At 42.1% G+C, this 1,060,098-nt stretch overlaps 14 protein-coding genes and 3 long non-coding RNA genes across 41 annotated transcripts; 8 read left to right on the top strand and 9 right to left on the bottom strand.

Moving 5' to 3' along the window:
• Window positions 1–3,706: 3,706 nt before the first annotated feature.
• On the bottom strand, window positions 3,707–9,183 carry LOC309445089. Its single transcript, XR_014185230.1, has 3 exons — window positions 9,062–9,183; window positions 4,061–4,359; window positions 3,707–3,858 (listed from the first exon to the last, which is right to left on the bottom strand). It is a non-coding gene; the product is annotated as an uncharacterized lncRNA (long non-coding RNA).
• Window positions 9,184–13,856: 4,673 nt separating this feature from the next.
• LOC309445090 lies at window positions 13,857–15,378 on the bottom strand. Its single transcript, XR_014185231.1, has 2 exons — window positions 15,068–15,378; window positions 13,857–14,937 (listed from the first exon to the last, which is right to left on the bottom strand). It is a non-coding gene; the product is annotated as an uncharacterized lncRNA (long non-coding RNA).
• A 445-nt stretch (window positions 15,379–15,823) lies between these two features.
• Window positions 15,824–35,466, top strand: PURA (purine rich element binding protein A). 7 transcript variants are annotated; one of them, XM_082064019.1, is made up of 6 exons: window positions 15,824–17,106; window positions 32,527–32,592; window positions 32,680–32,868; window positions 33,677–33,970; window positions 34,908–34,982; window positions 35,094–35,466. In XM_082064019.1, exon 1 carries the CDS (start codon window positions 15,950–15,952, stop codon window positions 16,892–16,894), a length of 945 nt encoding a protein of 314 aa, XP_081920145.1. In that variant the 5' UTR covers window positions 15,824–15,949; the 3' UTR covers window positions 16,895–17,106; window positions 32,527–32,592; window positions 32,680–32,868; window positions 33,677–33,970; window positions 34,908–34,982; window positions 35,094–35,466. The 7 variants fall into 7 exon arrangements, with proteins under 7 accessions (XP_081920145.1, XP_081920141.1, XP_081920139.1 ...); XM_082064015.1 differs by having other exon boundaries at window positions 32,680–32,736; window positions 34,908–35,466; XM_082064013.1 differs by having other exon boundaries at window positions 34,908–35,466.
• A 23,739-nt stretch (window positions 35,467–59,205) lies between these two features.
• On the top strand, window positions 59,206–85,787 carry CYSTM1 (cysteine rich transmembrane module containing 1). 2 transcript variants are annotated; one of them, XM_082063348.1, is made up of 3 exons: window positions 59,206–59,446; window positions 71,339–71,592; window positions 85,329–85,787. In XM_082063348.1, exons 2-3 carry the CDS (start codon window positions 71,358–71,360, stop codon window positions 85,433–85,435), a joined length of 342 nt encoding a protein of 113 aa, XP_081919474.1. In that variant the 5' UTR covers window positions 59,206–59,446; window positions 71,339–71,357; the 3' UTR covers window positions 85,436–85,787. The 2 variants fall into 2 exon arrangements, with proteins under 2 accessions (XP_081919474.1, XP_081919475.1); XM_082063349.1 differs by lacking the exon at window positions 59,206–59,446 and adding an exon at window positions 70,151–70,498.
• A 3,184-nt stretch (window positions 85,788–88,971) lies between these two features.
• PFDN1 (prefoldin subunit 1) lies at window positions 88,972–119,548 on the bottom strand. Its single transcript, XM_082063291.1, has 4 exons — window positions 119,453–119,548; window positions 119,105–119,271; window positions 105,550–105,634; window positions 88,972–89,192 (listed from the first exon to the last, which is right to left on the bottom strand). The coding sequence occupies exons 1-4, from the start codon at window positions 119,543–119,545 to the stop codon at window positions 89,109–89,111; spliced, it is 429 nt and encodes a 142-aa protein (XP_081919417.1). The 5' UTR covers window positions 119,546–119,548; the 3' UTR covers window positions 88,972–89,108.
• A 4,377-nt stretch (window positions 119,549–123,925) lies between these two features.
• HBEGF (heparin binding EGF like growth factor) lies at window positions 123,926–131,067 on the bottom strand. The gene is made up of 6 exons (XM_082063290.1): window positions 130,943–131,067; window positions 130,423–130,593; window positions 127,836–128,013; window positions 125,671–125,826; window positions 125,469–125,561; window positions 123,926–124,402 (listed from the first exon to the last, which is right to left on the bottom strand). The coding sequence occupies exons 1-5, from the start codon at window positions 130,983–130,985 to the stop codon at window positions 125,489–125,491; spliced, it is 621 nt and encodes a 206-aa protein (XP_081919416.1). The 5' UTR covers window positions 130,986–131,067; the 3' UTR covers window positions 123,926–124,402; window positions 125,469–125,488.
• Window positions 131,068–133,827: 2,760 nt separating this feature from the next.
• SLC4A9 (solute carrier family 4 member 9) lies at window positions 133,828–148,276 on the top strand (the record flags this gene model as incomplete). Its single annotated transcript, XM_082063926.1, has 21 exons — window positions 133,828–134,096; window positions 135,882–136,042; window positions 136,239–136,388; window positions 136,517–136,578; window positions 136,655–136,812; window positions 138,568–138,655; window positions 138,940–139,094; window positions 139,731–139,847; window positions 140,060–140,234; window positions 140,530–140,663; window positions 140,778–141,049; window positions 141,718–141,773; window positions 141,868–142,050; window positions 142,144–142,257; window positions 142,830–142,991; window positions 143,192–143,370; window positions 143,616–143,688; window positions 145,258–145,326; window positions 146,187–146,360; window positions 147,130–147,347; window positions 147,742–148,276. The coding sequence occupies 21 exons, from the start codon at window positions 133,828–133,830 to the stop codon at window positions 148,274–148,276; spliced, it is 3,504 nt and encodes a 1,167-aa protein (XP_081920052.1).
• Window positions 148,277–148,685: 409 nt separating this feature from the next.
• Window positions 148,686–263,870, top strand: LOC309445339 (ankyrin repeat and KH domain-containing protein 1-like). Of its 14 annotated transcripts, none has more exons than XM_082064009.1 (39): window positions 148,686–149,068; window positions 164,012–164,165; window positions 170,503–170,526; window positions 191,535–191,658; window positions 194,248–194,395; window positions 195,257–195,404; window positions 196,410–196,643; window positions 198,110–198,204; window positions 201,015–201,252; window positions 201,458–201,649; window positions 203,085–203,194; window positions 212,319–212,406; window positions 212,992–213,119; window positions 213,286–213,429; window positions 214,148–214,250; window positions 224,718–225,461; window positions 233,121–233,266; window positions 233,403–233,514; window positions 234,807–234,952; window positions 235,917–236,059; window positions 236,783–236,996; window positions 238,183–238,358; window positions 239,005–239,167; window positions 240,276–240,371; window positions 241,121–241,237; window positions 241,931–242,105; window positions 242,459–242,912; window positions 243,349–243,426; window positions 245,589–245,735; window positions 247,195–247,305; window positions 248,794–248,943; window positions 249,240–250,858; window positions 255,775–255,969; window positions 257,032–257,286; window positions 258,597–258,772; window positions 259,861–260,025; window positions 260,477–260,523; window positions 263,301–263,474; window positions 263,654–263,791. In XM_082064009.1, exons 1-38 carry the CDS (start codon window positions 148,793–148,795, stop codon window positions 263,452–263,454), a joined length of 7,989 nt encoding a protein of 2,662 aa, XP_081920135.1. In that variant the 5' UTR covers window positions 148,686–148,792; the 3' UTR covers window positions 263,455–263,474; window positions 263,654–263,791. The 14 variants fall into 14 exon arrangements, with proteins under 14 accessions (XP_081920135.1, XP_081920137.1, XP_081920133.1 ...); XM_082064011.1 differs by having other exon boundaries at window positions 191,502–191,658; window positions 255,823–255,969; XM_082064007.1 differs by having other exon boundaries at window positions 191,502–191,658; window positions 255,775–255,954; window positions 257,035–257,286.
• Window positions 263,871–264,651: 781 nt separating this feature from the next.
• Window positions 264,652–266,809, bottom strand: SRA1 (steroid receptor RNA activator 1). The gene is made up of 5 exons (XM_082063460.1): window positions 266,712–266,809; window positions 266,093–266,218; window positions 265,418–265,647; window positions 265,141–265,249; window positions 264,652–265,034 (listed from the first exon to the last, which is right to left on the bottom strand). Exons 1-5 carry the CDS (start codon window positions 266,734–266,736, stop codon window positions 264,814–264,816), a joined length of 711 nt encoding a protein of 236 aa, XP_081919586.1. The 5' UTR covers window positions 266,737–266,809; the 3' UTR covers window positions 264,652–264,813.
• A 3-nt stretch (window positions 266,810–266,812) lies between these two features.
• APBB3 (amyloid beta precursor protein binding family B member 3) lies at window positions 266,813–272,924 on the bottom strand. Its single transcript, XM_082063459.1, has 12 exons — window positions 272,809–272,924; window positions 271,743–271,933; window positions 271,360–271,436; window positions 271,025–271,100; window positions 270,720–270,860; window positions 270,213–270,340; window positions 269,887–270,001; window positions 269,713–269,800; window positions 269,477–269,560; window positions 269,178–269,293; window positions 268,847–269,029; window positions 266,813–267,106 (listed from the first exon to the last, which is right to left on the bottom strand). The coding sequence occupies exons 1-12, from the start codon at window positions 272,855–272,857 to the stop codon at window positions 266,903–266,905; spliced, it is 1,452 nt and encodes a 483-aa protein (XP_081919585.1). The 5' UTR covers window positions 272,858–272,924; the 3' UTR covers window positions 266,813–266,902.
• An 11,199-nt stretch (window positions 272,925–284,123) lies between these two features.
• Window positions 284,124–309,503, bottom strand: PANK3 (pantothenate kinase 3). Of its 2 annotated transcripts, XM_082063492.1 has the most exons (7): window positions 308,758–309,503; window positions 299,286–299,638; window positions 297,535–297,788; window positions 296,733–296,909; window positions 295,029–295,152; window positions 291,804–291,929; window positions 284,124–290,454 (listed from the first exon to the last, which is right to left on the bottom strand). In XM_082063492.1, the coding sequence occupies exons 1-7, from the start codon at window positions 308,783–308,785 to the stop codon at window positions 290,404–290,406; spliced, it is 1,113 nt and encodes a 370-aa protein (XP_081919618.1). In that variant the 5' UTR covers window positions 308,786–309,503; the 3' UTR covers window positions 284,124–290,403. The 2 variants fall into 2 exon arrangements, with proteins under 2 accessions (XP_081919618.1, XP_081919619.1); XM_082063493.1 differs by lacking the exons at window positions 299,286–299,638; window positions 308,758–309,503 and having other exon boundaries at window positions 296,733–296,904; window positions 297,535–297,672.
• Window positions 309,504–315,822: 6,319 nt separating this feature from the next.
• On the bottom strand, window positions 315,823–797,837 carry SLIT3 (slit guidance ligand 3). Of its 2 annotated transcripts, XM_082064056.1 has the most exons (38): window positions 797,398–797,837; window positions 797,057–797,309; window positions 791,378–791,485; window positions 776,252–776,323; window positions 774,080–774,151; window positions 750,461–750,532; window positions 554,898–554,969; window positions 529,635–529,706; window positions 508,922–508,993; window positions 504,221–504,384; window positions 490,360–490,501; window positions 474,120–474,191; window positions 468,347–468,418; window positions 458,206–458,277; window positions 447,118–447,261; window positions 444,333–444,496; window positions 430,558–430,708; window positions 429,299–429,373; window positions 419,603–419,746; window positions 415,995–416,138; window positions 411,244–411,407; window positions 408,956–409,088; window positions 400,669–400,737; window positions 399,529–399,600; window positions 399,285–399,356; window positions 393,594–393,665; window positions 389,541–389,704; window positions 385,401–385,525; window positions 371,412–371,509; window positions 364,945–365,084; window positions 352,160–352,253; window positions 346,716–346,853; window positions 341,814–342,054; window positions 340,295–340,425; window positions 324,639–324,793; window positions 322,456–322,741; window positions 320,192–320,400; window positions 315,823–319,087 (listed from the first exon to the last, which is right to left on the bottom strand). In XM_082064056.1, exons 2-38 carry the CDS (start codon window positions 797,239–797,241, stop codon window positions 318,849–318,851), a joined length of 4,671 nt encoding a protein of 1,556 aa, XP_081920182.1. In that variant the 5' UTR covers window positions 797,242–797,309; window positions 797,398–797,837; the 3' UTR covers window positions 315,823–318,848. The 2 variants fall into 2 exon arrangements, with proteins under 2 accessions (XP_081920182.1, XP_081920183.1); XM_082064057.1 differs by lacking the exon at window positions 791,378–791,485 and having other exon boundaries at window positions 797,057–797,837.
• On the top strand, window positions 451,229–458,337 carry LOC309445360. Of its 2 annotated transcripts, XR_014185274.1 has the most exons (4): window positions 451,229–451,366; window positions 455,425–455,652; window positions 456,842–456,924; window positions 458,061–458,337. It is a non-coding gene; the product is annotated as an uncharacterized lncRNA (long non-coding RNA). The 2 variants fall into 2 exon arrangements; XR_014185275.1 differs by lacking the exon at window positions 458,061–458,337 and having other exon boundaries at window positions 456,842–457,219.
• Window positions 797,838–853,106: 55,269 nt separating the features above from the next.
• On the top strand, window positions 853,107–871,305 carry SPDL1 (spindle apparatus coiled-coil protein 1). 2 transcript variants are annotated; one of them, XM_082063872.1, is made up of 13 exons: window positions 853,107–853,431; window positions 854,851–854,910; window positions 856,537–856,699; window positions 858,803–858,979; window positions 859,292–859,486; window positions 859,802–859,951; window positions 860,597–860,695; window positions 861,513–861,623; window positions 863,215–863,355; window positions 864,874–864,983; window positions 865,651–865,838; window positions 866,782–867,127; window positions 871,100–871,305. In XM_082063872.1, exons 3-13 carry the CDS (start codon window positions 856,541–856,543, stop codon window positions 871,248–871,250), a joined length of 1,827 nt encoding a protein of 608 aa, XP_081919998.1. In that variant the 5' UTR covers window positions 853,107–853,431; window positions 854,851–854,910; window positions 856,537–856,540; the 3' UTR covers window positions 871,251–871,305. The 2 variants fall into 2 exon arrangements, with proteins under 2 accessions (XP_081919998.1, XP_081919997.1); XM_082063871.1 differs by having other exon boundaries at window positions 853,108–853,431; window positions 854,851–854,898; window positions 856,528–856,699.
• A 4,340-nt stretch (window positions 871,306–875,645) lies between these two features.
• DOCK2 (dedicator of cytokinesis 2) lies at window positions 875,646–1,045,430 on the top strand. Its single transcript, XM_082063591.1, has 52 exons — window positions 875,646–875,850; window positions 883,969–884,052; window positions 887,082–887,122; window positions 888,318–888,373; window positions 888,537–888,633; window positions 890,036–890,184; window positions 892,047–892,182; window positions 892,901–893,055; window positions 893,670–893,751; window positions 894,227–894,362; window positions 894,926–895,001; window positions 895,954–896,030; window positions 896,390–896,515; window positions 897,346–897,470; window positions 899,889–899,987; window positions 901,433–901,505; window positions 901,581–901,684; window positions 903,411–903,594; window positions 903,693–903,790; window positions 904,952–905,041; window positions 905,293–905,393; window positions 908,044–908,178; window positions 912,110–912,218; window positions 919,431–919,501; window positions 920,161–920,267; window positions 928,844–928,992; window positions 935,698–935,793; window positions 980,694–980,792; window positions 982,460–982,554; window positions 997,168–997,246; window positions 1,006,755–1,006,855; window positions 1,006,949–1,007,007; window positions 1,007,132–1,007,280; window positions 1,015,779–1,015,864; window positions 1,018,584–1,018,740; window positions 1,019,831–1,019,871; window positions 1,021,287–1,021,377; window positions 1,021,607–1,021,726; window positions 1,023,496–1,023,585; window positions 1,024,710–1,024,814; window positions 1,025,577–1,025,718; window positions 1,027,218–1,027,299; window positions 1,029,546–1,029,630; window positions 1,031,148–1,031,234; window positions 1,031,567–1,031,743; window positions 1,032,746–1,032,829; window positions 1,036,484–1,036,621; window positions 1,038,038–1,038,165; window positions 1,039,848–1,040,028; window positions 1,041,503–1,041,623; window positions 1,042,607–1,042,749; window positions 1,044,610–1,045,430. Exons 1-52 carry the CDS (start codon window positions 875,811–875,813, stop codon window positions 1,044,682–1,044,684), a joined length of 5,511 nt encoding a protein of 1,836 aa, XP_081919717.1. The 5' UTR covers window positions 875,646–875,810; the 3' UTR covers window positions 1,044,685–1,045,430.
• On the bottom strand, window positions 943,085–951,249 carry INSYN2B (inhibitory synaptic factor family member 2B; the record flags this gene model as incomplete). The annotated part of the gene is made up of 3 exons (XM_082063592.1): window positions 949,913–951,249; window positions 947,313–947,387; window positions 943,085–943,271 (listed from the first exon to the last, which is right to left on the bottom strand). The coding sequence occupies exons 1-3, from the start codon at window positions 951,232–951,234 to the stop codon at window positions 943,085–943,087; spliced, it is 1,584 nt and encodes a 527-aa protein (XP_081919718.1). The 5' UTR covers window positions 951,235–951,249.
• Window positions 1,045,431–1,057,590: 12,160 nt separating the features above from the next.
• FOXI1 (forkhead box I1) lies at window positions 1,057,591–1,059,718 on the top strand (the record flags this gene model as incomplete). Its single annotated transcript, XM_082063601.1, is given in 4 exon segments — window positions 1,057,591–1,058,164; window positions 1,059,165–1,059,580; window positions 1,059,582–1,059,623; window positions 1,059,626–1,059,718. Coding segments are annotated over 4 exon segments (1,125 nt in total).
• Between the last annotated feature and the right edge of the window lie 380 nt (window positions 1,059,719–1,060,098).

Genomic DNA, 1,060,098 nt, shown 5'->3' with positions numbered 1-1,060,098 from the left:
CTGCAGGGCCTGGGGGGTCCCCGGGGATGAAGCCAGATCGTGTTGCCTCCATCTCTGCCATGCAGCCAGCCCCTCGCCAAACCCCCAAGCGTTCACAGATGCACACCCGCCCCCCCCAACATGACACCAGCCATTTGGGGGCAGCTGCAGGTGGCACGGGGCTTCCATGACATGCAGGGCCCAGGGGCAGGGGGTTCCTCTTTGCCCGATTTTTTTATGGAGCTCGGAGATTTGTGCCTGAGATTCCCCTGCACATCTGAAGACAAGGCATTAACATAGCGACAAATGGAGTAAGGTAATAGCTGAGGAGACAAAGCCTCCTTTCATGTCCTTGTCCCTGCTGTCTCTTTTTAATAAACAAGTGCTCTTCCCCTCTTTCCCTGCAGTGGTTTCCAGGAGGAGTCAGTTTAATCTCCAAAAAGTGGCTTATTTGGATTTATTTTCAAACCTGATCCCGAAGCATCTGTACTCCCAAAACCTCACTGCCCAGATGTTACAGTGTGGAAGGGATCTGAGATACTAAATTAGCAGTGGAGGATTTCATGTTTGTTGTTGCACTAAATTCTGCATTGAAGGGGAGCAGCCATGGTCCCATCACGATGGAGGTGACCTGGAGGCAAGGAGGGCTGGGCTCGGCCTTGTCTGAGGCACAGGGTCAGGACATAGGGATGCACAGACCTGCCTGCACTGAAATGGAGACACGGCCCCTGCCCCAGTGTCTCTACAACCTCAAGGGAATCCCTCAGCACAATCCAAAAGATGACAAAAGCCAGGTCTTTGAGCACATCAGTGAGAGGAGCAGAGATGGCAGGATTGAGGTTTGCTCTCCATCTAGTGTGGTGTAGCCAGAATCATCAGGAAAAATGGGAACGGAGCAGGGCTGCTGTTCCCAGACACAGGCACAGAGCGCAGCCTTTCCTCCCGTTGCCCTGGCTCTGCTGGCCGGGGCAGGAGCCATCACGGTTCCTCCGCTGGCACATGGTGATGCAGACACAGACAGAGCTCTGTAGCCATGGAGCGGCTGTGGGTCCATGCTGCCAGCCCGGGACAGCTGCTCTGCCCCACTCCGGGGAGGCTAACAGCTCTCTGAGCAGCTCTGCCATTGCAGGACCGCGATGCATCGGGAGCAGCGCAGCATGTTAGCAGCAGGGCTTGGGGAACATCTCTTGCGTGCATTTTGTCTTGCTAACTGGGATTCTCTGTGGATTTCTGTTTTCAGGTGTTTCTGAAAGCTTTATCTTTTCCCCTGTTTGGTAACTGTGCAAAACTGCAAAGGAACAGAGTCAGAAGGGACCAGAAATGTTTCCCATAGCAGAGGGAAGGACAGTGTTTGGATTCAGGAAGTTTCTTGAAAGAGTAGGGAAGCCACTTGACTTCTCTCTGCTTTTGACATGAATCTCTGTGGAAATTCCCCTTTCCCTAACATTTTGCTCAGACAGAAATACAGGTTCTTTCTGAGAAGGAAGGGGATATCCTATAGCATAAATTGATCTGAAGCTCTCCTGCTCTACCCTGCCCCTCACCAGAAAAGATGGTTTAATGCCCAGTCATCTGAGTAACTAATCCTTGTCTTCTCCCTGTTTACAAGTTGAAATCCCAGTGGCACCACATTGGTTCAACTGCTGGGAGAACTTCAGCACAATATACCTGTGAGACCTCTGGGGCAAGTTTGAAAAGGGAGGTTTTTCTTTGCCTCTGGGGTATTTTGGAGTCCAGGACACCTGACACTCATTCATGGAATAACAGGATAACTGAGGCTGGCAGGGGCCTCGGGAGGTCTCTGGTATCCCTGGCTGGGATAGGTCACTCCAGGTCATGCCAGCTCAGGCTTGAGCCTCCCTAGTGAACCTGTTCCAGTTTTGACCACCTTCATGATGAAAAAAGTGTTTCCTTATCACTAATGGAAATTCCCTGCATTCCAGCTTGTGCCTGTTGTCTCTCACCCCCCCTGCTCTGGGAGGCTTTGCTGCTCTACTCCCTCTCTGAGATCTCCTCTTTCCCCAACTGAAAAGAGGTGGCTCTCTGAGACTCTCCTTGTGCCTCCTGATCTCCAGCCCCTCATTTCCACTCCACTCACTCCAGTCTGCCAATGTCTTTCCAGTGCTGGAAAGTCACAAACTCCAGCTGGGACTTCCAAATGCCACACAGAGGGGAGAGCTCCCTCCCCCAGCCTGCCCACTGCACCCTGCTCATACAGTGGGTTTTGTGGGCTCTAGCAGAGGTTCTGTTTATTAGAGTGAAGACCAGCAAAGGGCCAAAGGACTCCTTCAATGCGCTGGTGTCCGATGGCTGATCCTCACCTGCGAGTCACACTTGAGTTCACTACAGGTCCCAAAGGGCCAGCTGGAGGGAGATGGTCCTAATTCATCCTGCAGGGCTGGAAGGCTTTTCTCCCAGAGGAATGCCAGGGGTGCTCAGGGAGGTGGCCCAAAGTGTACATGGGCAAGGGTGACCACTATCCACTGAGAGCAACAAAGCCAGGCAGGACGTGGTATGGTTTTGCTGATAGGAAAGTGCATGGTTAAAGTGATGGATTAATTCTAGTGTGCCCATGGACTAGTGATACCAAGAGCATCCTTTTCTAACACCTCCCTCCAAGCTTTGCATTGCCTGGTGGCTTAGGTGATGTGTACAGGGTCTTTCTTTGCATCTGGGTTGTATCATGCATCACCATGCGACCTCCTGCCCACAATGCTCTTTTCAAAGCTTTCTGGAAAGAGCTCAGAAGAACAAGTGTGCTGGGGCTCAAGGGTTGTGCCTTGTACGTTAGGGACTTGCATTGGTTTTATCTGCACTCAGAGATGGATGAAAACCTCTGGGTTCCAAAGCCAGTTTGCCAAATTGTACTATTTAAATCTCTTCTACAGCTCCCATGTCTATTCTTAAGCATAGAGACCATATCCCCATTTCACTGGGTCTGCATCACCAAATATCACATCTTTGGAATCTCTTCTGCTACTCATTTTGTCTAAGAAAGAGTTTTCTCCAGCTTTGCCACCATGGGTGTTAGCTGATATCGGTCCTTGCTTAGTCTCAAGGCTTGACATGTATTTTCAAATTTTCACCGTGTTTAAGGATGGTCAAAACTGTGGCAAATTTACTTCCCAGCTTCTTCTCCTGTAAAATCCACTGCACCTTTCAGTGAAGTCTTTGTGTTTGTCATAAACCAGAAGACAGAACTTTCTGCACTGCACCATCTCAATGCAACTGCTCCTGAATGTTAGTGCTTCTGAGCCATCCATACTCCTTCCTTTCTGTGATTTTATTTCTTCATCTTCCATATTTGCCCTTTTTCAACCATCAAAATCAGTTCATTCTGCATTCAGGCACAAGCCAAGATGCCTCATGAAGAACCATTATTTCAGAAAATAAGTGTTTCATCCCCCGGCTGCTTTAATTTATCCAAAGCCTATCTCTCCCCTATCCCTGGTGCCAAACCCATCACATTTGCCACCATGAAAGAGGGATGGAGCATCTGAGCTCAGCCCAGACTCCACTCCGCCTGGAGAACCACAAGAGCTTGGCAGCACTGTCAGAGGTTTTCGCCCCTCAGAGCTGCTTTTTCATTCACCTCATTTAATTTTGCTCCTTCAGTTTCCCAAGGATTCCTGCAAAACAAAGTGCTTCTCAGGTCCATCCCTCTGCCAAGGGAGCTCCTGGTGCCAAGTGCCCTGCCTGGTGACAGATGTCACAAAGGGCAGTGCCCCAGCGTCCCTGCAGCTGTTCTGTGAGGAAAGACACTGACCCCCAACAGCACAACCGGGCAGGTTGTGCATCTTCAGCATCTTCCACAGGTTGCAGATCCTCATCCTCCTCCACACTGAAGACACGTTCCTGCAGATCCGATGTGGGTAAGTCCTGTCAAAAAAATGGGGTTTTTTGTATAATGAGGTACAGAGCATCTGCCTTTCCACCCCAGGGTGTTCTGGATGGGCTGGCGTTATCATCGGTGAGCCTCGGAAGCATGTGTGCATCACAAGCGTGCTCCATCTCCCCCAGCCCTCCCCAGCGCCAGCTCTGTTCTGGCCCCCTGCACATGGCAGACTCAGGAGATACTCACCCATAGCCTAGCCAAGGGAGCACAGTTTGCCTTCCCTGTGGGACATTTATTCCCTCTGACAGTCAGGTGTTTTACAAAGAATCATGCCTGAACACCAACGAATCCACTGCAGACATTTTTTTTCCCTCACTTCAATGTCTTCTCTGCAAGGATTCAGCTTGTTCGGCTTGAGGCTGTCCAGCAAAAGGGGGATACATCGCACATGGAAAACGTCAGTACCTGCCATGCAGGGCAGGAGCCAGCCCTTCACCAGGACACACCAGACTCCTGGCACCAACACAATGCTGCCACAGCCTTGGCTGAAACGAGAAAGGCAGATGATAATTTACCAACGCAGAAATTATACGGAAAAAGCAAACCCCAGCACCCAGTTTGAGACTTCAATCTGGAGACTGACTAAGCAGGACCATGGTCAAAATAAGCCATGTCTGTTAATCCTCCCAGGTAGGGAAGGACTGGGATGAGCATCGTCCTACTGCCTTTCTGTGGGGTGCTCAACGGTCCAGAGGAAAGAAGTTGGGCACATTTGCTTTTGGGAGATAAACCACTACTTTACTAGAGGAATTAAACGCATCCTGAAAAACCTTTTGTTTCCTGGCACATGGTAATCAAAGGGAAGAAAAAATCAAGAATCAAGTGGAAGAGCACATGGAAGAAAAACTATTAGGGTTCCCACAGCCCCTTTGTGGCAGATTAACCTAGGTGCAAGTAAGAAAATTAGCCACTCATCTTTCAAGGAAATGTGTGCATCTTTTACTTACTGCCTCCCCAAGAAACTCATTCACTCCTTGTCCACCCACACAAGCAGGAATTATAAATGAAAATAAAATATAAACAGTTCAGCCTTCCTTTTTTCCTCGCAGCCTTTCAATCAGATGTTTCAGTCTGTGCCTTGGTACCCAAATTTGCATCTTCATGGTTCTGATGGCATGCCTATAGAGCCTTGGCTCACTGTGCCCCTCACACACTCTGTTTCTTAGATACGTGTATCTGTATCCAATACATCTATCAGTAGCTCCAGCTTTGGGAGGGTTTTGCACCACTCAGGGTGGACAAGACAGACGGGAGCTTGTCACTGAAGAGCAACTGCTCTGTCATCACTGCTCACCCTGCCCAGGGCCAGAGGACCCAGCAGAAACTGATGATCCATGAGGCAACACTCCCTGTCCCCCAGGAGGACGGTGTTGGCCAGGCACTGCAAGGTGTCACCAGAAAGATGACACACAGGTGCAAAATGGCACTGGCAGGGCAATGCTCCCCGCACGAGGTTGTATCTTTGGCTCCCTAATCTGTGTGCCCTGTTCTGTGTAATCTCCAGGCTACCAGTGAGAGATGGTCATCCCAGACACTCTCCCCAGGGACTGGATTTCTCTGCCTGCCATTCTGATTTTTTTCTCTCCCTTCTCTCTGCATGAGCTCCTTACACCCCCCTGTGTATAAAATAACTATTACAGTTGTGACAGTGCATCAGGTATGTCCATGCACCTCCAAGTTCCTGTCTTAAATAAAGTCCGTAGCAGTTCTGTGTTGCTACATGCATATCCTGAGCCAGGAGAGCTTCTATTTGAAAGAAGTATAAAGGAGTATTGTGAAGAAGAAAAATGAAGAGCAACATATCCGAATCACCGTGAAAAATGCAACAGTTGAAGCAGGCAGCTGTTGCCAGACAAACCATTGACGTGATATACCATTGCAAAGGTAAAAAACAGTGCTGGTCATAAATACATCGATAGAATTTTGCCTTCTCTAACAATGCTGCTTGTCTAGAGAGCAAACAATGCATCTCTGGAGGGTACAGATGCAAAACTGAGCAATGAGTGCCATCACAGAGATAAAGTCCATCCTAAGCTTTAGCTCTTTAGCTGGTAAGCAGGTTCCAGGTCAGATGCTGCAAGATAGTTTCTTATGGGTTCAAAACCAGTTCAGCCCCTGCTTTTGGAGGTGGCATTTTGAGCATTTGTTTTAATTTTTGCTGTGAAAGCAGACGAAGCAGCCCGAAGGGCTGTGTGACAGCAGGGGACTCCGAAGCTCATAATGGCACCCCAAATTCTTAATGGCAACTGCATCTCACAACAGAGCAGAAACTCTGTGCTACCATAACATCAGCCAAGCATGACAAGGGAGGCTCCTAATGAATTCAAGGTGGCAGTCAGTCCAGTTAATGCAGAGATTTAATGTTATCAATGTTCATACTCAGCACCTCTCCCTCCCACTTCAGTACATCCCAGAGCTTTGTACGGTTGACACACTGCAGAGATTGGAGTGTTGGCGAAGGGGCACAACAAATAAAGCTGATGGCCATGACGCGATGCCAGCAAGTTTGAAACTAGGGGTGTATGTGCATCCAGCGGAAAGCTAATGAAAGCATTTCCATGAACACAACAGCTTCCTGCATTGCAAATACAAGTGTCATTGAGGTGAACTGAGCTGCTCAGACTGAATGCTGAGGCCTGTCTGCAGACTTAGGAAAATATTTCCCCTTCCCACTTTTGCTTGTTTTGTGTATCCTGATGTAAAAATGTGCTGAGTGGGCATGTACCTTATTACATGTGTAGGAAACCTGGACAAGGAGGACTTGAGGTGACACCCCAGTAACAGAGACAGACAAGGCTCCTTGTCTGGCTTTACCCTTGATCCCCTGTTTAAGTACTGTTTGCCACCATTTAGACAAGAGACCTTCTCTGAATGATTTCTGATATTCAGGACACTGTTTCTGCAGCAACAAGTTAATGCTTGCAGGCACCCTGTGGCTGGAGAACGCCCTCGATATTACAGAAGTGGTAACTCATTTAATGGATTCAAATAAATAGGAAAGCCCAAGACCTGAGGTGGCAGCATCTAAGACCTGTACTGAGAGGTGCCTTACGGTGAAATTAAATATAGGTCTCACAAACCAGAACAACAGTGCTTTTACTGAGAAGATAATCACGCTCTGGTAGAAATTACATGATATAAAGCTTAGATTTAAAATAAATGTGAAATGAGTTGGTGGATTCAGGGTCAGTTCCTTATGGAAAAGTTTTCACGTCAGAAAAATCACTCAATGAAACTGGCTTTTTAATTAGCAGTTTCATCAGGAAGCCTGGAGGACCGAAGGGTTGCTAGAGCCTCACCCCCCACCTTGCTATCTTGCCCTTTGCAAGAAGGGCTGGGATCAGAAGAGGGGTGGGCTGGGTACAGGCTGTCCTACAGGACTTAGTTTGAGAACAAGAGGTAACACCCCAACATAGAGTTAATGTTTTTAATTGCTCTGGTCTGAGAGCCAAGGACATTCTGAGCGCTCTGCCCACAGGTGTGAGGCAGCAAGGAAGGGGGACATAGCTTGACTGACATCCAGACTGATCATTAAGAGTATTCCAGCCCATTAGTGTCATGCTAATTATGTAAGGAGAGTCGGGATCTTCTGGTCTCTCTCGCTCTCGGCGCTTTCTCTCTCGGGCATTCTCACTCTTGCTCTCTCCTGGCCGCTCTCTCTCTCCCACGTGTGGTTTTTTGCTCTTTTTGTCAGAGGCGGGGGAGTTCAGTTCAGCATGTTTAGTTCGGTCTTTTGCCATTTTGCAGAGGCCTCTGAGCCTTTCTGCTTTTTTCCTCTTTTCTCTCTTCAGGATTGGCTGTTCAGGACCAGGTGCTGCTTCCTGGGACTGGCTGCTCGGTGTGGATAGAGTTCATGAGGAATTGCCTTGAGTATCTTTTATTTCTGTTTTAGATATATATTTACTAGTAGTGTATTAGTATTCTGTGTTTTTCATTAAACTGTGTTTATCTCGATCCAATTTCCTCTCTTCCCTTTCAATTCTCTCCCCTATTGGGGGGATGAAGGGTGAGGGAGAAGGGGGTGAGTAAGGGGCTATTGTGTTTGCATTGCCATCTCGGGTTAAACCACGACAGCATGTTATGACATGACCAGGGGTGATAGTTTTAAACTGAAAGAGGAAAGGTTCGGACTAGACATGGGGAAGAACTTTTTTACAATGAGGGTGGTGAGAGCCTGGCCCAGGTTACCGAGAGAGGTGGTGGATGAACCATCCCTGGAGACATCCCAGGCCAGGCTGGACGGGGCTCTGAGCAACCTGAGCTGGTGGAGATGTCCCTGCTCATGGCAGGGGTGGCACTGGGGGAGCTGGGAAGGTCCTTCCAACTCAAACTATTCCATGATTCAATGGGCCCCTCCAAGGATCTGAGCCTCAAGTTTCAATTTTCAGCTCCATTTTCAGTACTGTCTCCTCCTTGCGAAATCTGTTCGACAGCAGTGGGAGGTTACAAATAGAGCAAGGCAGCTCATCTGCTGCATCTCGCTTGTGTGATCCGTGGGTACCCACGTGCACACACCAGATCCTCCCTGCAAAGGCACTTCATGACCTTCCCCACTCTATCCGTGGAGAGATGGCCACACTTTCCCGGTCTGAAGCTCCCTCCTCAGTCCTTTGCTGTGCATGTCCTGGCTGGAGCTGAGGATACAGGCAGCAGCACCACATGGGTCTGCACTCAGGTTAACCCTGCAAAGTCAGGGACAACAATTTGTATTTCCTTATCCAAAACTCATGTTCTGGGAAGGCCGGGGTAGAGGCTTCAGTGGGAATCTCTGTTCACTACAGGAGTGATGGGGTACAGATACCACCACTACTGAATTAATGGTGGCCAAAAACTACCTGGATGGCAGGTACAGAGGCAACAGAGACAAAGTCTCCTTGGTGTGGCACGTCACAAGGGGCCTGTAGTGCCGTTTGGGATGCTAAGATCATCCAGATGACTTTCCTTTCCCAGGGGGCAGCGTATCCCTAGGACAGAGGCAGGGCTCCTCCATTGTTAGGGCCCAACGAGGCAGTGGTCACCCTGACCTAGTGCTGGCAACAGTCATGGTGCGAGCAGCCACTGGCCAGAAACATCCCAGGGCTCCCATCCCGCTCCCGCCTCACAGGAGGAGCGGGCTAGGGACGCAGAAGGGGCTATAAATCTGTTAAATCAGGTGCATTTCCACACCTTGAGCACCAAGTCACCTACCATGACCGCAGTCCCGCCGCAGACGTGCTGCTTCTCCAACAGCATCAGCATTTGTGAGAAAACAACGATGCTCAGTATTCATGAGAGACCAGTCACTGCCAACACCGGGACGACTTTATCACATCGAATTCTGTCAAACACACGATTATTATAATTGTTTTTTTTAATCTTACTCAGTATTTTTTAAAGCTACATAAGTTTTAACGACAGCAATATTATTCTGTCGTTGCTGCCTTTCTCCTCCACCCTCATCCCCAGCTACGTACAGCACTACCGCACTCCTTAATTATAAGAGTATCAGTTTTCCTGTGACTTCCATGAACATTTTAACCAACAAAAGGGTGGATACCAAGAGTTTAAAGCTGTGAGTTTATTACATATGTCATGAGTTTGAGGCCACCTGAGCTTGGCAGTGCCAGGGAAAATCCAGAGGCTGCAGAAGGAGGTTGCGAGGGGTCGTCTCCCTCCCAAGGCAGGTCTGGGCTGGGGGAAGATGGTCTCTCTCTGGTCTCAGTGAGAAAGGCCCAACCACAACTGACTTGATAAAGCAGATGTTTTAATAAGGCAGAGTAAAAGGACAAATATCAAGAGCAAGCAAATCTTATGCCCCTTCAGATGCAAGGTACCCTGCATTCAAACAGCACTGGATGGACCCAGGATGGATTCTGCCATGCTGCTGCAGTTATCCTGTCCTGGAGAGAAGTTCTTCCTTTTGGGTCCTTCAAGTTATTACATATCCTTCTTTTTATTCTATCTTATAAAAGCAGCTATTTTGTTAAGCCATTTGTTGTTGGGCCACCCTTGCTGAGACAGAGAAATAACCCTCTCTCCCACCTCACCCTGGCAAAGCCGGTTTGCAAATGCACCTGTTTTGTAAACCCTTCTCCTCTCTAACACAAACCATGTGCTTCACACAGGGCAGACTCTTACCTGCTCCATCCAGACCTTGTGGGATCACAGCACTGCATCTTCCCACCTGTACCACATGGTATTTGCAGAGCAGCTGTAAAACAATTAATGGAATATAATTATGAAGAGGATGTTCATGTTTGCTGCACACTTGCTCGGCACTTTGTCTCAAGCACAACAGGGCTGGTTGCCAAAATATTGCAGTAGCAAAAACCATAAAACAAACCTGCTCCTCTATCTAGACACACTGTGAGAGGTTGAAACCACCCTAATGGTCCCTGGTCGGGGAGAAGAAGGACTTCTTGCTGTGCTGGATGCATTTCTCATTAGCTCTAGGTAATTCCTGCTCCCCCCAGCAGCAGGATTTGGGGCAGCACAGAAGACAGAGGTCCCTCCCGCCAGCACCATCCCCAAGCTTCTCGACCCCACTCTGAGCCCAGGTTGCCAGCATTGCACTTGTCCAAAGGGCCCCAGCGTGCCCTGTGACTGATCTCCAGCCAGAGCCAGCATGCGGCTCCCCAGCTCCCTACCGGGAGCCTCACCGGGAAGAATTTCTGCCTTATATCTAATCTAAATCTACCTTCTTTCAGTTTAAAGCCATTACCCTTGTCCTATCACTACATGCCCTTGTAGGCCCCCTTTAGGTACTGGAAAGCTGCTTTACGGTCTACCTGGAGCCTTCTCTTCTCCAGGCTGAACAATCTCAACTCTCGCAGCCTGTCTTCATAGGACAGGTGCTCCAGCCCTCTGATCATCTTCATGGCCTCTTCTGGACTTGCTCCAACAAGTTTGTGTCCCTCTTACGTTGAGGGCCCAAGAGCTGGATGCAGTACTCCAGGTGGGGTCTCAAGAGAGCAAAGCAGAGGGGGAGAATCCCCTTCCTTGACCTGCTGGTCATGCTTCATTTGACGCAGCTCAGGATACAGTTGGCTTTCTGGGCTGCAAGTACACATTGCTGGGTCATGTTGAGCTTCTCACCAACACCCCCAAGTCCTTCCCCTTGGGGTTGTTCTCAATCCATTCTCTGCCCAGCCTGTATTTGTGCTTGGGATTGTCCCAACCCATGTGCAGGACCTTGCACTTGGCCTTGTTGAACCTGATGAAATTTGCACAGACCCACCTCTCAAGCCTGTCCAGGTCCCTCTGGATGGCATCCCTGCCCTCCAGCAGATTGACCGCACCACACAGCTTGGTGTCGTCGGCAAGCTTGCTGAGGGTGCACTCAATCCCCCTGTCCGTGTTGCCAACAAAGATGTTAAACTGCGTCTGTCCCAACACCAATCCCTGTGAATGCCACTTGTTGCTGGTCTCCACTTGGACATTCAGCCATTGACCGTAACTCTTCAAGTGCAACCATCCAGCCAATTCCCTGTCCACTGAGTGGTCCATCTGTTGAACCCATGTCTCTCTAATTTAGAGAAAAGAATGTCATGTGGGACAGTGTCCTATGCTTTGCACAAGTCCAGGAAGGTGACATCAGCTGCTTTTCCTTTCTCCAACAATGCTGTAACTCCATCACAGAGGGCCACCGAATTTGTCAAGCACCATTTGCCCTTAGAGAAGCCATGTTGGCTGTCACCACTCACCTCCTTATTTTCCACATTAGCAGCTTATCTTTGCAGATACAAGAAGCAAGAACTCATTCTGCCATTGTGCAGTCACCAATTCCTTTCCGTTTTCCACTTTTTTTTTTTTTAATGAGCAACAAAAAGGGGCATCTTTACCTATCACCATGGGAAGTGCAGTTGTGGACAAGGAACGGCTGGTATGTCCTCGGGATGTCAGTCTCTAGCAGGTGGTCAGGATGACACAAACCCTGTACACAGGGACAGCCTGGACGCAGCTGTGCCCCACTCCTGAGCACCTGGAAACCACGTTCCCTGGCAGGGTGACCCGTCGGGAAGTGACCCTCCAGTTCCCTTTGGGGAAATCCTGCCTCGGTGCTCACCCAAAACAGATTATCAAAGGAACCAGAGCCACTTTTTTTGAGAGAAGCGGTTACAACTGGAGGGCTGTAGTTAAATGTGGCCAAGCTTTTCCATTGTTATTTTACAGTTGCTTGATGTTCTGAAAGATATTTAGAAAAATGACTTTAACTGTCCTGTGCCAAACTGGGTGAGGGAGAAAAAAAAAGAAATTTGGCAGACATGTTATTCATTCAGCATGTAGGTTGGATGATGTCCAGGGACTAACACAGGAGTTCTAACTGATCTGGGAGACTAAAAACCATTCACAAATAATTTGATTTAGGGTCACTGTGATTTCTTTTTATAAATAATTTTCATTGAGAAGTATTTTTTTAATTAGGATTGACAGACCTAATAGCAACTCTATTGTTTGCACAGTTCATCATTCCCATCTTTGTAAATGACTTACATATGTGTTGTGCTAGTTTCTTGTTCGCTGCACATGATGGGGGCTTGTTCACGGGGCAAGCAGTGCCTTGCAGACAGTGCACAAGCCATGCTGAACTCCTCTCTCCAAAGGCACGCTCTACCCAAACGGAAAGCAAAGGGAGCTTTCACCGTTCTGCTACACACTCCAGTCCAGGGGTTGTTCTGAGCCTTTGCACAACTTCAGACATCGCCACACGGCTGTAACTGTTTTCTGATTGCTTTGGCTCCAAGAGACGGGAATGGCAAGTTTGCTTTGATTGCTTTGTTGCTCCAAGTCCCATCATAGCTAAGGAAATACTCTGAGCCAGAATAAGCTCCCTTTTCCATGGTGGGAGCACTCAACAAGGACTGGACCAAGGCAAAGATCTGACAGATCCTGGCAAAAAACTGTGTCCAACAGCAAGTCTACACTCAGCGGGTTCTTAATTCAGTGAATCATCCAGCTAAGCCTGAATAGATCCAGGAAGACTGCAGGAGAATTCGGACAGCAGATGGGAGAATGGCTCTGCAACTCAAATGCATCTTTCTTGGCAACATCCTCTGTGGGTGACAGCCCTTTCTTTGACTTGCACAATAACAATCACATCCCAGCCACTTTTGTTACTAATCTTATCTATTGTTTGAGTGGCTCTTAGATTCCCTCATGCGATTATAAATGTTCATGCAAGTTCTCAGAGTCAGCGGAGTTGTAGTTTTGTAGTTGAATAACAAGGCTTGGGGTCCAAACTTTGAGATGTTCAATGGAATTATCAGAGATGTTCTTAAAAGCACTCCAAATTGGATTTTGAATCAAAAGGTCCATTGATTTTAAGCTTGAAATCTCAGCAATAACTCTGAAAACCACCTCCTCTGTTTTTCAGAGGAACTGAAACTGGTGTGATACAGGATGACTACAGCTATCAAAGAAAGGGGGATTTATCTTGTGAGAGGAAACTACCAGAAGGTGGTCTTCTTTAGACTACCAGAACAGGGGCTGAAGGGGCTATAGATGCTACTGAGAGACCTGTGGAAGTGGACAAAACATGAGAAAACCTTGTGAAATCTCCAAGCCAATAGTTGTGGAGCTGTAAAGAAGATGAAAACATTTCTGACTTCCAGAGCAAAAAAGGTCTGGGACAGGTTTCTGCAGAACCCACAGAAGCCAGCACAAAGCCTGATAAACATATGGGACATATTGATACAACTACAACAGCACGGGAGTGCAGTTTGTGACCCAGGAGGTCCCTGCAAGATCCCTATCCCGTCTTAAGCCATCTGGACAAGGTATGGAGAGACTCTCCTGGCTCCTGCATTTGTCCATTGCCTTTGCCTGTCCTCTTTTGCAACTCACCTCATTCAAGCAGTTTTCCCAGGCTTGCCTTGGCAACATCATCTTGTTTTAGTGCTGGGCAGACCAAAGCGGGTCCTTGCAGCATAGCCATGGCCACCCAAGAGGGGCTGCTATGGTAGAGATCCTATTGAAGAAGATTACCTATTGGGAACTAAAAAAATGCATTTTTTGCTTTATTCTGTGCACTTAACAAGAAGATTTAGGTATCCAAACCAAATTCAGACAGAAAACCAGAGTATTAGGTAGTTGCAGTGACTGGCAACACAGAATTATGCTAGGTCAGCAAGGTCCCACCAACACCATCCAAACCAAAGGGGAAATGTTGGCAGGTCTGTTCCCAGGATCACCAGTATCCGCCTGGAGTGCATCCACTCTACAAGCAATAACGCTGGCCTGCATTGGGGAGGAAAAGTAACCTCTGCTGCTGGCTGCACTTGATCAGCATCATCACCACCAGTAATTCTCACCCCACTGCAGAGACAGACTGGCCATGTGCTTCCTGGGTGCCAGGCTCTCACCGAATGCATTTCCTCAGCAGTTATATATTTACAAGCTCTCCCACATGAATAAAGCAGTGGTTCAGACTCCATAAGGAGTCTGGCAAGAGGAGTTATCATTAGGCCTCAGTTGAAATTGTTTAATGTCATTCATCTTTAAGATAAAAAGAGCAAATTGAGGGAGAGGGACCGCCAGAGCGTCAGCCCTCAGCCTGCCACAGGGGTGCAGCGCGGTGATGCTGGTCGGGCCGCACTCTTCCCACACCTGGGACCCACCAGTAAATGTCTCATGTCCAGGTGGGATGAAAATCAAACGTAGCATCCACTTAGCACTGCACATCACAGGCGTTCAGGGCATTTCTGCAAGCCAACATACAGCTGCTGACGGCTTGCAAACTGCAGCTCTGAAACATCGCTTCTATATTAAAAGGAAACTGTTTTCCTCTCTTTTTTTTGTTTGTTATTACCCATGAAGTCACTAATAACTAATGTTTTAATCATAATGATGGGGCAGACTGGAAGTTCCTCCCATGATATCTAAGCAACATCTAAGGTACACAGATGCCTTAGCAATTTAATCTCTTTCTCCTCAATGAACACATATGTTATTTCCCCCTGTGCAGAGCACATCCCGTGGGCCACCGCGGAGTCTGCCTGGTAGCACTGCCTTGTGTAACACTTGCAGGTTTTTTGGGATGCTCAAGGTAGCATTGATGCCCTCCACACAAGCCAGCGCTCGCTGTCCTGGAAGGGAAGGACAGGGTATCACAGAATGTTAGGGATTGGAAGGGACCTCGAAAGATCATCTAGTCCAACCCAAGCACGCAGGGAAGGGACTTTTAGCCAAACCCAGCCTGCCGGTTTGCCTCCTGACCTGCAGCATCCACACTTGTGCTGGAGCCGGCTCGGGATTCGGGATTCAGGGTTGGGTAATAAGGACTGGAAGCAAAGGGATCTCCTAAAAAACCCACCAAAAAGTAGCAGTGTGAAAAGCGAGCCGGTCACCTGCGACAGGGGTGCTGCCCGCCCCCTGCCTGCAGCCGCCCCTTCCACCCCGGTCCCCATCACCGCTCCGTTCCCCGGAGGTCCGGCGCTCCCCGCCGCGCCGTAGATGCGTTAATTAATTTCATTAGCAGCCCCGAATAAATTCACATCCGCGCTCCGTACACCCCACTTGGGTGGGGTTATCCCGTTATCCCGGCACCAGGATGGGATGGGAGGGCGGGCTGGCGGACCCCGCTTCTCATCGGTCACCCGTACGGTTTCCTCCCGGGGAGGACGGCGGCGCTCCCCGGGCCCGCCAGCAGCCCCCGGGGGGCGGGAGACCCGCCCCCCGGGGGCTGCTGGCGGGCCCGGGGAGCGTCGTTGGGAGCAGTTGACGGCGCCGGGGGGCGGCCCCGGTGGCGGCGGGTGGCGGTGCGCGGCGCGGCCGCCCGGCGGCGCGGCGCTGCTGCCCGGCTCGGCGGGGCGGCCGGCGTCGGGGGCCGCTCTCTGCCGCCTTTCCCGCGCCCTCTCTTCGCTCCCGCAGATCTCGCGAGAGCGGCCGGCTGGTGGCCGCGGGGGCTGTTGCAGCAGCGGCGGCGGCGGCGGGCGGAGCGGCGGCGGCGGCGGCGGCGGCCGGGGGCGGCCGAGGAGGAGGCGGCGGCGGCCGAGGAGGAGGCGGCGCGGGCGGCGGCGCAGGGGGGGGCGCCGGGCGAGAAGCGGCGGCGGCGGCGGCGGAGGCCGAGCGGCGGCGGCGGCGGCGGGCGGCGGCATCATGGCGGACAGAGACAGCGGCAGCGAGCAGGGCGGCGGCGGCGGGGGCGCGGCGGGCGCCGGGGGGCCGGGCTCGGGCGGCGGCGGCGGCGGCGGCGGCGGCCCGGGCGGCGGCCTGCAGCATGAGACGCAGGAGCTGGCCTCCAAGCGGGTGGACATCCAGAACAAGCGCTTCTACCTGGACGTCAAGCAGAACGCCAAGGGCCGCTTCCTCAAGATCGCCGAGGTGGGGGCGGGCGGCAACAAGAGCCGCCTGACCCTCTCCATGTCGGTGGCCGTCGAGTTCCGCGACTACCTGGGCGACTTCATCGAGCACTACGCGCAGCTGGGGCCCAGCCAGCCCCCCGAGCTGGCGCAGGCGGCCGACGAGCCCCGGCGGGCGCTCAAGAGCGAGTTCCTGGTGCGGGAGAACCGCAAGTACTACATGGATCTGAAGGAGAACCAGCGCGGGCGCTTCCTCCGCGTCCGCCAGACCGTCAACCGCGGTCCGGGACTGGGCTCCACGCAGGGCCAGACCATCGCCCTGCCGGCCCAGGGCCTGATCGAGTTCCGCGACGCCCTGGCCAAGCTCATCGACGACTACGGGGTGGAGGAGGAGCCGGCCGAGCTGCCCGAGGGCACCTCCTTGACTGTGGACAACAAGCGCTTCTTCTTCGACGTGGGCTCCAACAAGTACGGCGTCTTCATGCGGGTGAGCGAGGTGAAGCCCACCTACCGCAACTCCATCACCGTCCCCTACAAGGTCTGGGCCAAGTTCGGCCACACCTTCTGCAAGTACTCGGACGAGATGAAGAAGATCCAGGAGAAGCAGCGGGACAAGCGCGCCGCCGCCGCCGCCCCCCCCGCGGGCGCCGGGGCCGAGCCGCCCCCCGAGGCCGAGGCCGCCGCCGCCGCCGCCGGGCCGCCCGGCGCCCTGCTGCAGGCCGAGGAGCCCGAGGAGGACTGACCGCCCGCCCCCCGGGACGCGGACTGGCCCCGCCGCCGGCGGGAGGGAGGGCGGGCGGCGGGGCGGGGGGGGCGCGGCGAGATGCCCTCCCCGCTGCCCGGCGCCCCCCCCGGCCGCGCCGCCCGCCCGGCGCCCCCCCGCCGCCCGGCAGCAGCGCCTTCGAACCGCCACCCATCGCTGGATGTTCCTCCACTTTACCCACCTATCAAACAGTAAGCAGCTGCTAAAACAAAACAAAACAAAAAAAAAAACAAAACACACAAAAAAAAAAGTCAAAAAAAGTAATAACATTATATATGAACTGTGTTTCCTACTTGATTAAAAATATAAAGAACTGAGTGTTTATTTCCCTAATTAACCGAGAACTTTTGTACACGTTTAAGCTATTATTATTAAAAGTGTTTGCAAAAATGGTCAAGATTATAATATTGCTGAATTATATAAAAAAGTCCTTTTCATGTTGAGCTAACATTTGACTTTAGCACAAAAAAAAGAGATATTTTAGAACACGTAAAATAATATTTTTAGTTTTTTCTTCTCATTTTGTTACCAAATTTTGAACCTTACATGGAGGTTACTATAGTATATTTGACACCCTATATACCTGTGATTAGAGATGTGTATATATATATGAGGGCTAGGCATGCTGTGTGTCTGAGCTTTGTCTAAATGTTATGCAGAAGTTTGTAGAGTTAAAAGGTACGTAGGTTTAATTCATGCAAGGTAAACAATAAGTGCTCTCTTTTATACAATATGCATTGCATCTGGACCTTAAACATATAAAAATGGTCAGTGAAACTTCTGTGAACATGAAGAAAAATTATTAAAAAAGGCATTTAAATGAAATTTGCTAACTTGTGATTTTTACGTTTGAACCAAAGTTATTCAAATAGTAAAAAAAAGAAAAAAAAAAAGAAAAAAAAAAAAAAGAGAAAAAAGAGAGAGAGAAAAAAAAAAAAGGAAGCATTTCCTCCCGTAATATTTTTTTCTGCACCTGTTTGGTTTACAACTGAGTAGGCGTATTGTAATTATTGTGTATATGAGATGTACTTGTATTGTTCATAATATATTTTTTTTATTCTGTGTACTTAAAGTACTTATCCTGACGTGCAGCGGTTTCCAGTCAACCTGGTTTTGGACAGCAGGTAGTGAGTCTTTCCGTGTTCCCACTGGCAGTAGCGCTGTCTCCTCAACTCCTGAGAGGTCCGAGCCGATGCTTTGGTCCCTGCCAGTGCCGTTAACTTCTGCAGGCCTGTTGGAAATCAGTGCGATGATGCGATGCAGAGGGATCCTACTGAGCCATGGGGTTCGGAGTTTCGGTTAAGAGTGAAATCCAAGCCCGGTGTGTGTCTGTAACGGATTTCCATGTAGCTGTGGTGCTAGTTCTTACTGGCTACATACCTGGTGACAGCCGTGCCCTTCCCTCCCGTCCCAGCCTTCTCGCCGGTGTGCGCGCTCGCGGGCTCTGGTCGAAGCCTAGGGTAGGGAAACGCAGATTTGTCAGAACACTAATCTGTCCAGGTGTGTTCTCCAAATTGGAATTGTCTGTAATAATAATAAGAATAATAATAGACTTTTACAGGTTGTTTTTTGTTGTTTCGTTTGTTGTTTTTTTTTTTCTTTTAAAAAAAAGTCGGTGTGCTTTTAATTGACTAACTTCTTGCTGCTGTATAGTAAAATATTAATATATTTTTATCATTAAACTGCTGCATGACTATCATCATTGCGAGTGAAGAGAAAACGTTATAAAAAAAAAAAAAGATGCCTTAAACAGTGAAAACAAAACTTTTTATTTTCTTGGCCAGAATTCAGTAGACAGTGTTTCAGAGAAACTAGGATCTTGTTCCACTCGGAAGTTCTTTTGGGTTGCAATCATTCTGAACACTCTTGGCGGAGTTGGCCGTCTGGTAGACCTGGCTGCGCTTCTTTACCGATGGTCGAGGATGGAGGTTCGGAAGGGTGGGGAAAAAAAAAACCAAACTTTGTTTTCAAGAGTTTTTATTTCCTGCTGTCTTTTTATTTCCATTTGAAATTATAATTTTTGACTTATTTTTTTTTTCTCGAGATGTACTGTAAGTGTCAAAACAAGCTGTTTCCATTGTACCATGCATTATTTCCCTTTAAAGAAGTTTGCTGTTAGTGTTCACAGAAAGTTAAATACTAGATGCCGGTAGTGAGGTGTTTCTGTTTCTTTTAAACAATCACTGGAAATGTTAAAAATTGCTTTAATGTGCACTTTCGTATTTCCCAGTAGTAAAATAAGCTTTCGGAGTGCGTAATGTGACATTTGAAATGGTTCTCAATTGCATGTAAACATGTGTCTGATAACCTGCTTTTGAATCGGAGGGTCTGGATGGGCAGTTCCATCGATTATTGTACTTCAACTGTGATGTGTGCGGGACTGCATTCTCCATGCTGCTAGACGTAGTTAGGAAATTAATTGCTTTGGTTTTTTTGCTACTTGATCGATTGTCTCGGTCCTGCTGTTCACTGCCCTCCCGAAAGTTGTCGCGCTGCTGACGGACGCGCTCCGGTAGCTCCGGGCTGCTGCCTTGTCTTCCCAGCAATAAGTAGCAGGAGGCGACGGGCGTGCGGCAGCGTGTCCGTCCGTCCCAGCCCCGGGAGCGCGTCCGTCCCAGCCCCGGGAGCGTCGCCGTCCCGCAGGCGCTGCCCGGGGGCTCCCGGGATCCGGCCGATCCAGGAGCGCACGGGCCGCGCGGTCCCAGTCAAACCAGTACAGCCCGTCGCAGGCGCTGGCGGCGCGGTGAACAGTGTCTTGAGAAGTTGTGGTCAGTTTTTGTCTCGTTTTGGGGTTTCTTCCGCGTGTTTTTGTTGTTGGTTTTCTTTTCGTTGTTGTTGTTATTTTGTTTTCTTCTCTTAACACACGTTGTGTATGTTCTAGGACTTTATGAATGATGGTAATGAAAGACTAAAATGACTGTAAAGGTTCATGGGATTTCACTTCTGGTTTTGGTTTTGTTTTGATTTTTTTTGAATTATTTTTTTTCCCCAGAGGTGCCCGGTACTTTACCAAGCTCTAATATCTCAGTATTTAAAACAAAGTACAGAAAACCCAGTTTATGTTAGAAGAAAGGTATATTTGACCATATGTGTTGTTTTAAAAAAGACAGTATGCTCAAATGTGCCAAGATATCTAATTCCTGAGAAGTATGCCTTATATTTTCCTTGATTATATGCTTTTAAATGTGTTGTAGATTAGGTCCAAAAGCATGATAAAAGCTACTTTATAATGACTACGTGCAAGAAAACTTGAAATTCATTGCAATACTGACATTATTTTATTTTTGAGTTAAAGGGACACTGTCAAGTTATTTGCCATTGAAATACAACCACCCTTTAAGAGAAGGGTGAGAGACAAGAGAACTGTTCTCCAAATTCAAAGTCTTTATTATTAATTTTTTAAAAAAAGGTAAAATTGCTCTAAGAAGTTAAATAAGAAAAAGAAATGGAATGATTGGCTGTCGATGCCTCTTTGTGGTCCCACCGCGATGCCGCGGGGGCACTGGCTGGTCCCAGACTCAGACGGGATGCGCAGAGAACTTGATGGAAAAATTCCATTTTAAAAAGAAAGAAAAAAGAACTGAACAACGCAACTTGACAGTGTCACTTTGTGGCACGTCCCTCGCAGGGGGGTTCGCAGCCCGGGCCGGCGTCGCGCGGAGGGGCCGCCCGGCGAGCACAGACCATCCCGTCTAGCGAGTGCTGCCCGTGATTTTAACCCCTGCTCAGAGCCCACCTGTAACTCTTTTGTTTTTGGAAGTTGGGGGGGGGGGAGGGAGCAATTACTTTGTTGCCTTTAAAAATAGCACTGTAACCACCTTTTCTTACGATTAGCTGTAGTATAACCTTTGTCCCTTCAAACTATGCAAGCTATGAAATGTAAATTAGGGATCAGTTAAAGATAGTTGATTATATTCAATCAGATGGCATTCATGCACTAACTGGAGTATATACAGATAAAGCTATTAGAGTGACTTGTATGCTAACAGCGAGATATAACATACCTACCTATTCTAAAAAAATGACTATTAATATTGTATAACAGGACTGTGGGGTTGGGGAGGGGATGTTATCTCTTACCTTCTGAAAAGGGGATTTAAGATTTTTATAACTGTTTTTTCCATCAAACTTTAATATTTTTGTCAAATTTTTAGGTATTTAATTTGTAAAATAGATTTTGCTTTGTACTGACGTACAGAAAATAGGGGTTGATTTAAACTTTTTGAAGCCAAGTGATCAACTACATTTGTAATAAAAAGTCAATGGATGTATATCAGTCGTACTCACTGTTTTCATTTCTTGTACGTTCTAATGCAGTGGCGTTGTATGTCTCCCAAGGAAAAAAAAATTGGGGAGGTGGGTGGAAGGAAAAGGCAAAAAGATCAGCATTGACGCTGCACATTGATGTGACTTTCCATGTGCAAGTGGCCCCTGGTCAGTGGAGATTTGGTAGATATGCATTTTTACTAAAAAACACCTGCACTTTTTGGAGAAGGGTTTACAAAAACCTGACGTCTTTGGCATGTCTTCACTTCATGCTTGTGCCCATAAACTCTAAAGCCGCCCTTTGGGAAGCACATTTCCCTGGCACTTAAACCCAAAACCCGCCAAGGCAAAGCTTTGATTTCTTGTGAGGTGGTGAACCACGGCACGTTACGTTTTTGCACCTGCACACTTTGTCTCCCCCAAAGGTCTGCCCTTTCTTTTCTCTAAGTTCAGCAGGCTAAACTTTTTGGTTCGTTTGTTTGTTTTTAGTAAAATGACCAAGCGTTTTAAAGACTTCAGCAGATCCACTGAGTTTGGATCCAACACCTTGCAGAGCACTGGCATAATGATTTTTTTGTTTGTTTGCTTTAAACCCAGACATCCCATTTCCCGGTCCAGGGCATATACCAAATCTGATTGACTTGTCTGTGGCAGAAGCTGTGGGAGCCAGAAGTGGAGAATCCTGACATTAATGTACAAGAATGCTAAAACAGGTTTACATTTCGGGGGACTCCCATGAAACACAAAAACTCTATAACTAGAACAGACCGATTTCTGGGTTTTGCTAGTCCGAGAGTAGAAAACGTGTCTCTCTTAGGTGTCTTGGAAAGACAGCAGGGAAAGCAAATTCTCCCACAACCGTGCAATTCGCTTATTCGAAAACCTGCTGCTTCTTACCGGCTTGGATTGCTTTTTGAGAGGGAGGGCTCTGCTTTAAGTGCTGGAGAGTTTCTCTGTTAAAACAACACTGTCAGTATCTTTTTAATTGCAAATTTTAAATCCTGCTTTGCACCTTTTATTTTCATTTCCTTTCCACCTTGCTTTTTGTCAGGCTTACCCTAACTTTCCTTTTATTTTCTTACTGTCCTCCCTTGCTGGCTTGTCGACTTGTGTAATTGGAGGGTCACTGTTCGTGTTGGTGGTTGGACTCTTTGGAGGAGGAATCCAGCGTAGTTTTAGGTTCTCGTGCCGAGCTTTGTACTTTTTGCACATGCACTTCTTTCCCTAAAAGTTTGAGTTTTCTTGGCTCTGTTCTCTCACGTGTGAAGATAGGTGAAAGGATCTGAATTTTGGGTAGCAGAACAGAGGAGCGGGCTGCATGCAAAGCGTTGTCAAAATGTTTTGACAAAACCGACGAGGTAAACAAGCGAGTTCCATTTTTATTCTTGATTCCTTCTGCTGTTGCCATCTCCTGTACCACTTGCAACAATGAAAGATAATTTCATCCCAGAGCTCTTTTTCTCAAGCCTCTGGTTCCTTCTACTCTGCTTGCTTGCACATGATTTAGCTCGCTGGCACCACAAAACATTGTGCGTGGGTTGCGAACGTGGCGAGGAGATATGTATATATATATAGGTTAAAGCTAGTTAAGGTTAATCTAAACAGACTTTCAAAAAGAGAACCCTTTTTTAAACACCTGTTTTAACTAGAGCCTTATCTTTGGACCTGAAGTTCATGGCTTTTTATTTCTTGTTCTCATAAGTGGGCTCTTTCACGTTGAGATGACTGATGGCACGGGGAGGATGCTCCTCTCCTCTCCTCTCCTCTCCTCTCCTCTCCTCTCCTCTCCTCTCCTCTCCTCTCCTCTCCTCTCCTCTCCTCTCCTCTCCTCTCCTCTCCTCTCCTCTCCTCTCCTCTCCTCTCCTCTCCTCTCCTCTCCTCTCCTCTCCTCTCCTCTCCTCTCCAGAGCTGGGAGTTTCTCTTAGCCTGCCTATCCTTCTTTTTTTATATTTTATCTTTTCAAAGCATTTCAGTTCCTGGTGGGACTGTGTTTTAGCAGTGTCTGGGGAAAAGTCAGCTTATATAGGGGTTCGTGATGCATCCCTCTTCTTGCGAGTGCAAGCAGGCCATGAGGCTTTACTGGGCCATGCCTTGCTTGTCGTTGATGCGGATCTGGGCAGCTGTAGACAGCAGAGAGAAATAAACACCAAATCATCCATTTTTAGAGGTTCACGGAGTTACTCCTCCAATGTATACTGGATATTTTACTGCAGTTTGGATGGCGCCTCGGTTTGCAGGCGTCTTTCATGCCGTTGTCGATAATGACGACGCTTCCTGAGCTCGCGGACTCGAGTGGGTGCCAATAATCCACCTGGAGGGTGGAAAAAGGCTCTCAGGGCTGGCAGAGGTGGATGGCCGAGGTGCATCTTGGCCATCTCTGCAATTTGGTGTCTGTATGTGGCTGAAGCCAGACGAGCCGTCATGTTTTATGGGAGAGGCGGAGCACGTCACGCCTGCCTCTGTAAAAGTAGCAAACAGTTGCATAGCCTGTTTGAGGCAAAATATCACAGAAGAGGGACAGTTGAATTCATGCAGCGAGGAGTGAGGCGTGTTTTCACAGAAAAATGTCAGCTGGATTAGGTGAAAAAAGATAGAGGACTTCTGGTCCCAGTATCTGTCTTTTGAGTGTTGACTGGTTAAAACAAGATGGAGCGAATGGCTGGATATCCATCTGCGGATCAACACTGCTGGCGCTTCTTTGCCTGGAGAGGTGATCTGGTCCGGAGCCTTTTGCTCTGGAAGGCACCGCGTCCAGGCAGGACGGGGCCCTGCTCAGCCTGGCTCTACGTTTTGCCTGCATGTGGGTATTGTCTCATTTTGGGTGACCAGGACCCAACACTGGATGTCCCCGGGACTATCCGTGACAGCTTTGCAGCTCAGGTTGGGTGTGCGCTTCTGGAGCAAAGTGCTCTGCTGTCCCTGTGCCGCGTACCTTGGTTTTATCATGGAGCACGTGACCTGCTGCGTTTTGGGTTTAAATTAGCCAAGACAAGTTGTGGGCATTAACTAAGCCAAAAGTCAACCAGTGGGCATTAGGTTTGTCAGACCAAGCTAGAGCTCACGGAGAGTAAAATCCCCAAAACACAGATAATGTGACCATCAGGTCCTGAGTAGTGACTCCTTTGCTGTTGAGCTTGCTGTGTTTGCACCTAATTGTCTTGAGGCTCGGGTTCGTGAGACGTGTGTCTGGATCAGCTGTCAGCTGGGAGAGCGCTTGCTTTGAGCGGGCATCTTCTGGACCTCCCCAGCAGGTAACTTGGTCTTAACTCAGATAATTCCTTGGCTTTGCTGGTCATCAGTTGGTTTATTGTCCATCCTAACATTAGCTTTGCAAAAATACATACCTTAGCCTTTTCTTAGGCTTAAGCCCCGTAGGAGACTGAACTGAAAAGAGGACTGGCAGGAACACTGGCAGTGTGAGTTTGCGCTGAGCCTTCCTGTCTGTGGCACAGGAGGGTTTTTTTTATTGAAACACTATCTTGAAATATGCAGGAAGTGAAGAAAAGCTTCATTCTTTCTGCCTCCGATCGGAGAGGTGAGAGGTGTGGAGTTACATCTTTAGCGTGGAAGGACGTGCCCCTCTTGGTGAGCGAGACCTTGGAGGGAGGCGGCTGTTGGAGCTGATCCACTGCCCGCCATTGGGAAGCCAAAGTGCATGCCTTGGAGATATTTTGGCAGCTTTTCAGGGAAAAACCTCTACATGTTGAAATGTCATCCTGATCGGCATGTTGGTTTCTCTGGAAATCTGCTCTTAAAGGTGTCTTGCAAATGGCATCTGAATCCCCGTGACCATGCTGACCCCAGTGGGTTTGGATTTCTCACTGGACATGGCGCAGAGACTGTGCGGCAGCCCCCACGGGTGACTTTTGGTGAAAGAGATCACATCTCCCTGATGCCCATCAGTGGCTGTGACTGTGAGGTGGCACTGTCATGCTTGCAGGAGGGTCTGGGAGCTGAGCCTGGGCTCTTGGCGACATATCAGAGACATCCCATCATCAGCTGGACCAATGCGCAGTTGCTCTAGAGCGGGCAGAGGCACAGGAGGCCTTGGAGCTGGGATGTGAGGACACAGGAGCCGTGGGGCTGACCCCACTGGAGTGTTTTCAGCTCCTCTGTGTCATCAGCTGTGCCGGTGTGGCTGGTGCTGAGGTGGACCTGCCGGCTTCGCACAGGGGCTGGAGGAGGCTGAGTCTATGTAAGATACATGCCTGGGTGATTTATATTGCTGGGAGTTGAGGGTGGACAAAATGAGCAGTGGCACTTTTTTCTGTTGCTGGTGAACGTCTTGATGTGCGAGTCAAGCTCAACTGGCTGAGCGCTCATCACACGTGCAGTGCCCTCCAGCTGGTATTTTAGCCCTGGTCAAAGACTGGAGTGGGTTTGTTCTCCCAGCTCTGGGTAGGAAGCTGTGCTGTTGTGTGCCAGAGTGCAGGCCAGCGTTTGTGCTCCATGGGTGGGACCTGTCTGGACGGGACATCTCGGAGCACTGCTGTCGTTTGAAGGTTAGCTGCACTGCACTGAGTGTCTGTCCCCCAGGTTGGGCTTGCTGTAGTGTCTCACTAGGGAATACGTTTCATTTATCCGTGCTCTGTTCCGGTTGCACAGTAGTTTGTGAGTGCAATGCAAGCTGACTTTATTGCCTCTAGTCTCCTGAAGTTTGGAACTTGCTTTTCCTGGGCTTGCCTTTTGCTCGATCATTTAGTACAGGCAGAAGAGCTCAAAGCAGCAGCTCCTTGGGAGTGTGCATCAGCACACTGGTGTCGGCTGGTCCAGACTCCTCAAGGCTCGCCCCAGGGTCAGGAGCTTTCGATGCCTTCTGCTTCTCCTCCTCTTCTCTTCTCTTCTCTTCTCTTCTCTTCTCTTCTCTTCTCTTCTCTTCTCTTCTCTTCTCTTCTCTTCTCTTCTCTTCTCTTCTCTTCTCTTCTCTTCGCTCCTCTCCTCTCCTCTCCTCTCCCTCTCCCTCTCCCTCTCCCCCTCCCCCTTCCCCTTCCACTTCCCCTTCCCCTTCCCCTTCCCCTTCCCCTTCCTCCTCTCCTCCTCCCCTTCTCCCCTCCTCTCCTCCTCTCTTCTCTTTCTCTTCCCTTCTTCTCCTGCGTCACTCTGGTAGCAGTAGGTCCAGCTTCTCTCCCTTCTAGGCGAGCTGTGAAGGCTTGATGATCTGTCAATGCTTCAAGAAGTGCCGGGGCCAGGGAGAGTGGATAAAGGATTTTGTGAAATCTGGTATTTAAACCTCCCACTCAAGTGATGCTGAGGAGAGCTGGCAATGCAGCATTGGCTTATCAGGAGCTGTGTGGGCAGGTCAACTTAAGAAAAACATTATGTGAGCAGCACCAGAGGTGAAGCAAAGAAGTCAGTGTCTTGTCAGGTACAGAGTTGTAAATGGCGTCAAAATTTATTTTTATTAAAAATATTATTTTATTTAAATAACAGGTGACAGTAGGATCACCGTTGCCTGCAGCTGCTGAAAGGCAACAAGGCAAGTCTGTGAGTGAAACAGGGAATAGAGGCTTTGAATTATTTGCTGGCATTAATAATTCTGAACTAAGCACTGCAAATTCATGTCATTGTCATCTCTGCTTTCATGTCTGCAAACAGTTTGGTTCGTGGATGGGTCTTTTGACATTACGGTGTTCAGAGGCTCGTTCAATCAAAAGTTGGCTTCTGAGCTGCAACTGTCAATAAAAGTCGTGGTAAATGAGTCCTTGCAGGCTTCTGCCAGGCCATGTGAAACTTATCTTGTCCAATGCAAGTATCTAATTGGTGGTTTAAAGTAATTTAAAAAAGAATCCTTTAACTGTCTGTCTATTTTTAGTTTAAGGATGGAGTTTATATGGTCATAAAGTAAAAATTCTAAGCTTAATTATGGGAATTGAAGAACATTGGCTTAATTGCACTGGGAACTGCACGCACGAGTGCAGAGAGGACACACTTGACGAATGATGATCTTCTGATAAAATACTATACAGTGTGACAAGGGGAGGCACCGCAAGCTCCAGAAAGTGTCTTGAGGCCAAAGTTGCTGAGCTGGTGGAGAAGAGATGACATTAGATCATCTGCACATGGTTGTGGTCCGTCCTCACCTCAGCACTGCCTGCCTTGCCTCTTACATGTGGAAACTTGACATGCAACTGGACAGGATTAAAGGGATGGCTTGTATTTTAGTACTGAAGCCTTGGTTGAGGAGTGGTTCTCTTTTCTGGAGTTGCCTGCAGTTGCTGGGAAAGCAGCTCTGGGAGGGTTTTGCTGTGGGTCTAAACAAGAAAGATGTCTGTATACCGGTGTGGAAACATGGAACAAAAAGAGTTGTTGTAGGCTTCTCAGCAGTGTAAAAAGACCCTGGTGTAGTTGGTTTGATTGAAACTTAGCAGGGGTGATGAAAATCAGTAAGATACTGCATTGCCTGCCATCAAATTATACTGAATGGGCATGCTGGGTCATAAAGGTGTGAAGGAACACTAGATCTAAAAAGCTGCCCTAAAATCTGAGAGGATATTGGAGTAGTGATGACCACGTGGCCGAATTTATGTTGGATATAAATCCCATATTTTAATGACATGGAGGTATTAGGAAATTTTCTATTCCAGACAAGAAGGTTTATGGATATCATGGGGCTTGGCAGAAAACCAGGCTCATGTGTCTTCATAAACCTCTAAGAAAAAGTAAATTCATTTATGTCCATGTTATCTAGCCGGATTGTTTGGGAAGGAGCTGGCTAACATTTTGGTGAACAGACATCTTGATTTACTTAAAGGATCATTTCTTGTAACAGCTTGGTATAGAGTTAGCCTTGATTTAGGACTAAAACATAAGAACTGGCTCAAGATACAATTCTTGTTGAGTCATTAAATATCAGTGACCACAGTACAATTACAGGTTCAGCATCCTCAAGGGTGGAAGGCTCTGGACTGAAAATGATTCTTGTGTTATAAAATATTGCAGGGGGGAAGATCAGGAAAAGCCCTTAGACTTGTCGAGGCAGCCCCATAGATACCTGGGAAAGTTACAGATATCCAAGTTAGGCAGAGCTCTGTCATGAAGGAGCTTCAAAGCCCAAGTGAAAATCAGTTACTAAGTAAAATAAAGTTACGAAGTAGAATAGTTATAAAGGAAGGGACTTGGGGAGTCCAGCAGGACTCCATCAAAAGACCGAAGTCTAACTCTTGTAGAGCAGACTGAAAGAGCCGTGTTGTACAGCAGGGACCCCGTGATCTGGGAATGCAGCAGTTTCGCGGGGGCTTTGAAGAGCTGGGGGCCTTGGGGAGCAAACGCTGTCTTAAATATATCAGAGAGAAGGCTGGGGAGAAGGTCTGAGCATGCAGGACTGAAGGCACCGTTAATTTTCTGCACTACTTATGCTACTTAAGTAACTGCATCATTCTGGAGCGCAGGGTGTGTGTGAGAGCCCCCCTGTCCGTCACCTCGTCCTTGGGGGTGGTACCGATAAGGAGCATCCCGCTGAACCTCGAGTGTTTGAGGCAGAGATACTGGAGCAAAGTGCATTCAAGTGGAAGAGCAACAGGTGTACCTAGCAGTGTAAAAAGAGCTTGACACTGAAGTGCTGAAGTTACTAGCAAAAACAGGGTTGTTAAAAAGGAGCTTAGTATTCTTCATGACTAGATAACATTGTAATGTTGGATTATTATTTTTTAATTAGAGTATTGAACAGGGCGCTGGGAATTGCAGATCAGCAACCCTGAATGCCAGTTTGAGAAGGAGAAACCGAAGTGCTGTAACTCTTCAATATGTGGTAGGTTGAAAGCAATATACTTCCTGCGAAGAAAGGGGGTTGGACTACGTGGTCTTTGAAGATCCCTTCCAACCCAAACCATTCTGTGATTCTATGATCAGTCTTGTTTTCTGGGTAATCTACCAGAACCTTTGAAAATGTTGGCAAACAGCAGGAGGTGGAGAATCAATTGATCTTTTTTTTGGATGTTTTAAAAGGTTTTATCAAGTCCTCCCAAGAAGGTGTTTATTAAACGTCATGTTTGTGATGAGGAGAGAAATATCATGGAGTCCTTCCTTGATTGCAGCCAATGTTGATCACTTGGACAGCACGAGGTAGACAAAAGTCTAGTTGGAGATGGTGATCAAAGGTTTCCAGGTCTGAATCTCAAATAGATCTTCAGCCTTTGAGCAAATTAGTTTCCTCTGGAGAACACCGATTAATTAAAACCAAAGTTACCAGATGGAGAAGGGTGAATTTTCATTGAACTTTTCAGGTGAGCACATCTAGGTCCAGACTGCAAAGTCTGGTTGACCAGAGGAGAAACAAGCCCAAAATACGGGGTAGCATGGCATCAATATTTCTCCTGTGACGTGACACCCCCAGTTCAAATTCCTCCTCTGAGTTGACTTGCAGGTTTGCTAGATCCAGGAGCACACCTCAGAAACTAATGTGTTCTGTTTTCCTTTGTTTTTACCAAGAAAAACCTAAAATATTTTGGTTTTGATAATGGGCAAAAAGGGAAGGAGTGGGGAGAGGGGTCTCGTCAGTTTTCCAGGTCTCCTCTAGCTCTGTTCATGAGACCGTGGTACCAAAGAGTAAGTACTTTGATAAATCATCGGATTTTGCAATAGAACAGGTTACCTGCAGGCGCCTCAAGGCTTTCGGGTAGTGTTTAAATATAAGGATCGGCAACTGAAAGAGCAGAGTGGTTGGTTTATAGTAGGGAAGCAACTTCAGTCTGGCCAGAAGAACATGATACGGTCTGGTACTGTGAGTGTGCAACGGTGGGGCTGACCCTGGGAAATTCAATGCAATAGGTAGGGGGAAAAAAAATTAAAAAGAAAAAGCAGTTTTTAATGCTCCAACAATATTGCTGAGCTTTAAGTGATTTGCTCATTCAAGAGTGAGAACATCTGATTCTGAGCAGCAAAAGAAATTAAATGAAAGTGTGTAGACTGCCAAAGAAAATAACTGCGTGTTAGAGATTGAGGTGCTGAGGTCTGAGGGGCTGCTGTGCGTGAACTCTCCTGTAACACAGTTCATTAGACCCCCACGGTGTCCCTGTGCTGTTTTCCCTCGGTAATCTGGTGGTTGTCACTGGCACAACCTTTGTCCCCTCCCCATAGAAACACTAATTTCATTAGATTGCTCACTTCTAGTTAAATTATACCAGCTGACTTTGAAGTACTTAATATAAAAATGTCGTGGTATGCTTGCATGATAGTTATTTGATGTAAGAAAAAAAAAACAATATCTCTTGTGCTCTCTCTTTAGGAATTTGGGGTTTGAGTTTCATTGAGGGCTGTTGTACGTACCCAACTGCAAAGGATCAGGCTCATCTCTCTTAAAAAATGTATTTCCTAGCTGAGATTAGGAATTAGAAGGCAAATCAGAAGTTGTCTGTTACAGGCTCAGATGATAATAGCGACTCGTGCTAAAGGCTGTCCGTCCACATAAAAAACTGCACGGCTGCTTCTGTTTTAACTGCTGTCTGGCATTTGGGTAATAGCATTTTTTTCTAAATGTACTAAGTATATTTGCCTTTAAATCCTGTTAGGTACAGATAATGATCATTGGTATTCTGTAATTTAGCTCTATACTAGCATTCACATTGGACTAGGCTTAATATTGTAAGTGTCAAAGATGACTTGAAAAAGGAAAATTAATTTATACCCTTTTCATGCAGTTCTGCCCCATAGAGGAGGTTGTTTGCAGAAGTACTACAACTGTCTTCCCCCTTTTACTTGCTGTGACTCTCTGCAGGAGAGCATACAGATTTAAGTATGTTTTCCATCCTTTGGAGACCCTGCGATGTAATCATGGTGAGGTCCATGGAAATACCTGGATAAACCGGGCCGGAACGCAGAGTTAATGCATCTTTTCCAGTTGTTTTTTTTTTATTATTATTATTCTGCTGTCAATCAGGCCTCTGAGCTTTTTTTAAAAAAAATAATAAATGTAAAAACATTAAATTGTTTGAGAAAAATCACTTCCCTCATCTGTCCAGTGTGACATCCTCTAATACTGTAGCTCTGTTCAGGCTGGATTATTCGTGATCTTCCAGAAAAGGTAGATGGGACTGGAATTACTAATGCCAAAACTTGCCCACGGCAAGGGAGGGAGGTCCTTGTTTTCAAGATCAAACCCATCCAGACTCTTTTCAGACACCCCGCAGCATAGCACAAGGGTATAAATACCTACTTTTTCTTTTCCAGGTGATCTTTAAGGCCAGGCGGTAGCGGGCAGGGACAGTCTGTCTGGGCGGACGGGCCGGGGGTCCTGCCCTTCACATTCGCCCTGCTCCAGCGTTAAACCCAATAGTTTTTAGGCCGGGCTTTTGTCCTTGAAGCAGAGCTCAGCCCCCGGGTTCCCTTTGGCATCCGCGCTGCTGCGCGCTCCTTCATCTCGGCGGGTACGGGACCCGGCGCCTCCGCGGGTGAGGCCGCCCGCGCGTCGCCAGCCGCTCACTCCATGCATAGGGAGCTCCGTGTGGTTGGTTTTCACCATTGTCCTCAATTTCGATCCCCAGGGCAGAAAAATTAGGACTTTCTCAGTTAAAGAAATAAAAAAGCAAAGCAAAATCTCTGGAGAGTGGTGTTTCCCTGCGATAGTGGCGGCTGTTCACCACCCGCTTCTGTCCAGCCATGACCCCTGGCTCGGTTCCGCTGGGTTTTTAGCCATCTTGACCTCATGTTTGCAAATATTATTGGTAATATAATGCTCTATGTACAAATGTCTGTGTGGCTCATGTGTATGTTTCTGTGGTTCAAGTCAGCCGCAGACTTCTGGAATTTCATTGTACTTTGGTTAAATGTTGGACTTTTAACTCTTCTACTGTATGGCTTCTTGATTTCTCTTGTCCATTGTGGACCAACTCTATTTTTGGAAATAAATAAGCATGTAAATAAAAAGAATGGGTTTATGCCACTTTACAAGAAAATGCTTTATTTAAAATATACACTCAGTGTTGTATATTTTATGGTATCTCAGGGATCGGACGAGGCTCAGGCACCAGCAGCCTTGGTGATGAGATACCTTATTACGTACAAATTCATTTCCAAGTGGTTTCAGAAGACGACTTTCCACCCCCTGAGCCAAACCCCCCATAGGACCAGCCTTGCGGAGGAGTGGGGGGAAATCCAGACAGAAACGCATAGTTGAAGGGGAGTAAAGGAAAGAAACCCAACTTTCCTCTCAACACAAGGCTTCTGGTTTGAGGTGTCCGGGTGCCAAAGATGCCACCGAGTGTAGGGATGCTGTGGGGCAGCTCTCGGCTCCTGCCCAGGAGCGCGTGGAGATCAGGAGCACAATGACTTCTTTTTAATTTTTTTCTAACTTTTCCATATAAACCAATATTTACCAGTAATCCTGTGTTTCTGTTTTTGTTTTTTGGCAGACTTTTACCAGTAAATATCGGTTTATTCCTGAAAGCAGAAGCCCTAAACATACCTTTGTTAATAAGGTCAGTTGTCATTTTGTCTCTCTCGTTCCCCACTCCCCCCCAGCACAACCCAGCAGGTCACTGAAAGGTACCGAGTTTTCTTTCTAGTTTTCCTGCTCTGCATCTCTGGGAACTGGAGCCCGCAGGACCTAGAGCCTTCTGTTGGTAACGTAGACCCGGGTTTACAAACTGTTCTTTACCTGCTTTAAGGACAGAGGTGTTCCCAGCTGCCCGCTACGGGAACTGCTAGAAACCCTTGCAAATGCATTAATTGCCTCACCTCTCCGAAGCCTGCGGGTAGGTCTCTAACAAGCATCTTCAAGCTTGGGGCTGGTAATAATTTATCCAAAAAGATCCAGTAAAAAAAGAAAAATGCCATTTCTGTTTTACAGTGAGCAGGAATGAGGGAGGGGAGGGCGGGAAAGGACTTTGAACATTTGTTTCCGATTTATTGCTAGAAAGCAAGACTTGCTAAACTCCTCCACACCTGGGAGTGAAAGGCCTGATCCTTAAAAGGACATTGCTGGGTGGCCGGGACCCCAAAAGCAGCTGGTGCTTTTGAATGATGGGCATCACTTTAGGTCATTTTTTCCGGAGTTTTGGTTTGTACCGAGACAAATCAACTTGGAGTGTTAAAACCTCCTTATTTTTTCTTTCCACAAGTGTTTGCGACCCAAACACAACAGCGTTATGTTAATACTCAAGAAACGGAGGAACTGGAGGGGAATAGACAATGAGGTGACTGCACAGTCCCGGCCAATTTTTGTTTCTTCCATGCAAACAAAATGAAAAATACAAACCAAAAAACCAGCCCTGACCCCAAAAAACCACAACCTCCCAAAAAAACAAGCCAAAGAGGGTCTCAGATGCCTAATGGTTGTGTCATACGTGGCTGGCAAGAGTGGTTTTGGCATAGGTGCAACCTAACTATGTCCCTTTAAGGAGCAGCAGTAACTAATTTCCTCTTAATGACCCCAAAGCGGAGGGTGTTGCCGCTCTGCGGTGCAGATGGAAGCTCCTGCGGCCTTAGTTGGTGTCCAGAATGCGGGGAGCCTTTCCAGCTGTGCATGTTGAGCTGAAAACTACCTTTCCTCCCCTTTTGCAGCCTGGGTGGTTCTGCTTGCTGGCAGTTCTGTAATACAACTTTAATCTGAGCAATTGAGGCTGGTCCTACATTATCTCCAGACGTCTTGCAGAGGACTCCTGTTACCAGTTTGGTACCCAAAAGCTACACCCCACCATCAGAAGTCACTTATTGATTGTTTTTTTCAAAGGCAGTGATAGATTACCCTCGCTGGCTCTAATGGAAAAATGATAATTGCAATGCAACTTTCTAATAAATTGTTCATATATTCATAATTCCATTGCAATCCCAAATTGGAGAAGAGATCTATTAAAGGTATATATTAGTCTAGATTTTTTTCTTATTGTAAATACTGTAATTTTATAATACTGTCAATATTTTATTAACTTAGAAATATTTAAGAGAGTTTAATCTATGGTAGCTGATTGATTTATAGGTTTATGTTGCAGCAAATATTGCATTACATTCTAATGTAAGATTAACTTTCAGCATGTAAACGTTGATTTAATATATCATTGGAAAGATAAAGAGGGAAAACTCTTAATCTGTAATATTTATCCCCCAATTCCCAGTTTGGAATTATTTAACAAAACATGAGGATCATGAATCAAGCAACTGCAGTTGGATGTGAAAACCTGAGTTTTGAAATGTGAACAAGTTTGCTTCGCTCTATAATCTATATAGACCAGAAGCCTTTGTTTTCAGCAAAGGGACACTGTCAGATCAATTGTAGGTTCTTGTTTTAGGGGAGGGGAAAGGAAAAGCAAAGCAAACCTCACCCCCCGTGCATGTGCGTTAGTTCCTTCTTAATCACAAGGGTGAAATCCCCTTTTCTAGTTGGTAACCTCTCTCTATTCGCCCGATGGTGTCCCTTGCACAGCATAAAGATGTTCACGTTCTCCGAAAACCCATTAGAAGTGATTTTCTGTTAAAGGCAGGGCAGAATTGGTCTGTAATATGTTCGCAACGTGGCTTGCATAGAAATACCAAAACTATATCAAGGATTTTCACGGGAGCTGGTATTTTTTGAGTGTAAAAGTTAATCTTTATTAGAGATGTGCCAATCTATACTGCTTTGTTGTAGTGTTGTTATACCTAGGCATTTCAGTTAACTTACAAATATATACTGTAACAGTATACTTTGTACAGATTTATTTAAAATTTATTTGCAAACTGAAATAAAGTAGGCAGAAAATAAAGATATTTATTTTTCATTTGACTATGTAAGAAGGTATCATTCTTTTGGTTTTAGTGCACTGGTGCACCAAGCCTCAGAACCACCGCTTTCTCCAGCGCATAGGATGCTTTTCCAAGACTGCGGATACGTGTATGTGTACTGCTGTATTGATAAGTAAATGCCAACGATGGAGTTCGTTGCTTTTATACATCCCAAAGAGAAGTTCTCCACCAGTCATTTTCTGTTTTCTGACCGAAAAAGGTGTGTGTTTGTGAACGGTGTTCACGCGAGTTCTGCCGCCCCACTCTCACATCAGCTTATACCAATGCCAGAATGGGAGGATTTGCCTGCGTACCTTCCCCAAAACGCCCCGGTCCGCAGTGGCATCGTCAGGGAGCAGTTCAAACGTGTGTCCTTTGGACTTGGTGTAAAGCAAATGCAGAACGAGAAAAACCGAGATGTTAAATCCATTAGAAAACAAATTCCTTATTGTACAGTAGTATGGAGACCTCTAGTCAACCTGCCATTAATAGTAGATTCTTATTTTTTGAATGATCTATTTAAAAGAACAGCAAGCATTGTATTTGCTAGTAAATCTGACGTGTTTACATGGAATTACTAAATAAATTATTTGATCTAAGACGGCTCTCATCAGTGCTGATTTTTAACGCTGGAAATTAATTTTGGCAGCTGCTTTTTTAGTTTGTGCTGTTCTTTAAAAATCTTCCAACTCGGGTGTTTTCAATGCACCCTCCTGATTTCAATTAGGTTCTGAGGAAGATGCAAAGCATGCCTGGCCCTGCCAGGTCTGACCGGAGTGCTGGCTGATGTTTTCCAGCCCGCTCCACGTCATGAGGCCGCCCCTTCATCCCAAACACCTGAGTGCATCGCTGAGACAGAGCAGGATGCTCTGAGCCGAAAGCCCCGCGGCAAATGGCACCGCTTAGCTGCAGTTTTCACCGGGCTGAGTCCTGCTGTGTGTGTGTATATATATATATATATAGTTAGCAGAAAGCAGTGAGATAGTAGTAAAACATCATCCTTCAAGGCAGCAAGTTGCCAAACTCAGTTCCAGCGTGGCTCGGCCCTACTTCCTGCCGTTAAAAGGCTGCGGGAAAGCCCTTTGCTCCCAGCTCGAGGTCCCCGGGCAGTCACAAGAAGCTGAATCAGACAAGTGCTTTGGGTCATCCTTGAGGCTGAAGGCATATTGGGGGGTTCCCACTCCCTCCAAACACCGGGCTGCTCTGTGACATGGGGGAGCGAGGCTCCCAAAGGCCTCCGGGGCTCCTGGGGCAGCGATGCAGCAGGTGATGCTCTGCCCTGGTGCTCCAAGCACCCGCAGCTCCCGCAGTTTTCTGGCTGCAGGCAGAAAGCAGTGGGAGTGCGGTTAGTGAGCGGCTGGATGGAGAAATCCCTGTAAAAATCCTTGCAAATGCAGAGTCTGGCCACACCGTGTCCCCCTCTCAGCGCTGCATACGCTTGTTCTTTCTTAGGCACTGAAAACTGGGGGGGAAGAAATGAAACCATAAATAATGCAGTCTATACCCGCATTTTTAATCTCCAAGGCTTTCTTGTACAGACTGCTAAGTCACCTAATGTTTAATTTAATGCTCTCAACGCTAGATCCCTGGTTAGAAAAACCCATCAAATGCTTACATTATGCACCATTTTAAATTCTTTGTTTTTAATGGATTTGGTGCTCTGTATTCAAGGCAGGGTTCCCGTCCCCCTTGGACGTGCTCACACCGCCGGAGCCGTGACTCAGCTGGGGAGCGCTGAGCACAGAGCTCGCTCCACACACAGACATATAGCTCCACATACAGATATATAGCTCCACACACAGATATATAGCACCACATACAGATCTATAGCTCCGCACACAGATACATAGCTCCACACACAACCAGCGTCTCCCAGTCCCGCTCCTCTCACCGCGCCGGTTTGCAAAGGTTCGAGGTTTCCTTCCCCGGCCCTGCAGTGCAGTCCCAGCTCTCCCAGGGCCTTTCATCCGCAGCCGCTCACCGATCACAACACACCGCACGCCACGCCGCTTCCATCACAAATAATCCTGCCCTCTGCTTATTCTTCTGAATAATGTATTTATACACATCTTTTTCTCATATGAGAGCTAGCACATGGTTACGGGTAATGTATTCCTAGCAATTTGCTTTCTGGTTTGGGGGAGATTGAGCACACTGATAAAAAGACTACATTTGAGTAACATCAGGAAACTTATTTAGGATGGATGTTTCTCCAAGCCCCCACACTATCTTTTTAGTATGAGGAATTACAAGCATAGCTCAGGAAATTATTCATCCCACTGCTGAGCCTCACAGTTGTAACGATGCTTTAATACAGGCGCCGGGACAGAACAAGGTGGATGGCCTGACCCGCTATGGGGACGTGCCCACAGCCCCACTCCTGCTGCCTCTGGTGGCTCTTAGGATTTTAGTGCTTAAAACAAAACCCAAATTGAAATATCAGGCCAAAAAGATGATCACAAACTTGTGCTTTTAGTAATTGCTAGCATTTGTTTGTGGCTGATGGGGCGACACTCCAGTAACTCGCATATCTTGAACCGGCTTGAACACGTTGGCTTCCAACCAAAGCAATTCTTTCCACGCTGGCTTGTTTGGCATTGCAGAGAACCTGCTGTCTTTTCTGGAAATGTGATAAAGTAGGTTATTCAAGAAAGAAGAGCTGTATGGTGGCATATTCTGATATAGGAAACCAGAGCAGGTACTTTTGCTGTCACCACCACCACTGCTTGCTTGGAAAGGTGACTCAAAAGCCAACTGGTAGCTGCCCAGTGCTGCCATGTCGGTGTTTGGAGTGGAGACTGCTCTTGATTTCAAGAAATGCATAATTGCAGTGAGGAGGCGTAGACATGAACCTGATCATCTCCAAACAGCTTCCCCTTCAACCCAGCAGAGCGTAGTGTCTGTAAAGACATACATTTACTTATTTCACTCCAGGTGTATGTCTCCAAGTTGGCGAGTCGATGCTCTGCGCCTCCCGGCCGAGCTGGTGCGACCGTCCCTGGCTGCTCCGGAGCAGCCGCCCGCGCTGGGAGCTGCCCTGGGACGCTGCCTTTGTGTTGCAGGGCAGCAAAAGCCCGTTAGCACTTGTACCGAGCACTCCATGCCAATGGATGACTGGAAGAGCTTGACCCGCAACAAAGATGCCCTGAGAGAGCAGGAAACACAGGGAAAAAGGAAGGGGCTGGTTGTAAATGTCAAAGCCCAGCCAAGCCCTGCTGCCTGTACAACAGACACTTGGTTTTCCTGTGCCCTCCTTCCCAGAAGTGCCTCCTTGAGCCAGCCTGCACCCAGCACAGCCGGGCTGCCCAGACAGTGGAGAAAACGCCTTTGAGGATTGACCAGAGGAACTGAATTGTGCTAAAAGGGGTAGCCCTGGAAGCAGGAGAGCCTCTGAAGCTCCATCTCCCCAACCCTGCTGGGTGAGACGAACAGTAACTATGGCTGTAGTTCATAGTTCATATGGCTGCAGTTCACATCCCGCAAAGTGTTTCCAGTTGAGGCTGTTCACCTTGGTCATGAAAACGAACCTGCTTCAAGCGTCTCTTCCAGGAAATGCCGTGGAAAAGCACCTAGCGATACCAGCAGAGGGGCAAAACAACCTCCCGATGGTAACCAGAGCAGTCTGTGGCCTGATGTGATTGCCGGGATCCCCATAAGCACAGGAGGAGCCAGTTCACCTGAAGAGCAAGCAGTCTCCGGCATTGGAGGATCTGTGAAGCTCACGGTCCCCATTGCTTTGCCAATCACTAAACCTATTCCAATATAATTCAGCCGGAAGACCACAGAATTGTTTGGATCGGAAAAGACCTTTAAGATTATCAAGTCCAGCTGTTAGCCCAGCACTGCCAAGTCCACCTCTAAATCATGTCACTAAGAACCTTGTCTACATGTCTGTCCAACCCCTCCAGGGATGGTGACTCCAGCACTGCCCTGGGCAGCCCGTTCCAAAGCCTGACAGCCCTTTCCAGGAAGAAATTGTTCCTAATATCCAATGTAAATCTCGCCTGGTGCAACTCGAGGCCATTTCTTCTCATTCTGTCACTTGCTACTTGGGAGAAGAGACCAAAACCCTCCATGCTATAATCCCCTCGACAAAAACCACCTCTAGCAGCAATAGCAATGACTTTCCCTTTGGTTGGTTGTGTCACCCCACCCTGTAAATGTTTGCTGTGGCTCACAGCAGATGCTGATGTCCCTGAAGATGTTGTGATCGACACATTTCTTTGACCAGTGGCCAGAAGAAGGGAGATTGAGAGTTTAATGGAGGGTGAAGCGGAGGGTGCGGAGGACAGATGAGCCCCCCACTGCTGCAGATACGTGTTCAGCCAAACACACTAATGTGTGCAGGACGAGACCAGCAGGGTCTTAGGGAATCCCTCTGCCCAGCTTTGGTGTCCTCTGGCCCCGCTTCTCCTCCCAGCCCTCGTGATGCCCCATGGCACTAAGTGCCTGTAATCCTTGCATTTTCTGCACTGAGCTTCCCTTAGTTCATTTTTAGCGTGCAGCTCAATTTCTCAGCAAGCCTCTGCTTCTCTGTGATAGTAACAGTGGATACAGCAATAGCAAATAATCATTCAATAATCAGTAATTAGTAAACTAAATACCAGCTTAATTTACTTTACAAAGAAAGTTATTTTTATACTTCCTTAACCCCTTGTGCACATACTGGCAGCAGGCTCTGGCACCTGGGAAGAAGTTTCTTCTCATATTTAAGTGGAACCTCCTGTGTTCCAGTTTGTACCCATTGCCCCTTGTCCTGTCACTGGTTGTCACCAAGAAGAGCCTGGCTCCATCCTCCTGACACTCACCCTTTACATATTGATCCCCATGAATGAGTCCCCCCTCAGTCTCCTCCAGCTCCAGAGCCCCAGCTCCCTCAGCCTTTCCTCACACAGGAGATGCTCCACTCCCTTAATCCCCTTAATCCCCACTCCCTTTGTTGTCACAAACCTGGCACCCCCCTTGGCCACAGGAGGAGATGCCAAGAGGAACAGGCAGGAAAGGGACCTTCTTGGCTCCATCTTATAGCCTGCTCTCAGGCCACTCAGCTCAGTGCCATTGAACTGGGAGCATGCTAGGCAGGATCTCCTGAGCTCTGCTGTCCTTCACACAGGCTCATTCCCTACGAGCAACATCATCTTCTACCCTAATTTTGCCGGTAATGGGGAGCACGAGGCGTATGGTTTGAACAGCCAACACCTCCGAGCTGCTCAGGAGAGCCCACACGCTAACCAAACCCCTCTGGGGAGGAGGAATGAACCTCAGGCTGGAGCACTAGTGGCCTATGTGTCTCCCACTTGCCAAGCCCCTACTGAAAGTGTTCCAGGGATGGGTCAGGAAGCCAAATGACGAATAAATCTCCAGTTCTTTTTTCCACTTTACACACCAATGTGTCCAGTGAGGCATCTTGTGCACTCCCTGCTGTGATGGCCCACGTGGCCTTGGTCACCGCTTCTAAGCCTGAGTTTGACGCCAGCCCAGTCCTGGCAGGAACATTTGCGATTCAGGTCACTTGTCAGGCAAATGAACCTGCATCAAATGGCAAATTTCTGTCCGTACCACAGCTCGCTGTGAGCAGAGCGGGTGGCCTGACCCTATGTGCTCACCTCCGACACAAGCTCTCTCTTGCAGGTTATTGGAAAAGATGCAGCCCAAGCCCTGGCAATGGGCAGACAGACAGATAGACACTGCCCATGGGACCAGGATCGCTGGACCTGAATGAAGGCACCCAAATTGCTGTTAGTAGGTGCAGCTGGATGCACTGGGACAGCTCTCAGTCTCTTAGGAGAGCGGTGCCTGAGGAAGACGAGGACGAGGACAATGACAGCCACATTCGCACTGTGGTGCAAAGCTGGGCTGGGACCCTCTGCTTGGTCAGAACAGAACTGGCTTTGGGGCTTTTTTTGCCTTTCAGTCGTGCACCCTAAGGTAATTCTCCCCAGACAGATCCTTGACACAAAACGGGAATCAGTGATTCAGAAGAATGTGAACCATCTGTTGAGCAGCGTAACAGCAGAGACCTCTGGGATCATTCACTGTGTGAGCTCTCAAAAGACCTGCTCATTTGGGCAAAGTAGAGTTAGCTGAAGTTTTCTTTTAATGACACTGCTCTTTTGAAGGGAATAACTCATTGCTTTTTGTGCATGCCCAGCACATGGGCTTTGATCTTAAGTAATTATTTACAGCAGCGAAATGCCGGCACACTGTGCACATTTGGGTGCTGTGGGAGCTGCCGTGTGGGGAAGGGGCACCCACTGCCCTGCTGCCTCCACACACTGTATTTCTCCAGCCAAACCTTTGCCGTTGCCATAGCCTAAGAGGTCTATGGGGCTGTCCCAGGCCCAAGGGGACTGTCCCCCCAGTCTGCACGAAGACCATTTTCCCAAGACGCAGAGTGCAGCCATCCTGCTGCACCCCAGTGTCAAACCAAGAAGGCTGGCTACAAATTTATTCCTTTTCGACTGTAGGAAAGCTGATTTCCTGCTCAAAACAATGTGATGATTTTCACCTAATGTCCAAATAGGAACATTTAGCTTTGAAATGAGGTAAAAGGCTGTTTTTTCCACTCACTTCAATAGCTAATTGTGAGCAAGCTGCATGCAAAACCAGCATTTCTAATGCCATCCACTGGGTGCTCAAGGTGAATTTGAAGAGGAAAAGAAAGGAGACCTGCAAGGTGCTCAGCCCGGGTTGGGAGGTAAGACAAAATACAGGTGACTCGAGGCTTTGGTGCTCCAAAACATCAGAGATGCAAAAGAGATTCCCCGTGAGGCTCAGTGTGTCCTGCTCTCCAAGCCCTGACGACACGCAGGTTTCCCTGCCCTCTGCTCCCAGCTGTGCTCCTGCCAGTGAACAGCTGGATTTGGCTCTCCAGAGGTGCTCACGTCTGGTCTGACTCTGCCTCCTTTTGCCTTTTCTTTAATCCTTTTATCTGCCTTTTAAAACTTCTACTCTGATTTCAGCATCTCTAGAAGATGAGTGACACTGACCACTGTGAGTTCTGATGTTAAACACCCATTTATTGGCACCAAACCGCGCTATTGTGAGCATTGAAAAAAAAATACATATCAAAGCCTTTCAGGCCTCCAATCCAATAGAAGCACAAAGAACTGGGATTTCAGGGCAGTCCTGAGCAATTCATCCAACCAGGCCTACAAAACCAATGCACGTGCATGGAGTTGTGTCTAAACCCAGCAACATCCAAATGAAACTTCGTTACTAGGACATCCCTTGCTTGGCTCCCCAGCACCTCGGAGCAAGAACGGGGCCTCCCTTTTGCTTCCCGGCAGCACAGAGGATTTTGCTGATGCTCAAAGACCACAAATGGTGCAATGTCTTCAGCCCTCACTCCCCCACTGAAATGGCCACATCCCAAATGTGATGGACCTTATTTCTGCCCGGATCTTTCCCCTAGCCCTAACACATTTAACGGTTGTGAGACTAAATAAAATGGTCACCTGTTTAAATAATTTCCAGATAAAAGTACAAATCCATTTACAAGATGCAAGCAGGTTCCAAACCTGGTGAGAAGGAGGTGATAATACTTTCCTATGCAGCCTTTTAGATTGATCAGCTATAAAATATGGTGGATTTAGCAGGCAATTCTTTAGTTCTTTCACTGACAGTCACAAAAATCTTGGGTTCAGCACCTCTTTTTTTGCCAGCAGTCTGATATCAGGAATACTTGATAAAATATAAGAAATCTGCGATTTAGGAGGAGCTGCTCTGGAGGACTCTGCAGCCGAGGCTCTGTTACTGTACTCCACTTTGCAGGCAGGAGAGCCGCCTTCTTACCTCTCGAAGGTGAATTCCTGCAGACAGTGCAGTATCCCAGTGGGGCTGGACGGACCTGTCTGCTCTGCCCAAGCCTTGTCCGAATGGCAGACACCTCGAGCATGGCAGCACATCACGACACGAGGGAGGGAGCGGCTGTGGTGCAGGGTGGAGGTTTCCAATGGCATGTTACTTGTGAATCAGCTTTCCCTGAGGAGTTGCTCAAGTCATCTGAGCATCATTTGAGGGTTTCTTATACTCCCCTTCTCCAAAAAACTCTGCAGAGCCAACACATATATATATATATTATTTGCAAGTTGTTTTCTCACATCCTTCCTCTGTTTCTCCTGGGCTTGCTCACAGAGGGTCTCTCCTGAGACCATCCTGTTCCTCTCACTGCCACCCCATCTCACTCTCCGAGGGCAAGACTGCTTCAGTAAACGTGACCTGCTGCTGAGACCACTCATGCACCGAATCCCAGCATCCTGAGCACCTGCACGGAGCTTCCCCATGGAGCCAGGAGCAGGGGCAGGCAGGTCCAGCCATCCTGCTCCCACCAGCGCTTGGAAAGAGCAGGGATACCGAGCAGTCCTCGTCACGGTCTCATTCTGCCAGCAGCAGCTGAGGAGACCCTGAAATGCTGCTCTTGGTACCCCTGTCCTGGGGAAAATCCAAAACTGCCTGGGCAGGGGGACAGCACACCCCGCACGACAGCTTTGCAGCGCAAAAGAAATCAGGGAGCCTCCAGGAAAGCTAAGATGCAACAGCCCCCCCTCCCAAATTGAAACTGTTATGGGCAGGCCTATCAGGAAAACAGGTTTCAGCCCCAAAATAACCCTCCATTTTTGCTGCTGAGACTGGTGGAGATGCCTCGGGACAAAATGAGGTCCAGCACCCAGCATGATGTGTCAAGGACAAGACACAGGGAAGTAAGGACAAGGCACTGTCAAAAGAGACACTAATTAGTGCTAATTGCAAGTAATCAGCCAGACCTAAGAGCATGAAGGAACCTAGTCCTGGCAAAGCCAGTAGCTCCATCTGGGGTGAGCATGGCATTTGCTTGGCAGGTGGTGGTGGGAGAACCACTCCACACGGGCTCCCCACACCGTCACCCGCTTCACGTGCCGCATCCAGACAGAAGTGCCTGCATGCTGCAGCATGCGTGTGGCTCCTCGCAAGCTGCTGTCCCACATCCTTTGGAAGCAATTCCCTTAGCCAGAAGATGTTATGCATCTTGGGAAATACTACTGCAAATCCTAGGACGGGCTGCTGGTCCTCCCTGGGCTTCTGGCTACTTCAATGGCAGGAATATCACTGGGTGACATGCTGGGAAATGCCACATCCCAAAGCAAACCTTGCTCCTGTCCTCCCAGGCCCATCCAGGTGAGATTCTCAGTGCACATGGGTGCTCCTGTGAGGTCTTGGGATGTCTCCTCTCTCAGCGGTGTTAAACTCATTTTCACCAGATATTTGAAGTCAAATAGCCTTTCCAACACAGCATCTGCTTCCTGTGGCCTGCAGTGTTCTTTTTCTCTCTAGAAACCACACTCCCTTTAGCTCTCCATCACCTCAGCTTCAGCCCCAGGATCCTCATGGAGCTCTTTCTGCTCAGAGCAGATCTCTGAGCATGACACCGAGACCTGCAGCTCCAGTGGGACCCCGGCCAAATCATCGCATCCCACTGCTGAGCCTCAGGGTACTTCCCGAAGACGAACGTGAGTGATGAACAGGGCGCTCTGGCTTGCTCCCAAAATGAGGATGGAAGTTTTTCTCTTTCATCCTTCCTCACATCTGCAAACTTTATTTGGCCCCCCAGATCCTCATGGGTGTTGAGGAGCTCTCAGAACTGTGTTTCAAATCCTACCCAGTTCCTCCCTTACCCATTCACTGTAGTTTCTCCTAGAAGACAGGTAATATTTCTATCCCTGCCCAGCTCTGAAATAAAAAGCAGGACACCGATGCTCCCAGGTGAGCACCACAGCGGGTGCTGAGCCAGGATCTCTGCCAGGGCTGGACTCTTGTCTCTTCAGCACTTATGATAAATAGCAGACAGGATGTATTCATAGCGAGCAAAATGGAGGTGTAAAACAATCTCCTTTCCTCTGTGCCAAGCCCTGTGGATACCACGCAGGTCAAAGCCTAACGATGCACTGCTCACCTTGCTGGACTAGGTAGGGTAGAGACCCACTGGCAGCCCTCTCTGAAAATGTCTGGAAGAAAAGTTCAGTCCTCTGTCTTGCTAGTAAACTCCCATTCATGCGTGATTTCTCAAATGCCTTTTTGAGTGCTTTCCTTTGCTCTCTGTGCCAGCAATGACTCAGGCTTGGATGCATACTGTCAGGCAATCCAGAGCCGGCCTCTTGTTAGGAAACACCATTCAGCAAGAGCAATATTTAAGTGCCCTCTGGTGGCAATTCCCTATGACATTGCTGAGCCTTCCCCCTCTCCTTTCTGCTCAGCCTTCTCCTGGGATATTTGCTGGGATATCTGTGCGCCGGTACCAGCACAGCTCCTGCTCTGCTATTCCCTGTGCGCTCACACGCGCTTCACGTCCTGTTTCCTTGCCAGGTTCTGCAGCAAAATCCTCCGTGTGTCCCTGATTCCCTTCCTGGCAAGGCCAGGACAGCCCCGGGAGCTGAGCACTTGGCCTAGTTTGCTGCCCACGTGTTAGCTCATCATCCTCTGCACCGTCCAACAGCAGAGAGCCGCGCAGCTGAGGATGCTCAGAGTCGGTTCTCACAGCCCCTTGCTTCCCCGCTAATATTTGTATTTCAGACGATTTTAGTAAACATTCAGATGTGTGAGATATCAGGGTAATTATGTTCTCCTATGCTGCATGAAAAGTGGCGGCCGGGCAGGAGAATGAAACCTAAACTTGCTCCTCCAGTATGGAAAGAATGCAGTGAAAGCTCAACTGCAGTACAAGCCCTCAGAGACGCTGCAAGAAACCAGGTTTCATAACACTGCTTTTCCCAAAACTCCTTTTGCAACTCACTGTTCTATTTAATTTCTATAAAATACCTTACAGACCCCTTAATTTTTCTTTAAAAATAACGCATTAGAGATGCCTGCACAGCAGCTTTGACTGCTGTGGGGGAGAAGCGGGATATAACAGAAAATGTGTGCTATGTTCACAACAGGATCAAAATCCAGCCTGACCATGTACTTAAAAATGAAAGAGGCATTTTTAATCACAAGATTGTGCCACCCAGCTCCCCCAGCAAGGGACACGCTTATGCTGGCACTTTCTGCTCTGTTATATAAGTGGAGCAGAAATGGGGAACTGCAAAGTAAAAGCGGGTCTAAGGAGGAATATCCTCCCAGTCTGGGATCCTGCAGAGCCCGGGCAGACACTGGGGCACACCAGTGGGATGTGGCATCCCAGGAGCTCCAGCTTCTCCACTTGCCACTACGTATGGGCTGCACCCACGTGTTTAAACTGCATGTTCCAAACCCTTGTGCGCATCCCTCTTCTCTCACATCAGTCCCCATGGGGACGTGGTCTCCCCACCTGAGCTGATGCTCAGGAACCGCAGAGCTGTCACCTGCGGGTTGCATGTTGCTATGGGTTGGTTTAGCAGCAAAAGGACAAGTGACCCTGCAGGTCTGGCTAAAACTCTGCTTTGCCGAGAGCTTTCATTGTGCAGGAAGCACTTGGCTGGCTGAAAACCTTCTAAATTGGGGGCAAGGCTGACAATGCTTCACTTCTGTGTACGCTGTTCCTGGCGCTCAGATGATACGCTCGCATGAAACATGTCTGTGTTAAATACCAGCCCCAGGCCTGCGAAATAAAGTTGCCTGAAGCTGACCTCTTTGATTTGTACTTCAGCCAGCTCAACAAACAGTCTGTATCTCACAGGAGCAGCTCAGCACACAGCAGTTTTGAAAATTCAACGTAGCTTTTTAAATATAGACTAAAGCAGGTACTTCTGTACTGATAATTTCTCTTGGCCCATACAATAAATCAAACAGCTTTCCTGTGCCCTTCTTCCCTCCAGGGCGTTATCCCATGGGACTCTTCCAAGCAGATCTCTGAAGAGGCCAAAGTCTGCTCTCCTGAAGACCAGGGTTGTGAGCTTGCTTTTCATGCTGCTCCCTCTCCTCAGGATCCTGAAGTCTCTGGTCTCTGTCCTGACCTTCAGGATGAGGCATGTGATATGAGGCATCACCCTCCATCAGTCCTTAGTAGCCAGACAGGGTAATTTTAGTCCAAACCTGTCTAGCCAGCTGTGGACCTTCCATATTTTCTCCTCGTGTTGACCAGGACCGAGTCTTCCCTTGTGCCAATTAACCTGAAAACACCGAGCATCTTTGCTCTGCTCCTCACTCCGCCGTGTCCTGCAGCCCTGTTCACCACTCCTCAGCTGGTGACCATTCACCCACCCAGCAGAGGGGGCAGAGATAAGCCAGGCTCAGCCTCCTCGGCTTAAGTGACATGGTTGTTCCATCACTGCCCAGAGCTACAGGTCTCCTGCACTCCCGGGGCTGAGGACCATGTGTGGCTGCCCACGCGGGGCATGGCCATGACCAGAAAGGGAATGGGCTGGGGACAGTCTGACCAGGCAGCAGCTGGCACTAAGGGGCAGGGGACTGTGACCGCCTCTCAGAAGCCAGGGAGCTGTGGTCCCTGGCCTCTCTGGGGAAGCGAGCTTCTCAAGGGATGGAACAAACTCTTTGGGAGTAGCCACGCTGAGTATTAACCAGAATGAAGGACTCTCCGCACTGGGGTTAAAGCTGCTGCTAGATGCCACCACCAGAACAGTGTCTCCGGTAACAGAGCGGACTAACTTGCATCTGCTTCTTCCTGTGGTCTTAATGACGGAGGTACCAACCATGCTCCAACCAGGGCCCAGGTCTCACGAATCTGGGTGACCCAGGACAGAAAGGACTGAAAGCAGGCAGTAGGTGCCAAGCATCCCATCACATAGTGTCACCAGCACCAAGACCCATGGACACACTGCTTTGGTTTGCCATCAGTGGCATGGGCATGGTGGCTGCCAGACATGAGGAAGGAGTCCCCAGAAGAGGACAGAAATCCAGAGAGAAGAAATGCCAGTACCCCAGGAGCCTCCTGCCAGGATTTCCTAGGGACAGCATGAGCTGGGAAGCCTGTCCTCAGAGGCTGGACCAGACACCTTTCCTGATGGCTGCCTGGAAGCATCAGGGCACAGGAAAATAACCCTTGTGCTGTTGGTCCCCTCCTAGTGTTGTGTCCTGCCACCTTGGGGATGGAGACAGTACAGGAGAGTGATCACAGCAAGCAGGCAAGGCTCTGCTTCCCAATGGCAGCAAGGTCTCACTTTGGAACATCTTCTCTGTGTTTAATTAAAATAATTAAAAAATGGAAATCCAAGAAGATGAACTCAAGGACTGTTTGGAGACCACAGGCTGGAGCTGGCTGATGCCTGGGGGCAGGTGAGGAGCAACTTTCCTCTGGCCTGCGCTTTGTGTGGGTGGCACAGTTGTGTCTCTCCTGGGGTGGAGGTGCTGATTTCGGTCTCCAGAGCCCTGGGTTTTGCAGAGCTTCATATGCAGCTGCCAATCTTTAACCAAAGCCAAGCCCAAGGAATGCACATGTACTCACCACCTCTGAGCCCTTTGGGAGCTGCTGGCCTTTCCTCCCAGCGCTGGGACAGCTTGTTAAAGAGGTGACAGCAACTGCAGGGATCAGAAGTCTTTCTGGCACCATGTGGACTGGAGGGCTGCATTCAGCCTTGTCAGCAGGACCTGCTGAAACCTAGTGCAAGGACAGAAAGATTCTATACGTGCCCATTCACAACAGAGGCTCTTTGCTCAGTGCTTTACAACCCTGCTCATTGCAAAGCAGTGTGTGGCTTTCTAGAAGGATAAAATAAAGCTACTGGAAGAGATCAACTCTTGCTTTCCTGGGCTCCCTGCAGCGCTGTCGCCCACAGGTGATGCATCTTCCTGGGTTGCCACAGAGGGTCTCTCCAGCAAGGTGCTGAGACTTGTGTAGCTGAGGAGGGGGCACTCACGGGACTCCCCTCACTCCTGGGGACTCTCCCCTGAGTGCCCATTCTGCCCGGGTCACCTGCATCACCTTGGACTCCACGTCAGGGCACAACTCCGCTGTCCTACGTTTTGTAATGGTTCATTCTGCCCGCCCCACCTGTCCCTCCTGCACTGCACCTGCACTGTCACTGGAAAAATCAATGGGGTTATTTTCTTCCTCCCTTAATTGTTAAACCACTTTATATCAGCTACCACTTCTTCCATTTCTATGTATTTTTTGACATGGGAAATGTCTCATAAACCAGTCGAAAACAACATTGCAATTCAGGAGAAATGCAACGCTCCTGGAAAGAAGCTTGTAAACCCACTGTTCTTTTCTTCCCTCATTACGATTTCGGTGACTCATCCCTGGTGCCACACTGCAGTGCACATCCATTGTGTGGATTTTTACCCAATCTTGAGCAGTCACAATTCACTGCTCAAGTTTTCAGGCCACCCAAGCCATTAGGAAAATAAATGTAAAATAAAAACCTGCTGGTACAGTTGGCTGGCTGAGCAGCACAGCCCCTTGGGATAACAGAAGAGAAAGGCATTCAGTGCTTTCCAACGCTGCTTGTGTCCGTCATGGCTGAGCTAGTGCGAGCTGCTGTCTGAATGTGTGCTTCTCTGAACGAGAGATGACTTTGTCCTATCCCCTTTCCCATTCTCTTCCTTTCCTCTCTCTCATCTCCATTGCTTCCCCTCCTATCCCCCTCCCTTCCGCTTTCCTCCCCATCTTCATCCCACACCACATTTATCTCATTCCCTTCCCAACCCCACTCCGATCCCCATCCCTATCCCATCCATGTGCAATCTCCATCCCATTCACATCCCACTCATCCCATTTACATCCCTATCCCCACCCCATACCCATTCTCTTCCTATCTAATTTCCATTCCCATCCTATCCCCGTCCTCCTGTTTTTTATGGCATTCCCCAAGGCTTCCCCAACCACAACCATCCACCTCTGCAGGGACAGCTCTCTGGGGACATTTCCTGGGAGGACGATAGTGCTGGGCTGTTGGAGGGTATGTTGGGCCACAGACCAGAGTGTGCTCCTCTGCATCTCTCAGAGCACTTCACCCTGGCCCTGCTCATGCTGTTGCTTCACAGTTCAAGAGGCTTGTAGGGCCCTTTGTAGAGGGATGCACAATCCTGTTTTCCCCAGGGCTATTCCCCAGCTCCTTCCCAGTGGAGACAGGCAGACAAATGCTGACTTTGGCCATGAAACTGGCAGGACAGCACTGGGACATGCCCTGCTAGCCCACATGTCCAAATTCAAACCCAGGGCAACAAAGCCTTCTGTCAACCTAACACAACACCCAGGGAACAGCCAACTGTATTTGTCCACCCCGTGCCAAGAGACCTGCTGTAGGGGCCATGTGGCAGGCTCTGCCAGCAGGTCCTAGCACCTTGCTGAGCATGGCTGAACCAATCTTGCTGAGCAAGGGCAAACTCTGCTGCAGTGGATTTCATGCCACTGGGCTTTCCGAGCCATGCTCTAGGGGCTCAGTGGGGCTGGGACAGCTGGCAGAGGAGCCCAGGCTCCCCCAGTCTGCCATACAGGACACAGCACCCTGCTGAGCTGCTCTGAAGCCTATGCTGGCCACCCAGACCATTGGCCAAAGCACAGTGTTACCCAGCAGCCAGATGTGGTGGCTGATGTGCAGCCCAGTTTCTCAGTCACAGAGTCACACAATGTCAGGGGTTGAAGGGCCCTGGAAAGCTCATCCAGTGCAATCCCCCCATGGAGCAGGAACACCCAGATGAGGTTACACAGGAAGGTGTCCAGGCGGGTTGGAATGTCTGCACAGAAGGAGACTCCACAACCCCCCTGGGCAGCCTGGGCCAGGCTCTGCCACCCTCACCAGGAACAAGTTTCTTCTCAAATTTAACTGGAACTTCTTGTGTTCCAGTTTGAACCCTTTACCCCTCATTAGGTTCATCATCATTTCAGATGAAGTTGAGTGATCTCATTTCAGATGCACACGCTCTGGCTTTGTTGCAAAGTGGGCTGGGAAGCAGAGATTGGAGCCAAGCTGTCAAACTCTCCCAGAGTCTCTATGGCAGGACAAGTTGGAGCAAAGGGGTTTCCTGAGCTACCCTGGGAAGCACGGCCAAAATCTGGGGTTACATGACCTGGCAGCAGGCTCCCCAGCTCCCCCATTCCAGTGGTGCAGGGGCAATCACAGCTGGCTGAGAGGGATGGGAACAGAGTCCTCGCTGACGCTGCAACTAGCAGGAGCAATGCACAAACACAAACCCTTCTTGCTGTCTCGCACGGTCCCTGTTTACGCCCTGGGAAACTGCAGCATGGGGAGCTGAGGCTAAGGATGCGCAGCAGAGCAGGGTGGAGGAAGGGGGAGCCCAGCTTGTCACCCAGCCCCACTGAAACCTCCAAAATACTTGCGAGCAGTGCACCAGTGGGATGGACTGGGGTGAGTGACCCAGGCATCCACCGAAGATACAGAACTCTGTCATTAGAGGGTGCCAGTGCATTGCGCTGCAGAACAAGCCGGTCCCCTCACCTGTCCCGGCTGCGACAAAGGGTTTCTCCAGCAGGAGGGGTCCTGGGGCTGCGCGGTGCTGTGAGGACAGCGGATCTGAATTCCTTCTTCAGAAGCTGACATGCTAGAGCCAGCCTGGCAGTGGAGCCACAGGACTCGAGCAGCAGATGGAAAGGCCAGGGTGTCTGGCAGGGGAACCCAGTACGACACAGGGATGCTACCAGTGGTGGCTACAAGTCTGAGCACTGAGCTGAGCTGTGCCAGTGGCTCCAGCACCTCTTGCAGAGGTCGCTTGGCCTCATCCGTGCTAGGACACCTGCAGCACTGTGGTCACTGGCTCACCCAACAGGGCAGTGAGCTCACAACAGGCACAGAGCAACTGAAAACCAAACTATCCAGCACTGCAGCCCTCCCCAAGCTTCCCCATGGCAGTGCAGGCCTGGTGAGCCTGATAAACCTCAACCAAAAGGCTTAACCTAAGCTGTGCTTGGCTTCAGGGGTCTAGGAACAATCAAAACAGCCCCCTGCATGGTGTCGAGGACTTACACATGTCCCACAACAGAGGAGCCGTGGCTTGCCTTTCTTGTGAGGATGCTCTAATGTCAGGACCCCATTGAGAGACGCCTCCAGAGCTTCCAGCAAACACAAATCTGCATTAATCCCCCTGGAAGGACAGTCCACAGGCTCCAAAACCTGCTCTGATGAGCTGCAGGGCTTCGCTTGCTGAGCAAGGTAGTGAGCAGCACTCAGCCAGGTTTGGGGACTCCAGGGACATGGGTGTCTGTGACAATGACCTCAACACCTGGAAAGCCTTCTGACACCAGAAGAGGAACATTTTGTCTGCACTAACCAAACTACAGCAGGTACCTTGGAGGGACTTGGTACAAACCAACACCTCAGGCCCCTTTGCTGCATAAAGCAGAGGTCTTAGCTGCTACTGTTGGCTTCTGCTGATGGGCCCTCTCTCCCTGCACAAGTTCGAGGACTCAAGAGTCTTCCCATTAATCCAGGGGGGCAAGGGGCTGTACAACAGAGGACAGGCCCTGTGAGGAATAAAGCATCCCAGCAGAGAGAAATGCAGGTGTAAGAACAGGGACCAGAGCTGCACAAGCTAGGCTTTCCACAGGAACCCTCCCAGTCTTGCATAAGAAGTGGAGCCTGGGTGCCCTAAAGGGCCCAGGAACCATGGGGTCCCAATCTGCTCTTTTGGAGAGGCCAGGCACCCAGGCCATGCAGTGGGGCTCAGTGGAGTGTTTGCTGCTCAGGGAGCCACCAATCCATCTGGGACAGCGCCCAGAGCCCCAGCCAGCTCCTCCACACCTAAACAGGCTCAGCTGGCAGTAAAGGTCATTCAGATGGAGCCTTTTCTACAACTGGGATTTTCCCCAGGCTCAGCTGCTTCTCACAGTACTTCCTAGAGTGATTTCAGCCTTGAAATACCTCCATTGCCTTTCTGTGCAAGTATCTTAAGGAGCAGGTTTTCCCAGGCTGAGCTGTGTAGCAACACAGCAGTGATGCTGTTCACACCAGAAACAGGGAGTTCAAGAGCAGAAGTTGCTATGCCACGTCTCTCCAGCACAGACAAGGCTGAAATGACCTGGGTCCCACTGCTGGAAGGTGGAAAGCCAAAGTCAGAAACAAACCAGAACACCCATAAAGACAGACATGAGCTTTGCCTGTGCTATCAACCTGCTAAATTGCTGCTGAGGCATCTGGAAGTAAGGTCAGCCCACAGCAACAGGGGATCTGGCTGAAAAGGGGCTGGCACAGCCCTTTGTTCGTAGAAAGTGGTGCCTACATGCTGTCCCATGGGATATAAACTGCGTGCGAATGAGATTCCCAAGTGCAAGGGAAGAGCCCTGCCAGCAGCCAGGGCACAATTCTGCAAGGGCCTGATGTCGGCAGGTCCTGTGGGTCAGGGATGGCCATGGAGCAGTGTGCTGGCAGAAGGGCTGTAGGCAGATTGCGTGGGTGTCCTGTGAAGTTTGTTATTGCTTGAGTCAAAACCCTTTGATTGGTAGCACGGGAGCTTCCAACAGTGGTCACCGGGCTTGAAGTAACTCACACATGCAACACTGAGAGCCCTTGGACAGAGGAGGTCTGTTCTCCAGGTATGTGCCATGCCCAGTTCTTCCAGGACCAGGGCCAAAACCCATGATCATTCCAGCTACGAACAGAGAAACACTGAACAAAATCAAGGTCCAGAGAGGACTGCTGCTGAGCCACAGCCTCCTACCCTGGTAACGGTTGAGGATCTCACCAAATGTCCATGTAGAATTGGGGGTGTCCTAGGGAAATCCCAGCTCAGTATTTACTCTGAGCCCCCCAGCACATTGAGCTGTGCAGCTTAGGACAATCCTTCCTTTCCTGCCCTGCCCATTGGGTCACAGCACTGCGAGCCACCCGAGACAGATGAATTTTAGGATGGAGGAAGATGCTTCTTTCTTGTGTGGTACAGCTCTGAGGCTTAATTATTTAGGATCTTGCAAAGCACTCAGCATTCTTGGGATAAAATGCTCTGTAGGAAGCACAAGGCACTGTTATGAGAGCGCCAACATTACTGCCTGCTCTGTAATGTTCTTCTGTCCGCCTTCCAGGAGCCAAGGGCTCCTGAATACCACAGGGCACCTGCAGCTGGTCTGCTCTGAAGGCTGCTGGTTTGCCTACTAAACAACATAAAACTGCAGCCATCAAGATATAATTCCGCGTGCAAAATCTCATTTGCTGCCCGGCCTCTCAGCAGCCAGTATGTTCTGCAGAGCATCAACATCGCAGGCACCACATACCCCAGATACAACAGGTCTGCAAATCCTGTGTCCATAAGTGAATTTCCCTAGCTGCTGTGGCACTTTCAGACCATTCCCATGCCTTCTCCACTCATTTGCATCCAAGGTTTGCGGTGCTGCTCGCTGCATCTCCCTGCAGTCCCATGCAGCCCGCAGGGCGCTCTGGCATTGCTCAGGGCTCCTGTGGAAAACCACACAGGGGCCCAGTGCCCTAAATAAAGGTAAGATTTCCACAGCCCACATCTACTCTGCCAAGCCTCCATTCATCTCTTCTGCTGAATCACAGTCAGGCCAGCCCAGAAATGATGTATTGTTCTTGGCTTATTGCTGCTGCTGGCTTGGTTTCCCGTGGCTCAAATGCCTCTGGAGCGGAGTCAGCAGAACTGCAATGTGCCCTGCCTCAGCTGCTGCAGAGGACCCAGTCAAGGAGGTAGCGGGTATTTCCTACAGCCATAAGCTGTAGGAGCAATGGACTAAACCATCCCCTTGAGAGCAACCAGGGTTTGCCTGCCCAAACCCCTTGGCGACAGCCCTTGAGAATGCACCAGCTGGAGAGCAAAGTGATCACGTCTGCCTTTTGAACTCAACCCTGCAGCTCTGCTGCATGCTTTCTCCTGTACAAACAACGTTGTCCTTTCAACAGCACCCAGCCTCGTGTTTCTTCACCTCATTTTCAAATGACGGTGAGTTGAAATCCACACTTTCAGGGCTGGCCTGTGCTCAGACTTTTCTCGCAGACAGGAAAACTGAAGCACAGCAAAGTTATCTACTTCTACCAGCCACACTGCAGTGCAGGGAGCATCCATGAATTTGAGATAGATCCCAAGCCTGTCTTAACCTGGTAGAGCAGGAGCAGAGCGATGGTTTTAGCCTTCCCCGTACCTTCGCATGGGGGTCTTTGAGCCAAGGGCCTTGCCAGATGATCTGCTCTTTTCCATTAGTGATCAACCTGGCTCTTGATGATGTCTGATTTTCACATACACAAACATAACAGCCTTCTTATCTTATCTTCCAGCATAAATCTTACTTTACGGGGTGGGAGTGAGAGATGAGCATGAAGCAGGCAGAGATCAAAAGACACTGAGCGTGATGGAGCACAGAGACACAAGTCTCCGGAGAGACCCAGAACCAGACAGCAGCCTGGGAAGGACGCAGAGCCCTGGGATGTGCAAGCAGAAGAGCAGATCAACTTCAGGACTGTCTTACATGGGATCAGGGCACAGTGAGCAATGTAAGAGCCTTCTTCACTGCTCTAGCATGTGGTGCTTCCCAGCCCTTTGAAGAGAGAGAGAGAGATCCTGCCAGCAATACTGCATTTCACTGCCAGACAGGGCAACTGAGACAAGGAGCAGCTGGAGGGTTTCAGAAGTCAGCAGGAGGTACACCAGAACCCATTCTGAAAAACAAGGAACAAACACCACTTTCCTGTTGCAGAGCCGGTTTTTAGAGTGCAGGGCTTAAATTGACCCAGATGAGGCTGGTAAGATGCAAAGGGACTTCGTGTCTGTTCAACACCATCACACCAGGAGGCTGTGACTCAGGCTGGACCAGCCAACACAGCAGTGACTTGCTCCACACATGGGTTTTGCAGCTTGGGTTGCTGCTGCTCCTCTGCTGACAGAACCACGGTTTGCCATCAGGAGCACCAGCCCCACTCACTCCCAGCCCCAGCAGCACTTACTTGATTTGGATCAGACATCCAGGCACTGGCAAAACAGACAAATATCTTCTTCTGAAGCCATCCATGTTCCTGAGAGAAACTATGGACCCGAACTTTTAAACCACTAATTTTCATCGAGCAAGTCAGAAAAATTTCCAGATAGTACACGTGATGGGTAAGAAGTATTGTCCTAGGCAGGCCTTGGGATTTCAATACGCAGAGTGCAGATCCATTGACTTTATCCTCCCAGGCAGCATTTTCATTCTGAAGTGTTAGACCGATCCTGGATCTGCCCACAAGGTCGTTAATGGTATATTTGCGCGGAGGTGCTGGTATGTGATAGGAACAAACACAGGCTGGTAGGAGTGTGGGGATGGACTGGGATCTCATGAGCTGGCACTGTCACAGACAAAGCAATGAGGACATCTCCTGCAACCTGCAGTCTCCCATAACCATCTTGCAAGATGGTGGGGTATTTCACAAGGCTTTTGCAACAGGTTTAACCAAATGACTGCATGGAAAGCGGTGCAAAAGACGGCAAAAATGGGGGTAAGCAACCGTGGCGAGTCCTCTGGGCAATGTTTTGCAATCTGCTGTTCCCCTTCTTATGGTTCACCTCTTCTCTGCAGCTTGACGTGCTGTGTGGGTCCAGCATTTGTGCTCTGCAAGGTCAAGTCCTTCCCTCTGTTTTGTGTCTTTCAGGCAATCAGAATGACAGAAAGTAAACACCAAAGACAAAAGCTGTGATTGTACAGCCAGAGTTTGCCAGGCATGGAGAGGGCTAGAGGAGATAAATGTTGCTAAACCAGAGTTTCCAGGCAGCACAGGTTTCCCAGTAAACAGGATTCACATCTCCTTTCCCACATCTGCCAGTAACAGTAGCTCGTATTAGAGAACAGGAGAAAGCAAGGGAGAAAATCACCAGTAAAAGCGTGAAGAGGACTAGTTTCATAGGTGCAAAAGCCAGTCTGTCTTCCAGCACCTCAGGCAACAGTTTCAAATGAAATTCGTGTACCTCAGGGGCTTCCTGCCCTCGGCTACAACTCAGTACTGGCCACATTGCACTCACACGCAAATACACCGTGAAGCTCATGTGAACCCATTAATTCTATGTGTGTAACACCTCCTGGATGCTGCCACCACCTCTCGGCTAGCTTCTGCGGATGTGCTAACGCAGCCGACGGAAAATGGCTGAGCGTACCCTCCATCCTTGCTTAGTGGGAGTCCTGCCTCTTCTTGTGCCAGCGGAGAGCTGCCTTGATTCCTCTTTGTAGGATCTAACTCTCAGTTTGTTGTATGGCATTACATCCCCGACTCATTTCCAGGATAAAGATATCTGCACTTAGAAACCAATATATAATTTCTGTTGGAAGGGTAATAAGAGTGATAAAGCCTGGACTGCATTAATATTTGAAGTATGTGCAAACTGGGTAATAAGGATATTTAAGTATCAAGTGTCATGTTAAGATTTTAGTGAAGCCAAGTAACATTTTCCAAGCTGCTTTCTCAGTTAATGTTTAACAAGACAAAGGCGCGTGCACACCAGAGTAAAGGACCAAGACAAGTTTAATGTTAACCAGTGGAACAATGGATATTATGTCTGCTGCAAGGTACCTGGCCAGGCAGGATCATTTACAAATGCATATGTAAATAATATGCTAGCGCAAGGAAAGCTGTGCTCGAGGGAACTGGTCTGCATCTTCCAGTGGAGCAGCAACCCTCCTCATGCCCACTTGTCCTCAACCCCCTGCGCCAGCTCTCCCATACATCACACCCTTGGGCTCACTGGCACGGCACAAAATGATCCAGAGGATTTGTTCTGGTTGTTTTTGGTTTTATTTTGTTTTCTGTTGGTTTTCTCCCATTTTGCAGAGTAAACTGTCTCCTAGGAGGCTCTGCCAGATGCGAGGAGGGCAGTGAGGCTGGGGAATGGTGGATTGGCAATTCACACCCTGTATCCAGGGTCCTACAGCCTTCCCCGAGGCAGCTGTCTGCCTGGGAAGGGCTCTCTGATACCTCCCACACCTCCCTCCAGCCACAAGGTTTCATTACAGTGCACTTAGGGTGCTGGTTTCTTCATACAGAGCAGCAGTAGCTGCATACCTTGTTTTTCTCTTACGCAAGAATATAACATGTCATATAATGAATTCAAATAGCAGCTTCCTGGCTGAGCCTCATTAGGCACCCAGTATCGAACTGGTCTAATTAGATCTACTAATCGATGAATTGGGAAAGGAAGCTGGCTCAGGCATGCATGTCAGTGCAGGAGAAAGATCACCCCCTCCACTCCCACCACCACCACAGCCCCCGGTCCCCTGCAGCCCCCAGCCCCATCTTGATCCCCCAGGCACAGCGTCACTCTGCGGGTGCCAACCACCATCCCATGAGCCAGCACTGGGCCCTTGTGGCCAGGAAGCCAATGGTACCTGGGGTGGGTTAGAAGGGGGGTGGTCAGTAGGTCAGAGAGGTTCTCCTGCCCCTCTGCTCTGCCCTGGAGAGACCACATCTGGAATATTGTGTCCAGTTGTGGCCCCTCAGTCCCAGCAGGACAGGGAACTGCTGGAGAGAGTCCAGCGCAGCCACCAAGATGCTGAAGGGAGTGGAGCATCTCCCATGTGAGGAAAGGCTGAGGGAGCTGGGGCTCTGGAGCTGGACAAGAGGAGACTGAGGGGTGACCTTATTAATGTTTATAAATATATAAAGGGTGAGTGTCAGGAGGACAGAGCCAGGCTCTTCTTGGTGAGAACCAATGGTAGGACAAGGGGTAATGAGTGCAAACTGGAACACAGGAGGTTCCAATTAAATATGAAAAGAAACTTGTTGCCAGTGAGGGTGACAGAGCCTGGCCCAGGCTGCCCAGGGGGGTTGTGGAGTCTCCTTCTCTGCAGACATTCCAACCCGCCTGGACACCTTCCTGTGTAACCTCATCTGGGTGTTCCTGCTCCATGGGGGGATTGCACTGGGTGAGCTTTCCAGGTCCCTTCCAACCCCTGACATTCTGGGATTCTGTGATTCTGTCATCCCCTGGCCAGCAGGCAACCCAGTGAGTCATGGTCATGTGCCAAGGGCAGGAACAGTGATTTAATACTTTGACCTGTGTCCCTGACCTATTTTATCAGGTCGAACCTGAGTAATTGTTTTGCCAGTCTCTGTGCTTGGACCTGCTCCTACGCATATTTCCCGTTATCAGCAGAAGGCGACAAGACACCGTGTGCAGACCCACGTCACGGGCAGCGCGTCCCCGTCACCCCAGCGTCCCCACGAGAGGGGAACGAGGCCGGAGGCGTCTGGGGGCTGCGAGTCCGGGGGCTCCTAGCAGGGACGAGGCATCTCCGCGCCCGCTGCTGCCCGACCCGACCCCGACCGGCCCTTTGCTGCTGACACCGAGCCCTTGTTTGGTTTCGAAGCCCCCTCGTTTCCATCCTGACCCCACCCCTGTGCGGCCGCTTTGCTTCCTCGTCCCTTCTTCTGTTCTTACTCAACTGCACTTTTTTAATTCCCCTTTCGGGAAGTCCCCGCTTCCCGCGGGCAGGGACGGGCAGGGGACGGGAGCCCCGTGTCCCACACGGCCCGTTTCCCACTCACGCCCCCGCGGCCGCTCCCGTTGCCAGCGGCCGGGACAGGCGGGTTCGCGGGCGGGCCGCTGCGGGGCGCTGCCCAGAGGCCCCCCCCTGGCCACGCCCCCCGGGGCGGGATGCGGGCCCGGGGCTTGTGACGCGCTCTCCCCTCAGCGCCGCTCGGCGAGGGGCGGCAGCTCCGCCCCCCTGTGACGTCACCGTCCGCCGCCGAGTGCGCAGCAGGTGCTGCCGGCGGCGGGAGACGGGCGGTGTCTGAGGTACCGCGGCGGGGGGCGAGAGGGGAGCGGGGCTGGGAGCCCCCACCGGTGTGTGTGATGAGCTGTGGGAGCGGGGTGTGGGGCTGGGAGCCCCCACGGGTGTGTGTGTGATGGGGTGTGGGGCTGTGGGAGCGCGGTGTGGGGCTGTAAGAGCGGAGTGTGGGGCCGGGAGCCCCCGCGGGTGTGAATGATGGGCGGTGAGGGGCTGTGGGAGCACTGTGAGGGGGTATGGGGCCGGGACCCCCCACGGGTGTGCGTGGGGGCTGTGGGAGCAGGGTGGGGCCGGGAGCAGCCGGTGCCCCAGCGTGTGCTGGCGGAGCTGTGAGGGGAATGTGCTGGTCAGGGTTGCTGCCCCGAGGAGGATGAGGAGGAAACATCTCGGGGTGAAGTGAGGGACCCGTCCCACCTCTAGGCCAAGCTGTGGGGTCCCCGAGGGGTGGGGTCAGGTGGACGCTGTTCTGGAGCGGGAGGGTCAGTGAAGCCCCCAGGCGAACCTGGGCCGTGGTGCTGCCGACCTGGGGGTGTCTGCCCCTGTCTGCCAGCTCTAATGATGTGTTGGTTTTTGAAAAGTTGCTTTCAAGTCTTTCAAGCTTTTGTGGCAGGGAGTGGGGTGCTGTGGGGTCTTAGAGCCCTGCCCTGTGCACTGAGGAGAACAGGGCTGCTTGGCTGCGGTTGTTTATGCAACATGGGGGGAGAAGAGGAAGGCATCTGTGCTCAGAGCACATGGGCACGGTTCATACTAATACACTTATTTAGTCTAGAGCAAGAGGCATGCTAGCACTCTCTGAGTAAAAATAATAATGCTACACTGTGTGTTTAAAAGCCATTATGATCGTCCTGGATTTGTACTTCCTGTTCCTAAAGCTGTTGGAGACCTCATTTGGATAATTAAATGTCATGGTGAAATAGGAGAATAAAGAAAGGGGAGTACTCACCTCCTGTCCTTTGCCACACGGATCTGACAGCCCCTTCCGATAGCAGCGGGGAGACTGCCCAGTGCAGTGCCAAGATCTGTCCTAGTCATCTCAGATTCGTGTTTGGCTCTATCTGAAAGGAAAGGGGGGGAAAAAAAGTGCTTTTTGCTTTTGATGATTTTACCTTTGCTACAAGACCTGTGTGAGCAGAGGTTTCAACCTGATTGTCTAAATAGGTTAAGTCTCGGTAAGGTAGTGAGTGAGTTAAAATGACTGTATGGAGCAATTGCCCCCTCCTTTGTGCTAAGGTAAATACAGTAATGAGCTGCAAGGTGTGGGAAGTGCTACTGTGCCAGAAAATAGGTGTTTTTCTTTCAACTGCATCAATTGATTTAATAAAAAGACTGACTCTTACTAGAAACATTGGGTGATAAGAATGCTATTGCTGTATCAGACTGAGGAGGAGGCAGAAGACGCTGAGACTTGATACCTCTTAGTGATTATATTTCAGTGCTTTTTGGGGACAGTCAGGAGTTAGTGTGCATGTTGGATAATAATCTTCTGCACTACACGGAACAGTGTTTTTACCAAATACTGAAACTTATTCAACACTAAGTCTGTTACTCTCTGCCCCTTGTTCATGTGCTATAAAGGCCATCTTTGATAAAATACTGATTTGTCATTCCCCTAACGGTCTGAGAGCAGTAACTGATAATCTGCAGAGGCTGGCGGGTGTCTTCACTGCAGAGAATGAAGAGAAGAGAATGTCCTGTAAACAAGTGGCTCCAACATGAGTGGGGGGTCTGACATGGGCTGATCAGACCCTGTGAGGTGGTATCCCAGTGTCAGTTAGAGAAAAGGGCTCCGGTGTTTTGCTGCCATGTGTCCTTCCAGGTCCATGTTATATTTAAAACTGGCAGTGGCTTGCTGCTCGGAAAAGCAGAGTAGTTCCTGTAAGCATAAACGGTGATGTTCCTGCTCATAGCATTGCAGTGGGATGGTGGAGAATTACCTAGAGGGTTGTGTTTCTGGTAAACAGAGGAACTACCTGTTTTCAGGGTAGTTCTGTGCATGATCAGATTAATATGTTACTCTAGGAGGGCAGAGCAAGCTTGTGTAACTCTGGATTTTCAACAAACAGGTCTGCGTTTCTCCCTTTACCTGTTCATGATCTCTCTGTGACGTGGCCATAAGCTTAGCAGAGGGCCGTGAAAACTTGTAGTGAGAGCTGAAGACTTGAATGAGCAGGGCTCAAATGCCTGCCTTCAATATTGATGTTTTCTACTCTCTCAGTTGTGCATTGTCTTTCTCAACTTCCTGTTTCTGAACTGAAACCATATGGCTCAATGAGTAGAAAATAGCACTCTGTCATTTTTGGGAATAGGGGAAGAGAGCAAGAAGCCCGAGTCATTCAAGCAGACGGTATTGCTGGGTCTGGCGTCCTGCCGGCTGCAGCCTGGGAGCCATGGAGGCTGCTTGCCCTGGATGGGAGAGGTCGTCTTTCTCCAGACTTAGGGATGAAGTCCTTGGCTTTGCACCCATGCTGCAGGGCAGGCCCGTGCTGTGTCCTAGGGAGCTGGGACCCGGTTATGTGGGCTCACGCGTGTGTGTTAATGATGCCACTACACTGGTTTCTTGGAGAGGAGGTGGCGCTGTGCTTCGGGTTGCAGGGGGCTTCGAGGAATGCACCTACTTGAAAGTGTCTGGTCTATTGTATTCCTTACACCAGGCACCGCCACTGCTAAACAAAAGCTGCTGTTCCTTCCACTTGCATATCAGAAAGATATATTTCTACGTTAGCATTATACTGCATTGTTGTGGCTTTATTCGATCTCATGAGCAATTGAGGGCAGGGCCCTGAACTGTCACAGCTTCTCGTCAGGCTCTGACAGGGTAGGGCAAAGGCTTTCTTGACAACTGCTATCAGAGGTACTTGCTTGTGCCCCATGACAAGGAGCCATTGAAAGATTCTTGCATATACCCTATGGGCAAACTAAAGCATCCTGTTACAACTGCATGTAGGATGCAGAAAAGTAGAAGAAGTGAGAAAACATGAGGGGAAAAAAAAAATCTCTTAGTCCATTTTCCAGCCTGTCACGAAAGTATCTGTGTCATGAGATCTTAGCTGTAGAAAATGAATGTATTTCTGTCTGTACACTGACTTTACTGTGTCTTAGAAGCTGTATGTTCGCCCTTCAGTGTATTTCCTGCTTGTGATGGTAGAAGATCGTCATGCAGTCTGGGTAGTATCTTCCACTAAATCCATCAGCATATCAGAACTGGGAGGTTATCATGAAAGACTTCTGCTGTTTCATTGCTGGGATGCTGCCAGAACACCATCTGAATAACATATATGAATGTATTAACTGTGCTTATTAATTTTTTTGCCAGTCATACTCTTTGTTTCACATACTCTTCCCAGCTGGACCAACAAAGCTTCTTTCTTCATTATTTGCAGGGTCTAGTTTAACTTGACAATCAGATTTTATCATTGATTTTTGTTTTGGTATTTGATGCACCTAAAACTGTCTTAATACAACCCTTTAAGAACAAAATATATTTATGTATTTCTGGAAGTATGTAATGTAGCACATCATGCAAAGACTTGAATGAGAGCAGTGCATGCAAAAGCATTCAAAATCTGAAACCGTGGTGTTAGTGCCCATATCTGCAGTGATTTTTGTGTAAAGGGCTTTGTTTTTTGTACATTTTTCCACGTTTTCTGTAACTGGGCAGAGTCTCAGCTGGTGTGTCAGCAGTGATTGCCTTGGCTTACAACACTAGAGGGGCTGTACTGGCATTGTAAATGTGAGGCCCTGGTGTTAAATCATATTTTTCTTAAAACTTTGAGTCAGATGTCTGAAAAACTTGAACATTTTTCCCCATAAGACTGCAGTAGCAGAGCACTGGATTTTATTTTTTTCTCACCAACACCTTTATCGTAGGAACTACACAGGCAGCTATTTCAGCTTCATACTTTAATTCTGCCATGCGGAACATGTAAGTGGACAGCATATTGCAAGCAGGAAAACTAGGCAATAAGTTACGAGTAGTATTTCTCAAGAGGATTTGTATGTTCATGACAGTTTGCAAGACATTGAAGCCTGTCTGCAGAAGGAAACTCTTGACATTTAAACCTGTGTGGGCATGAGGCTGCGTTGTTAGAGAGTCCTCTGGAAATGGAGCAGCAAGGACAGATCCTGTGACTGCAAAGCTCTACAAAGGATGCAGTGTCTGTGGCAAATACTGTGAACACCACTACAGGCCCTTTAGAGCTGATCAATATGCAGGTTTTTGAAACCAAAATCACCTGGAAACAGGCATATCAATCCAAGAAGGTGGGGCAGATGATGAGACTGGAGAGGCTGGACAGTTTGTAGGGACACAAGTGTCGCCTCACACATTGAGTGTGCTCTCTGTTTGCACTTGATGGGCAGACTTTAGGCCTCCAGAGGGCTTGGAGGGTGCTGGGAGGAGGCAACAGTTGGCTTAGGGAACTGGGAAGGCCACATGCTTGGTCATCCAAACCACTGCTATTTGCCCTGTGGAGCTGCATGATGTGGTGGCTTCAGCTGCTCGGAACAGCAGCCGAGGTTTTTTGTGCAGGAAATGCCTGGAAGCCACTTGAGTGAAGGTAAGGAAGTGCACATCTTCCTAATGATGCTGGAGTATCCCAAAGCCTCAAAGACATTAAGGAAATGGGTTTGAACAAAGCAGCATTTTCTAGCCTTTCCTTTAATAGCTTTTCACTTCTGCCTAGACTTGGGATGTTGGGAAGTAAAACAGTTTTGGGCTGCTTTTGTCAGAATAGGTGGGTGCAGTTCTTGTGCAGTTCTCTTCCAGCTGTTACTCCAGGCTGGCGTTGCTGCCTGGTGAAGTGGGTGGGTAAACCAGGCTGTTCCTGGAAGTGAACCGAGCAAGAGAGGAATCTCTTAACATTTATCCTTAATCTGCCTTTCATGCAATCACTAAATGGAGCTTGCGAAGAAGCTGGTAAGAGGGAGACACAGAACCAGTGCCATTTAAAAGCCACTTGTGCTTTTTTTCATTGGGATACTGTTCATTTGAAATGTAATTTAAATTCTAGGCTGGTTGCCAGGGGCTGGTTTGTTGATGTTAAATGTACTTTCCATTAGAGTTCTGTATTGGAAAACTGCTTTGTAGTGCTGCAGGCATTGAAAGGGGTGGGTTACATCAGGGCGCCCTGGCTGCCCTTCTCAGGATCCGTGCCTCTCACCGTGCCCTCCATCTTCATCTGTGCAAAGGCCAGCTGAATCAGTATCTGACGTAACCAAAATGTGATTCCTCCTGACTACAGCAGCATGTGAGGTGCAGTAGCTATCCTGAAAACAAACAGCTTATTGCCTTTAAATTCCTGAAATCTCCTAGTTGGGTTTTTCTAGGGGGAGGAGGTTTTCTAGGTGTTCCAGACTGCTCATCTGCTTTGTTTTGTTGTGGGCTTTTTAAAATTTATTATCCTCTATTTATTTTCAGAGGGCTATTTCTTACATTGTTCCCTATGCAACAGAGGGCGTTTAACCCTGTTTCAGTACCCAGACTAGATTGTCATCTCCCTCCAAATACACAACTTGTTATTTAATTCAATCATTTGCATAGGAGATTGCATTTGAAGAATCTTACTTGCAGGCAACTGTCTGTAGGGACTGGTGTTTCTTTGCAGGTGGATTAGCAGCTGTGAACACCTACTGTGTAAAAATGCAGATGGTTCTTCTAGGCAGACTTTTTTCAATTTTGCCAAGATAACAAGGTGTCATCAGTACCAACAGGTAGAGTGGATTCATACTGGTATTCAGTCACTTTGAAGGCCAGACTTATGCTGACTTCAGAAGAGATGCTTGGGAGCCCCAGCCTTGTAAGTAGCTTTTTGGAGGAGAGAAAAGGGTAAAACTGGGTCTTCTTAGCAGACTGTGAAGGCTTCTTGTTTGGGAACCCCTTGTGCTAACAGAAGAGCTTTCCTTCCATCATGCTCTCGCTTGTTTTCTTGATTTTTGGTTGTTTTCCTGCATCACGTTATCTTCTGACCAAATGTCCTACCTGTTCAGGCCCTCATGCTGAGCTGCAGGGCTGCTCTTGCAAAGTGAGATAATGGTCAGATACCTACATGAGGCTACCAATTTCTGTTTTCCTTGATTAGGGGAAAAATAATCCTTCCCATTGATTCTTAAGCATAGATGGGCTAAATGTAGCTCTTGCTTGATTCATAATCCACCATATGCTGGTCTGTAAAAAGGGGTAAATAGGTGGCAGCTGTTGAATTATGAGATTTGAGTGGGCAAGGACATGATGCCTGCTCGCTGCCTCTCAGACAAAGAGTAAAACTAAAGGCACAGCAATGGGTGGCAAGAATGACTGAGGAACAGGACAAGCTTTGTAGAAGCAGAGACTTCTGAGCTCAGGGGAGATGCCTGGAGAAAAAAAAGATAGTAAATTAATGAGTGTGCGGGAAGAGGAGATTCAGGAGCAGTGAGCACTCGGTGTAACAGCTGCACTGGTATGCTGATCTGGTAGGGGCAGTAAGTTTAAAGCAATCAGGAAGAAGTAGGTATTTTCAAAGCTTAATAATAAAATTGGTTTCTCTGAAGTGTGGTGGTTGCCAAAATATACAGGTTTTAAAAACCCTCTATATATATATAGTGTATACGAAGCATCATAAGTCTATATAGATTGTGTATACAAAGCATCACAGTTATGTACTTGGACCTTTTTCTAAGCCTTAGTCAAAGGCTACCGATGCAGAGGAACTTACATTCTCGTATAGGATTGTGGTTCTATATATTGATATCTCTGTATGTGTCTATATATACACACATATAGGGTCATATGTATGCTCTATATGATATATTGTGCGTGTACTCATACTTCAGTGATTTATTTTTTTGCCGACTTTCTGGGAGACATTTCAGCCTTTTGGGGTATGATAAGCTGCTTGTTTAAGAATAAAACCCCTTGCTGTGGTAGTTGAAATGATGTTTGCTCAGCAGTGTGGAACAGGAGTTCAAAGATAGCTTAATGATATATTAACTAACTTACCTCTTAGCAAAAGTACTAATGGGACGGAGAGGAAGGAACAGAAACATGTTTTTTCATTCTCTTCAGGTGGACTAGTAATTTCTCTGTTGTTAACCAGCAACAGATAGGGCAAATGCTTAGTGGCAATCAAGGAAATCTCTTTGTTTGCTGGATTTAGTGCTAAATGAAATTTCATATCAGGTAAGACTGTGCAGTGCTGTACTGGCTCTTCCTGAGGGGCCTGCAGTGCTGTGAAGAACAAAGGGCTTTACTGATGCATTGGCTTCTGGTCCCTTTAAATCCCTAAAATTCTGTGATTCTTTGTTTGGAGCTTTGCCTCTGAGCTTTGTCTCATTGTGAAACCCACAGACATGAGCCCTGATGCGAACTCATAGGAGTTGTCTTGATTGCAGCTCACATGGAATTACTGGTTGAGGTGAGAACCCACAGCAAATCTTAATAATATGTTTGACTAGGAGCTCAAGTATGTATCTGAAAAGTATCTGCGTAATGATTCAAGGCTCTGTCTTGCAAACAGATACCCAGGTGAGTAAATAGGGCTAGAGAGCGTGTAAAATCATGTATGAGAATGAGGAAAATCTAAATATTGTCACACAGTTCAAAAAGGGCAAGTAGGGGAGGGTGGAAGCGAGGAGACAAGGAAAAATTCTTCCTGAGAATGTAAGTGGGGACAAAGACCATTGCAAGAAGGCTGACCCTCACAGCTGGGGCGGAGCTGGGGGGGAGTGGACAGAGGTTGAACCTAGGACCTCTGGAGCACCTGATTTCCACAACCACCTTGTGGGTTTGCTGAATGCTTTGGTAAATTCCTCAGGAGTTTTCTCATTCATCACAGATAAATCTTTGATACAGTTGCTGCTGAAGCTGTTCTTGCTGGCTGCTCTCCTTCAGGCCTAATCTCAGTTGTGTTTCTTTACCCTCAACTTTGAGGGGAAAAAAAAGCTTTTCCCTGGTGAAATATGCCCTTCTTAATCTCATTCTTCATCTTTTTTGCTGTTCTGTTGTTCTTCTGAGGTCTCTGTCCAGGCACCTGTGTAGCTTTTAGTAGTCTCTCTGCAGTTTTCTCCTTGCATTAGCAGTTAGAAGTTCAGTTACTGGCTCCACTCCAAACCTGCCTCTACTTCAAAAACTGTTTTGACATGGCTAACGTGGAGTTGTTAATCGAAGAGCACTGGTATTTCTCTCTTGTTCTTTATACCACCATTTCCCTATTTGCTCAAGCCATTGCCAGACTTGGATTTTTAATTTGTGTCCAGTTTCTCAGACTTTTCTGCAGAGCTGCTAATGTGCAGTTTTCTTTACTCATCCCCTACAGCTGCTGGTTTTAGCCAGACTCTCACATTGCACACTCTTTCAGTGGTTTCCAAGCTTGACCAGGTACAGCCTTCACAGCTGATACCCATCTCAGACCTTCTGCAGAGATTGTTTTCTACGTATGTGGTTCCAGTGGCCATTGTACCAGCTCTCCCAGGGCTTTTGGCCCATGCTGAGCGCTTGTACAGAAACCAGGCAGTGTCGGAACAGTGGGCAGGGAACCAAAGGGAACAGGGAAGGGAGCAAATGGCCAGCCCTGATGACGGAGGATGGGCCCCGGGGGTCATGGCAGGAGTGGTGTGATGTCTGAGTTCAAGTTACTCACTGCCTGAATTTGAGTTCACAGCCGACTGAAGCATTGCAACGTCTTTTAAGCCTTGGTACAGCACTAAAATGAATGTAGATATGTGGATTTATGTGTATGAAGGGACAGACAGGAAGACTGGACTTAACTGATCTCCACTGGAAAGGATGGGGCCAAGCTGACTGTCCTCTTAGGTAGGACAGCTTTAGAAAACCGAAGTAACAAATGTGACCCTTTGGTGGAGCTTGGCAATGATGATGAAGCTGAGTCCTGGGGGTTCTTAAGAAAAGATTTATGAACAAAAAACGTATTCTGTGGTTTGCTGGCTTTGAATGCCTTGTGTGTGTGTACATATATACACATATACATGTATCTAGGATGCCAGCTTACAGCCTAGAACACACCTGGAGGGGCTAAGAAGGGGGAGGTGGGCACAGGGGCTGGCTCCTGCCCAAGGAGCAGGCAGTGGGCTGGGGCTCTTTGGCCTGGAATGGGGGCTCCCACATGCCTCCTCCTTGGTTTGGGGAATCCCCAAACTGAGGAGGGTGACCGCCGATCCCTCCCTCCCGCAGTCACCCTGCTGGGGCAGGGGCCGGTGTTCCACAAGGCCACAGCAGAGCTGGGGATCCTTCGTGCTTAACTGCTGGAGAGAGTCCAGCACAGAGCCATGAAGATGCTGAAGGGAGTGGAGCATCTCCCGTGTGAGGAAAGGCTGAGGGAGCTGGGGCTCTGGAGCTGGAGAAGAGGAGACTGAGGGGTGACTTCATTAATGTTTACAGATATATAAAGGGTGAGTGTCAGGAGGATGGAGCCAGGCTCTTCTCGGTGACAACCAGTGATAGCACAAGGGGTGATGGGTACAAACTGGAGCACAGGAGGTTCCACTTAAATATGAGAAGAAACTTCTTCCCAGTGAGGGTGGCAGAGCCTGGCCCAGGCTGCCCAGGGGGGTTGTGGAGTCTCCTTCTGTGCAGACATTCCAACCCGCCTGGACACCTTCCTGTGTAACCTCATCTGGGTGTTCCTGCTCCATGGGGGGATTGCACTGGATGAGCTTTCCAGGTCCCTTCCAACCCCTGACATCCTCTGATACTGTGATTGTGTGGGAGCGGGTGCTACTGCTGTGCACCAGCTCGAGGAGGCTGAGCAAATGCAGGGAGCTCAGGGGGGTCTGCTGGTTGCCTGGGCCCTGTCTGGTTTGGGCGCCAAATGGTTACCCTGACACCTGCAATGGTGAATAGGTACGCATGCACTTACTCTGGCCCTGTTCTTTCCTGGGAACTTGCTTTTGGCTGCTATTTTGGGATGATTTTCTGGGTTAGATGAACATTAGTGACCCATTATGTCCTAATTGTCTAGTTTGTTGCATTGAAGTGAGTTCTAGGGCTTGCTGCCTGCCTTTCACTGGCTCTCTGGAGGGAGAAATTCCTTGCTGCAGACTTGGTAGAGGAATTGCAATGCAGAAGGGTGGTTAAAGAGCCTCAAGTTAAATGTGTGTTGTGCTTGTCCGTTTTAAAATGAGCAGTTAAGTGGTCTGCCTGGCAATGGGAAAAAAAAAATTCCTCTAATCCCTGGCATTTGTTAAACAGTTAAAAGTTCTTGTCAAAGACATTAAGAAGTATTGTTTGAAAGGTAACAGCACTGCCTTAACAGTTAACTGGAGCTGTGCCTGGCTTGCACAGCAAGAGGAGCATTAAAATGAATTCAGGTGAATGACAACTGCAGGCTGGCGAGGCCTGGGAAGAGACAGCCTGCCAAGGCTGAAGGGCTTCGTGGTGTCATCGTGAGAGGGACATCAGCCCTGTCCCCTTGGAGCCATTTCAGGTTGGCAGTGCCCTCCTGGGCTTGGTGTGTGATCAGTCAGGCTGTTAGTGCGAGAGTGAGACAGTTCTGCGCGTGGGGGAGAGCCCCGTGGTGCCCGGACAGCAGCGAGCATTGCGCTAGTGACGTTCGGGCAGGACTGTTGGGTAAATAAGCAGAGAGCCTAGGGACGGACAGTCCCCTTCCTTGGGGAGGGACAGTCAGCACTCTCTGAGGTGATGAAATAGCAAGCTGTAAACAAACAAAGCTCACTTCAACTCTATCGGGGACTGCAGCAGCTAAACATAGTCCCAGGGGCTTGGCTCAGTTGGCTTCTGCCTGGCAGATGACTGCTCTGGGCTTGCTGTAGAGTTACAAAGGTGCAATTCTTTAATCTGCGTCACACCAGAGCCCAGTCGAGATGTGCTAATCCTCTCCTCTGGACTCAAAATGTGCACAGTACTGAGCATCCAGGTCAGTCAAGCCTGGCTGCTCACACTAACACCATCCAAGGAGGTTCCTGCTCGCCAGCCTCTCTTGCTCTGTGCTGGCAGCAGCAAGCTTCACTGGGGGCAAATTATGCTCCTGGTATTTCTCCCTGAAGTCAATGGCATGTGGGAGGAGGCGTGCAGCAAAGAGGAAATGGTCACCCTTCTGCACCCTGTGATGGTAAGAGATAGCAGAGTACACCTGTTTCAGTTGGGATGGTTCCTGAACACATGGCGTTGACACTTCTCAAACAGGGAGACACTTCAGAAACCTAGTGTAAGAAATGGTTTACTAAGTCATGCTTCTTAAAGGTTAATTAAAGTTATGTTGTTGTGGCAGTCTTGTCTTTTGATGGCTGTGCCATGAGTAATACATTAGGTAGGGTTCATGAACATCAACTCTGTGAGGTGTCTTTAATGTTGCTTTTTGAATGAGACCGAGCCCAAGGTCCTGATTGCTTGTGGCTGCTAAATGATTCAGTTGCATATTACTGGAAGAATATGCCATGTGCTGGGGTACAGTGTCATTAGCAAATTATTCATATACTGTCTTGCTCCAGAGTGCTGGTCTAGATGCTTGTAACAGCAGAAGTGTAATGGACATTTGCGTTTGCTCTTTTTCCTGTCAAGGCTATCAAACATGTCTGGAACAGTCTTGCATTTCTACATGTTTTTCTTTTTTAGTATTGACAGAAACACAAAGTAATCACTTCTAAATATCTCTAAAAAGCAATTTAATCGTGATTGAAAGTAGAGGATTTTGCTTTACAGTTCCAAGACTGTTAAATGTCTTGGGGTGAGTAGCTGATGCATGACTGGAAAGCAGCAAGTTGCTCAGAAGAAATCGCTTCAACTTAGTCTCTGTCCCTGCGATAGGGTTAAAAATAAACTCAGGTATTCGAGGTCTATTTCTCATGCTTAATGCAGGGTCCTCCCAAGAGCAGTCTGAAATGGGAATCACGTGGTCGTGGATGAAGCAGACAAAAGCAAACCAGTTCTTCTGTTTGTTTTCCTTCTGCAGGACAGATTCTGCATCCCACATGAACTACGAAAATCCTCCACCATACCCCGGCCCGGGCCCAACCGCCCCTTACCCACCCTATGCCCAGCAGCCGGGTGGTGCTCCCGGCCCGTACCCCGGCTATCCGCCCGGACCCGCCGGGCCGTACCCGCCACCGCCAGGCCAGCCGGGTTATCAAGGTTATCCCCAGTATGGATGGCAGAATGCACCTCCGCCTCCAGGACCAGTGTATGCAGATGGGCCTAAAAACACAGGTATGCCTAGCAGCCGCAGTGCAACGGAAACGTGACCCTTTCTGGCTTGCAAATCGCATGATTATCTTGAAGTAACGTGGTTACTGGTGTCTGGCCCTAATGGGACTGTGGGAGGTGGAGACTTGTTTGAAGTGGCAATGCTATTTATAGACTGTTTTCCTGCTTTATTTTGCTGTTGTATCTCTGACAGTTCGCTGGCTGTTTGAAGATACTGCTGAACATCCTTAATGCTGATTCCTCAAGGGAATCCTACACTGAGGTTGTTATACAAGCTTTTTGCTGGCTTTAGATTTGCCACAACTCTCATTCTGTCTGTCGTTTGGTTAATAAGTTCCAACTGAAGGTTGCACAGTTAAAGCTTGTAATATCCAAGTGTACAGTTCCTACCAATTAATGTGCTTCAGTTTTCTTGAGCCCATCAATATCTGTCCAAGTGATCTAGTAGTGCCATTGGAGTAATCTCTGGGCTTTTGTTTGCAGCTGTTATCGTTCTGTGGGAAAACACAGATTTCTGGGGAAGGCAAGGAGGACAGTATAACTTAGCTTGGCAGCCAGCTGGTCCATCTGTCCTGCATCCCCTCAATATGGTGTGCCGGTTTACTCTGGCACGCATAGCTCTCATGTGGCTTGCTGCAGTGCGTGGTGCAGGCTCAGATTGTCAGATGAGGGCTGAGAAGATAATTAAGGGACCAGAGCATCTTTATATGAGAAGCTGAGAGAGGTGGGACTCTTCAGCCTGGAGAAGAGAATGCTCGGGGGGGCCTATCCATGTGTATAAAGACCTGATGGGAGGGAATGGAGAAGAGGGAGCTGGACTCTTCTCGGTAGTGTCCAGTCACAGGACAAGAGGCAATAAGCACAAACTGAAATGCAGGGTGTTCCTTTTGAACACGAGAAGACACTTTTCTGCTGTGAGGGTGACCAAACGCTGGCACAGGTTACCCAGAAAGGTTGTGGAGTCTCTGTCTGTGGAGATGCTCAGAACCTGCCTGGACAGTGGTCCTCAGCAGCCTGCTCTAGCTGACCCTGCTTGAGCAGGGGGGTTTGACTAGATGATCTCCAGAGGTCCCTTTCCAACCTCAGCAGCTCTGGGGTTTGGGCAGGGTTGGGTGTGGTCCCTGTCTTCCCCATTGGAAAGAGGAGGATTTAGCTTGGGTTTTTTTAACTCTTTGTCTTGCTGGTAAGGACACGTGCCTAGAGACCAAGTTTATTCTTGTCAATGTTTCACAGGCTTTGGTTGGAAAAATCTCTGCTTGTACATCATGGGGGTGTACTTGCCCCCTCACCATCAGCATGCTGTCATGCCATCTCACATACCTTCTTTCAGGCTTCTTCAGTGATAAAGATATTCATCCAGAAACCATCATCACCTCTCTTCATCTGTTGCAGTGAACATCACAAACTCTTGAGAAGAGTCTGAAGTACCTACAGCTGTTTCAGCTGCCTTGGGGTGGCAGAGGATGTGGCTGGAGCTGCCAAAGGGGTTGTTCTGCAGGAGGGAGTGTGGGGAGCGCTTCTGCTGAGGAGCTGTGTGGCCACTATGCTTTAGGTGGTAGCTGCTCTCAGGAAGGAAGCTGAGGGTTTGCATGTGCTGGGTCTGTGTGGCCTGGTCACAGACAGGCTGACCTGGGGTGGAAGGAAATGACACTAACATGTAGCTCAAACGAAAACCTAATGCTTTACAGTTGTGCAAGGCACTAGCACTTCAGGTACCACCACTGTAAAGAGCAGCTGATAAAGTGGGTATCAATGCTGACATCACTTGAAAAATTGTCATGACCCAGACAATTCCCCCAAGGCCTTTGCCCCCATGCGAAGCTCTCTTTGGCCCTTATCAGCAAGCTCATTTTCCACATACTGTTGTTGCCATGGCTTGGGACAAGGTGCGCTTGTGCCTGGGGCCTGCTCAGAACTGAGGTCTGTGTGCATTTGCTGTATTTTGAGATAACTGCCTGCTGTGCTCCTCTTCTGCCTCGTTGTTATTCTGCCTCAGCAACATGCTATGACAATGGTCTTTCCAAAGCCCTCATTTTTTGGGAAGCTGGAAATTGCAAAGTTCCCAGCAAGAGTTTTTCACTGTGGTGAATCCAAAGGAGATGTGACGTGAGGGGTGGACAGGCTGAACTGTGGAGACAGCATTTTCAGGAACTGTTTTTTTTTCCAGTATTCTTTACTAAAATGGTGGACTACTAGACTAGTGTATATAAAAGCATCCCTGGATTTATAGCTGATGTAAGATGTCAGGAATATTCTGGTGTGGTTCCAGGCAGAGGACCCAAATATAAGCAGTGAATAATTAGTGTGAGTGGATAAGAACCTGAACAAGTGCAAGTTGTGAGTTCAGCTTTCTCTGTGAAAGAGTGAAAACCTCAAGGGTCTGCCTTGGAGAAGGCGGCAGCAGCATGGTGATGCTTCCCACTGCTACCACCACAGGGGCTCGGACCTGTAATCAGGGTTTTCTCTGGGAAACGCACATAGTTGGGGTGGCTAACAGGCATTTTGCAGTACTAGGGGGGAAAAAAAATTTCTCGTCTCCCATGTAGAACGTCTTTGGTTAGTGCAAGTGTCACTTTGCTGCTATAGCCACAGAAAGGGATGTGTCAGGAGAAGCTGAGAGGAGAGTGGGTCTGCTGCTTTGGGCAGTCTGGCTTTGAGCCAGATCTGCTGCCTTGGAGGCCTAAAGGATCTCGTGTCAGACTGGATCAGGGAACCGATGACACTGAATGTCCTCTGCTCAGGTCAGGTCTCTGCTCACACACTTGTGCACGAGCACAAAGGAACAGGCTGGGAAATGGGAGAGGATGAGTAGCCGAGTGTTTGAGCGTGTCGTTCACTGAGAGCCCAGGCTTATGCTTCAGACGGCATGGTTTTGTTGTTAAACCTGAGCTAACCCAGCTGCAGTTTGGCAGAAGCAGCGCCGTAACCTGCAAACCAAAGATCTTCTGGTAAGTCCTGTCTTTGAACTGCCTTTCGCCATGTGCGCTTTCTGGACACACCTCGGGAGCCTCCACTTTGCATTGCTTTTGCTGAAGTGGATGTAATGGGCAAAAACCTTCATTTAATGCATGTAAAGTGAAGTCAGGGTTATAACTTTGTGTTGGTCTGCAAAAGCTTTTCCTTTTTCTTGATTCTCCCTCTGTTAAACATCCTTTTTGCCCCTTGCTCCTTTTTGGCCGGTCTGTCAAACTGGAACCTGATTTTTGCCCTGTGACACCTTAACAGAAGCCTGAGAAGAGTGTTCAATGTTGTTTAATGATCACCTCCAGCAGTGTCTAATATAGAACAGATGTCCCTATAAAAGCTAATATTTAAAAAATCTGTTATACCAATGCTATATATCTGTTAGTGTGGTTGAACCTCTAATATAAAAAATTGAAGGCTAGATTTAATCAAGTCATTACAGCCTGCTTAGCTGGTCTGGCATGATTTAAGCTGGCTTGTCAGTTCTTGTGGTGTTTCCAAGCAGTTATCTGGGAAGAGATGCTCTGTGCATGCATTCAGAGGGGATGTTTTGCTCTCCTGGATGACTTTGCATAATCTAACGAATTAAGGTGCTCCGTGTAATGCATTAGTACTTCTGAACAAATGTGTGTCTGCATCGAAAACCAGGGAATTTGCTATGCTTTAAATGTTATGCTTTAAGTCATTTTAGTGTGTAGGCAAACTGCAAAGTGGGCTCTCCTGTTGCAGATTATAGCCTCTGTGGTAATGTGTGGAAGTAATTATGCATCATGTTTTGGTCTTGAGTGGATCACACAGATGGAAATAATAACTGTTGAGCCGTCAAAATCTGATGGTGAAGGAGCATTTAATGGTGATGATGTTTGTTAATCTAACAATTTGTGGCCCATCTGGAGTAGTAATGGACATAGCCTGTCCAGTTGGCCCTTGGAGAAAAAAATTCCTCATATGGCTCGTTGTCTGTATTAAAAAGGAAGCTGCATTAGCTGTGATGATGGTCTGAATTGCACAAATAAGTGTGTGGTTTATGAGTTAAGACTTCGTGGCGATGACTTTGTTTTTTTGATAACTGGGTTTTGGGCTTGCACAGGCCACCAGTAGCAAAATCTCCAAGGAAACAATGCTTTTTGCATCTTGTGAGGGCTAATAACTGCCTTGGCTGTTGTTCATTAGAAGTAACAACCTGACCTTTACCTTCAAAGCTGATAATTTATTTACTGAACCTGAGAGATGTTATCCTTGATGGTATCTGATTCAGCTTCCTAGCGCTGTGAACTGTCTTGTGCTGATTTCTGTCTGCATCTTCCCTTCTGTATAAACCGAGGGCTTTGTGTCTGTCCACGTGAAGTCTGTCCAGTCAGTATCAACTGGTATAAAGAAACCACTGTATCTGCTGACTGGTCAGCAGGTACTTCCTTGTCTATGTAAATTAGAGGTGAAATGCAATGCTGTTGACAACGTGTGCTTTATAAAGAAGAGGAATGAGCCAAAGTGCAAAGTGACATAGTAATTTTGAAAGCGCTAGCTGGTGTCAGTAGTTTACCCAGCTTCATTTCTCCCTCCCCCCACCCACCGTTGATATATAACAGTGTAATGGATGAGGCTGTTCTGTGCCGTGCCATAGGGAGCCAGGCCCTGTCAGCAGCCTTCCTTCCAACAAGGCAAACAAAGCTCAGTATTGCATTTGACCTATTGTATGCACGGGGTGGAAATCTTACTTCTGGAGTTGATTACTTGTAGCAAAGCCAGCCGTGATAAGAGTAATAGTCACAGTGATGCTACCTGCCTCCTAATGTTTACCCAGCTGCAAGAATAAACAGGTCACCTGGACACCATCCCTGCCTTCTGCCAGAGAGGTGGATTTTTCGTCTTTACAGGTTTCAGTGTGGAAAGGAGGGGAGCCCAGTCACTCTGGTTTGGCCCTCTGGTGCCTTTCAGTTGTTACCCCTTCGCTTTTCAAACCACATTGAGCTGCGCTTTCCCCAGCAGAAGCTGACTTGAAGGGCAGCATGTAGCAACTCCAGCAGGAGTTCTTTCTGTATATTGACCCTTTCCAAGCAGTCTGTCAGAGCATTTAGTTTAACTCTTACTGTACCTTCAGGACTTGCAATTCCAGACAGCTGGTGTCCTGCCAAAAAAACCCCTCACTTGGCAGTTGTTTCTTACCTGCTTCTCATCCTCTAGTGTGCATTAAAACCTGGTGTTCTCTCTCCCCCAAGATTGCTGTATCATACCTCCCTCTGTTGCTGGCAAACAGTGCTAACCTGCAGCTCAGCTCTGACCTCACCGGCACTGCTTCTCACCCCCGAGGAGAAGATCATCTGAGAATCTTTGCCTGATGCAAAGAAAAGGGCTTTCAAATTCAGGTGCTGTATTTGAAAACGGTGCTTCAGACAAACTGGCCGAAGGATGGATGGAATTAGATGAGGCTGCTGTTCTGAGCAGCCCTTGTCGGCTGGGCACCCAGCCTGGGTGAGAAGCGAATTGTGTGAAGCCTTTTTCCAGCACTGCAAGTCCTGCACAGATTGTGGTACCTGCAGCAACTGCTCAAGGAGAGTCTTGCTACCCTGAGTGACTTTGACGTGTTCCCTTTGCTTTAAAACTGGACTTTGTCCCTCCTGTCTGTCACCCAGAACACTCTCCTGCTAAAGACCCTTGTAAACCTGAGCTCGTGCTGTGTAAATCCATCCCAGACAGGTCTCGTTTAAATCTAGGACTGATGCTGATTTTCAGTGAAAACACTGACTCAAGCTGAGGAACATCTCGTTCTTAGCCCTGGAGTTGAGGTGGTGGAAAATGCCTCCTTGCTTGAACAGGAAATTAAGATTTCACTGATTAAAAAAAGTTACAGGAAGATCTCACATTCTGTAGCTTTGGGAGATGTCTCTTCATGTGTTGCAGTCTAGAAGAAAGCTGAGGAGTCTGAAGTGCTGAATTGCTCCACTTTTGAGCTGTTGGGAAACAGGTTTCTTATGCAACGTACACTTTCTAACCTGTGTGATGGGGTTTATGGTGCTTTGGAGAGCTGGCCGATGCCTGCTGACATCCTGCTGAGGCTCAAGACTTACTACATAAGGAATGCTTTTCTGCTATAAGGAGTGACTGCAGCCCTGCTTTTTAGAGATGTTGAATCCTTCCTGGCACATCTCTTCTCCTTAAATGCTGATTAGAATTACTTCCATTATCTTAAAGATCTATGAATCCTATCCCTGTGTGCTCGGGTGAAGAAACTCGCCTCTTTCCCAGCCCTGAGCTTAAGTGCAATGATTTTTTCTGCAGGGTTGATGATCAGACATAACCTGTGCATGGCGCATGTGCAGTGTGTGAGAGGGGAACAGCTTTACCCTTGTGTGAAATGCAGCTCGTGCAGCATTGGGTTTGGAAAGCGCTCACTTGGCACACCTGCACGGTCATTTCCCCGAAATGTGCTGCCTGTTCAGCTCCCTGAAATCTGAAACAGCTCTCTAGGGTGATCGTAAGAGCTTCTCAAACTTGCGGGAACTGAAAGGCAGGAATGTTCCTAACCTGCTGGCTGTAGTCTCACAGGCACGGAAGAGGGCAGGTCTGACACCGCGGTGGGGACTTGTAGATCCGTCGCTTCTGCTTGAGCCCAGGCTGAGCTCTGGGCTGGGTGGCAGAGGGGATTTGCAGGTGAAACCACCCATACTTGCTGCCTTGATACTTGATTTTTGCTCGCTTGGCTGTGGCAGTAGAGTTGTTGGTGTTTGGAGCTAGGAATTGTGAAGTTTGCTCTGGGCATTTTGCAGCTTTGGAATATTTTTCTTTGCTTGGAAGAAAGCTGTTGCATTTTCGTCTGGCTCTGACTGATATCTGTTTCAGGAGTGTGCTGAGGTATTTCCTGAAATCTGAATGTGGTGTCGGTAGGGACTGTGCGTACAGTGAAAGCTTCTGAGCAGGAAGGGGCTGCGGAATGTGACGTGACAGACGTGAAGCTGTTAAGCATGAGCAAATATCCCCAGAGAGGAGAGGAAATAAGTAAATGCCTTTCTTGCCAAGGGAACTTGACCTCATCTGTGCCCAGGCTCTGCCCTGGAGGTCTTTGGGCAAGGGGGGAGGTATGAAAGGTTTAGTTGGAGTCCTACGGTCCCTGATCCTGCAGTGTCTTCTGCTGCACTTGCTGCCCACATGGGATTTCCTGCAGGACACAGGGCTGGGAGGTCAGGGCTGGGTGTGCACACCCCGAAGAGTGGCTCGGAAATACTTGATTTCTAATTGCTGTCGCCTCTGTGTCCCTTGGCTGCCACTAGTGCCCTTGTGCTGACTTTCCCTTCTCTGGTCTCCATCCTGAATGGAAAGACTTTCAAACGACTGGGGTAAGGATGTTTTGAAGGTAGAACCAGATGCACAGATGGGCTTGGCTTAGCAATCTGCTGCAGGCAGCACTTAATGTCGTAAGAATTTATTATTAAAATGGCGTTGTGCGGCTTTAAGCAAGACTTCTTGCGTGCTGACTGGACAGGTAGAAACAAAACTCTTGGTGCAGAAGTGGCTTGTGATAAACCACTTTATTCACATGTTGGAAAAGACTTTTTGGTTCCTTCCCTGCTGTGTGCTTCCTTCCACACAAGACTGTGGTATTAACACATACTTCTGCTCTCAACAGTTGTTACTATGGCAGACAGCCATTCAGATACCATCCAAGTTCTGCAATCCTTGTAAACCCAGGACAGCACTGTGATAAGGAGCACTGCAGTCTAAGGTCACAATTTGATTTTATACCAATCTGGGGGGAAAAGTACTGCTCATGCCTTTCCCTCCTGCAGCTAATGATTAACATGTTAATTAGGCATGAGAAGAAACAAAATGTGTATGCTTAAGATAAAGCAGACGGTACATAAAATAACAAGGTATTGTAGTATTTGTTTTAAAAACAAAGTGGGAGTTATTTGCACTGGATTGTACAGGCTGGTACTGTGTGATTACAGGGAGTGCTACCGTTTTTGGGGCAAGCGTGATTCATTGTGATCTACGCTCTTTTAAGGTTGGTTAGAAGGCGGGAGGTCCTTCTCAGCTTTCACCCTCTCCCATCCTGTTGGACAAAAAACAATGGAAGCGTCAAAACTTGAGCCTAAAACTGAGCGCTGTCTGGTGCCTCTGGGAGAAATGGCCCTTGTTTCTCTCATTGGGCCACCAGCCCCAAAGTGCTAATGGCCAAGGACCCTGGCGTGCCATGGGAGACCTTGGGAGCGCCTGACCTTGGGCAAAAGGGGCACAAAGCAGCTAATGAAGCCTCCTCCACAGCAAATGGGGTGGGTTTAGCGTGGAGGCATTCAGACTTGTGACAAGAAGCCTATGAAACCAGCGTGTCCTTTAATTGACAGATTTTGGGTCGGGGTTTTGTTGGCAAAGCTATTCCAGTAGAAAACCTGATCTCTGTTAGTGGAACGCTGCTGGTTGAAGTGGGCTGGGAAGGTGCTGGGAGGCTTGGATCAGTAATACGCTGTCTCACACTGTGCTGTTTACAGGGGATCCTCTGCTTTTAACGTAGCACTAATGCATAGGCTGAGAAGAGTAAATAAAGGTGCTACCGCACACTCTTGATTTCCTTGAGTACTTCTGTCGCTGCATTTGTGTCAGTGCTTTGAAGCTGATGATCACTTACACAATGTCCATAATGAGAGGATGGGTGTAGGATGAGCCAGGAATCGTTTATCTGCCTTCCTTTGAACCGCTTTTGACCCTTTGGTAGCTGTAGGAGTGTGGTTGACCCACCTTCCCCTGTTTTGCTCTTACCCTCTGCTTTATAGGCCCCGCACCCAACTGGTTGATGAGAAAAGCTTTTTAGCATTAATGCTGTGTGGCTGTGTTAAGTTTCTCTGGCCATTTGGTGACAGCAACAGAGCTACAACTTCTGAAGTGTTGATGAATCTTCGCAGAAAGCAGTCATTAAACTCAACCTGTAAGAGAGAGGTGGTTGGTTTTTGTTTAGTGTTGCCCAGATGCCCACAAAGTCTGAAAACTTCAGTGGCGACTGTATTTCCTCCCAAACCGCAGCAGATCCCATGAGAGATCTGCTCCGCTGTCTCTGGGACAGGAGCTCTGCAGTGGAAGGCAGCGGCTTCTCAGACCTATATTTCAAAAGGTCTTATTTGGGGTTTTCCCTGAAGCTGAAAGGCGAATGGGTTTGGTAAGGTACTGTAACCCCCTGCACGAGGAGTAACACAGCTTTTTTGCGGAGGGTTTCTGCAGAAAGGCACTTGTGCCACAGTGTGCTGCTGGTTTAAATGACTTTCAGCAGAAGAGAGCGAAGGGATGTGGTCTCTTTCCAGCGCTGTTTCTAACAGAAAGGCACACCCCGGAACCCATGGGGAGCTCCAGAAGGGCTTTGATGTGGCTGCCCTCCCTTCTTCTGTCGCAGTCGTGCCCGGAGCTGCCAGTGGGTGGCTGTGCCTGCATCGGCCGGTTCGGTGCAGACCTTTCTGGAACTCGCCGTGGGTTTCGGGTGGTGCCCAGAGGCAGCCGAGCAGCTGTGCGGTAAGTGCTGGTCTCCGCTGCGCAGCCCCACATTTGGAAAACCTGTTTTAATATTTCAGCAAGTGTTTCATAACAGCACTTCGAACACGCTTTCCCACTATGTCCTCGACACTTGGCTGTAGTTTAAAACTTCTAATGGATTAATCATAAATACTTCAGGCAAACTTTTCTTGCATGCCTGCAGTCATGGACAGCTTACTATAAATTGCAGCATCCATTTGAACTTTGCTTTGTGGTGGGGAAGATTATACAGACTCATCCTCCAGCAGAGTACACAGGTAGACTCAATTTCACTGGCTTCTTTGGAAGTTGCCAACTAACCAGCAAAATCCTTTTCTGGTTTGTGTGCTACAATGGAGGACTTGTTAGTGTATCATTTGACAGCTCCGATCTTCAGGATGCTCAAACATTGCTCCTTGGGAGCTTAGCGCTGAGCTACCAGAAAGCGAAGCGGCTTTAGCTCCCGCAGGAAAGGCAGCGGTGTTACCTGTTCCCGGATGGCGCCTCGGCTGCGGATACAGACACGGCCGCGCTCAGCCAGGGTGGAGATGGGCCCGGCCTGAGGTGCTGTCCCTTAGTGCTTGGAGCAGAGGGGACCAGGTGGTCTCAGTCCATCTCAGCTGCTCCAGCTGAGGGTACACGAGACACCCCCAACGCAGTGTAACCTTATGCTGTCTGCCAGGTTTGGGAGCGTCAGATGCTACAGAGCTTTTTCTGGGGCAGGGAGGGGTGTCAGGTTCCCTTGGGCTTCTCGCAGTCCGAAGCTGCAAGGACTTTGCTCTGGAGCAGGTTGTGTGGTATCTGTTTTTGCTGGTGTTTTCCAGAGGTCAGTCATGCTGCTCCCTCCAAACCACCAGGAGCCAGCGCTTTCCTAAACACCCTCCCAGCCCCCTTCTGCTGTGCAGACCTGTATGTCTCAGAGCGCTGTGACCCTCAGTTTTGGGCATGGCGATGCTCTGGCAGCAGCATCCAGCCCTCTGTGACTTCAAAGCAGAACAGCGTGAACAGCACCTGGCAGCCGGTTAGAAACCAGAGCTGCCTCAACTGCATGTCATTGATTATACAGGATTCTTGAAGCATTTAGTATGTGTTTTGCCTTTGTTCATTATAACAGGACCTTTTCAAAGGAAACAAGGGCACCAATGAGTGAGCTCCTTGTCCAGAGCTTCTGGATCCACCAGGGAAAAAAGCCCAAAGGTTTTTTCCCAGTCTGAAACACCAGCATTTCCTTCTGTCCTCGCAAGCTGAACTTGTTCTGCACAGCTCTGCCCTGCTGCTCTTCCTTCCTGCGTTTGCACAAAGGTGTTGCGTGGCTCCAGGGCTCGCTTCTCATATCAGCTGTTAAACCAGACCAAAGGGCACTTCTGTTTGCGGCAGGGGAGAATGACCATGAGCCAGCACTGGGCCCTTGTGGCCAGAAAGGCCAGTGGTACCTGGGGGAATTAGAAGGAGGTGGTCAGAAGGTCAGAGAGGTTCTCCTGCCCCTCTGCTCTGCCCTGGGGAGACCACACCTGGAATATTGTGTCCAGTTGTGGCCCCTCAGTTCCAGCAGGACAGGGAACTGCTGGAGAGAGTCCAGCGCAGCCACCAAGATGCTGGAGGGAGTGGAGCATCTCCCGTGTGAGGAAAGGCTGAGGGAGCTGGGGCTCTGGAGCTGGACAAGAGGAGACTGAGGGGGGACTCATTAATGTTTACAGATATATAAAGGGCGAGTGTCAGGAGGATGGAGCCAGGCTCTTCTCGGTGACAACCAGTGACAGGACAAGGGGTAATGGGTTCAAACTGGAACACAAGAGAACTCCACTTAAAGATGAGAAGAAACTTCTTCATGGTGAGGGTGGCAGAGCCTGGCCCAGGCTGCCCAGGGGGGTTGTGGAGTCTCCTTCTGTGCAGACATTCCAACCCGCCTGGACACCTTCCTGTGTCACCTCATCTGGGTGTTCCTGCTCCATGGGGGGATTGCACTGGATGAGCTTTCCAGGTCTCTTCCAACCCCTGACATGATTCTGTGAATGCCGCTCGGCCAAGGAGGGCAAATGGGTCAAACATCAGGGTGTCCAGCTGCTCTCGGCAGCGCTGGTCGGTGAAGGAAAGCAAAGCAAAGCAGGGGCGCAGGAGGGGTCAGGGTGCTGGGCTCACAAGTCATTGACCTTGTGCTGTGCTCCTTGCTTGTGTGGCAGGGCTGCTGGAAGTCCCATGGCGTGCAAGATAGACACGGAGCTGGAGCAAGGACTGGTCCCTGCCCTGACTTCCAAGGAGAGGAGGCAGTTATGTGCGTGTTGGTGCTGGAGCAGCCCCAGGGAACAGCCAGTAACGCAAACAAGCTGGCTTAGTGATGCCAGTCGAAGCAGACAGCAAGCAGACAAACTGCAAATGCACTTGTAGCTATGGAAGCTGGGATGTCCCAGAAAACTCTGCCTGAGGTGCATGTCCGGTCTCTTCTGCCAGGCCAAGCCAAGCAGGCATGTTCTTGTCATCTTCACTGTGCTAAAACTGCATTTTTTGTTTGTACATGGAAGTGACCCAACAGTGCTCGTTTTCCAAGTCAGCCTGCTGCTGATCCCGGAGCCCTCTAGACACGGGCGCTGTCTGTGTTCCTGGGCCTCAGCCGCGGAGGCTGTGAGAGAGGGAGGCTCTGAAGGTGCCGGATGCGTCCCAGCTCTGCCCCAGCCGCTTCCCCCTTGTTCTCCTCACGGTGGGTTTATAATCGGGCAGGTCAGTCAGCCAGAGCTGGTCCTGCGGTTTCTCTGGGGCCTGCAAGCTCTCCCTGCCGCTGGTGCAACAGCACCCTCTGCCCAGTGCCCAGAATGCAGAGGGAGCTTTGTCCAGCCTCGAGGGGCAGGAGGGACACTGACCTCAGCTGTTCCGGGGCTTGTCTGCACCACCTCGCCATGGCCATCCGCACACAGCTGCTGAGTCTCACGTGGGTCCGTGCCTCCTCGTCCTGCGGTAGGGGGCAAGGCTCTGCAGCAGAGCCACCGCAGAACGCTGCTGAGCACAGCGGCAAAGCTGGAGCTGCTTCTGTGAGAACGTATTTGAGAAAGGGTAGAACATGCCAGAGAGAGGAGGAGACGAGTGAGAAACAGTAGAAGGTTGGAGGAGGAGATGCTCCAGTATTCACTGCAGCCTGTGGAGGACTATGGTGCAGGTGGATCTTTCCAGAAAGACCTGTGACATCTCTCCTGGTCACACAGCCCATCTCTCCTGCTGGAGAGTGGAGGAGCCGCTGTTCCCCCTGTGCTGCAAGGGGGAGGAGAGGGAGGAGGCAGGAGGGAAGATGCTGGTTTAGTCTTTGTCTTTGTTCCTCGCTATCTGAATCTATTTTAATCAGTGATAAATTATTGTAATCTTCCCCAAGTTGAGCTTGTTTTGCCCATGCTGGTGAGAAATCTCCCTGCCTTTACATGACCCACAAGTTTTCTCAGCCTGTTTTCCCACCTTGCGCTGCTGAGGAGTGACAGCAAGCTGTGAGTTTGGCCTGTAGCCATGTCTGACCCACCACCCTCCTTGCACGTGCTCCCCCCCCCAGCACCCCAAGTGCCCCAGGACCCTCCCTGTCTGAGGGGGCTGGGGGGGTGGGAGCGGGCAGTGGGTCCTCATGGGTGCTGCTGTGCTGGGGAAACCGAGCCCGAGTGGCTGCCACAGCCAGCACAGCACCTCACACCCCCCCCGCCCACGCACCAGCTTCTCTCCAGCAAGCGCAGGTGTCCTGGGTTAACCCAGCTGGCAGCCAAGCACCACAGCTGCTCGCTCCCTCCCTGCCCACTGGGATCGGGAGAGAATCAGAAGAGTAAAAGAAAACTCATGGGTTGAGATAAAGAGAGTTTAATAAGCGAAGCGAACGAAGGGATTCATCGCTTCCCATCTGCAGGCAGGTGTTCAGCTGTCTTCAGGAAAGCAGGGCTCCTTCACGGGTAACCGTTACCTGAGAAGACAAGCACCATCGCTCTGAACGCTTTCCCCTTCTTTCTTCTTCCCCTGGCTTTATATACTGAGGATGTGTGGATTATCCCTTTGGGTCAGCTGTGCTGGCTGTGCCCCCCCCGACTTCTTGTGCACTAAACCCTGCCTGTGTTATCAGCGTGGTTTCCAGCACAAGTCCCATGCCAGCTACTAGGAAGCAAATTAGCTCCACCCCAGCACAGTGGGGCAGCCGCAAGCGAGCGCTGGGTGCAGCGGGGCGCCGCGGCCGTGCCGGCGCTGGCCGTGCTGGGGCAGCAGACGTGCTGGGCCGCTGCGGGTGTCGCGCGCGGACTGACCGAGCTCTCCTGTTCCCGCAGTGTATGTCGTGGAGGAGCGGCGGAGGGACGACACGGGCGAGAGCGCCTGCCTGACGGCGTGCTGGACCGCGCTCTGCTGCTGCTGCCTGTGGGACATGCTGACCTGACCGCTGCAGCCGCCCCGGCCCTCTCGCAGGGTGCTCCGCAGGCTCCCCACTCCTGTCCTGACTTCTTTCTGTTACTGTAATCAATGCTCTGCTTTGCACAGCCAAGAGTTCCCATCTGTCCGTCCTAGCGCCTTGTTGGGGTGGGGGTGCACTCCTTTATTTTAGTAAAGGAAAAAAAAATCCCTTTTTAACATTTCTAAGACTTTTGTTGTAACTATGAAGAATGTGCTAATGGTATATTTCAGCCAAAGGCATTCTGATGAAATGTATATTTATCAGTTGAAATTTTCCTAGTCCTAGAAATGAAGACGTACGCAATAATTAAAGCCAACAGTTGATTTTCTTCACTATGTCCCGGCTGTTTGAACAAATCTGTCCCGTAGAGGGTACGTTTCCCCATTGCCGTCTGTTCTCAGCCTCCCACGGGCGCTGACTCTGCAGCAGCAATGACGGACTTGATTCAAGCAGCTTTGCTGCACAGGTTTGTGCCTCCCCCCCTTGCTGGGGACAGGACTGGGGGTGTCTGGCACTGCAGTTACCAGCATCTGGGGGCTTTTCTACAGCAATCCGTGTGTAAGCAGTGAGATCAGCGCCTGTGTCTGACACCACCACCCCCCACAGGGCAGCTCAGTCGGGTTTTCATCTCTCTGCTCACTCAGGGTGGAACATGCAGGTCCCTTCTGGGCCCAGGGGCCTCTCCAGCAGCTCCCGGGATGCAGAGCTGTGGTGGCACATGCTGAGCTGCTGCGTGTGCTCCTGGGCGATGGCTGATCCCGCTTGAGTTCAGCACTGATCCGTCATCCCCCTGCTGCAGAGTACAGGCTCCTGGGAGGTCAATTAATGGGTAAGAAGAAACAAGGCTAGGGATTAATTTAGCTCTGAGGATTTGTAGCTGAAGCTGTTTCATGACATGCCTGGCCAGCAGAGGGATTAAAAAGCTTTTGTTTGCAGAACAGAAGGGAAACTTGCGGCTCATCACCACAGGGGCTGGTTCCTGCTCCCTGCTGTTCTCCCGCCCTTGGGAGCACAACCCGTCCTGATGGGCGGATACATGTTGGCTTTGCTGTGTGCTCCCTGAAGATCACCTGGCGATCCTGCACCCTTTGTAGCAGTGTCCCTTGGTTTGTGTACGCTGCATTCAGCCTCTGCTCCTGCATCAGCCCAGGTCCAGTACCCAGCGCAAGGGACCCGATGCAGGGACAGGGCTGAGCTGTGCCCCGCATGGCAGGGACGTGGCTGCCATGCTGCAAGTCTTTCACAGGCCTCACAAGGCACCTCGATGGGTTCCTCTGTGCTTTTTTGCTGGGAGTTGTGCCCAGCTGGGTGCTTGCTGCTTCTGGTACACCCCTGCAGTTTTGGGGCTCTGTTCTGGGGCAAGATGATCTGGTTTGGCTTGATGAGGGCCCCTGGCAGCAGCCTGTCCCCAGGAGCCCTCAAGCCCCTTGTGTGGGGCTGCCCCCCTGCAGGCTGCAGCCCAAGGTCTGCTCCGGGCACCCATAAGCTCCCTGCCCTGGGAATGGTCACTGTCACCTCTCTGGCAGCTCAGCAGCCGTTGGGGCTCAGGAGGGCGGCCCCGGCTCACCCCGCCTTGGCATGAGGGGAAAGTGGGGCGACTGTTCAGCTGCCCCTGCCTGGCTGCCACCTCTCCGTCCCACCAGTCCCTCGTCCCAGTGTGGGGTCAGCCCACCCAGCCTGGCCTTGGCTGCTCCCAGCAATGGCCATGCTGGCCACCAGGTGAGCCCACAGCCCTGAGCAACAGGCTGGTTCTTGCTCTGCTCAGGTAGGAACAGGAGCTGGTCTAGGGCCATTTGCTCCCAGTGTGGGAAGGGGTGAGGACTTGGGTTTGCTGCTCTCTGTCGTCTGCTCTGGCACCCATCACAAGCAGCACACAGTGCTCCGTGCCACAGTGCCTGCGCCTGGGGACATGGAGGGAATAACACATCTTTCCTGCTCCACCAGAAGGGCTGCCTGGAGTTCTGGCTGCCCGGGTGCCAGCTGCCTGGGGCTGTGGGGGGAATCAGGCTCAGCGCCAGAGAAGAGAGGGCTCCGCCAGTCCAGTGCGCCTGGGCACTGCCTGTCCCGTTCCAGCGCAAGGGCTGGGCGGGGGTGACGCTCAGCCCGGCCCGGTGCACCCCAGCCCCTGCTGCGGGGATGCCCCCCGCTGAGCCCGGCTGTGGGCTGATCCTCACTGCCCAGGACCAGAGTGGGTGGACACCTGGTCCAGGACCCACCTCCTTCCCCACACTTGCACCTTCACGGTGCTGCCAAGCACCAGGGCCAAGGTTGGGAAGCAAATGTGGCCCTTCATGGTCAGTTGTGGGATAAAGCACCTCTGCACACCCACACGGGAGCTCAGGGAGACCCAGCGGGAGGGGAGCCCAAGTAACACCCAGGGTCTGTTAGGCTCTCACAGACCCAAGCACCAGCCTGGAGGAGCACACGGGCACAGGGGTGGGCAGGAACCCGACCCAAGGACGCTGGAGGCACAGACAGCTGTGCGGGGCCTTTTCCCAGGGCTGGCCCTACAGAGCCACAGCCCCGTGTCCCATGGCTGACCACGGCAGCTCTCCAGATCGCCTTTTGGAAGACAGGGTTGATGTCTGGCGGTGAAAGGCTGGAGCAGGGACAAGCTGTTTGGGATTACACAGGAATTGCTATGGGATGTCTAGTGGAGGACCCAAGGCAGAGGTGTAGGTGATTTCGGGAGGAACAACTGTGAAAAAATAGTGATGTAAGGGGATGAAAGGACCATTTGGGTGTAAATGACCAGCTGGTCAGTACATTTGTCCAGCACCCGATCAGCAGAGCGTGTCCAGTCTTACTAAATTCCACTTACACTGTCCTGGGCGAGGACTCTGCACTGAGCGTGCATGTCTGTGCTCAGGGTGTGAGGGGACCAGATCAGATGTGGCAGTGACCGCAGAAGTGCGCACAGGCTCAGCAGGCAAGCTGGAGCAGCCGGTGAGCGGGTGAGGCGGCCTGGAAGCCGGGGGCAGCGGGCGAAGGGCCAGCCCAGAGTGTGACAGTGGCCACATGTCCACCAGGCGAGAGCACAGGGGTGTCAGCAATGGGACCTGCAAACTCCTGCCTGGCTCCAGGATCCCCAGGAGCTGGAGGGAAGAGACAGGGCTGGTGCACTGCGAGCACGAAGCACAGGGTGGCACTGGCCCTCCACAGGCTCTCTGCTGCGCTGGGGCTCTGCCAGGCCCGTGTGCAAGGAGGGAACCAGGGCCTGTCCCTGCTGAGACAGAACAAGTGACCACCCGCATACGCCCAGAGGCGCCAGTGATGGGCTCTGCCCGCCTCCCTGCTGCAGCTTCACCAGCCCGCTCCAGCAGAACAACGCAGCGAGAGCCTCCCCAGCGGCCAGGAGCACACGGGCTCTTTCTGGAGGGCAAGGGCTACAGCTGCTTTAAAGTGAAGCAGAATTCCCTGAACGCCCCCCCACACCAAATCCCACCACCACCTCATTTCTCCATCAAACCCACACAGGGAGAGCAGCTGCTGTGAGACACCGAGGGGGCAGGCACATGAGCTCAGGCCTCGTGGACGAGTTTTATTGAAACTGCTGGAGAATGGAGCTCGTGCAGCTGGGCAGCAGTGAGCAGCGTGCAGGCAGAGCTGCCCAAAACCACCCAGAGGGTGCTGGGGAGGCCTGGGGGGGACCGCACAGCTACTGCGCCCTTCGGGCCATCAGCATTTCCCGGATGTTATCTTCTGCTTCCTTCACGCTCCGCTCCAGGTACGACTTCTTCTGCTGCAAGGCAGAAATGCCAGAGGAGAGTTACGGTCCACGCTGGTGCTGACAGCGCGTGCCGGGCGCTGGGCCAGCGCAGAGCTGCGAGCAGCCCGCTGGGGATCCGCGCGACCCTGCGGGTTTCCCAAGGGAGGACAGCGGGTACTCATTTCCAGAGGCATCCTGGAAGTGTTAAATATTAACACTGGGCAACGTTTAACACAGACTTCAAATTTTGTTCCCTCTGAAACTTCTCCTTGGAACTACCAGGGTTGTTGCAACAGCAGAGCTACAAAAAGTGGGGTACATTAACCACAGAGGGGCAGGAAAATGAAATCAGGTCCCAAAACACTGGGAGCCTAGAGAGGAATTAACATGCTACAGCTTCCTTACAGAGACAACAGCAAAATCCTTTCGCACTTGGGTGAAAAGGGCTCTTCTTCTCAGCTGAGCCAGTTTTCCAAATCCTCCTTTCCATCAGAAATTCCCTGGCATCATCACCACAAACACACGGTGGTGGCTCCTTAAACAGCTTTAATTAGGCTGCGCTTGGCAGGGCAGCAGCCCAAAGCTGTGCATCCCAAGATAGGAATTCTGCATGCAGCATTTTTTCCTTCTAGTCTGGGTGCTCCTAGGTGACTGAAAAAATCAGTGCTTGGCTCTTTGGACTATTTTCTCTGGGTTTCCAAACAACAGACACAACAGTCTCTGGTGGACGCCAGAGCAGCAGAAGGCGTTGCTGTGTGAGCGCAGCAGCCCTCAGCACTGGACGCAGCCTTCCTGAGGGACAGCACCGCTCCAAATGCCTCCTTGTTGTGGGCTCGGGGCACCCCTAGGGAGCCACAGGCAGAGGAGCGTGGCAGGAGTGACCTCCAGAGCCCACCAAACCCAAGGACAGCTAAGGGGGACAGGGCAGGTCCTCGGCACTGCCCAGCTGGGCAGCGGGGCTGGAGGAAAAAGACACCAAGGTGACACTGGAAGCTGTGCTGCCATCCAGAGACCTGGACAGGCTGGAGAGCTGGGCAGGGAAAAATTTAATGAAATAGAACAAGGGCAAGTGTAGAGTCTTGAATCTGGGCAGGAACAACACCAGGTTCCAGTATAAGTTGGGGAATGACTTATTAGAGAGCAGCGTAGGGGAAAGGGACCTGGGGGTTGAGGGGATTGCACTGGATGAGCTTTCCAGGTCCCTTCCAACCCCTGACATCCTGGGATTCTGTGAAAATGCCGCTCTGCGCTGCTCCCCCAGTGCAGAGGGCTGGAGCAGAGCAGCACCCATGGGTGCAGACTGCAGCAGAAATACCCCCTGGCCTGTGCCAAGTAGCACCCTATTGCTATGGGGGGCAGGCAGAGGGGGCTTCTGTGTGGGCCAGAGGACACTGCCCCTGCCAGCCTCCCCTGCCAGGACCCACAACTGAAGGAAAATCCACCCGCGCACAGGACAGTCCTGCTGCCATCACTCCCCATCCATCCGCTCACAGCAGACCTGCAGTGACACTTGTGCACACTCAGCTGAAATGCCCGTGCCATGAGGACATCTCTTCTAGCCTCACTGCTCAGTACTAAAGGGCTTTTGTCTAAACAGTAAAGGTTGCTAGCGACAGCTAGGGCCGTGGGTACACCAAAGGGCTCCTTGTCCCTCTCACGCGGTCCCTCTTGCTTACAAGAGCTGCTTTTCAGGAAACCACTAGGAAAGGAGGCGCAGCGGGGGTTCCCACTGCCGGCAACTCGCTGACGCACGAGCAGCACTCCTGCCACCGCCGCTTCTCACGCTGCCCGCACAGCCAGGGGATGGCACATCTAAGGAACCAACCTGAAGGCTGCACCAGGAGACAGGTCGCATAAAACCTGTGTATGCCTGAGCTCCTCCTCACTCTGTTGAATTCCATGTGTTCATTTATTACTAAAACATTTTTTAATGCAATTACTTTATGAAATGGTTCTGGCTCCCTGCCCCTGACGATGAGGGACCCTGAGCACTAACGTGGCCTGATGCAGCGCAGGTGCATTCACGGCTGTCACAGCCCACGCACAGGGCTGCTGCTGCTGCATGGCAGAGGGACATGGGTTAATGCCATTTCTTAAGCACCACCTGCAGCCCCGGGCAGCTGAGGGTTCAGGGAAATTGTATTTCCTTCAATCACTCTCTGTGGTCATGTAGCTTCTGGGGCAAGAGGATCTGGGATGGTCCTGATGCTTTTAGCCCTTTCTTCCACAAGTCAGCTCCAGGGAGAATGATTTCCAAGCTTAAGGAGCATCCCTTGAGCACCAAGGGAAACCTGCAGCTGGGGGCTGCAAACTTCTGAGCTCTCCTGCAGGCACAGCAGCTGGCTCTCACTCCAAATAACAGCCCGGAGCAAGGGGGGGGAGGAGCAGATGGTCACTGCATTTTCTGAGACAGTGTACGTCTCTGAGGAGCTGTGGCTTCAGTTTTGCTTTGGTAACCACAGGAGAAAGAGCAGGAGCTTGCGTGCAAACCCCTCCTCACCGCTATTACTGGGGTCTAGACAGGAAACTCCGTCTCCCCTGGTCGCGTTCCCGGGGAGCAGCGCTGTGAGCAGGCGGCTGACACACACCGCCAGCCACCCCAGCTCTGCCAGCGATCGGCACAGCGCTGAGCGCACGCCGGAGCCTGCTCTGCTCCAGCCGCATGTGCCAGGCTGGCGGTCCCTGCTCCCCGCGGCCCCAACACCACCGCAGCCACCAACTCACGTGTCCACGACGACTTGCAGCCCTAGATAACCCCATGTGCTCTGACCCCACGTTCTGGCTGTGAGGTTTTACATCATCACCCAGTTAGCTGCATCTATTTTCCTGTGAAGGTGTGTTCGCTGCTTCAAGTGTTAACTCTCTGTTGGCTGTGCCAAGGCAAGTGCAGCTAGCAGGGCATTTCCAGTGCAATGCCAGAACTGTAATGCTGGGTTTGGTCCCTCAGGAAATCAAAGGTGCTGCTCTCTGCAGCATCTGATGTTACTTCCACACCAGTAACTCCAGTCAGGAGCCCAACAGGACAGGGCAGCACACCGTCCCTGCACAGCAGGCCACACAACCTACAAGCTGCAGATCGAGAGCCCCAACCTGCTCCCCACACCAGCAGTGTCGTACACTGCCCCCACCCACCCACCCACCAGTTCCTGGCCAGACAAGGTGGTTACTCAAACCAGCAAGAGATACCATGGCCTGAGTCATGGGCTCTCAGGGCAGGACTGAGAAAGGAGACTTGCTCTGGGAAGGTGACAGGGTAAAGGTGACACAGAAAAGCCTGAACTCCCAGCGCACAATCAGGACCACGCTCTGCAGGGAGGACGGGCAGTGCCACGGGGTGCTGGGGGCTCCCCAGCAGTTGCATGGAGAGCATGGCCAGGCAGGAAGGGGAAAACACAGACAGTGCAGCAGGAAGGGGCTGTTTTGTCAGCAGCTGGGGCAAGTTCAGCCTCCTGGTTCACGGCCACCACATCCACTTGCTAGATATTTATTTACCACACTGCAAAATACACTTTGAGTGTCACAGAATCCCAGAATGTCAGGGGTTGGAAGGGACCTGGAAAGCTCATCCAGTGCAATCCCCCCGTGGAGCAGGAACACCCAGATGAGGTTACACAGGAAGGTGTCCAGGCGGGTTGGAATGTCTGCACAGAAGGAGACTCCACAACCTCCCTGGGCAGCCTGGGCCAGGCTCTGCCACCCTCACCGGGAACAAGTTTCTTCTCATCTTTCAGTGGAACCTCCTGTGTTCCAGTTTGAACCCATTACCCCTTGTCCCATCACTGGTTGTCACCGAGAAGAGCCTGGCTCCATCCTCCTGACACTCACCCTTTATACATCTGTAAACATGAATGAGTCCCCCCTCAGTCTCCTGTTCTCCAGCTCCAGAGCCCCAGCTCCCTCAGCCTTTCCTCACACGGGAGATGCTCCACTCCCTTCAGCATCTTTGTTGCCCTGCGCTGGACTCTCTGCAGCAGTTCCCTGTCCTGCTGGAACTGAGGGGCCACAACTGGACACAATATTCCAGGTGTGGTCTCCCCAGGGCAGAGCAGAGGGGCAGGAGAACCTCTCTGACCTACTGACCACCCCCTTCTAACCCACCCCAGGTACCATTGGCTTCCTGGCCACAAGGGCACAGTGCTGGCTCATGGTCACCCTGCTGTCCCCAGGACCCCCAGGTCCCTTTCCCCTACACTGCTCTCTAATAGGTCATTCCCCAACTTATACTGGAGTCAAAACATAAGAGGCACAGCTTGTGAACACCTGCTTGGCCAGGGCAGTGCATGCACCTCTCCTACAGCCACCCCACAGCTTTCGGAAACGCCACTTTGTTTGCATGACCCATGCACAGTAACTCTCACACAGGGAGGAATGACCCAAGGTTCTAAGAAGCCTCTCCATCACAGACAGGAGGAAGGGGAGACGGGGGACACCTCAGAGGTGGCTGAAGAAATGTGGGAAGGCAGCAGGATTTGCTGGTGCAGAGCTCCAGGCAGGCAAGACGCTTCACACGTGCTCAAATGAAGGCAGCTGCCCTGCTCCAGCACAGGACGAGCTCTTGCACCCTCACTTGTTCCCACCATGCTACAGGTTGAGAAATAAATGGGAAAAAGCCCCAAACAAGTAATTGCGGTTGGTTTTGCTTTCACATTCAACTAGCAAAGTTCTATAAAAACATCATGAAAATTCTGAGACCTAAAGCAGACTATTTTGCTGTTGGGTATTATGACCAAGGATTCCCCACATTTCTAAGGGTAAACCTGTTTTAATTCTTACTTTTCTCATCTATTTTCATGTGCTTCTTAAACTAACCTCAATATTTGATGTTATCTTGTAGAAAAAAGTAATACACCGGTTCTCATCCAACCCCTTATTTGTGGTGACAGCCTCCCTGTCCCCACACAGGAAGGGCACTGACATCTGCACTGGGACACAAGACAAACACACGGATACTGCAACAGGCTAGCGAGGTCTGGACCACATCCAGAACAGCTGGTGGGGTGAAAAACTGCAGAAGATGCCCCCAAAAAGCCAGTGCTGTCAAGGTCTCCCAGCCCGTAGTTTTATAATTCTTTTAAACTAATCCCGCTGCCAACAGCCACCTTCGCCAGCCAGCAAGGGCTGCAGGACAAACCACAGCCCCGATGATCTGTCTGAACTAGCCCAAAAGGAAATGTCCTGACCTAAATCTGCTTTCTGGAAGCCGTTTTGCCATGCTAATGGCTGCCTGGCACCAAGACAGACGGCAACAAGCGATGGCCACAAACTCTTCTTTGGGCAGCAGAGCCAACCCCAGCAGCTGGACCTCCCAGCACTCCTGGGGCTCTGAAGCTGGGCTCTGAGGTTCTCCTGCACCTGACCACAGATGGTGCCACCAAGCCTGGCCCTTTCTATCCCCTCCGAGTTGCCCCATCGTTTCTCCTGTATACAAAGCACAAGCTCTGGGAAGCAGCAGCTTGATGAGCCCCAGCCAGGGGCTATGTAGAGCAGCCACCCCTTACCGCGCACGCTTCTTACTGGTGAGCACAGAGCCCGTGCCCCGGCACTGCTGGTTACGGCAAATCAACACCACAAACGCTCACCCAAGCACTGTCCCTTACCACATCTCTCCCTTGTACTTCACTCCCTGTCATGAGCAAAACTTGTGCCCTGACCCGCTCCGCACTATTTGGTTTTGGCAGCAGCTGCGGAAATACTAGATTTAATGCAAATACAATTACAGTTCACACCCCGAAAAAGAAAAGGGGTTGTGGTTAAGAGAGGTGGCCTGTGGCCTTTTGACACGGCGGGAAGCCACCTCATCCTCAAGCCTTCCACCTCCAGTCCCACCGCATCACAGAGCCAGCGAGACCGGTGCTTTGCTGGGGAAGCACGATGACGCACCCAGACCTCACATTCCTGGCAGATTAAAGAGCCGGCATCGCAGATTCCACAGCAAGAAAAAACTATTAATCAGCTCCTCTCAGACGGGCTTTCGATGATCAGAGCAACATATTTCCCCCAGCACTGTGACTCAGACGCATTTGCCTTCAGAGAGAGCCTGGCAGCCAGAGCCAGGTGTCCCAGAGCCTGTCGGGGGTGGCAGTTCAGCCCGGCGTTGCGCAGGGTGCACGTGTAGCCCAAAGAGCCAGAACTGCACTTCTGCTCTCAGCAGGACACCAATACAGGGCAGCCACAGCTTATTCACGCTGCATTACGCCTTGCACTCACAGGTGAATTTCCCGTTTCAAGTAGCGGTTTCTCATTCAACATCTACTCCTTTTGCTCTTCAAATTCCACTTCTCCCTCTTCACCTCAGCAAGAGAAAAAGAGCTTCAACCCCTGACCTGAAAACACAAATATGCTTAAACCCAAACAAAATTGTTTCCATGGAAATTTAAGGATCTGGTATTGGAACATGCCTTCTCATTTCAACTTTTTTTTTTTGAAAAAACAAAGAACTACAAACTGTTTTTCTACAAACTGGTTTTACATCCAGCTTGTGAGGACAAAACAAGCTGGCAGATTCCCTGGCAGAGAAAACCACCTGCCCCACAGTGCACAACGTGCTTGGCTACCAGCCACCACATGCTGGCATCCCACTACTTGCGCTTAGAAGGTTTTCGTCGAGGAACGCTGCAGAGTCTTCAGGCATGACCCAGTGCCTCAAATAGGAGCCCTGATACAGCTCATCTTGTGACACTGTCTCAATAAATCTGCTAGCCGAGAGTTTCTGTATCTCCCGAAGTTAACCCGGGTCATTTTTGGCATTCCTCAAGGGCTCTGTGTGCGCACTCTTTGGGAAAGTGATCAGCAGAACCTGAGACCGAGCTGGGAGCGCACACTTGTCTGGGGAAGGATCTTCCCCCAGAGGAAAGCAAAAGCGTGAGCTGCTCCTTGCTCCCAAGGCCAACACCCCTGTTTTGGTGGCTGGAATTGCCCGAACCCCCTTGCTGGAGAACAGCACATCAAGCCGTCATCACACACATCGTGGGCAAGGAAAACAGTTTGGTCAGCCTGAGATCACAGGCAATGATGCGCCTAGGGCGTGCGCTCTGTTTAACAGGATTCCGCTCGGAGCCCATCGGGGGAAGGAGGTGACCTGCCGAACAGCCCACGGCTGCTGCTGCTTCGGGAGAGCAGCAGTGGGCAGCCCCACGCCCTGAGGAGTCCACCCAGCACCCGTCCTCACCCAGGGCAACACTGTGGCACACACGCACACATCAGCAATTACCACACTGCAGCAACCACCAAATATTTAGATACACTTCAAGACTTCCCAAGCAGAGTTACTGCTCTCAGGAAGTTGCCCGGAGTTTGCTCAAGAGTGAGTGAACTGCAATAGGAAGGGAGCCCAGCTGGTTTCTGACGACAGCTGCTTACAGAAGCATGATGATACCATTTACCTAAGAGAAGTGATGATTCAGATCCCTGGGTTTTCCCTTAGCCATTCTTTCCAGGAGGTAACGGGGGCTCTTGGTCAGTTCAAAACCATCTGGATTAGAGTGAAAAAAGACATCAAGCATACAAGTGCACTTGCCAACTCAGGAGGATCTTTAGAGGCACCTTCCTAAAGAACTGCTGGTGCAAATCCACTTCCATCATACATCCATCCTACCCAGAACACAACCAGCGGCGCCTCCCCATCATTATCGTACCACCCTGACACTCTGAGAAAGCCAATTTGGAAAAGCACCTGCTGCTTGCATACTTGGTACCAAGGGAGGCTATTTTCAAGAGAAGAAAGGGCAATGTAGATGCTGAACATGATGTTAACTACTAAAGAATCAAACCTGCTGGGAGCCTTTCAGTAGGTGGCAGCAGAAATATATTATCAACTCAGTGGATTCCTTTACAGACACCCCTTCTTGGCAAAATTATCCACTTAGAGTGGTTTTCGGAGGCACATTGCTCCAGGTCAGATGCTGCACCCTATACAGACTTTGGACAGTAGAGGCAGGTCAAACACAGATGCTGGGGAGGGGAAGCTCACCCAGATTCCAAAACCCCCTATGTTTTGCTTTGGCGGAAGTTTCCTGCACCAAAGCGCCTCTTGCAAAATGCGCTAAGTTCCCTAATCCGGTGCTTTGGTTTCTATGGCCCTGCAGAGCCAGTACAGCTCATCAGAACACCTTCTAGCAATGTGGCTTTTGCAAAGCCATCCCACACCTTTCCACTCTCACAGTCCTGGCCAAATGAGGCCATTTTAAAAGAAAAAATTTCAGACTCAACAAATCAGCAATAAAACCATGATGTAAACTCCCAGCTAACCAGCATCCCCCTTAATTCGGCTGCCTGGCAGGCAGAAAGCAGCCACATCCCCGCTGGGAACACATTACGGAGGGAGGGAGCGGCCGTGACAGCCGCCCCGCATACCTGGCGAGCAAGGTGCGGCTTTACAAAGCTGACTCAGGGCTGGGTCAGGTCTACACGCAGGAGCACGCTTTCCAAATAATCGTTTCCTGTTCTCCCCAGGCCAGATGGAGGAGATGGGGCAGGAGGAAGGTTTATCGGGCACGGATAATCCCCCTCCCAGAGCTGCTCAGCATAAAGGGCAGCAACAGCGAGCGCATAGGGCTGGTGACTAAGGCAAGGACAGCGGCACTGGGTTGGTGACTAACCATTACTCATGCAAGGAGGAATTTGGAGAGGGACCCGCGTCCAGCTCGGCTCTCTGCTTTGGATAGTTCCGCAGCCATAAGCACAAAAGAGAGCTTTGTCATGTTATACCAGGGTCTGATTCACTGTCAAAGACTGATTTATCTACCAACTTTGTGTTTAAATGATTTCAGTGTAATCATAAGAGCAGCTTAATGCTAATCGGAGGAAACAAGCAACGTTTTCAGACCCAGACAACTAAATGTAGGCTCCCGGATGGACAAAACCATTTAGATGCAGCAGTAGTGTTTTTTTAATTAACACATAATGTATATCACTTTCACCTGGATTACAAAGGAATATGAGCAACGTTTGCTTGAAAAGCTTTTTCAAATTAGTTTTTTTTAACTGGAGGAATCCTCCCCCTCAAAAGATCCCAACACAAGTTCAGAGGTACATTTATTTTGAAAGCATCTCTATAACTAGATCATAGAGGATTTAAAAGGAAGCAACCAACACCCATGTTAATTATTCTCCTTTTTTTTTTTTTTTTTAAATCTACAATTATCCACCTAAAAATAAAGGTAGGAACAGTGAAAATAAGGAGTCATCAAATTCCATTTCTCCCTTGGTGAAGCCCTTGCTCTCTCAGCTGGTTTGTATGCTTACTCTGCAGTCTGCAGTGCAGGGAAGACTAACAAAGAATTACTAATTAAGCAGCTGCTTGCAAAAATCTGGGATTTTGAAAACTTAGTGGGGTGAATGGCTGCTCCAGCTGAAAGATCCAGCCAAATCAGCATCACTCACAACCGCTCTTCACAAAAATGTGGTGAGATGTTAAAGTTTTCATAAGCCATCCCAGGTCTAAACCAGTGGAAGATCCTTTCAGAGAGCTGGGAATCCCCTCTTAAATGTGATGATTTCTTCTTTCTATGCCTCTAAGATTACATCATGTTTTGCCACCAGTGACTTGTGCACTGCCTAACATAGGACAAGCTTCTTACGCAATTCTCAAAGCGGAACATATTCTTATTTGAGCTTTATCTAACAAGTCTACCACAGGAATCAGAACCAGTCTTTGAAAAATTGTACCTCCTTTCTTGTGATTACTGAAAAGTATTTGTTCCTTTTTAGAGCTGCAAGGTGCTAGTTGCACAGTCAACTTTCATTTATCTGGGATGAGAGACGATGCAGTTTGGATAAAAGAGAAACAGCATAACGTGCATGTTAAGTTAGGCTGTAGGAATGCAATCCTGCTGCTGGCCTCACTTTTGACAAGTGACAATAAGACTGTTAGGCTTGAAACGTGAAGTAGTAAGTTAAGCCAGTGATTCATTACAGCCTCAAAAGCAAGAAATAAGGCCTGTTATTCATGTTACCATCAGCACAGTCGGTTTAGAGGACAGAAAGAATTAGAGCAGCATTAGCTATGCCCCAGTTCCTCCAGTATTTACCTAAAATTTGTATGGCCCCAGTCCAATGACAGAGGTCTCCTCCATAAAGAATTATTCTGTCCTGATAGGGTTAGCTCTGTGTCCATTACATTCTTAAGCTTCTCACCGTTTTATTATTTTAAATCCTACTTTTCCTTGTTGCTCAGAGTACTTTTCATTGAAAAAAAAAAAAAAAAAAAAAAGAGGCATTAGAATGCAGATTTTCCTCCCTGTAAGGCAGCCAGACCCATAGGGAAAAAGAGTTTCAGCTACTCCCTTGTTCAAACAAGCATCACCAGAGAGGGCAGAGCGGTGCTGACAGCTCCGTCGTGCCTGTGGATGCTCCCCAGGTGACAGCGAGCTCGGGCAGGCAGCCAGACCACCCGTGTCCTCAAAAAGCAAGCCAAGACTGCCAAGACTCCAGCTCTGCAGCCTGAAAAGCCGGAGCAAGCCCTTAGTGAAGGCACAGACTCAGGCCTGGGTGACAGAAGCCAACAGAGCCAAGATGAAACACATTTCCCAGGAATGTCACCAAGTCCAGATGTCCACGCCCAGAAGGATCTTCCCAGACACCTGCAGCTGCCTTGGGCACCCAAAGCCATGCAAGATGAAGAAGCTTAAGGCCACTGTGTGGCTGGTTGTCCCAGGGGGCCTGGTGAGGCTCCATGCTCACTTTTACACCAATCTCCATCATTTGTGGAGCTCCCACAGCTTCCTCCTAAAAGCCCCATGCAAGTCCAAATGCTAGCTGTTAAGGTCACTTCCATACTCCACATCGGGCGTCCAGCCTCCCCGCTACAGCGAACAGAGGGAGAAGATCACCTCTAGGAACAAGTGACCCTCCAGATGTATTTATTGTCTCTCTTAAGTTCAGAGAACATCTGGACTCCTGACTCATAGAGGGCAAGGGAGAGTTAATGAAACTCCGATGTGTGATTCAGGGGCAAGAGGAAGAGGAGATACCACCACTCTGAATTCTCAAATATCAGATACTGTGGGGAGAAGGGGAAACAAACGAGGGAAAAACAAACAAACAAACCCCACCGCACATCACACCACCTTCCAGGACAAGCAAATTGAGAAAATAAAAATCAATCTGCTCTCCAGCAACATCCCAAATCTGCAAACAAGCCATGCCAAAGGAGTATTGTACAGGTTGGCAAATCATGATTGCGGCCGAGCCGCCAGGTTGCACGGATGGTTGTGGCTTAGAGCAGAGGCAGCCAGAACACCAGTGGGGCTGACACCAAACCGGGGACTGACTTTGTCCATGCACACGCTTAGAAATAAGGGGCAGCTTCATGACCACATGTGTTTAAAATCATGTCCTCAGTACGTGCGTGTATGCCAGCAATGGAATGAGAGAACAGCACACCCATCCAAAGTAAAATCTGCTCCAGGCTAAAGCACAGAAGACTATTCTTGAGGCTTCCCCTCTCCAAAGCAAATAAGAGCATTCCTTATTTTCCCCTGTTTATTTAAAAAGCCCACCGCACATTCCTGGGCACTGGTCTATCCCAAGCCAACCATGGGATGAGAGCTTCAATGCTGTAAATCCCAGGAAGAAACTGACCTATCTTGGGAACAGCCTAACAATTGTTACCTTCTGATGGTCAATTAGTGGTCTGCAAAGCGCACCACAAATCTCAAGGGACTTGTTTTCCTCTCGTTAAAGTCACCCTCAGAACTGGCCTCCGCGGTGATGATTTCGACATAAAAAACGAAGAGCCGTGCAGAGAGCGGTCGCAGGAGCACACGGCCACACCGAGCAGGTCTATCCCAGCCATTCCCGCTCGGAGAACATCAGCTCCCAGGATCAGGCACTTCTCCCCAGCCACACCTCGCCTGCTTAACATCTTTGTTCCCACAAGGTATGAAAACACTGTTGTGGCAACCAGAGCCGCCCAGTCGACTCATGAAGAAGGGGGCACCACCATTACACCTCAGGGCTGCAGCAAAGCCATTTTAAAGAGAAAGAAGACTGGAGAAATGGAAGCCACAGCATGAGCAAGTTTGCAGTCAGGCAGCACCAGGGAAGAAGTCAGTTGTTACCTCTGACGGCTGGTCACCGTAAGGCATCGCAGCACAGTCACCTTTTAACTTTACCAGGAAGGAGCCCTGCAACACCATCTAAGCCTTTAAACACGAAGCACAGCGGTGTTTGAGAACAGAGAGTTTGTTTCTCTACCACGAACAAGAGCAAAGAAGTTTTATGTGTGCGATAGGGCAATCGGACGTTGCATTTTAGAGATCACACAACGAATTTCTGAATTAGAAATCAAGCACTTAGGTATAGATCTCCCAATTGTTATTTTGTACTCCAGGCAGTCAAAGAAGAAAACAACCAACCCTTTATCTCCGCAGCAGTAAACTTTCAGTCTCCCACAACCGTGTGGAAGAATTGCCTGGGAAACAGGCACACAACAATGTTGTGGTCGGAGTTTCAAACAGAAATCCAGTTCAACAAGAAAGCTGAAGGTTGGTTTTGCCCTTTTCACATAGGAGCTAAATTCAGTGGCACACAGTAGTCAGAGCTGCCCAGCAGAGCCTCCTCCTTATTTGTTATTTTTAGCAATTTAGTCTGACAACGCCTGACAACTAAACATGCTGAATATAGCAGGAGAGAAGGGGACTACCAGATATTATCAGAGAAAACACAGCAATAATCACTTTCTCCACCCCTAACGAAGAATCAATTTTCCATGTCTTTATAACATCATAGAGTTTGTTCTTTTTAAAATGCCACATTTAAAAACAGAATCCATCTAGCCCTACAATGGAAACGGATAACATTTCCTGAAACAAAGCATTGTTCCACCCCTCACATATCATGTTTCCTTACAAACAAGGGAAGAAAAACATTACTTGGTTTTTCTCCTAATACTGCACAAACATTGCTGAGCTAAAAAGAGTCTGTGCTCATCCCTTTAGAATGCTTTCAAAATAGATTTAACACATACCCCTGGTACTGTGAAACACAACAAGAATTTGATAGTATCAGGACTGGAAAAATCCAATTGCTACTACTAAGCAGGACGCTTCCCGTGCCAGTATGTGAGCGAGTCTATGCCATCAATCCCTGCTAGACCCAAGCAGGTTTTTGTAAGCCTCGCTTGCAAAGCCTTTAAGCAGGCATGTGTGTCTTGCCTGCAAGCTTGGGCAGTCTATTTGGATTCCAAATTATTATATACAGCTCGTGAAGTTAGAAATGCTACATATGTACGTATATGTATTCACGTTCACACCTTAGCTGTAACACAAAGGGTAAAGCTCCCTTGCTTTTTCTGCAGAGTAACGGACCGGCTGTGTATTTACCCCTCATCCACATCCATACCCTTAGGTGTTTCCACAGAGTTCTCACTGAGCACATCCAATGCAGATTCCAGCCAAGTCTTATTCTCCCAGCCTTGTACAATGCCAGGTCTGGTTCCCCTTGCTGCTTTGCCGTGTGATGAGCAGCAGGGACGACCAAACTAGCAGTGGTGCTGCCCTGAAAAAGGGAACGCATCGCTTCAGCAGCAGAGGAGCCCAAGAGAGGGGGAAAGGGAATAACTGCAATCATGCATTGCAATAGAGACTATCAGAGCAGGGATAAAAGAAGCTTTCAAACCAGATGCAAAACGCCTCAGTGTTTTCAAAGTTCACTGTGCCAGCTGTGAACCTTGGGAAACCCATCTCCCATCTCTGAAGCAGGTTAAAGCCCACATGTGCACAAATGGTCAGCACTCAGGAGCTCTTCTTGCATCAACACTGGATGGATTTACCGAAGAGCTTAGCAGTGAACCCAGACTGCTGTGCTGTGCTCCTATGCAAACAGCACCAAGCTCGTGCTGAAAGCATCGCTCAAAATCATGCTTGTATCAAAAACATGCATTCCACAATACCTTGGCAACAGTGTCGTAATAGCAAGGCATAACTGACTCAAGCTCATACTACATGAGTACCCAGATCAGCCACACCATGTGAATACTGAAGTATTGCCATGACCAGCTTGACTCAACTATGCAAAGTGAGAAATGTGAATAGGCAATAAAGTAGTTAACAATGTAAAATATAAACCTAAGCTTTAAAATTCTTCCACTTTTAATAACGGATGGAGGGAAGTTCAAACCTATCTTGGTTTGATATTTGTTTTACAATGATGCAGTGGAAGCACAAGGTCACAAAGTTTCACATTCTTTCCTGCCTCTGTCACAACTTGTTTTCAGGACAGCAAAATCCCCTACTCCTGTGATAAGTGCTCTCTGACTTGGACTCAGGTATTTCCCCTGAAATCTCAGTTTCCAGCAGTTGTTAGTCTAAGAGTTTGTCCTCTTCCGCAGGGAATCCCAAGCCTAAGGAAGATCCTTTCCACAAAACTGCCAGCCAGCTGGAAGCAGAGTAGTTAAAAGATCATAGAACTGTTTTGGTTAGAAGAGACCCTCAAGATCAACAAATCCAACCATTAACCCCACACTGGCGCTAAACCAAGGTCCCTGAGAACCTCATCTCCGTGTCTCTGCAACCCCTCCAGGGATGATGATTCCACCACTTCTCTGCTGGACTTGAATGTTCACTCAAAACAAACTGTTGAAAGTTTTGGCAATCTGAGCCCTACTATCCACACTTAAAAAAAAAACCCAACCTTCCCATTCCCAGCGCCTTTTGAGGCAGTCATTATTGCTGGGAACTTCAGTGGTCACAACCAGAGACTCAAGCAACAGGGAGCTACAAAGTAGAAAAACACATTTGCAAAGCAGCCAGCTCTGGGGCTTTGTGTAATAATGGCAAAGGTTATAATTTCGGGGTGAATTCCATCCATTCTGCTGAACTCAGCAACCAGAAAGTTCAGGGGGTAAGATCATTCCCCACCAGGAGCAGGAAGAAACTGAAATGCACAGCTGAAGGGCACAGTAGCCAAAAAGCTGACCATGGTCCCATGGACCCGATGGACAGTTTGTAAACAGGGGCTGCCAACCACACTCCAGTCACTTCCCAGGCCAAACGTGCCACTGTGAAGTTCTCCAACCCCAGCCCCAGGGTTGTCCTTCTGCAAAGCCACTGGCATCTGGGATGGCTCCAGAGTCGCCAGGATACAATGACATTTATCATATAACCATAAAAATGACTGTTCCTTGTCCGAATTAACACTACCATAAATATCTAGCCTATACACGGACTACACGTTTTCCCTGCACAGAAAAACTTCTCATGGCCAGAAACACAAAACCCCTTAGTATCTGGCACAGAAAACACTCCAGGCAACACAACATATGGTGATGTACTTGCCCTACAGCTTCCCAGGTAAGCTGAGTTTTAAGAAGGAATTAGAAAAAATACAAACTCTGTTTGTGCTTTAGTGTAAGTAGGACACAATGGAGACAGAACTGCACAGGTCTGAGTAGGCTGGAGCACTGGCTTCCTACTCCCGCTTGTCCCTACTTAGCTGGTCCGCACGTTCACTTTCTCCAAAACATTAACAGGTGATAAGCAGCTTGACATAACTCAGTCTTTTCTTTTCCTGTCATTCCTCAAAAACCAAGGAAGAGGGTTTTGTATTAATTACATTATTGGGGCATTAAGAAAAAAAAATACACTAACTGCCTTGGAAAAGTACATTTTGAACATCTTCTCCGAAGAACTGTAAGCTGTACACATAGTCACTAGGAGATAGTCAAGATTCACTAGATAACTTGTTGAACATTGGAACTTGCACAGACACTAAATACTACATATTTCCTAGATATTCTTCTGTGCCTTGAATATCCCAGCGAGATAAACATAAGAACACAGAAGTGCTCTGACCACATTGTCGAAACAACGTCCCACCTCCCCCCAGATCCGGTCTGCAACAGCAGCCACGAGCAGATGCCCAGGGCAGAGTGTAAAGACAGGGCAGGCGTACACACAACTTCCTCATCGTACTTTCCCAGCCTCCAGACATTTTTAGCTCAGGACTTCCTGAGCAGGATGCTATTTCTACATATTTGGTAATTCTCAATGGATTTCTCTTCCATGAATTTGTGCAATTGTTCTGAGCCAGTGTAAACTTTTAATAAGCACGGCACTGGCGGAGTTTCACACCACCTATCTGCTGCAAATAACCACACTAGCATCATTTTGCTAGTTTTAAACCCTGTTCCTACTAATATTATTTGAATCCCTCACCCCTAGATTTAATATCAGGACACAGAGCAAACAATCCATCCCTACTGGGGTTGTAGATCTAACAAAGAAACCAAGCGACATGAATTACTTGTAGGTTACTCGTAACAGGCACTATTTTCACCTAGTTACAATCCTTCTGAATGAAAAGTACCAGACAAAAACAAGGGATGTAGCAAACAGCATCTTGTTGACCTTCAATGTTCTACTTTCAGCATCATTACCTGCCAAAAACTTACCTCTAATTCCTTAATTTTCTCTTCAGCTATTCTCTGTTTTTCTAAGAGCTGATTATGAATCACTCCTTTAGACTGAAGAATAAACCTACAAGTGAAAAATAAGAGACAGACAACTGTTGGATATGTTTTACATCTGTTGTACACCGAGCTGCACACCAAGTTAAACTGCAGTGACCTCTGCAAAGCATTTGTCCTCAACCCGCACATTCTGGCCAGAAGCAGAAGTTGCTACGATGGCTCACACTAACCACCCCGCCGGCCTCAAGGGTTTGACCTCACCCATGACAGGGGAGGAAGAAAAGGGATGCACGCAGATCTCCCTCTATCATTCAGTGTCCTTGAATGATTCGAAAGCCGTTCTTGCACACAGCCAGCAAGGAGAGTCTGTCACCACATGCCTTCAAAGGGATCTAAAGCAGTTGATGGCATATAGTCAAGGAAGCTCCTTTCAACAGGTAAAAGCCATTCATCACCATTTTAGTGCTCACAAGCTAAATAAACCCGCACAATAAAAACAAAGCTTCCTACAAAGAAAGGCTGAGAGACCTGGCTCAGAAAAGGCTGCAGAGAGACCTTACTGCAGCCTTTCAATATATAAAAGGAGCTTATAAGAAAGACAGAGAGAGACTTTTTACTAGGGCCTATAGTTACAAGACCGGGAATAATGATTTTAAGTTGAAAGACGGAAGTGTTAGACTGGGCATAAGGAAGAAATGGTTTACAATGAGGGTGGTGAGACACTAGGACAGGTTGCCAGGGAAGCTGTGGTGCCTCATCCCTGGAAGTGTTCAAGGCCAGGCTGGACAGGGCATAGAGCAACCTGACCCAGGAAAGATGTCCCTGTCACGGTATCACGGTATCACGGTATGTTTGGGATTGGAAGGGACCTCAAAAGATCATCTAGTCCAATCCCCCTGCTGGAGCAGGAACACCTAGGTGAGGTCGCACAGGAACATGTCCAGGCGGGTTTTGAATGTCTCCAGAGAAGGAGACTCCACAACTTCCCTGGGCAGCCTGTTCCAGTGCTCTGTCACCCTCACTGAGAAGAAGTTTCTTCTCAAATTTAAGTGGAACCTCTTGTGTTCCAGCTTGATCCATGACAGGGGATTGGACTGGATGGTCTGTGAAGGTCCCTTCTAAACCAAACCCTTCTGTGGTTTGATGATACAGAGCCCGGTGCTTCCACCAGAAACACAGAGCCATGGTACACTTGCCTTTACTTGAGCTTTCACAGCTCCCACTGCTCAGGGCTTGTCTTTAACACACTCTCACTGACCCCCAAATTCCCAGGCTTTCTACATTCAGAGGGTTTTTCTGTGGTGTGGGAAGCAGTTGTTTTTAACTGAAATTGCAGCCATTGGTTTCCACTTGTTCTGGTTTTTAATTGCCAAATGGATTTGAAAGATGCATCCATAGCATCTCAGTCACGGCAATCCTGCTCACCAGCGTGCAAAAAAGCTGCCTGACTTGCTCAGAAGAGCCTCTAAAGGAGCAGCAGCATCCAAAGCAGCTCTCCAGCACGTGGCACTGGCATCCCGCAAAGAGGTAAAGGACAACTAAGTTCAAATGAATTTTAGGAACCCTCCATGGTTGTTTTTCATCCTTCCAGACATAAAGAATGTAAAAGCCGCAGATTCACCCCTTCCCAACTTAGAAAGTCCCTCAGGGGATTTAAAAGGAGCCTCCACGGGTCATACCAATGAGGTCAAGGTCTCTCTCCAGCACCAACTAGGGTCAATGTCTTCCTGCCAGGTGACAAGAGCTCATGCTCGAACAGTTAAAATGGGCAGCTTTAGACAGGGCAGAATCAGGGTGCATTCCCTGTCTGCTACAGACAAATCTGAAATCAGTTTGTAGTGCCATCTCCCATGACAAATGACATTATCGACATGCTTGCTTGAGGCCTGGTAAACACAAATGTGGATCTACCACTTAGCTTTAAACTCAGCATAACCTGCATCAGCAACACAACAGACACAAGGAAAACTACCTGCCACATGCATTCCTGAAACACATGGGAGCAGAACTGCAGTTAACTGTAACAGGTTTCCAATTAAAAGTCTCTTTGGTGCTGCTATTAACTGCACTTAGCAATTGCTTCCTCCTCCCACTTCTCTCCTTGTTCCACTTTACCTCCTCTTTTCTACAGTAACTTCCGCTATGTATTTTATGTTACAAAGTTCTCAAATCTCTCATTTCTTCCCAATCTTAGCTCATGCTTGTTACTGGTGCCAACTTTGTTCTATGCCTGCTCCTGTTCTTCACAACACAGCTCACTCACGCTCACTGTCCCCTCAATCCCCCCTTTCCATTAGGTGCCCCCACATTTACACAGCGATGACGCTTCCAGGTCCCAGCACACAACAGCCCAATGAAATAAAATGTGGGTTTCGCTCAGTTTTGTGAAAATCGAGTCCATGACCACCCTTTTATGACAGCGGAGTTATTTACATTGCTATTAGATGCAGAGCCTGGATCCAGCCAGAGAAGAGCTACTTTTCAGGACCACCAGCAACCATGTCACTCTGACGCTCTTCCCTTGAGCCTGTGATACCAGAAGGAACAAACTTCAGCCTTCACACACACATCCCCTGTAGGTTTTGGGGTGAAGACTAAAATTTTGCCTTGCTTCTGCAGTAGCTGCCATTAGTGAAAAAAAATCAAAGCTGCAAGATGCCCTCGGTAAAAGAAAAAAAGCCCATCGGTCCTTTCCCACGTCCCAGCTTCCCTGCGCCTGTGTGTGCATATGAATGTTTCCTTAATTATTTCCTTTTCTTGTGGGGGCAGCCAAGAAGAATAGAATACCTTCTCATTTGCTTCCCCAAACTGTACAGCGAGACCAACCCTTTTGGTTTCACTGATGCCCTGGTCTAAGAAACAAACAGTATCACTGCTGGAGCGATTTTGCCCATGCTACAGCTGGGAAGGTCCCTGCTGGGCTACAGGTGCTGGCTGAGAGCTGCTACAGGCACGAAAAATCTTCAAACAAACGGCTGACTTCACTTCTATTCTGCAAATGTCAACAGAAGTCCATTGGGGAAAACATCCTCCCTCCCACCACACTCTGGCAGACATGCAACAGCAAATTAAACTTGGATAGTTGAAGTTAGCACTGACAAGGCTTATGCAGACAGCTGGGCACAAATACAACCACATTAGTGTTATTTGCTATAAAATAGTGGGCTGGAACCCATGTCCCTTCACACACTGGCTCAGAAGCAAGTCAAGTGTCCTTGACTTGGCCAGCAGCATGCTTCAGAAGGTCTTCACCAGTATGGGCTTCCAGCCACCCAGTTTAATTCCCTGCCACAAGACCAATTTTCTGAAAGCTGAAGCTATGAATCCACATCCACAGTTAACTACTTAAATCTGTGGCTTCAACGTCCAATATCAGGAGGGCTCAAAAAACTCGATGTTTTAGCTTCTAGCCTGGGAGACACATTATGGAGATCTTGGCCAAAGTTTTTACCTAAGGAAATAACATGGTTTATGGCAGCGCCTGGAAAAAGCAGAAGCTTGTTTTGCGCGTTAAGTAAGAGGTGCTGCAGGGCACTTGTAATAAAACACAGTTTAAATTTAATCTGGATTTCATTCTTCCAATTACCTTAAGTAAAACACCAATTTGATAACTTTTTCTTATCCTCATCAAGCTGAATAAACATGGCTGTGTCATTCTGCTACCTGGTTTTAGTTAAATGTGTTTATCTGATTTATGAATTTTTAAGCTCATGAAAGAACCATGGGAGGTTCCAAGGACAGAGTTCTTCCCTGAGTTGGTGAACAAGCCTGTCAAACATATGAACTTCATTTAGCACCTAGAGGTCCACCACCAGCTGAGAACTGGCCCCACATCAGAGAGTTGAGAAGCCACTTTCTGCTCCGTGACACTGAGCTTGGTACATGACACAACTAACACCAACCCCTTGGTGCAGATGAGCACTGAAGAGCTGCCTCCTCAGATTGCTCTGCTGAAGCCCATCACAGGAGGCTCCACGTTCTGAGAGTTTGTATGTCGAACTGGGATGGCTTAAGTATCAATAGTCCACAGAAGACAAGCAGCAAACCAAATCCTCTTCCAGATGAGTTCACTTGTGTCTGCCTTCTCTCACTGGAGTGTCACAGCACACGCTAATAGATCTGTCAAACACAACACCTACACTGTCAAATGTGAAACAATTCAGAAAAATGTTCAGCACCACAGTGGCAATTACAAAGCTTAGTAACAATCACCTCTTCGCACAGGAACTTCTTCACTGTTGTTAAATAACACCAGAAATATCTGGATCAGAATGGACAAGTTCACCACATCTCAAGTGGCCACGTGTTTCAAAGGGAATGGCTAGACTGTCCAGCTCAACAGAACAGGATTTGCCCTATTCAGGATATTTTGCATTTTTTCCAGTGTTCATAGGCAGAGGTAAAAACTCAAAACAAAGCAAATAAAACTAGAAAGGAAAGCTCCAGAGGAGTGGGGTCCTCAAGGTCGGCAATGTTCAGTCCAACCTGGGCTGCCAACGAGAGCAGCTCTATAACAGTAAAGTGTCTGCGAATCGGCTGTACCTACACGCTTCAGTTTCTCGGTGACTACTGGTTGTCAAGTGTAATATGAGGAACAAAAATAGAGCACAAGGGAACTGAAAGAGAAACCTCGCTCTAAATATTCCCACTTGTTTCTATTTTCCTCCTGCTGCTATCTCCACACTGGGATTTTGTTTCCCTAAGGCAGAGAAAGTGGTTTATATACTCTCTCTGAGAGTCGTTGCTTGTTTTCTCGTGAAGGGATCTCTTACCCCTTCCCAATCGGAAATTTCTAGATATGGTGCCCGTTTGTTCAGTGTTTAGACAGCACTCCCTTATGCCCTGGTCTTGAGGCTGTAGTCAGGCTGGTGGGCAATGCCATCAGCTTCATCATCTGTCTGCTCCCTCGTGTCACACCGACACACCCACCGAGTGATGTTCGTACACTGTAAGTAATTCCATAACTCAGACTGTTTCAACCAAAATGTCCTGTTTACTTGACTTTAAGACGTAATATTAGATACTGAAAGACTCATCTCTTAATGAATGAGGTTATGGAGATGTTTGTTCAGCACACGCCACTCTTCATTATGACATACAAGTCATTAAAGTTATTAAAGGTGGAGTACCAGTGATGCTCATAGTTCAGGTTTTCCCTTAAGAACCCCTGTTTTCAATTACTTGCAATTGAAGCCAACTTCAGTCTTTATGTCTGAAGCTTTTGGTGTCAGGCATCTGTCCCAGACACAAACGCTCTCTCCTCTTCCCCGGCTGGTGAGCGAACGTGGCTCAGGTGTTTCTCTGGCACAGCTTGTACTACAGCGTTCAAACCAGGAGGGAAGGACTCGCACAGCAGGGACTCCCTCCTGCCAGGCTGCAAACAGCTCTTTCCACTTGGGTCCATGTTAATCGCTGCAAGAACCTCTCTAAAAAAATTAAGATACTGAAAAGAAGCCTAACAACTTTGTACAATGCCATAACATCATGTTTACTGTATTTCTAAAAAAACTAACATGCTGTGCTATAATTCATCACAGTCATGTACATGGAATATCCCGCTCCTTGAAACCAAGCGTTTTCATTACACTACTCCATGAGAAAAGTTGGGCTAAGCCCAGTCATGCCCTTATCTATTTAAAGACACTTTTTAATTCTCAACTTGCACTGCTGTTCAAGCTCTGAGCATACTCAGTAGGGGATTACTGCATTTTAAGTACTGTTCAAAGCCAATGGAAGAGAGGCTTCACACGATCTGATCCCAGGCAATCTAGCTTGATTGACCAGGACCCGGCTGTGCACAACTTGGAGCACCCAGGACTCCCCTGGGCTCTGCTTATGCTTCTGTAAATTATTCCCTATGCAGTTCATAACAAGCACTGCTTATGCCCCAGCAAATTCCAGTTTTAACCATCCTAGATGAATTACCCAGGTCCAAACAAGCCGAAGAAGCAACATTAAAAAGAAAACAACCAAAAGTAAAATCATGACTAACTATAGTTTCTGCTGTCACCCTTCACGTCTAAGGGTTTCACATTTTTCAGTCTGATTTTGAATTTCCCATTCAACAGATCATATACTCTAACTAGAGCTTGTTCAGAAACAGATGGAGTTGGAACAGATGAGCTGAAGCTTCTCCTATGTTTGCGTTTATTTTAGTGGTCAGGCTTTAATTGGGTCACTCTCGATATAGCTAAACCTAACTTCCCCCCACCAAAGCAGCACATGCTTTAAAGCAAAACAAATCCTGCAGCTTATATTGGGAGGATTATATATGAATACATTCCAGGAGCGGCAGTTTATAGTTCACATGTGGATATACAACAGGAGCTGTTTGGGAAGGAGAGATGGCTTGAGCAGAACCTGCGCAAACTCAGCCTCGCGGCACCCGAGGAGTGGCACTGGAACCCATCCAAACCCAGCCTGACACAGGCCACAACAAGGGTAACTTTTACTCAGATGAACATTTGTAAGCCATAAACCTATTTACTTTAAGAAGCTAAAGGGAGAGAACAAAAAGCGCCGCAGCAACAGTGCTCCCTCCGACCTGCCCACAGCCCGGCCCTTTGCTCGGCACTTCAGGCCGTGTTTACATCGAGTTCTCACTTTTTTTTTGGATCTGTCAATAGCTGCAGTGTATTACACGACCTCAAGCCAAGATAGTAACACATCTTGCAAACAGCAGTTTCTGCATTGCCAGACACTTAACTAGATGTTAGATTTATACCATTGTTCATGCTTGCTTCTTTAAAAAAGAAAGCAGGAATATACTTCTAAGCGTGCGCTAAATATAGCACAACTCAAAATAATAAAATAGTGCTGTGGTCCGCTTTTAAAGATCATCACATCATCAATTCCTTTTGAAGGCTCAAGCAAAATAAATGGAATTTTCTTTTTTTAAAAAAGAAAAAAGGAAAGCAAATGCCTCCTCTCTACCATACAGGAATTAATAACATTTGAGATTGAAACCAGGCGGGAAAAGCAGCGCAAACATGATTGCAGTTCATGGAGGTGAAATCTTCCTTCCATAGTTTTTCCTCCCTGTATCCCTGGTTTAGTGGTTTTATCTTCTAATTGTGCTTAAATGCTATTTTTCAGTATGTAGCAATGAGGACCTGTAGCTTGTTTAAGCAAAGAAGACTTGAATGACAACAGCATGCCTACTAGAACATGCACTTCAAATCCGTTTTTTGCAGTCTAGGTTGTACCATATTTGAAATTTGCAAGCAGCGGAAAAGGGAAACAATTTTTCTGATAATGGGAAATCAAGGTCCATTTCTAAAGTCTCCTGTATTTTTAAAAGTTCTTCACATATTCCTAAGGAAGAGCATTAAAAAAAAAAAAGCCACAAAACCACCACAACACCAAATGAACACACATCTAGAAAAACGCAAACGAGCAAAATGTTGGTGGGAACACCCTGGTCAATCAATCCTAAAGAAACTTCTACTTTAAAAAAGTTGGGGTGCTTTTTTCTATTGGTAAATCTTCTGTGATGAGAAAAGTGAACTTTGCAGTAGGAAATGAAGTGACATGCAGACACTGCTATATTCTGACAGGCAAATTTATGTTCACCCTACAGCAAGAACCTATACAGGAAAAGCGGCAAAATCAGGATACACCTCTTTTGAAAAGCAAAACCATCCACGGTTGCAAGAAAACAAATGCTTCATGCCTTGCCCAGGAAGAAACCTTTGAACTGCTAAGTGAGAAGGGAGACCCAACTTTCAACCTGTCGTTTATTCAATAGCGCAGCCTCAGCTTCTGCACATGGCAACTCCTTCTACAACAAAGCATCAAAGCAAGCAACACAGCAAACATCACTGAAGTGGATGTACAGATAAGCGATTCAAAGGAATTCAAGCATAACCCTAATAAAGAGATATTTCTGGAGGCCAGAGTTAAATTAGCTAGCGCTAGAACAATCCTGCTGTTGTTTCCTAATCAGTAAGAACAAACTTTAGAATCAGCATTTGTGGACAGAAGAGGCTGGATGTTGTTTTGGAAAATCGTTTCTTCTCAAAAAGTCTGATTATTTTTTTTTTTTTTTAAGCTGTCTGAAACATTCTGTTAGTTCAGCAAATGGTTTTGGAGAAAACAAAAATAAAAATTCAAGACAGCAGTTGTTGCATTCCTGAGTTCAGCACTTTGCTATTTTACACAAATTTAATACAGAGGCATGAGAACCAATCTCATCCCACAGGATTAGCTTTCTCATATTTTCTTTCAGTGTTTTAATGTAGGGGTCACGAATTAAGCTCTCCGCCTTTCAGGCTTCAACCAGGCAGAGGTTAGAGGATGCTCAGACCTAGATTTCTAATTTGTATTAAGACAATTCCACATAAAGTTTATCTATTACATTGACATATGCATATCAGAGCAGAGATGGACTCTAGGCACCTCCACCCCACAGCTGGGGTCCCTGAGCATTGGGGACCCTGTCACCCTGGCCAGACTCCCCTGGACTCCACAACGAGAAGTTCTTTGCTGCTTCTTCAGAATATCAGAGTGACATTTTAAGTGTCTGGAGAACTTCAGAAACGTTCCATAATTTTTTTGCAAAGTCATTTGGCACAGCAAGCCACAAAAGCAGGCGCAGTTCAAGCTCCCTAAAACATTTAATAGTTGTCTAGCATGTGTCCAAAGAGAACTCTGTACCATTGAAGAAACAGGCTGCATTTGCAATAGATCGCAGATTTCCTCTTTCTGGGGATAAGGACAAAATGACGGTGCCTTCCTACGGCCCTCGCTCCCCACACCAGCCTGACCTCCAAACTGCTGCCCTGCAACTGCGAAACTTCTTGAAGGTTCTGGCATTCATGTGCAAGCACGTTGCCTCTGGATCACAGATCAAATTGTCTTTTCCAGCAACAACAGCCTGCACAAGTAGTTTGTCTCTGTTCTGACCCTCACCTTCTCTGTTCAGATTTCATCACCTTTACACTTCCTCAGGTAGCTCCTTCCTCTGTGCAGGGAAAAAGTCAGGGATCCAGATGAATGGAACAGATTTGTTTGAATGTCATGTTCCTAGTCCCAACAAAAAAAATGTTTCTAAAGAGTTAAACACCTGCAGGCAAGGGAGACAAGCATCAAAGAAAAGCTCTATTGCTAATCTTCTATTACAATGCACATGGACTAAGTGGAAGAACTATAACCAAGAGGTTTATTCCAAGTAGGGCTAAATAAAACACCTATTTTTTTAAATTAGCTATTATTGTTATTGGAAGACCCCTTTTTCTGCTGCTTATACATTTGACAAACACTGACTTATCAGATGTGTCCATTCTATACCAGTTCTCCGTCTAAAAGTGTTTTTTTAATGAAATGCAGCTGTTTCCTAGAACTAACACACATCTTGCATACAAGCCATGGAAATTTTCTCTGAAGTTTCAGCATCCCATGGAGAAATTATGTAGAGCAGCAGAGCTATAACAGGACCAAGATATCCAAGAGATGACAAATGAGCAGCCCAAGGCAGCAGAAATATAATCAAGAACCAAGTGGGGGAAGGGCAGGGGGGAATGTGTTTGAGAAATCAGAAGATGTCAAGTTGGAAAGGAGCCTGTGCCCAAGACAACAAGCTCTGTTTCTGACCTGGAACAGAATCCAGGAGTCCAGACTCCCAGGATATGACAGGCAAGAGCTGCCCCTTACTTCATTGCTCACATCAAAGGCACCTGTACAGGCCAACTACTGCATCCCCCATGCATGCACCACTTTGATTTTTGCTTTCTGTGACAGCTCTCTAAAAAGATCTTGCAAACTTTTACAGGTCCACTCACACATAATCCTGTGAAGAACATTGTTCAGGCTTTATTTCAGAAAAACCTGAAATAAAAGCCAGCTGGGTGACAGAAACCCTTACAGCTTACACACATGTATCATGCCACACAGCCTCTGATTCCCCATGCACCATCTACCAGCAACCCTGTCTTGTTCAACACAGAGCACAAACAGTGGTCAAGTAGCTGGACACAAATTGTTTTCTTCACAGTTCAGTGCCTGATTGTACTTACTAGACACACCAGACTTACTGCGGAAAATAAAATCTTCCTGGTTTCGATAGCTAGATAGAGGAGCTTCAAGTTTATGAACTCTGTACTGACCAGAGGCTGAGAGCAACATGCTTGTCTGTGGCATTTATTTAAGTTTTGCAGCACCTGTCAGCTCCTCAGCAGCTGGGCTTCAGCACCCAGCTCCACACAAAGCCTTACCCAAGGAGACTGGTGAGAGAGAAGCCACTCGGATTTCACAGACCAGCCTATAGTTAGTAACTGAACCATAAAGATTAAGCCTTGCATGTCCTTCAGTTCTTTGTGAGCTTTTTGAAATGCGAGCGGGAAGCACAGTACAGCCACTCTGTTCTGAAATGATGCGTGCTGGTAGAATCCAACACCAACCTCTTACACACACACAAAGTCAAAATGCAGCTACTGCAGCTGTATTGAGGGATGTGTGGTAGCACTTGCTGGATTCAGGGGTTCAGGAAAGAGCTCACAATAAATTTATGAGGTCTCATTTTCAAACAAAACCAAGAATCACAGTAAAAGTGGTAATGTGTTTAAATCCCAGGAACATTTCATTTGTGGATGGTCCAGCCACCAAAAATCTGAACCGCTATTAAAAAAAAAAAAAAAGGTCAAAATCATGTTATTACAGCTGTGCCCATAAAACACTATACTCGCACAAAGTCATTTTATAGTGACAGCTGTAATAACACACTATACTTGCAGAAAACCCTGAACATACATTTGTGCTACATCGTTTGCTTGATTTTTTACTATCTTGTATTTTTGTGGGTGTTCTACTATGCGTTGTAGAAGTAAACTCACAATAAAGCAACATCAAACCAAAACTAACCATGTATTTTGTCACGGCATTAAAAACTGCAGTGCCCTCCTCGCTGTGCCTAGCACAAGTGCCAGGCATTTTCCGTCTGTAAATAGGGATCTTGTCCAGGTTACGGGTTAAAAGAATGTAAAGGGAAAGGTCTGAAATATTCAGACAGAATTCTGAAGCTTAAACTTTTAGCATAGTTCTCAAAGAAATATGATGATATCAGTTCACAAATAGCTTAAGCAGAAGTCCAGCATAGTGGGAGTTGTCTCAGGCTACGTAACATGCCTTTCAAAAGAGTATGAAGTAACAGAATTGAAATGTATTTGGCAAGACGCCACCACTCAGATGATATCCCAGCCTCATGGATATGTACAGTACGCAGCAGTCCATCATCTCATACTATGTGGCACTGACATTTCTTCTGTCAAACCAAAAATAGCTATAGCAAAAGTAAACTGAGCCCCACATGTGGAGGCTAGTAAGGGCCTCTGCATGTTATACACACTACAATATATTTAAAAAAAATAAAAATAAAAAAGAGATCAAATAGAGGAACTACAAAGGGACTTTCGCATTTACCAGCAGTGCAGGGAAAGCCTCTCAGAAAGGAAGGAGGCTCAAGATACGGGTTCAGAGAACAAAAACCACACAACTGCTTTCCAAGTAATACAGAAGCAAGTACAGAACAAGGCAGACTTCCTCCCAGGATGCAGCACGTCACCACAGTTCCTCAAGCCTTCAAATTCCATGAAGACCTGGAGTATCTTATCCTACAGAAGTGTACATACTAGTCTCCTGCACATACACCAAACCACCAAAGCTAAAGAGGAAAAAAACCACAAACAAACAAACAAAATACCTACACAATAACAACACACAGAGAAACACACAGGAATGGAAGCACAAAACTTATTTCAAAGAATTTAGCTATTCAAGCAAGCTGTCAGATGAGACTGATTATCAGAGTTAACACTGATGCAGACCTCCACCCTTTATGGATGACCGAAACCCTCTAGAGCTCCAACATTTGCCTGCTAGATTATGCAAAAGAAATTGAGCCATTATAAGTATCCCTTTGGTGGCTTAACTCCCACGTCTGTGCAAGCCAATGAAGCCAAAAAATTACAAAATCTGCAATTCCACTTCAAAGAACATGGCTTATATGTCCAGAAGAACCATTACCAACCAACCACCTCCTTTGGCCTCTAGTGGAACACAAGATGCCAGACTGCCCTTGGATTTTAGCTCCTGTTCAAGGACTGCTTTAGCCTGCTTTGCTAAAAGCCCAGACTTGAGCAATAAATTCTCTACTAGGGGTTGACGTGGGCTTCAGGAAGAGCCTCACGTCCTTGGTGCATGTTCTCCACACTAGGGAGTGACAAAGATCACACCAGAGCATTACTGCCAGTTGGCAAGGCAGCCTCCAGCCCCAAGGCAAGAATGGGCAGAGCTCACAGAAACATCATTATCAAGCTAAGGCAGCAGAAAAAAAATAAATTTAAAAAAATGACTGAGTAGTATTCAGAAGAAGAGCACTCAACCTATATTTGCATAGTGACTAGTACAACAAAGCCCATGAACAGTTCAGTGTTCACATATTATCATAATGTAAATATTTTTCTGATGGCGCCTCTGCTGCCCCTGAGGAACGAGAGCTGCCTGCCATGCCTGAGCCACCCCAGCTGGTCACGGAAAGGTGAGCCAACAAAGATTCCCAAGAAGACTGTTGCTCCTCCGGCTGCTGCACACAGAGAAAGTGTAAATGGTTTAGACACAAATAAGTGTCTCTTACTCCTAAATGGGAGGCAGAAGCAGAAAGCAGGACAATGCATTTCAGCCAGCGCCAAAACAACATCTGCTACCCTATAAAGAAGCATTCTGTGTGTCTTCTGACTGTTCCAAACAAAAGTGTTCACTACACCTACAGCTGCCCAGCTCAAATCAGTCTCCTCTTGCAAGGGACCAAAATCACTCTCCTTTTAAGGTAGCAGTCACTAGTATACCCACAGAAACCAAATATTTCATTTGCCTACATGGAAAAGTTTATCTACTGGGAGCCAAGAAGAGGACTATCATGCTGAATACATCCACTAGCCTGGGTATAACTTCATCTGAAAACTCGCAGCAAAGGGCAAACTACGCACCATCCTGGCTTCCCAGTCCTGCCGCCTCCTTGCAACTCACTCCGAAGATTGCAAGGTCTGATGGATCAGGATACTTGCAGCCTGACCTGCCTTACTGCTCGACTCTGTGATCATCCACTTCAACACGGAGAAGGCGGGTAAACAGGTCAGTACAAACACCCCTTTTAGCAGTAGTCAGAGCAGATTCAGTGTTTCACAACACCACATCCTGAGCTGGGCAGAGTCATCTCTATTACCCAACTCAAGAGACACAAGAGATAAACCATATTACTCTTGAATTAGAAACACTGAAGTCTAGCATGATATTTACCAAGTGAGCACTCTCCAGATTTGAAACCACTTTGTACAGTCTCCTATCAGGGGCTGAAGTCAAACAGAAGAGCGTTGAGGAAATTAATCAAAACACATTGTATTTGCATAGTGACTAGTACAACAAAGCCCATGAACAGTTCAGTGTTTAAAAGTTATCATTTGGACAGGCACCCAACACATGGAAGCACTTCTACCGGCCTGCAGCTAACCCCCAGACACAAACCCCTGTGTCCCCCGGTACTCACATCCTACCCACGCCCTCGTACATGCGGGTCTCATCCACCAGCATCATGACCTCCGTGTCGGTGAGGTGGGCGTGCTTCTTGGTCTTGCTCAGCTGCTCGATCTGGATGTCGGCCAGCTTCACCTTCTGCTGCGTGTCTATCACCTTGGCCTGCAGCTCGGTGAAGGCCTGCGGGACAGCAACGGCCGTGAGGGGCGGCCCTGACAGCCAGCGGCCCTGCGCTGCTACAGCTGAGCGGCGGGGGCCGAACCGGCTCCGCGCTGCAGGGCGGGAAGGGACCGGGCACACACCCTGCGGGACACGGGAGGACACGGACAGCACACACGATCCGCCCCGGGGGAGCTCGTACCTTCTTCAGCTCCAGATCCACGGGCGCCGCCATCTTGTCCCCGCACGGCGCCTGCGCGCTGAGGCAGCGCCGGTCCCGCCTCCTACTGCGCATGCGCAGGGCGGCCGGGCGGGCTGTGCGGGACGGGGTGTTCCCGTTGCCCCGTCCCGCGGGGTCCCTGTCCCGGTGACCTCCGGGAGCCCCCTGAGCCCGGCGGTACCAGCTGGGGGGAGCGCACACCCCTCCCCGCTGGCGGCCTCAGCTCTGCCAGGGCTTGGAGCCCGGCAGCCACCTCTGTGCCGCCCGCCAGCACAGACGCGGGGACCCTCGCCCGGCCCCGGGAGCGGGTCCTGGAGCACCCGCCTGGAATATTGTGTCCAGTTGTGGCCCCTCAGTTCCAGCAGGACAGGGAACTGCTGCAGAGAGTCCAGCGCAGCCACCAAGATGCTGCAGGGAGTGGAGCATCTCCCGTGTGAGGAAAGGCTGAGGGAGCTGGGGCTCTGGAGCTGGACAAGAGGAGACTGAGGGGGGACTCATTAATGTTTACAGATATATAAAGGGTGAGTGCCAGGAGGATGGAGCCAGGCTCTTCTCGGTGACAACCAGTGACAGGACAAGGGGCAATGGGTGCAAACTGGAACACAGGAGGTTCCACTTAAATTTGAGAAGAAACTTGTTCCTGGTGAGGGTGGCAGAGCCTGGCCCAGGCTGCCCAGGGAGGTTGTGGAGTCTCCTTCTGTGCAGACATTCCAACCCGCCTGGACACCTTCCTGTGTAACCTCATCTGGGTGTTCCTGCTCCATGGGGGGATTGCACTGGAGGAGCTTTCCAGGTCCCTTCCAACCCCTGATATTCTGTGACTCTGTGAATGCCCAGGGAGGTTTAAACTGTGCTGTGCTCACCAGGCAGGGTGGTGAGAGGCTGGGGGTTTCCCCATGGAGGGGCTGGCAGTGCTGCGTCTCCTGCTGCCACAGCACCTGGCAGCCTCTGCCCACAAATGAACACCCTTCGCTTCCTCCAGCCCCAGAGCTTCCTTTGGAGCTTTCCCAGATGGGCAAGGGGTGAGATTGTTACGAGGCCATCAGATGCCTTTTGGGCGAAGGCAGCGAAGACTGAAGTGTTTGGTGTGCCACTCTGCAGACAGAGTCAGGCAGGGGGAACCTGCTGAAACACCCCTATTAAAAAATGCAGGATCTGACCTTCAGGGACTCTCAGCTCTTGTTGCCACCTGCTCCCGGAGCACAGCTGCCCTTTTCAGTGACTTTCCCAGCTCTTTCCAGCCACCCATCCACCATCCCCCCGGCACTGCTACTCACCAGTGCGGAGCTGGAGCTGGGGGACAGTCCCCACTGCCTGCACCCCCTGCCTGCGAGGGCAGCTGTGTGCCAGTGTGGGGCCTCTTGCTGTGTCCCCAGGTGACTAGGGGAATTAGTGTCACCTCTCTGTGGTGGCAACGAACCCATGGGAGGTGCCTCATTGTGGCAAAGCCCATCCCAGGCTTGGGGCTCAGGGGCTGGGTGAGGAGCTGGGCAAAGCCACCAACCCCGCTCAGGAGGAAAATCAGCTGAATGGAGCCAGGCACAGGGGTGCCACCGCCCACTTCCAAAGGTCTCTGTTTTCTGACCCCCAAAACACAGGGCTCGGTCACTTTATCTGGGCGCCTTTGGGGTGTCTCTTATGCCGACTCATGCATTGCTGCCTCCTCCATCCAAACCCTGCTTCATTGTGATGACAAAAGGCACTGACGCACGGCTGCCAAGGTGCTGGGGCAGGCAGGGGAGAACTAGTTATTAAATTGACAGATGCAATATATTGCAATTTTTAATTAAATCCGCACCTGGGATTTTGAAGGTCTCCTAGCTTTGACCCTCACTCAAGAGAAGAGACTGAGAAGGCGCAGGGCTCTCCTTCAGGTACGTGGCCTTTGCCCACCACGGAACTAAGTGAGCCCAGGTCAGGGGCTGGGACACACCCCAGGTGTAAGAGTCACAAGATGGTCGTATGATGGTGCAGTATTTGCCTGAAACATCATCATTAGGAACTGAGAGAACTGACACCGTTAAGCTCTTCCCACCAGAGGATCCCAGACCACAACACAAGACCAGCAGGACTCTACGGGACCAGAGGGATGCCTTTGGAACTCGTCTGGTGGTAATCAAATCCTCATTTACACCTTTTTCTTTTCTTTCCCTTTTTCTTTTTCCTTTCTCCTTTTCTCTACTCTATTTCTCTCTATCACGTGCTGCTTTACGGGCAAAATAATAAAGTAACACTGTTTGATTGAATTATAACCCCTTGGCATTTTGGTTGCCTTAATTTTGTGCTTTGAGATCAAGGTAAACGAACTGTCATGAGTCCATCACCAAATGGACACCAGGTGATGGTGTTTATTGGCTGGGTACGTGTTGTGTCATCTGTAGACAAGCCAGGCACAGGCATCAGTAGGATCTGAAAGGAGATGCCAGAGGTCACAGTATGGAGTCAGTGACAGAGGCAGCAAGTGGGCTTGACACGGTGGCAGCCAGCAAACTGGCTGGTGACGCATTTGTGTTCCTGGGTGTGTGCCTGGAGGGGGGTGGAAGGCCAGGCTGCTGGAGGCCACCACTGCCTTCCCCAGGACCCACTAGTGCTCAGCTTGACCAGCTGCCACAGCGGCGCCCTCCCGTCCAGGGGGGATGGTGCGGTGGTGAACACTGCTTTCCTGGCACCCCATTCCTGCAGGCGCAGTCGGGCGAGCAGCCTGGTTCCCCCCGCAGCGTGTGTGCACCCCAAGTAGGACAGAGGCTGTGGGACACCTCCTGTTTCGTGGTCACAAGCACAGCTGGACCAGGGAGCTGCCCTGGGGTTCTTCATCCCTGCCTTAGCCAGGGCAAGAGCATCTGTAGGACTGTCAGCCTTTCCCAGCCCAGGGGGGACAGAGGGACCCAGCCCACAGACCCAGCCAGCCTCCCACTCCCTACGTCTCTAAAATGTTTCCCATCCCTTGGCCTGTTAAGTTACCACCGATGGGCTGCTGGCCTACAGAGGAGCGAAGTGAACAAGAAGACATCCTTGCAGGGAGGGCAGAGGGCAGCTGGGCTCCGGGCAGAAGTTCCAGCTGTCTGCAGAAAAGCCTTCCAGCGGGGCTGCTCCCAGTGCTCGCCAGGGTAGCGCAGAGCCCCAGGCACGCAGAGCTGCCCACCGTGAAAGGCAGAAAGGCGGCATGGCTGGAGCAGCTCTGGGAAGGGAAACAGCAGCAGCACAGCAAGGCAGGGATGCAACCAGGCAACCTGGAGCTGAAGGGCCTCCCACACAGCAGCTGGAGGCATTATTTGCTTAACAGACACTGAAAAAGGCCAGAGTTTGGAGTCTCTGATTAAACTGGCACTCCCACAGCATTAAGGTTCAGGTTTGCACAAAGCAGAGTCAGTAACTTGTTTCCCTGGCTCTGGGACTCAGGACACTGAGCTGTTGGGGTGATAACACAGGAGGGTGCCTGTTGTCACCCACTCGCTTCCCATCTGCTGTAGCCATGTACTTTAGCCCTTCTATCTCAGGAAGCACTGGAAAACCAAAGTATTGCTGTGTTCTCCCTTCCCACAGCACCACAAAACATACTGGCTGCATAAGAGGGAGGAACCTGCATAAACACTTCATAAGCAACCCCTCCTGCAGTGAGCAGGAAGCTTAGTTCATACTTTACCAGAGCTAAATTTTGGCTAAATTAAGCCAAAAAGCTCTGCAGGCTACTCACTGCCTGGCTTCAGTGCAGTGCAGGAACAGGAATGGAAAGCAGTAGCTTAGCACTCCCCTTTGAAAACTGAAGTTTGACATCTGCTGAAGGGAAAGGGACTGGAGGAAAACAGGTTTCCTGCAGAGGTGAAGCATTTTCTCTGCTTCAAGGCTCTCCAGTAGAGCCAGCATCTCACCCTGATCTCAGCTCCCTCTGGGGAAGATCAGGGAAGAGGAAAGAAGCGATTTGTGAGTTATTTTCACTGCAAAGTCAGGAATCAGTCCCAAACCACGATCTGAAACAATGCTCACTGGAATGGCCGCAGCCCCAGAAGCCTGCAGCCACCTCAGGAACTGCTGGAATCCTCTGCAAGGGAGGTACAAGTCCACCACTTGATTTTTTGTTGTCTGGCTTAAAAATCGGGAATCAGCCTCATTTGGATTGATCAACGGCCAGAGTAGTTTCATTCATACCAGAGGCAGCTTTGCTTGATGAGCAGACACCCAAACATCACATCCCTCACGGGGTATCATCTGGCAAAGATGCAGATCTCCAAAGCAGCACAGACAGGGCTGGCCTGGCTGCAGGACGGTCCTGCCACCAGCCCCTTGTACCACATTGCTCTGCCACCCCCCAAGGACAGCACAAGCCAACCCAGCAAACCCAGGATCTCTGCCACTGTCTACAATACTCCACCAGCCAGGGCATGTTGCTACATGAACTCCTCAGAGGTCTGACCCCTTCCCACCTCTGTCATTAAATTAACGACCCCAGCGTTTGTAACAAAGTGTTATTTATTAGAATATGACATTGCACTTAAAAAATAAGGGAGGTCTGACCCTGTCATCTTGACTTAACGTGAAGGATGCAGAGCCAGACCTGCAATAAATATAAATACTATGTACAGTTTATCTAAAATAAATATATAATTTAAAATGAAAAATATCTTGTTAAATAGCTGTTACCCTCCCACCCCTCCTGCGCCTAAGAAAGCCCCGAGCCCGGTCTCCTCGCCTATCACAGTTTGTTCCTGGGCATGCACTGCAGTGGACAGAGAGCTGCTGAAGAGCCTCTTCTGAGGCTCCTCCATCCCGGAGGTGGCCATGAAGTTCCCTGCAGTGATGCCGCTGCCCGACCAGCGCCAGGCTGGTTCTGTCCTCCTGCTCCAGCAAGTTCCTGCCACTGTGGGCTCCCAGAGACAGCGCTGGCTCCCCGGCTCTCGCCTCTTCCAGGAGGTAGAAGTGTGCTAGTGCCAAGCCCTGCAAGACAGCGCCAGAAGAACTCACAACAGGGCCCTGGGCCACTCCACTCACAGAGCCGTTCCTGCGTGGCAGGGCCAAGGTGCCCATCCCATCCCATTCAACCCAGCCCAGCAGGACAACCCTCGTGGCCACTGAAGCCCCAGCAGCACCAGCCACTGCCGGGCTGGACCCCGGAGGCTGGGGCAGCGATGGGTAAGCATTCCCCACACAGGACCAGCAAGCTTCCCTCCCAGGGACCGCAGCACATTTCCCCTGGACACATCCACCCCAATAATCCCCAGCACAGAGTGGACAGCGATGAAAAACCTTGTGCTGAATCACCCTCCCCAAAATTCAACTCCTACAAACAGCTAAAAATCCCACCCCCAACACTATTACTAATGTTACAGAAATTCTTTGAAGGCATTACTTCATCCTCACAAAGAACAAAGAATTTTGTTTTTAAAAGACATCTAATGTCAGGGTTTGGACCAGACCAGAGGAAGCCTGCAAGCTTCCCAGCACCCGGCCACAGCCACCCCTGGGGCAGGGCACACCGCGCCACCCAGCCACAGTAATAGTGCATGGGGCTGGCAGCAAGTTTCCCCCATGCAAGGCATTACACTGCTGCAAGTGAAAAGCAGAGTGGGAGTGAAAAGGATGCAGATATATATACACATAGGCAATATCTAAGGAAGGGAAGTGACTCAGAGGGTCAGAGAGAGAGCAGAATGAGTGGGAAAAAGAAAACAAACAGAAGCAGCTTCTCCACTTCGAAACATCCCCAAAGCACACGGCAATGGGGCAAAGCAGGGACTTAAGGTTAGAAAGGAGGTGGTGGTGGTTGGGGATGTCAAGGGACAGGGGCTTGAGCAGGAAGGGGAGGAAAGAGGGCTGGGGCCACACAGGTCAGCCCAGGCTCTTGGTCCAAATCCAATGAGTTGATTCTCCAGGCCCAAACTGCCTTCAGCTCCTGCCTGGCCCTGGCACAGGACCCACACACCAGTCCCAGCCAGCATGAACAAGCAGAGCCCCCAGCTGCCCACCAGCCCCACTGCTGCCCCATGCCCAGCCAGGGGCTCACCTCACCAGCACCCGGCATCTTCAGTGATTCACAGTGATGCCCAGCTTGATTTTCTCTTCATTTTCTACATCGTAGACACCCCTCTTGTGACACCTGTGAGGCCAAGCAAAGAGATGTTCACAGCATGAAGTCCCTGCCACCCTTCCCTGCACATGGTGTTTCCAGGGACAAGGATCTGACAGCTCAGCCCTGTTGCACTCACCTGAGCATCAGCAGGGCTGCGATGATGATGAGACACAGGGAGGACAGGATGACAGCGACGACAGCCAGTGCCGTGGTGTGGTCGTATGCGCTGGGGGGATGCTCCACAGGCAGGGAGAGACCGTGGCATCTCTCTCCATGATATCCTGGCTGGCATCTGGGCAAGACAAAAAGTCTTAAAGGTTGGTGGTCACCAAGCACAGAAAGTCATTGAGTCCCTCAGACCTTCGTGGAAAGTAGCTGCCTCTTTGCTCAGCCTTAGCCAGCAACCTGCCCATTCCCACTGGTCCCCCTCACCTGAGCTGGGAGGTTTGGTGTCACCATCACCTCCTTGGTACTCGTAAATTAAGTTTCTCCTGCCCCAAGCACCAAGCGAACACTCCTAGAGATAGTGAGCTCTCCCCAGCAGAAGGCACAGGGTCTGTGCTCTTCCTAGTCATCACCAGGCTGCCCAGACCACCTCTGGAAGTGGGAAATCCCACACAAGGGAGCAGAAAGGCAGCTGGACCGGAGCTCAGCCCTCCCCTCGGAGCAGGACATCCCTGCACACCCTGCCAGCCAGAGAGGTGCCACCTCGCTGTAGACTCGGGAGGTTACTCACATAACAGAAATAACGCTCTGCAACAGAGCTGAGAGGCTGCCAACCCTTCCTGTGAGTCAAAGCACACTGATGCAGCCAGATATATATATATCTACCTATTTCCAGCGCCACTGGCCCTCAAGCTTATCTCCAAGACGGGGTCTCAACCCAGTCCTCCTGCCTAGCTTCCAACAATGCCACATGCCAGTGTCACCTCCCAGCCACAAGCAGCAAGGCTGGGCACAAGGCAGAGGTGCAGGACTCAGCCCAGCAGCATCCTCACCCCATTCCACACCCCAAGTACCAGCCCAAGGAAGTGATCCAGGAGACCCTGTGACATGGGCAGCCAGTCACCGAGAGCAGCTACAACCAAGTGAAACCAGCCAACACAAGACGTTGTTATCAGAGGGGACCGGGGGAGATAGCTACTGTTCCTAAAAACCATGATGGCTCTGGGCAGATGTCACCCAGGGATAGGCCACCTGGATGGAGAGGTGCTTGCCTGTGTCCCAGGTCCTCACCCAGCCCCAGGGATTTGGGGAGGACAGGAGGCTGGGCAGGGGACACGGGGCTGTCCCAGTCCCAGGCAGGAGCTGTACCCCACATCACACTGGGCCACCAGCTCCACCAACAGAGATGTCCTCCTGCTGGCAGTCCCGAGCCCCCTGCGCAAGGGCCCAACTTCGAGACAGCTTCCAGGCAGAGAGAAACTAAGCGGTTCAAGGAGCTATGCGGAGCCTGATCCCTGCGGATTGCAGGGCATGAGATCTTGTGGGCACTATAAGCCAGGGAGCTATTATCTTCCCCAGGCTTCAGGCACGGGGCTGGGTGGCTCAGAGGATTGATAGCAAAGAACAAAGCCTCTTATATATCTGCCAGCTCAACCCCTGCCCACGTCAGCAGGGATCAAATGTGCACCCCTGGGTATTTCCTGTGGTAGCAGTGCTGGATCCAGGTGCCCCGGCAGCAGGCAAACCCTTTCTCCTCTGCTTGCCTCGTCCCGTCTCTGGTCTGCAACTGCACCCTGGCGGGTGGCAGAGCGGGATATGCACTGCCCTGTATTTGATTAGGGCCAAGGGATGGCTTGGACATGGCTTTGGCAGACTGTCCCCAAAGGCCAGTCCTCCCTGCCGGTGCCACGGCAGAGATGTTCTCCTGCCTGCAGCAGCACATCCCCACAGCCGTGGGAGCCCCAGACTCTCAGCCAAGGCTGGCAGCAGCCAGGGGACACAGCGCTACAGAGCCAGGATGGGTCTCGCCAACCAGACCCGCAAAAGACCTTGGCTGCGAGACCCCAGCCCCTGCTCACCACCCTCCAAACCCCACCACCACCACGACTCTTCAGGCAGCAGCTCAGCCAGAGCGCACTGCACCGGCAGGGAACGCTGGGTCTAAGTCCATGACAATCTTTGGTGGGGGTTGGACATTGCTCAAGAAGCACAGGGGAGAGGCCAAGTCAGAGCCACCCCAGCACGGACGGGGACATGCACTAAAAATATCTCCTCTGCTCTTCCTCTGCACAGCACGGAGAATTGAAGGAACCATGACTAAGGCTCCCCCGGCACAGGCACACGCCAGCAACTCACATGCAGGAGGGAGCTCCCAGCTCTCGGATGTATTTGCATTCGCCGTGAATACAGAAATCCTTGTACTTCCGCAGGCACGGGTCTCTCTTCTTCCCCAGGCCTTTGCCTTTTCTTCTTTTATTCCCGTTCCCTTTCTTCTTGGGAGTAACCAAGCCTTGAGGCTTTGACAGGAAAGCAACTGCAAAACAATTTAGGAAGAAGAAAACGGGTCAGATCATTTCCGCGTGTCAGCTGAAGAGGAGGCAGAGCAGCAGACGCTGGGCACTCCCGCAGCCTTTTGTGCCGTGATCTGCCCCAAGCAGAGGACTTTTTCCTTTTCTCTTTTCAGCTTCTCACAAATATCATGGCCTTTCCGATTCGTAAGAACAATTCTCAAGGAAAGAAAGGAACCAGGGTGGAGGGGAAACAGAGCTTTATGCATCTCAAATGTTGCTATTATATGCACCAGTTTCCACTGAACACAGAAAACTGTTAATTGCCCCTTTATCTGGCCTTTTTTTTCCCCTGATGAGTGCAGTCTTTTGTAAGACCCTATTCATGGCTCTGATGGACTCTCCTTCCTATGGATACAAGGACACTTTGCACACCCGGAGGAGGATTAAGAGAGCAAGCCTGGCTTAATTTTTGGTTTTGCAGAGCCAAAGAGATGGCAAGGGCCGCATTCCCATGAATTACAAAGGTATGTATTTAATTGCAGTGCAGAGACCCATGGCTTTTGGCACAAAGCCAGCTCCCAGCTGGGTTGGTGGGAACTGGAGCACTGAGCTCCTCACTTGGAGACAGACTGAAACCAGCAACATTATTTGAATAGTTTAAAGACGTGCTGATAGCCCAAAAATCAGCCTCCAGCTTGATCTCGCAAGGTGCTGAGATGCTAGAGAGTGCTCACTGCTCCGAGAGGGACCTTTCGGCTGTCCCGGAACCACAGCGCTTAGTAACTCCAGTGAGCCCAGAGAAATATGAACTAAGCCCTGTGCTACTCAGGAAGGAGAGGATGGCCAAGTCTAACCTGGCAAGTTGTAACCTGCCTAAACTTCCTGACGTAACCAAGCCCATCTCCTCCTCCCCAGCGAGCACCTCTTGTGCTGCATCATGCCGGTTGCACACCTGGCAAAGTTATTTCATGATTTCGACATCATTCACGCTGGAGAAAACTGATACTCCAGGAAATTCTGCAGCTTGGAGAAACTCCCGGATCCAGGTGAGGCGCAGGGCTCTGTCCGCTCCCCTGCAGGTTATCTCCCAGCCACAGCCAGTGGCCACACAGTGGTGCTGACCCTGCCAAGCCACCTCCACTGTCACCACTCCTCCTCCTCCCCAGGGCTCCGTCCCTTAGAACAAACAGAAAATCTGGAAGATCTTGCTGGTAGGAAAACTGGTCCAGCCCAGGTGGGCAGGGGATGCTCAGATACCCTGGGGGCTGTGGCACAGAGGAAGGTGCCTCCAACACAAAAGGCAGATTTTTTTCTGACCATAGCTCAGCTCAAGATATCAAGAAAGTGCTCCAAGAGGCCTCAGTAACCAAATATCCCCCATCCCCACAGACAAAGGTCAGCCCATGCCTGCCAGATCACTTGCTCTAGGACAGGGTGCCCTCCTCACAGGGATGCACAGAGGAGCAAGCTGGAGCATCTCCCTCCCAGCAGGAGGAATAACAGTGCTTCCCGGGGGCTGTGTGCCCTTGAATGCAAGGGGGTCAGCCTGGTTTTGCAAGTTCCTTGTCACGGTCTGATGGCACAGCCAGAAGCAAAGAAAAACATGGCAAAAAACAGAGTGTGAACTGTACAGGGTAGAGTGTGCTCCTCCTGCTGCCAGATTACTGATCTCAGCACGTCACGTGCAAAGCACAGGTACAGGTCACGCTCCTCAACCTGCAATGGGCCCCTTGTCCCACCCTAATGAGAGTCCCCAGGACAGTCTCTGGTCCCAAGCTGGGGGAAAAGAGCCAAGCATGAGTGCCCAGCAAGCCTAACAAATCAACAGTGTCCCCAACGCCCCCATAGCAGGGACTGCCGGCTGACTAACCCTGCCTAGGCATGAGGAGCAGCCATGTGTGGGCAGCGGGTGAGTCACAGCGATCCCCTTGCCGGCGGCCACCCAACCGAGGCCACCACCCGGAATGCACTACAGTCCCACGGGCTGGGCTGTGCACCTGCGGGCAGGGGCTGCCGTGCCGCCCAGAAAGGCTCTGCCTTCCACCTGGCCAAGGAATAGGGGGCCCGGGAACTCGGGACACCCGTGCCAGGGACTTCAGGGACACAGCCCCTGGCATGAGGTGAGGAGCTACCAAAGCCCATTTGCTCTGTGCTAGTGCTCCACGGGCTGGCCCCACTCAGGGCTTCTGCCATGGGCGTTCCGTACCCGGCAACTGGGGGTCCCCCGCAACTCCCCCAGAGCGGGAGTCGGAGCTGCTGGCGGCGAACCCGCGGCGCTGAGCCGAGCCCAGCCTGGCCCCTCCGGCTCCAACCACCGCCAGCCCACCTCGCCGGACCGCACCGGCCCCACTACCCCGAACCCATCGGAGCCCCCGCCTCGATCCACCCCCAGCCATCCCAAGCGCCCGGGCGGCGGCTCCCTCCGCCCGTACCTCTCGGCAGCTCGCTGAGGTCGTCCCCCGACGCCGCTCCGCCGCTCTCCTTCTCCTGGCTGCCGCCGAGCAGCGGGGCCGTGGCCGGGACCGGCGCCCCGCCGCCGCCCTTGTGCAGGACCTCGTTGTGCAGCTCGTCCCGATCCAGCCCGCCCGCCGCCGCCGCACACACTTTGGGGAGGGGGGCACGGTCAGACGGGGCGGTCTGACCCTGTCCAGAACCCCCCACAACATGTCCCACCCGGGACCGGAGCCGCCTAGCCTGTGACCGGGACCTCCCCCACGCGTGACAGGGGACCAATTTTTCTGTCCGCCCCCACTCGTGCCCGGGACCCTTCACCCGGAACCCGGGCTGTGCCCGCGCTGTCAGTGCCCAGGGCTGGGACCCTTCACCCAGGACCGCGCCTGCGTTGCCCGGACCACCCCCCGACACGTGTCTGGGACCCCTCACTTGGGGGACACGTTGTTCAGGATCGAGGCCGCACCGCCCGTGCCCGGGACCCCCCCCGGGTGTCCGTACCTGCCGCCAGCAGTGCGTGGATCAGCACCGCCCGTCCGTCCATGACCCGCGGGCACACGCGTCCCAGCCGCTGCCAAGACCCCGCTCCGCTCAACCCCGCACCGGCACCCGCTCTCCAGCGGCGCGGCCCCGCGGCGGGTAGAAGGCGACGGGGCGGGACGGGGCGGGTCTTCTGGCCGTCCCGCCCCCGGGAAGGGTTTCTCCGGCCGCCGTGGGGGGGTCCCGCCGGCCGGAGCCAGCTGGGGCAGGGGGAAAGGGGCCGTGGCGCGGGGGGCACCCGTCGGTCCGGGGCTGCCGAGGCTGGGCGGGCTCATCAACGGCGCACCGGTACCAGCCCCCTTTCTCCAGCACCGGGAACCCAGCGCTGTGGGCCTGGGCGTCGTGGAGAGCCCAGGGGAGCTCATGATCTCTTTAGGGCTGCGGTAAAGCTGTGGAGGGAAGGAGATGGCTCAGGAAAGCAGAAAGGAAACTATATTGACTGGTCTCAGGCAGGGGCAGAAGAGGGGGCGTCACAGTGGGCACCGTGGGATGCTGCTGGAGGGCATCCGCTGGCTGCTGGGACTAGTGCAAACGTGGCCTGGGAGGTTTTGGGAGGAGCAAGTGCGCCCCACCAGAAGAGCATCAGGCAAGAGGCAGCACCTCATGGTTCAGAGCTAAAACCTCCTCCTGGCCTTGGTGATAGGGTGGCACCCTAATAGAGGACAGGCTTCCAGCCACTTGCCACCCTGTACTGGTGATGGGAGAGGGGTGGCAGTGGCAGCTTGAGATGGTGGCAGAGACCCATTTTGTCCTCAAGTTCACGTTTGAGCCCCGAGGGAGAGCCTGATCAATTCAGTCACAGCTTCAGCTTGAAATCCCCTCCTAGTTGGCTGCTGTCCTTGTCTCCGCCATCCTAGCCTTTTGTGACCATCGTGTTTGGGGACTATCATCACTTCTGGGTCCCCTTCACCACTCTGAGGACTGCTTATTGTGTTTGGCCTTGTCCTCAGCCCAGGTGATGGCCCAGAAAATGCTGCTGACACCAGCACTGGGCGAGCCCAGAGTCTTGTCCCAGCTCACGCTCCGGCTGCAGGACATTGCTGTTTCCTCGAGGTCCTGAGCCACCAGCCTCGCTGCCATTTTGGGTTCAGCAAGGCATGATTAAATATTCCTGCCATTGTTGTCAGCATCTCCAAGGAATACTACCGGATTTGGCAACCCCCCTGCTCACACCCTCCTTCTTGCTCAGACTTGACTTTTGCAATTGTTTGCTGGATGTTTTTCCTTCCGCCTCCTCTGGCCGTCAGAAGCCTGAAAACCTTTGGCAGCAGAGCCAGGAGGGTCAGTGGTGGCCTGGCCAACGGGCTGTGTTCGTGGGGAGCCCCACACGGTGGCTCCCCGGTAGGCCCTTCCATGGGGATAGGGTTTTCCTCCCTGCCAGTTCACCAGGACACCCCCGAGGCTGGGTGTGCGTGGGCAGCGTGCGCAGGCAGTGTTTGCTGGCTGACCTGGCACCTCGGGAGAGGGAGGCATTGGCTCACGTCAGCTGCCAGGGAGGCTGCCGGCACATAATGCTGGCAGTCGGCAAGGGCAGGGGGGCTGCAGGCTACCTTCCTGCCTGCCTCCCTGCCTCTGCCTTGCTGCCTTCTGCTGCCTTCACCCCTCCTGCCTACACTGCAGGGGGCAGAATGAGGCCAACCCCATTGGGCAGCTGATGATGTTGGAGAGAAGCTGGTTGTGCGGCTGGAAGGAGCCCTGGGAGTCAACCATGGGGCAAGGGTTGGACATGGAGGAGGTTCGCTTGTACTTAGGAATAGTGGTGTTGATGGGGAGGGGTGTCCCCCACTGCCTTCCCCAGGGCTGGATCCAGCACCAGCAACTCCCCAGCCTCAGCTCCTGGCCCATTTGCTGTGAGACAGGTACTAGCACCCTGGTGACCAGTATGTGCCCACCCACACTCCCCCGAAACATGACTTTGGCTGTGGTGGTGCCTGGCCCCATGCCAGGCTGCTCCTGGGGCTCAATCCTGCCCAGATCCGGTGGGTTCCAGCACAACCCGCCCATGCTGGCTGCGTGTTTGTGTTGCCTGCCCCCGTGTTTGCACTGCACACAACCTGGCTGTTTGTTTGCACAGAGCCAAGGGAGCCAAGCCCGGTGACAGCGACAGCAGGCATGCTGCAGGCAGAGCAGGCACAGGGCATTGCTCTCCACTGGCAGCACCTTGCTGGCCATTGCATCTCCCTGTGCGTGGCAGGGTGACGAGGCTGTGCCCGCATCCTTCCTTCCCGCATGCTCTGCAACATCCGCTCGCCCGCCGCAGCCCACGCGGTTGCCCTCCACACGCCAGGGAGGCTGCAGCCCCGATGCACTCCTGGTCCTTGCCATGGGTCCCACCACCAGCAGCCCCCTCTTGCCCCACTCTGGATTTCCTCAGCAGTGACACATCCTTCCCCAGCACATGTCCCCACATCCTCTTTCTTGGGAAGAGCTGCCAAGTGCCGTCCCTCCTGCCATGGGCACATACACCCTGGCGCAGGCACCAACACTGCCACTGGCTATCCAGCATTGGCCTTGCCGTCCCCTCACCAAAGCCTTGTGGGGTGCAGGAGGACTTGAGGAGACCCTGCGCCCCAGAGTGCAAGTGCAGCTTTGTCCATGCGAGCCAGTAGAAGGAGGCAGGGGGGTCCCCAAGCTGGCAGCTGGGGATGGTAGGAGCCAGCCACACTGTGACCCGCCGGGCTGACCTGTGTTTTGGGATCGTTGTTTTGGGCTTGGCTCCCGTGTATTTCTTTGTGGCCAGTTTAAACTGGTTTGCAGCTTTTATAAGTTGTGGGATGAGTGGGATCCTGTGAGTGCGGGCAGCTCCAGAAGGGAGCCCACACCTGTGGCTGCTGGAGCTGTTGGCCATGAGAGCCCACGTGCCTGGGGCGGAGGGAGCAGCTCTCCAGGCAGCAGATGCCAGCTCACAGCCCGGACCAGAGGAGAGCAAGCCCGAAGCTGCCTACCATGCTTTTGGCTGCAGCATCTTCCCCTCCAGCATGGCTCCAGCAGCCGAGCGAGCTGGTGCCATCCTGCAGCGGCAGGAATGGGGGGACATCACCTACCCACTGCTCTTCATCCAGCTCAACCAGCTCTTCAGCACCCCAGCTGGGCTGGAGTGGAGAGAGACAGCCAGGTAAGCACAACTGAAATGGCCAAGCTGCCTAGTGATGCTTTGGAAGCCCAGCCTTCAAAAGCCCAGCTCTGATGGAGCCCACGGCATCTCCAAAGGTTGGTGGTTCCTCAGACTCAGCCCCGAAACAGGGCTACTTGCTGCCCTCTGCTCCCATCAGTGCCCACACTGTTTCTGCCTGGCTCAAGTTGACTCATTTCACGGGAGAGGAGAAAGTGTCAGGCAGTGACCCTGCACAGGCAGAGCGTCCTTGCCTTTGCTCCTGCCTCTGCTGCCTCTCCAAGGCTCCAGTGGCTCCACTGGGACTGGGAAAGTGTTCTGATGTTCCCCAGATCCAGCATGTCTCGGGAGGTGACCAGGGAGGCAGGTCAAGGCAGGCTTGGCTGCTGGACAATGGGGCCCAAAAGAGAGGAGCTGGGGCCAGCTGTGTGCTGGTGTGGGGCAGGCTGCGATGTGCCCACACCCCACACCACTCCTCTGAAGCTCCACAGGGGCACAGGAACATGGGTGGTGGGGGTCTGGGGGTAGTGATAGGTCTGCCCCATAGGTCAGAGGGTCTGGGGGGGCAAAGCCACTGGGCTGTGCCTATGACAGGTCTCCCCAGCACCCAACCCTCTTCCCCCCAGCACAGCTGCCTGTCAGCAGGAGCCTGCTCTGCCAGGCACGCTGTCCCCGTGCAGCACGCTGAGCCACCCCGCAGCACTGCGCCCACCCATGGGGACAAAGGGAAGCTCTGTCTGCACCCGGCGTTAAAATATTTGGCACAGGCTGAGCGTGGCAAGCAGCTCAAGACATTTCTGTTCTGACTCCAGCAAGGGCTGCTAACGGCAGGGCAACCCCCAGTCCCGGCACAACCTGGGGACTGGTGGGTTGGGAGCAGCCCGGAGGAAAAGGACTTAGGGTTACCAGTGGTTGACAAATGGGACAGGAGCTGACACTGTGTACTTGCAGCCCAGAAAGCCAAATGTCTCCTGGGCTGCATCCCCAGCAGTGCAGGCAGCAGGTCGAGGAGGGGATGCTCCCTCTGTTCTCTGCTCTGGTGAGACCCCTGCAGTGCTGGTCCAGCTCTGGGGTCCCCAGCACAGGACAGACATGAACCTGCTGGAGAGGGGCCAGAGGAGCCACAGAAATGGTCCAAGGGCTGGAGCAGCTCTGCTGTGGAGAGAGAGCTGGGGTGGTTTAGCCAGGAGAAAAGAAGGAAGACCTTATTGCACCTTTTAGTATATAAAGGAGGCTTGTAAGAAAGATGGAGAGAGACTTTTCTCTCTCCAGGGCCTGTAGTGATGGGATAAGGGGCAACAGTTTTAAACTCAAAAAGGGCAGGTTTAGGTTGGACATAGGAAAGAAATGTTTTACAACAAGGGTGGTGAGGCACAGGAACAGGCTGTCCAGGGAGGCTGTGAATGCCCCATCGCTGGAGTTGTTCAAGGTCAGGTTGGACAGGGCTTTGAACAACATGATGCAACGAAGATGTCCCTTGCCCATGGTTGGACTGGATGGTCTGTGAAGGTCTCTTCCAACACAAACTCTTCTGTGATCCCATGACTGATAAAATCCCCCTGATCAGGAGATCAGACCAAGGTGTGGGTCAGCAGGAATGGAAACGTGACCTCTGAGGCTGCTCACCTTCCCTTGCTCCGCAAACCCACTGCAGCCACCTCTGACCACCCGAAACCCCTCGCTGCCTGTGGCAGCCCCATGCCAAACTCGGAGATGGACCCAAGCTCCAGCTCCTGCTGCCTGGCACGGGACCACCCTGCCACTGACCCCGCACATCTCTCTGGGCAGGTGGATAAAGTTCGAGGAGAAAGTGGAGGATGGCGGGGAGCGCTGGAGTGCGCCCCACGTCCCAGCCCTCCCCCTGCACAGCCTCTTCCAGCTGAGGACATGCCTGCAGAAGGGTACAGTGCTCCTGGATCTGGATGCCCCCAATTTCAAGGAAATAATCGGTACGTGAAGAATGCAAAGGTCACCTGCTGGGACAGGCTGGTCACCAGAGATGGACTAGGCCACCAGGAGGTCCCTATATAAAAGCACTGATGCATGATGGCCAGGTAACTGGGGTGGCTGTCTGCTGCTCCAGCAAAGTGTGGTTTTCACTGGGCAGTCCAGGGGGACTCAGGGCTGTCCCCATCCCTGTTGCAGACAAGGCACTTTCCAGGCAGCCTGAGGAAGCAGAGCTGCAGGCTGAGCTGAGGGAGCGCCTGGCAGCCCTCCTGCTCTGCCAGCCACGGCACCAGCCCACCAAATCCCTGCTGCAGCTCCTCGTTGAGCTTGGCCTCTCTCCCTGCCAAGGTAGGCACGGCACCACGGGTAGTGACATGGCTGTGCCAATGGGCATCCCTGGGCACCAGCCTGGTGCAACACTCATGCTGGCTATTCACTTGCATACATATTTTGCTGCTTGCTTCCTTTATTTGCAGGGAAGACTAAAAGCTGGTCTGAGCCTGGAGCCCAGCTCTCCAAAACACCTCTTAAGGAGCAGGTAAGGCAGGATGGAGCTGGGCTGAGAGCAGCTGCTGCATCCCAAGTGCCCAGCCACTGCATCCCTTTCCTTTCAGCTGAGAAACCGATTTAAGAAGAAGGTCCCACCAGGGGCTGAAGCAGCCCACATTGCCGTCGGTGAAGTTGAATTCTTGGAGAAGCCCTTCACTGCCTTCATCCGCCTCAGGCAAGGGGTGGCCCTCGGCTCGCTGTCTGAAGTCGCTCTCCCCAGCAGGTAAATGGAGCACAGCTGATGGCCCTGCACCCTCCTTTGTCCTGGTCTCCTTGCTCCCTCCCAAACAGGACAAGGCTTTGCTTGGCGAAAGCAAAGGGTATGGGACTCAACGCTACAAGCAGTACCAGAATCCTGGCTTGCTGCTTCTCCTCCTGCTTTTCCCAGCTCCTTAGGAGCATCCCCGGATGTGCTGAGAGTGGAGCAGCTGTTGGGGAGCCTGGGGGAACATCCCCTGGGTTAACCCCACCTTGGCTCTGTGTTCACTCTGCTCCTTAGGAGGGTCTGGATGTTTTCCACTTGCTGCCCAGGAGCATGGCGGCTTGTGGATGGGATGTAACACAGGTTTGCAGCAGCCTCTTGCCCTCCCACTGCCTGAGATGCTCTCTTGGGCGGTGAGGTGGCTCTTGCAGCACTGTTGGTGCAGGGGGAAAGGAGCAAGGCAGGAGTTGTTTCTCCGTGGCTGAGGAACGCACCGTCTGAAGCCACAGGGGGAAATGGTCAGCGTGCCTCTTGAGCTGGGGACTTCCTCAGGCAGCGTGCAGAGGATCAGGAGGGACATTGCCACCTCCTGGTCACTCTGCCCAGAGCACCCATCTTCCAGGAGCTAGGACATCCATCCCCCTTCTGCTCTCTTCTTGGTGGGAGACTGGTGGCAGGTCCCTGGGGAGCCCCTGCCAGTCTTGAGGGTCTCACGACAAGCCCTTGCCCTGTATTTTCCTCCCTCAAACAGGAGGAGAAGGGGAGCTTGTCCCTACCCATCCCTTTGCCCGTGCTGTCATCCTCTCTGCCAGCCACCCCAGGCTGTCCCGCAGGTGCATCCACTGTCTTGGGGCTGTCTCCCACCCAGGTCCATCTCCAGGATCTTAAGGTTTCCCCATTGACTCGGTGAAGATGCCTGGGTGAAAGCAATCCCAGGTGGGTACCTGGAAGCCTCCAGCACCGATGCCCCACGTCAGGGCTGTAGCAGGTTCTGCCAGGCCACCTTCAGCCCCACTCGTGCTGCTGGAGAAGTTTCCCTACCCCCTCTCTGGCGATTTGCTTGGGGTATGATCACTGGAACAGCTGTGCAGACTCAGGGTACCAGGACTGTAACCATTTTTTCCAGTTTTGGAAAGGAGCTGAGGGCTTGGTTAAATATTTGGATGGGCTGTCTTTCCGAACCTTATTGTTTTGCAGCACCCTCTGAGGTGTGGGATGCTAGCCATATTTCTTCAAGGACTTTGAGTGGTCTTTCCAATCTCCTTCCATGTCCCTATAGTGTGCAGCTGGCCAGCTCTGCTTCCCAATGCTAATGCTCCTACATCCCACCTGCGAGCAACATTCCCATGAGCATTATCCCACAGACAGCCCCAGTCAAGACCTTGACCCCAAAGACATCCCCATCCCAGATCCTGATCCCACAGACACCCTCAGCTGAAAGAATGACCTCACAGAGATCCCCAGGCAAGGGTGTCCCTTCTCTGCCCCAAACACCTGTCACCCCTCTGCCCCTGGTTTCTGCAGACTCCATGATCCAGTCAGGATCCTGGTGGCCCATATTCTCCAGTGGGGTTTCCATGCAGTGGGCAGCAGACACGTGTCTTGTCTTCTGTCCCAAACACCCTGCTTAGGGTGGCCGCCCCTCAGGGTGGCAGCAGCTCACCACACCGGCCCAGCCACTGTCCCAGGCATGCCCGTAGCACTGTGGTCCCTCCTGGAAGAAGCATAACCCAGCGAGGAGAGGGCTGCTTGGGACATCTGTGATCTCACCCACAGGTTCCTCTTCATTCTGCTGGGTCCTCGAGCCAAAGCGAAAGCCTACTATGAGGTTGGCAGGGCCATGGCCACACTGCTGACAGATGAGGTGAGCCTGGTGCAGCACCCGTGGGTGGGAAGGGGTTGAGCTGAGCACACTAGGGCTCCTCTCCTTTGCAGGCTGCAGTGGCGGAGGCAGAGGATGGGGCGAGCTGGTGGTATTCCTTGCCCAGGATAAGAAAACAAAGGTTTGGGGTGGGTTTGTGGGATGTAGGTGCATCTGTTGCACCGAAGTGGATGGGTGGTTTCTCAGTGATGGCTGCAGGCTGGGAGGAAGGCTCCGAGCAGCTGAATGCAGAGATGTGATGGCTAAACCACAGCATCTCCCTGCAGGTCTTCCAAAGGGTTGCCTGGCAGGCTGAGCAGTGGGAGGACCTCATCGCAGGGATGGAGGCGTTCCTGGATGAGCTGACTGTGCTTCCTCCTGGGAAATGGGACCCCAGTGCCCGAATTCCTCCGCCAAGCTGTCTGCCATCTCTGCACAGGAGGTAGGCTGGAGGGAGGGCACGCACAGCCTCTGCCAGCCCCTCTGCAGGGTCTCAGGTGGAGAGCCCTGCCTGTGACATTGAAATCTCCATCTCCATGGGGATGAAGGCACTCAGGAGCCTTTGCCAGTGAGGTGGTCCCAGCCGAGCCCCTCTGCAGCTCCAACCAACGACCACAGCTCTGGTCCCCAGTGCTGTTAGTCCTGTTCTCTCACTTGACAAGAGATGGCAAAACCGCCCTGCATGCCCTTTGAGCAGGACCTGCCAGAAGCACCAGGTTTCAGCACTCAGATGTGGAACTCATCCTCTGAGCAGGGCACCTCCAGCTCTGCCTGTCCCCTCCATAAAAAACCAGTCCTGCTAGGGCTGGGTCCAAAGCTTGCTGGAGCAGACCATGGTTGGGTTGGAAGGGACCTTTGAAGATTGTCTAGTCCACCCCCTCCCATCTCTCCTCCTCTTGATCCGTCTTCTCCTTGTCACAGGATATACAAGGTCTGTCCAGCCCTGCTTTCACCCTTGTCCCGCCTCCATTCTCCCTGTCCCCTCATAGCATCTCCTAGATGTAGCTGAGTCCTGAGGGCTCCAGCCTGAAGCTTGTCTCCATCTCTGAAGCCTGTCTCCGTCTCTGCTCTGCCACAGGACCACTGTGCACCAGCCAGATGGGCAGTCTCATGGCAATGGGGACATAGCAGCAGCTGGGGACAGAGCCGGCCCGAGGCATGCACACTCCAGGGAAGAGCTGGAGAGGACGGGCAGGTGGGTGCCTAGAAGGACAAGGGTGGTGGGAGGTGCAGTAGGATGCCAAATTCGGGGCAGGGTGCTGGCTCTCCACAGCACATAGGGCCACTGCGTCCAAACCACCCTGGGCTAGTGTCTTCTGGGTAAGGGACAGTCCCCTGCCTTACAGATCTCTCAAGGGTTGATGGTCAGCTGGGGGGCTGCTCTGAGATCTTGCTTTGCTGCCCCAGGCTTTTTGGGGGGCTGCTGCAAGACATCCGGAGGAAGGCTCGGTGGTATGGCAGTGACTTCTCTGATGGCCTGCACCCTCAGTGCCTCTCGGCAGTGCTGTACATCTACCTGGCGACTGTCACCAACGCTATCACCTTCGGGGGCATGCTGGGGGATGCAACTGCCAACATGCAGGTTGGTGCAACCGTGGGATGCCCCCACCAGCTCACCTCAGCCCAGCCTGCAGGTCTCCACTGTGCCCACCTCTTGCCTCTGCCCAGGGAACCAGCGGTGTCCCCAGGGCATCCTGAGCATCACCCAAATCCTGCGTCCTTTCCCAGCCCCTGTGTTCCCTGAGCCCTGACCCTGCACCCTGCAGTGCAAGGAGGTGTGGGCAGCTGCCAGCTGCTCTGCCACTGGGGGGGGGCAGGCCCAGGACCCCCATCCCCACTGCCTGCCTGGCGCCTGCCACCCCTCCCCTGCATTTCAGGGTGTGCTGGAGAGCTTCCTGGGCACAGCCTTTGCTGGCTTTGTCTTCTGCCTCTTTTCTGGCCAGCCCCTGACCATCCTGAGCAGCACCGGTCCTATGCTGGTCTTTGAGCGCCTCCTCTTCTCCTTCAGCCAGTAAGTATCCTGCCAAGGGCAGTTCCACGAGCTGCCATCCCCTGGCTGGGGCACAGGCCACTGTCACGCCAGGTGGATGTTGTTATTGAGGCTTTGGGTCACTCTTCCCACCAGGGACTATGGCCTGGACTACCTGGAGTTTCGCCTCTGGATTGGGCTCTGGGTGGCCTTCTTTGGCATGGTCTTGGTGGCCACTGAGGCCAGTCACCTGGTACGGTACTTCACTCGCTTCACTGAGGAAGGCTTCTGCGCCCTCATCAGCTTGATATTCATCTACGACTCCCTGAAGAAGATGCTGAGCCTAGCGGACACCTTCCCTATCAACTGGCAGTACCGGCTGGACAATGTCACCTCCTACAGCTGCATCTGCAACTTGTCCAGCCCTGGTGAGCCCAAGCAGCCATGGGGCTGGTGGGGAGCAGGGAACTGCTGACCTGGGACCCCACTTGGACCCTGACACCCAGACAGAGGATGGGGTAGGCACTGGAGGAGGCTGCTCAGTCCCATCTTTGCCTGCCTAACTTCATCAGCACCTCCCTCCATGCCCCTCCATGCTGTCTATCCATCTGTCCCTACATCCTGGCACTGCCCAGATACCACGCAGGGCAGTGCCAGGAGCAGGGAGAGTCTAGAGCCAGTTCCCACAGCTCCAGGATGGGGGATGCTAGGGGCTAGAGGTGGGCACCTGGCTGGGTTTGTGCTGCTGTCTCTAGCCTGGTCTGTAAATCAGAGGGTGTTTCCTGGGGGTGGTGGAAATAGTTCAAATGGGACCCCTACCGTGTACCAAAAGCAACAGTGCTGGGCACAGTCTGGGGCTGATGGTACGTCTGAGCATGCTGGTACTTCAGCCAAGTCCTTCCTGGGAGTGTCCTCTCTTGGTGCTTCCCGGGTATCAGCCAGTGCCAGGGTCTCAGGGATCCCATAGGGCCCCAATCAGCACCCTGAGCACTTGGGGAGAGCCTGGGGAGCTGCCCTGATGGCAGTGTGCTCCCAGCCATCCCTGATGCAGCATTCCCATGGTGCTGGCACCCTCTAACCCCCATCCGCTTTGCAGGTCACAGCTCCACAGGGAATGACACTCCACTCCCCTCGGCCCTGGCACCCTGGCAGGTACAGCCCCTGCTCCCAGTGGGCAGGTGAGGGGCTGGGGGGCTCCAGGGTGTCCGTGCCCAACCTCTCCTTGCTGCCTGCCCTGTCCTCACAGCCTCCTGCCGCCCTGGCCATGCTGAGCAGGACCCAGTGCCTGGATCAAGGCGGGTATCTCCTGGGGACCAGCTGCCAGTATGTGCCCGATGTCACCCTTTTCTCCTTCCTGCTCTTCGGGGGAACCTTCCTCTCCTGTAGTGTGCTCAAACGCTTCAGGAGCAGCCGCTACTTCCCTGTGGGGGTGAGCATCCCTAGTCCAACCCAGCAAACCAGAGGTGCTCCTGGGGCAGCCCCCCACCCTGGCCAGCCCAGGCCAAGCCTTCTCCATCTGCAGGTGCGGAAGGTGGTCAGCGACTTCGCCATCATCTTGGCCATTCTCGCCTCCTGTGCTGTCGACGCTGCCCTGGGACTGGAGACCCCCAAACTGCTTGTCCCCAGCGAGCTGAAGGTCCTGGCGGGGTGGGCACAGCGCTGTTGGAGAGTGGGTCTGTCCCCCATGGTGGCTGTCTTGCTGTGCTGCATCTGCCCTTCCCACCACCAGGTCCAGCCCTAGAGGGATGCAGGCTGATTCCACAGTCTGTAAATAACCTGGCCCGGTCCTGTACTAACCATATCATGGTACAGCTCACACTGGAGCGGGAGCCACAAGCTCAAGTCTGGGCTTGGTCTCCCCGCCCTGGGTGTGGAGCAGGGCTAGCAGCACCTGTACCCACAGCCACCTCCTCAGGCTTGCCATCATCCACGTGTAATGCCACCTCTTCCACTGGCTCCTGGGGCCATGTGCCTGCATCCCAGCTTGGGGTGCCCAGGAACAACTCCCTGCTCTGTCAGAGCCCAGGTGTCCTCATGGGGGGCTGGTAGCTCAGGCTGCCCAGAGGATGCTCTTCCTCTCCCCAGGTGGAGCAACCTTGGGTGCCTGCAGGGCTCCAGCCTGAGCACCCAGGGCTGGTCCTGTCACCCAGCTGTGCCACACAACCCACAGATGGGTGGCAGTTGCTGTGACCCTTCTGTTCTCCACAGCCTACGAACCCAGCGCGAGGCTGGATCATCTTCCCCTTCGGAGCCAACCCATGGTGGGTCTGCCTGGTGTCCACGGTGCCTGCTGTCCTTGTCACCATCCTCATCTTCATGGACCAGCAGATCACAGCTGTCATCCTTAACCGCAGAGAGTACAAGCTGCAGGTGAGAGGGGCACAGGGGATGGGCAGCACCCAGCCAATGTGGAGGACCCAGGTCCTACCTGGACCCTGTGGGCCAGTGGGGACATAAGGGAAGAGCGGCACCCCAAACTGCCTGGCAAGGTGGGCAGACCCCCCCTGCCACCCCTCTCATATTGCTGGGGAGATGGTTTGCTCCCAACCCCACTGTCTCTCCCACTGCAGAAAGGAGCAGGCTTTCACCTGGACCTCCTCTGTGTCTCACTCCTGATGGTCGTCACCTCTGTCACTGGCCTTCCCTGGTATGTATCGGCCACCGTCATCTCCCTGGCGCACATGGAGAGCCTAAGGAAGGAGAGCACGACCTCAGCCCCCGGCGAGCACCCCAGGTTCCTGGGCATCAGGTGCGCAATGGGCATGGACCCTGCTCTGGGAGGCCCCCTGCCAAGGCTGCCAGGGGACAGGGATGTGCCCACGCTGGCCGGCAGGCCTGGCTTTGGGGCTGCTTGTTTCTCCCCAGGGATGCAACCAGCCCCCACGGACAGCAAAGCCGAAAAGAGCAGAGACCCTGGGGGCTGGGAGGGCAGGTGGGGGCTGCAGGCCCCGAGGGACCCCAGGGCATCCATGACACCTGTGCTGCCACCCGCAGGGAGCAGAGGCTGACTGGCCTGGCTGTCTTCGTTCTGACAGGGGTCTCTGTCTTCATGGCACCTGTTCTCAAGGTAAAGAGCCTGGCTGCTGCGTTTGGCCTCTTTTCCAAGGTGGGGGTGGTGGCCATAACCATGCAAGGCTGGGGGGTTCCTAACACAAACGTCCCTAATGCCATCAATCCACCATGGGAAGCCTGACCGGCGGGCAGGGAGCTGCACGCTGCATGGGAAGGGGCTGGCAAAGGATTTGGCTTGGGTGCCACAGGATGGCTGGCCCACCAGGGCACTGCTGCCCCATGTCAGGTGGCCAGCCTCCCTGTGCGCATCAGGGTCCCTTGCAGTCCCCAAACACACCCCACACAACCCTCCGCACAGCCACATGGGCGGCTCAGCCTGGCTGGTGTTGAGTCTCACCTGCCATGGCTGCCACATCAGGCAGAGCCTCCCCAGTGTACCTTGGACAAATCTGGGTTACCTGGGGGCAGACAGGAGGTCCCTTTTCCCCCACTTCCGTCCTCACAACTTACGACGGCCTTGTAAAGCCTTTGATATGGTCCCCCCACAACATTCTTACCTACAAATTGGAGGGATAGATGGATCAGGATTTGGTTGGATGGCCGCGTCCAAAGAACTACAATCGGCACTTCAATGTCCAAGTGGAAAGCAGTAACAAGTGGTGTCAAGGGTGGTCCTTTGTGGGATTTAATACCTTCATCATCAGCACAGTTGAATCAAGTGCACCCTCAGCACATATGCAGATGACACCAACCTGATCGGTGCAGTTGAGGGAAGGGATGTCATCCAGAGGGACCTGGGAGAATGTGGGCCCATGTGAACTTCAAGAAGTTCAACAAGGCCAGGTGCAAAGTCCTGTAGTTGGATGGGGGCAAACCCCAGTGTCAATACAGGCTGGGGGATGAAGGGATTGAGAGCAGCCCTGTGGAGAAGGACTTGGGGGTACTGGTGTGTGACAAACGGGACAGGAGCTGACACTGTGTGCTTGCAGCCCAGAAAGCCAAATGTCTCCTGGGCTGTATCACCGGCAGCGTAGGCAGCAGGTTGAGGAGGGGGTGCTCAGTCTCTGCTCCGCTCTGGTGAGACCCCTCCATGCCACTGCGTCCAGCTCTGAGGTCCCCAGCACAGGACACACGTGGACCTGTGAGAGTGGGGCCAGAGGAGCCACAGAAATGATCTGAGGGCTGGAGCAGCTCTGCTGTGGAGAGAGGCTGAGAGAGCTGGGATTCTTCAGCCGGCAGAAGAGAAGCAGTGTGCCGGGGAGGCAGGATCACCCTGGCACTTATAGATCCTAAGCCATATCTCCAAGGGGCTTGTCATCAAGTTCTCCATCTCCAGCCTGGATTGGTCTCACTATGTGTTGGAAAATGGGGCAAGTTTCCCTTCTCTGAAGATTGCAATGTACTAACATGAGCAGCACAGCGCAGCCAGGAGCACATCCAGGCTTTAAAGACCTCAAAGCCATAAGAAGAGCAAAAAGCCATGAAATTAAACTGGGCTGTTGGAAATGAAGGAGGCAAAGGCTGCAGTGATGTGTGCAGGGTTTTATACAGGAGAGGACACTCAGGGAGTGCAGCCCCCTCAGGCAGTCGCACCCTGCTAACACCTCACCCTGCTGTTTTGCAGCACATCCCGATGCCGGTGCTGTACGGGGTCTTTCTGTACATGGGGGTGGCGGCGCTGAACAGCATTCAGGTGAGCAGGGGCTGCACCCAGGGTGCTGGTGGGAGCTGTTTTGAGGGTGAGGGGGTTCGCTCGAGACCAGCTCTTACAGTGCAGCAGAGCCGGGATTTTAGCTCTGCATGATGCGCAGTGTGGCATGGGTCTGCCTCAGGCTCGGGACAAGAAGAGACAGAGGGACTGTTTTACATCAGAGGAAAGCAAAGGGTGGTGTCTGGGATGCTGAGGAGTACAAGTGACTTCTGCACTGATGGATCAGGTGGTTTGGGAGCAGTAAAGGGACCAGCAGATGACCCAGACCTGATCCTGAAGCTGCACAGACATCCCTGTTTGGGAGCTTCAGGCAGAGCTGGGACCTGCTGGTCCTTTGGTCCTGGTATTGCTGCTGATGTGCCAGCTCCATTCTTTCCTGAGAAACCCACAGAGGGGAAAAAAATCCCACGCTGGAAACATCTATCTATTTTGTTTGTTTGTTTGTTTTTCTCTAAACTGTACATTTTCCTCGCAATTACCCTGCTCTGGATGACAGGCTGGGAAACCCCCTCCTTCTCTCTGCTTGGGGAATCATGTTGTGCTCTGGCAGAGGCAGCAGCAGTTTCCTGCATGCAGGGAGAGAAATCAAGGGGTTGTTATCTTTCAATTAAATCCTTAAGATCAGCTTGAGCCCTTTCTAGACATCTAGAAAGCGCTCTCGGGGCCTGGGCCGACGTTGGTGCCACAGGCATCGTGCTGGTGGCCAGCACAGACAGCAGGAGGGCTGAACTGTAAAAGGGATGGCAAAAGCCCGTTCTGCCACCCTGGTCCCAACAGGGTGGTGAGTGAAATTTGCCTGAAAGCTGGAGGTGTGTGATCCAAATGCTGTCTTCTCGCTACAGCTCACAGACCGCGTGCGGTTGCTCCTGATGCCAGCCAAACACCAGCCAGACCTTGCCTACCTCCGCCACGTGCCCCTGCGCCGGGTGCACCTGTTCACCATCATCCAGCTGCTGTGCCTGGCTCTGCTCTGGGTCCTCAAGTCCACCGTGGCTGCTATTATTTTCCCAGTGATGGTATGACAGGCCTTTTCATTGGGTAGCACTGCTTTGGTGCACGGCTGGGTGCTGCCCACACGTGTGCTGAACATTGCCGGAGCCCCAGTGCTCGCCTTGGGCAAGGGACGTGGGAGCTGCCCTGGATGGGGGTGCATGCCCTGGCAGGTGGTGTACATGGGTGCTCAGACCCCCAAGAGCTGGCAGGACCCCTGCAGGGCCACGACAACTACCTGAAGGGCAGTTCTAGCCAGGTGGGGATTGGTCTCTTCTCCCAGGCAGTCAGCAATAGGACAAGGGGCCATGGGCTTCAACTCTGCCAGGGGAAATTTAGGCTGGATATTAGAAATTCTTTACAGAGAGAGTGGTCAGGCATTGGAATGGCTGCCCAGGGAGGTAATGGACTTGCCGTCCCTGGAGGTTTTTAAACTGAGATTGGACATGGCACTTAGTGCCATGATCTAGTCAATGGACTGGAGTTGGACCAAGGGTTGGACTCGATGATCTCTGAGGTCTTTTACAACCCAGTCGATTCTGTGATTCTGTGATTCTATGACATGGTGTTGCCACCAGCCTCTACCTCCTGGGCTGGGGCTGGTGGGGATGTCACTGCTTTGCAGGTGTTGTGCAAGTATTGTCCCCTGGGACTAAGCCAGGAGAGATTACATGCCACCTCCTGGCATTTACCAGGAGGGTGGAGGGGGTGTGATAGGGATCATGCTGCCCGGCATGCCTGGCTGTCCACGCCAAGAACTGTGTGATGCTGATCTGTGCTTCACTTGGGTCCCAGCTGCTGGCTCTGGTGGGGATCCGGAAGGGGCTGGAGCGCATCTTCACCCTGCACGACCTCAGCTGGCTGGACAGCCTCCTGCCCGAAACAGCCAGGAAGGAGGCAGATGGGAAACAGCCCAGGGAACAAGAGGAGGAAAGCAACAGCGAGGAGGTAGGTGATGTCCTGGCTGCTACGTTCGTGAAAGAGCTGTCCCAGCTGTCCCCGGGAATGCTTGGGTGTGGGGGCTGAGCCTGGCCTGAGCTAAGGCTAAGGCAGGTTGGAACTGAACCCAGGGAGGTTGTGGAATCTCCTTTCCTAGAGACAACTCGAAACCTGCCTGGATGCCTCATCTAGGTGCTCCTGCTCCGTCAGGGAAATTGACTAGATGATCTCCTGAGGTCCCTTCCAATTCCTAACATTCTGTGTGTTTCTGTGAGCTGCCTGGTAGGGCTGCAGCTGCTGGCACAGGCTGGGAGTGCTACCAGCCTTGTCCACTCTTCCTTCTCCTCCCAGTCCGAGCCGATGCACCGCCGAGGACCAGAGATCAACGTCTCGGTGAACTAGGTCGGCAGCGCGGGGCACAGAGAGGGGCGCAGGAGGGCCGGGACCAGCCGTTCCGCTCCCCTCCAGCGCGGCCCACGCGGGTCTGACGGCAGGCGGGCACCATCAAGCCACCGAGTGGTCTGGGCCCGAGGGGACCTTCATGGACCCGCCAGGACAGCCCCGGGTGCGGACATCGCGCTCCAGGCCGGGCTGCCCACGGCCCCGTGCAGCCCAGCCCGGAGCGCCCCCCGGGACGGGGCACGGAGAGCCCCCGGGCGGTCTGTCCCGGGGTCCCCCACCCTCACCCCGCAGCGCATTGTCCCGCTGGCCCCCGCCCTCCAGCAGCTCAGAGCGGCCGCCCCGTGTGCTGTCGCACCGGCCCCGCCCGTCCCTCGGCTGCCCAGGCCCGGCGGCAGCGCGGACAGAGGCCACGTGTCCGCGCCGGTGGCGTCACGGCGAGCGGAGCAGCGCGGCGGCCAGACTGACGGCGGGATCGACCAATGGCGGCCCGCGCTCGGGCCGGGGGGAGCGGAGGAGGGGCCGGGCCGCTCTGCTCGACGGGCAGCGCCCGGTTCCAATCGCCGCCCGGGACAGGCGGGCGTGTGACGATCTCTCGCGCTGACGAAGTCCTTCAGAGCAGTTCGGAGGGGAGACAGGCCCAGGGCACGGCAGGAGCCAATCGAGCGGCGCCAGACTCCTGGCGTTGTGAGTGATGTGCCTTCCGACCAATCGAAATCCACGACTCTCGAATTCTCCTTAACCGACAGCCCGCTCGCCCTATCGGCGCCCGCAGATCTGGCAAGGCGGGTGACTGATGTTCCAGGTGGCAAATCAGTGCCTGGAAAGTTCAGGAAGCGAGGCTGAGGGAACGGGGCGGGGCGGCGGGCTCTAACCGCCTCGGCGTGCGCTCTCAGGGCAGCATGCTGGGAGTGCGTGACGCGCCCGAAGTGGCGGGCGTCGCGCCCAATAGCACGCTGCCTTCTGCCGAGCGCGTCCAATGGGCGCGGCCGGAGCGGCGGGTGGGCGGTGCGGCGCCCGCGGCCGGGTAGGGTGTGAGAAGTTAGTGGCGCTGCTGCGGTGCCGTGAGGGGTCGGAGACGGCTGGGCTGTGTGAGCGGCGGCGGCCCCGGATCAGCGCGATGCTCACGGACGGCACCGCCGCTCCCATCGGCGACGAGGAGATCGACTCGGTCGCTCCCCGCGCGCCGCCCGCCGCCGAGCCGCCCGCCGCGGCCGGGCCCTCCCCACTGGGCTTGCGGGCCGTGCGCCTCTTCGGGGAGGCCGGGCCCGGAGGGCCGGGAGGCCCCGGCGCGCCCGCGGCCGGTGAGGCCGCCCTCGACTTCAAGCTGGCGGCCGCCGTGCTGCGGAGCGGGGGCGGCGGCGGCTCCGCCAGCGACGAGGACGAGGTGTCCGAGGTGAGCGATCCCGCCGGCGGGCCCGGCCCTCCCCTCCCCTCCGCCGCTTCCTGACAGGCCCGCAGGCGGCCGGGGCTGGCGCTCGCCGTCCCGCTCGCCACGCCGGGCCTGCCGCCGCCAGCCGGGCGCTCGGCGCCGCCCTGACCGGGCGCGGGGGTCGCGGGCCGCGCCGCACGGCCCTCGCTTCCCCCCCCACCCCGAGCCGGCCCGGGCCTCCCCGCCGCCATGGGCGTGAGCGGCCGCACCGGAGCCGCGGGGGCGGGGTCCCGGCGGCCCCTCACGGGCAGGTCGGCGCAGGGCCTTCTGCTGAGGCTGGGGAGGAGGGAGGGAGGGGGTCTCGGCACCGCCGCGCCGCCCGGCCGGCCCCGCAGAGAGGGGGCTGGGCGCCCGGCCTGCACCCTCCTGGGACGGCCGGGCCCTCTGCTCCTCTGCTCGCCGCTGCCTCTGCGTGTGGAGGGCGGGGGAAGATGTCTCCGTGCTGCTGCCTCCTGACCTCTAGCAGTGGTTTCCACTTGGAACCAGGTTTGGAGGGGGAGGTGACATCCTCCACCCAGCGGAGAACAAAGTAAAGCCTCCGGTACTGGTGCCGTGCTCTTGGGAGGAAGGGTATGGGCATCCTAGACTCTGCTAAATTCCTGAGATATACGTATACACGCACACACACATATTTATGCAATAGAAATATTTCTTATCCAACAAAATGGTAGACTGTAATGGAGGTGTCTTCCTTTGATCTTCCAAACCTGTGAAGGGTTTTAAGGGAAGGTGTGGGGGAGGGACTGGAGCCTTATCCCAAACCACATGGAGCATTGTTGGGCCTGTAAACTTGCATCTCATAATGCTCTATGTAGCACAGGGAGAGAAGATAAATTATGGCTTTTATCTATTGCTACTGCCCGCTTATCCTACACCAAAAGGTGAAACTTATTTCCTTAGTTACTCCTTTTAGAAAGAAGAATTGAGATCACAACTACTATTGAAGTCCCTATGTAGTCTTAGTGGAAAGCAGGGGAAGGTGTTGCAGGTCCAGTATTTTGTACTTCTGCAGGAGGAGAAAGATGGTAGCCAAGGCAATACATGCCATTTTTTCTTTGAGGGCCAGAAGCAGGCACTTTGGTATGTGTCCACATTTATTCTGAAGAAATGGAAGAAGCGGAGCCTGCATTCATCCTCCCGTGTCTAAATTTTTTGCCTTGCATTAATGATGATCTTTTGCCCAGCCCTCTTGAAACCCAAATGGACAGGTCTTATCTGAATAAAGTCATTAAGCTGATGCCAACACACATTTGCACTTTGCTTGTGACCACCTAACCTAAGTTAAAAATTTCTTTAACAGCAGGTCATTTAACTAAACTAAAAGTCTAATGATCAGGTAGATGAACACTTGTGGATGGACATTCCTTGTGTGATTGGTATCCTGAACATATGATAATATGGGATTATGTGTTCAAATACGTACCTGTTCTGGGAAGCTGGAAGACCTGCTGTAGGTAGAATAGTACACAAGTAATTTACGAGTTTCCACTCTCTAGGCTGTCTTTTATGTCACATTTTAATGTATCTCTGAAGATACAGAGCAGTAGTTACAGAACCTGGAAAATGATGGGAAATGGGCTGTATCAGAGTGTTTGTGGCTATTTACAGAATGAACAGAGTTCTGCTTATCCCTTTTGAACTCACCCCATTATTTAAATTAGGTGAAGATTGAACAGCTAAGGTGTTTACTATTGGTCTTTTGACCAATAGCAAGTATTAAGAAAGCCAGCCTATTATAAATGGGTCTGGGAGGTTGGCATTGAGGTCAAAAATATAAAGGTTCACCAACAGCTTCTAAAGTAAAATTACTCATTTGAAAAACTTAGGAAAAGCTTTATTATTTCAAATATGTAATAAATAAGTTGGAATTAAAACACTTGGAGATTTCCAGAACACATATAGAGGAGTGGGGCTAATCTCAAAGCTGAAATTACCTGGGTTGTTCTGTCTTGCGTTTCTGGTTGTGGGATTAACCTGGGGAAGAGGCATGGGTGGGAAGGATCACCCTGCAAGGCTACAGGGTATGGCTGGGAGGGCCAAGAGGCTTGCCCCTCTCAATTTTTTTCTTCTGTATGTATGAGAACTAAAGCAGCACCTGTTGCCAGTGTGTGGTGTGTGATTTTTTTTTTTTTTTTTTATTTCTTCTTTACCAAAGGAAAAAAAAACTCCTGGGATGGAACATTGCAATTTTTGAACAGCACTGTTTGGACTCTTGTCTTGTGCCATGAGTCACTGATTTGGGTGTATGCCTTCAGCTATTACCAGTGAGTGGAACTAGTGAGAACTAAAACAGAGAATTAAAATAAATAAAATGAGTGCTTGCCATGCTGCCCTGATCTGTATTCTTTTCTCTACTTTTGAAGCCATAAAAATAATGGTACAACATTCTGTAGGCTCTGCTGTGTGTCTGCAGTGTTATTTAGGTTTTGTATCCTTGTATTAGTCTTAAGTTTAATATGCTAAAATAATCACATTAGTCAAAATGGTATATTAGGTAGAAAAGAAAAACATAGGGAAGTGCAGGACAAAGAGTGTAATGAAGGGTTTATATAGAGAATGAAAAGAGCAATGCATTTTAGCGTAACTTTTTCGAAAATATATTGCATTTCTTACATCAGAACTTCAAGTTCTTTACAGTGGGAGTACTGTCCCCATTTTACAGGTGAAGACAGAGCATGCCGCATTTATCCTGCCTTGCAGAACTTGGAGAAAAATCAAAGCTTTCTGGTTTCCTAGCTCACTGCCTGGTTATGGTAGTCACCAGGCTGCTGGTTGGGAAACCAGTGACTGAAATGAACACTGTATAAATCAGTTGTATCAGGTCTGCAAGGTGAAATTTAAATGCAAGTGTATGGAATATTTTCTAGAATTACCAGTTAAAATGATCACATGCAAATAGAAATAATAGCAAGCTGAAGCACGCCTTTGGGCATGGAAGGACGAGGCCAGGAGGCTTTGTGCTGTTTGGGTGTTAAAGAGGGGTAAGCCGTGGTTCTTGCGGCTGTTCAGAGAGACTTCTGTCAGTGGCTGCAGTCTGAGGGACGAGCTGGTTTTGACCTCGGTGTAAATAGTTGCCTGGTTCCCTTCTAAGGTTGATCAGGGTTCGGACACAGCCTGCAGCTTGTTTAGAGTGAGATTTTGGTGTAATTTTAAGTATATTACTACGACTTCTTGTGAATTTTGCCGGCACTTGAAACAGTGCCAAAGGCATGAGTATTAAACAGCCTCCTCCATGCTAGTTGTGAAGCCTGTAGGTCAAGGTGAAGGTGAGCTGGCAGGGCGGTGATTAATAGTGCACGTATGTGAAGTCCCTAGGGTCCTTGGTGGTTGAGGGTTTCTGGCCATAGAGCACACAAGTTCATATCAAAAACCGTCATGGCAGAAAACTGGGCTGTAGAAATAAAGAGTTGAAGGCAGTGATAAATATGGCAGTGTTAGTGCTTGCAGGATTCTGCGGTTTGCTGATCTGTTGTAAATCAAGTAGGAGAAACCAGCTGTGCTTACAAAAGTACCAGAGGATCAGTTCAGTAAGTGGGTTTTGGTGGCAAGCGTATAAATGGAGGAATTCTCTTGTGTTCTGTAATTCAGGGGTTTGGAGGCCTTCAGTGGCAACTGGAGCTCACCCACCCCATGGCCACAGAGTCAACTCAGCTCTTGGCTTCCCTTTCCCAAGCAGGCTGCCTGCCTCCACCAGCTTGCCTTACTTAAGCTTGTACCTATTGCATAAGCCTCTGGGGATATTTACATAAAGCATAATTAAAAATCAAGATATAACCTACATCCTACTATGAGTAGAATTAAGTTGAATGGCGTACACTCTAGATCAGTTCAGCACTAGGAGGTTTTGTCTGGGGTTTAATCCCCTGCCAAATCCAAGGTCTTTTAATTTTTAAACTGTGTTTTGAATTCAGAGTAAATACTTAGTTTGTTTTAAATTGGCAATGTCATCTATTAAAGTCATTGGTGTGTCAGTGAACCTTAACGTGACACTGCTTCCTAAATGGTGGACACAATATATCTTTGAATTCTGATGTTAATTTGATGCTTACACATTTTAGTTTCCTGTATTATATTTGAAATTATGTAAATAGCAGCATTTTCTCGGCCATAAGAATAGAAATTCAAAAAGTTGATGCAAATTAAAGTATATAATATTAGGCAGAAATGCCTTTTCTCTGGAAAAAAATAAGTTTCAGTTTAGCAGTTGATGTTTTTCTTATTTTGACTGGCACTTTTAAAGTTGAGGAAGTACAAGGTGGAAAATTTTATTCAAGAATTATTCACTGCTTAGCAGACATCAAGGGATGATGGGTTCAGGTTTCCAGAAGCATTGCAATGATGCTTAAGGATGCAGAGAGCTCGTTAGTAGGGTGTTCCTTCATGCCCGGCCTGATTAGGCATCTAATTCTTGGGAAAATCTTGGTAGGTATTTCAGTAACTTTGAAAACCTGGCCTCTGGTAGCCATAAACAGTCTGTCTACTTATGGTTAATACTCACTATTCAATAGCACTTAAAATGAACTGATTTCTGAAGGTTCTTGCAGAACTCTGGTTTCCCTTCAGTGCAACTTGACCCAGTTGAGTACATGACCTAAAATAATTGTCAGCAACCGTTTTCTAATGATAGGTGTAGAAAGTAAAGATGTGAAACACTACTATATAATTATATAAATATGCAGTGCAACCCCTTGGTAAACAGAGGTTTACCAAATTTAGCAGAACATCTATATTTAGTTACAAATTTGCACGTAGGTTTCGCTAGTCAAATAGTTAACAATCTGGCAAGGGTTCATTTGGGCATTAACACAAGGCAAGATTGCAGCTGGAGAATCACGAGTTCTTGTGTTCTGATTTAACTTGGGGCTCCCCAGCTGCTCCCCAGTGGGCCTGGCATTGGGATGCTCTCCTCCCACCTTCCCTCAGCCTGGAGGATCCTGAAACACAGCGGTGGGGACAGCTGGATGATGCTCTTGCCACGTGGTCCTGTGCTTGGAGCTCAAACCATCCCTGTGACATTCGCTTCAAAGAAGTTGTGCTGGTTTGACTGAAAATGGGTATTAGAAACCTCTCTTTTTTTTTTTTTTTTTTTTTTTTTTCCATAGCTAACATGCTCATTATTTGGACTTAGTTTAGGAACAAGAAGATAACACCCCAGCACAGAGTTAATGTTTTTAATTGCTCTGGTCTGAGTGCTCTGCCCATAGGTGTGAGGCAGCGAAGAAGCTTGACTGCCATCCAGACTGATCAATGAGAGTATTCCAGCCCATTAGCATCATGCTAATTATTTAAGGAGAGTTGGGCTCTCTGGGACACTCTCTTCTGCTCTTCTCTCTCTTGGGCGCTTTCTCTTGCATGCATTTGTTTTTTTTCCTTTGCTCTTTTTGTCAGAGCCGGGGGAGTTCGGTTCGGGACGTTTAGTTTGTCTTTTTGCCATTTTGCAGAGGCCTCTGAGCCTTTCTGCCTTTTTCCTCCCTTTTCTCTCTCTGGGATCAGCTGTGGGACCAGATGCTGTTTCCTGGAACTGGCTGCTCAGCATGTTCATGAGGAATTGCGTTGAGTATCTTTTATTTCTATTTTATATATCTATTTACTAGTAGTGTATTAGTATTTTGTTATTTTATTAAACTGTGTTTATCTCAATCCAAGTTTCTCCCTTCCCTTTTGATTCTCTCCCCTATTGGAGTGGCTGAGTGAGCAGCTGTTGTGGTTGCATTGCCAGCTCAGGTTAAACCATGACAGAGGGGTAGATGTGGATGGAAGGGGAACATTCTTCCCTGCTCACATGTGGCCTGGCCTTTAAAACTGAAAGCAGCAACATTACTGAACTGGAGTTGAAGGAGTTCAACACTGGTGTTTAGACCCTGCAGGTGAGGAGGCTGCATAGTTTTGATCTTAGTAGGTCATTTTGAGTTCTTGTAAAATCTATGAAGATACCTTAGAAGTATTAAGCTGTTGTTGGGGGGGTAAAAATGAGTTTTGGGTTTAAAACTGAGCCAGGTCTGACTTATATGGAAAAATGAACCTTTCTTGGATTTGTTTCCAACTTAATGAAGCAAGAAAAATAACTTCTGTATCTTGTTTGAGGACTATTTGAAGAACTCAGTGTACAAGTTCAGCTCTGGAACCTCAGTCTTCAGTAGGATGGTTTCATTTTCCTTCTGTGGATACTTCCTTTCCTAATAGCAGTCAGTGTACACCATGCAAGTAACTGGTATAAAGCTTATCTCCCTAATGGGAATGTCCACATGAGGAATGGAATACTGTAAGTAAAACTTCAGCAATCAGTAATTTGTTCAAGTATTTTTGTAAGTTTAGGAAGTTTTTGAACAGTACCTGGCCTCAGGGGTTATCTTAAGCAGAAACTTTCTCACTGATACTTCATATGACCTTGATCTTCTTTGATAAACTGAAGATTAGTTTAACTTTCGAATGATACAAATACTGTTTTTTGTAGCAACCTTGTTACTGTATTAGGTGTTACAAAACCATACTACCTTCTGCATAAGAGGGAAAAAATGGATACAGGTGAATTAATACTTGGATTGAAGTGTTTGTTTAGTTAGGATAATAAGCTATTCTGAGCTCTAACCTTTTGGTATACCTTGTTAATAGATCGTTTCTGTATTGTTTTTTTTCCTAACAACTAGCTCTCCTTGTTTCTTATGAAGGTGCAGAGGTTTCATTTTGCGTATTTTTAGAGGAAAGCTGAGCAAGTGAAATTTATGGAAATACATCAGATCAGAGGATAATGTCTTCCTTTTACTCTTGCAACTCATTACTTAAGAATATTTTCTTAGGTAACCTTGATTAGTTGGAAGTATTACAAAGTACTAGAAATTTTTCTCAATTTTTGCAGGATGGTGCATCTTCTCTTCAAATGCATATAGAAAACACTTTTTGCCATAAAACAGAAATAAAAGAATTGGTCCTGTGCTGGATCTTGTTGCTTCTTAGTTGCTCTTCATGGGATGAGAACACTTAGTAATTTTTGCCTTTTGCTTTTAAGAGGGAGTCATGTGATGTTTTTTCCCAAACTTCTTTTCATCTCTAGCTCTTCCAAAGCATCCCAGAATCTGAAGGAAGAGTGTCCTAGACTGAGAGGGGTTGCTCATGGTTGAATTACTGTATTGTGTTAGTCAGAATGCTGGTGGTGAGAAGGGACACGTGTGGCTGGCTCTTCTGACCAGGGGAGGGTTTAAAAGTTCCCTAACTGCATGGCCATCCTGCAGGAAAAAAATGATTCCCTGTTGATCAAGTTAGAAAATGGATGTTTTACTGGCTGATGAACAGTGGGCCAACTGGAAAGTGCCTCTCTGGTTGTTTTAATGTTTCATGGGCATTAAGTTTCATGTAGGTTCGTAAGTTATTCTCATTTGTGTTCAGCAAAACATAGAGATTACTAGTTGATTTAAGATTTTCTTCTAGGAAGATGCCTAACCGTGTTGAACTCTTCCCTTTCCAAAATCATGAATAAAGCTAATGGTGTCATGTGATGGGTAGGGTAGTAAATCAGTCATATTGCACATCAAGGGAAAAAGAGGAGATCAGCTCAGGGCTGAATGATCTACTTCCGAGCCTTGTTTCTCAATTGTGGTGGCTTCAGAGCATCACCTTTTAGGAGTGCGTGTTCATCTACAGTGTGACAAGGTAGCCTGGGGAAGACGGAGGCTATGGAGAAGATGCTTAGCAGTTAGGATTTGTTAAACTCAATACCTTATGTAAATGTACATATGTTATGTTGCGGTTTAACCCAAGCTAGCAATACAACCACGATAGCTGCTCGCTCACTCCACTCCCTTCTCCCTCCCCAAACAGGAGAGAATCGGAAAGTGAGAAACTTGGATTGAGATGAAAAGAGTTCAATAAAATAACAAAATACTAATACACTACTAGTAAATATATACATAAAATAGAAATAGAATATAAAAGATGCTCAATGCAATTCCTCACAAACTCCGTTCACACGCAGCAGCCGGTCCCAGGAAGCAGCTCCTGGTCTCAACAGCCGATCCCAGAGAGAGAAAAGAGGAAAAAAAAATCAGGCCTAGAGGCCTCTGCAAAACGGGAGGATGGCAAAGGCTGATCTAAAGAAAGTGTCCAACAGAACTCCCCTGAACAGGTCTCTGAGAGCAAAGAGAATGCAAGAGAGGGACCAGAACGTCCTGACTCTCCTTAAATAATTAGCATGATGCTAATGGGCTGGAATACTCTCATTGATCAGTCTGGATGGCAGTCAAGCTCTGCCCCCCTTCTCACACCTGTGGGCAGAGCACTCAGACCAGAGCAATTAAAAGCAGTAACTCTGTGCTGGGATGTTATCATCTCTTGTTCTCAAACTAAGTCCAAATAATGAGCATGTTAGCTATGAAAAAAAAGGTTTATAAATGCATGAAGAAAATTAACAATCTGTGGCATGGAGGAGTAGTCCCATAAGCATTAATTCTGATTTATTGTTTTATCTGCATGTTTCAAATGCTAGCCGTAATTTTGAAAATTGACTCTAGTGACTTGGGGTGCCGGGCCTGAGATCCTTTGGGGCTGGACTGAGCAGGTGTCAGGCCCCTCTCAGGGCTGCTTGTCTTGCCCTTTGTTTTAGTCACCTTAGTGCCAAGATCAGTTTGAGTGTGTGCTAACACATGGAGAAGATACAGCACAGGTTTATACATGATTGTCAGGCTTCTGGACCACACTTTCCTTGTCTCCAGTGACAAAGCATAAAGTTGTGTCTGTCTTTATTTACATTGTATCTATAGCAGCATTTGCAAGATGAATCTTTGTTTTGGAATGAATTTATTGCAGCCTGGATCCTATAGCTGCCTGTTTCATTATCTGATAATTGCTTAATATCTATATTGGAATAAAGGCTGTCCTTTAGATAATCCTGCCTCAAGTTAGCCAACTTCCTATTGTAATTGGAGCTAAATAGATTTGCACCCCTCCTCTCACCCACCCTTCCTATCTAATTTACTGCCTACAAAACTGTTGTAGATTGCCAAGCTGAGACAGCGCGCAGGTACTAACAGCTCTGCATAAAAGTGGGGGCTGTGGGCTTTGTAGCCCAGCAGGGAGCTGAGCTGATCTAAGAAGATGATGTTCCAGCTCATCAGACCCCTTTGTAAGGCCATGAAATTCAGAAAGTGGTAGAAAATTATTTGACACCCCTCCATCCCACCCACCTGAGTTTTATCCTTTTGTGTTAAATCAACTGATGGAAGTGTCTGATAACTGCCTGATTGATGACAAGATGAGTGGTGACTGGAAATGGTGCTTCAGACACTTCATGCTTTCTCCGTTGAGGTGGCAATGTCCCCAAGCATCCTGTGGCTCCCTTGGCTTCCAAGGGTAATTTGTAATCACAAGATCCATTGGGCCGGCACTGGAAGATGATGTCTTGGCAATACACAGATCTTAGCAGCTTCAGTCTTCTTGGGCTGAAACTTCTTTTTAATTAAATAAGCTGTCTTTGGAAATTACAGTTCAAGCCTAACAGAGTGGTGGGTATGGTCTTATGTCTTTATTTATACCTGAGTTGTTATTTACATTGATTATATTGTGTTCCAATATACTAACTGTGAAGAAGAACTCAGAAGTGTTTTTCTTTCTCTAGCTTTGGTGTGGCAAGAAAGGGTAGTGTACTGAGGTGTCACTGAAAGGTTTTGTGAAAATACCAGCATTTGTATGTGTTGTTTCTTCTTCTGTTATGCCATTGAAACTGAAATAGTAATGCCAGAAGGATCCCTGAAGTAGGTACAGAAAGGTTTGCCTGGCTTGGCTGGGTTGGGGTGGGGACAGGACAGTGTTGAAAAGTACATAGAATAATAGAATCATTTCAGTTGGAAGAGACCCTCAGGATCATCGAGTCCAACCATAAGCTAACTGTCACTAAACCATCTCACCTGTACACCTTTTAAACACCTCCAGGGATGGTGACTCTTAAGGTAAAGCAAAGCAAGGCCTTCGGCCACTATCGAGAGGCTACACCAGGGTGTAGTGGTGCACTTGTCACAGGAAGCTCCTGAGAGTGCCATGTCAGTGACAAAGTCCTTTACTTTCTCATCGGAATAATTATTTTTAATAGCTTTAAAACTGACATTCTTCAGACATGGAGTTTGAAGTGGCTTGGTTCTAAATTTGAAATACAAACTAATTTTCAGTCTTGACTTAGTGTCATGGTATCTGACATCCTCTCGGCATTCCCTGAAACTTTCAGAGCAGGATTACAAGTAGTAATCAGATATTGGCCTCCAGTGTAATAAAGGACATGGCAGCATCAACTGTCAGAGGTTGGGTTTATCAGACAAAACCACAATATCTTCCTAGCGTGTCCCTAATGCAGTGTTACACATCTTGTTAATTATGGAATGAAAATAGTTTAAACGTAGATGATCTATTTCAAGTCCATTAGCATGAACTTTCGGTCTGATATACAGGCCTATATTAGCCTTAAGGAAGCCAAAGTCCCTCTGCATATGTTCACATGTATTTAGACATAAGTTGAAATTGAGTGGTTACAGAAAAACATAGGCAGGGTTACCTAACACAAAAGCAAAAATCAGGTAGTTGTTTATTTGCATAATAAAGATGAGTTCAGGAGTCCCAGACGAGGGTTCAGGTCCTCATTTGTAGACACAAGAAGCATTGTAGTGGTGTTACCCCAGAAAAGTGTCACAGCTTGGGGTTATGTGGAAAATGAAAGTTCAAGAAAGTGGCCTAATAGCAGCTCTCTTTTTTCCTATCAACACTTTTTGTAGAGATAGGCTTCCCAGAAATACTAGTGTGGTATAAATGGAAGGACAATGTGGAATGGATGAGCCATCTCTGGCTGCCCCTGCCTGCAGTAGGGGAGGAGGGAAAGGTGCTGTTTGTGAGCAGGTCCAGGCTATTCTGGCAAAAGTACTTTTTTTGCAGCAATGCAATGTAGGAAAGATCAGTTTAGACTTAATATTAGAAATATGTTTCAAATTCTGTATGTCACTGCCCATCTTGCAAGAATTGGTAGTGTTAGTTGTGATGTTAATGCTTGCAAAGTTGCCTTTACATACCCCTGACCTGAGATAAACTCAATCATGCATTAACATACAAATACTGATTTAGTTCAGTCCAAATAGCTCTGAATGTAGCTGCTATGGAGGGAGGAACCAGTGGTGTAACTGGATCTGCAGAGCTGCGAGGCTGCTGCAGTCCTTGGCAGAACTTCAGGAAAGCTCCATCGTTACTGTGGATGAGCGTGAAACACGACGATGTAGTGAAGTGTGCTGATGTTTAGCGCCCTGTCCTCAGGTCCCACGCAGCTAGCAGCTTTTTGGGGATTTTTATTGGGAATTATTCCTAGTTGTGATTGTTTCGGCAGTTAGAATAGTGTCTTGGATCCATGTGTTCCTAATGAGCCTTACCAGCTTATTAACTGCCCAAAGCAGCTCACAAAATAATCCAAAAATAGCTCGGTGACTGGTTACTCTATCACTTTGCTGCAGATCTGATTAAGATAGAGCGGAGTACCTAAATTTTGCAACATGAGCAGTGTATTAAGTCTTCCAGGAATGCTAACGTGAAATATATTTGTGTGGGGTTTTTTTTTAACAAAGTTTATTTTTTATTTATAAATTAACATTTGTTTGATATGTTTGGAGTAGTTCGACTTGTTAAAAATCCTTCTTATTAATATTTTAATATGTGATCATCGCAGGTCACTTCCATTCACAAAAGACATCTGGTTGATGGGGTAATTTCTTACTTTGCTATTGGTGATAAGGTATCCAGCTGTTCATCCTCTCGCGCCGTCTCTTAGTGTGTAAGAAACTGCATCAATTTATGGAAATGTCAGATGTTCTGATTTGAAAATGCATTGAAACTTGTTCTGGGAGACTGGCAATGGTACAGCTATTTTAACATATTGCATAGGGATTTTCAGTATTTTCACACTCAAGTTATATTTGTGTTGTGGGTATGTTATTGAGTTCCTACTAAAAATCCAAACAAACTAAAATTTGATGCTGAACATGCACAGAAATAATGAAAGCAGCTGCCTTTTCTTGCTGTGATAGAAAACTAAGATGAAAACACTGTATTTGAAGCGAGATTTTTGTGTGAGACTTTAAATGTGTGAGGTCTCGGGAAGTACAGTTGCAAACCTAAAGAAGAGCTGAAAGGCAGTGGTGAAAAGAGCAGATTGCACCAGCACTACCCAGCTTGTAGCCTTAGAAAAAGCTGTATCTGCAATTTGCTTTAATAAGTAGTGTTTGCATCATGAATGTTAAAAAGAGAGCCTTGTTTTAGAGACTCGTGAAAGCAAGTTATACCTCCTGTTGTTGGGGGGAGAGATAGAAGTTCCTCCCAAATTGATAGAGTATCTGTGAATGGTGAACTGACGCTGATTTAGGTTCAAGAGCAGGTTGCAGGTGATGTCCTATAAATATGTACCAGTGCGGTTGGGGTGGCAGCAGTCCAGGAGAAAATGGTCCATGTCTTAATTCCTTGTATATACAATTACATATAATGAATAGTCGCTCATGCACAGGGTGGGATTTTCTACCAGTCAACAGATCACACAAACATTGTTGCACTAGGAATGATATTTCTAGCATATTGGTGAGACAAAGTGCCTTATGTAGTCTTGGGGCGGGCGGGGGGGGAATGAAAAACCCTGAAGTTCTCCTGTAGATAGCAGTGATTTTTTTCCAGAAGGCAGTTTTGTGTCTGAGCTTAAGCCAGCAGGGAGTCTTTAAGCTGGCTAGATGGACCTGACCTGCAATTTGAGTTCTGCACAGAAGAATCATAGAATTGTAGAATAGTTTGGGTTGAAGGGACGTTCCCAGTTTCCCCAGTGGCACCCCTGCCATGAGCCGGGACATCTCCACCAGCTCAGGTTGCTCAGAGCCCCGTCCAGCCTGGCCTGGGATGTCTCCAGGGACGGTTCATCCACCACCTCTCTGGGCAACTTCTTCCAGTATTTTACAACCCTCATTGTAGAAAATTTCTTCCTCATGTCTGGCCTGTATCTCCCTTACTTTTCTTTAAAACTATCACCCTTTTTCCTATCGCAGCAGGCCCTGCTAAGAAGTCTGTCCCCATCTTTCTTATAGGCCACTTTTAAGTACAGAAAGACCACAATAAGGTCTCCCCGGAGCTTCTCTTCTCCAGCTGAACACCCCAGCTCTCTCAGCCTGTCCTCCCAGCAGAGCTGGTCCAGCCTTGGATCATTCCTGTGGCTCCTCTGGCCCCTCTCCAGTAGGTCCATGTGTGTCCCGTGCCGGGGACTCAGAGCTGGACCAGCACTGCAGGTGGATTACTGAATCTTACTGCTGAGAAATGTGTTGCTTCGAGTTGTAAATAACTCTTCTTTGCTTGTAGTAAAAATGCGTATCACACATTTGGGTCACTAATTTTCTGCTTGTCTAATGTTCAACTCTTTCTCACAGTAACAGTTCTCTTCTTTTAGGATCATTGTCTGGGCTAACCTAGAAATCTTGCTTCTTTGAGCCTGCTGTCTTAGCTTTCATAAGTTTGCCCAAGTCATGCATGTCCACTGAGATGTGGAACTCATGTTCCGTGTTCCTAAAAGCCACTCCTTCTCCCCCGATGCCCACTGTATTCATATGTTAACACTGCATTTCACTGGGCACCCACGGATTGGCTTGACCACTGGAGGATAATGTTGCAGGAGATTTACATATCAAAAAGGGGAAAAAAATAGCGCAAGTTGCTCTTGAATTGCAGTACTCTATGTAGCTCTCAGCATTAACATTCTTCACACAATGGGGCACTTAATGAGTTTGCAGATGGCCTGATTTGATTATTTTCAAGTATAAACCATGTTTCTTAAGGTGTTGTGGGGTGTTGTGTGATAGGGCTGAATATGATGGTAGTTTACTGCTGGCATAAGAAAGACGGGGAAGTAATAGGGGGGAAAGCAGAGAAAGGAAGATGAGTTTGGGGCATGGTGTGGGAAAGGGCGGCAATGACTGTATGGTGAGCATGTCTCATTTCTGCCGCGTATTTAAGGCACCGATAAGTGTTGAACAGGTAACGTCTAATTATGAAAGTGTTTTTATCTTAAAATATCACTCAACATAGAGGAAACTGTGTCTGAACTTGGGATGGATTCTGAAACATAGTTGTGCTCTCGTTACTGTATGAGTCAGGTATCCTCCTTGTTTACTCTGGCAAGCTGTCCTAAAATTACAGTGTGTTCTGTTGAGTAATTCCATGAGCTTGTATTTGGACGTTGTGTGGGCAACTGGTGGGACGGCATTATTGATGCTCGGTTCAAATACCTGCTTGCTTAATTGTTCTACGTATCTGTTCTTGTGTAGAAGACATAAATGACTGGGTAATACTAAGTGCAAGCTTGGAAACAGAATTTTTAATTGTGCATTTTAGTCAACAATTGTGTTTCTACTCAAAACAAACAAAATCCTTGTCCTACATTAGTTGAAATTACTTCAAAAATAGAACTGAAAGGTATCTTGAGAAATCATTCAGTCCCTCACTGGTGCCCATCTAGGTTCATTTATACTGAAGTCATTACTGACAGCTTTTTGAATAACAAGGTAGACAGACTTGTGATGACAAAGATGCTGCAGCCTCTTGTGACAGTCTGCTTTGGTGGTTCACTTTCCAAACGTGTAACATTTTTTAATATGTGATCCGAGTTGCCCTTGCTATAGTTTAAGGTCCTGTTAATTGTAACTTTTACAGTAAACTGTGTTTCGTGTAGAATTTATTTGTTATTTCAACTACCTTTTCAGCGAGTTGACCAGATGATTTTTACAATTTTGCCCTATCATCTGTACAGTTAAAACATGATTATGATAGCAAGGTTACATTATTTTCTATTTTTTTCTAGTATTTTAGATTAAGTAAAAAACATCCAAAATGTTAAAATTATTTTTCTAACTTGGCTAACAGGTTGAATCATTTATTTTGGACCAAGAGGATCTTGATAACCCAGTACTTAAAACCACGTCGGAGTTATTCTTATCGAGTGCTGCAGAAGGTGCGGATTTGAGAACTGTGGATCCAGAAACACAAGCAAGACTAGAAGCCTTACTGGAGGCAGCAGGTACTTTCTTTGTATAGTTCGTTTGGGTTTTTTTATTGAACATAACTTGCACACGCATCTGGCAACCTATAAATTTTGAGCCTAGTGAAGTATTCACAAGTCTGAAAGTTTACCATGATGATGGTATGTGGAAACGTGGAACATGGAAAACAAGTTCATGATTCTTACAGGTGTTAAGGGTGGCTTGGTCCATTCTTTCTGTACATACAGGGTTAGAAAAGTCAACTTGAATTAAATGGTATTTCATTGGCCAGATGAGATTTCATGTGTTGTCCCTCTGGTAACTAAAGGGGAGAGAATGGAAAGAAGTAAACTTGCTAAAATGACATTCTCTTCTGCTGCTTGGGTCAATATATAATTATTAATTCATTACTCCAGAAATTTGCAGGTGAAATACTGAATTCTCTGGTTTGACTTTCAGAAAAGTATTTTTCTATTCTATAATTCTGAGATATGACAGTTGGAAAATACACTTTTAATGTTCATGTTTTGGAACCAGACTGGATGAAAATAGTGCCACTGCATTTGTTACTTCTATAGTGAAAGCTTCACTAGTTTAAGTCTTTCTAAGGTTTGTGACTCAGGTATTGTAATGGGTTTTAATTGTCAGTTTCAAAATTCCAAGGACAAAGATGTAAAAACCCTGCTTTAAAACAGATCCTGTTGGGTCATTGTGGATGCATACTCAGACTAGTGAGATTGTGCTGAAATGGGAGTTTTCAGACTTTAGCTTTGAACACACTTAAAAGCTAGATAAAATAGCATTTATTTGTAGGTGGTTAGATGTGAAGCTGTGTATAGTCTTAAAGGAGACATTCATTCTGAGGAAGCAAAGGGGCAAGGGCTCCCTTTGCATTTTGATTTTGAAAAAACTCACCTTACAACAGAGCATACTTTTGTCAGGAGAGTGTTGCAGCAGCCTGATTAAAGGTGATCCCCTAAAATTATTCTAAACCTGATACAACTCTTGAGGACCAAACTTTGCTATGTGGCGAAGATAGACTGTTTCTGGGACGCTCCAGACACTAAGAGAATTTGAATAATCTGATCCCTTTTTAAGCATTTTTTAAAAGGAAAATCAGTGGCAGTTTGTTTCATGTACCTGGTCACTGACTAAACCTATTGCTGCCTTTACAAATTGTCAATTGAGATGTCCGATGGCTATAGCGTTAAGAGGGCAGGCAATCTCACAGTGCTTACAAAATGATTTCACGGTGTTTAACAAATCTAGGACGTACCATTGCTTGTGGTAATGCATGTGAGAATGCTTTCTTTAGATTTCTAAGCAGTAGTCGTCCACTTGTCCCCAGAATTAGATGGTTTCTTTTTAATCTGAGGTTTCCATGCTTTGATTCCCTGAGTGCTTGGAGAAGGGATGTAGAAAATGGGCAGAACAAAAGGAATCTGGAAAGAAGAGCAAATCAAAAAGAAGAGTACTTTTGTTTGGGGTCGCCATCACCCTCTCCAAAAAGACTGGACAAAATAAATGCCTCTTGGTGGATGTGTGAGATCGAAAGACTGAAAACACTTGAGAAAGTCCTCCAGTTAAGCAGTACTGGTCTTTCCCACTACAAATTTGAACACTAAAAATATCATTAGACTAACCTAAAGGAGGCACTGAGAATCTGGTAGTTTATTAATAAAAGCCATAATTTGAAAGTGATCGAAAAAGAAACTAGTGTTTCTGGGAGATGTTCTAAAATCTTCACTGGATTTCTCTGGCTGGTTTGGCTGAAAATCCCCTTTCTAACTGTGAGCTTCTAGGTTTCCATCATGGCAACAAACAAAGCAGCCTAGTGTTGGGACTCTGTATGTTTTGCAGTTTGGCAAAAGCAAGTGATTTCTCCTGTTATTTACATTTTAGAACCCGGCATTAAGCTTAGCTTGCAAATTTAGGTGGCAGAACTATTCCTCAAACTCTTCACTGGGTAAAGAACTGGCTGGAGGGCCAGGCCCAAAGAGTTGTGGTGAGCAGAGTCTCATCCAGTTTGTTCCCCAGGGCTCAGTACTGGGGCCAGTTCTGTTTAATCTCTTTATCAATGATCTGGATGAGGGGATCGAGTGCACCCTCAGTAAGTTTGCAGATGACACCAAGCTGGGTGGGAGTGTTGATGGGCTGGAGGGTGGGATGGCCACACAGAGGGATCTGGACCAGCTGGATTGATGGGCTGAGGCCAATTGTCTGAGCTTCAACAAGGCCAAGTGCTGGGTCCTGCAGTTGGTTCACAACAACCCCATGAACGCAACAGACTTGGGGAAAAGCAGCTGAAAAGTGCCTGGTGGAAAAGGACCTGGGGGTGTTGGTGACAGCGGCTGAACATGAGCCAGCGTGTGCCCAGGTGGCCAGGGTGGCCACCAGCATCCTGGCTTGTATCAGGAATAATGTGGCCAGCAGGACCAGGGCAGTGATTGTCCTCCTGTCCTGGGCACTGCTGAGGCCAAAACTCCAATACTGTGTTCAGTTTTGGGCCCCTCACGCCAAGAAAGGCCTTGAGGAGCTGGAGCAAGTTGAGAGAAGGGAACGGAGCTGGTGAGGGGCTGGAGCACAAGTGTGATGGGAGCGGCTGAGGGACCTGGGGGGTTCAGCTGGAGAACAGGAGCTGAGGGGAGACCTTCTGATCTCTGAACTGCCTGAAAGGAGCTTGGAGCCAGGGGGGGTCGGGCTCTGCTCCCCAGGAACAAGCGCCAGGAGCAGAGGAAACGGCCTCAAGTTGCGCCAGGGGAGGTTGAGGTTGGATGTGGGGAACAATTTCTTCCCCAAAGGGCTGTGGGGCATTGGAACAGGCTGCCCAGGGCAGTGCTGGAGTCACCATCCCTGGAGGTGTTTAAAAGACATATAGATGAATTTCTTAGGGACGTGGTTTAGTGCTGGAGTTAGGTTATGGTTGGACTCAATCATCTTAAGGGTCTCTTCCAACCTTTAGTCACGGCTTTGTCTTATGTGGTTTCCAGGGTAGCTTGGCCTTTGCTGTGGTGAGCCGTTCTCCTGTGAGAGACTTGATCCTAACTTACAACCCAGTGGAAAATCAATCTTATGTTTAGTGTCTCAGATGTCTTACGGTTTCTCACGTGCAAGGTTTGTGGTTGTGTCACTAGGATCTTAATGAGTACGACTTGCAAAACTGGTTTTGCTGATTCTTTATGAATCTTTTAAAGCTCAGATCTCACATTGACATACTGCTTATTAATTCTGGAAGGGAGGTTCTAGCAACTGCAGCCAGATGGGATGTTCCTCAAATTACTTATGCAGAAGTAGTTTTCAACCATTGCACTCTTCAGAATTTGTGGGAGATTTGTTTTTAAGTAGCTGTCTTGATTGGAGAACCAGTTAGGCCTGCATATGCAAGTGTAGAGGCCAGAGGTTAGTTGAACTGTTTAAAATACCTCTGTACTTTATATTGACCCATTTTAAGACTACTGGATATTTTTTCACAGTTCAGCTTGTTTATTCTGTTTTCAAGAAGACTTAAAATCTTTTGTGGTTTTGTATGCTGAGGGTGACAGCCTTAAGCAGAATTTCTAGCAAAAGGGTTGTGCCTCACGCCCCTGAAACGAAGCAGCAAGTGTACACGTTGTGAACATATACATGTGTACACAAACAACAGTTCAATTCCTCCTGTTTACTAGGTTCTCTGAAAACCTTGCTGATTTGCTTTAGTTTGGACAAGCATACTTCCTTCTGTACTCTGTTTAAGCAAAGCACAGCCACTTTGTTGATGAAAAACTATCTTTAAACAACTGTCAGTGATTGTATTTCACAAAAAAACTAGTTTTACATTCTGAAGACAGAGCGACTTCACTATTCTATGACCATCATAAGTGTGAGTTGTTTTCATCCTCAGAAACTGAAGATAAACTAAAACAATTGAATCCTGTTCTTTGGAAGTTAACCTTAAAAACCCAAGTCTTTTGTATACGTTCCCTCAGTTTCACTCTTTGTAGCAAGGAAGAGAATTGTAGGTAAAATAACCTATGGAAAGAGAACCATACTGTTTGGAGATACTTATGGTTTTCAGACTGTGCTTAAACAGATTCTCAGTATTCTGACAGTGGATTCATGTTCTGCACTGGAAACATTCAGCTCTACTGTTAATTAGGATGCTGTTGATTTCTTAAAATAATATTCCAGTTCTGAAAAATCATGGGTTTTTTGTGGACCTTCAATTAGGTTGCCTATTAAATTTTCTTTTTAGGGGCAGTAGTTGGCCAGTGGAGGATGAGAGCTCTTTGCTGTGTGAATGAATGGCTATAGTGTTCAGAGCTCTTCTTCTTGGCAGGTTCCTCTGTGGGTCCCTCAGCACATGTTCTTTAAAGGGCAAACTTGCCTCCAAAGAATTGGGGAAAGTTTGACAGGTTAAAGCTGTTTCATTTTTTTGGTCCCACCTTTTGTAGGCATTAGGAAGGGAAAATGTAATGCGGTCCTCTTTCTGGAGTACTGATTGTTTCTTCAAGAGGACAGAAAAAAGTGTTGGTTGAAGCAACCAGTCAAAAATTCCAGATGTACATTTGGTGTATTCTGCACCCAAAAGATGGAATTCCACAGAAAGGTGAAGAATGTCAAAATATTGATTCTTGCAATTAAAATATCCTATTTGTAGTGTTTCAGCATGACTTTGTTGAGTTTTTTACGAAGTGACATAGAACATTACTGATTACCTGTATCCTTACCAGCAGATCTTTTGAGCATGTTCCTTCTCAACCTGCACTTGGCCAATACAACATCAAAAACTAGATGCAGAAGAAAGTGGTAAAGAAACCCTTTGTCTAGCATTGGAGCACTTGGTCTTCCTGTTGAGTATCTACACAGGGAGGAGTTTTGTTAGGAATGAGTTCTTCAGAAGTCCTGCTATTGTTTATAAGAGGTTTGTGAGGAAAATCGGGGTGTTTTGGAGAGGAACCGTGTTCAGCCAAAGCTTTGCTCAGTGAAACAGATGCGAGTAGTCTGTCCTTATATTCAAACAGGGGACAGAGCTATATACATCCTTTACTTTTTCTGTTGAAATACAGGATTAAAGGTGACTAGAGACCCTCTCATGGATGGTTTGGTGTATTTGAGACTTGGGGGGATTAAATGCAGTGTAAATTGTGAGAAAGAAATGTAGTTTTAAGAAGTGTCTGTTAATCTTGAGTGAATTTCAGCAGTTGGTTCAGGCATGAGGACGTGATGCTGCTCTCTGGAAAGCTGGTAGGATGAAGTGGGGAGGGAATGGGTCGTGTATTCTGGGGCTGTGGAAGCCAAAAAGTGCATGTAATCACCTACTTAGTGGAAATACAGAACACAGGTCAAAATACAAATGGGCCCAGATAAAATCTGCCTGCTTTAGGATAAACTGAGAGGATAGAGTGAGATTCAGCAACTTTGGGTGATGTGACCAAACCCATTCATTATTCACTAACAGCAAGGTTGTTGTTCGGGTTTCTGTGTGTGTGGTTTTTGTTGTCGTTGCTGGGGTGGGGTTTGTTTGTTTGTTTTAGTTAAGATAAAGTAAATTATGTTTGTTTCCCCCAACATGAGGCGGCTTGCGTGTGCCGAGATAGACCTGTGATCCAGCACTCCGGGGGTTCTAAAAGAACAGTACAAAAAATGCACGGCTTGCTTTAGCCTACATTGGAGAGACGCCTTGGATGGTGTCAGAGACGGGCTAGATCAATTCTTTGATCATGTTGTCTATAATTGATAAGATTCATGTGTGAACCTGGTGTTGCTTTTCTTAGGGCTGATGGGTAACTTACCTGTGGTTTAAATGGAGGTAGGCATCTAATCCATTAGAAACTTACCCTCTGAAGGGTTATCCAAGCTCTGCTTCAATCTGGAGAAATTGAGGGCTGCGAAAAATGGACGGTTCATGTTTGTCAATTTACTGGCTGCATCTCTGTGCTCGTGGAATATAACGTACGTTTCTATATCTGTATGTATGTTCTTGAATAAAAAAGAAGATAAGTATGAGGGAGGATTGCTGGAATTTGAGCCAAGGTGGAACTTTATTGTAAAAATGTAGCAATATCAAATTTGAAGTGTGTTTAGTTGCCATCAACATGGCAAAAGCCTTACCTTAGTCCGACTATTTTGCCTGATTATTTTTTTTATACCAAGAAAGGCTTTTCACTCTAATTTGATCTGAAATACTTGGTGTTATATGGATGCAGTATACAGATCAAACAAGAGAAAGAGTTTTCATTCAGAAGTTCAAACAGGCTTCATTTTGGGTGTTCCTTTAGAGATCAAAGCTGTAGTGCTACTAAAATTGCCACTGTGTTGTTAACTGGAAAACTTTTGCCTTTTGAGATACTGGCACATTACAGTGACTTGCTCCTTTTCTTTCTTCACCGTCTAAAGATTCAGAGTGGGAAGAAATATATGGTATGTGAAACATACACGTGTTGTGCTTTTGAGTAAGTTGGATAAACTGTCTGAATTTTGTGCATGTAATTGAGTTATTAATATTCTATTTCTCTGAGGTTTTGCATGATTTCAATATACTTTTCTAATCTAGTAGGCTTTTAGATGAGAACAAATCAAGTCTAATCCTGCTCTTATTCAAATTAACTTCCATTCTTTGAAAGTGCATTAAATGTACCAGCTTCATATTTTTTGGCTTTCTTTCAGTTGGATTTCGCTGTGAAGAACAGTTCCATTGTCATAACACTTAAATTGATGCTTTTAGGTATCAGACAGCTAAGTTATCTTACCAGATTTGAACTTTAGTGCTTTTGGAATACTTTAGCAAATAAGATAGTTCTGAGATTTTAACTTTTCCTCTGCAGGGATGGTGAGTGGGAAGAGATGAGTTTTAATTGGTGAAGTATTAAAATTGGCCAGGGTACTCCTCAAGCTCTTGTCTCCATATTTATATGTATCTATATATATATATCTGTCTGTATAGAACTCAGAGGTCATTGTTAATCAGCCAGTGCTTTATGACCATACCGTAAACAACTTGTGCAATTCTCCTTTTAACACAGTTTTTTTTCAAAGTCCTGCATATATATTTTTTCAAATGTACTTCACCTTTCTATTTGCATTCTGCCATCTTTTATTTTTCACGCGAGTTGAATTCTTCTGCAAGATAAAATCCCCTTTGCTCTCCTGTTCCAATCTGAGGATATTCCTGCTTAAAATCTATTTTCCATTCGGATTGTTTTCAGCACTTCTTGTTATGTTAGTGCTTGGAGTAGCCTCAGCCAAAGAAGGAAAGCAGGGAGGGTTTCAACAGGAGAAAGGCAGCGATGCTTTATTGCCAGTGTGACATAACGCCTGAATAGAGATGGAATTTCACCTGTACCAAGAGGAGAGCCTGTTCTTGTGGGTTTGATTTGAGTTTTTTTGTTGTTTTTTTACCACATCCCTCAAAGGCTTTGCGGTGGGTGCAGAAACTTGTGCTGCTTTGTGCTGTCCTGGGGGCTGGGAGCCAGGTTGGGGACAAGGGCTCTTGGTTGGTGACAGTACCTTGAAGGAAGTTTCTGGTTTGGTTGTCTTGAGATTTGTGCTAGAGTTGGTAAATCAGGATCTTGCATGGTAATACTGCAGGAAAGCTGGTTATGTGGGTCTGTGATGTTAATCAGTTACAGAAAAAATAATAGAACACTAGCTCAAACCACAGGTCACCCAAAACTAGTATCTGGTAAATATTGCTGTTGACCCCAGTGTCTTACCACAGAATGTCTCTTATTTGAGCGTGGTACAGTATTTTTTCTGTGTTCTTTTCTTTTATACTTGTGCATGCTTTATCTAAATAGATGGCTACTGGTATGATGCTGGCTTTGTGATGCTTGTGTAAGAGGAGAGCATAGATGTTAACCTTGTGAAACTCCTGTGTAACCTCATCTGGGTGTTCTGCTCTGGCGGGGGGATTGCACTGGATGAGCATTCGAGGTCCTTTCCAATCCCTGACATTCTGTATTTCGTGTGATTCTGTGAAATGAAGCACTTACTATACGAGCTGATCCAAAGGTAACTCTTCTTCCCTAAGCACATCGGCAGAGTGGAGGAGGAGCGAGGAGGTAGGGTAGCCTGTGTCTCTTGCTTGTGTCTCCTGCAAGAAGTCTCTATTAGTAGTTCATTTAAAAAACTCAGTTACACAGACTTAAGTTTTAAGCTTGCATTTTTTTGTATTGTTTTCTGCATTTGTCAGTCATGTAGTTTCCTTAGCACATGCTAAAAGCAGAGTTTAGAAGTGTTTAGAGCAGCGTGCATCAGGTGAATACTTGATGATCTGACCTGAATCTCCTTGCTCAGAGTTCCCTTTTTGGATGTTCTGTAACTTAATGGCAAAGTGTGGTGGCAGTACCCAGTGCCAGCCACTGAGCTCCATACTGGACAGGCTGGTAGGTCAGGTTGGTAATCTGAACGTGTCCACCCCTTTCGGGGCCTGACTGGAGGTATTAACTGGGAGAGTTAACGTAATTATACTGGGAGCAGGGCTCTTGCTACCTGTTTATGTAAGGGCTGTTGAAAGCGTCTGGTTTGCATGGCGTGCTGAGCATCGCTGCACACGTGAGAGGAATTAACTGAGCTCTTGTTGGCAGACCTGCAACACATTGTTCTTGTATCAGCTTTATGGTGCTCTTAGGGTTTGTTTGGTCTTGAGTGTCAGAAACAACAGATTATACTGAGTCATGAATACTTTATATGGTGTAACAGGTAAATCTGTTGCTTTTCTCAGTTAATAGCTTGCTTTTGATAAAATATTACTATTGTGTCCTTAAGAAGTAATTACAATAAACATGTTTCTAGGAAAATAAATGATAATATAATATATGCATAGTGTAAAGGATCCAATTCTGCTTATTTCTGGGAATTCAAGCTAGTTTTCACCACATTAAAGAAAAAATTATGTAAAATATACTGCCACTCATCTTTGATTCTACTTATGGAAGCAAGTAGCTTTTTTTTTTGCAATGGGGCACCTTCATTGCCTGTTATAATTTATTTTCTGCCCTTTTAAATATGTTATTTTGAAAGCTAAGAAATCTGAAGGAACTTAAGTTTGAAAGAACTTAAATATCGTAATGTACTACAGCTTGTTTTAAATAATTTTGCACAAAATGGAGTTCATATTCTTTGTGAATTTGATGTATTAAAATACTTGAGGATTCAACATATACTGGGAAACTTTTTTAAAAAATAAATGATTGTATTACATAAATTTATCCTCATATCCATCAAGAAAATACTTGCTGTGGGAACAAAAGGCACAGTGCAGTTCTGTAATTAATTTTCCCCTGTGTAACAAAGCATTATCTCTAAACCAGCAATTACTAACTTGTCATTTAGCCGTCACCTTTTTCTCAAATTCTCCACAGCTTCTTAAAACCCTTTCAAAACTAGGCCCGAAAGCTCGGTAGATGTAGTTTTCTCTCCTCTCCCTTCTCCCCAGGCAGATCCAGCTGTGCTCGTGCTGTTCCGGACGGGTGGCTTTGAGAACTGGTTAGACAGTGTCTGCGATGCCGGGAGCTCCGCACACTGAGCCACCGCAGCATGAGAACAGGATCAGTCCTCAGTGTTCCGTGCTGAAATGCGAAACTTGGGGGCCAAAGGGGCATCGAGCTGCTTTGGAAGAGCTTCGCCAAGGAAGAGAGTTGTCGCAGTAAAGCAGTTGGTGTTTTTTCAAGTGGAGTTGCTTTGGCTGCTTGTTTTATGCATCAGTCCAGTGTTCCCTTTTTCATTGCAGCCATCCCCAGAACCAGCTTGCAGACTGTTTAGGGCTATGAGGTTGGTAAAGGGTTTGGAGTGAAGCTGTATGAGTAGCGGCTGAAGTCCCTGGGTTTGTTCAGCTGGAGCAGAGCAGACTGAGGGCAGAGCTCGTGGGGCTGCAGGTTCCTCAGCAGGAGCAGGAGGGGCAGGGCTGAGCTCTTCTCTGTGACAGTGACAGAACCAGGGAATGGCAGAAGATGTGCCAGGGGAGGGTCAGTTGGACATGAGGAAAAGGTTCTTCACCCAGAGGTGCTGGACACTGAACAGGCTCCCCAGGGAGGTGTCACGGCCCCATCCTGACAGTGTTCAAGAAGAGACTGGACAACGTCCTCATGGTGTGACCTGTGGGGTGTCCTGTGCAGGAACAGGAGTTGGACTCCATGATCCTTGTGGGTCCCTTCCAACTCAGGACATTTGATGATTCTATGATTCTACTGTTAGCTTCCTTAGTTCTCTTTTTGTTTCGGTTAAATCACATGAAATCTTTCTCTGCTCGTATGTTTAGACTTCAATCTACTCTTGTTCTCCTCTGGAGCTTCTCTGTGACCTCTGTACTTTGTAGCTTCTTACCCCAGATTAAGCATATTACTCAAGTTGAGCTCTATTGATGCACGGAGAGGAGTGGTGTTATTTCATCTGTCCTGCAAGCTTTGCTTTTGTTTATACATCTCAGTTTGTTGTCTGCCTTTTGCAGCAGAAATGTTGGTTTTCAAGTTGAATTTGACTTCAAATCTACCAATACTTTTCTGAAGAACTGTTACCTGAACAAATTCTGTGTTTGTGCAGCTGATTATTCCTGTGTGCATAAATGTATACATCTCTCTCTCTAGATATATCTATATTTACTGACACTCCGGTTTGGATATGTCCTTCAAAAAAACTTCTTGAATCTGGATTGTTATAAAGTCTACAATTCTGTCTTTCCTTTCAAAGAATTACGTAGCTTTGGAGTAACAGAGTAAGGCCACAGTGAGCAAGAATATTCTAAGCAACCTGGCCAATAACCAACCAAAGTTCACTTTGCCTTGTATTGCCAAAACCAAGCAAGCAGCATGTTTAGAAGTCTCCAGAGGGAAAGGAGCATGTAGGAAGATCTAATAATGTAAAGCGGAGCAGCTTGCAGTGTGGCTGTGCTTTTTGGTTGTTAGCCTTCTCTTACCATGGGCACACCCCGTGGCTGATCTTCAGAGACTGTAGAAACAGAATAAGAGGTAGAACAACTTCATGCAGGTAAGAGCAAAGATGTTTTTTAGTAACATCTTAACTGGACTCACTTTTCCATAGTTGTTATTTGAAGCGACTCTATCCAGAAGCTGTCCGTTGGATTAGTACTTGTTAGGATTTCTCTCTGCATTGTGTGCTGAAGAAGCTCAGTACAGCTTGTGCTCTGTGGTGCTACGTGTTGGATTTTGTGACCTCCGAGGGGCTAAAACTCCATCTGACAAAGCGGAGCTTCAGAGGCGTGGACTGATGTGAAAGAGCATCTCCTGTTGCACGTGCATCCTCTTCCCTTTTTGTTTTTGAACTTTAGGAGAGTGCCCCAAAGAATAAAAAAGATGTGATGGTAAGAATCTCCTGGACCGTTCTTGTAGAGGGGTGTTTTTTCTAATGTGTAACAGTAGATGGGTGTGCTCTTTATTCAAGTTGTGTTGTGGTAAAATAAAATCACCTTCTTTCCGAAGACTGTAGCATCCTGATTTTTCATTGTTTTGTACTCCGCAATCTACTCTGGCATTCCCAGAGATCTTATTTTCAGGATACACAGCATGTATGCAATGACAGTACACAGAAACGCTGTGGATCTTAGGCAGAGGAGAGATTTTATGACTAGTTTCTCAAATGTTCAGTTGGAAACATGGATTTACACTAGTCCGTGCTATATACCATTACAGTAGTGATTTCTATTTTGAAGCAGCCGCGTGCTTGGTCAGCCTCTGAAAATACTTCAGTATTTTTGACTTGCTTTGCTGTACATAATTGGCATAAACTTGCGTCTAAAAGTCCGTGTGCTTCTGTGTTAAGTTGGTGACATTACTGGCCCTCAAACTTTACTCTTAGTTCTTTGCTTGAAAATGCAGAAGTATTTTCGATTTTTTTTTTTTCCCATTTTGTGACTCAGGAAGGCACTTGCAGCCCTTTTGGACTCAGTTTCCCACTGAATGCTAGAAATTTGGAGAAAAGAGTTCAAGCATGCTGTTTGCCTATAAATAGCACTCAAAGGTTATTTCAGTTTTCTTCCTGCATCCCTGTTGTGCGCGGGGGTCATATCCTGGTGTTAGTCTCCATAGGGGTATGATGCATCTCCTCCATGATTCTCGGCTTACTCAAAAAGCAGAAAGTAATTCTGCTCTTTTCTCCTTCTACCACCCAATAGGAAAACATGTCTGTGAAATAATGTATCTTCAAAGGTCAGAACCCCTACAGTAGATAAGACTTTAAATATTTCACTCAGAATGCTAAAAGTCAAGACGAGGAATTCTGTGCGTCTTCTTCAGCAGGAAGAGTTGTTTTTTCTTTTCTGCTCTTGCCGTTTCTCGGGGATGTGGGAGGTTTTTCTTTGCTCTCTACCCTCCCACAATGGATGGCACCATTTCCATGTTTCCATGTTCCTCATTTCCACGTTTCAGCAGCAGGCTCAGCTCTGGGGGGTGTATCTGTCACATTCCTGGAGATAAGCAATTCACAGAATCCCAGAATGTCAGGGATTGGAATGGACCTGGAAAGCTCATCCAGTGCAATCCCCCCATGGAGCAGGAACACCCAGATGAGGTTACACAGGAAGGCGTCCAGGAATTGTCAGACTTGAAATGAGGAAATACTACTTTTTATCTGTAAGGCATGAAAGGAAGAACCAGGAATTAAAGAGTAATTGCCTACTGTTAGCCTCAGTATTTTTCTGTAAAATAAGGAAATAAACCGTGTAAATTTTTCCATATTTGGTGTCCTGAAATGATTTATTTGGAAGCTTTCCTTACAAAGCTCACAATTTCTGCTTCTGGTTCGTTTACAAAGTCACAGCCTTTACAGTTATGTGGGTAAATATTGTAAGCACTACAGTCTCAATTTGAATACAATAAATTCCCCAGGAGTGACTTGGAGTTTTGATACTAGTTTGTATAAGCAACCAGAAGCAATCAGTTTCTTTTTTTCTCGGTCTCTAGCCTGGATGCTTCCTTGAAATACAGGAGTGTGAGAGCTGACGTCCAGAACTCTGAATTTGGAGCCTGGCTCCTTTGATTCTTGCTGGGGCACTCAGTAAATGACACCAGTTGCTGCATGTTGCTTTAGCGCTGTCCGCTGCCGTTCCGATCCGGTCGATGTGCTGGTATGTGTGTGTGCTCTCACGCCTCGTTTGCCGAGCAGGTGACTGCTCGTCTCTAGGGGAGATGTGCTGAGTCTGCTGGTTGAGCCTGCGTCGCTTTAAAAGCTAAACAAAGCCAGGCAAACAATTCAGCTTGTGGCTGAAGTTTTCCCTTAGCTAATCACAGTAACACTGGTGAGCCTGATATAACCAGAAGAGCATTTTTTTTAAGTGCATAAATGTACTTGAATAGTTGCTGATGCTGTGGCCCTGGAAAAGATGTTCCAGGAGGAGGTGGCGAGGGAGGGAAGAGAAGGCTGGCAATGGGAAAGGCGTCAGGCAACCAAATACTTTACTGCGATTTTGCTGCCATGGAAAATCTTTCTGGCTGTGTATTGCTGGTTTTTATTTATGGTAAGGGTGAAAAAAACCCCTAAAGAAATCTCTGACTTGGTCGTTCAAAAATGAAGTAATAAGCTCCTATTTAACTGCAATATAAAGTACCTCGCGTTTAATCCTAGAGAAGCATCAAAACAAATTCACGTCTGGAGCAAGAGTGATGGATCCCTATGAGGAGGAATTCAAGTAAAGGGGGTAAGGGGTCAGCATGGATGATTAAGGAGCTCCAGTCAAAACTCAGGTGGAAGAAGGATGTTTATGTAATGTGCATTAAGAAAAAGAGAAAGACCACCTAGGAGGAATATAAGAAGGCTGTTAGAGTATGTAGGGATGCAGTGAGGAAGGCAAAGATCCACCTGCAAGTAAATCTGGCCAGGGTATCAAGGACAAGAAGGACTTCAAGTATATCAGCAGCAAAAGAAAGGTTAGGGAAAATGTAGGTCTGCTGCTGAATGAGGAGCATGTCCTGGTGACAGATGATACAAAGAAGGCAGAGTTACTGAATGCCTTCTTTGCTTCCATGTTTACTGCTAAAACTGGTCCTCAGGTATCCCAGACCCTAGAGACACAAGAGAAAGGCCAAAGGAAGACTTACCCTTGGTCAAAGAAGATCAGATTAGAGATCATTTAGACAAACTGGACATGCACAAATCCCTGGGCCCCAATGGGATGCACCTAGGAGTGCTGAGAGAGTTGGCAAATGTTTTGCTAAGCCACTCTCCATTACCTTTGAAAGGTCTTGGAGAACAGGAGAGGTGCCTAAGGACTGGAAAAAGCCAGCGTCATTCCAGTCTTCCAAAAGGGCAAAAAGGACAACCCAGGAAACTACAGGCCAGTCAGCCTCACCTCCATCCCTGCAAAGGTGATGGAGCAGCTCATTCTGAACGTCATCTCCAAGCATGTGGAGGAAGAGAAGATTATCAGAAGTCAGCATGAGTGCACCAAAGGGAAATCATGTTTGACCAACCTGACAGCCTTCTGTGATGGTATGACTGGCTGGGTAGACGAGGGAAGAGCAGTGGACGTTGTCTACCTTGACTTCTGCAAGGCTGCTGACACCGTCCCTCACAACCTCCTCGTAGGCAAGGCAGGAAGTGCGAGCTGGATGAATGCACGGTGAGATGGGTCATGAACTGGCTGGATGGCAGAGCTCAGAGGGTTGTGATCAATGGTGCAGAGTCTGTTTGGAGGCCTGTAGTTAGTGGGGTTCCCCAGAGGTCAGTACTGGATCCAGTCCTGTTCAACCTGTTCATCAATGACCTGGATGAAGAGACCGAGTTGCACCCTCAGCAAGTTTGCTGATGACACCAAACTGGGAGGAAGGGCTGACACACCAGAGGGCTGTGCTGCCATCCAGCGAGACCTGGACAGGCTGGAGGACTGGGCAGAGAAGAACCTGATAAAGTTTAACAAGGGCAAGTGTAGGGTCCTGCACCTGGGGAGGGATAACCCCCGGCACCAGTACAGGTTGGGGGTGGACCTGCTGGAAAGCAGCTCTGCTGGGAAGGATCTGGGTGTTCTGGTTGACAACAGGTTGACCATGAGTCAACAATGTGCCCTTGTGGCCGAGAGGCCAGCAGTACCTGGGGTGCATGAAGAAGAGTGTGAGCAGCAGGTCAAGGGAGGTGAACCCTCCCCCTCTGCTCTGCCCTGGGGAGGCCACATCTGCAGTTCTGGGTCCAGTTCTGGGCTCCCCAGTTTAAGGACAAGGAATTACTGGAGGGAGTCCAGTGGTGGGACACAAAGATGCTGAGGGGCCTAGACCACCTTTCTTATGAAGAGAGATATAGATGCCTAGTAGACATTAGATCTTTACAGATTGAGCAAATCTGGGAAAAGAGTAGTTTGTGCTGCAGGGATCATCCTCGGCTTGACATGTGATTACAACAGTTGTAGTTACTGGGTTGCACCTGTTCCAGGGTTAGAGCAAATTCTTGACGAGTAATAGCTTTGTCTGACTTTTCCATTGCGGTTCTTGCCTAGCAGTCTCTAAGGATGTCGGTCAGGCTTTTGGTGGTTTGTTTTTTACTTTTGCTCTTAACTCATAATGAGTAAATAGCAGCTTTGTCCTTCTCCAAGGCCATATTCAAATATCTGTGCTTGCATTTGATGTGTCTTGCAAGCCAGAACTCAGATTGTTTGAACGAACCTCTTTTGCAGGAATCTCTGTTGGCACACATTGAAAAGATCTAGTTTAGCTTAATCTCTTTTGCCCTACAGTTTTTTATTTTCTTTTTTTTTAAAAAAAAAAACTAGGTTCCTTGAAGAAACGAAACTCACGAGATTTTGGACCAAGGCTTAATTCTTCCAAAGATACTTGAAAACCCCCCAAAAAACAAACCAAACCAAAAAACCCCAATAACCCAAAACCCGAAGAAAAAGGAGAGAATGAGTGAACACTCCAGACCAACCTAGACAACTTCAACATTAGTGCCTGTTCATAATTGTGTTAAATTTTTACTTCTCTGCTAGAGGAAATATGGCCGCTTTCTTAATTATAATTCTTCAGGCTTTGTGTTGAACTACAAGCTCTCTTGTATTATCCCCTGAGCTTTAGTTGGCTTTATTTAAAGCAATTCAGCCATTGAATTGCTGTTTAAATGATGGCTGTGACAGAACTGGTAGGTTTTTTAACTGCATTATTGTATTTAATTGTAGCTGCTGCTTTAAAGCATGTGGTAATCCAAGAGACAGATACCTTTTCCAGACACTTACCTGCAGTGAGATGGGTGAAAAAGCTGTTGATGATGAAGTGCCTCTACAGCTATGACACAGGAGTAATTAATGATGCTTCCATTTTAGCTACATTTAATATGTATGGGATCAAAGTCCATTTGATTGATTGATCAGCATCACTTTATGCACGTATAGGATGAATGTGATGTGTCTGCAGGTCCTGGCTCCTGTAAGGGATCAGCAGAGTTGAGGGTTGTATCTGGGAACTTGTCACCTTGTAGTAAGCAAATGTTTCTTTGCTACAGATTTATTTAGAACAAAATCTTGAAAAACAGAAAGGCTGGGTTTCTTTATAAAGACACTTGATTAGGAAACATAAAGATTTGCACATTCTGTATGAGTGGGCAAGGGGAAGGTGTGTAAGGTGGATGAGGTATTTTAGTGGCTATTTGCTGTTGCCATCAGGCAGGAATCTTCTGTTATCGCAGTTATCTCTCATCTTGCCAGTTCTGGTGGTGGCTAGAAAGACCCTTTGCTGGTCAAATGAGTCCTGCTGTGCTGGTACAAAGCTCCCTCTTCTTCACCTGTGAGTGGATGGGGTTGCTTGGAGCACCTGGGGAAACCCGCGAAGTGGCCAAATATTAGATCAGCACACAAGAACTCATGTTATTTCAGCTTTAGAAAAGGTAACTCAGTTTTCATACAATGGGAGAAAAGCAATGCCTAGTGAAAGCTTGAAAAAATCGAACTGTTTTTTTTTGTTGTTTTTTTTTTTTTCCAAAAAATAGAGTTATGCTGTAGCAAAGTCTGTCATGGTCAGGAATTTAAATAAGGTGTAAAGTATGAGGGGATAGTTATAGATAACTTTCCTGGTCCCTTCCAGCTCGGGACATTCTATGATTCTGTGATTATACAAGAAAGGCCTTGAGGTGCTGGAACGAGTTGAGAGAAGGGAACGGAGCTGGCGAGGAGCTGGAGCACAAGTGTGATGGGAGCGGCTGAGGGACCTGGGGGGTTCAGCTGGAGAACAGGAGCTGAGGGGAGACCTTCTGATCTCTGAACTGCCTGAAAGGAGCTTGGAGCCAGGGGGGTCGGGCTCTGCTCCCCAGGAACAAGCACCAGGAGCAGAGGAAATGGCCTCAAGTTGTGCCAGGGGAGGCTGAGGTTGGATGTGGGGAACAATTTCTTCCCCAAAGGGCTGTGGGGCATTGGAACAGGCTGCCCAGGGCAGTGCTGGAGTCACCATCCCTGGAGGGGTTTAAAAGATGCGTATATGAGGTTCTCAGGGACATGGTTTAGAGTTGAACTTGGCAATGTTGGGTTAACAATTGGACTCAATGATCTTGAGGGTCTCTTCCAACCAAAATGTTTCTATGATTCTATGATTTTGAAATATCTGAGCACACTGATATAAAAGCACATGATCCCAAAAAGGAACCCTTGTCATCAGAATGTTACCAAAATAACAATAAGAACTAATTGTAGCCGGAGAAGTACTTCCTAGCTATTGATTCTGAAAAAAATCTCACTGCTACTTTTGCCATACTGGAAAGCAGAGAGAAATTTCATTGAGATTTCTGGCTTTTCATCTAGTAACTACATTGCAGTATATGTAAATGTGAATGTAATACTAAGAGTTTGCAGTGTCAAAATCAGAAGCTGGGTTTAGCAGCAGTTTTCTCCAAAGGCATGTGTATGTTACAATGACCTTTTAGGTTTTTTCAGACATCCCCTTTCACTTGGGGTTCTTGCTCAAGTAGGTGAGTTCCTATTATTTGCAGGAGTGGGGATTTGTGAAAGAAGGGATATTTTAAGGTTAAGACCATTAAATACATCCCAGGAAAAAAAAAAAAAAATCATATTTCTTCCTTGTCCAGAAAATGCTTAGCAGATGAACATTGAACATTGTTTTTCAGATAACACTGAAAATGTCATTTTGGAGTGTGATAGTTTGCTGTCACAAATCTGATTTGTAGAAACTGAAAACTCGGCTGCTCTGGAAATATGTGAGGAACTGTGATGGTGACATATGAAGTATTGTAAAATGCTAATTACTCAGAAAACCCACCAAACACCCAAGCTGTAGCTCTTAATTTCATGCTAGATGAGTCTTATTTAGCATGCCCAAAAATCAGTTGAGAAGAATAAAGATAAAAATTGCAGCCAGTGAATTCCATTTGTAGTATTTACTAAGAAATGCTGCTGCTCCTCTGTGGATATATTGGGGTAAAGGATGGCAGCATTAGGAAGCTGGGGAATGACCCATTAGAGAGCAGTGTAGGGGAAAGGGACCTGGGGGTCCTGGGGACAGCAGGGTGACCATGAGCCAGCACTGGGCCCTTGTGGCCAGGAAGCCAATGGGACCTGGGGTGGGTTAGAAGGGGGTGGTCAGAAGGTCAGAGAGGTTCTCCTGCCCCTCTGCTCTGCCCTGGGGAGACCACACCTGGAATATTGTGTCCAGTTGTGGCCCCTCAGTTCCAGCAGGACAGGGAACTGCTGGAGAGAGTCCAGCGCAGCCACCAAGATGCTGAAGGGAGTGGAGCATCTCCCGTGTGAGGAAAGGCTGAGGGAGCTGGGGCTCTGGAGCTGGACAAGAGGAGACTGAGGGGTGACCTCATTAATGTTTACAGATATCTAAAGGGTGAGTGTCAGGAGGATGAAGCCAGGCTCTTCTCGGTGACAACCAATGATAGGACAAGGGGCAATGGGTGCAAACTGGAACACAGGAGGTTCCATTTGAAGATGAGAAGAAACTTCTTCCTGGTGAGGGTGGCAGAGCCTGGCCCAGGCTGCCCAGGGAGGTTGTGGAGTCTCCTTCTGTGCAGACATTCCAACCCGCCTGGACACCTTCCTGTGTAACCTCATCTGGGTGTTCCTGCTCCATGGGGGGATTGCACTGGGTGAGCTTTCCAGGTCCCTTCCAACCCCTGACATTCTGTGATGCTGTGATTCTGTGAAGGTTTATGGCTTGTGTTGGCTGCACATGAGGTGATCAGGTCGGACGTCTGCAGGATTTTTTGCCCATATGTTTGTTTGGAGGAATCCCATGAGACAGCAACAACTGAGTCTGTTCTAAAGGTTTCTAGAGTGAGATTTTGTTTGAGCCTAACAGTGGTGATCTGCTCACCAATCATGTCACAAAGATGCTTCATTTACCTTATTGCATCATTTGTTTCCAGCGAAAGTGCTGAACTTTTTTTTAATCTGAAGAAGGTGGTGGGAAAACTTCAAACTTCAAATCTAGTTCTGTATGAAAGAATCCTGTCTAGGTGATACATTTTGTAGTGAGGAAACAAACATGACATTTTGCTGAAGACTTAGAGTTTTGAGTTCCCCTCAAAATCTGGCACTTGCAGGTGGGGAGTAGCCAACAGAAAACTCGGTGCCGGTCTGAAGATTTTTATATTTTAACTAGAAGCTGGCATCTTACTGAGGCATGATTTTGAACTATTTTGGCTTTGGGGTAGGGGTGTGTTTGTGTTTAAATATTCATTGGGGTTTATCTTAGTGCTTTTGGGGCAGAAGACAACCAGTATTTTTGATATATTACATTGGCTTTGTAATACCCTCAACTTTCACAGGCTGATAGGTTTACTACTAAAACCAACGGAAAACAGCCAAGGAGCTGAATCTCTTTGGCAACGTGTAAACTTCGGGCTTCCCATTTTGATCTGGGAATATCACTGTGTTGAAATCTGGTAAACACAGAATACAATTAAAAGGGACGTTCTCCTATTCTGGGCTTTCCATTTGGTTTTATAAGGCGATAAATCATCTGCTGAGCTCGCTGTGCAAGAGGAGTTCCTTGCTTTGTGAAAATGGAGGAGCGAGCCAGGGCAGCAGGTGTGGGACTGCGGAGATCTCGGGTCCTGCTCCCCGGAGAACGGCACTGCCTTGACACAGCTTGATTTGTAATCAGTGTGGTAATAAAGAATGAGACTAGCTTTCCAGAAGTATTACCAGGTGATACTAGTTGAGGTTCAAAAACTTTGGAAGGTGCTTTTGTAGAACCCTCTGTATTTGTTGGAAAGGAGAAATCTTTTGGTTATGTTATGGCTCATTGTAAGACAAATCAATCAGGCACTGTACTTTGCCCTAGTAAAGACGAGGCTATAGGAGCACAAAAATTAGATCTGTAAAGCCTATGTGCCATTTAATTTACTTGAATAATCCAGCCCTGCCTTATTTGAGAGAGTGTTGTGAATTCCAACAAGAAGTTTAGTTATGGTCAGCTGAGTCACAGTTTAAGCATATAGACAATATATAGACTCAATCACAGAGAGCACGTATATAATTGTACTTCTTTCCTGCTGCTGCCTGACGAAGATGGGCTGGGGAACTACTTTAGTCTGAATGAGGACTGAGCAGGCCTTTGAAAACATGATCAATATGTGTCACCGCAACTTTGATTTGCATTCACTTCTGTCTTTTGGGAAGAGCCCTTTCTGCTGAATTGCGATGAAGGTTTCCTCTCTTGGAGTATTACACAGTTCAGAAAGATTTGGGAAGAATCGGGATCAGGAGGGTGGGACCTAAGCAATTTAGTTCATGATATTTTCTTCTTCAAAATAATTATTGGTGTTTAAAGAGATTCTTATTATCTATGAAGCTGCATGCTGATTTAAGCATTAATGGGTAATCTCGTACATAAAGGCACTGGAGTGTGTGATAATCTGTTACGGAGTGATCAGAAAGGGTGTTGCCAAGTGGTTTAGGTATCTTTTCGAGGATGTGCCAGGCGATAATGGAAGTGTTCTTGGACTGGGATGACAGGGTAAGATGATAAGCAAATTTGTTGCAACACAGAAGTATGTGGCATTTTAAATGTGTGAGAATTCAAGAACTTTGAAAGTGTTTCCTTTCAAAGTTCATTTTTATTCTGAATAAAGTGAAAGATGAGGTAAAAAGAATTATGGTAAGAGGGTATTTGCTACCAGTGTATTTATTAAGGGCAGGTATGTCAGGAGGACGCTGGTGTGGTATGAAATTGGTGTCAAAATATGAGGTTTTTAAAGGCAAAGAAGAACCAGCTATTCCTGAATCTGGTTTATGTCATTATACAAATAATGGTAGCAATGAAATGTAGGCAGTTAAGGCAAAATACAGTGTCTGAAGTAATTAGTTGGGGGTGTGGTGGGTGTTTGTTGTGTTGTGTCATGCTTTAGGTTTTTTGTTTGTGTTTTTTAAAGATGTGGGTAGTCCAGATGCAAAATCTTAACAGATTTCAGTGCAACTCTTCTTTGTGCATCCTCAGATTTAACTCCCGAAGGTTTCCCTTCACACGTGGTCCTTGGTGCTGCATTAGATGTGATTAGGGTCTGTAAATATTGTGTGAATTCTTCAGCCTTACCAGAATCATAAGGAAATTTAAGTATGGCATGCTTAATAAAGAGAACTTGAACCTTTAACTGCTTTAATGAAGAAATTTGTTTTTAAAGCCAAATGTTTTACCCCAAATGCCAATGGCATAGCTCCATCTGTACTCTTGACGTAAAACAGTTTTCCTTACACAGCAAGTAAACCTTCCTTGTAACTAATATTCTTTAGCTTAGTGTGAATTACCTTTTTTTTTAGCAACACATTGTCTTAAACTTTTCAAAAGCATATGAATTTTGGCAAGATTACTACACTGAATGAGGTATTAGTATTTTCCCTAATGACTATATACAAAGAGCACTACTCAACGTGTGTTTTCTTCCTTGAGGACTTTAGTCTGAGTGATCAGCATACAATAAAACACCTTTTAATATTTAAGATATATTTAAAAAATTGTAAATGTATTATGTCCCTCATTCTGATGTTGGAAATTAGATGTCTTGATGCAGAAACAGTGAAACTTGAAAATGGTTATTCCTTTTAATTTGTTTGGCTTTGGGCTTCTTTTTTACAAGAAAACATAGAGCCAGCACGACTCATTCTCACTTTAGATGGGCTGAAATAATTTGTCGCATCCTTGCTGAAATCTCTTTTGCAAGACTCAAATCTGTCTGTCTTTCTGTTGCTGCGCGATCACATAATCAGCAGGACCCAGGTTTGTTTTGTGGTGTGGGAGGGTGGTTTTGGTTTTGTTTTTCTTTGTAGCTGGGCTGTACTAGAAAACTGGGGAGACAAAACTGGCAGTGAGGGTGCTCTTGGCACCTTCTATCATTGCCAATCCCAGTTGCTTCCCAGCCTGGCTCCTAATTTAAGCTACTTGTTCAGGGCAACTCAAATTTTGCAAGCCTTGCTTAGGCATTAAACATGGGCAGCAGGTTGGAGCTGACATGGTGTTTTCCTGGGTTTGCTGGACGATCAGTGTGGATCTTGGTGAGTGTGCTGACAGCACTATAATTGGGTGTACTGGCTCTCAAAATGATATAGTATGAATCTAATGTTTGGGAAAATATTTGGATGTCATGGGAGGGGAGCAAAGTGCACACTTTTTTTGTTAGTTATATGGGAAATTAGAAATCATTTTATGTGAACATCCCCAAAGCAGGAGGGTCCATGGTGGCAGAGCTGAGCAGCCTGCCGTTCAGTAGGTGACGGATACCATCTGTGATTGCTTTTGCCATTGCTGGAATTTACAGAAAATAGTACGTGGTAATTTTATGCAGATGCTGCGCTGCTCCTAAGCATTACCAGAAATAAACTCATAACGTGCGGATCAAAAGGTCCTGAGAAATCTCTTTTCTTTAGGAAAACTTCCCTTAGGTTCTACTCTTAACATGTCTGAACTGGATTCCTGTGATGTGCTGTTCAGGGAGCCATACCTGTGTTGAGAATTTGAGTTAAGCCACCTGAGACTTTACAGAACAGGGTGTGCTCAGTCCTGCTTGCTGTCTTTTTGCCTTGTGGTAGCACCCATGATGTGCCAGAGCTAATACTTTTCTAGTAGAGTTACTGCTTGTTGCAACAAGGCTGTTAGCAGTTGCTTTTGACAGTCTAGAACGTCTCAGTTCTCTGAATGGGGATTCTAATAAAGAAGCTAAAACAAAGTCTCCTCTCACCTTTCCTGAACCCTCTTCACCTTGTTTGAGGCGCCACTTGTACACCATGCTGATTAAAGCAGGTTCTTGACATATGATTGGAGACAGACATATTTCTGGGCCACAATTCTAATGTCATTCTTCTTTTGGGCTTTTAAAGCTGTCCACATTCCTATCAAAACCTGCCTTTTTGGGGAAAAGGGATGTAAGACCTTAAGGAGGATCCCTCTAAGCTTCTGGGACCAGCAGATGATTCCATGTGAGCTGAAGTTGAGATGGACTTTGTCATGAACGTGAGGCCATAAATTGGACATGCTAGCAGGTGAATGGCCTCAAGTGTGTGTTAGAACATATGGTGTGGTGGAACTGACCGTGAAGGAACATAATCGCCACCAAATCTGCAGTTTTTGTGAGGATTATTGGATGTTACGTCTTACGCTTAGATGTGTTGATCCCTTTGGAACAATCTCCTTTGATGTTCAAAACATATATATGTTGACGCTAGTGTATGGTATGAGGAACTTAACTGTGGGTTCCATACCAGAATAATTTCCTTTTAAATTATTTTAAATTGTGATAATTATGAGCTACTAGCTAGAAACTACATTTAAGTATTTTCTTTATCCTTGACATTATTTTTTTCTGGTTAGGGAAGGCAGAGCAACTGATACTTCTGTGAGAATGTTCCTTTTCTTGAAATGGAAGGGAAGGTAGTGGTTGCTCTAGTGTGGATGTCTGACCTTTTCCTTTACTGCGGTGAACTTGAAACAACTTTGGCCTTGGTTATTTGTGTTGCTTCTTTAAGATTTATTCATGGCTTTCAACTTCTGTGCTCAGACTGTGAAAATATACAGACAGTTTTCAGAGAATGTAGGTTCTAATTCCTCATGGCAAAATCCCACCAGTGGTGTAAAGTTCTGCCCTTTGGGGTTTTCCAGAGACACAAACCCGGTTGCGTTCCAGTTTTTCTGAGCTGGTACAGGTATCTATGACTGGTTAAACTGAGGCAGATCACACTGAGAGGTTATCAGCTCATTTCAGTTTACCTTAAAACTCTAACCTTTGTAGTTAACGTGGTAGGAATATAAGTCAACAAGGAAGCCCATGCTTCAAATTGGAGCGTTGATTATAGGTGTGTAGTGTCTGATGAGCAAGCTTTTCCCTTGAAAGGTGAGCTTCTTGTTCTAACATACCTCTCTAATCAACTTCAGGCTAATTAAAATAGTTCAGTGGTTCAGTAGTACGGCACTAACTTGTGGAACATCTGGCATTATCTGCCACTGAGTTCAGTCGTGCTGTGTGCTGCACACTAAACCTAGTCACATAGTAGGCAGTTGTACTGGACATTTCATCTCTCTTAAACTGGTGAATTGTTGACTTGTGTAAATTCATGGAAATACGCTTTTCAGATGCAAGCCCCAATCTGTGGACCATAGAACTGGTGGTTCGTGGGCCAGCAGAAGGACTGATCTGCTTGCAGATCCGGGAAATCAGAACTGTTTTCTTGGTGTACTTTTCTCTCTGATTTAGAGATGTTACTGTGTGTTACTGTGTTGGGTGGGGAGGAGCTGGGTCATCTGTTTCCAGTCAGGGAAGACTATAGTATCATCGAATGGTTTTGGGTTGGAAGGAACCTTCACAAACCATCCAGTAGAACAGCAGGGATATCTTCCACTAGATCAGGTTGCTCGGGGCCCGTCCAGCCTGACCTTGAGCACTGCCAGCCGTGGGCCCCCCAGGCTCTGCGAGCACACTGGCACGTGGCTTCAGGAGAAGGTGCTGGGCTAAAGAACTGCTCCACAAAGACAAACCAAAGGTGTGTCCAGCTCCCTGTGCCCTGCAGGTGTTTGTTTTGTTTTGATGGGACTCTATGTCCCAATTCTTTTACCAGCAGTAAAACTGTTTACCAGCTCCTTCATGAGACGCTTCTAAGTGGAGGGTAATTGCCGTTGTGCTGCTCCTTGTTAGCTAAATCTGCTACTTCTTTCAGCCTTTGCTCAGGAGTCGTTTTTCTAAATCCTGTGGCTTTCTCTTGGGTACTTTTCCACCTTGCTTACTGCAGTGTTCAGCTTTGGTTGCAGTGGGCTTAGCTGAAGCCTCACTGCTGACTTGTGAAGACTTAATTCCCCTTCTTTCCTGAGGCAGTACTTTTATGTACACTGCAAGCTAGTGTAAGCCAGCACTGCCACCAGAAATAGCTAGTGTAAACATTAGTGTAGCTGCTCCATGAGCAGTCCCGGGGAAGCAGATCTGTGTAAAAACTATCACTTTCGCTGTGCGTTAGGTACTAAATTGATGCCGCAGTTCAGTTTCACAGTGACTATCCTCTGCTGTCCCACCTGCCGCAACTGCGGAGCTGACATCCCCTTTTAAACCAACAACAAATTCAGTTGATGTTGATATGTGAGGTGTAAGCTGTGGTGTTTGAGGCTTGTTATTTATAGCCTCACTATATTTAACAGCAGTGGCTACAAAGGTTATGGCCTCAACAGCTTGGAGGTGGAAGGGGGCATGTGGATGGTAGTATATGGAGTCAAGAGCCTGTGACCTGACATTTCTCTGTCCTAATTGCTCTGCAGTGCACTAAACAATCTCAAAAACCAGATGGGTGTGGTGTGGACACATCTAGTTGTAATTTCTCATTTTATCATCGAGTGGGTAATTTATTATAAACTGCTTTTCATAACCTGCTGACAGTTCTGAATTCAGCCAGAGGAGGATGCTGGAGCCAGGTCGGTGGTGCCCTTGGAGCTGACCAAGTGTGTTGGGCAGCTCAGCTCAACCGTCAGAGTCCACGCTTGGTTTCAAGTGGCCAAGTAACCTCCTGCAGCCCATCGAGGTGTCTGCCTTGGTGACAGGATAGGGGCTCTGCATCATTTCCAGCAACACTGAGTTTGAATACTATAAGCCAACACTTACCAACAGTGCTTGTAGGATAATGTAACAGAGCATGCCTGGCGTATGCTGGCCTAAATTGTTTTCAGGATGGAGAAATATGGTATGTATTGATTCTTACATTAACAACAAACAAACTAGGTGCTCTCAAACTGGGGAAATAAATTATCTGAGGACAGTGTTGGAAAATTTCAAAGTATGATTTCAGTATTCTGTAGTACCTACAAGCTGGGTTGTGGGAGAGATGGTGTAAATCAAACTCGGAGAGATATGTGCATGCCAAATAGCAAATCTGAGGTGTAAGATTTATGTCTAATTTGACCCTGTTTAACAGCTAAGGAATTGAAAAGTGACTGATTCATCACTGGTGAAGGTAGCTAGTCTATAAACCAGTAACCCTTTACTTTTTGGAGCGTGTGATTTGGGGGGTGGAGACGGGGGGATACTGTTCATCAGTGCATTTCTTTAGACTATTTGCACATTTGCATATGCAAATATAAGCCCTGCCTACACTGCAGAGCCAGCTGTGCAGTGCTGTTTGCATATGTAAAATAGGTTGTTCTCAAGTTTGTGATGAACTATATAGGGTAAAACCCATGTGGAGTAAAACAGCTGTACCATAACTTTGTATCAACCATATAAATGAGTGGGATAGGTATCTGCTTCTGGTGCTGTTCTGTATTGGCCTTCAGCTTTAGTCTTGCAGCAAAAAACCTGTTTTTTAAAAAAAGAAGCTGTTAGAAAAGTTCTTTGGATAAGTATTTCTACTGTGCAATGTTAGTGTAGAGGAGGCATTGGTTATAAGTATACTTAAAATAGTTGAAATTTTGTTTCATAATGTTTGTAGCTAGAGCTGTGCAGTTTAGAATGTTAAATTATTGAGAATTGAAGCTCATAGCTTTTTAATTTTTATTCAAACTCTTAGAAAAGGTATATTAGAGATTAGTCAACTTCGTTTTGATTGGACCTGGGTGGGAAAAAGGTAATAACTATACATTTTAAATGTATACAATTTAAATTGAAAAATTCTTCACCTTCAGAAAATATGAAACCAAGACTGGAATAATATCTGTGTCCCCACCTTCTGTTTTTGGGGCTTGACCTCTGGACTTTTTCTTATTCCACAGACACTTTTATTTTTAAGTCTTTGAAAGTGTGAGTTGGGAATTTGGGACATGATGAAGCTGCCAGTTGAAAAATAGTTTTCTTACTGCCATAGTGTAGTTAATTAAATGTTCATGTCTTAGGCAAATGTTAACAGTTACTTTTGAGTAGCTAATTTTCTGGCATGTTTGCAAATTATTTTTAACTAATAGTGCATGTGGCTGAAATCTAAAATAGTGTCTTTGCATTTCTTTTGTGTGACTTTCGTACTAACCCGACTGAACGAACGTGCACTGAAGGAATTGGTAAATTGTCCACTGCCGATGGTAAAGCCTTCGCAGATCCCGAGGTTCTCCGGAGACTGACGTCCTCTGTCAGCTGCGCGCTGGATGAAGCTGCGGCCGCTTTGACGCGGATGAGAGCAGAGAACAATCACAACGCAGGACAAGTGGACAAGTATGTATTGGTTGCTCCCCGCCCCCCCATTTTCCCAACTAGAGGATGCGAGTTTGTATTTTGAATTTCGTTTTGTAGTTAGTACTCAGTAATGTATCTGCTCTACTTCTAGTAGAAGCGAAGTTATTGAATCTGAAGGTGTGACTACTGTCCCATAGGGTTATTGGCTTCCAAGTGTACGAGAAGAGTATATAAAAAAGTTACTTTCTAACCTGCTGCTCTTTTTATGTACTAGACAGTTGATTTCTTTTTAAAAAATGGGCTGAATTCTTATCTGTAGAGGAGTTGGAGATATGCCTCTGCATCCTTTGGAAACTAAGGAATCTAGTTCATGATATTAAAAGTCAGAAGAGAATACTAATACTTAGAAGGCAGCAATTTTCCCCAGGATCTTGCTCAGGAATGTGGGGTAGAACAAAACTATATTATCAGGTAACTTTTTGTAACTGATAATTAATGAGGAAGACAGTTAACGTCCGTCATGACAGAACTGAGAGTTTATCCTACATCGTCAAAAGCTTTCTGCCATGTCACTAACTTCAAAGCATCTTTAGAGGTCCTGAAACAAGTGATGCAAATAGTTCCTAAAATGTTGGGATAGTGTCACTACATAAACTGTTGAACTTCAGATCTAGGATCAAAAACGTTAAGTCTTTAAATTTCCTTTCATATGGATAACCTCTTGAAATTCAGACTTAGGATTTGCAAAACAAAATGCTCACGGTAAAGGCAGTAATCTTGAGTCATTGTTTAAAATGTGAATACAAATATAGGACAAATAGAGTTTTATTTCCTAAGTGAAGGCAGAGAAATTACTTGGGGTTCAAAACATATGAAAATCTGCTGGGGAAGCGTGCTTGAATGTAAAAAGGGAGCTTACAAGGGGTGGAAACGAACCAGGTGGCCCATGGTGAATATAGAGACAATATGCAAGCATATAGGGATGTGACGTGGAAAGCCAAAGCCCACCTGGAGTTGAATGTCAGATGGCATGAAATGCAGCAAGATAAAGGAGTGTATCAGCTGCAAAAGGAAGATGTGGGAAGATGTGGGTCTGCCTCAATATATGGCAGCAGACCTGGTGATGGGGACACAGAAAAGGGGGAGGTAGTGAATGCTGCCTTCGCCTTGACTTCATTGGTGAGATTTGCTGTTAGGAATCCCAAACCCTGAGAGGGGCGGGAAGGTCTGGAGCAAGGAGGGCTTGTCGTTGGTTGGCGTCAGGTCAAGGGACATTTAAACAGGTTGTAAACAGTCCAGTGAACAAGTTCATGGTACCTTATAGGACATACCTATGAGTACTGCAGGAGCTGGCCGATGTCACTGTGAGGCCAGTGTCTATTTATTTGGAAAGTTATGCGCAGTGAGGGAGGTTCCTGAAGACTGGAAGAAAGCAAATGTCACCCCTGTTCTCAAGAAGGGCAAGAAAGAGAATCCAAGGCACTTGGTCTCTGAAAAGATGATGGAGCAAATCCTCCTAGAAGCCATTTCCTAACATAGTCAGTACAAAATCATGATGGGAGGTAGTCAGCATGTTTTTACAGAGGGGAGATTGAGCCTGGCCCGAGAGCCTTCCACAATGAGATAGCTGTGTTGGTACAGCAGAGGAGAGCAGTGGATGCTGTTTACTTTGAACTCGAGCAAGTCTTTTCACACCGTACCCCACAGCATCAGTGGGACTGATGAAGTACAGACCAGGTAGGTGGAGAGTGATGTGGATTGACACCTGTCTGAGCTGCTAGGCTCAGAGTTGTTAGTAGCACAAAGTCCATGCAAAGGCAGGTTGCTAGTGCTGTACTCCAGGGGATGGTCCTGGGACTAGTACTGATTACTGTCTCCATCAGTGGCCCATGGGATGGTACAGAGTGCATCCTCAGCAAGTTTGCAGATGATACAAAACTGAAAGGAGTGGTTGATGGACCAGGTGCTGCCATTCAGAGGGACCTTGACAAGCTGGAGAAAGGGGCCAGCAGGAACCTCATGAAATACAGCAAAGGGAAATGCAGAGTCTTGCACCTGCGGAGGAATATCTGTGCATTGGAACAGATGGGAGGTGCTGAATGGTTGGAAATCAACATTGGAGAAAGAGACCTGAGTTTCATGGTGGACAAGGAGTGGAACATGAGCCAGCAATGCACCCTTGGAGCAAAGGTCAACAGCATCCTGTGCTTCATTGAGAAGAGCATCCCAATGTCACTCATGTCACTTTTACAAAACGTCTTGGGAATATCTCAAAGGGAACCTGGGCAGGGAGCAAACTGGGAGACGTCTTGAGGTGCCTGGGTTGACTTTTTTTGCTTAAGGATGAGTTAGTGATGTTCCAGATCTCTACTAGAAATTTGCCTTGGTAGTCAGTAGTAATTTAGACATAAGCAAGGTCTTTGTCTCCATTCCACCTATGGAAATAATGTGTGTGTGTGTGTATATATATATATATATGTATAAATACTTTAAAATCTGTAAGGTGTCTTTTCTAGTCAGGCTTAGTACTATTGTCATGAGTCTTAAAGACTTCTTTGTTGCATAGGAAAGCTACCCATCTATTGCAGGTTTCTTTTGCGCTTATTGTGTGGTAACTGACTTTTGCAGTCGCAGTTTGGCAGAAGCATGCTCAGATGGGGATGTAAATGCTGTCCGGAAGCTGCTGGATGAAGGAAGAAGCGTAAATGAACATACTGAAGAAGGGGAGAGTCTCCTTTGCTTGGCCTGTTCAGCAGGATATTATGAATTGGCGCAAGTAAGTAACAAAATAATCCCAACTAAATGTTTGTGAAGCATTGTCTAAGGGGCTTCTTTCATAGGCAAACATTTTAGCTATTCTGATTATAATAATATTTTATAATCTAACCAGTGTATCAGTTAATATTTCCTATTGAGGGCTTCCAGTTGTTGTTTGTATTTTTAATGGAAAATGCTGTCATATATGCCTTTAGGTTTAATGGGCTTATCTGAGGAAACGTATCTTATGTTTTATGATGTATGTACTTTTCTGGCATTGTTCTAGATGCAGTCAAGCCATTCTGCCAAGCAGACATTGCAAAAGGATCTCAAATAGCAGCAAAATCAAACATTACAAGTGGTTACCTTCTAAAAACTCACATCTCAGTCACATAATCATATCTGTATCAACAATGCATTAATTTTGTTAATTTTTGGCTTTTATACTTGCATATCAAAAGGCGGAATTTGTGCTTCATGGAAGATGTTAAGGTGATAATTCTCAAACTGGCCAGCTTGGAGTTTTGGTGCAGGGCAAGAGTACAGGGGGAAAACTGGAAGCTTGACCCAATGTGTGCTGTGGTCATTAATGCAAGTTTATAGTTTATCTGCTGTCATTCTGGTTCGTGAATTGCCCTGTGACTTCTGGAAATGTCAGTGTTGCACTGGAACTTAATGTTGTTTTTTAGTAGATATGAACAAATGTTAAAAAAAAAAGATTTCCTGAAGCGGGGCACGGTGCGGGCAGTAATTCTCAATGGTCCCCAATGCTTCCCCACTGGGGGAATTACTGCAAGGGTGTAGCATGGCTGGCCCCGCTGAACTGAAAGCAAAATATTGGTGTTCCAAATTACTCATTAAAGTTAATTTATTTCTCTAGGTGCTACTAGCGATGCACGCCAACGTTGAAGATCGAGGGAATAAAGGAGACATAACTCCCTTAATGGCAGCCGCCAGTGGAGGCTATGTAGATATTGTTAAACTTCTCATTGTTCACTGTGCAGATGTCAACGCACAGTCTTCAACAGGTAACTGGAATGTGAAGATTAGCACATGAGACATGCAGCTGTTCTGAACATCTGGGTTTCATTCACAAGAAAACATGACAGAAGCTATTAAGAGTCGGCCAGATACATGGTAGATGTGTTCAGAGTCTTACCTGGCCGATATTAAAGATTGTTTTCAACAGAAGCTCTAACACTGTTCCTGTGAAAAACACTGTGGTGTTAGTTGACCAGAAAAATACACTAAATTTAGTTTTTCTCATCTGTATAATCCAAAGTTACGCAGTGAGACAACCGTGGGATACATCTGGCCAAGACCAGTTCTTTTGGTCTATTGCTTTTTACTGAAGAGGAGCTACAATTCTTTGAGCATTCAGTGTTGTCTACATTGCTGATGCTTGACCACAGCTTAACTGAGAGTATTAATCTGCAGTTACATTCTGCTAATATTAAGATAGAATTTAAAATTGGTTCAAATGTTTTGAAAGTCTGAACTATGAAATGTTCTTTTTATCTTGATGTTTAGCCATGTTAAGCAGAACTCAACTTAAAATTGACTGTAACATTTAAAGCATGAGCCATATGTGATTGTCAGTCACTTACAGTACCAGAGTTTTACATTATAAATTGATTTTCCTCCAGCCAGTAGAAGTTTTTCAAGGGATGACAGGATGCAGTTTGAGGCAAAAGAAACCCAACCTCCCCATCGCCCCTCTGCCCAGCTCTACAATGAGCATGAAGATTATTTGTTGATCTTTTTGTGTATTTGATCTCTCTTTGCGTGCTGAGTAGGAAACATAGTAATCAAATAATTGCTGATTTGTAATATTAGCATCTAAACTCCTTCTCGTTATAGCTGTGTTGCATTTTATACCCAGCCTGAAATGATTGGCTGGAGTAACATCACTGTGGGGTAAAAGGCTCCAGCTCGTGATGTACTTGGGTTTGTTCAGAGCTGCTCAAACTCATTTTGTTTCCTGTGTTAGGATGATGGAAAGGGCTTTCATGTCAAATTCTTCTTCTCTGCAGGGAACACAGCTCTCACTTACGCTTGTGCTGGGGGCTTTGTTGACATAGTGAAGGTGCTATTGAAAGCCGGTGCTAATATAGAAGACCACAATGAGAACGGCCATACCCCCTTAATGGAAGCGGCCAGCGCAGGTCATGTCGAGGTTGCAAGAGTATTGCTGGAATATGGTGCAGGAATCAACACTCACTCCAACGAGTTCAAAGAAAGTGCACTTACACTTGCATGCTATAAAGGTATTGTTTCTTGCTTTGGTTTGTGTTCTTGTTTAAATTTAAGTGCTCATCCATGTTGTAGTGGTATTAAGCCTGTCTACTTGCATCCAAATGTGGTAGACATGGATTTGACGTGCTGCAGAGGAGAACTTGTGACGGGCTGCATACAACCCTGTGCTCTGACACACCACCATCCCCTTCCCCCAATTTTGTAGTGTCTGTTTCATTCAGATTCCGCTTACCAATGATCTGCAAGATCTGAAAACACACCTATCTCTTGTTAGGAAAATGTGAAGTTAGAACCAATGTTCCTGGAATACCCAGTGGGGTGAAAATGCTAGTATTATTACTGGATACTTTTCCTTTGGTATAATTTGAGGTTGTCTATGAATTGTTATGTGTTATGAACTTTTATGGACTTCTGACTTAATTTCTTTTGCTATTTAAAGTTTCTATATAAAGTAACTTAGTACAATGGTAATCCAATGTGCTTCCAAGTTTGTTTTTTGCTTCCAAAAACCTCCATAAAATTTCCAACAATTGTTTTTCTACTAATAGAAGTTTTAAGGATGTGGATTATTGTCATAGTAACGTCAGGTTTTGCCTGCGTGGTTAGAATTGGAGGAACCATGCTATGTATAACCCATGCGAAAACTTGCATCTGGATTTGTCATGGATTTTCTGCAGCATATAGTAGTTTCTTATAGAGAAATTTCAGTAATAATACTCCTGGATATGTTGGAGGGCCATTCTTGTTTCTTGTGGCCTAAAACTTTAGAGCAATGTAATGTAAAATCTTTATGGACTAGAGATTTCCTGTATTATTTTTGGCAAGATGGTTGAGACAGCTTGTTTTCCTATGAGTTTATGTAAAACTAAGTCTTGTCTTGGAAGAAGATGCTCATTATAAGGATAAAATCAATAACTTGTAAGGGACAAATTCTAAAATGACAGGAGCCATAACAGACTTAAAAAACAAGTATTGGTAAAGTTCAGTAGAAGCTTTTAAAGATAGTGTCAGATAATATGACATAATGTGTGTATCTTAGTTCTCAGAAATGTCTGTGAGTGCTATGATTAAAAAGCTTAAAGTTAAGTTCAGATCTATGTGGACCTATCTCTAAAAGATAACTCCCCCCCAAATGTATGCTGCCGTGGAATGATTAAATGGTACGTCACTTTATAATTGAATAAAGAGTAAGCACAGTCTTTTATAGGCTGAAGTCTCAAGGAAAGGTTCCTGTTGAGTAAACTTGGATTAGAGAGGACTGTCTTCATCTAGCAGTTGAGCAGCATCTTTGGGAAAGACCATCTCATCTGGCTCTCCGTTTTGCATTGCTCTTTAAAAAGAACAGATTAGCGAATTGTAACTTGTAAAAATTCTAACAGCAAGCTATGAAAATCTAAATTTCATTAAGTGTATTGTCCTTACTACTCAAAGTTTACGCCATTAAATTCTTATTTGTCTTGATCTGTTTCATTTGAAGGCCATTTAGATATGGTTCGGTTTTTGCTTGAAGCTGGAGCTGATCAAGAACACAAAACAGATGAGATGCACACGGCGCTAATGGAGGCCTGCATGGTAAACAGCCTTTCTTTTTACTGCTCCCTGTTCAACGAGAGAGGAATGAGTAAAAGAGATGATAAAATAAAGCGAGCCTTTGTTAACAAGCTGCTTTGGGTCTACAGTGACCATGTGTTTTTATCATAAGAAATCCTTTACTATAGGTACCACAGGAGGCCAGGTTATCAGTCTAATTGGTCATAGAGAAAAATTATTCTAATTTAGGGGGGGCGATGTGTTGTTTCAAGTGCTCTCTGTTTCTTTTGCAGTGTAAGAGTTAGTTTTCCACCTTTGTCTTTATAAATAAGACCTCTCAGATCATCATGATATGAGCCTTCCAGAAGTGCAGTCAGCTGGATTGACTAGCGCATTATCTTGGCCTTTCACCACTATGGGAAGAGTTTTGCATCTCTTCTTGGTTTCTGTAAATGGTGCTGTGAGGTTTTTCTTTTGGAAATAAAACAGTAGGTCAAAAGTAGTTTAATTCTAAGTTCTTGAGCGACTCATATCATTTCAAAGCAGTCATCGAGGAGAAACCTCCCTTTTGAACAGCTTCATCTTGATAAATAGTATGCTGTTGTGTCAAAGTATATCTGCAACCATTGATGTCCAAACCCTGGGTGACCTTTTATTTATTCTTCAAGCTGGGTAACCTCTTTGAAGAAAGAACAGGGACCTTGTTTTCATAGGAAGCCCAGCGAACAGAGGAAAGCTTAATTTGTTCCCAGTAGCCTATAATCCTTAGAAGACAGGCTGCAATGTTCCTCCGGTCTCCTGAGAGCTGGCGGATCAAGTGTTCTTTCAGTGCAGTTGTGAGGTGATGATGCAAAGGACCAATGTCAGATTGTAACGTCTCAAGCTGTGTTGAAGTCTTCCAATAGTGAAGTGGTAATAGTATCCTCGAATAATCTTTCCCATGTGGATTCCTTCTTGGCGCTAGGCTGTCACCTAAAGGAGGTTGTAGCATGACTGCAAACTAAGTGATATCATCAGCCCGCTGTTCAGGTTTAGTAGGGTTTTGTTTTCTTTCATGGTCATACGCTCCAAGCCCTGGGTTGACTTGGAGGCTGTGAAGCGTCTCGCTTGCGGAAGATAAGGTTTTGTGGTCACCTGCACGTTTTCAGCTCTTGGATGTTTCAGGCTAGTTTGTATTACAGAATGTGTAGTGACCTTTAAAAGCAACAGAGAATAAGCTGGTCCCAACTCCAAGCTGAATGATGGAGTTCGTTCCTTGTTATATTTTTGACTCCACCTTTGCAGAAGGAAGCCATTCCACCAAGTTATTGTGACTTTTCTCAGTCTTCACCATTTTCCAGCTAATGTGTGCTACAAATACAGGAAGCTGAGACGTCTGGTCTTTGATCACTTATCTTGTAAGTGCCTCTGCGTTTGAGTATGTTTGTTCAAGACGGAGTGCCACACCTAGGATAACGCTGTGAGTGAGACGAGGTTGCTGTTGGCTTTTAGCCAGCTCCTCTGAGAACAACAGATGGCCTGTCTTTAATTGACAGATTCGATTGCCGTCAGTCTCAGGTTACTTACTACCTGCTTCATGGTCAACTTAAGGAAAGTGTTGACAGGAGCTGCGTGTTTGAGATCCCTCTTACCACCTTTTCTATAGCTCTGTGGTAGCTGTTGGAGTCACTGGCTGACAATTCTAGTGGCATCAGAATGGGGAACTGGTAGTTTGCTTGAGGTTGCTGTTCTTAATACATAAGAAGTTCTTGAATTCTGGGAATTACTGGAATTCTTAGCTTTATAACTTTATAAATCACCCTTAGGTGATTTAGTGCCCCAGCCTGGACAGCTCTGGTTTGAACCTTGGGCAGAGGGATCTTCTAATGTCTGTTTTTTGCCCTTTAGTGTTGCCCAACTTTATTTAGATTTCCTTCTAAGGCCACAACATAAAAACATCTGATACTTTCCACTGAAGCTGGAGTTCCCTTTCCATCCGTAAGTTATCCTATTAATTGTGTATGCCGAAGAAAGATCAGTATGAAACGCCCTCAAACACGCTATATCTCAGTGAGCATCCTTCGCATGACTCGAACCTTCCTCCTTCATTAGATGCAGTTTGTAACCTGTTTCAGTTTTCCAAAATCTCTTCTCCAAGTTGTTTCACAAGTTTGAGTCCCAGTTTCTTAACTTATGTGGGAGGGAGAAAGCATGTGAGTTTCCTGGTGCCCAAACTTCTTGACATTTTTTTCTGAGAGGTATCGTGTGGCGCTCTGCAAACCTTGGGTGAAACATGGATTTTTTGGTATTTGGTCTCTGTCAAGTAACATTGTGGAGTTTAGTGATAGTTTCTTGAGAAGCTGACAGCTGCATTCATAGGCTTTGGTAAGGGGTCAGACAGACTGCTCGGGCAATCTTCATTCTCTTCCCTCTATGGCAAAGATTATTTTAGCCATGAATCAACTACAGAGAAAAATAAAATCTTCTTTTCTGATGCTTTTTTGGGCATTTAGTCAGGGAGTGGTTTATTACGTATAGTACCTGTTTGCTGTCTCTATTACTTTTGTGTCCCAGGTGTTTTGCTGGATATTTAAGAAAGTCTTATCCCATAACACTTTCCCTGCTCCCCCGATGAAGATTAAAACCCCAACATATGTTTCCTCATGCATTTAAACCTAACTTTGATGTAGGTGGAAAACTAAATGGCAGTTTAATCCAAGTATAACCGTAACTATGTCATAAATTGAACCATCATAAGGAAAAAGACCGTGTCTTTTTAGGATCGTTTTCAGACCTAGTATGATAGTAGTTGCAACCACAGCGTCAATTGACTTCGACTGTTTCTGATTCACATGTTCGCCTTTGTTTTGTAGGACGGACACGTGGAAGTGGCGCGCTTGCTTTTAGACAGCGGTGCTCAAGTGAACATGCCTGCGGATTCATTTGAGTCTCCGCTCACTCTGGCTGCTTGCGGTGGCCACGTGGAATTGGCAGCTCTTCTGATTGAGAGGGGAGCCAACCTGGAGGAGGTCAATGATGAAGGTTACACTCCTCTGATGGAAGCTGCCCGGGAAGGCCATGAAGAGATGGTCGCCTTGCTGCTGGCACAAGGTGAGCTCACTGTTTCTTGAGCGTTTGTTGTGAAGAGCGTAGCGTTGACCATTTGCGATGAGGTATTCTGTGCAAATTCCTCTGATGTAGTGTGTGGTTTTCACTGCTCGTTGGTGTAACTACAGAGCAGCGCTGAACCACCCAAACTGTGGAGGTGATGACCCTGTGTCTGGTCAGTCAAAATAACAGCTATTTTGTTTCCCAGGGGCAAATATAAATGCGCAGACAGAAGAAACGCAGGAAACGGCTCTTACTTTGGCATGTTGCGGAGGGTTTTCTGAAGTAGCCGACTTCCTTATTAAGGCAGGAGCCGATATCGAGCTTGGTTGCTCAACGCCTTTGATGGAAGCTGCTCAAGAGGGTCATCTGGAATTGGTGAAATACTTGCTGGCAGCAGGTATGTGCAGCCCACAGGTATTATAGACTCGATGTTCTATGTGATTTAGAAGATACGCAGGCTTGATGGTGGCAGTGTTGTAAGAAGAAACTATATTCTCAGATACCTTAGTGAGAAGAAAAAAGCGTATGTTATACCTTAATATTGTTTGATACTGTTAACAGTAGAAAATGCCTCACTGGGTTCTGTTGCATATCTAAAATACATCAAGGTTGATTGGGAACATTGTTTCCAGCTGACTGCATTTAGGACAAAATGTTAATACAGATCATACTTGTTTGATTTGTTACTCCTGCTTTGACTGAGCCTGATAATGTGCAGCCTGTCTCCCCGAATAACCAGCACATTAGGAATTGTGCCCTGTGAAATAGTGTGTAATACAGATTCTGGAATGTGCTGAATTTCCACGGTGAATGAGTTTTACTAGTGCATTATATAGTAATAAAAATTAGATTTTGCTGAAGTTGGAGAGGAAATGATTCTTCAGTGTTCACTTGTCAAATTGCAGCGGTAGAGGCTGAGGAGTAGTAATACTGATCAAAATAATAAATAGAATAATAAATAAAAGGAGCTGCATTTTGGTGTGGGAGGTGATTTATTTGTATGCTCTTTTCTAAGAATAAGCATAAAACTGCCTGGATTTGTAGTTCTAGAAGGTAATACCCCCGCTCATCAAGGGACAGTAACAACTGTGAATCTTTGTGCGGTGATACCAGTATGTGACACCCGTCACCGGCTCACTTGGAATACTGCTTGCCCTCCATTGCTCATCATGTCGAAAGTTAATTGAGAAACCTGGTTTTGGCATCAGGGAGTCTCTAAATATATCTCACACTTTGCAAATAAGAAAATGGCTAATCACGTTGGCCTTTTTTTTTTTAAGAATAATGCATTATATAGTAAGAGTAATGCATAGTTTTCATGTGGGTGGCTTATGTGAAGCTAGGCAAATTATTTCAACAAAGTGGTTTTAAAGCAAATTATTATAAAGAAGAAATGAAGTTTGTAGAAGTGTATGGTCTTGTAGTATTAATATTAATTCAATAACATGCATTTTGTCTGGTTTTCCTTGGCATGGAGCTCCTTGTCACATGGATAGTCTAGACAGCTGTCTGGATTCACTTTTATTTGTTATAACAACTGAAATCTTCATTGCTGTAGAGGGAGTGTAGGAATAAGTGAGTATATAGGTTTAAGCGCTCAGGTTGCCAGTCATGCCTCTTCCAGGCCTTGGCTCATCCCCTCCCCTCAGAGCATTTCTACTATGAGAGCAATTCTTACCACAAGAGCAATGCCCTCGGGCTGTGGAAGCCGTTCATCGGTAGGATATAGATATTGTCACAGAGAAAGCGCCTTGATTTTTGTGTTTATCGGATACGAAATACTTGATAACGAGACAGCCAATAAGAAAAAAAATGAAATGTTGTGTTTCTAGGAGCCAACGTTCACGCCACCACAGCCACAGGAGACACAGCTTTGACGTACGCCTGTGAAAACGGCCATACAGATGTTGCAGATGTGTTGCTTCAAGCCGGTGCTGATTTGGTAAGGCTTCTGCTACAGCTTGTGGGGAAAGCGCTTTGTGCCAAAGCTTTTGTGCCTACAGGGCGGGAAGCTGGTTTAAGCAGTTGAGGTTCATATATGGGTGTGAAAAGAGTCAGGAAAAACTTTTTTGAAAGCCTGCGTATTCCATTTGGTCTGAATAATAAAAGATCTTATTGAGCAATCTTTCTTCCATTAAGTGCAAAGTTTTAGCTGTAGTTTACACTTGTGACAGTTGTTTATCTTCATTTCAATATAGTCCATAAGGTGAATTGATTGGCAGGCTGTGTTTCAGCCTCGCCTTTTTTCATTAAGCTTCTTTATTATTGCTGAACTCTTTTGGATTAGAGTTTACCTGCTGCACTGCTCGAAATTCAAAATCTTTTAGTGTTGGGAGCTTCTGCTTCTCTATTTTAATGCGTTACTTTTTCACCACTGTGCGTCTTTTAACTTTCTAAACAAACACAACACAAAACAACCCAAACCAGGCAATGCATTTTAAATGACCAGTGTAAGATAATCTCTTTTATTTGGTCCAGAACTCTTTTCTTTCTTATAACTCTTGGTATCGGCGTGTTGCTTTCACAGTGTTTGTTCTCTGAAATGCATTTAATCATAAGTTGTTTGCATAATTGTTTTGACTTTTTTCGTATTATGCAGTGAAAGACCTAAAACTGCCTCTTCATTTACTACAGGGATATCATGTTTGTTTGGATTTTAAGCATTAGAAAGCAGTGGATACGTTAGTCTTCTAAAGGAGTTTTAAAAGCCTTAAGGGCAAAGCAGGAAAGACTCTTATTTTGGTTGCCCTTTTTATTTCTCCCACAATTCTCTGTTCTGTTTGCACTCTCTGCTTGTGTGGTGGGTTTGGTTGGGTTTTGAGTCTTTTTGGTGGTTGTATCCCTGAACCTGATAAATAAACATCCTTATGAAGTAACTTAAATTTCAGCTTTAAATGAAGTACTTTATTATTTAAGTTTATATTTACCGATACAAATTCATGTTATAATTGTGAATTAATATTGCTTCCACCCTTCTTGTGAGTATATTTATTTTCAGGCCTTATTCGTGCTTCTGCAGTGAAGTTCTGCTTCATATGTTTCTAGCGGGAGGAAGGTCGTGTTAATGGGGGGTGTGCGCGTTTATGGGGTTTTTGGCACACCAGCTGCACTTGGCTCAATTCGGTGTTCGGTACCAAGCATTGGCCACTTTAGTAGAGGCAGGAGAAGTTTTTGGGGTGTTATTGGATGTTTTAAAAAAAATATCTAAGTCCTGGGTTAATACAAGTTGGTTAGTACAAGCCATGAAGCGTCCCACAGTGAGGAGCAAAGCCTGAAACAAAACCATATAAATTATTATGCATAACCTTTTAAAAACATGCAAGGGTTGCTGCTTAAATAGCCCTTCAAATTATTAGAGCTAGGCGATTTTGATTTTTTTTCTCCCTCATCACTAAGGTGAGCAGTGCTCATGGCTTTTAGCATCTAGTTCTAATCAAGATTGTTGAGAAAAATCTCGTGCCTTTCTAAAGTTTAGTTTTATTTTACTTCATTTTCTTGTACTGCCAATCAAAATGGGGAGCTGCCAAAATAAAAACAGTAAGGAAGCAAAGGAAAATCGCACATGAAAGGGACACCTGCCGTAGAAATCTACGAGTTCTGAATTCTGATTGTAAGTAAATAGGGAAATGCCTTCAAAAGTGCAGCGGTGCTTACAACAGCTGCCTTGGGTTTGGAGAAGTTTCCTTTCAAACCTCTGTGTTGTTTCGCTTTATTAGAAGTTGTAAGCTGTTTTGAATAGGTTTGTTATCTTTGTAATTGTTCAGAGGAATGTTCCTGAAGCCAGAACAGGCTGCCCAGGATGGTGGTAGAGTCACCATCCCTGGAGGGGTTTAAAAGGCGTTTAGACGAGGTTCTCAGGGACATGGTTTAGTGCTAGAGTGAGGTTGTGGTTGGACTCAATGATCCTGAGGGTCTGTTCCAAATGAAATGATTCTGTGGTTCTATCCGTTGTCAGGAGTTCAGGACTGAATGGGATTTGAGGTGCAAACTTTGAGACTGCAGGTGTGAAGAGGAGCCAAACTGGCAAAGGGCAAGAGATGTTCCTGTCAGGGTGTTCCCTGTATTGTGCTCACTGAGAACTGGAATCTTCCAACTTTGCTGAAACGTCAGCAACCCAAATCACTCTACTGAACTGATTCCTGAGTGTTGTTGCTCATGTCCAGTTGAGGTTTTCTCAGTCTCAAAATAGAACTTTGAGCTAAAGTACGAGCATGTTTTACGATGGGGGTGGTGAGACGCTGCAACAAGTTGCCCAGAGAGGTTGTGGATGCCCCATGCGTGGAAAAGCTCCAGGTCAGGTTGGCCAGAGCTGATCTAGTGGACGATGGCCCTGCCCATGGCCAGAGGGGGAACTAGATGAACTGTGAAGGTCCCATCCAACCCAGACTGTTCTATGATCAACATGATGAGTGATTCTAGTCCTCGTAGAGTTTTGTCTGAACAAGGAGAGGTTGTTACCACCGCATCTCAGCACAGAAAGGCTGCTGGTTTTGCAAGTAGATAATGGGAACTCTTGCTTTTCAGGGACTGATCTTCTAACATAGATAATTCAGTTCAAGAATGAGTGAAGATCTTGAGATCTCTGTTAGATTCATTAAGGAACGTGGCTTCATAAGAAGCAGGAGAACTAAAAGAAAATGATGGCTGAGCTGAACTTTCTTTGGCTTGTGTTAATTTTTCCTTAAAACTCTGCAGTGTCAGAGTACACGCTCATCCGTTTCTGTCTGCTGGAGAGCTGCACAATCGTGTATGGTATTTTGATGAATTCGTATCTCCTTATGAGTAATTGTTTATGAAGTCTGGCTTCTTACCAATTACTCTGATGCTTTTCTGATGCCCTTCTTTAAGGGATCTGGCTTTTCCATGTCCTTTCAGGGACAAAGCTGGCATGTAAAAATCTGTAGCAAAACTAGCTTGGCAGGCCTGTACCTTTCCTTGTTAATGTATGCATTTTGAAATCGGCTCGCTTTTGCCAAGTATATGAGTGACTTAATAGGAGGCACATCTGAAGACTTCAGCCTGTGATCCCATCTGTGCCTTAGTTGCATTCTAGTTCTGTTATCCCCTGCAGGAGTTGAGCCTTTCAAGCTCTCAGTCTGAGCTCCTGCCACTGGACCCAATGGAAATTTTACTTGTTTACGATTGTCTTTCTGGGGACAAGACACCTACTTTAGATTTTGTGACTAATAGGAGCAAAATCTTGGAGATTAGAACTCTGAAATATGATTTAATAAAAGCATTCTTCTTAAGTGCTGGTATGGTTTAATGGTGTTAGGAGAAAATAACCAGCACTTCAGCAATACAGTTATTTACCTGTGCGGCAAAGGTTTGTCTAATCTCAAAGGTGAGAGGAGGCACTTGTTCTTCCTATGAGAGTTCTCTTTTTGTTTTTTCCTTCTTCATGTCTTTGCTAGCAATTACCTCTATCTCCAAGCCTTTCTAAGGTAAGACATGCATGGTGTACATATGTTCCCACAGGGCCTAGGTTAAGGACTGTAAAGCTCGCGAAGAGTAGCAGTGGTATTTAGTGAGAGGTAATATCCTGCTCTTAAGCTATATACCTTTCTATGAACTAAAAGCACCTGTTGGGGTGCTTGTTCCCCTTAGGTGTTGACTCAGACCTGGATGAAATGCTGACTGGAGATTCCAGGGAAAGCAAGACTGCTCTTGACCAGCTGGTTGCATCTTTGCTTGGTTCAGTGCAGCTGAAAACAAAAGAGATTGTTCCTTTTGGGACAGCAAGAAGATCCCAGCTTTTCTCAGCTGGGAAGTGCAGAAAAGCCTTTTAAATTGGGGTTTTCGATCCGGGCTGCCTTGAAGCTGCATGTGAGGCTCTGCTGCACGGGGGAGTTGATGTCATGCTGGAGTTCACCTTTCTACTAGAAGATATACGAGTGCTTTTATGCTGAAATGGAGAGATGGAAGAGGACCCTGAGGGCAGCTTCATCCTTGCATTCTACACTGTCAAGCTCTCCCCAAAGCTCTTTGTACTAGTTAAAATTCCACGCGTGAATTTCCTTGAAAACTCAAACTGGCCACCTATTTTACACACACACGTTTTTTCATTGCAGGGATCATTGCTTTGCCCTCAGCTGCTAACGTCCCTCACACTAACACGGCTCCTTAATAAGAAACTCGCTTTCCTTTATGTGTATAACACACTGCATGTTTGATGCTGTTGCGTGTAAGGCAGCATTTAAACATCTACAAAAGCAACCGATATGGATTTGAGTGGAGCCATGCTGGAGATTGCTACGTTGTCACTGCAATGAGGATCTGCAAAGCTGTCATGTTCTTCCATAGTGTTTCTTGAACCGTCAGGGATTTCAGATCTTTTTTTAGGCTTTGCCCTCTGTCTTCTACAAATAAAGCCAAATGTTGCAGAAGACACAAAGCTGATTTTTGCAGTTAACACCTTTTGGATGTTATGTTGCACTCTCTGTGTGGTGCAAAGTACAATTAAATCTTCTCTTGCCAGTGGTGAACAAAAAGTCATCTTGAATTTAACAAGATGCTGCATATGGCCTTTGGTCTATCTTCATCAATCTGAGTGGCTTGTGGTAGAAGTCTTTAACTGGCAAGAGCTGCGTTGCTTGATCGTACGTTTGTACTTGCCTAATTGCAGCAAAACATTTTCACCTGGTGGATCTGATCCATTTAAATTCACGTTCCAGGTCTTCATGACCAAGGAGAACCTTTATTTGTAGAACAAGAGCCGTGAGTTCTTCTTTTTCCTTCCGCAGGACAAGCAGGAGGACTTAAAGAAGACTATTTTGGAGGGCATAGAGCCGGGCAAGCATCAGGTGAGGCTGGCCTTTGATGCTTGTAAGCTGCAGCCTCAGGATACAAGCTAACGACAAGCATGGCTTTAATGCATCTCAGTTCCTTAAAAAATACAAAGGCTCGCCATGTGGACTAGACAGGCCATCTTTGTCCTGCATTTTCCCTTCCTTTGGGTTTTCTGAAACCCTATTTAAAACAAAAATAAAAAGTTCAGTTTTCAAGTGCCTCTGAAATACGACTTTGCTCCGTAACTCAGGAAGGTTATCTGGGACAATTAGGTTGATGACTGTTAGAATACCATATTTCTGGTGGTGGCAAAGTGGCATAGTGTTAAAAGCTGTATTGTTTGGCTATTGTTTTGCTTCGAAAAACTTTGTCTAAATCATTTTGCTTAGAATAACATTAGGATTTCCGGTAAATATTCACTGTTGTCATAGATGAGAGAAACTGGTTAAAAAATTGAAGAGAGCAACCAGCCCTTTGAAAATGCAGGTTTTGTTCTAGAATTTTTAAATAACATACAACATTGGAAACAAACTCCTAGTGAATAATACTTGGCAACCGTGAACACTTGTGAACCAAGGAGAATGACGCGGAGGGAGAGCCTCTTATGTAGCGGATCTTGGAATTGCCTGAAACAGAACTCAAAATCAAGACTAAACAAATACTGATTATTGTCAAAAGATGCTTCTGAAGTATTATACTTTCTGAACTGTTGGTTTGCCTATGAAGGAAAACATTGTTATTGTCTGGACTCTCATCTCCTTTTTGAGTCCCAGTGGAAAAGGTGCAGATAATGTCAACTCTTACCTGATTTGGTTAATACTCTCACTTTGTCCATTTCCTTCCAATCCGGTACCCAAACCTACAGAAAATTCTTCTCAAGTGTTCTTTCTATTGAAGCAGAATAGGCAGGAAAGCACATCGCTTAAGTGTGTAGAGACGGGCTTTTCTAATCAAAACTGGCATAGTTGTCTCCTTTCTATCTCTTTCTGATCGTACTATCTGCGCTGTTTCTCAGGATGGGAGCAGTGAGGAGAGACAGAATGTTGTGCTGAGTCCTGCAGTGCAGAGAGCTCAAGAAATTGGCTTTGGAGATGAGTACTCCTTGATAGTTTTTGTTCTTACAAAATAAGCATTTGCATGTATTTCATATTAATACATGGAAGAAGCGCATTGGAAAGCTGAGAGGGGCCGCTTTTGGACAGCTTTCTTGTTCTCTGTGCTGATTTTGATTATCCGCTGCAGCTAAAAGAAATGTCTTTGAAATTCATGGCCATTCCAGGTGAAAGAATGGATGCAAGCAGACAAAGGCACTGCGCTGGATCAGCGTATTTTGGCTTATTTAGATGCTTACCCTTAAAGCTTGAGTTGACCCTATCTGCTGACCTTTATTAGGACTAAGTAGAGTGGTGAAATCAGAATTAATTTCATCTTAAAATATGCATTTCTATCTTCTACTGTGAAAAATACGATCACAACGCAGTAACTTTTGAAGATCTACAGCAGGTGGGCACACAAATGGTTTAGTTTGGCCGGACTGATGATGTGTGTTGTACTGCAAGTGTTTGATAATAGTTGAGGATCAAGTTCTGCCTGCTTGATGAAGTGACAGTTGGTTACGCTGGGCAGAAGAGCGGCATTGCATTTAAATGAGGCAGCCTCCTGACATCCATGGGTAAGATTTCAACTGCGAAGTCTGTTAGGAATAGAGTATGTTGCAAATAATGCTGTCTTTCTGTTAGTTATCAGAAATGCTACATCTGAATGCAATAGAGGATGGCTTTTCACTATCTTGACTATAGCTAAGATGACTGAAAAATAAATGTTGCTTCTTTGCTGCATCAGTGGGGATGTAGGAATGTGTATTAGATTGTTTGGGCAGTCATGTCCTGGCCCTGCTCAGTGAGTGAAGTGGTGTTCAGTAGTTCGTTGCATCCATATCTGCTTTGTGAGTGATTTGCCACCAGTATTAAGGGTTTACTGTACATAAGGTAAACAGCAGCATCTGGCTTTTTATGATCTCTTGGCAGCGGCTGAGGCAGGAAAATCTGTGCCAAATACCAAAGTAAGTGTCAGAGCTCAAGGGCATGCTACTAATTCTTGCACGTCATTGGGCCACATACTAACACAATTAGCTTTAGATGTCCTGCAAATATTTCTGATATGCAGACAATCCAAAAGTATGCATGTATTTACTGACAGCTAAGCAGTCCCCTGGGAGTGGAATCTCCTTATTTTTAAAAAAAACAAACAAACAAACAACCACACCAAAGCCAAAAATGGCAACTTGAGTAGTAAGTCTGTAAGGCTCCCTATCTGCTGTATCTCACAGAATCCCAGAATGTCAGGGGTTGAAGGGACCTGAAAAGCTCATCCAGTGCAGTACCCCCATGGAGCAGGAACACCCAGATGAGGTTACACAGGAAGGTGTCCAGGCGGGTTGGAATGTCTGCACAGAAGGAGACTCCACAACCTCCCTGGGCAGCCTGGGCCAGGCTCTGCCACCCTCACCATGAAGAAGTTTCTTCTCAAATTTAAGTGGAACCTTTTGTGTTCCAGTTTGAACCCATTGCCCCTTGTCCTGTCACTGGTTGTCACTGAGAAGAGCCTGGCTCCATCCTCCTGACACTCACCCTTTATATATCTGTAAACATTAATGAGGTCACCCCTCAGTCTCCTCTTGTCCAGCTCCAGAGCCCCAGCTCCCTCAGCCTTTCCTCACACGGGAGATGCTCCACTCCCTTCAGCATCTTGGTGGCTGCGCTGGACTCTCTCCAGCAGTTCCCTGTCCTGCTGGAACTGAGGGGCCACAACTGGACACAATATTCCAGGTGTGGTCTCCCCAGGGCAGAGCAGAGGGGCAGGAGAACCTCTCTGACCTACTGACCACCCCCCTTCTAATCCACCCCAGGTACCATTGGCCTTCCTGGCCACAAGGGCACAGTGCTGGCTCTGCATTTGTGCATTATGCTACCAAGTAAGCAAAGAAATCAGAGAACAAATATAGAGTTTAAATGTGTGTTAAAGTGGTATGCAATAATACAAAGTTCTTATGAAGGCTCAGGAGGAGAGTGTTTCTGCTCTTTCCAAAGCTCATAGGAGAGGGGTAGTGTAACCTTCATTATGGCAAAGCATCGTTCTGTATTTTCTCCAATAGAATATCCAGTCAAGAGATTTCTTCCTTGAGTGTATCAATAGAAAGCTAACTTAAGGTACAGATTGCAACCAAGGCAAGCCATACGTTGAAGGACATATGCAGAGTTTTCAGGAATACTGAAACTGTGAAGGAGTTGATTTATTCTGTCAAATCTATCCTTGTCCTTTTATGTCTGTAACTATCAGCATAATCCACTGTTGGTACTAAATGTTAACTGTCACTGGCAGGTATATAGGCAATTCTAGAAGGAAATAGTGAATTTAGAGCTTAGCTTCCCAGGTATTTAATTAAAAAAAAAACCCCACGATCTTAATATATTATTGATCAGACTGAATATTCAGAGCACAAATACAAGTGCTCCCAGGAAGAGGATGTTGCTGTGGGAGGGTTGATGTGTGTTAGTCAGCATTCTTTGTGGGATTGATCATGTCTACATAGCGGGCAAATTTTCTAGTTCTGTAACTTCCCTAATGCAGTTGTATCCAACCACATCTTTCCAGTATTTGGAAACTTTTTAAATTAGCAAATTGTTCTTTTTGCTTGTTCCTTTTATGTTGGTTTGTATCATCCTTTTGTCGTTTTTCTGCTTTGTTGTCCAACCCTCTTATTCAGAGACATGTGGTGACCTGCAGGGATTTGTCTCCTGTTCATTGCTGATTTTGTTCAGTGTGTTAAATATGTTTTCTGCACTTCAGCCATTATTGCTGTGTTAAAGGTCTGGCGTGCAGCGTGTGACAGCTCTCGGAACTATAGCACATCAGTTCATAGTTATTTGTATACTTGCTGATGCCGGACGTATTTGTGTTAAATAGTCGTCCCTTCTTGAGGAGGAAGCAAGATGTTACTGTTCTCAAGTATGTTATGAACACTAAACAAAAAGGGGTATGTAAGTAGGGAAACTTCATTGTGCGATAACAGTATGGATGTGGCCTTAATGCTTTTTGACTCGGCGATTCAGTATTTAAGGTAACATGAAAATTGATTCCAGTCCGTTTGTATTGATTACAGACAGATATTCTGCTGATACAGGTAATTCTGGCCCATCCTGAGATGGTTCAACAGCTGAAAAAATGGTCCAAGTTTTGCCCATTTCTTTACACCTGTTGTTTCTTCTTTACAATAGGAACATGAATCTGAAGGTGGGAGAACCCCGCTAATGAAGGCTGCACGAGCTGGTCATTTATGCACTGTGCAATTCCTAATTAGCAAAGGTAAATAGTAGTTTAAAGGATTTAAAACCTTAAAATGCCACTTTAAAATAATGCATGTTTGTGATCTTTCAAAATCAATCTGGTTATAAGCGTTTGCCAAATGGTTAAGGGTTTTTTGAATTTCATTTAGCTCATGATGCAACAAATCACAAAATACTTCACTCGTTACTTTTCCTGCTGTTGTACAGATTAATAAATAGATTGGAAGGACAGCAAATATTTTCAGTTTCTTAAAATGAACTCCCTTCTTCAGAAAAAACACATCTTCAAGTACTGCCTGAAACAACACAAATTGCACCGTGATAAGCGCTTAGAATGAAAATGTACAAGTTGTACTTTGTACACTGCAAGTGTTCCCTCTTCTCACTTAGGAGACCCGCTGTTACTGTCATTGCTGCCTTGTTTTTACAAGATGAGTTATCCACCACCAGTTATCCAAAATCCCCTGCTTTTACCCCAGAAGCATGTAAGAATTAGGAAGATTAGAAAAGTTTTCTCTCTGTTCCAGAAAATACTCTACTTGTTGATACTTTCTTTTAAAAAGAATTTCCTCGTCTTTAATTCCGAGATATCTTCTCTTTCTAGGTGCCAATGTGAACCGGGCTACAGCCAATAATGACCACACGGTGGTGTCACTGGCCTGTGCGGGAGGTCACCTGGCAGTGGTTGAGCTCCTTCTGGCTCATGGTGCAGATCCCACTCATCGGCTCAAGGTATTCACTTTAAACCATGCGTTTATCGTAGCTACCAAAAAAATCGTGTCGTTGATTTAGTACATTAATAAACGCGCAATTTTAAATGGTCTAATTCATATCTTACATGCTGCGCCAGGTAGAAAAATTCATCTTCTGGCTTTTTGTTTCTGAAATATCATTTCAGGATGGCTCAACGATGCTCATTGAAGCTGCCAAAGGAGGACATACAAATGTTGTTTCGTACTTGCTGGATTACCCAAACAATGTCCTGTCGGTTCCTGCAGCAGACCTGTCTCAGCTCACACCTCCATCTCAGGATCAGTCTCAGGTAAGGCAAAAGGAATTTTTATTTAAGTATCACCATAAACGTTGTAAAGAAGCACTTCCTCACTAGTTAAATTCTGAAGCCAATTTAGACGTGAACACAGACAGTGGAAAGAGTTTTTAAAAGTCTATGTGTTTGGAAATGGTAGAGAGTGAGCAAGTGGATTGGTCCTGTCCGCAGTGTCCTGAAGGGCGTGTGCACTGTGTTCCCTTTTCTGCTCCTTACGCGGGGTAGTCCCAAACCTGGGATCTCAGAAGAATTTGCTGTTGTTGTTGCATTTGCTCAGTATTTTGTTTCGACAGTTCCAAACACTTGTGACAGCGCTGCTCAAATATTGTTGCTGGGTTTGGTTGTTATATCAAAGAAAAGATATTGTGTAAATTTAGAATTTTGCTGGCTGGACAGATAGCCTTCCAGTGGAATTAGTTGATTAAAAGTCTAAAGATGTTAACAGTTTTCTAGCCTGTGCAGCCCAGGATTTTGTAAAGAGCAACATAGTTAACATCGACATATTATCCACAATAAACCAGCATGGGACAGGTCATACCAAGAGGCAGCATAGCATACGGAGTTTGGGACAAGTGCAATGGAGGTCTGCTGGAGAAACGGGTCTTTGTTTTACCACTTCAAGTCTGGACCATTCCAAAGTTGTTTGGGTTTTTTTGATTGTGGGGGTTTTGTTCGCTTTAATCTGAGCGTGTGTCTGTGACTTTGTTTGAAGGTTCCACGTGTACCGGTGCATACGCTCGCTATGGTTGTACCTCCCCAGGAACCTGACAGAACCCCTCAAGAGAACTCGCCACCTCTCTTGGGAGTGGTGAAAGGTTAGTATGTGCTGTTCAGAGAATATACAGAACTTGGAAACTGATAGGCTGGGGACAGTTTTATTAGAGCTTATACATAGTGTAGTCCACTTCATCAGTTCTTGAACACCTCTAATGAAGTAGGACTTAAAAGCATTCTATGTAGTGTATAGGTTTTGCCTATTTTCTTCTACAGCATAGGAACACTGGTTATTCTAATTTTATTATGTTTATTCTAATTTATTAGAATTGTGCTTATTCTGATTTTTTTAGAAGAAAATGATTGTGGTAGCTGCCATCATGCAGACTGATAAAGACCGCCACACCTAGAGTTTATTAGTGTTAACCTTTGAATACTGGATGGTGGTCATCTAGAATAGCTGCAACTGTATTATCCATGAACTTGATGCATCAACATTTTTCTGTTCCTGCAGTAGCGATGCAAACACAGGGCACTGCAAAATGCCAATGCAGATCTGCTGACAGGAGAATTTTTCTTCTATTAGTAACAACACTTTTGCAAGTAATTATAACATTGGGGTTTTTGCTTTGAACAGGGTTGAACTGACTGGTTAAAAATGTTTGCAGTCATTAAATGGTGAATTTAGCAGTTCTTTCCCAGCTGGGGGTTCTGTAACGAATTTTTCATGTCTGCTAAGTCACCTCAGAAAGAGAAGCAGCTTCTCAAGTGGAAAGTTACAAACTGCAGCTCGTATTGATTTACAGTTTTGGATGGGGATGTTAAACGTTATAGTATCCAAAGCTCTGTTAGCTAGCTTTACTTAATTCCTTTATTCTGGAAATGCTCCATGCTTCCTAAAACAAACAAACAAACAGAAAAAGCCCAGGGGCACAAATGAAGAGAGAAAAAAATTGTGTACTGAATGGTGTGGCATATATGCCGTGTGTGACGCCTCAAATGCACTTTTTGTATCATTTTCCTAGGGTGTGCAACACTTGATATTTGGGATTTCATAAAAATGAGTACCAAACAAGTGAAAAGAATATGCAGCTTCTAGTTCAAATATATACCAGTATGTGTGGCCTGACAATTAACTATTAGTATTGCGAGTGGGTCAGTGTTCTGGAAGAATGTTTTGTGACGCATGGGAAATCAACGAGGGGTTAGTTGACTACGGTTATAAGGTTAAAGTCTCATTGTTTTAGTTGATCGTAGTTTCGGAAAAAATTAAAAAACACATTATTGCAAATGTCAGTGCATATTCTAAGTATGTTTCCGTGTTGTCGGAACTGGCACAAAAACTCAGGACAAAGCTCCTCTGTGATACGTTGTAAGAGGTGTAGCAATCCGAAATGTGGCACTGGGCTGATGAAGCATTCCTGAAAACTCTATGTGCAAAGCTCTTGTGTATCTTAAATTTTTAGGGGAAAAATGGTATTTTTGTCACAAACACCGTGTGGTCATTGTAGTGATACCACTCTGCTATTTTAACTGCAATAGAGTTAGTGTTCTTTGCTGAACTGCCATTCTGAACTTGTTATACACACGTGGCTTTAATATACCAGAGTTTCATCGTTAGACTTTTTGGGAGACGAGGGGCAAAAGAGAGTGTGAATAAAGACGTGTGCATTATTTCCATGGTTGGGGGGAGCAATCTTAAGTTCTCATATAAAAACACTGTTTATCCTGGGGAAGACAAATTTCTCGCCTTCACAGTTAGAAGTAGCCCCCTGAGTCTTTGTACTAACACTTAACTACTTGGAAGGAGCAGAGGAGCAATAGTAATGCAATAGTAACAGCTTGTTTCCTGAAGAGTTCTTGGCAAATCAAGTGTAAAACTAGAGTGCACTTGTTTGTTATTGTTATGATTGAAATATGGTGTGAGGTTTTTCAAGAGGAGTTTACGGTCTGCTTTTGAATTACATTATTATTCTTCAGTAAAGTAAGAAGGCTTACGGAATACTTGCCATTTGAATAATTACTTTGGCAAAGGATTTCATATCAATGTTTAGCAACTGAAAAGAGAAACGTTTCAGAGCTGATGGTGGATCAAGAGAGACTCAGATAAAGGTGATATGCACAGATAGTAACCTCCTAAAGAGCTGCAGAAAAATCAGGGGAAAGAAGCAGCAGAATTAGTTCACGAGACTGAACAGAGCTCAACTCATGCTTAGGAAGGGTTATTTTTAGTGGACTATGTTTAGCATGTGTCTATTGTGTCCATGTAAAAGTGAAATCCCAGTGAAGTTCAGCTCTTTGTGCTTTTGTGCGGAGAGGCAGAAAGTTCCTTCCTTCCTTCCGTCACATCTTGCACTTGCTGCTGCCCTCGCTTGAACACGGTCGGGACTGCTCGGTGGTGGTTCTGATGCAGCAGCTGCACACAGGCTTTAGGCTACAAAAAGCCAACGTGTCATTTCTGCGGGGGCAGCGGGTCCCTCTGCTTGGGGCTGCGAGGGCTGCAAAGCGCAGGGGCTGTGCTGCAGCTTCCACTGCCCCTGCAGCGGGTTCCCTGGAGCGAGGGCTCTCGGTGCCCCGCACATGGGCTGCTCCAAAGGAATGCTGCTGGGCAATCAGCTGCTGGCATAGTGTTGCTGTTGATAATCTTGGCTAGTTTGGAAATGTTTATAAATATGGAAAGGGTGAGTGTTAGAAGAATGGAGCCAGGCTCTTCTTGGTGACAACCAATGGTAGGACAGTGAGTACAAACTAGAACACAGGAGGTTCCACTTAAACATGGGAAGAAACTTCTTCCCAGTGAGGGTGGCAGAGCCTGGCCCAGGCTGCCCAGGGAGGTTGTGGAGTCTCCTTCTGTGCAGACATTCCAACCCGCCTGGACACCTTCCTGTGTAACCTCATCTGGGTGTTCCTGCTCCATGGGGGGATTGCACTGGATGAGCTTTCCAGGGCCCTTCCAACCCCTGACATTCTGTGACTCTGTGTGCATCGGGTTCCCTGGGGCGCGGGCTCTGGGTGCTCAGCACATGGGATGCTCCAGAGGAATGCTGTTGGGTTGCTTCAGGCAATCAGCCAGTGTAAGAGTGTTGCTGTTGATAATCTTGTTTAGTTTGGCAATGCAAGCTGATGTTTAGTTAGAGTGGGATCTGGAGCTCCTAGCACTGTTTGTGATTCTGCCTTAGTCTTTCTCAGAGTCTGCCTAGTGAGTGCACCGGCTTGAACCCACGGCACGTTTTCAGGACATTATATAAGACCGACACACGACCGCAACAAGGGGATGCTCAGGGAGTCTGCAGAAAGCAGCAGGATTGTTTTCTGAGTCAAAATATTTGAACTACATAAGGCGTTTTTAAGCATATCAAAATGTAGTCTGTTTTTGGAGGCTGTGGTATCAGTTGTTTTGTAAGTTTTTCTCCAGATTTGCATTACTTCATAGGTTATCTGAAATTCTGCTTGCAAATTAACTAATTGACCTTGACTGAATACTTAAAGCCTATCAACATACTGTGAGGAGACTTCTCCAGTGTTGTTTTGCAGTGGGCAGTAACTTGGAGAGTGTCCCCGTTGGGGTGCATGTTTTTCAGAGTTCCACAAGACCCAGTAGACTAAAGTTGTGCATGTGAAAGCTGCCTTGGATCCCTGGGAAGGATCAGAGTTCCCTTGAACTTGTAGCATTTTGGGAATCTGTAAGCTCTTAAAGTTAGACCTTCAGTACATGGTATCCCCTGCATCCCTGTGCTAAATATAACAGTCTAATGGCTTGGAGAAAGGAAAGAAAAACAAACTCCACATAGATTCAATAGCTACCAATTCAATACATATTTTAACTTCCATATCTGACTTTTATGCTTCACACTGAGTGTTTTACTGGCAGAGATCTCACACATTGTGTGATTTAATTGAAAAAGGTTAACAGAAGAACTGGTGAGATTATATTGTTCTCGTTGAGCTCAAGGCATTAAAAAAGCAAGCTGATATTCTTGCTTTTCCATTCTGTCTCCTTTTAGACTTCTCCACTGCACAGTCCAGCTACCTGTTGATTATTTCATGAACTTTACCATCCTCTGATTAACTCTTGCCGTTTCCTCCGTGTTTTCTCCCTGGGTCAACAGCTGACCCTGTTATCCAGGTTGAGTTCCCAAGCGAAACGCAACAGTCCATGCCTCATGGCTTTCTAACTTTGCCACTCTTTGCTTAGTGGACTTAAAGATTTGTTACTTTTTAATGCAAATTGTTAGCAGCGCAGGCAGATGATTGAAAACCAAAACACGTGTAGGTCCCCAAGAGCACAAACATATACAAATCTTTTCACTGTCATTTGTGCAATTGCACTCCTGTGAAGCTTCAGTCACCTGCTTGCCACTGACTAATTTGATTACATCTTAGCAATTTTCCAGTTCTTGGCTGTCAAGCCACCAGAAGGAACTTGGGAGGAAGACTAAGACTGTAAAGTAATTTTTGAATGTCAAAAAACGGAGTTAAGTTTGGCTTGATTTCAGCCAGATTAACCATTGCCTCTTGGATATCATTGCACCTCTTCCCTGCGAGTTTTCCAGAGAAATCGTTGCAGGAGTGATAAAGATTGGCAAAAACACTGCCAATACATAGTGAAAATGCCAACTCAACTGATCATTCAGCCCTCCACAAATAGTTCTGCTCTTCATAAAGAAGAATGAAGTATGTATTAAACCCAGTGTCAAAGATGAGTTTACTTGGGACAAGTAGGCTACTTTTTTGTTGTCCAGTTAGCCAGATTATGTAATATTGTACTTTGCATTTGTGCGTGTATGGATTGCCTGATTGTTACCTTGGTTCTTATAGCTGAATTTCTTACTGATACAAATCACAGCTAAACACAGAATTTTCATGAAAATTCAATATTGAGCTCACCTTATTATTGTTAAGGCTGGTGAATTTAAATTGCTGACTGCAAATCTAACTCTCTACTTCCGAGTCAAATCAGATTTTTAAAACACTCTAAAAGTGCAAGAACAGTGGACAAGCAATTCTGTTAACAAAGCACAAAGATCTTAGGACAGATTGACGCTTCCTGACATTTGCCTTTTGTGAAGTGAGGAACAGGTTGAGTCTGGTTTTGTTGGTTGGCTGGTTTGGGTTGGGTGATTTTGTGTTGCCTTTATTTTTTAAGTTCTAGGTAATATTACCTATCAGGATGACATGGTGATTCCCACAGATTTCTATATGTTGTGGTTTAACCCAAGCTGGCAATGCAACTGCAACAGCCGCTCATTCACCCCCTCTCTCGGTCCCCCAAATAGGGGTGAGAATGGAAAGGGAAGGGGAAAAACTTGGATTAAGAGAAACACAGTTTAATAACAAGATACTAATACACTACTAGTAAAAATATATATAAAATAGAAATAAAAGATACTTAAGGCAATTCCTTAGAACTCTGTCCCAGCAAACAGCACCTGATCCCAACAGCCCATCCCAGAGAGGGAAAAGAGGAAAACAAAGAAAAAGGCAGAATGGCTCAGAGGCCTCTGCAAAATGGTAGAAAGCCGAACTAAATGTCCCGAACTGAACTGCCCCGGCCGTGCCCCAGAGAGAGCGAGAGAGAAAGGGGCCAGAAACTGGAAAGCCCCACTCTTAAATAATTAGCATGATGCTAATGGGCTGGAATACTCTCATTGATCAGTCTGGATGGCAGTCAAGCTCTGCCCCCGTTCTCACACCTGTGGGCAGAGCACTCAGACCAGAGCAATTAAAAGCAGTAACTCTGTGCTGGGTGTTATCTCTTGTTCTCAAACTAAGTCTGAACAATGACCATGCTGTGAAAAAGGTTTCTAACTGCACAAAGAAAATTAACCCCTTTTCAGTCAAACCAGCACGATCTACTAGGTTTGGGTTGCAGCAGAGATGATGTATTTAAACGTAGAAACGTATATTACACAGCTGAACGTTTTTCTTGCGGCCATTTTTTTTCTTTCTGGAAAAATTATTTTTGAATGTAATGTTTTGGGGTTTGATCGATTCTTTTTAATTTTTTTTAATATCTCTAGAAATTAGGGAGCTGTCAGCAAGTCCCATAATTTCATCTAATAAAAAGTAAAGTAACTGTGTGAAGTGGTGACTGAGATGAAAACCACTAAGCTGAAATGCAAATTTTGTTGACAGAACCTTCCTGAAGAGCATAAGAAATTGTAAAACCAAACCTTTGGCCTTTTTAATTTTCTGAAAAGACCTTAAAAACAATGATTTTTCTTAACCTTTTGTGGCTTGCTCTAAAATACAACAGATATCTGTCCTTACAAATTCATCAGCTAGTACATTTAGGGTGCGATCAGAACTGGGCTTTGTTTAAGCAGGAAAATTATTGATCATCTTCGTGTTTCTTGGACATTTCCTCTGAGTAAATATCTCAGTCCTCAGACTTGCAGAGGACAACACAACTACCTGCCTGTGCTACTGAGCTGAAATACGAGGCTGTCGTTTGGGTATTAGCAAATGGAGATGATACATCTATTAACACCATCATTGGGGTCAATAAGCTGGTTCTGTTTTGACTGGTAGCATCTCACCTTTGCTGATCTATTAATTGTGAAAGGGGCATATAAATCACTTCTTTATGGGAGAAGACGACAGCCTATGGATTAGAAGTAAGGGCTAGAAGAGCAAGTGTCTCGAGAATCATAAGCACTCGGGATGAAATGCAGTGTCAGACTTGTTCATAGGCAGCAATCCTATAAGAGTGAATGAGTTTTAAGCAAATTGAAATTAGAAGAGTTAAATTGCTTAGGAGAGCCACCTGAAGACAAGAACTGTTACTCTTCCAAACTTTTGCTCGCAGTGTCTAGGACCTTTAAATGTTACTTGCAGCCAGAAGGCATTAAAAACTGGTAATAACATCCTCTCTACATATTATGTGCTCCAGAGACCAGGAGTGGTGCTTGGAGGAGGCTCGTCTGGGTAAAGACACTGTTGCAACTCAGATTCTTAGGAGATTATCTACAGCAAACAGGAGAAGTACAGGAGATTTCCATAGGAACCATTCAGCTGTCATTTCTTGGAGAGAATTAAAAGTCAGAGAAGAGAAGTCAGAGAAATGGATGGGAAACTGCGTTTGTGCACAGTCAGTCTTACCCTGAGTCGCGTGTTGGTCAGAAAAGCACCTGAAGACATGTACGTGCTCTGCAGGAGCGGTGGTGGAGGCCGAGCTGGTCAGGTTAGTGACCAGGACCTGTAGGAATACGGAAATATGAATAAAAGAGCGATTGATGCTACTGTTCACAAAATAAATTGGGCAACAGTCGTCACCTTACTCTCTGGCTTCCCTGGCATACCCATAACCACTGTGGGTTTTCTATCAACCAAAAAATTCTTTGTCCTGTAATCATGATTACCTGGTGGCAGGTGGTATTTGTGTAGCAATATCTGGTTCTCATTGATCCTCAGTCTTCATTTGATACTAAAGAAGTCTTCTAAAGGTGGCCAGAACAGTTGCTTTAGAGGATAGATTGACTGCTCAATATTGCTAGGCTTAATTTTGCAGAAGGTTGGTTGTGTAGAAGGTTGATGTTCCACCAAAAAAGTAAACGAAAAAAATAGGGTAGGGGGAAGAAAAGTTGATGTAATTATGGTCTGGCCTGTTGTTGGATTTGTAAGTCTTACTGCACTTCCATATTTCAAAAGTGAATGTATAAAGTAGTGTCTTGTTCATAATTATTCACTAAAATGGGCATGGTATTTTTCAGGATATTGTAATATAGAAGGTATTTGGATAAAACAGGAAATTGCTACTTTTAAATACTTCCAACATTATTAAATTACAGTGCTTACATATTTGAAGCTACCAACAGCATCTTCTCCACCTCTGGTCTGGCCTGATGTGCAGGTGTGCATGGCAGGTTTAGCACATCTTTCTTCCTACCCCCCATCCTCTTCCAGCGTCCCCAAGATTACAGTTTGCAACTATTTTCTAGTATGGAAAGGGATATCTGGAACCTAACAAACTGCCCTGCCAGCTAATTAGAAGCTGATTAAAATAACTCTCCGCACCTCTTGTGGAAGGTGAGAGCCCAGCTCCTCACTTCACTCCAGGTCTCAATATGAGGCTGTTCTTCTACTCTTCACTCTGTCTTGTCCTTGGAGAAATGCTTTGCTCTGAGAGGCGTGTTTTCTGCCCAGGTGGGGCTGAATTGAGAGGGACAATATTAGTACTTTATTATCTGGAGGCTTTTTGAACTGCAGCTTTTCTTTCCTACAGAGTAATGGAAGCCGTCTAGAGCTGCCAGGTCATGGGAAGGCTTTGTGTTGGGAGGGAAGCGATAGATCCGCTAACCTTAGGAAAGACATTAAACAGAGCAGTGCAAAGGGTTCCCATCTTAGTCGCACCTTAAAGGCAGGGTTAATTTGCAGTTAAGTTACTGTAATGTTTCTGCTACTTCAGCAGTGGAGTGGCTTAGTTTCAAAAGATCCCAATTGGCTTTTACTAGTTTCTAACATAGATATAGACAAGCACTTTGTCGATCTTTTAATTGATTCAGTAATCATTAATGTTTATTAATACGTAAAGGGTGAGTGTCAGGAGGATGGAGCCAGGCTCTTCTTGGTGACAACCAGTGATAGGACAAGGGGCAATGAGTATAAACTGGAACACAAGAGGTTCCATTTAAATTTGAGAAGAATCTTGTTCCCGGTGAGGGTGACAGAACACTGGCCCAGGCTGCCCAGGGGGGTTGTGGAGTCTCCTTCTGTGCAGACATTCCAACCCACCTGGACACCTTCCTGTGTAACCTCATCTGGGTGTTCCTGCTCCATGGGGGATTGCACTGGATGAGCTTTCCAGGGCCCTTCCAACCCCTGACATTCTGTGATTTTTGGAGTGCAAATATGTTTTTCAAGAGTGGTCCACAAAGTTTCCATTATAACTCACACTGTTAAAAATGAAAGTAAGCAAGGCTTGAGCTACATATCTACCAGCCAGGACAAAGCAAGTTATTGCTAAACTTCAGACAAATTCTTTATTGTCTTCTGGGATATTGTCTTGGGACTCATTTATGCTTCAGAGACAAAATAATGTTAGTGACTGGGATAGGTGTGCGGCTGGAACTGCTGATCTACGCAAGGCAGCTGCGGAAAAAGAGCTCACTGAGGGGCATCTGCAGTGTTCGTGGGCTATTTCCTGGGGTTAATACAGTTTTTATTGTTCCCCTTAAATTTAGATATAGTTTGCTTTCACTCCAGAGAGTGTGGTGAACACATTCAGCACAGAGTTGGTTCAATTCTAATATTTTTTCTTTCTCTTTTTAAGAGAAAAATCTCTTTGAAGAGAAAATTCTCATGTTGCTCTGCTTTTTTAATGAGTTCCCCTAAAAAAGCCTCATTTCAGGGCGAGGTTTATGTGACTTCTGTTTTGACAGCAATGCAAAATGAAATCTCTTGTGGATTGGCATTTTGGTGAAGGAAGACCCACAGATGATTAAATCAGTGGTTTAGGAAACTTAATCCTTCCAGATTTAGCGACTGATTTGGGACTTAGTTCTTGCATCCAGATTTTCACTGAACTGTGTGATATTTAGGTAATTTTATTAAGCTGTGGCTCCAACTGTGCGTAATTTGTGTTCCCTTTTAAGGATTAATTGTATGGGTCTGCTTTGTTGTGTGTTCCAGTTTATTGTGTGTGTTTTGTCCCCGTTTGGGCATAGCAGATGGATGTTAGCATAGAAAATTATTTGATCAGGCCAAAACCCTCCACCTTGTTAATTAAAGTTTCTTATGCTGAAGTCATAATTAACGTTTCAGCACTGAATAGATTGCTACTAGCAGGATCCGACTGGAGGTTTCACAGACGTGGCTTTGGGGAGAGCAGCTTTGGGTTGCTTGTCGAGCACTCGGAGCGCTGCCCTGCCTTGGTGTTCCTTGCTAGATTCATGTTGAAGGTTATTTTTTAACAAGTCTTAATAGTGAGCAGAATTGTTAATTTGTTCCTGGAGAGAGGGAGACAAGCAAGCTATGAATTTTGCCTGAAAACTTTGAAAAAGGTGCTAAAGCTTCAGAATGTATTTGTATACAGTCAGTCTGCACTGGCAGGGTTCTGGTTGTAATGTAAAGGTGGAATGCTGTGGTGTTTGGACAAATACTGGTTCAGAAAACTGATCATACTGTCGAGATAGTCTTCTCTCAAATATAGACTGGTTTGCTTGTAACCTCGCTGTTGGAAGTTAGTTAGTTCTAGTTCAGTTGCTCCACACACCAGAACAACTTTGGGAACTCAGTAAGTTATTTAAATTGCCTTTTTCTTGTTGCTGATTTCACCTCCCAGATGCATGGTTATGTATGTCAGAAGCTAAAGGTTTCGTATTAAAATAGCTGTGTGCAAAGGGATATTAGGATCAACATTGAAAATTCCAGCTGTATGCTTTGTCTTTTCCTGTCTTAACTTGGAGTGCAGGGTTTACCTTTCTGTGGTTTGACAGATGTGAAGTGTTAGTTGTAAAGATTTTTTAAATATTTTTTTAATTATTTTTTTTTATTTTTTTGGTGGGTGAGAGGGGAGGTTTGGGATATCTTCAGCATGGCATTTTTTCAAACATTTTTCATGTGCTTAGGTGCATCCAAGCAGAAGTCAAGTTCCCTGCAGGTAGCAGATAAGGACCTACTGCCACCTTTTCACCCCTACCAGCCTTTGGAATGCATAGTAGAAGAGACTGAAGGCAAGCTGAATGAACTTGGACAGAGAATTAGTGCTATTGAAAAAGCACAACTTAAATCATTGGAATTAATTCAAGGTGAACCTTTAAATAAAGATAAGATTGAAGAACTTAAAAAGAACAGAGAAGAACAAGTACAGAAGAAGAAGAAAATATTGAAGGAGCTGCAGAAGGTGGAAAGGCAGTTGCAGATGAAAACTCAACAGCAGTTTACCAAAGAATATTTGGAGACCAAAGGGCAGACAGACACACCACTTCCCGTGCAGCAGCAGTGCCCACTTACAGGGGTCTTCCCAGAAGTGGAAGCCGATAAGGGTCTGCCAGAGGATAACTTGTCAGGGTTACCTCAGGTTGACACAATCTTGTCTAAAGATGACGAGCAACAACAGTCTCCACCACCTGCTGAACAAATAGAGTTTGTCCCTATCCAGCCTTTGCCAGCACCGCAATGTAATTTTTCTGGTAATTTGGGTTATAATGGAACAGAGTCTCTTGAACTTCAGAAAGCATTAGGGAATCAGCAGAATGTAGGACAGCAGCAGCAAATTGCTGGGCAGGGGCTCTTAGTTCAAGAAGCAGACGGATTAATGGTTGCCACTCCAGCACAGACGCTTACCGACACTCTTGATGACCTAATAGCAGGTGGGTTAAGAAATATACCTATTTTTTGCATTAATATGTGTGCTCAGTTTCCCCTTTCCTCTCCTTCCCTCCAAAAACATCTTGGGGTTTTCCAGTTTGAGAATACTTGCTTAAGAATGAAGTTCCTGATTAGTGCTATTAATCCTAACAGTGACTTCCAATTCTAACATGAGACTTTGAAATACCTCTTTTCCAAAGTGCAAAACTTCCTGTACTGGAGACCTATTGAGCCCCTTTGGCTTCATCTTTTTCTCTGTGCTGCTTTAAAAAGCCCTATCGTGAGCGATAAGTAGTGTCCATTCGGAAACCTGAAAGCATGAGAGTTTTATATCTTCTATAGGATTTTCTATACAGGCTTATACCTCGGTGACTTCAGTGTAGTAGCCATCTCTAGAAAATGACGAATTATTGTATGGGCGAATGTGTCCCTGTCCGTGCTGCTGGAGGTGTTGCTGTAGTTTAAACACAGCCTGGAAACCACACGCAACTGCTCCGTTCTGTAATGGTTGTGTTTTCAGAATACACGCTAAACCCCGCTTGTTGCACAAGAATATCTGTTTGTTAGATGTAACATTTGGCAAAAATGTGTCCTGTTCTGTGGATGAAAAGCAAAAATCCAAACGTCCTTCCATTGCTTGATAACGGTGTGAAGACGAATGGAAGTTCCTACACGTTGGGTTGTGTGAATCTCCGTATGGAATAAAGAGCTATTGTTTTGGCTGACTTCGTTTCGTGGATTTGACTAGGATTGATGTTTGCTTCTAGAGGTATGTAGGATATAGCCAGTGTTGTTTGGTCTGTAGTTTTTTTTAATTCAGTGGCTTTTAGCTTTTGTTTGCACCTTGTGTCTGTCCCTCAGCCCTTATTTTCCTGCTCCCTCACCCCCCCTTGTAGTCACTGCCCTGTCCTCTTACATTCATTTTGAAGTTGTAGAAACATGCGGTAAGACCTTTTGTTAGCCATTCCTATGAACTGTTAGAATGGTCATTGCATGAAGCTTATGCAAGTGGAGTCTTCCTGCAACATTGCAACAGCCCGTGGAAACCAGAGCTGCTGGGACAGAGCAGCATGTGGTACCATTCTGCCATATGCTGTCATTCAGAGATCCTCTTGTATTAGAGAGAGTTGGTCTTGGTTCCCCCTTTTCTGCCGTGACGTGTCTCCGTCCCCCACTCTACAGTGCCCTTCAGACTATTCAGCCAACATTAAAACAAAAATACAATTGGATTCTTCTTGAATTTTATTACTGAAGATTTGGTGCTGGTGCGTGTGAGGAGGAAAATTTGAATCGTTGATGCAAAACATAATCAACAAGGGCTTAATCCTTGGAGCGGATCCTGTTGCTGACAGTTCTAACATACCTAGCACAAGACCATGTGTTTTATACCCTTCCATGGTTGGCAGCTGTGTATTGCATCCAAAATATTCGGTGCACCCAAAATGAATTAGTGCCGCAGTGAGTTGAGTGTGAGAACTCTGCCATTAGAGAAGAGATTGCAAACAACCACAACAACTTGATCTTCACAATAATTTTTAAAACCTTCATTTCTGAAGCTGTTTATTTAGTTTTTGCTAATAATTAAAGACATTTTTCGCTAAGAAGTTATCTTTACTTATTTCAAAAATCAAAACCAATAGCATGCTGTTCTACAACTGTTAGAAACGGTATTTACAGAAATGCAACTTTAAAAAGTTTAGCCAACCAGTTCCAGACGCTCCTGCAAAAATGTTGCTTTACTGAAATAGATTTTCTTCTGAAATTCATGCTTGTTTTAATTCCCTCCCTCCAAAAAATTGCTCAAACAGAATTAGATATTTGGTGAATTTTTTAGATCCAGACTAAAAGTGACCTCTGTGTAAATTACAGTCCTACTGCATCTCTAATTTATGCGCATCTAAAAACAAACCGTAAATCTACCTACTCATACTCCAAACTCTTTTTGTCTGTATTTAAAATCCACTTGAGCTTTTTCTGCAAATTTCCCCATGAGTCCTTAATTTTATCAAGAATTTGGAGCAATAGAAACTGTTACGAGAGTGGATCTATCCATATGTGCTACAGTCACCGGTAACGTTCAGGGGCTCACGTGCGGGAAGTTGGAGCTGCAGGAACCGTGGGGAGCAACTCTTGGTTTAGAAGGGGTATGAATGTTTTTATTCCTGCCGACTATTCCAGTTTGTATCAGTTCTACTGCAGAAGAACAGAAATGTTAAATTAGCTTTTTGCCCCCTGCACTGAAATACCTTTTACTGTTATTAATAGCGGTGATGTAAGAAGCAAGTTTTTAAAGCCTCAGTTGAGACTAGTTGTAAGGGAGGAATTGCGTTTCTACAAAGCCTCGAATCTTTATTTCCCTGCTTAACTTAATTAAGGCAACATACATAAATGGAGTGTTTTATCTCGCCAGTCTGCTGGCATAATTTATCTGCGAGGTGTTGCGATGGTTGACATCAAGGTGCAAAGTGTGGAAGTCTCACTGGCAGTAAGTCACTGATAGACGTGGACCTGAGTCCCCTCTTTCATAAAGCAACAAGACTGGTGAAGGGACTTGAGCACAAGCCCTATAAGGAGAGGCTGAGGGAGCTGGGCTTGTTTAGTCTGGAGAAGAGGAGGCTTAGAGGTGAGCTCAGCACTCTCTAGAACTACCTGAAGGGCAGTTCTAGCCAGGTGGGGATTGGTCTCTTCTCCCAGGCATCAGCAACAGGACAAGGGGCCATGGGGCTTCAACTCTGCCAGGGGAAATTTAGGCTGGAGATTAGAAAGCAATTCTGTGCAGAGAGAGTGGTCAGACATTGGAATGGCTGCCCAGGGAGGTAATGGACTCACCGGCCCTGGAGGTTTTTAAACTGAGATTGGACATGGCACTTAGTGCCATGATCTAGTCAATGGACTGGAGTTGGACCAAGGGTTGGGCTTGATGATCTCTGAGGTCTTTTCCAAGTGATTCTGTGCAGAAGTAACGGAGCAACCTTTGGAAAGTCACATCAAACCTAAAACTGAAGCAGCTCTTTCCACTTCAGAACGTTTTGGTTGTAATGGAGTTTACACAGATGTGCTTAAAGAAAAATGTTGCAACTAATCTTTTCTTTGTAGGTGGGGCTTATTACAGTCAAGACTTTAATTTGGTTTACAAGATACAAATGCTGTGTGGCTTAGAGTGGGAAAGTGATAAATTATTTTGGATCACATATTCCAGCAGAAGAGGATGTTTTGGATCTAATTTTCATTACTTGGCGCATGTGGTTTCTTGAAGTGTCTTGTATTTCATATTTGGAGTTTCATTTCAGTTCACGTTATGCATTTACTGTAGTAGATTTCTTAGTTGGCAGCATCTGAATTGGGGTGTTTTACTGGTTTAGGGAACTCAAGATGAGGAGCTCTCTTTTCTTTGTTGCTGCCTTTCTACTCTAGCTGGAATATTTTTATTCCTGTTTGTTCTATTCAGCTGGTATTTTTCATCAGGAGGTGGCATCTCTTTGTGCTTCTGAGTCTTCTGTGAGCTCCCATTCATATGCTGAAATTCCAGATGTGTTTTGAGAAACTTTATTAACTGTTATTTGGTTTCTGAAACTCTAGTTGTGGTCAGTTCTACGGAACTGTGATATTTTAAGGTAATGATTGGGAAGGCGACACCTGAGTTGCTGTATTTAGGATCGCTGTTTGGAGTAAAGCTGGTTACTAGGATAATCTGGCATGGTGACTCTTAAAACAAGATGCACTTACTGATGGGCAAAAGCCTATGGCAGTAACACATTACTGGGTGGACAGACTGAGGGCTGCTTGGTCGTGAACAAAGATTGTTTTCTTTGTCTTGGAAATCCCAGCTCCTTTGAGGAAAGGGGAACTCCAATCCAAACGCAGCGTTGATGAGCACCCAAGCAGGCGCAGGTTCAGACTACAGCTGCAGACTCATCCAGACCTGTTTGCTTGAGGTTCTGCTAATGCCTCCCCAGTCATACTGACATAAAATACTGAGTTCTTGCTTCATTTTGTTTTACTCAGCTTTCGTGTGGCGTTTTTTCTTAACTTCGGAACATGGTCATCCGTGTCCTTGGAGACCTGTCTTTGAATTCACACTGGTTCAAAGAAAGTCCTTTTGGAAACTTGCATGCCCTTCTTAAAGTGTGGGGGACCTGGATTTTGTCAGGTGTAGAATAATTTGGGGTTTTAATACAAGTGTTTTAATACTGACGTCTATGGAGACAACCAAAACCTGTGTCACAAAACAGGTATTTTATAGAGATCTGAGGCGCACATTGTGAAAATGGTTTGTTTTTTGTTTTTTTTTTTTAATTTGGTGCCTGGCTATCAGCATGTTTATCTGCACCCTTCCTGGTGAACAGACAAAACGCCTATTCAATGAGAAGCAATGGAATGACCTCTTGGAACGAGCTGTTGGAGAGCAGTGATAGGGAAAGGGACCTGGGGGTCCTGGGGACAGCAGGGTGACCATGAGCCAGCACTGGGCCCTTGTGGCCAGGAAGCCAATGGTACCTGGGGTGGGTTAGAAGGAGGGTGGTCAGTAGGTCAGAGAGGTTCTCCTGCCCCTCTGCTCTGCCCTGGGGAGACCACACCTGGAATATTGTGTCCAGTTGTGGCCCCTCAGTTCCAGCAGGACAGGGAACTGCTGGAGAGAGTCCAGCGCAGCCACCAAGATGCTGCAGGGAGTGGAGCATCTCCCGTGTGAGGAAAGGCTGAGGGAGCTGGGGCTCTGGAGCTGGAGAAGGGGAGACTGAGGGGTGACCGCATTAATGGTTACAGATATATAAAGGGGGAGTGTCAGGAGGATGGAGCCAGGCTCTTCTCGGTGACAACCAATGGTAGGACAAGGGCAATGGGTACAAACTGGAACACAGGAGGCTCCACTTATATTTGAGAAGAAACTTGTTCCCAGTGAGGGTGACAGAGCCTGGCCCAGGCTGCCCAGGGGGTTGTGGAGTCTCCTGTGCAGACATTCCAACCCGCCTGGACACCTTCCTGTGTAACCTCATCTGGGTGTTCCTGCTCCATGGGGGGATTGCACTGGATGAGCTTTCCAGGGCCCTTCCAACCCCTGACATTCTGGGATTCTGCACTTGGCTCTCCTGGTGTGTGTCCCATTGGTAGGACAGCCTCGCCTCCCTGGATGGGTTTCTCAGGAGCAGTAGCTGTCCCTCCTCCCACGATCATGTTTCGTAATGCAGAAACATACTTGGGGAAATAGGAGTTAGCTGCAATTTCATACAAATGTCTGTGAAGGGATGTTGGAACCATTGTTCCAAGATCATCTTTGAGTTCAGAGTCTATATGTTGTTGTATAGCTTAGGCTGAGCTAAGTCAGCCCCATGAAACTGCAGGTGGAAGTTCTCAAACGTGTTTTGCTCCACAGAGCATGAATTACGTTGGTGCTCCATTGGGCCAGCTTGCCAGCCACAGTAGAGAAATAGAAAATGACATTTCAAAAAGTCCTGCAGTTTTGCAAACTCGGTAGTTATAGAGAGGATGTTTAGTCAGTGGGTGTTGTAGGACTGTTTCTTGTGAGATTTTATTTTAATCAAGAGTTTGGTGTATTGTTCGTCTGCATTTCTGCCACCTTTGGTGTTCTCTCTCACATTTGACATTGTTACTGTGCACATGAAGTCCTGAGTGCACACTCATATGTCAGGCACGTGATGAAAATCTAAAGTATGCAAGAAATACTTGGACATTTTCAGTCGTGGTTGTGAAGTGTAGAGAATTAATGGAACCTGTAACAGCAACACTGAATATATTACATTAAGGACTCTTACACTGGCTCAAGGGGACTCCCTCTATACACTGCTGCTTTGTGTGCACATTTTTAAGTACATTTGTAGTTACAAGGTCTGAAAGCACTGAGCCAGTGCCTTTCATGAGGACAGACCAGTTTGATTTCATCTAGGTCCTTAACGGAGTGATTTGGTGTCTTGTATTTTGGAAGGAATAGTCTTTAGAAATCCAATTAGTGTCTCGCACTTGAGTGCATTGAGCAAGGAAATAATCGTATTGCTTTAATTAATGCTCATGTGCTGCTGGAAGTGCTAATCCGTAGTAGGCAGATGCAGTGTTGGAGCTTTTCTGTTTGGAACTTTAATACACCAACCTGGTTTGTGAAGATCGTAATGTCAACTCTGAATACAATATTTTGTTGCTTAAATGTAGTAGCTAGATGTTAATGCTGCCTTTTGCCTGTAAGTCAAGGAGAATGCTTTACTTAAAAAATACGATTGAAAACTGTCACCTCCCAAACTTTCAGTGACAACCCCCCCACACCCATGTTTCCAGAACCCAGCTGAAGTGACCCGTCTGCACTTGCTCCAGCCTGTGATTCCATTGTTGCTCATACACAGTCCTGTAGGCTGAATTAGTGCTATTAGTGATCACGTTGAGGATTTTTCTAAGACTTTCCATCTGCACCATTTTCCTATGAGTGACAGCTGGTGTGTCATTTCTCAGTGGAAGGTGGAGCTGGGAAAGGTTTGCAAGTTTCTCCAACGTACACAGGTTTGAGTTCATCCTTCATCTTCCCTTATTGCTTGAAACACCTGGACAAAAGCAAAATGCTGCTATTTTTTACCTGCAGTTAGTGTTTTCCAATTTCAGAAATGCTACGAATACCATGTGTTTTGGAGTAATTAAGGCTAACCAGGTATTCCATCTAATGAAGCTGCACGGTATAGAAATTTGGCAATCCAAAAGTCAAAATACTTGTCAAATCCAGCTGCTATATTAGCATGGCTTACTAGAGTTAAAGTGCATTCATAGCTAGTACAGAGCTTTGTTAAACCTTGCAGCCAATTATCCAGCCTTAGATTCATCTGGGCTCCCCTCAGACTCTCCTGGCCCCATGATATATATGTGCAGGGATATTTCTCTGCTTGTTCTGCTCAAGTCTCATTTAAAACGAGTTGAATATAATCTTCTCCTTTTTTTGGTTTGTTTGTTTTTTGTTTGGTTTAGGGCTTTTTTGGTTTTGCTTTTTAAAGAAGATAAAGTTGCATTCCGTGTGTCCCTGAGCTGCAGTAGATCTTCACGCTGAAATCTTTTACAGGCTGTGGATCAGTCAGAATAAATTGTAGGGAGCACAGATAGTTTTCAGCTTATTTTTGTTGACTGCCCCCTCCTGTCTGCTTCTCTTCCACCTTTCCTGGGTTGTTTTAACTCTGAGACGGGATTAATGGTGTAAGTTGCTGTTGGTTATCTTGCTTTGAAAACCTGCTCTGAAAACTAGGTGTGCACTAACCTTACATGAAAAACTTTGGAATTCCAGAATGAGACTGTATTTCTGAACATTCAGTTTGTGTTTTAGCGATCGATCGTTTGCTTGCTTAGACTGAGCCTATGATTAAACTCTAACAGGGAAGGTTACAATTCGAGAAGGGTAACTAATAATCTTTGTATTTCATACTCGTAATGCATACGGACTAATTCATAAAATTATTTTCTAACTTAACACAGTTTGGAGACGATACTTACACTGTTTAACTGCCGCAAAACCTCTTTGCACAAGACACCAACTTGGTTTTGTTTAGGAACACTTGCTGTGTTTCCCCCATTACTGTTTTGATATTAGACTGTTGCAGTTTCATGCGACTAAATCTTTATTCATATAAAGTGTGGCATTCCTCCGAGTGGGTTAATAACACACTGTTACTTTTCAGCTGTGAACAGCAGAGTGCCCAGTGGCTCCAGCAGCTCCTTGCACACCACCGAGTCCCCTACGCCTGAGCCCTGTTCACAGGCATCGAGCAACGTGCCCTCCCAGTCGGTGCTTCCCATGTATCCTTCGGTTGACATCGATGCACACGTGAGTAATTGCAGTTGGTTTAGAGTGGATTTGCTTTCTGCTAAGTTCTAATTCTAATACTGTCTTTAAAATGTTAAAGCTCTCTTGAATTATTTTTAATTTTGGAATATATTTCTTTTTCTTCCCAACCATGAAGACCGAAAGTAATCATGACACTGCTCTGACCCTCGCGTGCGCAGGAGGTCATGAAGAACTTGTATCTGTGCTGATAGCACGTGGTGCCAATATTGAACACAGAGACAAGAAGGGTAAGCTGAAACAGTAGAACAGTTTGACCGTGAACTACAACTTGAAACAGAGAATTTCAAACTGGGATCTGGGATTCTTTGCTTCAGAAAATCACAGAGTCAGATAGTTGTCGAGGTTGGAAGGGACCTCTGGATATCATCCAGTTCAGCCCACCTGCTAAAGCAGGTTCACCTAGAGTAGATTGCACAGGAGTGTGTCCAGATGGGCTTTGAATGTCTCCAGAGAAGGAGACTCCACAACATTCTGGTCAGCCTGTTCCTGGCTCTGGCACCTCAAAGGAAAGTTTCTTGTGACGTTTAGATGGAACCTCCTGTGCTTCAGTCTGTGCCCAGTGGGCACCACTGAAAAGAGTCTGGTCCCATCTTCTTGACCTCCACCCTTCAGATCTTCATAAGCAGTGATGAGAACCCCTCTCAGCTTCTTCTCCAGGCTGAACAGACCCAGCTCTCTCAGTCTTTCCTCATAAGAAAGATGCTCCAGACCCCTCATCATTTTTGTAACCCGCCGCTGGACTCCCTCCAGTAATTGACCAAAAATGACCAAAGCTTGCAAAAATTTGGAACTGCATTCTTACATTTCATGTAGAAATATTGGCCATAGAAAGCCAGTGACATTGCATGACCTTTTCTGTGTATTTTTGAAGGGAAGTGCATCTGAACGATATCTTAAGCAAATGTGCAAAATATGAAGCACTTTTGTACTTGTGATTCATCATCTACAAAAGACCTTAGCATACTAGATATAGTGGCTAATGGTGGTAAATACCAAATCTTGGCTTTCAAAGTGAATGGGGAGTAGTCGCCAGGTTGTGTATCATATTGTTCCCACTAACGGAGTTCAGCAAAACCTGAAATCTTTTAGAGCTGAGAGAACAAAACCACCATGTCTCTCTCCTCGGAACTCACCTTGGCCACTGGAAATAAGCAACATGCACAGTGCAGATGTGTTCACTTGTTGGAGCTTTATTAAACAAGAATCAAGTGGAAAGCTGTGACTTCTCGAAAGAGATGAGTTGGTTGGAACACTCCGAATGATCAGTGCAAGTACTGCTTAGATTTCTTTTGAAGAGCCTTTGATTGTATTTGACTGGAATCAGAGCCTAAATGTGTAAGGGTCAGAAGAGGCCTGTCAAGGGTCTGAGATTGTGACCTATATGAGGAAACTTCTAGTCTGGGGAAGACACATCTGATCAACAGAAGTCTTTGTGAATTAACCCTTTTGTGCATTTTTGCTCCTTAATAATACTTTTGCGAGTCTAAAGGTTGTTTTAAACGTGATCTCTTGTAACTAGGTTTTACACCTTTGATTCTGGCTGCAACTGCTGGACATGTTGGGGTAGTGGAAATTCTTCTAGATAAAGGTGGGGATATAGAAGCACAGTCTGAGCGCACAAAGGATACTCCGCTTTCGTTGGCATGCTCCGGTGGACGCCAAGAGGTACAGACATATTTGTCTTCAATGGGTTTGAATTGGTTTTTGTAGGTAGTTTGATATTTTTGAGTTTTTGTTTGGTTGGTTTTGGTTTTATTTTGTTTATGGTATAATAGATCATCCTTTTTCTGGGAGGTTTTTAGCCTTCATAAGTGTAGCCAATTGAAGTCTTTTTCTTCGTCTAAGACGAAAGGGAATTTATTCTTTTCTCCCTTGGCTATCCTAGTTTTGTTAGCTGATGGTTGTTATAACTTGTGGTCATTCTTCAGTCCATGTATCCTTGCAAGGTAAGTCCTTTTGTGAGGGATGTAAAGATGCTTAATGAATAACTTCATTCATTGAACACTCACCTTATGCATCCTTCGTGCTCTCAAAACTAAAACAGCTGGGGCAGGCTCACAAGGACAGAAATGCGAATTTTGTGTTTGCAGTCCATGGTGTTGGTGGTAATCTGCAGGGCTGATAAATCGGCTTCTGATAGAGAAGTCCTTCTTCATCCTTGTTCCAGTAACATCGGTCAGTCTGATTTTTACCGTGTGTTTTGTTGGAAAAACCATATAATAAAGATGGTAAAACTTGGTTCAAATGTCATTTGAATTAAAGTAGTAGGAGTTAAGAGGCACTCAAACGGTGTGAGCCATTAGGGAGTGGGATAGATCCCTTTTTGCAAACCTAAGATTCACACAAAGAGCTTCCCTTTAAAGCCTTGCATTTTTGATTAGGTAAAATAATCTTTCTGGTAGACAAGTGCTACACTGCTACAACCCACGCAGATTAGCTGTTGTATTCATTCCTTGCTAAGTCTGTACAGCGTGTACATAAAAGTAAAGCAAGAGAGGAGAGAGGTTTTCCTGTAGAACTCTATTGACAATGGAAACTGGAAGGTTTGAACATGCTATAACATCCTTTCACTTCCTAGATAATAGTGAAGGCCACAGTATGGTTTTTAATATGCATGCTCTCTTTTCAGGTTGTCGATTTGCTGTTGGCCCGGGGAGCAAATAAAGAACATAGGAATGTGTCTGATTATACACCATTAAGCCTTGCTGCATCTGGTGGCTATGTTAATATCATCAAGATTCTTCTCAATGCTGGGGCAGAAATTAATTCAAGGTAATGTACGATGTGCACTAGATGAATGCACTATAGCACAGACACTCTGTTTTTGCCTATGTATCGAGGCGCAGGTTGGAATCTCTAGTGCTTGCAGACCTCCTTGCGGTCTTTCTACACTGATGTTATCCTTTATGTTCCTGTTATCTTAGTGCCTTTAACTACGACAAACTTCATCTCCCTCATACCGAAATTATAAGGGATTGTTCTTGTTTGCAAACCTACTCCTTCCCTTTTCCACCATTCTAGGATCTAGAAATCAAACTGTATTTCCAGTAGAACCAGGTAAAGGAGCCAGGCAAAGCATTCAGAGCAGCTCTATGTGTGTGTTTGAACATCTCTTTTTCAGTAAGAGGAGCAAATTTACAAAACTTACGTATATTCTATCACTACTGAAAGTTAAAACTGCAGCATGTTTTTTCTGGATGAATCAGATGCAGCCTTGATTTTTAGTATATGTAGTTTAAGGCTTATGTGTACTTCAGCCTTTTCAACGTCTAAAAGCTGAATGTATTTTCCTTTTTTATAAATTGTAATTGTCTATTGCATGGTTTCTCCTAATCGATTCAAAAAATGCCAGTATTTTAGGTCAGTGTCTATATTTGTATATGTTATATGTTCCTTTCTGGCTTACAGCAAAATGTTTTGTTCCTCTTAGATACACTTATATTTCCCAGAGCCTTCCTCCAGTTCTGAGAACTGCGGTGTTTTCTTTCCCTCCAGGACTGGGAGCAAGCTCGGTATTTCTCCCCTGATGCTGGCTGCTATGAACGGCCACGTACCTGCTGTGAAGCTATTGCTCGATATGGGTTCTGATATTAACGCCCAAATTGAGACCAACCGGAACACAGCCCTCACCCTGGCCTGTTTCCAAGGCCGAGCAGAGGTGGTCAGTCTGCTCTTGGACAGGAAGGCCAACGTTGAGCACAGGGCAAAGGTAAGTGTGTGAGTCGCCTTTCCTTATGACTTATTTTCTAACAGGTGGTTTCTCCAAGTCATTGAGTTTCTTCAAGTTTCCCTGTTGCTTTGAGCCTCTCTGAGCTCAGAGGATTTATTAAATGTTCTGAAACAAGTTTGCCTTAAAAACCAAACGAATAGAAAGCATCAATGATGATGATGATTTTTTTGCATTAGGGAAGGCTGACTGGTCCTTCTGAGTTCATAATGAAGTTTAGATTGGCTCTGTTCTGCAGTGCTTAAGCTTGATGTGATATTCATTAACAGAATGGCTAGATATACATATTTTTTACACATGACTGAAGTTTAGGCAGGAAAAGAATAGTGTTGCTTATGGTGATTCTCATGTAGAGCAGATTTCTTGTCTACAACAGCAGTAGTGCAATCAAACTTTGTAAAGCTTTGTAGAACCCGTGGCTTCAGTACTGTGACTTTCTGTGCCTCTGAAATGCTTCACAGGTCCCATCCTTTGGTACTCTGGGACAGCTTTGTGTCTCCTGCCATAAAGCAAGCTTAAAGCTTGTGTAGACAGCCAGACTGATTTCCCCAGCACAAAGGAATTTTTGGTAACTCCTAAGGCTGCTGAAATAATTGCTGTGTCTGTCTACCCCGCCTGCTTCTGGAGTGACTGTGGCTGGAGAAAAGGGGATATGGATAAGAGCCAGCTCTCAAATGGTCAGTTGGGCATGTTAGCAGCTAGAATAAGTTTATTTAACAGTTTAGCCTGGCAAATAAATTGGGCCCAGATCAGTCTCAGTGCTAAGGGAGACTAGAGAAAAGCTATAAAGCCATTTTCTGGACATTTTTGTAGAAACACTTGTGTCTTCATTTGCATCTGTTCTAACTTCTGTTTTAGAGATCCTGTTGTAAACTTTGTTTTTGCTGTTGAGACAGGTATCTGGTGGTACTTAGGTCAACCATTTGCCTGGGTTTGTATAAATCAAAGCCCGAGAGAATTTGGGTTTTGTGTTGTGGGATTTTTTGGGGGGTTGTTTCATTTGGGGTGGGTTTTTTTTTGAGAAGGAGACTGCTTGAACTTTAGGCTTCTAAACTAAATATAGGCAGCTTAAAAAAGAACCTGATTTCCCCCATGTAGAAATCATTTATGTCTTATCCAAAGTGTATTGTAGAAACTTCACACTCTGTAAGTCGTTCTCTTTGCACAGACTGGCCTCACCCCTCTGATGGAAGCGGCTTCAGGAGGATATGCAGAGGTCGGAAGGGTTCTCCTTGATAAAGGAGCAGATGTTAATGCTCCACCTGTGCCTTCCTCAAGAGATACAGCTTTAACAATTGCAGCAGATAAGGGTCACTACAAGTTCTGTGAGCTCCTGATTAATCGGTAAATTACTTCTTCTCATTAAAGGCACATTCGTTCTGTATTCCTCTGTGGCAAGAGTACCCTTGTTTACATTGCCTCATGCATCTGAGAGCAAAGGGAATGGGAAGCTCTTTAAGTAGTTGTATCTGTTCCCTCCTCTCCAGTGTATTCTGGAGTATCCTGCCACTCCAGTGTTAATTAATCTAAGCAGGCAGCTGGGTCCAGAGGTAAGCAAACAGTGTCTGGCTTGACAGCTCTGTCAGCTGTGCATTAATCCAGTAATTCCAACATGGGCATTTCCCCGCTGTCATGTGGGGGGCGAAGCCTGGCAGTAGCTCTCGAGCTCTTCAAGCGTAATGCTGTATGCAGCTGAAATCTTGTCACCACATTAATGATAATTTAAAGGACCTATGGTTGCTACTTGCATAGCTGTGGTACAGTAGGCTACATCATGTGTTTGTTTCTGTAAGGGAGGTTTAAACAACCCTTGTGTCACTATGTTACAACTTAAACAGCAGATCTCAGGGGCAGAATTTCTCTATCTAGCCGCTAGATTCCAGTAATTAAAGTTATATATCCAATTTTACTCTGATCTTTCATGGTGTTACTTCCCAGATTCCACCTTTAGTCATACCTCGTTTCTCTCAATTACACTTGTACTTTTTAGAGGAGCACATATTGACGTTCGTAACAAGAAAGGAAACACACCTCTCTGGTTGGCAGCTAATGGTGGGCACTATGACGTGGTTCAGTTGCTGGTGCAGGCAGGAGCAGACGTGGATGCTGCAGATAACCGAAAAATTACACCTCTTATGTCAGCATTTCGCAAGGTAGGAGACCAACCTGATTTTCTATTTCAGCGCTAAATGTTTTCAAAACACAGTTTCTTATTTACTCTTAAATCTGAATGCTTGGGTTTGGAAGAATTCAATGTAACACAGCAAAATTAGTATTCTGATAAAATGCCTGTTTTAAAGTAATCATAATCTGTGTCCTTCATACAGATCTAATTTTTGAGAGGTGAAAAGCTTTGTTCCATTAAGTATGTTAACTTTATTATTTCCAGTTGTACACTGTCCAAAAACTTACACTGTTTGAGATTTTACCATCTTGAGATTACCATGGTCCTCTCTAAATTTCTGCAGATTATACTGCTTGTTTCAGTCCTGCTTTCTTGATGAACAAACTACCAGTATGTAATAAGCTGACCTGACTCCGTTGTGCTTTTCCTGTTCCACTCGTAATCTCCTGTTGAGTGGGACACTTTGTGTAGTCAGCTCTTTTGTCACCATCTTTCCTTTTTGGAGGAAGAACATTGCTTTGTGGTGGTTTCATCGCTTACGTTGTTGGATGCAAGGACCATAGCTATAGCAGAGGAGTTTATTAATTGTAGCTGCTTTGCCTTTATAAGACATCAAACAAGCGTACAGCTTTCTTGACAAACACCAATACTGAGCACGCCACTGCTGTCCCTCCGTTGCATTCAAATAGTTTTGGGGACAACAGTTGCGTATCTTCTGTGTGGTTGCACAGTGTGCCACGTCAATGAGTGGATCCCGCAGCAAAGGGATGTTTTTGCCGGGATGATATCAGGATAATATTCAGGAGGCTCAGTTCCCTGATCAGATTTACCTTGGAATTGAACGATCTAAGTGAACTGCGTGGTTAAAGTGACAAGGGAGTGGATTGGCATGACAGGTGGAGTCAAAAGATGGTCTTTACTTGTGGGACGGCTTGGCCACCATGATGTACAACAGCAAACATGCTGTCAACACTGAGCAAGCAGTAACTGTTTCTTCCCAAAGAGCAGCTTACCAGAAATGTTCTGGCTTGTTTTCAGTCTTTTGTATTGGATGAAGATAATATCGAACTTGTGTTTTGATGCTGAATGTTGACAATTGTATACAAGAGACTACAATTTTTTTTTTGCTACTCTAGGGGCATGTGAAAGTAGTTCAGTTCCTGGTGAAAGAGGTTAACCAGTTTCCTTCGGACATTGAATGCATGCGATACATAGCGACAATAACTGACAAGGTGAGTTTAACTTCAGGAAAAGACCCTGTCCTGTATTTTCTGCAGAAATGTACATGAGAAATATAAATGAGAAATCAGTTTTGGGCCCCTCACGCCAAGAAAGGCCTTGAGGTGCTGGAGTGAGTGGAGGAGTTGAGAGAAGGGAACGGAGCTGGTGAGGGGCTGGAGCACAAGTGTGATGGGAGCGGCTGAGGGACCTGGGGGGTTCAGCTGGAGAACAGGAGCTGAGGGGAGACCTTCTGATCTCTGAACTGCCTGAAAGGAGCTTGGAGCCAGGGGGGTCGGGCTCTGCTCCCCAGGAACAAGCGCCAGGAGCAGAGGAAACGGCCTCAAGTTGTGCCAGGGGAGGTTGAGGTTGGATGTGGGGAACAATTTCTTCCCCAAAGGGCTGTGGGGCACTGGAACAGGCTGCCCAGGGCAGTGCTGGAGTCACCATCCCTGGAGGGGTTGGACAGACGGAGATGAGGTTCTCAGGGACATGGATGACAGGTGGACTTGGCAATGTTGGGTTAATGGTTGGACTCGATGATCTTGAGGGTCTCTTCCAAACAAAATGATTCTATGAAATTTTTAAGTATTCAAAAAATGAATGTACATGTTTGCTCACGTACATTTGATTCAGAGTACTATTCTGTGGATATAGATTGCATGTTTATGAACACAGGGAAGCTAATCTCCTGTTTGTAGAGCAAGCCTCAATCATCAATTGTAGTTTATTACAGAGGTAGTAAAATAAGTTTGCATTCCAGGACCTATTGAAAAAGTGTCACCAGTGTGTGGAGACGATTGTGAAAGCTAAAGACCAGCAGGCTGCAGAAGCAAATAAGAATGCAACTATATTGCTGAAGGAGCTAGACCTCGAAAAAGTGAGTAGAGAATTGCTGTTGTGTAGCCTAATGGTTTGAACTGTGTGTTCATCTATAGGCTGTGTTCATCTCTATTTCCTGTGGGTGCTGCTTGGGGCCATAGTTCTTAATGCTGTTGACTGCCTGTTTTTTCCTTCCTTTAGTATACAAAAAGTGAAATGTATACTGAGGGTGGCAAATTAGAACAGACTTTTCTTCAGCCTAAAAACTGTCATTTTTAGGAAAGCCTGGACTTCGCACTAGTTTAGGTAGTAGCTCTCTTTCATTACTTCAGCACAGCTGATGTGTGAATAAGGGAGGTCTTCTTGGCGGTGTATACATGGCATGTTGTATATTGTGTAAGATGTAGACCAGAAGCATTGTATGGCCGTCTAGTAAATGTTTTTTGAAAAAGGGACTGAAGTGATGAGGCATTTTTCTGGTTTTCCAGTTAAATTATGTTTTATAATACCCCTGTTTTGGTGGTTATTTAGTTGTCATTCTTTAGAATTTATTTGTGACCAGCTAGTCCTGGTGTTCCGTAAGGTCTGCCCAGTTTCTGCGTAATGATTCAGTATGTGACAAAGTCATTCTAGTTCATCGTGCTCTCCTCTCCTTTCTCCTTCCTCCCAGATGTCTAGGGAAGATCTGAATTATAAGTATAATTTAGTCTGTGTGAAAATGTTTAAATATGGATCCTTTTCTCCTACATAGTCGAGAGAGGAGAGCAGAAAACAAGCTCTTGCAGCTAAAAGGGAGAAAAGAAAGGAAAAGAGAAAGAAGAAGAAAGAGGAACAAAAAAGAAAACAAGAAGAAGATGAAGAAAACAAGCCTAAAGAAACGCTGGAACTGCAAGAAGATGATGATGAAGAAGAAAATGATGACGAAGGTAAAGAACAAGTGTTTCTATGAACAGTGTAGTTGTGCGGGTGCCTTTTTTTAACCATCTAGGTAAAGAAATCTCTTTGAAAGCTGCTTCTCTGGTGCTGTGACTTTGCATACCTTCTGCCCTGGTTCTTCCCTGTGCAGTCAGAATTCCTGGCAAAGTGGCTTTGTTCACTTTCTTCCCCCCCTCCTTTGTTCCCAAAAGTGTTGTGCTCGTGGAGGATTTACAGCTGAATGTGGTGCAAATACTCTTGACAGCTCAGCAAGGAGCAGAACTTCAGCTGCAGTGTCTTCAGTCAGGGCACTGATTTTTGTATTTTGTGGGTTTTGATTGTACATTGACTGTTTTTCTTTCAGTGGAGCAAGAAGTTCCTATAGAGCCTCCCAGTGCAACTACTACAACTACAATTGGAATTTCTGCGACTTCAACTACTTTCACCAATGCCTTTGGGAAGAAGAGAGCTAATGTGGTGACTACCCCCAGCACAAACCGAAAAAATAAGAAAAACAAAACAAAAGAGACTCCTCAGAATATGCAGATAATTTTGCCAGATCAGCATATATCTCTAGCACAGCAAAAAGCAGATAAAAATAAAATAAACGGAGAGCCAAGAGGTGGTGGCGCAAGTGGGAATAGCGATTCAGATAACTTGGACAGCACAGATTGCAATAGCGAAAGTAGCAGTGGAAGTAAAAGCCAAGAGCTGAACTTCACGATGGATACAAACGCCTCTGAGCGGCGCTACGCCTCCTTGCTTATCCCCGCCCAGGAAGAGAAAACGAGCACCTCGGCTTCAAAAACACCAACAAGGTGAGACTGCTGTCTTGCTTCCCTTCTGATTCACAGGGTTTTACCTGTACCGTTGTACATTCTCTGTAGCTTAAGCTTTACACCAGCTGGTACATTCCTGAAGTCTAGAGAGACTGAATTTGCTTTATTTGCGTGGCTGTTAAATAATACTGTCAAGTTTGTTGAACGCAACCTCTTTAAAATCATAATGAAAAGTTTTTTTCTATTTTGGATTGCTGGCTAGTTTTTATACTACTTCAGCAAAACAGCCACTTTTCTCTCTGCACTATTAAGGTATCCATGTTGCATTGTCAGCTTTATCAGAATAGATTTTAAGGTGAATAAGCTGGGAATTTAAAAAGGAAATGCTAGCTTATAATCTTTTCACAGAGGTGGTTTCATTACGTTTTGGTTGTTTCATCATTAACTCATTTGAATTCAATCTCTTTGTTTTAAGGAGGGAAGAAGTTGATGACTCTGAGCCTTTCAGCTGCCAGGTCGATGGCCAGTTTGATTTAACTTTGTCAAACCAGAGGTGAGAGTCAAAAGAACTCTGTGAATGTACAAGGGCCATATGAATTGTTTGGAAAACCATTCAGTTGCCACAGAACGAGCTAATAACTTCTATAATATATATATGAATCAAAAAGCTTATATCCCATCTGAATCTGTAGTCTTTGCTTATACTTTGCTCATACTACATACAAGCAGTATGAGTCTTATCCTCCGTAATTGTCTGTTTTCTTTTCCTGCATGAAGGGACGGGAGCGGGTATGGAGGTTGACCTACAGGGCAGCTGGCTGACTGAGAACGCAGCTTCAATAGGAACGCAGAGATGGGATCGAAAAGGGCAGCAAGCAAGAGGGCTGTTGCCAGTTGATTGAGGCACTTGTCTGGGAGTGGGAAGAGAGTCAGAATTTTGGGGTTTCTTTTCTTTAGGTGCAGAACGAGTGGATTTGTGGGGGTCGCTTTGGATTACCCTTAGGAATGTTAAAAATGGGATTTTTGTCTATGTTCTTTTTTTATGAACAGATATTGTTTCTGCCTTGGACCTTTTGTCCAAGGTCTCCTACAAAAGCCTTGGAATCTTGTGCAGGTCACTACAGCAGGACTAACTAAACACATACTTGGAACTCCTTGTTCGAAGCAGTTCTTCTGTTAGATAAAGTTCACCTTAGAAACAAGACAGTATATAAGCATCAGAATGGGGCTAGTAGAATTTGTGAACTTCTGCAGGTGCTCTTTGGCTCTTGCACTACACAGGCTGTCTGAAAATTGTTTCTAAATTTGCTCTTCCTGAATTCCTCTTCCCTTTAGTCATGGACACACTGATGTCAAGGCTATTGTAATTGAAACTCAGAACTCATAATGATGCTTTTTGGAAAACATTTTTAAACAAAGCAGAAAAAAGTCTGCTCTGGAGTTGATGGAGCTGAAGATGTCCCTGCTCATGGCAGGGGTTGGACTAGAGGAGTCTTGAAGGTCTCTTCCAACCCCACTATTCTGTGATTCTATGATGCTCCACAATGGACTTTGTTCTTTTCTTTCGTATTCATTTTCTTGTTCTCTTTGCCTCAGTCTTACCTGAGAACAAGTAGAGTTCTCCATAGAACTTTTAAATGCCTCAGGCAGGTGTATTATGAGAGCGCTAGAACTAACTAAGGTAAGAGAGAAAAGGCTGCCATTTAAAAAGGCATATTGTCTCAACGTTGCTTTTCATATAATCAGTATGCTTGGGTTACTTAAGTGTGGATAGATCTGGGAAGTTTGTGTAAAGTGTAGTATAAGTAAACAGTTTGCCTGCAAGAAGATGCAATGAACATAAAATGCTGTAAAGAATGGGGAATAAAATGGCAGAATAAAAACTTGCGTATAGTAGAGAGGAGGAGTGCTGCTTAGCAGGACGGCTATTTCCAGCTATGCCATAGATTTGCTGGGGCAAATCACATACAGCTGTTTTTTTCAGTGACTTTTGAAGACTGCAGACTGTTTCAATGCTGCACATGAACTTATGCACTCCCAGTGCTGCTTTTTTTACCTCCACATAGATCAGTTAGCTTAACAAGAGATGGCTCGTTCTTTCTCTCTTTTTCTCTCTCCCCCAAACTTCGCATTGTCTGCATCACTAAACTATTGCTACAGCTGTATTAATACAGGTAATGTTTGGGCATCTGCTTCCAAATTGATATCACTGGGACTTAAATACATAGATATGCTCAAATATCTGTGCCTCAGTTACGTGTTCATAAGATGGAGGGGTGAGGGGTGGAAGCACTTTCCAGGGAATCTGTAACAATAAGAGCTGAAAAACAGACATTTTCGAGTATTTAGTAAGTAAAAGACATTGTGACCAAAGTACCTTTTCTTCAAAAGCTATTCAAAAAGGAGAACACAGTATAGACACGTAATCAGGATGTGTCTAAGTGGCTGCGTGCCACCTATTATAAACTACTTCAATCTAACGTCCTTAGTGTTTCTGGTATTACTCTATTCAGTTTAGCACCTCACTTTCTGGAGGAAGCGTATAGAATGTGGACTAGAAGGTAAAAAACTACATATGAAATCACCCAACAGTTGTTCCAGGTAGAAAATAAGAATGAAAACAGTTCATGCTAGTAGTTTTAAGCTGAAAAAAATATATACTGTAATGTTGTCATTTTATTCTGTAATCTGTAACCGGCACTTTTCTGTTCCCAGACTTGACGGTGAAGGTCATTCAAATTCTTTGTCAAATACTTACAAGCCTGTTTCCCTGCCTCTGACCTCTCCAAATGTAAAGCTGAATCTGACTAGTCCAAAAAGAGGCCAGAAAAGAGAAGAAGGCTGGAAAGAAGTGGTTAGAAGGTAAAGACTTCAATTCTATGTTTAGAAACTGTCTGTGAGCTTTTTAGTTTGTAAATTATTCCCAAATATAGAATGTCCAGCAAGCTCGTTTAATTATTTTAATTGTATTTTAATTTATAAAACATCTACCCCCCCTTACTCTGTGAAAACAAGTTGCAGTCCTAATTTGTAGTGACTCTTTGCTAACTTCACATCAGGATGACGTGAACATTTTATTTGGCACAAGGGTTTTCTTCACCTGTGACTCCAGTGGGGTAAAGGATGTGGGAATAATATATAATAATATAAAAGGGGGAATGAGTAGATGGCAGAAAAGCCCCCCCAGCAGATGAGCTAAAAGCAGAATGGATGCTAGTAGAGGCAGATGATCTCTTGAAGGCTAAAATTCATAGTGCTTTGGGCTGTGACCTCGATCGCCGATTGCATGGAAAATTTTGTAACCTCAGAGTGCTAGAGGTGAATTAGATGCAGAGATTTTTCTGTAAAGCAAATGTTCCCTTTGAAAATGTACTATTTTTTATTATGTGGCCATTCACACCCCAATATGTTTTCTGTAATCTTTATGATGTCGACTGCTTGTAACTAGAAATTGTCATCTGGCTTTCCTTTTTTTGTTCTCTTTATCAAAAAGGAACACAGCGTGAACATACAAATGGCAGATGCTTCGGCTTCCCTTATGATGCCCTCCTGCTTTTGTGTTCTGCAATGCTAGTGGCCACATATGCTCATTTTAGAGAATTTTAGGCTATGTGCAAAGAACATAGTTGTACGGAGCATTTATGCATGGAGATTAGTGAAAGCCACAGACTGTTCTTAATAAAGGTTAAAAAGGCATTTTAATCTTCAAGTGTTTGAACCCTTAGCGAGTCGGTTCAGTCTCTGCCTTTTGTTGTGCTCCAAATGGGGTTCTCCACTGGGACGGGACCTTGCTAAATGTGTGGTTGCAGAGAGCCCACACTTGGTGAGTCTTGCAGGCATGAAACCATTTGACAGCCGGCTGACTTTTCCAGGGCTGCACACGCTTCCTGCCACTGCCCCTGGAGCTGCTCCGCCTGTCCTCCTGGGTCTCTCGAGTCACGTAGGCGCAACTCAACTGCTTGGTTGGGTATTGTCTGCTCTTCTGCTGGAGATGGTGGGGTTCTAGAGATGGCATCCAAAACCCCACCTTTCCTCACCCCTGAGGAATCAGGCCTTGTCTCCTAAAGACTGTGTCCATAAAGTATTCTGCACTGGTGTTTGCTGTGCCCTGACTGATCAAAACATGTGTCCCGTCAAAGAGCGCTTTGGTGATTTTAGATGTGTATGCAAAATGTCCAGGAGCTGCATGCCTTCCTCTCCTAAAAATCTCTCCTGGTCTCAACAAGAATTCTTCTCCTCTCTTTCCATGAGTAACCCCCTGGCTAGGAGGGATGTCTGTCAAAGAAATGACCACTGAAAACATCCCTTCTGCCCTTGACAGGCAAGTAGGCAGAGTTTTGAAAGACCCTCCCCCTAGCAACAATCTGCAGCCAACGCCAATCGAACAGTTTCAGCTGCAGAGAGGAGGGCGCTGCTGTTCTGGAGCAAAAAGGTACTGTTTGGGGCACTTCTCAAGGTAAAAACCATCAAGCTTGGCAGGTAGGGAGGGAAGTGATAGTGGGTGATGGGCAGGTGGGGGCCTGGACACTGGGACGAGCTTTCTTGGAGGAGGACAGTCTCTGTGGGTGGTGGCATGGGGTTCCTCGTGGGCTGAGGTGGAAGCAGACCACGGTATGGTTAGGAGCCCTATGTGAGTGTATTTTGAAAGTTAGGTGATGATGAGAGCTCTGGTTTGAGGAGGGAGTGACCGGGATGTCTGGCTTGAGAGAGGAGACTTGGAGGTGCAGAGGGGAAGAAAGCACAAAGCATCAAACAGCCTTGGGAGGAGAGCTGGGTGCATGCTCTGAGAACCTGCTTGCTGGGGATGGGGAGGGTTGTAGCGTGCTTTCCTGGCAGAAGAGGGGGGAAGAATATTCACCTTGGCAAGATGAGGTAATGCTTTAGAGCATTTCCGTGTATTTAGATGTGTTTAAGATAAATTGGGTTTCCTTTCAATCCTGTTAAGTTAGAAACAGTTTCCTGAGCATCAAGTTACTACAAAGTTTCTGAGACTGGAGTAGCTGGGTGAAGCTGGCACCCTCTTCAGCGGGGTGCTGGTGATCTGTATGTACAGTGTTCAGAGGTGTCTGTGTTGCGATCACAGCGGTTTCTGAAAGCCCTTTGAATCCCCTCTAATTGCTGAACTATTGCACATCACTGGCAAGCTTGAGAGCGGTGTATGGGCTTGAGAGGTTCCGCTTGGACAGTCTGGGAACAGTGATGGCCCATGGAGACCTCGGCTGAGGTCTGGCTGCAAGCGTGCCCCGTCACCAGAGACTTCCCTGCACTTGATCCACTGATACCATGTCAACTAGAAAAATCCTAAACTGACTTATTTCACTGATTGCAGTGTTGTAGCTTGACCGTGGGCCTGCTGCTGCAAATCTGTGCTGCTTTCACAGTGGCTTCCTGCAGCTCCTTAAATCACAGAGCTGCACAGTTTAACCATCTGCTGTTGTGTAGCGTCACACATGAACTTTCAGAACACGAGGCCTTGAGAGAGGTGGATGTGAGTGTTATTACCAAGCTGATCACTGGGAAAACATTAGAAAACCGCCTTCTCCTTACTATAAATGGTTGAAGTAGCTAAGACATGGGCTTTTATATTCAAAAGAACACTATTTATATAAATTTAGGTTGATAAGCTAAGGATATGTCTCACTTCAAAGGTACATAAGATAAAATCCAAAAGTGTTTCTGGAGCAGGGTGAGGTACATACATCTGTGTTACAACAGTGGTGGAATGAATGCTTCTGGAGAATCCTCATCGGGTACTGAGGATGATGAGTAGTTTGAGTGGGGGAGTTCTAGAGGGGCTCCAAAGGGTGAAGAAAATATCAGCAGAAAACCACTTGCTGCCCCACCTGTCAGACAGCAAGGGATTTTTGTGTGCCTGTAAAATCTGAATACATTTCACGGATTTCTAATCTTTGTGATATAGGTCAAAGAAATTATCTGTCCCAGCTTCTGTCGTATCTAGAATAATGGGAAGAGGTGGGTGCAACATCACAGCAATTCAAGATGTCACTGGTGCCCATATTGATGTTGATAAGCAAAAAGATAAGAATGGAGAGAGAATGATCACTATAAGGTACAGTATCTAGAAATGTAAGTCTTGAGTTAATCCACAATGTCATTTATTAAGAGGTTTGTTTGGAACATATTTAGCTTCTTGGTACTAGAACAGAACGTTACATTACTGCTGCCAAGATACACTGAAGGTCTGTTTCTTCAACGATAATCCTTAAGATACACAAAATTCAATAAATAAATTCTTGAAGTAAACAGAAAACAGACTTGCAGATCAGTATCAAATTGAGCCTATGGAGCATTGCACAAAGTAGGGTTTCCTTTTGCAAAAGATAAACATGTTTGTATTTAACCTAGGGGCGGTACAGAGTCAACACGATACGCAGTGCAACTCATTAATGCCCTCATTCAAGATCCTGCCAAGGAACTGGAAGACTTGATTCCTAAAACTCATATAAGAACACCTGCTTCGAGTAGCAAATCAATCCATGCAAACTTTTCATCTGGAGTCAGCACTGCGACTGCTTCAAACAAGAACTCCTTTCCTCTCGGAGCACCGCCCATAGTCACATCGCAGTCATCAACACTATCTACTTTTCAGCCTGCTAACAAATTAAACAAGAACGTCCCAGCAAATGTGCGCTCATCTTTTCCGGTGTCTCTTCCTCTAGCTTATTCTCACCCTCATTTTGCCTTGCTGGCTGCCCAAACTATGCAACAGATCCGGCACCCTCGCTTACCTATGGCCCAGTTTGGAGGAACTTTTTCACCTTCACCGAACACTTGGGGACCATTCCCAGTGAGACCAGTTAACCCTGGCAGCACAAACAGCTCTCCAAAGCATAATAGTTCAAGTCGTGTAGGTAGTCAGAATGGAAATATTTTACAGACGGAGTCTCCTGGATTAGCTACTTCTAGTTGTCCCATTACTGTCTCTTCTGTAGCTGCTTCCACCCAACCACTATGTGTAACCAGTAATCGGACTCCCTCTTCCGTCAGAAAGCAGTTGTTTGCCTGCGTTCCCAAGACGAGTGCTGCAGCAACAGCGATCTCAACTGTGACAAGCACCTGTAGCACTCTGCCTTCAACTTCCTCTGCCCCCCCAAACAATGGGCAAGGGCCCACAGCATTTCTGCCACCTAATGCTCCACAAACACAGCATTCTGCACCTAAAGCGGACTCTTTCTCGGCTGTCTCAGCACCCAAAGAGAAGGTGTCAACGCCGGACCAGCCCACTGCAAATGCGTGCACGCCATCTTCAGTTGCAAGTAGTTGCAGTATATCAGCTAGCAGCAACTCAGGAGTCACTGAAACTCGCCCATCGAGCAGTCCTGCACCGCTAAATAATGCCCAAGATGAGATACTGCCAACCAGCGTGTCAGAGATCAATCCTTCTATGTCAATGCCTTTTTCATCCAGCTCAGAACCTGCTTCTTTAAGCTTAGCATCACCCAGGTCAGTTGTTGCAGATAATCAGGACAACAGTAACTTACCTCAAGTAGCTGTACCAGCACCTCGAGTTACTCACAGGATGCAGTCCAGAGGTTCTTTCTATTCAGTGGTACCAAATGCAAACCTCCACCAAGATCCTCAGTCTATTTTTGTTACTAATCAAGTTCCTTTAACACCTTCTCAAGGTCCACCTGCTGCAGTGCAGCTTTCATCAGCCATGAATGTTATGAACAGTTCTCAGATGCACATTAACCCAGCAAACAAATCATTGCCTCCTACTTTTGGGCCAGCAACGCTCTTCAATCACTTTAGTACTAGTCTTTTTGATAGCAACCAGGTGCCAGCTAACCAAGGATGGGGAGACTGTCCACTATCCACTCGAGCAGCAGCTGACCCATCTTTCACTGTTCAGTCTACCTTTCTGAATAACTCTGTGCTAGGACACGTGGAAAATGTACATCCTGACAACTCCAAGGCTCCTGGTTTCAGGCCACCTTCCCAACGGGTTTCGACTAGTCCAGTAGGTAAGTCATTAAGAGCATGCGCTGGACAGAATTCTTTCTCCAACCGTTACACTTCGATCATCTCAAACTGATTGACAAGTAGTTTACAAAAGACAGTTAGAAAATACAAATGTAACAAGGATGGCTTGTTTCTTCCAAGTGCTTTTTAAAATGTTGATGACAATTTTTGTCCTTTTTAGTTCCTCTAGGATGTTAGGTGTTTGGAACATTGCAGATGTTGCATTGCTTGTCCTCTGTAAGACACAGGAGTGCTTCCACCTCTTTGTAGAGTTCAGAGTAGCACTGATTTTAGCTTTTGGGTTGGAATGGAACATTGGTTCGGGTGATAACAAACCTGAAATAGTGGGGCCAGGACTCCTGACAGGTTCCAGCTGCAGGAGTGACTGCAGGCAGTTGTCAGTGTTTCACCTGAGACTCCAGTTGACTCAGTGAGGGTAAACTGTTCTTTTTGTCTCATGATATGGCTCTGGGATTTAATAAGCTTATGTTGTGCTTTGGGAAATCGATGTGCTCCATGGTGTGTTTTATTAGGAAGTTACTGTCCTCCTGCTGTGAAGTATAGCAGTTCAAGCTTACCTGCACATATTTGAAATAGGTTAGGAACACTCACTCTGCACTCACACTCCCTGCCCTTGCTGTGCTCTGCCTAAAGGATTATTATCATCTTAGTGTTCAGACTATGTTGCGGGCAAGTGGCTGCACCCATATGGCTGGAAGGGACCCTCAAGAGATCTAGTCTGTGCCACCCTGTTCTCCCCTTCAATCTTGCCATAATGGGTTTATGGTGCCTTGAAGCTGCGTAGCTAGAGAGCCTTGCTTTGAAGGTGTCTCTAGTCTTGCAGTTCATGTTAGATGTTTGGAATAACCCTTCAGGACTTGAATGCTGGACTGGGACAAGGCCAGTAGTTTGACTTTCAGACTGAAAGGAGAAGGGGGCATTCCCTTTCCCTCAGTTCATTAACAGACATGCAGGACTTCTGAAAACCAGAACACATCTCCCTGACTAGCTTTAACCACAAAACTGGATGTTTGCTGGCACTGAAGTTTTCTTAGTAGTTTCATTTGGGCCATACAGCTCTGCAAAGCGAGCGAATACCTAGAGCTTTTTGTGCCACGTGCGGTCCCAGAGCAATAAGCAGAACCAGATGTAAGGCCATGGAAGGTAAAGTAACTGCACCTTGTTCATCATATAGGCTGCTAGTAAAAGAATTGCCAGACCCTCCTCAGCAGACTTCAGAAACACTTTATATTGCCTCAGCTTTTTCTCTGCAGTGCTCTAAACTGGGAGCTGGCTAATGCTAGAATAACCCCTGCGGAAGGAAGCTCATGGCAGATGGGATCTGCTGATTTTTCTGATGATTGCATCTTGCATATACAAATACGGCTGGCTGGGACTTCCCATAGCAGCAAAAAAATTTACTGTACCTTTATGCCAAGGTCATCTGTTTGTCATTGGAACTCTTGGTCCTTTTATATACCCTTAAATGAGCGTAACTATTGAAAAGGTAGTCTAAATTTGTTTCTTCCCTTAATTAGAAGGTTTAGGTGGGTACTCAAGGAGAGCTCATGTGGTTGGCTCTGGGGAGATAAGTGTGAAGTTCTTCTCAACTCACACACAAAAATAATTGGACCAAATACATTTTTTCTGAGCTGGGATTCAATTAGGATATTGCAAAGTGAAGAAAAACTACAAGTAGGTAGATGTGCCACTAAATTTCTGCCTGACAGGAGGTGACTGATTATGCACGTCTTTAGTTGATTCATTTAATGTCATTCTACTTAATACTCCTTGATATCACTTTCATTTCAGAGTCTAAATTGTCTGTTGTATGGGAGGCAAGGGGGAGCCTGGGGAGAAGGGGTGAACAGGGATGGTGCGCTGAGGGCCTCCCCATGCCTTCCCTTGGAGTGTAGGTGTGGTGCCGTGGTGTGTCCACTCGTCTCATTCACCTGCTCTTCCCAGGGGATCGGACTTTCTGCTCAGCTCAACCTCCGAGCTGGGTTGAACTGGGAACAACCGTGGCTGTTTCCATCATGTTCAGTGGCAGGTTTCATGAGATTTTGAGAAGCGGGGGGAAAGGGCCTGTTACTGCTGGCTTGCGCTTTGGCCAACAGCACAATGAGCAAGGGGCAGGGTGGGCTGTGCCTGGCCATTCAGGGCACTTGTGTGCGATGAGAGGAGCAGTAAGGGCCGTCAGAACAGGTGGATGCAGGTTCCCTAATCTCAGCTGTGACTCTACGCCTGACGGAGCAGAGGTTTGTCTTTTGTGCCTGTCTTGCACAGTTGGACTGTGGCAAATTTTTCCGCAAGGCAGTGTCTCTTAGTGGTCACGTCTAAGCTGATTTGGTGGAGGTTTAATATAATTTAATTGTACAATAAGCCAGCTTTTTCATAACAAGTTGTCACCACAGGGGGGATGGAGTTTGGGTGCTCTGCTTTACCTGTTCATGTGTAAGCTCGTTCGCAGTGTGAATTTTCTCTGATTCGGTGGTTCCTTTGAGGCACAGATACACATGCAGATCTCCTCACCGGCTGCGGGTCTGTTCTGGAAATGGCCTTTTGTCTCACTTATGTCTTCAGATCTCTTGTCCTAGCAGTTTGCAGATTGAAGGCAGACTTGACCCAACCATTTGGGAAGGCTATGGAGAAGGCCAAAAGAAGTGTATCTGTTACTTTTTTCCCCTATGCATTTTAAGAACAGGTTTGAGACCTTGCTCATGTGGCTTTAGAAGGTACCACAAACATGAAATATGCCAGTTTAGGAAGTAGCGCATGAGTACGAAGTTGTATGAAATGACTGGCCCTCCTGTTTTACATGGCGTGACCAAGTGTTGTGGCTGTTTCTCTAAAGGTCGAGGTAGCTCGTGGAGTAACCAGTTTCTGCAGAAGTGCCTGGGGGCTTTGATAGACTGCATTTTGAGTGGAGTTTGTGTGAGATTGATACACGCGTCTGAAAAGCTCAGTTATGCTTTCAGAGCATGATGGAAGAGTTTGAATTCGTAGCCAGCGTAACTGCAGAGTATGGTATTGCAAAAGGTTTTAGTATTGCAGAGCTTAATTTTGTTTCTAGGAAGCTCATTACTGATATTAGGATTCTGTAAGTCGTTGTTCATAAAAGCCATTTTTAATATTGAGCAAAGGTGTTTTTCACCCACTTTTATGAAAGGCAGAATAATGGTAAAATCTGTTCTTTACAACTTGAAAACAGATCACTCTGAATTTGTGCACCCATAGCTGTCATCATCTATGGCAACCTGTGAAAGTTACCCAGCAGCACTGAGTGGTCTTGGCTGTACAGTCATTGCACTTTGATAGCTGTCCTACCAAGCCTCCAAAAGGCACAGCTGAGCATCTCTCTTCTGCAGAAAAGCTCTTTTTGTCACAATCTCTGCCTTGTTCTGTTTAGGAAACCAGCAGCCCCGTTACCCCTCTGTATGGGGCAGAGACTCGGGATCTTCGATGGTTTGTCAGCCAGCTGGAGACTTGTTTTTGCTATGCAATGGAATTGGTTACCACAGGGGCCTTTTGACTGCCTCTGAGCTGACTTGTGGATGGAGGGTTAACAAGAGCGTCCCATCAGTAGCTTCATGGCAGACGCACAGGGAAGGCCCTCGGCTGGAGTTGCTGCAATGTCTTTATGTCCGGGCTCCATGCTGGAGACCAGTCTGCAGCTCCTGACAAACGCAGATCAAGCAAACTGTTTGCAGGGAACCTGCACGCTCATTAGCATCCGCCTCGTAGCCGTGGAGTCTTGTACTTTGTGCTGTGACAAACCCTGAAAGTTTGTCCTCTCACACTCAGGTCCCCTCATCTGAGCACCCCACGGTAGCAGTGATTTATTTCTCCTTATCTGTAATGGAAACTTATCTTTTTTTAACCTTTGGGATGAGGCTAGTGAAAAAAATACCTACATCAAATCCAGCGAGTCATTTCTGTCAGCGTCAGGTTGGATCTGATACTTCTGGAAGCAGTAGATCAGGTTGGCTTGGTTGATAATACTGGGGGGGGAAGACCTGGCTTTCAGATCCAGATGGTGAAGGGTGCACCTCTAGTCTCTAGTTAAGGTGTTGCCTGTCACCACTGCTGTTTGCAGGCTGCTGTGGGGTACGGAGGTACAACCTTCACCCTTGCTCTGCAGCAATATAGGCTGGTCCTGGTTGTGGTCATTTTGAAACGTTTAAATGGTTTTGAAACTAGTCTTGTTTAATAGGCCCTTGAAACTAAACCCAAAACTCAGGTGAACCACAGCCATGCCCGTTTCTGCTTTCAGGTAGTAATGTGTGATAAGAGTTTTTACAACATTTTGGAAAAAGTGCTTAAAAGCTTCGGCTTATTAAAAAACTGTAATTCCCCCTTGCTAATGATTTTTGTGGGACTTTGAACTTTCTCTCCTTCTCTCGCTTCCTCATGCAACACTGTAAAAAGAAGACCCCTCAACTGTCATGCTGTGCGTCAGCCCTGTTTCTGTGGACACAGCATGATCTATATGTGAATGTACCTATAGGATGGCAAAAAAACCCCATACTGCAGAGAACTGCTTTCCTGGTGCTGGATTCCCCTGGGACTTTCCCAGAGCCCTGTATCCCTGTTTCACTTGTGTGGCTTTTTCGTAAGCAAAGATCCTTGCCACTCCAAGCTTTCCTCCTTTGCGCTCCCTGCTAAGATCATTGCCTTTCAGTGACCAAAGGGATGGCTGTTTTTGTTAAAAGTTCAGACCAAAACAGAGAGCATACAGCAATGCCTTCTGTCGGTTTCTAAGGGAGGAGAATCGTGCACCTGTAAAATGAACTTACTATGTGCAGATACCCCCAAAGGTGATGAGATGCTTGAATTATATTTGGAGCACTAGCTCTCTCTGGTGCTTTGAAGCAGGTTCCCAAAGAGAGTTATTTAATCAAATTTATGTTTATTTCAGGCTTACCCTCTCTAGATCCATCCAACAGCTCTACAACTTCTTCTTCAGGTCCTTTGACAGGCTTTTCAGCAAACATACAAGGAGCACGGGTTTACCTTCAAGGGCCAGCGCCTGTTGGGACTCCCAGCTTTAACAGACAGCATTTTTCACCACATCCTTGGACAAGCGCAACAAATTCATGTAGGAACTTCATGGGTCTGTCTTAGTTAACTATAAATTCATAGCTATTGTCTTTAGTAGATTTGTAATTGAAGGGGAAATTAGCCAGTGATACACAAAATGCTTTCCAATTGCTTTTAGCAGGTGTGAGGATGGCATGTGTTTTTTTCCCATGTAAAATGCCACTAGTTCTGGTAGGATTACTATAGGCGTATTTGGGCAAAAAAATCAGTCATCGTAGGCTCTGAGCGGGCATGAAGCTGTGGGGGAGTTGAGGTGATTATACCAAACTAAAGATCCCCTCTAAATAGCATGAGTATAATATTAGGTGAAAATATCGCAATTGCCATGGTTTGAAGTTATGCTTGCCTTTTTTTTTCTTTTCTTTCTTTTTAATTGGGATTCTGGGATTATTTCATGTTACTTAAAATGTTCCAAAATCTTTAAGCATCATCTGAAGTAACAGTGGGTTTTCCTCCTAATGGGAAGAACATGGAAGTAGCTTTACAGAAAATGTGGGTCTTTGATTCAGAATCTGAAGAGGCTTTTCATGTCACTGCATGCAACTTCATTGCCACTCTGAGCTTAAGATCCAAAACGTTTAAATGAGTGCTCAAAGGAAGTTGGATTTCCCAAGAAGAGTCAGTGACGCTTCTGAAGTTGGTGGGACTTACACTCCTATGTTACACATGTGGCTTTGGGAAGCTGTCTAATTTCTCTTCTGCTGGAAGTGGTAGATACCAAAACCAGGCTGTTTCGATATTTATGGTATGATGGCTGATGCTTTCACCTCTTCCTGAAACTCTTCCATGTTTCTTATTCTTTCTTGTAATTAATTTAGATGTGCTGCTATGTCATGAGAATATCACTGGATTCTGATGGCTGAAAGCATTTGTGTTATACTGTTGATTTTTAGAGTTAAAATAAACTCTAAGCAGAATTTCTGTGAAAGACTTGAAAAATACTTGCCACAAAAGGCCTCTAAAACCCTTTTATCATTTGCTTTGACATAATCTTGGGGGCATAGAGCGGGTAGCATTGATGCTTGCTAGCTTGCGTGCTTTGTGTGCAATTAAGCAAGAGAAATGTTCTTTCCAGCAGGTGAATCTCCTATTCCATCAGTCTCCTCAGGATCATCTTCGCCCCTTTCAGCTGCTTCTGCACCTTCTAACTTGGGCCAGCCAAAAACGGGTAGCGCCAATCAAGATCGCAAGGTCCCCCCTCCCATCGGGACAGAAAGGCTCGCTAGAATTCGGCAGGGAGGATCTGTCACTCCTACGCCCTTAGGAACCAACTTCACGGCTCCTGTTGGTCATAGCGGTATTTGGTCCTTTGGAGTTAACAGCGTGTCTGGTAAGTCTGTTGTACAGCCTGGGGTAGCCCAAATAAACTTGCAGGGCCTTTTGGAAGTACTGCATTTGAAAAGAAAGTTGAGGAGGAGGAATGAAGTTCCACAGAGAGTAATCAGCTTTCATGTAGTATGTCCTAACGGGAAAACTGGTGTCAGTGGGAGAGTGTGTATCAGTGAAAGTGCTGTGGTTTCAGCTCCTAACGTAGGTGATTCTCACCCGACCTAGACTGTCTGTCATCATACACTTGTAAACCCTGCCAACAGTTCAGAAATGTCATGTTAAGTCTGTTTAATGATACAGAATTTTTAAAATAAACAACTTTTATCTGTTAAGGGGGTTCATTTCCAAGTCTGACCCTTGGCCTAAAAGCACAGCTGCCTCTGTCTATGTTTCTATCTTGCTTTCTGTTAACACTTTCTAATGTCAGTTGTGGTGCAGCTAATGTATCCAGAACCAAACAGTTGTGGATGCTGATTTTTTTGCATTGATCTCTTCTTGAATAGCATGGGGTGACTTCTGCTTCAGGCAGCCCCAGTTTCAGAAGAATAACTCTGAAACAGCTGAAGTTTTACATTCAGTTTCCTGATAGCTTGAGGTTCTTGTGGAAAGGAGGAGCTGCAGCATTCGAGGTGTAAGGTGTTTCCATTGTTAACTTTAAAGACAAATATTTAATAGTCCTGTATTTGTTACATTTTTCAATGAATCCCTCCATGCTTCAATTCACTTAGTGTCTCAGTGTTGCTGTGTGTTTTCAGTAACAGCCTGGATGTGCTCAGAGACGCTGCTTGGAGGTTTATAGGATCTTAGGTGTGCTGCTGTGGGCACCTGAAACATGCGGTTACTAGTAGTCCCCATTATCTCCGTGCTTGTCTGGAGGATCAAGATGCAGATGAACATGCAGTCAGCACGTACATGCAGACAGTACGTGCCTGGCCAGGCTTCCATGGCCTCACCAGTCCCTCTATTTCCTTTTTTTTGCCTCTGTCCTAAGTGAAACTTTTTTCCATATTCCTATGGTACATGAGAGCATGTGAGAGCTGGAGGGAATGAAAGTGTGTGTGCATGTAGCCAGCCTTAGGTAGTGTTACCTGCTGCAGCTTCCCTGTGACAGGCCTTGATGCTACACATCATACTTCGGGGTTTGCATTGTCTGTAATGGGTTATTAGCCTAAAAACTGCCCTAAGATAGCTCTGTGGCTGTGTGTTTTCAGGGAGCCTTTGGATGTTTGTAGGTGTGTACAGCTGCTGAATTCTACTCCAAAGTATATTGCATGAATTGTAATCAGCCATTTTCAATCTCCTCCTTTCCAGAAGGCTTGTCGGGTTGGTCTCAGCCTGTCATGGGAAATCATCCGATGCATCAGCAGCTGTCAGACCCAGGCACATTTTCTCAGCATCAGCCAATGGAGAGGGATGATTCCGGAATAGTGGCTCCCTCGAATATTTTCCACCAACCTATGCCAAATAGTTTTGTGGATTTTTCTAAAGTAAGTTTCAGAGCATTGGATTTAGTCTATAAAATTACACAAGGACTTCCTTTGTTTTATTTCCTGTTCTGTTTAGTATGCCTCTTCTACCATTGCTTGCCACACATAGTCCTGAGCCTCCTCTCATCCCAGTACTGACTAGAAAAGGTGCCCAAGCCTGGTGGCATGTGTAAGCAAACCCAGAATTTGTAGATTGCAGTTGCTCTCTTGTCAAGTAGCTGGATATCTCCCTTGCTCGCCAGTGTTTCCTTTCTCAGAGGCTTAGTCGCTTGGAAACATTTCATAAGGCTTGCACAGCTCTTGAGGCTGCTTAGAGGTTTGCTTAAGGCTTTGAGTACAAATCATGCCCATGAAGGCTTCATGCCTTTCTTAAGGAAGCGGCAGGATGAGAGCACCGCTCATGAGCCTGTGCCTTGTATGTTAATGCTGGAAAGCTTGAGGCAGACGGATGCAGCCGAGCCATAGTCAGCTCAGCCGCTGCTGGCGTGCTCAACAGCAGACCTGTTCACAGCATCTTTCAGAAGGAGCTACAGCATGTGCTCTTGGGATCTTCAAAATTGCAGAGCAGCAGTCATTCAGACATGGGAGAGGAATCTCATAGTTGCTGAAAGCTGCTCTCGAACTTTCTCTCTCTGAACCGGGAGAACATTTTAGATGACCATTAGTAATTCATAGAAAATCTTCAACTTGGAGACTTGTAGGCTCCAGCTGCATCCGGGCTTTGCTGAAATGCAGCCCCTGGCTGCAGTCCTGCGTGCACCAAGGGTAGAGCCTGGGAGGGAGTGCTGAGATCACCGTACAGCTGCCGTGTCTGGCGGAAAGCGCTGTGCCACTGCTTACTGGTGAGGTATAATTCCAGAAAAACGGGTAAACTGACCTGAAACTCAAGCACTGAAGAGTCACTGTATTCCGTACTCCGCCTAGGTGTGTGGCAACACCCGTTTCCTCGCAGCACTAAGATATTTGCCAGTACGCAAACATTACATATGGATGTGAACTGCCTCTGTCATCTTGGCAAACGCAGTACTACAGTGGTCCTTCCTGACCACGGCCTGCTTCACTGACAGTGCGTTCTCTTGTTCCTGCAGGGCCTGCCCATTTCCATGTACGGCGGCACTCTAATACCCTCGCACCCCCAGCTGGCGGACGGCCCGGGAGGGCCCCTTTTTAACGGGCTCCATACTCCAGATCCCGCCTGGAATCCCATGATCAAAGTTGTCCAGAACTCAACAGAATGTACTGATGCTCAGCAGGTAGTGTGGCTGCTTTTTTCCACCTTTGCTTACCTGAGGCTTTTTATGGTGTTGTGCTTCGGTTTGGTTCTCTTCGTTTTTGGATAGGTGCCGTTTATTTTTTTCAGTGCTTTGATACCAGGATTGAGATTGTTTGCATGACTTTTCCCCTACAGTTAGTGTGTGTTTATATAGTGCTATCTGTACCAAACCTTTCAGGTAAAATAAGCAGCATTTCAAGACTGCTCAGCCAGGTAATAGACTTTGTTATAAGGGAGAGGGTTTGTGTCTATACTCAGAATCTTGCAAGTTGTCAGTCAAACCTCTGCCAGAGCTGAAGAGGCCTTTGAACGGTCTGCTTGTATTTTAGGGGGAAGCCTTAAGCTTGCCCTCTGGTGGCTCTGTAAACACTCTGTTAAAGGAACCTTGATTTGTTTTCATAATAGACTTGTCTTTTTATTTCTTGCTGTAGATTTGGCCTGGCACCTGGGCACCTCACATTGGAAACATGCATCTCAAGTACGTCAACTGATTTAAGGGGGTCTCTCCTTTTTTAGCCTTATTTTGGGAATCTTTATGATCTTGAAGAACACTGGGGATTTTTTTAAATGTGCCTAATTAAGCAATTTTTTGTAGGCTGTACCAATGGAAACTCGATTACCCATTGTATAAGAACAAATTGATTTACCTACACAAACTGATTCAGTTCTCCAGTTAGTTTAGCCGTTTTGAACTTAAGACGAAACTAGTGCTTTTGGCTAAACACTACTGAATGCTCTGTGTATGCAGCAGAGAACTAACTGATTATATGATTTCAGCCTTTTAAAAGGGGGTGGTAAATACATGTATAATTGTTTACATACTTACAAGGAAAAGCTGAGTAAATTTCACGTCATATAGTGGCTCTACTTTATGTAGCCTGTATTAATGTGAACTATTTACCTGAATATTCAATAAAAGGCGAACAGTGTTTGTAGGTTGTGCCTGAGAATTTTGGAAGAGAATGTATGTTGTCATCAATAGCTGCTGCTGTGCCCAGTGATGGATCCTCTCAGGTCACGTAACCAGCACGTGGATGCAGCGAGGGTTTGGGGGAGGTCCGCTGAGTCCTTCCCCTGCTGGTCGTTAGCCTTGTGTGTGTGTGTGCGTGTGGAAACATTTACGTATTACTCTTCTTTCTTTTTGGATTAGTTCTGCTGCTTCTAGCGCTCTTTTTCCAGGTGAATTGCCTGAGAGATCAGGTTTTGTTCAGGGGCTGGAGATGAGGGCTGAGTTGACAGTGTGGCAACTGATGGCATCCTAATGTACCGAAAGTAAAAAGGTAGCTCGTAGGTAAATGCAGGGTTTCTTCACCTGACACACTGGGACCAGCTGCCTAGAAGCAGCTCCTAGGAAAAGAGAGACCACTTCCCACGAGAGAAAAATTCAGTTCGAAGCTTCTTGTAACCCTTTAAATCTGGTAAGAGCTCCTCAAGTCCTTTCCGCGAGGAAGGAAGGGATTTTTGCATACTGCTTAAGAAGAATGGTCATTCTCTAGCCAGATGCAGAAGTTCTCCTCTTTCTGCATTTGGACTGTGCCTGTTTCTGCTTTTGCTTGCTGGCAGTGCAGTAACGACACTCAATATTTGGTCCGTTCCTCAAGTAGGTAACTACAGTGCACGTAGTGTCCAATCTCATGGGCCGCTCCGGTGCTCTTGGAGGAGACAGAGACTTCTCCACCTTCCTGCACCTGCTCCAGACAAATCCTGACATGCAGCAACAGTTTCCCCAGGAAAAGAGGCACTGAAAACCCAAAGTGCACAAGCAATATCTGAGTACTGAAGGCAAAGAAACCTCAGCAATGCTACTGGATGATATATTCAGATATTTCTAGTATTCAAGGAAGAAATGTAAAAAAACCATTGAACTGCTGCTGCACCCAGTAGTGCAAACACCAAGGGAGAAACACCCCGTGGGCACCATCTGCTCCACCGAGCCTGGGGGGTAACACCCAGCACGGGGATGGGGTTGTCCATTAAACAGAACAGTGGCCTCAGCTGCCCCATCCCTGCCTAATTTAGGCAGCTCCTTCCTGAGCCACTCTCTTCCTGGGCTCTCCACCCTGCAGCTCCGTCCTTGGCCACAGGCGACTGCTCTGGGCATCAGATCCAGGCAGGTCCGTGGGGCGGCGGCTTCCCTGGCAGCCCAGGGCTGGATTGGAAAAGGCAACCCCAAATCTTTGTAGGACAATAGTGCCCCGTGGTCCGGGTGACAGCAGGCAGAGGTGGTGCCTGCTCTGCAGCAGTGATGCTGGGCTGGTGGACACGGCGCTGGGCCCTCGGGGATAGGTCATGCCCAGGCACAGCTGGCTGGGGGAGGCGCGGGGGGCTCGTGCAAGACATTTGCTCCCACCCGAGGTCACCAGCCCTGCAGGAAGGTACTGGGGGGCACAGCTCCCTCCAGGAGTACCCAAGGTCTGCCCTCATGTCCCCTTTCCAACCCTGCCCCCCCCAAAGCTCATGGTTCAGCTGTCAAGCAGATCCTTTTCTTTGCTGTCTCTTGCCAGGGCATCATGTGCCCTGTCCTTCAGCTGGGCATGTTTTGCTTCAGCCGCAGGGTGCTGGCTCCATTGTGTGCCTCTGATAAGCTTATCTGGGGCTGGGGAGCCAGGCCTGGGGCAGGCATGGGTTGCATAAGGTGTTTGTGGTGCCTTGAAGGGACGTCTGTGCTGGGCTGCAAGGACAGCAGGCCAGGGGGCACTGCCTGGGGCTGTGCACCCAGCAGGCTGGCACACTGCAGGACCTGTCCTGTTGAACCCGCCGCCTTGTCCTGGCGTGGGGCACAGCTGGTGGCTCGCCAGCTGAGCCCATGGGGACGGGTGCTCAGGTACAGCTGCCTGTGGTGCTGGGGAGGACACCCAGCCTCTGCTGCTCTGAGAGCTGCAGGGAGCCGCCGTGGGCAGGGTGTGCTGGGGGCTGCCTGCTGCCTGCCCGAGTGCCGCAGGGCTGGCCCTGCCTCTCGGGCAGCACAGGGTGGCTGCAGTGTCAGCTGCCACAGGGCACTCACGTCGGGGCTGGACCCTTGTGCTGTGCCCTGGCAGAGCTCCAGGAGCCTAAGGGGAGGAACACCGTGGGGAAGAGCTGCTGGGCAGGACAAGTGTCAGAGTCTGCCGTGTGGGAAGTGGCTCCAGAGGCAGCTGTGTCCGCAAGCTGTGGCCAAGCGCTGGGTCGCACCCCCTGCTCCAGGCTCAGGCCGTGGTGCTCAGAGACAGGAGTGGCCAGGGGCTGGCAGTGCCTGACACCCCCTGCTTTTGGCAGGTACCCGCATCATCTACGACCGCAAGTTCCTGCTGGAGTGCAAGAATTCACCCGTGGCCAGGACCCTTCCCTGCTGCCTGCCCCAGATCCCCGGTGTCATATCCCCGGCCCAGTCCAGCCTCGTCAAGCTGGAGGAGCTCAAGGAGCGGAATGAGAGCGAAGAAGCCATGCCAGGTGAGCAGCCCAGCCACACAGCCCCTGCCCACCTGCTGCCTGGGGCTCCCACCTGGCAGTGAGGGCAAGGGGAAATCCCAGCTCAGCCCTGGTTCCAGCTTCTCCCCTATTTGCCTGCATGTTTCTCCCAAGGCAGTCCCATCCTAACCCTGGCCCTGTATCCCTCTGTATCCTTGCAGATCAAGACTAGTTTGAGATGGACATCTGGGTTTCCAGCTCCCAGTCTCCAGGCCATGGCTGGGCCTGTTCCTGGGCCTCGTGGAGGTGCTGGCACCGTGACCAGCTGGCTGCAGCCCTCTCTGATGCTGGGGATGGACATGTGACACCTCAGGCTCTAGCACAACTGGCTGGTGCAATTGCCTAGGAGCTCGTGCTTGATCAATAAACACCATGAAACCCCTGTGCTGATGTTGTGCGTCTCTATGTTGGGGCTTAAGTGGGTCCCCTGGGGAGGGGAGCAGCACTGGGAGCCCTTTGAGGGTGCAGAGGATCTTCCTCCTGCACTGAGACCCTGCACACTAGGGGTGGTGAACACAGGGCCTCTGCTGCCAGGCTTGGGTTGCCACATGCCCCCAGCCTGCCCCAGCTGTGGTGGGGCAGCTGGTGACACCTCCCTGCAAGTGAGAGCGGGAGCAGCACAGCACAGTCTGCTTGCTGTCAGGGTCAACACAACACCTGGGTGTGCCTGAGCTGGTGGGCATCACTGGCACACGGATGTTTCTCCCTGAGGCCACCCAGGTTTCTTGGGTCCCCAGCTTGGGTGTGAGCTGTGCCAGGACGGGCAGGAGCCCAGATGGGAGCAGGGGCTGTAGCTGCTGCACAAACCCTGGCCGTGCCAGGCTGCTCTGGGCTGGCAGCAGGTCACCCTCCCCAGCCAGCCAGGGCCTGGGGCCACCTCCAGCAGGAAAGCTGGGCCATGTGCCTGCTGCCAAAGGCCAGCCCAGGGAGGCCAGGCTCTGTCACCCAGGGCAGCCGGGAAACACATTGCTGCCCCCTGGACCTGGGTCACGCTGGAGTGATTCCTGCCCTTCATGTCTTGTGAGCTGGGAACACCCTGCCGGGGGGGAGCCCCTTGGCCAAGCCTGAAGCCGCTGTGGCCTTGCCCGGCAGTCCTGGCTCCTGCTGCTCGTGGGAGAGAACCGGGACCCATCCAGCACCAGAACCCCAGGGCAGGCTGTGGCCAGAAGCAGAATCGTGCTGTTTATTAAACATAGTGAATTGCCACTAAAATGTCACAATTATTAAAATCATCTTTTCCTGGGTGAGGACTGGGAGGCAGAGGTGCCCAGATCCCCTCAGGCAGGGGGCCCTTTTCCTGCCGGTGGCAGGGCTGCCCTGCTCACAGTCCACAGCCCTGTTCCTGGCCTTGGGGCTCCTCCTGGCCAGGCGCAGCCTCGGCACTGCCGTCCGTCACCACAGCCGGCTCCAGAGCGGGCAGGCTCCTCGTCTCGGCGATCAGGCGTTTGACACCCACCAGCCACTGGCTCACTTCGTTGACATGGTCCACCATGAGTGACCGGTGGATCTCATCAGCTGCGTCCCAGTGCTGTTGCTGGAGCTCTGCCGGGAAGAGGAAACCTGTCAGTGTGGGGGGATCAGTGTTCCTGCAGGTGCCCCCTGCCCAGTGGCCTGGGGCAGGCCTGGATCCAGCCCCGTCACCCCTCACCTTGCACCAGGAGGCTCATCCTCTTTCTCACTGGGGCTGACAGCTTCCCCTGAGCCCAGGCATCCTCCAGCACTGTCAGCCGCCGCCCGATGTCATCGCACACTTGCTTCTGGAAGCAGAGATGAGCTGGAAGGGGTATCTGCCCTCTGCCAGCTCTGGGGAGCCCCCAGGGAAGCTGTGGCTCCCCTCATCCCACACGCATCCTGGGAACAGGCAGCTGTCCCTCCGGTGCCCCTGCAGCGCCAGGCAGAGGTGGAGGAAGGGACCGCGGCCTCACCTGCACGGTGGGGCGGCAGGCGGCCAGGGCCTCCCGCAGCGGGGCCAGGACCGTGGTGGCAGGCAGAGCACTCTCCTGCGGGCCACTCTCCTCCGGGCACGACACAGGGCTCGGCCTCCCGCCATCTGCGCGCAGGGCTGGGCTGATGGGCCCCAGGGGGGGTGGTCCCAGTGCTCGGGGGGGTGGTGCGGTGGGGGCAGCCGGGGCGCTGGTCAGGTCTGGACGAGCACCTGCAGGGAAGAGGCATCAGCACAGAGCCCCGTCAGCCCAGACACAGCAACACCAGCCAGGTGTGGGGAACCACACACTTGTCACCCCCATCAAAGCAGCCCCGCAGAAGGAAAGGGCTCAAACTGCAGGGCCCCCAGCCCGTGCTGCCACTCTGCCTGCACAGGGCTGGCACCGCATGGCTTCGGCACCCCAGGGCCGGCAGCAAGAGCAGGTGCCACCTGCTCTGCTCCCCCGCCACCACTGCGATGGAGCAGGGGGGGCCAGACCAAACACCCCGGCTGGGCTGCAATTCCCACCGAACCCAGGTGGGAGGAGGGACCTGAAGAGGAGGAGAGGCCACTGCAGAGCTCACAGCCTCGGACTGTGCCGGGGCTCGGCTCCCCGGAGCAGCGCCCAGCGGGGCAGGGGTGCGGCGGGTGGGCTGGGGGCTTTGCCAGCGCTGACCTGGGGGAGCCTCCTCGGGGGGAAGAGGGGCCCGGCGGGTGAGCAGGTTCCGCCTGGGACCGCCGGCCTGAGCCTGCAGCCCGTAGGAGAACTGGGGGGGGTCGTTCCAGCCACGCTCCTGGTTCCCTGTAGCAAAGAGCACAGTGAGACCTTGTGGGGGACCATGGGGACCCTCCCAGACTCAGGATCCCGGGCTCCTGTGCCAGGACAGGGCTCCCGCTCCCCAGACCTCATCTCCCCCGGGCTCCCACACCAGCCGTGCCTCTCACCAGGGCACGGATCCCCCCCTGCCGCGCCAAGGCTCCCCCCACCGGGACACGGCACCTCCGGCGCTGCCCCCGCACTGGGACAGCGCTGCCCCTGCCAGACACGGCCCCGCGGGCTCCCACACCCGCCACAGTCCCTCGGGACAACCCCCCCGGGACACGGCTGCCTCGGGGCTCCGCACACGGGGACCTGGCAACCCCTTCCGCAGACACGCACCGCGCCCCACACCCCCGGCCCCGTCCTCCCGGGATCCCACACCCGCCCCGGCCCCGCCGAGCCCCGCGCCGCCCGCTCCCCCGGTGCCCCGGCCGCCCCTGCCCGCCGCACCGGAAATCCACCCGCGCCCCCTCACCCGGCTTCACGTAGGACTCCGCCATCCCGCCACGTCACGCCTGGCCCCGCCCCTTCCGCCCGACGGGGCGGGGCAAGGCGGCCCTGAGGGGGCGGGGTTTCCCGTGTCCCCGCCCCGCCGGGGAGCCGGGGGTCGGGACCGGGGCCGGGGAGGGAGCGTCCGGCCGCGGCCCCGGCCCCCGCCCCGGCCCGCTACGGGGAGTGGAGCAGGGCTCGCCGGAGGCGGAACGCCTCCAGGAAGGAGAAGAAGCCCCGCTTGCGGGCACTGGGCCCCGCCGCCCCTCCGCTGCCCCCGCTCGCCTTGGCCGCCCCGCCCGCAGCGACCCCCGAGGCCGCCGGGCCGGCCTTCACCCGGGCCCCCGGTGCCGCGGCCACCAGGCACTTCTGGTACTGCACCTGCAGGGACACGGGACACGCAGCGTGGCCGTGGGGCGGGGGAACAGCGTGGCGTCCCCGGGGAGGTCACACGCACAGCGGCATCGCCATGGTGAGCAGCGCAATGTGGCACTGCCATGGTGAGCAGCGCAATGTGGCATTGCCATGGGGAGCAGCGCAATGTGGCATTGCCATGGGGAGCAGCGCAATGTGGCATTGCCATGGGGCACAGCGCAATGTGGCATTGCCATGGTGAGCAGCGCAATGTGGCATTGCCATGGGGAGCAGCGCAATGTGGCACTGCCATGGGGCACAGCGCAATGTGGCATTGCCATGGTGAGCAGCGCAATGTGGCATCGCCATGGGGAGCAGCGCAATGTGGCATTGCCATGGGGCACAGCGCAATGTGGCATTGCCATGGTGAGCAGCGCAATGTGGCACTGCCATGGGGCACAGCGCAATGTGGCACTGCCATGGGGCACAGCGCAATGTGGCATTGCCATGGGGAGCAGCGCAATGTGGCATTGCCGTGGGGCACAGCGCAATGTGGCATTGCCATGGGGAGCAGCGCAATGTGGCATTGCCATGGTGAGCAGCGCAATGTGGCATTGCCATGGGGCGCAGCGCAATGTGGCATTGCCATGGGGCGCAGCGCAATGTGGCATTGCCATGGTGAGCAGCGCAATGTGGCATTGCCATGGGGCACAGCGCAATGTGGCACTGCCATGGGGCACAGCGCAATGTGGCATTGCCATGGGGCGCAGCGCAATGTGGCATTGCCATGGGGCGCAGCGCAATGTGGCATTGCCATGGGGAGCAGCACAATGTGGCACTGCCATGGGGCGCAGCGCAATGTGGCACTGCCATGGTGAGCAGCGCAATGTGGCATTGCCATGGGGCACAGCGCAATGTGGCACTGCCATGGGGCGCAGCGCAATGTGGCACTGCCATGGGGCGCAGCGCAATGTGGCATCGCCATGGGGCGCAGCGCAATGTGGCACTGCCATGGTGAGCAGCGCAATGTGGCATTGCCATGGGGCGCAGCGCAATGTGGCACTGCCATGGTGAGCAGCGCAATGTGGCACTGCCATGGTGAGCAGCGCAATGTGGCATTGCCATGGGGAGCAGCGCAATGTGGCATCGCCATGGGGCACAGCGCAATGTGGCATCACCATGGGGCGCAGCGCAATGTGGCATCGCCATGGGGCGCAGCGCAATGTGGCATTGCCATGGTGAGCAGCGCAATGTGGCATTGCCATGGGGCACAGCGCAATGTGGCATTGCCATGGGGCACAGCGCAATGTGGCACTGCCATGGGGCGCAGCGCAATGTGGCATCGCCATGGGGCGCAGCGCAATGTGGCATTGCCATGGTGAGCAGCGCAATGTGGCATTGCCATGGGGCGCAGCGCAGTGTGGCATTGCCATGGGGCACAGCGCAATGTGGCATTGCCATGGGGCGCAGCGCAGTGTGGCATTGCCATGGTGAGCAGCGCAATGTGGCATTGCCATGGGGCACAGCGCAATGTGGCATCGCCATGGGGCGCAGTGCAATGTGGCATTGCTGTGGGGCTGGACACAACCCCCAAGGCACGGCTGTGGGGTTAACTCCCTCCCATCCCTGCTGCCCTCCCCAGGGTGGGGTGTCCCAAAAGCTGTCCCCAGCTTTACCCTCCCCCATCCCATGCCTTGCCTTCCCCTCTGGGCACCCCCAGAGGGCTGGGAAGCAGGGGGTGTTGAGGGGGCGCCCACTTCTGCTCACCATGCAGGCTGCCTGCACCGCCTCCGAGATGGTGCCGGCGTCGGGCTCACACCAGAAGGCCGCGCACTGGAAGCGTCGCCCCGTGTCCACAATGAGCGCAAAGGTGTGGGCGTCCCGGCCCACCCCCAGGAAGGTCACGTACCGCACCTGGCACTCCCAGATGTGCACTGCCTCCTCGTCCTCCTGCGGGGACCCCGTGGACCCATCCACCCCAGCCACGCCCCAGGCAGCCCCGCCACCCCCAGCAGGACCCCTCTGCCAGGAGGCCGGGCACCCCTGGGGGTTGCCTGTCCCCCCACGGTGGCAGCAGAGCCCCCGGCCCCCTCCCCACCTGCGCAGGGTGCACCCTCATGGCCGTGTCAGATACGTGGATGAGGGATGGCGTCCAGCACTCCCGCCTGGGGCCCCTTATCAGCTTCTCAATGGCCTCGTTCAGCACATCCATCCCTGGGGAGCAGGAGACCCCACCCCGTTGGCCCTTGCCCCAGCTGCAGGTGTGGGGCGGGCAGGGTACCACCAGCCGGCCCCACAGGCAGGGACTGCCCGATGCTGGGTCACAGCTGTTCAGCCACCCCACGGTGCAGGGGTTCTGGGGTGTCCCCCAGCCGCAGCGGAGCTGGCGGCGCTTACCCATGGCCCTGGGCACAGGCAGGCTGCCGATGTACAGCGCCTCATAGGTCTGCATCGACCGCCTCACTGCTTCCAGGATATCCACTGCCGGGACAGGAGAGGTGGGGGGGGCCCTCGTGTTGTTCCCCCATCCCCAAGGGCCCCTGGGACATGCTGGGCAGGCCAAGGGGCTCTGGCTGCTGAGCCAGAGGGCCGGCTCTGGGCAGGGGGAGCAGCCAAAACTGTGGGAACAGTACCTTGCAGCGGCAGGTCCCTGTCGGAGATGGGCTCCAGTGTGGCACTGCAGGGCAGCCTGCTGTTCACTATGGCTCGCTCAGCCACGATCTGCAAGAAATGGGGGGCCCAGTGCCTCCACTCACCCTCAAGACCTCTGGGCCGTGCCCACACCTGCTGGGGACCCTGCATCCCACCTTGGAGCACATCTCATGCAGGGCCTTAGCGATGCCCTTGGCAGGCACATTGCAGTGGAAGACATGACACTTGAGGACACAGGTGTCCTTGTCACTGGCCACAAAGGCAAAGTCTCTGCAAGGCCATGAATAAGCTGGTGAGACCCTGGCGAAGGCAGCCCCCTCGCTCCCTGTGCTTCCCCCCAGCCCCATGTCCCCTTACCTGTCCCTGCAGCCACGGCAGCAGTCAAGGAGGGAGGAGAGGAGACAGGTCACTGCTGGGATGCTTCGCCCCAGAGCGGGCAGAGCCACCTCCCAGCCCCCAGCTCTGCCGCAGCCCCTGGCACCTGCCATTGTTGCAGCCAACACCCCAGACACGGATGTTGAGGATGGGCTGGTGGTGGATGAGGCTGCGGTCCAGAGGGTCCACCAGGCTCATGGTGTCCTTCTTCAGGATCATCAGCAGGTCCTGGCCCTGCAGAGGGTCAGTGGCTCCCTCAGCCTGGCAGGTGGCCCCCGCATCCCCAGTACCCAGTCCACACCTAGGGACACCCTTCCTTCCCCAGCCTATTCTTCCCACAGCACCAAGCACGGGCACTGTGCCATCCTCCCCACAGTCGTCCCCAGCTACCATTGCCATGTGTGGGGACAGCCCACTCAAGCAGCCCTGGCACCGTCCCCTGTCAGACCCTACATTTGGGAGCACCGCAGGGATGCCCTATGTGGAGAGTTCACTCTACCACTGGCGCTGGTCCCTGTCCCCCCCAGGCACAGTGCCTGTTGGTGGGGACAGTCACCCCAGCAGCGGTGGCCCCGGGGGGACCCTGCCTCACAGCACAGTCCCAGGCGCTCACCTCGCCTCGGTTCTCCGCAGAGCCTTGGCCCTTGCTGTTGGAGAGCTGCTGGATGCAGTTGTTGACAGCTATGCTGCTCTTGCCAGGTGCCAGGTCCTCCTCAGGAATCTCCACCCAGCCCAGCGAGCGCACAGCAAAGCACTGAGCAGAGAGATGTGAGGCTTCAGTGCCCAGCCAACACAGCCACTGCTGTCCCGTGCCCTTCGCCATGCCCGCGTGGTCCCCCCATGCTTGCTCCCATCCCTCTCTTCCTCCTCTGGCAGCCCCAGCCCACGATTCTGCAGTGAAGCCCCTGAGTGTGGTACCTTGGAGCCAGGCTCCGTGCTGTGCTGGAAGTCATCTCTGTGCTGGAAGTCGTCTCTGTGCCAGGGCAGCGAAGTCCTGCAGAGGGACGGGGTGGTGAGAGGATGGCTCTCACTCAGCAGGACAGACCCAAGGCACTCAGGAACCACCAGGGTACCCTGGCACCAGCAGACCACCATGCCACCAGCTGGGTAGAATCCCATGGGGGTGCCCAGCATGGTCCCTCTGGCTCCAATGTATGGGGCTGCTCTGTTGGAGGGCACCGGGACCCAACACCCAGCAGTGGTCACGAGTCAATAGGACCCCACAAGCTGGCAGAGCGTGTGGGCAGACCTACCTCCGGGACAGCGAAGCCATGGGGCTGGGAATGGGCCTGTCCTTTGCTGAGTGCTTTGCCATGGGGGGCTGGCTGCCCTGGAGAAAAGAAGAAAGAGGGGAGGGCAGCAAGAGGGGCTGTCAGGAGGCACCAGGTAGGAGCTCTCCCTTCCAGGACAGCAGCACTTCATCTTGTAGGCATCCCACGCAGCCAATATGGGGCCTGTTGAAGCCTTTCAGGGGGCTTAAACCTGGCCAAGAATGGGCTGAGCAAGACTTTGGAATGACAGCGACAGTCCTGCTCCCCGGGGAGGCTGGGCCAGCGGTGCCCAGAGGGCCCTTCAGCAGGATCCTGCCAGGGAGTGGGATCCACCACCAGCCCTCTCCCCCACCCGCACCCCCTACCATTCCCTGGAGCGTCTCCTCTCCATCCGCCTCCGGGCGCCCTCCGGGGCTGGCGCTGCATGCAGGGTGCTGCCACTGTGTCGTGCCGCTTGGCACATGCCAGTAGTAGGTGCCCAGAGAGTCGCGGATTTTCCTCCAGCCTGGGGGGAGGTCGGGGTCCGTCTCCAGGCTCTGGTCACTCCAGAGGTTGTCTGTGCAGAGGGAGACTGTGAGGCAAGGTGGGGAGGAAGCCCACCAGCCACAGGGTACCCTGAGAAGTGAACAGCTTCACCCAGCTCTGACAGGCCCTGCAGCAGCCTCCAAGTGCGTGGCTGGGCACAGGGCCCACGAGAGAAGTTCTGGCGTGACGCCAGAGGGGCTGCGGTAGCGGTGGACCTGGGGCGCGTGATCAGCGCAGGCAGCGGCCTCATTGGTGCCCAGAGGAATGGGGTGATCCCAGCAGGGGCACAGAGGGTGCAGCAGCCTGAGCCTGGCAGGGACGGCACCCTGCAGGGGTGCCCAGCCTGGGGCTGCCAGCACAGAGCTCCCCTGCCAGCATGTGGCCCCCAGCGCTCTGCCGACACCCCAGGAGGCTTTGCTGGGGAAAGGGCTTGGGGAGAGACCCCTGAGGTCTGGGAGGAGGAAAGCACGCTTAGAGGGGGGGTTGCAGCCAGAAGGGTAGATCAACCTCCTCCTCCCTCCACCCCCGCCCTGGAGAAGTCTCGGCGATGAGCCCACGGTGCTCCGATCCTGGGAACACATCCCAAAACCCGCAGGGATCGGCGCACCCTCCTGGGCGCTCACCCGCTGTTCTGCCGGGGGCCGGTGCTGTGCGTGGCTCCACCCCTGTGCCCCCCAGACCCCGACCCGGGGAGGGTGGGGTTTGGGGAGGCCAGGAGTGCCCCCCGCGACCTTGGGAGGGGCGGGGAGGCGGCGCGGGCCGGGCCGGGCCTGCCGGGCGCGCTCCGCACAGGCCGCGCTCAGCACCGCGGACAGCGCCCGGTGCGCCCGCCGCCCCCGCACCGGATCGGATCGGACCGGACCCCGGCGCGCCCCGGCCCCGCACCCTGGCCCCGACCCCGCTGACCGTCGCAGTTGACGAGGACGATGGCCAGCATGTAGTCCTTGCCCAGCATGGTCCCTGCGCCACCCCGGCGCGGCCCCCCCGGCCGCCGCTTCCCCAGGCCCGGCCCCAGCGGCGGCTGCGGCGGAGGGGCGGGGCGGGGCGGCGGGAGGAGCGGGGCGGGGCGGGGGCGGTCCCGGCGCTGAGCGGGAGGTGGCGCGGTGTTCGGTGCCCGGGGGTTACCGGGGTGCAGAGGGGCGGTCAGGTCCTTCGGGTGTTTTGGTGAGGAAAATGGGGCACTTGAGTGGGGAAGCGGCATTCGGCGGTGGGAAAGGAGGATTCTGAGTGCAGGAGCGGGTCCAGATCAGCCCTTTGTGCCGATCAGTTCTTCCCGTTTCTTCCCCTTTCTTCCCCTTGCCTTCCAATTGCTCTTAGGTCACAGAATCACAGAATGTCAGGGGTTGGAAGGGCCCTGGAAAGCTCATCCAGTGCAATCCCCCCATGGAGCAGGAACACCCAGATGAGGTTACACAGGAAGGTGTCCAGGCGGGTTGGAATGTCTGCACAGAAGGAGACTCCACAACCCCCTGGGCAGCCTGGGCCAGGCTCTGGCACCCTCACCGGGAACAAGTTTCTTCTCATCTTTAAGTGAAACCTCCTGTGTTCCAGTTTGCACCCATTGCCCCTTGTCCTGTCACCGGTTGTCACTGAGAAGAGCCTGGCTCCATCCTCCTGACACTCCCCCTTTCCATATTGATCCCCATGAATGAGTCCCCCCTCAGTCTCCTCCAGCTCCAGAGCCCCAGCTCCCTCAGCCTTTCCTCACACGGGAGATGCTCCACTCCCTTCAGCATCTTGGTGGCTGCGCTGGACTCTCTGCAGCAGTTCCCTGTCCTGCTGGAACTGAGGGGCCACAACTGGACACAATATTACGATGCGAAATTCCTCCTCCATTCCCCTTCTTTTCTCCACAAATCACTTTGTTCCTCTCCATCCACATTTATTCCACATTCATTCTCCTCTGTGCATGCTCTGGTCCTCACTTTTCCCTCCACCTAGGGTCCAGCCTCCTTCAGTCAGTACTGAAGATAACTAAATGTGCATCCTGCTCATCTTCCCCTTCTCAGCAGAGGCCAAGAGCTTTGCCTTTCCAGTCTGAGTCTTCTGTTTTACATGCTGCCCTGAGCTGACAATCCTGGTTGATGCTCAGTACCTGAGGACAGAAGCTCTGGAGACATTTGTTGTGCACCTCAGTTCTCCCATCAAGCCACCCATAAAGTCCTTCCAAGCTGCAGGTGTCTGATGATGGTTTGCTAGCCGTGACACACCTGGGCAGTCCATCATGGCCTCTAAACCTTCCCTTCAGAGCCAGAAGTTAGTAGTCCCAGATGTCGCCTGTGTCCGTGAGAGCCTCCCATGCCATCTCAGCTGCCCCCCTTCTTTCCATGCAGTTGTCCACAGAGCTTGCGGTTTTTGGAAGTGCAAAATGAATTTTCCATGTCTGCTTCCTCTCTTTCAGCAAGGCATTACCTCTTTGCACTGCCTCATTCATGCACTCCATGGGCTAACATACCCCTACATTTGTGAGACACTCTTCCTACCAGCATTTTAACTTTGGTCATGTCTACCAGCCTAAGAAAGGCACCAGCTGCATAATGCAACTGTGTAGTCATCTGCAATCTGTATCTTCAGTTGGCATCTGCTTTTGTGACTACAAGCTATTCTGCATCTGTCCAGAGCTGGAGGAGTTTCTGAGACCCCATTCAAGCACTGTGTCCGTGGGATGTGTTTTGCCTAAGCCAACACAACCCATCCCAGCACAGCAGGAGCGAGGGAGGCTCTCTGCATTCAGACATGTCTGAGGTGACGGGAGCCAGAGGGGGTTGTGGGCCTGACCTTGACCCCTGCTTTTCCCAGACCAAGTGGTGCCTCCTCTTTTTCCAGTGCCCAGGAGAGACCTTTTCCTTACCAGGAACAAGCTGTTCCCACTCCTCTTCCTGCTCAGCAAAGCCCACCAAGGTGACTTCCTGAAGGCTGCTCTCTCTCCTGGCAACGATGGCCTATAGTGATATGAGACTTATGGTGGGACACAGAGGGAGGAGAATTTATGGATGGCGCAGAGCAGAACCTAGAGACTGTGTGAATGTGGGATGTTTAGGGGAATAGATGTAGGAAGGGGACAGGGAGGGATCACGGAAGGAACAAGCATGGGAAAACAGAAAAAGGAGAAAAGGGTTCAGTAGCTTGTAAGCAGTGGTAGGTATGCTTGCCTGCCTGAGAATCTTGTTTCATCACTGCAGTCTGTTCTATACGGTTATTAAATCGCAGTTCTTCCATGTGACTATTCTCCCTGTTTCGAGCTTGTGTTTTTGACCAGCTGGTGAACCTCAGACAGGACCAGCTGCTCAGTAAGACAGATCTTGATGCCCAGCCATGTAGAGTCTGGAACCTGAGGATCTGGGTGCTGGCCACCAGAGACCCATGCTTAGAATCTGTAAGTGTGCACGTTCACATGCATGGCTGATTTGCTGTCTCCCAGGTGGACCAGTGTTCCTGGTGTTACCCGGCTTACAAGGTGCCCTTCTTTAGCCACCAGCTGTTTCCTATTTGTAGACTTGGAGCTGCAAAATGCATGCCAGGGACAGCCCAACACTGCACCAACATTTCTCCCCGCACACCTTTCTCTTCTGGGCCACACACGCATGTGGGGACCTGAGTTCCGGTTGCTGGGTGCTATTAGGGGTAAGGTTTAGGTTCTGAAAGACACAAATCCAACAGCTTCAGGGACTCTGGGGCTGCAAAAGGCCTGCCAAGGAGAGCACGGCCCTGCACCAGCATTGCTCCATCCACACCTTGCTCAGCTGGGTCAGCCACGGATGTGGGGACATGAGTCCAAGGACTAGGCTACATTTAGGGTATACAGACATGGTGGGGGCTAGAGTTCTAAGAGGCACAGATCCTACAGCTCCAGGGACACTGAGTCTGTGAAAGAATGCCAAGGGGAGCAAGGCATTGCACCAACTTGGCTCCTTGCACACCTTTATCATCTGGGCCACCCATGCATATGGGGACCTGACACCCAATTTGCTGGGTGCAATTAGGTTTAGGGTTAGGGTTCAGAGACCCTCAAATCCTACAAGTCCAGGGCTACTGAAGTGGCAAAAGGAATGCCAAAGGGAGCTCGGCTCTACACCAACACTGCTCCCTCCACACCTGTCTCGCCTGGGCCACCCATACATGTGGGGGCCTGAGCTCAAGGACCAGGTTGCCTTTAGGTTAATGTTTGACGCTACAGTTCTGAGAGTCAAAATCCTACAGCTCCGGGACAGTAGGGCTGCAAAAGGCATGACAAGGGGAACATGGCACTGTACCAGCTCCACTCCCCCCACAACTTTCACATCTGAGCCACCCATGTACATGGAGACCTGAGCCCAAGGACCAGGCTGCCAATAGGGTGTACAGGTATGTTTAGAATTAAGGTTCCCAGAGCCACAAAGCCTACAGCTCCAGGGACACTGGGGCTGCAAAAGGCATGCCAACGGGAGCACGATCTCAGTACATTTGTTACAGCTGCGCAAGGCTGGAGTGAAGCTCTTTGAGCGCCGTCTGTGCTGCTGTCTGGTGACTGGAACTCAGTACGGCCGCTCGAAAGCCATCCTTGCTCAGTGTCCCTCTGAGGGTGCTGTGTGCTGCGACCTGGTGACAAAAATTTGGTACTGCAGCTCAAAAACGGCGCATGCAGAATGGTGCCGGTTTGCCAGGCTCTGAGCTGCTGTCAGGAGCAGATGCTCAGCTGCTGCCCATTACCCTTCACAGAGTCACAGAGTGTCAGGGGTCGGAAGGGACCTGGACCTGGAAAGCTCATCCAGTGCAATCCCCCCGTGGAGCAGGAACACCCAGATGAGGTTACACAGGAAGGTGTCCAGGCGGGTTGGAATGTCTGCAGAGAAGGAGACTCCACAACCCCCCTGGGCAGCCTGGGCCAGGCTCTGCCACCCTCACTGGGAACAAGTTTTTCTTCTCAAATTTAAGTGGAACCTCCTGTGTTCCAGCTTGCACCCATTGCCCCTTGTCCTATCACTGGTTGTCACTGAGAAGAGCCTGGCTCCATCCTCCTGACACTCCCCCTTTCCATATTGATCCCCAGGAATGAGTCCCCCCTCAGTGTCCTCTTGTCCAGCTCCAGAGCCCCAGCTCCCTCAGCCTTTCCTCACACGGGAGATGCTCCACTCCCTCCAGCATCTTGGTGGCTGCGCTGGACTCTCTCCAGCAGTTCCCTGTCCTTCTCCTTGCTTCTTTCTTCCTTGGCTCAGAGAAGCTTTTCAGCTTGTGACATTCCCAATGTACTGAACCTGGCAATAGTGTAGTTATTCATAGTTAATATCTTTCTGCAAAATTGTAGAAACCAATAGTATTATAGTATAGGAGACCCCTGAAGCCAGGATACTTAATGGACAGATGGTTGTCATCAATTCCTATTTTTCAATCCACTTGTTATTCTGACACCCTTAAGCTATGGATTTCCTTTTAAATGATAACTGTCATATAGTTTAAGTTATTTAAAATTCTGCTTTACCATAATAGTTCTGTGGAACATATGAAACTTTTACACTGGGGGAACAGCAGACAGCCTTCCAATAAGACTGGGAATGTGTGCCAGCCCAGGGATTTTCACACTATTTTAAGCATTTACAAGTTGTCTCAAGCCTTAAACGAGAAAAACATCGAGCAAGCGAGAGTGCACTGAACTCAATATTTTGCTGTTCTGCTGGCCTGCTGGGAACACGCTGGGGCAAACATTTGGATGTAAGCGCCAGCTGGAGGTGTTTCCATTGCTGTATTAACTGGGTGTCAACCAGAACCGCTGGGTGAGCACGAAGGTGAGACCCAGGAGCTGCTGCCCCAGAAGGAACGGTGTCAGCTACAGAGAGGTGCCAGCACAGTGAAGGAACACACAGCTGCTTTCATAGCAGCACCAGGGCAGAAGGTGACAACAGATGACCTAAAAGGACCAACGGAAGGTTTTGCAGAAAAAATGTAGAGGCTTAAGGAATATTTTATTAAGCCTAAACCATTAAAGAGAACTTGTTTGAGCAGTTTCACTCCAACACCCTGCCAAGGACAGGGTTTGTGAGAGCAGAGGTGTGTACTGCCCAGGGTGACACCACACAAGAGCCCATCGTCCCCTTTGCTCCTCCAGCCTATTTACACTCATCATTCCGGGCTCAGGGGTGGTTCCATGGGTGCCACCGGACACAGAGGGCTGCACGGCCCCCGCCTCGCCTTTGGACGGACAGGAGCACAAATAAAAAACGACCACAGAGCGGCAGGACTGGAAAAGGTGACGCTCTCTCCCCGTCGGGGAATCGAACCCCGGTCTCCCGCGTGACAGGCGGGGATACTCACCACTATACTAACGAGGAGCGATGATACGCGGCGCACCGCCCTTATCTGAGCGGCCCCAGAACGTGTTAATTATCCCCTTAGAAGGCGTTAATTGTCCCGCTCTCGCTCCCTCCCCGCGCAGAGGCTCACACCGCCCGCGCTCCTGCGCCTGGAAGAGCCCCGAAGGCTCCTGGGCAAGGGCCAAGCTCGGGCTTCAATATTTGCAAACAAAATACATCAAATATATTTGCACACAAATATATCCATAATATACCTACAGGATGTACATGTAAGCTCAGTGCTGATACTTTTTGCAGCAGTGTAGGTGCAGAATCACTGCTTTGTTGGTATCAAAGCAATTTGGGACATTGCATTTATGATGCTGCCTCAAATCCACTTTCATGGGCTTGGTGTGTCAGTGTCTGAGTTGAGATCCATGACTAACAGCAAAAAGTTTGAAAACAATATTGGTGAAGATTCAGAAACATTTCTTTCTATCCAAACTGCTGCCAGTTTGGGGAAACAAGGAAATGCACACTGGAGATACAGGGAAAACTCAATTGAAGAGACTTCCAGTTCTCATAAGAGTTGAAGACAACAAGAAGAAAACACGATACCAAACTACACAGGGTGAGCATCTAGTGCCACTGTCGTGCGCTACAGACAAGAGGGGGCTCCCACCCCTCCTGATCAGTCGTATGCATCTGTAGCTGGGGGAAATCGCCACACCCAGGCAGCACCTATGGAGCCGTGGGTGGGAAATGAGCTGTTATTCCTGTGTCAAGACTAATTTGGGGGCTGGCAGTTGACACCGAGGAAGTGGATGCAGAGCCAAAGCACAACCACAGCTGGTGAACTGTCACCAAACAGCTTAAAACTAACACTGCGTTAATTTCCCAGGCTGGAACATGCTGTGCATGTGCATGTGTTTCGTAACTGCATCTGTGTGCTGAGGAAGGCTCCCGCACATTGTGGTGTTTGCCTAAGGCTCCTCTTGGTCTGGCTGGGGAGCTGTTTGCATTAGCAACTCTCTGCCCTCCCTGCCTGTGCCAGGCCCCAGTACACAGGAGAAGAGCAGCCAAAAATGAAGAACTTGAAATTGCACATCATTTATGAAGTCCCCAGAGGCCGCCTTCTCACCCCATCAGAGCAAAGAGCCGCAGCATTTAGTGTGAAAGATGATTGTAACATCTACAATACCTTCCTGGTGGAAGCTGGAACTGGTTGGGGTTGTGTTGTTGTTGCTTGGGGGTTTTTTTTGTTTGTTTTGGTTTTTAACTGTCCCATAGCAGAACTAATATCTATTTGTCTGAAGGTTTTTTTTACTCCATCATTCTCCATGTCATTCGTTTTCCCGTGGTATCACAATCAAACCCTAATCCTCAAAAGGACATGAGAACTGCAGGACTGACGTGTTTTTCCTGTCTCATGCAGATCTCCACTTGAGCTGACAAACAAATATCCACAAAATGCCAGAGACAGGCGGGGTGTTAACTCAGAGGTACTAATGGATTAATTGAGAACAGCTGACACAGCTGCAGCTTCCAGCTCTGCACCTGGTGCAGCCGGTGCCCAGAGAGGCTGGGCGGCTTCGGAACTGATTCCCTCTATAAGTTTATAATCAAAGGGTCTCTCAGCACTGAAGTTCATCACCTTTCCCAGCAGATCAGTGACTGATGTCAAGTGGTGGCTCTAACAACTGGCTGCCATTATATAACCCAGACTGAAAGATGAATCCATTGCAATCTAAAATAAGTAAATGTCATAGGCAGAAAAGAGATTCAAGCAGCAGTTCAGCATTGCCCATACCCTGCTTGCAGCTCTCCAGTAGCGGCTTGAAAAGTCTTTTTTTAAGTAGTAATGCGTTTTCCTCTTAGTTTTTAATTACTGATGTAAATCGTTGTACTTCCTACACCTTCCTTGGGAAATCTCAGTGGTCTGCTATCAGTGACGTCATCAACTTGCCACAGTTTGCAACCTGCAAAAGCCTGTGATATAAAAAGTACATAAACAGGTTATGTCAGAGACAACTTGCACGTCTGGGGTAGGAAAGCCTCACAGCCTTTTATATATTTAATACAGCTGTGGCAGGATGCAAACCCCCCTCTCTCCCCCTCCCTCCTTCATCATGGAAGGAGTAGGCACATCTCCCTCTCTCTGCTACAGCTTCTTCTGTTTGGCCCCAGAGCCCCTGGCCAGGGCCGTTAGGAGAAGGGAGCGCCGAGGCGCCAGGAGCCGCTGGGTGCCCATGGCCAGTGTGGGGGATGTTTGGAGGCTTCAGGGGCACCCACAGCCAGGGTGGGGGTGCAGAGAAGCTTCTGGAATGCCCACAGTCAGATCCGATCAGCCTATAAAAACGGGACTCCCGTCGAGACTTCGCCCATTGTCGCGGGTCTCTTGGAGCACGAGCGAGATGCTGCTGCTGAGAGCCCCCCCGGATGGAGACTCCGCTTGCCTCGCCGCCATGGTGTGAGGAAAATTAACCCTCGCAGGATTGCAAGTGTATTTACTTTCCATGCACATTTGCACATGTAACTTTCTGTGCTCAATACGAGCACGTGTATAAATTATTTCCTCACACAATCGCGAGTGTATTTTCCTCCCGTGCTTCCACATAAGCACGTGTAATATTCTGTGCACATTTGCATGTGTATTAACCCTCGCAGGATTGCAAGTGTATTATTAATTAATCCTCACACAATCGTGAGTGTACACTTTCTGTACTCACTACGAGTACGTGTATTTCTTTAAAATAATCCCGCACCGTGTTCAGGCAAGCGTGGACTCTTCCCGGACTCGGGTGGCTCCGGCATTGTTCTGGTGAAGCTACGTGCATGCACGCTGTGGACTGCCTGAGTTATTAGTTGCTACCCCTTAATAATTTTCCTCAACTGATATCCGAACCTGCATTCAAGTCACTTTTAGAGTGCCAAAACCCTGTTTCTCACTGGTTTAATAAAAGTTGTTTTGGACCCTGTTGTCCCTTAAACTAACCTCGGGGTGCCTCCGTGACAACAGCCCCTCAGAAAAGTGAGAACAGCGCTGTATTACGGGTGGCAGGCTGATCTCAAAGCTGATAAGCAAACCTGTAGATCTCAGTTAATATTTTAAATCAGAGTCTGCCATTGTAGGGTGTTCCTCAAGTGCAACTCCCTGGAAAATCAATGCAGAACTGAGCAAAGCCTCTCAGCCTCCCCCCTAGAGAGGCTGCACTTGTCCAGTGTATCCATCAGCCTGAAATGCTCAAAGAAAATGTGGTTTTAGTAAGAAAAGTCACAGACAGGTAAGTGATAGGACTGCTGGGATTGTCCTGGAAAGAGTTGTACCCCTGTGCTCTGCACTGGTGAGGCCACACCTGGAGTATTGTGTTCAGTTCTGGGCCCCTCAGGTCAGGAAGGATATTGAAGTGCTGGAGCGGGTCCAGAGAAGAGCAACAAGACTGGGGAAGGGACTTGAACACAAGCCCTATGGGGAGAGGCTGAGGGAGCTGGGCTTGTTTAGTCTGGAGAAGAGGAGGCTTAGAGCTGAGCTCAGCACTCTCTAGAACTACCTGAAGGGCAGTTCTAGCCAGGTGGGGATTGGTCTCTTCTCCCAGGCATCAGCAATAGGACAAGGGGCCATGGGCTTCAACTCTGCCAGGGGAAATTGAGGCTGGAGATCAGAAAGCAATTCTGTGCAGAGAGAGTGGTCAGGATTGGAATGGCTGCCCAGGGAGGTGCTGGACTCACCGGCCCTGGAGGTTTTTAAACTGAGATTGGACATGGCACTTAGTGCCATGATCTAGTCAATGGACTGGAGTTGGACCACGGGTTGGACTTGATGATCTCTGAGGGCTTTTCCAACCCAGTCGATTCTGTGATTCTGTGTGTATCTACCCAAAACGAGAAAATGCAGAATGCTCCGGTTCCTGTTGCCACAGCCTCCAGCAGGACTTGGCCAGGGAAATGAAGGGGTAACCCGTAATAACGTGATCGTGACAGAAAAATGAGAAGGGGCTGCAAGCTCAGACCAGAGTCAGATGCTGCAGCTAAGGGCAGCTCTGGAGTGAACAGCTGGCACTGCTCCCAGCGCAGCAACACTGAGTCATGGGACTTCTAAAAAGCAGCAAACTTAATTTGATATACAGCCAGTTCCTCTGGTGACACCTCTGTCCCCTAAACATCTCTAGTGCCATCAATTTGGGCATTAGTTCTTCACATGTACCATGCAAAGCACCTTTCCTTGCACTCCCCCGTAGAACAGCAGCTCCCTCGCTGCTCCCAGGCTTGCATTCCGCTGCAGCAATGAGTCTTTGCTCTGTATTTCTTCCCCCTCAGTTAATGGAATGTATTTTATTATGTGCTTGAAAGACACTGTCATTTTGAATCCCTCCTCCTTTCAGGTTTCGTCATGCAAAAATCTGCTAGAACGCTTCCCTCAATGTGTAAGGCTGTTTTAGGGCAAAGGAAGGATATGTAAACCTCCTTTACAATTACATAAAGGAAAACAAAGGAGAATGCTGCAGTAAACCACGGCCAGAAGTTCCTCTCAGTCAGCACTGCTCAGCCAGGATCTAAAGGGTTGACAGGATCAAGTGTTCATACACCACAGAGGTATCTGTCCCCATGTGTTAAAGATTTGCCAAGTTGCTCTTCAACTCAAAACGCATTTCTCAGACCCCGAGCGCTCTCAGCACACACATTTCCTTTCTGCGTGGCAAATGTTTATGTCCTTCCCCAGAAAGTCACCTCCAGGAAATGAAGAGCTTTGTTGTGTCCTTGGAAGAGGAATTTTTACCTGCAGAAAGTTGATGTTGCTTCTCCCGTAACTGTTATCATTTCCATTCCCACATGCAGCCGCAGGAGCCTGGTCCAGCCCGATTGGGCCCTGACCAGTGAGCTTACAGAGGAGACACCAGCGCTCAATTCACTTAGAGGTTGCATTCAAACCCCCTGCCTGTCATGCAGCAACACTGATGGCTCTGCAGCCCTACATCAAATGGAATTCACTTCTTCGGTTGTGTTTAAATCAGATCCACAGCTAAGACGGAACTAAATGTCGTTCACGCAGCTCACCTGGGCCCTGAGCTTGCACACGGGCCGCACCAGCAAGCAGTTAAGGGCCCCAGCTGAAATGCAAACCAGCTTCCACAAAAGCATACTACAGGGCAAAGAAACAAGAGGTATTTCTGCATTTCTTTTTTTAAAAAAAGGCAAATCAAACAAATGAACAGCCCATAAGCTTGTAAAGGAACTTGTATTTCTTAGAAGCTCATTTCCTCCAGGTAAAAGAATGACCGTGGTGCAGAGCTCCCCTGTGCCAGACTCGAGGGAGATACAACACGCAATGGAATTTTCATTTTTGGCAGTTTAAAGCAACGCTGTGTAGTTCGGATGGCTAAAATACCTGCGCAGTGAACCCTGACGAACAGCCTGTGACAGGGCGAGCCCGTCACCAGCCACACCACCAGCACACAGACCTCAGTCCTGACGCCTCGCCCGGTGGGCACCACTCACAGTAATTTCAGCACAGTGCAATTTGGCTTTTCCAAAACATAAGCAAGCAACAATTCCAACAGAGGAGTCATTGCAGTTTATGTATGACGTGTGGTTTAGACAGGAGGTATTTTATTCAACAGGAAAACACCACCTGTGTGCATGAATCAGCTGTCAAGTTAATTTGGAAGGCTAAAGCTTAGGGCAGCTCCATGGCACGCCTGCTGCTCCAAGGCTGCAAACCTCAGGTTCTCTAGGGCATCAAACATCTTTTTAAAAACAAGACCTAAATTTAAGAACCGCAAAGCACAGACTTTAATAAAAGGAGAAGAAAAGGGTGAAAAACATACCAGTCATGTTTCCTTAGTATGAAAAGTTACACAACCACCCCCAGTATCAAGTATCACAGCCATTTATGATGCTAAAGGAAAAAAACACACCCAGAAATCCCTCCCCAAGGCCCCACAAATGTAGGCAAAGAACAATCTCAAATTATTTATTAGGAAAAGACAAAGTACTGTTTCAACATTCATACAGAACAAATGGTAATAAAACCAGGAAAATAAACTGTAAAAAGTAGGCCCATCACAGAGGAGTTGGGTTGTGACAAAGCAAATGAAATCCAAACTTCGTCCATGCAAACAAGCAGTAAAGAATTATTTACAGTTTTGATAGGATGAATGATCGGCATTGGCCATATTTGGGCCCAAATCAAATGACTCTGTGACATATTAAAGGGATCTAACCTGTACATTCAATAATGACAACCTATAAAAGAAAAATAATTTAAACAATTTACAAGAGCTGTATTACAGATGGCATAAAGGTATCATTTACAAGAGCTGTATTAACAGGTGACACAAAGGTATTAATCAGTAATCTATGAATAAAAATTTATAGCACATTATTTTTACATCACATCTTCAGTGTCTGAACGGTAAACAAGGAAGTGGAGACAGACCGTGAGTGCAATGGAATCGAATAAGGCAATTTAACCAAACGGCTCCTTGGAGAACCGCCATCCTGCACGGGTTCACGAGTTAGAAACCTGCCTGTCCGCTTTGCTGACTAACACCAATATCTGAAGACAGCAGCTGGTGATGAACAGAAGGCCGGCGTATGACAAGACAGTGGATGGAAAATTAAATACTTGGTGGATAAAATGACAAAAATCAGAAACGTAAAAAAGTGCAGATTATCAAAAGCCCCCTATATCCTGTCTCTATAACATCGCCACACTAATTTTCAGGTTCTGGGTGTTGTAATTTAATATTCCTCAAAATACTAATTCACTAGTCTTATAATTCTTTTGTAATCCAAAACTAACAAACCTCCTCCCAAAGCTCGTATTTACTATGTTCTTAAACTGATGGTAGAAGAATTGTGAAATGCGAGCAATTTATAGCAAAGATTAGCAACTGATACACACCATTCCAGTTCATTTTACAGGCAAAAATAATTAACACATTTAGCTTTTAAAACGATTTTAAATGAGTATTGTTGCATTTTCGACTACTGCCCCAAATGGTTACAGTAACGGCTGATTTTCTTGAACTTGTAGCAGAGAACAAACGCCAATCGTGTTGTACTTGATACGATTTGTTTAACCAGCTACAACGACAGAACAAGCTGAAGGGTAACACTGGAATCCAGCAACGAAGAGTCATCGTGCACACGGGGAATGTTTTGGGCCTTATAGAAATGCACAGGAAGCCAAACCTGCCAATGACTTGTCACATTAACAAACACAGGCCACATGCCCTAAAATAAAAAACCACCCAAACAAAAACACGGGAAACTTGAAATAAGGCCAAAAAAAAATATTTGCAACTGATAAATTTTAAGTCTGTCAAAAGGACCAGGCCATAAACATTTTATTTACACTATTTAGAATCTTGATTTTCAGCAAACAATTTAGCACCAGCAGGAATATGTAAAGTAGCGTTACCGTGTTCCCCAAGGCCAGATCTTGCTCATCGGTTCAGAACAGTCCCCATTGAAGAGAATCACCTGCTCAGGGAACTCCGGTGAGCAGGATTTGGCACTCAGCTATGCAAACCTAGACTGCTCAAACATATTCCATTAGCACGTTAATAATTACAAATATATTACAGCATCTTTTGAGATGTTTTCAGAAAGTGTGTTTTTAAGAATACTTAATATGCTTTACACGTGCGAAGTAAAGAAAACTAATAAAACAGGCCTCTGTGCAGACCTATTCAAGAATTAGTGATTTTATCACAGATGACAGAATACTGGTGATGTACTTTGGAATGTATCAGTAGAACTTAAGAATGTAAGCAGAGAATTATCCCTCTATCCTGTGATAAATCATGTTTTTATCTCCCATGGTCACATCTGAGGACTTAATTCACCCACTTTATCCACAAGGACTCTTACTATGTGTTAATGGGAAATGGAAAAATTAATAAAAATCAAACCAGTAACAGTATGTGTCAAGCGCATGCCAAGCTCTGCACTGTGACCTACAGGTCTCGGTCAGTACCTGTAATCCACAGATTTTTGTTCACTTTTTAATGTAAGCAAAGCTCTATGACGTGTTTTAAGCCTACATAATAATAATAATAATTAAAAAAAGCATGTAGAAAGCCCTGTAACTAGGAAAACACTAATCTCATAACGTGTGCAAATGGACTGACGATAAAATGCTGACCACAAGCAGCTCAACAGAACTGCACTGACCTTCATCTCTGCTCTGAACTCAACCGCTTCCTCAGATCACAGCCAGTGCGTATCCAGAATGTGAACAAAGTGATACTTAACAATATTTCTTGAATGTAAATGTAGGCATTGACATGGGTTAATGACTGAACACATAAGACACCATCTAGTCTTTAAGAAGCACAGATTTGCTCTGGATAGAAGACGCTTTAGTTAGTTCCCAGTGTTAAAATCCCACTATTATTCTGCAATATCTAGAAATAAGAAGTGATTGCAACTTATCTAGAAGTAGGTGTTTCCTGAAGACCTATACTGGATAGAGACAAAGAGCTGGGATTACAACCCTTAAAGGCAATATAATCACCAACAACTCCAATGCAAGGAGGACTCTCACAGTACTACTGAAGGAATATTTAATCCGTTACGAGAAGTCAGAACTGAACTTTTGTTTTCAATACGCAGGCTGAGAGTAAGTGGGACAGCGTGGTTTTGTGTTCTTTCCACACTGTAACTCTCAAATGATGAGTGGAGGTGCTGGCAGAATTACAGAGGTGCTCGCTTGCAGAACCCTACAGAAGAAAGATCTCCAAAAGGCAGGTCAGACATCTCAACACCCTTTGAGAACCTGGACCAAACTATACAACAAAAAAAGTCTATCAGTGCTGCTTCTCTTTGAACTGTTAAACATATTGAGGCTTTGCTAAAAGAATGAAAAGGTGTTTCTATTTAAACCTCTGCTAGCTTCAGTAAAGAACGCTGAGGATGTGTCCGTTCCAGCTTGCGAAATATTTAAGATGTATCATAGAGAAGTTCCCTTCTTGTTCAAATTGCAGTCACCCTAGTAGAACTAGAAAGGTGAAAGTGGTTAAGTGTCATAGCCATACCGACTTGGAATCAATCAATCTGAAAATGAACCTACCTGACTAAAAACCTTGCATGATTTTTAGGGAGATACTGATACAATAAAACTGTGCGTAATACTTAGAAGATGCTGCTTTTCCTGGCATCTCTAGTTGCACTGGATTGAAGAGATCATCTCTGTGGCCAATAAAATTATCATCTGCCATTTCTCTGGTAAGCAACACTGGTTAGGAAGCCTGGATAAAAGTCCCAGTACCAGCAAAATTGGCATCATACGGAAAAATTAAAAGGCACTGACATGGCTGATTGAGCTGAACACAATTACACATTCAAAATGGGCTTTGTGCTTTACTTTAGAAGAAGAAATATCACACAACTTTCCTGTAGAGAAGTGGTTCCACTTGATAAGACAACAGCAGCCCTGAGAAAAACCCGTATTTTCTCTGCTGCAGTACAACACATGGAATCAATTCCCCTCAAAGCGGCTTCAACCAGTTGTCTGAGGAAAAGAAACAGCAAGGGTGAAAACACAGATCAGGAAAAAGCAAGTTACTGCAGTGATTTGTATAAAAGAAACAAGCCTTTTCAACCTATTTAGAAGAAAATCTAGATGAAAAGACTTCAAGGCTTATCTTGCAACTATGTGTGATGCCTGGTATTTTAACTGATTGTAGAACTTCAATCTCCAAAGATTGATTCTAAGTTGAGAGAAAATGAGATGAAACCCAAAGATGTTGCTGAAATACAGCTCTGGGCTTTAAAGCAGTGCTTGAAAACTTCTCTGCTTGCTCTTGTTAGGAAGTAACAATTGTGCTGATAAAACTAGCAAAAGGAAGCCAATTTTTTCAGAAGCTCAAAGGGCAGTGATATAGAGGTAGGGCAGACTTTTTGATTCTCACAGTAGTTTCTATACAGTACAGCTGGCTCAAGAATTACTCCATTAATTTATTCTGTAACTGTGCAATTTGCTTTAAAAATATATCTTCGGTCACATCAACTTCAAATAGTTTAAATTAACCATGGTCATTAGGTAATCACCTTCCACACGTGCTTCTGGTTAAATATAAGTGACTTCTAACCACTGCTTCAAGAGCAGCTCTTTCCATATCAAAAAAATGGAAGTAGCAATAAGTCTGGTCTAAAGGAACTGTTTCTAATAAAGCTGTAGTATGGGTAGTAAAGTACTTCATTTAGCAAGGAAAAAAATACACATTTGGTTCACAAAATTTTCAGGAGGCTGTCAAAACATTTAGAAAATTAAGTTTTTACTAAGTTTTATAACCAAATAAAGGTTAGTTCCTATAGTCAATTGTAACTTAAAAGGAACGGTATACAGCATTTATAGGGGCATTCTATAAAAATCATATTCGCTTATTTTCTGAAGTGCTCTGATTTAGCAGTAGATCAGTTGAACTGTAAGTGTAATTTTTGTTTCTTTTTTTTAATGTCTACAATGAAACACCAAAGCAAGCCTAAGGGAAATGCAACAATAAATGGAACTGCGTTTGCAATTAGCATTGGGCTTAATGAATTGGCTACTCTAAGTTAATGTACTCATAAAGGACCACAGACTTATCAAAAAAACCCCAAACCAACCAACCAACAACCCTCAAACATATCATGTTGGTATGGGGCTTTCAATTTTAAGAAAAGAAAGACTGAAAATAGCACACAGAGGTTTCTAATGCACTAGGTAGATGTGTCTGTGAATACAACACAGCCGTGCTGTGGAATACTGGAGCAATTAGTTTTAAAAACACCCTAAAACCCACCACAGGGATGTGTTCTAGTCTGGCTGCTCTTCATGCACTTACAGGAAAAATATTTAACATTAAAATGATATCAGAAAATTAGGTAGCTCTTTAGTCCAGAGTCATACACCTAATGACTGTGTAATACTCTTACAAGTTTAAGATCTCATGCCCTGGCTTCAGGACTAAACTTATTACAATAATCACAACTGTAAAGTTTAAAAGTATACAGAAAACCACAGAGATCAGTTCCAGAGTACGGAGTTTATCCCAAGGCCACAATTTGATGAACGGTTCCATATTGCAAATGCACTAAAATTGGTCCGTTTGGTGCTGCAATACAAACTCTGATGCTGTTCTTCAGCTTTCAAAAGCTTCCACATCCAAAAGCAAGCTAACGACCTTCCATTTTCAACATACAATTAGATTCTGATTTGCTCTCCTAAAATGAAGAAGAAATCACGTTTTCCAATTAGCAGGATGGGGCAGAAAGTTGCCAAACCTCCACAGAAATGAGCCAAAGCATCAGAATTATGAGGTGCCGTATTTAGTCTATTTTATAAGGATTTCCTCAATTCTCTCAGGCTTTGTGGTACCTCTATGAAGAACAATGCATGATGTCAGAATTTATAAGATAAACCAAAAAAAACCCAGAAGGCATTCTGGAAGTCATGTCCTCCGAAAAAAACAACAAATAAAAATGAAACCCCATACACCCAAAATCTACCTTCACTAATCATTACATTATTTTCCAAATCTGACCCAAGACAGAGGGGATCTTCCCAAAATAACCGATGCATCTTCAAATAAATGAAGAAGGCAAGTGAATATCTTCACAAAACCTTCAAAACATCGACTACTTGATCTGCTGCTTTGGCTGATTTTTGTTTGTTACTACTAATCTTCCCACTGAAAGTTAAAGCATATTATTTATTACACATAAAAATAATTACTATTGTAACTGTGAGAAGCAATTACCTACAGTTTCCTCATTTTGTAGATAGTACCTTACTGTTTTTAAAGTTGTTTTCTGTAAGTACACATGGGGAATTGTGCTCATAATACAGTATAACTAATGAAAGTAATTTTTCATTCATTAATTATATACAAAACTGGCAGGCCTGAAGCCTCAGGAGTAAATCTGCAATATCTTCACACTGAGTGCTTAAAGGATCAGCATTCCTTCTTCTGGAAGCTTGTTATCAGAGGATGTATTGCATATTAAAAGTTCAATATTGGCTACATGTACCAAAAAAACAAATGATATCCCAAAATATTTCACTTTTCAATGCCCAACAGAGTGGAAACCCCTTCCTTATAACAGCAATATTCAGTAGCTCATCACTTCTTAGAAACAGTCACAGAAAACGTGTTATTTTCTTCTCCCCTCTCCAGATTTAGTTCCCATTGCCATAAACAAGTGTCATGCAGGTGGAAAATAGTTCAGTGTAGTGACATCCGGTATCTCAACTGAAGTTTGGCAGCCCGAGAAGAGCACCGACAGCTCCGAAGTAGCCCTGTTCGAAACAAACAAAAAGTATTGCAGGTTCAAGTACTATATCAGATTCCGCACTAATCACATTTCAGTGGCAACAAAGCATCTGGTGGACCAATGCTACAGAAAGAATACCATACACTTCTAATATATAATATTTCATAATAACTTTTTAAAGCTTTGTTAAACAAACATTCTCCTTATCTAGCTTGGCTTTAGGAGATTTTGGCCCTCGGCTCCTCGTACACTGCGGGACTTCCAAGACATGTACCAGCAACTCCTAAAGCACAGAAATCAGGTTTAGCTTGTTCTTCCTACAGGAGCTGCGTATTTTGGTTGCTAAACAATCTTCAATATCCATAGCAACATGATTCCTAAGGTATAAGTCAAAAATTTCTTAAACTACATCTCACTTTTTTAAGAATTATGTCCAAGTTTCAACATAATTTTTTGGACTGTATACTTACCTGCATACAAAAGCCCCACGTTCTCCTGTTGGATTACTTTTCGCTCTGGGGAAACAAGATGTTACCCCTCCCTATAGCTAAAAAATACAGAAGTGTTTGGAATCAACACTTGACCAAGAATTTAAAATTTACCCAAGAAAAATCTGCAGGGGTAGAACTAACAAGGAATCACCCTGCTATTGCAGCACACACAAGCACCAAGACAGACTATTGTCAGTCTCAGGAAAACAGTAGAAGAAAAAAGTTGTGAGAATCAACTGAAGGGGAACAGACGTAATGCTGTAATATTTGCAGACCACCAAATTGAGGATACAAATGGCCAGTCAACTGCCGTGATGCTACAAGTCTCCCAACTGTAATAATACTGGTTGCCTGTATTTGAAACTGAACAGGTCAACTCTCTCAGCATTACATACTGATCTAGATTGCAGAAGCTGCTCAAAAGGAGGTTAATCTCAGAGCACGAAATCACTACAACAGCTTTAAGGTGTGTCTGTGTGGCAGGAAAGCAGTCCTCCTTAAAGCAGTCTCCATTTGCAGGATGTTGCTCAAGCTCAGGTGAGAACAATGAAAGTATTTCAAAAGGTCTACACTTTAGATGTCCCTGTAATCTTTTGAAATCCAACACTTACTATTGTTACCACCCAAAACCTTGCAAAGACTGTTGAACCTTAGTGCAGAACTTAACATTTTCTTGTTCCTCTCCAATAATCTACAGCGTGAACTGAGATACCCCAAAGTGACTGAAGGACTTTCCTGGCAGAGAACGCCGTCCCCAGCAAACCCCACTCTGAGAAACCTCCTCTGATTTTCCACGTTTAATGAGTACGTGGTATCTCAGGTACCTGCATTCTTCATTTATGGTAAAACAATACATACAGATAAATAAAGAAGCGCAGCATACCTCATGTTCTAGAAACAAGGCCTTCAGCTGGCCTTTCGACCAGTAATCCAGTGCATATGCAAGAAGCTTCATTGACAAAGTATTCACACGTAAAAAATTGCCAACAAACACAACTCTGTTTATTTTCTAAAAAGAAGAGAATAAACAACAAAGGATTACGTTTTGTCACTGTTTAACAAAGCTTAGAAAAACTAAGCTATGAAAGAACAGACTGTCTTGAGCAAGGAGAGAACGCAAAAAACACCCCACACCAATCAACCTTCCCACAATTAAAACATGGTTCCAAAATTTAAAACACAGTCTACTTAGGGAAAAGGAAAAAACGTGCAACAGAGAAGCAATATTTGTGTTTCAAATTAAGAGAGTGTTTTCAGTTACTAAGCCAAAGAAATAGCCCAGCTAAAAATGAAATTAAATGAAAAAGTTACATATTTGGTAGAGAAGACTCAATGCCTTCATAGCCCTGTACAATGCTGCTTGATCCATATGCAACAAGGCAGCACTGTAAAGAAGCCGAAGACAGTAAGACATAACAGATGTTCCTTTCATCTTCAGACCTTGATACACCTCAGTATAAGATTAGACTAAGACTTAAATACTAGAAGTGAGCTGTGAATTTTAATCAAGTCAAATGTAAGAGTGAAAAAACATCCAATTTTCCCCATTCACCGATATAAATCCAGTATTAAGTAGAACAAAACTAAACACTGGTTTAATGATATGAGAGCCAGAACCATAGAAAATGTAATTGTGTTAGTGCTTAACATAGTGCTTAATAAGTGCTTAATTACATTAGATGAATACTCGTATCCAAGTTGATACAAAAACAGGTGTGACAACCCAACCCGTATTCAAATGACAAACATGCAACTGCTTTTCACCATCTTGATTAGTTCACTGTGAAGACAAACACACTGTTAAGGCACCCAGTCAAACATAATTCTGCTCTATAGCAGGAAGTAGAAATAATTAAATCCATTTTATCTTTATACATCAGTTGAAGACGTTAGTTTGTGGATTCCTATTCACCTTTTTTTACAATTTGTACTTCTGTAATATAGTTGGAATTAGACAAAAAAAACTCTTGGAGTAAAGCTAATTTGTGCTGTTTATGAGTTCTGATTTGTACTGATTTACCCCTGCCCTTACATACAAATTGCATACATTTGCCTCAAACTCAGGACTATGACTATGTACTTTCAACTTTACCCTCATTGTAACTCTGTGGTTATCAAGCTTTGCCATAAAGCAAAAAAGCAAAACTAACTCTATACCCACAAAATCAACTTTTTCTCCAACACAGACATGAGAGAAAGACAGAAAATGACAGAGGGAGAATTTGCTATATTAAAATCAGAAAAATATGGTAGTCTGGCTTCTAAGCAAAAGGAGGGTTACTGCAGCTAACAGCGTTGTTGATACTCCTGAGACTATCACCTCCACAGACTTTAAGTAGAACTCTAAACAGTTTCCCTTACCTTTCTCTAAGGAGGCTGTTCCTAAACCTCACTTTATCCAAAGTTTGTTGATAATGAATGAGAAAATCCCTGGTTCTCCAACACCCACGTCTTCTATGCCTATATTCAGTATTCTTCCATAGGTTCTTGACTGTCTGTGCTAATTATACTGACACTGCATGCATACTGGTTCTGTTTAGCAGAGCTTTGAGAAACAGAAGACAGCAGGAAACTGTCTCTATCAATCAGTAAGACGATGGCTGTCAAAACAATGTGAAGTCTCAAGCATTAGTAAAAATTAAAAATAATGCTCAACTAGAAGCAAGACTTTCTACGAGCTTTAATCTGAGAGTAATTTCAGCTTGAAGAAACTGCTGGGGGCCGTCAGGCTATGAACTGCTCAAAGCAGGTCGTTCAGCAACTTCAACATTTAAGTTGCTCAAGTCACATTTCTAAACTTTCCAAGGACACAGAGTCCACAGTTTCACTCTGAGTCCATGTTTCAGGGCTTAACCCCTCTCCCTGTGAGCATCTTTTTTCCCTTATACCAACCAGAATTCCTTTTGCTACAAGTTGTGTCCATTGCTTCCCGTCCTGCTGCTGTGCCTGACTGTACCTGGCAGTGTCTTCCCTGTAACCCTCTCTAGAGACAATCATTCTGGGCTTCAGCTTCTTCGGGCTAAACCCAGATCCCTATGTGTCTGCTCATACATTAGGTGCTCCAGGGCAGAGCTTTGTCTTGGTAACCTCCTTGTTCAACAACTTCTAGTTTGTCAGTGCTTCTCTTTTGGCAATGGTGGTGGTTGAGGAGGGGGATGAAAGAGGTCACATCCAGAGCATCACCTCCGACTCGCTGGCTGTGTCCTTGCTAACACATCACAGCAGAGGTCCAGCCTTCCCCACTGCATGCGTACACTGCTGATCCATGTTCAGCTCTACCTGCCTGCCAGCAGCCTCCTTGCTTCCACAGTGCTTCTCCCTGGCCAGTATGGATCCCACCTTTTGCTTTTGCCCTGAGGACGCTATCCTGGAAGATCAATTCTGGGCTCCTTATGCCATTAGGATGACATCCCACAAGATCTTGCTTCCTAAATTCCCCCCAAACCAGAATCCTGTTCTACTCAAGTCCATCTGGAGTATTCATTCTGCTACTTGCCTTCATCTTCCTCAGGACCTTAAACTCTACTACTTCAAGGCTGCCACTGAAATTCCCAACCAGTTCTTCCCCCACAAACAGCAGGTCCAGCACCACGCTTACCTAGTCAGCATGCCCAGCGCTTGTGTCAGACTGCTTGTAGTCTGCCACGTTATCCTTCCTATAGAGGCTGGGATAGTCCCTCATGTAAACCAGGACTTACAAGTCCTTACAGTGTCCCGTGCTGCATGTGTTTGCCTACAGAGGCTTAAGTCGGGTCCACAGTCATCCTGTTTTCGCAAGAGCACTTTAAGCCCTTTCACCACAACGGCCTGTCCTCCCCTGCTGCCCCACCTCTCTGCAGGCTTTGGGCTCCAGTCCCTAACAAGGTTGTTTTGAAGCCCTCCTCACCATGTTACCCTCCTCATTGGCACAGATCTCCTTGTCCCACTTCTCCAAAGACAGTCAGGGTATACTGAACCAGTTCTTAGCTCTTTAATACTACATGCATTACTTTGTTCCATTTGAGAACATACTAAAAGGTTTAATAGAATACATCAGTTTAATAGGCATTTAATCTGAAACCAAATAATAGGCATATAGGTAGATCATTTCCTTGTCAGAAGTTTTTACCTCATTTACTGCACACATCCGGGCAATGGAGCCAATGTTATTGGTGATGGTGACCAATATGGCTCTTGCAAGATCTTCCTTACTAACAGACTCTCTCTTCTCTTTGTAGATCATATTCCCAAAACTATAACAGGAAAAATTTCCATCAAGTACAAAAGCAATTAATACGCATTTGAAGTAATTTCAGAATGTAATTTTTATGTTATAACAGAACTTAAGTCTCACGTTTATTCTTAAGGAGCCCTCTAAGTCATACAGCAATTTGACAACTGAAGCTACAATGTGTGTATTTATTACTTCACAGCAAACAGCCAGTCTTGATACAATAATAACCCCAAACAAAGTATTTCTGTTTAGATTGTTGACTTTCATGAAGAATCATCTACAGTAAAAAGTAGTCTTATTCTTAGGCAAGACTACTCTGCAAAACTAGCCACCGTAAATCAAGTCAATGCCTAAGTCTGACAGGTGAATGGATCCTCCAGCTCCACATGCCTGCCTCCTCACTCACGGTCTCTCAAAGTAGAAGTAAAACAGAGACAAGAAGAATGGTTTTATGATGGGACACAACCATCAGAAACAGAAAATAAACAGCTGGCAAACTTCTATGTAGGTTTATAAGTGAAGAGTTCTGGATTAGGACATTTCCATTACTATGCACAGTAGATAATTTCTTACAAATTATAAAAAAGAAAAAAACAAGACAAGAATCCATAGCTATGCATGATATTTTACCACTAAGGACTCTGTGCCATATCTAAGTCAGTTTGGAGAGCCAGAATCTCAATTACTCTAAAACTCAAATATTCATTAGAGATCCTAAGGGTCTTAAAAAGTAAATGAGAACAAAAAGTACCTATATAAAGAGTGAGTTAAGATGTATTGATTAAAAGTGTAAAGTTTGCACATATTAAAACATCTCAGCATATGCTCTCTGAAGAGGCTTGGACTCAGCTGGCTAGAGAGGGAGAAGAGTTAAGTTACTGCAAATTAAGACCTCTTACTACTGAATAAGGGCAAAGGTTTAATTAACTCTCTTACATACATCTTAGCTTCACTCCTAAAGTTTATTCTTAACATTTCTTCAGGGTAGAGAAACTGTAACACCACAACTAATCTTCCCCAATGGAAATAAAACTTGCAGCTATGACAAAAATCTTCTGTAATTGACAGTAAGACACATTCATTCTCATGGTGCAAACTGTTTATGTTCAACAGCTTTCGTAAGCGAGAAAAGTAGCAAAAACATCATGCTAGGTGCCTGTACTGAGAGCCATCTATCAAAAAAAAGCAGAGTCTTCCCCAAAACATGAAGAGATACTAGTGTAAGAGCAACAAAAATGCCTTTTTCCAGTTACCTTGCCTCTGCACAATGGCCCTACTAAAAGATTCTAGGAAGTGAAAACATAATCTGCTTTGTTTTATTTCTGTACTTTGTTCTTGCCACTCCTGTGATCACCTCACGTTATCTCTGACTCATGTACAGGGATATGTGACATTATCATGAGTTTTCTTCAACACTTAACTAACAGGCACCTGCAGCTGCACGTGGCTTTAAATCTTCAGGAAAACTGAGCATATATAACTTTTAGGATGAAAACGTAACCTGACTATAGTAAAAGTCTGCAAAAAGCAGCTTTGTCTGTCTTGTTTTTGAAGCCCCCAGAACCAGCAAAAGAACCAACAAAAAGATTTCTTGCTTACCTGGATGCTACAGCCCATCCTGGCAAGCCAAACCTTTCATAGTCTCCTCCATAAATATCTCGAACCAGCTTGTCAGCGTGTGTGCTGTCTCCTTTGGATGCCATTTCCAGAGCTTCTTCAAAACTTTCACAGCCCGTCAACAAACTGCATAAACCAAGAAAGGTCCCTCCACCTAGACTAAGAAGAAAGAAAACCAGTTGCTTTTAAATAGTATTTCCTCACATCAAAGACTCTTATGTCTGATGAACAAAATAAACAAATCAAGCCCTCCAGCTTCGATGCCAAGCTGTCTGCTTTCTTGCTCAAGGTTCACTACACAAACAGCTGTCAATCAAGTTAACATTTATATAAGTCACTTAAAAGAAGCTAACCATACAGTAAGAGCTAACAAATAGTTACAAACTCCCAAAAAGAAAGCTGGAAGAGACTAAAACTCCCTAAACACCCACATGATGCCACAGACTCTGATCCGGGATCGCTTTCTGTAAAACCTGTGGATGTATTTATTCTTACGGAGCCAGAGAAACACAGGTTCACTGGACACATTATCAAACTTCAGACATAACCGATAAAACTCTCACTATGGGGCACTTCTAGCACTCATCAATTCATAAAGACGCTACTGGCTAAAACTCCTCACTAACAGAACTGTGGCGATGGGCTTCAATGAAGGCAGCTGTAAATTAAAGATACTTTTTCATACTACAGAGTGAGGGAAGGGATAGGTGGAGAGTCAGGGATAGCAACCACTTTGGAAACTGATGGCACAGAGTAACAACCCCAACTTGCGTTTTTAAGTTACCTTGTTCCAGTTACTCTTTTATAGTTGTCTTTGGAATGGACTGATAAAATACTGACTCCTGACCCAATGTTAACAACCAGCAGTGGATATGGATCATCCAGATTAAAAGGCATCTTTTGGCATCTCTCAGGATCTGAGGCATTTTCAAAATAATAGCACTCTGCCTGGCCGTTGAAGCTGACAGAGTCTATATACAATAAGCCTTTGACAAGGCAGTCAAGCTCATCCAGTTTGTGCAGCTGGAGGTTTCCAATCTGTGTTAAAAAAGAAAAAAGACAATGTCAACGTGTTCTAACATTGCATAAACATGCTACAAAAGTATATTTGTACTGCCTAGCTTTAAGAAGTTCAGGTGACTAATTCAGAAACTTCAGTCCCACTATAAAGCCATTAAGAATTCAGAGATAAATTCTGAATATATCAACTGGAAAATTACTCCAACTATAAATCTAGATCTCAGACTTGAATTGAGAACAGACAGTATATATATCTGCTTTGGTAAGCCCAAAGACAACTTCCAAGATACTCGGACATTAATCCATTGAAAAGTAAGCAACATTTTTCATCAGTCTAAACCAAAAATGGTCACCAAATACCCTAGAGGCCCCATCAAGTCTGATCTTGGTGAAACTCACACATCCGCACATCTTTTCAAAGTTCGTGGGTTTCTTCCCCCCTCTTAAAGTCAAACAGTCATTTCTAAGACATCAGCAGATAAAAAACAAAGAGAAAAACCTCAATGGCATCGTACTAACTACCCTTGCAACTTTATTAGCACTCCACGGATCAGAAGACGACTACAAGCTAGAAATTCCACAAGACTTCAGGTTTGTAACAGCTCTCCCTCAGTTTTGCACATGACATTTAAGCTTCTGTTCTCTCATAGAGCAAAAAGACAATTTAACAGGTACTGTGGATTCCAGGAAGGCTGTAATTTCATACCATACTTAATCCAATCTAACTCTGGGAGTGATCATGCTCCCTCCTCTACCACAGCAGGGAGTTCCAACAATTAGAGAGTCTCATCAGGCAGCTAATGCATGAAAAACCACCCATAGAGTCTGTCTCTGAACCAGGTGAGCTCATGTTTGGAAAGCAGATTTTTGAAACCAAACATTCTGGGCTATTGAAAGTCTTCAGCCACTTTAGATCATGTGCACACTGGATACTGCAATAAGATTCTCGGTAACAACCATCTTCAGATAGAAACCACATCTAAATAAATGATCAATTTTAATAATCAAGGCAAGAGTCAAAACATCGCAGGAAAATCCCAAACTACTCTGCAGTTGAAAAAAGACTTTCAAAGAAGTCTTTGAGACACACATTTTGCCACAGATCTCTAAACAACACACTGGATGAAATTAATGAGGCTAATCCCACCCAAAAACATTGAAAACCTAACACCAAAGACTGCTTAGGAAGGAAAATCCAAAGTGACTCCAGCACCTCAGCAGTTTAAGCAGATTTCCATCAGAGACAACACAGTTTAGAAAATGGTTAACTTCCACAAAGGTGTCTTGTGTTTCACTGCATTAATGGAAGTTTCTAATTCGCTGTTAGCATTAGATCTTCATGTTTATTATGATGTCAAAAAGCATATTTCTAACTTTCCATACTAAAGACTGAGAAAGAAATGAATAATTAATAAACTTTGAGCACCCTGGTTTTTCAAAATACTGTGTATTTTAACCCATCAGCAGCAGTGCTTTCAGCATCAGCTTCGGTACAAGGAAAGACAGGCTACCTACTGTGCGAAAGTCTTCTTCAAACTTGTAAGCACCACCGCCGGTGGCACAGAGCACCGTATGTAGTGTTGAGAAGTTCTTATTTCTTCCCATTTGGATAAAAGTAGGCAAATCATGAGTTGGGAATCGGATAAAGTGCAAGTTTCCCCTTCGATCAAAAATTGTTAAGTCTTTCAGCTCTAGGTGGACATCTCGAATGCCAGTGGATCCATAGGCTACGTTAGAAGTCAGGTATTTGCGGATGCTCTTCAAGCTTTCAACTTCCTCCTGCTCCTCCTCTGCAGTGATATCAATAGGTTCAAAATAGGCAAGTTTCACCAAAGTTCCCCCAATGTCCATGCCAAACCATGGGAAAGCTGTGAAGATAAAATAATTGATGGATTAGCTTTGTTGAAGAGCAAAATCAATACATGTAGCTTCAGACTAAACCAACGCTATACTTTTCAACAAGAAAGACATTACCAAAAATCGTCACAGGAACAAATGAGTAACTCTATTTACACATTTAAATGTTGTCACAGGTGCTCAGAAAGCCCAACTAAAAGCTCCCCAAATCATACCATATATTTCATACCAATTCAAACAAAATTCAACTGCTTTTTTTTTTTTTTTTGAGAACAAAGGATTAAAATAACCATCACTCCTAAAATAACAGTTTGACATAGTTTAGCACAAAGACTGCAATGCACACTCGTGAGAAAGCAGGTTACATATTATAGCTGTCAAGAGCAGCAGAACAGGTGCTCCTCCCCTAGCAGTTACTTCTTGCTCACATAACTTGTTTTATTTAAGAAGGAAGCATTAACTTATTTGCATGTATTTTAAAAACTAACACAGTGAAGATGCCAAATTTATGGAGCTGAAGAGAGCTGTTCATACACCCCTTGAAATTACGAAGAGCTAACAAAAAGTAGTATCAAGCAGTACATGAAAGATAGGAAATTAATATTATTGAATCTAGGTTACATTTTTCTTTTTCTTGTTTCTTGGATAGGTAGGGGGAATTTCTGTACTATGAAACACTAACAGTAAACCACAGGTATTTTACCTCTGTCACTTTCATGGGATAACTGCAATTCCTACCAGAGGTTTAAGTCAGGACATGAACATGCCTGTATCAGCAAATCTTCCCAACAGTGTGTGGTGAGACAGACACTCAGTGCAGACAATATCTGCACCCAATGGTTTCCCCGCTGTCATCTCCCAGAAACAGCGTTTAAAACTTCATCTGGAAATTTAAGAAACACCTTGAACATCCAGCTGGGAAGCTCACATTTTTATTTCCTGACACTAACTTGCTGGGTTTTTCGAATACACTGTAGAGTTTCAATTTATGTCTTCAGATGCAACTCATATTACAGAAGGATGAAACTCACGAACAAAACCAAAAAGATGTTAACATGTTCATCATGACTAAGTTGTAATTATGTTGGGTTTACATTGCCAGAGGAATCTATCCTTGAGAAGAATGGCCTACTAAAATATCTGAATGTATTTAGGCAAGGTTGGCTGCATGCCAGTTCGTTTATAACATGTGTGCAAATGTTAAAAAGAAAACAAACAAACAAACCAACCAACCTTAAAAGTTACCTCAATTTTCAGGAATGGATGCCTAGAGAATATCATCAGAAACCTTACTCATCTTGAAAAACAAAATTTAAATGCAAGGCTAAATTCTGTAAGATCAAGCTCCAAGTAGGAATAAAGAAGTTCTAGAAACCTGATATCTGTTCTCTAAAGTGGAGATCTGAGCATGAAGTCACATATGAATTGACTTTACAACTGCATATGCAACTTCCTTGCATTGTGACTCCAGACGTAAGAAAATCTGTCACGTTACTGTCTGACCACAATTAACTGACTATTTATTAAATCGACCTCACTAAGTTTCAGCCTCTTGTCATAACCAATGCCACAAGACTAAAACCGAAGAAGGGAAATAGATTCACCCAGCAAACCAGAAAGTGTCTGCAGGAGTCAATCCAACCCATTCAGCGTTTAACTAGGACACAGCAAGCCAAGTACTACCTAAAATACTTTGGATTCTCCCTGCTCAGTGAGGCCCCTGAATAACTAGGATCTGGTCTTCCACACCAAGAGAGACAGGGAAACAGCTGAAAGTTCAGGTGATGAGCTTAAGGAAGATTTGGTGCAAGTCATGCTTGTTTGTCAGAAGATTCCACCGCATCCCATGTTAAACGATCCAAAAGGCTTTTGCAAATACAGCATTAGTCACACCTCTAAAAATCTTCACGTTTATGAATCTTGTATACCAAGTAAAACACAAGAACAGCTGAACTGTAAGGAAGTTTATTCCATAATTCAAGTGAGAACATATTTTATGCTGACAAATTGGATCACACTGTGCAGTATCAGTTTTCTGGGACACCTGAGTGATCTTAACAGCAGATTTTGATACTGAAAAAATAGGTCAGTTTTCAGCTCTGTGGGAAACCCCAATAAGCTTCATATTTTTCTACCGAAAATTTGTGAAGATTTGGCTTGTAACTACATTGCTCAAGTTTCACTTACAAGGTGGAGGAGTTCTGACAAGCAACTGGGCCCCACGTACTGTTGACTTACTCCTTATACCAGCAATACAGAAGAAGATATTACACAAGGGTTTCTGTGTATATAAGCCACTCTTCATTAATTTATATACATGTCTAGCCCAGAAAATTAAAGCCATTTTGTTTTCCAAACACAGAAGGGGATACATATATGTATATATTGCAAGTGCACAATCAGTCAAACTGTAGCTGTGATTTATCCACGCTTGAGCTACCTTTAAATATTAGAAATACACTGATTGTACAAAGTTAGAATGTAATTGTAAATGGACACAACACAGAAACCTTGTGGACTCTCCTATTGCTGCAGCCTTCCAATCAATTTGCTTTGGGTGCATCTTGGCTCAGGATCGATCCTATTTGGATGCTGGGGGAAGGGAGAAAACAGGAACCCACGTGAAAACACCAGTTCCTCTTCCAATTACTGAAGAAGTGATGTCATTTGCAGGGTTAAAATAAGGCCACAGAGGATTGAGGATGAAGGACTACTCAGAAGATATATTACAGAGAGAACGCTCGAGTTTCCTGCAGGACTCCCCTCCACGGGGCAGCCAGGCTAATCACAGCAACGGCTGAAGATGACACATCTACTTTAAGTCATGCCGCATGTACAAGGATGCTGGGCATTTCTTTACATCATATACACAAGCGCTTTGCTTCAGGTGACGTTGCTACTCTTTGAGGCACGCTCAAAGCACAAGAGTTTTCACTCTTATTTATGGTATCTGCAGCATATGTGCCAGAATGGTTTCTCAAATCCATTAAAAGTTTAATTCTGAGGCTGTCTTGTATTTGAGAGATGTCTTAGAACAAGACAAAAAAATAGCATGGCGTGTACCTTGTGCCGAGAATGTAAAAATACTTCTTATAAAATCACTTATATACTCCTATCTGTGGGTCATGCTGCTTTAAGTGAGAGATTTTGGAGCAGAACGACAGCAGCACAATCTTTTGAAAAAATTATCCTCAGACATGAGCTTGATCCTTACAGCACAGTTAAACAACTCTGCCTGGAATGAGACCAATACCAATTGCACAACCTTCGTTCCAAGCTTGTAACTTTGCAAATAACAGGTTTGAGGACTTGCGCAATGGTAACCATTATTCCACAGCTTCAATTCATACAGAGGGTCAATGCACCTGCATTAAAACTGGGCTTTTTCTGCTACTCTATGGGGATTTGGTCATTAAAATATTTTTCTCAGCTCTTCCTCTTTATAACTGGGTTCCACAAAAAGTGATGCACAGCTCAGTATTCCTTGCTGAGAATTTAACTGCTATTCACAGAACAAATCCAATGTCCTGTCTTTTCAAAGTTCACCTCCTCTCTGCAGTGGCCAGCTGCAATTTGAAAAAGGAAAAGCAGGAATCGACCTTTTTGCCCGACTAGCCCAAAACCTGCTTCAAAAACATGCCTTCTGCTTTTAAGAAGTCAAGTCAGACCCTATTTAAGAATACATAAAATATGTATTTTTACTATCTGAGAAGAGACAAATATGCAAGGCAGAACACCAACTGGGAAGTCAAACCCACATGGTTTAATTTGATACTTCAGACCAAATTGAACTGTCACCAACAGGACAGCAAGAGGAGTATCACAATATCCAACCTCCTTAATTCCAAATCCAGATTTTCTTTCACTCCCCAGCTCTGCCAGGAGCCACTGTCATCCGCAGATAGATACAGCAACCAGGAACCTTTGCCATAAATTATAGCAACAGATTGTTCTGTACATGCCATGAGGATACTTGAGAGGCAACCTGCTCAGAGTTAAAAGAACAAAAATGTTTAAGGACTCCCTAGAACTGCTTCCTCCAATGTAGAAAAGCACTGCCCGTGTGGGCAGAGCGCAGTCACAAGGTGCTGTGGTCAAGCAGCGATGTAGCAGTTCTGCCTGGCAAGAAAACCCAAGCTGATGGCTGCTGGTTGTTTTTGAAATTACTACATGGGGGGTGGGTGTCATTCTCTTGTGTTTGCACTTCGAGTCCTTGGCATACATAGTTTCCAGCAGCAATCTTACATTTATTTATATCTTATCATACAAGGTCTTTATACGCCAAAAGGAAATAATTACAGTAAAAGGTCTCTCTCATGATGATAAAAGCACAAAGGTTCGAGTGTTTTCCTTTTCTGTGGGTTCTGCTTCAGTAAAGCAGAGGACCTTCAAGTCCCCCACTCAGACCAAACTCGTATTTTGGCTTTGTACACCCGTTTTGTATCCAGAGCTGCAGGAAGCACACACTTAACTACTTCCCACTTATTTAGGCAAGCATAATATTCTTCAGTTTAACACTCTATTTGTATTTAGTTTTTAAAGACTGAGAAACGGATTACTTGCAAACTCTCTTCTATCAATGTAACAACACATTTGAAACACAAATAACTTCAAAATTCTTCCTTCTCACCATCAGCTAAAGCAACAGTCTGAATCAACCCTGCAATAAATTAACGAGAACTAAACTTAGAAGAAGAGTAGCTACTTCTTAATATAAGCAGGGAGCTTTGAACCATAAAAAAAAATTCACAGTTGTCAGGAAGAGCAGAGAACAGGCTACCAGATTTTGTGTCATCGTGTATGAAAGTCTATGTATTATAAAGATGCAAGACTGTTGCACTTCAAGTACAAACATAGCTTGGGGAACAACCATCAAAGCATGCTGCAGCTCGTGATTCTGTATTGGCTTAAAATAGAAGAAAGGAAAACGATTGTGAAATCACATGAAAACCTCAGTTTACTTCTGCCAGCACTGCAACAGTTCTTTACAAAAGCATGTAGCATAATCAGTTCTGATGCATAAAACTTATCTAACTCAGCTCAATACGTAACCTTTGATAACAAAACTCATCTCGATTTCATTCTTATCTGATTACTGACAAGTTAACTATATAAAAGTTACACTGAACTATTACACAGTTGGCATTTATAAACACAGAAACTTAAACTAAACAAATCCTGCACTTTCTCCAAGAGCATTTTCCTCTACGTACATGCATAGATTCTTCCACTTCCAGTATTTCCCTAAAACACTGGCCTACAGCAGGATAAAAATTAATGGTAAACTCTGACACCTAAATCAGCTAGCAGTCTAAGATAGCTGACACGTCCAATGGGACAAGAGAAAACATATCAAAGGTCGCTGAACTGCTAAATCAAGTGGGGTTCACCTGACGGGCAAGCAGTAAAGTGCCTTTGCTGTCCCCGTGTCACACATGGCATGTGCCCTTAGCCCTCGAGAGCTTCGCTGCTTACCTCGCTTGGTTTGGGGTTCAAACATCCCAAGTCCAGCTCAAAATAGATTTGGGCTGCACAGAATTAACATCCAAACTACATGTATCTGCCACATCCTCCCATTTCCTTCATGGGAAAACTTCTCCACAAAACTCTGCAGACTCACCACGCTTCCCAGCTCCGCCACCTCTCATCACCCTACAGAAAAGCCACATTTACCAGCAGGAGGGCAGGTGGTAATCGGCAATTACTATAACTGCTCTTCATTAGGTTTATCGCATCTACAAGTGGATACCGTGTGCAGCTAACACAAGACAAAACAACCCTGCTTTCATCTTATCCCTCCTTGCTCATTCTGGTAATTTTGTTGACATTTCAGCAGCAATCTCTTTGGTGATAGGTGTTTTTAGAGGCAGAATCTAACAATATAGGATGCAAATGCAGTATAAGCTGTGCTTGGCGGTATTAACCCCTTATTAGAAATACATTTTTCAACTGCAGCAAAATGAAAGCCTGGGCTAATAATCAGCTTTCAAGGACTAATCAGAAAATTTTAGGATACCATAAGACTAAGCAGCAAGGTCTATGAAAAGAAAAATAATTTAAAAAAGATTCTACACCAACCTAGATGGATTTTTGATCAATTTTACTACACAAATCCTACATGGATTCACCATGTCCACAACGACTACATGTGTCCATAGAACCACACTAGAGAGAATAAACTTAAGATTTTCATCTTTTCTTCATACTGATACAGCATTTTGCAAATCTCTATGTACTTTCATATATTGTGTCTCAATTCGCCTCGAGGGAAATGAGTGCATTTGTTCTCAAACTATTTTTAACAAATAATGAAAAGAAACAAACTGTACAAAGTAGCATACACTGCATACTAAATATTAGAAGCCTTTGCGTTTCCTTCAGGGGCCCCTGACACTCCAGAGCCGAGGGGAACGTATGCTGGCCCGTTCCTCCTCCGGGGCCCCTCGCCTTCCCTACCAACACCCAGGGCTCTCTAGATGAGTGACTCCTCTCTTGCCTTCAGGCAGATCTAAGCAGTGGTTCTGCGAGACTTTTTGCTCCCACATTTATCGTCTCCACCCCCAAATAACCTTTGGAAATTTCTCTGATGAGAGCCAGTCATTCTTCCCAGTGGCATTTCCTCCAAAATTCTGGTTGGAGGGGTCTTCTGGGGGTCAGCTACTCCAGCCTCGCAGTCACGCTATCGGGAAAGCTGCCAACACCACAAGGTCAATTACAGCTTTGTCCAGTCAAGACCTGAAAACCTCTTAAGTTTTTCAAGAATCCTCCAAGGATGGAGACTCCACAACCTCTCCAGCTTCCACTGCTACACTAACTACCTAGCACAAATTTCTGCTAGCCTCCTTTAAAATGCCTATCACCTCCCATCACCAGAAAAAGACATTTAAATGGCCTTTTACTAGTCTCTTCTAGGACAGTCAATCTCAGAAGCCAAGTTCCATGCATTTGGCTGCATTTCTCACCATTTTTACTACAACAAAGTAGCATCAGCACTAGCCAGGTAAAGATCTGAAAGTGAGCACTGAACAAGCATGTCTAGGCAGTGCACCCACATCAGAAATTCTTAATTTGCCAGGTGTCTCCATTTCATCTCCACTTCTCTTACGACAGACGTGTCAGTGCAGTTGTGCTTTCTTTCAGGACACTAAGCATCACAAACAGAGGTGCAGGTCAGTTAAAGCAATCTTCTCACTTCCAGGGTGCAGGCTCTTAAAACAGACTAATGACCGCTTGTTAAATAATGATCAACCATTTTTCCTGCATCAAATTTGGCTCCAACACAGGTGATTAAATACTCACTCCACCTAAGACACATATACCTAGTCAGAAATGGTACTGAAAAGCATCTACAATTGTCTTAGCCACATAATTTGTAACTAGACAGTCTAAAAGTGGCATTGTGAGCCCAACTCGGCTCTCAGGTCAATTTGAGCATATAAGCCAAATCAACAACTGCTTTTGGGCACAAAAGCCCCTGAACATCAACACATGTTTCCATCTTCTGTGGATCTGCTCCTCTTCAAACATTCAGCTGCTCTCCCACTTCAGTCTGTGTGAATAACCAGGACCACAGATCTGCAGAATGAGTCTGAAGTTCATCGTCTAAGAAACTAAGCGCTATTATCTCTTAAAAAGCCATTGACTTCAAAATATGTGAAAGAGCCAAGATGAAATAAATAACGTAGTTTGACACTCTGTTCTTCCCCTCCCCTGCTTACACAGTTCCAATTGGTTCTGATTCCCGTCATGAAACCAACATCAAAGTTCAAGTTCAAGAACTGGAAGACTGCAGCTACAAATTTAGCCAACTTAAGCAGTTAAAGCTTCTTGATAACATTTGCTATTGTTATTTGAACAGAAGGTTTAAATCCACCGCTACAGAAAATGAGTCTGAGGCCCAGCAGAGACACTCCTGAAATTTGCAGGTTTCTGCAGCAGAAGCAGCCATACTCTCACTATTTGAAATTACCAAACCACTGTAACGTTCTGAAGCCAACTACTGCTTCAGAGTCCTGGTATCATTCCTTAAATGTTATACCTGGGAGAAAAATGCAGTCTGAACGGTACTCTTCATAAACATGATTACAGTCAGTCTGGCAGTTTCCACACACTGGCACTAGGAAGAGGTGCTGGCTAATTTTGTGCTACAAGATGCATATTTAGAGTTTCCTTAACACATCATAGGAAATAAAGTATTTTCACCACCAAACTCAATTCCATTTTTATCGTTACTTCTAGAGCTACACTAATATTTCCTGCGTAAAACACACATTTGGTGATTTTCTTGGACAGGAAGGGGTGTATATTTAAAATATACACTTTCAACATACTGTCTTACTTGTGTGCTCTTCATTAGACAGGAATATCATATGACAGAATAACAGCAGGCCTGGCCATGTTTTCCATACAGTAACTCACCCTGAAAACTAGTGTTTAAGTATGATGACACAGGAAGACGTAGCCTAACTCAGTGGAGCAACACGTGCACCCCTTTCAGCCAAGGTACACCTGTGTCAGTTTGACAGGTGTGTTGACTTGCACATCTGTGTATCTGTTACACTGGGAAAACACGACTTGTATGTAGATTAACTTTATCCGATCCGATTCTCTCTTCCCACAAAAACATGAAAAAAACTGCCTTAGACATTTTGTTTGCATTTACCTGAGTCTGAACCACGTTTGTGCCCTCCAAAACAGACACAATAATCCAAAAGAATAAACAGTAAGAAATATTATTTTAGCTGTGCTTATTAAAGGGGAATATTCAGCATACTTTAATGAAAGACTTGTACCCAAATATTAATGAATATTCCCCAGAAAAAAAAAAAATAAATCAGAAGTTGATTAGCCCATAAAAAACAAGACTCTAGCACACGCAGCTGCCTGCGCAGGTGTTTAGTACACTAAGTGCCATCTTCATCAAAAACAGCATCCACCCCCCCAAACCTGATGATATTACTTTCCCTTCCAGCGCACACACCGATCCGCACCATCCCGCGAACCCTCACGGACAGTGCCGCGGAGGAGCGCGCACAGTGCCGGCCGTGCCGAATGCACAGCCTGGCCCCGCGGTCCCCGCTCCCGCCATGGCGGCTGCGAGCGCCGCCTCCCCCGCCAGCCCGGGCCTTACACGGCTTCTTGGCATCCTTGATCTTCATGGTGCGGCAGCGCGGGCCCGGTGCGGCTGCGGCGGGCAGGGCGGCTCTGGGTCTCCTGCCCCTCGCCTGATGGGGCGGGAAGCGGCGGCAGCTCCTCGGGGCCGGCCCTCGGTCTCCTGATCCGCGGCCGGTGGGCGGCGGGCGCCCGCCTCCTGGTCGGGAGCGGCGCTGGCAGCGCCCACCGCTACGCCCGCGGCCCGGGCAAGGGCCGCTCCAGCGGCGGCATCGGCTTTCGGGCGGGGACACGGGGCGGGAGGCGGCGCGGAGCGGCGGCAGCTCTCACGCCCGGCCCGGCGGCTGCGTCCCGCTGCGAGGAGCCGAGCATCGGCCCCGGGGCCGCCGAGTCGCGCCGCGGAGGGCAGCGCTTCCCGCCGCCTCGGGGCACGACAGCGGCCGGGGAGAGCGTCCCGGGGCGGCCCCTGTAACAGGGGCGCGGGAAAGGCCCCGCTCGCGCACCGCCGCCGCGGCCCCTGTGGGCAGGAGGGCGTCCCCGGCGCCCTGCGGAGGCCCCGGCCGAAGCGGACGCGGCGGCCCGGCACAAGATGGCGGCCGGCACCGGGGAGCCGCGGCCGCGCCACACAATGGGGCCGAGGCGGCTCCTGCGCGCCCGCTCCCCCGCTGCCGCAGCGCTGCCCCCCGCCCGTCACGGGGCGGCGCGAGGCGCGGTGAGCGCAGCCCGGCCCGCGCGCTGCCTACAGCTCCCGGCGTGCCGCTCACCCCACGGCCCCGCCGCCAATCGGGAGGCGCCACCGCCTGGCGTGACGCGGGGGGCGGGGCCCGGGCGGCTCGCGCGGTTCCTGTCAGCCCGGGGGCGGCGGCCGCTGGTGGGCGGGGCCGGTCTGCCCGTGCTCCGATAACGGAACAGGCGCCGGCCTCACAGAATCCCAGAATGTCAGGGGTTGGAAGGGACCTGGGAAGCTCATCCAGTGCAATCCCCCCATGGAGCAGGAACACCCAGATGAGGTTACACAGGAAGGTGTCCAGGCGGGTTGGAATGTCTGCACAGAAGGAGACTCCACAACCCCCCTGGGCAGCCTGGGCCAGGCTCTGCCACCCTCACCAGGAAGAAGTTTCTTCTCAAATTTAAGTGGAACCTCCTGTGTTCCAGTTTGAACCCATCACCCCTTGTCCTATCACTGGTTGTCACCAGAAGAGCCTGGCTCCATCCTCCTGACACTCCCCCTTTCCATATTGATCCCCATGAATGAGTCCCCCCTCAGTCTCCTCTTGTCCAGCTCCAGAGCCCCAGCTCCCTCAGCCTTTCCTCACACGGGAGATGCTCCACTCCCTTCAGCATCTTGGTGGCTGCGCTGGACTTTCCTCAGCAGTTCCCTGTCCTTCTGGACACAATACTCCTCACCGGCTGCCTTGGTCATGTGGAAGTGAAACACACAGCAAGGACCCCCCAAGAGGGCACAGGGCAGGAGGGGTCTGCGCTGCCATGGCAGCTGCCGCTGTGGAACTGGGATGTCTGACCAAGCTGGTGCCAGGTTCTCCCTCCGCCTGGCTCCTCAGGTACAAATATCACATGAACGCCCTTCATCAGTACATAAAGAAGGGAGCTGAAGTCTGATTTTTGTTTCCCCCGCCTGGGAGTGGAAGCGCTCACACAGTTACACACCAGAAGCACTTCAGGAAATTGCTTATTTTACTTGCCGGTGCCTGAACTCCAGTAACTACACGAATAACTTCAGTCCTCAGGAAGTTTTTCCTCACACAGCACAAGAACAGGCTGGCATTTAATGCCCTGCTACAGAGTCTGTAGACAGTCTCAACGGTGGGCAGCAGCTGAGGCCTCTGACCTGCTGCTCACAAAACCGAGTTTTCCGGCAAGAACTCCTAATGGGGCAGCTATTTTTACCCCGTCTTTGTGATAAAGTGCCCTGTAATTCTAGGTTTATTGCTGTGATGATCTAGGAGGGCTCTAAAAGCTCTGGTCCGTGAAAGATTTCAGCTGCAGCCCTGTCCTCAGCTCCTGTTCAGTGGGGCCAGCAGAGCTGTGCTCCCCAAGCCGGCCACCTTTGTGCACAAAGAAGGAGCCCGGTGTCTCATTTTGGGGTTTTGCATCTGCTTTGAGCACCGATATTTTGTTGGGTTTCATTCTAAAATCTGTCATAAAAAGATTTCTTCATTTTTATCCAGAACCTTACATTTAAAAAAGCACTGAAATTCTCATGTAGGTGCCATCTCCCGTCTATCATGTTTCCTTTCTGAAATGACTGTATTTGGAAAATTTGCTCTGTAGTCTTCTTGATGTTTACCTCTTGTCCTTTAAAGGAAGTTAAGAGTGTAATAACAAGAGTACGGAACTTCTCTCTGTAAGCTGCATGTAATTGTGGAAGTTCCCATCTGTTATTCTTAAAGAGAGGAAATTTTAGTGTGGCTTTGTGGGTTTTCACTGCGATGTAGTTTACTATTGAAATTTTAAACACAGGCATTTACATACATATTAGGGAATATGAGACTTTATCTGCTACCTGGAAGTTAACTTGTGCCCGTTCATGAATACACACTGTGATCGTAAGGCAGAGTCTTTAATTTCCTGCCCGTCACCAGACTGCGCAGTGTGGAATGTGTTGTGTAAAACGAGCTGCCCGGTGCTGCACAGACATCTCTGGCGGGGCTGGGGAAAACAGATCTGCAAGGAGGTTTTTCAGTACCTGAATCCTGAGGCACTTTTTCCAGCATGCCGACTGTGTTTACCACACACCTTCTAACTCTAGAGGAAATGAAATACCATCCCGGGGAAGTGCCAGTAATAAACATATACCTGCGACCCAGAAAAACATAAACAGCCCAGTCTGCAGCCTGGCAGCTATCCAATTCCCCCTCTCGGAACAGGCAGAAAACTTCCTGACCCAGCCTTTCCCTGAGGAAATTAGAATTCTCCCTTTCCAGCGATGCAGATTTGGTGATTGCTTTCTGAGCCTCCGCCTTCAGTCAGGGACAAAAAATAGGTATTTTGTGGATGGGTTTCCTAGCAGCAAGTTCTGAATTTGAATACACTGGATGCCCACTTTAAGCTGTTTGTCCAGCAAACCTTCTTAATTCATCTCCCCATGTTAAGAATTTGAATAAAGGGTGCTGTGATAATTCATGAACTGAGGGCTGTTCAACTAAAAACCAGATCAGGAAATTTAAAAGTTGCATTTAAGCACTTCTTCACAAGAAAGTGAAATGCTTTAGCTGACTATCTTCAGCTAACACAGAATATATGAAAAAAACAAGCCAGGCTCAACTCCTCATTATCTTTATTCTGTCTCAGAGTAGAGGCTTTGCTTAAACTAGAAGTTTAACCCAGGCCTATGAGACTTTCAGAATATTCCTTATTTTCTTAGACCAAGTTGATGCATAGGTTATGAGCACTTTTAGAGTGCAGCTGTTTGTTTTATACAACCAATTCCAAGTGGTAGTTGTCAACAACTATACTAAAACCCTATACAGGGTCTGTGTGGGATGAGTCAATGTGAGAGGATCCTATATGAATGATATACCTAACAGCAAGGATTTTCTTTTTTAAACCAGTGTTATTTACAAAGATGTTTTGGGGTGATACACAAATTGTCTTATTACTATATTAGAACCTAATTTCTTTATTGGTATGACTGAAGTCAACCAGCTGGATCTTAGTGCTCTAAACCATACTTCGGTACCATACTTTAGTATTTACCTTAACACAGTTAAAATAATTAAAAAATAATTTTAAAAAAGCCCCACCACCCCAACAATTCAGTGAGTGCTTTACTCAGAAAAAAAATAGGGCAGCTTGAGAGGTGCAAAATATGCCTAGGTATAATGAAGGAAGTTTAAGCTCCTCTAAAGTAACTGTCTATTGTGTGTGCTCTTATCACACGCTAGGTGAAAGCGTGATGGTATCTCGTGTGAAGTCCCAACGTAAATTACCTTGTGGTATTTGGTTCCTGTAACCTGCTCTGCATGAAGAGTGTCTAAAGCAGGGCTGAGTCATTTGCCCATTGTTAACAACCCTTCTCAGTGGACAACCCGGGCTCCAGTTGCTTGTCACTTCACAAAAATTCAGTTTCCTCAAGTGAAGATTTCATGTTTAGTGTGTGACCTGTGCTTTAAGTTTCAGATGAAACTATTTCCAAGGATAAGGCACACCTGCATCTGCGGGCCACTGAAAATATAATGGACTGATTCCCCAGAACTTTGAGCTAGTCCTTGAGCACAAAATTCATCGATCCTGTGGGACTCGTGTAACCCTCTTTGCTCCCTTCCACATGTCTCTGAAGCAGGATGTGTATTCTTCCTCCCCAGGTGAGACACTACAGTCACAAAAGATTATTTTTACAAAAGAGGAGTGATCCTTGTGCTGCGGGGCAAGAGTCACAGGCAATAGGCAGTGTCATCCCCAGGTTACCCTGAGCGTCACTTCACTTTGAAATCACAGAAGCCCTGGGAAAGGAGAAGGTCAAAAGATCACGTAGGAACAAGATGCAAAGCTATGCAAATCCTGCAGCAACTCCTGTTCCTCCTGCTTGTGAGACTACGGGCTGCCCCTCTGTGTCCTGGTATAAGTTTAAGCTTCCTCATACTAACAAGTGCTGCTCATACCACGTGTGCGCTCTGTTGCATGCTTGAGGAGTTTCTCGCTGCCTGCAGGACTCTCCGAGGGCTGAAGGTGCACAAAGGAACTGCTGTGCTTTGTTGCATAGCCAACAGGTATCACGGCTGCAGGGGTGTGCACCTGCCAGCTCGGAGCAGAGCCCTGCTGGGTAACAAACTCTGCAGGCATGCAGTGTGTGAGCAAACAGCAGCGGAACTAGGGTAGAAACAGCAGAATCCGTTGTTACTCCATAAGGTGCTAGCAGCGAAGTAACGGTGGTAACATCAACAGCAGCCTCGTGACACCGTTGTGACACTTTCCTGAGGCCGCCACAGTGCACAGGCACCAGCTGCCCTGCACACAGAGTTGTCGTCCTGCTGCAGAGGGATGGTGACGAAGAAGTGTTGGAGACACTTAGGTGTTGCACGTGTCCTCCCAGGGCTCGGCAGGGTCATCCTCCTGCTGTTGGTCCTGCACATTCCTGGGATGGGCTGCAGGCTCCTGGCCCCACGGCAAGTCACAGCTCATGGGGACAGCAGGGTCTCCTTTCCTTACAGGACCAATGTGAACAACACTGGGAAGCTGATGGCACACGATCAAGAAAAACGGAGAAAATGTTATTTAAAACTCCCCAGAAAATCCACGTATCACATACACATGTGCTCCTGTAAGGAGCAGGCGAGGACTTTGGGCTTGTTGAGTTTGGAGGAGCCTGACCTACGACCTCATGGCTTTCTGCAGCTTCCTGAGGAGGGAACATGGAGAGGGAGGTGCTGAGCTCTCCCCGGGATCCCATGGTTCAGAGCTGCACCAGGGGAGGTTCAGACTGGACGTGAGGAAGCATTTCATTACGAGAGGGGAGGTCAGATACTGAACAGGCTTCCCAGGCAGGCGGTCGATGCCCCAAGGCTGTCGGAGGCGTTTGGACAATGCCCTTAGTGACACGCGCGGGCTTGGTCAGCCCTGACTTGCTCAAGCGGTTGGACTAGATGGTCGTTGTAGGTCCCTTCCATCTGAAACGCTCCGTCCCAGTCCCAATCACGCCGCCGAGTGGCCGGACCGCGCTCTGCAGCGCCACCTGCTGGCGGAGCCCGCGCAGCGCCGGAGCTGGGAGCGGGGCGGGGCGGGGGGAGGAAAGCCCCCGCGTGTGAAACAACCGAACCCACCCGGGAGGGCCTTGAACCGAAGGGATTACTTAAGAGCACCTTGGGCTTGGCAAAAATAAGGTAATTCTGGCTGTCTATTGTCTATGGGTTGTGAGGCGTTCTTTTATAAGCTGAAGTAGGAATTGGGAGGTGACTCATAAAAGAGGTCACAGAGACCAGAAGTGACAAGACCCGCAGAGAACAACAAAACCCACAGACACTCTGCAGGCGGCAACACCGTCTGACTCGTCCCTGCTGACTGGAAAAAAGATAAAAGAACCTGTGGTAGTTTCTCAGCACTGTTCGCCCCAGATCAATGGCTAAGAGAACCCTGATGCCTTCTGCAAGCAGAAGCACAAATGAGCATTGTATCCTTGGGCTGCGGGTGCTTGAGGACCTGCCGAGAAACCTGTGCACCGCAAAGCCACGGGCAATGCAAATAACTGCTGTGCAGACCCCTTACTTCAGCCAGTACCTAGAGATTTTTGAACAGATCTGCTAGCTTTGTTAGTGGGCTCAGCTGGGTTTGCTTTAGGTTAAAACGCTACCATCTGCTACAATTATATAATTAACCTTCATGGTTCAGGCTTAATGACACTCATTAAGGTTGAGTGTTTTTATTGGCTGACTGCTGTCACCAGCTTTGCTTGGAATGGCAAAAGCAACTCTAAACGCTGTAGTTTGAAGCGTAATTAGCAACATGTGAGTGTTAACACAGGGGTATGGGTGAGGGAAGGCTGAGGACTAGGTGGGAGCTTCGTTTTGTTCTGTGCTAAGGCTGGAAGGCAATGAACAGAAGAGGTCTGTTATGTTTGGGTCGCTGATAATAATCAGCTACAGATGTGGCAGCAAATTTGGAATATACGTGTGTCAGGACATTATGAGATCTTTGTCATCCACTGTTGGTTGGGTGACTTCCATTTCCTCGGTCAGCCCTCCTCTGACCCCAATTCCCAATATTTCTTCATTTATTCTGTCATTAGTTAATAGGCGCGTTTTCGCTGCAGGCCTTTCTCACACATTAAACAAAAAAAGGCAGCAAATAAAGTATTTAATTGAAGACAAAGCCCAGGCTCAAAAATGAGGTGGCTTAATTCATCTGTGTGTGTAAAACTCCTAAAGCATTAGGTTGTGATGCCATAAAAATATGTAACCACTGTTCATACTACGTTTAACTACAGCCATTGTCTGACTACATTTGTCCAGGAGGAGCCTGCGTAGTTCCCCCATCATTTTTCGTGAGTTACCTCACATACTCTAAAAGGTCGGACTCAACACCTCAAATACAGATAAAAATAATCTGCACCACAAGGTATGTTACAATCTTCCATAACCCAACAATTTATTTAAACTTACATCACAATGAGAATCTATTAATAAAATACATCAGTTCACACCAGTCTGCATTGCCATTTTTTTAAGGGTAAGCATCTTTCTTCACTTTATATTAAAACTTTATAGAGGTAAAAACTACTGCATTGTACTCGCAGTTCTTGAAATCTATTGTAACATTAGGCAGGTTACAGAGGAACTTTCAGAGCTAATTACACTTCAGTTAACCTCACATTTTTGGCACATCTGAATGCTTTTTATTTTCTTCTTAACATAAAATAATTCTATAGCACAATAGAGAATCAGTGACATAAAGCATCACTATCCAATGGCAAGTGCTGCCTAAAAGCATACAAAAATTGCATCATTTGGTTACAAAATAGATATTCCTAGTCCTTTATCCCAACGGTTAACATTGAAGTGCCATGACAGAAAAGGGACAGCCTTGCTCAGTTGTTGCTGCTCACTTTGCTGCAAGGCTTGGCTTAACTAAATCCCAGAGTGAGGTGTTAATAAGACGATGGCTTTTGCCTTGCCAGTCAAGGCCATTCCTTTTAAAACACCCTCCAGCAGGTGCGAGGCCACGAGTCAATGTCACCTTCTTTCTCATGCACATTGCTGCTCAGGGACAGAGTGAACACAGTTTTAGGGGTTCAAAAGGGGCCGTGTTCCTGCAGGCCTGGGCAGTTTAGTGGCTACAAATGGCACAGCGGAGCTCACGGAGGGCCTGTGAGCCACTGTGCAGTCCAGATTTCTTCTGCCTGGCACCATAGCAGCTGCTTCTTTAGGAATTGAAGCGTTCTAAGCAGGAATGAAACATTAATGGCAGTGGTGTGCCAGGCACATATTTGCACAACGGTCTGCAGTTACTTGCAGGAATTTCTAAAGCCTGTAGGTTGTGGGTTTGGGTGATTTTTGTTGTACACCACAAACTCCGGCTGGTGTGAGCTTCTGACGTTATATTCAAAATAAAAGGCAGCCCACAGAACTTAGACCCAGGGTTAGTTTTTCCCTGGCTCGAGCTGTACTGTTTCAATCAGTTTGGCATGTTAACTAGTGATTGTTTTGTTTCACTGATCACAGGCTCCACATACTGATATTTATCTTGCAAGATAGCCATTACATTGGTTATGTCTCTTCTGCTGAATTTGCTCTGGTAGTAAGAAATAAATATGAAGTGTTGCAGTTAGGGAGAGATTGAAGAATGTGAAGCATGTTAGAGCTTTCTGGGTGCATGATGGCTAGATTGTCACTTTTCTTTAATGGGAAATAAACTTTCATACCTGTCATGGCAGGGATGCATTCTGTGCACCTTTCCAAAGCCCCAGTCAAACAAAAGCCCCATTTACTTGATTCAACTTTCCTACTCATCCTTTGCTGAATCTTTTTGGCGAGACCAGCGAGTGTTCCCAAAAGGAGCTTATAGCTATCAGGAATCACCTCTGACTTCACCTCACTTAGAGGAAGAGAAATTGAAGGAAGGACCATGATACTTGCTATATTAGCGAAAGACATTACGCTGATAATGGGATAGTTGTTGATGGGGATGTTTGAAACATATAATAACAGAAATTTCAAGGTATTCATCAAACTTACTCCCAGAGTCAACTTTTGCCTCACATTCACAGTGAGAATTTATCCCTGCATTGATTTCCATTTCATATTCAGCGTTTGCTCTGAACACAGCTAAAGTTACCGGAGCCCTTTGGGAGGCAGGAGTGCAGGACACGAAGCTGTGCAGGTGGAAAAGCTTTGGCTGAACTGGTCAATCTGCACCAAGGGTGAGAAGAGGGCGGGACGGAGCTGTGACACCTCTCCCTGTGCAGAGAGGGCTGCTACGGTGGACAAATGTCAGCTGAATACCTTCACGTGGGTATAGTGCAACTTCTGCTCGCTTAAAAAAGCTGTGGAAAAGCAGCCAGCTGCTGGGTACCAGCGTGCGGATCAACAGGCAGCTACAGCCCAGCTTACACCCCTGGCTCAAGCGACACTGGGAGTAAAAGCTGTTGCGTTGCAGCTACGTTCTGGCACCTGCAGTATTTTCATGCTCTTTACAAGTTAAAGTGTCAAGGCGTGACAAACTATGTAGCAGTGCATTCCTTATATTTCATATACAAAAAAGGGCTCAAGGCTGGGAGCAAGAAGGCACAAACTTGGGAAATAACATAGCTGAGGAGTTTACACAAAAGTACTATGTCATTTATTAGGCGTTACTTAGCACTTATTTCACATTTTGCCCCCAAATTTCCCAAAGCGCATATATTTCCCCACTTTCTTTCCCTCCGTCCCCTTCTTTTGGATAAAGCTGCCTGTGCTCTATAGATACAGTTGCTGAAGAATACAATGTGAACACAGATCAATACAACATACACAGCAAAAAATGCATTCTAGTATTACAATAGCCAAATAATGTAGTCAGCCTCAAGCTACGGCGGTGCTGTAGGGAACCAGTTCAAGACCAGCAAGCGGAGCCACTGTACAGGAGCAAAGCGGCGTCGGCAGCGTCAGGCGGAGCAAGGGATGGAGGGGGAGGATTCTCGGGGTGCCCGAGCAGGTGGGACGGCTGTGGGTCGCGGGATCCGCTCTCGGGACACCCACCCAGAGCCTCGGAGAGTTCTTCAGCCCGGACCAGTTCCGTGGCAGGTCCTTGGAACACCTTTACGTTTGTTCGTTGTGCACACACATAAAGTCACCCCCACGTTTCTCCTGTTCGGCTATGTTTTCTTTATATATATTTTTTTTAATTTTAAGTTTTGAATTTTTTTTTTTTCTTACAACTGTTAAAAAACTTCCATGGTAAAAATAACTCACTATATGATACATATACCCAAAGTGGTGCGATACTTTATATAATAAAAGATGAAAATAGTCACTTTCCATAATAAAAATAAGTTCTATTTTTTGCTTATTTTACAATATACTTAATAATTCTTTTCTTCTTCTTCACTCTGAAAGTAAATAGGTCCCGTTTCGGTAGCGCTTCTGAGTTGATTAAAGTGGCAAGAGACTGGAGAACGGCTTACACGCATTTCGAGCAGCCGCATTCCACGTGTCTCTCCAGTTCTTCCGTGAAGGTGGATCCATCCGTGCACTGGAAGAAGTATTTCCGCCTCTTGCTGCGCAGCGGGACGCAGCACTGCCCGCTGCCGCAGCCGCCGCGGCATTCCAGGCGCGGCACTTTGGAGGCCGTGGCACACGACGTGTAGCCCTGCTGCTTACGGACCACTTCTCGAATGATCTCTCCTTGGCAGAGATTCTCTGGTAAGACAACAAAGATGTGAAGGAAATATAAAAAGGCGCTAACTATTTTGCCAGCTATCCCGCAAACATCAGCAGGCAGCCCTGTACATGTAATGATATTCAAGGCAAACAGATGGCATGAGCAGGACCGTAATCTTTTACTGCTTTGTACCTGCCATCAAACCAGAGCTTGTGTTACACAAATGTGTAATATCCAGCACACGGCAGAGGCCAGGCAGGCCTGCTGGCTTTGATCAGCGCTTCTGGAAGTGCTTTAATGAATGCTGAGTGTTGAATCCTGCAACACTCCTGCAAAATATGAATTAGTTTTACTATGTCTGCTTCTCAGGATCAAAGGTCGGCCCGCTCTGCATGACATTAGCAATCTGGGGTACCTGACGACGCCTGTGCCGTTCCGCAGGCACTTCGCAGCATCCAGATACATTTTGGTGAGGTTGTATGTGTGTATAATTTGGAAAGTCTGTGGTTCATTCACAGGAGAGGCACAACCTAAGTAAAAATAATAGAAGCCAGCTCCTTCCTTCTGTACAGGAACAAAAAAAAGGCAGAAGGGATGAAGACAGAATTCAGCGAGTTTCCAGTGAGCCTTTTCAGGTCAGGGCAGAAGAGCTGAGCCCCAGCCCTAGTAGGAAAGTCCAGCATGATCTGTGGGATTCCCAGGAAACCTGCAGCTGCACCAGAGGGAGCAAGCTGAGAATCTTTGCTGGCACTTCAGGTGAGCAGTACCTCCCGCCTTCCAGGTCCTGCTTATGCCATCTGCCAAAACCCCTGGTACGCAGGGTAAGACGTCCTTTCCCAGAACTGCAATTTGCCAATCAGTGTTTGCTGAGGGTAAACCTCATGGCAACCTTTTTTAAACATCCCACCAGAATCCTGGGAGCAGCAAACCTCGAGGATTCAGGAGACAGAGAAGAAAACCCTCGTTACAGATGTCTCCCTTTCCATAGGTTTGGGTAGTAGCTAGCTAGCTGTGGTGTGGTTCTTTTCTCCTCCCTGATCTGCAGAGGCTGACTTAGCTTTATCTCCTACTATTTACCCCGAATTATGAGTCACATGGAAGAGCGTAAAGCAGAAACGCAGCAGCCCTGCGGCCAAGCGTACCTCTGTCACAGTGCTCTCCGCTGTAGTTCGGTTCGCATTCGCAGTAGGGTTCCCCGTGCTCAGAGATTTTACACTGCCCATGGTTGCATTTCAAAATCCTGCAGGGACTGGAGGAGTTGTTCTTCTTGTCGCAGTACGTGCCCGTGTAGCCCTCCACGCACTTACACGTATAAGCAACGGTGGCCACCACGCACTTCCCGTGCAGACACCTGCAGAAAGAGAAGCATTTAGAGCCGGCCCATGTGAGACGGGAAAGTTCCTTTTCCCAGGGATGTCTGGGTCTGGCATTTCTGCCCGTTTAATTCCAGGATAGTAATCCAAAGACAGCAGTTCAGTGTCAAACGCTCTAAAGAAATGGTGAGCTTTCAGCGAATACTGGATAGCGTTCAGAGAATACATTTAGAATTAGCGATCCTAAGCGATCTCTTTGAAAACCATGAGGCTCCTCCACGAGCACGGGCCAGCACTTGGCACCCACACAAGCCAGCTCACATTTACAGCGTCGGCGTGTGGAACTAAGCGCCAACAATCACGCTGCATGCCCAGGCTTCCTTAGCAGAATTACTCTGCAAATAATATCGGGTGATGAAAAACAGTGTGATAAATGAAGGTGCTTGTGGAAAAGCTCTGCACAGACTTATTCATGAGCAGTTGTAGCTGAAGGGTTCGCTGTCTCATGTGGTTTGCTGTGTGTGAGCTTTGGTATTTCTGAGGAATACCATGGGGGTGTTGATCCTTAGCAGGTTCTCTGACACCATCCCCACTTCTGGGACAGGGACAGACTTGGAATGGGCTGAGGACAGGGAAGAAAACACTGTCCAGCCAAGGGAAAACTGCTCAGGGCTTATACACCCTTGCTATATCAGGTCCTTCTTGACACAAACCCATGTCTTTCTCTTATTTTTGTTTGTTTTCTTTCTGGTAGTTTAAAATTGTTCCATGCTTATGCGGAATCCTTGTGCATTTCATTTGTAAGCTTTCAACTAAAAAGCACAAATTACAAAAGCGCTTTCAGCCAGGTCAAGACATGCAAAATACTGTAATAATGGGAGTCACAGTCTATATAAGCCAGTATTAATCTGCGAGTGTTGGAGCAGGCACCTGCCAGCAGGACGCCGTACTCCCCTGGACACAAAGGGCTTGGCTTTAAGGAGTCAACTCCAAAAGGGCTGAAGTGATTTAATGAAAGGTGGGACAGTATGTGAGCATTATAATGCAAAGAGCTACTCCTCTTAGCAAAGGGGATACATTCATTATTGCATCACCCTCCTTGGAGTATGAGAAAAACAATCTCTCATCATGTAAACATCTGGAACACCCTCATTTTTCTCTGTCCAACTACAACAGCTTCATGTTGACATTGGAAATTCAAGGAATCCTTTGGGCCTCTGACTGTTTCTTCACTTGGGTCTTCATAGCTTTGACCTGTAGACTGTCAGGTGCTTCTCAACACCCTACAGCGTTCAGTACTTTGCAGAATTAGACTCAGAAGAAAGTTTAAAATGGTACCTCTGCCAAGTTAAATTTCTGCCCTTAAGAGAGTGATTATTCACTGTGTCAATTTACCTGTCAAAAGTATGTGCTTGTGAAAAGCCCCTTCCACGGAGAGCGCAACCAAAGTACCTTCTAAAACAAAAGTACTTCCATCTGCTTATGAACCAGCACTGAGCTATGCAAACTGCTGGTCTGCGCTGGACGGTTTCCGTGTGTACTTGACATAAGTAAGTGATTCATCCCGTGTTTCTGATGGGGATGTGGTTACTGAGCCTTTGAACTGTGAATGCTTTTCCACTCGTGCTCCCCTCACATGCAACTCCATGCCATCCTTTAAACGTGCACTTTAAAGGGCTGTTCCAGAGTGTAATATTTAAGTCAGCTATTTGGGAAATGTAAAACTGTTCACGCTGGAGCGCAGAATGGTCTTCGGGGAGTTAGTCTGAATATTGGGTCCAATGGTGCTGTGAGCGTATCCCTGTAACGTGTTCCTCCCATACCTGTTAACAGGAGTTTTCCTATTTTCATGTGTAAAATCTCAGCTGAAAGCATGACCTGCAGTATTTACAGCTTGGCTCCTCCAGGACAAAGGGCTCCTTCAGAGGCTGAGCAACGTCAGGACAAGAAGTGGAAACTGAGAGTTGCGGTGGATGCTGACTGACAGCTGTCAATAACCTCCATGGTCAGATATGTGGTGTTACAGGACAAAATCTGAAATACGCATTAGCTGCAAAGCCTCTGCCCTCCCATCAGCATTCATTTGAACTTACTTGTGGTTAAGACAGGGGTCTCCAATTTCCTGGTCACACAGGGGTCCCGTCCAGCCTGGGTGACATTCACAAATCACGCTTGTTTTCTCTAGGGACCGGCAAATACCGTGCTTGCAGATGTTACAGGATTTGCAGCCAGGAAGGACTCCTAGTGACTGCTGTGGTAAATCCTTGAAATCCTGCAGCTCGTTATTGATGCGGACATCGTGAATGCATCCATGAAAACCATTTGGTGTCTTATCTGCACCCTGGCGCAGTGAAGATAGTCCAGTGGAGGTCGGGATCCCTTCCGATAAAAACAAAGCCTCACCGTTACAATGATAGTACATCAGTTATGATTGCTAACGTTTCTTTTGTCACAGCCCCTTATAATCTTTAAATAATTGATTTGTATAGAACCTCCGTAAGGTAGCCCGGCCTCATTGTCCTCATTCTGGAAAAGGAAAGAAAGAAAATCACTTGCCCAAGCTTAAGGAAGAAGAATATGACAGTTCCTTCTCATATTTAAGTGGAACCTCCTGTGTTCCAGTTTGTACCCATTGCCCCTTGTCCTATCACTGGCTGTCACCAAGAAGAGCCTGGCTCCATCCTCCTGACACTCCCCCTTTATATATCTGTAAACATTAATGAGGTCACCCCTCAGTCTCCTGTTCTCCAGCTCAAGAGCCCCAGCTCCCTCAGCCTTTCCCCATAAGGGAAATGCTCCATTTTCAACCACATAAGACCTCTGAATTTGCTATCCGTAACTCACTCCACTGCTAAAGATGGTCTTAAAACAAAACCAGCAGGAGGAAAGTTGCTGGACCAGGTGATGTAGTTGGAAAGATGGACAAGGCTGTGTGCACACGAAGGCTCAAGTCTATCTTAAAGCTTAGCTTTGGGGTAATTTAATCGACTACTTTGACTCAACATTGTGAAGCGGAAGGGCAGCTGCCATCCACGCAATTCTGTGTGCAGAGAGGTGGCACGTGCAGAACACTGAGGGGTTAGAAAGAAGCAGGAAGAATTTTAATGGGCAATAAAAAAAGTCTCCACTGAGCCCATGGCTTCTGGTACCCAACAGTCCCTCATTTCAGGGCTCTGATTTGTCCTGTGAATGCATTTTTGTAGGTCTCTGAGAATTAGTATTGATCCCCAATGCTCATCCGCTAACAAAGCTTTTCCATGTGATTACTTCCCACGTTCCCTGTGTATAAATTGCTGTGGGGTTGGTATCTTTCATGCTGTGCTAGAGGGAGAAATTGTGATGGCCTCATCAGCAGATTATCTTTGATGCATAATGCTCTTTAATAGCCTGTGACATTCTTAATAGAAGCCAATTATAAAAGTTCAGCTCTGTACAAAGCAAGATTAGCCAGTTTTCTGATTTACAAGGGCAATATTCAGGGTTCTTTTAGGAAAGTATCATTAAAAGGAATTATTTACAAAAGGCTTGAGCAGCACCAAGTGAAGTTGGGCAGAGTTTTTACTACTGGCTTCAATGATTTTGTTAGAAAAAGCCCAAAGACTTTCTGAGTCTATTATAGTTCTGCTGACTTTTGTATTTAGAAAACCCTGATTAAAAGGTCAAGAACTCTGTGTCACAGAAAGGGAGATTTCAACTTTCAGTCCAGAACAGAGCTGGTGGTTCCAGCAGAGCGCAGCCTTCATCCTGCCCTTTGTATCCAGATACCTAATTAGTGGGATACTCATTATTCTGGGCATCTGCTCCCCACCACACTTGGCTCCTCCTTCCCCCAAAATTCAGTACGGAATGGGAAAAAACTTCCTAACCGAGGTTGGGTTAATCCTCATATCTTTCTAATACTGAAACTCTAGCTTCAGTTTCCAATGATAAAACTACTAGCCAAGAAGTTCTTAGTCACCTTGGGTGTTAATATGGTTTGGATGTCTTAATATATTAAAAAAAAAAGATAAAAAATTTAGACCTCTATACAACTTCCATCAGAAATGCAGCTCATTTATGGTATATTTAAAACTACTGACTACTGATTTGCCTTTTTGCCATGACTGTGATATTCTTCCACAATGACATCTCGGTGCCAGCCAGTTCTGAAAGCTTAGCGATGACAAACCACCCTGCGTGTGCTGAGGGTCCCTCCCGGGGCTGGCTAGAGGATGGAACATGATTTGCTTCTGAGCAGAGTTGTTAAAATCTCCAAGTGCAGAGGAGCTCGCTGTACCTCCGATGTAGAGGGGTGTGTTGAGGCTGGCAGAAGACTGTTTCTGGAGTTTTCCTAGGCTCTTGGGAGTTCCCTTGTCCACCACCAGGTTCAGAGTTTGGTTCAGCATCACAAGTTCCACACTGTGAAACTGCCCATCATTTACTGTTTCCACACTAAAAGGAAAAAAGAGAATTAGAAGATGGTGTTAACAATGAACTGCCTCTGTGACATCCCATATCCCTGTATTACATCCTACAAGGCACAGCTCCCGTGCCTGTCACCATGTTCTTGACATTTCTTTTAGCATGAGCCTCTGAGGTACAAATCTAAACACTGCTGCTGCCTGTGCAGGCAGTACCTGCACATACATAACACCTGAGAGGGCAGCTCATCAGGTTAGTAGCTACTGTAGCTGTGTTTCCCAGGGCAGAAAAGCAAGGGTGTAGTTACATGATACACTGGTGGCAAAACTACTTACAATCCCCTGTTGTGCACTGCCAGCCACAGCTCCCTGCCCCTCTGTCACACTGCTTGGGGCCCACGTTGCAAGCCGGGGCACTGAAATGATTTCTTTTTGTATGGTTAGTTTAAACTCGAATTATTTTACAGGGACAGGGAGGGACTGCAGTTTGGTGCAAGAGACAGCAGAGGACTCTGAAACCAGCTTTTCCTCGCAGCAGAAGCAGCTTGTAACTGTGTGCTGAGGCACAAGGACAGGCTGAGTCCCTTAAAACCAGAGGAGGAATTAATGAGACTTTGGCTTGTAAATGACTGGGGTACTTTGTTCAATACGATACAGCCCTACCTGACTGCAAGGAAAACTGACCAACTGCCCCTCCTCTTCGAGAAACATTTAAGTAGTAAGGCAGCAGGAATTTTTTGGGGAGAGGGAGCAGGTAGACATCTGAGCAGACAAGATATTAAAGGCACCGTGTATTTATTGCTCAATGTTTTGAATATGATTTTTTCAAATGCTTGAAGCATGCATGAGTCAGATAACTTGACAGCTAGTCTGCACCACATACAATCTTCACCTTCATTTCTGCCTCCTGGAAATTAAAAGGTGCAGTGATACAATTCAGTTTGCATCACACTATCGTTTTTGTTTTCAGGGCAGCTTCAGCTCTCAAGCCTTTATGCTGCATGTTGAAATACTCTGAAAAAACTTGATAGCTTCATGCGCTCCTAAAAGCAGGGAGGGCTGAGGGTGGGATTACCTGCTCTTGAGCAAAGGGGGTTTCAAATTAGGCTGGTAGTTATAGACGTGATGGGACTTTTCCACTGCTGAAGATGTAATTAAATGGTACAGCCTCTGTTCCATACGCTCGCAAACACTACTGCATAATGAGAATCTAATAGCAGCAGTGGTTACAGCCGAAATTAAACTGTGTGCTATGTAAACTGCCCACATGCACAGTGCTGCCAACACATTTTAAGCTCGGCCTGCGAGCAACCTTTCCCAAATTCCTCCCGGCAGGCTCATTAGCTGGGTGGTGGTTCTGTTCCATATGGATAAAGACAGAAACACCAACTGTGGGGTTTAGGCATCCTGACACACTGCTTAGCCAACAATCTGCATTGAGGATTGCTGCACAAGTGGTAAATATCATATTAAAATGTCAACGGTTAGTTTTAAGAATGGTCTTCTGCTCATTCAAATGGCCCATAAGCTCAGCATCCTCAGCAAGTTATAAAGTCACATGCCAGATTCCACTCAGGTGTTTTGTAAAGCTGCCAGATAGATGTATATGAGCTATTTATGCAGATTTTCTTTGCTGTCAGTGGAGAGGAACAGGCAGCCTGGAGGCACAACTCATCTCTGAGGATGAGCCACCTTCTAGATGTGACCATCTCTCAAGCTCGATGGCACGCTGCCCATCTTCAGCACCCCGTCCTGTGTAACTGATACGTATGGCCGTTGTAGCATGGAAACAGGACCTCAACTTCAGAAACAAATTACGTGACTTGGAAATTACCAGAATTCAGTTGTTCCTGGAAGAAGTTTCATTTTCATGGTGTTGTACAGTAGACCTGACATAACCAATTATACATGAGCAATGTCAGGCAGAGAGCCGGCACTGCAGGCACTTCTGAGGACGTGCTTGTTTAAGAAGAGCGTACCGCTGTTTGCGAACGGAGCTGGCGTGCCCTGCAGTGCTGCCATCCCCACAGGGCTTTGGGATGAAGCACAAACACGTACGCCTTCAAAAGTTTACATAAGATTTCCCAGGTTGTAAGATGACAGCAGTACATGAGCACCTTTACTGCCCCGGGCAGCCAGGCCTCGAGAACCGGGAGCTGATGGTACTGTTTGAAGTGTTTTAAAGAAAAAAATATAGTTATATCAAAATACAGCTATATCAAGGCCACTGCAAGGGCAGCGAGTCGCATGGGCCGGGATAAGAGGCTGAGGACTTAAGGAGACACATTCCCGAAGGCGATGCAGTGCCTGCACCTTGGAAAAGCAGCCCTGTCCTCGCTGCACCCCCCGCGTTGGGGCCCACACCTCTACAGACCATGGATTGACAACTCAAATAAGTTTGAAAACAGCTGGTCCAAACTTTCTCTTTAGATATTTTTGAATTCTGCTAAGTATCTGCCACGTTACAAGAAGCAGCTGCGCTACAGCAACGCGCGGCCGGGTGATCCTTGTGTCCTCCCTGCATATCTCACTGTTGTGTCGCAATGCTTAGTACCGAGGCTTCCAGCTGAAAGGTGCGAGATAAATGGAAATGCATATTTGCAATTGTTAGTCTGTGCAGAAGTGCCAATGACAGGAGGAAGCACAGCCAAAGCCCAGCAGCTCTGGGAGTGGAGCACCGAGGTGGGATGGATGGGTGTACGACAGAGAACCCTTCCCTGGTGGGACTGGTGTCTGAAGCCAAAGCACAAAACTACATCGTTATCTGAAGAAGGCCAAGCTATGACCATTTGTCAGAGGACAACATTATCACATCTGGCAGGGCTGGCTCTTCCCCGGGCCAGGATTTCACAGGCATTAATCACCTACTCCTCCACAGCGTGTGCTTTTTCCAGATTACGCCTGACTAACAGACAAACAAAAGTCTATGTGTCCTGGCGATGGCAGCGGGACCCCACGGGGTGCTCACTCCTTTCAGCATACCCAGGGCTGGCGGTTCTGCTGGAGAGGGACTGAGAGGTCCTGTCTGCAGGTACACGTGGATGAGTATTACTCAGTTCTGACTCTTTTTAACTCTGAATTAAAATAATGTGTCTGGACTTTGAGAAACAGAGTAATTTACAGCCATCACCCAACACTGCCGCTTTGTAAAGCAGGTTAAGTCAAAACAGGCAAAGCAGTCATTTGCCTTATTGAGAAGACACAAACACATGATAGAAAAGCTGAATGTGGACAGGCAGGATGGCAGAAAATCCCAGCCAGGAGATACTTGTGTTAAAGCACTTATTGCTGTTGCTGACAGAAAGACGTTAAGATGCCTTTGGATTTTGAGAGAGATGGAGACAACACTGGGGGAGGAACCGGTGGCGAGAGAAATGCTACATGAACTCTCCTCAGAGCCTCTTGTGTAGCTGGGCCTTTAGGAGACTCAGCAATCGTCTGAGACAGCTGGAGACAGTGGCTTGGCTGGAGATGAAGGCAGGAAAGCCACAGACGCTGAACAGTGCATCACCACGCAGCTCGCAGCGCAAACTTGCTGCGCTCGGCTTTTTTTTTTTTTTTTTCCAAGGGGCCTCTTCCCGATCCAGCTCTCTGCAAGGGTTTCATTAAAATCTTAATCGCATTCTCATTAGGGATCAGGTGGGCTTGCGGATCTCTTCCTCCCTGAAACAGCCTCTGGTGTGTAAATACCGGCCCGGAGGCGGGACTCGCCGTGCCCCGCCGGCACGGCCCTGAACCTGCCGGGGGCCGCCGGCAGCGGGACGGCGAACACGGGGAGCGGCGAACACGGGGAGCGGCGAACACGGGGAGCGGCGAACACGGGGAGCGGCGAACACGGGGAGCGGCGGGACCGCCGGGCTGGGAGCACCGGCGGACGGGGAGACCCGGCGCAGGCGGCCAGCAGGGGGCGGTGCAGCACCGCGGCCGGGCCGCGCCCGCAGCCCCGGGGTTCCGCAGCCTCTGGGGGGATCCGCAGCCCCGGGGGGAGACGCATTGGGGGATCCGCAGCCTCTGGGGGTTCCGCAGCCTCGGAGAATCCGCAGCCCTGGGGGTCCCGCAGCCCCGGGGTTCGACGCCTGGGGACTCTGCAGCCCCAGAGTGGGGATCCACAGCCCTGGGGTTCCGCAGCCTCTCGGGGGATCTGCCGCCTCTGGGGGGATACGCAGCTCCAGGGGCTCTGCAGCCTCTGGGGGTTCCACAGCCCTGGGGTTCCCGCAGCCTCTGGGGGTTCAGCACCCGGGCGTTCCACAGCCTCTGGGGATTCCACAGCCCCGAGGGATCCGAAGCCTCTGGGGTTCTGCGGCCCTGGGGTTTCGGCACGCGGGGGCTCCGCAGCCCTGTTCCCCACCGGGCCCCACACCCTCTGACCCACTCAGGATCCCGTGGAGTCGCTCTGAGCTGCCCTGCAGGTTCACTTGGGCTCTGTGCTCAGCGTTTATTTACTAAAACAGATCTCGCCATGTCACACAACTGACAGCTGACTTGATGGTACACAATCCCATCCTTTTTGCAAAGGTTTTTGTGCGTTATGGTTAAATCAAAATAATATGTATGAGCAATGCAGGGGAGAGGGGAAAGGAGCTGAAGAAAGAAGCCAAAGGGCTGCTAGATTTGAACGCACTGCTTTTCCCAAGGGCACTAACAAACCAAGTCCCAACTTTTGAGATTTTTCCAGGCTATTAAAACAGACAGTCATGAGTTTTTAGCCAACTTCCAACTGCAGTATTCTGGGCCACCACCATTGGTTATTATGTAGTTTAAAATATATTCTTGTTGATAAAATGGAGGAATTATGTTTGAAGTGCAAACATGTGAAGCGTAAGCAAAGATTTTTCAGGAACTTAATAATTAAACTTGCTAAAAAGTAAGCAGTAAATGGAGCCAAAAGACCAGTTTTATAAAACATAGGAAGATTTTTTTCAGGCCCCAGAAACTGCTTCTTGTAGTGCAACGAGCAGCCTGGCGAGGGCTCATTTCCTCTGACGTTCCACAGACTCTACTCTCAGTCTCTGCAGGACCTTCACTTGAGCCTTGTTATGAACGTGATGCTGAGAAACCTTCCAGCAAAGGGGACACATCTGCTGCTCCCCAACCAGCAGCACCGTCACCTTTCTCTTCTCCACCACATTCACCTTCTCACAGCCCAGGTTACCTGTCTTGCACAACCCATTATGTTGCTTTCATCAAGGTGATCCTCACAGAGACCTGGCCATGGCCTCTGATCAGATTGTATTAAACCTAAAACCCCAGGGAATATATGAAAGAACTGATTTCTACTCTCACTTTTGATCTATTTCTCTTCTCCCTCCTCTATGTTTTCTTTCCCCTCTACTGCAGCCCTGAGCATAGAGATGTTATAAACACTGCCTCCCCTTGCTCTAATACCCATGAGAGATTTAGAGCTGAGCCACTGTAAATATGCCAGTGAACAGAAATGCATTAAAGGATTAAGGCATTCGATTCAAACTTGTAAAATTTGGGCTTTGGGGTTAGTGTTTTCACTGACTTGTAATGTACCTTCAGTGTAGACAGCAGGGCAGAGAAGTCAAAAATAAAAATAGCTTTAAGTATCGCAGCAAACCATGTCACTGAGGAAGTGTACAACCATCAATTATGCGAATGAGGACATCGATTCATTAGCTACAGTCTCCAGATTTTCCTGACCTCTGTCTGAATGGGACATGCCTCATTGGAAGAACAAAGCAAGCACAAGGATGGTAAGTGACTGGGGAGTGAAGGCCACGGGGAACACTGAACTTAGGTAATCTTTGAAAACATTCAGAGTAGAAGGGAATAACCAGAAATACACGTCCAGAAGAGCGGAAGGAGCTCACAACTCACGGGAAGAGCAGGCACCAGAGAAGAGCTACGAAAATCAAGAAACAGAAGGTGAGAGCTGCAGGGAACTGCACTGAGATGGGAGTGATTTGGGAGCTGTGGAACTCATCCTGTGCCAGGCTGACTTCAGGTATCAGCAGGGATGGGTTTTCACCTTTCCAAGCTACAGTTACCTCCTGCCCTTAGTTCCAGCTATAATCACTCCTCAGCTGAAAATAGATTTAAACCTCTCCATGGCAACAAAGGCAAAATCATAATTGGAGTAGTGTTTGTGCTACCTCTACAATAACACATCAATTCAAGCACTATCATCTTCAGAAGCCAAATAAAAACCACATGTTGAGAAAAAGGTATGAAAAATGCTAATGAAACGCAAAGCTAGGGAAATAAGAGGTGAAAGAGATATATTAAAGCACTCAAGTTCATGTTCAGCTTAAAACATACTCTCTTTTGTTACGTTTGGTAATGTTTTCACATGACTCGAGCATTAGGTCTCCCAGGCTGAGAGTACTTGACATTAAGACTTTTTTCCTTCATACCTCCATTTTCATTTGCTCAGTTTTATACCTTTTCTCCTACTTGCAACTCTGTGGACCACCCATATAAACCATCCTTCTCTTCCTGGTGTTTACAGCCCTTAAACACTGGCAGCTGATTACCGTATCTCCCTTAATGATCTTTTGGCCAGGCTACGCATATCTAATTTCCAGTCATAATTCAATTCCTGCAGCACCCCTGCCAACAGTGAAAAATTATTGTATTACAGAACTTCTAAGGGAAAAGCAAGGACCTTTTTTATACCCTTGCACCATGCAATTAACACAGTCCTGACCCCTTTCCCTAGATTATTCATAAAAGGGTCAGGTTCATGGCCAGGGTAAACAGCCCTTGTTTGCAGTGAATTCTCACCGTGTCCCTGCCATGGACTCCTGTCCCAGCGCTGCGGTGCTGTATCACCACGCCTCTGCAGAGCTGAATACTTCATTCTGCTAACCAAGGATTTGTTAAACGCAAGCGTAATGGCAGTAAAAATAGCTTGAAGTAACTCTTCAAGTCCAAGGCCTCTCCTGAATGACAGATCGCAGTGTTCCCGCATTACCCCCCAGAACCAGTTTGTGCGCCACGGCACAGGCGTTCTGCGGTGCAACGACCTACTGCATCTTTACTGTAACATGCATCATATAAAATAACAAACCCAGTAAATATGGAGTGTAAAAACAGTCACATATATATTTGCAGTGCTATCGGGACTCATTAAATCCGTTGCCCTTAAAAACTGACAGGGCACACGGTGCAGAGGACGGCAGCCCTGGCAGAGCTCCGGGACGGTGACAGCACCATCCATCCCCTTTTCAGCTCTGGAAAATCTGAAGGTATCTGCCATTTAGCATCAGGAACCAGAGCCGCTACAGATTTCAGTTAGAAGTGCTTCCTATTAGAGCTGTGTCTATTTAGAAGCCTGATGCATGGCCAGGAAATGGAACTGTTTCCACCTCAGCTGTGGCAGCATACCTGTATGCCTCTCCTTCCACAAAAACAAACCAGCCCCACGGCTCTTTGACAGAAATCCGTCACACACGGTACACATCTGTGTGTTTGTCAGCACGTTTACCAGAAATTTAGAGGCAGAAAAGAAATAAACATGTTATGTTAGCTTGCTACATTTTGTTGCAAGGCAATACATGAGCTGGTCATAAGTGCACAGGAAGTTTATAAAGTCGTTTTGACTATGATTAGGTTTATTCCATCATTGTCTATTACAAGGATACGTCAACTTTATTCTGATCTAATCAGTATAAACCAACTTTGGCAATAGAATACTGGACTAACAACCTGTGCTATAGCAAAAAACCCCCCACCTTTTAGAATACCTTTGCACACCTTTCTCCTAGTTACTCACTGGGAACAGAGTTCGGCACAAGAGCGCGTTTCCAACATGCAAAGACCCAGATAACTGCGCAGAAGGTGGAGTAACCTTGGCACTAGTTACGAGGGTCTCACTGATGCTCTCACTGGAAGAAACAGGGAGGCCACATTACGGACCCACTAGTGACTAAATCAAGTTATCTGCTGGGGCAGAAGAAATAGTTCTTGTTTCACATTGACTTTTGGGTTGGCTGGGCAGTTTTAAGGCTTGAACTGAAATGGCTAAACCTCAACCCAGCTACCGACTTTAACAAACAGGGGAAAACCTTCATTTATAATGTGGGTTTCTGCATTTTCAGCAGCAATTTTCTTTTGATGGTAGAGCTATATTATTTTTAGTCACAGTCACATCACTGTAGAGAACAGCTCTTAGCTTCACCATTCATTTTCACTTAAACCCAAGACTAGCATGAAAACCAGCAAGGCGCTGAGCTACTTCTAGAGCTCACCAAGCTTCCAAGAGCAAACACCCTCCTTCTTGAGGCTCTTGGAAAGACTTTTGAATGGTCAGCACCCTCCACTGCAAAGTAAAATGTCGTAACTGTGAAGGGTTTGCTTTCCCCCATTAGGCGCAATCCTCCGACCTGTACCAAAGTTGTATGTACATGTGTGCTGCACTCCCCTGTTGTGTATAGCTCTTCCTAAAAGGCTGCTGATCGACAAAGAGCAGCTTATGGGTGTCGGGTTTAGAAAACAACATCAAATCCATTTGCTTAATACAATACACAAACTACTCCAAATTTGCTTAGATGTTGTCTGTGCATGATAGCCAGCACAGTCTGCTTAAAAAGTAATTTGGGAGGAGGAGGACTGTCTTCTGCCACCTGCTTGAGGTTGATTTGGGTCTGCAGCAGTATTCTGCCTTTGTTAAAAAACATTGATAAGTGTGGCAGCGTGGATGGCCATATTCCTAATCAAAAGGATACAAAGGCCTCAGGTTGCACCAGGAGAGGTTTAGGTTGGATATTAGGAAAAAATTATACCTGGAAAGGGTTGTTGGGCATTGGAACAGGCTGCCCAGGGCAGTGGTGGGGTCACCATCCCTGGAGGGGTTTAAAAGGTGTTTAGACGAGGTTCTCAGGGACATGACCATGAGCCAGCACTGGGCCCTTGTGGCCAGGAAGCCAATGGTACCTGGGGTGGGTTAGAAGGGGGTGGTCAGTAGGTCAGAGAGGTTCTCCTGCCCCTCTGCTCTGCCCTGGGGAGACCACACCTGGAATATTGTGTCCAGTTCTGGCCCCTCAGTCCCAGCAGGACAGGGAACTGCTGGAGAGAGTCCAGCGCAGCCACCAAGATGCTGCAGGGAGTGGAGCATCTCCCGTGTGAGGAAAGGCTGAGGGAGCTGGGGCTCTGGAGCTGGAGGAGACTGAGAGGTGACTCATTCATGGGGATCAATATGGAAAGGGGGAGTGTCAGGAGGATGGAGCCAGGCTCTTCTCGGTGACAACCAGTGACAGGACAAGAGGTAATGGGATCAAGCTGGAACACAGGAGGTTCCACTTAAATCTGAGAAGAAACTTGTTCCTGGTAAGGGTGGCAGAGCCTGGCCCAGGCTGCCCAGGGGGGTTGTGGAGTCTCCTTCTCTGCAGACATTCCAACCCGCCTGGACACCTTCCTGTGTAACCTCACCTGGGTGTTCCTGCTCCATGGGGGGATTGCACTGGGTGAGCTTTCCAGGTCCCTTCCAACCCCTGACATTCTGGGATTCTGTGATGGTTTAGTGCTAGAGTTCAGTTATGGTTGGACTGGATGATCCTGAGGGTCTCTTCCAACTGGAATGATTCTAAATAGCACCTCTGCTTTGACTTTGAGTGGTCATAATACATGTTCATTCAAAGAGTCAGTTAAAACGGCATGAAACTCTTTGTGGCAGAAGAGCAGCTACAGAGTTTATTGACTTCAGAGACTGTGGCGTGAGTTTTCCAGCGTTCAGTGCTGAGGGAAGACAAAGCCAAGCGTGTCCCTGCCATGGCCACAGTGCTTTGGGCAAGCCAACGATCGACAGGACACCTGAGCACAGTTACATCCATAGCCCCAGATTTGGGCGTTGAAGGTGTTGAAGGACGTGACTCAAGAATACCAACTTGTATTTCTGTCACTCCCACAGATATTACACTGCGTAGAATAAGCCTGGTGGAGGCAAGGCCAGAGAGGAGAGATGAGAAGCTACAATTCTTGCAAGAGATACTGAAGACATTTACAAAGAAAAAGAATTAATTCAGCTTAACAAGATCTTGCCTGCTAAGTCTTCAGGCAGCCTGAAGGACAAACCTTTACCCTTCTTAAGCTTCATCTCGGCAGCAGAAAGTTTTTGAATTTCATGAAAGTAAATATTTGATTCTGAGCCTAATGATAAAAGTTGGATGATATTCTAAAGTCTTGGCCTTACATTTTCACTGCCCTGCTACACAAAAATGCAAGAAAAACCAGGGAAATGCAATGTTTGTAGTCTGACAAGAACTCCCACGCTTGCCTTTTTTGTCCCATTGAAATACACCAGAGCCCTTTATAAAGGCAAAAAATAATTCATCTGTCCTTTGCCTTGGCTCATGCAAGATGTATAAGTACATTCAAATTTTACAACTTCTGCTGTGCAGGTCAGAGATTAATCCTAGTTTCTTTCATTATTTTTGATGCAAAATCCCTAAGGAATACCTGAAAAAAATAAAAGTGTGCGATAGAATAAAATGAAATGCAAATATGCAGAATTGTTAAGAGCTCTGTGATGTCTCATAGAAATCTCTGAAAAACAGTCTATTTAGGGACCACGCGGCAGGATCAAACAGGAATCCCACCGGGGACAGGCACAGCACAAGCTGCAGACTGGGAAGGCATGAGGAAGAAAGGACCAGTCATGCAGTGAGCTCTGCAAAGAGACTTGTGGTAGAAACTGAGTTTGACAAGCTCTAATAATGATCCCAAGAATAATTAATGCTTTCACTCCTCCAGCACATTCCTCCCTAGAAGGCAGTGAATTAATGGTGAAGCCTCCCAGGCTCTTTTGCAGATAAGCAATTGCAGCTGAAGAGAAGAGATTACACCAAAATCCCACCTCCCAGGTCTGGGGAAGGTGTGGAAGTTCTTCCATCACCAAAGCAACTGCTCAACCTCAGCACCAGGAGCACGGAGTAGTCTATGGAATCTGAGTAGAGGACCCAAATCCTCAAGCACGACCAAGCTCAGCTCTTTGGAACAGCATGGCCAGGGACCTGATGTTGGCCACATCCCACAGTCACCACATATGAGGCTGATACAGTAAGAATTTAAGCTCCCTTATTTCAGGCCTTTTTCTTTAACCACAAGAACATCCATCTATGATATGTAAGAATCAGCCGGACCATGAGAACTGCAAGATACAGCCTGTACGAAATATTTGCAAAACAGATTACACAAGGATACTTTTAAAAGGAATCATAAGGTAATTTGGGTGTAGGCTTTGCAAAAAGACAAATACAATGAATTCTTAGGTTTTCCTAACTGCCTCCTTTTTCATCACTGTCAGGAAACCTGCATGAAAACATGATTTTACACCAATGATGTCTGCATCTTGCTCTTTGCCAGCCTGTATTCGACATGGAAATCTGGGCACTCTGGAGGGAAATAAATTAGTAGTTTGTGTCCAATTTCTATTTTCCATTTCTTATAAGGAAGGATTAATTTAGCATCCAAATCAATATGACTGTGTAGCAGCATAAAACCTGTTAAAAATATACAAGGCCTCATCATTGGTTCAAGAAACAGATGTAGGAAAAAAGACTGAAAATGGGAAGAATATAGTTAAACAGATACCAGTATCAATGGCTGAATGCTGAAACTACAGATTTACATACTCTTTGTTAATTCAAACTTTCAACAATTGGAGCATGGTGGTAAATAAAAGCAGCACATTCCTCAGTTGATATCTTTAAATTAAGGTAGGGCAACTGTGTAAAAGATTTACTTTACTTCAAGAACGGACTGTTGGCTCAGTGCTAAGTACTGACATGGCACGGAAGAGTAACTCTCACCAGTGCAGAAACCTGGAGGTCAATAAAGCACTTAAAACCAGATTTCTGTTCTCATGTGTGAAACTACAGAATAATTAAATAGAATAAAAGAAAAGAAAAATAGGAATTCCACTTCAAGAATGGGCCTTCTATAAGGTGTTTACTATGACATCCAGGAAACTGTAAATCTGCAGGTTACTTGTGAGGAGTTCCAATAACAGACCAGCCAGCTTTTCTTTTAAAAGGGTGAGTTCAATCATTGCATATTTATGCATTCACTTGCATTCTTTTCTAACTTGATGACAAATGACAATGTATTTTAGGCAGTCTTTTCCATGGGACATTTGCTGACCTTTATCTGACTAGAATGAAAGAAAAGTCCAATGTCAACTTTAACCTTTCTATCCAAACATGCCATAGGCATGAATACATGTAAAGCAAACCCGAACGTACAGCGAGCTAATCTTGGGCTTTTCCAGACTAACTTTGTACTGCAGTTCTACGTAAATCTGCTCCACTCCAACAGCCAGAGACAACCTCCCTTCCCAGGGCAGATCTAATGACTTGCCTGCAGCTTGCTGGGGTGCCGCATCCCTGCCCTGCATCTCACACCTGGAATATTGTGTCCAGTTGTGGCCCCTCAGTTCCAGCAGGACAGGGAACTGCTACAGAGAGTCCAGCGCAGCCACCAAGATGCTGAAGGGAGTGGAGCATCTCCCGTGTGAGGAAAGGCTGAGGGAGCTGGGGCTCTGGAGCTGGACAAGAGGAGACTGAGGGGGGACTCATTAATGTTCACAGATATATATAGGGTGAGTGTCAGGATGGAGCCAGGCTCTTCTCGGTGACAACCAATGATAGGACAAGGGGCAATGGGTGCAAACTGGAACACAAGAGGTTCCACTTAAATCTGAGAAGAAACTTCTTCCTGGTGAGGGTGTCAGAGCCTGGCCCAGGCTGCCCAGGGGGGTTGTGGAGTCTCCTTCTGTGCAGACATTCCAACCCGCCTGGACACCTTCCTGTGTAACCTCATCTGGGTGTTCCTGCTCCATGGGGGGATTGCACTGGATGAGCTTTCCAGGTCCCTCCCAATCCCTGACATTCTGGGATTCTATGATCTCCATAATTTTACTGTTCTTAAGCACTATTAATAAACCTTATCATGAAGACTCTGATGAATAATTACAGATGATGTGGTCTGCCAATGATTTCCTCCATCCCATCATGGGAGAACCTCGACCAGCCAGTGAAACATCTCGGCTACAGCACAGGACCAGGTCAGCTCTAGATGTCCACTCTTCCCACCAGGCAGTATTTTGCAGCCTCCTCCTCTTTTGGCAGACTCTGCTGAGGAAAAACATGAGCCAAAGCACTGCTCACCCCTTCCAAGAAGTGGACCCCTTCAGAGGACAGCAGTGCCTGATATTACCCACGAAAATTGATCTAATAGTCTTTCAATAGAGCTTCTCAAAGGCAAACAGTCCACTTTTGCTGAGATGGAGATTTAAATGATGCGTCTAAACAAGACAGCAAGGAGTTGGCAATAGACAAGGTGAACTTTTACCAATGGTGAGGCTAAGATCTGAATGTTGCAGGTTCTCCAAGTAACCTTATTTTTAATGAAAAATGAAAAACTGTAGAAAAGAGTTGCCCAAATTCTTAAGGCTTAGGTAAAATGCATCACACCGAATCAGCTGTTCATTTAATCAAAATGCAAGTTATGAGGCAATGCACTCAGAAGTACAGATAAACTCATGGGAGCCAGTAGCAGGTATAAAAGGACTTTAATTTCCCTGGAGAAAATCTCTAAAACATTCAGAGCATATTAGTGACACAACTCAGAGATTGTGGCCAATGCCTGAGTAATGGAAATAACTGACCATTGTCCAAGCCACTAAAGGAAATGGGGGATTTTCCATTATTTGGTGTTTTCCTGTCAAAACTCAGTGCCAAGCTGGAAATCATGTCGTAGCCAAACAGAACTTACGCCTTAGCTAAAAGTCAAACAGGATACACAGGGAGGTCAAATCAGATCCACTCATGCCTTTTACCCTTAAATCCTATGATTGTAAGGAGAGAAGCAGGCTTCCTCTCCCTTCCCCAGCCCTTAAGGAAAACAAGTCTTTTAATCTATTTAGAGGCCCCTTTTGACATTCTTTAGCTGCAGTTTTTCTCAATCAACCTAATCTTTTCCCATCAAGCTCCATGCTAATCCCATTTTGCTCCACTCCTTAAACTAATAAAAGATTAGAGTGACATTTCAGAAAGGGCATCGTATTAAGCAGCTTCGTTCCCATCTCCACAGATCACACAGTACAAAACGTAGTGAACAGGCCATTAATCTTATGGTAATGAGGTGTCAGTCTGAATGGAGACCTCCTCCTTGATCAATATGAAGGGCGCGCGAATAATGAGGATGCTGCCGCTCGCCATCTCCGGCAACTTGGCGAGAAGGCAGCAGATCCATAAGTGTTGTGACGGTGGCAACAGCTCTTGTCACCGCACCCCTCTGCCCTTGACAACGGAGAGCAAGCGCCCGCACCGATCCGTCACCCCCTCTGCTGCCCACACATAATGAGCTCTGCCCCATGTTCTAATTAGTGGCATAAAACTGTTTAACAACTTCAGCTTTGCTCTAACATGAAATCAATTAGGATTAGCAGCCACACACAGAGACATTTTTCACACCTACCCAGCTGGTGAAAATCACTAACAAATTGCATTCTCCATTCCTACAGTGGACATGCCATTGCTCTTCCTGGTGACAAGCCTGCGTTGGTATTATCCAATTTGCTTTTATACGGAAAGAATGTTTTCATTTTCTTAAACAAGTCACTGTTGCCCTTAAAGAAAACCCCCTGGAAGACTCGAGCTTTACTAAGTGCTGAGAAAACTTACCAGAAAAAGTACCAGGCACCTGGTGGCATCCTCGTCCTTGCTCTACTAGGATGCTCTTCCATAAGGAGCGAGGTGGGCTGGGAAATGCAGCTCTTCCGCGCACACACGGTGCCATGTGCACTGAACCCAAAAGGGCTCCAATGTGGTCACAGCTGCATGTTTACACAGAGCAAACTGGAGCAACAGGGCTTCAAAATAATCAGAAGGGAGCTGAGCCTGGCAGAGGTTTGCTGAAGGAGCAGCGGAGGACGTGAGCAGCACATCCCTCTCTCCTAGGAAAACGCCTCTGTGCATGGGTTTTGCTTTTACACTTGCTTTTCTTTCTTAAGGCTAATGAATAAAAACCGTGGGTTTGGTATCCCAAAAGTCAAGTGTCTGAAGGTCAAATTGCCCTGTACTTTACCTTTGTAATTTGTGTTTTTTTCATGGTTTGTGTAGTTACTACTGATATAAGTAGGAGCTCTTGCAAAAATATTCACCCTGTAGAGAAATTCGGTCCTTCTCCTCCTATTTGACACAGTCTAATCCTGCAGTGGCACACTTGCTGCTCTATCTTGGTACAGTAAATTAATCAAAGAAACTCATTACTTAGAGCTATTTCAAGGACAACGTTCACCAGAAACTGAATCTTTACAGTAGGTGAGAAAGCACAAAGTTCTTCTGCAGTCACAGTAGGATGCAGTATCACTGCTATTGCAAATAAATGCCAATTTTTAACCATGCAGCCTCTAGCCAAGTCTTTTTTTCTGATTTTCTCATCAAATTGCGTACATAAGGGATACACTGAGGTAAAAATAAAAGCTTATTCTCCCATGCACATTCTTAAAAAAAGTGCCTCTCCACCTTTTTTTGGAAATCAACTGTCTCGGTTTAGCTTAACTATTTACCTGTATACTGTGGTAGGTGGAGAATTCAGCGTGTCGTAGATGAGCCTCACGTGTCCTTGGTACAACTCCAGAGCCAAAGGATCGTTGTCTCCTTTGTACAATAAGATGCCATTGTCCTTGTCCGTTGCTACCTGCAAAACATTAAGAACCAGGTAAGGTTGCTTGAGAACGATTAAAAAAGAAATAAACCTGCATTAAAAATCAACCTCAAAATCTTATATACATTCAAATAAGATTTAATAAGTCGTCTATATATGCAAAAATAAGAGTAAGAGCCATGAGACACAAGGTCGGTCTCCCACTAAGGAACGTCTCCCTTGTGTCAAACAAGAACTAGTTTTCAGGAGACAAAAGCTACAATTTATTTGATCCCTGTCCATAGACTGTTGCTGTGGTTTTGGTGACACATGAGTTTATTTCTCAGCTACTACTGCACCTTGAAGTGGAGGTTTATGCTTCATTTGCAGGGTGAAAGTAGCAGAGAAATAGCCCAGATTAACAATCAGTGGCGTAAGAGAGAGATGTATTGTGTTGTATATGTGCTCCATACATCTCTTTATTAGAAAACATATAAACCTAGAAATTATTCCCTAATTTACTTTGGGATATTAGGGAATAAAAAGATCAGTTTAATGCTTAATAGATTGCTAATGCAAATAACTTCCAAACCACTTAAATATCATATTGGACGAAGCATCCAAAATACCTTTGATCTACAACCACGAAGATGACAGCAGTGGTAAAGCACTTTTGATATCTATTTTCCATTGCCTTCTGAACCTTAGACCTCAAACCAAATTGAGGTGTAACTACAGGACTGTCACAAAATCCCAGGGCTTTTACCTACTGAATGTGCACAGTAAAAGAGTAAACAAAATATTGTTTAGAAAGGCCATTTAGAGCAGCCTCTTTTAATAAGTGTCCTAATATTAAGCACTAATTTCTACAGGATGAAACACACTGCTGTACATCAGTAAAACAACAGAGAGGTTTCCTGACTCAACTCTAGTTACAGCGCCAATCTGGGAATAAGAAAGGGGTAATGGGTTCAAATTGGAACACAGGAGGTTCCACTTAAATTTGAGAAGAAACTTGTTCCCAGTGAGGGTGGCAGAGCCTGGCCCAGGCTGCCCAGGGGGGTTGTGGAGTCTCCTTCTGTGCAGACATTCCAACCCGCCTGGACACCTTCCTGTGTAACCTCATCTGGGTGTTCCTGCTCCATGGGGGGATTGCACTGGATGAGCTTTCCAGGGCCCTTCCAACCCCTGACATTCTGGGATTCTGTGAAGTGCTGAGATCTAGAGGCAGGATTTGTGTTCACAAAGGTATAGTGGTGCCCTAGTTGCTCCTTAACTTTTCACTAAGTTTGGAGCAGAAAACTGGCTCACAAGTTGACTCCAACTTCATCAGCATCTTGGCCAACAGACCCCGTTCCTTCAGAATGAAAAAACATATCCGTGTATATGTATTATTGCTTAGAGGAGCACTGTGCTGGCAACTGATGTTCTGCGCGACATACCTGGAGGGAGATGTTTGCCTGAGGGCGAATTTTGGCTGATGGCAGCTCCACGTAGGAATCCTTCCCCACGAAGTTGACGGTGATGAGCTTCTCGCACTTCTGCCCCGCGAAGCCGGCGAGGCAGCGGCAGACGGGCTCCTGGTGCGCCACGATGCACTGAGCCCCGTTCTGGCACTCGTAGTTGTCGCAGGGGCTGGTCTGGAGCAGAACCATCGGCGGAGGAGTTTCACAGAAGAGTCCGCTGTGGGAGATGAAGGAAAGAAGCAGCGGCCTCAGTTATCACCATTGTTTTAGGGAAGGAAACACCTTCAGGTGCTGCTACGCTGCTCCTGTGCTACAGCGACTCAGATTCAGCTGCCGTGCACCCGCTTTGCTGTGTAAAAGCGATAATATACAGCACAGTGCTGTACAGAAATCCCCATGTGCGGGCTGAAAGAGCCAGTTCAAATACTGACAGCAATCTGTACTGCGCTTTGCACTGGTTACTCAGCTCTGCAAGGCACCGCAGCCTGTCTAAAACAGCTCCCTCCCGCGCTGTGCCATGCAGAGGTTCCCAGCAAAAACTGGCAGCTCTTTAAGCCCAAACCTGAGGTTTCCCCATCCTAGGCTTTGTGATTTGAGTCTACCTCTGCTGCTTTAAGTGGCAAGCAAGGGGAAAATCTCTATTTTTAGTGTTTTTTTTACAGCTGCCTCACTTGGTTTACTGTATATCAGAGAGCGTACCATCAACACATGGGCAACTGCTAAAAAGTCTCAGAAGTGATGTACTGATACCATGCTATTTGATGGGCAGCTTCCCTGAATTGGTTGCTTCTAACAGCATCAGGATCATCAACTTTATTTTAGCTGAGTTTGTGGTTGGTAATGTCCTGGATCAGAAAAATGCAAAGGAAAAGAAGGTCTCCCAGCATCAGAGACAGCCGAAAAGCAAATGCCAGATCTGAGTACTTGTGAACTCGAATCATAGAATCATGTTCGGATCTGGAGGAAAGTGCTGTGGTTTGGTCTCAACTCTATGAGAAGCTGAGCAAAACCCACAGGTAGGAACCCGTGAGCTCTGGGGCTTGGGTACATGTCCTGGTGCCCGGGCTGCCTGCTGCGGTCCAGCATGGCCACCGGCTATTTGCTGGAACGACTCGGCTACGCTGAAATATCGACACTAGCATGGAAGGAGCAGGAAAAGCGACAAAGTGCAAAAAGCTGTAGTCATCTTTTGAGTCATCTTTCCAGCTCTTCTCGGTGACAACCAGTGATAGGAAAAAAGGGCAATGGGTGCAAACTGGAACACAGGAGGTTCCACTTAAATGAGCACTGCTGCTAATCAGCCCAGCAGTCAGACACGGGCAGAGCTGAGGACCCATCAGCGCCGTGTCCCCATCACTGGCCAGGCGCTGCGGGTTCTGTCCCACCGGGGCACTTTCCTGTCCGGGTCCTGGTTTCATTAAGCGTGTGACCTCTCTCCCCAGTGTGGGGCTTTGTGGCTGGCTGGCAAACACGTCCAGAGAGCCAGCAGCAGGACCAGACTCGGGTCACCCCACGGATGGCTGTCACCCCTGGCCCGATGTCAGGTGCCATTAGTTTTCCAGGGGTGACCAGCAGAAAGAAGCACTGCTAACCCAGCCCATCAGCTTTGTTCTGCCTCATGCCAAGCATTTTGTTTTGTCTGTGAGCAACAACTAGAAAGCAGAAGTCAGTGTGTATAATTCTGATTTCATGGAAGTTAAAAATAATAATAATAATAAAAAAATCCACGTGACCCGCAGCTGCCTCCACTAACAGAAAGCAAATGTCACAAGAAGCCAGTGTGTCTGTGCTTGGTGCTGCTCTGATTGATCCCTGGGCTCCCAGTACAGCTCCTGCACAACCCGTCCTTGCTGTGAAACCCCTTCGGTGGGTGGCTTTGCAAGTGCGTGCAGCTGTCCTGCTTCTGGCATCTACAAGTTGGTGTCTGTCAAAGCGATGGTGTCTGTCAAGGCCTTTTTTTAAAAAAAAGTTAAAATATTTTAAACCATGTATTTTTAGAAATAATTAATACTGTTTTTTCCCCCAGCAGTGGAACGTGGAGCACAGCCTGACTTGCAAAGCTTGGCCAAGTCCATCCTGCCTGGTGCGATCTCATTGATTTAAATAATCACCGCTGAGTTTCTTGCAGCAAACTACCCCGGTGGGGAACTGTGCAGCATTCACGGACTGGAGGAGCCGCGCTTTCTATCAAGCTCAGCAGTCGTAATGTGCGCTTCCCCACTAGAGCAACATTTATCAGGACAGCACTACTGCGAGGCTGATTGCTAGAGGGAAGGTTTGATAAGTTAGGTTTTATCCAACGGGGCTAACAAATTCTCAAAAACATTTTCATCTTCGGGGGGTAAATGAGTGTTATTTTGGGAAGAAAACACTGAAAACATTTCAGGAGGAAAGTGTATTATGTCATTGCAAAAGATTGCTGAGTGATAAGTAAAGGTGTTGCCTGGAGGACAACTACACATGAACAGTGAATAGGAAATGCTAAGGTGGGAAAACAGGTGTGTGCATGTTGGTACTATTGAATTTTGGGGCTGTCATCAGAGGTGCGTCATTGTGCACACGAGGCCCTACATTGTTAAGAGTTACCAGAGTGACATTTGTTCAGCTGTGCAGCGATGTAAGTTTTAACATCTTCATTAACACGTGAATCCAAGTGGCTTTGACGTATGGCATAGTGACAATCATAAAATTGTTACAGATCTATGCATCTATTACTACAGCATAAGCTCCAGGTAACTGGAACGTCACTCTGTGAACTCACTGCTGGGAAATTATTCTTGATACTTCGCCAAAAAACTTTATTAATCATCATCTTAGGTCTCCTAGACATCTTTGTCAGGCTACCCCTTGTGTTCTCTCCTTTTCATCAACACTTGCAGCCTTCAAACACTTGCACAGTTATCTCCTTGCCGCACAGCCCAGCGCCTGAGGCACGCTTCATGGAGCTCAGTCTACAGCCCTGAACATCAGAAGGCTGAACTCTGTCAATCACCATCTCTGCAACTGCGATCTTAAGAGGGAAGAGAAAAATCAGAACCCCCTTCAGAGCAGCAGGCCTTTAAACTACAAAAGGCTGGCGTCAGGGAAAGAATAATGAGCAGATCGTATTTTGTTGGCAGAATTTTAATCCCGAAATCAGTCAAGATTAGGGACTATTCTGCATGGAGAACACGAGGGGCTTCAGCTTGCTCTCCCCCTTGGCAGGGGGAACCTGTTAGTGCCCACTGCCATGTTCATCTCCTAAAAAGCCCTTGCTCCCTTGCATCTTGCACAGGAAATTTAAGGAGGTGGCATGGCCTACTGCAAAAAAAAGCAAGCAAGCAGGAGACCTCAAGTTAATCCTGGCTCTGCTGTTGACAGGCAACAGGACTACTTTGCTTGCCCAACTCTACATTGGGCTATGAAGTGCTGCCTAAGCTAGCAGCTGAGTTTTGAAGCCTTGTGGAGAAAGATGTTTCCTCTTCTTGGAGGACTTTTAGTGGAATCAAACCCCCTCATCTGAGTGAGAGAGCAGGCTGGGATGTTCCAGATTCTGCTCTTGAAGGTCTTGGTGTGAGATGAGCCTACCTGGAGCCCTGCCCAACCTGCCAGGAGAGCTGCTTGGTACACAGGAGGGTACCCACCTACCCCTGGTGCTCTGCTCAACTGCGTCACAACTCAAAACATCTCTGCCAAACACTGTGCACCTGCCTTTCTGGGAAAAAGACCCCTCATGTTCGTCACTGCCTAGTCTTGATGTGCCTTAAAACTCAGGGGACCTGCAGCAGGAGTCTCCCAGTCACCAGCATCTGATGACAGGCTCGAGTTGCCCTTGACTCCATTTCTCCACTCTAACAAGTAGATAACACTGAACATTTACACTGTGGGACAGCCTCTTGTTATCCTTGCCAGTCACCAATTTGCAAGATCCCTAAGGCCATCAAAGGGATGGAAGGAGAGAATAAAACATGAAGAAAAGGGTATGAATTTGACATTCAAAGGATATCTGATATCCTGTAAATAACAAGTCTGATTCTGTGAAGCCAAGGGCTGACATGTTATATATCAATGCCTATTCAGGGAAGGCTGTCTGCTTTGCAATAAAAATGTGTGTTGAGAGCGGGAAAAAAACCCAAAAACCAGCAAGGATGAAAGGGAGAAGAATGAAAACAGTTGCAGATATAAAGCAGAGAAAATGATTTATAAGTGTTCATGCAATTTCTGCTTTGTCAAGACTGATCTTTTCAGGTACTCCTCCTTTGTCTCGTGTGTGTATTTCAAACACAGAAAAGGTTTAGCTGGAAGGAAGCCAGTAGCCAGCCTCAGGCAATGATTAGTGAATCCATTTGGAGCAGCACGCTTATCTTTGACAGACAGAGAGATTTCCAGGAGTCAGATATATTGGCAGCTGTCACAATCAGAGACTGGAAATTTGCAGCCCAAATTGTACCGAGTCCATCCACCAACAGGCACAGAGGTACTGGCACAGAACCTTCAGACGCGTGTTTGCTTTCAGTCAGGTCTGAGGGTTTATATATGTGATTTTGTTACCCTTTGCTCACTCTTGCGCAAGCAGAGTTTATCTCCATATAATTTCTGTGAGTGCATTACCCAGTGTTTTACCAGGAAAGGCTGGGGCAGGCAGGTAAACTGGCACAGCACTGCACAACAGGCAATCTGCTGCTTTCAAAGTGAGAATCGTCAGTCCCCTGTATTCAGTTAACTCGTTAAGACCTACTTCAGCTACAAGATGTGAAGCAGTGAGCCACCCATTCCCGTTGGGATGACAGATCAATACTGTATCTAGAGGCTGATTAGCTCTGAGGATGGAAGCAATTATAGAAAGTGCCCAAACACTGTGTACAGATACAGTCCAGGGAGGAGCTGACTCTCACGTACCTGAAGCCCTGAGGACAGATGCAGGTGTAGCCATTGACGGCATCTACGCAGACGGCTCCATGGCGACACTTATGGCCCACGCAGTCATCATCATCTATTTCACAGTGTTTTCCGCTGTAACCGGGCAAGCACTCACATCTGAAATACAAGATGATCACTGTTAATAGCTTGTTTCAACATTCACAACAATACCACACACAGGCAGCCTAGCTCCAATCTGATTTGAGATGGAAAAGTGTTAGCAATTATTCCTGGAAACATCAGGCACGATTCCTGCCATCAGAAGCGCTCAGGTTCCTCCTGTCTGTCTCCAGCTGAGGTTCTGCAATCTGCTGAAATTCAATCTGAACAAAGTGATACCATACTGCTGCTTTTCCTCAGCTAAGTCTGTGGAGAAGAGTGATCATACAGTAGTCTCCTGATTATTCTAAAGATGACAACATCTTCCCTAACCTTACAGACTCAAAGGGCAATATTCTGCAAGGGCAGAATCGCTCTGACGTCTCAGATGATGATTTTGCCAATGTGCCCACTGCTGAGTGTCTGAGGTTGGCCCTGTGCAGCTGCACCGAGCACAGTAAGGTTCTACCTTCCAAATGGAAGCAATCTGCAAGCAAGCCATAAACCGCAGCAAATTTAAAGAAAAAGACCATTGGTTTTAAGACCACCACCTGTTTGTCATTCATTTGCAAGGCACAGCAAATGTTGCTGCAACTATGAGAAGTTGTCTTTGAAGCTCGTCCTTTCCTGTGATGACGTTCAGGAGAAGCAGCTACCTGCTGTGATGGGGTAATGCCATTCACAGGAGCAACACAGTGGGATGTGCCAAACCTGCAGACATTGGCTTATTTAATTTTATACAGTCCTCAAGTTTGTTGTACGAAGGCTGCATCAGCACTTCTATTATAAGCCTTGCAGAAGTTTACAACCTGACGACAGAAAATGTATCCCAAAGTCTCTGACTTGGAATACAATTTTGGGATTGCTGAACAGCCTCTTTTTGAATCTATAGTGTAGACAATCTTTAGCCATGAACACACTTTAGTCCATTAAACACATTTTACTCCTCCCAGCTGGATGTTACTGCACATCTGGAAAACAAAAGGCAGATCGCTTACACCAAAACAAGGGAGGAGCTTCAGCTAACTTCAGCAATAAAAAGGAGTTCTGTGCTCTCTCTAGAGCCCCTTGTTTGGACCCAGTGCGCTTGCCACCGCGAGCTGGAGGAGAGACATCATAAATTTGAGGGGAACATCAGGAGAGAAACTACTGCTCCACCAACGTATTCTGCTGGCCTCCTCCTCCCTGCTGGCAGCCCGGTGCGGCAGGTGCAGGAGGAGGCTCCTTATAGAAAACCTCTTCAGAGGAACCAGACACATGGGAGCTGATGAGAAAAGGTATTTGCACTTGCCAGGCAGCAGTGATTCTGCTGAGTTGTGGCTCCTGGCCTCTGCCCAGCTCCTCAGGGCACGGCGGTGAGTCGGGGGAATCCTGCCGGAGTGCGACAGCAGGTCCTGGGTTTGCTCGGGCCCCAGCATCAGCCCTTCAGCAACCACCCAGCTCTAGCACTGAGAATCCCAGAATGTCAGGGGTTGGAAGGGCCCTGGAAAGCTCATCCAGTGCAATCCCCCCATGGAGCAGGAACACCCAGATGAGGTTACACAGGAAGGTGTCCAGGCGGGTTGGAATGTCTGCACAGAAGGAGACTCCACAACCTCCCTGGGCAGCCTGGGCCAGGCTCTGCCACCCTCACTGGGAACAAGTTTCTTCTCATCTTTAAGTGGAACCTCCTGTGTTCCAGTTTGCACCCATTGCCCCTTGTCCTGTCACTGGTTGTCACCGAGAAGAGCCTGGCTCCATCCTCCTGACACTCACCCTTTAGATATCTGTAAACATTAATAAGGTGACCTTCAGTCTCCATTTCAAAATGTGGCTTGTGACAAGCTAAAAAAAGCAGGAAACAGGGCAAAGCCTATTATCCCATGGGCTGTAGGATAGATAACTTCATGTAGATGCACATACTCCATCCTCCCTACAGGAGACACCCCCATCACGACTGCACAGCCGCAGCACGGCTGATGTTCCAGCTCTGCACGCCTAAGTTGATTTTTTACACCTTGGCGGCTTGGGGAATACTGTGATTAACATAACGGAGATGACAAAACAGAGCAAAACGCATTCCTTCCCCAAACCATAAGAAGCGGGCAACATTTTTTGGCAATGTTTTAGTCACACCTGCAAGCAAATAATGTCAATCAAAAGGCTTTGTGGGGGGAATTGGCAGCATTTAATCCTGTTGCTTTTTATTGATCCCTGCAGTCCTAATATAAAGTGATGTAATAACGAACGATGTGCAGTTCCTTATTCAGGGCTGCCATGCATCAATTTTATGATGTGTATTGGCTATCTCAGTAATGACAGAACCACCACTTTTCTCTGCAGGGCTGCATTAAATCTGCATTTTAAGCTGTCAGGTAATAATTCCAAGCTTTAGAATAACAAAGTATATTTATATCATGCTCCAACATCAATACAGTGAATGGAAAAACACGCTCCTTTCCTGAAGTTATTTTTTTTAGAAGTAATTTCATTGTGTTAAATGGCATTTTTTGTTGATTTTTGTTTTGTTTTCTGGCATACAGGAGGCTACTCATCTTCTACAGTAACAGCACCATAAAGTTGCGGAGGCTGGAAGTGAGGAAAGCCACCTGCAATTTTAGCTTAGAAAGCAAAGAGCTCTGTGCAGCCAAGCACACACTGAAATAGTCCGGTTTGTTTCCAAGCTTGGCTTTCCCTTCAGAAACATGGAATTCCTTCTGGGTCAGTCATCTCTGAGCTCTTAGTGTGTCACATCTAGGCTGAAGCTACCAAAAAATGCATGTCTGAGTGTCACTGGTGAGAAACTCGGTCACACACGTGCCTCATCCCAGAAACCTGGGGAACGATGGCACATTGCCTCCATCCCTATCCCACACAGTGCCAGCAAGTGACTGAGTACCAGTAAAAGTATGATGAAGTAAAAGAGAAGGCAAAAATAAAATTCCATACTCAAATCCTGGTAAGAGAGGAAGTTACGCTAATAGGTCAGTTATCTCATTTCTCAGTGACCATCTGACACCAGTATGATTGAAATCGTTTGCTGCTATAGCCTTGTAGTGATGGCAACATTCCCAGTATCAGAAAGAGCCGAAAAACACGCCTAGTGCTATTTAAAATGTTGGCCTGTCCATTGGGATTTACATCTGCATGCACTCAGTGTCTATTGTATTAAAGCCGTGAATAATGGCTTCTATTGCAGGGCCAGAATGGAATTTCGCTCCCCATATCAATAAATAACTTGGCTTCCTATTTTTTTTCCTGTCTTTGTCATCTTTTCCTCCCTCTAGAGAGTTGCAGACCAACTAGAGCTGAAGGCAGGACAGACAGACCGACTGGTGTCCTTGCTGCTATGATGTTCTTCACCGGTGTGTCCTCCTCATGTGCTCAGGGCACAAGGGGATGCTCAGCTCAGGAACAAGCCTGAACCCTGCCATTAATACTGCCCGTCTCTGCAGGCTGGTGCACGAGCCTGACTCATTCTGCACGTGGCATTACTCTGCACCCTTATGTGATAAGTGTGTGGCAGTCACAGGTCAGGGGTTCAACCTGCTCGAGGGACCAGCAGCAGCACAGGACCAGAGGTGGCAGCTTCCAGCGAGGCCCAGCAGCAACCACACATCACTGCAAAAGCTGCCGAGGGCTCTCGGCCCATTTCTGAATGGTTTAGTGCAGCTAAAGTATGAAAAAAAAACAATACTTGGACAAATCTATGTTCGAGGCTGGGCAGACTTCTTCACCTCTCAAGTCTGGCCTGCTAGAAAGCAAAACGGGACAGAAAAAGTAAAGAAATGATGGATTTTTGTGTAATATTCTATGAATAGTGGGAAGAACAACACAACAAACAGTAGCAGAAAATACTTACAAGTAGTTATTTAGGCTGCCCTCAAGGGTTACACAGCCCCACTGTGAAGAACACTTTTCTAGCGAGCAAGCAAGAAAAAGTGTCTCATTTACTCCAATTATTTGGCTGGCACATATGAAAATGCTCCCAGCAAGGGTAAAACCATTCAGGACCACAGCTGGCTCCATCCCTTCTTACATCTAGCAACATAAGGTAATTCGAATTACAAACCTTTGCCTCATAACATGATGTAGCTACTGGATTAACTGAGTGATGGATTAACTAGGAATGAAAGCTGGAAAGAGCATCAGGGACTATTTATGTACCAGTTCACACCTCCTTATCCAGCCCCTGTGCATAATTTCAGGAACTGTCCTAATCATCTAATAGTTCACCTTCCTGAAGAGTTGCAAAGATTTCTGTCTGGAGGTTTTCAACCAAAAGAAAGGCTTGAGTTGTACAGACTGACTGTCTAGCGCAGAATCAGCTGTCCTCGAGATAGGCAGCATCTCTAAAATTTTGGTTTGCTTCCTTTTAACTACCCTGAAGTGCTCTGTGTATTAGTTTACACTACTCTGACATGCTGGTTGCCTCACAGGACACAATCTGACCCCAAGTGCAAGTCACCAGGCAGACCAGGGACATGGTGGGTGTGATGGGTGAGGGTGTCCCTCACCCAAACCCCAGCCCTCCTTCCCACGAGGGAACCGGTCAGCCCCAGCATCGCATCGCAGCACTGAAAACAGCCTTAGGAGTGAGTGTAGAAAGCAGCTCAGATTGCACTGAACTCTCTTGAATTCGCCCTCCTATCTTACATCTTTAATTCAAAGATCTTTTTTTGATGAGCTTTCCACAGATCTTGGCTTTTCAATTGACTGACTGTATTTGCTAAATTGCTCTGAAATTCCATCTCCCTACAAGTGATGAACACTGCTACTAAGCACCTCTCAAAACACCCCGACCCTCAAATCTCCAGATGTTTTACTGCCAATTGGAACATGAGGCTTTCCTTTGCCCCTGTGAAGCTGTCAGTGTCAACCGACTCAGGAGAGCCGAGTTACATCTGTTAAGGCTCCTGTTGTGCTGCTTGAATTGATGGCTGCCCTAAGGAACACAAGGAATGTCCCGAGTTGGAAGAGACCCACAAGGATCACAGAGACCAACTCTGTGCCTGTGGACATCAGGAAACTGTCCTTAGTTTCTGAGGTGGGATATTTTGCAGGAACTGTTCCAGAAGTACTCCTTTTGCCATGCTCTATTCCAGAACAATTTCTCTGCTCTTGAGGTACCTCCGTTATTTTCAAGTAAACCGCAGAAAGCTAGAAAAGTATGTACGGTTGCATTAAAATTAAAATGTGACATGGTCTAAAGCGTAGATATAGTTTTCTACTATTTGCATTAATTTTGAAGATTTTTACCCCAAACTCACTGCAAATTCAGCTCTAGTCAAGCCAATGGATGGATCCACCCCACGTGTGGAGTACCAATATACACCCACGCTTACCTGATTCCTTTGTCAAGGGGAAGACATTTGGACTCATGTTGGCATGGATTGAGATCAGGAACACAGTGGTTAATCACCTCATCACACAGTTCACCTGAGGCAAAAGAAAAGCAATAAAGCTTTAACACAACTTGGACAATTCTGAGCCAGCTTTAAGCATGATGTTTGGGAATGCTGAATCTCCCTAAATGGAGACAGCTCAGTAGTTCAGAAGGAGGCGACAATATTGCTTGTGAGGGCACGTGAGACTTCATTAAAATGGGCTCCTTTGACCTACAGTGACTGTACTGTTTCTATCACATGAATTTGAAAGGCTGGTATAAAAAGTACTGACATATAAACTCCACTTGGAGACAGACTAAGGATCAAATGGGCAGTTCCTGACCCAGAACCTCTTATATCAAAGCAAGCGACACAAAAGTGAAGCTGCTCATTAGACCATAACATTTTCACACTGAAATATATTTTAGCCGTAGTTAATACTCTGCCAAAGAAGCTGATTTGACATCATTCTGGAAAAGAACAACAACCCACAATCCCTCCCCCCAAAACCTCTGCGACTCTCAATAATAGGAACCAGCTTTAGGACTGCATGCAATTATAAAACATTCACTATTTATAAGAAAAGTACTAGCTCTATTGCGCTCACAGGAGATGATGTCTTTTGAGAGAAAAAACACATCACATGTAAGCTCAGCTCAGCTGTTTCTAGGTATGGTGTGTTACATGCCATGCGCCTCCCTGGATTTGTATAAATTTTAATAATTAATAGTTACAGAATGTTCAAAACCAGATAGTTTATTTAAATACCACCCTTCTCTGAGTCCTAAATTATTAAGTCACACTTCAGTACCCCAGGATTTGAGATCCAGCCAAAGACCACAGAAATCTTTGCCTTCCCAAGAAACCAACAGAAACCTACCCCACACCTCCCAAAGCCTTGCAGGAAAAGCAAAGGTCAGGTACTCTCAACATGGAAACCCCCAAAAGCTCCAGTCCCCAAGTCCCCTATGCAGCTATATCAGAAGACAACATCTGCCAGGTTTCAAGGTTACGCGTATCTTGTGTGCCTGGACATGATACATACCATTACATGAGCAACAAGCCAGGTGGATAGCGTTGGAAAAAAAGATAATGTGGGAGACACTGGTGGGCTGGCAATGTTTTAGCAGTATTTTCATGAAACTCCACCGGTCTTGGGAGAAACTCCATTTTGAAAAACCCTCACTCGAGTGGCTACAGAGAAACACCAAGCCAAGCGAACCACAAAGGTCAACATTCAGATGGAAAACGCAAATCAGAATCGTCCATCCTTTATCAGTCTTGTGATCTGGCAGGGATGACTGAGAGCACAATTCTGAGGATGCCTGTGGTGGTGACAAGTACGGTTTAAGTTGTTAACACCCCCAGCTCACTCCTTCTGGTAATTTCTCCCACATCTCCAGCCTCCCTACACTACAAACTACATAGCTCTTTATTTGACTCTTCATATTAGAATGGAAGTAAAATACATATTTGCAAAAATTAGTTTTGTTTGTTTTTGCTTTGTTTCAAACATGGGACATCTCATAGATCTGCTTTTGAGAGCTGTCAAGCATAAGCCATCAAGTGGAGCAAGAATGGAAGCCCTGGAGGCACAGGAGAGGGTACCACCAACAAACCCTGTATTCGTGTGCCACACACACCCTCACGACTTTTGGTGGGTTGGGTTTGGTAATGCCGGAGAAGTCTGGCATGGCAATCTGCAGTGGACAGTTGATTATTCATAGCATCGGCTGTAACACAACCAACTCCCTCTGGAGCCAAGGAATCCCAGGAAGCCACCACTATTAAATACTTTTTAAAGTCTTTTTACAGCCCTGGACAAATGTTGGGCAAATGCAACGAATGCGTCCAGCTCAGGAAGGGGGACATGCCAATGAACCAGAATGCTGCAAATCCACAGGAACCACAGAAACAGATCATCTGCTGGGCTTGATGTTTGCCATTGTACTGTTATGCCTCCAAAGCAACTAGAGACACTCAGGTCTTACAAATATGAACGCAGCTGTCATTGGGGACAGCTATTAACGCATTTTTGAGGGGGCAGAACTGGAGATATGTCTGCTTACTAAGCAATCCCCAAATCCACGGCCCACCAGCCCTCCCAAATACTAACTAGGAAAGGGGCTCCCCTGGCCCACGGGCCGACAGGAACACGAGCAGGTCAGAACTTGCTGCGATGCCTGGACAACCGCCAGTTCATCATCTTGGTGTTCCTTGTGTCCCTTGTGTGCTATGAATCTGATGTGAAAATAAACATTAAAAAAAGCCCCACCAAACCAAAAATGGCTGGTGACATTAAAAGAACTCAATGATCTAGAGCTGGAAATATTTTTGGAAGACCATTCAATAACTGAATGCAGTGTGGATAGATGCCTTCACCTATCTTTTCACTAAAAATGGTCAATACATACTTTTGAATTGGTTTTTTTTGGTTGCTTTGAAGAGAAGGAAACAGGCTTTAAAAAAAAAAGTTTCATAAATTCTCAAAGGAAATCATAATTCTTCTTAAAGTATTCTTCTCAACAGTCTTGACAAGTGCCTAGAGATCCAGTAAAAATCTCCCCAAATGTCAAATATTATGATTCACTGTGTCATTCTGAAGGCACCACTATCAAAATGTAGGAGAATTCTAGGCTAGGTACCAAACATAGCATCCAAAAAACTTTATCATTTTTAATGCAAAACTTGGAACGTTTAAGGACCCTTCCTGTTATTTTTCCCATCTATCACTCATTAGGGAGCTCGCTGGGGAATGCCTTGCAACCAGAGCTGCCTGATCTCAGGGAGAAAATTCTTCTTGATCCATTAGTGCAGGCTCCACCAATGTTCACTAGATGCTGCAGAAAGCATGCCAGGGAAATAAAACACTTTCTGAAAAGCAAAACCCAAGGCACTGGTTGCACGAAGACTTTCTCATGTTTTATTCACTCAGAAAATATTTGGGCCAAAAAATCTGCCCTCAGATCTGAGAGTGCAATGTTCATTGGCCGCTTTAATGTTGGTATCAGAGGAAGAATCTGATCCTCCCTTTTTTTTGGAGTGACACAGAGCTGCTTCATCGTGCAGCAATTAAAGGTCTTGTCCAAATTTCTCACTGGATAGCTATGCAAACCAAAAAGCAAACTGGACATTAATCTTAGGCCAACTTCCAGCAGCACTGATTATCTTTGTGGAAGATACTTGATTATTCTAAACCAACAGAAATGTTCCGTGTAACGCTTTCCCAAATGTAGAAAATAATCCAACCTCCCTATTTTCCTCTCTCCTATGTGTTGTCAAATCAGAGCTCCAGTCTGGGTACACGAGGGTTTCTGAAGTGCTTATATAAAGACAGGAAAGTGACACTTGTATTTCTTTTCTAATTGGTCAAGCAATTTTTTAAATCCCAAATAATGTTTCTTGTTTCATCACGGTGCGCTTACTCTCTTCCATCAAAGCCAAAGAGAACAGATCAACATGCAGTGCACCCCACTGCAGAACACATTATGACTATGTCAGATTTACAGGAGGAAAATCACTTATGCCATGAGATTTGACTTTTCACAGTAGCCAGAGGTATTAGGGTCAATAATATTCTGTAATCTGTAGAACTGAGCCATGATACAAAGAAGGTACCTCTATAAAGACAGGCACATCCTGAGCTGTGTGAGCACCGCATTGCAAATGTCTTGGTAATCAGTGCTTGTTTTGAAAAAGCATTCTGACATACCACAAAAAATGAAACTTATAGGTTAGAACCAAGCTGCACTGACAGGTGGAACACTAACAGGTGGACCTCCCATTGCTGCTGTCTCATGCATTTAAAAACAATAAAGAGAGAGAGAAAAAAAAAAATCCCCAAACAATACATCTTTTGCCCCCATGCAAATACTGCCCTTGTCCACTTCACCAGCGTTGCTCGGTGCTTTCAAAAACAACACAATGAAACACTTTTTGTCTCATGCGACATTTTCCTGCTCTTAATTTTTCAGCAAAATCATGAATTTCATGGGGCTTTGCACATTCACCTTTCGCAGGGCTCCCTGCTTAGGAAGAGCTGCCAAGAAACACGTTCCGGCTCTTCCGTAGCCTTCCGCACGTCTCAGAATGAAGCCAAAACAACAATAGAGCAATAAATATGACTTTTACACACAGTTTAATAATAATCTTTCTTTTTTCCCTTCTGTGCTGTCATGAGAGCTACATATTTCATGCCACATTAGACTTTTAAAACCAGGATCCAAGTTACACTATTTCTCCTTAATCGGTAAAGGAGAGATTGGATGCAGTAACAGTATTTTACTTAGCTGTAAGTAAAACTGCAGTTCTGAAAAGACAATCTAGACCACCGATTTGCAACCAATGAGTTAGATGATTGTTCTTTTGTTTCACACGTCTGTTGGATGATAGTTTGTGCTCCCATTCTGAGTATTCATTAAATAATTCATAAAGCAACGCAGAAAACATTCTCATCCTTAACGTGAGAGAAGCTTTTGAAGGGCCTGGAAGACTGTAAGAAAAAAACGCTGTCAAGAATTTCACAATATTACTTGAGAAAAGGAAAGTGCTTACAATGAAGAAATGATGAAGAAAGCCTGGCTTTTATCCACAGAGTAAACTTTTACAGGCTGCACAGGGAGCAGATATATATTTGAGCGGTTAAATAGTATGTTGCAATTTTCCGAACTTTGCCAGGTAAGTCAGACTGGAACTCTTTACTGCTAATAAAAAATACTGTACTGTTTTTCTCATAAGAGATTACTCATTTTGTATCTAATAACTTGTACCGGAAGAAATGGTTTTTGAATTTTGTTTTCCCCTTCCCTCTTCTCAGCTATTATAAAGAAGTCAGTGCCAACCGGACATTTCAGGAGAACACAGAACCTAAAAATGGTTGGGTGGAACAGACATAGCGTGTTCCTCCAAGAAAATAATTCACTTAGGAATGTTGTTGATGTTTGATGAAAAAGATTTGAAGCTCTTCCTAGGAAAAAAAGAAGGATTTTTTAAACTTCCAAACTGTTTCAACTTGCAATGAAGAAGAGGGAAACTGTGAAAAACCTTCAGTAGCAAATGCACTCGGCTGCCATCTTAGATACCAAAATATAACAGAAATTACCTGAAACGCACTGCAGCAGAATTCTCTGTCTGGATTATTAATGAAGTTGGCTCCTGCTTTACAATCACTGCCCACAATACTTAGTAGAACAATAACTAAAAGGTACTTTATGCTTTTTATTCCATGCTCACACTAAAAACTCATCATATCAGGTTTTGGCCTATTAAGTGGGAACCTGAAGTTAGACTCCACACTGAGATTCCCAAAGTGGCTTGTTTTTCAGAATTGGAGCAATTATCTCTAATCTTGAGGTTAAGCAAAGGGATAACTGATTAAACAACAAGATCTAGGTAGAGCAATAATGATCCTTGCGGTATTTCTGAACCTTGAACAAGGAATACGTTCCAGTTCTACTCATTTCCAAAGTATGAAAAATCATGTTCAATGTCACAAGTGCCACAACACCACAGAGGGTGAAACATTAAACCAGACAATTTCCAGTGCTCTTACAAGGTGGTAATATCCTTCACCATCCCTCAGAACCACTGTGTCTGAACAGATCCTCATTTTGCTGGATCCCTAGCTTTTTGAGCTCTATTGTTTCATACAGATATATTCCAATTATGTGATTTGTCTAGAATCTATTGGGGCTTAATCCCGTTATTCAGACAACCTAGTGCATCCAGCCACATCTGAGATATCCTCTCAGGGCTGGCAGACAAGACATTGACACTGACTGGAGGATGGGGAATGGGGGCTGTGTTTGTTCACAGGGCTTTGTCTCTGCCACTCCTTCCTCCTCACGCTGTTCCCCTGTGGGCTCCCACCCATGGGATACAACCCTTATGAACTTCTCCAATGTGGGTCCTTCCCACAGGCTGTAGTTCTTCAAGGACTGCTCCAGCATGGGTCATTTCCATGGGATACAGCTCTTCAGGAACAGACTGAAGGGGCACAGTTCCTGTCAAAATACCTGTTCCTCCATGGGCTCCTTCTTTCTGAGTCTGTCCACCAGCTCCAGCGTGGACATCTGCTCTGCATGGTCCTTCACTGGCTGCAGGGGGACAGCCTCCTTCACTGCGGTTTTCTCCAGAGCAATTTCTGTTCCAGCACCTGGAGTACCTCTTCCCTCTTCTTCTTCTTCACGGACCTTGGCATTTGCATTGTTGCTTCTCTCACGTTTTTCATAAGGTTATTGCTGGGCTCAGCTTTGGGCAGTGGCAGGTCTGACAGAGGAGCAGCGCTTGATCTTTTCTCATAAACCCCACCACTACAGTCCCCCTCCCTCCCCTGCTACCGAACCTTGCCACATAAAACCAATACGGCCTTTGAACCAATAGAGGTCTCTGAAGAATTCTTTATACACAAAAAGATGTACTCATTTCCTGCTGGCAGTTCTAACGTGGCCATCCCGGCGGCGTCTGCATGCCGAATACATTTGATGTCCATAGCTGGACTCGGCTCCTCCCAGCTTTATTACAGTAACTATGCAGTGTGCACCACCAGTATGCCAGTAAGCAGCTAACTAATGGGCTGGTGGTGAACTTCTAATCCTCTGATGTGTTTCTTCACAGAGCGGATTTAATGAATCATGAATCCCATCTGAGGATGATACTCACTCCACCCATCCTTTAAGACAGTAATAGCTGAGATTTCTTTTCCTCAGAGATACGCTGCGGTCCTGATGAACACAAGAGAAATTCTCCGCTATATCTGGTTCCCCAAATATGACACATTGCATTTTACAAATGGGCCAGAGGAAATCCTGGAGCTGAGAGCTCCAGCATGACAGGACACCCACATGGAGACCACAGACAGGCTGCAGCACTGCCAGCCCCTTCTTCAGCCCCAGTACAATGAGATAAGAGAGTCCAATCTGATAGCAATGACATGTGGGTTCTCTCTCAATAAAACAGGGTTGGAAATGGGCTTAGGCTCTTGAACAAAGCTAAAAACTCCCAGCTCTTCCAGCACTTCTCATTCATACTTATGCAAGTGGGAAATGTGGGTGCCTTTTCATTTTCTGCACAAAAAGCAAATACACTTCACGTTTGCCAAGTAACTAAAACTGAGAAACTTCCATGTAAGGCAGAAATCCTTCAAATAAAAGGAAGAAAATACATCAAACTTTGACCACAATTTTCTCTGTTTGTCTTGAGGAAATTGTGGCTGAAGTTCCAAAATTTAAAAAGAGGCCGATGTTAAGTACTTGATAAAGCTTTCAGTGTTTACGAGGCGGCCCCTGTCCTTGTGGAACCGCAATGCTGAACCACGCCACCTAAACCCTTCCCGTTCCTATGTCAAACACGTAGTTAAAAATTCGCAAGGGGCAAAAAACCAACCTAGAGTGCCATGACGCACTGTGTTTTCATTCAGCTGCCACCGGTGCCTGTCTTGGGCACTGGCGCAAACTGGCGATGGGTAGTGCTGGGGAGCTCCAGCACACGGTGTCAGCCACACGGCATCTTTCTTCCAGAGCTGTTTAGCGTGACTAAGTGCTTGGCTTTGGCCACGCACCGTTGCCGCAATCAGCTACGCCAGGAAAAGAGGCCATAATCACTAACAGTGAATAGTGTGCTGTCTAAAAGTAGCTTAACTGCAAAAATCTCAGATACCATCTACCACAGGACACCACAAGGTCCCCTAAGGTAAAATACATCTTAGCCTTCTCTTCCAAACACATAAAACCAGAAATAGTTTCTAGCTTTTTGTTTTTTTGAGCAATATTTTTTTGTCCTGTGTTACAAACTGCTTGCAGCTTTTTCCCAGGGAAACAAACTATTTTAAAACACTTGCTCCCCACCATGGGATGCCTTGTCTTTTAGAAAAGACCTATTTTCAGTAGTAGAAGCCACTAATTTTCTTTGTTTAGGTTTCAGAACAAAGAGGTGTAGCTATTTGCTGAGGCTTTTTAGCATCCTTGGCAAAACCTGAAATATTTCCTGATGTTTTGTGTAAGTGCTACACATTTCTGCTTCTGGCCAAAACTGAATAGATAGGAAGAAGGAAAAGTCAGAGCAAACAAACAAAACTAAATAAACTAGCAAGTTGAAAGCATAAAACCATAGTACATAGTTTGAAGCATAAAACCATAGCACACACTTTGTACAGCCGATTTTGTCTTTTTTATATGTTTGGACACCTCTTCAAGGGAGAGCGACAGTGAGACTGAGGAGGGGATCTCTTTTTGGAGGTATGAAATCCTATATTTGGATCTGGAAATATAAGCAAACAGTGATGGCTCTCAAGGAGGTCTATGACAGTAGTGAATGGCCTACCCTCCCCTCTCCATTTTGTCTTCTTTAACTTACATTCACTTATTTCACAGAATCCCAGAATGTCAGGGACTGGAAGGGACCTGGAAAGCTCATCCAGTGCAATCCCCCCATGGAGCAGGAACACCCAGATGAGGTTACACAGGAAGGTGTCCAGGCGGGTTGGAATGTCTGCACAGAAGGAGACTCCACAACCCCCCTGGGCAGCCTGGTCTGTCACCCTTGCTGAGAAGAAGTTTCTTCTCATATCTAAGTGGAACCTTTTGTGTTCCAGTTTGTACCCATTGCCCCTTGTCCTATCAGTGGTTGTCACTGAGAAGAGCCTGGCTCCATCCTCCTGACACTCACCCTTTATATATCTGTAAACATTAATACGTCCCCCCTCAGTCTCCTCCAGCTCCAGAGCCCCAGCTCCCTCAGCCTTTCCTCACACGGGAGATGCTCCACTCCCTTCAGCATCTTGGTGGCTGCGCTGGACTCTCTCCAGCAGTTCCCTGTCCTGCTGGAACTGAGGGGCCACAACTGGACACAATATTCCAGATGTGGTCTCCCCAGGGCAGAGTAGAGGGGATTTCATAGAATCCATTTGTATTTGCACATTGTTTTAAAGTTGTTAGATGGAAAGGAACTAGGAAAGTGGTTTGTGAGTGTAGGTATTTTTTCTTTAAATGAAAGTGAGATGGGGCTGGAGTGTGGGAAATTCCTTCCCTCAGCAGTCACTTAACTAATTGCCCATTTTTCATCTACTTTGAGTGGGGGGAAAGACTGTCCAAGAACGTGAAAGGAAAACACTGCAAAAAGTTATTAATTGAAGAAAGATCTTTGGCCTTCATTATTCCAACCAATGAAAGCAAAATTTATGCATCATTATTTGGGATATTCTTTCCTTAAAAGGCTGTAACAAGTAAAACTAGACAGGCAGAAGATAAAGCAGGAAAATACTAAGGTATTAAAAAAACCCAATCTCTGGATACTGCACTTCTGTCCATAGTCAATATTTCCAACACATGCATTTTTAATTTGCATTTCATTTAGGAACATAAGATTTACTACCACGATTTAACCATTAGTCAACTAAACCAAGGGCAATCCTAAATATTTCTTACAGAGCAACATACATGCACGCTCTTGGATCTTCTTTCTCCCTGTATCCAGACTATTATTTGTATTACGACATACATTTATTTCACACACGTAGCGTTTACTGTAATATCACTGCAGTGTTACCAGCCTTATGGCATCCAAGAGCACAGGAGTGATGTGGGATGCAGAATCCCTACTTTGCAGTGCTACCAGAGCCTTCCTGCCTCCATGGTCGGGAAAAGAAGGGACCCGGGCATCTATAAACATCACAGATGCTCAGTACAGAAACATCGAGTCTCGTCTCCAGCATAACACAGAGCACTCGGGCACTAACTTGTGTTTTAACTACAGCACCTGCTGAGAAAGCCGTTTTGTATCTAGAAGCAACAACTCTTGTAGAACTACATTGATAAAAATGTGTATTCTGGATTTGTTCAGCCCCAAAGGCCAGTCAATGCACCTTCTAAAGAAATTTCTGTTCTCCATACAAATATTTGTGGAGGTGGAAAAACAAAGAGAAAAGCTTCATCTATCTGCCTACTCTTTGTTAAGCCACATCACATATTTTTCCTTGAGATCTTCAAGACCTATTCTCAATCCCCCACTGTTTTTTTCTGTTTCGCCTCTAATCTTCTCTCTCATCTCTCAACTTGCTCCTTGAATACTGAACAATTCTGAACTAACTATAATATTTGGGCCCAACACAAAGAGATATGAAGTACATTTTCTGTCCTACTAGACTACTCTGCCTATGGATATCACTGCCCTCTTAGGCAAAGTACCACACTGAGAGCTCATTGTAACCCTGACTACTTCACAGAAAACTGCTTCCCTGGAAAGTATCCTCTGTCATCCACTCTTTGTCCAAACAAATATAGATAAAATCCATACACTTGGCAACCCTGAAGCACGCACAGCTTGCTAAAACCATGTTCAGCACAGTCAGAACCTGAGAGGGAAGCAGGTGGCTCAATGCACATTTCTGAGCACAGGAATAAGGAATTCCTGATTCCTCCAGTGACCCACTTTCCTCCTGAAATGTTAGCGTTCACTATCCTTAGTACATTCAACATGATATTAAAGCCATCTGCACTTTTTCTTTTTTAATAGATACTGCCATAGTAGCTTCAGGTATTGCTTCAGTATAAAAAGGTTTATTTAAAGAGAATATACACAGAGATGCCCTGGATGCCACAGGAGATTTCAGTCCAACTCTTTGGCCAACAGAGCCCTCTCTTTTCAAGCCAGGCACACAAATCCTTTCCAGGTGCCTCTTCATGACTCACGTCCGTGCCTCCACGGCATCTCCTCAGCTGCTGTTCATTCCATCAGGCAACTTCAGATGCTGTCCAATTTCTTGTGTTTGGACTCAGCTTTTAGAGGACCCTCAAAAACCACGGCTCGGATTTGCTTGGCTTGTATGCAACTTTTGTTTGGCTGGTGGCTTCAGTTCTTCCAGGCATTTTATGCTGTTCCCTGCCTTTCTGCTCAGAGAGCACCAGGGGGAACTGTGAGGGATCCCCCGGCCCAGCTGAGTCCTTCCAGGTCACTGATCGGGTTTGATGAAATATCCCCCTATTGATTTTGAATTTAAGCAACACCCCTATTTTTGCAACCTTTTGCACTTATGACTTGTATTATGTTTTCCAGAAGTATTTCCTGCTCTTCTTCAAAAATACAGTTTGTTTCAACTGTAGTCAAAGCTATTGCCTGCATTGTGATAGCAAATACTTGTGTAGTATATACAATTGTGTGCCTCCCACATTGCAAGACTGGGGTCTAGTACTTGACAAGCTCCTGCTAAGAAGCGTAAGCACAGCAATATCCAGGTTAAAAAACCCCAACACACACACAAAACAAAACAAAAAAAAACCCTGTAAGCTGATTAAAAATATTTCAAGACTGAATCTGAAGTATCGTAATCATAGGAGTACTCTGGCCTCTATCCAGACTGCCATTTGAAGAGTCCCAACCTAGTTCTTTCTTACCTTTTTTGTCTGCAAAAAACCAAAATAAACTGCAATATGCCCATGAAAAGGGACGGGTATCTGCGTATATACTGGATTCCATTCCTCACTAAATATGTATTTTCTTGGCTGGGCAAATATATTTCCTCTTGTAAATGTAAAGACTCTGCCTATTTCTATAGAGTTTTGTTTGAAACCACCCAAGAACAGCTCACATAAATAGTGCACAAGTAAGCACAACAGGCTCAACATCCTATAAGCAGAACTCTTTACTCTGCTAAGCTGCAGTTTTTCAGTTTTTGGCAGAAAGATCATTTTATAACACCAATAAATGTACATTTAAGTCATAAGGCTTTTCTCAGCTAAAGATTTACATGGGCCTCCTTTGTATCAGCCACAAAAATATTTTAAGAGTTTGGAAATTCTAGAAGCTTTCCTACTGCCTTACTCAGCCACTCAAGCTTGATCCTCATTAAATCCCCTGACATGTAATATATTCCAGTGTACAAGAAGCCCTTCATTACTTCTGCAGGCTGGAAGGTAATAAACCCATTTCAAAGGATGGAAGCAGGAACTATCGCAGGTGTTTCCTCACCGCGCTAACCCAGTTTGAATGAGTCAACGCCGCTCCACTAACGACTTGAGAAAAAGCATTTTTAGATTCCAGTTAGGAGGGTTTCTGCTCCTGCTGAAGGTTTAGGAAGGAATTTATCTGAAATGCAGGATGGGCGCTGGAGATATTCATTCCATTTCTAACTCTGTTACTAACTTTTGTCACTGTGGACCTGGCAGGTGACGGCACATCTGCCGTGCTGGGCTCCCCATGGGTGCACTGGGAAGACTACAAGGGCACCAACAGTTTCTTACGCAGCCTTTGCTTCTCCATTTGTGAACTAGAGATAACGAATTCAAACAGCACGTTGTCAGGCTCATTTTATTTAGTAAACGCGGGCCTCTGAGATCTCAGGTGAAAGCCATGCCCCAAAAGCTGTTTTCCTACCATAACTCAAACAGGAACTATTTTTATTTTCTAAGATTCAGAACAGATGTACATCAGACTCAGCTCGGTACTGGGAATATTTCTGAAATACATTTACACAATGTGCATGCAAAAGTAAAAATTTCTCCTACACCTTAAACTTCACTATATTTTAATGTATTTTACAATGAAGCATCAGTATTTCGACTCGGAAGAGCGGCCATGTTTGTGAGCATGTGTCTTGCAATACTGGGAGAACTAATCTCTTTCCAGTAAGGCATCCAGGTGGCTTCAACACGGGACTAGATTCTTGGTTAAATATACACTCACAGAAAAAGCAAACGTGCCTTCGGACCCTCCTGGATTCCTGTTCTTCTTTGGTTGTGGCCCCTTCTTACCTGTGTAGTTAGGAGGGCAGAGACAGACATAGTTGTTGATCCCATCCACACACGTAGAGTTGTTCTCGCAGTCATTATCTTCGCAGTCATCTGGGTTTATTTCACACCTTTCCCCCTCATACCCAAGGACACAAGAACAGCTTTGGAGAAAGAAAAAAAGGAATAATGAAAGTTAGCATGGATCTGAATGGGCAGGAGGTTTGAGGTATGAAACTGAAATTAAAAAGCCAGTTGCTAGAGCCCAATTCACCACAGTTTAACCATATGTGTTTGGTGAGGGATGCAGTCTGATGGTTCATGGGGTCACATAATTATTTACATGAGACAAAAAAGCATCAGCAGGAGACAGCCTCTGTGGCGCTTCTCTTTGCTTTCTTTGTGGATAACCCCAGCCCTGAATTAAAGTGAGCAACTCCAGGGCAGTAAGCAACTCCAGTTGCATCACAATATTCAAGTCCTTGGCTTCTCTGTTCATGATTTTGCAAGTGATACTTGCCTACCGAGGACTAAACAGTCATAGGGCGACTTGACAGCTTTTAGATAGCTCACTCTCTTCAAGGAGCAACAGCTTGACTTGAGTTTGCAGACATGAACCTTTTCTTCTCATTACCCCTTTGTCACTTGTCCAAACAAGAAATGTTTGGGAACGATTGCTTTTGCAAGTGCAGTATCGTTTCTGTACTTCTACAGCTCTTCCAACATCTATTTGTAGAAGAGCTGATGATGTCTAGATAATTCAGCTAAAACACAAACAAACAATGGCAGAGCTAGGAAAGGTTCTGTCAGGATGTGGACACACATCTTATAATCGAAGAATAATCGCACTAAATATTTTATCTCACAAGACTGTGATATATGGTCCCTAGAGGAACTGTATGAAACTAAGAGGTTGAAGAATGACTTCAGTTTTTTTTGTAAATCTCAGTTTTCTCTCTAGATCCAGAAGTTATGGTTGCTAAGAGAACCTTTATATTTTAAACTAACTGTAAGTGATGAAGAGGTGGAGGCCACAGTTTCTCAAAAGAGAGTCTAAAAACATGTGTTAAGTGCTCCAGTCATTTCAGTGGCTCCTGAGAAGCCAGCAACGATATCTGCAATGTTTGAACAGCATTGCTGTTCACTGGTCACAGAAAGCATGTGTGTGGAAGGGAAGTTGTGTTGAGTTCTAGTCCGAACTACGCATTCATTCAGCTGTTCCTTTCCCATGCAAGTACTGGTGGCAGAAAGGGATTGAACAAGCACTAGCGATTGATGAGAATGAAACCCAGAAAGCACCAGAGCAGTCACACTAATTGCCAGCCACTGATTCCTGAAACCAGGAGAGTTTCCAATGCAGAGATGGCTGCAGAGGACTTCTTTCATCTCAGATGCACAAAGTGGACACGGGGCAGTCATCCTGTTGTATGTAGGTGTCATGGGGTTGAGATGGGGAATGCCCTGGAGAAAGAGATGTTCAGAATCTGTGAAGGAAAGGGTTGGCTGCTCTCAGGGTGACACTGTGACTCTTGCTCCTGTGCGCCCCAGACTGAGCGGAGTGCAAGGCAGGGAGAGTACAGAGCTCTGCATCCGCCTTCAGCGGGTCCTAGGTTGGACCCTCAGGATCAAATTAGACTCTTCATGACATGGGCAACATCAGAAATGAAGGGAATACCAAAGAGAAAGAAAAAAGGGCAGGGAATGTGTGTTAAGCCACCACAAAAGTAAGATCTTCTAGACGGGTACAGAACAGGCACATAGACCCCATGCTAAGAGTAATCGTCATTCAGCGCTGCAGGGACCACTCACAGGTCATAAGAGTTAGAAAATCTTCACCGTGAATAACCAAAAACCAAACTGCTCAAATAAATCCAATTTAAGACACAATAAATCAATAAGAAATATTTTCTTTTCCTGTCTCAAGCTCATTATTGCTAATAAAAGATGTTCGCTTGCTGACTCCGCGGTGATCCAGAGGATCGCAGGAGGCAGGCAGGAAAGAAGAGCTGGCACACCATCATTTGTGGCGATGCAAGTATCAGGGAGGGGGTTAAAGACATCTAATTAAATACAGTGGCACATTCGTCATGTCTCCCTTTCTGATTACAAAACCCCATTTTCAAAGGTTTATAACTCAGCCATAAAAATATGCTCCAGGCTGCAACTTGGCATCCAAGGTCTCAGTTTGAGAGCACATTTTTTCTTCTCTCCATTTAAAGAAAAGCAACAAGAGTGGCTTTGTGTTGGTTATTTTTATGTGAATATAACACCATTTTCCTTCCACAAAAGGACTGGGACAGCTTGGATGTATGCAATTAAAAATGACATTATTAAATACTATCACAGTAATGGTTCAACTCAGTAGAGTTACCATTAGTAACAATACATGTGGGATTGTTAACATACAATTGCTCAGTATTAGGACACATTCCATATTGAAGGAAATGTCAGCATAATTGATGACATTTGGCTACTGGTCCCTATGTATTATAGGGGGTCTTTACATTATTACTTACGTACCATTCTTTATTTTGATTTGCATTCAAATGTGCCAAATATGAGGACCGAAATTAAATGATAAAACACACAGTTTGGGACCCAGACCGAACCATATGTTGAAAGAGTTGCTGCTTGGGACTGTTTGTATGTATTTTCCCAGAAAAAGCTTAGAAGAAAAATGAAGTTTGCAGAGTGACTGGAAGGTCATCGAACTTGGGTTCCATCTGACCAAGAGAGAAAATTAATTCCAGAGACAACGATGAAAAGTTTGTACTGACTAAACAGTGAAGCGGTGTGAGACGGCATTTCATTTGGACCTTGGAAACCATACAGTCGAGCAGGAAAGAACTCTTTATTAAGCTGTAGTGATTGCATAAATGTCCAAATTCCCTGTTCCTCCAGGTTAGGGATTTTCTGTCAGTGTTGTGCTTTCCTAAAAAGAAAGAACTAAATGAAACTCCAAATCATCATTATCCTCATGAAGGGGCAAGGGAACACAGAACTTAATAACAGCATTTGGGGGTAAACTTTTGGAGCTGAAGTATACTGAGGATTTTGTAAGTTTACCATATTAAACAATTTTTTTTTCCCCAAACTCTAATGAAACAGTTTGGCATCTGTTTATTAACATAGGCATATATATAGTATAACATGTTTCAAAAAAATCAACTTTTAAACAAAGATCGTAAATTCTTTCAGGAATATTACAGTTTCTTGGTAAAGGAGCTTTATACATCTACATCCCAATGGAGTAGCCTGTAAGTCTGGAAACGCAACGTTTTTCCTTGAAGTAAGCAGAATTAACACTAGGGAGTTAATGAGATCCAGGATTTTACATTTATGAGAGAACTTAAAGTTTGTGGAAAACGCTCAAGAAAACGCTCTGGAAAAATGAGTGGGGGTTTATATGGAGACAAGCTAAAATAATCCAGAGACTTTTGTTTCCCAGCACAGTAGGTTATCAAAGATCAGCTGGTTGCCTGTGGCTAAACTGAAGCTGAGCTGGCGGCTCTGCCTCCTTCGTCAAAGTCTCAACTTCCAGGCATACTAAAGGATCAGGACACGTCTGACTGACCGTCGTATTTTATCAGTCTGAATAAGCACCTTTTTTGGCAACTTTTTGTCAAAGGGGACATATATTAGATTAGAATGAGTAATTCCAAGGGAGGAAGAACTTAATATTTTAATCCCCTGAGCCACACAACGCTACTTAACTATTCTTTAATACAGAAGTTACCTGAAAAAAAAAGAACGTGAAAATTATTCCGAATTGAAAAAGTGCAAGAATAAAAGATGCCAAGGAGGACTGAAGAGCTCCAGCTGAACCTTTGCCCTTGGCTGCCCCACCAGGACCTGCTATCACCACAAATCTGAGCGGCTCAGTCCCCCGCTGCCGCCTGTCCCCCGGGTCCCCGGCACAGCGGGCGCGTCGGGCTGGAATCTCAGTCATAACTATGAATTTCCTGCCTTTGCCTGGGGAACATCACCACCTCAGCATTAGTTAAAAGGTAATTTTCTTGTCTAGGGCTGCAGAAACTGGAGAGTTAAACTGCTTGGCATTTCATAGGGAAAGAGCTTTGGCTTAAGTTTCCTTTTTACAAGAGTAAAGATTTGACAAGTTTGGCAGCAGAGCTTGTGTATGAATATATTTCCCCAGGGAAGAGAATATACAGAAGATATAATTTCTTTTACAGGCCACACAACAGAAAAAACCAAGGAGGCCTCTCATGAAAATGTTTCTGACATCCACTTCCTCACAGCATATAATCCAAGGCAACGTTTTCCCATCTTGATGCATATAACTCTGACTGCTGCCATCCAATGGAGAGGAGATTTCCCACCAAAAAGACCCCAAACCAACCAAATTCAATCTCAAAATGTTTATTCATCTTCCCCTTCACTGTTCCATCCCCACACCACATTTCTCTAAGACGTGCAAAAGCCCCATGCTGGTGTTCTCCAGAGCAGCTGGGGCTACGGACCGACCGAATTAAAAACATGGAGAAAAAAACAGAGCAATGCATAAGCGGAACATTCAGTTTTATGAAGCAAGATTTTGACGAGATACAGTTTTATGTGTCTTTTATTAGACCAACTGAAACTACATAAATAACTATAAAAGCAGAAATTTTCCCTAAAAAGCCTCAAATGTTGTTCAGCAATGAAACCACCCCCGTAGTTTTGCAAAGGATCTCAAAACCTACATTCATTTGGAGCTGAAGCAAAGCCTCTGAAATTGTAAAATTATTTACTCAAAAATTTCAGAAGTGGCTTTCATTTCAGATCATTCAAAACTTTTGACTTTCTACCATAGAACAAACCAAAAATACTAAAGAAAAACCTGATGTAAAATAGAAGCTGAAGCCTTTCATTCCAGTATTATGGATATTATAAAACGTTTTACTAGCACATTTTTAATATCAGCTGTATTTTTGAGAAATGAGTACTGAGTGACAGAAAACAGATATTCTAATTCGGCGCAATTTTGCTTTGGCACAAGCTGGAAAAAATCTATCTAAATAGTATTGCATGAGGGCGACCAGAAGGGAACCCGAACTGAAGACCACCAGACCTTTATTCTCTCAAGGAGAAACCAAACCTCAACTTCTACACCAAAAACTGCTGGACCTGCTAAAATCTGAATCAACAAGAGGTCTAGCAGATCACAAGGGTAGAGTAGCATTTCACCCAAATCTCGGGGCTCCTGCCAAGCAACGTGCCCATTCGCATGTGCTGTGATCTGCAGAGCCACCTCATTTCCATTTGCTGCTTCCCCACTCATCCCACCCACAGCGCAAAATGGAAACTTTTCTGTGCCTCGTTCCCACAGGAGGGATTTGGGGAGCCAAAAAGAAGCCGCAATGCTCTGCTGGAAAGATAAAGTGCATCCCGCCACTGGTAGGGGACAGGACACCCAAAGTCCTGCCAGCCACCCAAAGTTTCACCCGACCCTTTCTGTTTTGGAAAAAAAACAACCCTATTTTCTGACATAAGATGACATGGGTTTGCTGACTTGGTTAAGAAATAGTTAACTTCGTTGGAACAGTCTGAAACCGAACTGCAATCAAACTGAAAAAATGAAGTGGTTTGTTTCCCTGCTTACAGCGCTGATAAACCCTGCAAAATTCAGTATCTCCCTCCAGCTGTCACTGATAGGAACCTGGACACAGGAGAAGACAAAGCAGCAGCCTCAGTAATGCAGAAAAGCTTTTAGACGTGAGGCTTTCGTATATGCAATTGGAACAGCAGCACGGTGTACTTTTGTACATATTTTGTGCAAGAAATAGGATAAATACTAAGGACCAAATCTATGAAAATCTGAGCAACTCTTTACTAAAAAGCCAAAACCAATCCAGCAACTTTAATGACAACAAGTGACCAAAGCCTCAAACTTGTATTTTCTTAGTGGTAAAGCAGTGCCTGTAGCAGCACAAATCTCTCAGTTACCTCATGAATATATTTGGATTTCTCTTTGAGTAACCCCACTCATGCTACATCTTTCTCGTATGGGAAAACTGAAATCCGTCAAGTGCAGCCGTAAAGGTTATTGTCTTGCAGGCACAGCGCTCAGGATGTGGCAATCCCTCCATGCTTTCTAATTGTTTCTTTAAAGCCTGTTTGTCTACATGATTCTTCAGTATGAAAATATTTTGCATCTGGTTGTCAAGCAACAGACATTTATTTTACAAATACAAAAAAGGGTATGTGCGAGTTTGAAATGCCCCAAGGCAAATTAACATACAGATAACACAATGCAGATCAGGGAGATCACTCCAAATGGTTCTTAAGACTATATTGCATTATGAGAAAATAAGGAGGCTTGTTTCAGAGGAAACAATATGTCACAAATGAAACCAGATTAATTTTTTTGTATGGCAAAGAGAAGTGTCACATGCAGCAGCTTTTATAATGTAACCATTATAGTTCATTAATGCAAAGTAGAAACACATTTAATTTTATCACCTCATTTTAAATGAACTTTGTGTTACTACCTGAATCCATCTTTATTTGCCTCGGTGAGGTGGCAAGTCCCTCCATTCTGACATGGATTTTGAATGCAGGAATTAATGGGCACACTGCAGTCTCGACCCTATTTGGGAAAATTCAAAAGAAACAAGGTTAGTAAGACTCATGTAATCTAAATCAACATCTCTTGCTCCCTTACCCTACACGTGGCACCATTTACAGGAGGTCTGTGGTGTTCAGACCCACCACATCACCTGATGCTCTTTATTGATGGTCAGATATATTCATCACTTCAGTGAGAATTTGGGCAGGGCAACTGTTCTGACCAGTGGGACTGGTGGGTACCTTGGTATCATTTCAGTTTCAAGATTTTGGTCAACTCTTTCATTTGACTGTTTTAAGGAAACATTTGGTTTCAGCATTACTCTAACACACTTCAATGTCTAACATTAGTTACAATGAAGAGAATTAATCATGACCAGAGGTAAGCAGAAGGCCACACACAGCACAAGACCGCATAGAGTCAGCGCTCATTTACCAAGTGCTCAGTTGAACACTGCAACAGAACACCCTCCTCATTACTGCACATTGTCCAAACCTAAAGGGGAAAATTCATTTTTATTGTGGGAGTTGAGTTTCAGTTTCTGTACAGCACACAACAAATCCTGTTTGAGATACCATTGTTGAACCAGTTCCCTTCTTAAAGTTTGCCCTAAAACACACATTAGTTCCAACTGAACTTCACCAGCTTGAACAACCTCAGCTGCTACCAGCTGACCTTTAATTGGCTCGTCAAGGCACAGACATATTTTTCTGAGCATTGTGTTGATTAGAACAAGCTATTTGTAAAATTGCCAAATACATCAAAGAGTTTGGTCTTGCTTTTCACAGTAGGGTGGAATAAAGATACCTGAAAGCCTCCATACCCAAGGGATCTGTGCAACCACAAGATGCTCAAGAGATCTCTCTACTCTTCCTACCAAAGGAGGAAGAGCTAAAGTCCCTGAGTTTGTTCAGCTGGAGCAGAGCAGACTGAGGGCAGAGCTCGTGGGGCTGCAGGTTCCTCAGCAGGAGCAGGAGGGGCAGGGCTGAGCTCTTCTCTGTGACAGTGACAGAACCAGGGAATGGCAGAAGATGTGCCAGGGGAGGGTCAGTTGGACATGAGGAAAAGGTTCTTCACCCAGAGGTGCTGGACACTGAACAGGCTCCCCAGGGAGGTGTCACGGCCCCATCCTGACAGTGTTCAAGAAGAGACTGGACAACGTCCTCAGACACACGGTGTGAACTGTGGAGCTGGACTCAATGATACTTGTGAGTCCCTTCCAATTCAGGACATCCTAAGATTCTATGATTCTTGAGGCTCTGTCCCCAGCATTCCCCACAGACAGGTGAAGCAGCTTTGCCTTTTAAAATCTGCACAAATACATGGAAACAGGGACATCCTTGTCCTTGGTTGAATCAGAAGAGAAACACTTCCAAAGACCAACAGGAAGACCTGGCCATCCCGGGCACACTGCGAGTTGACTCCCCCGGCGCAGCAGCGCGGGCAGCGCGCGCAGACCTCACCCCAGCGCTGGCACACAGCTCTGCTCCATCCGTCCCGCGCTTGCCAAATGGCCTGTCCCTCTCCATTTGAAATCCCCAGCCCCCAAATGTCTTGGGGAAGAACTGGGAAGGTGCCGGGGGAAGCTCACGCAGGTTTTATTTTGGCACCGTGTGTTGCGCAGCACTTGACGGATGCGATCCACACAGCATTAGCACTAATCCGCTGCCATCCTTCCCGGCGTTGCCTGCTTTGTCCATCTGTGTTGTGAAACCTGGGTGCTTTCCATGTTATCCTCGTGCCATTTTTGTATTTCCAAGATCACAAATACTTTTCCTGTGCTCTCGAATAACTGACTGTTTTATAGATACTTCACTAACATCAATTGCTTCTGTATCACGTGAACTCGTCATCCCTGTATCACCCAAATGTTAAACGCTTTGCAGCTAAGCATAGCAAGAAGCAAAGCAGAAACCACAGCATCCGTTTTTCTGAAGGTTTTCGTCACAGTTGAACACTGTGTAAAACAGTCCCATCACTTCTACTGTAATTATACGGCTTATTTTGAATGTTCTTGTAAAAAATTTAATAAAGAGAAATGTTAAAATGGTAGCAAGGCATTTTCAGTCTCGCTGGCACATGAATTTTCTCATGACTTAGACTCAGCTGTCATTTCTGTACTGAACATGGATGAATTATTGGCTTCTTGGGCCTCAGGCACCATGGAAACCAATTAGTACGTGCTGCTGAATCAGACTTAATTACAACACTAAGTTGCTATGTGGCTTTAGGAAAATTAGAGTCTCTCTGACTCAGTTTACTCATTGTAATAAATGGGCAAACAGCACTCAATCCTTCTCCAAGGATTATCTTCTCAGTGTTGAATTTATCAATCGCACATTGAGAGCCCAAAAAACAAGTACAATTTCTCTAACACAAAAGATTATGAAAACCAAAGCATTCTGAAAGGAGGGAACCCGCAGAAAATATTGGTACTGATAAATCTACAGCAAAGCAAGACCATTTTATTTCTCTGTAAGACTGCCACTAACCAGAAGAGCCTAAAGACATTCTAGAAACATCTTTCAAATGAATAATGCAATTCTCCAGTCTCAATTTACAGTAAGACTGTTCTTACTGGAAAAATAGAATTGCTGTCAAGCATCACTAAAATTAATTTATCTGTGAGTTAGGAAAAACTCTTTGAATTAGATTCCCTGGAAATAGCTGTCGTTACAAAGGAGAATATTGTATATTTGCTTGAGGACTAAAGAGCCTTTTCATGAAGTCTGAAGCAGAAAAAGAGGTGCGGACTGTGTTTCAAGGACAGGCAAGAAGATACGACTGTCTCAGCAATTCACAGAAAGAGGATGAAGGTCCCTCTGTGTGCAATATTTTATTTCTAGAGCTTTTTTAAGCTGCAATAAATTTTTGCCTAGTCTGATGGGAAAGCATCAGTTCCAAAACACTTTTATAAAATTTCTCTGGTTTTCTGTAGGAGAGGAAAGGATTAGGTGTTGAACCAACGTTTCTGCAACTAATCAGGAGACAAGTATGTTCAGAGTCCAGCTGCCTTTTTAAATGCGAAGTACCTCAACTGGACCAGATTTTATCTGGGCTGCTCCAGCTCCGTATTTCAGTGAATGAGAACAGAAACTATCTGCCATACTCAAAAAGTGTCAGTTCTTCATTTCATACTCAACAATAATTAACTGTACTCACTTTGTGAATAGCGAGACCTCTTTCCAGCTCCTTACAGCCCTGTTCAATGACTACAGCGTTTTAAACCATGCTGGAAAAATGAAAATACCAAAGAAATACCAAAGTTTGTTTTGAGTTGTTAAAAATATATAATGTGTTCATAATAAATTTTATTTAGATGGTGTATGTTGAGAACAGATGGTAGCATTAATGTGTTTAGTAAAAATATTAATACTAGACGAAGACAAATATAGTGGATAGAGACTTTAAATAAAGAACTAGGACATTTTCATAAACAACTTAATTATCAAGCTCTAAATACAGCTTAAGCTTTTAGGGAAATCAGACAAAAGTACCAGCTACAAAGATACTGTATTGCAAACATAGTCCTTTCCCTTCCTGATAGTGGAAGCAATGCCTCCGCATCCAGCTCTCAGGCTCACACATGTTAATACGCTTGTCTTATGGGTGTCCTGGTCAGAAGGTAATAAGCAATCAGAAGTTAATAAGCAGTCATTGCACTAAGGGAAAAGGCTAAGTAAGTCTTCCACTTCATGATAGGCTCTGAAGAAAAATTCAAGGAAAGAGAAATTGAGAAATATGCTGTGTTCTATGAGTGTGTGTTCAGGAATGCTATTCAAACTTACAAGTATCTGCCAGCTTTAAAATTTTAACCTCCTAATGTTGTGAAATTAAGAAAAGATGGGCACTTACAGCCGCTATGTACAGCTTTGCTCTGCCTCCACAGGGCTTGGGAAGTAGTTTAAACACAGTTTCCTGAACAATTCTGATGTACATCATTGCTTGAGTGTTAAAACTACATCTGCATGTGCCAGCAGGACTAATTCATATATTCAGACTTGCAAGGGTCCATCAGCAGAATGAGATGAGATGGGATGAGAGGAGAGGGGAAAAAACATCCAGAAATAATAGAAGACACAGCACAGAAAGAGAATTCTGTTTAAACACTTGAACAGAGTTTTAAGTTGAGTTTTGCTTCTTTCATGCTTAGTAAAGTAAGAACTACGATGAAAAGTTTTCCTACAGCCATCCAATAAGCGGTAAACTGATGCCACAGTCTTTCACCTAGTGGCATCTTTACCAGTGTTCTTTTTTCACCATTTGAAACCTTTATCCCCCTGGCATAAATGGTCAAAATTGGAGAGTAAATTGAAATATTACTAGCGCAGGAAGGCAAGGAGATGTCTCATGAACAAAGTTTTATCACATTAACTTCAATTTCACTAGAAAATTAAGCTAGGAAATAGAAATGAGGTGCTCAGCAGTTTCCCTGTAATGAGTACATTTAGCAGCGGTAAATACAAAAAAGAAACAAGAAGAGTTTTGCATAATTGACCAAAGAAACCCAATGCCATGAGTTCAGCTACACAGCCAATACATCCAGTTACAAGTTTGGCAGGAAAAATTCTCTCAAGTTCTATTCACGGTTGTGCATTTCAGAGCTTTTCATTGCAAAGAAACCCAATATTTGCTATAATGAGATTGTGAAAAGGAAAAGTTTTACATGTACTGCAAATCTTAGAGCAAGTTACGGAAGTTAGCATGCCATCTGATGCCAACTGCAGCATGAAGGACTTGATGGCCACCTCAGCAATCACTGCAAACACAGCTACTCAGCTTTGTGTATGGAATAAATACGTAGTTACCACATAATGAGTGGTATTGCAAACTGAGTGAAGAATGAAACTAAGTTAAAATATAAAATTAATCTAAATTCTTTTGCAGGAAAGGCTAAGAAATACAGCACTGGGAATGACTCTACCATTATTTCACCAATGGAACCATTTGAAACAGATTTCCTAATTGATGGCACTGATATTAAGAGATATGCAGATAGCTTACACGCTGATATGTATATAAAGATATACAGTAGTCTGAAGCTCTTCAGCAGATCCAGGTGATACTGTTTCCTTGTGCATGCTCTTTTTGCTCATGGACATAATGGCTAAGCCTCAAATCTGGAAAAGATGTAGATGACGCTCGTTGCCAAGGTCAAAAACTACAAGAGCTGGCAGGGTGTGTGTCAGATCCATCTGCTTAGGCATATATACAAATTATTTGGCAAGGCATGGGAAATATCACAGTAATTTTGGATCAGATTGCTTTTAGATTGCCAGGTGGAAGTTGAAAGATTTTGAACATCTGTTGTTCACAAAAATGCTGTGACTTGTCCTTCTGAACGCAGACCTTGCTATAGACACCCATGCCTTTGATGCCTATAGATTGGGGTACTCACAGTGCTGACAAATTAACTATTTCTCTTTAGTCATCTATCCCAATGGGGCAATCAAAATGTACCTTCCGAGCATTGCTGTTTATAAGACAATTAATATAACATGCAAAAGTAAATAATTTCATCCATTTCTACTTTTGAAAAAAGTTTCAGAGTAAATCTGAATTTAGTTGGACAATTCTGACTTCTTTTTTTAGTGTTTTTTCTTTGTAATTATTATTCAGTAAAGTAGTTTATAGAGCTGTACTTATATTGACACAGCAATACAACAAAAAAGTTGCCTGCTGCTCACAGGCATCATGAGAAAGACTATTTGCTAAATGGCAGAGAAGCTAGATTATGAAAAGAGGATCCATTGATATTGATGTTGTTGCCGCCCCCCGGCATGTGGCTGATTTAACTCCCTCTGAGAACTTTCACAGCATTAGTGTCTGAAGTAAAAATACAGATAACAGTTATTTATATCCCACCATCTTCAGCACTGTACAGTTCTCTTCTATGCCAGTCTAGTTTCATCTGGCACTTGATTAAACAATAATTGGGCATGGCAGTGGCACTTCTTAGTGACTTCCTTGTCCTTGTTAATAAATCACAATTGTCAATTTATAGCAAATTAGGCTAACTCTGCTCTCTTAAGCCTCATTTTATTTAAATCAGAAAGATTTATGATCCTCCAGGGTATAATACACCTTCCATTACCTCTGTAGCTAGTAATCAAGAATATGCCAGTCAAAGTCAAAGTGCAAGGATTCATCATATTATTTTTTAAAACCTCTGGTTCTTCTCCTATGAGTATGAAATTTAATTCTCAGTGGACATCTGGGGTTTATTTTGCAATTATATTCACTACCACGTAAATCCTGATCGTCCTTCTAAACCTCTCCTTACAGAGGCGCTTTGGGTTTCAATGGTCTTCTGGGCTTTTAATCAATGACAGACGAGATGCCATTGGTCCATCAGGGCGCGGATTCACACAGCACACAGCTGAACTGAGTCCAGAGGTGCCAAACCAGAAGGGGCAGGTGCTTCCAAGGTTACTCCATCAACCCCCTGATGCAGATCACTGTGGGAATGATTTTGGAAGATGTAGAACAAAATCAAGCCCAGGCTTGCCTCTGTACATAAAATGCAACCCAAAATACTTGATGTGAAAAAGACTTTGAATATTTTATATGTAGTTTCTAATTCAACCAATATTTATGAATGAGAACAATGTTTTCAGTGCCTTCTAAGCGCATAAGGGCTTATTTATTTTAAAACACACATTTCAGTGGCAACAAATCTTTCCCTCTCAGGCTATCAAAAGCTGACGGGTATTTTTTAACATGAACACTGTAAAGAAGTTATAAAGATGGGGCACCTGTATAGAAAACAGAATCCTATTAATAAGAAAATATAATTGTTCTATGTTAAACTTATGGCTTAAGGTAATCAAGCTATGATTAACACTTAAGCTGTTGAATGCAGCGGCATAAGAGAGGAGGGACACATGACATGCAGGAACCCGATGAAACCTGATGTGAGGCAGGGCTTGTGTGATTAAAAACCCTTTGCAAAGCACTCACTAGATTTCTGAAACAAGTAGAGCTAGAAATGCTCTCAGAAGCAAACACGCACATGATTTTTTCACGCTACTAAAGAAATCAAACAAGCAAGCTAGTCTGGCATTGTATCGTTTCCATTAACAGGAGGGAGTGTAGTCTCACATGATAAAGAAAGTTTTCTTTTCAGCTTAGCCTGCTTACAGCAACTTCCCCAACTTCATCATCCCCACAGAAAAGGGGAAAATAAGGCAATTAACCTCCTAGGACAACCTCTGTTCATGTCCTTGGACAACAAAAGAAACTCAAAAGCCATATTGTCAAGTACAGTCAATGGTAAGAAAGCCTCAAGGATAACAGATGACAGGCAGTCACAAGAAAATCTAACAAAAAGGATTTTCAGCTGTGACCAACTACTTCAACTGATTCAGTTATGTGGTGAGATGCAGAAAATTAAGAATTGGTTAAAGAGAACTTGATTAAGCAGAGTCATAGGACCCAGTCATCACCTGAAAGACAGACAAACCACAGAGGAAGAAAAATAATTATATAGTGTAATAGGACTAGGCAAACGTAAGAACAAGAGCCTGAAATTCAGACTAAATGCCAACAAAAACTTCTCCTTTATCCTGGGAAAAGAAAGATTGGAAGCCCGGTCTCTTTAGGCATTTAGAATTAGAGCAGAAAAACAGTAGTAAAAACAAAGCGGAGGGGAATAATGCCCGTTGGCAAAAGAATGAATCTGACGGTGCCCACCTGTGTGTGTGACACTATTCACCTCAACTGCTCCGCTACTTCTGCTGGTGCCGCACTGAGCAAACACAGCAAATGCCTGAAGCTGCTCAACATCTGCTTTCTTGCTGGCCTCACAAAAACAGAAATACTTCTTCAGAGCTGGCTTCATTGTTAAGAGCCCTCATTGGGACATGCCACAATAGATTACTATGTTTTCTACAGGGCTTGTGGTGGGTGTATGCATGCCTCAGCACCTTCAGCCAGCAACTGTGGTGGTAATCCTCCTTAAGCCTTTCATTTTTATGCTCTTCTAGATGTAAATCTCATTTTCTTTAGACCTACCATAACGGAAAGGGCAAAAAGAAAGAAACACAAATCTGACTGATGCATTCTAAGTTTTACGGAATGAGCATACAATGGAAAACACCGTGATTTCTGCAGTTTTTTTCTGCCCTAGGAGCATTATATCGAAGTATAATCACCTACTGCTGACACTGGTGTTTGCCCTAAAAATCCATACATAAACACAGGTGTACTCACTTTACTTGGCTACCCATTATTTCTCATCCCTAAAGACTTTCTGCTTTATTATACTAAGAGTGGAAAATGCTTCTTCAACATTCATTAATAAGTATTTTAAGTGTGGCTAAAAGAAACACAGAAAAACTAAAACACCCCAGATCACATAAACACACACACACCAGGAGAATTTATCAGAAAAAAAGTTCCAGGCAGAATCAGCTGCACTGATTTCTCCATATGAAAACTTGGCATTGAGCTTAACATTCCACTGTCTGTCCCCCCGGCCCTGACACTGGGAGAGGAAAGAGGCCAAGACAAAGTAACATGTGAAGGCAGAGATGTTTGCTCTCCTGTCTCACATGGATCAGGGCAGGCTGGTTTAAGAGTTTCTTCCAATTTCTCTTTGCTTTTGCAGTTCCAGCTGGGGGATTTGTTAGTGCACCGACTGATGTGTATGAAGACTTATATGCATACATGGATAGATCCAAAGAAACAAAAGGACAGAGTTCCATTTCCTAACAGCCTAACAAACTAGGCACGGGCTCCTGCACAGCTGGCATGCATCAGCAGCCAAAGTCTGCGCTCAGTTACATTCATATAACTCCACCCAAAGCAGCGTAACTAGGTGAGAAATGCCCACTGGAATACACACAATCCCAGAATGTCAGGGGTTGGAAGGGCCCTGGAAAGCTCATCCAGTGCAATCCCCCCATGGAGCAGGAACACCCAGATGAGGTTACACAGGAAGGTGTCCAGGCGGGTTGGAATGTCTGCACAGAAGGAGACTCCACAACCTCCCTGGGCAGCCTGGGCCAGGCTCTGCCACCCTCACTGGGAAGAAGTTTCTTCTCATATTTAAGTGGAACCTCCTGTGTTCCAGTCTGCACCCATTGCTCCTTGTCTTACCATTGGTTGTCACTGAGAAGAGCCTGGCTCCATCCTGACACTCACCCTTTATGTATTTATAAACATTAATACACTTGCACTGGCTCAGCCTCGAGCTGTAAGAGCTGCCCGGACGTGACCATATCTACGTTTTAAGATCAGTCTATGTTGAATACTCCTAAACCAGTCATTATTCTAAGACTGACACGCTGTTGATGTAACACTACAGAAGTACATCTACATGGCAGAGTGCAAATACAGCAAATACCTTTTGCCATGTGCTCCAAGCAAACGCAAGGCCACTTGCACACCCCTGAGCAAACAATATAGTCAGTGTAACACTTAAACCACGCCCATGGGACGGGCTCTGTGCTGATATAACCTGCTTATTATCCCTGTGCTGAGCAGCCGTGGCTTCTGCTCAACTACATCTATCCACTCAAGTGCTGGCACATTAGTTGTATCTGTGTACAACGTGACAGACGTGAATCCTGCATATCCCAGAGACACTTTGTTCTGAGATTCTCCATTTCTAACCCTGTTTACAAGGATGAAAACCTGGCGCGGGGGGTGGGGAGGAGGAAGAGCCAAATTCCTAGCAGAACTTTGGAACCAGCTTCCTCAGTAAATATCATTCTGGCTTCACTATAATGCCTCCCACCACAAGAGTCTGGCTGCAAAGAATACTGTCTCTCCAAAGCCCAAGAGCTTTACCCAGGATTTTTCCAATTGTATCTGTTATTCTGGATGACTGGTGAAATTGCTCAAAGCCTCAAGATACTGCAGCGATGCTAGAGAAGTGAGGACACTGGATGAACTCAACAGGGAGGTGAAGAGAGTTGGATAAAATTTACAGAGTGACTCTACCACAGGCATGCATCAGCATCTGTTGCCTGAAGTGTGGGATGTGCACTGTACTAATTGTACTTATCTTCACTTTCCGTTTCAGACAGCTTTTGATAACAGCAGAACCCATTGCAAACATCCTGCACCCCAGCAGATCAGGCTCCTGTTTATCTGAGCAATGGAAGAGGCTCAGATGCCTGGGCAGGTACTGCACTTCACACCCCAGGCTGGCAATGTTCTCCCATTTCAGATAAAGCACAGATGTATTTTAAGCTCTTTTGCCTCAGTTCTACAAATAACTCTTTTTGAGAGAATGAAAATTATTCTCCTTCATTTGTTACCTCAGTTTTAAGAAAAAAAAAGAAGTATGAAAGACACAAAAATCAGCCATAAAATCAAAAAAGGGCATTTTCAGAATACAGCAATGGCAAATTACACCAAGTGATGGTTTCACTCACCTTCATTTTTACTACAGCTATTCAAGTAAATCCTCTCTCAATGGCTTATTGATTGCAAGTTTGATTATTCTCTTGAATTCTAATACCCATAGACTCGATTTTACAATATCAACAGGAATACACAAAAGCCGCACACTGCAGGGTAAGTGAATTAGTATGGTACCGTTATCTATTTACCAGCCCCCAGCTGCACTCACACACACTTGCGCTGCAGGTGGGCAGCAGCATTTAAAGCAGGAGAAAGCTTCATTTCTCTTCTTGTAATCATACTTCACAATCTAAACCACACGTATTATTTAAATAATCTTTCAAAGAATGTTATGGAGAAGAGGGGAAGAAAAAAGGTCTGGATAATTACACCTCTGTCTGTGTTTAATAAGAAAACACAAGTTTCATTACATGAGGAGACATTTCCTGCCACCCTGGAGCTCAAACTTGTGCTGCCTGCCAGTTGCTGTTGGTGACACTCTCAGCCCATCTCCCACCGTCTTTGGGCTTTGTACCCAAAGAACAACCGAAACACACCGTTTCAACCATGGTTCATCTACAGCAAGCACGGTCAGCGCCCATTTTAAGGAAAGAGCAGCAGCAAAGATGGCTATCAGCACATTGCCTTCCCCACGCCTACGCGAGCAATCTGTATTTCTGTCCTCACAAACCACCTGCCCGGCCACTGACCCATCTCAGCTCAGGCAGTCCATGAGCTATCTCACTTTTCAGTTTACTCAAACCCGTCGCAGGCAGCGTTACACATCGCTAAAAGCCCCATAATGTATACATTCAATAGCAAAACTGTTTTGGTGAGTCATCATCAGTGTGATAGTGAAAAATAAGACTAAAGGCTTTTTTGTGACTAGAACTGACTGGTAGAAGCTCCTGATTCCATCAGGTACCAGCTTGGCAACCAGTAACTGAGGTGGTTTTCTGCTACCTGGCCTACTAGTTTTTTTTTTCCTAAAGGCCACCATGAGCATAAAAAGCACCCCAGAAAGTGGCCTGTCACTGTCTGTCCCTTTCCAGGGAATGTGATAGAGCCATCAGCTCATTTGAATGAAAAATATTTGAAAAGGGGGTGGGTTTTTCACTTTATTGATGCACTCTTCCACACAGGATTTTTTCAAAATCTACATCAAACAAGGAAAAACAAATGCTGAGAGGGCAGATTTAGGGCAATTTATCAAGGTCTGGGAAATCGCTTCCAGATGGATAGAGCTGTTTGGTGCTGGCTGGTGAGAAGGAAGTAAGGTATTGTTATTGAATTAGCATGAATCTCTGGTGGAGAACCGCGTGGTAGATAGAGTGCTCCTTTCATATGGTTTGCATTTGGACCTGTCAAATTTCATTTTTATTCAAAAACCTGTGGTAAAGACACACAGTTCTTTTTTTGCTTATTAGATTTCCACCAATTCTCCCTGCGCTGTTATCCAGTCAGTATTTTTAAACTCTGTCCTAAGTGCCATGCCGGGTCTGCCTGCTCTTTGCCATGCTTGGATAACAGCTTGCTGCTTAAAAGCACACAAGTGGTTTTAGCTTTTGCATTCGCACACTGACTGTTATCTGAGGAAGTGTGCGAGACAGGAGAAAAGCTGGATGCTCTGTGAGATGTTTAAACTGAGTCACTTCAAGACTTTATCAGAACCTTTCTAAGTAAAACAATGCATACTGAGGTCTAATGTACACTAGAAAGTGATTGCTAATATAACTAGAGGCTTATTCTTGATTATCGTTGTTAATAAATCTTCCCTTTGTAAACGTGCCTTCTAGTAGTTAAATGTATCTATACTAGTGCATTTGCTAATAAAGAAATCCTGTTTAAAAAACCAACCAAACACAACATAAACCAAACAAAGGAGATATGCCCATAACAAACACATTTCTCCTCTGAACCACCTGGATATCTGTTCCACAATATGTGCCCTGTAAAGTAAGGCATACACAAAGATTTATATATTTTCCTGCTAGTTTTGAAAGCTTTTACTTTTCAAGTTATCTCAACAGTCACCTAGTCTCATCTGACAAATTCAACCGAGTTGATGTTAAACGTCAAATTAAAATGACTGTTCTATTAACCTGAGGAGATAAACAGCCACAGTTCCCCTTATTGCAAAGACAAATCAATTGTTACCAATTAGTTTGTTTCAGTTGAATGAATTTTTGACAATGTGGTCTTTTAAGATCCTAGAACTAGTTGATATGCCAAGGGGCAGAAGGATTTTTAATTAAACTTCCAATAGCTTTTTCAATTATTTAAGACAATTGTTGTTATTCTTGAGTACCGAGGATGGGGGCCTTGGGGGGAAATAGATGAAATGAGCTTTACATCTTCCCTTTTCCAATGTTCCAGGTATGTAGCACAATTACTCTGTGACCATCTGGGATGTATCCTCGGCAAAGAGAAAAGGGAAATCATGATATCATCAGAACCAGCTAATTCCTAAATCCTACCTGAAATGCAAGACATGGACACTTGTGCTTACTTCCCACATGTATGTCTGGTTTTGCCTTTTTTGTTTTTTTTTTTCGCCTATAGTTCTTACTACTCTGTGTTTTATGAGCATCTGTTTCAACTGGCCAAGACTCTGCAAGAAATACCCAATGAGGCACACAAAATCACAGCCTACGGGATGCAACCTACTTTGTTTGCCATAACATCCAATCCCCCCTGGGCTGTGAACAGATCATATGCCTCATTTATTACTTATACTTAATCCTCCAGCTACTGACTACTGAGCTCGATTTCCAGTTAGATGGACCCTGAAACAAAGTCTTGGTAGCCTTAAGCTTTCATGATGCGGTGTTAACAATGGGAGTTATAAATGGCTACCAAAATTTATATTACTTAATGACATGATTTTCCGATTTTGAAATGTGTTATCAAGAACCTGACACTGCATGCTCACAATACTTGGCATCTACAGGATTTCAGATCTGCAGATCACTCCATGGACATGAGCACTCAGAATTTAAAGACAGCTAGGCCAGTGGTTGCGTCTGATCAATTGGCACCTTCCTGCTTATCAGTCTGTGTGAGATGGATGTAAACTGGTGGGTATCAACATTCTGCCACCATGGACTCCACTGGCCCTTAATGGTCATCTGAACTGCCTCACCTTTGGCCTGGCAGCCTATTAAATGATCGTCTTGTTGCTGGCAAAAGAAAAGAAATGGAAAGGAAGACAGAATCAACTTGCCATTTCATATGGATGTCTACATTACAGAATGCCCAAGGTTGGAAGCGACCTTTGGAGATCATCTAGTCCAACCACCCTGCTCAAAGTAGGGTCAACTACATCAAGTTGCTCAGGATGATCTGTACAGTCATGGCACAGAAAGAAAGAAACGCCTTTCCTATTGCACAGGATAAAATTTGTAGTGGGGCACAGCTGAAAGGTCACACACAATCTTCTTGGGCAAGGGATCTTTTGAGCTTAGTTGCCTGTAAATTTGACTTCTCATGGTACAACGATTAAGGAAACAGAAGGGATGGGGAACACTTCATTGGTTTTCATGTAGTTCATTTGTAGTCATACCTTGAAGCCAAAAGGGCAGGTGCATTGATAAAACTCCACTGGATCATTGCTGCATGTCCCGTTGTTCTTACACGGATTGGAGAGGCAGGGGTTACACTTGGACACCACGCTGATATCTGTCGGCTCTGGAAAGGCAAAACACAGTGCATTAACAGAGAACTGGACTGCAGAATTAATACTTCCCGTACTCACACAAGCATTGTTTCCGAATGCAGTATTGACCCAGTGTTGGCACAAACGCATACGCTGTGGGTGCAGCTTCACACAACAGCATGGGATTCCCAGGGATTAGAGAGATTTTAAGTACTTAAATCAAGTGCTAGGGAAGTCTCAATGATGCTTATATTCTCCTGGACATGCAAACATCGGCTCTGAAAAAACATGCTGGGACTCTCCAGAGAGTGGGCTTATATATATATGGCTTTCAGCAACTTTCCTTCTCTCAGTGCTGAAAATTCTGCAATAGCAACCCCTAAGGAATCATAACATGACATTTCTATGGCTGGTAACAAGAATGAAAGTGCAGATGCAACAGCAGAAATGAAAAACATGCATAAGAAAGATTTAGTTAGAGGCTTATGGGAATATTTAGGTGCAAAGTGTTCTACCATCCTTAATTTTAACAGAGTTCACAACTTATTTTCTTCCTGTTCTGCCCAGGAGAATGATTATCAACATCCAGGTATCTTGGCAAAATGCAACAAAGACAAATATACAAAGACCTAAATGTATGCTGGTAAATACACATGGCCATATTTAAACCATTTAATAAACCACATTTTTTAACACAACTCTTGCAGAGAAGTAGTAACGTTTGTGGGTGAGCAGCAAAATGAACACAGACCAAAACAATACTAAGTACATTTGGGGTACCAAGCCAATCAATATTTTGTTGTTGAGATTTTACAGAAAGCTGATTTTGGCAGTTATATTTACAGCTAAAGAAATGGTGATTTTGAAATGGCTACATTTCAAATATTAATGAGATAACACTTTTACACGTAAAAAAACCCCAACCTTACCACTTCAAAAAGGCTTTGATTATATCAAGAAGTAAAGACCCTAAAATAATTTAATGTCACTTTCAAGGAAATACATATTAAAATAACTTAAAGTTGGTCCTGTGCTAATCAGAAGTGGGCACAGAGCTGCTGTTTTGCAAGATAAATGGTAAGAAGGAGTAAACTGTGAAACATCCTGAAAGAAAAGCAGCTTATACTTGATGTTAGAGAGAAGACGGAGCTCTAGAAGATAACCAAACTAGGGATGAAAAAATCCCTTCCAGCCAAGGATTTGCTTTGGACCATCCTGTATGAGATACCAATATAAACCCTCATTATTAACTTTGAACACTTGCACAACAGCAACAGGGGGGAAGAACACGACAGAAATGGGGACCAAGGAGCCTCAGCTGCAAGAGTCTGTTAACAGGGCACAGCTGACCGCAAACTGCAATAATGAGGAAAAAATACACAAGGAGTAACAAATAATAATAATAAAAAGAAAAAAAGACTTGTCGTCCTCTTCTGTCTTTGCGTTTATGTCTAACTAAATGCCACACGTGTTTTTAACTTGCACAGGACAGCAAGAGGAAATAACATCTGAATTCCTGGCACTGACAGGGGGTGGAATGGGACATATCTGAGCTACTTTTGTCTTGAAGGTAGAATATACAAAGAATATAGGAAGGTAGCTCCTTGGAGAGCTCATGAGACAGGCAGCAGTGCTGCTCTTCTAGATTTAGTGGTCACTAAGCCAAAATTTGCTCTATTATTTATTTATTTCGCAATATACACACATATATTCTCCATTTATTCCTTTGGCATAGATCAAAGCTAATCAATGCAGGAGCTAATAGGAACTGTGTTAGTTCCTAGCAGTTAAGTAGTTCATTAGTTTGCCCTTGTGGATTTGATTTATAAATCCATACAGCAAAATACCCTCAGCCCAGCACATTCCTTTCCTCTACTGCATAATCAGGAGGGCAATTTAATAAAAAGCAGAGCTGAGTTTGCATGACTTGCACATTACATACTTCTATTTTCTTGGCTCTGCTGAGACATAACCTTCTGCTCAGTCACAGGCTAAAAACATAATTTTAACAAGAATAAGTTAAACTCTACATTATTTTTTTAAATGTAAGAGTTACTGGAGGTCACAGAGGACACGTGTGCAAACCTGCACGTGGCATCGCAATAAACCCCTAACGGCCAGATGGACGCGCACGGGGCAGCGGATCTTGAACACGCACATGGGAAATGCATTCGGTTGGACTATCAAATCACGCGTTGTTTTTCAAAATAAATGTATTACGATGAGAAAAGGTGAATTTTGCTACGGGCTGGAGCTCCTTGGAGTATGCTCCACTCATCCTGACCATCAACAGTTTCTGCTTGCCCAAAGATCAGCTCCGAACCAACACTTTTTTCTCCTTTTCCATTCAGATAAAACGAGCCATGGGGACAGCTGGAAGAGTAGAAAGTCCACCAGCTTTCTAATAGATCAAACTAATATCTACATAAAAAACCACGCAGCTGTCATAGTCTGGATCACAGGTTTACTTAACTCTTGCCTAAGAGTTGCTTGCTCAGTTTTGAGAGAAAGTGAGCATAACTATTGATATATCGCAGTTTCAGAATGAAGAATTCATCTAGCTTCTGCTTCTCAATTCATTTTCAGACCCTGTTTAATATGTAAATACAATAATTCTCTTTGTTTCACTTCATGTGAACAAGTACATTATTTGGTATTTTTAGTATTCAGGATATATTTGTACTTCACATTTGAGAGACTATTATAAAGTCTGTAGTTCTGATAACTATAGTCAGAGTTCTGATGGTTTAGAGACTGACATTTCAAGTAATTAAATTATAAGGTTACAGTTATTAAAAACATATTTGAAAGGACATAAAATTCAGCCCAAGCTTGGGAACTTGTGTTCTAAACGCACTTCAACACCTTCATTTGTTTGTTCAGCAGTTTAATCCCAGCCTCTATAAAATCACACTGCCAAGCAGTACTGTAAATGTGCACGGCACTCTGAGAGACATAAAACCAAGCTTTATGCCCTCATTTCCATTTCTAAGAGAGGCTACTGATCCATCTTTTCCACTGGAAATATAGCTCCGTCGTCACACACTTGCTAGTAACTTATGTGAACCTCCAAAACTTTTTCTACAATATAAACATACAGGTATATCTTAATCTACATTCAGTAATAAGCTACTTACTTTATCTACAAAAAAAGTGTGCTCCTTATAATTTGTCTTCCTGCTCTCTAATGCAGCATACTCCTACCACTGACTACCCCTCATTGCTAATAGCGGCACCTCAACCCTCTCCTGAATGAATTGCATTTGGACGTGAAACATTTTCCATAATCCACAGCTTCTGATACACAGCTGACGAGGACAGTTTGCAGATCTTCAAATTAAAAAGGTACTTCTGGTAGATATTTGCTTTCCAGAAGAATTCTGAGCTAGAATCATAGAATCATTTCAGTTGAAGAGACCCTCACGATCATCGAGTCCAACTATAACCTAACTGTAGCACTAAACCATGTCCCTAAGAACCTCGTCTAAATGCCTTTTAAACCCCTCCAGGGATGGTGACTCCACCACTGCCCTGGGCGGCCTGTTCCAAGGCCTGACAACCCTTTCTGGGAAGAACTTTTTCCTAATATCCAATCTAAACCTCTCCTGGTACAACTTGAGGCTATTTTCTCTTGTCCTATCACTTGCTACTTGGGAGAAAAGACCAGCATCGGTTTCTCAGCTTTCTAGTAAATGTAGATAATAACTAGAGTGCTCTATGTTTTAAAAATAACCCTTGTTTCACCAAAGTTTTCTGGGGTAGGTAGAAGGCTGAAACCAATTTAATTCTTCAAATAAATCCTAACAATATCCTACACGCTACCTTGCCATGATATAATCTGGTGCAAGGAACAGTAACTCTTCTGAGGTTTGCTGGTTTGCCTTCCAGTGGTGCAGTTCACCAGGCTTTGCAGAATGCCACTTGGGTACAATGTGATGGTTCAGAAAACGAAAGCTGAGCCCAACCGCCCCCCAAACTCGCTTTAAAACCAAACGCAAAGCACCGTAGATGAGGAAAAGCCCGGAGAGCGTCCCAGCTGGCTCGTACCTCTGCACTGGAAGTGGTGGGTGGGCGTCGTGAGCAGCAGCCTGTCCCCCATGGCGTCGGGGCCGCTGCAGCGCGCGATGCCCGGCTCCTTGTATCCCGCCTTCACCCACTCGGACAGCCAGCGCAGGTGGCAGTCGCAGTGCAGTGGGTTGGTACCCAGAGCCCTGGAGGGGTCAAACAACCAACAGTGGTTATTTTGGCTCGCGAGCAAAGAAAACATCTCACCAAGGCACATTTTATTCCACGCTTTTACAGGAATGCTTCACTTCAAAATGTGGGAAAGATCTTCTGAGTATTCAGGAAGTCTCCTAGATTTATCTCCTTCAGTGTTCCCACTCTTTTCCTTTCTTCCCATCATTAATTAGGGAGGTTGTATAAATACCTAACAGCAAATCACTTTTACAAACTATAAATCACTTTTTCAAACAATTGTGCTCGAGCAATGCCGCCAAACATGTTGCTTTCATCAAATTTATCACATTGGTTTCTTTTATTTAAATCTTTGGTCTTCAGGAGCATATTCTAACAGCGAATTGTATAACTGAGTGTGGATCTGATGACTCGTGTCAATGTCTCCTCACTAGATGAAAGATACAGAGGATACCACTGGTTTCAAAACTGCAACTTGGTGTCTGCTAAGTTTGTTTCTGGCTTTGAAAAGACATTTTATGCTTAACCCATCACTTGAGTTAGGTCATATGGTTGAAGTAGACACATTCACATAGTGTAATTATAATTCCAAAAACCTTTTCATAATTCATAGCAACAAAACATAGAAAACAAACCCATTTACCTTAAATTTAGGTGCTGCCTTGGCTAATTTATACTATTTTTTTCTCTTAAGAAAAGTGTCTTTTCAGGCAGTCAGTCAATTACAAAGTCCAGACTTCAGAAAAGTCAGTTTAAAAACAATTAATTTTTGAAAGTGTGAAGAAATGCATGTTGGAAGTCTGAATTTATTTTGCTGAAAGTAAACATAAGGCTTTAGCTGTACAAGACTTAAATTGCCACGGGAAGAAAATTAACTACATAAAGATTAGGAAAGAGATACCAAAGAAACTGGGTTTTAGACTTCACTATTTCTGCATATATTACAAACTATTTTTAAGATGGTATTTAAAACTCAAGCTTCTTTCAAATAAAAATGTATCAGACAGGATATTAAGATAGAAACCTCAGTAAATCTGTTGATACGTTTCTATTGGAGTGACTAATGAATCCACAGTGCCCTAGACAGATCCATAATGAGAGTTCATAGGTTCAAACCCTGTTTAGTGCTCATTCATCAAAATTAAATGTGTACTGCAGCACAGTATTAAAAAATAGCCATCCATTCCTTCTGTAAATCCATTGCTTACAATGGGAAAAAAACTACTGGGTTGACTTTTTGACCCTATAACAGTGATCAACTGGCTGACTTGTCCAAGGTCAAACAAAATGCAGCACTGAAAGCTGGACCAAGAAATTCACTTTAGTGTTGAGCAACTGCCATATATAAAGTGGGAGTGGGAGGACAGTGGAAAGCTGGTTGCCATGTTAATTAATCTTTATAAAGTACCTTAAAAATAAAGCTGTTCTACAGGCACTAGAAATCATCACCAATAATGTTGTACAACTGCAGAAATTATCACAGGTATTTTTCCCTTCATTTCTAGGAACTACAGTGAATTCTTGTATTTTCATTCACGACCTCTAGCATACTCTATTTCTTTGCCCATTACAGCAAAATATTTCCATAAGGTAAAAATATCCTGCGCTGTAATGAAATACCACCAGCAGCATTTTCAAAATGTTGTGCAAACCTTCCTCTGCCTCTAGTGAGGTCTATCAGCTATATAGGTTGTTATAATAACTGCATTACAACAATATGATGTTTACTATGTAAAGGAAGTTTGGTGAACATTTTCTTGTAGGCTTTAAATAGCCATGGAAAAAGTGATTGAAGTATCCAGATCTCAGTTTTGTTCTTCCAGTTACAGACCAATTTAAAGCTCTTACAGAAGACTCTGAAATCAATAATAAATAAACAAAATATTTCTTTGCAATTCTAGTGGTTAATTTGATGCCTTCCCCCAAGTGATGCTGAAGGCTCAAGGCTGATCATCCTACTCGTAGCCACACAGCTTGTACATTTAACATCCGATTTCGTTCTCCCACACATTATGAATTTGATGAGCAGCAATGCCATGTATCATTTTAAAAATTATTCCAAGTGCATGCTTTCTCCTTGAAGATCTATATATCAGAAAGAGTGCAAAAATGAATTTCTTTTCAATCACGTATGAATAAGCACAGCTTTCTCTGGCATGTGAAGAGCAAAATCACTGTGCTTGCTAAAAGTTTCAGAATCCTCTTTAAGAAACTGGAGAGCACAATTGCACTGTAAAATTCAATTGTTCAGCTGTGCAAATTACACCCCAGACAGGTCTTATTTATTTTATGGATCCTATTTATTACTGTTCATTTGAGCTTTGTGTATTTTACATTTCTGGCAGCACATATATCTAAACAGATAGACTGCAGTGATTGTATTGGGCCAAAGGGGTTTTTATCACTCCCTAAGGTGAACAGTTTACCCAGGAAAATTGTATCTGCACTTCATTTCAAGTAAACCCCGAGGAAAATCTAAACAAATGGGGCATGATATGTTTATCTCTTGAGTTCTAAAAATACCCTCAGAAGCCAGATTCCCAGTATGGAAGGTGTCACTGCGTTTCCAAACAGAGATACAGGGCTTCAGCTCAGGCAGACCCTCATTCCAAAACAACAACCAAAATGACCTGACGATGCTGGGAACGTGCTGAAGAAACACATTCTGTGCAAAACAAATATTTCCTCTGACTTAGATACCAAGCCATAAGCATGAAACAGAGAAGGTTGTTTCTCAGTTGAAGTTGAAATTGCCTAAGTTGGTCACATATGGTTTCTGTCCCAACCAAACCAACGTATCTTTATTTTTTACTATCTAGAGAGAGACTGGGACAGAAAGCTTGTTACACACAAATAAACAGTCTGAGGACATATCTGCTATCCAGAAAATACGTAAATATGCACTGAACCTAGTGTTAAGTGTTCCGGAGGGCACGCTTAAGGTTGCAAAGAGAGGAACAGAGATGTAAAACCTACGTTAAATGTACCTGTTCGTATGTCTCGACGTGTACACATCAACATCAACTCACATGCATGAGAGCAGCATCAAAACAGAAAATATGGGAAAAAAACCTGGGAAACTAGTCATTTGGCAAAATGAGCAAGACATGCCCAACCCTCTGATTACTTGAAGACAGTAATCAAGAAACATGCTACACAAAATTACTTTTCCTTTACATCTATTGTCTAATGAGGTGCAGTATCACACAGTATCTCAGTGAAAAAAACATCTTCTGGTCATTTTCTTGGCATCAACACTTCAGGTTTATTTTGTAACAACTGCAGCTATTTGGCTTTACAGTTCTTTCATCAATTGAACTGTATTTAAAAATACACTGGACCTCCACCAATACAATAGTAATTTCCTCAAATATCTGACACGTCTAATAATTTTTGCAAATTATGGAATGAAGTTTTAATGCCATGAAATGACCAATTTCCACATGACTAAATATGTATGTCTGAAAGAGTGATTCATCAACAAGTTCATACACTGGCAATGCTTCACTATGCAAAACATATGACACTTATTAAGCAAAGAATTCACATTTGCTTAATATTTGCTCTTTGTGGGAGGTTTCCTGTCTCGCTCAGACCATAACACACTCTGCATTTCACACAGACGATGCTGAAAGAAAGCCTTAAACACAAAGTCCACAGAAGAGGAAACTCACATTTGCTCATTTGGGTTTCCTTAAGAAAATATTTTGGTAACTAATAACAACAGGTTCTAGCATTTTTTTATTTCCTTTGAACAGATGCGCTATGAATATCCAGAGCAGACTATGGAAAGTGAGCAGGAAAACCAGAAAACCTATGCAGTCTGAAATATGTATTAATACGCACTGTTTTATAAATCTGAGACTGTCAATCAGCCAGATGGCTCCAGACAGAAGTACTTACAGATGGGAAAGGGATATCAGGTCGTTGAAAGAACCTTCAGGAACACTGGAAATATCATTTCCATGGAGCGTCCTAGAAGAAGGGAGAAGCAGGAAGGGATCAAACCACAGTATTATATCTGCTCCCCACAAATGAAGGAATTGGTGCTTAAGAAAGATACTTAATTTTGTTCCTTTGAGAGTTTATATGAGCTTCACAACTCTGGAGCTTCCACACTTTATTACTTCTAGATGTTGACATTTAAAATAATGATACAATCACTGTCGTTGGTGACTAATGTTTTAAATTAAAAAGGTGACATACTATTTATGCTATAAAGAGTGTACTGATGACAAGCAGACCCTCACGTACAGACCTGTATGCTCTTATAGAATCCCATTAGCTGGAAACACAGAAAAAACAGAACGGGAAAAATGGGAATTGTGAAAGTTAAATTGAATATTGACTTCAGAGAGATCCAAGGAGAGAGTCCATGAGGGCAAATATATCTGCACTTCCACATTCTATTTTCCCATTCTTACAGTAGGAAATATCTCTTTGTGTGGTATTTTTAATATCTATTTGACAAATACATTTATGCTATCAGGGAAAATACTTGAAAATAGTTATTTTAAGCATGATTCACCCAGTGCAAAGAAACTAAAGTTTTTCCAGCAGGATTTTCAGGATCCTTGTGAAAGGGTTCTCCACCGTTTCCAAGGCAATTTAAGCAGCCACTTCATCTCTTTTCTTAGAAATATGTTTATAAGTGAGTTACACAGGCAAGCACAAGTGGAAAGGGTTTTTTGCAGCTTATAGAGCATGAAACTTCTATTCAAAGCAGCAGACAGAAGAGTGAAAGATAATTATTTGTAATGACTTGTGGCTTTCATTGCAATGTCAACTGCCGGCCCCGCTACAAAGTCACGCACCAGCACCAGAGGGGTGGCAGATAAACAGAGGGGACGAGCAGCTCTCGGAGCACCGAGGCTGGGATCAAATAGGAGAACAGCAACAAATGGGTGTGCGGGAGGGCACAGGATGCTGGGGGTGACAATTGCATAAAAACCCCCTAAAAAATGCACCAGGGAAGATACACAGTCCCGCCAGGTTTTATTTTATAATTAAATAAAGCAGCTGTTCAGCTGCTGTATCCTCTGCATCACTAGATAATTATCTGGCAAAAAAAATAGCATAGAGAAAAGTATTTATAGTCTGTTCTAACTCTTCTAGTTTGCATGTCAAGGAAAAGCAGTTTACTACTCCATGTAATAACAGACAGGAAGGAGGAGCCAAGAGGCATCGATCCCACTGGATCTCACCAGCCGTTTCTTAAGCAGAAGTTGGTAGAGAACTCGCAAAGGCGAGGGACATCAATATTTTAAAATTATATTTTCTGTTGCACTTCTCCCCTGAGTTGGTTCAGTTACAGCGAACTGCTGTATAGTTTATGTCCTCTTTCCCAGCTCCAGGAATTACTGCCAGTGCTGCAGACCTGGCGGAGGAGGCTGGAAAACAGAAACCTGCCGTGTGTCAGGTTTGTAGCAGCTCTTTCCCTCGAGTCATTTATTTTCTAATTTACCTGGTGATTTGCGGAACACACCAATCACATTTTTTTTATTTTTGTGACGGTACAAATGCTTAAAAGGCGCACACTGAGTTTGTTTAAAACAAACCAAATGTCTGGGCCCGGGGAAGTACATAATAGCCCCAGATGGAATACTGCGTCCAGTTGTGGCCCCTCAGTTCCAGCAGGACAGGGAACTGCTGAGGAGAGTCCAGCGCAGCCACCAAGATGCTGAAGGGAGTGGAGCATCTCCCGTGTGAGGAAAGGCTGAGGGAGCTGGGGCTCTGGAGCTGGACAAGAGGAGACTGAGGGGTGACCTCATTAATGTTTACAGATATATAAAGGGGGAGTGTCAGGAGGATGGAGCCAGGCTCTTCTCGGTGACAACCAATGATAGGACAAGGGGTAATGGGTTCAAACTGGAACACAGGAGGTTCCACTTAAAGATGAGAAGAAACTTCTTCCTGGTGAGGGTGACAGAGCCTGGCCCAGGCTGCCCAGGGGGGTTGTGGAGTCTCCTTCTGTGCAGACATTGCAACCCGCCTGGACACCTTCCTGTGTAACCTCATCTGGGTGTTCCTGCTCCATGGGGGGATTGCACTGGATGAGCTTTCCAGGGCCCTTCCAACCCCTGACATTCTGGGATTCTGTGATTCTGTGAGATGGAAATAAGAGCATCTCTTTTTCCATCCTTTCCTCCCTTTCTCCACCTTAACAGCACTACATGCTTCACCAGGATCCACACAATGCCTTGTAACTTATGAATCCTACGTTTACCTGCTGTTTTACACCAGCATACACAGCAAGGAAAGGCAAACTCGCCAGGGGAAGATACACCTCATGCTGTCCCCAGCGTGGGGCTGTGAATTCCGTGAACAGCGGCATCACCATCACATTTCACAGCGCTCGTGGCAGCTGCAGTTTCTGGAACATCTCAGAGTTTCCCTACAGAGCATCAAACCTCAACATCTACAGCAGAATTGTCCTTCTGGCACCTCGCTCCAGCACCAAAAACCTTCCCCTTCCAGCATCCCAATTGGGAAATTTTCTCTTAAGCATACCGAGGTTTCAGCTGTTCATGATAATACTTGGCATTTATAAGGATGGATCTCCAAGCAATTAATCTGAACAGGAAGAGGAAGGACATGAGCTCCCACACAGTAACTCCAGATAAAGCCCACTCACTAATTCTATACAGAATGACTGAGACATACCCCACAGCTATTAAAATAAGAAGCATTTTTGTTGGTATGAGGATGCAAGATCAGGTCTGAACAACTTGGCATCAAAATGTTCCCTTCTTTAATGAAATAAGCATATTTAAATAAGCAGAAGTTTATGTGAACTTTAAGTAGAATATAAAATATCTCATGTTAGTAGAATATTTCATAGCTTGTTTTATCTTTTTCATCAATATAACATAGAAAATTGTTTGGTGATGTGGAAAAATGTTTTTATTTCTGGACTTTGCCTCTTAGTTAAACCAGGACTAAATGTGAGAAGTTACAACATTGTCACACAAAAATCATTTCTAAAATTACCCATTCAAGCCTACCAGAGAGTTCTAATATTTATAATTATTTTGTCTCAATCTTGGCTTTTAAAATCTATTTACATTTACCTTCTAAAAAGACTTTGGACAAAAAAACCCACCCAAAACAGAAAGAATAAAAACGCCCACTACTTCCTACTGCAATAGCTTTGGTACAAAAACTACTGCTATCAACTTTTGCTTATGAAAAATCTCTAAAGACTATGTTGAAATTGCTCCCCAGCACACTTTGGCTGCCGTTCTGGATAAGCCACATGAAGACCAAAGATTAAAGGCCTGGTCGTGTAAATGCTGACATATATTCAGGCTTAAACATAAACTTGTTGACTCTGCACTTTACTCAGTTGGGTTTGTGCTGAAAAGCGTAAGAGACAGAGGACAGAACCGGATATCTGTCAAAGATCAACATCATACATCTGTGATTATTCTCATTTTCAAATACATATTTACTTTATTTACTACGGAGAGGCTAAAAGTAAAGAAAACATAAGGAATCTGGAAGACACAGAAGCCTGTATGAGAAGGTTCTGCTACCCTCAAGGGCATGAACAGCCAAGGGTAATGAGATCTCGATACTATTTTTATTTAAAATAAAATGTGGAAATTGTTTTGCTGATGTTTTCTCTTTTAAATTCCCCTGAAAATATGGATAATAAATAACTGACAATAACAGATTGCACACTGCCACTCAGAAGCCATTTTCTCTCTGGAGAATTGATTTTTAATAACCACGTTGATGACACGTGGCAAAAGTTGTAGCTGATACCAGAGTTTTGTGGGCCGTGATAAATCAAATCAATCTGGATGCTTCCAAATGCATGGAGCAGAGGCAGAGTTGCCCCTTTAGGCTCCATTTCAATCGTGCTGCTCCGTGCAAGACGGGGAGGGCTTTTGAAAAGACATTTTTTCAATTTGATTAGCAGATCATTGAGTAAAGCCAAAAGATAACAGTTGTTATTAAAATATTGCCCTTTGTTTCTGTCCCTACGTGGCCTGCAAGAATAGAAATGAAAAGACAAATTATAGCTATTGGAAAGAGTGAGGCATGGTATATCTACACTGTAATTCAGGGTAGAGTGTCCTACACTAGCTTTAATCAGGCTGGCTTGCATATTGGAAGCAGGCCAGAAGATGGTTCTATATGGAATAATTTATTTGGCCATGAAACAGAATATATTAATCTGTGCCTGAATTTCAGGACTCACGAAACAACTCAGATGTGACCATCCTAGTGCACTAAAAATCAGAGTCCCAAGCCAAACTTAAAACAGCAAATCCAAATCACATATCTTTCTAGTTTTTAATGATGAAAACGGGGAAGCTAAAGCTGTCTTATAAATTAGAAGGTGGAAACGTAGATATCTATTTCACCACTCAAACCAAAGTGAAAGAGCCTGGCCAAACAGCCTTGCTTTGCCTCATTACTTCCACAGTTGCAGTACTGCCCATGCCAGCACCTTAATTCCACACTTACAGAGCCATTGCACAGCAACCATTGCTCTTTCAATTCACTGAAACCTCCGCATGCGAATGACTTCTTAAAAAAAAACCAACAAAACCAACAGAAAATACTTCAGGACATATTCTTCAACTCCTCTGTCCTGACCTTTTAGTGTTCAAAGCTGTTTCTCCTTCAGCACACTGAATAATCTCATCACAGATATGCTATTTCACTGCTTCGCTTTCAGTTCACTGTGCAAGAAGTGACAACCCCCGTTGGCTTCTCCACCTTGGCTGGGCAGCTGCGCACAGGGTGATGTGTCCACGCAAACACGTGAGCAAACACAGCCCAGGGGTTGTTTCTGATGGGGCAGGTGGGGAGCGAGAGACAGTAAATATGAGTGTGAGCAAATTGTTCAATCCAGAAAGCTGCTGGAAGCAGCTACACTGGAAGGAAAGAGTGGAGAAAAGGATTTCCAAAGAAAGAAAACACACATAGACATCTGTGTGTGTGCTGCCAGTCAACATGAAGTGAAATTTCATTCACAGCTTAATGGCATTTCAGACAGGCATCGCAGCACCACTGGTACCCAATTGGGCTTGATTTACTCATTGTTTTAGTGTGGGGATTTCTAACTTACTTCCCTTTAGCTTGCATTCTTTTATGCAAAGACTTGCCTGCAGAAATCTAAATTAACAGAAAATATTCCAAAAATGTGCAAGTTTTCAGTAAAGACACTCTTGCTGAAGCATCGAATGGAATCCTACACTCTAAAATATGATAACGTTCTTACAGACAAAGAGACAAGTCCTTTCCAGTGGGGCACCCAAACATTGTTCAAGTAGAAGAGAGAAACATACTTCATGCAGCCTCTTGGAGGCCTATTTTCAGTATAGTTCTTGTCCCTGAACTATCAGAGAAAACTCATTCATCCTGAAAACAGGTAATTGCTTCTTTTCAAAGTTTAGCATTCACCTGCTCTAATCATTACCGGACATATTGCACCTAAGTACAAGTACATTGAAGCTAATTGTGTGAAAATATTTATGACTACTGAATCAAGTGAAAGCCATCTGCTCACGAAAAGCCGCCCTGCCATCAACAGCATTCTAATAAGCTGCAACTCAGCTGCATCGAAGAAGTGGTACTTACAGCACCCGAAGAGACCTGAGCCCATTGAACGCGTGGACCGGGATGCACCGAAGTCTGTTGTAACTCAGGATGCTGAGGGAAAGAGAGAACAGAGTTGCAACATTGATTATTTCACTACTAGAACAACCACAAAGCAGCATGGAAAACCCCATGCTTAAGAAACAAGTTGTATACTATTTGTTCAACACCTAAGATGGTGTCTGAAAAGCAATTAAAACTGTTATCAAAACTTTGGGCTACTTACAGCGTTGATAACTGAGTCATGTTGCTGAAGGTGTAATTGGCCAACACACTTATGCTGTTGTTGCTCAGATCACTGAAGAAACACACAGAAAATATCATTTATCTGTATGCACTGAGAAATGTCTTTTTTAAAGATTACACAATATGTGCACAGCAAAATGCCTGAAGCGATTGAAAAGTCACATATTATCAACCAACACAATATTTTCTAATCAACTTTGAATAAGCTCTAAAACCAAAGCACATCAGACTTCCCTGAAACCCTTCAGACTCATAAATATTAAGGCGCATTTACAGCATATAACATTCCAAAAAAAAAAAGTGAATGCAAGCAAAATTTTTGAAGAAGGATAAATTATTAATAATAGATGATAAAAGCATGGGTGAATATTTGCTGTACCAACTTGCTTTGCAATTTATTATAGGCATTCCATTTCCATCTGCTTTTCACATTGACAGCTATTAGAACAAAATTTCATTTTTCATTTACGAAAGCATTTTAGGCGCAAACAGAACATTTTGTTTTGTTGTTGCTCTCCCTTGAAAAACAAAATCAGATACACTTCCAAACAAGAGACTGTTTTAAAACAGAGGATGCCAGTTTTCTTTCCACGTTGTTTCTGTGTGAGGTTGTTCTGCCCATTTGACTTGAGTATCCACAGCTGATTCGAACAGCATTTGAAAATTTCTGATAAATAGTCCAGCCAAGAAATTTCACTCTTGTGTATTTCAGGGAGCAATTGACTGAAAAAAAGTCTGGTTGAGTCTACCTGTATCGCTGTTCATAGCAGAAACAGCTATGCAAATTTTCATTGCCTCAGTATTATAAATACTGCCTCACCTAGAGCAAATGAACGCCGGCTCCTCTGTTAATGACCTTTACAGCTTCGCACAGATAAATCTGCCAAGCGAAGCCGTAACAGAGGCTCCGTGGGAGCCTGGAACAGGCTCTCTGGTGCCCTCAGTCACCTCACTCTTTATGAACACTTTCTGGCAGCAGTGGCCACTGTGACATTCTTTCCAAATTCAAATTACAGAAGTCTGTTTACCCCCCCAAATACTAATTATTTCTGTTCCACCTACAACACAGTGCAGAAAGCGTAACGCAATTTTCTTGACATTGAAACTGTGTGTTTCTTACATCAGCGTCAGGTGTCTGAAGGCGGAGAGCCCCTTTGGCACAGCAGTCAGATGGTTTCCTTCCAGGTATCTGAAAAAAGTCAGATTTGACAATTACACAAACATGTTAACAAGAACTCCTGTCACTCAGTCTGCAGGATGAATGAGGAAAAGATAAACTCAGTCAATAAGGGAATTATCTTTGATTCATTGCTTGGAATTTTTTAACAGTTTCCCTTTTAAAAGTGAATTATCCAAAATGCAAAGCATGACGATAGCTTATTGCCTTTTTTTTTAAAAGACTTGGAAGTGAAATACGGATCTCTGGCCTACAGCAAACAGAAATGACCATCTGGTGCTTCTATGACAGCAGCTGGAGAAGGGGAGAAAAAATGCGGAGCCTGTGCCCTGAACTCATAGACACCTTTAACAAGTTTCTATAATAATGCTGAGGGCTGATTAACCCTGTTAGGAAAGTTTTTGTCTTGTGCATGTAAGTCCCATGTACAGCCAGAAGTGGAAGAGGAGCTGCACTGCAAAAAGTCTCATTTATTCCAGTGTCAACACAAACATCCATCAGTTTGACACCACATCCATTACAGCAATTCCTACCATGGCACATACACCCTCCTCACCTTCCCTTTTCGAAGTACGCTGGTACAGGAGGAAAACTTGGTATGAATCGAAGACCAAAGACCAAGTTCTCCTTGAATACAAGCACTGAGTGCATTTAATAAAATAGCTTGTGTTTCCAGAGTGGAAGTTGTTTGAGACGGCACTGAATGTGTCTCTATTCAGACACACACACAGTAGGGCTAAAGCCTTTTGGGATAATCCTGGGTGCTCATACGGTGCCTGTATTTTGCAGTTTTTCTCCACTGAAGAAACAAGAACATTCAGTAACCAAGGGAAGAACCCTGAACAAATATAACATTTTCCAAAAGTTTGCCTGGAAGACAGCACAGGTACTCCAGACCACAGCTGACGTGTGCTAGCGACGACACATGGGGCTTTTCCTGGTTAGCACAAAATACTGGAGACAGAGCTGGAGTTCTCTTCCTTACCCTTGGCTTTTGGCTGAAACTGCATCCCTGGAAGATACCAAAATAACAAGGCTCCAATGGACATTGACCACTGGGGTCCCATGACACTGCCAAGGTGATTCTCCAGACATCTGCACATCCAACCTTCTCAGCAAGTACTATGGAGGAGGAAAGCACTTCTCCCTCCTCAGCTGAGCATAAAAGATGATATTTCTCTTTCTTACAAGATACTTTGGGGGATTTTTCTTAAGGTAGACATGGGGCAATGCAATTGATGTGGGATGTTTTGAAAGACAATCAAGCATAGCCAGGAAATGCAGCCCACAGCCACCGGAACACTGAATGTGCTACCTCCTCTCCTGCAAATATGATCCGATAATCATGTTAAAACTTTTTATCCCACACATACAATTTCCTTTTCTTTGGCAACAAACCTCCTTGTTCTGCATTTACTATAGCAAACAACAATAATAATAGATTATTACTGTGCTATATGTTCCTTCTCTACATTGACTGTAACAACACAGAGATATTTGTGTAAACTAAATCCAAGAAAATTTTCCCACAAACTTTATTTTTACACCATTTAAAAATAAAATCTATAAACACTACCAGAATTTTTACATAAAACATTTTATTAACTGTCACATGTTATTCTTCCCCCTGGCTTCTATTTCAGCATTATGCCCTTTCTGCTGCTTCGGTTCTCTTTTCAACTGAACTATTCCAACCAAACCTCCCCAGTCCCACGTTTATCCATCCTGCCTGCGCACAGGATCCCAGCACGGCAGGGTCACCTTAGAGCACGCACTGGAGCCGATCTGGTTCCTGCTTAAAATTAGGCTGGACAACTGGGACTACAGGCTTTTGAATTTTTAACCAAAAGCAAAATCATTCCTTAATGAAAAAAACCTATTGAACAAATTAATCTCTCCATTCACAAAGGTCACAAGCATCGAGTGACAGTGTTGGACATCAAACAGTTAGCTCTCGCAAAATCGTGACGGCTGCTGTGCTGGTGCAGATTATCACAAACCAGAGCACGGGTTAGTTATGCCACATTAACACCTCCCGTGGATATTCATAGTCTGCAAGTGTAAAGTCACTTGCTTCATTTTGACTAAATTTGATATAAATTATTTTGAAAATGGAGTTCCTTGGAGAATTCACACCACAAATTACATAGAAGATCCTCAGAAATCAATCACATGTGTTACTATTTAAAGAGGGCAAACCATGTCTCATTTCCCCAGCCATGGTTTGCTATGGATGCAATAAGTCACGGGGAGTCTGCACCTTCTCTTTCACCCCAGAAAGTCACAAATCTTAAACCCACGCATGACGGTGTGTTAAGGCTCCAGTGTTTATTCCAAGTGCAAAATCCAAAGGATTTCCAAAGGAAATCAAAAGCAGGTCATGTATTATGTATTTGGAAGCTATATCTGATTTTCCTTTAGGAAAGGAGACTGGGCTCTTGCAACGTGTTGAAAACTTTAGAAATATATTTTCAGGATATTCTCCTGTTGATCCCAATATAAAACAGCCTGAAATTTGAACAAAGTGATGATGACTGGCCAGGTTCTTCCCCCCTGTTTTGCTTTCTGGTGCAATCAGAAGTCAAGGGTGCACATTTTAATCCAGTGCTTCATTACTCAGCTAACACAGACCCCTAGAGATAAACTCTACAGAGGATCTGCTTTGAATAGCTTTGGATTTGTACTGCATGCAATTTGATGGTTATAGAAATGCGCTAGCAGAAAGCTGCAATACTTATACCAGTGGTACAATTTCTGAACAAATACAATTTTACATGGAAAAATTACTGATTATATGCTTTTCGTACATGCATAAGAACAATTCACCACTGTTAAACCTGTCAGCACATTATACAAAGAGTGGCAATATTTTCCAAGCAAAAGGCATTCATTTTTAAAGCACATTTAAGTGAAAGGAATTTGAAATAATGGGAGCTTTTAGGGCATAAGAGCAAGGCAAGAATCAGGAGGATCTGAGCGGCAACATGAGAAGAAACCCTTTGCTGCAGGTGAGCTGCTCAGAGTGGGCCAGGGGACATAGTGAGGAACAATTACAGTTACAAAACTCTGTGTAATTATGTATACGTATATATAAACAAATAAACCTGGATGAAGCTACAGACACCCTGCCCAAACAACCCAAACCACAACAGAACGATGCGGAGGGAAGACTGTATTTTGAATTCTTTTCCCTCCTTACCCAAAGTAAGAAGATGTACGTGGCATCTGGTATGCAAAGTCATTCTGGCATGAATGAAAAAACTATATGTCTGATTTTAATGCTCAGAGTCAAGTTATTAATACACAGAGTGAAGAGTGGGTGTCAGCTGCCTTAACACAGACATGCTGACTAGTATCCAAAACAACCTCATTTGCTTCCAGAAGTCTCTAGACTCTATAGTTTAATACATCAAACTGAGCCTGAAGTCTCAATCATGACTTATAACCAATAAGCAGTTACCAGAGCCAAAACTGAAAAGAACACGGTCACGCCGCGCTCCGGTTCCCGCAGAAGCCCCAGGGCTCATCCAGCACCTTCCGCACACACTCCCAGCGCATACAGAACATTCAAAACTCTGCAGAAAAGATGACAGCTGTTCTTTTTCCAACTTGTCTATTTTTATACTGAAACCACTTGGATTGGAGGTGATATAACCAGCACAAGGTGCCAAAGCGTCATGTAACAATTTGAATCACTTGGAACCTTTTTTTTTCACTGAAATGTCTATTCAGCCATAAAGTCAAGCTCACAGCGGCCATCTGTGCTAGGAGAAGAAACTGGAGAGAGAAATCAGTTCTCAAGCAGTAATTGAAAAGGCACAAAGCCTTCTTTAATTTAATATTTCATATAGAATGTTACATTAAAAAAAGAGATGATACTCAACAATTTAATGCAGCTCTAAAATTAAGTTTAGTCTTTTTAATGCAGGTATCCCACATCCTAAAATTTTTAAGCAACTTTCATTTCCTAAAAATGATGATCTAGAAGAGCATTGGATTGTGAAAGATGAAACATATCTGCAAAGCATGAATGTTAAGAGCTTCAATTACAGTTTCTTAGGGAGGAAATAAAATTCAAGTCTGGATGTAGGTACAAAGCTGGATCTTGATCCTTTTTAAGTTTGGCAAATTTAGACTCTGGATTTTCCTGCATTTATACATCAGACAACAGCCTACAGGTTTGACACGCAGAAACATGACTGTGTTTGGCAGAAAATTGAAGGCCCTAAAGTTAGACGTACCTCTCTGAGTGCTAAAGTCGCCTTTCCAATATGTACCCACACTTCACCAGTCTCTGAACACCTTATTTGACAGTATTGATACTATTTACTTTTTCTAAACAGATTTGAAATACAGATTTAAGTCGTGTACTTCAGCTGCAACTAAAATATCCTTCTGCAGAACTATCTATTCTCTTGATGGGAGAGTTTTCCTCCGCAGTGAATTAAGCCGGCTGTAAAACCTTTTATGACACAGGACCACGTAAGCCTAAGCTTTGGTCTAAATTGTTTCTCTATTTTATTTTCAAAGGAAAATTCGCTGAAGTCTGTGTTAGGGGTCAGTGCATGAAGCAGTGCAGATTGCCAGACAAGCAAAAGCATTCTGAAGCAGATGATTTTCATCCGATATCTCACTTCAGAGTTATCCCTTTGATCAACGGCAACCCAGGCACGCTGAAAAACGGCACTAAATTGTTACAATCTTCTACATGCATCATAACTAACTGCTTAGAGCATATTTATTGCATCAGTCTGCATGGCCCAGGTGTGAGCCACTATTTGTAGTTACGAGTCAAGAGAAATCACAAGTGCCTTGGAAGACAGAAAGAAGGGTTGAGATCGGTGGCAAATACCTCCAAGTACACGTGGCAGCAAATGCATGGAAAGCAATTGCCAAAATCATCTTGGCAGCTGGGGATTCAGTTGAATAAAGGTGCCGTGCTAAGGCCAAGGCAGCAAGAGGCAGCAAACTAGAGGTGGGGAATAAAGAGCTAAATGAGTTCAGTGGGATCCCTGTGCTGGTGAGCAGGTCAGCACTTGGGAAAACTGCAGGGCTGTGAACTGAATGGGCTTGCAGGCCACATGAACCCAAATGGGAGAGAAAATGTTTGTGAGAGAAAGAGACATAGCAAAAGTAACGCAAATATTAATGTGTGTTATTATAAATGGCAAGAAAAATAAACATTAACAATGATGCATGGAGGCAGATTTTCCTAACCAACCTATCTGTGCTATCATATAGCTCAGTGTCATGATAACATTTGGAGTCTAGAGATGACATGATTAGTACATATTTATTCTAAAATACACCACACTCATTATGTTACAGCTTATGCACATGCCGGCCACATTACTGCCTCCCAATGTTTTTCCCCAGTGCAAAATATTATTTGCTGTAGGTCCATAAAAGCAGCTGGATGCCATCAGATAAGACTTTATTAGAAATAGACTATACTTTTGTTTAAAAAAAAAAAATAGCATTCACACACAGACGTAGTATGTAAAAAAAATAAAGAGCATGGGAAACTTAGTTCATATCGACTGGGGGGAGGAGGAAATAAGAAGAAAAGAAGGGAAGCCTAAAACACTAACCAGCAGCAAAGCTAAGTTCCAAACTAGCTCGTTGCATGAACATTTTACTTCTGAACATCTGGACTAGAAAACTGAGTATGTTAGAAAAACCCAAGGCTTCTCTTCAGAGCAAGCAAACAGTGGGAAAAAATGTCAGCAGTACGTAAATATACAGCAAAGGAATTTGGAAGAAACAACATATTTCCCTATTCCCAGGAAACTGTAAGGAGGCTTGCCCATGATGATGGGGTTTTGTGAAGGAATCACTGGGAAATAGAAACTTCTTGCATCATCATCCCTCTAAAAAGCCAGGAAACTTAGTGATCTTTTCAACTCTATTCTAGATGGGAGCCTCCCTGCCAAGGTAATCCCTCCTCCCAAGGGGGGTACAAACCAAACACAGGGATGTCTCCTGTCATTCCAAGCTCTAAATACGAAGGAGATAATGGTTTTCACATGCTTTGTGTATATACAATCCAAAAGAGAAACTCAAGAACAAAGTTGGAAGGAGCGAGCCTATGTCTTCAGTCCACCATGTAATAAAACATTGCTGGTGATCCTTTTGCTGAGCTTACATACAGTGAAATCTGACCCAGCGAGGGGTACTATTTTCCCTATGGGCCTGTGCAAGAGGTATGTTAATTTTTTGCACATTGCTATTTAATACCTGTTACAATGAAAGAATTCCTGTTTTAAGACCTCTAAAAGAACGTAAAAGAAGTTCTGAGAAGGTTATATTCAGCTGTAACAGACTGGTTTATCTAGATACACGGCAGTTCTTCCCCTTAAACCATGCTGTCTGGTTTAAGAAACACACTGCCGCTTAATAAAACGCACTGCGGCTAATATGCCTTGTGAAGGAATATATCAATAATGGAAGCTTATAAATGTCAAAAAAAATTACTCTAAAATGCTCCCCTGCATCATATCACCGTTCAGGCCTCCTGCAGGGAGGGAGCTGTGGGCTACCAACATTTGTAGCTTCAGTACCTGCAGCTCATCTTTTGGTACAGATACAAATAAGGAGCTCAGTTTATGTTGGTTGAGAAGAGAGTGAGATCAGGACTGAATTTTGAGACAGCTGGGACAGTTTCAAGGTTATATTTGCAGAACATGAAATATTCAGAGCCAGCCAGTCCAAAGCTGACTGTTCTGCTGACACATTTCTGGACTGAAAGCAGAAAGGCAAACTAGAGGCTCGCACAGCCAAGAGGCTCCTACTGAAGAAGACAAGTCACGTCAGCTCCTGTGAACTCAAACTGTTCAGTTCCAGGCTACTGACTCATTTGCCAAGAAACAGCTTAAGAAAGATGGCAGTTTTCGAGAATGTGAGATTAATTTCACTCATTCTGTGAAAGTTATGTTGTCAGTGTATCAGAAAGTATCATTAAAAAAAAATGCAAAATTTAAACCTAAAAATTCCTCAGTGGGGCAGTGACAATCATAGTAACATCTGTGGTATCTTATTGTTGGCAAGTCATATTTGAATGCAATGAAACCTGAACAAGAACAGAGCAGAAACCACCTTGCAGACTTTTTATCACTGATAGCAATATATAAGGGAATACAGGCCTGGACTTGGATTTTAATTCAAACCATAATTAACCATGCCCTGGCTAACAGCGTTCCAAGGATGTGCATTCATTAATGCAAAATTTCCATTGTCACTTCAGTTATGACAGACACTCTCAGTACACTCCTCATTCAGCAACAGTCTTGTATTTGACTACACCACTGGTAAGAAACAGGGCAAACCCCGTCCTCGCATTGCAAAGGGAGTAAAACTAAGTGTATCTCATTCATCAGCTGTCTTGTTACTAAATAGTAAAAACACTTCTAGATACTGAAAACCAGCAGAATCAGGTTTTAGTTCATTACAAAATTCAGAGAAGTTACCAGCTAACTTAACCAATTATTTTCACATAGAAACATTGATGACATTGTAACAAGACTCACCTGGGACAGATTCAATGAGAAAGGGAAAACAGCTCAGTATTTCTATTACCAATTGTTTAAGCCAGGCAGTTCTACCAGTGTATATTCTTTCCATGGAAAGAACCAAAATCCACTGTAAAGTCATAGCAAGAGGTGGACAAAAAGACAACTAGAAAGATGGTTCTCAACTAGGATGAATTTACCTTACAATTTAATCTAATTATCTGTTATTTTAGACATCTCATGAGGTTTGGAGAAAAGAATTAATTGTTTGTTTCCACCACTGGCTTTCTTTCATTTTTCCTTTCTTTTTCTCTTTATTTTTCTTTTTCTCTTTCTTTTTCTTTTCCTTTTTCTTTCTCTTTTTCTTTCCTCAGAGGATAATTAGCTCACAGCTGCATAAGTCAGGAACATGTTTTCATCATCCTTTCAAACTGCCTGTTCTGAGTTTAGGCTGCTCAGAAGCACTGCAGGATTATTTGATACTAATATACGCATCTGTTCCCTACATAGAGAATTAATGGACACAGGGATAAACTCTGTTCCCATTACGGTGCAATGTATTCAGTCAAGGGACAAAGAAGTACAAAAATAACAGTCAAAACATATGGAAAGCACCAAAACACCAGTCACTACAAGGCAAAACCCCCAAGGCCCTACAAAGCCTCACTATGATGTAATTTCATGAACTTCTCGCGGAAGGAGCTGTGTAAAAGGGAACTTACAGCTCGGTCACGTCTTTGGGAATTCCTTTGGGCAATATCCGCAGCCCTTTGTTGCTGCACCGAACCACCGAGTCCACGCAGGTACACTGGGAAGGACAAGGAGGGGAAAGCAAGCAGCTGCTTTCATCGTTACCTGCACAGGGGGAGAAACAGGGCGTTAGGAAATCAGTTTTACAGCCCGATGTTGTGCGCTTGGTAGATAACTGCTTACGAGGGCCCAGGAGGGACACCCTGGAAGCCATGGGGACCATGCCAGGATTTTAAAGGAGATCCAATGCTTTGGATCAACCCGCCTTCTTACAGGTTATTTAGGCAACACGAACAACAGTTCAAAAACTGAATAGCAATATTTTTAAATAAATATTTTTTACTAAGGAGTATCAACTTCTCTGTAATTCTGGAAATCGCACTAACATCAGTTACGTGAATCTCAAATCCTTTCCCCCTGCCCCCAAATGCACTAGCTGAAATGGAGAACTTGACCAGAACCCTACCTTTAAACTCAACTAGGCAGATGATATCCACTATCTGCTTTAACAAGATGTTTTTTTTAATTCAGCTTTTAGATGTTATTTTTAGATGTTAATTTTAGGTGTTCATTTATCAACTGAGTTGTAAAACCTCATTGTTTTTGACAAGGATAAGCAGGCAAAACCCAAACGGAGCAGCATACTTCCAACTGCTGGCAATCCATCTGCGCACACATAAAAATATCTACTTTCTCCAAAAACGGTTTCAAAGTTCCATAAACAGCAGATTAAATCTTGTAATTGAAGAACAATAGGGTTTCTGCAGAACAAACCAACTCTTTGAAGTGAAAAAACATTAAAGCATGGATTTTCCCCAAAAGCAACAGGCTTTGCAAAACATAAGGCAAATGCACGTTGAAGTCTCTCAATGTATGTGAAAGGAAACACTTAGTGGCATGTTCTCTAGATGACAGGGAGAGGAACCGCACAAGGGCTGGTGAGCAGAGGCAGCCGGAGTCCGCAGACCCGGCGCCGCAGTCCCAGCGCACACGGCCGCTGTCGTCCTGTGCCGCTTGAAAAGAAAGAAATGATGCAAGGACTAATTGAGACAGATCTGCTGCTTTCTTCTCTCTGCTGGTTGTACCCAAGAGCATTGAGATCAAACAATAAGACTGGAAGTCCTGACACGAGATAACAAAATTACCCATAAATGTATGGGTAGGGGATCGTTTGTATTCAGAGGGACGGAGGAGCATGACCAGCCTGCAGAAGAACAGGGGGAATTTTTTAATTTTTCTCTCCTGCTGAGCTTAATGAGCTTAATGTCTGGAAACAGAATTCAAAGGCTTTCGTAAACCTGCACAAAAAGCACGTTGCTTCAGCATATTCGATTTTCCTCTGTGCTGTGTTTTACACCCTGCCACCATCTACCTTCCAGTCACCGCCGCTGCCTGAGCGACTGTGTGACAGAGAAAGCTCCCGAGCATGGAATGTAATTTTGTGGACCAGGATATTTCCTCTTCTTTCCTCCTAAACTAAACGCAAACTTCTCTTTAATGACTACACTTGGCTCCCTTGAGCTCTGAGCCCAAGCACCTGGGCCTGTTGCCAGTCTGCTCGACTAGGACAGGAATTAATTTCTACTCTGAGTAGGAAACTTCTGTCACTCTCATGGTCTCTTTAGAGGTATGACTAACTGCAGCTCCAGCATGTCTGGTCTTCACAGACAATCACAGCCTACAAGTCAAGTTAGCAGTGCATTCATCAGGCAACATTTCTCCTTACTATTTTCTCTAAAATCTGCTTGATCGGAAGACAAAGAACCACCTGGAGAATGAAAGAAATGTCAAGATTTTTTTTAAACCTATACGGACCCAGCAAAGCATTAAACATCACTGAGTCATTTCAAATCATACCTAAGCTTTTTAAATTCCCTGTATTCATACCTGTTATTGGTGAAACTGAACAACATCCAAAACTAAAAGACTTTCCAAGCAAGTACTATTCTCACTGGTATCAGAGTGTCAACTAAGTGTACGAATAAGGAAGTGGGAGGAAGGACCAGGAATATATGAAGCAGAGCATTTGTCCATAATAAATTAATTGTGACATTTAGGTGTAGAGTGTAGAAATTCAGAAACTGGGAATCAAGGATAAAAACAAACTCCTGTTAGGGAACAAGGATCTTCAGCTCTAGGTGGCTGTCTTCCTCATCACTAAACTGAAACGTTCACCATGCTGTATTGCTGGATAGGAAGGGAGGTGCTCACGGAAGTGCCAGCACTATCATAAATGCCAAATCAAACGGGATTTTCTTACCATCGCAGGTGAAGTCCTGGACATCTACATCTTGGATTGGAATATCCTTTAAGAAAAAGGGTTTCAAGCAGCGTGGATTTCCACTGACAATTCTCTTCTTCCTCAACCATTTTCCCAGCCAGGCCAAGTGGCAGTTACAGTTAAAGGAGTTGGCCAGCAAATTACTGAAATGGAATGGGACAAAATTGCATCAAACATGAGTGTACAGAAATACTGAGGTAACTACAGAAAGATGACGGGTTCCCAGTCCAAGTGCCTTCCTGCCACCTCTTTCTGTGAGATTCTCCTCTGTTCTGCAGATCAGGGAAGGTCTATGCAGGTTTTATACTAGAACTAAGGTTGTAATACAAAAAAAACCCCAAAACATATATATGTGTGTGTGTGTGTTTGTTTATAAGCCCATACGCTCATGCATTTCATCTCTATTTCTTAATAGGTTGTGATCCTTTGAATGTAAGGAGTGTAAGGTGACAGTTATTTGGAGCAACCGTCTTTCTAAGCTAACTGGAATTAGTGCTGAGAATCGTGGAAAAAAACCTTTTTCTGGAGTCCTGTACTTAAACATCTCTCCATTATTTTTGTGTAAGCTTTTTTATGACTTAATTTCAGATGAAGAAAAGAGGCTGATATCCCTGGTATGAAAAAAGGCGGCTATCTTACAAACACAGACAGGGAGAATCAGTAGCCCCGGTTTGAGGTTGCCTCAAAGAAAAAAACGAGCTGCCACATTCCCATGTATGGAAAATTAAGTAACTAAACCAACACGGATGGAATTCTCACATCATATGTGAATATGTCCAAGAATTATTATTTTGGTAGTACAGAAAAAAAGATAATAATGAAATTGCTAAAGCACAGCAAACCTTAAAGGCAAAAAAAATTAAGGCCTTAAAGAAACAGGCTCTTCAAATGCAGGTGAAATAGCTGAAGACCTTGTAAGTCTTCCCTTGCGACATACTTTTGCAAACCTAAACATGTAGCCCAAATCACATTAGGTTTTCAGCCAAGCAATTCCTTCAGAAAACAATAGCGCTGAACACAAAAACATATGGCACAGTTGAGGTGTGGCAGCAAGAAAACAAACCCAAATGAATTCCTAAATTACACGGGTTCTAGGCCAACATCACATAGGCACAAAATGATTTACAGCTGTTCTCGGCGCTGAAACACAGCACAATGCAATCCCTGTGATAGCCCGGAGCTCTGCGTGGGTAATTACATAGGGGTCTTGCACATCGCGTAGAGGGAGAAAACTCAGCATAACGTTCAATAATAAAAATACTCAACCTATTTCACGCTGACCAGGATTCAAAGGCAAGGCTAACTTGCTGTATAAACGTGAGAAAACAGATTACTTAGGAGCTTTCAGACTGAATGTGGAGAAAAGCACTGAAAGCATTATTCTAATTCTAGTTACTTTCTTTTAAAATTGTTTTCCATTTTCTTTAATCCATAATGGGACCACATGCAGGATGCCTTGTATATTTTCCATACTGACATACTTTGGCATGAACAGAGTGTTTAAACCAAATGTTTAAACCTCCAACGCTAAGTGAACCAATGCTTCAAAGGCCATTTGTTCCACTGACGGAGGAGCGTGAGATCATATTCACAGAACAACTTCCGTGACTCAAATCTTTAGAATGAAATAATCCACAATTGGAAACAAACAACAGGTGTACATAATCAGGTTTCTGGAAAAACAGCAGCTCTGAATGTAAAGAACATTTTGCACATCTAGAGAGCATCTTATCGGGACATATCAAGAACTTTCCGAAACACTCAAATGTTCAATCTACAAAATGCTTGCATCAAAATAGTAATTATCCCTTTACACAGAGGGGAGGTTGCATTGATAATGTGTTACTGCTTGCTAGCTGAGCAGCAATAACTGTCCTCAAACCCTCATTTTCTTCTTGGCAAACAGAGGTTAACAAATAATCTAAGTTATTAAACTCTTGGATTAGAATTCGGATCGTGCTTTTCTTAGGAACTAAGAAAGAAAGAAGTTGTTATATATAAAATGAATACATACAGAAAACAAAAATAAACACAGAAACAAATCTACTGTTTTGAAATTCAAATTAAAAAAAGGACAAATTTGCCTTGTCATGCATTACACGTCTTCCTGCCATTTTAACAACATCTAAATGTTGTCCTTTGTCCAGCTGTAGGGCAGTGATTTTTTTTGCTTTAAAGTAGTATGAAGTTCATACACGTCCCTACATCCACAGCAAAACTATGATGCACCTTCTGGAAAAAATGCAAGATCAAGGCTCTCTATGAAGTATCACGTGGGATAAGAGATTCCCTACTGCACTGGAAAAGCAATTGAGAGTCCAGAAAGGCCAATTATTTGCAAAAGCTTTATTTCGGAATTTGGCTATTCAAGTGGAGTTCTCAAATCATCAACAGTAATGTTGGGCAGACAGATTGTTATAAAAATTCATAGTTAGTAATCAGAGTTCCTACATGTAAGAGGGAGATTTAACCACTCAAACAGAAGCAAAGCAGTCACACTTTTAGCCAAGATGTTGCACTAACATTAACTCCAGAAGTGTTTACTCAAGGACATAGACATATTTTTAAAATCAAAGGGGAACAGAAGTCTTGAGGAGTGAAATATGCATATCCTACTACAAGTGTCTCTTAAAAATTACAAAGAAGCCATAATATTAACTATTTAAATGGATTCTAGTGACCTGTTAGAAAAACATGCTGAAACACATTGTTGAAATTAGGCTGAAAATACATCCTGGAGTTCAGGTTAAGTTTATACTAGAATATTGTGTCGCATTCTGATGAACCAGTTATCACTCTGGCATTAGCTCCATGCAGCTATTTTAATAATAATTCATGCAAAACCTGTTCTGCTTGCAAATATGCCCACTTCAAATTAGGATGCTACAGTACCTACTTTGACTACTAACATACAAAACTGCTATTTTTTCACAATAACTTACAAAGGAGATGTTCTTCCTCTATTGAAAACCATTAGTCAGGGCATTATTTTCAGAGCTGTCTGTGTTTTGAGAATATCAATGGGGCTGATTCACAAAGAGTAATAACCAAAGGAGCAATATTTTTTAATGCTGTAAATATGCCAAGATAAAAATGGAAATGTTCAATGTTGTATGAATTTCTGGCTCACATTAATAGATGCAAAAAAAAAAAAAGTCATTACAAATCCTGATTAACTCACAAAGTGTGGGCTGAACAGGAAAAGCAGTCATACGATCTATCTTCAGTAGCGTTGTCATCTCATATATCCACCTACAACAGAGCGCTGCCAGGAAATGGACACAGCTGAATTTTGCATTCATATGTGAAATATTACAATGGCCTTAAATCAATGTCTCAAGAAGTCAGAAGCACGCCTTCTCCAGTCTGTGGATCGAGCATCAAGTGAAAATGTGTCAAAGAACAAACTTCTTCATTAAGACACAGCCAGGAACTCGCTATGATCAACGTGATTACAAGTCAGTGCCAAAGCAATCCATTCTAATTAGCAGCAGCTTTAATTGCTGTTGCTAGATATTGTAATAATCTCTATCCACAGTTGAAACAAAAGAAGGAAGTGGGCTACCTGCTAACAAAATATGACAAAGATGCTTCCACATAAACAAGATAAGGACTTTATAGACTTATTGAGAGAGTCGCAGCTATTCAGGGACTCTTGGAAGGAAGCACGGACACAACTGCGCATGAAAACAGTCAATAAAAACAATCCACTTGTGTTTTCTTTGCCCATCAAGTTTAAGGAGGCTTTTGGGACTACAAAATGGAAAGGGAAGAAAAGTCTGTGTTCTTTACGCTGTGTGAAGCTAATGCCAAAACGAAAACTGATTTGCTGGTGAAAAGTTGCAACAACAAAATGAAAGTGTGAGGAACACAACAGCTGAGATTCAACACTTTTTGCTTCTCTCAAACATGATGGAGAAAGCTTTAACAACCTGAAATGCAATAGCACCAATAGTTTATTTTGACTGGACAATTCGGATGTATTTTCAGGGCAGTGTGAAGGGAATTAAGCAGACAACCTCCATTAACAGCAACATCAAGGTCCCCATTCACAGCTGGAAACAAAGAGAAGACTTTCTCTCCATATTTATTTGTCTGTACTTTATTACAATGGACACATTACAAAAAACATGTAAATGTATTTAAGAAGCAAGTGAAATACTTCAAAGAAGGCTTGAGAAACATAAGGGAATTATCAGAGAAGCTTAGGTCGGAATTTTCAAATTCACATTAAGTAGGACTGGAGTATTTTGTCCTCTTAGGCTCTTCTTAAAATGTAAGCATTAGCTTTCTTCTGATATTTAACTAATTTAATCGAAATCCAAGAAAGCTGTTCTTAAAAAATTAGACTCTGCTGACACTAAAGCAGCTTCGGGGAAATGAGGTGTATGATAAGCTGTGCACTTCTGAGTGTGCAGAGGTTGTTTTAGGTGAACTTCTGCTGTGCACTGGCTATGACACGGCAGAACATGCAGACATCCTGCCTGACGCTGGCAACCTCAAACATTTGCCAGCCACTCCAGCTAAAGCAATCCAAATATTTTTCTACATCACACCTTGAACACTCCAAACCTGTGATTTCAGCATGATGGGGTTTTCTTTCCCTAAATGAGCTTTTCCATATGTGATCAATAAGCAGTTTGGTTTTGAAACTCAAATGTTGTAACCTTAAAAGGAAAGCGCAGAATAACGGCATCCTGACATGTTTGCACCATAAAAAGATAACTTACATTGTAGACAAAGAGACTAAAGTGCTGAAAGCTCCGGGCGTGATGGTGCTGATGTGATTGTCATACAGAGAAAGCAGCCTCACCGAGCTCAGTCCAGCAAAGGTGTCGTTGTTTATACAGCTGATAGAGTTGCTCCTCAGCATCCTGGAAGGATTAAAACAGAGAATTAGGAACTACTGGAAGGAGGTACAATTTCAGGATAGGAGGTCTTTTATCTAGGGCATCAACAGATGCTTTGGCAAGCACTGTTCTCTATTTTTATTGATTGCTGAAGTACAACACAGCTGGGGGGGGCTAAATGCATGTAAACGGTCTCATGAATTTCAAACGCGTATCTTCCACACAACATCAGAGGCTGATGAGAGCTCCACGTCTGAAAGTAGCATGCAATTAAAATTATGACTAGTGGCAAACTTGAAATAAAAACTAAAGGCTTAATTTAGTAAATATCTGAGAGTAAGCGAATATGTAACTCAGAGATCAATTGAGAAAGACTGCCAGAAATGTGTGACAGTAACAATGCTATAACAGTTACATTACTACTACTTCTATCATGGATTATTTTTTTTGTAATCCACACTGCAAAAGTATGGAAGGAAGCAGTATCCTCGGCAGAAATAAAGCCATAGCTTAGGAAAGATTTCCAGACCCAACGCAAGCTCTGAAATGTCGTTATGATCATTAATTGACAAGACAGAAAGCAGTAACCATCCTATAAAATGGTCTTTGCTCAGTGCTCGTACCAGATGAATTAGTGCTGTGTTTTGGAAGATACATCTCTGTGTTGTTATGGTAACAATGAACTTGACGATAAAGCCTAATTAATCTCAAAGACTGTAGTATCTTGTTTCACTCCACAGCAAAATAGGCTCATGTGTATTTGTTACACTACATGCTTATCAGCATCTGCATCTGCATAAACATCACTACACAGTTGTAATATTCCTACTTAGGCAAAAAATTACTCCTAATTAAAGCATGCTCCCAAAGATCTATAAAATATATGCAGCTCATGCTGCAGTTCCAGTGAACTGATCCTCCAAACTGAGGAGGGTTCTTTCCTTGGTATCAAATTAATACAATGAACAACGAAAATTCAGACTCCCTTAGCTGTCTGGATTTAAATCTCAGATTGGTATCTGCCAGTTGGACATTTAGATGCTACATCAATAGATGCTTAAAAAACACCACAGAGATATTAGATGCAGCTGGGAAGAAATTCACAATGTAATCAACAAACACTCAGTGTTTAAGAGCTGAACACTGCATTGCTTTAGCACTACCTGTTCTCTATGTACAGCCGCCACCACAGGCACTGCAGTCTCTACAGTTTTGGTTTGCAACTGGGGTAAAGCTGTGTCAGAAAAGTCACAGGGCACAGAGACACACACCTTACATGGGGAGTATTAACCTGCCTGAAAGCCAGGTCCACAAGCTCTAAAATGAATAGGGTAGTAAATCAGAGAAGTAAGGCCCTTAGTGGCTCAGTAGCAGTAGGAAACATTCTCTCAATTCCGTACGCAAAGTACAGGCAGCAGTACCGCAAGATGGGGTGACTGCATTTGGATGCCAATACGTTATGCACAGCGATTTCTTACATTTCAGAAAACACACGCTCCTTTAAAAACTGGACCATGACTGTGCAGTGCGGTCTCTTGGTATCCCAATGTTAATGCTCGGAGAAAGTCAATTAATGCGTAGAAATGTAGGTCTCTCCAGCCAAAACCTTTGGTTTCATATCATGGTTCACCATGCACTGCGTGACCTTCCTGAAGGAAAACTTATACTGACAGATCTTCACCTCATGCTGTGTATATTTAGACTGCTTTATCAGCTCGGGGGACATGTAGGTCAGGTCAGCAGGATAGCTTGAATGTTAAGCATCTTTTTATTAAAAAATGCTGAGTTTTGTTTAGGAGCACTGCCACGGGCTGCGTTACAGTATAAAAATTAATTTAGTATCTATGGACAGTATTTTCAAATGCCTTCGTGAAGTGCATACATTAAATTAAAGAACAGATGCCTGTAACCACAGGAAAAAAAAAAAAAGGAAGAGCAAAAGAAAAGTTCCCTATTCGTCATTACAGTCCTTGAAGTGAAACTTGGATTTCTTTTCAGACGAGTAAGGACTGAAGTAATTGTGACATGACACTTTGCAACATAAGTATTTGCTGCTAATGAATAAACTGCAGATTTTAAATTGCATTTTGATTCCCAGAGTCTGTTTACTGACAGCATCCTTCCAGCCAAATGCTTGCTTTCTACAGTAGGGAAGACTACGCAGGAGAGGTATTTTTCACATACAGATCATACATATCATCTGGTCTTTTCTGCCACTAGAAGCCTAGTCCCTGACTGCTTCTCAGAATCATCAATGGGTGAATTAGTTACCATCCTGAAATCTTGTCTGTGTTCCTTCTTCCTATAGAACTTTCAACGTGAAAATAAATCAGTGTTAGGTGAGTTTATGTTTCTCAGCCTAGAAAAGGCTCCACAGAGACCTTATTGTGGCCTTTCAGTACTTAAAAGGGATGAAAGATGGGGACAGACCTCTTAGAAGGGTGTGTTATGACAGGACAAGGGGTGATGGGTTTAAACTAGAGGAGGGAGATTCAGGCCAGACATGAAGAAGAAATTGCTGCCCCTGAGGGTGGTGAGAGCCTGGCCCAGGGTGCCCAGAGAGGTGGTGGATGAACCATCCCTGGAGACATCCCAGGCCAGGCTGGACGGGGCTCTGAGCAACCTGAGCTGGTGAAGATGTCCCTGCTCATGGCAGGGGGGGCACTGGGGGAGCTGGGAACGTCCCTTCAACCCGAACTATTCTATGATTCTACGATTCTGTGTATAAGTGTTAGTTCTCCAAAATAAATTACACAAATTGTGTAAGCACACAAGTAATACCAAGCTGACTTCTTATGCATCTGGGCTCTTTGTCTCCTTTGGACTCTCCCCAACCAGAACCACATTAATTGTATCCCTGTGCATAATTTTTCTGGTACTTGGTGTGGGCAAGGAAGAGCATGCTGTGGCTACTGTCTGTGCTCGTGGCTACTACACCTGGTGCAGAGCGAGTGGCCGGTCACTTTCTGCCCGCAGGACCAGTGAGAATTTGGTTATGCCTGTCTTAAAGTTGCTTAGCTATACCTGTTTTGCTGGCAGCAATAACTCGACTCTTTCTTCTCTCTCTACCGATTTCATATCATTTGTAGGATATTAAAAATCTTTTAGGCTCCTAGCCTACTCCTAAGACTGGTTTAATCAGTTTGGGTGGAGGCAGAGTGGGAGGATGGACTAACAGCAAATAGATAGTTCCTATGTGCCTTGTTTCCATAGGAAATACCAAAATAATAAAAGTATTAAATGATTAAGCCATGACAGGTTCACCATCGTGTTGCTCCTGAAATTCCTGAAAATCCATTTTTTCACAGAAATAGCAGACAAATCTCAAACTTACTCAGGACTAGAAATATATTGAAGACTTCATGACATCGATACAAGACCCTGCCTTAGAGCTTGTGTAGCAATGGATATTTCAGCAGACATTGCTGAACTTCAGCACTCCCACTCAACTCACAGAGGAACAAAGGAAGACAGGTCTTTGCACTTACAATGTCTTTAGCCCTGTGAGGCCTCTAAACATTCGTCCATGCACCGATTCCAGTTGATTCTCAGTCAGGATCAGTTCCTGCACACCTGAAGCTCCATCGAATGTGCCTTCTCGGATCTCCTTGATCTTATTGTTGCTTAGATTTCTGGGAGGACACAACCAGTCACAATAAGAAAATTCATAGTGTTTTATTGCAAGCATATGTCATCACAGCAGAAAGAGGAAAATGGGAAGAATATATGCCTTTTGGTGATTATCTAGAGGGACATTCATTCAGCAAGAACATACAGAAGTTCAAAAGTATACCTGCCATACTTATGAATAGCTCCCCTTCACTCATCAAAAGCACAATTATGTCAGATATATCAAGAGTATTTAAATTAATGGAATTATCAGCTCTTACACCTCATGTCATTCTTGCTTATAAGGGCCACAGGTATTCAATAAGTGGGGATTTCTCATGAAGTTATGGACTATACGTGGGACTGGGTGCTCACCTGGCAAGAATCAGTTAATGTTACTACCACTGAAACAGGTACCACACACTGATGCAGGGACCACTTTATTTAGTGTACCAGGACCTTCACTCTTTTGAGACCCAGCACTGGAGTAACATACAAAACCGTGTGACTCCATATATCTGATACAAATTTTAATATGTGCATTCATGAACTCCCAGACACTTAGCACCACAATTCAAAATTAAATGAGTACCGCTTACTTCTCAATTCACAGCTACTGCAATATACAGCATTATTTTCTAAATATTTACTTTGCCTATGCAGTCTCAAGATGTTTGCTTATAGATCTACATTGGAAAACCGCAACCTACAAAGTCAAATGAAGTTCTGGTGAAACGCAAAGTTAATCTTTTGAATATTTCATATTTGGGAAAAACACAGTGAATAGAAAACTTCTGAATGATAAAATTCCATTAGAGAGGCATAAAAATAAATGGCATTTAATTATTTAAAACATTTATATAAAAGGCCTTAAGCATACCAAAACCTTAGGCCTCCATTCTTCAAGCATCTCTTATGATGCTCTGTATAGATTATGATGAATAATCCTATTTGTTTAGGTTTATGACAGGAAACACTATTATTTGTTTTACCATCTACAACAAAAAGAGAAAGTAAAAAGTATCTCTTGCTCCCAAGAAGATGCCAAGTTCCAACACTATTACTCATACTGAATAGCTCATTCTTCAAGAAATGATCCCAGTACACAAGCAGCATGAGTAATAGCTTCAAAATCCAATTCCAGGTGATATAAAACAAATGACAAGGTATCAGATTAACACCTGGGCTACTCTGCTGGGGAGAACAGGCAATCTTGTTGGGATAAAAGTTGACAGAAGACACGGCAACAGGACAGCTTGGCCACAAATAGAAATAATGTGGGTCTTGTTCTTTGCAGAAGTCATCACTTAAAAAAAAAGAAAAAGTTAAGTCTTGGAGATACGTTTCATGTGGGAAACTCGAGTACGCTGGTTAATGTCTGCGGAAGAACTGTCAGACAGCGGGCCCTACGGCATGTGGCCCATCACCTCTGGTGCAGTCTGCGATCAGAAAGAATAGGAGTATGCCAGCAATCAGCCAAAAATAACATGAAAACATATAGAAATACTTACATGCAGATTTTGCTTTCCAGAAGTTTAGTGCTTTGTGCTAACATTCACATGAAGAGTTTATGTTCAGTGTCAAAGCGAGTCAAGGAAGGATATTCTGACATATGCATTTAATTTTGGGGCTCAGCTATTTCTCTGGTGGAAATGTTTATAGCTCTGCATCTCTTTTGAATGCTGACATAAATAAATGCTCCCAGTGATCCCTTTCCTGGTAAAGATCATTCCATGATGCATATTTGCACAAAAACAAATGAATAAATAAGCAAATGTTTGCGGTAGGAAGTGAGGGAGAGTTACTACAATACAAAAAGACTTCGACTTTCAATTCAGAGACTGCAAAATGACCTATACATGTAGTTAGAAGGTTTTATTAGTTTTTACCATCTAAAGATATTTAGTCACATATACTAAAACATGGGCACAATTTTAATGTATTATTAGATACTTAAGGCAAAAAAGAGCCAATACTGGACAAAAAGGCTGGCCACGATTCCAAAGGAACTGGCACATTTACATAAGCCAAACCATCCGAATCTTAATTGCTGCCAAAGAACTTTTCTAGATAGGGAACTTCACTAATTTGAATTAATAATTCCTAATCATTTCAACAACACAAAATTATCCAAAAATATGCTCACAGTTTCAGAAGCAGCATATTATATATACCTTTCCCACGCAAAATATTTGCGGTGGTGGAATCAAATTTGCAAGGCAGAGCTGTACAATAATAAATAGGTAAAGATACTGCCACGCAATCCTGCTTGGAGTGCTGTCAAAGCAGATGCTCTGTCAACCTGGATTTCTTTATCTGTCTTCTTGAATTAAAGCTTCCCGTATCAAAATGCAACCAAATAAAATGGTAGATGACAGCACTCATTCACTAAAAAAAAAAATCCTCCTTAAATTCTGACCTACTAGAATAATAAACATGAAAAATTACATACTTTTCAGTCCAGAATTACCAGCAAAAATAATCAGCTGATACAAACCTTGAGAAATGAAAGCAATGAAGCTTCTGCCTGCCCTGCAGCTCGGAAAGCTCTGCTCCCTCCTTCCCAGCACTACAAGAATTTTTCATACATGATCATAGCACTTGACAAGGAATTTTTTTTATCAGAAGAAAACTTGTGACAGACTTTACAGCAAATTCCCATTATAGAAAAGCCCCATACTCTTGCAACCTTTAGCTTCTATAAGGAATTCTTCTTGAAATACTGGAAGACAGTGGAAAAGAAAATGAGTCTTGGGTATTCCCCAGTATACCTGTGCCCTCTGGCAGGACCCAAATGGGAACCGACAGTCAACCTGGTCACTCAATAAAGGTTATTGTTGCCATAAGGACTCCCTGATTTATCCTGGTGATAAAGTTTAATCCTATTTCCAGACTTGTATTTTGGGCAAGAGGTCAAAATAAATTTTCAGAAAGCCTGGGTTTACTTTATGTGGGGCTGTGTATAGGGAACGAACAGACCTAAGAAGCTATCAAGGTGACATTGTTCACACAGCTCACTTTTCAGTCAGACTATATTTCCTTTACGGCTGGAGTTTATGATAATATTACTTCTGTTGATTTTTTTAAAGTTCAACGCAGAACAAGATGGATTCTACTTAGACTTAACAGAACCATTCATCCTGCTGTACCTGCTGGGTCAGTTTTAACATTCATCGCCACGTTACCGACACACCTTCCGCAAAAACAACCTCCAGAGCATGGTCCAACTGCAAAGGCTCTGCCCGGTCTCACCCAAACCCGGCAGTTTTGTCACACAAACAGCCTGTGCTGAGCGGGGCTTTCCCTAGGACATTTGTGTCTATTCGTGATGCATTTGGAATTTAAAAGTATATGTTAGAAGGAAAACCCCAACGCTGTTGCATTCTTCTGGAGGATGCTGAGAAGGTTTTACAGCATTTACCAACAGTCTGACCGGCTTTTATAGAGCTTTTTCTAGAGTTCCTGGAAGCTGGGTGGCACTGCAAGCCCGAGTCACTACAGACAGAGAACTACAACCAGTGACTGTCCCCCACTCATCCAGCAGAGCAGACTGGTGGCCTCGCCAGGGAAAAAGGGAGGCACACGATGTGCCCAAATGCCACGTACCACAACACTCTCTACAATATCATTTCCAGAAAATAAAGTCCGATTCCGTACAACAAGTGACAGACGACTGCAACCTCAATTGCCATGGCAAAACGTATGCTCAGGGGAAAGAACAGCGGGTAACAGCTGTTTCCAAGGACACAAACTACTTTTACCTCCCCAAGTAACCTGAGATTCTGTTTTCGAAACTGACTTCCAGCCTGCAAATTTTATCATGATTCATTTTTTATTTTGACTGGAAAATGTGTTAAATCCTGGGCTGACACTCCATACGATTTAATGTGGAAGAAATATTTACAGACAAATTAAGCCTCCAAAAGCAATTATATACTAGAGGTGGGGTTGGCAGTACCAGCAATTGCCAAGACAGCCTGACACTTCCTATTATAAGGCCATATTTTGAGTTCACTTTGTAACTTTGGCAAGATTTAACAGAATGAACCATCAGATGTCCCTTGCAGGTTCTGAGGTAAATATTTTTTATTGTTCCTGTTCTCCAAGAAAAGAGGTCAGTCCTCTTTGTCCCCAGCAGTGCATGAAGTATGGCAGTTCACCTTTTTATTCTGAATGTGAGCTCACTGCCACTTTTCTCTCTGCAGAAACTTCTGCTGGGACCTCAGTGGGGATCACAGAATCCCAGAGTGTCAGGGGTTTGAAGGGACCTGGAAAGCTCATCCAGTGCAATCCCCCCATGGAGCAGGAACACCCAGGTGAGGTTACACAGGAAGGTGTCCAGGCGGGTTGGAATGTCTGCACAGAAGGAGACTCCACAACCTCCCTGGGCAGCCTGGGCCAGGCTCTGCCACCCTCACCGGGAAGAAGTTTCTTCTCAGATTTAAGTGGAACCTCCTGTGTTCCAGTTTGCACCCATTGCCCCTTGTCCTATCACTGGTTGTCACCGAGAAGAGCCTGGCTCCATCCTCCTGACACTCCCCCTTTCCATATTGATCCCCATGAATGAGTCACCCCTCAGTCTCCTCTTGTCCAGCTCCAGAGCCCCAGCTCCCTCAGCCTTTCCTCACACGGGAGATGCTCCACTCCCTTCAGCATCTTGGTGGCTGCGCTGGACTCTCTCCAGCAGTTCCCTGTCCTGCTGGAACTGAGGGGCCACAACTGGACACAATATTCCAGGTGTGGTCTCCCCAGGGCAGAGCAGAGGGGCAGGAGAACCTCTCTGACCTACTGACCACCCCCCTTCTAACCCACCCCAGGTACCATTGGCCTTCCTGGCCACAAGGGCATAGTGCTGGCTCATGGTCATCCTGCTGTCCCCAGGACCCCCAGGTCCCTTTTCCAGTCCCAGTCCCACTGATTTCCCATGGGCACCAGGGGGTGGGCAGGACCTGGAGCTGACATCTGGAGCTGCAGCCTCTCCCTGTGGGTCAGCATCCCCTTTCAGTCAGCAACTGCATCTCCGTGCTCCCACCAAGTGAGGTACCCAGCTGGTTTGTCACCTGAACCTGTCTGCTGTGGCCAGAGACCCCTCCAGGCTCCCACTGCCATGGGAGTCCCCAAGCACTGGAGGGTTTTTTCACTGATGAACAACTGGGGGGCAGCAGGTCCTGGAGCCTTCTATCTCCCGGGGACAGGATACCCCCAAAAACCCGAGTCATGGAGCTGCTCCCGCTCCCAGGGAGCTCAGAAATGCATCCCTGTATTTGTCCTGCACCTCATGCAGATTCAAATTGCTCTTTTCCGACCATGCTGCACAACACCAGCAACACAGTTCTGGGAGGCTGGAAGTCACCGTAATGAGACATTAACTTTCAGAGACAAATTGTCCCGTTACACTGGCAAGATCAGGTGAGGTAATATGGTAAGAACGCAATGAAAGTAACACAGAGTTCAGGGCATTTTGCAAAGCCCATTGGAGAAGCCAGTAAATTCCTTCTGGATCAGGTTAGATCTGTCTACAGGAGCCTACACCAGCCTTTTTATTCTACTGTAAAAAAATATTAAACATAAAGATGGATTAAAATTTAGGTTATGAAAATAGCATTATGTATACAGGATTTTGCAGCTAATTATTGAAGTTGATTTTTTTTTTTTAAAGGCCTATGCAGACATGTTAACCTTTTAAAAACCAGCAGGGTAATATTAGCAATTTAATTCCTAAATAAAATGTGGCATAACTTTGCATTATGGGTCTGTGACCTTTAAATTTCTATATCAAGAATTCAATTTTGGTTTGCATTAAAATGTATTAAATCCTGGGCTGACACATCATACAATAAGATTCAGCTTAGGAGGAATATTTACAGAAAAATTATACCCCAAAATCTAATTATAGATTAGAGGTGGGGTTGGCAGTACCATCTCTTGCAAAGGTGGTCTGACACTGCCCATTTTTTTTAATGTTTACTTTATAACATAGATTTAAAAGAATGAATTGTCAGATGTCCTTTTCATGAGAAAGAAAAAAGAAGGAAATTCACCTACTCCTGTAAATAAAGCTAACCAAAATAACTTTTTTCTCGTATCTCAAAACTCTGATAATCTTTTTGTGAAAAGCCCAAAGTGCTCAAATTCTGATTGCAAATTTGTTAATTGGTAACTATCATGTAGGTATTTTATTCAAAGGATACATCTTCCCTGTGAACATCTGTTACAATTCGGCTGAATTCTTAGCCTTTAACAAAAAGATTAAAGATTCCTGCCACAATCCAAGGAGACTGCAAGATGCACCTTTTGGAAAACTTGCATTTTAGGAACCCATCTTCCAGAGATTTTTCACTTGAGGTTGTTCTTTAGATGCCATCTTCCAGTGTTTCTCAAGACCAAATTTGCTGATGACGCCAAGTTGGGAGGGAGTGTCGACCTGCTGGAAGGCAGGAGGGCTCTGCAGAGGGATCTGGACAGACTGGAAAAATGGGCTGATTCCAATGGGATGAAGTTCAACAAGGCCAAGTGCCGGGTGCTGCACTTTGGCCACAACAACCCCCTGCAGCGCTCCAGGCCGGGCACAGAGTGGCTGGAGAGCAGTCAGACAGAAAGGGACCTCGGGGGACTAATGGACAGGAAGCTCAACATGAGCCAACAGTGTGCCCAGGTGGCCAAAAAGGCCAGTGGTATCCTGTCCTGTATCCAAAATAGCGTGGTCAGCAGGACAAGGGCAGTGATCCTTCTCCTGTACTCTGCACTGGTGAGGCCACACCTGGAGTATTGTGTTCAGTTCTGGCCCCTCAGGTCAGGAAAGAGATTGAAGTGCTGGAGCGGGTCCAGAGAAGAGCAACAAGACTGGGGAAGGGACTTGAGCACAAGCCCTATGGGGAGAGGCTGAGGGAGCTGGGCTTGTTTAGTCTGGAGAAGAGGAGGCTTAGAGGTGAGCTCAGCACTCTCTAGAACTACCTGAAGGGCAGTTCTAGCCAGGTGGGGATTGGTCTCTTCTCCCAGGCATCAGCAACAGGACAAGGGGCCATGGGGCTTCAACTCTGCCAGGGGAAATTTAGGCTGGCTATTAGAAAACAACTCTTTGCAGAGAGAGTGGTCAGGCATTGGAATGGCTGCCCAGGGAGGTGCTGGACTCACCGGCCCTGGAGGTTTTTAAACTGAGATTGGACATGGCAGTTAGTGCCATGATCTAGTAAACAGACTGGAGTTGGACCAAGGGTTGGGCTTGATGATCTTTGAGGTCTTTTCCAACCCAGTTGATTCTGTGATTCTGTGAAGACAGCGCAGGACACTGAGTGCAAGGTTTGGAACTGGGCACATATCTTTATTCAAGTATTTATTCTACCAATCCCAGGCAGTATTAAGAAGTTATGTCAATCAGAGGGCCATCATTCAAATGCCCATTCAGTTATCCAGATTCCAGATATTCAGACTCTTTTCAGAAGAAAGAGAACTACAGAGATTAATCAAAGAGGAAAAAAAAGGCAATTTAGGCTAATGGTCTGCCACTTCCAAGCTCTGAACTGTTTACTTAAGCCTAGGTAGCAAAGCAATTTCCAGCCAGATTCCTCCACCTGCTGTTTTCCTTTAACACTTGAACAGATGAGGAATATGATAAGGCAGATTCAATATTGCCAAACAAATAACAGTAAAATTTCTTGTCCCTTATACACGCTGAAAAATGGGGGCTTGTTCAATATTCTTCCTCCTTAATTTAACAGCAGCAGTAAGACTTAATGAAGAGCACAGGCATCCCATACCTGCCACACACAGAGCGCTGCTGCGTTAAGCATTAGCAGCAGCAGTTCCAGCCACTGGTATTTCCCTACATTTCCCTTCTTGCATGAAGGAGAGAGGCCTGTTCTTTTTTCCTTCTGGTAACCCTTTCCCTTCACAAAATGAACTCAGAAAGAAGAAGTCTAATCTGGCTTTTTGAGGATTAAGCTACTGAATAAGGTTATGGCTGAAATATTGCTCTGCTTATATGAAAAAACAGCCTTTTCAGAAAATGCCTTTATTCAAATTGAGATACTTCTTTACAACATCTGGTAAAAAAAAATAAATTAGCTCAGCTACCAAGATTACCAAAAGAGCCTCTGCTTAGAGGCTGCCACCAAAAATCCATATGAGAGACACTTTTCATGAGGTGTGGGCACAACTTTTTGCCATCATTTGAACTGCACCTGCACGCCTCGGTTCTCATCCCCTACCAAGAACAGAGCAGAAAGACTTTTTGCCTTGGAGAAACAAACTCTCATAAAAAGCTTGCATAATTGTTTCCCGCTGCACCGATGCGCAGCAATCCAGCCCTGTGGAGGCATCCCTCCCACCTGAGGGATTGACTGGAATGAGGAGGACAGCACCATAACTTGGCTATGGTAAATTTTAAATAAAATGAAAGAAATTATTCCAGCTATCACACTTGTCCAATTTTCGAAACGTAAATCCTGAAGGTTTGATGAGGACAAATGCTTTCCAATTTGTGTATACTTCTATATACCGTGCATTTTTCATTCCCATTTACTATCTACTTACACAGACAACACAGCACTTCAAGAATGGCAATAACTTTTTCTAAGTGCACTGCAGCTACAACTTATGGATCATTCATAAAACGCGAGGCTAACGCATATGATTAATTCCCCAAGTCTGGTGGCCTGTACTTGCACGAATATAACCCCCACTCCCAAACTTGCAGTGCTGCATCTGAACCTCTGGCAGAAATACAAATGAGAAAAGAATCCCACTGCAGTTGTCTCCAAAGCCCCTGAGATCTTACAAGGGTTCAAATGGCCAGGGAGCTCCAGACGGCAGGAACCACGAGACGTGAACGCGGAACAAAAAGCCTGGTTGGTTGGCTTCCCTAAATTACCTTGACTCTAGCAATAAAATCTTACTAGAAGTAAACAGTTAGATGGAACATTAGCAATGGGGACAGAGGCTTAAAGCTTTAAATAACTTCAGAAAGATCCATTTAGAAGGCTATTGGGAGGTATCTAACATATGATCCTCTTTCTACAACACAGCTGTTATTAAGTATATATATTGCACAGTGTCAGGACTCAGGCTGTTAAGAGAATAATACAGATATATTTGAATAACTGGCCTCTAATTTAGCTAATTGAGTTTCCTCTCTAAAACAATAATGATCAAAAGAAGATGTTATCATCTATATCTTGTAATATTATTTTCCTTTGACTATTTGAAACAATCACACTAGTTGGAGTCACGCAGTACATCCAAAAGACAAAACCAAACCACTAAACTTTGTAGCCATCTCTAACAATAAGCATACATTTGAATAAATGGGACAGAATTCCTATCAGTCTGCATGATTCAAAGACTTTAAGAAATATAGCCTGAAGAATATTGAAATGTCAGCCTAGGGATCTCCATCTGTCACTGCGGTTCAACTGGGCCTGTCCATCTCACAGGCAACTCACTCAGTTTCCTTAAATTCACATTAAAAAAAGCAATTTCTGCTACTGCAGTACTAAACAATAAAAAAAATCATCCCTCCTTCTTTCCATATAATCCAAGGCAGCACGCATTCTAACACACAAGTGGCTCAAACTTACATTTTTCTGAGGTTGGGCAATTTCTTGAAGAGTCCCGTAGCTTCCAAAACAGAAATATCATTGTCATTCAAACGCCTGATAGGAACAAACAAAGAGACATTTAATACCTCACACATGTCTGTAGATATATCTCTGTGACATACAGTGCTGCCACATAGAGAACTATGACCTTTGTTAAGCAAGACACTGTCTGCCATCGCTTTCCAACTCCTGGAGTGAAAAGAGTTTAGCTTTGAAGGAAAGGGAACACAGAAGAGTATCTACAGTAAAAGCTCAGCCAAAGGACAGTGTCAGAATGACACCTTGTTCCAACACACAGGATAAGGGATTATCAACCTTAACCATTGCACAGCCCTGTTGGAGGGACCAAACCTCCATCCTGCATTCTGCTACAGAAGACATGCAACTGGAGATGCGGTCCATGTAAACAGGAGAGATCTGCTTTTCAGGTCCTTTCCCATCAAAGTCTACTGATCTTCGCAATTAACGCAAAGGCCACTGTCTTGGCAGGCTTGGGATGCAGAATTCTTTCTCTCATTACAGGTAGCTCAATTTTTCTATGTAGAGAATTTGCTGTGATTCTGGATGTTTCTCTCTCATATTTCTCTATCTTAACCAGAGATCAACAGTTTTTATGGAGGTTTAAATAGACTACCTTAAGTACAATAAATACTAACACAAAAAGAGAATTGTGTTTGAAGGGGCTACTAATATAATAAAAGATTCTTCAGTTACTAAGTAATAAACTTATTTTCTCGTACTCTCTTTAGCAGTATGTTATGTTCGTAACTCCGAAGAATCTCTAAAAGCAAATAAACCTCATAATATCACTGATAGCGTAACAATACATTAGTTTTAGTGAGATCTGTCACACCCAAGTAGCAGGCACTGCTGAGATGGAAGGAACTCCTGATCACAGATTCAACTCAAAAGAGTTAATCCACTTCTTAAATAAAAATGACCAGATGCAAAAATAAGGGACTCAAAGGTAGAATGGAAAGGAGCCACAGAGCTTGGGTCACATAACAGGTCAGCACTTCAAGAAGGCACGTACAGGGCAATGGCTCCTTTCTCATCCCCACACTTGGCATGAATGCGAAGGAAACAAGAGAGGCGTGGTGCCCCTTTGAAATAAAATTAACTCCCCATTTCTTCACACTTGGATTGAAGTAGAAGGTGCCTTCAATCAGTCTGAGGTTCTTTTACAGCCTTTAAAAAGTAGGAAAACCAGCATGCCGTGCTGGTTTTCCAGCACTTACAGATCAGTAGTGTATTCAGGAAGGTGAGCGGGTAACCGGGTGAGCTTTTGGTTAGAGCAGTCTACAATCGTTCCCTCGCAGCGACACTTCTCAGGACAGACCAGGTCCATGAAACACTTCCCGGTGAATTTACTCCTGTAATCCTCTGACCCTGCAATAAAAGGAAAATATATTTCAGCAAACAGTTCCTGATAACTGCAGCAATCAGAGATTTTATGGAATCTATTCTCAACGCTGCCTCCTGTCAGCTCCCAGCTCCTGCGTGCAATTTTCATACTTGCCAAAGAGTTTTGTTCAGCAGTTCTTCATATTAGTCCCAAGATTAGTCTCTGCTTTTTCACTCTTCCCTTGATAAACTAATTCCTTTATGACTAGCTTACTTGTTAAGATATTTTTTGAAGCACGTCTAATTAGCTGTTAGTCTGCTTCAAATAAGCCCCAGTAAAGTAACTTTTTCCCATTTGGAACTTAGTCTAGCAACACGGAAAAAGGGTCTCATGAAAGCAGGAGCTATCTTGGTCCATTCAACTGACAAAGGATTTTTAAAGACGTCATTACAAAGCCCGAAATTTTCAGACCTCAGCTATTATAGAGTTCTTTTTGAGAGCAATCTTTTATGAGAGAACCTTGTCGATTTTCCAACAATTAGATACCTTTATTAACTACATTAAACAAACAGCAAAGGAAAGTAATAGCAGTTTAAATCATTTTCATTTTAATTAAGGAATGGGTAGACCATACTTAGTGAGAAGCACTCCCTAATGTACCATTATACCATCATTGCCAGACCTCTTTGACTAGGTTTTTGACCCATTCTAACAAAATGCTTTTCCAATTATGCTCAGTGAACTAATCTGTCCTTTTCTGGTTTGGTTTTTCTCTTTTAATAACAGCAGGTTGGAAACTTGATCTCTGTGCTTCAAGGAACCAGGAGTATTAATAAACGTGTATGTGAGCAAAGCGTTGCCAAGCCCCCGCCATGCAAATACTGCCCGCTCACTTCATATTTCATAAAGGAAGCACCAGAGTCGTCTCAGGAACCTTGTGCAATGCCCAGGCTCACAGCTACCCAGAAGTACTGTTTAACTTTTCCAGAGTTTTAAAAGTCAATTGCAAGGCTTTCTCCGGAATGGTCTGAGCAAGTTCGACTTTTAAGAACCTGAAAACATCAATAAAAACTTAAACCTGAGATGAGATTTTTTTTAGAGGCTTGATGACATTCATCACCTGCTTCCCCTTCCCAGACTGATAAATACACCACTGCTCATTTTATGACCGCATACTATTTTCTGTAAGAAAAAAAGAAGTCACCTAACCCCACTATTATTATAATTTATGTTACACATTACCTGCACAGTGAAAGCAAGCAGCTCTGCGGGCAATCTAACATTTCATTCCACAGACACGCTTCGGCTTAGTTTTGTAATTCCAAACTAGATTATGAGAACCATCACATACAGCTTTGTACATTACCACTTCTGAGGTGCTAAATACTTTGCAGATGATCATGTTTATTGTAAATTATACCTCTAAACTGAGACTTTGTTTCTTTTTTTTTTTTTGTTTTACCTTGCCAGCACAGCACTTAAAATATTAGGACAAGCAAGCATTTTAAAGTATCGTGAAAATACAGGCTAAGCCTTTTCCCACACCACCATCATTTAAACTCTTATCCTTCAAAAAAAACCCCATCTGATTTGCAGTCCTAAAAATTCCAGGCTTGGTAGTCAGGCTAAAATGTCAAGTGATGAGTGTATGGCCTGATTACAAGAACATACAACTATTCTTTCTTAGGTCTATGAGACAGTAGAGTTGGGTGTTCATGATTCTTTGGAAATAATACCAAAGATGAACAGATATCAGGACCAGAGTTTATTAAAACTGCTACAATTACAGTACGTCTTGAAAAACCCAACAATTTTTTTTTCAGTGATCACAAAGTGTTTTGAAAACCCCAAATTAACCCTTGAAGAAGCACTTTAGTTTTTATTGTAAAAGCTTTCTTTAAAGAATAATCACAAACATCATGAAGTTACACGGTAAAAATTTATGAAGTATAATTTTCAGTCTACCGATGGATTAAAGATTCATCTTCCTACGGGAAAAAGAAGGATGGGAAAGTGGAACGCTTTATGAGGGAGAAAAGGGGGTATATAACGCCAGAGGGTACAAATCAGTTTTTGGGCTTCTCCCAAGCTTTTTGGCAAAGTAAATAAAGAATATTTACCACATTTTGACTCAGCAGTATCACTCTCTTGATAGCACACAACTTTCCACATTGCATCAGCTAGAAGATGATCTTGCCCAGGCATCAGTCCAGGCAGCAGGGGAAGCCCCCTCCGCTCAGGGGAGGAAGGGAACAAACAGAACCTTTGTACTTTCTTTCTTTTGTTTCCCTTCTTTCTTTCCTTTCTCTCTCTCTTTCTTACTCTTTTTCACTCTTTCTTCTTTCTCTCTTCCTCTCTTTCTTCTTTCTCTCCCTCTCTTTCTCTCTTCCTCTCTTCCTTCTCTTCCTCTCTTCTTTCTCTCTTCTTTCTCTCTTCCTCTCTCTTTCTCTTTCTTCTTCCTCTCTTTCTCCCTTTCTTCTTTCTCTCCTTCTATCTCTCCCCCCCCGGCTTTTTGAAAATTTTTTTCCTCCAAATGAGTTTAAATAAGAGTTACCCAGGTAAGCGCTGAGTCAAAAGTAATCAACAGCATGTATATGCTCAGCAAGCACTCGGTCATCTGTCAGACTGGTAGACAGCAGGAATCACCTGCCAAAGACTAGAAAAAATTTACTATTTGACCTGAGCCTTGAGATCCCTTGGACAGGTGGCTGCTCTATTAAGATATTCCCATCTGGGATACTAATGTGAAATTCAGCCATCTGCTTGCAGCACTACTTCAGCGTGTGTATCTGTTTCTGCACAGAGGGCTTTATCGGCGTCCTGTGCAGGACTGAGCGAACACGACAGGACTGAGGAGGTACCATTAACCATCGCATGTGTGCAGTACTTCTGGCACACCATAAAATCACCCGTGGAAAGCCATGGAGAAGAGATGCAGCACAGTCACACAACTAACACTTGGCTCCAGGTTACTATCCCAGGCCAGCCAGTTGCTCATTTTATTATACCTGGAAGCACATGTGCACTGTAGCTGAGAACTCTGCAAAGCTTGGCTGAATGTAAAACGTGACCTGGGAGTTTCCAGTAATTTCCAAAGCTGAAAAGGATTAAGTTTGCTGTAAAATGAGTAGCCAAGGCAACAGCAAGGGCTGTGTTTAACTGAGGGCAACTGCTTATCTGAATTGCTAGTTACTCTGATAACTCTTTCATTACATGACACCACTATCAGGTCCCAGGGCATCGCAATTCCTCAGTATTATAAAACAAACACACATGCTATTCAACAAAACAGCAGCATTGAGATAAAGAAACACCACAATTCCAAGTGCTCAAAAAATTCAGGTGCCTTTCTAATAGCCACATGCAGAAATTAAACAACTGAGACAAATACCTTTTTGCCCTATTCTTTTTTAAGCATTGTTCAGACAACCTGATTTCAGTTTTTGAAACTTAGCTTTGCCCAAAGGACTTAAAAGAGTGATGGATTATATGTTCTGGAACAAATCAAGCTGTCTCAACAGCGGCTTGAATACTGACCTGATTTGTTCATTCTAGAAATGATGGATCCAGCTGCCTCAAATCTGGCACCAAGAATACGATCACAGAGATCACTTGGTCTAAAACTTGGATTAAAAAACCCACCAGGAATCCCAACACTTGTTTCTTCATATAATCACTGGATCACAATTCTCATAGGTTATCAGGAAAAAAAAGAGGTACATTGTCATAATTTCTCATCACTAGTATTAATTCTTATCAGCAATTACGGATAAAATCTAATAATCGCAGATGTCCTTCTGATGGCTCCACAAGAGATGTATAACAAATTTGCAAGATGAGGTGGTATTTCTGTATAAGAAAACTTCTGTATAAGGCTCTCAAAGTCCTTTATGAAATGTGTGATCATGTCTACTTTACATAAGGGGGAAGTTTGTCAGAACTATGTTAAAGATCTTATCAAAGCTAAAATGGCTCATTTGGGTATGCTGACTCAGCTCTGTGCTATGTAACTATCGGCTAATAATGTTTTTATACAGGCCACGTTACCCATGTCATTTCAAGAGAAAAAAATATAATGCTTTGCAGACTCTTAGGCAGTTATTTTGCTGTATACTTCTTCATAATGAAATGCCAGTGCATTAAGGTTGCTCAAATCACATCCAAAGTTACGTAAAGGAGCAGGCATCTTGTTATAGAAACGACATCCAAAGTGCACCCGGAGCAGAGGACTCACTGGACAGCTCAAACAGAGAGATGTAGCTTACATTATTTATAAGGTAAGTGATTTTTGATCTCTGTAGGTATGGCTGGAATCACCCTTGAATCACATTGATCAACAGGATGCCTAACTTCTTCATTTGAAGCGCAGTTAAACAGATTAATTATTTAGAAACGGTTATTCTGCATGCAGAAAGTCTGTCACAAACATCACTAGGGCTCCCCCCCACAGTGCCCGGGAATCTGGGGAAGCAACACTTCACCTTTGTCGTTTTTTCCTGGGAGAAAAGGGGAATCTCTCACCTTTCGATGCTTCTGAAAACAGCAGGAGTTTCCCAGCATGCCATGCGGCAGGGAGTATGCAGCCTTCCATGGTGCTTGACAGAACCATGTTCCATTTGTATTGTTCTACCACATGGTTAGATCAAGCACAAAGGAAAACCCCACAAACAGCCAGAGTCAGAGTTAGCGCCAAAGAGAGAGGAGCGTTGAGAGGAAGCAGCACGGAGAAGCACAAGCTGAAGGTTCACGGAGAGCTGCTCTCCACTCCACCCATGCAAAAAGGTGCTGGATACCAGAGGTCATCCTGTACGCTACAACCGCAGGAACACCCTGGAGCACAATCGGGGTTAGTGTACAAGAACAGAGCCCGGGCGAATCCAGAGACAGAACTCATACGACAGAAAATACGACCAAAGGGCTGCAAACGTTTCCTTGCAGGAAGGATACGCAAGTTCCACCGCATGTTGAATGCGCAAGCTACGCTGCTCTTTATTAGCTACTTACTCTCGCCCGGTGTCTCCTTTCAGTACAAATGCCATACTGGTTTGCTCCATTTACTTAAATGCAATCTTAGAAATACCGTAGCTTATATTAATAATAGTAGATCCTGAGCTGATGGCCGAGCTCTGGCATTAAATGCTCCCCAAGCTCCTTTGAGCCTCATTTCAGCTCCCGGTGGCCTTTCATGCTGGTGGCACTTGCACTGACAATCTGTTTTTACCACTGACTTTTCTTTTTTAATTTCAGCTGCATTTTGCAGTAAGGTATTACACATGTGCTATGACAGACATATTAAGGCAAACAGGAGTATTTTGTTACTCTGTTTCTTGGCATAATATTTGTTGGGTTTTGTACATCATTTGCTGACGGCAGCATTCTCTTTTCCTGCCATCGTGGATTATTTCAAACAGCTTTACTTCTTGTAACTCATTCCCACAACTTTGACGCATAAAATAGGTCATTTGTTTCTGGCTTGACTGCTCCCTCTGAAATAAAACTCCCATTGACTTTAACGTCCGCAGAGCCAGGCCAGAGGAGAGTGCTTTTGAGTCACATCCCGAACGTTCTTGCAGTCTTCACAAAGGAGGGGAAGCGGTTGTCCTCTGCAACCGCACACAACGTTTTGCTGGACTTCAGTGAAGGTCAGTGCTCATGCTTTTAAAAAAAATACCACTTTCCTTAGTAAGGGGTTTGCATTGCCCAAAGAACAGCGTCAGCATCCAGCAGGTTATTCATTGCCTGAATGGAGAACAATGCAAGTGCGTGAGCAGAGATGACAGATAATACAACAAGGGGCTCTGCTTCACCATTTTGCTATGAACCAGCATTATTATGCAGAAAAGTCAACACACAATTACTTGGGAAACTCGAGAAAATAAGTACAGTGTTAACTTAGTCACCTCATACTGTGGGTTTGCATACAGCAACGAAAGTAAGACAATTTGATTTACTGTCTATCTTTAGAATCTAAGAAAGAAACTAAAGCAGCTTTTTAGGGGAGCCTAACACAATAAACCTTCAATCCCCACAAGCTGCCAAACTAGCCAGACTCCTGATACAAAAAATAGATTATTAATTTTCTTTTGTGACTCATGCAACATGGGACAAAGACACATTAATTTTCTTCCATGATTCATTCAAAGTATGCGTAACCCTGGAATCCACACCTCATTTATTTAGAAAATATACCTATAACTAGCATTCCTGCCAATAATTTTGTATGGCCCTAGTGAAAAAGGATGCAGAGTTCCATATCCTTATTCCTGCACTGGTTTAATCATGCAACAATTCTGGCATGGGCTCTTCAAATAAATTCATCCTCAGTACTGTGTTAAGTAATGAGAATAGTTCCTATCTTCCAAAGACTTTTATATTATATACTGATTTCCAGTATTAAGTGGAATATCTGTAATCAACTCAGTAATTTCGGTGTCAATGAACTCTTTCAGTCCTACTGGAAACAAATGCAGTCAGAGCCCCGCAAACGTCTTCCTGAGAAACCTCTGGAGAACGTTTTGAACAAGTCTCTGTTCCTCTGCTACACTAATTAAACACCGCTTACAATGACTGCCTAAGCTCATCATCAAGTACAACGAACAAGACGTACCAGCACACAAGGAAAAGGTTGCTAAAACCCTCATTTATGTCCCCAGAAGATGAGAGGCCGAGTACTCCACAGGCACATTCTGGCCTTTCAGCTTGTTGCAGGCTACTGCAAAAAATGTGCAAGAACACAGCCTCCTTCCCTCTTTTTTTAAAAAAATATTCCATAAGAATTTGCTTATAAGATCATTCTGCATAAATCTTTGCAAAAAAAAAAGAAGTTGAAAAGGGGTGATTGTATTTCCAGATATTTGCCAATTTTAATGCAAACCCCCACCCTTTAGATCCACTCTAGATCCAAGCAGCATTGTATGGTTTGGTCTTAGTGTTAATTCACCTCTAGTAATCCAAGATCTGTTTGTTTATCAGTCACTGAAGCTGCAATTTGCTAAGAATTTGTATATAGGACCCTATTTTTAACTGTCCCATCAAGCTGGAACACCTTGGGAGACTGCTGCAGTCCCAGAGCAGTCAGATGAGAATTTATTGCCCAATTGCCGGCTCAGACGTTCTTGCACTGGTTTTAGCTGACCAGCTCTGTCCATGCCAATGCCTCTCCAATTATTTTCTTTATCATATTCAGGTGACTGCTATATACATAAAAATTGGCTATCTTTGCATCTCTGGTAAGCGTTGCTCTGCTTAATCTCAACACGTGCCATGGCAATGTGAGTCAAGAGAACAAACTTTGTCCCACCTTAGTTCTTGAGGTGTCTGAGTTACGAGAGTAATCACTCAGCTTCCTGCCAAAACTAATGAAGGCACCTCCAGAGGACAATGCAGATCTCAAGAGAGGAATCTGTACAGCTCTGTATTCTGCCTAACTGGAGAATCTAGGCCATCTTTGGATGCTTAAGTGATATAGTTGCATCTGTAAGTGATATAGTTGCATCTGTGACTTAACATTCATTCTCCTTCTTTTCATTGTTTCTTTACTATAATTGCAAATGAGGATGTTGGCTGGTAACAAAGCAGCTTGGATGTTTAGACTTTTGAAGACTACTTCAACTTAAAAATAAAATGAGGCACAGCCTTAAAATAAGCTTTTAAACTGGGATGTGTCAATTTACTTTCTTATTAAGAACTGGACTCTCTGCCAAACAGCCCCACCTGTTCTATGTCAAGCTTCTGCTTCCCCGAGTAAAACAGTTTCCATTCTGCCTACTCTCCCCTACTGCAGTGCAGGAAACATCTACTGTAGTTTTCATCACAGCAAAGGGCTGGAGTAACTGCTGCAAATATTAACATAAAGATCTGAACGGCTATCAAAGATTTACCGAAAAGGAGGGCTATAATCAGGATACAGTATAGCCAAATTACTTTTTTGACAAGAACACTTCTACAGTACAAGGGAATTGAGCTCCATTACTATCAATCATAGCAGCTGTGTTGTGTTCTTTAATGACTTCAACTTCAGAAACACTTAATGCAAAACGAAGATCAAACATACTCAGTTACAGTGTACAATGCTCATAATTATGAATTTACTCTAGGATTTAATCTGCAGGTGATTTGTTTCTGTTAAACAACCTTCCATTCAGATAAAATTACTCATATGCACAACAAATGCATATCTTCAGTTTCACTATATTCAGAGTTTCTGAAGGTACATTTGCTGAGTCTTTGTCTTTCTTTCAGGGAAAAAAACAGAACACACAGTATTTAACTGAATAAAACCAAAACACAACACACAAAAAAACCCACAGAAAGAAATGCGAATGCAGTTAATTTTCCAGTTGTCCAGAAGTTTTGTACTCCTCTCCCTCACGCCGCTCAAGCAAAAGCCCTGATGAGGAAAAGTGCTGGAGTTCGACCTCAAACAAGATTTCCTGCAAACCTGCGCAGGACACCAGTCCCCACCACTGTCACCTCCGCATGGACAGATGGACAGACCGACAGGGCTTGGTGCATCCTCAGACAGGGGCTGCTGGACAGAGAGCTCAGGGCAGACACAACAGAGCATCCCCGAGCACGTGTCACTGCAGCACTGTCACCAGGCACACAAGAGCAGGTGGACATCAGCGCTTTTCATCAACCAGAGAACGCTAAAGGCAGGAATACGAATACATAGTCTGTCAATGACTATTCGCTCACAGAAAAACAGAGGGAATTTGCAAAATCCTCATCAGAGTGATTGGCAAACTATGGGAACAACTGGAGAGCGTTTCAACCGGATGAGTGACGTAAGATTTGGATTAAATTGACTTCCTTTTCGTGACTTTTAAACACTAGTGGAGAAGTAACAATGCGCTGCACCTTTCATTTTGAGAGCTCAAAGAGCTTAAATCGTGTTTACGTGTCAGTAAGAGCAGAGAAGGGATAACCGAGGGCGACCAAGGGACAGTGTGAACTGCCACAGGGACTGGACCAGGAGCACTGATGTGCAGCCGTGTGCTCCTGTCTGGAGCACTCCATCCATTGCTTCTAAGGCTCAAACAACGCAGAGAAGAGGGAGGGAAAACTCAGGTGATCACAAGTAATAGGAACTCTGTTCTAAAGTAGACAGGTAAGCCAAGAAAGGTTAATATCTATGAAGACAGAGGCTGGAAAAGACACAAAGAATTAGGAGGAAAACTGCAACTAGTAAGAAGAGGTTTTATCAAATGCCTTCAAAAATTATGAGTCAACAACCAGCAACTACATTACTATCTAATAATGGATAGCACAAGAAATGACACTAGTTCTGAACACGCAAACTCTGGATCCATATGTACCACAGAGTTCGCTTTGCTTTGGGTTGGGTACACAAGAGGCAGTGTCCAAACAGGAGAGAATTATCCTGGCAGATGGTCCATTGTCCTCCTATTATTATTCCCTGTGCTTTTAATTTGTACAGCACTATCTGGAAAAGAAGTAACTAATTAAAGTCACTTAGATCCAACACATCCCCCAATGCAAGAGAAAACTGCAAGAGAGGTTTGTTTCATAGTATTTCAAATAGTAACCTTATTTCTAAGATTCTTATTTCTAAGAATCAGAAGATAAAAAGCTTTCATGATGTGTTGCTCGTGGATATACATATGCTTTGATTGTTATCAGAAATGGTTTGTGTCAGTATGGCAGGTGGAACTTTCATCGCTTTTGAAATACACAATATACTGAAAAACACAAACATATCTCAAGGAACAAACATACAGCTGAACACAAGGGCAGCTCTCTGCAAAAGCTATTTCATACACAGTGTCACACAGCAATCAAGGATCCTGCCAGCTCTTGAAGTGACAATAAGATACCACAGAGACAACACAATCTGCTCACATATTGAGTTCCCTTCCTCCTAAAACCCGGTGCTGCTTCAGAAAACAAAACTGCTGCGTAGTGAACTTCATCAAATTCCGCCCCCCACACACCTCTTATTGGTACTAAGAATGGGAGCTTCCAGTGACCTAACACTGGCAAGTACCATTTGGATCCTTGGGTGGACAGTGGGCAGATGCAGCCAAAAAGAAAACGATCATCAGAGTTTTACTGTTGTCACTGAACACGACAGTATTCCCCCTTTCTAAACAGGAATGCAAGAGAATTAGTCACAGCCTGTTCCTCCAATTTCTCTTTTAAGAAAAACCTTTCTTAGTCTCAGATTTTATAGCTGTGTGGGGAGAGTTGAACAAGGGGGAGGTTTATTATCATTTTGGTGCATCGCATTAAATGGAAGGCAGAAAAACATGGAAAATAGTATCTGTTGCAATCTGAGGCTTAAACATATTTGACAGTATATTCAACAGCTTTGCCTGTCTCACAGCCCCAGGCAAAAACACGACCCTTTCCCTGCCATTCCTTCATTTCACACTATAATGTTTCAAATTCTCCTTTTAAAAAGAATTATGTACATTTTCTACCTGTTGCAAAGAATCTCCTTCCTATGGCCACTCATAACCTTTGCAGATGTTGTTCCATCGTTATCAGTAAAAGCTTGAGTCATTTGTTTCAGGGAGGAAATAGCATCTGGGAAAAGTGCCTCGATGATGAATTAAAAAAAGGAGGCAAGTTCTTATTGCTAAATACCATCTAAAAGGATGGTGGGAGCTGGAATAAAAACTGAAGGAGACAACTTGCAGAACACAGTTTTCTAGATATGATTTTTATTTTTTTTTACTATGCTGCATAGTTTCATCTTTACAGTTTCATTTAATTAATGAAATATGGTTCTATTTAGCCCATCTACACCTCTGAATGTGTCCTCTTGACGCTCCTCTACCATTTCAGATTGATGACACTTGAAACATCTCAGCTTTTCTTCCCCATTCCTGCTATCCACTCCTCTCTCCCATCCTCACACAAAAAGCCCTTCCCTTCTCTTAATTTACTGAACAATCACCTATTTTCTCCCGCCAGGTCCTTCCTGACAGTCCCCTTCACGATACCTTTTATACCTTTTAGAATCCAAATAAATCTGGAAAACACACAAACTGCTTCAGGACAACCTCAGAATTTTATGACTTCAGAATTGGTCCTTTCCCTGATGCCAAGGTATTAAGATCACCTAAATTTAACTATTCACGGGTGTGATGCTGACACCGGCTGAGTATCTCTACTCCCACAGAGCTCACACTGTGCGTCCTCATCACTTCTCAAAGGTCAAAGACCAGGTCAGGATAAAATCCCTCATGTATCTACTGCTTTTGCCCCCCAAAATCATCTTTCTAACCATTGACAACTACTAAAGGTATTAAACAAGCTACATTAAAATATCAGGATTCTGAAACAAGAACCCTTTGAAAAAAGAGATGCACAAAAGGATTTACAAAAAAAAAAAAAAAGAGATTTACAAAAGGATTTCAAATAAAAATTGAGCAAATAATGTAAAAGCTGGACTGTGAGAAAGCCACAGGCAGCAAGGACACTGCTGAGTTGCTAAGCGCTGCATCCCAGCACGATTGTGCAGGCTCGTCCCTGGGTAACACGAAGCACTGCTCAACAGTCTGACTTTGAGTGATGAGGATTCATACCTCATGGACGTCTCCGCGCAGAGACGTGCTGTGTTAAATCCTGGGATGAAACATGGAAAATTCCTGCTAAATGCCAAGTCTGAAGCAGCCATGATTCAAAGGGACAAGTTGAGCACAACAGGTGCCAAGGATGTCTGTTCTCTGGATTGATTTACAAACCAAGACTCTTCTAAACCATTAGACATTCCCCCATCTCATGTGCGCAGACAGTGAGTCGAGTTCAATGTATCTCACTGCCATCTGGAATCTCTACAGGCAAAGATATCGTCTCTATTGAGCTTTTGAATAGAATTAGTTTTCATGCAGCTGAAATCTTTGTTCTGAAGCCGTACAATCCCCGCTCTCCTCCTTCATAAGTCAGGTTTCTGCCTTTTCCATGTGGTTTTGATATACTCGTAGAACTGGAGACCAAGAGAAAAACAGCCTAATGCCTCGAGGAAAGGACCCCCAAGATAAGAACTCACACCAAACCTTATTCTCAGCATCACCAGGTACTGTGTTCTGCATTGTTGCTCATCTTAGCCATGACCTTTCCTAAATGACATCAGATGGCGCTTGCCTCATCCAATAGCCTGTACCGTTGTTCAAGGCACGCATGCACATCCATAACATTAATTTCTCTAGCCGATTAAAAAAAGCAGAAGAAAATAACAATGGCAAATTGGGTACAGATTTATACTGATCTGTTTCTGCAGCCTGCTTTCCTTTCTAAACTGTATTTATGCATTTTCATTTCCAGTTTCGTTAAATATGAATATTACTGACTAATTATCTTGTTACTACGTTGGACATAATCCAAAAACCTAGATAAAAGTATGTCATGATTTCAATTCTGGTTACAAATTTTGTGGCTTGAGTCACAAGTGATTGAAGACATTAACAAGCATGCCCAAGAAAACCTGACTGCAAATGAAGTTATCCTCATTTTATTTTCCCCATAAAGAGAAGGTTTAGCTCAGCATATTGCTCGCAGAGACACACAAAGCACAACGGCTTGTTTTGGGCTGCTGCCATTCAGCTTCATGCTGCATCCCCATCTAGACTCATTAATCTTTTACCACCAGGAACATAGTTAATCATGGTGATTTTTTTTTTCCAGAGGAAAAAGACAAAAATCATAGTAATTTTTATAGAAAACACCGCAAGGTAGTCCATCAATAACAGTCATTTCTCTTCTCAGTGCACACTAATAGACTTGCTCACTGAAACCTGCTTGTCTTTACAGTATACAAAAATGCAGTAATCTAAAATACATACAACCAATACAAAAAACACATGAAGAAGCAGTCTGCTTAGCTGTGCTGTATAAGGCAATAAATGTCCTTTTACTGGTAGCTGGACCATAAATAAAGAACGGATCGGACTGAGAAAAAGGTGTTTATGTTCCTTGGGAGGTTATTTTCAGGTGGAAACACTTTTCCATCTATCCCACAACACAAAATCTTCACCTAAACTATGATGCATGTTTAGATTCAAAGCTTCCTGAAACAAAAAAATCTTACCCACTTCAATAGCAGTTTTACTTGAATTAGAGCAGGTTTCTTGTAGATACACATAAAACAAAGACCTAGGAAAGTATGTGAATCGATGCCATCCCCTCACCCTCAGGTTCACTCACATCCTAGGTCAGAAATGCCCATTGCCAGTTATATGAAAATCTCACTCAGTGTTCTCAGCCTTTTAGGTCTGAGAACTTACTTGAGCTCAGCTCAGGTCAATAAGAGTTCAAACGACAATCCATCCACCTTCTACCCCTTCAAATTATGACATTTGCCACATGGATTAATATACATCTTAATTGTTTTCCTCAGACATTTTATAACTTAGTAATTCTCTAAAATTAGATGTCGAAAGCTTTTCTCTTTTGTTTTTTTAGGAGACACACAGAAGACAGCTATAGACTGCCTTTTTTTTTCTTTCCCCCCCTTTTTTTTTTTTTAAATCCATGAGGTAATTTGCTTTCTGAAGAACTAACTGAATTTTCCAAATTTAATTTTAAAAGATGCTCCATAATATCCATTATAGCAAACACTGTCTTGCAGATTCGATTAGTAGGCTCTCTGGACCTGCTTATTTCTGAATTGAAAGTGCAGTACAGCCTGGATAAATGAATTACCTGAGCAGCGGAACTTCTTGCTCTTGATCTGGCTGATTCGTTTGTTGGCAAGGCGACGCGGATTGCTGCATCGAGCGCCGCTGGTTTCTATCGGATTATCCTGCAGGTAATCAGCCAGCCACTTCAAATGGCAGTCGCACACAAATGGATTCTGAGCTAAATGTCTGCGAGAAGGATGGGATGTTTAATCAGAAGTGACCTGTGACACTGTACTCCATCACTGTTTTTCACAAACGCAAACCTGAAGAGTAATTGAATAAGCTTCCAAAAACCCAGGCCTGGCGGAAGCCACACAGAGCTGCGCATGAATGGGAGAATTCTGTGGACTATCACATTTCGGAGCTCATTAAGTCTGCTGCAAGTCCGTTCACAGAGGAAACAGAAATTAAGATAGCAAAGCCTGCTTTAAAGGACACAGACCTCCTGCCTACAAAGCCAAATATTTTCTCCTGAGAGCTTGATATGCTGCCTTTTGAGAGAAATGCACCTTCTCAGATGCACCTGGCCTGAAGATCATTTTGTATCCGGGTTTAAAAGAAATTCAATTGGCAAGCTCAGTTTCCTAGAGCTCAAAATGTGAATTGATAAGGTGGATCTGCGGGCAAAGCAAGAAGTGATCCAGAGGTCTTTTCTCAAGAATTAGATTGATATTTACATATTCTCATGTGTAATAGTACCCCCTTATATGTAATTTTTCCTGGATCAAAACTTTTTACTTTTGAGATTGAACTGTTTATGCAAGGTTGAATTCTACTCAATCCTGCACCAAAATCTGCACAGCATATTTCCCATTTATTTGGAAATAGGTATTATAGCACTGACTTTAACTGCATATTTAGATTTTGTTAGTATTAATCTGCTGGGGTATCTTAGAGAGAAACAGCATTTCTCTGCTGCTGTAATGATTCATTCTGCTTGATAAAGTTGAGCACTACACCAGGAGAGCTCGTCAGGTCTTTCCCAGAGCCTGACTCTGATCTCAGTTAACACGCACCAGTCCCTCTGACCTCCAAGGCAGCAGGACGCAGCTCTCCAATAACTACAAAGACAGTTTAAAAAGACAGATGTTTCAATCTGGTTTGGACAGAGGTGTAAAGTTATAGCCTCACAAGAACTCTGCTCTGGTCCTGTTAGTGTGATTTTTTCCAACTGAAGAAACTTCTTTTCTGTTTGCAGTTATATTTATGAACTGTCACTTAACAGAATAAGTATAAAACACAGGAGGGCAAGGGCTGTCAAGGGGTGGGAAGTGAAAGCATACATTGCAGAAAGTGCCTCAAGAAACTAACGATTACTGTTGTAATAGAGCCATGCCTGGTGTGAAAGGTCCAAAGAACAAGTAAGCATATAGAGATAGGATATGGGACTGAGTTTGTAGCTCTAGAAAAAAAGGCAGAAAATGGCAATCACTTGGAGTACTAAAAATGGGAGAATGAATCAAAATATTTCATGAAAAAGTGTCTCGGTGTGAAGCAACAAGTCCATTCTAAGTAACTGTCATGAGGAGTGCCAATAAAACCCCATGGAAACCAAGGAGAAATTTTGATACCTTAGGTGTGTTGTCTGTTGGTTAACTTGACAAATCTTATATACCTCTGTAAAGGAACCTTCTCTTTCACCCTTGTTTTTATATCTATATATCTATGTACATACATAGCATGTTCAGCAGAAAAAAAGTATGGTAGACATGTGGGGGGCAAGACTAGGGAGAGGCTGTATGTGATTATTCTGCCTTAATGGTTTGCAGCAATATATACTGGCCAGGTCTCTGTTGGAAATGAAGGTTGTGCTTGTGGCTGTCTGAGAAGGCAGCAGGCAGCATTCATAAAACTAATTTGGCTGATGCATGTCCAGTATTGAAATATACATGTGCATGTGTATATATACATTTCCAGTACTATAGTATGGGTATGCATATACATATATAATGTGCATATTCCAGTGTATGTGTGTGTATGTGTGTGTGTGTATATATATACACACACATACATAAAGACTGGAAATTCATGTACTTACACACTGCATAAGCACACACAGTCTTATATCTATATATGCACACACAAATATATCTAAACACACATACAGAATATTGGGTGGGGAGGTTCTTCCTTGTTTTTCATTTCTCTCAGGCTGCCAACTCCAGCTCTGAAGGAGTACTATTTACCTTATTATCTCGCTACTCACAGCTTTAAGATGACACCGTCTTCTGTAAAATACTGAGTCATTTCATTACTTTTGCTTCCAATTTTGCTTCTGATGCCTCTTCTCCTAATGCCTCCAATTCAAAGACTCTCAGAAAATGCTTAGTGGATTTTCTTAACGGATCAAGTACTACAATGTATCATTTCCCTTATGTGGAATGTCAGCTGAAATATGATTTCAGAAGTCACGAACTGTACGGCAGGACTCGGACCCAATAAGGAGAGATGCCAAGTCACTAGCTCATTAAAACCTGTGAGGCAACGGGTTTAACAGAATCTGCTGTTGATGCACAGGACAGAGACCAATTTATGTATTATCTTCCCAACAAACAGTATGAATGAATTACTTTGGGAGCTTAATAAACTTATGACATTTCTGTCACTACGGGCAGGCTGTATCGATAGCTGGCTGTGCTGAATTTATGCAATACTTCTTTTTCTTGCTCCTTTTATTTCTGTCAGAAAAGGAGGGGCTGCTACCTTGGGGCCTCTTCCAAACCGTCTTAATGTCAGACGCAAAGCCTTTGCAACATCTTTGGGGGAAAAAGAGAGAGCTGTCATTTATGATACGCCTGCATACTCACAGAGTCTGGATCGATCGGAGAGGTGCAAAGAGCCCCTTGCTGATGGTCTGCAGTTTGTTGTCATAAAGAGATAGCAGTTTGAGATTATGCAGACCTTGGAACGTGTTTACCCTCAGGCAGTTGATCTTATTGGCATTAAGAAGCCTGAAAACAGAGGAAAGGTTTGTAATTCATTAATCTCGCAATAATCAAATAAAAATAGACTGAACTTTGGGGTTAAATCTAAAAAATATTAACCCAGTCACCAAAGCCAACCCACATATAGAGGTGTTCATTTGCCTGTTACATTTAAAAGGTGAAAAAAGCCCCACAGTCCACATTACTACTCTCATAACTGGGGAATATACAGATATACAAGAGTGTCAGCTATCTTAAAATACCTTTTTTTTTGGTAAACTGAGCACACCCATTTGTTCAAAATTCTACTCAAATATTTAAATAAGTCTTCAGTTTAATATACACAGAAATGGCAAATACTCCCCACTTTGCTATTCTACACACACACTCACCCACGGAGTACACAATGAGAAGAACCTTTCTATAAAATTTTCTCTACCAGTGGCGGTCTTAAGTCTAACTGAAATTCACAGAGTCACAGTGTCAGGGGTTGAAGGGCCCTGGAAAGCTCATCCAGTGCAATCCCCCCATGGAGCAGGAACACCCAGATGAGGTTACACAGGAAGGTGTCCAGGGGGTTGGAATGTCTGCACAGAAGGAGACTCCACAACCCCCCTGGGCAGCCTGGGCCAGGCTCTGCCACCCTCACCGGGAACAAGTTTCTTATCAAATTTAAGTGGAACCTCCTGTGTTCCAGTTTGCACCCATTGCCCCTTGTCCTATCACTGGTTGTCACCGAGAAGAGCCTGGCTCCATCCTTCTGACACTCCCCCTTTCCATATTGATCCCCATGAATGAGTCCCCCCTCAGTCTCCTCTTGTCCAGCTCCAGAGCCCCAGCTCCCTCAGCCTTTCCTCACACGGGAGATGCTCCACTCCCTGCAGCATCTTGGTGGCTGCGCTGGACTCTCTCCAGCAGTTCCCTGTCCTGCTGGAACTGAGGGGCCACAACTGGACACAATATTCCAGGTGTGGTCTCCCCAGGGCAGAGTAGAGGGGCAGGAGAACCTCTCCTAAATACTATTTTTCTTTCTAATATTACAGTAATATTTTATGTTGCAAGAGGTACTTGTAACAAAACATAAAGCAAATATGAAAATAATCTCAGTAATAAGAGAATTTACAACTGAACTACAGTTTATTTGTATATGTGGACAACTGCATGTCTTTTTGTGATACTTAAGATGCGCACACACAGCAGAGCTGTGTTGTACAGATGCTGTTCACTCCTGTGCAAAGAGTGGCCTTGAAGTCCAGCCATCACCAATCCCACTTAATGAACCCTCAGAGCAAAGCTGACCCAGAACTGCAGTGCATCAGATCCATTCTCTGATTATTTTCAACAAACATGAATAAACCCAGAGCTAGCAATTAGAATTTACAATGTGACATGTTTTCCTGGCATTAATTTTCGATGACTAGATTCATGGTGATATAATCTGTGACATTTCTGTAAGAGCCAAATACCAAAAATGAGAGAAACTGATCCAGAGCGGCACGCTCTCTCCTTTAAGGATCTGAGAAAGTAATTTGGAACATGAAAGTGCTTGTGCAGACTGTTCCAAGTGGGAACTCAGGTCCTACAAAGCTTTTCTGAGGTGCCAATACCTATTCTGTATATCATCTATGCAATATATGTGCAGGACCTAAATCTAAAGAGGACAGATAGTGTGCCCAACAGTAGTAAAGATGTGGCCATACTCAGTGAGATAAGAGAAAGATTAATGTCCTATTCCCGGTCAGAATCAGGGAAAATGGGGTGGGGAAAAGTGAAAAACTATGACAAAGCAAAATAAATCATCCCTAAAAATTTTTTCCTCCTACTTAGAGTTAAACTTTCAGCCAGATGCTTTACGGTTTACACTCCTTTCAAAACTCTCAGCTATTTTAAATATCCCTCTATGAATATTCCCCTATATAAATTCCAACTCTTTGCTTAATCCTTCTTCACCACCACAGCCCTGCTAATAGCATCTAATTAGCAATTAGGTATATGAGGCTTGACTCACATGGAGTTAGAAGTGGTTATAAGATTTTCTTATTTTTTTTTTAAACTAACACAAAGGCAGATGAGAAAAACATATTCCAGGAAGCAGAAACACTGATCTTCCTTAAATACTGAACCATGCTGTAAAACCCACTAAGGCTTCCTTTTATTGGACTCACACCAAAAGAAGGGACAATGTTAAAAGGTGAAACCTATTTTAGCAAGAATCACATGGTATTTATTTTGCACCGATTTATGGTGAAAGTAAATTCCACTAATTTTCCTATTTCGTTATCAGCTTGATTGGATGAGATTTACACACGGCCTCCAGATGTGGGGCAGCATTCAAAAGGAGGTTAAAAATTCAAGTAGAAATAAAGCCGCCTGCTACGCAGGGGGATGATGGATTATTAACTCAAGTCTCCATTTTCATCCCTCTGGGTATGTTAAAAACATGAAGAAATCGCTCGTAATCCTAGGACCACCTCAGAATACAGGCAAATGGTTAAAGACCTTGTGGTTTACACACCACTGAAAGCAATGAGCAGAGCAGTACTACAATTCCATGAACCCATTTCCCGAAAAAGTGAATTTGTCCACACACATTGAAATAATAATGTGTTTCAGCTAAGCCATTTGAATGAATGTGTACTGAATTGGCACTGTAATTGTATCAGATGCTCATAAGCACCATCTGCATAATTAAGATGGTCCCATAATTGAATTATATGCCCAAGCACAGTTTCAAGTGATTAACATTTAAATAACGTTTTGAACTCCAAACCCAAAATGATTGAATAAATTGTTTTTTAAGAGCAAACGGGGATGTTTATATGGCTTTTACCCTTAGCAGTGTTTGCATTTTCAGCTCAGTCAAGTCAAGTAATCAAACTATCAGCAAATAGTTATAAAACTCGCAGAACAAACCAGCAGCATAGCAACCTTAACACATGCTGGAGACTGCAAGCTGATTGCTGCTGCGGCAGGGTGGACCAGAAACCATCCCAAGTACATTAATGAGCCAAAAGAAAAGTGTCAGGGGGAAAAGTTGCACAGAGCCACTGGAAAACTCTCTCTTTATCACTAGCTTTGTGTTTTGACAGTGAGGATGACATGATGGGCCTGAAAATGTTCAGTATGCCATGAACTGGCTGGCACATCCCACATGCCAGACTCCACCGGGGAAAATGAGAAATCATCAGGAAAAGGCAGATGTAAAATGTATAGGAGACTTGTATGGAGAACTAGGCAACAGTTTTGCTTGGGTAACAGCAGGATACAAATTGAATATACATGACTTTTATAGAATATCACTAGTTAAAGGCTTCACCTACATTCAAAGGCTCTGTAGAGCAGCAAAGAAAGGATTCTTGGCAGGAAGCATAGCTTAGGATATACAATACCTGGTACAAAAAATAAAATCACCTTTTTGGTGTGTTTTTTTTTCCATAATTTTCTCTTGAAATTTATAGGGAATCCATCATTATACTTGATTTAACATAACTTATCACAGGAGAACAGCTGAAGTGCCCTTATGGGAGTATCTACTCAAGTACGTCTTCTTCCCAGCCATCAACGACAAGCAACGTCTAATGGAGGAAATGTGTCTGTCCCTGCTGGCTTATTGCCAAAATAATTATATTAGGCTCCAGGAATGGTTTAAAATGGCCTGGAGTTTTGGGGAGCAATCTGATTGCCTCTCACTGCGTCAAGATATTTAGACGTCTACTAAAATTTTCATTTTCTAATGTGATGACTGACCACTGAACAGTCTGTCAGTACTTCAGGTGATAATAAGCAGTGTGAAATCATCATCATGCTTGCTTGAGCCAGCTTCAAGTGTTACTCCGTGTTCAGGAAACTGGGTGATGGTGATGACAAATTTATTCAACATAAATTAAAATGAGGAAGTCACGAGCTGATCACGAGTTAAGAAGGAAGCACAGAGCAGTCCGGCAGTCCTGCTTTAGAGAGATTTTAAGGATGTCCTTTCATTTCTGGTCCAAAAGACTGCAACTCCAGTTGAACACCATCCATAAAACAATCCTGCGGTACTCGTGTTACTACCTGGAGAATTATGGTTATTAGCCACAGCATCTGGACTTCTGTCATTCAAAATTCAATGCTGTCTGACTTACACCTGCAGGTAAGGTCATAGCTGATTTTAGATAACCACGTGGTAACTGGGATGCACAACAGAATAAATCCATTTTCCCAGCTTTCTGTGCTATCAGGAAGATAGTTTCTTGTGTAATAATGACTAGGGGAGCTTCTGTCAGGTGAGTCCAGCCCTGAGCGCTGGCGTCAGAAGAGCTAATGAATTACACGCTGACGTACGAGCTACCTGTTGTTTTGGGAAGTTGCAGGGAGGCTACAGAAGTGACATGGAAAAGGCAGATGCTGCTTTAGTCTTTCATTAGTGCTTGACTGTAATTGTATTTCTGTGTCTGGCAGATGCTGCTCCCTCACTTTAACAGCAGCTATTGAGTTTAGTAATATCACTACAATAGCAGCCTAAATGCAGAAATCAGGAGGAAAAAAAGCTTGAGGCAAAGGGCTTGAAAACAATTCTAAAGCTATTAAACAGGTCTGTGCAGAGTATTCTGTCCTGGACTAGAAGGACAAGGGTCGTATAGCATCTATGCTGTAGCCAGAAATATTTTGAGTAATAAAGGGAAAAGTTCCCTGTGTCATTTTGCTAAGAATTTACAATGGCAAAAGCCAGAAATGACATAGGTTGCAAAGGACCTCCAGAGGTCACCTGGTCTGAACCCCTCTCAAAGCATGGCCAATTTACAGATATTTAATGCAGATATATGCTTTATATGAGAAATAATTACTTCATCCGATCGTGGGATCATTCAGAATGGCAGGAAGCTTGAGAGTTTTCTTGTCCTATTAGACTGCCTTAAATGGGGTGAGATATCAGGTCAGAGCACGTTGCTTAGAGTTTTATTCAGTCTGGTCTTCAAATCTCCAAGGACAGAGAACGCACGGCTTTCTGGACAGCCCACTCCACTGCCTGATTTGTCACTGTGAACATGTTTCCCCTTACATCTAGTCAGAAGGTCTCTTTTTTAATGGCTTGTCATCTCTTATCCATGAGAAAAAATGAAGAACTCCATGGAATAAGAGGATTTCATACATCACTTAAAGCTCAGAAGATTCCTATGGGGAGGAGGAGAGACCACTGTGCTGTGCAGGACCTGGAAATGGAAAACTGTAATTTCTTTATTCTGGCATTTATATACCGTTTGCATCACTGTTTAATGCTACTTATGCATATAACAGTGTAATGTATACAATGCAAACCACTGGAATAGATGTACATTCTTTAGAGTAATTTTATATTTTTGCTTTTTCCCAAATCCTTTGAATGGGTTTGTGCTTCACTGGATTTTCTTTGAGCTTGTAGCAAGCTCAAAAAGTATACAATAAATAATTGGTAGATTCTATTTAAAGCTCTTAAGTACTGGGATTCAATTTACAATTACAAATCAACATAAACACTTCAAACTTGGCAAATTTGCCATGGAGATATTTTCCAAACAACCTCACCAGAAGAGCTATGGGAGTACCAAGTATCTCATGATTCATTTGAGGAGAAACAGCATAAAAAAAATGGTGGAAAAGGAGAATAATTCAAAGCAAAATTTGACTGGTTGCGTTTTGGGAAAGTACACACACAACTAGTCACTTTGTGCAAGTCTATTTTAAATGAAGGTCAGTTGAAGTTTCAAATATTAGATCTAGTTCCAGTTTTAACCCAGGTCAGATGAATTGATCTGGAACTCTAATTTTTCACCACTTTTGAAGTTACTTTGTCTGTCAATATGTCAGACTCCAGGCGCCAATGAGTATTTTTCCAACTACAATGTTGAATTTTCCCTAATGATCAGACATCAGGAGGAGGAGGAGAAGGCTGTGAGCTCTTGGCTTCATTGTATGCAAGAGCAATTCAACAAACCTCTGATTTCAATACACATGTACCCCAGGAGTATATCTACTGGTAGCAACATCAAGTACACTACAGGGATTCTTTCTTGCCCAGCAAGCCACAGGAATCTCAGCCATAAGATGGGGATCAACACGCCTAAGCACTTGTATGATTAGTAACTATGCAAAGTAATTTTCCCCAAGGCAAAAGATGCTTTGCAGACATTTAAGAAATTACATTTCATCCCCTATATTATTTTGCTATACAATCTCTTTAAACAGTAGAAATTTCATGGCACCTTCTTGTTGCAGGAAATAAAGCACTGTGAATCACACAGTGTGTAAGCGTAATAAAAAGGCTCCTATAATGTTTGCTTTAATACGGCTGCGGAGAGGAAAGTGTATTACTTAGATATGAAAAATCCTGGTTAACAAACTCGGTGCGCCCGACTCGCTGTGTCCCTGCGGACGGGCAGAGAAACCCGCAGGTTTATTTGTCACGGGGCTGCTGGAAAAGCAAGAGCGGCGCAGGGTTGCGTTGTGCCCCCTGTGCGGTGACCCATGGACAGTTTGGCAAAGCCCAAGGGCTCCTGGAAGAGCTTGTCCACACTCCAGGGAAACTAAGAGGCAGGTGGGAAGGACATTTTAATATAATCCAGTTTCTAGACCGACCAAGGTCAGTCTAAAGCAGGGGGTGTCAAACCCATTTGTACCAGCAGCCACATCAGCCTCGTGGTTGCCTTCAAAGGGCCGGATGGAATTTTAGGACTATTTATGCAGTCCTAAAGTTACATTTATACAGTCCTGTTTTAAAAGGTCTATATAAACTAAATCAGATTTAATGCTTGCATTTTTGAATGCTAGGTTTGGTTTTAATTAACAAAAGCAAATATTTGTAATAATCTACTAGACGTGAAACTGGTTTTGAGAGCAACAGGAAAGACTTTCAGAATAGAATCAGAAAGGGTGTGTGGCTTCTTTGCACTCCATGGCAACTCAACAGCACTAGTTTCACCAGTTTCAATAACACTAGTGGAAACTCAATAGTTTCCACTCAATAACTGCAATTACATATTAACTAAAAAGGGATAAAATATTCAGGTACTCTTACGCAGCCTTTAGCTTTTTCGATACTTCTCTCTGACCTTCCTCATCCTCCGAACTGTTACACATGAACACATCGTCTAATCAGAAATACCATAGAAATTACAGCATAATGCTCCTCCACACTTCGCTTGAGCATCTCGAAATATCCCTGTTAGCACAAGCAGAAGAGGGCAACGCTGGCATCACGTAATAACGCAACATACAGCTGGTAAAATTATAAATATCCGAGAGAAAAAGAAACAGACCAAAATCATTTTAAAACTATGCTGTGCTCTCTTCTGCAAGGCCCATTTGTTCTGTGCACAGAGAAATCCCAAAAGGTGTTTTCTCCAACTGCAACTTTATCACAATGATAATCCTGTAATCAAGGCCTCCTGGACAGGAGTTTAAACTGGCCACAGCTGATGTGCACTTGAAAACTTCCACCTTAAGCTGAATCCCTTTCCATTCTTTCGATATTCAAATGTAGGCTACCCAAACAATGTTTCACAGTGTTTAATTGTTAATTGTTGCCTCAATTAAACGAAAGTTTCAGCTTATTGTAAGAAAAAAAAATAAATCAGACTCGACTGATCCCTTTCCAGAAAACAGTCCAGCTCTCTCATATCCAAAATGATCTGAAATTCTCAGAAGACACTTGATCCAGCCTGCTGAAAAGAAGAATGTACGAGGACAGGGTACAGCAGCTACAGTAGCTTTCTAGCATCCTCTCTCCTGGCAACTTCAAACAGGATAAGGAAAAAAGACGGAGTCCAAGAAAAGCTTCTGTTCCATGGAACAGATGCGCAGTTGGACTTGTACAGTGATGTTTGCTGCTGGGTCGGGTACAATTGCATATTCAGGAAGACAAAAGATTCCTGAAATAGCAATTTCGCAGAAATCCAATCGTGATTATTCATGTGGGAAATATTAACTACTTAAGATAGCTAATTATAACAAAGACTTAAGGCATAACATTTTAAATTAAACCAATATGGTTTAAACTAAAAACAAGAACAACAAACACACCACCAGCCCCCTCCAACAAAAAACCCTTATTATCTAACCATGCCTGGTTATTTTCTTGCCTCACTGACCTCTGCCTTATAACACAGAAATACAGAATTCTAACGCTAGCCAGGTGGTCTAAAACTTGTTCTGAATTCTTCATTTCCCACCCAGCGAAGTCAAATGGGGCGGCTGAAGATGTGGTCACGCCTGAGCTGAGCATTGCCTGACCCAGCTATGGTGTTCCTGCCGTCAGTGGTGCTGTCTGCAAGCGTGAAGCACTTACACAAAACAATTCGGCCAGAATAAAAGTGGAATAATCTGAGCCTAGATTGTGACAGTATATTTAAACAGAAGGATAGCGACATGTCTGAGAAACTCTGATGAGCCTTATCCAAAACAGTAAGTAGCAATATTATCTGCTCTACAATTTCACAGAAATTACTTTTTCCTTCTAAATACAATCTCAATGATTTTATACAGGACCCACAATGACTTCCCTTTACTGACTGTGTCCTGCCTTACCATAATGCCAGTATATTTTAAAAAATGCTCCAGCTCAAACTTAGGAAATTATACTGGCTACCAGGATACCTTAATCAGAGCATTCTTATCAGTGTGTCTCCAGACTAATAAGAAGAAATCCAATCTAGAGCCCACTGAACACTAAATTAGATCTAATCATAGGGCACTCTTCCAACTGTTCAACAGCAGGTCTAAAACCAACAAATGCCTTTTAGTTGTTTTGTTTTTTTTTTTTCTTTTTAAATCCATTAAAATACTACAAGCAAACCCATAATGACTGCTTCAAAGTCACAATCAGAAAAGCATGCAGACATTTTTCTGCATGTAAAGCATGATCACTTTCCTTGCCAAAAGCTACTTTATATTAAAACACCTTCAAGAAGACCCTGAAAGGCTCTAGAGCCAGAATACTCCAGGAATCCCACAACAGGGTAACCTACTCACACCTCCTTGGCTTGAGGTGGTTTGAATGGTTGAAGCACAATACCTTCTAATGGTTCTCTGGCATACGGATTCTGCCCCCTTAACAAAAAAGCATCACTTGAGCTAATTCAGACTGGAAAATTACTGCAACTGGGCTTAAATATGTAATTCATTGAAAGGCTGCACTACATGTGCACAGGGACTATAGTATAAAGGCAGTGAAGCCTGCTTAATGCTTTCTGCAAAAGTTCTAGACCCACATTTTTATAGGACATGGTGAGCCTTGTTTTGATTTTTATCTTCCCTACTGGGAAAGATCCTGTCTGTAAAGTGTCCTGGCTTAGGCAGAGCAACTGGGCATCACTTTGAACTTGTAACCACCAAACATTTAGGGGGAGGACCATGATAAAGCTCAGGTTTTTAAAATATAGTTTTTCTCAGAGGTCAAAGGGACAAGTTAAGTTTTCTCTCTCCTTTTGCTTGCAGTGCCTTCATTGTACCAAACACAACCTGAGTCTGACGATGACTAACACGCCAGTTCTACCAACAGCTACCGATCCCAGCTTCTGGGCACTTTCATGTTTATTGTTCTCACACATGGCAATCCACCTCCCCCTAAATACAGTCTTCTCTTGCTGCGCAGGCTGTTCCTAACCTACTAATAAACTTGTGAGGTATGGGACAAGACCCTTGGAATGGAGCTGCCAGAAGAAGGATGTGCAAAAGGTGAAGACAAAATAATTGGCTGCGTGCAAGAGGGGGCAAACAGCTTCCAACCATCGCAGCTCCAGGACTGTCATAACCAAACCACACGTGCTCCTGCTTGTCCTTCTCTAAAACAGCGTGGCCCATGTTTGCAATTAAGACCTTATGGATAAATTACACGTCTGACTAGTGCTTCATTGACCATATAGAGCAATTTCAATTATTTCTCATTTTAGTTCTTTGACTTTGCTCACGGATTTCTAGTCTATATCTATGCTTATTTTTAAATAGCATATAAGTGCAGCAAAGACTGCAATCACGGAGTGACACATGCAATGGTAATCATGAACTTTTGCATATTCGTTTCCGGTTATGTCGAGACAGTCAGAAAGGTTTAAAATACCATGTCTAAAAGCTACTCTTCATTTTATATTTCACATAATTTATTGTTTTGGGGTGAAGCATTTCGTGTGATATAAACCACAATTAATTTATCATATATCACCTTTCCTTACTGAGCGCGTTGTCCATGATGGTAATCGGAATGCTAGGAATACATATTAAACTCACTTCACTTCTGCACCCTGTTCTGACTGGCTGGAATCGTAGCTAATTGCCTTCTCTTTGAAGGAGTTACTGGTTTTCAGTGTGATTACGGACAAAAGAATGAGTGAAATTTGCAATTTCCCATTTGGTTTAGGAGATTTTTTTAATGGTACATTGATAAATACTGAAGAAAGTATGATATATAGCTTACCCCAATCATGACCATGTGTTAAATCACACATGGCATATAATATTCAAATACACAATATATTCTGAAATCATTTCTCTAGTAACTAAGCCAGATTTGGCATAAGCAGAACATGGGACTGAGCATGGCTCCCAACAGTAAGGTCTTTCATGTTGCTGTTTTGCTTGCGTGTGCAGGTACTTGCAGCACAGTAGCCCTCAAGGATCTAGATAATTCAACCACAAGTGCTAAATGTGTAACAACAATCAGATGGCACCCCGCTCACACATCAGCCGGCGACCAAATTTCCTTCCTTGGACTTCAGTCTCTCATTTCCTCCCCACACTTAAATCCTCCATGTCTATCACCCATTATACACACTGTGCTATAAAACTGTTGGCACCTTCTTTTTTTTCTTTTCCAGCCCTTGCCTGACACAGAAACAACAGAATAGCACGTCCCAGCGAGTTTTCAGTGGAAAAAGGTGATTATATTCATGTCAGAAGCTGAAAAGCACCAGTAAATCTAGCTAGTCTGTAAAATAAAGAAGAGGAAGGGATCATACTCACAGCAGCTGCAGAGACACAAGATCATCAAAAAGGCCCTGGGGAATCTCCGTGATCTTGTTTCCATAGAGCACTCTGAAAGATTCAGGAAGACAAAACAAATCTTCAGTAACAGAGGAGTTTAGTGTCCTCCCACCTCCCTGCATTATCATCTTTATTGATCTTGTGCGCCGTGCCCGGGATCTGTGGCCATTTCATTTAACTACCGCTCTCATTTTCTTTTCGGAGAGCACATGGTATTAAATGAGTCGTTATGATTCAGGCTTCGTCTGGTGTTGGAAAGCATTTTTAATGTAGAAACTGGACATCATCCAAAAACTGTATCTGAAATATTTTTCATTCTCTTGAGGGATTTTTTTCCACCCTTTTTAGAAATATTTTAACCATTGAAAGGCACATTGTCTGATGGAAAAACCTAGAATTTTGCTCAGTGATAGTGAATTTAAAAGGCAGGGAGCACGAGCTGGCTGTACATAAAAAATCATATAACTGAATCTCTTAAGATATAATAATTGGCATGAAATGTGACACAGGCATCATTGGATAAAATATTATGGCTTCGCCAGCTGCTGTTACCATTTCTACCAGCTAATATAAAGAAATGTAGCCTCAACTGGAAACAGACATTTATTTCCGAAACTCAAAAATAATTTAGGTATCATTTAGTTATAAAAATCAGTAAAGATTTAAAACACAAATCAGAGCTGCTGTATATATTCATTCAACCATAAATATATACAACCTGATATCCATGATTCAGTTTTAATATGAAAAACATTAAAAAAAATTACACATGTATTAGCTTTAGAAATTGAACTAAAGGGAAAAACAGACAAAACCACCATTATGCTAAGATGTGTTACCTAGATATCAGAGCAAAACCATACATGACAGGAACATCTGAATTTCAATCCTGGCTGAAGTATTTACTCACGTCATGTCTGCACGTTGATAACATTTGTCAACACCAGAAAGTGGGTTTGGAACCTACATGGGTCCTGGTAAAAAGGAAGAAGATGGGGCTCCCTCTGAAAATTGTATACCTTATCTAAACATTTTAATACACTTCAAATTGTGACAAATAGTATTCCTGTCATTTCTATGCTCTAAATAGGACATGGTAAATGGTTATAAACCAGCTCATGCCAAAACTTTGTTGCTTATGTGTCCCTATGCTGGTCAATTCTCTAACTTTTTAGTGTGGAATAATATGCCAGCAATGAATCACATAGCCATGTGAGGCTTGGATGATGGCTGAAATTCTGGCTTACCCTGTCTTTCAACACTTGAAATATTACGGTGATTTGAACATACTGAAAAGCAAAGACTTAGCAGGACGGACCATTTCCAACCCCCCGGCCCTCCCAGAGCATCCCAACTTCAGTTCACTCTTCATCACTCATTGGAAGCATCACCTCTGCTCCCAGATCAGCTCATTTCTGAACGTAAATAAAATGAATCTAAATAAAATAACACCACTTAGATATGAAAACCTCAACTTGAAACTTCATTTTTCATTACTTTTGTAGTTTAGCAGGAACTGAACTGCTATGCAAGAAGCTAATGATCATTCAGCATTATATCTTCTGTAAACAAATGTAACATAATTTCTCTTTATTTACTGCAGAGTCAGAAGGTTGGATTTTAATGTGCTGTTACAGTTAGTGGGGTTCCTGAGTAATCAATGCTAGTACCACTAATTTTTGTAATTGTTTCCTAATTTCACATTCAGAAGACACACACACACAATTTCTTCTTCAACAAAATTCCATGCGATGTATGCAAGTTTTTATACTTTATGCAAAACTAGACAGAAATGATGGTTTAACTTTGAAAGGTCTAGCAGGTCCATTTAGAGAGCGGTTTCAAAATATGAGATAATACTCCAGTCAATGAATTTTACTGGACTCTAAACCAACATTCAAATGTTTGACTCACTCACTTCTTCCTGAACATAGAAACTGATGTGAGCACCTGTGTTAGGAAGCAAAAGCAAAACCTCTGCAGAGAAAAGATTTATAAAAGGTTAAAATATTAAGTTAATGCCCACAGAAATCAGTATATTTCTATTTCAGGGCATAACACGTATACAAAGTTTAGAAGATAAACTCTGTGATGCTGGATTAACATCTTCCTCAGTTTTGTGAAGTAGCAGGATCATCAATGCTGATCAATAATGCATAACGCTACAGCATAGAAGAAAGAGTTGAGAAGCTTTACAAAACGCCCATGGAAAGTGGTAAAAAATTCCCCAGACTCAGGGTTACTCTGTCTGTAGAGGTAAAAACACTTATGAAGAGTAAAACCTTAAAGAAATCTCAACGCTCACACCCAGTGCTATCGTTAGCTATGATACTACTAAATGCAAATATCAAAAAACTACTCTTCTTAGAGTAATTTTTCATTTACTTTTAATTAAGAGTCAGAAGGCGATAGGTTCCACTGAATTTTAAACCTTGGATGTGTTTATACATCCTCTTTATTATTTTGAGTGAAATTAAACAGATTAAAATAGCTTATAAAATAAATCAGAGGTTCAATTTTTAGAAGCCACAAAAAGAAAAGAGGCATTTTCAAACCTAATTGGGCTTATGTGCATGTGGCACATTAACATTCAAACAAATTAACAGCTAAACAAAAGTCAGTATGAGAGCTCAGGCACTTGTCTCTAATTCATATTCATGTTGAGCGCTATGCAGAGCCAAATTAGCTAATGCCATTGTGTGCCTGCCATGGCAGAGCTGGAGTCAATCGGTCCTCCAGCAAGAAGCAAAGAGGAGGGGACAGACACAACGCATTGCATCTCATTCCTCAAGGTCCACATTTCCATTTACTCTAATAAAAAGAACAGAAACTTGCTTTCCACAGAGTTTGCTTTCTTTTCTGTTTAAGATAATGGCAGATTTTAAGACATATTCCTATGGCTTTAGAAGTTCTAAAAATATATGTTCGCTTGCATCCCTCACATGTATCACAGGACATGCAGGTGTCCTGGCTACTGTGCAAGCTCGGCACAGGAATACAACCTTCCTTCTATCCTCTAGCACCTCAAACTTTAGACCCCAAATATTCTTTAATTAAAAATAAACTAAAACTATTAATATGTAATAAAAATAATCTCAGTAATTGCTGCCAATAGGCAGCAAATCAGTGAATCAGAACAACACTTATTAGAACACAGGCCTGACAAATACCATTTAGTATCATTTACTATTAGGTGGAGAAGATATTACCCTAAATACGATGTACACTTTGGGAGAAACACAAAAGTGAGCTACAGCTTAATTCTATGTTCTCGATGTTAATCTTAAAAGTAACAACTGGAGATGAAGACTGAGAGAACAGGTATCCTTTTTGTTGTGGTTCCCTTCTTTATCTTATCACCACACATGGGAGTCTCTGACAAAGATGGAAACCAGCCTGAATGGAGACAACAGTCACAGATGTGCTAACACATCAGACTTGCCAGTGCATGAGGTTTATTGTTTTCCACAAGGCAGGTACATCTAACACCAAACTGACCAGTGTGAAGTCAGGGACAGGGTTTAGAGGTGGAATTGACAGTGCTGGGTTAACAGCTGGACTCGATCTTAAAGGTCATGAGGATGGAGCCAGGCTCTTCTCGGTGACAGCCAGTGACAGGACAAGGGGTAATGGGTACAAAATGGAACACAAAAGGTTGCACTTGTATTTGAGAAGAAACTTCTTCATGGTGAGGGTGGCAGAGCCTGGCCCAGGCTGCCCAGGGAGGTTGTGGAGTCTCCTTCTCTGCAGACATTCCAACCCACCTGGACACCTTCCTGTGTAACCTCATCTGGGTGTTCCTGCTCCATGGGGGATTGCACTGGATGAGCTTTCCAGGGCCCTTCCAATCCCTGACATTCTGTGATTCTGTGTTTTCCAATCAAAATGATGCTATGAAGAATCATCCACTATGTTTTTAACCCATGCAAACTCCTCCCACGTTTTTGCAGGTGTGTTTCTGACAGCAGCCGGTTGCTGCTGCGGCTCAGGTTCCACTCCTAGGGGCACGTTGAGCCACCGGCTTTGCCACTTTGCAGCTAAACGCTTCCAGCGTGGCCACAAACCACGGGTGCAGTGCTTCAAAACGGCCTGGCAGACTGACTCACAACTCACAGCAGTTTTCAGGCTGCCATCAACCTTCCGAAGAATGGGAAGGGCAAGGAACATAAAGCACAGACCCCTGGCTGCACTGTATGCATTGGAGGAGAACCCTGGAAGAAGCACCCCATTCAGTGGAAGAGTTATTTTGGATCTGCAATAAGAAATTAGACAAATATTTAAGTCATAATGAGGTGTTATTCTTCTTCAGCCTGATTCTGGCATCATATTTTAATATCCGTCCCCAAATGTATCTATTCCAAGACACAAATATTACATTTCCAGTAGAACAATTAATTGTTACTACTATACTTCAAATTTTGCAGATTAATCCAACTGATGTACTAAGCAGTTAAAAATAAAGATTAAATGGTGAAAATAGCCACTGCAAAGATTCATCTCAAAGCTTGGGACGTACCAGGCAAAGAAAGCACTGGAAGGCCACATAGCAACAAGTGTGTTATCTTGGGTGAGAATGCAATTCAGCATCTAACAAACTTTCAGTGGCACGACCTGGAAACCCACACGTCTCACTGGTTCTTCACAGTCTCTACACATTCTGATCTCCTGAACAATTTTGAAATTAAGGAATTTGCAAAGACTTTACCCACACGTGGCCTTTGAAGCACACTGAAGTTTAGCATATCGCCTTCTAAGGAAATGAAACAAGAACTCCTGTGTTGTCTTTATTTTACAGTTTGTTGGCCTACCTTCCTTGCAAATGTAGTTGCAATTTAGCTGCTTCATTAAGTAAGATCACGGAATACAGCGATTTTTCCCTGAAAGGTGACATGGAACTTTTTGGGGGTATGAAAGCCTAGCACAGAATCCTTACTCAAGACCATATGGTTTCCAGCTAAGTGTGCCTTTATTTTGGCTTGGCTGAAACATTCTGACAGAAGTGTCAGATTTTGACTTTATGCAATGTCTTTTTCAGTCCTCAGAATGCTTTTAACTTTACTTTAGACTGTGAAAAATTCTTGCTAGGAAGAATTATATTTCCCAAGCTACGTACAATGGCACAGGCTCAATAAGAATTCAAGTTTTCAAAAGAGGAGGAATTGATAGGAGTAAAAACAGCAATAAATTTCTAATATCTGAAAGAAACTTAGACATGTAATTTTTTTCCCTGCACTATTTCATATTTCTTGAGAACAAGTTTGGCTAAATAAATCACAATAAAACTATCCAAAGCAATTCGTTACCTTAAAATAAGTTTGGCAGTTATTGCAATAGACAGTGTTTTATTGCAGATTTCAAATCACCATGAATGACACCACATACATCATCATTCCGGAGATGATGGTCTAAATGGGACTGCTGTTGTCAAAATCTAAGCTGTCTCTTGTCTTTCTGCCCAGGCTGATCTAAGCTTTTAAATTGTTCACCAGCTTAATTCAGCATGTGAACAAAAGCAAAGGAATTCTCCCTCTGCAGTGGTCTAAAATTTATTCGTTCAGTTTAACACACTGAAGGCTTAGACCATTTTGTCATATCTCATAAAACGTCCCCAGACAGTCTGGATAAGACCTTCCAAACCTACATTTGTAGGAAGTTTACCGACCCCAAGAATAACACGTATCTTTGATACTATTAACAATAACCAAATGTTGATACAAACCTCTCACTGATACCAGACAGATTTTTTGAGTTGATTAAATGAAAAATTAATTTACTTCAGAAAGTGCATACAGCAATCTTGAAACATGAAACTACTCACAATACAGCCCTCATGGTCTGCGCTGAGTTATTAACTGCTCCAACGCCGTCAAAGTGCAATTCTAACTATGTAACTCAAGCACAATATACTACAGACAAGGCATCTCTTAACATTTTGCTAAAGATAACACATTCTTCGGCAATCAACAAATTTGCCACACTTCTCAATGCAAGGGCACTCTTTGCTCTAATGTTTGTGTGGAAACAAGTATTGGGTGGCAAGACTAATCCCTCCAACACAAAAGCGCTGGCTACATCACCACAGCTCACATCTGTGCTGCTTAGTGGTTTTTTTAGATTCAAACCATTCCAGCTGTTTTTTTTTTTTTCTCATCTTGGATATTTCATATGGTTCCAAGCAACTGCAGTATCACTACATCTCACAGATTTCAATGATACACCCTTGTAGCATCTCTTTGAGACAGAGAAATGCTTCCACCTTTTCAAGAGGGGAGACTTAGGTATAGAAAAGCAGTTTATTTGTCCAACAGTTATCACTGAAATCAGGCAATGTAAGTTCTTCTGCCCAAATCCCACAGTAGCATCTTTAAGACTAAAGATCCCTTTTCTCATGGCCTGATCCACAACACCCTCCATTCTCCACAATGGCTTTATTGCCAGCTCTCCACAACTCTTTTCTCAAATCCAGAGGCTGGATCTTATTGTATCTGCAGTTTTGCCCATAAACAGGTTTGAAGTTTGGTTCATATAAAAAATATGCTAAGGATCTAAGCCCGAGGGCCTAAATATTGAAAAAGAATTTCAGACACCGTAACAGAATTAAATCCAGAGAACAGACAGAGCTAACCAGGACTCACAGTGTCACCTGCATGGGACACAAGGGCAACAGGAAAAGCCAGAAAACTCTGGCAAGAAGAACAAAATGTCACTGCAGAACAATGATTCTGGTGCCTTAACTGTTGTCACAACCAGGAAAAAAACCAGTTGTGCATATACCCAAATATTTCTAATGGAGCTCCCCACAGTCACTATATGACTAGGGAACAAAATCCCACTGAAAAATGGGCATGGAGGAAACATGTTTTATTTCTCCTGTGTGTGGGGAAAGGAGAAGTCTTGAGTCCTTGCAAGAACAAACTTGCTTTTCTTTTGCTAAATGCAGAAAAAAACTACGATATAAGCCACTTATTTAAAGCATTAAGATTTTGTGACCCTTTTGACTCCCATAGGTGGATTTCTTGTTACAGAAAATATATAGATTTAAAATAAAAACATATGACCTGCTAGCATATGGATCACTTAGCACTTTTAGAAGATTTAAGGTTTATGCATTTCAGGGCAAACTGCTCCTGTAATAAACATTCCTGTGTTTTGAAAACGTCAATACCCCACTTTTTCTTCCCTCTCTATGTGGGTACAATAGGCAGAGTACTCTGGGAAACAGTTCTGCCTGGAAACGCTGGCCAAAGTTAACTTCAAAAGCAAGTAGAGCAGCAACCCACTATATCTAGGGCTCCATTAGCCAGCTCCACTAACAATGTTGGCCATCTTCCAGAGAAGCACTTTCCCTCTTCGCGACCCACAGGGAGCACTGCGATTGCATGCTAGCAGGAGGAAAGGGAGGAGCACAGAATGGGAATAATGAAGGTGGCGAAAAACGCAAGGATTTTAGGCAGTACAGCAGTACTTCATTTTTAATGGAAGCAAAGTTGCTCACTTTCGTGCATTAATATTTCCCCCTCTATTCTTGTTTTAACTCAGCTAGCAGAAGTCCAGCTGCTCTGGGCACAGATTAAGCCTCAATGGTGTCTCATTAAAACGTGTGCCGCTAATCACATTTGACTTACATGTACGAAAAATACAAGCTCCTCTCAGCTGAGCTGAAGCACTGTATGCAGAGCCGCGTTCCTTCAGGGCACACAGCTGACTAAAGTTACTGGGGCCTCAGGCACCAAAAACTGAGCTGCTTCAAAGAGAAAACACTCGTAAGCAAACTGTGTTATTAATACCTCATTTCTACATCCCGGGTCTTTCCCCTTTGGCAGGTTCACTGGGAGTCGTCTTCTCTTGCACTTACTGGTCTTTCTGCGGGTGACAGAACTGGACTGGAAGCTATAGCAGAGATCAGGCAAAAGAAGATCCTCTGCTTGTCAGGATCAGAACCCTGGGGGAGATTCCTCCAGAGAAACCCAGGTTCTGTACAACAGCTGACAGTCTTGCTCCATAAAGGGCTCAGAAACTGAAACAACTACAGAAGTGCCCAGCAGGGAAGAACCTGCCAGAGGTCTGGGTGACGGGTCATGGAAGATCAGCAAACTAACTCCTGCCTGTCAGCCACAGCAAAAACATTTCTAAGACCTACCTGCAACACACGAGAGTAAAACTTTGCAAAAGAAAGTAAAAGCCAACAGCAAGCACAATGGGTAACTGAACTTAGAGAAGGAGGCTGACTATTTCAACGCTGGAGTCAATACTGTCCTAGAAATGAGTCTGCCAAAGAGAGAACACACAGACTGTGCGTTACAACAGCTCAGTGCAGCTGCAGCAGAGGGAAACTGAGGCAGAAACACACACTGAACAAAGGAGAGGCTGTTGAGAGGCAGTTCCCCTACTACAGCCCTTTCTGTGCTGCATCTCGGCTCTCTCCCCTCCCTCTTCCCCTTGTAACCTCCTGGTGTTAACTTAAGCAATATTTTACCCACTTGGATATAAACATATTTAAACATCATTTACTAAAATATCGTTTTGGATGACTGGACAGAGAATACACAGTCATTTCACTTGCTTCTGTGTGCAAGTCCAAACACTATAAATCCCTGCCCAGTTTATATTCTCATTTCCTCTCTGTCCGCTCTGATGTGTTGTGTCCCAGTCCTGGGGCCACCTGGGGGTATCTGAATTAGCTACAGAGCTAAAGCCAAATAACTTCTGAGTTGGGAAGTCAACCCCAGTAGAAGTGTCTTGCCTGTGCAGCTTGCTCCTAGCCAGGAGGTTTGCCAAGCCCAGAAAGATGCAGCATCGCAGCATCAGCAGTGGGTTCGGACCAAGCCAGAAGTGTAGTGTTCAGTAAATGTCATTCTCTTTCTTACTGAATCGTTTCCAGACAGCAATGAGGGATTTGGCCATTTCCACAGCATGTTGAGTAACAGCCCCCTAACTATTCAACAAGAGCTAGCAACACTTAATATATATTTCTGGCAATCTTCCAGCAGGATTCAGGGCACAAAAAAAAAGGCCCATCATTCTGCATTCTGGCTCAGAAGTTTACTGCAACATGTAAGTTCAGTACTGAGTAACCTTCTAATATTAGCACTAGACAACAACGAGTTATAGAGGTTGTTAGAATTATCCAGTATTCAGAGAATAAAATTATGGCAGCTTTCAGAAATGAATTATACTCTTAAAAAATCAAACAGTGCTACATGAATATTAATAAGATAAATGTTTTAAAACTGTCTTTAAAATTAACACAAGTAAATATTCCAGTTGAACTTGCCCTCTTATCTCAGCCTGGGGCTCTTTCTAATACCCTATTCTAGTTCATTCTCCACATGCAGCTTTTGACCTTCTATTGCTCTTTTTACCCATTAAAAGCTCCACTGTTTTAACAGTGCTCTGGGTAGCCAGGTTGAAATACAGCTGCATTTAAATTCTACTTGGTGCTAAAACAGTTTCTGTGTTCTATAAAGAGAAACAAATGGTTGTCAAGAGATCCACCTTCCTTTTTTCTTCTGTATGAAGTCACATTTTAGTCCCCTTTCAGATTAATAAAGTAGTAATGACAGTTAAGAAATATAAACATTTTCTTAAGAACTTAGGTTCTTCTCTAACTCGTTTGGAAAACAAACAAGCAACAACAACAAAATCCAACCAACCAATACAACAAAAGAGAAAACAAATAAACCAAATAACTCACAAGAGACCGCAATTTCAGTTCCTTAATATGGATGAAAAATTTGGGTGTGGAAGTATTTCCTCTCTGATTAACACCACTAAAAGTGTGTCTGAGTTAGGATGAGGTGTTTGTGTGCTGTGATGAGCTGGGGGCATGGATTAGCCTACAGGTGCACATGTACAGCAGATCAACAAATGCACTGATTTGAAGAAGAGACCAAGTCAGTAATCTTGGGGGTGTTCATCTATAAAAGAACTTAGTGGAGACATGTTCTCCCTTCTAACCTTCATGACCAATTTTTCATTTACAAAACATGAGATGCTTCACACAAGCTGACAATTGCACAGAGAAACATAGTTCTCCCCTCCCGGACAGCACATTATCATTTTTATTTCTCTGACATCCAAGCTGTCCCCAAATGCCCATTCAGTTCTGTCTTCTACTTACAATGAAATGAGAGATTTCAGGCCTTTGAATGCGTCAGGTGCAATGTCAGAAATCTGATTCTTGCTGATGTCTCTGCAAAGAGAAGGCAGGATTAAAAAAAATATTTGTAAACAGGAATTTGACAAAAATATTATCACTGTATTTTATTGGAAGAATGCACTTGATGCAAAACAAAACTAGAAGTTCACGTTATCTCAGAGACATTATGAGCTATATAAGGACACAGGCAAATTCCAGGAACGATCAGAAAACACCAGCCAGTACAACAGGCCATAGCCTCAACAAACCGGCAGCTCCCCTGTTAATACAGTCTTTCATTTTACAGACATTGAAACAAAGAGTTTTACGAAGACTTTTGAAGAACAACAGTGTGGTTGCCCGTTGAATAAAAACAGCTGATAAACCTTCTTAGGAACTACTAATAAATGAAATTGCACTGTGACTCTAAGGGGTGGCCCTCAAGCATGGAGTTTGTCTGAATGTTTAAAGGCGGGCATGGAAGGGTCACTTTGTAACAGTACAGAAGACCATATTTTGATTATCAGTGGAATTATAGATAAGGTGAAGGGAGGTTCTGAGGTAGCTGGAAAATGCTAGCAGGACATATATTCAGGAAGATGATGGGATTAATGCTGTCAGCCTGGTGTAGACATGAGGGAAACAGCTTCTGAGGCAGCAACACCCTGTTTGTCTAAGAGAAGAAACCTTGTGGTGAGATGATAAGACTCTACTGAGGCGGGACTTCTCCCACACCACCTCTGTTTAATACCAATGGGAAAGGTGGTGGGAAACAGACCACACAGCCCCGATCCCAAAGCAGGCACCAGCGGCGCTGCGGAGTTCAGCACCGTACCAGGGATGTCCGGTTTCTAACGGCCTAGAGAAAACAAGCGGCGCAAAATTCTCCCATGACCTTCACCAGGCAGGTGAGAGAAGGGCCGGCACAGCACCGGCAGCTCTGCCCAGAGCTTCCAGACACCAGGGAAACCCTCCGAGCATCTGGATGGGAATCGCGGACCGTGGGAGGCAGCAGCACTGCAGGGAACGCCCAGCGCGCTGCAGACCCAGTGAGATTCCACCCTTTCAGCTACGATGTGAGTGGAATGCAATGCCAGCCTGCAGTCATTTTCAAGGGAAGCTGTGCTCCTGGTTTGGGAAACAACCCTCAATTTTAATCACAACCAAGTACACAAACATAAATACAGATTATGTCACTGTTTCTTCATACATGGAGTCAAGTTTCCTACACTTGAGACTCAGATGCTCAGAACTGGGTGCCTTATCGTGACTGTCACTGCAAACCAATGTTTCTGTCAATCAGGTCAAGCAGGTGCTCAGCTACAGGCAGAGCTTTCAGCCACCTCGTTGCACTCACTGACAGGTGGTATCAGCTTGTGTCACTAGTATCAAATCTTCCCACTGATAGCTGAAGGTGGAGTAATACAGCATTTCATGTACATCTTCACTGTTATTTCCACTTGGGCACATGGCTAAAGAACCCAGTCAGACTCCAAATAAACATCACTTGAAGAAGGAGTTAAGAAAGTACAAACCATTTCCATCCTATACCTGTTTCAAGCTACAAATTCTGTCAGTTAAAATTTTAGCAAAGTCCTTGAACTGTTTTCAAAACTAGCCACAAAAAGTGGGGTTTTCTTTGGTTCTTTTATAGGGCTATGAAACAGCTGCTCTGCAACCTACTGATGTTTTCTGTGACGACATCCTGCCTACGAGGACAGCATTCAGTGAGGCTTTCCAGCTCTTCGGCTCAGCCCAGAGCAGCCAAAGTTGTGACAGTCGAAGTAGGAATGTTTATTTTTATACAGCTTTTTGTGAAACTTGTTTAGAGTGCCTGGTGGCATTTGCTGCTTTTTATCTAGTAATTCTTATGTATGCAGAAGTCTGATGTCACTCTGTGCTATCTGTTTATTGAGGAACACATTAAAACTTATTACGGTGTCATGAAATCATGAGTTTGCTGAACAATGACAAGCATCTGAAAAGGGGCATCTTGTTTTTGAAACAAGTATTTCAGCACTATTTTGTTGATTTGCTAAATTTCAACATTTTCTCTCTTTCTCTCTCCCCAAGTCTGGATGCTAATGAGCATATAACTAATGGTGCCTGAACGTGCATAAATGTCATGCTGGGTGATGACACTCATTCACTTCATGCAGATCCACTACAATCAGCATTAGAAGATAATTAGACACATTATTTCCTTTCCATTAGGGTCCAAGCTCCACTGCTGTTGGATAAAGAGGCTCCATCTCCTTCTGACTTGACTGAGGCAAAGATTCAATTATGTCCTTGTACTTTGTTCCCTTCCTTTGGTCTGCTTTGGTAAGATCATCCTCTTCTGTGCTTGATTTACACCAAGACATGGATTTTTCTAACCTGCACAACTAAGCCTCATTTTCATAGTTCAGGGTATCTCTGAATCACTCAGTGGAAATGTGGTTCTTTAGCTGGAAATGTAATAAACTTATCAGGATTCCACCCAGGCAAGGAATACATTAGTCACCCTACGCTTGTCTCCCTGCACCTCTGACAGCACGGCAGAAATCTTCTTTGGAAAGGCTGTTGAACACCCGTTGGGGGTGGTTGTGCTCAGCGACCAGCTCGGGACAGAAACTGGGTTTGACTTTGCACCAGGGGAGCCAGGATGCCCTGTGAGTCACTGTATAACATATGCCTGTATGGCTTCAATGTCTTTACTGTAAAAGGTTTTGAAACAAAACAGATTTATTTTTAGACGCAGCCAAATGCAAAGCTATTCATAGCATTGGATGAATATTCTCTTTGTCAACTAACATTATTAGGAACAGATTACTTGATTATCTCTAACATGTAAAATAGACCGTACTCATTTGACAAGAGTACTCAGCAAAAATCCATGTCATATATGGTTTAGTTTTGAGAAGCAGCTTAACATAAGTAGGAAAGCTACAGAGCCATTGGGAAGACTATGAAATCTCAACGTGTTTTCTGCTAATATATGGTAAAACTGACAACATGAAATGGCACTACAAGCAGCAGAGCTAGAGAGGTCCAACCCCATCTTTCAAAGCAGTCTTGTGCTACAAACTTGTTAGCTAAAAGCTTCAGGAAAGCAAAGACAAAATGTGGGAGATAATGCCAGAAACTTTGGAACTCGTATGCTGGAAGTTACAAAACTATGGCACAAGCACAACTGCTTTGTAAATGAATTCAAAATGGGATGTCTGGGCTTGGATACTTCATGCAATAATGACAACAACTTCTGTCTCTGGAGATGGGATGTATCCCCTTTGAGCCCCTCAAATTTCTTCTAATGCCCTTGAATAATTAAGCACAGAGCTGCGACCTGTTACATTCACCCCCAAAACAGGGGAACCATCATCCCAAATGATATAATCCAACTGCATATTTGAATCCTACAGGTGCCAAATCTTCCTTCTGAGACAGCTTCAAGTAATTAATTGTGTGAGAAGATGTGGCCAGTTATGATGAAGTCCAAGACACCAAAGATTTCCAGCTCCTTCACTATAACTCAAGCACCAAAGCAACTCTCTCATCCTGGATGCTATTGAAGAGACATTCTAAACAGCAAACTTCAGCTAGATGCAAATACAACACTTCAATTAATATACATATATCTGCTATCATCTTCTACTAGTAATATTAAGTCATATAAGATTATCTTAGACAACTGGCTCTTACCTAAAAATGAATCTCAGTTATCCAATTATTTAAGGAAACTGCATAATCTTGTAGGAAGTATTCAGTAAACAATCAAAATACTGGGAGAGCTGCAAGTGAGCATGCTACTGTCCTTAACATTCTTGCATATTTATTCATCGGGAGCAAAATACAATACAGTTCACAACGTTATGCGAATGCTATCCTCTAAATTATATAAAAATATTATTATGAGTAATAGTGAACACTACTACTACTACTGATGCTCTTCATTTGTACCCCATGTAAGGCATCAATTAAATCAACCATCTTCACGCTACTGCACTGCTCATTAAAGTGACAGAAATTAAGAAAGTCCGACAACTTCTGTATTATCGAACATGTCTTTCTTCTATAAGGAAAAGGATGGATAATTCATTGTTTTAAGAGGCAGTCTTTTGATAAAGTATATCTTTGTGTTACCAGTACTGGGAACCTTGCACACTGAAAAGATGATGTTAATAATCTCTTCAAACAGTGGAACAAACTCCCTCAATTAAACTTTATGCACAAGAGTGATGCCCAATTTAGAGCCTCGCTGTCCAGCAGGAATAAAACTTTAAAAAGGAGACAGGGCAATAACCAAATGGCAAAACATCCTATTTGTTATGGGACATTCTGCAGCCTTCCTATCTATCCCAAGTTCTTATACAAAACGCTGTCACATTAATGGAGCTTTGATACAGATGTGGCACAATAACTGATTATTTAACTAATAATAATAAGTGGCACATTGGTTGTGCAGCTAGTCAAGTTAAAGAACATTTTTTGGTGAACTCCCATAAAACTACAGTTCAGCAGTCATGAAAAATGGAAGGACATTAAAACATTGCCAAAATCTAAAATTAGTCACACCTCAGAAAGAGCTAAGTAGTGACTTTAATAATGAAAAAGTTACAAGTTAGGTCACTGAAAAAGGATCCATCATTTTTCACTGAAATTACCGCCTTGCTATCTAATACAGTACTTCTTTAAAAATACATACAGCTATATCCAAAGTGAGACAGAAGAAGAGAGACTCTATAAGATTGATGATTTGACCTGTTAAATATTAAGATTCGTATTTACAGCTCTTCAGCTCGAGGAACTTAATAAATTTGGACTGGCAAACACGGTAATTTTACCCTTAAATCCAAAGGTACAGCACAATCTCATTTCACTTTCCAAGCTATCTGAGAATCCAGTGAAATTAGCTACACTGTCTTAATTCCAGTAAGTATTGTTCATGTCAGAAAACTGGAAAGGCACCTTTTTAGCAGTGTTAGCACTGAGCTACAAAGCCACAATGACTTCTGGAAGCTACAGGTTCCCATCAACACCTTGACACTATGGCAAAGCAGGTGCAACCCGGTTTACCATTGTCCGTATGGCTGTATTTTTGTCACAGCATCTCTATACGTCACTTAAAAAGAAAAAGGAAGACCGCCAAACCTGGGAGAGCCCAAGTTATCTGCATGGCAGCACTGCTACAAATCAGGAGATTTTTTGCTTTAAATCCAAAGAGAAAACACAAGAGCTAATAAGAAAATAATTGTCTGGGTATCGGCTGGTGATTGAGAAAGCAAGAAAACAAGGTCCAGCAGGTTTCTTTGTTTTCTTGTAAACAATCAAACCATTTCAACATCAGGACATTGAGTGCACTACAAAAAAAAACCCTAACGACTCAGCTAGAACATGCATTCCTGCTGCAACTGGGGTCAACTATTATAAAACTGAGGTAGTGCAAACACTTACCAGAATGAATGAAAAAAGCAAACAAAAACACACCATACAACTTAAAATCTTTTCTGAGGAAGCAGATTTGAAGTTTGAACAGACTAACAACTAATTAGCTCACATCGTTTATAATAGGAAGTGAAATTAAGCATTATTAAGGATTTCATGCACTGTTAATCATCCTGAAAAAAATTCCATTGTTGCTTACACTTTGAAGAGATTATCTGAGCAATCCCCAGTGATTTCAACATAGAAATTGCCAATGTGTTTCTAAAATAAAGATGCTGTATTTGAAGATTCACGATTGCTCTTGCATGTTGGTCTTATTAAAACTTACATTCTCTTCAGCTTCTTGTACTGAGTAAAAGCTCCAGGGGGAATGACTTTGATGAGGTTTTGTTCCAAACGTCTGAAAACAAACAAAGTAATATACATGTTAACTACACAATTACAGGACAGGAATAACATTAAACATGATAATACATTTTTATATAAATATGAAACAATTTTATAGAGTTTTTATGCAAAACATATTTCTTTTGAAAGCCACTAAGTAGAGAAAATACTGAGAAAATAACTTGGAAAATAATCTCACTGATTACGCTAAATGTGCAAACACAAACAAAGGCATAGGCTATAGAAATTGCACCTTTAAAGCTCACCGAATTACTTAAAAATACTAAGTATGTTTTATTGCTACTTAATCAAAGGTAGAAAATACAGATGCTTTCCTCGGCTAGCTGTTGTAAGTGGAACGTAGCTATCTAAATTAAACGCTACGCTATGTTGTGACAGCTTAATAAGCAGATTAATAATACTATCAGAGCGAGTGAGGAGAAACAATCTGGGGGAACATGCTGAATAACAAACTGGAATTCACTGCAATGTGAATCCAGATTTTTAAGGTGAGGGGAAAGAGTCTGTGTTAAAGCAGAGTGAAAAAGGACTGGATCTTCCTATTGTGACTACCAAATACTGAATGTGTTTGAAAATATGGTCCAGACTACCTGAAAATGCTGTCGTTTTAATTTCTAAGATTCAGTTTGAAAGAAGCATTCTTTATGAAGTATCATAAATGTATGTATCGCTAACATAAAATGCACACAGCTTTACGACATACAATAACCACTAAGATTAATTTCTGTTCCTTCCAGAAGTATTTTCAAATCTTTCACAGAATCCCAGAGTGTCAGGGGTTGGAAGGGACCTGGAAAGCTCATCCAGTGCAATCCCCCCATGGAGCAGGAACACCCAGATGAGGTTACACAGGAAGGTGTCCAGGCGGGTTGGAATGTCTGCAGAGAAGGAGACTCCACAACCTCCCTGGGCAGCCTGGGCCAGGCTCTGCCACCCTCACCATGAAGAAGTTTCTTCTCAAATTTAAGTGGAACCTCCTGTGTTCCAGTTTGAACCCATTGGCCCTTGTCCTATCATTGGTTGTCACTGAGAAGAGCCTGGCTCCGTCCTCTGACACTCACTCTTTCCATATTGATCCCCATGAATAAGTCACCGCTCAGTCTCCCCTTCTCCAGCTCCAGAGCCCCAGCTCCCTCAGCCTTTCCTCACACGGGAGATGCTCCACTCCCTTCAGCATCTTTGTCAGCACGTTCCCCAGCTTCCTGACAGGACCGTCTTCTCCTCAGATGAACCCAAAATATTCAGCTCAATTAGAAATATAAAAGTGGACCCCAAGCAAAAAATTCAAATGACCATGGCAGCTGAAGTTCTAGAGAGTCGGGACTGAAAGCCAAACTTGATTTTACCTAGCTCGTGCTTATTATTCAAATATTGTGTATTTTTTCCCAAAAATGTAATAAAAAGAAACAGTTTCAATAGCAAAAAATCTGTGGTTGGAAATGGTTTAGAACTAATATAAAAAACCAGAGTGGAGTGATGGAATGAATCACTCCAGCCATTTAGAACTGCTGCAGCAATGCAGAGGAGAGAAAGAAATTTAAAAGCAGGAAGAGAGATAAAATGAGATGCGGGGAGAAGTACATCTTGTTTTTTAAAAGACTTGGGAATAACGCAGAGAAAATGTGTAGAGCCCATCAGCCCTTTATTGCAAAGCACATCCTTCTGTTGATCTGTGCTTTCAATAGCCAGAAGAAAAATCTTGAAAATAAGATATTTGCCAGCTGTAGTCTATGAAGCTGGTTAAGTCATTAATATTGAGATACTTGCACAGTCCACATCATGCACCCTCTTCTTCCTGCAGCCTCTTTTACAGGTTGTGATCAGAGTTAATTCTATCCCTTGTTTTGTGATTTGAATGAGTGTCTGAGATTTCCCTTCCAGTTGGTCTAAATATAACGTGCTTCGTTTCTGGCAAGTCCACAGTGAAATGCAAATTGCTGGAAGCTTCAGCACGCTACTATTGTTGGGTGTTTGTCACCAGAATTAGCAGCACACATACTCTTCCCAGAAAGGCTTTTTGTCAGCTTGCCAGCTTGGTGTGTAACTCCTCCGAGTATTTCCATGCAAACACTTCTAGGAACAAAAGAGAGACCAAGCCCATCCAATTCCTTTGCCCTGGGGATGGAAACTGGGGGCTCAGACACGCTGCACATCGGGGCAGCATCGCAGTCCTTACAGGGAAACTCAGATATAGCGAAGGGGGGAAATACGGCCCCTTTTAACAATAACTGCAAATTTCAAGGAAATTTTAGTGACTCAAGGGTCAAGATATACACAGAAATATTGCCCCCAAAGGGTAAAAAACCCAAAATTGGAATAGCCGCAGATACCGATTAATAAGAAAATAATAAATTCCTAGAAAAGGTGGAAAAGAATACAGAAAAGCGTTGTTTCAGAGAGCTACCTTCTGAAGCAGTATTGAATTCTTCACCCTCTCCTACAAAATTTGCCTGTACAGATACAGATGGACAAGGCTGTTCTCCCATGCTGCTGTACCTTCACTGTAGCACCTTGCATTTTATTAATTGTATGACTGTGACTGAAGAACTAAACACTACACACGACACATTAGATTTAATGTGCTACGACTCGCAGATGCTGGCAGAGGAGCGACCAGCAGCACCGTGTGCTCCCATCGGGGGTGTCTGCAGGTGGACTCCAATAGGGCACAGAATGCAGGTGAGTGTGGAGCATTACATAAAGTGCAGCATCAAATAAGCGTATATTTTTAGAGTATTTTTTCATAAATGCATGTTATAGATTGGCAGGCATAGGCTGAAAAACCCAACGTGGTTACACAACTAAAATAGTAGAAAACAAATTATTTGTATCAATTCTTTCTGCTGCCACCTCATGTGAGCTCATAAGTGACGGCTGAAGGACAGTGCGGGATTAAAATTCTCTAGGAAATGCTAAGTTTTGCCAGAAGGAGTGTTGGCAATTGCAAGGTGATGAAGGCTTAATTATAAACCAGTGCTATTCATAATATAATGGGAAACTGCTGCTACAGGTGCCATCTTTCAAACAAACTGAAAATCAGAGTTTTTCTTTCATAGTGCTGTCATTTTTTTCCTCCAAAAAGTGAAAAGTTAATAAAAATTTTACAGCCACATTTTATTTCAGAGAAATTACCCAGTTTACCTAGAACATGACCTCTGGAAAACTGTATTTTTCATGGTCTGTCCCTGCACATCCTGTTTCCCCAAATATAAGATAGGGTCTTATATAATTTTTGCTCTAAAAGATGCTTCCTTTTTTACATGTATAGCTGCCTGGACACTATTTAAAATTACTTTTTAAATGAAATGTAACTAGGGCTTCATTTTGGAGTAGGGCTTAAATTTTGAGCATCCTCAAAAATCCTGATAAATCATGCTAGGGCTTATTTTCAGGGTAGGGCTTATTTTCAGGGAAACAGGGTAGCACAAAGTTCTGTCACACACTATAAAACCACCTGCGCTAGTGCAAAGAAACATCAGTGAGTTCATTTTTTTCCCTGTGTCACCAGAAAATAATATAAAATAATTTCAAAATACATTAGAGAACTGCGCAAGAGACACAGCCCTAAAAGGCAAAATGTTGATCATTTCAACTACTATCCCCCACATTTAAGATTTCTTACAACTCCATAAAATCTTCCTTGTTTTTCCTCTGGTATTCTATAATAAAATCTACTTAAAGGACTCCACGAGTACATTCACAAAAGGGATAAAATAAGATAAAAACGTTGAAACCCCTCGGGGGCTTTAGTCGCTCCTTTCAGTTCCCTGTGTCACCGTGCATGTCACCCGCTGCCAGCTCCATCGCTCAGACGAACTGAAGCGCATCTCCCTCTTCTGACACACAGCGATGCTCCGTCTGCCTCTTGATGCTTTATTTTAGAGTCTTTGACAACAACATCAAAGGACAAGAACAATTTCCTTTCTCTTTTCTAATACTCAGATGCATTTTTCTTGCGCTAACATGATGTTAGACAGGATAAAATCCTCCTTCTTCCCCCTTGCTTTAAATGACTTTGCAGCGATGAGAGCAAAAAGTAAATATATCGGAGAAAAAAAAAAAATAAAACAAACGAGGTACACTATGAAGTTAAAGAGGAAAAACTATCCCGGAGTAAAAAAATAAGCACTCAAATTCCCATTCTAATCCATCTCAAAGTTCACTGAGGTGCAAATCTTTTCATCACCTCCTCATCTGGCGCCTGTACCGCTCAGACCCAGGATGGCAAACACAAAGGATAAGAAACTCTGCCTAATGATGCTTTCCAAGAGTCAGCTCATGCTCTCGGGAGTGACGAAGCCGTTTGTCTTGAAGAGTGATTCCCCCCGCAGAGTGGGGGAGACAGGCGTATTAATTCGGGCTTTAACTATCTCTCATTCATTGAGGGAAAGAAAGAATTTGTTATTTGGGTCTCTAATGGAGCAGTTTGCTAGCAATTTTCCTGTTTCAAACACCGTCTCGGCTGCTAATGTGTAATGTTTTGTCAAGCTCACCTACCCATAACATAGACAAATCACTAGCTCGGAGAAAAAGAGAGAGGGAGTGAAGCATCAGTCCTGATAATTCTTAGCTGTCAGATGAGCAGAGCCTACAAATGAGACAGCCATGCTCTATTAACAGTGCCGTGAGCTCTTGCCCGAGACGTGTCAGAAACGTCCCTCTGCACCGGGCAGTCGTGAACTTCCCTGCTGGGAGCAGGAGAAAGCGGGGGAGTGATTCAGGCTGCTCTGGATCGCATCACTCCGCTCCCCGCACCACGGCTCTTTTGGGCTCGCATCGCCCAGCCCATCACCAAAAGCACAGAAAGAGCAGATCAGCGTGCAGCACGAACCTGGAGCACGCTGGTGTCTGGCGGGACGCACACAACCCGCGTGAAGGGTGTTTGGGAAGGGTAAACCCCTCGCTTTTCTCCTGCCCTGCAAGAAGGGATTTGCAGAGAGCTGGTTAAGGGCTGTCTGGGGGAAACAGGCAGTATTGCGTCCCCCACAGTGACAAAGCCCAGGGCTGGGGAGAACCGTTTATATTAGGAAAGAGAAAACTTCTAAAGCACATAACAATAGAGAGAGACTGCTCGTCCTTGCCAAGGAGTGAGAACAACTGGATTATAAAAGCTGCTTGGACCCTTATCTTACGTTTATCTCATATTTTGGACTTATATATCTTATTGTATATTTTGGACCCTGATGAAGAAAAGCCCACAGTATACAAGAGGATTAAATCACACTTAAAATCTAGTCTTCTTACTACAAATATGGGCTAGATCCGATTCTTGTCCTGACCCCATTCTTGCCTCTTCATTTGAAATATGAGCTTTATTCTTACCATGCACAAGAGGCTGGGGCAGCTGCACTGAAGACTTGACCCACAGACAGCCCTGGACAGGAGGCACCCTTGCTGGGAAGAAGGGGATCCTTCCACTGTCAGAACCTGCAGCTTATTCTGCACTGAAAGATGCAGAAGCCATCACCCTTCATCACCCCTCACAGCCCAGTGCTACACAGGGCACTGCTCTGCAAAGGGCAATGCAAAAAACCTGCGTTTCCACTGCTTCAGAAAGGGTTAGTGGACCCGCATTACCAAGGAGCAGCCTTTTCATGGCTGTCTCTCACCCCTCAATTCTCTGACAGGTACAAAACAAAGTGCTTTGGGATGAGAAGACATTCAGCATTTTAAATATCTATGCTTACTGCTTGTTTCAACACAGTTAAAGCCTTCGATCTCCACCTCAGCCAAAGACTCTACTGCCACTATAAAAACCCTAAACACATACGCTTCTCCAAGACTCTTGCACTGCTGCCTTCCATCACAGTACCGCAATGACTTCCAAATAAAATTAATAATATGTATTATATTTCTCTCCCATTGAGTCTGCGTTAGGAATTGAAAAGCTGAGAGCCAGTAAACTGTCCGCCTGTATTAATACAAGGTGACAAATAGAGTTTCCCTTCATATTCCAATGGTTGGTGTTGATTTTCAGGGTCCAGCTGTCGAGCTCCTGCTATAGTTTCCAAAAGGATTCCTTCCCAACTATTCACCCAAGGGCAGATCTTCAATAGACAAAATCCTATCAAGAATGAAGTAACTTTTCAACATCAGTCTACCTAGGCAGCCACATAGATAATTCTGCTCACCAAAAGGCATCTTCCAGAATGAAACCAGATGTTTTGATCTGTTCCTTGATACTACAGTGTCCATCTCAAAGCAGTGCTAGTGAGATGGGATCTCCTGACAGAGCACACTGAACTCAGTTTAAGCCGACACAAGCCCATAGTTATGCAATTGGTCAGGTACCTGCTGGTAAGTGTGGGGTTCATAAGGGCAGTCACGTTATGAACCCACAAGCTCTTTTGCGGTGTGGCAATTTTGCACCAAATGTGGTACAGACAAACAGGAAGACACCAGAGAAATCTCTAGATGGGTATTTTGCAAAATAATTCTTGACACAACACCAATGTCTCTACCAACACAAACAGCCAGAATGCAGCAATATACCGTCAAACCTCGAGGGTTCCCCATCTCCCACGGTGATACTCCACATTCCTGGTGCTGCTTTTGGCCCTTCTCATCACCTTCCATCCTCAGTTCTCCTGCCAGCCTCATTCATTCTCGCACTCGCTTCAACAATGCAGCACCTGCTCAACCTGAGATCCCATCCGAGCACTTTGGATTGGGCCTTGGGGAGTTTATTTTGTTCTTTATCTATTTATTTATTTAATCTGAACCTTGAACACTTGTGAGACACACAGTTTCTCCAGTGCCTACTGGAAAACAACAGTTGGCAAATGGTTGCATTTCATAAATGTAAACAAGTAGGAATGGTTTTTAACCAAGTAGACTCATAACGTTTGCTTTACAGAGGGTAAGTTTTCGTTCTGGTGGTTTCTAGAAAGACACATTGCTATCTCATCATTACTTCAGTAGGTCAGTCCTGTTCACCCTCTATTGACTTCCAATTACTTCAAGAAACTCCCAGCCCAGATCGCTTTCAATATTTTCTAGCAATGCAATAACTAGCTCAGGGATCTGAGGATTTCAAGTTGCTTTGCACTATATTTGTCAAGTTGTACCACACCAATATATTTTTAGAGTTAGTGGAAATGGAAGCAATAAGCTGAAAGGAAAAAATTGTTTAGTCTATAATCTGACCTATTGTGAAGAGCTCCGTACATCCTGTAACGTCTATTTTTAGCACACATTTGCAAATGCTGACAAGGAAAAGGTAAAACACAAGAAATAAGTAGGCAAATCAAATAGCCTTCTGGTAGTTGAAGTTCTGCCATCTGTATTTTGTTAACAAAACAGATTCTGTCATTTGAACATTCCTCAAATCCTTAGTTCTTTACTTTCTTTTTTAGCAAAATAAAGAGACGAACACATGTAAGCCCAAAGACAAGTAGTGTTACCTGCAGTAAAAAATCTGATCAGTATTATTTATGCAGCCTATTTTATTTTCTGTGATTCATTCTAAACTTTCATAATGAGCTTTCAGGATGTGTACACTCATTATACATTGAAATGTTCTCATTTTGCTTGGCAAAACAGGAACCTTTGAGTGACATTTGTATTAGATAAAACGGATATGTCTTTTTGCTCATCCAATTCATTTTTATTAATAAAGTCTCAGTTTATGTTCCTTCTGGACTGAAGTGATATCTCTGGGTAAAAAACCACCACCAACAAAACAACCCAAACAAAGAAACAACAGCAACCCCAAACCTACAAACCTTGTACGGTTACTAACTTCTACACAGCTCGTCTGAGTAAAATTCACCTGCATGTAGATTCTGCTCTTGCTTTTAAAGAAACCTCACAATTATAACAAGCAGAGAAGCAGGTAAAAAATGACGCAGACAAAATGAAAGCTGTCCTGCGTTGAAAGCTAGATTTATCAAAACAAACCCATCTTCTTATGCCTATAGGTGACATTCATTACACTTAATTTTACAAATAAAAGATACAAGAAATAAATCCTGCCTTGATCTCACAGCAGAAAGCCCCTGCTGTTACTGCTTGTTTCTTTAATCTGTCTCAGCACAGAAAACACCCTCAACATTTTGCATATATTTATACTTTCTCTACTTTCAATCTAGAATATTTTCTTTATTCTTTCCTTATTATTTTCGTATCTTGCCCTCACAGAATACAAGATTTTCTGCATACTTTTGGCCTGACAATAAAACCCTCTTTTTTTACATTGAATGCAAGGAGTGAACGACACAGATTGCCTAGTGAGATCCAGAAAATAGTAGTCAAATTTGACATGTGAAGTTGTCCAGAGGCAATTTACAGCAGCGAATGAAAATCATATTATATGATTTAGCTACAGGAGCCAACCTGATTCCCCAGCCAGAGAACTTGCCACCAGAGGCAATTATGGAACATTTATTACAGTGTTCAAAAATACAGTGCTGGCTTCAGCTACAGTATTTACTGGAAGCCTGGGAAAATTATTATAATTTTCTTTTAGGACAAAGAACACTGTTAAATGCAGAACTGTCATTCCTCTGTTCCCAAAGTTTACAGTTTCTACACACTTATATTATTGAAAAAAGAAAAAACACTTGCCTTTAAGAGGCCGAGAACTTCAAAGCCAGTTGTTAATATACATGAAAGTGTTATGGTGCAGTTAATGTAAAATTTATGTACGAAAGAATTATTTTCATTACAATAAACAGAGTTAACCAGTGCTCAATCTTTTCATAATAGCTTTCTGACTTTCTTTTCATTGGTGGAAAATTTATTTTGTATATCCCAGTAATTTAAATGCCCAGAATCTGTTGATCACTTGTTGATCACAAAAGCTCCATCGGGGTTCACAACTGAAGTCCCAGCTCTCCTACAATACACACTCCACCAGATACTGAGCAACAGAGCAGGGAATTTCTACCCAAGATAATTATTGAAGAAACAATAGCAACAAACTCATCCATCTACAGGTCTGTCTGCAGCACTGCCCAGCACAGGGGTACCCTCACGACAGCAACGCCCTAAATACTCAATTTGGCAGAAAAGTATCCATTAAAAGGTGGGATAAGTGGAACACTACATTTCAAAGTGATTCGGTTGCAGAAAAGTAGGTTCATTTTGACAGAGCCAAGAGAAAACCAACAGTTAAGTGTATTTAAATTTTTCCTAGTGCTCAAACCCTAGCGTTTTTCCTAAAATTAGAAATTATGCACCACAGTCAAGCACTACTCATACCTACAATAGTATTAGTCACCGATTCAGCTATCAACTATGAGAAAACTATGAGAATGATAAACTAACCAATACAGAACAAGTGACTCAAAACTGACCTTAAGCTGAGCCTAGAGACTGGTGGAAGTGCTGCCATCCTATCCAAGCACTCAGCAGCCCGGGGGAAGCCGTGGTTATCATCTCACCAGATACAGGTGCCCAAGCAGAGCTTTTCCTCGAGGGCCTGTCAGCCTCTTTACTCCGTCTGGAGCAATTACATCAGTACTCAAACAAAAGCTCCCCGTTTCCGACTTAGGTGTGTCCCATCCAGCATTACTCTTGGTTCACACAATTATATTTCTCTTAATCTCACCAGAGAGTATTGCAAAGGTTAAATAACAGTGATAAAGCAAGCGTGATATGAAAAAGCACAGGTCTGAAGTCTAAGATCAGTTTCAAGATCTAAGGATATACTTTAGATTGTGGAGTTTGATTTCTAAGTCTGCAGATGACTGGGACTTGGCTTTTCAAAGTAATTAGCGTTGCACGGCACATGTTCAAAGTGCAGCTCCTATTGACTTTTGCTGCAGCTGTGAGTCCTCAGCACTTCTGAATATCTCAGCTGAGTCAGCCAGAAAGCGAGGATTACATCACTAGTGACCACCCACGAAAAGTTTGTGCAAGTCACTTGCCCAGAATCAATTAATAAAACCTCTGGCAAGAACAATCTACTTCTCTGAACAGCATTCATGGGGTTATATTCACCACAGTCCCCATTTGAGGATTTTCCTGTTTCTGCAACAAATAAACAGATCCTATACACACAGGCTCCCTCACTACACAACCCTGATGCATCCCTAGACAACAATAAACTAATCCAGTCTTTTAACAGCAACATGAGACGACACTGTAATTAAAGCGCACACAACAGATACATACAAAAGTACTGAATGAAGACTGCAGCTACAAGCATTAACTGTGACGTTTTCTAATTTTTTTTACTTTTAAAAAATAATATATTTAATTTAGTGGATTCAAAAACAAAATCTGAAATAACTAACTCCATCACAAGTAAACTCATGTGCAACAAAAGCATACCCCCAGCCCTGCAGTCTAACTGGAACAGCAGCAGCTAAAGCAGTAAACCCTGTGCAGTCTAATAGTTAATCTCTGCGTCGATGGTCACTAGTGCACAGGGACAAAGATGTGCAAATTGTTGTTGGGTTTCTCCAGCACATGGTGACCAGACAGGAAGGCTCTGGAGGTTGTGTGTGTTTTCTGGTGGGAAGGGACTCCTTGGCTCATCCTTTGGTCGTGTCCTCCTAACACATCCCCAACACTTACCTTGCAGAGATGGTGTCTCAGGCTCACTACCAGCAATCTCAGGCCTCGCTTGCTCAGACTCACAGGACTTTTATCAACCAGTTGTGATTTCCTTTGTTCCCAGTATTTCTCATCCCCTGTTTTGTTGTTTCCTCACTTGAGTTCAGCCTTCTTTTCCCAGCAGTGTCCGGACTGGACCCAGCCAGCCTCTATTCTCTCAGTGTCTGTCCTCTGCCATGTGCTCAGGGCCAGACAGCGGTGCTGTTCCTGCTTTGGCTCAGGATACTCTTACACAAAGTTTTACAGAACGCAAAAGGCAGCAGCAGTAGTCCCTGCACTACTGTTTCAGGGTGCACAAAACTCTCAGACAAAAGCTGTTCAGAACACAGGAGGTTCCACTTAAAGATTAATGTTTATAAATATAATGTTTATAAATATCTAAAGGGTGAGTGTCAGGAGGATGGAGCCAGGCTCTTCTCGGCGACAACCAGTGATAGGACAAGGGGTAATGGGTTCAAATTAGAACACAGGAGGTTCCACTTGAATATGAGAAGAAACTTCTTCTCAGTGAGGGTGGCAGAGCCTGGCCCAGGCTGCCCAGGGGGGTTGTGGAGTCTCCTTCTGTGCAGACATTCCAACCCGCCTGGACACCTTCCTGTGTAACCTCATCTGGGTGTTCCTGCTCCATGGGGGGATTGCACTGGATGAGCTTTCCAGGTCCCTTCCAGCCCCTGACATTCCATGATTCTTTGTAATATCCTAAAATGCAGTCTTGTTCTCAGTGATAAATAAAAAAAATTAAGTGGATCAGTCTGAGACAGACAAACAGCATGAAAACTTTATTCTGAAGAACAGACAGAGGAAAGGTGTAGTGAGGCGGGGAAAAGATTAGCAGGGAGTTACTGATCACTCTCCATACTGGGAGGCATCAAATGAACCTGGCAGGCAGCGTGTTTAAGCAAGGGCCATTGGAAACACCACAGCCAGGGACAGCCCTTCCTGCCGCTGCCTCACACCTGCAAGTGCAGCAAAGCCGTCCTTTCCCTGGTGTAAAACCAGCCGGACACTAATGACTGAGAGCAGGCAGACAGCGCCAGGGCTCAGATCCCTCCAGCCCCATGTCCTGAGCCAACCACAGCCCAAACCACACGCTGAGTGTCGTGGCACGAGCGTTACTCACAACACCCCTCCGGCGGCAGCGGCTCTTGCAGGCACAGCCCGTGGCTTTGCATTTAACAGGTCTCTACTATGTCCTGGCTGAGCTTTCATTCGGTATGACAGGCACTGGCTCAAGGCTGAGATCAAGTCTGATCAGAACAGATTCTTTGGAGACTTTGTCTCCGACTAGTTTGCAGGTCATCCTTCCCACTCTACATCCCTCCAAGGTCAAGTGCATTCTGCATTCACACTATGTTCCCTGTTTAACTTGGATGCGTTTTCCCTCACCCTTTCTAAACAAATGCAAACTTCTCCTTTTATTGCAGATGCTGTTGCAATGTAGTGAAATGACTATATTGTTCATTTACCAGCAAACCATCAAGGCATATTTGTTTTGGTATTTCTTTTTCAGTAAATGCCTCCAGGTGCCTAATGACTTTTGTTTTCATCCAAGTATGCATACAAAACTTTCCTGTGCTTATTCTCATGTGTTTCTCTATAACATACACTGCTCATTTCTCCTCTGAAAAACACTTTGTAAGCAGAGAATCTTTTATAACATTCAACCATACAGCCTGTATTCCTCAGCTTCAATTTCTTGTAACTCATTTTTCCTCAGTCAATTTGGCTGCTGCTGTCAGCTCCCCACTGAACAAGAAGCTTTATAAAAAAAATGAATTGCATTCTGTACTTTCTAGCTGCCAATTTTATGAAATTATGAAAAAGCAAGGCTGGGATACAGATTTCTAGCTTTCCTAAATTCCTTTATTTAATAATAAACACTCTTGCAATGTGGACCTCCAGGATAATGCACTTCAGGGAGACGTGTAATAGAGCAACACAAGAGAATTCTAAGTCGCATGTGGCAGAGGAAAGCAGCAAGGGAAAACCAGTGTTACATGAGGCTTGTTTTATGTTCTGCGACAAGCGAGTTGACTGTTTTCTGGTAGGTTTTTATCAACAAAAACAAATTTAGACTTGTTGGCAGCTTTGTCAGAGAAGGTCCTGCCTACCCATGTTAATGAAGAAAGGTGGGAAGGCTGAGTAAAAAAATCTTTAATTAATACCAAAATACATAGCGAAATGTAGGTCACCTTTAATCACCATGTTAGAGCAGCAGCTGTGTGTTTCGTTTTGGTAGAACAGTTTGTCAGTCAAGGGTTCTTGTCGGATACAATTTGGCTTACAAAGAAATACTGAGTTAAGGGGAAATACAAGAACTAGAAAGCTGTAACTGAATGCAACTAATAACCAAGCAAAGGAACTTGGAAATGCCCCAAGTGGAACCGAGGAAGGAACAGCTTTTCTACACTATCATATAAATATTATGAACGGACTACAGTCTTCAGGGAGAAGTGTATTTTAGTGGAGTGAGTATTTACGACGTTAGACAGAAACAGCTGAATGAAAAATACACCATCTCAAGTAATATCCCTTAGGATTCTACGTAATAGCGACCCAGCCACGTAGTTTGTCAGTGCCACATATGCCATAGGAAGAATTCCATCTCTAGGAAGAGTCAGATCTCCCAAAGTTGATCAGATCACAGGATTACAGGATCCAGAAAGAAGTGCTCAGGTAGCACCACTACATGGCCACCTTTTACATAAAGGGTCTGATTAAATGCCAACCATGGGGGATAAATCCCCAGGGAAAATCACCAGCGGTCCTGCTGTGTGAGAGCAAGAGCTGTGGGTTCAGTGTGTAGGGAGAGTTTGCTTGGCCCCATTACTATAACATTACCACAAGATTATTATTCTGCCTATCATATCCAATCAAGAGTCATTATTCCATGTGTAGCTGGAACCAGGCCTCCGGATGAATTTTATATTCAATAAGCCCAGAGCAGCCTCAGACAAACTGCATTTCTGAGCAGTATGACAGACTCCCGCATCAACCAGAATAGCTATCTTGCTCAAAAGAATTTATGTCGGGATTTTCCTGGGAAAACACTGTGGCAGCTTCTTCTAATTTTCCAGAAATATTTTTCTATGTGACTATATCCTTTCTGTGCAAGTATGTAATACTTTGCCTCTGAATATAAGGTTAATTGCTCTTTTATACTGGGACCTTTACAAAATCAAAATACCATTAGGAAAAACTATATGTGATGTCACTTGCTAAGCCTTATTCTGATAGTATCATAGAACCACGGTATAGTTTGGGTTGAATGGACCTTCCAAGCTCATCCAGTGCCCCCCCTGCCATGAGCAGGGACATCTTCACCAGCTCAGGTTGCTCAGAGCCCCGTCCAGCCTGGCCTGGGATGTCTCCAGGGATGGTTCATCCACCACCTCTCTGGCCAACCTGGGCCAGGCTCTCACCACCCTCAGTGTAAATAAACAGAACTACTTAATTTTATATTTATATCTATATATATCTATATCTCCCTTAAAAACGATGGGACTGATTCCCACAGAAAACGAGCAGTAATTTTTTTCATGAGGGTTACACGGTGAAGCTCTGCAGAACTACTCCCACCTGAAGTAGCTGTGCATGAAGATGTACATGCAGGATCAGAGCAACATAAGAGGTTTATCTACAGGTGAAGACTCCAATAAGTACTGCCTAAAATGCAAGAACTCTGACAGATCTAAATCATTAAATGGTGTGCTAAGAGTGTTATGTGGTGTTGCACAGATCTAGAAGGTTTCTTAAAATATTATATGCATCTTGACTTGCTGCCTACCACTGAACTTACAGCCTCTCCAAGTTGTCCTTCACTTTCTGCGCTCCTAAGGAGACCTTCTAAGTTGCTTTTAGCACACGTTATAGGGGCCATGTTTGTGGGCTGCAGCAACCACAATGGAGACCCGACGTGGGTGCTCGATTAGAACCACACCAGGGGTGAACATTTTCACTTGGTTTCTCACACTGCGAACGGCTGCTGTCGGGGGAGCGCCGAGCACACCAACCTCGGTCTTCTTGCAGATACTGCTCTCCATGTGACTCTGGCACGGAGCCACACGGATCATCTGATTCCTGATAGAATTGTCAACACCACAAAACAAAATTTTAGCTTTCTCCTTGCTCAACCCTGGACTAATTTAATCCTCTGTCTCTTACTGAACCATTCCAGCCCCTCCTGAAAATTTGTACTCCATGTGACAGAATTGGAAACAGGACAGAACATTGAATATTCTTAGTATGCCAAACACAATTTCTATTTTCAGGATAATTTTAACCAACTTTCTTGCACAGAAGAACAAGTATTACAGGCGTATTTTCTATGCCACAATATAATGGAAATGAACACAACCAATACACTCTGTAAGGGGGCGACAAGCAGGTAATGGGCATTCAGAACAGCTCACACAGAGCTTATATTTCCTGTAAATATTTTACATGCTCTAGACACGTTCTCAACAATGCTAATTTTAAGATGTTGTTTATTCTTTGCATTTACTGAGCTAATTTTTGCATTTCTAATATACCTTCTCTGTGAAGGCACAGAGCCAAGCATAAGCTACCTCTGGACTGCTGTGCTGAGATAGCAATCCAAACAAATTTGAGGTGAATCTTAAATTATAAAAGCAACTGTTAAAGTGACTTAGAGGACTGGAGGTGTAGAGGAGATCACCAGCAAACAATATAGCACATCATCTTCATTGGCCATAACTGTCACATTCCTGGCATAACACTGTGGGCCAGGCTACGCAGGAGCAATTCAACTCATGCTTTATCTAGTGAAATTTGCTGTGTAGCAGCATTTCTACAGCAATGAGAAGCTGAATGAGTCCAGTGACTATATAAATATTTGAATCTATACTACGTAGACTGTAAAAGCTGTTTGGATGTCAGTAACCTCTGCATGACGAACACCTATACAGGAAAAGACCTGATCTGCGTTCCCTACAGATTAATCAAAAGCATGATTTAATGTAACAGTATTGCAGGACTAGAGTAATATGAAGTCATGAACACAAAAATAGATCATTACAATTCCTAAAGGTTTGTTACAGACAAACTGGTCTGTAACAGCAGCATCTGACTTCACCACACAAAAAATGTCACAAAGGTGTTAAACAATTGGGAAAAACAAAATGCAGGAGACAAGAAATAGAAGGTAAAATCAGCAGGAACGGTGTGTTCTGATGTCATACTTCACTTCATTACAAATGCATCCTGCCAAGCTCACAAGAAATCCCTTCATCTCTTAGGGAATTCACCAACTAAAAATAAAACAACTAAAAAAAAAGACTGCATTTTTCCTGCTCTTGACTATAAAACTATAATCCCAGATTTCCAGATTTGTGAGTTATAAACACAATCTGAATGTAACACACTAAGAAATTAATTTTGCTTTGGGGTAGAGCAGCTTCAAATAGTATCTTAATTCACACCAAAGAATGGTTTGAGCCCTTAGATCAATAGCAAAGAGGACAACACCTCTGATAACTGCTCAGAATAGGTTTCAAAACACGTGCCTTTTTCTACATAGGAGGCTACGACATGGACTAAAATCAGACAGAAACGGAAAAGTGCATTACATTGGCACTTACATTTCCCAAATGTCCTCTGGCAGGTTAGCTGGAATTTCTGTTAAGCCCCTTCCTCGACAATCCACCACGTTGTTGCTGCAGGTGCAGGCAGATGGGCAAGTGATGGAACTGGCACTGCACGACGGAGGCTCAGACGGGGAACCTGAGACACAGGGAAAACATTCAACGTTAGTTTTGAAAAGTGATCGCCTGAGAGTTTAACAACAAAATACATCAGCCTCTGAGTTTCCCAGATCCTTTTACTGTATTAAGTAATAATTTATTTGCATTCAGTGAATACAATGTGCTACAAATCAAATGCAGAGAAAACATATAAACCATTCACGTGTTCTTATTCTACCTCAGTCTCCACTCTACCCAGCTCTGACCCTCATGAACACTTCCTTGGTCCCCTCCACGACCAGTCATATAGATTTATTCAAAGATTTAAAAAATAAGCCTAAGGAACAAGTAGTATTTCCAAAAGCTATCGTTGCCTGGAAGTTTCCATGGCACAAACACTCCTCGAGTATTTTTATATACTGAGAGAAGACTGTCATTGACAGTGACTTATGGTTTTGAAATGAGGTAGCCTGTTACGGCATGAAGACTGGAAACGTAAAGCTGGTGTTTTCAAGATGAGACAATGCACCTAATGGAAGCACAAAAAGAATTTAGAAAAATGTGAGTTCAAACCTTCAAATCCTTTCTTGATCTAATAAAACAAGCTACTTATAGAGCAAAGGTTTAGCATTGACGACGTTGCTCTGTATACCTAACGGTCTACTCATTAGACTGAGGTTTAATTGCCATTAAGTTTTTTGACACTGTAGCAATTATGGTAATTTTACTCAAATTGTTATGATACGTACATTTAACGTTTTGATAGACACATAACTTCGACATAGATAAAATGGTTTTGCTACACTGAGGTTATCAAAACATAGCGGTTATTGACTGACTTATGGTAAGTCATATTTCCAAAGTATATGTAACACAAGAAACCCCAGGTATCTTTTTGACCAGACACAGAGGACTATATGTGAAGGCTTGTGTTGGTAAAAAGTGACAATATCATAACAGAAACAGGAAAAGCTGGTATTTTTCTAGATTACAGCAGATTATAATCACAAAACATATTTGGTCTTTTGTTTGGAAAAATTAAATCATCATAATTGTCAAATCACGAATACATATCAAAACATGGAAAACTACACACAAAGCTGCATATTCTTGGGGTTTGTCTTGGAAAAGACCCATGATTGATACTTTCATATATTAGAATTGCAGACAACAAAAAGTCCAAAAATATTTGTTTGCATAAATTTGCAATCCTGTATCATTATGACAATTACAATTTTATAGCAAGGCAATGTTTTTTGATAAATATGCACTATCTTTATAATTTTTTTCTCTGGATTTATGCCTCCTTACCCTCTGGGTTAGCCCTTAACCATGCACAGCAATGTCAACTCATACAGCAAGCCTACATATGTTCCTATTTTCAAAGACTTGTAAACAGCAATTGAAAGTAAACATCAGAAAGACATTGGGTGGCACCACCAAGTATCAACACCTGCAGAGGGACCCCTCTGGAAAGCAAAAGATAGATACTCCAAAATCATGCCTTCCCTTAGAAAGGGATTAAATTCCCATGTGAATCCATTTCTGTTTGTCTAAATTTGCCTTAGTTCAAGCAAGTGGTCGCCCCCTTTAAATGTTATTTTGTAGCCAGGGATGACAAACTACCTTATATTAAAGTATATTGTTGAGTTTCAAGATAAGATGACGGTCTCACGGTGTTGCCAAATTAAAGTACTGGGTTGAATATTGTTTTTTTATTGGGTCATCACCTGACTTTCTGTCAGGACAGCAGGAGAAAAATGTATGTGTTTCCAATATAGCTTTCAGTGATGCTAATCAGAGCTGTGAGCGACTGCATTTTGGCAGACCAGACCCCAGAACTCCAATTCGGGCATGCAGAAATGAGATTTTCAGAGGTAGTGACCATCTTGACAACAAATTAATCTCACAGGACATTTGTGGCACGGGTAGGAGTCAAGTTCATTCTTTATGAGAGTGGGCAGCTGCTTTCATCATGAGATCATCCCAACGATCCTTTCTCTTTGCTAAAATATCCTGTCTCCTTTATAGCCCACTTCCCAACTTCCGTGACAGTTGCAGATAAGGATTTTACCAGCAACAGTTTTTTATCTCAACACAGAGCTGGTTTTAGTACTAGAGCAGCTCCACCGTAGAGAATACTGCACAAAAATAGACTCTAAAAAAATCATTCAATAATTAATTAAAATCTAAACCCTAACACACATAGCCCAATGAATCAAATTTATACTTAACAGGCAATCTGAACTTTGTGTTGTTCCAGTTTCAAAATCTTCTTGGACACTGTCTTAACACAGTCTACATATGTGACCATGTGTGTAAAGCAGTATTGAAGTTGTAGCCATTTAAACTAAGCAAACAAACAATCTTCACTCGGTAAACATGTCCAGTTGCCATTTGAAATGTGGTCCATCTCTTGGAAACACCTTGTACCTGTATAACAGGCAGGACAAGCAGCTCTCTTGGATCTGTCTTCTGCAAGACAGACATTGCGAATGAACAGAATTCCTTCAGAATTAATGAGCAGCACCATCAGCTCCGCCCTTTATGGAGTTTAAGGTTTCTGTAAGATTTTAACTGTGACTACTTCCAAAAGTAGTTTATATTACCTCAAAACGCACACAGGCCTCTGTTATCTTTGCATAAGAAGAAGAGGTTTGTTCTTACAACCTGATCACATATGCCTGACATTTCTTTCCTATTTGCCTGCCTGCCTTATGGTGCAATGTCCAAACCGAAATGAAGAGTGGGGAAGCGCAAATGAGCGACCGCAAGCTTTTAGGGATACGGAGAAATGATCAAACTGGGAAGAAGCACTTCAGAGCAATCTTCGCTCCCTGGGAGGCAGAAAGAAAGTCGGCGGCAAGGTCAAATCTTCCACACACCGTTTATCATCACGCATCTGATGTGCTTTCTGAAGAGGCTTTGTTGCAAGGAGAAAAAGCATTTTGCACGGTTACAACCCCACAATGTATCCCTGTGGGTTAGAGGAGCAGTAATACACTCCCTCTTCATTAGGGCACAGCATCAAAAACCCTGACAGGTTGGCAGGTGGAGTTTTAAGAGTCTGTTCCTGACTGTACTGCACCTAAACCAACAGTGGGAGGTTCAGTGGGGCTCAGCCCATCACCCCCACGTTTTGTGCGCTAAGGAACGGTTGGAAAGGTGGTTATCATCTCTGAAAAGAGAGAGAAAAGGCAGAAACACCAGTCTCCCTTGCAAAAAAAAAAAACACATTAACAAAGCGATCATTAACATCATACTACAGTTAAATATCATGGATCTCTCCAGCAACTTGTTGAATGGAAAGGCCAAAAGGTAAATCAGAACATTATTTGTGCTGCCGTCTAAGCCTTTCGGATCCTCTCCAAACAAACACCTGACATACAGTTGACTGAAGCCAACAGCACTCCTTTTATTTACCCTGAATTTGGACCATAAACCATTTACCTGTGATTTTCCACTATGAAAGAGGTGCTCTTATGTGAGCAGAGTTTTGATTTATGCCTAGTGAGTAAAACAAATAACCCATTAGTTAACCAGAGAGGGACATGATGTCAAAATACTGAAAGAGAAAGCAATATAATGGCTTTATTCTGAGCACAGATGCAACCGAAATGGGATAAAAAACAACAGCTTATGATGAAAGGAAGTAAAAGATAAAGAAAGAGGAGGTCTTTGTGCGGATTTCTTTATTTTCCACATGTAAGTGACCATTTTTCTCATTTCACTTAAAAACAGGATGGGAAAAGGAGTATTTTTATAAACTTAATTTCTCATTATGAGCTTGAATTCTCTGAGTGCCCCAAAACATCCACTACTCCTGCCACTTTTCACTGACATTTTGTGCTTAGAGTAAAAATACTTCTGACGGCATGTTGAATACAGCCCTATATATTTGCTGAATTTCTTTCTTCTTCATGAGCAAAAGTAGGTCTAGACTGTAGATTTATGAAAACTTTAATGAAATAAAAAGACACTGTGCAAAAATTGCTGTCATTACTATCGAATGCTTTTGCTTATGTTTTTCCTTTGCAAAAAGTAAAATACTGTATTACACAAAAACACCCAACAGGCATCCAGCACATATTCCATCAGCTCTTACACAAACAGTCATCTGTTAAGGTAAGGCTTTCTTGAATAATGCTATAAACAGAATTTCAAATCTGATTTGGATTTAACTGCTTCAGTTAAACAAGGATTTATTGTTGGTCCATAGCAGATCTACAGAATTAAAGCACAAAAAAAATCCTAGAGTGTTTAAACAGTTTAATGATTGTATAGTTGTGGAGAGATGGTAAATAAAGGACTGGCCAAGAAAACAAGTCTAAGTAGGCTATGGAAGTTAAAGTTCTAACAACCAAAATTTGGGTATGATTTTCATAGGCATGCAGAACGTAAGCATACAGACAGACAAAGGGCCCCGAGGCAATACAGCCTCTAAAGAACGGTATTTGACATCTAAAAATGAATTTGCCTTTGGCTGCCGATACTTCTTCAAAAGAAAAGACACAGGAAAAGCAAAAATATTTCAGGATCCCTGTCTGTGTCCTTCACAAGTGTACTAAACTGCTCACGGCATGGACGCAACAAAAGGAAATGGCCATGGACAAGCCAGCTGCATTTCTATTATTTTCTGAAGTCCTCCTTGCTATCTGTCACCTTGCCATTTCAGGTTCTTTCTGTTACACAGCAGCACTAGTTCACCATGTTAATTGTATTTTTCTCTAAGAGATAAAAATCATCAACTCAATTATACATTTTGCTATAAAAAACCAACACTAACAAAATGTGGAAACTAGGATAGGAACACGATCAACAAAAATTACTCTGCTTAGTGTGCCTGCTGTAATGCAATGAGGAGGGGAGCTCACATCTGGTCTGTCATCAGCTTGCACTGTGGGTTACAGAGAGAGAGGAGACAGAGGAAAGACTTTAGACCCAGCAGTTTACAGATAAATTAAGTGCTTCTTTCAAATAAGCATCTCATTGGCCTCTAGCCCTTTAGGAGTAGCAAATAGATTGATATTACAATTAGAATAGAATGGTTACGGTGCATAAATTAATGGCTTAAATGTCACAGGCATTTAAAATAAATTTTGCAATGACTAAATAAGCTAAATAATCTCATTTGCACTGACACCCAATTACAGCACACTAACTAGTGTGCTTTATTACCTCCTCACCTATCCAATTGACTTTGCAGCAGTTCTTTTCCACCAGCTAAATGTTAGTTATGTGTAAAAAATATTAATGGATTTTAAGAAAAATCTGACAAGATTTATGTGTTAAAAATCTGTGGTATAGTGGACATGAAATTATTGATCAATAAAAAAACCCCTACAAGTGTTGCAGATCTGTGGATACATTATGACCTTTTGTGGTTTAATTAAATGACTCACTGGAACTTCTTAAAATGCTGGGACATCTGAAATCAATTACTACCACATGAGTTATAGTTTTCACTAGACTCCCAGTAATATAATCTCAAAAAGATACCTAAAGCAGATGTATTGTTTATCACTGGTGTTGGCACCCCAGGATTAAAATACACTTGACTGTGCACAGTCCTGCAGAAAGAGAAAGGTCACAACTGATTATCTGCAAAGTTAACATCCCTTATTGATGGAAAATATTCCACTAACTGAGAAAAATTGTACAGATGTGTTTATTCTACAGGAATGTGCAACAAATGGTTTAGGCAAATATTTCCATCTAGGGTAGTTCAACAGCTTTTCGCTGAGCACAGCATTAAGTATTTACGATTAGTGACTTGAGACCGCAATTGATGATGTTGATACTATCAAGTTCATGCTATGCAAAAATTTGCTAGTCGTGAATATTCATTATTTGATTCAAGTTCACTGTTTTGCTGAACATTCCCTAACAGTAAATTTATCTGTTAATAATTCATGGCTCATGAGCACAACTGTTCTGTAGGCAAAGTCAACACCAATTGGTTTACAAATATTGAGGGAAAAAAAAAGGAAATATTGCAGTGAAAGGAAGGTCTGGTGTAACAAATGGGGCATACTTCATTCTACAAAAAAATACTTTGTGTGTTTCAAAATGCGTTAGTGAAGTAACACCAGTGAAAATCAGACCTTACTTCACATTGTCTTATCCTAAATGCACTAACTAAAATTGCAATTATTTAACAGTAAGAGCATCAAAATTGTATGGAATACTTCTATCATTATTAATAAACAAAATAGAAGAAAGTACACCAAAGCAGCCAGCTCACCTGTAACAACTGAGGTCTAATAGGTTTGTTCTTCTGAACGATTAATAACACTGCAACAGAATCTGTGAGACAACTTACGTCTTTTTAAAACTATGGCAAAGTTGTTTTTCTCTCAGGGAAATTAATTCCATTTAAGTTTTCCATAGGAGGGATTGACAAGTTATAGTTTGAATGTCTCTATGCCCTGTGCCCGCTCTGAACCTTCCTTTGAATGTCCTTCTCCAGTGTTGTCAACACAGACGCGTTCCCGTAGAAACAGCCGGAACTTTCTGACTATTGCATCATAAGGAAGGCTGTTAGCGTGTATTTGGTTCCCTGGGTTTGTACACTATTCACTCTTCCAAAACAGGCTAAAGAGTAAAAAAATAATGCTACTAGAAAGTATTAAAAGATGTAGTGCTTCTGCAGTTCAAATACCAGCTATGCACAATAATCTCATTAAAGACAGTTCCACAATTTGTACCAGCAGTCTGGAAGGTGCATACGATGTGACATTTAAAAATATGTCCAGACATAATACAGTGAACTTATAAATATATTCAAGCATAAAGATGAAGACAAATTATTTAAGTGAAAGAATGACACCTGTACAAGGTTAAATGATGGATAATGGTCATGACCAATTGTAAGCCTGCGAAGGGAGTAATAGCTCTGCCATGGCCGTCTAACCAGGTTATCCATTAAAGAACCTGTATTGCTTCATGATGAAGTTTGATAAAGTTATGGAAGGGATAGGAATAGTTTACGACTATGCCTGAGCCCCTGGGGTTTGACTTGCTGGTATTTAAAAAGGAGTTTTAAACACAACTTGATTTTGTTTGATGGCACATTTCTCTTTGTTTCAGGATGTAGGGCTTCCCTGGCCCGGCACAAAAGCCGGGTTCTTCTAGAAGAGGAGGACGAGGGGATTCGCTCCCATCAGAAGCATTTCGGATTGACACAGCTATTCGCAGGAAGCCGGGCAGAACGTGACATTTCTCCTGATAATGCACCCACGGGGTCCAGCCTGGTCACCAGCTCACCCGATGCCCAGATCTGGAGGGAGGAAACACTTGTTTCCAGATATGTGGGCAAGGACTGAAGCGTGAGGCATCATCCCACCCCAGAGCCACCTTGGAATTCCTTGGACCAAGTTCTTGGGCATTTGGGGCACGCTGAGGAATGCAGGGCAAGACATTTCTTGCCCTCCTGCTGGGACAAGCTGGGGCTGCTGCCCTTGGTCTTCTGCAAGAGACCTCTGGTACATCCAAGCTCTTTATGGTATCTGCAGCCTACAGAATAAAATTCTGATGGATCTTCTGACCTAAACACGTTTGCCTGCAATTAAGAGGAAGTGTGAGAAACAGCCCGGTGGGCAGCAAGGTTGGAGAATGAGGAGAAGGAGCTGGAGCAGAGCTTGTTTTGTCCCCGTCCTGCTGAGGAGGAGGAATGAGAGCAGCTGGGGGGGTGTCTGACAGCTGGCCATGGTCAACCCACCACAGTTTCAATGCAACTATATAACATCACTAAATTTCATAGAATCATAAAACATCATGTTGGAAAAGACCACAAGGATCATCTAGTTCAACCTTTCTTGGCAAAAGCCCAGTCTGGACAAGCTGGCCCAGCACCCTGTCCAGCTGAATCTTAAAGTGTCCAATGCTGAGGAGTCCACCAGTTCCCTGGGGAGGTTATTCCAAAGGCTGATTGTTCTCATTGTGAAAAATCTCCCTTGTGTCCAGTTGGAATCTCCCCAGGAATGTCATTGTCAATAGAACAGAAATTGACAGAACAGAACAGAACGTGACCCTGATATCAACTGTGTGCAACTTTGTGTTTGCCGCCTATTCATTTATGGAATTCTGCAGTCATCTTAAAAGCAGCTCTACGCTTTTTAAAAATACTCTTATTGAGTATCCATAAATGTGTTGACAATCACATACATGTATCAAACAGAAAAAGTCTACAGATTTCATACAAAGCCTTGGCCACATGCTCAAAGTGAACCGTCTGCCTTCGTATTTAACCCCACTGCTCTCCATGAACTACCCCAGAGCAAGGCTGTGAACCGACCCATGGGGGACAGACCACCGTGATGCATTTCCATTCTATAGCAACATACCTGCACGCTAGTAATGAGACAAGCCACCGATTTTGGACATAACATAAAAGCTAAATATATTATTATTCATACAGCCACAGTTCAAAAGCTCAATGGCTAAATAATTATACCCCAACCTGCCATCATTAAATAAGCATTAAAGAGCTACACATACTACTTTGGGGAAAAAAGAATTCCAGAAAACAAAAAAAAGTAATGACCCTGAAAAGGTAAGACATCTTTTTTTTGGATAGTAGAACTAAATTTACTGTAATTTAAAGCCAATTTTCAGGTTTGGTCTTAAAAGAAATAATAAGTGCCTTAATAAATACATGTTCATCCCTCAGAATTCCAAGATGGCCTCCCAAATAGAAAACACCGTATGTGGCATCTTACATACAAAGCAATTCAAGAAGTAAATTCTTTCAGTATGAAATAAAATAACTGCTAGTACTAGAGTAAATTTAAATTTGTAATAAGAAACGGAATGAAAACAGAAAACAAAATCTGATAAACAGCAACTAGTACCTCTCTAAACCTCCTACATGATTTCATTTGAGAAGCAACTAACAAATGCACAGTATTGAAATGTTTCTTTAGACTAGATGTCAGTGTTAGTTTGTTGTAGCATATTGTAACAGGAGGTAAAAATTCTATCAGAGTTGCACAAGAAGGTCTCCTCGCCCCCTCCTCCTCCCACTTGGTTTACCCAGGTTCCTGTGGCCATTAAACCTCAGGGCCATTAACAGCCCTTCTCCGCATGAACTGGAATGGACTACACAGCAAGAAACTGCTCCGCTCCCTCAGGAGCAATTCCTGCTGCCCAGCACTAGCAAAACTGGCATAATAACCAAACAGCCATCCCCCACCGCGAATTTCCAGGGAGCACCAAACCTTATGTGCTGGCAGAACCTCCACGTCCCATGTTGGAAGCAGCGGACATGCTGCTAGTTATGCAGATATACTGTCGCACAGAGTCTTTTAAATAGGAGCAGATGGGGGGGAGTTCCTCTCCCCACACACTTTTTGGCAGCTTCTGAATGTTCTCATTAAGATGCTAAGCTTGAGAAGTGCTATTTTATTAGTTACTCATTGTTGGTTGTCTCCTCAACAATATGCAATGCTGTTATTAGGAGGAAAACGGAGTAAGAGCGTCTATGGAGCTTTATGGTTTGGGCCAGAGAGCAACAGCAATGTTTTAAGATGGTTTGACCTCACCTAAGCAAATAAATCTGCTTCCTCATTAGGGCTCCCAGTCTGCATTCAGCAGTAGGAAGCTAACATATTTTCCTCTTTATTATACCTCAGCTGCACTCTCACTGCATGAATCAGAAAATCAAGATCTTCAACTGAGATTGGGGTCAATCCACTATTTTCTTAAAACTGGTATCAGAGTATTTAGCCAGAAGTCATGAAACACACGGCTCTGGTAATGACTTCTCTCTTGCATTAATTTCAGACTGAATTTTAATATATTTAATCCAATTTATGCATCTTGATTTTCTTCATGTTCTTGTAGATCCTCTAAATGGGAACTAACGATCAAGACTCAGAGAAAACGGTGTCTAATGAAAAAGAGAATGGTGTATGAATTCAACTTCATACTCTAAAGCGCTTGTTTCATTATTAAAGAAAACTATCTTAGAAATTTACTTAAAACTCACATGTTTTACACTTAAACTTTGCTAAATTTCTTATCACAAGACATACAGGACAAATCAGCTGCAAACTAACATCAAGGTGGTGCTTGAGAAAAGCCTAAATTAATTATCTCTTAGAAATATCAATCTCTGGTCTATTATATGAAATCTCATCCAATCTTCACATTCCATTGTAAACGCTGGCATTGGCCAAAACTATAATAAATCTGCATCAACCTGCAACTTCAGAGTCAACACCAAGTCCCCACATAATGCCTCAGAATTGGCAGCAACAGTGCAAGAGAAACATCAGCTTCCTCCCATCAAAACCAACCCACAGCCTCTGCCCATCTACCAGAGTCTCCTCTGTCAGCGACCAGGGGACAGCGGTGACATCTGAGCTGTTGTGACAGCAGCGGTGGCTGAAGTTTGCTACACAGCATGAGACACAACGCTCCTGGATGCATCTGCTTTATCCTTAGATGTGCGGTTCAGGCCCATGTTTATTTTCTTGTGTATATACTTCAGGTAAAACAGAAGGGTCCGTCATTGTAAGAAAAGTTCAAAGCGGGGGACTCAGTGGGTCCCGCACAGAGCATTGAAAAGATGGAGGCGCTGCTGATGGTGCAGCTTCATGAACCCACTGCTTCGGTTTGCAAAGCCACACTAAGGCAGGTGAGAAAACACATTATGATTTGACATAACTGATCAATATGTAGATTAATTTCAACTTCCATAAGTAAAGACTAGGTAGAAGAAGAATCAAAGAGATGTAATAAAACTTATATGAGAGGAAAATGAAATACAATTACTATCCTAAGGAGGTCAAAGAAGGACAAGAGACAGACAAATAGGCAGAGAGTGTGTTTGAGAGAGACGGGGAGAGTTAGAAATGGAGCTAGAGAAAGAGAAGCCAGTTAAGAGTGAAACATCTGAACACAGGAAGGAAGCTGGGTTGGATCCAAGCAAAGACTGGAAGGCTCTACAAGGTACCGGGCATACGCCAGCACCCCCAGATGCTCCTCTGCAAGCTAAGGGAATAGAAAAATAAACAGTACCCAAGGCTCAGAGCGCAGATAGTATTTCAACTGGCATTAAGACGTTATTTGCAACTGTGCACTATTTAATCCTACACGTTTACCTACAGCTCTGAGCCAAACACTGATAGGCATGAACAAGTGAAACCTGGAAGAGCTTTTCCGCTGCTCGCAATTTGCCTTCAAGTGCCGTTTGTACCAGCATTTTTATAATTTACGTGCACAAGATTAAGAACGTTTTTTGAAAGACTGACTCTCAGTTTACACAGGTATGACTCAGTTTGCACAGATATATCTGCACGTAACTCTGACCTCAGCAACGTTATCTTGAGAGACTTGGCACCCATTGCTTACAAACAACACTGTACAGAAATGGTGACATAGTGTCCAGAAGGAATCAAGCAATTTGGGTTCCAGTTATGGCACTTCTCTACCAGTTTTTCACTTTTTCTTTTCCAACTCACGTATTCCTTGGTATGTAGCATTCAAAATTCGTTTCTAAAGGAACATTTGCCATAAAATTATATAAAACAAACAACTATTTTTGCATAGAGTTCAAAGAATATCCAGAAGTCAGTTTTTCAAGGATATTTTTCTTCTTTCCCCAAATTATTTGATTCTACTCTTTCTGCTCTACAGCATGCAGCAGCACAAATTTTGAACTGGAATGCTCTGATGAAAACCATTCTACAGTGAAGGAAAATCTGGGTTTTCTTTTGCTGTGATGATATTCCCACCGCCATAAAAACACAGTGTTTGAAATGCTGAGCCTATGCTTAAACAGAGTAGTTCATTGTATTTCAGCTCTTCATAACTATGATGCAAAGGCGGCTTTCACTGCCAGCTTGAGGCTAGTTACTGGGGTTCATATAAGCTTAAGTTGTATAGAATTCCTTTGCAGAGGGACAAGTTCAGTTCACTATTCACCTCCTGTCCTAGTTTGACTTCATAGTCAAACACGAACAAAGTATGCTGTAAAATTAGGAATAAGAACGGTAATAAGGAGCGGGAAAGATTTATATTCTCTTTAAACTAGCTGTCCATGTAGGTTTTTGTCGAAATAGCACATACTAAGCTGAGTTCTCTGCTAAATCCTCCACTAAAATGAGCTCTTCAAGTGCATTTCTTTTTCAATACATTTGGCTTCCCAAATGAGGGTTAGAAGATACAGTTGATGGACTGTCTCACCAGAAGCTTCTTCCCTTTGATTTTTATTAATTTATGCCTTTCAAAAAAAAAGGAGGCCAATCTTGAGAGTTCTCTTATATGTTTTTGGTCCAACAGACAACTGTGTAAAACCCTTTCTCTTGTAATGTGCACAGAAAACTCCATTTAGATGAGTTCTGTCCACATTACATTTCTCATTCAGCAACTATAATCTCCCTTCCTGATTTAAACAACTCTTTTTCTTCACTATGTCATAAATCCAAATAGCTGAACTCATGCCCCATCTGAAGCTTCATTTCATGAGGTGATAAAATTAGAATCTGCTAATAGTTGAACTCATTTATCCAATTCTTCTTCCTCTCCCAAGACAGTCAGATTTTCTTTAAGTTAAACTTTTTATCAGATACTCTGGGCACCCTCAAATCTCCACAACTGTGTAGAAGCTGCTCAGTACTCTTGAAAATTATGTCACAGAAATCACTGGTGCACAACTCCGTTTTCCATGTGCCTGTAACACTTCCCGCTCACCTGCAGGGCTGTGCATCAATTTACCATCCATTAAATAGGGATCAAAAATATGGGATCAAACCTTTCTTAGTACAACCGTTTCTCTCTTTCTTTGTCACATATAACTCAAACTACAAAACAAAGGCATTCCTAAAAACATTTCTAGCATGAGCACTTGTACTGCGTTCCCATCAGTCAACCCATGTATCAAGAGGATAAAGCTTTAGGGCTCCCAGGCTATGAGCGATGAAGAGCTCAATACCACAAGGCTCACAGTCCATCAAGATCAGGACTCACATCAGCTTCAGAACAAGCTCCCTCTGTTACCATTTGGTCTGCAAAACCACCTCCAGACTTGTGTCTGGTTTTGTCACAGCACGCACACTGCCGTGCCTCTGCTGCCATATCTCCTCCTTTCTGTCAAATTCAGAGATTTCTTTTCCCAATTGTTCTATTTTTTATTTTCTTTTTTTTTTTCTTTGTCTTCTTCTTATAAGAAAATGCATTTCTATCACAGAAGAGCCAAGTGCAGTTCCAGAGACTTGATGAATAGGCCCAACATCCAGACACATGGTTTCTACATTGGCCATGTATCATCAGCCTTCATTTATCAGCGTGGAAACTTGTAGAACAGCAAAAGTGCACGGGCTTCCTAAGAATCCTATTTCAGTCCCCAGCATAAAATCTGCTCCTCATGTTCTATAGTCCAATCATTTATCAACAGACTAAGATTAGCATTTTCTATTTCCTTTCTTTCGTATTCCAGTCAGCTGTAGAGCTCTTTCCTTGAGAAATAACAAATTATCCACACTGAATTGACTTCTTATGCTGATATCATTGGCAACGCTAACGTAGAAAAAATAATTTGAGAACTGAAATGTTAACTGGAATCCAATAATTCTTATAAAGCTGAAAAAATCAAGAGTTTGATCTACTCCCATACAGTTTAGCAATGATCAAAACAAACAGGACTGCCACAGAACAGCATTCAAACGCAACACAGTAATTGCCCGCTCACTGTATTCACATGAATATCAATATAAACACGTCAGCTGATAGATAAATGGAAAAACGGCATAATTACCAGAGCAGACAAAGTCCTTCTTCTGCACCTCTGCCACCAGGAAGCCGCGCAGGTTGACGGGCGCCAGGCAGAAGGTGAACTGGCCGATGGTGCGTCGCTGCCGCAGCCAGTCCGACAGCCAGGCCAGGTGGCAGTCGCAGTGCAGGACGTTGGAGTGGAGCCGCCTGCCAGAGACAACAACCTGCACTTAGAAGGAGGCTTTTAAACAGATGACACAAATCAGAGCAATCAAGTACAAGCCTGGCTGGCTCTTCGCTACAGTTTAGAGAATCCCAGAATGCCAGGGATTGGAAGGGCCCTGGAAAGCTCATCCAGTGCAATCCCCCCATGGAGCAGGAACACCCAGATGAGGTTACACAGGAAGGTGTCCAGGCGGGTTGGAATGTCTGCACAGAAGGAGACTCCACAACCTCCCTGGGCAGCCTGGGCCAGGCTCTGCCACCCTCACCGGGAACAAGTTTCTTCTCATATTCAAGTGGAACCTCCTGTGTTCCAGTTTGCACCCATTGCCCCTTGTCCTTCTGTTGGTTGTCACCGAGAAGAGCCTGGCTCCATCCTCCTGACACTCACCCTTTATATATTTATAAACATTAATGAGTCAGGTCTTGACCACCTGCATTGCCATATCATATACAAATGTCCACATATAAATTAGAGCTGTTATTTATAATTCCTTGGAAGAATGAAGTTAAATAATTACGTGCCTACAAGTAATCATGAGCTCATCATTCTAGAGAGAAAAAAATGTGTGGAATTTAAGATTCTTCCAAGTAACTACTTTGCCTGTGATTTCATATCAGAAAAAAAGCTGCATGAATGTGGTATCTTTGAGAGAATTCTAAGGATGTCTTATATAAACACAAGGATCAGGCTGAAAAATGGGATGATAGGTTATTCTCCCCTCTTCTGTCTCCTTTGGAGAGAAAAACCCCACATGCCAGAGGCTACTGATGCCTCGTATGCTCCTGTGTTGCCTGTACATATTGATCAATGCTCTTTTTTGGCTGTGGCAGTTTAATGCAATATGCAAGTTCTAGACCGGGATTTTCAACTCCTGACGAAGAACGGGACCAGTACAGGGTCACACCACGTGGCAATGCCGAGGCAAGAGAAGATGGAGGCACGAGCTCCATCCCGGCCGGTTCGTGCCTGGCCAATCTGGTAATGTTAATTGCTACCAAACTTTTGGTCAAAACAAAAGCCCAGGATATTAATTATTTCATCCCTTGTAATGAGTCATACATTTGCAGTGTTATTCCAAAGCTGAAATGATAAAAGAGATTGAAAATCCTGTCAGAAACGGTCAGGCAAAGCATTATTCACTAATACTACAAGCATTACACACACAATTGGTGTGCACAGGGTCTGGCCTTGTCCATCCACCGAAGACATTAACTGTCTATCTGTGAGCTCTCCACCCAGTCCACAGGCAGCTGTGTCCAGGGTGATGGTCCCAGCTCTGTCTGGGCTGGGTGGACACTACAAAGGGTCACAAACTTGGAACTGGGAGTTAATCCTGGAGAAGTGGAAGACCCAGTCTCCTGGGAGACGGTAAAACATAATTGTTTTAGAAGGGTGGCTAGGAGACCCTGTGTTTAGGGATTATGAAGCTATTTAATTGACTCTGCAGTAAGATTTCTAGTACAATGTTTTATTATTATGAACCATTAATCTATCTGGAACACTTCTTGTTGATTGAAAAAAACCAAATAAATACATTTACAAACAAAAAGGGAACAAATATCATCTAGCCAGAAATCATCTGAAGTAAGGCTTCGTTCTAACTTAGAGTCTAAGCATTTCATTTAAATCCTCACAGTAGCATGGCAACTACGATATGCAGAATCGTCCTCCTTCAGGAACTGAGACAGAGCTCATCCCAGGCCATTCCCTGCATCCCCTGTAAGGGTGTGGGCAGGCAGGAGTCATAAAACTGCTTTTCATGCTGTTGGCTGTTTTATTTCCTCACTAGTTTGTGTAGCTGGTTTCTGCGGTGCCCCCTGTGAGCAGTGCAAACTGTCCCCCTTGGCAGCTCACCTGCCCTGCCCGGTCATTTGGTTGGGATCTTTCCACAGATGTTTCACAGTTTGCTTTTGAGAGGAGACCATCTAGAGGGCCTATAAAGCTTCAAAAAGCTGCCTATTAGAATACATTTTTGATAATTATATTAATGAATATGGCCACAAAAAGACTTTTCACGGTACTTCAAAAGCATAATACACCAATGCCCTAGGAACAAGAAAAGCACTGAAGTGGTTTGGTACATTTTCAGTTCACCCTTAAATAAAAAAAAAAATAAAAGAAATTAGGCAATTAGCTATCTCAGCAGTCACTTACACATGCAGAGACAACAGGACACTTACCATTAAGCAAATAGGTATGGGGGACAGGCTTTAACATAAATAAAGCTGTTTCAAGCAAAGGAAAGCAGATCAATAAAAACTAATTCCTGTCACCTCCAATCAAGGCTAAAAGATCAATGAAACTTAGCAAGAGAAAAGACAGTTAAATGAAAAAGGTTAGCACAGAAGAGCTGATTTGTTTAAAGAATTCTTCAAGTGCCTCAAACCTTACTAGCACTCTTTTTCTTGAGAGGTCATGCCCAAGTTTAATGTACTCTTTATTTTTCCTTCTCTGTTCTTCTCAAATGAGCAGATTGTTTTGAGAGTCATGAAGAAAAAGCTATTTATCCCCAGAACTAGCAGAGCAGACGCAGCTGCAGCCCCACATGTCCTGCTAATGGATCTCGCTGGTGTGGAAAAGGGACACACAGGGACAACAGCACCCACACCGCGCTGGAGGGGACAAAGGGCTGGTTCCCACTGAATGAACACTCAGACAAGGGATTCCCTACAAGGGCTTCTAAAAAAACCCCATGTCTAAGTGTGAAGCTATTTGAGAAGGTGTACAAACTGATGATCGCTTTTTAAGAGAACAGGAGAGTCAGCAAACTGTAATGAGCGTCATTCATCATCCATTTGGACTGAATTTGCATCAACCACCGAGAGATTAAATAGTAGATGTGATTCAGGCATTATGCCTCAGACAGCTTTCTGCTTTCAGGCAAACTATTCATTGAGGTTGGAGATTAGTGCAGGAGAAACAAGGTATCAAGTGAAATAAAGCTCAGGAAACTAGAGACAATATTAACATCTTCCCAAATCATATCTCTATATAAATATTGTACATAGGTGAACAAAAACTGATCAGTTCTACATGTGCTCAGCTGCATGTGAGTTGTTAGGGTATTACTATCCATTTACATAAAACTTGGTTAAATCAAAACAGTATTAGCCTAAATTCCGAATAGAAGATATTCAGAAAATACTGAGTAATATGTAGCTATACAACCCTGTTTTATTGATAGTTATAATTAATAAAGTATTAATTGTGAAAAGTGGTAAGATAACATGGGGATAGAGGAAGAAATTTTAATATGAAGGAGCAGCAGAACAAAATATGAAATGCTATTTGATACCTCTATTGATCTTATATTAATTGCCATTGTGATGACTTTTCTGCCTCTGTTGAAATAGGTGGAAGGAAATACAGAAACCAAAACCATCTTCCTGTATTTCCACCTATCAATGTAGGATTTAATTCCTACATTGAACTGCTAAGAAAGGTACTACATGTTATTTGGCAGTATTTTGAGACTGAAACATGCCACTTGATATTGATGAAACTACCTTCACAGAACATATGAATGAATATGAATGCAAGTTTGCAAAGGTGCCCTTTTAGCCATAGACCCTAAATTAAATTTCCAGCAAATCCTTTTAGAGTGGGTCAGCATTCATGTTCCATAAAATGTGGCTCTCAGAATTCAATATAAAAGCTTCCCTTTATAAATCCTATTTATGACTTCCTTCCTTTTATTTTTTTTTTCCCTTTTTATCGTTTTTTTTTTCTTAATTACAGCAGAGGGGGATTAGTCAGTGTAAGTCCCCAGAGAGCTATATACAAAGCCATCTCCGAAATTAAACTAAGAGGAAGATGGCAGAAGGCATCGAGCTCCGGCAACAGACAAGACTCACTAATGTGAAGAAGTCAGGCAAATTTTCTGGACCGCTGTGACTGAATGAGAAAAGGCAAAACTCCAGGAACTGTAACCCTACACCTTTATCTTCTTTATCCATTTTCTTCTAAAATGTAAACATTTACTTTCCATTTAATTATTTACATTAAGATCTATAAATGTCACCATTTAATGAAGAATGTAAATTTAAATCAGAGGTTATCTTACATAGATTGTCATGAGCAAGAGCCATTTTTCCTCAGTTCTGTTAACTTATTTAATGTGATTTTACATATGCATATGTAGCATCCTTGAAGTATTTCATTTTTTCAATGCCACAGAAAATTTTCAGGCTAGCTACTGTTTCCCCTTTCCTTGCTTTTAGGACTGAGGACGTCTTGGTTGAGTTTGACATTTTGGAGGAAATAAGATGACTTTTCCTGAAGTTATGTATTCCCTAAAGGAATTTAAAGGAATAATTTACTTAAGAAAAACGGTTTGGGTACGCTTTGGCTAAATTTTGCAAATGCACAGAGTCCAGGTGGCCTCAGCTGTCCCCACGAGGACAGGGCGAGTTGTTCACAGTGGGGAGAGACTGAAATAAGATCATGACAAGACGACAAATACCCAAAGAGGTGGCTTACACCATTATTATTATGATTATATTTGAAGATAGTACTCACAGTGTCCTGATCTTTGGCATGTGATTGAAACTGGTAACAGGAATGCGGGTGATGTTGTTATTGTTGAGAGTACTGTTAGGAGAAAAAAAAAAAGAGAGAAAAGAGAATAACACATTAATCAATTATTTACATTTCTTCACCAATACACTATTTACAGAAACAAGCTAAAACTCTTGGTAATAAATCTGCCAGGCTGCGAGCAGTAAGACACGCTTGATGGATACCTCTGACAATTGTGACGGATCATGAAAGATATCGTTGGGACAAAGCAACCATCAGCTGCATAGGAATGGATGAAGGTTACTATTTCCCATGTCTGAGTACTAAGGGTACAGGAGATGAGTTTTTATCAACTACTGGGAAAAGCCAGGTGCCACCTGAGCAGAGGAACATCAAACTCACACACGGTGAGGGGAAAGCTTTGTGCTCAAAGCACTCACTCTCACACAAAACCAGAGCTGTTGACTCACAGCTCGTTAACACAGCAGCTTCCACGGACAGACAGCTCCAGTCACCCTTTCGAAAACCCACGGATGGGTGCGCACCCTCTCTTTCGTTTCCTTATGAAAAAATATATGGCTAGTGGAACAGACCGTAATAAAACACGCCGTGGTGAAGGCATGTAAGGATTTCTGATGCTCTAGGAGACCTTGAAGAGAAAATGCTCTCAGCTGTTGGTAGAGACCCCCGAGCGCTTCTTAAGAAAAATGAACTGACTCGATTATCATCAGCTGAGTGTGCTGCTCCCATTTATGTAGCTCCTAATTATATCAATGACTCTCTAGCAAATTAGAAGCTATAAAGTTTATCAAGATGGCACAGGAAATGAAAGCACTCCAACGGGGCATAATTGCCATCCTCCAAGTGCACCGAATCTGCAAACACAGTAGCCCAGTTTGTCATGACAACTGATGTGACGTGGCGCAGTCAAGCCTGTCCTGCCTGTTGGAGACGCGTGGTGCCCACAGCACTGGGGCACGGAGCAAACTCTGCTTTGCACAGGGGAGCAGCGCTTGGGCAGAACACAGCACTTCTGTGCATCCGGATGTGCTGAAGAAAACACCTGGGTATCAGAACACTGGTCCAGGCTGCCCAGGGGGTTGTGGAGTCTCCTTCTGTGCAGACATTCCAACCCGCCTGGACACCTTCCTGTGTAACCTCATCTGGGTGTTCCTGCTCCATGGGGGGATTGCACTGGATGAGCTTTCCAGGTCCCTTCCGACCCCTGACATTCTGGGATTCTGTGAACCTGAAGGCACATCACCCTTCCTGGAACTATTTAGTTGTTCTGAAGTTATGTATTTACATAGGACATTTAATCAAAAGCTCTTGAAGTGCTTTACAGAAGTTAACTAGCCCTCTTGGTCATCTGCCAACATTTTTACAATTCTGCACAGAAATCTTCGGCAAAACCACCATCTACAACATCAGCAGATTAAAGCTATGTTAGGTTATACCCTATTAAGACTGTTTTGTGGTATACAGGAACACACGTGGGCACATTGGCAAAGCCGGGAGGTGGCAGGGTAACACAGCTATGCCCAGGCACATCAGGAGAGGTGTGTGCCAGGCTCTGACATGGAGCAGCGTGTTTGTGCTGCTGCCGCAGCGCATCCCAGCAGGACACAACAGCACCGCGGGGTTAGTGGGATGTAGCTGGCACAGCAGCACATGGATGCACCATCGATCTGCCGCCAGTTTCGGGGCTGACACACCCAGGACAGCAAACTGCATCCAACAGAGCAAAATTACCCTTCCTTTCCCAACCTGTGAGCAGAGTTATGTCACTAAAGGCAAAGTTTTGGAAATCTGGAATCTGCGTGTGAGGTCTGTTGCCAGGGATCTGTCAGGCAAGGCACACATGTTCACACACCAGGCTGATAAGAGCTGCAGGGCTCAGTGCATTGTGGCTTACAGTATAGTATCTGGTATTCATTCCAGATCCTCTGGAAAACTTGATGCTGCCAAAAATCGGACAAGAAACACATAGCTAAGTATTGGGATCAATTGTTATACAAAATTATGGCTTTGTGTATTCAATTTCTCAATATGCAAAGGCTCGAACGCAGCCTATTATAAATTTACTGGATAAGATAAAGAGGGATATACTGCAAACCAAATTCTTTTGTGGATGGTTAGCCAAAACAAGCCGTACAACAATTTCAGAAAGTGAACAAAACCTCTTGTAAGGGTGCACACATATATACATCAACACACCAACCCCTCCATATCTATGTTTATTTGCCATTTGCATTTGAACATGCATGTTGGGAAGTTCAAACAGGGCTCACAAATGGAATTTCTAATTGGACCACCATTTTTTTTTTCTGCAAACATAAAAATACAATTCATTGTCTGCCTCAGTTGCCTGTTACATAAAAAATGGGCTATGCACTCCGTTGGAAGATTTTAGGTGTACACTGATAAATAAAAGCCACATGTAAAGTCAGCCCACAAAAATCAAATCACATGCAGAGCCGATGTCTGAATAGGTCACACACGGCACTACAGGAGCCCGTGGAAGCCGTAGGAATTCTAGGGAGACTGTCTATTGATTTCAAAAGGCCGTGGATTGGATTCAGGCGGAACAGGACGTGACAGCCACCCTCCTGCTGTGCTGAGGGCAGAGAGCACATCCCTGTCTCCCAGCGCAATTCTTCATCTGGATGCAGAAAGGTCAGCCTTTGCTGTCCGATTCCACCGCTCAAAAATATTGTATAATTTCTTAAAATATTTGTTTAACAGACAAAGCGTTATTCCAATCACGCAGTATTTCTACTCACAAAATATCAGAGTGGCTCACGTTTTGCCCCTTATAAGCAAGGTTTCCCACAATTCATCAACAAATATACAACCCTCCTCCTAAGAATCCTAAGCCGGTGCTGAATTAATATTCTCCTTCAACACAAATTTCAGAGATAACTCTAGCAGATAGCTATTGCACAGATGACTTAGTAGCATACTATTTCATTGATATTTAAATGTTAACCATAATGAAGGCAATAAAACATCTATGATAACAGCAATTATTTCAGAACAAAGAAGGCCAAACACTGCAAAGGGCACTAATTGACAGTGAACTGTCTGCATTCCAGCCCGGCTGTAGCTGGGGGAATTTAACCTCCTTGGCTTTTGAGCAGGGACATTTTCAGGCAGGGGGGTGCTCTAGAAGCATCCTGCAAACCTTCCCGATGTGCACAGGGAGCCTTTCCAGCAAGGATTTTTGAGAGTACGTGTCCTGACACACAATACAGCAGCACTTCTAACACGTGAAGGGGAAAACTGAATTCTGCTCCAGTCATCCGCTAGCTGCTCCAAGGCCCCAGTCTCATTCTGATCCAACTAAGACTCAAATCCATAGAAACAGAGGCACAAAACACCAGGAAGCTGTGGGAAACACAAAACTTCAGGATCTTCTGACTTCTCCAACATCATATGGGGAAACCTGTATTCTGCTGGGTTCTCCCCAGCCTTACACCTCCCACCTCTTCCAGAACTCAATGTACCCTTGTCCCATGAAAAGCACTGTCCTCGCAGTTAGGAGAACTCTCCCTGTAAACCATTCACATCCAAAATGCTGAATCAGGACACGGAGGTTATAGACAATATTATTTATGCCAGCAAACTTCCCACCTTGGGCCGTGATCCTTGGCAGATCTTGCAAGCTAAGCAGAAGCGGACTGCAGCAGTCCCGAGGATCCTCCAAGGACTGCTCTGAAGACAGAGAGCGTGGGATCAGCAATCTTCAAGGTGGTACATCCTCCACCACTATCAGCTGTCACGCTGCCACCGACTTCAATTTACAACCCCAGAGAAACTGCTCTGCTAACTCACTGCCCTGCCCAAAGTGGGGAGAGGCACGTGTGGAGCTGCTTTCTTCCTTCTGAAGAATAAAGATGATTTATAGCCCCTACTAATCAGATTTTTTAAAGGAGAGAATGCTCACTCTGCAATCCTGTCACGATTTGAAAACAATTACTTATCTCCTTCCTCAAAGTTCTTGTGCAAATTTAACTACATGTGGTTGCATTTCTGTTCTCTTCTCACTTGCTCTAAATTCATGTACACCACTGTAGTTCCCTGAAAAAGAGGAGTTTATTCCAGACTCAATGTAATTACATTCAAGTCATTAACCTACAAAAAGTACTGTCATGTGTGTATTTTTAAAAATAATATTTATGTCTTATTCTTTACTCATTTCTCCATCCTCCTGAATAGGAACACAGGTGTTCAGGACTAGATGAGAGTCAGAAATAATTATAGTCATAATGCTAGAATGAAATCACACAACTTCTACGGAAGATACTTTGGAAAATACAAAAAGGACAGGATTTAAATTTTGAACCCTATTAATAACACAAGTATATTATTTTAAAAACTCAGGAACTTTCATGTTCTGTGGACTAATCCAGAGAGCAGAAATCCCAACACAAACACTCTCAATTCTGTAAATTACAGACTACACAGAGGTTTTGCTTCTCTTACTTGGAATTCAATTAATTATATAATTTAGAGTATATAATGAATGTCAGAATGCCCGGTGACTTATTAATCTGAAATAATACTACTTAGAATATATCTACCTGCTCTGTTCCAGTTAAGTACTAGACATGAACCAAAAGGATCTTCTGGCAATGATGTCAGAAAAAGTTACACAACATAACAGAACTATCTGAAATATTAACCATTTAATTTCTTCAATTAGTACTTCAATAAGTACACTGTAAAATAGTAACTGTCTTAATGTTTTCCAGTCACATTTCAAGTTGTACAATGGGTAGGAGGGTTGGGATTTTTGTTAAACACATAACAGTGTTTGATGACAATACCACCTGCTACATCCCAGCTTAAAAAAAGGTTAAGGTACCCTATGTTATCATTGGCAAAAGGAAAAACCAGGATGCAAATGGCCGTTTTTCTAAGTACAAGGCATTTTCATAATGTACATAAAAATCACTAGCTGTGCATCAGTGCAATACGCACAGTGATGCTTCTTGTTTACCATCTGAGTGGGCTGAAAGGGGAAGGGGAGAACAAGCAGCATGCTGGAGACATCCTTTGTTTTTCGACGGTAACAGAGACTGATTTACTTTCACACTCCGTTTCTGCAGCTAATCAAATTGAGAAATGATATGGTAGATTATATTTTTGATTAACACGTTTCCCCAAGCTTTAATAAGCACCTACCATAGTTACTAGAGGTCTGCTGTGCTGGCCATTCAGGGTTTTGATACGTGCGAGGCTGCTTTGTGTCACATTTGGCCGATCACAGGACACTGCAGCATTTGCAAAATTCTCAGAAAGAAACAATCAGACACATGTATTGACAGGTAAATGGAGACAGAGATCTGAAAAGGCACCTGCTCATTTATTATATTTCTGGTTTTGAATGCCTTTTACGTTTGGGCACTAGAGATTCTTTACGGACTCTTAGCACACACGATTCGATAGCAGGAACCCTGCAAACAACAGTCCTCATTTGGCAGCTCTCACTTTTGTGCATCTCTGGGCTTCACTCTATGTTAAACAATGATGTCCATTGCCTTGTCCTGCTCAAGTCTCTCCCAACACGCTGTGGAAAGAACAAGGTGCTGCGTTACCTCCCTCTGTGATAAATCTGTATTTTGAAAGGGAGACTCTGAACTGGAGCAGAAAAGCCAAGGGGGCTGGTGGGGCAGAGCCGGCCCAGGCCCCGCGGCGCTGGTAGCGCTGCCACGTCTGACATTTCCTTCTGTCTCCTCCAATTACACCGCAGCTTTATCACAGACTGCGCCTCGGCTCTGTGTGTAATCCGTGTGTTGTGTGGCCATAACACCATGTAATTGGGCCTAATGCAAGATTATTATCTCTGTGCATGCAACGGATAGCTACAAATGGTGCATCTGCAGGCTTGTACCATTCCCAAGAGCGAATTACTGTCATGCTCCCCGATTACTGCTTCTCCCACAACCGCCGTGGTTTCCAGGCTTCCTATCCCCAGTGCAACTATACATCCAGTAAATGAGACTAGCAAATTTATTAAGACTTAACTGAGGCATCTCCGAGCATAATTAAGCCTCTCATGTAAATAGTTTTCTTGATAATGTTATTTCCGTTCAGAAGTGGGTGAACTGATGCTAGGAAGGACTGTGCAGCTCAGCCCAGGATGCCAGTGGAGCTCAGAAGGGAGCACAACAGTCTGGCCCTGGCAGTGACAGAAACACTCCTCCAAGACCCCAAAGCTTTGGGTGAAGTGGGGCATTGCCAAATAAAAATATGTGAAGGAACCTTTTCACAGCGTAGCTGCGGACTGAAACTGTTGAATCCATGCAAGATTAGACATCTCCATCAGTATTTATGAACCTAAAGAAGAGCATCTTGGGGTCTGTCTGAAATAATAGAGATGAAAGATGAATATGGGTGACTGCAACAGCAGTGAAATTTAAACCTGACAGTGACAGGAGCATAGAGCGCTATGCTAGCAGATTCATGTCGCTTTTACTCCTCATATCACCTCCCTCCAACTACAAAAAAAGCCATTGCAAATGGAAAAGAAGTTCTCTGTTCCCGATATTCCAAAAGGGTTAAGCAAAGTAGTAACAGGTTTAGATTTCAGAAAGGGGAATTTTTATTAGATATGAGGGGAATGTTTCTTACAATAAGAAAAGGAAAATGCAGATGAGAGCTGTTCCAGCGTGTGCAGCCATCGGCTGCGATGAAAGCCTGAACGAGTCCCCGGCGGGAATGGCATGGGGCTCAATGGGCTGGGACAACACAGGACAACCCCAGACCCCTTCCAGCCCTTCCCTACCACCCAATTAAACCAAAAGCAGGTGCATTTCACCAATTCCAAAAAGTGAACCTAACTCCATTTTTTAGCAATAAAACCAAGACTTGAATTTTATAGACTGCCATAATTAATGTTTGTAATTAACTTTGAGATTGTAGGGCAAAAGAAGCTATATTTTCAATAGCTGTAAAGAGCTATTTTTCACAGAGGTCAGAAGGCATCTGCATTAAATTAAATATTTACTGCTTCTCATGGCCTCTAACAAAAAAGCAAAGAGGCTTTGGCACTCTGTCCGTCAGCACTGAGCGCAGCCCTCACCCTTGACTTTCAGGAAACCCCAGATTTGCTCGCTGGGGAAGTTCCAAATCTCAGCTGAGTCTCTCGGGAGTTTTGGTGAGTCCTGGGTGCCTCTTGTCCTCAAGCCTTTGGTCTCTCCACAGACTGTTTAAGGTTAAAGCCCAAAACTATGGTGTGGGCACATCATGAAAGCAACTGACGCTGCACTGATTGAACCATTACTCTCAACCATTAGACAACAAAATGATCTCACAAGGGGCCTTATTCAGTGACGTACGGCAGCAGAGCTCCGACCTGACACCGCAAATTAGCAGCAAAAGCAAGAACAGCTGGGTTTTTGTCTCAATGTTTGTACCCAACTCCAAAATGAGTTGGCACTATACAAGTGCTATTTTTAAACACAATGTTAGCCCAGGCAAATCATCTTCTAAATAGTCTCCAGGTGACACGTAAAATCCACAGAAATAAATAACTAGTTGCCAATTTGTGGTTTCTGTACTAGTATTATTCTTTTGCTGATGGGTTCCCAAATGTTCTCATCACAGCAACATGAGAGGCTCTAGAATTGTTTACTTGGGAAGCTGACAGAAGAAATATGACTGGTCTCAAGGTTACAGAGGAAAGAAAATGTTCTTTTTAGAAACGTATAAAAAAATAAAATAAATAAGCTTAGCAAGGAATTATGCACAAAAGTGCCAGCAGTGTCTACTGCTACAATTGCCTGATTCTTCCCATCCCGTGGCTGATTTTAATTTGCGTATAACTGTCAGATTTTAACTATTTAAGCTTATTATAAAGGCCAGATGTTTATGGCAGATTTTTTTTTTTTTTTTCCTGTCAAAGGAGTGAGATTAGTTTAAAAAACTTCAGGCTCTGGGGAAACCAGGTTATTGCAATAACAATATTTTGCTTGTTGTTGTTTGGTTGGTTGTCTTTTTAATGCCTGTTTTGTCACCCAGCAATAACCAGGGTGCTCACATTTGCCTGTAGCCATAACTTTAGGGCATATTAACTTAAGTCCTGTAATTGCTGTGTTAACCTTCCCTGGAGCCTGGTTGTGTCTTGGCTGGAGTCTTGGGGATGGCGAGGTCAGGAGCTGAGGCTGAGAGCAGAGCAGAGGGCAAGACGGGACCCGCAGCGAGAAAAAGGTCGGGGAAGCTATTTGGCTTGAGATATTGGAACTAGGAATCGGTGCAAATGGGTAAAAGAGGCCAGAAAAAAATCCTACAAGTCTGTACAATCAAAGATGGTATTGTCTGTATACAAGCAGGACCAAAATTAAGGATTCTGGAGGTTTGTGTCTGGTCACTGATGCTGAAACCTTTCTAGTGTTACCTTTAGCCTAGCATTTATGTTGTATGTGCATATAGGCATAATTATGGCTGAATTTACTTAGTTATACCAACGCACATATAAATAAAATAAGCTAAAACAAGATAAATTGGGAACGGAATAGAATAGGCCAAGCCAAGTCAAGCTGAAATAAAATATAATAAATGTTATACAGAGAATGAGAGTACACAGTTCATTTAGGTTGTGGACTGTGTTAGATGTTAAGCCTAGAATATCATTCACATGGTCCTGCATGAAATGGCTTATCGTTTCCTCTCAAAGAAGTCTCCTCTTCCTATATACAAAAAGACATATCACTTTCCCACACTATGAAATCACCTCTATTAGCTGTAAAAAATACAGGTACCAGTTGTACCTCCCAACTCTTTCTAACGCCTACGCCCACTGAGAGCTGGAAAAGCTTTTTAGAGAAATTTCCATCAGCTTTTCAGTCTTTTACATGACATCCTAATTCTGGCAAAAAAAATACAAATTCAATTCAGTCTGAATGGAAATTTTAGTTCTAAAAGCATTTGTGCAAAGACAAAAGAATGCAGGCTGAAACTATTCAGACACTCCTTCAGTTTTAAATTAAGGATTCTCCAATGAGTTATTTTTCTAAACTCAAAAATGGCACAAGAAACACTGCTTTTTTGAATAAAGACATTTTCTCAAGTCTTTGCCCACAGGCTGCACATTCTTCAGCACACTGTATCGCAAATGACTGCTGTGGCTCTAACTCCCATTCACATCCATACTTTCCTGTAAGTATTTGGACTCCGAGAAATAAAAGTATTTGTGCAAACACTGAATAAATGTTTTACATCAGGGTGGTTTTGATGTTTCTCTATGGTACCCAATTTCCAGGGCTGGTATTATTGGCTAGAACCACTGGGAACAAGTCGAGTTATCGTAATACCCAGACCAGTGTCCACTGAAGTCATTGCAATCCTGCTGCTGATTGCAGCTGGGAGCGAATCTAGTCCCTGTGATCTATTTATTTATGTCCAGATTTTCACAGGAGCTACAGTGATCAAAAATCTAATTCTATTGTATTTCAATTCACCCACATTGAAAAATCTCTTGTTTAATGAATTAATATAATTAAATTAACAAGAGTTATTTTAATATAATTTAATTGTTAAATAGATACGCCTTTTTTTTAGGCTGTATAAATATTTTTCTTCACAAATACATCTCTCAGTGTTACCCAAGTGCATGCATGTCAGGTACTGTAGTTTATGAATTCTGTGCTACTCCTGCCAAAATCAATGGAAAGTAGATTAGGTTCTCAAAGCATACGGCAGTCTGAAAGCCTACCGGAGTGTATTTATGGAAAGGATGAAAAAGAATCAACAAGACGGAGTCAGATCATACAAACCTTCAGTTTGACGCATCAGTACTTCAGCAAGATAAATCATTTCTCAGACTCCTGCCTGAACGGTTGTTTCTGTTTAGTCCTTTCTGAAGCTAAAGCAATCTTATAAACACCATCCCATTCAAACTAACACTTTCCAACTCTATAATTTGAAAGGAGCAAACAACCTTGGCTATTTGTTGAGGCTGAAGGCATTTCATGATGGACATTTCCAAGGTAGAAGACTTCAGCATGCCGGCAGCTGAGTGCTGCAGTTTTCTTACAGGACTCCACCAAAAGAAATTCTAAAGAAACTGATTCAATTTGGATCAGAAAGGAACAGCATCATTCTTCAAAACCATGTTTCAATTTGTCTCATCCCGAGTACACTGCAACCTTAATGCTATAACCTCATGGTAAAAGCCTCTATTTTGATAATGAACATATCCTATTCATACTTGTTGGCGTAACACACCCAGGAACAGAAAAGCCATTCCAAGCGGCAGACAGAAATTAGTTGTCTTTTCAGAACTAGAGAAAATGGCAAAAAATGGACTTGTCCATGCATTGTAAGGACTGCGTGACGATACCCAACCTCTTTGGGACTGCCACCGCGCCGGGCTGCTGCCACCTCCCAAGTGCCGCAATGCGGCACAGCCTGCGGGACCGCGCGGGGCGGGAGGGGCGAGCTGGCCAACCCAGACCTGCCCCACAACAAACACAATCAGCACCTGCAGCGGTTCAGTTGGAGTCTCTGGGCGTCAGCGCGAAAGGTTTGACAAAAGCCTTTTAGGCAGCTCCACGCCAGAGCCCTGGGTTTCCATGTCCCTCCAACAGCAGATCCACCTGCTCCTATAGGTGAAATAACGGCCATGGTCGCCCTGTTCGGGGCAGCCCCCTGGTCCCAGGAGCCCCTCGGCTCCCTGAGCATTCCCAACGGGAAGAGACCGTTCATGGCTCCGGCAACACGCCAGCGGACCCGGCGCGGCACGGAGCCACAGAGGCAACGCTCTGCTCTTGAGAGCGGAGGAAGGAAAAGAAGCAAATCTTTTAAAGAGTGAACTTCACCTCTGCTGCCAAAATTGCATCCTCAAAATGCAAGAGACGCAGACCGTATTTCGGGAATAATTTTATGTTTTAACAGTCTGTGATGGCCCTACCTGCAATCTGCACATGCTGGAAATTAAGGATATTACATAGGCTCATTTAAATCCACATGAATGAAACAGGGAATGTGTGACATACACATTCTGTGAATTCAGACTTGCATGTAGGAACAGTTCTTAAGGAAAAGTTACACTTATAGAGGAAAGAAATGTTTTGAAAGAACAAAGACAACACGTAGTTCCTAGACAAGGGCAATTAAATGTTTCTTGGTGAAGCTGGAAAGGGATCTGCTTTCCATCAGGAATTAAATGTTGAGCTTATCTTCTAACAATACATTAGACAGCGCTTGCAGGCATCACACAAGGAAAAGGTCAATATGTTTAAAAACATATATCTTTGCAATTTTTAAACTTCTCCCAAACACCACCTGCCCATGAGAAGCTGCAATACCTGCTTATATGCATGCATGAGTATGCAATACAGCTGAGAAACCATAACAATTTGAATAATGAATACTCACGGTGTTTCATTTGCGTTCAGTCCAGGGAGGGAAAAAGTGGAAATTAAAATATATACAGAAAAAAATTCGAAGCACTCATGATCTGTTCAGGAATATTCTACAAGCGCAAGTAGCAGCTAAATAAAAGGAGTCAACTGTTCTCCATGCATGGCTGCTTCCCCATAATATCTGCATGCACACAAAAGAAAATATAACTACCATTAGGGATGGTCTGTCCTAACAGTTTCAGCCTAAGTATTAGCTGAAGTGCCTCACCTGATTTCTAACGCCCTAGCCGTGGCCGGGAAGACGGGGTGTCTCGCAGATAAAATGGACCCAACCCTTTTAAGACACCACTGAAATTGCCCAAGGAGCCAGTAGGAAGCGCGGGCGGTGGCGGCGGGGGCTACCCCCTCCCCAGAGCCCGCCCAGCACCAACCTCCCCCTGCACCAGCGGGGCTCCCGGCGGCCCCCAGCCCCGGCGCAGAGATGCTGCATTGCGGCAAACATCCATCACCGGAGCCAAGTCCAAAGCTGCAAGCCATGAGCAAGAGCTGCTCTGCCACCCTCCTTTCTCCCCCCCAAAAAAGCTCTTCTGGTGACAGATGCAATCTAAGATTCTAATGGTAAGAGATGCAAAAGCGAATCGAACTTGCCAACCTGGTGAACAAAGACCTAGTTCAGTACATGCTCCGACATCCTCTCAGCGCAGCCATCGACTTGTCTTCCGCGATGTTCTCTTGTGTTCTACCCTCAGATAAATCCCCATCTCAGCCAGCCTGGTGCTTGCAAACCCCAGATACCTCACATCACCCAGCACCATGAAGATATGCAGCTTAAAAAATAACTGGCACTAGTGTTGGTTGTTTCCTTCAATGACTTGATGCAGCCACCTCATTTGATGCCCTTTCAATTGACCAAGCTATTTTCTGAGGTATCTCTACAATACTCAAGAGCAACATGGTATATCACAACAAAGGGTTCTGGATGAACTTAAAGCATTTTAAAATTTGTTCCTAAGGGTCTGCAGGTGTCCCAAGCACGGCCAGCCATCACCCGTCCATACTAAATCAATGCATTTGGATTATTCACCCCAAAACTGAAAGTTGGGAAATGTAATTCTACTTCAAAAGTATCAAACCAATTAACATGAAATTGCTTCATTTATGATAATTAAATTAACATAGAAATTGTGATTATTTGGCTTCAAAATACTTTAAAAATATTACATACTTCCATCCTTAATGTAGCTGTTATATTTTCTTTTTCTTCAACACAGAATTGGATACAGTACATAAAGACTAATTTACACTAATTATATCCCTTTCTTTTTAAAGTTTAAAAAAATACTTTTCCTGATTTGAACATAAAATATCTTCTCTTGTCTTTACATATGCCTACACACATATATACTCACGCTAAATGCATAACATTGTGAACAGCAGGAAAAAGACACTATTTGATTTTTAGAACAGAGGCAGTTTCTAACTACATTTCTTTCAGGTGCAGATGTAATTACCTACTTCAGTTGAAAGCTAACTCTCTACATATTACTCTTTTGGTTTCTAATTTACTATGGATACAATATTATTGTACCAGCTAAAGTACCGAATAATGCTAATAATAAGTAGTTTATAGTACCCTGATCTCAGAAGCTACAGTTTAAGGTTAAATATCTGACACAATGCTTGAAGTGGTAAACCAACAATTGCGGTATACAGAGCTCCCATCATAATTATACTCTCTCTCATCAGATAAATGAGAGTTTTGAGCCCCCTCTTGCATAAAGACTGGCTCCGGCACAGCCTTTGTCTGTGTTGCTGCACCGGCACAGCAGAGGGACAAAAGCAACCTCTGAAAAAGACACACCTTTTCTATCCTCACAGGTCACCAACAATACCTTTCCTGGCACACAGAAAAGAAGGTAAGCACCACATGCTTTGAAACAGGTTTTTTTTTTTTAAATCATCATTTTTTTGCTGTTGTGGTGACCGACCCCAGAGCAAGCAGGAGCTCCCGCATTCACCACTAGCTCTGGACCCCAAACGGTGTCCAAGAGAATCTCAGAATGTCCCGCGTTGGAAGGGACCCATAAGGATCATCAAGAGGCTGAGGATGTGCTGGTGTATTTGGCCTTGATAGCACAGGAGCCTGTGCCACACAGACATGCAGCCTTCACCCCCTTATTAATGCCAAAAGGATTACAGCCAGCTACTGCAGCATCGTCATCCAGCTGCTTTGGGGAGTCATATAAACAATGAATTCCAAATTACGGCATAAAATGACTCCTCATCCACCTTACTTTCCCTCAAGAACTCTGTCATCACCTCAACTTTATCTGCAAGGAGTTTTATTCCCATCATAGTCTTCAGTTCAGCTTTTGGTTGAGGTGTTAAGCTGCACATCTGCATTAAATATACAGTTGAGTGTCCTCTGGATTAGGTCGTTCACATTCATTTGACTTTCAACAGTCAAAATGCTTGTTCTACATCTTTTATATTACTGACGAAGAAACTATATTAGTCAAAGGGGAGGGAGGGCAGGTCACAAGATGAGCAGAGCATGCAAATGAAACAATTAATATCATAGGAGAGAAGGTTTGCCAGAAATCTCTGTCTCCTGGAGTTGTGACTTTGGAGTCTCGGAGCAGCGACTGCAGCACCAATAAAAGACTTACACCACACAAGCCATAAACCCAGGCTTCCTCAAAAAGCATATTGGTCAGTGATTCATGAAACTAATAATTCGAACCTGGCACTGCTCTTATCTTGATAAGTTCTGCAGCCTGCACAGCTCCAGGCTATTCTTAAAGGGAAAAAAAACCTCCAGCCTAATGGGAGCAGGAAAGGAGAATGAGCGCAGCATTCAACTACTACATATGCTCCAGGAGGGGAAAAATCCATCTTTTCGAAATACATAATATAATTAGCTATCCGCACTGAGGACTGATAGAAACGTTCATCAGTTTGCTGGGACATGCCTGGAATACTGCAGGATTAGCAAAATCATTGATCAATGAATTTATGCAAATATATTCTCCCCATAAAGAGAGAGTTACATTACATCTGTAACAGGCACCAGTGATTTTCAGAGGCCCTCTCTCGCCCACTCTTATTTTATCTCGGCTGGTCTTTGACAGAAAGCCTGTCACCGCGGTGCCATCTGGACAGTGTTGCTTTCACCCTGCCGTACTTCCAACCTCATATTTTGTAAGATGTTACAGAACAGAGGTTATCTCTGAGTTCATTTCCATATCTTGAGCAGTGACTCCAGATCTCCCACCAACATGTGTCAACAAATAAAAACATTTCTTATTGAGCACACCACCTTTCCTCCATCAGTTCTTTAGCTAATTCTGCATCTCATTTCACTAGGGTTCACTGGGGGTGCAGTAGCTTTCTAAATCTTCCACAGAAAAAGGCATTTCTGTAGCTAATCTTATTTCCAACTGATTTAATTAACACAAAGCTTGTAATAGCAGCAGCCAGGTTCGTCAGGAGCATTTCTCCTTCCCTTGAAGACCTACGGCAATACAGGAGACAGAATGGGAAGGACATAAACTACCGGACAGTCTAGTAAGTAATGGAGTAAAGAGACACAGAAATTATCATTGTATACTCTGGGTGCATCAGAATGACTTCTGTTCTTCCTCTGGCATAACCTGATTACCCGTGATACAAGCTCAACAAGGAAAACTGGGGATACTCTTAGAAAAGCCAAACTCGTTGTATTTCACCTAACTGGTAAATACTTCAATTACTCTTCTACGGCCAACAGTTACTCCCTTCAGTTCTGTTTTTATGACATGTACTAAGCACATGCTGACTGATGAAATAACTGAAGATTTTGAATTCATTTTGCTCATTTACATATATTTGAGCTAACATCTACCCTTGGGGGAAAACACACACACAAATCAACCCAAACCTACCAAACCAACCCCAAAATCCAGTCATTTTAATTATGCTGTACTCAAGTATGCGTAAGTAAAACAGCTACACACAACATTTTAAATAGAAATCCCATTCTCATTATTGTATTTAGGTCCTTTGGTATCAGTTATAGGAACACAATTTGCAGAGTTCAAATTTGATCCTGATTGCCTCAACCAATCATAATTTCCAGCAAAACAGAGGAGGAAATCACATTTGTGTGGCATTTTCAGGCTTTCATTAAGCAATGACATCTCATATATTTAGAATTATGTCATGACTTTTGCTCTCTGACTCTTCAGGTTGGGAAAACAAATAAAAATCTTCTATCTAGTTAGGACATGCCCAGAAGAGCGTTTTGCAAATAAATAAAACTGACTATAGAACTGAGTGTTCAGCATGCAGAAGACGAGCAAAGGAACAATTAAATCCTGGCTATAGCACAAAATAACAATTCACGTTCAGAAAAGTTCTTAAAAGTTTGCCAGGACAAAAGGCAGCGTGCATTATAAGCACGCTCATCCATGACATCTCTATCAGAAATTGCACAGATTATTAATATTTTTATGAAACACAACATCTCGTGACAGGAACAGACTGGAAGTGGGGACGCAGACACCAACTGGTCGGACAGACCGCGCTCTGTCCTGAGAACACGACTCGGTGCCGAATAAGAGTTTGAAAAAAGCCAGAGCGCAGCACGTGTAGTTGTGGGTTCTGGGCATTCGGCACGGGGTAGGGAGAAAAGGGAGGTAGAAATATTTGGAGAGAAAAGGTTCTATTCAAACACTGATGGAACAATTTTAATTACTAAGAGATCTATTATTTTCGCTTTAACATTTTGGGCATAGAAAGGTAGTGTGTTTTCATTTATGTTTGCTATTTACAATCTGAAGAACTTTCATTTTTTAATAATATCAAATACCTAGGGCTCATTTGGAAGTTATGACATAATTGCTGTGGATATTTGGGTGACTGTACTTGCACTTCACTATTACTCGAGAGTGAATTATCACCATCTTTTCCACCAGGGCTGAATGGCAGACTCCTGTTGCTACGGTCTCAATGACGGAGTCAGTGCTCATTCATTTCAAAAAGCAGGGGAAAGCCGGGAAAGAGGATTTTCAGGCTCAGAGACATTACATGAAAGACCTACAACAATTAACATAACCAACAAAAAAGAAAACTCCAAATCATTCCGTATGAGCTCCATACAGCGAGAACTCATTTGCCTTCTTTATACAACATTATCCACAGTCCTCTTCAGATTAGCTCTTGTTATGATAAAATCTTTGGGGTTTGGGAATATTTTTTTCCAGAAAATCTGTAATGAATAAAATGTCTTGCAGCTCCACTCCCTCTGGCTATCATTGTGAAGTAGGAGGGAAAACAACTTTTACAATATAAAACCAGGAAAGCTCTCCACCTAAGCTGCCAACAGAGACTCGTAATTCTTTCTGTCCTGTCCCCATGGCACAACTGCCATGTCACCACTCCGTTTTTAAGCTACCCAGTGAGACAAAACAATAATAAATTAAAAGGGGTTTTTGCTAAATTGCGTTTTGCATCTCACTGAGAAACAAATACTAAAAACACAAGTATTGTTCAGCACTTCCAGTCCAATGTCAATAACATGTGTATTCACTCCATATGGTTATATAGCTTGACTGAGCTCATTGAACCAACTTGCAATTAATTCCTTTTATTCTGAGATTGAGGTGAAATTCTGAGCTCTGAGAGTTTTATCTCATATGCTTCATAATTTTGGAAATAAAGCTGTGGACTGATTTCTAATTTACGCAGGACAGGAACATCGTATTGCCACACACCATGAGGAATACTGGACAATTATTTGAAGGATTCTCTAGTAGGTGGGTTTTTTTGTTCGTTTGGGTTGGGTTTTTGTGTGTGTGCCTGTGAGGGTTTTTTTAATAATCTTTAAACATGCTTACAGCTACGCTAATACATATTTCTCAATAATACTGTTATTGCCAGATATTGCCACAGGACATAACTAGAAATTAAGCAGAACAGAAAACCTTCTCCTGCTAAAACCAACATTTTAGTCAGGGAAAGTTTCACACCAATTTTCTTCAACTTTTCTGCACATTTCTACTCCAACAGGTCGTAAGTTAGTTAATAACTTTTGCCACTCCTCTACAAATACACGTCCCTTTTACATATTCTTGCTGTTTCAGTGGTTGCACACACCTTGCTGTGTCTTGGAACGCAAGAACAAACCCACCGCAATATGCTTTATAGGCTTACAAAAAGGGGAGAAGGAAGTACGTCAACAAGAAAAGCCCCCATTTTGACGACAGATTAAAACCAAAACTTTGACGGGAAGCCATAAAGAAAACCTGATGCAAAAATGAGCAAAACCAGCCCCGATGCAGAACTACCAAGAGAGGATGTTTAATTAAACGTGTCAGTTCTGCGTGTCATCGCTCAGACGGTATTTTCACCTTGCTGCAGGGGCAAAGACGATCAACACAAGGCACCAAAGCACTTTATACTAAACACTTTTGCAGCTTTTCAACCCAAAACTCAGAGTCGCCAGTAGCACCTGCATTGAGGTCTCCATAGGTCAGAGCACAGGAGCAGGGGCGCCTTTGGGGACATTTCAGACACGGAAGCTCCTAAACAAAGAGGTGACCAAAAGCCTGTGTTTGCATTGGGAGTTCTGCAGTTAGCGACCCATGGCACTGTGCCAGGTACTGGAATTAGCCTCAAATTTGCTTATCCATAACACAGGAAAAGGAAAACAACGCTAGTAAATGAAAACGGTTTGCTCAACAAGCAGAAATAAGTAACATGGACCACGGAGTGCCCTTCACTGTGACTTCATTACATGACTTCCTTCCCTTTCCATGTCTATCAGATCATGAAGCTCCTTGAGCTCAAGGGTTTTGAAGAATTCAAGGGCAATGAGAAGTGCAATCTAGAAACCACGGTGCTTTTAAATAGCATTCTTAATTTTATATATATATATTTTTGAGAAACACTAAGCCTTTTGTCTCTGCTCCAAGTGATCTACAGACTATAGAATTCCATAGACAGGTAGGTGTGCAGAGAAAAGATGTAGAAAGGTAAATGTTTGATATCAGAAAGGTCACAAGATTTCAGTAAGAAGAATTACATTATTTGGTATCCTGGCAAACTGTTTAAATCGATAATTAGATTAATTTTTGCCAGAATTATTAAGTATTTTCTACAGATTGCATCACAGGTTAAAATTTATCTGCATAAAATATATAGTGCCTTTGAAAGGATGAACTTTGTTTTCACTTGTTAATAGTCTTTGATCGTTCAAATCCCTTTAATTTTTTAACATTTATGATTGCTTTACAACTGAAGATATTATATTCTCCAGGGCAATAAGCAGATTTATTTTGATAGCCAGATTTAAATGTTCAAACTTTCTTTGACGAAAAACTTGGTAGAAAATTCAAATTAGGTTGGAAACATGAAACTCACATTTTGTGACTGCAAGAAAAATACCTTTAGAAATAGATACTATCAATCTATTTTCTCATCTTTTAGAGTTAAGATTGATTTTTCCTGTAGCAGTATGTCAGTGCTGAAAATTAAAAATACATTAAAGAACTGATTATGATTTATTTCATACATCCTCCTCTTCTCCCACCCACAAATAACTAGCATAAAATTAAGCAATTAAAAGCAGGGAGGTAAATAAACTAATTCAACATTTAGTACATGCTGGGGAGAAGGATTCTTGCATTCCCAGCAACTTTTTCAGAGCCTGCAGAACTCGGTGTATTACAAAAAAGGCTTCATTTATTGTCCAGCCTATTTTAGCGAAAGTTATAGCACAGTCTGCTCTCAGGGGAGGACTGATTCACTCTCTGCGGATATGGAAAACCAGTCCATTAAACAAAAAAATAAAGTCAATTTTATAGGAGTTTGTGATTTGTTTTTCTTCCTTTCTTCCACCCCACAGTGGACTTTTCAATCTGACCGACAAGTAAAAGTTTATAGCAGTAACACATCACTTTTCCTAAAAAGTGCTATTAATATAGAATTCAGACAATAGTCTTGATAACATGAGTCTCCAGATAAGAAACTCTGCAGATACCTCCTGCTAGCTCGGTGTGAGCAACACACACCCCCTGGTCACTGTCAGCACCCAGCCTGAGAGAGAGGGACCAAAGGTGTCCCAGCCGTGACAAACACGCAGAGCCACCCCCGAGGTCCCTCAGGACGCCAAACCTGCTTCTGCTGAAGCCGATGGCCAAACTCCTCTGAGCATCACGCGGGGTGGGCAGGACCCTTGGGGAAGAATTCCGGCCATTATGACACGCGCGTTCCGGTCACCGTGGCGCTGGCCGTCCCCCCGTGTCTCGCCGTGCTCAGAGCACGGGCGATGCCTCCAGCTGCTGGATCCCCAGCACCGCGCGAGGCAGACGCCGAGCGTGACCACCTACCATTGACTGTCTCGTACCGTGTAATTTAACGGCAAGCTCCTCCGCAGTCTGCGCAGGCCTTCTCTGCTGTATTTACACGTATTCTGTGCTGGAGCAGTGTTAACTCCAGTTTGGAAGCTGAGGGTTTGAATTTTGGTTCCCCCCCACCCCGTTCCCTCTCCATGTTGGCTAAGGACTGTGTGCCTTCACAAGGATTAACACTTTCAGCTTTGCAGCATTAACTTTCGGGTAAAAAGGAAAGCTTTCTATCAGTTCATATAGTCAAAAGCTATTCCAGAAAAGGTCTCTAAGCGAACAAGTAACTATTAGTAATAAGCAAATTATTTGCTCAGACTCTGAGTCCTGGGTGATATTGGATTTTACATTACAATGATAGTGCTTTAAATCTGATGTGCTTTATCTCTGTCAGAGTCACCTTTCACTGTCAAATCCTTTTATTTTGGCCTGTGTGGCAGCATTAACAGCTGATGTGTAAAGTTTGTGCTACATGAAGAGCACAACGTGGCGTTACAACATTTCAGCCCTCAGAGCAGGATCCTCCCCAAAACCAATGACTGCACTGAACAAGCCTGCCAAACGCCCGTCTCTCCTCCCTCTGACATACCAAACACCTTTCAAACAGCTTTTTGTCTAGGGCAATTGTCAGATATCTCATCATATTGTTCCCCACGAACCTGTTACCCGACATCAGGCAGACCCGTCCGGGTTTGTGGCGGCAGAGCACACATCGGACGCACTTGGAATCCCACTGAACCCCATCTGTTCACACAGCAGCCTGCACGGCAACGTCCCCGCTCCTGAGAAAAGTCGTCTATTGTGGCTTAATAAGCAGTAACCCCAGCCTGGGGGAAGCGTGAGCTTTCACTTTGCTGCCTACACGCCTGGTCGGAGGTGGGCAGGGAGGATTTCAAGCCCCCAGAGTCACCGCAGCCCGGGCAGAGCCCCCCCCGCCGCCCCGGCACCAAGTCAACTCACAGGATCTCCAGGTCGCGCAGGGCTCGGAAGGCTCCATCTTCGATGCAGCTGATCTGGTTGTTGTCCAGTTGCCTGCAGAAAGGAAGGGGAGAGGATGAAGGCTGGGGCCGGCACGGGCAGAGCCGCCTCGGAGCGCCAGGCTGGGGGCTCCCCCGTCACCGCGGTGTCCCCGCCGCCCCCCGGCAGCGCCGCTCGGCCGCACGCCGCTCCCCGCGCTGCTCTGCTGGCTGCCGCCCGCCAGCGCGGCACGCCACCGCACACTGGAGCCTGGCAGCTCTCAGGAAATATTAATTGCGCCTTTTTTTTTTTTTTTTTTTTTTTTTTTTAAAGGCAGAAGGGAGTAATTTCATTACATTAGGGCATCCAATCCATTATGAGCTTTTACCGTCATGTCACTGAAACAATTTCATTAAGCTAAAGGCCTGTAAATCATTGGAGGTCACTGGGCTGCCCTCCGTGACCTCCCAGAAAGCCTTTTCTTCTTTCAGTGGAAGTTGGAGTCCTCTGTCCTGACAGTACTAAATCTCCAGGCTTTATCTGCCCGAGAGCTGTGAGAGTGCATGGGGAATATACCAATTCCAAATTAGACTCGACTAATCTAATTTTATAGTCTTTTTATTATTCTAAGCACCAAATGTCTGTGGTGGTTCGATGCCTCTCTGCATTGTTACTGGTCCCATCTGGTAGCCCGTTCTATTGAAAGATTTCTGACTAAACACAGATTCTGTCTAACTGCATCAGGGAGAGCAATCCAGTGACAGAAAGCATTATACGCATGTACACTTAAAACACTATTTTGCTTCAAAATCTGTAATTTAATATTTGGATGGCGGAGTTCTCTCATTTGTCTCCCTGCATACACAATTTAAATATGTTTTACAACATACGCGGATACAGCAGTGCCGCCACATCTGTCCCGTTTGCTTAGAAAATTAAAGTTATAAGTCACGTTTAAAATTCAGTGATTACGTTTTCTGACATCTGATCCTTTAAAGTTCACACTTAGAGAAATAAAATTATGTACCTACCCACATGTAAGTACAATATCTGCATCTCATAAAAAACCAGAAGCAGGCTCCTGACTCTATATTATACTGCCCTCTGCATAGCATGTACTTTAGATTTGGCGAGGCAGGGAGTGTTTGCCCTCTGTGTGTAAAGTATCATGAACAAAGATCCCAAGATTGTACTGCGGCTTCCGGCTACTATCACAAAGTAATAAATATATATGCAGAGATAGCAAATACATTACATTTGTAAACAGAAAGAACACTATAGTATAATTACAAAACAAACACAAACCAAACCAAAGACTCTTTGGGGTAAAGAGCAGAAGGCAATACAAAGGTTTAAATGAAGCAGTGGTAAATATAATCTTTATGCAGCCCTTTAAAGATTGAGTTTGGCCTCCTAATATTGAACACCTTGAATATGTATATACGGGAAATTTATCCTTTCTAATGTAGTCTGGTCTCAGTTTTTATGATTTAAAGTGCATGAAAGACTATACACACTATAAGGTCTACTAAAAAGCTTAGCAAGCATAAAGCCCAGCTATGGTTTCTCATAGGTCTCATAACTTTGAATAACATCCTGAATTTGACAAAACTTCAGCAATGTGTCCTATACTGACAGATACCGGGATGTACAATAATCCAAAATTGATTTTTCTGTAGCATAAGAGTTCATGCATAGAATATATACATAAGCATATAAGTATACACATGCATATTTATGTTCTTTCTGCTTCTCCCACCACCTAGGAAAGATGCTAAAAACTATTTATTTTTGACTGCTGCAAGGACCAGGGCTTGCTGAGTGGCTTTTTCCAAGATCCCTGTTTAATTGTGTGGGTTGTTAAATATTTGTTGCTCAAACAGAAAAAATGGTGCATTTCAGGCAGAATAAAGTTAAAATGAGATAAATATAACGCTGGTTGCATGACTAAGTACTTCGCACTTCAGTTGGCTTTATTAAACACAAAGTTGGCACACGTTAGCATGACGAAGAGAAAGGCACAACTTCAGTACCACCTCTGTCTTGCACAGAAGTACTATATATTGCCTATTTTTATTTGAGTTACACTATAATATTGATTTTTCTGCCAAATAGACTAAAATAAGCAAATAAACCAAGTGTGCTAGTCAAACAGCCTTCTGATTGAAGGGCTTCCTATGCAGTGCATTGGGTTTTTTAAAAACCGCTACTCTCATAGATTGATTTTTGTTGAAAAAGCAGAATGACAATCTTAATCATATTTCTATAGGTCCAGCCATGCTAGCGCTAACAACCAGCTTTAGTCTGTGTGATTCATCCCCAAAATCACAGCCAGGGAAACCTCCAGGTGCCCAGAAGGCACGCACTTAGCAGAATAGCGGGAAATAGGGAAACTATTCCTTAGAGATAGACCCTGATTCTGCCTGCCCCATAAACTCGTTCAGCGCAGTCTCTGGAGACACCCGCACGTTTAATGCTGCTTTGGAACAGAGCTCACGACTCCTGGTATCTATCACGCCAAAACATTCACATCTGTGTTTAACTCTAAGCATGAGAATTTCTTCTCAAAAGGAACAGAACTATTAGTTGCCTTAAAATTAAGCATGACTGTTTTTAAGACCCTTCAGCTCCCCATTTATTTCTCTGTGTGTAAAAGATGGAAACTCTGTTTCTTTGCATCTGTAGAACACCCTGGCGAGTGTCTAAGCAGAGACTAGAGATTTGAGAGTCTAAAGTCTAAACAACATCTTCCTTCCAGGACCATGTGTTTAAAGTTTTGAGACAACCTCAGGTAAAGCCATACAGAAAGGCAAAGACAGGTGCTCAACACGTCATTTTCTACCCGTGAAAACACAAATCCTGTGATGTGGGCGAGCAGCCAGATCACATCCTCAGCGTGGCTAGGCTGTGCATGCAGCTCTTCAACGTGCAGAACAGACATGCCTACCATTTGTTGAGAACATCTGAACATCTTACCATAATAAAACTAATCGTACGCAGATAAAGTAAAAATTCAGTTCTAAGAAAAATATAATAAGAAAAAAATCAGTATTTCAGAGCAGGTAGCAGATACATTTCTTTGTTGAACTTGCAACACTGCTCTCATTTCTTCACTGGTGCCGTCTGAACGCGCCCTCACCCGCACACGTTACCTGAGACACGGATCAGCTGCTCCAGCCTTACAGGTAAATTCAAAAAGTGGTCCCAGCCAGCGGAAGAATTTATTCAGATTTAAATGCCATCTCCATTTGTCAGTGTTCATACCGCTTCTAGAGGATCTTTTTCTCCTCAATACTACGTACAGGATGTTATGCATGTAATGGTGTAATGTGATGGTGAAAAAAGGTCAGATAACACAAACTGAGGTGTAAGACACAATTTTAAAATGGACAAAGTCCGTTTTTATGCCTCCATTTCCTCCTGCCTTTTGAAGGAACACAGCACTACACTCAGACTTCATCTAAAAATACCCCGTGATTCAACTGCCTCTGAAGAAAATAAAGGTTCTCATGCAGAAAAAGCGAGCCTCTATATTTAAAGATGCTAAAGAATGAATGAAACCGTAATAAGCGAGCTATGTGAAATAGCCATGCCATCCATGTGGCACGTTATAAGAGCTATAAGTCAAGACAAGAACAAATAAACACAGCCAAACTTGGAGCTTCCAGGTTTTTGCTAAGTGAGACAGATATCTATCTCTTCCTTGGGTTAGAGTGTTTGGGTGAAATGCCGCATCTCCTGAGCATCAGACCTGGGCTGGGCGATGCTGTCAGAAGGTTCTTGCTCCAATAGGCAGTGAACTAGCAGCTTGTGGGCCACTGAACCCCCCTGTGACCCACTGAGGGGCACAAAGAGCATCACCAGGATCTCACGGAACGGAGCAAAACACTCAAGCATGGAAAATACTTGACGGGTACATGGGGTTTAGGTGAAGCGTGACACAGACAAATGCGAACAAACAACGGGAGAATGTAGAAAACTGTTCGGGGAAAAGGCGTCTTTCATAAGGTAGAGCTATAATACATCATGCCATGTGTATTATTATAATCTGACTCTAAGCATGACCCAATAGTCTCAGTTTTATTAAAAAGCAGGAAAACTATGTGACTAAATTATATGCAACTGATTAATCATTGTCTATCTTTAAAATTGATGCTTTGAAGAAAAACACTTGGACACAAATCACCTTTCTATGAAATGAGAAATAACGCTGCATCCTATTAGATTTATATCACCGGACGGTCTATGGTTTGGCCAAGACACGGCTTTAACTGTTTAAAACACTGTTCTCCTGACAGGGTAGAACTGCGGCTTATCCATTTACATTTGTACATTATCTATCATACATGAGAGTGAAATTTCAAATAACATTTGGAAGAAATAGGATTTTACAATGTTCATATTCTTTTGTCATTTGAAGCAATTCTTGAAATACCAAGGCTTGGAGTTTTTGTTCACAGCAAAAGCTGATGTAATTTCTATCACGCTACTGGATTTAACATTAAAAACAAACCAAACAAACAAAAATCCACTGTTCTAAAATACTAAAGAATTGAATTCATCAAGGGTAAAATGTTCTGAAACTGAAATAATCTAATCTTTTACTAACATTAAAAGTTAGTCAATGTTTAACACCCTACGTTTATATTTCTAGCAATGTTTCTTCATATTGTAACAACTAACCTGAAGCCATATGTAAGAGATTTTGGTATTTTTTCTGCAATTAACCATGCTCACATTCACGAAGAAGAGGTCCTTCAAACATCAACATTCTCAATAATAAACGATATATTTGGTGTTTTATACTTTGTTTCAGCGAGGTTTTTTTTTAATATTTACAAACATTACCAGGGCAACTGCAATGCTCAAATGTTAATCTGCTTTTTAATTATACTGTGACAGGAGTTTAATTACTATAACCTCTTTATATATGTTACCCAGAATCTAGTTAAATACTCAAATAAAAGCCTGTATTAGCAAGTACTGTAATATATACTTTTCAGATTTCTTTCTTTGTCATATTTTACATGTTTAGTATAAAAAGAATTGTAAGAATAGTTGCACATTTAAGAAAGTTCTACTCTTACAGATACAAAACTACTACTCTTATAAATATCCAGTGCTATAGATCCAAGACTAAGCAAGAGCCATTTCTTTGTTAATAAAAGACTTGCATATTTAACCTGAAGTATCCATATTAAAAGCATTGTCTTACTGAAATGGAATTCTCAATCGCTATTTCACAGGAAGGTAAATTCACCGTAACTTCCTATAGAACTGTTGTTATAAAAAAGAAATAATTTTGTTAATTACATCTCCAAACCAGCCTCAGTTTGGGCAACAGTTTTTGCTAAACCTTTTCCATTTTTTTCTAATTCAAACTGCTGGGTCTACACCATCACTTTCCTGACAGTTGACACTCTTCAATAACCTGCAAGGATTAGACAGACACTCTATAACATTTATTTTCCAGTCTCCAAACCAGTCCTTACATAAGTTTGAGAATGTTAAAATTTCAAAGGAACGTGACCCAATATTCTGTGTAAAACTTTTTACCTACCAAACTAAATTCCTTGTCCTTAAATTGATAAGGAAGCACCATAAATGGTAACAGATAGTCCTTTGAACCGAAACTAAATTCAATTAAATTGAACGAATATAAAGTTATTACAAAGTAGCTTTTCATCCATTTTTACTCTTTATTGTTGCTTTACTGAGATCATTCTGTAAGATGTTGATTGAATGAGAAAATTTAAATAATTGATACATTAAATTCAACTTGAAAACAATTAATGAGTGAATTAAATCAGTGGTACAAAACACAAATAACAGAGCGGCTGTGATCAAGCTGAAATCTCTCTCTGGGATTTCTACAAGTGTTCCAAAATGTATTTATTTGTTTCTTTCTCCCAAAGACGTGGTTTTGCCAAAAGCTACGGCTGGAGCATTGTGCAGAAAGGGCACATCCTCGTGAAATAATCGGACACAGCCATATTCTCTGCCTCCAGTTTTCATGCCCGACCTATTTTGCCAGGCTGTTCAATAAGGAGGGAAGGATATCTGATGTGGAGGGACAGAGTTGCTTCTAAATAATCACTCTGCAAACTATTCAAAAGTATTAAGTTGTTATTATTATTACTGTTGTTGTTGTTATTATCATTATTATTACATTAACTCACAATTCAAAAGGCTGCTGTCAAAAACCAGGCAGTGTGTTAGCTTAATGAAAAACTTAAGTGACAACAAGTAGACTCCTCCTGCCTCTTCCCACAAGAATACACACACACAAACCCACGATTTCCTTCAATAGCTGGGGGTTTAGAACATTTTTTTCCTTTTTTTAACTCCCTCTGGTTGCTGATGTAACAAATAGTGCATACCAAGCACAGAAATGGCTGTCTCCATAGCAATTGGGGCAGGTTTTGTGGTTTCCCTAGTTACTCTTGACTGATAACCATCTGTTGTTCTCCTCTGCCATAGCCCCAAAGGGGGAAAGGGGAAGAAATGAGGAAGATAAAATGGGTGTTAGAGAATATGGAACTTATTTACTGTAGTGGTTTTTACATTTTCAGAAGGTTTGCACTTCCTTCAATCTCTGTTTCATTTATTGTCACCTTTGGTTGACAAGTATCAAATACCACATATAAAGAAAAGCTGAATTCCAAAATGTCACTAATCATTCACCTTATTAACAGGAAATCATGTTACGAATATCAATAGGAAATCATATAACTAATGATGTTACTATGTGGAAAAGTTGAAACTAAGGCACTTATATAGAAAAAATATGCAGATATTTAATCTAAATAATTAGTAGAAATGTGTAATGTCCAAAGAGCATGGGGTAGAGGTGGCGCAGAAGGTTTGCACCCTGCTCACTGCTGCGGGTGGAACTGGATCACTCAATAGCTGCCACTTTCCACCCCTGACCTGCAAGAACATCTGGAAGTCACCTCTGGTTCCACCTCTGTGGCCGACACTTCCATCGAGCCCTGAGCCCCTTCGTCCCCATTCGCAAGCCTGTGCAGTGTCCTAAGGGGACGCAGGAATGGTGCGTCTGCAGGGACAGGCTCCCCATGGCCATGTCCCTCCTGCAGGACAGCAGCACCACTCAACTTGCCCCACAGGCAGCCCCGGTGGCCCCGCAGCCCAAGTCACGCAGCGAGGTGTGTTCTATGAGCAAGGTCAATCTTTACACAGACTCGTGTGCCATCACAGTATTACTTACACAGAACTAATAGCACATAAGTCATGCTCATTTTGAAGGAAAACCAAATAAGCCTCCGCAGGCTGGCTGTTACAGCAGATCAACATAGCAGCATGCAACTGGGGTTTGGGTTTTTCTCCTTGAAAATGATTCTGTGCGTATGTTCCGTGTAGTAACAAATCCATTACAGAACCAAAACTGAAAAAAGAAAGACACAGAATGCTTCATCCCTTAGTATTAAAATTTATATCAGCTGTCACTTGTTAGAGACAGACACAATTTGTTTGGCGCTACCCATATCTCTAAACCATGGCTTCAGCAGGAAACTCCGCTGAGTGCTGCAGCAAAGCAGGTTATTGCTGTGCTGGTTCTCATCTCCAGCATGGGACAGGAGCGGACAGGACAGGGGTGACATTGCCACTGCCCTGAGGACACGGCACAAGAGCATCCCTGGGGTGCTGAGGATGCCCGTGGGTACCGCCAGGATAAGGGGCAGGATGCAGCAAAGCAAGGGGATGCTTAGCAAACAACATAGTAATTCACGTGTTTCACTGTTTACACGTTTTTATCATTAATAATTCACTAAATTCAGCTTTGAGAGGAAAAGCGGGGCTCTCATGCCTTTAAGAGGCTTAGACTTTTTCAGCAAACATGAAAATTGCATGGCAGGATAGAGGCTGTGCAAATGCAATAGACCTCGGCAATTAAGCGAAGGTGAATGTGCCCAAGGGCCAGACACCAGAAGCTCCACTCTTACACAGTTAGGGAGATGACAGGGCAAAAAGGAATCTTGACATTCAGTCTCCAGACATCTGTCCCCTTTGAAATCACATATTACATTAGAGTAATTCTATCACCTGCACTCATACAATGGCTTGAGATATGTTTTCTAGCTCTTAAGAAAAAAATTAGGAGGAAATAATACCAAAATAGCAAATGTTGTGAGTAAAATCACAGCAGAGTATCAGCCTTGTTACATGGCTGGTAAATTTGGGCAAACCAGTACAGAATCTTGAGGTTTTGTGATGTTTTTGTTAAATTAGAAAATTAATATAAATACCTAGTGGATGAATCGTGGATGAACAGGCCAGTTATATCCACAGAGGGATGAAAAATTTTGAATATCTCAGTGCCTCATTTTGGTTTGAAGGATTATTATTATTATTATTATTTTTTAACGTGGTTGTATTCAGTCCCTCAGCATCCAAGAAGTGCTAAAATACTGAAACCCACAGTCACTGGAGTATCGTTAACAAATGCTACACGTTCCAAGATGCTGCATTAGTTTTAAATGACTCCGCCACGGCTTTCCAGTACTGATCCTGCTTAGCAGAAGCTCGGAAGCTTTTCTACAAGGCTCCAAAGAGCATCTCATCTTGAATACTGCTCTAGGCTCCAATTTTAGGATAAGTGGCACTCCAGAGCACAAAAGCTGTGGGGGCGGCTCCTTTCAGGTGTTTTGTTTGGCTTTAACCCTTTTCTCTTGTACTGATCAGGCAACAGCACTCACCTTTGAGACATGAACTTTAGTCTAGTCTAGTTTAGTCTAGTCTGCTGTAAAATTTGTCACCGAAAAATAACCAATGAAAAAATAAGTGTTTGCAATTACTTTAAGAGAAGGAGACACGTGGCTTAGCCAGAGCTTGTCTGTTCACTGCCTACCTGTCCGGGCATTAGTAAAGACAGAGATTTTGTTCGTAACACACAAATGCTCCAAAAATGGCTGAGGTGCACATGCGGCTCCAAATTCTGACTCCTCACTCTGATTTCATGTTTCTCTGACTTCCAGGTCTTACGGGAAAAATAGCAGCAGACCCAGGTACATCATATAACTGCACTCCAAAGGCTGCTGCCCTCTTACCGATATAAAACAAGACCAGCAGTAGATACTATAAAAACATTTGAGATTTGTTTTCTAGTGGTTGCTCCAATGCACATGCAATGTCCTGATCCTCTGTACTTAAGAGTCTTTACATTTGTCATTTCTTAGCATCACATCCCATTTTGCAAGTCAGATCTGCGGTTGACTTGCAATCAATACTAGATGAGCATATGCACAAGTTAAGATGAATCGGTGCTAAGGGTGGGAGAGACGTTAGAATTTATCGTCAAGCTTCTGAGCTTTTAAAGCATTTACATCAAACTTCATTCTCACTACCGAAGGCGATGAATTCAAGTTCCACATCCAAATTCCCACTGGAATTACTTCCTATACTTACAGCTCTGAATCTGCACTTCCTTGCCCCAAATTTGCTTGTTCTCCTATGTGACTTCAAACAAATAAGTTAACATAATATGTGCTTTGGATTTCTGCATTACCCACTTAGGCTACAAAAACCTTGATGAAAGGGTAGGTTCTTGCTGTGCACTTTTACATATTTATTTATATTTGTACTATGTTCATAAAAATAGCACTCTGCACTTCTCTAGGCACTCTGCTTATATACACAACTTACGTAGTTATGTGTGTATATTTGCTTACTCATATGTATATATATGTATATGTATGTATGTATGTATGTATTTATGAGTAAGCAAATAACACTCCTGTTAGTCTGAGAAGCCTGGTAAAAGGTTCAAAAAAGCACTAAAATCTTCAATTTTTGTTACAGAATCCCAGAATGTCAGGGGTTGAAGGGACCTGGAAAGCTCATCCAGTGCAATCCCCCCATGGAGCAGGAACACCCAGATGAGGTTACACAGGAAGGTGTCCAGGCGGGTTGGAATGTCTGCACAGAAGGAGACTCCACAACCCCCTGGGCAGCCTGGGCCAGGCTCTGCCACCCTCACCAGGAAGAAGCTTCTTCTCAAATTCAAGTGGAACCTCCTGTGTTCCAGTTTGCACCCATTGCCCCTTGTCCTACCATCAGCTGTCACCGAGAAGAGCCTGGCTCCATCCTCCTGACACTCACCCTTCACATATTGATAACCATTAATGAGGTCACCTCTCAGTCTCCTCCAGCTCCAGAGCCCCAGCTCCCTCAGCCTTTCCTCACATGGGAGATGCTCCACTCCCTTCAGCATCTTTGTTGCCCCATTCAAATTAACCATCTCCTGACATATTCCATAAAGAAGATGTCACTCAAACCTTGCCTTTGTGGATTGTGTCCTCCTCTACCATTCACTCCTTTGTCCAAATCTACACCATTGCTGGAACACCTGCAAAACTCACCTACGCTGTCAATATAATACCTGCATATCACAAATGAAAGCCCGAAACATCCAACAGGGCATCTACAGAACAAGAAGGGTTAGGAAAGAATAATTAAAAAAAAAAAAAGAACTTTAAAGAAGAGTCAAAAGAAAACCCAGAACTGATTGCAGAAAAGGAAAGCAAATAGATGACCTGATATATGAAAGGGGAACCAAAAATAACATTGCTCTTGCTTATCTTAGGATCTAGTAATTATGGCAATTTTAAAATGCTTTGAAAAGTGCTATGGAAATACACAGCAAACTGGATCACAGTTGACCAAAAAAACAACCAAAAAACCCCACCAAACCCCATTTTGTTTTATTGTTTTCAAGCCAGCCAAATTCACGTCATCTGTGAAATGTTTATCACCCAGGGTAAGGACAGCAATCCATCCTGCAGATTTATGTTTACAAGCATTTTGGAACAAATGTTCCTACTTGAACACCCATGCGAACCATAAGCATCCAATATGTTGGGATTACTACATTCAGTTTTTGTTAGCAGATCTTTCATTTTCTGAACAATGGTCTACAAAAATCAGTGTGGCACTACTGTCTGTCCTGCAGGAACAGGGCACACAGCATATGGGACAACTCTGCCATATATTCACCAGAGAGTGTTTATTTCCACATACATGAAACCATAGGTCTATTTCTTTTAATTCATAAAAGCAAATGGCATCAATCTATTTCTGGCATTTATGCAATTGCTGCAGCATTTGAGTCCCTTACCCTTTAATATATTTATTAATCCACGCCGCAGATGCACAACTGTCAGCAGCATCATGAGGTTTTATAAAATTTCAGGGACTAAACGCAAAACTCCCAGTTCCACTAACCCACATCATTTCTAAATTAACCTCAGGACATGTAAAGTACCAGCTGAAAACACAGAACAGGGAGAGTTTCTATCAAAAGCTGCTGTAAGCTCTCATTGCTGAACACTACTCACTGCAATGGATAGTTATTGATCATGTTGCTGTTGTCACAAAGTAAACGTATAGGTAAAACACATATAACAGCCCTAAAGTTTTACTGAATTGCAGTACCTGAAAAGAAAAATATCATCAAAAACCCTATTGGTACCTGACATCATCACATAAACTTAGTTCTTAAAAGCAGCCCAACAGGTGCTCAAGTCTTTTTCCAGCTTTCCTCCTGGATCGCTGACCCTGGGTAGGAAACTCCGCAGCTGAGAAACCCCAGTACCAAGGGACAACCATCATCTCCAGGACAACACGCTCTGCAAAACCAGGCTGACAGGTCACCTCCAAAGGGCTTCGTTCCATCTTGCAGGAGACTCGAGTGAGGTAACTTAAAGGTCTCTATTTAGGAATAAATGCAGGACTTTTAATGAACTGAAATGTGAAAGAATTATTCCATTTTAAATTGGTACAAACAGCATCACGAAATAACTGCATCCCTAATTTAAAAAGGATATAGATAGAAGATGGCTTATTATTACAATTATGGTTAGAATTATTAACTAACTTCCACACCTTACATCTAAAATCAACAGCAAATATTGCAGATGCAGATTTATATAAAGGATTTCCTAGAAGTTATAGACTTTAATACTTTTGTATGCAGATTGCAGGTTTTTTTTAAGAAAAATATTTCATTTTTAAATTAACAACATCAACCTTCAGGTCATCTTAGACACCGTGATTTCTTAAACACTAATGGTTACATGTTCATTCACACTTACTAGCCACTGAATAATGCTTCTACGAGCCTTACAAAATTGAAGCCATTAACAATGAATCTTAAAAGTTAATTTAATCCACATGACTTGAAAATTTGCTTGCTAGGTGGTATTTTTTTATTTGTATTTTTTTTTCCTGACATTAATCCATAAATATATTCCCAGCAGAGACAGCTGCTTCCTCTGCCAGGACTGTCATAACAATAAGGCAGCCTTGTGCAACACAACTTGGACTCTCTAGCAGGCTTAGGCAGCAAGTTGGGACCAAAAGACCACACCAGTTACCTTACCTGACCCTTGGAACAAAATCTCAAGCATCTAATTCATACTGAAACGTGACAGCACTTCAATAAAAAGGCCAGAGAAAAACCCTGCCCCCCCAAGTTTTCTTCCTTGCAATCAAAGCAACAAATCTTTGGTAAGTAGGCAAAGAGGATACCTGCAGCACTGGCTTCACAGGACATCTCTCCCATCCTTCTCCGTCATTCCGAGTGCTGCTTCCCCAACTCACAGCAAGAGCTCCCGCTTGTCCCCCCGCCTGAACATTAACCCTTCGTTACACTTCCCAGCCGCTCCACAGCTTTGGAAAGCAACGGGAGCTAAAAACCAAACCAACCCCTCGGCCACCACCACCCCTATGAAAATGGTTCCAAAAGCTGTGAGCCCCCTTACTCCGTGAATGGTTCCAGGCAAACCACTTGACCTCCCTGCAGGAGTCATTGTCCTTGTAAGACTGGTTTTAAAAGCAGGACCTAATCAATAGCTGATGCTGCATATGACCTGAGCTCGGGCATGTAAATTAAATACAAAATAAAGCAGGTTCAGGGGTGAAACTCACATACAGGGCTACTGAACGGCCACAAAGGAAATAGGAGGAAGAAGGAGAGAGGAAAAAACCCAAACAAATAAAAATCAATCCCATTTCTAAAGCTAATTTTCACACCAGAAAGATCCATTTCCCACCACACATCATGACAAGCAATTTTTAATGTGTGTGAAAAAGACCAATGTTTCACTGTACCGAGAAGTAAACTGGATGCGGTGACTTGTGTGTTGTGCATCTGGAAATGCAGCAAGAACCGCTTACGGGGATCTTAATGCAAATAATTGGCATTAAGAAAGCTTGCGCACCATGTCACAGTTCTACAGCCATTCGTTTATCTGTGTAAATGAGTTGCATTCTGGTTTTCAGTGAGTTGGTTTCTTTCTTTTGGAAAAGCATCGTTGCCTATATTCCACTATTAACAAAGCATGACTGCCTTATAAGCAACTTCTGATTGACAGGATATTAAAACAGAGGGAAATAATCTTGGTCATTCTTGAAAGTCTCATATTGCTTTAAAAGAACAATTACGAAATCCTCAGTTTCCCTAGTAAAACAAGAGAAAGGAAGAAGAATTCTCAGTGTGAAAACAGCACCTCGACAAGCTGTACATGCGTATTATCAGAGCGTCACTGTACTGCTGTTCAATGGCTTGGAAAAATAACTCCAAAAAGAGCTTTAGAAAAACCGCAAAGGACTGGAGCAGAGGTTACTTCCACAGGAAGACAGAATTCTCTCATTTGTTTCTTTGACATTTATGGGACAACCAAAGGGTAAACAAAAGCAAAATTAGATCCCACAGGCTTTTGGTAGGGAAAAAAAGTGGAGGAAAATGGTATTCGGTAGCAGAAATCAGTTGTACAAATGAGACCATCATCTAACGGCCCTTTCCAACGCTGCTATCTCACAGGCACCCTGTGTCATCTGGCCTTAAACAAAAGGGGTTTTATTCTTGCCTACCTCAAAGCTATTTTACTAAAGCCATTCTCGGATTTACACCTAGATAATCAACTTTACACTTTTTCCAATAATCTCATAACAGATATTTGAGCGCCTGAGGATTCCCTCCACGCTTCACTTAAGAGTTAGATCCTTCTTTTACATTGGAAGAAAACAATGCAGATCCAACCGCAAGCACAATTTCTTAGAAATAAAAGAAAAGAAGGATTTTCCACAGGAACTTCTCCATGTCCATGTGCAATTTACATGACCTGAGCTTCTTTCGAGGAAATTTTAAAATGATGCAGCAATTTGGCTGTTTAAAAGGACTGTATAACATCCCTTGCTCTATGAACAGAGCGAGCATATGTTCATGTAAAACCAATTTATGATTGAAAGGCTGTAAAATACAATTATACCATTAGAGGTTAATTCTTCTTTTTCCTCCAAAAGTGTTTTCCTTTCTAAGCATAACAACTTCGGGTTTAACTGAATTGCAGGTGGCTTCATTTTCATACGGCCACTTTATCTCCTGGAGCCACCCAACTGCAAGATAGCGGAGACATGTAACAGACTGCAACACCGAATGAGAAACATAATCATCCCTTTCTGGGTTCTAAACATGGCAAGAAAACTATAGGGGCTTTGTCGCCGTTGCTTTAAACACCTGGTTCTGCTCGCTCCCAGAAAGGTGCAGCTGAGTTCTGGGCTGACGAAAGCCAAGCAGCAGCCTGGCTGAGGTGGGGTCAAGAAGAGGGAACATCCATCTTTTCTTCTGTGGTCAAGGAAGAGGGGTGCAGGAAATGTGGTCCCCCAATCAATTACTGAAATTAATTCTTGAGCCTAAGTCACTGTCTTCTGGAGGAAACAAGAATCCTGATTTGCACCAGTGTTTTCATCACTTTTTTTTTAACAAAGACTAAAAATGAGAATTGTGTTATCCAGGAAAAAAAAGTGATGCAGTATTAAGCAATGAGGAAGTTTTATTTGCCTGTAAAGGGACAACAAATCCAGGAACACTGTCGCCTATGTACAAAATGAAATATCAACGCTCAGTCCCAGTGAGATGGGAAAACAACTGGAGACTCCAGAGACCCACAGCGGCTCTGCCTTGAAATCTGAAAAGCACTTTGGCTCTTCCAAACGCACCCAGGGCAGGCGGCAGCGCTCCCTGCGTGTCCCTGCGCTGCGGCAGCGTCCCATGGGCACAGGGGGAAAGGAGAAAACTAAAAAGAACATTTAAAATAATAATAATTTTTTTTTTTTAAATGTCTCAAGCAATGGCTTTAACTTAGTCCAGCTGGAAAGGTCAAGAGGAGAAGGCAAACTCTGTTCTGTGGATGGACGGTGTTTACAACCCCCACTTATTCACGGAGTCTGCACTGCAGTGAGGTTGCTGTGCTGTTTTGGCTAGAGCCTGCAAGCGCTGACCCCTCCATGCCCAGCACCGCACCGCAATGATTCCGTACAAAAGGTTTGCATTAAATGTAATGAAGCAAATGACAAAATCAATAAACCTGGAATGGTGCGGGTATCATAAAAATGATGTAAATTCAGAGTTCACAGTGGTTATGAAGCTATTTAGAATTATAATTAAAACCAGTGCTATTTTTTTTTCAGAATAAAAGCTCCTTTTGACAGTCACAGATGAATGTTACAGGAAATTTTCAACAAATGTATTCAAAATTAAGGTATGGCACAAAGACAGCATAAATTATCCAAAGATAAACTGCATGCATAGGTTAGCCTAAAAAGGTATAAAGAAAATCTGATTTTCATGCTTTTTCAACTGATGTCACATCCCATTTTAATCAAGTTTTATATCAAAAGGACAGTAAGAATACCGCATAGCCTGTTTTTAAATCATGGTTATTTTCTGAAGTTTGTTTCTGTCAAAGAGACTTTCGCAAGACTAATAAAATAGAAAAGGGCCAAATCTGCTATTCATTACTCTCTGTACAAAAGCGGAGCTGCAGTATGGGTGTTGCATCAAAATTTATCTATGCTTTATTAGGATAAAGGAATAATCAGCCCAGAGAGCACCGAGCAGAGCTCAGCAAAATAAGTAAGCAGATAAGTAATCCCTGAAAATATCCACAGTCACCCTGATTTTCTGTAGCTGATTTCCAACCCCAGATAGCGGATCCCATTAAACCTACGGGGAGGTTTTCTCTTGCAAAGCTCTGGACATTAAGCTTGGGTCTCATTTAAAAATCTACAGCAACGTCACATTGAGGCAAGTGAATTACATACAACTTGAATCTCTAGATTCTTGAAACTTATTTTTTAATTAGTTTCTACCTAATCAAACAAAATTCGCTACAAATTTTAAATGTGACCATCAAGCCTGGGGTTCTCACACCCAAACACTGAACGTTTTCAGTCTCCCATGCAAATGGTTCCCATCCAAAAATCCTACTAATGACCAACTTTCAGAGTGGCGCTGCTAATGGCTATAGAAGCAGGGAAGGCAATAAATTATGCAAAATAGAAAGCACAGGGAAGATCAGAACAGAATCTGAAGTAGATGGAAAGGCCAACTTAGGCCTGCATGGTATGCTTCAGCTTTCCTGTCACCAACATTAGGATTTTACCATAAGAACAAGGGAAGTGCTGCCTTAAAATGGTGCTTAAAGTACATTTCCAGAAAAGCTAAAAACAAGTGGTATTTATGCTTATCTCAGGTCTACAAGAAATATATAGAAATCTAGGGTTTGCCTAAAACATGATATTGAATACAGTATATATTGCAGTAGATAAACTGAATAGAGAAATTGGGTAAACCAAAGTTATGTATAACCTTATTATGGAGGTAGTCAGCCCTGATTCACATCACAACAATGAAAATTATAAGACTATTAAATGCCACCAGATTAAATGCCACCAAACATACATCCTCCACTAGTAAATACTGCAGGCTTATGTACCTCTATTTCATAGGTAGAGCACACTTAAGAGATATTTCAGCTTTTATTTATCTGACATTTTACTCAGGGGAGAGCAACCTTTACAGTGAGGAAATCTGTTTCTCAGGAGTGATGGTTCGGCTTCTAATGAGTTGTTGGTGACAGATCCCTTGCGGCTCCGTGAAACAAAGACATCCTGAAACGCAACTGGACAGAACAGAGCAGACATCCACTCTACTTAATGCAGATGTTTTCATTAAAAAACATAAAATAAAAATCCACAGTGCACGTTCAATCTGTGAAATCAATCTCAAGTGAAGCACAAGTGGTAGTTCAGCACATTCAACAGATTTAAGACCATTCTGTGCTGTTTAGTCCGCCTGGTGTTTTATTTATTAGTGAGGAACATGGGAAAGAGGGTTATATAAAGCAAACTGTGTTTTAAAAATACAAGTGTAGTCTAATCACACTACCCAATATGACATACATTTAAATACTTCTTTAAATGGTTCTTTTCCAGTATTTATCATGTGTGTTGCAGAATTTGCAGGTTATTAGTCTGCACATGTTTCTGCCATTGCTCCCTGATGCATTTGGGACCATGACAATCTGTTCAGGAATAAAGCAAGGAAGCAACATTCCCCTTAGCAGCTCTTCTCATAAAATACAGGAATATCCTGCATGTTGGGGCCAAACCGTGCAGCTCCCCATGCGAAGAGCTGACAAAACATTACTGCAGAGCATTCGCAAAAATGCGCTATGGATACTGAAATTAACTCACTAGCCAGAAAGATCAGCGCTGAACTGGCATCTTTTACTATCACTGGACAATGCAAAAATCCCACAAAGCTTTCTTCCCAAGAAGGTAAGTTTGAATAATGACTGCTCCTTACGATATGAGAGATTTACGCAAAATTTTCAGGATTGTAATGACGCTTGAAAAACACCATATCTCTTGACTATCATGGTAAACTGGTAGAGAGTGCAGCCATTCAGAAGGCACAGCCTGGGGGTACCACAGCCTAGAAAAACACAGAATTCACTCCTTATTCAAACACTCTGCTCACCCCTGGCCCTCCCGCGAGTGCAGGGAGCCAGGCAGCCTGTCCCCAGACAGGACACACACCTTGTGCCCAGGGACATTGTGCCCGGCACATCGCCCCTGGCCGTGCACAAACGGCAGGAGAAGAAACTGGGATTAAAAAGATGCGCATTTTAAGTTTTAACCCCTGCGTTCCTAACAGTTTTACTTTTGGCCACGTCTGTGGCAGCTGTGAAGTTCTGATTGCAATGGGCAGGGTGATCTGCGAGGCACCTTCAAGTGGGGACAACGAAAACACAACTCCTCCCTATGCCTTCCTGCTGGCTGCAAGTTCAGCTCCACAGCATTTAGGGCTTTTTCCTTTTTGTTTTTTTTTCTTTAACTTTTAGTATAGGATAGACAAGAGAAGTTATTTAGAAAGATCAGGGTAGGAAGATTTTAAAGGTTAGTGATTCAGAACTGAACAAACTGGAAGAGGGGGAAGCAAAGGGATGATCCGTGCCGAAGTGTCCTCAGGCAGCACAGCCAGCAGCAGCTGCCCAAGCAGAGCTGGATCCACAGCCGGTCGGTCCCTCCAAAGGTGGGTCAGGACTCTCACACAACAAACGAAGCAGCCGGCATCTCTGCTGCTTGGTGCGGTCGCCCTCTGCACCAGGCCGGCTGAGGATGGAAAGACACGAGCATCACCGTACCACAGAACATCCACTGCTAACACTCAGACTCTGCTTGGTTGGCTTCGCATATCTCACCTTAAATGCGTTCTGCAAGGAACATGCACGTGCATTTCAATCAATCATAGCTTTTTAATGAGTTATTTGTGAAATATATGCTTTTTGCATTTATTATGAGGGGTAGAACAGATGGCAAAAGCTCAAACTAATATATTCATAAAATTAACTTACGCTGCAGGTGATGTTTCTCCATAGAAGGCGGTAAGTTGGTAACGTGTTATTTTAGCATTATAATAATGGTGCATTACAATGGAATGTCTAGAAAAGCAAATGTGATGGCCACAGAGATCTCCCTTGAATTCATTACGGTCACTACCACAATGAATACCAATTACAGGAGACAGAAAGGAATACACTGTTGGAATACATTGAGTGCAGTGTGAATTTACAGATAAGGAGGAGAAAAACTATTTGCAAATTTTTAAGGTTCAAGTAATATGTTCTTTTCACCCCCTACAGAGTGCAAAAGGCTTGTCTCTAACGAGTATTTTCAAATAGCTGACTGTTTCAATACCTCTGACTTGTTTTGTCAGCTCTGAAAACAATCAAAAATACCAGCTGAGATCAAAGCAACCTGAAATCTGTTCCATAATACAAATTTAGACTTCCTTTACATTTTCACGTATTGATATTTAAAATATACTGTGCCTTTCACGCACATCATCAAATACAGACACACTTTGTTCAGTCTGTAGAAGGATACATAAGCAAACGCACAAGCCAGCATGCGATAAGCAATTCTCCTCTAGCCATTCCATTGCTTTTATTTGAGGCCAACCACTAACTTCAGTAGACTTAGTCCAGATTTTACACCAAACGAGTGGAAAATCTGGCCAACCATTTATCCTCCTCTTTTTGTTTTATTTAACTGCAAACTGCAATAGTAACGCTGAATACCGTACACAAACGTCAAGAAACTAACGCCAAGAATTTCAGAGGGCTCCGGATAACTCCTTTAGTCTGTGTTCTCAAGGGAAGCTGTTAAGTTTTCTAGTGTAACATTTCATTAAGATATACTGTGTATTTATGTACAGCAAATAACTCAGAACCACTTGCTTGCTTTCTGCTAGTGAAATGGCTACACACAAATCAATCATTAATTCCCTGGGTTTATTCATTATTTTAACTTGACAAGCATGTTTAATTATTTCTATTCTATGGCTGAATGGCAAGTATTACAAATATGCTCTACAGTGCTAGTTGCGATGGATAAAAAAATTACATAGGAACAGTTTCATGTTTTGCATAGGTGAATGCAAAACACCTCCCGACTTGAAAAGCAGGTTCAGCTTTTTCCAAAACCTGAATGTGCAATTTTGATGTTTAATATTTGTAAAAGTCACATGGATTGATGGTAATAGTACATGCATGCAGAAAAAGTAGGAGTATCTTCCAGGAAAAGCCATTTAACAAATAAAAACCTGAAACTAATAGTCAGAAAAATATTTTACAGCACTCGCACAGCTCTGACTTTTTATATTGCACACGTAATGTGACCACTAGGGAAGTAAATGTGCAATGACTTAGAGAAGTGGTATACGTTACATACGTGCTGATGTATTTCTGCATTTTTAAAAGAAATCTAAATGCTTGATTTCTTCCTCCAAAGGAACCGTTAGGGCTATAAAGAAGAACATTACCCGCAATTTCCTAAGTGGCCCCACGATGCAAGGAAAGTAGCTTGCAGGTCTAGTAATATGAGCTATTATCTTCAGCGCGGCTGAGAAATATTTAGACAGAAATGCAACGAGCCTGTATTATCATGACAGATGAAACTGTTAGCCTGTGTTTTTCTGAATCCCAGCGCTACCAAATGCTATCTTACAATCAAAGACTACAAAAGGAAAAAGACAGAAGCTGAATACACATGGAACCGAGTTCCAGCAAATCAAGACCAATAAATGGCAGCAACTGCTCAGAGAACAAGCAGGAGCTGTGTAATTGAACGTGGCCCCAGCTCTGTGGGCTGTTCAACGGGGTGTCTCCCCTCTGCTCTGCCATTCTCCCCACACATCTGCACTGCAAATGGATTCGTGTTTCCTCTTGGCAAATCATTTGTGTCCTTTAGAGCCCTGTAGGTCGTGCGGACACAGCTCCTGCCCCCAGCACTTGCACCGTGCCCGTGGATCTAGACGCTGACAACAAGTCTGTGTCCTCCGCATACACACGCCATGTACATTTGTGCTCTCACTGCCTATAGAAGTAGCTTTTCCTGAGAGGTGCAAGGTGGGGGCAGGTGACAAAGGAGCAAGACTTGGGGAAACACGCAACCAGGGTCCTGCCATTTTGGTCTCAGGCAGATCTCTGCTTGCTGGTAAGTCTCAGGCTATCCATTTTCCTCACTGCAATGCTGCAAAATAAAGGAATAAACTTCTGCCAAGAGACGGCAAGAAGACACAGGGCAGCAGTTTGCCAGGAGGAGTAATTCTTTGCAATCTGTGCATTTCTTATGGGGGAACGATCCTTACAAGACAAGCAGCTCCGGTATCACCCTCCCTCCAGAATCACATTCCTGCAACGCTTGGCAATCCCCACACAACGCAATGGGTTGTGTTCAGCTTCGCAGTCCTGAACTGAGCAAAGCGAGAGGAAGAGCCGGGAATATCCTGCTGTAACCACAGGTAAACCCCTAACGGAGAGGCTGGTGCTGTTACAAGATCTTTATTTGAGTCAAGCTTTGCACATTTCTGTTCTAGGAAGCTGGCTGCCCTTGGTACAGTGGGCTGGGCCGCTTAGTTCACCAGGAAAGCCTCACCAGAGAAACGCTGGATGCCGCGATGTGACACAAGCAGGGAAATGTGCCGAAATCCAAGAAGCGGCTCTATCTGTTTTTATGATGGAAGGCCACGGCTGACAGTGCTGAGTTAGCCCAAAGCTCAACGAGACCCACATCCATATACTTTAATTCTTGAAATAAACGTGCTTACTCGGGGCTGGATTCCTGCAAGAGACATTTCCTGCTCTCTAAGTAATAAGGAACAGAAATTGAACACAGGTGTGCACTGCAAGCCGGCCCTCGCTTGCCCTTTCTTGTGCTGCTCTTCTAGGACCACTGAGTAGCATTTACACATCTATTCTGCAATGCGTTCAAAGCGTCAGTTTACACCCAGTTCCCAAATAAGTTCACCTCTGGTAACGGACATTATGTGTTTATGAAACTTTCTAAAAGCTGTATAATTATTTCTATAATTTAATCAGAAGTAGACTTACTAGCTTATTGCATGCAGATGCTTCATTTGATTTTACAGTTAAATAGCAGAAAACACTTGTTATATTAAAATAATTCCAAAACGAACTTTCTCCCACTCAGGAGTTTTAAAGCCTGGTCTTGCCAGTCTCTGCTTTGGCTTCACCTCATGCAAAAACCTTGGCCTCCTGACATTTAAAAGCTCTCGTTTAGCACAGCTCCTCTACGAGCCCATTTTCCTGGGCTGACTGCTCTGCTAAGAGAATGACAAAAGATAGAAAGCTTTTCCCATTTAAAAAGGAATGCACAGTGAAGAATACCCTGAAACACTGCTTTCTATAACACTTTTCTTAAAATTATTTCCTATCATCAGAACATTTTTCCTTTATTTTTAATGACCAAAATTGTAGCGGTATCAAGCCAGTTCTGCAGTTCGGGTGCTCAAAGGACATCACCAAAGACTCTCATCCCTCAGCACACGCAGCAGCACCTCTTCTTTTAAATTCAGGATTTTTATTTACTTTATTTTCTTTTTACACCAGTATGCTCCAGCTGTTCACAGCCTGACACTTGGTGTTGCTCACTGCTACGGCCATGATGAGACAGGGTAATTCTCACAGAGTTTCCAAATGGCACCTACTATAAGTTACATTAAACCCTTCAGCTGAGCATTTTGGTGCCCATATCCTAAATCAGTTCAGGCCCCAGCTTAGTCTTTTGCATTAACCTTGCTGCATTTTTTCCTGAGGAACACTTTCCAAACTGCTGTTAAAGACAGTGTTAATCTGGGGACCTTCACATGGCCTAACACTTGCAGTGGACCTGTTATAATATCTACAGAGTTATTATTTTTTTCACAACATTTAGACACTTCATGGAGTAACTGGAAGAAGCTGAGGCCATGTCAAATGCCAAGCCATGACAACAAGGACCATTCCATGCCAGCCTTTCCCGAGATCAATTCTAAAGATAAACTGGAAAGGGTCGGAGAGCGTGGGAGAATATGTAACTTATTTCTTACGTCTAAAAGTCTCCAACACCCCTCAAAAACATGCTTTCTAAGGTGGAAGAACACTGAGATGGTACAAGAAATCTGCAAAGCGATAACCTTAGGAACGTCCGACCCTGCTGCTCTCATGTCAGCGTAGGTTCGTGTGTCAGGGAGTCACTGGGAACCAGCACATCTAAGCCTCTAAGAGCTTTAAATATTAACTTGGTTCAACTTGCATCCCACCCTTACCGATATTGCTGCAGAAATGTTGATGTGTTTCCAGTAGCAAGGTGGCTCAAGGTTCTGTCACATTTTTCTCAGCAACTCATAGGCCACCGATCTGTGTCTGGAAGCAACAGTCATCTGATGTAATGAACCACCCCAGATACACAATTCATCTGTTCCTTATAGAGAAAAAATTTACTATAGTTCTGAGTGAAAAGTCTGCTTCTCCTGATATTTACCTAAACAATGAGTACTCATTGCTCACACCAGCAAATCTGTTAATTAGACTACTAAACTTCGTGCTCCTGCTGAACTTGAGTTCGGACTAGATGACCTCCAGAGGTCGTTTCCAAACAGAACTATTTTATGATTCTGTGATAACTTCAGTATTCCTGAAAGACAGTGGCTATGGGGAGGCACTTCTGATGCTGTGTCCTTTACAGCAAATTAATAGATACTGCCTAAATTGACAGTCACAAATTTTGTTAAAGCTTTAGATGCCAAGACGTAGAGAGTTCCCTTGAGGACTCCAGCCATCCATGCCTTGCTATCAGCTCAGGTAAAGGTGGGAGCCCGGTTCCTTCTGTGCTGAGATTGGGGGCAAAAATTACAGGACACCTGTGATTTTTCTGACAGCTTACCAGAGGTGAAATCAACTCCAAATACAGATGTTACTATTTTAAATGAAGTTAGACAATTAACAGTGAATCACAGTCAGAAAAGGTAGATTTTTGTAACCAGAAAACATCTACTGTTCCTCTAGATTATACAATGTAAGTAAAGTTGATGCTAATGTGACAAAAATGCCATGCTTCTGTCTAAAATCCACAATCTTACAAACCAGACCTGTTCACACAGGTCCTCAGGTGCTCCTCCACTGAAAAGGAGGCTTAGATGAGTTTAAATGGCCCCTCAAGATGCGTTTTCTCCAGCTGACTTTCAGGTAAAAAGCCTTCACACCTGAAAAGCTGAAGTCGCTGTTGAACATACCAGCAGTAAGTAACAAGCCATTAAAGAAACACAAGCTCAGGATGCTGAACGCCTGCAGAAACAGCTGCACGTGTTATACGACGTGTAAAAGCCTTCACGCCCTGTGTGCCTGCGGGTCTCCAAAGGAGCCTTGCGCACCGCTCGGAGAGACAAGGGCCATCTCACCGCCTTGTTCCTCTGCTCATGTTTCCCAGTTTGCAGGAGGTCCTGCTTTGTTTTTTTGCTGTGCTGTCTCCTTTGCACGAACCCCAGTGATGCGATAGACCCCACAGGACAGCATCCCCAGAGAAGGCACAAGGACTGTGCTTTGCTCTTGGACGTGGACACGGTCACGCTCTGACTCCTGCTGACACCCCTTAGCAGCCTAGAGGAAAAAATTCAGTCTGGACACTAAAGAAGTTGTTCATTGGGGCAAGAAAACTGAGCATGGATATGTTGTAAGACTGTTAGGTAGAAAAGTGCACGTTTTCAGATCTCCTTCAGCTGATTCTTCTACTAATTAAACAAAAAAAAAAAATCCAAACCATTTACACGTTGCTTACAATATAGAACATGTTGGGGTCACAGATTTCAGGTACCGGTGTGGGAACACAAGGCTAAAACTAATGGCTCTGAAACGGTTCTGAGAGCGGCTGCATTTTTGTCAGGAAATCCCGACTCTGGCTGTTATTTCCTTTTTCAATTCACCTCATGTTGACTCCAATGATGCCAACGGTGCATCAGCTTGTGGGTGCACACAGAAATGCATTACTGGTAAGAAACATGTAAGAGCCTCTAGCAGCTCTGAAATATAGAGCTGAAAGTCTTTATTTACACATAATTCAGACTACATGTTATAGAAAAGGCTAGGCCAGACTAGCTTATTAGCACAAATGGCAAAATGCACTTTTCACTCTTTAATGGCTTTTAAAAGTTCCTTTAATTTTTGATACATATAAACTGTCAAAGCACGCACAATTTATTTGCCAAATTGTTATTTTTTTCATTTTCTGCTATTTGTCCTCAAGCACTGTACCTGTGTGCCACATCTATCATACATGCTACATCTAAGTGAAGTTGTTCAATTCTCCCCCAACTCTACCAATTCTTTTCCTATGAGTATCGTGCTTCAAGGCTTGGACAGTGATTTCACTGGATTTTGCAGGGAGGGATAAAGCCTTGAAGTCTATTTTTCCTTTACTCGGAGGTTACACACACACAGCAGCACCCGCGGCTCCGGTCTGTGCTGCACAGAGTTACCGTGGGGCACCGGAACAGACTGAACAGCCAGATGTGACCCAGGGAGAATGGTTTTCACCACAAGTATTAAAGACATTGTCACTTACAAGTTCTTCACATCAATGATTCCTCGAAAGGCCTTTCTAGGGATTCCTTTGATCTGGTTTTCGCTCAGGTCTCTGAATAAGGGAAGAGAAAAAAATACATTGTATTAATGAAAAGAATACATTTCTCAAATCTACACGAGATAATGGAACGTAAATGTGCTTGGAAATGTAAATATTTCTGGATTTGTTACATCACACTATGTCTTATACTTTCTTCATCTCCTCTAGAGCTCTGTGACATGAGCTGAAATGACTCTCTGACAAAAATCACCAGAATTCATGATACAAATGACATAACTTCCAGAAAACTTGACTCAAATGCGGTCATGACAGCGGCGCAATGCCGCAATGCCGCAATGCCGCGGCTCGCTGTCGGGTACCTGCAGCCAAACCTGTGCCTTCAAACTGAACACCTGCAAATGTCATTTTCTCACCGTGCTCCTGTTTACTGCCCGCAAAAATACTGTGATCACAGCCCCTCATCTGAAATTAATATTCAGGAAAAAAAATGACAATCATTCTCTTTTGGGTTTTGTAAATTTACAGTGAAAAGATCTTGATCATTAAAAGAAAAAAACAAACAAAACAAAACAACAACCCTGCATTATGTATCAATAGGAATGACACATTTTTAAACTTGTTTAAAAAACAAACCACCAGCAATTCAAAATGTCTTTCTGGTACTTAAAACATGACAATGTGCTTCAATTTAAATCATTACATCTGCATTGCGAGTGCAGGCAGAGCAATGAGCACTGCAGGTTACAGTTTGCTCCTACACAACCTGCAGCCAGTTGCTTTTTCCTTTGATGTGCTATGAATATTTCCCCTGGAATCTTCCAAGTTCACACCCCCCTCCCAGTGCCACGGGAGCAGGAAGGAGGCTCCAGGAATGGGGGGGACACAGACACAAAGTCAGAAATCTGCAGTGTTTTCAGGTGTGGAAAAGCAGCACTCGCAATGATCTCTGAGCTGCGCCCTGTCAGCATGGAAATGAGGAGCAATTCCACTCCAGTTCAGGGTACAGAGTGAGGGGAACAGAGCAGCGCAGGGAGATGAAAGGAAGGGAGAAGAGTGGGAAAGAAAAACAGAAGAAATAAGCAATTGGAGGAAATGGAAGGTACAGGGATGGCTGGAGAAAAGGACAAAGAAAGGCGACCCCACGGCGCGGGAGATGACACAGCGCATCGCTTGGTGTGACTGTGTCCCTGTGCTACACAAGCCCAAGACTTTGCCCCAATTTCAAAAAGAAACCCTGACTTTCTAATGCTTATTAAGACTGATTGGCAGTCATCTGTACTCCCCAGCAGCTCCTCTTTTCTGTAAGTACATTTTGTGTTGCAGCAAGCCCCCTTCCTAGGCTCCACCAAATTGGCTTTATCAAATGAGAGGCCAGAAATCAGAGCCTGTCACAAAAGCCCACAGTGACATCGCGGGTCAAGACGTGTCACCCCGGGCTTTATTCTGCTTTCCATCAGGCAGATAGAAAAAAAAGGGGACTATGTCCTTGTCATGAGACTAATTCAATTTATACCAGTCATGCAGTCTACACCAAATTCTCAAAGTAGCCACAATTGTCCATTCAGGCTATCACACACAAAAATGTGCTGCTGGATACAAGTCTCTTTTTCAAGCCAGATTAAAATTCTTTGTGACCTTCACAATTTGTTTAACACTGATCCACACCCTGACCCTTCCTTCACCTCCCCTTTCTTGTGCCAGCAACAAAATATTAGTTCTTTAAAGACAGACCTTCAACCCAGACAAATGTCCAGGCGACCCGAACGGAGAAGAGTTGAAAGCGTATTTCAGACCTACAAGAAGGAATTCTTATGCTGAAGACCCATTTCATGACAAGGAATCACTTTGGTGTGACACTGAGGAACAGCAGAGCTGCACCCAGCGGTAAAAGTGTGACAAAATGGCTTAGGAAGGCAAAAACTAGTAAGATCTGAAAGCACAAGACACACACAAAGCAGAACAAAAAGGGCTTGACACAGAGGAACTGTGTGATTGAATAAAACCCCACTAAACCCAGCAACACTTCGAGTTGCACTTGGCCAGCATTTTATTGTACATTATTTTCAAATCAAGTTTAAAAATAAATTAGGTTTCCAAGTTCATTTTTTGTTGTTGTTCTTGTAGTTTTTGTTTATTTGTTTTGTTGTTTGTGGGGTTTGTTGTTGTTGTTTTTCCTAATATTATCATGGTCTAAAGGGCTAACTATATTTTAGCTCTCTGCTTTGTCTTTATGCTCAGGTCTCACTTGCAGACCGGCAAAACCAGGAAATTCATGCATTTTCTATAACAATCTTCTTGTAAGCTGTATTAATTTTATTTCCCATGTAGGCGCTCTCCTCTAGCTAACAATGCTGCCTCTCTGAACCTCCAGGACCATCAACTGATTTAATAAATACCCCTCATGCTCTGAAGAACTGACAGTCTGAATGGCGTTAGTGACGCAGCATGGAAGAAAATTCCCAACCGCATGCTCAGTTTTCCATAAGTACCATCTCAATTTATAATCCTCCCCTTTTGAGACAGTTAGGAGGAGCGACCATCTCTGCTTCCTAACGCTGTGCCAAACTTTTGTTGAGCGCCTTTCATAAGCAAACAAACGGCAACCAGGCTCAGCCCGCGCGCTTCACAGAATTAGCTCCGAAGGGCAGAAGGATGTAATGAGCAACTTGTCTATATAGTTTATCTTAAAGTTTCAGCTTTTCATTCCCTACATCTCATAATAGACATAATAAGCAGCTCTCACTGACATTATGTAAATTAAGTCTTAGTTATTAGTGACTGCAGAAAACCAGATAAACAAATGTGAGGACAAAACAAAAACCCCCTGAAACAGGCAAAAAAAACTGAGTTATGGTATTAAAGAAAAAATGAACAACTAGTCTGAAGAAAAACTAAATGATGATTACTAGTATGTTTCCTGTTTCTTATAGAGAGGTTTCAAGCTGTTTATTTCTGTAATGGAAGATGAATTCAATGCCTGGATGTGTGACGGATCTTAAGGAGGAATCAGAAAAATTCCAGCTTTAGAGGAACACCCAGATGAGGTTACACAGGAAGGTGTCCAGGCGGGTTGGAATGTCTGCACAGAAGGAGACTCCACAACCTCCCTGGGCAGCCTGGGCCAGGCTCTGCCACCCTCACCGGGAACAAGATTCTTCTCAAATTTAAGTGGAGCCTCCTGTGTTCCACTTTGTACCCATTGCCCCTTGTCCTACCGTTGGTTGTCACCCAGAAGAGCCTGGCTCCATCCTCCTGACACTCACCCTTTACATATTGATTACCATGAATGAGGTCACCCCTGAGTCTCCTCCAAACTAAAGAGACCCAGTTTCACCCAGTTCAACCCACCACACAGCTTTCAAGCAGTGCAAATGGCACAGAGATCCTGCCCCAGCCCCAGCAAAGTCTCTTTTACGACGTATCCCCCCCCGCCTCCTTCAACCCCAGTCCTGTTCGATGGAAACATGCTTGGAAAGACCTCGGCACGTCACAGAGGAACCCACCAGGTGACTAGATGATCTTTGATGGTCCCTTCAACCCTAACTACTCTATGAAAGCAAAGCAGGACACGATGCTGGACACATTGGACCAACAGCTTCCAGAGGCAGCACCACATGGTTAAAGCCATCGTTTCAGAGACGGGGACACAGAGGAACAGGTATTCAAGAACTTCGGCTGCAAGCTGGCACAGATCAGAGACAGAGGAGCCAACCTGATCCAGCAGCAAACCTGCCCTCACAGACCACACGTTAGTCTCACCCTGATCCAAACGAGAGCTGGCACAAGTCAATACACTTTTTAGTTTTTATTTTAATTTAACTAAAATGCTTTGGACACAGATTAACTCCCTCTGCAAGTCTAATGCTGTTTTCCTGATCCTCAAATGTGAATTGCAAGAGCTTTATTGATAAAAGGATTGGAAGGGGAAAAAAATCCCTCTCCAAACTGCTGATGTTTTCTAAGTGCCTCTGGAGTCTTTGCTACAACGCTGGGTTTCAGCTTCTTGCTTTGACACCAGTTATTGCATCCTAAGTGAAATTTCAACTAACATAGCAATAAAAGACATTAAGACTCTTTTTTTTTTTTTAATTTGCCAGTGACAGAACGTAAATCAGTTAATTGGAACACAGACCCTACGAACATTTGTAAAATAAGAGCCCTCACTTGAAGTGTATATCTAAAAGATTAAAACAGCTACTTTAATACAACTCACAAAGTTATGGTGGTACTAAAAATAAGATGTACTACATGGAAATGAGAAAAAAAAAATCAATCCTGAAAGCTTTATGCTGAAGTTGCCACCTTTTTCAAAAACAAACAGAAAATCCCTTTGAGCAGTTTCCAGTTGTTTTCCAGACATTTTTGCCATACAGATTCTAACATTTAAAAAGACTGTTTTTAAAAAAAAGCACTTGACTGAAAAGCAGCTTGATTAAGAAATATTTATTGTGGGTGAACACTACTCTCTTATGATTTCTCCTGCACAAATGAGCCAAAAGGTCATCGTTCAGTGTTCTCCAATTAAGAACTAGACTTGATGTCTAAAAAGCTTAATGCGAAGACTTAAAGAACTAGTCAAGAGCAAATGCTTCACAGCAGAACATGTATCTTTCCCAATATGTTATTATATGTCGATTCCATAATAAAACAGTAAACTCACAGAGTTAACCGTTAACACGTGGAACCAATGTGCAGCTAAAATGAAGGAAAAATCCAGAGTAACTAACCTGATTCCTTCAAGTACCTTCTAGCTTATCTACAATTCAATTGCTTCTTGGAATACCAAAGAGAGCTCACACACAACTCTCTGGTGGCAGCTGATACAAGACCACAACACATTGACTCTGGTCAATTCAACTGTACAGGGATTTATAGGTTAAAAAACCGTTTCAGTCTTATGCATTTACAAAAAAATAAAATAAAATGAAACATTCTTGAGGTTTTGTGCATTAAAGTTTAGTGGCTATTCTTCAACTCAACATGTCTTTATAACTAGACTAAAACCAGGCTGAACCACTCCTCAAAAGGTCACATACTTAACACAACCTGGTCACTGCAATTTGTCTCATTAGAACTAGTTTTAATTTGTACAGCACGTTACACATAAACTCTATCCTACAGCCTTTTACTGAATTAACACAATTCAGAAGTTAAAGAGTAACAGACGAGTAAAAATTAGGGACTATAATCCAAAGAGAAAAGGTATCTCTAAGCAACACATAATAGAAGATAAGCAAGTCAGTGAAGTGGGGAATGATGTAAGTTAGGTTTTGGATCTGGAGGTGTAGGTGCCAGTACACGCCAGCTCAAGGATGCAGACACTGAAATCAGATCAAAACAGACTCTGTAGATATATTCAACTACATTTTTTTAAAAATGTCTTTGTATCACATTAAGCTGGCATTTCATTCACAGCAAAGAACAGAAGATTTTTTCTTCCTGTTCTGCCAAATTTGTGTGGCAGTTCTTTAATGGTTTAAATTAACATTTAACATTTTCAACAGCTAAATACTTCTCTTGCCTAGGAGCTATTGCCCTAGTATTTCCAAAACTGTCCAATATTAGAGACTTTTCCCGTTCTATAGATGGATTAACAAATAACCGAGCTGTTTAGGGGAAATTGGTAACTTTGAGCCTCGTAGGTATGCAAGATAAATTCAAGATATTGATAATCTTCACACTGACCACATCAGCACCTCTGTTTTCAGGAGGGGTCTTACGCACTCAGCAAGGCAATGGCCTCTCCCTTGCTCTATGTTCAGCGTAAAAGACGGGATTTACCATGAAGTAGCAGTTCGAGCTCTTGGTCTAAAAGGAAAATGGGTAAGTCTTGTTGCCGATGGGCTACAAGGCAAGAGCTGAAGAACAATAGTGTTGTATAGCATTATTCTGTGGAAACTTGGCATCACTGCTGGTTTTCCAAAAGGAAAAAAAAAACATTTCCTGCTACTATTGCAATAAAAGTATGGATACTGACAGCATCCACGTCTGCAAAACAAAAGCAGGTCCTACAGATGTTTTGTACCCTAAGAGTTGCAACGTGATTGTTGGATATCAACTGATGCTCTGGGAAGCCATTGAAGAGATGCTTCTAGTTTTGCTTTGTTCGTTTTAAAGGACAGAATTTAGCTCGAAAATTCCAATTAAACCAGTCCTCGCTGCTTTCACACAGTCACACACGACTACACAGTCCTACCGCTGAGCTCCCTGAAGACTAACACGACAAGTTCTTTGTTGGTGGAGGTTTACGGTGAGGGGATAGACGGTAACTCTGTACTTCAACGTTGTCTCGTGTGCTCTAATTAACACAAGTTAATCTCAAGAGCAGGACACCCAACACAGGCTGAGCTTAAAGACTGGGGAAGGGTGTTCGCTAAGCAATCAAGGAGGAAAAAGATCTCAGCAGTAGTTTATTACTTCAGCATCATCATCTGCTTTCTCCAAAGCCAAATTAAAAGCCATCTGTTAATAAAGACCCTTCAAGGGACCCAACCTACATGGACTTGGACAAATTCACGACTTTGGTCCTGACACAACTACAGGGATCACTCAGTACACGGGGAAGTCTTTCTAAATGTCTAAAAGAACAGAGGACATGCTTTTGTGCACGCTTCTTAAGAGGTTCTTAAAATTTTCTTAGTCACTTCAAACAAAAAATAATCTCACCCCGTTTCACTAAATGAGACACAATGCTACAACATTTGACTGTCAACGCACCCAACACAAAACCAGGAAAAAATACATCTACTAGGATATCTTTAACAAGGTCAGTAAATATTTTTATATTCTACTAAATGAACTGTAAAACTAATCTGTGTATCAATGCCCAATTAAAAGCAATATTTGTCTTTAGGACTTCTGTTCTTCCTCCCTCCTCCTGCGATTTCCAAAATGCCGAGCAAATAGTGAGCAGACAGCATTTAGCAGACTCTTATTTTAAAACTGCCCGTGTAGAGACAGATCAGAGTTTTCATTTGAGGAGGCAGCATCTGTTTTGCCTTTCGGAACATACCCACAGACAACAAATTTTACCTCAATGTCTTTATACTCAACTTTGGACATGACCAGGAGCAAGAACTGGAAAGTAACCAACATTGGACTCAATGAGAAAATGTGAAGAGAAGCACCTCTCTGAAATATGATAAAGCTTCTAACTCAGGAATGACAATAAGGCTTCTTTAGTAGTGGTATTTAATATAGGTTTTTAGTGCTTTACAAAATGGTATCAATACTAATCCTTCATTTTTATCAAGGAGACAATGTGACTAGAGCAAGATCCTCGAGCAGGGTATGGGAAGAGACAAAAAATCCCTTGGAAGTCACAGATATTAGTTATTCCATTTAATGCAATTTATACATTAAGTCTTACTACATGTGGTGAGATTGGCAGAAAAACAGCATGCACACTTCTGACAGTGTATTTAAGAGAGATTCACAGCATCACAGAATGTCAGGGATTGGAAGGGACCTGGAAAGCTCATCCAGTGCAATCCCCCCATGGAGCAGGAACACCCAGATGAGGTTACACGGGAAGGTGTCCAGGCGGGTTGGAATGTCTGCACAGAAGGAGACTCCACAACCCCCTGGGCAGCCTGGGCCAGGCTCTGCCACCCTCACCATGAACAAGTTTCTTCTCATGTTTAAGTGGAACCTCCTGTGTTCCAGTTTGAACCCATTGCCCCTTGTCCTATCACTGGTTGTCACTGAGAAGAGCCTGGCTCCATCCTCCTGACACTCCCCCTTTCCATATTGATCCCCATGAATGAGTCCCCCCTCAGTCTCCTCTTGTCCAGCTCCAGAGCCCCAGCTCCCTCAGCCTTTCCTCACACGGGAGATGCTCCACTCCCTTCAGCATCTTGGTGGCTGCGCTGGACTCTCTCCAGCAGTTCCCTGTCCTGCTGGAACTGAGGGGCCACAGCTGGACACAATATTCCAGGTGTGGTCTCCCCAGGGCAGAGTAGAGGGGCAGGAGAACCTCTCTGACCTACTGACCACCCCCTTCTAATACACCCCAGGTACCATTGGCCTAATTTTGATAGAAAAATCTCTTTTACTGTGGAACTATCCAGTACTACTATAAATGTGCATCCACATCACTGACAAAACAAAGGGATCCCAACGTGATGTTGTTCCTGTGCAATACCGGTTCGAGTTTCTATTACACTGTTCTCCACCAAGTGAGATTACAACACAGAGGTGTTAAAATGATTTATTACAGTAGGAACAACATACATCCCAAGGAGGTAGGAGAGAAGCACTGACATCAGTAGAAAGAAATTATTTTCCCAGTGATGTTCTGTTTTTGTAAATATTTTCTTCCTGCTAAAACAATGTGAATTCAAAAGATCTCTTCCTGCTTTTTAATGATAAATGTTTTATAAAGTGGAAATTCAGCTATATGGACGCTCCTGTATTTTTAGCTAATTAAGAAAAATAAGTTTTACGCTGTTGACCTGTTTGTTTTATACTTCTGTCTACTGAGCTGTATTGGAAAGAAATCCTACGTACTTGCAAATTCTAAAAAAAATCAGTAGGCAATATTACCCTCCCCTGATCTCCACAGACCAAAGAGGAACCCCTGTTTAAGCCCAGCCTGATCACTTAGCAAAAAGAGATTTGCAGTTCATCTGCTATATATTTTTAAAAATATGGTGAGTTTTTATTTTAGGACATAAATATGTGAAATCATAAAAGTCTGAAACATGAGCTAATGAACTGCACCATTGCTGGGTAGCTGATCAGCATGAGAAGAAAGACTTGCTCTTTAATGATCTTTCTTTACCTAATTCTGCCTTTGTTGATTATGAGGATTTTTATTTTAAAGAATTGTTTGTACTTAACTGATACATTCAGAAAAACACCTCTCTGGCCAGTTATATTCTGGCACACCTAACCATCACACAGCAGAATAAAAATGATGGCCACAATAATAATTATTTAATCCAGGCTGTGATCTTGTACTCTAGCTATGAAAACAGACTGTTGCTATAGGAGTAAGTAGCAATTGCATGTGTAAAGATCTAGGCTTTATTTTCTACAAAGTTCTCCTGAAAGAGGCCAAATGCTTAATTTGTTTGCATGGTCAGCGTAGGCATTTCTGTGGATCTATAAAAGGAATAAAAATTATACTGAAACCACGGATAGTAAAACCAAGTACAATGACATTCCATTTCTTCTAGTGAGGCAGACATGAATTGCAAATTATCAGAACGCACTGCAGTAAGAAAAACTGCATTCTGGTTATAGCTAAGCCCTGCTTACCAAGACACCATTACTCTGTGGTAAAAAAAGCACCAGCATAAGAGGGGTACACTACTGCTTTAGTTGTAATAGAAGTTTAAAAAGTAAATTATAATATCGGACAAGTAGTATCTATTGCAGTGAAGTTCAGCAGTCTGTACCTCCTTAACATCTAATGAAGCCCTAGACATAGGACACAAGAGTCCCTTCTTTCTTTCATAATATTTTAATTCCTATTTTTCTTCCACAACTCCACCTTTATGTTTCTTTCCTGCCATGAATCATTTAGTCACTGGAAGTGCCTGTGAAATGCTGCAGATGTAAGAAGATACAGTTCGGAATGGTTTGTAGCCTTAATTCGTTTTTCTATGTGGATATGTGACATCTAGATTTATTAGACCAAGATGCAATACCACAAAGTGGTTAACTCTACTGGGGATATTCTTGCAACTGTTTTAAGTGCTAGTGGCTTCTCCTTTTTATGGTGGGCTCCATGAACCCACAAGCTATTCAATTATTTGAGAGCAGGTCCACCCTGACCATTACAGCTGAATGATACCTGCAAGCCTCATTCTGCTGCCTTATCCACAGATACGAGAAAAGATTGACTGAACCATAACCAAATAACCTTTTTTTTCTCGAAGACTATCCAGGTAGGCAAAGCAGCTTCAAGCATCCCCCTCCATGCACAGAAAGTTTATCATTCAACAGTACTACACTTTAGAAAAAGGCATCTAAATAGAAGACAGGTGTTTTAAACACAGAAAATAAAAATATACTAGTAGAACAAACACGCTAACATAAGATAGACCCAAACCTAAGATAACGCACACACAAAATGATAAATGACTCTAAAGGGAAGTTAGACTTGTAATCACATCACTCAGCCTTCGTTATTTTAATGCTTTTGTAGATCACCTACCAAGGCACTAGAACTTTATTGAAGACTAAGCTGACATCAAGACCATTCACAAACACCCAAAATACTCATAGTGAGCTGTGGGCACGTGTGAATTATTTACAGGAACTCTCAAAGCTGTTTGCGGCACATTTGGAGCTTTACTCCTGAAGCCGGCAGGGACACAAGGGCAGGCGCCTCGCTCCAGCGAGCTGCACGAGGGCTTATCTGCATAAAGCCACTCTCAGAAATGAACCCGGCTTTCCTCTGACTCACTGTCAAGCATGTTGCTGAATTTCAGATTGACAATGTCAGCTCAGAAAATTAAATTAAACCTAAAAAAGCTGCTAGCTGACCGGGAAGAAGGAGGAGGTCCTTGTGCACAGCCTCCAAAGGGAAGCAGCGAGAAGTCTACACGCTGCTGGTTCATCACTGAAGCACTCTCAAATCAAAGAATATCCAATCCCGGGGTGATTTGATTTAATCATTGCTGGGAAGGATGATGACTTTCTCTAAATTCCACTACAGCTATGCGAATGTGCAGAATAAACGATGCCTGAACGGCAACACTTGGCTTTCAGTTATCCCAAACTTTAAAGTTTCTTCAATTTATGACACCCCTGTCCAACTACTTTAGCAAGCTCTTGAAAAAACAATGAGCTAAGGGTTGCCATGCACTAAGTACAGAATGATTCACAGGAAAGCTTTTGATGGTGAAGATGCTTTGCTTTACTTTCAAAATACTTGGCACTTGGAAAAAACCCAAAAACGTTCAAATGCAAAAGTAGAGGGAAATCACGCCACTGACGCTGGAAGCCTCTGTATTTGCAGCTTTAGATGAGGTATTACATTTGATTTGTTATTGAAAGAAAAACTGCAAATGATAATGGTACCTCACAGCTCCCCCCGCTCCCTGGCACTGATCTGACTAAGCTTCTCACCAGAAAACTGGCATCCAGAATTATTGTTGTTTTTTAAAGAAAATCAATGCACACTAACAAAGTTTAAAAAAACAAAGAACCCAACCAAAAACCAAACACACACACAACTCAGAAGTAAACTGATCGCCCAAGAACACTGAAACTAGACACAGCCATCTCTAGTAATGAATGAGGAGCAAGTGTGTTATAAACTGTTTGTTCTCCATTACACATTTACACACAATTTAAAACTATGATTTCTCCCTAAATATTCTATTTGATAATACAAAATTTAAAACCTTTTCATACGACAGAAATAGTTCTATCTTATTAGAAAACCAATTTAACTTCATTATTAAACTTGGAAAGTTTACATTCCAGTATTATTTATTCACGTCATTACTTCCAGATGTACATACAGAAAACCAGCAATCAAGAGGAGGAAACTAAGAGTCAGTCACAAAAAAATACAATTTCTGCATGGCAGTTCCATACACAAAGGTTTTTGTTTGGTTCCACAAAGTAATTCATGGTGGAATCTGTTTGTATCCCAGCTCAGATGCAATCACTCGCCCTTTCTTTGAAGAGTTAGTTTCTGGAAAGACAACTCTAAATACTGGGGAACTAAGTTTAACCCAGAAAGGGGTTTTCTAACTAAACCTATCCCACCCTCTTAAATTTAGATGATTATGATATAGATTATATACATCTATAATACATATGGTTCCAATGATGTTTCTAGCTTGCAGTCTTTGTTCAGTCTTTCTAAATCACAGAATATAAGAATGATATAAAAGAAGAAAGGCAAAACAAATACTAGATGGTAGGGTTGGGATGCATTACCACCACTTCACCAAACACAGTAATACAGTATAGTTTTACATCCATTACATATTTTGAATTTTCAGAAGATACATGCTCTCATTAGTAATATTATGCAAGAGCCAAAGTATATTTCTCCATCTATTTAGCTTATTTGGAAGTATTAGACACACCAAACATACATGTCTTCTTCAGAACGTTCTATATGTTGAAACAAACCCAAGTATTTTCAGTAAATGCTGAAATGCTGATATTAGTTACTGGAAAACAACATTCACTGTAAGACAGAGGAGACTATTCCTGCTGCTTTTCCATTGTGCCTAGTAATTAGAAATATTTTAACCAGGTCAAAATCATACATCACAGGCAAGTACCAGTGTCATTTTGTGAAATAGCCCAGAACTACTCCTAATGATTATTTCAATAACTTCTATACATTAATCCATTACCTCTCTGGGGGTTTACACGATGATTTTGTTCAGTTTGTATGGCAGACAGCATCTCTCACAGAGAAGCTGGCAAAGATTGGGCTCCCTGAAGTCTTCCATTCAGATCGTGACCCTCAGTTACAGTCTTGAGCCCTTCAACAATCACTGCACACTCAGCAATGACCGCTGGTCAGCCCAGCACATCTGAGGGTTTAAAAATGAGAAGGTCCAAAGGAACATCCTCTAATTCCTTTAGTTTTAACCCATCACCTTCAAACCAACAGGGAGAAGTGCCAGCAAAGCTGGCGAGCACAGACGCTCCTGCAGTTCAGGCTTTGGGACACAACCACCCACCTCGGGACCAGAGGTGTCCCTAGTTTGAGCGATGCCATGGTGCTCCTGACTGAAGCTCCTCATGGGAGCATACTTACACAGAACAAGTTCTACACTACCTGAACAACCCAATCATATTGAATTATGATTTTCTTTTCCTTGCACACATCTCCTTTGGTTATCAAAGTCAGGCATTCTTTTAAAGATGCAGTATTATTTACAGGAAACAAAGCCTTAAAATATAGATAGAAGGTAGGATGAAGCAGCAGCAGTGCATTGCAATAGTACCTGAGGGACTTGCTTCCTTCAAAGCCCATCTGCATGTTAGAGAAACATCGCCAGTGCCACAAGGACAGCAGAGCTTGTCTATTCAGAGCAAAATAATGCCGTGAATCTGTGACTGAGATTTACGATTACAAGTCTAACAGGGTGAGGTTTCCATAGTGGTCAAAGCAACCCACCCATGTAGGAACCGCTGTCCCGGCTCAGTCTGAGAGGGTTCCAGCAGAGGCACGGCCCCTTGTGCCCCACCACTTGTCCCCCCATTGGCCTTTTGGCTGTAACACACCCCACACTAGAACTAGACATGCTCACCGTCAGCAAACTGATTTTAAAGGCAACTTTAAAAATTTCTTTGGGTATTTTCTTCAAAAAACAACAGAGGTGACCTATGACCCTTCACTATCACTGATAAACCCTCACTTGGCACGTTTCTCATATACTCCCCTTCTCTGGCAAGGCTGGAATAACTCAGCTAACTGGGGAAAATACCTACTTGACCGTGACCAGTCCCAACCCAAAAGAAAGGATTTCCAATGTGGCTGTAGGAAGGAAGTCACAGAAGCCAAACAGATGCAAACATGTTTGTTTTTGTCTAACTTGATAAGCAAATTCCACAGAGGACACTCGGGACTTTGAGCACGGGGAGTTTCTGTGTCTCTGAGACTTCCAATACCACAAGCATCTTTGCTAAGGTAACATAAAATTTCAGAGCACATAGTTAATGTTCAAATGGCAGAATATATTGATTCTCTGCCCATCCCCTAGTATCTTAAGTTTACCCAGAAGACTATTTTATTTAATTAACTTGGTGCTTTATTAATATAAATATTCCGCTATTGATCATAAGAGAAGCTGACGCATGTTTGAGTCAGGCATACATCAGATCCATTTAATGGAGCTCCACTTAGAAGAGTAGTTGGCTCTAAATCAAGGTAAATGGTACCAAGTGCTCCTCTGGGATGACAGGGCTTAGCTGAATCTATAACATTTTTACGGAGCTAGTTTTTTTAAAAGCAGAAAGCGTATGGAAATTAGATATGAAAATGGTCTCTCCTTGCACGTATCAATTAAGCATGTCAATACCTTAATTAAATTGCTCAACCTAATGAGATTTATACCAATGAATATGTTTTATAGTTATAATAGCTTTTTTGGCTGCTGTTCAAGATGTCAAATAAATTGTGAAAAGAGGATTAAAAAAGTAGTAATTGACATTCTGAACTGAAGCCAGTATTTTTTCTCTCATTTTTTTTCCTTCATTCATGTGATTTTGGAGAACATATAAATAAAGTAATGAACCCTGTAATAGCTTTGCTTTTAAAAATGTCTTTCTTTTCCAGTTCTAATCCTTCTTATCAAATTCTCTAAGTAACACAGAATTTGAATTAAGAAGCCTAAATGATTATCGGCCTCTTTCCCCTTTGAGGCTTGTTGCTCTGCATTTCCTCCAAACAGAAAGGAAGCAAAACTCTTCTATCCAGACATGCAATTACTATAAAGACTTCTATATCAGACTGTGTTAGCACAATGTCCTGATGTGCATGGATCTTACCCCACCGGCAATGGGGAACTCTACTCGCACCCTGGACTTGCTTCTATTTTGTATCCACCATCTCTGGCCAAACGTAACTTTCCAAAATCTAGACCACACCTGAAGAAGTTGTGCAGAAGTGTCAGAAAATGTATCTTGGAGAAGAAGTTCTTCCGTCGCTCTGATGCTTCACAGTGCTCTAACTTGCAAGCACTGTTAAAATAAATAATAATAATAAATACTAATCCTCTACTATTAAAATATATCTCAAAAAAAAAAAGAAAAAAATATATATTTAGTTTGCAAGCTGCCACCCCATGTCTCACTGGCCTCAGCAGCTTCCCAGTGAAACCCAAATCTAAGTAACTTTTATCAGAAACACCTGATGTGTTGGAAACTCTAGAATAATGAATCACAATTTTGCAGGTCGCCAGCTTGGAAGTACAAAACCATACAGCTCAGCCTTAGAAAAAGACAGAGCCAACACAAATGTCTCCTGCAGGCAGAAGGATGGGCAGTTCTCATCGGGGGGTTAAAGAAAAGTGGTGGATGCTACATTTCCTGGCATAATTCCTGGCTCTCAATATGCTTTTGCAACCTTGACAAAGTCGTTGTCTGTCTCAGTGACTGCGTTCTCGGGTATATGACAAGGGACACATGAAAAATACCTAACTTAAATATAAAACAAAAATACGGGAAAAGTTATTTTCATATATGATTCTCTGTTTCATTCCCCAATGACAAATACAGAAAAACTGAAACTAAAAAAAAATCATCCCAGGGGGGCTTGACATCCAAAGAAACCTACACAAAATAAAACCTTTATGACGCCTTCATCTTGTCTTTCAGCTGATCGATCTACTGGATTTCATTAGAAAAGTAATGTCCAGCTCAAACCTTTGCAAAATCTAGATTTCAGGTTTCTATATATAGCACTCCAGCTAGGAGATTTTGCCTTTAAATATTTCAAAGAAAGTATTTATTTTACAGTCATTCTATGGTCTGTACTGGGTGTTGTAAAAACCCTTATTAATCTAGGATTAAAAGCTGAGTGTGACTTAAGAATTGTCATTCAGAACTAAGAAATGTACAGTTCTATACTTTTTCATGTCAATCAACATCACCTGGTCAGCTTCCCCAGACTTTCCCCACTCCAAAGTTACCAATAGCATTGTCCTGGTTTTGTTAAAAACAAGTTTTTCTTTTAGTGAATTTGCCTGTCAGCTAAAACCTTCATATTAGCTGCATTTTCCTGGAGAACCAGATACATGTTTTGGTAAACGTAGCAATGGAATGCGAAGTTATTGATAAGGACAGATTCACATCTCCCGAGAGGGGCAACAAGAAACAGGTGACCAAGAAACTGACCAACGAAGTATAACATCCCATTCACGTGAATACTTCATATAAAAGTGGGAGATCATGAGGATCTTGTCCCTTTCCCTTTCTTTTCCCTTTTTCCTTATGGCCGACATTAGGAGAGGACCTTGCTAGTCGTCCCTGCGAGGCGAGGCCTAGTGAAAGACTGAATCCAGCTCCGGTTGGCTGCTGAGTCCAGTCCAGGACCTTCGGGTGCCAGCTCCGCAGTTGCTGAGACTTTCAAGATTGGTTTTGTATATTTTGTATTATTTTCTCTATTCTTATTAGTAGCATTAGTAAAACATCTTTAATTTTTCCAACTCTCTTCTCTCTGTCCTTCTTTCCCTCCCGATCGCCTGTCCTGGGTGGGAAGGGGGGAGAGGGAGGGGGAGAGGAGGTTAACGATACATCTGCCAGGGTTTTAGTGTCACCCCGCAATCAAAAACCTTGACAAGTATTTTAACTGATACACTTCAGCAGTGAGAGATGTGCATTACAAGTGTTTTGACTTTATTTCTTATCCTTATTAAATGTTTCTCTGTGATGCCAATCTAATTTTTCTCCTTTGTCAAACCTTAAATTGATTTCTTTAGCCGACTTCCACGGCAGCATCTTCTGTGACAGCAAATGATAAACTCCTTGATATACATCAGTTTCTTAGGTTAAAAAAAATAAATCTTAAGAATGATGGCTGAAATGTCAGGAAGGAAGAGAAGGAATAATTGGTATAAGCCTCTTCCCACCTCTCTCCAAAATTCTTACGAATATTTAAGATATAAACTAATTTTCAGTTGGTCAACGTACACAGAATTTCCCAGCTTTATAGCAATGTTTCTCATATATTGAAGTACCATTATTTAAATAAAACAGAAAGTAACTCCTTATTTGATTAGAGTACCCACAGCTTTCTTCATATAGTTGAACTACAACCAATTGTTTTCTGTTTAAATGACATTTGGAATAATGAGTGTTCAGTTACATTCTGAACAGCACAGCTAATTATTTCAGTGTAGCTTTTTATCCCTTTAGTGCAGTAGTCAACAGGCAAGCCTAAAGAGATACTAAATACTAATTCATCATACATTTCTAAATTTATACCTGATAAACTACATTTCAGGAAAAAACAACCCATTCCAGCCAGCTGTTGATCTAAATAAGATGCTATAGTACAAAAAAGTCAAGGTTTTGCACAGGATTTTCTGCTACGACCTTTCCATGAGCGGGGTCTCCTCAATAGAAAAATTTGCAATGCAAAATGTGACAGATGAGCAAAGGGTCATTAGACTGGTCAACAGAAGCTGTGCTGTGCTGCTGCTGGAAGCTTTCTGCTAGAGAATGACCCAAAATGACAACACCCACGGACTATCTGTATATAATGCAATCCATGCTTTTAAAGAAAAAAAAAAAATATATATCATTTTTTTAATGGTTAACTTGAAGTCCTAATGCACTATTTTGAACACCACTTCCAAAACTCCAACCTTTATGAATGTGGTGTTTTCTCAATACTCAGAATTGCATTTTCCTTGTCTGCACTCACGGCATTGAATTGGTTGTCTGTACCGTGGTACATTCTTGAAATATCCCCCTCTTCCATCTATGCCTAAATTTCATTCATTCACAGTCATTCATGGAACTGCAGATTTAAGGGCAGTATTTTTAACTTAAATAAAAGCTATCAGATGTTTTATTTTGAAGTCATTTGAGACTAAACTTGGTTTTATGTAAAAATGGTTGCCAGATGTGACAACTCAATATATTGCTATGAGGAGACAGCAATACCTACATGATTGTCAGAACTTGCTTTATTTTTTATCTTTCCTAGGTTATGTCAGAACCCAAGAACCAAAGAAACAGAATATACCAAATTGTCAGGGTACACGTAACTGCTGAACAGGCATTTATTTCCCAAGTTCTTCATGCACTAAAAATGAGAAGAGGCACTAGTTTCAGCTCAAGCAATACTATGAAGCAAAGCTGAAAACCCCTGATAATTACTCCGAAGTATCACTGAAGTATTCCACATCTACAGAATAATGGGGGGGATTTGATTGGTTATAAGAGAATAAATCTAGCTTTTCTTCACAGTATTTACTCTAAGCCAACTATATGAGTTTGTTATAAAACACGCTGTGTTCTGCTTGGAAAAGGATGCACAGAGAGGTATATGTATTAAAAGAAAATAAAAACATCTAATCAAAAGACCTTATGCAGAACCTTCAGTCATCCTTAACAGGAAAGTCATAGCAGATTAATTAAATGTTTGACTGATTATACCTATTCATTTGAGAGATTGTTTTTACCTCTGTGTTAATGAGACTGAAGATTTGGACAGCTGACTGCAAATCACAGAAACTACAGAATCAAAGCTGGAATGCCCTAATGAGCAGATTTGCTCATTACTAAAGATGTTGCTCGGGATTTTTTTGTTTCAAATAAAACAAGAAGTTACGGGGTATTTTTTTTTGACAATTCAAACGGCAGACACGACTGCGACATGTAACTCAGCTGCTTAGATGCCGTATTCTCTGCAAGTGACGCATTGCAGGAAAGCCGGGCTTGCTGTGACACCAAAATACACTGACCTTGGTGCAGAAATATTTTCTGGAAGTGTTCTTCCAGTCCTGCGATGCTTCACAGTACTCTGACATGCAATTGCAAGCATCAGCAATATATTGAAGAAATACTAATCCACCCCTATTAAAGCGTATTTTGAAAAAGAAAGTGATCCTGGGTTTGCAGGCTGCCTGCCCGGGTCGCACGGGCCCCCTGCCTTCCCAGCCCATGTCACTCAACAACTTCACTGCACTAAAAATGAAATTAAGACCTCAGAATGGAACACTTCAATACTATAAACAGAGAACAAGGTTCATTTACTTTAGAACTAGGCTTACAACACATTCCAAAAGAAATAACTCTTCTTCAAATAGAAAAGTACTGCTTTAATTAGTTATTACGTTAAGTTTTACAAGATGAAGAGGTATATTTTACTTAAATGCCAAATTATTATTAAAAACTTACTTGCCAAGAGAGACTAATTAGAGAATATGTATCTTGTGAATATATTTCTATTTAAAATAATGAAGATGTTTCTTCAAATCTAAGCGTACTATTATACAGAATAGTTGCAGCAATAGACAAGCTGTTTAGCATATAATGCTCTATTATTCTTTCACTTAACTAGTTCTGTTGGCTGGAATAGAAAACATGTACCAAATATTGTCTAAAACTAAGAAAATATTTTTTAATGTGCAACACTAATACTAAATACTTTATTTTTAATCAAATTAGCTAAGATCAAATGAGCTGAAGACGCACACAGTCAATGTCTATCGGATAAGGGATCGACTTAATGCTTACTAATGTAGAAAGGAAGAAGATTCCCCAGCACGCTCGCCTGTCTGGTGACTCTGGTCACAGTTATCGTACATCAAATTGCTGCTCCATGTGTTCCTCTCCGGTCACCTTTCCTCGCTTCCACCTCTTGTGTGCTGCATTTTATAGATGAGTTTCGTCAGGGACTCCTTGCTCCCCCTTGCCACCTCTGCTGGAGTTCCTGCTCATTGGGATGGACTAGTTGAGCTTGGAGATGATCATCATTGAACCAACACATTGTGGTTCTGTACACGAAATGTCACCCAGAGCCAGATGGAAACTTTTGGTTAACTGGAGTTTAAAACATTTTCATGTAAGGGCTCTCTAGAAACATTCTATTGTGTTTTATTTTTTGGTAATATCTCTTTATGCCAGTATTCAACTAAACTCCTTATGTGATTAGGCAAATGAGGTTTGTCGTCTATAGAGAATTAGAAATTTTGTCTAATGTTTTAACAATGAGAAGAGGGAGAAAAGGGAGAGAAGTGAAATGGAACAAGTGGAAATCCAACACGCTGCATACTGAAAGTATTTCCAAAGCAGTCTCACTGTTGTGAGTCTCACTGCTTCATTTCTTTTACTGGAACTATGGCCGTGGTGCCAGTGCCACGTATATCCCAGCACAGCATGGAGCAGGGACACATCCTCATCTGTGTATATGCATCATTTACTGTACTCTGCACAAAGCGTTGCTGACTGCCCCTCATTACTGCTAATGGAATCTCAAGGTCAACGACCAGTCATAAATGTCCATTCTAAATAAAATGTATTGAAGACGCCCTGCCCAAAGCCTTTCACACAGGTTTCTGGAGAGACTGGGAGTGTCAAAAACCCAGTTGACCTTTCAGGATAAAACCCATTATCAGCTGGCATGGATTTAGTTTTTAATCTGTTTCAATTAAGTGTACCCACTGAGATTATATATATACTGTGGGCTATCCACAGTTTGTGACATGTTTTATCAATTTTCATTTTCGCTCCCCCATGCTCATAGTATTTCTCCCATGTGGTGTGGTCTCCTATCATGCATATGTATGAGGCCTCCAGTGGGAGTACTGGTATTACAACAGTGCTGTAACACTCCTCAGCATTTTGTTATTAAAATATATATCTTTTGTATGCTTAGTCTGCATGTTTCTCCCTTCTTACATGGAACAGCTGTAAGTCATTAAGAATAACCCCACAATCCTCATCGGGGAGGATGAATAACATGCTTGAATTCATAGATAAAGAAGAAAAAAGACAATCTGACAGAGAAAGTTAAAATCCAACCAACAACCCACAAACAAGCAAAAATAATTCCACCTCCCTCAACTCTTGAGCTCAGAAAGCTGCTGCACTGGACAGACTTGGAGCATCAGCAGCAATAGAGCAACACGTTCTCTGCACGAAGCAACATGGAAACTCATCCCGAGCTCCTGCAAGTGCAGATTTTGATGGCATTCAAAATGAACTGCTGTCTCAAATACTTCATAACTTTGTTACCACGGAGAGGAACTGATTTTCTAGAAGAGGGAGAAGAAAGAAGATCCGAACAAAGCTACAGGTTGCCAAGACAGAACTAGATGTTGGTTTTCTCCACTTCACTAAGTAATATCAGAATGAATTTTTGTATCAAATAGGAAGTGATATTGAGTAGCTATCAGATCTTCCCTTCAAAAGGAAGGGCCTTGTAATAACAAGTTGACTTTGAACTCTGAAGAAGGGAAGCAGAGGAGTGGGAAAGCACCAGAAAATGGATCCTCTGATGGAACATGAAGCCATTACTGAAGAGAAACGAAGAAGGGATATCATACCAATGCCAGAACACAATATCAGAATAACAGACAGGTTTACAAATGAACAAGCAACACCCCCTTTCCCCCTTAAAAAAAAATAATTTTAAAAAGACACATCCTAGAATCAGATGGGGAAAAAAAACCAATGCTATCTGCACTTGTGATGAGATGGGCAGCCCAGCTATGTAGGCCATTCACACGCTGGCACGTTACTTTATGTATTTACAAAAAGGATTATGCATGTGGTACTTTCTATGCTCTGACAACAGTGTAAAGATACTTCTGGCAAAGTACTTTTTGCCCATTTGAAGGCCAAGTCACAATCTGCTAGCAAAGTTGCAACACGGTGCAAGAATGCCCTAAAACAGTGAGTAGCAGCTGACAGCATATAAGAGGAAAGCTGTAAATGAACGTTGAATTAAATATAACCTAAAATTCTTCCTGAATGCTCATCTGCCACCGTCCAGCCCTTCTGATAGAAGCTTTAACCAAACAAAATAACCTCTTTCTAGTCATTATGTTCACTGTATATACTTATTTAACCCAAGATCAGTTACTTCAGAGAGAATACTGACGGTTCAGGTCTAGAACACGTAACAACCAGGAATTAGAGGCTCTAGCACATTTGTGCTACTTGGCCTTTGGTCATAGGTATAAATACTTGGTATGACACTCGTCACTTCTGCATGAACATACTACATTCCTTTACATTACATTATATTCAGAAGTCTGACTAGTTTGGGTGATACTTGGAACATCAGCAATTGCACAGGGGTTTATAACTTCCCCTAGAACAGAAGTTATAACACAGAGATTTACAGGTTTTCCAAACAAGACTGAAGCTGCTTTATACTGCAGATCTGCAGAGTTCATTTTAGTGCTTGTTGTTTGGGTCGGTTGGTTTGTTTTGTGTTGGTTTTGTTGGTTTGGTTTGTTTGTTTTTTTCTTTTTTCTGTCCTTCAGTGTAATAGAGAAACTGCGTTTGACAGGAGAATGTACTGGAAAACGTAAAAATATTGCATTTAATTTTTTGAAAATGTCGCTAAACATTTAATGCATTGGATGGGAACAGCTTAACAAAAGAACACAGAAACAGCCAAGTAATTTTTACAGCACAAGAACCACAGTCATACTGTGTAAGTATCAGTCTGTTTAGAACATAAGGGTTAATTTTATAGGGGCTTGTTCAAGCATATTGTTTTTTCAGATGAGCTACATTAGCCAGATGCCAAGCTGATACAATAAACAGCCATGCCCAATCTAATGAATTAAGAAAAAGAGAAGCACACGAAGAAACTTTCACATGAAATCAGGTAATGACAGGAAAGAAAAATTAAGATCTATCAAAATAAGTTTTAAAAGTCCAACAGTCAAGTCATAGAGAGATTCTAAATATGAGGACTGATATATTGTTGCCTTTATCATACTATGCATTTTATTCTAGTACATAAAAAATTATCTATTTTGACATGGAAGCACTAGAACTTTAAATAAATCTAAACACCAGTAAATATTCCAGGCAGACGATTCATTTTCTGTTGAATGATCAGAATAAACGACAAGAGCAGCTAAAATTTTATCATACCATTTCTTATAAAAAATTTTGCATTTAATTCCATTGCTGTGTGGTTATTGCTCACATCAAACAGGGCTACAGAGGCTTCTTGATTGCAGACAAGAAACGAGCAGAATAGGGATGCCTGCGCTCATTTACAGATGCTAATGAAGTTAAATGACCATTTCATTTTTTTTTAACCAAGGTAAAAGTGATGTAGGAGTCCAACCATGTTGCGAACAGAAGCTAAACGAACCGCAGAACGACAGAAGTGTTGCGATATGATTTATTAACCCAGCGCAAGATAAGCCTCCATCAAGAAAAGCATTCACAGTTAAGAAAAAACTTCTCCACTTTGCACTATCGGAAATTATTTTCAATCCCTTTTCATACAGATTAGATAGAAGTGGACAAGTACCTGAAAGAAAATAGCCAGCAAAACTATATATATATGTGTATATATATATATATATATGTACATGGCAAGGGGTAACGTAAGTTTTTTCAAACACTGACAAAACTTCATGGGACCATCATCACCACCACAGGACTCAAGGCTCAGAAAACGAAATGCGCAGCAGCAGGATAAATGATACCATTAATATATAACTTGCTTCTGCTTTACAAGATGCAGGCAAAATTTAAACTGCCCCCAAAGCACTGAAACTCAGTAATGTGAGCCCTCCACTGTATGTTGCGACATTATTAAACGGTGACAAGATGATTAAGATTCAGGTCAGGGTTGGATCAAGTCAGTAACGTGAGCGCCCACATCTTCCCTCTGTGTGTGTGTGTGTGTGTGTGTGAGCATGAATAAACATGATATTAACTATGAGATTATAGACATTTCAAATGCTATCACTAAAACACAGACCACATTTGATTAACTAGTTGCAGAAGCTCTACAACACACATATATTCAAACTAAATGTGGGACAGCTGCATTTCATGAAGGAGCAAACATTATTTAGAAAAACTAACAGTCCATTACTAACTTTGTAGGTCTAAGCCTAAAGGTGTTAAGAAAGTCCAAATTGTTACTACCGTGGGAGAATAATTTTTAAAACCAAGAATAATCATATTGCATTGTTGTAAGACTTCAGAGTAGACATCAATGTGTCTGTGTAAAAGTTCAGCTCTGCTGTACTGGACCCACTGAGTTATTCAGAAGTTGGATTCCTGAACCCTCCCTTTGTAATCATGTTCCATGCGCAAGAATCATTTGCTTTTTTTCCCGATTTCTTTTGGATTTTATAACACTAAGCAACTAAAATAATACGGGTTGGATGGATATCTACAGTTGTAGTGGGATAAGAATGGATATCAGTTTGGCTCATGTACTGTACAGTCAAAATCCAAAAAGCTTTAAAAATGTCTGCGTATTTTGCAACTTGCAAACTTAGAAATCAACTAAAATATATTTGCCAGAATGAGTGTTTTGGGGTTTTGTTTGTTTGTTTTCACAGAGCGGCTGATCTCCCAGACTGTGACCTTACCACAAAGGCCCTAGGAAGATAAGCAGTGGTTGTGCAGTGCTGCAGCTCCAACAATCCTCGCTCTGTATTTAAGAGAACTTCGAATCTCTGTCTCATGGAGAACATGCAGTTCACACCCCAGCATCAACCACTTGGTGTCTTTTGCAAAAATTGTTTTAAAAGCTAATACAATACTCACACAGCTTTGTCTGTACTAATCCTCTCTGTTAAAGATTACATAGCTTAGCAACAGCAATGGCTTTGTCCTACATAATGGCAGAGCATAGATAGTTTAGAAGAATCAGTTAAACTCCAGTGGAATCACTCTTCTCTGTTCTAGCAAATACCGTAACACAAATGTCAGCCAACCATTCTACTGAAGAACGTTACCTGGTTTTCTACAAAGGAGGCATCCAAATGACAATCTTCCATACAAAGTCACTGGCACTGAAATACTTTTTTAATCTACAGTACTGCAATACTGATAATGAATTATATCGTTTGTGGTTTTGGTATTAGATGGAAGATAATAAAAAGTAAATTGCAGCATACAAAGGAAAAAATGATATCTTCCCAAGGAGCAGATGATGTTTAAATTCAATACAGTAATAAAGGGTACTTGCGTAGCAAGCAGACAAATCCCTAGTAAATATAACAAATTAATCCTGACGCGGGTCCATTTAATATACTCTCACATATCTCTTTATGCATGCTCTTTCCACTAAAAATCTTTATGCCTATCTACTTTAATATTACCTTGTACTGAAACTACTGCCTCCAGCTCCATCTTCCAGATAATGCTCAGGAACGGGGCACTCAGCTCATCTGCCTCTTTGCTACTAAGGAATAGAACAGCAAAGATTTTTAAAAGGTGATTCTAGAAACATAAAGGTATAAGCATAATCAAAACTGTGCCCTTTGGTGTCTGAGAATGCTCCCTGGGGATGTCATGAAGGAAAATACAGACACACCATGCAGACCAAAGATGTATGAGAAAAATACATGAACTTTTGGAAAATGAAGGGCTGAAGTTCCTAAAAGAAATAGCCACTGTTTCTCTGTAAAAGGCTATGTAAGTATGACATAGAAGCCACATTACAAAGAAGTCTACTGAAGTAGAAACTGCTGCCTTGCAAAACCCCACGATCTTTACCCACGCTGACATCCTTTGCCCCGTTACCCTCTGCTCACAGGGAATGTGAGGAAGCTACTGAATGCAAATGAGACGGATAGAACAAAATGACCTCAAGTTCAAATCCTATAAAATACCGCTAGCTACATTTTTACAAGCTCTTCTTAGAGATACATTTAATTAAAACAAAAGCATGATATATGCCACTGTGCAAAGCTATTCTGATAACTGAAGTAGCTAAGAAATAATGACATAAAAGTTCCCCTTAAGAGAGTTATTTTAGAAAGGCACACAGACCACTGCATCTGGGGCTTGTGGCCAATTTATCATATTCCTACTAATTTTTCCAATGCTTCAAGTATGTTTCAGGAAGAGTCTATGACAAAGGAAAGATAGTGCTTCTTTTCTCATCTCTGCTTCCCTGGGAGAAAAATTTTAAAAGGAGAATGAGTACTTGAGCCTGCTGGACGTTAACTAACATTCGGTATGTTTTTAGTTAGAAAATACACATTTCTTATTTCCTTGTTGTGAATTTGCCAGGGCAGGGTTGATATGATAAACTATTTATTTTCTAAAGAAGGTGTCCGCAGAGAGGTAGTATGTGCCACACCAGACATACCATTACCCACCCCTTATCCAAAGGCTGTGACCAATACAAAGCACACGGGAAAATGGAAGAACCCTCAGCCTCCTTGTGGCGATGGCAAAATTCATCACTGCTCGGATCCTCAACATTTCAAGATAGCTTTCTTCAGCCTTTTTTATTGAGGGGAAATGGAAGAAAATGGATTCTATTACCTATGTTAACCCTTACATAGGTGCTATTCTCATAGGCAGGAGCTGAGTTGAAAGCCAAATCATTTTCATCTAAACCCGTTGTCTTAGGAACACACTGCTTTGGGATGGTAAGCAGGCTCCCCTCTGGCTGGTGGGATGGAAAAGGAGCGGAGGCACAGCCCATGTAACCAGCAGGTTTTCCTCCAGCTGGGTCTGCAGGCCACGGGGCTCCTCTCCATCTTCTCTCCTGCAGTCTGCTTAAAGCTCTGCCTTGGTCTGTCGGTTCCATATTTTGCATTCACCGGAGAGCACAGTTTATTCTTTGCTGCTCCCTGTGTCATCTGGTTATTCAAGTCTCCTTATCTTCGGCGTGCCTGCAGGAAATCAGACTGCAAATAGCAGTCCCTTCACAAACACCACAAGAAGGATTGCTTTACAAGACTATTATGGATTGCCGACCATTAGGCATAGCTTTCCAAACAGGGGTGGCCCCTGACCCGGGTGGCCCTGGCCACACAGCCACCTCGCAGGGCTGTCACCACCTCCTGGCGGTAACTAATGGGCTGAAGTCACAGCTGGAGTTCACGGGTCTAAGCAGCCTCCTTCACACAACATAATGACGTCCCACAGTAACTGCAACACTGCATTTCTTAGAGCAATGCCTTTTAATACTATGAAAGATCATTGGAAGGCATAGGCCTGCATAACTCCCACTGAAATGTAACAAACACAGAGGTACTAATTAATAGCATACACGATGCAGCCTGCTGCCAACCTCACATTAGGAATCTTTCCTTTGTGGGTTCTCAAAATTTCCAGCTTGCTTTATGACAATTCTGACCTCCATAAATTTGCCTCAACCGCTGCACCTTGTTACGAGACTGGTGAGCAGGAGGTTTTCTGCAGGGATTACTGTTGTGGTGACAACGGACGCAGGGTGAAGTTTGTTTTTCCAACACCAGCACTGCGCTCACTGTTGCTGTCCCATCAGAGACGCATATTCAGGGCAACATTACACGTCTGATTGTCAATTTTAGTTACTCTTGGTAATTTGAAAAGTATTTCTTTCTCCACTTCTAGTGGAGTTAAGTCCCAACTTCAATCCCCAACTATGCCAGTGCCTCTACCAAAATGACACTGGAAAGTCACTCACCTCCTACAAAATTAATAAATGTTATATCTTATCAACACAAATATGCATTTAAACAGGAGGAAGCACTCTTTCAGCCAAAGGAGAAGGAAGATGAAGCTCTCCACTCTTGCCTTTTTTAAGGCAGCTTGGAAAGTCAGTGGCCAGCATCAACATCCTCTTCTGTTAGAGCGAGTTCAAACCCTGCCTTTCCCCATCAGAAGAGAGAGTCATTAATACCAAACCCATGGCTATGCTGGGGAGGGCAGTCTCTTCTAGCCTCCCTCTTGAAGTTGTGCCATTAGCAGAAAGAAAAATGAACATTCCAGAAAGACAAAATCAGAAAGAAGCAGGACTAGGGAACATCAGCGTAAAAAGTTGCCTAGAGGAAGGAAAACCTGGGTTGCCAGTCCTGGCTGTAAAGCTATTTATAGAATCACAGAAAAGTTTGGGTTGGAAGGGACCTCAAAGATCATCTCGTTCCACCCCCCTGCCATGGGCCGGGACACCTCCCACTAGACCAGGTTGCTCAGAGCCCCATCCAACCTGCCCTTCAACACTTCTAGGGATGGGACATCCATGGCTTCTCTGGGCAGCCTGTCTCAGTGCCTCAGGAATACTGGATATACACTTTACCCAGTGACATACACGCAAAAGTAAAACATGACAGTGACCTCTTGGAGCAGAGGGAAAGATCCAGTGGTTTCATAGGCACTGGATTTAGCTCTCATCTCCCCACTACCAGTATAATGGCTTCACACAACTGACTTTCAAGATGAATTGCTTCTGATTCATGCCTGTGTGAAGTCAGAGTAAACCACTTAATTAGATTAACTGATCTAATAAGCAGGGAGCTGCACACAGATCTTAAAGCACCCGCCCTTCCTCCCCCAGGGACATCCTTCATATACATGCCCAAAAGGACTTTTTACCGTAATGACAAACAAATTCTCCCAAAGATGCATCCAAATCGCCTCAGCAATAACATCTCTAGAGGTCTTAAAATCCTTTAGCATCAATATTCAGAGTTAAAAAGTAAAATCCCCAGCCTGTTACATATAGTAAAGCATCTGATGTATTTCACTGTAGGTGAAATACATAGTCCATTCCTTAAAATTAATACAAAAGGCATTTCCTCCCCCTCCTTTGCTGTTCCCTCTCCCCATCCTAGGGCATGCTGCTTTTCTCTTAAGAAGCACACCAGATTTCCTGTCTTAAACACACTCTATAATTAACAACCAGCAAATAATGAGTACCCAGGATATACAAGTCTATTAGAGCGCTGGCAGTGCTAAAGACTCATGCTGTTTCACTGTGGGCTCCACTTGAAGAGGTGATTTACGGAGGACATTTTTTCATTAAGTAATAGCAAATGGTTTCCACCCTCACAGTACCCAGCAATCTTCTGGGAACAGAACAGCGATACCGAGTCCTTTTCAGGAGAGGAACATTTCAAGGACTCTGGCTAGAACGTAAAATGACAATCATTTACTCGCGGTCAGGAAAAAATAAGGGCAAATACAACCAGGGGTTAAGCATAAAGCATTTGATTGCATAAAATCTGTCAGTTAGACACATAATACAGTTGCTTTCAAAACTACTAAGAGCTCTAACTAAACCCTTGCAGAAATAAAAAGAGGGCCAGATTGTCACCAGGTGTCTCAAATTATCATTACTGTTTCTACTTCTTCTATAGTCATTATTGCCCCTGAACAGCTAAGCTCTTATTTCCCTTAATTACTATAAATCCTTCTACCTTGAGTGAATCATATAGAAAACTCCACTATAAAGAGACAAAGCTTTGAGTACTGCCTGTGTGCCATCTAATACCACCGTAATATTGGTACCTAATCATTTCAGTTACCTAATTCCTTCTCCCCTAGGAGTAATGGTACAGAAGAACAAAATAGAATTACGTTGGCATTCCTGTTATTGCACATCTACTTTCTTTGCAGTTCTCCAGTACTATACACTATGAGATTGTGCCTGCTAATAGGGACTTCTCCAGTGTAAAGACATGCAAGAATCAAAATATCATAATTACAATACCTTGCCTTCCTAGGCAACTAATTTAAGGCATTCGAATATTGCAAAAATATTAAAATAAACTTTATGACATTCAAGGGAATTGTTCTTCATATATCATGGATACAGATGCTGAATTATCAGTGACAGCACACCAAATCACTGGCAGAGGTAGTAAAAGTACACTGGAATCTTGGCTCCCAAAGATCCAACACTGATTTTCTCAAATGTTTTCTCCCCCCGTTCCATTAATTAAAAAATATTGCCTACATTGAAAGATTTCCATTCAGGAGTCCAAATATGTACATAAAGCTACTAGCACAGCTTAATTTTCTGAGTTGCCAAGAACAGATTTTGCTGTGACCTGGCTCCACAAGACATATATTAAATTCATTTAATACCCCTTTGTGGTATAATACAAGCTTTTCTTGTGGATCAGTACAGTTTTACAACAAAGTATGACAACAGGATAGGAAATCTGAAATCCCAATGTAATCCAAACACGCATGAAAGCCTTGATAGAACATCCCTCCCTATAATACCACTGTACCGTGGCAAAGGGGGGCACAAAAACTGTGTGCAGGCAACACCGACACGCAGGAGGACGGTTTTGTGGGTGTCCTTTGACCAAGGACATGCATTTCTGCACAACTCGCTGGCAACACAGGCAAAGCTAGAGATTCATCCCACTGCTCAAGGCACCGTAAATTGGAAAGCACTGTTGTACTGATCTGGATTATGTGCAAACAATTTTCCCTCAACATGCATAACAGTTGGCATCGTGCTTACTTTTCCATTTAAATTGACTTTGTTAAAGTCTGAACATGAGAGGAGAGCAAGTACAGAGCTCAAAACATTGTTCAGTCATCACTTTACTACTTTTCTTTATTTCTTCCCTTCAGTATTTCATATACACTGAGCATCACCTCCTGCCTTCTGGATACAGTAACATAACGCTCAGAGCAATCGCTGCCTATCACTGTCATGGCTGGGGTGGGTTGTTGAAATCCAATAGGCCCAAATCACATAAGATGCTTAGGTGCTTATTATAAATCTTACACGCTTTCCATAACATCCCTGTGAAAACACTCCCAAACTCTTCAGTGAGAATCTTACTCTGGTCTCTCCTGAACACACAAAATTTGCCCTGTGCCCTCCGTAGGAAAAAAGGATCCTACTTGTTGTCTATAGCTCATTTTCTCACTTGAAAGGAGCCATATGTTCAAAAATAGAATGTTTTTTTGAAACCTACAGGAGACAGGCACATGGCACTTCCCATGACCAGAATGAACAATCAGATAAAATCACACTACAGCAATTTTAACATTAGTATTAATGTACACAATTCAAAATAATGTTTATTAAGTAACTCCTTATTTAATAACTAAAAGTTTTGTTTGATGCCACCACACTTTTCCGCCATCTCTCCACTAGTGACATTTTCTAGAAATTTAATCTCTCACAACCTGTACTTTTCTGTGCACATGTAGCTAAGAAGCACTGAATAAACTTTCCACCTGCCTAAATTTCTGCTCTCCTTAACACTATAAAATGCTCATGTTAAGGGGCATTTGATAGTTTGATAAAGAGAAAACCTTATATCTTTAAAGACTTGAAGTCTGCCCTGCAAAATAATCAGTTTGCAAAGCAAATATTTCACTTTTAACACATTCATTAATATCTTGCCTTTCACGGTAATTTCTGTTATCTAAAATGCTCTGTGCTGCTCAGAAAACCTCTCAAAAAGAAGCAAAAGAGTAGTTAGTACAACTACACGTTTATTGAAGGGAATCCACGCGGTACTCTTGATATTCCTTAGACTGGACAACTGAAGACACGAGCGAGAGTTCCAGTCTGCACGCCTTGTCTACTCAGAATTCAATTCTATTCATCTTTATTACTTTAATTGATGATGTATAAAGTGTAGATTAGAGTAAAAGCTTAGATGTTTCAGTGGTCCTATATTGTAGTCTTGCCCTTGCATTTTAAAAAGCAAGGAAGGATTTGGAGAATTCAATTTTAGCCTAAGACTTCAAAAACTCAAGAAACCTGGATTTCGCCCTATCAAGAGTCCGCAATACTCATTTTACTTAGATAAACAGGGAGAAAGACAATGCCTTTCATGAAGAAGACTTCCATTTATACTGTTACTATAGTATAAATACTATTTGTATTATTTAATATAAATACTGTATTTAGCAGCTAAGTTAATAAGTGCTATTTGTCAGTTTAATTATTACAAAATGCAGCTTAACTGAAGTCTGGTGGAAAGTATATTTCCATAGAGTTCCAATAAACAGTCTGTCTTTCTAACATTCACAGCTTAACAATTTTCTTAATATTTAGCAATATTGCAAAGGGTAGAGAAAAGGATGCAAAACATTATTTTGCAACTGCTACATAATTCTTGAGCCCTATCACTCCTTCCCAATTTGATTCTGCCTAACATTAAACATGAAAAGAGCAAACCCATCCATTTATGCAGGCCTGGTTCAGCATCTCTATAATTTTAAGTACTTTTATGCGACAGCTTTGTAAGGTGAACGTTACTTAGCCTACCAACGTGTTTTTTCATAGACCTATTGACAGTGTAACATGATTGTATATGATTGACATATTTAACAGAAAATTAAGTTTCCAATCAAATTATAAACTAATATAATCATAACTGTATGATTTAGCAGCTACATGAGTAACCTGTTCTGCTGCAAGAAGATGCAGTCTATGGAATCTATTTAGTCTTCGCGTATAGTATTTGAATAAATGATTTACACAATGCTACCTAATCAAGGACTCTGGTCAAGCAGAAGGCATGTTAAGTTCAGTGCTTTTCATTAACTTTTTTAGCTGTCTGGATACTAAGAATCCTTCAGGTAAACAGCACATAGTATTGTTTGGAATGGGTAGGATTTGTCCATAAGGAAATTCAGCTTCTGTTGGAGCAAGGCTGTGCTTAGGTACTCTCATTTCAGGGAGAATATGAGGCTTTCGCCATATCAACACAAGCTTTTTGCTGTAATGGAACTAACTTCATATTCAGCAGGGGCTACACCACAGTATCACTTGTGCCACATTTCCAGCATGCTTAACAATGGAACAGAAAGAAACAGTGTCAGACGGTCAGCTGGAGGTACAGGAAAAGCTTGGGAAACTTGCAAAATATGAACTGACCCTGAAAAAGGCACAACAACACAAATGATATTATCGCACATAGTAAAACATGATTCGCAGTGATGAATTCCTGGATTAAAAACTCAGCCTGTTGCAGTGAGAAAGCAAAATACCTATTAATAAAATAGTTTTCTTTATCATATTAAAATCCACTACAGCTTGCTCACTAACTACCGGCGGTCTAGTTCTTTAATAGTGTTGCCTTGCCTATTTGTCATGCAGAACAGGGTTTCCTTTTGTTTCATTTCCTCTTTACTGCCTTTAGGAAGGGACACAAAAAATTACTTAACAGTTTATGTCATTCTCTAAAGATTGTATACAGCTTAAGAACTAAAATCATGGTATTAAATCTGTGCGGAATGATAGAACATTATTCTCAATATTCACAAAGCTGTTGGTATAAAAAATACAAACTAATGGCTCAAAGAAGTCTTAGTCTTGAGTTTTCTTTGTTATTTTAAGTAAAATAAAGCTATGTCTCCTAAAGTAATCAGATGCTTCTGGGATCCTTCAAAATATGTCATTTTGAAGGAAAATCTCTACAAACCGGGCAGACTGCAAACTCCATTGACACTTCTCAATCAACGTACTTCCTCTGCCAAAAATACCCCAAAAGTCCCTCATTAAAAAATCATGGAATGCCTTAATTCAGTACCTAGCAATAAAAGAAAACTTTAATAAAACAAACCTGCTGAGGTACAGAAGAAGAATTAAATACAATTCTTGGTTATAAAAGGTTACTTGATTCATGTCTTCGATTTCAGTATTTCAAGTTAAAAGTCTTTACTCTTCCAAAAAGTTTTAATTTCATATAAACAGTAGATGGTTAAATTGCCCTTTAACATCATTTCTTTATATCACTCTGTTAACTTCTAGTCAAATCTCAGAGATGGATTTTCCAGCAATACAATATGGTTCAAACATTCAGCCACGCAGCATATTTAATACAAAAGCCACCCTATTAAGCCAGATGACTAAAACATGTACGTATGCACTACATTTTATGGCAAATCTGCTTTGAGACCTGCAGCAAAACCTGCGATGGAGTGAAACTTAGAAGGGTTTTAGAACATGCTTTAATGACTCCCCAGAAATAACCTGCTCCCAACACCTGGCTGGGCTGTGGGTAACAGGGACAGCGATGCCTCCTCTGCAAACAGGCGCATTCCCTTCTCATCATTACTTTGAAATGTAGGGAAGAGACGACTATAAAATTACTCCATTACTAATGAAAAAAAGGAGAAAAAAAAAAAATCAAAGAAGGATTTCAATTGCATATAAATCTGGTTTCAGACACCTGGAAGTTGAGGAAATAGTTACAGAAAACCAGCACATACTACAGTAATGCAAAATACTGCAGGAATTTACGCTAGCAACCAATGAGGTCAAGCACCACATTAGATAGGAGGGCTTGCTCACCAACACCCTCCTTCACTGGTGGAAAAAGTCTTTTCCACACGTTTGCATGCAGCACAGCAATAACCACAAAATACTGAGCAACTAGAAGGAAACAAACTGCTTCGTGATAACACTGCAGAGCAAACATAGCATGGGATAAAAAGGCAAGAGGACAAGAAAGAGAAGGTGGGCCACTGATCCTATAAAACAGGATACAACAGGAAACTTGCTACTTTAAGCACACAATTTCCACATGAATATTCACGTATGTTGTGAGAAAAAAAAAATGCAAGTAATCCCACAGAGCTCCGCAATGACAGATTTTTGTCAAGACATTACTTAAGGAGTTTTCTATTTTAAGTAAAAGCATTTATACAGGCCTTACATGGTAAGGTTTGCATATTGTCTTTGGGGAAAACAGGGCAAATTGATCATATTGTAAGACTAAACCGTGTAAGTGTTAACACTCCAATGGGCAGGGAAGGCAGCAAGCACCTGCCTCATGTGCTTCACCCTTGTTTTGGCCCAAAAGTTATATATGAATGGACAAAGGTCACATATATGAATTTAGTAGGAACAGTCACACTGCACATGAAATCAACACCCAGTCAGGCTCATCAGCCTGCACGGCTCTAATGTAATTTTCAAATTCTTAATATAATTTGTAGGAAGCGAATACAGTCTTTTAATTTCTTTGTTTTACGACTATTCAGTATTAGTTCATGTTAGAAAGTCTGGAGCGTAAAGGAGTGAAATCAGAAGATACAAATTAAATCATCTCTAGAATGCTGCTTCTGGGTTTCAGCACAAATTAACTTTCAGCGCAAAGTTTGTGAGTAATTTTAATTATCTTCAATACATTATCAACATATATGGTTCACTAAAAATATTGCACAAAATAATGGAAACATGTTCATATCATCATAAAAATATTTTATCATCAAATCAAAATTGCTGAAAAGTAGAAGACTGAGCATCAGAAATCAGGCAGATGTGACCTTACTCTTAAAGATGCACCTTTTTAATGTTGCCTTGGACAAACAATGTGCCACCTATGTCTTAGTTTAATTCTTCTCTAATAATGATCATATATATCATTCACAAATATTGTATGTTTTATATAAATATATATGCCATAAACACAGAGCAACGATTGCCAACATACTTCAAGAAACACAAAAGTATCATCAGCTTATGTAAAGAAAATAATCCTCTAGTGACAAGGAAATAAAGTACACTATTATTTTTAATGAAAACAGAAAACACTCAGTTTTGAGATGAAAAGTTTCCATTGTAAAAATATAAAAGTTGAGGATAGGTGCAAAAGTACCTGGAATTCTGAGACCTCCCGAATACTGTTTTTCTTTGATTCACTCTTTAAATTTACATATACCTATGGTAACCCTTCTCAATTTCAGTGAAGAAAGAATTATGCTTCACGTTTTCCTCCCTTGAAATAAAAGACTTGCAGAACTGAATTAGAACCCCCTGAAAACAGAGGTTTAATAGAACCATCAAAAGGACCGCAGCTGCACTATTGGATACCACCCTAATTAATATTACATAATCCATACGACACATGTGATCAATTTAGAGGTCCCAGGCGGTTCTTAAGTGAATGAATGCAATTTGTAAGCTCTGATCTGTCACTTCCACTTAGAGCAGAAGTGTCTACATTTCATATTACATTGTAATGCATGCTGCAAGCCTCGATCAGAACTCTAATTACTCATATAATGATCCAGTTCCACAGACATAATTAGGAAATGGGGAAGACAGGACATGTAAAATCACGAGACGATGGCGGAGGAAAGGTAGGAGAAAGGCAGGAAAAAGTTGCAAAAGGGTCAAGTGTAGGCAGCTTGGAAAGGCTGCAGGTATTGGCCATGGGTTGGCACTGCGAGCAGGAATTTGTCAAAATCTGCTTTACTTCAGGGTTACTTTGCACAAGGTGGAAAAATGTAGCAGCTTAAGCAGTTCACTTTAAAGGAAAATTAGGTGCTGAATCTGGTAAAACTTCAACAGCAAGCTTTCTGCATGTCTTATTTCCTACACCTATTCTATTACAGCGGTTAAAAGGAAGCACAGCTTCAGTAGTTCACCTCGAAAAACAAAAAATATGTCTGAATTAAGTGTTGAGTGGCTTTGATCAGGAAATGAACTTGCCTTACTAAAGCATAAGCAAGAGCTGCAGTTTTCACAGTGACTTTTATAAATTCCAAAATTTGAACTGCTGAACTACAGCCCCATTTAGAAAGACTAAAAGGTTACGCTTAGTTAAGCTTGAAGTCTGTCTCCATAGCAGAAATTGGAAACCTGAAAGGTAGCAGATCTGAGATCTTCCTAACAGGATAAGCGTCTCATTTTAAAAATCAGATACAACAGGAATGGCTTAATTTTGGCAAACTTAAAAATTAAAGAACAAAATAAGCATCAAAGCATTTTTAAAACCTATTCAGAAATTCACCCCAAAAGATAACACGGAATGAAGGGAGATGGAAGTGTCTAAATTTCACGGAAAAGAAAGCTTACAAGCCACTTTTGCTAGTGAATCGAATCCAAACGCTTCCACCAAGGAAATCTCTAAGACAATCACATTTCGTCCCCAGCCAGACCTCATGTTCAAGTAACATCGTTTTGAAGTAAAGCCAGTTAACAGCACAGGTCTGGGAAGGAAAGCTGTGGGTTGGCAACCCTGGCTCTGATACACGCACAAAAACCTAGGGCACAGCTACTAACCTTTTTTTTTCTTTTTAAATCATAACACTTACTTTATAAGATGCTGAAACAATTCATGTAGTTTAAAAATAATCTAGTATTGCCTACAGACTAGTAAAACTTATCCGGAACTAAAATAAATCAGATTTACCGTTTTAGAGTAAATATATATGAAAAAAGATACTATAATTACACTCACTAAATATGGCTCCAGATAATTATTATGCCAGCTTTCATTGAAAGAAAAAACTACAAATGAAAGAAGGGAAGGAAACTATTTTAGGAAGGGGAGGGGAAAAGCCGGGGCAATGACATTAGTTATGTTCCATTACGCCCTTATTCAATTCTGTGGCAAAGATCCCTCTGACTTCAAGGAGAGTATGATTTGGCAGGAAAGAGAGAAGCAGAATTAAATAGTTTCAATACAGTTTTAATGCTCTCTTTTCCTTTCTCAACTCTGACAAGCCCATTTTGCCTTTTTTTTTCCTCCTCCTTCTTGTTGTTGTTGCAGTTCCTGTACTTCAAGAGAGAAAGTGGCTCCTCTGCAGCCTCCAAAATGCTGGATTTTGTGCACAGAAAATGCACCAAGACCCATTGTGCATGGAAGACCATAATAATCAAAGTAGAAATGTAGTTAGTGACAGTAGTTAATGTGAGTGAGGTGTAAAACTGGAAATGGAAGTCTTCACAGTCTGACTGGTTAATAACCACTGTGACTCATAATGTTTATGCCGATCAAAACCAGAGAGCAAGAAGAGAGAAACAAAGGAAAAAAAATGCAAGTGAAAAACTGTGTGTTATGGGATTATTAAACCTGCTGTGAAGTCAATAACTGAGATGATGACTAATCAGTCTAATATTTTAAAAAATATCTTTCAGAGAGAAGACATAGCATTGTACCAACTATTAATATTGTATGTAAAATTAATTCCAACATTGCAAGTACAGAAAGTTTTAGGATGTTTCATTACTCTAGAAAACAGACATTACCTACTGTGGCAACGTAGACGGCAATAGGCAGCAGTTAAAAACACAGAATGGTCAGAGAAACACTTCTCTTTTCCACTACCCTGAACTATTCATTAGAAAAACTTGTCTTGGGGATGCACGAGATTTCCACACCACCATTGCAGGTTTCTAATACTTTGCGTTACTCCGTGTAATAACTTCATTCACCACCGGCCGTCGCGGGGTGTGTGTCATGGTTGGGCCTGGGCGGCGCAGGCGCCTCGCTCTGTTACGCTCAGCTCTAATCTTTTTACAATGGCCTTAATCCAGTTAACGGCAAAGAATGGCAAAACGTCAGAGTAACTGGATAACAGCCTGAGATGCTGTAATTATTTCATTACGGCAGCAGACGCTGTTTAAAGCGGGGACGCCCACCGGCGCTGACGGGCCCCCGGCGGCTCCCTGCCTGCACTCCTGAGGGTGACCGGCGTCACCACACCAGCAGCTCACAGAAATCAAAACTGTATTTAGGACAAACTTTGCGTTATGTTGTTGTTAACTACAAGCCAAGTGGCTCAACCAGCTTTAGCACAATATCCAATATTCCAGTGGACTTGTCTTTCTGTCACATTTTCTGCAACACTTGAGCTTTGGTTCCTCGACAGCCCCAGGACTCCCCAATTGACCTTCCCTCCTTTTTGTCCCTTTGCTCTCCACTGTGTCCCCTCAACAAAGAAGAGGGAACACCCTGGATCCAGTGCCCAGAGCCAGCACCCTGCAGGGGTCTGGCACCCAAAGGGAGCGTGAGGTCCCCCCTCAGACCCAGATACATTTCCATGGATCCTTTATCTTCCTACCAATTCTGTCTGAAGTTCAGTTCTGGGGCACATGCACAGTGGGAGTATTTAGGAATGGAAAACAATACTTCTAATGAGGAGAAGAGCATTGTCTCAAATGCATAATAAAAAAGACCGCAATATTTCCACGGATAACGTCTAGTACTGACCAAAACACCTGTAGATTAAGTGCCTCAGGTCTCTACCAGCACCAATCTCTATGCTACAGGCACAGGTACGCCCGAGGTGATGACGGCGGATGATGGTGCGTGATCCTCACTCGTGTGGACCAACAGTGACACCTTGGGGAGAGGCGGCGGGAGGAGCAGAGCTTCCTCTATTGCCCAGGAATGGAGCAACTGAGCATCTGTAACCACCCACCTGCCCCTTTCACCTCTTGATAAATTCTAATTCGTTTTTTAAAAGTCACTGGCTTCTTAAATTTTAAGTTCTAGCTACCTATTTATTGCCAGCAGATCTGAGCATCTCGCGTTCAATTGCGGAGTGGTGTTGACTCGCTGTGAGGAGCCAGTGAGGTCACCCAGCACCATTTCATGCCCAAAATAGGAAAAGCACAGAGGTATTTATATTCTTATGAGTGGTAACACAAATTTTAAACTTTGCTTATTGCAGGTGTAAGACTCTTTTCACGAAAACATTTCTATTTCCTTGAAATAAAATAATGAGCCATGAGGAATTATAGTATAATTTCAGACTAAAATAATAGGACTTCACAAAGAAAGACTGATTTTTTTTAAAGTTTTTTTTTGAGGATTTAAACTGCCCATGACAACACAGTGTATTTTGTATTAACTACAGACTGAAAATGCAAACTTCACAAAGGACTAAGTGACCTCCCACGCTTTCTTCTTTCCTCCTCCCCATCTGCACCATCTCCTCAACTCCCACACTTGACTTCTTGCCTCCCTTTTGAACAACCTGCCTCCCTGACCACTGTCACTATTTATTGACATATTCATTCTTATCGTCAGGGCAAAGGGCTGGAGAGGGTTCCTGCCTGCACTGAATTATCCCCCCCTCTTTCTTCTACTGTGGTGGAGGAAGCAAAGTAGGTTCAGTGGACTTGGACACCGGCAGCTTCTGTGGCCTCGCACACATTAGAAATAAGAGAGTAGACAAGCAGTTCCAGTTAGTTGCTGGAGTTGCTTTGCTCTGTGGGTGGTCCTAACGATAAGGTCTGATTCTCTGAAAATAAACCTGAACAACTATTTCAGCATTCCAATGAACCTGCAGTGATACCTGTGATAATGCGCCGTGATCTCAAATGTTTATCTGGAGTACTATAAATCTGATTAACAAAATTCATAGCAAATTGCTCAGTAGTCAGTTAACTTGACAACAGCAGTTTCCTCCTCTTTGACTTCATTTGCTGTTCATAGCTCAAAGCTATGTTTTTTCAGGATTTTTGCAGAAAGCATTTAGGTTGGGTTTTTTTCCATTTTCAAGTGAATATCAAATGGCTCTCAGGAGCCATTACTGCCTTCAACTCAGACTCTTCTGCAGAATATTTTTGTACAAGCACTTGAAAGAAGTGGCTCATCACAATTCCTGTAACAATATTTTTTCCTCCAATACCCACTTCTTCTCCCTTACATGATTATTCTGCTATTCCCTCTCCGCAGAAATATACTATCCTGCAACTTTCTTACTTTCTCTAGATGAGCTCATGAGATTAACACTTCACAGCAACTTTACAGTGCTTCTCAAGTCATATTCTATGACATCAGAAGGGATTTGAGCAAAGCATTTGAGCTGGACACAAGGTGAACCTGACCACAGGTGCTTATGGCACACACGGCTTGGGGAAAGGACATAGGATTGAATATCAGCAAGACAAGTGTGAGGAAGAAGCTACTGCAAGATCTACAAAAAGGCAAAAGCCTTTGCTCCTCCTGAAGGTAATTTTCCTATTTTAAGATTGCCTCCTCTATATGCTTAGGGTGAGGAGGGAGAAACTAACACAGGTAGTTGAAGCTTCCCAGACAGAACAGACAATTTTATTTTACGAAAAGCAGTGATAGTAAGAACTTCAAATTGCTAATAAGAAAATTGACTGTTTCTGAAGCATGACTCAGGAGTTTGAATTACTGAACATGTTTCACATAATCAACATAGAAGAGATAGAATACGGAAATCTACTTAAACTACTGTATTGATACAGCTGTAGAAGTCCTGGATTTCAGATCCTATTTCAGCTTAGGAGAAGATTACATCTTAGGAACGGTGACCGTGTGGTTACTTGTACCAACAAATCCAACTGTCACAGGGAAAATGAACACCTAATGTACACACAGGGACAGGTAAGCAGCCACAACACCTTGCTGCTCTCTACATCTCAAAATCAACACTTCCCATGCACCGCCAGAATGAAATCCTGCTGCGGCCATGCTAACGGTACACGGTCATCTCAGCTCATCCGGCCAAGCACAGAGCTGAATCCTTCCTGATGGAAACAACCACAATATGTTGCCTGTACTTCAGGATATTTTCCCCTTGAATGCAGATAATGCAAACAGTCAACAAATCAGAATGAAAGAAGACAGGGAGTACTTATGCCACGATAAGGACTGGAGAACACAGACGGATGAAATGCTGAACCTGAGTGGAACAACATCTGTCAGATAACAATCTCACAAGCTTCCTTACTAAATAAGGAAAGGACTGAACAACACTGTATAACGAGTAGGACTAGAAATTGCAAGCACCGCTACAATGTACCTACTCCCTGTAAGTTCAGAGTATAGTTTCACAAAACAGCTTCTTAAAAAAATATTTCCCTTTAATCATATGTACAAGAGTCCATAAAGTGAGAGAAGTGTGGTGCAAACTTAGTGAATCAAACCCTCACTCTCTCAAGGGCATGCTTTTTGTGCACAATTACATGCAAAATTTACAGCTCTTAAAGCAGCCAGATGACTTTTTAGTCATTCACACTCAGGATGTATTAGGACTGCACTAACTCACTAGGCTGATGTGCTGTAATTATTAGGGATCAACAGAAAACAAACTCCAAATATACTGAATCACCGAATCCACAGCCAGTGAAAACCAAAACATTCTGCAGGGACAGATCATGCCATACACCGTAGGAATGCACCAATTCAATGGTCTTGTGAAAAAATCACACTTGTAAGGTAGACCTGCATGCAAAAAATAAATCAACGAAGTATAAGGAATCCTCCTTTCCTACGGCTGATGAGAAAACAAGGCTTGTCCTTAAAAGAGCCACCCTGTTCTGAACAGGTTTGACACAGCGTTGTCAGGGCAGGGTACTGCGTATTTTGAATATTAGACAAGCAATTTGAAGTCGTGGCCACAAATCCAGCGGAGCAAGATTGACGGGCAGAGCTGTGGCCTCCATCTGCTCTCCCAGCATCAGCGGGCACTGCAGATCAAGAAACTCTCACACAGACCAGGAGAGACAGCACGTGCGTGCACAGGTGTTTGCAGGGATGCACCAAAAGACACGTCTAGTCCTACATCTTACATTTTCTTTTATTGCATGGGATGAATTTGCAAATGCACTTCGACATTTAACTGGTTGTGAAACATGCTGAAGAGTTTAAAAGTGTTCTTTGAGATAAATAAAATCAGTTATTGTGAAAGTTGTCAGCAGTATTGTATTTTCTTATGATACAAAATGCTGGAAATGGCCTCTAACAAATTTTAGTGAAGATGGATCACTATTCTAAAAGGATGAAATGGACAAGGGGAAAAATAAATATAAGTAGAAGCCAGAGCCTGATATAGTTGAAGTTAAAAAGAGAGACCTCATTTTTCTTTCCATCCTGAACATTACAGCTGTAACAGCTTTATTACTACAGCTTTATATATGTTTACATTTTTTGCTGATTGTTGGCATTACAGCCACATCTGGTATCATTTTTCTTAACTTGCCTTATTACCATTTGTAACGTGTTTCACCCCACTCCCTGAGCCTCTCAAGGATCAATCTTGCCTTGCCATTCCACCCCGTCCTGCCCTCCCACCTTCTCCTCCAAGTGTCTTACTTTTTAAGACCTTCTTTCAAGAGGTAATCGCAACGTGAACAAATCTTTTTCACTCCTTTTTTTTCCTATTTTTCTCTTTTCCCCCCTCTCTTTTAAATAAAGAAGAATGCAACTAGAAGGGCCGATCTGGCAGCCCGACTGTCGGGCTGTGCTTGCTCCACTCTCGTAACCCCAATTCCAACTCCCGCTCTGATCTGCCAGCCAAACAACGTCTTTAATCGTATCACACTGGTAGTACCAGGCCCAGATAACTGTTTTGCTGGCAGCATTTTCCTAAACTGACCCTATGGCAAATATCTCAGCTTCCACAGCTTAAAATAAATATCAGGCGGCAGAGTATGGATTTATCACCTGGGAGACACCCCCTCCCGCACCCAGCGCTGAGTTACGGGGAAGCTGCCGCCCTCTGGAGCACGTCCACATCAAAGAGAAACTACAGGGCCTCCTTTCCGTCTTCTGTGTTTCTAGTTGCAAGTAATTAACAATCTGTGACATTTGCACATTTTCACACTAATTGAGAACATACAAAGTAAATTTTTATCTTAAGTACAGTTTTAAAACCTGAGGGAATCTTCCACTCCTATTAATGAAAAACAGAGTTGTGGATTATTTTGGGGTTGGAGGAGTCAAATTTGTCATTATAATAGAAAAAAAATAAGGTTTAAACTGTCTCAGTTAATCAGAAAATACTTGTTTCACACTAGCATTTATACAAGAAAATGAAACCAAGTCTTATAGGGCAAACTGAAAATCACCTATCAGCCCAAGGAATCGCCAGGAACAGGGCATGGGGAATGTTCCTATCAAGAAGGCAAGAAAACTAAATTTGGAAAATGTTGTTATTCTTCTACTGTCCTTACAGGCATTGGATAGATATTTATTCGGTTAAGGAAAAAGACAGAGTTAAAGCCACTTTGTAGGGGAAAAAAAACCTTCTGATGCTCTCTACTAACACCACAGCAACTGGGACACTGTGCTCTGGGGTGATTGTGGTGCTGCTGAACAGAACTGTAACTCTGGGGTGGACTCGCAAATGTTGGAGAAATTTGGATTTGGTGGCTAATGGATGAAATAATTTCTTTCATCACAAAACGATGTATTCACATCACAGTGGAGGTTTGGAGTCTGGGTAAAGCGGAAGGACTCCACTCTGTGAGAAGTACCAAATAAATGGACATTCCCATATGAAGATCAACTTGCTAAGGCAACAGTTACTGAACCCACAGAGCTTTTGAAGGACTTGACTTCAATGCCAACCTCCCCCATGAGCCGCCCGTAACTGAAAATTTACTGAATGGAGAGTAGAGCCATAAATTAAGAAAAAAAAATTAACAACTGAAAGGTTAATAGTTTTCTTAATGCATTTAGCTCTAGTCTATCACAGTGTTTAAAGGTCAAATAGAAGGAATATTTCCAGGAGTACTGAAAAACACAGGTCTGGTTCCTTACACAGATTTGCTAAAAATGGGTATGTTTGAGGAAGTCTTGAAAGGTGGAGGGAAGATGTCTCCACCTGGAGAAGCTGCAGCAACTCCTTGTATTCATGTCACAGAAAATACCTGCTTTTTGTTTATTATTTTTCCCTCCAAAGTGTGGTAATTCCAACTGAGGAAAATACAAACGGAGAGATCTATTCACTACAGACCTGTTGATGTTTAGTCCCATTTGGGCTACACTACATAAAAGTTTAACTCTGACATGGTATTTGCTCCTGCCACTTAGCGGCACTCCTGGCCTTGGAAAAGGGATGTCAGAACAGGCAGGTGGTTCTTACTTCATTTTGACATGAAGATTTTAAGAAAAAGAAATTATAAGAATGACATTGTCTCCAGAGGTATGTATGGTTTCTAACATTGGACATTTGCTGCCAAAACATAACACATTTCAAAGAATGATGCTTTTTCTTCCTTACATACAACATAATGACACCTATTTGGTGAGAATTCAGCTCCAAGCATTTTCTTTTCACACAGAATCACAGAATGTCAGGGGTTGGAAGGGCCCTGGAAAGCTCATCCAGTGCAATCCCCCCATGGAGCAGGAACACCCAGATGAGGTTACACAGGAAGGTGTCCAGGCGGGTTGGAATGTCTGCACAGAAGGAGACTCCACAACCTCCCTGGGCAGCCTGGGCCAGGCTCTGCCACTCTCACCATGAAGAAGTTTCTTCTCAAATTTAAGTGGAACCTCCTGTGTTCCAGTTTGAACCCATTACCCCTTGTCCTATCATTGGTTGTCACCGAGAAGAGCCTGGCTCCATCCTCCTGACACTCCCCCTTTCCATATTGATCACCATTAATGAGCTCACCCCTCCATAAACTATCACATCTCTTGGCTACTCTCTGCTACCTATGCAGAAACATCAATTTCGGCACAAAATATTGAAGAAAAAAAAAAAAGGTGTAAAAAGCATAGTGGTCACTGCGCACCTATGAAAATGTTTTGCACTGGAACGGGCCTCTCAGCTTCCCCTTCCGGATTAATAAATGTTTGCGGACTCCTCCAGCATCCTCAGCTCCCGCAGCTGCACCCCCGGCACCCCAAAACTCACTTGGACTGCTCTCGTTTGCAGCTGAGGCGTTTCACCAGGGAACTCAACATTCAAAGGTTTGCTGTATGGATTTGAGGTTTAATATGTATATTTGTAGATAGATATTATATACATGCTGTATATAGCACCCGTTGTACGGTATCCTTGCTAAAATGGTTAAGAACAAACCCGAGTACAAGCCCTGCATGATTAGCTATTTCACAGAGCTCCCCAAAATTTCAGTGCAGAAAAGGTCATTCTGTGTAGAACTAACACATATAATTTGGTTTGGATTAAGATTTTTGTAACTGCATTTATATCTCAAATGTATTTTCTCTTTTCTAACTTGATAGTAAGCTTTTTTTACACACAGAAATGAGAAATCATTGGCAGCTCTGGAAGAAATGAATTATTTCAAATTAAGATTAAAAGATGCATATAGCTGATCAAGAGGAAATATTTCTCTCTCTATATATATATTTCATAAAATTCCCATCCTGGATTTATTTCCAAGATCTCACCTAAGGAAGCACAGCTGGGCACGGCTCTGCTGAGCAGCTTTGGGTCAGTACAGCCTCAAAACACCAAAGACCAGATGCCTCAAACACCAGAGGCTGAGTCGCCAGCCCCGTTCCGAGGCTCAGCCTGAGCTTGTGTGCAAATACCAAACGTGCAAACTCCGCTTAGTTTGAAACGTCACCCAATCTCAGCTTAAATTGACATGGCTTCATCAGGCAGAAATGAAGAAATAAATAAAATGAAACTTTGGAACCCCAGAACACATTACATTTAAAAAATTTTAAAAAGAAAATCCATGTGTATTTAAAGAGAATTTTAATGAGTATGCAAATCAGTGAAAAAGGAAAAGAATAAAGAGGAGGAGGACAGTTGGGACAGTTTTCTCTAGGAGGTGTTTCTTTTCCCTGTCTTGGCACCAGCAGAGATGGAGGAACCCCAGTACTACAGTTGAATTCAGTCATTCAACTTGCAATGTAAAAGGAGCACAGTTCTGACCTCTTCAAACTTCATTTTTCCTGTTGCTTTGCAGTGGATGCCAGGTATTTTTTCTTTTAATGTTTTCATGAAAAGAAACAGAGTTGCCCCCCAAAAAGCAAAACACTTTTTAGAAAGTCCAGTTATCATGAAATCTAGAAAGCCATTGCGGCTTGGACTAACTGTGCCAACTCGATAAAAGGCAACAGGTGGTGTAAATAAAAAAAGGTTGGCCTCAGTTACACATGCCTTGATTATTTATTCTTATTTTCTGAATTAGTGTCTGGAGTTGGACAGATAAAGGAGCGGGACAGCAGACAATGTAACTGGCTAGTGGTCACGACAGCTGTTACCCATATGCTGACAGAAGGAGGACTCTGTTTCCAGCATCTGGGACCAAAAATATGTATTTCTGTGAGTATCTAAGGATGGAGAGGTGACAATCAGTGGTTCCCTGACCAGGGAGTTTCTGACAGTCTCCATAGCAAAAGCAGGTCAAGCTGCTAAATGAGACACTCTACACATTTTCAGCAGGGGGAGGAGTCTTTCCTCTTATGGTTTAAATGTTTTAAATGTCTTAATATTTGAATATTTGTGGGCCCAGAGGAATATGAACATTGTACTGACACAGTCCGAACCAATCATGCAATCTAAAGAGCACGCCAAGTCTGGAAGGCATATTGAGCGTGTTCCCTGACGATGATATCATAAAGGTTCCCGCAATGGGAAACACATGGCATCAATTCCACACATTCCCTAACCTGTACGCATGAAGCTTCGTTCACCTCTGATCACTGCAGTGACAAAAATCAAAAGGTATCGGGATCTAAGATTAAGAAAATAAACTCAGGGCGCCTGAATTTCTCGCACTAATCCTGCATTGGGATACACATTTTTTCAAGAACCCAGGTGTATTCTCAACTGATAATCAGCTTTAGTCTGAAATTCAGCATAACATTTTGAGTTCACTCCTGATGTAAAAACACAAGGCGTGATCTGGAGCTGTTTATTACTAAGGGTGTCTCAGAAGGGATGACATTAAAGCAAACTCCTTTCTCCAATATAAACATCCATATGTTCATGGAAACACCGAAAAATCTGGCAAAAGAGTTCTATGAAAGCAAAGTTACCAGATGTAAGTGCTATCGTAGCTGCTGGAGCTCCATGGAAGGACTCGACCACGCTGGGAAACAGCGAAAGGAGAAGGATGTGTATTGACATGGTAGAGAACGAACCCCCAACACCAAACTCTGTGTTTGTTACAGCGTTTTTCAGAGAAGCTTATTCAAAAAAAGCCATTGGCGTCTATGAGATGCAGAATCATGGAATATGGAAGGGAAAAGTGCTTGCTGGCAAAAATTATCTATGAAAAGAGCTACCATGAATGTGCCTGGGGAGGAGAATTATCTCCTCCTGCTGAGAGAAATGACACATCTCTCAGAAAACTTTTAAAGCCACTCTTTGTCTCTGAAATTTATGACATACCTTCGAGTTCAGACAGCGTTTCTTACTATTTTGACAGTAGGATACCTGATACTTCCACAGGCATCTTACCCAAGTTGAGAAGAAAATTCTCATGCCAACTTATTTAGAGACAGGGAATGAACCTTAATTCACTAACACGTAGATTTTACTTATTGATTTTCATGAAAAACATTCTACTTTATCTCAGTGGAAGTCACAGTATTGTTATTGCTGCATTATACATGAGAGGACCAGAAATGCAGACAGATAAAATGACTTATTCCAGCGGGAAAAATGGAAAGAAATAGACTATGCTAAAACCTGAGCTGTCGAGAGTATTGCTTCAGTGTGCTGTCCCCAGGGAACATAACATCTTACCGATTAGAAGAAAGGATTAAACACCATTGAAAAAACAGAAGCAAGCCTAAGCTTTTCACACTGATATTTCAAGCCATTCTTCAACAAAGAAAACAAAAAAATCTGGAAGATGACTTGAAATGTAATTGCCTTTGGTTGGAGTGTATAAGCTACTCTTGTATGAAGTGCCATACTGTGTCGTTCTAAATAAAAGCTCGCTTGATTATTAAAAACTTGTAAACAAAATGAAAGTCAAAACCAGAAAAATCACACAGCCAGTGTATCTCAGAATAGTCACTATAATTTAAAAAACGTGTCGTACAATTTCAGTTCCCCATATGGCACCTTCTATAGAAGGTCCAGACGTGCTGAGAACGCAGCCACTGTTCCCCGACTGCTGAACGTGCTCTGCAGATACACTTTTATGTCACAAAATAACGCTTTCTTCTTCAGTGACTATCAGCATCCTGAACAGCAAGTTTATTTTCAATGCCAGAGGGACACAGCACAAGAGACGGTTAGGCCAGACCTAAGCGGCACAGGGAGCTGATCTGCAGCCTCAGCAGACTGCAGCAAAAAACCTGGTATCTGCAACAAATTAAAATCAAACAGGTGATCTCATGAAAACCTTTAAAACATTATCAGATTGCTCAGGAAACTTCTAAATATGTATCAAAGCTATACTTTTTACATAGAAATGTATGTGTGTGAAGCTACTTTGCTCCATCTGGCAGCCTCTTAAAGGGATTTGGAGAACTGGGGGAGTACGTGTGGGTCTAGACAGAGGTGAGGTGGGAAAGCCCACGTTCTGTCTGCCTGCAATTGTTCGGTTCTAGCCGGAGCTATAGAAATATTTAGATCCAAATGAGTACATACATACACATAAAAATATATATATTTTTTGTATAGAAGTATATGAAATGATATATTTAGAAAAATGTTTGAAACTTCTTCTCAAAACCCTTTTGAAAAAAGTCTCTTTGCTATTAAGGAAAACATGAGGCAAAAAAAATGGATGCATCTTTCCTTCAGGCACTTCAGCAGCTCCTTTTTATCTTGTTTTTTCCTCAATGGACAATGTATAGTTTCCCATAAGAAAGAAATTACCACGAGACAAATGCTCACCGTCAAATCTGGCCACATGTTAACAGGTTACTTGTTCTTCGCTCTGCCCCACTGGTGGATGCTGCAGCTCACGTGTGTGATCACTATCATTACAGTATTAATCCCAACAAGGAGCTTCCTTATTGGCCAATCAAAATGGTGCATAATTAATAAATACCGGAGACTTCACCTTCTAGAGACATAGTGATTTATGACCTGTTTTCTCACATGCCTTTCACCTTAGAAACACTTGGCATGTGGTTTTATGTAACCCGACATTTTTCAAGGATTCTGTTTAACCCTTGCATTGCCTGCTTACATCTGACAAACAAAACATACCTCAGGGCTTTCTTCTTTGAGTAGTCATGGAAAATGTACTAATGGCATCAAAAAAATCTCTAACAGCAAAATAAAAATACCAACCAGACAAAATTACTGGTTTTTAGCTGAGCCCCATAAGATGAGGTAGTTTTGAGGTTTTTGTGTTTTTTTTTTTTTTAAACAAAGACTAAGATCACTCTTTAGTTTCTAAATACTTAAGAAAGATAAAAAACCCATATAAAGTCCAACTTTTGAAGACACTTTGGATGCAAACACCAAACTGGAGGCATCATTAACTCTGACGCACGAGGCGCCGATTAGCATCCCAGCCATCGCAGCAGCTAATGACCCCGGACACTCTCCTGAACACACCGATACTGGCTACTAATGCACAGAAGCATCAGATCTGCTCGATTTGTCTTCACAATTTCTTTATGACAGATGGCATAGCCCTGGTTAACCATTAATCAATAAAACATCTGAGGAGCTCTTTTTTATATAATAACTATTTATCAAAATTGCCAAGTCATTTTAACCCATTAATAACAGCACAGAACTACTCTAGGAAGTTCGCTTCTACCTGGCACGAGTGTTTGCCTTGCCTTTGGATTGCCCCAGGAGTCTAAAGGCAAGGAAGTGTTCTGAATTTATTGATTATTTTAACTTTTCTAGTGAATGACTAAAGAAATCACACCTGAAAAATATTTTAAACAAAAGTAACTTCACAGGACCAAAAGACTGTCCCGTTCCTGTATGTGATTCCTACTTGAGAGACACACAGGTTAGGATTTGAACTCCCTAGTATCAGCTTCTTCAATATCAAGATGGCAGTTTGCTCTCATTACTGAACAAGCTCAGAAAACAAATGTATGTTGTGGAATAAAAATGAGCCTTCTGCTTCTTCATAAACTCACTAATCATAAACGACAAAGTTTAGGAAAACTAAGTGATGCCCTAGACAACATATGAGATACAAACAACATCTCCACGTTGGTTTGCTCATATCATTTTCAACATGAGTAGGGTTCTTCAGAAACAACTCAACCTGAAGTTTCAAAAATCATCACATTTACTTATTTCTTTGATCCAGCACAACTAAGATTGAGGTGAGAAAATCACATATCAAATAGGGGAATACAATCAAAGCTGAAAAAAATGTATATTGGACACTGCTGTGTTGAATGAAACCTTATGCAAGTTCTGAATGTACATTCAGCAAAAGAATGTACATGAACAAGATGGCTCTTGTGAAATCTGACCTACTCCTCCTAAACAAGCACTTCAGGCTCTAGTGGAGATCTATGTCAAAGACAAACTAGACCAAAGATGTTTTTGCAGGGATCTTGACAGGATCACACCACAAAGAGGGTACCATATATTGCCCTGTTTAAAAAACTATTGAGGTATGGACAAGGCTTCATAATGATGAGCTTCTGATCCATAATACCAGAGGAACATTCAAGATCAGATGTAGCAAAGGCTGGTCAAATATGCAAATATTCCTCACAGGACCTTGCTGGCAGTTCAGTCTAAGGAGATGCATTTGTGTGTCTCAGAAAATATAATCCAATTTCAATATATTTGGTCTAAAATGTTTCAATCAATTCCAACTCCAAGATGTGTCTTTCCATACAGTTGGAATACAACAGAATTAAACCAATGGTTTATTACTGAAAGGACTTGTCTAGATTTCGTTTTGAATTTATTAAGCATGTGCAAGTCACAGAATGTACAGTCAGCATAATAACCTCCTGTGGCAAAGAGAAGCATAGTTTCAAGACATTCACACCTTGACATTATCTATTCAGAGCATGTTGGACAGAAATGCCTATCTATATCAAAAGATTTAGTAGGAAAGTGTTTCTTTAAGGATTTCATTTATGTGTTTCTACGAAAGAGTGCATTTTATATTAAATTCAGTCCTTGAAATACTGTAAGTACTGTATAGTCTCTAGTTTCCGTTTGGTAACTCCTAATATTATATTAATATTTGATTAGCAAAATGTCTGAAATGTGTAAAAATTCTCAAGTCTATAGTTCAAGCCAGCAGTCTAAAGAAAGAGTAGAACAGCAGTTTAGTAGTTGGTAAATTACTTAACTAATACAATTTTAATCCCATGTCTAGCCTATTGCTCTCAAGACAGTCATCAGTGGATGTAATAGAAGGAAAATAACATTTCAATTGTACACTTTTCAGCATTAACTTCTAAATTAAACCAAGACTAAAAACATAGGTTTTTTTCTGTTTTCCCCTTAAATTTGCTGATGTCTTTAACTGAGACTAGCACTTTTCAAAGCAACAGTAATGATTTTTGAAATACAGTGATGCAATCGTTTATCTGCATGCTGTAGTTATAGCTACCTGACTTATTAAAATTGTCTAACTACACTATAGAACAGTCCATAAACAATTAACTGGATTTAGCATTGTCATATTTCAAAAATGTAATTTGATGGGAACAATTTCCATGGGGTTACAAGACTGAGTCAGACAACTGATTATAACCCAATAACAGAAGAATCCCTTAAAATGATTCATTATATTAGTAAGTGAATGATCATTGGCTGATAGCAAAAAATAAACTGCTTAGTAATCAGAACTCTCTTAGGAAAAGCAGCATATTCGTAGAAAATTTGCAGATAGTTCATCTATAAGAGTAAAAAAAAGACCTTAGTAACATGGATATGTTTACAATGCAATAATAAAAATAAAACCATGCACAACTATTCTAGGCGGTTAGACTAAACTAAGATTAGGTCAAGCTGATGGATCTGTAAGTCTGGAGAAAACAAGTCACATGAATCACTTACATCAGCCATATACTGGACAGGCTTAAAAAAAGATACAGGATAAAGGGGATGCAGAAGTCCGTGTAGTCGATGCACAATTTCTGGCTTCAGTAAAGGATATCAGAACAGGTAAATGTGACCACATATGACCACAGCATGGCTTTTCTCCTACTGAAAGCACCATCTAGACATTCATGGGATAACGTTCTGACACCTTCAGAAGAACTTCTTCCTTAGAGAGAGCTAAAAGTAGCCACATCAGACTACGAGGAGGATTAAAGAGTGTCTGTAGGAAAGACTAACCTCAGCCAACACAACTGGAGAGAAGAAGAGACCCTGGAGTCACCAGCCAGAAGCACATTGACTTGGATTTTCCAAAGGTGGATGGATATTGATTCCCTCAGATTCCTATGGAAATAGTTGCTTTAAAATAAAAATCTAGAGCAGAAGCCACAGAAGGAGAAATACAAGAACAGTCCGGGATGTACGGACTCAGAATAAGCTCCAGTGAGCTGAAACACCCGTGTCTCAGGGTGGTCAGAGCAGATATCCAGAGATGAGCGTACAAACGGGCCACACGTGCAGCGATACTTACCCAGCTAATGCTTTCTGAAGAGAAAGCTCTCATGAATACACCTGAACATTCCTTGGTCAACTCTTTTCCTTGCTCTTAGTCTGTTCCCTACAATCCTAAACACAAGCAGTGAAACTCGGTATGTGCAAAGCACAGCTAAAACTTGCAATAAAATACACTGAAAAACTAAGAGTTGGAGTTATTATTCATTTTAAGGTGGATTTTAAGTTTATTCTCTATTTCATCTTCAGTTTAATCCCGACTAACTTATGCCAGTGAAATAATACCACTGCCGAATGAAAATGGCTAGAACCTTGGCTTTGAAACATTTATGGCAATATGCAGCAGTTGAAGCCAAGCCAAAAGGTGAATCTCTTGCTTGGGTAATTAATTCTGTTTACCACCCAGCCAAAATGAATTACCATCTAGTCATCCAGTGCAGAATATTTTCCTCTTCCTTTTTTGCACTGGTACAAATCATAAATTAATTTCCAAAGGGATCCAGATGCAAACCTTCAACATTTCTGTAGGCAAAATAAACTACGACGTATGTTCTGCTTGGCAAATACAACATGCAAAAGGTGCCTGGAGATACGCTATACTGATTATGAGATATTATTGTGAGGTTTTATTATCCTTCTAAACAATAAAACAAGAAAAGAAACCAACATAAAAGCAAGCAGTTCTCTGCCAGATGTGAGAATTTAATGCTATCCATCCCTGACTAGCATTTGGAACATGTGCTTCAAACATGAAACTTTGGTAAGTCTCCCCAGGTGAGCAGTTGATCTTATCTTGCAATTCCTGCCTCTTTTCAAACAGTGCACAGCACAATCTAGCAGCTGAGGGATCCTAAGAATGTTCAAGTTGAAATAAGGGGGGGGGATTTTTATTCTTCAACACCATCTTTCTCAAGTAAACGTTACATTCGGAAGAAAAATTTCATTGCAGTATCAACTCCGAATCTTTGGAGGGAACAAGAGAGCATGGAATACTTCGGGGCTTGTCCTTCCCTTTCATTTTTAAGTGATCTTTCCTATGAATCTCTTTGCATTCTTAAAAGGCTAGAATGTAAAGAGTATTTTCAGTCACTTATGGGGAAATAGGTATTCAAAGATGGAGTAAAATGGTCAAATCAAAACACTGGGGCCAAGCTCCTCATCTTTAACAGGTCTGAATACATTTCTTGCAAACAGCTTTACAATTGGGGTTCTAAATTCTCCAAGGGAGAAATCTATATAAACATAAGAACTTCCTACTGTATTTATGGTGACTTGAACATAAACAAAATGATATGCAAATTCATGAAAAAAAATTCCTGGACCTGTTTTTCAGATGGACAGCATCTTTCCTTAGGTTCTCTTACAACAGGTCTACCTTTGGACAAGAAAAGCATCTGTAAAAAATGTTATTTTAGAATTTTAGCTCATTGTTTTCTTTGAAGTGGACATGGAGACAGTTAAATGAAACAACACATTCAGGAATAAGTAGCGAATCAGCTTTCATTTGTGATAAATAAATTATGAAGATGTTTGTTCTCCTCAGCTGACATCTGTAAGGGCTTAGCTGCCAAAAGGAGCATTTAGCTCACTTCAGAGAAATACGAAGTACCCTGCTACTAAATTCTGTTTTCCAACTGGTTCTTATTTACAGTAGAGTTATTAAATATTTATTAGAGCCGAAAGCAAGTATTTTCAGTTGTCCTAACTTGATGTCTTTCAGTGAAGTAATAGGTTGCTTAGATTTTTTTATCTGAACCTACAATATCATTGGCAAGAGAAGACACAAATGGGCTCCCACCGCTTGACAAGGCCCGTATACAAAAATACATTTTCTGACAATTTACTGGTTGACAGCTCGCTAAACGAGGAAGAGCAACACTGCAATAATAGTTGACAGATGCTGTTTCCACTTTCAAATTCCTTAAACATTTCCAAAAACACAGGCAGATCGGTTTCGATCTGCTTGTCTGTTGACTTTGGACTCCAAGCAGTGATGTTCTGATACCACGGGCCTATCAGTTTACATGGGATACTCTTACATTATTCAAAAGCACATGAACACAACTGACAGAAAGAAAACATTCAGCAGAACTCCTTGTATTTCTCCTTACAAAACATACTACTTTGAAGCAGCATCTGTAGAAAGTTTCTAGAATCTAAATTTAAAATACGAGCACAATGTTAAACTACACTTGCCAAATAATCAAGGCTCTTCCATTTTCTGGCACCTGGTTACGAGGCAGCCCGCACCATCCCGTTTGTCATCCTGTGCTGATTTGTATCTTGTTCACATGTGGTTTGCATTGTATATGGGCCAGACAGATTAGAACAAAGGGTAAAAAAGCTATTGTTGAAGAACACCTAACCAATAGGTCTAAAACATTGGTGTTGATTGCTTATAAAATGAAGTGCCTTGTCTGTTAGTTTTCAATTGCATAAATGCCATTTGCCACAGAAGTCATGCTCTTAATAATTAATGCCATTTGTACAAGCCTGTTGGCAATACCTAAAACGTTTGCCTTTAGCAAAGATTTTTTTCACCACTCATGCTCTACCCTTTGAACTGGAACACTGGCAGATTTTTCACTATTTATTGGGAAGCCGTAAGCAAGAACAGATCCTAAACTGTATGCTCAAGCCTATGAGCTGTCGATGTCATTTATTTCTAATGAGTCACTGGAATACAGCACAGAGAAATACGATGAATCTCAGCTCAACTGCCTAAATGCTGGGCACTTAGTAAATAATACCAATTTTGAGGGCCTAAAACAAAAACACACGCCATTTTGAATCATGTCTTTACCATAACACTGAGGGATTTGCTGGTTTTGAGAGTCCAGATCCTTAAAGATCCTTAGTTCTTTAAAAAGAAAGAGTGAAGATGCCAGACTCGCTCTACCAAACTTAAGGTGACCAGTGAAGCTGAAATGTCAGGGGGAGGCTCAGCCCCTAAATGCAGCAAATACAGCAGATTGCTCAGGGCGCGGATGCTCAGCGGCTGAACACGTGGAAAGGGCAAATGATGGTCATGAAAACCTTTCCACCCGTGCTGAGAATTGCTGCAGCGTGGGATGGAGCAAGATTGAAGTGCAGAGACCTTCTCCTCAAGTGTAGGACACACACTCCGACACTACATGATACTTTATTTGAATAGGCAGATGTTTTTCTCCATGTCACTCACCGATTTGTTATTTCCTTCCACATTACCACCACATTTAAAATCTTGGTAGCACCATACATGGAACTCACAGTCCGGGATAGGTAATTGTATCCCACAGTGGGGGGAAAAAAACCCAACGTCCTATAGGAAACATAAAGTATGGATCCTCTGAAATTCTAAAAAAACCCTGACTTCTATACAGATGTCTTCTGCTGGCACATGAAGCAGGACATGGGTTAACAAAAAAGTAAAAATACACTGGAAATATGTACAAAATTAATTGTTATTTTTATTCTCCAGTGAAAAGCACAGCATGAATATTTTCTCATCTTATCCATTACCATATAAGTGGCAAACAAAAAAATAAAATGAGAAATCACAGAATTAAAAGTATTTTTTCCTTGTTTCCTGCCTCTCATGTTGATACCATAAGCACATCTATCACTGTGCTGCATTTCCTTTCCAGGCTCTCCAAAATACTCTCTTCTGGGGAAACGTTAATCATGGCCCAAAGGTAAAGAAGCTTTATAGGTAACGTAGTTCCTTTGGGAAGCCAGGAAAGAGTTTTTAATTTGATCTCTGGCATTCAGAGGTTAGTGTGCAAACTACAGCAGAAAATATCTAGGTGCTTCCCTAAACAAGTAGTTCACAAAAAAAGTCTGCAAGACTTACCACCCTATAGCTGCTCCACAGAACCCTTTGAAAGAGTAACATTTAGTACCTGATCCGCTCCATGCAGCTCTACTGACGTTCCAGGAGAAACCCTAAAGGATATTGTGGCCCCCCAGATACTTTAATTGATGTTTTAATTTCATTGGGCGAGACTTGAATGGCCTGACTGCTGCAGATAGGTAACTATTAATTTTTAAACATTCTTTATATAACAGGAGGTGAGGGAGATGATGTACTGGTGTCTTAAGCAGTTTAGGTATTCTAGTCACTGCCATGTTTCTGTTCAAAGCAGTCAGGTAAGAACAAATAAAATTGTTTCATGTTAAATCTAGAAGCTCTACAGATCACAGAATCGACTGGGTTGGAAAAGACCTCAGAGATCATCCAGTCCAACCCTTGGTCCAACTCCAGTCCATTGACTACATCATGGCACTAAGTGCCATGTCCAATCTCAGTTTAAAAACCTCCAGGGCCGGTGAGTCCAGCACCTCCCTGGGCAGCCATTCCAATGCCTGACCACTCTCTCTGCACAGAATTGCTTTCTAATATCCAGCCTAAATTTCCCCTGGCAGAGTTGAAGCCCATGCCCCCCTGTCCTATTGCTGACTGCCTGGGAGAAGAGACCAATCCCCACCTGGCTAGAACTGCCCTTCAGGTAGTTCTAGAGAGTGCTGAGCTCAGCTCTGAGCCTCCTCTTCTCCAAACTAAACAAGCCCAGCTCCCTCAGCCTCTCCCCATAGGTCTTATGCTCAAGTCCCTTCCCCAGTCTTGTCGCTCTTCTCTGGACCCGCTCCAGCACTTCAATCTCTTTCCTGACCTGAGGGGCCCAGAACTGAACACAATACTCCAGGTGTGGCCTCACCAATGCAGAGCACAGGGGAAGGATCACTGCCCTTGTCCTGCTGACCACGCTATTTTGGATACAGGACAGGATACCATTGGCCTTCTTGGCCACCTGGACACACTGTTGGCTCATGTTGAGCTTCCTGTCCATTAGCACCCCCAGGTCCCTTTCTGTCTGGCTGCTCTCCAGCCACTCTGTGCCAGCCTGGAGAGCTGCAGGGGGTTGTTGTGGCCAAAGTGCAGGACCCGGCACTTGGCCTTATTGAACTTCATCCCATTGGAATCAGCCCATTTTTCCAGTCTATCCAGATACAGCATACTGAATTGCTTAATGGCCAGTGTCACACAGTGTAAGATTTTGTAATCTTCAACTTGCCATAACCTCCAGTGCCAATGTCACGGGCAATAAGAACCGCCTCCAGGACTCGGCCCACTCTTCCACACGGTGAAACACAATGCTAGACAAATCCTGAATCAATCTGTGCCGCTCCGCTAGAAAACACTTCCTGAAGTGACAGCGACGAAGGAAGGGAAGCTGACAACGTGTACTTCCCACAGCTGAACACAACACTTGGTTAGAAACACCTGGCTTACATGGGGATTTTTAAATTCCTGAGGCTTTAAAGCTATGAAAAATCTTTTGAGAGGAATAAAAGGCAGAGCAGAAGCCAACCTATAAGCAAAGGCGGCTGATCTAGGACAGAAAACAGATTTTCATATTTACTGGAAGTGACAGCTGGATGAATTACACAGATCATCCGTCTCCCTCCATTTCCTTCTATCCATCATACTGTATTTCTTCATCTCTTCTTCTGCCTGTCTTCAGCCTTAGAAAATGCATACAGCACAGCTTAAATTATTAATTTTCTGTTGAGTTCCTTCTAACACCAGTTTCAGTTCATTGACCTGTGTAACTCGCTGATTTAACTAATGCATTATCTACAACACAATGTATTATTAACTAAGTTTGGTCTCTTAAAATATTTCCATGGCAACGCATCAAAATAACACAATCACATTAGTCTGGCACATGAAATGATTTCTTCCTTTTCATATCATCCTCAGACAAAGCAAATTAAATATAGATTGCTCTACTCCTGTAGCAGTAGCCAGATTAGCAACTGATAGCCTAAACCCTGCTCTCCCTGAATAAACTGCAGATCTCTCAGACTCTGTATTCCCTCTGCCATCGGTATTATTAATCAAAGTTTTCTTCTACGTTGACGTACACTAGTAAAAAATGTAAAGTCTCTGAGGGTATAAAAAAGGCGAGAAGCATTTCACGCAAAGACTAAATGAAAGGCTTTTTCAGTGTCACAACAAATGCAGAAATGCACTGAACCAAAGCCAGGAAAAGCTGCAAACTCTTTGCCCTCTCCCACCTAACTGTGATGTCTGCTACCCCAGGGAAGGAACCCCAGCCAACATCAGATCCCATGTTTGCTGCAAAGTCATCATTAAACCTAATGTGTGGGACTGCAATGTTTTGTTCCACCAATACTTTATGTCAGTTAACCACTTGCATGGTCTTTAGGAATAGTATGAAGGAGCTGAGGACATTTTGCCTTGGCTGGGAGAGGGACAGAAGGATTGTGTTGCTGCCAACCAAACCTGTGAGCACTTCACTAAATAAATAGTTGTTTTCCTAGTTAAACCATTTGTTTTCATCAATCTTTTCTCTTGCCCTTTCAGGGGTTAATGTCAATAAACTTAAATTCCTTTGCAATTCTTATGGAAAAGCAAGCCAGAAGCTGGTGTGATGTTTAGAAAAGCTTTGTTCATTAGTTTTCTGATACCTTTCCCCATTCGGCAACTCTGGCAATATGAAATTAATACCCTGTCCAAAGAACCATCTCCTGCTGTTCTGTCTCGACCTTTCCCTGTTAAACTTTCTCTGTTGTTGTTTTGTTTGGTTGGGGGTTTTTGTTTGTTTGGGTTTTGGGAGGTTTTTGTTTGGATTTGTTTGCTTGGGTTTGGTTCTGTTGTTCCTTGGTTGGGTTCATGTGTGTGTGTAGTGGTTTCTTTTTTTTCCTTGGTTTTAGAATTTTAAGTCATAACTAAATAACCTTATTCCCCCTGAGATCACAGAACGCTGTGAGTACAGAGCTCGGAGTCCCGCCGCCTTGGGAAAGGAGACATTGCAGCACGTTACTCACCTGAAATTTCCTTTTGAACAATATACTGTAAAATTGAAATAACATCACTTTATGGTCCAAAAGACATTGAAGGAAAGCATGTAGAAAGAATTAAAATCGCTGAACTCCAATCTCTGCTGAAGATCAAAGTCACAATGCAATTCTTAAAGGTATCGAGCAAACCCGCGCTCGCCCTTTCCCCCAGGTCGGAGCTGTGCTGGTGGGATATGGTGCCCTCTGCTGATCACCGCTACCTCAGCCTAAGAGCTACCACAACGCTCTCCACTCCATCAGCTCTTTTTCTAGTTGCTGTGAGATACAAGACATGTATTGGTATCTTTTTCAAACGAGTTTCAGCGGGCCCGGTGCACATGGAGCCTCAAGCACCTTTTGCTGCTTTCATGACGAGACAGCGAGAAAGACGGAGATGGCAGAAGATCCAGCCAGTCCCACCCGTTCTCATCCCCTCCAGATGCCGCTGAGCAAAAGCAGATTAGAACAGCCCAGTTCCAGCTACTGGGAGCAGCACTGGCCTCCTGCAGCTGCCGAGAGAAGGAACTTTGTGTCGTATCGCCAGCAAAACGCTGGGGCGCCTTCCCTGGTAACGAACTAAAGTGAAGTGTCATTGAAGTACAGTGACTGCTGGGGACAACCCATCAAACGCAGGGCTCACAGTTTTCATCCGCTACCGAAACCTGGACAGACTCATTACTCCCAGCCACTGCTGGCACCCGGGCTGTGAATTAAAGACAACAAAATCCAGAAGCCATGAAGCAATGTAGTTTTAAGCTCTTACTCCACTCCACAGATAATTCTGCTTCCTGAGGCTAAACAACCAAAATGCAAAGTACCATATTCGCAGTGTTAAATTGGCAGCTTCATTCAGATCTCATGATCTGCAATGACTAGATTCCCATTCTCAACAACAAACGGTTCCACTACAGTAGGTTACAAAGGTTCCTATCAGCCATGTCAAACACATGTTCTGATATATTTCCATAGGCCCAGGCTATCAAACAGCAAAAGTCAGCCAATTACATTCCATAAATAATCATTTTGACACTGGTATTATTAAATGTTGAAGCATTTCATCAAGCGCTTCAAATACATTAGAAGTTTCATCCATACATCATTCTGGTGGGAGCCTCAGTATGGCTCCGTGGTTAAAAAGTAGAACATCTCCTTTAAAATTAGGTTAGCAGAACAAATAACTGCATTAATACATTCTTTAGTATTTCTCTTTAGGCATGATCTAATTTGGATTAACATCTGTTCTTCACACAAATATTCATAGTAAGAATTTTAGTCTAAGAATATTTGCATAAAGCAAACAGCTTTTTCTAACTTCCAAATGAATGCTTCTACAACATCTTGGTTGTGGTTAAGAAAGGTATTCCATGTATATCCTTTGACATATCAGTCATTTAAAAGCAAAACAAAAAACCAGAGACACACACACACACACAAAAAGAAACAAACAAACACACCTAACAAACCTGTCATGCTGTCTTGACCATCGGTAGAGTTAAAAATAGGGCGCCAATATATTCTGGTTTTGTTAGAACACTTAAATATGCAATGTTACTGTCTAACTATTTGTCTGTACGACAATAAATACACAATTTAGCTCTTAGAAATCTCAATCTGGACAAAACACAATGTTTATCTACCTACACCGTCTGAAAGAAGTGACAGTATGTGGAATTCCATAGATAATGATTTGGCTTGCCATGCCACGGAAAAAAAAAACATGCTTCCTGCAAATAAATACACCAGATTAACGTAAAACAATGTCTATGCAAATCAGTACTTAGATTCGTGTTCTATTATTTTAGGTTCTGTCAGTGCTCTGTTAGATAAAATTAACACCCTGTCCTCACCTTCCCTTTTCCAGCTGCCACCATGGGGTGCTGTTCATCCCAGCAAACAAAGCTCATCATGAACGCTCTATTCACCTCTAGCTACAGCAATGACTTTCTCAAACCACCACCATCCAGTTCACATCATTGGTCTGTTTGGGCTTTTGGAAGCAGCTCAGCCCCGGGACACCAACACCTGGAGAAGAACCCAAGCTCAGCCCCGGTGTCCTGAGCCCACAGGTCCCCCTTGGTCCATCGCTGCTGGAGAACGCCGGGTCCAACGCACCACCAAATGTAACCCGATATTCTCACCACCCAGCTGGTTCAAGAAAAGCTCTGGGAGAAATGAAAGGTAAAATCCTTGGAAAAATAAACTCAAGTCTGTAAAATATTAGCCAATGTTTTCATAACTTTTCCAGCAACGAGAGTTTCTAATAGATCAACTGTGACTATATAAAGCTACACAGAGAAGTCTGAGCGACAGAGATGGACATATTGCAACTTTTCCTATAATGCACAGATAACCATCTTCCAAACACGCTGAAAAGTACTGCTTGGGTTATAATTTATGTTTTATATACGTGAAGGTGAACCACAATGGGAAACTTTGTTTTTCAGCTGTGTTATTTCAGGGAAATTTATTGACTCCTACAGCTGTGAAGGTATGAAACAGATGCATATTTTTCCCATGTGGAAACAACTTAAAGCATCTTTTTCATACTAGTACCTTAAATATGCAGGTAAAACCAAAGTCTTTTTCATAGAGTTCTCGCAGAGAGCATAGGTTCACAGCTCACTATATATTAACCGCAGAAATTAACTACTGAAATAATTAACACCTCCAGTAACTACATTAAATTACATATTTTTTTTAAAAATTCTCTTTTTTTCCAATTCAAATTTATTTTGCACCAAGAAAATGTTTATTCTCTGCCTGCCTCACACTGTTGGCCACAGCTTCATTGTTTTCTTCCCCTTCCCTAAGTTATTATTTACACTCTACACTGTGTTTTCCACTATTAGAATAAACACAGGAGACTGTCCAACAACAATTTAAATCAAACCCATGCAGAGGTCCCAAGAAAGATCCGAAAAAGAGCAACGAAGCAACACCCAACACCTACTACAAAACCACTGGTCCCTCTTCATCTCTTGAACAAACCCACGAACCATTTATTCTACCATTTAAATAAGAAATCACACTCTGAATATTATGTTTTGATTTCAGTTACGTTTAGAGTGCTCAAGCTGTGACAGGCACTGTAAATACTGTCACAAGCACATGTGAACTGACACAAAGCAAATCAACCATTAATTTAATACGGTTTCAGATCATGCTCTATACATCACACAGATATCCGTTCAAATCTGGTAACTTCATCCCTAATTTGGGGTCTAATTTACTTTTAGACTGGGATCCCTGCACGTTGCCAGAGAATTACAAAGGGGCTTGGTGGGAGAACTTCCTTTTAGGTAACGTTGTCAAGGACAAGACATGAAGGACATGAAGGATAAGACAGGACAACAGCCAAAGGCAGCGAGGGGCTCTCGGGCCACCTAAGCTGCAGGTTTTATTTTACAGCGTGTGGGTCGTAACTACTGCTGGAAAAATACTTTCCAAGCGGCACTAGTGAAATGAGCAACAATCTTTCCCAGGCTTTTAGATTTATTTAAAACTCTAGACGCAGAGATCAAAATGTTAAAACCTCTTCAGCTGTAACACACCCAGATTACAACGAATATAAACTCGAGAAGGAAATGTTTGTAAAGATATTCAGAATAGTTTACCGTTCCAGTACTCACAGTTTAGCCCATGACCTCTTTTAATTCTGGCCAGCCTGAAGAATGATGAATGGCTATTTAAACAGTTTCACTAACTCAAAAATTTAATACAGAATAGCCCAAAACTGTGTTTTACAGGAAAAAAAATCTTTGCAAAGTGACATCTAGCATCAGGAAGACATCAGCCTACCCTGCTCCTTCTATAATACCTCCTAGTAAGGGGAAAACCATCAAGCATACACCATTTTGCTCTCCCCTCCTGTTGCAAAATCAGTCAAACCAACCTCCCTAGTGCTAACATGACATCCTAGCTTATGAAAATACATTGCAAACTGCATTTCTGAAGCCCTTGACGGGCTTTGCAGGGTACGTCAGGAATGCAGAGTCCCTCACATTTGTTTCTCTTTTCAAAAGCCCTGCGTGGTTCAGTGTGTCTCCCAATAAATTACACAAGACCAAGCAGGGGAGCGGGACAGAATCTGCTTGAAGGTTTTAATATTTTAGGCAATTTTGCTTGGCTTCTTTTGCCTTCAAATAAGGGGGGGGAAATAACAAAAGCTTTGCTTTTTCTATTATAAATAGGTTTTGATTTTGTCTGGATAATAAGAATTTATAGTGTTGGTGAAAGGCCCTGGGGACAGTCCTGGAGACTGAAGTCGTTTATTTACTCACAGCACAAGCACAAACTACACAAGCACCTGCTGCAGGAGCCCAGTTTGTTGGCTTTTTTCAAGAAATAGTGTGTGAAAAGTAAGTTTACAATCCAGCAAGAGTTCAAAGAATTCTTCAGAAATGTGATTGAAAAGTTTGCCTGCTTTGAATGAGGCATCAGACCTCCCCGAGGTCATTGATGTGGCTTCCAGTCTTTGTTACTAAGCAAACACACAGCTTTGGAACCTTCAAAAAATGGGGGGGAAAAATAAGATATGAATTCACCCAGACAGACAGCAAACCCAGAAATAATAGCTACATTCATAAGAATAGCAGTTACTATTTAGATTTATGGAGTGCGATGTACTAATGCCTATAATGAAGCAGACAATTTAATGACTAAGTGCTAAAAAGGGGGGAAAAATAAATCCACAGAAGTCACAAGATTGACTTTCAAGATTAATGGGGATAAGCCAAACATTCCAGATGTTCTAATCCAGTGTTCTTGTCTCTATGCCACAGAAAATCACCTTTCCCAATGAAAAAAAACCCCATCTTGCTTTCAACCTGCACTTTTGTTCCCATTACCAATCATGAATAGTCAATTTTCATCTATCTTCTGTTTCTTCCACTTATACAATCAGAATGAAGGAGCAAACGTACTTTGTCTATAAACCATTTTAATAAAAGTCTCCCTGAAGACAAAAATCCTATATAGCAGAGGCATCTTTAATATGCAATTTATCAAGATGAAGCAAAACAGTATTTTTTTTCATAATTGCTGTTTGAATTATATGAAAATACTAGAATCGCTTTTACAACTGCCTTTGTAACCATTTTTCTTCCGCTGTATAAACAGTGGTATCACAGCTAAGTACATGCTCTATTTACCGGACAAAATTTACTGTTCTAATTACTGGACCTGTTACAGCTAATGGAAAACAAGAATTATTGGGGTTTGCTCTGAAGAGGAAAGCTGTTCAACAACATGGTAACAGCCGGATATAAAAGAGATTGGGGAATCTGATAGGAGTCTGTGACTTGCTGTTACTATGGAAATCGGTGATTATAACAAAATATTCACATTTGATTGCGTTCCCTAGAGGACTGACATCCCAAAATTAATTCTATTTTTAAATCCAAGATTTGCTAATCTACTAATCCGACATCAACCACAAAACGTTACCTGGGAAGTGGCCGCAGAGCTGAGCTTTTTCTGCACGCCCAGTACCCAAAGCTCAGACTGGGCAGCCAGTGCCGACCAGTGCACTTCCATTTCCATTTTCTTCAACAAGAACGAACTGACCTTTATGTTAATACCAGGAATGTTAACTCTCAGAATCATGTGTTGTATTAGCTACACTCGGGTTTTCCAAAGCACCTTTTTGAAGAGGACTGAATAACGTATATACCGCATAAACCATGCAGTCGCACCACCGGCTACTCAAACTCTCACACCTCAACGTTATCTACAAAGCAAACATAAGTGTAGAGAACATGAACTGAACACAGGATACAGCAACCTCGGAGATTAAAAAGAAAGTACTTCAACTCTTACTAGTATCAAGAGCTGCCTGCTTAGAATTGAGCTTCTGGGAGGTGTAAAAATAATTTCTTAATCACTGTCAAGACTGTATTTTTTATTTTTGACAGGTATCTAAGAATTTGATTGCACGGCTACTTACAAGCCCTGCATTATTCTAATTCAGCCTCTAAAATTCGCTGTGATGAATCTAAATTCATCCCCTATCATGTCTGATCCTTTTAATAATATCAAAAAACAAAACAAACAAACAAAGGTCGACAAACCAACAATGACCAAAAAAACCCACAAACCACCAAAAAAACCCCACACTCCAAAGCTAAAAATAAGTTATATGAGAAGACTTTCTATAGAAAGAGCATGGTAAACATGCTTATGCAGGAAGCAGGATGTCAGAAATGCTGTGGGTATCAGAGATCCAGGTCTGTGAAGAGCAGGGATTGGCCCGAGTGCTGCTGGAGACATCCTTCGGTCAGAGGTTCTTAGGAGATGCCCATCTGCCTTCACACAGACCTGCATTTCACACAGACCTTGAAAGAAAGGGCTTGGGTTTTTTCCTTTTGCATTTTTCATTTTGCAGTCGGAAAGCCAACCTTGTACTTCGCTACATTTTACTAACTCTTGCTTAATAAGGTCCGGCAAGCGGAGAGACGGTGCGACCTGCCACCGCTTTTCTTGGGAGTAACACCTTTCCACACTGCTGTTCATGCCCATGGAGCGATTTATCATCCCCAGCAGGTTTTGAGGCTCCCAGGAGCTGAGGAGAGCTTTTTCCAACAAGTTGCAGAGGACCGAGTGCTTGGCAGAGTCAGCGTGCCAGGCTGGCGGTGCAGCGCTTCCAGGGCAGCGGTAATCACGGCCACATGAGAAGCAGCCGCTTGGAGGGAGGAGGACAACTTTGGTGATTTTAGAGCTAATTTTGCATGTGGTTACCACATTTGAAATCCCACTCAGCTTCCCACATAACGATCGTTCCCTGCTACAGAAAGTCACACGCCAGCTTTAGGTCTCCCGCCTCTGTCTACCCCAGTCAGATGGAATCTGGTGATGACGCGGAGCCAAGAATGTGCAAACAGCGTGTCTGCCTCTGCTTCTCATCTCTGCATTTCAGCAGAGATGCTGAGAGATAAACAACTGTGCTCTGAAAGGAGGACTAGGGAAAATACTACATTATTTGTACGTTACATTGCAAACACGTTATTGTGCCCAATTAAATAAAAACCCAATTCCGTTTTTAAAAACCTTGAAGTGCAAAATCCTAAATCGTGTTTTTCAGAAGAGCGGTAAGAACCAGTTTAATAAGTTAGCTTCCAAATAAGATAAAGAAACCAGCCTTTATTAAATTATATGCAAGGGGGTCAGAGATTAAAAATCCTCTGCCTCTCATTATTAGACTTGAGATGACAGATTCATTCCAGAGCACACAAGGAAATATATTATCCCAAAACAGGATATGAAGTTCAGTCCCAGTAGATTAGTCTCTGTTAAGTAAATTTATTGCCTAATCTTTTAACTCTCCCCCCAAACTGCTGCCCAAGATCCTCTTCCCTATCAGCACTAAATCCCCTTTCCTTCCCTGTACAACCCAGCCCCCAAAGCTCCCAACGTCGTCGCCCTCTGGTCGTGTTCCCACTAGGGCTGTGATGGTGCATGAACCTCATAGAAAAACAAGGAGTGATGGGAGCAGAAGGGAAAGGACTTACCCCTGCAATCAACCACCTAATAAAACCAGGCTGTGCTCGGAATCGCCGGGCAGAGAGAAAAGCAGGATAAATGTTTTGCTTGCTTTAAACAACAGCAGCAGGCCTGGTGGTGAGCTCGTTCTGTGCGTTTGTGTGTGTGTGTTCGTAGTAACCACTTGGTAATTTGGATACAGACGTGGAAGAAAACCTTCAAAAGAGCTGTATTAGTATGGGAGTACTTTCTGGGAAGAATTAAATGTACTATGTGAAGCTAGAAGGCACATCAAACAAAGAGCAACTCTATCCCCTTTTTGTTTACCAAGGCAGAAGCAATCTTCCATACAATGATACATTTCTACTGCACTGTTTAGTCTAACTTTAGACTCCATGAAATTATTTGCAAAGACGGGGATTCCCAAAAAATTCCAGTAGAAAAAGGCACTCTTTGCCCTCATCCTCCCTTCCCCTCTCTTTAATGGCATGAAATTTAATTGTATGATTTAATTGCATGGAAGGGACACACTATGACAAAACTAAAGTCACAACAGGGGAATGCACTGAGTGGTGCAGCTGGAAGTGTTTCTGTATGGGCTCTACGATGGTTCCATCATCAAGGAGTACAAATATTTCACAAAGATAACAAGCCCAATATGCAATACCCCTAAGATCACTGGTGGATTCAACTGGTAAGATCACTTGTGTTTTCTTCCTTTAACAGTAAGTTATAAAAATATTCCTATCAGGTATGATGTACCACTGTTACGCACACAAAAATTGCACAGAGCTTGGTTTTACCAACAGAATGTGCTGTCATTTTGTTATTAAATGAGGGCAACACCATTAAGAAAGACTTTTGAAACTGTTTTATCTGGAGTTCTGTTGCAAATACTCAGTTCTATAATGAGATGCTTAAATAACTATCTCCACTTAAAACAGTTGATTTTCACAGCATCTGCTACAAAATGCTATTCTTGGCCACGTCTTGCATGGCTGATGATGTACAGTCCCGAGCCACACAACTGTTTCTCTGCAAACCCTCCTCTTATTTACTTTGGGATTTTTCTGTTTCTCTTTGGACGCTGGGTGGAGAAGGCCCGGGAAGCTCTAACAACACAGTTACTGAGTCTTCACCACACCAACGGTCAAGATAAGCACTCGTAGCCATAAAAGTACCCTTGCTTAGACTACCTTTTTCTCCAATTGGATAATTATAAGATTGTTACTTCCTCAACTAACCTGCCGTTTCAGTTCATTGTATTTTCAAAATGCATATTATACCAATTTTTACTACTGAAATTTATTTCTAAAAAGTCACTGTGGAACAAGTTCAGGTTAAAAAAAACATGCAAGGAAAGAATCCTGCTGTATTTTCTATGTAGCTTTGGTTTTGTTTTAATCCATAACTTCTTTGTAATGTTTGCACTGATCTTTAATAGATTTAAAGTTATCTCAATGACAGACATAGTGTTACTCAGAGTTCATTGAAAACAAATCTGACACAACTCTCCAGAAAATTCTGTATTCTTCCCATTGCACCTGAATGAAAATAAGATAATACACATATAGTAAAGCCTAAAGGTCTCCAGAGAGAAGCCTGCATAAGCCATTATATATACATATCCAGCTTACCTTTCCTTGGAAATTCATTCTTCAAATAGTTAAGCATTTGTAAGCAAGCAAAAATACATTTGTTTCTCTCTATTGATCTAAGCCCCACAGCAAGCAGCTTCGCTCTGTTGTGTGTACTCAACATCACTTTGCAAACAGGCTTTAAGTCATCTGGTGAAAGAGTCTATGGGGCTACAAAGCAAACGGATGGATCAGACATCTGTAAACGACTCCCAGTGCAAAGTGCAGGAGGGGTTTACATCTGCACGGAAATAATCCTGGGGCCACAGGAGGGGCGCATGCACCCCTGAGCCCGCGCTGCCGGCCCGGCAGCTCCGCAACTTCAGCAAGAGCCTCTTAGTGCGTTCTGATCTCCTCGGTGACCTTCTGCTCCGGGGAACAAGCACTACAGGCTCTAGCCAAAGAAATTCATGGGTACTCAGCACACTGGAAGAACTGAACACATCTACTGCTGATGTAAATAAGATGACAGTAATACAAATCTGAATCAAGATACTCAGCTGGGACTTCTGGGAGAAGCATACTAAGGACAGAGTAAATCCCTATCCAGACGTACCCAGCAGCACCACACAGTCCTGACTGAACTACTAAAAGGCTGAAATATTTCTTTTTGTCAGTTAAAATAATAATCTACAAAATTATATGAAAGGAAAAGACAGGACAGCAGTTCTAATGCCTGCCTGACTCCCTCTGCAGCTCCCAGAATCAACTACTATTTCATGCAAGAATCTGTGAAATTAAACGTTATTTCCATTAAACGCAAAAAAAGAAACTAATGTTTCCTTGTATTTTAAATACTCAGCTAAACTGAACATCTAATGCAACAATTCTCAGATTATCAGGGCGGGGTAAAGAATGAACACTAACACTATTTAAATCAAAATTCAGATGCAAGATACAAAGCAAAACTCCAGAAACCCAATGAGAGTCTGTCCTGAGATTTTAGACCAGAATGGACTCTTGTGTTAATGAAGTCTGATCTCTTGTATAACACAGACTAGACTTAGCTACTACTTAATTTATATGAACTATTAATACTAGAACGTATCTATTTTGAGCCTTTTAAAAGGATATATATTCTATATTAAACACTAAGCAATTATTCACACATGCAGGATAAACAGTGCATGATCACTGATATATTTATGCCATATTAGACTGAAGCCTCAAATGAGGAGTGCACCACAGTTCAGACTGGCCAGAAATACTCACATCTAAACTCTGGAAAGCTTTAGTCTAACAGGGTTGCAAGGTCCTGCTTATGGGACCAACTGCTTTCAAAGGCAGTATTTGTATCAGCAGTATCATGCTATCATTCAACTTATCTAGTTGAAATAAAGCCAAGGTCTTGATACCATGTGAATGTTATTAAAACTCAAATGACATTTTCTGTAGGACTGTCCCTGTCATCCAAGCAAAACCAAAACAAAAACAACAAAAAAACACCAAAGCAACAACAACAAAACAACCCCTCCACCAAACAAACCGCCTTTCCAATTAAACCTCATTTTTAAATCACTCATTCTACCTTTTCCATTAAGCAAAACTTGATTTAACTGCCTCCTCTTGATCTCCACCTATTGTAACAGACTGCAACATACTGAGTAACAACAATATTTTAAAAGTGAGTGCAAGTACAGCCGAAGTATTTAAGATGACTACTTAACACACAGGAATGTGGCCCAAATTTGACAAATTCACGCATTGCTCCATTTAATCTCACGGGAAGTTATGAGCGTAGAAACAAGGAAAGAAACTCATCAGAATTGCAATGGCTGGAGTGATATTTTGTTTCCCTACTCTCAGTCACAATCCATCACTCAATTATAGATAGCCATTTGAATTCCAAATGACCGGTATGTTCTCAATGATATATACATCGCACTGGCCCAACAGAAGGATGGCAGTGTCAAGGAGGGGGTTTGCGTGCTGCCAGCGTGCAGACGTGCCATTGTGACACCATAACCACCAGCACAAGCCTTCCTTCTCTTTGTGAGCCTGTGCGCTTGATACGCTGACTCAGAACAGATAATCATCATGTATTTGAGTAATTCTTTAGACAAAATTTCTGAAACAGATGTAGACAACTTATGGAAAAAGTGACATTAATTCTGGAAGTATAGTCAAAAAAAAAAAAAAGTTATCACCCCACTAGGTTTGGATTAAAAAACTAGAGCTCTAGTTTCATAATGAAAGCCAAACATACTGAGAAGGCAAGATCAAAATCCCTACTGGGAAGGATTTCTCTAGAAATCAGTTTCTGAGTTCAGAAACTAATTAGTCCAGAAACTAATTTAAAACCCAGTGCATTATAAACCCAGATTCACTGGCCATTTCTGTTTTTCTCAGAACGAAAATGTGTCAGTTCAGAAGGGTCACAACAAAACAGGCAAAGGAAAATGTAAGGAAATCTCTTCATACAATAAAAATGGGGTGACTAATGTGGATGACTCAGTTAATTGCATGACTTTCTACTAAGTGTATTCACAGGGACAGAAATAACACTAAATCACAAGGAATATATGGGAAAATTAGTTTGGACCAGTAAAAAAAGTTACTCCAGAAGAAATGTACAGGTCTTCAAAGCAGTATCTTCTTGGGTGTACCGCAGCTTCCAACAGCAGAGATGGGGTCTCTGCCTTGCCCCACTTGTCACCCAAAACCCTGGAGTCACGAGATAATTCACGTTGAATAGGAGCCTGGATGTTTTACTCCAAAATGGGGCCAGCTCTGCAGTCAGACCTGGTTGCTCATGGCTTTATCCAGTTTGGTCTTCAAAACCTCCACGGACAGAGACTGCACAACCTGTACGGGCAGCCTGGGGTCCGTGCTCCACCATCTTCACAGAAAACAAGATATCAAGATACAGAGTATAGCACGCAGGGCTACAGAGCATCCTGGAGATGAGTCTGCTTTTGTAGAACAACTCAAAAGTTGATTTTAAACTCAAGACTTAACATCTAACAGTATGTATCCTATGTTGTTTACACAAAGTTGCCATCTATCTTCTGTAGATAACATCAAGAACATCTGCTCACATGAGTCCTCAGGTGCCCGACCTGACCAGAAGCAATTTGGGATTGAAAACAGCTGGTGCAGTAATAAAGAGCTGAATTAGCACTAATTTGGGTCTATTTGATCCCTTCACCTGGCTTAGCGGAGAGTTCAGCCCCCAGATCTGTGACACTTGCCCATCCCTAAGCATGCACTAAGGAGAACGAAATTCAGGAGTAGGTGGTTATTGCCGTAATATTATACGTTTATAAATGTATGTCACATATATTAAATATGTTTGCATATATAATAAATATGATTAAATAGCATTCCGGTGTCCTTTGACTTTTTTGAGATGCTAAAATATCCGATATCTAAATGAATTATGAAGCAGCTCTAATTTTTCCCCCTCTTAGTAGCTACTAGAACCTGGAAACATTCACCATTTTAGAATGAATAAATAAAAAAATTAAAATACAGCCAGATAGTGGAAAGCCACGACCATAAATTCACAATCCTCATAGCTGTTGCACTTGGCTGCGTGTACTGCAATGTAAAATAATGAAATTGTGAATGTTATCATTAATTTGGTAACAAATATAATTGTTAGTCCTACAGAAAACTATTAGAGTGGTAACTTGATTTGCTTGTCATCTCTGTTCTGTATTAAGGAAAAAATGAACGAAAAAATAAAATGCAAATGATGTAATGATTTTTGCAACAAGTATCTAATTGATTTTTCTGCCGCTACTATAATTTACAAATAGTCCTACAGTAATTGTTTGGTTTAACTGAAAATATCACACAAATGCTTCTGTAGTGATATTAATTATGTCACATTTTAACCATAGAGAAATTATGGCTCAACAATGTATTCCATAAATGAAAGCTTACAATAGAAAAACTAAACTGCACTAATAATACAGTAGGAAAATGGTGCCAAATCATTTTTTTTTTTTTTAATTTTGGATGTCACTCTTACCTCACTAAAACACAACAGAGCATCAACAGGCAGGACAAATCAAGTAGTGGACAGGCTGAGCACACTTTGAGGATATGTGCTTTCTTTTGGGTTTCAAGAGATGATTCTCCGTGCTAATGCAGGCATGTGTAATATGCCACTCCATCCATTTTATCGCTCTTCCAAGAAAAGCCAACTGATTGTACCATTGTTCATTTCTTATGGAGATTTTTCCATGAGAAGCTGGGACAGCCTTCCCCTTTACCCAACTCTATGGGAGACTAAGTGTCCCTGACAGATTAATAAAAGACTGAAGCCACCAGTTGCAATGTTGGGTCCTTCCAAGGCAGCACCATCCATCCACCCACCCATCTATCCATCCATGCTGCCCTGCTCCAGGTCCTGCCAGGGGAACCTGCTCCTCCAGAGCCCTCCCAAGGGCACCACCACCCCCATAGAGGAGATATTTCATGTCCTGAGCATACTCATGAGTAATGTTCAATGAACAATGGAAATTTCTGGTCAGTGACTGAAATACAGACCTTCAGAGAAACCTCTACCACAAAGACATGAAGGAATTACCTTTCTTAACTGACAAAGAATTATTTACTAACTGAATTGAGCTAATTAATCATTAGTTTTTGGTCTCTATGCAGAGAAGTATTGGTGTCTAGTTTCGTTCAATATTTATTTAGTCAGGCTGTTGCCACCACTGCAAGCAAAGAAATGATACATTCCTGTTGGTTTTACCTCCTTGCTCTAGCACACAGTGGTCCACGACACAGCATGGGCAACACACCATCTCATCAGCAATGACTACAGATGTAACAGAGCATCTGTTAATTAGTAACACTTATCACTCCACAGCTATGGATCTGCTGGGGCCCTTCTGGAAGGAGCAAGTTTGCTCCTGGTAGATGCAACATTTTGCATGGCAAGGACAGGTGGTATCTGTCCTACCAGAATCAGAGGCTGGTGATTATTTAGTTCTGCTTACCCTGTATTTCAAACACTGGACTTGCTAACCCACTGGTAGGACCTGAAGACACCTCATTCAGGTGCTTACCCTATGGATGTAGCAAGTGTATACACTGGAAAGAATGACTTAGATAACATCGCTCAAAAAAACCATTCTTGAAACGGTAGCAGAGGCATTTGTGCTCACACATAAAAATGCTGCACAGAACACAGCACTTGACGCTGACCGGTGAAACCAAGTAATAGCTTTCACGTCCAACAGAAAACTATTGGTAATTACATGAGCAGACTTACTATCCGAGCTTGGCTTGGCCTCTGAGTTACAGCATTTAGTATGTCAAGAACATCAACATCTTTCTAGTTTCACATTTCTCAGTTTCTCAATTGAGCCAATAACATGAAAGAACATTAAATTTACCAAACAACTGGGGCAATCCCAAGGAAAAATGATGACTCCGAGCCACAGGCTAACCTCAGAGATTCATTTCTGTTTGTTTACCTTAAATGCATCTAAGATCCTTCTCATGATACATTACTATAAACAAATAACTATTCCAACTGCATTATGTTTATACCAGAATCTTAACCCCTTATAGCCTACAATAATTACAGTACTCCATAATAATTAAAGAGCTACAATAATTACAGTACTCCATCTTTACTTCTCAAAAGGGTAAGAAAATACCATTTGAGTGTGGGCCACATTTGTGGAAAGCACCTGAGATAAAACATGCTCAGTTCTGGTTCCACAAATTTCTTTAAAAGAATGGAAACCCCGGAGGTTTTGTGTGCCGGACCTACCCCCTGACCCACAGCAGCGTACGGGGGCACCAAGAGCCAGCGCAACACGGAGCAAAATGCTTCACAAACAGCAACGCCACGGAATGGGAAATCACAGTGCCGAAAGCAGTTTCATGGCCCACACAATCAAATTTTTGTTATATTCAGAATGAAATCTTATCTTTCCTTTAGGGAAAAACATGTAATTTAAAAAACATATTCCTGAAAGAAACCATTCTGGTAAACCACAGCTTTCCTGACTCAGTTTTCTCAAAACCATAGCATTGGTGTTATAACCTTTTTTCAGACAGCGAGACAGATACAAAAACGCAAGAAAATAAAATTCATTTGTGAAAATAGCTCCACTTCCTTCAGAGAAAATCTTTTCAATATACTCGTCGACCTGCTTACATGAGGACATAAAAATCTTCAACAGGTGCAAAGAAAAAGATTCTATTAGATTACTCTGTGAATTTTCAATTCTTTTAGAGATTCTCAAGTGCAGGAAGGTAAAGAACTGCCCCTGAACCCTCTCTGGGATCCAGCTTTTAGTTGCCTCAGTGGCCTGGTGGCTGATAATGGCAGAGATGAAAAGTTCTAAGCTTTAAAACAAGGTCTGGCAGTGATTTATCAACAGCCAAGTGTGCTATGGCCAGTACTCAGCTTAACTGCTATTGAAAATTTACTGGAAAAACTACACGGATCCTGGAATGAAGTAGTATTAGGATGTTAAAACAGTTCTACTGAATGCTTCTTCCCAACAAAAACATACAATTTCTCTCTTTTCAGAAAAGATATCTCATCAATACAGGGCATGTATTTTGCCAAACAAGGACTTTAATCTAAAGACTTTCCTTTTGTGCAGGTTTAATGTTGTTACTGTATTAGCTCACTGGAAAGCGAGCACGGCTGACACCTTGCAGCACCGGACAAGTGAAATACAGCAAATAGGCACATCAGTAGAGAACAAGGAATTTAAATTAGTTTTCCCAATATTTTCTTCAAAGCGTAACACAGGAAAGATGTGTTGTTAAGGAGGAGGATTGCTGAAATAGTAATTGAACAAACAACTGTTTTTCTTTACTAAACTAAACAGCCACGTATGCTTTAACAAAGTCTAGTGGCACGCTCATTATACCCGTCTGTTTTGCATTACCCATTTAACATTTTCTTCATTCACATCAGCATAGCAGGCCATAGATAATTCACAATACTTCATCCACAAATATTCGAGATTACATTGAAAAACGTACATTGAAATAACTGGCCAATGATCATTTCACTCCTCACCGAATGTCTAGGTCAGTGCCTTCATCTCCTCTACCTGATCAACAGTTGAATCAGCAAAGTCTCGACACACATGGCAGTTGGGGGCTGGGAAGTTGCCCTACAGCTACACCCTCAGTTGCTTGTTTCTTCTGAAACACCCCAAGTTATCCCATCAAAGATCAACTTGTTGTATTTATAGAGTCTTTCCCTTTCCAAGCCAAAGTTAAATGAAGTTGAAGGCAGCATCTACAGGACAAACCATAGTCACAGCCTTAAAGGATTAGAAGAAGCCATTGTTTTCATGTCAGACATGTTTTTATAATACAGACCATGTCTATTCTCGTTATTTCATTTTCCTCATCACACCAGCTTTTCAGCAGTCAGCCGACCCTTTCCCACACCACAGTTTTAAAGGCTCATAAACATTATCTTTATTATATTAGGAGAGATTCAAAAATTTTAAAACAGATGTGAAGTCACTCCTGCCAAGAGCCTACACACAGTGTGATTCAATAGGATGTGGGTGCTGTAACGTACTCAAGACAAGTCATTCTAAAACTCTGAGCTCAACTTTCTGAACAATTATTTTTGTCTAGGAAAACAAAAGCCTACAGTAAGTTAAAAGCTCCCATCTGCCTGGGGCTACGAGTGATCTGATGACCTGACTATGGACGCTCCTCAAAGATGTTGCCATTGACAGCCTCTGTGGACACAGGAGTGATGAAAAAACACAGATGAATTATTTCTTTGCTTCTTAAGGAAGCTGCAAGGCAAACAGCATCCATCACGTACCTCCCAGTGAAGAGAGACAACAGAAACTCCATCACTCACTGTACGTAGCTACAGGTCAGCCAAGTTTTCCCTTCCCACCACTAACCGGCTCACGGGGGCTTGAATTCCTGTCATGTACCTAAAGCCCTGAGCCCAGCGACAGCAGATGGCTTTTCCCGGGCCGTGTGCTGCTCACATTTCCCCGCCGCGCTCCCCAGGGTTTGCCGGGAGCTCCGTCCTTCGCTGCCGCAGCTCCTGGAGCACTCGTGGCTTTTTCTCCTCACCATTTGGGGCTAAGTCAATGTTTTTCCCACAACGCACAGTTGATCCATGTGGCATCAGTATTGCTTTTTCCATTTCCTCTCGGCAGCCGGTAGCTTTGGTTTTCCAGCTTTTTAAGTAAAAATCCCTGCGTGGTGATATCTGCAGGAGTTTTTCTGCATGTGTCGCTTGGAATTCACCACATTCATCTGCAGGAAGTCAGCTTAATTTTCGAAAAAGCTGAGAACTTTATATAAAACACAGCGGGCAGTCTCAAGAAACAGCTTTTCCTTAGATAAGGATAAGACCAGATTTGGTCGTTGGGTTGTTTTGTTGCCTTTTTGCCTGGCTATGACTCTTGTTAGAGTGTGTCCAGTGGGGGACACCATGGCTGATACATTGGGAGGGTTCTGGAGATACAGGTGACACAGTTTTGCTCTGGGACACCTCACTCGCAAGAGCAGTGGCACCAAGGGAAGGCCAAGAATAAGGTGTCAGCAAGTGTCATGGTACCAAGTGTCCCACCTGAGGAGCTGTGTGTGACTCATCTGGTTGCCCAGCAAGGCTCCCCAGCTACTGCACCAAGACCCCACACCAGGATGAGCCAAGAACACAGACAGAATAGCTCTGTTCCTGTTGGCTACTTAAAGGCATTAAGCTCACAGTTCATCTTTTTAACCGCTTATCTCTCCCCCACGTCACATTCCCCAGGTTTCCTCTTACCACGACAGTCTAGTCTGCAGTTGCATTCAAGCAGTCATGACCACAACTGAATGAAAGTAAAGGAACTATTTTGTCATTTCCACTATTTGTCTAATAGATAACACAGACAGTATAAACAATGAGGTAGGAAGATGTGGAATCTTGTAAAGTATTCCATATACGCAACTCTTAAATACTCCAAATGGCACTGGGCACAAGGAATCAAATCCCACGTGGTTTGAAAACCAGCTACAGCTCGGCAATATTTGCCATCTGGACAGATAAAGCGGGGCAGTGAGCAGGAGCAGATTCCAGGGTGTTTAGGTTGGCAGCAACACGAGCCTCCTGTTTGCCAGGAGAGGGCAGACAGGCCCACAGCCTTCCCTGAAAGTTCTGCTGGATTTAAGAGGCGCTGTGCAACTACATGAACATCTGAACATAATACGCCAAAAGTGAACATAAATTCACTTACGAAACAAGATTTGCATTTGTAAATGGGCAACAGTAACTTCACAAGAAAATATTGTCTAAAAATACATGGTAAGCAACACCCTCTGCATAGTAATGTACATGCAATAAATGCATGGAGAGAGACCACGGGAATCCTGCCAGGCTGTGGACCATGCGCGTGTCCCGGTCAAGTCCTCCTGGCTCCTTGCACCCCCCACTTCCCTGCTAACACCTCAAGTACTGTGTTTTGTCAGCAAAGACTTTTACACAAGTTACAGTAAAGATGAAAATGCAAACACAAGTCCAGTATGTTAACTGGGATGAACGTTATTTACTAGTGCAGACAAAACGTACGCTCACTTCCGCACAACTACGAGATACCCGGGCAAATCCTCACCCTTGAAAGGGTTTAGTTGTGTTGCAAGAGAGGACCTGCTGGGCTTCTGTTTTCACATGCATGTGATGAACAGGACCATAAATATCTCTTCTTTATGCTGAGGACCACGCAGACACTGGTGATGCCGCCCAAGCAGCTGGCTCTTGCCGGCTGCCATCGGGGCTCTGCAGGTCACCACTGCCCTCTCCTGGAAGCAGCTCAGCTGCAGGTCCTTGGACTTCTGCCATCAGCCTTCAACATCTTTTTTCTTCTAAAATTGCTAACGATTTTAATTTTCCAAGCAGCAGTATACAAACGGGATACTAGACTAATATTAAACAGGGCAGTTACTTATAGGTTATCATAACCAGTATTTTCTGTTTCAGAAACAAAGATAAAGCACTAGGAGGTTGACACAAACTTTCTCCAAAACCAGCCAAAGTAACTGGCCCTCAGACCAGTCAGTATAACTTGAAACACTTCAACTAGGAAAATTAAACGCATACGGAACCATTAAAGCAGATGGTGTGCTCTACGGAGCGCCCTCCAGGTACCATGCGACGTTAAAAAGCAACTTTCGTTTCTTATTTGAAACCAAAGTAAACAGCAACATAAAATCCCAATATAACAAACTCACTGTGCAAGTAGGGATGTGCCTGGAGCAAAATTTCCTAATTTTCCTGAAAACATGCATTTTGCTCTTTGGACTAACGCCATCTCTCTCTGTTGGCTCTGCCCCCTCGGGGCCACGCACTATTCAGCTGAACAACTGTGAGGTTCTCACTTGCAGGCAAATAGGAAGGAGTTTAATGAATCACAACATTTTGTTCATATTTTGCTTGGAGGAAGCATTTTCCACATTTTCTCCCTCTTAGTGAAGTTCAGAGAAATTCCACCCAAACCCTGTATAACTGCTTTATTGAGACCAAAAGTTCACTGTCAGATCCCAGGGTTTCCCTACCAACCAAAAAGAAAGGGAAAAGGGGGCAGGGAAAATAAATGCCTGTATGGAGAGAATTAACTAATGAGCTTGCTGAGGCTTACTTATATTCCTCCAGAGACCTATGAAGACCAAGGCTGTGAACGGGGCTTGCGCGCACGTACAATCGCAGCTCACACGCTGTGGAATGCTCTTTCAACTATAAAAAAATTCTTTTGAAATTCCTTCTCAATGATACGGGATTCATTGGAACTCAAATTCCCGTTGCTGTTCAATGTCAAGTAAAGAGAAAGATACGTGGGAGAAAACAGAAAATCTGACTTTCCGTAAAAGACACAGCCCTTGCCAATGGGTTTTATCATCTCAAATAAGGCCTGGAAGAATGGAAATCAATGCACAGCCGCTCACTGCTGGGGCTTTGATTCCTGCGCTGCTCTTTCTTGGTGCAAAGAAGTGGAAGGGCTTGGGGGAGAGCTGGCATTTCTGGTCGCCCCAAATGTCCGTTTGAGACATGCATGGCCAGCGAGGACAGCGTGGAGCAAAACTACAGTTTGGCTTCTAAACTGGACTTAGGGAAATAACTTTACAAAACAAGAGAGTCATTTCAACACTAAGAGGTCCCTTGTTTTGACTCCAAGAGTTGAAAGAAAAGCGAGATGTAGCACAAATGAACTGAAGAACAACTGTACTACCTCTGCTGAAACGGGATGGTAAGGACGTAGAGATGTGCACAGTTCAGTATTTGGATGCGTATTTTTTCATAAAGAATTAATTTGGTTATTTTACTTATTTCAAACTTTTAATTAAATGTTCAGCAACGTGGGATTCTAAACAGAGGAAATTAGCTTGAAGGCATGTTCCTTTGTAATATAAAAGGGTCTTTCATTAATCCCTAATTAAGTATTGCTCCACACTTAAATCAGCTAGACATTCAAATAAGAAAGAATGAAGACACAACTTCCAGGGAAATTCTATACGCAGTTCAAGAGAAAAATAGCGTCCAGTTCTACCTTTCCTTCTTTTTCCCTCCTCTAATACCTTTCCTTCCAGACAAGTGCTCCTGAGTGCCCTGATAAACAATTTACTCTTATTTCCAAAATACATTAAAAATAAAGCACGGAGATATTGGCTACTTTAGAAATGGCTCTTCTCTCCAAATGTTTAAATATTTTCAGAGCAAGCTCTTAAACTGCAGGAGAAGAAAGGGCTATTATTACAGATGAACTGGAAAAATATAAAACCAAAGCTCTAGATGGGTGGAACAAAAGCTGCTGACGTTTACACAGAATTCTTTTCTCTTTTTTAAGTAGCGAGCATAAGGAAGCTGAAAGAGGTGGAGGAGCTTCCAGGAAATCTGTGGTACTAATATTGTCTTTCAAACATAGATTTTCTTAATAAAAGCACAGTAAGGGCAAATTACATTCAGTACCAAAGAAGATTAAAATACCAACCCTTCTTTCACATTTTTCCACCCCGCTTTTACCTCAACAGATCAAACAAAGTACTTTAACAGTGCTATGAAGTTACTCAGCAAGCAAAAAGCATGAAAAAACATGTTCTAAAGAAAAACATTTTATATTTAGACAACAACTTAGCATATTAGCGTGGTAAAGGAAAATAATTTTTACATTGGATTTGATGTAAAGAAAATTCACCAGTATAAAACAAATAGGTTTATATCATAAAAATCAATGCGATATACAGACATCTTTGCTATGAGTCTCATCTCTCAGCATCTTTTCTTGCTTGTGCTTTTTTTTCCCCACCCCTTACGAAACTTTGATCTTGAACTTGAGAGTCGTGATGTGGATTTTAGTAATTAGCAAAGCAACCCATGGCTGCTGCTCCCCCCATTCGTGCTGTTAGGGAAGGCAGACAAGTGCAATAGCAGGAACCAGCCCGTGCTGGCTGCAGAATCTGCCTCTGTACAATCAGCTAAAAGCAACTGTGCTCTACAGGGAAATATAATTTCAGGGGGTTGTCTTATTATTAAGGAAAAAACCTCAACATTAAATACAAAGCTGAGCTCATCAGGAGCTGAAAGTGTAAATTCATTCCAGTTTTAATTGCAAATTAGATTCTTCAGACCCTTCGTCTCTCCATGGAAGAAAACCCGCGTACAGACTCTGCGTTTCTGAGTCTGACCTCTTCAAGTTTGTCCAACTTCAGAAAGAGTTGCAAACAGCAGAGAAAAATAAGCCAAGTACCACTCCTATCTTCTGAACAGGAGAAAATCGAACAGCAGAAGCAAAGGCAGCATATTTCTGTGAATAACAGAAGTAAAAACCTCTCTTGGCCATAACTGTGTCCCTCCTGTTTGTTTTTTGCTGTGTTAGCACGCCAGACTCAAACTTTTTTCAGTAGTTGTAGCATTTAAACAGTAGAACCCCTGCTGTATAAGGAAAATAAGTTCTTGCCATAGCCCTGTCCTCATTCCGGTCAGTTCTGCAGCCCGTCTCTTCCACCTATCTGCATGTTCTCAGGCTGTTTCCTATTAGAGGTGTCAAACCCCCTGGGAGATAGTCAGAATCAACCCCTGTCCTCCCACATGAGTGAGGATAATGTAGAGTCAGCTGGGTTTCCACAGAAAGCCACGTTACAAAAGGTAAATCAAAATCCATACGCAGCACCACACACATGCAATATTTGCACAAATAGGTAAGGGAAACATCAACTTTATTAAATAACATGCCAATTGAAGACTATCCTACGCAGTACAAACTGTCCTGCCCGACCAAACCCGGTCTAGTGGAAAGTGTGCCTGCCCATGGCAGGGGCTTGGAACGAGATGATCTTTACGGTCCCTTCCAACCCAAACTGTTCTATCAGTCTATGATTATTTAGCAGCTCACACCCAGACCGCAGTCACATTACCCACAGCTCCCAACGCCAGAGCAGAAAGGAAGGAGGCTAAACACTCCAAATCCACCCGTGCTCCACAGCATCTCTGTGCTGTCATAGGAAACACTGGCGGTGGCACTGCTGGATAATGCTGATTGATGGGCAATGACATACATGGACATGCAACAAAAGTAGAATGAGAATGGGGAAGCACAGCAGCAGCCACTATTTAGACACGAGTTATCAGATAATCTTGTGATTTCCTGTGTTAAGGAGAATGTATGAATGTATCCTGTAACTGAGCTTTAGCTAATATGCACCATCTCTTACTTCAATTTAGACCTTTTGAAAGCTTCTTGAAATGCAACCAGAGGTTGTGCCAGAGGTTCAAGTCACACGTGGCTTTTTCTGGGTATGTTTTAAAAGTATCTGGCATTGCTCTGCCAGCAATAGCCACAGCAAGCACGGAAATAGAAGCATGTAAGTAGATACAGGAAGAAAGCAGAACTGTTGCAAAGGATGAAAGCACAACAGCAATGGGAACCTTCCATTACCTCCACGGAAAACAGAGAACGTCACATCAGGAGGCACAGCAGAGCCTACAGCCAAGGGTGTGATCAGCAGCAGCTTCGCTGAGCAGCTGGCAGGGAACCCCAAACAGAAAAGCAATAGTTGGCTTAACCTGGGGCAGCGTGTGGTACCTGGGTACGTGTCAGCATCAAAGAGCTGCTCCACAATACCGACCACAGCGCGCTCAGATGCAATATCCGCACAGGAACAGCAAGAACATAGCTTAGGGGATTTTTTGTTTAACTTCAAAAGCAGAAACTGCAGGAAAGTAAGAAAAGGAGTTTAAGTTCTTAACAAGGAGCTAAAAGAGGCAGGTGACACACAAAGCCCTTGGTGGGCAGCACAGAAACCATTTAAAGGAACCACACTGAAGATTCAAAGAAAATACCACTCATCAAAAAGAACTTTAGGACTAAGAGAAAGCCACCGCGGCTGGCAAATATGGTAAAAGATACCACAAAAAACCCCAAACAAACAAATGAAAAAACCACCAACCACACAACTCAAAACTGATGCTCGCAAAAGAACCCACAGAGTCCCCCAAACCAGTAATGCACTCATTTATGAAAAGCAACAACCCTGCCAGAAAAAGCCTAAAGGACCACAAGATAATCAAAGCTTAGAAGTAACATTCAGAGATAGCGCCAGAACAAAACCAGAAAAAAGTGTCTTTGTATCCATGCTCCTGCTGAGGAAGTTCTCGTCCCAGGACACCGCTGTTCCGTGAATGCCTCAGAAGCATCATTAGACTGTGGAAGGTATCAATGAAGTGAACAGCAAGATACTGTCAGGATGAGACATTGTCTACCTAAAATTCTAAAGCGCTTCTAGAATTAAACATTCAAAGCCACAGAAACATCAGCTCAATAGCATTTTGGTATTAAAAAAAAAAAATATATATATATATATATATATATATAATGAGTAGAGCAAAACGCAAAGAATAAGTCATTATATTGTTCTTTAAATTCCAGATGTGCTTTCCACCTTCAACGCAACCTTTGGTATTGTTATAGTTGCTACAGAAAGAGCTGCAAAACAACTGGGGAAGATGCTACTGGTAGAACTGGAAGGGGTTCAGAGAAGGGCAAGAGGGAAGAAACAGCTTCCACATCAGAATGACGCAGTAAGCCAGGACTATTCGAGATGGAGAAGCAGCAGCTCAGAGGGGATAGCATAGAGGTCTATAAATTCAGATGTGACACACACTGATAGGGTGCAAACATTTATGGCTGCTTATCCAAAGTAGCTGCCATCAAACAAACCAAAGGCAGACAGGGTGAAAATAAAGTCGAGGCAGCTCTTCAAACACAGGAAAGCTGTGACACCTTCTTGCTGAAATAAATCTAGATGCAGATGTCAACATGAATTCAAACAGACACAGGTCAACCTAAGGGAAGAAAATTCCCCTGGAATTATTCTTAAAGACACAAAAAAAACCAAAACAAAAACACCACACACAAAGCCACCCCAACAACAAAACCTTAAAGCATCTGAGGCCTTGTCTATCTGCTCTGAAACACATTTCACGCCAGAGGCTTAGTTAGCGAAGAAGTATTAACAAAGACTGGCCTATATGTGCTACTCCCTTAAAGCTGGACAGAGCTAGAACTTCAATGTACTGTTGCATTACAGTGATGTAATAGCACAAAGTGTATAGAGGAAGTTCCAAGCCAAGTAATTTAGCACAAACTCCAAACATATAGTTACACAGATACACCACAATCTTCCCTCCTTAGTTCTTAAAATAAAAAAAGCAACAGGGCCAACCAAATATTGAGAGAAGATTCAAATAAAAACGTGCCCCAAAACTCGAGTTTCCCTAGCTCAGGATTCTGGGCTTTATCACAGTGTATCCTCACTGTGACCACAGGTCTAGACACGGTGGTACGAGTCCATGTTCCTACACCTTGTGCTGACTACGTGCAACCTCAGGACAGCTGAGATCTTGAAGTACAAAATGGATCTGCATTTGCAATCCCTCTGACGCTCTTCACACCACACTTAAAGGTGAGAGGGATGAGGGGGGTCCGCCCAAAGTGATGGTAAAAGACGACGGATTCTCCAAGTCAGGGAGAGGGGCAATATTTCATAGAGGATAATACATTAAATGCAGGAACAGAAGACGGTAGGATTGGCAAAGAACCTTGTATTGATTTGGTAGCCAAGCCCCATTATGATTTTTAATGCCATCTGGTTCCTCAGTTGCAAGTGAAAATCCCGTCCAAGGAGAACATGAAATGCAACAACAGAGATAAAGTTGGAAGATTCTGGGAAGAAGAAACCAAAAATTGTGAGGACGACAGGTTCAGCCAAGTAAAGCAGATTTTAAGTTCAATTGAAGGAGATTGAGCTTGACGATGCTAGAGATACTTAAAAACTGGCACTTAAGATGAGAACTAAGCGAAAAGTATTTGTTGACTTTTACATTTGACCTCAGAAAGAAAATAAGTTCTCAAAAATAATTTTTAAAATAGTTAAAAGCTCACTCAACACATATTTCACCATACTAAAAAATAAGAAACAATAACTTCCTTTTTACACAGAGAAGTTGACCACAGTCAACCCAATCCAGCTGGCTGAATTTTGACTGATAATGCACTTAGAATGACATCTTCCTGTGGGTTTTGTAACCCAGGATTGCCAAATTATTCAACTTCCAAACCAACACTACTAATACTTGAGTTTCACTGCCCAAAATCAATGGAAAAGTGAAGTGACAACACATATTTTCCTACCATGAATGAGTATTGTGAGTTTTGGAAGCATTTCCTCTCCTATATAAATCAACCCAGTGTGTTCTTACTCTCTTCCCTGCAACTTCTCAAGCCATCCATGCAACAGAGGTAATACTTTTCATAAACATCCTTGCAGCTAGTGATTCAGGTGCAAAACAATCAGCAACTCATCTTACAAATCAATATTTATGCATTAACACTGTGAAGCACATGGGAAAATATAGATCTGCCAAATGAGCTGGGCCACAAGGTACAGGATAACTGTGTATGTGTCAATTAGTTTTCATTCCTCCTTTCTTTTGCAATTTAATTTCCTAAATCATATGAGATGCATGAAAGGAAGTGCCAGAAACCTTAGCTGCCTTTTAGGCAAGGAACATGGAATAACAATGATAACACAGATACATATATTTTTCTACAGGAATTATTATTAGATATCCAAACCTTAATCCAATATTTTCTACAGATCGTCCTGAAACCATTCCATCCTACCAAATAAAAGGTGTAATTTTGTTCCACTTACAAAGATTTAGGAAATTTTCAGAAAGACCATTTGTTTGAGTTACATTCAGCGTGGACTTACACCACAACTGTGTGTACAGTGCACATTAAACTGCACATTAACATATAGCGACTGGAAAAAAAACAACAAACAACCGAAAAGCTGACTCTGTCTTTTTTCCAAATCTCCTGTTTTGCTGCTGAGAAAACAGCTCGCGCTGGCTTTGGGCCTGTGGATGCTCTGTCAAATCAATCAATGAACGATAAAGATACCGGAGTCGAGCAGCACCAACAGGGGACTTCTTAAGGCCTCTTGCCAGATATAACAAGAGTAAATATGAAAGGTTTAATATTCCAGGAATGACCTAGTGTCAAGTTTGCAACCAGTAAATACCCAATACCTCAACAGCTTCAGATTTACTGCATGGATCACGGCTTCCCTTGGAGTGCTCACATCTTGTCTCTGGGAAATATTTCTTGCTCTAAAAGCCATAGCAGCCTGTAACTACTCCTTGCTTTAACAAGACTGCTAGCTTACAAACATAAGGACTGACTCATTTTTGCCCAGCAAAATTCCATTTATTTGTTTCTTTCTCTCACCCTGTAGCTACCGTGAGCACAGTCTTGGTACTGAGACTGTTGTCAGCAAAGGAGAAATGGGGTTGGACCCAGCGACCTCCTCACAGTTCCTGCCAACCTGAACAACTCTGTGTTCTCGGCATTTTTGGTACCAGCACCTACATTTTGTGCTCTTATTCCAGTTAACAAACGAACTGCCTTTCAGGTCTCCTTCAGAGCCTGGGCTGACCCCCACTTTAACACCTGTATCTTGCTTGGTTCCACACCAGCCCACACTGATCTCCCCATTACTACTGTAAATCCCTGACACAGAACATGAAGAGGTTAGACCTGTAACAGAGCAACAGCTTTAGTGGGCTTCATATAAAATTTTACTCATTTTTTAAGCTGCTGCCCAAAGTTATGTTCTAAGCGTGACAACTTCAAAAAAGAACATTATTATGAGAAATAAACAAACAAACAAACAGCTTTAAAGAATATCATAGCTTGGAAAAAGATACCACTGATTTAATTGATGTAGTTCTAGAAAAAGGCAAAAGAACCCCAGCCAGCAAGATGCTATCACAGAAATACTGTGCTTCTGAGCAGCTGTACAAGTGGCTGTCCTTACTCATGGCCTGTTCTTCTAACCTACAATCTGAACTTCTCCGTTTCATTTAAATCGAATTACAGTCTCATTCAAATACTCAAGTCCCAAATAAAGAACTTCGAGTAGGCAGAAGTTGTATAAAGATTTTCATCACTCTAAACCCAAGGACTAGTAAGATTTTCTCAACAGTGAAGCCATTTACGATGCAACAACAATCGGCACGCTATTGTCAGTCCACAGCCCTTCTGAGCATCGCTGCTACAATTGCAATTAAAGAACGGATAGTAGCCCAGGATAATACTAGAGTAGGGCAAAGGCTGCGTCATACCTGAAACCATGCAAAAGGAGGAGGGAAGCAGAAATGGCAGCAATTAATAATATATGCATTTTTAAAGAGACCAAATACATTCTTAATACATTCTTTAATTTTGGTCTTTGTAAGTCTTATAAAACATGGTCCCAGGGAACAGTGTGTAGGATCAGATGGGGCTGGCAGTCCTCTCCGAGATCTATTACCTGGGAGCACGGGGACATGAAATGCAGGTGCTCCTTTGTGATCCCACAACAAAATAGTTTATTTGCCTCTTACTGCTGGACTAACACAAAGAGGAGGCTGAGGGGAGTCAGTTAGGCAGGGTCTGCCACCCCCAGGGACTACGACCCCAGAGGTTCTCTGGACAGATCTAACAGGGGCTCTGCGCTTGCCTCTGAGTTTGCTATCAGCTCCCTACCCCTTACTGCCAAAGCACAGAAAAGCTGCAATTTTACCTGTTTTAAGCAAAGAAACTATTCCGTAGTTACTTTGTAAGCTACAGCCTAGTTTAGCCACTTCAATAAGCACTGAATCTCCTCAGTAAAAAAATATAACCAACAGGATACTACATAGATTTCTTTTGCTTGCTCTGTCACCCGTGTGATTGAGAAAATCACAGGTACGTCCCTCTCCCTTTTTCCAAACAGATCTCCCAGCTGGGAACAACCAGCCAAAGCTGCACCCGCTGCCTCTCCCAAGGCTCCATACACATGAAAAGTATGGTGACAAGCAAAGGAGCGACTGCGTTGAAAGCTCCTGCTCCTTACACCTTAGCGCTAATTATGGTCTATTAGAGCATTTCCTTGAGGCCGTGTCTGTAGGAAAAGATGGTGTTTTACTTCATAACTGAAACAACTTGGGGGGAGGGAACAAACACAACTACTTTTATCCTTCAAAGTATCTGAAGCTCAAATCTTGTGTTTTTCCCAGTGGTACTGGCTTCCTAGCTTGTATCTTTAGACTATCGCAGTTATAACACAGTGACATTTAACTAAGATAACGTTAATCACAGAATCAGTTTGGTTGGAAGAGACCCTCAGGATCATCAGGTCCAACCATAACCCAACTCCAGCACTAAACCACGTCCCTGAGAACCTCATCTAAACACCTTTTAAATCCTCCAGGGATGGTGACTCCAGCACTGCCCTGGGCAGCCTGTTCCAATGCCCCACAGCCCTTTCCATGTACATTTTTTTCCTACTATCCAATCTGAACCTCCCCTGGCGCAACTTGAGGCCATTTCCTCTTGTCCTAGCGCTTGTTACTTTCATGCATTTAAAAATATTTTCATTCTTTTCCTAGCAGAAATACAAACAGCATATACAACCATGGGAGAAAAAGATTTAATACATTACAGAGTCAGCGGTGCAGAAACCCTAACAATAATGCAAGAGCAGCAGGGATGGATCTCTTTCCATACGACCTTTAAGCATTCCAGTTTCAGGAAGCACCCTAATCATAACCCATAGAATACTGTAGGAGTACAAAAGTGAGATTAGAAAGGATGTATACAGACTGGCATTAAATTTTGGTCCAAAATATACTGGGGTATCTACCACAAAAACAGTAACCATCAATTAGATTTACCGCAAATGTCAAACATATGTTTAAGCCAAACCAAATCCTATCATAACTGCATAAAAACTTGGGAGCAAACCAGCCCATTTCTATATAAAACTTAATTCACATGACTTTTGATGCTGTCTGAAGGAGCTTTGTAAAGGCACATCTACACTTCATAGAAAGTCAACTGAAAATATAGGCAAATTCCCCCAATCCCAACTTTTAAGTCCCTTTCCACACAAGGACTTGAAAAATCCATGTTTTCTCGGACAGATCCCAAGTGTTGTGGTGCTTGCAGGTCTGTCACACAGACACACGTGTGGATGTTACGCTGTGGCACCACCGCGCATAGAGAACAGCAGCTGTCAGTCCAGATCATCAAGCAGTATCAGAGGTTTATACACAGCCACGTTGGTGCCATTACTCATGATCGTGAGGTCACATACAGTCAAATTATATCTGTGCTTTGATAATCTGCCAATTTGTGCTTTCTCTGTGTAAAACTGAACTAATCTGGTGGTGTTATTCCAGTAATAGCTCAAAACTACTGCAAAAATAGCTAACAAAATACAAAAGCACTTTTAACTAATTTGCGATAAAAGTTTGAAAGTTGCAAGTCATCAGCATCAGCTGCTCATTTTTCTTCTTTTAGGAAGCATTAGAAGCATTTGGTTTCCATACCATTCCCACTGCAAACCAACTGTTTTCTTTCTCAGTGCCAGATCCAACATTCCTTGCAGCCTTTGAGGATTAAGTCACTTCTACTCTATCCCACACAGGAAAAATAAAACCAAAATTAGTATAGCAAACCGAGCCATCAATATTTTAGATAAAGATTTATGAATGATGCAGAGAAAAATTAAAACGTAAATTGCAATAACGCATTAAAATCACATTTAAAAGTTCTGATAATTGCAGTTCCATGCTTAGCAAACATTCCTTCTAGGTGCTCTTCCAATCCCATCTTGCAACTGGTATAAAATCCTGCTCTAGGAATCTCCAAAGCCCCACAATGGGGACTTGGCTTTGTGTCTTGTTTATCAAAGACAGGAATAGTCACCTACGAGTCCAAACTCAGGACTGAAAAATTATTAACTAGACCTCTCACAAAAAGTCTTATTATTTATAAGACTCGGGCTCATGGGAAAGCTGCCGTACCACACATGAGCACCTGGGTGGCTTTTGCTCGCTCTTCCTTCTGTGGCCAAGAGTGGAAAACAAGTGTCCTCTAGCTGCATTCCTGGCAAGATAGCAGAGATTATTCCTGAAATCAAGGGATTGGGGCTGTGATAACACAGTCACGTCTGCATTTTTTATGGGAGTCCTCACATTAGGAAGTCTAGCTCTGGCTTTGTTACTCAGTATCACAGACGCTTTTCTCTATTTTTACTTGGAAATAATTACAACTTCACAGCTCTAACTACAAGAGTGTTTCAACCGCACACAAACATGCGATGTTAACAAAGGATTCTGCAATCCTAAAGGCTCATTAATGTGATTATCAGAGCACAAGCCATGCCTTGCAGCTTAGCACTTATGGTTTACCATTAAAAGACTGCAACAAGTATTTATAAAAGAAAGAAAAAAAAACAACACCTCAGAGCAAATCAATTGAGGGACCACAGATTGTTAATTATACTTAAATTATAACACTTCATACCATGTTTTTCTATTATTATTCTAAAAACCATGCTCCAGAAACAAAATTAAACTACATTTCATGTAAATAGCGTTTACCAACTGAAGACCTCAAGAGCAGACTGCACAGGAGATGCTGAGACTGACCCCCTGCTATGGAAAACCAGCATCTGGGGGAGGTTGGCAGCTGGAAGACACGTCTGCTTCGGCTGAGATTGTGTAATGAAGCTATTGAGCAATGTGCATTCACTGGTCTGAAAATGTCATCATTAGGTACCTGTACCACAGTCAGCGCTCACCCGCGTTCACCTGTCCCAGATACTAAATGATTTGGGCATGCTGACCACAAAAGGAAATGATAAACAGATTGTCATTCCTCTTTTATCTGAAGAGGAGAATCTGCTCGTCTGTCCCACCGCCAAACTGAGCAGCTGGCTCAGAAATGGGAATGAAAAAGCCTGGGACCAGCAGGCGCAAGAACAGCTCAAACCGATTCCCGACCTTTGCCTGTTGAGAGTGAGCAATAACACATTTCACTGCAACAACTGTCTGAACCATGAGCACGTCACTGAGCTCCACGCAGAGCCTGAGCTGCCAGAGTTCATTCTTGTTCAGTGTATTGCTCTAGCACTGCGAGAACACGGGCTCACAATGTTCAAGATGAAATGAAGCATTTGTGTACGAATATGGTTTGAATTAATATCTGGAGAAAGGGAGAAAGCAACACTTTTTTCCTCCTCAAAAATCACTGAACGTAACACTTTTGGTAAGTGTCACACCTTTAACACAGATTACCAGCTCAAAAGATTTGTTGCCATATTCTCAGTGAATCACCGAATCTCTTGAAGGTGGCAAAGGACATACTGGAAGCAGAAAAGGAAGGGGAGATGTCCTTGTAAATCATTTTCCTCTCTCTACCCTCATATTCAAAACTTCTATGTTTGTTCATGAAACTGTGGTTTGAGATTTAATAATGACCACCTTTTGCTAGGACAACTAAACAGAGATCTCCATCACAATAGGTTTGAGATTTAATAATGACTGCCTTTTGCTAGGACAACTAAACAGAAATCTCCATCACAATAACTCTCTTGTCAACAAAATTACCAACTGATGTAAAAAAATTCTCATCATCCAAACGACTGAAAAGACACTGTACAAATAATAAGATTCACTGAAGCCACTACACAGCATTTGTAGCATGATCCAAAACTAACCTATAACCACCTATAAGCTTTCAGTTTTCAAATCTTGTATAGAGGGAAAACATCTGCAGAGCTACCGTCTCTAGAAGTATATAAGGAGGTGACCAGAGGTCTGAAAATCCCTCACTATTACACTGCCAGATGTTTGACCACGGGCTACTGCAGTGGTGTAACACCGCAATCTTTTACAGACGCTGCTGAAGGCGCTGCTGCCCCAGCCGAGCTGGAGAAGATGCGCTGCAGAAGGTCAAAGGAGGTGGAAAACAACTATTCAGAAAATACAAAAGGCGCAATACATGGGAATATTTCAATGCTTACAAGTTAGTTTTGTATTAAAAAGGGATAGGCAATGAGGTGATGAAATCTGCTTGAGGCACTGCCACAGCCAACCCAGCTGTCTGCAAAGGGCTCTGAGAGCTGACGCTGGGATCTCAGACACCCCCCAGCCCAGCAGTAATTGAGATATTGTCTGTTCGCAGGCACATCCTGAGCCTGGAAAAGCAAAACAGGCTGGACCCAAGAGTGCTCTGCTGCTTGTGAGCCACCGAGCACAACAGCAGCTCCATAAATCACAGCCTGCCCATTGACTCCGAGGGAATATCCTGGCATTTAAGTGTTTTAATGGTATAAGAGCGAAGATGTTGCTTGCCATTACTGCAATTTCAGATGTCCCATTCTGAATTCATTTAAGGCATTATACATACTCACTTCTAACCACTTTACAGTGCACATCCTCATTTAAGTCTGAAAGGTTAATTTAGTTGCCAGAATTTCGGTATAAGAATTCTGAAAACGATCGTCTTTTTCCCTTCAGCAAAAATGCTTTGAGATGACTTAAAAAACACAAAGTAAAACTGTACTGCTCACAGAGTAACTGCCATTCCCTGTATTTGTTCTACACACAGATGCATTAAAGCATCTAGCCTGCTGCGGCAACTAAGTCCAAGAGGATACACAGAAAAATATTGCCCCGAAGGCACAGGTGCAAATGGCCAAAATGAGGAGTTCCACTTTAAATATTTAATAAATACAAAGCCACTAAAAACAAGACTTCATTCACCATAATTTTTTCTGTTGATTTGATAAGGGAGAATGAATAAATTAAGTCTTTTCAGATTTAACTATCAAATGCTGAATCATCCAGAAAATGAATGGAAATTTACAGGATAAATTTTAAACTCAAATAACAAATATTATAAAGATTTTCCATCAAATAAAGTATGGACCGTCTTAGGTAAGAATGCACATGAATTTCTATCATTATTTCCATTTCCACTCAGCATTTCCTCGTCCCAATCTCCCCCAATGCATGTTTACATACTGAAAAATTCTACATTGATTTTTAATCCAAAAGAGTCTTCATATTTAAGAGTTGGTGTGAGATCAATACAACTCACCTACTCCCATAAGCAGAAGGGGAAAACAAACGTTCACCACTTAGAGAAATAACACTCCTTTACTATTAAATATTTACTAATGGTATTCTAAGGGGCTCACAGGCTGAATTGCAGCGAAAGGTATTTTGTATTACTAAGTAGTAAACTTAGTGGCAAACGTCCTTTTGAAGAAGAAAGCAGTATCGATCCTACATGTCACGTACACCAAGAGTAATCGAGTTGTCTCCATTTGACACCTTCTTGCCAACACAGGCTGCACCTATAAACTCAAACCCAGTACATTTATAATTTAGCAAAGCTGAGCTCTGGAGATGCTACACAAAGCTCAGTGTTCTGCTGGGCAAGCTTGGTGGGTGAACCAGAAACACAAATAAACCTCAAAGCCGTAAGATCCCTAAAATATCGTCATTCCTTGTTGTTTCTGGAAAAAGCATAACTTGTTGGGCTACTTTTTTTGGTTCATCATCTTTTTCTTGCCCACGGACACCCACTAAGAGACAATAAGCTCACTTGGTTGACAAGCCCCTAAGTTAAAATGCTGACTGTGATTTATGAAGCAGCAAGGCGTGCAAAGAGTGAGACTGTCCCCTTGTGAATTTGCTTTTAAGCCATGGAAAAATATAATTATCAGGAATATATGTTAGTAGGAAACTGTGGTCTGACGGTTCAATTATTGCTTTCAGCATGGCATACTACCATAGCACATCATCATAAGTTAACATTTCAGCAAGAGAATCAAAGTCATGTGACAAGTTTTATTTATACATACTAATTATGCAACTAATAATCTTGATAGAACTGTTTTAGCAATCATGGCAGATATTTGCCATACGCACACCAGGGGATCATGCAGAGAAATCTGTAATCCTGTAGGAAGCAGAAAACACCTTTCCCCTCTATAGTGAAAATATAGATTTCTATGTCAGGGCCATTTCTTGTGTGCAGGAGATGGCCATTGTAGGAACCACACAGCAGCTTCATGTCCCATTACAGCCTCTCACCCACCTGAGACTAAAGGGAAATGACTATTGCTCTTAGACATCTCCAGTTTTCAGTACTTTAGTTACCAGTCAAAACAAACATGAAACACAGGAAAGCACAACCTTCTATTTTAAAATTTGCTTGGAGCTGGTTTGGGCATCAGATAGAAGAACACACCAAGCTCACTAAGTAAAAAAGAAAAATTTAAGTATGTTGCATATGAAACTCAGCTGCTGACCTCTTTTATTTGATAGGCAAACAACTTTTTGCACAGTTGAAATAAATGTTGACACAGCAATGAAATTTTACCAGCGTATTACACAAACATAACCTCCAGCATCGGAGATATAAAGATCAAACTAACAGCATAGGAGATATAAAGATCAAACCAACGTGACCTTCGCAAAGGTCAGCAGGTAATAACGCAGCACTGGAATGAGAAAGGCTGGAGCTGGAAGGCAAGGCAGCAGCAGGTAACTCTGCAATGAAGAGCCATTACGGTAAGAATACTCTGATTTGGTTAAGAGTTTCACTAAAATTTACATGAGCTACATCAAGAGAAAGATAAAAACAGCTGAAAATTCTTCACTGCAGTTTATTTTGAATCAAAAGTGCCTACAGGATGCACTGAACTAAGCAGTGGCACTAGATTCAAATTGGCTTTCAAATCTTTGCTCTTGGTCCTAGAGGTCAGCAGAGCAGCACAAAGCTGATCCTTCCAGACCTTTTCCAGTACCAGTCACTCATGTGCAAACGATCCTCAAACCTGCCTGTGTATCGATAGAGCCCATGTAAGTATTGTTTTATACACACTGCTAGATTGCAGACAGATATTTGTAAGATAATTCTGTTGAGTGAAATTATAAAGATATGATCATGAAACTATCTAAATAGGTAATTACACACTCTTCAACTGATTCTTTATGTTAAGCATCCTAAATTAAGAGGTCTCGAAACTTCCAACCATCAAAACAATTTATTGAACCAATGGACACTTCTACTAGTAACTGGCACCAGCCTAATGTAACATACAGACAAAATGAATAAACAAGAGAGGAGACTGGAGGCGAGTACCAGGTTAATCACCCATCTAAGCACTGAAATTACCAGAAGCAACCAGACCAAAATAAAACTCATATTCCTATGTATACCAGTAGCAGAAATTATCCCAATATAAACCAGCTACAGTTACATTTTGTGACGGGAAGTTATTTTTAGACACTAGACATTTTTAGATATCATCAATTAAAAAAAAGTTTCAAGTAGCATAAGCATTGATTAAAGACGTAAGTGTCTTGGAAAGGAGAAATACCATCTTTCCAGTAATAAAAAATAACAAGACAAGGCAAGACAGATTCTGAGGAACAACTTGCTAAAGGTATAAAAAAACCTATTATATTTATTTTCATAGACTTCTAAAGCAAGAAAACTTCCATAGAGAATTAAGGGTAAAAAGATGATAAAGATGCAGCAGATATACCTCTGAGACTTAAGGCCACAGCAGAAAAGTTAAGTATAAATAAATAAAGTGGAGCTCAATAAATTCCTGCTCTGGAGCTTTTCATTAAACCGGGTGAGAGTCAGAGGAGCTGTCAGGAGGAGAGAGGCAGGGAAGAGGCTCTACAGCAACGGGCAGAATTCACAGCAACCCCCCGGGAATAGGTGTCGTTCAAAGAGCAGTTCTGGCACAAAGTCACAAATGCGCTTTATTTTTTTGGTGCCACCTCAGGATAAGCTTCCCACGTTACTCTACACAACTGCTTCCACATCTTCATAACTACCATTAAATTTCTCCATTCACTACTACAGAGCAAACTGACTTCAGCAGAAAACAAACAGAAGGTGACAAATGCGAAGACAATATTCAGAAGCAGCTTACAGAAGAAGACGGACTCCTGCAATCTTCATATTTAATTGGGATTAATACCAATCAGGATTAGAAGACTCATATATTGACTTAATACAGTTCTATTGAGCTCAGTCTTGCCTCAAACTAAAATAATTATTTGAAGTAGCCAACACCTATATTATTCAGGGTGACCTTGTTACAGTGTATTGTAATTTCTGAAAAGCTTTTTGCAAGGTCCTTCACAAAAGACACTTACAAAGACTAAGCAGCCACAGGATGAAAGAAAAGGGTCTCTGTGTGCATTAAAATATTAAAAAAGCAAGGCACGGAAAATGGGAATAAAGGTGCAATGAATGGGAGTTCGCAGAGCGGCTGGTCAAGGCACTTGTGAAGTGAAGAGAGCACATGAAGCAAAGCTTGCAGGTGATTCACATTTTTCCAGTGTTATAAAAACAAGTTAAAACAGAAAGGGCAGCAGGAAGCCTCCTTGTATGAAGTGACCACGGATAAAGTGGAAAATGCATTTATCCAAGTTGAGAAGTGCCGTGTAACAGACATTCAGAGCCAAGGTCATGACGAGAAAGCTCAAGAGGATGGAACGGTCTCTGAACAAGGGCAGAGACAGCTGTGGACTTCCAGCTTGGAAAGGAGTTAAAGAGTGGGTATCATGATATTGTATGAAATATTCAGCAGAAAACCATTTTTTACCACTTAGGCCATGTGGAGAATTGGAGTATGTCAAATAAAATTACCAGCATATAGTAGCGTGGAACTTCTTGTTATAAAACCGTATGAAAATAAGAAAATACTGCTTGTTCTCCGAACCAGAAACGCAGATATTTGTGAGGAAAAACTATAGCAGTGATCACTCAAAAACAAAACAAAACAAACAAACAAAAGAACCCACAACCAACCAACCAACAATAAAGCACCACAAACCACACAACCAAAAACTACCACACCACCAAAAAACCCCACACAAACCTTGCAGTTATTATTCATGAGCGTGGAATATCTGAATGTCAGTATCACGTTTGCGGGTGTCAGCAAAGCCCGTTCCAACACAAACCCCCGGCGCTCGGCTCGCTGGACCAGAACCATCACTGCTCTGACCAGTTGGACCATTCTGACCCTTTTGTTTGCTCAGTAAAGCCTTAGCCACACAAATCACCCCACAGGAATATTTTAACAGGATCAATTCCGCAAAACAGCATAAACCACTCGCTGATTACTGCATATTTTGAAATATAATAAAGGTTAATGCTTCAAAGTCAGCATGTGAAAAAGATTTTGTAAGTTTAGGCGAGTGTGCTTGAATGCTTTATTCTTGGAAACAGCTATTCTTGAGATGCCATAAGAGTTTTATTAACAAACCAGAATACATGAAGATTTAATCAAGCTGTCATCTTTTCTGCTTATATTTTGTATGTAACATGAAGCAAAGACAAATCTCTATGTTTTTTTTTCCTTGCAAAGCACGTAAGCAGTGGATGTACAAGCAGAAGAAATGCATAGCAGAGGGAACCTCACATTCAAATATTTGTTTGGTTTTTGATTGGTTTTTTTTGAGATGAGTTATTCTAAATATTCTATAACTGAATAAAATGTGGATTCAAGGTTGAACTGCGAACCAAAGGAGACTCAACTTTCCAGCTGCAGATCACATGAGGAAAATGTTGTTACTACCTTAGAAGTGCACATAAATCTCCTGATGCGGGGGAAAATGAGAATAAATGATTTTCCTATCAGTTTTTATTACAGCACTACTCTGATCATCTGGATCTGAGGTGCAAAGCTATCCATCATTCCTGGAGCTTAAAAACTGTATATCATACACCAAGACTCCAAGCAGCTGAAGATAAAAAGAGAGACAAAGATGAAACTCACATTGCAAAACACTTGCTGCACCAGAAGTGAGAAAGAAGACAGATAAATGTGTACGAGGCTGAGAGCTGAGGGACTTGTAAGGAAACGCCAGACTCAGTGAGACGGGAAGGGCTTTTAGCGTATTAGCAGAAGGCTGCAGACAAATTGTCATCAGGAAACAAGACAGGAAAGAATTTAAAGGGCAGATGTGGTGGAGCAAAAATGAAGGGCTTAGTAGGTTTTTACAGGGAATTCAATTCCTTCCCTGTATAAGAACAGTATGGGGAGAACAAAACTTGTTTAAAAGCTTCAAAACTGAAGGAGACAAATGCACCGCAAGCTAAGTAAATGATGGATTGCACCTTCAGTTTTGAGGACAAGTTCTGAAACTGAAGACAAACGGGTTCCGCGTCGCACACGCCTGGGGATTCCAGCTCCCCAGCACAGCGAACACGGCGGCACGTGGGAAGCAGCAGAGTTTGAAAATGACCTTTGCAGCAGCACCCTGCATTGACACCGGGAAGCAAAACCCAGTTCTGCAACCCTAGAAAAACGAATGATGCGATAATAAACAGCCCAAATTAGTATTTATCAATGTGAACCTAAACAAAAGGTTGAATGTAGAAGCAGCACACACACATAATCACACTTCAGGATACCACAGCCACAGCACCCAGGTCTTGTTTGGTTTTTAATTTTGACTTGGTAATAATCTGTAAATCCTGAACACTTACTACATACACCGCAGGCTCTTTAAAGAAATAGGTCAGTAGCCTCCAAAACAACGTTTTAAAAAATATGTTTAGGTATTTGTCTTTTCAATCTGTACCTGAAGGATACTCTCACCCACAGAATCAAAGCTGAACGCAGCTCATTATGCCTTTCTACAGCTAACAAAACTCGAGGATAGAGGTCTCTTTGGTTTTGTAATTAAAACTGAAAGACGAACCCTTTCTTTCTGGAGTCTCAACTCCCAGCTCCCATTTCAAACCATTTACCTTGATGTTTATTAAAATCTCAACATGTCCAAAGTATTGAATTACTCAACACTCAGCAGCTGCTTGACCTCTCTCATTTAATCTCCTCCCCAGGTGAACACCCAAATTGAATTAAATGTTTACTAAATACGTGGCTCAGGGTGGAAATCTATGCCAGTTCTGAGCCTTATGCTATAAAAGGATGGTGTTGGTTACCAGCAAATAAGTAATTCAGATTTCTTTAAGCCAACAGGCAGTTTTGCTGCAAGAAATACAAAACAATGTGCCAAATTCATGGCAGAATAAGCAGAAGGGAAAAGACTTCTAAGAAGCTTAACAGATTCTCTTAGAATGTATTTACCTACCATATTTCTGTGCTTTGTTATTTTGACTTTATATTACACCTCCCTTCAGCATAGAATACCTATAACTTCAATAATAAACCTTCCAGAACATAGCAGCATCTTTACTAAGCCTGCTCCTATTTAAGCGGCTCTAGAGTTTTACATGGTTATTCATCCAATTAAGCCTCGAGACTTCTGCTACAACTTTTGTGCTTTTCTTTTAACCTTTAAAATGAAAAAAACACCAGCTCTGTGAGCTTGAGATTCTTGAGTTCATCAGCTAATTTGCTTCATTTCACCTAAATCTATACCTTTAAATAGAAAACTGCAGAGATAACCTCAGCCATACTTCCTTCCCATATGCTCATGGAAATGACAGTAATCCGAAGAGTTCCTCTCACTGACAACGTTCCTGTACCATGTTCATTACTTTGCAAAACTCGAGGTGGAAGAGCTTCATTTTGCTTTGATTCATTTTGCTGTTTGCATTCATGGACGGTTGGGCCAAACCTTTAGGGACCCTTTGCTGCTGTTCCCTCTTATATATCGGAGAACATGAAATCTCCTACAAAGTTATGTGCTTCTAGCAAAGCGCATCGAATAAGGCAAGACAGTGCTTGATCCAGGCCCATCCATATCAGATCTCTAAAGCTGTATTGGGAGAATTTTTTTAATTCTTTCTGTATTATTTTATGCACATTTTCATTTCTTATTTCTTTACTCTTTACATTATCAATTGAATTGTGTTACTCTGCTCACTTCCCCACCGCGCCCCATTGGTACTTGTCTCAAGTGCAAACACTTGCAATCATCCTGCCATAGTCTCATCCATTCCTCAATTGCCATTAAAAACGAACCAGTAGCTACATCAAAAACAGACAAAAGGCAGCTGGTATTAGAGAAGCTGACCAAAATCCCAGCCCACACGCACCTACCCTGGCAGCTAACAATGAGCTCATGCTGCCATCTATTAGATCCTTTATTCTCTGTAGAGGCCAACAGCTATTCTTAAATAAAAGCCATGGTACTACCCAATTTTATACCCTCAGACCAAATTAAATAATTATTCTGTCCTTTGGTTTGTGAGCATTTCATCCTCCTGAGTATGAAAGTATTACTAGCAGTTGTTATCCAAGTTCATGTGCTTAGTTCCTTTCTCCACATCAAATTACAAGCTAGCCTGTGCTCATCAGTAGCTTTATTTATAATAGGATATATAAGTCATGGCAAAAGCACAGAAGAGAAAATACTACAAGAAGATAACACAACAAAGTACATGCACATCAATTAAATTAAGATAAACTGAAAATTGAACACCAGCTTCAAAGAATTCATATAACGGCACCACCCAGCCAAATATTAGCCATCTATCTGGTACGCAGTGTCCCCAAATTCTGTTAGAAAGCTCCCAGCTCCCGTCGGACACCTGCTGAGCTCTTCTGTGTTCCTGCTGCAGCACATTTTCTACTGATTTAATTAAAGTTAACAAAGCAATGCCATTTACCCAACTTATAACTTTCCAAGGAAGTCACACGCCACATGAATTCTGAAATATTATTAGAAATATCATAAATCAAGGTAACAAGTCACACAGTAAAATGTGGGCAAGAGGGAAAAAGCTTGGAATTGTTATACAGAAGTGCAGATGCTAAAATGCTTATACTAGAAGAAGAAAAACCAAAGACTTTGACAACTCTAGCAAACAAAAGAGACTTAATTCATAGGATTAGGGGTCATTTGGAAGCATCAACTATATCAGAGCATCTTTATAGCCCAGACTTCAGCTCAGTCCTAGCTCTGTTACCAAAATTATGCAAACTGACTAAAAATTATTTCTCCACCTCAAAATAGGGGGGAAGAGGAGGAGAGGCAGCCTTTAGGTACCATTTTTCTAACCATCCTATTTATTGAACTTGTGTTTCCCTTATGATCAAGCTGTTGGGTAGATGAACAAGCACAGGCTTTGAGAGAAATCCAAGTGCCTTTCTGAGTTTCTGAAGTGGAGAAGCCCTCACCCTTTCTCTCCCTCTCCCTGTGTCTGGAAAACAAAATATTTAAATCTGTGGCAAAGCTGGTCACAACTTGAAAGAATCCAGGACTCATAAATGTTAAGTTGAACAAACACATCTGTATTATTTAAATTAAAACTTCGCTCTTTGAACTACATTGATAAACTTGTTAAAATAGTGCAAGAAATAGTGAAACATACATTTTCAGATGCTTCTGTTCAGACGAAGCAGTTATTTAAATGCACAGGGAATCAGCAGCTTCATAAACGGAGAGACTAAATCCCTGTGTATCATACTAGCAATTTATGTCAGCATAAATCACCACTACAGCAACTCTGCGTTTCGTGTATTACAACAATATTAAAAGGAAAGCAATAAGCCGTGGAATGCAATGTCAATACTGTGAAGTGGGCTAATGTAGAGGTCAACAGTTCTCAGCAGCAGCGATCACTAAGGAGACGCAAAAAATTCCCTTTCCTCTCAGACTGTATCAAAGGAAGGATTTCTGCAAAAACAGCTCCCTGTCCCGCCAGCCTCTGCAGAGACGCGGGCAAAGCAAAACCAGAGTGACCGCAGGGACACGGAGCTCAGCTAAGGACTGACCAGAAATAAAAGGACACGCAAGGAAGGAGACAAAGCTGCATCACCCGTGGCGACGCCGGTACCTGAGCTTGGCTGGAGGCTCCTCAGCACAGGGACACGACGCGGCAGGACAGAAGGACGCCAGGCAGGACTGGGCTGCGCGTCCAACCTGCCCCGGACACGGTTCTACCTCTGCAGGGTCACTGCGGGGTCACTGTGATGTAACAAGTGAGCCCCAAGACGTCACACCCACCCTGTCACCCCACCGGGACCAAAACACCGGGCAGGAGGCATCACTCGATCCGATTCCTGTACGTGTTTCCAAGCAAAACCAGCCAAACCATAATCTTCGTTCCACAGCAAAAGAAAATTACCATCACGTATCCGTCTCCTCTTCTACAGTCATGGCAAATGTAAGCACACGCCACACCTCTCACACGGCAACATTATCTACGCTGTCTGCTAAAGACATTAGGTATCAAAGTTAAAATACTTCTGCGTTTGAAGGAGCAACTAACTAAGCATATGCTAGGTTATCCCACAATGCTTAAAACAGAGCGGCAGACAGGGAGGCTTTAGACTTGCTAAATCCTCTGCTTTTTTCATCATAAATTACGCTCCAGGACACAGGCTGTTATAAATTGCCATTACCAACAGTCATTTTTCAAGCTGTAACTTTTAAATCTAGCGGAGAATAGGCAAGAAGAAATCTCACATACTTAACTAAAGTATACATCCCAGATAATCCCACAAACCATTTCAGATTTGTAGAAGTCTTCTAGCCATTTTCTGAACTACGTTTAAGAATAACAATGCTAAGAATGAAGCAAGAGCCAAAGGGAAACCAAACAAGACCACTTCAAGTTTGCTTTCCAAGACAAGCAGCAGGCACAGTAGTAAAAAGCCCCCTGTGAGCTAACAGATAAACACAAGCCAGCGCAGGCTTGCGGCACGAATACTACCCAAGGAAAGAAGCACCGAGACATCCCAGGGCTGCCCAAATGACACTCTCCATTTGTCTAGCGCAGGAAGACGCGTCTTCATCAAAAGCGCGTACAAGCATTTCACTGCTGAGGACCAGAACACGACCCCACGGGCCAGACCAGGCTCTGGCTGCAAACACACCATCCGTTACTTGTGACTGCTCCAAATAACACTGCGGGATGCAGTCCCCAAGCTGAACCAATAGCAGGAAAGCTTTGCAAAGAAAATAAAGCTTTTAAGGCTTGGGCTTCTAGGGATGTTTAACAGCACGTCCATCCGGTCTTACTTCACTTTTCATCTAGGCTTCGTTTCACCCCAGGAGTACGTGTATAAGCCTTTGCACCACCTCTCTCTTCAGGCACAAAAAATACCTAATCCAGTATCGACCACTGTTTCAATCAGAAAAAGCTGCTGTATAAAGAAGCTCAGAGTTGAAGCTAAAAACCCACATAGAATTAAGATGAGGAGAATTAATTGTTAAGGGCTGAAGAACAGCATTTGTCATGGAGAAAAGGCAACATAATACACACATAACACGTGCCTTGAATCACTCGAGTGACTCACTACATGGACGTCCCTTCTACTTAATCCTATAGACTACGAACACGCTGGGGACAAAAGCCTGCTCATTATATGCGGTTGGAAAGTATCTACGCAATAGGAAATACTATTTATCTGTAAAAACCACACAGAAATAGTGCTCACCTAAACAGACCTCACACTGGTCTATCTTGGTGGAGCAAAAAGACATCTTAAAGTAAAAATCATATTTTCTCTTAGACTGGCCACATGCAGACAGATCAGGAAGAGACAAAATTACAGCAAAGGAAGTTAGAACAAAGTTGAAAGTTAGAGGATTGGTATGAAGAACTATCATATACAAAGTGGTACAAAGACTGCAAAGATCAGACACCCACAAAGCCAACAACAAAATTTTAACTTAACAGAAAGTGGCATGGCACCAAAGTGTTAGTAATCATGAAATAATTACAAAGTAAATTACTTTAACAAATTGCCAAGTAAATTTGCAAAGCTATCAACGCATGAAATGTGTACACTCGCTGTAAATAAGATGTTAGAAATTACTAGCTTTTAATTAAATATATTCTGCAAATTTAATAAAAATCTACTCCAACAAAAAATCCACCTCTGCAAACACAGCAATTGCCTGAACTCTTTGATGTTGTTTAGTAGCATAAAATAACAACAAATTCAACACCTTCGCCAAGCCTAAGCAAAATTTCTTTAAAGCAAATAGCACCATCTTCAACTTCAGGAAATCCAGGAAAAGTTAAAAACCATGTGCCTTGGTGTTAGACCACCCACATTAAACAACACCTTATTTTCGGGAAGCGCTTGTATAAAATCCCATCAACACTAATATGAAGAAGGCAGCAATCAAGTCCTTCTGAATTCCTTGTGATGGCAACAGCACTGAGTTTCCCAGGTTTGCGTTGAGGGGAGGATGCTCTGGCAGCCCCTGGCTGGTGAGGCCCATGGGGGATCCACTCGGATGAACAATTGCATGAGTTGCGCTTCTTTACTAGATAATTATTTTGTTCAAGCAACCTTCAACAACCCCAGAATAACCTGGTTCCTCCATAAACATGTAAAGCCACCCTGAAACAGGATCTACTAAAGCTCTCTCTAAGGGGATGTACTTTGTTAAGGATTTTCCCACATGTGTACAGTCCAAAGTCAAGCATGGGGGTTTATTTGTTTGGAGGAGGAGGTCAGGAATTAAGTGCTGACCCAAGGTGTGAAATCAGGTGCACAGGTAACCAGCTGCCACCTCTGACATGCCACAGTCCAGTCTCCTGTCCCGCACATCGCCAGCTGCACGCAGCCTGGTGACCATCCTGGGGACCAGCCTGGGGACCCCTCAGCCAGTTGCCAGGGCAACGCAGCTGAGGATGCAGCAGGATACGGGTGCCAACCGTACAACCCGGGCAGGCAAAGGGGGAGGCATATCTTGTTCAAACACACGATGCTTTTCATTTCCGTAGCAACACTTGAGTTTTGAGCTTACGCCGCAGCGGTATTTGATATCTGTATCTGGACATGTCGTTATTCCTCTGCCAGATTATAAATTCATTTTCCAATCAACGTGGAAAGAACATGACTGCACTTGATAGTCAAATACTTTATGGGAAAATGTACGTTCCAAAACACAGTGAAAAACAGGATGGTTTAAACAGAACACCCAAATATTTAGGCTGTTACATCAGTTCAAACTCATGTAGTAGATGAAACAATGAATTCAGAGGCAGTTGAAAATTCCTAGAGGCATATCTAGGTACATCAAAGCTGAATTGCTGGCTATTTACTCATTTCGATTCCTGAGCTATATAGTGTTGGCTTCATCATGTATCTGGAAGCCGTTTGCTTTTTAACAGTTCAAACGAATGAGGATTGATTCATCAGCCCACAGCTGGACTGCACGGAGCTGCTGGTCACATACAGCGATTCTGCTGCAAGTCTCACGGCATTTGATGGCTTAAAACTTCAGGTTCAGGAGTCGGGAATTAACATGAAATTGTTGGGTTTCCTTTTAAGAAAGATTCCAGGAGCGGTTGCTTTTTCACATGGAAAAGCTGAAAATTGAACTAAATCATGAAAAAATAAAAGGAATGAGAAATACAAGAAAAACACATTTTATTTTCAGTGCTTGACAAGCCAGTTTTATGTCACTTCAATGAAATGGTAATTTTTCATTTTAAAAAAGAGTGCTTATACTCAAAGTGCTAGGAAATTCTGCAGCTGTTTTTCCTATCGTTCTCCTTGAGATTCGGAACTCGGTTCCCTGCTAAGTTTCCCTCTGAAGAGCTTTGCCATCCGCCAGCCCTTGGACGACGAGCTCTCCCGCACGCGGTGCCACGGGTGTCACACGGACCCGCAGGGGACAACACTGCAACGCAGGGCTGGCACGAGGAGAACTTCCTAAACAAATCTAATATAAAAAAAACCTAATCAAGTAGCAAATATTTCATTTGAAGAGAAACTCAGTGGTAGCCTGGTTACTGAGAAACTTTATTGATAGCAGTAATTCAAAGGTTGGTTTGTTTGCTTGCTTTGCAGATACACCAAACAGCAATTTTGTCTAAATATTTGTGGATATAAGATTGCTTTCCAGGCACACGGGAAAAGATAATACAGAAAACACTCGCTGAATAACAGGCTACCAAAGCAACACTAGCAAGAATGTGCTAGAATTGCCGTCGTCGTTATTTTAAGTTAGTAGTTGTGAACTCCTTGAAGGTGCTGGAGAAGTGAAGAGTCCAAATACCTGCCTGACCCTGGACCTCGCTTTGCTTTCATGTTTTGCTGCACCTACGTGGAGGGGATTTCTCTGGGTGGATCCAGCTGCAAAGCCCCGGTCTGTTCTTCCCGGGTTGCAGCACCGTGATGGGCAGCAACGGGAATGTCAAGTCCTTGCTTTCTCACAACTATTCTGAGCAGAATGGCACGATTCTGCCTAAAGAGACCTGCTAAATTGAACACTACTTCAAACTAGGTTCTAACGTCAATATTATTATAAAAACAAAAAGTAAGAAAGTAAATATTCAGCATGTGTTTAACATTAAACGGCTATCCACAAAAAAAGAAAATTTTCCATTATGGTCAGTAGCAAACTTGATCAAAGGATTTAAACCCTTAGAAGAGATAATTTCTAATGATTTCCAATAATTAAAAGTGTATTTTAAAATCCAAGAGTTGTTTGTTTGTTTTAATGGGAAAGAGACTTTAAAAACTCTAATTTGTGTCCTTAAATGGAAGTTACTAAATGAAAAAATAACCCTCTCATAATAACAAATACTAACACTGATGCTGAAAAAAATCCATCCTTCTAAAATGTAAAAGAAATGTTTTTAAAAGTTGTGTGTCACAAGCAATGGTCCAAGAGCCATCGGCAAAAACGGAGAACAGACCTGTAGAAATTCCCACCTCTAAATTGTTGGGTTTGGGGTTTTGCTTCCATTTTAATACCAGTCATTTGAATTTTCATTTACAAATTCAACAGGCAAGCATGGAAAAAACCATCTCCTTGCAGGAACGGCAGCAGTTGTTCCCAACACAGACGGCTCAGCGCGCTCGAACAAGAGAATGTGCTGCCGAGCAAGGGCAGGTCTCTCTTCACCCAGACTTCGAAAAACAGAGAGACCGGAGAAGAAATGAAATGCAGACTTTTTTTACTACGTGTTTAAGTTGTCCTGGTCTTTCCAAGTTAAGTGGAGTTTAATGTTTTCTCTGGACTGCCAAGTAACTCCTGTCAGAAAACCACATGCGCTTCGACATAATAAGCAGCCTCTGCTCAAGATCTCTCCTCCGAGAAAGAATTACACACCTCACCCACGGGCAGGGTGGTCTGTCACATTAATGCTGAAGCCTTTCTGGCAGGGCAGAGAGCATGGACGAGTGCCTGGTGCACAGATAAAATGAGAACAAGAAGAATTCTGCAGCACTTCACAGCCCCAAGCCTGAAAAAACCCCTCTCACCTTTGGTGTCTGCAAACCCCGCTCACCCTGCTGACTGTCTCAGAAATGAAACATCTTCACCTGAGTGAACGCTGAACTCAAGATATTATTTGTGACTGTAAACAGAATGTATAGGGGTAAAATAAACCCCACCAAACCAGCTGTGGAATCTACCACAAACTGTCCCGCGGTGCAATCCCAGCCCAGCTGTCCCAGTCCTGCATCAGGAAGCCGCCACTTCACTGGGGTCAGCATGTTGGAGCCTCAAACACACCGAGAAACCACGACCCGGCCGACTTTGCTGCCTTTGTCAATGCCGTGACAGTCCAACGTTCACAACATCCCTTTCTGAACGTGTGCTACCATGATCACATTCCCTTCAGACAAGGGCTCCGAATGAATAATGCACCTTTGTCACATTACGAGTGCTCTTGCTGAGAGGTGGTATGAAACAGGGCTGGGTTTCCTTCGCTCGCTGAACACAGAGGTATTCAGGTTAGATTCGATTTCAGAAGCCTACTTTTTCCTCCAAAATAAATGGGAACTACCCAACTACTTAAAAAAAAAAAATTGCTTTCTTAAAGATAATATTAATGCAAAGTCTATCCATTGTAAGTGATAATATCATTCAGGGCACTACGGGACTACGATAGAGCTGGGACCTACAGCACTAGATTGCTTCAGAAGATAAATTGCTGTTTATAGACTCTGACTAATAAGCTGTGTAATTTGGATTTAAGTTAGTTTCAGCACTTAAACAGAGGTTTCAACCAAAGTGTGGTTGTCTGTGTGTCTGTACCCCACCACAGAAACCAGGTGAGCTCACCCAGATCTGTGCAGTGAATGACTACAGATGCGATGCTGATGCCCTACGTGGGCACAAGAGCAAGCGAGCAGCTGTAAAAGATGCTGATGAGACTTCTGACAACACACTGCTCCAGTGCCTATGACCACACAGCTCAGGAAGAGAGATACAGTCAACTAGAGAAATCTGGGTACCAGTGTACTGCATGAGAGAAAATGAAAAGATTGTGGCTTGGCCGAGTAATTGGGGTTTCACGCTCAATGCCAATACAGCAGAGGGTTTGTGTTAAGAGATCAGAACACATATCCTAAATCCTGTGGAATGATCAAAGAAAAATAGCAAGGGAAAAGAGAAGGCAAGATGAATTTCAGAGCGCGCTGAGGAGTGAGCAGTCCCTAACACTACTGCTTTGCAAACCGCAGCTGCACCAGTTCTGCCAAACGCTCCTTCCCTCCTGCCTTACCTTGCTCTGAGTGCCTGTATTCTCAGCCTCCTGCCGTGGATCTAGAGGGGTGCACTAATCCACAGCATTGGCCGAATGATGAGAAAACTAGAGCTTTTTATCCTGTTACACCTCCAGGCAAGCAAATCAGAAACGCTGAGCATCTTCCACTCATTTACATCTCTTAGCTCAGACTCAACACTTCTTGCCTTTTTCAATCAAAGGCATATAAAATTACATATTCTAATCCATTATTCACAAGTGATATTTAGAGGAAGAAGAAGCAGGCAATTGCGTTTTGGGACTAGGAGCTCTCTAAAGCATTTGGCTAAGAGAGCGAAGCCCCCCAAAGAGAGGGTCTGCAGCAAAGCCAGCGAGACTCGGCCAGGGAAGCAGGACTTCAACCTGCTGTGGAAGAACAACTCTTTGTTCAACCAGCTCTCCAAACCCCACACCGTTCCATTGGAGCTCATCAGAAATTTCCATGTAAAACAAGTCATCGTTACAGAAAAGAAGCAGTGGTTGAGTTACAGGCTTCTTGGTTTAAGACCCTGGATGCAGGACACGTTTCTGAAGCCCCAGGCAGAGTCCCACTGGTGATGGAACCCACTCAGGTGTCAGGCGGCCCTGGGGATGCGGCAATCGCAGCTGCCCACAGAACACGATGCTCGCTGACCCTGTCATGGCCTGTGAGCTCCCAGCTTATCAGCAGCTATTGGGTTTGGGAGCTACAGGGCTGGCTTCTGTGAGAAGCTGCCAGAAGCTTCCCCCATGTCCCAGGCTATGAGAAGCAAAACCGGACCAGGGAAGGAGAGCACTGACCAGCCCTCAGCAAGAGGAACACACTCAGAAAATAGCAATCCCCAAATGTTTTCTTAACGTATGTGAAACTTACTTTGAAGAGTAAGGGGCTGCCATTGCAACCATTTACTGTAAAATTGTGGCCTATGACTCAAAGAGCAGGAGGAACAGTTAAATTCGTTTCTTTCTATAAGGAAACAAGTTTAGGCAATTGCACACTTAGCATTTTTATGACTGCTAACAAATGGGAACCCCACTTGAATGTATAGACACGGGGGTCATCACTTAAGCATTTTTGTCGTATGCAGCTGAGACTTCTTAATATTGATAATAATATAAGTTTTTGTCCCTCACATGCTACAGACAGAAAAGACAAACAAACGTATAAACAATTACCCTTTAGTTCTCATTACTTTTGTCGTGTACTCTCACACGGAAACCCTTCTATTTAGTTGTCTTTGCTCCTTTATGTTCTGTGGAAAAAAACAGTTAAACTTTTGCAAGCATCGCTGCTTGTTCACTGGCACTTTTACAAGTAGTGGAAATACACATAACATTTTAACTAATCACATTCTTCTTACAGTTAAGAAATGAAAGCTATGAGCACATTCTACCCCTATTTCTGTGAAACATCCAAAATTTCCTGCAATATCCTCCAATATTACAGCAGTTATATTTTGCAGCCTTCTGGCCCCTGTTGATCAAATAACAAAGTTGTGCTTTCCATTCTAAAATATGTTCCAACACAATTATTCAATTCTTCAGTAAATCCACATTATATATACAATGAAGATAGCTTTATATATATTATCAGTATTATAAACACATTCTCATACAACTGCAATAGGATGGAGAGAAGGGAAATGATAACCTATATCACGCTGTCCCACTGCTCTGTTAAAAAGGTAAGAACTATAAGCATCTCATGGAAATCTCCAACGTTTGGAAAATCCCAACGAGCACTGACATTTCCTCAAATACTCCAGGAAATAAGCAGTTCAAGACTCCACACTCTTTCAGCAAAAAAACCCACTGTCACAGTAAGACTTCCTATTTAAACACAGAATTTCATGCATATTTCCTACTCGTTCTGTTCAAACCACAAACCAAGAAGGGGTCAGAAGATAAACATATAAAAGCTTTCTTATAATTTTATCAGCATTTCTAGCAGGAGTACTTCTGTGCCACATAAATATTATCACCTGCACAAAGACAGTGCTGTTACTCACTGGGATTCTTGGATATTCAACATTTAACCTTTTTGACAGTAATCTGGTGAAATGCTACAAAAATAAGCAAAGAGATCGAAATCAAACAACCCGGTGTTTTTTTCTGCTGCCGTGTCCTGGTTTTGTTAAAAACGAATTTATCTTTTAGTGAATTTGCCTGTCAGGTAAAGTTTCATATTAGCTGCATTTTCCTGGAGAACCAGATATATGTTTTGGTAAACATAGCAATGGAATGTGAGGTTACTGATAAGGACAGATTCACATCTCCCGAGAGGGGCAACAAGAAACAGGTGACCAAGAAACTGACCAACGGAGTATAACATCCCATTCACGTGAATACTTCATATAAAAGTGGGAGATCACGAGGATCTCGTCCCTTTCCCTTTCTTTTCCCTTATTCCATATGGCCGACATTAGAAGATGACCTTGCTAGTCGTCCCTGCGAAACGAAGGCCTAGTGAGAGACTGAATCCAGCTCCGGTTGGCTGCTGAGTCCAGTCCAGGACTTCGGGTGCCGGCTCCGCAGTTGCTGAGACTTTCAAGATTGTTTTGTATATTTTGTATTATTTTCTCTATTCTTACTAGTAGTAACATTTTTAATTTTTCCAACTCTCTTCTCTCGGTCCCTCTTTCCCTCCAGATCGCCTGTCCTGAGTGGGAAGGGGGGGGGGAACGAATGGGAAAGCAGGGGAGAGGGGGTTAACAATACATCTGCCACAGTTTTATTGTCACCCTGCAATCAAAAACCCTCGATGTGCCGTAAAGACGAGCAGCTTGCAGTTGCCTTCCCACCCGTTGCACTTTGGGAATCTCTTCCCCATTCTCCCATAGATGCTGAGAAATATCCCAGCTGCTTTTTCATCCTGTCCTGTGACATTTCCGCCACTGCTGCACTGGGGACTCTGTCCAAAGACCAGCACCAGTATTTCATTTTTCTGTTCTTGTATTTCTGCGTGAGAGCTCTATAAAAATGTGTGACCACATGAACCTCCTCCATGAAAGTAGGACCCATACCACAGAATCCCTTCCACTGTCTATTTTTACAAATATTCATGCATTTATACAAATCAATTCATTGTATTCTACAGCGGTATCAACGCATTTTAGCTTTCTCCAAGTATATGAACACAAAGAGATAGATTGGTAGTGTCTAAGCAAAACACATGAGTACAGTAGAAGAGATTTTATACTCAATTCTCAACATATTTCTCAGCATCTAAATTTAGAAAAGAAAAAAAAGAGATACAACCCTTCTCCTGGGGTGTGAACACTGGATTTCAGATCTATTCCTTCTTTCTTCATGTTTTTATGAAAACCCCTTCAGATTTAATTTATGTAATTTCTAAGAATATGGAAATTGTAACTTTCTGCAATAGAAACAATAATAAAACGATTTTGCAGAGAGATTAATTATTTACTCTGCATAAAATTCCTCCAAAGAGCCTAAGAATGTTGCATTCCTGGTTCAGCATAGGAAACGACAGAAAATATTCTGAAATAATCCCAAGTTGGCGATCAGAACGGTTTGCTGAAGCCTTTGTGAAGACAGCAGACACAAAAATTAAATAAAGCAGGAGCAAGGAAGCCTCCTTCTTAAAAATATGGTCCATGAAACAACAACAACAGTTCTATCCAAATTCCAGGCTTGGAACATAAGTGGGAATAAAACGAAGCGGTTTAAAGCTGGCCCCTGGCTGTGGTGGTGTCAGTACTGCTGAGAACTCTCAATACTCATTTATGTCAACAGGCATTAACAGCTCTTAGAGCAGGATTAAGCGCTTGCACTTCTGGCCCCTTTACCATTCAAACACCAAATGTAGACTCTATGTCGGGTAGACCTTAAGAAATAACACACTAAGGCTAAAAAAGAATAGGGTGGGGTTTCCCAGCCTGAAATACAGTTGTCTCCCAGATTCAGATGCTGTAAGTGCTGGTCTGGACTCCAAACTACCTCAAAGCTCTGAGACCTTGCCTAGATCACCGCTACCAAATCCCCTGGCACAACAGAGATCAAAATGCTTTATAACACCTGTTTACGCTCTCTTCATGCTCCGATAATTTAAAGATGGCAGTCTCCATCGCTCTCAAAAACTAAACGTAGTTTGACACAACTTTAGAGCCTATGTAAGTAAGAAAAACTCTACAAAAAGTACAAAAATTACTTGACTGAACAGTCTGTGATAGTAAAAAAACCCAAAACCACTACACACAGCACACACAACAATAACAAAACAACAAAAAAAAGGGGGGGTGGAGGAGAATAAACATCGACCTTGGGCTGAAGATCCAAGGGAAGCAAAGGATTTGAAACATGCAAGAGAAAACAAATCTCTTTTTATTATGGAAACTACAACTCAAGAGCTGACCAAAGAGTGTGAAATCAAATGTCAGTCAAGCAAAAGAGAATGCAGTAGAACGACTTCATTCCTTCTCGTTTCATAAAGAAAATGTAAATATAGAGCATTTAATTTCTCAATAGAGAAATGTTCTTTTTATTGAAATGTTAAGCAGGGATTAAAGATACAATAGGTTATAACTCAATCCTTAGTTATGTTTGGTTTTCCTGAAGCATCATGGGATATTTTGGAATGAACAGTTTTTTTCTTGTTTGCCTCCTCAGAATCAGGTTCTTTAAATTATACACCGGTTTTGTCATTCAAAATAAATTCAGTTTATTACTGTCTTTTAGACGCCACTTGAAGTACAGTTGAACAATACTCAGAAATAGCGAAAAATCGCAGATTTGAATTGCTAAATGACTCATTCTCACAAAAGATCCAAGGGTGCCAGAGGCCACACAAAGTCCTAATATTAAGATAGGCATCTCATCGTACGAGTCTTTACCCGGCTTACTTGTCTTTCTCTGAGAAAATACTCTCAAGCAAAGTTATACCCTATGCAACATCAAATAAAATGTGAGCCTTTTCTGTAAAAACCCGTGCACCCAAGCGGGATTTAATGCCGGCATTGAGCGTGTATTGCTCTTCTAGCCGATCCCAACAAATGGCACTGCAAACCATTTGTGTGCCTCCAACCCGGCAAACACAGGGCAGAAAATAGTTGCAGTGAGTTTGCTGTTAGCGCAGAACATCAAACAAACCTCCCGCTAACGGCAAACATCAAGCTGTCAAAGCAACTGGTTTCTTTCCCTGGTAAAACAGTCATGCGAAACACGCTTGGCAATATTTCACGAGCAAAAGCCGGGAGCAGGAATTTAAGCAGGACTCTTAATTAACTTGTTACAGTAAGTGCCCAAGGGCTGTTTGAGACACAGTGGGCACAGCCTGAGTCTCAGGCTCCCAGTGTGCTGAGTCAGCACACCAGCACAGAACTGGGGGCTGCACGTCAAGTCACCTCCCAGTGTGGTTTGGGTTTTTGGTGTTTCTTCAGGGTGACAGGCACACACACACCTCAGATGGACAGGACGCTTCGTCTGGGCTCCACACAAGTACATGGAGATGTCTGTCATCCCACCTGAGGCAACTCAGTGTGTCTTTATAGCCTTCCCATCCAACTCTGAAACTGGAACCGCAGCTCGCACTCCTACTTCCTGCTTCCATGGGAAATGCAGAGTGGAGAAAGGCTTTAGATTAGAGATGCCAATGCAGAGTAAATGAACGCGAAGCTAAATACTTTTTTCCCTTAGACTAACCTTTATCTGTTCACTGCTGGGACACATTACAAGCCCAAACACTTCTGTTAAGAACAGCAGCTTCACAAAAACTGTCGGGTGAAGAAGACAAGGTCAGAATCTTTAATGTCACCCATGAAACAACTGTCAGCATCTTCTCCTCTGAAAAGAGACTCCTAGGAGCGTCACAGGATGTTTCCTTCAGAGGGGTATGTTTATCAGGTGGGCGAAGAGATACCCAGGAGCCCTCACACTGAGTGTTGCCATTCCCCTCTGCCTCTCGCATCCACACACCAGCTTCGAGGAGATCCAGGAGCGCAGCGGGACACCGCACGTGGCACACTGCTGCGAGATTTAACAGGTATTAAACACTTTCTCATCATTGGCTTCCTTCAGCAGCTATGTTCAACTCACATAAAATTGCCATGTTCCATCCTCAGTGTCATCCACTTCCAAATCTGACACATTCGTGAACAATGAATTAAATGGTTAAGGCTCATAGTTACTGCTTTTTTGGCTTAAGAGCCCTGTGTGTGAATTGAAAGCATTCTCTGCCCAAAATACCTTCTGTGACTACCATTTTCTGGTACTTCAGTCATTGTGGTGGCTAAAATCAAACAAATCTCCTGTAATATCCAACTGAAGGATTGGAGCTGTTTGGTACAGTAGGCTGCCTACTTGGTGACTTCATAATTACACTGCATTATTTGCAGATGTTTTTCTCTGAAAATGAATCTTAACCCACGTTAACAGTGAAAACGCTCACTGGCAAATTGCTGTCACAGTAGCGTCATGATGAACACACGATTTTGTGATCACAAGTCAGGTGGTTTTCAAGAGTCAAATTACTTTATTATTCCACTCTATGGAATGAAAGAAGATGTCAAAAGGACACTGAGGTAGTTAATCTGAGCGAAGCCTTGCAACCAGAAAAAAACCCACACATCCTAAAATAGTAAACAGGTGTACAAAAGGGGAGGTCAAAGCGAACAAGAAATAGATCACAATAGTTTTCTGAAAGCATTTCTATCAGATATAGATACCCAGGAGGAAAAACAAAGCTCCATCTGCTGCAGTAATGTATCTCCTCTAGCAGCCAGGAGCTCTTGCCTGGGGTATTTCTCTGCAAGTAAGGAAAATACTGAACATTCTTGTCTCTATGCTAAAGGTTACATCTAAACTACTGTGATTAATAGCCCCTGACAAAAACAACAGAACCCCCAATTAGCATTTAGGAGGTAATAAAGAGAGGTAAAGACCTAGAAATAGTTGAACAGCATATGACCTATTACATCACCTATCAAAGACATGCAACTAAATATCCAAAGAGAAAAGGAAGGTCTACTTAGACACACGTCAGGTGTTGCAAATCCAAAGTAATCCTTTGGCTGTAAGCACAGTCCTAACACGCTGTTCTAAAGATAATATTGAAAATAATCTTCACCTTTACCAGCCACAGATTGTGCAACACTGGAAGTTATAGACAAAGCTGACAGCAAAGCAGATAGCGGAAAATGTCCAATATTTTGAAAAATATAACCTTTTCAGTTACTTTTTTTTCCCCCAAAAATAAGCTAAAAACTTCAGCAAAAGTGATTCTACAATTTCCCAGCAGGTTGTTAGAGAGAAATAGTTTGCCCATACGACGCATTCTTCTACAAATCTTTTGATCTGAACCAGCTGGACTTGTGCAGCCAAAGGACCTGTGCACCTCCAGCAGCAACAGAACCGCGTGAAGAAAAAGCACAGACCCCACCAGCCGTATTAACAGTGCATGTGTATGTCCCATCCCCCTCACCCCAGCCAAGTTTACCCTCACTTTGGAAATGCAGAGCCTAAAATAAGAGAGAATCCCTTCCAGCGCTATGAGAGCTGCGGCAGCATCGGCTGGACAGGCGACACTAACAGGGATCACAATTCACTTGCTCTTGTTGCAGGGATCGCCCCTATCGCACTTTAGAGTTTGCAACCACAATGAATTCAAATGAAATGAAAAGAACGCCACATATCAAGAGACGTTCATGCATCTTGGGCAGAAATATTCAAACCTGCCTGTTGGTGTATGTGACAGAGCTTCCTTAACTAGGCCACTCATTTTAATGTGTTTTCACATAACTAACACTAACCACAAATTATGTAAAGCTCAGCCCTTCCGAATGCATGTAACATCAAAAAATGTGTCAGGTATCTCAACAACAATCTGTTAGGAATAGCAGAATCTATATATAGTTTAATATCTCCTGAGCTCAGATGCATATTAACAGCCTGTTTTAGCTGTTAACTACCACAGGATTTATCATGCTGTTGTCAGAAAGTTTGCCCACTCTTTACATATTTGGAATTTTATCTGTTATCTGATATGATGTTCAGGGAACACTGGCTTTTATACACAGTGCACAATCCCTTCTATTCAGCAATTAATGCAAGCTGCTATAGTACTCCCTATCTGAAAGTTAAACGTCCAAAGAGCAAAATATTACACTTGCAGAAATTAATACCGACTTGTCCTGTGTTCACAGGACGTCACTGAATAAATCTTGGAGCTGATTTACGGAGACATCGCTTCCACACAGCTCCTATCAAAAACAAGCAAAACATAAGCCTGCTTTGGTCCACACTGTTTATATTAATTTCTAGTTTGCATCGCAAAAATAGATGATCTGTAATCATGGCCTGGCAGGCTGGTTCAACAAAATGAACGTGTTTTTTGGTTTGTGTATGCCTCCACCATCTCTGTATATTGGTTTAATAAAACAGTAGTTAATTTAAACAGGAATGTTAGCCTTCTGTCCCAAAATAATACACCCAACTTTCAGGAATGCTTAATTTTAGAACCTATATGGGCAATAAATGATACAAATATAAGTTTCAAAATAAATTAAACTGGAAAAAAAAATACTTTGCAACTGCGCTGTTTGTTCCTCCTCGCAGAGCCGCAGTCTGCGTTTGGGAGATGTACACATTCTCTCCATGTAAAACCTCCTCTCCTCGACACTGTCATTTCCTGCACGCTTGGAGACAGAAGATGAATGTTCAGCGCAGTGCACGACTGTGATTGAGCTCCCAGCGCTTTCTTCATCTGCAGTCCAGCTGGCAGAGCATCCCCACTGCTCCTCTGCTATGGGAGAAGATTCTGATGTACAGAGCTTTGCAGAAAGGTGTCAGATTAAAAAAAATAGAATAATCTCAAAAGACTCTCCAAAATTTATGATCTCAATACGTTATCCCTCCCTAAGGGATAAAAAGTGGAAAGTGTTAGGGCTCTGCCCAATCTCAGGAACTGTCTTTTACAGAAAAACACATTAAAAGGGAAGTGAGCCTTTACCTGTTTGTTGTGCTTTGATATTAAATTCATAGTTGAGAACTGTTTCTCTGAACTTCACGAAGCAATATAACATGTTTTTATAAAGATTACAACAAATACCTATGTTTTTACCACCTCTCACCACAGCCACATCCCCCCATGCACAACTCAGCAGTGCCACAGCAAAGCACAGGGAAGCTCCGTTTCTTTTCATGGCAGTGCCTTCCCTACCACAGCACAAATAAAACAACCTCTACAAACTGCTACCACTCAGCTCTCCCGTGTACCCATCACAGGGTGGCAGCAAGGAGTACTAAAGGCAGGGTGGACCTGTTTCAAGAAGCACAGGACAAACATGTCCCAGTTAAAGTTCTCAACCAGAAATTAGCTCATGCTGTCTCCCAGAACTACAAGCCTTTTACAGTCTCACATAAGTGCATTACAAATTACAGTAGAACATCACTTTTCAAAACCTGTATGCTTTTTAACCTGTGCTGCCCACGTAGCACATTCCACAGCCAAGACATCAATCCCAAACACAGCTGTCTACACTGAGGACAAGCGGTACCCAAGAGCAAAGTCTCTCTTCGATCTCTGTGTGTCCAGGAAAAAATGAAGTCCCTTCTAAAAAAATCTCCCAAACATCTGCACATTCTAAGCTTTGAACAAATGGTTTCCTTCTGTTCACATATTTTCCCTTCTCCTGGTAGTTTGGCATCCTTGCAGTTTCTACAGGGTCTCAGAATAGGTGACACTGGAAGGGACACCTGGAGGTGGAGTCCAACACCCTGCTCAAACACAGCTGTGTCCAGCCAGCCAAGGTGATCTCCATCACCTCTCTGGGCAGCCTGTGCCAGTGTTCTACAACCCTTGTAGCTGAAAAGGTCTTCCATATTTAAAAGGGTTTCCTTCTGTTTCCACTGGTACCCATTGCCTCTTGCTCAGTCACTAGGCACCACTGAGAAGAACCCAGATCTGCCTTCTTTAGTCCCCTTCATCAGGTATCTATACACACTGATAAGATCCCCAGAGCCTCCCATGTTCCAGACTGGACAGTCCCAGCTCTCCCAGGGCCTCCCCATGTGTCAGACGCACCAATCCCTTAATCAATTGCACAGCCCTTTGCTGGACTCATTTCAATAAGTTCACATCTGTCTTGTGCTGGGGACACCAACACTGGACACGGCCCCCAGATGTGTCTCAGCATGTCCTGGAGCAGGGGGTTATTCCTCCCAGATGCAGAATGTTGCTGAGCTTCAGGAACACATCAGCCTGTTTCTCTAGGCTGGTGGGATCCCTCTCAGTTCTGTACCTGGAAATTTTCACCTTCTGAAATTGGAGGCTAAAACAAAGATATATGCACAAGCTAGGGGGACATTCTGTTAAAAAAAGTAAATCTATAGTCTGCAGCTCAACAGATTTCCCTTCCACACCACCAGAATGACTTTCACAGAAATGAAAGACTTCCTTCAGCTTTAATTCACTCATATAAGCACTCAGCTTAAGTGTAATCACTAAAATAGGATTATGCTGAGAAGTCTCCCTTTGGGTCTAGCTTCCATCTGGGATTTTTGTTTTACATTTTCCAGTTGTCTGCAAAAGGAATATCTGTTATAGACACAGAACTCCATCTAGCAACACCCAGTTATTCAACTAACAGACTTCTGCTTTGCAGGGAAAGAGGTCAGTGGTAATCTAGATAACATTTATTTTATGACTGGCTACAGTATATTCTATGCAGAACACACAGACTATCAGACACACATTCCTGTTCCCTAATTAAGGTCTAGGAAATACCTACTCCTTTAAAAAAAAAAAAAACAGGCAACTTAAAATTTCACCCATCCAGTCTTCATTTTCCTTCCCCTCACTCCTCCTCTGTCACTAGTACCTGTTAAATCTGTCAAATGTTCCCTTTCCTGATGCTTCCTAACTTCACAGACTCCTACTGTCTCTAATCTCCAACCATTTTCCTTATGTTTGCAGCCATGCATTGCTATACATATACAGACCTTTTAAAGTTACCAGTTTATGCATGGATCTCTCTTAAAAAGAAAATACACAAACTGGAAGTTTTCCTCCTTACACAAGCACGTGTCCAAAGCCGCGGTACAGCAACATTTGCAGCCCAAGCTAAATTCAGTAACAAAGACTGGGGCAGCCCAAATCCCGCTACAGAGCAGAGAATGGCCTATTTAATAAGTCACAGAAAACCTTCCCTTTCAGGCAATCCGTAGCAGACAGCAGGATCACCAAATCACAAGTGTTTGCAGTAATATTGTATAACACGCAGCAAGGCTAAACTGCTGTGCTAGAACGCAGTCGACTTTTCAAAATACTATTGCCTACGAAGTTTCTTCTCTTTTTTTCAGTCTTGTGCAGTTGCATAAAATCCTTCTGTGAAACTGAATCTAACACCCCTTCCATCCGCCCGTTAATTAAGGAAAAACAGAAAATGTGGAAAGATTGCTTTATGTTAAAGCAGAATGTACCAGTTGTATAAGCGCCTTTGGAGAATTTCCAACTCTATTGAAACTTCCCTCTTCAGAGGAAGGAAAAAAAGGGGGTCAGAAAAGGCCTAAATTACCTTTTTGATTATGGAAAGGCTTTACCCAATTCACATCACACATTAAAAAAAGTCCTCAGAAGCTAAGTGAGGTTTCACAGGAGCCTGAAGCACTGTGAATTCATAAAAAATGAATTTAATCGTCAAAGCTGAGACCAGGAAGAACTGTTCTACATAACAAAAAAGTTCTCAGCTGCATTATTAAAATCATTGCTTAATAGATCCATTTATTTCAAAGGGTTAACTCCCTGCATTAGAAGTTATCAAAGAGACATGATCTAAAAGGAATCTTTACCAAGCACAGTATCCATCTGCTGTAACTCCAACTCTCTTACAATTGCAATGCTTACGATCATTTTGTGTATCTGTGGTTTTATTTCTATCTAAATATAGACATAAGATGGCTGCAAAGCCTGTTAAAGACAGAAAATGGCAGGACTGATAATACCAACAAGTGACTTGCTTAACTGAAATAATATTCATATTTCCTTCGACTTCCACATAAACCATTAGATTCCATTCAGTCCCCATTCTAAGCCCAAACTGTAACCTGACGCACGCAAAATAAACTGTACATACCCATTGGTTTTAATCAAAATACGCCCTTCAACAGATTGAGATAGGTTCCAGAAAACTAATACCAACATAAAGGTAAATCTGAAGGCGAAAAAAATCACTCCTCCTCTCATCAGCAACAATTTCTCCCCACACAGAAGGAAGCCTATGTACACCTGCCATGTGTTCTGCATGATGCTCGTACAAGAATGAGAATAAGTAAGGACTGAAGCCAATTCCTACTCCTCAGAAAACATACAGAAAAGCAAAAAATCAGAAGGTGTAAGGGCTTTGCTTCTCAGTATGGCACTTTTCCCCCCTCAGTTCTCACATGTTATATTTAAAAAAGAGCCAAATTTCAACAATTACAGGTAACTGGAAGAAAAAATAAAGGACCACAAAATGAAAGAATTCCCCCTGCCACCTGAATAGACCATGATAAGATTAATGTAGACATTTGGCCTACGGGTTCCACTTACATGTAATCTACACAACCCAGAAATGCAACTGTATTTTGCAAGACCATAATACCTCACAGTATCTACCTTATTTTCTGATTGCCCCTTAAAAGAAGTCATCACTCAGTACCATGTCTCTCCAGTCTTCTCTCTCCTTTTAAAAGCACACGTGGCTACTAAGGCGCTCAACAACGGACCGCCCAGCTCCTTTAATATCCCATTGTCTGTATTTGCCTCCGCTTAAAAGATGTAAATTCTGAGAGTCTACTCTTTGTGAAATACTCTGATATAAATCTTGATGATGAGGTTTTGGACCTATAAATAACACAAGACCCCCATTGCTAACTGCGCTGTAGCTTCCCAGTAACTATAGGAAACCAGATGAAATCTGAACCCATTCATCACCACAGAAAATACTCCTCCTTCCAGCGAGGGAGATTGTGCTTGTAGTATCTAAGTCGGTAAACAGAACGTCGTTTCCAACTGTTACAACGTTAGATCATTTATTATACCTGCTGATAGCAAACCAAACATAAATAGAAAAGAAAAACAACCAGTCGCCCAAAATAATAATAATAAAAAAGAAGTTGCTTCATCCTTCCATTTAGGAAACACTGGCATTTTTGAAATAGAATAACAAGTGTTTGCCATGGGTCCTGCTATGGATGTTGTTTAATGGGAAATAATTATTAAGCTCAAGCTTCCAACACAAGACAATGTGTAATAATGTGGTTTTAAAACAGAATGGCCATACGTTTAAAATGGCAACTCTAGTCTGATAAGTTTAAACTCACTAATTTGGGGTTGTGTGCACAAATCTGTTTGCTTTGGTAACTCAATTTCCTAATAATTAGCTATAAGTTAAATGTTAGGAATGTAACCATGTCGGGAGCCTGCAAAGTTTTTTTTTACAGAATATGGTTTTAATTGCAATTTAGGCCCCTTAGAAAACTACACAGAGATAAACCTGGAAATGACAAGCGTCTTAATATCTACTCATTTATAAGGAAATCTTCTCCTAAGTTCATACTAAACAACAGCTCCTTCTCCAAATATTACCAGCGTGTTTCCTCTTGTTCTCCAGTAGCTACTTCTCTGAATTGGAAAGCTCCAATAAACGCTGCCTTTATTTTAACATCTGTTATCAAAGCTTGCTAGCCATGATAATTGCAGTCATGCTCCAAAAATAACACAGAAAGGCAAAATTAAAGGCTAACTCCCCATCTTCAATTTGCTACGACTACTATGGAACACATCGCTTGCACAAGCTACTATGGGCAGTGCAATACCTTCTATTATGTCATAAAATACCAGGGCAAAGGCTCAAATAACCAGCTGGATTGTAGAGATTTCCAGTTCCACATGGAGAATGCTTCAAGATTCACACCTTCCCTGCTCCGTGGCTGCGAGTAACAACTGCAGCTGGAGTGCTGGGGATATCTTCTGCAGGACTGGCTGCCAATGGCCAGGTACTCAGCTCTACAGCGAGGAAGAGGAAAGTCTTATCTCCCATCACGGCATTTAATTCACAAGTGCCACTGCAACAACTATTCAAGGTTAGGCATAAATCTGATTTCAAGACAAATGAGGTCTTGGTTCAATTTAACTTCAGTTTTCTATGGGGAATAACAAAACTTAAAATTGATGCAAGACCGGGCTTAGTCCAAGCAAACAATTCACCTTGAATTTTACCAGCTCTTGAAACACAAGTGACCGTTCCACAGCCTATTTTTGGCAGCCAGGACTTTTCAGTGGAAGTTTGAGACAAACAGGCTTGTAGGTCCTAAATCTCCCGTAATTTACAACAACTTCAACAGGAACCAGGAGACAGGGCAGAGGAACTAGTTAGCAAGACCCAGTTTGGAGATAGATTGTCTAATGTGGTTTTCATAATACTTGCACAACAGTTCCTTGTATACCTCTGTCATACATGCAAAGTACGGTCCAGAAGGAAAAATTGAGCCAAGTAAAATTACTGAGCCTGTTAGTGTCATGATGTGATCGGAACACAAAAACACCACAGGCATTGCAAACTAAAATGTATGAAGCCAATGGTAATTAGGCCTTGAGGACATTCTGGATTTGTTTCTCGCACAGGGCCATTTGGCTCAAGAATTATGAAAGTGCTTCAGCAAGGTAAAGGGAAAAACATCACTTGAAAACTGCACTGACACTGACAGATCAGGTCCCACAGCAGTGAGCATCATTCCTACGTGACTACACTAGAACTATACAGCTAGAAAAACAAACAGCACAGACTTGTAGTTTACACAAGGAGTTGAGTTTCTTAAGTGTTTAACGAGGAAATTATTAAAACCCAACAATTTTTACCTCCAGAGGGGATATCAGCCTTATCTGTGGGCTCTGTGTTTTTATTTGCTGCTTGTCACAATTACAAGCTTTCAGTAAGGAACTGGACCAGTCATGGTAATTTAGTAAGAGATAAAGATCTATGAAGCCAGCTAGTAGCTCATGCTAACAGCTACAAATTGCTAAATTGGCATGGGAAATCAAGATAGTTATCAATTCATTATTATTATTTCATGTTTTCCATTCCTTCTCTATTTCTATCTTGACTATTTAAGCAATGTAGACAGACATTTTAACCCATGGTTGCTATTTTTCATAGCTATAGCTAGGGCCAAATGGAGTGATCTGAGTAGGGATGGCAGTTTCAGACCATTTGAATGCATACTCAGTTATTTCAACTATAGTCACCAAATTGAATCTATAAATGTAAACATTTTGCCCATCATACACGCTAATGACTTAGTAAAGTCTCTCCTTCAGTAACCTTTATATTTCCAATACCACAAAAATAATTTAAGACTTTAACGTTTCACATCCAAAGCTCTAATATAAAAATTGATGCCACCCTCACTGACAAAACCTCCTATTGTTTCATTTCAGTTACTACTTAGCCAAAAAAAACATGTTTGCTGAAATTTGACCATGTCTAATAACCTCTTCCAGCGATAAATAATCAAGGTAGAGATAAAAGGTGGTTTGTTTGACCTTTGCAAAGTCTATCAAGCTTTATTCGGCCAGGACAGCTTTTAAAAAGCTATTTTAGTTTCCAAGGCTTAGATTTGTTGGCCAGACTGGACGTGTCTGCGCAGGGTCTGCATTAGTGTCTGTAAATGCTCAGCTGAACGGGACAAGCTCAGTGGAGGAAATGAATTCACACCGGGGGATCCTCCAGTTGATTAACTTCACCCGGAGCTGGGGATGTCAGTCATGGTAATTGGAATCAATACGCAGCAGTTAAGGGGGCAGAGGGATAATCAGGCAGGGCAGTGGACAGGCCCATCACTTCTTAAAATAAGCTCTCTGTTAACAACTTACAGTGGCGTGTGACAAACCTGCCCTGCAAAGGAATGCAAAGCATCTCTAAAATGCCAATTTAACACACAAATAAAGATTATTTGGCAACACTTAGGTTACAATCTAGCAATAAGGGAAACAGTCATTACAAATTAAATCAATGTTAAACAGATCAAAGTGGTAAAATGAGAAATTAGGCTCCCAGAAAAGCTTATAGGAAATCCTTGATCCAAATTTACACAAAATAAAAAGGGAAGCTAAGGTCTTAAATCCTGTCATAGATCATTTTAATTATGCCCAGCTGCAATTCTATTGTACACCTAAGGCTGCAATTCAATGTGCAGTTTCAAAAGTAGTAATAGGCCACAAGATGAAAAGAGAATAATATCCCAAAGTTTTTCTACTCTTTAGGTGAGAAATCGCACAGGATACCATTAGAATAGTCACATCTGAAGCATCTTTTTCTCTCTCACATCTAGTCCAGCACTGTGCCTTGTTCCTCGCACTCTGCAACCCAGCACGCTATCCTGACCTGGAAATGCAAGACTTGGAACGTCTGATACATGGGGTGTTGGAATAAGACACATCTAAGTATTAATGCCATACACAGAAAACCCTCTTGGACAGATCCCACCAACAATTCCTGCTGAAAAATACAGACTGGTCTGTAGCACCATGAGTCCTCCAAACATGGCCGGGTGCTGGCCAGGGCTGTGATACACCACGTGCCAATCCCTGTGGCATGAGAAGTTGAGAAATACGTTCCAATACAATACTAAGACAAATAATGCACCTGTAAGAAAATGTATCTTCATTTCTTTCAGAATAGGAAGTATCACAGAATTTTTTTTTAAAAAAGTAGTAAATTAACCTTTGGGCAAAGGCTTTGGTACCTTTATTCCTTTAGGGAGTGAAATGAATGCCAGATGTTTCATTGCAATATCTTCACTCTCTACAGCAAATATCTCCAAGACAGGATCAGTGTATTTTATTTGTCATTACAAAGGCATCAAATCATATTTAACAGATTTATAGAAAAGCTGTAGCCATCTTCATTCATTCTTCCCATTAAACTTGACCTAGCCTAACCAATTTAAGTGCACACATTAAGATCACAGGTTCTTTCCTCCTCAGACCCACACAAAGACTTCGTGAAATCTGGTTAAGCACTTCAAGGTGGGAGGTTTTCTGTTCACCTCCTTAAGTCATTAGAAAGTGTAACAAAAGGAAAGGAAATAAGGGCATCCTACTCTTTATTGTCAATATCAACTGGTCAACTCCTCTGCAAATGAACATATTTTACAGAGCCCACAGTTGTTAAAAGAGCTCGAGTGAATCAAAAGCAATGATTTCCCCTTCAAAAATCACAGCTCTGCCTTTTGAGTTTCTGCCACCTACCAGTGCTAAAATACTGACCCCATCATCAAGTGGGTCAGTCCTGATTTGTAGATGATGGTGTCTTCCATCCACCTTAAGCTCACTTTGGATATCAAAGGAAGGAGAGACATTCAGTTTGCTAATGCAGAGAAAAGAGCTTTTTCAAGCAAACAGGCTCAAAGCCATGGGCACATCACAATGAAACCTTGTTTTGAATTAATTACAAAGAAAGATTACTGATATCGCTCTGCACTTTGAGAACTTTAAAAGAATCATTTCCCAGTTCACTGGGGTTATGCATCAACATGTCCTCTGTTTCTCTATAATTATGCATCAGAACAGCCTTAGGAGATAAACCCAGTACATGTGAAAAACATTCCAACCAAATATTGGACTACTTAGGGTTCTTGATGCTTCTTTTAGGAAGTAATCTTCTCTCACCACCTTATGCAAAGCAGCAGATCCGGTGTTGAGAGGTTTTTTTAATTCACACTATTTGCGTGATTTCAGGTGCCAGTGTGTTTTTTTCTGAAAAAGGTTCCATTTTCAGGAAGAACATGAACACAAAGCATGGCAGAGCAGGGTTTCCAGGCCTGGATTATGTAGTAGGTGGCCTGACATCAAGTTTCTGAGTGCTCTGGCCAGAATAACCCACCACACAATCTAGTGAAAGTCCATGCTATCTCTTGACTTTCAGTTTCTTTGTATACAAAAACAACACTAAAATTACCACACCCAACCAAATACTGTTTAAAGTTTATGATCCTCAAAATAAATGCTTTTCTTAACATATATCTTACAAAACAAAAAAGTCTGTCCACACAACAGTAAAATCTGAATGTAAACCAGACATTAGAGCACTGTACTTCTTGGGGCATCTACCTTAATTTTATGCATATTCCCACATCAACTACTTCAACAACAGACAGAATCATCACTTGCCAAGGGAAGACTCAGATGTCAAACCAAGAGACTTGCCTATACAGGCTATATAATAGCAGCAAACGCACAACGTATAACATAAAAACACTGACTGGATTTCATCACCTCACTACAGTTTAAAATTTCCAGCAAACAAGGCAGATAGTTGGACAATTCTCAAGATTATTGTTAAGTATGGGCATAGCTGGTATGATTTTCTTCCCTGGTGAAATGAAGTATAAATGAAGATGCAGTGGCTTCAGCAAATAATCTGCTTTCAGACAAAATTCATCTGGGAGACTCTCAATACCCAAAGTACTTATTCTACCCTTTAAGTTTAATAACTGTTTTCATCAACTAATAGAGGTGATCTGGTAAGATAAAGGAATCACAGAATCCCAGAATGTCAGGGATTGGAAGGGCCCTGGAAAGCTCATCCAGTGCAATCCCCCCATGGAGCAGGAACACCCAGATGAGGTTACACAGGAAGGTGTCCAGGCGGGTTGGAATGTCTGCAGAGAAGGAGACTCCACAACCTCCCTGGGCAGCCTGGGCCAGGCTCTGCCACCCTCACCAGGAACAAGTTTCTTCTCATATTTAAGTGGAACCTCCTGTGTTCCAGTTTGTACCCATTGCCCCTTGTCCTGTCACTGGTTGTCACCGAGAAGAGCCTGGCTCCATCCTCCTGACACTCACCCTTTATATATCTGTAAGCATTAACGAGGTCACCCCTCAGCCTCCTCTTCTCCAGCTCCAGAGCCCCAGCTCCCTCAGCCTTTCCTCACACGGGAGATACTCCACTATCAGCTAGGCTGATATTTCTAGCACTCCTTTGGGTGAAAAGAAGAAAAACAATTATCCTTTCCTTTTGTAGAAAGCTAATTTATTTTCTTGTATTTGCCTAACTCACTTAAAATCTTCAGGCATTTCACTCTAATAGGACCACACGCAGAGCACTATGCTCTATCCCGTACCCTGTCTTTACCCCAGGAATAGACAAAGCAAAGAACGAACAAGCACAGGATGAAAATTCAAGTAGGGTGCTCTATGATGAGTGTGCTGAACTCCCTATAGCAAGTGTGGGATCCTGGGTGCAAATGGCACTTTGGTAAGAGAATCAAATGCCTTTGCTTGAAAACATCCATCAGCCCCATGCTCACTAGTGGCCACACTACATTTTCAAGCTGCAGAACCCACTGAATTTCCATTTACATATTGATCTACCCAAACGCAGAGCTCCTGCCTACCCCGTGTCATTTCCTGATTGATACTGGTACGCTTGCTCACTTCCAAATGGCAGCCACTGCAAATACAAGTCAATCCAACTTCATTTAAATGGAGAAAGTCAATATCTGTATGGTTCTGGAATAAATCCCCAGTGAAGTCTTAGACCCATAGCAATTCAAGCATCAAGTTAACAAAAATTTTTTTTTCAACAGTTTTGCATTAATAGATGCAAACAATATCAGTTCAACTAGACCAAGAGAAGAGACCAAGGCAGTAGTCTTGACACAGCATAGGAGTGCGAATGAGTTCAATGTGATACGCTGTCAAATTTAATAGCTTTGAAAATAACAAATTAGAGATGTAATTTGAATTTTAGCTTGTTTCTGAAGCAAAGAACTTCTCTTTTTAAGCAAATCAAGACTGAGGGAATGTTCTTGCATTTTCATTCTTAACTTGGAATACTCTATCAAAAGTGTACATGGATCAAAATGAAACAAAACATAACATTTGTGTAAGTATAGGATACTTTTTACATTATTTTCATACTTTAATAATCAAAAAGCTATTGCAATTCACTTCTAGAAGAGATATTCAAACTTAAGGGATATTTGTCAGCTTCCAGAAAATAAGGATTTTCGTTCCACCATCACAAATGGTTTAAATCAAAACTAGTGTCTTGTTTTGACAGCATGTACATTTTTATATTAGCTGTATCATACCTGGAATTTTTTATATAAACCTTAGAACTATTTCTATAGTTGGTTTCGCTAAACTGGAAGGGATTAATAATTTTAACTAATAATTTTTTTATTCCAGCAAGTTCAAGTATGGATGTTTCATACACAATGAAGACAAGCTAGTTCTAACAAAGTCCAGTTTAACTGCCTACATCTTGGCATAGTACTGAGATTTGTTAGGTCAGCACTATGGGTCTTGACCACCTTTCCAGATGTGAAGAGGCTTACAGGATAAGCAAGACCACAGCTCCTTCAGACTGGAAGGGTGAGAATTAGCTGACAGCACTGGCTGCAAACATTTAAATTATCTTGAGAACTGTTAAATGCCTCTAATTGATGGATGAGGCCTGGTTCTCCCAAGGCAAGGGGCATTTGTACCTCTGGCCTATAATGCATTGATGGCTCATTCTGGAGGAACTGAGCCTGTTATTGACATAAGGAATCACACAAAAATCAGTTAACTGAGGAATTCCTACTCTCTCTCTCTCAGAAAAAAAGGAAGCTTGAAAAGCATCTGATTAGATAAGCTGTGTTTCTTATTAAATGAATCAACGCAGTATGAGCAGTCACTTCTGTAAAATACTGTAAACATTTAATTAAAAATTGGCAAAGTTAGTCCAAGTCATTTCACATACCTAAAAGACTGTAAATATGAATAAGGGCCGAGTCTCCCAGCAAGAGCAAACCTAAACCTGATATTTCCTGGAATCACACTAAGAGGGCTGGTCCTGGCATTGGGTGAGCAAACTGCCAAACCCAACGTACTCCAAGTGTCCCTCCTGCTCAACACTATAACAGCGCTTCTTCAGGGGTCCCACTTAACAGAAGACTGCACTTAATTCAAACTGAGCAACTTAAAAAACACCATGTTACCTTTTGAACCAACAAGATGAACACAGGATTGAGGTTGAAAGTTGAAAGGAAGAGGAGCCTTCTCGGTGAAGCAGTCGGTGGGAGTCTTACTTGAGAAATTCGGGGTTTTTTCCTAATTTATTTCCTTGAGACACAAACCATATTTTTATTGAATACATATGGTACTCCATTCTTCATGAGAGTCTCTAAATACTATCTTAATAAAAGCAACACAACTAAACCCAAATATGTGTTTTGTAGTTCTTCTGAAATACATGAGAAACCAGCTCAAATATGAAGAGCTGCCAAGTACAGGATTCCCTGGAATTCAAGTGCATACAATTTGTGTTCTTACAGATTACAGTGCATCAGCCCTGCAAAGATCACATGCCCTAAATTGCTCTTTTAAAAATTTCTTTTTATCTCAGCATTAATACACCAGCTGTATGTTTTAGAAACAAACTACATCAATCAACAGTTAAGTACTGTTGGGATTTCAGGGCTTGTCTCTTATTTTCATTAAAACCCATCCTTAGTTCTTTTGGCATTACAAAATTTCTCTCCATTATTGTTGCCTTACTCCATATTAACTGAAGCTACACAGAAACAACATTAATTGAAAGGTCAGAAAACCACCAACTCAGTCCCACCACATCAGTCTCAGTCTGGCTCACCCTCTGCTCTCAAGATTGCAAACCACATTTTACAGAAATACAAATGTGAGGGGGATAGCGGCCTAGAAAGAAAAGAAGACAGAAATTTCCTCAGGCAGGTAGTTAATAGAAGTCAGAGAACAGATTCTTCAGCAAAGGGTAATGTACCTCTGGAATCGAAGCTGAAAATACTCCTCCAACAGAGAATCCAGCAGGAAGGACCAGTCACACTCCATGCAAAAAGCTAATTGGGACTGCAATGAGAGCTGGCAGGAGGGACCTAAGAAAAGCAGCAGCTGATGCCTATCTAGTAAATTAACGCACAAGTGCAGGACATCAGCACTTAGAGTTCCAATCCTAAACTCAATTAAGAATTCTTAGTAAAGAACAGGAAAACTGAGAAAACTTGCCTGCATGGTAACTTCACACAGCAGTCAATCACCTTTCTGCACCCTCAATGCACATTTTCTCCATTAAAGATGGACTGATGGCATAAAATTGATCTAGAGCACCCTAGAACTGCTGCTGAAAAGTGTTTAACTCCTATACCACGATTAGGATCCCTTATTGCCAAGACATGTCTTGTAGAAGCTGCTTGGCAAAAACCGCAATAAATGTGCTTTGTGCTTCAAGAAGGAACTAGAAGAGACAAATGATGCTATCGGATTACCGATACACTCATCACGCAGTCAAAAACAGATGCCTTCTCCTTACCTAGATGCAAAGCTCTGAAAGAAGGTTATAAAAACAAAAAAGTTCTCAGCATGGCTTAAGGAGTCACAGAATTCTTGCATGCACATCATTATTTTATTAGCTACCACTCAACCACAGCATTCGTGTCTCTACCTGGTTATTCATGGAAATGTATAACTAAATAGAAGATTTTACTCATTTCTTACTTTGATTTTTGTACTCTGCTCCCGCCAGTGTCACAACGAGTTAGTTAAAAAGCAAGATGCTGCAGGCTGAGCTGGACACAAAACAACCAGCTACAACACTTGGAAACCGGAACAGAGGAAAATGTCTCAACTAGACCGAGTTAAGTGTCATTAAAACAGCCCTAAAAGCTATTTTATTTCTTTGAGTCAGGTTGTGGCTATTGAAGTGTAGAAATTTGTCTGACAAATAAGGAACACATACCCTCTTCTCGAATGACTAGCAAGCTTGGGGCTGCTAACGAGAGATAATGCTCAACAGCTGAATTCATACAAGTCCCAAAGAGCTCAACTCCTGAAAGAGCAGCCCCTGCTGCAAAGGTGGGTTTACACTGTACATGCCATTAAACCACCCTTGTATCTGAGAGACTATTGACAAAGCAGCTTGTTAACTCCAGGTCTTTGAAGCTTTACATAACTTTTACATTAAACTGATATATTTTAAATCTGTTGAGTGTTGGGGATTTTTGGTGGAGGGGTGGGTGGTTTTTTGTTGTTTTTTTTTTAATCAGCCTACAATTCATTTTTATTCATGTGCTTCATATATTTATTATTCTTTAAAGATAAAACCACTTATAGTCACAATGTTTAACAAGCACTTTATTTTGGAAAGATCATCAGTATCAACTGCAAAGATCAGGAGACAATGGAAACAGGAAGGGCTCAGCCTTACTACTGCTTTAAAGTTCTTAAAATAGTTTTCTTGCTCCTACCAACACCTTCCTGGGGCAAGCGAGGGGTGGAATTTCTCACACTATTTAAGTACTTTGGTATTGATAACTTCAGGAGAACTGTTACTTTCCCAACCCTATTACATGCTGCCTTCGACTTCCTGTCTTACAGTAAAAGCCACTTGCAAACTGGCTACACGTGGCATGCAAAAACTAGGGAGAATACCGCACAGAAAGCTTTGTATGATGTCTTGCATTGTAAATCTGACTCCCTGTCAGTGTTTAAACCTGTGAAATGCAAAGGGAATTTAAATAATAATTTAGTTATGGGAACAGGTGGTTGTTCAACTTGCTGAATGTTCATCCTGCTGCTAACATCTTACACATTTATACTACAGTACATGAAATGGCACAGCACTAGAAAGAATATAAGGTGTTAACAACCACTACAAAATATTTCTGTAAGGGTACATTTCCTCAATTTCCCATCAACATAAATTCTGACAACAAAAAACAAAGTTAATCTATGCATTGATTCATCTTTAGCATCTGCTTTTAATTTACACATTAATAGAAGGCTACATTTCATAATTAAGGGGTTTTTTATTAGTGATTGAATCAATATTTCTGCCCCTTCGGTAGTGTCAGTTCATTAGTTTCCTGAACTTGATCAAGTTTATCCAGATATTTCAAAAGGAGCACATATTCTATTTAAACAAACAGACAATATAGACCATGTTCCTTCACAGAGGCTTCACTGCACATCTGCATCTCCTTAAGTGGAATCACTTCGTTAGCAGCAGAGCCTTCCCTTCCCATCTCACAAGCTGAGCCAAGTTTAATCCACATGTAATCACACCACACGGGTGGGCACTTCAGTACATTCATGTCACCAAAGGCCATTTAATTGGAAAAACCACACAATGCCTGTGCCAACACAATGGTCCATATTCTGTCACCAAAATAATTGTTTTTCTAGCTCGTACCAAAATACACTCTACACTTACGACTATGGATGCAAATTCTCCATAGTTATAAAGTCTTTGGTAATACCAAATAGTGCATACATTTGCAAGCCCCTCAGATAACATGTCAAAACGCACCGGTTTAGATTTAGTAACACGGCGTAAACACAGGGCTGTTGTGAATTCATTTTTCAACCAAATTCGAAATTAGCAAAACTATCACAAACGGTGGAGAAAACCCTGACAGCAGTGTTCCTTACCAGCGCTCCACTGGTATTGTCAGAAAATAACACAGACAGATTTTGCAGCCAGAAAGCCTTTAGGCAGCAGCTTTACACTTCGGGGCACACAGCACCGTGCTGACAGATACATTTCATCGACCGAGGAAATTTTTAGGCTACCCCTAAATTCCTCTGCAGTTCTATGAGTTCAGAAAGAAGTTGTAATACAAATTCATGATGATGGGAGGGATAGAGCACCTGATCCCTTTGGAAATAATTTGCAGCAGTCAGATACGCTGTCCTTTTTCTTCTGCCAGAGATTAGAGCCCTGACAGCAAAAACTATCATGGGAGCAAGTCCATAATCCCTTCCCCTGCACAGACTGTGGTCAAGTCCTCTTTACTGGCTGACTTTGACACACAGAGTCCTGCCTCTGCTGAGCCTGCCACGGAAAAGAGACATTGTAATATCTTAATCATGATGGCTACATTTTGAGGGGTGGGGGGTTACAAAACAGCCACCCACCCAACACTTTCTTACTGTGCTGTATTAGAGGAGCAGAAACAACTGTTGGCAAGCAGTCAGCTCCTTCCTCCCAGAGAAAGCGATTGGTTGTGTGCTGCGTTGCATTTAGAAACACACAGATACTACAGAGTATTATACTGTGATTATTCATTCACCTCTTTGCAGACAGTTTTTCACCCAGCATTCTATATTCAGGACTGCTGAGGGGTTGGTTTTGGCATCTGTGTTTTGTGGTGGGGTTTTTGTTTGGTTCATTGGGGTTTTCTTTTAAGAATTTTGACAGATACCTAAATGCAAGTTGAACTAACGGAATGGTTGCAGTTGCCAAGCAAATAGTGAGTGTAAATGATGAACAATATTCTTTAGTGACACTGAAACCTGGGAAATACGTGAAAGGCAGTTTATACAAACAACAGCTTCTGTAGCTGCATAAAAGGAGTGAGACAGCTGACAAAAACATATCACTTTTGTACTTTCAAATAATCTGTTTTGACAGTGTCAGAGTAGAACACATCCATTAGTGATTTCTCATTTGTATCAGCTTCACTGGTGGAGAATCAGAGCTAATTTCCTAACTAAAGAAAACCACATGCGTGTTTTACCACTTCCTGCCGTTTGGTAAAGTTGACCTGCAGTCCCAGCTTAGGAACCAACTTCACAGTTTCCTTTGGAAGATGACAGGAATCCACTAATGATGTTGATGACTACAAAGTTTTAGAAATTGAGACAATTACCTCTTTCAGTCTCAAAACAGGTCATCAGTTGTGACCAACTTTTCTCAATTTGCTAACAATCAGTACGTCTTAACTAAACATTCAAAAGCATACGGACTTCATTTAAAAGTTTAAGTAGAATCAGTATAAAACTTAAATGACACCATCTGTTCTTAGCAGACCACATTCTTTAAGTGTTTTAAGTAGAACAGGGCTGTACAGATCATCAAAAAAAAGAAAACTGCATGCTACAATTAAGGCAATCTATTGAAATTCAACCCCAGAAATATTGTGAAGCACTTTCTTAATTGTTATCTACCACCAAAAGGCAACATGTCCATTCATATTGCTTATGCCACTGAAGGGCATAGAAGAAAACAGAAGAAGGAAAACACACCACACTGGGATTTGAGAGTAAAAGAACTGCAGATAATAACGTACAGTAATAAGAAATCATGGTTTAACTCTAATTTGTTCTGTAAAATCAGAAAAGGTGTACAAGAATTTAAATATATGAAAATATAGATAAAGTTTTAATAAGCTGGTAAGGTTTTCTAATAAGCTATGGTGAAGAGAAAACACACTAAGTATCACAATTTCACCACAAAACCATGTAGTATACTCTATAATGCTACATTCTAGCGCTTTGACAAATAATCTGATATAAACCACAGTGAAAACCGGCAGTGTGTGTCCTGTGTGGAGTAGTCAGGAACTTGAGTGTCCCCTCTGTTACGGTGAAAACTCACGTGCACACACCACAAACCATTCTGCTTCTGCTCGTTAAGACTTTACTTAAATGATTATGGAAGTTCAACACCAGCTTCTACTAGAACCAGGTTTAACAGCAGCTAAACCCTTGGCGTTTGTCGCACTAGTCAGACTAACTCTTCCTTTATCCAGAGCACTTGAAGTGGATTACTTGAATTTATTTTCCCTCTAGTATTTATTTTCTGATTTGCCACCCTTGTTGAGGCATGGTTGTGATAGGGGAAGGAATTCAATAATTCTTTGCTGAAAGCCTGTTAGAAAAACTGCCAACCAGGGAACCTAAGCCACTTGTCCCTTTCCTGAAAGTGTCGCACTAAGCACGTGAACACAAGGGAGAATTTGCAGCTGATGATAGCAAGCAGTGTCTTTCTCAAATATACAAAAGCCTGTCCTGTTAAGCTGGTGTTTTAGTAAGAGTTTCTGAACAGAGCAAAGGCCATAAATCACAATTCCAAGGCCGGGGTGAGGGCCAGGCCTGGGCCCACAGGTGCAGCCTCATTCCAGCAACTCAGGAGACAAGTCACTTTATAAACCTTTGCTCTCACCCTGTCATCTGTAAAATCTGTACAAAGGCCTAAGTGATTTTCAGCACAGCGTTAGGATACACACCACATCCCAGTTACAGCAACTGTTATTTCTGCATGGATGGAAAATTATCTGGAGACACATTTGCAACCTACAAGAGGTTTGTTTCAGATTTATGAACCTACCTGACTCCACTCCAAGGCACTATTGCATTCACATGCATAAAGCTTTCCAGCAGTGCAAGAATCTCAAAATTAATGGAGAGTACAAAAAAGTTGTGCTATAGATGTGTATTTAATATTACAGTTTTGATACCAACTCAGCCAAATCACAGTTTGAAATTGTTTGGGTTTTTCCAAGTTAAACCTTCTGAGTTTTCACCATATACTTATGCTGGAAAATCTCCTATAACAAAATTACGGAGAACACAAAATAGACGTGAGTCTATTTTGAATCCCTGCCACAGGTACTGTTATAAGGAACTATACATTTAAAATATGTCAACACCAGTGCTCAATACCCACAGAATAACACTATCTTCAGGCTTATTAGGGAAGCTGGAATAGGGAGAGGTTTATTAACCTCAATTAACCAGCATCAAATTTCCATCCAACCAAATCTTGAAACTACAAAGCCTCACAAGGAAATTATTCTCAGAAGATGTGCAGACTACACACATTTAATACCAATGTGTTAAGAGTCCCAACCTCAACGCGGCAAGTCTGCACATGTGGATATGCAGACAGAACAACAACAGCTCTTCTGTGACTAAGATTACACCCTTTTTCCTGCTCTCACAACCTCTCTGAAGCATCACTTTCCTCCCCATATCAACAAAAACCTCAAACTCATCTTTTCCACTGGACAACAAACAAGTCCTCGCTCAGTTACCATCTTTTACAAACATTATAACCTATTATTGAACAATTAGTGACACACCAAGAAAAAACATTATCAGCTCCACTTGGAAATACTTTTGATTTATCTATGGTCCACTATATGAAAACAGTCACTTAATCACTGCCTTGGTTTGCCATTCTGTACCATATGGACTTTGAGAGCCAAGAGACTGACATTTAATACTACTAAGTATTTTTGTTTCTCAGTTTTCATTCCAATGAACTAAAGGTATCAGCTGCTATAGAAGAGTACTATAGTCTCATTCAGAAATGGACAAGAACAAATTTCATACACATTATATCATTTTCAATACTGGTACACTTATATTCTTTATAGATTACGTTATTGATTTTCACTTTTGTTTTATAGAGAGGAAGACATTTCAGTTACTATCACTTCATTTGTAAAAAGGCTATAAATGAGACACAAGTGAGATGCATTGCCTGGAAACTGCTAATATAAGACTCAAATGTGCTGAAATACCTGAATGCAATTATTTAGCTATGATTGTAATTAGCTGCTTTTAAATCATAGTAACGAGCCAATGGAGTAGCACTCATGCAGAGGAAGTCAATGGGAATCCATTATAAAGCTAATTAAAAGACAGTCTCTAAGAAGAGTCATGGGTTCTTTTCTCCCTATTAGGTCACATAAACTACTGAATTGTGCACTTGGAAAATTTCTGGTAGCAAAGCTGGGAAGCACCACCCACCTTGTGCCTATAAAACCGCAATCAATTTTGCTTTAAGGGAATCTTCTACTTTAACAAAAGACAGGAAAATATTTCATTCTATGTGTTAATAGAATACAAATAGGAGAGGTGTAATAAAGAATACGTAGGGGACACACTACACTCATAATTACTTGCTGAATATTTATGCTACACTAGCAATGAAGATAAATACCAAACAACTGGGTAAGATAGAACTTGGCCAACCCTTTCACCCTTACTTCAGTGCAGAAGGAAACCTTCAAGAAAGAAAACAATGTAAAGTCGTTCACAAATTAATTATGCTAACTTTAACGAAACCTATAGTGAAATATTTTAGTAATGACTTCTAATTGACCCAACAGATAAAGAATCATGGAAGATTCAACAACAGCAAAAGTAGAAGCAAATACCTGAGCAAAATTGCATTACTATTTCAGGTTGGGTAAAAAGAAAAGAGAAAAAAAGATGCCTAGAAGGCAAACATAGCTCCTACCTCATTGGTTACAGCAAGGAGCGGGATGATGAATGACTGTGCTGTGCTGAAAGGGCACATGACAAGAGGATGTTGTTCTCACCTGTGGACCTCGACTTCACTCAGATTTTAATGAATCATAGTCCTTTCAGTTCACTCACAAGTCTCAGCTCTTTACTCTCTGTACAAGAACTTTAACTGTTCCCAGTGTTCGTAAAACTACTGTTGACTGAATAATTTATTGCTCAGTGGAGCTGACAGTATGCTGGAAACAGAAGAGATTTAGTCTGTCTTTCTATACATTCTCAACCACATCTCATTTTTACTCAGGAAATATTCATCATTTTCTAAAATGTCCCCCCTGCTCCTTTAGCTGCAACACAGCCAAGGAGTCAAAGAATAAAACTGTGCTACACATACGAAAACACAGACTTACTGAAAGGTTTTATTTAAAGCTTTTATTATAACTGTAGTCACAGCATGAGAAGTAAGTTCACTATACCATCACTAATGCAAAAATTCAATTTCAGACTGCAATAAACACTTTACATGCCTCTCCTTTAAACTGAATTTAACAGAAATGTCTTTCTGCACCTATCAAAGTCATAGCATCTAATGAGGATTTTTAATGTTTTGCCTTTCTATTGCACCTGACAAATAAGCAACTGTCCAATAACCCAACAAACTGCACGTAGGTGTTTCGCCACCCTCAAAAGTTAAAGACAAAGATTAAAGGCCGTAAAGCAAAAGTCAATTTAAGCTTCTCGTTAGTTTCTAATAAAAAAATAATTGAGTAAATATAGCATCTTTGATGGAACAAAACCTTCAGCTTTTTCTTTTAAAAATCTACGCAGTGGTGTCCAGTCAATTGTGCTGTTTACAGAAGCAAATCTTTGATTCCAGGTATCTCCCTGTATTCCAACGGAAAAGCTGCAGCTTTGCAGCAACTTGCAGAGTCTCATGTTCTGGCAACTATTTGTTGCCAGTGGCCACAATTTTTAATTTGCCAACAGTAGAGGTTCCAACTAAAATTTGTGTAAACCAAGAGATGGTCTACACTAAGTGGTGATAGAAGAATAGTAATTAATGATGCAACAAATATTAGTAACATATTTTTGCCTGTGACCGCACAGCTAAACACCAGCAAATCTATGAACAAAACAAGTTTTCTGAATTCCAGTACGGCACCTTTTATTGGCTCAAGTTGCTCCCTGCTGTATGTTTTAAGACTCAAGAGTCCCAATACCTTCTACATTGGCACTGGAAGGTATGATACACCTTGCTTGTGGAAGCCATTTTCCATGATAAATCCCTGCTCTTGAAAGGTTAGATCCTTCATTAAGCCTAAAAGGTTAGGTTTGGGCACCAGAGATTAAGCTTTACCAAGTTTTGGGAAATGGGAGAGGTGCCTGAGGACTGGAGGAAAGCAAATGTCACTGCAGTCTTCAAAAAGGGCAAGAAGGAGGACCCGGGTAACTATAGGCCAGTCAGCTTCACCTCCATCCCTGGGCAACGGATGGAACAACTTCGCCTTGGTGCCAACTCAAGGCATATCGGGGATAAGAGGGTCATTAGGGGCAGTCAACATGGCTTCACCAAGGGGAAGTCATGCTTGACCAACCTCCTTGACTTGGATGAGGACACATAACAAGATGGATGGATGATGGCAGAGCGGTGGACGTGATCCACCTTGACTTGAGTAAGGCATCTGGCACAGTCTCCCACAGCATCCTCACAGCTAAACTGAGGGAATGGGGTCTGGATGACCGGGTAGTGAGGTGGACTGTGAACTCTCTGAAGGGAAGAAGCCAGAGAGTCGTGGCCAATGGGGCAGAGTCCAGTTGGAGGCCTGTATCTAGTGCAGTGCCTCAGCCACCAAGATGCTGAAGGGAGTGGAGCATCTCCCGTGTGAGGAAAGGCTGAGGGAGCTGGGGCTCTGGAGCTGGAAAAGAGGAGAATGAGGGGTGACCTCATTAATGTTTACAGATATGTAAAGGGTGAGTGTCAGGAGGATGGAGCCAGGCTCTTCTCAGTGACAACCAGTGATAGGACAAGGGGTGATGGGTTCAAACTGGAACACAAAAGGTTCCACTTAAATTTGAGAAGAAACGTCATCCCGGTGAGGGTGGCAGAGCCTGGCCCAGGCTGCCCAGGGAGGTTGTGGAGTCTCCTTCTGTGCAGACATTCCAACCCACCTGGACACCTTCCTGTGTAACCTCATCTGGGTGTTCCTGCTCCATGGGGGGATTGCACTGGATGAGCTTTCCAGGGCCCTTCTGATCCCTGGCATCCTCTGATTCTGTGAACTAAAAATTACACTTCGAAAATATTGATATCATCTCAGAACTAAAACTCAAGCAATCATGTATTCACCTACAATAGTCATCTAAGTGGTGTCTTCCAATTTATGAAATGCTCTTAAACAATGCTGTTTTTCTATTTGGAACAACTGGCATCTCAATCCTGTAAAGTGACTCCAGTCTATCAGCAGTCTATGTCCTCTACAGTCATTCAAAATGGCATGTGCTGTAGTCAAATCAACAGTAAAGCTAATGAAGCTAATGATATGGGCCATCCAAAAACATGCTCTGTAAATGGGCAGACTCTTCTTTTTCCTAATACAAAGTCATTCCAGAGCCTTCAAGCAGTTTTGGAGATTGAAACAGTGAAACAACTGATTGCACTTTTATTTCAGAAGGGTGTCACTTAAAAAGAAAAAGTCCTATCTGTCTATCAACCTGGTATTCCAAATGAATTTGAGAGCAGTCTCAAAAGTAATTATCTATGCTTTCCTAGCACAATTTGGAAACACTTCCTTATACTCAACCTCATAAAACTCTTCTCATGTTACTAAACCTGAATAACTGCTCTGTTCTGAAACCACAGGCTTACACCTCACTAAAAAGCATTTAAGCAACAGAACAGTAGGAACTAAAAAAATACTCTGATCTTTGTGTTAAGTAATCAGTGCTTTTCTTTTGGACCTATCCATGTTATATAGTGTGTTTAAAAGGACAATGCTTTGGCCTACTTAATGAGGTGAGCAGTTACTTATCAGTGACTGCAACCTTTCCAATTTCAACCAAACCAAACCCATGGTGGATAATCCTGCAGTATGTTACCATGTCCAACATGTGCTAATGAAGGATCATTTCTTCTGCCATCCTCAAACAGCAAGCATACCACAAGGGGCTGTGCCCTTTTGATAATTGTAGTGTTTTTGTTAAAGTGGAATGGGGAGAATTGGGCCCAGCCAGCAAAAATTAACACCTCTTGTATATCTTGTCTTGGCTGTCACGTTTTGCTTCCAATGGAACCTTCTAGGGAAAGAGCTGAACCTTCTGCAGACGATGAAAGGCATGGCAAGAAGGCACAAATCTAGAGCTCATCTACAGATTAAAAGAATCCTGAAAGGACCATCTTAATTCTTTCTAAGAACCCTAACACAAAGAATAAACTGAAAATCTGTTGGGGCTGATGAAGAAGAGGAAACTTTTCTAAAAGGACAAGAAGTTACATGTGTAGGAAGGCAAGAGTGCTCTGACAGACCTACTGAAGAAAAGGATCTACTCAGCTGGAAATAAGCAGCGACAGGAAGAAAATGCCTTGGTTAACTGGAGCTCCGGAAATCAGACTCCAGTGTATGTCACTGGTTATGTCAGTGAATCGTAGTGCGACCTTTACAACATTTCAGGACCAACACTCAGATCTCCTGAGCAGCCGGCGCTACTATTACCATCACAAGTAGAGGTGCACACAGTAGATCTGAAATCAGAACCACAATTTCTTCAGTTTTATAAAATGAAGGACACACACTCGCCTCAAATCTTTCCTTTAACTCATTCCTGGAAACACCACTGCAGTAGAGGATACTTTATTATCAGGTCTACAATTACTTAGATGTTTCAGTAATGTTTAAAAACTCTTGTTTTTTTTCCATGAAATGCTTTCCTCAGATATCAAAAAGTAACCACACATTTAAAAAAAAATAAAAAGGAAAAAAAATCTGCATTTAACAGTAAAGTTGGATAAGATTGCTACGCTCAGCTTCAGAAGGAGCCTTATGTTATGGTGAAGCAAGGCAACACGTGCACATGCAAATACTTTAACTAGAATTTCATATCATCCTTGCTGTTCTCGCACAGCTCCCAAGAGGAAGGTTCCAAACGTGTGTCCCAGTGTGGTGAGTCCGGCCGGGTGCAGCTCTGGGTGTCCAGGACCTGCACCAGCCTCGCCAATGGAAAAACACGACGGGTTTTACAGGCTGCAAGAGCTAGTTATGCGTAGGCCGCACATTGTAAATTCTTTTACTGTTATGGAAATTCCTAATGCTGTGTGGCCTTGAAAACTAATATGACTCCCTTTCAAAGGCCTTTCTTCAGAGTTTCCAAGCTCTGGCGTTTTCCTACCATCTTTCCCAGCTTTTTTGGGTTCACCTTTGCAGAGCTGCAGGGCTCGAGGATGAGCTGGGGGCACAAAAGGAGACGTCCCAGAGCAGTGCGTGCTGTATATTCGACTTGGGTAACAGCACTGTTGGTTGCGTTTGGGTTTAATTCCCTTCCGCCTCATTTAAAATATCAATTCTTACCTACGTTCCTGCCAAAAACTTGCAATGTTGCATAGTCCATTCCCTCAACCCCATTTCTCTTGAGCACCAAAGGGAAAAACCTTAACTGGCTGGTTTTAGTCACAGCTTTAATGTTCTGTGAATTCTTTCAGCTGTGCAATGCAAACAATGTTTTATAAATAACTTGGGAGAAGGTTCTCAGGTAATAAAATAACTGAAATTGAGGTTCTTTTTTCCCCCTCCCATCATCATTTTCTTCTTGGTCTCTCTGTTAGGAAGGTGATCAGTCATTTAAAAGACCTGTTGTTACGTTATTACCTTCAGACAACCTGCTTGTGCACCAGAGGTGATTTCAAAGCACTTATAAGAACGAAACCCCAAACCAGACTAAATACATTAGCAACACCCTCTGAAAGAGGCACCAGTTCTGTGTCAGCCTGTGCCTGATTTCAACCTGTTCAACAGCTAATATTTTAAAAGCTAAGGTGCTCCACTAAATCTCTACATTCTGATCCACAGAAAGCCAGGTAGAGAACAGTATGTTACTTCCTCTGAGGACTTAATAACAGGTTTTGAAAATCTTAGGGTTTAGATGTTTAATGATTCACATTTTGGGGGTTTCTGTTCCTTGGTAAATTAGAACATCTTTGTCCTCCATTCATACATACAAAAGAAGGAGTTATACTACACTTAAATGCTGTCTCTGAAATGAAATGAGGAATTGTAACAGAAATCACATACTGACCAAACAAAAATCTACAGAACTCCAAACCTTCACCTGAGTGCCCATCACCATCACAAAATAATACAATCGTATTAAAAAACTCCAAAGATATTGTTCTTATCTATGCACAGTAAACGTGAGCCAGGAAACTATAAATTCTTAATGAAAGTTTACTGTGTACCCTCAAATTCCTTCACAAAGACAGCAGGAAGCATTTACTAATCTATAAAGACATTTGTTTTTACAACAGATTTCTAAGGGAGGTAAATTTTTTTTCTGACAGATCTATTTATTGTTTGGAGAACAATCTTTCTGACATTGCACAATACGAAACTTTGGTATAACCTCAAAGTTCACAACAGCAAACAAATCTTTCTCAAAAATAATTTATAGTGTATTTACGCTGAGCAGACCGTCCTTCTGCTCCTACTGATATTTTCAGTTAGGAGTTATTATAAAGTAACAGTGTACACATACGTTTGAAAGTGTAATTTACTGTCTATATAAAGAATCACTTCTGTGCGATTACTCTGTTACCATGACAGTATTGGAGAAATATTAGAGGTATCGAGTTTTGGATGGTAGACCGTCTACTTAAACTTTGTGACTGTCAGGCAACATTTTCATATATAAAGCTCCATTTATATGACTAAAGTAGATCGACTGGTATCAAAAAGATTGCACTCTAGTATTTTAGTCTGACTTGCTCCCAATTTTGCCTGAAGATAAAGCAGTGAAAGGGTATGGGCTCTATCAACTATGAATTTAGAAGCATTAAACCTCATGACATAATACAGGCAAATTTCATTTTGTAATCCTTGCGAAAGCATACAAAGATGATTGGAAGAGGGAATATATTATATTACAGACCAAATGACCCCTTTTAAATTAGGAAAAATCCTTAATAAATTGGACCCCGGTTACAAAAGGCTGAGAACCTGCACTGAGTGTCGTATTTGCTCATCACACAGCAACCAACCTGCTGCTGGATGCCAGGAATGGGCTTAGTCTAAGTTAACACAGCCGAGCCTCCACATTAAGCCGTATCTGAAGCAAAGCAACTAACAGGAAATTGTTCTTGTGATCTCCTGTTCTTCAAAGCACCAGCCTCTCAAATCTGTTTATTGGTTCAAAGTTTAATTACCCATCTCCATGCGGCCAATCTGCGCACAGCGGGGAGCACAAAGCAGTGTCGGGGCTGCGCTGAGACGCCCCGGGCTGCGGGAACACTGAGCCCGGCGTTCCGCAGCGGCTCCCGGTTACCTGCGCACTCCTCCAACCATGACGCGTGCTCTGCACCTTAAATCCATACGATTTCCCTTCACATTAGGATGCCAACTGTATTCCTGGAAACACCACTGCAGGCAGTAGATGATACTTTATGGAACAAATACACCAAGGGAAAACACTTTCAGTATCTACGGTTTGACTGTTCTAAGAGCCCAAATACTAACTGCCAGGTTCTTAAGCTTCTATCTCAGCTGCCCTGGAAGAATTTGCAAAGCAGCAACTCCAGTTTCTTTTCTCAGCAGCAGATCTTCAGTTCAGAAACTAGTTGACAAAGGGACAACATGATTTCATGTCAGTAAGACAAGTTATGTGCTTAACATAGTTGTACTGGACTAGCAAAAAATTGTACGGATGCATTTTGTGGTAGACAACAATACTTCAATAGCACAAATGTATTTTAGTGGCTAAACATACACAAAACTTATGGGAAAAAACCCAAGTAGAGTCCTACAAGTTTTTCCAAAGTTTGTGGAAAGTCATACAATTGAACTGCATGCTACAGATGAGGAAACTATTTCGAATCTGCAGGGAAATTTATCTAAAAAGTAGCAGTAAAAAAGAAGTTAATTTATTAAAAGGGTTTTATAACATAATTCCTATATGCAAATGGTGAGGGTGAATGAAGAAAAAGAAATCTCCTGACTCAAGTTCCATAGAAGTAGCTCAGAGAAAACTAAGTACTATTTGATGGCATCACCTCAGATTTATTTTAAAAAAAGAGCATAAAACCATCAAATAGTTTGGGTTGGAATGGACCTTCCCAGCTCGCCCAGTGCCCCCCCTGCCATGAGCAGGGACATCTTCACCAGCTCAGGTTGCTCAGAGCCCCGTCCAGCCTGGCCTTAAGCGGGACCGTATCTTATCTGATGCTGTGAAAACTCTAAATTAAGCCCATATTTACATAACGATAAAAGCAAATTTCTCACTACTGACAGTGAAGCAATTGCTGTCTAGTTGCCCTATCAAAAGGGATGAAGGAAGCAAAACAAATTAATTGCACAGCTCTTAGGGGCACTGACGCACCATCTGGCACAACCAAATCCCATATGCAGAGCACTCACGCACACCATCGTGCATGACAAAACCGGATTGTTTCAGAGACCTACTTGGAGTCTAACACCCAAGTCACCCATTTTGAGAGCTGACTAACTTAATTCCTCGTACAAATAATAAGAATAAAAATTTGCATTAGGGAAGGAAACCTTCTTGTTTTTCTGTGTACTTGCCTATGGATCAAGTGATAGATCCCAAACCGCTATCCTCCCTACACAAGGACAAGGAGCTGTGTAAAGACTCAGAGTTAACATTAAGTCCTTTAACTTGCTAATGGAAAGAAATGCAGAAAACCACTGAAGCCAAATTAGTTGGAGATACCTGTAACACACAAAAAAAACGTTAGCTGAATAATCAGAAAAGTTCGATCACTGCTGGGATTTTTGATTACGCAGCAGATTTTATATTAAACGAGAACAGATTGTAGATGGTATTTTAAAAGTTTATCAACTACAAAAGCTCTCAGGGCTAATGGGAAAAAAAAAAACAAACAAACAAAAGAGAGATAACTCATGGTTATGAATGCAAAGGGAGGAAAGCAGGAGAGTTTTCCAAAATGCTATCCAGGCAAGGCTGCATTCCTGCTTGAGAGAGCACACCTGGGCCACTGCTCTGCTGCGCAAGGGGAACTTGGCACACAGAAGGTCAAGAGGAGAGTTTGACAGGCACACAAACACAGGAGGTAAACCAGAAAGCAATTTGCCACCTCCACAGGGCTGGAGATTTTCTAAATTCATAGCATACTTTGTCATCAATAAGGCCTGGAATAAAGACCAGATGCCAGAGTGAGTCAGTGCAGATAGCATTCTTTCCTTACTGATTCCCAATTTATAAACCAAACTTAGCACCTTGGAAAAAAAACCTCTGCTACTGCCCAGGGAAAGCAGAAAAAGAGACTGAAAGGTATTATGAAGTATAACTTATGATTTCACTTAATCACCACTAAATCTACAGTTGGCAATTTCTGAGTACATTTACTGATTTTTAAGCAACATACTACAAAGATTAACTGCTTTGCAAAAGAACCGCCATTCAATGTATGGCTAACTTTTCATGGCTGCTTTGGAAGGAGAGAATTATTGTACAGTGCCACTTCATTTAATCCTGATATCAAAAAACGTCAGTACTACAGTTTAACTCTTTCCAAGTTGAACCCCCACTCTGGTATACTTTCAAGCAGCTTAAATTGTGAAACTGCAAAAGGAATATCATCTGCGTTACAGAGCAAATTTTAAGAAACAAGGTTTAAGGAGCAAAAAAAAAAATAAATATCTCTCAATAAATCTAATATCTCAGTAACTGAATAAATATTATCGATACATATTGATACAACAGGAAAATATTGGGGTTAAAAAGGGAGTAACAAGAGCAAAGCTCATGCATGGAAACAGCAACCTGCACGGTACAAACACACACCAAATAACCAGCTTTAAAAAGATCATAGGCTATACTTCCTACCTATATATTGCTATTTTATTAAAGAAAAAAAAAACATATATATATATACATATATTTGGGGGGGGGCTTGGCTTTGTTCCAACACAAAACCCCAGGCTTCTGAGAACGTGCAGTTCCTAATCCTTCCTCCAGAATCCCATAGAAAGCAGGAGCCTCACAAACCACCGGCATGTTCCCAGTCCCCCAGGTTCCCGGTTCATTACTAAAGAGCACATTGCCAAAGAACTGTTAATTTTTTAAGTCTCCTATTCCCTAATTCTGTAGCAAATAAATCTTCCTTGAGCCCACAGCTGCGAAAACAAAAACATAGAAATACATCTGAAATATGAATGAAATTTCCAGAAATATTGGTCCTCTCTCACTATCCCACCTACCAAAAAATGCGGGGAAGATCGCTGCAACATACTGAGGGGTTTGGTACCCTTTTAAAGTCTGTTTTTCCAGGGACATCTCATTTCTAACAATATTTCCTTTTAAATCAAGGAAGCAATTTGGACGGGGTAGAGCAGCTCTTGTATTTTGTTTCTTCTTCAGCCGAAGACTCAAGAGCCAGCGGAGCCAGGTGAGCAGGACCCAGCTGCACACATATTACCTGCTTTGCTGCAGGAGACGGGACTTCAGATTTATTTTGGAAGGGAGCGCTTACACCAAGGAAAGACATTCCATGTATTTTTTGCTGAACCAGTTTAGTTCTGACAGGTGTAAACAGGAAAAGAGAGATGAAGGGAAAACGCAAAGTTTTCTTCTGTGAGCCCATGCACAGTCTTCAGAACAGGATACAACTGACATGTCAGTAGTTTTATGATATTCTACAGTCTGAATTACAAAATGACAGTCTTTCCTAACTCGTCACATATCCTGTTTCTCCAGGATCCTCTTCCAAAAATAACACTAGTCTTACTATATAACACTGCATTGTGCTCAATTCAGCTCTTACACATGATGCTTCTAATTCCCATCATTCACTCTGCAGCCTTTAGCAGCCAATTTGTTGAATTACTGTTCTGTCGCACTAGACAGACTGTGAGGGAAAAAATACATAATAGATAGGAGATTTTTTAATTATTTTCATTTCCCAGAGAAAAATAACAGATTAAAAAGCCCTCATATTAATATGCTTACTAACATTAAGAATACTTATAAATGCTAAACTAATTTTCATGTATTTATTCATCCTTCACGCTATTTTTCTAATTCCTTTTTTTAAAGCAATAAGCAATGGAGCTTTCATTATGCTTCAAGCATTGACTAAATCAATTAATGGTGGACTAAAAATATCTTGCAGCCAGATTTCATCTCCACAGGTAAATACGGATATCTGCTTAAGCATCGTACATCCAATAGTACTTAGTTCATTTAAAAGGGATACAATTTGAACTATATTGTATTTCATAATAAAGTTGCTGAAAAGTCTGGTGTACAAACAAACATTGTGCTTTCCTAAGGAGATCAACAATTCAGTCAGCTGCCTGCTGTCTGCAATGAACAGCTGGAGTAGCTGTGCTATAAAGAAAAGTTGGCCCTTGGAACTTTATGTTCCTCCCTTTTTTTTTTGTAACTGCGCCATTTCTGGTTCTAGAAGAACTTGTTTCATTGAATGCACAGGATCAGCCATCCGGAACTCCTCCATATGCCTCTTTTCCCCACCGGTGAGTGGTTAAACAGGGTTGCCCAGGGAGGGGATGGAGTCTGCATCCTTGGAGATGCCCCAAACCCCAGTGGACACGGCCCCAAGGAAGCTGCTCTCGCTGATCCCGCTTTGTGCAGGCAGGTTGGACAGGATCTCCAGGCTCCTGCCAACCTCAGCTGTTCTATGATTCTGAACTGCTGGAATTCCTCTTATTCCAATCGTTTTCCCATCCGCCCATGTAACAAAATCTTTCCTCTTGCAAAAAACATCGTGGGACATGGGGAAAAAACATTCCTTTTTCCATAACTTCATACTCAATTGAACATAGCAGTTTTGAAAACTAAATTCTAACTTCCACTGTGCTCGCATGCTGCAAAAGGGAAATGAACATCAAGAAAAAGCAGAAAGGAGATGGAAAGTGCAGAGAAATATTCTGTGGTGGAAAAAACAAAACAAAAACCACAAAAACACCCAAAACCAAACAAACAAAAAAACCCAAACAAAACAACCCCACAACTCCAGCTGCTGTGAAACATGACTTATCTCAGAAATTTGTGCTAGCACATGTCTCAAAGAGGTGTGCTATACTCAATCATTCCTCTTCTGTTTCTCCAGGGAAAGCTCTCTGGACCACCACTGGCAATATGTCCCTCAGAAGATGTTGTTTTCTTTTTAGTTAAGTAGAATCACACCATACGTGTCCAAGTAATGTGTTGCATCGTTCCACAAAACACAGACCTACACAATAAACTCCCCAGTAGTACACTTCATTTTGTCGTCTTTGCGTGCTCTTAGCATATTAAGTGCAACCTAAGGCTAGAACAAAGCAATATTAAATCCTCACTGGTCCTACCACTGGGTTGTATTAAAACAGGAAAACAAAAGCAAAAAAAAAATTAGGAGGTTCTACAGTTGATAATTCCCTCCATAAAGAACTGGGAATAAAGCTTGGAATCTTGGTCCTGACCTTCAAAAAGCTCTAAATTGATCCTGTTTATCTTAAAAATCTACATGTAATCCCAGCTGAAGAGTGTAGTCAACACGTTAGCTCCTGTAGCACATGTGAGCTCTCCCTCCTACTCATTCAGAAAGAGATCAGGCTCCCTGACCATAAAACAACCTCAGGACGAATGCTGAGCTGCAATCACTGTTGGATTCAATGCACTCTATGGCTAACATACATTATTTAGTTGTTTAAAGCATTCCTCAGACACCTGTGTTAGACTGCTTGAAGATAGATGTTGGCAGATCAACAATTCAAAGTTTGATCTCTGTTTTCTCAATAAAAATGTGAAGATAAGCAGTAGGAAACTTCTTAAAGACTGGCAGTTCAGATCAGATTTGTCCTTTCATTTATTTCAGTGAAGGTCTTTACACGCACATGAATTAAATGAAAATTCTCCAATTTAATTTATTTCAGAAGTTCTTGACTTCAGAACTTAATAGCCAAGAAACTGTTCCTTCACTCCATGAGGATTTAGGTTCAAACATTTCTTAAAATTTTTATTAAACATAAGTAACAGAGTATAGGAAATTCCAGAACTGAATACTCAGGCAAATGATAAATTTCCTTTTTATAAGACTTCAGGAGGCAAATATTGAGTGCTGAATGCTAGCTGGACAACTTCGGCTCTAGAGTCAAGTGAAGCAAAAGAGCACACATGGAAAATGAACCCATATCCCAGCAATCTGTCAAGAGGAACGCAGAGCAGCTCGACACAGGCAGACTGCAGAGTGGCTGCAGGTGAGCAGAGACTCTGCCCGGTATCAGCTCCAGATCGCTGCAAACAACGTGATGTGCAGACCAGCCCTGCAGTGACACCCAGCAGGATGACAGACCAGCCCGGACTGGGACCACCAGCGACAGAAGCCTGGATGGGCAGTTTAAAAAGAGCACAGAATAACGTTCACCTTAGGAGATCACAGAATCCCAGAATGTCAGGGGTTGGAAGGGACCTGGAAAGCTCATCCAGTGCAATCCCCCCATGGAGCAGGAACACCCAGATGAGGTTACACAGGAAGGTGTCCAGGCGGGTTGGAATGTCTGCACAGAAGGAGACTCCACAACCCCCCTGGGCAGCCTGGGCCAGGCTCTGCCACCCTCACCGGGAACAAGTTTCTTCTCAAATTCAAGTGGAACCTCTTGTGTTCCAGTTTGCATCCATTGTCCCTTGTCCTACCACTGGTTGTCAAGATGCAGCCTTTTTGTCCAGAATAACTTATTTAGAATTCTAAATTCATCACCTCCAGAATAACAAGCAGAGATGCATTTGAACGTATTTCATGTTAAGAGCATTGAAAGATGAGGTTTGAGGTGTTAGATAGAATGTTTCTGCCTGGCTGGTGCATTGTCTCTGTATAGCTGATAACACTGGCGCCTGAATCAGGAAGGGCAGGTGCTTAACTCTTCTCTCTGTGACAGTGACAGAGCCCAGGGAATGGCAGAAGATGTGCCAGGGCAGGGTCAGTGGGACATGAGGAAAAGGTTCTTCACCCAGAGGTGCTGGACACTGAACAGGCTCCCCAGGGAGGTGTCACGGCCCCATCCTGACAGTGTTCAAGAAGAGACTGGACAACGTCCTCATGGTGTGACCTGTGGGGTGTCCTGTGCAGGGACAGGAGTTGGACTCGATGGTCCTTGTGGGTCCTTCCAGCTCAGGACATTCTGTGATTCTATGAATCACATGCATTAAGCTTTCATATCCTGACAGTCCTGACCAAGCTCACATTTACCTTATGTATATCCACATTAGTCAAGAATTTCTCTTCCCTTTCCCCAAAATACTCAAGCAAAATGGCCAGCTATATCAAACGCACTTCTTAATCCAAATAAAATACATGAAAAGTTCAGCAGGTAATTATCACAGGTTAATTTATACATTTCTACACAGAGTGGCAATTTTTTCTTTGCACTGAGTCTTTTGCTAATTCACTACTGAACAGATTAACAAAAATGATAAAACTATAAAACATATAGACACACTAAATTGCTTAAAATGAATACTATGAAACAAGAAACAACTACCAACATGAAGAAAGCTATCTGCCCATTCCACAACACGCTTTCAAGATATTAATTATATTCCGAGCAATTACAGAATCTAAAAATAAGATTGATCAGCTGTGCAACCATTTACATTCTCACTCCCTAAGTTTTATTTATTTTTCTATTTTAAATTTACATTCACAGTCCCAAATACACCTTTCCACACCTTGCAATGCTATGTTCTTAAGACTTTTTTTTTAATAGTAACATATGGCATCTTTTCATCTTCTTTATCCCCTAGAAGTTACTTTAAGCATCACTGTTTGTTACAGTATGAGCACAAAATGGAATGACTGAAGATCATTCCTTTTTTGCACTAGTAGCAAGGAAGATGTCAGGAATGTTTCACTGGATGATATTTTTCACTTCCTACTCTGTACATTTGCTTGTAACGAAGAAATTTTTGGGAGGAAATCTGAGTGTTACCACATCCGGGGATGCATATGTATTTGATGTTGTTTAGAAGAATATAGTATTCATCTTCTGCCAGAGCTTAAGCACTCATGTCATATTTAAGGGAAACATCAAATTGCATTTTAAAAAAATGGGTAGAACATAGAGCGAGAGGTTATTCCTCCAAATTATACCCTTGTTATGCCAGAAATAGTCTTTGCCTCTAACTGCCCTTGCTTGGTGACTGAACAATCAAGGGAACAAACGCTGAGTGTTTGCAGCCTTTTCTGTCTGTGTGGTTTCTGCTCACAGGGAGCTTGGTTCCCTGCCTGACCACCTGGAAGGGAGACTGAAAACAACCGAATGTCTCCCAGATATCCAGAGATGCAAAGCTCCAATTGAGCCACCGACATAACAACTGGCAGCCACCGCTCCTGGCACTCTTTAAAAGAGTGATATGGTAATTTAACAGCCAAATTCTCCCAATTAAGCAGTTTGGGGAACTTCATCCACCTCAAAACATCAGTGCTAAAGTAGATGGAGAAGCTCTTTTTTCACTAGGAGTGTCTTTGTCCTGTCCAAAGCTCTAACAGCTTCAAATCCACGGTTTGCACCTCAGCTCACTGTGCATCAGGCACGATGATGGGAGAACGGGCTCAAGGGAAGGGGGTGGGAGGCCTGGACCAGCACTTTGGGGTGCCCTGCAAATGCCCTCCTCAGTCTCTCAGAGGTAACGGTGACACTGCAAGAGCCATTTATGAAAAACAATATTTTTTTTCTTCTGTAAACCAGCTGCATAACTTATGCTTTTTCATTTTTGCAGCTCAAGATTCACCATTCCTACATTTCCTGGAATAACACATCCAACAAGGATGGGGTGTGTGAGGAGTAATTAATATCCAGCAGCATAGCCAAGGTGGCAGTTCAAAGCCCTGCAGGATGTTTTTTGGGATTCACTGTTGGTGTTCCCAACAGCACTATGCTGACTCCTCAGCATCGTCACAGTAGTGAGAGCATCTATTTCTTTATTTTCTCAATGAAGAGTCCAAGCAACCGGTGAAGGAATGAGAGCACAACATTATGAACAGAATGACTGTACATGGACCACAGCACCAAGTAAAACAAGTTGGTGTTTTTATGTTGTATTGCACTGAAAAGAGTTCTTACAAGAAACATCTGTCTTTTTCCTTATAATAAACAAAATCCATTTACAAAAGCCTGGGTTGCAAAATGATTACACAAACTAAAGGATCATTTTTATCAAAAGCAGAAGAACAGAACACTCCAAGAATCCTCACTTGCAGGAAAACAAGCACAGAGATCCCTATTTTTTTTGTTCGGTTCACATACCCTGCACAAGCTGTGTACTTCAGTCACCCCAAACTGAGCCAGCGCGGCTGCACCGGGGGGTTCTGCCCCCCCCCTGTAATTGTTTTAATACATCACAGGTTTTCAGAGACTCTTGTCCACCCGCAGATCTTTCGGTGCATTCAGGGGCACAAACGATGTTATATAAGTAAAATACAATACCCACATGACTTATTAAATAATCAAGCTATTGCCTGTGCTTTTTGAAATGACACCTGTGTTCACTGGAGAGGGAGGAACCAGCCAGTTCACTGGCACAGATTTGAGCTTTGGGTTCTGCAAGCTTAATGCATTTGGAGCACTGTCTCCCTGTATTCGTAAAGATAGATTTCTAACGACCAAACAACTTAATTTACAAGTTTCGAGCTTCATTAAGTCTTAAGTATTGTTCTTCTTGTGACACAGCTGAATTCTTGAAGGATTTAATTGCCCTAAGACATGTTCCATTGGGATAAACCTGATATTCAGCATCAGTAAAGATGAAACTCAGACATAGATGTGTTCCACAGATCCTCTTTCCTATATTGTACCATGTTGTCATCTCACAAAAACACTGCGTAAGTACGGTGCAATGTCCACTCTGCTTCCCAAACACAAAAATCCCCCAGTACAGAGCTAAAAGAGGAATATTTGAGATGTTTGTATCTGAACTCAAAAACAAAAAAGAGAATTATACTCTCAAATTAACTCGCATCTCCCAGAACGTTCAACTTCTCCTCCTAATGTTTGCTCTTTCCAGAACAGTCATTCAACAGATTTTTTTCATCATACACAACATCAGTTTCCTCATGCAGATTGCACTTATTAATTCTTGTGGAACAACCTAAAGGACTTATGAAGCAATGCAACAGAAACATACATCAGAATAGCAGCTTATTTGCAAATATCTATGTCTGGAAAGGGAAAGACTTGAAAATATTTACTTCAGGGATCACCCCCTGCAGAAGTGCATGTCAAAAGTCCTCATTAACAGCTGGACACATATACTAAAATACCACAGAATAACAAGATGTAAATTAAATAACAGTTACAAAATAAAAGGAGCATTTACTTTGCACCTTCTTAGGTATTAGATTTATATTTGGCATCTCCAAAGCCTATGTGTGCCTCAAAGCATAAAACTAGAGCAGGTATTCAGGACTCCATCCCACACGCAGCAGAGCTGACCTGTAGGTGACATTTCAATTGTCGTAAAGCTTGGTAATCACGAATTAAAATACACTTATTTTATAACAGGTAATATGCATTAAAGAGCTCAATCAGAGAGCATGAAATACATGGACTTGAGCTGGTTTAAGCCACGACATGCACTAGTGAACCCTCTGCCAAATTTTATTCACCAAGAACATGGCTTGTTTAATTGCCTTGGCAATGACATTGGATAAACATGATTTTGACATTCAGGGCCAAATTTGACAGCCATTAAATCGCAAAACAAATCAATTAATAGAAATAAGACTGGATTAGATTCATCCCAGACACACTTAGACAAACATTTGATTTCAGTTAGTGATACATTGATTTACTCAAGTTTGAAATAAATTTCATACCATTTACATAAATTTTCTTCTTAAAAACAGATCTGTCTTTTACACATTGAAGCTGAAAAGATGCCTTCAACAAGCGGGGGATTTTCTGGCACGGGTCCGTGCTGAAAGCCGATTGGTAGAATTTTCTACTAACTAATTAGTGGCATGCCCTATTTTCCTATTGATTTATAGCTTCTGATCAGGCTGGTTGTGGAACGCATTACAAAACAGCATCACATCTGAAGTTTGTTTTATTTCGGGCTAGCCTGGTACTCATTTTCAGATACAGAGATCCTCTTAAATAGAACGTAAAATGAAGGCTGTCCTAAGTATAAATTTGCGTACAATCGAGTTCTATTACACGCTTTCATTACAGAAACAGAGGTCTTAACCCACATCTTTCCCTGCTCAACTCAGACTGCCTATTTTATGCTCTTTACATGGTTATTAGTGCAACCACTGAAATTAAACCAAGACTGCCTTAGCGTTCAGTGCAGTATTTTTGGGAGCCTCTTTTCTTCATGCTCAAATCTCACACACGCAAAAACCCCATAGTCCGTTCTTTGATAAGTAATTTCTGCAAAACGCAATAGGACAACCTGGGCAATGCTTCACTGTCCACTTCTGCAAATAAACTACAGTTCCTACAGATTCTCCTTAGACTTGACTTGTTCTAGTGAAATGTTGTTCATCATCATAGCTTAGGATAAACAAGCCAGACCTTAGAGAAATTTAAGACCATGAGAATTTAGACAAACAGGCCACAAACATCAGGCATCAGCTAACACTGCCAGCGTGCCAAAGCAGAATCAATATCTGCAAGTAAATAAATTTCCCAGTATGAATCATAAAGCCAAATGAGAAGCGCACAAACATGTTAAGAAGAAAAAAGAAAGCATCCTCGGACTGTATAATCCTGATGAGGCTTCCAGGCCACAGAATGCAGGACAACCGCATTCCTCCCATACCAAGCCCTTGCTGCAAGAAATCAGGCCTGGAATCAGTTTCTGAAACGCATTTGACAGACCTGCTCTGCTTTTCCCAAAGCTCAGAGAATAGACTGAAATTCAAACTAATTTGCACATGTGAGAAACAATGAATGCTCCTAATTAGTCAATCACTCCCCGAAAAAGTTTGAATGTCTCCCTATTTTAAAAGTATTTTTAAGCGTATGTAGATGTTAAAATATGATAATTTCACATGCATAATGCTAAAGGAATTTCTCCTTAGAAGTCACTAACTGTTAAGGGGTTCACAATAGTTCAGCTGGAAAAGAACAAATGTGCACAAATCAAAGGCATCTCACAGACAGGAACTGCAATTCTGGTACATTGCATTTTACCCAAAGCCACACGCAGGATGCTGCCCTGAGTCGCAGAGGAAAAGCACGGTGGCTAAACATACTGTACAGGGGAAGAGTCACTGCAAAATCCCGTAGCAGAAGGAAAGGCCGTGTAGCAAAGGACTTAAATATCTCAAAATGAACTTCTGTTTAAACCTAAGTGAAACCTATATCTTGAGATCCTCTAAATCCCTATAAAACAATTTTAAAGTACTAGTACATTTAAAAGAAAAAAAAAAAAAACCACCTTCAAAAAGCAACACCATTTGAAAGCAAACAACCCTCCAAATAGCACAGAGCTGATAAGAAAGTCAAAACATGGGCAAGCGGCAATACCGAAGTGTCCATCAACATTCCTTTCTGAAAGAAAAACATGTCTGTGGAATAAAGACCATTTCATCAAGAATTTCTTTTTGCTAAATCTGACAAAAATGGTCTATCACCATTATTGTCCATCCATCCACAGCAATAATTTTCAAAGCAATCTGCAGTCTGAGTGGAAGTGTTCTACATTTTGTTAAATGCTTTCTTCCCAAAAAAAATTCAAAAGTAGCTTATCATATTTGGGAGCGATCCAGATAAGTGCACGCATGGCCCGATGCCATGACTCCTTTTCTCCAAGGTGTCTGTGTGTGCCTAAGAAGACTGCAAATCTTACTTGATTGTACACATACAAAACCCATTTGCAGATGCACAAGGCAACTAATTTACTTATTTGGGATTAAAATCTGTAAATCAACACCACACTGGCCACCTTGGGCCTCCCTTGATAATACTGCCTGCTACTTAGGTAGTACAAATTCAACTCAGGAGAATGAGATTTGGTTTGCCTAATGAACCACACTTAATAAACATCGTTCTTGCATCCATCTCTTAAACTGTTGTACATCATGTTTGTTCCTACATAATCATCCACATATTACTCTCTTTAAAGCAGAGTTTGCTGATGAAGTGCCTGCTTCACACTGGCTTAGGACTGATCCTTCAGTGAAGTCTAACACCACTTTTGCCTTCATGTATCTTCAAGCCTGTGTTTCCAGTTTCTTTCAACTTAAAACACATAGTTTAAAGCTTTAGAGAAAGAATAATCTGGTATTCTGCTAAATATTAATTCAAGCAGACAATATGTTGAGTTTTTTCATAAACATATTGCAGAAGTCCTCTGATTTCATTCCTTAAAACATATTTTGTTCAATCAGCAAGAACTCCTGCAAGTAGCTGTTTGGAGAAGCTGTTAGTCTGTCTTTGCCCTCTTGCTTCACACCCAGGTCGGTGTCACTGCACCACGCTCGGCTCCTATTGCAGACGGACACCTTTCTCATGCCACTGAAGGGTTCACCTGACCAAGATGCCTTGTTCAAACAAATCACAACAGATCAAAACCACAAGGCAAATTCTGCTGGACTTGGACACTGTCAGCTTCCACAGCTTGTTCCAGCCCTTGCAGCATGGTGTCAAGCCCTGTGCTCGCACCAGCACATCTGTGGAACTGTGCTGTACGCTAGAGCAAGTGGAGGATGCATTATTATTTTATTAAGAGAACAGTGAAGTCAGTTTCCCATTGCAATTCATCCTGTGCCTGTAAATACTGCACAGATACAGAGAAGGTAGTGGTCCTACCATCAAACAGAGCTTTCCTAAGCACACAGCTCAGGAAACACCAATGCCTGTTCCTGCCCACGCACCACAGTTGAGTGCTGCCTTAGCTGTGCCAGTAGGACTGGGGGGCATTCAGCTTTAATACATACAATCAGATTGAGAAAAAAATCCATACTGCAGAAAGAAAAAGACTATTGATAAAGCAGATGACTTCAGGGAGGTCCACAATCAAGTGCATCAACAAAATCAGGAGAGCTCCAGCCCGGCACCAATGGGAAACCAAAAGGAAGGGTGATGGCACATGCAAGCGGCTTCCTTACACGCAAGCCGACATCTCAAGAAACTGCATCCTTAGACACAAGGCACCAAATAAACCTGCAGGAAACTGGCGCTTTTCCCCTGCTGCTCATTGAATGACTTAAAGTCTCAAGGATCTCATGTCTCAGCTTCCCTTCTTTGGAGCACACATTTCCCATCTGTGCTGTGCACAGTCTGACTCCATGAGGATTTTGCACACAAATAAACCAGAGCTACGTTTTGAAGGTAGTTCTATATTACCGGATGTAAAACTCCTTGGAAGAAAACATTTTATTACATAACCATGTGAACCACATGTCCACGCACAGAGGAAGCAGTGTAAATGCACTCTCCTTGAAATGTAAAAGCATTTGCCAGTAGACACCAGTTGGGTGCAGAGATTGTGACGCACGTAAAAAGAAACAAGGAAGAGTGATATTCTCCATAACTTCCTTTTCAAACCATGCATAACATACAGAGCTATGAGCTCAGATCCAAACCTGGATCCTGTTAGGCCACCCAGATACAACCCTTTAAGGTGGCAAGCCTAAACAAGAAGAAACCTATGTGCCCAACAAAATCAGAGTTTCATTTTTTCCCCCTAAGGAGCCATAAAAAGCCCAAATGAAGAACTGAATATTCAGCTGGGGCTAACTTTCTGGTTGTCATCATAAAACATTGTACTCCGGTATATTAATTAGTAAACATTGCTTGTTTTATGTACAACACTATGAATTTACCTGATATGACAGAAACATTTAAATTAATGTTTTTAACTTAGGTCGCTATGTTAATGACACATTTATCCTAAACAGGAACCCAACCATCCGTTTCTTTGGAGATTGGCTTCATGGAAAATCTCAGCCACATCTCATCTCACCAGATCCAATTCGACACAAGTCAGCTTGTCATTGATGACATCCGAAATGGTGCCTATCACCACAGGGTCTGTGAACACCTTAAAAATATCTCTAGCAGATCCAAAGAAAGGTGTAGTATCTGCAAAAGCAGATGGTGCAATAGGTCTGGGCCAGTTGGAGAAAAGCCCAGGTTTTCATACCTTAGAATCAATTGAAAGCTTGAGCAAAATGAATCCAGCAGCTTTCTGAATACGTCCAGATTTGCACCTCGGCATAGTTTTTGCATGAGCAACCTTTCTTCACAGTCTGGAACAGTGCTTAACAAGACAAATGGAGAAAGCATGTTGCCACATAATGAAAGTAAAACCAGAATCTAGAATACAATAGTCCGTACTTAGACCGGCGAGCAGCAGGCATACTCAAAGTCAGGTATAAGAAGAAAACAAACTGGAGACAATATCACTAAGGTCTTCCTAGCAATATCACCACTAAACTTCAGGTTGAATTTGTTAATTTGTTGCTATAAAGGAAATTAATAAGCTAGTACAAAGTATTAGTAGAGAACACTATGATGTACATGCCTGTGATATTTGTAGATGCAACTACAGCTACTAAGTAATTGTCACTATTTACACAAGAGGTCCATTACAAGCTGTGACTGCAACGCTCAGGACAATCGGTGCACCACGTGTAGCCCACAGGCAGCTCAAACTCAGACCTGCCTGCAAAATACCACCTAGAGATTTACGGTGGTTTTCCCTGGTCTTAGCACATCTTTGTTCCGTGGCCTTCCAGCAGCTGCAATAAACTGGACCTTGTAAGATCTAAAGCAAACGGAGCTGCGCAGTCAGGTTTCATGCCTGCAAGCACCTCCACAAATTCAGCAGCAGCCACATGCGTACCTGCTCACAAGTTATAGTTTGATTTACAACCTAGCTCTTTGGGAAAATACATCCTTGTCTTGACTTTGCAGCTTTTCCCACAATTTAACTAGAAACATCTAGGAGCTGTGCAAATGCACCACTCCCCAACAGCTTTCTGCCATCACCAGACCATTCCGCTGGCTGCCCAGCTGCATTCAAGGCTCCCCTTCCAAAATGGGCCTCTTGCTACAGCCGCCTTCCTCAGCACGTTCAATACATAAGGCAAACACATCTATTCAAACATCGTTGCCTTTTGACCTTTAACTCACTCGCATGCCAGTACCTCAAGGACCTCTTGATGTTTTGTGTTGCAAATTTTATGTTGCACAATAAGTTCTTGTCAAATGAACTTCAATCCAATCAGCAAAGTGCAAAAAGGTTTCATGGTCTTTTACGCCTCTGTGAAGACAGTGGTAAACACGGACCAGAGCGGCCCTGCGAAAACATCACTGCACATCAGGTTGAGGTGTTGTAATCAATGCATGTTACTAATTAAACTCACCATGCCCATAATTACTTGGCTCTGCTTTTACCATCAACTGTGCCTTTCAGGTTATTCTCTAACTTGCTAAAGCTTAATGACAACCCATTTTTGACGCCTGCGCTTTCCAGGCTTCCCGCTTTTGAGAGTGCAACAATCTTTCCAAAAGACTTTCAATCTGTGAAAATAAAAGGCTTGAAAAACACTCTATTTTATATGCTCCAAAGAGCAGCACTTTGACATAACATGGTACAGTCTTTTAAAACTATGTTTGGCCAAATTACTCAGTGACACAATAGGGAGATGATTTTTTTTTAAATTGGCAATATAATAAGTGAGATCACAGAATATTTCATTTTTTTCAAAGTCCACAGACAAAAAGGAAAAGCTGCTAATTCTACAGCAGCATTAAACAAACAAACAAACAACTTCTGATGTTTGCCTCAGAACGACCATAATTAGAATGATTCTGAACAGAAAAGCTTGTGTGTCAAAAGCTTCCCACTCAAACTAAAGAACACTTAAAACAGACTAAAATGCTTCAGCTTTTATCCAAATTGCAGGTACTGTTTTCATTACTTTGCAACCAGCTGCTGCAGCTCTGATGCCCACAGCTCTACTTTGTGGCAGCATCTCCAACCATGGGTTGGTATGTGACTGACAACCAAATAAAGCTCATGATTCTGTGACAACTGTTTTACTTGGTTTACAAACTAACTGGCCAGTTGTTCAGACCAACAGTTCAGCCCTCATTCGTGTCTTTCACTCTGAAATGACTACCACTTAAAAAAAAAAAATGTATCTGTTAGTCCCCCTACAGCAGAAACCAGGACCTGGGCTATTTTCTCGTGAACATCATGTTCAGGCTTCCTTTGACACTGCTCCAAAATGATCACAACAAAGGAGCAAAATACACTCTTTCAATGACAGAATAACAGACTCAATGAAAATCAGACACTTGTTCTATCTGGTTTGAATGCCACTTGTAGGTCAGACTTTGTATGTTTGCTTACATGTAGGCATTAAGGAAAAGGGAGTTACACTGGACAATCAAATGGTACATACCATGCAAGCCTGAGGAGATGCCAATACGTGTCCTCTCATTGACTGTGTCAGCCATAACTTCAACTCCACTACAGGAGGCTTTCGAGTATCAGTGTCTAACAAAAACCACTGAATTTACCCTCTACCTAGCATTACACGCACAAACCAACAAATCATGTTTTTCTCATGATTATATGTAAGAGTAGTTTTAAGACTGCAAGAGAGTCTGCAACATTTAATCAGTGAGCTCAGGAAAAACTCATCTGACAAGATCATGATCATACTGTAATATAACTCCAGATAGGAACAACGGGCATCAGCATGTGCCACACATCTCCAGACAGACATCACAGCTTTGTTCCAGCTAATCTGAAACTTAATCTTGACAAGGAAAATGCAATATAATAAAGACTAGGAGCTTTAACTTTCTGAGACGGTTTTCAGCCTTGAGATTACTAAGGTTTAAAACTATATACAACACGTAGTATTTTCATGTTTTACCTTGTCTTCTGATTATCTGGTTATATCTTAAACTTAGTAAGTTGACTATTTTTTTTTTTTTTTATGCTCTGCGACTTTTTGGGTTTAAAAATATTTTGAGTCTTTAGGAAAAGATACAGAAACGTAATTCCTGCCCAGCGGTAGAATTTCATCCAAGTGCCACCTCTGTGAGCAGAGAACCCTTGGAGCATGTCAGGAACAGCCCCACACGTCCCCTGAACAGAAAGATGCTTGAACACAGCGGTTGTCTGCAAAAATGAAAAATTTATCTGCATTACCTTCTCTTTTAGCCTTCAGAAAAATCCATAATCCAAACAATGTTTTGCACATGCATTTTATACAGTTGTACCCCAGCTTAAAGCTCCTGCAGGGATGCCCAGGAACATTCAGGCTCTAACCGCCCCTTGCAGGTGCAAATCCAGCAGAGCCACCATGGCACCCAAGGCAAGGGCACGACACGATGAGCACCACCCCTCAATGAGAACCCAAGGAAAGGCAGGACCAAACGAGCAGATCTGGAGACACCGGAGTGAGGCTGGGAAGAATCACACGTCACAGCTTTTATCGGGATCGGGAGCGTTCCGTGACAGCTCTTCATGCAATATAACATATTGTATCTCACAGGTTTGGATGTCAAAGTGACAAATCGTAGCAATCCCTTGCCAGCTGACTGCTCCATTCCATCACACCAGCCCATTTTTTTTTACATAAAGGTTTCTGATCACCTACCATTTAATCTAGTGCTTCATCCAAACTTTCAAACCTGAAAATACAACTTAGAACACAACGTATAAAAGGTATTCCTGGGGGAGAAGGGACTGTTTGTGTGGGATTGTTTTTCATTTAATATCTGGTTATGGATTCAGATACATCATAATAGCTGCTGGAGAACAGTAGCATTAATAAAAGGATGGTTTCCATGGAGAACAAAAAAGGTCAAATGATAATTTATTGAAAAGAATTCAACTTCATCAGTTAAGACTGGTACATGCTCTTAAAAATAATGTTTAAACCTGCCATCTATGTCAATTGTTTACACTGCGTATCATCTGCAACTCAAAGGCAACATCTCAGGTAAAACGTGTCATGGAAATAAATTTTTATTGACAATGAGAAGTTGACGGGAAGATAAAGCAGGTGAAAATAGCTAAATACATGTCCTGCACTCACGGTGTGAGGTGTGCACATAGAATTTAACTTCTGTAATTAAACGCCAGCTTACAAAAAGCAAGAATATAATTAGTTCAGCATAATTTAGTGCCATTCAGATGGAACTGGAGCCTTGTGTACTCTCCAAACAATTTGTACTAAAACAACACAAGCTGTTCAAACAAATTGACATTTTTAATTCCTACATATAACAGACCTTTATTACCAGTTTCTGAGATAGGATGTTTATTACAAATACAAAATCTTTCAAAATACTTTGGGAATGATGAATGTAGAAAATGCCAGAGCCATTTACAACAAAATAATCAAGTCAACAAAACACTGCAATAATATGTATCCACTTATTAGGATCACCTAAGGAGAGGTAGCGCCATATGAAAAAAGGCAAATTAAAATCTGAAGGTAATAAATTAATAATTTGGTTGGGTTACACAAAACCTTCTGCACTGAAAAGACATTTGAGTATTTCTCTATAAGGAGGCAGAATATGTGCAGGAAATGTGCTGCTCTTGATATTGGTCCAAATCCTCCCCGCTTCTGGCATTATTCAAACATCCTTTCCTCCAAGCCACTCAAGAACTGAACTTGTCCAGCATTTAAACACAAAGTGTTTCAAAATCAAGTGCAGTGCCTCAAGGGTCAGTACTGGGGCCTTTATTATTCAATATATTCATCAATGATTTGGACAAGGGAATAGAGTGCACTATCAGCAAGTTTGCTGACGACACCAAGCTGGGAGGAGTGGCTGACACTGGAGGCTGTGCTGCCATCCAGAGACCTGGACAGGCTGGAGAGTTGGGTGGGGAAAAATTTAATGAAATATAACAAGGGCAAGTGTAGAGTCTTGTATCTGGGCAGGAACAACCCCAGGTTCCAGTATAAGTTGGGGAATGACCTATTAGAGAGCAGCATAGGGGAAAGGGACCTGGGGGTCCTGGTGGACAGCAGGGTGACCATGAGCCAGCACTGTGCCCTTGTGGCCAGGAAGCCAATGGTACCTGGGGTGGGTTAGAAGGGGGTGGTCAGTAGGTCAGAGAGGTTCTCCTGCCCCTCTGCTCTGCCCTGGGGAGACCACACCTGGAATATTGTGTCCAGTTGTGGCCCCTCAGTTCCAGCAGGACAGGGAACTGCTGGAGAGAGTCCAGCACAGGGCAACAAAGATGGTGAAGGGAGTGGAGCATCTCCTGTGTGAGGAAAGGCTGAGGGAGCTGGGGCTCTGGAGCTGGACAAGAGGAGACTGAGGGGTGACTCATTCATGGGGATCAATATGGAAAGGGTGAGTGTCAGGAGGACGGAGCCAGGCTCTTCTCAGTGACAACTAACAGTAGGACAAGGGGTAATGGGTTCAAAGTGGAACACAAAAGGTTCCACTTAAAGATGAGAAGAAACCTGTTCCCAGTGAGGGTGGCAGAGCCTGGCCCAGGCTGCCCAGGGGGTTGTGGAGTCTCCTTCTCTGCAGACATTCCAACCCGCCTGGACACCTTCCTGTGTAACCTCATCTGGGTGTTCCTGCTCCATGGGGGGATTGCACTGGATGAGCTTTCAAGCTCCCCTCCAATCCCTGACATTCTGTGATTATGTGAAAATATACCAAAAACTGTGATTAAAAGGAAATAAACATCCTGATGTTCCTAGAAGATGAACTAAATACCCATGGTCTTGAGATAAGTCAATATCTGAAATCCTTAGTCAAGAAAAAAAAAAACTCAAGTCATCAAGGGTAAGGATTCAGATAAGAAAAACCTACAACCCAAGCTTTAAGATCCACCCCTTACCAAAATGAAAAAACTGTTAATTATTGCAAATCGTGATTAATTTAGCATTTACCTGTTTTTAACTTTCCTCAAAGCATTTCTGCATCAGAGTATATGCAAAAATTTCCACTGGTGCTACTTTAAAAAATACAATCTTCTTCTTCATCCCAGTCAAAGCAAGTAATCCTACACTTTATGCATTTATCGCTAATTGTGTTTGGAATCTGCCTCCTGTTGCTACCTAGTCTTAATCTTATTTAAGAAAAGATTAACCTTTATTGACTTTTCACCACAGAATCAACTCTTGAGAATCACAGTGTGAGAAGAGACACGTGACACTCATGCATCTTGTGTCATTAAAGCACATTGCCAATTACTCTCATATTGCCTGTCTCAGGCCACATAAACTGTTTACAAGAGAAAATTTCTGTATTTCATGAAATTCTAATTAGCAAATATCAACGGACGTGTCAGAACAGTCAGTTTCTGCACAAGACAGAAAATGTTTTGATTGCAGAACACAAAGTAATTACTTCTACTTTACAGCAATGGTAGATGCATAAACACTTGTAGCTGAGTAACTATGGTAAAACCTGGCTAAAATATTCAAATAATTTAAACCACATCTATACAAACTGAGCAATGCTGACAGTGAACATGACTTAGCTGAATGAAAAAGAGCACTGTTCCCCTCCAGAATGATATTCCCAAAGGCAGCATTTGAAATTAGGCTCCATATATATTCTTATATTTTGAATAACCCACAAAGGTTCTTAAGGTTTCCACTTGGAGTTCATTTTTATTTTTAAATATATACATGGGGGAAGGGTGTGAAGAAGTGTTGATAGCATATTAAGAAAAGGGAAGAAATTCTTCCAGAAAACAGTTCATGCACAGATGTCGTAGCCTTAAATTGACAGGAAACCCATTTTCATTGAAGAGGAGCGTTCCAGAGAGCCACCAATGGTCCAGCAGTGAAATGGAGAGCACTGGGCTCTTCCATCAATTCTACAACTCTCATCCCAAACACCGGGGCTCTACAGAAGGAATTGTGAAGAGACCTCTTCTCTAGAGCTCCACACGGGACTGGCACACTGGACAGACTGAGATGCATCCATATGCCTAAAAGTGACTTTGTGATGCCGGTGAAAAGCGCCTAAAGGCACACATACAAAGTGAGGCAACCGCTTGTGTTCTGGATTCACTCTCTGCCAAATACTTTCTTAAGCTAATATTGATATTTTAACCACAGCTCAGTCTTTGACTGAAGTAAATATGCCTTTACAGTGGATTGCTTTTTCTGGACATTTGCCACCCCAGACATTATAGTTCGTTAATGACAGAAATGGGACTAGCCCTTGTCAAGAAACTTCTTAAAAACACACATTCTGGTTGTTAGTTTTTTTTTTTTTTTTAAACATAGAATATGGAAAACATTAACTTAGTCAACTATAAACAGCAAATATTTCTTTAAAAATTAAAGATTTGAACTTCTTTTAGTACAATTAATTCTCATCTCCAGGTATTTTTTAAAGTATTATTCTTAGATGTCCTTGAATTCAGACTCTATTTCGTCTCTGCAGAGCTACCAATGTCAGATAACTTATTTGATTCGTCATGCTACAGTGAGTGAAACACATTATGCCACTGATTTTAGAAGACCAAGTGAAATGACACGTTTCTTGCACATTATGAAACTATATATCAATAGTACGTACAGCCTCTATGGTGCATTCATACACAGGCTCTGGAATTCCTTCTAGCCTATTACTTCTCAACTTAAGATTTCTCTTAAAAATTTACTATAAATAAAAGCTGATCAGTGGAACTATAAATATAATCATATTATTAGTACAAGTATGATATAAAGATGCATTGCCTCTTTGTGGGTTTGGGTGGTTTTTTTCAATACAGCTCTTCTTCCATTAACAAGAGCATGTCAGCTTTACTGTCAGTAAACTGATGCCAATGAAATCATGTAATCACCAATAATTCAGACTAAGAAAACAGGCGAAAACAATCATGACTCATCTGAGGTGACATCCTAACAATGCATCAGCAAGGAAAATCAAAGAGATCATGGCTACAAGCAAGTCATGCTGATGCCAAGACAATCACAACAGCTGTTGGGAAAACCTTGAGGGACCATTTTTCTTCAGTCGCTGTTATTACACATGAACATTAAGAAGTCTAAAAGGGAATAACATTTTTTCCTTCAGAGAACAGCACAAAGCAATTCCTCATTCTTAAATTTCTGAAGGAGTTAAAAGTTAAGGAGTCTACTGCTATTTCTTTAAAGACAATTTGTAACATCATGTGTTTCAAATATTCTCTTACCCTGTTTTTTTATTATTAAAATTGCTTGACAGATACATCAGAAGCCGTTCCTATGACAATCATCACAAATAAGTAAAGCCTTGAAGAGCAGACAGGAACCTACTGGGAGGCAAACACTTCTTCCACTTCTGCTATCTCTCTGATACACTAGCAACTCCATTCACCTGTGTTCATTTTAATTACTCAGTATTGATCTTTTCTCTTTGGACAGTACCTTTCTACGAGCAAGAAAACTAAACCATCATGTACTATATAATACAAAGTTCAGGAGAGCGCCAGTGAGATCTCACAACTGTCAGCAGTTAACTCTGAACTGTATTTGGTTTGTGAAGTTGTAGGTTCAACTACCTTGCTGAAGTGGATCTGCACTTGGCAAAACCCACATGCAGAAGTTTCAAAGTTGTCAACATCTGTTTGCAAGTAGTCACAAACACTGAATTTCCATTTGTTTTAGAACTCCATCAAGATTCAGAATCTTCATGGCATTAATTAAATGACTCTTGGAAAAGGGAAGAAAATAAAGATGAGACTTTGCAACCCATACGTACTCTCTCAGCCCATCGTGAATTTCCAAAATTTTGTATTGGATATTTAAAGACCAACTAATGCTCAGATTATTACAATTGCCCATAAATTAAAGCCTCCATAACTGTAATGGGAGAAATTAAAAAATTAAGGAAGATATATGCCGCAGGGGCTTGTATGAGAGGCTGCCACACAGAGATTATTTCCCACTGCGGTGAGTGATTTAATTTTGATTTGTATTGGGTTTGATTGGTGTGGTTTGTTTTGGTTTGGGTTGTTGTTTTGGTTGGTTGTTTTTTTGTGGTAGTTTGGGGGTTTTGTTTGTTTTGTTTGTTATTGCTTTATGAATTTATTTGAATCAACTGTTGTAAACACAACACTGGATAAGAAAAGTCACTCGCCACTTCCCTTCCTTTTGTATTCTTTGTAATGATTATTCAAGAACAGCCTTTTGCAAATGACTTTCATTTCAAAAAAGATATGAAGCTGATATAACCCATTCCCATAGCATTTTCTCCCATACCTTTTGCTCCCCTCTGCTCTTTCACTCATAACCTACAGTGAAGTAAAAAAAACCTCAAAGTACTTCTGTATTTTTCTTCATTCAATTACAATTTAAGTTTCAAAGATACCAAACGACATTCACAGACCTCTGAGGAAAGAAAAGGCTGTTATTGGAACTATTCATACATAAGCATAGAGTATCACTTAACTCAGCAAGCAGCCAAGCAATAGTTCAACACACAGAAATTACTTGAATTTAAGTCCTATGCTGCATATTGGGGAGACAGAATTTCTGCTACATGGAAAAAAGCATCATGACACAATCTGCTGTTATAGGAAAGCACTGCCCTTGCACATCCAAGCTTCCTAACCCCTGTGCTCTATTTCTCTATCCTGAAAAAGATCTGTCTCTACCTTAGAGACTTAAAATAATTAAGTGATGGGGGGAGGAAGAGAGTTGGTTTGTTTACAAAGCAGAGAAACAAGAACCAAGTACAGAAAAGTTGAAATAAAGATTCTACAACACAATTTAACAAAAAAGTAGGATCAAGTTGTCACAAGGTTCTACTTATGAGAAAAAAAAAAAAAAAGTCTTCAACAACATTACTAATTCAGTTTCAAACAAGTGCTGAATTCACATAACAGCCAGTCCTACCAATTTCCTAAATGCAAGAGTTAGTTTCTCATTCAGAGCCAGATTCTCATTACCTAATTTTCAAGGAGACTTTCTCTCCACTCTAACCTCTACATGAGCTCACCTTGGAATTAGTGTTTGTTTTTTAATTTCACTAATAACTTCACAGAATCACAGAGTCACAGAACGTCAGGGATTGGAAGGGACCTTGAAACCTCTCTCAACCTACTGACCACCCCTTTCTAACACACCCCAGGTACCATTGGCTTCCTGGCCACAAGGGCCCAGTGCTGGCTCATGCTCATCCTGCTGTCCACCAGGACCCACAGGTCCCTTTCCCCTACACTGCTCTCTAACAGGTCATTCCCCAACTTATAGTGGAACCTGGGGTTGTTCCTACCCAGATTCAAGACTCTACACTTGCCCTTGTTATATTTCATTAAATTTTTCCCCGCCCAACTCTCCAGCCTGTCCAGGTCTCTGGATGGCAGCACAGCCTCTGGCGTGTCTGTCACTCCTCCCAGCTTGGTGTCATCAGCAAATTTGCTGATAGTGCACTCTATTCCCTTGTCCAAATCATTGATGAGTATATTGAATAATATAGGCCCCAGTACTGACCCCTGGGGCACCGCACTAGATACAGGCCTCTAACTGGACTCTGCCCATTGACCACGACTCTCTGGCTTCTTCCCTTCAGCCAGTTCACAGTCACCTCACTACCTAGTCATGTAGACCCCACTCCCTCAGTTTAGCTGTGAGGATGCTGTGGGAGACTGTGTCAGATGCCTTACTCAAGTCAAGGTGGATCACATCCACCGCTCTGCCATCATCCATCCATCTTGTTATGTCCTCATCAAAGTCAATGAGGTTGGTCAAGCACGACTTCCCCTTGGTGAAGCCATGTTGACTGCTCCAATGACCCTCTTACCCCTGATATGCCTTGAGATGGCACCAAGGAGAAGTCGTTCCATCAGTTTCCCAGGGATGGAGGTGAGGCTGAGCAGTCTATAGTTATCTGGGTCGTCCTCCCTGCCCTTTTTGAAGACTGCAGTGACATTTGCTTTCCTCCAGTCCTCAGGCACCTCTCCCATTTCCCAAGACTTGGCAAAGATGATGGAGAGTGGTCCAGCAATGACCTCAGTCAGCTCCCTCAGCACCCGCGGGTGCATCCCATCCGGACCCATGGATTTACGGATGTCCAGATTGCCTAACTTGTACAAACAGAAGATTTTTTCATTATAATTGAACTGACTCTGCAAAATCTTTTGGAATATCTGAGAACCAATCTTCTTACTGAATTCATCAAATTCTGTAATAATTGTATTTATAGAAACAAAGACAGGTAGCTTCCCATAAATACTGAGAAATATTTAGAAATGTAAAAATCAGTTACATGCTATTCACTAGAAACATCTGACTCTACAATTCAGACCTGTCACATATCACAGACACAGCTTTTGAAATATTCACAAAACCTGAACGAAGCAAAAAAACCCAGAAAAATAAATGCTAACTTGGTAAATTTAAACAACACACTCATTGTCTGATGATAGTGAACAACAGTTTGCTGAAGGAGTTATACACTAAGTTGTTCTTCACGCTCTCGTGACTTATCCAAGGACAAGGAGGTTTCATACATAAATGTTTCAGGTGTCATATAACCCAACAACTAATGTAAATTGAATACAATCAACTAAAGTGGTTGGTTTCCATTTTGGCTGATGTGAGGTTATACAGAAAGGTCCTAATCATCTTAATGGGACTTGTTGGCATAGCTAAGCGCACCAGCAGCTCAAACTCTGGCTAGAAGCTGATAATACAGCAAATAGAAAAGTTAATTTCTTTTAAAAAAAACAAACCAAAACAAAAAAAAAATCTCTCACATGCCATGCAGAAAGAACAACAAATTCAGGAAGAAAAAAAAAAGCCCAGAGGAACTAGCTGCTTATTACAACAAATTATATCATGAACATTGACCTCCCAAATAGTGCAAAATTCAGTGATAAAACTGTGTTTTCCTATGTACATCCAGATAACACAAGTTTTGAAGAGTCAAAAGAACCTCCAAACCTAAAGCAGTTAAATATCCCAGACACATGTAAAGCTCTGCTATTAGAAACCAAACAAGTGAAACACCAACCGGCTCCGTGGCACCCGTGCGCTCGTTCTGCTGAGCAGGGATCTGGATCTTCCCAAACCTCCAACCCGACAGGTCGTGTCCAGCAACTCCCCCCATTGCTCTGGAGAGACAAGAGGGGGCTGGAGGGCACCGAGCTGGTCCTGCTCATCTCGTAAGTACTTGGGGATTTTCTCACTACTGTGATATACCCGTAAGTGTGCGAAACAAGCAGCAGGAGCCACCTTGCACGGTAAAAACAGAGGTTTAACTATTTAGATTGCAGCATCTCCTGATGACAAGCAAACCAGCTGTTTGTAGAAATTCCCCATACCTAAACCAAGAAGCTTATATGTAGCTTCACAAGTGTTATTTTACAAACTCCTCAAGCTGTTCACCTAATAAATCTTGAGAATTAAGATCCATTGCATCTGCAGTATCTATTCTATACTCTGTTATTTCTTAAAATTAAGTAGGATTTCTGATGATTCTGTAGCTTATAAATTGCAGCATATTTCTGCCTACAACTTTACACATAGGTTACACAGCTGCCCTGTGAAATTAAGCAAGTAGCTGTAGTTACTACCTGTGTTTAGAACACCAAAAAATAACAAACTTAGCTTCATGGGACCAGCCACCCCCCTGTTAGCAAATCCGTTATGACTGAAACACCACGACAACTTCTCAAAAGATAAAGTCAGATTCCAAGTCTCCTTTCTTTCCGCATCTGCTCCCAGGCGCACAGGGGAGGCACAAACACGTCCTGTCCTCAGGCAGGTTCTGCAGCACAGGAAAATAAACAGCTTGAGCACCATGTCTGCCTTCCAAATAAATACCTCTACGCTCTTTATTTGGGAAAGATATTTATGAAGACAAAAGATGACAGAAGTAGCAGCTTTTGTACAGGAAAGGAAGATGCTTTGTAGGAGCTTTTAAAAATAGTCTATGCAAAATGTAGGTTTTTTTCTCTCCATAATCAGCAAAAGTTTGTATCTTTAAATGTCATTATTTTGTGTGTAATCAGACACTTTTGTCCGAAGGTTACAATTATCACTGATTTGCTCTGAGCTGCTATATTAATCAACCTGTAATGAGGCAGTTTTTCAATTAGGAAATGTTCATCTATAGACAAAATTAAGACTCAACACTTACAGGGAACTAGTTTTTAACATACTTTGTACTTCAAAAGAATGAAAAGTATATAGAATATTTATTCTTTTAAATTCTCAGATAGCTAATACAGACAAATTTAACAACTGGCTTCCTGCCTAAATAAGTACAAACAAAAATGTTTGAGTTATTCAGCTAACTGGTTTTTTAAAATCCCAGAAGACAAACATACATAGGTTTCCAACAGCAAATATTCAGAATATTTATATTACGTGGCTCCACGTCCTTATTCACCTCTCAGGAATGGTCATTAATGAAACCTTCTCCACTTTAACTACCCCTGGATGCCACTATTTCACACCCATCTCTGCACTTCTTCGCTGACTTGGAACAGGAGTCATTTTTCTACACAACTATAAGAATCTGTTCAACACTTAATAGGACAAGCTCATTTATCCTCATTGTTCAGCTGTCAGAGGAAAGATTTCATTGCCTATGGGCACCTGCAGAAATATTTCGTAACTGTACATAGCTTGTACAGCTTTATCCAAACACTTCCGATCTTAATTTGAGTGCAAACACAATCCATCAGCTGTTCCAGAAGGGCACACAGCCTAAACACAGGTCACACACAAGCGTGGGTCACTGAGAAGTGGCACAGACAAAATTCGTTCTTATCTGTCCCCTGAGACTTCTGCCAACAAGGGAGAAGCTGAAGAACAAGGCTTTTAAGTCTGTCTGCCTTTTTAGCATAAGGAAAAGAAAAAAAACCACCAAACCAAACAGCTGTACGCTCTTTTCTATTTAAAGACTGACTGAAGCCTTCTGCATCACCAGCTCACTAATAGCGTAAAGCCATTCGGAAGTAAAGCTGACGAGCAGCCCTTCTCCCAAAATGACTAAGTCACAGATTTAATCTCATCTCCTTTACAAGTTTATATTTAATTTTCTATTTCTCTGCATGGTCTCTCTTTGCAGCAAGCTAACAGGTTTTTTAATCATACACCGTGCATCTAAAAATGCAGTCATTAACAATGTATTTTTCCATCACATCAAAATACAATTAAAAATATCGTCTTGGAGGGGGGAGGGATCAGACAGATCAAGTGAGGCATTGTAAATATAATCTCTTTGATACTGATATATTAATTCTACAGAGTATCCATAGAATAGACACATGAAAATGATTTTACACCAGATTATAAGAAGTAAAATGGTAAGTTTATCTGGCCACAGATTCCTTAAAAAACACGCAAGCAAAAAAAAAATAAAAATATATATAGCACATTCCCCTCCCCAGAAGTGAGATATTATGGTAACTGCACCTTCAACTTAGCTCTTCTGTGGTACAGTCGATGTATGATTTATCTTGGAGCCCAAACTAAACATTAGACAAAAATAACAAAAAATGTGACTAAGTCACAGCTGGGATAAACAAAACTTACAATGGAAATAGCAGAGATAGCAATGATACACCCCATTGAAAGTATATACTTCTTACCTCTGAAAGACAAAGCCTTACAGCTTCCATCTTAACAGTAAGAACAGGCTCACCTATATAAATATTTTCTCATTTTTACATCTGCAATAACAGGTTAGCCCTAAGTTGCAAATACCCAACATCCTAACACTAAGACTAAATACATATTTCTTCATTTAATTTTGCAGTTTTAAAGAGTGTTAAAGTTATTTTAAATGTCCAAAGGAATAGAGATTAATGCTTTACTCTGTCTGTCAAAACAAATTCACGTCTGTTTCTGAGGTTGCAAAGGTCGGTGTTTTAAAGCTGTCCCCACAAACAGGACTCCAGAAATACTCCAGACACATCCAGTCAGTCTCCACTGCAAAGTCACCTCCTCACTCCACCCTTGAGTTGTGGAGCTTGAAGGAGTCCCAGGTACCATTTAAGACCAGAATCCTGCTCCTAAATGTTGCAAGGCCAGAAATGAAACAGGACCAAGATGGAAACACTTCAACTCCCACCCGCCCCCATGCAGTCAGCCCCATAAGCCAAACCCAGGCAAGGAGGGTTTGATACAAAATCCAACTCCCTTGCTCAGCGTAATTCATCATCCCCACGCTTCACCAACACCACCAGTCAGTTTCTCTCTAATTTTACATCTATTGAGAACTATTTTCTTATCTGCTGCAACATTTCTACTCGACAAGACTTTCCCAACGCAGGCTGATGAATAGCATCACACGGCTCATTCTCATTACCCCAACACACCGAAATGGACAAAGAAAACTATGAGCTTACTAAACTTTAATTTCACAGAACATTTACCAAGACATAGGACATTGGCTCACAAGCCCATCTTCGCTAGCAAGAAGCCAACTGAGAATACAAAAAAAAAAAAAAAAAAATTACCTAAAGTGACAAGGAAATGACAAACTCATGCAAAAGATTCCCAAAGCTTGAAACGAGGATCTTCACTCGGCTTATCTCGGAGAAAAAAAAACGGAGACTGGCTAAGACCTGGAACAGTGCATGTTCCATTTACACACAAATAGTAGCGCTAGACCAGTGTACAGCACCCAGCTGAGTTCAATATACAATGATCTGCACAGTGCAGTTGTAAGCATACCATACATGAACCGAATGCAACTTCGAGCTCTAGTATCTAAACAGGGAAAATGTGATTGTAAAATGAACTGGTTTAAAATCAGGCATACTATTTTTGGTTGCTATTGTTAAGCCAACATTTTCTTGTATTGTGTACATTCCTATGGCAATAAATGTACTCCATAAAGACAGAGATGACTTAGAACCCCTGCCCAAACGCTAGTATGAAGAGATCTTTCAAAGCATAAAACAGTTAAGACTAACCAACATAAATTAGTAAGTTACATCAACAGAATCTAACCTAGAATTTAATGGACAGTCTGCTCCATTTCCCACAACTTGGTCAGTTACCTTATCAAAGACGTATTTCAAACCCTTTCTAGAAAACAGGATCACTTAATGAGATCAGATATTATTCTGTTCAGTTCATTGCAAGTTTTTACTCTAGTCACTATATTTTCTGTTTATCTGAATAAAAGACTGAAACATTGAGTACACTTCAGCACTAGGCCTGGGCTATGCTCTATACGAAAGGAAAATCCCAATTTACTCCACACCTCGATTGGTACAGTCTGTTTCTCTTTCAATAGCCCAAGAACCACTCAGAAAATATTTATGTGAATTAAATACTATGTTCAGTTATGTCTTGTTATTATAAAAGCATCAGACTTCTCTCTGAATTCAACAGTCGCAGTCTGCATTCTCCGGAGACTTTTTCAACCACTAGAGAGAGAAAATTCTGCTTAGAATCCTATGGGACAGCAAAGAGTCATCTGAGTGCTAAATCCTCCTCCTGATCTCGTCTGTCAAAACCATCCCCAGATCTTTTACAAACACCTTAGTAAACCTCCATCTGTCTCGTGGCAAAACAGCAAAGCTTCACCAGAAGCACTTAAGCGTCATTTAGGCTCTAATCTGAATGTCTAATCTCACATTAGTTTAGAATAAACCCCACAAGACTACCCTGCACTTGGTGATATAACAGTGCTGGCAAATGCACTTAGATAACCAAAACCTGGCCAGTGTCTCTCTCATCACTCGCCCTCCCCCTTTCTGCTGGCTAATACTTGGACGGCAGCTCTGATTTGGTAACTTTGGCTGCCCTCATTCAGTAGCAATGCAGAAAACCTACAGAGCAATCCAAATAACTGTGTCCTAAATGGTAAGGTGCAAAGCAAAAAACAGCAATAAAATCAGTCCCACAAAACTCAAGACAAGGTTAGAAAACAAGTATGAAAATAAGTAAATGTCCAAAAAGTTTATCTAAGGCATCCTGTTTACAGAAACACAATTCCCTGACTAACAAGTTGATTTGCCCAGCACTTAAGAACATCGTCCAGGTGCAAATCACAAACTCTCACCATTATGGAGTCTTTTTCGCCACGTTCACTCAGGAGTCCTGTTCCACCAGTAGCAGAATGGAAAATGACTCTAGGCTCTCTTTTTAAGGGCCCTCTTTCCATGTTTCATAATATATTGTTGTCCTGGGGGGAAATATCTTTCTTTTAATCTTTGTTTCTGTGCAGAAGATCAGTTCCCCAAAGCCACACATGCAAAACAGTTCTCATGATTTGCAGCAACTGCTATTGAAAATTATCTTTATCAGGCTCGATATGGAAGTAGGTAATGAACTGCAGTAAGTTGGACATTAGAAATTGTCAGTTTTTGGCATGAATATGTCACAGAGCAGCAGGGTTTCCATGAGGAGTCCGATGGACACTGAGCAGCCGGATTGGGAAGTACCACATGGGGCAACCACAGTTACTGCAAGGCAGCTACACAGAAGTAAGACTCTGTATTTAAACAGAAGCAGATTTTTTTAAACTTTAAGTCGTCCACTATCTGTTTCCTATGGCTCTAGTTCTGAGTCCAGCATGCATTCTCATTAAAGGTGCAATTTATAGCCTATCTGTCTCCATGAACTGCAGTCACTCCTTCCCATTTTGCCTTTTGAAACTTTTCATTACTTTCATGGCACGTGTTTTCCCAGCAAATAGTTCCTCACACACACCTCTCCCTCCAGCAACCGAACTGCAGTAATTTCATTACTTGGAAGATACATTAGTCTGGAAATCTGGCCGCATGTTAGTAAGGCAGCCAATAGTAAAAACACGTATGCTTTGCTGTTAGAACAACATCATCTGATCTCTGACAAAAGAAGCCTTCCCCATCAGGAGTTAAGGCAGTTCTTTACAGATACATTTCTGGAACATTAGCTGCTACGTTTCCAGTATGTTAATCGCCAGAAGACAGACCACACAGATCACAAAACGCAGTTGGACGGAGTTGTATAACTGTGCTAAATTTTGAAAGAGACAATAAGTTACCATATTTATTCATTTGCTTTGTGATTTGTTTTGTGCTGTCAAACTGCTGCCAATGACAAGCCTGCTACATACACCCTCTCATTCCTCTTTAATATAATACCTTCAGGGATCCCAAGAACCAAGTCATCTTCAAAACATGCATAAATACTTCACATATGGCAACCTTCAAAGACAGAAGATTTCTTACCATATTCTTCATGCAACTTTCAGCAGTTCTACATTTCCTTTTCTGTCTGAGATGATGAAGATGAGGAACAACATGCCAGTATTTCCAGGCGCAGAAATGCACTGAAAAGCTCTCACACCATTCACACTGTGCAGACCTAACTCCTCTTCCTACGTGAGACCAAAATATTTCACACACAGTACTACATGAAAACAATGTAATTAAAAACATGCTTCAAAGTCATCATGTGTGTCATTATGGTATCCACACATTCAAACTAGAAATCTCTTTTACACACCTGGGCATTTTTATGCTTTCATCTTGTTTAAGAATGCAGAAAACTCAGAGCTATTAACATACATTGCCGGATGCCTCTGTTACCTCTCCATCCTTTGAAGGTTGTCCTGCGCTTCCTTCCTGTTCTTCCCTTCTCCCTCAAAAATTTGCCAGAAGCAGCAGTATATTTTGTCATTGGTTACACTGGAACACGCTCATCACCATAGCATAGCACTGCCTCATCCTCTGACTCCAGTATTACGTGGTCAGAAGTTCTTGCAGTAGCTTCTTAATCCCTCTATTAAGACGTTAAGATTTCTTCTGAGATACCTTTCCAATCCTGCATATCACTCTATGCAAACAGAGCCCACAACAGCACACTGCTGACAAAACAGAATAGATCTGCTTTTATGCTTATCAATCCTGTTCATCCTGTGAGAATGAGACATGCCCCAAATCTGGAGTCTCCCATCAAAGCAGAGACTCTGATGTCACCATAGGTGAACAACTTTATTTCACTGCAGCTCCTGCCTATTCTACTTCAGTTACTTTTTAGTGAAAAAAACTCTCATTTAGGAAATGGATGTTTTTCATAAGACAACATATGAATCTCAAGCACTATATGTCCTACTAGACTGCTGCTATTGCTTCAACCTAACCTTGCAAAAATATATGATAAACAACACAGATCCATTCCAAATACTTTTCATATACTGCTTACACTTTGACAGGTTTGGGTTTTTTGAGCAAGGGAATGCACCAGTATTATCACTGTGAAGACAAAGCGTGTCCTCCAGCCAAACGCTTCCTGCTTCATCTGTGATGTCTCAACTGCTCAAACAGTCCCTCATTTAAATCTGGGGCTGCAGCACACAATTCTCGGCTTCCACAGCAGATATTAAACCGTGTGTCATGAATCATGGATGATTCTGCTGCTTCTCATTGCCCTGTGCAGAGAAGCAGAGGAAGGACGGCTCTGCGTGGGAAAGAGCTCCAGTGTTTGGTACAGAGGTCTGCAAACCTCTGCTCATTTACAGTATTATTCTTGAAACATCGACCAGTAAATGCTTCGCAGTCACTAAAGAAATAGGCTGGATAGTTTAATTCAAACAATCAGATTAACACAACCATTATAATTACCCACATGTAAATTGCAGGGACTCACATTTAGGCTAAGCTTTTTGTAACATTCACATGAGTAAAGAATGTGGAATTGTATCTACTGAAATGTATTTAGTAAAACATGTAAGGAAATGAAAAAATAATGAAGATCAACTGGAAATGTCATTAGTATAGTGAAAGGAGGGAGCAAGAAACAAATCAAAGCAGTCCAGCCATCAGAAAATAAATCTCAGTCCTATGTAAGTCCTGACACACGAGCTGTTTGCAAACTGTTTGATCAGCATTTCTTTCAGTTGCAGTTGTGGCATCACCAGCCTTCACCATTTCAACGGCCCTGCCTTGGCTGCCGTGCTGGCGGCACCTGCCCGGGCGATCGGGAAACAAGGCTGCATGGCTTCAGAGTTAACGCAGGGAAAAGGAATTGCCTTGTTTCCCGCCCCTCACCCCCCGCCTCAGTCAGTTCCTCCCTCTGGTCACCATGCAGAGGAGCATGTTCCCCAACCAGGGAGCTCAGCATCCTGATGCTCAATAACCAGAGCAGGTGACTGGCAGCAAGAGCAGCGTGAGCACGGTCACTGAGACTCAGACTCCAGACAGGAGGAACGCCAGGGAGCCCGGAGCTCAGCATCCCCTGGGAGCCCACACAAAGCACCCACGCTTTCCACCGCTCTTCAGGGAAGTGATTCAGAAAGGACCTGACTAACTCCTCGCGCTGTGGGTTCCTACGGTGAAACAAGCTGCTACAATCAATTCGATCTACAGCCTGTTCCCGGAGTAATTCAGAAGTATTAAAAACATGGGGTGAGGGGAAAATGAATGGTTTTGAGTGTGGTTGGCCTCCACCTGTCTCAGGGAGCAGTGGCACAACCTGTCTCCGCTCAGAGCTTGGCACAAGAGCTGTTCCCAGACCCACGGGGTGGGAAACAACCACAGCAGCGCAAAAGCAAGTGCCTCTGTTTACTTAACTGAGGTGAATGACTAAAGGGGTTTGAGTCGGAAAACTGCAGTGTCCCAGAACTAGGAAAATTCTACTTGAGAGCACTCACAAATCATACCCACAGCAGGTCTGACCAACGCGGCAGGTATTTACAACAGCTTGCCTCACACCACGATTCAATGCATGTTAGTGTATTGAAAGTAGTTTCGGTTTTCTGCTTTGCTTTTTTAGCCTACAGTCACAGTGTTAGAAAAAAAAAAGTAAAATACTTTAGCCTATTCCCTCAATATGCTCCATGATTTCTTTCAATTTAAAATTCAGAAAAAAAACAGTTTAAAGCCATCTTGGGATCGCTAATACACAAAAATAGACCCTTTCCTGTAGGTAAATTTCATAAGAGAAAAATCAGTGCTGATTCATGAGAGAATTCTTTTAATCCAAAGAAAAAGCAGCTGAGTAGCTATTAACTTTTCAGATTTCCTTCTCTCTCCCCCCTTCCCACTTCTCTTTTCAACAAAGTATGGCAGCAATTTGATAGCCCAGCAGTGTTTTGCCCTCCTGAACCCTGGCAATGACCCAGAGGATTTGCACTCTCCTGCTAATCAGGAGTCTGGCTGTGGCCATTTCCCATGACATAGCTGAAATTCTCCCCAACCTGCCCTCTCGACTTCACTAGCCTCGCCATGCTGAAACTATTTGCTGTATCCTTGGGCTGTCAATCACAACACGCATCCCTGGGCCCTGCTGCACCAGCCCCGTGGTTTTGGGGCTGCAAAACCTTCCACCCGCACCCCTGACCCGCAATCAGAGCCCAGAGCTCCGTGGGGAAGCGGCTCCTTCTGCAAACCTGCTTTGCAACCACCGCAGCACCAGCAGCAGGTGCTCTTACCTGACACACGCCTTAAAAGCAAACCAAGCATTTTGGTTTGAAACTTTAAAAAAGTACTCTTGTGGACATGAATTACATTTCCTACTCAAGATAAAGCAATTTCAGATATTTCATTTTTTTTCTTCAAAAATAAACCTTCCTAAAATTCAAATACTTGTATCATTCACACAGTTAAAAATTACTGCATGTATTACCTGTGATTGTCATACCAGTCCGAACAAAGAAACTTTTTGGCTGACTAGCTGAGAACTCTAAACTAATTAATCTGTATAAACACAAGTGTTAGGATTTTGGAATATTTTTGATGATTTTGTATACACAAGGCTCCCACATGAATTCTGTAAGGATCTGGGGGGAGGGGAAACACTACTATTAAGTAACTAACTCAAGTTGATCCTTTCGCATGAAGCCATTCCCTTCAGTGTGAGGTGAACTGATAATCATACAAGAAACAGTGTTATGTTTTCCTTAGCTGGAGCTTTATGGCAAGTTTCAAAATCGGCACACTGGATTTCCAAAACACCCAGGGGTACACTTGAGGTTTTTCCATAAGCACAGATGATATTAAAGACTACAGACTCAACACTATTTGTCTCCACAGGGTCATCCTAACTCTACCACCTCATTTTATATATTGTTAAACCTATTTGAATCTGCTCATCTTTTACTTCACTTAACAAACCCATGACATTGGCATAATTTAAAACATCTGAAATTCAGCATAACCCAGTGGACGTGAAGATAACATCTCCTTTTAACCATCCTTTTAAAATAGTTGGGATTTTTTTGGTAATTTAAATAGACTGCTGACATAGTAACATTACCTTAGAGGCTGTTTGGAAATAAACTTGCAAATTAAATCAAGATCATCAAGATTAAGATCAGAAAGAGAACAATCATATTTCTGTAGTTGCAACCTGAAACTAAGTTAATATAATTTAAATTCAAAAGCTATGTTCTTAGATATTGCGAGGTTGAGACCAATTTGCCCTCCTTTCAAATTTTACCATTAGATACATCCACAAAAATGCCACAGAGCAGAACTGAAAATCTTGGCAGATTCAGTAATGTGCGTTCTGAAAAAAATTTAAGCTATTGTAGCGTTTTCAATAATGAGAGCCCAATGCTATTAGAAAAACTGCAGGCTGGCATTATTGCTCCAGCACCATGAGCACCCAGACTGTGGCCAGGAAGGGCAATGGGCTGGTAGCCAACTGGCAGCTGCCATCTCCACCACAAGACCTGTAAGAAGCTACAAATGGTACGAGCAGTGCCAACCCCGAACTTCCTGCTGGGCACCTCACCACTCGGCCTCCTGTACGAGGCAGAAAAATACGGGTCCTGCAGAAATAAACCATGAGCCGTCTATACGATACTCCGTTATTTCCTTATTATTTTTGGAGGAGAAATGGGGAAGCACCTATGTGTACTATATTATAGAATAATCCTAACACAGCCTACTGTGCAAGTCATTCTGTTGTTACAGGGTGGTTTTGAGCAGGGCAAAATCAGGTCACGTTCAGAAAAGGGATACAGCAAATAACTTGCTCTCACAATGAGATGCTAACAAGATAAAATGTAAAAATACCAAATACCAAGGTACATCCTACCTCTGGAAAGGATACCAAAGCCAACTTTACAAGCAGATCTGAACAGCACAATTTAGGGCAAGAGACAGCTAAAAATTACTTACTTTAGCAGCAGTTCATCAATTCCAGCTCCTGATGACTTTCAAATTTTGTGGGAGTTGAGAAACCCCATCTCACACTCTTGCAAGATCTTGGTGATTGAGCTCAATCTTGCAGCTCTTAAGCACAATATCTTCCAGCACCCACAAAATCCTGTCTACTACATTGAATCTTTAGTTTGGAATAGGAGAGGGAAAAAAAGAAAAAAACCCCCCAGTCTAGTATCCCATCCACATTAACTGCCAAACCTTGAACCAGCTAAAAGCTTCCAAACCATGACATTAAATACTGTAAATAATATATTTAACCACAGAATATTTCAGGTTATAGGGGACTTCTGGAGGTCATGAGGTTCAACTTCCCACTCCAAGCACAGCCAGTTTCAAAGTCAGGGGAGCTTAATGCATTCCATTCTTAAACAACAGCAAGAAAACCAGGAGAAACAACTGAGCTTGACAATGTGATAACATGAGATCCTTAAAAATTAAGCATATTCATGGGGAAAATAAAACACCCCTAAACACCCCAGTGGCTGCTCATTCAAGACAAGCCACTGCCTCTATTTATACAACTAATCCTCACAACCTGATGTTCAAACACTGGAAAAAAAATAAGCTGAAGAAACTCTCTGCTGAACTTCTCTCATTTTTGGGACAAGGCTACAGTCATGCTAGAGTCAAAAGGTCTCACTTTTCCACACATTTTGGTATGTTTAATGTGCCTTAAATGAAGAGAGTAATATTTTTTCCTTTTGATGGCATTATTGTCAAAGGAAGTACTCTATGAAATGAATTAGGAGATATTTAAAACAAAAGACAAACAGACTAGTAACAAATAAGTATCCACTTTCAAAGGTCTATCATTTATACTTTCCATAAAATTTACATACATAATCTACAAATTTTAACTACCTAGTTTAAAGTAATCTACCCTACATTTTGCCATCAGACAAAAGGTCCATTACCAGCCACTTGCATCCACAGGCCAGACAATCTAGTGATTGGTTCTTTGTTCACGCACTTATCTAAACAGAACAAAATCATTTTACCTCATTAAAAAGGAGCTGGAATGAGCCGCAGCCGTAAGAGAGTGAGGTGGTCCTCATTTTTAAAAACTAGCAATTCTATTTGGGAACAAGAGGAACAAGCAGTGAAGAAAAATAATTCCCTTCAAGCAACTGAAATACCGGTTTTGAAGACAAAATAGTGAAAAACCTGAGGCCAGTAAAAACAAACATTATTTTCTTTTGAAATTCACCACCAACTGGGGCAAGTAGCATGTTGCGTTCCCCAGGCTTATTGGAAATTTGTTTCCTGACATGTCAGGAAAAAAATACCATTATTGCTCTGGTCTCTCTGGAGCATGTAATTACTGACACATATAAATTACACTTTATCAAAAAAATCTGAAAAATGTTGCCTTGGAAGTCAAACTAAACAGTCATCCTGAGCAATGTCAGTCTGATTCTGTTCCCATTAGAGGAAGGACTGGTAGAAATGGAAAGGATGTACCATGCACATGTATTTCCCAGTTCCATGACTAATACTGGAAAAGAATGATGGAGCTTCACTAGATAATAATTCCTTCAGGTGAGCCATCGCCTTCCAGGACAATGCTCTTGCTCAGGGAGAGATGTGCCACTACATCCTCTCAATAAACCAAGTACAATTACCTTGCTAGATTTACATGCTTTATTAAGCCAATCTTATTGCAACACAAAATACTGGGACTGGTATTTCAAGTGTAGTCTTTGGCAGTCATAAAAGTACTTACTACAGCAGAAGAAATCTCAAGCCTCTCGAGTAAATGAAGGAAGTTGTTGAAGTGAAGTACCTCCTACCGACCAACACCTACTCCCAGCAAGTAACACCAACATCAGGCATTAGAACAGCTGCCACTTCTGGGTAAAAAGCTCAAGTGCTAACAAAAGCTCAGCACAATACCCCAGCAGCTCTGCCGCAAATAACGGACTGCAAGGTGCGGGGTTAATTGAGCAATTATTGGGAAAAAGTAGGAAAGGGTGGTATGAGTACAGGGGACAAGAAATAAAGCAAAACTCCCATTCAAATACTTCCAAAGATTATGTGCATATGCTAGTTATGGAAAAATCAGTTTAAAGCTTGGAGACTGATAAGATCCTAGTGCACTCAGCAACCTTCTTCACTTTAGTGGTACAGAAAACACATTGAGGCAGGACTGACCCAGTGATGATTATCAGAACTAACACAATAGGGAGTTCTATTCATGTGAATGTCTGGTAGGCAACAAGATTATTCTCTTAACAAAAGAAACTAGCTGTGTAAGCATTACATTTGGTTTCGTATCAGATGCATTCAACATTTTTCCCCTCATAGTTCTTTAAGCATTGGCATTTTATCTTGCATGTAAACCACTCAGAACGTGAAATTTAACATTCCTCCATACATCAATGGGAATGAAGCAAATCCATAGCCTTTTCCTGGAGAAAAATCCTTCATAGATATGTCTCTAGTAACAGCCCGTCAGTGAGTCTAACAGAGCAAAGCAAAACACAGGTACTTAATTCCAAATATGCTTTGTTCAATTTTCTCAATAGCATTTGCAATTTCATTGTAGAAAATCTCAAACTTCAACAGCAGCAATTACTGTATGTTTAGATAATCCCACTAAGTTCCAAAGCATTATGTAAGGGAAACATATTAAAAATCAGCTCATGGACTTTTTATAGCACAAGGAGTTATAAGCCTTCATTTTCGGTATGTCACACTGAGTAAAGAAATAAAAGCAGCTCAAAGGCACACTGGGTATGACATCCTTCTCCTAGTCAGAATAAGATAATAAACTGCCCTTGCCACTCTGTTCTTGTAGCACCATTACATTTAATGACTTGCACAAGTTATTTTCATTTTATTTCGTAAATAGTTTCTACTCTTACAAGTTTTACAACATCGACTGCATTTGAGACATGGAACTGCATCAGCCTCTAGATCAAATACGTCCTGGTTCAGCTCCGCGTTGACCCTTCTGACCGGCACACATCTGCCTCAGAGCGCGATCCCATGGCTGCTCTCAACTCATTTGAATCATAATGAAAACCTGGATCATTTATGACTGTATTACAAAAGTAACCACAGTGCATTTAAAAGTAATAGCAGTATTCATTTCAGTGACCTTTAAGTGTCAGAAATACTTTAAACAGGCGTGCCCTGTTACCCCGTGAAGCACTTTGAAAAGTTCCAGAAAGCCCAACTTAAGCTTCCCATTGCACACATTACAGTTGTCAAGAATAAAACCAAATGAGAATTAAAACACAGAAGTGTCTGGTCTTGCATCATTTTACCCACCATACCCTTAGCTCATGGGGCGCTTGGATCACACAATAAATCTCTGCTGCTGAAGCCGAGTTCTGCTGCTGGGAAACAGCAACCAGTAGAGCTGGATGCCAGAAACCAGTGACGGGAAACGGCTTTTCGGTTTTGATGTTGCTGATCGAAATCAAGACTTCATGTTCAGTGCTTATAATTGAGCCCTCATTAGTACCTCTAGAACAATGACCACGTCCCCCACTTCTACTACCCACTTGCACACCAAAGGAAAATCTTATAATTTGCAATGTATTTCCAAAATATTAGAAAGGACTTCTACAAGGCAACAAATGTAAACTTACCTTTAACCTCAGGATGATAGCCTATCATGGACAGCAATGAAAATATTTACATTATCATTGTTATATTTTTTCTGTTACTCAGATGAGACATCTGTGCTTCAGGTCACCAGGTCTATCTGCTCCTACATTCACCTTGTGTGAGGAAGTGGCCTCAAATATGAAAAAAATGCTAAACACTCCTATTCTAATCTCCTGTTCACCAAAATATGAAAGTTACATTTATTCTGCATTTTCTCCTAGTTGCAGTAATGAAAACTTCCAAGTGAATTTAGCACTGTTCATTCTAACTGTGGCCAGTACTCTAGGAGTTCCATACCACCCACTGAACTAACCATTTGACAAAACGTTTCTTGGCTCCTTTCAACGTACAGTCAATAGGGAAAGTGCAAAAAATATTCACACATGAATTGAATAATTAAAAGTAGTATTTAAACAAGAAAAACTATATCCATATAGCAACAAATTATGTGCAAGTACACCACAATGTGCTGACATTTGGAGGACAGCTCTAGTAGCAAGGCCAAAAAGCCACGTTACCAAAGCAAATCTGACTCCGACAAACTTTGAGCACGCACAATCCAGCTAACAGGGTTATGCCGTTTGGGAAAGGAGGCTGCCTACAAACCATCAGGTCAGGATAACTACAGGTATAATACAGGTGAAGGTACAACCTGCCTGTGCTCTGACCACAGTCTACACAGCTGTCGAGCAAAAGAACAAAGTTCTGAAGACTAATGTTAGCAAATGGTGAGCCAACGGCGCCCACCCACAATTACTGTATTGTGAGAACTCTGTAATAGCTCTGTCATGTGAAAGCCCTCCCAACAAGGAGCTGAGTCACTGTGTTTTTCCCAGTTTTAACTTGTCACTCGAAACACCCAGGTTGAAACCTGTGAAAAAAAGATGCATTTCAGAGCTTATGTGACCACCCTCAGAAACCCCGGCTCCAGCTATCAAGGTGATGACTGACCGTGGAGTCCTCATTGAGTTCTCATTGCTGCAACCCACTTAAAGCAGAAACTCAGCCTGTGGAAGCTCTGAAAAGCCTAATTTTGCTAAACGTTTCCATGATGTTCTCAAATATCCTGACTGTGGAGAACAGAAACCTTGGGAATTAATGTCTAACTGGCTAAAGTGACTACATACCAAATTTTATCAACATCAATTTTTTTGATACTAAGAAGAAATTTAAGAAGCATCAGAAACTATTTACAACAGCCCTGTTGATGTCAAGTCCTGAGATGGACTTAAGTGTACAAAGCTACCATTGGTGTTAGTTAAATAAATTTTCCAATCCAGGATGGCATTGAGCACAATAGCAGAATAGTTTCTAATGTTATCTCAAAGACATGCAATTGGAAACTAGAACGTGTTTGATAGTGCTTTAAAAGTAATCACATTCAGGAAAACTGACAGCCAGCAACATGGTTAAGGCTACAAAATAACTTAGTGGCAAATTTATCTCACAAATTGTGAGCCTCGATTTCTTGAGCTGAACACCAACCAGAAGAGCACGTTGCCTTTCTAATTGCATAGGAAAAAATAGTGAAAATGAAAGGCTGTAGTTAGCTGAGTAAAACAACTTATTTACAAAGACTGCACATGTGGTGTTTTTTCTAGAAATGTAGAATTCTTTGCCACAAACCACCTTATTACTAAGATGACCTGATCACAGAAGTTGGCAATAGATGTCTTTGCAGAAGAAAGACGCCACTAAAACCCAGAAGTAATTTTCAAAGAGCGCCCTTCCTTCTCCAATTGCGCCTATTTCCCCTAAGAGGAGAAACAATCCATCTCGAGACTGTACAATTATAAACAACCAATTTTACACAGCCGACAAAGTAGCATTGAGGAGGGAGCCTTCTGTCTTTTTGACATATCTTCATTTGTTTTCTACTCTCACAACAATAAGAAAAATTTTTATTCAATTTTTAAAAATTAATCTTCTGCACTAATTTAAACAGGAAAAAATCCTTAGACTCTCCAAATAAAACTGGTATACTTGTATTAAAAAAATTGCTACATACGTTATTTACAATCAGAGCCAAAAAAGATACACAGAATGACTTCAGCTTGATAAATGGTATAAATGTCATCCAGCTATCTGCAGCACAAGCCTCTGACCTAATGCACATCTTTCTCAAGCCAGAAGTGCACCCCAGAGACCAGCAAACACTTACTGTAATTATTTACTGTCTTCTAAAAAGACCTGCTGTGATCTATACACAGTAAAACTACAATTATTGGATGTGGATAAAACCACAAAGACACACTGTTACAAGCCCATGCTATTTTGTCATGGCAACACCATAACTCAAAGCCATGTAACAATTGAATTGTCAGGATCCTGCTTTCCTGTGAGACGATAATGGAGCTCAGAGTCAGCAATCTGTGAGATCTCTCTTGCTGGAAAAAGGAACAAACAGAAAAACAAAGAGGACACTGAGGAAATTTATGAACTGATTGCTTTTGCAAACACAGCTTCTGAAGACAGCCAGGAGATAAAAGACTCTGAATTTGATCAGGAGTCATGATTTGATACTTCAGGCTTGCTAAGGAGCAGGCTGCAAAGGAGAGTTTACAAGGGGCAGCTCTAGCGAGGCTTTCAGCAGCAAATTCTTGGCAAATCTACACATGCAAAACAGCCTCCTAACTACAATATACATCTCGGCTATAAACGCACCCAACAGAAAGGAGACATTGGTAAAACCTCATGCGCGCTGCCCTGGTCAAGCTCAAACCCAAAGTCAGTGACTCAGCCCAGCCAACTTGTGCCTGCAGGCACAGCACACAAGACAGACACCATATTGCACCTGAGCACCTTTAGATTTCTGTTCCACAAGGTCAGTTTCCTAAGCAGAGCAGTAACGAGTTCCAGCTACCCCTACTAGGAATTACCTAATGAAACCACTTACACAAAATCAGATATACACACTGCACAGACACAAAAATCATAAGGAAACACACAAATCGAGAAAGGAGACGGCAAATAGTAATGTCTAAAAATAAAACTAAAAGCTAATATGATAAACAATTAAACAGACTACATAGGTTTTCAGTGTCTAATACATTTATGATCAAAATTGCTTGTAAGTATGCACAGCCACACAGTAATATGCATTTCTCACCAGCATCTCCAAAGTGTATTAATTACAGAATGAACCATTGCTTCCAGGCAGGTTTCACATGGTCTTAACACCTAGCTTGAGGAGAAAAATGGAACAATTAACGTATTAAAGGCATCAAAAATAATAAAACTTGGCCTGGAAAGTCTTCAGAAGCATTTGCTATGTTTTGTGTGTGTGCACTTTCTTGTTTCTAACCTGCCTTTAAAAAATTAATAACAAAGGTCAAACAGATACTCAGTTTTTCCTGGTCCTCCTACAGGCATCACACTTGCATTTATGTATTTGACTGGTTTACACTGATACACATACCTCACTAGCTATTAACATGCATTTATTGCATAATGAACTAGAAAACTTACATCATCTAATAAAATGCATGGCTGTAGCTATAAAAAGCAGATAAGATGCATATCAGTGTTTTAAATTATTTTGAGGAAGAAAACATTAAAATAAATATAATCAGATAAAACACATTTTAAATTTCATTACAAATGACAGTGGATCAAGTTCTTAGTTACTATCCTCCTTCATCCTCCTAAAAGCAGCAGTTGTACACAGAGAAAGATGCCAGATAATTCCTGACAACCACTAACCGAAAGGAACATCATGATGTAGTGGGTCCAACAAAAGATTCCCCTGTATCATTTTAGAAGTTCACTAAGTAGCCCCCTTCCCCCCACTTGAGCCTTTTTTTGTTCCATCTTTGAACACTGAAGTGACACATTTCCCTTCCCAATTTGTTTCAATGAAGCATTACCTAATTACTGTCTGAGTAGCACTTTAAAAAGCCAAACGTAATTACTGATAGTCACTTTTAGTGACTACTTGTCACTAATGCTACCCTGGGAAACATTAACTTACAATTAGGAGATACACACTCAACAAAAAACTGCAGGACTTTTATAATAATCTTACGCTTTCATGACTGAAGATGAATGACCTCAGGCTAAGAAATAAAGTAATAGCATTCAAGCTTTGTTCAGAGTATATTTAGTACAAAATGTCTTTCTGTCTAAAATTCAGCTTGCTTCGCTACATATAAAGCATTCCCACTAATCCAGCTTTACTGACAAATCTCACTGAGCTACAAATACATGTTAAAAACAAGCAACACGTTACACAGTGGCTATTGCTGATACTAAGAGGTTCACAGAATCCCAGAATGTCAGGGGTTGGAAGGGACCTGGAAAGCTCATCCAGTGCAAACCCCCCATGGAGCAGGAACACCCAGATGAGGTTACACAGGAAGGTGTCCAGGCGGGTTGGAATGTCTGCACAGAAGGAGACTCCACAACCTCCCTGGGCAGCCTGGGCCAGGCTCTGCCACCCTCACCAGGAAGGAGTTTCTTCTCAAATTTAAGTGGAACCTCCTGTGTTCCAGTTTGAACCCCTTAACCCTTGTCCTATCATTGGTTGTCACCGAGAAGAGCCTGGCTCCATCCTCCTGACACTCACCCTTTATATATCTGTAAACATTAATGAGGTCACCCCTCAGTCTCCTCTTCTCCAAGCTCCAGAGCCCCAGCTCCCTCAGCCTTTCCTCACACGGGAGATGCTCCAGTGTCTTCAGCATCTTTGTTGCCCTGCGCTGGACTCTCTCCAGCAGTTCCCTGTCCTGCTGGAACTGAGGGGCCCAGAACTGAACACAAGATTACAGACATGGTCTCACCAGGGCAGAGTAGAGGGGCAGGAGAATCTCTCTTGACCTACTGACCCACCCCCCTTCTAATCCACCCCAGGTACCATTGGCCTTCCTGGCCACAAGGGCCCAGTGCTGGTTCATGCTCATCCTGCTGTTCCCCAGGTCCCTTTCCCCTACACTGCTCTCTAATAGGTCATTCCCCAACTTATACTGGAACCTGGGGTTGTTCCTACCCAGATTCAAGACTCTACACTTGCCCTTGTTATATTGCATTAAATTTTTCCCCGCCCAACTCTCCAGCCTGTCCAGGTCTCTGGATGGCAGCACAGCCTCTGGCGTGTCAGCCACTCCTCCCAGCTCGGTGTCACCAGCAAACCTGCTGATAGTGCACTCTATTGGTTGTCCCATTCCATTAAAACAAATAATTTGTCTACAGTATCTCCATTCTGTTTATCTTGCTACTTCTAATGTCCTTTGGAAATAACTATAGATGAATACAGTAAGACATTGGGCCACTCATAACTACAAAGTTTAAAAACCTTGAGATGTAACAGGTGGCTCCCAGGGCTCTGGTCTCACAGCACTCAGCTTTAGTCTCAATTTTAGATTCTGATACTACCATAAAAATTAAACTAGTTTATTTCAGAGTCTAATGGATACCTCAACTAGTCAGTTTTGGTACCAGATTTCAGTATGTTTAAGTTTCCAGAGCCTGGTTTTGTCAAGTGACAACTAGGAGAGTCCATTAAAAGTGAATGGACCCAATAAATGCTCCATGGGTGTAAATTTGGTGGCGGTATTAACCCCCACTGCAAAACCTGAGTTTAGAGCACTTTTAAGAGTTTTTTTCATCTACACAAAGGAATTTTACCTCGACTACTTAGCGTTATGGCTTTAGGTATGGAAGTGACAACAATGAAACAAATATTTCCTTACATGATGGGGTGTTGGTGTTTTGTTTTTAAAGATATTTAAGTATCTCATGGACCACTAACATACTTGGGCTTTAGTGAAAAGCAGATGCACTCTGATCATTTTCTATACCAGCTGTGCACACAAAGGAAACTCAGGATCCCAGCATGCACAAAGCTTTGTTTACAAACTGGGCCAATACATTTCACAAGTTGTTTTGGCTATTAGAAAATAATTGTCTTGGAATCAAACCCCAGTTATATACCTGTTAAATTATGTTTTGGTATAGTTTACTTCTTCTGTGCATTTCATCACTCATTTATATTAATAGTACTATTTATTAATATCTAGCCATAAAGAAAACGGTATCTGAAACTATATATAAAAAAATCTTGCTTGTATCCATTTCTGAATTTATTAAAAGTGCTTTTTCTTTGATTCAGTTTTCTCATTAAAAGCATCTGTGCTTTGAATTATTAGATGCTTTTTTATCCCAGATAAAACATTTAAGCTGCTTTAAAACCTAGGAAATCAAGGCAGCAGAGCAATGGCAAACATTTCCACTAGAGAATCCAATCAAGGGTCCATTCACCATCCAACTTAAACTTCAAACTCTGATCTAAACTAAAGCAAACAAAACACACGAGTCTCAAAGCCACTCTTTCTAGAAGACAAGGCCCAAAATCTTATGAGAAACTCATTTTGTGGGACGTTTCGCATTCCATCTGAGGTTTATTCCCCTATATATGTATTCCTGCTTCTAATATCAACCAGATGTGACAATGAAGACTAAGCAGCACTGTGAAAGATGCAAGGATATCTTGCAGCTCAGCATTGCAGGAGAAAAAAAGGCAAAGGTACCAGAGCTAAGTGACTGAGGAAGTCGTTCTAACCCAAGAAGCATTCTAAATTAGATTCTATTACTTATTAGACTGCATTTCAGTGAAAATGCACAGTGTCCTGCCATAAACATGCTCCAGTGACAAACACAAGCCACCAGGGACAACAGCAGAGTTGTCCCAAACTATGACAACAGTGCACATGTGAAACAAGGGAAGAACCTGATGTCACCAAACAGGTTTGTCCTCCAGCTTTTCAAACATCATTGATGGGAAAAATTAACATTCTACATCTCAATTTCCGGCAGCAACAAGGCTGAAGAGACTTTGACACTGGACTAGATGAAAAGGTTTGTTCCTTTAGTCTACTCAGTGGCAGATTTCAGCCCAGCCGACAGAGTGCTGCGAAAAGTCTTCACGTTTGTTTTGCAACCTTTAACTGCTCCTGAAACATGAACGGGTTCTTCCCTGAAACCCTCCAGTGTACAAAATTCCTGCGTGTTTAAGCAGGGCAGTCACTCCATCTCCACTTAATTCCACTAATGCTAATAAATATACCCAACTTTTGCACGATTATTAAGTTATCCAACTTAAAATGTCCCCTTTGAGTTTAGTTTTACATTTTTAAATAATTGAATCTGCACTTTCTTTAACAAAGTCATCGGCTGTTACAGTTCACCACATGCCTGCTATAGAGAGCAGCTGTAAGAATCACTGCTGATTGCATCTGTATTTGCTATATGGACAAGACCACATATGAGCTGCTCTTTCCAGCAAATAAAGTCAAATTTTTCATTTTAGCCATACCACATAGCAATATTTAGTTCCTAAAACTTTGCACCTCTGGCACTGTAGCAAGCTTAACAATTAAAACACTCAATTTTGTACTTGGTGGTTTATCATGATCATAGCTATTAGAGTAAAATAACTGACTCACAGCTTAGTAGCCCAGACTCAGTTTGCAAATATAACAACAGAAGTAATATACCTATACTATGGAAAAGAAAAATTCAGATCGCTCTTATCTACACTTCCTAACATCCGTTTTAATTCACTCATCGTAAATTCCAGAGACAAGTCATAACACACTTGTTATGGGAGAGAACAGCTCGGAAATTCAACCAGCAGTAGGACCAAGACAGTCACACCCCCAAAGAAAAGGAAACTAACCCTCTTAGACTCACATTTCTGTTGTGCCTCAAAGTATGAAGATGCATATACATGCATATATTTTTACAAACTCTACTGGGTAGCATATTGTGCATTCTTATGCCATCACTGAAAAAACGTACAACCAAACCGCAATTGGAACCGTAACAGCTCACTCAGCTAGGGTTGACTTAAATAAATATAGTGAATATTTTAAGTAACACTTGTATCTTCGAAATAAAAGGCAAATTTCTACTAACAGTGCTGAAGTGATCTATCTAAAGCATCACTAGGCAGCAAGCAGGACCCTGAATGAATGTCAGCCAATAAAGAATGTTTCAACAGCACTCGTTGGGAGGCATTACAGAATAGGGCATTCCTATTAATCATTTAATGTAACTTGTTTGCAATCTTTATTTTCTAAACCCAAAATTATTACCCTTGTTTTTAAGAACTATAAGGTGTCATGATTACATGATCACTCTGGTATTGAAAAGCCTCAATTACTGTCACTTCACCTCTTTGTGCAAGGTTCCCTACGGCAGATGCACACAAGTTCAACACGCACAACCTTCCCTCGAAACCACAAATTACCAGAAAGTTCCCTTCAATTTGATGATCCCACGTACAGCACAACCTCTCACAGAGGAAGTTCCAACACGTTCAACTGGAATTTGTGTTAGTGGATACATCTAAACTCTATAAAAAACAATTATCTTGAAAGCATCACAACCTACATAAAGCAACTCTTCTATGAAAAAAATATAACTGGCATCTTCTGGAGACCAGATAATGGTATCTGCAAGTCAGTACCGGCTCACACTTGAGACTCAAGAGAAGTTTCAAGATACAGAATTTCAAACACATGCAAAAACAACATTAGGAAATAGAACCAAATCACTCAACCTTAGCAAATCCATTGAGCAAACATTTTCTAGTGCACTCAAAAGCTGCAACAAAGCTTGCAAAAACAAGTCTAACGAAGATTTTTCAAGCAAATTTTGAGATTAAGACACAGCTATTATTTGCAATTATTAATATTTGTATACATATTTTTCATCTCTGGATCAACGTCATTCACTTGAACAGTTTTTCCAGAAGCATGTTCCGGCAACAAAGTTAATTACAGAAATTCTCCAAAACTGTATCAGTATCACCCACTGGACAACACCGTTCAATGTGTCTGCTTTTAAAACACCAAAGACCCTATTTGTCTAATTAGTCAGCTGATTCCAAAATCAGTCTTCACCATCACCATGTGTTTTATATTTCCACAGGAAGAAAAAAATTACTTCACTGCCTAAATGGTTTGTTTGCATACAGGGGTATTAAAACAATTATGAAAACCCCACATGGCTCTCAGCTTTTTAAGTCTCTTTTATAAATCATCCAGTCATTGTGCTAACACCCAAAAAAAAAAAGCCAAGCTCATATTCATCTTCTCTTTCTGTTCAAACTGGTCTTGATGCCATCTAAACATTTGATAACTCAGTTTTTATTTTTCAAAGAGATCAAAAATTCTTTACCTCTCCATATTTCTTCATCTTCCTGACAAGCCAGCAGCCATAATTTTGCTAATCTGCCTGACAATGCCTTAATTTAAAAATATTTTTTTAAAAACTAAAAAGAAATTATAACAATCTGTATTATGCCAACAGGCTCATTTTGAAATAAAAGCATGCCACTTCCCTCTGTGGACAGCCAGACTACACTGGTGTGGCAGAATGCAAACTCCCCTCTCTCCCCCTCCCTCCTTCGCTATGGAAGGAGTAGACACATCTCCCTCTCTCTCTGCTACTTGAGGCTGCCAGCTTCCTTTGGCCCCAGAGCCCCTGGCCAGGGCCGTTAGGAGAAGGGAGCGCCGAGGTGCCAGGAGCCGCTGGGTGCCCATGGCCAGTGTGGGGGATGTTTGGAGGCTTCAGGGGCACCCACAGCCAGGGTGGGGGTGCAGAGAAGCTTCTGGAACGCCCACAGTCAGATCCGATCAGCCTATAAAAACGGGACTCCCGTCGAGACTCTGCCCCTTGCGTGCGATCTCTTGGAGTTACGAGCTGAGCCACTGCCCCCCGTCCCAGGACGGAGACTCCGCTTGCCCTGCCGTCACATGTGTAAGTAAAATTAACCCTTGCAGGATTGCGAGTGTATCTACTTTCCGTGCACATTTGCACGCGTATTTATACTTTCCGTGCTCAATACAAGCATGTGTATAAATTAATCCTCGCAGAATCACGAGTGTGTTTTCCTCCTGTGCTTCCACATAAGCACGTGTAATATTCCGTGCACATTTGCATGTGTATTGCTACTCACAGGATTGCGAGTGTATTATAAATTTACCCTCACGGAATCGCGAGTGTACACGTTCTGTACTCAATACAAGTACGTGTAACTCTTTAAAGTGATCCCACACCGTGTTCAGGCAAGCGTGGACTCTCCCCGGTCTCAGGGACAGCTCCAGCATTATTTCGGGTGAGGCCACGTGCATGCATGCTGTGGACCTCTTGTTGTATTAGTTGCTGCCCCTTAATAATTTTACTCAACTGATACCCAAACCTGTATTCAAGCCACTTTGGAGTGCTAAAACCCTGTTTCTCACCAGTTTATTAAAAGTTGTTTTGGACCCTGTTGTCCCTTAAACTAACCTCGGGGTGCCTTCGTGACAACTGGATATGAAAAGGTGACACTTTTCATAGTTTCTATAATTCTTTACAGAAGGTTGAAAATAACTTACCTTGAGGTCATCATGGTAAATATACAAGAAACAGAAAAAAATATGTACTTTCTCTTCCCTCTGATCTTTATGCTCTAGTGAATTATGACTACACAGATGCAAACTTAACACATGATCTTGAGAACACTTACTATCTTGCAGTTCTAAGTTCACAGAAATTAAATGTATCACAATAGTAAAAATACAAACATGCAAATCTGAATAATAAGACACAAACAACAGAAACAAATCAGATCGTACTTACAATCTCGTCAACTTCTGTGTGTTCTGAAAAAGCAGCTCTGGAAGAACTTGCAATTTATTCTTGTTCAGACGCCTAAAGAGAGTTATAGTTAGAAAAAAAAATTAGATTATCTTGAAATTTAAGAAGGTTATTCCATTATGCATAAACACATGAAGCTCCAATTGTATTAAACCTCATGCTACAAGCTCAGCATAGAATGCATTTTGTATGTTATTCATACATAAGCCAAACAGATCATGCCATCTGGAGACCTGCCTATGGTGCTTCAGGTAGGGAGAGAAATGACAATCACCACAAACTCTGAATGTTTTAATGCAGATGAGTACACAAATATATTTTCTTTAATTTTGCTCTGGATGCCTCCTAAAGGTGAGTCCTACGGCCCTCAAGGTCAGCTTCCACCGCTCCAAGAGTAGTTACCAGGAGGTATCCGGATGTTCTCTCTCCTTCTAAAAACATAGACACTGTAAATTAAGTAATTTGACCAACTGAGACAACTTCCAGATTAGCTATTATTTCTACGGTATATACACAAGATATTATTTTTAAGAATTGCCATATGAACATGCAGGTAACCAGGGTAACCAAACAACTATAGGTGATTTGAAATATTATAGAATCCTAATCTTTAAGATTCTTCCAGAAACATTGTAGACAACTGCTTGATGTTTATACATTAGTCCATTTTAGTAACTGTGAAAAGTTCTACACTGATGACCACAACAAGAAAACAACTGTTCCAAGTTGCCCCAGCCTGGTAGCTATAAAAAGCTTCAGCTTCCCCTCCTTCCTAAAACACACGACAGCCCTGCAGAACTCCACAAGCCATTCCGCTTAGAAGCAACAAAAATTTTCTACAATCCTTTTTCTGCTGACAATGAAAACAGTTGATTTCACAGCCCTAACGCTGTTATTTACATAATGACTTTGACCTAAATTAAATACAACTCCACTGTTCTAAATAGGAAGCTGACTTTGTCGTATATGGTCACATATAAGCCTGTATTTCTGCCTCCTTTGTTCCCAGCCTACCTGAAAAGTTAACTTTGATAACAGATCTAATTTTGCTAGAGTTGGGATCTCAGCAGACACCTGGAACTTTCAGATAAGTATTGAATAGCTCAGCACCCAGTATCTGGTTTCCAGTTTTCTTGCACACTGGTAATTTCACTACCAGAATCCAAGAATTTTTCGGAATTGAGAAGCCTTCCTCGGAGATCAAACTAGTGTTGTGGGTTTTTCATACAGCAGAGTTTTCATATGGCTGCCATATGAACACATCTTGCAATATAAAAGGGTGATGGGGAAGAGGGGAATATTTCCTTCTCTTCCTGACACCTAGACCGGATCAAAGGCTGCACTCACAAGCTTGCTTACAGAGCCTAAATGTGATGTGTTATGCACACCACAGTCCAACTTAAGCAGGTTGAATAACTGGTTATTTCACAGTGGTTTTGATGACTACCCAATTACATTTGAGATAAATGAACAAACCAGTAAATGAAAAACTAAACAAGAGAGACACTAAGCATTTGGGAAAATACACAGGAAGGTTTTAAGCTGGATTCCTCTACTCAAGTGAAATTTCACACTTTACAGCAAATTAAACTTAATCTTCTTTAACTTAAGGTTGATAGCAATGTGCTACTTATTAATCAAATTCATATTTTCAGTTAAAAATGTTCATATTCTAGAATAGTTGATCTGCTGAGCAAGACAAAATACTCTGAAAAAAACTAGTTATGATAATACAGGTCTTAGCACTCTTGAGTTCCATCCTCACTCATTAAGACCACCATCAGTTCTTGAGAGACACTAAATATGTTGAACTTAATTATCGATCAGATGAAATCAAGACGACCAGTGAAATGCATCAATTCCACAGAGCTGTCTGATGTTCTCACCACATACCTGCAATTACCCACTGCCAATCCAAAGTCATGTACCTTATCTCAAGCGATGTCCAAGGAATATGTTTTAAGAATCTTATCTCTGTGTGCTAGAATTTCACAAATGCTGAGTTTATGCTTATTGTTTTAAACCACAGAAACTAAGCCAAGTCAGATTAAGTTTCTACAACAGGACTTTGAATAGCAACAAACAGACAAGAAAATGTTTATAGAAACAAACAAAATAGTGTATTTTCAAGGTTCGAAAGTTTGTAACCCGAGGACTCAAATATTTACAATTTACAGTGAAACAAACAACTACTTAAATAAAAAAGGCTAACATCACTTTCTTCCCCCTAGTTCATTACAAAATTAATCCAGATCATCAAACATGTTAAGTAACTTCTATTCTCTGTATGGGCCCTACCTGTGACAGATGAAGAAGCAAGTTCTCAGCTGCCTTTTAAAATTGTCCTAAGCATTTTAACATTTCATCCTGACATTACCTTAGTATTGGTTTTCTTTCAAACATCACATGAAGTAAAGTACACACAACGATGCATTTGAAAAGCTCACATTATGGCCTACTGTTCACTGGCAGCAAACATTTTGTATCGGTGTCATTTTAATATTTTTAACATTATATTGTTATAAATGAAGTGTTGGTCTTTCTATCCTGCAGCAGTAAGCAAGCCAAACCCATCTATCAAGACTAATAACTTGGTGACGTTATTCCTTTGCTTTAACTCATATAAGTTCGATTTTCAACATATCCCATCAGCACAGGTTAGTGCTCCTGCACTGCACGTGGCCCTGTCCTCAAAACACCACACGGGCACAGCACTTGCGGCACAAGGAGACCTTGCAGCCCCTAAGCCAAGGCTATGGTAGAAAGTGATAACTAAGTGAATCTTAGGTAACAACAAACATCTGAAGAGCCCTCTGAAGAGCCCTTGAAGGCTCTCTTCAAGCTATGGAACTCTCCATCCATCACCTTTCTAAGATTTACCTCAAGTTGGAATTCCTGCCAAAATCATTTTATTCATCATTTGATTCTCAAGGGAACTCAAAATGAATAGGGTTTTGTTTCTCTTGAACATCACCTACTGTGTTTAAATAACTCCTACTGCAGTACTCACTTCAGTGTAAGACTAGATCACCTCATATAAATTTAGACATACTTGATGCCGGATAGATTTAACATGCTTATATTAATATTTATTATGTGCCAGAACACCACCAGTAGCCTAGGAAAAAACCCAATTACACATCTTATTTCTCCTCCTGGGCTTGAGAGGAAGGCCATTAAGAAAGTTCTCAATATAGCAGTATCAATATACCAGACAGGATGTTTTTAAATCCTACAAAAGAGACACAGAAGTGTTTCAAAATTATATAATGAAAAGAGCAAATGTTCTGAATGGTCATTTATAAGCACTGTTTCCTCCAGTTTGACAGAGAAGTGCCAAACAAATGAAATGTAGTGGAATAGTTCCCAACACACCATTCACTTCATCCTCATCTATCAGTAAGCTCCAGGACAAAATACAGAAAGTTCAAATACAAGGAGCAGGATTGCGAGCCCAGGACAGCACAAGCTCTAGTGCAGCTGCTCCTTAGAAGTAACTCACAAGCAGAGGCTGAGCTCAGCGTAAGAAAACCAGGGTGCAGCAGCCCCTGCGCACACAAAACACCCCAAAGACAGGTATGGAAATTCCTTATGCTTGCCTATGAGAGCCTTTCACCATCATGTTACTGCCCAAGTCTTTTTCTGTCAGGTGTTTAATTCTAATTACAACAGTGTTTCTGATTTTATAACATACCTTGGAAAAAGTGAAGCCATATTTTATTACAATAAAATAAAAATAATCTGCAAGAAAATCATAATGAAAAGAGCCAAAATCTTGTAAAATGATTTTCTGGACATTGTTCTTGTGACTGCACTGTACTAACAAATATAGATATTCCAAATTTTAAATTAGTGACTTATTTGAAATAGAAATGACATGAAGATATGATGTCTGGAAACTGGATTTCAAAGCCAAGACATTTTTGCAACTGCAGCTTACTACATCGTGGAGGAATGACATCAGTTCTGTGAATCTGGAGAGCAGACCAGAATTAAAGACAGTCTCATTTACACTCTCTCATGAGCAAAATCAGCCAGATTTCGACTGTCACACTGAATCCTTTGCTCCAACTGGGAACAGCGGCTGGGACTCCAAGCACACCAACTAACATCTTTGATCCATCCTCTTCTCTCACATTAGAACATCCACCCTGTGCACACACAACACCTGTGCACACACAACACCAACCATCGCCGGACCGGTACCGACAGACACCGGGGAAAGGAAGGAATCTGGGGCACAGAGCCAGACGAGATCTGGTCCAGGTTATTTGACCTGGGACTGCTGGATGAGAATGCAGCTGTTCAGTCTCTGTAGTATTTTCAACTGAATGTTTTACAGCTAATAAGACCTGCAAAGTATTCCGGGAATTCAGAGCACTGGGCAGAATGATGCATAATCATCTAAAGATTAGCTCTAGTGCTGGATCAGAAGCAACTCTGGATGTGCACAGTATGGAGCCCAGACTAATAAAACCTCCTGGAAACTGAAGAACTGTGCAGAGAGGCTCTCCAGGAGTCATATCAGCTCTGGCAATACCTGCATTGAGTCAAATTTATTAAGTCTGACTAGACACATGCTGACTGTACAGTCAACAGTCTCCATACACCACAACTCCCTCCATCTTCCAGATTACTTGAACCACTATTATGCATCAAAAATACAACTTAGCACATTCTGTTTTGTTAGTCTGCTCCTCAAGTCCCCATAAGTGACTCATAAAAGCTGACCGACCACCAACCATGCACAATAGTTCTCAGCATGGAAGCAATGGGCCCCCAGGAGTCCATAGGTCACCTCCAAGGCATCCAGGTAAGATCACCTTTCTGGCACAAGGTCCTCTCACTAGTCTCAAATGTATATTCACCTGTGCTGCCGTTGGAAGATGTTTAGGAAGCTGTACATGGTAAAGGCGGAAAACCTGTATTTCTGTATGCAGGAATTCACTACAAAAGTGAATTAGTGTTTCTTCTGAAATTATTACTGGCACACTTTCCATAACTAAGATTGCTTAGTAAACCAAAAAATTCAGTCCAGGATATAAGCTTATCTAGGAATTTAGTTGTGTTTGCATACAATATGCTTTCATCCTCTTAAAATCCCTCATATGGAATCAGACGTATAAATGGTTCAACTCTTTTAATCACGTTATAAAATAATAGAGAGTTAAAACTTCAGTGTATGAAGTACCAGGGTGCTACGGGAGCACTTCTATAAAATGTGTATATTATATATAATCATGTCCGTAACATCTATATGCATAGTATCTCTCCCAACCACAATGGTTTTGAATGACAGCTTTATATAACAAAACTTGATACTTACTAGATGTGCTCATGAATTTTTAATAAAAGAAGAGCAACTCCTTCTTTCAATGCTGCAGACAGTGAGACATGTCAGCATTATTTTCTAAGATATATAGCTCAGGTCACTTGTTGACTATTGTTCTGAATATTGCATGACATTATTTTCAAGGCAGATACAAAATAAGCATGAAACAAAGCAAACAAAATGAGATGTTACCTACAAGAAGATAGCTAATCATACCTTTAAAAGCAACTGGTGAGCTATACACTGAGAAAGGGCTGCTTTTCTGAAACAGTGCTAAGCTACTTCATGGGCAGAAAAACAGACAAGTAGTAGGGAGAGAAGAGTGCAAAAAGAGACCAAGAAATCAGAATGCAAATAAGAACATTTTTTAAAAATTAAAAACCAAGAGACTTGCCTACTCTTCCCAAAAGGCAGAGTCTTCCACGGTACTGTCAGAAATGGGAACTGCTGGAAACAGTCCAGCACGGGGCAACAAAGATGCTGAAGGGAGTGGAGCATCTCCCGTGTGAGGAAAGGCTGAGGGAGCTGGGGCTCTGGAGCTGGACAAGAGGAGACTGAGGGGTGACCTCATTAATGTTTACAAATATATAAAGGATGAGTGTCAGGAGGATGGAGCCAGACAACCAATGATAGGACAAGGGGTAATGGGTTCAAACTGGAACACAAGAGGTTCCACTTGAATTTGAGAAGAAACTTCTTCTCAGTAAGGGTGACAGAACACTGGAAAGGGCTGCTCAGGGAGGTTGTGGAGTCTCCTTCTCTGCAGACATTCCAACCCGCCTGGACACCTTCCTGTGTAACCTCATCTGGGTGTTCCTGCTCCGGCAGGAGGACTGGATGAGCTTTCCACGTCCCTTCCAATCCCTGCCATTCTGGGATTCTGTGGGAAAGAGTAAGAAGGTCACCAGAAGCAAAAAAGAACTTCTATGCTGGCCCAAACTGCTCAGCATACTCATAGGTGAGCCAAAGAGTTGGAGGTGTAGGGGATAACAAAATTTGTTGAAGATATGAAGTGAAGGCTGATAAACTCCAGAAAGAACTGACGGTATTTAGTGCCTGAATAGCAAAAAGACATTTATAATTCATGGCAGGTAAAATTTAACAGATATGCAAGGAAACACGTTTTAAGTTCATGCACGCAACAGCAGTCTCAAACCTGAAAGTCACTTCTTAGGAAGCAGAGCCATGAAAACATCAACTCACAGCTCCATGGCAATCAATAGAGCAAATGTTACAATTGTTAGAAGAGTAATGGATGAAATTATCATTCTTCTACGTAAACCTGTGGTATATCCACATGTCAAACACTGAAAACTTTTGGAATTTCCACTGAGAAAGGATCCCATGAAGTCTGGATAAAGATAGCAAGGATGATCAGAATTACAGAGCAGCTTCCATATTGGAACAACTCAGACACAGACTCCCCACAAGGAAAACAGCTGACAATACACTAAAGGGCTGTACAATTGTGATGCAAAGGAAGGTGATAAAAAACAGTTGTTCTCATCTTCTGTAATACAAGAAAAAACTTGGAAGTATCAAATGCTGTTGATGGTAGCTTCAAAAAACAAATGGAGTTAATTTTCTCACACAACTTGCAGTTAAATTGTGTAATAACCGACTGTGTATCAACAGTCGTTAATGTGGATATAGAAGACAAACAATTAAGAAAAAACATTAATATTAATTACAAAGACCAAATTGATGATGCAAGTGATCTCCGCCATTATGTAATGCACATGTATTTATGTATATATTCACTTTTTCTTCATTTGCTCTTCCTTAGAGTTTCAATTGGAGATATGACACTGCCTGACTTACACTTAGGGTCTCAGTTACTACGGCCATTATCTTCTGGTGCAATTTTTCTGTTCAGTCTCACCAGGAAAGAATATAAACTTAGTACTAGAGATTTTAATTGACACTAAACAACACTAACGTAGATTTTAAGCCTCTATTCAAAGCACCACTGAAAAGACTCCAGACTGTGACATTTGCCTGCTGCACAAATCCAATGTGTTCCCAATATAGGGCTTAAAAAGACTATATGAACATCAACAAGCGAAATAGAAGATTCATAATTACAGTTGCAATTAAGAGATAGTTATACGTGTACATATGAATATAGGTATATGTATATCCACATATCTGAGCATATAGCTCTAACATTACTTCCCTCTCATTTTATTTCAGCCAAAGCCCCTGTGTCCCAGCTTTGACACCCCCACATGCCTCCAAGTGAGGTCTCTGCTCCTCCTGGTTACATTGCATGCTGACTTCTACTCTCATATGATATAAACACAGAAATGTCTATACTTCACAGCTTTATCACATTACAAACTGCACTTCTTTGCTTTATGATTCAGATAGCCTAAACTGTAGATTTCTAGAACTGGTGACCTTTAAAAGTCCCAAGAAGTATGCATGCAACATTGCCCTCCAGCATATTATTATTTTCTTTAGAGCAGCTACATATAGCATCAAACACACTTTCCACAAAGGACACACTCCCTCTCACCTCCCAAAATTATTTTGCTGACATTCACAAGTGCCAGTTTCTCCCCCTCCTGCCCGCTTGGGAGTTCCTATGTCCTGAAGGGAAACGGACACAGGGAAACAACTTCAATGTCAATCACGGACTATCAAGGGCCCTTAAAAACAACAATGGAGAAGTTATTAACTGTGAAATTCCTACCTTCCTGGCTCCAACCGGGCTAATAAAATTTCTTCCTCTGTCTGAAGCGGGGATAGGAGAAAACTTAACTATTAAGATTTCCCTGGCTATTGAAAAACAGAGTAAGAAACTATCACTGGAGCTTGGAAAGAGGCAACGCCAGCCCAGAGGTAGATTAGAGACATTGTCAGGACCATTCTATGAAATAAAATGTGGAAAGACCTATACTTTATAAGGGTTATTTTTACCTTTATTATATTTTTGGTTTATTCCTTTTCTTGGCCTCTGGATTATTTCTGGATGAGGAAAGCATCTCAATTTTGATTGGAAAATTTTCAAGCTGTTTTGAAGCCAGAGGTCATGTTTTCCTGGAGGGGAAACTTTCTTGGGGGTACTGACTTCAGCTGCATCCCTCGTGTTTACACAGTGGCAGGGTCACATCCAGCTCGGGTACTGTTGTCTCATGGATTTCCACTCGCAAGAAAAGCAAACAGAGCTGAATCTAATCTATATCAAAGGCACGATCAGTGTAGATGGAAAAGAACAAGATGCATACAGAAGCTCAACTGTAACAAAGCAAGAAGCCAGCCGGCAGCTTCCCCTGCCCTTTCCACCGAGGGAGACAGTTTGCATTACAGTAAAATGACTATTCTTTTATCTGCCACTGCAGCCACATGTATTTAAAGTCTTTAACTGCTCAGCTCTCAACCTTTTCTTTTTCCCCCAAAAAAGGATCTAAACATATTTTTTGTTACTGCAAATTATGAAGGAGAAAATTTCAACCACCATACAGCATAATACTCCTTACATGCAGAATATCCCTTCCTTTTCAAGGCTTCCATCACCATTGAAACTTCAGAGGAATGTCAGGGTTCAGAAGCCAAATAAATGGGTAAAAGAACTTGTTAAATCTCAGAGACCTATGCATTCCTCATACAATTAATTTGGAAAACTGTTTAAGGCAAACACACTCCTCCTTGATATTTTTCAACTCACGCATCACTATTTCTCTGTGAGTGAATGTATTTTTCTGTAATCTGCAAAATGGCAGATGTGGGGTTAAGATATTACTGTTACAGTGACCTCTCTGGTTTATTTACACCAAAAGTGGACAAACACATGCTTAGTGTGAGTCTGACAGAGCAGCAACTTCAACAGATCACATCAAATAACATATCAAATACAATTGTATCCAGTATTTTCAGAAGGAACATTTTCAGCTTCGTGCTTCGTTCTCACAGCTGCAGAACAGTTTTACTCTGAGTAAGAAGCAAACCTCTAAACTCCTTTTCTGCAAAGTTACAGTGAGGGGATGCCCAGTAACTGCATGACCAATTTCCTCAAAGCCCCCGAGAGGCATTCACCTCCCTCCCATGGAATGTGTCATCAATATAAAATCCCAATGCAAAAGCAATGCAAGTGTTATTTATTCAAACTTGAGAAATTGTGCAATTTTCCAAGGCAGTTTCATTTCCCATTGTGCTACTGACTTCATTTGAAAATTATGAATCCCATAACATCAGTAAAACAGGCTTCATGCAAATGGCAAATATTGAAGGCGTGAGCAGAAGTCACCACATTGACATGGCTACAGAGGAAAAAGGAAAGGACCTGGCTTCTAGTAGAAGATCTCACAACCAAAAGCTCTTACACACATCATCATCTTCTATTTAAAATGTCTTGCATTGTTTTATTTCCTAATGCTATTCTTCTATATTACTGAACACGTTCCACCTAGAAATTTAAGTTGATACACAGGCTACGATATATACTGTCAGTTATCTGGCTTTAGCCCCATTGGCCTCCAAATACTGTGTCTGCTTTTCTACTGAGCATTGACAGCTTTACTACCAAATCCAAGTCCTGCATATTTGTCATTAAATAAGTAGTACTCCATTCCTTTCCACACAAGTTCAACAACTTGCAAATTTGATTTATCATCTATATTCACATTGCTACCTATTATACAACTCAGTCTCCAACAGAAAATAAAAACTATGGTGCTTTTAATTTTTTAAAACTGGTAACTTTAAGGGAGCAGTCCTGGTACTCCAGCATTTAATATATGAAAATTATCCAAGTAACTTCAGGTTCACTCCCCAATTTGGTCATTTATTTTATTTCACACTTAAAACATCTGAGTCTCATTTTTGGCAATAAACAAGCTGGTTTTTTTTTTCTCCTTTGTTATTAAGAGCTCTATGGCATTGTCCTTGGAGAACAGCCTCAGGGAACATGATGTAGTTGAAGCAGTTTCTAAGAGTCAGTTTAAGGGAGAAGCGGTTACATCACAAGCTCGGGCGTAACCAAGAAGCAATAAAAATGAATTAATGCAGAACAGGAGACTCAGATAGAAAGACGGGAGTTACTGAACTCTAAGGAGTGACTAAGTTTTCTCTTTTGAACAGCACTGACTTGGGAAACAGTAAAGCAGGAGCACAGTCCATTTCATTCAATGGTTTCACGAGAAAATCCTATTAGGATCGAGAAATGCGTTGCGGTCGTTAACATGACCTCTTCCTTTGCTTTGTATCCCTTCCTTTTTGTAAGGGAAAACAGTCACAATACAGCACTCATTAAAAAACTCAACCCTGATCATTACTTTCTGTCAGCACCTCTTTATATTACTACACTAGGAAATAAAGCCAGATGACATATAACGGAATTTCAATAAGGTTGCTACAGGAAGCACAGTACAACCATATTATAGGATTCTGGTGAAGAATAAAAGAACTTCTTTATTTACATGACATGCTAGTACAGAAGCTTTTCCAAAAACTGAGAGAGATACCACTGCATGTCGCTAAGGAACTGGTTTTGGAAGGAAAACTGTTTACAGCAGTTACAACTTAGAGATCCTTTATTATAAACACAGCAGACTGGGTGGTCCTGGTTCACATTTCCAAAGCTGTCAGAAGTAATAACCTTTATTAGTAACTTTTCATTAGACTGAAAAAGATCAGCTACCCTCTATCAGAAGCAGACTACATTTCTTCGTACAAAGCAGCACCATACCAACTGGTAGATCTAGAAGAAGTTTTAACTATAAAAATCTCACTTTATTTCCTTTTCTTTTTTGGATCTCTTCATACGAAAAAAATCTGACATTAGGATGGAGGACAGAACTAGTATGTAAGCATTATACACAGATTTCCTCTAGCTAGGAACAAACTAGTAACATCGTCAAAATAAATGAGGAAGAGCTTTAAATGTCAAAATTTTCCCAAAGCCAACATGAACAAATCAGTCTAAATACATTCATGTATGCATTAAATACCAAGGTGAATGCTCTACATCATACAGAAATGGACAGAAGGGTTGGTACCAGCTTAATTAGAGAGGGGAATAGAGAATCTTAAGTACCAGAGAGTGCTTATTAACGACAACATCAAGAGCAAGAAAAGCTGTAAATCCAGAAGTAGCAAGCAAAAGTCCATGGACAATCTCTTAACTCACTGCATATTTATATAACCAATTACATTCATGCAGTATGGTACTCTAGATCTGCCTTTCTCAGCTTCTAACCTACAAGAATTTACAATTTTTATTAACTATTACACAAATTTAAAAAGCTTGATCAATAAACCCTCAAACAGAGACAGTCTCTGCAGAAGCTCTGTTTCTCAGTATCTGCAATGCTTTGAGTCAGTTCTCTTACTTCAAATTTTAAAAAATTAGAAATTCACAAAATCTTCCAATTTTCATATTTTCAAAACTCTAATATGGATTGAGAAAGAGCCATTATTTTCTCATTATTCCTCCACAGATGATATGAATACAACAGGACTTCGTTCAAGGAATATAAAGAATCTATTGCAATATTCCTATATGGCAACCACTTTTAAAGCTTGGTCAATTATTTTAAGGACAATAAGAGTAAGATAGACATGGTTAAACCATTTTCTTACACCAGACAGTAATCTCTCCAGATCAGGGCTGAAGTCCTATGAAGAAAGCAAGAAGTAACTTTTAGCATGCACATCTCCAAGCCATGTTGTGCTTACCGACAAGTCTTACAAGTTTGTATTACTCAAACTAACCATTTCCAGAAGCCAGAAATAGCTGTGAATAATTAGCAAGAAAACCTGCAAGTAGAACTATTATTGCCATTTTTACCAGAAGAAATAGAACACTGTTCTTATTTGATCTGTTTTAATAACTCAATACCAGCCTGGCTCACCACGTCTCTCCATATATAGTCAAGAATTCTTGTGTGGCACCGTGCTCCTCCTCCTCCCCAGGGCTATATGCCAAGCAGAACTATTAAAAAAGGAAGACTAGCAGAATCATCTCCTGCCTGAAATCAAACTGGATGCTTCACAAAGGATGCATCATCCAAAGCCAACAGAATGAATATAAGGAAATAATTAAGTAGAACAAAGAGCACCCTGTACACTTGACTTAAATTTGAGAACGAAAAAGCAGCTCTTGTGAGTGCTTTATCCCAAGCCTGTGGGAATCACCTATCGCAACTCATTCAAAAGGACATTTTCACACTAAGAAGCCACAAGGAGTAACCGGCCACAAAATCTGTTGTTGTTAAAGCAGCTCTTATCTAAAAATTGAGCACACGCAATTTCTGCGATAATTACCTCTGATCCACTTCCACTTTCCCAGCAAGTTATCAAATGCAGGGGGTCATATTGTCTGAAGTGCTTCAGTACCTACCAGTTCCTATTTATGTCTTGTATTCCTAATATACCACATCACACCTATTCTTCTCAGACTTAAAGACTAAAATTAAAATGTATATGCAATACCCATAACATCTGAAGGAACCCTAGAACCCTCTTCTTGTGATCCTCATACTATACCACTTTGAGAGAAACATCTGGTGAAGAGATCATCTCCAAGCAACTGAGTACATAATACTATACCATAAGGTTGACTACAAGACAACGTGAATTAGTTTATTCTGTTCTATATGGAAGGCTGCAGCTTCTGGTGAGCTCCAGTTCAAGGGACAGAGTTAAATGGAGCTGTGCCAAAGGAAAAGCAAGATCAAAACTATCCCAGTCTGCCCAATGACAAAGTCTTCAAGACCTACATGTTCATATAATCTCCAAGAAAGAACTAAAAGCTTAAGTGCTTCAAATTCACCATCAGTGGTTCACTCAGGAACAGGATCATTTAAGGATTGCAGTGCTTGACAGCATGAAATTCAGCCAGTAACACTTAATGGTACTTCTAAGATGGCAAGCAGTATAATCCTTCTAATATGTGGAAGCTCAAAAAAACAAAACCCTTTTGATACAGTCATTTTAGCTAAACAAAGTTCATACGAATTATTCCAGACCAGTGATGCAGCAATTCTTATCCAACAGTAACTACAGATGCTGGAGAAATGACTGCTAAATCCTTAAGTGTTTTGCTTAGGCAAATTCTCCCATAAATCTTTAAAAAGTATTAAAAAAAGTGCTAAAAATCAAACAAACATGCCACAGAAAAGAATTATGTTTAAAACCTCTGACGTAACATTCAATGCTGACCAGCTATTCCAACTGAATTATGGTTACATTGTAGTGGAAGTGTTGATAATCCATTTGCTTTGTAACCGGCGCTTCCAGAAGCTGAAGAATCCCATGGTTACAGAACCTCTTGTCTACACAAATGAAACGCAAATTTGTTTCTCCATGAGCTCTTATGGGTCAGCGACCTACTATGAAAATGTTTTGCATGAACCCAGGCTCGTTTATTATCATATTGTTGAAATACCCCCCTTTGTTTTGTAGCCCTGGTCAGATGTACTAATGCAAACCAAACCCGCTCAGTGGAGCATGCATCCTGCTTTCTGCGAGCTGCCCTTTGCCTGTGTTTGGATTCCTCCTGCGCAGACCTGTTGACAGAGCTGCTAATGGCTTCCTTCAGAAAAGAGGTGCCAATTTATATTTTTCTAATGTTTACAAAAGAAATAAAAGGTTCGCTCTTGCATCAGCAAAAACAAAAAAAAGGTCTGGCTGTCCAGCAACGGCTGAGTAATATGTAACTATATAATTATGTGTTATAGACAGACAGACACAAACTATGAAATTTGAGGATATTAGTGCCCTCTAGGAGTCCACAGTACATAAACAAAGTAATCGGGAACCTATCGTTTTCCCAAATGTGTAGATCCATTAGAAGACATAACCACTACACATTTATAAATCTACACATCTTCAAAGATTCCTTATAAGTGGTTTCTCATAACTACTTTATTCACTGAATATTCCTCAAAGGGTAAGAAAGTGACAGCTACTGTATCATTTCAAAATTTATTCCAACAACATTCCCATATAAATAAACACGTATAGTTCTTGTTCACTTGATTTATGATAGAGTGGAAGGCATTAATCTTTGAACTAGTTTATCATTCACTATAACAAGCTTAAGAAATTTTTTGCTAAATAAAGATGGTCCCATCTAAACGTTGTTTTGGGGAAAGGTTACACTGGTGTGGAGCAGCAGATAGCGCAGACTCAAAACCACCAGCTGATCAGTGCATACACATCTCTTCTTCCTTGTTCTCTCCATTTTACCTCCAGATTGTGTGCACAAGGTATTTATCAATAGTAGAAGGCAAAGGGTAAAACTCCTACCGTTTAAGTGTGTTTGTGCCACTCACAGCAACCACAATTCAAAACTAAAATGTCCTTCTGATGTGCAAGGACACACAATCAAAGCTACTGTTGATAGATATGAAGCAACTTTCACCAAGTTGACAGCGGATTTCTTTCCTGAATTGATCTGAAACTACTTGTTCAGTCCTGAAACTTCAGGTACAGCAATCACATAGTTTTGCGGCAAACTGACAGTTCCTGTGTTTTTATAGGATAATAGAAAAGAATAAGGTAATTATTACTTTTTTTTTCCTCAATTGGTCATGAGAAATTTAAACTATTTCCAAGCATATAACCACTAAGTGCAAAACAATGTCTCATATGTGTACAAAACCATTACACAGATTTCAATGCTTGAAATAATGCTTGACTAACTTCAATAAATAAAGTTATATGCTTTAAAATAAGGAAAAAATGAACATCAAGATCCAAAACTGCAGATGTCTCCCATCTGAGGCAACACCATGATCAGAGTACATTACATGGCCAAGCACTACTGGATTTCTAATACACAACGCCCACAGAATGACAAAGCATGCCTCCAAAAAAAAAAAACAAACAAAAAAAGCCCAAATATAGTTTTTCATGTTAAATCTTTTCTTACTCTTATAGAAGAGTAATGTTTCCAGTGATGTTTCTAAAACTTCTCTGACCTTTTTACGATGTGGCTTAAACTACTTAAATATTTTGAAGCAGAAGGGTAGCAAGCTTTATTAAGACAATAAACAGGACACGGACTTTATGCATAAGCAACATGCAGCCTGGGCATCTCCCAGAATTACCAGGTTTGGCTTCTAAAAATCTTTTCATGCTTATTTTCTTCCACCACAGTCTTACTAGACTAGTGATCTATACTTAGACTTGAAACACTGTGCGTCCAAAAAAACACCAAGTTCTACCTGTAAATCCCTATTGACATAGGAACATAAACACTAGTTAATCTTGAGAAACAGACATGGATATCACAGAAGTGTGTGTATATACGTATTGTGCACTCACTGTGTTGTACAGTTAGGTTATTTCTTATCAAGTTCTAACCTTGAATATAACACGTTCATAGGATTTTAGTAGCTAGCCCCCAAAACCTTCTATTCTGCCTTTCTGAAATAGAGCGTGAATTCTTTTGTTTCAAAGTTCTAATGACACCTCAGTCCTGTGGTACATCTTTTAAAGAAAATTCAATAAGCTCTTCTTAATAGGAACTGACCAAGCTTGTGGCTACAGTTTTTGTTACACAAATACGTTTTCTGAACATGCATTGTCCTGCCTCGCACTTGGGACCAGACAGCTTCTCAGAGCTGCAAGAAGTTGTACAGGCATCTGAAGTGCCCAACTGCCACTTGTTGGAAAGCTTTCAAGGACCAAAATCATAGCAATCGACACCACACACAGCTGGACTACGGCGTGACAGTTCACAGCAAAAGAGTCTCAAGGAAAGGCTAAAATAGAGAGTTGCACTAAACATGAAATCAACAAAAGGTATGTTGGAGTTCAAAAATGTTAAGATGATCTTAAAGCTTTAATAGCACTTCATTTTGGGATATGTGTTTACTGCTCACACTACATCTAAGAAATGACTTATTACTGGACAGTATCATTCTACTACAGACAAAGTAACACTGAAAATTTAATATAAATGATAGAATACATTATTCACTATAGGAACTGGGTATCTGCATGAAATAGGCCATACTCAAGTATTTTTTTCACTCCTTAACAGTTGTGAAAAGCCTGACTCTATATGGAAATGTATGTACTGGAGAACTTACAACATCCCTTTGCAACCAGAACAACTTTTTGGACTAATACTTGCAAATTCCCCTCCCCTCCCAACAAAAACCCCAAACCTCTCCTGACCATATCTAGTATGTCATTTACACAAATGACTAACATTCCTCTAAATTACTGACAGTTAAGAAAAATAAATTTCAGTGAAATCTTCCAGAGCATCCAGCTTATAGTATTGACAGATAAGTGAAGTATGCGAGTGATATCTTGGCAACATTTATTTTAGCCATTTGAGCCAAGAGCAACACAAAGTGGAATCAAAAGCAATATAAAATTAATAAGCTTCCTTCTTTCCTTCCAAGAATTAATAAAGGTGAGCTGTCAGCTTGAGCCAAAATGTGATTTGATAAGATATAGCACTTATATTCCTCCTCTATGATTTACTGAAGCGTACTATTCACACTCAAGCTGTCAAGATCTGTTTTATCATTTTGTTTTTTATTTGTAGACACACAAACCACATCTATACTAAGAACTACCACGTTCTTGCTGGTTTTGTCCTGTGTGATTCCAAGTGTAAACTGAGGCATCAACCACACAGCTAAGAAAACCACTATTTGCATCTTGTATAGCAGTTTCCATCATGAAAAAAATTTGTAACTATTATTTTATCTTCTCATTATCATTCACATTTCTCAGGATAGCTACTGATTTTGCCTGTTTTTTTGTTAATCGAGCCTTATAGGAAGCAAGGATTCCTATACCCCCCCTCCCCATTTTCCTGTTCTTCAACCATGAATTGCATCTACTGTATCACAGTCACTCAATCTCATCAAGTGCTTCTACAACTCCACATTAAAACTGGCCACGAAGCCATTTTCTGGAAAGCAAGGGTGATGAGAGATAGGGCAGCTTGGGTCTCAACCACTCTGCTCACAGAGTTCATCTTTATCATGCAGGTTATTTTACAGATAACCCCAACAGTGCAAGAGGCAAATTCATACATGTTGTCTGTAAGAAGGAAGGGACAAGGCTCGAGGTCTTGGCTCGTACTTTAGCCAGTCAAATGAGTCAAGCCAGTTCCAAAATGTTTTGTCTGGCTGGAAATGATACCCATGGTTTAGAAAACTGGTCAATCTACCTACCAGTAATTGGAGAAAGATTTAATGGAGAGCACCAAGGTTGTATTCAGAGAAGAGAACGTCAGCTGCAAGAATGAGTCAAACATTCCTGGTTTAATGTTACCCAGCCCACGAGCACACAGACAACAATTTTCTATTGAAAGAAAGAAAAAGCATTGGTGAAGACCAGCAGCACACAAAAGAGCAGAACATCCCTGTGGTAAGACATGGGCTGTCTGGGGAACAGCAAATCGTGCTTTTATCACAATACATGAAAAGATGGCGTAAGGTAGGAGATCACAGCACTCAGACCAGCACCGCATGGTGCAATGAGCACGGGGGAATAATGAGAAAGCAGACGTAATGACAGAGACCAGTAAAACCTGTAGTAATCCAAGCCCACAAAAGAAACCCACAAAGCATCTCTTGAGCAGATGCCCAAAGAACTATTATACACGGTACCGCAGGAAGATGCAACATTTCACTGTGATGAATTTGCACAAAGCCTCAACACAAGAACACTTAGGGACTCAACTCTTTTCTTCATGTGGGCATTAGGAAGCAAGAGCTTCCACTTGGCTTGTTCCACACATGATGAACTACAACTCAAACACTGCTCTCCTGATGTCACTTTGGGACAGCCACTCTGAGATTCAACGGTAGAGACCGGGAGAATGATCCTGCAATCTGTAGAAAGAACAAGTGTGCTCTTCTCCAGAGTGCAAACACCTCAGAGAGAGTTTAGTCTTCCTCTGGACTTGTGGTTCCAAGTCAGAAGCAGGATCAAACTGTGGAAGACTTTTAATGTAATAAGTTGATGAAGGGGCTCGTGAACTTAGAAAGCTGCTATAGGAGGGTGTTGCTGCTACTCCACTGCTATCAGGGTCAGAAAACTATGCAGATGAAGTAGTTGATGAAGTACTGCGGCCCTCACTTAAGCAGTAAAAACTACATTATGGCCACTTGAAACAGAAGACCCACATTCCAAAACAAAACAATTCTTGAGGAAAGTAGTAAGGCTCTACCCATGCAAGTTAAACCAAATATTGCTCCAAATACATTCATAATTTTCCCATGTATTTTTCTGAGACACTGTCTGAGAGGAAAGCCTTGGGCCAAACCCCAAGAAAAGGAAAAAGGAATGGAAGCGACTTCAAACAATACGGGGAAGATCCTGCAGTACAGCATGCTCTACTCTCCACGTTTGTTCCATCTGCATCTAGGAATAAAACCAATGGCACCTCCTCAGATACTCACACCCCAAACATCACAGACTTCTCACAATGTGAACAGTCACACAGACACTCGTTTGAAATGCAATTCTAAGCTCTTCTCAAAATCGCAAGGTAGAAGAGACTGCCTTTCTCAGATGTTGGCTATAGTATCCTTTTTCTTTAACTGGAATGCAAAGAAATCCATCCCTCCCAGATGCAGACACCAGAGCTTCAAGATGCCCCAGTTTGCCATCCACACCTCCTCAGAGGGGAAAGGCCACGTGCGAGGAGCCATCTTGGGAGCAGAACAGGCAAAGGTTCCGTTTCTCACACCTAAAGCACCACCTGGTCCTGGGGACTTGAGGAGAAAACCTGGTACTGCACCAACTTACACATGGTAGTTTGAAAAAGAAGAGCGAAGTACGCAAGTAATAAAATTAATTCATCATCACGCTGTAGCTCTAAATCCATTTTTGTATGTCTTTGTTCTCCAGCATTTCCAGGTAAGCATCTTATGATCACTTATTTCCAACTAGTTATGTTATGTATAATGGCATAGGGAAATGGAAACTCAAAACAATCAAGTTTTTTTTCTGGAAGGTTACATTCAAACTGTCTTACATATTTATAAATCCATATGGCTTCCCAGTGTAGTATATGCTGTTCCAGCAAAACATCTAAACTGCACACACTGCAAACCTTGTATAAACACTATAGATTTGTCCGTGCTGCCAAAGATTTGCAATAAGCTTTTGTTTATAAGAACTGTCCAATGCTTTTATTATTTTGCCCGCTCCTCTGAAGCACTTAGCAATCTTTCCACTCAGCATGTTAATTATGGAAGATGCTTTTTGTATTACATGATTTATTTAAAGCCTGTTCAATCTCAATTTATGAAATCCAGATTGTAAAGCATCACATAACAATTTATTCTTCTCCTTAGCATCTTTGGTCACTAATAGCGATTTTACAGTACACTATGCCAAATAAATCTACTTTAATACCTTAATCAGGCATTTAGAGAAGCTGCTTACAAAGACTCAATGCCCAGTAGCATCTCCGCAAATAAAGGTCAAACACAATTTTGATTTTGACCTCTGTCTTAGCACGTGTAAAGCCAAAACCATATATCTATATGCTAGGGTTAAAATCTGGATTCTAGTTGGCCTCTTTTTTTTTTTTAGTTAATTATTTTTCCCAACTTCGAAAAGATTTTATTTGGCCACGCTTACACATTTTTCCCCCCTCCTTTAAACAACAAAAACACGTTTTTAGTGTTTTCAGATGTTGAGATCTTTTATGCTAGCTAAAGACACTAATTTGAGTAGAAAGAACCAGCCATCAGCCAAAGTCCAGTCTTTTGAAAATAATACAGCTACGTGACAATTTCTGGCAGTTGGCCGTGGAAAAGTCAGGATCAGTTGGTGTCTTATATCCTGCCTCGTTTTTCACATGAATATGTGACATACATCTGGCTCTGGAAGAAACTTCAGTTCATCTTTTCGGCCCACCAGTACACTGCTTTCATCTTGATCCTCTCTGCCTACGAAATTTCATGATCATTTTATCTTAAAATCATACGTTGTGTTAACAGCAAAGCATACAGCTGAAGTGCTAAAATGCAAAATAAATTTGGGTCTAATTGATTGTGTCAGTCTAGCACTGTGTTAGTGTGAACATACACATGCTACTTCAAAACACAGAAATCAGGACCAGGAGAGAGGATCAAAGTCAGGCCTTTCACAGTCAACTACCAGGAAAAAAACTGCAGAAGGGAACTAGGAAAACAAATAATGACAGTTTCTGAACCCTTCCTTCTGTACACCAAAAGGCACAGGTGGTGTTCTCTAATGGTTGCCCTACTACTGGCAAGGAGGGCAGACTATCAAACTTTACAACTGGCACTTTCAAGTTTCAGCAGAACATTTCCATAGCTTCTTAAACGCTTACTGAACATAGACATATATTTGCCTGCAAAGTCCACTCAACATCAACTAGTGGTATTTTTGGGGAGCCAAAGGAGAGGGGATGGCTGGAAAAGCCGGGCAGAACCCACTGCACAACAGGGCAGCTATACCTGTGTGCACCAGTTACATCCGCTCATCTTGTCTCCCGGCTGCTTGACTTTCGATGGTCAGCCAGCTCACCACTAATCTTTATGTTCTGGAATAAAACTGGAGAAACTTATTGAAATAATACCACTAGAAACATTTCTGGTTTTTCACTATGGTGAGAACCACTGGATATTCTGAGGAGTTCTGAATCTTAAGACTCAGCAGAACAACTCCTAAGAAAAACACCAAATTTTGCTAAGAGGCATTTCCTGCATATCTGGAAAGCTGAGTAAAAATATGCCAAAGAAAGAAGTGGCTTCCACCTTCCACATCATTCCTCAACTTTGTCCTGCTTGTCACCTTAACATACATTGCATTATGTGCTTCCTTCAATGGATATTCCAAAACTTTGTTAAGCAAATTTATAATTTTGCCAATATCCTGCCCTATACCTATCTATGCCTTGAGATGCTCCATTGGGATTGTGAGCAGTTATCTCCCACCAACAAAAAAAGAGTAAAAAAAAAAAGAAACATCCAAATAACTAGAGCCATCACCACGGTGTTTTTGGAAGCACTAACAGCTTTACAGACATTTTATTTAATATTTACTTAGACTGTTATGCAGGACATATCAAAGAAAATTCTGTTAATTTACTCAGTTAATATTGATGGATTTACTTCAATATCCAGACAAGTGAAAATAATATTCACCTAAGGTTATGCCCTTCGAATGATATCACAGGGCATGGAGCAGAACAATATACTTCTGCTGTTACTTTGAATGCAAGACCTTTATATATGATATTTTGCCAGGAATAGAAATTACTTCTATTTTTTCAAGTCTGACCCAGTGCAGCTGCTTTGTTTAAAAAGAAGTTAATGATTACTTCTGCATCCACTTCAATAGATCAAAACCAAACATTATTCCAAAATCGAAGCAATATAAGCAATTTTTGTTATTTGAAAGAAATTAAATGGAAGAAAGCCAGTTTTTTGAAATTCAATCATACTGTCTTCATTAACATTTTGCAATGTTTGACAATACTTAATAAAATAGCTTTAATATTACCTCAAATGTTGCAATTAAGCCTTTATAAGTTATGCCAAACTTTCCAGAGTTCATTCTCTAAAGCCTACTGACTCATAGCAAAAAAATCAGATTTATAGTTTTGTCCTAAAAATGATTTAAGCTAAAATACCAAAAGTTGCAAGTTTCCAGACCTCCCTTTCAAGTTACGTTCATTTAGGAAATACTTTAATGACGGGCAATCCTAAAAGAGAAGCTGAGATGCAGTATATTTAACGGGCCAAGTTAAGAGTTCACACAGGAAAAAAGGAGTAAGACTTTAAGAGATCACACACTTCAACAGGCACTATTAAAGGTAGCGTATTTCCTAACTTCTGATATGAGAAAATCCATTTGCTAACAGAGCAGGCTCTACAGAAAAATAACACATGAAGGCAACACTTGAGTATCTACCTAGATCAAGATATAGAAAAGATTATATATATACACACATATATAAGATACGCTTAAAAACTAGGACTTGAGATACTGACTCGAAGATGATCCATAACATGAAAAAAACCTTCCAACAGTGTCAAGCTATGCTTAATTTTGGAAAATTAAGCTGGTTATTATTTCTTACTGCCCAAGAAATGTGAAATAAATCAAGTATGGCAAAACTATTGTCCTGAAAGTGCTTTCTGAAAAAAAAAAAAAAAAAGTTAGAACTACGACTTAAATCTCATCTCCCTTATTGCCATAGAGCTTTGTACCTCGAGACAAAAATCACTTTAAGAGTTCAAGGACTAGTCAAAACCTTAAATGCAAATCTAATCTTGAGATCATATGAAACAGTTTTAGTACAACATACGGTCAATACTCCAAATTTCTTTTGAACAATTGCTAGTGGGAACTTAACTCTTGAAAGCTGCTTTAGAAAATACCTCTTAGAAAATACCAAGTTCTACAACAAACACCTTGCAGACAACTGAGTTAACAGAAGCATAAACCCCTTGTTTCTCCACTTAAACAACAGGCATTCCAAACCAGATGCAGTTTTGTTTTAGTCATCTTCCTCTAACAAGGAATAATTCCCAGAAATATTGCAGTATTGCAGAGATTTTGTTCAGCTCCCATCATACACAGACAAAATTAATCCACCTTCATGAAGTCCTAAACAACACACCCAACTAAGAATGGCAACTCCATATAGCATCACTTCTGTACTACCTAAGTTTATACTCTTGCAGGGCCAGTAGTTTTCTATAAATCAGATTCTGTATTAAGAGACCTCTCATATTCACCTTTTTTAATAAAAGAATTTGCCATCAAAAGCAGAGGAAATCGACAATCTTTTATCCACTAAGTCTAGCATGACACCCTGGAATCCACTGGTATGCAGTATGCAACTTGAAAGGAAATTAAGCTAAACAAAAAATTAGGTCTAAAAGCAGTTTTAGAAATATTGTGGTTCTCAAAGGATACAGTTGCAACTTCCGTTGGCATAGATTTATACATATCTATATATAAAATTACAAATGTATGTAATTATTTCATGTTACTAGATATAAACAAAACTTTCTTCACCTGCGTATCAGTTTTAAGACTCGGCCAGATCATGTCCTTTTGATAATAGTTAAGATTCTGGTGTCACCGACAGTTGTATTTTCTTGGCAAGCAATCGTACATTCTATTCCAAGTATTAGTATCATGCAATGGAAATTCAACTGTGTTTAAGAGCATAATTTAGGCAGGTACCCATCTCTCTTAAAGGAAGTTAATTTTCTAATCATGAAATACTATGAATGAACATTAACAGTGAGGTAGAAAAACTGCAGATTTTCCATAGGTATATAAATAGAGATACTTACAGCCGTTCAAGTTGTTTTAGATCCTGAAACGCTCCACGTTCTATTACACTAATCTGATTTTCTTCCAAGTGTCTGCAATTCCAGAAATACTAGTTAATTTTTAGACAACAGAATAAAAGAACTTCCCCAGTTCTCTTCACACGTGCTAGAAAATTGCTTTTCACAGAAGTACCCATAACAGTTATAATTATAGATTATTAAAACAATCTGAACAGCACAGCACTGTTGCTTTTGGTCACTTAGCAGGGCAACAATTCAAAAATTGACTCCTGACCGCCAGATCTGGTTAATGTTTTTGACTCAAAACTTCTATAACCGTAACAAATACTCTTATAGAGGTGTCAGTCTAGAGGCTGATTGTGACATCCATACTATATTACTCTTAGTTTATATAATGTAATTGAGATTATTGACTCCTACAGCCCATAGCAGGAACCATGTGCTGCTCCTGCAAGAGTGCCCAGACACACGGACCACATCTCTAGGCTGTCTGAACATACTACATGACTTCTGCTAAAACACAGAAAGGAACAACTTAATGCACAGTAAAGTCTTAGCTAACTAGTGAAAAAGCACTACAGGGTGTTTCAAAAAGATGGACCCAATTTCAAAGCAGTAGTTATTTCAGAAAGGGTCCATCTTTATGAAATACCATGTATCCTTGTCTGGTACAAACAGCTGCTCCTCTGCGCTCAATCTATGAGGATGCTCAGAGCTGTTCAACTGGGTAACAGCTGAGAAGATGGAGAGCAGAGAGTATTCCCCAGCTACAACCACATATCAAGGTCAAAAAAAGAACAACAAAAAAAACTATAAAAACCCAATGACATGAACAGAAGAGGCATGTTCATTCCTAAAAGAAGGGGGAGAAAAAAATGCATGAGGAAAGGGGAAAAAAAAAAAAAAAATGAAGTTCAGGGATAAAAGCAAAATATTCCTTTGGGCACCTTTTTCATGTATGTTGGCCATTTAAGGCCAGAAGCTTTTTTCTGTTTACTGTTCTACCAGTTTCTGGATCCCTTGTTTGTTGTCCTCATTCTGATAACTGAAAACAGGACTTTTCTAGGAACTCTGGGACAGACTTCATGTGTCTGTGCTTCCCACTATACCCACACCACTCATGGAGAGGAAAAAAAAAAAAAAAGGAAAAAATAGGTGGTCAGTAATACAGAATAGCCAGAATTATGAAGACACCATAAGAGAAAGCAAAGAAAAAAACATCTGAAGGACTTCTAGAGACCAGAAGCGTAGGAAGTAAAAGCTGCACAAAGTAAAGTAAGAACAACTGCAAACTCATACCAGATATGACAGGAACACAGAGCACAGGGAAATAAGTAACAGTGAACAAAAATGGGTATGTCAGCAGCCAGTGAAATGGCATGTCTTGGGGTTCCAGGCGGTCTTCATACATCAGAAGACAAAGTTAATACAAAATATATATGCTTTTTAATAGGTGTATTCTGGTTTTATTCCTAATGACTTCTGTGGCAAACACTACACTACTCAAAGGCTGCACACACATGTTACATAAACCCATAATAAACACGGAAAAAAAAAATTCATGTAAAGATGGCAATCGCATCTTTTGCTTATTGTTAAGGGCGTTAAATATAAATGACTGCAGCAGCATTAGGCAATGCTATAAAAAACCAACCAAACCAAAACAGCTACTGACGTTAATTATAGTATAGTACATGTATTTTAATAGACTTCCAAAATGGTATTGATGGTTGACTCAGGAGCCAAGAAAATCTAAGCAAGTCCACAGCTAGAGAGGAGAGAAACATCACAGGAATGAAAAAAGAACCACCACAGGAACAAAAAGTTTTCCAATGGATTTTAAAAGTATCCTGGGCATAGGACAACTTGTTCAAAAGTGGTAAGGTAGCAGAAGAAAAGATTCAGTTATCACTAAATAACTGTAACAGCTGTACTTTTAAGGACGGAACTTTGAAAAATACTCCAAGGAAAACAGTAACCATAGAGAATTACAGAAAGGAAATTTAGGGGTTGCTGGTCAGATAACTTGTGTGTTTCCTAACTTCTGACAGCTGTTTATTTCAGAAGTAGTCAAAAGAATGAGAAATTAGTAGCATTTGCTCTCGAGAATGACAAACAGGATTAGCACCCAAAACAGTCTGTTAAAGAATGACAAGTTTCATGTTTACTCACAAGACACGGAGATTCTTCAGTCCTGTGAAGTCTGTCTTCGTGATTCTTGTGATATTATTCTTTTCTAGATCACTGTGGGGGAAAAAGAAACCAGCATTCAGGCACTATAACCGACACCCAAAAATCCATTGGCAAAAAGCATTTCCATCAATGCAGCATCTATTGGCTGCTAAAATTGTACAAACTAATGTTCCCATTAGAATCTCAAAAGCAAGTCGTCAATCCTGATGCATTTTGCCTCCTCTGATGACACTGCTCCCACACAGGAAGATACTTCCACTTTTATTTCTAGTATCAGTGATCACTATATGCTGCTTTCTCCCTCAAGACTAAAATCTTGTAAGAGGCTAACTATATTCGAGACCCAGTTGGTCTAATACAGCTGAAACAGAGCACTCTGTGCCAGAATGAAGACCCAGCTCTGGGGTTATTCTAAACCCAAGTGAGGCCGCAGAAATGTTGGCTACACAGAGCTTGAGAACGTCTTAACTTCAGTGACTCCCAAGTACGGTCCTACCCAAATGATCGGAAGATCTGCAAAATTATAGAACAGGTTATGATTTTGTTCAAGCACCCTAAGCAGGCAGCCACCTGACCCCAGCTTTTTGGAAGTGCTGTTTTCAGAAGATGCTGGTAATCACACTGACCTGTTTCCCATGTGTGTTCACCCTTTGCCAGTTCCTACATTCCGACTTAAAACTCTCCATTTCCTAACACCTCTGCTATGTGCTGACACATTTTCCTCAGCTGGTCACATCCTGAGTATTACCTCCTGCAGTCTCTTTCAGTCTGTGCTAATTTATGCTCTACATTCAAAATTAATAAGTAACTGGCTTCTTTTCCACAGGAGTGAAAAGCCACTTAATGAGAGCTCGAGCTTCCCACTTTTCTGCAGCTTCTCTTTGGAGTGAGAAACGCCAAAAATACAGAAGAATTTAATGTCCAAACTTACATCTTAATAGAAAAGACACCAAAATAAGACACTCCAGTTTGAGACAAATTCTACTTAATTCAAAGAAGAGTCAAATTAAAAATATACTATTTTATAAACTAATCCTCCTTGCCAGACTGATCCTCTACTTAAGGACAGATCCCTATACAATAACTTGGGTGCTTTTAGAGTCACAGCAGACCAAGAATAATTCCTTTTGTTTCACAATGTCAAGTCTTTGTTATTTCATTTAGAACGAATACACCAAATAGCTGTTTGTGCTATAGGTCCTGCGTTCTCTCCTATAGACTTGCCTTTGCTCGGCACCTCTCAGGTTCTTCTGGTTGACCATGTCCCATTTGGGGTTTATTTGGATTTTTTTCTGTTCAGATTATTCTACCTGACCTAGTGCTAACTTACATGGGCAAGGCAAACAGCTAGTCTACCTCAGATTAACTCATATGGAGTTAATCTCCTTTTAATGTCATTTAACATTCTGGTACATTCACTTACTGGGGAAAAGCAAACCAAAACAAAAACAAAACCCACACACCACAACACACCACAAACCTGAGAGTCAAGAAAAATATCCTGCCTATACGTCTATAACATTTGCGATTTGTGCCAGAGACAAACCAGCTACAGCTTAAGATCTCCATCTTTTCCACAGCACCTTAATTGGCCTTAGACAACATGAACAAAGAACAGATTAAGGACTATTTATTCTAATTTATTTAATTCCTACATCTCAGCTATTACTATATGCACAAGACAGACAGTATCCCTGCTTGACTTACATCAACTACATTTAAAAAAAAAAAAGTCCATTAAAGAAAAAAATCCACATAACTACAGGGCACTTTGATTTCACATCCCAGCCATTCTCTTCCATTTGCATTTATCCTGTCGATTGAATTGTACTTTTCTCCAGGAATACGTTTGAATCACTGCCCACATTTTTCAGATTTTCCAGCTTAATTTCCTCTTCTGTTCTCAGTTCAGTTCTTCAACCCTGGTGCATCATTAACTACTCACTGGTGCGCCAGGGTGACCTGATTGTGAGATGCAGTGGAAAGAATTAAGTTTGGAGTAAGCAACACAAACAGCTTCTGTTTTACTTGCATGATGTTTCCCATCTGCTTTTCATATCATTCCTTCACCAGTTTTCCCTTGCCTGTATCTCAGAACAGGTCTAGCAAAGCGCAGCATTAGGCTGGTCCAAATTCTGCAGGGCAGATGGGAGTCAGCCAAGGTATACAGGGCAAGGCAGTGTCATTGGTCCTGCTTTTTGTGCATTCTCCTAAGACTTAATTTTCAGCCAGCCTGACTCAGCTTGAGCAGGTGCATGCAGAGCTGCGTTCCCATCCTGTACATCGCCATCTCTCCACCTCACCACCCTTCCTGCCAGTCTGCGAGACCAACCATCAGCCCTACCGCTCTCTACTTTCAGCCCCAAGAACACTCCTGCTATTCAACATCCTTCCCCTGGTGAAGTCTCCAGTTTCCTATTCTGAAACAGACTTTAACATCCCTTGATCAATACATATCTTGAGATGGCTCTTTCCTCCTGCAGGTTGGCACAGCCTATGCTGTGCACATAAAATCCATCTATTAATCCCTTCTGAAGGTTAGTATCTCAGTCGAAGGTTTCCAGTTCTGTAAGTACAATTACCTGGATAATGCTCCAAGACAACAGTTTTTCATGAAGTTCACTTTCTTTAAACCACTTACGATTTAACTGATAACCACTGCCTTTATTTTAAACAATGCTGTATTTACCTTCTGAACAATTGTCTGTCCCACCATGCTCTAACACCTCAAGGTTTATCAGCCATCTGAAGAAAACCAGACTCCAACCTTGATGAACCACAACATAACACTCCTCCTCCTGCTCACTGTAGGTCTAACACCACTGCAGAACAGATTGCCACAGGTTACCCCATCAGTCAATTAAACTTTGTGAAGTTCCTGAACTAATGCAGACGTGAGTGGTTTACAGCCGGTATTTGTGGGAAACATAATATTTTACGTTTCCTTTATAAAGTTTGGCGGCTGATTATGGGCTCTCTAGTGGGTTTCAGCTACAAAAAGCTAAACTTTAACATGTAATCTTGGTTGGCTTTCAAATACATCAGCATTCATAAGAACTGCTGGAAGCAAACACACGGCTTTCAAAATAAATTGTCTGGGTCAAAGACATGGGGAAAATTCTACTGCAAAGGTGAATTTAGTTCATATTTAACTTGAACAAATACCTATGTGCAGATACATTCATTCTACATAAATTATTGTGCAGGATTCCAACATTTTGCATTGTATTTGGTGCCAAGCGGATCTCAGATCTTACTCAACGCATCTAATTTACCCACACATACACAAGCCTGGCTACTACACTTTGTCATTTCACATTCAGGTGACATCGTCCCATCCTGTAAGAACATCTAAGGACACTGCATTAAGGAAAACAGGTCTCTTCTGGTGTGTCAGCTGCAAAGTTGGGAGAACTCAAAAATAGACTAAAACTGTCACTTATACCAGCTTTAGTAAAGCTTTTGGTATTAGGTCTCTCTTGTCAAAGTATTTTTCTTTTTAGCGTAAAACCTGTTCAGGACAACGCAGGTGTAGAGGCAATTTAAGCAAACAGACATAGAAGTAATTATTTCAGTGGGAATGAAACATGGACTAGAATGGTATAAGACATCATGAAAGTGAATTCAGATCAACTATTAAAGTGAGCTTTACTCACATACACACCCTGCTATGCTCTAATAATACTTTAATTCAATACATATTTTGTAGATGTTGAAGACTAAGTCACAATGTACACACAGGGATATTTGGAGCAACTAGAGCAAATCCTTCTTCACAGCAAGAATTCCCCTGAATTGCTTCATCTTTCATTCTTCTCTAAAGACAATTTACTGAACTTAAGACACACTTTTAGATGTTTTAAAGCATCTCGAATGTTCTCTGCAGCACACTATTATCCAGCTTCAAATTGCACTAGGCATGCACAGATTACCTTTGTTACATTACTCACATTTCAGTTGATAATTATTCTACTTAGCCATTCTACTCTTCCAGAATACCCAGACACTGCTCTTCTTAATCCCCACCTTCTTCATGGACTGCGTAAAGCTTATGACTTGAAAAGTAAATCCACTTGCTAGTTGAAACCACATGCTTCTGTCCTCTAGACTCACAAGCCTTGGCAAATATACACACTCATCTTAGTTCTAAGCCTACACTTATTTAACATACAAGATCAGAATTGACTTGGACAACACAACACTACCACCATAGACATTACAACTCTTACGAAAGAGCCAATAACAAAGACAAGCAAATGCTTAAGTCCTGCAACAATCCTCAAAGCAATAATACAGTACTTCCACATAAATAAAAAATCCTTATACAAAATTTAAATAATCTTATATACAAGGATGCAAAAATTCAAAGCACTGCTACTGGATTGTAGCAAGTTCCTATTACACAGATGTCATTTTGCTACCTGTTGAACCCCCTACACATTGTACTCCCCAAGATAATCCAAAGTTTGGGCCCTCATCATACTTGTGAGTCTTTAACATAGCCAGGTGAACCCCTAACTTAATGCCTCAACTCTTCCAAGACTACAACTGCTTTTTTAAGTCCATTGCCCACGTTGGAGCTCGCTCTGGTTGCCTACTTGTGCTTCTCTGGGCACACAGAAGCCAAAAGGCAAAAGCCTTCCTAGAGCATCAAAATCAGTTAGCTCTGAGTACAGCTCCCTCAGACTCTTGGCCTAACCCTGTTCGCTTTTAGTCAGAAAAGAAGTTGCTTAAATATATTTCTATTTCTAGAAGAAATACAGTTATTTTATTTGGTTAAAGCCATCCACTATCAATAAGTGTTGAGTAAAAACAGAGTCTTCCCCCCTCCAGAGGACTCTCAGGTGCCAATCTGGCAAACGCAGTCGCATTCCTAACAACAAAACTAAAGATCACCTCTGATGCCCAATAATTTCAAGGCAGCAGCTGATTTTGCATCTCAATGGCAAAAACAAGACCTCGATAGGAAGTATTTAGGAAAATATTAATCCATTTGTCTTTAACCTAGGGAGAAATGACATGAAATTAAAATAACTTGCAATCTAAGAAGAAGGTAATCTAGAGTACCAGTTCCAACTTCATTCAAAACCTCAGATGTTTATTCATTTATTCATTCCTACCCAAGTTACAGGGCACTAGGATTCTTCCCTGTCCAATTGCTTCATAGCTCAGGTAAGAATGCATTTCTAGTCATAGCACCTCAAACACAAAATTTCATTTCTGTTCCTGCTCAGTTTCCGAAGTGGCCACCATGTACCAGCCTGAAACCACACACATTTGTGTCAATCAGCATAAAACCCAATACTCTAAAAAGAATCTTGATTAACTCCGTGTAACTTAGAGGGAAGATGCCTTTCTCTTCATCTCAGTTTTTGGTATTTCCCAAAAAGGGATGCATCAAATTTGGCTCACACAGAACAATGCACTTAAGAATTAATTTTAAAAAATATTTATTGTCCCTCCGAACCAAACAGGTCAGGATCTAACATGCTATCTAGAACTTACAGCAAAACAAACCTCAAGCTACAACAATTCAGGGAACTTCCAAAAGTTCATGAAGACCAGAAAAAAAATAGTTTCCCCCAAAAATTTAAAAGCAACTCTTTTGAAGCTAATAGCACACACTCCTTGTTATGATTTATTTTAATACATTCCAAAGGATTTCTTTTAAATGATAAATGAACTTGGCAGTAACATCCAGAATGCGGAAGCCAGAATTCAAGTGATAAAAATTGGATCTGGATTCCTGATCTGAATATTTTTCATTTGCCCAATTCCTCTGAATAACTCAAGCAGCACATATTCTTGGGAAACAAGGCTTTTATTGTTTTGCCATCACACTGCTGAAGAACCTTCTTGATCCAAATGACCTGCTAGAATGTCAGCTGAGTCATCCTGTCACAATTTTCCTGCTTGATTTCGTTTCCCAGCCCCCGATCACTAGGCAAGGTAACCGTGAACACACACATCTGAACTGGAGAAACACGCATTTTCACAGCTGAGTTAACCATTCACTTGGCTACCTGCAGAAGCTCAGAGGCAGGAGGAATACCTGCTTTATTTTCACAAAAGCTCCCTGCAAGGTTGGAGGCAACAGGTTCTTCACTGAAGCGCTCCTCCCTTTACAAGTACTTTTGTTGTTAGCTTGGGAACATGCTAACAGCCATACCCATTAAAAAGGAGAAAAATCCACTCCCATGTGCGAATGTACCCACAGAGCAGCTTTTGGCTACCCTCTGCATTCTTTACACACCCTGTATGCTTTGTTATTTCAACCATTTTACAGAATTTCAGCTAAAGAAACTATTTGTCTTTAATGGGCATGGCCCGCCACTAGCCTCCTAACCTTAAATGACTATAAATCCCCATAGAAAATGCTTGGCAATTCTCTTATGCCTTCAATCCAAAAACTTCAAAGTTACGATGATAAACCACTCAATTATAACACTACCCTAAAACCCTCTGGCAGCACAATCTGCATATCTTCAGATTTAACATATTTCCATCTCAACTTTTGCAATGCACGAAATAAAGTCCTGGGACTGGATTTTGTGAAATACACAAATACCATCAGTTTCTAAATCATTTGGGCAAGTAAGAACATCACTTGTAAAGAAAGAGAAAAAACTTCAAAATCATGTTCAGCTGAAGTAATTTCATTTTCTCACAAGAGGGTACATGGATTCTCTATAAAAGAGGGTGTTTTGGTTTTAAGCTTTTTTTTTTTTTCTTCTTAAACAGTTGACTTTGTAAAGGAGCATGAGAAATTTTAAGGGGACATCTTACTCCAGTCTGTAACTACATAGTACAGGGGTGTCAAACTCATTTTCACTGGGGGCCACATCTGCCTCGCAGTTGCCTCCAAAGGACCAAACAGAATTCTAGGACTGCATAAACGTAACTACTCCTACATTTACACAGTCCTAAAATTACATTAGGCCCTTTGAAGGCAACCACGAGGTTGATGCGGCCTCCGGTGAAAATGAGTTTCACTTGCCTGACCTAGTAGGTATAAGAATCCAGACTCATTTCTCCGATTTGCAGCAAGATCAGGTCAGACGTGGAAAAACATCAATAGAGCAAAACCAAGCCCTGCTACAACCACCAGTTCTTAAAAGGATTAAAAAGTTCTTCATAACTTCAGTAACAGGTATTGCACAGAGTGTTTTAACACAGTAATATTGGGATTCAGGAATTTTGATATTCCTTGCTATCCATGTTAAACCAGAACAATAAACTTACAATCCACCATTTAATAATTTTTTGTTATTGGCTAATACCACATGCATGACACTGGGTAGTTTCAGTCTCCAGAATAATTTAAATGTAATTAAACAGCCACACAATAGCTGGAATGTGCAAATTCTGTGCTGCAGTCCATCATACTTTTGTAACACACCTACACCATACAACTTTTAATTCAAAAAAGCTAGATCATTCCTTGTGATCACAGAAGGCTTTCAGGTATGACTCAGACTGTTTTCTTTCTGTCTCAACAATGACAGAACTGATCTTAGAGGTTAAGTGCTCTAATTTTGTGAATACGTTATCCATTCTTAAACCCATTACAGAAGTGCTTGGTTCATAACTCACATTAAGTGTCCAAATGATCTGGAACTGCTTGCAGGCAACACGCTTCTGTCCCCATCCTTATAAAAATACAATAAATGGCCTGCCAAAATAGAGGTATTAAACACCAAGGAAGGAAAACCAACAAAAACCACTTTTGCAGCTTGTGCAGTGGCTGAATTCCTTACTGAGCAGATTGCTGCTGTTGTACCTAAGACCTGCAGAAAGCAGCATAATGGGCTGAGTAATTCAAGTACTCTGTTTCTTGCAAGGAAACAGGTTTGTCCCAGCCTGCAGGAACTCCCAATTATTACAGTTTGCAGGTTATTATTTATAAAGGAAATGCTATCCTGGCAGAATAATGTTCTAACAGTATATTTGATACTCCCATACCCTTCACCTTTGTCCCAAAAGTTTTCTAGCTACTCTTGATGTGTTCTAGATGTCCCTTGGCAGTGGCATCCGTGTGCTCATGAAAGATACAGAGAGCCTGCAGGAAGAACAGAACAGGCAGAGAGGATGTACTGGCACAACATGTGCCACCACACAAACACAAAGCTTATGAAACAAGGAGGAAGAACCAGTGTTTTGAGTACAGATGGAGAAACACAGCACCATTGGAATCACTAACACGGTGGAATAGCTCTTTTTGTGATACATACGTCTGGCGATGGTTGAGTAGATAGGCGAGGAAGAGGAGGAGAGGCTGCCCTTCACCGGAAGGAACAGCCCAAATGTCTGGTGCTCAGAGTCAAGCTCAGTGAAGGTAACATTATAGTAGGATCTTGTTGCCAACCACCCACTCAGGGTGAAGGAGGTATCAAGAGTCCTCTTGAAGGAATAGGAGGAAATCTCCAGAAGTATGAGGATTAATGGTATTACTACAATTTATAGCAAACATCTATACTTTCCCAAATTTTTAATATTCTCTCCAGTGTGTTTACTGCTTATTTAAGGTTAATTAAGGACTTGTGGAACAGAATCTCATCAATAAAGTGAAAAACAAGGACTGGCAAAACATGCTGTTTCTCATGAGACTGTTTTTCACCCTGACTCTTCTATACACTGTCAGTTTTGGTTTTTAATGCTATGCACAATGCAATAAGCTCATCTGGTAGAAAAAACAAATGCATGCAAACTTCAGAAAAATTCACACTGCTTTATTCTACAAAGTCAATACCCGACGTTTGCATTTAAGTTTATATTTCATTTAACTATGTGCTATACGACTGAATATAATTGCAGTGAAGAGACCACTATCTGTTTAAGTGCTCTTCACTAATACAGACAATTTGATGTTTAAAGACTTGAGATATTCCACACCTGCTCTGACTGCTGTAATTCATGATGGCTTAGGAAAAAATTCTACCAACAAACAGATTATTTTAGTGAAGCGTGACAAGAAAAAAAAAAATCAAGCCTTGATTTCATCTCCTTGCTCACTTTCAGACATGCACGGGCTAGAAACTCTTCCCAGGAGATCTTTTCCTGGAAAGGTAACAGACGCTTGTCTTTGTGTTGGGAGTTTTTTTGTTGCTGTTGTTCAGGTTATTTTTTTTAACAAGCATCCAGTTTCACCAACTCTATCCCTTCCAAGAAGTACCACACTGAGCATTCACATCTACTGCAGCCACTAAGGAGCAGATTAGGCCAGTTAGTTGCAGTAAAAGATGTAGAACAGTTTTAATATGCAGAAGAAGAATGTGAAGGAAGTTGTGTATTGACTTAAGTTTGGATCTAGATGTTACAATCACAAGTGATTCTCTCCATTCTCAAGTAGATTCCAACCTTCCCTATCCCCCTAAAACTTTTGTTTTTCAACAGTGGACTTGCTGGAGTGAAGCTGAATTGATTTTATAATGTTTGCTAAATGAATACAAAACTCAAGTTTTTATAAACAAGACTTGGCACATGTTTGATGTTTCAAGTTCCTGAAACTACTCATGTTTATTAAACCACCTAGAACTAAGCCTGCTACATACCTGAGAACTACAGAGTAACAACCTTGGAAAATCTCTATTCTAAAAAATAAGCTAACATGAAATGGGATTAATTCATTTTCAGTTTCAAAAAAACTTAATAAGCAATTAGCTAAAGAATTTCTCAAAGAAAAAAAAAACACACCACATAACACACACCCCCCAAAAAGCCATAAAACACTTGATTGCTCCTTATCTTTTGCTGCCTTTTCATATGTTATCTATTAAAACTCTCAACTCCAAGGATCATTGGGCTGTTTCTTATACTTTCACATTCTTATCTGTGAAAGTTATATCCAGATGTGTGTTTTCATCTCCCTCTGCAGAACCAGCTTTGCCTTGGGGCTTTATTTCTCCATATCTACTTTCACTTCTGGAAAACAAGTTTTCTTTGCTCAAGAATTTTACTTCCATGATTTGCTTCAGCACTCGAGTCTCGCCTGCAGCCTACGTCCCTCCTGCATTTGTTTAGGCATTTCAGAAATGCACAATTGCTTCCCACTGCTATTCGCTTACAATGACTTCTCTTCTTTGCTCCCCAGCTATATTCTTAGAACACAACCTCTAACCGGCTCTACCACTTCCAGGGGATGAGGCAACTTGCCTCTTCTCATCACTCTACAACTATGGCAGGGAAGCTTGTGACCCACAAGTTCACACCTCGCTAAGTGATGCTGTAACCACTGCCAGACTCACCAAGGAAAAATGTTTCATTCAAGCTTTTACAAAATACCTTCAAAAAAACTGCCCTGAATATAATGCCTTCTCAGTCTAAACAAAACCACCACACCGACAAAAGATGAATTTGGAGAAAAACCTGTAAATTAAGGTCCCACTAAAGTCCACAGAAAACACACTTTGTGACTAACAGGTAGGCACAAGGCATTTGAACTGCTTTCAGGATGCAGCTTTTTCTTGCTTAAACTTATTGGAATCATATTTCAATAACACAAGTGTTTTAATTAAACATTAGTGTTTCTGTACCTGCGGACAACCAGTATGCATATATGCAGCAATTAATTTTAATGGGCTTGCTGTCATGTGATAACATTTGTTATATGAGCTTTATTTGCTAGGTATTATATTCCATAAGAGAGACAATGGGCAACAAAACCTTGGGCACACAAGGATTCTGAGCTGTTTCGTATTTTCTTACTGTGAAGTGGAAAAATCATGAATATAAATCTAAATTATATTCTTACACAGAGCTCTGGGTAACAATTGAGAATTTCTTTGGTCATCCATCTTCTACAAGACAGCATGTCCCAAGGAACATGACCACAGAATCCTAGGGAAATGTCTTCCATTTTAGGATGAGCTTTTTGGACTCTCTAAAGAAACACTGAAGTTAGGAGACTGGATCTTTTCAACTTTGGGGCAAGTTTTTTTTTGTGGAAAAAGCTCTTCCAAGTGAAGTTGTTGTATTAAGTCAGTATTATGTAATATATGAAACTATATCTACTGCTAATGCTAATAACCATTTTTGCCAGACAAGCGATACCTCTTCAACTTTAAAAGCTGCTAAACTATCTGAAGAAGTGCTCATTATTCACCAGTGCATACCCAGGGAAAACAATACAGTAGGACAGTTTGGCTGAGCGGACTGAAAATATATAGTTCTGCTAAGACCTGTGAAAGTGCATAATGCTCACAACTCACAGGCCATATCTTCTGAAACTGTCAAGGTTATTTACTGGGGTCCCATAACAACATGCACCAGTAATACCTTACAATCTATCAAAATATTTATTTTGTACAAGTCAACTACGCATTCCTTACCGGCCACTGCAATAAAGGAAAAAAAGACCAACTGTAAAAACAAAAATTAATAAACAGTCCTCTAACTATTAGTATGCACAAGAATGCACCTCCGCATCTGCTTTCATCAGGGTATTTTCATAATAATTAAGTTCTTATCTTTTGAAAGATTTTATGAGAATGGTCTTTCACGTCCTCTTGCCTTCCCCTCCAACCTTGACAGATCCGAGCTCCTTGAAATAAAGAGTTTGGAGCCAGACAATAAAAACTGCATTGTACAGTGCTGTGATTTTGGACATCAGAACCTCAGATGCACTAATATGAAATTGATTACCATTTGTTATTGTGCCTAGGAGCACCCTGACAATAGATCAAGATTTCATCATGTTAAGCGTTGCACAAAAAAGTGCCAAAGGGCTTTCAAAGACAAAAGGGTGAAGGGATGAACACAAACAGATAAAACAGTACTGACCACCACACCCCACATCTACAAGCATGTTCACAGGCTGCTAAAATGGGTTACTGATCTCCAAATCACCCACCTCCAGAGCAGTTTAGCCCTCCACTTACATGGAGCCCTGGTTGAAACAGAACCACCAGTCTCTTACTACGTAGACAGGAACAACTGTGAAGCCATACGCAGAAAATATTCTGGAAAATTACAGGCAAGTTCTTAGCTTATCTTGTTCTTTTGGGCAATTGCCTGCATGTACAGTCACAGCATAATGTACTACAGCATCCCCACACAGAGGAGGGTTGAAGCATCTCTACTGAAACTCCTAAACAGCATCCCTGCTAAAAGCCTCGTACCTCCACCTGGAATAAACTGAGGTCCACACAGCAGCCAGTGAGCTATCAACGATAAGAACAGTATCTCCCAAAATTATCAGCGCTGCTTGGACTCTAAATACATTTAATAGCTGTTTGTGTCTTCATTAGTAACCTGATAGTACTTCTACAAGGTTGATACTTCACCCTGAGACTGCAGTCGAGGGCAGTCATGCTGATCTCTCTGCAGAAGAGAGAACAGAGGGCTCTCATAAGAAGTCCCTTTGACACAAGAATTCAAAAATAATTCCTGCAACAGCACTGCAAGCTTTCAGGAAAGGTAAAAGCGAGTTGTGGTGAGCAACACAATTCTGAAATTAATTTAGAAGTAAATTTCAAATAGGTTTTGTAGATTGCTTGATGGAAAGCCAAGGCAAGACCAGCTTTAAATCACTGAACTTTCTTCCTCATTTTAACTGAGCTGATGCTTATTGAACATGCCCCTTCATCAGTGACAGTAGAGGAAAGAATACAGCCATTGGTTAAAATTATTTCTACCTGAGCAACAAAATTAAATTAAGGTCTCAGGAAAAAAAAAGCAACTCATAGCCAGAAAGGTAAAAATCTAATTAAAATTCCAGAAATCTATCAATCATAAGATTAAAAGCATATATTGCAGCCAAACAGATGGTGTAAAACCGAAATACAAGACAAATCTATTCTGACAGATACAACTGACAGACCAGATTCAGTTGAGGTGGGAAAAAAAGGCTGAAAATAACTAGCAGAGAGGTAAGAAGCAGCAGCAAATTTTTTTCTACAGATGTGGCCCTCAACTCATCTAAAATTTACTCTGAGTACAAGACCACAGACCCATCCTCCTTATGTAAATAGGTAGACAGATCTTTTATGTATTTAGCACCATTAGGAAATACTGTCAGTTGCTTACAAGGCCATTTCTCTCAGTGGGGAAGAACAAGTTCTGGGAATTCCTGAGAGCCATTCAAGACTTTAAATTATACATCTGACTGGGCAACATTGGAAACATATTGGAAAACAGAGTATTACAGATCTCTAGAGAAAAGACTTAAATAGTGGAAACAGAATAGCTTGGGCCACTAGAATATTACTAGAACCCAGCCCTTTCTGAGCCTGAAAATTACATAAAAACAAAAAAGTCAAATTGATATGGCTTTAAACTGGCAAGCAAAACCTGTTAAGGAACATACAAGGGAGTGACAACAGCAGCCCCAAGCCAGAATTGGTACAATACTACAGTGATGCACTCAAATCAACAGGAATTAATAGAAACTCCCTGTCACCCGAGGAGCAGGAAGAAGCCAAGGGCAGGAGGCACATTCTACCTCCTGCCTGAATCACAGACTTCAACACAAGGACAGGACACAAAATCTACCTCTAGGATGATAACACTGAACACCGCCACTCATCTATAAATCCTTGTACCAGGGACACACAGACAGACAATCACTAGGAGAGATCTTGGCCACACATTACTTCTAGTCATTCTCTGTGACATCACTGACATTGTCTTTCTTCAGAAAGCTTTGCCATTTGAAGTTCACTTCAGCTTTTCTCCCCAAAGTTATCCTGACTCCTTCCTTCCTCACCTGAAGTTAGAAACTTCTTTTTTCTCAACATAAAGAGGACAAACACTACTTTGCCTTGAATGAGAAAAAAAAAATTCAAAGAGCCAAACAGAAGAGAAGCCCCTTTAGGGAGCTGTGGAACTGCAAGACAAAGGATGTGCATGTTGATCGCTACAGCTGCCACCATCAAGACTCCACAAGAAAGCTGGCTCTACTTAAAACTACTACATGTTCTGCATTTGCTCCCAGTCCCACCTTCTCCCCAGCCACACCAGACTGGCCGCTCGTGAAATGGGTTTCAATACTGAGCCACAGAAACTCTTTACGTGCTCCAGTATCTGTCTGTAGTTGCAGAGAGCAAACAGGTGAAAGAACTAAGAGGTACTAGGTTACTTATGAAGAACATTCCACCACCTCCTCTTGAGGTTAATACAACATTTGAGAGAATTCAGTAGTTACAGTATTACAAGGCAGACTGAAACTTACAGTGAGACCAAAGTCCCACAGCAGACCTGCACTTCATAGAAAGCATTTGAGTTCATCAGGTTAACCTGGAAAGGAAGAATCATCCCTTTAATCACAAACGCTTTAAAAGAGCCTCCAGCCCTATGAGGCTGTAGTAAAGACAAAAGAGGCTCCAGAACTTGCAAGCTCACAATCATTCCAAATTGGGAACAGCTAGTTATGCTACTTCAATAGTAAGACTTAGTTATATTATGTAGGCTCAAATTGGAGAGGCAAGTAAGGTAAAAAAAAAAATAAAATAGAGAGGAAATCAGGAATTACAGGGCAGGGAGAGGGGGCAATTTACTTCTTAATTAGATATCTTTTTAAAACCCACAAATAATTTCATTTTCTTGAAAAATTACTTGAGTGGTCAACTGCAGTCCTCAGCCAAAGACAAAAAAGAGCTCAATTCAAGCTCAGTCTCTGGAAAATGTATCTGAACGTTACACCGCACTTAGGCAGGTGCAATATGTGGAAAATAAAGAGCAACACAGTTGTGATTAGGAAAAGATTCTTACAAACTGCAACTCTGAACGTGAAGCAGAACAGTTTTCCATTAATTTCTAATGAATCAAGTGCGAGCCAACACAACTACAATATTAAGCAATGGCTTCTATTCTCCATCTTTGTTCAGGAATAATTATACCTTCTAATCAAGCTAAAATGGATCCCACTAGACCAGCAGCAGACAAAAAGCTTTCCATTTTAAAAGGTCAGCTGCAGCAACAGACAGCCAAGGGAAATCAAGCACTGTGGGCACCGCAAGAACTATATCAAGAGTTGAAGAAAACTTTTAAGCTTCCAGTCACTTGAGCTGTTAGTTTCTGCGGGGGAACACATCCTGATTTAAGTCCTCTGAACAGTGTCTCCAGTAAACATGCTTAATTCTTAACATATGGTGTCTGAAACTTACTCACTGAATATCCTTATTAGAGCCAAGTTCTTTTCCTCTATCATCCTTACAACTCCCCAAGCGTCTTGTGAGACTCTTGTGGGAAAACCATCTTCTTTCTGCTCTGTGGAAGCTGAGGAATAGCTTAGATACTACAGAAATGCAGACAACAAATCATATCAGATATTCATGTCCACACAAGACAGGATATTTTTGGTTTAAATCTCAGTGGAAATTCTTGAAGTAAAAAAAAAAAATAAAAAAAAATAAAAAAAAATAAAAAAAAAGCTCAGAAGTGACATTCCGAAAGATTAGTGACAGTACTCACAATGAAGGTCAAATAACTTCATAGCAATCAACGTACAAGTGACAGAGTGTACAATAGTAGGATTTTATACAGATTACTGTACAAATAAGAACATTAGGAGTTACTTATTTTTGCCTCACAATTTATCTATACAGGTAAGCTACACCAACTTGGGTACATACATCCCCGAACTCACAGACACACAAATTCTAGGGGGAAAAAGGCACCACTCATCTTTCAGGACTTCCTAAAAGACAACAGCTGTTGTTTAGAGGGGAAACTTTCACCTAATTCTTTTGCATGAATCCATACTCAGCTGCCAAAGTAAGAACATGGATAAAAAGTGAACAGTCTCAGAGGAATGTGTTAGAATTCTGCAGTAAGTACTCTGGTTCTTCTGATGTCAAAACCTGATCCAAATTTGTGCAAACAAATACAGACAAGATGACAATGGCCACTATATGCTTCCATTGAGCTAATTTCATCCTCCTTCCTGGATCAATCATTCCAAAACAAGGTAACATTTAATACTGTAAAACTCTGATCCTAGACAAGTGCATGTCAATGGCCAGTCAAGTGCAAGTAGTCTGCATCATGTTAGGAAAGGGAAGTGTCCAAATTAAATTAAGCAACTCAGTGATGTTTTCCCAGGATGAGCACCTCTGAGAACAAGCCCTTTGAAGCGAAAGCCATGTATGTCTAGTTATTGACACATGAACAAGGAGAGGGGGGAAGAAAAAAAAGGCAGAAAAAGGAGGCTCCATACAAGGTTTTGGAGACTATTACTACACAAATGAGTGATAATGCCTAGTGGGAACAACTCTAGAAAAACAGAATATTAATGCAAGAGTCAGTATAATTATATTTGCATGTGTTTAACATTGCCTTCTGCAGTAATATGGAAGCATTCAAGACAGGAGCTTAGATTTAATTTGGAGACAAAATTGAGGAAGTTGAAGACTTATTACAAGCCAGTGCAACTTCAGCAGCTACATGCACCTAGGCCAAAAACACCATAATAATATATTTGTATAACAGAAACCCCAGACCACATGAAAACTCCAGAGTAAGCAGATGACTAAGCTACTAAATTGCACCTAAATGTGGACACACTCAATTTAGCTACTCAGACAAAGCACAGAACAGATTAGTCTTGCAAGCTTTATCAATTTAGCAAGGTAAAGAAGCCTTCAAAGTAAAAGACAAAACAACGATTAGCACAGGAAAGCTATCAATTAAACAAGATTCTAAGCCACCAAGCATAAATTCATCAAGAATTCAAACATGGCTAAACTCTGCAAAGTAGCCTGTATACATACATAATGTGCTGCTAATAGACAGGGAGAGAACTAGACACAAATGGAAGGAAGGACACAAAGGCTTGTGCTTCATGTTCAAACAGAAAGCAGATAGTGACCCAGAAGACTCGGGCAGCTCCTCCCTATCACTTGTTCCTTTCAGAGCTGAGGAACACAACTGTCAGGCAGGTGGCTTTGATCTGCTCACTGCATTTACACGGCATCTCAAACTAAACTTGACTATCAGAATTATTAAGTGTTATAAAAAGCCACATGTATAATATCTTACTTATATAGAAAACATTTCTACTGAAGTAAATTATATATGATTCTCTATTTACGTAAAAACTGAAGTGCTGCTACACAAACTCTAGTCAGGAGTCTGATGAAGCAGTCCTAAAGCACCTTTCAAAAGGATAAAAGATGCGAGATTTTTATGGTTGTATTTACATATTCTTAATTTCTAACCCTTAACTTCTGGTTCTTTACTAGCACAAAACAACAACTGCATAGCTTAAGAATCACTGTGCTCACCCCCAAAAGTTAACCATTACATCATTAGATTTCTCCACAACACAACAAGTTTAACACTTACTTTGTTTTTAGTATGCTAAGCTATTTAGCAAATATAGAACAACTGAGTAAATACTAATGAGAAGCCACAAAGTCAGCCATATCAGCCTGCTCATGTACAAGGTCCTCTGTGGAGCATCACATCTTGCAATTTCAGGAAAAGCCTTAGACTTAATTTCATGGCTCTCTCTTCCTGTGTGAGCTGACAGCTGCTCTGGGGGTTCCTTCTCTAGAACAAAGGTAAATGGAAGTTACTCCTTGGAAGTGACAAATATTTGTTCCATGACTTATCTTCTCCAGACTGAATCATTTATTTGTGTAGTACACACCGTTCACCTCCTTTCACCTCTTCGTGAAACCTAATTGAGCAAAAGCTTCAATCTATACCACACAATTAGACTGTCGTAGAATGTAATAACAAGGTAAACTACAAAACAAACCTAGTACTACTTGCTATATTTGTAAAGCTGCTATTAAAGATGAACCTGCGTAAAAAGAAAAAGCTTAGGCTAGTTCTACAACCCCATTTCTGTGATCTCTGGTTAACCTGTGAATTCCTCTCAAGACAGAAATCACAAGTAAAACTATTTACACAAACTACACCTTCAAAGCATGCAAAAAATAAATTTAAAAACTATGCATCACATTTCTCATAAAGAATCAGTAATCAAAGCTCTAGATGCCTATTTTTCAGGGTAGGAGATGATCACTCGTTAATTTAACAGAGCTCAATGAGAGATTTTCCCCCCCTAAAGAGATTTTCAATTTTTTCCTTAATGTTACATTTTCAGGTTTCCTGGGGTTTCATATTAACACAAATTTAAATAATATTTAACTGGCCATTCTGTGACAGTTGTACAAGCATAACTCTAAAAGCTTAGTGGCAAAATATTTTAAGTGGTACCATTAGATCTCTTATTAATTAAAGTAAAAAGTTCCCAACTTGAACATGTATGCAGAATTTGTAGCTCAAAAGAACACAGATGCGAAGACCTTTTCATAGCCTAAGTGTGTGGCCATCAAGAAACTTATTAAAAATATTTTCCTAACATATAAATATTTTTCTGAGATTAAAAATATCTTTGTCATTTCAGATATAATCAGTTTCATTTACAAATGAAACAAACTAGTAGAAGACTACCCATCAAGCCAGTGTTATGTCATAAACAGTTACAGGTTGCCATGGACCATAGGGAAAAAAATGACTCTCTGATATACCCAATGGCTGATTGATGTTTCACCTATGACCAGAATTCAGACCCAGGAGAACATAGTGTCTTTTTCTCTCTACTGCTTACATTGGAAAAACCAAGTTAGTGTAATCAGTAGCAATCTAGGTTTGAAAGAGTTTATAGAAGCTTTAAAACACAGTCATAATGAAGATGACAGTGAACATCACAAAAACAGTAAAAAGCTTATCGTAGACTAATAGAAGAAGTGAAGACAGTATTTAAAAGTATGGAATAATGTGTTACTCTGCAATCCTCTGTATGCTATTTCCACAAGGTTTAAGTAACTGAATGCTCCAATAATACACTACTTGAAAAAGAAAACAAAACATCCAACACTGCTACATTTCCTATTTGTCAGTAGTAAATCTGAAGTTAAATATTCAAACCCAATATTGTGAAATAGCTATTACTGTTCTTCATACAGCCAGTAATCTAAAATCTAAATCTGCAAGTAACACATATTAGGACCAACAGCACAGTTATTACACTGTCTTTCATTCTTTTTAATGCTTAAAATGCCAAGAAACTCTTTCAGCAGGCAAGGAGAAGTAACATCTCTGATAAGCATATTATCACAAATGAAACCCAGGAACAAAATTAATGCAATCCCCCTAAAATTTAGGCAATAACAAATTACCATTTTCAAATTCTTCTCAGGTGGCCAACTGACATCACTCTTATGAATCCTTTTAACCTGCAACTCAAAAGCATGATTCTAGCTCTCGACCCTTAAGCCACACAAACACACCTCAGCAATGACATCTGTGTTATCACACAGACTTTGGCTGGTATCTACTTCAGGAGTGGTTTGTGGTGGAGCTTGTTGTTTTATTTGCTTCGGGGTTGTTTTGTTTGGGTGTGATTTTTTGTTTTTGTTTGTCTTGGGTGTGGTTTTTGTTTGTTTGGGGTTTGTTTTTTTTTTGTCTCTAAATTGCCAGGTTGCTACCCATTAATTTTCAAGCATCCACCGTTTCATGCATAGAAGTTAAGCTTGCTGTAACACTGCCACCTGAAAACTATTGTTCACACAGCTGGGGTTAAAACACTAAAGATGGTGGAATAATCTAGTAAGAAACAGAAACCGGCGTATTGCTATCATTTAAGAGGTCTCAGCACTAAAATGCATTTATAAACATTTAGGGACGCTATAAAATTTCATTCTGGGACAGAACTTAGCCTTTAAGAGGACTCAGCACAACAACTTTGTTTGCTTAGTAACCTCATCTAGCTTTCATTCTTAAAGGAAAAATTGCTTGAGAGTTTGAAGTTTCCTGAACTCTCTGACCCAGAAGGAAATAAAATTGGGAGTCAGGCCATACAATCTACAGCATTTGCTTACAAGTTCAAAAACATTTTAAATTATCAGCTAATCCACATAAAGCACAACTAACTACACTTTCCCGAGGTCATCTGTGGAGCCCAGCAGAGAGCCACGCCGAAGCTCTGTTTAACATTCCGGTCTGGACATCTTCCTATCTAGCAGCACCGGGCATTTGCTGAAATATGCCATATGCTCTGCATTAAGCAACATCAGAGATGCCGTCCCCTACACCAAGCGAGTGCCAGAGCTCTATCAGAGAACTGAAGTTGGCTTTCAGCTTTCTCCTTCGAAACTTGTTAAGTAAAAAGAGTCAAGTAAAAAAATCCTGAAAACTTATGATACGGAAGATTTACTATGAACACATTCATTACGTTCTCCTGTGCCAAGGTTGGAAGCACTCCACAACGTTACACTACTATTATAAACCCTGAAGCAGACTAAAAACTAAATAACCAGTTTCTCCACAGCAGTTTAAGACAGAAATTAGATGCTGCTTTAATGCAACTTCTTATCCATTTTGAGGGATTTATGGCAGCAGTCGATTTTTCCATGGTGATGAAGTCACCATGCTAAGAAATAAGGAGAAGCTGCTACCAGCAACCAGGTGAAAATAACCAGATTTCTAATTGCATATTAAATGGTTGTTTGCATTGACAATTATTATTGCTGGGAGCACCACAGGGAGAGCTCTCAACTCCATTGCAAATCACTGCAAAACCCAATCAGTTCATAAGTGAAACTCAAAAGACAAACTTTTAAAATTATATTTTCTTTTTTTTTTTTTAAAGCAAGAACAACAGCAAAATAGCTATGACTTCTAAAAAGCTCCACCCCTTCTCTCCTGAAAACATTAACCTGTGTTTGATTACTGAAACTGCTGTTAGGATGCTCTTTGCACTGATAGGCAGGTGCTAAGAAACTCATCTCAGGTGCTTCTACAAGCACTTGAGGAGCCCTTAACAGTTTTACTTACAGTCTCTCTGCATTCCTGGGAATATCCCTCGGTACAGTTTTGAGTCCTAGTCCATGACAATCCACGTTGGAAGCAATACATGTACATTTATGCGGGCATCCTCCAACAGGCATCCAACTTGCGGAGCTCCAAAAGCTCAAGACCATTCCAAGGTACAGAAACGCACTTCTTCCACCCGACAACATGGTTTCTCGATCGCTTCGGTGGGTATAAAAGTGCGTGCAAGCAGCCGGCCCTTAAAGATGAAACGCCTCTAAGAAGAAAGGGAAAAGAAAACAAGAGGCTCTTAGTGCAGCCCAAGGGAACCCACCACTGCCATCACCGCCGGAGCACCAGCCAACCTTCAAAGGCGCCTGAAAAGGTTACGTTAGGTGGAAGAAGGTGGGGAATTGCCTTTCGGGCTCAGGTTTCTTTCTGTTATCTGCGAAGGGTACCAGAAGGCAGATAGTTTAACAGAGCTTGAGCCAGATGCGTCCTCAGATGAAAGAGAAACCGGGAGCGGAGGTAAACACACACAAAACATCCATCAGAAGCCGCGGCAATCTCCAAAGCAGCCTCCTCCGCTCTGCATCGCCCCACCTGGGCCGGGCAGGTAACCCGCGGAGGAGATGGCTGGCAATTCAAAGCCACCCCGCTGCGAGCTCTTCAGGCGCTGCCTCCCGCCCCTCGGCTGCTGCTGCCGCGGGCCCGCACCGGGGGAGCCGAGACCGGGACGCGGCGAGAGGCGCCGGTGTGGCCGGAGGTGGCTGCGCTCCCCGCCGGCGCTGCGCTCGCCGGCCGCCCGCTCTCCATTCACTGTGCATGGCAGCCGGGCGAGCGCCCGCGGCACCGTGCCACCCCTCCCCCCGCCCTCCCAAAAATATCACCCGCAGCGCCCATTGGCTGCGCAGGCCCTGACGTCACGAAACTGCTCAACTTTTGGAGCGGAGGGAGGGTGAAAGTTTGGGGGCGCCCCCGGTGGATCGGGGCCGCCCGTGCCCGCCGCGTCCCGTAGCCCCTTCCCCAGCCCGATGGCGCGGCCGGGACGCGGGTGCCGCTCGGCTCCGCGGTGCCCAGTATAGGGGCGAGCCCGCCCCCTTCCCCCGGTTCGGGTTTCGGAAAGGAATGTGCGGGCTGGAGCACGGGAACCCCCGCCCGGCGCTCCGTGAGCCGGGATCAAGTTTCCCCCCCTCCGAGAAGAAATTCACCTCGTTTTGTTCCCCGCGTTTCCACTCCCCGAGTACCCTCTGGTGGCGGCAGGAGGACGGTTCAGCTCCCGCTCCCAGCACCGGGGCTGCCCCGAGCAGCTCCGCACCCCCCTGCTCTAGCGGCTGCGCTTCCAGCTCGAAAGTTCAGTGCCATGTTGAACTTCAGCAACATTTTGTTGAAATAAGAGCGACGGTAATTACGTGAGTTGAAGGCTCAAAACATTTTACCTAAAGTACTGAAAAGGTACAAAAAATGCTGCACACTCTGAACGTTTGTTAACATGTAACAGTTGTGAGTCTGGGAAACATAGAAGAAGATATTGCTTTATGTCTACGCACAGACCCTTTACCACAGCCTGTTGCAATAGCACAAGGGGAAACAGCTTTAAACTAAAAGATAGCAGATATAGGCTAGATATAAGGAAGACATTTTTTTACAATTAATGTAGTAAAACACCAGCCCAGGGTGCCCAGAGAGGTGATGGATGCCCCAGCCCTACAGACATCCCAGGCCAGGCTGGACAGGGCTCTGGGCAAGCTGAGCTGGTGAAGATGTCCCTGCTTATGGCAGGGATGCCACTGGGTGAGCTTCAAAGGTCCCTTCAACCCAACTCTTAGATGGTTCTGTGATTCTAAGGTATGTCTTAACCCATTAACAGGCTGTAGAGCAGGGGTGTCAAACTTGTTTTCATATTTCACTGTATAAAGGTAACTACTCCTACTGTAGGAGTAGTCCTAAAATTCCATTCAGTCCTTTGAAGGCAGCCACGAGGCTGATGTGGCCCTCAGTGAAAGTGAGTTTGACACCCTTGCTCTAGAGCATTTCCCTGTGAAAACAAATTTGCTGAAGAGCACATAGACAACCACAGGTTAACATTCACCTCTCCAATTCTCCCTAAAAAAGCAATAAAGTGATTTTTCTCATTTTATAGGAGATTTACATAAGCAATTTCATTTTTATATAGAAAGCATTTTGATCAAGACTTAAAATTGAACCACTAACATGACTAGACTCAAAGCTCAGTTAAGTGGTCCTTATCTTGCAGTATCCAATGCCAGATGGCTCAGTGACAAATGACAAGGTTTGAAAATGCACGGAGGGACTCAGCTGTCACCCCTTTAAGAGGCTGCTTTATGCTGCTTCAGAAAAGATTAGAAAATACTGTTCTCCCACCTCTCTCACATCTACAGAAGCCCAACATTTGAGAAGGTGTATGTAATTCCATATGGATACCCAAATGAACCAAAAAGCAAAAGGCAGAGGAAAATTACTTTAACTTCCAGGATTAACTGATAAAGTTAGGAGCAAAGCCCCAACAACCCCGTCTCCAGCCCTACAGTACCCAAAGCAGCAATGATAACTGCAGGAGCTTGAACCGTATCCCTCTCCTTTACGCTCTTGAGAGGGCAAAAGCACAGGCAGCTCCAGGCACATCATTGACACTCATCACTATCTATTCTGAGGCAAGCACCCTCAATCAAGTGTGAGCCTACATGAGACCAGCTCTTGTACAAGGAACAGCTGGTTCAGGCCAGACAAGACAGAAACTGCACTGCTTGGGAAGACAAAGTACACTGAAAATTCTGAAGTCTCCTTCACACAGACTGAAGATATGCAGCCTTAGCTCATTCAAGCAGAGAAAATACTTTTGTTGGAACCAAACTTTCCTTGGCAGCCCAGCAACATCATTCCAAAGAAAGATTTTTTTTCCTTTCTAGTTTACTAGCAAACATCTTCCCAGCTACAAAGACATGGAGAGGCACACACCCCTAACCTACAGAAGCTGTTGGATACCAAATATTATTCTAAGTAATGCAAATGTCACAGCCTGATGTTTGGGGTTTTTTTCAGTTACTAATGCTTAGCTGTGATGAACTTCAAATTCTAAGAGATGCTGTAAAAACTTCTCTAAAACCCCTCCAACACTAATCCATGGCAGCCAGCATATTCCATGCTTCACTGCTGATCTTTCACAACAAAATTTCCCTGAAAAGGACAAGTGAACCAGACAAAGTGCAGGAAAAAAAGAATAGGTAAGCCAAAAGTCAACTCCATCCTTGAAACACCATTATGGTAAAAACTAAAGAGGCTTGTTTTCCTACATTCCAGTTAAAATAGCTCTTAAGAGGAGATGATCACATATTCTCAAGCCATGCCACAGTGAAACTGACTGTTGACTCTGCTGGTTTGGTTTTTTTTTTTGTAATACACCTACTACAGCTTCTGGCTCCTGGCAATTGCTGGTAGCTGGCAAACGAGTCACTATTCATCTGAGTATGGATTTGGCAGCGGTCAGCACAGCATGTGTTACACAAAACAACAGATTATGGAATAATCTGCATCTATACAGTGTTTCTTGTTTGTATTTATACTAATTTAAACAAGTTATTTTTATGAAGCCATCTAAAGCCAGACAGGTTTTATCCATACCATTTCCTGAAGTATTAGAAACCTCCAACATTTCCATATATGTATAATAAAACTCCCTACAAACAAGATCATTATCAAAGGTGTGCTGTCTACTCAGCAGGGATTTAAATCTTGCCTGCTGCTTCCACAGTAAGAAATACAATTCTTAGAAAATGAGTAGCTTCTTGTATTTTAGAACATCTTTGCATCAATTTGGAAGCTATTTAATAGAAATTAATTTTTGTTTTCAAGTATGAAAAAAGTAGTTTCGTTTCTTCCTCAGAGTATGAAAGGACATTTACTGAACAGATGTTCAGAGTCCATTTATATTTAAGCAGTGCTGCCACCTAAGCAGTTCTGTAGGTGCCTTCTCTCTTGAACCTGCCATGTATATCCTCACCACCTCCACCAGTAGCTCCACCTTGCAGTAGTGCCCATCACACCTCTTACAGCAGAGAGCAGAGCTCTGGGAGCACCAGGGGAACAGGGTGGACAAACAACAGATCATGGCAGCTGCCTGAGAGAGGTTAAGTGAAAGAAAATTACTTCTCTAGACAGTTTTGAACTTCCGATCTCTTCACAGAACACAAAAGCACAATGAGTGATTTAGAGTTCATTTCAAGATACACTACGTGGTGTGGTATGCATAATATCACCACATTTCTTGTCAGGGATTTCCTGGGCAGTTGTGCATGCACACACACAGCATAGCAAGTGTGACATGTCTGAGAAACATGGGACTCACTGCCCTTGTGTTGTCCATGTGGCCTGCACATGTGCAGTAAGTCTGATGGCTCTCAAACCAGCTTTTTGCATGCACAACAGACAGTTGCCTAGGGGTCCAACAGGAACTGTGGCATGGCCTGGTCAGCTGGCTGAAGCTCTGAAGTCTGAAAGTTTATGGATGAAAACTAAGATCTGTTTAAGAAATTCAGACATATGGTAACTCTGGTTCAAGCAACATAAGACCATTGCAGAACCTCATACTGCAGGTCTGCCTACAGAACAGAACAAAGCCTCCACCATCGCCAACAGTAACTGGGAGGGTGGAGAGGAAATGAGTAATTTTGATTACTTCAAAGGAATCAGGCCTTGAATCTTATCATTTCAGTCACAGCACTCCCTGAACAGCTCTAAGAGGAGCCTCTCAAGCACATCCACCACAGCACTTTATGCTTCATCACATGATCAAGCTGATGTCTGCATTTTAAACATGCTAAGTTCAAACTCCGCCTAATTTTAAAGTCACTGATGCAATCATTTGGGAAGCAATGACATATACCAAGTTAAATAAAGTATCTCAGTACATTACCTAAAAAGGACATAAAACTAACAGTTGAGAGTCCTGTCAATGCTAAGGAATTTGAACTTGATTTTTATTAGAAGCTAGAAATGGAACATAGGTTAAATATGACAGATGTCAATATTGCCACGCTATTTCAGAGCCCATGGCATCCTAAGCACTCAGTGATGCTCCAGAAGCACAAACACCTGTGTGCAAGGCAAGAGCAGGACTCGGTGCTGCTGTCCGCAGCCTGTGTTGTGTGGCGATGCCCTCTCCTGGCTGCCCAGGTCATTTGAAGATGTTGAATACTATCTGAATCTGAGAGATGGTAAAATGTGTATGCAGATATCACCAAAACTCTGGTCAAAATAAACTTTAGGAAGATAACACCACAGAGGAGAAAAGATTCAAATCTAAGTCAAACTACGTTTTTCACTAAGTTTATCTGGGTGCTCAGAGGTTTAATGCCACAAGATTCGTAAAGATACTGGTATTTTCTACTCCTGTTTCAAGAGGAAAAATAAGCATCAATTGCACACTGAAAACTGGCAGCTTTTATAAAGCTCTTCCCCTGTTAACTAAGAAAACAATTACTTGTTTTCTTTGTTAAGAATGTGTTAGGCTGAATAATGTTTTTACCTGTGCCTTTGTTTATTAAATATTATGCTTAGTGAAATAAGCTTGAGCTGATCTTAATATAGTCAAACTATAAAATGAAAACAACCATCAGATCTAAGACACTACTGAAGGCTACTACTTGATATGAGACATCAGATGGACTAGAAGGTCTAGCAACTGAAGCTCACCTTAGATTCCCTTCAAACAAAATAAACACATGAATATTAGCAATCTGCAAATCTTCACTCACAAGTCCATTATTCTCATGTTGAGATGTGGTAATAAGGAAGATGACTGCATGCAAGAAAGCTTACATCACTGTGCCACCTGGCACCCCATCATTCACCACACAGTCCACAAAACGAGCAGCAATTTTGAGAAGCAAAGAATTTAAACAGGATTTCTTCCACTTGGAGTGGGGCTCCCACTCATAGTGATTATGTAGAAGACCACGAATGAAACTTAATAACCAATTGCTTTCTCTCTTGCTTAGATTCAGAGACAGAACTGCAATTGGCCTTGAAATCTGGAATTAGTTTATTCTGTCAGTTCGATTCTAATAATGGATGGTATGGAATTTACCTGCTCCTTCTTCAAGTTCCTAATATACTTTTGCTCAGGTAGTTGAAGTCAAACTGGGAAGTAGTGGAATGCTAATTGACCAACATCGAGAAAAGACCATGAACCTTCTCTGCTCAAAACATTTTAAAGAATTTTAAATTATATCTTATGAAGAAAACAAATAAGTAGTTCCACTAAAAGCTTGGTAAATTAAATTATGTTCTTTTGTATTAGATTTGTAGCATACAACAGAAAGAACACAGAAAGCCTTCCACATATTCCCTCTGTTACCTACTGTGCGATATATTCCATCAGCTACAGACCATTAACTATTGGGTTACCTTTGTCTTACAAGGTTCACATCCAGATACAACTTGCTACAGCTTTTTCTGCTTCATACTCAGCAAATACTAGAGAAAAAGAACAAAAATGTGGAACACCACCTACTGCTATATGCTTTTAGTGCACAAAAGCTACCTAATAAATGAGCATTTAGTTTTAAAAAGGTCTGTAGTCAATAAGAATATGGCTTGCACAGAGCAGGCAATATTCAATTTATTTGATTCCATTTGCAGGTCACAGAGGCTTCTAAGAGGAAGTACTTAATTAGTTGGAAAAATCTAAATAATTTAAATACTTGTGGAACACATGAAAGGCTAAGGAGGCCACAGTACAGCATCCTTTCAGGCTTAAAGAGGCCACAGTACAGCATCCTTTCAGGCTTAAAGGTGCTACTTCAGACACAAGGCATAGCAAGTTTCAGCAATGGTGACAGGAGAGAGCAGAGAATCAAAATGCGTAATATCACCTGTGACCTTCACTGCTTCATGAAACAGTATTTCCTTGGCTTTAAACTGTTTTCTTTCAACCAGAACACAACATAAAGCTATTTAGAGATTTTGCAAAAGAAATTTAAGGTTTTTTTAAATTATTTTTATTCAAAGCATACTAATTCATGGCTGTCTGCACCAGCAGTTGTCAAAAACAACACAACACACCACACACAAAACAAAAACCCCACACAGTTAAAGGGGCACAATCATAGCTACACTAGACTATGAACATAGTCCAGAATATGTAACCCAGGGGTGTCAGACTCCTTTTCACTGGGGGCCACATCAGCCTCACAGTTGCCTTCAAATGGCTAAATGGCACTTTAGGTCTGTATAAATGTATCTACATCTATACAGTCCTAAAACTACATTCAGCCCTTTGAAGGAAACTGTGAGGCTGATGTGGCCCCAGTGAAAAGGAGTTTGACACCCCGATGTAAGGCATTACCAGTTTCTGGTATAAACGTGCTTTCTCTCTTTGTACTTCAGCACACAGAATACTGACAACCTTTAAACATACACAACACAGCACAGTTTCAGTGGTGGAACATGATGTAAAATAGTACTATTTCAGCAAAAGTATATAGTAGATGAATACGTTGAAGATGCACTGGTTGTAACACAAACTTGCCACACAAATAAACCCCATACAAGCAAAAACCATTTCTTACATTCAGAGGCTACTTGCACATAAACCGAAAGGCCCCATTGAATAACAGTTGTGCATTCAGAATGAAGTCATATCCATTTTATCACCCCAGAAAGGTAGAAGAGGTAAGCAGAGAAGGTACCCAGAAAAACATATTCAAAGACAGGCTCCTAGCTCAGCCATTGACATGTATTAAATGCAAAAGTTTTCAGAGCAGTAGACTCAGAAGTAAATAATTCTCTTAGAGAAGAGCTAAGAACTCCATTACTTTGAGACAAAGCAATCCTTGGGATGGAGACTATCATCTTCATAGCCTAAAACACAGATATTTAAAGTTGAATATTTGAATATTTTTTCACTTTGGAACTCAAATCAGGAGGATGAGGCTATGTATACCTATTACTCTAAATGAAGTCTTTTCACATTGAAAAATACTTATTACCTCACACTGTCTTGGAAGACAAAGCCAACCTGAAAGTCTTGACAGCTTTAGAGAAAATAAAGCATTCAAAACTATTACTAATAGCTTCTGTATTTTGATTGAATATTAACAACTGCACATAGAACAAGCAATGCCATTGCCACAACATAAAACATTTCATTATCTCAACTGTGAATGGTTCACATTGCTCAATATGTCAAAACAGAACTTTCTTGTTTAGAAGCATAAGTAGCTTCCTAAAATTTTTCCTTCAAAGATGCAGAAGATAAGTAAAATAACATTTAGCATGTGCTGTCATTAGAGTTCCACATCTTAATCTATTCACACCACAATGGTTCCCCACTCCTGACATTAAAAAGTTCTCAAAAGTTTAAAAATATGGTCAGCATAAAGCTCAGACAACTAGATCCATATTATGTCAACATATGGAATTAAAAAACTCTTAACTACAGAACAGAAGTATGTTGTGCTTAAAGAAGGAACCAGAAAATCAGGACTTGGTTTCTGTGTTACTTACAGGCTATGACCGTGGCAAGTCAGCCTTCAGGCCTCCATTTACTACTTCATAAAGATTTATAACACACAAAGTCATGTAACAGTCTGAGCTTTACATAGTGTGTTTCAAGCACTATTTTCTGTTTAGCTTAAAGTCTACAATAAATATCAAGAACTGGAAGTATTTTGCAAATATGCAATATTCACAGAATCACACAATGTTAGGGATTGAAAGGGACCTCGAAAGCTCACCCAGTGCAATCCCCCCATGGAGCAGGAACACCCAGATGAGGTTACACAGGAAGGTGTCCAGGCGGGTTGGAATGTCTGCACAGAAGGAGACTCCACAACCCCCCTGGGCAGCCTCTTCCAGTGTCTGTCACCCTTACTGAGAAGAAGTTTCTTCTCAAATTTAAGTGGAACCTCCTGTGTTCCAGTTTGAACCCATTACCCCTTGTCCTATCATTGGTTGTCACCGAGAAGAGCCTGGCTCCATCCTCCTGACACTCACCCTTTAGATATCTGTAAACATTAATGAGGTCACCCCTCAGTCTCCTGTTCTCCAGCTCCAGAGCCCCAGCTCCCTCAGCCTTTCCTCACACGGGAGATGCTCCACTCCATCTTTGTTGCCCTGCGCTGGACTCTCTCCAGCAGTTCCCTGTCCTGCTGAAACTGAGGGGCCCAGAACTGAACACAAGATTACAGACATGGTCTCACCAGGGCAGAGTAGAGGGGAGGAAAAACTTCTCTGACCTACTGACCCACCCCCCTTCTAATCCACCGCAGGTACCATTGGCTTCCTGGCCACAAGGGCCCAGTGCTGGCTCATGGTCATCCTGCTGTCCACCAGGACCCACAGGTCCCTTTCCCCTACACTGCTCTCTAATAGGTCATTCCCCAACTTATAGTGGAACCTGGGGTTGTTCCTGCCCAGATTCAAGACTCTACACTTGCCCTTGTTACATTTCATTAAATTTTTCCCTGCCCAACTCTCCAGCCTGTCCAGGTCTCTGGATGGCAGCACAGCCTTCTGGCATGTCAGCCACTCCTCCTAGCTTGGTGCTATCAGCAAACTTGCTGACAGTCACTCTGTTCCCTCATCTGAATCACTGATGAATATATTGAATAATACAGGTCCCAGTACTGACCCCTGAGGCACTGCACTAGATACAGGCCTCCAACGAGACTGCGCCCCATTGACCACGACTCTCTGGCTTCTTCCCTTCAGCCAGTTCACAGTCCACCTCACTACCCAGTCATCCAGACCCCATTCCCTCAGTTTAGCTGTGAGGATGCTGTGGGAGACTGTGCCAGATGCCTTACTCAAGTCAGTGTGGATCACGTCCACCACTCTGCCATCACCCATCCATCTTGTTATGTCCTCAAAGTCAATAAGGTTGGTCAAGCACGACTTCTCCTTGGTGAAGCCATGTTGACTGCCCCTAATGACCCTCTTATCCCTGATATGCCTTGAGATAGCACCAAGGTGAAGTCGTTCCATCAGTTTCCCAGGGATGGAGGTGAAGCTGACTGGTCTATAGTTACCTGGATCCTCCTTCTTGCCCTTTTTGAATGCTGCAGTGACATTTGTTTTCCTCCAGTCCTCAGGCACCTCTCCCATTTCCCAAGACTCAGCAAAGATGATGGAGAGCAGCCCAGCAATGACCTCAGCCAGCTCCCTCAGCACTCACAGGTGCTTCCCATCCAGACCCACAATCAGCACCCACATCCTCTTAAAGATCCAGGGCCTCAAACCTATTATGGAGGGGCACCTGGCGAAACAAGGCAGGTAGGGAGGGGGATTGCCCATAGCCCCAGACTGGAACTAGCTTCCAAGCCTCATCATCTTTTCTGTCCCCTACCTCAGCCTGACAGCAACAGGGCAGGGGATGTCTCAGATCTTCTCCCTCTGCCCAACAGGGCAAGGGGTTCATCACCTTTTGGGGGGTATCCCCCTGGAGCCTCTCTGAGTGGCACACCAGGGAGTTACTCCACCAGTCGATTTCCTTTTCACAACCCCTGATGGTCCTCAGTGTCTCAATCTCCTCCTTAAGCTTTGCAACCATGCTGAGCAGATGTTGCACCTGCTCACACCTCACACAGGTGGGATGCTGGCCATTGTTATCCAGCAGCAGCAGGCTCTGCCACTCCCTGCAGCCAGAAACCTGTATAGCCACGGTTTGGGGCAGACAGTCTGAGTTGCTACAGTCTTCTTCAGACAAGCTCTCTTTCTGGTCGAGACCATGGTCAGCAACAGTATGAGACAGTGGCAATAGGTGAGAGAGTCTAACTAGCAAAGGGTGACAACCTCCACACCCTAGTGCACGAGTTACCACACCCACTGCTGCAGCACAGCATGGGTGCTGCTCACCCGTGTCACAAGCCGAATGCCCCTTCCAGCACCTGGTGGGCAGCAACACATCGCTGTCCTCCCAGAAGCTTTTTCCAGACAAGGGGCATGGGTGTGATCGCCCTCACCGCAGTAACACCCACTCCACATCAGCTGCTCTCGCAAGGGCTGCTGGGAGCTGCCAGGTCTCTCAAGAACCAAAGTGCCCGATTGAGAGCAAAAAGGCCCAAAAAAAGGCTTCTCTGTACCTTGAAGATTTCACTTAATTGGGACCCACTGAGCTGCCTCCAATCAGCTGATCTCAGGAACTGACAATTTGTAGTAGGCCTTCTAACCCATTCCATCAAATTATTGCTAAAATCCCTTAAGTGTTCTGGATCTGCTTAATACAAACATTATGGTTCTAATTGACTACTTGACCTTTTTTTTGAAGCTCTTGGATGTATATTTTTATTGAGCATCTTCAAAATTATTACCATTGAGAACTCTTACATCTACAAGATTGCCTTTACCCAGAATGCAAATACTTGTAAGAAGTTTTAGAAGTTATGGGGGTTCTTGTGGCTTCGTTGTTTTTGTTTCTTTGCCTTTTTGCCTGTGTGTTTCTTTATCATAATTTTGTTACTAGCTCACTGTTCATCTGCCAAATTAAGTGCATTACTACAAATTGCTATGCAGATAATGAATACCAAAAGTACTCTTTGAACAGTATCTGAAAAGTTCATTGCATTAAATTACTTGCTTCAAACATATGTTGACGTTTAAAATTTTAGACTGAAGCTAAAAAAAAAAGCAAAGAGAAGAATTCATTTAACACAAAAAAGGAACAAAACTTCAACCATTATTCATCCTGAAGTACTTTCCAAAATTGGACAACAATCACTTATGATGTCTACTGAACTGCAGAAGAGAGAATCAGCCCATTTCATACACTAACCAATGTAACTCTGCACGGTTATTTGAGCACCCAGCACAACTGACTTTTGAAACCTCCATGGATGGAAAAAAATCTCATGTAATTTTCACTGCCCACTGCTGAACTACCTTTTAAATATTGACTGATGTATTTATTCACTGTGAAAACCAAAACCCTTAGAGGCACTGTAAAATAAAAAAATCAGCATCACCTGTGAGAACAGAAATCAATATATCTTAACTAGATCTTTTCACACTTTGCACCAAGTTATTTTTAATTAATATGATGAGGAAAAAAACCAGCAGAAATATCAACTTGTTTCTGAATTTATGCACTGAGTGCCCTGGTAATAATAGAAGCATAGAAACATCTAGGTTGGAAGAGACCCTCAAGATCATCAAGTCCAACCATAAGCCTGGCACTAACCCATGTCGCTAAGGAACTCACCGATGTTTTTTAGACACCTCCAGGGATGGTGACTCCACTGTCCTGGGCAGCCTGTTCCAGTGCTTGACAACTCTTTCCAGGACAAAATTTTTCTTATCTGAACCTCCCCTGGTACAACTTGAATTTTTATTTTATTTTATTAAGCTCAGTACAGACTGTTTGCGGTCAGTGCTCATTACAGGAAAACAGTATAAGAAAGATGATTTTTCTTCACACTGTGAAAGACCTAAAATATTGAGTAAACTATGTAGACTAAAAGCACATGATAGTTGGCCTTTAAAGGCTTAGAGAATGACAAGATACTAGCAACAATAAACAACCACCACCCCTTTCCACACATTAATCCATCACAGGTTATCAACAATGCTCAGTGAACTTAATTGTTCAAAAGTCACTTTCAAATTCTGAAACCAACAGCTATTCTCACCACAGAGTCCCTCCCAGCTCAAGCTCATTCTCTTTCTAGCATTTTGAGGAGCACAGAATGCAGGAAGGAATGAAGCAGTTGATATGCTGCCAACAGCATGTTTCTCTGCTCTGCCTACATTTGTTAATTCTTCAGCATTACTGCCACAAACCTTTCTGAAACTCAGTTCACTACATATGACTCTCCATTCCAAATTTAGAAGTTACAAGGTTAGTCATCACCCTCTAAGGTACAGTTACAGAATTTCAGTTAAAATGACACATTATGCAGCTATTGCTCATCAAGTGCGAGTGTGAGCACACACACCCATCTGTCTCTCACAGCCTTTGCAGCTCCTCAACATCTGCACAAACACTAACAGTTCAGACCCAAAGCATTTAGTCTGTGTCACGAATTTGCATTTCAGAAACCCATTTTTGGAACACAAAATTTCTACAAGTCCGCTGTAACAGCTCAGTGTGCTGAAATACATGGGCAAAGTACTTTCCAGATGTAAGCAACTCAGTGTCTTCCTATCACAAGTAAAGCTGACGATTTGTGCTACTGTGTGCACCCCATCTCTAAAGCTTCAGCCTGCAGTCAGAACGTCACAGCTCCATGAGCACAAGCTGTTTGACTGATGTCTTCTTACATCATTCCAGTTTCTTCCTGAAGAGCAACACATGTTGCAATAACAGATCTCTTTCATACAGCCTTTGATGTTCAGGGGACAACTGGCATAGGAAAAAAAACCCCTGATGCTAAATTGCTTTAGTGGGTAAATGCTGTTTAAACCAAAATAATCTGTCCTGATCAAAACTGCACAACAGCCTTTTTACTCCTTACCTGTGTACTACACCAGTAAGTTCAGAGACTTATAATACAGTCAGAGATGCCTCAAAGTAAAGAAGTAGAATAATAGCATGCAGAAGTACAAATTCAAGGACCACACAGCAGGAGTTCTGCACATGGGTCCTCTGTGGCAACTACTGGTGGAAGAAAATGAGTCAAACAAGGAGACCTTCAAAATTGCATGATTCTTACAGTTGAATTACAGAAAAGAGATACTGAAAAAAGATTACAGAAAAGAATTACAGAAAAGAGATACTGAAAGGCTCAGCTTAAGTGCTAAATCCTGGCCCAGGATAAAATTAACTGAACATTATATTAATAAAGGCCACATCTTCTGTAATAACCCCTTAAATTGTGATGACATTCTGAAAGAGAGCATTTGTACCAGCTAAATATTGCTGTGAGGTAACTGCTCTTCGGGGAAAAAAAAATATTGTGGTAAGGTGGTGGTAGATTTTTTTTCTTTAAACACTCAATTCAAAATACATTAGATACATGCTACACATTCATTATTCACACATCTTTCAGCCTAGGCTCTGATGTCTTCAGATGTATTTACTTATCCTTGTAAGAAAAATTTACCAGGCAAAGGAGCTAGCTATCATTCTGTATGATACTGTGATTCAGTAGACCTCCATTCAATGGCATTAAACTCAGCAAAGCAAAGGTAGGAAACTTCCAGAAAACAAAAACCTTTTCTTGTGATTATTAGTAGCCCATTTATACTCCTGTCAAATTAAGACATATCTGCTTGAATACATGTCTGAATGTTATCCTGACTATGAATTTAACTGAAGCTATAGACAATAAAATTATTTATGTTGAATTCCAAGGAAGACATGGGAAAGCTTTGGGCAGCTAACCAGCATGAAAGGATATCAAGCACAGAATTTATCCACCTGTATTTAACAAGCTATTTAATGATTAATACACCTGAAAGACCTACAATAACAGTTCACAGTCTGCCACTGTTTTCAGCTGTTGCCATGTGACACATTAAAACTGAGGCATCTGGAAAAACATCCTTATGAGTCAGATCCCAAAGTGTAATGTTAAGAGACATATCAGAAATTTTTTGGCAACCTGTCACCTCCTTAAGGGACAGAATTAGTGTCATTAAAGCATCCCATATTAAGGGAATGACCCATTGCTGGTTTTAACTCTTAAATCAATGCAGCAATTAAGAGTTCAAAGAATCCTGCTTCTCCACTGGTGTACAGTACCCTTTCATGTTCATTTGGGCCACCATAAATTGGACCTGGTAATTCACTGGTTGGCCACCAGCTGTCTGCCAAAAATGAGTTTTATCTTTCTGTATTCATGAGCTTCCCAACTTGATTTTTCTACAGTTAGAGGTGAGTTTTTGTGCAGTCATAAATGAATGTTTGGCGTAATCCAAATATTACTTTTATTTCTGATGAGACTTAAATACACACACAAAATCTAAAGCAATTGTTACTGACAACACACAGACTTCCCAAGACGACAAGGCTGGGAAACATTCCAGAAACATCCCCATGCGGCAGACAGAAAATATACATTGCCAGGATGAACAAGGTACACGCATTTTTTGTAGAGAGGACAAACCTGTCAGAATATTTTGACTTTCCTTTTGAAGCCAGTTATTAAGCCACTGAAGTATCAGACTTCACCCCCTAAAACAGCTAATTCACAAGCAGTCATCACAAAGTATGTTTAAATAGGAAGCATGTTTGCATTGTCTTCAGTTTTGTTATTACAAAGAACTAAGGATGGGAAGCATTTTTTTATCTTGCATATGCCTGAGCATTAAACTACTTCTGCACATCACACTAAGACAAAATAACTCTCTGAAATTCTAAGCATCATACACTTAAAGTCATCCAGAATTCTCCATTGAGGAAAAAACCCTAACAAGAACATAAAACCCCAAAACTCACACTATTCTCATATTTTCTTGTTAACACAATAGTTCTTGTGTTACTGAAAAAATATTATAATTAATTAACAACACATGTGGAGAATACTCTTAAGATCAAGTTGTGCTAGGTGTTCCTTAAACTGCACTGTTCCTTTCCTGCACTGAAAAACATCCTCAGTGTGCCTATCAAATCTAAGGCCAAATTCTGACACAGACTGTGCAATGCAAATGTTTAATAGGACCACTGGTGTCATTTATGGAGAGAGATACTGTGCACGTAGGATTACACTTACATGAACTCTGAAGTATATATTTGAGTTAGTTATTTTTAAGTTTCTAATACAGTGACATTTCTTCTTAAAATTAAAACCAGCTGGATTACTACAGACTGGAAAATGCTTGTAAAGTCAATACTATCATGTCACACTGCAGGACGTTGTACCAACCTTAAGAAACTTCCAATGTTTTAAGATTTAAATAGCTTAGAATTAATTACCAGGGAAAATAGCTTTAAAAAAAAAAAAGGTATCTAGTAACAGCTAAATAAGTGATGAGTAACAGATGTTTCTATCAAAAAAGGCTTATACAATGGTCTGAATGAGACAAATTATCCCAAAAGACTGTAGAGGAAAGTGACAGCAAGAGCTATTGCTTCAAGCTTGTGAATAGTCATTCAGCTCCTACTAGTAACATCATAAATTAGTATTCTCTGCCATCTCAAAGTATTCCATCTGAATAATGGCCCTCTAAACAAAGCAAGGAGTGATAAAAGCTCCAGAAGTGCCAGGCCTAAAATTCCTTTGGTTTCACACCAGAGACACTGTAACTAACAGTGGGGGAATGCAACAGGTGGTGACAGTGGTCCAGAATATGACAATTAGAGGTGTTGATATGTTCTGCATACTGTGACTATTTTGTGTGTGCCTGTAGCAAATTCAGATGCCTGGCAACCTGCTGCGTAATAAAATCCAACTTTTGTACATGTGTCTGACAGTCTCTACTTTGTATCAAAGAAAAATTGACTTTTATCCAGTGAAATCTAAGCTTTCTACTAACAAAATACATCCATACAACCTAGTGCATGCACAGCTGATTGCTGACTGGCACAATCCCTCCACAGATACATCTCCACTCATCACTTGGCTCAAACTACCTTATTTTCAGAATAAGCCTGTGCAGCTGCCTGAGAGACAGGCTCCTCTCGCTTCACATCTGCCAGATCTGCAGATAGCCTCACACCGATTAACTCCCCACAGCCACAACTAGCTTTGTAAGTTGGGTACTGAATTAAAAGCAATGGCTGCACTTGTATCTTAGTCTAGCATTTCACACCTGGTAACTGTGACAAGGAGATGCAGTCACTGCCTGCTCCTCCCCTTTCCCTATTGCAATTGAAATGTGACTGTATCTGACTTTCCTAAAAAGAATTCTAATAAAAATTAAGTTCCCTATACCCCAAGCCTTACTGTTGTGGAGTGACCATGCATCTCTAATCCTGCTGTGACAGAGACCAAGATGTACCTGCCAGATCAGTGGTTTGGTTTCTTCTACATTGTCTGTGACAACCACAGTTGGACGGGGGGGCTGCATCTCGGTTGCGCATCCATGCACATTCTGTTGGAGAAAGCTGAAGCACCTTCTTTCACACTGCATACCCTGACAAGTTTTAAAAGGCAGGGTAACACGTGGGTTTAGCTCATCATTCATGATGTAGCTATTAACTGTATTTGTGCTCTTACCTGATTTGTGACATATCATCTTCATTGCATTTATGCTGAGTACAAGTTGCTTCATTTTTGCTGTGCAATAAGACTGCACAAAGGGGATAGGAAAACATGAATTGCTTTTAGTTTATTACCAGAAATGTACAAAAGGTCATAGAAATGCAGAAACTGTAGGTAGCATGAGGTTATCTATAGCTCCTCCACACCTCCTGCTATCGACTTAGCAGCAATCAATAAAATCATTCATTTGGCAACATCTTTTGCTCAATAATCCAAAACAATCAAACATGGACAGCTGAGTATCTCTTGGACTCCCACTTCCTATGTGTGTTATTGGTATGTTGTTCTTAATTGCTTCAGCATTTACATTTAAATATAACTAGTCAATACATTCTTCCATAAACAGGAAATCACTTTGAGATACTTAGCATTCTTGTCAGCTTCAGTGATAAGGGGAAGCAGTAAAATTCTCAGATCATTACATTCCTCTACTTACTGATGAACATATTACTGCTACATCTTCATTAAAAAACACACACACAAAACCCCCAATGAAAAACGAAGCCCACACCACCTTGTTCTTTCAAGCTCCCTTTCATTTCAGAGGGACTCCCAGAAAAGCCGGCTGGCACTCACAAACTCTCACTAGTTATTTCAAGACAAATGTTTACTTCCTTTATGGAGTGCTAAAGTAGCACATCAGTGACAGTTTAATACCAGGGCCAAAAGCAATTTCCTGTAGAAATGAAAAAGTAACCCTGATTAAAACGATCAAGACCCGATTTTGAGACACTAAGTTATCAGCTACAACAAAGTCTAGAATTGAGTTCTGATTTTTTTTTTTGTAGCATCCTTTATTCCACTGAATAAAAAAATGAATTTTCTGTTAATTAACTACTTCAGAATTTAAGTAGTGTCTTGCAGCTAAATAATACTCAGTGCTTATTCAGAGGTCAGCATGTGGGGTTTTGTGGTTGCTGGTTTGGGTTGGTTGGTTGGTTTTGGGCTTGCTTTGTTTTTCCTTCCCTCCTCCTCCCTTCCCCCCCCACCCCGTTATGTTATGAACAATCAATCTACTCATTCAGATAGATGTAGGTTTTGGTTTTACTTAGTCATGAAGCAATAATCACCACCTACTGTTGTAAGGATTCCCATTGCCTTATCTTTTACTATAATTGGGAGGCTAATTTTGAGAACCTTCTCTTATCCAGCTTTGAGCTCAAACTGCTATTCCAAACCAGCTACAGGAAAATTATCTTCCATGGGTTTGGAGAAGAGACTTTTTCCATGCAAGACATTAACAAATAATAGATTTCTACTAAGGTACACCTAGCTTAATTATGCTGTCTTATAATTGATGTACACATACACTGCAGTCCATTTTTCCAACTCAAAGATTTTTCCTGTACCAGAAATAGAGTAACACATCCTAACAGTAGCTGCGTAACAGCATAGTTTGATTACATATAGATTCCAAGATAATAAGCTTACAAAGTTAATAAAACCAAAAGCACCCCAAAGCATTAAACCTCACAGCTGTTCACTGTCTGTTTCTTCTGTGGCCTTTTGAGAGTTTAAGACTAACACTTTCTGTAAAACTTTGATCCCTGGCCAATTGCTTCCTTTTCCCCGACACATACCAGCTTCCTGCAACTATTTCCTTGGGTTTCCAACACCTCCCCTTTTCTTAACTAGCTCATCCGTTTAGTTTAAAGCTTGCTTTGGGATATGGAGACTTTATGTATATGCTTCTATTCTTGCTCTAAAGAAAAACTATTTAACCACCTTTTCTGTAGTAACTCTGTTCTTTCACGCATTTTATGTTTACAGCTGTTAGTCAAGTCTTTCACTCACCATGAAAACTACCTGGGTATACTATACAGGGCAACAGTCAATGTGTTCCCACTGCAGGTATCATCCCACAAAGTCACAAATTCATTTCTTTAATGTTGTAATAAATAATATAAGGATACCCGAAAATATTAAATTATTCCTGTCACTGGTATTATGATATTGCCACTGTAACTAAAACAACTCCATAGAAGTAGAATAAGGCATTCTTGAGTTATCTTCCTTTTTATTGCTCTCCTGTGACTTAGGATTTATATCAATTCATATAACCAAAGACAACAAGATTAACAGATTCGGTGGGTTTTTTAATAAACAGAGGTGTGACTATATAGTTGCCTTACGGTTTCTGCTTAAGACAGTAAAGACTATATTAATTTTTTTTCTCAGCTGGTCTTAACTGACCCATTTTCGGTTGACCCAGTGATGAGTTCTACTCAATACAGGCTCATCAAAATCTCAGGAACTCAGAACTGACAGGATTGTGTTTATACTAGTGGACTGGTTTAGATAATTAGAATATTAGAGTAAAAAAAAAAAAAAAAATCCATCAGGGAGAGTTTAAGGATTCAAAATTTTAGTTTTTAAAAGTATTTTGTCCATATAGAATGAACTACAGATACCCCACAGAAATGTGGACTAGGTTACCAACTATGTCACTAACTACCAAAACTAGACAGTAACACATGGTTGGCAGCAAATTATTTAAGGGCTAGTGATCAATATATAGTAAGGGTTGATGGCATTTCAAATTTAAACCGTAACAGGGACCTGACAAAATGTTAAAAACTCAACCAGTTGTTATTCTAAATCACAAGTCTTGACCAAAGATAAGGAAATATCCATTCTTTCCTTAATAGGATCACAGGTACAAGCACAATAATCTGTTCTGAGATCTTAACTATCCGGAAGATCACTCAAGCAAACTCATCTAAATCCTCAAATTGCAACAAAAAATGAGTGGGAGGAATAGCAAGTTATCCTGTAATCAGTTAAGTAACTGACATATGTAAATAGGCACTTGGAGGGGTAGGCTAATCAGGAACCAATAAATTGATTTCTAAGCACTTCTTCCTGTGGCCTCAGGACATGAACTAATCCAGGCTGAAACTTTTAAAAAGTCTAATTAACTCATTAGCTTGAACCTATAATTTTAAGTCAGACCTTCTGAAACACCCACATGAACACTAGTTTGATGCCTGCTAGAGCAGATGATCTGAACTGCACTGTCCAAAACATTAAGGCCCTGCAATCAGATTGACAGATGTGGTATTTGTACATCACACAGCAATTCTCTGATCACAGTAGGCAGGCTCACAAGGCTAACTCCAGATACTATCCTTTAAGTCAAAAAACAGCTTAACAGTTGACCTAGAGAACCAAAAATAACAACACACCTTAACTGGAAAACTCATTGCATTGGGTTGGCAAACAGCAGGCAAAAGACCCAGAAGAAAGAAAATCTCCTTCCTGAACTGGCTTGCAGAAAAGCCTGAATTACTTAATTGACCAAAGTTACTATTATGCAGATGCTGTATGTATTTTGCCCATCTTAAAGTAATATAAGATACCAACAGCATTTTTGCATGCAGTTAATGCTATAATTTAACAGCACTAATGGTGAATATACCATGATTAATGGAATATGATTATGAGTTAAAATATATTAATTTTATAATTAAAATTTAGTTTTCAGAACACTACGTGACAACCACCTAACACATCGCTATTACATTTGTACTACTGATTCAATTTTTTAAAAATAAACAGGACTTCATAAGGGCAGATTCCCTTAAGTTTTTTTCCTTGATTATGTCATTAACAACAGTTTGGAAGTTAAAGACCACAAGCTTAATACTTGTATCAATAGGAAACATTTAAGAGAAACTCTCAAACATTTTAATTTCAACTTGAGCCAGCTACTTAAAACACCTACTTTTCTCTTGACAACTCATTTTTGTTATTATTGTGGTAATAAACGTTCAATAATTCATTCTTAGTCTCTTCATCTGACATCCAAAGTATCCTATCAAAGAAAATGAGATAAATCAGCCAGCATTTGAAGTGACCATGTAGTTTCTATGAAACTTTTTTCTGTTTGCATTGTAAGTTCAGAAAAGCCTACCTAAACTTGGAGATAAGAAGCCGCAGCAGACCTCCCACGTGGTACTCTGGACATCTATGCCCAGCTGAAAAAGTAGACTTGAAGTTGAATAAAATAAAGACCAAAACCACAGCTGCCCCTGTAGTTTTTACCTATGGAATCTGTGTTATACAAACTAATTTTGTATTTTCCTGGCACAGTTTCAAAGCAGTTTCTCCCTTTGCCCTGGAAATTTTTTACTGCTCAGATGTCAACCTACCTCCATAGGCAGACAATTCAGTTGTGCAAGAAAGCAGCAGAGTGCAGCTGAAAGCAGGTTCTTCAGAACTCTGGGGTATGGCAGTTCCCGCTTCTGTCTCAGGACCTGGTAGGGGAGGTGTATTTTTTTCAGGATTTGACTGGAGCAGGAAGGAATTCATTCACTCAGTCAAGCCTGTACTTATACCTAAGCTTGAGTCCTGAGCTGCAAAGTATTAAAACGTTACATCCATGTGCAAAACCCCCAGGAAACAAAAGGTTAAAGAAGAATGAGAACATCATAGAGGCAGCTTAGAGATATTTCTCAAAAAGAATAAATCATACAAGTTCTGGTGACTTGGTGACTACACTGTCCATTAATACCTCTCAGAATAAACCAGTTCCTAGCTTTGCCACTGCTTCTCTTCTTATGTAATACACAATTATGTTCTACAACTTCCTATCACTAGTGTAAAGATTGTGAAGGTTTGCTTAAACCACAAATGCGAGAAGTATGACACTGTTCCTGTTTCACAGATAGCAGTTTCCCAGCTAAAGAATGTTTTTCTCCCCTTTGGCTTCATCTGTGCAAAACCACAGGACAGACTAAGCAGTCATTCTGCTGAACCAGAAGAACATATATCAGTAACAGCAACATATAGGAAGGAAGGGAGAGAACACATCACTAAAATATATGCCTACAGGTGAGGCCCTTGCTGAACATGTGTGTCCTGGTTTTGTTAAAAACAAGTTTCTCTTTCAGTGAATTTTGCCTGTCAGCTAAAGCCTTCATATTAACTGCATTTTCCTGGAGAACCAGACACATGTTTTGGTAAACCTAGCAATGGAATGCAAACTTATTGATAAGCATGGATGGACATCTCGCCAGAGGGGCGCCGAGAAACAAGTGACTAAGAAACTGACCAACTGTGTATAACATTCCATTCACGTGAATACTTCATATAAAAGTGGGGGATCACAAGGATCTCGGCCCTTTTCCCTTCTGCTTATGGCCGACCTTAGGAGAGGATCTTGCTGGTCGTCCCTGAGAACTGAGGCCTAGTGAGAGACTGAATCCAGCTCCGCTTGGCTGCAGAGTCCAATCCTGGACTTTGGTGGCCGGCTCTGCAGTTGCTGAGACTTTCAAGACTGGTTTTGTATATTTTGTATTATTTTCTCTATTCTTATTAGTAGCATTAGTAAAACATCTTTAATTTTTTCCAACTCTCTTCCCTCTGTCCTTCTTTCCCTCCCGATCGCCTGTGCTGAGTGGAAGGGGGGAGAGGGAGGGGCAAAAGGGGGAAGTGGGGGGAGAGGGGGTTAACAATACATCTGCCAGGGTTTGATTGTCACCCCGCAATCTTAATCCTCGACAATGTGGAATAAAGTAAGAAAAATAGTGTTTCAGAAGTAACACATGAACACAAACCATAAACTGCTTGTATTATTTACATAATTTGCACATATACAGAGGAAATCACAGAGGACATATAAACATTAATTCCACTGCATAGTCTGTTTTTAATCTGTTTGCCCTCTGGGTTCTGGGTGATTCCTCCTATTTCTAGCCTCACACTAAATTTGCAGCTGCATACAAAATCTGAACAGTTGCTGCTGAATCAATGCTTGAAATGAAAATTATTGCAAACTAGAATATGACCAAAACTAAGTAGGTCTTCACAAAACCTATCCGCAATTTTTAAAAGCTCAGCGCTTTGGACAGAAGCAGATATGACTAACACCAGAATTTCACCACTAGATGGCCTTAGTTCAGTGTCGTAGTAACCGAGCATCCTTACAAAGGTGTGTGAAGCAGCAGGCAGCATACAGACACTACCCAAGCTCCTTTTCTCAGTATGCAGGAAAATTTGACACTGTTGCAAGGAGCATTGCAAGAGCACCACTGCTCAGCAAAGCAGATGCCCATTTGCACCAACACAAGGAGCTGGAAATTCACACTTAGATCTGAAGCCCTGAGCAGATCACTGTCATAGCACAACACAAAGTTTGATCTCAGCTCTGCTCATGTCTACAACAGTGGGCCTCCTCTGCCAGACCTCAGCTGTGTCTGTCTGTCAGTTATGATACACCAAGGCCTCAAAAAAACCCAGCTGGGCCCATTCCTATCCTGACAAATCACAATTTCTGATCTCCCACGACAAATATTTCAGACTGTTCTTGATGTCCAGGCTGTCTCACTGTCATTTCTTAATCTACCTTCCCTTCTCTGTTGCACTTGAGTCACAGTTAATGTGCCTCTGCATGTACTGGCAGTATTATATCTTGAACAAAGGCAAGGTGAAATTTAACCTTAACATCCAGAACCACAGAACATTTATCTTCCTTACTTCATAATAGTACCAATACCCAAATGAGGGTAAACAACTGTGACCACGAATTCTGATAAAGACTAAATTCCGACAAAGCTGGAATAATTAAAAATAAATTTGGAAGACTTTTACCCAAGTAATTAGAGTTGGGGTAGAAACCTAACAATATTTTTCACTGAAAAGATATACTCATGGCAGAAGTGCTTCTTAGGAACAAGATCTCAGCTACCAAATAAAGTAAGAGTTTAGAAAGCTTTTTTCCTTTATGCATATTTAATGGTGGCTACATCTTAGTTTGAATCAAACTATCTTCAATAATTATCCCCAATCACTAACTATCAATTATTTATTAACTTTTAATTTAATATTTATTACTAAAAGCAATTTTGCCCCATTAACCATGAAATCAAAAGTCATGCGATTCCTGCAATACTTCCCAAATCTTCAAACCCAAAGATTCAGTTACTCCTGCAAAATTCAGTGCAATAACATGAATAATTCAGAGGCAGCAGATTTGTTCCCTCAGGGACCACTTGAGGCACCAGTACATAACACTATAAAAACAATAAAAGTTAGTGGGGAAAAAAAAATATGTTCCCCAGGAAAAGGAGGTTTTCTTTGTTTGCAGGAAAACAACGTGAAACATTGAAGTGACTTGTACCTCCAGTGACTCCACAAATTCATTTAAAATTATACAAATTAACACAACTGCATCAGAACTATAAATCCTAAACAAACTAACATACCAGTAAAGAATATCACAGTAGAAAGCCTACTAGCCTAGCCTGAAAATTGTTACCCTTAAATTAGTGTGATAGAATTTATTCTGTTTCAGATCAATTTTGAAACAATTTCAAGCTCCTTCAAACTTCCTAATCATTCCATTTTAAGCATCACAGATACACAGAACGTCAGGGGTTGGAAGGGACCTGGAAAGCTCATCCAGTGCAATCCCCCCATGGAGCAGGAACACCCAGATGAGGTTACACAGGAAGGTGTCCAGGCGGGTTGGAATGTCTCCAGAGAAGGAGACTCCACAACCTCCCTGGGCAGCCTCTTCCAGTGTCTGTCACCCTTACTGAAAAGAAGTTTCTTCTCAAATATAAAGTGCAACCTCCTGTGTTCCAGTTTGAACCCATTACCCCTTGTCCTATCATTGGTTGTCACTGAGAAGTGCCTGGCTCCATCCTCCTGACACTCACCCTTTAGATATCTGTAAACATTAATGAGGTCACCCCTCAGTCTCCTCCAAGCTCCAGAGCCCCAGCTCCCTCAGCCTTTCCTCACACGGGAGATGCTCCAGTGTCTTCAGCATCTTTGTTGCCCTGCGCTGGACTCTCTCCAGCAGTTCCCTGTCCTGCTGGAACTGAGGGGCCACAACTGGACACAATATTCCAGGTGTGGTCTCCCCAGGGCAGAGTAGAGGGGCAGGAGAACCTCTCTCGACCTACTGACCACCCCCCTTCTAATCCACCCCAGGTACCATTGGCCTTCCTGGCCACAAGGGCCCAGTGCTGGCTCATGCTCATCCTGCTGTCCACCAGGACCCACAGGTCCCTTTCCCCTACACTACTCTCTAATAGGTCATTCCCCAACTTATACTGGAACCTGGGGTTGTTCCTACCCAGATTCAAGACTCTACACTTGCCCTTGTTATATTTCATTAAATTTTTCCCTGCCCAACTCTCCAGCCTGTCCAGGTCTCTGGATGGCAGCACAGCCTTCTGGCGTGTCAGCCACTCCTCCCAGCTTGGTGTCATCAGCAAACTCACTGATAGTGCACTCTATTCCCTCGTCCAAATCACTGATGAGTATATTGCATAATATAGGCCCCAGTACTGACCCCAGAGGCACTCCACTAGATACAGGCCTCCAACGAGACTGCGCCCCATTGACCATGACTCTCTGGCTTCTTCCCTTCAGCCAGTTTGCAGTCCACCTCACTACCCGGTCATCCAGACCCCACTCCCTCAGTTTAGCTGTGAGGATGCTGTGGGAGACTGTGCCAGATGCCTTACTCAAGTCAAGGTGGATCACAGCCACTGCTCTGCCATCATCCATCCATCTTGTTACGTCCTCATCAAAGTCAAGGAGGTTGGTCAAGCACGACTTCCCCTTGGTGAAGCCATGTTGACTGCCCCAATGACCCTCTTACCCCTGATATGCCTTGAGATGGCACCAAGGCGAAGTCATTCCATCAGTTTCCCAGGGATGGAGGTGAAGCTGACCAGTCTATAGTTACCCAGGGCCTCCTTCTTGCCCTTTTTGAAGACTGCAGTGACATTTGCTTTCCTCCAGTCCTCAGGCACCTCTCCCATTTCCCAAGACTTGCCAAAGATGATGGAGAGCGGTCCAGCAATGACCTCAGCCAGCTCCCTCAGCACCTGCAAATGCATCCCATCCGGACCCATGGATTTATGGATGTCCGGATTGCCTAATTGCTCCCTAACCCAGTCCTCATCAACCGAGGCAAACTCCTCCACTGTCCTGCCTTCCTCTGGGACCTTAGTGGTACAGGGCTCCCCAGGACAGCCTCCGGCACAGTAGACAGAGACAAAGAGGGCATTCAGTAACTGTCTTCTCTGTATCTTCTGTCACCAGGGCACCCACCTTGTTCATCAGTAGGCCTACATTGCCTCTGGTGTTAGTTTTATCTGCCACGTATTTGAAAAAGCTCTTCCTGTTGTCCTTGACCCCTCTCGCCAGGTTTACTTCTAAGGAGGCCTTAGCTTTCCTAGTTGCCTTCCTGCGCCCTCTGACAACAGCCTTATATTCTCCCCAAGTGGCCAGCCCCTCCTTCCATGATCTATAAACTCTCCTCTTCCACTTGAGCATACCCAGCAGTTCCCTGTTTAACCACGCAGGTCTCCTGGCTCCCTTCCTTCCATGCTCAGAAAAACAAGTGGAAAAGATACTTTTTCCCATGAGTAGTTTTGACATCATGTCACTTGATATACATAAAAGAAAAATTGAGAACTGAGCCATAAATCAGCAGTGATCAATTCACTATGCAGGTGGAAACTTCAAGATAAAGAACCACAAGAAACTGAAGTAATAAACGGCTTTTTAAAACCTGTAAAATTACAATTGGGATGCCACTAAAACCTCTGAATATGGCAAAGTGGCATAACTCTGCAGAAAATAACTTTTTCATTGCCTACCTTGCAAGTGATGTTTTACAGATGCTTTCAACCACAAAAGAAAAAGCCACAACAATGCACAAACACACACAACCAACCTGAAAGTCATTCTTCTGTAGTCTTAACGTTATATAGAAAGGCTTAACTCCACCCCATTTTTCTTTGAAATAATATCTTTGAAGCTACAAAGAAGGAGCAAATGGTAGATTTGCCAAGTGAGGCAAGGTAATAGTAAGCTATGAAAAAAAAAAAAAAAAAAAAAACAGACCAAAATAAGCAAGAATGTAATTTCTCCATTATCTTCCATCTCTGCTTCAAGGTTTAGAAGACTCATGAATTTCAGTGGTCAAAAGTTACCTGAAATTGTTATTATAGACTTGACTTAAAATGCTTAAAACATTTCTTCATTTTGTTCTTATGCTCTAAGGTGTTGCCAACTAATTTAAACATGGTAAAGAAGTGGTGACATAAGTGAAAGTATATTTTCTGAGGACTCAAATCTGCAAAGACAGTTACTCTGCTGCTTGCGAGGAACCACAGCACATACAGAGCTCATTGAAAACTATGATCTTCCCAGTTTCCATAAATCCAAGAGCCTTGATGTTTCAACACTACCCCGTCTCAGTGTTCTGGGCAGGTAAGAACAGATCTGGTTGCACCTGACATGACTGTGCTTCAAACACACTTTCTAAGAAACAAGCAAAAAGAAACCTCAGCTTTCAACAGCATAGCCTGATTCTCTAGTATTTGTTCAATTCACTGCTGGCAGTTACGTATGTTTGTTTTAGAACCTGCTCAAGTTAGTTTTTCAACTTTTGCTAGTAAGTCTCCCTACCTCTCTCATACAGTATTTTATTTTCTGGCATTTGTTATTTTATTAACTGCTAGGCATTAAAGTGGCAGACTGTGAGAAAACAAATAGACATGAAGATGAAGCACAGCCAAAATTCTGGAACACTGGCTAGTTTGTTGAAGGTGCTGATGGAAGAGAGGATTGCAAACGACTCCTCAGCAGAGGAGCAGAGCCAGGGCTCAGGGCTGCAATCCAAGGGTATTTTCCAGAGCCATCAGCAGGACACTCCTTGGAGGATCACTTGATCAGATACTTCTACTAAGAGAGCATTGCCAACACTGTAATCATCATTACAGTGCAGAGTGCTTAAGGACTCCCTAGAAAACTGACCAGTGTGCAATGGGGTTTGTTCAGTGACTGAGGAAATCCATTTCAGAAAAAAAATACCTGGAGAATAGATGGGATAATTTGCCCACAGAACATATTAGAATAATCTCTTATACTTTACCAAACTGCTTGAACTCAGCAGCTGTTGAGATTTACAGTTTCTCATTCTTTTCAATACGAAAAGCTAAACTTAGCAGTTCATAAATTCTACTTCTAGTTACAGAGAACAACTTCATGTGATAACATTTTCAAGCTCCAATTCACATCAACTAAAGCTAAAATGCTTCTAGATCAACATCATTTTTCACAGAAATAAAATGTCTGTATTTGGTTTAGGCATGAAGACACATATTGCAACAGCTAAACAAAGTTCCAGTGTTAAATATTGTGTGGAAGCCTCAAAGTCCAAGGACAGATACAGCTGGTGCCTTGGTTGGGAGGAGGAAAGGGGAAGGAACATCTGTCAGCACACCTGGCAAGGAAGCAGGTTATGAAAGAGCTCAACTGTCTCTCCCTGTCCCTCCAATAAAGAAGTTTCAGTTATGCGAATACAATGGAAGCAGTCAGTAAAGCTCCATTTTGTTAGCAGTGAACATCAGAAATTAATGGCATTATAATTCTGCTCATTAGCTCACTTTTAATTATGGAGAAAAGATCTACCTTTGTACAGTAATGCACAGGTATCCACTGCAGTCAATGGCTCATTTGGGGATATGAAAGAGACATTTAGGAGCCTATTGAGTGCATGTGATACATCATGTAAATGTTTTATGGCAACATAAAAACACCCATCTTTTCTAACATTACTGATCATCATGCTATAAATAACTATGCTGAGGAAAATTCAGCATTTTGTTCCCACTCTTGTAGTTCATAGAAACTGAGAACAAAGCAAGAACTCCACATACTTTGGACAAGTAGTTTAGGGGTATTGAGGGGACTGCAGGATGAACTTGTGTTACACACCCCAATCCCAACTAAATTGTGAGGTATACGTTTTTATGTGTTTGCACACATTTTTGTACAATTTGACCTTTCAGACAAAAGAATGCATCCTCTCTTCCCCAAAAAGACTAAGCTCAGAAAGAATGCTCAGAAAATACACTTCTCATAATGCAACATTTCCATTGCAGCACTCTGAAAGCTACACACAACCTGATTTCAGTGTGTCAAAGCTAAGGAAAATAACCACTACTGTCATGTTATTTATCTGAAAAACTTCAGTTTCTTAGCATGATAGTGATGAGCACTGATAATAACACTGCAAAATAGTCACAGGCTCTTCCTTAGTAAACGCAGAAAGGTCTTTCACATTATCTTGTAGTTGACCCTTTTTCACCAGCTTATATTCCTATCTGCAGCCTCTATGTCAGTGTATCCGATGTTTGGAGGAAAAGAAAGTCTATCAGTGCTTGCACAGAGGTTCAATAAATACAAATTTATCTCTGTAATGGTGTAACTAGAGACAGAAAACAAAATTCTACTCTGTCAATATCTAGTACAGGAATTTTATAACAGGGTCCAAGCCCTATATTATTGTGCATCCAAACAAAATATACAGTAAAAATGAAATAAGAGCTTGCTAAAACATGTGACACTGAAGCCATTGTCTGTTTCTAAAACGTCTGCTAATCAATCCTCAACATTAGCCATCTGGCAATGCTGTAGTCCATAGAAGAAGTAACATTTTGGCATTTGCAAAACTAACCTAAGTGATGGCTGCTGTACAGTTTGCAGGGACTAAGACCACAGAGGAAACAACTGCAAGTAATTCACTCTATTTGTGCAGTTCTGACTCCACATCAGAGCTGGTGTACTTCCTAAGAGCTTAAGAGCTAATGGAATTCAAGTATAACTCATTTAAGAGATATAATACTTTACCTACTCCAGTATGAACATCCCTCCACTGCAAAGCAGAAGACACAAAGAGAGCTTCATATGTTTTCAGCCCAGTGTGTTTATCTCATATTTTTATATTGATACAATCTAAGTGACAGAAGTAGCAGGAAAGGACATTAGAATAGATGATACTTTATTACTCTTGTAAGGATAAAGGATAAATGGCTTTCACTGTTGCTTTCCCACACATTATATACAGTTTACTCTCAATTTTCTACCACTGCTAAAAGGATTTCCTTTGTTGTTGTTGCTGTTTGTTGCGGGCATGGGAGAGTGGGGAAGCAGACTTCCCACAAGGTACATTTTTAACACCTTGAGATATGTCCAGACTTAATCAGTGTTCAATATACTTACATGCTTAACAGAAGTTAAAAAGGTCTGTGTGAAAAAAGTCTCATGGAAAGATCAGTCAACCACCAGTTCTCAGGTAAAAAGCAACTACTAGAGCCAATACCATGATTTCATGTATCCAACATTATCTATCTAGATATTATTATGATTCATACTTACAGAAAAGCATGCACTTCAGTCTTGCAAACAATGATTCTCAAGTCTCTTAAATCAACCTACCAAACCTGAGGTACAAAGTTCATAGCTCTTTCTTTCCATAATTGAAAACTACTTCTGTAGGTATAGAAGTATACAGTGAAGCATCAAGAACTTGTGATACAGCACCTTACAAAATAAAACAAAAAGAGCTGTAACTTGCATTTAATTTGGTGACTGCAGTAATTCAAACACATTCTTCTGTATGCAGAAACTCTTACCTCCCTCTACCATGACTCATTTCAGCAGAAGCTGAACATTCCTGGGAACTCAGTAAATCAACACTCAGCATGCTGGAGATTTTGGTTATGGGAATATCCATTCACCCACAGCTGGTAAGTCTACCTGGTCAGTTCTTGACAGTTTTTAGGTCAAAAGATAGTTTTACTGTTGCAAAAGCCCCATCATAGCCATGAGATATACACAGGTAAGAAAAAAAAAAAAAAAAATGAAAGGAGATGCTCTAACAGGTGCATGATTTCTTTCTGTCACTGTCATCACTGGATGAATATTTGGGCTGGTACCATGTGTGGAGGAATGCAACCCCCCTCTTTCCCCTTCCCCCCTTTCTGTTTGGAAGGAGTGGGCGCATCTCCCTCTTTCTCTGGTACTTGAGGCTAACAGCTTCTTTTGTTTGGCCCCAGAGCACCCTGGCCAGGGCCATTAGGAGAAGGGAGTGCCGAAGCGCCAGGGAGCCGCTGGGTGCCTGCGGCCAGTGTGGGGGATGTTTTGGAGGCTTCAGGGGCATCCCACAAACAGTGGGTGCAGAGAAGCTTCTAGAATGCCTACAGGTCAGATCTGATCAGCCTATAAAAACGGGACTCTCGTCGGCGACTCCGCCCATTGTTGCGGGTCCCTCGGAGCACGAGCTTGGCCCCTGCCGCCGGGAGCCACAGCCCCCCCCCCCCCAGCTCCCCAGGATGGAGACTCTGCTTGCCCTGCCGCCACGTGTGTAAGTAAAACTTCTCGCAGGATTGTGAGCATATTTATACTTTCCGTGCACATTTGCACATATATTTTCCGTGCACATTTGCACGTGTACTTTAAATTAATCCTCGCACAATCGCGAGTGGCTGCCGAGAGCCCCTCGCACAACCGCGAGTGTATTTTCCTCCCGTGCATGGGTACTTTAAATCCTCGCACAATCGCGAGTGGCCGCCGAGAGCCCCTCGCACAATTGCGAGTGTATTGTAAATTTACCCTCGCGGAATCGCGAGTGTACACTTCCCGTACTCACTACGAGTGCGCATATCTCTTTTTTAAAAAAATAATCCTGCACCGTGTTTGGCAAGTGTGTGCTCCTCCGGGACCCAGGGCCGGCTCCAGCATTGTTTTGGTGCAGCCTAGTGCCATGTACACTGTGGACCGCCTGTTGTATTAGTTGCTGCCCCTTCAAATTATTTCCTCAACTGATATCCGAACCTGTATTTAAGTCACTTGTGGAGTGCAAGAACCCTGTTTCTCACTGGTTCAATAAAAGTTGTTGTGGACTCTGTTGTTCCCTAAATTAACCTCGGGGTGCCTCTGTGTAATATTTCGTGACACCATGTCAATAGATTCTCATCATTAGTGTAAATGACCACCTTCTCTGAAAGCACAAGCCAACTTGTTTCATCTTGCAATAGAACTGACTCAGCTTGCTTCTACTCAATTGGAGCCAGTTACAGGAGTGGTAAATCAAATAAATTTCTGTTTGCTTTTCATCACTTTTCAGAAATTTGAGTTAATTAAATTACTGTTTATCAGAATAAGACAACTCCTAAGGCTGAGGCTTTATATGAGTCATCTTACTTTCAGCCTAGTGCGCCAAAAATCTGTGGGGTCTACACATTGTTCCAACTAGGAAGATAATGGAGTCTGGCACCTCTGATGCCATCTTTTTTTCTTTATAATTACAGCCCACTATTGTACTTCCCTCAACACAGCAGAAATCAAAAAGGGCAATCTCTGTTTATAGTTCCAAACCACTTCTAATAAGACCTTGAACCAGAAAGCTTTTACTTTTATTTTTGGCAGTGAGAAGTGGGAGGGTGGGGATGGAAGGTCACACCAAAAAGCTTTGCTCAAGGTATATTTACAGGTTGCTTGATCCAACCTTGGGGCCCTTTTCTGCAGCAGCTCTTCCTGTTGATCTCACATCTCTTCTGTTGATGCGGTACCTCCCAGAAGGCAAGTCTCTCTGCCTCAGATTCCTGGAGGGCTCCAGTCTTGGAGTTAGAATCTCCTAATTGGAGCATTTGAATTTGGTTTACTTCAGGGTGAGAGACACACTAGCAGATCTTGGTGTTATATACCAGCGTTTATAAAACTGCAGAGTATCAGTTTCCCTCTTGCGCAGAATAAAAGCAGCCCAGTTAAGGGTTTTTTTGTACATACACAGGACACAAAGTTCTTGTTATGATCTCTAGCATGTTGTACAGACACTATAGAAAGCAAGACAATAACTTAACCAATATTTCCTAGCTAAAAGAGAACCCAAGCCAACAGTTGCTTGCAAAGAAAAGTAACCCAAGGAGCCATGCATCTAAATTAGCCAAACAGCCTGTTTCATTTCCTAAACATGCAATTACCCTAGAAGCAATACAGGTGAGAACATCTTAGACATTCCTCTCTAGAGCATAAGTGGCAACTTAAATTCCCTTAGTAACAGATATGTAGGACAAAAGGCAAAACTCTCCCAACTCCCTCTTCCCCAACACTACCGGCCCCAGGGAAGAAATAGCATCAACAGATTCAGGATATTTGCTTGGCCAACTAAGGTTTATGACACCTCTGGCATCAAGTGACAGCACTACATCTTTCTGTGGAGAAGAGAGATATTCATGGTAAAATTGCTTATCTTTCCTTTGATTTGCTTAGTCATATTCTTTTAATAGTTTCCATCAGCTATAACACTGAAGGTAAGAGCTCAGTTCCCCACTGAATAGAGAAACGTAAAGAAAGAAGCAAAGAATTCAAATGCTGAGCAGATCCCCGAGCACTGTCACTGCGGCACGACCAAGTCTTCAGATAGTCTAGGTTGACTCATTTCATTGCCAGCTTACACCAAATTATGTTGCATACACATCACAAACCCCAGGATCATTGTTATCCCAAAACAGCTTCATTAAATGCAAGATTAATTTTAATGCTTAAATATTCAAAGTGATTCTGACCTGACACCATTGTGTTTTTCATAACTTTTAAAAATCAGTTTTCTTTCGATTTACATTTATCTACAGAACAAAATTCAAGTAGTCCCAGTCAGAAGGCTTAATTGAAAGAAGATGCACATGTATTTATTAATAAACACTTGACCAGCTTTCAGTACAATTACTAGAACATTGAGATCTTAAAACACAATACTATTAGGTGCATTTTATGACCATTTTCAGCCATTTTTTCCCTGATCCTTATCTAAAATCAAGTTACCATACTTCAAACAAAAAGAGTATATTTCCTAATACTATACAAGTGAGCACTCTTGGAACTTAGATTGGAAGATCTGTATCTACTGTAGGATAAATTTAATTTCATCATTGGTTCACTAATAGAATTTTCTTTCTAGTTCTTCAAAGAATTAATCCAGTAAATGAGGAAATAAACCTGTTGATCCCATAGATTATCTACCTTATAGTTTTTATATAATCCATGTATCTGTGGTCCTTAAATTGTGCATCATTTCTACTTTTTCACATCTTTATGTTAATGGATATTAAACTAGTTAAAACTTCAAGGACTAGAATTGGTATTCAGATTTATTTGACTCAACTTTTACTGATCAAAAAAGCCCTATTTGCAAGGAATCAACACACATAGAAATACAGTTAGTGAACAACAAAAGAAAGGCAGCTTGACAATGCTGTTCCACTGTGGACAGCAAACCACAAGGTTTCACTTCTTACATTTTATTTGGCTTAAGTAGCACAGACTTACTAGGAGTTCACCTGGTCAGTTGCCCCAACACCTGTACTTAGGGCACTATCACCTGATGACTGTAAGCAGCAGCATGCTCTGTGCTATAGCTTATGCCAGAACAAGGCTCCATAGCTCTGAAGGGAATTGCCCATGTACTTGACAACTGTGAAGCATGAAGCAGACAAGCCCATTCAGGCAGTGATTCAGCCTGGCTCACTGCAGATCAGCTCAATACCAGCCTCCTGCTCCAAGACTTCGGCAGGATGACCAAGAGCCTGCCATGATCCAGGACATAACTTTTTCTGAAAGCTATTTCTCTTTATATGACCAGACACTTCTACTAGATACATAAAAGTAAGCCTTAGGAAGTCATGTATATAACAGGTCACAAAGCTTGATTTGCAAGGACACTCAGGTGATCTGAAGTAGCCAGCCAAAACACACCTTCCAAGTACTCCACAAAGTAAAAGGATTCTTACATGGCTAGTCAATACAAAAAGATTATCTTCATGGGTCAAATCGAATCCCCAAAGCTGCCATTGCAACATAAAGAACTCTCATGCATCAAGGCCTTTCAAGAACGCAAACTAGGAAAAGAAACAATCACCTCATCACTTTAGTTTCATATCTTCTGTTTTATTTTAAGGCTTACTAGTGAGGGCTTTCATGTGTCTGGGGAACTTAATGTTTGTTTAAGTTTCCAGTCCTAATGTTTGCTTAAAAGAAACTATTTGTAAACTTACAGCATTGCCATGTCCAATCTCTGTTTGTATTTGTTTCTCCAGCATTTTTCCTCCCTCCTGTGTTTATTTCTGTATTGACACATCAAGGGAGGGCCTACTTTTGGCACACACTCTTGCCAAAACAAATTGTTTTATGCACAAGTTCCTTTCATCAGATCTCCAACATATTAACAACACAGTATATTGCATACAAGCGTACATCAGGGTTGAAAAAAACTGATGGGGGGAAAAAAAAAAATAACGGAGCACATGTTGAAGCAAGAAAAAGAAAAACAGTTCTCTGAATTAAAGCCCTCTTAGCAGTGCAGTTGAAACACTACACCCTAAGTTTTGTTTTGTCCTTAGACAAATTCACCCCCTGATCAAATCATGTTTGCAAATATTTTGGGATCAATCCTCTTCTAGAAACAGTCAACAAGAAGTTTAAAGCAGAACTCTCTCTTTTTGGTGGGGGAGGGAGACAAGGGGGCAGGTTGTTAAAGTTACAAGAATAAAACTAAAGCAATTAGCTATTACCACTATCTCAAGTTTCCCTGTGAACTGAGAAGTAAAACAGCAGTTTAAGCAAATGTGCTTTGGTATATTAGATAACATTGGTTCAAGTCAAAATCCTCCACAAAGGCCAGTTAAGTATTACATTAACCTTTGTGATTATTTTCCAGATACAGATTTGCAGATGTTATCTAGAATAAACAACGCAATGAGCTTAGCACTTCACATTCAAAATTGAGATCTAACACAGTATATTAGGTAATGTCTGTTGAATGATTTAATTGGTATCTGGCAAAAACTTTTTTGAGAAAGGGTAACTGTCAAAAACATCATCTTTCAGATCCTGCTCTGAGATAGCCCATGCTTCCTTTAAAATTCTGTTCATTTTCAACAAGTTCTGCACAGTAAAGTTGACAGGCTTTATGCCAGCTAGATTATTTTGCAGAAGTCATTTGAGAAGGTAGTAATGCAGTGTTGAATAAGCTGATGCTCATTATCAAATCAATGTTGTCACACAAGGTTAACATATAGTCAAGTAGGTAGGAACTGACCTCCAACTTACTTGCCTATGTGTTGCACTATTCCAAAGGCACTAACTGTGAGCTATTAGCCAGGGAATACCAAAGAAGCTATGGAGAAGTAGGCAGTTTGCATATGACAAGTTCACTTGGCAGTCCAAGAAGCTTGTGCATTGACACTTACCTTACATCACCAGTAGTATCCTTTAAGGACAAGAGATCTTGGAGACAAGTCACAGCACACCATAGGATTAGCATTTCATAGTTGTGTGTCAAATACACATAGCATGCCTTTCGTTGATATGTGAGGAAACTTCCCAGACATGGTAGCACAAAGAAAGCTTTGTATTGCATTTGTATTGTATTAGTATTTGCATTTGCTACTATGCATGTGCAGCATTTAAGGCTTCTTAGAAAAATAGCCAAAAAGCTTGCTTGCTTTTGGTAAGTGATGAATTTATGGATTATGATTTATAGATGAGTTAGCGATGATGTTTGTATGTGAACATGAGCTCTGTTTCCTGTCCTCATATTTACATTAAAACTTGTTGGGTAAAATTTGACCAGTGTGGAAGTTGGTTTCAGGCTCTGAATTTTAATTAAAAAAACCCACACACCATAAAACACAAAAACAGAACACACAACCACCATGAAATAAGTGTCATGTCAATGAGATCCTGAAAGCAAAGACACAAGTGTAGAGGAGTCAGTTATACAAGTACCTAATTTGAGGTGAATCTGGCTGTAATGGGACTAACCTCTAAGACAAACAACCAAACAGCACTACAAATTCACTTGGCATCTTCAGAGGAATGTTTGCCTTGATCATTCAAGTGTGTACAGGACTATTTGCTTAGATGTCAAAGGATATCGTTAGCATCCCACCACCATCTTTCTTAAAACCAGAACTAATGACTATAAATTTATGAAGGTCAACTGACCATCTTTATGCATTAATTACATTTCAGTCAGTGTTATTTATGAAGCAGCTCTACCTTCAGAAGCTACAGGTGAACAACATAAATGTTTCCAAAGATTAATTGGCAGCTTCCCAGTTTTAGACCAAAATAACATCTGAATCATGTTCACACCTGTGTGCCAAGACAGGAGGAAAGCTCAGGTTATCAAGATGAGCAAGATCTAAGGGAAGAGACTTTAAGCACTGCTCCCTACCATCCATGACTGAACTTTCTCATTTAAATGAGAAGTCTGCCTCCTTATAAGACAAGGAATGGAGATTATGCACCAGTTTATGTTTAACAAACTATCTGGATAAAATACTCTCATTCAGGAATACGACTGTTCAGAAACGTGGCTTCATTTCAAATCACAGTAACCCTACCAATTGTAACAAAGCAATTTAGTTTGAATCATTTGGCTGACACAGAAGACTCAGCATATACAGCCACTACCTCACCATACTCTCCCTCAGTGTTGTGAGTACAATGTAGATGTGCTGCAAGAAGAGTACAATCCATCTAATGCAAGCCAAGTTTTTGTCATGACTCAGCAGTATTTAAGCCACAAAACTCCTTTATAAGTGTATATCCAGTGCAGGAGGAATTGACAGAATTAGGGAAAAAAATTCCAAAATATCAGAGCAAGCTTAGAAACTGACCGATAGAGCTGAAGAAAGGTTATGCAGAACAAACACTATGAAGCAACTAACCACAAAACAGTTCATATGAAATTCAAGTCTTTTTCTTTATGCAATGAAATATTTTCCTGAGATGACAGAAGACGAGCAGATCATGTAGTTACATTTTAAAAGCCCACCCATCACCATGTACGGCCTCACAATAGTCTTACAAGGAAAAAAAAGAGAAAGGTCTAGTCGAAATCTTGTAATTTTAAAGCCCAAGTGAATTTATGGGTTGTTTAAGTCCATGTGATATAGCATTTATATACCTCTTCCCCTCAAATACTTGTAGGCAGCAGCCTTCACCCTCTCTGATCAAGCTTCAGTTTATTCTTTTCCTAAACCCAGAACAAGCTTTTATGGCAACGGGTTCCCCAGTCTTCAATACACAGCAAGGGAGAAAAGGGGAAAGATGTGAAGCTGAAAAGATTTGGTGTGGAAGCAGAACATTAAATCAAATCAAATCAGTTTTAATATTTCCATCCTTTTTCAAGGAAAAGGTTTGCTTGCCCACATCACCAGTTTTCTCAATACAAATCGAATAGGGATAACTGGCAAACTACAGAGAGAACATGAAACACACCAAGTTAAAATAAATAGAGGGCATATGCAGTGCTATCGCATCTTTAGAAGAGAATAATGTTAGCATATTTTGCTTAAGTTCTACAAGTATTGGTGGTTCAGTTATTAGTCCTAACATAAAGAGAAAATTTTCCTTTTAACTCGCAAAAAAATAAGGACAGTGTAGTAATCATTAATCATAATGGTGCCATATGTTATATCAATAATGCCAATTTCTTAACATCCGGTGGAGATGTGTCGTCTTTCTTTTGCTTATTTCTGAATTATCAGCTGTTTCTTACAATGTATTCTTACAGTGTTCAAGTTACTGACTCTTAATAACATGACAAGATTGTAGCTGAATATCTTAGCAGTAAGTCTTCATAAATTTAACTGATATTAACCTCTTTCTTAGAGAATTCCTCCAGCCGTCATGATACTGAACATCCCCTGTTCTGACAGCTATGTGTAGTGGCAGAGAGCCCAACCATTTTCAGGGCTGGTAGGTTACATACTAGCAGGATTTTAAACTTGCTGTACAGATAATAACAGATTAAAAGAGATTGTAGTTCTTTCACAGGGTTTAATATTTGCAAGAGAACTGTAGGTATCTACTGTGTAGGCTGAAACAGAGGAACTGGGGAAAAAAAAAAAAAGAAGACTTAGAGGGGCTATTTTATCCTTTAATGTTTGCTGAACAACCTGCCCGTAAAGTTCTGGCGATGCTAGCAAAACTTCCAACTCAAATACAGCTATAATACACAATTATTTCTGCATCCATTCACCTGTTTGTAAATACTTTCTCCACACACAAATCTGCTCTTGACACATGGAATATAAAATAAAAATCTTGCTGTGAACTAACATGATTACAAGATGCCAATTTTTTTTTGTTCATATTTTAAAGTAACTGCATTGTGGTACACACAGTGTTTTGGACACTTTGGTGCATCCAGTTTGGAAGATAAATTGAATTTATTATGAATTCTTAGTACAGCTCGAGTGAAAGATCTGTGATGATGTTAATGCAATTCATGCTATCCTCTTCTATCATCTTATCCTCATTTTTTCCCCTAGCCTACTATCTCTAGGCTACCTCTGCAGGCTCTATACTGTTCCTTACAATCTCTGCTTTTATCACTGTCCTGCCCATAAGCACAGCATTAATTTTGCTTATGGTCAAGGCTACAGTCTCATGAAACATAACTACTAGTATGTACAAACTCTCACAAAAGGATCATTCCACAGATACACAAAGGCAAATGGCTCTGGACCCCCCACTGACAGTAAAGAGAACTTGAAGGAAGGTAAAGCGGGGAGTTGGCAGACCTAATTACACTTTCATAAGATGGATAAGATCTTACAAATTCATAAGCACTGGAGCACTTCTGTATTATGTACTCAAGACCCCAGTCATACTTGCTATGATGAAAGAGTCTGTGAAACAAAACAAAACAGAAAAAGAACAAACCTACCCAGGTCTCCAGAGGATCGAGAGACATCTGCCAGTCAAGTGCAGCTCTGGCATTGAAAAAAAGATTTTGATCTTGCCCGATTTTGATTAAGCAAGATAAAGCTTCAAAAGCAGCAGCACTGCTACCTACCAGGCCTTGTCCCAAAACAAAGTTCAGATGCACATGAGACCTTTTGTCTCCAGATTGGCTTTTGCCTACAAGAATTGTTCCAGTCCCATGGGAGTTGATCACAAAGAGTGATCAGAAAGCAAGGATACACTCTGAATAGAATAAAAATACAACTTGCCAGAAATACTAAACATCTTTCAAAAAACCACAGGTGTTTTAACATTTTGATTTGGGGAACTAGTAAATAAAGCTTGTTAAGGACAACAGCAGCACAATCCCTGAGTTGTTAATTCTTATGCCATTTTCCTTGAATTTAACATCAATAAAAAGAGATCCAGCTGTGAAAACTTACATAGAAGCACAGAATTGCAGGGCACACATGGGAAACCTTGTAACGCAACACCACAAGTTACTTGAGCAGTATGAATGCAACACAAGTTTCCCTTTAAAAATACAGCTACTCATTTGGCATCCCATACAAATATACCAGATGAGCAGTGATAAGCAAGGTAAGTGCTAGGAATATTGCCTCCATGTTTTTCTTCTCTAACCCTTTTCTCCATGATCGCACATGCTTGTGAGTCAGCTACAAAAACAGCTGACATGAACATTTTTATTTGGTTCAGGATGCAGTAAGCTGCTTGATTAGTTATTACACCTTAATTTTGCAAGGCCAGCTTTTCAGTAACTCAGCAGCACACTACCAAGTATTGCTTTCAGAACCTGGAACAAGTAATTTTTGCCAGAGGATAGTAATATGACTTCACTGCTGGAAGAAAAGCTTTCATTATTTAAGTTACTGGCAGAATTCCATATAAGAGAATGCAGAAGATAAGCTTTCCGTAGAATTTTCCATTCAGGCAAATACCCATATCTTTACCTGTCTTTGTCTTAGAAATTGCAGTTTCTCTATGATTCACCTTTCAGCTCTTATAGTTAGTATAGCTTGAAAAAATCCACCCCATTAAAGACTTAGATAATTGAAAGCCCCTAGGTGAAGAGAGTTCAGCCCTTTACGATACATACCAGATCTGTATCAGACTCAGCAAATGACACTGGAAATAGCTTTCAAGAATAGACTTTCTAGTTAAAAAAAAAAAAAAACCTCAGTACTGTGTGTCCCTAGAAGACACACTTAATTCTAGAATGAAAATTCACATGCACTGGGACATCTACACGGCACAGAAAGAACTATGGAGAAATAACAGCTTAAGGCATCATTGGACACTATTTGACTACCCTCGATGGCAGTACAAGGCCCAGCCTAGGCAATAATCTTGTGATTTAGCTATATTTGCTCTAGTCCAAGAAATTAAGCTACTCCTGTCCTGGCACAGACAGCACTACAAAAAGCTGAGCCAATGGAATAACTTTGGGAATTTTAAGATGAGCTCCATGCAAGTTGCTATAAAGTGCCAAGGATTTTTAAGAACTCTTTAAAGTTGTGTTTTAATCTCAGAATAAAGAAGATAATCAACACTTGAAAAGTTTATTCTAGTAATAAAATGAAGTGGCTGAGTCTAGATGCTCACTAGCCAAGGTCTGACATAGATACCCTGGCAAACCATTCACCATTATATCAGTTTAACATTTTTCTCCTGTTCAAGTTACTGCCAGAGTGAAGTCAAATGCCAGCGTCAATACTTATGCCAAAAATTGTACATACTAAGGCTTTTGGTAGCATACAATCCCAACTGGAGTGGCCTTCACAGTTTAACACCTACTAGTACAACTTTGGTGTTCATGAATGCCCTCCTTAGCATCCCTCTAGAACCGGGGTATCAAACTCACTTTCACCTACTCCTACATTTATAGGCTTGAAATACCATTTGGCCCTTTGAAGGCCATGAAGAGGCTGATGTGGCCCCAGAGAAAGTGAGTTTGACACCCCTGCAAAGAAACACATCAAGTAACTCCAATATATACAAACAATTTCAACACAAGTTCATTATTTCCTTTTACTTCACTTAAGCCATTACATCAGGGAAAATCCAAGCCATCAGTATCTACAATATGGATTCAATATAGGCACAGACAGTGTTGTACAAGCAGCATCACCCCTAGAGAGCCCACCACATACCTTGAAATCTAAATCCAGACACAGTTAACCAAGGCATAAAAACCTCATAATACGTTTCAAGCCCAACAATTTCTATAAACACATGCTGCAGCAGTGATGTCATTACTACAGCTGTCCAGAACAGAAATATAAATGTATCTTTCAGAAATGACCAGATGACACCATAAAACTAAAAAAAACCCCAACTAATTCCAAGCAATGAAAGCTCACAAATGTAAAACAATTATTTTTATCCAAGTGCTAAATCTTTGGTTTTCAAATCCTAAGTGCAGCTGCTTTCTTTAGTTACATTCATGTGGCATTTCATTACTTTACCTTGATCATTCAGAACACTATTTTATGTTTGCTAACAATTTTCCACTCCAGAGCATTCAGAATGGTGCATATACAGCTCAGGCCCACCATCCCACTACTTCTGAAGACAGGATGTTTGAAAGTTTGAGTAAGTCTACGTCTCGCCGCAAAAATCTCACTGTCCAAGGCAAAACAGAAGAGTTACATGAAAGCAGTACCGTTCCACGGTTAAAATCAGCATATAGATAGCTATTACCATTAACCACTGACATTGAAACTCATGGTCCACTGAGAGCCATTAAGAGAAAAGGAATCATTGTATTTCCTTTTGAGACTACTCCCAGACAGAGAGGTTAGGAAATTGTAACAAAGCCTAAAAGATTAATTATTGGTCAATACTACAAACAGGGAGCTACTTGGTGTTTCTATTACATTAAGGTTAACTTTTACTAATCTTCCTCTTCAACTTTATCACAGATGTTCTTATTACTTCAGTAAGAACTGAAATTAGAAATGTATTTTTGCAATGAAAACAGCAACGTCTAAAGCAAGTGACGCAAAAAATAGTTGATGTAATGGTGTCTTTCCTGTCCACTGCATGATGTTCTATATTAATCCGATTCAGTGTATAACATTTAATAACCCACTATACACACTGTATCCATTTGCCAATAAGTACAAGGGGTTAGATTTCAAAAACACAAATTTCTGCAAGTATTTGCATTTATTTTTTAACAGTTTTGGTGGCCAATATAATCAAACCAGGTCAAATCCTTAACATGAAAAGCTTCAATTATTCCCTTCTTGGAATGTACATATCAAAAATTTCCCCAAATTAGTAAGCAATAACTACAGCAGAAGTGCCTAAAAGCTCTATTCATTTTCCAAGGTATTTTTCAACTGGCAAGAGAAGTTACCACAACCTTTTCAGTGTAATAACAGCACACTGCGTGCACATCAATGCTGGCACAGGCAAACAAAATCTATAAATCTTGCTATGGTTTCGACAACACAGACAGTAAATGACTAAACGCTGTCAGGACTCCAAAGGTTCCATCCAAGTACAATAAGAAACACTCAGCAATTTTTCATGTTAGAAACCTTAACATTTTGAAGATTTAGGTTGACAGTTCTAGATTTGGGGAAATAAAGTCTGCTCTCCATGTGCCACTTCAGTGGCAACTATGTGTCCTGTCCACACTTGTAAGTCTTAGTTGCAGAAGCCTCCTGCTTCACTGCAGAAACTTTAATGAAGTTTCTAATAAATGCAGCATTCTATAACACAAGTTTAACCAAGGACAGGAGAATTTTCCTCTTGCAGTTGATAGGTAAACTCATCTGTCTCTAACAGGAATCTTAGAGCCAAAATATTTATAGTAAAAATAGACTTAATTACCCACCTAAAAAAATATCAAGCCTTCTAGGGCAAAGTAAGTGGAAGTCCATCAGTAAACAGTGTATTCACACACTCTTGGAAGTTAACTATTTCAGGACATTTTTGTTTATTTGCTCTCATCGTACTAAAACCGAGTTCTTCTCCACCTAAGCGTATATCCCATACATTTTCAACAAACCCGAAGAAAAACAATATTACATTCAACTTCTAGAGGAACAAGTCAAAGGGTCTTCAGCACAAACACATACTGGAGAGTTATCATTTCTCAATGCTGCCTCTTACCAGAGAGAAATACAGAAGGGCGACAGTTTTGCTTTTCACTGGAAACAAGTTACATTTCATATTCTTTAGGAAAGGTCTATGAATTAGTGAAATTAGCTCATCTACCACTATTTGACAAAAGCTACAAGGCAGATTACTAAAGGCAACGTTTTCCAGATGAAGGAGTCCTCTAATTAGGCATAAAGAGTACTTTTCCTCCTTTTTCAGATGAGAATGCTGTGAGGCAACACAATAGGAATGGCACCATCTGCTAATAATCCAATTAGAGAATTTCCAAGCAACAGCTAAAAAAGCTAGCTGTTACTGATTTATTTTTCTAAACATATTTTTCAATTATACCACATGGAGGTCCACATGCTTTCCAATTACATTCTAGTTGGAAACTACAACAATTCATGAGATCAAGGAGAAATCACATCATGGAGTAATACAGAACATGAGCTTCTCCCAGTTATATTTTTGTCTCCAGTTGTGACAGAAAACAAGTGGCTTTACCACTTTTTGTCATATTCCCCCATGATGTGAGATAGTCAGACATACTGGAGATCATTTTTTGCAGAAAATTCTAAGGAATTATCTAGGATACACCCTCTCTTAACACTTGGTTTACGGTCAAAATAATTATCAGATGCTCAAAGACAATACTAACTTGACTACTGTGACCAAGTGTTGTATTCAGGAAGAAATTCCTGCTTATTGTTCAAAATTACTTGAACAGAGATGGGAACTTGGTTGACATGGTTCAGGTGGGTCAGGTGTTTATTAATGCCAAACAGCTCATTGGCTCTTGGCCTCTTGCTGAAGATAGCCAAGTTCAAGATAACCAAAAAAAGAATCATTAACATTTGAATATGTCCTCAGAAAAACTTCATGGAAAACAGTTTTATCCTCCTTACAGGAGATGCACAAACTAAATTACTTGCTCAAAGCCTCACAACAAGTATATGGATGAATAACATACAGAATTAAATGCACATCCTGAAGTATTAAAGCACCCTGCTTCTAATACCACAGAAAGTCATTCTGTTGTATGAACAGAAACGGCCAAAGGATTCATATGGCCACACATGACACCGAACACAGAACCACAGCATTAAAATTGCCTAAGGATTAGAAGCAACTTATGTTGATAAGACCTTTACTCAACCTAGATGTTTTATTTCTCATTCTGCCCATATATCTTTACACATACTGCGAGACAGATGTGAAAAGAACCCCACCACTGACCTCTGCAGGCAGAACCCAACTTCAGTACAATACAGCTGAAAACTAAGTGTGGACATTTATTAATAGCTTCATGAAATCAAATGATCAGTCTGTCCTTCAGCAAGTACACTATTCTTTGTTGCTAAAGGATGACACACTGATAGCAAGGAAAAGGGACCATCACCTCAGTTTGACACCTCTCTCATCATGTGATTAGCTCTTTTAACAACGAATTCTTTTAAGCATACACATCCGATTTGATCAAATACAATGTGCTTCTTTGTATTCCTGGTACATGATAATCCACGAAGATAAGTTTCATCTACATCTAAAGAAAAGATAAGCATAGGCCAATTCTTTCTGCTTAACTTGCATCCTTAGTCATTCAATGCTGCATTTCTGGAAAATAAGCATTCTTGAGGTTATTCTGCTACACACTGGAAACTGTCATTCAGAGGGTGAAGTTTCTCAGAAATGTGAGACTGACTTCAGAGAACTTCTGAACATGCCGTATCATGCATTCATTTCTAATTTAAATGGATAGCCTTAATTACCTGCTGTAGCTAACTTTTAACACTGTCCTTTTCTAATTCCATGTTCTGGGGGATCAGGCAGCTAACAAAAACATAAACTGGAGAAAATTCTTGTATGAAATTAACTGTACAAATGAGAAGTGGTTTCTATAGTGGGCATCTACATAAAATCCAGCTTGCATACTCACAGCGGCAGAACTCCTGTGAAAGCTAATGCCTTCCTATTTGAATATGTCATTAACAAATCCTTGATAAACACCAGTGCTCTATTAAGTTCCTTCATGGAAGAAACCTCTTCTGGTTTTATTTAACTTGGTCAAAAATGTTAAGGCTGAACACAAACCAGGCTAAGCAGACTTGGTCACTGCATTTGGAGATGCTTAGAACAGATCAGATGGTCAAAGAAATCAGCCCAGCTGCTGCAGACAAACCCTGTGTGGATGAGAAGGTTGGGACATCCATGCAAAGATCCTGAATCCTCACAGAATTCTAACCTAGTCACTGTTAGATACATAGGAGATACACTGAATGTTAGAGATAATTTTGCATTTGAAGCAGGCTGTATGGATTGAGTGATTAACTACTACAGTCAGCCTTATGCCATCTGCATTCAGTTCTTCATTGTTCCTGTGGCCTATTAAAATAAAACAGAAACCAACCAAAAATAAAACCCCTTTTCAGAAATGTATCTGTAATAATATCACTCTTAATTACACTATAGTTAGCAGAACAGTGAAAGCTTGCAGTCCCAATGCAGCAGATGTGGGCAGCAGGGGGTCACAAGGGGGAGATGCCCCCCCATGCACCCTGGGAATAGCTGTGCTGCTGTGCACCTGAAAGCTGAGACTGTTAGACGCCAGTTTAAAACCTATTGACAGAAATGAGTTCAGTTTTAGTTACATTTGCAGTGTAAAAGGCACAGGACTGGAAATGAACTTGCATGTCAAGGCCAAGCATTCATTAAACCCTTGACAACACTAGTGCGGTACACTATGGAGGAACACCATGACACACTTCCTCCACTACAAATTTAACACCTGTATGCCCCTTAATGTTTTACCTAGATTTTTTCACTCTGAAACCTGTTGCATTTGAAAAAGCCAAGCAGAGCATCATTCAGATTATGCTTGCCTTATTTGCTTCACAATTTAACTTGTTTTTTCATAGCAACTGTATTCCCATTCCTCACTTGAGTATGCACTATGCCAAGACAGGAGGTCACAGTGAGGTTTTAAAAAAAAAAAAAAAAAAATCAAGAAATATCTACATGATAAGACACTAAGATCACATTTGATTGACAGCTATCACTTCTGTTTGTAGCATGCAGTTCAAAGGAAAGATATCTTCCTGAGCCATTTAATTCTGGTTTTATTCAGCTTACTTGCTGAGACAATGAAATGATATGATAGCACAATATTTTAATGCAATCTATTTATTCAGTACATGATAAGCAAATATGTGATCACCTATCACAGAATATCTAAAACTCATTTCAGGCTTTAACCTCTGTTTTCCATAACTAAACTATAAAAGGAAAAGCAGAGCACACACAAATGTCTGACAAAGACATAACTCAACTGGAAATAAAGAATGATAATGAAAAAGGCAACTCCCCACACACACCACCACAAAGCTACTGGATATTTAATAGAGTTTCTTCTGCCATACTTGCACATTTAATATTGAGAAATGAGTTATTTGATCAAAAGATTAAATTCCACAGGTTTTCCTATAACATTAGTTACTAGAGCCATACCACTTTCTGTATAATAGACAATCAATTACAGACCCCAAAGACAGCTAAGCTGTTGCTTCAGGTGGTCACTGTTTCTGTGTTCACAGGGAAACACACACATTTCACTGGCCATTGTGAAATCATTGTCTGAAAACTCATCCCCAAGTAAACCCTTCAACTAGTTTGGCTTATATATCCTAGATTTCTTTTGGAATCCTCAGTTTTACAGTACTTGAAAATTAGAAGGTTCATTACCCACATTTAGTACTTACATTCAACCAACTACTGTACTCCAATCTGGAGTGGACATAGACTGCCAATATAAACTGACCCCTAATACTTTGGTACTTGTATAAATATAAATACCACATAGGGCTCCAGTAAAAATTTCAGAAGAGACAGCTTTAGCATGTGCATATAGCTACACTTCCCTTTGTAACTGTAGTTATCCATTAACCTTCTGGTAACACAGTGTTTGAGGAAAAAAAACATAAAAGCTATACAAGCTTTCTGTTCATTGTAAACACAGTATTTCCCAGCTTGGTATTAAAGTTATACCAGACCTATATATGCATTCTGGTCATTCCAAATCATATCCCAAGTGCCTACAAACTAAAGTATATTTTGATTTTTCTTTAATAGCTGTCTGTTGATACCTGTGTTAAAGCAACAGAAGTTTCCGCACCTAAAAACACTCAGTGTAGCAAGTTAAGCATGGTAATTTAAATACAAATTCCACTCTCATTCTCCAATGAAACCAATTGTTGATAACCTGAATGCCTTTCACTGACAAGTCTGCTGTATTAAGTATGTTTTAGATTGCTCTCCTCAACAGTTCTAACCCCAAGAAAAACAAAAATGTTTCTAATGTACTCAAGTCCTGCAGCTACAATGGCTGCTTTCCACCTTGTACTTTTTAAACTTGCTTCACTCACCTGTAATTCCAGAAGCAAGATGACTAGACGCAAAGGCAAATGAAGAGGAAGCTTTAAGGGCTAATATGAGTTCTGTGCTGCAGATTAGTTACACATAATGGGAGGGAGGAGGGGAAAAAAAATCATAATATGACAAATTATCTATTAGCCAAGATACATCAGGATCCGAATGACTGTACTAAAGGCTGGGATCCTCAGGACTCCTGAGGAAAGGCAGGTGCTCAACATGTAACTACTACAAACACTTCACTTGTTTGAAGATGCCAGCCAAGGAGATTAAACCTAATGTGCTCCAATTCATTTTAATTCATATTCTCTTGGAAGGACTATTAATTACATAAACTTTTGCCAGTCTTCCGCCTAAAAATAAAGCACATTTGATTCTATTCCCCTGAGGGAAAAGTAGGAATAAAGTAATTCTATCATTACAAAGGTATATGAGGAGTCAGCATAAGTGATCTCAAAACCTGTGGTAAACAATCAACTCAGTGGATGAGTCCTCCTACTCCCATCACATTTAAAGTTCGCCTGAGGAAAAGCCTTAACTGGGGCTTACATTCTCTAACTGGGAAGCAGCTGCCAAAGCAGTTTGTGCTAGAAATTAAAAAGGTAAAAAAAAAAAATACCAAAGTACCTAGTAAGTGATCCAAGATGAAGGAAGCTCTTAAATTTAAAGTAGAACCTGATTATTACTTACAACTTCTGTAATTTATGTTATTCTTCTAGTTGGTAGCATACTGTACTTGTGTAACATGACAGGACAGAAGTGGGAATAATACATAGACACCAACTTTGTGAAAGACATACAGTGAAAGTGTAGCTGGTTCTACAGACCCATCATTTTCCATCACTACAGAAAATGAAGCAATGGCCAGAGTAACCACCCTGCCTTTTTCATAATCCCTCTGCAGGTAAAGCCACGCCTATCAGGAAAATCAAAACCAGCAATTACCTATCTTTTTACTTTATCATAGTATCTAAAATCTGCGCTTCACACTTGCAGAAAGACAGTGACATCCAGTGGCTCACTATTTAGTTGGTGGTGCATTTTCAGAAATATTTCCTAAGTCCTATGACTCATCTAAATAGGATCACTTAAACTAAAGTCAGATCCCAGCTGCTCAAATCAGCACACAATTTAAAACAGATCCTGAGACATTACAAAGACATTCTGCAGACCACAGAAAAAAAAAAAAAGCTTATTGCAATCTTAATATTGTTATTCTTTGATATGATCAGTGTGGAAAAATATCTGTTAACTCTTAAAGAACACTTGACCTCACATGTCTATGTTCTTACTGCTACAGTCAAGAATAAATGGTTCTTTAATGAGCCTAAAATGAACATAAAAGCATCTGCTACTTTGTAAATCAAGTTTTATATGTGTATATATTAAAGGAATAATATGTTTGTAAATATAATAATATATGTTTGTAAAGGAAAAGACCAAATAACCAAAAGCTTTTCACTATGCTACTTAATTATACTCAAAAAAGATAACTTCAGTGCTTTATTTTGACAATCTGTGAAAACATGTAATATCTCTGTCACAGGACTGTTACTGTGTTTTGTAGCATTCACTGAGGTCACAAAAAAAGTTTAACAAGTTTCTTCAAACTAAAGTATTTTATAGACCTGATACTACCCAAGATGAAAATAAAAGAAAAGCAATAAGAAAATACAGCAAAAGTAACAAAAACTCAAGGAAATAATGTTGAAATCAACCTCTTCATAGTAATATTTCCCAGCTTACACAACATGCACTATCACAATAACGAGAACTCAGGTAAAACACTAAGTTTTCTATTGCATTCATGTTTAACTTCTCTGTCACCCTACTATTCACTAGTGAGAATCTTTCAAGTGGAACTACTGCTCCCCTTTACACTGAACTAACAAGCAGAAAACAGCACTCCAACACTTTGTGTTAAGCAGTTATGTCTTAAGTCATACTATAATACAGCAGATTCAGTTCACCAAAAATTGACCGTAAGTGCTGAACGAAGTAACCATTTGGCTGCTTTTCTAGTTAACCCCTAGAATAAACTCTATGTAGATTGAGTAAGACATGTCTCAGTGCCCAGAACTACTTGCATTTTGACTGTAACTGAAAAAAGCATTTACGTGTCACTGCTGCTGAGATATTCCATGGCAACTTGCCCAAATGCACACCAGTCTTCTCTAGTAAATGTTGCCCAAGGTAAGACTTTGTAAAGGCTAATACACCGCTTCACACTCAGATTAAACTGTTCTGTATTTTGAGATACAGAATGAAAATTTAACAATGAAATAAAAGTCAATTGTGTTTAGAACTTTAAAATTAAAACTAGGATGTAAGCTGTTGATCTGCCAGTACAGCTATTAATTAAAATAACTATGCAGCAAATTAAGTTGGGACTAAAAGCATCACACTATTTTCCCAGGCTACACAAATCCGCAAAGAACATATTCAAGTGATTAGACCCTTCTCTTTCATCTTTCCAAATTTATCCATTTTACCAAGTACTGTTCTTTTAATTGCTTTTATTTTTCCTTTTGCATTCAAAAGTAAGTATAAGGGTGGTGGGGTTTTTTGTTTGTTTTAAACAAACCTTTTCCAGAAGCTTTATTTCAGTCCTGGAATGAAACTATTCAGTTGCTGTGGCTGATGATACACTTGTGAACTGGTAGGCGAAGAGGCAGCTGAAAATAGGAAAAAAAATAGTGTATGAAGTAGCCCAAAAAAACCTAAACCCAATAGACTTCTAGACTGCTGATTCTCTATATGACCAAGCAAATAGCAAACACTATTATCTTGGTTAACTTTTAAAACATTAATTTCTGATTTATGTGGTCTCATCATGTTTATGCATCTCTACAATCAGAACAGAACCACTTAGCGCCAAACAGCACCATATAAGCTTTCTCAAAAGAAAAAAGCACTCTTCAGTTTTTCCTAAAAAAAGTTTTCTAGCTCACCTTTTAAAACGACAAAGATGACCAGCAATTAGCATTAAAAGTAAAATCATAAATATTTACTCTGACAAAGTAGAAAATAGAAAAACTAACTAAAAGCACTCTCAAAAATGGAAGCTCTAGACCTGAAACAAAACAGAAAACCCTACAGGTCAATTTGTGACTCCTTATATTACAACCTAAGATAAATACACTTCACTAGGCTTAAAAAAAGAGAATAACACCTCACAGTCCTCATCCCAACCACACACTCTACAATTTAAACTTTTAGTTAGCTATAAAACAATAAACATCAATCAATGAAAACAAGACTATATTGCATACATGCCCATGTGAGACTGCTACAAACTATCTACGTTACATCACGTACAGCATTAGCTTTATACACAACATAGGATTGTGTTCATGACTTAATTCAAACCCTTTAAGAACAACCTTAGCTTGAACACTTCACAATATTAAGCAACATCAGGCCTTAAAAGTGAAAACTATTCCCCAAGCAAAATGTTTATGTGTCAAAACACAGCTCTTAAAACTCACCATACTTCAGTTTGGTTTTTGTTCTTCTTTACTGGGTTGCAACTATATAACCACTAATCAATACTTCCACAATAGAATGAAGGCTATAACCTAAGCAAATACCACACATTAATACAAATAAATTCTAAAATAAACTACTTCAGCCACAACAAAACACTTACGCTTCCAAACCTCCAGAGAAAAAATGAAGATGTTTCATAGCAGACCTGAAATGAGGTCCAGGTGAAAGCTAAATTGGCTCTGATGATGCAAAAGCTAATGACCTCCAGCTGCAACACTGATTAAACGTTTTACTCCGTTTGATTAGAAATACACAGTAACAGCACCAAAATGATTGTCCAGAACGTAGCTGATGATCTGTACAAAATTAAATTTAATCAAAATTAAAGATAATTACCCTATCCAACTGTATACTGAAAAAAAAATGCAGAAAATTAATTTGAAATGCACCTTTTATCAAAACGAAGCTACACTGCCTCATTAAGTAACATTTTCTCGCTGATGTTCATCAGCTGTTACCAGCTTCTCTTAATACGTGTCTCTGCTCATGAGAAAGAAAACTTCTCTGGGGTCAGTGAGGGGCTGCGGGCCCCGCCTGGGGGGCAGCTGGGGAGCGGCCGTGGGGAGAGATCCCCAGCAGGGGGCGCTGCCGCGGAGCGACCGTGGAGCGAGATCAATTAATAATGAGTTATAATAAGTAGTTTTGGAGAATAGTAAGATGTTTGCATTAGTTATTGCTTGTACAATTAGCTTTAATTATGATGTCTATACATACATTTCTATATAACAAAATGTGGCTTTAAATGCTCATTTAATGCTGTTGTCAAAATGCTTTCCTCTTGAAGAGGAGAGTAGCTGCATATTAGTGGAATAGATTGAATGAGAACTGGTGTCAACTAATTAAACTCGTGTGGAGAAGAGCAGTGGGGGCTCTGAAGCACCATTAAATTGCAGACTGATTGATAATGAATATCTGAATTTATACTGAAGATGAACTTGAAGGGACTTTTCTACCTACTGCCTAAAGAAAGAAAAGTTAAAATGAGTTTGAGTTACAATACACTCCAGGTTTTATTACAAGTTGATTTATTAAACTTGTTATGAGATTCACTGATCTCTTGAGTTACCCCAGGTATAAACAAATAAAGAAAAAACTCCTGAAGTTAATATAATAAAAATTATATCATTATCTTGTTGTTTATAACAAAATCTTGCAATTGTGACTTTAATGATGGATATTTGGAAAACTCGAAAGATGCATCCAGCTTGGCCTGATATTAAAAAAGAAAAAAAAAGGATGCAAATCAGGAAAAAGGAAAGTGTAGACTGCAAGATGCTTGTTGAGTCATAATGTAGATTTCCACCATAGCTTGGCTCTGAATTTACATACTGAAGTATGTATATTTTTATAATTAGACCCCTCAATTACAGAAATCCAGGAAGCTTATTGTGGGGCTCCTAACCCATTCAGGCAAGCAGTAAAAAATGTAACAAAACTTAATAAAAGTAACAGAAAGTTTTCAAGTAACTGACAGTTTTTATTTGAAAGAGACTCTCGCACCTACTTGATAGATTTGCCGTGTAATCATGTTTAGCCACAGAAGGCTGGTTAAGGTCAGGTTGGTGAGAGAAATGCCAAATGAATCTTTGATTAGCTCAGGTGACTGAGACAGTGAGATTAAGTGATTTGCATGAGGTCAGTCACTAATAGTTTAGAGAGGATTAGGAACAGTATGTTACTGGCTCTCAATCTGTTGCTGTAATTACTGAGATACTAAAGTTCCTTGCAAAAGAGCTTCGGTATTAGTACTGCTGTTCTTGGAATTCACAGTAATAAATTAAAACATATAGACTTGTGAATTCTATTTAATGGAAGGTGGAATGTCTCATCTCAAAAAAAAAAAAAAAAAAATTAATCTTTGCCGACTGAAAAATGTGAAAACGGTTAAATCTGGGCTTTTATAAAGTTGCACTGAAAAAGCATGGCTTTAAATCATGCAAAATTAAGCTTTCTTAAAAAATGAAGAGAACATGAAAACAAAACAACAAACAAACAAATCTTTTTAATGCCATTTTTTAATGTAGAGAAAGGCAATAAGCCTCCTCTTCAAGGGGAAAAACAAACAAACAAAAAAACCCAACCAACAACAAAACTAACACATCTACTTGCGGGACAAAATTATTTGTCTCCACAAAGCCCAATTTACTACAAACTATGGATTTAATAATCTTGTCATTCTATGCTCTTCTACAACCTCATAAAGTAAAATCTAGCTTCAAATCTAAGTACAACTCAAGGAATCCTGGTATATAGTGAAATTGTAAATATTGGTATTATGTAACTTAAATATTTGGTAACACTGGTGAATAATCTTGAAGTGTTCTGACAACATGGCTACTTCACTTGACAAACCTGTATTATAAATAATTTATTAGCAACTGATGTGTATACTTTACATTCACAAGAAGCAGAGGTGATCTGTAAATGAGTATCCTAGTTAGTGCCAAATTCAGTAAGATAACAGTTCTGAAAATAATGGCATGTTTTAAATAATGATTCAGTTACTTTGTATCTAAACTCTTTGCTCTGTTATAAAGACATAAACGGAAATTCTAAGCTGAGGAAATTATTATGGAGTTTGCTAACATATTTCAGGCATTAAACATCGGCTGTTACACGTGACCATGGAACCAAAGGTGGGGGAAACAGCAGCTATTTTAACTGTTCTATGATTTAGTGTGCTAAGGCAGATAATTACCGGCTGGAATAATCATAATACTTAGAATTTACAATGTGCTTTCTATTTTTCCAAGATACACCCAACTGTCAGAAGAATTACATGGATTTGTTAATTAAATCACTATTATTCTTGTTTTAAAACAAGGGGGTTTAGCTGTGGGTATTTGGAGTGGTTAATCACACAGTGAATGCAGCAGAATCAGAATGGGATTGTCTTGTTTCCTGTCCCTGTTTCAATCAACTTGGCATTCTTGCCTGTCTAGACCATTCTGTTTTTAATTTTTATTCCCATTTCTATTGACATAAGCTAGACCCACACATTTTGATAGAAGAGTAGACGTAGTATAATTTTGATAGAAGTAGTAGTAGTTTTATTGGCTTCCTCCGTAGAATTTTACACTTTGTGTGTATTTTCCAAGCCCCCTTTATCTTAAGACATCTATTTCAGTCCTAGTTGCTCCAAATAGGATTGTTATCCTTACATCTTACATCCTTACATGAATTTAAACTTGCAAGTTTCTTTAAAGGTGGATTTTGCTGTTGTACGTTTCTGTGCAATGGCTTTTGTTAAGGATGTCACATTACATATGAGAGTAAACCTGCCATACTAGCTGATGTGGTTGGAAAAACTGCAAGAAATATGTTAATCTTTCAGGATAGATTAGAAATTTAAACACTGCTTAAAAGGTAAAAATTACTCATGCTTTCTTTTGGGGCAGAGAAAATGGCACATAAATGACTATGCTTTGACCCTCAAGCAACCATCAGACCTGCATGGTGAAATGCTTCAGCTGATTCATGTTGCTCTTTGTGGATATCATTCAGATCTTCACCAGTTTAGGAAATTTACGAATTCTGGGTAACGTGGCACTATGAAATCCCTCCCTGGTGCAGGCAGGTGAGTGGAAACCAGAGCAAGACAGGGAGAAAAGCAGGAGCTGAGCTGACAGCTGTGCCACGAGCACTGGAACTTGCTGTGCGGCTCTTGAAGTTTGGGCCAAAGCCCCCAGAGAAAGGTTTGGTTGGGTCGGACTGTGCTGAGATTCCCTGGGGTGGCAGCCTTGGCAGTCCCGCCGAGGGAGATTATTGTGCTTGATGTGGAGAGTGGGTAGTGGGATAACCCAGACATGTTGTCTCCTGATAACAAACCCTGTGTGGGATGAGTGGATTGCACCTTGGTGGGATTCTCAGATCACACACAGCACTCTTTGCACTTTGACACCCGTCACTTACTCTCTCTGCTTTCTCTGAGCAAGGCGGCATTGCCTGTGGCTCTAGAGCCAACTGTGTTCACGGCACCCCCCGTCTGCGGTGCTCTGCCCGGAGAACCACAGCTCACTCTTTTTGCAAAATTTCTCACAGTCTCTACAAAAAAACCACTCCATGCCACACACCAGGCTGAAAGGAGCAACTTTCCCCTCAGCACGCACGACAGGAGCGCATCGGCAGCGGCCGTGCAGCCGCCATTGCCCTGACACATCTCCTCAGGGGCTCCTCCCGCCCGCCCCGCGCATGCGCAGACCCGCCCCGCGGGCCGCCCAGAAAAGCGGCGGCGGCGACAGTAACGGCTCCTGTCGCGAGACCTGATTTGAACTGCGCGAGCGGCGGCACTGAGGTACCGCGCGGTGCCCGTCCGCCCCTGCTCTGTGGGGCTGTTGTTCTCTTTGCTGTTTCTTTTCTGCGGTCCTGTCCTGTCTCCCTCCCCCGTTTTCGTGCCGCTGCATGTTCCTCGATGCGTGGCCTGCAGGTCCTGCCCTGCCATGGTCTTTCTGCCTGCGCATTCTCCTTCGCTCTCCTGCGGCCCCCGGAGAAGCTGCGCCCTGTGAAGGGTGGGACACACTCTCTACGTGCTTTTTGCCCGTTTCTGTGCGGAAACCATCTCTGCCCGTAAGTCGCTGCCTTTCGTGTGTGTAGCGGGCCGGGTCTCTTTCCCAGAGCCGTTTGCAGGGCCAGGCAGGTGTGTGAGTGGAGAAAACTGGAGTGACCGGCCCGGCGTGCCCAAGAGCCCTGTCCCCAGGTGGAGAATAGATATTGCCTGCACTGTTCAAGCGAAGTGCTGTCAGAGCCAGCTGCTGGGTTGTTGTGTACTTTGTAGTGAGTGAAAGATGAGGCTGATTTGATTTCTCTTTCCACCCACCTACAAGTGTATTTTGTGGAAGGTGATGACCCCGAGAAAATTTCAGCGTGAGTGTGTGACTTGGGAGCTGAAGAGATGGACTTGTTTAAGAAACAGAAGTGAATTAATTGTGAAGGGGATACTTGGCTTAAGGGGGAGAAACTCTTGCTAATTGTGCTAGTGATCAGAAAACTGAGCAGGTACTTGTGGATAGATCAGAATGTTATAGACTTGCATCTCATCATTGGGAATAGCATTTAAATAGCAAAAGTTCTATAAAGCGGGGCAAGGAAGTTTGCATGCCGGGAGGTTGCCTCCTACCCTATTATGTTTATCAAGAAGTACGTAAATGCTTGAATAATCAAGGTCTGGAGCCATCAGTTCAGAATCTGTTGTAAAATGTTTGAAAATAATAAGCAAATAGCTCTCAGTAGAGTAGATGGAGACTGATTTATATTATTTTGCCTCCTACATGTTGGTCTTACTGCTTATTTATGTTATCTTAAGCAACTGGTTAAGGGGTAGTTTATTAAAGCTCGGGTGTAATATTAAGTTGCAGCAATTACTTTCCCATATGACAATCCCTGTTTATGAACAAGCTGCTGGGCCTTGTCTGATTAATTTCATCTGAAATTGACCAAACAATGTTGAGGCTGGCTGTGCTGTGAAAGTTGTTTTCCCTGAAAGTTGTTAAGGGATGTGTGAGGAGGAAAACAATTTATCTTTTTCCTACATGTTTTAAGTACAAAATTAAAGTCTAAAATATTTCTTTAATATTATCAAGTAAATAATTTACTAAGAGCTAGAAGATCTTGTATGTGAAACTGGAGGAGAGCATGCACAAGAGATTCAAGTAGGAGGGAGCAAGCTAAAATCCTCAACCAACCGTTACAAATCGTATGTGTGCTAGAAGAAGGTGACCCTGTGTGCGGCCTGTTTACTTGCCCCCCAGGGTGAATGCAGAGCATCCATCCTTTGGCCGCTTTGCCTGGTCTGACTGTTTCTAAACTATCTGACAGCTGCCTCAACTGCGATTTGAATAAGGTTTGTATTTCTCTGTGGTTGTAGTTTGTGATCTGCATTTTCATGAGGCAGCCACAGGGGTTAAGCCTTTTCAGAAAAGGGCTGTGCTGTAATGGCAGCTTATAGTCGTCTGCACTGGACAACTGTTGCTTTTTTCTCTTTTAAAGGTGGAGTGTGAGAATAAGGTCAAGAAAGACTCAAAAGGACTACTGAAGGTGAGTTAAAATGTTACTCAAATCTAATTTAGGAAGCTAGGAGCAAGTAAATTCCTTGTTGTTTGATCAGAAAATCCTGTTTATGAAGTGAATATCCTGTCTTTCACCGGCTTGTTTTAGCATAAGTGTGCAAAACTAGTATTTCAAGTGTTGCTGTGGTTAGGTGCAAAAAACTGCAGTTCCGGAGCCTGGCTGAATAAAGCCTCTTTGTGTGTGTTAACCTTGAATAACAATTAGTGATGAAAGATATGAAAAACAGAATTTGTTAATTTGTGTCTTATATGTCTGAAAGGAATTATCACAGTTTTGGCCTGATGTATTTTTGCATGTTAAATTTTATTTTTCAATTATTGGAAGCTGGGGTTACCAATCTTTAAGAAAAGATAGCAAAAAAAAAAAGTGAAGATGTTACATTGCAATAATGACTCTTAAAAATAATCCCTCCTGTGCTGAGCTGTGAAATTTGCTCTTGATTAAGACTAGCATCTTGCTAACATTAATAAGGATAATATATATGCCAAATGGCAACAATTAAATTGTTTATATAAAAAGCAAAAACACAGGATAGGGTCTTCAATGAAGAATTGCTTGCATCTTGAAGTTATATTAAAATTGAAAAATCAACTGTAGATTTTTTTTGGTTGGTTGGTTTTTGTATGTAATTGTTACTGCATATATTCTGAGAGAACTCTCTGTCATTCAGAAGCCTAAGTTGCTTAGCAGTTTCTGACTTAATAGGATTTTTGGCAGTATGCTGATTTAGGAGATTTGGGAGCAAGCAGTCATACAAGCTTATGGGATTAGTTTGACTTGATTTTTATTCTTTTAAATATTTTGTTTACTTAGTTTTATTTTTACTAACTTTTTGTCAAATTCCTCTTTTGTCTTCTCTTATGATATGAGAATAGAGATGGATGGATTTTTCTAAAACATGGGACAAAGACTTCGTTATTAACAAATAGGTCACCTGCAGTGACTTAAGTTTAAAGCAGGAAACAGTCAGGAAAGACTCCATGAAGCACTTAAGTAAAAATCCCTGTGTTAACAATCCAAATATTTTAACAGGGTTTCTGTGTTTGACTCTTTCCTTCAATTACTTTTGTCTGTTTCTATATCCCACATAATGTTATTAGGAGTAAACTATCCTGCTAATACAGCTGCCCACATGAATCTTAAGTGTTATTTGTGTACACAAGTCATGTTACAGTTATTGTGGCTTTGTTTATAATACCACAGAAAATATTGCTAGCCAGATGCATGAGTGTGTTTTTAGAAGGTGATTTCCTAACCTCCTCTTCCATATGGCAAGACAGCTACATATGAGATTAACTGTGGTTCTCGTGTGCTAACAATCTGGGCTGGGGCCACGGGAGCTGTTCTGCAGCGTGCTATTGCTTGAGACCTAGTAAGGAATGACATGTTGCCTGATTTCATGGAGAAATAGCTGTTGTTTTACTGTTCGTAGGTCTGTTTGTTCATGAGCTTTTTTTTTGTCTGTGTGTTATATTAATGCAGAAATATATCCTTGTATCCCAATTAAGAAAGGAAATCCAATTACTGATTTCAGGTTAAGTACTGTAACTTACTGCAACATACTTTTTAAATAATTTTGATTTTGCAATGTTGAAGTGACAAAAGAAACATGGAGGCTGAGACCATCTTAAGTCTTAAACAGCAACTGAAGGAAGCAGAGAATGAGCGAAGGAAGGCTGCACAATATGGCTTGTGTTTACTGGAGTCCCAAAGTGAAGTTCAAAATCAGTTGGATCAAACTCGCCGTGAATTGACTGAGAAAATGGAGGTGATGTTTTAAATTTTCAGTAAAAAAAAAACAAACTGTGAAGAACTTTTTATTCTAGGTGTTTTATGAATGTTGCATGTGTTTTAAATGCCTTTTAGAGTCTAAATTATTTTTACTAAACCTGTTTAAGTGTTTGTAGAGAAGGCTTTTTATTTCTACTCCAAAATATGAAACATAATTTTATCTAACTGGGATGGGGTTTCATAGCTAATTATGCATTAAGTGTTCAGTACTGTGTAGGAATAATGAGCTATAATGTAGAATAAATACTAAGTGCTAAAGTGAATTTGTTTTAGAACATGTGTTTTGTGTATGTTTAGCAATTCATTGATGTTATGCTCTCCCTACAAGCTTTGTATCACTTAAAGCTGTAAAAAGAATGCTGGCAGCAAGGCTGTGAAATTGATTCTTCTGTAGTGAAGGTTTTGAAATTCTGAAATACCAAGGGATTCTGAATTTATTAGTACATTTATTTACAGCTCCAAAAAGTAAGTAGCATAGTGTTGAAATATAGAGGTATCATTGAGTCAGTTTTCTTAGTAGTTACACAAGAAAATTCCACTCAGGAGAATCTCTTCCACTTTTTATCAACGCTTTAATTTTGTTTGTTTTCAGACTGCTGTGCTTCAGGTTTACCAGTTCTCTTTATATAGCCTGTTTCCGGCTGTGCATCCATCCCTTCTCCTGTGATAGAGCTAAAATGGTGGTGGTTTTGCTGCAGGTTTTGTTTTAGCAGCTGGAGAGTTGTAGCGCCCTGTGTTTTGGAATGAACCCCAGTAACTTCTTTGGATCAGTTTGCTGTTACTAAGCTTGGTGCAAGAGAGGCAACTGGAAAGCAGAAGTGATAAGACAGCAAGGCAGGGTTTTTCTTCTCTGCAGACAGCGTGGAACAGCAGCCACTGCTGTGTGAAGCTGCTCCTGTACGTTCTAATCCAAAGTTACAGGCTGGAGAGAAGTTAGGAGCTAAGCTTGTGTGAACCAGATCGATGAGTAACTCAGAATCCAAGGGCGGAGGGAGGGACCTGTGTGCTTTCATGCAGCAGAGAAGCATCTTGTGTGGGAACCGTGGTTACCCAACAGATTCTTTTCAGCTTTTGAATCTGTGGCTCACTTTGGAATCTGAGCGCTAAAGCAATTACTGCCATTTTAAGTGTAAATTTTAGCAGTAGGCACAAGAGCCTCTCAAAAACCTGTGTATGCTTTGGTAAAAGTTAATGTAGACACACCATACTAGATTATTTTGCCTTTCTGGGTCTGACCAGCTGTGCACTCCCAAACCTTTTCTGTGCGCTATGTTTTGGGTTAAAACTAGTCCTCTCTATTTGAGAGCTAAGCCTGTCCCTGATAAGCTGGTGTCTGGGCTGTGGACATCGATTTCATACCTGACAGCTTTTGGTTTTGTTAGGTTCCTTTTCTAAGTGCTGGTTTGTGTTTTAAGGGTTATTTTATTTAAAAAATATCCTGTATTTTATACTGATTTGGTTTTGGTATTTATTTTCTGTTTCCTTAGCTTTTCTGCTTCCTTTTTTTCCTTTTCTTTCCTTGCTAGCTGAATGGAAGAGTAAAATGAAGCTGCCCTTTCTAATTAGCAAATATATACAATCAGGCGTAGAGGGAAGCTGATTGATAAGTTGTTCTTCCTTCTAGAGGGGTGCTGTGATTTATTACAAGACAGTAGGTAATTGAGATGTCTTTACCAAACATGAAACCCATCTGCTCTGCACTAGGGGCATACTTGACACATTGTAACAGTTACAACACCATTGGGTTCCATGATGGTAAAAAGGACATGTAGACTCTTGCTAAATATTGTTACGCTTGCAGAGAAGATGCCCATACCCTTCATGTTAGGTGCAAAGAAATATACTGTTTGCACAAAAGAGAGAATATTACGCAACCAAATAAGTAATAAAATTTCAGAGCAGTTTGTTGTTTGTTTCTAACATAGATATGACAAGTCCCTAATTGGCACTTCAGCAAAGAGTTGAATGAGCTTCAAGTTTTAGCATTTAGTGCCTTGGTTCTGAGCCTGTATTCAATACGCTGGTCACTAAGGATTTATTAATATTACACCTAGATTTATTAGTATGTTATTTCTTTCAGAAATTTGAACAAGAGAAATACAGTCTCCAGAGAGAAATTGAACTGAAGAATCGCATGTTGGAGAGCTTGGGATTTGAATGTGAATCCCTTAAACAACAACAAAACATGCAACTGGATAAAGAGAAAGAACAGCTTGCCAGAGTCTATGGACAAGAAATCAGGGAACTTAAAAACAAGGTTTGGCAACTAATATGTAGCTGAAGTGTTGTCCATAGCATTTTAAAGAATATGTGTTTAACTCAAGATTGCACACTTGCTACCAAAACAAATCTAACAAATAGATTTAATGTGTATTAGTTTTATTTAGTTTATTTATTTAGTTTTTTTAATCAAACAGCTGCACAGTTACATTGTGAATTACATTATTTTGAAGAGTTTACTTGGGTTGTATTTCTAAGACATTTTTGGTAATTAGAATAGAATCAAATTATTGTGCTTTTTAAGAATTTGTTATAAAATAGTGCTATTAAGTTGTCAACTGTTTTTAAGTTGGAGAGCTTGAAAGCAGAACTGGAGGAAACCCAGCTGTCAGAGAAACAATTAAGACAGAAGGTGGATCATCAGAAGGAAATAATTGCTGCCAAATCAGAAGAACTGCACATGATGTCTGAGCGTGTACATGAGACCATGTCTTCAGAAATGCTTAATCTGCAGCTAGAGCTCACTGAACTAGAGCACGTGAAGGTGTGTGACTGGTACTTAATAATTAGGGATGTAGGCTAGTTGGAGATAAAATTCTGCACGTTTGCTCATTTTATTTTTAGATGCTTTGTGTGTATTTCTGTCTTACAATTGGCTTATTATTAAGAAAATATGTACAAAAAAAGGCCCTTCATAACTAGACTTTAATACAACCTCTTCTTCAAGATATTTTCTGTTAAAACTATTTACTGCTAACAAGCCTGTTTGGTTCATTTGGGCCTGCTTTTCTTCAAGTTGTTTCATAAATGTTTTATTTCATACTTGTTTGGGTTTGTGTGTTGGGTTTTTTTTTTTTAGGTCAGTGTTGAAGAACAGCTGAATGAACTGCGGTATAGTAAAGAACAATTAGAGCTCACCAACAGTAACTTACGTCATCAGCTGGAGCGTCTACAGGGAGAAAAAGAAGAGAGGGAAAAAGAAGTTATTTCTTACTGTAATGCGTTAGAGGTATTCTCTTAATTTTATTCAACAGTGGGAGATATTGGGTAGATAATCCTTGAATTCCTCAAGTTGTGGTGCTTGCTTCTGAGTGAAACTGGAGGAGTTTTGAGAGAGGAGTTTGGAGAAGGGAAGGCAAAAAAGAAGGGGAGGTGGGGGAGGAAGGTAATCGGGTAGTTGTTTGGTATCTCCTGTTGCAAAGTACTCTCTATGTTGACATTCTTTTGTGGAAGGCTGTGTATGCAGATCCCTTGCAGTATTCTGCTTCGTGACAGGACCTTCTCACAGGTCACTCATATAACTCATTTTTATTTCAAGTTGCTCCTGAATGCCTTGGAAGATTTTGCACTAGGGAGTAGAGGATTTGTGACTAAACAGCACAAGAAGTCTCAATACCATTAATCCAATTGATAAACATTGAAGTTTCCCATGAAAGGTTTTAGTTATGCTCTTGTCCTGAAAAGCAAGTGTAACGTTAAGCCTTTTCTGGAATGAAAATAGTGTCCTGCTGACTAGAACTGCATGCACAGTGAAGTACTGCAGTACAAGATAATGTGCTAAAGGCATAGGAAGTGAAGAAGAGGTAGAACTATCTGATTAAATTCATATATGCAGTATCAGATGCTAAAATGACTGATGTCCTCTTTAATCTAGAAAGCTCGTGAAGCTAATCGGGAGCTTCAAATTCAGCTGGATCATGCACTGCAGCAATCTTCAGACCCTACGAGTAAAGGCAATTCTCTCTTTGCTGAGGTACAGTTATGCCACAGATATCTGTGAACATACAGAGGAGAGAAGAAATACTTCTTAGATTGTGTTTTTTATATTGCATCAAAAATATTAGACTATCTGTACTTGATCTGGCCAGCATGAATCTCAATTCTTCAGATACTCCTAAGTTAGTAAACTTAATGGAACCATTTAAAGTTACCTGGCTATTGAGGTAGAAGATGGGACTGGGAATTCATTGCAATTTTGTCTGCAGCTCTTAGCTCTCAGTGGTTTTCTTCAGCTGTTAAGCCTTCTTTAATGCAGAAGGCAGTATATGAAATACTAAAAGATGCTGTTAAATGCTGTGTCTTAAAAATATGCTGAAAATGGCTGGATGCATGAGCATTTGGGAGGGGTTTTGAATTAGTTTTTGAATAGGAGTTCAACTGCTGCTAAATGCATAGGAAGTTATTTTGTTCTCTGATAACATCCATGGAATGGGTTGAATTTGTCCACAGTTCATATTTTTCTTAAACTATTTGTTCTGATGCCAATGGACAAAACTATTCTACAGTAGCACTGAAGCATATGAAGTGTTATTTTACTTTGATATCAAAAGAACAGAAGAAAAATGTGTTGCAGTTTACTCTTAGGGCTTCAGCTGCTGCAGCTTCTCAGAGGTAATGATGGTAGTGTGATTTGTTGTTGTTGTTGTTTTTTAAGTACTGTTGCTAGAAAAGTGGCATTTGCAGAAACACCACCAATTGCTAGGTAACGTCTACTTGGAAAACTCCTCATCCAAGTGACAACAAGTGTTTTCATAATTTTCATAGTACTAATTGTTACCAATGTTGTGTAGGTGGAGGACCGCAGGGCAGAAATGGAGCGACAGCTGATCAGTGTGAAAATAAAGTATGAGTCACTACAAAAACAGCACGCGTTCACTAGAGAGCAATGGCAAAAAACGAAGGTATGACTGTTACTGTAATGCTCCAGGGTTTCCTTGGGTATTGATGCTTTAGTACCCAGGCCTAGGGTAGTTGATGATCTTTAAAATATGATACAGTAGCCTGGGGGGAGGGAAGTGGGAGAAAAAGCAAGCGATATGTCGTTGTGCTATTTGACTTTTATGGCACTTCAGCATTTTTGTGTTGCTGCTGGTGTTTCTCCTTTATTGTAGAACTCTGAGTTATGCTGAAGATACTATGTTTACTCACTTTGGCCATAGTTGTTAAATAGATAAAACACAATTCCTGTCAGTCAAACTAGCATTCAGTTTATCTTGACAATTGACTTATCTGATGGTCATAATACATGAACCATTAATTTGTGTATTAACTGTGGTTTGAAGGAATGAATGTAAAGAAAATGGCAGGCTTTTATGGAGAAGTAGGTTGAAAATAATTGAAACAAAGTTCTTAAAGAACAAGAAAAACTACTGGTGCAGCAAAGGAATTCTCTCTTACTGAAATCTGATCCTGAGAGTTAAGGATTTGAGTGAGTAAAATGATTGAATAGGACCAGTATCTTCAGAAGTTTTTTTCCTTGTAATGTGAGGGTCCATCATACTCATTGAGTGGTTTAAGAAATGTTCCTAATGCTGAAGGTTTTCACCAAGAACTGTTGATCTAGCTTGTATACAGAATCATTGATATCCTGTGTTTGGCATAAGAGATTCTGGAGGGTAAATGTTTTTCTCATTTTCTGTTAATCTGTAGTCTAATTTGTTTCAGTTGATCCTTTCCTTGTGACTTCCCCAGGTGTCCTACAGTGTTTGTCCATACTGACTTGACTAGCAAAAAATGCTCCCATTACCACTAATACCCTGTTCAGACTTTCCATTATTGCATTTCATATTGTTTTTCCTGTTCTTTAAATGTCTGTTGTATCACTTCTAACTGTATGTGTCAAGGCCCTTGTATTGGGATGTTAACAGCATCAGAAAAATCTGCTATAAATGCAGGACTCTTTGATAAACTTCTTCTTCTGTAATGGCGAAGGGTGTTCCTTTGCTTGTAAAGATGTGTTCAGCTGAAGGAATAGAAGCTGAAATTCTTGCGTTAATATTACACAAGGCAAACTTAGCATTATCTGTACCTCCGAATCAGAACTGCAAAAAAAGAAAAAAAGGGGTTTTTAACTCCTCGGTGAAGTAGGGTGTTTTTGCTGAGTGAGTTCTTCATAGATCCATTTTAGCTCTGATAAATAAGTCCGGATTGTAGTTTAGTTCTAGTTGACTTGGTGTTTACAGTTTGAATGTGACATTGCATGTGTGCCCTTGACAGTATGTCTATAGTTTCCTTAATCAATACAGAGAAAGACCTGAAACATCAGGATGACTCTGTTCAGTAAGTTTACAGCTGTCCTGAAGATCTTCAGTGTCAACCTATGATGGATGGTAGTTGTGGAGACTACTGAGTTTAAGCATTCTGTGTGCTTCTATATTCAGAATTAGAATTACAAGGCTTGAGTCCCCTAGCTGTTCGGGGTAGGAGATGGAGATTTTCAGTCCCTTAACCCAGTATTTATTTTAAGGATCATTTTTTTTCCCTTTTTTCCAGCTGCAAATGGCTGCATTGCTACGGATTAAAGGATCTCAGGCAGAATTTGAGCAGCTGGAACGCTTACAGTCGATGTTAGAACTAAAGAATCGTGAGGTAGAAGATCTTCTTAGGCAAGTGAGGCAGCTAGAAAAATTTAAGGTATGTGGTCTGTAATTAAGTAGACAAATCATAATCAAAAGCTAAAACATGAGAATAGTTATGAAAACTATCTGAAGTTCATGCTCAGATTTGAAAAGGGATCCAAAGTCTACTTATACCTTTATTGACCCAAGTTCTATTTTACAACTGGAGCACATATACCTCTGAAGTTCAGAAAAGAAGAAAGTTCTACACTGCCCAACCCCTGGTTTGGAGAAACAATCTTTTCTGGATTCCTGTGTGTAGCATCTTAGTATTTTACACAGTTAACTGCAGTGTTTAAATTCAATTCCTTGATCTAAGTCCACTGAGCTGTGATATCTAGTTTTTCTCTTGGAAGACATAACCTTTTCATGCTTTTGCTGTGTGTACTTAGGCGAGAGCCTAAGAAGAGAAAGCCTATATTGGATTTCTTGGATATTTATTTCTTTTGTCTTTGTGGTTGTAGCATGCTCTTTCCTAGAAAAACTGAATTGCTTAATCATTGTTGTAAAGCAATTTCTTCAGTGCTCTTATGCAACTTGGTAGCATCCTGTCAATATTTTGGAAGGTGAGAAATACATGACGATACCTGTATGTGCTATTGTAATGTTACTGATGTTTGCATTTGTACAGAGTGAAAAACTGTAACCTTTCTTAATTCCTACATACTTCTGGACTTTATTGGCACTTTCTTATCACAGCTTTGGAATGTAAACTGAGGTGTACTAGCTTATGCAGTAGGATTATGTTTTCCAGGATAGTGTTCTCTATTCTGCATTAACCAAAGTGGCATAAAGCTAGGCTTAACCCATTTTAGTAACCAGCTGAGACTGCCTGATTGCTTTACCAGTTTTGTCATGTATAAGCTTGATTGGTATTTATTTTTGTCTCTATGCCATAAATAAGTAGTGTCAGGAAATTAAGTGATAGGTTCAAGTACCTGTTGAAAGTCAGTGACTGACAGAAGCTCATGAGATCAGTGGGACAGTATTAAAAATCAGTACTGCTGGTTCAGGAAAAAAACAAAATAACCAAAACCTAGACACCCTAGGATGTCACACGTTACTCATGTATTTTATCGCAAGCTTATTGTATTTATGGCATCTTTACTATCAACCATCTTATCTAAAAGGTGGGATTGATTTTGAGATTTTGGCTGTGGGTTAACATGGCTTGTATTCCTTACCTTTGGGGTCTAGCTGCTGAAGCCTGGAAATAAAGGCTGAAAAAAAAATTCCCTGTGGGTTAATTAGATATCCTGTATTCTTAGGTACAAAGGAAGATAAAAATTATGCAATGCTATTTGAAAAGCTTCTGGGGTTGCATACTTGCTTCCATTTCTTTCAGTGAATGAGAGAGAACTGTCAGTTCCTGTGCTATTTGGCACTTGCAACAAGCAACTGAGCTCTTGTGTGTTTAAATGCCCTTATGATGAGGCTTCTGTAGAAGAATGTGTGGAAAAAAATCACCTAAGGACTAAGTTAATGTGCTTCTGAAATGTTACTATTTGGCAACCTGACTTTTTTTTTTTATCAGACTTCATATGAGAATATGAAAGAATCCAGACCGAGTAGTAGCTCGAAAGGAGGACAGTCTGAAGATGATTACTATGCAGATTTACTGCAAATGAAACTTGACAACTCGAAGTATGTATTTAATGGTCTCTTTGTATGTAGTCCCTTGAGTCTATGTGCAAATATGCTCACTGTCTCATTTTTCTAATTCTGTGGAACCATTCTATCTTTGTTATAGGACTGAAAGTTGTTTTGTCATTTTATTGTTGAAAAAGATAGCAAGACTATTTTATATTGTAGTTGCTTTCTTCTAGAAGTGTTGTTAATTCTCCTAGTTACAAGATAATTGAGAACAGAGGGGACATGCTCTGACTATTAACATAATTAGTTTTGTGTTGGTCAGAATAACACCTTTGTGTAAAGCTTGTCTTGTTAGTTATAGAAGTTATATTAATTTATATGCAGGCTAAAAAAAACCCTGAGTTAACTACTGAATTTGTAAATTAGGGAAAGTTTCTCAAACCAGTTATGCATGTATGTGTTGTGTGGCACACAGCTTTGTTTCTAACAGGCATTATATCTCTGGTAACTAAAGTCACTGCTCTAGGTCAAGTGAAAACTTTCATTGTACTGAAAAAGGTCTCTCTCATTTCCTACTAGTGTATAAATACAAATTTCATGTCAAGTTGATGAATGCTTAGTTGACTTTGTGTTTGCCACTTTACTAAAACAGAACAAACACAACCCAACAAAAACCAACCAGGTCTGAGTGACTGTATAATTTTTCCTTCCACCCCAGCAAAGAAGTTGAAACCTTGAGAAATGAACTGTCTGTGGAGAGGATGAAAGCTCTGTGTGAGAGCCAAAGGGTTCTGGAAGTTGAAAGGAAGCTCTTCAAGGCTGAGAGGCTTTTGCAAGCTTGTCAGAGTGAGAATATGAACTTGCAAGTTAAGCTGGATGAGCTAAAAATGAAATACGAACCTGAAGGTAAATATTACTTTTTGATATAGAAAAAAATAACTATCTGGTCTTCCCAACCTTCACAAGTTGAACGACATTAAACAGAAGACACTGGGTTAGTTCCAGATATAAAGGAATGTTTAAATGGCTGCCTTTTTGATAATAACCTGGTCCAAAACCCGCTGAACTGAAAACAGTGAAGTCATACCTTGCTGAAGGACTTTGGTATGTGTACTAACAGTTTCAGAAGACTAAAGACTACAAGTCACAAAGTTGAGATGTGTTTGCATATCACTAGGTAACTATAGTGAAGTAGGGTGGGAACAAATTCTCAGGAGGTGCTTTTCATTATAGTAGCAGTATCTCTTGGAGACATAGCAGCTTTTGGAACGTAGGCAGCTGATATTGGTTTTATAGTAAGTGTAAAGCATTTAGAGGAAAAACTGTTTAGTAGCTCAAGTTATTATAGTGTGGATTAAGTTGTGAGAATAGAGCCCCACCTGAAAAACAGCCGATACCTGGGTATGTGCAGAAACAAGACAGTTGTAGCCTGTGGAGGAAGATGAATGGGGAACCAGATGGGTGAGTTGGTTCTGATACTTGTCCATAGCGAAGGATTTCAGTTCAAAATTCTCATCATGGAAGCCTATCTTAGCGGCCTCCAAAATGGAAATGAAATAATTGACCATATTGATGTAGTTGAGAGCGTCTAATTAGAAGCCTTGGGAAAGAGGGAGAGTGGATGGGGAGAAATATTGTCTTTTTGAAATTAACTTCTTTTGGGATACTTACTTGCTGATAACAGATTATATGAAAGGACATTCTTTAAGGGATGTATGTTGTCTATTAAGAATTATTACAAGGTCTTTAGTCATGTCAAATGTTCTTTATTTGTTTTATTATGAGCATGTTGGCAGGAAAGTTACCTTCATCTTCACTTACGTACAAACACTGTATTCTTTTTCTTCAGAATTATTTAAAGACACTAAAATAAAAAAGAGGAGGGAGAAAATACCAGTGGACAGTACTGCTGAATTCTCAGACAATAAAAATGCTTCAGTAGAAGAAGTTGCTCTCACTCAGTTGCCAAGTAAGGAAGAAACAAAGATGACTTTGAAGAATGTGGAGCGAAGTGGTGCATCTCTGAAAACACATGCTCTTGAAGTACCACAGATGGAGACAGCTCTTCAAGCAAGGCAGAAAGCAGTCGAACCTGAAAGAGAAAAAAAGAGAGTTAAAATTAAAGATGAGGACCATGATGCCTCTACTTTGTGTAGGCCAAGTGAAAGTAATTCCTTGACTTCAGCGGCCCCCAGGTCAGTGTCAGCTTCTGTCTATGGTCAAGGCAATCAGCACAGACCTGCATCTCTTTTCTTTCGCTGCATGAACTGTGCTATCCACTTCTTTATCTATTTTCTCAGTCTTGCATGCAATGTAATTCCTCAGCTCCGACTGCCTACGTTGAACCTTTCAGAAGCTCTTAGAAAGACTAAAATGATGACTAATGAAAGACTCTTGAAACAGTAACAATCTTTGAAACAACTTTCCCATTACTTGAAAATGCTTAAGGCATGCAGATAGCATGACTGTTCACTTGGTTTGCTCTAACTTCAGAAATTGGACCAAAATCCAAGCTGCCACACAAGGTGTTACATATCAAAGCAGCAAAGGCAATAGATACCATGCCTCAGTTTCATACCTATTTTCAGCCCTCATCAACTTTCACATTTAGCTAAAATGCTGTGTATTATTTAAATGAAATAATTCTTAAACTGAATAGGCTTAATAAAACTTCCATTGTACAAGATAATAGGCAATTAATTATACTATTTCTGTTGTCTGCTAACTGACTTCCACAGTCTAGATGCACATTAGCTAGAAACAGAACTGCTGAAATAAGATCAAGTTTTTCCCCCAAACTGAGAATTCAAGTTACTTTTTGTCAGATGGTAAAGTAACTTAGTACAGTAATGAGCTCCAGCTTTTATCTCGGTAAAAGGAATGCTGATTTTTGTGTTTTTTTTTTTTTTTTTTTCCCCCCCAGCTTATGTTTTTGTTTTCTGTTCATATTCATAATCTTAGTAAAAACATGTTTGAGGGGCGGAAAAAAAGTCTCTGATAGTCTACATGTTTTGATCTTGCAACTTGCTATTGTCTGCTAGTAACAGTAGTTTATTGAATGCAGAATGACAGCAGCTTCAAAGCTGGAGGAAGGTCTGACACATGGAAATCTGTACAGCATATCCCAAATCTATGGCATTTAGAAGGAACTGGATTGATGTTTTGACTCTCAGATCAATTACTCAAGGTTGCAGTGGATGCAATTAACAAATTTAAAGTAACCAAACAGTATAATCTTTTGAAATAGGCTGGAAAGAATATGGCAGAATGAGCAGTTTAAGTAGCTATGTCAAGATGTGGAGGGGCTGTTGCTGAGCAGGAAAGGTTGGGGAGGTTAAACATGGATGCTGAAAGTTGAGAGGAAAGATTGGATAATTCAGTGATGGTGTTGTGCTTTGACCATGTTCTCTACACATAAAACATGTGACATGGGTGTTGGAAGTTTAACTTTATTTCCTTGTATATATTTTGAAAGGAAGATGCAGTGTCTGCCAACAGAAACTTGTTTGAAACAGTTTATATGAACTGAAGGGATAAACCTACCAGAGAGGGAGTGGGGAGAGCGAAACACTTTGTGGGGTTGATGTTTGAAAACAGTGCGTGTGGGAAAAGCAGAATGGCAAGATGAAGTCGTCAAAGTTCAGAGGGGGGTTCTAATTGTGCACCTGTTGCTGTTGGTTCAAATAAGGGATAAAAGATAAATCCAGTAGATCTAAAAAATAAATACCATGAACACACCACCACCATCACAAAACTCCAGATAAGCTTTAAAGTTGTTTTCTGTAGTGGTATGAACCTGTAAAAGGCAAGTCCAGGCAGAAAGTTCTGTTTGTTTCTGATTGTGTTAATGAACTACTAAATTTGCAGTTAATGATGTTGTTACGATAGCACTGAGGATTTACTCAACCCTGATCTGTTATGATTTGTTATGAAATAGGAAGTCATGATAGAATCTGATGGAGAGGTTGGGTTTCTAAACACTAAAAAAAAAAAATCTCTGGACTGATCTGTGGTGGATGTGGCCAAACCTTATGCAGGACTACAGCTAAATGCAAGGGCATGAAAAATATTGGCTACTGGAGCAGGAATGTGGAGCTAAAATTGGAGAGTTTGGGGGAGACAAAAATAAATGGCATGTGCATGGTGGATAATTTCACCTTCAGTAAAATGTGATGCTCTGGCTGAAAAGGCTGTTGTGGTCATTGGGGGTTATTTCTGCAACTGGAGTAGGTTTTGTGCAATGATTAGTTTAGCTTGACCATTGTTGCTCCTTGAAATGTAGCAGTGAAAAGAGCCAGAGTAACTGGGACAGGACTACAAACTTTATTTCTGGAAAATTGTGTCACCTTAGCTTAGGGGGTGATGAAGAAGTGGTCAGAAGTGATCTGTATGTACTTCTAGGGGTGACAGATGTCCTTCTTTGAAGAGTCTTGTTAATGTGTCTTAGTAAGGTAAAGCTAGATAACCTTGAACTAACAGCATATGTACATATCTGCAGTGTGCATTACATTTAGAGATGTTTAAAGCAAGTGAACACTGGAATACTTCCTTAGATGATGGCACTGATTAGGTGATGGTATGTGAGTTAAGAACCGTCATTGAGACTAAAGATTTAAATATTGAAGTGTTCATTGTTAATTGCTAGTGTAATTCATGCAATGCAAAGGTTATAGGTAGTGATATCTTCTGTTAGGCCAACTGGTCAACAAGAAGATACACTTCTGTATGGAAATACTTTTCTTCACTTCTGAAACTGAAATAACAGATTCCAGCCTTTGCTGCCCAACTTCCTTTGCGTTTAGATTTGTGGTAGTTTGCTTTAGTTTGATCTAAAGAAGGGCTTGCATGCCTCAGAGCTTATTTGCTCTTTTTAATTATTGAGTTGGATTGCATTTACCCAATCTACCTCCTTTGCACTTTGTTCAATATGGGTACATAGGCTGTAGGCCATGCCTGCAGCCATTTGGCTCAGCAGGAGATCTGCATAACTAATATTTCCACTGGGGGCTTTTTCATGGCAGTCACCCTCAGGAAGCAGAGCTCCTTCTGAGACTGGTTGATCTTCTGTAAATGGGTGAAGGAACCCCTATTCCGTCTGGGGTTTGGAGTCTATGAAGTCAAAGCTCAGTGGAATCATGTCATAGCTCTTTTCATAGTCCTCATTTTCAGCTCTATCTCCCTATTGCAAATAAATCTCTAACAAGAACAGTAGCAGCTATTCTTGTTTGGAAAACCATCACTGAAAGCAGCTGTGGATTGTTGTGGGTCTCTCACTGGAGGTTCTTGAGACCATTAGAGATCCATGAGGTCACTATAGAGAACTGCTTTAGCAGATGGGGTGATGAATCAGCGTAGAATTCATGTTGGTATGTGAAGTGTTACTTAACTTGGAACTTAATTTTTCTATATTTTTTTCTCCTGTGGGAATAATTTTGTGTAGTAGGCAGTTGGCTGTGGGTGATTTGTTGAGTAAATACCCATTGTTCATCAACTTGTTCTAACAACGCATTTTTGTTTATTAAGTAATTCTTAAATAATGAAAGCATACAACTGTACTCAGATGCCTAAATCTTACTTTTAACTTCTTTAGCACCAGTGTGGCAGTTAACATGGTATTCCCGTTTACATTCCCAGCCGAATGAAAACATACCAGTAGACAAATGATGGAACTTAGAGCCTGACAATTTTTTTCCCAACTACTGCTTTTCATATCTTGAGGCATTAAGATAAAGGCAGTAGTGGTGCATAACAAGGTTGAAAACTAGTATATTGCTTTAAGCGTAGTCCTTTTTTGGTGCAAAATGCTTGACTTAATCATGTTTGTATTATGTTGCTTGGAGTTGTGCTTCTGTGGACCTGATCCCATTTCTGTGCATGGCACAGTCACTGTTCATTTTAAATGCTGAGCCCAACCAATTAACACATTCAGTAACTTTTTTAAGCAGATATTTCAGCAGATGAGAGGTGGGGTGAAGTCTATGCTTGAAATGGTGCAATGTGAGCTGATATAAAAATGTTTTAGTCTCACTTATTAAACTCTGCCTGCTCTGTCTTTGCATATTGTCAGTCTTCTGTGCCAGTTGGCTTGTTGATTTTGCTTAAAACCTCTTACCTTAGCCCTGTTTATTTAACTGAACATGTATTCAGAATGGTTGCTTTGCCTATAGGTTAACAGCTGAATCCAGATCTGAAACTACAGAAAAAGAAGACAAGAAAGAAGATGAAGTTGGAACTCGGAAGAAAACTCAGAAGAAAAAATACACAGCAATACATTTATCTTCTAAGCCAACTTCTGAAACAGAATGTGCTCAGCAGTAAAATTTAAATAAACCAATTAAAATCCACTGAATAAAAGCTAAGAAATTGTAATGTATGTGCTGTGTGTTGTCATGTTTTTGGGAGAGAAACCTTAACCTTCTGATGACGCTTCATATAGAATAATTGTGAGAACACTTACGCAAGATCATTTGGTTCCTTATGCTGTAGTTCAAGCTTCCTATTGTGAATGAATCATCTACTTTCTAAGTAAAAGACTCAGTAGTTAAGATAAAAGCTCTTTAAGACTTATCCTTTTAAATCCCTTATGAAACATATCTTGGAAGAATGTTACAAGCGAGTGGTTTGTAGATTTGACAGCTTGGTATGTTAACTTCCAGTGGTACTTTGGAATGTAGGAGTCCTAACATGGCTCTATATTTAAATAGATGTGACTTCAAGCCAATGTCAGGTACTGATGGTCAGCACCAAGGGATGGTAAAGGTAAACGTGCTATACAAAGAATTTATTTGTTGTATTCTAGCTTGGGTCAAATTGCTATTTCGTTTGGTAGCTTACACCACAGTAGTGATGCTGACTGTAATTTTTCCCACCACCAACGGAACAGTTCTAGATAATGTACCTTACAGAGTCTAAGTCATATTGTGTAGACACATAATGTTTTTTATTACAGGCTTGCAGTGGAAGAAGTCTCTTCCATAAAAGTTTGTGCATAGCTGTTGGAGAACCTCTGTCCTTATGAATCTGTTGAATGTTCTGGTCTGAGAGAACTGTTTGGATCTGCGTGTTTCCAGCTGTGCCTGTTCAGAGTTCTGTTAACGCTGACTGTCCACATGGGTGGCTTTAGTTCCTCAGTCACTCATCTCAACAACTATGAATCTGGAACATTTTGAGTGATAACAGCAGTGACTAAAGATGTATTAGTGTAAACCCAAAGGAGCAGATGTGGCTTGTCATTTTCCAGTGCAGTTTGAGCTTGTTACCAGTCCATTTCTGCATAGTTAAATTTAGGCACAGTCTGGTGCCTGTTACTCTTGTTGTTAAACAAAACAAACATTAATCCATGTCTCAGAATCTAATTCTATCACTTCATCAATCTAAGACATCTACTTATCCAGTTCCTTTAGTCTTTAATTAATGGAAGTCTCTATCAACTGAGAACATCTTATTTCTTGTTAACTTTTAAGATATTCCATGATACTACAGGAAGCTAATACATATCCAAGAAATAGTTGTTGCTCTTCTTGACTTTGACTGTACCTGTGAACTTAAGTAATACTACACTGAAGAAATCATGCTTTATGTGCTACAAACTTTGAGAAGAACATCTTTTTATGCAAATGGTGAAAGTTAACTTTGCTGTCACTGTACACTGAGATGCGAACAGCATAAAACAACTGAAATATGTAATTGTTTTCATTAGAGGAGAACCTTCAAAAACTTGACATTAGAGGCGTGTGCTTTGGGAGTACTGAACTGCAGGTTGTCTACTAAGGCAGTTATGCTGAGCTATTTGGTATATGAGACTTGTAAATGTTTGCTTGTTTTTAATTGAATTAACTTGCTAATTAATGCCACAAACAAAACTAGGATGTCATTTCAGCAAATGAGTTAAACTATGTTTAAGGTTATCTATCCCCCAGAACCACTTCACCTGTATTGCTGTAGGTCACTTAGAGCATGTTCTTTGTCAGCTTACACCATACATGCATGCTTACATATCTCTTGCAGATTACAACCAGCAGGTGGGGGAAGATGTCTGGAATTGAGGCTTTTGTTGTGCCAAAACATACTTAAGGTCTTCTCCTTTAAATGTGTGGAAATAAGTTGTATGTTTTCTCGTGGGTTTGGTTGCTTTCCTGCAGCTGTGCTCACAGATCCTGGCAAATACTAAAATTCAGAGCCACTTAAATGCAGCTGGGGTATTCTGCTTAATTTCTGTGTAATGGAAGTTAGCATAGCTAAAAATTGGTAATTAGTTAGTGAAAGCTCTACCAGGTCTTGTTTTCTGGAATCGATAGCAGTACTAAAGGCATGAAGAATTCTCTCCTTGCTGCTTCTGCCTGCCCCCAGTCCTTGGAAAGGTAAGTTCTACCCATGTATTCCCTTGGCACAAAGACTTTCACCTCTTGAAAGTAAGGAGTTTTCTACTTGCCTGTGAAGACCTGCCTGGAAAAAGAGTTAAGGAAAAGATGGTAAGGTATGTGAGGGTGACAAATTATCTGGCACCATTTTCTGTGTAATAGTAATGTGGAATAGTAATTACATAAAAAAATACTTGGAATAAAAAGAGCGTAACTGTTATCCATATTCATTTTCTAGGACCCCTGTTGGTGTTTTTCTGCTGTAGGAGCCCAGGATTTTAGGGTTACCATGCATGCTTTATTCTGGATGCTTTTTTTTTTTTTTCTTTCAGCTGAAAAAATATTTTGTTGCTCAATCCATTTATTTGAAATTATAGCGAGGGCTTTTTCAGACACAGTGAGACGTGGAGACTGTCCTAAGTAACTTAGGGGAAAAGGGTAATAGGTGCCAGCAGCAAATGAGTTGCAAAAGCACCATGAGAGTATGATGGGAGGAAGCAAGAACAGCTGTGCACAGCTGGGGGGGGAAAGGGTGGCGGGGGGGAGCAGCAATGACCTGAGGAGCTTGGGGTCTGGAGCTGGGGCAGCTGGGGTGGTAAGGAGGAGGATGTGGCCGCTGAGGGGACAGGGCGGTGTTCAAATGCATGGGGGTGTTTAGGTGCCCTGTGCTCTGTGGAATCAGCTCTCTGAGATGGAGGAGATTCAGAGCACTGGAAAAGTCTTGCAAGGTTGATCCCAGTCTGGAGGTGAAATTTCGGCATACCGTTTCCTTTCGGAACATAATAGTATTGTATTAATTAGGTTTATTAGACCTCTGTGCTGAAGCATGTGTTTGAGTGCTAGAAAGGAACCATTTTCCTCAGAACTTTTGTATTACAGGGAAACGTAAGGAGGAAGAGCAATGTAGAACAAGAAAACAAGTCACAAGTTCTGGGCCAGATAGTACATGGGGAGGGGAGAATTGCTGCAGCCAAGACTCAAAGGAGTAAGGAAGATACTTACGGCTAGTTAGGAAGTTCTTGCTCAAAATACCTAGTAAGGGAAAAGATTAAATGGTTCAGCCTCAATCTCTTCTTGACAGATAAACAATGTAAATTGGATGTTCCATGGAAAATGTTATAGCTGATTGTAGATGGGCATAATGTGAGTTGCTCAGAATCTAGCTCACTAATAACATGAATTCAATATTATTTTGGGAGGTGGATAACTAGTTAAAAAAATAACTAGCTAAATGCTTTTACTAAACTAGTATGTGGACATGGTTATGATTAGGGGCAATTCAAGCAAATCCGTGGTGAAGTTTAAGGGTTTTTTGCTCCAGGAATAGGTATCGGAATTCCATGTGCAATGAGATGGCAGTCTGTGCTTCTCGTAATTGCTGGTTCAACACATGATGTTAGTTCTTAATTTATCAAAAATAACCTGACAGATGAAACACAGCACTCTTAAACGCTTTTGATAAACAGTGATTGCTAAGTTGCAATGCCATATTCAGAGGACAGGGTTGTCATATAACTTTTGTACTGAACAGGAGATAAAGAAAGAGTCGATCTTCGAAAGCATTTTCTTGGTCTTGTTTTGTTTTGTCTTTTTGTTGTTGGTGGTTTTGTTTTGTTTTTGAAGTTCCAAACTGTAAGTGAAGAACATGAATGAAGCCAATGTACTTGCCTTCAATTCTCTATGTTATGCTTCATCTGAATTAAAAGCAACTTGGCATGATCTTTGCACAACCAAAAGGTCATTATGTAAGTTAGTTCAGCTAGTAGCCTGTGTGAAAGTAAAGGCTGTACATATACAATAAATTAGTTTTTAAAGTTTTGTCTTGACAGTATGTCTTTAAGACAGTGCTGCTTTGTTTAGAGAATAAGGAGAAACTCTACTACTTGTTCCTCTGAAGCTAGAATGTCAGAAATAAAAAGGAATGGGTGCAGTTTGAAAACTTGTGGCTTTGTCATCATTTCATTTTTCTCATGAGGGGTAGTCTGCTGTGAAAAACAAATCCCCATTCCAGGACAGGTTAGAAGAAAGTAGATTTTTAAGATGTAGTGTCTTGTGGAGTCAAATCTCTAAGAGCGGGTTTTGGTGAAATTTAAGAAATAAGGTCCATTGATGTTTCAGAACCCAACTAACTGGTGTACAGAGTTTCTGTTTGCACACAGTAGCCTTCCAGCTTAGATCTGAAGTTTAGGGGTGGTGCAGGAGAGGACTGGGGTAGTTTTGCTCATTTTTGTCTCCTTATGTGTTACAGCAAGTATCATGCAAAAGCAACACCCGGTTTGGGATTCCCCTCCCCCATGAGACTGGGCTACAATATCTTGAGAAAAGAGGAAGGAAGCTCAGAAGAGCAGCAAATCTCGCAGCGCCCTGGCGGCTGCCGCAGCCCGCTGGTCCTCGGCGACAGCAGCCGCGAAAGAGAGCGCGGTGCCAGAGCCTGTTTGTCATCCATCTTGAGGGCCGTGTCCTACAAATCTTGGTTTCCTTGGTGGTGAGCATCCCTCAGAGCCTCACGGATTCACGTATGATGGCGAGATGGCACAAGACAGAGAAGAGTGGCGTGGGTATGTAACTCAGTAAACTGCCATTTGAGTTTTGCCTTCATAGCTCCTGAACAGGATGTGGGTAGGTGTTTTCTCTAGTGTGATGAGTTAACACCCTCCGCTTTACCACGGTGGCTTAATTGAAGTGATTAATTTCATACAGAGTTTTAATCTTTCAAACAGAATGACAAGAAGTACATGAGGGTCGGCTTGGGAGATGTAGCTCTTCCTCCCCACCCTCTCAAATCTTGAACTCTCACACTAATGCAGCTCTTCCCATCTCAGTATTTTAGAAACAGCTTGAGTAAGTCAGTAGTATGGAGTATACTAAGTAGCAGCTAAAAGTTATGGGGAACAAATGCAGGGGAAGGGGAATCCTACAGTTGCTTCTGAGAGACAGTCAGTGTTACAGAAAAATCTGCATATGAGTGGGTAAGTAATAAGCTGGGAAGGAAAGTCATTGTCCAACATCATTTTATCTTAAAATGAAAGTTGTTAACTTGCATGAAGGGCTGAATTGCTGTTTTTTAAAAGCCTTAAAATTAGGAATTGATGCTGAAGTATGTGAAATAAATCTCCTGCTGAAGTTAACTGCAGGTTCTCAGTACAGAAGACAGTTTATCTTGTACATCTTACATTTTATTTTACCTACTACTGCATAATTATTGATCTGGAATCCCCAAAGTATTCTAAAAGATACTTTTTATTTTAAGGCCACAATATTTTGTAGTATGCGTTAAAAACAAAAAACCCCACCCATCAGGCTTCATGAAATAAAATGAATCATCAAGGAATTACTAAGAGGAAAAGAATGTCTTCTTGTTCAACTTCCATATGCAGCGGTAGCAGAATTGTGAAATGGAAGTAGCCTGTTCTGGTGGCAGTTTGTTACAAAATAGAGGCTGTACATATTTTCTGTTTCAGTTTTACAAATAGTAGTGAGGACTGTATTTTTGCACTTGTTTTTCTGAAAGCTGTTGATTTGAGGGAAGATAACTGGATTTGTTGGATGTGGTCTCTGGTATCCCTGTACTCGTGATGGATGTTGTCGTGCATATGGATGAAAATACTAATCAGTTATTCACAGCAGTAATATAAAACAAGCTTCGCTTGTAGGAGCTTTTTACAGGGAACGTTTTGGGTCAGGGTCAGTTTCATGTAATGACAAGAAAGGTTTACTATTCCTGTACTATAATTTTTAACATTACTGGGGCCAAAGAACCTGACCCGATGCAAAGTGTGATACGGGCCCGTGATTTTTTGCACACACCCCTGCAGTGGATGAACCTGCTAGGTCTGACCAACGTCTGTCCCCTAGAAAGGCCCCTGGTTGTGATCTGTCACCTGTTCCACAGTCACCGTGCCCTGCTCTGTTTTCAGGGAAGTTTGGCCTGTTTATAACTTCATAGCCAGTATGATTACTGAGTACATAGAAAGTTAGTACGATCTAGTAGTCATACTTTGTAAACTAATGACAATGCCGTGAAGTTTATTTTCATGAAGGCTGCAGAGCATTTTGACTGAACAATTCACTGCACTATTGGACCTGAACTATGATATTCAGAATGTGCTATTTTGTAGAGCAGTAGTGTTTTCTAGCTCTGATCTAAGAAAATGTATTTCAAAATACTAAGCTGTTAACTGAATCACTTATGAATATTTTTAGTGCATAAAAATAAAGCAAATAATAGAAAAGAACGTTTAATGGCAGTACTTGAATACTGTTAAGTTTAAATTGCTGTAGAGACAAGAAGAAGCCAGGAGTTCCTGAAAACTCAGAGGACCAGATTTTATGTGATCTGGCAGTGGACCAGTGCTTTTGCTCATCAAACACTGTCTGCTCGAACAGCTCTGGCCCCTCACTGTGGAGTATGGAACATACTCAAGAGCAAAGACTGTACAACCTTGCCTCTGCAGGACCAATAACGGGCTAAAGGAGTTTATAAAAATAATTCCTGTTTATAAAAGTAATTCCTTAAGCTTTATGCCTGCAAGGCTTGGGGTAAATATTTAGTTTGTAAAATTTGTGGCTGGCAGATTAGCAGATCTTAAGAAATCCACGATACCGTGGAAATCCACCGTTTCAAAGCTGGAAAATAACAGTAGCTCTTCGACGCTGTCACATGTGCTTTGAATATACATTCCCTCTACTGTAGCTACTATAGCCATAACCAATTATTGCACCGCTCTACCATATGGTTTAGACGTGCCCTCTGCAGACTGAACTGCTCCATGAAGAAGGGTGGGTATGATTGTGCTTTCCAATGGGAAACCCAAAACAGAGTATTATCATTAATGATCTAGAGTACGCGATGGGAGAACTGACGCTGCAGACCTGGTAGTATTTGCTTTCTGCTGTGCTTGCTCCCCTGCTGTTCTAGGCAACAAGAACATATGTGACTTGGTTGTAAAGGAGAATCTGTGCAAGCTGTGTCATCGTGGGTGGCAATAGTACCCCCATTTGCTGTTTCTCTGCTCACCCCAAGTCAGTCTGTTTCCTGGGCTAAAGAAGGCTTTTCTGTTAAACATTGTACTATAAGACTTTTTATATTTGTAAAAAATCACAGTCGTAGCAACATCTGTGGTTTAGTCTGTTGCAAAGCAGAATAGAGAAAATGAGACCAATAATCAAACGGACTTTCCAACAATAACGAAATACGAGTTATATAAGCTGCGGCGATTAGGAACGACACATACTGGGACGCAGACAGAAATTCCTGTAGAGACGGAGATCTTGTCCTGGAAAAAGCGCAGAGCCTGGCCAAGCAGAGAGCTGACCTAGCCCACTTTCTTTATTCACCATTCACAATTTTATAGGATTTACAGGTACATCAGATGTTTTTCCAATAATTGTTACTGAAAACACACTAAACTCATGTGATGTTTGTCTCACTTGTTTTTCCACTCATTCACAGACCAGGCCCAGCGACATTCACACATCTCACGCCTTTGGGGGCGGTTATCCGGCCCGAGATACCATTCTCACAAGTCTGGGCTATAACTCTTCACAATTATGAGAAATGTATTTCAACACAATCTGTCCAAGGCCCTTTATATTTTATTATGATCTGATTATGTTAGTATTATGTCTTTGACCATCCAGATGGTCATGTTAGTGACCGTGGTGGCTGGAACTACACATCTTGCATTCCCACCTTTTTACTTTCCAACAACAAGCACTCATACATGTAACTTTTTCTAGTAGGTCATCCTCAGTAAGGAGCGTTCCATTTCCGCTTATGCATAATTGCTTTAAGTTAATAGATAACTAAAAATTCAACAACATATAGCTTATACCCTGGAGTTCCTTTTCTCAGACAAGCTGTTGGTTCACAGTCTGTTTTATTTTCCTTTATTTATCTTGGAAACTAAATGTATTTGTTTCCTTATGGACTTTGTTAAGAATAGTGGGAGAAAACCCCAAGCAAACTCACACACAGCACCACCCCCAGCTGGCCTGGCCTGTGCTTCCCCCTTCCTTTCCCCCCCAAAAAAATCAGTTGGGAAAATAGTCATACTGAGGATTTAGTTTGGAAGGGAGTTCAAAGGAGGTGTTAAAAATTAATAAATATATGGTCTTAAAAACTGGAGGGGAAAATAGGGTAATTTTAACTATAGAAAGTTCATGGAGTAATGAGGCCTGGAATATGGGGTACTGACAACCGTAGTCACAAAGTACTTTTTGAATGTAAGGTCTGTTGTGGGCGTTCTTTTTGTGCCTCGGGAAAATCAAGAAATATGGGCAAACCAAGTCCACTGAGACAAAGTCTAAAAGTTTACAAGCTTTTGGAGTAATATAGACTGGAAACTTCTTAATGATTTAGGGATATTTTTTCTCCTATGTTTTCAAAGATCTTTGTTTTCAAGTCTCTGATGAATGATTCTCATGTTGAGTTTCTAAGTCTCTTATCATAAATGTGCCCGACACCTTCAGTTTGCACTGATCAGCAGTGTGAGCTTGTAAGTGTCTGACCCAGCCTTCGGCTGAGCAGATGAGGGAGACCACACAATCCCCGCGGGCTCCGTGGTGGTGCCAGGGTGGAGGCTGTGTGCCTGCTTCGGGGTGTCACACAGCTCAATAGGGTACTCCAGATAGCGGATATTCAGCTTTGCACTTGGAAACCTTATTGCTGATTTCCACATGAGGCTGGTTCTTGGTCTTGAAGCATGCCCAGCACAAATGTATGCTACTTTCATGCGTGCTACAGGACAGGCAAGTCATGGTAGGCTAGGGGGTTTGGATGGCAGTTTCCTAGTAATGTGCAAGAGGAAAAGTGCTTGAAATCTACTTAGACACTGGGGAAACTATGATGTTTGTGAAAAAAATATGAGCTGGCCAATTATTATGTCGTCACATTAAATTTAAGTGTCAGAGTTCTGTACTGCTGAATCTGAAAATGGGTATTTGTCTACTAGAAGCATAGGCTGGGGGTACAAGTGGGTGACTTCTTTGAAACTATAGAAAAGCATGTGCTCAGCCTAAGTGCAAAGACTGCTTTGTCAGATTTCAGCTGCTGAAGACCTCTGGAGATGATTTTACACCTATGTGAAATCTGTGTGGGCTGAGCCGTAACGGAGGCAGAGCTTTGCTCAGGGTAGGTGCCCGACTCCAGCAACTGCAGCCCCTGAACCCAACAGACTGTTCCAACTGCTTGGGAAACAACAGCAGTTTCATGAAATACAAGAGGCAAACCGAGCTAAGATGAGGACAAAGCTGGGAAAGGAAACTCTTTATCCGCAATTTTCCAATAAAAGAAAAAAGCACAGTTAAACCCTCTCTTCTTCATAAAGGCTTCTAGGAAAAATGGCCATGCTACTATTTCCTGTGAAAAGGTAAAGAGTCAGAAACAATATGTTCATAAAACTAGTTGGTTCTTATACTGGCTTTATTGTTGTTTAAGAAGGAAAATAAGTAGCTCAAGTCAGCTAAAACCTCCATCTGGTGCCAAGGCTAAGCTTGTAAGAACTGTGTATTTAATTATTGTCTGAGAACCGATCCTTTGAGCATGATTTGCAATAAAATCAGCCTCTAACCCACCTTGAGCTGTGGTACATGTCTCTGACCTGTGAAATATTCATTAGAATGGAAACAATGTCATGTTCGTTACAGAACACTTGCTCTGTGAGATTTAAGGATCTGGGAGATCCTTCACTTGGAATATTAGATCACAAATTTTACAAGTTTCTTCCCAGAAGTCAAGGAATCCTATTAGGACTACATGATATTTCCACACGAGGTTTGTCACTGCTCCTGAGGTACAATTCAAAGCCCACTTGTGCTTGAGCACAGTGCAGTTTGGAAATTGTTTTGTGCTAGCAGTTTGACATGGTAGTTCTTAGACTTGCTTTCTGAAGCAATATTGTTGTAGTGGTGTGTTGGCCTTCAGCTCATCTCCTGCGGGAGCTATTAACAAACACCTGGAATCTAAGGGAGGTTTGGATTGTGTTTTTTGTGTTCTGTGTGTTGTGTGTGTTTGTTCTGCTGTAAAATTACCACTGAGTTTATGGTGAGCTCTAAAAAGGTAGCTTTTATTATTTGCTGATCCAGGGGAAAACTTGCAAACTGTATTCTCAAGCAACTGCAAAGTCGGTGTTTAGGAGCACTGTTTTAAGGCTGGAGTTCCCGGGCATTCTCTGTGCGTTTCTGGGAGGCTCTGACACACCTGTGTACAGACAGAGTGCTGACGGGAGCACCTCAGCCAGCGCTGCCTGCTGGGGAGGGACGTGCTGCCCACAGCTCTCCACCAACCCTGCTGGGACCTTGCTCCGGAGGTCACTAATTGCTATTGGAATTCAGAATGAACGCTGCACACAAATCTGCATATGCACAACCCCAAAGATCTCAACAGGGGCTGAAGGAAAGGGAACTCTCCTCTTGGCTGGTGAGTTCTGATGTGATACTTGCAATATAAGAGCGTCACAGTTTGTAAGGGAAATTATATCAGTTACAGCTGACAGAAGATGTAACTGGATATAACAGTAGAATTTTCACAGTTAATAATAGAAAAATCAGCAGATGTGATAGTTAAGCTGTCTGGTGCTGTAGATAATATATCTGGATGCAGCTGATTGTATTAGGTTGATTGTTCACAGAGTTTTTTGCAATGGTTTATGGGAGATAATTTATCAAAGAATGTCTGGATAGGTTGATAGCTCTGTCAAGTACTTTGTTAAACTCATCCTACCAAATGATCCACATAACACAGTAAAATCTCTCTCATTAAGTTTCCACTTGCTCATTTAGAGAAGTTTTAGCTGATATAGTCACTTCCTTTGCCAGTTTGTTACTACACTTTTCAATATATTCATTGCTGTTAAATGAAGTTTCTAAGAAAGCAAAGCCAATATGCAATGTGGATATGACTTCCCCTCCCAAACACTCCGGTGGAACTATCTCTTTAAACATACCTCACCATAATTTAGGAGAGTTGTTTGCCTTCTTCCAGTTATTGAAATCTGTGTCAGGACTAATAAAAGGAAGACAGAATATAACTACACATACCATACACATCTACTACTTAAATTCAATTTTGTGTTGAGCTAAGGCAGTTTTCTGAGGATCACCATGGAAATGTCTTCAAGATTCTCTTGAATAAGTAGCTGAATCTCTGACTCTGAACAGCAGCACCTCACTTCACTGCTGTGTGGAGGGTGTGTGTGTGTTGGTTGTTTGTGTGTGTTTGTTTGATAGTTTTTTCTTTCCATGCTTATGTTGGATGATTCAGACCCTGTTTTACCCAACCAGGAAGAAGAACCACTTGATGACAATAAAAATAAGAACTTATTATGGTCTAATAAGCCTCTTATTTAAATCTGAAATTCCCCCTAATTCCTGTTCCAGAAATATAATGAATATAATGATGGCAAAAGAAACAAGATACATAATTTATGGCACACTTGAAAAAGTGAAGAGGATTATTTAGCTCTACACTTGTACTGCAGGCATTTTCATGACAAGCAATTTAATTTGAGACTTTAAACCTAATGAAGTAAAGTGTTTAAGCAAAATGTGTCATTAGGATCCGTTTTGGCCTAGCAGAGATGAACATCGTGCTTTAGAAGCCGGGAGGGGTGAGCAAAAGGAATGCAGGAACACGCTGAAGGCAGGCTCAGCTTTCTGGAGCAGTTTTCCTCCAGTCCCAAATGGTCCAAGTGTGGATGCTCTGTCTGTGTGGATGGACCGGGACACGGTCATGAGCAAAGGAAGAACCCCTGCTGACCAAAATCTTTGGTGCACAGCAGAGGTCCCGGTTAGCAGCTGGTGTCCTGTTCCTGCTTGTGCAGATGAATTGTGGTGTCAGGCGTACATGTTTGAATCAGTTTCCCTGTGCGACACTCGCTTCAATAGCCATTTCTACTCTATAATGCTATTGTAAAATAGCATTTTACTAAGCATTTTACATTTAACTAAGCCTGTGGAAAAAAAAGTATGCAGAAACAAATGCTTGCCATAGCAGCCCACATCCTGTAGCCCTAGAGTGTAAGAACTAGTCAAGAAGATTGCTGTCTTGAATTCTTGCTGAAACTTAGCTGTTCGTTAACCACATATAGATAAGCTTCTGATTAGAACCCTTTTAAAATCTGCTGCTCCTGTGTTCTTTTCAGAGTGATTAAATACAGAAAATGACTGATATTTCTACTCTTTCCATATGAAACACAGTTTCATGTTAAGATGAAGCATCTAAACCCAGGAAATAATCTAGTAATTTCATTTTTCATATGTGTCTCTGCATCCCTTGTCAACACTGTCACATAAATGTCTATAAACTGTGCACTTAAATTCTTAGTCAGCCCAGTAGACTAAATTCTCCAGCACAATGAACAGGTATATATTGAAGACCTGTATCTAAATAGGTGCTATTAAATCATGTGCAGAACAATTGTTATAAATAGCTTGTTTTTGTGCATATACTGGATTTTTTTGGTTTTGGCACTAGCCATTTTTAACACCTCTGCATATTCATGAGAAAATATATTAAGTAATGGTAGCAGATGAAGTTTGTTGATAGTTTTATGGTTCTGTTTATTTATTCTAGTTCGTTTACCCTAGTGTCAGAATCTTAACCATGTATACGTTTTAGTTTAACTGCAGTGTATGGCCATATTGAAAACCAGTATTTTTGTCCTTTAACTTTTCAGCTATTTACAATTTCAAAGGCACAGGAATACCACAACTGCCTCTACAGATTGGTGATGTGGTCCATATCTTGGAGTCCTGTGAAGGTGAGTCCCCTTCAGGCTATAGGTTTCTCTGTGTGAATAACTTAATCCTTTTACTTCCCAGTGTTTCCCCTGTTACTTCAGTAGTTTTCTAACACTCTTATTTGTATTGGTGGTGGGGGTTCTGTTTTGAGGAAGAACCTGTTCATTTTTGGATAGCCAAAATCAGAAGTGTTTCAGTCCATGTGGTTTCTTGGGGAAGCTATCACCAAAGGAGGAAGTCATAAAGGTGCATGTGAAGTACGTGAAGTTCATGCCAGCTTGTAATATATCTTATGGAAGTTAGGTTAGATTCGATTGAAATTTTAATGGAGTACATTTTTGCCTCTAAATGAAATATTTGTTGCTAGGAGATACTCAGCAGCTTCATAATCCTATAGCATAAGATGGAAATCCAGCATGTTAAATCAGTCTGTAGGTCAGCTTGATAGAAATGTTTCTGAAAACCATCCAGCTTACTGAAGATGCTAAACAGCTGAAGTCCATGCCAAGTAATGCATCATCGAGAGTCAATAGGCTGATCCAAACTTATCTAGTTGGTATGTGGAGATACGTGGCCAACTGGCATAAGTGTAAACTGAATACAAGTAATGAAAAAACAGGTGAACATAAAATTTTGTACATTTGTGAAGCTGAATTAATTGTCGATACTGTAGTGATAATGTATTTCTCCATATTGGTTTCATCTGTACCTTCACAATCTGGCTGAATTCTAACAAGTCTGCCAGACCTGTTTAAGTTTTTATTACTATAAAGCAATAAGGGTGCAATTATTATTACTAACTCAACTGTTAGGTATCTGGAAAGCGTCTTTGTAATAGTAATTTATTTTCAATCTGCAGTGATGTTCTTGACCAGGTAAGAGCTTAAAAAAAAATCAAGTGCTTCAAGCTTTTCAAAATGCAATGTAAAAATATTTTCTACTACCTGCTCCCACTGTCTGTCACCTGGATCCTGTTAACTACAATTATGTTCAAGAGAAAGGCCAATTGCTGCATTATGCAGTTATGGAGACAGCTCAGTGTTGCAAGACACTTTGGATGTTGTGGTCATAAGGCTGCAAAGAATCTGTAGCTGTTTGAGCCCAGCCCATTCCCCTTCAGAGACCTCAGGTTGTTTTGCCTGGAACCAACTCTTTGGGAGAAGAGCATCTGTGAAACTATACCTACTATGTTTTGGAGTACAGAAATGTAGATATTTATTTATTTATTTAATCTATCTGTTTACTTATTTATTTTTTCCTATTTGTAAGAGAAATTCAATATCTCTAAGCATTGGTGAGTATACTGATTTCACTCATTAGACAATTAGTCAACGGATACTTTTCTTTAAGTCATGAGTAATGATTTGTGTTCTCTCCTAAAAAACATGAAAGGTCTGCATAGTTGGTGAAACCTCCATTCTAAACATTTTGACTAAGAAAAAAATATATTGGCAAACCAGAAACCTCCTCATCTATACATTGGCTCTGTTAATTTCAAAAACAGCATTTCAGGTTTCCGACTCCTGTGGTACAATTGTTGTCAGGCCAGCCTAATAAGTTGAGTTGTCACCTTATGGGGTTATTGTTTTATCTAAAAGTCTTTCCTGAATCTTCTGCCTTTAGCACGCTGTGTCATAGTTTCCTTTATGAAATCTGCTTGTCAATGAACAAGTAGAATCTTTCATATTGTGCAAGTGAGGAAGTTAATATTTTATCAGGTATCTTAAAAATATGCTGCCAGCTGCAGCTGAAGAGTAACCACCAGTAACAGGTTATTTCCTGTGTTCATTTTATGTGCTATTTTAGTTTGTTTTGCATGCACAAAATACATGCACAGAACACACACGTGCAGTCACAGCAAATGGGGTTAAATAGATTTTATGCAGTTGGTTGTAAGTTGGAGACTATATGCAAATAATTCAGTTTTAGAAGTAATTCTGAATTTCATTGTTGAGAAGATACGCGGTAAAAACCTGAAAAAAAAAATTCTGTCCTGAGCTTGTCCTTGAGGTCAGCGGTTGTCCTGTGACTTTTCACGTTAACTTTCTCACACTACTGTTTGGGTTTGTTTTTTTCTAATGCTTTTGTTGCATAGCTGAATCACCTGTGCTATGTTAGAAATGGTAAGAGTGAAACGGTGGTAGGGAAGAGATAGTATCTGTTCATGAAACTTTACTCAAATGCATGCTTTCAGTCATAAAATGCTTTCTTTGGGATGAAATAGAGGTAGTAGTCAATGGAGTTGAATACTGTTGCTGTGCAGGTGATGCTTAATGTTGGAATGTGTGCACATTAGATGTGGCTTCTTCTGTAGCTGAGTAAGGTTGAACTCTTCATTTTAGGTTCTATGTAAAAGTTTATTGTGACTCAACTGGGGCATAGAGGCAACAAAGTCTGAATTAGTATTTTAATTGCCCCTACTGCAATGCTGCAGTCTTTTCCTTCAGAAGAGCTTTCTAGCTATGAATGGAGCAGGAGCCCCATAATAGCCTTTCTTTTCTTGAGGTTCTACCTTGAACTTTACACTAGGAAGGTGGTCCTTCAAGTTGGGTCCAAAAGCTGTGATTTGTCATTCAGAAACATGGCTTACTCCTCTTACATTCAAGGAAGCTGGATATACAACAACCATGTACTGGATTGGAGCAATACTAGAACACAATCAGGAGAGCTTCATGGGCTGTCCAGTATCATGAGTGATCGTGGTTGAGAGAGATAAATACGTGCATGTGTGTGTTGTAGATTACATTACAAAACAGCTTATCCTACCTTTTTTATGTGAGTGTGCGGGTGTTTAACTCTGGGTAAGATTATGTCTACTTGTTATGCAAGACTTGAAAGTAGACCATACAATCATATTTGTTAAAGTGCAAGCCATGCTAAATATGCTTACTCATATTCACTTTATGTTCATCTGTGTATTTATGGAGTAACTATTAATTTTTAAACATCTTATGCCAGATAGTCCTCATACAAAACAAACTCTGTGACTTTATTATATGCTTTTTATGCAAATATTCTGCATACTAAGTGCAGCCTTTGTTCCTTTTAGGTTGGTACAAGGGTTACCTAGTAAGACATAAAGGATCAGAGGTAAGAGCATGCAATTAATTCCTGTGAGACTGTTTTTAAGGAATCAACCCATGAAGTGGGGTTTTTAGTAGCTCTTATCAGATAGTCCTATTCTGATTTCTGAAGCCACCTATCTCCATTCTCTTTTCATTTCAAGATGAATAAAATGATCAGAATTTGCCCTGTGCAATGTTGGTAAATACTAGAAGTGAGGACTGGGAGAAGCAGATCAAAGAAATAAAAATTACTGTGCTTTCAGGTTAACAGACTGATGAAGACAACATTTGAAAGAACTTTTTGAATTGATGTGCCTGTTTATGCACTTTTTGGCTAAGGATTCTTTAGGCTCCATTCAATATAAACAGCTCCCATCAGGCTTAAATTCTTAAATAGATCTCTAGTGTACAAAAATCATATTAATTAAAAAAAAAGTCAGTATTCTTATACCTAAAGATTGAAACCCACAAGTTAAGTTTTTACTCTGGGTTAGACTCCTGAGTTAAGCAGCAAGAAAAACACTTTTTTAGTGTCAAATGTAAAAGAGGTGGGAATTTGCCTATATTGCAGTAGAAATATTTGGTGGAAGTTGCTTTTCTGTAGCTGGGAAAAAGGATGTACAAAACCTTGCCAATCACTCAAAAAAGGATATTTGGGATATCTGGGGAGCAGAGGGCCAGTTGTTGGCAGAGAATATGCCATCAGAACAAAATCAGACCAGTCTTAAGTCTCTATTTCTTATTTTTCTTATTTTGTGTTCAGTTGCTTGCAGGTATTAGCAATAACTCGCATTAGCTTAGAGCAACTAATTAGTGTCTGTTTTCAAACTGTATGTGATAGTAAATGTTTTAGTTTCCTTTTGAAATTATTAGATGCTTCATTTACTGTTTTACTTCATTGCTCAATGACTGGGCATCCCAAAAGACAGAGGAATGTATGAATGTTTGTGAAGTTCTAAAAAACATGCACCCCAACTGAGAGACGCTGCAAGTTACTGCCCACTGCAAAACAACACTGGAGAGGTCTAATCACAGCGTGTTGATAGGCTTTAGGTATTCAGTCAAGGTCAATTAGTTAATTTGCAAGCAGAATTTCAGATAACCTATGAAAATAAAGCAAATCTGGAGAGAAACTTACAAAATAACTGATACCACAGCCTCCAAAAACAGACTACATTTTGATATGCTTAAAAACACCTTATTTTTGTTTCTTTCACCAGGGAATATTTCCTAAATCTTTCATCCACATCAAGGAAGTTACTGTTGAAAAGAAAAGGTATTGAATTTCACTGTTTTATTACATTAAGGATCTAATCTGCTAAAGAATGAGTTTTAAGACATTTATGTGCCTTGAACACAGTAGCTATAAAATAAACCCATGAAATGCAGAAACTCTTTTTTAAAATTTTCATTGTGTTAAATTTTCTTCTCTTTCTTAGACATACAGAAAATATAATACCTGCTGAAATTCCTTTAGTTCAAGAAGTCACCACTACCCTCTGGGAATGGGGGAGCATCTGGAAACAGCTCTATGTGGTACGACATTTTTGCACGCTGTGCGTGCCCTCTTCATTAGTCCTATTTATGCATATTGGGACCTTGTTCAAATTAGTCTCTTTTCTTAGGTGCAGGGCAGTATCTGTGAGGATTTAAGAAATTACTACTTCATCACTGCTTAGATGATTGTAATTTTCTTCAATGGCTTTAAATTAAAAGGCTGACACTGCTGAGGTGTGGTGTAATTTTATGCCTTTAGTTTCAACCTTGAATATCCTGTACATGATAAACTTTGCTTAGTTCTTCTTTGTAGAGTTGGCAAGTTTCAAGATAGGAGTATCAAACATAACTAAGATAAAAGAAAGAAGATTCACCATGTTCTTGGGATGCTAGAACAAAAGTTCTGGGACTGTGTAGCTATTAACAGTTGGCAATTTGAAGAAGCTGGTCTTTTTACCTTCACTATCTTAATTTTACATTTCTTAAAGAAAAACATGGCTTTTCCATCTTGAAGAAAATGATTTTTTCCTTTTCCGAATTTATCTTCTTATTTTAATTGGACCTGAAATATTTTTGCAGGCCTCAGTGATCCTTTATATGGAGACCAAACCCTTCTTATGTTATACCTGTTCTTGGACTACAAGACTGAGAGATAAAACTCGAATTTGAAGTGTAGAAGGCTAATATTTACATGTACATAATAATTTTGCATGTTGTAATCCTACGTTAATCCCTGCTGATTCTAGTGACTTGTTTAAGAATTTTTGGCTGTCAGACGTAGGTTGAAATGTTGACTAGAGAAACCTCAAAATATGGTGAATTCTCTAGTACCTGAGTAGTCTCTTGTAATGGATAACTGGTTTCAAAATCTTGCATTGACTGCTCCAGGAAGAAATCTGGAATATGGTGTAGTTTTTCCTCATTAGTTGTTTTCTGAAACATGTAACTTCTTAGCGTTCCTCTTGTTAAAGTCAACAATTAAAACTTGTTTCACCGATTGACGCTGGAACTGCTTTAGTGACTTCTAGGCATTTATTCTCTTTTCTCTTAAATGCATTAATACCACAATCCAGTGTTAGTGTTCCCAGCATGTTCTAATCAGTATCTCATACAGAAGTAAATTGGTTCTATAATGTTTTCTCTTGATGAAATTTAGTTAACGAATTTTAAAACAGCAAAATTAAATAAAACAAAAATCATGTTGTTTGCTGTCCCCAGACAAACTGCTTCAATTTAATGTAATTTCTTTACGGTCACATGGGAAATTCTGTCCTTCACAATTTGTAGGATGACAGGAGGAAAGAAGCCAGGCTCAGTACTTTGCCTAATTCTTGCTCATGCAATCATTTAGCATTAAATATGACAAGTTCTTTAATGCTCAAGACCAATGTTTCATTTCAACTTGAAGGCTGAAATCTATTATTGTCTTCTTTTGTCTCAGACAAATAAAAAAGAGCGGTTCCAGCAGGTGCAGTCTATGATGTATGACTTAATGGAGTGGCGGTCGCAGCTTCTGTCCGGGACTTTGCCAAAAGATGAGCTCAAAGAGCTCAAACAGAAAGTCACTTCCAAAATTGACTATGGGAACAAGTAAGTAGTGTACGTTGCCTCTGGAAACCATGATTTTAAAGCACCCAGCTAGAACAGAGATCAAGGTTTTCTGTTTGCACAATGCGGGGTGTAGATATATTGCATCTTCCTTTTCAAACTTTGCCCTGTTATTTCTGTGATAATAGTAGATACTGTGTTGAGGCTTCCCATAGCAAATCACTTAAATATTAATTTATTTGTTAATTATAGATATATGAGCTTGACTATTGTAAAAATTTGAGGTGAGATAACTGTTTTTTATAGACATATAATGTTAATGTACTTGGCACCCAAAACTTGTCCATCCTTCACAAACATAGCCCCCCTTGAGTAGTGTTATTCTACCATTTCAGACGTGGTCCTGAGAGACCAGCCTGTGGTGGAAAAACAGCAAAAGTCTGAGAAGTCTGGAGTGTACAGAGCCTTGGCTGAAGCCCCCACACCACCACCCTACCCCCCAATTCACTTGGGAATTTCCAGGCAGAACTCTGGTTCTGGTAATAGACGTGAAACTACCAGGGATAGACTAGTTATTTGACAAAATGCCTTGTCTGCTTCTTGCAAATGAAAAGTCACTGCAACACAACATATTTTTGGCAAAAATGGGGTTATGTGTGGTCAAGTGATGATCCATCCTCTGAGAAAGAGGGAGAACTTGGTAAACAAATCTTTGCAGTATTGGTTTTGTCGGCATTGGAATCTGTTTATAAACTGTATTTATCTGTTGCGAGTGACTGTGGTTGTTGTGGTCTCGAAGCCTTATATGCAACTGAAAGTCTTCAGTTACCTGTGGCTAGACATGAACAATGACCATGAGATGTTATCAAACTTTTGACTTGTTCAATATGATTTGGATGCACAGATTTCTGATAAATTGTATTCTTATAAAACATGCTATGGGAATCTTTGCTACACTATGTGGGACTGAATGGTCATTCCAAGGCAGATTAAGACAACACTAGTATTTCTTTGCTTTCAGACTTTTGTTTTCATACTCTTCTATCCAAAATATTAGACAGTAAGGTTCCTCCTTCAGAGCAACAGAGGTGAAGAGTTGTTTAAAATTGTTTGGGATTGTATAGAGGAAAAGTGCAAGTGGAAAAGTATGTGTAGGTGTCCAGAAGTGTGGGGTTGAGTTGTGACGTGTGAAGGAAACTTGCCAAACTGCAGAGAAGGAATACAGGGGAATGGCAATGGAGGCTGAGTGGGTCATTGGGGGAGAGGAGATTGAACACCAGATCAGATCATCATGGAAGGTGATGAAGATGGCTTGGAGTCCAATACAGGCTGCTTCAACAACATGAGCAGTGCCAAAAGGGCAGCCAGTCCATTTCAGACATTGTGAAAGGTACAGTCCAGCATGAACTAGACCAGTTTTAGGGGGGGGTGGAGGAGAGAAATCCTCGATAGGCAAGAAAGGGTATCTCTTGCCTGAGGTGACACTATGACACTATTGGTAAGAATATGTAGGAGGTATGGAGGCAAGATTTGATTTTTGAATGTTGAGGTAAAAAAAAAAAAGGCATGATTTGTATGAGAGCAAAGGACAACAGAGCATAGTAGCCAGTTGAGTAATGGGACCGGGAGAGTAAGGGAGCAACATAAAAGCAAAAGGTAACAGGAAAATCCTACGCATCCTGATTACATAGGTTATACGTAAAAAGCAGAAAAGATGAAGACTGCTTGGTCATTGAACACGGTGAATCTGTTTTCTGTGATAGGCATTTAAAAGCTTTGGTGACATGACTATAAATTCCTAAAATATATAAATACTGTACAACAACTTGAAAAGAAATTTGAGAGGTTTAGCTAATTTTTTTCAGGAAATAATCCTGACATTTTTGTTTTTTATATTTTTACAGGATACTTGAGCTAGATCTAATAGTTAGAGACGAAGATGGAAATATCTTGGATCCAGATAAAACCAGTGTCATCAGCTTATTTCATGCACATGAAGAGGCAACTAATAAAATCACTGAGCGAATTAAGGAGGAATTGGTAGGAATGACTGGCCCAACTTAATTCTTCTTTTGCTAAAATCAAAATGAAAAGCCGGTACAAGGCTTGAAGGATGTAACCTACCGTAAAAGCTGGTAGATACTTTCACTGACTGAACTAGGAGTAGATTCATGTGTTATAAATACAGCTAAGCCTCAAAATGCGTTAGTTGCATTTGTGTACTGGATTCAGGCTGTGGGCTAGGCTGAAAGCCTGTGTCTAAAGCTGGTTCTAAATCCATTCTTGGATTCCTAAATGAAATACACCTCCTTTTCCATCTGTGGGCTACTCAATAAGCTGATTTGTGTAGCGAGCGGTTCCATACTTGGAGTTCAGGCTGCAAGCTAAGACTAACCAAAGCTCCAAAGATCTTGTGACAACAGTAGTTGTTTGCAATGTGTTGCTGCTTGTTAGTTAGTCTGGAGTTGAAGAATCTTGCACCTTCTAACCTGCTAATGTTCTAGCTTCATAGTAGAAAAGGATGTTGATACACTGGTGAAGCATCGCTGAGGGTCAGGAACTCATTTGCTAGTCATATATTTGCTATTAAGCAATGCCATTCAGAGGAATATACAGGGCAATGCCTATTTGCTGGAAACAAGAATTTTCTATGATTTTTCAAGATTAACTGTTACATATGATTAAAAATTAAAAAACTGCTTGTATCTCACCATGTTAATTAATGGATCTAGCTAATGATTTTTCTCCTTCTGAGTAGTCAAAGGATCAACCAGATTATGCATCATATTCCCGAATGTCTTCATCCCCCACCCACAGCCTCTATGTCTTTGTGAGGAATTTTGTTTGCCGAATTGGAGAGGATGCAGAACTCTTTATGTCACTATACGATCCTCAGAAATCAAGAATTATAAGGTAAACTTTCTTTATTGCGAAAGAGTAGCAAAAAGAGCTGGCCAGAAAGAAGTGAAATAGTTGCCAATATGATAGTATTGTGTACAATATGTAAAGAAAACGAAGAAAAGCAAAAGGAAAGGAAGTGCGGACAGATTTAGTTGTTGGCAGCTACTAAAGAATTCTAGGGTAAGGGATCCCAAATATTTTGACAGGTAATTACCAGATTGAACATTTCAGAATTTTGGAAAAACCTCAGACCATTTAAAAGCGAAGAGATTATTTTTGATGGGGAATGTTGTGGTGTTTGGAGTCAAGTGCTGAAACAGGGGAAGGGGACAAAATGGGAGTAACTTGTAAATTCAAAGATACTTTAAGATTCTGTTGAGTGTTCCCGTCAAACACACTGTGATGATGGTAATGCTTCCTCCAAAAAAGGTGCCATTCCCTCTTAGGTTCAGAACTTATTGATGGTATCTTGTATAGCATTCTACTTGTCTTTTTAGTCTGGTATTAGACTTTAAAAATCACCACAGACTGTTATGCAAACTTTGTTCTGTACTGTGTTTTTAATTTACTGTGGAAGGGAAGAATTTTTAAATCACATGACAATAAGATATTTATCTTAAAAACAGTGAGAACTACTTGGTGAGATGGGGGAGTAAAGGCTTTCCAAAGGAAATTGATATGCTCAACAATCTCAAAGTTGTGTTCACAGTAAGTGTTTTCCAGTTTACCTTACTTTGTATTTGCAAATGGGCTTGTCCCTTCTCTATGGTCACTATCAGAACTCCTGAGGATCAAGCAAGATGAAGGAAGCAGAAGCAGTCTGCAAAACAGAGCAAGATGGCCAATCATGAGTGCTTTAAGGCAGTGACAATGCTTCAGTTTATTGCCTCACAAATTTACTAACGACGTGATATTTTTGCTATCTGTTCTACCTCTTGATTGCTACTCTTTTCCCCATTTATCTTACTTTATATTTTCTCCAAACTTTAAACTGTCAGCTTTTTCATCCTTTCTGTGGGTTCAGTTTGTGGTTGTGTGTTGTGGGTGTTGCTTTTGTTTTATTTATTTATTTATTTTTTTAATTGATTACTGAGGCTCAATTTATTACTGGAGGTCCTGTTTAAATTTCACAGTTTGGTTCTTTCCTAAGTAATATTTCAATTCTTTTTTATTTGTATCATAGGATCTTGGAAACAAAGACCTTAGCAGAGACAAAATTTATTTAGTTTGTCAAATAGTCCGAGTTGGAAGGATGGATCTTAGAGACAGTAACTCGAAGAAATACACACAAGGACTAAGGCGGCCTTTTGGAGTGGCAGGTAACGGATGTATCCTGTGCTGCATCTGAAGGAGGACACAAGGGATACTTGCCCACCCTGGGCCATAGAATGTCTACCGAGATATATTAGAATACAAAATAGCTATATCAACTATCTTCCATATTTAATTTTTTTAAGTCCTTTAAGGCTGCACCTACATTAGCATTCTTCAGGTCAGAAATGTGCTGTTGAATTTAATATCCTAATAATTCATACTTACTGCTGCACAGTGCAAACCAAAGCACAGTACCAGATTATAGAATTCATTGTAAAAGAAATAAAACCAACTGTCCCAAGAGCTCCACCAATGTAATCATACCTGTATTTTCAGGGTTAGACCAAAACTGGCCTGAAGTAATTCTCCCTTTACGCAATGTCATGTTTGTAGTGTGGAGTTTGCACTAAACTAAACAAATCTACCCCTGGTGGGCTACAGTGCTTGCTAGTGAAAAATTTATCTTAACCTTCAGGTGCAAGAACATTAATGTACCTTGTTGATAGATAATAGGAGATATTTTGTGATGCTATTATATGTTTTGATGATTTTTCTTTTCCTCTTCTAGTAATGGATATTACAGACATCATAAAAGGAAAAGCTGAAAGTGATGAAGAAAAGCAGCATTTCATTCCTTTTCACCCGTAAGATAGTCATAGATGTCTTTTTTATATGCATAAAAATATTTCTATATATTTTTGCTTTAACGATCTGAAATGTTTCGAGAATTTTATTTTAATAATTTTATGTTGTAATAGTGCTAATTATTTAAATACCTCTAAAAGACATTTAAGACTTGACAGGGGTTACTGGGCATGTAAAAAGATTGTATATTTCTATGAATGTGCTCCTTCACACAGTTGGTACCATGTCCTATTTAACAAAACCCAAGTTTAATAGTTATACATACCCAACAGCAAGCTTGACAAGTATGGATAACTAGTAATTTATGTGCTTCAGTCTGTTTTGAATGTGAGAAAAATCTGAGTAAAAATTTGGCTTTGGTTTAAAAGAGCTTGAGCTGTCATACACTAACTAACTACCTTCAGAGAAACAAAAGTCAGACCAGCTGCCTAAAATGTGATACTCACAGATCGGATGCAGTTCTCACTGGAAACGTATTTGTGCATTCTACATAGCACTGCTGCTATCTACTATGGAGACCAAAAACTGTTTACAATTCCATCCAACATATTTGTTACGTGAGAGTTTATTTTCTAATTTCAAAAGTAGCTGAAGAAAAAAAATCCAAGTTGATCCACCAGGCTGTTTATCCGGGAAGCTGGACTGGACTGGCATGTTGGTGAACGCGTTCAGGTTGTGCATGCCTACAAAATGCAAGCCTTTCATATTGTCACTCTGTCACAAAATGCCGTTCCTAAAGTTGTCGATTTAATCTTTTTTTCACTTCAGTGTGCCTATAAGCTTAATGGGTGAGTGGTCTGCAGCTTGGAGTGAGAGGTAATGAAATTACAGAATGTATAATAAGGTCAAGTACTGCAAAGATGACTGAGGGCTGTCTGTCATTCATGTTCTTCATGTTGTTTGATATATTTAGCACTTAATTCCTAGCAGACATCGTTTTTTCTCCTGCAGGGTAGTGGCAGAGAATGACTTTTTACACAGTCTCCTAAGCAAAGTCACTGCATCAAAAGGAGACAGTGGTGGACAAGGTAAAGTAGATTATTTTTTTTTTCTTTAAGTAAAGTAACAAGTAATTTTTCTGGCACTTCATTTTATATTGTTTCCATTCTAGAGAAAGGCTTTCCTGTTAGAGCCTTAGCAGCACCATGGAGGTGGGTCAGCGCTGAAGCTGCAAGTCAAGAATCATGAGTTTGTTGCAGAATCTTAGGAGCTATTTAAATTAGTAGCTACAGTTTTGCATTATAGAGTTCTTTCACCTAAAGGAAACGGGGGAAGTCAATTCTTATCACCGTTTTGGTGGGTAGAAGAAGCAACCATCTGAAGACAGATTACTTTTTCTTTTTCCCCTTACCATAAATGTAATATATATATTTTTTTCTCTTAATAGGTGTCTGGGTAACTGTGAAAATGCTTGTTGGAGATGTGATTCAAACTAGGAAGGACTATCCGCATCTTGTAGACAGAACCACAGTTGTTGCTAGAAAGCTAGGGTTTCCTGAAATAATCATGCCAGGTACGAGGTGCTTTATTCTCTAATGGGAATGGATATTATTTCATTCCCTGGGTTAATGAGCATCAGCTGCAGCCTTACTTATTTACTGCTGTAAGGGGTAACTCAGAAGGTCATTAGAATTCACGCTTCATTGTAAGTTTTGTTCCAATATTAGAGGCTTATGTAAAATAGTGAAATCCTTGGAAAGTTTTTTTAGTACTTAAATAGAAGAAATAAAATTAAGGCAGTAAGGGATAATCCCAGCTCCTTGTACATAGCTTACTTGTGTTCTATGTAGATTATGGTGGATGCTTACTTGAATTTTAAATTAACTTTATTTTCATTTAATAATTATAATGAACGTGAGTTCACAATCTCTTTTTTCCATTTGTGATATTGTCCAATTGAAGTCACTCACTGCAGTATTCCTTTTAAAAAAATAAACAGCATTCCCCACATCAAATCCTTCAAGTCAACTCTCGATACTTTAAAAAGTCATATTAATTTGTTCACAGGAGAAAACGCAAATCTGAAGCTCCCTCTAGAAAGAGAGCTGAGCATTTGGGGAAAGTTCAGTAACGACATAATGGGCCACTTCACCAGCAGGTGTCAGTGCAGGACGAGAATTGCTTCAAGTCACTTCGAGGACCCTCATTTGGTTCACAGAATCACAGAATCACACTGTAGTATCTTTTCAGTTAAGAATAACAGAGCTGAAAAGTTAATTTCAGGTGGAAAATAAGACACTTGTATCTGTTTCAATGCAGAAAGAGGTACTCTTGTGAAGTTGTTGACCCTATGCTCTCACAGCTTTTTCATTGATTTTTTTAATCTTTCCATTTCTTTTTTAGGAGATATAAGAAATGACATTTACATTACATTGCTGCATGGAGATTTTGATAAATACAATAAAACAACTCAGAGAAATGTGGAGGTGATAATGTGTGTCTGTGACGAAGAAGGAAAAGTGGTGCCAGTAAGTTTTCTTTTTTCTGTATGATAGACATAGAAATGAGTTACATTTATAAGTAAGCCTTAAACTTACAATTTTTTATAAAATACCATTGTTAAAAATATTGCAGTTCCCATCCTGAGCCATCTTGTGAAATCTTGTGACTGATAAGTTTTATGATGTTTAAAGTGACGCATCTATTAAGGTCCTATAAATGTCTTGTATAAAGCTGTAATGAGGACTACCACTGAATGACCTATTTTAGCTGTGCTAAGGAACAAGTGCTATTTTTGACAATTACTGCATTCTTACTCTAGGGTTTTTCTTGTGGAAATTCCCAGAGGAATACAATTTGTAGATTTAAATGTTTAAGTACCATTTCTGCTACATAATAAACCCTTGATTTGTGCAAGGAAGACTGTGTCATTGTTCCTTGGATGAATTACATGACAAATAATTAGTGACAACAGAGGAGTGTGGATGCTGTACATAGGCAACTTAAATATTTACAGTGTCTTTTTGCTTATCTGTTCCTGTTTTAAGGAATTTTTGTATTTTCCTTAAGGATTTTTAAGACCAGTTCAGTATTCAGGGGGATTTCTGGCCTTTCCTTTTCTGAGTTTTATACTGTTCACTAAATCAGTACTGTGATCATGAGGGTGAAATCACACTGACACTTCTTGAGATAAAATAAAGATGGAGTAACTCATTATGGTTCATGACTTGCTGAAATGTGTTTATGAACTACAATTAAACGCTTGACCTAAACTGTAACTTCAAAGCTCGGATGAAGTAAATGGTAAACTCATGTAACGCTTAGCGTCCACACGACGAGTTGTAATCCTGATTACAAAACGCTACCTGTACCTCTGAAAACACATGACTTGCATGTCCAGAAGTTAGCTCTGCTGTGGAATCGAAGTCACCAACCTCTGCCCTGTCTATTCACAGCTAATAAGCTTAAATACATATACCAAAGAATTACTTAAAGAAATTAACCTATTGTAATGCATTCAGTCTTGCATTCCAAGTTTATGTTCATTTCTGCATATGCATCGTTTCTCCTAGCGCTGGGAGAAAGTGGATTTGTCACTCTATGATCTCGAATGTATGTTCAAATCATGACTCTTTTCTGTGGGTGATACGTCTTAGACTTGTTTAAATGACAATTTTGAGGAGTCAATTGAAGTGCTGTTGAATGTAACTAATAACAAAAGTAACAGTTTTCCCCTTTTAGCCTTCAAAATCTAAATTAATACCAATAAATTTTGAAACCCATTAATTTATATTTATTTCAATGTTTCTAACTACCCACAGATGAAAACAGGTTTATGTTCACTAATCAGGAAACTCATTGGCTCTGTTAGGTATCACACTAGCTTCAGCTGAAGAGCTAGCACTAGATTTACAATTTTAAGTAAAAGGCCTTTTATTCCAAATAAATGTCACAGGATACGTTCAAACAAGTTGGTGTAGAAACCTTGAGAAATCTGGCTTCAGGCAGATGAGACATACCTTTCTTCGGTTAAATTGCTCTGACCAGACCTTACAAATCATCTTTGGGTATCAGCATCACAGCCTTCTTGTTTCAAGGCATCGTGATGATCCCCACCAGGGGAGGTTTAGATTGGATATTAGGAGAAAATTCTTCCTGGAAAGGGCTGTGGGGCATTGGAACAGGCTGCGCAGGGCAGTGGTGGAGTCACCATCCCAGGAGGGGTTTAAAAAGGCATTTAGATGAGGTTCTTTGGGACATGGTTTAGTGCTAGATTTACTTCATGATTGGGCTCGATCATCCTGTGGGTCTCTTCCAACCAAAATGATTCTATGGTGTTTGAAGCTGCCTTCAAAGATTCACTGTATTTTTAGTGTGAAAATTGCACCTTTGCAGTATTTAGTGTAGCTTATATAAGGTTAGTTTCATCTGTGCCTGGATGAAAGGCCCTGTCCTTCTGGAACTGAGGGGCCACAACTGGACACAATATTCCAGGTGTGGTCTCCCCAGGGCAGAGCAGAGGGGCAGGAGAACCTCTCTGACCTACTGACCACCCCCTTCTAATCCACCCCAGGTACCATTGGCCTTCCTGGCCACAAGGGCACAGTGCTGGCTCATGGTCATCCTGCTGTCCCCAGGACCCCTAGGTCCCAGAATCACAGGTCCCTTTACCCTACACTGCTCTCTAATAGGTCATTCCTACCTTACACTGGAAGCGGACCCGGTGCTGGCCCAGCCTGGGGTGTTGCAGCCCAGGCCAACAGAGGGTGCAGCTCTCGTGGGGCTGGCGGTGCTGAGGTGAAGCCGCCATCATGGGCAGGGATGGGAATCCCGGGGAAGGCTCTGGGTCGGTGCCTGCCTGGGCTGGTTGGTTTTGCTCAAGTCATAGAACTTCACACAAAGTTAATGAGCCACTAAGCACGGTTTTCTTCCTTTCTTTTTGTAAGAATGCTGTCTGCCTGGGAGCGGGGGACAAACCTGTGAGCGAATATAGGTCAGTTCTTTACTATCAGGTCAAACAGCCTCGTTGGATGGAAACGTTAAAGGTATGGTGTAGGTGATTTTCACTTTTTTTTCCACTTTGTTTCTTGCTACCTCACATAGAGCTTTGTACAGCATCAACTTTTTGTAAAAAATAATGTAGTCCCAAATACAGCTGGAAGGATGGAGCCTCAGTCATACGTCAGTTATTAGAGATACATGGTTACTGAGGCTTAAAACTTGGCCTAGAAAACAATGTAAGATTTTATTTAGCAAAGCAGATGAGCTCTTATTAGATAACCTTATATCCTAACATGGCTCATAAAAAATAGTGCATTTGCTCCTATTTGGTGAAACAGTGGAGATGAGCTTGAATTGCATGACCAGAAACTAAACTGAAACAAAAAACATATCCCACACACCTAAATATTACAGTTTAAGAGAGAAAAGACTGTCTTGGATTTGGAGACAGACCAATAATTATCCAATTTAGGTTTAGTATCTTTGACTGTAAAATGCCCAGAAACTTGTAGTAGTTCTTATCGAGCATGCCTCAGGCTTGCTAGCAAGCATACTTTTTTGAGGACAAGTCTTGAAGAGGATATTGTCATGTATATTAAAACTGTGATTAGTACACTAAGGTATATTGCTGAAATTGAACAGGACAGGAAGGAAATGGAAGTATAATTTGAAACAAGCTTATTAGTTGTTTTGAAAACATTGAACCATTCTGTTTTTTGCTTACTGTATTAGATTCTTGCTAAGCTTATTCTGTAATTCAGACGTTTATACAGAATCATTAACAGCAGATCCTTCTGAAAAGCATAGTTAAGGTGAAGGAGTGTTATTCAGTAACATTTGTAAAGAAAAGTTGTGAATGAACACAAATGAATACAAGTCTTATCGAGTTCAGAGTTCTAAAACTTGAAATATAACAACTTGTACTTTTTCTTATGCAGCTGGCCTTTATTGTTGTACATTTGTTATGAGTGGGTATGGTATTTTAAGAATAAAGCAGTCATGAGTTTCTGGGATTCTACTCAACCCTTTGAAACGGAATTTAATAACAAAAATGTACTTAATTTATTTCACTAGAATTTTCTTAACTTTTTCACTTGTTTCTTAAAGTGGTTGTCAGTCCATGTATAAGAAATGTGGAATTTTCATAGTGCAGAGGTGTTGCATAATTCTATATGGTTAAGGGAGTAGGTAATAAGACTGCAATATACTTTCTAGCATACAAGCACCTGCGTGCTTTAACTCACTGGGTTCAGTGCCTCGTTTCTTTGGTGGTGCTAGACTTTGAGCAAAGTCCAACAGGTAACTGCTTATAAGCCACCTCTTCTTCTACTGTGATCAGCCTCAATTGTTTTAAATGGTCTTTGAAAGGCATTATGGACTCAGCAGAAGCGGTGCTTGTTTATTCTAGGATAGGAGCTCACTACATGTGAAGTTACCTGCTCCCCTTGCCCCCCATAACTCTATTGATTGTTTTCTGATTTTACAAAAGGTAGCTGTCCCCATTGAAGACATGCAAAGGATACATCTGCGCTTCATGTTCAGACACAGGTCATCTCAAGAGTGTAAGTAGGGAATTTTTACTTGAGTGAACTTTAATCCATCGGTGGGTAGTCAACTGAAAATGTTTTGCTTTGCAGCTAAAGACAAAGGAGAAAAGAATTTTGCAATGGCCTACATAAGACTAATGAAGGAGGATGGAACAACTCTTCAAGATGGAACCCATGACTTGGTAGTCCTAAAGGTATTGGATCAATTTTTTCCTTTCTTTCCCCCACGGGACACCTTTTTTCACACTGTTGTCTTTGACTGCATTGTTTATTTTCTTAGTGCTAGGATAAATTTATTTTTCTATCAAAGAGAAATATTATGTTTTTCATTTAAACACAGAAATGATCTAACTTCCTCCATGGTCAGTAAACATGGCTCTACATTCTAGTTAGAGAGAGGCATTATCCTAAGCACTATGAAAGACAATTGCTCTTTCTACTATTTTTACTGAAGTTTGTGCTTTTGCCCTTCTGTAGTATGGAGGAGGTCTTGTTAAAGCTCAGTACCTGGATGGTGTTCCATTGCTCTTGCTGAAGCGGGAGAAACGTGGTGTTCTGTTTCATTTAGAATCTTTGTCACGTGGGAATGTGATCTTAGGGAACTGGTTGTTTGAAACTGCTCTGTGTAGTTACTTAGGTACAATAGTGAAAGTTTAGGGAATTTGATTTGGGATGTGAATATCAGTTTTGTCTAGCTCTCATTTTTCGCTGAACTGAAGCAGGGAAAAGATACCTCAAGATTTGTTTTTAGTTGGTGTATTGTGGTGTTTTGTGTTTGTGTGTGGGTGGTGGGTTTTTTGTTTGTTTTGTTTTGTTTTTTTCCTTCCCTTGGAGAATAGTGTCTGTCAGGAATTAAGAACCAGAAATCACTTCCAAGACAGAAGAATTTTTGCTTTAGGTGTTTATTAATGTTCTTTCCGTGAAACTAGTTTGCTATAACATTAAATTAGTAAGTGAGATGCATAGAACTAAATCAAGTTGTTTAGGTAGTCCAACAAAGATTAATGGCAGTGTATAGTTATTTATCTTCTCTTCATTGATACCAACACTGATAAATACTCAGACCGGAAGGAAAATAATGATCACATTGTATGGCTGTGTGGTTAATGTTGGTTGTGAAATTTCATCTTATTAATTCCTGCATCAACCTTGTAATTTTTCCCTAAGCGACACCTTAGATGAGGAATGCTAAACAGAGTTGACCTAGTTTATGTTAGGGAGAAATGGACAGATTTTCTGACATATGTTTGCCTATTCTAGCATTAAAAACAGTAATTGTAAGCTGTAAATGTTTTAAAGAGTCGTACATCTGGCCTCTCAAAATAAGTGATTTGAAAACTGCGAAGTTTAAACAGTGTACTTCATTTTTACTGCCTTCGGGTGTTGAATCTTTTCAAGAGACTTTTGGACAAAAATTTGAAGTCTTTTCCCCATTGTCTATCTAACTTGTCTCAGAGGAAGTCAAGATTCTCTTCTGGTTCCAGAAATTCTGAGAAGTAATGATTTGGCAAGCTTGATACAATCTTAAAATGCTGTCTGTTTTGCTGCATAAGGGTTTTGCCTGTCTGTCTAGGTCTCTTTGTGGTCAATTTGTAGTCTATGCCCTGTGTACAGTATTCAAGGTGATGCTCAGTAGTCTATTGTGTTCTGTAGCTACTGACATTTTTATGAGAAATCAGCTCTTGCTGTTAGTGATGTAACCCCTCATAGCTCCTTACTGCACCTTAAAACACGTACTTTTATAACTTCAATGTAGTATTTTCCCTGCGTAGTCATTGCAGCCTTTCTTGCTGACCAACATTGACATGTGCTTTACTTTGACAAATCATGCTAGGACATGGACGTTTTTTATCCATTATCCAAGTCTAATTTTAAATCCAGTGGTGTGAAATATGTAATGCATAGTATGTTGTTTTTCAGGGGGACAGTAAAAAAATGGAGGATGCTAGTGCTTACTTGACATTACCTTCTACACGTCAACACGTGGAAAATAAAGGAGCAACCCTACTCAGGAACTCAAGTATTGTAGGGGGGCTTTCAGTAAGCTCACGAGATGTGTTTTATATTTCAACTCTTGTTTGTTCTACGAAGTTAACTCAGAATGGTATGTATCTTCTGAACAGCTAGGAGTTCTAGAAGACATTTCCACAACTGATTAATCATATTTTAAGTGTTAATATCTGCCAATTTATCTTCTATTAGTGGGCTTATTAGGTCTCTTGAAGTGGCGTATGAAGCCAGAGCTGCTTCAGGAGAACCTGGAAAAACTGAAGATTGTGGATGGAGAGGAAGTTGTGAAGGTACATCTTTGTATAAGTGTTCCAATAATTGTTAGTCTTGATGTCCCTTCATACCATGGCAGAAAAAACGCTGCATAGTTTCAAAAAGAAACTGGGGGGTCAGTTTGGGTAAACATAAACATAGTAGTATTGGCTACTATTAGGCGGTGGAGATTTGCAAGATTACTAGTCAAATATGCCTGCTTTCCTGGTAATTAATTTATTAGGATCCTTTTCTGCTTTCTGTTGTTTTATTTTGCTGGAAATTTTGTGCATGGATAGAGAATTCAATAGTGAGAGTATTATTTGGAGTCATTGTTGCTTTGATCAGGTGTTTGCTTATATGTCACAGGTAAACTTTAATTTTGAGCATGCACAGAAAGTTTTCTTTAAAGAATTGATAGGATATGAAGGCAATAACAGTAAAATATTTTCCACAATCTCTACAAGTATCTGCTTTTGTCTATCTGAAACATCACAAACAATCCCTCTTGATTTCTTTACAATTCTTAATATTAATTTACATGTTGATTTTTTTAAGAAAGTTTCTTATGTATCCAGTGAAGTGCCTTGTTAATTTAATTGAGTATAATATGAATAAACACTTGTTAATATTTTGGAAAGCAGCAGGCTCCAGTATTCAGGTTAGGAGTCTATTACATTTGTGTTACTCTTCATAAGCATTAGATGCCTCTCTGGAGAAAAGGAAGAAGAACTGAAAGGATGGTGTTTTGTTTTGTTTTTTAGCCAAACGAAGATTTGGTTCCCAAGTCAGTGGCTGCTTTCCTTTGGTTTAAAGCAGGCTTTGAATCAGACCACAGAAGTATGAAGAGTCTTTTTAATCATCATATGTGTGTGAACACAGCAACTATTAATCTGTGTCACTAAGGAACTAGGAATGCAGTTTGAGATAGTTATGTCACTTGTATGATATTTTTAGATTTTCCATAAGCTTTGAGCTAAGCATATATTATTGTTTGCTCATGTATCTGTGGATGTAGGTTCTTAAAACTGAAGAAATTAGAGCCTAATTCTTGAAATGTTACTGAATTTAAGTGATGTTTCAGTGAAGGCCTTTAAAATTCAAACTTGAGAGAAACCAAGACTGCTATCTGAAAACTGACTTGTGAGATTTTTCGAGTTGAATTGGTTGCCAGTTTGTCATTTCATGTTGTTCTATAGTTCCTGCAAGACACGCTGGATGCCCTATTTAACATCATGATGGAACATTCACACAGTGATGAGTATGACATCCTTGTCTTTGATGCATTGGTAAGAATCAGCTCCAAAGGATTTTATTTGTTGAAGTAAGGAACCTTATAATTTTGAATAAGCTATCAGGTTGTTTATTTCAGAGAATTAGTTTTAAAATCTCTGTAGAACTGATGAAATGTCACTATTTGACTGAAAAGCAGGTTTCTTTAGAAACAAATTGTGAATTATCACAAATATTTCAGAAGACTAGTACTGACATTTAAAATGTGACTTTATGAAAAATGCTAATTATGTCCATGTCTGTTTAGATATATATCATAGGACTCATTGCAGACCGTAAGTTTCAACATTTTAATGCTGTTTTGGAAGCATATATCCAACAGCATTTTAGTGCGACACTGGCGTACAAGTAAGTTTGTTTCCTTTTCTTTTTTCACTTTTTTTCCTGAACCTCCACCATTACATTAGAGAAAGTAAATCCTGTTTGTGACTTTTCTGATGTAATTAATGATGACTGCTTCTTTGCTGCTGTTTGCTTATCTGGAAACAAACCTGGCTGTGAGACATTCGCATAAGTATAGACAAATAGTAATTGACGTGGGGTTAAATGCCTCTTTGGCAGTCATTTTTTCTTGTCTGGATTGTGCTGTGTCTGAGCAGTTCACCTGCATCCTGTCAAATTTGTCAAAACACACTTTGCTGTAAAGCCTCTCTCTTTACATTTCTGGCCTTTACCTGAAATCTCTTAAGTGAGGACTTGAGGATATCCTTCACACATTTATATAGGTTTTTCACATATTCTTTTACAGCGAACAAACTTATAGGGAAAAAAGTTGTTGCGAACTATCAAGCCTTCATATGCAGTTCACAGTCTGATGTTTTCACTGCATCAAACTGGAATTCTGGTATTTGTTACGCGCTCTGCTGTGAATTGGAGTCTTGGTATTAATATTTGTTATGCGATCGTGCCAGTGGGTAGATGGACAGACTATTGGTGCTGGTTTGCTTTTTATTTTTGGAGCTTGCAGGTAATGCCCAGATGGGAAGACATGGATTCATAGAAGAGAATAAAAACTGTTGAATCATGTTATGCAGTAAACTGAATGCTGGATTCCTACTTGATTTTAAAAGAGTTTTTACTGATGATGGTAGGATAAAATGCTTTGAATGGTGAAGAAAGGTAACATCTTCACATAGTGCTCATCTTGGTGTAGTGCTGTAACAGGATAGATGTATTTTTTAATCTACCTGAAGTCTTGTTCTGGCAGCTAATGGAGTGGCAGATTGAAGCAGAACTTTAATTTGGGATGCGAATAATAGATGGAAGACTTTAGCTGAAGATTTGGAATAGCTGAGGATATCTTGTGGTGTCCTGTGCTGACTTTGCATTAGTTCCAACTCAACAGGAAATGTCAGACAGATCGTGTGTTAGAACATTAGTTTCCTAGAACTGAAAGGCAGTGGTGCACAATCAATCCTTTCTCGCAATCTAGGAAAGCTGAAGTTAGCATTATTGGGCTCGGAAAGCTCAAGCTCAGCTACATGATCTTCCTTAGTTCTCCTTCACTCCCTATGTAATAAGCACATGTAATTTAATGCTTTATATTATTGTGAAAAAAGAGAAGGTTGGGTATGGAACCTCTCAGGACAGCCTTATTTGCTTAAAGCATTTCTAAGACTTACCTGACTGGGATTTTCAGATGACTTCAGATGACACTTTGATTAAGTGGAGATGCAAAATAACTTTTATGATGGTTCCCCATATCATGAGTTTTCTTGGCAACATAGGTTCCATCATGGAAGATGTACTCTGTTTCAAGAATCATTTATGAAATAAACAAATAGCTGTATGTGGCCTAACTCATAGTTAGGAAGGAGATATTATGTCCTAGATGTATTATGACCATGTTATGATAAGGTATTTTTGCCAAACTGTATTTATTCAGTTACTATGTAGTCATATATTTGTACCTAGCTTTTAGAGTTCTGAGTGCGCTTAATGTTGACAGTTGAGGGACCTCCAGGGAAGCTATAAAAAGGACTAAATGGAAGCACACAACGGATGTCATGCCAAGAAGGCTGAGAGGCTGAAAGCATGATATTTGGTCCTGAAATACGAATTAAACTAGTGCAGTGGCGCTGAGGATGTGTCGATTAGTTACACAGACAGAGATGTGCACACACACACATCTGCCTGCCTATCTGCCTGCCTATCTGCCTACCTACCTACCTACTTATCTACCTATATTCTGTGCAATTCTTGAAGCTGCTATTTGCATGCAAGTATATTCCAAATATCATGGTGGTCAAGTACTATTGTTTCATCAGTCCAGTTGGTGAACTGTTAAGTTTAATTAACGTACTTGTGCTGGTTTGGTTTTTGTTGTTGGCTGGTTTTATTTGTTTAGTGTATGGACTGGTAGGTTTCCATTTTTGTGGTGGTATAAGAAAAGAATCAGCCACTCATCTTAAGGCTACATTACAATTAAGATTATGTTATTAATATTAGTTTAATTGTTTAAGATTAAATTTAACTATAAACTAAGGGAGTTATTCTTAGATTAGATTTTGCATTTTTTTTAGCAGGTTGTGTGTTTAGCAAAAATATTGCCTTTGGATACAAAGCAAGGAAATGTTTAGCTATAAAGAACAGATATTGCTGTGTACCAGAATATTGTACTATTTACATGCAGTTAATTTAAAGCATGTAGTGGTGTTTAATCACTGCTTAATGTAGGTAGGCAGAAGTAACATTTTGTGTTACCTTGTGCGTGTATATGAAAAATTTCTATAAAAGTACTTTCAAGATTGTGTAAAGTTATGCTACTGTTTCAGATTTCAGATTGCTTTCTTGCTTGCACAGTTAAGAATTTGCTTGTCATTTGTTTATACTGATAGAACTTGTGCAACATAAATGCAAAAATACATGCAGTACATTTTGTTGTGTGTGCTTGACTAAGCATAAACATTTATTTCGAGTAGCCAAACAAGTGTTGTGGGTTTGGTTGTTTGTTTTGTTTTGTTTTGAAGATGGTTTAAAAGATGTTCTTTAACTTCAGGAAATTAATGACTGTTCTAAAGACTTACTTGGATACCTCCAGCCGAGGGGAGCAATGCGAGCCTATCCTAAGAACTCTGAAAGCACTGGAATATGTTTTCAAGTTCATTGTTAGATCAAGGACATTATTTTCACAGTAAGTACCTCGGCTATTTCCATTTAACTAGTAGTTCACTATCAGAAATAGAAGTAGACCTGAGAATAAAAAAAAATGTTCCAGAACAGAGCTGTATTCTTTGTTCTTACAAATAGAATATAAAATCTGGCATTTGGCCTAAAATACATTCCTGAGGTATGTTTTAGAGAGGGGATCTTCAAAAATCTGCTTTCTGGTTCACAGAGCTAGTTCCAGAGATCTATTTAGTAATAGCAACTGATTTCAAGGCATGATTATTCTTTGCATCAGATGACTTGACCTAAGACCAATGGAGAGCCAACGTTGTGACAGGCGGCTTGAAGCTGGATGCTTGTCCTTGAGATTATGGTTTTCAGCGCAGACTGTGTATAGAATGATGTAATTTTCAGTAATCGTTGTACAACTGATTTTAGGATTTCAGTTCTCCAGTTAAGGAATTTATAGGAAAGACTCAATGGACTACGTATACATAAGTAATATTTAGAAGTGTTGTTCAAGTTTAGGGAAAAGAGGGATGGGGAGAATGAAGATGATGAAAGCTGGAAGGAGAAAATCATGGTAACTGTGTCCCCCACTTCATCCCCTGGCTCTTAAGGGCTCTTCCCACAGACCCTATCCAGATTCTGTTTCTTCTTTTCTTCTTCATCTTTCTCCATTTATTCGTAGCTGGTTTCCCCCTGATGCTTGTGCTGTTGTGCCTCTGCTATAGGACAGAGGGAAGTTTTGCAGTGGCAAACTCAGGAGTATAGGCAGACAGAATGGCTGGATGTTGTTTGTGACTGGCAGTCAACAGAACAGAAAGGTGATCTGGTTTATCTGTCTTTTGTTCAGTGGGAGCTCTGATAAAATTTTTCTGTTATTCAACTACCCATTTTAAAAAAAAATCCATGTAGTTTTATAGTTTTTAGAATTAAGTATGTTTGATAAATTATGAAATGTTGGTTGGAGTAGGAGTAGATTGAGAAGTTATTTGCTGCTGGTAGATAGTCCTTTAGAAATATTCTTGTCTCTAGGAATTTACTATTTATAGATGGATACAGATAAAGGTGAAAAGCTGTATAGGGAAGGAGATGGTGCTTACAAGAATATAATATCACTAGCTCAAAAGCTTTATTTTAAATATTTTTAATAGGCATCATGGCAAAAGGGGATGTTAAGAGTTTTGGAGAAGGAAGCATTGTGTAGGGGATTATGGAAATTTCCTTGTATGGATGGAAGTCAGGAAGCAGAGTTTTGTTGCAGGGGGAACTTTGGTCTCTATTTTAATCCCTGGTATTGGCTGGCAGCAAAACGTGTACATTGGACAGTCTGGTAAACTAGGTTATTGCAATATGCTGCATATTCAAGTGATTAGCTACATAGATCTGCTGCTTTGAGTTTTCCCTGTAAATGCCTTATCTGGAGGTCTGAAGCTCTAAACTCTGTTGGACAATTATCATTACTATAGGCACTAATAGCTCTTGCAAATGGTAGTCTCTGGCAAAAATAACAAAACAGTGCGCAGTATAATTTCATAGCGTATTTCTATCTATAAATGTTGTGATCTAACTTCAGCAGTCAATTTGCTTTTGTCAGACTGGTCACGAAAAAGAAGAAAATATGGGGGGGGGAAAAAAGACTAATCTACTTTCTTCCTGTGAGAAAATTTAGGATTTCTGATTACCGCACTTCACTTTCAAGGGTTGAGATTAGCCTTCTTGGAGACAAATATTTTGAGTTAATAGAGCTAAGACAGATCTCTGGGTCATTCTCTAATTTGATGTGCTGCTTAAGAAACTAAGATGCCTTTTTGAAAGGTAGGAGACATTACAAAATGAAATTTGTATAGGAAAGAGAGGAATAATGACTTCTAATATTAGACATAAAATGTGAGACTTTTTTAATCTCGTTGTCAAGCAAATGCATTGAAGATAACCAAGTTCTGCTTTAATTTGCATTCACTGAATCCTGTTGAAGCTATAGAGATGTAATGAAAGCACATTTTTTTTTACTCCAGTCAGCTAAACTAACGTTGTGTCTTGCAGCTGTTTGTTCAGTGACTGTTTTGTAGAAAGGTCATATGTATTAGCCAAAGGTTTACATAATACAGACTCAGAAAACATGAAATGTTTACTTTGCTCCTTTCATTGGCCTAAGGTTATTTTTGGTGGTGAAATTCATGTATGCTGTTGTGATGAAGTTGTTTCCAAGCAAATAATTAGGCATCTTTTAAAATTTCCTTTCAGAACAAGCAATTTTTAAGATGAAATTTAGCACAGAAAATTGTATCTAAATGGAAACTAGATGGTGAATCAGGAAATAGAATTATAATTCTACCTGGCTTAAATTAGTCCTGGTGTAAATTCAAAAAACATTTTTAATACATGTTGTGTGATGCTTCTGCCTCTCTCGTTGCCCCACATGTTTAGTCAAGAAAGCTTCAGATTTCTACTTGCATTAAAAAAAGTGTTCAAGGAACTTGATCTATTTTTTTACAGCGGTGTTGTGTAGTCAGTAAAAGCTGTATCAGTACCTTAGCCAGGTCACTTTAATTAACACTTAGGCTGAGGCAGTCATGTTGTTACCACTTACATGTACTTCATTCCCATTGAAAAATAATTTTGAATAGGCTCCACATGCCATGGTGTCCAGTATGTTAAAAAAAAATAAATCATTTAACCAAAAACCAATCTCCTGAAATATCACTTGATAATGAAGGTGATAACTTTACTATTCAAGTGTGCTTGTACTTCGACTTATTTATTTCAAGATGCCTTTCACATCTAAGTTTTTCTTGCATGCATTTCTATACAGCTATCACATCTCAGCAGGGGTGTACCTCAAGTAGTGTGTATCATATATGTTGCATGCATCTATATATAATTTTTTGCTCTCCATATAACGTTCTGGATCTTAGGGTTTCTTTCTAATAACTGACTTAAGTCTCATTGACAAGCATTGACCTTAGCAGTGCAGAGGCCATGGGCCTAGATAGTATCGCTCTGTGTTTTGCTTTCCTCAAAGCCTCTTGCCAGTCGCTGTATGAATAACAGGGGTTGGTTTGTTTGTTTGTTTGTTTTCCTTGCTGTAGACAAAAGCGCTTGATTTGCCTTTAGTTTTCTTAAGGACTTTAGTTTTGGGTTGAAAAAGAGAAGCACACGACACTGGAACACATGACTTGAAAAAGAGGGATTTTTCTCTTCTGATAGAGAACAGAGTACATCAGAGGTGCAACATTGAATTCACAGTATCCACACACTTCAGGCTTCTCTTGTTGCCTTGACATTTTTCTTAACTTGTTTTTCTCTAACTTTTGACAGCTGTTTCAGGTAACTAATGTGTCACCAATTTTTTTTTTTTGTGTTTATGTAAGGAATATTTAGTATTAATAGCTAGAATGAACAATACAGGAGAGATAATCTGAAAGATTCAAACTTTAGGACAGGGAATGAAGACATAATGGAGTGAGCTTGATATAAATTCACTTTTTAACTTTCAGGCATCAAGTAGAGACCTTTCAGAAAGCAAACTGGTTAATGGAGACAACAAAAATAGTTACTTGAAAAAGTGGCAATAACAGCAGAATAAAGACAGTGATAATATGTGAAAAAAGTCCTAGAGTAGCTCAGTTGTAGTGGGAAAAGAAATCAAAAGCTTTTTGCATATAAATCACTTTGAAAGTGAAGTGACTCTTTTATAAAAAAGTTCCAGTCTGGGAGGTGTCGTTCTTTAAAGGCTTCTAAAATATGAAAATGCTTCTGTTGTGTTCAAGCTGAAGAATTTTTACACAATGCAGTGAAGAGCAGATATAACCCACTGGTGAAATAGCTATGGAGTTAATATTGGATCAACTGATCAACTTATATATTTTTAAGATAATGTTTAATCTGATCCATTTAGGACTATGAAACTTTCTGATTCTGAAAGGATAACCTAATGGATCTCTCAACAGATTGTATGAAGGCAAAGAACAAACAGAATTTGAAGAATCTATGAGGAGACTCTTTGAATCCATCAACAACCTGATGAAAAGCCAACATAAAACTGCCATTTTGTTGCAGGTTGGTGTGTGATTGGAAACAAGTTGGGTTTGTTTTTTCGTGTGGCTTTGGTTTGTGCGCTTTTTGTTTTTGTTCTGTTTAAACTGAGGAAAATACTCTTAGGAAATTTATCCTTTGTGGCTCTTGTGATTCCCCCTCATTAGAAGATCAAGTTGTCTAATAAATTTGGAAGACTAGGTTGGAAAGGTCAGGAGGAGAGACATTCATCTAATTTTATGAATGTAGCGAGGGAAAGAACCAAAACAGAGATGCTGGAATCTTTCAAGGAATCTAATGAAGTGAAGCCTCCAATGGGAGCTGAATGTTTAATTACTGAGTTTCTTCAGATAATGCTAAACAGAGATTGCACTTAGTTTGAAAAGTAAACATAGTATCAGCAGTTTGGAGTTCTGCTATTTAAACAGCTGAAAATAGGATCCAGTTTTCCCATTCATGTCAGTCTTAGTTATTCTAAACTTTGCAATCTGATGTTTTAAGAGAACTGGAAAAGTAGGAGCTATTAAGATCACTAATACCAAATAATTGGTATGTAGTTCTGAATTAAAATGGAAAACTATCAGGGCTTCCTGTTAAGTAGGAAGCAGAAGATTTTATTGGACAATATTGATGCTTCATGCATTTTTATTATGCAGTTATTATATTTATTTGGCTTGACTTTTCCTTTGGGTTTGTTTTGATTCGTTTTGCTGTGACTTCCACTAGAAGTAGAATCCAGTGCAAAAGTTTGTCCTGAATAAATCCTCAGGTGGCTGATCCTGAGATGTGTTGTCTGACACTGCCTAAAGTGTTAATGTGCAGCTGCAAAAGAGCTACAAATGTCAATGCTGCTTTACTTCTATCATACCATGATTACAGGAATCTAAATGCATATGAGAATCATTCGGATACTGTCTGCTGTTATTTAACTATTCTGTAGAGGTCTTCCTGGCAATAGTTTATACATGTGAAACACACTGCATGAGAAGCAGGTGAAACTTTGGAAGAAGAAGAAAAGTCTTTACTACAAAGTAATGCTGAAAGAGAGAGTTTATATAATAATGTTTACTCTTTTGGTACTTGTACTGTATTAATAAGTTAATTAACAAATAGATCTCAGAGGCTTTCATGCTCTTCCGGAGAGGCTTGTCATATAACTGCATGTCTCCCTGCCTTAATCTCAGAATGCTGGGATTGTCCATCTGTGTTTACTGTAATGAGCAGGGTCATTTCTTCTCGAGAGTGACAAGGAGGAGTTGTAGAAGACTGTTTTGCTTGCTTGCTTGTTGCTGGGCCAAATTAATGGGTTTGTGAGTGGCAATACTGAATCTGAAATGGCTGTCAGGTGTGTTTAAAACCAGGTGGTATTGTAACAGTAATGGCAGTATGGCATTGGATGTACTGATGAATGTTGATTGCGTTTACTCTGATTGACATATTTCCATATTTAATGCTAGTTCTTAATATTACACTTGTTCAGCAATATACTATATCTTTTCTGATGCTCTTAGGAAATAGAAGAACCTTGAAAATATAACATCTCTTAGAAGGACCAGACAAAATAAGTCATTGCTAACTTTAATGAGCATGTAAACATGTTTCAAAGATAGACTAGCTATTTAACAGTTATGCTCTGCTCAATTCCATCTTAAACATTAATATTTTGGTTTTCTAACGAGTGCTGTCAGTTGTGAAAAGTGGATCGTATTTATTCACAACCATGAAGCACTAGCAGGCTTTTAAGTATCTAAATCTGTGCCAGCCACTGTAAGTTTTCTTTTTAGCTGAAACATTTCATGGCAGATCTGAGATACTGGTTTATATCATAACTTTGCTGTTGTCCCTATTACTGGTAACTTATACCAACATATTTCTGAAAGAAACCTACAAAGAGATTGCTTTACATACAGTAAATAAAAACTACTGCATTAATGTAATGAAATTCTAGTAGGAGAGAAACAGAATGAGAAGTGTCTATTGGAAAAACAGACTATCAGAACATCAAACCAGCCTTAAATATGTCACATTTGAAGTCATCTTTGATATGAATTCAAGGGGAACATAGATTAGTAGGATCAATTAAATGAGTTCAAGTGGATTACACTCTGAAGATATCAGAGAAGAAAGTTTTAGGAGCTCTGAAGAAAGTTAAAGTAATTTGTTTTCTCATGATGTTGAAACTTAAAATGAACTAGTTTGCAGAGCCTCAGAATGCAAATTCTCAACTCTTATTTCACCCTTGGTTGTCCAAATACCTTTAGCTTTAGAAGATCTAAAGAATTATTTTGAAACCTGAAATGTCAGTCGTTCTCTGCTAATGATTTTTTTTTTTTTTACTTGGAATTCAGTATTTTAGTCAGTAGTAATTTCCCTGTCATTTTTACTGATAGCAGTCATACTCAGATTTGTGTTGAATATTAATTCAGGCAGGAAAATTTTGTTTATAAAATGACATATGCGAAACAGCCCAGTCAGTGCCAGAAGCATTTTACTGTTTCAGTTTATCTTCCGAGTGCTATCTTACTTCCTAATCTGTTACGTGCTGCATGTCTTGACAGCAAGTTAAAAGTCAGCTTTTCAATCTCTCATTCTAAGGCTGGCTGAGGTGGGTAGGTGCTGTGACTTACTGAATTGTTAATTTATTGTTGGTAAACTAAATATTTACATGTAAATCCAAATTAGCCTCTTGTTTTTGGTTTGTTTTACTTCTGGATTTTTGTTTAAAGGTACAGCCAGGATACTTTTCAATTGCAGCATAGCATGAAGACTTTTTACTACAATTAGGATTATCATTTCAATATCCTGATTTAGCTGCTGTTTGAAAGCAACCATATGAACTGGAGAGTGACCTGTTTTCAGGTCCTGGGGTGTAACTTTGTAAAGAGATTGGTCCTTGTAGTCGAGATTCAGAACGTTATAAATCCACTAGTACCAGTTTCATTGTGCATGTGTATGGTAAGGATTCCTACTTTTAAGAGACTTTTCACATATTTTTATTGTGATTGTTTAAAACCATCATTTCAAAATTTATACTGATTTACTGGTCATGGTACTGATCCTCCTACATACTAGACTTAGACCTTTTTTTAACGTATTTGGCAGGTGTGATATTACAGTGTCGTTTCATTTATCAGTTCTTCTCTGTAGTCATTGCTGATGAATTTTTGTAGTTTTCAGAGATAGGTTTTCCTGAAGTCTGTACTTCTAAGGATAGACTTTGTGAAATAAGTTTCCAGAACCTGCAAATAGTTTGGTCAAGGGGGAATCTGGAAGTGAGAGGGAGTAGGGAGGTGTTAGTACCTTCTTTCCTTTCTCTTAGCGTTAAGGGGAAAATCCGTCATTTTCTGCAGATATGTTTTTTGTCTGTGTAAATTCACCTGTGTTTCTGGGAACAAAATTTGATGAATTATTTTTAAATTTCAGATTATATGTTTTTATGAATTTGTACTGTTGATGTCTGATTTGTAGTGAGTGTGCCCTTTCATTGACCAGCTTGTACTTTCAACCTTGAATTACAAATCAAGCACCAGCTTCTTTTCCAAAAACTGTTCTGTCTCCCAATGGATACACCACGTTCGACCTACGGATGGTCTTGTCTTTTGCATATGTCAGCTATGTACAGCTACCTTGTAGGCACTGATTTTAGAAAGTAGTACTCTTAATTTTATGCGTGCTTTCAGAAACCTTATATGACATGTTCTTAAGGTCAGGGAAGCATGGGAAGAAGAAATTGTCTCTGTCATTGAAAAGTATGAAAACAATGTATTATGAAGATGCTGCCTTTCTCCTCTTATTCTTTTCCACACATTTTTGACCCATCCATACTGCTGCAGTAGATTCTAAGAATTTAAAACTGTACAGAGATGCGTAGATTACTTATGAGAAAAGGTGGCTAGAAAGGTGCAGACAGTCATTGTGGTATACAATAGAGGATGGCACAGTAACTTGTTAAAATAGCCTTTTTAGCAAATAAGATTAGAGTAAGAGCACTGACGATTTCTTCCAACGTTCTTTTCATCTCATGGGTACTTTAATTTCATGAATATGCATAATGTAATGTTGCTAAAGAGGGCAACTAAGAAAATGAGCTTGGTCAGGAGTAAACGTTAAAATAAATGTAACAGTATATTGTACACGTAAGAAATAATTTTCTGCAATGCTGTGGGTTTACCCGTATCCCACTTAAAAAATTAATCTCTGAGGTCTGAAGAGTGCAGAACATCTTGTACTGCTTACTAGGAGATTTTTATGACTTCATTAAGGGCAGTGCTCAATTGTGTCCATAGTGCATCATTTGAAGCAATCATTGCAAATGAAACTTGGGAGTTTAAAAGAATGCAGGGGATATACTTGTTATTGTACTTCAGTTGGTACTACAGATTTGCAGAGCAATGGCAGATAAATGCTTCCCATTTCCTTCCTCATGCAAGTGCAGAACAGGGAATATGTGGGAAGGGAGACAGCACAACAGACCAAGTGTCATTGGAGTGCTGCTTCGAATGTTTTGTGGCCGCTGCTGGCGCTGTCTTTTATCACACATCTTTCACAGTAACTGTGAATTGGTGTAAAATGAAATTGGGATGCTGCCATTGTACTGTATCGTCGTACAGTATTTGCTGCGTGAAGAGCAAGAAACAACACATTGCTGAAGCAAAACTGGGGCTAGGATGAGTTTCTAGCCCAGCCCAGGTATTTGTGTGGGTGCTTTAAATAGCCCCACTGTTTCTCAGTTGTGTGTGGTGGTGTTTTTTTTTTTTTTTAAACAAACTCCACTTCTTTTCCTCAGCCTATTTCAAGGACCTAATAATGGCTAAGATCAGTAGAAGATACAATCTTTTTGTTGAAGTGGCAACAGCTTTTAAACATGCCTTTGACCTTCCCAGGATTGTGTGTGAATGTGGGGATGAGATTTGCAGAGGAATGAGTTTATCTGAAGGCATCTTAAGCCAGCATTATTGAGACAGTTTGACATGCTGTATGCACCCTTGCTGCAGACTAAATTCTTCCTTTTTGAAACAAGACTTGAATAGTTTGTTCATTTTTTATTTTTTAAATCTTTTTAAGTGGCTACTACAGTGGAAGCTCATAGAAATAAAAGGATAGCTTTATAGTGTTTAAAAATGTCTAAATGGGAGCCAAAGGAAGCTGTACTCTGATTGCCTTTATTCTAACCTTCCTGCCCCCAATAAAGAAGAGATTAGGTTTTTAACAAAGAGTTTGCTGTGTAGAGAAATAGAGAAGTATTGAGCCTAGACAGGCTTCATTCTAAGGCTTCATGGCTGACTGTTTCATCTTTGTTGAAAGTTTCAGTATAGAAGCGCTGTGATGTCGATAGCTACTGAAGAAACAGTACACAGCTTCTCATTTAGTGACAAAACCAAAAGCTTGTCAAACTGTCAGCGTATTACAATTGTAAATTGGTAACTGGAAAGAAAAATGCTTATTCCTTGGTCTTTGTCATTTCAGCTGCATGTTTCGTTAGATGTTTTATTGTGTTTTGTGGCCGAGATTCAGTGACTTGACTGCATGCAATATAATTCTGATAGATATCTATACATTTAGCTGGAATTCACTGCACAGGAGCCAAACAGTAGACATTAGTTCTGATATGATATTGTGTGGTGTTGCTTAACCTTTTTTTTTTCTCTCTTTAGTTGGGTAAGGGATGAAAGTGGTGCAAGAAATTACAATTGGTCTGTTTTAAAAGGATAGCAGTCATATGGTATTATGTTTTCTTACCCTGTTTGTTCAATTTTATAAAAATCCAGACCAGTGTGACTAATCCTAAATCCTAAAAAGGATCTACTGTAGGTGACCTACTGAAATAGGATGATGGGAGGGAAGGCAGAGACTGATGTCCTGCTTCAGACCTATATTAACATGGCCATGTTCTCCTTCCTGACATATTATGTAACATTTTACCAAAAATACTTTTAAAACCACGTAGTCTGTTTTTGCTTGGAATTTATTACAGCCCCCAGCCAAGAAGTGTGGCATAGCCTTTTAGGTATGTAAAGTATTTGAGAGGTACAAGTTTGTTAGTGAGAAGATAAGTCACAAGTCATTTTTGTGAATGTAAAAATTATCGTAGGCAGCTCTCAATACCTAAAGTGTAAGTAGAGAAATGAGTGGACAGTGGTGCAGCAAGTGTTAAATATGTTTAACACCTTTGTGTTTTAGTGCAAGGCCTTTCACTGTGTGTGCTTTCAAAAGGTATTATCAAGGCTAAATACTTTCAGCCTACAAAGGAACTTTATGACATAGTACTATATGCTAGTCTTTAAGGATGTTAGTAAATCATCACTAGTAAATTATTATTTTTGAGCCTGAAAATTACCTGCTTAAGTATTCTTGTCTTTTTCTTACAATTGTAATCTTTTAAGGTTTAATTATTCCACTACACTGTCAAAATATACCTTGGAACTCTACAGGATAAGATAAACCATCAGATAGCTTAGCTACAGGTGGCTGGTTAGGGAGATGACACTTCATTTTGGAGGCTCTAGCATGGAGGGGGTTGGTCTCTTCTCCCAGGTAGCAAGTGATAGGATGAGAGGAAATGGCCTCAAGTTGTGCCAGGGGAGGTTTAGATTGGATATTAGGAAAAAATTCTTCCCGGAAGGGGTTGTTGGGCATCCCTGGAGGTGTTTAAAAGGTGTTTAGACGAGGTTCTCAGGGACATGGTTAATGCCAGTGTTAGGTTACGGTTGGACTCGATGATCCTGAGGGTCTCTTCCAACCAAAATGATTCTATGACTTAATATATTCTGGAAGGCATAACTTTGGGGTGGCCAAATGACTGTTATCCTGACTTCTGCCTCCTCCACAGCACACTTCTGTGGTGGAATCAATACAAAGTATGATCAAGAAGCTCCTGCTTTGATCAGTGCTTGTTTTACATATTTGCATCATAGCAGCAGTCTTGGTGGTCTACAAAGAATATATTATCTACAAAGATGGTCTTAGCCCTTTCAGTGGTCTACGAAGAGAATACGATCCACTTGGTGCTATTGTATTTAAGTTTCTCTGCATATCCTCAGCATAAGAGCCTCTGCATGACTGCTACTTTTTGGTGAAATTAATATTCAAATGTGATTTAAAATTTCAGTCTGAGGAACAAGTCCAAATTTATCATTGTTTGTTTTGTTGTGCATCTGTTTCAGTGGTGTGCTGTATTGTTTGTGTGCTGTATATGCAGATAAACATACAAAACTAACAATCTATGTATCAATTCAGGTTGCTGCCTTGAAGTACATTCCATCGGTTCTTCATGATGTTGAAATGGTCTTTGATGCCAAGTTGCTGAGGTGAGCTGCTTTTGAATGTTTAGTAGGTGTATCACGTGGTGTATACAAGTATTGTCGCTGTCAACAGTGAATTCTTACTGATCAGTTTAAGTCAAAAAAGCTATGCCAGTTTGTGCTGAACAAGACAGTGGTGGAACTCTGGACATACATTTTTGACACGGGGTTCTCATCCGACTTGCATACTGACAGAATTCGTTATGGTGACCCAATAATTAAGCAGCACTAATTTGGTGAATGACATGAGGAAGTGCAACAATCTGTTTTTTCCCCTCTTCCTCCCCCTCCTTTGACTAAGCCCTATTCCAGAAAACCAGATCTGATTTTAGCAGTTTGAAATAAATATCATTCTTTATTTGTTAGACAAAGATAAATTGTCTCTACCACACACAAAAATATTTTTCTTCCATTGAAAACAATAGTAAGTAATAAACATTTGTAAACATGGCTAAAATCTAGCTCATCCTCCTCATTTTTCTCTTGAAAGTTCTCTTTCTAACCTTCTACTGATCTCTTGTCAAAGTTTGTGATATGGTAAATACATCAAAGTCTTAAAAAGAAAGAAATGTTTAGAAATAGATGGTCTTTTGCTCCTTCTGTCTTCATTAACACATGATGAATTAATCTGTATGGTATTTATGACATTTGTTCTTTACATGCAGCCAACTACTATATGAATTTTACACTTGCATTCCACCAGTGAAACTACAGAAGCAGAAAGTGCAGTCCATGAAGGAAATAGTGCGCAGCAACCTTTTTCAGAAACAAGGTAAATCTAAGATGCCTTTAAGGCTTTAAATAAATAGGTTTGAAAATATTGACTGATGTGTGTTTTGTGCAATTCATGTTTGAAATTGAGTAGCGTTAATGCTGAGAGAATGTGAATGCCAGAAGTCTGACCTCTGGAGAGGATTCACCTCTTTCTACAAGATGCGTGTTTGGCGAAACCTGATTGCTAGCCTAGAACAGTTTTTTGTATTTTTCCTATGATATAGTGGTTAGATGGAGGCAACTATTTCTATCATTTCAACCCATTTGTAAGCTCTGTAGTGAAACAGGAACATGAAATGGAAGCTTGTGAACACAGCTTGTTACATAAGGCTCCTGCCAGGGCACAGGAAAAAGACTGACTGTGCTGTAGTATAGCATAGCTGCAACATAACCAACATGTTACTGCTGCCTCAGTGGTGTTACCCAGGGATCTGCTAGGGCATTTAGTCAGAGTTTCTCTTTTGGGTGATGATCTTTACAACATCGTTTTCACCCAACCTGCCCCTACATTACTAATGGCAGAAAACCAACCTTGGGATAATTGAAAGGTGTTTTATGTCTGACTGATATTTTATGATTATTTGCATTTGTTTTGTTTTCATATTGCTTGGATTTAACCTTCAAGCTGTAGTTGCCAGAGGGGAAAGTCCACAACACGTATAAGTGCAGGCACAGAGGAATGTGAAAAGACCGATACCCAATGAAGTATCTCTGATATTGTAGTACATGAAGAAACATCTATATTGTGCTACTGTAATATTGTGCACAGTAAACAGCAAACAAGTCCTTCTTCTTGTACATTGCTGTGGTTTAAAACAGAAAATTCTGAAGATGCTTTTCTTCCTCTACGTTAAATATAGTTGATTCTGAAATTAATTGGGTAGAGAACCTCTTGTGTTCGTAGGGTGTAGACAATGCCTGATGCATTACTCCAGGCAATGAGGTGGAAGGTAATTTACAAGAATGAAAGCATATGTAGTGTATCACGAAATAGGAAGCAGCATGATAATTAAAGTAGATTGCCAACAGTATCATTAACTAAAGTTCACATTTACCTAGAACAGGTAGTATTTTTTCTGCCATAAATATGGAATATATTTAGCTACTTGGCTAATTACAGTGGAGTCTATTAATTTTTGTGTGTTTCAAATTATCCATTTTTCCTCTAGGCTTTAGCATTTAGTCTCTTTCCATGTAGTTCATTACAGTTCCAGTTCAATTCATTTACTTGAATTCCCAATGGTGTTGTCTTTTATAGTTTAATTGGATTTCATATATTGATATATCTTTTCCTTTACTCATTGATGTTCGCAGCATTTCTAAGGAAGTAGACTTGTGAAAACATGAAAATGTGTTTTCAAAAGATAAAAAAAGCCAGTGATGTTTGTTTTTATTTAATAAGTTACACATGAACCTGAAGTTGGAAGCCTTGAAGTCAATCTGAATTTGGTGGTATGTATTCCTAGGCATTCGGAAGTTTTCACTGTAGACTGTCATGGAATAGAGTGCTTTTGGCAAACAGTATACACAGTCCTGTTGACTGCTACTGTAATTAATCTTCAGATCAACAGCACTGCAGGACTGTTACAAACCTCCAAATTACATTGACAGTTGTTTGGGGGGGGGGGGGTGGTTATGTTTGTTTTAGGCATTGATTCCTTGTTCCCGCTCTGTAACTTGGTTCAGGTGTTTGAGTGGCTGAATGTAGCAGAACTGGTGCGTTCAACTGCTTGTGTATGTTACCATAACGTTTAGGAACATACTAACAGGATGTCTGATCAAATGCACAGTCTTATGGATTTCTCTTCAGACAATATGATGTCATTCTTGATCAGAGAACAGGAAATGTTCTCAAACTTAATTTTTAACACTTTCCTCTTAGATCACTTGATAATTCATTATTTAAAAATATCAGAGGGAAAGAAATGGTTGTTTTGCCCTGTATAAGCATCCCTAAAGGGATTTCAAAGTCTCATTTACGATGTAAGAAACTGTCTCCTGTCATGTATCTTTCATTTGTATAGTGGAATGTAATGGATTATTCTCTTCCTCTGGTGAAATTCTCTATTGGACCTACCAAAGAGCAGTTTGATTAGAATTGCTTAATTTCTATGTAAAAGTGAATTCCCTGACCACCTCTCCATTTTTGAGAGATCACCAAATTAAGACAAAGCTGTTTACAATTACAAGCTATTTTTATTGTAGTTAGTGTTTCTGAGCTTATAGTATTTGGGGATAGATTTTTATTCTAAGCTGACCGTGGAATATTCACTGACATTATGCCAAAATTTGTAAATAAGTTAATATTGGCATAAACGTTTTTTATTGGTGTGAAATGAATATAAGATGCTTGAACATATAATCAAATATGTATGTATTCACACTGCTTTTGACTTTGTATTCTCTAGAGGTCCACTACTGGTTAGGAGTTTGTGCTGTAGCAGAGCACTGTGAGATCTGCTCCGAAGAACAGAAACTCTAAGTAGGTCACACAGATGGTCACTGGTAGGGGTGGGAATAGAATTTCAGTCTCTTGGCTGGAAATCCAGGTCCTCTGCTCACTGTGGCTGCAGACATAGCTACTGCATGTTCAGCATATGTGAACCGCTTGCTGATTTTGGAAGAACAGCAGCAGGAGACATATGTTAGCAGTAGGGGTTAATTTGCCAGCTGCCAGAGGAAAGGCTGAGACTCTAGTGGGTTTTTTTCCCTAACTGAAGAGCTCTTTCTGTTGTACTATTGTTTAAACAAGATAGGTACTTGCACACCCCTATCATTAGACTGGTTTCTTAACATCAGTATGTACATTACCAAGTTTTACCTGTGAAATATTCCGACTATTTCATTCCACTGCTTTAGAAGTATTTGTAGTTGCATGTGTTGGTGATCCAGAAGAGCAAAGATTTACGTCAGATCTGAGATCAGTTCCTTAATAAATAATGCACGTATAAATGTGCCCTAAATTTTTGAGGTGTAGCTGAGGAAAGTTGTCAGTAGGTCAGTACTGTGCTATGAATATTGTATGTGTGTTATTAATCATACACAGGTTAAACTATGGCATCTTTTCAATTAGGTTATGGTCTTAAATACTGTAATATTAAATATAAGCAGAACCAGTAAAATAAAACGGGTTAACTGTAATATAGCATGTGTAATATAGCATGAAGTGAATGCAAATGGGTTTAGTAATGTTATGTTTTTGTACAGTAAAGCCTCAGCAATCTAAGATTGTCCTGCTAGACTCTTTAATGAACTTTGCTGTCTGAAAAAAAGAAAAAACCCAAACCACCGCCACCAAACTCCCAAAAAACCCCAGACAAACCAGGAAGATAATCACATATGCTTTCATGTTCTTTAGAACATGCTTGATATTACTATTGGTAACTTTTTGTTAGACTTGACTCATTATGGCAGTTTTGGTTATATTTTTTTTTTTTAAATCTTGATATACGGGGAGAAATCTAAATCAAGTTAGGTGAACTAGTTTTAACAATGAACTTCTAAATGTATGTGTAAAAACTCTGTTTATTATACAACTACTTCAAGGAGAAAAGAGAGAACAAATAAGTATTACAGAATTTGATATGAAGCTGTTACTTGAGCAAAATTTTGTGTGTCAGTTAAATGAAATGTGGAAACATGCAAGTTGGAATTCATCAATATTCCATAATCCAAACACAAGGCAAATTTTTAAATCTGCCAAGGAGGATATGCTGACAAGCATTTGCGGCAGGCTGGCAGACTATAATGGTTGCAAGCTGGAAAAGGCAGTGAAGGTGTAAAGTGCTGTTTTGGCTACAGCAGTGATAGTGTCAGATGTTGCTCTGGCTGCTGTCAAATCCACGTGGCATTGCTCAGCTCCTGTGGGGAGCGGAGAAACCTGAAAGTAGGTCTTGAAGTGGGGCAGTGGGTGTGTTCTGTAGTGCTATGCTTGGTCGCACTGGTGTGACTGTTAATGCTGTACTCATTCTGTGTCTAATCTTAATTGCTGACACCCCCTTTGAATGGTCAGCAATAGTGTCGTGTGCTGGCTTCACAGGATCAACTGTTGTCTTTCTTTTTCCAGGAGACAAAAAGAATTTGCATTTTATAGTGCTGTCTCTAGGTGACTTATTGTACCTTCCCTTGCTGTGGCTCTTATCTAAACTGTGAAATTGGAGTTTAGATTTAGCAATGATTAAAATATATACAATTTAAAATAAATAACTTTTGGGCTCCCAGCAAAGAGTTGAATGGCAAATAATGAAGAGAGAAGGCTTTTAATAGAAAGATGCCTGCAGTTGTGAACAGATGTCCTTTGTGAAGAAGCATGGCACTTTAATTGAGCGCCGACTGCCATCACAAGTCTCTCCTCATTGAAAGGATGGCATTTGCGGTTTTTTTTTTTGTTTGAAGGCTTTACTCTAAATCTGTGTTCAGGTGACATCTACGTCCTTATTAAATTGGCATGCCAGTTTTTAAGTTGGCATGAAGCCATCCTAACAGATGGATATGACTACAGGCATGCCAGGGAATCAAGAGTAGTGTTTCCTAAGGGACACAAAAGTGGTGTTAAATCTTTATTACCATTTTGGCTACACATATGAGGCAGTCAAGAATGAAGCCCGTCTGTGATTTTTGCTGAAGGAGACTCAAATGTCTTTTTTAATGACATTATTGCACTTAAGTGGTACAGAAGAAACCATTAGGTATCTTTTGAAGGAGAATAAAGTGAATAGAGGGGTTAAAAAAACCCAACTCAAACAAAAACCAAACAAAACAACCAACCAACAAAAACCAACCAAATAAAACCCAAACACAGATAACCAAATCTGAGAACATGTAACTGCTTAATCTTTTATGAGAATGAATCTATGTGTCCTTATACAGGAATGTGCTACCAGGGAACTTCTTTCTGAGAAGCGTGTTGGAATTTGGGGTTGATAAATACATAGAACCTATTGTCTTTTGACAGACCTTGTGAAGTAAATGCAAGATGTATCTTGATGTTTTATGTGTTCAAATACAGTTGGGGCAGCACATGTCTTATTCTGGCTTCCAGAAAAAAACAAAACCATAACAAACCCAGAATGGTTGATTTTTCATGGGTTTGAACATTAAGGAGGAGTGTATCTGTCTTTGGCAATGTTATCACATGATTTATCAAGCAAGAAAGCAGCTAGTTCTTAAATAGGCGTCTGCCCCTCCACCATGTTTCTCTCCCCTCTGTCTGGAGCTTTCTTAGGGCAGGGGGGTGGGCGGAGTACTTGTGTATGTGTGAATTGCTTAATCATAGAATTAGAGAATCAGTTAGGTTGGAAAAGACTTCTAAGATCAAGTCCAACCATAAATTTAACACTGCTAAATCCACTGTTAAGCCACATCTACATGTCTTTTAAACATGTCCAGCAATGGCGACACAACCACTTCCCTAGGGAGCATGTTCCAATGCCGGACAGCCCTTGAGGCAGTTTCTTTGTGTCACAGAGTCATTGAATCATTTTGGTTGGGAGAGACCCACAGGATCATCGAGTCCAATCATAAAGTAAAGCTAGCACTAAACCATGTCCCCAAGAACGTCATCTAAACGCCTTTCAAACCCCTCCAGGGATGGTGACTCCACCACTGCCCTGGGCGGTGTTGTGGGGTTTTTTTGAAGGAAATAATATAGCTAAAGCTAGTTAAGTGACCTTTAAATTTCCATGTAGCTTGACACTTCAACATTGTTCACATCTGAAAATGCACTGTAAATAATTCATCAGCTGCATATGTGAAGTCCTTTTAACAGATTCTGTATGTGTCAAATATGGATCAACTTTTAATTTAGAATGCCAAGTATGACTGCGAGTCATGAACCTTGCAGAGTAATTAGGTCTTAAAACTGGAGGAAATCAATTGTACCTTCTACCTCAGGTGTCCTCTTAGAACAGCAGGAAAACTCTGTCTATGCAAGAAGCTTCGCTATCTTAATGCTTAAGAAGTATCGAATGACTTTATGCAGAATAAGAATTATCTCAAAGACTTGTTTCTGTTGCCAAAATACAGGTGTGTGTGGCTTTTTAAAAGAGTTATATACAACGGGGGGCATTTTGCATTCTCATAGGATGAGTTTGAAATGGCCTCTGAAGCCCTGGTATGGAGGAGTTTTGAATTCAATGAAGTTTACTTCCAGTCCTCTTTAAAGGTGTCCAGCACAACGTGTAGCTCATGATCTCTTCTGTCCATCCTGATTATTGGGCAAGGGTCTATGACTGGCATGTCAAGTCAGATGTGATTTGATGATTAATGTACACATAATACTTACCTTGAAGTCCTAGTATTTTTCTATATGAGTACACATTTAAAATGTCTGATAGCTAAAGGAGAAGGTTCTTGATCAATGACTTTGTTCAGTCTAGTCTTACTGTACTTTTGAAATAAAGCTCATTGAATATAGATTTTTTTTTTTATTATGCTTTATTATCCAGTTGCTTCCTGTAACGTTAAAAGCTCCCCAAAGAGAATTTTTATATTTGCTAGCTGTCAGACATTTCAAGGGAGATCTTAATAGTTTAAAAATCGAGATGGATATTATTTTGGAGAAGTGTGAGCAATAAGCATGTTTATCCTGGCAGATGTGAAACTGCCATGTGCATATAGCATTTCGTCCTCTTTGCAAGTGGTTACAAGTGACTGAGATGTCATGTCACTTGATGTGACTTTGAACTTTGTTATGAACAGGCGTGTTAGCATAACAGTCCCTACTGATTTTTTTTGAAGTAGAAATATTTTAAGGACACTATTTTTAAGAATGGTATTTATAAGAAAACAGTTGCCAGCTGAATTTCTTATGTGCTGTTGATTTGGAATCTATATTCTTATGACATGTGATTGAAGATTAAAGTTTGGATGTGTTCGTCTAGTCTGGTGACTACAAATCTCCCAGTATTGATAACTTTTGGAGGGGAGTTTGTCTCCATGGACACAAACCCACACTGAAGTGCTTTAGGAGCATTAGTATGTCCTGTATTATGATCTACTAAGTGCTGTGTAAGTGCAGCTGTTTGTGTTCTGAATTGGAGTAGTCTGTGGCCTGCATTAAGTGCAGGAAGCTTGTCTATGTGCAGAATTGGTCACATAAATGAACTGTAAGCTGTGTGAAATTCCTCATTATGCTGCTCTTTGAACCGGTCTTGTGTCAATATGTGTTCTTTAACTGGTGTTTTACTACTGAGTTTGTAATTTAGTCATTAAGTAAGATGCTTGCAACAAGGGTTACAGAAAATCAGATAAATAGCCTTTTATTAATGTTGTGGCATTACCAAGAGCAGAGATACTTTGAGGCAAGAAGTCATGCTGCCACTAAGACGTGACTACAAGCTCCTGGCTTTATACGGCTTGGAGCTGTAACTTGAAGCAACAGAAGCTACCCATGCAGATTATTCTTACGTCATCTGTAAAATTCAGAAATTTATAATCTACTTCCCTTCTTTTCCTCTTTTTCATTCTTACCCTCCTGTCTTCCTGCACTAGCACCCTTATTTTGGGGGGATTCTGAGCCCCCTGTTTGTTTTAAATCACACTGGATAAGTTTTCACTTTGTCTCACGCTCCACTTGTTCATCAGTGATTATGCTCTGTGTCAGGGTATCTGTGTTCTGAATAATTCTTGAAAGAAAAAATAAAAAGCTGCATTTTAATTTTTCATTAAGAAGTTATCTAGTTTTGTTCTATTATTTTTTTAACAATGTGTTATGTTGTATTGATAGAAAATAGTATCCAATTGGTGATATACCTATTTTTCCAGAGAGTTAAGGCAGACAATTTTAAGCAATAAGAAATCAGTTGAGTGGAAATGAGTCAGAATTTCAGCTCACTGTCTGTGGCTAGAATGCTTATATAGTTCTATACATATTTTATTCTGAGATGGAACCTTTGAAGCTACATTTAACTCTGTTTCTTCCTAGGTTATTTTCATTAATATGACAGATATTTGAAGCATCTGCTCAGAGTTATTCACATTATTGTGCTGTATTCTCTTAAATTACATACCACTGTACAAGTACGTTGTTATTTAAATCATTCAGTGGCACATATCAATTAAATTAGGAGAAAAAAATCTTCTCTATCTTTGATTCCTAGACAGACAGTGCCTTCATTGAAGTTATTTCAAATTTGTGCAGCTTGTTCTCCTGACATTTCCTATAAGCACCTCTGTCTTAAAGAGTCAATGTACATGTGAGATTGAAGTATAGCTTCCAATTTGTGTCAGCTTCCTTAGATTTAAATAAGGAAGAATGTATGCATAGACCACTATTTAAACATAGCTGATTTCCAGGTGCTTTTTATGTAAAATAAATAATTTGTCCCTAAGTGTTCAGGACATGCTAAACAGCCTTTAGAATTTGCATTTTTCATATATGAGGGGTACTGTTGACTTACAAAAATATCACACAAGTTTAAGAGTATCCCTGAGGCATGATTGGAAAATCAACAATTCTATGTTGGAAGGGACTGTAGCCATTAAAGCACATTGTGTTTCACTGGCTGGAGGAGGGTTTATTTTCAAGTAGTATTTGATTCATATTTGTTCTTAAGATAATTTTCTTGCTTTCAGAATGCAGGGACATTCTACTTCCTGTGATTACAAAAGAGCTGAAAGAGTTACTGGAACAGAAGGATGATCAGCAGCTCCAGATCCAAGAGAAGAAGTACTGTGTTGAATTACTCAATAGCATCCTGGAGGTTCTGAGTTGTCAAGACCCTGTAAGTATTGGTGATGATGTAGATGGCTCAAGTCTGTAGTAAGCCTGTGCTGATTAGGTAGTAAATTATTGATGCTGATGAATTCTCATTTAAATTTTTAATACAAAGTCAGTGGCAAGTTGAACTTTTCTCCTATTTTTCATAAATGTAAGTTAAAGGGCAGTTTAGGTATTAAAGGTGACGTACTGAAATTTATGCTATCTTTTTTTTTTTTCAATTTCATATTCTTTAAATAGTCATCTGCTGCAAATCACCAGAGTATTATTAAAAGCAGTGAGGCTGCTGTGTTTTTTCCTAGAAGAGGTTTAGGCCCTGTATGTTTTGAGCGGTAAAGTTCAATGAAATACATACTGAAATGAATTAGAATATTCTGACACCAAGCTGATTATTGATGGTGTTGATGACACCAAGCCAAGTGGTGCATTTGACACACCTGAGGGACAGGATGCCATCCAGAGGGACCTGAACAAGCTCAAGAAGTGGGTAAATGTGAACCACATGAGGTTCAACAAGGCCAAGTGCAAGGTCTTGCACCTGGGTTGGGGCAGCCACTGGTATCAATCCAGGCTGGAGGCTGAAGGGGTTGAGAGCAGCCCTGTGGAGCATGTAGGTGTGCTGGTGGATGAAAACTTGGACAAGGACCAACAATGTGTGCTTGCAGCCCAGAAAGCCAACCATATCCTGGGATGCATCAAAAGAAGCATGGCAAACAGGTCAAGGGAGGGGATTCTGCCCCTCTACTCTGCTCTGGTGAGACCCCCTGCAGTGCTGTGTCCAGCTCTGGGGTCCTCAGCACAGGACAGACATGGACCTGTTGGAGAGGGGCCACAGAAATGATGGAACACCTTACCTGTGAGAACAGGCTGAGAGAGTTGGGGTTGTTCAGCATGGAGAAGAGAAGGCTCTGCAGAGACCTTATTGCAGCCTTTCAGTGCTTAAAGGGGCTTATAAGAAAGGTGGAGACAGACTTCTTAGTAGTGCCTGTTGCGGTAGGACATGGGGTGATGGTTTTAAACTGAGAGGAAATATTCAGGCTGGACATGAGGAAGAAATTTTTTACGCTGAGGGTGGTGAGAGCCTGTCCCAGGTTGGCCAGAGAGGTGGTGGATGAACCATCCCTGGAGACATCCCAGGCCAGGCTGGACGGGGCTCTGAGCAACCTGAGCTGGTGAAGATGTCCCTGCTCATGGCAGGGGGGGCACTGGGGGAGCTGGGAACGTCCCTTCAACCCAAAGTATTTGATGGTTCTATGAGTGTTCTAAGTATTTAGAATAATTTTCAAATTTTATGTTGCTTCATTTATAAAAACCTTTTTAATTTCTGAATAATGTTTTTCCATGTATGAATGTTGTAAGGTTATGGTTTCTGCTTTCAGCAATACCTGTGTAAAACAGATTCCTTTTCACTATACTTCACTTTGGGTCTGTACTGTAGTTTCTTCCTCAGACTCCTGAAGTTCTGGAGCACTGTAAAAATTGTGATCAGGGTGGTTACTTTTCTCACTTGAGATAGTATTGAATTGACTTTTTATTCCTTCACTTTTTAATGAGCAGTAGGTTATTTGATTGAGTTTTGAGGAATTTATTCAGAGAAAACCTCATAATTTATTACATTAGGAAAGCTGTAATTTCCTCTATGTAATTTCCTCTATATGTGCTGATTTCTCCTGAACCACAGTTTTCTGATACATGTGTTCAAACTTTGCAGGCTTTGGATAAAGACAAGTTGTCATTTTTCACTATGGATTATTTTTCTAGTAATGAAATCACTGCAGCACTTTGCTTGGTTTCATACAAATCTTTGAGTTTGAAACTGAAGAGGCTTGTCTGTTTGCACAGGGCAAGTTTTCCTTGTGTATCACGAGTTATGTTCAGCATTGTTTTAGACATAAAAACTTCAGGAGGGGTTGATACAAGGTGATACTTGGGAGACATTGGAACATTTGGATTTCAAATGGAATTCATAAGAGAAATGTTGGAAGTATGATAGGGCAAAGAGTGAAGTTTGAAGTTTATAGGGCTGTAATGTAAAGTAAACCAATTTCATTTCTGCATACTTTAAAAGGTGAAACACAGCCATGAGGCAAGATGGGTTAATACTCTCTGCATGTGTAGCACATAAATTAAGTTTATTTTCAAACTGAACAATTGGAGTCCATAGTAACAGAAGCTGACATATTAAAGACTTGTTAGTGCCTACTGAAAATACGGGTTTGTCGCTCATGTTTGTGTGAGAACATTTCTGTGTGCAGTACAGCATGAAGAAGTCGAATGCTTGTTGCTTGGGACGCACATACGTAACTACATGCACTCTGAAGACTAGTTTGTAGATTCTACCTTGTTTATTTTCCGAGAGTAGGAACTGATATACCCAGAATGATGTAGCAACACAATGGGCTGGTTTCCAGAGAAAAAGTATTTGAAAATGTAGGGGTTTTATTTTTAAAAAATTCTATTTTATTCATTTCTTGAGCAACCGTTTCTAAAGAAAAACACCCCTTTCAACCTGTATCTTATTCATATTTTAAGTGCAAGTCTTGGCACACAACCAGTTACTAAGTACAATTCCTGCTAATAAGTATTTTTGTTCATTTTTGGAAGTGCTTATTAGTTTCCATCTTGGGGAAAAAAACATTTAAAAGTATATATTTTATTTGTTTATTTTTCCTTAATATTAGTAAAAACATAAAGCTTGAGGGATGGAAGATGGCCTATATCTGAACTGATACATCTCCTATAGAAATGTCTATAGAAGTAAGGTGTAAATTAAGTGCGAAGATGATTGAAAAAAAGCAAGTGTTTGTTTCAGTAAATTCCACATTTGAGAGGTTTCTAACTGTTTGTTTTGGGCAGCTCTGTGGATGAGTTACTGTATGTGTGCCTCAAGGACTTGAAATGATTAGACAAATATTGTAGACTTCATTTGGGAACATTTTAATTGAGAACTACTTGATTAGTGTGTGCTGCTGAGAGCTTTGGAAAAGCTCAATTATTTTTTCTTGAGATGTTCTCCCTTTGATATTAGGCAAATATTTAGCTGAACATAAAATCAAATGCATTTTATAACTGGGGAGAATGTTATGTTTAATAATAGCGGGTGGTTTGTTTTTTTGGGTGGTTTGTGGTTGTTTGGATGGTTGTGGTTTTTTTTTTTTGTTTGGTTGTTTTTGTGCTTTGTTTAGTTTTACCACTCAGTATTACATGTGTGTCCAGATCAGAGGTTTAAGGGGTGATTGTACTCTTCACAGGTTTGGACTTCAGTCTTCTAAAAATCCCATTCAAATTATATAATTTGTTTAGAATGATGTTGTTCAAAGTATACAATGCGTTCTGTGCTTTTACTTCTATTGAAGGATGTAGCCAGGCAAACCTTGTTGAATTATGACAAAAAATCACTTTTTAGGCAACATGTACCCTATTATGTCATGAGAATTGCGGAAAATTTAACATGTGTATTTAAAAACTCCAATGCATTCACCCTTGTTTAAAACAAGTGTCTTTTCTTCAATAATTTATTTTTAGGAAGGTTGCCTATAAACTGGAGATTCTCTGTGAGATGTTTGGTGGCAGTTATCTATTGATTGTATTTGTAATAAATACTGATGAGTTTCCAATATAAGGAGAAAAGTCCCTTGGAGTAGATTTAAATCCAGTAGTGGTCTCAGCATTGATGACTCCTCTGGAGATGTCATATTCAGGAGGATTAGAAACACTGTAGAATAGCTGGGACATGAACAGAAGAACCAGGTGCTTTTGTTGAGAAAAATACATACCTTGGCATGCCTGCTGGCAATACAATTCCTGACCAGAGATAATGTGGGTGTTAGAATATATTAAGATATATGTCATTAAATACAAGACGGTGTTGTTTTAACTACAATGGCAAATGCACCACTATCACCAGTAGTTTCTTCTTTCCTTGGCAAGGAATCCATGGGTTACGGTCTCATTTTTTTAGCTATGCTAGACACTGGTCCTGCTTAAGTACTAAAAATCTGCTTTTGATATGACTTATCTGAAGGAGAAAGAAGACCAAAGGAAAGGAACCCCTTCAATACAGCAGTATCTAAGACATCAGGCAGTAATTTGTCTATAAGACACAGTGCAGATTTCTCTTGAGTGCAGCACAGATGTTTATTTTCCAGCTAAAGTGAGAAACTTTGTGTCAAGGGTATAAAATTCTGACTTGCAATGGGAAATACTGCATATCACATACTTGTCCAGGGAAATGAAAAACATATGGCTAGTTTGTTATTATATGATAGTATTCAGGTATTCAGTGTGATCTACGTATAGAGAATTATTTTGTTTATTAACCAGATTATTTCTTGTGGAATTGTACTTGAACATTTTGATTAATGCCATTTTCTGTTGAATAATTCATTTCCTGTAGCTCTTAGTATCTTTATAAGAAAATGGATGATTTGACCTGCTAGAGGAGAAAACTTCAGGTATTAGTGGCAGACTCACTTTACAATATTAATTATAAGCTTAACTTTGTATTGAAAACACCAACATCTTGTCCGTATTTCTTAATTTTTTCCCTCTCAATACATAAATCTGGTTTGGGATTAGTGTTTAAAAATTCTTGTGAACTAATCTTTGGTATTTGTGCGTTGGATTTATTCTGCTAAAATCATCAGAAGGAGAATATAAACGTAAGACAGATAAGAAGCACGTTATATGTTTTGTGCGGTCAAAAAGTATATTGTGAGGTGACCTTTGAAGTTGTTACAGGATTTTTGAGGAGTTTATTTTCTTTGTCAAAGAGAAAGATGCTGTGAAATTACCAGCTCTGCTCTGCTGTTCTGCCCTACATTGTTTGGTGAGTGGGAACATGTGAATCATCAGATCCTTGTGTTCAAACACTTGCCTCTTCAGCTGCTGTCGAGCTGCTGCAGGTAGCAAGTATGTTGTTAAGAACACTGGTCTATGGTAATGACTTCATTTTTATGAATAGACAGTCATTGTTAGGCATCTGGGTGAGATGCTTATTTTGGATTTTAAATTGCCCCTACAGCAAACAGCTTTTGGACATAGACAGCATTGTTTTGACTGAATCATGTCTATAATTAGCTTCATAGCTTGAGAGATGCTTTCAGCACCTGTGAAATACAGTTAAAGCTCAGAACTGCAAGTAAGTTGTTGACGAAGAACATGGTGAAATCGCTGCCTTTTTGTTTGTGTTTTAATTGAAAACAGTTCCCTTTTCCCCATTTACAACAACTTGGCGTGCAATCTGACGTATGTCCTGTGGTTTAATATTTACTGTATTGGAACAAGCTTTTACTTATTCTGCTTTACATGGTTAAATGTAACAGTAAACTCTTTCTCCTGGAATCTAAAATAAAATCTTAATTTAGACTACAAATTAAAGTGAGATGTATAACGTGCACAAAGTCAATAATTGGCAGAAGCTACATTTTAAGCTGTTGATTATGTTAGCAAACAATTCTGGAAGCATTTTAGATTTATACAGAAATTTGTAAATCATTTGGCTAATGTATGGTATCATTTGCCTAATGTGTGGTTATGTTCTACTAGAAGAAAGTACAATTTTGCCTCTCGAGGTTTTTTAGGTGATTTTTCTAAAAAAGAGAAAAAACAAGATAGAGACGAGAAGCGTATTCAGTTAATTATTAAAGTTGATATGGGGAGACATGCACTATAGGTTTTTTTTTCTAGTTTCACTGTTATTTCCACTGCATTTAAAATACGAATACACTTTATGGTTTTCATATTATTTGACTGTCATAAACCTTAAAACTCACAGTATGCATATTGGGAAGTAGAGGAGATGGTAGAGAAAGCATCTTTGTCAAAGCACTCTGACAAATGTCTGCTGTGCAGCAGCGGGCAGGTGCCGGCTTTTCATAAATATGGGCCCGCACCAGAGAAACTTCAGTTGAAAAGATAACGCCAACTGCAAACAAATTATTCTGTGAATACTTTGTTCATTTATAGAATATAGTAAATTTTGAAATGCTGTAACAGGTGAGAAGATCGTTTTAGGCTTTCATGTGTCATAGCCAAAGGACACAATAGGGTTAAATGGTAATAGTAAATAAATGAGTAGGTATGAGTGAGGTCTCTGTCAGACGTGCTGATCATTCGATGTGAGTTGGTGACTATTTGCCGTTGGGCTGCCAAGATGACTCAAAACTTGGTTCTGACAGCTGGTGGGTCTCCAGTGGAGTGTGTCAGCCAGGTTGACCAGTACCTTGGCAATGGGGCAAAAGAGTGGACCATCTTCAGTTTGTGAAGATGAAAGGAGAAAACTTTCTCTTTGAATAATTATATACTTTGTGACTGCAAGCTAATATAATTACTGAGCTCCAGACTACCCTGAGGGCTGTTGACAGATGTGGAGAACTATGAGACAATTTGCCTCAGTTATCTGGTACCAGGGCTCCTCAGTTATTGGGAAAACATGAGTCCATTGAGTGAGGGGTGGGCAGTGAATATTTCAAACCAAAACCAGTTATGGGATAGGTAGGGCTAAAATTGGACTGTGCCACTTGAAATGAGGATTCCACCAAAATTACTGCAACTAAGGAGCAGTAGGAGCCGGAAGAATTGGTGGTGTTCTTTCAGAAGAGGGGTTATATTATACAACTTGAACTGTCAACGTGGAAATAGTTGTTTTCTTCTTCCTTTTACAAGACATATGGATTTAATACCAAAACTGTTTTTTTTTCATTTACAGGCGTCAACTTATCACCATATTCAAGAAATAATGGTACAGTTATTACGCACAGTGAACAGAACTGTTATTACAATGGGACGAGATGATCCCTTAATTGTAAGTAATATTTTAATGTATTTTTAATGCTTTGAAGTTAATTTTATAGTTATCCTGAAAAAATGCAAATATAGTATTTGCGGAGTCCTGATTTGTGTGCTTTTTTAGGTTTAGGGTAAGAGGTCTAAAGCTCTCCTCTTTTTTCATTCAGCTGTGCGTCTGTAGTTTCTTTTGAAGTGTAGTTGAATATTGCGAGATTTGTATATTCTTAAAAACAAATAAACACTAAAGTTAATTGCTGTTTGCAAAAAGAAGGGTTTACAAACGTACATAATAAAGGGCACACTTCAACATATTGAAAATAGTGTTTCTATCAATCTAAAGTGGAAGTGTGTGAGTAATACTAACAAAAAAAAAACCCCGCTATTCTGAATAGCTTATGTAAATAATTGATGGGTGCTCTGTTTTACTCATGCTTTTCTTTTTGGTGGGTTAGAGTTGCTATGGAACAGCTGCTATTCCTGGCTCTGTGTCTGGAGGGGGAAGATGATGCTCTTTGTGCACAGGGGAAATATCTGGGGATGAGCTGGCACAGAGCACTCACCTGAGATTTTTGTGGAGCTTCCATGGTTTGGGAGTTATATCCAGGGACAGATTCTGCAATTTATTCAGATTTACGAACATATTTCATGAGCGCTCCTCTTGATTTAGCATATTTGTGAGAATGCAAGCCGATTGTGTTCAGCCGGAATTATGGAACTTGTCATTCAGACTGTGCGCTTAAGAGAAGATGTATATTAATTGTCAGTCTTTAGAGATGTACGTTATTCTGAAAAATCATGAGCAGCATTTACTTGATTGTTTTGCCACAAGAGGTACATTGCACGTCTTTTAAAATGTGCTTTGTTTCCTTATTCATTTCTGTCGGAAAACAAAATCAACAATTTTAGATCGTTGCCAGTCAGAGCATGTGTGTCTCCTAATCACTGAGGTCTTCAGAGGACATATTTGCCAACGGTTGCTTCAAACTCCCTGCTGGTATATTTGCAAGGTTCAGAAATTGTATCATTAACTGTTTATCACAACTCTAGTCTGTTATTCCTCTTTTTGTGACCCTCTGGTGTGCACACATGGTCACAATGGGCAGAGGCTTTCAATGAAGACCCAGTTGCAAAGAAAGCAGCATGTGAGTGGCATGGAAAATGTAATCAATCTCTTAAGGAGTATTTCTGGATACCATAAGCAGTAAATGAAGAAGGAAAATGAAATTGTAGTAATCCAGCAATAAAGATCCTTATCATTAGGAAACAAGCTGGTTACAGTAAATTGAAATGGCTTGAGAAATCTGTTGTGATGTTTGTTTTTTTTTTTCCTCATCTGCTGTAATTTGTTCAGCTGTTTTTACCTTAAAAGATCACATCCAGTATGAATTTTGAAATACAGATGTCTGTTAATAACGCTTATAAGCATCTATGCGTATGTGTATATTAAGCATTTTAGAGGTTTTTCAAAGCAGAATTCCAATGAAGTATAAAGTCTTCTAGAGCTGAGACAAGATCTCTCAACAGAGCAGTCTTTGACATGTGACATGAAGTTGTTTGTAATGAACAAAATAGCCTTGCATTCAGAAAGAACTGTTGAATTAAGCTCAGCTCATGCTCTGTGTACCACCTTCAGTTCACCCAGTTCATTTGCAGGTCTGCTTTAAAACTTCTTGAAAGGACCAAACCTGTTGAAAGCCTGAGTGCTTAATCTTTAAAAAATGAAGCACATAGTCAGAAATTATGGCCTTCTGAGCTAAAGTTGCTGGAAGTATGGTGAACTCTGCAAGTCTAGGTGGGATGTATGGAATAGCTGCTGGTTTAAATTTACAAGACCTGCCATTCCTTGCAAGTTTGATGTCTTACACTAGCTAGAGTACTGGATTTTATTTACCCAAGGTTTCTTTTGCTTTCTGACAGTGATAAGCATGTTAATTTTCATATTCAGGTGTCCTTTTCACAATCTTCTAGCTTGTTGGCAGAGAAGGAGTTAAAAGGATTTTGGGTTACAGTTGCCTTTATCTTTTCTTGCTACAATGCCAATTGAATCTAAGGGAAGGTGCTGTGCTCAGCTGGTGAAAGCCTGCTGGGAGCTTTGCTCCTGTAATTATTGGGAAGCGAGGGCTCGGAGGACATCATCCCTTCAGGACAGGGTGTCTGTGATGGAAAAGTAATTTAGCTCTCTGCAGCTACTGCAGAGAAGACTTACTTAAATGCCACTCTTGCCTTCATTGTGATGTTCTGCCACTTGAAGGCTTTAACAGCTGCTGGGTTATCTTCACAATATAAAAAAAATCCTTGACTGTTGGTAGTTGAAGTGCTTTTAGGCTTGTAATAGAGGGACAAGTTTATTGTCAGAAGTTGGCTATTCGAGCTTTGTATTTAATACTTAATGAAATTTAAACTCTTAGTTAAAGGGTGTTGAGATGTGGTTAAGTCCCTACTGCAGTAATTGTAGAAGTAAACCATATAGGAGCATGTGGTGTGCAGAAGTACTTGGTTAGGTAAATAAAAATATCACATTTACATTTTAAAGCTTTTCTTCGGTACTCCCAAACTTCATTTTGTTCACAATATCAATTTAGCATGATGAAGAGACTGTAGTTATGCTACACAGAAAAGGTTTTAGAAAATATTTATGTAAGATATTGTACTAACACTTTGCTGGAAACAAAACAGTGTGCTCAGTTAACCAAAGCTCCTCTAGATAGCACACAAGTCTTTGGGGAAATAATGACCATAGAAACAATTTGGTAGAGCTGCGGTGGTTGGAGAATATGATATATTCAAATATACACACAGCCTAGCTGAAAGTTCCAGCTTTATTCAGTGTTCCAGTTGAAATTGAAATCCTTTTCAAAGCTACAGAATTATTTCACAAAAGAGAGAAATTTCCCATTTATTTTTCTTTTCCAAGGAACAATTGTTCACTTCCTTTGTAACATAAATGTTGTTTGTTATTAATTGACTCCTGAAACCTAAGAAAAATATCTCATTTTATTGCAAAAGATAACATCACATTTAAAGAACCTAGAAATTTAGAAAATATACATTAGATAATACATTTCATTAGGAAGGTGCTTTGTATCTAAGCTGGCATAATTACTAAGGATTGTGGCTTTTTCGAATGACTTGTAGTCCACAAAATTCTAGCAAGTCCTGTGTGAAATGCTGTTACATGACAAAGAGAAATCAGTATTTTATTTTCATACATTCTGTATTTTTTAAGAAACTTAGGTTGACTCCTTAAAACAGCAATTTCAAATACAGTAGTTCTGGACTCTGCCATGTTCTGTGCAATGCTTTACAAACAGCATATTGTACTTGTCATGTAAATATGTATTTCAGAGAATCCTACAATATTTTGTATGCAAGTGCTGTCAAGTAGCTTTGGGTTTGTGTTGTGGGGTTTTTGGGGGGTGGGTTGTTTTTGTTTCTATTTTTTTTGGGGGGGGTGTGTGTGTTTATTTTCAATTTAGTTGGAGACCATGTTTGTATGTATTTGTAACATATATTTCCTACTCTGGGAGCTGGTTTTAGGCATTACACTGTAATCGTCTAAATCAGAGAAGTTTTTATAGCCAGTACAGTTATCTTCTAATGCTCTACCCATTTCTGTTGCTTTTCTAAATTTGATATCACAAATTGCATAGTGTGTATCTGGTAATTTTCTTAAATTTCCTATATTAATTAATAATTGATTGCTAAAATACTTAAAAATATTAAACAAGAAAACAAAAAGCAATGCTTATATTTTTTCACATATCTTACATTCTCCAATTATGTGTTGCAAAGCTATGAAATGTTAGGTGTTTTGTGTTGCTAAGATATCAACATTTCTCTGTTAAATCTAAACAAAACGTATAGCAACTAAGCACTCTTACCCTCTTGCTGTGGCTGATGCATACCATGACTAACACTTCCCCACTGTTACCTTTTAATATAATAAATAGCCTTTCATGCCAATAAATGCCCATGTTGTCTAAAATTCTATGTAGAAGGCCTATTGTGTGTGAGGTGCTGTGGAGAAGACTGGATATAATAACTTCTTGCAATTAGGAGGTGTAGCTTTATTGTGGAACTATGATGCTTATCCTTTTGTAGGAATAATTGACTTCTGGCCTACTTTTACTTAATTTTCAGTCAAAGTATTGCGTGATTGTTGTTGACAGTCGGACTCTGGAAGGAGAATGAGGGACTTCTGTCTGTGTTTTAGAGAAGTCATTTGTTTGGATGTTAAATATGTATTTTAGAACTTGGCTGGCTGATGCTACTACTGCTTACTCAAGAAAAATCTCCTTTATACTGAAGTTCTGAAGTAGAGAACCCTGGGAGCAACCTTTCTGAAGGACAGTGCTACAGCAGCACTCTAATTTCATAGTTTCTTTCAAGGAAAATGAATGCCTTGAAGGGGGGGAACTTGAAAACACTTAACAGAGGGCAGGCTGAAAGACAAGTGAATGTTCTTAAATTGCAGCATTGGGAGCTGGGAGTTGGCTGGCCCAGATACTTGGAGTGTTCCTCTGCTGCTGGGTGTGCATATGGCAAAAAGAGAATTTCATATCCGTATATAAATAATACTTACTTTAGTGATAGAGAATTGAAAAACAACTGACGGAGAACAAAGACTAATTTTGACTGAAAGATTAAGGATTAAAAATAGTCTAAAATTCTGAATTCCATCAAGATCAGACATTAAAATATAAAACTTGTAACCATTTAAATCAGTACATTTCAGTTTTTCAGAAGTACTGGTGTTTGTGCAGGTCATAAGAAAGACTGAGAGCCTTACTTAGAACTATCTTTGGTTGGACTTTCTTAAACTAAATAGAGTATTTCTGTTCTTGCATAGTTTTCCTGACCCCAGCAATTGATTTTTGCTATGTGGTGAATCAAAATACTGTGGTTTGTTTAAATAGAATAATCTGGATACTTTGGAGAATATATTGAAGGCATCACATTCATTACGCATGCAAACCAAAATCAGACAGCTTAAAATGAGGTTTTTTGTGCTTATTAACAAAAAGAAAGACAAAAAAATTGCTTTTACATGGTAACAAATTATTGAAAATCAATTCACTACAGAAAAGTAACTTACTGGTTTCGCTAGTGTTACGCAAGTTGGTATTGCTTATTATTATACCTTTAACACAGAGAATATTAATCTTAACATGTTATTTTAATACGCAAGGAAAACTTAAACACTTATAAGTCCTTCATTGTATCAACTATAGAGACTAATGCAAAACGGGAATGCTGTTGGCATACCAGCATAAGCAGTACATGTATTTGAGTGTAATATAATGACATGGTCTGATGTAAAAACTGAATTCTTACCTTTGTTATACCCGCAAATTATTATTGAAGAGCATTTCTGACTCACTACATGCATCCTTTTTCATCATAAGAAATTGTATAAGACTTTTCTTTTGAGAAACCTCCAAAATAATACTGTTGTGCCTGTCATTTCCATCCTGACTGAACTTAACATGAAATTGTTTCTTGAAACTGTCAGTCCTTTACAATTTTGATAAAGTAAGCCATGTCACATATAATGTGCTCTTTTAAATGAAATCTAGTTTTATCAAAAAACTTAGTTCTTCCAGACAAAATTCTTCTGTGCAAAATTGTTTTTAATGTGTTTTTATATGTGTAATTAACCCTAAGAATTGAAGGAACACAGAATTGTACAAAAAGTGTACAGACATTTTGAACTAACATTGAACAGTTAATACAATATAAGTTAGAAAAATAGGATCCAGGGGTTAATTTATTGAATACCCTGGCACCATTTGAACTAATTAACCAGAGTCACTTCTAAGAAAAGGTCTGCAGTACATTCCACTAAACATAAAATACATTATTTGGGGTTTCAGGGTGCCCTTTAAATTTGCTTTGGAAAAGCCTTTTCCCCTCTGCCCCCCATATGAAATGTGACCATGTTTTTATGAGCAAAATAATAATATCACCAACTATTAGGTTACATTGGCATACTCTGTGCTAGCTGGTAACTCAATTATATTTGAAGGAAAGAAATTGATGCATTGACATCTGATAAAATACTTTCAATACGTATATTTTTTGGATATAATACAGATAAGTTCATTAAATACTATTTTTATTATCAGTTTTGTATCAACTTATATCTTAAGGCAAAAAAAACCCCACATCTTGGGACATTTTGGTATAGAGGGACAGGTCTTAAATAATTTAGCAAGACCGTAGCCAAAATGGTTATTATCCTCTGTTCAGCAATTGTGTGATGGCATCTGAGGCGTTGTGTCCAGTTTTAGGCTTCCAGATAGATGAAAGACATGAGTTACTGGAGGGAGAGCGCCAAGGTGAGTGCGGCTGCACGTAAAAGGTGAGGAGAGACAGTGAAAATTGCATTTGTTCAGGCTTTAATAAGTGATAGCTTAGGAGAGAGGCTTTATTATCCATTTCATTCTTCTGGAAGGTGTATTTGGATGGGGCAAGATGTAATGGACCAAAGTCAGAACACAGGAAATTCAGATCAGAAGTTAAGAATAAAACTGGAACAGCTTGCGCCAAAAGGTTATGGATCCTTGTCTATGGAGATACTCAAAGCTCAAATTCACCCAGTTGGACCTTGTTTGAGTAGGGGCTTAACACTCAAATTCCAGAGATATTCTATTGTCTTATGACTCTTTTTCAGAGAAGTCTTGTTAAACAGCTAAAACTTCTAAATGGGTGATTTTTAAATGGAACCAATAAAAGGACAGAATAAAACTTAACCTGAAATTCATTTTTTTGTTGATAAATGTTAGATGACAGAAAAAAAAATCAGTGGTGATGTGAAATAATTTTAATTGTCTCTTTTGAAGAGAGATTGGTTTGAAAAATGTAGATTTCCCTGAATTTGTTCTTGATTATGCAGTTTGTTTAAAGATCAATGAAGATTTTTACTTTTAGTCCATTTTGCTTATAAATAGGAAATAAAGACTGTGTGGCACCATTAGCTGTGTTTACCACCGTTTTTTTAAAGTAGAGACTTAAACCTCTTTATTTTTGGAAAGTTGAAAAAAAATGTCCTTACAAAGCATATGAAAGTGTCCTTGGAAAAAATGAGAGCTTCCTTTTGAAAGAAACCATTTCTTTTTGAAAACAGCATCTTCACGCGCCTTTGCTCAGTGAGATGATGTAAGTAAATTCAATACTTTTGGTTTTTCAGATACTCTAATTAAACATTCTTTAGCTTTGCGGTTCTGTAATAGCACATTTCAGGCGTGTGCTCTCCGACCTCTTTCTGTTCCAGTGTCTTTTGAAATGTAAGAGGATCCCTAAGGAAGTCAAATCCACCAGAAGCATTTTCTTTTCACCTTCTTGGTTTTTCTTCTGAACTCCTTTTTCTCGGGAGCTGGGGGATCAGGTGGCAGCTTCTGAGGTGAAGCTGAAGCTGGATCTTGGTCTACGTGGTCCAGCATTTTCAAAATCTGGTGAAATCTTCCTTCTTGTTGTCTGAAGTCGTATTCCACACTATACAAAAAGGAAGCGATTCAAGTTAGTGAGAAATTCCCTCTTTAAGAAACACATGCAAAGGATGCTTACCTCATTAGAATAATTTGGCATTAGTCAATATTAGAGCTTGGTTAAAACACGAAGGTATATAAGTTGCTACTTTGAAAATAAATCCTTTCTTAAACTTTTCTGAGGGAAAACTTTTTCTTATATAAGCACTCCAGCATTGTGCCCAGAACAATGCAAAAAAAATAAGGGAGAAGAAATGAAAATGTACTAGCATGACATTTTAATCCGTTTTATTCAATAGCTAGATTTTGATACTGTAATCTAATTCTGTCATATGTTTGGCATGAATTCAAAACTCTCATGTGTTTAACTTTGGTAAATGTGAATGTCTCCCGCTAGGATACCTGCTAGAACGAAAAAGACATGAAATTAAGCAAATATATAAGTCTTTGAGATAAGTGGTATTAGCTAACAGGAAAGTAGAATGTAACTCATTTTCTCCATTGAGACCAATAATTACAATTGATGACAAATGAGAGCCAAGATGTTAATTAGATAAGAGCAGATATGTGCATAACGTAAGGTTCGAGAGAATCAATGCGGATAGTGATTAAGCAGCCTGATGCAGACAGCACAGTTAAACAAAAACAAAGAAAAAGTTAGATAAGATGCAATGCTGTCTGGTTTTTCTTTATTTCAACCGTCATTTCTGGGCAGGAGAGTGGGAACTCTGTCAAATATGTCTGCTGTGCAAGTTTTAGCAGGTGAAAGGGAGAGACGAAAGGAGCGGGTTGTATTCTCCATAATGCAGGAGCTTTGGGAGGAAGGAGGAGGCATCATCAGAGGGATGCTGGATGTCACCGGAATGGGGCACTGAGTAGGAAACTCTCTAAAATTAGTAAATATGCAGATCCTTAAACATTATCAGTTGTGAGTATTTGTATGCATATAGAAATCCATGAACATCGTTGAATAAATTGTTGAAATTAACTAGAAGCTTGGTTGCCTTATAATGAATATGTTTTAGGGTTTTTAATGAAATGAAACAACTCAGTTGGCAAAAAGAAAGCAACAGGAGTATTCTAATTTAGAATATCTGGAGAGGTATCTCAGGACAGGGAGCAATACATAATAAATATGAAAGAAGCAGAAGAAAGTGATATAAATGGCAAATTTGATCAGTGTCCTCAATTTTATCTGAATATTGCTACTACTGCAGCATAATGCTTTTCAGTATTCACAGATCACAAATACTAGAGAATTAAATGTTTGGTTTATAGTGTATGTAAGGACAGCATCTGCTAATGTTCCTGTTTTCTTCCCTTTTTGAAAGTTTTTAAGTTCATGTTTGAGTGATCATTTCTAGAGGCAAGAGGTTGATTCAGTCTTCATTTAATACTGTGCCTTATATGCTGAGATAACTGTTTTCCGTTGCTACTTGCATTGGCTTATTATAATACAAGTATTAGTCTTACAGGATCTAGATTGAAAGTCACAAGTCATCTCGCATAACCTTGCTGGATAGTTAATAAAGCTAAACTTAGAGCCACTGGAGACCTATTCCCTGCTAGACTGAAAAGCTCTTTATTACTTTACTGATCAGTGTAATCCACATTTGGATTGATATGAGATTAGGATATTGATTGACTTGAGGACTGCTTACAATGTGCATGATAAAGATGGTTCAGTGAGAGTGAGCCGACATTCTGCTTGTGCAGTGTTTGAATCACTGAGGTTCTTCAAGAGCAGGAAAATGGCAATCAGGATGAAACATGTGAATCTATAGTTAATGGCCACAGTGATGTTATGTTAGTGGAAAAATTACTTGCATGGATTTTTTAGGCTACATAAATCACAAGAATTGCAAGGGTTCGTCTAGAGTAAAACCTGATAACAATTACCTCTTTCAGAATGGTGGCCACTGCATATGTTATGAACATGAAATATTAGTTACTCAAGATGCTTTTTGCTTAACCACGTCTTGTGGAACATCTCTCTAAAGTGAAAACTATTATGTTTCCTTGTTGTCCTCTGTTTTGTCTCTTTAAATAGAAACTCTTTAGAGGAACTGCGTTCTCTTGTATGTATTCTACTAATCATTGCACTGTAAGCCTCCAGGCATCATTATCATTATAAACTTCCTAGTAAATCAAAAAGGCACATCAGTGTTTCATTTCTTCCTCCATTCTTTCCTTCAAATACTTGTGCTTGTCACTCAGAATCTTTCCTGTATTCAAACAGTGTTTATTCTGAAGAGAGAAAAAGTCCTGTGGTAAAGGGTAGTTTGTACATAAATTCTAGAGTGATCTCTGTTCCTGTCAAAATACACAGGGGTTATTTGTTCAGAGACAATGACCAAGTAAAGGAAATCTTCCTTTTTATACAGCTTCAGCCTGTGCTTTTGGATAAGTCATGTAATTTCCTGGAGTATCCGGTGGACCGAGAAGACTAACAAATTTGTCTCAGAGGCGTTGTGGTGTTTAATGTGTGACATATCAGTTACTTTGAGAGTTCATTGCCAGAGGTTTAGGACATTGGCACTTGACTGAGTTGTATGTTGAACAATTGGGTCTAATGCTCTGTCCGTACTTGACTTTACCTAACAAGCTTCCTAAGCTTGTTGTGCTCATAGTGCTAACAAACTGGCAAAGCTCATGGGCTGACATATTCTTTGCAATAAAGGCAAATTTTTCAACCTAGAAGAGAAATTATCTTACCTTTTATTTTAGTAAATGTAAAAATGTTTAGCCATCTATAGCCTCTGGATTACTAATAAGTATAAATATCTTTGAAGGTATAAACAATTTCTAGGAGATGTTTCAAATCAACTTCTCCTTAATTTTGCAGCGGAATGTCTAACTTGAACACCTGATCTTCACAATATGTGACTGGAAAGCTTATTTTCCACTGAGCTTTTCAAAAAACCTAAACTTTAATACAGTACAGCACATCAGAAAGATGATACATATAGCAAGCAAAATGAGCATGCGATTTAAGTAAGTAGCTCATCAGCTGCAAAGTCCTTTAAGTCTCCCTCACAATAAAAGGAATGCAAAAAGACAAGATTAAAGTAGCAGTATTATAATTTCTCCACTACCTTTGGTTTGAATACATATTCTCTGCTTCTCCAAATAAGGCCTAAGACACCATATGTAAATGCTGATCATGCATTCACTTTCCTCTTCATCCTCTGAAGTCTGCAGTGTGTGGCACTACTGGAGAGGATCTAAAATGGCAAAGTGTAAGCTCCAGCTCCGATTACGCTGCAGTTGTGCAATATGTTACTTAATATCTTGTGAAGCCCAGTAAATCTTAATCACGTAACTGAAGATGTGTGTTTTCTGCCTCATAACTGAGGTTGCAGAGAATGTGTTTACAAATTGGTGGAAGCCTTATAAAATCCTGAGTAGACAAGCTATGTGTGCGGCATAACCAAGACTTGGTACGTACTGTTGTTCTGGATAATGGCTGGTGAGCTGAAGACTCTTACAGTGTGTTTGTATAGACTCAGCATTTGAAACGTGCACACCTTCCAGAACACAACACGTTCAGTCGTAAGAGTTTACCATAAACTGCAGTTTATATTTGGAGTAACTTACGCTCAAATTGCACTCTCTTAAAATAATAACAAATAAACATTTACTGAAGTGGGAAGTGTGGGAGTTGTTTTTCACATAAGCATGAACTGTAGCTATAGCTTCCTGGCATTTGGAGAATTGAGTGCTTATCTTTTCCAAGATCTAAATTTGGGAATTTCATCATCTGAAACAGCATGAAAGGTTTTCAAAGCATGCTAGTGATAATAACGCTATGAAACATTAGTGGGAAATTTCTATTTGAATTTTAAGTACAGTAACTCTTTCAGATAATACCAATATTAATTATTTTCTACTCAGGAAAACAAACCAACCACCTCATGCATACCACTTCATCTTCTGTTAAAAACTGGATTAATAAAAAGTAAGACCTCTTATAGCTGTGAGCAAAACATTGTATTGTACATTTGTGAGAGAGACAGACAACACACAGTTCTGTGAAGGAGTGAAGTACCTGTAAATGATACATGCCGTGTTCTGACAGGTGCTGCAGTTGTTGAGGTCTTGACCAGTGTGATAGAAATTACGCCTGTAATAGACAGTAGTTCATTTATAGATGAATTAACAGATGTCTGAATCTTTCATGAATAAAAATAGTTCTGTTCACCACTTATTTTATCTTTACTAAAAATTCTGGTGTCAAACTCTAAATTAGAAAGTTGCTTTAAAATCCCCAGACTTTATGTTGATTTATGTTTTTATTTTTTTTGTCTTCCCTATCTCATGCTGTTAAGATTCTGATTGTCGGTTCTTGCATGAATACTTGTTAGGAAAACACAGATGTGCGACTGCTTCTTACAAACTTATAAACACACTTATATTCTTATAAACACCCTTTAAAGTATTTGAATATCCATGCTTTTGGTGAATCAATCTTATCTCTGCCCTTATGCTTTAAATTCTTTCCCCTTTTCATGTTTCCTCACTTGACTATAAACAAGTCAGGTTTTTACTGCGAATACTATACAAATTTGGAGTGTTGAGAAAACAAGAAATTGGACTTAACACCAACTAGAGTTGAATTATTTTGATGATGGAGAGATCTGCATTATAAACAATTTGTGGTCGGTAGCTCATCTGAAGGATGCGTAACACACACTTAATGAGTATAAGTTATTTGAAGTAGGGGAGTTCAGTTGATACCAAATAATTTCCTGATTTATTTTGGAATTAAAGTGGAGGTTCTTCATGTACCTCATTGTGCTACTTCCACAAGTACTTTTATTATGGAAACCGTGGAAACTAACAGAAGTATTTTTTATATTAAGAGCCAGATGGACATTACTCAAAATGTTTCAAGATAAAAAAGATTATCTCTACAGAGTAAAATGAATGCTAACTTGATTTATATTATTGTAATGTTTTAAATGAATGTAAATTCATTCATATTTGGAGCGTGAGTGGGAGAGTTATACATCAGAAATGCAAGAAGGTAATTTTGACTCCCAGATAAAATACTTTGAGAAAGAAAGAATTCTTCAAAATAGATTTATTTTTCTTCAGAAGTTGCAGGAAAATTGTGGTGTATAAAATCGTGGCTTCAGTCAGGTAAGTCCTGACAGTTTTTGCACACCCACACAAACCTCTCGTGTCCACATGGGAACAAGTGCAAAGACCTGGTGCTGAGCCACAGGAGCAAGTCAGTGTCATACTTTGTGCTAATTCTATGCAATTGAACCTACACAAAAATCTCGATGCCACCTTCTTTTTGTCATTGCAGAGTTTGTAGAAATGTGGAAGATTATCACATTGATTCCTTAATTGTAGTCAGTAAATACTGTTGATACCAGTTATGCATAAATGATTATTCTCGATGCCTAAGCTAGCTGTGCCAAGTAAAAGTAAATCTATGATAATGTAGGCTCCATGTTGTTATATCTTTAAAAAATAAATGTAAATGGAACCTTTATTCTCTTGATACTTTGAATGACAAAAATTATTTGACGGATTATAGGCCACTGTCATAAAGCAGAACTTTAAAATGTATCCTAGATGCGTTTACTGTAAGTAGGAGCTGCTTAGAATAGAATAGAATGCTTTAGAAAGCATTATTAGGATATTCTAAAACCTGTTTTGAGCATAGAAATATATAAAATTCTATTTTATCCTTGTCCTACAAAGGTGTCCAATCTCTAGACATTAGTTGCATTTATAATATTATTATTATTTACAATGAGTCAGTTGCATAAATAAGCTACTTAAATAATATTTGCAACCTTGGCTAATAGTCACTGTGAGAGCAGACTGAAAATAAATACAGGTCATGAATTCTTATGATAGTGCAGAAAGTCATTCTGAAGTCAGATTCTGAAGTGAGTTCTTGCTAACAATCTTCACATGCTGTATGTTCATGGTTTGAATCCCTTTTAAACACCTGCCTCCACCTCCTGTGAAATCTTCCTGACATATTGAAGCTCCTGAAGTTTACCTGGCCTCCTGCCTTTTCCTGGTTTTAAGGCGTTCCCTTTAAGGCTGTTTGTGGTGTCACAAAGTGTAACTGGTCCCCAAATGTCTGCAGATGCTATGCTTTAGCCACTAATACTTTTGCTTGCTTATGAAGGCAGTAGTAATTTACTGAACAAAAGCATGGGTTTGCTGATATAAACTGTTTCAGCAAGAGGACTGCTTTGGCACTAAGTGCGTATCTGGCCTTGCTATTTAAGAGAGAACTGACTTGCCATATGTTTCTACATACGTTATTACATTAGGCTGTTGGGCTTTGTTGTTCTACTGCATAGATTTTAGCTAGCTGGAGACTGCCAGCTTTCAGGTGTCAGTGGCTTTGTATCTGCCACCATAAATCTGAATAAAAAAATGAGTCAATAAACTGTGTCTCACACTGGATTTAGTAAAGGCAGTGTCAGCTAAAGCCAAACTATAAAGAGACTTCCTTCTCTGTTGAAGCTCGAATACCAGAAAAAGGGCGAGATACTGGTTTTGCAAACTCATCGTTAAATATCACAAGAAAGATATTTTTTCAGTAGCAAAGGTTAAAAGAGTGCTAACATCTACTTTACATTTGTGATGAATTACTGATATTAAAATGCACCATACCCTTCACTGAGGGCTCTGGATTTTTCCAGGTCTTGGATTACATTCAAAAGGACTTTAATCTTCTCCTGGTTTGACTGCAAGGATTCCTCTACAGACTGCAGCCTGCCTTGTAGGGCACAGAGTTCGCCATGTGCCAAATGAATTTGATTTATTTCGCTAATCTCTGTCTTGCTTTGTGGTTTTATTTCATTCCTTGGCAGATAAGACTTTGTGTGAAATCCTTCTAAACAGCTGTTACACTGAGAAACATCTGACTGGGTAGAATTTTTCTCGATTTCAGTATTACATGACAGAACAGATTTTGACGCATTACTGCTTGTCGATGACATTATTGTGTGATCATCGTTCGTTAATGTCGCACAGCTTGAATCTGTTTTGTGCTCTCCTGCCTGTTGATAGTTTCTGAGGCAACAAGGAGATGAACTGTGGTTTGATGGAGGTGATAATGGAGCGGTTGCCTTGCTGCTTGAATCTTCGCTGGTAACAGGCAACTCAGAATCACTTTTGTCTGCTTCACAAGAGTCGGAATGTGGATTACATTCACTGCAGTTAGTAGAATTGCTTAGGCAAGGGTATGCTTTTTCAGAATTAGATGACAGCGTTCTGTTTTCATTATTTTTGTTTCCATTTATGACAGTAGAAGAATGTAGTGAGTTACTTAAATTCATGGTTGTGTTTGGTGCATCCCTGCAAACATTGCTGTCTTGTGGAAAACTCACATGTATGTATTCAGGTACCTGTGTGGAAACAGTCGTCTTCTCTGCTGCTGAGAAATCATCTGAGTGGATTGGTCCATTGCTTTGTGCTTTTGATGGTCTTTGACTTAATTGACCATTCACTTCACTATTCCTAAATCCATCTTCAAAATGATCAGTTATTCTTAAGTAGCAGAGATCTGAAGACATAATGTCTTGTTCAGAAATATTGCCATTTACTTGGATAGAATTGGCAGGCTCAGTTGGCATTTCTGTTAATGACTTGCTTACTGTCAGCTTTTTCTTTTTAAAAACCGGGAAGTGTTTCCTGAGGCTGGGAGATGTTTGTATGGCAATATTCCGAAGCCCCTTCTGAGCTTTTGGGAAAGATGGAGATTGATGCAGCAAAAAATTGTGATCCGTAAATATTTCTGTTCTTCCAGTGGTGAATGCTAGATTTTGGGCAGGATTAGTATCCAGTTCTGCCTTTGTGTTCACACCATCATCCTTGAATCGAACTTGCTGAGATTTGCTCCTGCGGTGGTGTGGCTGTCTCATGAAATCAGCTGAATCTAGACTGTTCCTTTTCAGTAGCACTGGGCGCATTTTCATGTTTTGCTGGGCCATTGAATCACAATTTAAAGTCTGTAAGTAACGTGTTTATTTGTGAGCCATTTCATTTGTCATTTGAACTGTATGTTATGGTTGTTCCTAAGATGCACAGGAATATCTTACACCTGAAGAAGCTAAGTTTGTCATTCTTCTTCTTGTTATTATGTAGACTTTTAACTGACATACTCTCTTTAGGGATGCTTTTTCAGAGTTAATTGCTGATTAGACCAAACACTAAAATAAAGAAATTAAATATCAAATGGGAGGAGAGATTTCTTGTATCTAGGGAAGGCTGAAATCCTTGTGTTCTGAAGCTTATGTGATCTTTGCATTACCAAGTTGTAACAGGCTGTTTTTCTTACACATAACTAATTTAAAGGTAAGGTTGAGTCTATGGCTTTTCTGATGGCTCTTGTTTGACAGTCAGCTCCATTAGTCATCCAGCTTTTTTTACGACTGACCAATCACATATGGTTTATTTGCATGTTGTCTAAACAACAGCCATAATAACTTAGGGTGGCATTTTCATTTCCATTGCATAGTTGTACTGATGGAATATATCCATTAATACCAAACTGACTTGCTTTCTTCAGAGAGAGCTTTTCTTCTTCAGCCATCTTTTTATGTTGCAAAGGAAACTAATCTTCCCAAACAGTTATGCAATGTGTAACCACTTCTGACCAGGCGAAAATCCACCATCCAGTGGGTTTCAGTGAGATGAGTTATTGACGTGCAGTTGTTATTCAGTTCATGCAGATCCAAGGCCAGTCAGATCCAAGGGACTGTTTCCTTTGGGGAAGTTCTGTACATGCTGTGGCACCAGAAGGGTGATCCAGACCAGATAACCAGGACATGCACAATAACAGCAACTGTTTCCTGAAAGTAAAAAGACAACAGATGTAGATGAATAAACTGTAATTTTCTTCTGCTGTCTCCTAACGACTTTTCACCTCTAGTGATTTTGTAACTTAGGCATTGAGATACTTCTATAGAAACTGAAAAATGTTTTATAATTTTGAAGTAACTAAGGTTTTCTTCATATTAAACACAAAGCACCAACAATGGATCTAAAATATTCAGAACAGCAGTTTTCTCCTAGTGATCTGTACTCATGTATGGGCCTCAATCTGGTCCCAAATACAGATCTTAAAACGTAAATGTTCGGGTTTGATAATGGCTGTTAAATCCTGGTGTGGATGAAAAGTCAAAAAACTGAACAATACAAATGTGAACTCTTATTTTGGAGGCAAGTTAAGGTTCAAACAAAACTCGGGTTTATTTCTAATTATTATTCTTATTTTTTTAGAGTTGCTCATTTCAAAGTGTTCATATTTGAGTACAATTCTTGGTCAAGGAAAAAATTATTTTAAAATGTCATTAAGGCAAATGGAAGCTTTTCTGGGGAGAAACCATCTTTTTCCCATGATGTATCAATTATTTGGGTATCAAGACTCAAATTGGCTGCACAGACAATGTAAATTGTCCTTGTCAATTTGCGTGCAGGAGATTGGCCTGTAAAGCCGTGATTTGTCATGTTTGGTCCAGAAGAAAATGAACATTAAACATTTTGAGTGACCACTAAAACTTACATTTCTAAAAAAAACAGGCCAGTATTACAGTCATAATGAGCATGTATTACATTAGAAAGACTGGAGTAAAGTAAAAGGTGACATTTTATTGTGGAGCCAGCTGTTAGCAAAACTTTACTTGCAAGTATTTTAGTCTTTATCAAGTGTAATGTAAGACCTAATCTTTTTGTAAGACCCTAAAATAAAGCTTCAACATATTTTTCCCAGCTGGCTTTTCAATTATGATAATGTTTGCTGCAGTGATATCTTATTCACAGGTGAAGGGGTAATGAGCATTGACCTCTTCCAAGATCTCTCTGTTCTATAAAAACAGTAGTAGTAGTGAAATTTGAAGTGCTAATGAATAGTCGCTCCAAATGCAGACCATGGATGCATCCCCTGTCTTGAGCAGCAGGATGGGCCGTTTGTATGTCAGTACTCAAGTGTACAAGCGGATGATGGATTGAAGGTGGTAGGACGGCCAGGCTGGGTGATGGGGGTTTGATGGGTTGAAGGGCTGGGCAGTGCATTGTTTCCTTTTCCCTGGCATAGAAACCCATGATGTGTTGACCGGTGGCACAACAGGGTATGATAGAGATATGTAACAAGACATTGCTAATGAAGATGTGATATACTAGAGCTGCAAGAAGAAAATATAAAGGCAGTTAAAGTGAAAACTAAGGCTTGCACTTCAACCATGTGAGTAAGTGACTTCATATATGACTAGCAATCACATAGGCCAAGACGCATCTTGTTGCTTCAATATTTTTATGTCAAAATGTAATTACTTCGATAGAATTATTGTCGGCAACGTTTCTGTTACAAATTCAGATTTGTTATGGCTTCCTGAGGTGGAATATGTAGGTGAGGGCATGTCATATATTGTTTGAATTATCTACATTTAACTTCTTTACATTTTAGCTAGGACTTCTCACTGCATATTTCTGTAGTGTTAAGGGTGGTTTTGCTATTTTTTACCCAAGTAATCACTGTGATAGACTTCCTCACAAATGTGAATTCTCCTACCCAAATCATTCCAGAATAGTTTGAGCTGAAATTTGGTATATGCAATGAATAGTGCTAACCAGCAGCAGATTTTAAGTACTGAATTCAAAATTCTTTCATGAGATGTACCTCTATGTAAAATTTTCCCTGTATTTTTAATAAGATATACTACATCTGAAACCATCTGCTTAGAACAGAATAGGGATAACAGGGTAAATTTATGCAAAACATGGGGAAATATTCTATGGGATTTTTAATAATCAAAAGTAGTTTGCTTTTAGGATTACAGTGATTTTAAAGATGCACTGAATTCCCAGCATATTGTTAATTTACTATTAATCCTGTTCCCTGTTAATTTACTGGTGGCTTCATATAGCCTTACTACTTCCGTCATCTTTTATTTAAGCATTGCACAAACTTCACTGTATTTAATTTACAAGAATTGATGAGATGGGTGCAATGGGAAGGATCTTGTTAGAGAATATATATCGATCTGTTATGTAGTCTCATGTAACATTTAGGCAATATAATATCATTTAAGCAAAGTAATAATGTGATGTTGCTCTATTATTAAGTTTTAGAAGAAAGTGAGTGTTGGATGGTTTCACTGCACAGCAAAATGTTGCATAAGCTATTGAAGAAACAAATATGTACATTAATACCAAATTTTGTTTTCATGATATGCTGGCATTAAGTAACTTAAATCACGGTACTGCTTGTTCACTGCAAACAAGTATACACAATAAACAAGCCAAAGAGTTCTGCAAATAAGGTTCTAGTGCCAAGTTCTGAATTCTCCTGTCATCCACTAATTACCGGAGGCTTTTTACAGTTTTGTTTGAGATTTTATCCAAATATTGCTGTAGTGTTCTCCACTTCCCATCACAGCTGCTGTGCTCCAGGCAGATGGACTACTTTAAAGGTTATACTTGCCCAATTAAATTCAGAAAGAAGCTTAGAAATCTAATCCTTTGTGTTTTAAATACAAGTGAAAAGCCCTTAACGGTTTTGGGAGAGCTCTCTACTTTAGCTGTACAGACATGTGAGGTAGATCCTTGCGTTATTAACTTGCAAATTGCCATTTTAATGCTATCTGATTTTTAGCCGCAATAGTCTGGGGTTCATATGAATTGTTGTAATGACAGTTTTGATGCTGTTATTTATATTAAATCAAACTGAAATAAAAAAAAAAAATAGATAGGAATGCTCAAATAGTTGAATTGAAAACCCAAATTAGTGAATTCCTATGAGTTATAGCTGTCTGTTTAGATTCACAAATCAGTGTAACATTGCCAATTACTAAGTTTAAATAACACGTTCCCTTGCCCAGGATGGAATTCCTCCTTCTTTTCTTGCTCACAACTTACAGGTCTTGTTTTGCTCATTATTTCCCATGGACTGAAGCGTGAAACATTCTAAGGACCTATTTTCTAGAAATGCTTTCAATGTATTCATTTAACTTCTGTCACTTATAACAAAAACGCATATGTCAGTTTAAAATTTGTCTTGCACTGAGAACACTTTTGGCAGGAGAAGTTCACTGGGTCTGAATGTCTCCAAGGTTCCATCACCGCACATCCAGCCCCCTCCTCCCCATCCCTTCCCTGGGCAGCTGCTCGTCAGTGCTGTGGCAATGCCTTGTGCTTCGCTTCTTGTGTGTCATTACAACTCTGCTTGATACTTAATATTAAATGGTGCATATTTCATGCTTCTCTTTTCAATGTTTTGAGCGTGTGAATCTGACTGAGAGATATCATTGCATTTTTTTCTTTTATTCTTGGCTTATATTATTAAAACAAGTCTTAGAGTTTTTGAAGTCTCTACAAGCTTTCTGCTCACACTTCTTAATGGCGATAGTTACTCGCCAGTGTAACTTTATTCTAGCTGTAGTGTAATTGTATAACTGGGTGTAATATGTGAATTGCCTGGAAAAGACTAAGGTGCAAAGTCTGCCACCTCCAAATAGCAGTGGAACTGGTTTTCCAACCTCCACATTGTGGTTTTGAGTTCTTAAAAATGCACTCACAGTTTAGTCAGTCAGCCAGGTAGAAGAAATTCGACCGTAAGATATATAGATATAGATATATTTTAATAATTATTCTTCCATCTGTCCTGCTCCTGCCTACATGATTTCTTGAAGAGTGTCACACACAGTTTTTTGGTTGATATTTCAGTGTAATGACTGAAGCTGTGGGTAGAGGAGTGCAGCTGGTAAAGATATGTGGAGATGATGGTGAAAAGCACATATAACGGCAAAGGGCAGTGGGGATCTTGGAAGGATGTAGATGTGCGAGTGTGGTGGTTCTGGGTGTTTGCTGCCGTTTGTGGGAAAAGTTAAATATTTGACATGGTTTTCAGACTCAATTGCAGTTTAACACCTTAATTTTCCAGTTTACTTAGTTTGCTCAGAAAAAAATAATGTTTTTACTTGTGTTGGAAGTGTGATATATGTTTATAGTGTTTTGCTTTTATTTTATGCATGTGTTAAAGCCAGTATTTATTGAAAAACAAATTTAGACAGACCCTGTTCAATAAATAAAACTACTAGGCTAAAAGCTTTTTGTGAGGGCTTTCAACAGAAAGATGATTTGTGTCATTTACCATGCTGTACTTTTGAGCATCAGCGCGTCAAACTCCCTGATTCACTCTAAATTTTTGCCACTTCCAGATGACATATCTACCAAAGATTAAACAGCAGATGAATTCAAGCATTACTGATACAATGATAGCTGACAGAACTGTAATAACTGTAAGATAAAACTACTCAGTCTGAATATATTATGTCGTGTCTGATTTGTGTTTTATATAATACAGATTGTCTATGATATGCAGGTAGATGGACATTTTCATTTTAAAGAGTTCTGTTGATTCAGTGAGGTTTGTGTTTGGTAATAAGCTGTTCCCTTGGTGGGAGAATCATGACCCTCGGTTTCTAAGAAATACGTGTGACTGTCAGTTTCCCTTCATACTGCAAATGTCTCCGATATTCTGAAGCAGTTGGCAGGACAAGAGGCTGTATGTGCTGCGGCTGTTCCGAACTGTGTGTCTGTCAATGGCTGGATGACAGACTGAGCGCTGCAGAGGACCCATTCCATATGCAGCTTCACCCCTGCCTTTCAGAAAGAAAAATCAGTGTCTGAAATGAAACTTTTTTGATTAATAAGCATGCATTCATGCTTTAAGTGCATTGGTTTGGATGTCACTTGTCTTCATGTTCATTTTCTCTCTCTGGCAGGAACTTTGACAATAGATGTTGGCTGGGCTGTTTAATTTAGTCGTACCTCTACTTTTGATAAAACTCATGTTGGCTTTTTCCTCAAACTAGTGAGAGGTGCTGAGGATAAGCTTAGATATGCTTCTGAAATCACTGCAGACTGAACTAAAACATGTATTACCAGATAACATGAAGAGCTAGAGATGGATTTAAAACCATTGGAATTGGGTGGTGCTAAAAAATATCTCTTTTGCCCTTTTCCTGCCCTCTGTTACAATAACACAACCTTAGCTGAACTGCATTGGGTTCCCCTTGTTCCCGAGTCTAAACGTAAACACTAGTTTGAAGCTGACTCTGTTCTCCCTCTGTCCGCAGACTGAGCCAAGTTTACACAGTTTGCCTTTTTTCCTCTTTTCTGTGCAGCTCAAGTTTTAAAACATGTATGTTGGCAAAAATATGATGAGACAGATTGCTACATATTTTTCTGAGATGTAAAACTTAGAGCTGGGATGAGAAATATCCAACATGGAAGCAATCCTTAAAATCTAAAAGTATAAAGCAATTTAATACTTGAATGGTTCTGTAACTGTCAGAATTTTTAATGTCATTACCCAAATATTTCTTCAGTATTCTCTCAAAGGTAACCTCTAAAGCACCAATCGCACTAAGTCATTCTAGGATGGATTTTAATGAATGTCTTACATTTTCAAGCTCTAAGAAACCTCAGTGGATTTTGCAGCCCTATTTTCTGCCAACCTCTGAGCTCAGTAAGGCCGGAAAGGGATTCATCACAGCCTGCTGGACTGCAGAATTGTTTTTAATAGTTTCATCCTTAATTTAAGGTAACCTTTGTGTTTATAGCAGGCTCTTCTATAGTAGTGTCAGATTATTGGGGGATTTTGAGAGTCTGGAGTAGAACGGCAATAGAAAAATAGAATACTATTGTATAAGCAACTTATAGCATTCTCTTGATGTGAGTAGCTTTAAATATAGAATAAATAAGGGTGTGCTTCATTAAAAACTTCCTATCCTTTCGCATCATGAAACCATTCCTATGTTATACCTTTTACATCATGAAACCATGCCTATGTTATGCTCATTCTAAAATGTCTGTTGAGTACTTTTGAAACATTCTTCTTTTTCACTATAGGATTCATCAGTTTTATGTGTGTATATATATGTATATATATATACATATATATTTAAGTGCAGTTTGTAACCGTATCAGTACATACTTCTAGGTTAATGTTCTGGGGAAAAATAAAAGTTGTACTTGAAGTATCATTTTATGAGGAAAAAGTAAGATTGCTTCTGAATAGATTTTTCCTTTGCATATTTTCTTGCATTGTCTCAGGTTGCAGGGTGTTTTCTAACGTTATCATAGGCTTATTTGGGGATATGTATTATGGACACTGCAATTTGATGCCATCTTTCATCTGCCACTGTCACCAATTAGTTTCACAGTATTACAGTTTCCAGTTTGGAGGTAACTGAAATGATTAATGTTTGTGGCAGTTCTTTAAGAGTCCAAGTCAGTCTTAAAAGTGAAGTGCTGAACTGCACATGAGAAATGAAGTTGTGAACTATGATCAGCATTATATGTCATGACTGGATATCTTGGGCCCAGACGCCTGAATACCTCTTCAGATCCGCGTTATCGGCCCCAGGGGTACAGGGCACGCTTCTCACGTCAGCGGCACAGTTCTGTTGGAAAGCTTGACTCCAGAATTTGCTGGAATGCTACTATGGGTTTCTGTCATATCTGAGAACATTTTTACTGCTTGTCAAAAGGGTTTGTGGCAAAGAAGAGACAAAAACCACGTCACACTTTGCAGTTACCTGATGTACCACTTATATTCTTTAGGATACAGACATAATTAGCAGTTGAATTATTTTAATAGTCATTAATAGTAAGAAACTGAACTCTGGCCCCCAAATTTGTATTAGGGTCTGCAAAGGACTGTCTTGAAAATTCCATAGATGTCTTGATTTTTTTCTCTTTGTCATTGTGATGTTACCAGAATACAGCTGTTTCTTGGATATGTTTTGTTTTGCTTCTTGGGTTTTACTGTTACAACTGACTTGTGTAGTGCTTGGCCCACTAATAATGTTGCTGTAAGAACGGATTGTAAGAGTCCTCAAACCAATTCCTTTAGTCTGTTTTATTTCACTATTTGCATCTGTGCTGCCAAATATCATCTATGCTACAGGCCCGCATTTTGGCACAATCTTAGTCCTCTGTTTCCATCTGTGTACCCTGGTTTTATGCCCAGTGCCAGGGGAAAGGGGTGGCTGTGCTGAGCTCCCCCTGGATCACCGAGGCTCTTGGCAGACAGTACGGATGCAGCCACAGATTTCTACTGATTCCCATTCCTTTCTCCCTGCTCAGGACAGATGGACTGGTGAAAAAAGCTCTGTTGCCAGGATGCATCTTTCTCACATAAATAAAAATCTAGTATGTTTCTTGGAGCTTTTGAAAAACATAAAGGAATTGTGAAAAGGGCTAAAAGGCAAAGTCAGAGAAAACTTTTTTGGCTTCTTTTTGTATTGTGCCACATGAAAGCTTCATTTTTAAAGGTCTTGCATAAAAAGCCAGCACATCCGCTTTTGCAGGAAAAATAGTACACACACTCAAACCCTGCAAAATCCAGGTAGGTACCACTTGATTTTCCTTCAAGTGAACCTCTTTAAATATAGTGTGATGCTTTATGTTTCTGGAGTGATTTTATTCACGATACCTCATTTAATTTCATCTTATAAAAGGTGGATATATTTATTCAGTTAGCAGTTTAGGCTTAATTTCAAAATGGCAAAATTGTGAAATGGCAAGGTTTTAATGCTCAGAAGACTTATATAGTGTCTTTCTGACAGCTTAGTTAGACATTCTAAACCATATCGCTTTTTCTTTGCCTTTTGAACATACAATATAAGCAGTATCTACTGAAGAGACAGTCACCAGCTTTATGTGCTAATGGTAACATGAAACGCTGTATTCTAATTATTTTCCAGTCATGACTTTTCTTCAACTTGCAAACATCCAAAAAACTGTTGAGAGAGTCAGAGACTCAAATGAACCTCAGGTTCTTCCTTCTATGAAGTTCAGAGGTAGCACATGGTGATCACATGTATTGGTTGCTCATAAAGAACACAGAGCAAGGGCTGTCTGTCATGCAGTGAATGGATCGGTATGCAAATCTTGATGATTTCACAAAATTTTCTTCCAGGATCTCACAGGCAGTAAAACAAAAAGGTTTTCTCTTTTGAAAAAGAAAAATCTTTAGAAGCAAGTTTTAGCAGACAGTTTTTAGATTATGTTTCTTGCAGAAGGAAATGCATGAAAATGTCCTGAAAGTTACAGATTAACTGCAAGGAGGCTTCTGAAGGGAATATTTTCAGATTAGAATGGATAAAAGATGCAGAGCCCCAGAAGTAAAACCAATCCCCCAAAAGGGCAAATTAGCAGCTTCTTGCGATACACAGGAAAAAGCTGGCAGAGAAAAGGAAAGATGAAGCTGCTGACATTTTTAAATGGCTCCTGTGTGCAGGGGCCAATTATTGATCACAACAAGGAGGCTTATTGCTTTGGGTCCCATGGAATAAAGCAAAAAGCTATTTATGAAGGTAAATGTGTTTATTATAAGAGACTGGATAATTTGCGTATCATAGTTTGGTATCTGGAGTTTTCTCCAGTGCATAGGTTGTCTTGTGTAGTGTCCTATTCCTTATTCTCACTGGCCTGGATGCAGAATATCCTATATGGATTGTGAGCGCTGCCACAGAAGAGTTCTCTGTGTGTTCCTGTATGTGCTTAAATGTTCCCTGTTGGAAAAACCCTATTGTGGGATTGGTAATGCTGACTGAAACTTGCTTGAGCACCTACAGAACAAGGACGTAAGAAGGCGGCGCAAGCTCTTTTACAAATTGTGCTAGCAGGTTTTATGAACCACCTCGAGGTAGGATCAAAGTGAGTGGAGAGGATGATCTAACGTAGATGAATAATGCAGGATGTAGGATGTAAGCTTCTGACTTCAGAAAGGGAACATTTCAGTGATCAAAGAGATTATAGGATTTTTATCTCTGAGTAACATTATAGCAAGATTTGAAAGTTACTTCAGGTTGGGGAGGTTGGGTAGAGAAGATGCTGTGATATTTACTGCAGCAGAAAAATGGACTTAGCTAAGCAAGTTTTAGGAATGAAAACTGAATGTGGTTTCACTATATTTTGATTGAGATGATGCAATGCCATTCTGCATGAAGTGCTGAAGATGCACTGAAAGATAAAATTATCATCATCATTTCTGAATGTAACTTTCAGAACTATGGTACTTCAAATTCCTTTATTGTACTCTAATAAAAGTTCAGCTATCTCCTTTGAGGAGATGATACATTCCATTGGCTGTTTCAGAAAGAAAGGCTTCATGGATTAGAACACATTTCTATCTCAGTATTTCTTTTGGAGCATATATATGAAATTGTTAGTACAAGGTTTACTGTCAGGAAATAAGATATAACACATACTTTTATCTTAAGGGAATAAATTCAGTCACATATATACAGTACACAAGTTGGGTTTTTTTTTCCAGTGTTAGTTTGCAAAGACAAGTGTACTTAAAACAGAAATTTCTCTTGAAGAAATGCTTGAGTGCCTACAGGGAGATGGGAGTTATCCAATGTGACAGGTTGGTGAGCTGGAAAGTGTTCAAATAGCTGGTTCATAACATAAAATTTCAGTGCTGTTTCTCATATAAATCTGCTATTCTCCCATTTTCTTGGTAGTCGGAAAAATACTGGGAAGTGCTTGATGTTTGTGTTAAAGTATACATACTTATGACACCTCAGATTGCTGTAAATTTCTATCCAGGCTTTATAAAATGTTAATCTGGATCTGTATGTAGTCTGTGCCTAGGCAGATGTGCACATCTGTGTGTGTGTACGAGAGGTACCATGCTGCTTTGCAGGCCTTAGCAGTTTGATTGCAAATGTGTTTGTTCATGAACCTGTGGCTATTCTTCAGATGTCAGCTGCTCATATATTAACAAAAGCTGCTTCTCCATGTATTGGGGGGGAAAGGAGAGTTGCTCTATCTATCTATCTATCTATCTATCTATCTATCTATCTATCTATCTATCTATCTATCTATCTATCTATCTTTCCTGGTAGTCCCTTATCCACCTGGATATTTCAGCCCTTGTTTCATAGTGTATGTTGTTTTCACTAGCAGATTATCAATAATAACTAAAAGTAGCAACATCTGGTGATCTCATGTGCTTATTGTCTGAATTTTTGGGCTTGTTTACTCAAAATGATAGTGCAGGCGAGAGAAAATATCAGAAGTGTGTTTTTACCCCCTTGGACTTCCAGAAAGTTAACATCCCTTCATAATACATGTGCTGAATTTCTTCCTTTACAGGAACACTCCTGTTTATTTCTGCACCTGGGTAGACTGCATCTTTTCTAGACAGAAGATGAAGAGTCAAAACTATCTGAAGTGTTTTCATGGTGATTCTGTAAGAAAATCCTTTCCCATCGTCCCACAGGATCTTGTTTGCTATGCTCAGAACAACAAAAATTTATGGACTTGGTTGTTGTGGCACAGAAGTAACTTCATCACAGAATTCACTTTTCAGTGCTTGGCTCACACCAATATTTTTCAAGGATTCTTTCTTGCGTTATGCACAGATCTATAGTATTCTTGTTGGCTGTAACATGCAGTGATAACTTTCACCTTTTAAAATGCGTCACAGTGTAGGGAAGTAAGTATCCAACTGAAGCCACTGCCTGCATAGAGAGGGATAAGTAATAGGGATCCAGACTGTGGTTTTGAAATATTTCCGTTTGTTTTAACTTTGGCAATGTATTATTCACCTTTGAATTCCGTTCCATTGCATATGGAGACAAGGTAACTTTAGTTTAAATCATACTGATTGAGACAAACTGCTTATTTCCTTATTGGAATTACTTTATCTTCCTATAAGTAAAGTTCCTTTCAGGAAAAGGAAACAATCACTACCTAGACTTTCATACACTGGACATGATTCTTCTGTCTTCATTTGCAAGCTGCAGAACTCTGATTTGATTGTGATTGATGTCCATGCAGTATGCAGGAAGACTTTAAGTGTGTAAGATGAAAAATTTTGCTATCTTCTCTAACAATGTTCTCAAGTTTTAGAAAACACTGCGGTTTTTATTGCTGTGCTTCTGGATTTTGAAATATCATGAAAAAAACCAAATATTTTCCTACAGTAACTATATATGTTGGGAATGCTTAGCAACATGACACCATCTGCCCCAAGTTGTGTAATTTTTTGTTATGTGTATTTATGAATGATGTCGCTTGATTACTGAAGACAATTTTGCTGTTTCTGAATAGGCTGTTTAGTACAGCAGTGCACTCTAGGTGGGAATACAGGAATCTTGGATTAAGTCCTAATATTAGACACTGTGATTCCATTTAAAATATGTGGGGCACTGCATTAACAGTGCAGTTTAGCCCGACTGAGAGGTGGAACATTATTTCTTTCTGTAGAGCTCCCAGCTGACCTGTAAGTGTGATTTATAGGTTAGAATTGGCTCTCAATGAACCTGTTGAGAATATGACTAGAACGACTGTGATTTGTCTTCTCTCCCGCGAGCGGACCCAGAAGATGCTGCAGGCAGGGAACAGAGTCCAGCATTAGGCCTGAATGGACAACGGGGGGAAATAATGATTGTCTGCATTCCGTGACTCTGCTGTTAGTCTTCCTTGTTCAAATGGATGTGCAGACTGGAAATAGAGTGAACACTAGTATTCAAAACAGAGGATTATGTTCTTTGTATATAGGCTTATATACTTGAATTTTCCAGGCAGATTTGTTCTGGATTCCTCAAGAAGTTACTGTATTAGGTGCTTTTAAAACTATAGACAGATTTACTTCGCATCCGTGCATGTCTGAGGATCTGATGGAGTATTTCTTCCATTCCTGTCTACTTGGAGGGTGCATAATAAATTCTTCATATTGGGGTTGTTGGGTGACTATGAAAGGAAGACTAGGGGGATAATACTGTTATTGTACATTAAGAGCTGTTTTCCTTTTGATCTTTAGATGCATTGAAAAGATTTGAATTCCTGGAAACAAAGACTGTTTAAAAGCAGAGTGAAGCACTTGCTGAAGACTGACTTTTACACTTGAGTTGTTTTTATCATTACAGCATGTACTTACTTGCAAAAAACAACTCTTGAGTGTACTTGCTGCAGCCCCTTTGCTTTCAGTTGATTTCTGTATTTTCTGTTTTTTCAATTAATTTATCACTTCAGAGCATGAAGAATGACATGGCGAAGCTGACTCCCAACGTATTTAGCAGTCTGCTGTGCTGCAGCTGTGCGTAATGCCGCCTAAGCACGGTGTTTTCAGTTGTGATTCTTCAGGATCTCCAGAACGTCATCTTTTTCCTTTTTTTTTTTTTTTTTACCACTTGAGTATGTGGGAGTATTCAGTAAATGTAAGGAGTCAACTGTTACTCTCACTTATATCACAAACCTTCTGGATATATTGGGAGATGGTGAGAGAGAAGAAATCATGCCAGGTTCTTGCTGAAATACATTGCACCATGGTTTCTGGGTTTCCTACAGAAATATTGAAACCTGTGTGGAAAGGCTGAGCCAGATCTCATCGTGGTAACAGGGCTGGAATTTAAAATCTGCATCTTGAGGATTTTTTTACCTGTATTATTCCTTCAGACATGTGAATGACATCAGAAACGCAAGTGGCACTGTATTTTGTCCTCATGAGATGTATTTTGTGTACTTAGCTGAATATACCTTGCTGTATCTCTTCCCAACTGCTGGTTTTGAAAAACATTTTCAGTGTGAGGGAATTGAATTATGGCAGTTTGGAGACTGGGTTACAAGGAATTGGCTGACAGTAACTTCTGGAGAGACTGAAATTATGCTTATTGGCTTTGGCAGGATATAAGCAGAGAATGACATTTCCCATAAGCTCCCTACTTCTGGTGTGAAAAGCTGCAGGTGGAGAAAGAATGTAGGTTGACATATAATGAGCTGGGGAATCCTCTGAGAAAATCTGGTCTCAGTATCAGAGGAATCTTTTCTCAGGTTTTATCTTTCTGCACTGTAGTCTGCTAAGACAGTCTAATGTATTGGCGTGTTTTGTCTTTCAATGATTGCAAAACAGAGCAGTGATATTATTGTTGGTAGTTTGGGTTCTTGTATGAATTCTGTTTCATTCTGTCCTCAACCTGCCATGAATGAGAATTATTCATTCTTGAGGGGACTGGTGAGAAGAGTAGAGCAAAAGACAAAGCTCTGTGTATTGAGTTCCTGCTAGAAGTCATTTTACTTCAAAATACACCAGCCTGATGATGTTGGAGAGATAAATGGCATATTTTTGGGCATTACAATTAAATAAATGAGAATTATATGATAGAAAAGTCTCTGGGCATGCTTGTTCTCTTCTTTTGGCTTTGTATTGCAAGTTTTAGGTGGATTTCATATTGTCTCTAGTGTAGCATATTTTGCTTTGCTCACATCTGATCTGTTGTGCAGTACTTCTCTGCCAATCTGTGAGAAAGGCTGCAGGTTTAGTTTCTTTCATGAGCATTCTGAAAGTGATTGTTTTCAGTCTGGTGCACCAACTTATCTATAATTCTCTCTGACTTTATTCTGTCATCTTATAGATCACTTCCATCCTGTATATTTTAATGCTTTGTGGTTCATTGTTGCTTGTGAGGTACAGAGATTACTATGCAGGGCAGGTGCCTTTAAACCGAATTGTAGCATCATTATTTCCTGAACACCTTTTCTAAAGGAGAGAGAAGCTGCTTATCAAAAGCCTTGCTGTTTGTGAGGAGAGGATTTGTAAAAAGCCCACTTCAGTTAATTATTTGCAGCCTGAAAAATGAAGTAGCCTTACAATTGCTCTCTAAGATTTGCACCACTCCCAGTGTTAGGAGCCCCAGGCATTGAGTGTAACCTTCTCCGCTGCTCATTCTTTGACAGAGGTACCAATTTTAAGTTACAGCATTATTGCCATATGTAGCATTATTTTAATCTATTAACGGCTAAATACTATTCATTCTTCAAAGCCACAGAAGGTCAAATCAGTCAAATCTGTCCCTGCTAGAGTAAGACAACTGATGATTTGTTCTTCACACTTTATTCAAATACTATTATTATTATTATTATTATTATTGCTGACTTAAAACAGGTTATGAGAGTTTAAAACTACCTCAGTATTAACAGGTACTGAGGAATGTAGGAATATTAAGTGTTCAAAGAGGAAAAAAAAAAATCAAACAGCTCTGTCCCTTGGTATTTAGATAGAAAATGTGGTTTTCTTCTTTATGCAAAGCTTGTTTATTTGTCAGTGCAGCAAGCTGGAAAAGGTCTGAGTTACATAGGGACTGGACACTCAGCTGGAACCCAAATGCTCTTGATAATTGAGGTGCTGAGGGTGACTTGTTAAAAACAACCAAAACGTAGGAGGATTAATTTATAGGTTTTTTATCAACCTTATACCTCTGTGAAGTAATTGCTTTGGTATATTCACCTCCTAATCCTCATGATATTCGTTACCCTCAATTTTAGTTTTAAAAAGCCTATATAAAGAGAATGAGACTCTGCCGTTAGAGGTTATTATTGAGATGCCACAGTGTTCTAAAGTCAAGGGCTGAGATGCGGTAGCTGTGGGTCTTTTGGCACACTGCATAACTGCGTCTAGAAACAGCATCAAGAACATTCTGGGCAATTGTGTAATCTTAGGAGGACAAAATACAGTAAGATAATGAAGTGGCTTTAGTGCAGGTAGTGACATGATAAAATCAATATGCTATTTAAAAGGAAGCCAGTAAAATGGCAGGAAAAAAAGAAAAAAGTGAAGTGGTACTTCAGTATGTGTTGAGATGGGGGGAAGACAGCGAGATCTTGAAACATACTCAAGTATTGTATATTATATATATATATGTCTTCTGCTCGTGGCACTTAAAATCAACTGGATCTTGCGTCTAGTCTGTCCTGGCATGCCTCCAAAAAGCAGAGCTGCAATAATCTGGCAAAAAACTAAAATTAAAAAAAAAAAAAGAAATCACAGAAGCGTAGATAAGCATTTCACTGTCCTCTTGGGAAGGGCATTCCTTAAACTTGTTGAGTTTCTAAGATGATGAAACACAAAGGACAGTAGCTCATTCTTTAATGATCTACTGACGTGGTCACTAAAGGGAAGGTTCTGTGAACACAGCAAGGGCTCTGGACTTGCTGCAGAAGTTAACAGCACGTTGCTTCTCTGAGCAACATAAGCAAGTGTCCCAGTGATGCCAAGAGCAAAACAAAAGCCTGTTTCTTTGCTTTTACTCATGTCAGATATTTCTTAATATCTGTATCTTGTAACTGGTTGTAACTTGTATAACTTGTAACTTGTATAAAATCAAATTTTATTTTTAGCTAGCAAAGTCATTAAACAGTCAGAGAAGTTAATCATTGACAGACATTTCTAATAAATCTGCGCTGTGCTGAGCTGTGTAGCTCTTACCTGTCATTCAGTGTTGGGTTTTTTATTATTCAGTCTTAGGCTGGCATTTTGAAGAAATCCAGAAGTTGTATGTGGGAATCAAAATAAGCTTAACTCAAAAATGGCATGGAAATAAGATGTTTTTGAGGATACTTCTATTCTGAAATTAGTTTTCCACAAGTGAAGGCAGTAAACTTCAAATCAGACAGGCAGGTAGAACATATGCACTAGGTTCTACAAATTAATAGGAAGTCCTGTTCCTCCTATGTTGCGAAATATGTGAAAGCCTTAAAAAGTAATATGTGAGTTAATCACATAAGTCAATTCATCTTGCCTTAAAATCACTTTCCCTGTGCTTTCTGGTGCTCCAAGTGCAGAATGGCTCATGTAATTGAGTATTTTACATGATCAAAGCATCTCTAGTGAGTTGGAGAAGAAAACAACAATGGCTACATAATACGTAGTATGGCCTGCCCTGCTTCCGTGTCTCTGGAATAAAGAACAGCTTCCTTCTTGTTTTTTCCTGGGATGTTCTCCTGGGGCCTGTTATCATGATGTCAGTAATTTTATAGAAGTTATTTCCTTTCTTCATTATGCCTTACAAGCAGTACATTGCCTTAGTGGCTTTGCAGTGAGGTTATTGTCACAAAATTGTAGAGGTTTTATTTTAAACAATAATTTCATTCTAAAAGATCTCCTTGGGAATAGCTTTAGGTTTAACTTGGGTAAGTAGCACTCTAATTCAATGAGTATTTTGAAATTGTATTCCTGCTTTATTAACAAAACACATAAAACATAAAGACGTGGTTTCTTGGTCTCATTTCAGACATGACTGGGCATGCAGTTTTTCCAGTATTTTCCAAATAAAGTCGAATGAGAAAGCAAATGGCTACCTTGCCATAAAGTTGAGTTAAGCAGGCAGCCTAGTATCTGTTAGAGAGGCTTGGGTTATCTTATATGGTGTTAGCAAAAATAATTTGGTATGCATTTCAGGTTGTTGGTTTCGGTGGTGTTGTTTTCTTGTGAAATTAAAACAAAACAAACAACACTTGGAAAAGATAATAGAACCTACAAAAATGTTACTGTGTGTAATCTGTCAATATTGCTGTGTTATTCTTACTATAAGCCCAGAAAAAAGCCTTATAAGGCACGAATAGAAGTCTGTCTAACTGGCAGCCTAAAGGCATGTATATCCTTGTGTAACAAGAGTGACCTAGTTCAGTGGTAATATCCTCTCCTCTGTTTTTTTTTTCCTTTTTTTTTTTTCCAGATTTTGTATGTTGATAGAGATGTTTGTGTTCCTGGTAATTGCTTTGTGAGTACCTTCCAGAAAACCATAGGATTCACATAATTATGTCTGCAATAATTAACATTTCTCTATCTGTTATCAGACTGTGAATACTTATTTTCATACACTTGGCATCACCCCATGGTGCTCACAGGCTGGTTCATTAGGTTGTTTCCTACCTTAGCTTGTCTTGAAGTGCTGATATCCCCCAAACCTGGGAGGGGGTGGGGGGGCTGCACCAGTGATAAAGGAGGAAGAGCCAGCAATAGAGAAATGCATGTCCATATCCTACATATTTATTTTCTTTAGTTTCTTTGCTGCCAAAGAACCTCTTCCCTACACAGTGCTGTGAAATCCTGAAGAATTATGTTCTTGAATTCAACAGAATGCAAGCTCTTTTTCTCTATCCTCCAAAATTCTGGTGGCTATATTATTGGTTTCCTGTTTTCATGCTTGATTACTCTGCTCTTCCAGAGCATCTGTGACTTGAGCTGTACAACCTGCTAAGTCTGACCTAATGTTCTGGAACTCTCTAATTGCAGCACTGCCATTTAGAATTTTTTATGAAAATCTGGAAGGGGTAAGGGAGCTCCACTACTGTTCATCTATTTCCAATTTGCTGCTTCTCTATTGCCTTGTTCATTTGGCATCATATTGATGCCATATATACGATATTCTTTCACCTCGTTTGGTTGTAACTCCTTTCTGTCATTGCATTTTTAACAAATTGCTAAAATTATTAAAACACTTAAATGTTTATTCATAGAATGGTTTGGGTTGAAGGGACGTTCCCAGCTCCCCCAGTGCCCCCCCTGCCATGAGCAGGGACATCTTCACCAGCTCAGGTTGCTCAGAGCCCCGTCCAGCCTGGCCTGGGATGTCTCCAGGGATGGTTCAGCCACCACCTCTCTGGGCAACCTGGGTCAGGCTCTCACCACCCTCAGAGCAAAAATCTCCCCTCCTTTGGTTTAAAACCATCACCCCTTGTCCTATCGCAACAGGCCCTGCTGAAAAGTCTGGCCCCATCTTTATTTTATTTAGCAATCTCTGAGGTCAGGATATTCTACCAAGAAGAGATTAAACAAGTTACTTGTGTTTTCTAAATATGAGAAATTCTGTGGGAAAGACAGTGCAGCATCTTGTGCTGCCTTTTTTTTTTTTTTAAATTAAGAAAAAATACTCTATGCTACTGAATTCCTGGCATTAAGCTCTGCAGTCTAGCAAGTTCTGTTTAAAACTATAAAATATTAGCACTAGCTTTTACGATGAAAACTGAGCAGAACAAGTCACTTTTTTTTTTCTTAATAAAACATGCCTTGAAAACTGATAATGATCTAAACGGGAGATTTGATTCCAGTCCCCTTTGAAGTTAAATAAGAGCATGAGAATCAGTCCTAGTTTTCCATATTCTTTTCTTAATATTGTACAGTTGCAACCAGGATTCTGAGGGGGCTTTGTTTCAATAGGAACCACACAATAGATCACAAGATACAGGCTTAAGAAGCTGTAATGTAGTATCCAGCACAATGGGTTTATGCTAACTCTAATGAGAAAAGAATTAGTTTATAGAACATACAATTATGATGTTGTCAGGAGGTTAGTTATCTTAAAATATGTTAATTTCTTTCAGATATGTGTTGGTGTAGCATCTACCAAGTGCTTGCTCTGCCCTTCAGTTCTATAGAAGTGATTGTATAATATATTCATTACTAAATTAAAATGACAAAAAATTACTTGCTTCATAAACAGATCCTTTTGTATCATTTCAGTGGAGGGGTACAAGAAGGATGATTCTACATACCATCACCTAATAAGCTTTTATGAACAGTTTCAGTAGTCTAGTTCTAAAATGGATATTAAATGTAATAGCATTAATATAGAAATACAATTAATAGATGGGTAGGTTGCAATAGTTCTAATCACAATCTTCTTTTCTATATCTGCTCTCAGAAATATACTGATGCTCCCACGCATTCTGTATTGCAGTGACTGATCCTAAAAATAAGAGCCTTGTAGGACTGTTTAGGAGATACATACGCTAAATATCAGAGTCATAACAGATTTTATTTTTCATATATGCTATTTTTCCAGCACTCCCGTTGATCAAGTCTGTTTATAAATGAGTGTGATTCTGATTTTGTTTGTTTTCTGCTAAGAATGCCATTCTCTAACATTTATCGACACCCACTGTTTCTCTGTTTGCTAGATTCAGGAGATGTTAGCACCCTGGTTTGTTAGTTAGCAAGACAATCTATTTAAATGAAATCCCAGTTTAGTGCTGAGGAAAAATAAAAAATCACTGCAAATAGCCCTGAATGTTTAGGTAGTAAAGCAACGCAAAGAAAGAAGCATCTCTCTCATGGCATATAGTTGTCATCCTCCAAAGAAGTTCATGTGGACTGATGACATGGCACCACAAAAATTGTTGATATTCATGTTTGTTAAAATGCTGGAAAAAGTTTCCAAGTCAGTTTGTGTTTGGGAAGAAGTGTTGTAACACAGTGCTGTTATATCTGCATTCACCGTTTATTCTGAGGAGGATTTATGTCTGGGTTTTTTTTGTGTGTGTGTGAGATGAATTTCAGAATGAATGTCAGAAGGATTTAATGCCAAGGTAGCAGAGACATCGCCTTTGAGCGTGCTTATGTGTGTTACAAAAAACAGCACAGATGTGGGAAGCAAGGCCAGTGTTTTGCCATACACTGTGTGACATTTTCTTCTGCTTTGATTAGTGGGAATGAGGGGAGAACAGGGATGGAAAAAATGAACTGTGAGTGGCCCATGTGGAAGAGGATGAACTCCTGTCCTGCTGCAGTTTTAGGATTTGGAGGCTCCTAGGTTGCAGTCATTGAGAAACTAAGGGACACTCACACTACTGATGGAACATGAGAATATTCCCTGATTCAGTTATTCAAAGAAATTTCCACTCCTGTCTCCTTTTTTAGTTTTGTAGTAAGCACATAAAAAAATTCAGCTCTCATTGGACTGGTGCGGAGTTATGAAAGGGGTATGTGTTCCTTACCCTGACAGAGCTTGGGTATGGTGTGTTGGTGTGACACAGTCCCTCCAGGAGAGATGAGCATGTGCAGACAAGGCTGTTTGGATAAGTTTTGTCCTGTATTATCACAATTTCACCGTTCTTTGTTTCTGTGATCCTGTAACAGAAACTACATCAACTGGGCATCTGCGAAGCAGAAGTCCTTGCAAAGAGCCACAGCTAAGAAGGATGCTGCTTTGGCAGGAGTTTGCAGAATACCCACTAGAACATCATTCTGTCATTTTTAAAGTTTTATCTTTCCATGTTTATACATGTGTTTCCATGGGGTTTTCTCCTTTCACTGAGTATTCCTTATGGTTTCTATTAAACAGCTTACCCAAGATTCAGTATGAAAAGCTTTCTGTCTTAGGAAGACTTTTTGCTATAAACTTTCTTTTTTAGCCAGTTACTCTGCTAACCACACCAAGATCTTTTTAATGTTTAAAAGTAAAGCTCACTACCACAAAAAAACCCAAACCAAACCAAAGAAACAACCAAAAAACCCAAACAAACCCAGTATAAAGCCATCTTAGATATAATTTAAATATTTTTCATATTGCATATGCAAAATAAAACTGTTACAACAGTTGGTAGTTACTCCTTTGGTTTTACTTTAAAATGAAAATATTCTTTCTGTGCACTTTGTCCCTGTTTTCATTGGTGATAGGGAGTAGCAACTTGACAGCAATATGAAGAAGTTGATATAATACCTTTTCATAGTCTAGCTGGCTTTAAAAGCCATATAGTATTTTATCCTGTGTAGGAGTTATATAGTTACAAAATTACATGAAATTGTACGCATGCTGTGTTACACGAGCCAAGATTTATGTCAGTACATCTTCCTTCCATGATGGAAAATTCCCCATTTATGCAGACTTGGATGCATTTTATATCATTGTCTATTGATGTAGGATGAATTCTTTTTTGTGGGGGTAAATTCACATCTCTATTTGAGGTCCTTTGTATACACATGCATGAATCTATTTCAATTGTTCTGTTTTCCCCTACTGTAGCTGTGAAAAAGCAGAGAGCAAAATTATTCTAGTGAGAGTCCCTTTACCATGGTCATATTGGTAAATGATGGAGATAACAGGGCAGCTTCAGGGCAATTACCTCTGCATTTCCATTTATTTCAACTGTTTTGTTACCAGAATCTTGAGAGCTCTAGTGGAGGATTCAGGATGGATTTAGATATGTTGGTGCCCCTTCACGTGTTCATTGTCTTGGTCCTGGGGAAACCTCTTTATAAGCATTTGTGTAATTTCCCGAAGAACTATGTAACAAGTTAACTTCTTTTTTTAAGGCAGTCTGAATGTGAAAGATTGCTTTGAAGGAAAACGTACACATTTCTCCTGGCTTTAGTCAATGTGTATTTGTGGTGTGTGCTGAGTATTTCCTTTGGTTCCCCTTCAAGCACCTCCAGAGCAGGACAGACCCACGGTTAGGCAGCTTTCACCCCACCAGAACAACAGTCAAAACTATTTTGAAATATGGAGGTGAAGATAAATTATTATTCTTTGAAAGAAGCTATAAATGCAACAGTGATTTATTAACTCTTATTATTTCCAGTCTGATTTCATCGTTCTTGTCACAAAATTAAACAAATTACCAGAGTACCAATGCAATGCTCTTAATGTGGAAGGGGGCAAATGACAATTGGAACTGCCAAATTAAAAGCACCTCAGCATTAGTGCACATTTAAAATATCAGGGAGAAGTACCAGGCTCCTTACATAAAAGTTAATCCAGTTGCTACAGCTGCTAGAAAAAGAACAGTGATTTTTAAATAAATTAAATTTTAATTTCTCAGCAACTTGGATCTTATGGCTTACTTATCTAGGCCTAAGTAAAAGGACAAACTCTGACCTAAGAGAGGGGATATCAACCAGGTAAGGCATTGGGGATTTAACCTCAGCCTAAGAGATGGCTGCATGTTAGCAATTACAAATGTTTCAATATGGGATTGCGCATACTTTGACAAAAGCAAGATTTATTCATCAACAAGAATGTCTGGTACTAAAGAGAGTTGAAGAATTTGGTGAGATTTTGTTGGCCTGGTGACAAAAAACATTGTGTTTTTTGGAAGCTTAAGTGCAGCTATCCTATTGCTTAAAAAGAATTAATAAAGTCTTACATAATTGACAATAAAATATGTTAGTGTATTCCTTAGAGTTTGATATTAATTAATCCTAAACATATGCAGTTGATAGATTTGTTAGTGTAATGGATATGAGTTGTTGGAAAATTATTTTTATTGGGCCTTATTTTCTCTGTAAGATCAATTTATAAGCAAGAGGAAAGTTTCTGGAGCTATATGACTTTCAGCAGTTGTAAGCAGAATTATTACCATAAAGCTTTGTTTTAACCATTCACAAATATATTGTATTAGTCTCATCTCTGATCGTGCAGCTGAAGTTTAATTTAATTTTCCTGTCTTCAATGAGTGCAGCTGAAAAAGAACAAAATCAATTAAAGGGTGACTTAGTTCTGAGAATACAGGAGGTGGCTCTGTTTAGTTTTAAGGAAGTGAATCAGCATCCAAGACATTCACCCTCACAATATGTGCCAATTCAGAAGATGTGGTTTAGGAGTAAAAGACGTTACTGCACTTTAATGAAGTTAAATTGCTCAGTTCTACCCTTTTGTGTCTGCCCCGGTTGTTGATCTCTCTTGCAGCCAGCACATTTTGCGTTGTAGTCCCATACAGCTGGCAATCCCCTCTGCGCTTTTCCTGCTGTTAAGTGTTACACCTCTGGACAGGGGATTAGCTCCAGCTCAGCCCAGCCAATGTATCATTTCCTTCAAGTTCCCAGTCTGGTTTCCAGTGCCTTTAAATGCAAGAGACTGGGTAACCATTACTGCAATAAATAAACCAGGGTTAATACTTTTAGTCTGATTCTTTGCTTGTATTTTGCATGCACACTGTCAGTGTTTCTGTGGAATCCTGACTGCATCATCTCTAACGTGGGGATGAGCGCGCTGGGCAGGACAAGCCACGCTTTGCTAAGGTGACTGACCAGCCGGTTTAGTGGCACCAGGGAAGTGGAATAGCACTTGGAATGAGAAATTAGTGAAATAACCAGCCTGACAGCACTGGGGTACTTGGGATTCTCAGTGGATATCTTACGTACCAGGGCAGGAAGCTTCTTCTGGCCTCTGAGACCAGTCTGGAAAGTAGCTACAGTAATTGTGGTGAAGCAATTAGTGGATTGCAGAGGAGGAGGGAAGAGGTGCAGCATAAAGGTGCATGGAGCCCTGCAGGCAAGGATGGAAGGTTTCAAATGGGACAGCACAGCTGCGACTGGCAGTGTGGGCAGCACGGGTTAAGTGAGGAGGTGGAACAGCTGTTTTTTGGGGAGCTGCGCTCTGGATGAGACAGTTCAGGTTTCAAGCTGTGATTGCTCTTTCCAAATGATCATCTTCTCACTTCATCCTAAATAGTGTTATCCGTAATTTATTTGTACATAGGCCTTAAAGATGAACACAATGTTAATATTCTGGGAGAAAGTAATAAATTATACAACTGTGTTTGAGCACAGACTTAAGTTGGAGCAATTACAGTAGAGTGTTCATCCTAGCCAGAGACTGCAGTAGAAGTTGTGGAGTGGATTTATAAAACAAAACCAACCAAACAACAAAAACGTTGCAAAGAATGAAAAATATTTTTGGAACATTGCTGGGAAACCAACACAAAGTTTAAAATAAATAAAAGTTAATGGCAAAGGATATTTTCTTAAAAAATCATGCTGGTTTTGTCATGCCATAAACCATTGTCTATGGCTTTTATCTATGTCTGGAAAAGTCTTAAATGAAATAATTTTGAAATGGCCTTGATTGTCTAACTTGTAACATATATTTACATCTTACAGAGCACTGCTATTACTTTTTCATTGTGTTATGAAATTGTCCTATATTTTTCCATCTGGTAGTCTGCTGTTTTTATAGTTGTATATTCTTTTGACTAAATCATATGAGTATAAAGAAAACAGCAGAACAAAGTAAAACAGCCCAGCATGTTTTCAGTCAGAAATCAAAGGGTGTCAGTGAGATGCAGGAATAAGGTGCCTGAGCTTCTGTTCCAGTCAGCCCGTAAAGTCAAGACGACAGACTCAACGAACTGTGTGAGTGTATAAGTGGAAAATTAAAACCTTAGACCTACTAAGAATAGATGAATCTGTTATTGCACATTAATTATCAGTAAGCTGCACTCATTGGCAAGCTACAAGTCTGCGTGCATTAGGAGCTGTTTCCCATTTCAGACGCATTCTACAGATCTGATGAATACTCCAAGTTGGTGCACAGCAGCCTGTTTTAATATTTATATTCTTTGTGCCTTTACAGCTAGAAAAAGAACAGTTTAGTACAGCACATGCATTGGCAGTGACATCTGTTTCTAGAGAAGAAACAGAACTACATTAGCAGGTCACTTCAAATTCTGCTTATCTTTTTATTTCAGAGTGTTTTTGTTTAGTGTTTGCATAATACGATAAAGATGTTTGTGCTACCCTCTACATATGGTGCAGTTTTAGTGTGGTTTTCTGAGGAACTGTGACTCCAAACCACTGTGGTTCTTCATGGCATCATGTCTGGTAATTATGTTATTCTTTGCCTCACAATGCTCAACAGTTGTCAAGACTCAATTCTGTGAAAACAGTACATTGGGAGGTCTTCTCAATTATGTGCTTTTGCTATTAACATAAATATTGATGATTTTTAACATTGGATTGAAACAGTTGATTGGTTAACTTTTCTGTAATTACATTAAAGATAATATATTTATCACTCTTCCTTTAGAAAGATTTGCAGTTGTCTCTAAACAAAACAAAACAAGGAGAACTGTTTAGCCATTAGAAATTCTTGGTCACCCTGTTTATGTGGGCCATTTTTACAATTGCTCTCACTAAGATACAATGTGTTTTGAAACATCTATTTTAACCTGAAAAGAAGTTGAGAATTAGATCTAATCTATGTGATATGGTCACTTCATACACCACAAAAATGTGTGATCTTCTGAAGATTCTTCGCTCAATACAGAAAACTGTTCATTAATCAAATGTGCACCAACACAGGGTTACAGATCGTGAGGCTGATGGCAATAGTGAGTAAAATGAGCATTTAGAACATCCAGTATTCGGCTAAAATGGAATATAAAAATAACTACATCATCTTCGGCCTTCAGAAATCTTTGAATTATTAGGAATTATTCATGTTTCTGTTTTGTTTGCTTTTTAATGATGTGCATGTGGTTATATATTTAACTCAGGCTCCACGTTGGTGAAGTGCTCTATTAATGAGGATAAATGTTACTCAAGTGCCTACATGAAAAAAACACCCTCTTTAGTCCTTCCAGAAGTACAGCTGCATGATTACCTACCCTCCAGCCACTGAAATACTTCTGCTAGATGAGAATCCAAATGTACCTTCATTCTACGTTATTTCTGTTGCTGTTTGTTTTTCCAGTGCTTTATTTATTCTGGTGGTGCTAGTATTATCTGAAGTTACTACGGCAACCTGTCACCATCAGCTGTTATAAAGTATGCTGGGATTTAGTTGCTAGGTGGTGAAGTTTGTCATCTTACTCACATGACCGGAATGTTTTTCAGATGGTTCTTTGCCTGTACATGTTGCATCCACAGCTAATGTGAACTTTCACAACAGCGGGAAAGATTCCGCATTCTTTCCCCTTGACCTTAGAAAGCCCTGCGTGTTTACAGTATATGTCTATGATCCCTTTTGATGTACTTTGTACATACTGAACCAAACCAGCATTTCCTTTACCTTAGCCACTGTTTAGCAGTATTTCTACTACAGCCAGCATTATAGTTCATTTAATTTTGATATTATGTTTTGTTTTTTTTTAAATGGGCAGGGAATTTGAATGTCTCCTGAGACATTTTTCCCCCGTCTCATTTTCATTTAACCACCTATTTATTCATGTTTCTAATCCTGATGGAAGTGCAGTGTTCATACTATCAGTTTCCTTATTTCTTTACCCATTTTGAAAGACTGTCAGCCAAATGCTTAATTCAAAAATGAGAATTCAGTGCTGTTTCTGTTCCAGGTTTTTTTATATTTAAATGAAGATTCAAATTTTTCACTTGGAAAACATACATCTTATTAGATCTCTTCATAGCAGTGCAGTGTATTCAGAGTTCTTTCGGTTAATTTTCCTGTTAGTATTCTCTCATTAGTCAAGTGTTTACATTGATGCATTTATTTTTTATACATTTGACCTAGTTCCTATCAACCTTTTCTGTGGCAGTTCACAGGATAATTCCTGACATGACTGAAGAACTTCACCTTCTCTGCCATAACCTTTTGTACACTATTCAATTCCTACAGACAATGTTCGACTTAATGCAATTTTTTTTTTTTTAATCATAAGCATTATACTACTGTATTTGCAGGTGGTACTTTATACTGAATTTCTTCTGTCCTTCTAGTGAGGATGCAGTCTGCATCCAAAGGGTAATGCATAGTTATTGTGCAGAACTTACTGTATTTTCAAGCAGCTCATGCTCTTTGCACATTCTAGTAAGAAGTACTTAAACAGCATAGGGGAATTTAAGTGAATACATAGAGGTATGTGCAGATTTGATCACAGCTCTTTATAGTCCTGTATTCCACTTCAAGTTCTGCCAGTGAGAATGGTGATGCTGAGAGCGTGTGAGTACTTTAAAGAGCCGAGGCTGCGTCTGAGAAGCGAATCTTTATTGCTGGCGTTTGGGGATTAGGAGGGAGGGGCAAGCTTTTAACCTATAAAGAAGCTAGCAGTTAATTTCTAATAGTTGAGATTGCTGGATTATTAAAGATCAAATAGTGTATGTTTTCCTGCTTTACAGTTACCTGGAAATGATGGAGGAAGTTTTTGTAGCAAACGAGCTTTACCATCACCTTCTTTTTTAGGTATCATTAAGTCCCACTGATGTAAATTTGACAGGTTTGGTGTGAGTTACTGGCCAGCAATATGTGATCTTTGCTTATGGCTCTTTTCAGTAATCACAGCTTATCATTTGTTAATTTAAAAAGCACCACACACAGTTACTAAGAATAGGCATCCATGCAGTACCATAATCACAGATATAGCTAGCCACGTTTTAGAAGTTGGTTTCAACAAAAGAAATAACCTTCTTAAAGTCTTTATGCCTTTAAGCAATATAATATTAAATGCTCATGAAGAAATGCTGCTTATTTCAAGAAGTGATTATTTAACATGAGCATAGAAAGGCATTCTGTGGCAAATGTTTAACTACTAAAAATACAAGCTGTTTTCTATGTACAATTCTCTAACTTGTGTCAGTATTTTTTTTTTTTCAAAATCAAAGCATCAGAAGAAAAACCCCTCACGATTTCATTACTGAATCCTTAGCAATTCATTATTACTTTCAGCTATACGTTTAACACCACAGAAAAGATTTGTCTGATTCATAACTGTAAAAGTGAACTACTACAGCAGGAAAACCAGCATTTCTTTTTAGAAGAGCATCGGTACCCGACAACACACGATTCCTTACCTGAAAGCTTTTGGTTTACCTGCAGAAAATGTGTCTTCTTAGTCTTAAAAAGTAGGCAAGCCACTCACTAGAACTAATGTTACTCCAAAAGAAGGTATAGTAGGTCCTTTATATCGTAATTTTCACTGTTTGTATGCAAGAAGTGTGCTGGCTCTGCTCACGTAGGAATAAATAAATAAAAAAAGGCAGTATAAACTGAGCAGCAGCTAACACATGAAAGTAAAAGACCTCTAGTGGCCATAACCTGCAGTTAAAGCAGGCTTCCCTGCTCGGAGGGACACACAAAATGGTTGGGTACCACAAACCGCAGCTGAGACTTCGGTACCGAGTGCCATCGGTGCCTTTTGATGGAGCAAAAGGAGAAAATGAACTGGAGTTAATCAGAGAACCTCATCAGTGTCGGCTGGAAATTCAATTCTGGCCAGAGGGGTGGGGGAGCCCCTTGTGTCAATTCTAAACCAGTATGATGCAAAGATCCAAGTAAATCTAGAACATTGTTTTGCATGCTCAGCTATTTCATAGTCTCTTACTTTAATAAAATCAGAGGGCTTAAAGCAGGTATACTTGTACAGTTTTAAAACAACTATTAAAAGTTCAGCAAATTGAAAGGCATCAATAAGGAGGATTCTTCACTGTCTTAAAAACTGCACATCATTAAGCTCAGTATTATTGTTAGAGAGAAATATCTTTGTGAGTTTCAGTAAATTACAGTGAAAAGCTACGATTATAAATCGGTTTCTATTTTTCAGCAATTTTGCTTTAGGAATTGAGAAATAGAAAATTGTTTCTTTTGAGCAAGTTTGCAAGAAGTTTTGAGAGGTGAAAGTAACAGTATTCTATACAAGTTTTATGGAGTTCTTTAATAGTTACTTAAATGCCTGAGGAATGTAAAGAAAATGGCCTTTCTTTTCCAATATTTATCCCTGTGAATAACCTATGTTTCTAGAGTGATTAGAAAATTTTAATGCTAATGTATTTTTTTTCCTATGAGTTTCTAATGGAAGAATCCCAGGCAACATCATGTGCCTTTTTGAAGTCTTAAAGTAACATTGAGTTTTACTTTCTATATAAAGTTTTCTTGTCACAATGTGTGATTCCATGTGGAGTTTCATAAACGATGCGGCCCTCTCACCAAAGCCGACTCTTTGTCAGGACAGCTTTTGAATTATCCTTTTTGAGTTTTTAGTATGTTTCTTTCATCTGGGCTTGAAAAAGCTAGACTATTATTTTATTTTTACAGACATAAAAGGATTTATTAGGCATTTAGAGTAGTTCAGCTTTTGAAAGGATACAATCAAATATCTCATATAATCCGCATGTGTTGATTTGTGTGTGGATTTCTTTCAGAGTCACTTTGTGGCATGCATGACAGCGATCTTAAACCAGATGACCAACCAGCATTATTCAGTTTACATTGAAACTTTTCAGACAAGTTCAGAACTAGTGGTGAGTACAATATATTTGTAAATATTTCCTCTGAAAAATCACTAGGATTGTTCTGGAGTATCTCATCTGATTCCTCTTAGAACAAAGTCTGTTTCTGTATGTTGTCTTTCTCTGTCGTTGTGTTCCCTCCCTCTTCTAATGGCGACATTGGATAATACTCTAATCAGAAATTTGGAAAGAGATAAATGTCACTGTTGTTGACCCTTGCACCAAGGTGGTAATCTAATAATCAAGAATACGTAATGCAATCTTGGTTTTATAGTTTTCTGAGGGGAACAAAACAACAAAATCAACCCTCAACTAAGTGAACCCTCGCTCCCTCCTTTGCACATGGGGATCGCTTTCTACTTTTCACTTACACTATTGAGTCCATTACTGGTTCAGATAATGTTGTATTGTAAATGGACTAAATGCCTTATCATTGCAACATATCTTTTTATTCAAGTTCTATCTGGCAATTGAATGATATTTGGGGTATATTTTTAGTTTGTACCACTGGTTACTATGTTATAAAGGTTTTGGTAGTCCTACGTCTGGTCTTTTATACTCCTCACATGGCTCTGAAATAAGTCTGGGCATTGGCTAAGGTTTTGATTACACTATCAACATTCCAGGAGGTAATATTTTCAGTTGGCAAGATCTGTTGTTTCCTTTTTCTCTTAAAGTCAAAGTGGTGCTATAACTGAAACGCTAAAAGATCAAATCTTGGGTAGCTTTTGCAATTCTTCCTGTGCTTTAGCTTACTTGAAAATATAACAGTATGTTAACATAATTTCAGCTTCCAAGCAGTTTGGGTGCTCGATCCTAGTTGTTTTAGTAATCCATAAACTGCTTAAGTAATTCCTGGGGTGGGAGCAAGAAGCAGGGGGAAGGTCAATATGATCAATGGATTTTGCTGTTTTTAAAGGCATTGCTTTGTTGTCTTGTCCTTTTCCACACCATATGTCAGTGAAGATGACAGAGATTTGTTTTCTAATAATGTTGTTGAGAGCTATTGTTCACTCGGTTCTATGTAAGTGATAGGACAAGAAAGGGTACAGACTTCACCAAGAGCTGCTTGGGAGGTTTTGGTGATACATGATGACATTTCAGGCTGTTCATCTCACAGACTTCTAGTTGACTTGCTCGGAAGTTCAAGGGTAAAACCACATATGTGCACTATACATGAAATAGACCTGAAATAATTATGTTCATTTTATTTAAATTCATGGTACAGTGATCTCTAAATGCTTCTAGGAAAAGAAATAGTGTTTGTTTTGATTGGAAGCTTTCAGTGCCTTTGATTTTTAATTTAGAATAGTAAATTTGGACTAACTGGACTAAATAAAAAAATCCAATTTTTTTCAAATCTGTTAGTTCTTTATGGATAGCGAGACTGTTTTGCTAATTAATAACAAATTTAATAGTGTTACTCCCATTAACTTTCCATTAATTTAGGGCTTATCTTTTCTTAAGAACCCAATGTAATGACTCTCAGCTTTCACCCAGAATCTGAGACTGCTGTTTTACAGGACTTCAGTTCCAGTTTTGGGCTTACTGATACACCAGGAATTTTTCCATTGACTTCACTGGGAGCCAAGTGGAGCCCTCCATCTTAGTTCTTTAATCACAGGCAGGGACACTTAAAGTTTATGTTACACAGTAACTGACGTATTTTGTTGTTCTAGGACTTCTTGATGGAAACATTCATCATGTTCAAAGATCTCATTGGAAAGAATGTTTATCCTTCAGACTGGATGGCCATGAGCATGGTGCAGAACAGGTAAAATGGGGCTGGAGGGAGGATTTGGGCTCATATTCCATGTGTTTGTGAAAAGCAAACTCGTTTTTCTATCTTGGAGTTTCACCGTGCAGTCTAAGATGATGATATCATTCCAATTTGGTGAATGCCAAGAAGGTCATAATCTGAAATAATTTACTGAGAATACGTTAAATTAAACTAGCTGCATGTGCTTTAACTACACTTACAATGGAAAAGAAAAAACAACATATTGAACAGTAAAGTGGAAGTACATAGTTGGTCTCCACATTGACAGCCAACAGAAGTCAACTGTAAAAAGCCTGTTGAATCTTAATTGTGTGATTTCTGCACAGGGTTAGAATGTTGTCACTAATACATCAAAAATTCATTGTGATGCATGTTATCAAACACAGTTTTCTTTCCAATGCCCTGAGTTTGCTTTGATTGCTGAAAGCACTGATGATAAAGACCAAATCTTTGAGTGCAACACACCGTTTGTAGAAGGCGTCTGGATCCATTGTGTTTACTGTAGCTCACATTGTTGAGGAAATGTATTGGTATGCTATAGCTCGTTTGGGGTTTTGTCATGATTGATTGCTTCAAACTCAAGTATATTGCCTTTGTAGATCAAGGTGGCAACTAAGCAAAAGTTTGTATGTTCAGATTTATCATGCTCCATATTGTTTGCTCTATGAGAGCTTGCAATTAGTAAGAAATCTTTGAGTACTCTTATAATATAAGATTTACTGAAGGAAATACCTCGTGGACATAAACTGTGCAGATTGTATGTCTTTGCCTGCAGCTATAATCTGTCTGTTTTGGTGCCGCCATAAATGATGGTGGATAAACCGAGTATTGCTTGAGCCACAGGACCACTGCTGTCTTGGTGTCAGGATTGCAACTCGCATAAGTTCTTTTGTTGAGATGTGAGTTTTGTTGTTTGTTGTGAGCATCAGTTACAAACGATAGTAGTTTCATCCCACTTCTTTCTCTGTCTGAGCCAGTCTTTGGCTTATAAAGGTAAAATTTAATTGAATGCACATTATGTTGCTGCTGCTGCAAATTGTAATTATTTTTGATGTAGCAAAGATTACTCTTGAAGTATCGGTTTAGTACTAAAGTAACCTAACAGTTTTATATTGTATGTAACTATATAAAACCTTCCATATGTAAAACTGTTTCTCTTATCTAGAAAATGCTGTTAACATCTGCATTATTCACAAGTGTTGCATTTTTTTACTCTGTTGGGGTGGGGGAAGTGTCAGTCCTTGTTCATTGAATATGCCTTTAGGGCTTGGGGGTTCGCCTGGTGGTATCTATATTGCCTCAGTTTCTGAGAACTGAAATCCGTTTGTGATATTGTATATTTGTTGATAAGGCCTCCTAAAGACTCTGAACTTGGTGGGACAATTTGGTCCAGTCAGGCTTTGTTGCTCTAAACCTTATCATGTGTTGGACAATGCAAAGGAAAATATTTTAAGAAAAAAGTCAGCATTAAAAAAAAAAAAGTTTAGCAGCTATTTAACAGTGCTTCTGCAAACACTTTGCTTAACTAAATTGACTTGGCAGTGTTTATAGTCTTTGATTATGTTGTTGTTACCAAGATTACATGGAAATGAGTTATTGATCTTACTTTCATGTCTTAATTTTGTGTTATATCAACAACTGTGAGGGGGGATTTTTATTATCAGTCTTGATAGAAATTTAGGGTTGGTTTTATTTTTTGTTTGGGATTTTTTCTTGAGAGGACGTGGGTGTTCTATGAAATAAATTGAAGACTAATTTAGATTTCTAGTTTTGTCTTATTAAGATGTTTTACTCCATAGTGAAGAAGTAGCAAAGAAAAAACATCACAGTGAGTCAGGCTGGGGTCTCTTATAATGGAGAGGGAGAGGAGAGACCCCACAAAAAGTGCTCGCACAGCTAAGGTTTTGCATTCTTAATTCACCTGCTCTGAGTAGGAGGATACATGCAGGCCTTTTTACACCCTGAAGAACATATTTTACCTTAAGAGTCTCCCATTTCTGATTTTGCAAAAATATTAGTTCCAGGCTGTAAGGCACGTCTGCTGTGTAACCTCAGCAATGGCAGAGCATGGTTGGCACTTCTTCCCTCCGGGCATTCGACAAAGCCTGACAGGCTCCCCAGGATGATCTCTCGTATTTTGTACCTAGCAGGGAAAGTGGGCACTGGAGGAATTTCGCTCTAGGATATACTGCAGTACAGAAACATAAAACCAGAGTACATTTACATTGAGGCAGAGGAAGGGGAAGAGCTTCAATAGTACTGTTGTACAATTCGTCCTGTTTGTGGTTAAAAGGTGTTCCTAATGAGCAGGACACTCTAATGACTCTTAAACATAAATAAAAGACAGACATTGCCTGCATGATATCAGGGATATTTCCACTAAAGGTTAGATGTCTGGCATAGATAGGGGAAAAGAGTTAAAGGTCCTGGGGATATATTTTTTTCTATCAGAGAGAGGGTATGCCAACTGGGAAGGGAGACACCTCTGTCCAAAGGAAGGGAGAATGTGCACATTCATGTCCAGGAGAAGCTGTGGTAGGAGAGTTGAAAGAATGCGAGTAGAAGCTTAATTGACTAAACTTACTTAGTCAAGCTTTGCCTGTATCAGGATGGAATAATTTAACTCAAATTAATTTAAATCACTATTATAAATAACGTACTGTTTACTCTCAAAGCAGGTTCTGATTCCCAAAAGCCATTTGAAGGAGGCAAAATCTGTGTGTACCAGTCCCACTGGACTGGGAGTATTCTGTATTCTGTCAGCAGCTGAGAATCAAAAAGTGGAATGATCTGCTTTTTTTCCCCCCCTTCTCCTTCTGTCAACAGCAAAATGGCAAGAACACTTCTTCTGGTATGCTAGATGGGGCAGAACACTTGGGGAAACAGTGAAATCCTCATTGAGGTCATGAGGATATAATATCCAAGTTATTTTTGTGATTCTCCATGGTAGATTCAATCGACTTTTGTTCTAATGAAGGTTGCTTACTGCACACTTCTTACTAGTTGCTACTGCTTGCAGGTGCACTTTATTCCACTTATGGTACTTAGACTATTGGCCATTAGCTTATTAAAAGCAGTATTTCATAGGTATGTGGCATTTGGGGGGAAATGCTTTGCTGGTTTAGGTAACACCATGTAGTCTTCTTATCTCTCAGCTGTTTATAATTTTTAATTTAGAGGTACATCATTCCTCCCAGGAAATTCTTGTACCTTATTTCCACACAAAGAGCATAGGGAGTCAGATGTGCTGAGCAAAAGAAATGGTTAGGAGGGTTAGCAACTAGAGGGAAGTGTTCACATCCCTTCCTCTGGTCCTTTGGGCTCTGCAATGGTAATTGCTCAGACAGAGTTTGATCTCCTCATTATTACTACCTGGAATCAATTTTGGTTGGTGTCCAATCTAAATTGGCTTAGAAGGCACTTGCATTGTTTGTGTGTCCATTGAGTTGGTTTTTGAACCTTGCTGACATTATATTTAGGTATTTGAAAATAAGAGGAAACAGGCTTTCACCAGTATATTTCAAGGTCAGATTGTACTTGCTGAAAATCTCATGTGAGATAACACAGTAGGGTATTTTCTAACACCAGTACTTAGGCTTTTTCTAAAATATGTTTTCATTACCTGTATATCCAAGTGTTTTCAGACATCTGTTGGAGTCAAGTGTTCCCCAGCCCTTTTTAAGTTCAACTTGAAAGGGTTAGCACTGCAGGTATTTGGCAAAACAGCTGGAAATGTTGCCAGTTTTCTTTCATTATACACACTAAAAATAGCTGCTTATTTGCTGATGAGCTGCTTTGTAACACCCTCAAGACCTGGTTCTCATGGAGCTCACATGTTGCAGCAGCATTATTAATTCAGCAAAATCTCATTATGGCTTCAAATCAGTGCCACCTGCGTTCCCAAGCACCTCACCATTTCTCAGCCTGCCAGGAACTATAGATTCTCTTGGTGTCATTAGGTCCTGGCCAACCTGCAAAACAAGGCAGAATAAGTTCCTATTTGTTGCCTAGCAAGGGGCTGTAGGGAATTATTTTTAAGAGAGGGACAATAAGGATTCCAAACTTGAGGTTTTTTTTATTGATCATCTGTGAATTACTCTGTTAAACAAGACTTCTGAAAAACATGTTTTTGACACTATACATATGCATGTTTCCAAACAACTCTGCCTTTGAATAGAAACATATATTTTCAGAATAATTAGCTGCTCGTTGTCCTGTGAAACTCAACAAGATGTTGCATTATGAGGACAAATCTTGAAGTAACAAGCACATATAGCAAATCCAGTAGCTCTTGGACTGCTTTTTCTTTTAGATTTTCTGAAGAGCAAACCTGAAGAGCTGGTAGGCACAATTTCAGTACATTTGTCTTGGGTCTGGCTGAGGCGCAGTTCCCTCGCTGGGCTGGGCAGAGGGGACACAGCTGGCCAAAGGGACTCAAGGACAAGGTCTCTCTCCCAAGATGCAGAGGATGCCCTGTGCACACGGGCTGTGCGGAACAAGGTCATTCTGAGTGCCCCAGCACCGATGTGTTGCCCAGATAACCCTCAGTGGTCTGCAGTGCTGGCTTCAGACCTGTAGCTGTCTGGTCACAGGATGGTTCATCTCCACCTTTCAAGTGTCATAGTTTTACTGTTGTTCTTCAAAGATGTAGTGGGAGTTAAGATTCTTTTATGTAACTGAGGTTGGATGAGGGTGTTGCATTTTATTCTGCACAAGTAAGGCAGAATTCAGAAGGCTGATCTGCTGTATACAACTCCTTTCTTTGATCTCATTTTCCTCTGACAATTTTTGACTGGCCCAAGCATACTTGACAGAAATGCAGTTGATTTTCTTAAGGGCTTAAATTTTCAGGGGTCACAACACATTTACATGCAGGTTTATAGAGTATTGCACAACTTCATTTTTAATATTTGAAAAAGCACTTTAATCAATGAGTGTGAATGTCTAATGAAAATATTTCTTTATGCACATGTGCACAAAAGAGTAAATGAAATACTCTGACAAGTTGAAACAGTTTATATTTTTCAGTCATTGCTTTAATCATGTATAGTAATAAGATGTGTTCTTGGGCAGTTTGTTTTTGCTATGAGACTGAAGATGTTCTTGCTGAAATGTAATTTCACTATTAATATAAAGTCCCTTTCAGAGGCAAGGGACATGTTATTTATTTATTTATTGTTTTGCTTGCTGGGGAATATGGCACACGGTGTCCCAGTATTTGCAGGTTTGTATCTCCTTTCCACTACCTCCAGGTGACTGTTTCCTGGTTGTCTTCCCCAGTCCCTACAAAAGTCAGTACAGGGCAAATGGCAAAGAGAACACGCAGTTGTTTCACTGTGCTTTGTAATTTTACTTCCATGGAGAGTTACACTTCCAGCTGTGGCTGATGTATCTGACTGAGTCATTTAAGGCTCTGCTGTCAGCTGTGAGCTTGGCAGAGAAGTCTCTTCCATCTGCAGGTGCTCAACTCTGGTTGTGCCTGATGTAACCCTCCTTTTCCATCGCTTACATTTTTCTAGCACCAAATACTACAAGATGCTTATGTTGCACTAACTCTGCATGTTGCTGGTTGTTACCCATCTTGTGGAATTATCTGCTTACCAAGAAGCTAAACAATTATGTGGTGACTGCAGCAGATCATTGCTCAGCAAGACAGGCGATTGCCTGTCGTGGTACCCAGCGGATGCCTATTACATTCTGACTGCAGTCATTTAGTCTTGTATCTGTCACATGCTGGGAGATGTCCCTTTCCCACTCCCACTGCACAGTACCTCATCTTTCTTGGTATCGACTCCTGGGATGCTCCTGCTTTTGAAGTCTGAGCTCTCCTGAACTAAAAGCAAAGTCTTCAGTGGCCAGAGCAACTCGGCACAGAAGAACAACTTGTTAGTTGGATGTTTTCAGTAAGATAAACTGTTATTTTTCCAGATAGAACTTTAACTTACATATAGATATCTCTAAGGTTCTTTGCTATGTGGCCTCTTATAAAATATTTGTGTATGTTTTCAGGTACTTTAATTTTAGTAAAACATTTGGGGGTTAAGACAATAAGTAGGATTTTCCACTCTGTAGCACATACGTGCAAATGAGTTAAAAAATAATGAAGAGATTACCCATGTAAACTGTTCTAAATATGTTACTACAGAAAAGACTGAAAATATGAATTAAGTATTTGTAATTTGCATCAGGCATTGTTAATTACATTGAGCAATCTTTGTCTTCCACTTTCTGATGAGTAACTTTGGGCAGCACTTCATATCTTAAGAGATTTTAAGGAAATTTAATATATACCGTTTTATGACATTTAACGTTATTTTGAACCTTTATGTTTGTACTTTAAACAGCAGCATCACAAAATAACTGTGCTGGTGTATCATGCATTTGCTGCATAATGATCTTTTTTTTAAAGTCTTAATTTGCTGATTCAATGCAACTCCTTTATTGATACAGTTTTGGCTGTAAAGTGGTAAGCTTGAGTGAGCAGCAATTAGACAAGAGGCAGATGCATAGTTGTCAGTACCTGTAATTACAGATCATATTTTTAGCTTCAGAAAAAGCTAGGCTGCCCTAAAAGTACAGAAGTTATATATTCTAGACAAAAGATATTTGCTTGCTAAATATTTCCAACAAGAATATCTGAAAAATCAGAATTACCTGTGCTGTGTTAAAACAGAATGGAGATACAGAGTAGGGAAAGCTTATGTAACAGGGGAAAGAAAAAGCAAAGCCTAAATAATACTACATTTTATCTTTAAAGTTTTATTGTGAAATTACCTGTAAAATACAGAGCTACCAAACCACACAACAAAAAAGCCAGTCCCACAAACCAACAATAAGCCCCAAACAAACACCCCCCCAAACACTAAAAGCAGTGATAGTACTTTCCAGTGCTATTCATTGTTTTCATGTAATTCTCTAATTCTCATCCTTTGACTTGTGAAATAATAAAAGTATTTTTAGAAAGAGGCCCTAGGAACATCCGTGGAAATATATTTACCAAAGTATCACCTCTGCACCATTCTTAGATCTATAGAAATGAAGACTAAATGATATGTACAAATATTCCAGTAAGGGTGAATTAGTGTCAAAAGGTGAAAACCAAAAATCAGTGGAAGAATGAAGAAGTAATTTCATCGTATCAGTTTAAACCTCCTTCAAAAGTAAAGGCCATGAGAGTTTTTATTAGTGTATGACATCCTGATATACCCCTGTGAATTCACTACATTCATTTATACCAACTGGGTTTCAGCTTTGTATCTTGATCTAGCACTAAAGACACCCGGTGATTCTTTTTATTTTTTAATTCAGATTCTTTCTGCTCTGCAAACAATTAGCTGGAATGTGCAATGAAAAAGAAGAGTAGACAAAAGTGAGAAGATACTCACAATATAAGGAAAAATACTGAAAACACCTTCCGAACTGAGTTACCTATATCAGAGTGCATCATGACAGCTTTTCGTATGCTTAGTTTCCAAGCTATGAAGTTTCTTAAAGCACGTTAAACATCACATTTTCAAATTACTTTGGTGAACCTAATATGCAGTTTTGAAAATGTATGTTGATTCCTAAATTGGAGTTAAATGGTCTTTGAAAACATGCTCTAGGTAGACACTGAAGGAAAAGCCACGTGCAAAGAGGCCGTTGCTGAAGTCAAGAGATCTCAAATGGAAACTCCGGTTGGAGGCATCAAAGCAATTGCTCATTCTTGTCTTTCTCTAGGTGTTGCTTTTGTACTGCTGTCAAATTATACATTACAGCATGTATTATTTTGTATGCTTGGCATAGCTATTCAAGGATAATTTTCAAATAATAATAATAAAGAAAATGAATTGTATGTAACAGTTTAAAATTGAGACAGGAGAAGCTGGATAGCAGTTAATTTTTAAGCAGTTATGTTCTGGCCGTGCTATTTAGATAGACTCTTGGACTGTACAATGAAAAAGAATTTAGGAAAACGACAGTTGCTTTATCATTAGAATACAATATGACTGGTACAAAAATTATTCTTCCATCTATGGTGATACTGAGTTGACACAGAGGAGAAATACGATTAAATTATACTACTTTCTTTGCACCACTGGCCATATTTTTCCAGTTACCATGGAGTGGATTGCTTCCTAAGGCTTGCCATTATTGTGCTCTTAACAACTACGTTTCACATAGCTACAAGGTTTTTAAATAGTGTTTCCATCTTGCATTGCCCTTCATTTCTAAATCAGTGGTAGCTTGCTACATTATTAGGAGATAATTTCTGCTGTTGCTTTGTAAAGGTTTTTTTAATCTTTTCACCTGTTTTCTCAGCTTTTTTCCTGCTGCTCTGTTTCAGTCACTGAAATAGTAAATGTGAGTTTTTAATCTCTCCTGTCACACTTGTCTGTTCTCTCTTCTGTGTATTTTATATCTTCCAGGTTCAGTTTAATTGCTGGTCGGTGTTTCAGTCGTTGACAATGCTCAGCCTTTGGGACTGGGTCTGTCCCACTGTGCTAATTTCTTTATTTAGCTTCCCTCCTTCTAGCTTTGCACTCAAGAAGGAAGAGGAAAGCTGACAGGAGCCTACAAGAGAATCAGTTGGCTTCAGCTGCCTTTCCTTTGTGCTTGCTTCATGTTACGATACCTGTCAGATGTCTGCTGCAAAGCTTCTTATGAAGATGGAACTACCAACTCAGCATAAATTCTGGGAGTCTTATTTCAGCTCGGCTATTCTCTATTCCAGTTTTCATGTAATTGGCAGAGTGGCAAGACCATGTCTATCAGAAATCAGAAGAGATCTTCAAATAATCATCAGTGCATCATCTAGGCTTTGAAAGAACTCCCCTTATGTTCCTCATCTGCCTAAGTGGAGGGTTTGCTGGTGGAAGTGCTGATTTTTCAGCCTTTGGGGATTAGAAAAAACAACACCCATCAAACTGCTTCTGACTTTAATTTGTGACCAAATTCTCTGAAGGAAAAGCACTTAGGTTTTGTGGGAAGTCATTTTGAGTTTTAAAAACTGTCCGTGTCTTCCTTGGTTTTCAGACGTGATTTTTAAGAAAACATATATTCCAGCATTTTAATGGTTTCTTTCAGTAAGAGCTTTCACGACACAGGAAATAATATTCCTTTAATACTTATCTCTATTTTTCTGTGTCCTGTAGAAGTTTGTACTTGATTAATTTTTTCCACCTGTCACTATATCAGTGTAATCACATCTTTAGAAGACATAGGAAACATGAGTTTGAGTTGATGCTCATAAGTACCCAAGTTAATTCAGCCTTCACCTCGGTGTCTGGATTACTCATCTCAGATTTGAAGCAGTGAACTCCCAAATTTTAGTCTTGTGACCTCGAAAAGACTTTGAAGACATCTCACAGTTTTAAAAGAATTCATGTGTAAGAGTCTGAGGAAAGGTCAATTTATGATTTTGGAAAGATTTGTAATTCTGTACCCGATTTAGGCATCTTTCCCAAAATAATTTTGTGGACCCAGAAGTGTTCTATGTCTGAAACGAGGTGCAGGAAAAGACCAGCTTCTGCAAAGCCACCTGAGAACAGGCAGTGCCAGTTGGAGTTTGGGGATTTTGTTGTGGTGGGCTGTTTTGGTTGGTTTTTCACTGTAATCATCTCTTTGTTTGATGCTGCAAGAAGCTGATGCACTAATTCCAACATCTTTGCTAAAAATAACTTGCAGCTCCAGATCTATATTTTAGGTTTATCACCTATTTGCACTTCAAAAGCAAGGACAATGTGCAGACCTATTTTTCTGCTAAATAGAGTCATCATATTCTAAGGAATAGCCTTGAAATCCGGCTTTAAGAACATGTTGATTATGAAGATGAAATTTGTTTTTTGCTCTATCTCAGCCCTTCTCTTTTATTTTGCTTGAGGGAGAGTCAGTTTGAAATCACATTTTTATCTCAGGTTCACTTACAAATTTTCAGCTTTGTCTTTATTTATGTCACTTACGGCACTGTTCTGCTCCTGTTTAGAACATATATCAGAGTATTTGAAACTAAGTGAACTTGCACAGGATGCTACTCATCAGCCTTTCAAGCCAAAATTTGAAAGAAATTTCTGTGACAATACAACAAAGCGAAGCAAAAGCAGCAGGAAATATAGAAAGGTAAAGAGGGTAGCAGCAGTGGAACCACGGCAGTTCTGTCACTGTCCTAAGCCAAGGCCTTGCCTTTTTATACCCAAATTAAGCCCAGAAGCTCTGGCCTTTGGAGATCATCCAGAGACCTTCAGGCCCAAGAGATGGGTATGAGCTGTAAATGAGAAGCATTGATCCCCATACACTCAGGAAATAGCAAGGAAATTATTGTGAGTAAAGGAATTTACAACAATTTTAGGTCACAGTTATTTAAACTGATGAGAAATTAATTAATTGCAGAAAAGTTATCATAATTAACACCTGAAAGAACATATTTGTAGCCCTATGTGATTATTAAAGGAAAATGTGACAAGAGGAGAGTGTTAAACAGAAAAAGCACCTAATGGCATTATCTGTATGAGAAATCAAGATCCTGGCCTTTGGTCAGTCTAGATCAGTCTAAACTTGCAAAGCAAAACTGAGCAGCAATCCCCAGGTTGGGAGGAATGGTAAATTCCAATGAGCTGTTATAGAAGTATGGGAAATTAAGTTATATTACACTGTGACAAGATGATCCCTTTCAATAATTTTAATCAATAACTTCTTCTGGAGTCAGACAGTACATATTGTGTTTTTCTGAGCTGTTCTGGGGGAATGCTTTTTTGCCATCTTGTTTTTCTTGCTGTATCTTCTCCGTTATGTCAAAATTGATAAGGGATGTTATTAATAACCATGTAAGGAATGAGGATTTCTCCAGTCAAGTTACTTGAACTCTCTTCTCTTGGAGCAATGTTTAGTTCTTTAAATAGGAAGATGATCTTGGTAATAATTAAAATAATATTTTCTCTTGTTTTCATTGAAATCTCAGAGTGTTTTGTAAATACCTGCTTAGCTTTGTACTTGTGGCTGATTAGTTAACACCTCTATTTTGTGAAAGACTGAGACATATAGCCATGAAATCACTGAGGTGGGACAGCATGGCATTGGCAGGAGCCAGGAATAGAATTCAAACCTCCTGCCTAACTGACTTCCAATGACAGGAATAGAGACACGCTTTAGGCAAAATACAAATGCATGAAAATACTTGGAACTTGACAGCCTGGAAGTATTGCGTGCTTCCTGCAAATATGTCATTCCGGTATGTCAGATAAAAATATCTGTGAGAATGAAGGGGGTATTCACAAAAAATAGCTTACATGTAATTATGTGATTTTTACTGGACATTAAGTTTCTCTGTATTTCTCAGGTGTCCTTGGGGCTTTTTCTGTATGGCCACAAGCTCTTCACAAAAACTTAAAAATATGGCACACAAGAAATATGTTCATATTACGAAATAGATTTGCACTAATAGATTTCATGTATGCTTAAGTTTTGATTATTTCTATGGTATCTTATATGATATTTCTGTGTCAAAAAAAACCCCAAAGTACCTAAAAGTGTGAGGTCTTTTTTTGATGTGGCACAAATTATCAGCACCATACCAGATCCTGCCCAAACAGGGTGCTTTAAGTGCTGACTAGTGTGTCAATTCACGGAAGCTGGGAAATAAAGTCTCAAAAATGAAGGACACCTCCTCCTACCCAAGCAAAGACTTTCTGAGTGGAGGGAAATGCTACTCTTGGAGCAGCTGGAGCTGAAGAACTTGATTATGTGAGTTGGCAAGAAATATAGTTGGTAAATCAGAGAAGAACGTAGAGCAATATAGTTCTACAGCAAAGACATGATGCTAAAAAGGCCTTGACCCAGAACTCCTATTTGGAAGAGTAATAGGGATGCTGACAGACAGAATAACATGTGGGTGTCCCTAATTCTGTCCAGCCATGTATTTTTTGTGCTGTCTAAAGTAGAGCATGCCTTTCATTCCTTTTTAGAATCTTAAACTGTTTGTGCCAAGCATCAGGCAGTTTTGTAGAGATAAATGTACCCATGTGAGTGCAGCATTAGGGAAAACTGTGTTTATTTTCTTGTGGGTAGTGTGGGGCAGCTTGCAGAGGAAATCACATTTTCCAGAGTAAGAACTGATCACATAACAGGCTGAAAAGAAGTTACAATAGCCCGTTCAGAGCAACACAGGCTGAAATGGCAGTGGATACACAGGGCAATTCTGTGATCACACAGGGGGTGTTTGGGAGGGTGGTGACAGCCTGCAAGAACAGTACTGGGCAAAATGAGGTTTCTCCAATGTGAGATGATTTGATGACACTCAGCATTTCACAGATCAAACCCTTACTTCAGCTTGCAAGATTAACTGAGCTAGTATTAGCAAGATGAGCTCAGTCTATGCCCTAGCCCATTGGACATAGCTCATGTGAATGTGTGGGGAGGTTCAGGCAGGCAACACAGCACTCTTGGCACTCCATTACCTTCCAGTGCCACAGTTACTGTGCTGGTTTAAACGGTAGTGTCCCTCTGATCACCTTAAAAAAAGGACTTGGCACAATGGAACACTGTGTATGAATTACTTAATTGATTTGATCACACCAGCATTACAGAGATATGTTACCTGGATGGAAAGAAAACATTCTATAGGTTTTTGTAAAACATTTTTTCCTCATTCAATACCATAATCATAACAAAGGGTTTCAATCTGGCCAGTCAGGTCATTGCCCTAACGAAGCTGTGTGCTTCATCGGACTGTTGCTTAATGGTTAAATAGGATTCCCTGTCATAAGCCTGCCAAAAGGTGAACTTTTGCTTTAACTCCCTCATGAAGAAAATGAATTCAGTGACTCCTGTTGCTGGCCGTGGCTCATGAGCAGCTGCCTGGGGAACAGTGTAACAGCAGAGCTGGGGAGCAGTGATGCTGGGCTGTGCTGTCCCAGTGACCAATGACATTTAGTCCTCCCTTCATTTCTGTCTTTGAAATGTCTGAGCGCTTTTGAGCCAGTATAAAATTCAGGCATTCATGGAATCCTCGAGAAATGAGATGCATAGCTGAGCAAGACTAGCATAAAAACTAGCTCTTTATGCTTATTTTGAATGCACATTCAATTTATTTATTATTTTTTGTGCTCTCCAATGCTTGTATGAGAAACAGTGAACAGCAAGTCTCTCATCTCCATGGTATTTCAATTTTATAGATTCTACCATATCCCTCCTCAGTCATGTAGCATCCTCTGACTACAGAAACCAGGTCACAAGCACAATCCATTACGTGTTTGATATTTCTTTGTCACATTTATGTGCTTGTTTTCTTCCTTCTTTTTCACTTTTTGTATTTGTTTATGTTTCTGAGATGGGAGACCAGAGCACCACACAGAATCCGACACAAGGATGCAACTTTGCTTTGACAGTAACATACGGGTATCCTGGGGGCTCTTAATCTTTTGCTAATCATTCTAATTATTGAATTATTGCTTTGTCTGATGCTACTACACACTAAGGTGGTGGGGGTTTTGCGGACATGTGTGTTACAACTATTAGATCTTTTGCATATCGGTAGTGGCTATTTGGCAGTCAGTCATTGCAACTGAACAATTAGGATTGTTTCTTCCTCGTGTTCACCTCTTTCAGGTTGTGGTTTGTTTGCCCTCACAGAGGTTCCCCTAGAAATATTGCAACTTAAAACTTTTACCTTTTTTTAAAAAACTTTTTTTAACTTTTAAAAGTTTTACCTATGCAGCAGAGATAAATGGATCCGTTGTTTTCAAAATTGTAAAGGGAATGAAACAGAATTATTTAAATAAACTTTATAAATATTTAGAGTTACAATTGACTTTTGTTTTACAAATCTACTGTGCTGGAAAGCTAGACAAAGAAATTAGCTTTAGAAACATAACTTTATCTTGTTGCGTTCATAATGAACATAAATAGGTGGAGCTTTTCAAGCTACAAGCATGATGTTCACACTCTTCCTCTTGGAAAAAAATAACTGGACGTTAACTCAGCTTTTAATGTGTTTTTATAAAGAACCTGAGGAGAAGATGGGCAGAGATGTCATCTTCCCCTCACAACCTGTGTTGTATACAGTACCTTTTAATTGGGAAAATGCAGTGGCAGCTCCTAACTAACAATGTCAATACAAGGAACTCTTTCAGCTGGCAAACCATGAGGAGGAGGCAATAACACTTTTGTCGATGTTTTGGTTTTGACACATAGAAGGTAAAATTGTATTTGAAAGAATAGTTCTCTATGTCTTCTCATTAATGCTATGCAGTGTGCAGCACAGGAGAAGAAATCATATTGTCTGAATTTTTCAGTGGAGAGCAAGAAACTTTTGACAATCATGTGGTTAATTTTTTTTAACGTATAACAGACTATAAATAACATAGAATCATAGAATCATAGAATGCTAGGGATTGGAAGGGACCTGGAAAGCTCATCCAGTGCAATCCCCCATGGAGCAGGAACACCCAGATGAGGTTACACAGGAAGGTGTTCAGAATTGCACAGAATGTCACCTGCCATGTTCATGCGTGGGGGACTTCTGCGTCTTCCAGCATGTTCCGTGTTGACATGTGCTTCCACCAGTATACACATGGTTGGAATAGATTCCCAGAGACACATTCATTTACCTGTGTCATTGCTTTTCTTTTGTAGGGTGTTCTTGAGAGCCATCAACAAATTTGCGGACACAATGAACCAGAAATTTCTGGAGAACATGAATTTTGAAGTCCAAGTAAGTGTTCAGGCTTTTTAGCTGACTCAAGGTGGCATGTGCAGGTATGGTCATTCTGGTCTGTCAGAGCCTCTTCTGCGTCTTTATATCAGTATCAAAATGACTGTTGATTCGAGCTTGGCGGGATTAGGCCATCTTTGATATGACATGAAAGTGGTGCTTATGGTAAGGCACCCAAATAGAGCATTTTGTACTTTGATTCTTTCTGAACTGGTAAGCTGAGACTTTCTTTTTTTCCTTAGCCAGCCAAGTGTATTCAGAAAAGCGATCGCTGATGGAATGCACGGAGCCTGTGTGGTGTCACTCCTATGTATGTAGGGCAGAAAGAGCTTAACTTTGTTTGAGTCCAAGAGTATTTAGCACTTAGAATTTATTTTTGTTTTTAACTTGTAGTCTTCCCTGATAAGACCGACTTTATTTATTTATTATCCTTTATTTTTCAGTAGTTCTTTCTGAAATAATTTAACATTGGGGTAGTTTTTTTAGTGTACTCAATTTCGTTTTGTATAACTTAACTACATGGTCATGCATTTACCATATGTTTAGCTTGCTTCAGATAAAAATGAAAATGTCTCTAGTTTCCACATTCATTAAATTTTTATTAAAATGTAAATATAGCTTTAGAATCAGAATTTGTCACTAAATGATGCCTGACTATGGTACGTGCTATAGATGGAAAACACACTAACTAAGTAGAGTATGAAAAATTATCCTATTTCACTATGTGTTCAGTTCAAAAATGCTTCCTGATTACAAAAATGTGTTCATGAGATAGTAACTTATTGTCCCTCACTGTGAAGTTGAAAGTTCAGGGCTCTGCCTTCTTGGTTTCTTGGAGTTCAGATTTTATAGTTAATCTTGCAACTTGCAACCTGGTTTAAGTGATTCTACTCTACTGCATGTGAACGTTTCGGCTTACGATGTGAAAAACTGTTTGGGTATTTGTCTCTTGGTGGTAAATAGCTATAGGGCCATCATGGAACTGGTTACATGGGAAGGGTTTAAAAGGCAACAGTAAAAAGAAATGTCAAAGATTCAGTTCATACCCAGTTATAATGGCCTCCAAGTATGATATGTAGAGCTTTGTCCTCATTTATCTCATTACAAATTTTTCAAAAGGTGTGACTTTACAAATGTAGATATGTTTAATGTTAATTAAGGCTTTTGAATCAGAGGGAAAGATATTGCTTCTGACAAACTTAACATTTCTTTTTAATAAACATCCCTGTGAGAAACTTAAATCCTTGACTAAGTTAGGCTATTTCAATTTATTAACAGCCAATTTGTAATCTATCATTTCTATAACCTTTTGTCATTTTTACTGCAGAATGTGTCAGTAATTTTGAAAAGCAAATAAATTAGATCTGGTGGTCACCAGTTTGTGTAGGCTTCCTAAAACCTGCCGACTACTATTCAGTCTGTGTGCCTGCCACAGTTTGGTTGAGGATTACATTGGTTATTCACATGTGAACCTGAACCTGGCACTTGGGTTCCAGATCAGTTTCCTGGGGCAATTCCGTGTATTCTGGAATGTTCTCAAACAACCAGCAATGTTGGAGTTCAACACTGAACGTTGTCGTTGAGGGAAAAGCATTAATGCTCGCGCTTGTAGTCATGACTTTTCAACTATCTGGAGGCTTTGAGTAAGCTAAACGACACTGTAGTAAATGAGTAGTGTGGTCTAAAGAATTGTAGCACCCTTCTAGTTTTCAGAAGAGACTTAAAAGCAGAAGGCAGGGTGATACCTCTTCTACCATGACTAAAAGGTCTGAAAACCTTCTAATATGACCCTTAATATACCTATTTTAAAAGCTACTACTTGACTAAAGAAGGTCTGAATAATGCATATTGTCTAATATTTTTAATTAAAAATTAAAATTTTATTTCCCACTCTTATCCGTACATATTCAGATAACTGATAGCTGAAAATTTTAATATTTTAAAGGCTCTTTTACTGTTTTCCATATTTACATTCATTAAAAAAAAAAAATCTGTAAATCAATGTCTTGCAACTATTCAGACTGAAAACTTGAATATAGAGAAGAACTTAAAACCAAAAATGTTATTAATTGAAAGGAGAAACTTGAGCGGTCCTCTAGTGGACATTCTTCATTTTCTAAAGATCAACTGTATCCAAACAATTTATAACAAGAATTTTGCCCAACTATTCTACAGCCTTTCATGGTAAGAAAATAGTTTGTGTCTTCCCTTAATTGCTGTATTATCCTTAAATTACCAAGTGTTCTTAAAATGCTCTAAAGCACTGAGACATAATGGGCAGGAACCAAGAGTACGGGGTGGAAGGAGGAAGAACTTCAACCAATTTTTCTAACAAAAACTTAGTCTTTTGAAGTTATAGCTTAAATCATTTCTGGCTGTGTAAGTTTGGTCCTGGAGGTGTCATATCTCCTGTGGATGGCACACACTTGAATTCTTCTCCCATAGTATGGATATGGTTCAAGAAAATTCTTCTGCATCACCAGGAAATAAGCAAATGATAAAAAGAGAGGCAATATATTTTTTTTAATATCAATATGTCTTGGCTGTAAGCAAACATGAAGAGTGGCAAACTCTGAGTAAATGAGAAACTTCTGTACTTTATAAAATAGTTCAGTTTACAGTTTCAGCCTCTGGGGCTGTTTTTCTTTTTAGATTTAATATTTGTTTTTCCTCAGTTGTTTTGGAGTATTTTTAGCTAATAAACAAACAAGCAATCCTTTAAGCAGCTGTTGCAGCCCTTGTATGTTTATATTTTAGCAATTAAGGTAGTAGAAGACTAATATCATAAAGTAGCTTTTATTTTAGCAGCTGCTTTGCAAAAGAAAACTCTGAAACAAACTTACTTTCGTTATTATTTATTCATTGTTAGGCTTTTTGGATACAGAATAGTGATGCGAAACTAGAGCAAAACTTGAAGATACAGTTTCCTTCAAAGGCGACAGATCTTTGGGATTTCTTTGAGGTGTCTCTAAAAGAAATTCAGGAGTTTTAGAGAAACATCTGTTTTAACGAAAATAAGCAATATATCATGTTCCCGAGGGAACGTAGTCATTGCCAAAAACCATATGGTAAGTCTGCAGATGGCATTTGTTACAGAGTTTTTACTATTGGGCTGGTAAGACAAAACTGTTAGCTCCAGAGCATATCATTAACAAGAGAGAAGGGAATGAATTTTCATTAAGTGGTTGACCAAAAATAAAATGTGAAGCAAGGATGAATGAGGGCTCACTATATTTGTGGTGTCTTAAGCTTGAAAACAGATACAGTACCAACAGGGAAAGATACATCATACATTAACATGCATTCTTCAGTACTGAAATTAAGCTGGAACACAAAATTCTAATACACAGAAGTCTGGAGTATCAGTAGCAATTACTAGAGTAGGTAAAAAGCTTTCAGTATTTAGTAGTTTATATTCTATTGCTGTCTCTGTGTTTGAAAAAGGTTATTAACTTGCACAGATCTAAGCACAGTTGTGTACTGAAGAGCCTATCTGGAAAGGCCAGGGAATGTCTCTCACTCAGAGGCTGCACAGAGTGGATTCAGCAGACATCTGTCTGAAGCAGTTTGGCAGATCTTGCCCTGGGATACGGAGCTGGATCAGCCGACCTCTCAGGTTTCCTGCCGCATTTAAGTTCTGTGTTTACAACTGGAAGACGTTCACTGAAGTGTAAATTATGTCACCAAAGGTTTGCAACTGTGGGAAGTGTAATCAGGGACAAGTGGCTTTCCATAAGCAGTCTAAATACCTTTACCCCACACAAGAAGTGTCTTTGTACACCCATTGCTATTTTATACTGAAGAACATCCCGCTAATTGCTTTGCCATTTATTTGATTCACAAGAAAGCAAAAATTTAACAGCTGTATTTCATTTGTCCATATGGATATAGACATGTAGGTATGAAATAAAAAAAAAAAATGTACAAACATTAATTAACATTTTCTTTGTTATATAGAAATGCAATGTTTAAATGACGTTCCTATTTACCAGATGTCTTAACTGTCAACAGTTGCCTTATTTTTATGAGTGCAGAACTGGAAAAGAAGGTTTTATTTCAGTGGCAATCCCTTATTAAACTTGCAAGTCATAGGTGTTTTCCTTTTGATTTATTTTATTTATATTTTATTTTAATTTATTTTGATTTATTTTATCAAACTATTCCAGGCTTATTTACCTTGAATGAAACATAAGCCAGTCTTCTATCAACAGTAAAATGAAGATAATAATGTTTAATGGTTCGCTTCAAATTTTCAGTTCAATTTTCCAGTATGCACGTTCACCTTTGTAGAACCTATTTGGACCTCGTATGACATTGTGTTGTTTGTTAGCAGCTGATGTCATTAGCTATTAATAGGCGTTACCTTTGTCTGGGAGCCCAGAGCACTTCTGGTCTGTTCCTGTCACCTCTGGGCTGCAGCGGCTTTGGTTTGATCAGTCGTGCTCTGTCTGGGAAGCTTTTCGTCTCAGCGCCTGAGCGCATCAGCCCCGTGACGCAGTCACCATCCATTGCCACCGCCAATGCCGCTTCATTCATTGAAATGACGGGTTTTGTGCAATATTCCTTTTATCATGTTTCTGATTGGAGGTGGCAGCTCCTGACGTATTTGGGACAGGGAAGAGCGAACAAACAGCAGCTATTTCATTGTGGTCAGGCAGAGCTGTCGTAGGGTTTCTATTTTGGAATATATAGTGCTATCGATTCCTGTTCCTTCACACCCTCTCTGTTAGCAGGGTTTTTACAGGGCGCTAGGATGGATTGTATTTTTAAATCTGTACTGTTGTAGCAATTATAATGTCATATTAATCATCCATATTCCCACTACAGAATTTTATTATAGACGGCATACTCCACCTGCCATTATAATGTCAGTCTGATTTAAAAGAAAATTCCTATTTTTCATTTTTTCCTATAGTTCTTGCACCCACTAGGCACCACTGGTGCCTCAGCAGTAGTGAAATGTATTTGAGCATCACTAACAGAATTGTGCAAATTATTTCTTTATTTTAAAACTTCAGTTAGAAGCCCCAAAATCAAAAGCCTCACTGCAAATATACAGGGAAAAATATACACTATATTGTGCAAAATTATATGTATGATAGCAGTAGACATTGTATAAAACCCTAAGAGATGGCTGATGCAGAAGTTAATGCAAGTCTTACAAAATTTAGCTAGCTGTATTAGCTATATTAGCAATATTAGAAATATTTTTGTATATTGCATATTGTATTGTGCATTTGAAAAGTACCAGATCTCAGAGTTTAAAGTTTATCTCTGATTTTCTACCAACATATAGTTGGGTCTTCCTAGAGTGACTTGGGATGAGGATTTTTTAATGTTTATCTGCAAATTTCTTTGGCCTTTAGACTCATTGCTCAGAATGGAAGTTAATACAGAGGTTATAAATTCTGTGCAATTTTACATCTATGGAACTCATTTTTACTGGATTTGGGAGTGCCTTATTTCAGAGGTTGGGCACGTTTTCCAACATACACATGCTAGACGTTTGGAGTAGAAACTATTTGCAAGTGTTTTACTTAAGTTGCATCATTAAACAAGAAGCATATGGCAAGAACAGGGATAGAATGGGATTATGACATGAAAATCTTTAAAGACTAAAAAAATGAATAAAAGATACATTTGTTGGTTTATAATGTGCTGTGTTTCTTCAAAGCTTCTATAAACATATTCTTATTAACCTGGGAATTTTCTACCTTTGTTCCTTGCTTTTGAAGTATATAACCAATGCAAAGAAATTTTGGCAGAGGTCCCAAAGGATTTTCATAGTTCTTTACTTTGAGATGCTTAATACTCTCTCTTCGACCTCAAAGAAGACACAGCACCTGTCATGACCCAGTGTGCGTACCACACAAATAAGCCCTAAATGTTGTGCTTGTAACTTCCAAAATTTATGAATGAGTTGTAACTCTGAACATTATGTTTGTCACGACTCCGCTTAAACAGAACACAATGCTTACTTTACTCAGTTTTTAAAGTTTATCGGTTGGTGAGTTATTCCAAATTCTACTCTTCACATTCCACTTGTGCTTCTGTTTGGCAGTTTGTGTTTTTCTAGTGTCGTATTCTAAAAGACAATGCAAAATAATTTTCGTGAATGTTGGTTCAAAATTTGAAGGCTGCATGATGCTGCGTGTGTGCAATCTCTTTTCTGTGCAGATTAATGAAAGCATGTTAATATTCTGCCCCCTCCCCAATCAAATATATTTTTAAATTTTTTTTTTGATCATTTTTTTGGAGCAGCATTTACATGGGAATTTTGTGATGTCCTTCTAATTAAAACACGGATATATCAGGTAATTTATCTTCCCAGGAACATCTAAGTCATGATTAAATTTCAGTATCTACAGTTGATCCAATTAAGCAATTTATTTAAAACCCAAGTTGCTACTCACTTATTTAAAATTGTTTGTACTCAAAAGGCTCACAAATCTAGCCAAAATAGATGTTCATTTTAAAATATTTAGTTTTAAGGGATGAAGAAATGTATTCCAGTATGTGAAAGGGAACATTACCAAGGCAAAATCATCACATATTGAGAAGGTCACACATCCTGGAAAACAGTGGATCATTTCTTATAAATGTTATTTAAAGATTCAAAAAGGTTATTTCTGGCTAACCTAGCTCAATAGCTGTGATAACTACATAGAGTTTGCAATTCTGCAGACAATGCAGAAAGTTTGTAAGTGCAATTCCTCTCCAAAATCACAGTAATGAGCCCACTATCTATCTAAAATGTATTATAGCTGCTGGTCTCAAGGGGCTGAGCTTCCTTTCACCATCATATTTCAAGAAAAAAAGAAATAAAAGGGTCGTGCTGTCTGGTTGGTTCTGTGAAATGCTGGAGTGCGTTTGGTATCTGCAATGATTTGTCAGAAATTCAAAAGACTTCCTGTTTCTCCTACATTATCAAAAAGAACTGAGCAAAGATGTCTGTAGAGAAAACTGTGGCTAAAGGGAGGGGTTAGTGCCGAACAGGCTTTGTGTTCACAGGTGAGAAAAGGAGGAGTGAGCTGCGGTCACACTGGTACCCATCCTGAAAAACCATCCAACTCTTCTGTGTGAGATGGCTAGAAATGTCTTACTAAATTATTTCCACATTTTCCAATCCAGCAGCTGTCACATTTTCTAGGGGGAAAGTACCTCATGTTATGTGAAAAACAAACAAACAAAAAACCCACAAACAAACAAAAGCAAACCAGAATGAGACATCTTCTTTGCAGGTCATTAGCCCTTACGTCGAGGAGCACTGGCAGAGGTGAAGCCCTCTCAACACGGGTGGTTAGTGCCACGCTCAGCCCCTTCAGCCACTGCCTGTCAGCTCCTGCATCTCGGCAGGAGTGTGCAAGGAGTCATTGGCACAGAGAAGGGTCAGTTCCCAGCTCTGGCCTGCTCTCCAGTGCTCGGTCTGGCAGCTCAGCGCTGCAGAGCAGGAGCATCCCTTCAGCCCTACCGCACCCTGCGGAACTGGGATGTTCAAACATAAAACATCTTGAGATGTTATTGTGGGCATTAGAGAAAGCTAAACAGGTCTCAGAAACATATTTATTTGCATTTTTAAATTCTGTTTCTATCAGCTTTTGCCATTTTCTATTTTTTAGAGACTACTTTGCCTCATGGGGTTTTAGAGTGAGTTTTGGTACTGAAAAGCTTGCGAGTCCTAAACCTGAATGTGCTATTGAAATACAAAGAATCATATTTTTTCAGCCATAATAGGGTACTCTAAGGATGAAATGTGTTTTATAAATAAGTATATTGAGTATTTAGGATGGGTGTCTGACAAAGGTAGCATCAAACTGGAAATTATTAAGTGAATAAATAGACCATTAACTGTAGCAATAAGGCTTCATTTTTTTCCCCCATAATCTAGAACAGTTTGCGAAATTGTCTATTTTCCTGGTGTAATTGACATATACAAAGTATATTCCCTACACATCAATAAATATGGCTTCTCAAGGGACTGAGAACTGTAAATTGGTCAAATTAATATTTTAAAATCTTTGATAAGGCAGGAAAACAGGACTTTGAAGGCATAAACAAATTTTAACCTGCAGAAAAAATGGCCTGAATTTGTATCTACTATTAATATATTGTCAAAAATTAGATATGAATGTAATTTAAATGCTTGTATTAAGGGAAAAACAAATCAAAACAACCTTCTGCCTTGCTAGTGCTTATATTCAAATGTAGTTTTTAATAAGGCTGTGGAAGATATGGGTGAATTCAGAGCATCTCTGAGTAGTGTAATATGTACCAGATGAGTGATTGTCTTGGGCAAATGCTCCATGAGGCCGAGTATCTGCAGAGGGGAACAGGCTCTCTGGCCCGGCAATACCTAAAGACACAAACAGCCTCCAGAGGGCTTTTAAATAAGCAAGTCTGCGAGAAGAGCTGGACTTGGACCTCGAAGGGAGGATCAAATAAATGCAGGATCTTCACATTCTAGAGGACGCTTGAGAATTTTCTGTATTATAGGAAATGTGTGTGTTTCTGTGTGTTATTTGTTTTTCCTGGTTATTTGTGCACAAGAGAGTTTTCCAGGTTATAAAGGACACAGATCACTTAAGGTTTTGATGAAACATTATATTTCTAGGCTATTTAGTGTGGGTTCACAACACAGGGTTGTAGTTCATCATGTTCTATGTTTTGCTTCCATCCTTTACATTCCCACTAAATACATTTACTGTTGCCTTTCTACTGTCTCCCTGGTACCTATCAGACATATTTTTAGATGCAGTAATGTTTTGACAAGTGTCTAAAGCCATTGCTGACTGCTTAGAAGCTTCAGAAAATCGTATTTACTTCCTTGAATTTGTGTTTCCCAGCAAAGTTTCTTTTTTCCCTTTTCATCTCTAGCACATGAGAGAAGTGCTCCCTTTGGATTGGCTGCAGAACAAGCCATTTGCTTTCAGCAATGAAGGGCTGTGCACTGGAAATAAAGGGGTGTTCTCCTAGTTCAAGTACATGACTCAGTGCTAATAGCAGTTATTTAGAGACGTATTTTGTCTTCATTTCATGTAGAGAGCTCTTAACAAAATACATTGGAATTTCACGCAAATCGATGTTGAATTAGAATCCAAAGAGAAGAAAGTAGATGCCTTTTGAAGTAGTTCACAAATCCAGTGTAATTACACTGGGTGCCTCTAGCTCCAGGTTGTTCAGATTCTCTGGCATGTCATGGATTTCCCTAGTCCTGCTTGGGTTCGTGGTTTAATGCTGTTAGCTAATGAATCTCATATGAATCCTTTTTTAGGAATATTTATTCAGCTGCTGTGTTATTAAGAGCAAATGTGTAGTGGTTGTTATTAAAATTCATCTTTCTTGCTTTTCTGCTAATTGCATAATGCTAATGATGAACATCTTTTTATAATATAAAAATCTCATGTTGCTTGCATCATTTGGTTTCATAAATTATTCAGCATTGTGCATAGTTTAATATTATTCCTGCTTTTCTCAAAACTATTATAATTTCCTTATATTCAATTTACAGCTGTGGAACAACTATTTTCATTTGGCTGTGGCTTTTATTACCCAAGATTCACTACAGCTAGAGAACTTTTCCCATGCAAAATACAACAAGATCCAGAACAAGTAAGCAAAAACATGCACTTCAGGTGATGTCTTTAATTTTGCAGTTAAATGATGATAAAGATACTTTCATAGTTCTTTTTTTTTTTTTTCTAGATATGGAGATATGAGGCGTTTAATTGGCTTTGCCATCCGTGACATGTGGTACAAACTTGGTGAGTAGGCAAATGAACTTAATTGTAAACGAATCCACAGCATATTGCTTGTTTCGTTGGAAAATATCTGACATGAAGTGCTTTTGGAAATATTGCGGCTACACAATTTGCATTTCTGTTTCAGGTCAGAATAAAATTTGTTTTATTCCGGGGATGGTTGGCCCCATCTTGGAAATGACTCTTATTCCGGAAGTTGAACTACGAAAAGCCACAATCCCCATTTTCTTTGACATGATGCTTTGTGAATATCAAAGGACAGGAGAATTCAAAAAGGTAAGTTAAATACTTGTGTGAAAATTCGTTAAAAGGTGATGTGGTCTTTTTTTTTCTGGTGAATATCTGTTATGTGGGCTTTTCTGCTTACACAAAGTAAAATCAAAAATATGAAGAACAAAAGGAAGAGCCCTTGTGCAAGTGAATAGAGGCTCTCCAGAGCGATTTAGTTGGACTTCAGTAAAACTTTCGTCACAGTGACAGCAATGGGCACCGGAATAAGGGCCCAGGGAGGTTGCAGGATCTTTATCGAAATTTTCAAAATTTTTCTGAGTAAGGTTCTGAGCAAGAAGAAATGACATTGAAGTCAGCCCTCGGTTAAGTAGCAGGTAGAATTAAGTGACCTCTAAGGCTCCATTCTAATCTAAACATTTTATGATACCCCTTCCTTGTGACCTAGATATTTATAAGCCAAAACTTCCAATTTTTAATACAGTATGTCTGACAAAAGTAACAGTGAATAGTTAATTATATATTGTCAGATTTCTCTGGAAACTATGACTTGTCTAAGTATTTATTGTGATAAAAATAACCATTATGAAGAACTGACATTCCTAAAATATTTTTGACAGTAATTTTGAAAAGGATTTTTAAATCACAAGTATGAAATATTTTTGGTAGAGTAGAAATGGGGCTGGTGGGACAGGACATTTGGCAATGTAATCTGAATCTTGTTGTGCCTGGGCAGTGTCTGTCCGATTCTTTCCTAGCTGGCTTTTCCATTCTCTGCAAGCTCTTTGGGCACAGACTTCCCTTATTCTGTGTTTGCACACTGCCTTTCCCAGCACTTTTAAAATCGGGGAGTCAGGCTTTGTAGTTACACAAATAATTCATTTAGAACAATCTGTGTAATGGTAAGTGGCAAACAAAGAGTCATATCTTCGATATTCATAAAGAAGGTAAATATAAATATGTCACTCATATACCCAGCTATGTTAAATACTTTAAATCATGTGGGGCATTTCTGTGTCGACTAACTGTGGAATACACGAGCAGATGGAATTTCCATTTTGGTCTGTATTCCGCAGTACAAAGTCTTTGGTTCAAGGCCAAGATTAAAAACCGCTTTGCTTCTGTGCATCTGTTCCCTCCGTGTCATAATAGTCCTGTGTTTGCCTTCTTAAAAATGTTTTCCTGCTCTTGGCTTATGCTTCATCTCTTGGGAGAGATGCACAGATCTGTACAGACCAAAAATCCTGAAAACTCATCAGTCATACCGAGCGATTAGCAAGAACAACAGCTTAGGAGCCTGGAAGATACCAGGCACTTAGGTGACCCCTCAATCACTTATGCTACAATAAATAAGTTGCAGATGATATTTTTTAAGTGCTGAGGAACAAGGACATTCATTTTACTGCAGCTTAAAAATAAGAGGTAATTTTTGTCAGATGGCACTAAAACTATTTCATAATTGGGCAGTTGAGTCTCATTGGAATCTAATGTTCTGCTATAGAAGTTGTGATCATTTAGTGGTCAAGAATTGTGGGTTTTATTTTCTCCTTTCCCGTGGATGAGGTAGATAAGATAAATTTCTTAAAATTGCATCTGTCAGTTTGGCAATTCTGGTAAGTATTTTAAAAGATGTATTTTAAAGGAAAGGCACATTAAGTTTTATTACTTAAAACTGTTACCGTCTTAATTAGAAAAGGCAAAGAAGTAGTATGTATGGAAAATTATTTGATAAACACATATAATCTAACTTTCACTAGTGAACAATTTAAAAATACAAATTGGCATTTAGTATTATAAATGATATTTCCTTAAAGGTTTAGTATAAAATTTGGAGAATGCTAACATGTTATTCCAAGACTACATTAGGCACTCAGGAGCCTAGACTGACATTCAATTAAAACATAATTTTGCTGAATTTTAACAATAAAGAATTAACTTCTAGTGCCATCCTCTCTAATGAGAGATGGGAAAACACATAGAGATGTTTTTACAATGCGCAAACAAGAGCTGTCTTTACTAGTTGAGTCTGTACCAGCACAGGAACCAGAGCTTGTCTGGTACCTTCCACATGGTTTAATAGACTTCACCAGAAAGATGGATCTGTTACCCTGGTGTGGGGCAGCGCTCCGTTCTGGGTGGACACACACACGATGTTGGTGCTAGCTCAGGAGGCTGTGTCCTGCTTTATGTATATAATATATGTGCAATAAGGATATAAAGTTATTTAGATTTACTAAGTGGGAATTTGATTTTGTTTAGCTATTTCTAGGAGGTCAACTAATCCCAGAGAAAACAAAATTCCACCTCTAGTTATCTCAAGAATTACATAGTACACAGATATATTTAATGGAATGGAATGGATACATAGGTATATGGCGTAATAGGGCATTTTCTTCATGATCCTTACTTTAACTTTGTACATGTGACCTCCATTCACCCTGAAGAAATGTTGTATAAGCTTGTAGTTTTAACTCTAATTGAAGATGTAGGGAGGAAGCCATTAATATCTACGAATTTTAGCTATCAAGGTTCTGTCTGTTCACCAGCTCAGAGAGCTAAGAATCTTGGAAAGGCAATTTATCCAACTTACATTCAGTGTCTGTGGATAAAACTACTCCTGCAAATACATCCCCTTTTCCTTCTAATGCAAAGGGAATCTAGTTCCCTCTGTGACAGACACATGATGTTAAAAGAATCCCATGCTCCAAAGGTTGACAACCCATCTTTCCTTGAAAGATCCAGTTGTACATTTGTTTTAAGACTTCCTGAAGACAGAAACATAATCAAGCAAACTAGTACTATTTGTTCTAGCTGATAGTTTTGTTAAGGATTTGTTAAGGATTTAACTTGGCTTAGGAAAGACTATTTCATTGATATTTTTATTTTTATTCAAATAAGTCATTCTGTTCTTGTTTGGTATTTTTAATTTAGCATTTCTCACTGGTTCCACCAATTGCTGAAGCCATCTGGGGAAGTTTCTCTACTGGCTTTCCTTCCCAACTGTTGGGCAGTGGCACAAAGTGCTGAGGGACAGGCTGATTCGGGCTCACCCACCTCCTGGCGGGTGAGAGGACACATGTTCGGTCTTAGGGAAACTCTTGGAGTCTGGTACCTTTCGAAGCTAACAGCTGTACAAGGTTACTAAATGAGTGAAAACAGGTGCTCTCAGCAAGCTCCTCTAGCGCATGTGATTCATTATTGCTGTAAATACTCACATTTCTTGCTCTCAGTTCTCAAAATTTTATTTTGTGTAAGGATTTCAGAAGGATGAGAGATCGTCCCGTTAGCAGAACCTATGTTTTGTGCTTTGGTTTTGAAGTGTGTCCAGAGACGTGGAGATTTCTTAGACCTATTGGATAGATAAGCAGGTGGTTTTAAAGCCAAATTGGTGCCAATGACAATTAGGCACACTCTTTAAGTTAGAGAAGAAATACCCTTTCCTGGACTTAGTGTGGGCACAGGCACATTAAAACTTTGTTCTATATTTCTGCCAGCTTTTTTATTTATTTTGGTGCAAGCAACTGACTTTTTTGCAGCTTGTTGAGAAACTGCAGGAAAGATGCTTAGGAAGAGGGTTTTTTTGTTCAGATCCAGCATCTGTGAAATTATTACTTAGAGAAGTAATCAATTCTCTACATGCTGAATAAGTGCTAGGAAGGATTTCAGAGGTGGATGATTTTTAACTGGTGCTTGAGTTGCGCTGTATTCACAGATTTCTGTCTTACTGCATTAAGTCCACAGACTTCAACTCTAGAAAATGACTGGATTAGATGGTTTTGCTCAATATTGCCCCGTCTTGAAACTGCTGTGTACCTGTGTTACCAATAAACATATATACACTAATATACATACTATAATACATACACGTAGAAATTAATTCTGAGCCCTTTAGACTTATTTTTTAGCCTGGACAAGCTGGAGTTATTTTTTGGTTTGTTTCTGGATATTTCAATGATAGCTCTTCATTCTGTGGTGTTGGTGTACTACAAACTGTTCCTCAGGCATTCTTTAATGCGTTAGCTAGTTACAGAGAATGGGCTGATATTAGAGCAGCAAAACCTGCAAGTAGATGTAGAGTAGTTCTGGATCACAGAGTACTGGTACTCCTAACAAACCAAAATTCTTTGTGGCCTCTGAATTAAAAATAAGGTTCCCTCTTATTTGACACTCCTATTAAAAATAATTAAGAAACAGTAGTAGTGTGGTAGTCCTTTCCTTCTGCTCAAATCAGAAATGGGATTGTTGTTTCTACTGAACAATTTATAGCTTTCTCTGAGAGCATTCTGGGAAGTAGTTCTTCAGTGGGGACTCGGAGATCTGAAGTCTTTAAGTATTTTGAGGAGCAGCCCAGATCCTGTTCACTGTGCCACAGAGATTACGCATTTACCACAAACTTCTATTGAAATGCTGGGTGGCTACATGCTGCTCAGTTCTGCACAGTTAGTCCTACACCGCTAGGATTGTTTCTCCTGTGTGTACTATACAGGTTTGCAAATTCACATTCTGCAATGACCTTTTGTATGTAGGCATCTCAGTGATGATAAATAGCAATGTATTTTCTCCATTTTCCCCTTCGGCCAGGCAGCAGAATATTTTTACGATTCTATGTCTGTTTAAAACAGCGTTGTTCATGTTATCGTGAACACTGCTTTTCTACTCTGTCGTCTTCAAATATGCTGTACCTGGTGCTGAGCTGGAGAAGTTGCCTCTCTGTGCCATTGCACAGTGTGCACGCAACTTGTACCCAGTTTCTGGTGTATCACCTTGACCACTGTGAAGTGTTTAAATATTTCTGTTGGAAGCATATCTGGTGCTGCATTATGATCATACGAACAATTTTGGTTTCTCACATTTACAGCTGTGGTTTTGCTGTTCTGACTTGGTCAGAGAAATATGAAATGGTTGAAATTGCTCCCTCCTCCCTCCCTTCTGGAGAAAAGAGGAGTGCATCTGTATTGCCTCATTTTCTGCACCTGGTTTTTGTTGTTTGTGTGATGAGTGATCTTTGACATTTGCTGGTCCTATTAACTAAATCTCAGGAAAAAAAGGAAGAACATCAAATATTCTGGAGAAATATGAGGAATGCTTGGCCCTTGTTATTTAAAAATGCTGATTAATTTTTCTGAGTGGAGGGTTTTAATTACAACCTGCTTAAAGGAAGTACATGTAGTGACATGTTTTGAGCTAGAATGTCATGTTCTCTACATCTGGAAGAATTGTACCTTCTACAACAGTAGTCTGAAGGGTGTGCATGACCTGCTTGGTGTTCTAAGGGGAAGAATTATCTTCTTATACATAGCTTTGGGCCTGGCTTCTTCAGCTCAGAGATGAACAATTTGATGACGAGATATAACTGCATTGCAGTTATCTGACAGTACCGCATATAAAATACTATAGTAACTCTTCCTGCCATGGAAGGCTTCCAGTTCCCTGATGGGATGATCTGGATCCCAGTCTGCCCAAGCTCTCAATTACACAGAATCACTTCAGGGAGAAGACAGAATTATTACACTGAAAATTGTGTGAAATTTTGTGTGAAAGATAAACATGAAAATTTGCTGTTAGTACAGTAGTAAACTCTGTCATTTTTACAGTGCTTTTAATAATTATATCCATGTAAGCAATAGAGCATTATTTTAATGAAGATCTTCCTGTTTTCTAACGCTTTCTCTGTGCCTCTTGTTGTGATAATGGCTTGTCTAGAACCTCGTGGTAGATCTTTCCCACCTCTTCTTGAAAAATGCTATGCCAAGGTTTCTTTTATTTGAAGCTCAGTCTTACTGGGACACAAATTTTACTTTAGCGACTGGAGAAGTCTCTTTTAGACTTGCTTCCTGCTTTTTTCAAGTGTCTCCTATTTGCGCTCCTGTGCGTGCTTCTCTCACTAGCGTGTGTGCTTACTCTTGGAGCATGAGTGGTCTTTCATTTTTAGTATGTCTATGGTTGATTCATAGGGCAATAAACACACAACATAAACAAGCAGTCTTGCCTTTCTGCTACCTCCCTGTACTCTGTGTAACAATGAAATATCCAGTATATATGTATATACATGTTTATGAATATACATATTTTTATGTAAATATCCATAGATATAAATTTTACTCAAGGATTTTAGTAGAAATCTTGGGGTGAAGGGATTGAGACATGTTGTGACTGCATGAAGAGGGCATTGACAGCAGCATTAGAAAGGTTTAATAAAGTGTTGGCCTTCAAACCGTGTCATTCTCTAGCTATGCAGATTCTTTACAAATCTGTATCAAGTTGTTTTCTCATATGATGATAACTGAACATGATACAGTAAGTTGGATGAGAACAAAGAATGATTCCAGCTGCACTAAGACTTTGAGATTTGTGCATCACGCCCCCTTTCCCAGGGCAGACCCAAAGGCAATGGCAGCCTGGTGAATGGGTTTGTCGCAGCTTCCAGCAACGCTAAAAGCCCAGACTAGGAATCAAGCTGATCAACCTTGGAATGCTTTTATAAATTCTAGAGTTTTCATACAACAAGCCAAAAGAGATGTTGAAGAATGAAGAATCAAAGAATATTACCAGATAAGAGGCTTAGTAGCGAAAAAGGAATTGAGGAAGGGCTGAGCACAGTACAAGATCAAACCGATGTAGGTAACAGGGAGGAGAAGTGTTGAGCCGGCAGTCCCGGCACAGCCTGGCTGAGGGAAGGATGGCTCTGCCTGCAGGGGATCCCCGCTGCTGCTGGACTCCTGTCTGCGCTCTTTCCACCCTACAGCTGCAAAGTGATACCTGCGTCTTCACAGCATCATATTTGCAGCTTGGAAAAAAATATGCTAATGGTCTGGCTGCGTTTTAGTGGATTTGTTTTTAACGTCTTAAAATCTGCAACATTTTAATATTTATTTCTGCTAAGCTTATTGTATTCAGTTATTTTCTACCATGCATTATTTTTACATTACATTAATTTTAATTATTCTTCTGTTTTCCAAGGTTGATATATCAGTTATTTTAAAACGCTTAATTATTTGAAATGTTTTGGGGTTTTTTTTGGTTCCTGATCATGTCTGAAGGACAACAATAGGCTAGTACACCCGGTAATTTTGTTCAAAAATTAATATTCTGCATAACATTAACAGGGGTATATTTTCCTTGCAACTCTCTCTGTAGATTTCCAACTGAATTAAGCTCTTTTTTTTTTTTTTTCTTTTCATATTCCACTGACATTTTTCATTTTATATTGAGGGAAAAAATAATTTCTTGTATTTCTTTTGCAAGTATACTACATAAGTATCAACTATTTGAGGACATTTATAGAACATGCAAATCTTAATGCCTTAAGGTCCTTGGGAAGGGGAGAAGAAAACCAAATCATATGTATGTATTATAGTTGCCATGGTTTTCATTTCCCAGACCTGAATGCACCTGCATAATATATGGAAACTAATTAAAATTCTGATCAAAACATGTTAGATTGGCTTAACCCTTTAAAAATTATAAAGCAGTTGCCTATATATAATGTATTGTAAAGCAAATTACAATTGTATATTTATATTGCAACAACACAATAATATTTAAAGAGGTTTCACATAATTAAGGTATGATCCTGCAAAATATTGTTAAAATGTAATTCAACAAGTATTTCAATTTCTTTAAGAAGTGATTGTTTATTACTATGGTATATTACCTAGAAATTCTACAGAGATGTTGCCGGAGTTTATTACACTTTAAAATGTCAAGCTGTCATCACTGATCATTTGCGTGCCTGTTTAGAACAACAATTTTTCAGTTTAGCATGAGTTTCTTAGCTAACTTTTTCTTTACCAGTGTGACAAACTTTGAAAATAGGCTTTATCTTTTTCTGAGTATCATGAGCTGTTATGCCTTTCCTTAATTATGTAAAACTACCTGAAGAGTATATGAGAGATTGTTACAGGGTGTACCAGGAACAGCAAGTAAACAATATAGATGACATCTTTGGATACCCAGCTTTGAGAAACTCATGATGGGAATGACTGGGTCCTTACTTTTGGACCTTACAAGTAGAGAAATAAGGCTGTTAATAGCTCCAAATGACATGGTGTCCTAACTGTAAAGAAAAACTGAAGAAATTATGCAGTAGAGGGGAAAAAATTGTGTTTAACTACAAAAACAGCTTGTTTGCTGTTTTTGTTTATATGCCATTGTTTCCTAATTAGGGTCTAGATAGACCTAACAAATAGCAATTGCAGACTGTAGGACTAACAAATAAGCTGTTGAATACTATAGGATTGTTCATATTTTATCTTGGTGAAAGAGATTCTACTTTGGAATCCTGCATTTTAAATTAGAGATGTTCTATGAAAACCCATAACAAAGACACTGTTAAGCCTGTTTCCTCAGGTTATTTTATCAGTTTGTACTGAGAAACAGGTATCTGGAGATAGTCAGATGTGCATTATTCAACTGGAATATATTCAAGCGTTGAACCCTGGGGAATATGTGATATAACTTTGCAAAGATATTCTTTTGATGCCATATTGAAATGCATTTGACCTCTGGATATCTGCTCAGTGTTTTGATTTTTCTTTCTTTATTAGTTTGAAAATGAAATAATTCTGAAGTTGGACCACGAGGTGGAAGGCGGGCGAGGGGATGAACACTACATGCAGTTGTTTGAGTCCATGTAAGTAGTGCATGAGAATAAATGCCCAGAGGATGTGTCATTATCTTATTATTCCCACTTCTCAAGTTGGTAACCTCACTTAAAAATAAAATACAATCTTTGCAGCTATTTTTATGAAGGGACTGGAAATAGCACACTATTTTAGTAGGCCTGAAGAGGTGCTGCAGAGGTGTTCAGCCTGGCTTTTGGTATGACCAAAACCAGGCCTTGCAAGTACATAGGTTTCCTAATAATAGTGCTGCAAAGCCTGGACCACTAAGCCTGGCTGAACTGTTGCTACAATTGATCATCTCCAATACTGGGGATTCAGCTGACACAGTAGACATTTATTGCAGTGCTAAACTTTCCTTGCTGCTAGTAAGTTGTTTTGTTGTTTTTTTTTTTTTTCCAAATATCCATACTAAATCTGCCTTGCCTCAGTTTAAGCCAATTAGTTCTTGTTTTACCCACAGGGGACACAAAGAATCATTTATTCTGTTTCTCTTTGCAGCAGCTTTTGACAAATTTGAAAGTTGCTGTCAAGTTTCCTTCAGTCTTCTCTTAAGGGGGAGCAACCCAGTATTTCAGTTTATCACAAGCAATGTTTTCTGAACATTGCTACGATGTCTACATTTATTTTGAAATACTATGTTACCTTAAAGATGGAGAGAATATTCAAGCTGAGACTTCATCAATGCAAAGAGAAAAGCTTCCTTCAGATCTTGTGTATAAGACCCTTTGAAGTTTACCTTTTCTGAGCTGCGTGACGTTGTTTACTTGTCCTGTTCACAGCATTCAAATATTTTTCTAGAGAACTTGTACCCATCAAGTTAAACCCCATCTTTCAGCAGTGCAGTTCAATAGTCTCATCATTCTATGTAGCATTTGATCTTCCTGCCTTTCCAAGGTCTCCTCCTTTCTTTGACTTATCTGTTTTTTCCTCTCGATACTCTGCCATGTTCTACAAGACTTCAAGTTCAAGGGGGCCGCATTTCTAAGGATGTCACTTCATATTATTTCCAGATAATATTTTTTGTTCCATCCTTGAAGCTGTATAATTATGCCTGTAGAGGGACAGCTGAAGCAGAAGCTGGTGATTTGTCTGTGATAGGACCCTGTTCTCTTCTGGGGTTTTGTTTATTTGTTTTTAAATCTTCCTACTTCACACCTTTCAAAGCAGGGATTTCAAGCCTCCAACTCCCTGTTCCAACTAGATAGACACCCAGTTAAATTGGGCTCCAGACTTGTTCATGTGGTCATATTTTCTTCAACTAATTTCCTGTAACTGTCCACGGTTCTGCAGAGTTCTGGTTGCCACCTGAATGCCGTAGTCAGTGAGTGTCTTGTGTGCTGCTGCTCCCCCCTGTACTCACAACTTGCCCCACTGGCTGGTTGCTGGCAACTTTTCCACACTCAAGCTGTGCCGCTTGTCCTCCTGCTCAGGAGTTCTGGCATATTTTAGTTACTAATGTAGGCACAATAGAAAAGAGCATTTGGAAGCTTTCCAGTTCCCCATCATTGCAGTGGCCCATGTTATGAAGTTATTTTCTCAAGCTTTATTGAAAATATTTTTTTATTCTAAAACTTATAGGGTTTTTTTTTGTTTTTTGGTTTTTTTTTTGTTTTGTTTTGTTTTGTTTTTTTTTGCAAACTCTGTTTAAAAATTCAGAATTTTCTTGCTCCCTCCTGGGGGAAAAAAATATTCTGAAGTTTTAGGGATACTTTTTATTGGGATTATTGTATAAAGCTGAGCAAGACTACTTTTGAAATCTTCCCTCACAAGACAGGTCTTCCTCTCTCCTGTCCATGTTGTAGTTCTCCTCTACGTGTACTCCAGTTTGCCTTTCTTCAGTGACTGGAGTTCTGTGCTGTATTCTGGCTGAGACCCAGCAAAAGCTTGTGCTTTATGTCAACGTATATAAAAAAATGCCGTTTGTCAGATGGAATGCCAATTCAAAACCAGAATGCTAAGGAGAAGTTCTTAACCAAAGAGAGAAAATAATCCTTAATGAGATGCTGGTAATCACTTCATAATGTTTAAACAGTCAAACTTTGAAAATGAAGCAATGATAGTAATGTGAAATACCTACTCCTAAATCACTTCAGTGCTTTATAGAAACAACATATGCTAATATTTTGTTTATGTAAATTGGAATCTGATGATGATGGTGTATAAAACTCACTTTCCTATATTTTTATCAAAAGAAAAATAGCTGCTTTTTTAATCTGCAGAAAGTTTGTTTTTGCTTATTTCTCAAGGGCAAATTGCTCTGGTGAGATCTTATTCATGAATATCTTTCTTGGCTGAAAATTTATGTTAGTTTGAACTTTCTACTTACACCTAACTGCACAAAGAGAAAGAAATAAATATCACATTTTACGTTGTACAGCAATAGAGGAAAGGAAGGTCTAATGTTTATTGCAATAGTGTGGCATTCCAAAGACTTGAGTTTGTTATATCACAGATGCAGGTTGCTCCTTTCTGAAGTGGTGGGTATACCTTGAACTGGAAGTCATTTTCAGACAGGAAAACTAAATGTTTCATGTTTTTCCTTTTGATTTATATCCCATCTGTCTTCTAGATATCTAAGCTACCAGCCCACAAAGGGAATTTCCAGTGCATTCTGCAGTTGCTTTAGCCCTAATTCAGTATTTTCTTTCAGATCCAAACAGTTTTTCAGTTGCTGGACCACTACTTTTCATAGTATTGTAATAACGTTTTTTGTGTGTGTTTTTGCAGTCTTACAGAATGCGCATGTCAGCATCCCGGCATTTGTACCTTGGTTGAAAGTTTTGTCAGCCTGGTTAAAGGCCTCTTGGAGAAACTGCTGGATTACCGAACGGTGATGAATGATGAAAGCAAGGACAACCGCATGAGCTGCACTGTCAACTTACTGGTATGTTCTTGCTTGTGAGAATTGGGAAGAACATTAGAATCCATTTACTGAAGATGAAGGTAAATCTTCCTGGGGACAGGAGTGGTCAACAATGCTCAGTAGTGATTTAAACTCTGAGGCAAGAGATTTTTGTATCTGTTTGCATGGCTATATGCACAAACCTGAAAGCAACGTCCACTCAGGTCTGTGGGTTTGGTTTTATGTTTTCCATGTTGATTCTGTGCATAAATAAGGAACTCTACTGGTCACGTGCCTTGACCTTTTGATAGGCATTTGCCAGAGTCAAGTTTTGCATGAAGAACTGACCTACCTGCTGCTGTAGCAAATCAGCAATCAGGGGTTTTAAATCTGGGAAAGAAATCTGCAAGTTATGCTTGCAGTAAGTTGTCAAGATTTTATATTCTGATCTGGTTCTAGGCCACCGTGTCTTTTTTCTCTTCCTATTTTGTAATGAGGATATCTCATCTAGAGATTCCTTGAAGCTGAAGAGGAACTTTCATCAGCTTTGAAGGCTGGAAAGAGAACATGATTAATATGTGTTGTAATCACACACTCTGTTCCTCAGTAATCGCTGTGCAGTGTGGTATAAATTTCTGCAGCTCTTCAGGAGACAATTCCTGTCATACATTTAGCACAGCCTGTAACTCATATACCTGCAGAAGTGTTATGGTGACAAAAATGGGCTTTATTCCTGGAATTAGCCCCTTCAGAGGTTTTGCACAGCAGTGTTACATATCAACCTCAATAAATACCACCTGCTTTTCTGGCCATCAATTGTAGCCAAAATATGCAGTTTATTATGTTAATGCATTTGAATAATCATGATTCCCTCTTCTTCAACAGAAAAACTTGCACTAATGATTTCAGTAGTGAACTAGGAGAACTATACCCATGTATAATAATAACACACACTAATAAATAATTAAAATATTAATTGAAGTAGTAATGCCAGGTTTAAACTTAAGGTAGCCTGTAAAGAATATTTCTTGTGCTGTCCAGCTAGCAAGAAAAGCAAAACCTCAGCATATTTTTTTTCTTGTGTTTTAATAAAAGACATTAGGAGATAACTTTTAAATGTTTGTGTCCCTAGAATTTCTACAAGGACATTAACCGTGAAGAGATGTATATCAGGTATGGCAGTTGTTCTGTTGGATCTGTTTTGGAGAGAGGAATAATATTCTCTTATGTATTTTGGTTTTATTATTGTACTTGAATTTCTATTGGTTATTGTTAGCTACTGTCCACAGTGATGCTGTTGTAGCCCTGGCATTGTTTATATTCTTATTCCATTGTTTGATTAACCTTCAGTGATTTGGAATCAATCATATGTATTCAGCAGGTGCACTTTTTTCCCCGAAGAATCAGCTTTTAGTTGATCACTCAACATTCGTTGTCTATTGTTTTAAAGAAAGAAAATACTGCTAGATTTGAGGCTCGAGGGAGGGTGTGTCATAAATTTAGAATGGTAGAAAAAACATTTGAGTTTTGTAGAATTGTGCAGTCTGCCAAGTCTCTTTAAATATGCAACACTACATGCAGTGCAGAATTACTAGGAAGGTGTTTTTCTGTAAGAGCTATAGCTGTACTGGCAAATTCTTTCAGATGTGACAGGTCTCCAGCGGTTTTGCATACGAGCTGCAGCAAATCTTGCTGTTCGAAAGCTCGCTGTTTGCTGCCTCTCATTCTGCAAAACCCACAGAACCACCTGCACCTCGGTCAGTGCAGTGCAAAGCCCAGCGTCTCGGCCGAGCTGAGCGCTGAAGGCGAGGCAGAGCTGGAGCGGGAGCTGGGAGCTGGAGGGGCCAAGGAGAAACAGCGGGCATGGCTATGGGGGACACGTCTCCAGTTGGACTGGCAGCTGGGCTGGTAACGCCATGCACTGCTGCAGCAAGGTGTCAGGGTTCCCGTGGCCAAACACCTGCTGTGTGTCAGGGTAGGATGTGCTTTTTGTTTCTCGCTGCTGGAAAACATGTCTTGAGTCACATGATGGACACTGGTTGTGCCGGTAGCAGTAAAGCTGCCCCCGGGATCAAGAACACTGGCAATGTGTAATGTAGAACAACTCTTCTGCCCTTACCACCTTCCCAATTGTACAGGACTTGCTCTGTCTTTCTAGGCTTGTATTTTCCAGTTTCTGCTTTACCTTGAGTTTTCTGTTGTGCTTACATCTGTTTATATGGAATGTGTTTACATGCAATTGAAAAGTGCTGCAGAGAAAGGAAGGTATCGTGAGTAACGGCTCGGAGGTCTGACTCAGAGCTTGAGTCTGGTTCTTCTTCTCGGAGGTGCAGCTGGCAGGAGCTCACAGGAGGAGTTCGGCACTTTCTCCTCCTCTTGTGCACGATATGTCAGCAAAGAAAACACAGAAATGTCTGAACAAGAGTACAGACCTTTAACCCCTTCTAGTGTGTCCTTAAAGACTCTTTGGGTAGTGACTGTATGACATCTATAAAGTCTACATTACAGAGTTTTTCTAGAACATTTTTAACACTTAATATTCCAGTAATGTCAATATCTGCTCTAATTCTCGTTTTCTCCTCTGACAGATATTTGTATAAGCTGCGAGATCTTCATTTAGATTGTGAGAATTACACAGAAGCAGCGTATACCCTTCTACTCCATACGTGGCTCTTGAAGGTTAGAATTTCTGAACTCAATACATAAACAAGCTTTTGCAATTTTCAAATTTGTAAATTAAAAAGTGATTGTCTTAATCTCTGATTTACTGCAGTGGGTCATACAATTGTAACTATAATTGTTGAAACTCTATTTTCAATAGGTGATTAAAAGCCACATATTGGTAAAACTAAATACTCTAGCCAAAATAGCTTTTTCATCTGGGTTTTTTACGTGGTTTTGTTCTCAGTGGTCAGATGAACAGTGTGCACCTCAGGTCATGTCAACAGAGTTCCAGTGTTCACAGACCTATCGACACTTGAAAGAGAATTTGTATGAGAAGATCATAGAATACTTTGATAAAGGAAAGGTAGGTCTGTAGAGTTCTTTCCCCTGCCACAGCTCTTTTTACTGTTACTTTGTATAGCAGTATTTAATGAATAAGATCTGTATAAGAAGTTTGTGTAGGAAATCCTCTTTGAAATGTGGGTCAAGTAAAAATTGTGTCCTGAAGGCTTATTCAAAGAGTATATCTGTTCTGTGTGAGCATATTTTTGCAATAGCCACATTCACAAATAAAGAGGGTTAATGTTTATACTGGTCACAAACCTCTCTGTCAGGCAGTAATAAAATAGTAAAAGTCATTGAATGTACCTTCCCTTAGTAGCAAAAATATATGGACTATACAGATTGCATTTCTAAGCCATTTGATCATTATCTCCACCCCTCAAAAAAAAAGAAAAAAAAAAATCAAAATGGACATATTTGTTTCAGAGAAGTGTGAGAATTGGATCCCAGACTCCAAATGTAGTAGTTCAATGTTCAGTACCTGGGTTTAGCTCAGCTTTAAAAAAATCTGTTAATAAAATTGCCTGTCAATAGAATGACAGAGCTGAGATTTTTGGAAATAAAGCAAAAGACTAGAAAGCAGGGGAAAATTCTGCAGTGCTGGGTGATGAATCTTATGACCCAATAAGGCCTTTAAGTCATTATGTCTTGTTAGCTGCAGCCAAAGGTATGAAGAGGGAAGGCAATTCATTACTGCCTCTTGCAAAATAAAGGCGTAACTCCCTCACCAAAGTCCCTTCTGTAATTCAGAGGACAGAAAGTTCTTGGTGCTTCAGCACTGTGCAGGAAAATGCAGTGCTATTTATAATTCTCAGGGCTTTTTGTTGGCATCTGAAGGAACTGCAGTGTGGCAGCCCCCACCCACTTTATCGTAATATTCAAGTCCTTCTGACTTGTGTCATTTGGATTCTCCCCAGACAGACCAGAGCTGGTTTGCAGCAGCTGAACACAACATCACGTTCAGATCCACCCAGCCTGGGGAGTCCATGGCACTGGGTGCAAGTGGTCATAATGTGTGTGTCCTCACATCTGTAGAAAATCCTGCTCAGAAAACCCCCTTTGTCTCCTTTATTCTGAATAGATGAGGAGACTGACAGAATTTGAGAAATATCCTCAAGAGAGGGAGTTTCTATCTGCTTTAAGACCATTTTTGTGCTGCATACATGAAGCGCCTATAGCAAATGGGAAAAACTGTCCTTGTCTTTCCAATGCAGTTCTGTAATTCCTCACAGTCATTTGCAGAGGTAGCTATCAAGTTGTGTGGAAAGGAACAAGCTGCTACTCTGGGCAAGGGGCAATTTAAGTCTAAGCCTTGTGATTTTTTTTTTGCTGACTAGGAGAGCTGTCACACACAAGGTTACCTGTGATTATGTGCGCTGCAGAATTTCTTATGAGATGAAGTGTGTGTGTGCGTTTTCAAGAGAGACAAGTGGCAGTCCCTTCATACACTGCTCTTGTGCTTGGGGTATATTCTGGATGTTATGCACCTTAGTGATTCACTCTTTTAATCTATCTGCAAGGCTAGGTGATTTTTTTATTATCTTATTGTAAACATAAAGTAGTTTTACTTATTCCTTCCTATAATGAACCATAAAACACTTTTATTTTTTACATTAATCTGCTTTCCTAAAGTTTATGATTGCCTTGAGTCTTCCATTCCAAATGTGCAGTTAATATATGACTGGAATTTAAAGTTAGCATAATCAATAAAACTGCAGTTAAGCAGTGATGCATTAAAAAACTTATTTGTTGGTACTGGATTTACTTTGGGGATATGTGTTTGCATTGCAGATGTGGGAAGAAGCCATATCTCTATGTAAAGAACTTGCAGAGCAATATGAAAAAGAAGTTTTTGACTATGAACTACTAAGTCAAAACCTGGTAAGATTATATAGAGGTCTCCAAATTATTTCAGTCACAGAAATTAGCACTTTTGAGCTATCAAACAATAGGGCTACTTATGAGCTCATTGTCTACAATTCATTTTTAATTCGTTTGTCAAGACTTGCTATTTTTTATTGTAACAATCCAGTGGTAGAGATTCATAAAGAACTGCTTGTTAAAGTTGCACAGACATCTGCTTGTTGAGATTTTTTGAAACTTCTAGAGATGGCATAAACATATTCTCACTTAGCGCAATTTAAAGGCCATGTATAAAAGAAATATAACAGGTTTTTGAGGCCTTTGTACTGCTTTAGGGTACAAAAAGTACCTGGATGCATTTTTTTCCCTTCATTTTTTTCTTTAAGTTTTAGGAACTGGAATCTTGACAAACCTAAAGAATTCTGTCCTAATCAGGGACTGGGAAGTAATACATCGCAAGTAATTAGAACTAGGTTCAAAGGCCAGAAGGAAAATTTTAAAAGAAGATGAAATGTTTAATTATTTGTTTTTATTAAAATTGAATTACTCTAAATCCCCCGCATACCTTACCGTCTTTTCTTCTGCCCCCAAGATTCCACACTTGCATGGTCTTGAACAAAGAAACCATGGGAATCAAAATGTGGTGTTCTTGTGTATTAGGGAAGCTTATTTTCCTCATCATCAGTTTTGCTTTTATCATCAACAAAAATATAGAAACAGTATTTTTTGCCAGTACCACTTAAGTTTCTGAGGTATGGATCCATATATTTGAGGCAGGGAGTTTTTCAGTAATGCTGTTTGTTAAGTGTTTCAAGTGCCAAGTATGACTTCGGTGTTTCCTTTTTTTTTTTTTTTATGCGAGTACATTAAGGATAAGCCTGATTCTGAGGCCATATAATTGAAGTTGAAGCCATACACATTTAGCTGTGTATTATATTTGCATATAAATGTCAACCATATTTAATGAACCACAGCAGTGTCATGTGCATGCTAACCGTTGCTGCTCTAGCTTACCACTGATAATGGGTAGCTCTTGCATATTCACTGATAGCTGTAGTACTTTAGTGTGCTACTACTGGACAGGTCAAAAAGTAAATGGGAAAAAGCCCCAAACAAGTAACTGCGGTTGGTTTTGCTTTCAGATTCAACAAGCAAAGTTCTATGAAAACATCATGAAAATTCTGAGACCTAAACCGGATTATTTTGCTGTTGGGTACTATGGCCAAGGATTCCCCACATTTCTAAGGGTAAACCTGTTTTTAATTCTCATTTTTCTCATCTATTTTCATGTGCTTCTAAAACCAACTTCAGTATTTGATGTTATTTTGTAGAAAAACAAAAACTTTTCTTACATACTGCAGTGAATACGGCAGCTTTCCTCACACTTGAAAGACAATGAAAGACCTCTCTTTCCATGTTTTAAGGCCAAATTTGCCTTGAAAACGTTGGAAAAAATAGGGAAAAGGTATGCTAATATTACACCAAAGGAAATGTGGACTTTTTTTTCTGGTATTATAGAAGTATCCTGATAAATGAAGCAAACTGAACTGCAAATGAGTACATTTGGGGTTAGACTGTATTGTAAATGAGGACACGTCATAATACCAAGGAGAAGGAGCAGGCAGAGGAAACCCATATATTGGTATTAGAAAGCCATGAAACCTGGACCCAGAATGTATTTTAAAGCAAATCCTTTTACTTGATAGTCAAGAAGAAAAGGAATTTTCTATGCTGATTTTATTCTGCTCTGCAGGAACATCCTCAGTGATGATGCCAGTTTATCTTCTTTCAGTCTAACAGCATAAAGTATCATCCCTGGGGAGTCAGTGCTGCATTCCAGCACTTGGTCAAAGATGTGTCTTGCTTTATGGTTAATTAATATTCAGAAAACAGTAACATTCATTCCAAAATTTGGAGAGTCCATTGTATTTTTGTACTGATAAACATGCATCTGTAACTTCTGCCTCAGCGTCATACAGCCAAAGAAAGCAGCTGTTTATTCCTTGCAGAACAAAGTGTTCATCTATCGCGGGAAGGAATACGAGAGGAGAGAGGATTTCCAGGCACAGCTGCTGAGCCAGTTTCCCAGTGCAGAGAAGATGAACACCACCTCAGCACCTGGGGACGCCGTGAAAAACTCTCCTGGCCAATGTATCCTTGAACATGGGGGAGATCACAAAGTGAAGGCGGGTTGGGGAACCTTGTTTTTAGCAAGAATTTATCTATGTGGAACAATCATTTCCTAAAAAGGATGAAATTTATTAATGTAGCAGCTCAGTTTGCAGTTTTACTTATTTGCCTTGCATGGCTTTTATGGCTTGTTCCTAACATATTCCTGTTTTTCTCACAATTCTAACAAGTGTGTCTTGTTAAGTCATCGCAGATTCATAGAATCATTTAGGCTGCAAAAGTCTCTTAAGATCAAGTCCAACCATGAACCTAACACTGCCAAGTGCACCACTAAATGATGTCCCTTGGCTAGGGTTAAGGTGTCAAATTGTCTGTTACCGCACATTCCTAGCTGTTGTGTCTTCCTGTCTTCCTTGAGCATTGTTCTGACTGGCACTGCGTGTGAGTATCACCTGTATTTCTTGGCAACATAAATACGCCTTATGTCATTCTCAGAATTTTTCCTGGGAAGATTAACTCATAAACATCATTAACCACCATTTAGAAGCCCCTAAATTATTCTTGTTTGGAAGTATTCTAACAGTTGCTTGCACTCATTATATTTTTCTTCATGTTCTGATTTAAATCACTACTGGCTGAGCAGACATGAGATCACCTCATTGTATCAGACATTTTTTTTTCATGTGTTGATTTTCCTTTATTAATTTTCAAGTTAATATCGTAACACTTCACGTGCTCTCTTGGGTTTATTCTGAAGGAACCTGCTGAAGGAGAAAAGGAATGCTGCTTTCTTTTCCCACTGTTGGGGGTGAAGAGTATTACAGGCTTCTCTAAAATAGTACGTTAAGCCTAAGCGCCAAGATCTCATAAGTCTGTCCTTGTGTCTTAACTAGTTATTTCTTTTTTTGAGATATGTTTCAGTCCCTTCTTAAAGTAGAATTTGTTCAAGTTTATTTGCAACTATGCACTACTTATGCACTTTACAAAAAGCTATGGAATCTAACCAGAGGACATGTTTCAAAAATACTGAAATATGTAAGAATATGATCTGTTTACTTACAAATACAGTATTCAGATTAAAAACTAACATTTCCATAGACAAAGGAAGTCTCAGTTAAAAGGGCTGCTCAATTACCAGTTTCGAAGATGAAATGCTAAAGATCGTGGCATTATGCATGCTCAAAGCTGAATAGTGAAACTGTTATCAGATGTTGCTGATATTTTTTGGCTTTAAAATTTAATGAATGAATGATTCAGTGTGATAAATTCAGCTACAGATATTCAAGCTCAGTAAATTAAAAAAAATATACAGTTCAAAATTAATATTAATATATATTTACTGGTTACTGCTGGCAGATTTTTCCTTTTTTTGGCCAAGAAAGCACCAGAAATGAAACCCTGAACCCTGCAGGTTTTTCATCAGGAAATGTCATTTTTAAACCTTATTATTTTTTTCCCCCACAGTCTACAGTGTTTCACGCTGATGGTTAATAACATGCCCTTAACTTTCACGATTTCAGATATCCAATGTTTTACAGTGCAACCAGTCCTGGAGGAGCAACCTAGATTCAAAAATAAGGCAGTACCTGATCAAATTATAAAGTAAGTGAATCTCTGTAATAAATAATATAGCGAAAGTCAGTCCTTATTCCTAAATTGACAACCATGATTTTGTGAACTCAGTCATTTGCCAATGAATTCTAGAGCTTTTATTGTCTTAGTTTACTGTCTTATGTATTCCCCCGGAATTTCATGAAAGATTATCTACCACTTGAGGAAGAGTGGATGGTTATAGGGTGTGGAGGTAGAATCCATGCTGTGGCAGGAAGTTACTGCACTTTCACCAGAGCTTCTTAGACAAGTGATGGAGAGAGGGGTCTTAGAGGTGACTAGCTCTAGGAAGACGGTCGGGTTGAAGGGTCTTGTACAACAGAATCTTGTTATGACCAAGTGCAAAACCCATGGTGGCAGAATGGTTTCCATTGATACTACGGTCAAGATTTTGTCAAGGAATGAAGAAAACCATTGTCCAAAGTATTTTGAGAACAGATTGGTAACATTTCCAAACTCCTAACTCAGTGCAGAATGCAGAACAGGATGAATATATTACATGCTCCTAATTAAGTGTTCTGACTACATACGTGAAAAGTGATGGACTGTTCTAATAGATGGTGCCAAAATTGCCTACAGTACCTACTGGATTATTGGCTGACTTCAGGCTTGGAAGATTTTTTGGCTCTAAATCCATCGATATGTAAAGGAGGATTATAAGAAAGATGGAGAGAGACTTTTTAACAAGGCCCCTAGTGACAGGATGATGGGCAATGGTTTTAAACTGAAAGAGGATAGCTTTAGATTGGATATTAGGAAGGAATTCTTCACTGTGAGGGTGCTGAGGCCCTGCACAGGCTGCCCAGAGAAGCTGTGGATGCACCATCCCTGGAAGTGTTGAAGGGCAGGTTGGACGGGGCTTGGAGCAACCTGGTCTGGTAGGGGTGTCCCTGCCCATGGCAGGGGGGTGGAACTAGATGATCTTTCAGGTCCCTTCCAACCCAAACCATTCTATGATTTATATGATTGCAAACAAGGTCCATAAAACTGTTGCTTATCACTGAAACCTGAGTGGGTAATTTCAAAATAGTATTTGTTCATTTGTTATTCAAGGACAGCAAAAAGTACAAGCACCTTTCACTTAAGGGAGGCCATATTTTCTCCCTATTCTTGTCAGGGCCTGGTGAAAGAACAATGTATGACTGTATCTCCCTAATTAGAACTGTTTAAAACAGGCATCTTAAGTTAAAATTTCTCCAGATTAAATGAGGCACCTGCACTTTTAATGCAAGAAAGGCCTTGCAATTCATTCTCCACATTTGGACAGCAAAATACAGGGCATTTCAAAGAGATGGACCCAATTTGAAATCACTATATCTCTGTAACCATGAACCAAGCCATGCCGCGGTGCAGCATGCATTTCAGCGGTGTGTTGGCATTGATCTGCCAATACCAAAGAGCAGTTGTTGTTGGTACCAACAATTTGAGGAAACAGGCTGTTAATTTATTAAATTGGGTCCATCCTTTTGAAATACCCTGTACTTAGCCATAACCGTGCAATCTCTGCTCTTTCCAATTAGCCAGTGCTAATTGGTTATAAGTTTAGTGAAAAATATGTGCTCACACTGATTGAGTTTTTTTTTTAAGCTAAATAGACTAGACCATAACATACATTTGCAATAGATTATTTATATTGATGTCTCCTTCTACAAGTGTTTATATATATTTTCTTACCTATCACAAGAATGATTATGAATGGCTTCAAATATTTAGTTTATTCAATAACTATTGTTCTGCATTGTGAGCAGAGTCGTTAGATGTTATTAAACTGATTTGGCATGTGCCATGGATGAAAAAGCATGTGTGTTTCAGTCCAGAAGAATATATCTGCTCTGTCCAGTCCATTCTTTTTAACAAAATGTACTCCTTTTGGATGCCATTGTAAAGCAGAACAGCAGTGTGCGTGCCACAGCAAGAATACAGGAAAGTCAAGATCTTTTCCGGACCTCTATCTGTAGTTTTTAATATTAATCTGGAAGTTCTGGAATTTTTATGCTTGGAAATTAGGCTCAGTCACAAGCCGAAGCATAATACATGTAAAATACAGTTTGTTGACTCCGATTTGTAGAAAAAGTAGTTGTCTCCTGAGTTTTCAGTAAGTGTTATTCTTCTGAGCTGTAAATTTGTTTTTAATTAAAAACTCACCTGACTCAAAATTGAATATTTCACTGTGATAACAAGAACCATACATTTCTGATTTCTGTATTTTACAATAGGGTTTTTTTAAAATCTTTCAGTTTTTATAAGTCCAACAACGTGCAACGGTTCCACTATTCAAGACCAGTCAGAAAAGGATCGGTTGACCCTGAAAATGAATTTGCTGTAAGTAAATGAATGACAGGGTGATGGAGGTAGTGTGACTGAATTTTAATCTAGATTCTTTCTTAGTCTCAGGTTACTTATTACAGACACCCTAACTTTAGGATCTGGTTCAAAAAAAAAAAACCAAACCACAAGATTTCTCTATTTCAACACTACTCCTACTCAATGATATATCACTGTTTCAATTGTGGGTAAACATTATGTAGTTAAGTATGCTCAACATATTTGTGTTAAGCAGTAACATTTTCTGGTACAGATTTTCATTATGGAACAAGATGACATGTACATAAATATCAAATGGTAGTTTACAACACTTGTGTCAGCTGTGAGCTTGGCAATGAGAGGTGTGTGTTGTCTGCTTTCATCAGTCCTCTGAAATCTTTACAAACTACAGTGCTACCCATGACATTTTAATTCCCATTCATAATGGTATAATGCTGCAAAACAGACTTCGTTGTTCAAATATTCTAGGAAATCTGCAACATCATACATTATTTTTCAGTGTCATGCATAAAAATGTGGTGAATTTATATATTTTAATTTTACAGATATCTGATATTTTATAGTCTGTAATGAAAGCCATACCTTCCAATCTTTATGGCTTAATCTGTGCTCTTGGGAGACTGAAAGGAAAAGCCATTTATTTCAAAAATGTACAGTTTCAGTTATGTGTGTGCTGATCAGTAGTGTCAAGAGCCTGATGTAAGGAGCTTCTTATCTGCTGTTAAATTAAATGCTTCAGATGCAAACTCTACCCTGACATCCCAGCTCTGTACCATGTTATCAAGACTCATGATGCACATTGGCTTCCTTTGCAAACTGGAGAGTTTTGAAACCATTTATGAACACACCTTGAAATGGCTTCACAAAAAATAGATTATAAATATTTTAATTGCTGATGACAATAGATAATATGCATGCTTACTTCAGACAGGTGGAAACTGGGATAGCTGGAGTCCATCTTCATTGCCTTCATTATTATGTTTCTCAGTACTGGCAGTTTAGATGAGCTGATATTGGTAAAATAAGGAGCAGTAGGTTAAATGAGCTGTGGTATTTTTAAATACCAGCAGTTAGTCAGCTAGTCTTGTACTGAAGAGGAAAAAGAATGGAGGAAAAAAAGGAGTAAGAATGCTGGCACATTGTTATAGGGCTATTATTGCTTTTAATTGCAGAAAATGGAGAGAGGAATTATGATCTGGTAGAGGTGAGAGTAGCTCATTTAGTCACAGCCACTCAATCTGTAAGGGCAAAAATAGGAATAGATACTGAAAGATTCAAGAGTAATTTTCTTTTTTCTCTGCTTTGTATAGGCTTAGTGCCTCAAGATGACCTAATGTGAAATCAGAAAAATGATTTGTGCAAATTGCTGTGCTCAATTCATTTTACAGTGTCCTTTTATGCAAAAATGTGTGTTTTCCATCTACATTCTTTTCGCTCTGACATTTCAGAAGGCAGAAAAGATTAAAGTTGAAATCCTGAAGTATCATTCTCTCCTTGCTGTGTTTTTTTAATAGTCTATGTGGATTGAGAGAACATCATTTGTTACAGCATACAAGCTTCCTGGAATTTTACGGTGGTTTGAGGTTGTCTCCATGTCACAGGTATGGATTAATGGGATAAGAACGTGTAAAACATGTGTCTATATGAATCCTCATGTACAAAATAGTTTGCAAACTTATCACACAAGGCTGTTGTTGTTTGTTTATTTTTATACATACCAAACTATTATTACTTATGTTGTCTCTCTCTACTGCTGGAATCAATATATCTTACATCTGACTTGTAGCTTCAGGTCCAAGTCTTAAGAGAACTGAACAAACCTGTGGTTTTTTGCTGAACTATAAGAATATAGTGCATATACATGAAATTTTATAAAACCAAAAAGACCTTTTTATCTCTTTATAAACTTGAGAAGTCTTTTGTTTCTTTATAGACTACAATTAGTCCTTTAGAGAATGCTATTGAGACTATGTCCACAACGAATGAAAAAATTCTGATGATGATTAACCAATACCAGAGTGACGAGAACCTTCCTATTAATCCACTTTCTATGCTTCTAAATGGAATTGTTGATCCAGCTGTTATGGGTGGCTTTGCTAAATATGAGAAGGTAAGAGCTTTTAAGTCAATGCAAAGAACATATTCAGATATTAATATATTATTTCATAATCCTCCTACATCCTTTATTCAAAGTGGCAGTGGAATGTGGGCTGGGAATATGAAAGCCCTGACTCCACTGATTAAGGGATCTCATATCCTGGTCACAGCTGCCTTTGAAAGCAGAAACCAGCAAACTAGAGTAACTGAAGCTCAATATTAATTGCACTTACGGGGGTTTTCATATACATGTGAGACGAGATGCCCCTTTTGTCATGAAATAAGATCTGGTCTGGAGCAAATGAATCAAGTTTCTCCTACAGTAGGTCTGGGGTATTTAGATGTGGGTCATCAATTAAACCATTATCAGGTTTTCTCAGTGACTGCAGCCATTCTGCATAGCAGGTTTTGTTGTTAAAAAATGGGAATCCAAATAAAAACTGTTCCAGCAATAGATGTAAAATGGAATGTCTTAAGAAACCGAATGGTAGAAAAGTTGTCCCTGAGACCACCTTGTGAAGTGGGGACAGGAGAGAAACAGGAATTTTAAAACCTCATATAAATCGAAATTCCAAATCATTACTTATTAAAATTTTGCATAAAAATGGATGTGGGGTTACTCCACAGTACATTGTGTAACACTGGCTAGTGCTAGTAAATAGAGTACTTGAATAAAATTATCATTTATCCATGTAAATCATGACACTCCAAATGTGCGCCTTTTCAGTTTCAGTGCAAGATTAATAAAAGAAAGAATAATTGGGTTTCAGAGTAAGGGTCTCAGACTCAGAGTATTGGATAAAGACTGAATACCTTTTAACAAAAAAGATCAGATCACCTCAGTTCTCAACTGATACAATAAGGAAGTGTCACTAACAGCATCTGGTTAAGGAGCATATTTGTATGTCTCTCTTATTTAATGACCAATATTAAGGATGTCAGATGGAATCGATGGAGTAATCACTGATTTCTATACCTGTTGAAATGATGGACTGAATTATTCTTTTTGTCTAAGGCTTTCTTTACAGAAGAATATATCAGAGACCATCCAGAGGATCAAGAAAAGCTGAATAGACTCAAAGATCTGATTGCTTGGCAGGTAACCCCTTATTGACAGCATTCATCTGAGGCTTCATCAGCTATTCCTTTTTTCTGTACCTTTTTAGCAGGAGAATGTAGCATTTAGAGAGTTGAGTCGTTTTTACTCGGATATTTTTGTTGTTGCTGTTGGTTTTTACTGTTTTCCCAAGGCAGGGAGTGCTCACAAAGTTCCTGCCTAGTTCTGTGATGGATTCATAGTATTTTTTTTGAAAAGGGACTCAGTAAAATATTCTCTCTTAAATTAAACCTTCTATTTCAGAGTATGTGTAGTTGTAAAAGGACTACCTATTTATTACCTTATTTAGATATTAGTAGTTTCCCTTAAGTAGGAAAAAGGGCTTCAACCCCTTCAGTTTTGGTGTGTCTAACAGGAAGCAGCTATTCCATTACTAACACACTAAGATCACTGCCAAAACAACATAATTCCTTATCATCTGGTGTGGCGTGTTGCTGATAAAACATCTCTAGGGATCTAAGCGATCCTGTGCCTAAACTGGAGAAATGGCTTAATTAGAAAAATCACATCACATTTCTTGAGGAGGATCATCATCATAGTGTCTGTTAAGAGTTAGTCGAAATGCTACCAGAACCCGAGGAATTACCCATGTATCAGCTCCTGTCCTCGGGAAAGCAGTAGGCCAGAGAAGTGCTCTGTACAGCACCTCACTTGGAGTGGTTCATCAAAAGCCACACAGAGTGGGTTGCATTTATGGTTAAAAAGGGCCAGGAATTCAAACTCTGGTTTGGAGACAAAAGTGAAAGCACGAATAAAGTCACAGGGACTTCATGAGTTGCTGGGAAAACAAGCATTTGCAAATGTCAGAAATTCTCTTGAGAAATAACAAAATGATCAGATCACCTCAGTTCTCAACTGATACAACAAGGAAGTGTCACTAGCAGCATCTGGTTAAGGAGCATGTTTGTATGTCTCTCTTATTTAATGACCAATATTAAGGATGTCAGATGGAATCGATGGAGTAATCACTGATTTCTAGAGGCGATTGTTTCTTGTTGTTTGTTTCTGGTGTTTTATTTTTGTTGTTGTTTTGTTGATTTTGCTTTGGTTTGGATTTTGTTTGTTCGTGCTTTTGGTTTTGGGTTTTGTGTTTCTTGTGGCTTATTTTGCTGTTTCTTTGTCTTTTGTTTTGTTTTTGTTTTCATTAGAAATCTTAATGGAATGATAGTTACTCACAGGAGCTATTTTCATGCTCAACCACCCTTCAAGATTGCTGCTATACCTGTCTTTTATGTGACAAATAACATGGAAGACCATTAGTAAATATTAAGTTATATCTCCAGAGGAAAACGGAATATTCTGCCTATAGTAGCAGCACTGAGGTTTTGGTTTTGTGTTTTGTTGGTGTTGGTTTTGATTTTGTAGTGAGTTGGGGTTTGGGATTTTTTTTTGGTTGTTTGGGTTTTTTTTTAAGTTTTCACGTACATGCGATAAACCAACCAGCCTGCAGAAGCCTTTTGTCTTCAAAGAGGAAAATGGTAGCAGAAAATTTTTTGCTGAGATTCAAGGGAAAATGGCTCTTTTCATTGACCTAAGCATTTATTATATCAATGAAGGGGAGAAAAACAATGATTGCTATCAATATATGGCAAAATGAATGAGACAAAAGACTTACATTTTTGCACATAGGTGCTTTGTTAAGAAACCACTCACTGCTCAGTCCTCTGAAATGTAGATGATTTAAGTTTGTTGTGGATATGACTGGGCATAGCAATTGCTGTATCAAGGCATAATATATGATCTGCCTTTCCAGAGGGACGTTATGAAATAGTGTAGATGAGAAACAGCGAGAATTAACCCTTTATTCCTCTCTCAGCCTTGAAATGAATGTTCCAGATACTTTTAATGGATTTTTGGTACTACTTTCTGAATGTTTTGAAGTTTATTTTTGTTTCATGTTGATTAATCTGAATTTAGTTATTAGTTTGAGTCACCAACGTTTACAGCTTTCTCCTGTGTCGTTGCCCACCACAGGCCTTGTGTATGGTTGCTTTCTGACCACAACAAACACTCAGTGGATGCAGTGGTATAATTTGACCATTACACCATCTGGCATTCGGAAATGAAGTAGTAATTTATATCTATCCCTGTAAATCCCTCTAAAGAGGACACACAGATCTGTCTGTAATATATGGGCTTTAATACCATGTTTTTAAAAGTTATATTCAAGTTGAACTTCCGTAAAATATCATCAGGTCAAAGAGTGGACCAATGTGTACAATTATTAATAATATTTTTAGGGTCAGAACACAAAAAGAAAGTATGGAATCTAAGTGGATTTTATAAAAAATCCCCAAATGTTCATGACAAATAGCTGAAAGTCAATGGTAAAGCAGTTAGAAAAGGTTACTGGCAGAAGGCTAGCTAAAATGTTGTACAAATCTCATAAATCACGATCTTCAAAGACTAAAGAGTAATAACATGTCTTTATATTTTAAAGAGAAACACTACAAAGTTTCTCTTTGTGAATACATTCATTATGAAAGAGCATGTCAAAGTGTGCTGTCGTTATCTTTGAAGATGAGATTTGGTTTTTTTGCTTTTAGCTGGATGCTATTACACTAATATAACAGCAAAGATGATAGTAGCAATATAATCGCCAAGGAAAGCATTGTAGGAAAGAGCGGTTAGAAATGTAATATTACTATCATTTGCTTCATTATAAGAATTTACTATTTTTTTTTAAGCAAGCCAGCAAGCTATTCTCTCTGAGAAAGGAGAAGGTTTTCTTAAGAAAATCAAGTGGAGAGAGAGAGTTATTGAACAGATAACCTTTTCCTAACCTTTTTATCAGATATTCTCCTTTAAAGGAACAGGGATCTATACTTTTCCTGCCTAGTTTTTAAAAGCTATTGTTATATACAGAGATCCTAACCCCTTTGGTTACTTGTCGCTGACTCCAGCCTAAAGGATAAGCAGCAAAAAGAAAAGCACAGGAGTAAAATTGACTGACTAACCAGTCAGACCAGTTAGTGCAAGCTGCCTCTGGTTGTGTTTTGAGTTGTTCTGTTTTGTATTGAACCTTTATCTTTCTGAATTTTTCTTGAGATGCGGGGCATACAGAGGATGTCTGTAGAGTCAGTTGAGGAGAAAGGAAGAGATCATCTTCAGTAACCAGACATTAACTTATTAAATTGCTGCAGCAATTATTGAAGTGATCGCATGGTTTGTCCTCAGTAGATGGATTTAAACCTTTCCCAGTCATCTGCTTGGAAAGAGCTTGAAACCACCTGCCTGGAATCCACTGGGATATTTTTCATCCCAACCCTTTTTCTTGTAAACCGTGGCAGGCACCTTCATAAGCAGGTGGATTGGTAGTCTAAGAATTTTTTAAACTCTCACATGGTGTGTTTAATTTCATAAGGGGTTAATATTAAAATACACAGAAGAGAGAAAAGTCCCTATGAGGCAGCCAACATTCTTCAAGAATGTACTGAGCAAGCCCATTTTTCAAGAGCCCTTTACATCCTGTATTTGCTGCTAAAAGCTGAAATCAACTGAAAACCTGTCGGCTGATCACAGTAAGAGTTTTGCAGTTGACTTAGCAGGTGCTTGAAATGGAGCTAGAGGGGTTGTCAGACCCACTTTAATATTCTCATTCTTTTCCTTCTTTTTTTTTTTTTTTCCTTTTTCAAGATACCTTTCCTTGGGGCCGGAATTAAAATCCATGAAAGAAGAGTTTCTGATAATCTTCGTCCTTTCCATGACCGTATGGAGGAATGTTTCAAGCATTTGAAAGTTAAAGTGGAAAAACAATATGGGGCCAGAGAATTGGTATTGCTCTCCTTTTAACCTCACCTGCACTTTTTCTTTGCTTAATACACTCGTTCTTCTAAACAAAAACATATACTAAGCTTTCATTGTTTGTGGGTTTTCTTGTGATCTGAAGGTAGCAGGACCTGAGTTTTATAGTCACAGAGCTGGTTCAGTTCTCTGACATATCAAATATTCCTCATTCTGGATTATTTGGGTATTTTATTATGTCTATTAAAATTGCAATTCTTTTCTGCCTTATTAAGGAAGTAAAAGCAAATTTTCATGTTTCTTCTCTTTGTAATTTTTCATAGTGGTTTAGGCCTTTGATCTGCAATTGATCTCTCCCTGTGCTAGCCACTTCCAGCTGGGTTGTAAAGCAAAACCTACTGTGTGTATAATACTATAAGTATTAGTTGAGACCAAAGTGAAATATGTGGGAATTGAAGGATAACTTCTCAACACAAATTCTCCAGACAATTCTTGAATCAAATAGTCTATCTGAGCTTGTGCAGGCTAGCAGGAATGCTCTTGGCTGGGTTTAGGGGTTGCTTTGGAAATTATTTTACGTTGTCACTTTCAGCATTGATGATTTTATAAGATGGTTTATTTCTTCTGTTATAGGGGAAAAAATAGCAACCTGAATTTTGGATGTTGTGCTGTGTTATACAGCTATATGACGAAAATTATATTTATCTCAGAATGTTTTTCTTATTTTCACTCTCATGCCACCATCCCTGCAATAATAGAGAGGCTGTAATCCGCAATTATCAATCTTGCCTAATGCTTGGACCCTTCTGCACTCTTACAGATCAACACTTAAACAAAAGCAACCTGTTTAAAATTTTTTGGTGGCTGACCTGAGCTCTTCTGTTAAAAGGAAAAAACAAAACAAAAACCAAACCAACAAAGTTCTGCAGTTCTGGCCATTCAAAGGATGATCAGCATGTGAATTCATTGTACATAAACTCTGCAAAACACTTGAAAATAATTATTGAAACTACAAGTGTTTCCAAGTCTCCTGCTAGACACCAGAGTCTTGGTGGAAAATGACATCAGAAGCAAAGTATTAGCATGATTAGTATTTTGGAGCAAGGACTAACTGAATCTATTTGCCCAAGCAAGTACTTTACTGGCGTGCCCCAAGTCTGTTCCAAATAAGATCAGCAGACGCTGTTTATTTTAATTTCTTTTTCCAAAATGAAGTTAATTATGTCAATTGTAGTTTATTTAGCTACTCACTCTGTCATTGTGTTTAAGAGGTCTTTAAGTAAATCCAGATGGAAGAAACAATCACAGTAATTAATGGTAGCAAATAACTTCATTCATGCCAAATGTTAAAACGTCTCTGCTGTCTTTAAGACCTAGTGAGAAGGGATGAAACAAGGGTCACACAAAGTTGTTTGATAGAAAATGTTTCTCTTTTCCATCCTGCAGCCAGATTTTGATGACAAGAGAGTAGGACGGCCAAGATCAATGCTGAGATCCTACCGTCAGTTGTCAGTGATTTCACTGACTTCCATGAATTCAGACTGCAGTACTCCAAACAAAATTGCTTCAGAAAGGTTGGTTGCGATAATACAATACCAATTTTCTTCCAAGTCCAGGTTTTTAAACAGTTTTATGGAATGAAACTGAAAGATTTAAAAAACTTTAAAAGGTATTCAAGGATAAAGACCACTGGCGGTCTCTTCAGACTAGGCCAAAACTATTTTTAACTGTAGCTGTCACTTCCTCCAGGCTGAAGGCTGCAGTATTTCAACTTTAATAGACAAAATATACTAAAGTCTCACTGGAAAATAGTATCATTTCATTTTCAGGAAGCAAGTATTTTATTATTTAAACGACATTTCAGATACAAAGATCTGGGTTTTTTGCAATTTTCTCTTTCTACAACTTTTAATTAGCATCTTTTTCACCTGTAAAAATTGGAGAGGAAGAGAAAAGCCTTTACAAACTTACAAGTAAGGAGGTGGAAGGGTTTAGTAAAGACTGTGGTAACTGAAAATGCTTTGCCTAATATGCTTCCTTAACTGCAGTGCTGGGAAACACAAAGACTTTAAAGTCTGAGAGAACAGTTATAGGTGTATTGATTAACTTTTTCACCTACAAATTGTTTTGATCACTTTATAAATTATCCTTTGGGCGCACAGAAATTCTTCCCAAGCAAGGCACAGATAAAATTGATCTTGCTGAGCAATGTTTGATTGTGATTTTTCTTTAACATCTGATCTCCCTTTTTGAGCAGTTTAGTTTTAAAAGTTTTAAACAGTAAAAAGTACGAAAATGTATGACCCTAACTTGGAAGTGTTTCTTCTTAAGACACCCCTCTATTCTTGCATGTTTGACTGCCAGTGCATTGTTTAACAATAGTTAATTCAATTTTTTGAGCTGTCCAACAAAGATGTGTAGTATCACACGCCCTGGGCTGCTCTTCCTGCCCTTCAGAAGGAGGTAGCACAGAAATGTGAATTGTAGTGGATCTGCCAGCTCCTATGGAACCAGCCAATGATACTTAAGCAACTGAATCATGCACCTGTTTTTAAGTCTTGTGATGCTAATTTGTTTTTAGGTAGCACAGGTCAACAAAATCACCGTATTACTTGCTTTAACAATTATTGTTGTAAAATAAGTTCAGCCCCATGTCCAATAGGCTAGTTACATCAGCAGAGAAGAGAGTAAAACCAGCACCTATTTCATTTTTTTAAATTAAAAATAGCCCAATTTTTAAACTGTAAAAACTAGAAGAAGGAGGGAGGGGTTTTTTTATCACTACTTATGTGCATTGTTGTCCAATATGGTGAAATAAATAGGAGGGTGTGTTTAAAACAGGAGAATAAATAGTAATACTCTGTTCCACTGTTTTCAACAACCAAAATAGCATGTTTTGCTTTCAGCAGCATCATTATCTTGTGTAAACTTGCCATTTGAACTCTAACTCTCTTTAGTTTAAATGTTCTTAAGCTGATGCACAAGTCTTTAAAAAGGGTTTTGCACTCATATTAATATTTTACATTCTTTGCATCATTTTAAGACTATATCATACCTCCTGAAGGCATCTTGTTTGTATCTCCAGTTGCTAGCTGAAGCACGTTGTACAATTTTTTGCCAAGAGCTTGCAAGGCTGCATAGAAAGTCAAAGGAAAGGATGACCCACATTTATATTTCATGGGGAAATGACATCAGAACACCAGTGGCTTTTAAAATATCACTCAGCAACTTGTACTTTTTTCTTTTCCTGCTGCAGCTTTGATCTGGAAGTAGTGCTACCAAAGCCAGTAAAAGCAGAATCAGAGGAGACTGCTCTGCAAATTAATCCCCACCCTGAAGTCAAGATGAGAAGGTCCAAAAAAAGAACAAAAAGAAGCAGTGTGGTGTTTGCTGATGAGAAGACAGCACCTGATATTTCTATCTCGGACATGAAATGTGTATGTTACTGAGTTAGAATAGTATTTTACAATCCATAAAAAAGAGGACATTACTTCTTTGCTTAGGAAAAGAAAAACATATCACACAGAACTCTAGGTGTCACAAAGGGAAATACGCAGGATGCAGAGACTGTCTGCCTTGCCATGAATGAAACGTGCAAGATGCTGAGGAGGAAAGAAATCAATGGAAAAATCAGAACATCTTTACTAGCTTATGATGACAGATGATATAGCCCTCAAGCTGCACATTCTGAAGCTTGCTTAGCTTGAAATAGAGTACTATATTGGGAGGGTTAAGCTAGCTTTCCTTTGGAGAGGCAATTGACTGTGCTGACATTTCATGGCAGCTCCTCGCAGTCAGGGCTATTGCAGAAGTGATGAGCCCTGTACGTTTTGTACCTTGTTATGGAATGTGCAGCTGTTAGGAAATTGCAAAATTACAAACAGTGTTCCTTAAACAGTACCAGACTGAAGCTTGGAAGCCCTGGCATCTCTTGCTCCATAGATCATCTGAGTGCTGTTATTGCACTGCTAGATCATTAGACTGACTGATATAACTTATATTGTGCACCTTTTTTTTTTTTTTGGTAGTTTAATTCTAAGGAGGCTTTTAATATAAAAAGAAATTAAAAAAAAATGAAAGATGTCTTCTGATATACAAGTCCTATCTAAATTAAATGTCAGGCAATGAAAGATTATTGAGTTACTTGGAGAGTGCCTAAGTCATTTGATCAAAACTTTTTGGAGGAATCATCTAAGGCAACGTGAATTCAATAGAAAGCTGAGATTCTTTTGGGAAATGAAGAGAAACTTATGGAGAATCATGATTGTCTTACACTACATGTCCTCTTACATAAAAAGAGAGATAAAGCACAGTCATGGTCTGTAAAGCATTAATATACAAAAACAATTAACATCTTTGTCTTTTGATTAGATTGGGTAACGCAGACACCTGACTGTGGGAATCTCACTCCATATTGAATTACAGGATTGTTTTTTGACTTCAGAAAAACCGTGTCAAGCCGAGCTGGCTGTGTTAATGCAATAGGAAAAAATGTTTTAAAACTTTTTTTACATTGCAGATCACAGTCAGAGCTGGCTGATGGTATTATTGCAAAGATATGGTGGGAATACCATCCTAGAGTTCCAGATTCAAGAATCTCCTCTAACTAGTTTTTTTAGAGTAATATTTCTGCTATGTGGAATGAGAAGTATTTATTTAACTATATATCATCTGCAAAGTCGTTGCATGTTTTTAGCTAGTGTATAATATTAAATGTGAATCCAATACTACTGCTTCTAATTACTTTTATTGTTTACTCAGCAAACAATCCCATAAAGAACTCAAGTTAGAAGTGATAGTTTGTTTATTAATTTTTGTCTTTTATACTTTTCACAAGATATTATTTTCCTTAAATTTTGTTGCTCACATCTCAGTTGATCATTAATAGCATTTTTCTTTTTAATTAAACAGCTGTCAAGGAAATACGAGTTCATGAGTGACACCAACCTCTCAGAACATGCAGTGGCGCCTCAGAAAACATCTGTCCTCAAGCAGATGAGTTCTGTCAGTCGTTCAATGCCAACTATCCCAGGTAAGCTCTTACAGTAAGAGAAGAGTTCTCACTTCTTTATGACTATGCTAAGAAAACACGGCAATAAAGGGTTTGCTCCAAGCAGAGCAGGCAGCTCTCTCTGTGTGGCTCCGTGCCCCGGACACAGAGATTACAATGTAAGCGTGTATTGTGCATGTGAGGCTGGACTGCTGCTTGTGCTCGGTGACACTGTGCTGTCTAGTGCTAACAAGCAAATGTGGAAGTGTTACTTCTGGAGCTCCAAATTTTGCTTCCTTGTATAGTGTGGGCATTCCCCCTACCTTGAGAAGAACCAAGTTTATCCATCCTCCTTGCTGTGTGGGCTCCCACTTGCAGAAGCAAGGGTTTCTGCACCCTGCCCTCCCAGCTGAGGGCAGCGTTTGAGGCACGAAGAGCTGCTCTGTACTTGCTTTGCCAAGTATCCCCAAAGCTAGTTAAGCAGGACTTAACTTCTGCTTTTGACATTAGAGAGGGATCTCGTAAGCGTCCCTCACATCAAGAGGAAGAGGAAACAAGGTAACACAACTGCCCACTTGGAAGACTGACAGTTGCGCGATAGACAAGGGCAGAGTGTAACTGAAGGTGCAACACATTTCAAAGCCAAACAAAAAAATGTGCCCTGCATCAGTGCTCCGTACCCCCTACTGCTGTCCCTCCCATTGTCCCTGACTTTCCAGATGTAGCCAACATTAGGCACATTAAGCACAACAGACTGTCATGGCCCACTTCTTTTTCATGTATTTATCTTTTTTTTTTCTTCTGTGACCAAGTTGGTTCATATTTTTTTCACTAGTCAGTTCCAGTGTAATGAAGTTTAGTGCTTCCCCATTATTTATTTTTGTATTCTAAGGATATAGTTAAATAAACGTCTAATTTCTTTCCAGTAATTGCAGTAGTTAATTATTTCGATTGCTGCTTTATCTTGCACTCTGACTCTCCTTTCTTGGTTTTGTTTTGTACAACCAATATTCTGCTGTTCTTAGGATTAACTCTGTCTGTCGGCCCTGTGGCACCTGATGAAACAATTGCATCACATAGGCTGAGTCATCCAGTGTTTCCTTCCACCTCAGACGGTGACAAGAAAACCTTCAAAAAAAAGAAAGTGAACCAGTTATTTAAGACAATGGTAAGTTCTGTGTGTTTATGGGGCAAAAAAAGAAAGCGTTACCTCCTTGGAAAAAAAATAAAATAAATCTATGCTTTGGAAATTAAGTGATTTTAAGATACAGTAAGATCATAAGTCAAACACTTCTTCTTTGTTGTTGTTGAGTTTTGTTTGTTGTTGAGTTTGGTGGTGGTGATGGTGGTGGTTTTGTCTGTTTGTTTTTCGAATGGAAGCTCTGTGGGGAAGCAAAACTTGCCTCTGGCTCTGCTTTCAGGAGTATGGATGTGCAGCTTGCGTGTGTGTTTAACGGAAGGCTCAGATGGGCAGTTCTGCATCTGTACCACAAGAGGTCTCATTTGACCTACTGATTTTCTCTGATTTACTTTAGACAACATTCATTAGCAAAAGATGGAAAGCAATTGTTTCTTGTTTGATTTCATTATGTTGATGCTAGTGCTAACTGCCCACAGCAGGGCAAGGACAGAATGTGTTGCAAAACATGCACAGTGTGAGTTGCTTTCTGAAGTCAGAGGTGCTTATTTGAAAATAAATACAGGCTTGCACTGTAGCCATTAATGTTGCCTTCCCTTAAAGCAGGAAACCTTTCACTGATTTCTGTGGAAATGTCACAAAAGTAAAACTATTGTATTTAATGTAACTTTGGAAAGAAAAAAAGTATATTCAGTGCAGCTGATAAGATTCAAAAGTTGTATATTTTTCCTATTTTTTCAGGTAGTGGGATGGTGCAATTTAGTGCAGATGTTGGTAGCTACTGACATGCATACTGCATAAGCATTCTATGGCACTTTCAATAATTTATGTGTCAAATCTTTGCTGATCTTTCAAACAAAGGTTGTTTAAAAAATATATTTTTTTCTGGTGAATAGGTTTCATTTTCATCCATTAGGTTCTGCAGTCTTCTAAAAAACATAGATAGTGCCTTCAGGGATTATAGAGCAACATTTAGGAAAATCTGCATGTAGTTGTGTTCACAATAATATTTTTCTGGTAGGAACAAGCATAACCTGTTAATTTGGAGTCTGTAACATTTCAGTTGTATTCATTTTATCACAGACTTGTTCTTTTCAGACCCAGAAGTAACAGCTTTTCAGCACGATCTCATCTGCTCACATTTAAAACTAAGCAGCACATAAAATAGGGACAAATTATCATAGAATCATAGAATAGCTTAGGTCGGACCTTCAGAGGTCAGCTTCCAAACCTGAAACTCCAACTGGCTTCCCAGGTAGGTGGCACCTGAGGAAATTACAGTCAGGCTTGTATCAGGTTTGGGCTGTGATTTTGGTATGGAGACTAGATTAAGGTAATGTTTTAGTGAGCAAAATTCTGTATTCATAGAATTATAGGATGTTTTAGGCTGTAAGGAACCTTCTAAGCTCCCCCAGTGCCCCCCCTGCCATGAGCAGGGACATCTTCACCAGCTCAGGGTGCTCAGAGCCCCGTCCAGCCTGGCCTGGGATGTCTCCAGGGATGGTTCATCCACCACCTCTCTGGCCAACCTGGGCCAGGCTCTCACCACCCTCCGCATAAAAAATTTCTTCCTCATGTCCAGCCTGAATCTCCCCTCTTTTAGCTTAAAACCAAGTCCTTTTTTACAAGTCTCAGAAAGAACTGAATAAAGTGAAATATCCATTTGTATAGTGCTTCACAGCATGATGGGAATCATGTGGATGGGTTTAAATACAGGTTTATTTTTTTGCAGGGTCGAGAAATGAATTCAAAATATTCAGGATTTGTTCAACATCTATCTCTAGCTGCAGCTTAAGGCCACAAGCTAGTGCATATTACTGAATCCAATACAGTAGGGTTTTTTTAACATATTACTCTGTTTTTTTGATTTTTGTTTTGTCTTTTTTGCAGCGCATTTCCAAAGTTCTCGAAGACGGAAAGCAGTCTGTGGAGCACCATTTCAAATCTCCGTCTACAGATCTGTAATTCATCCCGTTATAAGACCATTCCTCAGCCAAAAATAATTATATATACGTAACTATCATGTTTTAAAGCACCATCTACTCTAAAGAAAGACACTGATACAATAGATGGCCAATAGACAATATTAACAATATTCTTGGGTGCTCATAAATTACTTGTGATACAGTTATAGGAATAACATTTGAAGAAGATACTCCAGGATGTGCACATCAGGATACAGAAGTTCAGTGAGCCTCTGGTTATACAGGTCAAAGGACATTGTGCGTTCCCTAGTGACAAAACTTGTTCTTGAGAAGAAAGATGTATTAAAAGGCCATCTGCAAGGCTTACTAGATAATGTAAGTTGGATCTTGTTCTTTTCAAAGAGCACAGAAGTTATCGTTTTGTGTAGCTTGTACAGACACGCTCCAGCTATCTTTAAACTAGATAGTGTAGTCAAGGCAACAGATGGCTCAGCACAATATATAATAGCCACGGACAGTTAACTCTGTGGCTGTAGCTGGATTTACAGTCCTCAGATTCCCCTGCTGCTCTCACCACACTGCTCTGGATCCTCAGTCTTTCCCAGGGTGATGTCCACGGCTGTGACGCCACGTGCCTGAGTTACTTTCAGAACAGCATCTATCATGTTGAAAACATGTGCAAAAGTTCACTTACACATGTACAAATTGATGTTACATCCAGCAGTATGATAAACAAAAGCTGCATTTTCTGCTGTTCATCAATAAAATGTTAAAAAATTATTTGCCTTGAAACTTTCTTCTGGAAATCTCTAAATATCATCGTATATAAGGTATTACTTTCTGACAGCAAATGGAATTCTACAAACTCAAGTCTCTGCTTTCAGAATTGATTTTTCGTTTCTCTCCAACTCATGAGGTAGAGTTGGAAAATGATGCCTCATTGCCATGAAGCTAGACAGCACTGCAAGTCAGCATCTCGGGTTGCTTGATAACCTGTCAGTTCTTTCTAAAGGCAAGTATGTTATCCAAATATAAAGCTTTCTAAAAGGCAAATAATTGATTTCCTTCACTCATCCCTTTATGTTTCAGGCACCTGCATAGGTTCATATTAGTTAAATAGAATATGACCATGTATAGTGTAGTGGACAGGAAACACTGGCCTCATTATCATTTCTAGGGATATGGGAAAGACAAAGAGGTTAAAATTATTCCTTGCTGAGTAAATGAGTCGATAGAAAGACATCTTCAGTTTGTTCTCACGACTTCTATAAACACTTTTACATTCAGCATGAATAATTTATTTAATGAATTTAGGCTCTCTTTGCAGGTTGTCAGTGTGAAGCTGTTTTCTACAGAACTAATTAGTGATTGTTTTCTGGGAGAAGTTTGAAATATTTGCCATTAGAACTAATAGTGTGCCAGGAAATACTTTTCACTGGAATAATCACAGACAGCAAAACAAAATGGGTCCAGTTTTAACACTAACTACAGTGTTTGTTGGCATGGACACTGATAGACTGTTTGTTTCATTTGCTTTTCACAGCAACTTTATACTGCATCTGAGGAAGGACAAGGCTGTTCTAGGAAAAAGCTCAGTTTAATAGAGTAGGTTATCTGTGGGTGGGAGAAAGTGAAAGGCTGAGGGGTGCATGTTTAACGTCTTGCTAACCTGGGGGAAGAAGAAGGAGGGTACCAAGGTTGTCCTTCAATACTATTTGCCGGTAGATTGAAGAAATATTGATATCACAAAATAAAAACTATTTTAAAATAAAAGGTTTGGTTCTGCTAGGAACGAGTGAGAGAAGGATGATTAATCAACTGTTTATTCTTTGTAAAGATATCTGTTAAAGGTTGTCTTTTGCTTATCGTATCTTGCAACTGTGTTTTCATGTAAGAGTGGACTAAAACAGTTTTAGCTCAAGCTGTTGTTAAAAATTATAATCAAAGTGCTGTGATTCAAAATAAAAAATACAAAGAATGGAAGAGAAGGAAGAGCCCATAAACCAGGAAGGCAGGGCAACAATGTCCAAAGAAAGTTTGGTGGTGAGTGCTTAGTTACTGGTTCAAGATTCATGCTTGCATTTTGCACAGGTTTCAATATAATTTTTGATGAAGAGTTTAGATTTGCACTTAATTTACCAAATATCAGCAAAAAATCTTATTAGTTGTCCCACGTCACAGACTGCTGTCTTCTTGCCAGCCCAGTTTTAGATCTGTTTCAAGCCTGAAATCATGTAAATAAACTCTGAGCAGAAAAGCAAAATTAACTATGAAAAAATTACTGCCCAGAACCAGAATTTTAAGGATGTTTGGAGGACAAGTTTCCAGAAACTGGGGATATGGACATGTAGTCCAAATAAGCAGCATAGCATGAAGAAGAGTGGTGCTCTGGGATAATGAAGTGCAAGTACAGCAATCTGGCAACGTCTGTTTAAAATGTAAGTCAGCACGGATTACTGTCATTTCTGTCACGAGCGAAATGGACCTTTAGTTCACATATGCAGAGGAAGATCTATTCAGGTGCAGAGAACCTACTTATTTTACGTTCTTTGAGGTGAAGCACAGAGAGCAGAAATTTACTCCAGAATAGGGTCAGGCTTTGGCTGCTGTCCCAGGGATTAATGAAGCGGGGGAGCTTCACCTGTGATCTGTACAGCCCTGCCAGCTCTCACCATGCAAGGTCAGAAAAGCATTTCTGGGCACAACAATGTTTTCATATGCTTTCTGTATCACTTCTCTCAGGCATTTCAAACAGTCAGGACAGTAACAGTCTGGTTTTCTGGCTTGCATGGCACTAAGACAGTGACAGGGTAGTGTGAGTCTGTGATAAATCATTTGTTTAGCAGGGGGACTGCAGGTGCAGCAGGATTTTATGTGCTGACCTGCAGAGAGCTGTTACACTGCAAGAATGTAAGATGCATTGCAGCTGCATGTCATGCATGTTCAGTCAGCTGGATGTCTGAGTTTTAGACACAGGCACCTGGGCTTTATGTCTCATGGACTGCAGCGCTGTGTTAGTAAGGATGGTCTGGCTCCAGGGGAGCTGCTGTGTCAGTGCAGGGGAGGAGGAGTTTAATGCTCTTTATATTTCAATTAAAATTACCTGGTTTGAGCTATAGGAAGGGGTTCAGAGTATAAGTCAATAAGCATCAAGTTTCTGAGCAGGAAGGAGAGTTTTATTAAAGATTTTACAGACCTTAGGAACACATTGTGTTCTTGAACTGAGAAGTAATGTGTGATAGACCTGTGTATTTGTTGCAGGTACTGCTTGACATTGAACTTTTTATCTGTATCACATGCAGTCTGTAATCTTTTTTATTAGATTATAGAAATTGTGCGTGAGTAGAATTATAAAATGGCTTGGGTTGGAGAAGATCTTAAAGAGCATCTAGTTCCAATCATCAGTGGGGGTAATGTGTGCCATACTGGTTATTCTGTGTTGAGTCCACAGACACATTAGGCATCATTGGATCTCTGTATTCGTTTTCCTTGTTGATATTGTTTGGTGTGGCTTTTAGCGTTTTCTCTGGTTCTCAGATTTATTTCATCAATCCTTGATCTGATTTTAAAGGCTCGTTAAGGTGGGATTATTACTCTGTCTTGGGAGAGAAAAAGATTGGATTTCTTCATAATTTCAGAAGTGCATAATTTTAAATTAAGAATTTTCTCCTTTTCTAGCCTGTTCATAGTTGATAGAAGGTCACAACAAACAAGTAAAATTAACTCAAACCAATATGTTAAACCAAAGGCAGTACAACTCTGTGGAAGTAGATTTTCCTGGATGTGTTATTAATGCATCACATCAAGACTCTGAGAGTCTGGAATGTGTCCAATTTCATCATGTTTAAATTGAAGGAACCTTGTGCCATCCTGGTCTCTGAAGAACAGAACTCATATAATCGACAAGGTGAACTATACTGCTTTCCATATGAGACTTGAGATGCAGAGGCAGTTTGCTCCCACAATTACTAATCCAAGGAAGCTGTAGTGGAATAACACCCTAAAATTTTCCTCAATCTGTAGGGCCTCGAGTAGCCAGAGTGGTGATGAGGAGTTTTTAGCACCAGCTACTATATTTTAGTCAGTGTTTTTAGGCAGGAGCTGTTTTACTGTAAAAACTGGCTGAAGAGTATGTCCTAACCTGAACTGGCAAAAAGCAATAAACCTGTGCCAAGCACTTGTTCACAGCTCTTAAAAGATCAGGGAATGGGTACACAGGTTAATGCTTTTGTGTCATGTTACTAAAGTGACTGAAGTTTCAATTACAATTGAGTTGCTCTCTTTAACCTATTTGATATTCACAGCTTTCGTTGTTTGGCTGTTTTGCTGTTTGCTTCATTGCTAGTGGCAATGATGGAGCAGACTCTTTCATTCAAAGTGAGTTGAAGGTCTGTGTAAGGAATCCTACAAGAAAAAGCTTTGGAATGATGAAGGGGAAACTGCTGAGAAAGTGAAGCGGATTTAGATGATTTGACTTGATCAGTTTGAATATCAAGTCTCTTAGCAATTCAACAACTGATGGCTGGTAAATCACACAGTACAATCTATACCCTGAGTCATAATGAGATTTTGCATTGACTGCACTAATGAGCATACATTTCTGCTTGGACTAGGATAAATCCATATGCGTTTTATTGTACTTACAGCTATACAGACTCTGAATCAAAGCTGCTTGCTGATGTCCCAGTACTGCAGCAGCTGTATCATGTCTGGCTGCTTATCAAGGGATTTTTATTTCAGCCCAAGAGCAATGGAAGCATCTTTGAAATAATTATATAATTTAAATCTCAAAAAGCTTGTCAAGCTCCCAATAGGTCCGTTCCACCCTGAGCATGGGATGAGGGCACTTTTAAACAAAAAAAGCTGTTAAGCATGTTTTTAACGTAGCAAGGCAGGGCAGAAGAAGGTAGTTTTGTTTGTAATTAAATCTGGTTTCTGTTTAAGTCAGCTTATCCAGGAGATGTGTTTAAAGCCATCTAATCACATAATTCTCTGTGCTAACTTGCTCTTCCATTTAAAGGCTTTTAGCTTAACTCTCATGAAAAGACCAAAAGACCCATTTTTGTTACAGCTTCAGTGCAATGCTCTTATATTTAACAGATGAAATATTTATGCCAGACACTGGTTTCATACATGCCAACATCCATGGGAATCATCTAGACCGAGGGCATTCTGTTTAAAACAATGGCACAGATCAGTTCTCCAGAGTGTAGGAAAATGTGTAACTTAGCCAAACACAGGATCCTTCTCATGTAGAAATCAAGAGAATTTAGCCAATTCAAAGCCAAAATCTCCTTACATTATCCCTTTTTTAACGGGACAAAAAAAAAAACCAAACCAATTTAAGGACCCTTTCTCTCAATTTTTGGAGGTGGAAATGTCCATCTTTTTTACCTGTATCTTTTGTTTGTTTGTTTTTCCAAGGAATATGGAAGCCTCCATGAAAAAAGCTTGCAGCTATCTCCTATCCTGGATGCCTCAGAGTAGTTACTAGTACTACAGTATTTACTTATATTTCCTTCCGAGAACTGGGTTCCTACTTGCTCTTAGGCATTCAAGGTCCTTTTGAGAGGGAACATTGAGCAACATTCCAGAGGCTGACCTCAGTTTAAGGACTTCAGCATTGGCAATGTTTACTGCCATGGGGTGAGGAAAGTAGTTGTTCATTATTGACTCAGTCTGTAATTTTCTCCTCTGATTTGCTATCATGATGCAGTGTGTGCTAAAGATTAACACTGTAAACGAATAATTGCTCTGCAAACAAACCTCAGGTAGGACATGGATTTAATAAACTTTAAAATGTTAGATAAATTTAATCATGGTTTTCAAGTGAGGACAGTTTGATCTGATTGTTTTTTTGATAGACTTATCTCTTTCCAGTGTAGGTTTTGTCGTCCAGGATAGCAGAGAGCTCCACTGTGCCATGAGTGATCTTTTGTGTGGCCAATCCTAGAATTACACAGCTGCAGTGAACGTCTGTGCTGTAACAAATACAGTTTCTGTGTTCATGTTTTTTTTTCATGGGGTATGAGTGTGTGTTGTTGCTCCATATGCCCCATTATGCACATGGGTATTCAACTTGCATTCATGAACAGGTCAGTGTGAGAGCCGTGAGTGATCTCTCATTCCCAGTTAACATTTCATAGGCGTTCCCGTTAACCTGAATTAGTTCTGCTGATGGTAGGTGTCTGTTGATGGTGTTACAACGGGTTTAGGTGGTGACTGATTCAAAAGGCACAGGAATGGTGACGAGGATCAGAAACCAGTCACTTAAGGTATCTATGCCTTGAAATGGCAGGCCAGCAGCCAAAAAAAAGAGACTTATCTAGGGGAAGTAGTAGGAATCTTGCACTGTTGTTGTAACTACAAAAGTCTAAATAAACTCCATGTTTGACAGATATTTTGAGGGAAGATTTTCCCCACAATGTTTGCTTATATACTTATGTTATTATACATAAAAATACAGCCCTGGATACAGTTGCTTTTTAGATGCAGCTCTTTTAGCCAGGAATATTGTATTTTATCACACAATAAGGCTTGTTATGGTTGGGTATCTGGATTCTACAAATAGTAATACTCAATGTGAAGTCTTTACTACATGACTTCAGTTGCTTTGACACACTCAGCAATGCTTGAGTAGTGCTTTGACACACTCAATAGTACTAATGCACAATGCCCGGATTTGTAGTCTTTTTTATCACCCATATTTAGACTTCTTTCACGAGACAAGAAATAGGTACAATTGGAGGTCTGTAGTGGAAAACAAAAGAGCAAATTAAACAAACCTGAAAGAAAGACACAAATCTCTAAAGTTACCAGAATTTCTGCAGAGAATTTCAAAGCAAAGGAAGGATTCTAATGTGAAAAAGTTAACGATGTTTACATATACGATTAATTATTTTTACAGATCCCAGAAATACAAATCCAGGTATATATAATATTGCTAAGGGGCCAGTGATCATGCCAGTATTAAAACTTGTTACTGACTAGGTTATCTGTAGGGGACATCCTGACTAAATCGGTACATTTTCAAAAATTGTCACTAGGGGGAGATAAGTAGTTGCAATACTTTGCCATATACTAGAACTCCAACAACTGATCTGTCTACCCCGATACTGGGAAAACTAAAGTGGAGCAACTGAAAAGCAAGGATTATTAACACAGTAAATCATCCTATTCACAAGTTAGATGATCTTAGTTTACTGCAGTTAAACCCTGGTTACATTAAAACAACCTTAAGTTTATTTATGACTGGGTGTGTCCATAAAGTAGTTCACTGCACTTACTTGTACCAATTCACTTATCAGTTTTAGTTGCTAATTAATTTTCCCCAAGTGTTTTGCTGTGCAAGTACCAAAGGGTGTAGAACACTGTGAACAAAACATAGAAAAAAGAAGGAAGTTATGTTTTCTGAAAAATTCTTGGTTCTAAAATGTCTTTTCAATGAGACCTCCATTTAAATTGTGGAGTGGGAGGCGCTGATTTATCTATACAAGCAAATACCTTGATGCTGAAATCTGAAACAGAAGCATTAGCATGTTACTACTTTTTGTATAAATTCTGTTCTGCATCTCACTGAAATGCACAAGAGAAAAGTGTATAGATTAATTTATTTGGTAAACACAATTGACGTTCATGCAACACCTAGTTTGATTTTTAGCAGCATTTATTTCTAGTATAAACAAGCATTTAGTAGCAAGCATAGAAGTATAAGCAGGTAATCTGAACGAGGCAAGAATTTCAGCTCTTCAGAAGCTGATGTGTCAAAATGTGATTGATTGAAGTGTCTCTAGTTGAACTAATTTCCCATAATTGAGAGATGCCTCAGGTTCTAACATGAGATAAATTTGTTGCAGAATCTCTCCATGTATGGTTTAGACTTGGGGTATCCTCTGTTGCAGGGCTGAGCATGTCTGTGTATCGAAATGCAGCAGATCCCATGGGAGCCATAGGCAGCCAAACAGAGGCTGTGGATTTCTTACCTGCCTATGGCTTGTCATGACTGATGCGTGAGTCAGGGGACACCTAATCCCTTCTACCATATTATAAACTGGCAAGATGTTGGAAGGCCTTTGTCGAAGCAGGAGTTATGACTTCTTTTATTACCACAGTTCTCATGGTCAAAAAGAAGCTACTAGCCCTTATGAGGTTTTACAGTCTTCTAAAACCTTGGTTATAAAGTTGCTTTAAAAAGCCACAGTGGTTTTATTCTGAAAGACTTAAAAAGTCTAAGGGCGTTGTGGCATTGCAGCATCTGTGGCACAGGTCCAAATTATATTGCCTTTTTCATTAATTTAATGTTCAACCTTCATTTCTAGAAATAAAGTTCAGTTGCCTTGTTTTGCAATACTATGTTTTACATTTCCTATGCTTTTGTAATGGCCTTGAGATGACATTGTTTTGCCTGCTGTACCTTGTTTCTTTTGCTGCTGTGGTTTATATTGTGCATATGCTGTGCAGATGTTTATTGGAGTAAGACATTAATTACTTCTGCAAGTAATTAATTAGACTACTAAGAATACAAATAATTTGTCCTTATATGAAAATGTATTATCGATGAACACTGAAGTTTCTTTATTCAGTGTGTGGGTTCTTTGAAACTAGTTGGGTTGCTTGGTATACTGAGTTGTAGATGGACTCTTCAAAAAAAACTTTTCCCTCTTTGTGATCACATACATATCTTGTATGAACTTTTCTTCAGCAAGGTGTTAAACTGTGATAATACACCAGGACTGGGATTATACACGATGTTAACAGTACAGCCTAAAGCTTCATATTCATTAAAAATAGATCTCTGCACTGTGGGATTTTCTGGGAAATATGTATCATGATCTGGATCAAGTGTGTCTAATTTCTGACTAATTAGCTGAAGTACTTGATGCAGACTGCTTTATGTTGGCTGCATGAGGAGCAGATGATATCCAGTATGTTATAAGTTTGCCAGGATGAAGTTACTACTACAAAATTTTGAACCTGTTTGAGTTCTTGGAGTGGGTTTGCCCTGTGTTATAGTTTGCATCCTGCAGGCATGGGGCTTTTGATCTAAGTTCTCTATTAATCAAACTATCATGCTGTGAAACAGCACGATGACCTAAAGGTGCTTGTGAAAGTAGCAGGTATCATGCTGCATTTTGCTTTATGATTTCAAAAGATCCAGTTAAGAAGGCAGTTAGGAGTATCTCAGCCAAAACATGACAAAAGCATACAAAGAGTTCCCCATGTTATTGTCTGCCTTTTATCCCCTGTGGTTTTGCTTTCTACCGTGTGCTGGTGTACATGCACTTCTCTCAAGTCACTGCATTTCAGGAATGTATAGGCTACTTTGGGGTATACGTGAAAAGATTGAGGAATCCTAGTTTTAATTAAATTAGTTTGAACTTTTCATAACCCAAAATTTCAGACAAATATGGTTTTCCTCTGCAAAAGGGCAATCAGTGTGAAGAAATATTACTATTGGCTGCAGTAGAGGGCTACATAGGAGCTGACCTGGAAAACCCATGGAGAGAGACGGTTCTGCGGAGGCTCAGCTTCAACCTTGCAGATTTTGGAGCTTCACTTAACAAATCGAGAGGAACAAACCTTTAACGTAAGAGTAGCAAACAGTCTTTGGTTTGACAACAATCTGTGGTTGATCAGGGTTCTAACTGGTAGAGATGTGAGTTGTACAGTACCATACTGTAGTAAAAAGAAATGTTTAAAAAAATACATATTCTGCCTACAAAGACCTCACCAAAACCAATGTATTATGATGTTTGGAAGTCATGATAACTAATCTATGACTCCAGCACCAGTCTCCATTTTATTTCTAGTGTTTTTCAGCCCTAAACACGATCTATTAGCATAGCTTGGCCAGCATCTCACCTTTTCCCAGCCTCTTTATATGGGAGCCTCACCAGTTTTCCTTCTCCTTTCTCCACTTCTGGGATTGCTACATCCTCCTTCCAGCCCTGCCAAGAACAGGAGTCTCAGTGGTGGGGACACCAGGACAGTATTCCTCGCTAGACTCAATAAACTGCAGTTCTGACCAGCCCTGCTCAGCAATCACAGCTTGAGCAAAGATTATTCCTTCCTTGCTGCCTTTTGCCTGCATATGAGTATCTGCATCTCAGGTGCTGGACAGGAACATGTATTGCAGTGATTCTCAAGGTGTGCCCACAGTACTGACAAAGTACCAATTTTAGTGGCACTGTTTATACTCCGATCTGAATAAGTCAGGCATAGTCGGAAGAAAAACGTTGCTGATGGGGTCGTGTCTGTGTTAGAAGCTGTGCCAGCACACACATGGCAGGGAGGGATCGGACCTTTGCACCCTCTTTCAGAGCTCCACAGGCAGAATCCTACAGTTGTCTTTGTACTTCATTGCTCCAGAAGCAGTACTTGCCATTCTTCACCTCAGCCCTTGTTTTACTTTGTTTTGTGTGATCCTTTACTCAGATGTCACATCAAGGTATGTCTGGTACTCAAGCAGCTGCAGAATACAGTGAGGGCTTGACCTTGCTAACAAGCACTGTACCAAAACTTCATAAAGATTAATTTGCAGAGTAAGTTTTACAACCTTCATCAGTCTCTGGTTGCAGAAGTAATGTGTTTTTTTCCTTTGCAAAGCCTGGCATATTTTCAAAGCATGTATTCACTCAGCACCCACTTCAGTGTATTTTAACTGTGATTATGTGTGCAGAGCACCTCAGGGAATAAGTATTTTAGATACTACTCATCCAATTTCATGATGCAGTTAGCTGAATGTTTACTTCTTGGAATATACGAATCCCAAGCAGTAATAAATTCACAAGTTCTTCTTGTTTTCAGGGTTGGTTTTTTTTTTTGTCAAAAAGGTTATGTGCTGAGAGGATCAAAAATGTATTGTTTTCTTTCCATACTATATTCTGGGCCTTAGTTCATTGTAAAAGTGACTCCTGTTTTTACTCATCTGAGCATTTCTTAAATGTTTTGTTGCATTGACTCTTCTGTAAATATTAGGGGTTTGTATCAGCAATAGCTGTAACATTAATATTTGCAGGACTACAGATGTACGTTTTGAAGTACATCTGTGTGTTAGTAAGTTAATTAGGAAGCTGTAGGCAACGTTGCTCCGTCAGTTTTTTGTATGTTTGTACTCAGATTCTTACAGAGAAAAAAGTTATTTCAGATGGCTTTCATGAGGAGGGAGGTACTTGTGGTATTATTTCCTGAAAAATGAATCATCATTTTTTTTTTGTCCAAGTCACCTTTTGCACAGCAGTTGTCACTTAGAAAATAATCCAGCCCCACTAAATTCCACTTTTGTCTGTTTATTGTGTGTCTCTGCATAGGCTAGTTAGCATTTACAAACTCTGAACACGGTTATTCAAATTAAAATAGCAACTTGTTTGTCCATAGTTGTAGTACAAATGATTTTATATGCAGTGAAAGCATGTATTTTATAAATAACAGCTGTAGAGACACATTTCTGAGCTGGCAAGTTGGCTGGCTTTGTCACTCCATACTCAATATTTCAGTTGTATTTCCAGTGAAGTGCTTTTTGAACCTTTCAAAGCAACAGTGATATGAATGTGACATTGGTCGATCACTAATGCTCAGGGAGGGGGGAAATGGTGGTGGTGCTGCAGCACAGAAGATAAAGTGAATTGATGAATGTGCGACAATGCAAAACAGTCTTTGGTACAGCCAGGAATTCAAATCTACAGGTCGAAACTTGTGCTTCTGCAGAAATTATAGGACTAGAGCCATCTTAAAGGCCTTGTCATACCAGGTCTGTTTTTAACTGCATGGGTTATTAAAGCTGAGTGAAGTTCCAAATGTACATTTGTGCTTTAAACATAAAAAATATGCAAATATCACTTCTAAAGGGAGCTGTGACTATGCTTTTAACTACCGCACAGTCTGTTCTGCTGTGACACAGCCCTAAGAGCTGTCCTCACTCTGAGGCAGGTGTTGGTGAGATTGCAGCTCTGCTTTTTCCTCCTTCGAAAGTGCAGGGCGCCATGCAAAGCAGTAAGTTTTTTTTTCCAGGTCATAAAAGGGCTAGAGGTTTTTCCTTCTTACTTAATTTTAAGGAATAAACTTCTGTCTGCACAGATATAAATGAAGCTATTGCAAATGAGCTGAAAAGAGCTGTGCTGAACACTGCCTCTTTCGTCTGGAAATTCTGCTAAGAGTTTTTATGAGCTCCCTGCACCAATCCTGCAGCAAAGAGGAGGCAGCAAATAATGATTTCCTATTTCAGTTCACCAATTTAAGCTCTAAAGAAAGGTTTGATGATTAAGCTTGAATTTTTTTTCTCACAAGATTAATTCTTACTTTAGAGAATAATTCCGTTTATATCAGTAAGATTGCTCACCTGAGTAACCAGCTACAGAACTAGCCTGTAGTACTGTGATTGCCTAGGGGGAAGTACAAGCAACACTGCAATTAGAATTACAGAAAGAAAAGGAGGTCTGACCTTTACTTTCTTTCTTTTTTTTTATCCAAGTGTATATATATGCCTACAGTTTCATTGATGAGTGACAATCATTTTTGCATTCTGAGGTGTTACTAGCAGCAGCAAAAAATGGCTTTTCTTTAAAGAGAAAGAAATACTTAATGCTGAAACTTCATTGTGAAAGGTAGAAATAGGAGGATCTCTGATTAGGGGTTTTAATTTCAAGGCACCTTAGGCTTGCTTTATGTGCATCACATTAGTGGAAAATTCCTTCATTTAAGAAGATAAACAGTTGTAACTTTCACATTTGGTTGATGTGACATAGGGACTGACTGGGACTGCCAGCATTCCAAAAAGGATATCGTCCTCATCTGCAGCCACTCAGGGCTGTGGGGTGGAGCCTGCAGCACAAGCTGGAACATTTACAGGTGCATAAGTACGTAGGGAAGGGCACAGGTGATGCACCTGTCTCAGGAAAGGAGCACTAGCACAGGAGTGTCATAACTTATCAGCTGCCTGTGTTAGAGCATGAGCTCCTTTGATCCGCAAACACACTCTCCACCACGCTGCAGCCCACAATTTCCAAACATTGGTCAAGAACCTCCAGAGATGAGCATCTACTATGAGAACTTTTTCCATCCACAGAACATCCCTAGTCCACAGCGACCGAGCACCTTTGAGACGACGGATTACAACACCACTCCCAATCCTTACCTCTGGCTAAATGGACCTTCCATTACCCCACCACCATATCTCCCGGGATCCAATGCCAGTCCCTTCATTCCTCAGTCTTACGGGATGCAAAGGCAGCTCTTGCCTAACATGCACGGCTTGGGAGGAACTGACCTTGGCTGGCTTCCTCTCCCATCCCAAGAAGAGCTAATGAAGTTGGTTAGACCTCCTTACTCCTACTCGGCACTTATTGCCATGGCTATCCATGGAGCACCCGAGAAGAGGCTGACTCTCAGTCAGATCTACCAGTATGTGGCCGACAACTTCCCATTTTATAACAAAAGCAAAGCTGGCTGGCAGAACTCCATACGGCACAACTTGTCTCTCAACGACTGCTTCAAGAAGGTGCCCCGAGATGAAGATGATCCAGGTATAGCTCTCTCCCCCTCTTTTGAACTCCCTCAAGTCAAACTTGATTAATTTAAAAATGCCTAATACATTGCAAAGAGACATAGCCTGGGTACAGGACATACACATAGTAGGTCTTCTATTTTCGTAAATCTGAACTAGAAAGCAACTATGCAGAGATGAGATCTGAATCGGTGTTGCTGTTAAATCCCTGCAGGGAAGGGGATTCTTTACTGCTCTGGGTCTTCCTGAGAGCTGATCAATGTGCTGAGCATGAGGCTCAGCAGGTATCAGAGCAGTCTGAGCAAGTCACATTCGAAACCCATTTGGTGTAATACATATGACTTGCGTCAAATTTAACTGGGAATTAATGGAAATGGGATAAGGCAAACACAGATTTGTCAAAGAAATCCAGTAACTTTAGGAAATCAACAATAGTTCTCAAGAGGAGAGCAGGCTGTTTGTTTCAAATAGCATTTTGTTTGGAATTGCACCTCTGTTTCCAAGCCCTTGGCTGATATGCTGTCAGATTGTTCCTTTATTTATTGTTTTCTATCAATAGCTGTTAAGAACCATTGGGAACATTTAAAACACATTCAATTATGCTGCTGCAGAGGGCCAAAGATCTGGTTCCATCTCATTAGAAACCTATCCTACTCTCCTGAATCTGGAGGAGCAGCCCAGAATGGGATTTGATTACTCTGCTGTAAATTCGGAGGACAAGCTATATACTGAAACCCTACTTCTCTCACCAAGAAAACAAAATAGCAACCCCTCCCAGTCATTCCACTTGTAGTCTTACCTGTGTGAAGAGTCAGGGCTAAAGGATACAGCCCAAAACCTATACACTTTTTAATGAACCCAACAGAATTCTGCTTTTGTGTGAGTAAAAAATACACGGTTTTTGCTCATGCAATTGTTCTATTTCTGTGAAATGAGAGAAACATTGTAAAGCCCTAGATGACTGCTCTTTTCTGTGTGTGCATTTTAAACTAAAAATGTGGTTTTGTCCCCTACAACAGGAAAAGGGAATTACTGGACTCTGGACCCAAACTGTGAAAAGATGTTTGACAATGGAAACTTTCGCAGGAAGAGGAAAAGGAAGTCTGATATTGGGGCTAGTGCTGCCACTCTTGCATCTGAGAAATCAGAGGATAGTGCCCTGAGTGGCAGCCCCAAAGCTGTAGAGCATCAGGATATCTTGGAAAACTCGTCACCTGGGACTGATGATTCCCCTGGGAAAGGTTCTCCACCTCCCTCTTCCAGCGGCCCATGCCTCAGTAACTTCCTCTCCAGTATGACTGCGTATGTTAATGGCTCTAACTCAGGGAGCCGCTCAGTGCCTTTGGGACTCAACTCTGAACCCATTGACAAAATGGGACAGAATATGGTAGGCTTTAATTCCTACTCTCCGCTCTCTAATATCGCCAGTCATGGTGTGGGAGACTGGTCCAATTCTATGCCTTCTAGCCACCTGGGCCACAGCAACTCTGTGCTCAACCAGTTTAACACCCATTTTTACAGCAGTATCGGCACAAATAACACACTGTATTCCAGGGAAGGAACAGAGGTCTAAATGAAGGATTCTAAGACACTGAAGTATAGCTGTTTATGAGAGGAAACGATCTGTGGGCAGATGAGTAGCGTTAGCCTGTTGTCTTGGGATCTGTGCTGCATCCTACCTTCTGACAGCTGCAGACTTGTTACCCATTATACTTATTCAGATCACAAACACTCCACATATGGCAGCTCCACTTAAAAAATCAGGGATCAAAACAGCAAGAGTAGTGAAGAGTTCTCCTGAGACACTGTGCTTGCATTGCTGCAAACCATGGTCCTCTACAGCCACCCTTGAGAAGTTACCGTTTGCCTTAGGCATGAAGCTTTTTTTTTGCATGGTCCTAATATTGCTATGCTTTTTAAAGTGCTAACAGAAACGTGGTTATAATTTTAAAT

This window comes from Streptopelia decaocto, assembly GCF_964273445.1.
Source record: "Streptopelia decaocto genome assembly, chromosome: 12".
Lineage (NCBI taxonomy): Eukaryota > Metazoa > Chordata > Aves > Columbiformes > Columbidae > Streptopelia > Streptopelia decaocto.
Note: the sequence above shows the minus strand (reverse complement) of the source record. Positions and strands in the feature narration are given on the sequence as shown.

Bases quoted from the DNA above. Each gene is read 5' to 3' on its own strand.
- PURA (XM_082064018.1), top strand. From the start codon at position 15,950: ATGGCGGACAGAGACAGCGGCAGCGAGCAGGGCGGCGGCGGCGGGGGC.
- CYSTM1 (XM_082063348.1), top strand. From the start codon at position 71,358: ATGAACTACGAAAATCCTCCACCATACCCCGGCCCGGGCCCAACCGCC. The intron at 71,593-85,328 runs GTATGCCTAGCA...CTGTTCCCGCAG, and splicing joins AGATGGGCCTAAAAACACAG to TGTATGTCGTGGAGGAGCGG.
- PFDN1 (XM_082063291.1), bottom strand. From the start codon at position 119,545: ATGCGCAGTAGGAGGCGGGACCGGCGCTGCCTCAGCGCGCAGGCGCCG. The intron at 105,635-119,104 runs GTGAGTACCGGG...TTTCACTTGTAG, and splicing joins TACGAGGGCGTGGGTAGGAT to GTTTATTCTTCAGTCTAAAG. The intron at 89,193-105,549 runs GTAAGTTTTTGG...TCTGCCTTGCAG, and splicing joins AGAAAATTAAGGAATTAGAG to CAGAAGAAGTCGTACCTGGA.
- HBEGF (XM_082063290.1), bottom strand. From the start codon at position 130,985: ATGGACGGACGGGCGGTGCTGATCCACGCACTGCTGGCGGCAG. The intron at 130,594-130,942 runs GTACGGACACCC...CCCTCCCCAAAG, and splicing joins CCACGCACTGCTGGCGGCAG to TGTGTGCGGCGGCGGCGGGC. The intron at 125,562-125,670 runs GTGAGTGCAACA...TTGGCCTCACAG, and splicing joins GCAGCCCTGCTGATGCTCAG to GTGTCACAAGAGGGGTGTCT.
- LOC309445339 (XM_082064003.1), top strand. From the start codon at position 148,793: ATGCTCACGGACGGCACCGCCGCTCCCATCGGCGACGAGGAGATCGAC. The intron at 234,953-235,916 runs GTACAGACATAT...CTCTCTTTTCAG, and splicing joins GCTCCGGTGGACGCCAAGAG to GTTGTCGATTTGCTGTTGGC. The intron at 247,306-248,793 runs GTACTGTTTGGG...TTTGTGATATAG, and splicing joins TGCTGTTCTGGAGCAAAAAG to GTCAAAGAAATTATCTGTCC.
- SRA1 (XM_082063460.1), bottom strand. From the start codon at position 266,736: ATGGCGGAGTCCTACGTGAAGCCGG. The intron at 266,219-266,711 runs GTGAGGGGGCGC...TCTTTGCTACAG, and splicing joins GGAGTCCTACGTGAAGCCGG to GGAACCAGGAGCGTGGCTGG. The intron at 265,648-266,092 runs GTCAGCGCTGGC...TCTTCCCTGCAG, and splicing joins CCCCGAGGAGGCTCCCCCAG to GTGCTCGTCCAGACCTGACC.
- APBB3 (XM_082063459.1), bottom strand. From the start codon at position 272,857: ATGCTGGGCAAGGACTACATGCTGGCCATCGTCCTCGTCAACTGCGAC. The intron at 271,437-271,742 runs GTAGGGGGTGCG...TCTTTTCTCCAG, and splicing joins AGGAGACGCTCCAGGGAATG to GGCAGCCAGCCCCCCATGGC. The intron at 269,030-269,177 runs GTGGGGAGGGGG...GGGTCCCCGCAG, and splicing joins TGAGGGTGCACCCTGCGCAG to GAGGACGAGGAGGCAGTGCA.
- PANK3 (XM_082063492.1), bottom strand. From the start codon at position 308,785: ATGAAGATCAAGGATGCCAAGAAGCCGT. The intron at 296,910-297,534 runs GTAACTTAAAAA...CTTTCTTCTTAG, and splicing joins AAAAGAGTAACTGGAACAAG to TCTAGGTGGAGGGACCTTTC. The intron at 291,930-295,028 runs GTAAAAACTTCT...TCTTCTTTTTAG, and splicing joins GGATGTGTGCAGTAAATGAG to AAAATAAACAGAGTTGTGTT.
- SLIT3 (XM_082064056.1), bottom strand. From the start codon at position 797,241: ATGTTGTCGGGTGGAAGAAGTGCGTTTCTGTACCTTGGAATGGTCTTG. The intron at 399,601-400,668 runs GTAAGAAACACA...GTGTTTCTTCAG, and splicing joins TTCAGACACCTGACGCTGAT to TGATCTGAGCAACAACAGCA. The intron at 399,357-399,528 runs GTAAGTAGCCCA...TCTTTCCCTCAG, and splicing joins ATGACTCAGTTATCAACGCT to CATCCTGAGTTACAACAGAC.
- SPDL1 (XM_082063872.1), top strand. From the start codon at position 856,541: ATGGAGGCTGAGACCATCTTAAGTCTTAAACAGCAACTGAAGGAAGCA. The intron at 858,980-859,291 runs GTTTGGCAACTA...ACTGTTTTTAAG, and splicing joins TCAGGGAACTTAAAAACAAG to TTGGAGAGCTTGAAAGCAGA. The intron at 861,624-863,214 runs GTATGACTGTTA...CCTTTTTTCCAG, and splicing joins AGCAATGGCAAAAAACGAAG to CTGCAAATGGCTGCATTGCT.
- DOCK2 (XM_082063591.1), top strand. From the start codon at position 875,811: ATGATGGCGAGATGGCACAAGACAGAGAAGAGTGGCGTGG. The intron at 888,374-888,536 runs GTATTGAATTTC...TCTCTTTCTTAG, and splicing joins GTTACTGTTGAAAAGAAAAG to ACATACAGAAAATATAATAC. The intron at 1,040,029-1,041,502 runs GTATGTTACTGA...TTAATTAAACAG, and splicing joins CTATCTCGGACATGAAATGT to CTGTCAAGGAAATACGAGTT.